Source organism: Rhinatrema bivittatum, chromosome 4 (assembly GCF_901001135.1).
Source record: "Rhinatrema bivittatum chromosome 4, aRhiBiv1.1, whole genome shotgun sequence".
NCBI classification, from domain to species: domain Eukaryota; kingdom Metazoa; phylum Chordata; class Amphibia; order Gymnophiona; family Rhinatrematidae; genus Rhinatrema; species Rhinatrema bivittatum.
The window spans coordinates 363,692,224-364,733,372 of NC_042618.1; the positions used below are offsets into that span (position 1 = coordinate 363,692,224).

A 1,041,149-nucleotide genomic window follows, 5' to 3' on the forward strand; every position below is an offset into this window, starting at 1 on the left:
GGGAACTTTCCTATCCGTCAACCTACCCTTCCTCCCTCTTCCCCTCTCCTCCCCACCCCCTAACCTAACCTAACTAACCCCAAATTTTTTATTTTACTAACTGCTCCTCTGGAGCAGAAGTAATTTCCGCATGCCGGCTGGCTGCTGGCGTGTGCTTCTCCAGGACAATGGGTGCTGTCCCAGCCCACCCCCACCCTATCCCTCTCCACCCAGCCCACGCCCCCATCCTGTCCCTTTCTTTTGGCCTGGCACTTTGGCGCGAAGCGTGTGCAAGGCCTGGCCACATGCGTCACCCCAATTTTTTATGTGTGGCGGGCTTTTAAAATGTACTTGTTAATGTACATCTTTTGCTCAATTGAAGCCTTTTGTAGATCCACAGAATTTAGAAATATTGTCCAATCACTGTACTAATAGGCTGTAACATGGTCAATTTATGGCATCTAGCTTCTATGACCCACTATGTTGCAGGGGAAGCCGCTGCATATTTTACCAGGGAGGAGCCAAATATTGTGGAAACACCCCCCCCCTTGATTTTTCCCCTCCCGTGATAAATATTGCGGTCTAGTAAATGACCCCTTTAGATTGTAAACCATTTAGAGATAGGGGAATACCTTCAGGGCCAGAATGTAATCCATTCAGAAGTTCAAAAAGTGGAATATAAATCAAATAAATAAATGTGTGTGTTTTTGGGAGAGGGAGATTGAGCCTATGTATGTGAGAGAGAGGGGGTGTGTGTGAGAACATGGGTGTGTGTATGAGAGAGGATAAAGTTTTTTCAGCCTCCTCCCCCTCTCCATGACAGTCTCAGGGTGACTAAAAATCAAAAGATCCCAGGTATGGAAAGCAGGTAATTTTTTTATTATTCTTATTAGTTTTAATTGTTGGGTGTTATTTGATGTATCTCTTTTGAAATATTTTATTATTTTTGAGAACTTTTTAAACATTTTTGAGTTTAATTATTATTGAATGATGTCCTGATCATCATTTATTTTTAAACATTTATTTTTTCTATTAATATAGTTTTACTATTATGATTGTTGTATTATATTTCTTGATTTTATTATTGTTTTATAAGGAATAAAGCTGTTTCTGTTTTTCCAATGTTGCACTACATACAGAGACTAGCTTGTGGTTTCCAGTTCAGTTTTTGCCTGCACATTTCTACTCATACTTTAAAGTCTTTATTTTGTATTTGGCAAGGGTCTGTCTGTGTTCTGAATGTGTGACTGAGGTGATGTATTCTGCTAGCATGTAATTTTTGTGTAGGGTCTAGAGCAGCCTGGCTTATTCTGTTTTCCTAATAGGAGGTATATTGGTGTTTTAGGGACTGGTGTAATATTTGCAGTATTGCCTTTTCATAGGTAGTATTATTATTGTTTGAATGCTGGTAGTTAGTGCTGTTTTGGTATGGGAGATTTACAATATTGTAATTGTCATTCTGTTTGCTCATGACTTTCTGAGGGCCAAGCCCATATTGAACGTACTTTATAATAACCTTAATACCATATGGATTCCAAATCTCTTTTTTGCAGGAATTTTTGGTTGGCACTACAGCAGTACATTTCATCTCATTTCATGTACTGAGTATTTCTTACCCGTGCCCTCCTATGCTCGGGATAAATTACAAAATAACATACACAGAAACTATATGCCAGTAGAATACATCACCTCAATCACACACGCAGAACACAGAGCAAAATGTAAAAACAGAAATACTGTTTTACTTATTATTCTGGTTAGATGGTATATGGCCATAAATATCCCTCCCAAGAATTGAAAAAAAAAAGTAAGGGATGTTAAATATTTTTGCATGGTACAATATTTGTAACTGTAACTAGCTTACTCTTTGCTTCTGTTGCGCATTCTAACCATTCATATTTTGCTCCTGGCATGTCTGACTGGTGAATTTTGGTCCATTCATATTGCTGTATTTCTCGGTTATAGATTTTCAATCTGTAGCTCAATCAATGAAGATAATGTCCTCTATTTTTTATTGCTGAAAAAGGAACTAGAAGAATGGTCTTCTCTGCGCATTTATTAATGCTGGAAGTTTACAGCTGGGCTGTTACTGTTCAATATTAACATCAACACTGAGCAATGCTGGTTGTTAAAATCTGATGTGATGTTTTATTAACTAGCCTTGTGGTAGTGTAAAGATCTGTGTATTGCAGATATGTGGCCAGGACCAAAGGTTTCAAAAGCATAAAAAACCAGAAATGCATTGGCAGATGATGAGCTCAGGCTCACACCGTCTGTCTATTTTTTTTCTTTGTGCTTCAATAATGCATATTGGCTTGACCATTTCTAAGCATCCTCTGTGTCTGTACATTTTGACTTACAGTGCTGTTTTTTAACATACTTCATCCATTGGGAAACTGTTTCATGCATCTTTCTTTGAACAAGTATCTTCTTATATTACTCTGTAGTCTGCTCCGCTCCAATGTTAAATCATGATACCTTGTCTTAAAACTTCATCTTGCATCGTGTGCATTATGGGAACTATTTTTAGCAGCTCGCCTAATTTAAAGGTGCATGTGTACATCTGTACGCATATGCCTTGGGGCTAATTTTCAAAAGGAAATTACCCAGATAGTTTCCTTTTAAAATTAGCGGCAAGTTCATGCATAAAAATAGCACATGCACCTGACACCTCCCATTTGTGTAGGTGGACAATATGTTTGAAAATCAAACGTTCAGGCGTTCTTTTCCAATCCTGACCTAAGCACATTTCTAGGAATACCTCTTTTTAACTTGGCTAAACGTGCGCATGCTGTGAAAACTGTTACATACATTTAGCTGCTCTGAGGCAAGGGGCAATATTCAATGAGAGCAGTCTGCATTTTTTTTTTTATTCAATGCATATTGAAGCTCTGGAATTTGTTGCCAAAGGATGTGGTGAAAGCTATTAGTGCAGCAGCATTTGAAAAAGGTTTGGACAAGTTCCTAGAGGGAAACGTCCATTAGCCATTATGGTAGAGTTGCAGAAATCCACTGCTTATTCTTGGGATAAGCAGCTTGGAATCCTGGGATCCTGTGAGATACTTGTGACCTGGCTTCACCACTGTTGGAAACAGCATACTGGGCTTGATGAACCTTTGGTCTGACCCAGTATGGCAAGTCTTATGTTCTTCACTCCCAGCCCTTGAGGGGTGCCAGGGGGTTGGTTTTTCAGGATATCCTTAAAGAATACACATGAGATAGATTTGCATACAATGCAAGCAGTGTGCATTTAATGTGTATGTGTGTTTGTGCTTTTAATAGTCAGTAAGACAGTGAATAAACAAGTTAGACTGTTTGTAATTTTAAAGTCAGTCAATAAGGCAGCTAGAAAGCAGTAGGTAGTGTGTTTATTTTTGTCTGTAAGGCAGCTAGTAAGCAGAACTGAGTGTTTGTATTTAAAAAAAAAAAAAAAAAAAGCAACAAAAAAAAGTAGCCAGGAGCAGTGTAAACCTAAGTAAAAAGGTTGAAAAGTTGAAAGGTTCAGTCCAGTTACTCACCTTTGAAAGGTGTTGAGGTGGTGTGACTTGGTTTGAATAGGTACCAACATTTGTTAATCAAGAGAGCAGTGAGTCACTCTGCTGACTAACTGAAGTTAGACTGTTTGTATTTCCCAACCCTCCCACCCCTAGCTCATCCTTTAATTTATAGGCTGACTAACTGAAGTTAGAGGCATTCCAGTGGGAACACTGAGAGGAGAGGATCACCTTGCTGGTGGCTGAAAAGAATCAGTAAGTTTTTGCTTGGGACATTGTCTTTCTTAATAGTATTGGGGCAAAGTTAACTATTTGGGAATATTATTTAGTGTGTGTGTGTGTGTGTGTGTTTGTGCTTTTAATAGTAAGACAGTGAATAAACAAGTTAGACTGTTTGTATTTTTAAATAGTCTGTCAATAAGGCAGCTAGAAAGCAGTAGGTAGTGTGTTTATTTTTAAAAGACTGTAAGGCAGCTAGTAACCAACTGAGTGTTTATATTTAAAACAAAAAGAAAGTAACAAAAAAAGTAGCCAGGAGCAGTGTATACCTAAGTAAAAAGGTTGAAAAGTTCAGTCCAGTTACTCACCTTTGAAAGGTGTTGAGGTAGTGTGACTTGGTTTGAATAGGTACCAACATTTGTTAATCAAGAGAGCAGTGAGTCACTCTGGCTGACTAACTGAAGTTAGACTGTTTGTATTTCCCAACCCTCCCACCCCTAGCTCATCCTTTAATTTATAGGCAGGTGCCACTTTCATAAAAAAAACCCCAAACCAACAACAACAACAAATATCAGACCCCTGAAGGCCACTACCAGACATATAGTGAATTCACGAATACATTTGAAGGACATTAATTAGATACATTCCTACTCCCATAGCAACCTAAAACTTAACTAGGAACTGATTAAAATTGAGATGAAGGCAGCAGTCCAGCAGCAAGAGGGGGGGCTTCCCAGTCTTTTGCATCGAGTGTCACATGTATGAATTTTTACCCACCGGAGAGAAGTTGTACATGTGCATGCAATGCAAAGAGCTCCTGGCTCTCAGAGAACGAGTCCGATCTCTGGAGGCTAGAGTGGCAGACCTGGAGGAGTTGAGGCAGACAGAGAGGTATATAGATGAGACCTTCAGGGACATAGTTGCCAAGTCCCAACTTCAGACTGGCAGCCCTGGTGCTACCTTGGAGGATGAAGGTCTCATGATTGGAGAGCATCAACCTGGTTTAGCAGGAAAGGATCCTGTAGCAAGGACCTGCTCTCGATGCACTATCCTTTTGTACCAAGGATATCTCCCCAAGGCCTACTGCCCAGGAGGGAAGGGTTAGGTTGGCCGTCATAGTTGGTGATTCGATTATTAGGAATGTAGACAGCTGGGTGGCTGGTGGGCGTGAGGATCTCCTGGTAACATGCCTACCTAGATAGGATTTTAGACAGTGCTGGGGAGGAGCCAGCTGTCGTGGTACATGTGGGTACCAACAACATAGGAAAATGTGGGAGGGAGGTTCTGGAAGCCAAATTTAGACTCTTAGGTAGAAAACTTAAATCCAGAACCTCCAGGGTAGCATTCTCTGAAATGCTCCCTGTTCCACGTGCAGGTCACCAGAGGCAGGCAGAGCTCCGGAGTCTTAATGCGTGGATGAGACGATGGTGCAAGGAAGAGGGATTCAGTTTTGTTAGGAACTGGGGAACCTTTTGGGGAAGGGGGAGTTTCTTCTGAAGGGATGGGCTCCACCTTAACCAGGGTGGAACCAGACTGCTGGTGCTAACCTTTAAAAAGGTGATAGAGCAGCTTTTAAACTAGAACAAAGGGGAAAGCCGACAGTCACTCAGCAGCGCATGGTTCGGAGAGAGGTATCTTCAAAGGATACTAATGATGCATTAGAATTAGGGCATCCCGACAGTGAGGTTCCAATAATAAGAAAAGTAGTCCAAGTGTCTGTAACTAAAAACTCACCTGAGCTAAAAGATTCTAACTTATCCCTATCAATTAAAAAGCAGAATGAAAATACAAACAAAAACAAACTTTGAAATGTTTGTATGCTAATGCCAGAAGTCTAAGAAGTAAGATGGGAGATTTAGAATGTATAGCAGTGAATGATGACATAGACTTAATTGGCATCTCAGAGACATGCTGGAAGGAGGACAACCAATGGGACAGTGCTATACCGGGGTACAAATTATATCACAATGATAGAGAGAAGCACCCGGGAGGCGGTGTGGCGCTTTATGTCTGGGATGGCATAGAGTCCAACAGAATAAACATCCTGCATGAGACTAAATGCACAATTGAATCTTTATGGGTAGAAATCCCTTGTGTGTCGGGGAAGACTATAGTGATAGGAGTATACTACCGTCCACCTGGTCAAGATGGTGAGACTGACAGTGAAATGCTAAGAGAAATTAGGGAAGCTAACCAAATTGGTAGTGCGGTAATAATGGGAGACTTCAATTACCCCAATATTGACTGGGTAAATGTATCATCGGGACACGCTACAGAGATAAAGTTCCTGGATGGAATAAATGATAGCTTTAAGGAGCAATTGGTTCAGGAACCGACGAGAGAGGGAGCAATTTTAGACTTAATTCTCAGTGGAGCAATTTTAGACTTAATTCTTGGTGAGAGAGGCAACGGTGGTGGGTCCACTTGGTAATAGTAATCTTAATATGATCAAATTTGAATTAATGACTGGAAGGGGGACAGTAAGCAAATCCACGGCTCTCGTGCTAAACTTTCAAAAGGGAAACTTTGATAAAATGAGAAAAATAGTTAGAAAAAAACTGAAAGGAGCAGCTACAAAAGTAAAAAGTGTGCAAGAGGCGTGGTCATTGTTAAAGAATACCATCCTAGAAGCACAATCCAGATGTATTCCACATATTAAGAAAGGTGGAAAGAAGGCAAAACGATTACCGGTATGGTTAAAAGGGGAGGTGAAAGAAGCTATTTTAGCCAAAAGATCTTCATTCAAAAATTGGAAGAAGCATCCAACAGAAGAAAATAGGATAATGCATAAACGTTGGCAATTTAAATGTAAGACATTGATAAGACAGGGTAAGGTGATGCATATAGGGAAAAATAATCCATTCTATAGTTACACAATGTTAGGTTCCATATTAGGTGCTACTACCCAAGAAAGAGATCTAGGCGTCATAGTGGATAACACATTGAAATCGTCGGTTCAGTGTGCTGCGGCAGTCAAAAAAGCAAACAGAATGTTGGGAACTATTAGAAAAGGAATGGTGAATACATCGAAAAATGTCATAATGCCTCTGTATCGCTCCATGGTGAGACCGCACCTTGAATACTGTGTACAATTCTGGTCGCCGCATCTCAAAAAAGATATAATTGCAATGGGGAAGGTACAGAGAAGGGCTACCAAAATGATAAAGGGAATGGAACAGCTCCCCTATGAGGAAAGACTAAAGAGGTTAGGACTTTTCAGCTTGGAGAAGAGATGGCTAAGGGGGGATATGATAGAGGTGTTTAAAATCATGAGAGGTCTAGAATGGGTAGATGTGAATTGGTTTTTTACTCTTTCAGATAAGAGAAAGACTAGGGGGCACTCCATGAAGTTAGCATATGGCACATTTAAAACTAATCGGAGAAAGTTCTTTTTCACTCAACGCACAATTAAACTCTGGAATTTGTTGCCAGAGGATGTGGTTAGTGTAATTAGTATAGCTGTGTTTAAAAAAGGATTGGATAAGTTCTTGGACGAGTAGTCCATTACCTGCTATTAATTAAGTTGACTTATATAATAACCACCGCTATTATTAGCAACGGTAACATAGAATAGACTTAGTTTTTGGGTGCTTGCCAGGTTCTTATGGCCTGGATTGCCCACTGTTGGAAATGGGATGCTGGGCTTGATGGACCCTTGGTCCGACCCAGTATGGCATATTCTTATGTTCTTATGTTCTTATCCCATGCATATTTATTAGGGATATCCTGAAAACCCAACCTGTTGGTGGTCATCAAAGGCTGGCAGTGAATACCACCTAAAGACTTATTTACCTGAGTAAATGCCTTTGAAAATTGTCTTCCTTATATCTCTGGGGAACAGTATGTTAAGGTAAAGGAAATGTCTGTGACGTTTTTCATCTGGATGAGATAGGACAGAATCTATTTCGTATAGTCTGTAATTTACTAGCTTAATAGTTAAATGCCAGTCTGTGTCTTTGCATTGCCTTCAATTGTTTTGTACAATTTGTCCATATTGCCATAAATAAAAGCCTTCATGACAAAAAACATTTTTTGCTTAATAGTTACTTGGACTTTTGATGCTGCATAGAAGAGTTCTTTGATTTCTGAGCAAGCAATCTAATAAAACAGAGAGCCATAAACAGGCACTGATCTGCCTTTGCTTCCATTACATGATGTCATTATCCATGTGGTGGGGCAAAGGCCGGTCGCAGTGTTTTGGAAAATGACATTTTTCAAGGAAAGAGGGGGTCAGGGAAAGTTTTGGGGTAGGGGCACTAGGACACCAGATAATTTCTTGGGGGCTGGGAGAGAGGGGAGACCCTACTGGCCTTTCATATTTATGGAAAGGGGGAGGCAGGAAGTTTCAAGAAATGAGGTGGTGTCTGTTCTTGCCCCTGAGGAGGGGGGGGGGGGTAAATTGCATGGGAAGGGCTTAAGGAGGGGTTGGTGTGTCAGAGCATGTGCGTGCCAAGTGCAAAAAGTGCCTGGCACTCAGTGATCAAGACCAATCTCTGGAGGTCAGAGTGGCAGACCTGGAAGAGCTGAGGCAGAGAGAGAGGTTTATAGAGGAAACCTTCAGGGTCACAGTAGTTTGGTAATTCCCCTGGTAACTTTCAGATAACTTTTTAAGGGGAGTTTAATTTGGCCATGTGGCCTTTTCATTTTAGCATGAGTGATTGGATTGCACATTTGGGTTCCATTGCTCCTGCACCAGAAAAACACGTTTATAGATGTTATAGATAAAATGGCATGGCTGAAAATTTTCTAAACAAACCAATTGTAGTGCAGAAAGAACCTGCTTTAATCTAATGCTATATTTTCTTGAAATAGTGGAGTTGGAGAAGCAAGTAAATATTTATGAAAATTATTGAAATTTGTGTGGACTTTCAGTTCTTTCTGCACTATTCTCTACAATTGGTTTGTCTATAAAGTTCAGATTTGCCCTCCTCTTCTTGTTTGTGAAAATGTTCTAAGTCAGCTCCATTATTTTACATAATATTTAACTATATATTAGCTGCTTTGCATTCATTATGCAATTTTATGCATGCAAATGCATACAAAGCAGCTAATTATAATAGGGGTGGATTTTATACTAATTCAATGCGCTATATCATAGATATCATGCAATATCGCTGTGATAGGGCTATATCGTGTGGTATACAGCATTTATTATGCAATACATGCTATTTAATGTGCATTATAGCCCTATCACAGCTTGATAAATCTCCCTATTAGACTCTAAGCCCTCTGGAGAAGGGTCCTACCTACTGTACCTGTATTTGTAACTCAGCATGAGACACTACACCTGCTCTAAGGATTTTTTTTCTCTGTTAGGATTTTCTTTGTTTAATTGCTAATTTGAAATGCATTCTTTTGTGATTTAAGTTGCACTGAGAAAAAATAGTTTTGTGTTTTCTGGATTGTCAATAAAGTGGCTGATTGGCCTGAGACTGACTTTCCCATGTGTTCCTCATACCACTGCATCTTCTTGCACATTGGAAATCATTGCATTTCTGAGCTGCTGCCGTGCCGACCTGTAAACATTTCAGATTTTTTGACATAAGGTCATTTGATGGATAAAAATGTGTAGGACATAAGAGAAGCATAAACGTCTGTACTAAACAAGAACAGATATGATATATACTGATTTTGTGATCATGATATGGGTTTGATAGTACAGAGGGATGTGCATGCATTTGAAACAAATGCTAAAAATGAAACTAATAAAGCATTTTTGGTTTGTTTCAAATAGAATGAACCACAAATGGCCTCTCACAAAAATATCTGAAAAGTTTTGAGGATTTTAATTTTTGAGGGAGGGAAGAAGAAAAAAAAGCATCCTGTCTCACTCTTTCTTCTCTCCCCACCCTAAGACAAGCCTCAGGTCGCAGAACAGGCTCAACTGGAGTTTCCCTGGGCCCCCTCTGAGCCTTCTCCCACTGGCAAAATTGATTGTGGCCTGGAATTTAACAGAGATCCTCCAATGCCCTCCACACCCTCTTCAAGAATCACCGGCGCTGTGTATCTCACTGGTCCCCACTTACCCCTTCCAAGAGGGTTCCAGTAGCGGGATTGCAATGGTCAGGAGCAGTTCCCACTCATTTATGCCTTCTCGTCTGTCAGCCCTCCTATGCAGCACTGAAATGACTTCGCTCTGCCACCTCTCAGGTCTGGTCGGCACCATAATGTTACTCTGGTACTACTCAGGAAGGCTAGTGCCACCCTTTTTAATGGAAAGAAGAAAGGTTAGGAGTGTGTGGGTACTGATCCTCCCATATCCAACACCACTGCTGCCACTGGACCCCTATAGAAAGGAGGCATGGGGGCTGGGGAAGTCTCTGGCCCCATGATTTTTGAAAGGGACAAAATGGGGAATTGGATTGGCCTGGCTAAGCCCAACCAGGTAAGCCAGGCCTTGATCGATTTTGCTGGTGGCAGAAGGATCTGGAGAGGTTCTGGCTGGGCTTGTCCCAGGGCCGGGGGTGGGGGGTGGGGGGGAGTGTCAGAAGGCATGTTTTGATTTTGATTTTTTGGGGGAGGATTTGAATTTAATATTTTTTTTGCTTTGCTTTGATAAATGAACTGAACAAAAAAAAAATTGAACAAACTGCCATATAAAGTCCTCCTCTGAAACAAAATGCTAACTGAAGCCAAAATCTTGGGTTTTTACATCTCTAATATGGGGTGTTGAAATCCGAAAGAACTGTATTTGATAGGGGGTGAAGGGCTGATGTGCCCGGAGCAGGAGAGAGACCTTGGGGAGATAGTGTCTAATGATCTGAAGTCGGCGAAACAATGTGAAAAGGTGATAGCTAAAGCCAGAAGAATGCTGGGCTGTATAGAGAGAGGAATATCTAGTAAGAGAAAGTAAGTGATGATCCCCTTGTACAGGGCCTTGGTGAGGCCTCACCTGGAGTACTGTGTTCAGTTCTGGAGACCATATCTCCAGAGGGACAGAGACAGGATGGAGGTGGTCCAGAGAAGGGTGACCAAAAAGGTGGAAGGTCTACATAAAATGACTTATGAGGAGAGGTTGAAGAATCTAAATATGTACACCCTGGAGGAGAGGAGGAGCAGGGGTGATATGATACAGACTTTCAGATACTTGAAAGGTTTTAATGATCCATGGTCAACAACAAACCTTTTACGTTGGAAAAAAATCAGTAGAACTAGGGGCCACGATTTGAAGCTCCAGGAAGGAAGACTCAGAACCAATGTAAGGAAGTATTTCTTCATGGAAAGGGTGGTGGATGCCTGGAATGCCCTTCCGGAGGAAGTAGTGAAGACTAAAACTGTTAAGGATTTCAAAGGAGCTTAGAATAAACACTGTGGATCCATAAAGGCTAGTGGATGGGAATGAAGAGAAGAGCCATAGGGGTAGATTACTGTACCTGGTGATACCACCCTTACACAATAAGCCTTCGCATGGTTAATGCAGCTCCAACATTGCTCTTTGCTTCAACAGCAAGGGGAAATGTGGAGAAGAGGATTTGCATTCAGATAACAACCAACAAGGACTGAACTTCACAATCTGGGTAAAAAATTAGAGTGGGGGTAGCTTGCTCATTACGGCGGTTACTACCTTAAACCAATTAAGCCTGATACATCACTTTGACTGCATATACAGCGTTGCTCTCTGCTTCTATGGCAGGGGGAAATGTGGAAAAGAGGATTTACATTCAGACAACATCCAACAAGGCATTGATCTGTGCAGTCTGGGTAAACAAGCATCGGAGTAACTTGCTTGATGTGGTGGTTACTATTCTTAACCATTAAGCCTTATGCTCACCTTTGATGCAACTTCAACATTACTCTCTGCATCAATGACAGGGGATGGCAGGAAATTTGAATCAAACAGTTACTAACAAGGGCCCTGAACTTGGTGGTTGATGATACAGATAAGTATGGGAAAATAAGTGTGGGAGCTTGCTGGGCAAACTGGATGGACCGATTGGTCTTTTTCTGCCATCATATCTATGTTTCTATATTACATTTATAGGGGTATGCACTTACAGTTCTTTAATTTGTCTTTCATTTTTGTGTATGGCTTATTTTGTTTCATTCCATTTATGTGAAACTAAACAAACAACAATATGAATTATAAAAAAAAAACAAAATAAAATGGGAATCCCACTTTCTGCCAAAAAAAAAATCCCAGCACCTCAAAAATTAAATTCAAGGTCCCCAGAGCTTGTCCCCCAACTCTCCAGATGCCTTGCCCATTGTTGGTCTTTAAAGTCCAAATGGGCAGGAGTGATTCCTTGTTACTACTGCCCCCTTGAGTTAGTATTGCAGAATGGTGGCAACCGGCCCTAAGGCCAACACCATTTAGTTTTATGGTCATTTTGATATAGCGCACTCAAAGAAAATGGTGCTGGCATCAGGGTATAAAGTTGGAACAGACACAGCAGAGCAGAAAACAATAGCTCTGTTTTTTTTCCACCCCCTCCCCTCCTGTCCTGTTCCTGAAGGGGAGGAGCTGAAGCAACAAAGAGTGAGTTCCCTTGTATGGAGATCAGATGGCGCCTTCAAAATGTGGTGCCAGATGCAACTGCCTATGTTGCAAATGCCTAAATTCAGGCCTGCAAGTACCTTTGAAAGTTACCCCTCATGATGAGGAACTTGATGCAGTGTTTCTTACCAATTTTTGCCCTGTGGCGGCATTTGCACTGGCCTAAACTACTGATATGCTGATTCTCTAAAACATGAAAACACTTTTCAATTGCCCAACCCAAATACAAGCATTTTACAGAAAATAAGAAAAAAAGGACATAGCCATTTATTGACAAATTGGTTGCTCAAGAGATTGAAGAGATTGGATTAGCTGGAAGTCATCAGGTTTGATCGATTCTTCACACTTGCATCAGAGAGGACGATCTTTCTGTTAAAAAAAGTATACTGGGAATGATACTGTGTACTGCTGTATTGAACTTTTTTATTTGACAAGTAATATAATCTGTTCTGACGCATATGTAGAGTGAATGATTCTACTCTTTGTACCTCTTTTTATCAAGGGAGAAAAAGTAAAGTTTAAGAATAGGAGTTGAAGGTTTGTTGCTCATTCATCCCATCAGTTGTTTTCCCTCAGTTCGCGAAAAACCCCACACTGCATTCAGAAAACTGTTCTATATTGCTTTGTTCAGCAACTAAGAACCTTATTTTTTCTATATTTACAAAATGGGTGACAGCCGTTCCTGAACTGGGCCTTCAGTGTTCTACTACTTTTGCATTCACCTCCCACATACTGAGTTTCTTCATATCTCTTTCTGGAATTGCCTGGAGATTATAGTTCCAGTGATTGATGGATTCTTATATTTTGCTTAATAACTCAGATCATTCATTTTATTCTTTTGAAACTACATTTTTCTTTTATGGTAGATAATACAGTTAGGATGCAGATAACACGTTGGTATGTGTCACACTGGAAAGATCGTGCAGCATAGATTATTGAACTGACTTTTGTTCTTTGTTGAATGAATAGGGTATCTGCAGCCATGCTTGGCTGTTTAATTTTCAAGTAAAAAATTCTATGAGTGGGACTCTATGCTAGAAAAATGCAAATAAAACCAGAGATGGTTTTTTCTATAAATATATGTTTCTTTTGCCTACAAACGTCTATATTTAGTTTGCTTTATGAGATGTCATGGATATAAAGTATGGTTCTACCATTTTCACAGAGGTAGGAAACATGCAGATCTTTATATGCATTTGCTAAAGATGGTAGAAAACTTTGACCCTGAAATTTTACTACACTTTTTAGCTATAGACTTATAAATTGCTTTGGTTCCATCAGTCTAGTATGTTAGATCAAAACTGATGTAACAGTCATTCAAATTGATAGCTGTCTTTGCACAGATGTATGAAAATGACCCTTGTGCATAAATTGTAGTAGCTGCCTGTGCTAGTCCTGGGTGGCCTGAGATAATGTGGGCTTCTGGCCATGGGCTGACCCAGTACCTGTTCCCTTTCTTGCCCTTCGATAGTCACAGTGTCTGTGGCTATTGGTTGGAGGGTGGGAGGAAGAGGGGATGATCTGTTGGTCCACGTTAGCTTTCAAACTTGCAGTGAAATACTATTGGCTGGCTAGCTTGGGAGTGTTCGGGAGCAAGGGATGGGGTGGGAAGGGAATAAAAGGAGTAGGAAAAGAATCCTCACCCATCTCTTGCCTCTCCCAGGATTCACCCTCCCACCCATCCTCTGCTTCTTGTTGCTCACTGTGCTGCATGGCTTATGGTTGGACTGTTACTTTCTGTGCTGTAGCTGGGTTACCCAAGCTGTTGGTTATTGAGCATTGGAGTTTTGCGCCATGCTTATCAGGGGTGATGTTACACACTGGGATCTGGATTCAGCCCCACCAGTTGTTGGCTTCTTGCTGGAGGTGGCGAGTGCCTGATGTTTATTCTTGCCTCCAGATTGAGGTCCCTGGGGTTTGGGCATCCTGCTGGGGTGTGACGGATAAATTACCAGGGCAGAATGGAGGAGGGGGAAGTTGTGAAGTGAACCTGTATAGTTTGCGGCTCAGGTACTGTGTTGAATAAAGCTGTGGACTTTGACCTCCAATAGTTGTTAGTATCTTATTATGCCATGTCTGTGCGAGAGCAAGAATGAGGCAAGGGGAGAACCTATGGTCTAGGGTGCCCCATATTATTACAGAATGAATTCTGTTTGTCAGCCAAAAGCCAGGCTTCAGCTACAGTGTCACTTATATTGGCGAGAACATATTATTGTAGTTTACAGCATGGTCTCAAGTAATCTCCTTAAGGGGTGAGAAATATGAAACAAAACTTATTTTATTAAAATACTGTACACAAGGCAAATCATACTTCTTAGTGGAAAGGCTATATAATAAGATTATTGCTGATTAGAGATATTCTCACTGGAAAAACATAAGAGAAATGTAAAAAAATATACTAAAAATCTTGTTTTCTGGCATTCGTGGGGAATAGACTGTGACCAGCAGTAAGATTGGGGGCTATCCAGTCTTTTACACCAAATGCCACATGTATGATTATCTACCTGTTGGTGAGAGGTTAAATGTGCGCGCCCAGTGCAAAAAGTGCCTGGCACTCAGAGATCAAGACCGATCTCTGGAGGTCAGAGTGGCAGACCTGGAAGAGCTGAGGCAGAGAGAGAGGTTTATAGAGGAAACCTTCAGGGTCATAGTAGAGAGGTCCCAACTGCAGTCCTTGTGCTGCTTTGGAGGTCAAGGTTATCTGCCAGAATCTCACCTTGGTATGGCAGGAAGTGATCCTGTAATTAGGACCTGCCTTCCAGGTGATGCTTCATCCTCTTGCACCAAGGATGTATCTCCAGGGGTCCATGCTAAGGAGAGAAGGGTTAGGATGGCCATTGTAGTGGATGATTCGATCATTAGGAAAGTAGATAGCTGGGTGGCTGGTGGGTGTGATGATCGCTTGGTAACTTGCTTGCCTGGTGAGAAGGTAGCAGACCTCATACACTACCTGGAAAAGATTTTAGAGAGTGCTGGGGTGGAACCAGCTGTCGTGGTGCTCATGGGTACTAAAGACATAGGAAAATGCAGGAGAGAGTTTCTGGAGGTTAAGTTAGGCTTTTAGATAGGAAACTGAAATTCAGAACCTCTAGGGTTGCATTCTCAGAAATGCTCCCCATTCCATGTGCAGGAGCTCTGAGGAAGGCCAAGCTCCAAAGTCTCAATGCATGGATGAGACAATGGTGCAGGGAAGAGGGTTTTAGATTTGTTAGGTACTGGGGAACATTTTGGGAAAGGAGAAGCTTATTCTGATGGGATGGGGGTCCACCTTAACCAGAATGAAATGAAGCTGTTGGCACAAACTTTTAAAAAGGAGATAAATAGCTTTTAAACTAGAATGTGAGGAAAAGCCAACAGTCGTCCAGCAGCGCATGGTTCAGAGGGAGGTATCTTCAAAGAATATTAGCAAATCGAGTAAGTTAAAATAAAGAGGTGGTGTAAAAGCTGAAAAAGCCCAGATGTATTTAAATACAGAGCACACAGATAACAATGATGTTATAATCTGGTTGGTTGTGGACCCTGGATCATAGTGAGAGCTGACTCCACCCACAGGGAGGAGCCCTGTTGGGACTCACCACGATAGGCATGGTCTCAGCTGAGATGGACACAATTAGTTATGAGACTTTATTAGACTGGAACGAAGGTAAAGTACCCACTGAGTGGGAATAAAGGCACAGTCCAGAGTAGTAATGTGGCTTAGTGATGATATCCCCGATAGTGACCCCCGGAGCGGGGTACGCCAGGGAACTCTTCCTCTCACGAACACTTCTCAGGGGTAGATCTGGTAGTGGCCCGCAGCGTGGGGTATGCTGAGAATCAACACAGATGATAGTAGCGAAGTGCAGATCAGCAGAGCAGAATAGATGAGGTACTCACTCTGAAGTGTAGTAGCAGGTACGCTGAGGAGAGCACAGTAGTGGCCCGCAGCGCAGGGTACACCGGAGGTTCCTTCAGCAAGATGATAGCAACAAGTAGCGTATTCACAAGGCTGAACAAGGCTGGGTCCCAATCCGAATAGATGACTTCTCCAGGAAGGAAGGCCCTCCGAGGAGTGGATAGCCAGAACGTGACAAGGCCCCCGAGGAGCGGGTACCTAATGCATTCAAGGCCCAGAGTGCAGGAACAAGTTCAGAGCAGTGAATAGCGAAGCATCTCCAAGAGGAGTGGAATTCAGCAGGAAGGATGTCCTTGCTAACGCGTAAGAAGCAAAGTCCGAATGGCTTAAGTACACTGGTGGATGACATCATGCGGAGGGCACGCCCCCGAGGTTCCTGCCATGACATGTTTAAGAGAGGGCCTGGCGCGCGCATGCCCTAGGTAATCCCTGATTCAAGATGGCCGACAGGATTGCCCACGTCGTCCCGGGGAAGCTGGGGAAGGCGGCGTTTGCAGACGGAGACTGCCAATCTTCCAAGAGTCGCTGGTGCAGGGAAAAAAGAAGTGAGCATCAGAGGTTGCAGCTGTCTGCGACCGATGGGCGCAACAAATGACTACAAACTGCCTTATAATATGCCTTATAATAAACAGGTTGTGATACATATAAAAATAGAAATACAATAAAACTGCTTTAAAATAAATGCCAGAAGTCTGAAAAATAAGATTGGAAAGTTAGAATGTATTGGGCTAAAGGAAGATACAGGCATATTAGGAATCTCAGAGTCCTGGTGGAAGGAGGACAACCAATAGGGACATTGAGATTCCAGAGTAAAAATTATGTCAACATGACAGGGCAGAAAAATTATTTGAAGGGCACCATATTTTAGCTTAGAGTCAAGCAGGATAAAAGTTTTACAGAAAATGAACTACACTTTGGAATTCTAATGTATAGAAATGCCAAGGTTAAAAGGGAAGAATATAGTAGTGGGGACATATATTATCATCTGCCTGGCCAGACGAGGAAACAGACTATAAAATGCTAACAGAAATTAGACAGTCAATGGGCAACACAATAATAACGGGAGGCAATTACCCAAGCATTGATTGAGTAAATGTCACATCAGGATATAATGAGGAAATTTATTAGAAACAAGTTGAAAAGAGCAATCCATAAGGTTAAAAGCTTGCAGGAAGCATGGACATTGTTTAAAATTACCATCCTTGAGGGCCAAACAAAAAATATTTCATGCAATATTCATAAATGATCTGTAGAATAGAACAACAAGTGAGGTGATGTTCCGGGTTCAGACCATGCATACTGGCATTCTGCCCGACCATGCATACTGGCATTCTGCCCAGGGGTTCTGACCTGGGGGGGCTTACCTGAGGGGCTTATCGCCTGCATACACATAGGACTACCTCGGAGGCTTTCCCCAATATAAACACACACAATTACTTGGATTTTACCTGGGGGCTTGAACCCAAGAGCTTATTCTCTACACAAAATTTGTTCAGGTCATTATGGTTCCAGGTACTTAGGAAAGTAAGTTTATTTGAGCAATAGGAGGATAGAACAAATAAAATCAGATCATACAGAAGAAGTCATGGTAGATAATGACAATTGCTACATATATATAAAAAGCTTACATGTTTCCAAAGGATCAGTCTGTGCTATCATGTCCAGAGCACGCTCTCCCTCTCCCTAGCTGTTATTACTCCTTATATACTAAAATGCTTGGGAAAGCAGTAATGTTCTTTCCCTCTCTGTTCTTATCAATCTCAGATGCAGCTGTGTGGCCTTCACTCTCTCTCAGGCTTTAGAATAAGTTAACTGCTTCTCATCTCATCTACTGGAATAACTTAATAAACAGACTCTTGCCTGTTTGTAAACATTTCACAATGCAAAACAGAATATATGAATTCACTCAGAGGTTGGCCTGTGGCCTTCAAACCAGTCTGTGTCTGGCTGAAAACTCTGAATCCATACGACCTACCCTCTACATACATAACAAAAAATGACTCCAACAAGAGACCAAATTTGTAGAGGACACAAAATTATTTCAAGTTTTTAAAATGGCAGTGGATTGTGAAGAACTGCAGAAGGACCTTGTAAGACTAGGAGACTGGGCTTCTAAATGGCCGATGCAATTTAATGTGGACAAGTGCAAAGAAATGCACGTAGGGAAAAATAATCCCCACTACAAGAACAGGATGCAGGGCTCTGTATAGGAATCACCACCCAAAAAAGGTCCTCAAAGTCCTTGTGGACAATAGGGATGTGGATTCATTTTTTTTTTCATTTTAGTCTCCAAACCTTTTAAAAATCCAGTTATACTGCCTTTAACACATCACCGGGTAATGAATTCCAGAACTTAATTGTGCATTGAGTGAAAAAATATTTTATCAGATTTGTTCTAATTTTAATTTTGTTTTATTAAAGATGCAACATTGCAACTTAGCATAGCCTATGATTGGTTCTGTTAAGAACATAAGAACATAAGAAAATGCTATACTGGGTCAGACCAAGGGTCCATCAAGCCCAGCATCCTGTTTCCAACAGTGGCCAATCCAGGCCATAAGAACCTGGCAAGTACCCAAAAACTAAGCCTATTCCATGTTACTGTTGCTAGTAATAGCAGTGGCTATTTTCTAAGTCAACTTAATTAATAGCAGGTAATGGACTTCTCCTCCAAGAACTTATCCAATCCTTTTTTAAACACAGCTATACTAACTGCACTAACCACATCCTCTGGCAACAAATTCCAGAGTTTAATTGTGCATTGAGTAAAAAAGAACTTTCTCCGATTAGTTTTAAATGTGCCCCATGCTAACTTCATGGAGTGCCCCCTAGTCTTTCTACTATCCAAAAGAGTAAATAACCGATTCACATCTACCCGATGGCTTGGAGCCCTGCAATATAGACACAGGCCTGAGTGCCTCCACTTGAGGCATTCCTCCAGAGACAAGTGCCCTCGACACAGCTGCATAGGCTCTTCCACCTTCATGAAGGACGGAATTCCTCTAGGCATGGACCCCACTGCTGGTGGTGAGCGGGAATGCTTCATGGTGGGTTGTCTGGGCGTCAAAACCTCTTGGTGGTGCTCTTGGAGGCTCTTGGAGGCAATGATCAATTTGGCCTTCCAGGTGAATCATATCCTCGAGGGAGGAAGGTAGTTCATGGGCCAATTTTGCGCAGCCTTGCGCGTGCCGAGCCACGCAGCCTGCCTCCATTCCCTCCGAGGCCGCTCTGAAATTGGAGCGGCCTTGGAGGGAACTTTCCTTCTGCATCCCCCCACCTTCCCCTCCCTTCCCCTATCTAACCCATCCCCCAGCCCTACCTAAAACCTCCCCACCTTTGTTGTGCAAGTTACGCCTGCTTGAGGCAGGCGTAACTTGCGTGTGCCGCCTCACCATTCCCCCAGACACCCCCCCGGACTGCCGACACGCCCCCGGACACGCCCCCTCCCGCCCCTTTTACAAAGCCCCGGGACTTACACGCGTCCCAGGGCTTTGAGCGCACCGGTGGCCTATGCAAAATAGGCGCGCCGGCGTGCGAGTGCCCTGTACGCGTAAATCTGGCAGGATTTACACGCGCAGGGCTTTTAAAATCTACCCCATTGTGTATTTAGATTTTCAGAAGGCATTTGACAAAGATTCCCATGAAAGACTTCTCATGTAATTATAAATGGAGGAGGAATAGTCTAGTGGATAGAGCTGTGGGCTACGAACCAAGAGACCAGGCTTCAAGTCCCGCTGTCACTCAGTGTGACCATGGGCAAGTCACTTTACCCTCCATTGCCTCAGGTACAAAACTTAGATTGTAAGCCCTCTTGCGATAGGGAAATGCCTACAGTACCTGAATGTAAACTGATGTGATATCTCAGATTGAATGTCAGTATATAAAAAGAATAAATAAAAAATCATGGGATAGGAGGCAATGTCCTCTTGTGGATTTGTATCTGGTTAAAAGACAGAAAATAGAGGGTAGGACTAAATGGTCAGTTTTCCAAATGGAAAAATGTCATTAGTGGGGTACCACAAGAGACTTGTGCTGTTTAACACATTCATAAATGATCTGGAAAAGGGAATGCAGAATGAGGGAATCAAATTTGCATATGACATGAAATTATTCAAATTTTCTAAAACAGCAGCAGATTTTGAGGTACTGCGGAGGGATCTTGTAAGACTAGGAGACAAGGCACTGTTGTGATGGCTGGCCGCGGCACTACACGGCTAGCCACACTTACCCTCCCCCCGAGCTGGCCCTGTCCTTTCTCCAACGCCCCGAAGCCGTCACTGCCGCTTTCTTGCTGCGCAGTGGGGAGCCGGTACTGCCACCGCCACGCCGCCAGCCTCAGCCCTTCCTAGGCACGCGCGCACTGTTCCTCACAACATTTAAAGAGGACGCAGCGGGAAAGCTTCCCGCGGCCCCGGCTGTCCACGTCAGCAGGGATGGCCTATTTAAGGCAGCCCCTGCTGCTCTAACCTTGCCTCAGCAACAAGTCGCACTCTCCTGAGTCAACAAGTTGCTTGTCCGTGTTCCTGCTTCTGTTCCTGCTTCTCTGTGTTCCTGTTCCTGCTTCTTCGTGTCCCTGCTCCAGCACCTGCTCTTCCTCTCCTCCTGGCCCTGTGCCCCTGCCCCAGACCCACTCTCCTGCTCCTTGGATGGTTCTTCTGGCTTTGATCCTACTACGTTCTTCGGATTTCGTCTATCTGCTGCCCGTCCTGACCGTTGGCTTGTTTCCCGGATTTTGTCTGTCTGCTGCCTGCCCCAACCTTTGGCCTGTTCCCTGGATTCGCCTGTCTGCTGCCTGCCCTGACCTCAGCCTTTCTGGTTCTGCCTTCGCCTGTCGTCCTCCTGGATTCGTCGCTCAGAGACCTGTGCCTAAGTCCAGCCGGCCCCGGTACCCAAGGTCTCAACCTGCGGGGAATGAAGTTTGGTAGTGGTGAAGGTCCAGTGGGGTCTCTGCAATGTTCTGCTCCGCCTGCCGACGACGGGGACCCGCGGAGGGGACCTCCTTCTGCTGGTAGCGCCAACCCTGCCTTGGCTCAAGGGTCCATATCACAACAGGCACATGTGCATGCAGCCAATCTATTTTATAAATTGCGTGTATATGTGTGCTAAAGTTATAAAATTGCTGCATCCCTGGGTGCGCGCATGTTTGCCCATGCTCTGATTTGAAAGTTACTGTTCCTGGTTTTTGACTTTCCGAAAAAAATGATTTTTGTAACAGAAGTCTTGCAGTTTTCCTCTGACAAAGATTTCTTACTTTCAAATTGTAATTATATGCCTGATTTTAGGCAAATTTCTAATCCTGTTCTGATATATTTGCTTCTTTTGCTAGTCCTGATTTTTTTTTTTTTTTAGAGAGTTCGCAGTATAATATTGCAACTAGAGGGATTCATATTGTGACTTTTGTTTTAGATTCCTAAAGGATTTAATGTTTCAACAGTAGTATAAGATAAGCTATTTTGTGGTCAGAAGAGTCAAATATTCCCAGATATTTCCAGGGAAAAATGAGGAAGGAGGATGCATTTCCTTCAACATAAGCGGCGTGTACTTGATATTAGTGCTTCCTTCTTCCTGAAGTTTCCCTGCAAATGTGAAGCGGTATATCAGAAAAACGCATTTATTGTTTTTGATCCTCTCCATTTAGCAACCTTCTTGGTGGGTAAGACATAGGTAGTCTGAGGTGCTGCTTGAACAGCCTGAAAAGGTATTTTTGATTTCTTATTACTTTATTTTTCTTTTTTTTTCCTCACCTTTTGGTTTTTCTTTCTGATGGGGGTCTGGTGATTATTTTGTTTAATATGTACAGGCCTTTGTGTAATTCCTGTTACTTTTTTTTCCTCTTTACTTTTGATTTTAGTTCTTGTAAATGATAAAATTTAATAAAAAATAAAGTTTAAACAAATCAAGGAAATATAAGCAATTCACAATCAACTATATTGGAGGAGGAATAGCCTAGTGGTTAGAGCAGTGGGCTACAAACCAGGAGACCAGGGTTCATGTCCCACTGTTGCTGCTTGTGACCATGGGGAAGTTACTTTACCCTCCATTGCCTTAAGGTACAAAACTTAGAATGTAAGCCTGCTTGGGATAGGGAAATACCTACAGTACCTGAATGTAAATCAATGTGATATGTCAGTATATAAAAATAATAAATATATTATATAAAATTTCCACTTGAACTGACTAGAAAAATCTCACATTTAAAAAGTTACAGCTTTTGACTGTTTAACAATGATAAAACAGGAAGTGTTTTCAAAATGTAATTATTGGCTGAAAGCAAGGCTTGTTAAATTTGGATGCATCTTTTATATTTTTTATTATTTTTATACATGAAACATTTTTAAATAATTGTATATCAATAAGCATGTTGCTGCAATGAACTTTTCAGAAATTTCTACAGCATCTTGCTTATAATGTTTAAGGCATGAATAAGGGACTAATTTTTATTAGGAAAATATTTTCCATGTTGTAAACTATCAATTAATGGAGAATGCTCACATTGATACATGTTTCAACAATACAATTTCAATAACATTTCACTCGAATGATAGATGCATACAGAGTAATTGCTATCTGCAAAATGTTGTGACATGCAACTATGCTTTTGTTTTATCATATCCCATGTCATAGGGAATTGCTCCGAGGTTGCGGAATATATTTGGCATCAAGGAATAAAAACTATTCAGTAGTTCTTCCGATGTTCCAATGTAACGTTAACATGTGGTTTTCACGTTTTGCTAGTTCCTTTCTTTTCACAGCTTAACTATACCTTCAGCAATTATCACTGACATTTTTCCTAGTCTAAACCTTTTACTTGTTTAGATAGACAGCCAGGATTCAAATATATTCAAGTGTTTTGCTCGCTAGTTAATATATAAACACAGTCTAAATTGCTGGAATAAAGACTCCGTGCTGGTGTCCTGGTACACATTAAATCATTCAAGAAAAGAGAATCACAATAGGTGAGTGCAAATGATGTAAAGAACCAAGGCAAAGAAGCGCACAACAAATAAAGTCAAACATGCACAATGTAATGTATTCTTATACACTCAAGACACAGCTGAGAGAGTTGCTGCTGTGGACCATCATCGCACCCATGCACACACTTCATAGCATTCAGAAATGGGTCATGTTTAATCATAGGTCCAAGAATAGATTCCCTGTTTTTGGAGGTTTTAAATTTTGCAAAAACATGACCCATTTTTGAATGCTATTTAAAATGTGTATATGGGTGTTATGATGCTCCACAACATCAACTCTCTCAGCTGTACCTTGAATATATAAGAATACATTATATTGTGCATATTTGAATTTGTTGACTTTATTGTCGTGTGCTTCTTTGCCTTTGGTCTTTACATATTAAATCATGACTAATTTTTCCTTGGCCTCAGTGGTTGTACATTTTTAGACATATGTATTTGTCTCAATTGTAAGCGTATATTTAATTTTCTTTTGGAAGTGTTTAAACAGTTTTGGACAGTGCAGATAACTGTATTGATCAATACTGAGCCATCTTACAGTATCCATGTATTCCTACATTGTTGTTGTTGGTTTTTTTTCCACTTTTAACCTATTCATTTATAATACCTATGAACATTGACTCCCTCTTGCTTTCCATTATATGTGTTTATAATTATGGAAGACATTCAAAGAGTTTGTCATGGGCACTTGATAAAGTTGGCTCTGGTAGGACATAGAACAGCTGTGTACTTTTACTCATGACTAATCCTTTGCACCAGCCCAAGTGCTTAACTGGGAACAAAGAATGGCCATTTTTTCTTTATTGAAAATGAGTTGATTCTGATGCATCTGTATCTTTGTGGTTTCTTCCCAGGAGCTATGATATTGTTTATGGGAAGAACGACAGTTTTTGCCTGTAGCAACCTTTCAGATGATTGTACAAAGTGATACTGAGAGACATTAATTTTTGCCTTGCCAATAATGAGATACTAATCTTGGCAATGACAATGTTGGTAAAGACTATGGATTAGTCACTGCAAAGATGTTAAACAGCATGAAAAACATGTTAAAAATTCTAAAGCCCCAGAGATGTTTCTATGACAAATCTGCACTTTTTTTCCAATATTTCTGTTAAAAACATCTTTACAAATTATTTTGAATGACCAATGTCTCTAAAAAAAAAAAATTAAAAAAAAAAAAAGTAGATGTTTTAATCTATTGAAGGTCAGAGCTGTTCCTTAGGTTAACTGGAAACTCCCAACAGTGTAAATATTGCAAAGGTTTATAGGGATAAGCCAGTCATCCTAAAAGGAGTGTGCAGCTGAACCAAACTTTGCAGGCCCAAGCAACACAAGATAGAAGGTAAGTCAAGTGATGGCCCCTGCAGTTTTAATATGAATGTCTGTGAGAACTGTACTGAGGAGAAGCTGCTATTCTTCATATCGAGCAATCTGTCTTCACCTTACAATTTTGCTGGTACTTCCAGACACAAATGTGCTAAGCGGTGGCCTTGTCAAACTTTGCATCCATTCATAAGACCCAGAATAGTTTGCCAGATGTCTTCCAGTCCTGCTGCATTAACTTTGGAGTACTTGCCGATCTCAGCCTTGTCTAAGCTTTGCAAGTCAAGTCAATCTGCATTCCTGCCCTCTGCCTGCATAGCTTACAGAGGCTTCTGTAAACACTCTGGGTGTCCCATCCTGAGACAGTGGTGTCAACCTGTTTGCCTGCTTGAGGTTCAACTGGCTGCCCTCTGTGTTAAGACAAGACCCTGATTCTCCAGAAGGATGATCCAACTGCAGCAGACAGTGAAAGCAGAGACTATCTTCATGTTGTCGTTCTGCCCTCCTGCTCAGCATAAAAAGCTGGCTAAATTACTACTTTAAGTGGAGTAGTTAATTAGCAATGTGTTTGAGATATGCAAGTTAACTTTTGAGCCATAGGGTTTTTCATAACCTTTGCTACAAGAGTGAATACTTCTGTTAAGCCATAAAGTAAAAATAGTAACTATCTACTATATATAAAACCATTGTATATTTTATGCACAAGTAGTTTACACATCTGCACTCAAAGGACAGATCAATTTCACATGTGCCTCATGTTACCCTTTTAGAAGAGCTATTATGAAATCATCCTTTCTAAGCTGGTTTGTACAATTGCATCAAGAATGTTCTTTTGTTGATACTATACCTCAGCAAAACCGAATATAAAGCAAGAGGATCACTTTCTCATCTACATCTATGTACATATTGCAAAACGTACTGTAAGGATTTCACCCAAAAGTGCCAAATGTATGTTTGCTGGCTCACAGGCTACCCAGTGTACTGCTCTGTTTGTACGTCTCACTCAGAATATCAAAGTGGCCCCTAACCCCTACACTACTACCTAAACATCACCTCAAGTTACTAGGTGGGCCTCCTATAGTAGCATAAATAGCTAACTACTACAAAGGCTTTATAGATAGACAGTCTCTCTCTCTCTCCCCCCTCACATCACAGGCCCATGACACAGAACATTTTCAGCGTTATGGCTTCGCAAAGCCAGCCCCGACACCTCCCATTTTAAAAATTAGCATTGCATCATGCATTATGGTGCTTTTTGCATGCGTTAAGACATTTTTCGCATGTGAAAACGCCTTAACACATGGAAAATGCCACAACGCGAGTTGGAAAATGACCCTCTAAGAATAAGATAGAGAGCCAAATAAGACTAAAAAGCTCTACTTATCCGGCTAAATCAGATAGCTGGATAAGTAGCACTTTTTAGACTATCTGCTATTTGACCTAGCTGGATAAGAAGCATTTTAAGACTATCTGGCTAAGTAGCAGGTTTGCCACTACTTAGCTGGATAAATCGTTAATTAGCTGGATGAATGTCGCTGCTTAGCTGGATAACTCAGGATTTATCCAGATATGTGCAAAAATAAAGCCATATTTTTTATATGCACGCACATGTTCCTGGATACATTTACATGTATTTTATAACCTGAGTTTATCATATATATGCAGGTTATAAAGGACCAGATCAGTTTTGCCTGCGCTCATATCAATGCGCACACACATTTTAAAGTTATCCTCTTTATTTGTATGAATTTTCTGTAGAATATTTTGACTCTTCCATGTTTCAGAAAATTATTGGGGAAAAAAACGTGCCATTCCAAAAACAAATTTTCTGTCAGGCTCTTTGCACTCTCTAGCCTTACTTTTCTCCAGAGCAGAATTCTGACCCTAAAATATGCTAGATTATTAGTGAAAATTTAGTGTAGGTATTTCCCCACTTTAAATTTTCCTCTAATACTGTTCAGCATTTTTGGACTGCCCCCTGCAAGCTTAGAGATATGGTGATTATCTTAATGTTACTGGGAATAAATGGAAATAATTCCAAAATATATTATTCTGTCAATTTATTTATAACTGTAGGAATCTTCATTAAGATCTTTCCTACCGAATACTATAAGGGCACGACATAATTCTGCATGTACATGTGTCACTCAGGATATAAGATGCACCAGAAAATACTTGGTGTGCTCTGCTTGAAAGTTTAAGCAGTCTGTGGCAGAATTTAAACAATGGGCATTACCTAGGTAGCCCCCCAACTTCAGTGTTAGGGCCAAATTGGTGCCGGGAACACACTCAGTCCCAGGGCTGAGTCCCAATTTCTCTAGCACTAGTCCTTTTAATCCCAGACTGTGGATTCTCTCAATGGGGGGGGGGGGGGCTTAACTTCCTGGGCCCAAGGCATGTAGGGGAACGGGGAGCCCACTTTCAGTCCCGTCACTCTCTCCCAGTTAGTACGCATTGCCCACTGGCTCACAGGGATGGTACCTTCTTTCAGGATAAAAAAAAAGGTAGGACACTAGAGGTGGTGTTCAAATAAAATTTACTGTAACAAAAATAAACTTCAGCATCCATTTAAAAGATAAAGTTCAGGAACCTTCACAATGCACAAAAATCTGCAGGGCCTGTTCTCCCTTGCTGTTGACCGAGCCAGTAATCTCTATGGAGTAGGGACATTTTCCAAAACCCACATTCCTGTATGACTGAAAGTGGGCTTCTGGCAAAAAGGCCAAGTCTCAATCTCTCTGATAGTCTTCCAGCTCTAGACCTTGAATGGCAAAGTCCCAAAACTTTCCAAACTTGCAACAAACTTTCTTTTCTCCAGGCAGGTGCAGAAACCACTCCACTTCAGCTGGGCATAGGGCAAGCCACACTTCCAGATTCTCTTTCCCTCAGGTGTGTGATCCCTCCTGAAACTGGGATCAAATCCGACAACAACAGCAAGAAAAATCTCTTTTCCAAAAACTTATCTGCAAAACCTCCTTTCCCTTTTATTCTCCAGGCCATGGAGTGCCTAGCAAGGGACCACAGCCAGAACACTCCTTCAAACTACTGTTCAGCTCCAACACCATCTGGGGTAGATTTTATAAAAGAGCGCCCGCGCGTATCCTTTAAAATCCGGGGTCGGCGCGCGCCTCGGAGGGAACTTTCCTTCCACCCCCACGCACCTTCGCCTCCCTAACCCCCTCCACCCAGCCCTATCTAAACCCCCCCTACCTTTGTTTTAAAAGTTATGCCTGCCAGCCGATTCCCCGGCCCGGGAGCTGTTTCGGAGGCCTCAGCCATGCCCCCGAAACGCCCCAGGGCCGGAACCATGCCCGCGGCCCCACCCCCGAATGACGCGCCACCGCGATACGCCCCCGACACCCCCTCCAGGAAAGCCCCGGGACTTACGCGTGTCCCGGGGCTTGCATGCGCCGCCGAGTCTATTCAACATAGGCTCGGTGCGCGCAGGGGGAACCTGGGGCAGGTTTTCGGGGGGTACGCGCGTACCCCTTTGAAAATCTGCGCCTCTGCCTTTTGCACATACTCAGCCTCCAATTTATAGGGCCAAGCTCATCAATCTCAGCCTTGTGAGATGGAAAAAACTGCAAGTTCCAAGTGCTGGTACAAAAAGGGGAAAAACACATTGGCAAGGGATCAAAGTATCCTTTACATTCATTTCCTTGAAAAAACAAAAACAAAAAAATCTTGACTTCAGGGAAACTGACTCGGAGTTGTTTTTTCTTAAATAGTTACCAAGCCCCTGAGAATTAGTCGCAGGACCTTAACCACCAGATAATAGGCAATATACATACAAAATGCAGGCGTTATACTTTAGTTGACCACTTGAGGGAGCTCAAACCCAAGAGGGAGGCTGTGCCCAGCACACCTGCAGACATTAAACACGATACATACACATTTCTACATACAATAACCACATCATTGTCTTTACTTCACATTTTAGCGCAGCTGGAGATCGCAGAGTGGGAGACCTTAGATGTGGACGTTAGCACTCCAGTGGTCTCCTTATAGCCCTCTATGGGAGAGACCTTCTCAGATACACATCATATTCAATACCCTCTAGTTGAGTCTAGTACATACTCTGAAGCTTTCGGGGGGAGGGGGAGAACAATAGGGTGACTGATTATCACCAGCCCCTCAAACTCTTACCTCTGGGGCATCATCCCCAGTCTTGGGCACATCCAGGCCCACCTCTGATGGACACCCAGCTCATAGGGAAACAATACCAGCAGGGACTTGCATGTTTCCCTCCAGCATGTCATCCCATGTCTGACTATTCTCAGGAACACTCATTGCTCACAATACATTTCTTCTTTCCTAGGATGGGATACTGGGAATGTATTGCCCCATATCCCACTGGCCCTTGAGGGTCCCTTGGGTGAGGGAACACTGGTCCTCCACCAGCACACAGCCATCATATTATCCTGTTTAAGGAAAAGTTAGTTTATCTTCCATCTATGCCCTTCTTCTTCTGAAAGCCAACATAGGAGACCCAAGCAGAGACTGCCACAGCATAAAGAAATAGAGACGGAAAGATCCGGATGTGGAAACCCCACCTGTAAAAGAAGTAAATGATTATGGCATCAGTTTCCAATTAAACCAGGAACATCATATTTTTTTCAAATTTTTGAAGCATTTCGCAATTTTTTTTGGTATTTTCTTTTTTTTTTTTTCTTCCAAAAGGTAATCTCAATGCATAGTACCAAAACTTAGTCACAGCCACAGGAACATCTAGGACCTGCAAGAGAAAAACAAATCATACGACACATATGGAGTAGTCAAAGAAGCCACCTTAGTGATTCTGCTCCTTTATAAATGGGTAAACTGGGACAAGGAATCAGTTCTGTTCATAACTGTTCACTAACAGCTTAGCACCTTCTTTTACTAGGCCTCTCAGGGCAGATCATCTCATCCTGGCAGGCAGGCAGGCAGGCAGGCACACACAGCAGCACATGGTGGCTAGTCCATCCCCCAACTCCTTGTAAGCAGCAACAGGGTCCCCTTGGGAACATCTGGCATGCTCTGGGGTCCCAGAAAAAGTTCCAGTGCCTGCTACCCCCCCACCCACCTGGGCTGCAGTGGGGAGGCTAAACTGTGAGCAGTAGGGCACTGCTCTCCTCCTCTGCTGGCTCCAACTAGTGGTATACTGCCTCTTTAAGGCAAGCTCTCTGTAAGAAGGGAGCTGCCCCTTTAAGAACAGTTCCCTGCTCTCTCCAGGAAGCAGCTGCGCTCTCACTGATGCCAGCCTCTCCCTCAGCCAGGCTCCTGCTGCTCTGGAGTAAGTCTCAACAGATACTTCTTTTATTTTAAGGGCAGCAGCCTCCTCTAGCCTCACAGCAGTGGGAAACTCAGCGGGGTTTGCCAGGAGCATTTGCTGCAGCTGGTTCTCTTCGGCTGGGTTGACTCCAAGCACCATTCCCTGCCAGGTTGGCTCTTTATGCAGGATTGGGGGTCCCAGCAGCTGTAACTGCAAATAGCTCCTGTTGATCCTCCTGTGCAGGTGCTGAGAAAGTGCTGGGCCCTTGGGCAGGCCCCCTCCCCTGCCTCAGTAGGCCACAGCATCCTCCCTTCCTCCTGGGATGACAACATGGGTCAGCTCCATGGCAGTGCAGCCTGCCCCCTCCTCCTGCAGGCCGCATCTCCTTTTAGTTAACCTATCTGCTCCTCCCTGCTAACACCACTCAGCTCTCCTGAAGCTGGTTTCAGCTCTTCTTGCCCTGACATCACTGGTACCACCTCCAAGAAAGTGGCACAGGGAGTTTTACTTTCCTCCCCTCCCCCACAGGCTGGAACAGTGGCCATCTTGAGTCCATTAGTCCCAATGGAGGAATTTTTCTCAACTTTTTTCAAAAGCACAACAAACTCTGTTTTACCCTCTGTCTTCACCCCTCTAACACTCTCAAGTCTCACGTTGCTGGGTGCCATTTTATGTAGCCCTTTCTTGGAAGTGGCATAGTTCTTCAAGGGCAGGCAAAGTACTTTACAGTTCGGGGACTTTCTATACTGGTTTTCTTCACGCCCCTACGTTACCCCAAGGTGTAGGTCCTTTCTGTGAGGAGAAGCTATTGCTTGTAGCCCAGGTGGTGAGCTGCTGTCCTTATCAGTGTGTAGCTGGTTATGTGAAATGGTGCTTGTTTAGGAATAAATGAGCAGGATGCAGAGCTGGGTGTTTAAAATAAATAATAGTTTACTGTTTCCAAAATGTTATCAATGTCCAATTTGTAACATTAACTGAAAGTGCAGCTGGATTTATTCTTTCTCTGTGTACGTGGAGTGATTCTAACACTCCTGACGTAAGTGTGTAAGAGGCCCAGTATCTGAGGGAAATCCTGCTCTTTTTTTCCTGGAGTATCCTCGCAAAACATGAAGCAGGTCCTGCCTGACTTCCAAGTTGTTCTCTTATACCCAGCCTGAGTCCTGGGGGGAGATTCTGGGGTGGGTCTCCAATGTTGGTCCACTTCCTTCTTTGTGACCCTCCAGAGAGAAAGGCCTGTTGTGCAAGAAATCAGGCAGTCTCCAAGTGAGAGGAAGGGGGGGAAAAAAACCCCCTCCTCTCAACAAAAGAGAAAAAAAATACTTCACTTAATTGTTCCAAAACAATTCTGACAGTGCTACAGTTAATGCAGTTCTTCTGTGACCTAGAAGGGAACTGGCAGGTCTTCAGTGTCCTGGCCACCTCCAAAAGAAACCAGCCTATACTCCAGCAAAACAATTTTCTGCATAAAAGATCTTCTTAATTAAAGTCTCTGTCAAACTTGAGGTAGTCCCTTAATAAGCAGGTAGTGTTCAAAAAGATTTCCCTCCAAAAATGTATTTTAGGGTTACCGACTTTTTCATAGACCATAACTGGACACCTGAGGACTGGGAAGAAGGGGTGCATATATTTATCCCCTGCTGCTGTCTAATCTCTCTTTCCCTCATTCCGTGTACCTCAACTGTCGCCCCTTATCATTCTCCCTCCTGTCTCCTGTGCCTTTCCTTGTCTCTTTTCCTGTCTTCTCCAGGCCCTTTGCCTCACTTTCTCTTCCTCCAACCTCTCGTGCTCTATTGACTCTCTCCCTTCTCCATCCACTGTGTCTTCCTCTGTGTTTGTCCCTCCAGCCCTGCCTCTCTCCTTCCTTCCATGTGGCTCCTCTGGCTCTCTCATCCAGCCTGAGGAGCCACATGGAAGGAAGGAGAGAGACAGGGCTGGAGGGACAAACACAGAGGAAGACATACCTCCCCCCTCCATATCCCTTCTCCATTCCCTGCATCCTCATATTTTTCTCTCCCATCCCATCTTTTTTGCCTCTTCTATGCCTCTTTCTCACCTCTGAGGCATCCCTGAGCTATGCAGGAAGTGCTCCTACAACAGCAGAGAGGAGGGAGAGATTGAGCTGACAGATTTTTAGTGTTCGGTCAGTACTTCCGACCGGACACTGTATAGGTGAACAGAAAACTGGACTGTCCGGTTCAAAACTGGGCAGTTGGCAACCCTAAATGTACTGAGTTGAGGGAGTAGGCCTCATTCTATAAGAACAAACTCTAAGAGCTACTCTCAGAATAAAATCCTAACTCAAATGCCACACCTCTTATTGCTCTAGTCCCAGGTCCACCCACTCAAGCAGCCTCTGGAGGAGGAGCAGACCGTGGTATTCCTTCTAGCTGTTTTTGTGGGATACTAGAGACATCAAGTGGCTAACCTAGAGGGGTTCCACACCAATGTTAATAATTAACGATACATTTCTATGTTAATACATTCAGGGTCAGGGTTGGGGGAGGTCAACCAGGGAAACTGCTCAGGGCCCCCACCACCACAAGGGGCCCTGTATTCCTGCCCAGAGGTAAAAGAAGCATAGCCTGGCCGTGCGCTAGCCTACTGCTGGCAGAAATCTGCAGGTAGAAATCATAGCAGGGTCAGTGAGCTAGAGTTGCACTCGCAGATCCTGTGGCTGCCCCACCACCTCCTCTCTCACAGGCTTTCTGTAACCAAGAAAAACTATGTGAGGGGCTAGGATGCTCCAGGATCTGTGAGAAAACAGGCCCCGCTCCAGTTTTCCGCTTTTTTGTCATGGCTGCCATTACCTAAAAGTCTCTGCCTGGCCTAGGACCAGCCAAGCCAAATGAAATGAGGAGAGGGGAAGGGGGAGACTGAGGGCTGGAGAGAGGAAAGGGTTATGGAGGGGGATAGTGGAGGATCCAGGAAGAGGGTCTGTGATAAGGGAAGATGAGGAGGGAGAGGATTCAGCAGCAGCAGAAGAGGATCCCACATGGGAGGGGAAGAGTTCAAGGAATGGAGATGGCAGTGGTAGGAGGAAGAGAACTCAGAAAGGTGCCATGGGGGAGAGAGGCATGAGGAAGATGATGAAGAGGATCCCAGGATAAAGCAACCTAACATGGGGGTCCTCTTAGTTTCTGCCTTGGGTCCCATATATATAAAACAGGTCCTTTAATGCATCTTATTACTCTAACAAATTGTTCTAAGGTAGGATGCTGGAAAAAAAAATTGCTGCTCATTTGAATGACTATATTGTAAGCATTATTCCTCTTGTACAGTAGATGAAAAGCTATCACAGAAAATCCATATATTGGAAGAGAATAATATAAGTTAATTAACTACTATGGCTGCAATATGCAATTTAGATTTTGTATCATGGTTCAATTTGAAGTCATAAAGCTGCTAAGGGCTTGATTTAGTAAGTCTTTTCTCATATTCTGTGTTGATGGGTAAAAAGTAAATGAGGTCCTAAAAGTGACATAAAGGTGTTATTTCTGCAGAAGGAAAATGTAATTTTAGTGCAACCAGTGATATTTCTTCTGTGAAGATTCTAAATTCGCTTTGTAAAGTATGAAGCTGTGGACTGGAACACCCCTTCTCTCTCCCAAATAAAACTAGTCCAGCAAAGAAGAACTTGGGCTGCAATTATCTTTCTATACAAGTTTTGGTAGGGTGGGCAGGTACCCTGCTCTCTGCCAGAAAGCCTCCCTTTCTCTGGCCCTGTCTGGGGGTCTGGGCCCTCTGTCCTCCTGTTTTGCCACAGGTCGGGGCCTTAGGAGGAAGAGGAGGAGCAGGCTGCACCCTGTCCTGCCCTGCCAGAAGGAACCCAAGGTCAGAGCTGGATCGGTCCCTGTGGCCGGAAGTTGTTCTCTTGGCCATGGGGGCTGAAGAAGGAGACTCTGCTGCTGCCTCCTGCTTGAGGGGGGGGGGGAGTGAGAGAGAGCAGGTGTGCATATGATGGGGGAGTGAGTGTGTTGTGTGTGTGTGAGAGAGAACGAGCATATGTGTGTATGAGAGGGAGCATGTGTGCGCACAGCAACCCTACTTCCTCTCTGCCTGTTAATCCATGACAATTTCAGGGCATCTGGAAATCAAAAGTTCCTAGGTATGGGTAACGGGAGATTTAAAAAAAATCCTTAAATGTTTTAATCGTTGGGTGTTATTTGATGTTTCTGTTTTGAAGTATTTTATTGGTGTTTGGAAACTTTTTCTATGAGTTTTGTAATTATTGAATGTTATTCTATTCATTAGTTGTTTTGAATTATTTGTATTGGTATGATTTTCTAATTTTTTGGTTTAATGAGGAATGGTAATGTTTCTGTTTTTTCCATTGTTCCAGTGCATACAGCATTTGCAAGATGATTCATCAAGCCACCTTAGGGCTCTAATGCTCGTTATACCATGTATATTATGCGATAATTTGCATCTCCCCACCCCTATACCCTACCCTATTACAATGACCTTCTTTGCATGCAATTTGTATTCATGAATAATGCAAATGCATGCAAAAAAGGTCATACATAGTCAATTTGATGTTAATATTTTATCACGGCTGACTGAGAAGGTGGTGAGCCGTGATAAAATAACAATACCTAATTGAAATGTGTTAGATGGGTGGTGGGAGGCCCAGGATCCTAGCGCTGGTCCTGAGGCTCCCGCCACACATTTAAAGCTGCAGAAAAAAAAAAGATGTGGCAAACGGGGAGGTTGAGAGGGAGGCAGTGCTGGCCCCGTTTCAACCCAGGACTGCCGATCGAGGTGGCCATGACTCTCCCAAAATAAAAAAAAACATAAACTTTAGGCATGCGGCAATGGCACCCCCCCACCACCACCACCTTCCCCCCAAGACTAACGTCAATGCTCCCCCCCCCCAAAAAAGGAGCAGGTCCTCCACCTCTCCCCCATAACATATCAAGGGATCACAGGTAGGGACCGGGTGCACCCTTGCATCCGGCTCGGTCGGCACCATTTTCCAAAATGGTGCTAACCTGACCTCTGTCAGAGCAGCGCTGATGGCACCAGGAGTGGGGCAGAGGATCCCTCACTCCCAGCTCACATCATAAAGGTATCTGGCAGGATGGGAAGGATCTGGGAGATGGGGGTTTGCTGGTGCAAGGATTCTCCTTTGTGGGTGAGTGGGGAGGGGGGGGAGGCAGGGAAGCAGCCCGATGATATGTATAATATTGGAACCAGGGACCGGCATTGAAGGCCGGGCACTTCCTCAAAGTTTAAAAAGGTTTTTTTTTGGGGGGGGGAGGAGGAGATTATGGCCTATAGGCCCCTAATATCACACTCTGGGGGGAGAGGGATGGAGAGGACTGGCCGCATGCTGTACTGTTATTTACTTAGGGGCTGATGCAATAAATCAGCACAGAAAACGGGCGCTCAGTGTTGAGTGCCCACTCTCCTAACACGTACCCAGCTCCTCTCCTGCGCCAGAGATTGAATATTTAAATGAGGGGTCGCACTGCCAAGGAGGTGCTAGGGACAAATGTGCGCCCCTAGCGCCTCCATGGTAACAGGCGCCCAGGAGTGGTGGCTGTCAGCGAGTTAGGAAAACGGGCACTCAATTTTATGAGCGTCCGTTTTCCTAATCTGTGCACAGCCACGGGTTAGGAAAACGGACGCTCCGTTAATTGAGCGTCTCTTTTCCTAACCTGACCACCTACACACTTTTTTTTTTTTTAAACCTTTTTGTTCCTCTGACTTAATATCGCCATGATATTAAGTTGGAGGGTGTACAGAAAAGCAGCATTTTCTGCTTTTCTGAACGTAAAAATGTGCAGGTCGGGCACACATTTTTTTTTTTTTGGATCTGGGGAAAATAACTAATCGCCTCATCAACATGCATTTGCATATGATGAGTGCATATTTGCATATAATGAGTTTTTTTTTTTGGGGGGGGGGGGGGGAGTTGGATGCGTATTTTGGACGTGCTAATCCCCTTACTGCATTGACCCCTTAGTGATGCTTAGCTGCATTGACCCCTAAGCGTGCTGCTTAGCTGGATAGGTTTTTAGTTATCCAGTAATATATAGCCAGATAACTTTAGGCTGGCATATTCAGCCGGATGTTTATTTTGCTGAATATGAAACAAGCTATCCGGCTATCTTTAGCTAGATATCTTTTCCACTAATGGGCCTACTGAATATGGACCTCCTAGTATTTTCAGTCTATGTATCCTGAATACCTTCCATGCCTGCTATTTTGGGATGCCTTGGGGATCTATTATTATACAGTATTTCTACCTGTGAGTTCATTTATACCAGATGACACTGTAACTGTAGTGCCTTATAGGGCAGATATTATACCTAGGGACAAATGGAGCTTGGTTGCAGTGAAATTTCTTAAATATAAAGCATTTGAAGTTGGCTGGTAGGTTAATAGCTGCAGTAAAGGATGTTTTTTTCATTGTATAAGGAAATTATTCCCTGTATTTTGTATGTCAAGCGTAAGAAAAAAGTGGAGGAGTTCTTGCTGGCTAAACAGCATCCCCTCAATGAAGTTTCAGAAACACTTTTAATCTGAACCATAGTAATTTACATGTGGAAGCTACACGCTTCTCTATAGACCAATTAAACATTTGGAGTGAGCTGCTCAGAATGTGTACGGAATATATCAGAGAGACTGGAATGTTTCCAAACACAGTTATGTGATCGGTAATTTCTCTTACGTGATTCCTAATATGGCCATAAAGTCGGCAAGAAGCGCTAAACTGTTTGGAGCAAGCTGTCATAATTAATAGGTTATTTTGAAATTAATTCTTCTTTTGAGATGCAGAGAATGAATCGGGGGTAATTATAATGGTTAAGTCTGCAAGTCAATTAAAAGTTTTATGGAAAAGGTGAGTAGGTATTTGTTTTTTTGTTGTTGTTTTTTTTTTTTTGAAAAAACAAAGAGAAAAGGGGCGGAAAAATGTCTCTGTAGCATGGAATTAAGAAGAGGATAAAGCAGTTTAAGGCGGTTCCTGCACTGCCTCCTGCTCTCACTACTCGAGCCCCTTTCACTCCACTGGCAGAAGCACACGTCCACTGCATGATACCATGAAATTATCTTGAGTGGGAGCCCCAGAAACGAGATAATATCAAGAGTGAAGCTGGAGATTTGAGATGCAAAAGGATTAGGTGAAGGTGACAAGAGCAAAATTAAAACAACAAAAAAAAGGACCTTTAAGCACTTTTTTTTTTTTAGAGAATTTAGCCCTACTAAAAGAGGAGGATAACTTTAAAAGTCCCGCACACGTGCCCATATGTGCGTGTTCATGGCCATACATAGATCTACCCATTATTTTATAACCCCTGAGCATCCTATAAAATACATGTAATTCTTCCCTGCAACATTCACACATTTTTAAAAAAACATGTGTGACTAGATATGCAAGTTAGCTGGATAAATGGTTAATTTCATTTAGGTGTGCATGTTTTAAAATTGGCTGACTTAAACGTGTAAATTGGGACTTTACTACATTTCTTTCACACGGAAAATATACAAGCATAGTTTATAAATAGGTAGAAAAATTATGGGGCAGATTTTTAAAAAGTACGAGTGCGTGTACTTTTGTTCACGCACCCGGCGCAAACAAGAGTACGCCGGATTTTAAAATCCGGGGTCGGCGCACGCAAGGCTGCGCTGAGCCGTGCAGCCTGCCTCTGTTCAATCCGAGGCCGCTCCAAAATCAGAGTGGCCTCAGAGGGAACTTTCTTTCTGGCGCCCCCCACCTTCCCCTACCTAACCCATCCCCCCAGCCCTATCTAAACCCCAAGGCAGGCGTAACTTGCGGCTGCCGGTGCGCGATTTCCTGGCCCGGGAGCAGTTTCGGAGGCCTCTGCCATGCCCCTGAAATGCCCCCGGGCCGGAACCACGCCCGCAGCCCCACCCCCGGAGCGCTGCCGTGACACGCCCCCCCCAGGAAAGCCCCAGGACTTACGCGCGTCCCGGGGCTTGCGCACGCCACCGAGCCTATGCAACATAGGCTCGGTGCGCGCAGGGGGAGCTTGGGGCAGGTTTTCGGGGGGTACGTGCGTATCTTATGCGCATACCCCTTTGAAAATCTGCCCCTATGCGTATTCAGTGCATTGATATATATGGTTTCAATGCATTGCATGTATTTGCACGTAAGCCCAACAACACTACAGAAACATTCAGTAGACATATATTGTACAATAGGGGATGTGTTTTCATTTGAAATGAAACAGGAAAATCAAATTCAATTTCCTATTTTGTTTTACTTCAATTTGAAATGAAATGAAAGAAAAGCAAACAAAATTTCATCTTTCAAAAGTAGAAGCCAGCCCTGGTCACTGCCAAATAAAAACCCTGCTACCTGAATTTTTTTTTAAACAGCCCCATTCCCCAGAATTGTGGAAAGTTCTCTCTGGGATCCCCATTTTACACTGTACCCTGTCTTTGAGGTCTTCAGGGGCAGAAGTGATCCACAGTTGCTCCTGTCCCCACTGATCTTGTTTTTCAAAATGGCACCAGCCAAACTGAGGACCGCACCATTTTGAATTACTGCTATAAAACAAAATAGCTAAACTTAAGTTGGCTAGTGTCATTTTGAAAAGCTGGACTGGTGGGGACAGAAGCAATTGGGATTCCTCCTGCATCTGAACACCCCACAGATGGGGTAAAGTGTGGGATGGGGTGTCCAGAAGAGGCTCAGAACAGCTGGCCACAAGCCCATGGGACTTTAAAAAAAATCTTTGCTGGCAGAGCAGCATACTCTTAATTTACACATTGTCACAGATGGGAACTGGGTAGGGATTGGTGAAAGTGAGGACTTGGGGGGTTGAGGGGTAAGTGGAAAACTCAAGAGAGTGAGTGGGAGATTCATGGATTAGATAGTAATTGGGTGGGAGAGTGGGGGCCTCAGCAATTGGATAAGGAGTAATGGGGAGAGGATTCAGGGATTGGGAAAGAGTGGGGAGAAAGTGAGGATTGAGGGGAGAGTGGGGACTCAGACTGGGAGGAGAGTGGGGACATTGGAATTGGGTGGGAGAGTGGAGCGGGTGGAAATCGGGGACTGGGTGTTGATTTGGGAGAGACTGGGAACTCTGATTAAATAGGGTTTGGGGGAAGACAGGGACTCGGGGATTGTGGGGAAAATGAGTGGGGCATAGGATCTCTGGGAAGGGAGAGAGGGCATGGACTCAGAGACTTAGCAAGCTTTGAAGGGACATTGGAGACTTGGCAATTGAATTGGGGGTATAAGTAAGAGTGTGTTAGATGGGTTGAGAGGGTATGAGTGGTGGGTAAGAGATGGGTCTATGAATGTGAGATGGGTATAAGAAGGGGGCTGAAGGATGGGGAAAGGGTTGAGAAGTGGTGTGAAGAACTTGGAAGGCTGAGGAAGGAGGGAGAGGCAGTGGGAAGGGATAGATGGGGCTGGAGAGGGATGAGAGACAATGGAAAGGAATGGGTCTGTAAAGGGGATTGATAGAGGGTTGAAAAGGGACTGAGAAGGAGGTAAAAGCTGGGTATAGGTAAGAATTAGAAGAAAGGGTTGGAGGCAGAGTTGTGGAAAAGTGACAAGCTGTGATGATTTTATGCCAGGTCACCAACCTGGAATTTTTTATTGCTGATCTGGAACCTTTTTTAACTTGCTTCCCATTGGGGGAAAAAAAATGGAAGGTGGAGGCCACCACTGGCCCTGATGTTACTTTTTTTTTTTTTTTTTTTTAAGAAGATTACCATTTGCAGGGGCAGCTCAAGGCAATCTGCCGCCTGAGCGAGGGATGAGATGGCGCCCCCTGTTCGCCCTGTCCGTCCTTCCTTCAGCCGCCGCTGGTCTGTCCTCTGGTGGCGGCCCATGACAGCGATCCTCCTCTCTTCTGCCACCACAGGCCTGGGCCGGCAGCCATGGTAGGGGCAGGCAGTGTGAGGCAGACGCCACAGCGGTGTTCTGAGAGGGGCATTTTTTTTTGCCACCTCAAAATTCTGCCACCTGAAGCAGCCGCCTCTCCCTGCCTCATTATAGGACTGCCCCTGACCATTTGTGAGAAGGTTGCTAGCAACAGGATTTGAAACACAGGTCTCATCCAATGCAGGGTTTATTCATAACATAACAGGCAACATGCTCTGTTCACCTTCATTAACTTCAACATAACCATATAACAGCAGGTTCACAGTACTCAAAGGTAGATATAACTGGATAATCAATTATCCTGCTAAATTCTAGCTGGATAAAAGCCCCAATATTCAAAAAGTTGGCATTTAGGCAGATAACTTGTGAGTAAGTCAGGTAAATGTCTTTCAATATTGACCCCTAGGTTTTTAAAATTCCCATGTTCTGACTACCTTCAAGTTATCTGGCTACATAATTAGCCAGATAAAACTTATCTGGATAACTTAGAGGGTGTCGGGGGGGGGGGGGGGGGGGGGGGTTCTGGGGTGGAGTTAAGTTAGCTGGATGAGGTATCTGGCTAACTGCGATTTTCAGAGTTAGTTGAATAACTTATTCAGTTAAGTCTGGTCATATTGAATGATGTCCTAAAATTAGCCAGATACGTTTATCTGGCGAGCTAGGACTTTATCTGGCTACATTCACTGGAGCTCCTAATCAGCTGTGCTCTGCTGAATATCCCAGGCAAGATGACCGCTTACCATGCTGCTTAATATCAGGCTCTCTGTTTTCCAATGGTTATCAAAACTTGCTGATTATCTTCTCCAACTATTGTTAAAATACCTTGGATACTACAGACTTGAATGAGGGAAAACACAAGTTGCTGAGAGGGAATCAGTACCTGGGCCAAAAAACTGCGACCGGGTCCTTACCTTGGTCTCTCCGGCGGCAGCAGCGGGAGGTTCGGGCCTGTCCGGGCTCCCCAGAGGCTCAGCTGCGAGACGTGCGGCTTGGCGGGCCAGTTCGGGCCTTCTCATGGTGGCGTCTCCATGAGGGAGACGCCGCCGAGCCTCTGAATCCGGCTCCTCCCCCTCTAGGCACGCACGCATGGGGAAGCCCAATTTAAAGGGCTTTTCCCTCCAGACCACGGCCCGCCCACTAGAATGAAGTCGGATGCCGGCTAGTATTTAAAGCCGGCGTCTGCTCCCATTCACTGCCTTGCAACGAGGTTCCTCCTAGTGAGTGCTAGTTGCGTTCTTGATCCTGACGTTCCTGTTCCAGTTCCTGATCTTCTGGTTCCTGTTCCTGCTCCCGGTGTTCCCGCTCCAGCCTCCGGTTTCCTGCTCCAGTTCCAGCTTCTCCGTCTCCCGCATCCTCCGTTCCTGACTCATCTGGTTGGTCTCTCTGGCTTTGACTCCGGCTTGCTCCTGGTTTCCGTTTCTGCCGCCTGCCTCGACCTCGGATCACCTCATCTTCTTCCACACTCTTGATCTCCTAAGTTCCAGCGGTCTGGGACCTCACGAGCTCCTCTCAAGGGGTTCTCAGGCTTCCAGGGTGAAGTCATCGCCTTGGTTCTAGTGATTTCCTAAGTCCCAGCAGCCTGGGATCTCACGAGCTCCTCTCGGGGGGTCCGCAGGCTTCCAGGGTGAAGACTCCGGATCTACGTGTGACCTGACACCGCCCACTGGCCTACTTCCTCGCAGCAGAGCGCCGACCACTTCTACCAGCTCACTCTGCCAGGCCGGCCCTAGAGTCCACTGCTACACCCGTAACATGTAGTGAGCAGCTATCAATAAAGAATAATTTTTGCATGTGAAAGATGAATGAATGGGCTATAAAATGGCATGAATGCATGTACAGTGTACATATGTGTGACAGCGTGCTACCAGAAATAATTATCTGCATCTTCAATAAAACCCAAAAAGCTTAGAAATGTCCTCAGCTTCTTGAAATATATATGCAATTTTCAGATTTTTAATCAAGGGGGCTTTATTAAAAATTTTATTTTGGCCCAGTAGTTTCCTCCTGTTCCTTTTGAGCTTCCAGCTCAATTAGATTTTCATGTGGCTTTTTTTCTTTCCCAGCGGTCCTATTTTTATTTCTTCTTGCCCCGTCCCTTTTATAAGTGAACCATCACAGCCACAGTCCTCAGTAGGGGCCACAGATCTTGGCTCCCATTGGAGCCCAGTACTCATATATCCTGGATTCCATCTGCAGATGTCATTGGAATACCTCTTACTCCTCCAAGATACGAACACTGCCTCTGCACCATCCTCCAGCCCTTCACTGACCCTGACCCAATGAGCAGAAACAAGGTCTATGAAATGAATCCAGGCGTCTCCAGCATGGCCTATCACTGTACTGTCATTAGGATATCAGGCTAAAATGTTTCCAGAAAAAAAAATTGGCATTTACCGAAAAAGACTCACTAAGGCTTATTCCTTTTAAATATTATCATTGATTTTAAAAGCAAACCTATTTTTGATGTATTACCTCACTCTGCTCTGCATATACAATCTGTTGGCCACACAATTTCCTCTGTGGGAATGATTATCAGAGCCCATGAGGTAGCAGTGTGTCTTGAATTAGAGCAAAATCAATATTGTGCACATTTGTTGTTGGCTGCCCCTGGCACGCTAAGCACAGTACGGTATAAGTGCTGTATTGGATAGGTTGGTAAACAATTACACAGTAAAGACAGCTGCTGATTCATTAACATTCCTAATTATCAGTTTTCTATTCTAACGTAAAAGTTAACCATAAAAATGAAAGCATTTTGTCTGATGCATATTCAGTTGTGATATAAATTTAAAAAACGCAAAGCTAAGATCTTAAATATGACCGGATCACAGATGTGGGATTTGTATTTCAAATAAATATTGAATTTTAAAACAGTGTTTATGTAAATACTCTGCTTATTACTGTTGTCCTCGGTGATTTTGAGGACCAGCAGAGACAACTAGATTTCAAACATGCCTTTGTTTTGCATTCTGGTTTATGCCAAGCCTTACAGTATGTACTGAAGAAAAGAGGAAATTGTGTGCTACAAAGATGCGACTTCCAAGCAACAGGACAAATGGCATCTGCAGCAAAGGAAGCGGAAGTGAGATGTATTAAAGTTGTAAAAGACTTTGAATTTTCCTGCTATCAACAGCCAATGCCCAGCAGGAAGATACAATAGTTAATAAGATATTGAACTGAAGATTTTGTAGAAGGATTTATTTGGGGGGACCTGTTGGAAACAGTAAGAAAAGCATGGGTGGGGTAGGGGTATCTGCTTGGGGGAGGACTTGCTGTAAATGGTGAGACTGAGTCATGGAAGCGGTAGGAAGCCTGGACGACCAATTCTCTAGTCACCCAAGCACAGCAGAACCGATTTTTGTCACGCTTTCAACCTGGTCCTTGTACTGCTGCCTGTTGCTATACGGCTGAGGGTGTGCTTCTGTCAAAATTTGGCAATGGAGGGTACCCAGTACAAGGCCCTTTTGTGGACCACTGCTCCTCGCTCTCCAAGCAGCCACAGACTCAGTGTGACACACACAAACTGGAACGTGACAGTGGAAGCAAGAGGAAGATAACTCATCCAAGAAAGAGAAGAGGCAGCAATATAGTGACTTAGGGGCATTTATTAATTTCATTTTTTTTCTCCCTTTTGTCTAGCAAAGATCTAATTTTGAGTTTCAATTGGGACATGAAAAAGGCTCCTGCAATTATTTTTCTCCTATTGAAGAGGAAATGCTACACGATGGTGGGTGAGGGGACCAAATGTCCTTTTGAAAGGCAATCAGATCATGTTTAAGGCTGGGTAGTCATGGTAGTAATGGCAACTCAGGCTAACCCCCCCCCCCCTTTATTTAGAAATTCCTGTGAGGGGAGAGGGATTTTTACTGCCTGGAAGTTTTAAATAAGTGATTTTCTCGGTGGAAGGGAGTGGACAGTGGAGTGCCTCAGGGATCTGTATTGGGACCCCTCCTTTTCAATATATTTATAAGTGATCTGGAAAGAAATATGACGAGTGAGATAATCAAATTTGCAGATGATACAAAATTTTTCAGAGTAGTTAAATCACAAGCAGATTGTGATAAATTGCAGGAAGACCTTGTGAGACTGGAAAATTGGGCATCAAAATGGCAGATGAAATTTAATGTGGATAAGTGCAAGGTGATGCATATAGGGAAAAATAACCCATGCTACAGTTACACAATGTTAGGTTCCATTTGGCTGTAGAGGCAAAAACTCACAGTAAAAACTTTTAAAAATATATCCGAAGCAGAAAGCCTGTGAGGGAGTCAGTTGGACCCGTTAGATGATCGAGGGGTTAAAGGGGCACTTAGAGAAGATAAGGCCATCGCAGAAAGATTAAATGATTTCTTTGCTTCGGTGTTTACTGAAGAGTATGCTGGGGAGATACCCGTAATGGAGAAGGTTTTCATGGGTAATGATTCAGATGGACTGAATCAAATCACGGTGAACCTAGAAGATGTGGTAGGCCTGATTGACAAACTGAAGAGTAGTAAATCACCTGGACCGGATGGTATACACCCCAGAGTTCTGAAGGAACTAAAAAATGAAATTTCAGACCTATTAGTAAAAATTTGTAACCTATCATTAAAATCATCCATTGTACCTGAAGACTGGAGGATAGCAAATGTAACCCCAATATTTAAAAAGGGCTCTAGGGGTGATCCGGGAAACTACAGACCGGTTAGCCTGACTTCAGTGCCAGGAAAAATAGTGGAAAGTGTTCTAAACATCAAAATCACAGAACATATAGAAAGACATAGTTTAATGGAATAAAGTCAGCATGGCTTTACCCAGGGCAAGTCTTGCCTCACAAATCTGCTTCACTTTTTTGAAGGAGTTAATAAATATGTGGATAAAGGTGAACCGGTAGATATAGTATACATGGATTTTCAGAAGGCGTTTGACAAAGTTCCTCATGAGAGGCTTCTAGGAAAAGTAAAAAGTCATGGGATAGGTGGCGATGTCCTTTCGTGGATTGCAAACTGGCTATAAGACAGGAAACAGAGAGTAGGATTAAATGGACAATTTTCTCAGTGGAAGGGAGTGGACAGTGGAGTGCCTCAGGGATCTGAATTGGGACCCTTACTTTTCAATATATTTATAAATGATCTGGAAAGAAATACGAGTGAGATAATCATATTTGCAGATGATACGAAATTGTTCAGACTAGTTAAATCACAAGCAGATTGTGATAAATTGCAGGAAGACCTTGTGAGACTGGAAAATTGGGCATCCAAATGGCAGATGAAATTTAATGTGGATAAGTGCAAGGTGATGCATATAGGGAAAAATAACCCATGCTATAATTACAAAATGTTGGGTTCCATACTAGGTGCTACAACCCAAGATAGAGATCTAGGTGTCATAGTGGATAACACATTGAAATTGTCGGTTCAGTGTGCTGCAGCAGTCAAAAAAGCAAACAGAATGTTGGGAATTATTAGAAAGGGAATGGTGAATAAAACGGAAAATGTCATAATGCCTCTGTATCGCTCCATGGTGAGACTGCACCTTGAATACTGTGTACAATTCTGGTCGCCGCATCTCAAAAAAGATATAATTGCAATGGAGAAGGTACAGAGAAGGGCTACCAAAATGATAAGGGGAATGGAACAGCTCCCCTATGAGGAAAGACTAAAGAGGTTAGGACTTTTCAGCTTGGAGAAGAGACGGCTGAAGGGGGATATGATAGAGAGAGGTCTAGAACGGGTAGATGTGAATCGGTTATTTACTCTTTCGGATAGTAGAAAGACTAGGGGGCAGTCCATGAAGTTAGCATGGAACACATTTTAAAACTAATCGGAGAAAATTCTTTTTTACTCAACGCACAATTAAACTCTGGAATTTGTTGCCAGAGGATGTGGTTAGTGCAGTTAGTATAGCTGTGTTTAAAAAAGGATTGGATAAGTTCTTGGAGGAGAAGTCGATTACCTGCTATTAAGTTCACTTAGAGAATAGCCACTGCCATTAGCAATGGAAACATGGAATAGACTCAGTTTTTGGGTACTTGCCATGTTCTTATGGCCTGGATTGGCCACTGTTGGAAACAGGATGCTGGGCTTGATGGACCCTTGGTCTGACCCAGTATGGCATTTTCTTATGTTCTTAGGTTGGGTGTTTATATTTGCAATAAATAGCATTCAGTACAACAGATAGCATGCATGTTATTTGCTGATATATTGCTCATTAAAGCGCATCTCAGTACATCAGCCTTTCAGTGTTCAGAACTTGCAGACTGCAAAGAGTTCAATCAGCCATGTTTTGTGATTTGCAGATTATGATGAAGTGCAGTGAGGAAGGACAGACTGAGCTCTGAGGGCTAGGGCAGTGGCAGGATGGAGTATTATAGTGAGAAGCATTTGGGGAGTGGTTGATTAATCTGTAGCCTTCACTTTTCCTTATTTCCCTTTGGAAGAGAGAAAAAGACTTGAAATAATACTGGCTTGAGTGTAGCAAGGACCATTGATTTTTTTTTTGCATATCTATCCTCCACTTCAATAAATTCTATAAATAAACAACAAACATAGTGAAAGTGCTTTCCAGATGCTAAGCGCTGCAGGCTAGAATAGGGCTTCCATGAATGGGCTCTCTTTACCAAGAAAAAGATTACAAGGATGTGCAGGGATTTTTTTATTTTTTTTTTTAGAATGTTTACTTAGGAAACTGAGATTCACTTGCATCATGTTCAAATAAACTGTGACTTGAATTCAGATAAGTGTAACTAGTTTAAACATCTCTTTCATTATGTCCTTTTGTCATGACTTGCAACCAGTCTCATCTTGTAAAGCTGCTGCAGTGCTGACTTGTCTGTGAAGCATAACCTATGGGGGGTACATTTACTAAGCTACGATAAGGGTCTAATGCATGCAAAACAAAGTTTATCATGCAAAACATATTATCGCTTGATACCATATCACATGATATTTTTACCACAAAACACACCCCTATTAAGATAAACTGCTTTGCATCTGATTTGCATTTAAATCTCATGCAAAGAAGCTCATGCCTAGGTAATGCAATGCAAATGAATTAACGGGGGTTTGCCAAAAACAACAGACATGCAAGCAATGTTAATTCCTGGAAAAATTAGATGCACATCAAAAAGTATAGCTACCTCAAAAGGCATCCTGCCCCCCTGCTTCCCCTAACATTAGAAATAGTCTCTGGTGTCTAGTGGTCCCCCCAAACCTGACCCCCCCTCCGTGAAAATAGTCCCTGGTGGCTAGTGACCCCCCCCCCCCAAGACCCTCCCATACCTCTCTGGTGTCTAGTGGGGACCAAAGTGCCTCCTAGGCTCTGAGCCGCTCAATGTCATTTTTCAAAATGGTGCCGACTGACCTTTGCCCCATCACGTGACAGGGGCAAAGGCCAGTCAGCGCCGTTTTGAAAAGTGGCATTGACTGGTCCAAAGCCTAGAGAGTGCCCCAAGCCCCACTAGATATAAGGGATTTCATCTAAAGGTATGGGGGGGATCTGGTGGGGAGGGCCACTAGATACCAGGGACTACTTCTAATGTTGGGGGGGGGGGGGGGCAGGGTAGCAAATATGCCTTGTAGGGGAGTGGTTAGAACCCACAGGGTTCAAAATATTTGAGGGAGAGGGGCATCACTGCACAGCATTTATTTACTTTTAATTTTTTTTAAATGCAGGGCTGCCTTGACAGGTGACCCCTGGAGGGTATTTTAGCATGTTGGGAGGGGGTCAGATTTGGGTGAGTGCTGGCCCATGCAAAGGGGGCCACCATCGTGCATATTTGCACTTTATTCATGATATTTTTCTCATGGAATTTTTTGTGAGAAAAAATATTGTAGGGAGCCCACAGTGATATTTTCTCTTGGGAGGGGAAAATATCTTAGGAACATCGCCCCTGCAATATTTTGATCCTCCTATGATAAAATTTCATATGACCCCCTATGTTTGCCCTGATACCGTCTTTAACATGCTCAGAGGGGTGAGGATTAGCTTCATGCAGGAGTAGCAGGCTTCTGTCTAGCTCTTTCTCTCTCTCTCTCTCTCTCCTCTCAGGAATGAGGCAGGACACCACTGTATCATTGCTCACCTTATTTACAGTTATCGGTATACATTTTGCATACATTCTAGTCTTGGTCTTTGCTTACTAGTTGCAGTTTCTCTGACTTCAACTTCTTAAGGCAGACTCCAAGCCTACCAAATATAGGCTAGTTTGGCCCCTTACATCATGGCCCTTGCAGTTAGCCTAGAAGCTGTTGCCCCTGTATTTCCAGATAATCACCCTACCAATGCAGCATATCTTGTAGCATTTAGCTCTCTCCAGGGCCTTCTTATGGTCTGCCATCCAGTGTCTGCTGACTACTGCTCTCCTTCTTTTCACTTTCTTGGCTGCCTCCTTCTATCAGTTTGGGCTTTTACCATTTAAACCTAACTTGAATTCTGTGCTGGAACTGGCCTTGGACTACATGTCGCAGAGGGCTTTTCTTCTTATCTATCAAAAACTCCATTCCCCAGAATTTCTGTGGGCTGCTCACTTCCTCTCTGGGTTCTCATATGCTCTCTTGAGCTCCCCCTTTTGCCAAACTGCTATAAAACTAGTGACAAGCAGGCTGATCTGTCACACCATTGCACAAGTCAGCGACGAGTTGTGAATCAGAATTCACAGGTTCACGGGAATCTGACAAAAGCCTTGATGTGAACACTTCTGCTATAGCCCCTGGAACTGAACTGTGACCACTGACTCAGTAGAGGAACAGAATGACTCAGAAGAGTGGCAACTGTTTGCCTCTAGGCTACTGGTTCAAATCTGGTTCATACTGACAGCAATCAAAAATCATTACCATCTGAAAAATGGTAGCCTTATTTTGAAATGACTTTAGATTGCTGTGAATGGCAATCTAAAGTCGCTACCACCACCATAAAAAAGTACCTTTAATTGATACTCTTGTTTCAGCCAATGATTGAGTTATCATGAGAAGTAAATTGCCACTTACCTTCTGGTGGTGATCGGACCTGATCAAGTCTGAGACACATTGACCGGCCTGGGCAGGGAAGCTTGTGTTGTTGCTGGTGCCAGGGCTGATTTTAGGAGGGTATGGGGTGCAGGGTGAATCAGCTGCAGCAGGACCTTGAATTCCTAAAATTATAGTTTTGGGGATGAGGCTACCACGGTGGTGTGGTGTTCTCTCAAAGTGTGGCACCCAAAGTGGTCATCCCTATTCACCCTCAATCCCCAATGATAGCCCTGGTCACTGCCATGATGAACCTGCTCTGTGACTAAATGGAAAACTAGATTCCAGAGATGTCAATCTGGAACCTTTTCCGAGAAATGTTTTGGTAGAAAAATATACAAATGGGCAACAGAATTGAAGAAAAATAAAATTAAACAAAGCCTACGACCAGGACAGTTTTCTCAAACTTTTCATACCTGACGTTACCAAACATCAGCGGAGCAGATTGTTTCCTGGTCAGAAGTCCCATGGTCACACAGCACCTTGCAGAACTCTGTAGGTGGAGAGATGTGACATTGGTAATTAACCCTATTACTTGATATGAGGTCATGCTGACTGAAATCATTTCTGTCTTCTTTGCAGGTTTTATTTTTAGTCCCAGGTGTGAGTAAAGAGCTACAGGCTAAAGGAAAGCGTGCTAGAATATTCTCAGCTAATGCAGTCACATTGAACATTTTATTTTTCTGTATTTATAACTCAGGAATTGGCAGCACACTCTTTATGATTCTCTGTGCGTGCTTCTAAAGTGCTTTGGGATCCTGCCTGGGTTTTTAAAGCTATATAAAAATACCAGATTATTATTATTATTATGTCTTCCCTCTGTCTAATGCAGAAATTACGCAGAGCAAGTTCCTCATTTGGTGCATGTGCCATACAATTAGAATTGTAAGGCAGAGTAAGAGATAAAAATATCAGCTTTTAAGTGATCAGAATAATTCTGCTTAGCTGCACAAAATGGTCATGGAAATAATATGAAAAATTACAGGCATGAATATTTAATGCATTCTCCTGCCACACCTAAAGTTCCCAGAACAAATAGTTCCAAATACAAACACATTATTTTGCTTGCTTGGTTAAAAATTGACAGGACTGACCAGGTCTATTGCAGTCAATAGCAGTAATTGTTTATCCCTTTCCTTTGTTACATTACCATTCATGTTTTATTAAAGGGACTCTATCATGAAAAACACAACCTCGGGGAAACGTTTTGTTTTTATGCGAGGATCTTTATTATTGCATTTATTTTTTGACACACATGGACCTTGTAGTTCTAGTGCATAACACAACCAGTCCTTTACAGCTGGTTCAGAACTCAGCTGCTTGCATTTTAACTAATGCTAGGTATCGGAGACATGCATCTCTTACCTTGGCCTCACTACATTGGTTACCAATAGTCTCTTGCACACAGTATGAAGTACTGACAACAATATTCAAATTAATTCATGATAATTCACTAATCTGGACCTGCACATTGCTACGACTCTATAAATCTTCACGACAGCTACTCTCCTTAGAAAAAAAGCCTATTAGATGTTCCTACAATGAAAATTGCAAGGCTTGATATAACAAAGAAGAGGGAGTTTTCTGTTGCGGGCCTATATTTTGGAATGTCTTAGCCAATACTTTACATATTTGTGCAGATTTAAAAGAATTAAATGTAACATAAAAACATATCTATTTAAAAAGACTTTCGACATTGAGGTAACATAGAACAAGACCCTATAACTCACGATATCATGCTAGCACCAAAGAGCAACATCCTACTTCTATCAAATTTGATAGAAGGCAGAATCAACTCTGATGCATTATTTATTTTAATGTAATGTTAGTTTTAATTTGTTTGCATATTGTGTATGTAATGGTGTAATCCACTACTAACAATCTTCTGGAGAGAGCGCTATATACAAAAACTTTGAAGTAAATAAATAGTGTCTCAGTAGTCTGCAAATGCATGCAGTAGCAGGGTAAAACAAGGACTGATAATCTGGAGCCAGGTGGGAACCCATCATGGGTATCATATGGGGCATATGTGCAGTCTCAAAAGCTATTTTTACTATTTTTTAAGCAGGGCCACTTTGGATGCAATGGGGCAGAACTAGAGCCGGGTTGGGAGGGGAAACTTTACTAATGTTGTTGCCAACCCAGGGGGAGGTAATCTCCCTCTATGAAGATTTAAATGTGAAAAACTATTATTATTTTTTTTTTTTTTTTACTTAGAGGTTAGAGCCCTCCCAATGCCCCTTGGAGGTGGGTGCCCTGGCAGGCGTTGATGAAAATACAGGCTGCTGGAAAATAGTAGGAGCATGGTCATTAAGCTGCCACTGCTGAAAGGCTTCGGCAGGGCTGGCCATCACAGGACCACCCATGGAGGAATCAGCAGGAGGGATAGAGATGCTCAGTGCAACGGGAGTCTAGGGGGGGGGCCTTACCGTGAAGAACACTGCAGCACATTCTTTTTTTGGATCATTTTTTTGTTGCTGCCACAGCCTGCAAAGGATCCATTATATATAGTGAGAATGATGGATGATGACTGTTACTGATAGTACAAACTTGTTCTGTGAGGCTGGAACATAACCTGACGTACAGCCAAATGTTCTATGGACAGCATCGGCCCGTCTGAAGTGGTTACGTATCCTTTTAAGGCAGGATAATTGTAGACCGTCTATTATTCTTTCAGGTTATCAACACTTAGGGGGTCATTTTCCAAAGTGATCGCACGCGAAAAGGGACTGGATTCTCTAATACCGCCGGGCTCTTTGAATCGCATGGTACAGGGGGGCGGGGGGGGTGAAGTGGGGGGGGGGCCGGCTCTTTGAATCGCGCGGTACAGGGGGGCGAAGTGGGGGGCCAGCCTGCGAAAGCTGGCAGTGATTGCACCTCTGCGGTACGATTGCTGCCGGCTTTTGCACCCAATAGCGCCATCATAAAAGGTGGTGCTATTGGGCGCGATGTCTTTGCGGCGTCCGTCCCGGTGCCGCCCCGACTCCGCCCCCATTTAGTGATCGCACGCGAAAAGTTCCTTTTCGCGTGCGATCGCTTTGGAAAATGACCCCCTTAGTTTGTAATTGCATTTAATACCTTATTTATTGTGGCTATAATTTGGTTTTGCAGTGAGCTGTTTTCTCTTATTTGTATGTGGGCAACAGAAGACATTTTTTGCTAAATACAAAAATAGAGCAGAATATAATTATTCTGATACTGGTAAACATGATCACCTATAGGCTAAGCAGCAGTTGCTTTTTGTGCATATCTAATTGAAGAGAGGTTCTAAAATAAACAGACTATAACCTTCTTAAAAGTAACCTGCCAAAACTCAGTAAATAAGAAAACCTAGAACCTGGGGAATCATTCTGAGTTGTTACAATAATTTTCCATGGTTAAGTAAAATTAGAGAAAATAATTAAAACACATCTGTATCCCCTCATGTCAACAATGCAGGGACTCAGCATCATGATTTGTGATGGCCATCTGTCAATTTACAATGCAAAAACACTGAAGTCATTACAGGATTTTTATGTGAAATTTTCCAGATCAAGAGGAAAACAACATTACAGTAACGTAGCGAGGCTATGCTAAGAAATAATCAATTTTAACTGACAAAATGATTTAAAAAAAATTATTTATGACTACTTTAAGAAGGCAGACTAACAATATCCAATGGACCTTAATAGATTTAGTTTCCACTGCACAGGATTTTAAGAACCATGTGAATTGCTTAAAGGGGATACCATGAAAAGCCATCACTCATCTGGTATTGGTGACACTCCTTGTTCCATGTTCCCATATATGACTGCAACGTTGTTATTCATCATGCACGTTATAATTGCAGTAGGGATTTCAGGACAGAAAAAAAAGAGTCAGCAGGAGCAGCTGCTGGTTTTCAGCTGGTTGGACACAAATTTCACAGTGGCTATAGATTTTGAGAATGGATTGGCAATCCACTAGGGCTAGCAAGTTACAAGAAAGATAGCCCAAGCCCCTACTGCGGTGACATGTGAAATTACAGACCTGATATAACCTCTATTTGATGGCTTATGATATATTGGGAACTACATAAACACATTCTCTTGACAAAGGTTTTAATGAACCTAATGGGAGAAGGTGTAAATGTGCCTACCTCATTTATGCTGCAGTCTTAAAAGTGTAATTTTAATTCATTATTTCATGCTAGAGAAAATAAGAGGACACTTTGAAATCTGAATAGTAATAGTCATTTAAATACTATATAGCAGAACTCCTGACTGTGCAAGTATACAGTTATTTTTCTCTCTTAATCTACTCCTTTAACAGGTTGTATTTATTTTAACATGAAAAAGAGCACCATAATTATACTGTTACGTAAATCATTGTGTAGCTGAGCTACTCATTTAACTATTTGATAACTGCAGCCATGATTTCATGTCATGAACTATATAATATGGTGCCTAGACCGTTAGTAGTGGGTGCTCTAAACGATTTTCCAAAGCCCTTGGCTTCATCCATTTTCCAAGTACTGTGGGTGGAAAAGAAGGTTATTCATTAACTCTAATCATGTATAAAATATTCATGAAAGGGAATTTTACCAAGTGCACAGCCTCCAAAGGAACTGGTGCATGACAGATACAGTATAAACTTTAAAATATATTCTTTTTATCATGTAGAGCAGGGGTGGCCAACTCTAGTCTTCAAGAGCCACAAACAGGCCTAGTTTATAGGATATCTATACTGCCTCCATTGTATGTAAATATGTCTCATGCATATTCATTGTGGGAATCCTGAAAACCAGACCTGTTTATGACTCTTAAGGACTAGAGTTGGCCAACCCTGATATAGATAGCAAATAGACAAGGAGCCAATGAGTTTATTGTAAAGAGGAATTGTAAGAGCCCAAACTGGCAGTTGAATTAGGGCATCATTTTGTTGTAAAGTGATATATCTGTACCTCCCTTCAGAGGTACCTCCATAGAACAAAATGGTGCGACCTTAGGGCCCACTGGCGCCATTTTGAATAGAACAGAAGAACAGAGATGAGCTTTCCACAATGAAATAAACAAATGATAAAGATGCATGAGTATAAAGTGTACAAACTGAAATGAAATAAATAAAATCAATGAGAATTAAAATATAAACATCAATGTATTATTTAAAACACCAAAATAAAAAACATACTAATACAAAAACTTAGCTAAAACCTCTCATGGCCATATTTTGGTTTGTACGCCTGCATTGGGGTAAAAATATACAATAAAAACAATAACATAAGAACATAAAATTTGCCATACTAGGTCAGACCAAAGGTCCATCAAGCCCATTATCCTGTTTTCAACAGTGGCCAATCATATAAGATTTCAAGTCAGTAATAAATGAACATCATCAGCAACAGGCAAAAAAATCACCTAAAAGCATATGTTGTGCCAAATTGTGCAGTGGTGTTTATTCTGTCTGCTATACATTTTTTACTCTCAATTTAAACAGTTAACTCAGTTTTTATTTGCAGACAGAGGAGGCTGCTACTTCAACTTCAAACTTTTGCCTGGATTTATCAAAATGCGATAAGTATCTCATGCAATAGCAAAAGGAGTGTGGTTTATGCTAATAGTTTATTGCAATTTGCGCTAATTACCTATGCGAAGAGCTAAGTTAGCACAAATTGTGATAATGTTTTCAGATTTTGCGATAAGTGCCAGACCTATTGTATTTCCTGCATACAACCACTGGGGGACCATATTTGAGAGAGAGAGAGAGAGAACCTAGCCATAATATCTTCTCCCGAGATAGGTATTTGTATCCCTATATGAGGCCCACCTAGTAACTCGAGGTGAAGTTTAGGTATTAATGTAAGGGGTTAGGGGTCACTTTGACATTCAACGTGAGACGTGGTCACTCTACCTGGGTACACTCTACCTGGGTAATATCAAGCTAGGTGGAGAGAACATTGTACAAATCTCATCCTTGGGTGAGTTTCCTCTCTCCGTAGGTCATCAAATCTTCACAAGAGACCACTGTTCTGTTCGTACATCTCACATTGAATGTCAAAGTGGCTCCTAATCCCCTGCACTAATACCTAAACCTCACCTCGACTTACTAGGTGGGCCTCCCATAGGGATACAAATACCTATCTAGGGAGAAGACATTATGGCTTCTCTCTCTCTCTCACTCTCTCATATATATGGCTTGGCTGGTGCTCCAGGAGCTTCAAACCTACTAAAACAGGCCTTTCAGGAGACATTGCAAAATGCACTAACACTGTACTGCCCCATAACACAAGCTTGTGCAATAGCACTTCGCAGACTGGCAAACCCAACCGACTCCGGCTCCTAAATCCTCCTCTTTTTCAGATTTGCATCGCACCATACAATATGGTGCTACCGCATGCATTAATGGGGCTTTTCGCATGCGATAAGCCCTTAACACATGCGAAAACGCCTTAGTGCATTTTGATAAATGACCCCCTTTATTAGCAGTTAAAACAAAAAGTCTTACTGTGCATAAACTGAAGATAACCGTGATCAGCGCAGTCTAGGCCACAGAAATATAGACAGTTAAATGAGGATAATTCTGCAGGGCTGGGCCAGATTAGCTGCTGATACACATGGACTGACCAGAGCTGACTGAAAACACAAGGCAAAAACTCCCAAGCACCCCAGCTTCCGAGTCAGAGATTAACCTTTTAGAGACAGCTGCACTGAATACAGCAGAAGCTGTGAACATGCAAACTGACCATCAGTTGGCAATATATCAGAAACAATAAACTATGTAGAATACAAGCATTGAATAATCGCATTAGCAACAGAAACAGGCCAGCCTGGATTTGCCAATAGGCACACTAGGCCTGTACCTAGAGCAGCACAAATTTGGCAGGCAGCAGGCCATTTGAAGATTTGCTACCTACTATCTGTGCTTAATCTCATTCAGCAGAGAACAATCTTTTGCTTCCTGCTCCAGCCCCTCCCTTCCCAGTGCAGAGAACAGGAGGGAAGGGGTGAGGCTGGAAAGGATTAAAAAAAAAAAATTCTACTCTTTTCCAGCCCTGTCCCTCCCTTCTTGTCCTGTGTAGGTAACAGGAGGTGAGGGATGACACCAGAGCACACAGGGAGTAAAGAAAAGCCACTCTGCTTCCTAATCCAACCCCAATCTTCTATCATTCATGGATCTGAGGGGAGTAGGTGACTTTGGAGTAAAGAAAGTTATGCCTTAGACCACCTACTCTTCCTTCACTTGTCTGGGAGGAAGTGTGTATGTGTGTGTGTGTGGGGGGGGGGGGGTAGCACCAACAGTGCCTAGGGGGCAGCACAATCTTAAATCCATCTCTGAAACAGGAGGCTGTGGAAGCAGGACACTGAAAGCAGGACAACAGTGTCTCCACATATGGAGACAGGACAGTGTTCACCAAACAGTGAACAACAAAGAAGAGAACAATTGGCTTTGCTCCTTTACCAGCCCCTCCTCTTCTGTTTCCTGCAGGCTGTTTGGAGAGGGACTGAATTCCATCTCTCTGTCTTGCCTACTGGCAGAAAAAGTCTTATCAATACCATACTAGCTTGTTTGCAGCACAGATTAATGCACCAAACTATTCCATTTTGAAAAGCAGATTGTGATAAATTGCAGGAGGACCTTGTGAGACTGGAAAATTGGGCATCCAAATGGCAGATGAAATTTAATGTGGATAAGTGCCAGATGATACATATAGGGAAAAATAACCCTTGCTATAGTTACATGATGTTAGGTTCCATATTAGGAGCTACCACCCAGGAAAGAGATCTTGGTGTCATAGTGGATAAAACATTGAATTTGTCGGCTCAGTGTGCTGCGGCAGTCAAAAAAGCAACCAGAATGTTAGGAATTATTAGGAAGGGAATGGTGAATAAAACGGAAAATGTCATAATGCCTCTGTATTGCTCCAGGGTGAGACAGCACCTTGAATATTGTGTACAATTCTGGTCACCGCATCTCAAAAAAGATATAGTTGCGATGGAGAAGGTACAGAGAAGGTCGACCAAAATGATAAAGGGGGTGGAACAGCTCCCTTATGAGGAAAGATTAAAGAGTATAGGACTGTTCAGCTTGGAGAAGAGACGGCTGAGGGGGGATATGATAGAGGTGTTTAAAATCATGAGAGGTCTAGAACTGCTAAATGTGAATCTGTTATTTACTCTTTCAGATAATAGGACTAGAGTGCACTCTATGAAGTTAGCATGTAGCAAATTTAAAACTAATTGGAGAGAAGAGATCACGTGAGGCAGCGAGGGAGACGGATGTAGGTTTCCCTTGCTCCATGCTTCGCCTCCCCATCCAGCCCCATCTGCCGCGTTAAAACTGCAGCTAAACCCACAACATTCTTTCTTGCATAGGGAGCATTTTTACAAAGCAACTCAGCTGTTGTTTGATGCACCGCAAGCATCTTTACTGGTTAATGGGGAGCGGTCCGAGCCTTTTCTTATTTCGCATGGAACTCGACAAGGATGCCCTTTGTCCCCTTTGCTCTTTATCCTTCAATTGGAGCCGCTATTAGTGGCTATACAGGACACTCCCAGAATCTGAGGGGTGCGCTTTGGGGAGGAAATATTTAAATGTGCCACGTTCGCGGATGACTTGTTAGTCTTTCTTACAGACCCTATATCATTACCATTGCTTCTAGACCTGTTTGGCACATTGGGTTTTTTTTTTCGGGTTTTCAGTTGAATAGGGAAAAATCCTCCGCGCTAGCTTTCCCTGACACGCTCCGCGAGCGCTGGCGGGATGGGTTTCCTTTGCAGTGGGCTGACCGCACTTTTTGCTATCTGGGGGTTTTCTTGTCAGCAGACCCTTCTCAAATTTATCAGCTGAATGTTCTCCCCCTTATTAAAACTACACAGGATTTGATGCACCGGTGGCAACCCCTGCCCTTGTCCTTATATGGTCGAGTCCACTTGTATAAATGGTTATCCTCCCCAAATGGCTTTACCTTCTTCAGAATTTACCTCTTTCTCTTCGGCGTCAGGACCTGACGACGTTGGATTGTGCTTTGAGGCACTTTCTTTGGAAGGGAAGGAAAGCTAGGCTGCCTCTTTCATGGTTACAGGAGCGCTGGGGTGGGGGGTTGGGGGTCCCTAACCTCAGATTATATAACTTGGCCTGCAATATGAGAGTGATCAGGGACTGGATTTTGGGTACCTCTTCACACACCCCTTCGGTTGCTGATTGTGCTTTGGTGATGCCGCTGGAGATAACTTATGTTCTACAGGTGGAACCTACCAGACTCTCAACTTTTTTGACCACTTCTGTCAATATTCACCTTATCCAACAGGCGTGGGTCCAATTAACTAAACGCTTGCAGACACCACGAGTTTGTGCCTACCTGTTACCGGTTTACGGCAACACTGATTTTTCTCCCAGGCTCTCAGACTACTGCCTTTCGGAGCTGGATGGGAGCAGGCATCACTCACCTCGGGCACCTGCTTAATGAGGCGGGCTGCCCGCATTCCTTTTCTGAAGTCGGGGATTCTTATAGCTTGAGGGGGTCCTCAGTATTTCCGTATTTACAATAACCCACTATTTAAATGCCATACCTGCTGTATTTCAACACCAGAATACATTCCAGAAGTTAGGGCAGATTCTCCAACTGGTTAAATCATCCACCCCTTCTCTCTCTTTTATTACAAACAGCTGTGTCAGGTTGGGCAGGTGGACTTTATACTACATTTGCTGTCCGGTGGACGGGGGAGGGGGAATTTGTTGTTACTACTGCAATTTTGCATGTTTTTTACTGTCGAATGGCCAGGATTTCGCATAATTCCTATTATAGAGAGCTTCAATATAAATTTTTAGGGAGGGCTTATGTTTCTCCACAGATGGCATATTGCCAGCGTCTTACTAATACAGACGCTTGCGGTCGTTGCCCACGTGTTACTGGCACATTGTCACATGTGTTTTGGGCTTGCCCAGCTATCCAGCTCTTCTGGACGAAAATTGCGAAATAACTGGCCACTATATTAACTCTTTCTATTCCAGTGGCTTCTTTTTGGTTGTATACCGCCTCTCCGGTTATGAGACCCTGGAACCCGTCTACTGCTACAAAAAGCTAGTCTGGGAAACGAGTGATTTTTCTGGGTTGGAGAGAAGTGGAGCCACCATCATTTTGGACCTGGCGAAAACTTTTTTACTCGCTTATGCACATGGAATATCTATCGTCTCGCAGTTCACACCGCCACAGGATTCGTTTTCTGGCTGTTTGGGAGCCCTATATTCAGACTCTTCCACATCGGGCCCGCAGTCAATTGTTAAATGACTGAATGCATACAGTTCCGGGATATGATGCTTGGCCGCACATGGGTTGGGATGCCTGGTAGCACGTTTAACTACTTTTTTACTACGCGTAGTGTTTTTGTTTGGTTTTTTTTGCTTTTCTCATGTGTTCCCATTTACCTCTCTAGGTTTTCGTTCAGAGACCCATGGGTTGGGGGGGGAGGGGAGGGGTTACTGTTAGGGGAAGAAGGGGTATGTATTGTATGACTTGTCAGCTTGGTTTTGAACTGGGGGGTGTTGCAGTAACACTCACCCCTTAGTATGTCTGTTAATCTATTCTTGCAAAACTCAATAAAAATGTTTACACATAAAACTAATCGCACAATTTAAATTCTGGAATTTGTTGCTAGGGGATGTGGTTAGTGCAGTTAGTGTAGTTGGGTTTAAAAAATGTTTGGATAAGTTCATGGAGACGTCAATTACCTGCTATTATTCAAGTTTACTTAGAAAATAGCCACTGCTATTACTAGCATCAGTAGCATGGAATAGACTTAGTTTTCGGATACTTGACAGGTACTTGTAGCCTGGATTGGCCACTGTTGGAAACATGATGCTGGACTTGATGGATCCTTGGTCTGACCCAGTATTGCATGTTCTTATGTTCTTAAAAACAGGCTTAAAAATACAGATTGGGTTCCAAGAGAAATCGGGTGGCTGCTGTCTACTTCATAGTACATCTCTGTGTGGCAGAATCCTCATCACCTGCCTCTCTTAAGAATGGCTAGGGATGTGCAGAGCAAAATTTTATGTTCATATTTTTTATGTCCGAAAGGGGGTCCCACTTGCGGCCAATATGGACATAAAAAAAATCCAATGAGTTGGGTATATGTACATATGTGCAAAAAAAAAAATTAAACCCCCTCACCCTCCTTAATCCCCCCCCCAGACTTACCACAACTCCCTGGTGATCGAGCGAGGAGTGAGGACGTCATTTCTGCAATCCTTGGCGAGAAGCATGTGACGTCGGTGGCACGTCGAGTGACGCGGCGTCACGTGATTCCCGGCTCGTTCGCGCCTGACGGCTCGTTCGGCCCAAAAAGAACTTTTGGCCAGCTTGGGGGGGCCTCCTGACCCCCTCAAGCTGGCCAAAAGTTCTTTTTGGGCCGAACGAGCCGTCCGGCGCGAACTTGCCGGGAATCACGTGACGTCGCGTCTGAGTGACGCGGCGCCACGTGATTCCCGGCTCGTTCGCGCCGGACGGCTCGTTCGGCCCAAAAAGAACTTTTGGCCAGCTTGAGGGGGTCAGGAGGCCCCCCCAAGCTGGCCAAAAGTTCTTTTTGGGCCGAACGAGCCGTCCGGCGCGAACGAGCCGGGAATCACGTGACGCCGGCGTCACTCGACGTGCCGCCGACGTCACATGCTTCTCGCCAAGGATTGCAGAAATGGCGTCCTCACTCCTCGCTCCATCACCAGGGAGTTGTGGTAAGTCGGGGGGGGGGGATTAAGGAGGGTGAGGGGGTTTATATTTTTATTTTGGCTCAACAATCGCGATTTCCCACATATCGAACATATCTATGTTCGATATGTGGGAAATCCGATCGTTTATGTCGAATCAATTTTTTAAGTAAAAAAAAAATATGAGTTGCGTTTTACTAATGCGGTCAATCCGAATGCACACCCCTAAGAATGGCACAGGATGAAGAATAGCTGGGGTACTCCAATGAATATATGCACTCTGCACATACTCATCTTTGGTCTTTGAAGTTCTCATTTTCAACAGATAATCCAAGAGAGCTTCAGAGACCACAGAGCCGCAGGAAAAGAAGTTAAAAATAAAACCAGACTCTGGCAGAAATTGAGTTGGCAGGTTTGCTATGCTTATGCTGAGGAACAATGACAGAGATATGTGGCAAGGTCAACAAACTGCTTGCCTCTAGTCTGGCACCAGCCAGGGCTACCACTGTCTCCCTTTCACAGAAAATTAACCTTTACTAAGAAAGATTACGAGCAAGGAGTTGATGCCAGTTTTCCTTTTTATTCAATGTAAGAGTGAATGAATACAATCACGGATGTAGTTATTTTATTCAAATACCACTTGTTGCGGAACTGAATGATATTTTGTATGACAGCAGCTTAGTAGGCCATGAGGCACTTCAGTTTTGTTTTCAGCAATGCAGTCTGAATGGAACATGCCATGGCATGATCTCTTTCATGCGGAATGTGAGGAGTGACTTACTGCTGTAAGGAAACTTTGGCTTATTTACCAAAGGAATATACTAACAGCTGGGGAGGTTCAGAGAGATTTAGTAAACAGAAGGTTGGATTTTGCTCCCCTGTGTGGAGTCTGAGGTGGTGTTGTCTTTTCCTTTTTGACTACTAGGCACCATTTTAGTCATGGGATTTTAACAGGCAGGAGCTCTGTCTCCGGTTATTTGTTTTCTTACCTTAGAAAAGAAGGGTTGTTTTGTTTTTACCCTTTTTGTGTCAGCCTGTTAATCTGACCTACATCTGATTAATTTTTGCTCTTTTAATCCATTTTGAAGATTTCCAGTTGTGAGACCCTTGTGTGAACTGTTCGCAGAGGATTGGGGCATCCCTGTGTGAGATGAAATCAAAGGTAGGGAAGATTCTGTTATTGACCTCTGTTAATGTTCCTCAACATAAGCATAGCAAACCTGCCAACTCAATTTCTGCAGACCTGCTTTTATTTTTAACCTCTTTTCTTGAGGCCCTGTGGTCTCTGAAGCTCTATTGTTTTTCTTTTGAAAATTATTCCTCCAGGGGATAGATCTGTTAGTGACTTGATGCAGAGGAGTCATGAGCGGGGAGTAAATTAGCTTAAAGAGATCTTCTTTATGGCCTATAAAAACCCCTAGATATTTGATCTTGTGACTAGCCCATTTAAATGGGAATTTCCCCTTGAGAATCCCTATCCCTATCTGTGGGACTGTAATGTTCAAGATCTCCAATTTATCCCAATTGATCTGAAAGCCAGAAACAGAACTAAAATATTCCATTTCCCACACCATAGCTGGCAGGGAATCTAGTGGATTGGTGAGTGAAAAAAGAATGTTGTCCACAAATAAAGAAAATTTAGATGAAAAAGCCCCACTCATAATGCCCAAGATGTTGGGATTGGCACGTATCTTAGAGGCGAATGGCTCTAAAAAAAAAAAAAAATTGCGAAAAGAAGGGGGGATAAAGGATAGCCTTGATGCGTGCTTCTGCCTACTGAGAAAAAATCTGAGTAGCCCCTATTCACCTTAATACAGGCTTTAGGGTTAGCATATAATTGCTTAAACCAATTAAGAAAAAAAACCCCTAAACTGCATTTTCCCCGTTTTAAATAAAAATGGCCAATGAACTAAATCAAATGCTTTCTCTGCATCTACAGTGAGAAATAACGAAGGAATGTTCTTGAGTTTTTACCCACCATATTATGTCCACTATCTTGCGGATGTTGTCAGCCATCATACGACCCGGTATAAAACTGGCTTAGTCTGAGTGGACAATATTGGCAATAAAACTATTCAACCAGTTGGCTAAAATCTTCACCAATATTTTTAGCTTGAGGTTAATCAAAGATATAGGATGGTAAAATCCACACATAGAAGGATTGTGACCCGGTTTAGGCAAAATTGTTATACTGGCTAGATTAGAAGTGAGCAATAAAGCTTCCCCAGTCCGCAAGCAGTTGAACATCTTAGTCAATGGTGCAGTTAGAATTGTGTTAAACTTTTGATAGATACCTGATGTATAACCATCCAATCCAGGTGATTTCCCCAGTTTGAGGGACTTAATAGCCATAGAAACTTCTAGCTCTGATATTTCTTTATCTAGTATCCCCTGTTGTAAGTCAGATAAAGCAGGGAGTGATATGCCTTCTGGAGAAATAGCATCATTTGGGCTATATAAATTTGAATAAATCTGTAGAAGTCGCTTTCAAATATCTCTATTTCCCGTCAAAATATTCCCCTTAGCATCTTTGAGTTTGACCACATTATTTTGTCAAATGTTTCTTCAATTTATTAGCTAGTATATTCCCAGCCTTGTTGCCCCCTTCGAAAAAGGATTGATGTGCCATATCTAGAGAATGCGCAGTAAGTGCTGCATCTAAACTCGCTAATTGGGATCTGCATGCTGCTGAGCGGTAATGGTTATGGGAGAAGAGTGACCATCTTTTGTACAGATTCCAAGCACTTAATCTGAGCCAATATTGCCTGTCGCTCCCCTTCCCTTAATTTCCGCACATATATGCAGCTCTAGAGATAAGTTTACCTCTCACTACGACTTTTACAGTCCCAGAGAACTACTGGGGTAGCCTTACCATTATCATTCAGGGTTAGGTAGTCCTGTATTTCTTTACCAAGCTGCTCCAAAAAAGCGGTATCCTCCAGTAAAGATTCATTCAGCCACCAGTACCTCTGGCCTTGGTCATAATTGGCAAAGGGAATTGTAAACCACATGGGAGCATGGTCGGACAACATTGTGGAATTGTATACATGACTCTAGTACCCTATTCATAATCCCTTTATCAATCAGAAAAAAATCCAGGCGGGAATACGATTGGTGTGGGCAGGAGAAGAAAGTAAAATTTCTAGACTTAGGGTGCCGAGGCCTCCACACATCTATTAAATTCCCCTGGGACATTAATAACTTTAGAGCAGTCCTAGAAGATTGAGAATCAGTACTTCTACTAGAGGAATTATCAAAAGCAGGATTTAAGGTGGTGTTAAAATCCCCCCCCCCCCCTATGATTACCATCCCTTCAGCCATTTCCTGCAGAAGCCCCCTAAGAGAACTGAAAAAGACCTCTTGTTGTGAATTAGGGGCATAAACACTAAGGGGTAGATTTTATAAATTTGCGCGAGCGCGTACTTTTGTTCGCGCCTGGTGCGCGAACAAAAGTACGCTGGATTTTATAAGATACGCACGTAGCCGCGCATATCTTATAAAATCCGGGGTCGGCGCGCGTAAGGGGGTGCACATTTGTGCAACTTGCGCGCGCCGAGCCCGGCGGGTGCTGCCTGTTCCCTCCGAAATTGAAGCGGCCTCGGAGAGAACTTTCTTTCCACCCCCCTCCCCGCACCTTCCCCTACCTAACCCCCCCCCGGCCCTATCTAAACCCCCCCTACCTTTGTTGGCAGATTTACGCCTGTTGAAAGCAGGCGTAAATCTGCACACGCCAGCAGGCTGCTGGCGTGCCATCACCCGACCTGGGGGCTGGTCCGGAGGCCTTGCCCACGCCCCCGGGCCAGCACCACACCCCCGGTCCCGCCCCGAACCGCCCCCTGACCCCGGACACGCCCCCTCCCCTTTTACGAAGCCCCGGGACTTACGCGCGTCCCGGGGCTGTTCGCGCGCCGGCGGCCTATGCAAAATAGGCGCGCAGGCGCGCGCAGGGCATTTAAAATCCGGCCCTAAGTAAGGTATAGAATTGCCCACCTATTTTAACAATAAGAATAAGATATCTCCCCCCAGGATCAGAAATGAAGGATTTATACACAAAAATTACATCTCTACTAATCAAAATGTCCACGCCTGCATTCTTAGCTAAGGGTGAACTAGCTGCCCAATACCAGTTGGGAAATCTATCGGACCGCATCAAGGATTCTTTTTGACGTTTAAGATGCATCTCCTGTAAAAATACAAAGGCAGCCTGAAGCCTATCTAGCTCCTTATAAAGAAGATGGCATTTTCTAAAAGTATTGAGGCATTTAACATTCAATGAGAAAGCCTTAAAGGAAGCCATCAAAGAGCAGAAAAAGATAATATGGAAAGCCGCAATCCCAAAACCTTATGCCCCATCCATGCAGCAGCCGAATAATATATCACACCACCCCCAACATAGTTACAAAGGACTGCAGAAAACCTTCTCCCATTTCCCACACCTAGCCAAGGATAAAAATAAAAAATAAAAGTGCCCTAGGTGAGAATGGCTAAATGGACACATATCAGCAAACAAAATACAAAACCCATCACCGCCCTTCCCCCTCCCTTCCCTCTTCCCGATTTGCCGCCATCTAGCCGCCAATCTACAGTCCCATAGGAGGACTGCTATGTGGTATCGCCAGCTTCTCAGTCGAGCTGCAAACATAGCTAAAATCTTTGTAACAGAAAGCCCATCAATCTAGGCTTACATGTGATAACTGTAAGTGAACATCTCCACATAGAAAAAGCCCCAGAGCCACAAAAAAAGAGAAAAAATAATTATTAGCAGTATAAGAGATAGATAGGCAGAGACCTCCACCTCCCTAATTTGCTAGGAACTCAAACCTGTGGACCCTTTTAGATGTGTGTCCAAGTAACTAAGTCCAAATAGGTTTACTTTAGCATTCAAATTGCCTTTTTTGTTAGGCGCCCTGGCCATGGTCCCATGCGGCCGGGTCTCTTACCCTGGGATGCTGAGAACGCTCACCAGCACAATCCTTCACCGGCTTCTGCTGCTACGGCCTGCCTCCGAATGCGCTGCGCCCAATGCCGACATGGCCGGGCCCCCTAGCACAAGCGCGCGCGACTCCACCCCTATTTAAAGGGCCAGCTACAGGGAGGTCTCTGTGGCCCGCAGAGATGACGTCAGGCAAGGCAGATATATATATCCTGCCTTGCCATTCTTTCCTTGTCTTGGCAACAGGTCCCGCTCTGCTCCGAGATGCTGGTTGCTCCGTGTAGTCTTCATCCTGCTCCGTATGTCCCTGATCCTGCTCCGTGAGTTCCTGGCCCTGCTCTGTGTCTTCCCATTCCTGCTCCAACTCCTCGTCCCCTCGGCTTGATTCTTCTGGTTCTCGACTCGGCTTGTCCCTGGATTCTGTGTTGTCTGCCACCTGCCCTGACCACTTGCCTGCTCACTGTCTCTCCTGCTAGCTGCCGGCCCCGACCTCTGGTACGTCCGACCTCGCTTCCGCCTTCTGCTTCCAAGATCGCTTTTGTCCGGAGACCCGCTCCTAAGTCCTGCCGGCCCCGGGCCCAAGGGCTCAATCCATGGGGAACGAGGGCTGGTACAGGTGAACCACCTCCTGATGACGAGGATCTATAGGACTGCCTCTCCTATAGATGGCACCAACCTCATCTCGGGCCAGGGGTCCACCACTCCGTGTAACTTCTTTAGGTGAAGCCGAACTCTTGGCGTTACACCGCAGTCACCTGCCTCCTTTCTCAACTCATTTCTCAACTCAATGCTGGGTTTGCACTTTTGTTGTAGTCTAGATTGGAGGGACTGAAAAACCCGCATCCTGCAGAATAACAGCAGCCTCTTCCTGCGTTTCTCTTTGTGTAACACACCTCTGAAGACAAACCATAAACCAAAAGGATGAAGCCAACAGTAACGCACATTCACCTTTCACAGCAGGCTTATAACTTCATGAAACTCTTGGTATTTTTTCAATGTTATAGGAGATATATCACAAAAATGGAACTCTCATGCCTCTCCCACAGCCAGGATAGCTGCTTCGCACATGAACACTGTTGTAAATTTTCTCGTTAAGGGCATATGAGTGAAAGCAGGTATGATATCATGGGATTTATTAGCCAATTTGGGCCCCAATGAGCAATGTGCACATACTAATTTGATGAGTGGAAGCTGTGCACTATTAGAGTCACCTCCAGAAAGGAACAAGCTTTGACAAAGTTTAATTACCGCCTCGATGCAGTTGGAATACTCAAGCGATTCAGGAACACCTCTGAATCTCAAGCTGCTCCTCCGAGACCGATTTGTCCAGATCTTCCAGTTTTTCAGCTAGCAGCCTGCACTCTGCTTGAGTAGTTGCATGTTCCATCTATAGGCGTTTCAGCAACTCGACATGCGTGTCTACACGGAGATCAGTCTCATTGACCTGACGTCCAAGCTCAGATATTTTCTCTTTTAAGTCCGATATTAAAGAGGTGATTTCCTGCTTATAAGATTTTATATTTTGGCGCAAATCACAGAACCAACCTCAAAATTCCTCTCTAGTTGGTAAGTCCGCACCTGAGGTGTGAGACGCCACATCGGGGCCTGCTTCCATCTCAATACCAGTTGCATCCGCCATGTTCTTGGGGTCGGCTTCTTGATCCTCACTTAATTTTGTATGAGAAAATTTGCGAAAATCTACAGATTTTCTCTTCACCGATATTGCTGTCAAGCAAGGAACACTTCAGGAGGAAAATCGCAAAGTCTCTCTGTAAGATGTACATGATATCAGTAAGATCAGCCCGCTCTATGGAGAAGCGCAATCTCTAGCCTCCAATCACCATGGTGACATCATTTCCCCCCCCCCCCATCATGTTTCTCTGTTTCTAATGCTATCTGTGGAGAAACTGAGAGCAGATAGAAAAAGAGATGGATCCTATTTGCCTCTGGGTACAGTTCATGAGAGCCATCTTGCCTAGATTATTTATAATTCTTATTAACTTTTATTTTATTATATGAGCTGTGTAATTTGTTAGCTATTTTATTTTGTTTGTTTTTATATTTATGTAAACCGTTTTGACTAAACTCTGTTTGAAAAAGCAGTATAGAAGCACTTTTAAATAAATAAATAAATAGAGGTTACACCTATATCCTTGACCCCCATTGATAAATATTTATCCTGGTAATATCATACCCACATTTATCACTTGCTTTCCATTAGCTTCATTTTGAGCCTTGCATTCATTTTCAGCTAGAAAATAAAACACCTATGAATTTTAGCTTTGTTAGAAACTCAAAATTTAATTTAAAAATGTATATCCTTCATTTCACAATTCATGGCATGTTACAATAAAGTATACATAAAATTAAATAAGATGCATGTAAACAAAAATACAAGGCAACATGAATAGAACAGAAAGTTGCCTAAGGAGGAATTTCTAACCTGTGTTAGAAACAAACAATCCAAAGCAAGTGCCATGACTTATTCATTACTTCCAAGTTTGTTAATCGTACATAGCTCATTCTAGAGTAAGAAGTCACAGGATGAAAGCTAGTGAGAAATTTAATTCTGTGACACTGACTCCCTGCTCTTAATCTTTTATTATATTACATCATGCATTTCTATGCCACCCTACTCCATAAAGGACCTATGATGGGTGACTTAATAACATCAATAAAATACAACATAAAAATATATTTAGTAATGTAACCTCCCCCTGCCTTTGGGAAGTGGGAGGTCCCACTTGCAGACCCTGCTGAACATTAACCCCATTAATTGCAAGATTGGGAAAACACTGATTCTGTTTTGGGCACAAGACATCCTGTAGGGTCCTAAAGGGGATTATTCTTGACAATAACCAGACCACACTCATGGTGCTGTGTTCCAAGCAAAAGCAATGCAAAAGTCAGCATACTAAAATGGAGACTGTCCAGAATACAAAATCAAAACAGAAAACAGCTTCTTAGGTTGCAAAAATCACAAAAGGTTGAATATAATTCCTTATGCTTCTTAAGTCCCAGTCCAACCCTAGGATCCTGTTGTCTTCCTAACAAGGCGCTTATCATCTCTGCTCCAAGAGGAAAACTGCAGAATCCCCTATTCTTACACTCAGTTACTCACTCCCATGCAGTCCTCTCCCCAATTCCTGGATTGGATTCCCCCTTTTCTTCACCTTTCACCAGTCTTACAGTAGATCACCCTCTCCTATGAATGTGAGAGCCCCAGAGTAGAGCCCAGCTCCTTGTTTACTTTTCCTGGTCTCTTCAACACCTCAGAACTCATCTCTAGAACCCCTCAAACCCCAGGACTCCACCCATTGACTCAGTGAGTTACCATGTTTACTGTTCCTTAGTGACCCGCCCTTTAGGGGATGGACCCACTCCCTTGGAACCTCCCATTATTGGAGCATTCCCCATGATAAGGTATAGTGAAACCTGGGTGGTATCCAAGTAACACATATAATCACATATAAAATATTTCCAAACCTCATCCTCTCTCCCAAAGGGTAGAGATAAGAACCAATGGATATACGGCTGTTAATAGATATATTCTCAGTAAGATGCAACTCCCTCACACATTTCTCATTAAGCAAACAGCAGATGTTATTCCTGTTTTTTCACCAAGATGACTGGATATGAAACTATTTTTTCTTGAACTTTTATAAAACAAAACAAAAAAATAGAAGCTTTTATAATTTCTGAATCTCTGCTGAATATTGGGTAATTTTATATCTTGCATTTTAGTTTGTCAGGCAGTGAAGCTCATTGAAAAGCACATGTTCTCTCTGGGGGGGTGTTTTTGGTTTACTAATATTTTCCTTTGGTTTCATTTCTGCATTTTGGTGCTTGCTTAACTAAATGTTGTTCTTTATGTTGTTTCAGATGGGAAACGGCACAAAAGGAAACAACAAAAGCCGTGATTTCCCTGTCATTTAAAAACTGACAGCACATCCCTAGTTACCTCTGCCAGTGATTTGTAGCTCTGCAGCAGCTGTAGCTGGCAATGGGCATTGATGGAGTTCTGGTTGGAGTTCTGAAGGGTCCACAAATGTTTGGTGTACAGCAGACTTAGGGGTGTAATCTGTTTCTTGGGTTTGTCAGGATATTCACAATGAAATGCATGAGAGAGATTTGCATACAATGGAGGTAGCACATGAAAATATACCTCAGACCTCATATTCATTGTGGATATCCTGAAAACCTGACTTGTTTCTGACAGGCCAGGACCTGATTTGCCTACCCCGTGCTAAAATGTAATGCTCTATATTTCATGTTTTCATGCTAAATACTTACTGTTTCTTATTATAGATACTGTTGTACTGTATAAACCTATAAAGCAATTTTAAAAATAAAACAATAGCAGCACAGAATTAGGGCACCACAGAACATGTTTTTCCTGATTGTTGTAGCCCATTTCCTGTGCTTAAGGGAGCACGGAACCAAAGGTTAAGTGACTCAACAACTTTATATTGATTGCCTGGTGTTTCTGTTTCATTTTTAAATTAAAAGATCCTTTTAGCTACTCTTTGCTAGAGAAGGTGTGGCTTAGAGGTTATTCCAATTGCCTATAAAGCAGTAAAACTAAGGTACAAATCCCATGTCCCCCACTGATGCTGCTTGTGATGTTGAGCATGTTCCTTTATTTTCCTGTATAGGAGGATTTCACTTACATTATAAGCTTTTTGGGAATTGGACATTGTACCTGATTTCTAATAACGCTGTAAACTTGAGCATCATTTGGATAGGTGGGAAAAAAATCCATATTTCATTACAACACTAGTGTGACATTACAACCATTCATAACAAAGCTTTCAGCCATGGGGATGAAGGCTATATTCTAATAAAAATTGAAGCACAATCAAGGAATACATAAAAAGCACCACAGCTCCGATAACTGTAGTAAATAATTATTCATATATATTTTAGATCTCTGAGCCACATTATCAAGAATAAAAGGACTATGTGGTACGGCTATGCTAATGCCCACAATGTCATCCATGAGCTGGAGGCCAGATGCGTAGCGTTCCCTTCTTGTCAGAGCGATGCTACACTACTAGCGTTGCTCTGACAACACGGGAATGTTATGCTGCTGGCCTCCGGCACAGCAGTTGCAGAGCTACAGAGGAGCCGAGCTGAAATAGGCAATGGGGACTCGGCTTGGAGACTTTAAGAGGGGGGGGGGGAATCGATGGCTGGAAGGTGGGAGGGGTGCCTGGCCAGAGGCCAACGCCGGTATATTTTACACAGGTCGGGTGAGTGGCTGGGTACACGGGTGGATGGGAATGGGGCCAGGACTGACACCTGTTGCAGATTTCCATATCATCCGCAAACAGTTTCATTTTCCCTTCTAGTCCATCCTCAATGTTTCTGATAAAGATATTGAAGAAGAATGGGCCGAGCACCGATCTCTGTGGCACCCTGCTTGTCACTTTCCCACTTTCCCATTAACCACCAGTTTATCCTGTTGCTTAACCACATTTTTTTCCAGCTCATATGTTTTTTCCAACTCCCAGAGTGGCTAGCTTGGTCAGCTGTTTTCTTTTCTATACTATAAAGGGGCTGACCAAAGAAAGGACTGAGACTGAGGAAGAACACAACTTGACCAGCCATGTGGACACTTGAACTCCACCCCGAGCCATGAAATAGCTACATGTCTGCTCCTACGTTCCAAGCCTCCCATTCCCTTGAAGGCTGTTTCTCCCTGGAGAGGAGAGGGTGAGCAGTGATGGCTGCTGGCCATCTGTGTTATGGCCAATCAAACAGTGGATCCTTCTCACTGCTGAGAAAAAATAGTGAACTGGGGTATGTGGGGGTGGGGGCCTGGTGGCCACAGCAATTTAAGTTGTTGCTGTCCCTCACCCCTGCCATCTTACTTGTAACTGTGCTTCTCATCCATTGAATGTGGGAATATATCAGGTTGGAGGGTGACCAGAAGGGTGGAAGTAAGTGCAGCATCATGGGAGTGCAGGTGGTGAGTCAAGGACACACAGTGTATTGGACAATACTTTGAAATTCTTGGTTTAGTGTGTGGTGGCAGTCAAAGAAACAAACAGAATATTAAGAATTATTAGGAAAGAAATGGAGAATAGAATAGTTAATGACATAGTGCCTCAGTATCTCTCCATGACGAGGCCGCACCTGGGAGTACTGTGTGCACTTCTGATCACCGCATCTCAAATGATAAAAGAGTATGGATCAGTTCCTTTTGAGGAAAGGCTAAAGAGGTCACAGCTGTTCAGCTTGGAGAAGAGAAGACTGAGGGGGTTATGATAGAGGTCGATAAAATCACGAGTGGAAAAGAATGGGTAAATTTAAATTGGTTATTTCAGAAAATACAAGACTAAGGGATACTCTAAGAAGTTAGTAAGTAGCACATTGATTAACCAGGATGTGGTTAAGGCCGTTAGCATAGCTGGATTTAAAGAAGGGGGGGGGGGGGGGGCGGAAAGAGAGAGAGACTCTCTTGGTAGGGCTCCGTCTGATACCTTGTATATGAACCATTGTAAGGAGGCACTTTCATTTGGAGTGAGTTTTCGCTAGGTGGGTTGAGGTTAGGGGATGGTGTTACAGATACATTCAGAGGTATCCATTGTAAAATTCACATTAGGGATGTGCAGAGGGACGCCATACGTTGCATTCGGAATTCGTATTCGTCGGGGGGCAGATACGTTGCATTCGGCAAGGGGGGCCCCCAATACGTTAATGCGTTCATTCTTATTTGTTTCCCGGCTAAAATTGAATTAACTACAACCCCCCACCCTCCTGACTCCCCCCAAGACTTACCAAAACTCCCTGGTGGTCCAGCAGGGGGGTCCGGGAGCCATCTCCTGCACTCACGCCCTCGGCTGCCGGTAATCAAAATGGCGCCGATAGCCTTTGCCCTTACTATGTCACAGGGGCTACTGGTGCCATTGGTCGGCCCCTGTCACATGGGAGGAGCACAAGCTGGCGCCGGCCATCCATTGCTCCTACCATGTGACAGGGGCTTTGAAAATTGTCCTGCCCTTGACAAAACTATATTCAAGTTATTGTAAAAATTATCATAACTTTTTTCCTACTTTTAGCAGCAAATTCACATATGAGATTATCACAAGTAATTTCTCTTAGAAGATCTCATTCTATAAAGAGAACAGATAATAATGTCAGTCTTTGCAGCATGTTGACCATAATTTATTTTTAATAAAGGATAATTTGAAGAATGGTTTTTCTTCTTCACAATTTGAAGTAGGCAGAGATAGATAAGAGCGGAAAACTATGGTAACATTTGGAATAGCTTCAACCAGTTTCTTCTTTTAAATTATCTTCAAAATGTGAAGATCTCTTTAGTAAGCTCTCACTAAAGCTTCTGCATCCCTTTCCAGTGTACCATGATTTTGGGACGAATGGTCCAATCTTGCCAAGAAACCAAATAAATTTGCATTGTTTGTGTAAGCATAGGAGCATTTCTTGAGTTCCACCTGAAGTTTATATAAGATGCTGTAGTATGTTTCCACCTTGAACTTGTCTCTGTCTGTTAACTTGCAGTCATTTTTTCTATTCTGGGAAAATTGATTTATGTCTCTGGGCTGTTGATCTTTCATCTGAATATGTGGTTTCTTCTTGATGACTTTTCTTCAATTTCCTCAAAGTTGCTCCACATATCATGGACAAAGGTGATGAGGAAGAAAGCAATTGTTTTACTGACACAACATTGAAACCTGGTTTTGTAGGATTATGTCAACATAATCTGTGAAGGACTTTATGCCAGAATACTGCCATAAATAATATTTCAAATTTTTTTTTTTTAAATACCAAATACTTAAATCACCACTTTCTTTTTGGAATCATTGAAAACCTTTATTAAAGCTTCAAAATACAGTCATAATTGAGAATAACAGTTTGTGTGGCATCTTCTATCCAGGACCATCTTGTTTAGGACAGGTTTTTCAATGTGACTTTCAGTGTATTAGTTTTTGATACCAGTGATCAATATTATCTTGAAGTACTTTCCTCTGTTGAAAAGAAAGCATAAGGAGGGTAATTTTCAAATATACCAAAGACAACCTTCCCCAAAGGATTTTTATTTTATTGTTTCTACCCAACTATTTAGGACTATTATTGTGGTGGGGCAATTTACAAAGCCATTTCCATGGGTAAAACAGAAATGGGGGTCTTTGAAAATTGCCTGCCCTATGTCTAAAATTATGAGAGTAGTTCCACTACATGCAGAATTTTACTCATGGTGAAGGAGGGCATTCCCAGTGGGGGTTTGTTGGGCAGGGGCTTGCAAGCACACACTTACATTTTCAAAGGTATGCGTGTAACTTTACCCAAAAAACATATTCACACAAAACCCAGGAGCAAAGTTGTGCAGATGTTTGTGTTTTTTTAGGAAATTTTCAAAGGCAAAGTTTCATCTTTGAAAATCGGTTTGAAGTCCATAGGTAAAAAGTGCAGGCAGTTTGAAAATTGCCCTCATAAGTCTTCTAGAAACTTAAACAACTTCACTCCATAAAGACTATCATTCATACTATTTGGTCTGACCAGGTTCAGATCTTGCACAAGGCACAAACACAGAGTAGTTGTTCTTGCTTTTTGTATGAACTTGCAGTGCCTGATATTGAGCAGTTTTATTCTTTGCATTATTATATATCTGCAATTCTTGATGTGAATGATGTCATACTTTTGAAGAATTCGGGTGACAGTTTCACAGAAGTTTTCTCTAGTGCAGCTCTCATTTGGCACAAAGCACAAAAAATCCTGGTTTACTTCATTCAGGCAGAACCAAAAAAGTATACATAGCTGATTTGTATGTCTGGTGAAGAATCAATGATAATTCTGGCCACTATGCCAATGGTGTCCTATTCAACCTCTACCTATGTGAAACAATGAGTTGTGTTTCAGTGTTAGCTGGAGAAAATAGGAAACTGTGTCTTTAAATTTTGATGATATCATAGGAGGACATTTAAGCATATAAAAAGGTGACACTTGGAGTGGGCAGCATTTGCTTGGTTTCTCGTTTTTTATTCCTAGCCCATTTTCCTGTTGGTGTGTGGGCTTCCTAGGGCAGAAACCATTGGGGACTCATATTTTTTCCATGAAGGCTTCTAGGCTTAAGGCCACTGGGAGAAATCATGGGGACACCACCACCTGCTTGGACATCTCATCATTTTTCCTAACTCCTGATCTGAGCAGGTGACTGACTTTTGTATTGATGAATTGTGCTGGATTTGTGCCAGAAATGAATTCCAAGTGCTGAGGAGGTTTGTGGAGCTGCCCATTCAGTTCACCACATATCTGAGGAAATGTCTGAAACATGACCCTTTCCTTTACTTCCATGATTTCTCCAGTGTGACTCAAGAAAAGGATCAAAATGGGCAATAAGTTTATTTATTTACCTGGGCAACCTCCATTAGCTTCACGAATGAAATGAAAATGATCTAATTTTTTGTATTTTGTGCATTTGTTTCAAACAAACATGCATCACTAATGAGTATTTAGGATATTTATATATCAATTTTGTTTTGTCACCCAATGTAACTATATCAGGTCTGGCCAGAATTATGTCTTTTAGTTTTTTTTTGTGAGTTCATGAGACATTGGGCTGTCTCTGGAGATGAAGTGGAGGCAGATGTGTGTTGAAAGTGTTACCAGAGAAATCTCTAACAGTGACCCTCTTACTAGCAATCATTGAATTTTTTCAAGGACAAATTTTTATAGAATAATTGCAACCAAATGGGTTTCTTATAGACAGAAAATATCTTTTCTACATCTGTGCTATGAACTGCACTGCTCGCGGGCCTCCCCGCAAGCAGGCACTCACGATGCCGCTGTCGGGCCTCCTGCGTGGCTGGAACCGCGGACTGTCACTCCCCATGCGGCCTGGAGGCTGCCCTGGATGTCTTCCTTCTCCGCGGTCGGAACCGCGGCCTTCCTGCTTCTCCCCGCGGGGCTGGGACTGCCCCTGATGCCATGACCATCTTCGTGGCGCTAAGGCCGCATCCCCGGGCTGGTCCGGCAGCTGGAGCCGCCCCTGGGGCTCCTTGCAGCGGCTGCATTCAGGCCAGCCCTGCCTTCTCAGCGTCTCTACGTCGGTGCAGGCCACTGTCCGCGGTCCTGCACAACTTCCTGCTTGCTTCTTAGGCACCGGCCCGCGCCTCTCTGCCTGATTTAAAGGGCCAGGCACAGGAAGTGTGCTGGCCCCACCTCTAAGTGGACTTCCTGCTTCAGCCCTATAAAGGGCTGCTCTGTCAGTCTGTTCGTTGCCTTGCATCGGAGTGTTATCCTTCTGGAGGCTCCTGCCTGCCAGAGCTCCATCAGGCCTTCCTGTCTTCTCCATAGAGTTCCTGTTGTCTCGCCATGTCAAGTCTTCTCTTCGTGCCTGAGGTTCCTGTCCAGATGTCCCATCCAGATGTCCCGTCCAGGTATCCTGATGTTCCTGTCCTGATCTTCGTCTTGATGTCCCGCCGTGATCTTCTACGTCCTGATGTTCCTGCCTTCCCGGATGTTCTTCCCTGCGTCTTCGTATGTGCTCCTGGCCTTCTGACCTGCTGGGCCTTGTAGTGGCCAACAGGTGGGATCCGTCCCTGCGCTCTGGAGCTTCTGTTCCTGCCAGCTGTCGGAGCTTCGGATGTCATTGGACCCGACATTGGAGTTCCTCCTTGCCTGGATCTTCCCTGCTCATGTCCCGCTCTCCTCGTGGTCCGTGACCAGCCTTCAGGCTGTGTAGGGCGCGCAGTGGGACAAGGTGGTCCGCGACTCAGTCCCACGGGTGGGCTGAGTAGGGTGCCCTGAGAGACTGTGCAATTGTCCTTCTGCCCAAGTGTCTTTTGTGATGTCTTCGCACTAGCCCTCGTATGTGATGCCGTTGCATCCCCACCGGTTCCTGTACCCGCTACAGTTCTTGCCTGGTTCCAGTATCCGAGTCCTGCTACAGTTCCTGTCTACTGTTCTAGTCTGGTTCCAGTTCTCAGTCCAGCTCCTGCCCTCAACCTCAGGCCAGGCCTGCTGCCCCATGCTTTTCGCAGCAGGTCCGAAAGGGCTCGGAATGGTCGGAGGACCATTCAACTTCCAACATCCTTGGGTGTTGGCCTTGGGGGCTTGCAGGCCTGGCAGAGGGTCAGCTCGCCAGTCACGCTGGAATACACCGTCAACCCTCGGGTTGGCCCTGGGTGTGCCTGGGGTCGGACTGAGGCCCAAGGGCACACTAAACCCATCCCGCAACAGAATGCAAGGTCTTCGAGGCCATAACAGAACGCAAGGCCTCGAGGCCGCAACAATCTGCTCACCTAGTCTTCATGGGGTAATTTTGTAACTGCATAAATTAGTCTGTAAATTTGTGCATAAGTTACACTTTTCAAAGTGGACTTACATGTTTTCATATTTGCTTTGAAAATTATCCCAAATGCTGTCCTGGTATGTTAGGTTTGTGTTGTTTCATCGTTTTGTATTACTTCACAATGTGCCTGGCAGTGGAGAGAAGATACTAAGGTGGCACCAGAATTAGAATATTCATAGAGAGCCCAATTTTATAACATAGTGCTTAGAGCTGAAGTCAGCGTGTACAAAATACATGCAGACTTCTACCATAATTTTCAAGGTAGACTTATGGGTGCAAGTCCACTTTGAAACTTAGCATGGACGCACGAACCCTGATCTGAAATAGAAATGCACACTTACGCTTGCAAGGGTGCAAGTATAAATGTTCACGCACACATTTACGTGCACACTTTTGATTTTTAGAAAGTATGCATACAAATGATTTCCCCGCCCTATCTCTGCCCTCGGACCGCCTCTCAAGTACATATTAAAGTACATGTGAAATTGATTCTGTGCATATCTTTACATGTACAGCCCTCAGGGTGACTTTTAAAAGGCCTTATATACAGCTATAAAACAGTGTTTTACACAAGTATGTGATTTTGAAAATTCACTTCTTATAGTTTAATATTGAAGCTTGTAGAGAATAATTTTCTAACTGCTCACATTGGTATAAATTCTGCAGTACATTTTACTTGCAGACTTTACTCTGATTTTCAGAGGGAAAATATATAGGTACCTTCCCTTTGAAAATGATATTCATATAAAAATACTTGCACAAATAAACACCTGCTAATTGGTGCGCATAGTGTTTTTTTCGGGGAAACATTCGTGCATATATTTTGAAAATTCAAAAGTATGCGTGGAAGTGCAAAATCCTTTCCATCCCCGTCCCTGGGAACACCACTGCTTACTGAGAATACACTTATGTGCATACAGGCCCTACTTGGATCAGTTTAACTGCAGATAAGATGGGCAGTTTTGTAAAAGGCTATATCTGCAATTAAATCACTGCTTTACCCATGGCTTTGAAAATTACTCTCATGATGTCCAGTACTGTGTTTTTACAAGATCATTCTTGGGAGAGGAATTGTGTTCAATGATTTAGTTATTAAAATCTTGGGTAGGGCCCTATGGACCTGAGCCCTGATTCTTTTAGGTACCTAGCAATGCCTCTGCCTGCTGTTCATAGTTATCGACCCTTACCTCTCTCTCTCTCTCTCCCATCTCCCCAGTTCCCTTCTCATACCCAGCAGCCTGATTCTCAGCTGAAAGCAGGATATTAAAGTCTGTAGTGTTGTAGGACTAGAGCTTCTCTAACCCACTTTTTCTGCTGCCAGTGCTTCTCCCATCTGGTTCACAGCTAATTTATAATAATAATAATAATAATGTTATGGGAGTCTCTGTTTAGTGGACCCTTGGACCGACCTGCTGGAGACGGGGAAAGATGGTTAAAGTCTCTAGTGAGTAGCAGGCCGGGAGGCAGATGTTCAGGTAGGACGTAGAGGTGCTCTTCACCCTGGAAGCTGGTGCTCCCGCAGGAGGAGCCCGTAGGAGCCCAACTGCTGGGACTTAGGTGGCTTCACCCTTGAAAGCCAAAGCCCCCCCGGGAGGAGACTGTAGGGACCCGGCCGCTGGGACTTAGGTGGGTTGTGGATCAGGACAGGTAACTGGAACCAGACTAAGACAGTAGCAATACTGTAACTGGGCTCGTGTTCTGGAACGAGACAGGAACTGTAGCAAGACTCGGGTACTGGAAACAGGCAGGAACTGTGGCAGGATCCGGGTACTGGGACCAGGCAGGGACTGTAGCAGGATTCAGGTACTGGAACCAGGCAAGAACTGTAGCAGGCGGACTGGGGCCAACCGGGTACTGTAGCAGGCTGGCAGGAACCAAACCGGTACTGAGCAAGCAGGCACGAACCAGCAGGTACTGTAGCGAGCAAGCAGGAACCAGCAGGTACTGTAGCAAGAGAGCAGGAACCAGCAGGTACTGTAGCAGGCAGGCAGGAACCAAGCAGGTACTGTAGCAGGAACGGAGCAACGAAGCAAGGCGAGTCACTCCGGGGCACAGCGCAACAGGAAACCGGGAGTCTAACCCGTTGCAAGGCAAAGACTGGATGGCTGCGGCCGGCTTATCAAGGCCGCGGCGTCTGACGTCAGAAGTTGGGCGGAGTCACCAGTGGCGGAAAACGGCCTAGAAAAGCGCCCAAGTGGCGCGTGCATGTGCCTAGGAGCTGGGCGTCCAAGGGAGGGCTCGCAGCAGCGCAGCCCCAGTAAGAACGCCGCCAACCAGGCCGCAAACCAGGCCTCTGGAAGCAGGAGCAGGTCCGGGAACCCAGAGGTAAGGGCCTGGCCGCAGTGCTCGCGGCCAGAACCGCAACAAATAATACATTTTTATTTATATTTCACCTTTCATGACACTTCAAAGTGGATTACATTCAGGTACTGTATTATCTAACTTGCTCTTCCTGCTGCCAGTGCTTCTCCCATCCAGTTCACAGCTAATTACTACTACTTAACATTTCTATAGAGGTACATGACATAGGCAGCGAGGTACAAACATACAAAAAGACAGTCCCTGCTCAATAGAGCTTACAATCTAATAAGACAAACAAACAGGACAAGAGATTTGGGGTATTTCATAAAGCAAGACAGTGGTTAAAAAGAAAAGAAAGTTAGTTAACAAGACTAAAAGCAGACAATTGGGCATAAGATTTAAAAGTGGTTTCAAAATTGTGCTGTTGAAATCTGTGGTGCATTATGCTGTTCAAACAGATCATCTGGGAGGTACTGGTGGCAGGAAGAGTAGCTTAGAGAAACATCGGCTGTGCTCTACTGCTGTCATTTGGGATTGCTGCGTCACTGCTGTAGGGTAATGCTGATACATCACATTGCAATCCACATAAAACAAGTTTTATTCTATTACGTGGAACATAAATATTTTAAATAAAGAACGGTGGCAGTAATGTTTCTATGCTATATTCCACAAAACACCAAATTTAATGCCTGCCTGTTAGAAAATCAGGCATTTAATTTGTTGTTTTACAGGAGAAAATACCTGCATTATAAATGGTCAAACTGCTGTAGAGTAATGCTGATACATCACATTGTAATCCTCATAAAACAAGTTTTATTCTATTACGTGGAACATAAATATTTTAAATAAAGAACGGTGGCAGTAATGTTTCTATGCTATATTCCACAAAACACCAAATATAATGCCTGCCTGTTAGTAAATCAGGCATTTAATTTGCTGTTTTACAGGAGAAAACCTGCTTTATAAATGGTCACATGTGAATGGCCGATTTCAACACAGTTTAGTTCATTGATCCCTGAGGTAAGAACATAAGAACAGGCCTTAATGGGTCAGACCAAGGGTCCATCAAGCCCAGCATCCTGTTTCCAACAGTGGCCAATCCAGGCTACAAGTACCCAAAAGCTAAATATATCCCACGCTACTGATGCTAGTAATATTGGTGGCTATTTTCTAAGTCAACTTGATTAATAGCAGGTAATGGTGGACAACTCCTTCAAGAACTTATCCAAACCTTTTTTAAACCCAGCTACACTAACTGCACTAACCACATCCCCTGGCAACAAATTCCAGAGTTTAATTGTGCATTGAGAGAAAAAGAACTTTCTCAGATTAGTTTTAAATGTGCCACATGCTAACTTCATGGAGTGCCCCCTAGTCCTTCTATTATCGGAAAGAGTAAATAACTGATTCACATTTACTCATTCTAGACCTCTCATGATTTTAAAGACCTCTATCATATCCCCCCGCAGCTGTCTCTTCTCCAAGCTGAACAACCCTAACCTCTTTAGCCTTTCCTCATAGGGAAGCCATTCCATCCCCTTTATCATTTTGGTTGCCCTTCTCTGTACCTTCTCCATCACAACTATATTTTTCTTCCAATTTTTGAATGAAGATCTTTTGGTTAAAATAGCCTCTTTTACCTCACCTTTTAACCATGCTGGTAATCGTTTTGCATTACTTCCATCTTTCTTAATGTGTGGAATACATCTGGACTGTGCTTCTAGGATGGTATTTTTTAACTATGACTCAAAAAAAGAACAAAAATAATTTCCAACAAAACCAAATCAGCAATGGAAAAGGAAATGTCAATCTACATGCCGTTTCCCAATTAAGCTGGTTTTCAATTTTTAATTTTCAATTTTTCTGTTTTTTATTTTTTATTTTTTATTTTTAGCCGCATCAGCAAGCCTGTCGGCGTGCTTTCTTATGGTATTTCAAACGAAAGCCGCCCGGACTTCTAATCATTTGCGGCAGTCTTTGATAGTCTTTTGTTGTATCTTATATTATTGTAGCTTTTCATTAAATCTTCGATAATTTTACAAGAGTACAGTGTGCTAATGCAACAGAGCTCGATCCTCGTCGAGCGTGTTTTGACAAAGTCAGATGTTACTTCAATGTTAGCTAACATTGAAGTAACATCTGACTTTGTCAAAACACGCTCGACGAGGATCGAGCTCTGTTGCATTAGCACACTGTACTCTTGTAAAATTATCGAAGATTTAATGAAAAGCTACAATAATATAAGATACAACAAAAGACTATCAAAGACTGCCGCAAATGATTAGAAGTCCGGGCGGCTTTCATTTGAAATACCATAAGAAAGCACGCCGACAGGCTTGCTGATGCGGCTAAAAATAAAAAATAAAAAATAAAAAACAGAAAAATTGAAAATTAAAAATTGAAAACCAGCTTAATTGGGAAACGGCATGTAGATTGATATTTCCTTTTCCATTGCTGATTTTTTAACTTTGGCCATGCCTCTTGCACACTTTTTACCTTTGTAGCTGCTCTTTTCAGTTTTTTTTCTATTTTTCTCATCTTATCAAAGTTTTCCTTTTGAAAGTTTAGTGCTACAGCTATAGATTACTTACTGTTCCCCTTCCTGTCATTAATTCAAATTTGATCATATTATGATCACTATTGCCAAGCGGCCCCACCACCGTTACCTCTCTCACCAAATCCTCTGCTCCACTGAGAATTAGATCTAAAATTGCTCCCTATCCCATAGGTTCCAGACCCAATTGCTCCATAAAACTGTCATTTATTTCATCCAGAAACTTTATCTCTCTAGCATGTCCAGATGTTACATTTACTTTGTCAATATTGGGGTAATTGAAATCTCCTTTTGTTACTGCATTTTAGGAGCTGCTATCTGTTGAGAGAGGAGTTAGCAATCTGTTGTTATTTAGGAGAGTTGTGGGTGGATCCTTGGACCAGTGGCAGATGACCACGCCCCTGGGAGAAGATCCCGAGAGGGACCACTGGTCAGGCTCAGAATTAGGAGACAGACACACACTAGTCCTTTTATTAAACAGTATACTGAACCACGAGAGGTGGCAGTAGTGAGCTGGAATGCCCAGCTGGGCTGTAGTCCCTCAGATACTGGAACAGCGATCTCTGGAGGCTGAGCTGTAGAGAAACTGAAATATAGTGAGTAGGCAGGGTATGCAGAGTTCATGTACCGAACCTGATGGTAACACTCATACAATGTCTCATAGAAGCCAAGGAGCTGGAATGTAAAGGCCCTCGAGGAGCGAGTACCTGGTTCCAGGGAAAGCTCTGAGAGAGCGATGGTAACTCACTGATGTAGTTGGCAGTGATGACTTCCAGGCAGAAGAGAATACGGAACAAGTCTGGGAACGAGGGCTCGGACTGTCACCTGAAAAACAAAGGAGAAAGTGAGGCCCCTGAGGAGCGGGTACCCCTGGTAAGTCCGAGGAGGCAGAGTAGCTTAGAACGAATCCAAAGCGAGTCTGTTCCATTCCTTGCTAACTCGATCTGTTAGCAAATTCTAAGACCTTATATATCCGTCACGGGTGATGTCATCTCAGGGGGGACTCCCCTGAGGTTTGCGCCATCGCTGGTACTTTAGTCAGGGCCGCGCCGCACGCGCGCCCCTAGGCCTCCAGGAAACATGGCAGGTTGCAGCGTCTAGCCGGTCCGGGGACGCCAGAGGACTTCGGCAGGAGGACGCCGCGGCAGCCAATCTTTCCGCAGTGGAAGAGGGAGGCGCCAAAGAGGTAAGGAGGGCAGAGAGAGGGCATCGAGAACCGACGGACACAACACTGCACTACCAATTTGGTTAGCTTTCCTAATTTCTCTTAGTTTTCTCTGTCCGTCTCACCATCTTGGCCAGGTGGACGATAGTATACTCCGATCACTATACTTTTCCACAACACACCAGGGATTTCTACCCATAAAGATTTTGTTGTGCATTTAGAATTTTTATCCTGTTAGACTCTATGCCATACTGGACATAAAGTGCCACCCCGCCTCCAAGATGCTCCTCTCTGTCATTGCGATATAATTTGTACCCAGGTATAGCACTGTCCCATTGGTTGTCCTCCTTCCACCATGTCTCTGAGATGCCAATTAAGTCTGTCATCATTCACTGCTATACATTCTAATTCTCCCATCTTACTACTTAGACTTCTGGCATTAGCAAACAACATTTCAAGTGTATTTTTTGTTTCTATTTTCATTCTGCTTTCTAATTGATAGGGATAAATTGGAATCTTTTAGCTCAGGCGAGTGAATTTTACTATAGGTAAATCTGAGTGCTGGAGACCCCAGAAATAAGTTTACTTGTTTTGTTGAAGATATCTTTTTATGTGAGACCCTCCTTTATCCCAAGGTATGGGTTTGATAGAGAGATTTGTTGATTCGTGGAAGGAGGTAGCATGCAGTCAGAGGTGTCACAGAGGTGAAAGAATTGCTTTCCCTATCTAGCTTGGGAAATTTTATCCTTGAGTCTGTGCCAGGTGCACTACCTCATTTGTATTTTTGTGAACCAATAGGAGACTGGTATTTAGCTCATAATCAGGTATCAGGCGCATTCTCATTTTATGTGCTCCATTCAGGGGTTACATAGGCATGGAGCATTGTTTGAAATTGACCTCTGTGTTACTATCGGGCCAGGTATGAAAGGATTTATGTGCCTAACTTAAGGGGTTAGGCACTTAAATTCCTCTCTCTAAAAATTGACCAAGGATGCAGACCTAGTTTTACTAGGTGCCTAAATTTAGGACCCTTAATTGTAGGTGGCTAAGGGAACAGAATTAGAATGAGGAAAAAAGTTAGGATTTCAACGCTGATTTTCAGTACTATGTGCCTGTAAAGGAGTGCATGTTGGACCCTTCTTAAAAGTCCAGGACTAGGCATTTAGCCTGGTTTACCTTAAGAAAGCCTACAAGGGAATCCTGGTTTTAGGGCATTTCCCCTGGGGAGAGGGTTAAGAAGGCAGGTCTCAGAGAGGATAGGAGGCCTCAGACAAGACAAGGAGAAAGCAGGAACTTTGCTAAATGACTTATGTCTATAAAATGCTGCATTTCTCTTTCCAGCACTGTTGAGGTAAGCAGGCTTGTGTTTCGATAATTTTTTTATTGTAATTAATAAAAGCTACAAAAGGATAGCCAGAATCCAGACTGAATCATCCTCTGGCAAACCAAAGACTGCTCACATGTCACAGTACTTATATCAAGGCAGGTGAATTGCAGGTCTAAATTTAGTTTCCTAAGTTTTAAGGTCCAAAATGTAGGTGAAATTTCAGCTGAATATTTAAGACCCTAAATTCAACTAAAAATCTTCTTAAATTTAGGAAACTCTTTACCACATGACTTTCAAAAAATCAAAGATACAATTCTGTTTAATAAAGCACTAAAAACATATCTTCAAAAAAGCCTTTGAATATTAACTCCATCCCTTCTCTCCCCCCCCCCCCCCATAGTTTGTTACTCATCTTGTTCTTTAGTCTGAAGATGTTTATTTATGTATCATATCGGGTCATTCATCAAAATATGTTATGACATTAACTTGTTAATGCTAGCACATGGTGCAAATGCAAATTTTTAGAAGTGGGGGATCAGGGAGGAGTTTTGGTGGGATTTATGAAAATGAGGGGCAATATCACACAGTTTTAACACCGGAAATAACTACACCTTTTTTCCTGGCATTTAGCTGTATGAAATGGCCATAACACAAAATGCATTTTTAGAATTGCATTTTGGCCATTTCTGAGAGAGAAAGAAAGACTCTAGAGAGGCCCTATCAGTGTGCAACTATGTATATCTTTATAGGAGGGTCATCTAATAGGTTGAGGTGAGGTGTTGGTGGTGCTTTATGTTAGGAAGCGCTAGGAGAGAGGTTCCACTTACCAGGGGAATGTGTGTTCTTAGACCATGGCTCGACCCCAGAGGAACTTCGAAGAGGTGCCATGGCAGGTGAGGCATGCCCGAGCATGGGCTGGACAGGAGCGAGGCTGGACTGAAGACAGATGACTGAAGATACTGACCCTCCTCCGGACCTGCACACTTCGGGAAGACCATCAACGCAATGGTGGTCTTATGAACAGTCCTCCGACCGTTCCAAGCCCTTTCGGACCTGCCGCTGGGTAACGGCAAGAAGCGGCAGGCCGGATGGAGGTCAGGGCAGTGAAGACCGGAACATGGAGATTCAGACGAAGACTCAGGAACGAGGTACTTGGATGCACAGAAGAGACTCAGGAGAAAGGTTCAAGGTATCCAGAAGAGTCAAGCTAGGTTCAAGGCATTCAGGGCAGTCAAGCAAGTACTGGGTTGAGGCTGCGACGCAGCATGCCCTACACAGTCCACCTGCGGGACTGGTCGCGGACCACGCTGGACTCTAAGAGCCTCTAGACGAGATGTGGGGAGAAGAAGAGGAGCATGTCACAGAAGCTGTAGAGGCCTGTACCGGGGCGTGCCCTACACAGCCGCCAATAGCTGGTCGCGGACCACGGTGGGACGGCACAGGTACTAGCAGAGTCTTTGGCAAGGATGGAGCAAGCACAAGGGACTCCGTAGACCAGTGACAAGGATACAAGCAGAAGTCTCCCAGAGGCTTGTGCTGCAGAAGTGAGGAAGGCATTGCACCACGAGGCGCCCTACACAGCCCGCCCATGGGGCTGGTCGCGGACCACGATGTGGCATGCCAGGAAGGGTGGCAATGAGGAACCAGGGGTTCAGGACAACTGGACTGGAACACGAACATCAGGAACAGGAGACAGACATCAGGACTGGATCACGGACATCAGGACTGGATCACGGACATCAGGAACTGGATCACGGACTTCAGGATGAGACGTGGAGCTCCAACAGGAAACAAAGAACACAGGACCTTGAAGAAGGGCAGGAACAGAGAAGACTCCTGGAGCAAAGACAGGAACATCCAGGAACATCTAACTCCTTGCGAAGGCAAAGCTGGAATGAACGCTGGGCCCTTTTGTAGGGCTGAAGAAGACAACGCCCAGGGAGGAGCTAGCAGGGGGCCACACCTGGCTGGCCCTTGAAAAGGAGAAGAGAGGTGCTCGCCCACGCCCTAGGAGATCTGGAAGAGAAGAGCAGGATCCACTGGTGGCGTCCTCCCAGCCACGTGTAAAGCCCGGCAAGCAAGACAGGCAGCGGAAGCAGCCCTGCTGTGAAGCTGGAGAGAAGGCACCGGCAGGGACAGCTTCCCTTCCGGCTGAAGACCCCAGGAACAGCAACAAGCACCGGCAAGAGCAGGCAAGGTAAAGACAGCCTCCCTGCCATCTAAGGACCCTGGCAGCACGAGGACAGAGGCAGGAGTGGCTCCAGCCGCATTGGGGAGAGTAGGAGCGGCATCTTTGTGAGACTTTTCTAACTCCAAATTATGTCAAATCTTCATTGAGGTGTACTATGCTGTTCGTACGTCTCACGCTATATAAGAAACTGGCCCCTAAAACCTAAAGCACCACCAACACCTCCCCTCAACCTATTAGATGGCCCTCCTATAGAGATATAGAGATAGTCAATCTCTCTCTCTCTCTTATTGTGCACACCTCTTTTTGTTATCTATGCATTAAGACAGTAACTTTAAAACAAGCACGTGGTGCCCATATACGCCTGTGAGCAAACATATGCTGGAATTTTAAATCACTGGTATAGTCACACAAGGGTCAAAAGACAAACTACCTCTTCGTTACAGTAATGCAAAATGTACACAAGAAGAGGACATAGTCAACAAATAAATTTGTTTATTCATGTATACCAATTACCTATCTAACATTAAAATCTCTCTAACACACTCATCCATCACACATACACCCACATGTAAAATCAATATGTATCAATGAACATGAAGTATCCTGTATACAATGTATATAATTTTTAAATATAATTTTATAATTATACAATGTATATAATTTTTTAAAGTACTGATGTTAGTCAGTAACTTGGGAAGTCATTTTGGTTGTTCCTTGATGTTTAAGTCCATCCCTGAAGAAGCCTTTAAGATAAAACTGGCGAAACGAAGATCTTTGTTGGACGTTTAGGACTAACATCAGTACTTTAAAAAATTATATACATTGTATAATTATAAAATTATATTTAAAAATTATATACATTGTATACAGGATACTTCATGTTCATTGATACATATTGATTTTACATGTGGGTGTATGTGTTGTGTGATGGATGAGTGTGTTAGAGAGATTTTAATGTTAGATAGGTAATTGGTATACATGAATAAACGAATTTATTTGTTGAATATGTCCTCTTCTTGTGTACATTTTGGAATTTTAAATCATGCATGCATTTACACATTTATGATATAAAATATGCCTAGCACGTGTATGTATGCTTCTAATTTTTAAGCCTTTAATCAAGCAAATGTAATTTGCATATCTTCCTTAGGACTTTATTGGTAAGTAGGTAAGCGGATTTTAAAAAATGCTCACATGAAAGAGATTGCCAGTGTAACTAATGACTCCACCAGTTTGCCCAGCCTATCTTGAGGTCATCAAAACCCTTCTGGTGCGTCAGCATGCACTCCCCACAGTTGACCTAGACCTCTCACCCTGGCATGTTAGACCTAAACAGCAATTTCTGCAGACTTACACCTTATCAGGGGGCCGATGCAATAAATGTGTGTAGAAAGTGGGCACTGAAAAGTCAGCGCCTGCTTTCTTAACATGCCCCAGGCACCCCCAAGGGGGGGCACCATGTAATATTTAAATTATGGGGGTCACGTTAGCTAACGAGAACCCGATCGGTTTTCCTAACTCTGCCGTCCACCGGTTAGGAAAATCGATGCTGGGGGTTCAGGAAATGGAAGCTTGTCAGTTGAGCGTCTGTTTCCTGCACCCAACTGTCAAGTGTTTTGTTTTTTTTTAACTTGTTTCTTTAAGTTTTTCTTCCTACTTAAGTAGGAGGAAGTACAGAAAAGCAGTTTTTTTCTGCTTTTCTGTACTTGTTTTAAATGCCCTCGGCTATTTACGCCTGCTCCAGGTTATCTCCTTCTGACATAGAAATCTCAAATTGCTACTCGCTCTTTAGAAGCTGTTTGGATTTCAGACACGTCCCTTCCAGAGTAGCTCCAGAGACAGTGCAGCCCACGGTCCATTGGAGCCAGTATTAGTCTCGAGCTCTGTGAAGAAATAGCCAGCTGGTACCTCTCCTCTAGGCCCAGTCCAAACCCCACCATACACACATAGTTCCTCAGAAAAATCTCTAAGTACAATACATCTTCTCTTCCTCCCAGTATCCTTGACTTCTACAACACTTCTCAAAATTCACAAGAGCAGATGGTACTCTCAGATGATCTTTCATACTCCTTTTCTTTTCCTCCTTCTCCTTGGTTATAAGTCGGGTGTGTGTGTGTGGGGAGAGTATTCCAGATGATAGGGCCAGCAATGGAGAAAGATCTTTCATGAATAATGACTAGACTGGTGGATTTAGGAGATGGTACTTGCAATAGCATTTGGTTCTGGGATCTTAAGGTGCAAGATGGAGTATATAAATGTAAAGTTGAAGAAAGTCAGCAATTTTTGTTATGAATTAGGTTATGAATAATGGTGAGCCATTTGTACTATATGCGCCAACTGATGGGTAACCAATGAAGATTTTATAACACAGGAGTAATATGAACAGAGAACTTAAAACCAGAGAGTAAACGAGCAGCAGAATGTTGTACAAATTGAAGTGGGTGTAAAGAGGAAGTGAGGAGACCAGTGTAAAGAGCATTACAGTAATCTAAACCTGTTAAGATGAGACTGTAAGACAGTGTGAAATGCTTCATGTTCCAGTAAAGGTTTGATATGTTTTAGCAGGCGCATCTTGTAAAAAGAAGTTTTGACAACTGATTGGATATGTGACTGCATGTTAAGTTTTGGTTCAAAATGTACACCAAGGTTCCGGACTTTGTTGGTTATGTTGATGTTGATATTATCTACAGCAATGGGTGTAGGGATATTAGTAGAGGGTTTCCTAAAATCATGATTTCCGTTTTACATAAGTTTAAACTCAGTTCGTGATGGAACAACCAGGTTTTGATATAAGATAAACACAGGGTAAGGAATTGTATGGTCTATCTCCAGTTGTGAGTGTAGGGAAGAAAAACTGTATATCATCTGCATAGATGCGATTGGAGACACCCAAGGTAGATAGTGAAAGATAGATGCTAAACAGTGCAGAGGAGAGAGACAATCCTTGAGGAACACTGGTGTTTAATGGAAACCAGAAAGAGGTACTAGTGTTGATTATGACAGACTGAGTTCTATTGAGAAGGTATGATTTAAACCATTGTAAGACGGTGCTAGTTAAATCAATATTAGATAAATGGGAGAGTGTTATGTCATGGTTAATGGTATCGAATACAGCAGAGAAGTCTAAAAGATGTACTTGTAGGAAGATCCAGAGTCGAAACCGTGATGTAAAATGTCGGTACAGGAAAGAAGAGTTTCAGTATTGTGATGTGGCCTAAATCTGAATTGATATTGATCTGAAATGGAATGTTAGTTCAAATATTCACAGAGTTGCTTTAATACTGCAAATGTCAAATCTTTCGTTTTTAGCAAAGCTAATTGAAAAATCAGTTTTTAAACAATTATCTTTGTTTATGGATATTAATGATATTTTATACCCCTTGCAATTTGGTTTTAGACGTCATTTTAGTACTGAGACACTACTTTTATCACTCTCGGATACAGTTTTATGAGGGATGGACCATGGAAAGTCATATCTCTTAGTTCTCTTGGACTTATCGGCGGCTTTTGACACCGTAAATCATCAAATTCTACTCCAGAGACTAATAGAAATTGGTATCACCGAGACAGTGTTTAAGTGGTTCGAATCTTTTTTAACGAATTGTTTCTTTCAAGTTCAAATTAATGGTACATGTTCCGCCACTCGTGAGTTAAATACTGGTGTTCCGCAGGGTTCCTCTCTCTCTGCCTCATTATTCAATATATATATGTTGCCAGTATGCCATCTGCTGTCAGGTCTAGGACTGACTTATTTTTTATACGCAGATGACATACAGTTTTTGGTCCCAATCGATGAGTCGGTGGAAAAAACTAGTAAATTTGTGTCCTTATATTTGAATGCCATAAAACAGGTATTGACCCAGATGAGATTAGTTCTGAATGTTGAGAAGACTGAGATTATTTTCCTTGAAAGGAAAATTTCTCCAAGAAGTAACAACCAATTAGTGTAGCAGGACAATACCATTCTTCAATTAGCCGCAAGTATTAGAAACCCTGGTATTATTTTAGATCCTGAATTTAGTTTAAAGAAACATATTGCCACGAAAGTAAAGGAAGGGTACGTGAAGCTCCTAGTATTACGATGCCTGAAGCCTTTACGTAATCAGAGTGATTTCTGTACTGTGTTGCAGTCCCTACTGTTTGGTAGTTTAGACTATTGTAATTCTTTGTTTTTAGGATTACCTGCGTCCACTACTCAACCTTTACAAGTTTTACAGAATGTAGCAGCTCGCATTCTGACTGTAAAAAAGAAATCCGGTCATATTACCCCAACTTTGATCAACTTACACTGGTTGCCTATTGTATCTAGGGTTAAATTTAAATCAATTAGCATTTTGCACAAATTAATTTATGGTGACCAGGTGGACTGGCTAAATGCTACCATCAAATTACATGTCCCCCAGAGAAATTTACGTTCTGCCAATAAAGGTTTACTTACTACTCCAGCAGTACAATCAGCATGGCTGAATGAAGTGAGGGACAGGGCTCTGTCCCTGGCAGGTCCTAAAATATGGAACATGCTCTCCGTAGAGATTCGAATGGAGATGAACTTCAAACAATTTAAGAGGGCTCTAAAAACTTGGCTTTTTAAGGAGGCCTACCCCAACCCATCTTAAATTCTGTTCTTATGTCATGATTTTACAGTTTTAACTATTTTTACCTTGATTTATAGAAGGTGGGTTGGGTGTTATTGTTTCCACCATACATTGGTCATAAGATAGGAGGAGGGAGGGATAGTGGTTTGATAAGTTTATTTAATTGTTTTATGAGTTGTTTTCATTTGAATGGTTGTAATTTGTTTTATTTTTTAGTCCTAGGAAGTTGATTTTAGTATATTTATTATGCATTATTTATTGTTGTGAACCGATACGATGGAACCCGAGTGATGGTATACAAAAACCAATAAATAAATACAAAATAAATAAATATGTGGGAGGAGAGTGCCTCCTTCCTGGGAAGAGAGATGAGTTCTCTCTTTCTGATACCTTTGCCTTTGGTTGGGAATGAAGATCTGCAAGTAATTACTTAATACTCTTCTCTCCTTGTGAAAGAGAAGAAGAGAGTATGCATTATCCTTAGGGATTTCAAACATGGATCCACATTTACTAATCTCCTAATTGCAATCCACAGTTCATCTGGGGATTGCATACACTCTAACAAATTATGAATCAAAAGTCAAAAGTATTTCTACAGTTGGAATGACTCATCTCTAATACTGAGTAGGAAGTTAGTATTTAGGACTGTTCCTAAGCTTTACTCTTTTTGAGGAGTGAAACTTTGTCTACACAGCACTGCATACATTTGGTATGCATAATATAAATGATTAATAATAATATTAACCACACCAGTCTTATTTTTTTAAATTTATTTCATTCATGCCCACACAACTACTTAATGTAAAAAAAGGGAGATATATGTATTTTTTTTTCAGAAAGGATGAGTTCAGCCATAAATTGGAATTGAGCATGTACTGAGTTGGCCACTCTGCCATTCCCTGGTCTGTCTAGACAGAGGATACATTCAAAATTGAATTTCTAAAAAAACAATGAAAACTTTTTTTTATTCATCATTTTCATGCAACTATTTCAGAAATCCATTTCATAAAATCAATAAGTCCTTCAAGGGCAAAACTTTGTCATGGTACTCTATCCAAGGTTTTATGATAATATTCACTGCAAAGAACAACTATGCATTCTTGCTTACAATGCATTAAATACCTTTTTAGAGCACTTTGAATAAATAGGTCAAAGCATCTTTTCAACAATAGAATACAATGCTATGTTGTTAAATTCAAGGTTTCAGAAAAGTATTCCCTTGTTACACGACCCCATCATTTTCATCTCCTTTTTTTGATTCTATTCAAACAGGACTTTTCCTCATGCTGAGCCTATAGAAAAAATCTTTACTGAATAACGTTCCAAATCTTTCAACTTTTTCTCTATGCTATTCATTTCCTTTTAAATGACAGAGACCTTTATTTTTGGGTTTTATTGCTCTTTATTTTTCCTGGGAATTTATCAGGGTTTATTATGACAAGAACAAAAAATAGGAGAAAATCAGTTGAAAAAAATGACTCATTTATTTTTCCGGGTAAATATCTGAGTTTATTTTGGTGGACAGAAACCAGGACAATAAAACATTAACAGATTCTCACACTCACCCACTTAGCAGCATTCCCATCTCTACCCCCATCCCCTGCTTAGCATTCCCCCCTCTCTCTCATCCCACCCTACTGAGAATCTTTCTCTCTTGCCCATCCTCTTCCCCACCAGCTCTGCAACACTGCACTTCTGTTTTTGTGCAGGGCCAGGGAACCTGCTGGGGAGTGCTTCTGGTAGACAAGGCCTGCTTCAAATTCATTACCAGTACCAGACAGCAAGCACTTTGGCTGCATGAGAGGTAAGGAGCTGGGATCTAGAATATGGCATGGGCAACCCTGGAGGTGACTTGAAACACAGCATGCACTTTGGCCCACACTGGCTTCCAGCAGAGGCTGAAGTTCTTAAAACAATGCATCTGCAGCTCTAGAGCAGCTTTTTAATCAGCCTAAAATTAGGAAGCATAATGGTTTAAACCAATTGTTACCTTTGGAAAAATTCAGGAATTTATGGATAAAAAATGGTTGAAACTGAAAACGAAGTGTTGTGATCACAGATGGATGTGAGCATGAGCCCCTGTGCCGCAAAGTGACCAACACAACCTTGGGGCTGGCCGTGGTCCATTTAACTGGCAAGTGCTGGCTGAAACAGAGACACTCTTGACTTGGAACAGGAACAGTCTTGACTTGGAACAGGATCACTTGATGTCCAACACACACCAGGAACTGAGAACCAGCAACCCATGCTGGTCTCTGGGGTTGCCGTCTGGCCACTCCGAAAGCCCTTTTGGACTGCTGCTTAGGAGTGGCTTGAGCATAGGACAGTCGAACGCTGAGGACTCTGGACCCTTATGACAAGATGAAGGCTCTAAAGACTTGGAACACGATGAAGGCTCAGGACTTGGAACAAGACAAAGGCTCAGGGCTTGGAAGAGACAGAAGACTCTGAAGACTTGGAATAAGAGGAAGACACTCAAGATTAGGAACGAGACGAAGGCTCTAAAAACTAGGAACAAGATGAGGGCTCAGGACTTGAAAAAGACAGATAGCTGAAACAAAAACTCTGGAGACTAGGGACAGGACTCAAGAACTTTGACTCATGAACTCAAAACTCAAACTCAGGAACTCAGAACTTGGACTTAGGAATTCAGACTCAGGAACTAAGGAAGAGACTCTGAAGACTTGAACCAGGGGCAAAGACTTGGATAAGACTTTAATCACTTGGACTGACTCTGGAGACACTGAAGACTTGGATCAGACTCGGACCACAGGAAATAGAAACCAGGAACACAGAGGATTGCAAGAAACAGGAGACCTTGAAGGATCTAGAGACCAAAGGAAACCCTTGCAAAAGCCTGGAGCAATGGAAAAAGTGGTCTTTAGAGGCCCAAGGCAATAACATCATCAGGAGGGGCCATGGGGCTTTTCCCGCTGTGGTCCCCTTAAATTCCAGACAGAGGCATGTGTGTGCCTAGGAAGCCAGTGCGCTGCATTGGGGATTGCCAGTGAAGTTTTCAGGGCTGCACCAGCATAGAGTTTTCATCTGCAGCAATTCTAGCTGCAGAGGAGCAAAGGGGGCTTTCGCCGGCATTGGGAGTTGGCATCGTCATGGAGTGGTGAGTGAAGCCGCTTGTGGGACTCTCCCATGAGCTGTATTGCAATACCTCGTGCTGTGACACAACTGACACAACCCTGTGGCTGCCCGTGGCAAAAAGATTTTTGGAAAGAGGGTACCCCCTGTTTTCCATACGGACAGCCTACAAAAGAGCACTGTATTCATCAAGAGCACTGTATTCATCAAGAGAATCATTATTACAATACCAGTCAAGAAAAATTACATCACGTACTGTTTGTGTTTTACAACATTCTGATCAATCAGCAGCCATTATTAAAAGTATCCATCGACATTGGCATGTTCTCCAACTACATACTATCTTTTCAGAACCCCCTTTAATATCGTTTCAAAGGGGTTCTAATATTAAAATCATGTCTGGGCCATGCCAATAAGTCCAAAACAGCCACCACAGAGGGTGGTTCATCGGGCATGTGGTCATTGCGACATGTGCACCAGTACTATTGAAGGAGAAGTATGGAAACATCCTGTGAAAAAAGAAAACGTTTTCAAAAAATTTTCTCGGACTGCAATTCGAATAATGTCATATACATTATTCAATGCAGCTGTCCCTTATTATACATTGGACGTACATTGCGATCCATCAAAATCCGGTTAAGGGAACATCGCAGTAGGTTAAACACCAAAAATATGGAGGCTCCCATGGTACAGCACTGTCTCTTGGCACAACATGATTTTTCTAGTTTATGTTGGACTATATTGGATTGTATTACATCATCGCAAAGAGGGGGCGATCTTCATACAAAACTGAATTATAAAGAACAATGATGGATATTCAAACTAGCAACTGAATATCCATCAGGTATGAATGATAAGATTGAATGGATGTCTTTGATTTAATGACACTGTGTGAAAGTTTTGTTTTTTTTTCTGTTTTGCTTTGCTCCGATTGGTTGTCATGTCTAGTCAATCTCAAGTTTAAAAATTCCCGCCTTTCTAGGAAGGGTGGCTCCATTTTGTGAAAAAACGCTGTGAGTGAAGGACTCGCTGAAAGGAGTTCAAACTTACAGACAGACACGTATGTTATTTTGAAATGCATTGTACTTGCAATTTATCATTAAGAGTTGAAATAATTGTTTTTTATTTGTTCAGCATTGCAGCTGGCCCCTGATGAAGTTGTTATAACGAAACACGCGCTGTGTCGGGTGTACTGGGCAGGATCTTTAAAATTGCTACTGCTTACCAGAAATCGTTCAATCCATCGCTGCCTACAAATGCTGTATAATTAAGATAAGTGGCTTTCTTCCGTGTCTGTAAAGTGTTGGTTTTGAAAAATTGGAAAAAGGAGCACAAAAGCGTTTATATGAATTGAGTTCCCAGTAAGAACTCTAATAAGACAAACCCTATGATTATATGTAAGTGAGCCGTTCACTTGTTTTTGGAAAAACTGATTCTTAACAGTGAACGCTATGTGAAACACGTTTTAAATACGTGCATGTTGGCTCACATATGAGGGTTGTCTTAGGCAAAAATATTTATTTGTATAAATATGATTTTTTTCACATACCACGTGGTTTAATTACTTTTGACCATGGTCCATGTCACTGGTGGGCGAGCTCAACTGGGAATGGGCTGGCTAAAACAGAAACACTCTTGACTTGGAACAGGAACACTCTTGACTTGGAACAGAACACTTGGTTGTCCAACACAATCCAGGAATTGAGATCCAGCAACCCATGCTGGACTCAGGGGTAGCTCTCAGCCACTCTGAAAGATCTTTTGGACTGCTGCTTAGGAGTGGTTTGAGTGTAGGACTGATGGGCACTCATGACAAGAGGAAGGCTCTGAAGACTTGAAACACGACGAAGGCTCAGGACTTGGAACTAACTGAAGTCTCTGAAGACTTGGAACAAGACGAATGCTCAGGACTTGGAACAGACTGAAGACTCTGAACAAGATGAAGGCACTGAAGGTTTTGAATAAAATGAAGGCTCTGAAGATTAGGAACAAGATGAGGGTTCAGGACTTGAAACAGACAGATGGCTGGAACAAGAACTCTGGAGACTACAGACAGGACTCAGGAACTCAGAATCAGGAACTAAGAAAGAGACTCCAAAGACTTGAACCAGCGGTGAAGACTTGAACAGGACTCTGAAGACTTGGATCAGACTCAGACCACAGGAAACAAGAACCAGGAACACGGAGGACCACAAGAAACAGGAGACCTTGAAGGACCATGAGACCACAGGAAACCCTTGTGAAGGCCAGGAGAAGTGGTTTTTAAAGGCCTGAGACAATGATATCATTAGGAAGGGCCGCAGAAGCCAGCACACTGTGTTGCGGATTGCTGGCGGCATTTCAGGGCTACACTGGCACAGAGGTGGCGGTGGCGGCAACTCCAGCCACGGAAGATCAGAGGTGGCTTCCGCTGGCATAGGGAGTTGGTGTTGTCATTGTTAGAAACAGGGGTGTTTTAGTGTGCCCATGGGTCTCAGCCTGACCCCAGACAGATCCAGGACTGAACCAAGGGTTGACGGCGTGTTCCAGCATGGCTGACTGTCTCACCCTCTGCCAGGCCTGCAAGCTCCCAAGGCCAACAACAGGATGATGTTGGAATATGAATGGTCCTCCGACCATTCCAAGCCCTTTCGGACCTGCCGCTTGGATTGGCATGGAGCAGCAGGCCTGGCCTGAGGTCGAGGGCAGACAGGCCTTGACACGAAAACATAACACCAAGGTCGATGCAATCGCAGACGAAGACATGACACCAAGGCTGATGCGGACGGCATCAGAGACGAGGGCTGGCACAAGACATGACACCAAGGTAGCTGAAGACATGGCACCAAGGCTGATGTGAAGGCATCACGGACCAATGGTTGATGCGACGGCATCCCGGACCAGGGTCAATGCGACGACATCAGGAGTAAGATGTTGACATGTTACCAAGACTGACCTGCAGGGGCTAATTGTCTAAAGCGATCATCTCACCGAAAGTCCTTGTCACTATTTTGGATGCTGCCTGCCTTTTTCTCCATGACAGTGCCACTGAACACCATCCCATTTCCTCCATTGTTGGCTATTGCTTCTTAGCTATAGTTGGGGACTTCTTAGCTATAGTTGGGGACTGCTGCTGCCAGCCTGCAACCTAAATGGTAGAAGAAGCTGAAGTCTTGGAAAGAGCTTGAGGAACACTCGTCCATTTTCAAAGACTAATGTTCTCTATCTTGCAGACGGGGGCTCCCTGACTACTACTATTAGTATCCCCACAGGTATATTGAAGGGGGATGCTGCTTCTTCAGATGATATGCCATACCATCATTGCTTAAGTGGCCTAATTGTTTCCCTTGGCTGATGTCCTTTGCGCAATAGTTACAACGTGTGAAGTGTGGATCCTCCCTCATTTGAAAATGGCTACAGATCACAGATTTCTTTCGTGATCCTATGCCTCTATCTGCATTCTTTGGGGTGGATGACACTGCTGGCAGTGAAGTGGGGGTTGTCACAGATGGAGTCTGAGGACCTGTAGTAGAGGATTCATTCTTCCTCTGTTTCTGCACTGTTAGTGTGGCCTGCTCTCCCTCACTAACATGTCCTTCTGCCTCTTTCTCATTTGTCAGTGAAGTGAAAGCTAGCCCAGTACTGACTAAACCTCTTAATCCAGGGTCTTCAGCTAATGCCTCTCCCATCTCTGCTTCAGGAAATCCTTTGACGGGAGATTCATCAAGCTCTGAATCAGAAGAGAATGACAAAACTGATCTTGTAGCCTCTGCTGCACTGTGTTTGCAGTGCTGGTTTCGGTTTCACTACTTGTACTTCTATAGGCACTGGGGGTTGTACTCTGCTGCTACTAGCACTACCAATGCCTTCCCTTTCCCTCTCTTCTGAGATAGCAGGATCTAGCTGAGACACTGATGGAATAACTGGCATATCCTCCCCAAATCTCAACTTCTTGTGGCTTGACATGCCTATCTCTCCTGGTGAAAAAATCCCTCTTTATCTTAGTTGGAGGACTCACTGTTGTCTGTCCAGCAAATCCCCTGCCTACAAGTGCAGGCTTCCCACGTCCTTTGTCTGACATGATGGATTTTTTTTCTGCTGCAGTTCTGGACAAAAGGTGTTGTCAATTAATTTTTATTTCTGAAAATTTAGTAGTTAGTCTCACTAGTATCATCAGTGAGACTATCTACTGTGTGTAAGACTGAACATCATATGGAGAGACTACACTACAATAGAACAACAATTTTAGTATTTGTTCTGCTAGTGACTACAATGCCTCTGATGCATGCACACATAGAAAAAGCAAAGAATGATACAGTGCTATACTATGTGTGTGAGCTCACTACTTGTAAAACAAAAGTAAAAGTGACGAGTGCACTAGTAATTTAAATGCAGTAGCAAAATAAAATAATCCATAAAGTGGCTGGCTGTGCCTATGGTGGTAACTGGCACAGACCTACTGCACTCCTTGTGGATGCACTGACGTATCTAACAGAAACAGGCCCAGACAAAGAGAGTTAAAACAGCCTCTCTATATGGGATACTGTGGCAGAGTTCAGCTACAGCACTGATACTACACTGGTAGCAACAGGTTTAAAATTTAATAAATTACTGCAAAAATATCCAGTGCCAGCCAGGTAGGCCAGGCAGCCTGGAGTGACTTCCCCCTAAAGGCAAGGGAATGCTGGAGAACACTAACCTTCCTCTAAGTCAGTACCAGTGACAGCAGTGAAATGTGAAAAAAAATTATAAACCTGTGCCAATTAACACAGTGTAACAGGATTAGAACAGATGGAATGTTTCTAATCTTGAATCAAAGCACTGTTGATACAAAAGACTGTAGTAATACAGAATTCTAAGACAACAGCAAAGCAGGATCCTCCATGAGTGAGAGATAGAATCCAACAGCAAGCTGAAACACTCAGGGATTGCAATGCAAAGAATGGAAAGTTCAGTGATTTGCTGATCTAGAAAAATACTTCCCTCTGATATGTTCCCTTTCTTTGTCAGTCTGGTTTCCTTGACAACAGATCCTGGGTCTCCTCTAACCTCACACATGAGTCATAGACATGAGGGCTGGTTGCTATGGAAACTCCCACATGACCTGCCCAGCCTCAGAGTCTATTGTTTTAATGCAGCCAATGCTTTTCAATGGGGGAAACATAAACAAATGACATGTTTCATTCGTGGGACTTGCTCATACATTTTTGGGGGCAAACAAATCAAACAAATGTGGTATATTCACCGTGGATAGGCAATTCATTTTAAATGAATGCATATCCCTATTTGTTGCTTGCCAGATACTTGTACCCTGGATTGGCCCACAGTTGCAAACAGGATGCTGGTCTTGATGAACCCTCGGTCTGACCAAGAAAGGCAACTTATTATGTTCTTATGTGCTTATTGTAGATTGGTAATTGGCTTGATGATAGAAAATAAAGAATAGGATTTAATGGCCATTTCTTTCAATGGAGAACATTAAAAAAATGGAGTGCCCCAGGGATCTGTACTGGTATGGTGCTTTTTTAACATTGTTATAAATGTTCTGGAAAAGGGACTGATGAGTGAGGTAATCAAATTTGGAGATGAGACAAAATTATTTAAAATAGTTAAATCACATGCTTATTATGAAACTAGTGGATTGGGCATTTAAATGGCAGATGGAATTTAACGTGGACAAGTGCACAGTGATGCATATAGAGAAGAATATATAGAATGCATATAGAGAAGAAGAGTAATCCAAATGATAAGTACATGCTGCTGCTGTGTTCTGTATTAGCGGGTAGGGATGTGCAGAGCAAAATTTTATGTTCATATTTTTTATGTCCGAAAGGGGGTCCCACTTGCGGCCAATATGGACATAAAAAAAATCCAATGAGTTGGGTATATGTACATATGTGCAAAAAAAAAATATAAACCCCCTCACCCTCCTTAATCCCCCCCCCCCCCCGACTTACCACAACTCCCTGGTGATGGAGCGAGGAGTGAGGACGCCATTTCTGCAATCCTTGGCGAGAAGCATGTGACGTCGGTGGCACGTCGAGTGACGCGGCGTCACGTGATTCCCGGCTCGTTCGCGCCGGACGGCTCGTTCGGCCCAAAAAGAACTTTTGGCCAGCTTGGGGGGGCCTCCTGACCCCCTCAAGCTGGCCAAAAGTTCTTTTTGGGGCCGAACGAGCCGTCCGGCGCGAAACGAGCCGGGAATCACGTGACGCCGACGTCACGTGATTCCCGGCAAGTTCGCGCCGGACGGCTCGTTCAGCCCAAAAAGAACTTTTGGCCAGCTTGGGGGGGCCTCCTGACCCCCCCAAGCTGGCCAAAAGTTCTTTTGGGCCGAACGAGCCGTCCGGCGCGAACAAGCCGGGAATCACGTGACGCCGGCGTCACTCGACGTGCCGCCGACGTCACATGCTTCTCGCCAAGGATTGCAGAAATGGCGTCCTCACTCCTCGCTCCATCACCAGGGAGTTGTGGTAAGTCGGGGGGGGGGGGGGATTAAGGAGGGTGAGGGGGTTTATATTTTTATTTTGGCTCAACAATCGCGATTTCCCACATATCGAACATATCTATGTTCGATATGTGGGAAATCCGATCGTTTATGTCGAATCAATTTTTTAAGTAAAAAAAAAATATGAGTTGCGTTTTACTAATGCGGTCAATCCGAATGCACACCCCTATTAGCGGGTAGGTATCATCACCCAGGAAAATGATCTTGGAGTCCTTCTTAACAATACCTTGAAATCCTCAGCTCAGTGTGTGTGGCAGTTGTCAAAAAAAGCAAATAGAATATTAGGTATAAGTAAAGGAATAGGAAATAAAATGGAAGCTATCAGATTACCTCTGTAATAATAATACCTCTGTATCAATCCCCTGGTGTGACCGCATCTTAAGTATTGTGTGCAATTCTGGTAACTCAAAAAAGATACAGCAGAACTAGAAAAGGTACAGAGAAAAGCAACCAAAATGAGAACATGGAACAGCTCCCCTGTAAGGAAAGGCTAAACAGGTTAGAACTCTTCAGCCTGGAGAAGAGATGGCTCAGAGGAGATATGATAGAGATCTACAAAATCATGAGTGCGGTAGAACGGGTAAATAGGGACATTCCAAGAAGCTAATATGTAGCACATTTAAAATACATCTGAAAAAGTACTTTTTCACTCAGTGCATAATTAAACTATAGAATTTGTTGTCATGGGATGTGATAAAGGCAGTTAGCACAGCTGGGTTTGAAAAGGGTTTAGACAAGTTCTTGGAGGAAAGGTCCATAACCGCTCAGCCATGTAGACTTGGGATAACTAGTAAACTACTGAGTGATTATCTCTGGCTATGGGCAAGAAGACTTGGGCTTATCCTATTCTTTGGGGTTCTATTTGTACCTGTGATCTGGATTGGCCACTATTGGAGACAGGATGCTGGGCTTGATGGATCTGGGGTCTGAACCAGTATGGCATTTCTTATATTATTATGTTCATTTGAAAGAAATTGTACTCACCATTCAATATTTGGAAAAGCATGTGTGACAAGTTAAATAATCCCTCTGTTTATGATTTAAAAATCATACTTCTGGTATTGCGTGTTTCTCAAATGTGATGAGTTCACATTAGAGAAAAAGGGCAAACAATAAAGAGAGAAAAGGGGCAAACATTTAAAAAAGGAGCATAAAAAAAAAAGACAAGAAAAATGAGACAAAGAAAAAAATGGAGAAAAAAGAGAATAAAAAGATACAAACACAAGTGTGAGAAAAGTAGCCCCCCCCTCCCTAAAAGTTCCAGTCAGGACTAATGGAGCCTATGTTACACTTGCATTGCATTTGCATACACAGATCCATAAAAAAATACTTGCATCTGATTCCTCTCTACCCCCTGAAATCTCCTGAAACTTTGGTATGGATTGGATGCAAGAGTAAAAGTTATGAGTTGGAAGAATTGCACACAAGTATTTGTGTAATATGCAGACTTTACCCAACAAATTCTCCTTTCATGATGCTCTTAAACCCCCGACATGTCCTGTGTATCAGATGCAAATCCAAAAAGTTATAAGGAGATGTAATTGAGTGCGTGTATTCATGAAATACTTGAATTCTACTCCTTCCAACCCCCCCCCCCCCCAAGTCCCTTGGGATGATCCTTATAGATCCTTCATGTCTGCTGAAAATTTGGTGTGAATTGGATGTAAAACCCAAAAGCTATTAGGTGGAGGATTGTGTGCATGTGTTTGTAGAAAATGTGGATGCCCCAAATCTACCCCATCATGATCTATACAGACATGTCCTGAAAATGTAGTGTGGGGATTGCATGCAAACCTCATAAGATGTGTGCACATATTTGTAGAATATGCTGATCTAAAATATACTCTCTGTCAGAATCCTCATGTCCATCCTGACATGTCCTAAAAATCCGGCTTGCCGTTGCCAGATAGCAGATAAATCTGTACTTATCTGACAGGGATGGTAACTTTTAAATAGGCGTGCAGGCGCATAATGTGCTCACATTTGCCGACTCATACCCAGGGACGCGACTATTTTCTAATATACGCGAGTATATGTGCATATGTTATAAAATAAGCTGAACATGTACACGTTTATGCAGTTTTAAGTGGGCATGAGCCTATGAACATAAATGCTTTTTCTACCACGTAAGTAGGGGATTTTAATAGACAAGTGCACCGATGTAATTGCCCATTTTCCCAGTTCATTCCCAGTTTTCCCAGACAAGGGATAGGACTTCCAAACCCCCTTACTTTAATAGCCCTCCTTCCCCCGTGTTAGCTCCGATCCTTAAAACCCTGCTGATCTGTGTAATATCTTTTGCTTTATGACTTCCATACCATCCATTGCAGAAGTAAAGGTTGTTGCGGAGCGCTCGGAGAGCGATCCCACTTCCTGAGAGCGATGTGTGTCCTTGGGCCGCGGCTCGACCCCAGAGGATTCCGAAGAGGGCTGCGGGAGGCATGGCATGCCCGAGCATGGGTAGGACGGAAGCAAGACTGGAGTGATGACCAGGCGACAGGCCCTCCTCCGGACCTGCACGCTTCGGAAGACCCAACAACGCAATGTTGGTCTTGTGAACAGTCCTCCGACCGTTCCCAGCCCTTTCGGACCTGCCGCAGGGTACGGCACGAAGCGGCAGGCCGGATGGAGGCCAGGACAGCGAAGGCTGGAACATAGATTCAGACGAGACTCAGAAGCAGGGACTGGAAGTGCAGACGTAGACTCAGAAGCAGTGTACTGGGAGTGCAGACGTAGACTCGGAAGCAAGGTACTGGACGTGCTGACGTAGACTCAGAAGCAAGATACTGGAAGTGCAGACAAAGACTCAGAGACAAGATACTGGGCGTGCCGACGTAGACTTAGGAGCAAGGTACTGAATGTGCTGAGGTAGATTCAGAAGCGAGGTACTGTAGATGCAGAGGTAGATTCAGAAGCGAGATACTGAAGGTGCAGCTGTAGACTCAGGCACAAGGACTGAAGGAAGACATGAGCACAGTCCCTCAGGGCACCCTGCTCAGACCACTCCTGGGACTGAGACACGAGCCACCCTGTCCCACGTGTCCCTGACACTGCCTTGGAGGGCAGGTCACGGACCACGCAGAGAACGGGAAAATGCAGGAGAGAACCAGGCGATGCGAACTCCGATGCTGGGATACTGACATCCGAAGCCCCGATGGCTGGCAGGACAGAAGCTCCAAAGCGCAGGGACAAATCCCACCTGTTGGCCACTCCAGGGCCCAACAGGCCAGAAGGCTCAGGAGCCAGACAGAGACGAAGGGCAGCACATATAGGACTGGATCAGGAACTGGATCTGGCACCGACATCAAGGAAACAGGATCAGGAACAAGGACTTCTCAGGGATTTAGAAACGAGGTACATGGCTTGCATCACAGATGGCCCTAACCAGCCCGCCCCGAGGGTTGGTCACGGACCACGGCGTGGCTTGCCGCGAGGTACCAGGACATTGGAGAACACAGGATCAAGGTGCTAGCTTTCAGGAGATTCAAGACAAGGTATTTAGCTTTCAGGCAAGTTTCAGGATCAAGGTACAAGGACTTCTCAGAGACTTAGAAACGAGGTACATGGCTTGCATCACAGATGGCCCTAACCAGCCCGCCCCGAGGGTTGGTCACGGACCACGGCGTGGCTTGCCGCGAGGTACCAGGACATTGGAGAACACAGGATCAAGGTGCTAGCTTTCAGGAGATTCAAGGCAAGGTACTTAGCTTTCAGGCGAGTTTCAGGATCAAGGTACAAGGCTTATAATATCTGGACTGGAACATGGATACCGGATAGGAATCAGACCTCAAGGCAGGAACAGGAACAAACGAACATCAGGACTGGAACAACTGAAGACATCAGGACTGGAACCACTAGAGACATCAGGACTGGAACAACTGAAGACATCAGGACTGGAACCACTAGAGACATCAGGACTGGAACACAGGACAGGAAGCTTCAACGGAAAACATGGAACACTAGACCTTGCTGAAGGCTGGAACACAAGGCAGCTCCTGGAACGAGGATCTCAGGAGTGACCAACTCCTTGCGAAGGCAACGACAGACTGGACGTGGAATCCTTTTAAAGAGCTGAGGTGGACAACGCCCAGGGAGGAGCCAGCAGGGGCCACACCTGGCTGGCCCTTGAAGAACAGACGGAGGCGCGCGCTCGCGCCCTAGGCAGCTGGAGAGAGCTGGGTCATTGGTGGCGTTCCCAGCCACATGGAGGAGCCGTGGAGAAACAGAGGAACGTCGGGGCAGCCCTGCCCTGCAGCTGGAGAATGGCAGGCTGCTGGGAGCTGGCTGCAGGCACCGGCAAGGACGGCCTCCCTGCCGGCCAAGGACCCAGACTGTGCGACGGGCACCGGCAGGGACGCCCTCCCTGCCGGCTAAGGACCCCAGGAGCGGCTGAGCACGCCGGGGACGGCCCGGAGAGACAGCGGGGGTCCCGACCACGAGGGAGCGCTCGTGGCGGGTCGGCCCCGCTGCAAGCGGCAGAAGACAGCCGGAGAGGAGCCCAGACTGCAGCGAAGGACGGCAGCGGCAGCGTCAGCGGCCCGGCTGGCCGCGAAAAGGTGAGGGCCTGCCCGCGCTCCTCGCGGGCAGGACCGTAACAAAAGGTATGCGACAGGGACATAAGTTTTGACTTGTCCGGTTAAATGGCGGTGGCTGAATACCTTCCCGGGATTAGGGGCTGCCACTTAGCTGGCTAACCTCTTACCAGGCTAAGTAGTTAACCGGCTAAGTGGTGGCCAGGATGAGGGCATAACAGGAAGCAATTGAGTTAGCTAATTAAGGGGGTCATTTATCAAAGTGCTATATGGCGTTTTCGCATGTGACAAGCACCTTTAACGCATGCGAAAACACCATAATGCATGGTGCGATGCAAATTAGGTAAAGGGGAGGAGTTTCTGACCAAGTGGGCCAGCTTCGCAATTTGAAAAGCCATATTGCACAGCTTTAACATGGATTTTAGCGACACCTTTTTCATTTGTGTTAAGCCATGCGATATGACTTTGCAATATTTTAAGCTGCTAGGAGAGAGAGAGAGAGAGAGAGAGACTAGCTATAAGGCCCTCATACTAGGTAGGTATTTATACCTCTATAGGAGGCCCATCTAGCTACTCGAGGTGAGGTTTAGGTATTAGTGTAGGGGTTAGGGGCCACTTTGACATGCAGAGTGCGACATACGAACAGAACAGTGCACTCTTGTGAAGATTTGATGACCTTCGGAGTGAGGAAACTCACCCAAAGATGACATTTGTGCAATGTTCTCTCAACCTAGCTTGATGTTACCCAGAGAGTCCATCAAGCTAGGCTGAGAGAGCATTGTACAAATGTCATCGTTGTGTGAGTTTGCTCAATCCGAAGGTCATCAAATCTTCACAAGAGTGCACTGTTCTGTTCGTACGTTGCACTCTGCATGTCAAAGTGGCCTCTAACTCCTATACTAATACCTAAACCTCACCTCGAGTAGCTAGGTGGGCCTCTTATAGAGGTATAAATACCTACCTAGTATGAGGGTCTTATAGCTAGTCTCTCTCTCTCTCTCTCTCTCTCTCTCTCTCTCTCTCTCTCTCTCTCTCTCTCTCTCTCTCTGTGGTTGTAGGTAGGAATTGCAACAAAGATGTATTTACCACAAAGTGTGAAAAAGTTATCACAGTCTGCAGTAATACCTCTGCGAAGCGCTAAGATAGCACACTTTGCAATAAACAGCCTATTACCATAAAACACACCCCTTTTCCTATCGCATGTGATATTTAGTGCATTTTGATAAATCCAGGCCTAAGTAATTCAAATTTAGCCAACTTTTAGATAGTTGGGTATATTCAGCAGCATAGCCGGTGTTTGAATATCCTGGCTAAGTTAGCCAGGTAGTTTATCTGACTAACTAGCTGAGCCGCATAAAAGCTGAATATGGACCTCATTGTAACTAAGAATAGATCTTTTGCATATCAGCATCCTTACTGAAATGAAGTAACCCTGCTGGATTGGCAGAACCAGCAAGCCTTAAGGGATATTCCCAGAACTTAGTACAGGTCCTGTCTGTCTGGACTCCTCTGCAAGACCCTCTTATTAACCTGTCTCCCACTCAGATCACAGGCTTATCTAATATCTACATAGGGCACACTGCCCCTAGAGGTCATTTCTTCACTCACTACTTAACAAGAATAGGCAAAACAATGCCATCCTGTTCTGCTCCACCATCCTTTCAAAATAACCAATGGTAAAGTTAAATGAAAATATAACCTGGGCACTTCTTGGGTTTCCATTAAGCCCCGGGTATTTAGTGACAATGTCAGCTGGCCAGAGAAGGATGGATCTGGGAGGACCATGCAGATGCAGCCCCTCCTTCTGCGGGGTTTGCCATTGCCATCCCACTTGTAATACTGTATAACCGCGCCCTTGCTACAGCTTGGGGGGTGGGGGGCAGTCCTTTGGGTTTATTACTGAGTACAGAAGGTAGAGAGGAGTTAGATATTTGTTATTTTACAGGCCCAGCCGATTTCAGCCAGGCAAGCCCTGCTTGGTGGTCCCGGCCAGGGTCGGGAGGGGTTCCTTTCCAGTACACACTCTGTCTGATTGGGTTATTCCCCTCTGGGTCATTTTTTGGAACTTTTACTCTTTAAATATTGGAGCCTCTCCGGTGCCTGTTCGGAGCCTGGCTCAGAGAGTGGGGAACCCTGGGTTTAGGTAGGGGCAGGTTAGGGAAGACCTGCCCTCCGTTTGAACCACGGTGAGGAAGGGGATGTAGTGATCCGCTGTGAGCCTCCCCAGAGTTTTCCTGAGTTTTGTAAACCTAATTTCAAGATCCAGGCCAGAGGTTCTGACTTCCCTTTCATCCTGCTGGGAGTCTTAAGAGTCCTGCTCCCAGGGATCCTCCCATCGGGGATCCAAAAGAAAGAAAAGAACAAGACTGCAACAGTAAACAAGACTAATCCACTAAATTGTGAGTAAAGGCAAAGCCTACAATCAAGAAGTAACCCAACTAGTGCTTCCAAACCCTGAGGAGAGAGAGACGTTTCTCTCTCTGTGCAGAGACTGCAACAAAATATCCTTGCCAGTTGGAAGAGGTGGTTCTGCCTAGGGATGTGAATCGTTTTTGACGATTTAAATCGTCAAAAATCGTTTAGAGTGCGCGATACAATAGAAATTCCCCCGATTTATCGTGAAAAATCGTTAATGGGTTAGTATCCACTAATGGGAGTTATTTGGGGGGAGGGCGGGAAAAACGGCACACCAAAACAACCCCTAAACCCACCCCGACCCTTTAAAACTAAACCCTTACCTTCCCCCACCCTCCTGAACCCCCCCAAAACTTTTTACGAGTACCTGGTGGTCCAGTGGAAGCCCCGGGACCGATCTCCTGCTCTCGGGCCATCAGCGCCATTTTGGCTGCCACTAATAAAATTGGTGCTGATGGCACGATTTAAAAAAAAAACCACCGACCCTTTAAAAATGACCCCCACCCTCCTGAACCCCCCCAAAACCGTTTTAAAATTACCTGGTGGTCCAGTGGGGTCGCGGGGAGCGATCTCCTGCTCTCGGGCCGTCGGCTGCCACTAATAAAAATGGCGCCGATGGCCCTTTGCCCTTACCATGTGACAGGGTATCCGTGCCATTGGCCGGCCCCTGTCACATGGCACCGGCCATCCAGTGCTCCTACCATCTGATAGGGGCCGGCCAATGGCACGGATACCCTGTCACATGGTAAGGGCAAAGGGCCATCGGCGCCATTTTTATTAGCGCAGCCGATGGCCTGAGAGCGGGAGATCGCTCCCCGCGCCCCCACTGGACCACCAGGTAATTTTAAAACGGTTTTGGGGGGGTTCGGGAAGCAAAGGGGTCATTTTTAAAGGGTTGGGGTAGGTTTTTTGTTTATCGGCTCGGGCGCAGCCGATAAACAAAAAACCAATCGTGCCGGACTATAAAAATTGTAAGATTTGAATCGGAACCTGAACCGAACTGATTCCAGTTCCGATTCACATCTCTAGTTCTGCCCATCAAAAGGACACCCTGCCCACCTGGGGATCCTATTTTTGAAGCCTTGGAGGGCAGGGATTCCCCTGGCTGGCGTTTCACCTTCCTGCACAGATTGAAGAGGAAATTGTGACAAGAGAAATCATTGTGCTGCTGTGAATTAAGATTTTGCCAGTTTCACTGTTTTCATCAGTAAATATTAATTTGGACACTAACCCAGTGACTCCAGTCTGTCTTTGGCACATCCAGTACACTGTGGGACAGATATGCATTGGTTGCCCCAGTGAAGTAATAAAAGGAGACTCGGGGCCCTGGGAGTTTCCTCCTCCCCCCTCCCCCCCCCCCCCCAACCAAGGATCCAGGCCCTGGAAGGATGAGTCAGTGTTCAAGCTAGCCTGGGAGGGTTCCTGTCCCCACGAGAACTACAAATATTTTTAGGGCCTCACCCTTGCTGGATTTGCACACTGAGGTGGGGTTACAAAAACATTTTGGAAAAAGTTAAAGGATACCACTACCAGCGGCATAGGAACCAGAATTTATAATCAAGGCCACAAGTAATTCAATGGGACTAAAAATAACAGGTTGTCTTTAGACATTTCATGTCAGAATGCCTAGACACTTCTCTGGGTGCTTTTATCTGGGAACTGAACGCCAACTAATTATTTAAGACTAGCCTGCTCAATGTGTTGTCATACATCACCATATCCACTTCCTACTCTGTATGGGATATCCATAAATAAATAGTAGTGGATTAGAGTCCTATCAAGTATTCTCATCAGCTCTTGGTTTAGAAGGTCATTTCTTAACTGGTAGGCTACTGGGACTACTACAATTACTCATGTTCTTTTATTAGCCAATTAAGATGCAGGATTACAGTACTGAAGTTAAGATAAGGCTAATCAATAATCACTCTCACTCACCTGTATTGATTTGTGACAGAAAAATGGGAACACCATACTAGCTTCAGCTATCCAAACCTATAGCCTCATTTTATGGGCAATGAGATAACTTTTCAGGTAAATAGCAACGTAGAGGAACTTCAGAATTCAAGGAGATTGCCTTAACACAGTTTCTGTTTTGTGGTGATTTATTAAAAGATTTTTGTGGCTAGATTTGAGGTCCTACACTGGAGAATTATTCAGCAAATTCATCCCCTATTCAATCAACCCTTGCGAATTGCATACTCTCGAGGTAAAAATATTCGAGATCATGTTGTGCGTTCAAATTGCTCTAAACCCATACCCAACATTGAACCAGTTCAAGTCTGTGACAAATGTAAATTTTGTCCATTAAAATCGCCTCAGACTCAAATCACTACAACATCGGGGAAGATGATTACATTGCCTGAATTTTCCTGTCATTCCACTCATGCCGTCTATGCAATTTTGCAATTTTTTGCCCATGCCCCTTAACTTACGTGGGCATGACAAAAAGAAAAATCAAGACTCGTCTTACTGAACACAAGTGTTGCATCAATACCAATCGAGTTGAGGAACCTTTGGTCGCTCATTTCAAGGAATTCAAACATGAGTTTGATGATATTAAATGGACGGTGCTGGAAATTATTAATCAACATTGGAGAGGCGGGAACCGAGTACAGACATTAAGACAATGCGAACAAAAGTGGATTTTTCAATTGAAATCAGTTATCCCTGGTGGTCTAAATAAAGACATTGAATGGTTTCACTTTTGGTGATTGCCCGCCGAAAACAGGAATCACTTGACAGTCAGGTGGATGCAAAAAACCACTGCATTTAAAATCAGACCGACCCGAGCCGCCCCACTGCTGAAATCTCTAAGCAGGGAGACGGCGTCGGCGTTCGGTGAGTCAGATTCACTTACCTGTTTTTCCCACTTGCAAATATACATCGTCAAATGTTGCCTTTAAAAATTGAAATCACTGAAATTTATTTTAATCTTAAGCTTTTTTATCTTAGAAAAATTGACGGACCCGCAGCATCTTGCATGAAATAACTCTGCTTATATCCCCGCTAAAATAAGGGGAAGTGCTGGATCAGGAGAGCTTGAAACGGATGTCTCTGAAGCAGCTTGTGTGGCGAAACGCGCGCGTCGGACAAGTGACCCCGACAGCTACGGGATGAGCAACCCTGACAACCTACAAATAAGGGAAGTCGCCTTTTTAAATATACAGTAAAAAAATATAAAAAATTGAACTTTGATGCTAGCCATTTGGACCAATTGATTAAATGTGACCCTGAGAAAGTGCATGAAATGCAAGCTTAACTTGTGAGCACTGGGGGTGGTATGATGGTCCTTAAACATATATGAAAAAATTTTATAGCGTTGTGATTTTTCAAAAATTCTATAGCGTTGTGATTTTTCAAAAATTTCTACATACCACGTGTTTTCATACAGTTCATTTCAAATCGTGGGATCTTCTATTAAGAGAATTTTTGTATTTGGTAATTGAAATCTCCCATTATTACTGCACCACCAATTTGGTTAGCTTCCCTAATTTCTCTTAGCATTTCACTGCCCATCTCACCATCTTGGCCAGGTGGATGGTAGTATACTCCTATCACTATACGCTTCCCCAACACAGAAGGGATTTCTACCCATAAAGATTTGATTGTGCATTTAGTCTCATGCAGGATCTGGACATAAAGCACCACCCCACCACCAAGATGTTCCTCTCTGTCATTGTGGTATAATTTGTGTCCTGGTATAGCACTGTCCCATTGGTTATCCTCTTTCCACCATGACTCTGAGATGCCAATTAAGTCTATGTCATCATTCACTACTATACACTCTAATTCTCCCATCTTATTTCTTAGACTTTTGGCATTAGCATACAAAAATTTCAAAGTGTGTGTTTTGTTTGTATTAACATTTCTGCTTTTCAGTTGATAGGGATAAATTTGAATCTTTTAGCTCAGGTGAGTTTTTAATTATATGCACTTGGACTATTCTTATTATTGGAATCTCTCTGTTGGGATGCCTAATTCTAATGCTTCATTAGTATCCTTTGAAGAGACCTCCCTCTGAACCATGCTGCGCTGCTGAGCGACTGTCGGCTTTCTCCCTTTGATTTAGTTTACAAGATGCTCTATCTCCTTTTTAAAGGTTAGCACCAGCAGTCTGGTTCCACCCTGGTTAAGGTGAAGTCCATTCCTTTGAAAAAGACTCCCCCTTCACCAAAAGGTTCCCCAGTTCCTTACAAAACTGAATCCCTCTTTCTTGCACCATCGTCTCATCCACGCATTGAGACTCCGGAGCTCTGCCTGCCTCTGGGGACCTGCGCGTGGAACAGGGAGCATTTCTGAGAATGCTACTCTGGAGGTTCTGGATTTCATCTTTCTACCTGAACCTAAATTTGATTTCCAGAACCTCCTTCCCATATTTTCCTATGTAGTTGGTACCCCATGTACCACAACAGCTCCTCACCAGCACTATCTAAAATCCTATCTAGGTGACGCATGAGGTCCGCCACCTTCGCACCAGGTAAACATGTTATTTATTTAGCATTTTATATACCGTCATTCCATGTAAATATCACAACGGTTTACAAAAGTAACATTCATAGCTAGGATCAACACATAAGGATCTGTTATAGAGGTAGTATTCATTAACCGGCATCAAATGAATGTTTCAATACATATTAACTAAAGATCTAAGGCATAGAACATTTAATAATATAACAGATTTCACATTTTAGACAGTGCATTGTGTTGATGTTCTTACATTCCTTCATTAAACTTATTCCTCATGCTTCAATTGAATTTCTCTTGCCTTATTATTGTAGTTCTCTGCATTCTGATGATTTTAAGTTAGATTATAAGCATTTTTGAATAGCCATGTTTTTAGCTCGTTTTTAAATCTTTTTCTATCTGTTATCAAATGTAGCATCTTGGATAGAGAATGCCAAAGTTTTGGACCCGCAGTGGAAAACACACTTGCGACAGATGTGTGCTCTGTATTGTAGGAATAGTTAATAGTCCTTTATTTTGAGATCTTAATGTTTGCTGAGGTGTGTATGGCTGTAATGTCACACTGATCATATTGGAGTTACTTGAATGAATGATTTTGAATATTAACGTTAATACTTTAAAATAGATTTGGGATTGTACTGGCAGCCAGTGCAAAGAAATCAGCAAGGGTGAAATGTATTTCCTAACAGAAGTCTTGCTGATGCATGTTGTAATAATTGTAATGGTTTTAGAATACTTGTGGGGAGACTGAGTAATAAGGAGTTACAGTAGTACAGGCTGGAGAAGATTAGAGTTTGCAAAACATTACAGAAGTCCTCACAGGTTAATAGAGGTTTTATCCAATGTAATATATGCAGCTTGATGTAGCCTGTATTAATTAATTTATTGATCCTTATGCCAACCAGCCACCCAGCTGTCTATATTCCTAATAATGGAATCACCAACTATGATTGATGACCTAACCCTTCCCTCCTGGGCAGTAGCCCTGGGAGACACATCCTCAGTGTGAGAGGACAATGCACCACCTGGAGAGCAGGTCCTTGCTACAGGATCATTTCCTGCTGCACCAGGTTGATGTTCTCCAATCATGAGACCTTTCTCCTCCATGGCAGCATAAGGGCTGCTAGACTAAAGTTGGGACTTGGCTACTGTGATCCTGAAGGTCTCATCTATATACCTCCTTGTCTGCCTCAGCTCCTCGAGGTCTGCCACTCTAGCCTCTCATTCTCTGAGAGACAGGTGATATATATGTGACTTCTTTTTGAATAATGAGCAGAATTACAGCTCCTGCCATTAACTCTAACAGGGTTTGCCCCTTTTCAAATTCTAAGAGCAAGCATAATAAAGTCAGGGTGAGGTGGTTTTGGCAGGGAGGTTTCAGGGGGCAATTTTGCCACCTCAAAATCTTGCCACCTGAAGCAGCTGCCTTACCCTGCCTCAGTATAAAACCACCCCTGCCTCCTCCCCTTCCAATGAACTCCAGCATCCCAGCGGCTGTGTGATTGTTGGAAGAGATAAAGAATAGCCTTGGGAACTGTGTAGCACCATGGATTCAGCCCAGCAGCAAACCATGGGTCCACTACTCAAAATAGAGCTTCAAGGCCATCTATTCCAATACTTTGTAATAATTTTACACACAAAACAATCTTTTATCACATAAAAGGAGTATAAGTTGATTGCACAGACCCTGTATTCCATCCAGATCTGCGCTAAACCTCCCCCTCCTCACACAGTTATTAGGAAATAAACTCAAAGGAGTCCATATTCAAAGGCATTTAGCCAGATAACTTTTCAGTTATCCAACTAAATGCTAACTTTTGAATATTTTGGGCCCTTATCTGACTAAATTTTAGCTACATCTAACATAGGGGGTAATTTATCATAGGAGGTCATTTATCAAAGGCTTATCACATGCAAATTAGGGGGAGCAGAGAGGGCGGGGAGGGGCAGAGTCGGGGTGGGGAGGGGCGGAGTCGGCGGTGTCTTTGCTGCCGGTGATAATGTTACTAACATTATCGTCGGCAATAGCACGCCGAATAGCACCACCTTTCACGGTGGCGCTATTTGGTGCGAAAGCTGGCAGCCGGCGCACCGCCGTGGTGCGAAGGTTGCGGGCTTTCGCAGCCCCGCCCCCTGTTTTCACAGGATTCATCATTCTGAGAGGAATGATGAATCCAGGCCTAAGTTAGCTAGATAAATTTAGATATGCCTCAAAGTAGCCCTAAAATTATCTGGCTGCGTGTGACCGGTTAACTTTTATCTTAATTGGCTATATTCAAATGAATATAGCCAATTAAGTAGCATAGTGATATAAAAAAAAGAAAAAAGAAAAAGTGAAGTGTGGGTCTGTGGCCCGACTCCCATACCTCCATCGAATATTTTACAAATATCTCTGCTGGTTCGAGCACCCCCCCCCCCCCCAAATCCCTCCTAAAGCCCATAATCAAGAGTTGTGGTGGGGTCCATTGGGCAGCTTCCCCCTCCCTAGTTTGGCAGGCATTGTTGGTAATAAAGCATCAATTTGATTTGAAATAAACTATTAAATAGACATGGACCAAAATCCATCACTATAGGATCCTGATTGTATATCATATTAAGCTTGTTATCCAAGGATTTTTTTTTCCCCATACATCACTGACAGTTTTGCAATCACTGAAAATTGGTTAAATCTCCTATTATATTCTCAGAGCTCTTATCTCTTTCCTCAGTCTCACTATGATAAATTCTGCCCACATACTCTAGAGACAAGCTTGGCAATCAGTGACAACACAAGGAGAAGTAGATAATTTTATAGTAGATGAAAAGTCCATGTAGTCAAGAGGCAGGCCACAACAGGACTAAAATAGACACGGTCCTCCCATTCAAGAAACCAGTAATTAATTTTTCATCTTCATTTACACTTTGTAGCAAAAAAGCAGTCCAAATGAAATGCTGCTTGGCCATAGCTTGACTGCATTTCTTTAGGTTTAAAACTGCTGCTGGATTGAATCCAATTATACAACTGGGCTGAAAGAGACCCAATTTGCAGCTCATTTCCCAGATATTTCATGGAATATATTTTAGTGTTATTGAATGTTGGTAATCAGATGTGAACATCAGTCGGCAAAATGTAATCCAGCCTTACCCTGATGTGTTATACATGAGAAAAAAAGACAGTAGAAATGGAAGAGGAGGTGTGTATGTCTGTGTAAGACAAAAGGGGAGTCAATATGTCCATGTAGGACATATGTAATAGGGCCATCAACATGCAAATGCATGTTGATGGCCCTATTAGGTATTGCCGCACGATTCAGAAAACAAAATGTGCAGCCAAGCCGCACATTTTGCTTTCAGAAATTAGCGCCTACCTTTGGGTAGGCGCTAATTTCTTCGGGCACCAGGAAAGTGCACAGAAAAGCAGTTTTTACTGCTTTTCTGTGCACCCTCCAACTTAATATCATGGCGATATTAAGTCGGAGGTCCCGAAGAGTAAAAAAAGAAAAAAAAAATTTGAAGTTGGCCCGCGGCTGTCGGCTCAATTTTGTGGGCATCCGGTTTCCGTGGCTGTCAGCGGGCTCGAGAACCGACCGGTAAAATTGAGCGTCAGCTGTCAAACCTGCTGACAGCCGCCGCTCCAGTCCAAAAGGAGGCGCTAGGGACACGCTGCCTAGCGCCTCCTTTTGCCTGTTTTTACAGCCGGGCCTCATTTAAATACAGAATCGCACGCATAGGAGAGTGGCCTGAGCGTGCGCCGGGAGAGCGGACATTTGCCCGCTCTCCCGCAGACTTTACTGTATCGGCCCGTATGAGAGGCCATCTCTGACTGAACAGAAACAGAATCCCAGAACTTTAACAGCCAATATAATGTAGATATCCCAAATGTCAATTCTTTGGAGACTCCTTTTAATGCCATTGTAGTCAGAAAATGTAAGCAGAAAAGGGTAGCCAGTTGACTGCATAAACACCAGGTCATTTTCATTTTACCTCCATCCATAAGGCACACTAACCCCTAGATTTATCATTTTGCTATAAAAATGCGAAAAATAGAGTCCATGATAAAAAAAAAAAAAAGAGGCATGGTTAGAGTAATTTTCTTGATTTCACATAGCTATTTTACCACAACGTGTTAAATTTATCACACCTGCAATATTTTCACATCACAAGCTGAAAAGTGCCCAGACATGCTTTATCACATTTTGTGGGGGGAGGGAGGCTGCTGAGAGATAGAGAGAGAAAATCTCTGGGGAGGGACATCTAATAGTCAATTTTTTATACCTTTATAAGAGGGGCCATTCTGAATTTGGGATGAGGTTTTGGTGGTGTGCTAGGTTTTGGGGGGCAGTTTTACATGCATAGTCAGAGGTACGACTAGCACAGTAGACATCAGTGAAGTTTTTATGTGATTTGGAGTGATGAAAGGTACACAAAGGTGAGATTTGTACATTGTACTCTCGACCTAGCTTGATAGTAGCTAGGTAGAGAGTGCATGAAGCTAGGTCGAGAGTACATTGTGCAAATCTCATCTTTTTATACCTTTCATCACTCCAAATCACATAAAATCTTCACTGATGTCTACTGTGCTCTTCGAACTTCTGACTGCATGTAAAACTCCCCCCCCCCCCCAAAAAAAAAACCAAACCTAGTATACCATTAAAACCTCACCCCAAGTTCAGAATGGCCCCTCTTACAGTGGTATAAAAGTTGACTAATAGGTGTGCCTCCCTAGAGTTGCTCTCTCTCTCTTTCTCTCTCTCTCTCTCTCTCTCATGGGATTTGTGATATTTATTGCAAATCCCGTTTCAGCCATAACGGCAGGAAAAAATGTGTAGTTATTTCCATGCTATCGCATGCAATGTTAAGCACTCCTCATTTTCATTTACTCCACCCAAACCCCTCCCACTTCACTAAATTTTATAACATTTGCATACACATCTCACGATGCATTATTTATTGCATAACGTTATGGTGTTTATCACAGGTGTTAGGGCCCTAACTTCCACAATAAGGCCCTAACACGATTTGAAAAGTGATCCCCTAAGTTTCTAAGATGGAGTTCAGCTTTTACTGCCCTTAGCCACTCTTGGTCCCATGCTGCTCCCCACTCCCTCACCAACCTTTTACTCCCCTCCCACTCCTCAGTAGATCCCCAAACCCTCTGTCGTTCACAGATTTCCAATTCTCTGGTACCTCCTCTCCCCAGACCTCCAATTTGATTCCCACCCCCCCCACCCATCCCAGCCTAGATCTGTGACACTTTCCCTCCTGCTGCTCCTCTATGGCTGGAGCCCTGAGGTCTGTGAAGGGGCGGTGGGAGGGAAATGATCACAAGCCAGGCTGGAGCTGTACAGGGAGGGGTGAGAGGGAGGAGGGACAGTGAGATTAGAGGTCCACGGGTGGAAGAGGACAGGAACTTTGTCATCCCTAAAATTGTGTCACTCTAGACACAGGCTTAGGGATAGATTTAAAAAGGTGCGTGCTCGTGTCCCATGGACACGCCAATTTTAGGCCACGCGCACATATGCCCCGGATTTTACACGCGGCCACGCAATCGGGCCTCCCCGAGTTTCCTAACCCCTACCCATACTCCCTCCCTCTTCCCCTCTCCTCCCCACCTCCTAAACCCTTTTGCCTACCTTTCTTTTTTTTTTTTTTTTGTTTTATTGCTTATGGCCGCCTCCAGACCTGCCTCTCTCCGCCCCCTAGATCACCCCTTTCTCTGGGCCTAGGACTTCTACGCTTAATAGGAGTTGTGCGCGTGGCTGGGCCATGCGTGCGGTGTGTGCAAGGCCCAGCCACGTGTGTAACCCCCATTTTTTCATGCGTGGCCATTTTAAAATTCAGCCATTAGTGTGCCTTTTGAGAAATCTATGCTTGATGAGGTTAGTATTTATGGGGGTACTTTTCAAACTGCCTGCATTGCTGTAAAGTCCATGGGTATTTTTTATTTTTACCCTGCAGTTGTGTTATCAAATGAAAGTACATAATTTTCATGATGAAAAGTGCCCTGGAGACATCTGTAACTGCTCTTTCTGTGGATACTCTGCATATGGTAAATAGCTTAAAAAGACTGAAAATGCAATCTGCACGTGCAATTTTACTCCCCTCCTAGCGTGGCTAAAACTACGCGGGCTATGGAACATTGCGAGTACTTTTACTACTTTTAGCCAGGGAAAGGGTGGGCAATTTTCAGAGAGCCCTTTTACCTCAGTAAATTGGCATTTACTCTGATAAATAGGGTATGAAATTCGACCTCTCTGTGTTTATTTCATTTCTGCACTTACCTAGCATATTTTATATAAAGCACTTTACAAACAGGGGCGTCAACAATGCTAGCAACTCTGCTACATAAAGAAGGGAACAAAAGTGAGAGGTGAGACTTCAGCTAATGGAAGGTAAGATTGAAAAAGTTAGTAGCATAGGTGAATCCTGGGCAGGAAAGAGAAGCTTCCAGAGATGAGGGGCAAATAGAAAGCATGAACAGAAGAAGATGCCTGTTTCAAATGAAGAATAGAGACACCGCATGAAGAGAGGCATAGAGGCAAACAGAAGGAGAATAGAAAGTAGATAGTTTGTAGGGATGTGCCAGGGCTTCAGGCATTCAGGAGATGGTATAGCTGGCATGGATTCTCTGGGCATGAGAATGACATGGCCAGGAAAAGTGCTACAGATGAAGCAAAGGTAGGAGTAGTGCTGGAAAACATAATTGTTCCTGGCTGTGGGAGGTGATCCAGGCTTCTGAGTGAGAACAAATCACAACTAGAGAGGTGATCTAAGCTTCCATTGAAGGGTGAGGGGAGCAGCACAAGCTTAGCCTGCAGAGGAAGGAGGGTGAGGAGTGGGTATCAGCGAAAGGATAGGTGAACAGAGCATGCAAGGAAGGGTAGCTGGCTGTGGAGGGGTGTGAGAGAGAATCTTTGGGGGGTGGGAGGATTGGGGAGGAGCTGGAAGGGGAGCTGAGCAGGCTAAGATGTGTGAGTGAAGCTGATTGAGGGGATATCAAACCCTTTGTCCCTATATAGAGAGCCCTACTGGATGTCTACTAGTAGGAATATACCAAATGCATAGGTAGAAGAAAAGTATCTTTAGTTGGTGTAGATTCCTCCATGTGGATTGCTGTATTGGTTGCTTCTTACTACTGTAAAAAGGGTCAACATTTAGAGAGGGTGTGGATTTTTTCAGATGACCTTTGAGGAGGCAGGATGGAGTTGTTCCTGCTCCTGTTTTTGTTCTTTTTTGGTTGGAGGGGAGTACCCTTGGGCTTTAAAGAATAAGGGCTGGGTCAGATGGAAGAAAGTTTAACTCATCTTCACTTTTTGAGAAACTGTATTATTTCTTTTGGGCTTTGCTTTGGAGGAGGTTTATCTACCCTTCCTTTTGTTGTTTTTGGAAGCTTCGATTGTTATTTTTGGTCCAGCAACTCAATCCCCTAGTTTGTAGGGAATTTAGTCAATTTCATGGTGTTTTTCAGGAGTCTCTCACCTAGAGAGAATCAAGGAACTTTCCAAGGGCAACAGAAGGAATGAATTCACATGCATTACGAGGAGGAGGGACATGTGAAAAAAGGATAACCATGGCACCTATCTGGTGTTAACCACTAAATATCCTCAGGATATACTGGAAGAGTTTGGATAAGGAGTAGTCATCTGGATTAAGTTATAACAGGTGGGACTGTATTGTACGTCATCTAAATTGAACTTAAGCATCCTATTCCACCAATTCTGGGAGGGAGTTCCAAAACTACCCTTATAATTGGGAAGGGATGTGGAAACAGAAGGTAAATTAAACCATCAGTACAGAGTCACAGATTTATTAGAAGGTAGTTATGTAATGATCTGCATTGTACAAAGATGAATAAATAGTAATTAATTTCACCTTACAATCAAGTATCAGTAAAGTTTTATTGGAACCACCTTCATCATCTAGCGTAATGTTGTTTACTATAAATGCTAAGAACTGTTAAAACAATGCTCAGGGCCTTAGAGAATAATCCCCTCCCCCTCCCCTGACAGAGAATTCTGGAAAGTAGTGGGCTTATGGAAGGTATAGGAAGTTTGGACAGTTTAAGACTTTAGAACTGGAAGTGACCCTTGAAGTTCTCAATAAGGACCTCAGCCCAGGGGTTACACCTTTTGGCAACTGAACAGAGACCATGTGGCACTGGGAAAGTGATTTTAAGTAATTCTGTGTCAAAGCACCTATTTTTGAGACTTCTGGCCATTTTTAAAAACCTTGGAAAAATTGCCCTCATAGAGATGTATGGACTAAAGATGGCCTCCATCCCTGCTGGTGAGGGAGGGAATTACCAGTGGGCGGAGGAATTGATGTCAGTCCAGGAGGTGGATAAGAAGGAGAGAGAAGGAAGAATAAATTAGGAAAAAGAGAAAGTGTGCTTGAGAGTGGTAGGGATGGTCTGAGAGAAAGAGATTATGGTAGCCTGGGGGGATAGAATGCTTTTGACACTTCAAAGCAGTTTACATTCAGGTACTGTGGGTATTTCCCTATCCCCAGAGGTCTTACAATTTAAATTTATACCTGAGGTAATGGAGGATAAAGTGACTTGCCCAGGGTCACAAGGAGCGGTAGTAAATGATGGCCAGTTAAGACCAAACTAGCCTATCCAGTCTGTGTAGGTTACTACTTGCTTTCTGTTTAGGGTTATAAGGGCAACTCTGTGCGGGTTACCCCCTTCTTCTTCTGCTTAGGGTTGGGACTGCCGCTCTGTTGAGGTTACTTCCATTCAGAAAAGTTACCAGGTTACTTCACTGTTTCAGTTCCATCTTCTTGCCATTAGGGATCTAGTGTGGCCAGCTAGGGAGAAGAGAGAGACCGGTGGGAGTTGGTTGGGATGGGAGAGTGAGGTATGGTGTGAGGAAGGGTAGAAGAGAGAGTCTGGTGAGACATTATCGCATCTCAGGTCGTCTTTCGGGCACATGAGTCATCCCCGTGCTTGTGCCATCCGCTCCGCTCCCACACATTTAAATATGGGATGGCCGGCCACACCAACAACCCAGCATGCTTTTTTTTTTCTTCTTTTCTTGTTGGGGGTAGGGTAATTTGTGTTATATTTTGCATTCCCAATCATTTTGAAAAGTTGATTCATATGGGCAGGAAGCAAGCAGAACCATGGATGCATCTGGTGGTTAATTTGAAAATTTTAAAATGGCAGCAAAATTTCACTAGGATGCAATGTAAATCAGCAAAGTGGGGAGATGCTTTTTCCTTATTTAGTAAGGCTATAAATTTATAAAATGCTTTGACTTTAGCATTAAAAGCCCTGCATTAGATTAAAATGCCCCAATATTTATGGAGCCATTGGATCACCTAATGTAGATCTCAGAACTGAAGTTTTTAAAATGTTTATACCTCTTATCATATCAAGTTACAGTATGAATTTCAAAACTGGGTTTACTCCTGTGTAGAGAACACTTATTCAATAATGGTAATTTTCATTTGAATACATTTGAGTAATATAAATTGATTTTCACAGTATATTAGACCTCGACACACTTCTGACATCTTGACAACTTACTATAATATTTCATGATTTTAAAATGGGTACTGACTTGGCCACTATTCATTCAGCTGAGCGAGGGGAAAGACTGCTGACTGATCACCATTAGGCCAAACTATCTGACCTAGTTTCAAACCTAGCCTGTGAAACAGGTTTCTTTTAAATAATTATCAGGTTAAATTGCTCATGTGAAAACAAGACTTTTTTGTAATGTTGGGCACAGAACCTGGACCGTGTTGAATTAGCCTTTATTCTGGACTAAGCTCCAGTGGAAATCTGGAGTCACACACGGAAATGGTCTGAATTATCCATAAAGCACTTGAAGCATTACCAGAGATGGACCTATTTCTGGAACTGGGGGATTGCGATTCAGAGTGACTGGACTCGATCCAGGTGTTTATGATTGCAGTGATTTTTATTTAATTCAATATTTATTAACCGCCCTCTCTTTCAGTCGAGGCAATGTATAAATAAAATAGCCTGTATTTTTGGCTCGGCATCTAGCAATCTATATCCTGGTTGGAATCTGGCACTTATTCTGTGCACAACAACTATGAGAGAACTCACAGATTCCCCAATAACCACAATACCCAACACAACACAACAGGGAATCATGTAACTAATAATACTTGTTTGTTATCACATATACTGTGTAAACATATTTTAGTTAATAAAATTTGTCATATCTATTATTTAATTTCAAAAACAGTAAACAATTTATTGTATTGCACTTTTCATCATACATAAATAAACTTTACATACACAGTGTTATAACAACATCATATCAGACAGTACATATCACCATATACATATATCCTCACCTTCAAATTATGTATTATAATAAATTTATTGTACAAAATGTCCGAACATGCCCTCAGTGACAACAACCCATACTGTCAACCCTAACCCACTAATATCACGTAATCGCATTCACTCATCACTCACTCCTCTAAAAAATCCCACTCCTCATAAAATATAACACCACCCGCCCCAGTGGTCTATGAATATCACCCACTGGTCTATATCTTTTAATTGGCAAAACAATTCCCTCCTAAATATATATTCTCCAATTTCCTTTTCCAACGATATTCCTGTGTTTTCCACTGGAATTATTAAAGTAGTTCATCCAACAAGGTTCCTTGTTTCACCCTCATCGGGCTTCTTCAGGGGAAATCTTATATCATTTCTTAATTTGGACCATATGCTTTTCTATCACGAACGGGTTTCTGAAACATATATATCAACAATATGTCTACCAATCAGTATTCTCCAAACCTTTTAAACCGGTATGAAAATACCACAACTTACTTGAATCACCATAAAGTCACCGCATGTCCGGACCCATAATAGCACCGTTTCTCAATAATATCTGTAAACATAAAAAACTTGTATTCAAATCTATAATATTTCATCCTCACCCCTAAATGATCACAGACCTCATAAATATTATAGCTACATACCTGGACTCCTCCAACTCCACTGCTTAATATCACTTTATGAGAACTCCAACAAACATACCACACACCCAATACTCAACCCAGTCTTCCTGCAAACATATTCAAAACAACTACTTAATATAGTCTCATAAATGAACTAAAACATCTCACAGGATTCTAAATACTTACACTACCACGCCGCATAGTACTCTTAAATCTCAAGAACGAATATCCAAACACCGTTTTTTTCACCCTTTCACTGTGCGAGGAGATTGCCATTGCTGACCGCCATCCAGATGACTTCCAAAACGTACGGGACACCTCCGTCGAGTGATAACATCTCCACATACGGGTTTATAAAAGTCCCGCGGACCAATCGTCACTCTCCACCTTTCATTCCATCAACTCCCCCAATTATTGATTACACAAGAGATTCGAGCTTCACCTACCCCATATCCACGTCATTCACCTGCGACGTGCAAACACAACCATTTACCTACACCTGAGATTCAAACCTCACCTAGATCTGCGTCATTGACGTACAACATGCACGCACAGACATGCAGTATGCGTAAACAAACACTCTTATTGCCTCAACACAACATTAACTCCTTCAAAATAAACTTGTAAACAGCAGCTCTTTTCTTCTAATCATTAACCCAGTCCTTCATTCTATATCTCGGATTCTAAACACGATATGAGGAGAGATAATAACGGGGAGCCCTCCTACCTCAATAAAATGCTTCACATTCAATACCTATATTTATTTAATCTCCATGGTTGGTAAGAGCGCCACCAAAAAATAAATTTTTGTTCTAATTGCCACAATGCTCTTGTCACATTCCCCTGAAAATCCACCCTTAACTGGGAAATCACGAAAAATTTTATATCCTCTACATGATGTTTTGCATCCCTCCAATGATTCACCAGAGGTGCTCCTTCCTTAGCAATTCGCAAATTGCTTTTGTGTTCAATAATCTTCTTTCGTATTTGTCATTTTGTGTGCCCAATATATACCAACTTACATGGGCATAAAATAGCATATACAACTTTCTGAGTGATACATGAAAAATTTCCCCTAATCTGAAAGGGTTTTTTTCCTTTAGAATATTCAAACTCACATATATCTAACCAATTGTCACATACAATACGCCCCTGACATCTCTCCTCAGTAGCAGGAAGTTGACTCAATTGATGATGCCCACAAATTAAAGTACATATGTTCTTCCCCTTCTTGTATGCGAAAACAGGATTTTTACTACATCCAGGGATCCCATGGCCTGAAGTCTGTTCTCTGGCAAGGCTTTTCATAGTGCTACAACCTGTTACAGATACATGATGGGGGATTTTTATCATAATGTCCAGCAGTCATGCATGGCAAATTTACAATTCATTTTGACTACCTTTGTACACTAGAAGTTTCACCAGAAATCCAGTCCCAGATCTTGGCCTGCTTGTCTGATGTTGCTGCCTGGATGTCCCGCCTCCACCTTAAACTCAACATGGCCAAGTCAGAGCTCCTTATCTTTTCCCCGAAGTCCACCTCCCTCTTCCTCCTTTCTCTGTTTTTGTGGCTAACATGGTCGTCATCCTGGTCCGATCAACCTTGGAGTCCTCTTCAACTCCTCTCTCTCCTTCTCTATGCATATGCAAAACACTGCTAAAACATGCCATTTTTTTCTTTATAACATTGCCAAAATCCATCCTTTCCTTTCTGAACACACTACCAGAACACTTATCCACTTTCTCATCATCTCCCTTAGACTATTGCAACCTGCTCCTCCCAGGTCTCCTGCAAGCATTCTCTCTCCACTGCATTTTGTCCTATATTCACCTACATGACTTATCTTTTGCCAAAGTCACTATGCTCACATAACCCCTCTTCTGAAGTCACTGCATTGGCTCCCTATCCGCTCCCACATACAGGTCAAGCTCTTCTTTCTCACCTACAAATTTCTTTACACTGCAGCACCTCACTACCTCTCCTCTCTTATCTCTCTCTACCTATCTCCTAGTGCACTCTGCTCGTCGGATAAGTCACTCCTATCTGTGCCTTTCTCCTCTACTGCCAATTCCAGACTTCGTGCGTTCCACCTGGCTGTGCCGTGTACTTGGAATAGTCTTCCTGAACTGGTGTGTCATGCTCCCTCTCTTGCCATGTTTGAATCACATCTAAAGACCCACCTTTTTGAAACCGCATTTAAATCTTATGCCTGATTGTCTGCTTTTAATCTTGTTAACTAACTTTCTTTTCTTTTTTTTTTATGAAATACCCCAAGTCTCTTGTCCTGTATGTTTGTCTTATTAGATTGTAAGCTCTATTGAGCAGGGACTGTCTTTTTGTATGTTTGTACAGCACTGCATATGTCATGTAGTGCTATAGAAATGTTAAGTAGTAGTAGTAGTAGTAGTAGACTATAACTTAGATTACCTATGGGAGGAATCCAGGTTGGAAACAGCAGCTCAGGTTGTTCCTTCTGGTGGGCAGGAAGAGGGACAGCCAAAACTTCCTCTCAGGTCTTCCTTCAAAAAAGTCACCTTTCCCAAACTTATATTAACACCGGAAGGTACTAGCATCAGGTCACCACCTCCTCTATCCTCTCTGAGGGTGTAGAGAACGTAAAAACATAAGATATGCAATACTGGGTCAGACCAAGGGTCATCAAGCTGAGTATCCTGTCTCCAACAGTGACCAATCCAAGTCACAAGTACCTGGCAAGTACCCAAACATTAAATTGATCCCATGCTACTAATGCCAGCAACAAGCAGTGCTTATTCCCTATTGATTAATAGAAGTTTATGGACTTCGCCTTCAGGAATTTATCCAAACCTTAACCACATCTCTGGCAACGAATTCCAGAGCTTATTTGTACATTGAGTGAAAAGGAATTTTCTTCGATTAGTTTTAAATGTGCTACCTGCTAACTTCATGGAGTGCTACCCTAGTCCTTCTATTATCCGAAAGAGTAATTAACAGATTCACATTTACCCATTCTGAACCTCTAATGATTTTAAATACTTCTATCATGCCCCCCCTCAGCCATCTCTTCTCAGAGCTGAACAGCCCTAATCTCTTTAGCCTTTTCTCATAGGGGAACTATTCCATCCCCTTTATCATTTTGGTCACCCTTCTCTGTACCTTTTCCATTGCAACTATATCTTTTTTGAGATGCGGCAACCAGAATTGTATACTGTATTCAAGGTGCAGTCTCACCATGGAGCGATATAGAGGAAGGGAATGGTGACTTTTATTCACCATTCCCTTCCTAATAATTCCTAACATTCTGTTTGCTTTTTTGACGGCCACAGCACACTGAGCCGATGATTTCAATGTACTGTATGATCTACTATGACGCCTAGATCATTTTCCTGGGTGGTAGCTCCTATGGAACCTAACATGTAACTACGGCATGGATTATTTTTCCCTATATGCATCACCTTGCACTTGTCCACATTAAATTTCATCTGCTATTTGGATGCCCAGTCTTCCAGTCTTGCAAGATTCTCCTGCAATGTATCACAGTCCACTTGTGATTGACCTACTCTTAATAATTTTGTATCATCTGCAAATTTGATTACCTCACTTGTTGTATTCCTTTCCAGATCATTTATAAACATATTAAAAAGCACCGGTCTAAGTACTGATCCCTAAGGCACTCCACTGTTTGCCCTTTTCCACTGAGAAAATTAACCATTTAATCCTACTCTCTGTTTCCTATCTTTTAACTAGTTTGTAATCCACGAAAGGACACCGCCTCCTATCCCATGGCATTTTTGTTTCCTTAGAAGCCTCTCATGAGGGCCTTTGTCAAATGCCTTCTGAAAATGCAAATACACTACATTTACTGGCTCCCCTTATCCACATGTTTATTAACCCCTTTAAAAAAATGAAGCAGATTTGTGAGGCAAGACTTGCCTTGGGTAAATCCATGCTGTGTTCCATTAAACTATGTCTTTCTATAGGCTCTATGTGATTTTGATCTTCAGAATAGTTTCTAGAGATGTGAATGGTGTCCTCGATCGTCTTAACGATCGATTTCGGCTGGGAGGGGGAGGGAATCGTATTGTTGCCGTTTGGGTTTTAAAAATATCGTGAAAAATCGTTAAAATCGTGAGCCAACCCCCTAAAACCCACCCCCGACCCTTTAAATTAAATCCCCCACCCTCCCGAACCCCCCCCCCCCCAATGCTTAAAATTACCTGGGGATCCAGCGGTGGTCCAGAACGGCGGCGGTCCGGAACGGCCCCCTCAATTGAATCCTTTTGTCTTCAGCCGGCGCCATTTTGCAAAATGGCCGCCGCAAAATGGCGGCGGCCATAGACAAAAACGATTCGACGCAGGAGGTCATTCCGGACCCCCGCTGGACTTTTGGCAAGTCTTGTGGGGGTCAGGAGGCCCCCCCAAGCTGGCCAAAAGTTTCTGGGAGCCCAGCGGGGTTCAGGAAGCGATTTCTTGCTGTGAATCGTTTTCCGTACGGAAAATGGCGCCGGCAGCAGATCGACTGCAGGAGGTCGTTCAGCGGGGGTTCCAGACCGCCGCTGAACGACCTCCTGCAGTCGATCTCCTGCCGGCGCCATTTTCCGTACGGAAAACGATTCGCGGCAAGAAATCGCTTCCTGAACCCCGCTGGACTCCCAGAAACTTTTGGCCAGCTTGGGGGGGCCTCCTGACCCCCACAAGACTTGCCAAAAGTCCAGCGGGGGTCCGGAACGACCTCCTGCGTCGAATCGTTTTTGTCTATGGCCGCCGCCATTTTGTGGCGGCCATTTTGCAAAATGGCGCCGGCTGAAGACAAAAGGATTCAATTGAGGGGGCCGTTCCGGACCGCCGCCGTTCTGGACCACTGCTGGATCCCCAGGTAATTTAAAGCATTGGGGGGGGGTTCGGGAGGGTGGGGGATTTAATTTAAAGGGTCGGGGGTGGGTTTTAGTGTGCTGGTTTTCCTGCCCTCCCCCTTCCCCCGATTTACGATTTTTTAACGATAAATCAGGGGAATTGGTATTGTATCGTGGCCCTAACGATTTTTGACGATTTAAAATATATCGGACGATATTTTAAATCGTCAAAAAACGATTCACATCCCTAATAGTTTCCACTATTTTTCCCGGCCCTGAAGTCAGGCTCACTGGATTATAGTTTCCTGGATCACCCCTGGAGCCATTTTTAAATATTGGGGTTACATTGGCCGCCCTCCAGTCTTCAGGAGGGTGGCCATTGAGGATTTTAATGATTGGTTACAAATTTTAACTAATAGATCTGAAATTTCAGTTTTTAGTTACATCAGAACCCTGGGGTGCATGCCACCCAGTCCAGGTGATTTGCTACTCTTTAGTTGCTCAATCTGGCCTACTACATCTTCCAGGTTCACAGTGATTTGGTTCAGTTCATCTAAATCATCAACCTTGAAAACCATCTCCAGAACTGGTATCTCTCCAACATCCTCATTAGTAAACACAGAAGCAAAGAATTAATTTAGTCTTTCTGCAATGGCCTTATCTTTCCTAAGAGCCCCTTTAACCCCTTGGTCATCTAACGGTAAAACCACCACCTTCACAGGTTTCCTGCTTCAGATACATTTAAAAAGGTTTTTATTATGAGTTTTTGCCTCTATGGCCAACTTATTTTCAAATTCTTTCTTAGCTTGCCTTATCAATGTTTTACACCTAACTTGACAATGCCTATGCTTTTTCTTATTTTCTTCAGATGGATCCTTCTTCCAATTTTTGAAGGATGGGGTTTTTTTTGGATAAAATAACCTCTTTGACCTCACCTTTTAACCATGCCTGTTACGCGCCCCACCTGCCGTCTTCCCGCGCACGGGACTGCTCACCTTCGGGGTCACACAGCGAGTCCTGGTCCTGTCTCCTTCTCGGCCCTTGCAAGTCCAACTAGGCCCCAGCATCCCGCGGTGGCCGTCGCCGGGCCTTTGGCTGCACACCAGGCCTCACGCCGGGCCTCGGCATCGCAGCAGCTAGCCACGCCCCTATGCGGCATGTACAGACCAGCCGCGCTGATGCAGGTTCCAAGGTGGGGCCTAGTTCCGCGGCTCACTCTGATTGAACTCATGTTAAAAGGAAGTTCCTAGCCTCACTTCCTTGCCTTGGCAATCGGGTCGGTTTGCTCCTGAGATTGCCCTTGCTTGTGTTCCTGCTTGCTTGTTCCTAGTCTCATTCCAGGATCCTTCTGTTCCAGTTCCATTCCTGCTTGTTCCTGCATCCTACCCTGCTTGTTCCAGTGTTCGTTGTTCATCTTCCTGGTCTTCCCTCAGACTGACCATCTGGTAGAGACCTCAGCTTGTTCCTGACCTGCCTGCCGCCTGCCAAAGACCTAAGCTTGTTCCTGACCTGCCTACCTGCCTGCCACCTGCCAAAGACCTCAGCTTGTTCCTGACCTGTCTGTCTTCCTGCCACCTGCCCATGACTTCAGCTTGCTCTTTGACCTTGCCTGACCTCTGGATCTTGGATCTGACCCCTGGATCAGAGTCCAGAAATCTCGGACTGATTTCTGGACTCTGACCTTGCTTGCCTGAACTTGCTTGATTCTGGCGCTGTAACTAGCCTTGTCCTCGCCATCTCTGTTCTGGTTCACTCTCCTCCAACCTGTCTCCAGTCTCGAACCCAATAGCGCTCCTCTAGCATCTATGGGCACGCCGGACTTATACTCTCCCAGGAGACCCTGCGAGGCCCACCTAAGTCCAAGCGACCCGGGTCCCTACGGGCTCCTCCCAGGGGGACCTCGGGCTTCCAGTGGTGAAGCTCTACACTGCCTCTGTCTCCTTCCATGCTCCGCCCCCCTGTGGACAGTCCCTGTACTACCACAGGACAAGGGTCCACCCCCGAGCGCAACAATGCCGGTAATCATTTTGCCTTCCTCCCACATTTATTAATGAATGGAATACATCTGGACTGCGCTTCTAAGATTGGATTTTTAAACAATGTCCACGCCTGTTGTATACATTTTTATCATTGCAGCGGCACCTTTCAGTTTTTTTTCTATTTTCCTCATTTTATCAAAATTTTCCTTTTGAAAATTGTGTTAGATCTGTAGATTTACATATTGTCCCCCTTCCAGTCATTAGTTCAAATTTGATCATGTTATGATCACTATTGCCGTGGCCCCACCTCTTTCACCAAATCCTATGTTTCACTAAGAATTAAATTTACAATAGCTCCCTCTCTAACTGGTTCTTGAACCAATTGCTCCATGAAGCAGTCGTTTATTCCTTCTAGGAATTTTATATCTCTTGCATGTCCTGATGTTACATTTACCCAGTCAATATTGGGGTAATTGAAATCTACATCCACAGAACAGTGCAAGTAAATGTAGTAGTCCCAAATAAGTTCATCAAAAGTGTAATCACATTTTATTGCGGCAACTCCACTGACTTCAAACAGCAAACTTCACACAGAGGTCCCCCGACACGGACCCATGTTTCGCCGTGGCTGCGTCGGGAGGGACATGAGATTTCAAGGAAAAATCTAAAAGGAATTACAGATAGGGACTATATTAAACAATAAAACCAGCCGACCAGAATCAAACCAGGGTATTGCAAATTTCATACCTTAAAGTGAAACCTTCAGACGTGGCAGGGAGTGCACCTATCCCATGTACAAACTAACCTTTAAACATAACAGTGTAATGGCACGTTGGGAAGGACCAATCACGAGACTTCAACAAGCCAATCAGAAACTCTCCTGACTCAAAGGCGCCAAACGCGATCAGATGAACAAATGCCATTCAAGTTCTCTATTAAGACCAGATGGAATTACAGTATCTAATGTGTGAATCCATCACTGTTCTCTTCGACCGAAGTGTTCTAAGTAGTTGCTGCCCCGAGCATTTGGCGCCTTTGAGTCAGGAGAGTTTCTGATTGGCTCGTTGAAGTCTCGTGATTGGTCCTTCCCAACGTGCCATTACATTACAATTGCTGGGAGCGAGTCTGTGGTGAAAGAACAAAACCAAGTTAACTTGGTAGGCCACCTGGGAGACCCTAACAGAGTCTATGGGGATCAGTGATGCATGTCCTGTATGTATGATTTATATCTGTGATTTGTGCCTCATTCAAACTGATTGTTACGACTATGGCTGTGGTGCGGCCTCCTCACCACCAGAGGCCCCTCACGAACACGCTCTCTTGGCTGGGCCAGTCTGTCCTACCTATCTGCTCCATGTCCTGGACTTCCTACTTAACCCCACCTAGCCCATGTCTCAGGGCTTCGGCATCGAGTTCCCTTGGGCTCCCTGCTCTAGCCTTCTGTTACCTTCTGTGTGCCTCCGGGCTTCTTGCTACCTGTCTTGTTCCATGGCCTGGGGCCCTGTCCTTCTTGTCTTATTGCCTCCTTGCCTTGCTGCCTTCGGGCTTCGTGTCCTGCCTCCTTGCCTTGCTGCCTTCGAGCTTTTGTGTTTTCTGTTCAGTGTAAGTCTTGTCTTGGTTTGTCTAGTCCAGTCATTGTCTTTCCTGTTCTCCTTGGTTCTCTCATTCCAGTTCACACTTACCTACAGTCAGTCTCACACTTTCCTGTACGCTATCCTGATTCCACCCTTACCTGCACTCAGTTCCAGTGTTCAGACCACGTTTACCTGCACTCACATCCACGTGTACCCCCATACTGTTCCAGTGTTTCACAAAGCTCACCCTTACCCTCACGCACCCTGTTCCAGAGACGCCTTTCCAGCCAGTACCCAGCTCCGCAGCCAACATCAGAGACTTACTCCTTCCAGCCAGCTCCCAGCATCACAGACTCCTTCCAGCCAGCTCCCAGCACCACAAATTTCTTCTAGCCAGCACCTGGTATCAGAGACTCCTCACAGCCAGCACCAGAGACTCTTCTCCAGCTACTATCAGAGATTCTGCTGTAACTCCTGTCTTCTCTATCCTGAGTCACCCCTGTAGGTGGTGTTCACCACACCTGGCCATCGCCCAACCGTAACACTGATGCCACTCGCAAATTACACTGCCTCATATCTGAAAGAATGTATGTTAAATTTGAAAGGATCTCCCTCCATTTGCTATGAGCCCCTTATGGAATATACTAGAAAACTGGAATTAGGACAATGCAGACCCATCTGATGTTTGAGGAAAGGGCCATCCCTATGGGGATGCACCCCTAAATATTCTCAGGTCACCTACAAGATATATAACTGACATATGAGCTGGATGTAAATAAACCTACTTCCCTGCTGTGAGCTAGTCTTTTTTTTTTAACCTTCTAATGAAAATTTGGACTGTATCGGGGCAGACTCGTATATCCTCCACTGCAAAGCCAGAATCCTTGGTGGCTACTGCCCCACGCTGAGGCTTTTGGTCTACCTCTGGTGCCTTTCGGAGTCCGGTCTACAGACAAGCTCAATTCGGATACACCTGAGTACCATTAGCTCCTACCATCGAGGGGTGGGCGATACCTCAGTCTTGGCAAAAAGGCAATAGTCCACAGCTTAACCTCAAAAACATCCCAAACTAACCGTGGGAGCTCTGCCACTAAAGCTTTTAAAATATTGGGCTTAATGGGCCTTCTGCTGTCCACCCTAACAGGCACTTGCCTCCAACAATCCTCCATTAATTTCTTAATTAGAAAGAAGCAACTGATATAGTCATTGCCCCAAAGGCTAGTCACAAATCCAGTGCCTGACAGGTGCACCCCAGCTTGTGATCTGGAGATGCCTGAGTCCCTTAGGTGGACTAAGAATTCTGTAACTGTCCTCTCTGTAATCTGCCTCGGATGGGAAATGCCCTGTGAGTGCCTGAAAGTTTGGAATTGAGTCCACCCTTTCAAATAGCATTTCTAAGTGCTATCTACCAGCTCTGGTCTCAACATGGTAGCTTCTTCAGGAACCCCAATTCCCAGTCCCAAGATGGGATCCACAATGCTTGAGCCGCTGACTCTAGCACCAGGAACCTGAAAGGAGACCACTGAAAACACAAAAGCGCATCAGCAATGCTATTTTCCATCCCAGGTACATGTTTAGCCTTAAATACAAGGTTAATGTGCAGGCAGAGCAATACAAGTTCCTGCAAAAGCATTAAGGCTCTCAGAGAGTGGGTTGTGAGTGAATTAATGGCCTGTACCACCGCAAAATTATCTGACCAAAATATCACTCTCTCATTCTGAAAATGAGGTGCCCACATGTGTATGGCTGCTACTATGGGAAATAACTCTAAAAAGGTCATATCCTGCTAAGACTACTGCTGCAGAAAACGCTGCCAATGAGTTTCCTTAATTGATTTTGCCGGCTCCTGTCTCCAGTAAGAACATTGATCTCTCTATTATAAAGATATCAAATCGGCCCTGAATGTTCTGGTCTCTGCGGATGAACACTGCATACACAAGCCCTCTTACAACAGAGTTGTTTCTGTGCTGAAAACTGCAGCATATGTTTTTTTCAGAACGGCTTCACTTAACTGCAGAATATTAAATTTGTCCTTTGAGTTTGGTCCCTTGTGGAATTTTCCTTCCACAATTTTGCTCCATTTGAGATTTTGAATGCTGATTCCACAATACAAAATAGCTGTGGTGGCCCAGGACTCTCACCCATGTCTCATTAAAGTTTGATTTGAACACCTGCCGGTCCCCCTGACGCAGCCATTGTTCGAAACACAGCAGTGGGGTTCTTTCACTTTAATTAACAATAATTGTATGCTGTAAAAAGGGTTCCTTTTGGCTTAAAATCAATAAAGTTGAAGTTATATGTATTGAGCAGTTATACTTTGATGCCACACATCCTTCTATTTTTGATATTCATTTGCATGTGTGTGTTGTTTACTCTGCATCTTCAGTTTACTTAATCAGGGTGCAACATTTCTCTGGATGTTTTTCCCAAATGATGTTGGAAAGGATTCTAAAGGGGTTGGAGCCAATTTGCCAAGCTCTTCGCTATCACTGCCTTATCTTTAGCTGCCAGCTTGCCAGACACATTGCATTTTACTTTGCCTCCAACACCGTCACTCCTGAGCAAATCAAAGATGTCGACACACTCATTAAAATGTTCTTTTTCCTTCATCACCTCCAAGACATGCGCAGTTAGTGAGCCCACCATATATATGTGTTCAGTCACATTAAGAGCTGGGATAGCTTTAACCACTGCCACGAATGAGATGGCTTCCAAGTCTTTTACCCCACTACTTTTTCAGATGCCCCTTCTGCAGTGGCAAGGGGATCGGAGGATGACCTTGGCTGTGCTATCACTGGTACTCCAACCCCTTTGACTGCCTCACCTGGTGCCATGGGACCATTCTAAGGATGGCCATAGGGCAACCTCAGCCAACTATTCAACTTGGCCTTTGCTCTGTTTGGCAAGCTGGTCAAAAATAGCCCTTACCGTGGCAAGGGTGCAACCCCTTGTGCCCCTAGCCACATTTCACTGCCGATGTTGTTCTCACTAGGTATGGGTGAGGGAGGAAAGGTGGGCACTTTCCCTGCCCAAGGGGAACCTGTGCAGTTAAATTCATGTACTCACAATTCTGATTAAGTTCAGGCAGCATCCATGGCTCTGCTGCTAATGTTTGCTGTGCGGGATGCCAGCTGTCTGCTGTTGATATTTGCTGCCACTCTGTAGCAACCCTGACAGCAGCACTAGCACCTGGTCCACTCAGTGAATGGCTGCTATCACCATCACCTGTTCTGTGAGGAGTCTGTTGGTGTTGCAAAAAGACTGGTGGCCATTGCTCTGCAGAACTGCTGTGTTGCTGTCGTGGTCATTACTTCTCCTAGTGGGATTGGAGCTGGATGATAACCCATCTAGCTGATGAGAGGAGCATTGCCATAGCCCCCACCTTTCTGGCACCTGCTCATTTGCTGGGGCATGGACCTGCGTTTCTTGGACTCTGCAGCAGCATCGGAGTAGCTACAAAGTTATCCGTTGCCTTGGGGGCTTGCCGTTTCTTCTTGATGGCCAGAGCCAGAGTTGGGCTTGCTTGGGGTGAGCAGGAAGGACAGAAGGAGACAAAGGCAGACATGCTGTGCGAATAGGTCAGTTTTCTCAGTAAAGAAAGGTAAACAGTGGAGTGCCTCAGGAATCTGTATTGGGGCCAGTTCTTTTTAATATATTTATAAATGATCTCAAAAAGGGAATGAAGAGTGAGATGATCAAATTTGAAAATGACACAAAATTATTCTGAGTTGTTAAATCACAAGCAGATAGTGATAATTTGAAGGAAGAGGACCTTGTAAGACTGGAAGACTGGGCATCCAAATGGCAGATAAAATTTAAAGTGGACAAGTGCAAAGTGATGCACATAGGGAAAAGTAACCCATGTTGTAGTTACTCAATGTTATGCTCCATATTAGGAGTTATCACATAGGGAAAGATCTGGGCTTCATAGTGGATAATACATTGAAATCCTCGTTTCAGTGTGCTGAAGTGGTCAAAAAAGCAAATAGAATGTTAGGAATTATTAGGAAAGGAATAGTGAATAAAACGGAGAATGTCATAATGTCTCTGATTGCTCCATGGTGAGACTGCACCTTGAATAATGTATGCAATTCTGATCACTGTATCTTGCAAAAGATATAGTTGCACTGGAGAAGGTACAGAGTGGGGGCGACTAAATGATGACGGGCATGGAATGGCTTCCCTTTGAAGAAAGGCTAAAGATGCTATGGCTGTTGAGCTTGGAGAAGAGACAGCTAAGTGGGGATATGATAAAGGTCTATAAAATCATGAAAAGACTAGCACAGATAAATGTAAATTGGTTATTTACTCTTTCAGATAATATAAGTACTAGGGGGCACTCCATGAAATTAAGCCAGGCTCAGACTATTGATAGTCTGGTGTATGGCCCCACTCCCTAAAGCTTCAGATTGGTTCTCAAGGGATTCAGAAGGTATGCTGGGAAGGCTAAACGACTTCTGGCATGGTTAAAAGATGAGGTAAAAGAGGCTATTATAGGCAAAAGAACTTCTTTCAAAAATTGGAAAAAGGAAAGATTGAAGGAATATTTTTCTTCAATGTTTACTGAAGAGGATGTTGGGGAGATACCTGTTCTGGAAACTATTTTCAATAGTGATGATTTCATGAATTATGTATATATAATCTGTTATCCATTGTAAATGTAGGAAACCTGCAGACTACAAATCTTTTAAAAATAAAAATACATAAATTCAGAAGATCTGATTCAAATCACTATGAAGATAAAAGATGTAATAAGGCAGATTGACAAATTAAAGAGCAGCAAATCACATGGACCAGATGGTATACACCCCAGAGATCTGAAAGAACTTGAAAATTAAATTGCAGATTTGTTACTGCTAATTTGTAACCCATTGTTCAGATCGTCTGCTGTGCCTGAAGATATAATTGTATTGGAAAAGGTACAAAGATGAGCAAACAAAATGGTAAAGGGGATGAAATGACTCCCCTACAAGGAAAGGCTAAAGAGGTTGGGTTTGTTCAGTTTGGAGACGAGACTGCTGAGGTCTATAAAATCATAAGTGGAATAGAATGGGTAAATGTAAATCGGTCAAAGACTAGGGGCCACCCCAAAACAATTCGGAGAATTTTTTTTTTCGCTCAACGCACAATTAATCTGTGGAATTAATTACCGGAGAATGTGGTTAAGGCAGTTAGCATAGCTTGGTTTAAAAAAGGTTTGGACAAATTCTTGGAGGAGAAGTCAATAAATCGTTATTAACCAAGTAGACGAGAAATAGCCACTATTAATCACTGTGTGATAGCAGCATGGGATCTAGTAATTGTTTGCAATCTTGCCAGGTACTTGTGACCTGGATTGGCCACTGCTGGATAAAGGATACTGGATTTGATGGCCCCTTGGTCTGACCCAGTATGGCAAGTTCTTATGTTCTGGGACATCTATAAGGAGTTCCCTCATTTAGATGGCTAGGAGGCCAAGTAATGATGTGTGATCCTGGTGGAAGACCTGTGAACTCTTCTTAATCCTATTTATACTGATGTTATTTAATGTGAAAGTATTGAAGCTGTTTTGAGCCTGTAAATAGAATCAGTGTTTCAAGAATTGCCTGTGTCGGTGCATGAAGAGGTGTTACTGTGAAAACTGACCTGGACTGCATAATTGGACTGGATTTAAGTTGTGCCACCTTAACTAGAGTGGAACCAAGCTGCTGGCACTAACTTTCAAAAAGGAGATAGAGCAGCTTTTAAACTAGAACAAGGGGGAAAGCTGACAGTCACTCAGCAGTGCATGGTTTGGAGAAATGTATCCTTGAAGGATACTAATGAAACAGGAGAGTTAGGGCATCCCAACAGAGAGGTTCCATTAAAAGCAAACATAGTCCATATGCCTATATGTAAAAAATCACCAAAGCTAATGATTTATGAATTATCCCAAACAACTAAAAAGTAGGTTGTTAAAACAAACAAAAAACACACTTTGAAATGTCTGTGTGCCAATGCTAGACGTCTAAGAAGTAAGAAGGGAGCGTTAGAGTGTATAGCAGCAAATGTTGAGATTGACATAATTGGCATCACAGAGACTTGGTGGAAGGAGGATAACCAATGGGACAGTGCTATATCAGGGTACAAATTATATCGCAATGATAGGGAGGATCAACTTGGTGGGGGTGTGGCACTTTTTGTCCGGGAAGGTATAGTCCAACAGGATAAAGATCATACACGAGACTAAATGCGCAGTAGAATCTATATGGATAGAAATCCCATGTGTGTTGGGTAAGAGTATAGTGATAGGAGTATACTACCGTCCACCTGGACAAAATGGTCAGACAGATGATGAAATGCTAAGAGAAATCAGGGAAGCAAACCAATTTGGCACTGCAATAAAAATGGGAGATTTCAATTACCCCAATATTGACTGGGTAAATGTAACATCAGGACTTGCTAAAGACATAAAGTTCCTGGATTTAATAAATGATTGCTTCATGGAGCAATTGATTCAGGAACCAACAAGAGAGGGAGCTATTTTAGATTTAATTCTTAGTGCAACACAGGATTTGGTGAGAGAGGTAACGGTGGTGGGGCCACTTGGCAACAGTGATCATAACATGATCAAATTTAATAACTGGAAGGGGGACAATAAGTAATTTAATAACTGGAATGAGGACAATAAATAAATCTGCAGCTCTAACACTAAATTTTCAAAAGGGAAACTTTGATAAAATGAGGAAAATAGTCAGAAAAAAACTGAAAGGTGCAGCTGCAAAGGTTAAAAGTTTTCAACAGGCTTGGATATTGTTTAAAAATACAATCCTAGAGGCGCAGTCCATATGTATTCCACGCATTAAGAAAGGTGGAAGGAAGGCAAAACGATTACCGTCATGGTTAAAAGGTGAGGTGAAAGAGGCTATTTTAGCCAAAAAAAATCCTTCAAAAATTGGAAGAAGGATCCATCTGAAGAAAATAGGATAAAACATAAGCATTGTCAAGTTAAGTGTAAAACATTGATAAGACAGGTGAAGAAAGAATTTGAAATGCAGTTGGCCATAGAGACAAAAACTGATAATAAAAACTTTTAAAAATATATCCAAAGCAAGAAACCTGTGAGGGAGTCGGTTGGACCATTAGATGACCAAAGGGTTAAAGGGGCTCTTAGGGAAGATAAGGCCATTGCAGAAAGACTAAATGAATTCTTTGCCTCCGTGTTTACTAATGAGGATGTTGGGGAGATACAAGTTCCAGAGATGGTTTTCAGGGGTGATAAGTCAGATGAACTGAATGAGATCACTGTGAACCTGGAAGATGTAGTAGGCCAGATTGACAAACTAAAGAGTAGCAATTCACCTGGACCGGATGTTCTGCATCCTAGGGTACTGAAGGACCTCGAAAATGAAATTTCTGATCTATTAGTTAAAATTTGTAACCTATCATTAAAAGACTGGAGAGTAGCCAATGTAACCCCAATATTTAAAAAAGGCTCCAGGGGCGATCCAGGTAACTATAGACCAGTGAGCCTGACTTCAGTGCTGGGAAAAATAGTGGAAACTATTCTCAAGATCAAAATCATAGAGCATATAGAAAGATATGATTTAATGGAACACAGTCAACATGGATTTACCCAAGGGAAGTCTTGCCTAACAAATCTGCTTCATTTTTTTTGCAGGGGTTAATAAATATGTGGATAAAGGTGAACCGGTAGATGTAGTGTATTTGGATTTTCAGAAGGCATTTGACAGTCCCTCATGAGAGGCTTCTACGAAAACTAAAAAGTCATGGGATAGGAGGCGATGTCCTTTCGTGGATTACAAACTGGTTAAAAGACAGGAAACAGAGAGTAGGATTAAATGGTCAGTTTTCTCAGTGGAAAAGGGTAAACAGTGGAGTGCCTCAGGGATCTGTACTTGGAATATATATATATATATATATATATAAATGATCTGGAAAGGAATATGACGAGTGAGGTTATCAAATTTGCGGATGATACAAAATTATTCAGAGTAGTTAAATCACAAGCAGACTGTGATACATTACAGGAGGACCTTGCAAGACTGGAAGATTGGGCTTCCAAATGGGAGATGAAATTTAATGTGGACAAGTGCAAGGTGCTGCATATAGGGAAAAATAACCCTTGCTGTAGTTACACGATGTTAGGTTCCATATTAAGAGCTACCACCCAGGAAAAAGATTTAGGCATCATAGTGGATAATACTTTAAAATCGTCGGCTCAGTGTGCTGCAGCAGTCAAAAAAGAAAACAGAATGTTAGGAATTATTAGGAAGAGAATGGTTAATAGAACAGAAAATGTCATAATGCCTCTATATGCTCCATGGTGAGATCGCACCTTGAATACTGTGTACAATTCTGGTCGCCGCATCTTAAAAAATATATAGTTGCAATGGAGAAGGTACAGAGAAGGGCATCCAAAATGATAAAGTGGATGGAACAGCTCCCCTATGAGGAAAGGCTGAAGAGGTTAGGGCTGTTCAGCTTGGAGAAGAGACGGCTGAGGGGGGATATGATAGAGGTCTTAAATAAATAAATATAATATAAATTTAATATAAATATAAATAATATATAAATATTATAAATATAAATAATATTAATATAAATATAAATAAATATAAATATAATATAAATGTATAATATAAATAAGTAAATAAATAAATAAATAAATCATGAGAGGTCTTGAACGAGTAGATGTGATTCGGTTATTACACTTTTGAATAATAGAAGGACTAGGGTGCATTCCATAAAGTTAGCAAGTAGCACATTTAAGACTAATTGGAGAAAATTTTTTTTCACTCAACGCACAATAAAGCTCTGGAATTTGTTGCTAGAGGATGTGGTTAGTGCAGTTAGTGTAGCTGGGTTCAAAAAAGGTTTGGATAAGTTCTTGGAGGAGAAGTCCATTAACGGCTATTTATCATTTACTTAGGGAATAGCCACTGCTATTAATTGCATCAGTAGAATGGGATCTTCGTAATGTTTGGGTAATTGCCAGGTTCTTGTGGCCTGGTTTGGCCTCTGTTGGAAACAGGATGCTGGGCTTGATGGACCCTTGGTCTGACCCAGCATGGCAATTTCTTATGTTCTTATGAGTGTTTGCAGCCTTGATAGATGTTACCTTGTTGATTTATATCTGCAGTACATATCAGAAGTCAGGGAATGTTTGTTATTGCCTTATCTAATAATAAACCAGTATTGAGACACCATTCCCAGAGTGGTTTGTATTGCAGGGGCTTCTAATCTGACTAGTATCTATGGAGATATTTGGAGTCTGGTCTTTCTCATACAAAGCAGAAGATATTAAACTTCTTTTAAGAATATATTCTGCTCTGTATGAGAAAGTCCAAACCCCAAATATTTTACTTTATTTGCCCACATGCCTCCCAAATTTGGCAGCGTTGAGTCCTTAGCAAATAGGAATCTTATGGTGTTACAGTGTATTCTAAGAGGAACATTAAATTTAAGTATTTATAGAAGATAACATATTGTGATCATTGAAGGGGAGAGATTGGATAGGTAATTAAGTAATCTGATTATTTTTAAACCACTGTTTTGAATTACTTTAATGAGCAGTGTACAGCACAAAAAGTCTGACAATAAAAATACAGTCATTAAACTGAATCTATTACATGATATCTTAAATTAACAGATAAAACACCATACATAATACATAATGGTAAAAGCATTGTAAATTAAGTAACCCCACATAACTGTGAGCACTGAAACCTAAAATAAAAAATCCAACATCCTAAATTCCATATATTCCCACAAATGAAACCACCTTACTAGCCCCACATTTAATTCTCACAATTACACCTCCCCAACCAAAAAACAATTCATCCCTCCAATACCAATCAGTATCCGTTACCTAATTTCTAATGGATAAAAATCATACCCAACCTTAATCCCACAGATTACTATCAAAACAGTGAGGCTGTATGACAATAAACTCATTCAAAGTGGCCTCATAACAAAGCGCCCGACAACTGCTTGCTCACACTGATGGAAATCAGATTGTCTCCAGCTTCTTTTGAAAAGTCATATAATTCTTCTCTAGTTTAAATTCCCTTGGTATGATGTTCCATAATTTTTGAACTGTTACCAAAAATGCTCTGATTTAAGATGTGTGAGACAAGGGGACATACATATGGATGGTACAGCTTGCTACCACTTGCCTGCTATCTGGACTTGTGAAGAGCCTTACCACTGCAGCACTTCTAACCAACAATGAACACTACTTTCAGCCCAAGCCTTCACTCCTTTACTGGAAGTCCTGCCCCCTGTGAGGTCATCAGGGGGCGCTGGCCATATTTGTTGGTACCGTCTGTCGTCTTCGGCTTCGCCCCGCCTACCTCTCAGTACTTGCGGCTCCTCCCGCTCACCTTGGACTACTGGCTGCTGCAGCGTCTGTTTGCCGTCCTCTCCGGCGACCCCGGACTGGCTTTGGTGCTGACTCCCGCCATGCTCCTCCAAGGTACCTTAGGGCACGCGCGCACATGCCGCCCTCATCTTTATTTCCATGTTGGCGCGAACTTCAGGGGCGTCTCTCTGATATGACGTCTCGCTGCCCGGATATTTAAGCCTACAATCTTTGCTAGCTCATTGAGTTAGCAACGGTAACACTACAGATGGGATTTGCTCTCCATACCGAAGCTGCTCTGCCACTCCATCGCAATCTGGAACTCTTACACCCTTCGGGGTTTGCGAACGGGGTACCTGTTCCTCAGGGGCCTCTTCTGCTTCTTTCAGGTGCTATCAGGAAACCGGTACTTGCTCCTCGAGGGCCCATGTACCCTGAGTCGCTGCCTGCATCTTCAAACCCTTCTACTTGGAAGACTTCACTAACAGTTTCCATCTGTGAGTACAACTACCATCTATTCCACAGTACTGCTTCACTGGAACCAGGTACTCGCTCCTCGAGGGCCTGCCCTCTGTTCCAGTGCCAGACCTCTCGTCTAGTGGAATCTCTGTTACTGCTACGTGAGTACAATACAACTGAGTCTCTCTGATCTAAGGGATCAAGTACTCGCTCCTCGAGGGCCTGCTCTCCCTTTCTCGGAGCTTCTTCTAATTCTACCTGGGACTCTGAATGCTTCTTATTGTGTACTCATAACTGTCAGTCTCTTTCCACTACAGCACAGCCTAGCAGAGGATTCGCTGCTTCAGCCTTCTGTGGGAGACCTGCCCAGCCAGGCTCAACATCTACTGCTCGCTACTGCCACCTCTGGTGGTTTCCAAAACTGTTTCATAAAAGATTCAAATCTGTGTTGAGTCTAGCCTGACACTGTAGTCCCTCATGGGACTGCCCCCCTGTGGGCGTGGTCAGCTGCCACAGTGTCCAAGGATCCACCCAAACATCAATAACCATAACACTATTAAACTGGGCTGTGGATGCCGGAGAAGGATTCCATCAGCTGCCAGCTTGTTACCATCTGCCTGCTATCTGGACTTGTGAAGAACCTTACCACTGCAGCATTTCTACCCAGCTATGAACACCACTCTCAACTCGAGCTTTTGCTCCTGTGCTGGAAGTCCTGCTCCACTGTGAGGTCATCAGGGGGTGCTGGCCCTATTAAAACAAGCCGTGGATGCTGGAGGCACCTCTTCCAGTGGAGAACATGCCTTTGGCATATGCATGAAGAAGCACAAACGAAGGAGTATGCCCTTTTGTTTGCCCCTTCGTTTGCTCCTTTGTTTCACTGACTTTTTGTTTTGCACTTTTGCTATGATGAATATTCCAATTATCACTGGTCATGGAAGTTATGGTCCTCTTTGCCCTAAATGGCGAATTCCTCGAACAAGGACCACATTAGTTAACATTCCATTGCAGTGTCTGAAATTATTAACTGTCTCTACTGCTATTTCCTTACTTCTCATCAATGCACGCTCTCTATGCAAGAAAGCCCCTGTCATCTATGATATCCTGTTTACTGACAAGCCAGATTGTCTGTGCATTACTGAAGTATGGATATCGATGTTGTTCTCAAGAATACACTCATTGTTCTCTCTCATGACCTGGTCACAGTGGTGGTGGTCTTGTCAACCTTCACAAATTAGCTTTGAATTTTATAAAAGTTCAAGTAGACATACCCACCCCATTTGAAGTTATATTTCTCACCAGCAAAGAATTCAACCTTTGTTTGGTGTACAACCCTCCAGGCCTCTTAACTCACAACTGCTTCTCTCTCATTGAATTTTTTTCCACTGTTCTTCTGTCCCCTGAAAAGACTATAATCCTAGGTGATTTCTATCTACATGTAGATCAAGATCCTCCTTCCCATGCCACTAAGTTGTTTCTCAGCACAATGGATGCCTGTGACTAGCAGCAAATCATCATGCTCCGATCCAAGGAGCTGCGCAGATTTACTTTTTCTCAATTCCTCTGAATTTACTGCTAATCCAGCTAACATTACCACCTCTGCTGTTCCATGGTCTGACCATCACTTAATTACTGCCATTGTTGGCATTAATTCTGTCCCTACTCAGGATAATCACTTCCATACTTCTACCCACAAACGCAAGCATATTGACCCAGCTTACTTTAAAGAATATTTTCTCCCTTTGAGTAGCAATCTTCTAGAACAGTGATTCTCAACTGGTGTGTTACCAAGCACTGGCAGGTGTGTTGCATGCTACCTGCAGCCGCCGGAGCCAAAGACCGAAGCTGCTGGCTGCTGCCAGAGACCAAGCCAGGGGGCCGAAGATGGAAGCTGCTGGCCGCCACTGGAGACCAGGCCGCGGAGGCCGAAGACTGAAGACTCTGCCAGAGACCAAACTGGTGGGGCTGAAGATCAAAGACGCTGGCCGCTGCTAGGGGTGTGCATTCGTTTTGAACTTAAATGGAAAACGCAACTTATTATTTTTTTTTAACTTAAAAAAAAGATGAGGCTTAAACGATCGGATTTCCAACTTATTCAACATAGCTATGTTGAATACGTTGGAAATCGCGATTGTTGATCTAAATAAAAATTTAAACCCCTCACCCTCCTTAATCCCCCCCCCAAGACTTACCAAAGCTGGCCAAAAGTTCCGTGAGGGTCCGGGAGCGAACCCGAGGGGAATCACGTGACGTCGGCGCCACGTCACGTGATTCCCCTCGGGTTCGCTCCCGGACCCCTCGTTGGGCTCAAAAGGAACATTTGGCCAGCTTGGGGGGACCTCCTGACCCCCCCAAGCTGGGCTCTTTTGGTCAGCTTGGGGGGGTCAGGAGGCCCCCCCAAGCTGGCCAAAAGTTCCTTTTGAGCCCAACGAGGGGTCCGGGAGCGAACCCGAGGGGAATCACGTGACGCCGCGTCACTCTGACGTGGCGCCGACGTCACGTGATTCCCCTCGGGTTCGCTCCCGGAACCCTCGTTGGGCCCAAAAGGCACTTTTGGCCAGCTTGGGTGGGTCAGGAGGCCCCCCCAAGCTGGCCAAAAGTTCCTTTTGAGCCCAAAGAGGGGTCCGGGAGCGAACCCGGACCCCTCTTTGGGAGCGAACCCGAGGGGAATCACGTGACGCCGCGTCACTCCGACGTGACGCCGACGTCACGTGATTCCCCTCGGGTTCGCTCCCGGACCCCTCGTTGGGCTCAAAAGGCACTTTTGGCCAGCTTGGGGGGGCCTCCTGACCCCCCCAAGCTGGCCAAAAGTGCCTTTTGAGCCCAACGAGGGGTCCGGGAGCGAACCCGAGGGGAATCACGTGACGCCGCGTCACTCCGACGTGACGCCGACGTCACGTGCTCCTTGCAAAGGAGTTCAGGAATGGCGTCCTGATCCCGCTGGACCACCAGGGAGTTTTGGTAAGTCTTGGGGGGGATTAAGGCGGGTGAGGGGTTTAAATTTTTATTTGCACATATGGACATAGACTCAACTTATGGAATTCTCCATATGTCCATATTGACCGCAAATGGGACCCCCTTTCGACTTATGGACTTATGAACTTAAACTTTTGGTCTGCACATCCCTAGCCGCTGCCAGAGACCAGGCTGGTGGGGCCAAATACAGAAGCCGCTGGCTGCCGCCAGACACCAGGCTAAAGATGGAAGCCGCAGGCCGCCACCAGAGACCAGGCCAGCAGGGCCGAAGATTGGAGCTGATAAGCTGGGGGCCAGTGTGTGTGCATGTATTTGAGATCTGGAGGGTGCTTCTGTGTGTATGTTGTGTCTATGTAAGTCAGGGAGGATGCTTGTGTGTTTGGTGTGTATGTGAAACAGGGAGGATGTTTGTGAGTGTGGTGTGTATGTGAGACAGGGAGGGTGCTTGTTTGTGTAGGTGTGTGTGGTGTGTATGTGAGGGGGAGGGTGCTTGTGTGTATGTGAGAGGGGGATGGTGCTTGTGTGTGGTGTGTATGTGAGAGGGAAAGGATGCTTCTGTGTGTGTATATGAGTGAGCGAGGGTGCTTCTGTGTGCATATGTGGTCTGTATGTGAGAGAGGGAGGATGCTTCTGTCTGTGTGTGTGAGAGAGAGATGAAGCATGTTTCTGGCTGACTGTGGCTGTGTGAGAGAGAGGGGGCATATGTGTGATTGAAAGCCTGTGTGTAAGTGAGATAGAGAGAACATGTGTGTGATTGATAGCCTGCGTGTAAGTAAGAAAGAGCATTGTGTGAATGAAAGAGACTGGTCAGAGAGGTGATGTGTGAATGTGTGAGAAAGACTGATCAGGGAGGTGACTGGTGTGTGTATGTGTGTGTGTGAGTGTGAGAGAGAAAGAGACTGGTTGTGGTCCCTAAGGAAGAGAACTGTGAGGACAGCTTTAGCAGCTACTGCTGCTTCTGGTGTGACCTGCAAGAGAAAGGAGTAGGAGAACTGCTGGAGAGGTTAAGTAAAGGTGGCTTTTTTAGTTTGTTTTTCTTGATTGTCTGCTTTTTTAATTATTGGGTATTATGTGATGTGTTTGCTGTTTTGAAATATTTTATTGGTGTTTGGCGAATTTTTAATAATTTTTAAGAGTTTTTAATTGTTTTTAATTGTCAGATGTTATTCTGTTCATCAACTGTTTTGAGACATTTATTCATTTAGTTTTACAATTATTTCTGTGTGGGGATCTCTAGCAGTTTCCTAATTGGAGGTGTATTAGTGTTTAGGGCCTGGTTTAATATTTGTAGTGTTGCCTTTTCATAGGCAAGGTTGTTCCATTTGAATCCATGCAGTATTGCAGGTGTAATTTGTGAGGATTAGTTTGTGTGCGTTATTGAAGATCTTGGTACTATGTTAGGTGCTATATTTCTGTTTCCATTTCTCCTGTTTTGTACTGCAGCAGAGTGGCTTTTTGGGTTTCTATTCCTGTTTCTGTCTCCATATTTGTAATTTGTAGTCTTTCTGTACTTGGTGAAGGTCGATTTTGTGTGTATGACTGAGGAGAGGTATTTAACTAGCATGTAGGCTAGTTTAAATACCTCACCTTATTTGTTGTGTTTTCTCAATAGGATATGAATTGGAAGTGAACTGCTGTCTTTTTCTAAGTAGAGCTATTGCAGTATTAGAGGGTGTCTGTGTTGCTGTTATTGAGATAACATCAGAATATCTTTTTTGTTTGGTGAGTTGTATAGGGAATGTTCTAGTTCTGCTTTATACCCATTGCTGAGGGTCAGGGTGGGGGTGGGGGTGGGGGTTCCTGTGGATGCAAAGTGTACATTTACATCTACCTTGTGACTGTCACTTGTTCAGTGTGTCACTCATGTGAGAACTATCTATCAGGTATGTCCCAACAGAAAAAAAGGTTGAGATCCACTATTCTAGAAGAGTCTACTGACTTAATATTAAAACTTGGAACAGCATTCCTGAGTATAGTAAACAAATTGGCCCCATTAAGAAAAATCACAGTTATGCTTCTTGGTTCGCACACGCCTTATTTATGCTAAATAAAGAACTGTATAGAACAGAAAACAACTGAAGGAAACATAGAACCTCAAGAAATCAGGGTTACTACATTAACAAGTTAACACAATATAGAACAGTCATTAATTTAGCAAAAATGAATTATTATTCAAAATGTATCCAAGCAACAACCCTCAGTCATTGTTTAACACTGTAAAAATTTCCTTACCAAGCATTGGGACAGTGAACCTAAATATCCCAAAGCCAACTTGCATTCTGAATTTTGTATTATTTTCGCTAACCATTTCAGTTCCAAAATAACAGCTATTGTTAATACCTTTCCATATTACACCCATCCAACCCACCCAATACAGAATATTGCCCCTGACATCATTTGGGACACTTTTGAAGATGTCCCATTAGTGAAATCCTTCAAGTTCTCACAAAAATGAAGCCCTCTTCATGTTCACTAAACCCTGCTCTACCATTTTGTTAAAACTTATTAAGAAGGATATTTCCTTACCTATTGCTAAAATTGTTAATTCTTCTCTTTCCACTGGCACCCTTCCATCTTCTTAAAACAGTCTCAGTGTTAGCAATACCAAAGAAACTCACAGCAGCTAGTACTGATTTTGGTAACTTCTGTCCCATATCTTCTCTTCCTTTTCTCTCTAATATAATCAAGTTGCTGGTTCTTAAAGAACTCATACAACATCTTGATGACCATTCTATACTAGATCAATATCAGTTCAGCTTCAGATCTCACCACAGTACCGAGACGCTATTACTAACACTGATATACTCCATCGTGAATTTGACTCTATAACTTCTTACATTCTTATCATTCTTGATCTCACTGCTGCCTTTGATACCATCAATCATGATATATTTCTCTCTCGCCTGGCCAACATTGGCTTGACAGAAACAGTACATGGCTGGTTTAAATCATATCTGCATAATTGGTCTCAACATGCATCTTCATTCTGCTACCTCTTCATGGTTTTACATCAATACTGGCGTTCCCTCAAGGATCAGCACTCTCAGCTGCTTTATTTAACATATATCTTGCACCGATCTGCATGTCTCTTTCAACTTTAGGGCTCTCTTATCACATTTATGTTGATGATATTTAGTTTTTTTTCCTGATTAAACAGAACTGGTTGTCCTCCACTCAATTCATCTTCTATCAATTCATCTTCTGTCCTCCACTCAATTCATCTTCTATCAACTCATGGCTTTCTCACAACAAGCTATTTCTCAACTTGTCAAAAACTGAGATCAAAATACTTGATAACACTGCTTTCCCTGATATGACTACAACCCTTGCTTTTGGCAATACTACTATTCAAATTTCTTATACCACTAAGAACCTTGGAGTTTTTTTTTACTCCAAACTTGATAAGAAACCACATATCAAATCAGTTATACAAATATCCTATTACAAGCTCCATCTATTTAGACATATCAAACCTTTGTTAGAACCTGACAATATTCGGATTGTTCTTCAATCTTTGGTGCTTACAGGAATTGATTATTGCAATTCCCTATATATCGGTCTCCCACAATCTACTAGTACAGAATTCAGCAGCCCAGTTACTCGCCAGCACAAACACATGTGACCATATCGCTCCCAGTCTGTACTCTTTGTACTGGTTGAACCAAAAAAGCAATGTTGTCAAAATGGATAGTAAGATTACCCGATCTGATTATTTATGATGTGGAAGTTACTTTTAGGTCATATCTTAGTATATTGTCCTATAAATCGTAAACATTTTTCTCTTAGTGATCAAACAGTAATGAGAATAAAAAAAAAATAAAAAATAATAAAAATAGAAATAAAAATAAAAATCAAAACGAAAATCAAAATCAAGGGTAAACAGACCTTGTGGGGTATAATAATATATAATCAGATCGGGTAATCTTACTATCCATTTTGACAACATTGCTTTTTTGGTTCTTTAAGGATCTGATATATAACTTATGTATTTTCTTTATTTTTAGTGGATAATTCTGATACTACATATTGTGCCCCAGTGCATACTCTGTAAATTATTACATTTCAAGGTAACATTTGCCCTTATGTCTTTTGAGTAGAATCTCTGTTCTTAGGTTTAACACTGCACATGTTGTCTCCTCTGTTTGTTTGTTTGTTTATTTATTTATCTTTGTATATGTATATTCTACTTCATTCTGATTCTTTCATTTATTTTATCTTGTTTTTATTGGGTTGACTTAAATTTGAATTAAAGTAAATTTATTGTATCTTTTAGAGCCCCTGATGCAACCGAAAGGGCGAAACTCGGCCAGAGTTGGGTGGGTATTGTTATATTGAATAAATCTTCTTTCCAAGGCATCAGTCTTGTTTTTGTTTTTTCCAAACTTTGGAGGGCGCAGGCAGCAAGTCCTTTTAAATAAATAAATAAATACAATTTCCTGTGAGGACCAGAGCTCCTGCTCTGGCACATACCAATTGGGATGGTAACTTGTAACATGCCGTGTGGGTGGACATGTACGCGCATATGTCGGCTCGCACCAATGGATATGGCCATTTTATAACATACATGCATATAGATGTGCATGGTATAAAATAGGCTGTATGCATGTACATGTGCCTATAATTTTATATAGACATGCGCATATGTGTACAAATGCTGTCCCTACCACATAAGTGGGGGAAGTTTAGTAGATATATGCGCCGACACAATTACCAGTTTCCCCAGTTTAGTCCCAGTTCACCCAACTTAAGAATAGGACTTTCTAACCCTCCAGCTAAATAGCTTCTCTTTTATACTGTTAACCCCAACCCTTAAAACCCCTTTTTTTTGTTTCATGACTTATACGCCATGCAAAGAAGAATTAAAGTTACGTGGTAGGGGAAACCGGTATGCGCTTGTGCAAGCAGATACTTACATGCTGGTTTCAATATAAAATCCAGGAATGCCCATGCCCTGCCTAGACTATGCCCAGGCCCTGCCTCTTTTTAAAAAAAAGGTTTTATGCGTGTACCGGGAGATACATGCATACTCTCTTGCCTTTTAAAATCCATGTTATGCGCCAGTGAATTCGGAACTGTTGTGTCCCACGGCCGTGGCAGGCCACGACCGCGGTCCCCTACCTCATCTGCGGCGGCGACCTGCCGCGGCAGCCTCAGGGGAAACCCCTGACCGGGTGCTCGGTGCTCCAGCGCGGGTCCCTGGCCTGACTGTCGGGGAGAGAGCCGTCCCTGCTCTGCCCCCGCACCGCTCCTGCAGTTGTTCCTCTGTGGAGGAAATCAAAGATGGCCGCCACCATCTTTAGGCACGAGGCCGCGCCCCCTTCACTAATTTAAAGGGACCTGATCCCTTTAACAAGCCTCACCTGTCCTGGATCAGCCTGAGCAGAGGAAGTATATAAGGGAGCTTCCTCTGCTCATTCTCTGACTTGGCAACATCCTCCAGTGTTGTCTAGTCTGCTTGCCTCGGTGAGTTCTTGAGCTTCGGATCCCTGTTCCTGTTTCAGCTTGGTCTTCCTGGTTCCTGACTTTGGATTGGCTTCGGTACTTCTCTGGTGTGCAACTCGGTTTGGCAAGCAGCGATTCTCTGGTGTGACTTCGGACTGGCTAGTGTTGACCCTCGGTGTGTGACCTTGGCCTGGTAATCGACGACTCTCTGACACCTGATCTTGGACCCCTCCTGGACTCCGTGTCCAAGGGCCCACCTAAGTCCCAGAAGTCTGGGTCCCTACGGGCTCCTCCTGGGGGACTGCGGACTTCCAGGTGAAGCTCCAGTCAGCCCTTGCACCGATACCGCGACTCCTCGAAGTCCACCGAAGTCCCAGCGGTCTGGGTCCCTACGGGTTCCTCCTGAGGGGACCACAGACTTCCAGGGGTGAAGATTCAGATCCTCTTCTAGCATCTTCATCCGTCTGCAGTCATCTCCGCCTCCAGAGCCGAGGGTCAACTGCGCTCCTCTTCTGTTCTGCCTCGCCACCCGACGAGAGAACCTACAGAACCTCCGCAAGGTATACCATCCTCTCATCGGCCCAAGGGTCCACAAGCCTAAGCATAACAGGAACATAAAATTTGTCTTTAAAATTCTGAGTCAAATATGCTGGAATCTTTCCCTTCAAACTCTGAAAAATCAGTCAGAATCATAAATTTCACTCTCACTGAAATTGGTAACCAATGCAGAAATATCTATAATTGCCTGACCAGACTAAGCTTAAGATATGCCCATCTAGCCTTAAGTAATTGTGCTTATGGCAGCAGCAACTATTCTGATGTTAGATATCCTGAGTTGAAAATGAAGACATCAGATCATATCCACTGCCAGGGGCACGATCTCTATTAAAAAATAAAAGTTGAAAAACTAAACAGTAATTTTTTAGCTGAGCTTCCCATAGGACAACTGGCTTTATAAGATCTGTCTGTGTCCCCCCACCCCCTTACTCCCTATAACTTTTGAACTATTCATTCAAATTTTTGCCACAGATAGTAGTGTCCAGCCTTCCCATAGCTCACACTTCATGTGCCCTTGATACATGTAACACTTATAATCTTTTTTATTTTTCTTATAGGCATAACTAAAATAAGGTTTGAAGAGGCACAAGTTTGAGCAGTAGTGCTATTTGCCAAGGCTTTAATGGCTATTTGCATCTGTTACCATGTGTCTTATATGTACACCCATATTTTTATTTCATGTAGGGAAACAAGCCAGTTCAATTTAGTTGAGTTGAAATCTCAGGGAGGTCAGAGCACATTGTGATGTCATTGAGCACTTTTTAAAACTGATTTGCTATTGGTTAGTGCCTGTGATCACCAGCTGACTGCATTTTTTGCCTAGTTTCCTATAGGGACAAACCATTTCTAATGTTTAATGATGGACTTTTACACCAAAATTCATATAACAATCACCATTATAACTATGTGCAAATGTTTTCACCCTCTGACTGCTTTTTTTGAGAGTGGTCTGGGATGCCCTGACCTCTTCTGGTGCTTTTTTCCATTAAAATGTTGAAAAAGAGGAATAAGATTAAAACATTCATCTGAACTCCATGGAATTTTTCCCCAGAGGAGATAATGATGTTCCCATAGAGGTGATCCTGCCTATCTGGGTAACAAACACAGTTCCTTTTCTGTAGACTCAGTCACTAAGACAATAGTAGATTTGCATGTGGAGGAACATAGCTCTTAATTATCTCGTCTGGATGGTTAAATCTTATTGCTTCAGATATCTGATTCTGCTTTAATTAAAGATAATATTTTCCTGATTTCCTTCATAGCAAGATCAACACTTTGGAAAACTCTGCTACATACTGAAACTTGCATTTTCATAATTATACAAAATCAAAATTACACTTGTCAACAGAAACGTTGAATATATATTTTGTGGAAGCCATTAAAACTCCTCCTGAATCAATTCTTTTATCTTCCAGAATGTGCTATCTTCCTACCCTTAAATGGCAGGCTAACTAGGTAGAAGGTGGCATTGATACATTGATGTAGGCCCTCTTCTATTAGTGTCTGAGAAGGCAGGGGACACACTCAATCCCGGTCCTAAAGCTATACAGCCCCAGACCATGAATTCTCTGATACGGGGGAAGGATAACCTTCATGACTGAAGGCATAGGAGAGGAAATCTCTTCTCTAGATGTACTTGTGGTTAGCTATGTGTGGGTACAGAATAAACAGACTGAACACTGTGGCTATGGGTTCCAAACTTAAACTTTACTGCAGGTCTTCCAAGGTAATTAATTGACACCAAACCCACTTAATCCTCGTTATCCATGGCCAAACAAACAGATCAAAGAGAGAGCCTGAACAATAATATAAGAGGCACCATCCTAAACTGATAAAGACGGGTGTCAGCAAGACGGGAATGATATTAAGCCTCTTAACAAGACCCGATTTATTCTAAAATGAGCTATCATTCACTGTATAAGTCCAGAAGCTGCAAATTTACCAATTTTAAATGCAATTTTTTTAAAAGCAGGCAAAAAGAGTTCAAGACCAAAATGTAAAGTTTTGTAAATGTCATAATAAAAATAATCATATTCTAGGCACAAGCATTCAAGAATATTGAAGGCACACAATAGCCCCTCAGTTCACGATGTAACTGCACATGATAACCCCCAAGTTGAAGATGTAACTGCACTTTAAAAGTCCAACACCAGCTAATGTTTCAGGCGAACCCTTCATCAGGGAGGACACAAAAAGATGTTAGTACTTACCTTGACAGCATGCTGAGGAAGGACTCTCAGTCTCAAAATATTGAAGATGTCTAACCAGTCAAAAGACACCCACTTATATTCTCACCAAACAATGAAGATCCAGTGTCATCAGATCCAAAACATTTTTGTCAAACTGCTCCTCTATCTGCGAATGTGACCCTTGTCTTGAGCTGTTCTTACTTTCCAGGTAATCCCTTTCCAGAACAGTTCCTGAGGTCCAAGTGTGCTTCCAGATATCCAGTATACAAGTCCTTGTCTTTTCTCATAGGGTGAACACTCTGGTGAGGGTCTCCAGGCAACATGACATTTCTTACTCCCAGTTCTCATCTCAAAATAGCAAAAATAGATCTTGTAGCAAGGAAAAAGGTCATCTCTTCTCCCTTACCCAACCACTGAGCAGGAAGGGTGGAGGCAAAACTTCCTCCCAACTCAAAAGGCAAAAATCTTCACAAATACCAAATAAATAGGACTCTCTTGTGGCAAGTCGCTTCTGTCCCACTCTCTCCGTGGGTTGTAAGATGGGAACAGTAGGTCTTCTTGACCTCTGTCCTTCCCAAGGCAGGGCTTGTCCCTCCCAGGGCAGGACCAGGGATTCACAAAAGAAAAATAAAAACTCCAGATAGATTTCTAAAAGAAGAAATTGTTTCCTCAAAAACCTGAGGCAAACTGTACCAGGAAGAGCGTATGCCTATCCCCGATGTCTCTAAAACTGCTCAAAAGAAAAGAAAGGCCTTTCTGCAAATGCACCAACATTTTGTCTCTGTTAGGGTTGGGATTTTTTTTTAAAGTTTCCCTGTAAATATATATTGTTAAATTTTAGGGTAATCACTGCTTTGTTTTTTTTAATTGCCCATTTGAAATCCTTTCTAAAGGGTAAACCTCCAAGGAATTCTACCAGTCGAAATAGGGACTTTATTCCAAATCCTTAGTCTATTTAAAGGAGGTACTGTATTACATTGTCAGTTCAGTTAAAAGCTCGGTCTTGGATGGTGTGAATGATGATTTAGATCGATTTCTTATTTTCTTAAAAATGCTCTCTTGCTTGTGTTCTCCCCTCTTTGTTTGAAGACTTGAGATGACACGAAATGCGAGACATTGGATTTTCTTTTTGTGTTTGATTTTCTTTTTCCTTTAATGATGTTATGGGAAACATGCTGAATTCTTTTTTCTTTATTCATTTATCTGGATATTTGAATATTGACAATAAATAGATAATTTAAAAAATCTTGCCACATCATTTACCAGCCTCACAGGCTTTTTCTTTCAGCTAATTTTCCTGATCTGACTCCACCCTTCCTGCTCAGTAGTTGGGTAAGGGAGAAAAGAGATGACCCTTTTCCTTGCTGCAAGATCTATTTTTGCTATTTTTCATTTTCTTATATATTGTTTTAAAAAGTCAAATATTTCTGTTATTGTTGAGATGCTGTGAGCATTATTTATTTATTTATTTAATTTATTTATTTGATTTTATATACCGACAACCGTTTGCACATCGTGCCGGTTTACAGATAACTTATAACAAATAATATATAGGCAAAGCCTTTACAAGGAACGGTTTGTAACATAAATGCAGTAACATGGCAATTAACTAGATAAATAAGTAGGGAGGGAAGGGTAGGGATATACGAGACAATAAAAACCCCTTGGAAATTGCAAGTAATGGAGGAGTTAAAAAAATTGTTTTTTTTCTCTTGAATAGTTTTTGGGCTAGTCCCATGGCTCAGGCATTAATGCCACATGCTCATGTTCTGGATTGATGTCTGCTGGGGAGGGTGACATGTTCAGGCCTAAGGGTCTGGGGAAAGGGGCAGAGACAGAGTGAGGGAGGGAGGGAGGGAGGGAAAACCACTGCAGTGTCAGAGGCAACCCCTGTTGGCCATAGAGCATCACTAATTGATTTCTTGGAGATTTTGTTTCAGCCAGTGACTGATTTAGCTTTCAGCCATTTATTTATTTATTTATTTATTTATTTATTTATTTATAACACATTCCGCAATCTCTCAGTAAGGCTGCCGCCATCCCAAGGCACCATTTGTGCCTCCCTCCCAACCCACTCCAACCTCCAATTTTTCTATTTTTCCCTATGCACCTCTGGCGCTGCCCTTCCTCCTTCCTCTTGGACCTCAGGGTTAGCCATGGTGGCTCTCTTTCTGGCTCTGGTTGGGAGCAGGCAGGCATTTGGCCCTTGGGCAGCCTGAGCTGGAAGTAGTGTGGAAGAAGCTGAAAGCATGTCTTCAACTCAGAGGCATAGCCAGAACTGAATTTTTGGGAGGGCCCAAGGCTAACATGGGGGGAAGCAAAGAGCTAGCCCCCCACCCACCCCTTCTCCCATCCCTTATCCAGTCCTAAGTAGATCTTCACAGTAGTGGCTACATAATCCTTTAATTTCTGGCAACACTCTGTATCATCTTTTTCCTTGCCTGGCTGTCTTTCACTATCCCTCTATTTATGCAAGCGTTAATCTCTCTGGCAGAGCAATTATGTGAACAAGCTTCCAACCAGCCTGGCATTCCCAAACGTTTAAGGTGCTGAGAGGAGTGGGCATAATTACCTGTCAAAAGTAAACAGAAAGATTTTAATGGCTTCATATTTTTACAGGACTAGCCCAAGGGCATGTTTCCTTTGTAAAGGCACAGGGGATCATGGATTGGCAATGATTCTAGTGCCTCTAGGTCCTCTAATTGCTGCACCTTTAAGGGTTGATTCAGATGTGACATGATCCTGCTGCTAGGAAAGGGGATCTGAGCCAAATTTGAATGGGTATAGACCCCCCTCCCCCCAAGGCCCCCTCATATTCATGCCCCTGCTTTAGCTCTACTGCTCCATGTGCCACTGGGATCCTGTCTTCAGCTATGTGGATATCCATGAAGACAGGAGTAGTAAGGGAGGCACCAAGTCTTCAATCTTATATGACGCCATAAAAAATGTGTTTATGCCTGTGCAGAAATTAGATACCTTCACCTTCAACACAAGCATGGACAATTACCTTTCTGTAGATTTCTTTGCTGTGGTAGGACTACCTCTGGAATACAAGTAATAGCTAATTCATATAATTGCTTATATAAAAGAACTATTTCAGTAACTAAGTATTCTGTGCACTTCCAGTAATTATTGAAATTATGTGATATGCCATAGGTAGAAAATAATGAACAAAACACTATGTAAACAGAAAAAATTAGTATGTAAATTGCTTTCATTTCAGAAAGATACTAATATGTCTCTTTATTTACCCTACTGGCTAGAATATGAGATGACCCTAAATATAAGATGGCCCTATGAGTTGTTAGTATTGTTATTGTCATTTGTTTAGCACTATCAGGCATATGCAGTGCTTTACAAAGACACAAAAGAGATGGTCCCTTCTACATAGTTTAGTCAAGATGGACAGACAAGACATGTAGTCAAAAAACAAATAAGAGGCTTTGAGTTAAAACAGTGAGGCCATGACTCGGGCAGAACTAAACCAGGTCAGATAGAAGCAGTCAGAAAACACTAAATGCCAGTTTTGTTCTAAAAGAAAAAAAAGAAATCTTTATTCACAAACATCAGTTTCATCACTGCTTGCCTCTTCGCTCTGGCAGATTTCAGGGTTGCTTTCCTCTCCGTCGCTGTCTGTTTTTATCTTTGTGTAAATTTTAGCGTGATAAAATACGTTTTGTATCATATTTGTAGCGGACCCCCTGGTCATCCATTAGATGGCCTTAGGTCCCTGTCCATTAGGAACTATAACAGTTTAGTGAGACTACTAGGGATGTGCACGGATTTTTTTAAATTTTTTTTTGTTTTGTTTTCTTTTTGGGTTTCTTTTGCTTAATTTTTTTTTTTTTTTAAATGGTTCGGGAGTATTTTTTTCATGTTTCCCTAATTTTGGACTAAGTCCTTGTTAGTGTGTCTTTTTTTTTTCATTTCGGGGTGCTTCAGAAACAAGACGAAATAGACAATTTTGTTGCCATTGTCTATTTCATAAAACAAATGCACATCCCTAGAGATTACCATTCCTTTACAGCCCCTCCCAATCTAGATGGCTGTGATTTGTTGTCTCAGGGTACTTAGTGGGGCTAAGAGTAGGATCAATGTAGCATTTTTGGTTAGAGACATGGAGGAGTAAGGAGCAAACATAAGAATATAAGATAAGAAATTATCATACTGGGTCAGACCAAGAGTCCATCAAGCCCAGCATCCTGTTTCCAACAGTGGCCAATCCAGGCTACAAGTACCTGGCAAGTACCCAACTGGAGTTTCCTTTATAGTGAGGCCTATCCGTTCACTGTATGTTTCTCTGGAGGTTAGTCCCTACTGTGTACTGCTTGCCAGTTGGAAACTGCTTTAATGCCTTAAAGACTTTTGCTTTCAACTGGAGTGGATGCCTGGTTATTTTTGGTGAAGGCCCATACCTCACCTGGAGGCCAGAACACCAAAGCTGTAGTAATCTGCCTAGGGGCAAGGCAGACCTGCAGTGAAAGTGGGTTTTGTTCCATGCAGTGGAGCTTGATTTCTGTAAAGTAAAAATATCATTTTTGGAAGTGTGGGAGTTTTTTGTTCACCCCTCCTCACATCAAGATTAAGAGCTACAGGAACCAGAGTTTTTTCATCATATTGGGACCTTTCCATCAGGAAGGCCACCTGAGAACAGAAAAGCAAGCACAGGAGCAGGAATTTCTGAAGACCCTCCATCAGGATCTTAATTCCAAGGGACTAGGGCACAGCTTGGGTTCAAGAAATGGAGATATTGGACTATTTTTATGGGACTTAGGGGATCCCATCACCCATAGGATTTCCCTGCATTACTGGGGCAGTTTATATAGTGAAGTTCGATTTTTAAGGATGCATGCAACCGTCCATGAGTGTGCAATTCCCGGCACGTGCACATGGATGTGCTGATTTTATAACATGTGTGTGCCAGCGTGCGCATGTTATAAAATCTGATGGCCGCGTGCACATGTGTGCCGGATTTTAAAATCTGCGACGCCGGGGGGGGGGGGGGGGGTACGTTTTGGTAAATATGTGTGGCAATGCAATCAGACCTCCCCCAGTTCCCTCCCAGTCCGTTCCAATTAAGGAGTGGACTGGAAGGGAACTTCCCTACCCTCCTACCTAACCTTCCTCCCTCTTCCCCTCTCCTCCCCGCCCACTAAACCTAACTTAACTAACCCCAGATTCTTTATCCGAAGCAGAAACCCCAGATTCTTTATCCGAAGCAGAAAGCCTGGGAGGGAGTCATTTGGACCGTTAGATGATCGAGGGGTTAAAGGGGCACATAGAGAAGAAAAGGCCATCGCGTAAATATTAAATTATTTCTTTGCTTCAGTGTTTACTAAAGAGTATGTTGGGGAGATACCCATTCCAGAGAAGGTTTTGGACGCCCGCCCCGAGCCTGTATCGGGGCGGGCAGGATAATGTGGGCCCAGGCCCACCGCGGGACAGGGTCGGGTCGCGCTGGGGTCGGCGAGAGAGGACGCCGGGCCACGGGCGGGGATTGGCCGCCGGGATGCATTGCTCGGCAACGCCCCCCCCACTGGCTGTGTCGGCGAGGCGGCGTGCGCAGGGGGAAGGGATAAGCAGGCGGGCGCGAGAGCGGCGGGGTGCGGTGGTTTCGCGGTTCCCTCCCACCCACCCTTCGGCCAGGTTATTGATTATTGTGGGTGTTGTCGCAGCGGGGGGGCGGTTGGCCCGAGCCATAATAGTTGATGATTGTTAGTTAAAAGGGGTTTCAGCTGGAAGTGGACGGCGGTTGACAACTGGGGCTGTTGTCGGTGATGGGGGCTCCTTGCCGGAAAATGGCGGGAGACTCCGGGCCCGACTCCTTGCAGGTTGGCGGCGGGAGTCCACCCGGGTTTGCTCCTTGCAGGCAGGTGGCGGGAGTTTACACCCAGTGTGAGAGGCGGGAACATCGAGCCGGGTGGCTGGCATCGGCTATCCTGCCGGGGAGTGGCGGATGGTCAGGGGTTGGAAGCTGAAACGGGGATGTGTTGTTAACAGTTAATGTGCCCGGGCTCGGGCCTCTATGTTAATAAAGCTGCGGCCTTGTTTTACCCAAACGGTTGTTGATGGTTGTTATTTGGCATGTGAAAGGGTGTGGAAGGGAGCGAGTGTGGTCCTGGATGCCCATATTATCATGGGTAATGATTCAGATGGACTGAACCAAATCACAGTGAACTTAGAAGATGTGGTAGGCCTGATTGATAAACTGAAGAGTAGTAAATAACCTGGACCGGATGGTATACACCCCAGGGTTCTAAAGGAACTAAAAAATGAAATTTCAGACCTATTAGTAAAAATTTGTAACCTATCATTAAAATCATCCATTGTATCTGAAGACTGGATGATAGCTAATGTAACCCCAATAATTAAAAAGGGCTCCAGGGGTGATTCGGGAAACTACAGACCGGTTAGCCTGACTTCAGTGCCAGGAAAAATAGTGGAAAAAGTGTTCTAAGCATCAAAATCACAGAACATATAGAAAGACATGGTTTAATGGAACAAAGTCAGCATGGCTTTACCCAAGGCAAGTCTTGCCTCACAAATCTGCTTTACTTTTTTGAAGGAGTTAATAAACATGTGGATAAAGGTGAACCAGTAGATGTAGTCTACTTGGATTTTCAGAAGGCGTTTGATAAAGTTCCTCATGAGTGGCTTCTAGGAAAAGTAAAAAGTCATGGGATAGGTGGTGATGTCCGTTGGTGGATTACAAACTGGCTAAAAGACAGGAAACAGAGAGTAGGATTAAATGGACAATTTTCTCAGTGGAAGGGAGTGGGCAGTGGAGTGCCTCAGGGATCTGTATTGGGACCCTTACTTTTCAATATATTTATAAATGATCTGGAAAGAAATACGACAAGTGAGGTAATCAAATTTGCAGATGATACAAAATTGTTCAGAGTAGTTAAATCACAAGCAGATTGTGATAAATCGTAGGAAGACCTTGTGAGACTGTAATATTGGGCATCAAAATGGCAGATGAAATTTAATGTGGATAAGTGCAAGGTGATGCATATAGGGAAAAATAACCCATGCTATAGTTACACAATTTAGGTTCCATGTTAGGTGCTACCACCCAAGAAAGAGATCTAGGCATCATAGTGGATAACACATTGAAATCGTCGGTTCAGTGTGCTGCGGCAGTCAAAAAAGCAAACAGAATGTTGGGAATTATTAGGAAGGGAATGGTGAATAAAATGGAAAATGTCATAATGCCTCTGTATCGCTCCATTGTGAGACCCCTCCTTGAATACTGTGTACAATTCTGGTCGCTGCATCTCAAAAAAGATATAATTGCAATGGAGAAGGTACAGAGAAGGGCGACCAAAATGATAAGGGGAATGGAATAGCTCCCGTATGAGGAAAGACTAAAGAGATTAGGACTTTTCAGCTTGGAGAAGAGACGGCTGAGGGGGGATATGATAGAGGTGTTTAAAATCATGAGAGGTCTAGAATGGGTAAATGTGAATTGGTTATTTAGTCCTTCAGATAATAGAAAGACTAGGGGGCACTCCATGAAGTTAGCATGAGGCACATTTAAAACTAATCGGAGAAAGTTCTTCTTCACTCAACATACAATTAAGCTCTGGAATTTGTTGTCAGAGGACGTGGTTAGTTCAGCTAGAATAGCTGTGTTTAAAAAAGGATTGGATAAGTTCTTAGAGGAGAAATCCATTACCTGCTATTAATTAAGTTGACTTAGAAAATAGCCACTGCTATTACTAGCGACGGTAACATGAAATAGACTTAGTTTTTGGGTACTTGCCAGGTTCTTATGGCCTGGATTGGCCACTGTTGGAAATAGGATGCTAGGCTTGATGGACCCTTGGTCTGACCCAGTATGGCATGTTCTTATGTTCAATACTTATTTCTCCTCTGGAGCAGAAGTAATCTGCACGTGTTGGCTGGCTGTCGGCGCGTGCTTCCCCGGGATAACATCGAATGGTGCTGTCCTGCCCCACCACTCGCTGCCCAGACTCCACTCCCCGGCTAGCCACTTTGGAGAGGCCTGGCACTTGTGCCCGAACCAGGGTTTACGCGCATGGCTGGGCCCGTTATAAAATGCGTGTGGCGCACACAAGGCCTGAGCACACGTGTAAACCCCGGTATTTGCGCGCGCGGGCCTTTGAAAATTTACTTGTGAGTAAAGAAGTGGTAAGCTCTATCCCAGGGAATTGAGAGATGGGGCACATACCCAGAGAAAGAGAAACATCTGTAAGCAAGACAGCTGTAAGCTCACACTTTTGGATTGATTGGACATTGAGTTAAATTTGAGAGAATCAGTAAACTTAATTTTGAACACCCAGAACAGTGTCCAGCCTGTTTGTCCCAGCATCTCACCTTTTAAGATCAGAAAGAAATGCTCACACTCAGGGAACAGTTCTCCACTACCTGCGCCACAAAGGGCTACCTGTACCCCCTCAGCAAGAACCCACCCCTTGGGTAAAGCAATACAGGAGGGGAATTAAGATCTGTGAAGGCATTTCCCACTATAAATACTTTTGTGTGCCCTTGGAGATTATGTCCCTCCAAAGAAAAGTGTTACCTAAGTTGGGTTCAGAAGGGCTAGTTAAAAGGAATGCAACAGCAGATTCCCATTTCAGACCTATAAAGCACCCCCTCCTAAGTCACTTTAATGCACTTTTACACTTGCTTTTGCTGTTACTTTTCTATAGCTCAGCAATATATCAATTATATATATTAATTTGATTTTTACTATTTTTGATTCTTGGAATCTTATGCAGAGCTTTATTGAGATGGGAGGCTTCTGACTTAAGAGATGAGGGACTGTGAGACTTTAATTCAGCTCCATATGTCACTTGCACATGTTCCTCTGCTAGTTCCATCCATGAAATTCCTTCTTTTGTCAATATATTGGTGAGGTAAACCTCAATGACATATTTTCATAACACTAAGTGGTAGTCCATAATAAAGTGAATTGTAGTAATCTAAAGTGGAAAAATCAAGAGCCTAAACTATCGAGTGAAAATCAGACTGTTATAAGCAGTTTAAAACTGAGTTTATTTGTGGTCTGAAACTGAGTTTATCGTAAAAAATAACCCCAAGATTGTGAGCTTCTCAGAGTAGTGGATAAGTCTTTCCATTAATAGACAAATCATGGAAATCATTTGGTTTTGGTTTATGGCTGACCCATAGAATTTGTCACTATGAGTTCCTTATTGAACATCCAGTCTTCTATAATATCAAGACAAGTTGCCAATTGTGCTATATGCCTATAGTTTGGATTCAATTGGAATAAGTTGGATATCACTGCATATAATTTAAAAAATAGATTCTGCTGAGCTGAAAGCCTTCCCAAAGGAGCTAGAGATTAAACAAAGTGGCCAACAAGGCTGAATCTTGAGGGATACCAAATAAATTTGTTTTACTAACCAACAGGGAATTGTTTAATTTTACTTGAAAGATTCATGTTGACAAAATGAGCTAAACCAGCTGAGTACTAACCCCAATTCTTTTTTTTAAATCTTTTTATTGAAATTTCAATTACTTTTATCAAACAGAAGTTGACTTCAGAATGAGATTAGAAATATACACAGAATGAAAAAATACTTAAAATAAATAACTAAAAAAAAGGGTAACTAAATGTGTATTATTTCCAGGGTATAGATCATATTAAGGGGGACAACAATAGAAAAAGAAGAATAGAAGAAGCAACAGTCTATCTTCTTTCAGTAGAGCTTCCTCACCGGCACTTGCAATGAAATTTTAATAATTATTTATTTATTTATTTATTTATTTAACATTTCTTATATACCGATATCCGTTCGCACATCGTATCGGTTCACAGTGAACATAAAACTTTGGGCATTGCCCTTACATATAACAAATAAAGATGGTGAACTCAGTAACATATAGATAATCTTCGGGAGGAGCCCTTAGATATAACAAGCATCAATGGGGAGATGCTGATTATAATAATTATAACTAGAACTATATACATGAAAGTGCATAACTAGAAAGTGCATAACTAGAAAGTGCATAACTAGAACTATATACATGAAAGTGCATAATAATGAAGAGGCTGGCAGGGATAATATCTTTTTGTTTTTGCAAAATACCTGTAAATAATTTACACTTTTGCTGCACTAGGTTACATCAGGAAAATGGGTAATTTATGACCCAGAAAATTATTATCTTTTAATTGAAAGAATAATTATAAGATCTAATTTTTATCAGGTTTCAGAACAAAGGCAACCAACAAGGTAGCCCTTGTTGGTAACTCACTCTGGGATTCCTGAAGAAACGTAGCTAAATCTAGACTTTACAAACAGGCTGATTCGATGCGCTAGCTTTAGCCCTTATTCAGTAAGGGGTAATAGCGCGTCGAAAATGTGCGGCCAACCCCCCCGAAACTAATAGCGCCCGCAACATGCAAATAATGTTGATGGCCCTATTAGTTATTCCCGCTTGATTCAGTAAGTAAAATGTGCAGCCAAGCCGCACATTTTACTTTCAGACATTAGCGCCTAACCAAAGGTAGGCGTTAATTTCTGCCGGCACCGGGATTAAGTCAGAGGTCCCAAAAGCAAAAAATAACTAAAAATAAAAAAAAAATAAAAATTTAAAATCAGCTCGCGGGTTGAAAACCAGACGCTCAATTTTGCCGGCGTCCGGTTTCCGAACCTGTGTCTGTCAGCGGGTTTGAGAACTGATGCCGGCAAAATTGAGCGTTGGCTGTCAAACTCACTGACAGCCTCCACTCCTGTCAAAAAAAGAGGCACTAGGGATGCGCTAGTGTCCCAAGTGCCTCTTTTTGCCGCAGACCCTAATTTGAATATTTTTGTTTACTGAATTGCGCGCACAGGAGAGTGGCCTGTGCGCATGCCGGGAGCAATAAAGTGTGCAAGAGGCGTGGACATTGTTAAAAATTACCATCCTCGAAGCACAGACCAGATGTATTCCACACATTAAGAAAACTGGAAGGAAGGCAAAATGATTACCAGCATGGTTAAAAGGTGAGGTGAAAGAGGCTATTTTAGCCAAAAGATCTTCATTCAAAAATTGGAAGAAGGATCCAACAGAAGACAATAGGATAAAGCATAAGCATTGGCAAGTTAAATGTAACACATTGATAAGACAGACTAAGGGCCTTATTTACCAAGGATATCGCAGGCTTGCGCTATTAGCGCAAGCCTGCGATAGCCTGCGAAGGTAGCGCACGTCTGCATTACCTAAATTGGGGCGGCGTCAGCCCCGGAAGAGGAGGAGTCGGGGCGTCACCGGGGCCTTCTCCGCAAAGACGGCGCTGCCAGCGAAAAAGTAAGGGCCTTTTTGCGTCCTATTTCACGCCCAATAGCTACACCTTCTATGGTGGCGCTATTGGGTGCGAAACTGGCAGTGATCGCACCGCGATGGTGCGATCGCTGCCGGCTAGCGCAGGACGGCCCCCCTGGGTCGACCCCCTGCCCCCCATTAGCGTAATTTTCTAAAGTATCGCAGGCCTGCGATACTTTAGAAAATGAGGCCCTAAGAGAGAATTTGAAGAGAAGTTGGTCATAGAGGCAAAAGCTCACAGTAAAAACTTTTTAAAATATATCCGAACAGAAAGCCTGTGAGGGAGACAGTTGGACTGTTAGATGATCGAGGGGTTAAAGGGGCACTTAGAGAAGAAAAGGCCAAAGCAAAAAGATGTAAAGCCTCCTTATTTAAAGAGGCTTTTGAATGAACAGAATTTTGTTGTTGTGTGGCCTATGTGACTTTCATGTTTTATTTTTTCTTTTATATTGTTTTATGTTGATTATTTATCCGCTTAGCATGATTTTATTATTATAAGCGAACTATAAATATTTTAAATAAAAATGAATTTATTTATTTAATTTACTTTTTTATTTATTTTTAAGACTGGGTTGAGAAACAATCTAGACCATCATAACCCTCAAAAGTACCTTTCATTTCTGATATTTCAAGGGTAATTATGGCCAAGTTATTGAAATTTCTCCCAGCTTTTCTGGGAGTGGCAACATAACCAGGTGGCTAAAACCATTATCAGAATACATTGTTCCTCCCTTGGGTGGTTATGATACACTACATGTAGCCAAATGATTGAAATTTTCTCGTAGACCTTCTAGTAGCCTTTCCATAAGTTTCTGCTTTTCCCTGTTACTACTCCAAGAACCCCAGACCCCATTACCATGCTGGGATCCTCGTGGCTCACCCCTCTGCCTCAAATATCCGTAACTGCACAGTGCTTTCAATAAGAATAACTGGAAACATGTCAGCACATGATATTTTGCTGAAAAATGCAATTATTCTAAAACATGTAAAACCTATTTCTTTTTTTTTTTTAATTTTATATGTATTAGTTTCATCAATTCAAGCAAGACAATACCTTACTTCAGAAAACCAAATGACTTATAAAAAAAAGAAAATATGAAACATTTTACAGAGCAATTAATCCTATTAATAACAAGTCATTTTCACAAAAGAAAATCAATAGGCAGGGGGGCGTAATTATGGGAGAAGTACAGGAATCAAATATACAAAGAAATATGCTTAACGTGAAAAAGGTTATATAATATCTTGGATCTGAGTAGACCTGGTTTCACCAGGAGAAGAAAACAATATAATCCTGGAATTAACAAAGGATTTAAACTGCTCTGGGAAAAAGAAAATAAAACATTCACTCGATGAACGACTTATGCATTTACAAGGGTACCTTAATACAAAAGAAAATCCTAATAAAGTGATCTGGGGCCGGAGAGTAAGGAAATTACGTCTTCGTTCTTGGGTAGCACGGGCAAAATCCGGAAAGATTTGAATATTCTGTCCATAAAAAGGGGCAGAAATATTTTTAAAATATCTCTTCATTACTTCACTTAACTCTTGTTCAGAGATGAAGGAAACAAGCAGAGTTGAGCGACTGTAAACATCTACAGTGGAATCTTCTAGAAATTGTGTTAAATCAGTAATGACTTCAAGACATTGGTCTTGAGGTGTTTTTCTTTTATTCACATCCGATAGAAAAAATGATTTATTAATAGTAGGAATTTTCCCTTCCTCAAACTGCAGTATTTCTAAGAAATATTTCTTAGTCTAGGCCCATGAGGATGTGGTCTGTAAGTGAGATGAGGAGGGTTTCAGTACTGGACCCTCTCATGCACAGACACAGTACTGTGTCTGTGCATGAGAGGGTGAGTGTGTGTGCGTATATAGGAGAGAGTGGGTGAGGGTGTGTATATGTATGGGTGTGTGTCTGTATGTGTGTATGGGGTGTAAGTGTGTGTTGGTGAATATGAGACGGAGTGTGGGAGTGTCTGTAAGAGAGAGTGAATGGCGTGAGTGTGTGTATGAGTGGATTTGTATACGTATGAAAGGGCGTGTCTATGAAAGGGAGGGTGGGTGTGGATGGGTCTCTGTATGAGATGGTGTGTGTGCATGAGAGGTTGAGTGTGTGTGCGTATATATGAGAGGATGGGTGAAGGTATGTGTATGTATGGATGTGTGTGTGTGTGTATATGAGAGGGTGGGTGGGTAAGGGTATGTGTATGTATGTGTGGAGGGTGAGGGTGTATGTGTATGTATGAGTGGGTGATGTGTGTGTGTGTGAGAGGGTGGTGTGGGTAGGGTGTGTGTGTGTCTGAGAGGGTGGTGTGGGTAGGGTGTGTGTGTGTCTGAGAGGGTGGTGTGGGTAGGGTGTGTGTGTGAATGAGAGGGTGGTGGGGGGGGTGTATGTATATATGAGAGGGTGGGTGGGTGTGTATTTATAAGAAGTTGTATGTGTGTGTATCATGTGTGTATGGAAGAGGGAGAGAATTGAATGAATGTATACGTGTGTGTATGCATGTATGTGTGTGTGTGGAAAAGGGAGAGGGGGCAAGATCTCATCCCTCGCCTCAGACAGCAGATTGCCTTGAGCCACCCCTGGAGGAGGGAAGGGCTCCCCTTGCATCAGTCCTAGCTGCACTGGCTCCATGTGGGAAAGCAGGGTTTTGAAGCTGTACTATTTTGGGTTCTATGGCTATTCTCAGTGTTAGCCCATGCAGAGCTGTAACGTGCCTATGGCCAATATGGCCACGGCCTTAGGCACCGCTACCAAAAGGCGCCAAGTGTGGTCGGTAGGTCCTCAGCAAAAGATAAAGCAGCGCGGCCCCATTGAAATCAGCATGGTCAGTGTGGTCCCGATGGCAAAGCTGCTGATTCTGGTGGGACTGCACTGCTTTTCTACTTATTAAGGCAGTACTTATGAAGCCGTCGATTTATGTGGGGCTGCGCTGCTTCAGAGGAGGAGGAGCATGCCCTGCCAGAAGTAATCCAATGCTTCCTGGCTGGAAGTCATTCCCTTGGCCACAGGGGCTGGAGACGTAGACTTCTGCTGCCTGCTAAGTCAAGGAGGAAGTGAGTGAGAGAGAACACGTGTGCTTGTGTGTGGGACAGTGAGAGTGAGAGAGAGAGCATGTGTGCTTGTGTGGGCAAGGTGAGAGAGATCATGTGAGTTTGTGTGTGGAAAGGTTAGGGAGCGTGTGAGTTTGTGTGTGGAAAAATGAGAGAGAGCATGTGTGCATGTGTGTGGGAGAGTGAAAGCATATATGTGGAAGAATGAGAGAGAGCATGTGTGCTTGTGTGTGAGAAAGTAAGAAAGAGTACGTGTGGGAGAATGAGAGTGCATGTGTGCTTGTGTGTGAAAGAGTGAGAGAGAGCATGTGTGTATGTATGTGGGGGAGTGAGAGAAACCATGTATGTGAATGAGAGGGAGCATGTGTGTGCACAACTCTGCCTGCTAATCCATGACAATTTCAGGGCATTTGGAAATCAAAAGTTCCAAGGTATAGATAATGGGGAATTTTTTAAAAGCCTTATTTTAATTGTTGTGTGTTATTTGATGTGTCTGTTTTGAAATATTTTATTGATGTTTGGAAGATTTTATATGAGTTTATAATTATTGAATGTTATTTTATTTATTAATTGTTTTGAATTATTCTTTTTATTGGTATGGTTTTACTAATTTTGTTTTATGAGGAATGGTAATGTTCGTTTTTACATTCTTGCAGTGCATACAGAATTTGGCATGTTGCAGTTTCCAGTTCAGTTTTTGCCTGTACATTTCTATACTGTATGGTCTCCTTATTCTGTATTTGAGGGTCTATCTGTGTTTTGCATGTGTGACTAAAGTGAGTTATTCTGTTAGTGTGTAGTTTCTATGTAGGGATCTATAGCAACTTGGATTGTTCTGTTTTCCTAATAGGTGGTTTATTACTATTTTAGGCCTGGTGTAATTTTTATAGTATTAACTTTCATAGGTAGGGTTGTTGCTGTTTGAGTGGCTCTCTGAAGGTCATGCCCAATGCCCAAGATGCATTACAGTAGGCCTAATACCATATAGGTTCCAAATATCTCTTGCTTTTTTTTCAGGGTTTTCTGGTTGGCACCTCAGCAGTGCATGTAAATATAATATACATATTGCAAGTGATATTTTTACCTCAGAAAACTGTGCTTTGAATGTTCTTTTCCATGTAAAATCAGTTATTATAAATGCATAATTTTTAATTGTGTGTGAACAGTATGAATCACTTCAGGTCCCCCCTCCCCAAGAGTAGGTGGGCAGTGCAGAGCCTAGGGAACCATAAAAGCAGCATCAGCCTCTGTAGCACTCAATGAGAATACAATGAATAGAGGCAAGCCACAGTCACAGAAAGTGAATGGGGTAAGCAAGAGGAAGTGCCTGTTCAGTTTTGAGGAGGCTTCTGGCAGCTGTCTGTGGAACCAGTGAGTCTCCTGGAGAGTGGGATTGCCAAGAAGGGATGGGAATTGAAAAGGGAGAGGGGCTGCTGCAGGCTGGGGAAGAGCTGACATTTACAAAATGATGTGGCAGGCAGTACTGGAGTGGGGGCATTCACTGTGTGAATACGAGCAGCAGCAGCAGCACAATGACGGAATGTGTGTGTCTGGGAGAATGTGTGGGTGGGTGTCTTTCTGAAACAAAGACACTCACACACTCTCAGTGTGTAAATGTGTCTTTTCCTGAGTTACAGAGAGAGTGTTTGTGTGTGAGTGTGTCTTTCTATATCAGAAAAAAAGACCCCCCACACACACACTTTCAGGAATCCAGGATATATTATATACAAACTGTTTATATAACATGATATTAATGTAACCAAACTAGGGGAGAGGAAGGGCAGCAACTGATTGCTTGGAAGGAAGGGGGCCTGCAACTTATTCCTAGTCTGGGGTGCGCTCTACTACCTAGGGGCTGATGCAATATCAAGCGTGAAAAAAACCTGTGTCTATCCCCCCTCTCTTGGGTGCCAGATGCAATAGACAAATGAGCTGCCACGCTAAAAAGGACATGCTAGGGATAAGTTGTGCGTCCCTAGCCCAGGAAATGTGGCTGTGCGCGGGGTAGGAAAGCAGACACTCAGTTAACAAGCGTCCATTTTCCTAACCTTCGCACAGCCATGATTAGGAAAACAGACACTCGTAAATTGAGCGTCCGTTTTCCTAACCTGACCTCCATCATAAATGTTTTTTTAATGCTGCTTCCTGTGGTTCTTCCTACTTCATATCATGACAATATTAAGTAGGAGGAACCACAGAAAAGCAGTATTTTTTTGGTTTGCTGTGGAGCTTTGGGGTGTTTCAATACTTAAAACCAGTTTCGGGGCTAGCGTTAATTTTTGCACTGAGTGCATGGTGATTTTTTGTATCAGGGATAATAGCTAATAGCCTCATCTACAAGGCATTTACATGTGATGAGCACTATTAGCTACGTGCCAGTTTGGATGCGCTAATCCCATTAGTGCATCAGACGTTGTTCTAGTGTATCCAAAATGAGTATCCAACCGTGCGTTGGGCTATGAACTGGGCTGAGAGCTCTATATTGCATTGGTCCCATTGTTAATTAGAAAAATGTAAAATGTTGGAGATTTTTTGGCTGAGCTCTGCCAGGTGCCAGGTCACATGATATACCTCTAAAGGGTCAGTTTGGCATGCTTTTGGGAACCGTTGAAACACATGCTGCAGGGAACACAAGGGAGTCAGATACCCCAATGGGCTGGATTTTCAAAAAATCCCCCGGGCTGATATTTTCATGCAATCCGCCCCTGCTAGTAAAGATGTGAATATATTGCCCCTCTTTATTGCTCTGGTCCCACTATTATATGACAGAGAGCCATTTCCAGTCTCTTAATGCACAATTGTGAACCTCCCCAACTTTTAACATTCCTACACACCACAAAACTGAGAATTGCTTATTCTCAACCCTTTGTTTTCACAAGTGTGGACTTTCTGCCTGTCCAGTGTTACTGAAGGGAGACAATAGCTAGCACTGTAAATGAAATCCTCCTTGAATTAATCTCTTATCTCATTGAAAGGCTGTTGGTATTATAAATTAAATCAATCTCCTCTGTATAATTTAAGAATTATACATGATTGCCCTTTAAATTATAATTTAACATCAAAGTAACCCTCTCTACAAGTTTAGCAAAATTTAATTGAACTATTATTTTCTTGTACTGTATGCTCTTACCATTTAAGTTATCTCCTTGAAGAATACAACTTGTAGGCAAGCTTAGCAAAAATGTAACACTGGGCAACAAATTTTCACAAAAGTCATGTTACGGAAATGAAATGAGTCAATTCTTATACATTTCCATGTGCTAAACACAAATGTGACTGTGAAAATGCAAAATTGGCTCTAGTTTTTTTGTAATATGCAATAATATAATTACATCTTGAATTGTATGCCAATAGTAGGAGACCTATGGTTAATACCGTTTGAAAAATGAAGTCATAGACTACGTCTTAGATTTCTTTGCTTGTCTCTTGTACACCTGTTCGGGAGCATCTCTGCGGAGTGTCCAGCAGTAGTCAGCCAGCATGAATATTTCAAATGCTCACCCTTTCTGACTGGGCTTCATATAGTACACTGCTGACGTCAGCTTACTCAGCAGCAGCATGGCAGTAGAACTGCATTGCATCAGAAAATGATGTAATAAACTCTGGATGATGTGTGCATGATGGTATTATACAATATGATGCAATATTACATCATGCTAGGCTTATTTGCATTCCTCCTGGATAAATTTACATGACTAAACATAGAAAGTGAACTATATTAAATATCTTCAAAACGAGAGCCAATAAAAACTTTTCATGGTCATATTCGTGTTCAGCACATCAAGATACTACAGAGTAGGACCTTTTTAGGTCCGTAACACTTTCATTGTTGTCCAATGAATATGTAAGGCATCCTAACTATATAAACTCTACATGCAGCATATAATGTTAGATAGTTATATATATATGCCAGTCTACACACCCGCAAACATACCTACAACCTCTCTCTCCCCCCTCCCTCTCTCCCTAACTACAAAATGCTTCTTGGTGTTATCAGATTCTTCCAGCAACCCCTAACTGGTGAATTTGCTACTAGTCAGATCCTTTTATAAAAGGTGCAATTTGTTATTACTGGGGAGCCCATCCATTTGCTTGCCTTTGTATATCTAAAACAGTTTTTCATAAACTGCACTACAAGCAAATTCAGATTATCTGCTTTACTGCTCCTGGCCAGTTGCCAATGCCCGTTCCACATGCTGCCACAGTTCACTATTAATACCTGTACCATCTTTGCTCCTAAATTAAACCAATTGATATAATTATCTTGTTTATAAAACTTAGCTGTTCATATGGCTCTCACAGCATTTTCCTTTCAAAATGGGGCAATCATCTTAGAAGTATCCCTCTTTCACCCCCTCCCCCCAGCTCATGTGGGGGTGTGTGTGTATGCACGCAAACACACATACGTCCCTCTATTCCTGCAGTCCCAATGAGTTTTGGGCAACAGGGGGGTCCTTTGCCCCGTCACCTAGCAGGTTTTGATCACTATGTTGCGTCCCTGAAGCATCCTGATTCTTTCTCTGGTCCCCTGCCATTCTGCTGCCTCGTGAATCTGTTGCGTTTGTGCGCAAACACGCCCAACGTACTCACATTGTCTGTTCCTGCGGTCCACTTATTCTCTGGGCCAGTGGGTATACTTCTGTGCCACCACTTAACCAGATATGATCATTATGAATCGACATCCTGCATCTCTCCCTGGTCCCCGCAATTCTGTTGCATGGTCACTCTGCTGTGTGTGTATGTGCCAATACACCCAAAATAGTCACATTTTTTGTTCCTGCAGACCACTTGATTTCTGGGCCGATGGGGGACTCTCTGCGCCACCTTATTTATAAATACCTTGCTGCTTCTCATCTGCCCGCATCTCTATCTGGTCCCTTGTCGTTCTGCATCTGAACCTCTCCCGTGTCGCTTGCTGCTCCTCATCTCTTTGCCTCTCTATCTGGTCCTGCGCTGCTCTGTGTCTTTCTGGATCTCTGTCAGGTCCCTCGCCGCTACTCCTCTGTCTCCATCTCTATCTGGTCCCTCGCCGCACTGGGTCAGAATCTCTCTGGTGTCCCTGCCACGCCTTGTCTGTCTGCATTTCTATCTTGTCTCTCACTACTCTGTGTCAGTCTGGATCTTTCTCAGGACCCTCGCTGTTTCTCTTCTATCTGCATCTCTAGCTGCTCCCTCGCTATCCTGTGCCACGCCATCTGATCACTCACTCCCTCTCCTCCGATCCTATGCTGTCCTTAGATTCTATCTGCTTCTCATTTATTCCCAACGCAGACTCTACCAATCTGTAGGCACTAATACCATGTAGTGAAACTGGAACTTCAGGTAACAACTGAAAAAAACACCCCCTCTCCAATCCATATATATATATATATGGACCAGATAGAGATGGAGACAGAGGAGGAGCGGCGAGGGACCTGAGAGAGGTCCAGAAAGACATATATATATATATATATATATATATTTATTTATTGATTGATTGATTGATTGATTGGTTTTTATATACCGATAGCCGTTTGCACATCGTATCGGTTTACAGATAACTAAAACTTTTTGACAGTGTCATTATACAGAACTTTTGGCACTGCCATTACATAGAACAGTAAACTTTGCATACAAGAAATAAACATCAACAAACAGTAACTGGGTAACTATTTATATATATATTGTGTTGCTCTAGATACATAAATCCATGTGCTACATATAAAATCACCTTCTTCCAAGTCCTTTGTTTCTTAATGAGGATCATTATTTTATAGGCCACCCAGGGTTGCCAACTGTCCAGTTTTGGACTGGACAGCCAGGTTTTCAGGTATTCTGTAGCAGTGTCCAGTCAGAAGTACCCACCGGACACTAAATGTCCAGTTTTGCAGGTGGATCCTCCTTTTTCCCCCACAGCCTTTTACAGGAAGAGAAAGGCAGGTCGGAGCCTATCGGAAGAGAGCTGTGCTTTATCCCTGCCTCTTTTCCCATGCTGTGATTGGACAGCATAGGGAGATGAGGTGGAGCACAGCGCAGCCCTCAGCTCCCAGTGGTTCTGCAGATACATAGATACTCTGTTTAGGCAGTTCACTGGCAGGATCTAACACACACACCTCAAGTGTCCAGTCTTGGTCTATGGAAAAGATGGCAACTCTAAGGCCACTCCATGCACCTGATATTCAGCTGCTATGCATCTGCTGTACCTTGTTCCAATCTCCTCTCCTGTTTTTCCTTTTCTGAAGCAGGTTGGCTCACTGTCTTCCATGTTGTTACTGTAGCAGGGCTGCCACACTCCTCATAAGCAATGCTTGGGTGCCCTTAAACTACATGAAACCAAACAGGATTCCCAGCTCTACCTCTGGGAAAAGTAAAAAAAAATAATAATCCTCTGCTGTCTCCCTACCTCTCTCCTGCTGTTGCTACTGTCTGTCCCTGTTCCTTCTGCCCTGCTGCATTCAAATGGTTGACCTCCCCCCTCCCTCCCTTATCTTTCACACCCGCCCCTATACCTGCCCTTCCTCTTCCACCCTCAGTTGTTGGGACCCTTCCTAATTAAATTGTGAACTAGGGGTAGGCTGTAGGCTTCAGCCCAGTTATTGGCCTCTGGCCAACCAGGGTGGCGTGGCGGCTATTTCTGTCTTTTTTTTTTTTTTTTGAGGTGCCAGGGACAAAGCAGCAATAGCAGGAAGCACAAATATTATATTGTATGTATTTTTATTTTTTTTTACATAATCACACACAGTCTCCCTGTATTCTGCAGATAACAAAAGATTTTTTTTAAATTTCTAATTCTGGTGATTTTACTGTATTAGCAGCAGCTCTGGTTAGGTAATGGGACCCTGTGTTTGATGCTCCCGTCCAAGGACAGAGACCACAGTGCAGCCTCTGGAAACATGCATTTGCAGGAAATGCTGAACTAAAAAGAGAGAAGCAGAGGGACAAAGCAAAGCAGAACGCGCGCAAGGTTCATTGGGGACGAGTTAACGAACGCCAGCAGAGCACTGTAAATAATAACCATCAGCCTGTAATTATAACCTGCCTTCCAGAGGTCGGTGACTGATTGCATGGCTCCGCTCCCTCGCTGCCAGCTACAAAGAGACGGGAAAGCTCGCAAGCGAGGGAAGTGGCCGGGGAGGAGGCATCACAGGCGGCCGGCAGCAGCCCTCCTGTCTAGATTTGCATATTCATAGGGAAAACCCCTCGGTAGCTGTCCATTTGTGGGGAACAAACATTCTCCCCCTCCCTCCCTTCTGCCGGACCGCCCTGATCTGTTCCCAGCGGAGCATCAGCTGCAGGCAGGCAAAGCTGAGCCGCAGCAGCGTGGCTGGGGCTCCACCGCAAAGCAACGGGGCACTCCCTCTCTCCCGCCCTCCTGCGCACACCTCCCCCCCCCCCTCTGATTCACTAGAGTGACTACAGAAGAATAGGGGGGGAAAAGACCCAAAACAGATCAGAAGGCGAGAGCCCAAGAGCTGACAAGGCATAGTGCCTGCTATTATTTGCACACCTCAGACTGCCATAAGGAATAATAAGCCAGCAGCAGGGAGGAGGAGGCAGACGGGTCTGTGCCATCAAGCTGCCTGCATTCAGAAATTCCAGAGTCTTGAATTTTATTTTCATCAAAAGAAAGTTGCTGGGGTTTTTGGAGGGGGGTTTTTTTTGTTGTTGTTGTTTCTCTCCTCGCTGGTTGATTTTTTTGGGGGGGGGTTTATTTTCCGCCCTTCGCTTCCATCTCCGTCAAAGCCAAATGATGAACTTTCTACGCCGAAGGCTCTCCGATAGCAGCTTCATCGCCAACCTGCCCAATGGCTACATGACGGACCTGCAGCGCCCGGAGCCCCAGCAGCCGCCGCCGCCCCCGGCCGCCGCCTCCTCCACCTCCTCCTCCTCGGTGTCCCCGGCGGCGGCGGCGGCCGAGAAGAAGCCGCAGCCGCCTCCCTCCCAGCCCTCGGTGGGCAGCAGCTTCTTCAGCTCCCTGTCCAACGCCGTGAAGCAGACGGCGGCCGCCGCCTCGGCCGGGCTGGTGGAGCAGACCTCGGCGGCCACCGGCGGGGCCAGCAAGAAGTGCAAGCAGCTATTGGTCATCGACGAGCCTCACACGGACTGGTAGGTGCCCCGGTCTTCACCCTTCACCCCGGGGAGCTCCCTACCCTCTTCCTGCATGGGTGGGGTCTGCACCAACTTCTTTTTTTAAATGCTCGTTTTTAACTGCTGTGTCTCACATCTGGATTTTGGCCCTCCTTTTTCCTAGCTATGCCAGACCCTCACTCTCATCTTGAGCCCCTAGGGGGTTGATATTCTCTTTTTTTTTTTTTAAAGACTGATTTGCTTTATGATTATTTTGTTTACACGGGGCTTTGAAGAATTGTCCAAAGATCTGGTCATTAATATCAGGGTTACTCTCGCATAACCAAGGTATTTCAACTTCCTGACTGAACAAATAAAATGTGCACAAGCCTTCTCACCAGAATATGAGTAAATCGTAAGGTTTGTAGTGAGCAGCCTGCGAAGATTGTATCACTATACTTATTTATACAAAAGTGTACTGAAATCTCAGCCAGGCAGACTTACAAGCACATTCTTCCAGCAGAAAAAGGTTCATCTGTCTCCTGAAGATCAGTTTCTGTCTTTTTTTTTGTTTGTTTGTTTGTTTATAGGTGTCCAAGCCAGGGACAAGGCAGCACTAGCAGGAAGCATATATATTATATTGTTTGCAGTTTCCCTGAATTCTGCAGATAACATTTTTTGTTTATTCCTTATTATGTTTTTTTGATTTAAAGAAATAATCTTAAATGGGCAGGATGTGCTTGGCATGCTGTTGATTGTGTGACTTACCTATAATGGACTGGGTAAACCTCTAGGGAGGAAGCGATGTAAGCAAATGATATTGCTAGGGCAGCCCCCAGCTTTCTGTATGTGAATGGTTTGCTCATAACTACTATATTATTGGTGTTCAGTATGTCCACTTAGTTGACATTAGATATTTTCATAGCAAAGAATAGAACTGGAAAATTTGATTATCACCATATGTGTGCAGAAAAATCTTAGTGTAAATTTCATAAGATGTGTAAACTGTGGCAAACCCAGATCTGAACTACAAAGTTTAGCTTTAATATACATATTGGATGTATGAACTCTGCCCGTTTTTACTGTTGCATGAAGGTTATGGCACAATGCTGTACAGGCCACATTATGACTAGTTATTGACATATGACAAGTTAATTCAATCAGAAAGAAATAATTGCCGCTGAACAGTTTGAAAACCATAATAAAGAGATGGCAGTTTTTGGGTGATATTGCAAAAGTGTGCTCTGCTTTTTGGATTTTCTATTTGCAATCTCAAAAATACGATTTTAAAAACTGATGAGAAAAGGTGCATACATTTGTTTCTGTTAGTCTAATCTTACCAATATCATAATGGAATTGCTTATTCTTTACTCTTAGAGGTGGATGTACTAAGCTGCGATAACAGCCCATGTTAATCTCCGGCAAATTACGTTTGTGAAGAACTGAGCATTTTAAAATTCTTGCAATAACACTGCTGTTATTGCAAAAAATGTAAAGTACATCTTCTTGAGGAGTAGTTGCATTTCTTAGAATAATGGGCTTTGTGTTTATTTTCAGTGCATTTTAATGTACATAATTTTGCTATGCAAACATAGTTAATGTGCCGATTTACATAATCATGCAGCTCATTACCTAGTTTTGCATACATTTTGTGTCGACATTTGCAAAAGCTAAGTATCGTTTGCAAGTGGAATGGCATGCCTTATTGGTTGCGTTGGCCTGGACTAATGCATTTACGAGCATCAGCACAATTTATTGTGTCAGGATTACAGGCGAAAATGCAGTCCTGTTTGCTTTCTGCTTAATGATAACATGTAGACAGTGTGATGCTGTTATACATGAAAACTGGAGCACATCCTGTATTGGGGTTTGATTAAAACTAACAATTCTACTGGACCTAGGCATTTTATCAAGCCTTTGGAAGTGATCTTTTGTGCCACTGAAGAAAGTTTTTGATTTTAAACATGGTCATATAAATATGCAGTTGCCATATTGGGCTCCCACTATTCATATTGCATTCTGTTTACAGCATATGTACAGCGTGGAATTCATGAATGGGGAGTCCTGGCTGATGAAACAGTGGGAAGCATAATCCCCCCCGGAAAGGCAAAAAACGTTTCACGTATTTAACATGCAAAACAAACTTAAAGAAAGCTGCATCAGATCCTCATTTTCGGAAACACTAAGCTGTAATCCATCTACTTAAAAAAAAAAAAAAAAGTAAATAAAACAAATTGTAGGATAAAGATGCATTTGTGCATAAAAAAATCGAAAGAAGGAACAACAATCCCATAAAATCAAACTGCAGGGTTCCTGCTGTAATATGAGTTGCAAAAAAAAAAAAAAGTAATCATTAATGGGCAGATACAAATATCATGAAATGGGTGTGCTTGCTTTCACAGTCTTCTGTGGGTTTCCTTCTATGGACTGTCATGAAATCATCAGTCATTCTAGTAAGTAGGTGTTCTCATAAGCTTCCCTTCACAAACCTTTCTGCACTGCAATTTCTGCTGACAAACCCCCCCTTCTTCCCTCCCTTCCCTCCTTGTTTGAATCTGCATAGCCAAAAATACCTGTCCTATTGAGCATTCCCCCCCACCCACCCCCCCCCCCCGGCATTTTCCTTCACATGCTAGTGTTTTTGTGTTGATGATTTTTCATTTCAATAATAATGAGGCTTACTACAATCAGCCGAAATGTATCGGTCGGATGCCAGGCACTTCAGTAGCCAGGCTCATTTCCCTTCTCCAGAATAGGCTGTCTTTATGCTTTTTCATATTGGAAGACAGTTGATAGTTGATACAGGGTTTCCAGCAGTTTTTCCCTAATAGACTGCTTGCTTACCATCTGTGGTCCAATCTGAGTTAAATTTTAACACGTTTTAAAAAGATGTGGGATGTAGATTTCTTGCTGTCTTGAAGAATGTGCCTTGCTGATTAAAGTGAATCGTGACTTGTAATTTACAATCTTCTGAAACATTTGTGAGTATAAAAGGGGTGGCTTGCCTGGGTGCATCCCTTCCAGAAAAGCAGGTGTGCTTATATCTGTAAACACGTCCTTGTGTTTGTAGATACCTGCTCTTTTTCCCCTTCTCTGTCTCCAAACATTTTTGAAAATGTTGCATAAAAGCATTTCTGGTACGTAGAATACAAGATTAAGGAAGGCGCAGGGAAAATAAATTTGGTTCAGGTCTTTTCATTTTTGATCCGTTTCCAGATGATTTTCATTTGCCAGGGTTTGGGGGGGAATGGAGGTTGGATTTTTCAGATCATTCATGTCAGCAAGTAGTGCAAGCCATTGGTCAAAACAAATGATCTGAACATTTTTGGGTTCTTACCTTTTCGCTGCCTGCGATGTCCTCGCGGCTTCCGCCCCCAACTCTTCCTCTTCTGGGGCAGACACCGCCCAGACTCCGCCCCTTTTTTGCTATAGCACGCGAAAAGGGACTTTTCACGTGCGAAATGTCCATTTTCGCGTGTGCTAGCTTTAGTAAATAACCCCCTTAGTTTGTTAATTAAATGGGAACTGTAAATTGGTCATTCTCATCTGAATGGGTTGTGTTAATGTAGCAGAATTTTAAAAAGACCAAGCCCAACTGTTAATATATTTCATCCTGCACAGCAATCTGAATTATGGTTAGGTATATCTGCATCAACCAGTAAAACATACAGTTTGTTACATGAACACTTTTTAAATTAAATATCAAACATTGAAATCTTGAGCAGCAGATGTCATGAGCAAAGATGCGATTAACAGAGATGGGCAAAAATATCACCAGGCATGACACTGATCTTAAATGCTGCCCATTACCTAGATATTAATAATCAGATGGGGTTTTCGTGAATGCATAATTAAAAAAAAAAAAAAAAAAAAGCATAGGGAAAATTACAAAATCTTGGATCACATTGGGAACTTTATAAATTTCCCTGTTATCACAGATTAAAAAAAAAAAAAAAATCAAGAAAACCCATCTGACCTAGGAAAGGAGCAGGTATATATTTTTTGTATTTCACTAAGGACAAGATGTTATAAATAAAGAAACTGAGAAAAGTTTCCTCAAGTACCATAGTAATATTAATACAAATTTACATTATACGTAATCTTGGCCACACCCTAGTTATTTAAAAAACAATGGAAAGTATATGCTACTTGAAGCAACAGAGATTGATCAAATAGCTCAACAGGAGGTAGCTGAACAGGGTGGGACAAGTCTGTTGCTTCAATTTACATATTTTTCCTGCTGCATCACAGTTGGGGAATTTCAAAATTGCTACAACTGAAGCAGCATTTAAAAGGGATGTATACATTTCCCTTGGTAAAGACAGTTTTAAAACCTGGAAACACACTTCCCTTTTGTGCCTTCTTCAACTCTTTGTATCAAACATAAAAGTTTCTGGTTCTTTTTCTGTGTAATTGGGATTCCTATTAGGTTTTGTCTATTTTTATTTGTGTAAAATAGTAAATTATACAAGTTGCAGTTTTTGTTAAGGTAAAAGAAAATTTCCATTTTCGGGTAATTTATCTTCATATACCCTTTTGCTTGTATACTGACAAGGATGCATGAAATTTTGCTTATGTATAATCCATCAATATTAAGAATTTTAAAAAGTCCCATGAGAATAAGAGACAATTGTTAGGTACAATAATATTCATTGTGCCTTTTAAATAGAAAAGGAGATTTAAAGACTAATGTGTATGCTTTGGAGCAGAAATCCACTAATGTCTGCTTTCTAGACAAGACCTGTTTTTTACAGAACAGCCCACATCAAGCTTTTGGAAATAAGGGAGATGAAAATTTGAAACCAAACAAAAAAACATTTGCTTTTAATATTCAAAATCCAACTTTAAATCTTATGTCTCAGTCCTGACATCAGGCACCACCTTTGGGAACTTGGGAGAAAGTTAGAAATTGTCCATAACATAAAATAGTTTTTAATTTTTGACATCACAGCCAAGATGGATCTTTAAAAATGTTATTCCATTTTTTTTTCAAGGGAAGTACTATGTGTTAGTTGGGGGTCACTGCCAGGGATAAGAGACCATAGGAGGCAATCAGATGGGGCAGGGAAAAGGTTCAGCACTTAAGGAAGGCTGGGAGTACTGTAGCTATTTAACGCAGCAGTAGCAGGAGGGCAGAAGGATCAAGGAGCAGTTGCAGTGAGTTTGAGGTAGGATTGGAGGATGAGTTTGGGGGGGGGGGATTAAATGATGGGGGAGAGTGGAGTGGCTAGAAGTGCTAGGGAGAAGAGGGAAAGAAGTGAATAAATGCAGACTGGTAGCCGTGCGGATAAATAGTGACTGGTGCTATTAAACAGAATACTACAGCAAAACTATCTGAATGCAATCTGACACAACAGGGAGTGTGTGAGCTGCTGTTGGGTACCTGAGGGATTTAGTGCTGAATTTCTGCAAGGGCTGTGAGAGATCTAAGAGCTACAGACACACACAAGTCACATGTGGATTTTATGTTATAACTGATGTAATAAAGCTATTCTGGACTGTATTTGTTGTTTACGAAGTGATAAGTAAAAGTTTTTTCATTTTGCCATTTTATCCTGTGTAATTTATAACCCCCTCACCTTCAGACCGATACAGTAGAAATTGTGGGAGAGCGGGCGAGCACACAGGCCACTCTCCTGTGCACGCAATTCAGAAAAAAAAATTATTCAAATTAGGGCCCACAGTAAAAAGTGTCCCTAGCGTGTCCCTAGCGCCTTTTTTTGACAGGAGCAGCAGCTGTCAGCGAGTTTGACAGCCGAAGCTCAATTTTGCCGGCGTCTGTTCTCAAACCCGCTGACAGCCATGGTTTCGGAAACCGGACGCCAGCAAAATTGAGCCTCCGGTTTTCAACCCGCGAGCGCGGGCCGATTTAAACATTTTTTTTTAAAATAATTTTTAACTTTTGGGACCTCCGACTTAATATCGCCATGATATTAAGTTGGAGGGTGCACAGAAAAGCAGTTTTTACTGCTTTTCTGTGCACTTTCCCGGTGCCGGCAGAAATTAACGCCCAAGCGCACTGTACTGTATCGGCCTGCTTGTGGCAAAAATAAAAAAAAACGTCTTCAAACAGTCCCAACAACAGGAAAAAATAGTGATTTTGTCACAAAACACTTGGAAAATGGAATGGACCAAAAATACTCATTACCTCTTGTGTCCCTCTAGTCACCAGTTTTGTAACTTCCCCTTCATTGGGGGTAGGGGAGGGGGTAGGGGGTCATCCTCTGTGGCTACAGGGGTGGAAAAAAATCTCTCTTGCACTCACTCAAGGAAACGAGATCCACACCAAGAACTATTGTTTTGAAACAGAATTTATTTAGATTCCACAAAGTAATCACAGCCCAGAGGAAGGAAAAGTTGGAAAAATCAGCATTTAGACCAAGCGCACAAAAATAAAAAATCCAAAAGTAGTGTCTTACCTTCAGGCCCAGCACTAGCGGGTGTCAATGTGCAATTGCATGGAGCGGCACACCCATGGGAGCAGTGGCAGAACCAGCCTCTCAGTAGGGTAACTAGGTGGTTGCCATGAGCTGAGAGGCACTCTGGGCACTGCCAGCATCACCCATCCCATGTCAGAAGAGGAGGGACCTAGTGGGGCTGGGACAAACCCCATTCCTCCATGATTAAAGAGAGGCCTGGTGGGGCCATGGTGGACATCCCGCTGCAGCTCAAAGAGAGGCCCGATAGGGCATCAGTGGATCCCCATCCTGGTGCAGCCTGAAGAAAGGGGGGTCCCTGAGAGAGTGAGAGCCTATGTGTGGGAGAGCGATAGCCTCTGTGTGTGTGTATTTGAGGGAGATCCTGTATATGTGTGTATGTGTATGAGGGAGTGTGGGTGAGAGCATGGGCATTTGTATCAGAGAGTGTGTGAGAGAATGAACATGTATGTGTGTGTATAAGAAGGAAGATAAAGTTTGTACTGCCTCGCCTCCCCCAATCTATGACAATCTCAGGGTGATTGGAATCAAAAGATCCCAGTTATGGAGAGCAGGACATTTTTTCCTTATCAATTTAATTGGGTGTTATTTAATATTTATGCTGGTTTGAACTATTTTATTGGTGATTTGGAAAATTTACAACATTTTTAAATTTTTAGATGTTTTATTCATCAGATGTTTTGAAATGTTTATTCTGTTTATTAGTATAGTTTCGTTTTACTATTATGATTCATTTTATTGTTTGATGTTTTATGAGGATGTGAGGGAGTCTATTAGAAACTCCCTTAAAACACTTTAAAGGACTGGCCACAGGTATCTGGCCTGGTCCTTCTTAAGGACCAACACTGCTAGGGATTCAGGTCCAGTGGAGTTCACTTTAGTCTGGGTTAAGTTGGCAACGGAGGGAGGTTAGCAAGGCCCTGGAAAAAACAGAGAGAGAGAGAGAGAGTTACAGTGTGCAAGAACCTCCTATGTTTAAAGGACTGTGCAATACCTGAAGCAAGGTGAGCCCTATTGTTTATTGTGACTCCTGAAGTGAAGGTGTGCTGCTACATTTGGTTTTGAGTTTGTTTCACTGTAAATAAAGTGCACTTAAGGAACAGCTAGAGTGTGCCTCCTGTTTTCTCTGGCTGTTATCCAGCAGCGGATTCCCGATGAAGACCGGCCTGGGGATTCGCCACCCAGGCCGGCCCAGGAGATACCACGTGGTCTGCCGAGCGCGGCTCTGTCACGGCCGCGCTCGGCAGACCATGTGACTAGCGCGATCGGCTTACCGGGAGATGCCCGATCTCCCGATAGGCCAATCTGCCCCTGCTGTTATCAAGCCGCCTACCACTCGAACTACCACAGAGGAATGGTAATGTTGCACTGCATACAGCATCTGGCTTGTTGCAATTTCTATTTCAGTTTTTGTTTGCACATTTCTATTTATGCTTTATGATCTCTTTATTCTGTATTTATCTCTAACAGTTAACTGACACCTGTGGGTATATTTTGTGTTATCTATAAGGTATTAAATGTCATCTGAATAAGATCTTGTATCCATTTTCTAAAATTTTTGATGCAATCCTGTCAAATGATTTTAAAAATAATTTTTCAAGGTGGCTATAACTGGCCAGGGCTTGCTTATTGCATGTAGGGCCCTTAGGAGTTTTTCTTGTAATGTCATATAGCCAAGTTGCCAGGTACAGTTAATGGCAGGCCAAGGTATACATAGTCTAGGGGTGAGCTTTACAGCTTGGTTGTGTGGACAACATTTGAAATTTGTGTTGAAGATTTTTTGACTCATTTTTTTCTGGTGATGTGTGATCCAGGGATAGATGATTGATAGAAATTGAAAAATGTCTTATTATTCTGTAGATTTTAATGAGGTCTTTCAAATGGCTTTGTAAGTTTATCATTTTAAACTGATTGTAAATAGTGTTTTATGATATTGTGATATTGTTTATGTTTTATTGTAATCCACCTTGGATAAATTGTTGGAGGAGGCAGAATACAAGATTAAATAAATAAACAGAACATGCAGGATTTCTATATCTTATAGAATGTCTATTGGTGTATTTCTAAGACTAGAACTGGAATGGTGGTGGTGGTGGGCGGGGGGGATGGGGAGAATGCTGAGGTCAGGGGGAAAGATAAACTATGCCCACCACTGCTCATCCATGTCAGTTTGAGGGGTGGGTAGTGGTGGTGGTGGGTGTTTGCCTTCTCCCTCCTCTTCCCAGTCTGACTTTCTTATCCTTTGCCCCCGAGGAGCAGAAATGAATTGTGAAGAGGGGGTGCCATCAATGATTTTTTCAAAGGGTACCATTTGCCTTAGAGCTGGCTCTGATCACCTCTGTTCCAGTACTCTACCAAATTACTCACAGTTAGTTCACTCCTCTAAGCCCAAAGGTTTTGGATAAAGCTCTCCTTGTTCAACTCACAGCAAACACCTTTATTCTTCTCCAGACCCCTGTAGAAACAGTTTCTCTTTAGCTGCATTCACCTTTCTCAGACTATGGCAGTGTGCTCTTAGACCTTGGGGTTGTTATCTTCCCAGTAGGCACACAGTCTGTACTCTGCTCCTCCAGCGGTTGTAATGCTGAACTATTCAGCTCCTCAAAAGACCTCACATCATTCTGTGCCAGGTTATAGCTCAGAATCTCTGAGAATCCTTGGATAAGATCCCCCTTCAATCTCCTTCAAAACTCCTACACTAGCTCCCCCACACTGTGCCTTATGGGAAGCACCTTTATGTCCTTCCAGAAACCCATCTCCTAGGGAACTAGAACCTCCTACAGCTCACCTGCTGATTTATAGTTCCCTGACTTTTCCCTGAACTTCCCTTGCTGGAAAATCCTGAAAATGGAACACAGAATATCCCTTAGTGGCCATCAAGGGGCCATATGATGTTTTTCATGGAGAATCAGCCTGAACAAAGCTGGCAGTGAACAGGTCTAGTTTTACACATAGGCAACTGCCTACAGTGCCAAATTTTGAAGATGCCAAAGAGGAATGTTTCCTGGCTGAGGAGAAGCCTGATTCTACTTGATTTAAGGCCATGCAACGGCACCACTTCAGAGTAGCACTGCCACTCCAGCCATCCCAGCTCTCTGATTTCCTACCCTGCCCATGGATCACCAGAATTTTTAACCTGGCCCTGATAATGAAAGCATACTGAGTATTAAAGATAGGGGTTAAATTATTACCTGCACTGCATTCTGATGAACACTTCAGCTGTTAGATAGCACAGAACTGGAAACGGTTACACATAAAACACCTACAGTACCTGAATGTGATCCACTTTGAAGCGCTGAAAAAAAAGTGCGAAAAGCGGAATATAAATCTAAATAAATTTTGGTGTGGGGCCTAAGGTGCTGATATCAGTACGTTGGTGTACAGAAAGGCTCAACACACAGCTCATCCACTGGGAACTGTGTAAACACTATAACATTGCTGTACCAGAAAAACACTGGGATGACGACCCTGACAGATTTTCAGAAAATGAAGTTGTGATAATCTGGGATACTCGATCGTCCAATAAAAAAGGTCAGTGGTAATAAAATGGATATCTTGTTAAAGGAAAAACCACAAGAACAGCATTGCTAATAGAAACATCAAGCAACTCTTCTATACTAGGTGAGGACTGACAGAAGATTAGTAAGTAACAATCGATGCAATCAGAGACCAAGAAAATGTGTCTCAAAGTCACATAAATAGTCCTGATTGTATTGGGCACAACTGGCTTGATTAAAAAGAACTTCCAAGCATACTTTGATACATTGCCTGTACATATTACACCCAATGAGCTCCAGAAAGAAACTCTCTTTGGCACAATGCAAGTATTAAGACAAGCATTAGCAATGCCTTTCCGACTGAGATTATACCGAACATACCCTGATTTACAAGTGAAGTTCATTGCTATCATGATATGTGCAAAAAAGAAAAACCCAAACCATTTGGAGACTCTATCCCAGGAAAGGAAACTACACTCTGAGGTCAGTGAGAGGTGCATCTTGGGATGCCTTCTGGCACTGGCAGAGAGAATAAAGCAAAATTATTGTGAGCATACTGATTCCTGGGCTTTAACACAATGGAACCATTTTTAAAAAATGCCCAGCAGAAACACCTTCCCCTGCTGTGTGCCACTTCTCCTAAGGAGCTCAATATGTAAAATCTGTGCAGATAATACTTCGGTGAATTTAATGTTTATTATAGATTCTGGATTGACATAACTGGAAAATGCAATCTGCTATATATCTCCAAGCTTTCCCATCGTGCCCTTTCTAAAATGCCTCAGTACTGTTCTGGAAGGATGAGAGGCTAATTGGGAAATGAATTCTCTTCAGCTTCCCTCTCCCTTCTTCCTCCTCTCCCCGTGCCAGCAAAATCGCAGGACCTCTCCCTGATTTGTGGAAGGAGAATGTGCTTGCTAGCGTCTGTCTCCTCCTCCAGCTGGATTCAGTCTCATGGTTTGAGCTATAGGAGCCTGCGGAGACTTCAGGATCCCATGCGGTTCCAGCCACCAAGTCTAAAGGCAGATGCTGGTAAACGAGCTCTCCTTCCTTCCGTCAGGGGGAGTCCCAGCAGTCAACCTGGGATAGGGGAAAAAGGAGGCCATGAGAGCTAGAAGTGAGAAAAGAGAAATGCTGCTGTCTGAGCAAACAGATATCAGATATGTCCTATTATCTGACCCACCTCCGGACTGGCACTAATTTTTCCTGGAATTTGTAGTTGATATTAAAATTAATTACTCGTTAACTATCAATTCTTATCTAAGCCCTCAGGGGTGAAAGACATGAGAGGTGGGACGTGGTTTTGGGCTTCATATGGAAATTTATATGCTCATTTACCCAGATGGAAGAATCTCAGCGGGACAGATTGGATTGGCCAATTGATCTTTATCTGCTGTCATTTACTAGACTACTGTCTAGCCCTTCCGCCCCCGCCCCTCGGGTCTCCTCTTGAGCTTTTTTCCTACATTCTTCCTCAGTTACCGAGTGCTGTTAATGTTTTGGCTCTGTTTCTGCTCCATCTTTCTGAAGCTCCCATTTTCAGTCCATTTATTAGACGCATAGAATGCGCCATTACAGAAAACCGATAAGGCCCATCTAGTCTGGCCATCTAAATACTGCAGACCCTACGTAATCACTGGTTTTCCAATCACTTACCCACTGAGAGGAAGCCTCTATCCTAGCCCCTCTCTTTCTTGAGTTCTTTACCTCCATTGGGAGGTTGGTCCCATTCATCCATCGCCCTTTCTGTGAAGATTCCATCTTACCAAATCATATTTTGTAATCTTTTTGTGCCATGTTATGGTTTGTTATGGAATGACTATCATGACACAAGTCACCAAGTTTTGCTATGGAAGCCTTGAGGCGGTTTTCTTAGACTAACATCAACAGGGTTTAAGACTAATTTTTCTAATCCCATATTATACATAGCGTGCAGTGCATATTGAAGTCTTCATACTGGGCAGAAGAAGGGAACCTTTAGTAACAATCCTTTTTCATTTTTAGGATTTATTAATAACTTGATAACACTAAAGGGCAGAGAATATGTAGTTTGTGCATCATCCTAAAGGAATGGAAAAAAAATCATTCAGAATAGTTTATTAAGGAAACAAACTGAGACCAGAAACAGTGAAATTTAGGGAGACTATGTGCCGGCATAGCATATTTCTAGAAATATTTCTGAAAGTGAATGGACACTCATCAATCATTGATTTTATTGTTAAGATATATGAATACACTGTTGCAGGAAAATGGTTTAACTGATACATTAAATTGCAGTGTGCCTGTCATTATTTATAGCAGCAAATGTATTTTCTTTTGTTCCATATGTCTAAAATGCAAAATAATTTTCCTGACTATGGCAATTAGCTACATATATAGGCAGAATCATTTATGCATATGTTTGTTTGTAATATCTTCTCATTTTGTGCAAACAGCATTCCATCTTTTATGCCTTGAGATATATTCCTAGGTGGAAGAAAACACAAAATATGAATAAATCTATCTCTGAAAATTCAGAGGAAGACATTTTCTGTAATACAAGTGCTGTGCATGGCTCTTCTTGTGGTCTTGCAGAGTTGTGATGCCCGTAATGTCTTCATGTCTTAATCTCTTGTGGAGACCAAGGCTGTAATTAGACATGTGCTGTGCGGTGAAGTAAATATTAAGCTGTCTTAAGACTGTATTTTGCACATTTTCTAACAGAGCTTGACTTGACAGAAAAGCAAAGCATTCCGGTTTAACAAAAGGTAAGATGTGTTAATGTGTCTTCGACTTTGATCATGAGTGATGGAAGGCGTGAACCTTTACCAGGATCATTGCAAATATAATCATTCTAATCCCTATATGCAAAGGACACTATTTAAGGCTCTAACTGCTGATCCAGGTAGCACCTTTCACATGCATTACTGCTTATCTAATAAGACCATCTATAATACATGGCTCCTGCGGTCCTCTATACCCAGTTTGCAATGTGTTAAAATGTAAACAGATATTTTCTCCCATCATTTATGCAGTATCGCTGTGGTTTCCAAACTTAATCCTCAGAGACCCCCAGCCAGTTGGGTTTTTAGGATATCCAAAATGAATATACATGAGGCATATTTGCATACAATAAGGGTAATGCATGCAAATGTATCTCACATGTATTAATTGTCATATCCTGAAAACCTGACCTATCGGAGGCAATATTTGTGCTAACTTGAGAAGAGTATCTCCATTTCCTTTTGACTTACCTGGTGCTGTTCCAACCATCTTGCAGTTTGAATTGTGTAGAATTGGCAGGTCCCATGAAGACAGTGGGGCCCATCATGGTTCAAATCACAAAACAGCTGGAGCGGAGCCAGGTGGGTAAAAGGAAAATGGAGGTCCCGCATGTAGGTTAGCGAGAACATTGGCAAGTAGAAATGTGCTTTCATTTGAAATGAAACTGAAAATTTGAAAAAAAAAAATTCCTATTTTGTTTCATTATGAAAACAAAATAAAAACAAATTACATTTTTGTTAGTTCATTTCATCTTCAAATAAGGCAGGAACCCCCCAGTCCCAACTAGTTAACCCATCTGCTGATCTAAAAAGCAGAAGTAATCTCCAGGTGGTCCTGCTCTGCTGGGTCAATTTTTCAAAATTGTGCTGGTGGAGCCTCAGGCCGGCACCATTTTGTTTTTCTTCCCTGCATACAACTAAATGGCACTGGCCTTGGAGCTCGTTGATACCATTTTGAAACTGAGAATCAGCAGGGCAGGAGCTGAGGATTGCTCCTGCCTGTTAGACCTACAGATAGCGGTACATGCTTTTTTTTGGGGGTGGGAGGAATTGGGGGAGGGGCAGTGTATGGGGCTTTGGGGGTGGTGTCAGTGGAAGCAAAAGGAAAGAGGCGGGACAGAGCTGATATTTTTTTCTTTTTGTTTGTTTCGTTTTAAATCAGTGGTTCCCAATCCTGGCCTGAGGGCCCCCCAGCCAGTCGGGTTTTCAGGCGATCCACAATGAATATGCATGAGAATAAGAATATGCAGCAAATGTTCTCTCATGCATATTCATTGTTGATAGCCTGAAAACCCGACTGGCTGGGGGGGCTCTCAGGCCAGGGTTGGGAACCACTGTTTTAAATAGACAACAACAAATGAAACAAAAAAAAACCAAAATAATGAAACAACAAAATCAAACAAAACAATGTTAAGTGGACACACTCCTGTAGGCAAGCAGCACCTGAAGACAGGTCTGAGAACCACTGTAATGTTACATTGTAGACATAGCTACAGAAGGGAAAGATTTCTTCTTTGTTTTTACTATTTGCTATATTTTACATTTCCCAAAATGTTTATCTACTATATTCTTTTTTTATAAAGTTTATTGATAGAAGAAGATCAATACAAAGAGCAGCAAGTACAAAATACATAACAAAGCATGAAGCACAATGTGGTATGGTAACAAAATTAACATACAAGTAAATTTCAAAGGCCCGGCCACGCGCGTAAACCCCGGTACGCACACAAGTGTCAGGCCTCTTCAAAGGGGCTGGCCAGGTGGCGGGGTCTGGGCAGGGACAGCACCATTCGACGCTTTCCCAGGGAAGTGCGTGCCGGCCTGCGCACGGTGATTACTGCTGCTCCCGAGGAGGAGTAAGTAATAAAATATAAAATTTTTGGAAGGTTAGGTTTAGGGGGTAGAGAGGAGAGGGGAAGAGGGAGGAGGATTAGTTAGGGGGTAGGGAACTGGAGGAGGCCCGATTGTATCACCGTGCGCATTTAGCAAAAATTTGCTAAATGCGCGCCGGGAAACACATGCACATGGATGGGCATGTGCTGCTTTAAAAATCAACCCCATAGTCCAAGAACTATAATATAACTGGAACAAACCCCACTAACAATCAGAGGGAATCAATAATAAAGCAAAGACAAATAAAAATAACACAATAAGAATGAAACCATTCATTGTATTCTAATAATGAACTTTTCGTTTTCTCATAAGTAAAGGTGTCTTTGAATCATTAGATAGAAAAGGATGAATAGAGCACAGAAGTACTAGGAGTCAGGAGAACTCTGTGGTCAGGAGGTTTAATGTCTGCTTTACAGCTAACTCTGTGGATGACTTAGTAAAGAAAATCAGTTATATTTCCCCGTGCCTCGGTTTATCCAACTCTGGGGCTGATGCAATAAATTTGCGTAGAAAACGGGCGCTGAACAGTAGCGCCCGCTTTCTTGGGGTGCAATGCAATATTTAAATTAGGGAGTCTCTTTAGTAAGGAGGCGCTAGGGTTGCTTGTGCGCCCTAGTGCCTCCTTGCTAACGCGAACCCAATCGGCATCGGCGGTCCGCCAGTTAGGAAAACCAACTCTGAGTTTATCGGCGTCGGTTTTCCTAAATGCCGCACAGCCAGGGGGGTTCAGGAAACAGACGCTTGTCATTTGAGCATCTGTTTCCTGCACCTGACTGCCAGTGGGGGTTTTTTTCTCTATTTTTTAACTTTATTTAGTTTCACTTTTCCTCCTACTTAATATCGCAACGATATTAAGTAGGCGGCAGTACAGAAAAGCAGTTTTTTCTGCTTTTTTGTACTGGTTTAAGGAGCGCTCAGCAATTAACGCTCCAGGCAGGTGTTAATTATTGAGCACTAGATGTGCGTCCTAGACGCACATTTTATTTTTTTTTGCATCTGGAGTGAATGCTAATAGCCTCAATCACATGCATTTGCATGTGATTAGCGCTATTAGACTCACTCCTCCTTGGACGTTGCATTAGGGGATTCATTAGCGCCTATTCAACCCGCATCTGACTGCAGGTTATACAGTGCACTCGGCTGAGCACACTGTATTGCATCGGCCCCTCTATGTGGATAACTGTTCCATGTTGCCAAAATATATATTTAAGATGACTCTGGGACTGTCATGCAGCGATTTACATTTGAGCCTAAGTTTTTGAATACCTTTGTATTTCACAGATTATTCACCATTGAGTTTTCATCTCCTGGAGAGACCCGCTATGCAGTCCAGATACCAAAAAGTAGTTGCAGTTGTATGAAGTTAGAATTTAATATAACAGATTTTTAATGCAAGTCTTTATAAAACTCCATATGATTGATAACATTTGAATGCTCACACAATACAATGTAAAACAAGTTTTTCTATTGTGAATGTTTATGCTTTTAACAGCATTTGCAGACCATTGTTGACATAAGTTTGCAACTCATTTTTATTACAATAATAAACTGAAATACAAAACAATTGCTTGTTTTCTTTCTTTTTTTATAATCTAATCTTTATTGACATTTAGAACATACAAGATAAAGATCATCAAGAGACAATGTAATATTAAATTATAGAAATAAACATGAGGCAAAACGAAATCTTAGATATAATATCTCAAACATTATATTCTCCCGTCCACATTAGAGAAAAGGGGACATTCCATATAAGAAGAAAATAAACTCAATCAGAAAACCCAAAAGAGAGAGGAGGAGAAATTAATACTCATTGCACTTTATGTATTTATATATCTCCCCATTTCTCAATTACACCCAACCTGCCTCTTTTCACTCAGGAACCTTACTAGTTGATCTGGGTCAAAAAAAAATATACATTATTACATTTGCAAGGGCACTTAAGGAAAATGTCACAGCCATTGCCAAAACTCTTTGTTTTAATAATAAGAAATTCCTCCTTCTTAATTGAGTATCAATTGAAATATCAGGAAAAAAAAGTTTCCTTTTTTTATTAGTTAAACTGCATCTTGAGTTCCATAAGGATCATGGCATTTTGTTGACACAGACCCACAGGCCACTACTAGAAGGAAATGCTCCTTGTGGATTTATTTTTCAGAGAGAAGAAACTGATATTGACTCCCTCAATAAAAATGATTTAAGACTAGGTCTTGAATCTTCAACAAATAGGTATTCAGGAATGAAAGATGGAACTATAAACTACAGAAATAGACTGTATGGCATCTTGATGTTGTCATGCTTCACTCTTGTTTGACATAATAAAAAATGTGCCCTCTAAACTGATACAGAAGTGCATGCAAGGATCTCATCCAGCAGGATCATTACCAAGTAAATATGGGGTAGATTTTAAAACAGTACGCCCGCGCGTACTTTTGTTCGCGCACCAGGCACAAACAAGAGTATGCCGGATTTTAATAGATATGCACGTAGCCTTTAAAATCCGGGGTCGGCGCGCGCACAGCTGTGCAAAATCGGCAGCCTGCGAGCGCCAAGCCGCATAGCCTGCCTCCGAGGCCACTCCGAAATCAGAGCGGCCTCGGAGGGAACTTTCCTTCCACTGCCCTGCACCTTCCCCTCCCATCCCCTACCTAACCCACCCACCCCAGCCCTATCTAACCCCTCCCACCTTTGTTTGACAAGTTACGCCTGCTCGAGGCAGGTGTAACTTGCGCGCGCCGGCCCGGCCACCGGCGCGCGATTGCCCGGCCCGGGAGCAGTTTTGGAGGCCTCAGGCACGCCCCCGAAATGCCCCCGGGCCGGAACCATGCCCATGGCCCCACCCCTGAATGACGCGCCGCCATGACACGCCCCTGACAAGCCCCCCCAGGAAAGCCCCGGGACTTACATGCGTCCCGGGGCTTGTGCGTGCCGCCGAGCCTATTCAACATAGGTTCGGCGCACGCAGGGGGAACTTGGGTGTATCTTACGCTCGTACCCCTTTGAAAATCTGCCCCTATATGTCTCTTAATGAGGACATATTAATAGTGGTTAGAGATATTCATTTTTGGAAATGAAATGGGAAATTCTAATGAAAGTTCCTGATTCATTGCATTTTTAAAATTAAATGAAAAAACATAAATACAAATGTGTCTGTTTTCGTTTTAAAAACAGGGCACCCTGCTGCAAACCCTTGTCCCCCTACAAAGCCCTCCTGGGTCCTCCCATTGTGCTCTCTAGTATCCCTGTTTTTTTTTTACCCCCAAATCTTCTTTCTTCATGAAGCAGGAGCAATTTCTAGTTGCTCCTACCTCACAAGTGTTGCAATTGTAAATGGCACTGGCTCACAGAGATTGGCACTAGGGTGACCAACTGCTAGATTTTATAGCAGACATCCTGATTTTATAGCCACGTGTACAGTGTCCGGTTACAAGTTATGCTTCTCAGGCCCGCGAGCAGTGAGTGCTGCTTGCGGCCCGATGAATCTCTACTCCTCTTTGTCATGAGTGGCTCCGCTCATGGCACCACCTGGCTGCTCTTTGGCGCCCCCTAAGGGTTGGCATCATAGGTGACCACCTAAGTTCGTCTAATGGATGCGCCGGTCCTGCCTGGGCAGCAACTTGCAAGGAGCTGTCCATCATCCTGGCTGGCCTGATAGCTGTTACCTTCCCTCCTTCAAGCCAGGCCTCTCTCTCCTAGACAGCTGCTCCTACCTGTTTTGTCCTCTTGCCTCAGACAGGGGCACGGGACCTCAGGCCTTGGTTCTTGAGCTTCTCCACTCTGGTTCTTTACCGACGTGGTGTGACAGTGGTGACTCCTGCAACCGCGGTACCTTGCACCTGACATTTTTTGCTTCACCCACTGGTGGCTGTGATAAAACTAATTACTTCTAGTAAGTTTGCAAATTCAGCTCCATGCACTGCCCGTGGCTGCCTCCTTCTGACCTCCAAGACAATCCTGACCCATGTTGCTCTGCCCATATGTATCCTTCTTCCCTTCCTCCCAGCATCTTACCTGTAGTGGCAGCTGCAGGAGCCACAGCAAGCTCTGTGCAGCCCTGCCTCGGACTGGATGCAGTCATTATGGCCACAAGTGAGGGGGATGTGAGGATAAGGAGGGAAGGCATTGACGGTGCTGCTGCCTGCTGGTGATTTCTCTCAGCAGCAGTGGAGCAGAGTACGGGTGATGTAAACATAATACCCACTTTACTCCCCTTGCTCCTCAGAGGTTTTTCTTCGCAATCCACCTATCGATTTGCCAAATACTGAATAGCAAGGGTGCAGGGAGGAAACAATGAGGTGGCCATATTGTCCTGCTCCAAAATGCTGTTGCTGATGGGAGTGGGAGAAAGATCCAGTGCCTGCATAAACAATGCTTTTATGACCGAGACATTCCTTCCCACTCATGTGCCACACTGAAAAATTATGTGAGCATGTGTGTTTCACTGAGAACATGTATGTGTCAGCATATACGTGAGTGAGAATATGTGTGTTTCAGAGCATATGTGAGCATGTATCAGTGAAAACGTGAGAGAGCATGCGTGTGTCAGTGAAAGCATATATAAGCATGCAAGTGAGAGCATCGGTATGTGTGAATGCATATGTGAGCCTATGTGTGTGTGAAAAAGCATATATGAGCATATGTATGTCAGTGAGAAATAAGTGAGTGAGAACATGTATGTGTCTGCATATGTGAGCATGTGTGTGTGTCAGTGAAAGCAAATGTTGGAGAGCATGTTATGTCAGTGAAAGAATATTGAGGGTATGGATGTGTCATTAGCATCTGAGACAGCATGTGTGCATATCACTGAGAGCATATGAGAGACCACGTATATGTGAGAGAGTGTGTGTGTATGAATGACAGCATGTGAGAGTATATGTGAGAGGGTGAGAGTGCATGTACGTCCATCTGTGAATGAACATGTATGTATATTAGAGAGAGGAGAAAGTTTATATGGCCCCCTCACCTTCCCCCCCCCCCCCCCAATAATCCATGACAATCACATGGTGGCCAGAAATCAAAAGTTTACAGGTAGGGACAGCAGGTGATGTTTTAATCCTTAGTTCTAATTATTGAGTATTATTTAATGAGTCTGCTATTTCGAAATGTTATTTGTTTGTTTGTTTATTTGTTTGTTTGTTTGTTTGTTTATTTATTTATTTATAGAAAGTACTTGTATCCTGCGCCCTCCAAGGTTCAAGGTGGGTTATTGGTGTTTGGGAAATATATTCACATTTTTATATTTTAATGTTCTAATCATCAGCTGTTTTGAAATATTAATTCATTTTCTTAGTATGTTCTTACTATTATGATGTTTTATATTTCCTGATCTTATTATTTGATGTTTTCAGAGGAATGGTGTTATTTTTGGTTTTCCTCGGTTACACTACATAAAAAGTCTGTATTTTTTGCAGTTACCGGTTCAATTTATGTCTGCAGGTTTATACTTATAACTTATGGTCTCTTTATTCTGTATTTGGTGAGGGTCTTTCTGCATGTGTGGCAATGTGAGGTATTCTGTTAGTGTATAGCGATTTATAGCAGCCTGACTTGTTCTGTTTCCTAATAGGAGGCATATTGGTGTTTTAGGGCCTGGTGTAATATCTGCAGTGTTGCCTTTTTCATAGGTAGGATTGTTACTGTTTGAGTGCTAGCAGCTAGTGCTGTTTAGATATGGGAGATTTGCTATATTGTAATTGTAATTCAGTGTACTCATTGCTTTCTGAAGGCCAAGCCCACACCCAACATATATTATAGAATAGGCCTAACATCACAAGGGTTCCAAGTGGCAGGATTTTAAACATATGCAAATGTATGCATATGTATGCAAAAAAAGGGGAGGGCACATACCTCAACCCACACAACCCTGGTCCTCAAGTGTCCAGTCCTTGTCTGTGGAAAAGATGTCCACCCTAGTTGGCACCATTATCAGTTTCTAATGGAGGAGAAAATGGTACCAGTATGGAAGATAAAGGATAATTGAGGGAAAACCCAGGAAGGGTTTGTGGGATTTTCTTTTTTGCAATGGGAATGATCAGTCATATTTTTGTTTCTTTTTCATTTCAAATAAATGAGAAAAACAAAAAATGAAATAGACCCCCCAAAGAAAAAACCAAAAATAAAATGTGTGCCCACCCCTGATAATGGTGAGAGTAGGAAGTGGACTAAAACCATTATCCAATGCATTCCCCCTTTGGATAATGGTTTTAGTATATCTACCCCTAGAAGAAGTGATTTGGAGTTTGAAGGATGAGGAGGCATTTCTTATTCACTCTAGCTGGCATGTGGATTGGAGGATATTACTGTGATCCTGAGACTATGGGTACTATGGAAAGGACTCTTGGTTTTGCTCATAGTTATTACCTTTTATTGTCTACTACATTTGGTGTGGGAGAATTTTCCCTTATCTAAAGGGAAGATAGCTCAACTCTTCCAAGGTTAGTCTCTTAAGTAGAGAAAACACTGTGCAAGGTTTTTGTGCGATCAAGGATCCTTAGATGCTAGGAATCTGCAGTTGGTTTACTGCATCTTTTTTTTGTGGATGAGGAAGAAGAAGATTTGTATCAGATACTCGAGTTGATGTAAGGATCCTGGCCTGGTATTGGGCCACAAAAAGAGTAAGGAGCAAGAATCTGTTGGTTTCAACAGTAAGGAAGGAGAGGAGATTCATATAGACTGGATTCAAGGATGACCTGTTAGTGGCTGAATCCTCAGAGATTCTCAATGAGCTTCATGAAGAACATGGGTGTTTGATTAAACTGTCAAAATCCAAGAAGGTTTTGTTGGAACAATCAAATTGAAGGGGAAAAGTGGATTTCTTGATTGACTGTCAGTACTGGTCCTTTAGCATGCTGAAGTTTTGCTCTCCTCCTGCTCAGACTAACCACTAAGCTGTATCTGTTTTTAGCTGCACCTAAAGGTAAGCCTCTCTTGCCAGTGAGGACATGGAAGGAGAGTTACATGCAAAAAAAAAACCAAAATACCATGAAAATATTTTTATTAAGAAATTAAAATATTTAGAGGTTGCTATAAAGGAAGGTTTTTTTTGACAGAGAAAACCTGGATAGCAGGTGAGAGTATCACATCCTGGCAGAAACTGAGATAGTTGTGTCTGCTGTGAAGACAGAGGACATGTATAATTTAAAAGGAAAACAAGGAAATGTGTGATCATTTAATACTTTGTATTTACTACCAGTCTTTGGTGTCAAAATATAGTGGGGGGAAAAATAGTGACACTTGTAACAAAGAACCCTCACTTCAAACAAATCCCTGATAACCTTATTTCATTTCACAGCAAAAAGAGAAATGCTGACCAATCATAATAGGCACTACTGGCAGAACAAAAGTCTTCATTAGCCTTATAATTAATCGTAGGCCACTGAGAGTGTTTATGAAATATATTTTTTAAAGCATTTTTTTCCATTGCAAGTAAAATTTTAAATAAAATGTATATTGTCCAATTATCTTGAAATTGCTCTATTTATTCCATTTGCCATTGAAGAAAGCCCCAACACTGGCTTTGTTTGTTTAACTTGATCAGAGGGTGTTGGATAGAGCATTAGATTTTATCAGCCTTCATGTGCCTCTGTATTATTGCACAATATTGATTCAAAGAGTTTGGCATCTCAGTGCCTTTTGCGCCATTACTACTTTAAGGTGAATTTTAAGACCTGTGCGCGGGAGCACATGTACGCGCGTTTACCGGCTTTTGCACATGGATATGGGAATTTTTTTTTTTTTATTTTATTAGGGAATTTTATAATATATGCGCACATGGTATAAAATTGACTATACGTGCATAAATGTGTGCCCAATTTTACATTATCATGGGCATCTGCATGTAAATGCACCTCGATTGCAAAAGTGGGGTGGATTTTAGTAGATACGTGCGCCGACTCAATTACCTGTTTCCCCAGTTTGTTCCCAGTTCGCCTCAGTAAAGAAGAGGATTTCCTAAACCCCTTTGCTAACTTGCCTCTCCTTTACCCTATTAGCCCTGACCCTTAGAACTTCACTGACTAGCTTAGTTTTTTATGTTTCATGACTTACAAGCCATTCATAGCAGAAGTAAAGTAACACAGATGGGGACCCCGGCGCGTGCTGGTGTGCGGAAATACTTACACACTGGTTTCATTCATATTTTCTGGAATGCCCATGCCCCACCCCGGAACACCCCATGCCCCATCCCTTTCATGAAAACAGCTTTAATTGCATATTGTGAGATATGTGTGTACCCAGGCGCCTCTTAAAATCTGTGCGGCGCATGCTGGGCGGATATACAGGAGTATCTCCTGGCTTTGGTGCGTATAGGACTTGTTGGATTCGTGGACCCTTGGGCCGATCGGAGCCGGAAGAGGAGCTGCTGTAGATGTTTGTAGCAGCGACCCCGACCGGGAGGCGGAGCTGACAGACTAGCGGCTGGTCAAAGGTGGAATCCTGGGAGCTCTATGCGACCAAGAGCTCTGGCAAGGAAGGCGGTGATGAAGGCGCTGGCACTGTGCTGAGAGAACCTTCGCCCTGGAAGCCGATCCTCCCCCGAGAGGAGCTCGTAGGAGTTCGGCCGCTGGGACTTAGGAGATTCACCCTGGAAGCCGGAGTCCCCCCAGGAGGAGCCCGTAGGAACCCGGCCGCTGGGGCTTAGGAGGGCCCACGGGGGCCTGGTCCGCTGCAGTCCAAGGTTGAGTGTCGAAGGGTCTTTGCTCGCCAATCCGGAGTCAGGAACCGATGGATCACCGTCAGCCAGTCCGAGGTCAGAAGCCAGAGAATCCACGTAAGCCGGTCTGGGGTCGGAAGCCAGGGGGTCAACGGAAGCCGGTCCGAGGTCAGAAGCCAGGGGGTCAACGGAAGCCGGTCCAAGGTCAGAAGCCAGAAGAAATCCAATTACCAGTCCGGGGTCAGAAGCCAAGAGGAAACGTATGCCAATCCGAGTCAGGAACCAAGTGGAAGCCGAGACAGCAGGAACGCAGCAACTGGAGACAGGAGCAAGCCTGGGAACCTCGTTGCAAGGCGACGATTAGGCCTGGCTGCAGGGTTTAAGTACCCTGGAGGCATCTGACATCATCAGGGGCGTCCCCAAGGCTTTCCCGCGCTGGCCCCTTTAAATAATCAAAAGAGACGCGCGCGTGCGTCTAGGGGGCGGGGCTTAGCGCCGCGAGGCGCCGGCTGCTCCGGCGAGGCAGGGGAACGGCAGCAGAAGTGGCTGTAGGCCCGGGCGAGCTGGGGGAACGCCGGGCCTGCGGTCGGCGGCGTCCCCGGGGCCCTGGGGAGCGCGGGATCCGCGTCAACCCGCGAGCCGGTGAGTGGCGATTCCGGGGGCGGCCCGGAATCGCAACAGGACTTTGCTCTTAAAACTCACCTGTTTGTATTTAACCAGACACAGCACAACAAAACAATTGAAATATACCATATGGGACACCTAACAGAAAATCTAAATCCAGAGAAATATGTTACCATGAAAGGCAAGGGTGAGATATTCACAAATCATGGATGAAATTGAACGCACAGATAGATGATGCTACTAATATAATCTTATAACATGATCTAATCATTCTGAAAATGAAACAAGTTCAATAAGGACTCCTAAGTTATATTTTCACAACTCTCCATTTAAGTAAGAAGGGAATTCTTTTGTTAATGGCTCTTTTGTACCTGAAATTTTCAAAAACATTTTGGGAAGAACGTTCTAGAACTTGGCCATGGAAAATCAGGCAGCATGAATCAAATAAGAGATGAGTAACTTCAACCTTCAACTTGTGTGACCCATTCCACAGGCCAGAAAGGCATAATTCATAATAAAAGTCATAACCATTCCACTTTAATTCTGGGGTGATTTTTTTATGCTAAATAAAGCTGGATATGCAACTATGTAAATCAGAAAATCCTTTGATTGAATAAAATAAAGCACATGTTAAAAGAGGTACAAAAGGCATGGTAACATATTCATTTTCAATAAATTGATTCTGCCAGCCCAGGAAACGTAAAAATTTTTCAGTTGCACATGTCCAGCTTGATTTTTTTTGATAGCCACAGCACAATTAACTCAAAAGAGAATCTGCTACTTGGGGAAAACTAATTCCCAAGTATGTAAAGCCACTGTCCCATTTCAAAACTAGCCAATTTTGGAGAGATGTGGATTTTAGGCCCAATCTAGAAAATCCCAGAATTGGAGTAGTTATATCTTTAAAACAGGTAGCATAAAAAAAAGACACTTTATGGCTCAACCCATTAAAAGCTGAAACCCTCTGTATATGGAGGATCATTGAATATGCAAGGGGTCTAACTGCTAAATCAAATTAAAGTGAGGACAAAGGGTACCCTATTGTGTCCCTCTTATGAAACTAAAAAAGGGAGCCAGATGGCAATTAATCCAAAATCTTTGCTTTGGGGTTAGAGTACAGGAACTTTACCCAATCAGAAAAAGTAAAGAAACCGAAAAGGTCAACCGTGCTTGTTAAAAGCTTCTTCCACATCAAGCAATAAGAATAATACCATGCACTTGCTCTTGTTTGCTAAGTGTATTTATAAGATCTCCTCTTAAGAAAACAATTTGATCAAACTCAATAAGCAAAGAAAGCAAATAGAATGTATGGAATTATCTGTAAAGGATTAGAGAACAAAACTGAGAATGTCATACTGGACAAGTCACTTCACCATACATTGCATCAGGTACAAACAGGGATGGTAAATTTCAAACTGGCGCATGGGCGCGCATGTGTGCGTAAGTCCGCACCCAGGGACGTGGCTATTTTATAACTTGTGTGCGCGTATGCATGCATGTTTTAAAATAGCCTGGCCACGCGCACGTGTGCCAAATTTTAAGTGGACACACACGTGTGCGCAAATGCCTTTTCTACCACGTAAAGGGCCGGATTTTAAAAGCCCTACTCGTGCCGGGCCTATTTTAAAAAAGCCCAGCGACGCGCGTAAAGCCCCGGGACGCATGTAAGTCTCGGGGCTTGCAAAAAGGGGCGGTCCGGGGGCAGGGCATGGTCGGGGACAGAGGACTTCGACATAGCGGCCATTTGCTCTGTGTTGGAGGATCACATGCCGGCAGGCGCAAAAGGTAAAACAAAGATCAGGGGGGGGGTTAGAGTAGGGCTGGGGGGGGGGGGGGAAGGCTAGGGGGAAGGGATGTTCGCTCACAGGCTGCTCCGATTTTGAAGTGGCCTGGGAGGGAATGGGGGAAGGCAGCACGGCTTGGCGCGCACAAGGTGCACAATTGTGCACCCATTTGCACGCGCCCACCCCCGATTTTATAACATGTGCGCGTCTGCACGCGCATGTTATAAAATCAGGCGTACATGTGTGCACACCGGGTAGCGTGTACACATGTACGCCCGCGCGCACCTTTTAAAATCTACCCCAAATTGAGGGATTTTAAAATTAGTGCACACCAATGCTATTCCCAATTTAACCAGTTCATCCCTAGTTCACCCAGTTAAGGTATAGTTCCTCCAAACCCCCTAGTTTACTAGTCTTTACTCTTCCCAGTTTGCCCTGATCCTTAAAACCCTGCAGATCTGCCTGTTTTTCTTAATTTTTTAACTTACACATCATCCATAGCAGAAATAAATTTACACTTGAGGTGGCCTTGGCACGTACTGGATCATGTAAGTATTTATGTGCACATCTCTGGTTCATGCATCGAAATGCCCAGACCATGCCCATGCCCCGCCCCTCTTTGAAAACTTCTGAGATTTGCATGCTCCAGGAGATATGTGCATATCTTCGCAGCTTTTAAAATCCGCTTGGCACACATTTTTATTTATTTATTTATTTATTTCGGTGCTTTTATATACCGAGGTATAGTGGAAAGCCTTCACCCCGGTTTACAGTAGAACAACTTATTACATCGAAGCCAGGACATGGAACAATGAGGTAGAGAATACATCAAAACTGGTAACAGAGAAAAAACGTACATGAGCCAAACGTGTTCATGCATCCCCTAATTAATATGCTTGTTGGGCATTTAAAATTCACCTTTTAGAATGTAAGCACTTTGGGGTCAGGGAAATGTATTTATTTAAAATATTTCTAACAGGCTCATTTCTAACAGGCTCATATCAAAGTACATTGGGGCGGATTTTCAGAGCCCTGCTCGCCTAAATTCCCCTAAATCCGGGCGTCTCGGGGGGCGGGACCGAGCCTCGCAGCGTTTTGGGGGCGTGTCGGCAGCGTTTTGGGGGCGGGCCCGGGGCGTGGCCGCGCCCTCCGGACCCGCCCCCAGGTCGCGTCCCGGCGCGCTAGCGGCCCGCTGGCGTGCGGGGATTTACGCCTCCCTCTGGGAGGCGTAAATCCCCCGACAAAGGTAAGGAGGGGGTTTAGACAGGGCTGGGCGGGTGGGTTAGGTAGAGGAAGGGAGGGGAAGGTGAGGGGAGGGTATTAGAGGATGGCCTCGGAGGGAACGGGGGTAGGCTGCGCGGCTCGGCGCGCGCCGGCTATACAGAATCGATAGCCTTGCGCGCGCCGATCCAGGATTTTAGCGGCTACGCGCATATCTACTAAAATCCCGCGTACTTTTGCTTGCGCCTGATGCGCCAGCAAAAGTACGCCTATTTGCGCGGTCTGAAAATCTACCCCATTGTGCTTGGCGGCAATACCTACAATATCTGAATGTAATCCACTTTGAATTCATACAAGCCTTCCCAGACGTCAATTGATCTAATACTTCCAAGCCACCCCTAATCTCCATCTACACTATGGTCGACCTTATCTCCTATCGTTTACTTGTGTAAATTAATAACCTGTCCTTTCTCTTCCTCTAAGCCAAGTTCTTATCACCTTGTTATATGTAACTGCCTTTTCAGCACCATTGTTATTGTTATGTTTACTTTGCACCCCTGTTTTATGTGAACCAGCATGATGTGACTGCTGTCTCGAATGCCGGTATATAAATAATCTAAATAAATACATAAATAAATTGGCTGAAAGGTGGAATATACATCAAATAAAAAATAATAAATAAAATATAGATCCATGGTGCAACCACACCTTGTGTATTGTGTGCAGTTCTGGTGGCCCCATCTAAAAAAAAAAAAAGACATAACGAACATAGAAAATGTACAGAGAAGGGTGACACAAATAATAAAGGGGATGGAAAAGCTACCTTATGGAGAAAAGCTAAACATATTAGTGCTCTTTAGCTTTGAGGTGAGATGACTGAGAGGGGATATAATTGAGATGTATTTAATCACAAGGGGTGGAAGGGGTAAATAGGGAATCGTTATTTACCCTTTCAAACAAGACTAGGACTTAAGGGACACACCATGAATCTAGCAACCAAAAGATTTAAAATAAATTATATACGTATTTTTTTCACTCACTGCACAATCAAGCTATGGAATCTTTTGCTGGAGGACGTGGTAAAGACAGCCGGTATAGTGGGGTTCAAAAGAGAGTTGGACAAGTTCTTAAAGGAAAAGTCCATAAACAGTTGTTAGTCAGGCAGACTTGGGAAAGCCAATGCTTATCCTTGAGAGTGAAGTAGATCAACTATTTGGGATCTGCTACTTGTGACCTGGACTGGCTACTGTTGGAGGTAGGATTCTGGGCTAAATGGTCCTTGATCAGAATCAGCATGGTACGTCTTTTCTTATGAAACAGGGATTCCAGTCTGTTCTACAGAACTTAGGACATAACATGTATGACAGTTCATATTGACCGTCCCTTTCATTTGTATTACGAAGACAATTTTCTTATCCATTTATATGGGTAAATAATAATTTACATGCATACATTGGCCTACCTGAAAATTGCTCTACTCTGCTCTGCTAAAAGTACACTTGAATTTCTATGGCACATGTAATTTTAACTGGATTAATACGCTGTATTTAGGTTGGGGGAGGAAAATAGCATGTGTATTTGGGATTTTCAAAAATATGTGTGCTCTTATGCTTTACCCTCTCCAAGGGATATCTGCACAAATAGTACGTGCAAATTAAGGCCTGGATTTTCTAATGCCACACCTCTTATTGAATCCCGCGGTAACGGGGGCGAAGTGGGGGATGGAACTGGCGGCGTTAACGGGTCTTACCTTATTGCCGCCAGCGAAGGCTCCACTGCGTCTGCCCCGACGCCACCCCAACTCCTCCTCTTCCGGTCCGAATGCTGCCCTGACTCCGCCCCTATCTAGCTATCGCATGCGAAAAGTCCCTTTTTATGTGCGATAGGGATAGAAAATGACCCCCTAAGCTAGGTAATTTTCATAAGGAAACTACCTGCAAATTTGTGCAGTAGAAGTTCCCATGAACTTTGCAACTACATGGGCTATTTGAAAATTGCCCTCTAAGTTGATAATGAAACTCAGCTTTATAATAACTCCTGGTATTTTGAGGTAAATAAACAACTTTCTGATCAATAGAAGATAATTCAGAAAGAATCCTTTTATAAAAACAAACAAACAAAAAACCATCAGGTCCTGGACATTTTACTCCCAGATATGGTTTTTGATTGCACTGTTAATTTTGAACAAAGAAACGTATGTATTTATATTATTATTTAATTCCATTTATTACATGCCAAACGAATGCTCATTGCAAAGAACAACAATTAAAATACATAGTAAACATAATAAAACTAAATAAAAAATATATTGTAATACAAAAATAATACTAGCAAAAAATAAAATCTAAAACCTAAAGCTGATACATAAAGACAGAGTTAATCAAAGGCCTCATGAAACAGAACAGAATTTAGAATATGCTGAACTCAGTAGGAAATCCATTCATAACTTTGGAATTACTCCACAAAATGCCCTAGTTGAGTAGAGCATAATTTAAGAGTCTTTAATGGACGCATAACAAGCAGAGCACCCCATGAGGAATGTAAAATCCTTGCTGGTATATACTACTCCCAGTTTTGTTTTCAGTAACCTGTCCCCAGCCGCTTTAGATCTTTAAACACTAAACATATCATTTTACCACAAATTCTAAATTCTATTGGTGGCCAACGAAGATCAGTAAGAATGGGAGTCGTTCTTTTCCTGAGACCGACCTCTGTCAAAATGTGAGAAGTTGCATTTTGAACAAGTTGTAAATTGTGCAAATATTTCTTTGGCAGCCCAGTGAGCAGTATTAGCCATAGCATGCCTTTGGCCAATATGGCCATGGCCATAGGCACTGCTACCAAAAGGCGCCATAGTGCTGCAATGTGCCAACAAGAGTAGTGCAGCTGGCGGGTCCTCAGCAAAAGAAAAAGCAGCGCAGCCCCATCTAAATTGACAATGTAGTTGGCAAGGCCTTAGTGAGTGGAAAATCAGGGTTTCCCCACTGTCCATGCTGCTGATTCAGGTGGGGCCACCCTGCTTTTCCACATACTAAGGCTGTGCTTAGCACTCTGTCGATTTCAATGAGACTGCACTGCTTTGGAGGTGGAGGAGAAGGACATACCCTGCTCGGCTGGAAGGAGTCCAATATAAGAGCTGGGCCAGCCCCGTGACCAAAAGTAGTTCCCTTGGCAGTGGGGGCTGAAGAAGGAGACTAATGCTGCCTGCTACTTCAAGGGAGAAATGAGAGGGAACATGTGAGTAGAAAAGTGAGAGAGAGCATGTATGTACGAGAGCAAGTGTGCATGTGTGTGGGAGAGTGAGACAGAGCATGTGTGTGTGTGTATATGTATATGGGGAAGTGAGAGAGAGCATTTGTATGTATGAGAGGGTGTATAAGTATGTACAACTATCCCAGATACTCTTTACCTGTAATTCCATGACATTTTCAGGGCATCTGGAAATCAAAAGTTCCAAGGTATGGATAATGAAGGATTTTTTTTAAATTGGGTGTTATTTGATGTGTCTGTTTTGAAATATTTTATTGATGTTTGGAAATTTTTTATGAGTTTTGTAATTATTTAATGTTATTCATTAGTTGTTTTGAATTTATTCTTTTTATTGATATGGTTTTACTAATTTTGTTTTATGAAGAATGGTATTGTTTCTTGTTTTCCATTGTTGCAATGCATACAGAATTTGGCTTGTTGCAGTTTCCAGTTTTTGTCTGTACATTTCTTTATATACTCTATGGTCTCGTTTTAGAGTCTATTTTTGTTTTTTATGTGTGATTGAAGTGAGGTATTCCATTACTGTGTAGTTTCTATGTAGGGATCTATAGCAGCTTGGCTTGTTCTGTTTTCCTAATAGTAATGACATAGTAACATAGTCATGACAGCAGAAAAAGACCAAAATGGTCCATCTAGTCTGCCCAGCAAGCTTCCCAAGGTAGTAACTGCAGCTCCGTGCAGGTTACCCCCATGTTTCTCTTAAGGGTAGTAACTGCCGTTCCGTGCAGGTTACCCCCATGTTTCTCTTAAGGGTAGTAACTGCTGCTCCGTGCAGGTTACCCTCATGGTTCTCTTAAGGGTAGTAACTGACGCTCTGTGCTGGTTAAGCTTTTTTACTTATTCCCATCTTCTAGCCTTTTAGGGGTCCTCAGTGTTTATCCCATGCCCCTTTGAAATCCTTCACAGTTTTAGTCTTCACCTCTTCCTCCGGAAGGGCATTCCAGGCATCTTCCACTCTCTCATAATAGGGGATGTGTTACTGTTTTAGGCCTGATGTTATATTTGCAGTATTAACTTTCATAGGTAGGGTTGTTGCTGTTTGAGAGCTGGCAGTTACTGCTGTTTTGAATAGAAATTCTGTTTTAAGGAGGCTCTCTGAGGGTCATGTCCATGCCCAAGAGCATTACAGTAGACCTAATAGCAGATAGGTTCCAAGTGTCTCTTGCTTTTTTGCAAGATTTTCTGGTTGGCACTACAGCAGTGCATGTCAATATAATATACATATTGTAAGTGATATTTTTACCTCATAAGAATATACTTTGAATGTCCTCTTTCATGTAAAATCTGTTATTATAAATGCCTAATTTTTAATTGTGTGAGGAAGGTGTGATGAGATAGGGGTTACAAGGCTGTTGTTGCGTCCATCGGGGTCAGATGGCTTCGCCCCTTATGCCTCACCTTTTTCTTGGCACCTCCCGATTACCTTGGGAAGATGGCTACCACCGCGTCTGCAAACCACCCTCTCCGGCGTCCCCAGAACAGCTATGGCGTTGCCTCCCGCCATATTCCTCCCAAGGGCCTACTAGGGTGCGCGCACGCTTCCCACATCTTTATTCCAGCTATGTTGCGAACCTCGGGGACGTCCCCCTCAAGTGACGTCACGCCATCCGGGTATATAGCCTGTACTTGTTTGCTAACTCACTGAGTTAGCAAGGATTGGATTCGTCTGGTCTAAGCTACTCTGCCACTTCCATGCTGCTGCTGCCTCTTCCGGGGCTCCTCCTCATGGGCATGGTCATCTGCCACAGTACCCAAGAATCCACCCAAACACTGCTAAACCATAACAGTTGTAAAGTTTTCCTACAGCACCTAATACCCTTGCACTTGCCATGGGCATTGCTGTACAAACATTTAGCAGAGTCTCCCAACTCATGGTGTCAAGTGTTGTGTAATGGGTGTGGGCGCAGTTTTTCCACTTGGCCATAGGTGCCAAATTGCCTGCTACGACTCTGAGTAGTATATTCCAATAATCTAATATTTTGGTGTTGAATGTATGCAGTAGCTGTATCAACAATGGATGGAACTGTGAAATGTCTGCCATAGTTGGAAAAACAAGCTCTAAATATTAACTGAAGGCCTGATGTAATAAAGAGTAGGAATGTGCAGCAGGGATGGATACGTTCGATTCAATATTTATATTCGTTTGGACCCAAATCCATTACATCCATTTTCGGGGAACCCCGATTCGTCCAAAAGTTATGTATTCGTTTCCCATTAAAATTAAAAAAAAAAAAAACCAACCCATCCCAACCCTTTAAATTTAATTAACTGCAACCCCCAACCCTCCTGACCCCCCCAAGACTTGCCAAAAGTCCCTGGTGGTCCAGCAGAGGTCCTGGAGCGATCTCTTGCACTCGGGCCATCAGCTGCTGGTATTCAAAATGGTGCCAATAGCCTTTGCCCTTACTATGTCACAGGGGCTACTGGTGCCATTGGTTGGCTCCTGTCACATGGTAGGAGCAATGGACGGCCGGCGCCATCTTGTGCTCCTACCATGTGACAGGGGTCGACCAATGGCACCGGTAGCCCCTGTGACATAGTAAGGGCAAAGGCTATTGGCACCATTTTGAATGCCAGCAGCTGATGGCCCGAGTGCAAGAGATCGCTCTAGGACCCCCGCTGGACCACCAGGGACTTTGGGGGGGTCTCCTGCAAGACTTGCCGAAAGTCCCTGGGGGTCCAGCGGGGGTCCTGGAGCGATCTCTTGCACTCGGGCCGTCGGCTGCCGGTATTCAAAATGGTGCCGATAGTCTTTGCCCTTACTATGTCACAGGGGCTACCGGTGCCATTGGTCGGCCCTTGTCACATGGTAGGAGCAATGGGCGGCGCCATTGGTTGGCCCCTGTGACGTAGTAAGGGCAAAGGCTATCAGCGCCATTTTGAATACCGGCAGCCGACAGCCCGAGTGCAGGAGATCGCTCCAGGACCCCCCGCTGGACCACCAGGGACTTTTGGCAAGTCTTGGGGGAGTCAGGAGGGTGGGGGTTTTATTCGTTAGTGATATGTTGCATTCGTGGGGGTTCGCCATACGTTTCAGAACCCCACGAGTGCAACGAATAGGGACCTATACGTTGCGGATTGCGCATTCGTTCAAAACGAATGCACATCCCTAATAAAGAGTCAATAGACCTGTGTGCTGAAATTCGCAGTTTCTTAACGCACACACTGAAGAATACTTTTTTTCCTGATGCAGTAAGCTAATGGAATGCTAATACATCAGAACTGAAAAAAACAACAACCCACAAACATGTAAACCCAAAAATGTGAGTAAAAAAATGGTTAGTGTGTATAAAAAGATAATTTAGGAACATATGCCTAGTTACATGGTTTATGTACACAAATCATATTCTCTGCGCATAAAATATAAATTATGCCCACAAAATTGTTTTCTGCTCAGAAAACAAATTTTAGTTGCATAAATCAAATTTTATGTGGGCGTCCAGAACCTAGGATTTACTCGCAGAAAATATGAATATCAAATTGTATCTTCCTTTAATTAAATCATGTGCTGAATCATTAGCAGATTTATTTTGAGTGTATGCAATCTGGGAACCATTGGCTGACTCAAAATTGGTTAAGATTGATCACAGAGGATGGAAATTTTACATGCTCCTGAGCCAGGTATGTTGGAATTAGGTGTGGTTATTGCATAACTAGCAGGTTTCTGTAAAACATCAGTATACAATTTGGGTGTTCAGAGTGACAGGAGTTGGCCCATGGTTGCACAGATTCAGGGAACAATGTAATAAGGTGCGCACAGCAGGATGCAGTTTTACTTGCAGTTGTCCACATGTTTTATGTGCACATACTTTGCTCCCGACGCAGCAAGGGGTTATATACGGGCATATAAAATTATGTGTATTGGTTAGTGCCTTTGCATGGAAATATAATGCTAATGAAGGACTTAGCTATTACTTGCCCCCCAGCCCCCATTGCTGAGAGATGTGTAGGCTTAACCCTTATTTTGTTAACATTCAAAATTTAACGCCTGGTCAGAGTTAAAAATGGGATTATTGCTCAGAAAACATAATTTGTGCACACACAAAATCTTTTCTGCACACAAAAGTATTTTTTGAGCGGTTAAATTATACTTTATGTGAAGAAAACACAGTTTGTATGCACAAACATATGCATAGCAGAGATATCTAATCCCAAACTGTTGTTTTACGTTCCCTAATAGTCTTAAATACAGATTAAATGTAGGTGATATAATAGACCATTGAGGATCTTCCCTCAACTCTGATTTTGGTTTTGAATGGAAAATATCAGTCGAACTAGTTGGGATCTCTTATGCAAAAATGACTTAAATCAGTCCAAAGATGTCTCCATAACATCAAAATCTCTCAAATGAGAGAGTAATAGTTCATGAAGTAGCATATCAAACAGAGCACTCCAGTCTAAGCCAAGGTTCAAACCCCACGGATATGCCGCATGACCCTGAGTAAGTCATTTCACCCTCTATTGCCTTAGATACAAACTTAGGGATATTTTTACTAAAGCTGCATTAGGCATTTACTGTGCAATAAACAGTGTTTACCATATGGTAAATGCCTTAATGCAGTGATAACGTGCAGTATTTTATCCTCAATGATGTCAAAATGGTAATGAGCTGCTTTGCATGTAAATGCTTTGTAGATGCATGCAAAGAAGGTCATTACTGGGCAGTTTCATGGTAATAAAATAACACAGCTTGCCTGAAAAATTACAAACTACATTATTTTCAAGAAAGCTACAACTCAGGAGTTGTAGCTAGCTTTCCCTGGGACCAATGGGACACTAACATGCATCCTGATCCTTTCAGGTAGTGTCTCAAAGGGCCCTAGTTGCCCAAAACCCTCTAACCCAGCGAGTAAAAAAAACCTCTTAGGTCTTGTGAGATCTCCCTGTCCCACTCCCACAAGGCCTATAGAGGCGGCCCCCAATGAATTAAAAGTAAAAACCTTTAAATTACATGGTGAAGGTCCTTGCCTCCCTTTCCAACTCCGCCGCTTTATTTATTTATTTATTTATGTATTTATTTTTAACTTTTCTATACCGATGCTCCTGTACAGGATACATATCGCACCGGTTTACATGGAACTGAAAACTGTCGCCGGAAGGCGTATACAATGAAACATAGGAACCAAGAACGTGCGGGGAAAATAAAACAGATATGTGCAAAACTTTAGCAACATAAGAGAATACACTATCATATAATGTGGTAGATATAACATAATATTAAAATGAGTAACTTTAATAATAATAAGAATGGGAACGAGACCTAAGCCTCGGGGAAACGAGCCGATAGGTGGGAAAAGGGAGAGAGTTAAGGGAGAAAACCACAATGAGCAATGGGACGCTTAGCATTGGAAGCTTTGTAAAAATTGCTCTCTCCTAGGCCTTAGGACCTCACCCATCCTAGCCCACCCTCTCGGACCCTCCCCAGTCATACTTTTCAATCCACTTATCAACTTATGCCACTATAACCTGATAAGGAACAAGTTGATAAGCAGCCGGCCAGCACCATTTTTGTTCAGATAGCGCAAAGCCCGGAGCCTAGGAGGCAACTCCAGGTCCCTCCAACCTACCAGGGATTGCAAGGTATGGCCGGAGTGGATTCTGATGGGGTGGGCTAGTGTGAGGGGTGATCTTGAGGTCTGAAAGAGGATCCTGAGGAGGGGATTGGAGGCCAGGGGGTATAATGTTTTATAAAGAGATGGGGTTGGGAAGAGAGGGGCTTTTCCACACAATTTTAAATTTTTTAAATTTTTTTATTTCATTGGAGCCACTTCTAGAGGCGATGGGGGGTATGGGGGCCTCACAAGACTCCTGGGCTTCCTTTTACACTCTGGAATGTGAACTTCAGTCCTCTTGGGGCAGCTATGCTGTGGTATTTTTCCCGGTGGTATTTTATTATTGGGGAAAATACCACATGGTTTACTAAACTATGGTACTGAATACCACTGTTTAGTAAACCCTACAGTATTTTTCCCAGTAGTAAAATACCATGGCTTAGTAAATGATTCCTTATATTGTAACCCCTTTGGGGATAGGGAAATAACCTATTGTACCTGAATTTTATTAACTTTGAAGTCTCACAAAATGGCAAATATAAATACATTAATCCAATAATAGCAGTATGACATCCCTACCTTTATCCAAAATCAGTTAGAACATCATTAGAACCAGTTTCAGTCCCATCTCTCATTTTAAAACTTGATATATGCGTCTAGATAGTCACCAGCATCCATATGGTCTTGTAGCTACAGCAGGATAACCTTTTGTACCAACTTGCCTAGATATGGAACACTAGCCTCTAATCTACAATTTCCAAGGTCCATAGGGTCTAAGTCAGAGGCTTTTTTTTTTATTATTATTTATTGCATTTTTATACATAATCAATATTTGCAAAGCAGCATCTTCACACATCGTGAAATCCATATATAACATTGCAGAGCACCAACTGGAAGATAGATTGAGTAAGTTGCAGTCCTCCCTTGATAAGATAAAAGAAGGAATTCAAAAACATGCAATGATTTGGGGGCAAGAAGGTGTCGTAGCAGAGATATGGTATACTAGGAGCTCCAACCTTTTCCTTGTTTTATTTTATTTATTTATTGGTGGATTTTATATACCGACATTCGTCAGAACATCATGCCGGTTCACATTACAACTGCTTAAACAAAAAGAGCAAAAATATATTATAACGGAGGAGGAAGGGGGAGCAGTGGCGAAAGGAAGAGAGAGGACAGCAGAAGGAAGGATAGGGAAAGAGAGAAAATGATAGGAACTGTAAAGCATGCATATTAAAAACTAGAAAACAATAAATAAGCAGGTTAACTGGAGGTGTCCCCAGCTATCCCTTCTTCTGACCCTTCCCAGCCTAAGATTGTTGGGTTTCTAGCCCCTGTCGGGTTACCTTTGCCGTTTGCTGGTTCTTTGGTCGGCAGAGCTGAGGAGCTTGTGGCCCTCCCTCCGGATGCTGATATCACTCTGAGCCCCGGTGCATCAATCACTCCATCTCCTCCGTGGCAGGAGCCATTAGTGGGATTTTCCTTGCTGCTGTGTGGGCAGTTTCAGAGCCCTGGATCAGCGACTTCTGGGGAGGCTTTTCCCATTTGCAACACAAGTCCTTTGGCTGAGGATGCATTGTCTGGACCTGCAGCACTTCCGGGAGTGTTTGGAGACTCCGGGCTTGCCGCAGAGATGGCAGCAATCTCGCGGATACAGGCCTCGACACTGCTGCGGAGTGTAGAGGAATTCGGAAGCCTTTCATCGCCTCCTAGTAGACAAGGTTTGAGAAATCCTATTGTCTTCCTACGCTGGATAAGCCTACTGTAGTGACTCTAGATTCAGTTTGGTCAGCTTTGATAACTTTAGAGAAATCTGTTTCCTCACTGATTGGTGTTACTTCTGATATTTATAATCGTTTTCAAGGTACTAAAGCTTTGCTTGCTCAACATGGAATAAAGATAGCTGAGATGGTTAACCAAATTATTGCCTGCCATAATGTTCAGGTGAACTTAATTCAATCTGAGCTAATTCACTATAGGAAGTTAGAAAATATTAAGAATTCCCTTCGCTATTTAAACCTAAGGGTTTTGAATTTTCTACTGAGCAACTTGCTTTCTCCATTGGATACTTTCAAAAAATATATTTCTGAAATCCTTGAGATTCCATCTGATGCCATGCCCACTATCGATAAGCTTTATTTTTTGAAGAACTAAAAAATGTAATGGCTGTAGTCACCAGCTGAGTTTGAACTTAAAGGAATTCTTAGAATCTTCTGCTGATCCACTGATTTCTAAATGTAGGTCATTACTAGTTCCCTTTGTTTTTTTCAAGGAACGCGATCTTGTTCTGAAATTGTTTTTTCTTTGCCACAGAACATCATTATTTTTGGTCAGCATGTTTGGATTTTTCCAGATATTACGCGTGCTATGCAGCAAAGAAAGAAAAATATTCTTATGATGCATCAAGAGGTTATATCCCTTGGAGCTAATTTCATTCTTTGTTATCTTTGTAAATGTATCTTTATTCATTCAAATTCTAAGTTTATATATTTTGAACCTGCACAGCTGAGTTCTAACTGGATGCTCACCTCTCTAATTGATATCTTTTTGAATGGGAATTCTGATTTAATGCCTATTAGTTTCTGCATGTTTCGTTTGACTTAATTTCTTTTATACCCTCTCCTTTGATCTTGTGTCCCGTCCCGCGATTTTCCTTTTAATTTAATTGAGACTTTGGATTCTGTAATAATGGTTAATATTGTTTATATATTGCTTTGGTTCCTTCTTTGTGTATTTCGAGTCTCAATGTTTTGCTGTCACAAGTGTATTCTTATTCTATTTTTTGAAATGAATAAATAGTTTGAAAAAAACATGTGATGAAAACAGAGGACACTAAACAGCATATGACATGTTAAGAAATGACTATGGAACAATTTTCTGTACAATTAGATGCTCTGAAAAAAGAAAATGAGCTCCAGATGGCCAGGATCGAGGATGAAGAGAATTGTGGCTGCCGTAACAATATACAAATCATTGGTCTGCTGAAGGGCTTTTAAGAACTAAAGATAATGCAATTGATACAGGTATGGTTACCCGAATCACTAGGTCTCTACCTAGAAACAGAGCCCATAGCAGTAGAGCACGCTCATCAAATTGTGAAGGTGCGCTGCAAATTCTTATGAAAAATACACCTGTAAAAGGTATATCTCAGTGTGGTGAAGAATGAAGATAATTTCAACACTCTGAAATTGCACACATCCAATTTATAAAACTATCCAAAGCTGCTGAAATACTAAAATAAAATGTAAAAGTTGAAAATGTATGTTAAGGGCCTATACTGAATTTTGTTTTGGCCTTCTGGGCTCAATTTACAATAAATCACATGACTTACAAGAATCCTATCTTATTAGCATATATGAGATAAAATTATGATGCCAACCAATTAGGAAATGTTATGTTAACTAAGTAGCTAACTCATTGGTGTGCAAATTAGAGATGGTGACATATTTAACCTATTGTGTCAGTAACATTGTTCCTTGACTGTTCTGGTGACCTACACACTCCTGAGATATCCCTTTTCCTGGAATAAAGATTTTTCTCGTTTAGCTGCTGGTGTTAAGGATTTCATTCCATCCCACAGCAGAGTGGGCCCATTAAAAGAAAAGAACACTAGGCCCAGACCAGGAGTTATCGGGATTTTCAACTTCACAGATTAAGTGAAGTTGATGGCTGCTTATAAGAAAAAAGAATTTTTAGCATACAACAATCATCACATTTTATTATTTAATAACTTTTCAGCAAAGGTATCAGAGAGCACTGGCTCCTATTTGCACTGTACTTTCTCAATAGTGGATCAAGTTTAATCTTCAATATCCAGCAAATTTAAAAGTTTTCATAATGGCAAAAGCACTGTGTTGCAGACCAAAGATCAAACTGATCACTTTCTGGAAAAACTGTATGAATGATGGTTTAAGAAATGATTTTTTTTTCTCTGTTCTTTTCTCTGTTTTGGTCTGTTTAATTTTGTAACTTTAGCTTGGGATATACTTCATATTTATGGAATATCAGCTAGTTTCAGCCCGATTATACTTATGTGCATTGGGAGTTAGCGCCAGAAGTTAATCGTGCAATTGCAACTTATTCTATGAGGGTAACATTCAAACAACTCCATGCAGCCCTGTGAGGGTTGTTAATAGTTATTCACCTGGATATTATAATTACTATTTTGGATTGGAATTAATGGTCATCAGAGCAGTGGCGGCATGCCTGAAGATTTAGTTTAATATTGTGCTTTATGGGAAGAATTGGAACCTGGTGTACATCTTTTATGGTTATCAAGAAACAACGGTAATTTTCTTTCCAGGATAATTTTTGTTTATCTGAAAATGGATTATTTTTTATTTTTTCAAATGTGCATAGCCTACTTGGATTCTAATTTCCTATGTTGTAAATGATGATCACACATTATAATATCTGTAGATTTTGCTCTGGAAATGTTTGGTCTCTTTAAAGCAGTGGTCCCCAACCCTGTCCTGGGGGCCCACTAGCCAGTTGGGTTTTCAGGATATCCACAATGAATATGCATGAGAGAAAATTTGCATGCAGTGCCTCCATAACATGCAAATTTTCTCTCATGCATATTCATTGTGGATATCCTGAAAACTCAAGGCTGGTGGGTCCCCAGGACAGGGTTGGGGACCACTGCTTTAGAGCATTTTATTCTCTACTTGAGTGACTTTCAGTGGCTTGATGCTGTACCAGGCTTTATCTTTCAAGTATTTTAGTTTTGAATCCCAGCTTTATACAAGAACAAGAATATATGTGCATAAGAACAATTTTATTTTTGTTTTTTTTTTAATCTTATCTAACTTTAACTGGTTTGTTGGCTTTTGAGATGATCTACATATGGCAATACTGGCCCTTAGGATGCATCAAAGAGTTTGAGATTAAATGGTCAGTTTTCTCAGTGGAAAAAGGTAAACAGAGGAATGTGTCAGGAATCTGTACTTGGACTGATGCTTTTCAATATATTTATAAATGATCTGGAAAGGTATATGACAAGTGAGGTGATCAGATTTGCAGATGACACAAAATTATTCAGATTAGTTGAATCACATGTGGATTGAGATAAATTACAGGAGGACCTTGCAAAACTGGAAGACCGGGCATCCAAATGGCAGATGAAATTTAATGTGAACAACTGCAAGGTGATGCATATAGGGAAAAATATCCCATGCTGTAGTTACACAATGTTAGGTTCCATATTAGGAGTTACCACCTAGGAAAAAGATCTAAGCATCATAATGAATAATACATTGAAATTGTTCGCTCAGTGTGCTGCGGAGTTCAAAAAAACAAACAATGTTAGGAATTATTAGGGAGGAAACGGTGAATAAAACAGAGAATGTCATAATACCTCTGTATCACTTCATGGTGAGACCGCACTTAAATTCTGTGTGCAATTCTGGTAGCCACATTATAAAAAAGATAGAGTTGCACTGGAGAAGGGTGACCAAAATAATAAAGGGGATGGAATGACTCCCCTATAAGGAAAGGCTAAAGAGGTTAGAGTTGTTCAGCTTGGAAAAGTTAGAGGTCTGTAAAATCATGAAAGGACTAGAACAGGTAAATGTGAATCAGTTATTTACTCTTTCAGATAATAGAAGGATGAGGGAGCACTTAATGAAGATAGCAGGTAGCAAATTTAAAAGAGACTGGAGAAAATTCTTTTTCATACAGTGCACAATAAAACTCCGGAATTCATTGCCGGAGGATGTGGTTAGGGCATTTAGTGAAGCTGGGCTTAAAAATGGTTTAGATGAACTCCTGGAGAATTCCATAAACTGCTATTAATCAAGTTGACTTAGAGGTCGATTTTAAAAAGAGCACGCGTGCATATTGCACTAGAATTTTTAATTGTGTGCACATTTAGGGGCATATGTTTTAAAATGCACTAACCGCATGTAAGTATGCTCCTAATTTTTAAAGGTTACTCAAGCACAGCTAGTACACGTCTTACTTCAGTAGGACTATTTTGGCTTTTATGTGCGTTATGTCTGTGGATTTTAAAACCTGCTCACGTGAAGTACATTCTCAGTTTTCCAGTTAGTACACCAGTTTGTCCAGTTAATAGCGAGGTCTTTCAGACCCCTCTGGTTCTTCATCTTGCACACTGCCCAATTGACCTGGACCTCTCACCCTGTCCTTTAAGCCCCAAAATTTGAGATTTCCAGACTTGCTCTTCATCAGGATTAGCAGTAAAGTGACATGGATATCTAGCGTACACATCCTCGGGTTTCGTTTTTAAAATTCGGAGTTACGTGCCTAAGTCTTGGCCCTGCCTTGGAATACCCATTCCCTGCCCCTTTTCTGCTCCATTATTCCTCATGTGTGCATGGATACATATGGGCATACTTCGCAGCTTTTTAAAATCTTTATTGCTTGCACGTGGCCCAAATATAGCGTATGTGGACATTTTTGCACAAGCAACGCTTTTAAAATTGACCTGTTTGAGAATAGCCACTGCTATTACTGGTATTAGTAGCATGGGATCTATTTAATGTTTGGGTACTTGCCAGGTACTTGTAGCCTCGATTGGCCACTGTTGGAAACAGGATGATGGGCTTGATGGATCCTTGGTCTGACCCTGTATGGCAATGTCTTATGTTCTTAACAGGGCCGGATTTACACATTTCTACACCCTAGGCCAAAGCACAATTCTGTGCCCCCCCCCTCCAAAAGTTGATTTATAATTTTCAATTTAATATGTAATAGTTTATTTTTTAAACGTTTTTAAACTTGCGACGAGTGAACCCAGAAGCAAACTAAAACAGACCAAAACCAGTAAAAGGTTTTTCAGCCCATGGGACCCGCATCGTCCCGATGAAGTTCTTCTGTCAGACCCGACCCACGCTGAAATATTTTGAATCCGACCCGGCACTCGGGTTCGGGTCAGGCCAGCCCGCAAAATGCAGATGTCTGCCTACATAACCCATACGAGGTACGACGATTATTTCTTTGGTTAGTTCAAATTATTCACCCAGATGGCGAATTCGATACAAAAAAACAGCAAATAAAATTGACATACAGGGCCGGATTTTAAAAGGGTTATGTGCATAAGTCCTGGGGCTTCGCAAGGGGGGCGTGTCGGGGGCATGCTGGGCGTGCCGGGTGGGCGGCGCAAATTTCGGGGCGGGGCGGGTGTGTGTCGGGGGCGTGATGCCGACCCAGGGGCGTGGTCGAGGCCTCTGGACCTTTGGAGGAAGGCACCATAGTAATGTCACTGAGGCACATTCTTCCACTGGACAGCATCATTTTGAAAAAAAGAAAGAAGATGGCAGAAATCTTGATAGTGGACCTCTAGGCCTGATCCTTGGCCTAGGCCTGGGCCTTGGCAATGGGACTCAGCCTTAGCTAGGCCCTGGCATTGGGCTTTGGTCTGGGCATTGGCCTAAGCCTATGTCTCTGGTCCTGGTCTCCAGTAGTCCCCAATGTTGGGCTTGGGCCTGGCCCTAGGCTTTGGGCCTAGATTTTGGTGAATGGACCTGTCCTCAGCTGGGCCCTGACATCAGTCTTGGGTCTGGACCTAGGCCTTGGGTATGAGTCTCAGTGATGGGACCTGGCTCAGATAGGCCCATGAGTTGGGCCTGGGCCTTGGTGATGGGATCCTGCATAAATTGGTCCCCAGCATCAGGCATGGGCTTGGGCCTAGGCCTCAGTGATGGGAACCATTATTTGGCTTGGGCTTTGGCAATGGGATCTGGCCTTAGCCTGGCCCTGGGCCTGGGCCTAGGCCCGGACCTCAGTGTTGGGACGTGGCCTCAGCTGGGCTTCAGAGTTGGGCCCAAGTCAGGTCTGGGCCTCTGTGACTGGACCTGGCCTGGTCTTGGTGTCAGGCCTTTTCCACTGAAGAAGAAAATAGAATACAAATAAATAATTAATATGAGAATAAGATTTATGGTGATTAGAATAGAATGAAAAATCCAATGCAGCCCCCTCCATGCATCCCTCAATTACAGTTCCTTCATGAGAAATTGCAAGTCCATACCAGGTTTGATACCTCTTTCTGGCTTAGATGGTTTGGCATCCATATTAGGGTCTGCCACCAAATTAAAATCTTCTTCTTCTAAGACAACATGGTGGTCTGAAAATTGATTAATGTTGTTACAGGAAGTTTGTGGTGATGGAAAATGTTGGGCACTTACGTGTTCCCTGACCCTGACCAGTGTCTCTCTCTTCCACCCCCTCTCTCTTTGTCTTTCCCAAACCACTCCCTCTTTCCTCCCTTCCCACCCCCCTCTCGCTTTATACTCCCCATCCCCCAGGATCCCATTTCCCTAACTGATCAGTGACAGGAAAAGGAGCGTGATGGTGCCTCAGCCACATCCTCCTACTCCTCTGCCACATGGCCTGACTGCTACTTTGATCTGCACAGTTGTACAGAGTCTCAGGGGCAGATTCCCGCTGAGGACTGGCCCGGGATTCGCCGCCCAGCCCGGCCCCGGAGATACCATGTGTTCTGCCGAGCACGGCTCTGTCACAGCCGCGCTCGGCAGACCTCGTGACTAGAGCGACCGGCCCACCGGGGGATGCCCCTGCAGAGTCTCATGTGGTTCAAAGCAGCAGCTGAGCCCAGAAAAGCAGATGTGGAGGATGCAGCGATGTGTCACAGTTCTCCTTTCCCTGCAGCTCAATAGCTACTGCCTGTCCAACCCAGGGCTAGATCTTCTTCAGTGATTCTGCAGGAAGCATTAGATTTTGGTGGAGCCATGGCTGCTGTGGCCCACCCCATTCCAACACTTAATGTTTGCTAATGTCCCCTCTGATCTTAAAATGTATACTTTATTATATCCTATCCAAATTGGTGGGGTGTTTCATGGTTAATCTCAGGCTTCTTACCACTGGTATATAATCAATTTTTTATCCCTGTGCTAATAATACATTTTTCACTGACTGACGATCTTGGGGTATTAAGGGAAGTTTCAACTTATATAATGTGGCCCAAGAGACATTGTTTTCTTATAAACAATTAAAATCTATTTATAAAGTTTCCAATCTGCATTTTTATGCATATCTTCAGGCCAGATAATATATTCTTAGCTTAAAAAACCAGTTTCCTCAGCTATTTCATGAGGGTTCCTTACATAATTTAATAGTTGCTATCAGATATGGTGGTAAAATATTGGTCATTGGTATAAATTGAGATTAGAACCCCCACCCCCTTGGCATTATTCCTAAATTGGTGCTTAAATGGAATAAGACATAGGGAGACTTTTGTTAAGACAGAATTTTTATGCTTCTTTAAAGAACTTTGGGCAATCTCGTTTGATTCAAGATGCAATTTAAGATCTTGCATAAATGTTATTATTTATTTTTATTTATTTATTTAACAGTTTTATATACCGCAGTTCAAGTAACAATGTTACTAATCACTTCGGTTCACATTTCAACAATTACAATGACAATATAACTATTATAAATAAATAATTATTTTGCTAAGGTTTTTGAAATGGGTCTTACTGAAACTAATTATATGTATTAAATGCAAATTTTCTGTGGGGCTGTTGAGGTACAATTTCATGTTTTTTAAAAATTCTATGACTTTTGGTATGACATACATTTGGCCATTGAACATGCTACTTCATTAAACCTTTCTTTCAAGTGAAATACTATTGTTAGGTTATTCTGTATCAAAGGGCTTTAAAAAATGTATCCAGGTTGCTATTTTATTAGCTAAAATGTGTATTCTAAAATTTTGTGCTAAAGATTCAGTCCCTTCTATGGGGTTGTGAAATAATTTAATGTTAGGATTCATCCCGAGTGATTATGGATGCATAAGACATTGACCAGAGATTACCAACAAGCTTAGAAAAGTTTTTATGCATTTGCTGTGGTACAAGCTAAAGAAGAATTTCATCAGCTATGCCTATGCTAATTGAAATGTAAGATGATTTGGTATTTTCTAGTTGGTTATTGTTATGAATGAGTATATACAGATGTGTTGTTTTGTGTTAATGTATATCAGCTGTATGTGTTCTTTATATAATGGATGTGACACGGGGAAGATTAAGTCCTTATTGGTTTGTCTTATGCCAATGTTGGTTGCATTGTTCTGTCTCCCATGTGTGATGTCATATAAATTAAAAAAGCAAACAAACAAAAAAAAGAAATGAGAAGGGTTGAACCACCTCTATCTCAAAGCAAGCGCTGTGTGGCACAACTCTCACTAAATTCTTATTAAGGTTCTTCAAATCAGAATAGATAGCATCAATTTAACCTGGAAAAAATGCTCTAAATCTTTCATAAAATGCAAGAGATTTACAGTGCCTGAAGCCCCATCCAAAACTTTAATAAACAATGCACAATTTGGAACTTCTTTTCCCATAATCTCTGAAAAATAAGTTCTCTTTGTAGATAAAATTGATTCCATATATTTGTATGACTCAGCAAGTTAGGCATCAGTTCAAGCAGTTATATTCTTGAACAAAGAAGAGTTCATTCTTAGAGCATGTAAGCAGATGTAAAATTCTCTAATGAAACTGCACTAATCTCAGCCATTTACTTTTAACCACCCCAAACTTCACCCTAATGCAGGAGTGGTCAACTCTGGTCCTTGAAAGCCAAAAACAGGCCAGGTTTTCAGGATATCCACAATGAATATGCATAAATAGATTTGCATGCATTGCTTCCATTGTATGCACATCTTATCTAATGCATATTTATTGTGAATATCCTGAAAACCTGGCCCATTTGTGACTCTGGAGGACCAGAGTTAACCACCCCTGTCCTAATGCTACAAATAAAGGAACTGAGCACCCTCTTCCTCATTGCTCTAAGAGTGACCTGGATTTATTCTTTTGTTGTAAATCTTTTGCAGGCAATTTCAAAGCCATTTAACCAGGTAATTGGCCTATTTGAAAATTTCCTTTTCAGAGTGGCTAAAACATATGCATGGGGTTCATAATATACACTTTTAACCGTACTAAAAGAGGGGGGCATTCTCCTAGGTGTGTTTAGGTTGAGGGAATATACGTGGCATTTTTAAACGTATACCTGGCATTTTACCTTCCTGTTGCTACACACACACAAATAGCAGGTGCGAAGTATGTGGGCACTTTTAGCATATATACTTCATGCTAGCTCACTTTCAAAGGACAACTTCCTTTTCAGAATTAGCTGCAAACTACACATGGTAACAGTGCCTGCGTAATTTGCAACTGCACAGGCTACTCGTGAACCTTAACAATCTTTCTCCTAGTGAGGTCTGTAGAGTGTTTAACTACTCCTGTAGAGCCAAGGTAAGGGCCCTCAGCACTGACTTAGATCAGCTACAATTATGCAGTGCTTCTAGTTTCTGAATCCTATGTAGAAGTGTTTGCTGCAAAGCCGATCTTTTCTTTTGAATGTGACTGGCAAAGGAGATAAATGGCACTTCTCAACCCTGTTTGGAAGGATCCTCATTTCACCTGAAGATTAAAATCTGAAGATGAATTATGGAGAATAAAATTTGAAATGGTGTCCCTCCGTTTACCAAAGGCCTTATCTCAGATAACAGGGGTTTAATCTCCAATTACTATTAGGTTCTCAACACAGAGAGACTGAGTGGTTGTCAGATAAATAACCTGTAAGAATTTCTCTAGAGTCCATACAGCAAAGAAGGTTAGAGGAACAAAAAATAAATCCATTCTGCTTTAAGAGTCATGTCTGGGAGAGTAAAATTTATAATCCTTGCTTGTAGGGTGACCAATTAGCCACATGTCTCTCAGAGACAAGAGCCTAAACAAACTAGTCCAGCTGGAGATCTGCTCATCAATAACACCCTTATAGATCTATTAAGCCTAGTGTTCAAACATGAATTCTAGACTCCTCCAAATATTGCCAAGACATTCCCAAAGCAAGCTGAAAACTTAATCAGACTAGGTAAAAATATTCTGACGTGAATTGAGAGCAGGTACTGTACATCACTAAAATGAACATTCTAGAAAAAAATGTAACAATCTGAAATCACAAAATTACCCTTAGGGTCTTAAAAAGAGCATGCAAGTGATTTGTTAATAAGCATTGCAAACTCCCCTACTCTTGATATTAGAGAAGGCAAAAAAATCTGGCCCATCTTGTCGCAACATACTTTAAGGTGTTCTGTTTTATTTAAGTGCCTCATGTAAAAGTGTGATTTGAAACTTCTTGCTCTTTAAAAACTAGAAAATTTTTTTTTTTCCTTTTAATTGGTGAGGCTATTCCATGAACTTTCAAGGATGCAACTGTTTCAGGGTAATCATACCAAACTGGCAGCAAGAAAAATGAAATTGTCCAATCTGCTATTTTAACCCCCTCCCTCCCAGCCTCGGGTCTCTTTGATTCAGTACCTCCATAGGCAGTGGCAGGGATCACAGAAATCATCATTTAAAGGAAAACAGACCCACAGTAAGGTCAAGCCTTGGGTAAGAATGACCCAATTAGCCAATATTGGCTGGTGCATCCCACCTCTATTCAAGTATTTCTCTGTCTCCAGCAGATGATGAATGTGCAAAACCTGCAGTCTGATTAAAAAAAAAAAAAAAAAAAAAAAGAGACGAAGACAAAAATAATTTAGCGAGCCTCCCAGGGGATTGTTAGGCCTGGTGAGGCCATCCCCCCTGGATGATGAGGCGAACAAGCAGAGGGTTGGGTACCTTGATTGCTCGGTACCTTGGCACCGGTCAGGGTGAATAGCTGGTAGTTTCAGTTTTTGCACCCTGAGGAAGGACCAGAGCCTGTTGCCAGTCTTTCTAAGGGAAGTGTTATGTTTGTTACTATTTGTTCTCATTAAAGTCGTAAAAAAAAAAAAAAAGAACAGACTTTATTGTGGGGCAGTCTAGGTGTGGCTGCCTCCCAGTGCTGTTGGTCAGGCAGTTCAACGTTTTCTCCAGGGTGCTAATTCTCTGGCTCTCGTTTGAAGCGGCTCGAGACAACATTCCTCCTGCACTGTCTGTGGTGATGCAAGCGCGCATCTCTCCTGGGACAATCGATATTCCCAGTGTCTCTCTAGTGGAAAGAACACATCAGGGAAAGAAGTCGTTTTCGCAAGGGTGCCATGAGCCTGGTAGGCTCACTTCAGCAGAGTAGCTGCGCTAAACGCAGGAATGGCGGCTATTTTGTCTACATTCTCGGCTGCCTCGCAGCCCGCAGAGGGGGGAGGGGATTTCCCTTCCTCATTGTCCTCTGCGGCTGGTACCTCCAGGGAGGTACTAACCGCAGAGGACTTCCCGAACCCCTTCCCGAACCCCATCTAATATGCCTCACCAGCAAACATTTGACACAGTAGCTGTATATATTATACACTGTACATATTGTATATTTGCATATAATTAACCTCCTCTTTCTCTCTTTAATTCCTTCACCCCAGTTCAACAGCCCTTGTTAATTGTAACTGCATCTCTTCAGCACGTTTATTTATGTTCGTTGTTGTATTCATCGCACCCCTGTTTTTATGTAAACAGACATGATGTGAATTTTTCATGAATGCCGGTATAAAAAAACCTTAAATAAATAAAATAAATAAGTAATTTCTTTATGATCATCATCAGGCAATGACCAAAGATACAAAATTGTTGAAGTCTGCTCTTTTCTATTATAAGATTAAAATCAACCGAAACCCTGTCGATATTTAGCCCTAACTGGATGATGACTGTCCCCCTTAAACTGACTAAAATTGATCCAAAGGTACTCAGACATTGATGAAGAAGTAGTCAGTAAACAGTATCAGCATGTAGGAACGTAACAGCAATACTTTGAAACCAGAGCATTTAAAATGACGCCATCCATGCAGTCACTGATTGTGAGACCAGGGTTCAACAGAAACCACTGCATTCTCACTAGAAATGGGAGGGAGCAGACCGAATCCCATAGTCCAGTCCCCATGAAACAGACAAAAATCCTCCAAACCTTTGCAATACACACCTATCACTCCCTGGGCCTTTCAAAATGCTCAGTGACCTCACAATGTGCTCTGACCTACCTGAGATTTCAACTGAACTGAACAGGCCTCTTCCTCCACGGGGGCGGGGGTAGAAAAAAGGATTCTAAGTGACCGGGCCATCAGGGGCACATGAAAAGTGGGTGAGTAAGGTGTGGTGATGGGGGAAGCAATGGTGAGAACACAGGCAGAGGAGTTCAACGCAGCTTCAAGGGGGGCGGGGACACCGGTGACCGAGTGCAGCAGGCGCTATTTCTTTTAGCAGGGTAGATTTCCTTTCCACATGATTCTGAGCTGAAACAAATGAGTAATATACCCAAATAGATTAAGTGGTAAGAGCAGGGTAAAACAATATATGTAAAAATAAATAATCATTAATTTTTTTAAATAGGGTTGCTTTTCCAAGAAAAAATAGAAACAAGAAGTAACTTTGTATCTCCTGCATTGATGGAAAGTTCATGGGTACTTTTTACCGGCAGACTTTGCATCGGTTTTCAAAGTGACAGTATGCATGTAGCCATTTGTTTACTAATAAGCCCCTGGATAAGTCATGTTTTCAAGCTAGAGCAGTGCAAGTCAGTAGGGAGGAAGATACCATTCAAATGCAACCCCTCCCTTTGAGGGGATCCCTGAGATGTTTTTTTAAGCAGCTCCGGAGAGGGAGTCTGTGGGTATTTCTTTATGATTTTTGAGAAGTTAAGAGATAGTTGGATCTTTAGCCTTTTTTGTTTTTTCAGGCCCAGTCTGGGGAATCAGGGTAACCTGGCCTGTGGAATCTGACCAGGGTCGGGAGGATTTCCATCCAGTTTACTCACTAGCTGGTTGGGCTAACCCTCTGTGTATATTTTCAGAGGTTTTACATTTTCTTGGTAGGAGACCTGGTGAAACCTTTGTACCACCTGGACTCAGGGATTGGGGAACCCTGTTTTTGGGGCTGCTCAGGTTAGGGAAGACTTGCTTTTCTACACCTCAACGAGGATGGAGGAGGTGGTGACCTGGTGCCAGGAACCTCTGGTGTTAAATTGTTTTACAAGGAAAGAGACTTTGGTTTGAGACTCAGGAGGAGGTGTTTGGCTGCCCCTTCCTACATGAAGGATTCCTCCCATCAGGGATCCAAGCACCAAGAGAGTCCAAGAGAACTACGAACTGTGAGTAACAAATCAATTGAGAACACTGAGGACACCACACAGGAGTTCTCACCCCTGGGGAGAGAGAATTTTCAACTCTCGGTGCCAAGACTGTTTTGCCTATTTTTTATCTAGGGTCAGAGGGGAATCCCTGCCACACAACAAAAGCGGGTATCTTTTCCACTCAGGGTCTCCACTCCTCCACTCCCTGGAAAGTGAAGATACCCTGGGTCCCTGTGAGGGATACTTCTGCACAGACTGAATGAACTGTAAAGTGAATAGATTAATTGTGGGGCTGAGAACTGAATCTATTGTGCCCACATACCTCTGCTTATCTTCAAGTAAACTTTGATTTTGGACACCACCTCGAAGTCTGGAGTAGTTCTTGGACCATGGGTCCACAGTGTGAACTTCTTATGGGGTACTTCTCTCCCAGAGGTGCACGGATTTACAAGAGACAGCCTTAGCACTCGGGGCCTTGAAAGGTAACTTCCCCCCATCCAAGAAAGGACCCACACCTTGGGGAGGAAAGAGACAACGTCTACTGCTAGCCAGGGTCCCTGCCCCAGAGAGCCTATAAATTCTTTTATGGCCCCACCAAAGCAGGATAGGCACACCGGGGCGGGGTTAAAAATACCTGCTTTCTTGTGTGGGTAGATTTCCAGAGAAAGACGATGCCCGTAGCTCTGAGAAACCAAAAGTATGCACGTGGTTCCGAACTCTTCCCCAACCCAACCCCAGGAATTCTTCTTTTACCTGCATATAGGGAGATAACATTTCAAACAAACCATTTATGCATGTAAAGCGCTGTTTTACCCATGAAAATAACTTGTACAATTACCGTCCCTATTGCAAAGGCAATGTCAGGCACGACAGCTGTCTTAGCCAAATAGTGATATTTCACATTTTCAGGCTTTCAACCTTACCTATTCCTGGTCTGGTTTGTACTGGTGTTTTAAGGGGAAATGCTTATATTTAGTCTGTCTTCACACTGTAGTTTGCTCTTTAGTGCTTGCTAAAAGCTCTTTTCTTTAAACCAAAATAATTGCTGATAGAGGTGCAGCCTGGGAGCTGCAAATTGTTGATAAACAAGAGAGAACAACTATCATAAGAAAAGTAGTACAAAAGGGATTTTAAAAAAGTTTGGAGAATTTTTTGAAATGCTTAATGTCGGCAGATAAATTTCAGAAGCAGTAAACCACATTAAATCAATGGAGCTCTTACAATGCAAAAAGGGATGTTGGGAAGAAAAAAAAACACATTTATAAAAGGTTCACAAAATAAAAATGAGTCACTACAGCAAATCTCCTAATTGGCAAGCAAAAGGCTTCATCTTGGTGGAAATAGAGAACAGCCCCTGTCCCAGCAAACCACTAGGATCTGATGAGTTGCCCCCCAAGGTTGTCTAAGAGGTAGAAGAACACTAAAAATGTGGGACTTAGCCAGTGCCTTTTTTGTAGGGATCCTAGGAGGGGAGAACAAGCCACCGAGTCTCATCAGTATCCTGGGCAAATCACTGCCCATACCATATTTAAAAATGCTCATCAAAATGGATTTGGTGAATGTAGATTAAGTTGTGAATTTGCCATGAGAAAATCCAGGCGTACTATCAGCATCATTTTCAACAAAGTATTAGATAAGAACATAAAAACATAAGAACATGCCATACTGGGTCAGATCAAGGGTCCATCAAGCCCAGCATCCTGTTTCCAACAGTGGCCAATCTAGGTTACAAGTACCTGACAAGTACCCAAACATTAAGGGGATCCCATGCTATTGATGCTAATAATAGCATTAGCAATGGCTATTTTCTAAGTCAACTTGATTAATAGCAGGTAATGGACTTCTCCTCCAAGAACGTATCCAATCCTTTTTTAAACATAGTTACACTAACTGCACTAACCACATCCCCTGGCAACAAATTCCAGAGTTTAATTGTGCTTTGAGTGAAAAAGAACTTTCTCTGATTAGTTTTAAATGTGCCACATGCTAACTTCTATTATCAGGGAGTAAATAAGCAATTCACATTAACCCGTTCTAGACCTCTCATGACTTTAAGCACCTCTATCATTCACTTAAGAGGCTTCTGAAATGGATGAGGTCCACCCACCAGCACAGCATGGGCTGGGTGGGTGAACGGACGAGCAGCTGTGGCCTGATCAGCAGTAAAGAAGTGTTGGCTTGTGAGCTTTGAAAATGCTCATGCTGCCTTACGTATGTGGTACCATTATCTGGTTTCCAGAGCCTTAAACTGCAGTAAATTTGTCAAAATTATATTTGCCACAGTTCCAAAGGTTCCGGGTCAGTGATCTGGCCAGACCAGGCAGAAAATCACCATTGAACAGGAGGTCTGGAGTAGCAGCACTGTCAGTTGCTCGCTAATCAGGGGATCCTTTTTACCTAATTATCATTATATTAGTAGGAAATAGAATAACCAGGTCTGTGGGTTTTTTTGTTGGTTTTTTTTACATAATACAATTTGGATAGGGGGGAGATCAGCTCCACAAAATATAGCTTGGAAGATGTTTCTGTAATACAGGGCTTTTCAAACCTGTCCAAAGCAGCCATGTTTCCAGGATATCCACAATGAATCTGCATGACAGGTTTGGGAACCCCTGCTGTATAAGCTACATATATGGAATAGACACTACATATATATGACCAAGGAAAATCAGCCCTACTCATCCTACTAGACCTCTTAGCAGCATTTGATACAGTCTGCCATGTCTTCCTCACCTGACTGTACAGCATAGGACTGACTGGCACTGCTCTTGCCTGGTTCACCTCCTTTCTCCAAGACCACCCCAAACTGTCTCTGTGGGTACAGCTTTTTACAAACCTCAATTGCTTTCCTGTGGAGTACTTCAAGGATCCATATTCTCACTCATGGTCTTTAATATACTATATATCTAATCTAACACCTATGTGCAATCTAATCAGGAACTGCCGCATCACCCATTACTCCTAAGCAGATGATATTCAACATCTAGCCCCTATCAGCTCAGATCAGGCTCAAGCTGCCTCTCACCTCAGCAGATCCTTACAGAAAATTGCTAACTGGCTTCACCACCCATCTCCAAAAGTGACCCTTGGGAGAGCTATACTCACCCTCAGCTCACAAGTCCATACTAGATTCCCAACTTACCACCAATGCCCAAGTCCACACCATGGCCAAAACAGTTTTGTTCCACAACAGCTAACTCTGGCACCTGCACCCACTACTTGACGACTCTACTTTTCCTACAGCTATTCAGGCCACTGTTATCCCTCAGCTAGACTTCTGTAACTGTCTGTACCCAGGAATCCCCAATCCCCTAGATCGCAGCTTGCAATTCATACAGAATGCTGCTGCCTGCCTGGTAATGAAGGTACACAAGTACACTATTCTGTACTAAATTCAAGATCCTGACCTTGACCGACAAATCCTCCAAAGACCTAACTCCAATCTACCTCAGTAGTTTCCTTCCACGCTCACTTTAATCACTGTTTCAGGCCTGACTTGGGATCCTGTCACCAAGAACTATGCATCCTGTGAACACCAGTAAGAGAACTTTTGAGGGTGCTGGCCCAACCCTATAGTACTCCCTCCCCACCTCACATTAGGCTTACCTTGACCTCCTGACCCTTCAGAAAATTGGTAAATCCAGATTGTTTGAGGCAGACTTTGGTCATACCCACTAATTCCGAGACCTCTGCTAAATTCTATATGCAGTCACCTAATCATTTGTACCACTATGGACCTGGTGTACCTTGCATTTAAATGCAAACAAACTTTGTTACCTGTCTTATGCAGTCTAATGACTGGACTCTATTTGAACTATCTAAACTATAGAGATACCTGTACTGTGATTGAATCACTCTGTTTATAGCCTAAATTGCTTTGAATTCTTTTGGTGGAAAAGCATTTCATAGATAAAACGATGATGATGAAATTCTCAGAAGATATACTGCTTACAGTAGCCGTGATCTGAGAGAGATTCCTGCAGGCTAATGGGATTATTGATTGGCTTAATTGGTTATTGATTTCTTCCTATCACAATTGACCTGTGACACTGTATATCAAAATGTCTGACTGCTCTAACTTCTTTTTCTGTTTCCCCCCCCCAAATATTAGCATGTAATTGATTTCTAGTCAGAGGAGAAAATATTTATGAACAAGTTGTAAGTCATGGATCTGCAAATACAGTATTATACAATTTTGAGGATGTGTTAGAAGCAATTTAATCTCACTGGTCACCAAAATACCAAAATAGGGATGAAAGATAATTACAGAAAATCTTTTTATTAATATGTTTCTTTAATAGAAAAGAGACAGCATTGCTTTTCTGTGCAACCTTTTGTTTCTATCATAATACGACTGTCAAAATGGTGGGTATTGCTCCCCAGGGCTTCCCAGAACCTGTCCTGGTGAGCCCAGAGCCAGCCGGGTTTTCAGGATACCTACATTGAATATGTGTGAGATACATTTGTATACGTGGAGACCGTAATATATGCAAATTTATCTCTTGCATATTCTTTGTGGATTTCCCGAAAACCCAACTGGCTGTGTGATTAGAAGGACAGGTTTGGGAAATCCTGCTTTTGGATCAATAATGCAGCATTCAGAAAAGTACACCCACAGAATGCATGTGGTACCCTATATATCTTCCGTTTCTGTTGGAAAGGCCCACTATTAACTGGCTTGACCAGTAAATTTAGCTGACAAGGGGCACTTTAAATCGAGACTTGCACTCCTGTTCTTTCTTTTTTCAATCACTCTGCTCTTTTCTTCCTGTTTTTAATAAATGTTTACGGAAGGTAGATTAAAAATTCAGGAGTGACTCAAAGTGGCGCTCATGAGTTGGGAGTTGGTTGGCAACTCTGCATCAAATTGCATAGACTTAGGTGTGCAAGGGCAAAGAAGATAGAGAGGGAGAGTTTGATACAGACCTTCAGATATCTGAATGGTTTTAATGTGCACGATCCTCAAAACATTTCCGGAGGAAAATAAATGGTATGAAACTTCAGAGAGATGACTCAGAACCAATATCAGGAAATATTTATTCAAAGAGAGGGGTGGTGGAAGTTTGGAATACCCTTCCAGAAGAAGAGATAAAGACAAAAACAGTAAACCAATTCAAAAAGGCATGGGATAAACAATGTGAATCCCTAAAGTCTAGAGTTGGAAATTAAGAAAAGGGTGCATGGGGGGTAACCAGCACAGAGCGGCAACTACTACCCCTAACAGAAGGCAAGGGGATTACTACCCTTAACCAATTAGCTTACATGATTTTGATGCATCTGCAGCATTGCTTTCCACTTTGACGGCAGGTGGGAAAAAGGGGAAATTGGATTCAGATGACAACCAATGCTGGGCCCTGACATTTATGGTCCAGGCTATTGTTATGCAGACATTAGGGAAACAAAAATAAAAAACAAGACCCAAAATAGCTTAGGAATAACAATAGCAAAATTATAAAGATCCTGCTATACAAAAGTATGAAAGGGTTGAATTTATAATGACCTCATATAGCATGCCCCGAAGGCTTTTAGCTTTCTTATGTTAAACTCTGAGAAATGCTAGGCCTTTTTAATCATTGGTCACTATAAACGCAGTAAGGATTCTTCAATGTGAAGCTATCAAATGCACTTATCTGCAAGATAGATTGAAGTCCACTTTTCAGTCCAGTTTTCTGGTATTGGCAGTCAACACAAGTCCACAACCAGGTCGGGCCGGGCTTGATGATGAAATATTTCAACACGTAGTCCACAACCGACCTGGTAACCCCAATATTTAAAAAGTGCTCCAGGGGCGATCCGGGAAACTACAGACCAGTTAGCCTGACTTCAGTGCCAAGAAAAATAGTGGAAAGTGTTCTAAACATCAAAATCACAGAACATATAGAAATTCATGGTTTAATGGAACAAAGTCAGCATGGCTTTACCCAAGGCAAGTCTTGCCTCACAAATCTGCTTCACTTTTTTGAAGGGGTTAATAAATATGTAGATAAAGGTAAACCAGTAGATGTAGTGTATTTGGATTTTTAGAATGCATTTGACAAAGTTCCTCATGAGAGGCTTCTAGGAAAAGTAAAAAGTCATGGGATACGTGGCGATATCCTTTCGTGGATTACAAGCTGGTTAAAAGACAGGAAACAAAGAGAAGGATTAAATGGATAATTTTCTCAGTGGAGTGGGGTGGGCAGTGGAGTGCCTCAGGAATCTGTACTGGAACCCATACTTTTTAATATATTTATAAATGATCTGAAAAGTAATAAGATGAGTGAGATAATCAAATTTGCAGATGATACAAAATTATTCAGAGTAGTTAAATCACAAACAAATTGTGATAAATTGTAGGAGGACCTTGTGAGACTGGAACATAGGGCATCCAAATGGCAGATGAAATTTAATGTGGATAAGTGTAAGGTGATTCATATAGGGAAAAAAAACCCCCATGCTATAGTTACACGACGTTAGGTTCCATATTAGGAGCTACCATCCAGGAAAGAGATCTAGGCGTCATAGTGGATAATACATTGAAATCATTGGTTCAGTGTGCTGTGGCAGTCAAAAAAGCAAACAAAATATTAGGAATTATTAGGAAGGGAATGGTGAATAAAACGGAAAATGTCATAATGCCTCTGTATCGCTCCATGGTGAGACCGCACCTTGAATACTGTGTATAATTCTGGTCGCCGCATCTCAAAAAAGATATAGTTGCGATGGAGAAGGTACAGAGAAGGACGACCAAAATGATAAAGGGAATGGAACAGCTCCCCTATGAGGAAAGACTAAAGAGGTTAGGACTGTTCAGCTTGGAGAAGAGACGGCTGGGGGGGGGGGGGGATATGATAGAGGTGTTTAAAATCATGAGAGGTCTAGAACGAGTAAATGTGAATCGGTTATTTACTCTTTCAGATAATAGAAGGAATAGGGGGCACTCCATGAAGTTAGCATGTAACATATTTAAAACTAGGGGTGTGCATTCGTTTTCACCGTATTTGTAATCCGCAACTTATTTTTGGCGATCCGCAAAATACGTTGGGAGGCGAAACGCATCGCGACTCCCAACGTATTCAACAGATTTCTGTTGAATACGGTGAACCTAAATAAACATTTAAACCCCCACCCTCCTGACCCCCCAAGACTTACCAAACTCCCTGGTGGTCCAGCGGGGAGTCAGGAAGCCATCCCTGCACTCGTTTGTGATTTCCTCACGGCGCCGATAGCCTGTGTCACAGGGGCTGCCGATGCCATTGGTCAGTCCCTGTCACATGGTCACCGGCGCCATCTTGTGCTCCTACCACGTGACAGGTAGGTCATGTGGCAGGAGGTCGCTCCGGGACCCCCGTTGGACCCAACCGGAACTTTTGGCCAGCTTGGGGGGGCCTCCTGACCTACCTGTCACGTGGTAGGAGCACAAGATGGCGCCAGTGACCATGTCACAGGGGCTGACCAATGGCATCGGCAGCTCCTGTGACACAGGCTATCGTGAGGAAATCTCAAACGAGTGCAGGGATGGCTTCCTGACTCCCCGCTGGACCACCAGGGAGTTTTGGTAAGTCTTGGGGGGGGGATTAAGGAGGGTGGGGGGTTTAAATTTTTATTTAGGGAACCGGGAAACGTATGGACAGATCCACAACTTATGGATTTCTCCATACTTCCATATTCAATGGAATCGACCCTCAACGACAACGTATCACAAACGCAACGAAAACTTTTTGTCGGCACATCCCTATTTAAAACTAATCAGAGAAAGTTTTTTTTTTCACTCAACGCACAATTAAACTTTGGAATTTGTTGCCAGAGGATGTGGTTAGTGCAGTTAGTGTATCTGGGTTAAAAAAGGTTTGGATAAGTTCTTGGAGGAGAAGTCCATTACCTGCTATTAATCAAGTTGACTTAGAAAATAGCCACTGCTATTGTTAGCATCAGTAGCATGGAATAGACTTAGTTTTTGAGTACTTACCAGGTTCTTATAGCCTGGATTGGTCACTGTTGGACACAGGATGCTGGGCTTGATGGACCCTTGGTCTGACCCAGCATGGCATGAGTGGCAGAGGTGGCACTGTAGGTCTTTTCCTTTGGAGAGGTATATGTTCTTTACTACTGTGGATGCTGTAGGATGCCAGTAATATGCAGGAGAATCAAATTTGAGTGTCCAATAATAAACTTTATTGAAGGTGAATCAGATAAGGAAATGGCAGAGTTCAAACAATTCTTAACACCACAGAGTTGATCTTTGCTGTTCACAGTACTTCCTCTAGCTGTGCAATGGTCTCTTACTACCAGAGCAGTGTTCAACTATCACCTTCCAGGGAGGCTCCCAAGTAGGCAGGGAATCCTTGTGTACACAGGGAAAACTCCTCCAATGCTGGCAAAAATAACAGTCTAAGCACAGAGAGGCCCAGTTTCCACTCTCCCAGGGTTGAAAACTCCAAGTGGGGGTCCTCGGGATTAGTTCAAATTTGGTCTTACATTTCTCCAGTTGACTTTCTCTGTCACTCTCAAATCCTTGATGCAAAAGGATCCACCCAGGAACATGCAGCTCTTAATATTACTTCTGTCAGGGTAGGAAGGGGGCAGCCAAACCCTTCTTCCCTGTTCCTTCAACCAAAATTCTCTTCCCAAAAACTGAGTCCAAAACACCAGAAGGTCACCACCATACTTCTATCCTCCAGGAGGTTGCAGAGGAGAGAATCTTCCCAGGGCCGGCACGTCCCAATAGGCAAACTAGGCAGTCGCCTAGGGTGCCAGCCATTAGGGGGCAGCAAAGAGCAGCCATGTGGGGCCACGAGCTGAGCCCTTCACAAGAGGAGTTGAGACTCAGCGGGCCGCAAGCAGAGCCTAAGCCACTCGCAGCCAAGAGGAGTAGAGACTTGGCGGGTCACGAGTAATGCCTTTCTTTGTGTGTGAGTGAGAGGGATTGTGTGTGTACGAGAGAGCAATGGTGTTAGTGAGAGAGAACGAGGGAGCTTGTGTAAGGGTGATTGTATGTATGAGAGGGGGCCTGTCTGAATGAATGAGGTCGGGGCCGGAGCTGGGCCTGAACTGGTAGGGCAGAGAGGGAGGAGGGCACAAGGCAGAAGGTTCACCTAGGGTGCCTAATACCCTTGCACCAGCCCTGGGTCTTCCTATCCTGGGCTTACCAACACCCTCCCCTCTGCCCCCCCTTGTATCTACCCCCCCCCCCAATCCCTCCCCAGTTACTTAGTTAATTGTTCTGTTACTGTGTTTTACGTTATATACCGTTCTCTGTAAAGGCTATGCCTATATATCTTCTGTTGTAAGTTACTTGTAAACCGGCACGATGTGCAAACGGTTGCCGGTATATAAAATTAAATAAATAAATAAATAAATAAATAAAAGGTTTCCCCATGACCTATCTCCAGACATCACCCAAGGGGCTCGCAGCTTTTTACTAAGAAAAATCTCTGAAGTCTCGAAACAATCCTGGAGGCAAACCAAGCCAGGCAATGAGTGGACTGGAAGGGCAGCTTCCCCACCTGTCTTAGGGACCTCAGGCAGGGTTTGCCTGAATCTTCCAAGTAGGCCCCAAAAATCCAACGAAGGAAAAACCTCCTACACTTCCTCCTAACTCCACTAAGCACGGCCTCCCCTTGCACTACTGCAAGCTTCTTTTATTTCCTTACCAGAGGGACAGCCATCCCAGCTTTCTCAAAGGGAGGTGCTGTACCAAATGGTGCTTTCTCACTATCTCCACCTCTCTATCCCTAGTTAAAGGACTAAGGGCACTATTGGTAATGAACCTCAGTGGATCATTACATTTGAATAAAGGGGTTGTTTAACAGAGTTTTAGCATGTAAATAGTACACTCTCTCATTCTGACTCCTTGCTTTTACAATGTGTGAGTGTATAATCTTCCCTTCATTTTATATTTTCTTTTTTTTTTTTTCTAAGCCTGGAAATTCAAAGTGAAAAGTAGTGACTTTTAGTTCTGCTAGATTCAAGTTCCAGTGTGCAGCCTCTTGCCTGAGTTGTGAGACTTTTGAAGATTTTGTACTCACAGATGACTCTATGCCAGTTCTCAGTTTCAATTACAACTGTATTCATTTACAATATTAAACATATTGCAGTGCTTATAATGTAATTTATTTGCGTTTATAATAAATGAATCCCCTTGTAAGCTCAGAAGGCCATTTTATTTTGTTTGTTTAGTGCACGGCTTTCATTTAAATAGAGAGGCTGTAGTGTTTCTTTCACTGCCTTCCACTCTAGGTTCCTGAGCAGCTGATTATAGGCATGTCAGAGGATAGAACATTACAGTGGCAGAGCCCCCTGGTACAGCTGGTGAATTGATTGAAGAAGTCTGTGATTTTCTGCTTCCTGCTGCCTGCACTAATGTGCCAAAGAGCAGCAAATGTTTTCCTTGAGCATCCATTGTCCACTGAGTGCACTGGTGCAGAAAAACCCAGATTCGATGATGCACTTTCAAGTGACAAGGATGATAATTTCAAAAATAAGGAAATGAGCTCAGCTTTGATGATACCATTATTAGATTTACTCTTCTTGTTCATTGAGTAACATTGCATTCTCTGTTCTGAGAGTACTTAGGCCTGTGCCTTCTCTGCTTCAGCTTTCCTAAGGAAAACCTGGATATGTCGGACTAGATCAGTGATGGCAAACTCCAGTCCTCGAGTGCCACAAATAGGCTAATATGAATGAGAAAGATTTGCATGCACTATCTTAGGCATATTCATTGTGGATATCCTGAAAACCTGGCCTGTTTGTGGCACTTGAGGACTGGAGTTCATCATCTCTAGGCTAGATTCATTGGAATCTAATTTTTGTAAATTAAAAGACTGGGAAATCACTAGGAATTTACAACAGAAACTAGACAGCTACTACATACTAGGAATGTGCATTTGTTTGAAACGAATGACGTTTTTGTAATGAAAAAGTTGATTTTGAATTCATTACAATTAGAATGAACTGAAAATTAACTAACACAAAAAAATCCACAAATTACTAAAGCATCAAAAAAGTGGCCTCCCCACCCCTCATTTACCCTTGCTACAGGGTCTTCTTTCAGGTTGAAAAGGTCAGGCGTGAACCCCATTTGCTACTGAACTTCTGGCTTCTAATGCAGAATGGCACCGGCTAGTCTTAGATCTGGTTATTCTATTTCTTACTAACGTACCACTGAGACCAGCTTTATAGCCATAAAACTTTATAGCCATAAAACATTGACACCGGCCTCAGACACAGTAACATTCTATATAGGGAGCCAGCAGGGAAGGAGTGACTGGGGATTACTCCTGCCTCTTTCTTCATGGAAGAAGAACCTGGAGAAGGAGTAAATGAGGGTCAGGAAGGCCCTGGCTCACTTGTAGGGGGCAGGGGCAAGGGGAAGCCAAGGGGCTCAGGCTCATTCAGGTGGTAGCAGCAGAGGCAGGGTTAGAGGGCCTGGGGAGGTCCTTTTCAAATATATATTTATTTTGTTGATTTTGAATTTAATGTTTATTTCAGTTTGGCAAACAAACTGAATTGATATAAACAATAAATTGAAACCTGAATTCCCTTCCCAAAATGAAAACACAAATCAAAACAAAAATTTCCCCTCTGCACATTTGTAATGGAATTACTTAGCCTGAGTCTGACTACTCTGGCTAAGGATATAATAAGAAAGTAGGCCTTTAGTGAATTCAGAGTTCTTACATTTCAGAGTTCTTACAATTCAGAGTTCTTACATTTTTCATATGACTGAAACAACCAAGAAAATATAAGAGATAAACACTAGGATGTGCAGGGAAAAAAATTTGTTTTCGTTTTTCAGTTCATTTTCGAGAGTTTTTTCCCACGAATTTTGGTTTGTACGTTGCTTGATTTGTTTCATTCATGTGAAAAAACAAATCAAGCAATTAACCCCTCCCCCCAAATGGCCAAAAAACAAAAACAAGCCCTCCCTCCCACCCTCCCATAAAAATGCCAGGGCCAGGATTCCCTCTAGCCCCCACTTACCCAGTCTGGTAGTGATCTGCCAGCTCAGACTAGACTGAAGCTTCTAACTTGCATAGGACGAGGCTGTGGTAGATTGATGGACCCCGGCATCAGGACCCGGCCTTCGGGTTGAGTCGTGGTGTTGGGCATGTATTTGAGCTGAGGCCATGGCATTGGGACCCGGCCTCCGGGTCAGGTCGTGGCATGGAGCCTAGGCCAAGGCCCTGTCTGGCCTCTGGGTCGGGTTGTGGCATCGAGCCTGGGCCCAGGCCCTAGCCTAGGACAAGGGCCTGGTGTTGGGACCCTCTGGGTCGTCTCGCGGCATTGGTCCTGAATTCAAGCCAAGGCCCTGGTATCGGGACCCAGCCTCTGGGTCAGGTTGTGGCATCGAGCCTGGGCCCCAGCCTAGGCCAAGGCCCTGTCAGGACCTGGCCTCTGGGTCGGGTTGTGGCATCGAGCCTGGGACAAGGTGTTGGGACCCTCTGGGTCGTCTCGCGGCATTGGTCCTGAATTCAGGCCAAGGCCCTGGTATCGGGACCCAGCCTCTGGGTCAGGTTGTGACATCGGGCCTGGGTCCAGATCCTGGCCTAGACCGAGGCCACAGCGTCAGGACTCAGACTTCGACAGATATCTGACGGATCAGGTAAGGTTTTGATTTTTGTTTTTTGTTTTCATTTTCAGGGGTCTCGGTCAAGGCCAGGCCTTTGGGCCTCCGCTGAGACCCCGGCGTTGCGCTCTGGCCTAGGCCATGGTCCCTGCTTTGGGCCTCGGCCTATGCCCAAGTGCGATGCTGGCACTTTGGCCTAGGTCCGAAACTTGGACCTCACCTAGGGCATAAGCTGCGACCCCTGCTTTGTGGTTTCTACCTGTGTTAGCTCAGCCGTGCATGCCTGGTTTGAATGAATGGTACATCAGTTGCTTGAAGTGAGTTTATTTCCACATTAACAGTGTATGCCCGTTTTGAATTATTTGAAATGATGCTTGCTTAATCTTTGTGTCTAGAGCATTTCTTGAGTTTGGGTTCCCTCCTGACACAGTTCCTACGAAACACGGCCCGTGTCAGGGGATCTCTACCCTTGTCAAACGTTTGGGCTTTTTTCTGACACCTTTTCAGTCTTGTTAAATAAAGTGATTATGAATGCGTTATGAATTTTATGGACATTATTGATTTAATCCTTCCACACATTCTGTTGGTTAACTCTATTACAGGCACAAGTTGCAGAAAGGCCTGGGACTTCAGACTCACAAGAGGTCATCACAGTTTCAAGAATGTGCTCTAGTAGAAACAGAAGAAAAGGAGGTCAGGGGCAATTGGAGGCCCCCCCCCCCCCAAGAAACCCCGAGAGGATGAATGTGGGGTCTGACAAGAGAAAAGCATTTGTCTGTTTGCTAGTGAGCCGCAAGACCTTGTTCAAAGCTTATTGGGACTGCACAGAGCAAAATGCCAATAGTTTGCCCAGGAGGGTATTTGGAGAAAGCTGGAGAGCTCTTTTACAGTGGATAGAAAAAGAAAGTAATTATTATGAGATTTAGGAATACTGTGAATGGGGGAATGCCTCTGAGAGCAGCACATCCGCTGTCAGCAGTGGGTGTGCAATCTGAGGAGCAGCTGGTTGAGTTTTAAATATCCAACATGAAGCCATTAAGGAGCAGATAGGTAGGGCTATGAATGTGAATATGTGTGTTATAGCAAGGATCTCACATTCTTATTGCAAATTCCCATTTGCAGGAGCATGGCACTAAGTGCCACTTTGCTATTCATGATGAATCATGCATATGCTAGATGATTTGTTTTCTTTTTAGGTTTAAAAAAAGCTATACTTACCCTTTCATATTCATTACCTCTGATCTGCTGTCAGGGTCTCTCACCGTCTCCCACTCCTTTTCTGACTCTTTCATTTAGTCAGCTACTAACCAGAGGCCTTCTGGAGAAATATTAAGGACCAGATGTACTCAGCATTTATACCATATTCACGGGCAGAAACATTTTCAAAGCATTTACCTGGGTAATCAAATACTGGCCTGGGTAAACTGGCCTGAATAAAAATTGCTCTCCTCAACAGTAAGTTGTGGCTTTCACAGCATGTCTACTAATTGTGGTAAAGAGGCATTTCTGTAGCATGCATAGTTTGGTAGAGTGAAACAGAGTGCACATATTCCATTTTCAAATATAAATGCGCTATTTACCTCAGATGGGCAACCAACAGAAATAGCAGGTATAAATGTACAGGGATGCTTTTAGCGCAGCTATATTGTAGGCAGCTTTCCAAGGGAAACTATTCATGTAATTTCCCTTAGAAAATTGGCTGTTGTGTACGCAGACTAAAAGTGCCCAGGTATTTTGTCCTCACCGTGGCCTATTCAAAATTAACTCCCCAAATGGGAAGAATCCCTTTAGTGCATCTGGCTCTAAGTCAGAAAGTTGATGAAAGATCATTCAAAGACAGCGAAGAGGATGCAGATAATTTCACAATCTGTTGAAAGTGGTTGTAAGATTTATACATTTCTTGGAGGAGGGAAAGAGTTGATTTTATAATACTGAAAAATAAAAATAGGCATGTCACTTACCACAATTGCTGCAGATATGGATTTGCAGGGAATAGGCAGTGTGGGAACCACACTGGAAAACTGACATGATGAAAGTAATTAGATCATGTCAGTAGCCCCTTTATGAAAAATAAAAAATTAATGTGTAGAGACCCCTTGAGTCTCCACTAGGTGGCCCTAGCTCCCAGCCCTTGGGCTAGCTAGCAGAAGAGGGGGCGAAGCATTCAAAACAGGACCTTTCCAGAGGCTTGCTGGAATGAGAGCTCCTGGTACACAGGAGGGGAAGGGGAGGACTAGGACAGTGGGGCAGTGTAGAGTGTCTTTGGAAGGAATAAAGTGTGTGCCAGTGTTGTCTCCAACTTTAGGTCCTTGACTAGCTAAGGAAGGCACTACCCTGCCAGTTCCCTTGTCAGGAATAGAGAACGAGAGAGGGATTTTTGCCTTTTTTCTGAGTTTTTTTTCTTTCTCTGGTAAGTTCTGTGCCTTTTAAGGAGGTTGTATCCTCTGCCCTGGAGACCAGCAGGGATCTGTTTGCCTATTCACTCAGACCAAGAGGAAGCTGCCGTGGCCATCTAGGTGAAGAGAGACGTTTTCATATTTTTGTATGCTTGAGAGAGAAGGAAGTGTTTGTTCTTTTTTTTTTTTGGCCCCTTCCTTACCTCAAAGCTGGAAAGCTTTATGAACTATTTTCCGGTAGAAACCTTTCTTCCAGGAAGGTCTGCATCCATCCGATTTGAAGAGGAATTGAAAAAGGAGAGGAGTTTCCATCCTGGGGATCCAGGACACTGCCAGGCCCATCTGGAGTACCCATGGGCCTCAGGTACTGTGGGGATGGGGACTCATTCCACCCCATGGAGGATAAGCAAATCCCAGGCCTCTGTACTGAGGGACACCTCCACAGTGGTAGAGACATTTTAAGACTGTACTGAAGAACCTGGATGTAACCGGACATTTCATTATTTATTCATCTTATTTGTTTTGCAATCAATCATGGTAAACTTTATTTTCAGTCAGTCCAGCCTGGTTCAATAGTGTACCTGCCACGAAGAGCCATAGTAACACACATGGAAGGGATTTCATCCATGCCTCAGGCTTTCTCCCCAAGAGTTCAAGAACCCACACCTAAGGGCAACAAGGACTGGTGACAATGAATGAATAGGAAGCAGCTGGGGTCGTTTTGTTTTTTTATGAGCCCATCCAGATAGAGCACACACACTAAAATTGAATTACAAATGTAAGTTCAGTTACTTAAGCTCCAAAATACTGTAACTGGTTCCATTTACTCAGGGCACGGTGTACAACAATAATGTAATAAATGAAAATTAAAGTCATTTGATAAACAGTCTCTGATTTTATTAATGCTGTTCCAGATACAGGATTAGCTCAATTATATTTTGTTTTATCAAAACCTCATACTATCCACACTATTCTTTCTTGTATTATAATTAATGCTGTTGTTATTTGTACAGCATTGCCATGTGTATGCAGCACTTTTTCGGACTCATATAATAGACAATCCCTGCTTCTTGAATCTTACAGTCTAATATAGACCGACAAAACATATGGAGGGGTAGGGTTCTCTGAATTAAAATAGCAGGGCCATCTCGAAGGAATGAGGTTCCATGAGTTTCTTGTACTCTGCATATTAATTACTGACCAGCATCTGATGCCAAACCCAGTCCTGGAGGTACACCTAACTGGGCAGATGTTCATGATGGTCATATTGAATATGCAAGATGAAGATTTGCCTACACAGAATCTCCAGTGCATGCAAATACATTTCATGCATAAATATTTAAAAAGGATATCTTGTAAGCCAGACTAGTTAAGTGTGCCTCTAGGAGAGGGGTAGGAACCACTGCTTTATTTGGTACTCCCTGTATGTTTTTCCGTCAGTTCATATGAGGGTGTGCACTTCCCTTATCGGAATCCACACACTAGTACTGTATGGAAAAGCCTCTGATAGGTTTGTACAGCATTGCCATGTGTTGCATACACATGGCAATGCTATACAAATAACAACAGCAATAATTATAATACAAGAAAGAGTAGTATGAGGTTTTTTTGTTGAGTTGTGCCACACCTGGAATATAAGGAGACCAGATAAGGGTGTGGTTGCACAGCTGGGCCAGTGATGATGCAGAAAGAGAAGGCTCTCTCTTGCTCAGATTCAGGCATCTTTTCTGCACCAGTGCACTCAGTGGACAATGGATGCCCAAGGAAAACACCTCCAAAGTTATTAAAAAGTAAAATAAAATTCAAATATAATAGGCAAAGTGAAATAAAATCCCTCTCTCCCTCTGTTCGAGCTGTGGTGAGCTTCAAATATTAATATTAATTTCTAGTTTCAGACACCTCTGGAAGAAATCTCAGACTGAGAACGTTGGTTTTGATTGGTTTACTTAAGCACCCAGAGAGCTTCACTAAGAAAGTTTTTTACTTTGATTGCCCCTCTAAAGGAAAAGGAAATTTGTGGGCAGGGCTGACATGAGGGAGGGGGCAAGCAGAACAGTTGCCCAAGGTCCTCATTCCAGAAGGGATGCCATTATTGCCAGCCTAAAGTTGAAAGAATCACAGCCCAGTGAATGTCTTCAGGCAGCAATAATAAGAAAATCAGCATGAAACATGTTAAGGAACACTGGCTGTTAGGTCTTGTTCTGAGGTGTGTCATTTGAAGAAATCAGCTGTCCCTAAAGCTATGGTATGGGTCACAGTCTATTAGAGTTTAGTTCATTGCTTCAACATGCACATGTACAGTACCTTGATTTAGTTTACTCTGCACTTTGATCAGGACCTTAAATAATCATAATTGTTATAATGCAGTATTTGCACCACAGATGAATGCATGATCGAAAATCTTTACAAAATTACTTGAACTGAGGGATTAGAACCTCTGACATATGCAGTTCATGGGTTCAGTTGAAGAAATGAATTGGTGATGAGTGAAAGCTATTACAATGTGACTACTGGTGGGTGACCTATTTGAGATGAGATGATGCTCACAGTTCAGTTTCTGGTGAACACCTGTCAACATTAGTAAACCCACTATTGTAATTGTTATTAATAGCCACCTATTTGACAGTGCCTAAGTAAGAGAAAGTATGACCACTTTATCCAAAGTACCCTCTCATTCCTTGATGTAAATTCTTTAAAAGAGAGATGAAACATATTGGCAGAGCTCCTAGGATACATAGGCATTTCCTAAACAAAATATCTCACAAAATATAATGTCATAGGTAGAGCACAACAGACACTGAGGAATACTCTCAGTAGAACTGAACCACTTAACCATGGAGGTAGGCAACTTAATCTTCTGGAGGGGGGAGGGAGGGGCATGTAATTTTCCCCTCAGAGCAGCTAAATTCAGCTGCTGAAAAAGTAAGCTGTCCCAGAGACATTCCCCAGGTCAAGAGGAAAATGGAGGGAAGGCTTAGCTGTCTATCACTGATCTTCAGCGTTAGGTGGCAAAGTTTAGCCGCTGAACCACAGTTAACAAATGGCAGACCTAAATCCAGGTGGTCAAATACATTTTCAGCTTTAATTTAGTATGACTTAAAATTAGCTGGCAAGGTTTTAGCTGGCCATCTTAGGGACAGGGACATTGTTAGGCACAGGCCCATGGGATAAAAGAAGGGCAGAAGGAGAGGTAAAATCTAGTTATGAATGGAGAGAAAGGCAGAGTGGAGAAATGTATTTATTTTATTTATTTAAAACATTTATATACTGCTATTCTATATTCAATCATACCAGTTTTCAATAAAACAGATTTATAAAAAATAATAAAATACAAACAGAATAAAACAGATAATCATAATCATAAACAATACAAAAATATAACCCATACAATAACATTAAAAAATAAAAATTACAATAAAAGTTAAATTCAACATAGTTCAATCATTATTTTATAGTGTTAATTATTGTGCTGCTTCTACAAAAGCCTGCCGAAATAACCAAGTTTCAAATCCTTTTTAGTTGTTTGATAGTTCTCCTGCAAACATAGTTCTATTGGGATCAAGTTCCATAATTTGGGTCTGGCTATCAATAAGGCTCTATCTCTTACTTTGGATAAGTGTGTCAATTTCACAGATGGAATAGATAACAGACCTTTATTAGCTGATCTCAAATTTTGTTGCAGCATATGGATTTGCAATGCTGCATTTAGCCATTCAACTGATTGATTATATAGCGATTTATGAATTATACATAACACTTTATAACCTATTCTGAATTTGATGGGTAACCAATGTAAATCCATCAATACTGGAATAGTGTGATCAAATTTTGTATCTCCATTCAGCAGATAGGCAGCAGCATTTTGCAATAATTGAAGGGGCCTGAGGAAATTATTCAGAAGGCCTAATAGAAGAGCATCACAATAATCTATTTTAGCAAAAAGTAGAGCCTGTATAACAGTTCTAAAATCTCCATAAGTCAGAAGTGTTTTTAATTTTTTTTATAAGAACATAAGAAAATGCCATACTGGGTCAGACCAAGGGTCCATCAAGCCCAGCATCCTGTTTCCAACAGTGGCCAATCCAGGCCATAAGAACCTGGCAAGTACCCAAAAACTAAGTCTATTCTATGTTACCATTGCTAATGGCAGTGGCTATTCTCTAAGTGAACTTAATAGCAGGTAATGGACTTCTCCTCCAAGAACTTATCCAATCCTTTTTTAAACACAGCTATGCTAACTGCACTAACCACATCCTCTGGCAACAAATTCCAGAGTTTAATTGTGTGTTGAGTAAAAAAGAACTTTCTCCGATTAGTTTTAAATGTGCCCCATGCTAACATCATGGAGTGCCCCCTAGTCTTTCTACTATCCGAAAGAGTAAATAACCGATTCACATCTACCCGTTCTAGACCTCTCATGATTTTAAACACCTCTATCATATCCCCCCTCAGTCTTCTCTTCTCCAAGCTGAAAAGTCCTAACCTCTTTAGTCTTTCCTCATAGGGGAGTTGTTCCATTACCCTTATCATTTTGGTAGCCCTTCTCTGTACCTTCTCCATCGCAATTATATCTTTTTTGAGATGCGGCGACCAGAATTGAACACAGTATTCAAGGTGCGGTCTCACCATGGAGCGATACAGAGGCATTATGACATTTTCTGTTTTATTCACCATTCCCTTTCTAATAATTCCCAACATTCTGTTTGCTTTTTTGACTGCCGCAGCACACTGTACCGAAGATTTCATTGTGTTATCCACTATGACACCTAGATCTCTTTCTTGGGTTGTAGCACCTAATATGGAACCCAACATTGTGTAATTATAGCATGGGTTATTTTTCCCTATATGCATCACCTTGCACTTATCTACATTAAATTTCATCTGCCATTTGGATGCCCAATTTTCCAGTCTCACAAGGTCTTCCTGCAATTTATCACAATCTGCTTGTGATTTAACTACTCTGAACAATTTTGTGTCATCTGCAAATTTGATTATCTCACTCGTCGTATTTCTTTCCAGATCATTTATAAATATATAGAAAAGTAAGGGTCCCAATACAGATCCCTGAGGCATTCCACTGTCCACTCCCTTCCACTGAGAAAATTGCCCATTTAATCCTACTCTCTGTTTCCTGTCTTTTAGCCAGTTTGCAATCCATGAAAGGACATCACCACCTATCCCATGACTTTTTACTTTTCCTAGAAGCCTCTCATGAGGAACTTTGTCAAACGCCTTCTGAAAATCCAAGTATACTACATCTACCGGTTCACCTTTATCCACATGTTTATTAACTCCTTCAAAAAAGTGAAGCAGATTTGTGAGGCAAGACTTGCCCTGGGTAAAGCCATGCTGACTTTGTTCCATTAAACCATGTCTTTCTATATGTTCTGTGATTTTGATGTTTAGAACACTTTCCACTATTTTTCCTGGCACTGAAGTCAAGCTAACCAGTCTGTAGTTTCCCGGATCGCCCCTGGAGCCCTTTTTAAATATTGGGGTTACATTTTCTATCATCCAGTCTTTAGGTACAATGGATGATTTTAATGGTAAGTTACAAATTTTTACTAATAGGTCTGAAATTTCATTTTTTAGTTCCTTCAGAACTCTGGGGTGTATACCATCCGGTCCAGGTGATTTACTACTCTTCAGTTTATCAATCAGGCCTACCACATCTTCTAGGTTCACCGTGATTTGATTCAGTCCATCTGAATCATTGCCCATGAAAACCTTCTCCATTACGGGTACCTCCCTAACATCCTCTTCAGTAAACACCGAAGCAAAGAAATCATTTAATCTTTCCGCGATGGTCTTAACTTCTCTAAGTGCCCCTTTAACCTCTCGATCATCTAACGGTCCAACTGACTCCCTCACAGGCTTTCTGCTTCGGATATATTTTAAAAAGTTTTTACTGTGAGTTTTTGCCTCTACAGCCAACTTCTTTTCAAATTCTCTCTTAGCCTGTCTTATCAATGTCTTACATTTAACTTGCCAATGTTTATGCTTGATCCTATTTTCTTCTGTTGGATCCTTCTTCCAATTTTTGAATGAAGATTTTTTGGCTAAAATAGCTTCTTTCACCTCCCCTTTTAACCATGCCGGTAATCGTTTTGCCTTCTTTCCACCTTTCTTAATGTGTGGAATACATCTGGACTGTGCTTCTAGAATGGTATTTTTTAACAATGACCACGCCTCTTGGACATTTTTTACTTTTGTAGCTGCTCCTTTCAGTTTTTTTCTAACAATTTTTCTCATTTTATCAAAGTTTCCCTTTTGAAAGTTTAGCAGGAGAGCCTCCAGGATTAAATGGTCAATTTTCTCAGTGGAAAAGGGTAAACAGTGGAGTGCCTCAGGGATCTGTACTTGGACCTGTGCTTTTCAATATATATATATAAATGATCTGGAAAGGAATACGACAAGTGAGGTTATCAAATTTGCAGATGATACAAAATTATTCAGAGTAGTTAAATCACAAGCAGACTGTGATACATTACAGGAGGACCTTGCAAGACTTGAAGATTGGGCATCCAAATGGCAGATGAAATTTAATGTGGACAAGTGCAAGGTGTTGCATATAGGAAAAAATAACCCTTGCTGTAGTTACACGATGTTAGGTTCCATATTAGGAGCTACCACCCAGGAAAAAGATCTAGGCATCATAGTGGATAATACTTTAAAATCGTTGGCTCAGTGTGCTGCAGCAGTCAAAAAAGCAAACAATGTTAGGAATTATTAGGAAGGGAATGGTTAATAAAACGGAAAATGTCATAATGCCTCTATATCGCTCCATGGTGAGGCCGCACCTTGAATACTGTGTACAATTCTGGTCGCTGCATCTCAAAAAAGATATAGTTGTGATGGAGAAGGTACAGAGAAGGGTAACCATAATGATAAAGGGGATGGAACAGCTTCCCTATGAGGAAAGGCTGAAGAGGTTATGGTTGTTCAGCTTGGAGAAGAGACGGCTGAGGGGGGATATGATAGAGGTCTTTAAGATCATGAGAGATCTTGAACAAGTAGATGTGAATCAGTTATTTACACTTTTGAATAATAGAAAGACTAGGGGGCATTCCATGAAGTTAGTAAGTAGCACATTTAAGACTAATCGGAGAAAATTATTTTTCATTCAAAGCACAATAAAGCTCTGGAATTTGTTGCCAGAAGATGTGGTTCATGCAGTTAGTCTAACTGGGTTCAAAAAAGGTTTGGATAAATTCTTGGAGGAGAAGTCCATTAACAGCTATTAATCAAGTTGACTTAGGGAATAGCCACTGCTATTAATTGCATCAGTAGCATGGGATCTTCTTAGTGTTTGGGTAATTGCCAGGTTCTTGTGGCCTGGTTTGGCCTCTGTTGGAAACAGGATGCTGGGCTTGATGGACCCTTGGTCTGACCCAGCATGTCAATTTCTTATGTTATTATGTTCTTATAAGGGTCTGTACTCTGTATGCAACTCCTATTTATAGATTTATAGTAGTCTATCTTATTTTTTTCTTCTCAAAAGTAGGTGTATTGGTGTTCTAGGGCCTGGTATAATACAGTGGGGTGGATTTTCAAAGGGTTACGCGTGTAACCCCGAAAACCCGCTCCTGCGCACGCCGAGCCTATTTTGCATAGGCCCGGTGACGCGCACAAGCCCCGGGAGGTGCGTATGTCCTGGGGCTTGAAAAAATGTGAGAGCAGTGGGCAGGACCGAGGCCTCTGGCACAGCGGTCGTGCTGGGGGCTCGCAACCTACGCCTGCCCAGAGGCAGGCGCAACTTCGCCAACAAAAGTATGGGGGGGGGTTTAGATAGGGCTGGGGGGCGGGTTAGGTAGGGGAAGGGAGGGGAAGGTGGGGGGGGGGCAGAAGGAAAGTTCCCTCCGAGGTGCTCGGATTTCAGAGTGGCCTCGGAGGGAACAGAGAAAGCCATCAGGGCTCCCCTAGGGCTTGGCGCGTGCAAGGTGCACAAGTGTGCACCTCCTTGCGTGCGCCGACCCCGGATTTTATAACATGCGCGCGGCTAAGCGCACGCATGTTATAAAATCTACGCCTGAGCGTAGGTTTAAAAATCTGGCCCAGTATTTGCAGTGATGTCTTTTCATAGGTTAGACTGTTGTTTTATTTCTGGCAGTTAATGCTGTTACATTATGGCAGGCTTGTTATATTGGTTCTGAGTGTCAGTTTCCCCCCGGAATTTTGTAGTATTTCACAGTATGCCTAGTAGTGGATGGAGTTTGTGTCACTGTTGCCGAGGTGACACCAACATTTGAATATTTTTTCTATAGTACGTTGTTCTAGCCCTAGTTCTGCCTAATCAGCTATTGCAGAGATTACCTTCAGACAATGTTGTATAGATTTCTTTTAAGTTAAAATTTAATGTATTTCTTTTTTTTTTTTATTTACAGTCCTCCCCAGTAGTTGCAGATGACACATTCAACAGACATTGAGACTTCAATTCAGAAACATATTTATATTATGCTATATATTCTTTTTATTTAAAAGTGTGAAGGGCAATTTTCAGTGATATTTACTCAGGTACTAAATTGTAGAGAGGTGCAGGGGGGAGGGATTTTCATTTTGGTTCATTTTTTGTTTCAGAGATTGAATTCATTTGCCAATCTGAAATAAACATTGCATTAAAAAAATGAAAATCCAAAACAAAGTATCAAACAAAAATGAGACTTCTCCAGGCTCCTCCACAACTGCTTAGCCTGACTGGGATGTTTCCTCTGCCCCCTCCACCTAGTGCAAATTTGGGCCAGGGCTGGACCCTCCCTGGCCCCCATTTACCCCTTCCATTTTGAAAAACCATTAGTACTGAGACACTCTTAATCCCCTCCGTGGTCATCATCATCATCTGTGGCTTTGACCAGGGCACTGATTATGTATTAGTGCTCCTAGACATAGTTAGCATTTGATACACCTGCTCATAAGTTGCTTCTGTTTAAACTTTCATCATTGGGTATTAAAGGCACTGTCTTAGACTGGTTCACCTCATATCTATCAGAAAAGTAATTTCAAATTAAGGCCTAGATTCATCAAACTATCACATGCAATAGAAGAGGGGGATGTTTTATGGTAATAGTTTATTTATTGCAAAGTACGTTATGCATAGGTATTACCACAGAGTGCAATAACATTTCACACTTTACAGTAAGTGTCACAACTGCTGTAATTTCTACCTATAACCATGAGAGAGAGAGAGAACAGTGCATTCTTGTGATAATTTGATATCCTTCGGAGTGAGAAAACTCACCCAAAGATGAGATTTGTACAGTGTTCTTTCAGTCTAGCTTGATGGACTCTCTACCTGGGTAACATCAAGCTAGGTTGAGAGAACATTGTGCAAATCTCATCTTTGGGTCAGTTTTCTCACTCCGAAGGTCATCAAATCTTCACAAGAGTGCACTGTTCTATTTGTACGTCTCACTCTGAATGTCAAAATGGCCCCTAACCCCTACACTAATACCTAAACCTCACCTCGAGTCACTGGGTGGGCCTCATATAGAGGTATAAATACCTACCTAGTATGAGTACCTTATAGATATTCTCTCCTCTCTCTCTCTCTCTCTCCTTCCTTCCTTACAGTGCTATGAGTGAAAACACACATAAAGTGTGATAAAGCCATATCACACAGCTTAATGAAAGAGGTGTAGTTAAAACTGTGCAATATGGTGTTGCAAAGCCAGCCCACTTGGCCAGAAATCCTGCCACAAACTCCACCCTTTTTCTAAATTAGCATCACACTATGCAAAAAGTCCATAACGCAGCTTGGAAAATAACCCCCTAAGGTTGGCAACGCACACTCCAACTGGTATTCATTTAATTCTGGTGTGCCCCAGGGATCGGCACTATCTGCAACTCTCTTCAATGTATATCTCACTCCGTTAGGAAAACTAGACTCTGGCCTTAACATATTTATGCTGACGATATCCAGTTTTTGTTTCCCTATGAACACCCTCTATCTTTTACTCTCGGATCACTCAATATATATCTGAACAAGCCGTTAAGCCCGTCACAACGGGCTACATTACATTTTTGTTTTCGGTCCATTTTCGCAGCACCCTCCTACACTTTTTCTCCCTCATTCCCCCCAGTCACTCACCCCCTTCCCACCCCTCAGTCTTACTCACTCTCTGTCTCCCACTGCCTCCTTCCCCTCACTCTCACCTCCCTCCCTTTCCCTCAGTCACTCCCACCTCTCTCCCCTTCCCTCAGTCACTCCCCACCCTCTCTCAATCCCATCCCCTCTCCCTCAGCCCTCCTCCACTCCCTTTTTCTCTGCTCCAAAACTTCTTACCCTTCCACTTACTCACATCCCTGTCTCTCACCTCTCCCTCATTCTCCCTCTCCCCTCACTCTTCCCCACCCCCTACCTCCCTCCCTCTCAGTCCCTCCCTCCCTCCCCCCCACTCAGTCCCTCCCTCCCTCTCACTCAGTCCCTCCCTCCCTCTCTCTCTCTCCTCCCTCCCTCGCTACTGGCCGCCGCTGCCGCCGCTCCTCGTCGTCGTTGTCGTTCGCCGCCGCCGCTGCCACCCGACGCCGCCGCCGACTCCCGCTGCCACCCGACGCCGCTGCCACCTGACACCGCCGCGCCATTTTTTTTTTCTGACGCTGGCCGAGACCGACGTCCTTGCCTGCACATGCGCAGTAGAGCACAGCTCTACTGCGCATTTGCGGCCCGTCGGTCAGGGCCCATTTATAAGGTAGATACTATCCTTTCTTGCCTCACTCACAACAACTTCAATGAAATGTAGACAAAAAGAAATGCTCATACTTTCAACAAGTATTCACTTGCAGACTATCCTTCCTATGTCTTTTCCATTTAAAGGTCAATGCATAACAATCAAGCAGCAAGCACACACTCAGTCTAGGTGTTTTTTTAGATAACACATTATCAATGAAGCCACACATAAATAATATAGTCAATAATTAATTTTTCAAACTTCATCTATTAAAAAATTGTAAACCACTTTTGGAATCTCAAGACTTCCACTCAGTGCTTCAGAAACTCATACTGAATGTATTGCACTACTGTAATACTTTCCATTTAGGTCTGCCAGCTAATACAATGAGAGCATTGTAGATTGTCCAAAATTCTGCAGCCTGTTTACATATAGGTACCAGGATGCCTCAACATATCGCACCCATCCTGTCATCACATCACTGGCTGCCCATAGAATTCACAATACCATATAAAATTCTTTCAGTTGTTCGTATGTTAATTCAAAATGATTCCATCCCTTGGTTTAATTCTACACTAAGAATTTATTTATTTATTTATTTACATGTTTTTGTATACCTACTTTCCTCAAAAAAGACATCAAGGCGGTTAACAAAAACGTCTATGCAGATCTATAAGATCATGATGACGCACAGTTTCCATACAGAATTCCATAACCAAAATAAGTCAAATCACAACAATAATAAAATTGTACTCATATAATGTCTACCTATCTTTTCACATTTCTAATTGGCTATCTAGGACAATGCTAAGATTATAAAATTATCGTCTAACTATGTTGACATTATTATATTAAAAAATACAAAACAACAATGTCTTAAAACATAAAATCTTAATAAAATTTAAACTAGTAAAAATTACATTTCAAAACTTAAAATTACGCTTCATATCTATAAAGTACAGTGAAGCGGATCTAAGATGTTTACATAGATCAACTTGTATCATTAAAGGCCTGTTCGAATAGCCATGTTCGAATAGCCATCTACAAACCAAACCATGTATTGTGGTCAGGAAACAAGAACATGCTAGAGAGAGATTCCATCAATTAAAGTAGCAAGATTGGGCATAACTAGCGAAAGAGCATTCTCTGTGGCCGCACCTAAAATGTGGAATTCCCTACCAGAGCAGATTCAGCTGATTTCCTGCTGCAAAGGTTTTAAAAGGGCATTGAAGTCACATTCGTTTAGGCAAGCATTTGAAAACATCTAATTACAGATTTCTGCATGTGTATTGTATCTATGCTGTTCTAATTGTCCATTGTTTTGACTCGTCTATTTTATGTTTTTAATTATGTATCCTTCTCTATAGGAAGCATGCAGTCTATAAATTGATTTTAACTAAATAATTATGTAAAATAGTAACAATCCTATGCATGACAAACACTGCAAATATTACACCAGGCACCAAAACACCAATATGCCTCCTATTAGGAAAATAGAACAAGCCAGGCTGCTATAGATCCCCACACAGGAACTACAGGCTAGCAGAATACCTCATCTTGATAACATATGCAGAAAACAGCAAGAATGCAGCACTCACCAAATACAGAATAAAAATACCATAAACTATAAATAGAAATGTGTAGACAAAAACTGAACTGGAAACCACAAGAAGCCAGGCTCTGTATATAGAGCAACAATAGGAAAACAGAAACATCACCATTCCTCAAAAAAAACAAAAAAGAAAATCAAGAATTATATATTATCATTAGAATAAAACCATACTAATATAAAGAATAAATATTTCAGAATAGCTGACGAATAAAACGACATTCAGTAATTTAAATTTTAAGTCATACAAATTTTCCAAAGACCAATAAACTATTTAAAAACAGTTGACACATATACAGCACCCAATAATTAAAATCCCCTGCCATCCATACTGGGATCTTTTGCTTTCCAGAGATGCCATGAGATTGTTGTGGATTAGCAGGGGAAGAAGAGAAGACACACACCAACATGCCCTCTGTCTCATACATACACAGACATGCGCACTCTCTCTCTCTCCCATACATATACACAGAGATATGCTCTCTCTCATATATACACACATATGCGCTCTCTCTCTCTCATATATTTATTTATTTTATTTATTTGTTTTTGTATACCGACATTAAACATGGGTATCGCATTGGTTTACATGATAACTTTTGTGATAATGCGACGGCGGTCATATTATCTTTACATTGTAACATTGTAAAAAACACAACTACGTATTGATTTAACAGTTATAACACTATAAACATTGATTAACAAACGTTAATAAGTTTCTTAACATTGTCGTTAACGTAGCTAAATGTTATTGTTGATGTATGTTGTTTATTTGAGATGTTATGAGATCTCTTGGTGGGTTATGAGATCTCTCGAAGGGAATAGGGTTGGATCTAAATAGTGTGGGTTAATTGTTGTTGGGATAGGCTTTTCGGAAAAGCCAGGTTTTTAGGGTAACTACATACACACAGACCTGCCCTATCTGTCATACATACACATACAGACATGCCCTCTCTCTCTCATACATACACTGACATGCACTCTCTCTCTCATACATACTCATATGTTTTCTAATATGTTCTCTCATACATATACACACACACACATGCTCTCTCTCATACATACACTAACATACATAGACATGTGTTCTCTCACATATGCATATACACATATACACATATGTGCACTCTCTCTCATACATACATATTGACACACACACACATGCTTTCTCTGTCATATATACAGTACACAGACATGCTCTCTCATACATACACACCTATATACAGACTTGCACTCTCTCATACATATACACATAGATACATACATGCCCTCTTTCTCTCATATATACACACACACAGACATGCTCTCTCTCTTATACATACATACATACAGACATACACACACACACAGGCTCTCTCTCACAGCCCCTCCCCCCAGAAGCACAAGGCCTACAGCAATAGTCTCCTCCTTCAGCCCCCATGGCCAACGGTGCTTTTCCTTTTTCTTCAGGACTGTGGGGACTGACCCTTCTGTTTCTAACAGCAGCTTATGCTGCTTCTCCTACAGCTGAGGAGGGACCAGGGCCGATGTCACTCCTTTTGGAGTGGGTGGGGGCCGCACTGCTTGGCTGCTGCTTTTCGTTCCGGACCTGGGCCACACTACTGCTCCTCGCTTCTTCTGCTCTTCACTGCCACATGGGCCTGGGGCTAGTACCGCTATTCTTCTGCCTCTGCTATCAACGGCATGACATCTCCGTCCTGCCTGTGTGGGACTGCACCATGGTGCTTTCTATTCAGGACTATGCGAGCGGGAAGGAGAGGCCATGCAATTGCCCCCTCCCCCCCCCCCCCCCCCCCCAATCAGTGGCGCTCTAGGCGAACCCCTAGTTCACCCGGATGGCTTAGTACCTAAGCTTCTTAGGGCCTGATTTACTAAGGCTTGTCTCCCATTCTCATTAGTAAATGAGGCCCCTTGTTTGAAAACTTTGCATTGTTGTTGCGTTTACAAGTTTCAGATCTGTGCTCATTCAACCAATTTTCTGTGAATATTATATTTTACTTCTGTTCCTGTAGACTCTAAGATATAGCCCTGTGTTTTTGGAATGACATAGTGCATTACAGAAGGATTATTTAGTTACACAGCAGCCCAAGACTGTCATTATGTCAGCATTGAACAAGTGAATTGAACAAGTAAGACAAGTAATTGAACAAGTAAGACAAGTAAAAAAGATCACTTAATGGTATCCTCTGCATTTTCCATGTTCCAGTGACTTCATGAAATTTTACTGAATTGCAAAGCAGTTCATCTTGACCCACCAGGGAACAGTGAGGAAGAAAACACCAACAAGGGAAATAAATAAGACTATAATAAAGATATAGAAGTACATTTTCAAAGACTTAAAGGTCAATCTTAAAAGCCTTACATATGCATTAATTAGGGGATGAACAAATATGTCAGGCTCGCACGCACTGAGCGTATCATAAAAGCCGCCCGGATACGCATGTAATGCCGCATTGCGCACATATTGGAAGTTTTCAAAAGGGGGCAGGGGTGGGCATGGTCTGGGTGGGGCATGGGAGTTTTGGGGCGTGAAGTATAAATATGCACGTAAATAATAATGAACTCTGGTGTGTGCCGATGCCCCCTACCTTGTAACTTTACTTCTGCTATGGATGCCATGTAATTTATAAAATAAAGATAAAGAGGCAGATCGGCAGGGTTTTAAGGGTCAGGGATTACAGGAGGTGGAGTGAAGACTATTAAACCAGGGGGGGGTTGGAAGAGCTAGCTCTTAACTGGGCAAACTGGGGATGAACTGGTAGAATTGGAAATGGTGTTGGTATATGCATCTTTTAATTCCCTTGAATTATGTGGTAGAAGCGGCTTATGTGCGTCCTTGCACGCATCCACTTACAATTTGTCCCTTCTTTTAAAGAAATTCGATTAGATGAATTTAGAGAATGCTCTTTTTATATTCAAGGGCCTACTGCCTAGAATTCTCTTCCAGATTTGTTCTAGACTGAATCTTCCTTGTTAAAGTTCAGAAAGGTAGTTAAGGCTTTTCTTTATGAGCAGGCCTTTGCTAGGGTGATTTGATGAGCTAATATCATTGGAATTGTTGCAGAAGAGGCTGAGTAGGATGGCTAAGAAAGTAGAGATTAATGCATCTCAAGTAAAGGCAGTGTTGGATCTTTTTTTTAAAGTTCTGTTGGCTGTATTTGTATTTTATTGTTTGATATCACTTTTATGTTTGGCAGTTAATATGATTTGTACTTTTATATTTTTGCTTTTCTGAATGTTTTATTGTAAACCTCTTAGAAATGATGACGGGAGGTCAAGGAAATTTCCAAATAATAAATAAATAAAATGTGTGGGCGGCCAGGCTAATTTATAACATGTGCGCACGCACGCATGCACGCACGCAAGTTATATAATAGCTGTGCAGGCCGACGACATGTGCGACCACGTGCCGGTTTGAGGCTACATGGGGGAAACTGAGGGTTATGCAGGGAGATTGGCTGAATCAGCCGTGATGGATTTCCCATAGACAAAAAGTTCTCATGTACTTTCACAACATGTGTGCTTTAGGCAGCAGAAAAAGGAAGCATCCTGGGGGAGAAAATGAGGTACATATCCTGCATGCTCATAGTTGACCGGTGCACGTTCTGCTCCCATTGGAGACAACTTAAAATTGTTTGTACTTCTTACCCACATAACCACCCATCGTGAAACAGAACCTATGCAAGTAGCTCGTGTCTGAAGAACAGTTTGGTTTGTGTGGGTTGAGGAGTATGTGTGTACTTTGTCAGTCAGGCAGGTTATTGAAAATTTACCCCATAAAATATTAAGTAAGAAGAGAAAGCAGCAGGCAAGCTTGTGTGTTTGTTATCATTGTATACCTTCATGAGTTCTTTGTTTGGAAATGTCCTCATGCTGAGGCAACTACCGTCACTGTGTTCAATGCTCTCTTAAAAGGCAAAACCTTTGCCGCCTTGACTGATCCCATTTGTAATGCACTATAATTACCTCAAGGATTTCTCTCTGTGCGACCATGTTTCTCTTCCAGACTCCCTTTTAGTGACTGCTGAAAATGCATTCCTGAGAACTTCAATATTTAGAAAGTGAATCAAGGTTCGTAGCAACCTAACCTTGTTTTTCAAAGCCATAGTAGTATGAAAAAAGCAGTGTGCATGACTTTGATTCTTTCTATCCATTTCTTTGGGATCAGCAGGCACCTCTGTGTGATGTTCATTACAACACAACCTTTAGCAGTCGAGCACATTTAGTTTTTTTAAAATGTGGGATATTAACAGTACACTGAAAATAATCACTGAATTAGTATGACTATAGTTTTGTTTTTAAACCTATGGGTGTAAACATAGAAATGACATTTGTGAAACATAAAAACATATTGTATAAATAATTAGTTTTAATTCTGCAGTTAGTAGCTAACATGCAGTGCTGTATCTTCTAGCAGGAAAAAATTATTGACAAGACGACTTCTTTCATTCATATCTTTGCAAAATTGCCTCTTGCCATCTCTACAGTGCTGCCTACCTTCCCTGTCTTTGACTCTTCTTCAGGTGAAATATTCACTTATGCTTTAGTTCTCTCACCTTGACTAGTGCAACTCTTTGCTGCCCAGTCTCCCCAAAGCTAAACATTGTAGAGTTCAGATTATTGAAAATGTTGTTTCCTCATACCTGAAACCATGATCACATTTCTCCTGTCATTTAAGAATATCATCAACTCCTTGTCTCTTTCAGTATCTACTTTAAAATTGACCTACTGGTCTTCAAAATCCTCTACTGGACTACTCCTGAATATTCCTTTTCCTCTTCCCTTTGCTCCTCAAGCTGTTGCTTCTTCACTGCTTCATTGCCCAATCTTTCCACTATGAAGGGGAGACCTTTGTCATTTTATGTCCCATAATTTGGGAAAGACTAGATAATTTATTCGTTCATTATGCCCAAACAATAATAATGCAACATAAACATTATGAAAAGCTGGCATTTGTGAAAAATAAAAATAAGTGCCATGCTGGGTCAGGCCACCTGACAGTAGTCAATCCGGATCAATAGCAAGTACCCAGCAGATGCTGGTGAGGTAGTCCATTTCTTGTTGTTCACTCTTAGCAGTAAGGGATGGCAATTCCCAAGTCTGCCTAATAATTGTATAACCTCTTTGGGGACCTTCCAGAATGCATGGGCCCGCTGTTATCCCCAGGGCCACCTTTACTCACAGATCTCCCTCTTCTAACCCAGACACAGTCCACTGGCCCCGGGGTGCCAGGATTTGTTCTGGGTCTCCAGGCTCATGGGGTGGTTACCAACACCCAGTCTTTCAGTCTCTCTGTGGTTGCTCTCTCAATTGGATTTGCTATTCCGATGTCCTTGCTTGAGGGCACCCTTTACACTGAAGAAAAACGCTGGACACCCTGGTGGGGTGCTCACCAAAAAGTACAATTTGCAAACATATTCTTCAATTTATCATTTCAGAAAAAAAATAATAGTTTGAAGGTACCTCTTTCCTCAGGTTTATAAGCTGAGTTAGTGTTCTTTAGGATGGCAAGCATTAGGTGAAGACCCAATATTGCTGAGCAGCAGAGAGTGGGTTCCTGGTGGGGCTGGGATCTCCTTATCTCTTTCTCTCAGGGTAAGCACTGGGCTGGACTTCTAGTGGCAAGGTCCCAAAAAGTGTTCAAAATTCAAAATCTCTCCTCCTTCTCTGTGTTCAGGAAATAGTGGGAAAAGAATTTCTCCTAAAATACGAAAACAAAACTCTTTGCAAAACATTACTTTCTTCTTTGTCAGGCCACTGCTGTCCCTCTGTAACTGAGTGGAAGGAATCACAGAACCTTCTACTGACCTCCCAAAGCCAGGAGGGGGGGGGCAATCCTTCTCAGGCAGGAACAGGATCCCTAAAAGCAAAGTTCTCAGAAAAACCCCTGTCTCCAACTCCTTAACCATTCCTTCAAGACAATCCTTTCCATATCATAAGGTACTGGCCAGAGCAGAGTCTTTTCCCCTAAGTCCAGGCTGAGGGCCCAGTGTGGAAAACCTCTCCAGCAGTCCTTCTTCTCCAAAACTCTAACAAAAACACCGCTTCCCCCTGTATCAGGCTGTGGGGTCTAAAAGAGAGGGAACGTGCTAACAAATTCTCCTGCTACTCAAAAAATGCAACTCAAAATGCCAAAAATCAACTCAGAATGCCTCACTGCTTTTAGAGTGCACTGCTGACCAGTCCAGACAAGCCTCTGTGGAGGTGCCTGCAGCGATGGTTTGCAAAATACTCTCGCCCTACAAAAATCCTAACCTAAACTCAGCTGCTTAAGTCGTGTAGCGCTATAGAAATGTTAATAGTAGTCGTAGTAGTAGTAGTAGCCAGGGGTGGATTGGAGTATTGGTGCTTCGGCATGCCCTGGTCAGGTGGCTAGTGTTGATTGAAGCAGCGTCATGCCACGGTGTCGCTGTGATCAACACCAGGTCCCTGTAGCAGCTCTTCTTATAGAGCAGGAGTCTCCCGTGAGGTTCTCTGTTTGATTGAATTTAATTTCACTTTCTCTGTGGCTCTCTAGGCCCGTGCCTGCAGCTCTCCTTCAGCTGTGGTGGCAGGAAACATTTGACTGCCTCCAGTTGTATCAGCTCTGTCTCCCCTCCGGCTCCTGCCTTAAATCCCCCTACTGCTCTCTGCCATCGGCCTCATCCTCAGGCCACAGTGAAAGGAAAGAGTATGAGGCCTTGCAGCCCACCCCTTTCCAAGCCAAGGAAAACCTCATCCCGAGGCATTAACTGGCATCCCACTCAGCCCACTCGTTCTCCAGGGGCCATGCCTGGTTTCCCCCCACCACCACCACCACCAGCATCACCACCACCGCTACCACCAATGTAAGTTAAAACTTTTTTTAATTTTTAATTGTCAGGAATCACTGAATTGTATGTAAGAGTGAGCGTATGTGTAAGCCAGTATGTGAGAGTGCACGGGTGTGGACGAGCAAGTGTTTGTGTCTGTGAATATTAGGGGTGTGCATTCATTTGCAACGTATTGGCAATCCGCAACGTATATGCCATATTTGTTGTATTCGTGGGGGTCACGAAACATATGGTGAACCCCCACGAATACAGCGTATCACTAACGAATAAACCCCCACCCTCCTGACCCCCCGCCCCAAGACTTGCCAAAAGTCCCTGGTGGTCCAGCGGGGGTCCTGGAGCGATCTCCTACACTCGGGCTGTCAGCTGCCGGTATTCAAAATGGCGCCGATAGCCTTTGCCCTTATTATGTCACAGGGACTACCGGTGCCATTGGTCGGCCCCTGTCATATGGTAGGAGCGCAAGATGGGGTGTAGTTAATTAAATTTAAAGAGTTGGGATGGGTTTTTTTGGGGGAAACGAATACATATGTAACTAATGAACGGATTGGGGTCCCCCGAGAACAGATGCAACGGATTTGGGTCCATACAAATACAGAATGGGACGAATCCGTCCCTGCTGCACATCCCTAGTGAATATGCATGTGAATGAATGTGTCTGTCTGAGTGTGCATGCGTATGAGCGAATGTTTGTGTTAGCATGCATATGTCTCTAACAGAGAGAAGAAAGTTTATGCATACCCGCTATCCCCCATCCAACTAATCCTCAACAGTCTCAGGTATGGAGAGCAGAGGATTTTTAATCCTTATTAGTTTAACTATTATTTGATGTGTCTGCTGTTTAGAAACATTTTATTGGCATTTGGGAACTGTTAAAAATGTGTATGTGTCTTTAATTATTGGATATTATATTATTCATCAGCTGTTTTGAAATATTTATTCTTTTTATTAATATGGTTTTACTATTATGATTGATGTTTTATATTTGATTTCATTGTTTGATGTCTTATGAGGAATGTTTCTGTTTTTCCATTGTGGCACGGAATACAGAGCTTATTGCAACTTCAAGTTTGATTTTTGTCTGCATATTTCTATTTATACATTATGAACTCTTTATTCTGTATTTAGTGTGGGTCTGTTTGTATTTTTCATGTGTGACTGAGGTGCAGTATTTTGCTAGTGGGTAGTGTCTTTGCAGACATCTGTCACAGTCTACATTCTCTTTTCCCAGTAGGAAATATATTGGTGTTCTAGGGCAGTGGTCCCTAACCCTGTCCTGGGGGCCAGTCGGGTTTTCAGGATATCCACCATGAATATGCATGAGAGAACATTTGCCTTATGGAGGCAGTGCATGCAAATGTTCTCTCATGCATATTCATGGTGGATATCCTGAAAACCCGACTGGCTGATGGGCCCCCAGGACAGGGTTGGGGCCCACTGTTCTAGGGCCTGATGTGATATTTACAGTGTTGCCTTTTCATAGCTAGGGTTATTATTGTTTGAGTGCTGGCAGTTCGTGCTGTTTTGGAATAGGAAGTTCACTATATTGTAATTATAGTTTAGATTATTCATGGCTTTCCGAGGGTCAGGCCTACACCCAACAATATTATAGTAGGCTTAATATCATATAGCAAGGGTGACCGACTCTTCCTCAAGAGCCACAAACAAGTCTGGTTTTCAGATTAACCACAATGAATATGCATGAGATAAGAACATAAGAACATGCCATACTGGATCAGACCAAGGTTCCATCAAGCCCAGCATCCTGTTTCCAACAGTGGCCAATCCAGGCCATAAGAACCTGGCAAGTACCAAAAAACTAAGTCTATTCCATGTTACCATTGCTAATGGCAGTGGCTATTCTCTAAGTGAACTTAATAGCAGGTAATGGACTTCTCCTCCAAGAACTTATCCAAACCTTTTTTAAACACAGCTATACTAACTGCACTAACCATATCCTCTGGCAAGGAACTTTACATAATGTTGTGGGGTAGGGGGCACTCATTGAGTCAGTACATGAGCAGCAACAGCACATTAGTAGAGTGTGTTTGTTTATCTGATGCTGACTGGCAGTATGGTTGCCTCATTGCTTGGCAGCTGGTTCAAAAGCTGATTGGTTGGCAAGAGACTTTAACACCATTCCAGGAATCCAGGATAATATATGAGAGATTTTACCAAATTTGGGGAAGGGGCACAACCAATTGAATGTCTGGAAGGTGGTGGGGGGGGGGGGGCTTGTGCTTAGTTTGCTTGTCCCTGGTCTAGGATTTGATTTACTTAGTTATTTAGGAGAATATGAAATTTATGTTGGAGATATTTTGGCTCAATTCTGCCAGGCTCCAGGTCAAGTGATGTACCCTTCAGGATTTCACTTGACATGCTTTCTGAGTGCTGTTGAAGCATGTGCTGCATTGAAAGTGCATGAGGGACCCAGACAGTATCCCAAAGGCTGGTTTTGACAAAATCCCAGAGGCTGATAGTTTCCTACAATCCATCCCTGGTAGTAGTAGCTAGAGAAAATGGCTAGTTGTAGACCTAGGAGACTCTACACTTGTTAATGGAAATACCTACTGGATTTATCAGGGGAAACCCACCAAATTATTATTTTTTTTTTAAATGCACATCAGCTGGTGCTTACAAGCATACATCATCCATAACTCCACTGTCTTTTTTTCAATTGCTGATCTTCCAGTGATATGGTGTATACTTAGTGTGATTCTCTTTCGAAATCAAAAAAGCACAGCATTGAATAATTTAAATATGGAGATATAGCTATTTACAGAAAAGTACCCAGGCATTTTTGGACCCATGCAGATCAAGTATGAAGCTACTGCAAGTTTCAAAGTTGTACTAAGTCAGCCATTATCCTGTATGTAGAATTATTTATAATACCAGAGCTACCGAGTTCTAAATAGAATAGACTTTGGGCATTTTGGCAGGTACATCATTGCATTCACTGTTGCGGCTATATCTCTTGTTGTCTTTGTTTTGTTATTCTCCTCTTCCCCTCTTGTTTCCATCAAAAAACAAAAATAAACATTTCAACAAAGGTAGGGGTAAACTGGTATCATCTGTCTGAAAAGATATCAAAATAGTTGCATTGCTAAGTCACATCCCCCTTATCCTACCCCTTTCATTTTATGCCTCTGGATTTTACTTTCAATTCTCAACAACAAGAAACCGCACCCCCCCCCCCCCCAAAGCACTCCATTGAACCTCTTTCTACAACTTACAAATAACATTGCCTTAAAGAATTTTAAACATGCAGCTAGACATATTAGGAATATGTCTGATGTCCCCAGATCTGAATTCTAACTCATGAAAATAGATGTAAAATACCTAGTAATTATTATTCTAGTGGCAGAATATTATGTAGACTTTTGACATGTAAAAATTAGAAATGATTATTTCACATTTCATTTTAGTGATAATTCTCCTGTCATTTAGATTTCTAGGCATTTCAGTCTGTATATATATATTTACAATGAATTAATAAGGATCCGTCTTCTGTGGTATAAAAGCTGCATCTAGCTTCATGCTTCTTTGCAAGTGCACCCTCTGAAATGTATTTGCAGAAATTCTGTTTATAGAGGATGATCTCATAAGCACATATCTTCATCTTATGCAGCACCTAATTTCTATGTATTCTTTACTATGATCAATTCATTGAATTCAAAGCTGGAAAAGAGACTGGCAAATAACAATTTGAAAGGATAAAGTTAATATTTAAAAAGCTTTTCTGAGTTAGAAAAATCCACCCATGGAAGCCCACATAGCAATGGTTAGGCCATTATTGAGTGTCTAAGAAGATAGAATTCATTCTTGGCTTTATTAAAATATGCATAAACTGTTAGGAGACTGAACTAAAATACTTCAGACACTGGGAGGTTGATATTCTGTGCCAGTTTGCCAGATAAGTTTGGACATATCTGGTTAAGTGATAAGTGGTGGTATTTGAATATCTGGTCGCCCTGAGTGACTGCTACTTAGCCAGATAACTATTTATCTGGCTGGTTAACTGGCAAAGTGGTGGGTGGGATGGGGCTGCTAACGGGGCGGAATGACTTATCCTGCTATTGAGTAAGTCTAAAGTTAGCGACTAACTAAAATTTATCCAGTTACGGTATGTTCAGCACACATATTTATCTAGCTAGCTTTCCTAGTAGGCTAGATGTTCAATATCTATCTTTCTGTGGCCAATTTGTAATATGGGGCAGAGCATTAAATATAGATGGCTCAATTTCAACTGCAAATAATTGGCTGATTGCAGCTGAAATTAGGATTAACTATAGCCAGCTAGAATTAAGCCTGTGATAACAATGCCTAGCTTCATCAAGCTACTGCATGTGACAGGAAGAGGGGCATGTTTTATGGTAATAGCCTATTTTTTACAATTGTGCTATCTTAGCACAGGTATTACCACAAAGTGTATAAACATTTTTGCACTTATACCACAAGTATTGCATTTCCTACCTATGAGTGAGAGAGAGAGATTAACTATCTATAAGGCTTTTCTAGTAGTTTATTATTTATATCTCTATAGGAGGCCCACCTAGTAGCTCGAGGTGAGGTTTAGGTAGTAGTGTAGGAGATAGGGGCCACTTTGACATGCAGAGTGAGATGTATAAACAGAACTTGTGAAGATGTATGAACATTCTTGTGAAGATTTGATGTCCTTCGGAATGAGGAAACTCACACAACGATGAGATTTGTACAATGTTCTCTCAACCTAGCTTTATGTCACCTGGAGTAGATTTTAAAATATTGCACATGAACACGCGATTTGATAACATGCGAGTGCATGTTATCAAATCGGGCACCTCTAGCCCCACCCCGCCCCCGGACCGCCCCTTTCACTAACCCCGGGACTTATACGTGTCCAGGTGTTTACACGCGTGGCTGGACCCTTTGAAAATTGGCCCGGGGTGCGTAAGGCCCAGCCACGCATGTAAAGCCCCGGGTTTCACCCGAGTAAGTGAATTAAAATCAGGCCCTTATTATACTTTGCAGTAATACCTATGCGAAGCACTAAGATAGCACACATTGCAATAAATAGGCTATTATCATAAAACATGCCCCTCTTCCTATCACATGTGATGCTTTGATGAATCTAGCCCTAAGTTAGCTGGTTAGTAGAGTGTGTGCATATGATGAAACACTCAGATTTCTATTTTTTTAATTTAAAAATGAGTAATCAATTAAAACAAAGAGATAACAACATAAACCCGCTAACAAGCATAAAATTGTATGAGGGATGTCAGAAGCCGGTAAGGTTTTAAGCATGCTGACAGATAAGTTTCACTTCCACTGTTCCCCCGATGCAGGAATATACCGAATAATGCATATGTGTTAAACTGACAATCGTTATGACTTAGTCCGATGATACATGTTTTAAGTGCAATTTAAAAAACTCTTTAAAAAAATATTTCTATTTCTTTACAGCGTAGGAGCTATCCCTGTTTTTTCATTTTTTTAAATTAAAAATTTGAAACAAAAAAATCTTACAAAAATTGAAAACAAAGAACAAAACAAAAAAGAAAAATAAATGTTGGTGGCTACCCCTAATATTCAGCTTCTTAAAAATGTGAGTGTTCCTGGGAAGATGGACTGGTCGGGGGGAAATATTGATTCTCTAACATTCTGATTTGTTATTAACTTACATTTAATTCCATTCTCATATGTATAGATTTAAAATCAATATGACTTTATAAAGCAGGGATGTTATAGTGAGGTTCTATTATACCCATTTGTAACCCCCGTTATAGGGTAAAGACTAACTTTCCATTGGCCATAAAAGAATTTGTATGTCTTGGGGCTGGCTCAGATCTTCAAAAATTGTTCACAAGTTCTTGGACCTCCAGGGCTGGGTTCTTTTACTGGTGGGAGGAAGGAATTTTTTTCTTTAAGGCCCTGGGTGGCAGGGGTGACAAGATGACTCTTTTACCTGGGAGAGGTGGAAGTTCTTTATCACTGTTAGAAATGTAGGTATCAATAAAATGCAGGAGATTTGGATGGTGTCCAAAAAATAAATGTTACTGAAGGTGTCTCTGAATAGTTAAAGGCATAGCTCACACCAGTTCTTATCACCACTGATAGCCTTTAGTGTTCACAGTCTTTCCTCTATATGTCCAAGGGTCTGTTTATAAACCAGGGCAGGGGAGGCACTCACCCTCCTGGGCTTGGATAGGTAAGGCTCCTGAGTGGGCAGGGGTATTCTTATTTAGACAGACCTCCCCCTTCTCCAAACTAGTCAGAAATGTTAAAATACAGTCTTTGCACAGAGTCCCAGTTCCCTCTTTCCCCAGGGGTGAAGACTCCTAGTGGGGGGTCCATAAAATATCAAAATGGTCTTGGGGAGGGAGACTGTGTGCAATCTCTTTGGAGACAGATTGAAGCCCAGCTGTCTCTTATTCTGAAGCAACCTGTTCATCTTACTATGGATATGGCACTACTAAATAATGCCGAACTGGCTAACCAGGGCCCGCAACATCTTCTTCTCATACAGGTGTGCATAGCAGCGCGGTTAGTGATCACTAAAGAGTGGAAAAAGCCACAATGCCTGTCACTGAAAGCGGTTCTAGCAAAAGTGGACTCAGTCTGTACTATGTGCCGAATGATGGCAGAGAAACATCACACCGTAAAAATTTTTTTATTCCACTTGGGAGCCATATCTTACCTGGTCTACCAAGTTAGCAGAAGGCACGGCGTAACCCCAGCTCAGATTCGACAACAGCATCAGGATTAATAGGTGCCGGATCCTCTGAGTGACTACTCCTCATTAGCAATGGATTGACTATACACATAGCCATATGGGATTTTGCCCATCATGAACCTTTTTCTAGATGATTCCTCAAGATTACTTATCTTTACCCTTTTTTCTACCCCAATGGGGCGCAACTTTTGTTTTGTTTTTGACTGGCCCTTTCATATTGGTTTCAATCTCCATGAAGTGCAGTATGCATGGGGGGAGGGAGGGGGGTGCTGGGGTGTGGGTTAAATGTTAAATGGTGTTTAAATGATTGTATTATCTTGTTCTTCGAAATGTACTTTTCTCATGATTAATACCAATAAAAACGTTTATGCAAAAAAAAAAAAAATGGTCTTGGGGAGGCAAGATGGCCACCTAGTGAAGACCGGAATGAATACCCGCAGAGAGGCTCTTACCTTTTAAATTGAAAGTCTTTGAAAATGCCTCATACAAATAGAAAGGGGAGGCTTAGAGAGGCGAAGGAAGACTCACCCTCTATTGACCCCCGACAGCCTCTGATTGAGAGGTTTTTCTCGGCTGCTACCACATCTTCACTGGAATGCTTGGTCACTGGGAGAGCAGTACTGGAGCGTGCACTCTCTCCCCTGACCTACGATACCACCTTAAGCCCCGGAGAGCCGAGTAAACCTGTGCACCCAGGAAACATCGCGATACCTGGCACCTCAAAAACAACGAGGAGCTCCTCAGTGTCGGACTGAAGTGAGGGAGACGCTGTTGACCGGGAGGTGAACTGACGAGAAGCCTGTGGGCTGGGAGAAGCAAGGAGCCTAAGCCCTAGAAGAGAATTAGAAACTTTAACTCCGGACAACTCGTTGGGGGCTAGGAGGAAGGAGACAATAACAATGTCAGAAGGTATTGAGTCGAGTGTGCGTGAAGGTATGGAAGCGGGAGACGGCCATATGAGGGCTTTAGCAGCGGGTCTCAGTATTGTAACTCCGGAGAAAATAACTCTAGAAGGGATATGGACAGCATTGAAAATGATTGAATATTCCATAAATACGTTGTCTCAGGTAACAATTGAAACGAGAAATCAATCTTATTTCAAAATTTGGGGAGAAAGTTGAAGAATTGGACAAAAAGATTTCCAAAGTTGAAAATGTTCAACAAAAGTTAATCATCTCAGAAAATATAACCAATTGGAGGCCTGAGAATGTTGAAAATGCCCTTAGAGCTCATAATCTTAGGGTATTAAATTTTCCTGTGGCTCATATGTTGTCCCCTCTAGAACTATTTAGAAATTATATGAAGTTAATCCTTAAAATTCCAGAGCCAGCCTTACCGATTATTACAAAGGCCTATTACCTGCAACAGAGGACTCAAGTTGAAGAAACAGAACCTGGAGGAAGTCAGTTACCAGAATTTGACTTATCCAATATCTAGGAATTGTCTATTGATGCAGAGATAAAGCAAAGGAAACCACTATTAATATCATTTGCTTTTTTATCAGACCGGAATTACATATTGAAGTTATTCTTCAGGAACAGACAGACAAAATTGTATGGATACCCGATTTGGATTTATCCGGACGTTATTAAAGCAACACAAAGTGGTCGTGGAGATTTCCTTGCAGTGCATATGTCTGTTCTTCAATTAGGGGCTACATTTATTCTTAAATACCCTTGTAAGTGCTGTGTCAGACATCTAAATGTAAATTATAATTTTCTTGAACCTGCACAGCTTAAGGCTTTCATAGACACATGTGCCCGCGAGATTTCTACTCCAACCTCGGCTTAGTAAATTGCATTAGTGGTGTAGCATCACTAGGCGAACATAAACTCACTTTTGTTAAATATAAGATTCCTTAATTATTACTCTCGAAGTTCCGCCTCCCCCATAATTCCTATAATTTGTGATGTCTACATAACTATTTGATTACGTATTGTAAATGTTTTCCTGTTTGATTTTCATTTTGCATACATCTGCTTTACTGTACAAGAGTATATTCTTGGGAAGTTTCAAAAAATTTTGAAAATAAAGAATTGAAAAAAAAATGTTCTTACCCACAGTTCTCCCCTCTCACTCAGGATCCCTAGCTGGAAAGGATCCACACATGAACACACAGCTCTCCAATATTCCTCCTTCAGGGGCAGCAAAGTTCTTCCTCCTAGTTCTTTTAACCCAAAAGTCTTTTTCCCAAACGGAGTCAAAAAATCACCAGAAGGTCCTTGCAGTAGGTCACCATCATACCTCTGTCCTCATCGGAGGGTGCAGAGGGGCAGGTCTTCCCTATCCTTGGCCCCTCCAGGGAAAGGTTTCTCCGTGACCTCTTTCCAGGCAACACCTAAGGGTTTCTTACAAAGAAAAATTTGGAAAAATCCCCAAACAACCCAGGATGCAAATCCTGCCAGCCAGTAAGTGGACTGGAAGGGCAGGCTCCCATCCGCTCTCAGGGACACCAGGCTGGAATGCCTTAGCCCTAAAAATAGGCCTAAAAATCCAAAATAGGTACAAACTCCTACACCTCCTCCAACTCCAAAACTTAAACTGCATTTGTGCCCACTTTCCAGGGCAGTGGTTCTCAACCCAGTCCTCACACCTAGCCCGTCAGGTTTTCAGGATATCCACAATGAATATGCAGGAGAGAGATGTGCATACAATGGGGGCAGGGCATGCAAATCTATCTTATGTATATTCATTGTGGATATCCTGAAAACCTGATTGGCTAGGTGTGCCCCGAGGACTGGGTTGAGAAGCACTTCTCTAGGGAAGACAGCTGCTTATATAACCACAAGGGGACTGGCCTTCCCAGCAAAGGGAGGGGCTGTATATGAATGGTGCCTCCCCTTAATATTTAACCTGCCTTCCCTAGCTGAAGGAGTCACTAGGAGGTTTTGCTTTTCTCATTGAAAAAACATTATTTATTTACTTGTTTGTTTGTTGATTTTTATATACCGACATTCGTCGGAACATCATGCCGGTTTACACTGTAACAAATTAACGAGAGTGAAATACCAAAAACAGGGATGGGGAAGGGGGAGCAGCAATGAAGGAGGAGAGAGGACAGCAGTAGGAAGGATAGAGAAAGAGAGATTTTATAGGAACATTCGAAATATAAATTAACAATAGACAATATATGTACAGGTGGGCTGGTAGGTACCAGACCATTGATGGCAGTGAAATGGATAGAAGGGGGGGGGGGGGGGGAGGGACAGGGAAGGATAAGCTAAGGGTGGAGGAGGGGAACTAATAACACAGTATTTAGGGGTCTTTGCTAGGGGGAAGAAACACTGTATTTTGGAGACTTTGCTTAGGGGGGAAGAAAAGGGGAGAAAGAGGAGCGGCAGATAGGAGGAGGGGAAGGTGAGAGGGCTGAGGGGTTAGAGTGCAAGCTAAGTTTGGTTAACATCTGGATACGCTAGTGTGAAGAGCCAGGTTTTGAGCCCTTTTTTAAATATAGAAAGGTTAGGTTCTAGACGGAGGGCCGTGGGCAGGGTGTTCCATAGGGAAGGGCCGGCAATGGAGAAAGCCCTTTCTCTGGTTGAGGTATGGTGAGCAGTTTTTAGGGAGGGGGTGTATAGAGTTCCAGCAAGGTTGGATCTGGAGGGGGCGGGCTGATGATCGGAAAAGTGGTGCATTCTCAAGCCAAGTGTGATTTTGATTGTACAATAGATTGTGGAGAATGGTGAGTGTTTTGTATTTTATGCGGGAGGCTATAGGTAACCAGTGGAGGTCTTTTAGGATAGGGGTAATGTGATCGGATTTACGTGTGTTTATGAGAATTCTGGCCATGGCATTCTGTAATAGTTGGAGGGGTTTGATAGTGGAAAGAGGGAGGCCCAGAAATAAAGAATTGCAGTAGTCCAGTTTAGTTAAGATAGTTGCCTGTAGGACTGTGCGGAGGTCTTGGGTATAAAGCAGGGGTTTAAGTTTCTTTAGGATGTGCAGTTTGAAAAAACCTGTTTTTGTGGTATCGTGGATGTGAGATTTGAAATTTAAATGTTGGTCAAGATAGACACCGAGATATCTCACATTGCAGCTGAATGCGTTGGGAGGAGGGTTGGTGTTGCTTAAGGCAGGGAGCGAGCGAGCTGGGGGATTGGAGATTGTGAGGAGCTCTGCTTTATTTACATTTAGTTACATTTAGTTACATTACTGTAGAACCTTTTCATGCTTCGGGATACATAGCTTTAACTTTTAAAAATGTAATTCAGTACACAATCACCTACAATGGTATACTTTGGTTTTGGCTCACTGACCAGTCTTTTCGCTCATTTGTGTGTATGGGAAAAAAAACAGTGCAGGGGAGACCAACTCTGGTCCTTGAAAGCCACAAACAGGCCAGGTTTTCAGAATATCCATAATGAATATGCATGACATTCATTTGCATTCACTTCCCCCATTAAATGCAAATGTATCTCATTGCATTTTCATTGTGCAGATGTGGATCAGACATTTTTTATGTTGCTTTATCGTGTTAGAACGAATCAAGTATTGAAAGCTATATTGTTTTGAAAACCAATATAGCAAAAGTATGTTCATAGTTAATATACAGTGTTTTGAAGTGCCACGTGGAGACATTTAATATAGCCGCTGAAAGCAGTCTCTAGACTGCAGATCTAGAGGAGCAAAATAACAAAAAAACTGAGCTAAATTGACAAATGCAACAAAGAAAAGGAGGTTCACTTGAGAATTGTTTTTAGTCTGTTCGTTGCTAGGCTTGGATCTTCAAATCCCCTTGCAAATATTGACTTGGCCACGCATCTTAGAACATGGTTTCTGACTATCCCCTGTGGTATGACATTTTAATAATCAGGCACATTTAGTGTAGCTATGCAGTTACAAATTGTTGCTGACCTTTGAGGCATCGTTTGTTTGGCACAAAATAAATGTCTGGCTTGAGACATTTGGCTGGTCTTACGTGACCCCAGTAATGAACTAACTGACATCTCTTTGGACAAGGAAAACCCCAAACAAGTCTCAGATCTATTATTTCGACAGAATAGACTAATAAGGTCTTTATAAGCATAACTAGGACGGTTTGAGTTTTGCTCACCCTGCCGTTAGTGGGGGGGAGGGGCGGAGGCAGTTATGCAGACTTTCTCTTCCTCCTCTCCCCTATTTTTTTATTTTTATTTATTTATATTCTGCTTTTCACACTTTTTTCAGCGCTTCAAAGTGGATTACATTCAGGTACTGTAGGTCTCCTATGTCCCTTCTCTATCAAATAATAAAGTAGTTTCCAACCTTTGGTGTCTCTGGTCTTTTTTTTTCACATTCTCTGCCCTTATCTCTATTAATTTGTGTTTTCTGTCTCTTTCTGGTGTCCTTTTCCATTTTTCTTTTCAGTTTCAGTTTTCTATATCTTCTGTATTTCTTTCCTTCAGCAGTATATATTGTAGAACTTCCTCATTTCTTTTTTGGTCCCCTTCTCCTATTTTTTCCCATTCCTTTTCCTCTTCCTTCTTGTCTCCTTTTCCTATTCGTCCTACTTGCTATCCTTTCACCATTCCTCCTCCATTCCTTATTCCCCTCCTGCCATTCCTGCTCCTCACTCTCTCATTCCTTTCTTTTCCTCTTTTCCTTTCCCCACCTTTTTTCTGCTCTTCTCCTTCCTCATCTTTTCCTAATTCAACTCTCACTTTTCCTTGCTATCTCTCCCTTCTCCTTCCCCCTCTCCACTACACACACTCAATCTTTCCTTCTCCCAATTCTTGATCTCTCTCTCGCTCACTCACTCACACACATGCACTTTCTCTTGCTCTCTCTACTCTCTCTCTCCTTCCTTCCCCTCACTCGCACTCTTACGGGCGGATTTTAAAAGCCCTGCTTGCGTATATCCGCCTGGATTTACGCGAGCAGGGCCCTCGCGTGCCTATTTTGCATAGGCCGCCGGCGCGCGCAGAGCCCCAGGACGCATGTAAGTCCCGGTTTTTTTTGAAGGGGGCGTGTCGGGGGCGGGGCCGAACGACGCGGCGTTTCGGGGGCGGGACCGGGGGTGTGGTGCCAGCCCGGGGGCGTGGTCGAGGCCTCCAGACCAGCCCCCAGGTTGGATGACGGCGCACCAGCAGTCCGCTGACGCGCGTAGTTTTACGTCTGCTTCTCGCAGGCATAAATCTAGGGACAAAGGTAAGGGGGGGGTTAGATAGGGCCGGGGGGGGGTGGGTTAGGTAGGGGAAGGGAGGGAACGGAAGCAGGCTGCGCGGCTCGGCACGCACAGGCTGCCCAAAATTGGCAGCCTTGCGCGCGCTGATCCAGGATTTTATAAGATACGTGCGGCTATGCGCGTATCTTATAAAATCCTGCGTACTTTTGTTTGCGCCTGCTGCGCGAACAAAAGTACGCGATCACGCTTTTTTAAAAAATCTACCCCTTAGTGTCTCCTTTCCCTCTCCTTTACCCTGGTCCATGCAGAAGTGAGAGAAGCTGTTTCCTCATCTTTCTCTGCTGATTAATTCTGTATATCAGAATGGACCAATCAGAGACAGGAGGCAGAGGATTAGTAGCCACAACAGCAAGCTAAGAAATTCCTCCTGGCTCCTGCTTCATTATCTGACCTAGGTCCCACTGCCTGCTCACTCTCCTGAGAGGAAAAATGCTACTAGGCTGAGGAGGAGAGGTGATTTCTAGGACCTGGAGATCAAGGGATTCTCACTATGGAAAAGCATCTGTTGGGTAATACCTTAAATGTCTTTTAGAAAGAACCATAGCTACACTATAGCCAATATGATTTCAGCCATAGGTACCATACACTAGGGCAGTGGTTCTCAACCTTTTTTCAGCCGGGACACACCTGACAGATGGTTCTCACACGCGTGACACACTGAACATGTGACCGTCATGGGGCTATATATAAACATACACTCTGCATCCACGGGAACCCCCTCGACCCCCAACAATGGGTCTGAACAGACCTAGGTCATTACCCATACAACTCACCATATAAAAAAGATATTCTGGTTCTAGTGACATCTCAGTAAAAGCAAAACAAATTCCCTTTACTACTAGGTACAATAGCCTTCCTTATGAAAAGACAGTAATGTACCACTAATGCATGTCCTATTGAGAAAACACAATAAATAAGATTGATACAAATGCCTACATGCTAGTAAAATACCTCACCTCAGTCACACAGAAAGCCAACCTTCACCGAGGACGGAAAGACCACAAATTATAAATATGGAGACAGAAACTGGAATGGAAAACAAAAAAAAGCCACTCTGCATGCAGTGCAAACCTGGAGAAACAGAAACAAATATAGCACCTAACACAGTCCCAGGATCTGCAATAATGCACACAAACTAATCTGCACAAAGTTACACCTGCATTATGGCATGCACTCCAAAGTAACAACCCTATCTATGAAAAGGTAACACTACAAATATTAAACCAGGCCCTAAACACCAATATACTCCCTATTAGGAAAACAGAATAAGCCAAGCTGCTGTAGAATCCCATGCAGAAATAATTTTAAAACTATACTAATAAATGTTACAAAACAGCTGATGAACAGAATAAATCCAGCAATTAAAAATTCATAAAACATTATTTAAAAATTGTCGAAATACCAATTAAATATTTCAAAACAGACAGTTTACATAATACCCAATAATTAAAATGGCAGTCAATCAAGAAAAATAAACTTAAAAAGACACCTTTACTTACCCTCTCCAGCAACTCTCCTACTCCTTTCTCTTCTAGGCCAAAAGTGCCTTCAGGGCTTAGGAGCTGCTGCTGCCCTGGGGCTAAACAAGGGACGGACCCAAAAAACAGCAAGGCAGGCGATCTAGGAAACAACAAAAGAGTAGATGCCCAAGAAAGTCTTTGCCAATTCTTTAATAGGTGGAGATGTATAAAATAAGTTAAAATAGCCCGACTCAGGCCGAGTTTCGCCACATACCAGTGGCTGCCTCAGGGGCTACAAATGAACATATATAAACAGAATAAATACATAAAAAAAATCATAGAACATTAAAATAATAAATAATTAAAAAACAGACCAATTACTTAAATAAAATAAAATTATAAAACAAACAGCATTAAGAACCTCACATAAAACAACAGAAATAGAACATGTATAAAACATCCATAAAACATGTCACAAATATCAGAGAAAAGAGCATGTGAGCAACGTCATCAATATGTATAGGAGACCTACATATATTTTGATACCTTAAATTTGAACACACTGAAAAATTCGCAATGGAATTCAAATTGCCATCCGCAGTATGGACATATCTGTAAAAATCATAACACTAAATTAAATATATTCAAACAACACAAGAAAAACAAAAGAAAAAAGCAAAAAAGGAAAAAGAGGAGAAAAAAAGGCAAAAAACAAAATTAAAAAACTAATAACTTGCAATGTGAATATGACACACCTTATGTGTAATGAGTAATGCTTAACTATCTGTCGGTTCCTATTCACTGATGGTTCCGCATACTAAAAGAAATTCAAGAAAAAAAGATATGTTTCTGACATAATTAATTATATCAATGTTTAACAAACTATAGAAATGTATTACCAAACTAAATATTAAAAAATATACTTTGCAACTGTTGACACTAGGTTCTATAAAAAAACGATCTCCAGAACTCAAGGCACAAAAGCCATCAAAAAAATGCTTATTTTAATTTTTACTTCTGAAGGAACTGAAACCAATTGCTCAAAGAAGAAAAGAAATTCTAAGTCACTGCTAATCAAATATAAGTCATAATTAAAAAATAAAAAATAAAACAATATCAATGTCATGCAACAATTGCTGGTCGTGGCAACAAACTGTTTAGTGCTGCAGTTAAGTGACAAACAGAAGAAATTATGAGTCATTCCTTTACAAGTATGAATCATAATTAATAAAGAAGAAATATCATGCAACTCTTGCTGGTCGTAGCAACAAACTATTAAATGCTGCAATTAAATTACAAGTAAAGGGAAACAAAACAGTGCAAAAAAGTGCAGAAAAATTGTAACACAGGACCATGCCACATAACAATCACCTTCATGAAGTATTAAATGTATATCTGACACCTTATTATAAATAAATCTAATAAACGTGCCGGAGAAAATGTGAATTTAAAACACGCCGCTTGAAGTCACCAAAAACTAAACTGTGAGAACGGAGCAGTGCTGATATTCCCAATAGAGTATAAATGTGCGAAAAGTAACGACTGGAAGATGTAAACAAAGTTTATCGTTTTCTGCAAATCAACTCGGATCGTCTCCCCTCTTGTTAATGCAAAGAGGTGGAGCGGTGTCAACTCAAAAATTAAAAGCAAGCTTAGGTGCCAAAATTGTTGTCAATCAATAAAGGGGGATGGTCAGGTATATCGCGATAAAAAATCAAAAAAACAAAAAAACAAATTAAATAAAAACGAATATCGTGCACAAATAGCTGGTCATAGCAAAAAAGTTTTTTAAGTGCTGCAATTAAATTACAAAGGAAAAATATAAATACAAAAAAACTATGTGACACAGGGATCGTGCTACATAACAAAATTACTATCGTGAAGTCTTATCTTATTGTAACTAAATATTACAAACAAGCCGAAGAGAAAATAAAAACACGCCGCTTGGAGTGGCACAAGACCAAACTACAAAGACGGAGCAATGCTTATATAACTCATAAAGTATAAACGTGCAAAAATCTAACAACAAAAAAGATTTAAAGTGTTTACCATCTTCTGCAGATCAACTCGAATCGTCTCCCCTCTTGTCAGTGCAAAGAGACAGAGCAGTGTCAGCTCAAAGTTTAAAGCAAGTTATGGCGCCAAAAATGTTGTCAATCAGGTAAAGGGGTGTGGTTGAGTATCGTGATAAAAAAATAATTTATGTACAACTTATCACAGGACAACAGATATCAGAGTTAAATATTAATAATAGGGTTATTAACATATCATCCAAGGTATTAGATGAACATCAGGTTAGTGCTTTAAATAAGGGTCTTTCTTTCGTTCCCACGCAAAGTTACAATGCATTCCACACTAGAATTGATTTGTTTAGATTCACTAGAAAATTAAAGATTGTAGAATTCTTTTCTAAAACAGATTCCAGCCCACATGTAGATCAATCAATAGTAAAAAGACCTAGTAACTGGATCCCACCGGGTACAGTCAAGCCAGAAATCCATACTTATGAAACACTTGTTTCACAAGAGATAAAAAAAATTAGAAGAGAAAGGCACCAAGAATAGATTTCACAATATGACAAAAAAAGAAAAAGAGGCTCTTAACTCATTAAAAGAAGATTCTAATATTGTTATTAAAGCTGCTGATAAAGGCGGATGCATTGTGATCATTGATGTTAATAAATATGTGAATGAAGTAGAAAGACAACTATCAGATACATCTTTTTATCATAAATTGGATGCCGATCCGACTATTCTGATCAAGAAAGAGATTGATGAGTTATTAAAAGCAGCTGAGAAGAGAGGTTTTTTAACTAATAAAGAACTGACTTTTTTAAAAGTGGAACACCCTATTATGCCGACATTATATATTTTATCCAAGATCCATAAATCTGTCATTGATCCACCAGGTAGACCTATCGTAGTGGCTATAGGTTCTTTGTTAGAACCCCTGTCCACATTCATTGATTCCTTTCTCAAACCTCATGTTGCCAATATGCCATCTTATGTTAAAGATTCTTCACATTTTATCACAATGTTTGAGATGTACTTCCATTTTTAAAGATGGTGCCGGCCATCCAGTGCTCCTACCATGTGACAGGGGCCGGCCAATGGCACAGATACCCTGTCACATGGTAAGGGCAAAGGGCCATCGGCGCCATTTTTATTAGCGCAGTCGATGGCCTGAGAGCGGGAGATCACTCCCCGCGCCCCCACTGGACCACCAGGTAATTTTAAAACGTTTTTGGGGGGGTCGGGAGGGTGGGGGAAGCTAAGGGGTCAGTTTTTAAGGGTCGGGGTGGGTTTTTTCTTTATCGGATCGAGCGCAGCCGATAAACAAAAACCCAATCGGGCCTGACGATAAAAATTTTAAGATTTGAATCGGAACCAGAACCGATCAGATTCCGGTTCCAATTCACATCTCTATTACTTAATCTATATTTGCTGAGGGTCTGTCTGTGAATGCTATCATCACAACTTAAAGGTATACACTCCTTTTTAACCCCTACTTAATCCAAATTGATTGCTGCAGATTACAATATATTTAAATCAAACAGCACTAGAATCTTGGTGTGATGTATTGTGTACAGGATGAGAATGCACTTTTTCACTTGTCCATAGGTACCAAATTGCCTGGCTACAGCTTTGCTTTTAGATGTTTTGACTAGCTTATGTTTTATGGTTGGCCAATTATGTAAGTGTGGAGACCAGTAAGATTTAATGGAACTATGGATGCATTACTAAATCATTATGGCAAACGACCTTTAGAAACTATAGATTTTGTCTATGTGCATTTTACTTAACTGTTTTATATGTATTTTTGACTAGTGGGTACATTTTTTTTGACTTTTTAAATGTATTTTTATTATTAGTAGAAATGCCATTCTAATTTTTTATATTCTATAATTGTTTTATTATACTGTATGTAATTCCTGGGCTGATACTCCTGTATAGAGGCCCCAGGAAGTACATCTCAAACATAGGCCTGGATTTATCAAAATGCACTAAATATCGCTTGCGATAGGAAAAGGGGTGTATTTTATGGTAATAGCAGTTTATCGCAAAGTGCTCTATCTTAGTGCTTTGCATAGGTATTACTGCAAACTGTGATAACTTTTTCGCAGTTTGCAATAAGTGCCAGAATTGTTGTTTTACTCTCTTCCTGGGTAACATCAAGCTAGAGAGTCCATCGAGCTAGGTTGAGAGAACATTGCACAAATCTCATCTTTGAGTGAGTTTCCTCACTCCAAAGGTCATCAAATCTTCACAAGAGAGCACTGTTCTGTTCGTACGTCTCACTTTGAATGTCAAAGTGGCCCCTAATCCCCTACACTAATACCTAAACCTCACCTCACGTGATTAGGTAGGCCTCATATAAAGGTATAAATACCTACCTAGTATGAGGGCATTATGGCTAGTCTCTCTCTCTCTCTCTCTCTCTCTCTCTCCCTCCCCCCACCCCCAGTGGTTATAGAAGGGACCTGATAGCTAGACTGGATCTCCAGGAGCTTAAAACTACTAAAAACAGCATTTGTGAAAACATCACAAAGTGCAATAAAGCCCTATTGCATGGTTTTACACAAATGAAAATGGTGTAGTTAAAATGCGTGTTAAAGCCATGCGATATTGCTTTGCAAATCATGAAGCCAGCCCACTTGGCCACAGAACCCGCCCCAAACTCCCCCCCCCCCCCTTTTTCTAATTTGCATTGCACTATATGTTATGGCATTTTTTCATGCGTTAAAGGCGTTTTTTGTATGCGAAACCGCCTTAACGCATGCGAAAATGCCATATTGCAGTTTGATAAATGACGCCCTTAGTCTTTTCAGTTAAAGTCTTCCCAAGCTGTTTTATTATCTGAGTTGTGTCCATGATTCCCTGAGCTGGGGGAAGAATTCTCTTTTAGGCCCTGGGCATTACAGTTATTCAACTCCCCATTTAAAGACAAATGTAAACAGCACTGATGATCACAGCAGGAATAATCACACTGGAAGCACTGGATGGTTTGCAACATAAATTCTGATGATAAATGATGAAACTGGTGAAAGTTCTTTACAGCTTTAGTTATTTCAGTAAATGAAATTACAAATTTACAGCCTCATTTGCTAAGCAATTTTCCCATAGACATAGAATGGGAACTAATAAGGCCCTTAGTTCTTTAAGTAGATTTGTGACCTTTCTTCTTTATAATGAATTTATATTGATGGTACAATTAAAATCCAATTAATAAATCACATTTCTCTTCCTCTGCAATCAATGCTAGGACAATTTGTAAGCTCCCTCCCTAACTAATAGGGAATAGTTTTATTTAGTTAGCTTGACTACAGTAACTCATACCTTTATTGAAGTACTTCTTCCTTTTTCTCCTTACTATACAAGGTACATGATAAACATCTCTCTTACTCTTATTCCCCTCAAATCTCCTTGTGATGATGATCAATCCACCAATAAGTCCAAATCGTCTCTTTCTTTCTCTTTCTTTCCTTCATCCAAGAAAGGAAGCAAACCCACTCCTAATCAGAACTAGCCATAGTCCTCACAGGATGACCACTACCTTTAGTTTACATATTCTGAGCCTGTTGTTGAGTAATCATGCATATAAAAAAAATAAAAGTCAAAAAGTGGGACATTCAAACATGAGACGAGGAGAATGGAATGAACTCTCATCTCTAGAAACAAAAAGGGTTCTAAAATGTGGTCTTCTAACTGAGTGAAGGCTCTCTATCTCCTTTCTACACCAAGGTCTGAACCCTAGAGATGCCAGGGGTCCTCCTCCTTAAAAAATAAACAAAACCAGAGATCAGCCATGGACATGCTGGCCCTGGAAGACTCACCTCAAAATTCCACAACCTAAAATTGTGTAAGGGTTTATATACCATACCATTCTAGTCTCCCACATATGGGAGCTATAAACCCACAGTAATTACTTTTTCCTAATACTATTTTCCTACCTCTCCTACCATAGGTGAAGCCAAATACTTCTGGTGGAGATCTGGTAGGATTTCTACATGCATTTTATTGTTTTTGTATATATTATATTGTATGATGTGTTTGGCGTATCCCCCTGGAGCTCTATCTAGAAATAGGCATTTATAAATCTCATTAAATAAAATTCCCCATTGCATAATTTTTCCCTTTTGGCAGGACATGTTTCTGTAAAGTAAGGTATTGGTATGATCCCTTTGTAAGAGAACCTCTTTGGGAGGTTACCAGAATGGATTATGCTATGAACAGTGTAGAGACCACTAAAGGCGTTCTATTATGTAGTGTTGAGGAAAGAGATCAGATTTTTTTCTCTCTCTTGAGTTGCAGGAGCAACACAGGCAACTATGGTGGCCAAATATCTTACATTCTCCCTAAGGGGTTTAGTTTTAATCCTAAACTATCACCCACTCCTGTCTATCACAGCAATGTTTGCTCCTCAACAATGAAAGCATTCATTTGCTCTTAGGACCTGTTTTACGAAGCTTTTTTCCTCATAGAGACACAGATTGGGAAAAAAGATATGATGGTTAATTTCAAAAGCCCTGCGCACCAAAGCTGGGAGATATGCACAGAAGTCGGGCCGGCGCATGCTGCGCAGATTTTGAAAGATGCTCCCAGTACATGCACACATCTTTTTTTAGAAAAAAGGGGCAGAGCATGGGCATGGTCTGGGCGGGGTATGGGAATTCCTGGATTTATGAATGAAACCAGCCATAAATACTTGTGGGTAAAAGCGTGTGCTGTGGTCCCCTACCGAGTAACTTTACTTCTGCTATCGATGGCAGTTAAGTAAAAAAAACACAGAAAAAACCTTAGCTAGTCAGTGGGGCTTTAAGTGTTGGTGCTAAGAGAGTAAAAGGGAGGCTAATTAACTAGGGGAGATAGGAAGTCCTATCTTTACCTGGGCGAACTGGAATCGAATTGGGGAAACTGGTAATTGCATCAGCACATGTATCTACTAAAATCCCCCCACTTATGTGGTAGAGGCGGTATCTGTGCGCACATGCAGATGTTCATATAAAATTGTGCGCACATTTACGTGCGTTCAGCCTATTTTATACCATGCACGCATATACTCGCGTATGTTATAAAATGGCCATGTCTCTGGGCATGAGCACCCGTGCGGCTGTTTAAAAGTTACCGTCTTAGTAAATTAGGCCCTTAGTATGTTTGTTCCCTTTAAAATATTAAAGACTGAAATTTCAGAGATATTTTCATGCAAAAAAACAGTTTTATGTGTGTAAAAAGCTATTATAAGATGAGCTGGGCCTCAGTGCACAGAAAAGTGCACAGTAAACCAGTTGCAAGTGGACTTTTATGTGAACTAGAGAGAAGTGTTCCAGGGTGGAGCGAGGGGTGAGCTTACATGCATTATTTTTTATTTACATTGTGCATAAATTAACCTGTACAAATTACACCCTCCAAAGAGGTAGTTCAACTTTGTGTGAGTTGATCAGTGCACCTATCTGGTCAATTATTTTCAAAACCTGGCCTAAACATTTTCAAAGCAAATTTATGCGCATACATTTGCTTTGTAAATGTTGTCTGAAGCCTGCATGTACAAGTTACATGCTGGCTTTAGCCCTAGCCACACAGTTATAAAATCACCATCTATTGGTATGTCATCTTTGAAAAGTCAGATTATAACAACTGGAGACAACATGTTTGTTGGCTAGGCGCTATTAAAATGATTAGATGAACTTCTGCATTATTCTATAGAGGATATTGACAATTTTGCTGCCAGGCAAAATTTTCTTATGCTGTTTCTATAATATAATATTGTTATTATCCATAAATATTTTATTGGGGAAATTATATATCTGCAAGCCAACAGCTGCCAATATTGGTAAAATCTGCATTGAAAGTTTGGGGATTTCTATTAGTTTTTTATTCCACAAAACTTAAATTGACTAAGAAACTAAATACTCATGTAACCCCTTCTTGCATATATAAAATAAAAGAGTATCTGATGCTTTGGGGGGGGGGGGGGCCTCGCGGAGGGGATTATGATCCTGGCAATGCAGATTTTACCAATATTGGCAGCTGTTGGCTTGCAGATATATAATTTCCCCAATAAAATATTTATGGATAATAACAATATTATATTATAGAAACAGCATAAGAAAATTTTGCCTGGCAGCAAAATTGTCAATATCCTCTATAGAATAATGCAGAAGTTCATCTAATCATTTTAATAGCGCCTAGCCAACAAACATGTTGTCTCCAGTTGTTATAATCTGACTTTTCAAAGATGACATACCAATAGATGGTGATTTTATAACTGTGTGGCTAGGGCTAAAGCCAGCATGTAACTTGTACATGCAGGCTTCAGACAACATTTACAAAGCAAATGTATGCGCATAAATTTGCTTTGAAAATGTTTAGGCCAGGTTTTGAAAATAATTGACCAGATAGGTGCACTGATCAACTCACACAAAGTTGAACTACCTCTTTGGAGGGTGTAATTTGTACAGGTTAATTTATGCACATGTGATCAAGAATTCACAATTTGACTTTCCCAAATCGCAGGAACCACAGCAGAGATAAGCAGCACAGGACAAGTAAAAACCAGTTTATTTTTCCTCTTCTGCTACTACAGCATCAAGATCTTAATCTGGTTCTCAATCATCCTAAGTATCTTAGTCACTCTTCAAGCCAATCTAATCCCTTCATAGAATTCTTCTCAGAGGGAACCCTGCAGATAACACTGACAGCCATATGCGATCTCCCACTGGGTAGTTGTAGTCCAGAGTCCCCATAGCTGCCACAAGGAACTTCTGAGGAATCTAGCGATGGTACTTTTGCTTCCATGGTGGCATGGCCTTTCTGAGCCTTAGTGAACCAGTAGAGCCACCAGGAATCACCGCTGACTCCCAGAAGGCAGACCACAGAGGAAAGCCCACTCCTACTCTGAACACAAGCCCATATTGACGCAGGGCACATGCCCCTTAGAGTTCTCTTTCACAACTTTACTTAAAGAGGCAGCTACGAACCAGGTCACACTTATTCTGTAATAGCAAAAATAACAGCCAACCAAAAGAAGAGGTTAAGTGACAACATTTGCAATACTGTAAAAGGACCTGTTATTAGGACCAGAATTCGGTCCTGGGCCGCACAACGTGTAATATATTGTACTTGATATCTGATATTAATATGCTGAAATGTTAAATTTGGACAACACAAGAAAACCAAAATATATCAGAACGACTGAGAATGCTTTTTCATCATCACCAAGATAGTTTGAAATAAATTGTAATTATTCAAATTATTGAAAATATTAAAAAGTAATATACTGTACAGGTTTTTCCAGTTTAAAACCTCTGTGCGGCCAGTCCTGTGAGGAGGATACCTGAGTTTGGGTCTGTGGTCCAATGCGACTGGCCGGTTTCAGGCATACATGGAAATGACGTTTCTGAAACTGGGGAGGAAGGGAAGACATCTGCTGCTACTTTGGAGACCCTTTTGAATAGTCCACTGAATGGTGCTAAGGGCCAGGCTTAGAGGAGGCTGTCTTCCTGTAAAGCCAGGCATGCCATCTGGGGTGGGGCGAATAAGAGAAAAAAGGGGGAAAATTTGGTAAAAGCTTACATAGTGTGAAGGAACCAAGTCCAGTCTTATTTTCAAATAAATATTTGCTCGGGGGTGGGGGGGGGGGGGGGGGTCAATTCCTGATAGTCTAAGAGTTCTAAGTGGTTTAGCAGTTGATATTAGGGATGTGCAGACAAAAAGTTTATGTTCATAAGTCCATAAGTCGAAAAGGGGGGTCAATTTCGGTCAATATGGACATATGGAGAATTCCATAAGTTGAGTCTGTCCATACGTGCACCGGTTCCCTAAATAAAAATTTAAACCCCTCACCCTCCTTAATCCCCCCCCAAGACTTACCAAAACTCCCTGGTGGTCCAGCGGGGAGTCAGGAAGCCATTCCTCTATTCCTTTGCGAGGAGCACGTGACGTCCGCGTCACGTCGGAGTGACGCGGCCGTCACGTGGTCCACTGCGGTTCCGCTCCCGGACCCCTCCTTGGACACAAACGGAACTTTTGGCCAGCTTGGGGGGGCCTCCTGACCTCCCCAAGCTGGCCAAAAGTTCCGTTTGTGTCCAAGGAGGGGTCCGGGAGCAGAACCGCGGTGGACCACGTGACGGCCGCGTCACTCCGACGTGACGCGGACGTCACGTGCTCCTCGCAAAGGAATAGAATAATGGCTTCCTGACTCCCCGCTGGACCACCAGGGAGTTTTGGTAAGTCTTGGGGGGGATTAAGGAGGGTGAGGGGTTTAAATTTTTATTTAGGATCAACGATCGCGATTTCCAACGTATTCAACATAGCTATGTTGAATAAATTGGAAATCCGATCGTTTTCGCCTCATCACTTTTTTAAGTTAAAAAAAAAAAAAAAGTTGCGTTTTACATATAAGTTCAAAACGAATGCACACCCCTAGTTGATATAGTGGACTGTGGGTGAAAAAAAAACCCCCACTCAAAAACAAGGGTGACCACATCCTGTTTGTGGCAGTCATGGTGTATGTGAGCCTGAAATGACTTAAGACAACTTCAATAGCTGTGGTTCCAACTGCTCTGATTTTTATTTAAAAGCAAAAGATTTGCAAGCTTTTCTTCAGGCAGAGTTTGAGTGTACACAGGTTTTAATCATCTGTGCTGAGCATAGTGGCTTTCCCTTCACCATTACATTTCCCAGTTCAGAGATTTTACAAATCCCTCCTCCTTGAAAGATTTTCTTCTCATATGGGTTGAACTTGTTGCTTTCGGATCACAGATCTCAATCCAGTAGATAAATCATTGATTTACTGTACCTTACTAAAACTTCGACTATGCTACACTGAATACAGCACAGGGATTTGTAAAGTGAGTGGCTTATCCCCAGCTTTCCCAAGGCAAGGATCTTTTGGCTCATTCACCACTGAATGATGGTTCCCTTTTTTTGCAGGTACTAAGCAGCGAATCTTTCTATCTCAGAGGTACCGTGCAGAAGGGTTTCACGTTTTCCTGGAAATGGGTGCTTGTTGGGAGGGTGCCTTTTTCACTGACTATTCCAGTTGGTCCTCACCGACTAGAATCTCTCATTCCATACTCCTCATAGGAGCTCAGGGTTTCACTAAAAGATTGGTCCTTCTTCCTCTAGTCATTCCTGTCTTTCAGCTCCATTTACTGCTGCTTCCCACACACGCCGCTCACACTCCAAACTCCAGCTCCAAACGAACAGAACTGAACCCACTCCTAGGACATGCTCATAACATCTCTTGGGAATTCTCAGTAGGGCTTAAGTTACTGGAGTTCACATTCTCTGGGAAATCTCAGGAATTTTTTTCATTTCATTTGTTTTTGTGTTGTTTCATTTAAAACTTTTATTTTCAATTTCTTCTCTTTTAGTGCATGTAATTGGCAAATAGTGTGCACTAAAATCAAAACATTCTCATTCCCTTCCTCTCCTCCCCCGCAGCTGCAAAATCCATGTTACCAGATAAAGCAGGAAGCTCACCTATCACTATGGATAAAAGGAAATTGGAGTGCTACTGAGCTGGCCTTTATCAAAACCACATGTACGTGTTGCACTGATTATTCAGTGGTTGCTGATGGAAAGTTGCAATCATGCCACCAGAAATACCTGCTCTTAAAAGAAGACATAGCACTATCTCTCTTTCTCTTTCCTTTGTTGGAGCTAGATTAGGCTTACCTTGACCTGACACCAAATGCATCAGAGAGTTTTAAATTGGCTATAAAGACATTACAAGAAAAAGCTCTAAGGGCATTTTATGCAATAAAGAATCCCCTGGCCAGTTACAATCCTCCAGTAAAACTACTATTAAAATGATTTCATAGCATCATTCAACCAATCCTCTTATACCAGAATGAGATCTGGAGTCTACTACTAAACCATAAATACACAAAATTGAACCTCTAGTTCTGCAAACCGACATTCCGCATCCACAGAAACATCCCTAATAATGGGTACAGGGCAAAACTAGGAGAGAAGTAACCTCGAATGTAGTGATAATAGAAATACCAGTCACAAAAATCACTACAAACTCACAGGTTTATTTGAAATATATAAAGAGACCATCATGGAACTAGAGCATTATTTAAGAGCATTGCATCAAGACAAACTAAATAGTTTTTTTTAATACTGCTTCCCCCATCACACTCTTGAAAATTATAATCATTAGTCTCAAAATATAATATTCCTACTTTTTTCAATAGTTTCTTTTATACATTTCCATATAAACGTCCACTTAACTTAGAGGGATAGCATAAAAATCCATTTGTCTTTCAAGGACAGCAGCATCCAGTGTTTTCACAGCATTTTCAGAACAGATCCAATGAAAGTGTTGAATGTAGCTTAACTCAGCGAGCCTGACAACAGCTGTGTTTCGACATCTTCCTCAGGGGCTTTAACCAATGCTGAAATAAAGTAATTGAAGTACTAGAAGCTTGCTGCTGTACATGCATGGGTCTGGGCTGGATTTGCCATATAAAAAAGAATATTCAAATTCTGGTGTCACAGTAACACTGATGCAGACTCCTTCCTCTATCAGAGTCTTGGTGAAATATAAAAATCTGCATAACATACACTCATTACCTAGGTAGCAAACCTGCTATTCCAAAACAGTACTAAAATAACTTCCAAGACTCAAAAGCAAAAGCCTTATGAAAAGGCAACACTATAAATATTGTAATTTGCCCTAGAACACCAATATTTATTATTCTATCTATTTATTTATTTATTTATTGGTTAATAAACATGGTGGTTTACAAAAATGAACATACATAAAATAAAAGCATTAGAACAGGACATAACCAATAAAATCAATTATACAAAATACATGTACTAAATCTCCTTTGCTATTTTAGCTTCAAAAATCTGCTTAATAGGGCAGATAGAGGTCCTGTTCTTCCAAGGACATTCTATTTTTGGGACTTAGATGGGTCAGCTGCTCTCAAATGCTATTTTAAAGAGCCAAGCTTTCAATGTTCTGTTAAAGATTTTGAAATCCTTTTGCATTCTTAGCTCCTCTGGCATTTTGTTCCATAATTTCGGTCCTGCAACCGAAAGAGCTCTATCTCTGACTGCATTTAAGTGGGCACTTTGAATAGATGGTATACTTAATAAGCCTTTATTAGCAGACTTAAGGATTTTTTTTAGGCATGCGAAAGTGTAGTATAGCACCTAGCCAGTCTGTCTCGGTGGTATGAATTGTTTTGTGAATCACACATAGAACTTTGTAGTGAATTAGGAATTTTATTGGTAACCAGTGTAAACAGCATAGGGATAATTTGATCGTATTTCCTATTTCTGGTTAGTACTCATGCGGCTGCATTTTGAAGCATCTGCAATGGTTTTAATGTACTTCTTGGTAAACCTAACAAAAGTGCATTACAGTAGTCTAGATATGAGAAAATCAGGGTCTATAGGATCGTCCGAAAATCCTCCTGGTTTAATAAAGATTTTACTCTTCTTAATGGTTGTAGTTTATTGAATCCTGCCTTGATTATTGTGTTTTTGTGGCTCTTCATTGATAGGTTATATCCACTATTATTCCAAGATCTCTTACATTCTCAATAACTTCAATACTACATGATCCTAAAGTGAAGTACAGTGGTGTGTCTATTAACCTTTTCCTGCTCAACCATATGATTTCAGTTTTTTTGCATGTTTGATTTTAACTTCATATGGATTAATTGTGTTTGGATCATAGACATACATATGTGTAATGTTTTTAAGGTATGTTTGATGGAAACGTCAACTGTATGAAAAATTGAACATCATTGGCATACATATGAAAATTTAAATCTACCTGAAAGGAGTTTACATAACTGTAATAGATAATAATTGAATAGTGTTGCTGAGAAGGATGAGCCTTGGGGAACACCTGTCTGCATAGTCATAGTATTTGAATAATTGTTACCTATCTTTACTTGAAAGGTTCTACCCTCTAAGAAACCTTTCCGGAAAAATCAATTTCACTTCGTCTGTATATCATGATTGTGTGATCTACAGTCGAAGGATGATGACAGATCTAACAGTATCAGGAGGTATGATTGTCAAGCATCAAAGTCTTAAAGAATTGTGTCAGTCATGGATAGTAACAAAGTTTCTGTATTGTGATTTTTTTCTAAAACCAGATTGTTTTCTTTGATGTGTACTATTTTTTCTATTATTTTTGTCATAAATGGTAATGACGATATTGGACTAAAATTGTTTATGTCTGTACAATTTGCTTTCAGCATTGGTTTAATGGAGGCGAGCTTGAGTGTTGATGGAAGCTCACAGTCGGATAGTGACAAATTCACTATTTTTGTAATATTCAATGTGATGACTTCTACAATTGCCTTCATTGATTTTAAGGGTATATTATCTACTGGATATGTACCAGGCTTCATTTTTTTTAATTTGCTGTATATCTATCTGTGAGGCAATTTCAAATTCTGACCAAAAAACCGTACCAAATGACTGTAAACAAATGTTTTGATCTGAAGTCTGTGGACAGCTATTTATTAGTTTTAATATTTTTTCTTTAAAGAAGGTTGCAACTTCATTACATCTGGTTAGTGATAGTGTCTTATTTATATTGGGGTATAACCCAAAGTGATCTTTTATTAATGTGTTCACAGTTGAGAAAAGAAGCTATGGATTGAACTTGATGTCATGTATTTTTCTTGCATAGTATTTTTTTTTCGTTCTGTTGGTTAAAGCCCTGTATTTACCTAGATGTACTCTATAACTTCCTAGTGTCTGAGGTGCTGTTTTTCTCCAAATCCTTTCTTTTTTTCTGAGAATTATCTTTGATTCTTTTATTTCAAGATTGAACCAAGGGGTGTTTTTTTTTCTATTATTAGTTATCAATTTGGTCATTATAGGGTTAATCTGCTCAGCAATGACAGACGTTTGTTTCCAAGAATCTGTTCAATTTGTATGTTGTCGTATGCTAACTTATTAAGTTCTGTAGATAGTCTCATTTTCAAGTCATCTTTGTTCTACGATATGTAAAGGAAGTATTTTTCTTTTGTGTTGTATGCTTTACTTGAATAGATAAGGTGGAATTAGGAGGTGCAGATTGGAAAACAGAACAAACTGGACTACTGTAGCAAAACTACACTCTAGCAGAATATGTCAGCTCAGTCACACAAGCAGAAAATAGGCAAACACTCCCACAAATGAATGAGCAGAAAAAACTGTATAACCATGGGGGAAACAGGAGAAAAAGCAACTATAGAAGTATATGTTGTATCCTGTCACTAGGTCAGAATTGTAATCTAATCAAAGACAGAATATACCAGCATCAAAACCCAGGAATAAGCCATGTTACTGTCCTTTCTGTTCTCTGTAATTTTATTTAATTGTTATTATCACTATTATTTATTTGTATTCTCTTTTTTTTAACCACTTGAAGCTGATATTCAGAAAATCTAGCTGTCTAGATCTGACAAAATTAGGAATTAGGTGTCTAGATCTGACAAAATTAACATTTTCCCTATCTGTGCACTTCAATTTAGGTGCCTAATTTTTTTTTACCAGGATCCTAAATATAAGTGTCTAAAAGTGGGCAAGGTCAAGGGAGGGGTCAGGTTGAAGGAATGAAGTTAGATGCTCATTGCTTATTTTCAGCTTAATTTAGGTGCCTAATGTTAGGAAAGCGAATAGTGGCCTTAAATGTAGGTGCCTAGAGGTCAATCTGTAAGTGCCTGTGGGAGAAGAGAGAGAGAGAGGAATGAGCAGGAGAGGGTGAGCGGACAGATGGATACTGTGGAGAGTAGGGAGGCAGAAAGGGAGGAGATGGGGAGGAAGTGGAGCTTACTTGGCTTGGACCCCCTCCCACCGAACCAAAAACACATTCCACTGTCTCTGATTATTTTTATTAGAATAATGCTGTATTTTTGCAAATTTTTTGTTAGCCTCTTTGAATTTCCAAGAGAAAGTGATTTCTATTAAAAGACTGATTGATTTAACCAACACCCTGTGATTAATGTAAGTGTAAGCATAATGGTCTTGAAAGCCAGTTCTCTCCTGGCAAGAACTGCATATAGCTTTCTGCTATACTGATAATATAATACTATTCAAGCTCATCTTTCTGGAAAACCTTACCCTAGGAAACGTTGGAGTTTCCATTTAAAGAAACCCCCATTCTTTCACTGCTCTAGGGCATAGAACACCTATTGAATGGTAAAGCCTTCCTAGAGATATTAAAATGGAAGCTTTATGGCTGCTCAGAAAAAATCTCTTTGCTATGCTGAATACAGTAGGCTGCTGCTAGTACTAATTTTTAATAAAACATGTGTGGGCTGTTAAACCACAGCAATCCCCATTGCACTCCTTTCTGTAGTACCTCCAGCCATTTTTCTTCCACCTACACACTCTTGGGTTCCCCACACAATAAACTAATGGCTCCTTACTGATTTAGGAGAGCTTGTAGGAATGTTTTCCATTCTAACTGTGCCTTGTACTGTATATTGGAGGCGAGTAGCATTTTGAACTGAAGCAAAGATATTTCTTTACAAAATCAATTTTCAGTGAGACAAATGATTCCTGACTGCAGTGCTCAAGACCAGCCCAATCTCTCTGCAGCAAATGGATTCACAATTCATTGAATTGGAAATAATTTGCTTTGCCTGCCAGGGATTTTTCCACTGAAGAGATTTGATGCAGTGAATTCATTTTTTTTTTAATCAAAACTCTTGAAAGTATGTTTACACATAATGAATCCAGATCCATACTAGGGTGCATTATCATGCAAGCAAAGTGACGACTGGGCTATGATTTCCTAGTAGTGAATGGCTACTAGTGAATGGCAAAGAAACCAAAGGTAAATGGAGATCATAGTGGCTGTCACAAAACATACAATCCATTTTTGGAGTGGTAATTTAAATCTTATAACCAAGTTGTTCTCCATTTTACAACTGCCACTCTGCCTAGCTTCCATGCCCCTGATGTACCACTTTGGGGATTTTGCTGTCACTCTGCCTTGCTGCCATGCCCCTAACGCTACATCTTTGAGGTTTTATTGCCACTCTGGCTAGCTATCATGTCCCTGTTATACCACCTTGGGTGTCTTGCTGCCTGTTTTGCTGCTATGCCCCCAGTATACCATTCTGGGGGTCTTTCTGCCACTCTTCCTAGATGCCATGCATCCAATGTACTATCTTGAAGGTCCTGCTGCCACTCTTCTGTACTACCTTGGGGGTTTTTCTGCCACTCAGTCATGCTGTTATATCCTAGACCTTACACCTTGGGGGTCTTGTTGCCATTCTGTCTTGATGCTATACACCAGACACTGTGGGGTCTGTATACCACTCTGCCTTGCTGCCATACTCCAGACTTTACACCTTGGGATGTTCTTGTCACTGTGGGTAGTTGCATTGCACCTCTCATGGTATCTTGGAGTCTTCTTGTCACCCTTTGTGCTACTTTGTCCTTCTATAAGTGCCTGGGGTATTTTCTATCACTTTTGCTGCTTTGTTCCCCCTTCATGGAGCCTTAGGATGTTCATGCCACTCTTGGAGCCACTTTGCCCCTCGTGTGCTTCCTTTGGAGGTTCATGCCACTGTGAAGACACTTTGAAGTCTTGGGGGTACTGTTGATTCTCTTACTTCTGCTTTACACTTCTGATAGTCCCTTATTTTATTTATTTATTTATTTTAAAAAAATTTTATATACCGCGCCAAGGGACAGAAATCTGACTGTCTAGGCGGTGTACATAGTAAAAACATACATAAATTCATAACAATACAACACATTAAAAGACTACCTGCCATTGCTGGTAGTGTTTTCCTCCATTGCGAGTCCTTGATGTTATTCATGCTACTTTTAGTGCCAAGTTGACATAGTGTTGATATGTTGAAGTTCTTTTCTCACCTCTGATGTTTGCTATACACAAGTTTTATTAGAATTGATTAGAAAACCCCAATTTTGAAACTCAAACTAGGCTGCATTGCTTTTCTCATTGATTTTAATGGGAAACCAAAAAGCAAATTAAATGAATAAACTAATGAAACAAATGGAGGTGACCTACAAAATGAATAAAGAACCAGAACTAAATTTTTGCCTCTGTACATCCCTAATTCTTGTAATTAGAGCATTGTCTCAATGTGACATCAGGAAGTCCAACTCCTGTCTATGAATGCATGTGAATTGGTCATAGAACAAGGGTAGGGTGCGCCATTCAAGAGATATTTTATACCATTTCTTATTATACTATAGATTCTGTTATAAAATATTATTGTACCATAGAATCTATTATAAAATATAATTAGCACAAGCTGTGATTTCTTTCTTTTCTACACTTTTCTTCATCTCATTTAGGTTTATAAATCATCCCCTCAACTGTAATCCAGTTTACAGCTATTGCTGAACATTTTTCACAATGTTCCAGCATTAAGAAACATTCAAGTAAGTCAGTATTCACTGTGACATCTGACATCCAACTCTCGTCTATCTGTCTCCTTCCATGCCACCTCTCTGCCCGTGTTGACATATCCTCTGAATGGTTATTTTTCAGTTATCAAAGCTTATTGCATATACTTTTAAGATACTAATAGGGGCTGCCTGAGAAGTATGTGCATTTGAAGTCATTTACTCTTTGCATAGATAGCTCTTCTAATAGACTTTAAAATTTCAAAGAGATGTATTTCATGCTATTATATTTTAAGAGCATATTGTTCTTTAGGAATTATATTGTATTTGTATTTTATATACTGTATTTTAATTCTGATGTAAGCTGTTCTGGGCAATCCTTAGGAATTGAAAGGGCAGTATAAAATGTAAAGAGAAAACAGAAAAATCTGACTGTTCAGTCCCCTGCCCTGACATTTTGCTTCATTGTTCCAGCATTGGAGCCATAATGTCCCTGCCACTGTATATTGCTGTTGTTTGTTCCTGTTTCCCACATTGTCCTAGTGCCAATGACTTCGATTTGCCACTCATAATAAAACTATTTAAGGTACATTCGAATTAAAAAGCTTGCAAGAGAGTCAGGTGGATCATTAGATGATCAAGGAATAAAAGGGGCACTTAGGGATGACAAGGCTATAGCAGAGAGACTAAGTTAATTCTTTGCTTCGGTCTTCATTGAGGAAGATGTAAGGCAGATACCCATGCCAGAAGTGATATTTAAATGTGATGATTCAGAGGAACTGAAACAAATCTCAGTGAATCTGGAAGATGTACTTGGGCAAACTGACAAAGAGTAGCAAATCACTTGGACCAGAAGGTATAAATCCCAGAGGGCTGAAAGAACTAAAAAATTAAATTGTATAACTGCTTTTAGTAATTTGTAAACTATCATTAAAATTTCTATGGTACCTCAAGACTGGAGGATTGCCAATATAATGCCAATTTTTAAAAAGGGACCCAGGGGTGATCCAGGAAACTACGGACAAGTGAATCTGACATCTGTGCCAGGCAAAATGGTTGAAACTATGATAAAGAACAAAATTACTGAGTATATAAATAGGCATTGTTTAATGGGACAAAATCAACATGAATTTAGCTAAGGCAAGTCTTGCCTCACCAATCTGCTACAATTTTTTGAGGGTATAAAAAACATGTGGTTAAAGGTAAGCCAGTTGATATAGCATTTCTGGATTTCCAGAAAGAATTGGACAAAGTCCCTTATCAGAGACTTCTTAAGAAATAAAAATGTCGTGGGATGGGGGCAGTATCCTATTATGGATTGGGAATTGGTTAAAAGAGAGTAGTAAATTGTAAATTTTCTCAGTGGAAAAAGGTGAATAGTGGAGTGCCCCAGGGATCTGTTCTGGGACCACTGCTTTTTAACATATTTATAAATGACATGGAAATGGAAACAAAGTGAGGTGTTCAAATTTGCTGATGACACAAAATTGCTCAAAGTTGTTAAATCACAAGAGCATTGTGAGAAATTGCAAAAGGACCTTAAAAACTGGGAGACTGAGCATGCAAATGGAAAATGAAATTTAATGTGGATGAATGCAAAGTGATGCACTTAGGGAAGAGTAATCCAAAATATAGCCTCATAATGTAAAGTTCCACATTAGGAGTCTCCATTCAGGAAAAAGATCTAAGTGTCATCGTTGATAACATGTTGAAATCTTCTGTGTAGTGTGCAACAGAAGACAAGAAAGCCAACAAAATGTTAAGCATTATTAGGAAAGCAATGGAGAATAAAACAGAGTATCAGAATGTTTCTACATCACTCCATGGTGTGACCTCATCTTGAGTATTGTGTGCAGTTCTGGTTACCAAATCTCAAAAAAGATTTAGCAGAATTAGAAAAGGTACAGAGAAGAGTGACCAAAATGATAAAAGGGATGGAACTATTCCCCTATAAGGAAAGACTAAAGAGGTTAGGATTCTTCAGTTTGGAAAAGAGACAGCTGAGGGGAGATATGTTAGAAGTCTATAAAATAATGAGTGGAGTAGAACAAGTAAACATGAAACGGTTGTACAAAGACTAGGGGACACATATTGAAGTTACTAAGGCCTAGATTTACTAACACCGCCAGGCTCTCTGAATCCCGCTGTACAGGGGGGCAGGGGGGCGAAATGGGGGGGCGGTCCTGTAATAGCAGGCAGCGATCGCACCTCCGCGGTGCGATCATTACCGGCATCGCACCGAATAACTACACCATAAAAGGTGTCTTGACACCGCCCACATTTAGTGATCGCACGCGAAAAGAGACTTTTCGCGTGCGATCACTTTAGTAAATGACCCTCTATCTATCTATCATTTAAAACTAATGAGAAAATATGTTTTTACTCAATGCATAATTAAGCACTGGAATTCATTGCCAGAGGATGTGGTAAAAGGTGTTAGTATAGCTGCATTTAAAAAAAGGTTTGGGCATGTTCTAGGAGGAAAAGTCCATAAACCATTATTTAGGTGGAGTTGTAGAAATCCACTGCTTATCCCTGGGATAAGCAACATGGAATCTATCTACCCTTTGGGATCTTACCAGGTACTTGTGACCTGGATTGGCCACAGAATACTGGGCTTGATGGACCTTTGGCCTGACCTAGTATGGAAATCTTATGTATATTATGATGTATTTCACTATTTCTGCCTGTCAGTTGTCCTGACAGCAGATTTAGAGGATTGAGAACTCTGCAAATTGAAGTGTGGGCCTACCTTAGCATCTTTTTTTACTCCTCAAACCACAAGCCAGTATTTACTGTCATTTGACCTTTGGTACAAGCTCACAGACAAACAGATAGGATCTCTACATAAGGTATTCTTGCCCTACTTCATGCAAGAATGCCTCCAAATGAAAATTTGAAATTAAATAAATGTGTCCAAAATACCTGTATTAAGTCAAAAGTAAATACTATCACATAATAGATTAATTGATTGTCACCTTTCATTATAGACAACTTGAGAAGTTCCATTTATTGTCAGTTAAAATGCATATGAATTGATCATGAAGCTATGGTAGGATGGGCTTCATTCAAGAGAGAACAGAAGAATATAGGAAATGCCATACTGGGTCAGACCAAGGTTCATTGAACATAGCTTTCTGTCTCTGACAGTGGCCAGTCCAGGTTGCACATTCCAGACAGATCCCATAAAGAAGATCTTTTCCTTAAGGGAGTGCTCACAGCAGAACTTTCATCTGACGTTTCATCTGCTGATGGTAAGTTGGACTTGCCGGGAAAGAGCACTTAAATCTTTCAAAACATTTGTTGAAAGGTTAAACTATTATTGTCTGTAATCCCTGTCCTGGTCAGCCCTAGGGGAGCATGGGTACACTGGGAGGTTCACAGACTAGGTGTGTCCCCAGGATCTGATGGAATTCCTGCACGGGGGGGTGGTGGGAAGAAGCCGTCTTTCAAGGCTCTTACTCACACTGGGGCTCTTCTACTCTTCAACCCAGTCACTCCAAAAATTACCATTCTGACACTCAAATTGTTATTCAATAATAAAGAGGTCCATATTCAGCTACTGTGTGGCTCTGTTAGTTAGCCAGATAATCTTATCCTGCTAACCTGCACTAGTGCATATTCAGAGATGTGGCAGCACCACTGAATATACCTGGCTATCTTAAATTTAGACAGATAAGTTTATCTGGCTAACTTTGGGACAGCCCTGTGGCATGACCAGAGTTAACTGGATAAATTAACTGGCTAGTGAATATTGGAGTTAGTTGTATAACTTATCCAGCTAACTCAACTTTTCCTTGTTAACCTCATTCCCTGCCCCCACTTGTCCAGCTAAATAGTTAGCCAGATAAGTGACTTCTCTGTCTATGGTGTCCACTGAGCCTACCTGGATATTCAGCAGCACGACTTAGCTGGATAAGTAGTACTTATCTGGTTAAGTGGCATTTTGAATATCGGCCTCAAGGTCTTTACTGTGTTGGTGAGCAGGTGATAAAATGTTCAAAAATAGCACATAAAAAATAAACTCAGTGGTCATCAAATTCAATAGAGTTCCAAACAGCGCTTCTATTTCAATTTTTCAGTACCTGCTTGGTAGTATAGGTGCTTTCAAACAAATCTTTCCTCTTAGATGAGATTCTAGTTGGAAAAACTCTTTGGATAGCACATCATCTCAGGATTTTTTTCCTAATGCCAGGGCAGCTTCTTCTCCCTTCAAGAATTTCTATCTGCAAATCACTTTTCTCACGATAAAGTTTTCTCAGCATTCTTCTGGGACAATTAGGATATTCCTCTTAACCTTTTATCCCATGCTTCTCTGTTCAGTAAGGTCTAAGCACTCATCTCTTTTACCCAGCTCTTTCTCTGGTCCAGACTGTTGCTCTTCTTCTGGAAGATTCTCCTTTCCCAGTCCTTCCCTCTGGAGAGACACAGGCCCAATGGTGCTGCTTTGTGGAAGGACAGGCAGGCTGGCTTCAAAATCTGGAATCTTCCACTGTCAATTGCACATTTTCTCGCTTTCCTGCATTGAAAAGGTGCATAGGTTTTTATTAACTCAAAAGACCTCTCCCAATGGGGAGTGTCACTCCTCCCTAAAAGCTCCTACTACTGTATCATCATCATAGGGGCAGGAGCTTGTTGAGACCTCTGACACATATTGAGGGCACTCAGACCAGCTGAGACCATATTAGTAAGGGGCAACACTGTAAGGGGCAGAATTTGGTGCCCCCTTACTGACTGTCTATATTCCTTGTTAGATTAAGGTTATTTGATTGCAAGTTTTATAATTGTATTTTTCCTAGAAAAATAGCCTTTGACTGATTTCTGTGAGCTAGTTTTAAGGTTAATATTTGGTTGCAGGTTTTTTTAATTGTGAGTTTGCAAAGGTTGCTTGGATGTTCTGAGAAGGTGAAAGCACTGGTTCAATAAACTCACCTTCTCAGATCAATGCATCACTAGTGTTTGATTTCAAAAAGTGTAAAGGGCAAGTATTGCTAGAAGGAAGATTAGCCAAGAAGGTCAATTGTTAAACTACTTACAGTGTGAATCTCTCAGAGGAATTGTTTTGAAGTATTTTGTTTGAAGTTATTGTCTTAGAAGGACAGATTTATAAGAATGCAAGAACTGATTATACCTCAATCCTGAGCAAATGCTGATAGGAGAACCTTCATCTGCTGGTGGTAAGTTGGACTTGCTAGGAAAAGGTGCTTAAATCTTGCAAAACATTTGTTGGAGGGTTAAACTATTGCTGTCTGTGTATATTCTGTGCTAGCTTAAGGGTAACATTTGATGATACCATAGATCAAGGGTGGGTAATTCCGGGCCTTGAGTCACCACAAACTAATTTGGTTTTTAGAATAACCTTAATAAATATGCATGAAATAGTTTTGCATAAAATTGAGGCAGTGTGCATACAAAGTTTTCATGCATATTCATTAGGGATATCTTAAAAACCCAACTGGTTTGTGGCACCTGCCATAGACTCTGTTATAAAATATATCTTGCATTGTTGTGATTTTTCTCTCTTCTATGATTTTCTTCAACTGATTCTCATTGTAAATCATTATTTCTGCTGTAATCCAGTTTATAGCTATCACTGGAAATTTTTCACAATGTTCCAGTATTAAGTAGCATTCAAGTGACTCAATATTTAAGTAATCTAAATAATAAGAAAACTAGATGAAATTCTTCAGATAAAAAAATTTAAAAAAGATTTCGCTAAGTATTTTATTTACAGTTTTTCATTTCTCAGACATTTTCTTTACTGTGAGTTTATATCATTGTGTTCTTTTGCATACCCTAGAACAGTACATCACCACTATAAAATTGTCAATGTATTCATTGCTTGCATGTAAGAAGCAGGCAGTCTAGTGGTTTGGCTGTTGGCCAAGGAACTGGGGTTCAGCTCTTGCTTTCTCCACTGACACTTGATGTAATTCTGGCAGCAATTTTCAAATAGTCTCCAGGTACTTTTTATCTTGCAGGCTTTATAACTAATTTCAAAGGAAACACAGGTGCATAAATAAATACTTTTCTTTTGAAAATTACTGTGGGAACAAAGAACGCACAGTCACTCATCTGTGGGTAGATTTCTCACTGGGACAGTGTGGATTTGAAAATGCCATCTATGTGTATAGTTTTCCTTACCAGACCCATTGTCCCTGGAAATGCCTTGTCTCAGTGTAGAAAAAGTGTATGTGTTGTGTAAGACAGCTGATTAATGTGGTAAAATGCTTTTTAGCTGAGCGATCTGAAGAAGGAATGGTAAGAAGAAATTGTGATATTTTGAGATAAGGACTCAAGGGGTTAACCCCCATTGAGAATTTTCCCAGCTGAGAAAGAAGTTGAAAAGCTTAACCAAAGTAGAGTTTTGGATGTTGTTGTACTTGGGGACTGATATCCCGCAGTTTTGGTGTCTGGGGATATTCTTTTACCTTTTGATGGCTTTTATGCTGGAACTCCATTCCAGTTTCCCAGCATTACATGGTGAGAACTTTTTCTCCGTGGATAATGGTGCAAAGGAAGTGGGAAGAGAACCAACACCTAAGATGGACAAATTAACAATGATATTCATTGTCGTCATATTTCTGATGTTTTTTATTTTTGGTATTGTGGTTTGGATCATCCTTTTTAAGTTATAGTAAAGACTATTTCATTTGAACACTCATTACAGACTCAAGAACGGTATTTTTCTACCAGTTAACCCCTGTTTGCCTTACTAGAGGATAGAGGGATCGCTTTGCTTCTTCTGGTTACTCCCAACTGTTCTGATTTTTACTTCTTTGAAACTGCTCTTCACTGTTTGGCACCTTCTCTAGAATTTGGAGTTTAATTGTCACAGAAATGGTGTTAGACAATGCCAGGGGCCCTGGAAGAGAAATTTTCTTCTTCATCCAGACCTGAACCTGGACCCCTGGCACCCCTAGTCTAGGATAAAGCACCAAAACCGAGGATCCGCTTCACATACATTAAGGAGATATTGGAATTAAGGGTGTGTGAAGAGGAGAGGCAGAGGCACAGTAAAGATGTAACACAGGAAAGAGTTGTGACCCTAGAAAGTAGTGCAAGTACAAGCAGTACCCTGTCAGCTACCACGTCTTCCCCCACCTCAGTACACCAAAGCGACATTGCCTCCACGAACCATCTCTCTTGAAACAGGCCAAAGCTAAAGCAGCTGGTAAGAGACCCTCTTGCCCCACTCCAGCATAGGAGACCCCCAGCAGAAATTGTTGTGACACTATCTAACAGATCAGACCTAGCCAAAATGGCTTAGCTTTATCTTTGTTGCCCATCAATAAGTGTGTCCAGTGAATATGTCTTCCCTGTGGCAGGGGATGCCAGGAGCTCTCATTGTTCAAGGTGCCAGACTTGAAAGAAAAGTTGGTCTATTTGAAAATCACTCTGCGTTTGTTGGAATTTCCATGCAAGCAGCAAGATGACTGAAAGGACTTTGGAGGTCTTGCTGCTGATTTGCCTACCTGCCATGCCTCAAATGTACCACCTTGGGGACCTTGCTGCTGCTCTGCCCTGCTGCCTTGCCCCAGATGTAACACCTTAGGGGTCTTGCTGCCACTATGCCAGGCTGCCTTGGGGGCTTGATGCTTTTTCGTTTGCTGCTTGGATCCAACCTACTTCTTTTTTTGGTTATGCTGGGTGTTTTGTTCCCAAAAAAAAAAATGTAAAAAAAAGAAATATACAAGCTTCTCCTACGACCCCTTCTTTTTTCTGGTTCTCTACCTTTCTGTTTTCTTGTACATCTCTAGGATCCTAGTCTAGTTCTCCAACCTTGCTTCTCATTTATATTGGGCTGTTTTGGGTCCAAAAAGAAATAATGTTAAAAACAAATACAAGTTTCTCCTCCCATCCCATCTCTTTTCTGCTTCTAATACACAGTGACACAGCAACGTTGTAAATGATGGTAGAAAACGATCGAAATGGTCCATCTATTCTGCTCAGTAAATTTATTTTTATCTTATTTAATTTTGTGTAGTTTTTTTTATTCCTTAGGATAGTAATTTCCGCTGCATGCAGGATATAACAATTTACATGGGTTACCCTGTTCCTTCATCTCCATCCTTTAGCCACTAGGGATCCCCTGTGTTTATCTATGCCATTCTCCAATCTTCAGAAAAATAAGTGCCTGAATGTAATATACTTTGAAGTGCTGAAAAGCGAAATATGAATAATACAAAAAAAAAGAAACAGTAATTATAGGACACATCACTGGAAGCTCAGTGAGAATCTGGAATGCTTGTTTACTTTTGTGAATATATTGTGTTTTTATTTTGTATGTTATTCTTGTTTGAGCCTTTTATATGTATGTTGATTGTGCCCTACACCAAACATTTGGATGGTGCAGGTTATAAATCTTTTAAAATAAATAAATGTTACCAGAAAGACTGTGGGGGAGTGCAGGAATAAATAGGAACAAAAGAACATAAGAAATTGCCAATCCAGGCTACAAGTACCTGGCAAGTACCCAAACACTAAGTAGATCCCATGCTACTGATGCCAGTAATACCAGTGGCTATTCCCTAAGTCAACTTGAGTAATAGCAGTTAATGGACTTCTCCTCCAAGAACTTATCCAAACCTTTTTTAAATCTCAGAAATGAAGCAAAAAAATTCAACAATAAATTCAACTAAGAATTTTCCTGTATATGAGCAAAGAAAGTGCTAGCAATATCACATACACTGGGGAAGACAAGAGAAATCATACAACACAGCTTGTAGGAAAACATTGATCATCTATTATCAGTATCTACACTTTCCTTTGTAGTTGATTTCCACACATATGTCTCATGTGGGCCATTCCCAGGTCCTTCATGTTTGCTGTCAGCCAACATCCTGCAGCTGCTGTGCTGTCACATATTGGCACACAAGCTTAGTAGGACACAGTTCACTAAGCAGTTTTATACATTTCCCTCTTGAATCCTTGGTGAACATATGTCTTATCAAGGTTCAAAAGCAGTTTGGAGAGAGAACAGAGTGACATGAGAGACTGTGCAGAAGGTATGGAAGGGCATCATCAGACATCTGGCAGCAGTAACAGAGCATAGACCACAACGGTGGAAAGAAAGGGAATCCATGTTATCTGCAACCATCCTCCTAACAGTGACTCCTGCCTAATATAATGAGGGATATAACACAGGATAAGAAATCCAAACTTTTAGTCCATTGGTGTATCTGAGTAATTGTCATCACATGACCCTCATCAATATTACCTAAGCCCCACTTAAGCTCAAGCACACCTGGAAACAGAGGACACCTGGAAACCTATCTTAATGTTTGGGTACTTGCCAGGTACATGTGACTTGGATTGGCCACTGTTGGAAACAGGATACTGGGCTTGATCGACCCTTGGTCTGACCCAGTATGGCATTTCTTATGTTCTTATAGAAGAAAGGTATACATGATTTATGTATACAGGGATCCTGTCATTCTGAAATTACAGCAGAGATTGTATACTGAAGACAAATAATTTACATCAGATCATAGCAAAACTCTCAGTCAGAAGAAAGAAATGAAGGTACAACAGAAGTCATGCACAGGAGAGACTTTTTACATGTTCTGAATGTAAGAAAAGTTTCAGTGGGAAGAGAAAACTAATGCAATACCAGAAAATCAATGAAGGGAAGAGTTCAGCTACAGAATTTATTTATTTTTATTTATTTATTTATTTATACAAAGGCTTATATTCCAAGCCTTTCACTCAAAGAGTGTTCAGTGTGGATTGCAACAATCAATATTAAAATTACAATAAAAATATAAAAATTTACAAAAACATCAATGCATAAAATAATCAATACAACCATGGCCATCACTCAAAGGGATCACAGAACAGGACCGATTATAGCTGTCTTGTTAAGTCCTTTACATCAGTTAGAGTTCTTAATTGATCAGGAAGAGAGTTCCACAAGACAGTGGTTGCATATGAAAAAGCCCTCTCCCTCATTCTCTGTAGCTGAACTACATTATTCAATGGAATCTTTAACAATGCTTCATTTATTGACCACAAATTGTGATTTGGTTTATAACATGCCAGTTTTTTTCATAATCATCCACTGTCAGAGAAGATAAGCTTGTGTACAAGGGTAAGGAACTTGAATTTCGATCTTAACTGCACTGGCAACCAATGCAGTTTTTTCAATGTGGGCTGTATGTGGTCACTTCATCGCAACCCTGTCAACACATGGGCAGTGGCATTTTTCATCAACTGCAACACATATGATGATTTCTTGGGCAAACCCACATAAAGAACAGAAACCTCACAAATTACCAGGAAAGTCACACTGATGAAAGCTCCTCTGCACCCATCAGGTAATTTATAAACACCAATGCATGCCGAGATTGTACATCCCTAGAGCTGAAGATGGTATGGGTCTTATTGAAAATGATTACACCAACAGAGCTACCATAATAGGCCTTCAGGCATACTTAGTGGTATCAATGGACCCAAATGCTAAAATAGTGCAGAGGTATGAAAATGAGCAACTATCCTCAGTCTCAGTCCTTAAGCTATAATAACTGTTCTGGCGAATAGAGGGAATGACTGAAAATCTACCAGTACACGAAGGTAAAGAAGCTACAGAATTAGCAAAACAAAAGAAGAAACTCTCTAAAGCAGCAATTCTCAACTGGTGTGTCATGATTGGAAGCCTCCTTTCTTCCTACCCCACTGCCCAATGGGAAGCCTCCTTCATTCTGCCTGCCCCCGGCTAATCTGAAGCCTCCTCCCTTCTACCTGCCAGTGGGAGTAGGAAGAAGGAAGGAAGTCTTTGACTGGCCGGTGAGGCAGGAAGAAGGGAAATAGCATAGGCCGGGGGGTTGGAAGGAGTGGTAGTGTTGAAGCGAGGCCGCCACAGGATCTTATCCCCGTGGCAGTGAAGAGGAAACCTGACCCCCGACGAAGCAAGGCTGCTATGGGAGCTCATCCCCATGGTGGTGAAGAGGAAACCCAACCACGACCGAGGCCACCATGGGAGCCCATCCCCGTGGCGGTGAAGAGGAAACCCGACCCCGACCGAGGCCACCATGGGAGCCCATGCCCATGGCAGCGAAAAAAGAAGGCTCGTCGGAGTAAAGCTGTGGCAGAACTGGAGCCCATCCCTGCAGTGAAGGAAGAAGAGGTTTTTGGTGAGAGTTTGTGTCTGTGGGTGTGAATGACTGCCTGGGTGAGAGCTTGTGTGTGTGTTTGTGTGTGTGTGAATGAGTGCCTGGGTGAGAGATGGTGTCTCTGGGTGTGAATGGGTGCTTGGGTGAGAGCTTATGTCCATGGGTGTGAATGGATGCATGGATGAGAGCTTCTGTGTGGGTGTGAATGGAAGCCAGGGTGAGAGCTGGTGTGAATGGGTGCTTGGGTGAGAGCTGGTGTGAATGGGTGCGAGAGCATTTGTGTGTGATTGAGAGCTTGTATATAAGAGAGCATGTGTGTGATTGAGAGAGAGACTGGTCAGGGAGGTGATGTGTTTCTGTGTGAGAGAGAGAGACTGGTCAGGAAGATGACTAGTGTGCTTATGTGAGAGGGAGACTGGTCAGGAAGATGGCTGGTGTGAGAGAGACCGAGACTGGTCGTGGGGTCTAATTGTGTGTGTGTGTGTGTGTGTGTGTGTGTGTGTGACTGGTTGTGGGCGCTAAGGAAGAGGACTGTGAGGACAGAGCTTCAGCAGCCCTTGCTGCTTCTGGTGGGCGCTATTGGCCTGGAAGGGAAAGGAGTAGGAGAGTTGCTGGAGAGGGTAAGTAAAGGTGGCTTTTTAAGTTTATTTTTCTTGATTGATTGCCATTTTAATTATTGGGTATTATGCGATGTCTGCTGTTTGGAAATATTTTATTGATATTTGGACATGTTTTAATAATTTTTATTAGTTTTAATTGTTGGATATTATTCTGTTCAGCAGCTGTTTTGTAAAATTTTTATTATAGCTTTACAATTATTTCTGTGTGGGGCTCTATAGCAGCTTGGCTTATTCTGTTTTCCCAACAGGAAATGTATTAGTGTTTAGGGCCTGGTTTAATAGTTGTATTTCTTAGATAAGGTTGTTACTGTTTGAGTGTGTTCCATAATACAGGTGTAACTTTGTGCGGGTTAGTTTGTCTGCATTATTGCAGATCCTGGGACTACCAGGTTCGCACTGCATGCAGAGTGGCTTGGTTTTTCATTCAAATTTCTGTCTCCATATTTATAATTTGTGGTTTGTGGATTTTCTGTACTTGGTGAAGGTCAGTTCTGGGTGTGTGGGTGTGAGGTATTTTACTAGCATGTAGGCATTTTTATCAATCTTATTTGTTGTGTTTTCTCAATAGGATATGCACTAGTGGTAAATTACTGTCTTTTTATAAGGAAGGCTATTGTGCCTGGTAGTAAAGGGAGTTTGGTTTGCTTTTACTGAGATGTCATCAGAACCAGAATATCTTTTTTGTCTGGCGAGTTGTACAGGGTAATGCCCTAGATCTGCTCTGCACTCATTGCTGGGGGTTGAGAGGATTCCTGTGGATGCAGAGTCCATGTTTACATTTAGCCCCGTGATGGTCACATGTTCAGTGTGTCACGCATGTGAGAACCATCTGTCAGGTGTGTCCCAGCCAGGAAAAGATTGAGAACCACTGCCTTAAAGAGTTGATTTTCTTTAGCCCAGATCGCGGTAGCCTCCTACTGCAGCCTGGACCCAGCGCATTTAGTGTCGCTAAGGAGCTACTGTGGAAGTGTACACTTCTAGCATAGCTCCAGAGCACTGCGGTGGAAGCCTGCACTTCCAGCATAGTTCCTTAGCGACACCAGACGCACTGGTCCCGGGTTGTGGTAGAAGCAGGTCTAACTTTATCCGGCTAACTTAGCCGGATATACCCGATATTTCAGCCCCTCCCCAGAACACCCTCAAAATGCTCCTAGTAGAATTTAGCCAGATAAAAGCTGAATATAGCCGGCTATGTTATTCAGATGATAACTGTTAGGTTATCTGTCTATATGGCTTTTGAATATGTACTCCTAAATTATATTTTTGGATTCCATGCATTTTGAAGTTTTCATTAAGAATAAATCCTCGTGATTTCACTTTATGTATGTAGGTGAAGAGAAAAGAGGATAATTTTGGACATTTTCTTTCTTGTTATAATTCTTTTACTTTTTGTAGCTGCTCTTTGTTTGATGAGGACTTGATCATTTGTCATGTCTATAGAATATTTGGATAATTCTTACTGAAGAATGTATTCTTGATTTTCTTGGTTTTTGTTATATTGTATATGAGATAAAACTTAATAAAGAATAAATTATTTAAAAAAAATGTCAGAACTAAAATATACAGTATATATATATCTGTGGGAGTCTGGTTGCATCACTGAAGCAAACACATTTGATGGAAGAAGGCAGCCTCAAACAATTAGTTGGATAGAAGGAGGGCATGTGTCCTAAAATTTGCTCACTGCTGCCCTAGCACACTTTTGTTCTTTATGCCAGTATGGGTTGATGATACAACATCCTCAGGGCAAGACTACCTACTATCCCTTTGAGATTGCTCCAGCGTATCTGTCATATCTGTGTGTTTTGGCAACTTAGGCACTTTTCGAAATAAAAACTTTAACATCTCTCTGAGGACCATTTTATGTACTCCTGTTTCTTTCTAGCTGGGTTCAAGGCTGCAGGAGTTACAAAATTCTCTTTTAACATTCTTCACTTTTCAGACTGTGTGGTATTAGGAACAATTCAGCCTTAGAAACATAGGAACACAGAAACATAGAAATGATGGCAGAAGAAGACCAAACGGCCCATCCAGTCTCCCCAGCAAGCCACGCAGTTCATCCATTTATTTATTTATTTTTTTCCCCACCCTTTTTCTCCCTCCACCCTTTTTCTCCCTCCCACCCATCACTATTGGCTTCCAGCATCCTCCTGCCCCAACTCCCTTCCACCCCTCCACCATGCTGAGAGCAGCGCTGTATCCGCATCCCAGTGAACATCCAGCTCTAACAGGGGTAGCAACCGCCGCAAGCAGGCCACGCCCCTCCCCCATACTCTTACCCATCCCTGCTTTGTTTGTTTGTTTCTTGTTTTTGTTTTTTTTGGAGATGGCAGCCCTCCGTGAAGGCAGAACACCAACCACTGGCATCCCGCTCCGTGAATGCCTCTGTGGCTACTGCCGCTCCGTGCAGTGTTTTGCTGCCTGAAGGTGGAACCCCAACTACTGGCCACTGGCATCCCGCTCCGTGAATGCCTCTGTGGCTACTGCCGCTCTGTGCAGTGTTTTGCTGCCTGAAGGTGGAACACCAACTACTGGCCACTGGCATCCCGCTCCGTGAACGCCTCTGTGGCTACTGCCGCTCTGTGCAGTGTTTTGCTGCCTGAAGGTGGAACCCCTACTACTGGCCACTGGCATCCCGCTCCGTGAATGCCTCTGTGGCTACTGCCGCTCTGTGCAGTGTTTTGCTGCCTGAAGGTGGAACACCAACTACTGGCCACTGGCATCCCGCTCCGTGAACGCCTCTGTGGCTACTGCCGCTCTGTGCAGTGTTTTGCTGCCTTGTTTTGCTGCCTCCTCTTTATTTACGCCCACTAGACTTGATGGATCCACAGTGTTTATCCCACGCCCCTTTGAAGTCGTTCACAGTTTTAGACTTCACCACTTCCTCCGGAAGGGCATTCCAGGCATCCACCACCCTTTCCGTGAAGAAATACTTCCTGACATTGGTTCTTAGTCTTCCTCCCTGGAGCCTCAGCTCGTGACCTCTGGTTCTGCTGATTTTTTTCCTACGGAAAAGGTTTGTCATTGTCTTTGGATCATTAAAGTTTTTTAAGTATCTGAAAGTCTGAATCTGAAAGTCTGAATCATTACTTCAATCAACAGAATTTCCATACAGTGGTTGCTGGTTCCTAGAATGCTTGCTATATTTTGAGATAATTTTGGAGTATAAACAAAAAGAACAAATCACAGTCACGGTCAGTGTAAGGGTAGTAGGCGCCCTAGGTGAACCTTGGGTGCCTAGTGGGGAGGGCTAGTGGGGAGCCTTGGGCTCCCCACTAGCCCTCCCCATACACAATAAAGAATAGTGCATTTATGATAACATACCTTACATGAAAAGGATATTCAAAATACAGTCTTCTGAGGTAAAAATATCACTTACAACTTGTATGTTATATTTACATACACTACTCTAGTGCTATCCAGAAAACCCTCCAAAAAAGTAAAAAAAAAAGACACTGAGAACCCATATGGCATTAGGTATATTGTGAGCTAATAAAGAGTGGAGCAGATGAGTGGTATACAGTTAATTAAACACCATAGGAAAGGGTATAGCGCTATAAAGGTTCATGGATCCAATTTCAAAGGATTCAATAAATCAGACTTGAAGTCAACACATTCTTCATTTATTAAGTAATACTTTTGCAGAGAGGTCTTTAGGTCCCCCGACACGGACCGTGTTTTGCCACAAGGGCTGCATCGGGAGGGACAGAGCCCAATGGTAAAATGGTGGAATGTGTGACTTAAGATGTGTTGAGTGTGAAATGGCAGAATTCAATATTGAGCCCTACGGAGGGGGTCCAGAGCAACTTGTAATTAGGCAACACAGCTTTGAGAGAGGTTTCAACCGAAACTTTCAAATTTTAACCGGTTCAATGAAAGATGCACAAAGATGAGATTTCTACAATATTCTGTCGCCCTAGCTTGATAGTACCCAGGTAGAGATGCATCAAGCTAGGGTGAGAGAGCATTGTAGAAATCGCATCTTTGTGTATCTTTCCTCATTCCAAATCACAACCAATCTTCACTGATGTGTACTGTGCTGTTCGTACATCTGACTGTGCATGTAAAACTGGCCCCAAAACCCTAGTCCACCACCCTCCTATAGTGGTCGATCATTCTTGCCGCAACACTTGAGCTAAGGCCTCCACTATCTGCTGGCCAGTAATGGGAGCAGGAAAAATGCTGTCTGGTTTCGCATCCCCATAGAGTAAGCTGGAGCAGCTATGGCATGAGAGGCTTACCGGGTAAGGGTGCAGTAGCGTAAAACAGCAGGCGCACAAGAGCTCTTATCATCTGGCACCCCTGGAGAAAAAGTTTCATCCTCCCCGTCGAAGTGAAAAAGTTGGTGGCCTCGCTCCTGACTAATGACCCTTGGCTGGTGGTAGGGTCTCGACAGCCCTTAAGATCCTGATATTGATCTGGTCCATGTGGCTTCTGTGCGTGGCAGCAGTGGACTTCCTCCTGTCCGGACTTAAGGGATTCAGCCATGCTGGTAATTATTTCCTTCCCTGCAGTGGGTGAAGAAAAATGTTGAAATCACTGTGTTTCTCTGATCATTGCTTTGCTACTTGCTCAGCTCATGCTCACTCCTCGCTTCTCGCAGGCTGCTCCACGTGCACGGTTAATAAACTCGTGGTGAAGTCATACGTACAAGTTGGTGTTTGAGGTAGCTGTGGGTGGATCCTTGGGCCGGTGGCAGATGACCATGCCCCCGGGGGACGATCCTGAGAGGGACCACTGGTCAGGCTCAGAGTATGGAGACAGACGCACACTAGTTCTTTTATTAAACAGTATATTGAACCACCAGAGGTGGCAGTAGTGAGCTGAAAGTGCCCGGCAGGGCTGTAGTCCCTCAGGTACTGGAACCGTGATCCTGGATAACTGAGCTGTAGAGAAACTGAATATAGTGAGTAAGCAGAGTATGCAGAGTTCAGGAACAGAACCTTGATGGTAACACTCAACCAATAGTCTCTAGAAGAAGTCCAGGTGTTGGAATGAGTTAGGCCCTCGAGGAGCGAGTACCTGGTTCCAGGGAAAGCTCTGAGAGAGAGAGAGTAACTCACTGGTGTAGTAGGCAGTGATGACTTCCAGGCAAAGTAAGTATTCAGCAACCAGTCTGGGAACATGGGCCCTCGAGGAGCGAGTACCGGTTCCAGACTGCGACCTGAAAAACAAAGAGCGAGCGAGGCCCCCGAGGAGCGGGTACCCCTGGTAAGTCCGAGGAGGCAGAGTAGCTTAGGTAGAGAAACCCTTTCCTTTGCTAACTCGATTCGTTAGTGATTTCTAAGGCCTTATATATCCGGTACTGCTGACGTCATCTCAGGGGGACACCCCTGAGGTTCGCGCCATTGCTGGTACATCAGTCGGGGCCACGCCCGCGCCCTTAGGCCCTTGTGAAACATGGCAGATTGCAGTGTCGAGCCGCTCTGGAGACGCCGGAGGAAGACGGCAGAATGATGCCACGGCAGCCAACCTTCCACTTGAGCAAGAGGGAGTCACCAAGGAGGTGAGGAGGGCGGAGTGGAGACGTTGGGCAACGACGGTCGCAACAGTACGTAGGGATGCAGTGCCGGCTGATGACATCATCAGCCGACACTCTGCATTCCTCTTTGCAAACATTTGGTGGGCTTTCGCTTCCTGCTCGCAGTTTTGTTGGGAACGGAAGCCATTTTTCAGAAGTTGGTGGTTTCGGCAGGAACGGCAGCCATTTTACAGAAATTTGCATTTTTTCTTCTACCTGCTGTACTAATTGTTGCAGTTGTGAAAATGCACTTTCTACATCCAACTCACCCCACTTCACTCCCTGCATATCTCCTAGCCCCATGTTCCTAGATGACATTTTATGTAATCCCACCCCAGAGAGCTGGTCTAGCACAGATGAGGCCATAAAGCTATTTATTCTCTTTGGTGCAGGGACCCTGACTAGCTCTTGTACCTCTTTTACTTCCCAAGATGCAGATTTGATAGACTGGGAGAAGAAAAGAGTCCTCTCAGGTCCCAATGTGACAGGTTGTGTACTGGAAGAGGGAATCCAGGACCAACAAGCTGGGTTAGCCTGCCTTTACTAACTGGGCCTGAAAAATAACAAAGATAAAATCTCTCTAGCTCTTTACTCTCTGACAACCTAAAGGATTTCTCCCTGAGCTCACCATGGAGAACTCCGAAATAGATTCACAGAAGGATGGCCACTTCAGACTCCTCAAAGGGAGGAGCTGCAATTGAATGGAACCTCCCTCTACTCTAACCTATTCTCTCTCTAATTGATATTGTCACTAAACTCCAGAGCTTATTGGTATCCCAAGGAGTGCCTGGGTTACACATCAAACAGTGAAATCAAGAAAAATAAAGTAACTCATCAATGACAGTAAAACAATATGAATAAAAATAAATATTTTAAAACAACTGACAAATAGAATAACATCCAATAATTAAAACCTTATATACAAATTTTCCAGATACCAATGAAATATTTTAAAATGGCAGACACATCAAATAACACTCAATAATTAAAATTAATAAAGATAAAAATCCCCTATCTTCATACCTGGGAACTTTCGATTTCCACTCCCTCTGAGATTGTTGTGAATTAGTAGGGGATGAGAATGATGCATAAACCTTCTCCTGTCTCTCTCATACACACATACTCTCTAACACACACTCTCACTCTCTCACTCGTACATATACTCTCTCTCCTACATATATGCTCACTCTCTCACTCTTACACATTCTTTCTCTTATCCAGCACACACAAATCTACGCCCAATTTTAAAACATGCGCGCGCAGCCGCGCGTATGTTTTAAAATCCAGGGTCAGTGTGCGCAAGGGGTTGCACAATTGTGCAACTTGCGCACGCCGAGCCGCACAGCTTTCCTCCATTCCTTCCGAGGCTGCACCGAAATCAGAGTGGCCTCGGAGGGAACTTTCCTTCCGCCCCCCCCACCTTCCCCACCCTTTCCCTCCCGATCCCGCCCCCCGGCCCTACTTAAACCCCCCCTTACCTTTAAATTTTAAGTTGTGCCTGCCTCCAGGCAGGCGTAGGTTGCGCGTGCCGGCGACGGCCAGCCCGCGATCCTGGGCACAGTGGCAAATGACCACTGTGCCTGGAGGCTCCAGCCCCGCCCCTGCCCCACCCCTGCCTGCCCACTCCCTGACAATCTTTTCAAGCCCCGGGACATATGCGTGTCCTGGGGCTTGCGCGCATCGCCGGGCCTATGCAAAATAGGCTCGGCATGCACAGGAGGCTTTTAAAAGGGTTACGCGCGTATATTACGTGCGTAACCCTTTTAAAATCCGCCCCACTGAGTATCACACACACAGACCAGGCCTCTTGCTTTCTTCTTTGGCACCGAGTAGGGTTGCCAACTAGCTCCAGATTTTCAGGACAGGTTGATCCAGTCCTGATTTTACTCACCTGCATGCAGGTACTTATAGTCTTGCTTTTCTTAGGGAATGCAATAGGGAAATCAGAATAAGTCCCAGCAATTAGGTAAAACCAGGACTGGATCAACCTGTCCTGAAAATCTGGAGCCAGTTGGCACCCCTACCACTGAGGGTTGGGATCTGCCAGCAGCCCTGTTGGGCATTTCCTTCTTCTTCAACTGCCAGCAGGTTGGTTTCCATTGGCAACCTCACTAGGATTCTCTTTGGCCACCAGCGGGATGGGATTTGCTGCCCTCCGCTGTGCCTTTTTTCTTTCTTTGCCTGCCAGCAGCACTTGGCCTCTCTCTTTTTCTTCTTTGTTGCAGCTGGGGCCTTTGGGGTGGCCCTTGTTGCCAATTCAAAATTTTGCCTCCTGAGGTGACCTCCTTACCCTGTCTAATGACAGAAACGCCCCTGTCCAAAGAAAGTAATGTGTGGCTCCGGCAACCCTCTGGCCTACAATTATTCTTGCCTTTTGCAGGAGTAAATATATTCATGCCTGTAACTTGCTGGAGGTAAATAATAGGTACATATGTATTTGTTTGTTCCTAAGCAAGTGTGTAAGAGGAGGAGTGAAGGCCATTAATGGAGCATCTATAGCGGATACTTCTCCTGTATGTCCATTGCTATAGAGGCCAAATTTATTATGAAGAGTATTTAACCTGATGTTAACTTACTAATATCCCACAGGCTCAGTTTCAGTTGTCCAATAGCACTAGATGAAAGGTTCTGTTTACAATAAGTAAAGAAAACATCTAATAGTACCAGTGTTCGAAGGGTTTCTTTTACATCAGCCTTTTATTAGAAACAAAGCTGTAGAAAATCATTGTAAATTAGTAAGGAAAATATCTATTTAATTATGGCAAATCAACCCAGAATTGAATAGAAAGTTACTGACAGACTGCAAAATAAAGCATTTAATAGCTTGATAGTCTTTAAAAAAAACACTGACTGTCCTGAGGAAAGAGTGGCAGTTACTACACAGTCCTTGGGGAATGGAAGAGTGACACAGTGACAGTGTCTGCCATCATGTCTTGCTCTTCCCTCAGTTCGTGTTAACTAAAGGTTAATCAAGTACTGCATGCCTAACCAATGCTTGAAAAAATATTCACATTCACAATGCTCTCAAGGCAAATATGAAAGTATTAACAGGAAAAGAATCCAGGACGCATTAAGAATAAGTAATTTCTTCATTTCCTGAACTCTGTTGGGAATACACAAATAGCTAAGGTCTGCCGGCTGACTCAAAATCAGAAGCTGAAAAGAGAGGTAATCACTAAAAAGGCAATTTGCAAAACCATTTACTAAGGTAAAATGGCCTGTTAATAAATGCCCTCCTCAAATATGGTTGAAGGTGCACACATCTGCCATGGCAACTTCTAGCCACATTAAAAAGAGGTATTCCTTTGGTTGTGTCTACACTGGGGAGGGAAAATAGATGGGATTTCTGAGTGTACGTGCGCTTTTGTGCCCCTGCTTGGCTACCTGCGCAAACAGCAGATGCAAAATACGTAGGATCTTGAAAAGCGTGTATTTTTTGCACCTGCTCATTTTCAAAGGGAAATGCTTGATGAAACGTAGGGAGGTTGGTGGCCTAACATAGCCCACATGCTTTGCAGATATAATTCTTCCTTGGTGGTGGATTCCATTCCCATCCCTGACCACTAGGCTTCTTTAACATATGGTCAAGTAGATGGTGTAGGACTGAGCTCAAGGTGATATTTCTCACTGGACAGGGAAGATTCTATTTTCCCTCCGTGGTTTACACAGTTTCCCCCTGAACAGTTGATTTTACATACCATGAAACCCAGTTAATAGGCACCTTCACCTCTTTGAACCCAAACCCTGGATAATGAGTTGAGTCTATACAAGCACTGGTAGTTCTAATAATGGCAATTTATTCCAACAGAAAAAAAAAAAATCAAATCAGGCAGATCCTCCCAACAATTTAAACCACAGGCTCCACAGTAAGAATTTCACAGGCAGTAGCATAGTAGTAATGGCAGCAGCAACAAAATTTCCTTTTACACAAAAAAACATTCTCTAACAAAAACCAGTACAGTTCATCCTGATTAGAAGTTTTCATTTATTATCATCCTGAGGCTTAGATAAATGATAAGACTTCCAACAGAACATATTTTCCTTTTGTAACCCTGGGCACCTTCTTGGGTTACCAGTAAGTCCTGGGTGTTTAATATCATTCCTCTAGTTGGAGTAGGATTGTTAATGGGACGATCTATTTAAATTCAGTCCCTCCTCCTGTGGAGTCTGGAATGGCTGTGTCCTCTTGGTTAGTATAAAGTACAGAGCTAGAGTGAGAGATCAGTTTTTTGTTATTTTCCGGGCCCAGCCAGTTTAGTCAAGCAAGCCCTGTTTGGTGGTCCTGGCCAGGGTCGAGACGGTGTCTGCCCAGCCAGTACACAACCTGTCTGGTGAGAGTTTCTCTATGAGTGCATTTTTTGGATTTTAACCTTTTAAGCAGTAGGGGCCTTTCTGGAGCCTGTACACTGCCTGGGCTCAGAGATTGCAAAAACCCTGGGTCTGGGGCTGTGCAGGTTAGGGAAGACCTACCCCAGACATGGTAGTGACCTGCTGTAAGGAAAACGCAGGTGTTATCTTCAGTTTTTGAGAAGGAAGTTTTCACTGCTCCTTCCTGCCTGAATTGGAGCACAGAAAGTCCTTCTCCAAGGAATCCCTCCCATCAGGGATTTGAAGAAGAGATCTAAGGACTGCAGTAAGGTCAAAGAAGGGTTTAATCAACTGACTGTGAGTAAAACGCAAAGCCTAACATCAGTGAAGCCACCCATCCGGTGGCTCAGTCAACATTGGAAAGAGAGATTTATCTTTCTGTGCAGAGAAACAAATAGAGTATTCTTGCCAGTTGGAAGGGGTGTTTCTGCCCAGTCAAAGGACACCTTGCCCACCTGGGGAACCTATTTTTCCAAGCCCTGGATGGCAGGAAATCCCTTGGCCAGTCTGCACAGCTTTGGGAGAACATTGTAACAAACTATCTCATTGTGCTGCTGTGGATCTAGGATTTGTGCCATTTCACATATATTATCTTCAATGCAGAATTATTTTAGACACTTACAAAGTGACTCCAGTCTTTATTTAGCATCCAATCACACAGAATACAATTAATTATTACATCACCAAAGGAAGTCAGTAAGAGAGAGCTAGACACCCTGCCCTGGGAGCCGAGAGGACTCCTTTCATCCCCAAGTCTATCGAATCTACATCCTGGGAAGGATGGGAAGTGGTACAGCTAGTCTGGGTTCCTGCCCTGAAGAGTACAAATACATTTCTGGCCTTGCCCATGCTAGGATTGCACACCAGGCTGGGGTTACACTTTTTTGAGAGTTAAAATTCTCCTAGGAGCTCTTCAAGATAGAGGCCTTTGAACAAGGAGTAGAGTAGTGAATTACTGCCCTCCATGACAAATGTTTTTCACAAGCCTGCTTCTGCAATTACCGTTCTTACAGATTTCTCTCCCTGTAAATCTCTCAGCAGAGAAGGCAAGTGGAAGAAAAAAAAAAGGAAAGGCCAAATAGGGCAAAACCACCCCCCTGTAAATCCCAGCCTTTTCTGCTCAGTAGCTGTCATTACTGACATCATAACCAAAAATGTTCTGGTGACTTCCAGGGTCAACCACCAAGGCAGATGGGAGAAGTATGCAGATGAGCTACAACCTCCCCCTGGCTGGCTTCTCAGAGAGCATGGGGTGGGAGCAGCTCAGGCCTGAGGTAGGTTGTGGTGATTTCTGGAGTTAACCAGCAAGGAAGCTGGGAGAAGTATGCAGATGGGCTGCAACCTCCCTAGTGCCATTCTTTGGTGACCTGCAAGAAAAAGAGCTATATTTTGATATCACTCTTCAACTAACAACTACAGAATATCTATACAGAGTATGACCAGTCAAACAGATAAAGAAGGCAATTTTCAAAAGCTATTTACCTGGATTAAAGGGCTGTCTGAAAGCAGCTCACCCTTTACCCTGCTAAAATTATGTGTGCAGAAAAAGCAGCTGCAAATATCTGTAGATAGTTTAAGGTCAATATTCCAAGGCTTTTTCTGGGTAACTTTAGGGGTTACTTGGACAAAAACCAAGATTTGAAAATTCCTCATCCCTCAGCTAAATTTTGTCCAGGTAACTCATTATGGGCATAACATTTGCCTGGCAACAGAACTGAGGGGGGCAGCATTCCTGAGGAACAGTTTCATTTTGTCTATGTCAGCGATACTCAACAAAGAAACTGAACAAAGAAACTAGCTGATTTATTTTCTACTGAATAAGTTCATGGCTGTTCATTAGTAGATAGTTCATTTAAAAAACATTTAAAATTTGCCTGCTATATTATATTCTAAGTCATATATTAGTTTGTTTAGCTGCAGTGATTCCTGGGCAGACTGGATAACTACAGACCGATCTCTAACTTAACCTTCCTGAGAAAATTCTTGAAAAGGCAGTTCTTTTCCAATTAAAGTCTCACCTAGAAGTCAAAAAATCCCTGTACCCTAATCAATTTGGCTTCAGGAAGAATCGCTCAACAGCTGGGTAAGTCTGATTGGAAAAACATCCATCCTAAAGTTACCCGTCTAACTTTATCTAGGAAATATTCAGGGGAACACTTGTCTAGGTATGTTTTGCTGAATATCCCAGTAACATTATCTGGGTAACTCTCCTGCTCACTATTGACCACTTTATCCGCAGGGCAGTTTTCAAAAGTGAAAGTTAAGTGTGAGCTTTCACTTTGAAAATTAATGCAAAGCCCATAGAAAAAGGTACTCATGGACTTTGCACCAATATGGGCAATTTGAAGATTGTCCCCCAAGCAGAACTATCATAAAGGATTTTATTTAACTTGATTTCTAAATGCAATTTGAGACATTTTGAGGACAACTTGTTACCTGTGATGGAATTTGAATTGATCAGGACTGCTCTAACTTGCAATTTTGCCGTTATTGCTCTGAATCTTATTTTACAAGACTTATTAATGCTAATCCTTTAGCTGTGGAGATTGGACTGTGGGCAGGGCTGGTGGAGGAAGGACTAGGTGGAGGCCTAGAGCGCAACGGTTTTTGGGGCATTGTAGTGATGGCCTCCCCTTCTTCCCGCCTGCCCAGACATGGAAATGAAGGTCATGTCGCTGGGCCTGTGTGGTCAGAAAGATGGGAAAGTCATTGCTGCAGACTGAAGCCTAAAGGAATAGGAGCAGACTGGGGCATCAACCTGTGCATTCTGAAGAAAGATGCAAGAGGAAGAGCAGTGTCAAGTTAACCCAGAAGTTGGAGGAAATAAGAAGGCAGAGCAATGTCAGGTTGTCCCTGTGGTCAGAGGAGAGAAGCAGGATGTAGAGCAGTGTTGATCCCAGGAGGTCAGAAGAAAGTGGAATCATCCCTTCTGATACTCTGTCTGAAGGAGGAGGCTGCTGTAGCTTCTGCCAGAAGGAGAGAAGAGTGGGTGAGCATTTCAGTGAGGGAGCATGTGTGTGTATGTGAGAACATGTGTGAGTGAGAAGGCATGCATTTGTGAGTGAGAAAGTATGTGTGAGAGAAAGTGTGTGTGTGTTGTGAGTATGAGTAAGAAGATATTTGTTTGTAAGCAACAAATCCTCTTTCCCCCTCCCCGCTTGGCTAATTCACAACATTCTCAGTTTTTTGAGGGTTTTTTTTTGGATTTTCTTGCAAGTAAAAACAATCTCAACCTATAGAAAGGTCATTCTGTCCTACATATTAAATGTAATGAACTTAACTGATTTCTGTGGTGTATAAGCTGTATTAGAACTGAACAAAAAGCTCTACACTGGTAGTGTTTTGATATCACATGTACCTGCTTCAGAGGCCAAACAAATCCATCACAGTAAACAATAAATATTATGCTAAAACATTTTGTAAACTAAATGTAAATATTATAAAGACTATTCAATAGAAAGTCAGTGCAGTACTTTTACGCAAACTGGACCATAGTCTTATATCAATAAAATAGCTGTGAGGAATTGTCCATTTATATGCGAGATTTGAGCAAAAATCAACCAATCAGCTTGTAAGGAAGCATGTCAATCAGAGGAAGAGCTGTGTCATGACTGGATAAAGGCTTTATTTATTTATTTATTTGAGTGTTTTCTATACTGTCTATGAGAATCACTAGATCATAACAGTTTACAGGTCTAACACTCACAGACAAAGGATGAGTTACAAAGGTAGGTCAACAGTGTCGAAGACAGCTGTTAAGTCGATCAGAGCTAAGCAATATGATTTATTGGAGTTGAAGCCCCGCAGTATAGGGTTTGTTATGGATTGTAGAAGGGTTTCTGTTGAGCAATTCCTGAAGCCGAATTGGTTAGGGTACAGGGATTTTTTGTCTTCTAGATGAAACTAATTGGAAAAGAACTGCCTTTTCAAGAATTTTCTCAGGAAGGTTAAGTTAGAGATCGGTCTGTAGTTATCCAGTCTGCCAGGAATCACCGCAGCTTAACAAACTAATGTATGACTTAGAATAAAATATAGCAGGCAAATTTTAAAAGTTTTTTAAATGAACTATCTACAAATGGAACAGCCATGAACTTATTCAGTAGAAAATAAATCAGCCAGTTTCTTTGTTCAGACCAGCAGGGGCCACTATATTCATTCAATAAATCCATTTCTGTTCTTGTTGAAGCGGTATGCTGTTATAATTGCCACTGTGATTATTCCTGTATGTTTTTTCCAACACAGAAAATGATGGGTTGCTGGGAACATACTGCAATGATCTCTAGTGTTCCAACAGGGAACCTCAGTTTTCCCCCATCATATACAACTCAGATGTTCCTTGATACATATGCATGCAGTTCATTTAGTTTCGCCGATATACAACAGGGCACAAGGACATCACAGTGCATAAACGGCACCAGTCATGTTACACGAAGTTGCAGATAGTAGTTTAAAGGGGTAGTGTATAGGAAATAGCAATATGTTCTCCCTAAAGGATAGTGGCCAAACCACGTGGTGCCCACAAAAGAAATGGCCCAATGGAACATCTGTGGTGTGATCAAATGTCTGTGAAGAGTGATATACCAAATGTACAACCTGATCTCTGATATTACATGCCCTTTTCAGTGCAAAACAACAACAGCTGTTGAAAAGGCTTGTATAACCTCAGAATGTCCCTGTGTCACCTCATATTTTGCTGGAGTAAATACCTATGGGGAGATTCAGATGAAAGATTTGAAAGGTTGAAGCAGGAGCTCGGAGTTAGCCCATCTGGCCCTGGAATATGCTTGTTTCACAATATTCATCATATAACTCAAACATTTACACCTGATGACTGATACTCTGATTAAAAAAAAACAAAAACAATAACTGTTCAGCTTGAATTACACAGGCTGGAGCAATGTTTTCAGTAATCCTGGATTCTTTTTCTCCTTTTTACTTAAATCCTTTGCTGCTAATTGTACTTAGTCATCAATTTGCTGTGTATTCCTCTCAGCTCACTTTTTACAGTACCTGATGATTGATTAATGGCTAGCCTAGTGGCTGAAAAGCAGAATATAAATCAAATCAAATAAATAAAATAATCATAGTTTGCTGTGATTAGTCTATTTATATATTTTACTCTTCAGATTTTTATTTATGATTTATTATAAGCCCAACATGATCCTTGGAAAGTGTGGGTAATATTTTTTTTAAATAAATAAATTCCATTTCTGAAACCAGACCTTCATTTCATGGGCGTATGTCTTATATTCTAAAATGGATGAACACAGTCTTCAAAGATGCAGGAACCAGCCAGTAGGCCAGTTATTATGCCATTTAGTGGGGTAACAACTAGAATATTTCAAAAGCCTGTTGCTATCTGTTAGTTTGCAAAATATCAACAGACAAGAGGCAATAGAATGAAGAGTCATGATATGAAAGTGAAAGGGGGTAGATTCCATAATTATTCTTTATAGAAAAGATGGTGGATGTATGGAACAAAATACAAATAGCTCAAAGAGCCAGGAATTTCCACCCAAAATGACAAACAACAAAAATAAAGGAAATTTCAAAACAAATAATCTTGTCCACTTAACAATCTACATAATCCATCAACTTTTTTTGCACCATTCTTCCAAAACTTGATACCAAATTCCCAAATTATGTTGTTAATAAAGATGTCCTAATGTTAAAATACAAATATATAAACCATCATTAGAAAGACTTGTTATATATGATGTATTAATATTCAAATCTATAATCACAACATCTATCTCTATGTAAAACACCACAGTGTAAGATCACAAATATACGCTAAAGTCCAAATCTGAATTCAGTCCCATGGGTTTCATTGTGTTCAATTTAAAAATCCATCTCTGTTCGTTTCTCAATATTTGATGATCTAAATCACCTCCTTGCCATTGGGGGGGGGGGGGTGTGGTGTGGTGTGATCTTTTGCAATGCACAAAATTGCAGTTGATCAAAACTATGTGTTGCTAAATTGGAACGATGTCATATCCGTGTTTTAAGATTCTGCTTGGTTTTAACAATATAAAATTTGCCTCACGGACAACCAATAGCATAAATCACTCCTGTTGAAACACATATGGTATTATGATATAGAAAAATTGTGGGGCAGATTTTCATAGCCTATGCGGGCCGAGCCTATTTTGCATAGGCCCAGCGACGCATGCCAGCCCCAGGATGCGTGTAAGTCCCAGGGCTTGAAAAAATGGGTGGGGTGAGAGGGCGGTCCAGGAGTGGGGCGGGGGCGTGGCCAGAGGCCTCTCCACTGCCACTGGGCCCAGGGATCACGCACCGGCACTCAGCCGTCATGTGCAACCTATGCCTGCCAAGAGGCAGGCACAATTAACAAAATAAAGGTTGGGGGGTTAGGTAGGGCTGGGGGGCAAGTTAGGTAGGGGAAGGGAGGGGAAGGTGGGGGGGGGGGGGGCTGAAGGAAAGTTCCCTCCAAGGCTGCTCCGATTTCAGAGCGGCCTCGGAGGGAACGGGGAAAGCCATCGGGGCTCCCCTAGGGCTCGGCGCGCAAGGTGCACAAGTGTGCACCCCCTTGCAAGCCCTGACCCTGGATTTTATAACATGTGCGCGGCTGCGCGCACATGTTATAAAATCAGGCATACCTCTTAAAATCCGGCCATGTCTGTTTTGCTGATGGAATATACAGAGAGGTAGTGTCCATGGATACATGACATACTGTGCAGGAGATGTGTTATGTAGATTCTTTTGGAGTTTCTTTATTTTTGTTGGATATATGGAACAGCCATACTATGAAGGAGATTAGGACTCTATCAGAATTCACAGAAGATATCTAAGTGATAGGAAGCTGAGCAGGAGATGTGGATGAGTAAACTGGATGAGCCGTATGGTCTTTATCTGCTGTCCTGTTCTATGTTTTTAAGTTTCTATATGCGTAATGGACACTGCCGTACTGTTACCAATAAGATCTGGGTAACTCATGTTTCAGAAAGTCAGTATAAGTTAGTAATTAGGGGGAGGCACCATTCATGCACAGCCCCTCCCTTTGAGGAGTCTGGAATGGCCATCCCCTTTGAAAGATTTTATAGCAACTTTCCATCGAGAGCTCTGGGGGCAGTGTAGCTTGTTTTTTGGAAGTTTAGGAGGTGTCTAGAGATTTTTCCTAAGTTTTGGATTTTTGTGCCTGCTCTTAGACCTCGGCAAACCCTGTTGGAGGTCTGTGACTTAAGATGGGATCTACCTTTCCTTCCCATTCCCTAGCTTGATGGACTCTCTACCTGGGTAACATCAAGCTAGGTTGAGAGAACATTGCACAAATCTAACCTTTGGGTGAGTTTCCTCACTCCAAAGGTCATCAAATCTTCACAAGAGTGCACTGTTATGTTCATATGTCACACTCTGAATGTCAAAGTGGCCCCTAACCCCTACACTAATACGTAAACCTCACCTCGAGTAGCTAGGTGGGCCTCATATAGAGGTATAAATACTTACCTAGTATGAGGGCTTTATAGCTAGTCTCTCTCTCTCTCTCTCTCTCTCTCTCTCTCTCTCTCTCTCTCTCTCTCTCCCTCCCTCCCTCCCTCCCTCCCTCCAGTGGTTGTAGGTAGGAATTACAACAATTCTTGTACTTACTGCAAAGTGTGAAAAAGTTATTGCAGTAATACCTGTGCAAAGATAGTGCACTTTGCGATAAACAGCCTATTACTATAAAACATGTCCTTTTTCCTATCATATGCAATATTTAGTGCATTTTGATAAATCCAGGCCTTAGATTGTAAGCCCTCTGGGGAAAGGGAAATAGCTACAGTACCTGAATGTAATCTGCTTTGGAGTGCTGCAAAAAGTGGAATTTAAAAATCTAACAAGTGGCTCCATTGGTTTTATTTTGCACAAGTAGCACACATAGTGAAAGAAAATTACCACTTTCTCAGGGACAAGAACAAAAATACAAAGGGTCACCCCTAGCACTCATGGTCTTGGAAGTAATCTTGCCCCCCATTTGACCAAGAATCCAGGCCATTGAAGTAAGAGACTGTGTTCAAGCTAGCCTGGTAAGGTTCCAGCCCTGAAGAGTCAAAACAAATTCTTCTATGGCCCCAGCAGGTTGCAGTCTGTACCCAGGGATATATCTTTGTAAGGCCCATTTGGATCCCTTCGAAGGTGTGGCCTTGTAGAAGGGCTATGGTTAAAGAAGGAGAAAAGACATCCATCTATGCCACTGCACCCCTATGTAAGGCTGTTGCCATGGTTCTTTCCTATGTCTAGATTAGACAGAGACCCCTAGATGAATTGTGGATTTTTGTGTTGAAAGTCTAAGGGACAGGAATATTCTTTTCTGCTTTCTTTTTTTCTGGAGAAACCTTAGGAACAGTTCAGTGGGAAAAGGATTTTTGGAATTTGGAGAGACATTTTAATTGATCTATATTTTTGAGAAAGAGAAGAATCTTCAGTTTGGAACTTCATTTGAAAGGAAATTTCTCCACCTTCTTTTCCATTTTTGTTAAGGGTAGTGAAGTACTTCTACCTTCTTCCCTTTGGAAAGAGAGAAAAGTGCCTTTCTGGCAGAGCTGTTTGTTGAAGAGAGGATACTCACCCGGTATCCAATTTTTCAGAAGAAAAGAGGGAGAGGAGAAAAAGTGGCACCATTTCAATGCTTTCCCATTTATTCTGGGAAAGCATTGAAATCCTTGCAGGGAGTGCCATGGACCCATTAGATACAGTACAAAGAGGAGAGTAAAGGAGATACCTAGCCAGTACAAGTAAAGGAACAAAGAGAGGAGTGGAAGCAAAAGAAAGGATCAGATTAGCATCAGGAATATTCAGGTACCAAACAGGGAACCCTAAATTGGAGGGAGTATGTACTCTGTGTGTGGTGTCCAGGGAATCCCTAGCAGGGACCTTAATAACAGAGAAAAGGAACTACACGGTTAATGTTTTAATTATTTATAATTAGGGACTATGAATTTACCAAGGAGAAAGTGTGTCATGTTGTGAATATTGAACAAGTGCCTTATTTATACTGGAGCACTATTCACATGTCCTCATTCTTATGCACTTGGAGATAGACTTACAGAATATCCAGGGCCTTGGAGGGTAACCTCCCCCACTCCTACGGAGAATCCACTACTTGGGGCAAAAGGAGAGTGAACATTTTGGACTGACAGCCCTGATATTGTGTGACTCTTTGAACTTATACTAAGTCACCCAAGTTGTGATTACATGTTTAAACCCTTAAACCAGGGCTTCCCAAACCTGTCCTGGGGACCCCACAGCCAGTCGGGTTTTCAGGATATCCACAATGAATACGCATGAGAGTAATTTGTATATACCAAGTCTCCTGTCTCTCATGCGTATTCATTGTGGATATCCTGAAAACCCGACTGGCTGTGGGGTCCCCAGGACAGGTTTGGGAAGCCCTGCCTTAAACTCTACTAACCACTTAAAGTGCTCATCTTAAATATAATTCCAACGGGGAAAGAAAGAAAAGCTGTCTAGAAAGGAAACAGTTGCATAGCAAAAAATAACAGTAGGATAGCAAAAAACTGAAAATTAGTTAAAGTGACTACTGTGTAGATAAAGACATCAGATCTTGTTGTAAGCAGCGAAAGGAAAGATAGTAACATCTGAAAGAGCTCAGGCATGCGATGATGCCAAATAGCTGTATGACTACCTCTCTCTACATTCATGATATATATGTATCAAGAAGACTTAAGAACATAAGAACATAAGAAATTGCCATGCTGGGTCAGACCAAAGGTCCATCAAGCCCAGCATCCTGTTTCCAACAGAGGCCAAAACCAGGCCACAAGAACCTGGCAATTACCCAAACACTAAGAAGATCCCATGCTACTGATGCAATTAATAGCAGTGGCTATTCCCTAAGTAAACTTGATTAATAGCTGTTAATGGACTTCTCCTCCAAGAACTTATCCAAACCTTTTTTTGAACCCAGCTACACTAACTGCACTAACCACATCCTCTGGCAACAAATTCCAGAGCTTTATTGTGCATTGAGTGGAAAAATAATTTTCTCCGATTAGTCTTAAATGTGCTACTTGCTAACTTCATGGAATGCCCCCTAGTCCTTCTATTATTCGAAAGTGTAAATAACCAAGTCACATCTATTCTTTCAAGACCTCTCATGATCTTAAAGACCTCTATTATATTCCCCTTCAGCCATCTCTTCTCCAAGCTGAACAGCCCTAACCTCTTCAGCCTTTCCTCATAGGGGAGCTGTTCCATCCCCTTCATCATTTTGGTTGCCCTTCTCTGTACCTTCTCCATCGAAACTATATCTTTTTTGAGATGCAGTGACCAGAATTGTACACAATATTCAAGGTGTGGTCTCACCATGGAGCGATATAGAGGCATTATGACATTTTCCGTTTTATTAACCATTCCCTTCCTAATAATTCCTCATTCTGTTTGCTTTTTTGACTGCTGCAGCACACTGAGCCAACGATTGTAAAGTATTATCCACTATAATGCCTAGATCTTTTTCCTGGGTGGTTGCTCCTAATATGGAACCTAACATCATGTAACTACAGCAAGGGTTATTTTTCCCTATATGCAACACCTTGCACTTGTCACCAATGGACAATCAGTGTGAAAATGTGACAGCTTGACCACAGTTCCTAAAGAATGGACACAGAAGTCATTGGCCATGCTGTCATTCACACACACATGCACTGTCAATAGACTAAATGTAAATTCACACTGGCAGTCAGACAAAACATGCACAGCCATGCTAACATTGGAAAACCTATAAACTATTTACTCACCACATGGTTGTAACAGTCTGTCATTCATTGACCTGTCTTCTGTTCAGTCATAATAGTACTTTCCTGTTATTTTCCAATTACTTGACATATATGTTCTTTTTTAAATGTTATGTGTGTCAATTTGAGGAAAAGTGGCTCATTAAATTAATTATAGCAATTGTATTCCACTTTAAATAGAGGTAATTCAGGTTTTTTTATACCTGACCATTTTGTTTGTAAATCAGAAAATTACATGCAAGAGGAATATGCAGTTCTGGTCACCACATCACAAAAAAAGATATAGCAGAATTAGAAAAGGTACAGAGAAGGATGACCAAAATGATAAAGGGGATAGAATAATTCCTCTATGAATAAATGCTAAAGAGGTTAGGGCTCTTCAGCTTGGAGAAGAGACAGCTATTTATTTATTTATTTATTTACTTACTTACTTGGAACTTTTATATACCCACATTCATGTACAAAAGAACATATCAGATCGGTTTACAGTGAAACAAAAAAGCATAAATAAATGCATTACATCGAACAAGGGATATCGGTAACTGGGATCAAAAGGGAACAGATAAAAACTAAGCTCATCCAGAGGGCAACAAAATGAATGAAATCAAACAACAATGTACAATGACACATTTCTATGACACATAACAGATGAACAATGGCTGCTTATGCTAGAAGATGAAGTCAAGGGGCGATAAAACCAAGGATACTGGGATAACATGGGGCAATGCGCAAGTTACAGGGGAGGGATCCGGTGTGGAGACAAACTGAGGGAAGAGGACAAATTAAAATTGAAAAAAATTAAAAGCGTATTCTGCCTGCAGAGCTGTGCCTTGTTCATAGGATGAGAAGATGAACCTGAGGGCTGGGGGGAAGTAAAGTAAATAGGGGGGTATAAGTGTCATCTGGGATTAAGGAAAGGCTTGACTGAACAGCCAAGTTTTGAGTCTTTTTTTTTTGAAAGTTATCGTGCATCGTTCTTGCTGGAGATCAGGAGGGAGAGCGTTCCATTGTGGAGGGCCGGCTGTGGAGAGAGCTCGTTTCCTTAATGAGGATTTGGCTGGGGGGGTGTAGAGCGTGTCTCTGTAAGTAGATCTAACCGGGCTTGATGGTTTGTGAGGACGAAGAGGGATACTTAGGTCGAGAGGAGTGAGATTGTGAATAGCTTTGTATATAATCATAAGGGATTTGTACAGAATTCTAAATTTGATTGGAAGCCAATGAAGGTGCTCTCTTTTGTTGGTCTTGGTCAAAATTCTGGCTGTAGCGTTCTGCAACATCTGCAAGGGTTTGATGGTGTTTGCTGGGAGACCGAGAAGAAGTGAGTTGCAGTAGTCTATTTTGGAAAAGATGATGGATTGAAGGACTGTGCAGTAGTCTTGGAAGTGTAGGAGGGGTCTCAGCCGTTTTAGGACTTGTAGTTTGAAAAAGCAATCCTTTGTGGTGTTATTAACAAATTTCTTTAGGTTCAGTTGATTGTCAACGATGACTCCGAGGTTTCTCACATGGGAGGAGAAGGTTGGTTGTGCGGTGAGCTGATTGATGGATGCTGCGTATTTGTCATCCTGGGAAATGAGGAGGAGTTCTGTCTTGCTGGTGTTCAGTCTTGCTGGTGTTCAGGATTAAATTGAGGCTTGTGAGGAGGAGGTTGATAGATTGAAGGCAGTTGTTCCAGAAGCTGAGGGTTTTTTGTAGTAGTCCATAATCGGGATGAGTATTTGCACATCATCAGCGTATATGAGGTGGGTTAACTTTAGATTTGAAAGGAGCTGGCAGAGAAGGAGAAGGTAAATGTTGAAGAGGGAGGGGGATAGAGAGGAGCCTTGAGGGACTCCCAAGGTTGAGCTGACAGGGTGAGATTCTTTGTTGTTGATTCTGACCTTATAGAATCTGTTGCTAAGGAAGGTCTTGAACCAACTTAGTGCGGTACCTTTGATGCCGATGTCAGCTAGCTTATCCACGAGAATTGAATGGTTCACCGTGTCGAAGGTGGCTGATAAGTTGAGGAGGACGAGAAGACAAGGTTGTTTTTTATCCATACTTAGGAGAATGGTGTCTGAGAGTGAGATTAGGAGGGCTTCTGTGTTTAGAGACTTGCGGAAGCCGAACTGAGCAGGAGCTAAGATTTTATTTTCATCCAGATATTCCGAAAGTTGTCTATTGACTATTTTTTCCAAGAGTTTAGAGATGAATGGAAGGTTAGTTATAGGACGGAAGTTAGCGGGATCAGCAGGTGACAGATTAGGTTTTTTCAATAGAGGTTTGAGGATGGCCAGTTTTAGGGTGTCTGGAACTAGGCCCTGAGCTAAGGAGCAATTAATGATTTCTGCAATTGGCTTAGCGATGGTTTTTGGGATGGAGGTGAGAAGATTTGATGGAATCTGGTCCGATGGGTGAGATGAAGGTTTGAGCTTCTTGAGTAAGGTTTCTATCTCAAGTGATGAGGTGGGCTCGAAAGCTTCGAGGCTTGTGCTTTGGTGTGGAGAGGCGGAATAAAGGGGAGGAGGTTGCCTCATGTTAGAGATCAGCGGTGATAAAAGATTGGTGATTTTTTTCTCGAAGTATAAGGCTAGCTCTGAGGCTTTGCTAGCAGCTTGATCATCCGGAATAGCTGGGGGAGATGGTTTGGTGAAGGTTGAGACGTATGAGAACAATGCTTTAGAGTTGAATATGAAGTGGTGGATTTTCCTTGCGAAGAAATCTCTCTTTGTTCGGAAGATGGAGATCCTGTAGCGGTGCATAAGGGATTTGTACGCAGTCAGACTTGTTGATGAAGGATTTTTTTGCCAGTTGTGTTCTCCTCTTCTTAATTCTTGCTTGAGAACTTTCAGTTCTGGGTTGTACCAGGGTTTCCTGTTGTCTTGGTTAGTGTGTAGGACTTTAGTGGTAACTGGGCAGGTTAGGTCAGCTACTTTATTAGTAGCTGACCTAACCTGCCCAGTATTTATTAGTAGCTGACCTCTATCTTATCTCAGCTGAGCTGAGATATGATAGAGGTCCATAAAATAATGAGTGGAATGAGTAAACAATAATCAGTTGTTTACTCTTTCAAAAAGTACAAAGACTAAGAAACATACATTGAAGTTACTAGGTAATACATTCAAAACTAATACGAGAAAATATTTTTTTACTCACTGCATAATTAAGCTCTGGAATTCGTTGCCAGAGGATGTGGTGATAGCTATTAGTGTAACTGCATTCAAAAAAGGTTTGGACTAGATCTTGGAAGAAATGTCCGTTAACCATTATTAAGGTAGAGTTGTAGAAATCCACTGCTTATTCTTGGGATAAGCAGCTTGGAATCTATCTACCCCTTGGGATCCTGCCAGGTACTTGTGTCCTGGATTCGCCACTGCTGGAAACAGGATACTGGGCTTGATGGACCCTGGTTTGCCCCAGTATGGCAAGTCTTATGTTCTTAATGTACTCAATTATAAGTCAGTAGCTGTTATAGTATTTCTCTTTTTTTTTTCTTTTACTTGTTATATACTGAAATCATTATAGCAAGACATTCTCATAGTAGAAAATCCTTTGAGATTTTTGCCAGCATTTAAGTGAGATATTACAACCTATTTAGCCAAGGATTTCCAACAAATTCTTTAAACATTATGGAATAAAACTGAAAAAATAGATTTAATGAATAGTTGAAGTATAGTTTTAATAATGGTTTAGCTTTCCAGTGGCTCCCTTCTAGAAAATGCAGGAATAGCCTAGAAACAGGCTGATTTGAATTCCTCCAAGAATAAAAAAGCTACCTTTACCAATACAGTTCAGTAAATGTCATTTTTTTTACAGTGACTTCCAAAGCTATCTTAAAAAGCTCTGCAACTTTCATGAGAGTAGAAGTAATTCACAAATGGCAAAATGTAATTTTTTGATGATTACAAAAGTAAGAAGGCTAAAAAACAGTGAAGATTTTTAAAGTATTCAAAAAGGAAATGGAGAAAGAAAAAACTCTTACATGATTTATTGGCGGCATAGCACAAAAAGCTGACAAACTGACCCACTGAGCACATGAGGCCAATGTCCAAAACATTCACCTAGCTAAAACCAGGTCTTAACCAGCTAAATCTTTGCTGATCAAAACTCTCTCCTCCCTTCTATTCTACTATATTTGTGCACAAATTTAGCTGGGCAAAAAACAGAGGCTGGATTGGGATGTCCCCAGAATAAACTGAAAAAGTTAGCTGGGTGGCATGATACTCAGCAGTACCCAGCTAAGGCCTGGATTCATCATTCCTCACAGAATGATGAAACCTGTGAAAACGGGGGGGCGGGAGGATGGGCCTGCGAAAGCCCGCGCCTTCGCACCACAGCAGTGTGCCGGCTGCCGGCTTTCGGACTGAATAGCGCCACTGTGAAAGGTGATGCTATTCGGCGCGCTACTGCCAACGATAATGTTAGTAACGTTATCGCCGGCAGCAGACTCCGCCCCTCCCCACCCTGACACCTCCCCTCCCCCTAATTTGCATTCTATCGCATGCGAAAAGGCCCTTTTCGCATGCGATAGAGGCTTATCGCCCGTGATACGGCTGTATCGCATGCGATAAGCCTTTGATAAATGACCCCCTAAATTTGTGTGTACCACTCCATCTACAAAAATACCTTCCCTACATCTAACTGGATATTCAGCAGCACTTTTAACCATATAAGTGTCACTGAAATGCCAGATAAAGATAACTGGTAAATTTGCCTGGTTATCTTGCCCGTTTAGTGGGTTTTCAATTCTCTATCCCAAATTGTATCTAGGCAGTGCTCAAAAGCTTGTTTTGCATAATTGTTCATTTGAAACTGTCTAGGGTTTTCAACTCTGGTCTTTCTTGTAGATCTGTTTTTCAGAATATGTGATCTAAGGAACCAGGTTAATTTTCATAATTTAGTTACCCTAGCCATGAGGATTAGAGTTGAAAGCCACTATGTACCCTTTGACTTATTGCAGAAATGTTACGTGTTCTAGCGTCTGACTTTAAGTCAGTTCTGGGTTGTTGGTTGGTTTGTTTTTTGCACCCCTTCCATTGCATTTTGATATGTGTAGTTCTCATTTAAAATGACAAAACACAATTACAAATGCCACAATGCAACTGAAGTTCAAAAACTAAGACTGGCCAAAACTCTTCCACTTGGACTAGGTGAGTTGGGAATTCTTTTATATACAGTTCATATACTAGTGTACTGTGATAGATGAAAGAGACCTTCATACTGAAAACAGAATTTTAGGTTAGTATATTTTAATTTGAATAATTTTAGTGGGTCATTTACTAAACCACAGTATTTTCCCCTGGAGGGAAGATATTGAGCGCATTTACTAGACCTCTCATTCAAGACCTGAGAGGTCTTGAATGAGAGGTCTTGAACGAGTAGATGTGACTTGGTTATTTACACTTTCGAATAATAGAAGGACTAGGGGGCATTCCATGAAGTTAGCAAGTAACACATTTAAGACTAATCGGAGAAAATTCTTTTTCACTCAACGCACAATAAAGCTCTGGAATTTGTTGCCAGAGAAGGTAGTTAGTGCAGTTAGTGTAGCTGGGTTCAAAAAAGGTTTGGATAAGTTCTTGGAGGAGAAGTCCATTAATGGCTATTAATCAATTATACTTAGGGAATAGCCACTGCTATTAATTGCATCAGTAGCATGGGTTCTTCTTAGTGTTTGGGTAATTGCCAGGTTCTTGTGGCCTGGTTTTTAGCCTCTGTTGGAAACAGGATGCTGGGCTTGATGGACCCTTGGTCTGTCCCAGCATGGCAATTTCTTATGTTCTTATGTTAAGCTACAGTACTCAGTACCATAGCTTAGGAAACTGTATGGTATTTCTCCAGTGGTAAAAAAATACCAAGGGGAAAATACAGTAGGTTAATGGGACCCAAAAACTGCACAATGGTGGCCCCTTCGCTCATAGCTGCTATCTTGTTTAAAAGCCATAGTGCCCTGAATGATTCCCCCCCCCCCCCCCCCCCACTTCCCCCGCATAGTTCTCGTGTGATCCCCTGTCTGTTACAGGTTTATCTTGAGGATGTGATAAGACACAAGGCTAATATCCCCCAGTCACCTCCCCGGAGAGATTTGCTATTCCAACACACAAAACATTACACTCACATCCTGAGTCAGTACAACTGTAAATTCCAGAAATAGGTTTATTATGTGCTTGGTTATGCATCAGAAAACAATGTAGCAGAGATAATAGATATAGCAAAAGCAGTAGTTATAAAAATAATACAGTACAATACTTTCCTTTACTGCTGTTGAAAAGGCCCAGGAAAGCAGCATGGCTATTCACTTTGGAAGTTTGGAAATCTTTCTCCTGTGCCTCTGTTACTATTTTAGTTTGATAAGGAATAATTCACAGACACCAATTTAATAATAATTTTTAATAAGCAGATTGGTAAAATTTGATTTGCTATATCCTTTTTAATGTTTCTTTTTAATATATACTTAGAATATACAATAAAGTATATAATTCCTTATCCTATTATCTCTTTCTCTTGGGATCAGTTTCAGAGAAATAAGGTATAAATGCAGAATGTACTTCCAGATTCCTATACTTAATTAATAGGGATGTGAATCGTTTTTTAACGATTTAAATTATCGTCCGATAATTTTAAAATCGTCATTAATCGGTAAGGGACTCGATACAATAGGAATTCCCTCGATTTATTGTGAAAAATCGTTAAATCGAGTACGGGAATTATTTGGGGGGAGGGCGGGAAAACCGGCACACCAAAACAACCCCTAAACCCACCCCGACCCTTTAAAACCAATCCTTTACCCTCCCGAACCCCCCCAAAATGTTAAATTACCTGGTGGTCCAGTGGGGGGGGGGGGGTCCTGGCACGATCTCCTGCTCTCAGGCCTTCAGCGCCATTTTGGCTACCACTGATAAAAATGGCGCCGATGGCCCGATAAAAAAAAACCCACCCCGACCCTCTACAAATTACCCCTTTGCTTCTTCCACCCTCCCGACACCCCCAAAAACCTTTTACATGTACCTGGTGGTCTAGCGGGGGGTCCGGGAGCCATCCCTTCAATCATACCCTCGGTGCCGGTGCTGGACTGGTTTGAAAATGGCGCCGATCGCCTTTGCCCTCACTATGTCACAGGGAGCGACCATCGCTCCCTGTGACAAAGTGAGGGCAAAGGCGATCGGCGCCATTTTCAAACCAGTCCAGCACCGGCACCGGCACCGAGGGTATGATTGAAGGGATGGCTCCCGGACCCCCCGCTAGACCACCAGGTACATGTAAAAGGTTTTTGGGGGGGTCGGGAGGGTGGGAGAAGCAAAGGAGTAATTTGTAAAGGGTCTGGGTGGGTTTTTTTTTATCGGGCCATCGGCGCCATTTTTATCAGTGGTAGCCAAAATGGCGCCGATGGCCCGAGAGTGGGAGATCACGCCAGGACCCCCCCCCCCCCACTGGACCACCAGGTAATTTAACATTTTGGGGGGGGGGTTCGGAAGGGTGGGAGAGCAAAGGGGTCATTTGTAAAGGGTCGGGGTGGGGTTTTTTTTATCTGCTCAGGCCTCACTAAAAGATTAACGATGTGAATTGGAATCGGAACCGATTCCAATTCACATCTCTAACGATCTGATTTTTTTCTCCCTCCATCCGAACCTGATCGTTAAAACGATCGGGCACACGATTCACATCTCTATTAATTAATATTGTATCAAATACATAGGATGTAAGTTCAAGTTGTAGCTAGCCAGGCTATTTATACTCACAGTGGGGAGCTTAACACTGTGATACAGGATGATGTCTTCTGGGTATGCGAGTCTTTCTCTCTCTGCCTCCAAAGCGATGATAATGTTGTACCCTGTTTTATAATTTCCCAAGTGCAATCATAGACAAATGTTCTTTTCTGACTGGTCATAAATTGAAGCTCTTTTCCTCAAATATGGTTTTATACCAGAATAACCAAGTTCTCTTTGTCATATATGGTTTTGTGCCAGAATAGCCTCAGCCAAACAAGAATCACTTATTAGCATAACTATTCTGTACCATATAGCAGCATTTGTTCTTCTGGATTATTTCTGACCAACCAATCAGTGTCTACATCAATGACTGTATCTATGGCTTCAGCCATGGTTGATAGACAGACTCCAAATGTAGGCTATTTTAACTCACTCCAAAAGTCGTTGTCAATCTTCCAACCTTCCAATGTCCAGTATCTCTGAGCAAAATGCAGAGACTGCAAATCTTCTGCCTTTAAGTTTTAGCTGGTTTACTAGTTAAACCCACTGTATCCAATACAATATGAATTCAAATAAGGAAATCAAAGAAATAATCTCCTCATCATCCCACACCTCTGTTATATACCCTTTTCATCTGCACATCTGAAAGTATGTTTTGAGAAATGCATGCAATCTCCCAAAATATAGCCCAGAATTTATTTTATTTTATGTTTTTATTTATTTTAGATTTATATTCTGCTTTTTTTTTTTTTTTGCACTTTTTCAGTGCTTCAAAGTGGATTACATTCAGGTACTGTAGAATGAGAAATAGCTTGCTTTTTATTGTGACATTAACTCTCTTACCACAGAGCCTGTACATCTTTTGTTTACCTCTTTCTTTCCCATGATGTAGGGTCAATGGGAGCACATTGAGGCCTACTTTCTGAAAAGATCCTTAGCCAAACTTGTCAGACAGGCTAGGCAGTCCTATTACCTTTTACCCCCTGAATTCACAGGATTCTCACTGACATCTGCTGGCTGATTACATCAGTGCAGCAATATCCAAAGCAATGTGAATAACTTGTTTGGTATCTAAATGCATTAAAATACTGGTCTTCTAAGCACTGGAAAATACAGAAGACCAGGGCTTCTGCTATAAGTGCAAGAAACGCTAATTCCATTAGAAATACAAAATCAATTAAACAACAATGTTTCCAAATTTTGTAGCAAGTATATGCAATTGATCATTCATTTATTTTGGAAAAGCATTGAAATCCTTGTAGGGAGTGACATGCGAACCAAGTACAATTATTTACATAGAAGTTTCTAAATTATTACCTCTTAAGTAAAAAAATCCTAATCAGGACTTCTTCTATAGGGCAAGAGAGTATGAGAGTACATTTTCTCCTAATGCCTCTGTAAGGGTTAAGGAATGTACCGCAATTAGTTCTTTTTTTATTCATGCCTATCCTATTCCATAAGATAAAAGACAACATAAAAGACTATAAACTTCACATATAGGACATTACGCTCCACCCCCAAATAAAAAAGGGAAGGGGAGAGAAAAGGAAGAAAGGGAAGAAAAAAAAAATCAGAATTAAGACAATTAAAAAATTACTTGTGGAAGGAAAAAAATCAATAATCAAAATAATAAAACCAAAAATGTATAGATCTGTTCAGAAAAGCAAGAAAATATATTGAGATTGATTCTTTTCCTTTAAATAAAGACTGGGAAGAAAACTTCTTAGTTCTCGCAACTTCCACAGACGAAGAGTGGAGAAGGAAGACAAGCAACATCTTTCTTTCCTTCTGTAACATATCAAATAGTCTGCTGTGTTCTGCTCGACACCTTGTTTGTTCAGAAGTGACCAGGTTCAATTACAGATTAAACCTAGGTTAAACACATTTCCTTTAAAGGCGGCGGGGACAGGGGTCTCAAAGACCCCGGGGGGAGGAGGGTTGTTTCCAACATGTGTGGGGATTGATTGGGCTGCTAATGCCTTTGAACCCATTGTCCCTGAATTCAGGGACGGCCTAATATCAATATCAACACCCGTTATCCCAGTAAACCGTTATAATTACATACTGAATAACCAATACTAATATTAAAAATAGCACATTGACAAAAATTATTGGTTTTCCCGAGGAAATTAGGGTTGACTGGTTTATCGCCATAGGAACCTAGGAACTGCCTGGGAGCATCAGCATGTACATTAGTGTCCCAATGGTCCTGGGCAAAGTATCTACAACTCTTGCATTGTAGCTTATGATTTACTATGCAGTTTTGTATACATGAAACTGCATAGTAATGGACTACTTTGCATGCATTTGCAAAGCATTTTCAAGCAAAGCAGCTCATTACCATTTATGTGATCTTTTGGATAAAATAATGCATGATATTAAAAATACCACATATGATTTGCTACCGCAAGGCAATTACTGTGCGGTAAATGTCTAAAGTCACTTAGTAAATATACCCCTTAGTGAGGAAAAAGTCTCTTGATCAGCTAGATGATTCTAGTTACAATTTTTGCAGGAGCCAATGCAAGCATGATTAAAAAATGATGTAGTATGTGAACTTTCAAGATCTCATAGGTCCAAGCTGAAAAGCAGGAGTGTACACTGGACACATTTTCATTTTGTTTTATTTTTCACTATGGTTTTTTTTTTCCATTTAGTTTATTTTTAATTTCATTTTGTTTTGTTTATCCAAAATGAAAAAAACAAACAAAAAACACTTAAAATCAAATGGAAACAGAAAGTGTTCCCTCTTCCCACCCATCAAACTCATAAAAATAAAAGGCCCCCCGTCAAGCCCGCCAGACCCCTGTCATCTTCCCCTAACCCCTCCAACCCCTTGTTACCCCATCTGTCAGTCTTTCAAAGGCAGGAGCGAACCACATTGGCTCCTGCCCTACAGCTATAGGTTTTCAAAATGGTCGCCGTTCAACCCACGGCCAGAGTCATTATGCCATACAGCAGCCTCGGGTTAACTATCAGCTACTTCAGTAACCCATAGCTGCAGGGCAAGAGTAATTGGGAATTGCTACTGCCCGAGAAAGTCTCACACTTGGGGTAAGAAGGTATCAGAGGGATGAATGGAGGCAAGAGGGGTTCAGGGGACTGGAGGGCCTTTTAAAAGGAGATCAAAGGGAGTCTGATGGGCTAGAGATGGCCTTTTATTTTTATGGGTTTGGTGGGCAGGAGACGGGACCTGGACTGGGTGGCTCGGTGTTCTTTTAAAAGGCAGTGGCTTCAAAACAAAATAAAATGAAATGAAAAAATGTTGTTTGTTTTTCTTCAGTTTCATTTTCAAGAGGAAATGCCATGAAACAGGATATTTCATTAAAATGTTTCAGTTTGTTTCAGCAAAAGCACATCTGCACTGAAACTGTAAAGTTCATGCTCTACAGCATCTTATTATGATTATTCTTAGATTGATCATGTGAAACATATCGCAGCCTTCAAAGATTCCCATTTTTTCTAAGAGCAGTATGACTACATGATTCTAGTAAATGAGTGAAAAGGAATACAAGCCATACATAAAAATGGCAACTTGTGTAATTAAATACGGCTTAGGCGCATAATTTTCTCTTTTCACAAACAAAATGGACTTTGCAATTCTTTTGGCTTCAAATGCAGTGAACGTGCGCATTCGTTTATTTTTCCAACATTTCATGCAAATTCAGAGTTAATGAGCTGATGCAATGTTGATTCATGAAAAGCAGATCATTAACTATGTCTGCAGCAATAAAATATGCTCCCAAAGGCTTTTGCAGGTCAGTTTAAAAAAAAAAAGAACTACTCCTCAGTAAGGTGTAGTTATCTTTTTTTTTTTTTGCAAAGTTGACAATATTTCTACCGGACTTATTTGCATGTGACTCCTGGTAGAAAGCATACGTGTGTAAAATCGCAACTTCTGCATGAAATTTGGCACTCCTTAGTACATCGGGTGTCCATGAAACAAAATTGATTTTTTTCAGCAAGAAAAAGATTATCCTGTGACTTTGATTTTTAAACAAAGGCATCAGCCCTTGTATTCTCACAAGTCAAGCAGGAGATGACAAGGAAAACAGGAAAAAGACAATGAAGATACAATACAAATTGAACATTTTTACTTCATAAATTCTAACTGGCATTTCTAAATCTTTCCCTTAAATTTTGTTATGACTATCTAATAACTAAAATTATTGTCTAGATCAGGGCTTCCCAAACTTGTCCTGGGGGACTCACATCCAGTCAAGTTTTCAGGGCATCCGCAATGAATATGCTTGAGATAAATTTGCATGCCATGGAGATTCGGTATATGCAAATTTAAATCATGCATATTCATTGTGGATATCCTGAAAACTTGACTGGATGTGGGGTCCCCAGGACGGGTTTGGGAAGCCCTGGTCTAGATTTTACCCTTCAGACTTATGCACTGTAATGACAAATGCCACTCTTAAGAACCAGTGAGCCCGAGATCCAGCATCGTTTGGAGCAATAGTGAAGGAGGAAAATGATCTTTTGATCTATTGCAATACATGTCCCAGATAACTTTAACCTTGACTGGATATATTGAAACATATCTGTTTAAGTGGCAGAAGAAAGAAAGAAAAAACCTTTGTGGGTCTGTAGGCCTAATACCCCACTTCCACTCTGCTAAAAAAGACAATACATAATATCGACCAAAACACCCGAACCATCTTCCCTCCCCCTGAGCCTCCATGTGATTACAGAAAGTTGTGAATCAGCTGAAAGAGCCTTTCCTTCTGCTTCAGCTGATTCTGAAAATAAATGTAACCTTAAGGCCTCTTCTTAGCCCCCACCCTCCCTCTCCGACATTCAACCCCCACTGGAGCCTTCTCACCCCACCCGGAACCTCCTAAAATCCCCAGGTCACCGGAAGTATGGTATGATTATAGTGCTCCTGGCAGCATCTGGCATTGCTTTCACATTTACACTGGCAGTGTTGCTGTCATAATATTCTGACAGCAGCATTAGGTGCCCATACCTGGGAACTTTCTGGATTTCTCCCAGAGACTCCAGGGAAATACTAAAAAAAGGTCCAGGCCTCTCTGTATGCAGCTACAACCACTACCCTTCTTCGGACAGCCTTCAGGAAACAGGAGAGGAGGGGTAAGTCTGGAAAACACACTGCAGGCAGTATGTGGGGAGAAACTGGAGAGGGGCTGCAATAGATGCAACTCAGTCTGTAGCTGTGACTCCAGGACTCACTCAGTTGAGGATAGGGTGAGATTGCAGAAGTCAGGGACCTGTGACTTATAGGGGATGGGAGCAAAGAGAGTGCTAGGGTCAGAGAGAGAGGAAGGGGGAAAAATACTGGTGTCATCCCTGGAGGAAAGGAAAAGTGGATTAATTGGAAGGCGTGGTGGAAGAAAGTTGATATGTATTATTCCTGCTCTATTCCCCCTCCTCCACTAATTCAACAGGAATCTCAGGGTGACCATAACGAACAAGTTTCCAGGTATGTACATGGCACTGGGAGCACAATGATCGCATCATGCTCCCAGTGGCCTGAGGCTTCTGAGGGTACCAGGTGGGGAGGGATGATTCCGGTAGTGGTTGAGTTGAGAGGGGGAACGTGGTTTAGCAGAAGGACCAAAAGTCATATTTATTTTCAGAATCCATTGGGGGGAGGCTCTGAGGGCAGATACACCTGCAACATTCTTGTAATGTCCTGGGGAGCTTAGGTGGATGGGGAAGGGGTTCAGAAGTGATGACCTACAATAGTTGCTGTTTTTAGTGAAGTCGGGGTAGGGGACAAGTCCTGCAGGCTAGCAAAGCTTTTTATTTCTTTCTTTTCAGCCACTTAAATGGCTGTCTTTCAATAAGGTTATTTTAAACCTAATCAGATATATTCAAACATTACAGTTAGCTTTGAAAGTTATCCAGGTAACATTTCCTGGATAACTTTAGGTGAGTATATTCAGTGGGACCTGCATCTCGCTGAATATCCCTGACAGCTTCTTCGGCCAGCAGCAACCTGCAGCAGTTCAGAGTGTATTCATGTACTATTTCAGTTGAGCTCCTTTGCAAATGGAGATAAAACGTTCCTCACCATAAACACTAATGCAATGCAGGTGGAATTCTGAGCCACTGTGCCTCGGGAGACATTAAGATCCTAGCAATAGGATTACTGTAAAAAAAACAAAACATAGTAAACTTATACTACATGAGGACACTTTCAAACTCGATGATGGTAACCTATAATGACCTTTCAGTGCCAGAATTAAATGCTTTGCTACAGTAATACCATGCATGCATTGTAGGTGCAAGGGGAAATGGAACAGGATCGTGACAGCTACAGCCAATGGTAAAGCTACTGTGCACTTGACTTATTCACCTTCAAATGAAAGGAAATAAAGATCAATAAACAAGAAACATTTATATAAGGCAATACCTTTTTATTGGACTAACTTATTAAATTGCTTGACTAGCTTTTGAGAGCTAACACTCCCGGAGGAAAAAAAATCAAAGAAGAGGTTCCATTGCATGGATTCATTTCATAGCCAGCCCACTGCAGAATGTTTAGTGATACATGGAAAACTGGGGGTAACCGAGTCAGGAAAGCAACAGTATCTGTCTGTGCTGACCATAAGGACACACAGAAGAGGTAATTTGGGCTTTTCTGGTACATCAATCTTGTCCAGGTGGGAGACATCACGGATACAAAACATTTTAATTGCACCTTTTGATTTATGCACAGCTGATAATATCCTTGTGCTGAAAGTGAAAGACAAGCAATCATTTTCTCTGCTTTCTGAAAAGTAGTGGCAAGTGAAGTTGATAGCTAGACTGATCTTACCCACTGTGGGGGTCAATATTCAAAAGCCATTTAGACGGATAACTAAAAAATTACCCGTCTAAATGTCTTACCCGGCTATATTCTCAGCCTTTATCCGGCTTAATTCTAGCTGGCTAATAAGTTAGATGGCTAGAATTTAGCTGGATAAATTGGGGGTGTTCCGGGGTGTAACTGGGGGAGTTGAGTTAGCCTGCTAAGCTAACCAGCTAACTGATATTCAGAGTTAACCGGTTAACTAGGCTGGCTAAGTTTGATCAGAACAAAGAGCTGTCCTAAAGTTAGTCAGCTATAGTTAAGAACATAAGAACATGCCATACTGGGTCAGACCAAGGGTCCATCAAGCCCAGGATCCTGTTTCCAACTGTGGCCAATCCAGGCCATATGAACCTGGCAAGTACCCAAAACCTAAGTCTATTCCATGTTACTGTTGCTAGATTTTCTAAGTCAACTTAATTAATAGCAGGTAATGGACTTCTCCTCCAAGAACTTATCCAATCCTTTTTTAAACACAGCTACACTAACTGCACTAACCACATCCTCTGGCAACAAATTCCAGAGTTTAATTGTGCATTGAGTAAAAAAGAACTTTCTCCAGCTAACTACTTAAGGTATCCGGCTATATTCAATTCTACGGCCGCACTACTGAATATGCCTCTAGAGTTGGCCAGATAAATGTATCTGGCTAACTTTTGCTATCCGGACTGTGTCTGAACATAGACTTCTGTGTGTTTGGGAGATCCCTGTTGCTGTCTACTGAAATATAGTGGCCATTTAGGAACAGAACTCAGAGAGATCAATATTCAGACATAGCTGGCTATGATATTCAATGGTTTGGCCGAGAACATTGAATATACCTGGATATTTTAAAGTTAGTTGTATAAGATAACCGGCTAAGTTTAGACCTACTCAATAGCAGGTCTAAAGTTAGCCCGATACCTTAGCCAGATAAGTTTGAATATTGCTACTTATCCAGCTAAGGGGGTCATTTTCATAGCGTATCGCACGTGAAAAGTCCCTTTTTGTCTGCCATAGCTAGATCGGGGTGGAGTCGGCCCCGGAAAAAAGAGGAGTCGGGACGTCGTCTGGGCGGACGCGGTGGAAACTTCGCTGGCAGCGAAAAGGTAAGAACCCTTTTCGCTGCCAGTAGCACACCCAATAGCACCACCTTTTACGATGGCGCTATTGGGTGCGAAAGCCGGCAGCGATAGCACCGCGGAGGTGCAATCGCTGCTGGCTTTCGCAGGCCCGCTTCACCCCCCCCCCCCCCCCATTACCTCCGGATTCTCTAAGGTCTGTGACCTTAGAAAATCCAGGCCTAAGTTAGCTGGATAAGTAGCTCCTCCCAGTAACACCCCTGGAACGCCTTTTGTTTATCTGGCTAGATTTTATCCAGCTAAAATCCAGCTAGATATTAAGAAGCTAAATATACCAAAACTTTCCATTTAGGTGGATAACTTTGTTATCTGTGTAAATGCCTTTTGAATATCTACCTCAGTAAAATACTTTGCTCCTTTCTAACAAAGAATGGATGGCTTCAGTACAGCAGCGAATGGTTTGTGCTTCAGTACAGCAGCGAATGGTTTGTGCATGGGCTGAAAGCTGGCATGTTTGGTGTGTAGTGTTTTCAGTACTAGGTTTTGCAGTCCTAGGATGAATCCTATCAGCCTGAGTTGGACTCATGTCACCGGGTCATGCATTAGAGCACGCATTCAGCATTTCACCTATAATCTGAATTTTCTATGGCTAGTCCGAATAGATTCCATGTTGGTGTTGCATTTGTATTGACCGTGAAATCAGATCCATGTTATAAATATTGATGAAGCTGTCTGCAGCATGGAGAGCTCGTGTCCGCACACTGCACTGCAGAATTGGACATTTCCATAGAGCACATACCTGAATTAGGTAAAAAGATATAGCAGGTCCTTTAAAAAAAAAAAAAAGATTCCTCCTATTTAGTATCCATAGCCATTTTCTACAAAATAAGGCCTTTGTGATTTGATGATTGCCTGCAGAATAATGCAGCTTTGTGTTTGATCCCTTCTTTGATTTGGAATATTAGTGATTTACAGCTTCTCTAAAGTCCATGTCAGTTACCTGGATGGCTAGAAACCATAGATGTCAAACTGTCGCCCTCTCTTTGATGTACTCTGACCTCACTTTTCTCATTTTGATCTGTAGGTATACAGAAGCTGCTGATCGTTTGTCAGATGGCACCATTCTAAAAAAGCAGAGTGACTAATTTGCATGAATGAGTTATAATATTTCAAATATGACAATGGAGCAGTCGACTAGCAGAATATAAGTTGATAGTAGGTGAACTACCAGTGCTGTGCATTGTCAGTATTATTATTTATATCTAGTTCAGAAGAGTTTATTGTTTCTGAAATTCTTTTTGAGACTTTTTCCAGTGAGATACCAAATGCTGATAGTTCTATGTGTATTATTTCTGAGTGTTTAGATCTGTTCTTCTTACGTTGCCAACGGAAAGGCTTTCAGTAAGTTGAAATACATGGAATGGAATGAATTCACCACCGACAACCAAATTGGGGGAGGAGGAGGAAGAGGAAATATCTATTAATTTGAATTTGTTCCATACCTAGAAATCAGATACAGGAGAAGGCCATAAGATTACTTTATGCTTTCTACCTCTGCAGAGTTAGCACAAAGAATTTTTTCCACTCTAAGCTGCATCAAAATTTGGTACCCCCTACCAATGATTCCCCATGATTTCCACTGCCATTTTGCGCCTGTTTCATCTAAATGTGTCCAAAGCATTGAAAGAGTACGGGCCCTGTTTAAATTGGAAACCATATGGAAAGAGATGGGGCCACTGCAGGCATTGTGAGCACTGGGTGGGAGGGAACCGTGCTATGCATGGAGAGCAGTCAAGCCCAGAACCATGCTACTGCTTTGTAAGAGAAAGGAGATAAAAGGGTGGTGGTAAATACTTAGAAGGATAAACTGAAATAGAGCACATCAAGAGCTGGTGGTGAGAAGAGAGAGAGGAAAGGTGACAGCAGTACCGATCTGCAGGGGCATTTTCCTCATCTTAGACAACCAGCTGTGCTGTCTAATAGGTCTCACTAGTCCTACACCACAGGATATTTATAATGGCTGGGGAATGGTTAAGACCTCTAGGTGGCGTTATATCTCTTTGTAATTCTTCCACCCACACACAAACAGAAATATCTAGGCACTGCACTTAATGATTTTCACATTTATTGTCACAGTAAATTGAATATATATATAAATGATCTAAGCCTAATAAAAATTGCAATGCACATAAGAATAAGGTATAATGTAAACAAGGATAAATAATACAAATATAATAGAAGATACAAGAAAATATATGCATAGAATAAGTAAATAAAAAACCAGAGAATATATATATATAAATATAATCCTATATTTGCTCACATTCCTGAGATCACCCCATGAAGCTCAGCTGTAAGTTAATCTTCATTCTAGGAACACAGCGCTGGAGTACAGCATGTCAATGAATGTCTTGCTCTGTATGCAAATATTTCTCATTCATATTCATTAGGGATATCCTGAAAACCTGACTGGCTGGAGGGGGTGCCTGTAGGTCAGGTTTTAGCACCTCTGAACTAGGCCAAAGTTTCTCTAATGAAGGAGGAGAAGGGAGGGCATGGATGGATTGTGGGAGGGAATGATATTGTTGGTTTGCCATAAATTTAATTGCAGTTTAAAAAACAAGCTAATTTTATAATTTTATTTGAGGGTGGGGGAAGGCCTAAAAGTGTTAAACGAGAAGAAAAAAAATGCGTGCGCAGGAGCGGAGGTTGATCTACAGTTTGAGAAACACTGTACTAGAGCGCTGGCCAACTCAGTGTTCCTAATCACAGCTTCAGTTTGAAATATTTTTGTTACAAATTGATCAAATAAAGTATAACATTAAGACTGTTTTCCCATTTTTTAATGTCTTTGGGAAAGATCTTGATGAATCAGGCTCTTAATGACTCCTTAATCTTTTGAAATAGGATGGGGATTTTATAGTTTCCATTATCTAGCTAAAGGAAGTTATGGGGCTCTGTGATCTCAGTAAAATTGTTGTTCCTACATTTTTGATGAATTTATCTTCAGCCTAACTATAACACATTTTATATTTAAAGAGATATGCTATCAATTTGTTGTGAAGAGGCTTTTGCCAACTCTACTCCACTCAGGAGATGTGCTCTCTTTTCATAAAATAATTCAACAACTGACACCCAAGTGCACCAGGGAGCTCCATTCAGCCACACTGCACAGGTGTAGCCTCTTAAGATGATCTGATTTATGAAATATAGTCAGGAACCACAATGCAGCACAGCAAATGTAAAAATATTATTCTTTGGTGTCTGTTCTTTCTAAGGCACAGTGAGCTTTCCCATCTCCTGAGCCACCAAGAATGAGCCAACAAGTTCGCGTAGCCGCGCGTATCTATTAAAATCCGGCGTACTGTGGTTTGCGCCGGTTGCTCGAACAAAAGTACATGCGGACGTACTTTTTAAAAATCTGCCCCTTAGTTTTGCATACATCAAACCATAAGAAAAAAAAAGTAGTCCTTATCAGCATTTACTGTTCTACTGCAGAGTCACTAGCCAGAATATCAGTAGCCCAGTTCTCTTATGTTATTCATTTAGTTAAAAAGGCTTATATAGTCCACAACCTCCAATACAAATGTTCAGTACAGATTACATATTTGTATTTATAAGAACATAAAATTTGCCATACTGGGTCAGACCGAGAGATTATCAAGTCCAATATCCAACAGTGGCCTATCCATATCACAAGTATCTGGCAGAATCCCAAGGGGAAGATAGATTCCATGCTGCTTATCCCAGAGATAAGCAGTGGATTTCCCCAAGTCCACCTTCATAATGGTTAATGGACTTTTTTCCACCAACTTGTCTAAATCTTTTTTTAAACACATTCACACTAACAGCTTATACCAATACTACATACATTTACACAGATAATAACATAACACAAACTTCCCAAAGGGAGCTCTGTCTTAAAGTAGGCGGACAACAGGAAAAGAACTTGTTTTTTAAACAGATGTTTATCTGGGCCTAGTGATTAGTTCTGGCAGCATTTCCCAGCAGTCAGCCTCCTTGCAGAAAGACACAATTTTAACCCTCTCTTTCTCCATTCTATGTGTAATCCTCTTTCAGATTTTTTGCACTGCACTGCACATGATAGAATTTCTCTTGGGGCTATCTCCTTTTGCCATGTCCCCAATTTTAACAAGTCCCAAAGAGTGTATTCTTTCTAAGGGGAAAAGGATAAACTTATAGGCGCAGGTGGTGAACAGGAATCCTCCCTGAGGTGAGCTACTTTCCCCTTTGGTGATGTCAGAAACAGGCAGGACACAATGTGGGTGTTCAAAAGAAAGTTTAATTTGATTTGCAGAAATTAAACAAATGTCCAATCAATGGGTTATTTGTCTTACTTCACATCAATCTGGGTCATACATAGGGAGCTCTCTCTTCTTCACTCTGTGCAGGTGTCCTTAGTACGACTCTCTGGGAGCAGCTCACCACCTTTTCATGTCTGTGGGGCAAGGGTCTCAGCCAGGAAGGGAAACCTATTCAGGGGAGTCCTCTAAATATCAAAAAAAGTCTTGTACCTGCAGTCCAACAGAGTCCCAGATGTTCCCAGCTTGTGTCCTGTGTTCCCCGGCGTGGAGATCCAGTTGGGGGTCTCCAATTTGATCTTGACATTTTTCTCCACTGGACTCTTTCTGCAGTTTGACACTCTTAGAGGAAAAGGTCCTTTTACAACCTAGCCAAACAGTGAGGAGGGGTGGTACAAAAAAACCTCCTCCCTAAAACGCAACTCTCAAAAATAAAAAACTTTACCACTGGGTGAAGAATCACTGAAGTCCTCTCACTGGATGGAAAGGAAATAACCAGGTCTTCTCCCCTCCTGCCCTTCGCTTATAGGAAGGGCAGGAGGAACAGGATTACATCTCGGCAAAACAAAATTGGAAAAACTCCTCACTAAAGTCCTTTTCCTATTAGGAAGGGAAAGCCCCTACCATGCAAGGAGTGCACTGGAATTGGGAAGTATCCCAACCAAAAGCAGCACAGAAGCAAAAATACCTAGCTTCTTTCTCAACGAAACCCAAACCAAACTGACCACACGCACTAAGGCTCTGACCCCCCTCTTTCTGGGCAAGGACTGAACCATTGCAAGCATCCTCAGGGGAAGGTGCTGCAAAGAATGGTCTGTCCCTCCTAGCTGTTACCTACCAGGCAGGGATCTAGGGCCAGCTAGTGGGGACCCAAATGTTCCCCACATATGTCTGGAGTTGTCCATCCCATCACACCTCCCGCATACTTTCATATGGTTTATCACAATATTCAATATTTTTGTCTAAAGATCCTAGAAATGATTATAGTTTTCCTGGATATCATCGGCTCTGGGTCCCTTAAGACAATAGGCTGGACATTGTGATATCCCTTGAATACTGCATTTGTTGATAGAGAGAACAGCTATGTGATCGTTGATAGAGAGAACAGCTATGTGATCGTTCTTGTTAAGGATGAAAAACATTTTGAATGATGTTAGATGCTCCTGTAAGGGGAGGAGGTAGAAATCTGTTATGGATCAACTCCCCAGGGAAGAAGAGTTGGCAAACTGTTCAATAATACTTTCTGAGGAGAGGAGTTAACAATAGGTATATAGTACTTCGCTACTGAGATAGCAATCTATCATGCCTCCGCTACGGAGCAGCAATCTGTTATATATAGGCTGCTGGCAAGTCCCATAGAAAGAGAAGGTAGCTATCTATATAATAAGCGGTGTTAGTGGCCGGTAGTGGTTGACTCCCACAGAGTGATAGTAGTGTAAGGAATGTCCACTTGGAGGAAATGGTGAATCCCTGGGCCGATGGCAGATGACAGCACCCCCAGGAGGAGATCCTGAGAGGAACCACGGGCTAGGCTAGAATATGAAATAAACACAAATAGTTCTTTATTAGGCTGGAAGCTGGACCACCAGTGGTGGCAGTAGTGGGTCAATGTGTCCGGCAGGGCTGAAGTCCTTCTGATACTGGAATATAATCTCTGGGTCGCTGAGCTGTAGAGAGAGACTAGAAGTTATGAGTAGACAGGGTATACTGGATACAAGATGGTACACTCAAAATAGTAGATGTCTGCAATGGTCTCTATGCCACAGAGAATCTTCAGTATATTCAGGAACAGGAGCCGTAGGCGAGCACTGGTTCCTATAAAAGCAGTCTGTAATAAGAACTCACAATAGCTGTATATGAAATGGCTTCTAGAGTAGAAGAGAGTCTGTAAAGGATTCTAGGAACATGGGCCCTCGTGGAGCGAGTACTGGTTACTATCTGCAATCTTGCCAATATAACTCTCGATCTCCAGTCCATACTGTCTCGCAAGCATGTAAGAGGTTCACATGTATTTCATAAGGAAGGAAGACATTTTGCTATGTAGTTCATAGCCTTTGTAGTGACTTTACATTTACAGGTGTGGGCATTGCTGCACTGCTCTCACTTTCTCGGGGTCTGGGCATAAGCCCTGGGAGGATAGCAGATATGCTTGAGACATAGTCTTAGCTTTATTTTGTCGGCTCTTTTTTCGAGTTTCCTGTGATTGTTATGATCTGCTGTTTCTTCTTCCATGGTGTCTCCATATCCATATGACAGAATGTCATCTGCTATGACAGTGATTGATTTCTATGAAGCCTGTCAGTACATCTTGTTAGTGATGCGGGATTAATTTCAAATGCCATTCTCAATCAGATACAGTATATTGTCCTGCTGGTGTCCAAAACATGATGAGATAACTGCTTTTTTTCATCTAACTAAATTGCTAGTATCCATCTTTACAGTATATACAACTGAAAGTACTTTTGCTTTGGCCATCTGGTAGAATTTCTTCTATTATGTGCCTCTTGTAATGAGTACCCTGAGCAGTGCCTATTTAATTTGCTTGGGTCTATGCAGATGAAACACTGTCCTGGTTTCTCTATGGTTATCATGCTGCTTAACCATTTTGTGGATTCTGTTACTTTTTCAGTGATACCATCCCTTTCAATTTGTTTACAGCCTTCAGTATTTTCACTTTCAGTGCTGCTGGAACCCAGCATGGCAGATGTTTCACATGCTAAATAGATCTGTCAATTTGGAGGTGTAAAGCGCTTAGAAGCAGCGGCGGATTCACGATGTCGGACCGACCCGGGTATTCGCCGCCCAGGCCGGCCCAGGACACATCACGTGGTCTGCCGAGCGCGGCTCTGTCACGGCCGTGCACGGCAGACCACGTGACTGGAGCGATCGGCCCACCAGGGGATGCTCGATCCCCCGATAGGCCAATCCGCCCCTGCTTAGAAGACTTCCCACGTTTTCAAAAACATGCTTGTATTCAGCTAGAATTTGTGTCATGAATAGTTAACCTTTCATTGTTTGCTTTTGTGCACTGATTGCACAAGGGTTTGTGTTTATTGTATGAATTTCTGGCACAAGATTGAATTTTACAGATTCATGTGTGCACTAATGTCGGATGACAGAAATTAATTTCTGTTTAGAGTGTACAGCTTGAAATTCCAGCCAGTATTTCTCTTCCTTGATGTTCTGCTGAGTGCACACTGGCCTAGTGGTGAGATGATTGTATCATTATATAGTTTAAGTTTGGATGGACTGCATTATAGTTTTGCTGTTCCTCTTCCATAATGCTGAGAAAATCTTTGTAGCTCATCACAATCACTGACATACCACTGTCTATTTGGCAGTCAATCGTTTGTGCTTTTCTATGATTTCCTTTTGTACTGCAAGTTTTACAAAATCATTTTGAATTCTGTTCCTGTATTGCATTGATGTCATATATGGACAGACTCATAGGCTTTATAACTTAAATTTTATTCAGGAAAAACAGAGAATATTTACAGGACTGCTTCTTTGGCAGCTCTCTAGCAGTGATTTCTTCCTGTAGCCTGCCCTTTGACCTAATGCTAGTCTGCTGGAGGGCTGCCATAGAGGATTTACATTGCTCATTTCTCTCCGGATCTTTGCTGCATGTCTGCTTGGTGGAGGGGTGGTAGTCTATTGTAACACTGATGCTATCTTACAGGCTGATACAGAAAAACGCACGGGAGAGCCGGCGAGTGCCCACCAGCTCTCCCGACGCGCACACAGGCCACTCTTCTGGGCGCGCGATTCAGAAAGCCCAGGTATGTAAATTAGGGCCCGCGGTAAAAGGAGGCGCTAGGGACACTAGCGCGTACCTAGCGCCTCCTTTTTGACAGAAGTGGTGGCTGTCAGCGGGTTTGACAGCCAACGCTCAATTTTGCCGGCATCGGTTCTTGAACCCGCTGACAGTCACGGATTCGGAAAACAGATGCCGGCTAAATTGAGCATCTGTCTTCCAACCCGCGGGCCGCAGGCAGATTTATAATTTTTTTTTTTAATTTTGGAGCCTCCGACTTAATATCGCTATGATATTAAGTCGGAGGGGGTACAGAAAAGCAGTTTTTTCTGCTTTTCGGTACACTTTCCCGGTGCCGGCCAAAATTAACGTCAGCCTTTGGCGGGCGTTAATTTCTGAAAGTAAAATGTGCGGCTTGGCTGCACATTTTACTTTCTGTATCGCGCGGGAATAACTAATAGGCCCATCAACATGCATTTGCATGTTGCGGGCGCTATTAGTTTCGGTGAGGTTGGCCGCACATTTTCGACGTGCTATCACCCCTTACTGTATAAGGGGTAAAAATAGCACGTTGAAATGTGCGGCCAAATGCGGGCTAACAGTGCGCTCCGCTGGAGCGCACTTTACTGTATCGGCCTGTTATTTATCTCAGCCAAAAGGCCAAAATATTGTTATTATCCCTTTGGTTAAGTTGTTCTGGTTACAGAATCGAATGTGATGATAGTGCACACAGAATTAGAACATATTTTGGTCAACTATTGCATTGTTCCTGCCCAGGCCATGTCCTCACCACCACCGTCACTGATGACTGTCATCTGCCAGCCTTCAAGGATTAAAAAATCTACGGGTGTAGTATCTGGGGGTTGTTTCTGTTAGGCTTTTTCACTTTGTGTGTGTGTGTTACTTTTTTCTTCCATGTCATCCACATCTTTAAATCATCTACTGGTGAACCTAGAATTAAACTGTATTCCTTCCTCAGAGATGGGAACATGGAAGGGAAGTTAGAGAACAGAAAACTTTTATTTTGGTTATGTCCACTATTTCTTGCCCTCAAGATACTTCATATCTCTGTCTTCTGAATAGTAATTACATTAATTGTTTTCTGCAGAATGCCACATATTTGAACTAACCTTGTCACAAGTATCAAAGAGAGAGATTTTGCCTTTTACTGTTCATTTTGGTAATAAGATTGGAGCCTAACTAAGAGCTTTTCCATTAATTGATGAGAATCTTCTGGATGATTCTGTTGTTTGGTGCAAGGTTGTGCTTATTGTTTCGAAATATGCCAGTCTTCTGATTAGAGGAGTTTATTTTTGGTCACTTAAGACTTTTCACAATCATTTTCATCTTTGAAACTATAGAAATAATGAATGCCCTTGGTAAAATAGAATGTCCTGGACAGAGTTTAAGAGAGGAGATGATACCCAGTGCAGTGACAAACTGAAGGATAGATATAAAAGGATGAAGTTTGCACATGTGAGGTTGCATTGCTGAAGCTTAAATAGTAACCATGGCTTTTAAATGTTATATACACACATTTTTTTAAGCAGGAAGTTTAATTCTTCTGCTTTGGCAATGGTTGTAACATCATTGGGTCCCCAGTGGAATAGGTAGGGTGACAGTGTATTAAACCCCATATTTTATAGCTTTTCAATCTCAGCCAAAAGGTCAAGAAGGAACTGGCCTCAGCTCATGGGTCAGATCCAACAGTTGGTTCTTTACCATTATTATGATAATGCAGTCTGCTAAAGAGTCTTCCAATGTATTATTCCCTGAAGCTCCTGAAGAGGATTTATATTTTATAAATGTCATTGGGGTTTTTTTGGGTTATATAAGCATTATTTAGTGACACTGCAGGCCATAAGGGTATCTTGATTATACCAGTAGGCTAAATCTCTCTAGAGACTGATAAAGTTGGTGCAAATGGCCGCTGGTGGTAGAGTACCATGTGAGAGCAGAAGACTGATCCTGAACAGGATACAGTGAGCCAGTTGAAGGTAGTTTCAGATCTGCATCCAATTTCTTTTGTTTTGAGCCAAGAAGCAAGCTGAGGCGAGGAGATGAATAAAGCATTTAGGAATAGCAACAAAACTGGTACATGGGCCCTAGATGGGAATACATGGAATGAGATGAGATCATTTGAGACCAACTTCTCACCCCCTCTTCATCTCATTCTGGTTCACCTTGGAGGCAAAGGCCTTGCAGCCTGTAACAGAGTTGAACTCATATTTCTGAAAGATTTGGATAGCAGCTATAATCCTGGAATTAGCATTATCTGGTTGGATATCATCCCAAGGAGAATATAGAAAAACAAAATAGGGATGAAGAAAAGAAGTCAATAAGAAAATGGGTAAATTGGGAAGCATGTAAACCGGTTTAGGAGATGATCGCAGGACACAGATGCAAGTTACGATGATAGAATTCAGCTAGCAGTTGATTCTGTCTGGCAGGCTAAGCAGGGAACAAAGGAAGGAAAATGTTCAGACAATAGCCATGCTAATATTGGTAGCTATTTAGATTATTACAAAACTTTGTAATTAGACATGGGTTAGGAAGGGATACTGGATATAACCTAAATATGAGATGTATGCTCATTTACCCAAGATGATATAGAGTAGAAAGGAGTAAAATGACACAATCTTTCCTGGAAAAGGAGTGATAACTTACAAGCAGTCATGCTATATGGCTAGAAGCTGGGATATATCCTTGTAGTATCAACAAGAATAACTGAGAAAACTGGATGGTTCAGATGGTCTTTTTCTGCTGTCATTTACTATGCTACTAGAATTTGTTATACAGAGTTATCAATTTAATTGAACCATAAACATTCTGGTCTGGATTTCCACACAGGCTTACTAGGCCTTGCCTAGGCTGGCAAAATTCCAGGTGTGGCAAAATTCTGAGAATCACAAATTGTTGTTGTGGTTATAGGCACAGCATCCCATCACATGCCCTGTTAGAGGGTACAGTCAGGCATGGATTGTCAATAGGCACACTAGGCCTTTGCCAAGAGTGCAAACCTTTGTGGGGGGGGCAGCAGGCCAGCTAAAGATTTGCAGCTTTCCAGATCTGCTGGATCTCACTCAGCAGAGAACAGCCTTCTGCTTCCTGCTCCAAACCTGCCCCTCCCAATCCAGAGAACAAGAGGGGAGGGGTGAGGATGGAAGGCTCAGAGCAAAGAAAAACTGCTCTACTCCCTATTCCAGCACTCTCCTTCTGTTCTGTGCAGGAAACAGGAAGAGGATGAGGCTAGAGCGCATAGCAGAGAGCAAAGAAAAGTCACTCGGTTCCCTAATCCAGCCCCTCTCCTTCTGTCATTAAGGGATATAAGGGAAGGAGGTGAGCCAACAGCAGATAGAACAGATCAAAGAACGCTGTGCCTTACACTTCTGCTCTCTTGTCTCTTATCAGGGGCCGGGGGGGGGGGGGGGGGGGGGGGGGGGGAGAAGAAAGGGGCAACAGCACCAACAATGCCTAGGGATGGCAAAATCCTAAATCCATTATTTGGTACAGTTATTGTATGGTTCTTGCCCCCTTATACCAGACACGAGACTCAGAGAAAATTTAGTAATTTAGCAAAATGTTTATTATAGGAAATAAATGACTGGCCAATCACAATATAAGTGTCTGGCAAGGAGAATACAGGGTTAGTAAGGATAAGGAATACTGAACACCTTGTGATTCCTCCTTCCTATGTCACAATCTTACAAGGCTTATATACATTTTTTTCTAGTTACTTTGCCAAGTATTGATCATTTCTTAATATGTCATTCTGCCCTGGCTTCCTTTCTCTAGACTACCTGCACCCCAGCATCTGTTTTCCTTCTTCCTTTCGGGTCCAACTTTCCTTGCTATTTTCATCTCTCCACAATACTTTGTAGGAAGACGTAGATCATCTCTTATCAGTCTCTGTATTCTCCTTTGTGGTTGGTTCTCATAAAGCCCACACACACATGTCCTGCAAGATGTCCTTCACTTCTTGCTAACTGAGGCCCACATCCTGTAGTTGTAATTAGCTGCTTTCCTTACAGCAAACAGCACAGTACATATTTGACATGTACTGGCACAGGCTTAGCAGTCCAGCAGGCAGAATTATACATTCCCCTCTTGAACCTCGAATCACGGTTGAAACAACGAGGTTCACAACAGAGAAGGGAAAGGCCAGAGGAAAGGCCAGGTGGGCAGAGAATCAGGAACTCTCCGGAGCTCGGCAGCATATCAATACTGCACAGCACACACGGCAGAGGCAGAGCATGAACAGCAGAGGCAGAGCATGAACTAGAAGTTCAAGAAGAAAGAGAATCAATGTTATCACCACCCTTAATTAAGCTAAACCCAATTTAAAATCATCAGAAAAATAAAAAGGAAGTTTATCTAATCTCTATCAAATCCCTGTATAAACAGCTACAAACATCTGCTTTATTCAAAGATTACAGCGCTCTGAAAATTAATTGCATTTTTCAACTCATTCTGCGATACATGTTGTAACATACAGAGTCCACTAAATAAACAGTATCTATAATATTTTATTACACATAATAGGGATAAAAATAAAAAAACTTATGAAAAGAGTTATGTAACAGGCATTCCAGTCTGTTGATTCGGGACCAAAACATACATTATATGCAGAGAAAATGGACAAGACAGCTGCTCGCGCGCTCTCTCTCTCTCTCTCTCACTCTCTATTTCTTGATCAGAGCCATTCACCTTATCTAACTCACATATAAGTATTTATTTACCCATTGTTTAAAGAAGCCATACTTTCTTTGCTGTCACCTTGATAAGTTGCAGATTGCATGTCACTGCCAATGAAACTAGACTTTCTCAATCTACTAAATTAAATAAATTTTCTGTAAAGATCAACTAATTTCTCCACAACTTTAATTCCCTATCAGTCTGTTTATAACTTTTAAACAGAAAAATCAATTCATTTAAACAAGTTTTCTCTTCTGTTTGTATTTGCGTATGAGAATTACTTTCAATTTTACCTATCCCCCGCTTCCTCTTATCTGCCAACTCAGTTAACTCTCTCGCTCCCTGTGTCCTTTCAAGTTCTAAACCTTCCATGGCAAGTATAAATTGAGACTGAGCTGTGATTCCTGGAACCGATCCCCATTCTGGAACTTGGGCAGACAGCAGTTCTTCACTGCAATGCATTAATACAGTTATACCGTGGCAGCAATCAGATTTAAATAGAAAACCTGATTACAAACAATTTTGGGGGGAATTATCCTTTTCTCCCTCCCTAGTCGGATGATAGTTCTTTTCCTTCTTACTATAAGTAATCTCGGAGCCCTGCAAGCAAAGCTGCCGTCAAAGAACTGTCCTGTAGCCAACACAAACAAGGGCTAGATTTTGCTGTCAGTACAAGCTTATTAAGTGGAAATGCTGTGCAAATCAAATCTACATGCTGGAAAGAATCTAAAAATGAGTGGGTGTCCCCACAGCAAATCAAAGTAAATAGTGTACTTTTATCTACATTTGGCCAAAGAAAATCTTTTACTTGCAAACAACAAAGAAAAATTATACTTATATTCTCCAATCTTATGGAGCTTTGCAAAGTATCATTAATTATCACAATACCTCTCAGACACTTCAGCTAAGGTAAAGTTGCATTTCCCGTCTATCTCAAATGGGGTATTCCAAAGTCCTTCTGTCCTGCAGAGAAACCAACTTTTGCAGCCCTCCAGGCCTCGCCTGGGTATCACATCGGGGTCACCAAAATGTATGGTTTTTGCCTCCCTATACCAGACACGAGACTCAGAGAAAATTTAGTAATTTAGCAAAATGTTTATTATAGGAAATAAATGACTGGAGAATCACAATATAAGTGTCTGGGAAGGAGAATACAGGGTCAGTAAGGAACACTGAACAGCTTGCAATTTCTCCTTCTCCATGTTACAATCTTACAAGGCTTATATACATATTTTTTTTCTAGTTACCTTTGCAAATATTGATCATTTCTAAATATGTCATTCTGGCCTAGCTTCCTTTCCTTAGACTACCTGCACTCCAACATCTGTTTTCATTCTTCCTTTCTTTCTTTTGGGTCCAACTTTCTACTCTATTTTCATCTCCCCACAGTACTTTGTAGGAAGACATAGATCATCTCTTATCAGTCTCTGTATTCTTCTTTGTAGCTGGTTCTCATAAAGCCCATACACATGTCCTATGAGATGTCCTTCACTTCTTGCTGACTTAGGCCCACATGCTGTAGTTTTAATTAGCTGCATTTCTAACAGCAAACAGCACAGCATGTATTTGGCATGTGCTGGCAAAGGCTTAGCAAGGCCTAGTACAGTAGTCCAGCAGGCAGAATTATACCTTATGCATTCCATTTAGGGAAGCAGTTTCACAGCCCTGGAAGTCTGTGCAGAGCTGAGGAAATTCTTAATGGTATTAGTCAGCCAATTACCTCTGCAGCTTTTCACTGTGCAATGGAGACTATGACACACTGTGCAGTGGAGGCTGGGCTGCCAAGATGCCACCCTGGGATCTCACCCAGGGCCATTTCTTACATTCTTACTGCAAAGAATATAAATCTTAATATAAAAGATACAGGAAAGTGCTTTTTTTTTTCTTGATTGAGTGGAGGAGCAGACTAGTCTTTAGAGCAGCATGCTATAAACCATGTAAAACCAGGGTACAAATCTCACTGCTGCTCCTTGTGATGTTGGGCAAGTCACTCTTCCCTCAGGTACCAACTGACGGGGTTATTTTCCAACCCATGAAAGGCCATTATTGCATGTGTTAGGGCCTTATCGCACGCGATAAGGCCCTAACACATGTAATAATGACCTTATCACAGTGGTAGCATTCAAATTAGGTAGAGAGGAGGAGTCAGGGAGGAATTAGGGAGGGGTTTAGGGAACTAGCTGCTGTACCACTGCCGGCAATAATGTTTAGAACATTATCGCCGGCAGTAGCGCGGGAAATAGCAACACCTTTTACGGTGGCACTATGCCTGCGATAGTGTACAGCATGGCTGCACCATGGCAGGCAAAACTGCACCAACGTGGTGGAGCCGGCAGCAGGCTATCATCCAACTGCCCCCATCATCTCCCCCCCTTCCCCCCTTTACTGCCGCGTTATGGTGTTATGGTTAATGGTGTTATGGTTAATGATGTTTGGGTGGATCCTTGGACACTGTGGCAGCTGACCACGCCCACGGGGGGGGGGGGGGCAGTCCTGTGAGGGACCACAGTGTCAAGCTAAACTCCAGACAGACAAACACAGATTTGAATCTTTTATTAAACAGTTTGTGGAACCACCAGAAGTGGCAGTAGTGAGTAGTGGTTGTAGAGCCCGGCTTGGCGTGTCTCACACAGAACGCTGGAACAGTGGATCCTCTGCAGGGCAGTGCTGTAGTGGAAAGAGACTAAGAGTTATGAGCACACAATAAGATTAGCATTCAGAGTCCCAAAGTAGAACTAGGAGAAGCTCCGAGACAGGGAGAGCAGGCCCTTGAGGAGCGAGTACTTGATCCCTTAGAGCAGAGAGACTCAGTAGCGTTCTACTCACTAGCAGTAGCAGAGATTCCACTAGATGAGCGGTCTGGCACTGGAGCAGAGAGCAGGCCCTCGAGGAGCGAATACCTGATTCCAGTGAAGCAGTACTGTGGAGAGAGATGGTTTCTGTACTCATTGATGGTAACTGTAAGTTAGTTCTTCCAAGTAGAAGGGTAGAGGTTGCAGGCAGCGACACAGGGAACATGGGCCCTGAAGGAGCGAGTACTGGTTTCCTGATAGCACCTGAAAGAAGCAGAGAGGCCCCCGAGGAGTGGGTACCCCATTAGCATACCCCGAAGGGTAGTAAGAGTTCCAGGTAGAGCTGGAGTGGCAGAGTAGCTTAGGAACGGAGAGCGAATCCCATCCGTATGAATCCTGTTGCTAACTCAATGAGCTAGCAAATACTGTAAGCAGATATACCCTGAAGTGACGTCAGAACAGGGGGACACCCCTGAGGTTCGCGGCAACGTGGAGTTAAAGATGAGGGCGGCGTGTGCAAGCGCGCCCTAGAGGTACCTTGAAGGAGAATGGCGGGAGGCAGCACTAAAGCTGGTCCGGGGACGCCGGAGAGAATGGCAAGCAGACGCCGTGGCGGCCATCATTCCAAGGTGAGCGGGAGGAGCTGCAAGTAGAGAGAGGTAGGCGGGGCGAAGCCGTCGAAGACCGACGGACGCAACACCTGGCCTTAGACTGTAAGCCCTTTGGGGATAGGAAAATACCTACAGTATCTGAATGTAATCTGTTTTTATGCTACTCAAAAAGCAGAATATAAATAACATTGCTTATTGCCCATCCCATTCTAGTGATTCTAACAAAAACTGTTAATTAGAAAGTATATGGTACTACTTGCTTGAACATAAGAACTGTTCTACTATTTGCAATCCTTGCACATGCTTTGATACCATTCTTCTAGTTTCTCATTACACTGAAAGAGTTTTGGTAATTTTCAGTTGTCATTCTTGTAAAATTTGAGTCCCTAATGAAACTTCCGCAGACGTACTCTGTAATGTCATTGCCATGAATCAGAGAATTCAGTATATTCCATCCCAACTGGAGATATAGAAAGAAGTGCTTCTCAGTGCCTAGTCAATGCAGAATTAAACTCTGATAAAGGATCAATCTTGCCTTTTTTTTTTAAACAATAAAAGGTGTCTTCTTGTTGATGGACTCCTTTTTTTTCTGAGCAAAATAGATAATTCAGCATTAGTTAATGATTAAGATATTCATGCAGTTAGCCCCCTTTGATGCTGCTATACAGAGTTAGGGCCTCATTTACTAAGCGTTTTTCCATAGACACAGAATGGGAGAAAAGCCTTAGTAAATCAGGCCCTTAGTGCCAGTTTCAGAGATAATGAAAATAAGACTTGTGAGCTTGCCTTGCTTTCAGGAGCTGAGAATATAGATTATTCTATCCATCACCATAGTGCAGTGGTGGAATCCATGAGCATCAAGGCAACATATTATAGACACAAGTTTGTGTTATACTGCGGTCTTCGCTGACTTCGATCTGTACTGATCTTCCATGTGGAACCTGATGGAGCAACTGTGTCTTTATACAGTGGTTATATGAAGATGGTATCTTTATTACAGTTTTGTTTCAGAGATTACATAGTAACTTTATATTAAAAACAGCACTATCTTGACCTGGACTGCATTCATACAGATTCTAATTTTTCTATCAAATAATTAAAAAGGACTGGGTTTTTTTACATGAATTAGCAAATAAATAAATTGTCAATAATTTTCTGCTGCTTGATTCATTTCTAAACTGTTTATTTTATAGTTTATAATATTGTTTGTTACTGGGGCAGATTTACTAAGTTGCAAGGTATCAGCTCATTTAAATATTTATGATTTTCCTATGAAACATTTTGCAAGAAATGATTAACATTTTTGCGTTTTCAGAAGGGTATAGTTAAGTTTTGCAAATAATTTTGCTTTTATGAAATTCATGTATAATTTTGCTAATGCTGTGATGTTTCAGCTAAGTAGCGATATAGCATAATTTTATATGAATGACTCTGCTAATACAAAATTACATGTGTTAAAGCACCAAATAAAATATGTTAGAATTCACTATTTGCTGTTTTAACACACATAAAAGCTTTAGCAAAACTTTGCAGCTCAGTACATTATATTCTTTGTTAGAAACTAATTTCATAGTTAAAATTAACATTCCCAATTTTTCCTAATTTTTTATTTCATTTCTGAGAAACTACTAGTGTTTAAAGCTTTTCAGAGTTCCTTCTGCTCCACCACCTCCCTTAATTATAAATCAAGGTAGATCTAGGTGATGCAGGACTGATCCTCCTCAAAGCAGGAATTGCACTGATATATATAAAGTTACCAGCTAACTCTGGCCTGGATTTATCAAAATGCACTAAATATTGCATGCGATAGACAAAGAGGTGTGTTTTATGGTAATATGCATTTTATCATAATTTGCACTAATACCTATGTGAAGCACTAAGTTACTTCAAATTGCAATAACTTTTTTGCACTTTGAGATAAATGCAATATTTCCTACATACAACCACAAGAGAGAGAGAGAGAGAGATGAGATTTGTGCAGTGTTCTCACAACTTAGCTTGATGGACTCTCTACCTGGGTAACATCAAAGCTAGGTTGAGAGAACATTGCACAAATCTCCTTTGAGTGAGTTTCCTCACTCTGAAGGTCATCAAATCTTCACAAGAGAGCACTGTTCTGTTCGTACGTCTCACTTTGAATGTCAAAGTGGCTCCTAACCCCTACACTAATACCTAAACCTCACCTCGAGTTACTAGATGGGCCTCCCAACCCATAGAGATATAAATACCTATCTAGTGTGAGGGCATGGTGCTCCAGGAGCTTTCAAAGTACTAAAACTGGTATTTGAGTACACCAGGTGTAGTTAAAGCTATGCAATAGGGCTTCACAAAATGGTGAACCCACTCCTTCTCTTTTACTGATTTGCATCACACCATACGTTATGGTGCTATCTCATGTGTTAAAGGTGTTTTCACATGCGTTAAGGGGTTTTTGTATGTTAAAGGTACTTAATGCATGCAAAAACACCATAATGCTATTTGATAAATGACCCTGTCCATTTCTAGAGGACAGGCCTGGTTTTGCTCCACTGCATGGATGAACAAATCATTCTGATTTTCTTAAAGAATGCAATGGGAAAAATCAGAAATACAAATCCATGCATGCAGTGGAGTAAAGCCAGGATGGATCTCAGGATGGATCAACTTGTTTTGCAGAAACAGAGCCAAAAGGTTACCTAACATACATATATAAAGTGTGAATGCAGCATAAACCGCAGAAGACTAGACTCACAGATGGAGGTTTTTACAGCCCTGGTATGGAACCATGATAAGATACATGCCTTTTTATTACAAAATAAAAGTAAAACTGTAAGAAAAAAAAAGTAATTACAACTCCCCCAAAAAAGAAAGAAACATAGGATTTGGAATAAACCAGGTCCCATACCAGATTTACCTTGGACAAAGGCTGGCTTCATAGAAGTTCACTAATTTCTGAAAGTACCAGCTTCTTCACTTGGCGCTATATTTCTTGCTGAGTTAGGAGTAAACTAAGTACTACATATTTTTTTTCTAACATTTTTGTTTATAATATTTCTTTGCGAAAGATCGACTTACATTCCTTTACTTCTCTCTTTGAGCACCATGCTGACATCCGGTTTGTCGAAATCCCTTCCACTGGGGTCATTCCCTGGCTCTGCTGCATTCGTGCTTTGGATGCGTCTGCGTGGCTGTGGCACAGACACGTGTAAGGATCAGGGCAACGTGTGCACGGGCAGTCTCTTCAGGGATGCAGCAATGTGCCTGCTGGAAACAACTGCTTGAAAAACATCTAACAAGCAAACATGGGCTGTTACTTTAACAAGGAACACACTACATCCCCTCATCCCTAAAACATATTCTTTCACTGTTATTACTTTGAAGAATGCAAGAAAACCTGAGTTACTCTTCCCACGCTATCACTTATGACATATTTGACTTCAAAGTACTATTTTTACCACAGACATTCAGAGACAGTGATGTGCTGTGCTAGTCCATGGCTTGTCAAGATTATCTTGTATCACAGTAGCCTAATACTGCTTGACATTTGCAGAAGTAATTTAATTCTAAGGGCTTTATTCAATAAGGATTTTTTTTTCCTTAGGCACAGAATGGGAAAAAAAAATCCCTCCTTTTCTGAATAAAGGCCTAATTCTAGAGCAGTCCTCAAGGAAGGTCAGATTCAACATTTAAAATCACAAAGAGAGCAAATGGGGGGTGTCCCACTCAGAGACTTCACTCAGCAGAGAAGGTGGGGAACTGTCTTAGTGATTTCAAATGTTGGAGAAGGAGAGGTAAGAGGTAGATACTGGGGAAGAGGGTACAATTCCTAGGGGTGTGGCACATAGTCTTTCAGTATTAATATTTCTGTATTTCTTGGAAAATTGTAGAGCAAGCTACTATAAACCAGATTTCTGCCTCCGTGAGCTAATCATGTAGTGAGCCAGCCTTACAATGTAGCCCAAGCTGAGTCTGGATCTGAGTGATGTATTTGGAACTGTCAAAATGGCGTTGTCGACCCTGTACAAGACTGCAAGCCATCACAGCCAAGGTAAAGAAATATAAAAATATGTCAAACTCCCGTGAATGCCAAATGTTCTACAAGAACTAGCATCCAGCACTTACAGTGTGAACAAGTTGGGAAAAGGGGCTGTATGGTTTAGCCTGCCCAGAAAAGAGCAGTACATAGCCAGCAGAGGAGGAAGCCAAAGGAATGCTGAGAAACCATTTAAGGTAGGAAAGGTGCAATTTGGTTGGCTCTGTCTATGTGTGCATGACAGGGATGGCCAGGAGCTGGACCAGGAGTCAGGAAAAGAGGAGTGCATCTGGCTGCCCTGCAATCAGTTCTACTCCTGAAGAGCTAATTATCAAGAGGGAGAGACAGATGTCTGTGCTCTGAGGAAATAGAAAGACAGACAGCTGTTCTTGCTTCATAACTGAGTTATATGTAAAATCCCATCAAGGGACAGAGGAGCCAAGAGCTGAAAGATTGAGAGAGAGTTCCTTTCCAGAGATATCCAGGCCCAGAAGCACATGGATGGATCACTCTCCTAAGAGTCTGAGTTAAGTAATCTAAACTTTGCACAGAAAGTATTTTAGCAGAGGAGGGAGAAGATTTATTTCTTTGTCTTTAGTCCCTAAATTCAGTATCGCATCTTAATTGATTCAGTTTTTCAGCCAAAATCAAGCATAAACCATTGCTGGGAAAGAAACACTGGTGGACAGTGGTCTTTCTGTAGGAGACTGAAACCAGCCAGCTTTCTGTTTAGTATCAAGTAAACCATTTGGGAAAACTCCCCAGGAGAGAGAGCGACTTTTCACACACTGCAGTGCTCATCTGTTTGGTTTGTCATCTAGCCAGCTCCACCAAGACAGACTTCTTCATTTTCTTGATTGTTTTTTTTTCCACATAATTTTGTATTTGGGACAGGGAGTACCCTTTACCATCTGGTGACATTGGGGTGGATCTGTTCTGCCTCCCCCCCTCCCCACTGTCTTTTTTGAGAACTCAGGGGTAAAGATTATTTTTGAAAGTTGGGTACTTCACTGCATTCCCCCCCCCCCCCCCAATCTTTCTCTAGTAGCGTTCCCTATTTTTTTTTTTTTTACTTTTCATATGAGTATATTGGTTGCCCTGGTTAACAAGCCATACCCAGTGTTATTGTTGCATTGCTTGATTTAAAATAAGAAAACTTCTTTATATTATATTCACCACTGTACTTTTCCCATTTAAAGTTCTGTTCGGATTTTCTATCTACTTACATAATACTAGTAAAAGGGTTATTTACCATTTTATTCTGGTGTGATGATTTTTATCTGGTCTGTGGTGCCATAAGTGAGAGGTTTTTTTTTTTGGGAAGGGTACAGAACTGTGGTATCAGGAAAACCAGGACCCTGTCTCATCCCCCGTTTAGGCTATGAACCCGAAGATAAATCATATTAGTAAATATAATTTGTCATGTGGTACTTCCCACCCCAAGCATAGGGGTAATTCATGGTCTGGACCAATGGGAGGCCTCAATTGTATTCTCTGCGAGGCCTGCTCCTTGCCTCCCTTCTTCCCCAGCATCTGTCCGATGCCTCCCCTCTTTACCAGCATCTGCCCCCTATCTCATTCCCTTCTCCAATATTTGCCCCTTGTCTCAATCCCTTTCCCAGAGAAAAAGGGCTGCAGGATTGGGGAGTAACAGGGACAGCAAGCAGTGAGGCTGTTTAGAGTGAATAACTTTGGGTGTTGGGGGGAGGTAGTTTTGGAGGTGCTAAATTCCATATCCGTGCACCTTGCAGCCCCTGCCCCACTGACAAACCTTAGGGCTGCTGCTCCTCATCCTGCTCCAGTTTCCTCTTTCTGGTCCTTGTCCTGCACCAGTCTCCTCTTTCTGGAGCAATGGGAGTGGATTCTGTTGCTGCCACCTGCTCTGATGCTGACTACCTGCGCAGTGACTGCAAATATGTTCAAAACTCACAGCCGACATTTCTCCATGCTAATCTTGTGTATCATGAGATCAGTGAGGAGAGGACATGCTGCTTATGAAGTCAGAGCAGATGGCAGTGGCAAAAGACATTCCTCCTGCAGCCACCACTGTCTGGATAAAATTTGACCAGGGGCTGGATGTGTCCTGTAGGCCATAGTTTGTTGGCCCTTGTCTAGAGCTACCAACTGGCTCCATTTTATTTTTCAGAACAGGCTGATCCAGTCTTGATTTTATCCCATGGTGTACTGTACATGAATTTATAGTCCTGTTTTTCTCTAGAACTTGAATCTTAAATTCTTCATCATAATAACACATAAGGTCCTTTTGTCTCTGACCTGCTTATTTCACACTTCACAATATTTGTTTTCCACATGAAATCAGATTCCTGATTAACTCATGTTCCATCTAAACATGATGGAACATCATGCCCCTCCAGGATTATTAGAGTCAGACGCCTCACCTATTATTGAAACCATAACTTTACATCTCAATCTTGACTCACCTGCGATAATCCTGGGCGACTTCAACTTACATGTTGACAAAGTCCCTCTTTCAACTAACTGTGAAGCTTTCCTCACCGCAATGTCAGCGATGGGCTTCCAACAACATATCAACAAACCCACTCACAAAGCAGGCCACACGCTCGATCTCTTCTTTACAAACTCCGGTATTTCTCTCACAACACAACCAAATTGCAAAAAAGTCCCATGGTCTGATCATTCGCTAATCTCCACCAGCTTCTCTCTACCAAGATCAGACTCCAATCTCAACACAAGACCCGCTTTCCCATACAGAAAACCTTGCACCTCGGAAAACCTCAGCAAACTTCTTACTTCAGATCTACAACTCATCGATGTTTCAACGCCCAACTCTGCCATCCAATCCTGGTCCAAAATAACAAAATCTATAGCAAACACTCTCTGCCCATTGACAACCAAAATAAGGTCTTCTAATGCATCCAAAAGACAACCCTGGTTTAATGACGACCTGCGAAAGCTCAAACAACTTCTTCGGCAGAAAGAAAGAAAATGGCGTAAAGCCCCCTCACAGGCCTCACTCTCGGACTACAAACGCACACTCCATCTATACAAAAGTATCACACTGAAAACCAAAAGAGACTATTACGCCCGGAAGGTTCATCATCTAATCTTTGACTCAAAAGCTCTTTTTGCCTTCGTTTCCAGCCTCACTAAACCCATCGTGCCAGATATCCCACCCGAGCTAGCCCAGACAAAGGCTGATGAACTGGCTCTTCATTTCAACAAAAAAATATCTGATCTCCTTAACCAGCTGACTACAAATAACACTGATCCAGATAACACATATCTCCCCCAAAACAAAGACATCCAGCTTAACGCTTTCGAACCCATCACAATCACAGAGATACATTCAGTGCTAAAGAGAATGAAGCCATCATCACACCCATTTGATCAAATCCCCTCCAAAATGCTTCTTCTCATCCCTGACACTATAGCAAAAACACTGGCAGACATCATAAACTGCTCCCTATCTCATGGTATCTACCCAGATGACCTAAAAACAGCTTCAATCAAGCCACTGCTGAAAAAACCAAATCTAAATGCATGTGATCCCAACAACTTCCGCCCTATTTCCAATCTCCCATTCATAGCAAAAATCATAGAAAAATTGGTAAACACCCAACTATCCAACTACTTAGAGGACCACAGCATTCTTTCACCAAACCAATACGGTTTTCGCAAAGCTGCAAGCACAGAAACATTACTAATCTCTCTCACCGACTTCCTCATTTCTGGAATTGATAAAGGCCAAACATTTTTATTAATCCTCTTGGACTTCTCGGCGGCCTTCGACACCGTCAATCACACCCTTCTTCTAAAACAACTGGCGAACATTGGATTGACAGGTGCTACACTAAACTGGTTCAAAACATTCCTAGAAAACAGAGGATACAGAGTCAAAATTCACAACAAAGAATCCCAATACCACCATTCTAACAGAGGGGTGCCGCAAGGTTCATCACTCTCTCCCACGCTCTTTAATCTATACCTGTTACCACTATGTCAACTCCTTACAAAATTGAACCTGAAACACTTCCTTTTCGCTGACGACGTACAGATCGTGATTCCCTTAAAAGAAACAATTTCAAAAACAATGGAATTCTGGGACAGTTGCCTTCTACAAATTAAACCTCTTCTCACTAACCTAAACCTCATACTCAATGCTTCAAAAACAGAATTCTTGCTCATATCACCGGAAAACAATAACACACTTCAAAAACCACCCGCACTCCTGCAAACAGTCCACGTAAGAGATCTAGGAGCTATCTTAGACAATCGTCTCAACCTTAAAACATTCATTAACCAAACCACCAAAGATTGCTTCTACAAATTACATATTCTGAAAAGAATTAAACCACTTTTTCACGCTCAGGACTTTAGAACTATATTGCAAGCAATAATCTTTCCAAACTAGATTATTGCAACTCATTGCTACTAGGCCTCCCAGCTTCCTATACCAAACCCCTACAAATGGTTCAGAACTCTGCAGCCAGAGTCCTTACAAATTCCAGGAAAATGGACCATATCTCCCCTATCCTCAAAAACCTCCATTGGTTACCAATCCACTATAGAATCATGTACAAATCCATCAACATCATATTCAAGACCATTAACCAACACACGCATCTCGATCTACAAATACCATTCAAAAAATACACCTCCACCAGACCCATCAGGGAATACTACAAAGAGTCACTCCAAATTCCAAAAGCCAAAACCTTCCAACATAAAGCCTTGAGTCTCAGAGCCTTCTCGTCAGCTGGTCCAGCGTTGTGGAACTCCATCCCTCCTGATTTGAGACAGGAGCCATGCGCTCTAACATTTAAGAAAAGACTTAAAACTTGGCTTTTTAAAAAAGCATTTCCAAGCCTTGAATAAAACCCTTACTCATCTTCATAAACTTGTTTACAATAACTGGATCTAATCAAGAATCCACCTACCATAAACTTATACTCATCTTTACCTGCTGAGGACTATCGTCTTTACCTGCTGAGTATTATCATATCATTACCTTGCACTACTGTGTCTTATTTATTTATTCTCTTGGTTACTCACTACCGTTTCATTTTATTATCATATCTTTCCATGCACTACTGTGTCTTATTTATTCCCTTGATCACTTATTTTACCATCTCTTATTTATGTACCATCACATGTATCCACATAGGCTTATTTATTTACTCTACTATACTATTTCATTAATTGGAAGAAATGTATATATTGCATTGTTCAATTTTCCCCCTATTCCAGCTCCAAGTTAATTTTCCCTGTTTTATTGTAACTTTCTCACTCACGGTATTGATACACTGTATTTAAAGTTTCACAGTTTATTGGGAATATACGTTACGCTATGCTTTACACACATTGTTAATTGTAAACCGGGTTGATGTGATATCTGTCATGAAACTCGGTATAACAAAAATAATAAATAAATAAATAAATAAATAAACATGATGATTAACAGAGGTAACATCTATAAAACTGCTAAACTGCAGAAATGGTGAAATAGCTGGAATATGTTGACCTTGGGATATCTGCACAGTACAAAGAAAGATGTTCGGGCAAAGCAGTTGATCCGTGGGATTTCCTTTTGCATCTAATATTTTTGCATATCCCAGAATAGAGGCTAGTTGCGGTGTGGCATAAACCCTTTTTTTAAATTTTTTTAAATTGTGTTTATTTGTTTTGTTTATTTAAAACAAAAAATGAAAGAACAAATGAATTTTTTTAAAAAAAGGAAAAACAAAACAAAATGATGGACCTCATCAGTAGAAAAAAAAACCAAACCTCTCAGGCCTACCCTCTGATCCCCACCAATACCCTAATCCTCTTAAACATATTTTTCCTTTTTTTCACAGGGCAGCAACAATCATCAGTCACTCCTGTCCAACTGGTGATATCTTAGAAATGGTGGTAGCAGACTGAGGCCAATGCTGTTGTTAATTTCTTTCACACTAAAATGACACTAGGTTGGATTTGTGCCTGGCTGGCACCATTTTGTATAGAATAAATTAATACGGGAGCTGGCGTTGGTCTGCTGGTGTCATTTCTAAGCTTAACACTGGCAGGGCAGGAGTGAACATTGATTGCTTGTGCCCTGTGAAGACAATGAAAAATATGGTAAAGGAATTAGAGGGGTATAAGGAGCCTACCGGGTCATTGATCAAAATGCATTATGGTGTTAACGCACATGATAATGCATTATTGCATGCATTAACTCCATAACACATGTGAAAAAAACTGTAACAGCACGAATGCAAATTTTTGGGAGGGGTGAGATTTAGTTAAATGAGGGGCAATATGACATGGTTTTAACACCAGTAATAACTACACCTTTTTTCCTGGTATTAGGCTGTGTCATATACCTGAAATGGCCATAATGCAATAAATTTTTGGAATTACATTTTGGCCATTTCTGAACTCTGAGAGAGAGAGAGAGAGACTCTCTACAAGGCCCTCATAGTAGTTATGTTTTTATATTTCTATAGAAGGGCCACCTAATAGGCTCAAATGAAGTGTTAGTGGTGGTGGTTTAGGGTTTAGGGGCCAGTTTCACATGTAGAGTGAGACGTACGAACAGCACAGTACACCTTGGTGAAGATTTGAGATCATTTTGAGTGAGAAAAGTCTCAAAACATGAAATTTTGTACTATGTTCTCTCACCCTAGCATAATGGACTCTAGGGTGCCATCAAGCTAGGGTGAGATAGCATAGTATAAAATTTCATGTTTTGAGAACTTTTCTCACTCAAAATGATCTCAAATCTTCACCAAGGTGTACTGTGCTGTTCATACGTCTCACGCTACATGTGAAACTGGCCCCTAAACCCTAAACCACCACCTCTAACACCTCACCTTGACCTATTAGGTTGCCCTCTTATACAGAATGTATCCAGCTATCAGACTTAATTGGATAAGTAGCACTCTTAAAACTTATCTAGCTAAATAAATAGCAGCAAAGCAAAACTGCTACTTAGATGGATAAATCAAAACTTCTCTGGATAAGTGCCACTATTTAGATGGATAAATTGAAACTTATCTGGATAAGTGCAATATATATTTGTGCTGTTTTTTTACATATGCTTGCCTGTTGCAGGGTACATTTATGCATATTTTATAACCTGTGCATATGATATGTGGGCAGGTTATAAAATACAGGAATAGATTTTCATGTGCCAATATACATTTGTATATGGGAGTGCATGCTTCTGTAGTTTTCCTCCAAGGAGTTTTGTTCCAGACTCAATTATTGCAATAAAAAATGGCTGCCTTACTAGTATCTACCTCCCTTTAAATTCTGCTGCTTGACTGGCCTATCATTTTTTTCACACTCACTTGTTACCCTGATGCTTGTGTATTTTCAAATTAAATATAAACTTTGCTCTAAACTTTTTGATATTCCATGACCTGGCATTGTATTATTGTAAAATATGGGGTTCCCCAAGGGTCTTCATTATCTCCCTTACTTTTCAATATCTATTTACATCCTTTGGGGATGTTCTTTTGTTCATTTAGGATTATTACATATATGTACGTGGATGACATTCAGGTGGTAGTAATTGGAGAAAGACCCAGATATGGTCATATTCCAAATGAATGAATGTTTAACAAAGGTGGTAAAGTGGTTACCTGATATAGTAAGTTGGTTTTAAATTGCAGTAAACCTGAATTGTTAAAAGTTGGGTCATTTGATTTACAATCTTTGCCAGTAATTGAAGGAATAAGTACTCTGTGGTTTCAGAATTGAAATCCCTGGGAGTTCAGCTGGATTCTGTTTTGAATCTGGAGATGCAGATTGCTCTTGTGGCATGAAATGCTTATACAAAATTAAAGATAAACCAGTTCTGCCATTTTTTGGAGCTAGCTGCTTTGAAGAAGGTAATTTATGCACTAGTAATGGCACAAATTGACTATTGTAATGCTTTTTGTCTGGGGCTGTCAGTGGACATTATTCAGAAACTTCAAATAATGCGAAGTATGGCAGCATGGATAGTGACAAATACTGTAGCTAGAGAAGATTCCAGCTTCACCCTTGCTGTTGGAGCTTGCGTAGGCCTTGAGCTCAGGATGCTCAAGGCTTGGCAATTCTGTTCTGCTGACGATGCAACGAAGCACAACTAGTAATTCTCCAGCATGGGACAAGAAGAGTGTGTGCTCTTGCAGTGAAAACAGTCCAAGTCTGGGAGTCAGGAACAGGTGAGGAAAGTCCATGAAGACTTGGAGCAGGCGTGAGTTCTTGGAGCAGATGAAGACGAAGAAAGTCCTTGAAGACTTGAGCATAGACACAGAGGGGATGAGCAAGACCCTCAGACGCCCTACACAGCCTGGAGGCTGGTCGTGGACCACGCTGTCTTCCACGCGCCCTACTCAGCCCAAAAGCTGGTCACGGACCATGTGAGGAGCGGGACAGGCTTGGGAGGTCTCATAGTACAGGAGTGAAACAACCCCTAGGATCCTTCGGAGTCGGGACTGGATTCAGGAGCAGATAAAACTTGGAACTTGGAACTCGGATTAAAAACAAGGATTTTCCAGAGGCATGGGTTGGTCAGAACCTGGTGCATCAGGACCAGGATGAGACAATAGACATCAAGATGGAACTTAGAAGCGGAGATGTGGAGCTTGGAACTTGGAAGGGAACATCAGGATTGGAACCAAGGATGAAGATCAAGAAAGCCAGGCAAGAGTTGGAGACGAAGAGTCCTTGGGAGAACTAGCCCCTTGCTGAAGCAAGGACTGCTTGGCCAGGCAGCCTATTTATAGGCAGAAGAATGAAGACGCCCAGAGAGGAGTCCAAAGTGGAGCCAAAGGGACCGCTCCCTACTGGCCCTTTAAATTGAAGAAGCTGCGGGCCCGCCCCTTAGGAAGGAAGGGGCAGGACCCTGGACAGTGGCCATGCTTGCCACTGAGTAGACGGAGCAAGGCTGGGCCTAGGAAATAGGCCCCGACATGCGAGGCGGCTCTCCTGCCGCCGAAGGAGGAACAGGAGGCGGCTTCCTCACAGCAGGCAAGTCCAAGGATGCGGCTTCCGGGCCGCGGAGACATGGATGATGTCAGCAGCCCAGCCGCGAAGGTAGGAGCGGCAGTGGTGTGGCTTCCACGCTGCAGGAGCTAGGTTCTAGGGCAGCCTCCGAGTCGCGAGGAAGCAATGGCAGCCCAGGCCGAGAAGGTAAGCATCTCCCGTGCCTGTTAGATTACCTTGGCTACCAATTTTGGCTAGGTGTAAATTTAAAATCTTGAAGTTTTGGCATTCCATGTATTAAAAGGAAAATTCTGTCTTCATCTTACTAATCAACTAAAATAGCATCAACCCAGTTGAAATTTGTGATTAGGTCGAACTATTATGTTAGATTCTCATTCAGTAAAGGCATTTTGACATCTGCTGCTTCAGAAGAGAGCATTTTCAACAGCCTGCCCCAAAGTTATGGAATAGCAGAGATAAGAGCGAGAGATCCAGTAGCCTTAAGAAAAAAATTAAAGATATGGCTGCTCTAGCAGCATGAGTAGGATTTTCATAATTTGATCTCTCTTATAGTGGGCTGTGGCTCAGTGTTAGGTTTTCTCGATGTTTGATCTCTGTTATATTACAAATGCTATGTTATAAACTTTATGATTGATTTGTTTATTTAAGCATTATTTGAATTAATGAATTAATGTTGTTAACTGCTTTGAGTGATTTTTAATTTGGAAGATGGTTTATAATTGATTATACATAAATACATTGTCAGTTTTGTTGAAATTTCCTGTTTCATTTCCAACAAAAGCATATCTCTATTGGAAAGTGAGGGTAAAGCCAGAGATTAGGTTGGGTCTACAGCATGTCAATAGGTAGGGACAATAGTTAAAACTATATGGACTTAGAAGACTTTATCTGCTACCAGTTTTATGTAGGTCTGTTTCAGTTCGGAATAACAACAATATAAGAGCAATTAAAATAAAATAGGACTGATTGGAAGCAAAAGACAGTGGAGATGACTCATTGGTTAACATTAGCATGTTGTGAGTCCTGCCTTCAAGATATTCATATTAGTTTATTAGCATCAGTCAAGTAAAAATCATTGGAAGCACTCATTCATTTCTTGTGGCAGATTTAATCAGAAAATGAGCAGTAGTCACTGTGTTTTGATAAGACATTAATCTTGCAGAGGAAATATAGCCTGTTTGAGACAGCCAATGGTCGAATTTCAATTCCTTCATTCTGCATAGGGGTTATAAATTGTTGGACATAAAAAAATAACTCTGAACTCCATTACAGAAAATATGCATTGCCAAAGTGCTATCACGTTCTTAGAATTTAAAGAATGCTGAAATAATTTATTAAGTAGCATGCACCAAATTGGGGCCCCATCTGTTAAAGCTGTGATTTCTTGCATGATATTTTGCGCAATATATTTCTGTTCCAAAATGATCTAAGAAACCCTTGTTGGATTATTAATGAACTTATGTTCTGCTGATCGGTCAAGTGCAAGGCATATTCTATAGAGTGTGGTGCTTCCTTTGTATTAAGAAATTCAAAGCCATGCTATCATTTTTGGCTTTAATAAGTTCTGCTGTAAACAATGATATAAAAGAATCATGTTTTGTTTATTGTGAATTATATTATAGACATATTTCTCCAGCATTCTATACAGAGATTAAACTAACAGTGCATAGTTACGGCAGCAGTCCTAGGCTAACTTTATCAATTTAACTCTTCTTGGCTCTATTGCTTGCTGTTTCAGTCTTGTTGCTAGATGTATTTTCTTTAATGTTCTAATATATTCCTTCTCTCTGTTGTGGGAGAGTCAGCCAGATTCAAGCTTTTTAACAGCCTGGCTTGCAACATTTGGAAGCTAATTAATGGCCTGCTGGGCATGGCTATAAGTTTCAGTAACTGAGAAGCAGAATGGGGATCCTAGAAAGGAAAAGAACTAGAGGGTGAGCAGGAGTCCAGGGGAATATTCCAGAGGATTGGATAGGGCCAGAGAGTGAATCCAGTAGAAGAACAGGTTGGAGCTGGAACTGTTGTGTAGGTAGACGAGGCAAAGGAAGGCATGGTGATAATCATGCCATAATATTAACGTACTGTTTTAGCAAAATTGAAGAGGTTTAGTGGGGCTCCCACAGCAGCCTAGATTACCTATGTTGTGAAAGAGATGGATTCAGTGTCTAGTTAACTTTCAGGAGGAGCTAAGATTTGTTTTTATACTTTCATGTTGTTTAAAGGGCCACTATTATCTATCTGAATCTAAGAGGTTGATATTCAGCGCCACTTAGCCGGATAAGTCCTTACTTATCTGGCTAAATGGTGGTGGTTGAATATCTGGCCACATTTAGTGGCAACCTCTTTCCTGGATACATATTTATTTGGCTCAGTAGTGGGCGGGAAATTGGTATTTCAGTGAGGAGCTACTAATCCAGGTAACAGCCATATACCGTATTTTTCGCACTATAAGACGCACCTGACCATAAGACGCACCTAGGATTTAGAGGAGAAAAATTAAAAAAAAATATTCTGAACCAAATGGTGTGCTAAAATATTTAATAAAATATAACAGAATAATATTTCAACAATGTAAAGTGAACAGCAGTATTAAGAACCATCATGACTGTCATTAACAAATGAGAAGAGATTTTAACATTCATGACTCTTCTAATTGTCTGGGAACCCCAAGAACTCATCATCACTAGTGTCAGAATTTAGGAAGCTCAGTTGCTCACAATCACTGGTATCACTGTCTTCACTATCTTCATATATGATATCATCTTCAGTTCCATCTAAGGCATTGCTAATGCCACATTTTTTGAATGACCGTTCAACAGTTTCATCCTTCACTGACTGCCATGATGTTTTCACCCATTCACAAACTTGAGTGACAGTGGGCCTCTTCATTCGTCCAGTAGGTGTCATATCATGATTACCAGCAGCCATCCATTTGTTCCACTCTTCTCGCATAAAGACTTTAAACGGTTTGTTGATGGAAACATCGAGAGGTTGCAACTGGCTGGTAAGACCCCCAGGAATTACAGCAAGATGAGTCTTCACTTCTTTAAAGCGCTTTTTTGTGGTTTCGCTAATATGTGCTCTAAACTGGTCAAGCACTAATAGGGCAGGTTTTTTCAGAAGCCCTCCAGGACGTTTGGACCACACTTTTTCAACCCATACTCTCATTCCATTTTCATCCATCCATCCTTTCTCATGAACATGCACAACAACTCCTCATGGGATCGCTTCTTTTGGCATGTTTTTCCTTTTGAAAATTAACATTGGTGGCAGTTTGGTGCCATCTGCACAGCAGGACAACACAACCGTGTAATGGGTTTTCTCATGTCCTGAGGTTTTCACAGTTATGGTTTTGGCACCTTTCAGATCAACAGTTCTGTTAGATGGCACATCAAAGGTTAGCGGGACTTCATCCATATTCCCAATCTGGCCAATTTCAAAATCATTTTTCTTCCTAGCATCAATTACAAATTTGTGAAAAGACACAATCTTTGATTCGTATTCTTCTGGCATTTTTTGCGCAATTCTAGTTTTGGTGCGCATAGCAAGGCCACTTCGCCTCATAAATCTGAAGCACCACGATGGTGATCCAGTAAAATCCTGAATGCCTTTCTCTACAGCAATGCGTTTGGCTTCATATATTATCATTTTTGTAGAGACTGAGAAGCCATTATTTCTGTGACGTGTGATCCATTCTTTCATGTCCATTTCTAACTGTGGCCACTTTTCAGCATGCCCACGAAAAGTGTGCTTACTTTTATCTGCTTTTTGCAGCTGATCCTCCTGTTTCCTCCACTCCCTTATCATTTTTTCAGTTGGAGGTGGCCCAAAATGTTTCTCCGCTGCTCTGTTTCCATGTTCCTTAGCATATTTTACTACCTCCAGTTTAAAAGGAATTTTATATGCTTGCCTTTTCTGTTTTGACATCTTTGTACATACAGTATGTAGCATGAGACTGTGGTATTTTTCTGCAAGAAAACACAGTAATGAAAGAAAGATCAGCCTGAGGATTTTCTGTCCAGGCTGGCCCAGGAGATACCCCATGGTCTGCTGAGCTCGGCTCTGTCGTGGCCGCGCTCGGCAGACCACGTGACCAGAGCGACTGGTCCACCGGGGGATGCCCAATCCCCCAATAGGCCAATTTGCCCCTGACGTTATGTCTCTCACCCAATCCCCTTCTCCAATCCATCCACAGTTTGGAAGGATTACAGTAACTGTCTAAATCACAGAAGAGGAGATCCATGTCTGAAGAGCTGCTGGGATAATCAGTTTCCCACATTTACTGGTATTTCTGGGGAGCCAAAAGGAGGAAGAGGCAAAAGAGGTACCACAGGAACTGTCAGTGCTAATTTTTGTGTATTCTGTTGGACTGTATTTCTGTTTTTCTGGAAGTTTTCAGAAAGAGATTTGTGTTACGGTAATTTTTTTAATTCTATCTTTTTTTTAAATAAAGTTTTGTGACTGGAATAAACCAGTGTGTGAGGAGTGTTTCTTGTGTCCCTAGAATCTGGAGTGATACGGTACTAATTCTCTCACCCCCACAGAGAATTCTATCGACGCCATACTGAGTTTTGTAGGGGCTCAGCAGCACCCAAAATTGTGCCCCTTTTCAAGGGGAAAGCCAAAAAAGGGGTTTACAAATATGAAAATCCCTCTCTCTCATTCCCCATCCCCAATGTAGCAGTTCCCCCCCTTACCAGCAGTGGCTCCAGGCTCTTTGCCTTTTGATCCTCCTTCCTAAGATTGCCTGCATGTGCCTTTACTCTGCTTCCCGCGCTCTGTAGCACTTCCTCCGGGGGGGGGGGGGGGGGGGAGGAAGAGGAGGCAGGATCTGAAACCTCTACGGTGGGCATGGGCTCCGTTTTCGGGCTTTTTGCGGTGAAACTGAGGTGTTTGTTTTTTTTTTTAATGCACTTGCGTTCCTGAAGCCTTGATATTTCCTTTAGGAGGAATTTATACATTTATATGATCACTCATAGGTAGATCTAAGTGGTGTTGAAGGATGTGATGAACTGAAGAATTTTTTTATTTTCATCCAAAGTCCTTTAGAACCAAAATTAAGCAGTACCTCTCCCTGGATTTACCGTATATTCGGAAGAATTCAGTGTTTGTCGCTGGACAATCTTTATTTTATTTTTCACACTGGCTCCGTTTTCGGGTGGGGGACGGGCGCGCAGCACAGCCTACCAAATCGGGCATTAAAATTAAAAAAAAAAAAAGCTCACCGGCGAACAACTGTAAGATTTTGGGTTTTTTTTAAATTTTAATGCCCGATTTGGTAGGCTGCGCTTTGCGACCGTCCCCCGCCTGAAAACGGAGCCGGTTTGTGGCAAAAATGAGGTTGGTTTTTTTTTTTTTTTTTTTTTTAAATGCAAGGTTGGCCGTCCCTTGCCTGAAAATAGAGCCGGCTTGAGGTGGAGGCAGGATCTGACCTCTACGGCAGGCATCTGCTCCATTTTCGGGCGGGGGACGGCCAAGCCTTGCATTTAAAAAAAAAAAAAAACCAACCTCAGTTTTGCCACAAACCGGCTCCATTTTCAGGCGGGGGGCGGACGTGCAGCACAGCCTACCAAATCGGGCATAAAAAAAAAAAGCTCACCAGCGGACAACTGTGAGATTTTGGGGTTTTTTTTAATTTTAATGCCCGAATTGGTAGGCTGCGCTTCGCGACCGTCCCCCGCCTGAAAACGGAGCCGGTTTGTGGCAAAACTGAGGTTGGTTTTTTTTTTTAATGCAAGGTATGGCCGTCCCTTGCCAGGATCTGACCTCTACGGCAGGCATCTGCTTCGTTTTCGGGCGGGGGACGGACGTGCAGCACGGCCTACCAAATCGGGCATTAAAAAAAAAAAAGCTCATCAGCAGACAACTGTGAGCTTTTTTTTTTTTTAATTTTAATGCCCAAATTGGTAGGCCGAGGTTCGCAACGGTCCCCCGCCTGAAAACGGAGCTGGTTTGTAGCGAAACATGAGTTTTTTTTCTTTTTATTTTAATGTCCCGCCCGTTCCCCGCTCGAAAACAGCTGTGTTGCGGCGAAACAGAGCTTTTTTTTAAGCATTTTAATGCCCGGTTCTGGCAGGCTGACCCCCGCTCGGAAATTAAGCTGGTTTGCGGCGAAATGGTGAGCTTTTATTTTAATTATTTAACCGCTGAGGGAGATGTTTCTTGAGGTCTGTTAGGCTACATTCGCTCCATAAGACGCACAGACATTTTCCCCCCACTTTTGGGGGAAAAAAAGTGCGTCTTATGGAGCGAAAAATACGGTAAATAGTGATATTTAAACTTATCCAGTTAAGTTAACCAAATAAGTTAGATCTGCTCAATAGCAGGTCTAAAGTTAGCTAGATAAGACCAGCGATTTTTACAGGAATATTCAGCAGCTGTTACGGGGAACACTGGAGGCGGTCCCATTTCTGAAGATTGTGTACCCTTTGGCTACGACGCGACTGCAAAGGAGCTCCGGGGAAGCACCGAGGCAGGCGAGGAGTGCCCAAGCATGGGCGTACAGGCTGGAGATACAGGACCCTGACCTCTATCGAACCTGAATGCATCAAAGAGACCCAGCAATGCAATGTTGGTTTCTGGAGTAGCCCTCCGGTCACTCGATAGCCCTTTCGGACCTGTCGTACGGGAACGGCAGATGCGACAGGACGGACAGAGACTGAAGGCTGGAACAGACAGATTCAGACAAAGACTCAGGATACTTGAAGGAATGAGACGAGACACAGGAAACTTGAAGGATTGAGATGAGACTCAGGATATTTGAAGGGTTGAGATGAGACTCGGGATACTTGAAGATTCAAACGAGGTTCAGGATCGAGGAGAGTACTGAGTAGGTACTGCCATGCCGCCCGCCCTACACAGCCAGTCTGTTAATATTTGTGATAAATTGTGGGTGGATCCTTGGGCCGGTGGCAGATGACCACGCCCATGGGGAAAGATCCCGAGAGAGGCCACCGGTCAGGCTCAAAGTTGGGAGACAGACACACACTAGATCTTTTATTAACTGTATAGTGAACCACCAGAGGTGGCAGTAGTGAGCTGGAAGAACCCAGCTGGGCTGTAGTCCCTCAGGCACTGGAACAGCGATCCCAGGATGGTTGAGCTGTAGAGAAACTGAATATAGTGAGTAGGCAGAGTATGCAGAGTTCAGGAACAGAACCTTGATGGTAACACTCACACAATAGTCTCTTGAAGCAGCCCAGGAGCTGGAATGAAGTAGGCCCTCAAGGAGCAAGTACCTGGTTCCAGGGAAAGCTCTGAGAGAGAGATGGTAACTCACTGGTGTTGTAGGCAGTGGTGACTTCCTGGCAGAAGTTGTATTCGGTAGCAGGTCCGGGAACGTGGGCCCTCGAGAAGCAGGTACTAGTTCCAGACTGCGACCTGAAAAGTGAGAGAGAGAGCGAGGCCCCCGAGGAGTGGATACCCCTGGTAAAGTCCGAGGAGGCAGAGTAGCAAGGTATGCAGAGAGCGAATCTCATCCGCAGCGATACCTGGAGGAAGCTAGGTAAACGTAACCATAACCTTTGCTAACTTGGCTAGCTAGCAAAACGAAAGACCTTAAGTATCCGGTGAGGATGATGTCATCTCAGGGGGAAGCCCCTGAGGTTTGCGCCACAGCTGGTACTTGAGTCGGGGGCCGCGCTGCGTGCGCGCCCGCACCCTTAGGCTTCAGGAGAACATGATGGAAGGCAGCGTCTAGATGGTCCGGGGACGCCGGAGGAGAATGGCAAGATGACGCTGCGGCAGCCAAACTTCCATCAACCAAAGAGGGAGTTGCAAAAGAGGTAAGGTGGGCTGAGTGGAGACGTCGGGCAGCGACGGTCGCAAAACAGTCAAGGCAGGTCACGGACCACGCGGATGACGAGGCAGGCTCCAGTCTCAGGACAAGATGAAGACTCCAGCAAGGCCTGCACTGAGGCACGCCCTCCACATCCAGTCAAGGCAAGGCATGGGTCATGCAGGAACGGAACAGGTTCAGTCTGAGTTCTTAGGCATGTACAAAGGCAGACGCAAGGGACTCCAAAGACCTGGACAGGAATCAGGATTCGAAATTGGACCTCGGGATCCCAAACTCATAGCAAGGGACTCTGAGCAGTGGCTCAGAGCAAGGAACTTGGAGTAAGGACTCGGAGCAAGGAACACAGAGTAAGGACTCAGTGCAAGGAACTCAGAGCTTGGAACCTGAAGCTAGGAGCATTAAAAGTAGGGATCTTCTATAAGCTTGCGCTGCTGAGGAGAAGGATATCTGGATAAAAGAAGATCAGGAGAACCGGACATCTGCATTTCTGGGGATCTGAAGGACGAGACATCTAGGACATCAGGAGATTTGAAAAGAAGGACGACAGGAACATCAGGACATCTGGGACCGACGAGATGGAGACACAGGATCAGACGAGAGACCATGACGAAGACATGGAATTCCAACTAAGAACATAGTGCCTAGGAGAAGCTGGCATGATGAGGAGTCCTAAGGAGGACTAGCTCCTTGCGAAGGCAATGAAGCAATGAAGAAAGGCCCTTCTTATAGGGTTGAGAAGAAACACCCACGAAGATGTCATCAGGAGGGGCCATGGGACTTCTCTCACCACGGGCCCTTTAAGAAGTGAAGAGAGGCACAGCCATGCGCCTAAGGGGGAAAGGGCAGGACCCTGGAGAGCAGAGTCCCAGCCGCGAAGCAGAGCAGGAGTGGTTCTAGACTGCGAACCCAGGCCCAGCGTGAGCGGCGGCTTCATGCCGCAAAGGTAAAGCTGAGGACGCGGCCCCCCCCCCCCATGGAGGAAAGAAGGTAACGTCGGTGGCCTCCAGGCCAAATGGGGGCATGATAGTGGCTCCCTGCCGCTGTGCAGGAGCAGGAATGTCAGTGGCCTCCGGGCCGCATGGGAACGCCATCGGCGGCCTCCTGGCCACAAGGGCAGCATCCGGGCGGCTCCAGCCAATGGAGGGAATATCGGCGGTCTCCGGGCCATGGAGGAGGGGAAGAAAAAGGTGAGAAGCTGCCCGTGACCCTAGCCGCGGGCAGAATCGTAACAGCAGTAAAGCCATGCTGTTGAATATCTCTTGTAAGTTAGTTGCTTATGTCTTATCCAGCTAACTTACTTAGACACTTTTCTTTGAATATTGAGCCTTAAATGAATAAATAAATGAACCATACCTTGTTTATGCACCATACTTTTGGCCATGTGTGAAATTCCTTGTCTGGTCCCATTGGCCAGAGAGAAGAGGATTTCCGGTGATCGAGAAGGGGGCCGCATGAGAAAAACATAATTTTTGAAAAAAAAAAATGAAAGCTGTGGTGGTGCCTAATATATACCAAATTATATGATGATGTAATGATACTAGGCTAGCTCTCTGCACAAGAAGACAGCCTTTATGCAAGAAGCAGGAAGAACTTGAAGCTGGGCTTAAGTGGGCTACTCTAGAAGAACTATAAATCCCAGGATTCCAATCGCCTAGTTTGAGAAGGGTGGTATAAAAAGGAGCTAAGTCAGAGGGAGGCTCCCTCAGCTTACTAATAGGCTGCTAGTTCCCATAAAAGGAACCAGAGAGGAACAAAAAGCAGAGAATGAAGAAGGAGACGGGGAGAGACAGAGAAGGGCACCTGGCTAACAATGGAGTACCCTAGTGATGAGGAGGAGACAGAACCAGATGGACATTCCCATTTCTAAGCTAAATCGCTTGCCCAGAAAGCAGCAGGGAAACTGTGACTATTTTCTTGGGGATTTGGAGGGACATGTTTAAGAAGCAGTAGATAGTTAGAATTTGCATGAATTAATAGAAGCTACTGTGGCACGCTAGCTCTCTTATAGCACAATTCCTGAGAAAGCTCTAAAAGTAAAAAAGATGAAACAAGAAGAAGAATGTTTGCTCTACTTTAAATTAAAAGTTATTGGCTAGAATAGAGGTTTCCAGCTTTTCAATCTCTTTAATTTTCGTAGATCCCACATGCATCTTTTTCATCTTTACTTGCAGTTATGTGCCATATATAGAAAAGTTATTAATGTAATAACAAAGAAATAATTCTATACACACCAGACTCATTGATAATATATAAAGCTTATTAAATAATGCTTACTGATATAAACTGAATACATATAACTCCAAAGCACAGCTGTAAATGTGCAAGAATCCTTTGTATATATAAAATAATCCTTTGTATATAATTTTCATTGCTTATATATCATCATGTTTATAGCTTATATTCTTTTCGTTCAGTAATTCCCTTTTGTTTTCCCCCACCTTACCTCCACCCAGTTCCATTATCAGTTTCATTGTAAAGCCATGTTGGCCAGTTTTATGTTACATGGAAACCGATGTGATGTTTGCCTAACGAATGTCGGTATACAAAAATTGCAAATAAATAAATAAGAATGTACTCATATTCAGAAACTTATGTAGTGTAACTACAGGCAGCCATACAGCTTGATCTGTTTGGATCTGGAGCGACCGAAGGGAATGGAATCCCATTCTTTCATTCACACAGGCTGTCTCTCATACACACCCCCCTCTCACCGGGCCTCCCCAGCCTATTTCATTGCTCTGCCACCGGAGAGATGTGGTATGTTGGTGGCCCCGTGGCCTGCTTTGTTCTGCTGCTGGCAAAATGGGATGCGCTGGCAGCCCCGTGGCTTGCTTCGTTCTTCTGCCACCAGCGATATGGGATGTGCCGGTGGCCTTCTTTCATCTTCTGCTGCCGGCAAGATGAGGTGCGCTGGCGGCCCAGCAGCCTACGTCATTCTTCTGCCGCCGGTGAGAGGGGGTATGCCAGCAGCCTGACTGGCCTCCTTCTCTTTGGCCGTCGTGGGTTGGGGTCAAACGGTGGCCTATCGGGCTTCTTGGCGCAGGATTCACAGACCCTCCTGTTATGGTCTGGTGGACCCTTAGGGGTCCGTGGACCACAGTTGGGAACCATTGGGCTAGAATATAGTTTGGGAGAGAGATAAGCTCAGTACTTTGGAGCCATGCTTGATCAGCTCTGCCCTGTATGCTTTTGGGGAAACAGTGGTGTTTAGAAAAACCTGAACATTTGAGTTTGAAATGTACTCTGTCATTAATTGTCTGTAACTTCTGTTGCAAGCTATATAAATTAGAACTCCAGGCTGTAAGTTTCTCTAGTCAATCACTTGGAAACTCTTGCTTGGATTCCTTTTAATCTGTGTCAAACAGCCCAGGAGTCTACGAGCAGTGCTTTTCTCCTTATGCTTTAATCTTCTTGGAAACTTAAAGGTTGAGCTGTCTTAAGCTGTCTTGCATACCTGTTTTCAAACTCTTACTGCTATGCTCAAGGATTACTGAATAAAAAGAATTTGTGGAATTTAATTGTGACTTGGTCTGGAGTCATTACTAAGGACTGGAATGAGATGAAAGTCCAGTTCAGGTTTTGTTTTGAGTTAAAAGGGGGAGATCCCCACATGATTGTCAAAGACACAGTGAAGCTGAAAATATTAGAATTCTGTCTTCTGCATAGAGCCTTGCTACTAATTGAGACTGGTGTTAAACTTATATGACACAAAGTATTAGCCACAGGCTAGGGATAAGAGCCCATTTGCCTTATTGTGAGAGGTTTAAGGCTTATGTGCAGGGGAGGTTCTGGCAATAGAAAAGCCACTTATGTACAGAGAGCACACCACACCACCTCCTTAAAGTCCTAAAGACCCATAACTTGAAATTGCTCACGCTAATTGTAGAAATCAGCCCCATAGACACCCTGAGACTACACCCCACATCACAATTATTTGTTTCTATTAATATAGAAAGAGGAAAAGAGTAGTGGAACATTCATACTAAATAGTGAACTCTGAAGATACTGTGTCTATAGGATATATGAAACAGAGCCAATTATTAGAAGAGATAAAAGGATTGTATAGTAAAATTAAAATGGATGTATGAATATTGTTGAGGAGTGGTGGAGTGGAATATAATGATTAGCTAAAGGTCACCTATTGAAATAGGTGATTCGTTTCTGCCAGAGTGCAGTGTTTTGTATGAATGTACCACTACTCCTTTTTTCCTCTTTATGTATTAATAGAAACAAATAATTGAAAAAAAAATGCAAATGTTATAGGTTAGGCTCCTCTGCTGATTTTATTTTTTGATATATAATGGTGTTCTCCACTATTTTCAATGAGTGTTTACAATTTTTGATAATCCCAGGATTGTGCTTATACTGACTCTGGCTTCCTGCATCACATGCTTGCTTCCTGTTTTTCCTCCAACATTGTCCCAGTGGGAGCACACATCTCAATTAGGACTAGATCCTGGCATCCTTCTGGCCTTGCAGTGACAGTGCTGCTAAAAAGACAAATGGAAGCCCTCCCAGTGACCAAGCAATAGAAGCTCTGTTAGGGTTTCCCAGCTGTGGTTACCACTCACCTCTAAATAGGATTCCTTACATTACTAGAACTGGTAGAAATAGAAAGCAATCACCTGATGTACAAAGCCAGGGAGAGCCACAGCCATGGCAAATTTTTAAAAATCAGATAATCTCATCTAATTTAAAAATTGTTGTTCAGTGCTTGGTTGCACAGGAACATAGAATAAGATGACACATGAGGACTGTAACATTTTGTTACAATGTCATAGGTCCCAGTTGATCTTTAGCTTTCCTTTCACTGTATGCACTTCAGGTATGCACAATGATCATTATTATTATTATTATTATTATTATTATTAAAAAAGGAAATCAAATATCTTTAAAGTCAATTGCAGGGATTTTCTATCAATGATAGATCAGAATGGAATGGAATGAAATGTCATTGCTGGGTCCTTTTATTTATCTATTTATTTATTTAAAAGTTTTTCTATACCAGTTCACCAATCTGTGCAGGCGGTCAAAGTGGTAAACAACAGCTGCATAGGTAATTAAAAACAATAAGGGCGATAATGAGGCAGAGTGTATGTGAGACAGAGCATGTGTGTGAGTGTGAGAGAGAGAGAGCATGCATATGTGTCAATATGTGTGTGTGTGTGTGAGAGAGAGAGCGAGGGAGTGTGTGAGCGTGTGTGTATGCAGGAGAATTAACATGTGTGTGTTAACGCGTGTGTGTATATAAAAGAGAGAGAGGAGAATGTTTGTGCAGCCACCTCCCCCACTAATCCAGGAATGCATCTTCAAAAGGATATAGATTGGTTATAAAGTGTATAAACTGGTTGGAGTCGGTTCAGAAGGTGGCTACTTAAATGGACAGTGGTCTTCATTCTGAAGCATTTGGGGACAAAGATCTATACATGTATACCCTAGAGGAAAGGTGAGGTATGATAGAGATATTTAAAGATCTCAAAGGTTTCAATGGAAAGAAGGCTCTAGAACAAGGGATCATGGGCTGAAGGTAAAAGGGAGTATACTGAGGAAATATTTATTTATAGAAAGTGTAGAGGATGCATGGAACAGCCTCCCTATGGAGGGTGCAAACAAAAACAGCACATGAACTCAAGAAAGCATGGGATAAATATAAGGGAACTCTGAGGGCGTGATGGAGAATTATAAAGCTAAACTGGGTGAATGGCCAGACCAGATAGGTCCATATAGCCTTTTTCTGCTGTCATGTTTCTACCTCAGGGTGACTGGATATCAAGTTCCGAAGTACAGAGAGCGGGATTTTTTAAATCCTTATTTGTTTTCATTATCAGCAGTTATTTGATGCGTCTGCTGCAGTAACAGATTTAGGATTTTGGCATCCCTAGGCACTGTTGGTGCTATCACCCCCCCTGTTATGCTCCTCCCTTCCTCTTCCCTCCCCTTCGAGATATGGCAGTAGGGAGGAGAAGGTCTAAGGCACAGTCCCCTAGTTTCCTGTGACAGTTCAGGGGTAGATCCTGTGGCAACAATTGAAAAATTCTGAAGCAAATTGGCAAACCTTTCCAGCATTTTTATTACAAAACTAAAGTCATTTTACACTATAATTAGTATAATTAATTTTATTTTTATTGGGTGAAGAAATGTGATCTCATGTTTCACTACAGGAAGGAGACCTCTGGGATGGGAAGGGAAAAAGATAAAGAATGGGGGTGAGAGGAGAAATGAGAAGGAGAAGGAAAGAGAACTGGGGATGGGGAAGATAGAAGATGGGGAAGATTAGGAATCTGGGATGGGCAAAAGGAGGGAGAGAGAGAGGGAGGATCTTGGACTGAGGAAGTGCAAAAATTAATAGGAAATATTGGGGAGTGGGTTCTAGGATCAGGGGAGAAGGGAGAGGTAGGAAGGAAGGTAGGTTCTAGGATCTGGGAGATAGAATCCAGGATCAAAGGAAGGAGGATCTGAATTGCAGTGGGTAGGGAGGAGAGGAAGGAGGTGTTCCTACCATGTTCCAGTCCTGCTCCTCCTTGAATCCCCTCTATAAAATCTCACCCAGTCTCTCTCTCTCTCTCACCCACACACAAAAATCCTTTCTCTCTCATACACAGACATACTTCCCCTAACCAATCCCCATCTCATTCCTCAGTCTCTCACCCTACCCTACTAAGCCACTTTTGATCTCCCCAAAATGGTCCCCAGTTACTCTATTTGCTGCAGGATCTCCTGTTCCCTGTATGCTGCCTGGAGGGGAGGGACTGGATCAGGAAGCAGAGGGCTGTTCTCTGCTGAGTGAGATTAAGCACAACTGAAAGGCAGTAAATCTTCAGCCAGCCTGCTGTCCCCCAGATTTCTGCTGCCCTAGGCACAGGCCTAGTGTGCCTATTAACAAATCCAGGCCTGGTTCCTGTTTTGAAATATTTTATTGGTGTTTTGGAAATAATTAAAAACATATAAAATTTTTTGAAAATTGGATGTTGTATTCATCAGCAGTTTTGAAATATTTATTCTTTTTATGAATATATTTTTACTATTATGACTTTATAATTCTTGATTGTATTGTTTGATGTTATATGACAAATGGTGATGTTTCTGGTTTTCCATTGTTGCACTACATACAGTCTGGCTTGTTGTGGTTTCCAGTTCAGCATTTGTCTGCACTTTTCTGTTTATACTTTATGGTCTCTTTTAGTTCTGTAATTGGGGAGGATCTCTCTGTGATCTGCATGTGTGACTGAGGTGAGGTATTATGCTAGTGTGAAGTTTCTATGTAGGGATCTATAGCGGCCTGGCTTGCTCTGTTTCCTTAATAGAAAGTGTATTGGTGTTTTAGGACTTATTGTAACATTTGCAGTCTTGCCTTTTTAAAAGAAGGATTGTTGCTGTTTGAGCGCTAGCAGTTCGTGCTCTTTTGACATGGGAGGTTTACTATTTCATGATTTTAATTCAGTTTACTCATGGCTTTCTAAAGACCAAGCTTACACTCAACATACATTACAATAGATCAAATACCATATGATTTCCAAGTTTCCTTTTTGCTTTTTTGCAATGTTTACTGCTTGGCACCATAGCTGTACATGTAAATATAATATATATGCTGTTGTAAGACTGTACTTTGAATGTCTGTTTCCATATAACAGTTGGATTTGTTGGCTAATTTTAATTATTCTGCTGCATATTTAATTCCCTCATCAGCCCTGAAGCTTTGTATTGGAGTTGAAATGTTTATTTGTTTCAAAATTGAAAGAATATGCTTTTAAGTATAATTTCAAAGTAGAAGACTACAATTTTCCCAGGGGGATAGTCCACCAGCTAACCACCCTCCCCATAAATTAACTACTTGCCCACTATTGGCATATTTGCCCTCCAGAAATCTGACTGCCTTTACTCTCACCTCACCACTCTTGTAAATGATGTTCAGACACAGAACGTTATTGTTAAGAAAAAAAAGAGAAGCACATGAATGGTTCCATTAAAATCTATAAGGGTTTGGCTGGGGAGAGTTGGGGGTGGGGGGCGCGGCAGCACAGTAATAGTTTGCATGGAGCAACAAAACAGTTACCACCAATCCTGCCCTCTGCATGGGTAAAAGGACACATATATGTCTATTTATGCGCTAGGTTTGCAACGATCGCTTAATAAGCCAACTCACTGGTATGTTTTGGACTTATATTTTGATTGTTAGTGATCACTGTTTCCGGAATAAGGAATATTATCTGTGCCTTGGACAGATCATCATCTTCTTTTCTTTGACCTTAAAGTTGAGAAACAAGGTGAGTCATCTCGGTTTGTGGAAAGGAAGGTAAGAGTGAGCTTTGATACAGATAAATTTAGGGAGCTGTGGGAAAATGCTTACCGAGGAGTTAATTTCGTTAATGCTGACCAGGCACACTTATGATGCAGCCGCATCAGAGAAAGTTGTGATTAGGCAGCAGCATCTTTATTATGCTCCTTAGTATAATAAAGATCATGTTCAGTTAAGAAAAGCTCTTCATAGGGTGGAGAAAATGTGGCATAAATTAAAAAATAATGAGTGCAGGTAGGGCACTGTGTTGCTGCTCTGTCTAATTATAGAGCAGCATTAAATTAGAGCAAAAGAGCTTATTATTCTGGGCAAGTAAAAACTTCTCTGGATAAATCTTTGGGACTATTTTCTGTAGTTGAAAATATGACAAACCAGTTTAAGTTCAATAAGGGGATTATTCCTGGATGTGATGAACTGGCAACATTTTTCCAGGGGAAAAAAACTAGTAAGTAGACCAAATCTTGAAATGCTCATATCTGTGATAATGGCATATTTGGCAAGGAGCTTGCTGTTCCAGTTAAGTGATAATATTTCTCTCTTATGACAAAAAGAGCTTTGATAGACATTCTTCCTAAGATTAAAACAACTTCTTGTAATGTTGGATTGTAAAGAATTTGGTTAGTGTTGTAGGTGAGGCTTTGGTTGAAATTGGTGGTGCTGTCTTTTTTGAAATGATTTATTCATCTCCTGTGAATCTTTTTCCAATTATTTCTCTATCTCTAATCTTTGCTTAGTAAGTACAGTTTTGGAGATATGGATACTGGTTCAGCTTAATGAATATTTGGATGAGCAGAAGATTTTGTATAAAGAGCAATTTGGCTTTAGAGCTGGTCGTGGCACTGAAATATTGCTTTCCCTATTGGATGTATACATTGCAACCTGGACCATAGGAAGTCTGGAATTTTAGTTCTGCTAGATATTTTTTTCAGCCTTTGATACCATATGTTCTTCGAAACGTCTAGTGAAATTGCAGTCTAATGGTATCGGTGGACTTGCTTTACTGTGGTTTAAATCTTATTTGCAAGAATATAAACAACATTGAATGCATCGGAAAGAGTTCAGATTGATATTTGAATACTTCTGAAATACTGCAGGATTCAACATTTTTGGCTTCCCTTTTTAATATTTATATGCAGTCATTGGGACAGTTTTTAGAATTGTTAGGTTTAATTTACAAGATATCTGTAGATGATATTCAATTTTATATTCCTCGGGAAAGTTTGGGTGAATTTACAAATGATTGTATTAAGCAGAATATTGCTTTGGTTAAAGACTGGATGCTTGTGAATGGATTTTGACTTAACTTTAATAAAATAACAATTTTATGGTTGGGGAAAGTCTGTAATTCCAGTGTTGTAGCTGGTGGGGTAGAGGGATACCCTCTCAGGAGCAGGGTGGACCACAAGGCAGGAGCTAGGTCTGTCTTCTGCCTAGCCAGCCCCTTCCCCTTCAGGTTGAGCCCTTGGGTTCTGGGGGCCAGTAGGACTTGGGTACCTAGGCTGAACATCATGGCTAAAGCTGGGTTGGTCTATCTAGCCAGCCCCCTTCCCTGCAGGGTTCTGGGGGTCTGTAGGACTTAGCTGGACAAGCTGGGTAAGGTGGTCAGGGCCAGTCAGACACTGGCTGGGAGTAGTGCTTGGATGAGGCAGGACTGGAGAAGGCAGGCAAGGCAGGCAGGACTAGACATACTAGACAAGATAAGGCTAGATACTGGGACAGCCAAGGGACCAAGAACAGGATCCTAGGGACAGGACAGAACAGGACTAACACAAGACAGACTAGGACAGGATTTAGACAAGTAAAAACCAACGGGGATCACATATACCATAGAATATAGAAGCCCGAAGGCTGCAAGGCAAGAAGGCCTTAAGGCCACTAAGCAAGGGGCTCCAGAGGGCAATGATGGGAACAAGAAGGCCCTTGGGCTCAAGACAAGGCAGGAAGGACTGTAGACCACAGGGCAGAGCAAGGAACGGAGGCCAGAACAAAGAGCCATGAGTAACTCAATGAACTAGCGAGGAGGTTCTGGCAAGGGACGTCTAAATAGTGTTGGGGCAGGGTGTGGTATAGGCAGGAAGGAGGAACCTGGCAAGATCTGGAAGCCAAGCCTGGTGAGGACTTCTAGTGGAGAAAAGGCTGCAACACAGGCTGATTCAGATTGGTCTCTGAAGAGCTGGTTCTGATGACTGAGAACAGAGTTTGCAAGAGTCCTCTGCTGGTAAGGTAGTCTCATAGAAGGAGGCAGCAGGGTAGGATAAAGCTGAGTAGCAGGCGACATCCTAACAGCCAGCCTTTACTTTAGAATTGACCATTGGATCTAAATATTGAGGCTTGCAACATGGATGTTACATTTGATTTATGTCTTACATTAAAATCCCAAGTTAAATAGATAACTAGCTCTATCTTTTTTAGGTTGTGATTACTAAGGCCATTAAAGACAAGGTTAGTTTAGGTTAGTTGTACAAGCCTTAAGGCCTCATTTTCTAAAGTATTGCAGGCCTGCGATACTTTAGAAAATCGCGCTAATGGGGGGCGGGGGGTCGACACGGGGGGGGGGGGGGGCGGTCCTGCGCTAGCCGGCAGCAATCGCACCGCTGCGGTGCGATCGCTACCAGTTTCGCACCCAATAGCGCCACCATAGAAGGTGTAGCTATTGGGTGCAAATAGGATGCGAAAAGGCACCTACCTTTTCGCCGTTTGCGGCGTCTTCGCGGAGTCGGCCCCAGTGACGCCCCGACTCCTCCTCTTCCGGGGCCGACTCCGCCCCGATTTAGGTAGCGCAGGCATGCGCTACCTTCTCAAGCTATCGCAGGCTTGCGCTGTTAGCGCAAGCCTGTGACAGCTTTAGAAAATGAGGCCCCTAGTGATTAGCAGTTTGCATTACTGTAATTATTTATATTTGGGACTTCCCAATTATTTAAATCATAATTTACAATAGTTCAAAATGCAGCTTTGCTAATTGTGAGTGGGTTACCTTGGTGAGATTATTACAGCTCATATGAAGAGCCATGACTGGTCACAAATACCTCAGAGAATTTGTTTAAGATTTTAATATTAACTTATAAGATAGTATTTTCTGATTCATTTTGTTTAGTGGCCAAGATGAATTGGTATGTGCCAACTCATTCTTTGAGGTCATCATCTCTAAGGTTATTGGTCATTCCTTCATCTTCTGAATAATTTTTTTTAGGAAACAAGAATGAAGAAATTCTCAATAGTGGCCTCTATTACTTGGAATATTTTACCATGTACTGTTTGAAAAAAAACCTGATTATTTAAAGTTTCCAAAAAAATGAAAGCAGTTTTATTTGTTCAGGTTTTTCCGGACTAAGATTGTGTGTGTTAGCAGATGCTTTAGCAATTTAAAATATTTATTTTAAACACTAGAGAATGTGAATTTGCTTGCATTTTATTGTGATATTTTATTATGTTATGTATTTTATTTATTTTATGTGATTTTGTGTATGGGATTATTATAAACTGTTGAACATTTTTGGAAATAGTCTGGATTAAATAAATGCATATACTTTTACCCATATAGTTTTGTAGGTGTAAAGCTTACTATTTATTTATTTATTTATTTATCTAATTTATATATCATCTGTCTGACAAGCAATCAAGACAGTGTACATAGCGGTTGTATAATATACATCAAAAATTTTAATCAGGTTAAGCCATTTTGAAATTTAACATATTAAAATAAACTATAATAAAATACATTGTAAAAATTAAAACAAACTTAAAATATGATAATTTAAGAATATCAAATAATGTAAAATCTAATATTTACTTTAAAAATAACAAGGAATAGCAGAAATTAATATCAGAACAATATAAACATAAAATAACATAACATGACCGTTATAGACAAGTATAATAGTAAAGTATAATATGCCTATATTGCAGCACTGTTCAATTTTTGTTAGTATGATTGTAAAAGGTATTTTAACTTAGCTGTCTGTTTAAATGATTGATGGTTGAGTATTAGTTAAATCATAGGCCTTTTTGAACAATAGTGTTTTAAAACTTTTCTTAAACATTTTTATGTCTTTCTGTATTTTAAGTTGGTGGGTAAAGTGTGCCATATCTTTGCACCTGCTATGGAGATTGGGGGTTCTCTTACTTCAGAAAGATGGGCAGATTTAATAGATGGAATCACAAGTAGACATTTATTCATAGATCGAAGATTTTGTTGGGCTGTATGTAAACATAATGAAGCATTTAACCACTCTGTATGTTCGCAATTTATGGATTTGATTAACATACATAAGATTTTGTATTCAATCCTTTGTTTGGTCGGAAGCCAACGGAGGTCTATTAAAGTCGGAGAAATATGTTCATATTTCGTTTCTCCACAAAGCACTCTTGCTGCGGAATTTTGAAGCAGTTGCAGGGGTCTAATATGGGCACTTGGCAAACCTAACATGATGGCATTATAATAGTCTACAGTGGGAAAGAGTAGTGATTGTAACATGGTTCTAAAATCATTAAAATCTAATAAAGGTTTCAGATGTTTTAAAATATGTAATTTAAAATAGTCATCTCTAGTCTTCTGCTTTATATCAGTGGTTAATCTAAACTCAGAGTCAATTAAAATTCCTAAATCACGAACAGTATTAGATGATTCGATCTGCATAAAATCAGTATTAAAATGGAAAGATTTACTGTATATCGACTAGGGATGTGAATCGTTTTTCTGACGATTGAAAATATCGGAAGATATTTTCAAACTCGTCAGAATTCGGTGAGCCCCCGAACCCAATAGGAAAACCCCACGGAATTTTTCGTGGGGTTCTCTTATCATTTTGGGGGGGGGGGCGGGAAGAAAGAGCACTTAAAAATAACCCCCAAACCCACCCCGACACTTTAAATTTAATTCTTTCTAATCCCCCACCCACCCAACCCCCCCCAAACTTTTTTAAAGTACCTGGTGGTCCAGCGGGGATCCCGGGAGCGATCTCCCGCTTTCGGGCCATCGGCTGCCACTAATCAAAATGGCACTGATGGCCCTTTGCCCTTAGCATGTGACAGGGTATCTGTGCCATTGGCCGGCCCCTGTCACATGGTAGGAGCATTGGATGGCCCGCGCCAATGGCACGGATACTCTGTCACATGCTAAGGGCAAAGGGCCATCAGTGCCATTTTGTTTACTGGCAGCCGATGGCCCGAGAGTGGGAGATCGCTCCCGGGACCCCCGCTGGACCACCAGGTACTTTAAAAAAGTTTGGGGGGGTCGGGAGGGTGGGGGATTAGAAAGAATTAAATTTAAACGGTTGGGTGTTTTTTTTTTGGCACGGCACAGCCAATTTAAACAGGTAAAAACCACAGGAACGAAGATTTCCTGTGGTTTTTACTCGAACCCGATACCGGAAATGAGTCCGGTACCGATTCGCATCCCTAATATCGACTTCCTACTAGGTTTTTACTGTAGGAGATAATATGGAAATTTCCAGCAATAGGAATGTCTATGGGAGTGTGCATTTGTCAATGGTCCATCCCCGACAGGAAGGGATCATTTTCCAAAATGCATGTGTTCAGAGAGCACTAAGGGGAGAATTTGTTAATGGAGAGGAGCAAAGACTAGGCATCTGTGGGCTCTGTTCCAGGAGAGGAGAGAATAGTTTGCTTTTTCTCTCCACTGGGAAAGTGTTAGCACTCTCTCATTTGTGGAAAGATTGGAATGAATTCTAAGGGACATAGTTTCAGCCTGTGGTCCATGAAGAGGTGAGTATCCCAGTGGTTGGGTGTAGGAGATTTAGGAGATCTGTTCAAGAATCTGCTGGAAATTTAGCTTCTAATCTGAGGTGAAGTATCCAGGGTTAAGCTATGGGCAAAGATGGAGCTCTGATGCTAGGACCTGAAGTCAGGATTTTATGTGCAGAAACAGATTTTGTGCAAAAAAAACAACATGTTTTCCATGCATAAAATATGATTTATACTCACAAATGCTTTCTTTGCCAAACGTGAGTGAATGCCTTTTCGCTGTCAATTCTTGGATGACTGCTAATTTGACTGGCTTTGAACATGGACAAAACCGAATTAATATATTTTGCCTATTTTCCATCCCTGGATTTGCCATCTTTTTTGATGGTGAAAGATGTTAAGATATCCAGCTCTAATCAAGCTAGCAATTTGGGAATAACTATTGACTCTCCTCTATCTTTCTACCCAGAAGTAAGATCAGCAGTAAAAACGTCATTTTTCAAGCTAATTATTTTACGTAAATTGAAATCTTTTTTTTTTTTAGAGAAGATTTTTGCACTGTCTTTCATGTTCTCAGGTTTAGATTACTGTAATGTGCTTTATCTTTGGCTCCCTGCATCAACAGCTCTGCAGGTAGTCCAAAATACAGTTGCTCAGTCAGCGCCGGTGTGAGGGTCTCCAGCCAAACTAGGCAGTGACATCATAGTGTCATGAAGCTCTCTCTCCGACATTGTGTACCTCCATGTTGCATGCACCACCTCCTTCTGTCCTACGTGCCGCGACCACTCTTGTCCCTCCTTTGTGCATTTCAAAAATGGCACTGTCACATCCAACAGCACCCCGCCCACTTCCAGCACCCTAGGCAACCACCTAGTGCCACCTAATGCTTGTGCCGGCCCTGCACTCGCATCTTGACAGACACTCTTTTGAGGGAACATAATACTCAGGTGTTCATTAGGCTACATTGGCTTTCAATGGCAGCAAAGATAAAAATGTAATGTTTTGTTCTTAGTCCATAAGGTTTGAATAACAATCTGCCTGTCTAAGCATGATATTAAAGCCATATAAGTCTACTTGATTATTGAGGTCTGCGAGACAAATCTTTTAGAAGTTCCTTCAATCAAAGGTTAGTCAAATCTTGCAGTAGAATGTTTTCTGTGATTGGTCCTGTGAGGTGGAACACCCTCCCAGAAGAATTTAAGAGCTGAGCTTTTGGTTCGAATTTTCAAGAAAAAATGTAAGATGGTATTATGTGACAAGCATTTGGCCCTGAATCTTCTGATCTTTGAGGATGTTAATCCAAAACATAGGCCTCTATTTACTCGGTCATCCTCTTCTGTATCTGTTGAGCTTAGTGTAATTAGAAGAACAGAGTTTTATGTTGATGAATTTTTGGTATTGTCGAATTCTTTATGAATGTTTTTATTGGTTACCTGCCTAGAATGGTAACTAGGTGGATATTAAATTTCTTAAATAAATAAACCATATTTTATGCACAGGAAACGTGGTTTGTGCACAATGCTTGTGGTCTGCTGCTCTCTCCTCTGTGTGAGCACCTGATGGATTACTCTCTCCTTTCCCCCATCCCTGTAAATCACTACCTGGATGGCACCTTGTACTTAAGCTGGTTTAGCTGATGTTCTTCTACTTCTTCTTTCAAGACAGTATAGCACTGAAATGTCAGCTTCCGGTTTACTGCTAGGGATCTCAGTTCAGTCTGTAACTTTGACCAAGGGTTTTCTTCCCTTGAAGACAACCCCAGGAGTGAGGAGATTTAGGCTCACAACTTGAGGAAACTCTCCACCTCAGATGTCACGACTGGAACAAACAGTACACTGGACTGCCAAGTATGCCACCACAGAGCAACCTATGTAGCAACTCTGCAAGCTACTGCAGGCAGGGAGACAGGAGGCTGATTTTTTCCTTCTCCAACTGTCTGCACCTTCTCCCTAGAATCTTCCCTTGGGCTGCCACATAACCGCAAGACTGAACTATTGAGGCCACTCCTATGGGGTAACCAGCAAATGGTTAAACTCACTTGCTGTACTCTGCTAACTCCAATATGTCCTCCATTGGAAGGGACATTGTACCTCGTAAAGGTTCATAGGGCCCTTACATAAAATTGGCATATGTTGCTCACACACAGGGCCAGATTCACCTTCTAGGGACAGGAAGGGGGAGCCCTCCTAAGATGCAGGAGCAGGGATGTGGGGGAGAGGGGGTGGTCCTCCTCCAAAGACATATTGAAAGGGGTGCTTCCAGTTCAATCCCCGCAGCCCAATCTCCCAAGCAACGCTGCTCAGTCTGAGCAGTAGTTTCCAGTTGGATGCACTCCCTTAAAGGCGCAGAGGCAGTCCAGCGGTGATTCTATTTTACAGTGCTCGGAATGTTGCCCGCCTGCAAGGCCCTGCTTCTTTAAGGAGGTGGCTCTGACTGGATGCTACCACTCAGATTGAGCACTGCTTAGGAAAGAGGGCCATGGGGATGGCGAAACACTCCTTCCATTGTGGCACCCTTAGACAGGTGTCTACTGTGCCTAATTAGAACATGCTCAGACAGATACACAGAGATAGAGAACTACAGAGGACACTTTTCCCACTGTAGCATGCGGATAAAATACATACAGTGTGCATTCCCTCAGCTGGAATGCACTAGGCTGCCACCTAGTGACTGGAACTAACATTAGAGGACAGCCACAATAGTGAATGCTCAGGAAACTTTGCAAAAGAAAAGATATTACTGTTAACTGCAGTGTCCCACTGAATTTTTTTTATTGAGTGACATAACGTAGTTCCACTAACAACTGAGCAGATTCCAGGAGTGGCCTAGTGGTTGGCACAATGGGCTGAGAACCAGCAAAAGAAGGGTTCAAATCCTACCTTTCCCACTGATACTTCTTGTGATCTTAGGTAAGTTACTTTATCTCCTTTTTTCTCAGGTGTCCACAGATTGTAAGCTCTTTGGGGAAGGGACGTATTGTACCTGTCTAATAATAATGATGTAAGCCATTTTGCACATTACTTGGAAAGGTGGGCTAAAATTCCAAAAATAATAATTATTATTATTATCAACAGAGTATGTTCAGATGTGACAAGAACAAGACCCTAAGGATGTTTCACAGTTCTCATGCATCAGTGCCTTTAACAATGTGTGTCTGCTTTGCTATTTTAGTACTTGGTATCTGTTACATTAAAAAATGCAGTGTTAGTTGGTTTCTTCCAATTGAGATGTTCATAATTTGTATGTGTGCTTATCACCCAGTGTAGAATGAAGGCATGCCCATCTGTTTTCTTTTATTTGTGAGGTAATTTGGGTTTAGGTACTCTTAAGATGTTTTAGTTGATTCTAATCTCTGGTTATACTATACATGATACAACTTTTCTTTGGATAATAGAGGTTATAAATAGTCACAGTGTGAAATATTATTAAAATTAAGTACACAGTCCCCCTTCCTTTCTCCATCAGTCAGATAAGATAAATGTTTAGGACTAGATGTAAGGAATTTTGTATGCATTACACAAACTTGTACGATTTTGCTTTTACTTGCAGTGTTTTGCTTTGTTAAAAAAAAAATCTTGCAGTCATATAAAAAAATAGGACAAATATTTAAATGGAGCATTGCAGGACTCTCTGTAGTGCAAATGGCAAAACTTCAGACGTGCATATAATGTTTCTGAGCTGGTTGTAAGCTGTTTACAGGATTTTAAGGCTTTCAGCTTTGTGTTTGTGAAATGAAAGTGAAGAGCTTTCCTAGTCCCCATATCCATCCAGGAGAAACACAGAATCTTCCTAGGCCAGGGGTATTCACTCAGTCTTCGAGGATGGCAAACAGGTTGGGTTTTCAGGATGTCCCTAATGAATATACATGCAAATCTATCCACTAACAATTTTCTTTCCAGTTTCCCTTTATGGGTTTGGGGAGGAAGGCATTGCATTACTAGGGTGCTCACAGGGGCGGATTGGCCTATCGGGGGATCGGGCATCCCCCGGTGGGCCGGTCGTTCCAGTCACGTGGTCTGCCGTGCGCGGCCGTGACGGAGCCACGCTCGGCAGACCACGTGATGTGTCCTGGGCCGGCCTGAGCGGTGAATACCCGGGCCGGTCGTCCTCAGGAATCTGCCGCTGGGTGCTCACCTCATCCTGGTGAACAACCACTGGTGGCTTTCTGAATAAGGGTGGATATATAATCCAGAGATCCAGTAATAGTCTTGTGAGACTGTTTCTCCCTATGAAGATACGACAAGAGCAGGGCCGGTGCTAGCTTTTTGGCTGCCCTGTGCGAACAATTACTGTGCTGCCCGCCCCCCCCCCCCCTGCTTTCATTCATTCTCTGTCCCAGGCCCACTGGACTATACCAATTATCCAAAAATAATCCAAATTGGATAAGAGTGAAGAATTCAAATAAAAAAACAAAAACACTCATCCATGCAAATTAAATATTCAAATAAGCCCAAGACTAAATGCAGTGTGAAAGAATTAATTTGTTGAAGGACCATCGGAGCGGATACTTAATTCAAAGTTTTTCTCCGCAAGAACGGTCATGTATAATCATAGGTCCAAGGGTCTTTTTAAAGATTGCTTATTTAACATCTGTGCAATGTCCATGCAATAACTGTGAGTTGTCAAGAAGAAACACAATTCTCTGAATAATCAAAAAATATGCTTACTTGTGCTCAAAAGGAGGAAGCCGCTTGCAGCTAAGCTCCATGGATTATCACCATAGACACTGTACTTAAGACATTTTTAAATGTTCTATACGTCTTTTCTTGTTACCCTGCAGAGAGCACAAATTGGCGTTTTTTCTTTCGACTCAAGTTTTGGAAGCATACATGCAACAATATGGGTTCATGGGCTGATATATTTTTCATCTATAATTGAAGCCCCTGAAGCAGGTTCTCCAAAACATGGTGCCATGTCGGGCACAGTAGAACTTTAATTTTAAACACAAGTAAGCATATGTTTGATTATTCGGAGAATTGTGTTTCTTCTTGACAACTCACAGTTATTGCATGGACATTGCACAGATGTTTAACATGCAATCTTAAAAAAGACCCTTGGACCTATGATTATACATGACCGTTCTTGCGGAGAAAAATGTTGAATTAAGTATCCGCTCCGGTGTTAAGGTGGTCCTTTAACAAATTAATTCTTTCACGCTGCATTTAGTCTTGTGCTTATTTGAATATTTAATTTGCATGGATGAGTGTTTTTGTTTTTTGATTTGAATTCTTCACTCTTATCCAATTTGGATTATTTTTGGATAACTGGTATAGTCTTTCAGTGCTGAAAATCCAAAAGTGGGTACTGAGATTTCACAATTGCAAATCCTTGCCGATGCACTCTCCTGGGATGCCCTCACTCCTTCTGGGGGGGTTGGTTAAAGTTCCCTTGTTGTTGGGCTCGCTGACTCCCAAGGACCTTTTTGATATTGAATATCTGATACATGAATCTTTCTCCTCTCCTCTGGATCAGAGCATCGGTTGAGGCAGTTCTGTCCTTTCCTCCTTTCCACACTGCTGGTTACCTTTGGACAGGCACTACGACTCACTTCTCCTGCAAAGATCTTTGTTCACAAACAGAACTCAGCTCAGGGTTTGCTTACCTGCATAGAGAAAGACAAACCCAGGATGAAAGATTTACTCCCTCAGAATCAGGATACTTTGCACCCCCACTAATGGCTTCACCATGAGCAACTATTTACAGTGCAGCATCAGTAATGTCGGCAGAGGAACTTCCCTTGTAGCCTGCTGTGCTCACTATCAGACCCGGAAGACACTAGGGTCAGAGGGCAGGCTTTCCCCCTTTCCTGGCTCCTTCAGAGTGATGAGAGGCTGGAATTTTTTCTTTCTCGGCTCCAAACCCTTCCCACCAATGGCTTCTCCCACCAACGCCCTGGATGGTAGTCATTGTGGTCACTCCTCGAGGGGGGGGAGTACTGTAGTAAATGACACAAACTATATGAATGAGAAAATGAATTTTAGAAAATACAACATTTTTTTTTCTCATGCAAACCCTTAGAATTGTAATCCTTTTTGATGTTAAAAGAGAATTAGGGGCTATCAAGTTGAAAATAAATAAAATAATAACTGTATCTTAGTATTCCTCTTCTGCATTTATAACATTCAACCCATTCAGAATCACAATACACTGTTGTTCTATTAGGGATTTTTTATTGGTTATAGTCAGAGAGGTGCAGAGTTAATATCTGTCATGAAATTAGAAAGCAGACTTTATTAAAAAAAAAAAAGAGTGTTCCTTTAAATTTATAAAAAATAATTATAAAGAAGAAGCTGTATTTTAGACAGGGAAAACTGCCTTTCCAGATTAGAAAAATACATTACAGCATAAAGCGAAGCTGAGTCTCATAACTGTAGTTTGATGTCTTATTATCTTTTTATCATTACATGCACACTGCACGCACATCTTGGCCCCTGTGGAGGCTAGAATACTTCATCGTAATGCAATAGCTTTGGGAGTCACTCCTGGCATTTTGTAAGTCATTGTCATGGTAACTCTCCTAATTCAGTTTCAGAATGCCTGTGAATTATACCATCAGATTGGTTCTATGTGGAGAGTTTCATTTTCTCCAAGGTGCCTGATAATCTTCCTTGCATATTACAAAGTGTAAACATAGGTAGTGGCTTCCTTTTCTCTTTCTGGTTCAAAACGTTTCACCTTGCCCTGATGGATACACCATGGGAGCTTTTTGCGTTTGTTTATTTACTCTCCTAGGAGGGTAGCTGTAGCCATGTGCTTGGAAGCTTTTCTTCTCTTCTTTGTTCTGGTTGGAGTTTTTGCTTTTCTAGCTGGGTGGGGAAAAAGGAAGGTATGAGGGATTTTTCCCATGGGCAGTTATCTTTCCGAGGTATCCGCTGAGTGAGACCTGAAAGCACAGCTACGTGATGGGTTGAATGGTGTAGAAAGGGATTGGGGATGCGTAGAATGATTGAGGTAAGTGGATGGATGAAGTGTGTAAGGATGTTTGGGGTTAATCATGGTTCTGTGATGGTATGTTGGTTGTCTTTTATGTTTATTATTATTGCACATATGTGCTTTTTGTTTTGTATCTTACTCTGTGCACACTTTTCATGTGATAAGTGGTAAATAAATGTATGTATGTAAGGTTGTTTAAGCCTTTACCATATAGCAATGAGAGATTCCAGGGGTTTTCATTGATTTTCTTGGTCCATGCCAAAAAGGCTGGGTCTCTGTCTAAAATTCATATGGGTGCGTTCCCTAGGCCCTAGAGGGAGTGGTTGACGAAGGAAGCAAGGGAGATGCAGCAAGGGCCGTAGCCCTTCTTAGCTCCAGGATGGGATAGGAGCCTTTCCTTTCCATTGGGACAGGTGTTCTCTCTCTTGAAGCAGTTAAAGAGATTTCAGGAAGGGTCCTATAGTCTGCATTGCTCTGGAAAGCCTTTGACTCCAGGTCTCGGGGCAGGACAGCTTGTCTGGGAGGCTAAAGACACCAACCAGGAATTACCAAAACTTTCCAAATAAGAGAGGAGGATTTTCCAATTTCTGAAGGGTTGGAAGGGAGAATTTAACTCATTGGCAGCTGGAGGAGGACCCAGTTTCATATAATTGATTCAAGAAGCATGAGAAACTATGTTTTAGTGCTAGTGACTGTGAATTTCAGAATTTTGTCTTTTACCTATTCTTTTGTTAAAACTTATTTTTTTTGATTCAGTAAAGTGCATTGGTTTTGGAACTATGCCCAATCATGGACATTCTATTTTTGAGAGACCGTACATATGATCAACTTGTATCTTACAGCTTTGTTGTCCCCATGGAAGAATCCAGATTTTCCTTCAAACTCTGCAGCATCTGAAGATGGCCCCCTGCCTGTTTTTGAGAGAGCAAGAAAAAGGGGATTACATGTAAATACAGTAAAAAAAACACTTTGAACATTTTGAGGGAGTGTTGTCCTAAGCAATGTAGGTTTTCTCCTTACTGGATGTGTCCATATACAGTAAATGGTGCGGGTGGATGGAAATTATGTGGTCATACAGATGTAGGTACATGATTAGTCAATCAGAAAATGCCCTCAGTCCTTTCTCATTTTCCGAAAGTATCTGTATAGTGTATATGTGTGTGTGTGTGTGTGTGTGTGTGTGTGTATGTGTTGTGTCTGTGGCTGGGGTGAGTGGCTCTACCTGCAAAGAGGAGTCATACAGGTCCTCACCGCCAGCAGGTGGATCCAGGTGAAGCAGACACCGGTAGAGAGCTTCACCTATACCAGCCTATGTTCCCCTCAGGTTGAGTCTTTGAGTGCCAAGGCTGGCAGGATTTAGGCAAAGCCCTCTACTGTAGACAAAGACTGTGGTCCAAGGGTAGGCTATAGTCAGGAGTAAACAGCATTCAGGCGTGTCGAGAGTCCAAGCAAGGGTTGAGGCAGGCAGCGTTCAGGCAAGTCGAGAATTCAAGTAAGGGTCAAGGCCAAGTATCCGTCTGAGGGAGAGGGAAGAGGGATGGATATGGCGAAAACAGGCTGGCAGGTAAGGCAGGAACAGGCAGGGTGGAGGAAGGCTGGAACAGGCTGGGCAGATGAGGGCTGGAAATAACACACACTACAACGTGGCTGGACTTGTTGCTGAGGTGTCTGAAGGGCTTCTGGACTACCCTTATAGAGGAGCAAGTAGTGATGTCATGTAAGGGCACCGTGGAGCTTTTTCCGCTGAGGGCCTTTTAACTCCAGGACTGCTGGTGGCGCGTATGCTAGAGGGAGTGGTAGCATCCTGTCATACCAGGGGGATGGCGGCCCGGCTGCATTGGGGTGAGAAGTGTGACTCGCGGGAGACCCTTATAAGCCGCGAAACGCAACATGTGAGGACTCAAACAAAGGATATTCAGGCAGTCACCATTTTGGCTGTATCTGATAAATTAATAGAAAATTAACAGATATGTGGGCCAAAATTATGAACCAATGTAAAGGAGTCTAAAGATCCCTTACTAGGATGCATGTGTTTCCCAGGGCCAGTGCAAGGGTATTAGGGGCCCTAGGCACCTTGAACCCGGCCCCCCCTGGTCACGCTGCACCCCAGTCTCAGCCTCGACTCCCAGTCCTACCTCATTCGTGGCCCGCCGCCAAATCTGTACTCCTCTTTGCTGTGAGTGGGATAAGATTCGCTCAAAGCCTGACTCGGCTGCCCTGGTGTTTCTACAGAGACATTTAGCTCTGAAGTCAGAGGAAGGTATATGTGTAATTTGGACACTCCACAATGAGACGTATCTGAAGGTTCTAGAGTTTGAATAAAAGGAAGTGCACAGAAGTTTCTGGACTCTCTCTCGTATTTGTATGTGGGGGCTCAAGAATAAAGTTCTTGGAATTCCTGAGAGGAAATGAGTGCTTGGCGCAGCTGTGAGGGGCTCTGAGCAGGAATATAGGCAAGAAATCCTGCTGAGAGAAAATCTATGCCAGATTTATGTCTCTTTTGGAAGTTAACCAGATCTGTGTGTTTATTAAAGGAGAGGGAAAAACACCTCGCATTGGAATGTATCCAGAATGTCTATCCCTGAAGGAGTTCTGTTACCCAAGAGAGTGGTCAGCAGGAGCTTCTACAGCAAAGGCTTTCTAGTGGAAAGGTCAGTGGAGAGTCCCTAGCATGAGCAGGACCTCATTCTGGTGCTGAAATTTCTGCTCTGTGAATTCAGAGAAGTTCAGTAGAGAGAGGCTGATTTAGGTACAAAAAAAAGAGGATTTCCAAAGTTTACAAAGCCTGATAGAGGTTTTGGAGTCAGAGGAAGCCCCTGTTTATGTGACTGGATGTATTTTATGGATAGCACCTGGACAAAATGTGATTTTTATTTCACATGATTACTATTCATCAATTATCTCGGTAAACTCTCTTACTTTTGGAACAACTAAAGCTGGTGTGGATGGGTTTTTGTTACTATCCTCCAAGATGGGGTCCCAAGCCCCCAAGGACCTTGAAGTAATGTTCCCATCTGTTGGAGGAAACCCAGGATGCTCAATGGGTTGTGTCATGTCCCAGCAGCTCCCCAATGTGCTGTATAGTGGGCTACAGTGATATTTATACAAAATTAGAAAGGTGTACTCCATTGACTGCACCGTGTGTGTGTGTGTGTGTGTGTGTGACAGAGAGAGAAGACAGAGAGATCTGTGCTGGGGGTGGGGTGTCTGCTTGGTTCTCAGTCCTTTTTCCCTATTTCCCCCCATTCATTCGCTTAGTCCCTTACCCCTTTTACCTTCCCCTCAATCCCTAGTCCATTTTCCCCTCATCTCTGCTCAATCCTCAATTCTTTCTCCTCCTCCCTTCTGCTTGATGCCTTCTCTCTCAGTGAAGTCCCATACCAAGCCTCAGTCATCTCATTTATTTCCCCCCCCCCCCCCATCTCCTCCCAGCAACCTTTATCCACAGCATCTGTGCTGAAAACTAGGAACCCACAGTGCTGGGGTCGCCACCCCTCTACCACCTCACCCATCTGATACAACTAATGAGGATGCTCTGGCATGGTACTGATCCTGCCAAAAAAGGCAACAAGATCAAGAGTGATGAGTGATGAGAGCCCTCTAATTTCCATGCACTTTTTCAACATGCATGCATAGCTTTCCTATCAATGAAAACTTATGCATGTAAAAGGAAAATTATGCGTTTGAGATGAAAAATGATGTAGATGGACTTGGTATGTTGATCAGGTGCACAAGGCATTCTACAGTAGAGATACTGTAAAGAATGCCTATAAAGTTTAAAATGTATGTGACTAAAGATACAAAGAATAAAAACCTATTTAAATATATAGAATGCAAGACAAACAAAATATATTATGGCAACATATATAAAATGTTGCAGACTTAAAACCTATATAAACCCACATCCATCTCTCTCTCTCTCTCAGCAACAGTGATCATAACATGATCAAATTTAAACTAATAACTGGTAGGGGGACAATAAGTAAATCTGCAGCTCTAACACTAAACTTTCAAAAGGGAAACTTTGATAAAATGAGGAAAATAGTCAGAAAAAAACTGAAAGGTGCAGCTGCAAAGGTTAAAAGTGTTCAACAGGCTTGGACATTGTTTAAAAATACAATCCTAGAGGCGCAGTCCATATGTATTCCATGCATTAAGAAAGGTGGAAGGAAGGCAAAACGATTACCGTCATGGTTAAAAGGTGAGGTGAAAGAGGCTATTTTAGCCAAAAAATCATCCTTCAAAAATTGGAAGAAAGATCCATCTGAAGAAAATAGGATAAAACATAAGCATTGTCAAGTTAAGTGTAAAACATTGATAAAACAAGCGAAGAGAGAATTTGAAATGAAGTTGGCCATAGAGGCAAAAACTCATAATAAAAACTTTTTTAAATATATCCAAAGCAAGAAACCTGTGAGGGAGTCGGTTGGACCATTAGATGACCGAGGGGTTAAAGGGGCTCTTAGGGAAGATAAGGCCATTGCAGAAAGACTAAATGAATTCTTTGCTTCCGTGTTTACTAGTGAGGATGTTGGGGAGATACCAGTTCCGGAGTTGGTTTTCAGGGGTGATGAGTCAGACGAACTGAACGAAATCACTGTCAACCTGGAAGATGTAGTAGGCCAGATTGACAAACTAAAGAGTAGCAAGTCACCTGGACCGGATGGTATGCATCCCAGGGTACTAAAGGAACTCAAAAATGAAATTTCTGACCTATTAGTTAAAATTTGTAACCTATCATTAAAATCATCCATTGTACCTGAAGACTGGAGGGTGGCCAATGTAACCCCAATATTTAAAAAAGGCTCCAGGGGTGATCCGGGTAACTATAGACCAGTGAGCCTAACTTCAGTGCCGGGAAAAATAGTGGAAACTATCCTCAAGATCAAAATTGTAGAGCATATAGAAAGACATGATTTAATGGGACACAGTCAACATGGATTTACCCAAGGGAAGTCTTGCCTAACAAACCTGCTTCATTTTTTTGAAGGGGTTAATAAACATGTGGATAAAGGTGAACCGGTAGATGTAGTGTATTTGGATTTTCAGAAGGCGTTTGACAAAGTCCCTCATGAGAGGCTTCTACGAAAACTAAAAAGTCATGGGATAGGAGGCGATGTCCTTTCGTGGATTACAAACTGGTTAAAAGACAGGAAACAGAGAGTAGGACTAAATGGTCAATTTTCTCAGTGGAAAAGGGTAAACAGTGGAGTGCCTCAGGGATCTGTACTTGGACCGGTGCTTTTCAATATATATATCAATGATCTGGAAAGGAATACGATGAGTGACGTTATCAAATTTGCAGATGATACAAAATTATTCAGAGTAGTTAAATCACAAGCAGACTGTGATACATTACAGAAGGACCTTGCAAGACTGGAAGATTGGGCATCCAAATGGCAGATGAAATTTAATGTGGACAAGTGCAAGGTGTTGCATATAGGGAAAAATAACCCTAGCTGTAGTTACACGATGTTAGGTTCCATATTAGGAGCTACCACCCAAGAAAGAGATCTAGGCGTCATAGTAGATAATACATTGAAATTGTCAGCTCAGTGTGCTGCAGCAGTCAAAAAAGCAAATAAAATGTTAGGAATTATTAGGAAGGGAATGGTTAATAAAACGGAAAATGTCATAATGCCTCTATATCGCTCCATGGTGAGACCACACCTTGAATACTGTGTACAATTCTGGTCGCCGTATCTCAAAAAAGATATAGTTGCAATGGAGAAGGTACAGAGAAGGGCAACCAAAATGATAAAGGGGATGGAACAGCTCCCCTATGAGGAAAGGCTGAAGAGGTTAGGGCTGTTCAGCTTGGAGAAGAGACGGCTGAGGGGGGATATCATAGAGGTCTTTAAGATCATGAGAGGTCTTGAACGAGTAGATGTGACTCGGTTATTTACACTTTCGAATAATAGAAGGACTAGGGGGCATTCCATGAAGTTAGCAAGTAGCACATTTAAGACTAATCGGAGAAAATTCTTTTTCACTCAACGCACAATAAATCTCTGGAATTTGTTGCCAGAGGATGTGGTTAGTGCAGTTAGTGTAGCTGGGTTCAAAAAAGGTTTGGATAAGTTCTTGGAAGAGAAGTCCATTAACTGCTATTAATCAAGTTTACTTAGGGAATAGTCACTGCTATTAATTGCATCAGTAGCATGGGATCTTCTAGGTGTTTGGGTAATTGCCAGGTTCTTGTGGCCTGGTTTGGCCTCTGTTGGAAACAGGATGCTGGGCTTGATGGACCCTTGGTCTGACCCAGCATGGCAATTTCTTATGTTCTTATGTAATATAAATACTCATATATGTAAAAGACTATATAAAGTATATTCTGATATTGTTGAGGAAATAGGCAAATATAAACAGTAAATTCACGATATATCAGGGTTTTGAATTTGAATGTCAGGGCTACTCTGAATAACAAATCACAAGGTCCAAAAAAAAAAATACCTGGCTACACTATATTAAAAAAACATTCAAAAAAGTGGGGAAAGGCTGCAAAATATTTATATAAAAAAAGAAAAACAAAAACAAAACAACAAAAATGTGTAAATTAAATACAAACGCCTTATCTTAAAAATACAATGAATGCATAAAAGAAAGCACAGTATGCCTTCAGTTGACACAGCTAAAGAGAAAGGGCACTAATGAAATTGTGCTTTCTCCATTGTTTCCACAATTGGTATGTGCATCTTGCCTATGCTGTTCTCAGCTATTCTGTATTCGTAGAAACTTAAAACCCAAAACACCCCTTAGTCTATTATATCTGATAAGCAGGAATAAAAATGCTGTGCTGTAGAAATTAGGGATGTGCATTCATTTGAAAAGAAAATGGAAAATGGTACGAATTAGCCAGTTTTTATTTCGTATCAAATAAAAGAAATTCAATACCCAAAACCCCCAAATTTGTATTCTTATTTATTTTCAGCAAATACTGCACACAATTTGAAAACTGTGCACACTATTTGCCAAGAATTAATAAGAATAAAACACAAAATAATAAAAACATATGAAAATATTTTAAAAAGTGAAAAATAAAAACACATTTTTTGGCCTTGTACATCTCTAGCAGAAATATACAGGTGATTGAATGGGGTTCCAATATACCAAAAACTAAAACAAAGAGTAGCAACTAATTTAAATAAAGACATCCATGTTCAGTGCATTTGGTTGGCTAACTGGGATATGCATCACATGCATTATACAGTGTATATCACACAAAATATGCTGTTTATTGTGCAATAGAGTCCTATCAAGGTGATATCACACGATATACATGATATTTTGCATAGACCTGTCCCCTATTAAAATGAGCTATTTTTCATGCGACTTGCATGCATGAATAATGAAAATCCATACAAAGAAGCTCATCACTAGGCAAGTCTATGTTAATAATTTATCATGGCCAACTGAAAAAGTAGTCAGCTGTGATAAATTAACACCTCCCTGGGTTTCATTAAATCTAACATTGGAGTCTTAGGATCCTAATGCGGGTCTTGAGGCTCCTGAATTAGATTTAATGGGCCATACAAAATAAAAATTGGCCAGCAAAAAATAAGTTGAACAGGGGTCAAGGCTGACCCTTGGCTCATCCAGGAGCTGCCACTTGAGGTGCCACCGACATCCAAAATTGTTAAAAAAATAGATGTAAGTACACACATGGCGATGGCCACCCCAACCCTCAATAAAACGTATCCTTCCCCCTCTTTCCAAAGTCCTCAAGCCTGACACTGGCCCCCACCTTTCTACCCCAACCCCAATAGTTGTCCCAAATCATTGGGGTTATAGTGCCCCTACCTCCCTCTTCCTCCTCCCTTCCCCCCTAATAGTAGTTAGGGGAAGCCGCCCACAGACTTCCCCCAAACCTGATCCTCCTCCCATACCTCAAACTGCCAAGCATGGACTTATATCCACTTTTTACCACTTTTGGATGTTGGTGCTACCTTGCGTGGAGGCCCTGGGTTGAGCTGAGGGTCAACCTTGAACCCCGCCCAACTTATTGTTTTCAGGGCATTTTTCTGCAGTTGGTCCTTTAAGGGGATGGTGGTACCTTAAGATTGGGGCCGCTGTCGCACCTAAAGGACTGCTGGCCACGTTGGTTTGTCCTGCGGTGAGTTGCTGTGGGACAAAACAATGTGCCATATAGCCACAATGTTTCATGGGAGGGAGGGGCCCACTATTGTGGTGATACCCCTCCATGATAGTTTGAACCCTCCTGCAAAAAAAACATCTTGTCTTAGTACCTCTAGGCCTAAATTTGGCACTTAATCAGATAAAGGCTGGGATTTAAAAATATCATCGGTCTGACCACCTTGGCATAGCAGGATAACTTGTTATCCAGCTGAAAAGTTATCTGGCTATGTCAGGGGTGGTCCAGGGGCATTCTGGGATGGAGCGCCTTTATCCGGATAAATTATCTTGATAACCTCAATTTTTAGCAATGTTTAGAAACAACTGACAAGCAGTCCTAATGTTAGCCAGATACACTTACCTGGGTTCCTTTAAGATAATTTATAGAAGCTACCTTTGCCAGCTGCCCAGTGGCTTAATATGGAGCTGAAAATAACAAAGCTTTACCTCAAAGTTAATTGTAAAATGCCAGCAGCAAAAGCAGATAAATAATACAGTAATGTACTTAAATTCTTATTGTATCTGCTTGAGAAGTTACAATGGTGCCTGTACTGCTCAGACCCTATTTTCATATTTTCATTAAACAGTGGTGATTGTCCCCAGGCCCTTCTTCTACTCAGTGACTGACTGGTTTCCCTTTCCAGAATGGTTTGTGGCCCAAAGTTTACACCCCCAAATGCATGATTTTGCATTTGGTTTTTTTTTATTAAAGTCCAGTTGCCAAACCCTTGTCCGCTACTTTTATTTGCAGTTCTGTGTAAATGAAGGTATTAGGTTAAACAAATGTAATTGTAATTTCTGTTTCCTCCATTTCTAGCAGAAAATTAAATCAGCTCAGTATTTTCTATTGCTAGAAGTTGAGGAATTCAGCTGAGAAACTTATCTTGTCTCCTGATTAGGCCAACCACTGAGCTGTGACACGGTAGACTAGACAGTACAATTATTTTAGTCTGACCATGTTCTATATACATCCATTTTTCTAATTAAAAGCAAAGTGACAAAAATTCTTTTAGCATTTTTTCAAATTTAGGGATTATAGAATTAACAATACAATCTGAATTATATATCAAAGGTTTCCTAAAAAGGTAGACTTACTGGAAGAGCTGGCCTTCAGAGTGAAGGTAAAGGCGAGAGCAAGAGGATACTTAAACATTTTTTTAAAAGTAATCTGATGGAGCAGCACCGGCTCATAATTTGGCTTTTCTGAGTGTTAATTGCTCATCTATGGTAGAAACAAGAATCAAACTGTGGATAATATCTTTTTATTGCACTAACTCAATACATTGCCTCTTGAAAGCTAATCGCAGATCTATTGAGTTAGTCCAATAAAAAAGTATCACCTACAGCTTCTGTTGACCCTTGGTTTTACACATTCATATCAGGGCCAGTTCTTCCATTAAGCAAACTAGGCTGTTGCTGAGGGCGCCAACATTTTGTGGGGGGTGGCAGCAAAAGCATACTTGTGCACCTTGCGCGCGCCGAGCCCAAGGGGAGCCCCAATGGCTTTCCCCGTTCTCTCCAAGACCACTCCGAAACCGAAGCGGCCTTGGAAGGAACTTTTTTTTTCTCCCCCCCTACCTTATCTTGATGAGTTACGTGCGCCGGCAGGCTGTTGGCGCTCCATGTGTCGGAGTACTCGGCCCCGCCCCTTTTTCGAAGCCCTAGGACGTACGCGCGTCCCGGGCCTTGCGCGCACCGCGCAGGGGTAGGTTTTCGGGGGTTACGCGCGTATCCCTTTGAAAATCTACCCCTTAATGTTTTATGTTTCTTGATTGTATTTGCATTACTTACAGAGTTTAGCTTCTTGTGATTTCCAGTTTTTGTCTGCACATTTCAATTTATATTTTATGATCTCTTTATTCTGTATTTGGTGAGAGTCTATCTGTGTTCTGCTTGTGTGACTGAGGTTAGGTATTCTGCTAGTATGTAGTTTCTGTGTAGGGATTTACAACAACCTGGCTTTAATCTGTTTTCCTAATAGGAGGTGCATTGGTGTTTAGGGCCTGCTGTAATATTTGCAGTATTGCTTTTTCAAAGGTTGAGTGCTGGCAATCATGATATGGAAGGCTTACTATATTGGAATTGTAGTTCAGTTTATTCCTGGCTTTCTGTGGGTCAAGTCCACACCCAGTGCACTTTACCATAGGCCTAATACCATTTGAGATCCAGTAAACTGCCTTGATTACTATGAGAAAGTAGTTTATTAAGTCTATTAAATTATTATTATTGAAAGTGTGTTTTTTTGCAGTGTATGCCTATGTAATATATATGTTGTTGTAAGTGATATTTTTACTTCAGAAGATTGAACTTTGAATGTCCATTTTCCATATGCAATCTGCCTTTTTAAGTTGGAGAAGTTAATAAATTTTAAAATGGAAAAGAATGCACAAGTTTTAATTATGTGGGGAGGGGAGGGAAGGGGGATTGAATGGCTGTAAGGTTTGTCTAGGGCATCTAATACCCTTGTACCAGCCCTAAGAGAGAGTGTGTCACACATACACACACACACACACAGACTCCCGCCGTTCACCAACTTCTCACACCCCTAGGGGGCAGATCCTGGAGAAGGGTGGGAGGCAGGGATTAGGGAATGGATGAGTCCTATTTCTTGACCCAGGAGGTGGGGCAGCCAAAGACCACCCCACCCCATTAAACATTTCTCTGACGCCCCCTAGGGTGGACGCAAAAGACCGAGAACAAATAACAGGCCCAAAAACTGAGTGGTTAGAGCAGTGGGCTGCAAACAAGGGAAACCAGGGTTCAAATCCTATTGCCATTCCTTGTGACCTTGGGCAAGTTATTTCACCCTCCATTGCCTTCCCCCTGCCCTGGTCCTCGGCGATTTCACCTGCACCGGGCCATGGGGGGGGGGGGGGGCATTTCATCTGTTGCCTCAGGCAGGCAGCAGATTGCTTTGAGCCACCCTGGATGGATGGAAAATAGAAATATTATCCTGGTCCATCTTCCCAAGTACAATGGCACTGCTAGTAATAATGCAGACTTGCACAGCAGAAACAAAAACTGAAGTGTATGAATTCTGAAGAATCACTGCCTGTACAACCTGCTTAAAACTCATGCACACTGAATTTCCTGTGGGATGTGCACCATGGCACTAAATAATTCATCTCAGCAGGGAGCCTGTAAACCCTGAAGAAAGGTTGGGATGGGAGGTGGTTTTATGTACAGTGGAATGTAGATGTTATAAAAATCTAAAGGCTTTCATTCCATGGTATTATTCATCCTGGTGGTAGAGTAAATCCTTCATGTAGTGAATGGCACATTTGACAGTCCCCAAGCTTCTTCTCGTTGCCAAAGGACTATTTTAGGGCAGTATGGTCTATGATACCTCAGAATACATGCTGGAAAGCAGTCTATGTCACTTCTATATATTTCTTTAAACGAAGATGTATGAAATATGCTAGTGGAGGATATCAGTACTACAATGCATCTGTTGAATTTACATTACAGTGAATTATTTCTCTAACTATGCTGTCAGAAATAGATCCCATCTGCATGGATTTACTAATTATTATGTTAACAGGAAGGTCTCACAAACATTAAAAAAAAATCATTAACAATACAAATCCTTGCTCTGATTTATGTCTGTTAGGTAATTTGTTAATTTTCTGCTGCTTTGTATTACAAAACCATTTTATAATTTAAGGGGCAATTAAGTGGAGACAAGAAACCAGGCGTTTCCATTTCCAAGAATTTGATACTCCTGTTATTTGTAAACTGATGATGTTACAGGGCACGACGTTAGCTGAGGCATATATGAATCTGATTTTAACAAATCAATTCTCTGGATGTGATCCTAGCCCATCTAACTGCCACTTTTCTTATGTTTTAACCATTCATGGCCCACCAGAACTACCAACTGAGTATAAAGAGTATTGATGGTGGACAAGACATTGACCACTCAAATCCAAAGCATCAAATTAAATATTTTGGGCCTATATAGTAATGGATGTAAGTGTTAATGCTAAACAGAGAGAAGATGTAGTTAACTTTTGTGCCAGTGGTCCATGTTAATGTGTGCCACTGGACCTCCCTTTCCTCGTCCCATCAAAACAGTTTTGACTCCAAACCCCAACCTGCAATCTTCAATCATGATTTTGAATTCCCCCCCCCCCCCCCACCACCACACACACACACACACACACACATATACACCCCTTCCTTCAGGAAATCAAGCCTTTGCAACCACCTTGGAAAATAATAAGGCCTTTACGGCCTCCCACCATTTTTCCAGAAGAGATCAGTCCTTCATGTGTTTGAGTTAGAATGTTGATATAATCATTTTGGATTTGGCACTGTGGCTGTCAAGATGGAAACTAGTTCCGTACTGCTGGTGAAGATTCAGAGAAAGTAAGTGGAGATTTGGTTGATAGTCGGTGGACTTACAAAGTCCTTATCATCTTCCAGAAAGATGGGTGGGGTTCAGGATGCCCAATTGAAGATCATGTCATGATAGGCATGGGCGTCTTGACCTCATAAAAACAATTAATTACACCTTGGGAGGGTCATAGCGTTTATGTCTTGGCCTTGGAGGCTTGATTGCTGTCAAGGGGATAGGTTGGTGTGGGAGTTTTTTTTCTGTGTTTCACTGCTAGCTGGCCTTTCACTTTTGGCTCTAGCATGAGGAAACCTCTTATGCAGAGCACAGCGATGGTTACACTATCTTTAATAAGGTCATGTTAACATTGCTGCATTCTGCATATTATTAGTTTGGGAAATTGGGTGTTAAAGTCTGATGTACTGCTGGCATTAAAACTGGCAGCTAAGGTGCATTATCATGCAGGTTTTTAATGCTGAATCGTTCATAGTTCCCCATACCTGGGAACTTTCGACTTCCAGTCACCCTGAGATTACCATGGATTAGCTAGGGGGGGGGGGGGGCGGATGGGGGTGGCAACATGGAGAGGGCAACTGCACAGAGGGACTGGATGCTCACAAATTTGCTCTCATAAACACTCTTACATGTTCACCCTTACTTTCACTGCTCATTCTCTCACATTCTCACATGTCCATTTACACCTTTACTTCTGCCATTCTCCCACCAACACACACATGCCCACTCACTTTCACACCCATGCTCACTTGCACTCAGCTCTCTCCTACTCACCTACATACACGCTCAGATCTCTTCTTCCTACACAAATACACACTCACTCACTCTCACAGACATGCTCATTCATTCTCTCTCCCCCCTTTCAAAACACACTAGCAACAGCAGATTCTAACTTGGGCTCCTATAGCAGCAGCAGCAGCCTCTTCCTTCTGTGCTGCAGAAGTGGATGCTGCCTATTTCTTACTCCTCATTTGATGCACAGGCAGGAAATCGCAATGTCGATTGGCCAAGGCAAACAGGATGGGGCGGGCAATCGACATTGCGATTTCCTGCCTGTACATCAAACGAGGAGTAAGAAATAGGCAGCATCCACTTCTGGATGCTTTCCTGGATACAGGAAACAGGTTGTGCATGAGCAGGTGGTGTCACGAGGAAGCGAAGTTAAGAGTTAAAAAGGTCCGAAGATGGAGGAAATCACTGTCAAGTTCCTCCTTTTTCAGCTGCGCAAGACCAATGATGTTCCTTTCTTCTTTCCAGGTCCAAGCAGATTGGTTTTGCTGCAGCACCCGGAGATTTCCGGTATTGGCCCGGAGACCCAGTAATTCTTTTAGAATTCCGGAGTCTCTGGGCCAAATCCGGAGAGTTCCCAGGTATGTAGAGCCCTTTGTGAGCAAACCTTTTGGATTTTACTGGCACATCTCTTCCAGCTCTCCTTAGACCTGGAATTACATTCTGGCCCGAAATGAAGTTTTTGCAACTCCAGTTTCTTCAGGGAATTACTGAGTCCACAGCTGCTTATAACACTGTTGTTGGATTTTGCCAATGCGATCGCTTTTGTTCAAATCCCTCCCAGCTAAGACCAGATATTTCTTGTGTACATCTCAAATGTCTTCGGTCCAAAAAGATAACTTTGATCTTACTAGTTATGTAAATTAGCCTTTTGAAAACATCAAACCCTAATTTCAGGTTAGGAATGAAAAAGAAGCCAGATCATATTAGTCCTTGTCCTGGTACACAGAGGCTCGTATGGGAGGCCATGGGCCTCTGCTGTACCCATGCTCACAGGTTCTTCCTCATTATAATTATCAAGTGTCTGATGTTATCTAGTAAAGGACAGGTTTTAGGGCTCCCTTGCACTCACTCTCACAAAGACAAAGATTTTGCGCACAGCAAAAGAAATCTTTCAGTGTACAGAGAAAAGGAAAAACAAACAAACAAACTTAAGTTAATAGCAAATGTCAACAGTTAGTGTATCCAGTGTAATTTCTCCATGTGAGACTGCCTGGAAATTTCCAGATGGAACCCAAACAACAGGGCACTTGGAACAAATCGGCACCCGCAAGAAAGCATAAACAACCAACCAAGGACTGCAGAAAAACAAGACAGACCTTGGAGTTTGGATCTTTGCTTTGGAAGTGCTCTTCAAAGGAAACTGGACGTCAGGAACACAGGGGTACTCAGCCCCTTTCTGGAACATTCCAGTTACTCATCTTATCTGACTAGATCTCTTCTTTAAGGGTGTACTGCAGGCTGGAAAGTCGTGGCATATTTCAACCATCTTTCTCCATGGGAAGAGATAACCACCTACTCTCCCTTCTGAACAGTCTTTGTATCTGGAAACTTACCCCATGCTTGCTTTTATGTTTTCATTTTTTAACACACATTTTTACAACAAATGTATTATTAATATCGGGACCACTAGTCATGAGTTCTGAGAGTTCCTCTTCCTATTTCCTCCTCTCCTTTAAGAATATGCAAGGTATTGATATATGTAAATCCCATGGTCGTCTTCTTGTACTTATGCCAGAGACTAGATATATTTTTTATGATTATTTTACTTCTATCGTTTTTATATCCTTTAAACTGTTATTTGGTATTGATGTTCTATTTATATCTAGTTCCATTTTATATTATTTATTATATAATAGATATCATTTTCCTCCTGTCTTTTCCTGTTTGTGGACCACTTTCTTCACTATTACTAGTAATCTATTACCTATTATTAAAATCTGACCTTATAAGTGAGAACTGGATGGTAGCTAATGTAACACCAATTTTTTTAAAAGGGATCCAATAGTGATCTTGAAACTACAGACCAGTGAGCTGGACATCGTGCTGAGCAAAATGGTGGAAACTATTGTTAAGAAGAAAATTACTGGGCATGTGGATAAATATGGCTTAATGGGGATGCACCAACATGAATTTAGTAAAGGAAAGTGATGCCTTACTAGATTATTAGAATTCTTTCAAGGTGTAAATAAACATCTGGATAAGGATGAGACGGTCAATGTACTGAATTTGTATTTTCAGATGGCATTCAATAAAGCTCTTCATGAGAGACTCTGAAGAAATGAAAAAGTCCTACAGTGGCTTGGTAACTGTTTAAAGGACAGGAAACAAAAGAGTAGGGTTAAATAGACAGTCTTCCCATTGGCCTGAGATAAGTAATGGAGTGCCCCAGAGATCTGTACTGGGACCATTGTTTAACATATTCATTAATGATCTGGAAAAGGGAACAATAAGTGAGCCGATCAAATTTACAGATGACAGAAAAGTATTCAAACTTGTTAAATTACAAGTGGACTGAGCAATTCCTAAAGAAACTGGGGGACTAGGAATCTAAATGGCAGATGACATTTAATATGGATAAGTGACAAGTGATGCACATAAGGAAAATAATCCTATGGATGTAATTTTCAAAATGATTTACATGTATAAAACTGGGTTTTATGTGCGTAAATGGATTTTTGAAAATTGCTACTTTTACAAGCATAACTCTTTTGAAAATTCACTGTATAGGACTGAATTTTCAAAAGGTTTTAGGTGCATAAATGGACTTTATGCTTGTAAATGGGCTTTTGAAGATTGCTACAATATATGCTACATTTACACACATAGGGGTAGATTTTAAAAGGTTGCGCACCGGCGTACATGTGCGTGCGCTACCTGGCATGCGCACATGTACACCCAATTTTATAACATGCACATGCTCCCTTTCCCCGTTCCCTCCCAGGAATGAAATCAGAGTGGCCTGAGAGGAAACTTTCCTTCCCCCTAGCCTGACCTTCCCACCCCTTCCCCTAACCTTTCCCCCCCAGCCCTATTCTAACCCCCCCTGACCTTTATTTTACTTTTTGTGCCTGCCTCTGGGCAGGTGCAAGTTGCGCGCGCCGGCCAACTGCCGGCGTGTGATCCCCAGCACAGCCGCACCTCATCTAATACGCCTCACCAGCAAACACGCGACACAGTAGCTGTATATATTGTACACTGTACATATTGTATATTTGTATATAATTAACCTCTCCTATCTCTCTTCATTTCCTCCACCCAGTTCAACAGCCCTTGTTAATTGTAACTGCATCTCTTCATCACGTTTATTTATGTTCGTTGTTGTATTTATCGCACCCCTGTTTTATGTAAACCGACATGATGTGAATTTTTTCATGAATGCCGGTATAAAAAAACCTTAAATAAATAAATAAATATATATATATATAGCCACTGTGCCGGGAGCCTGACCACGCCCCCGCCCCCAGACCGCCCTGCCCTGCCCCTTTAGTAAAGCCCCGGGACTTACACGCGTCCCAGGGCTTTACGCGTGTCACCGGGCCTTTTGAAAATAGGCCCGGCACGCATAACCTTTTTAAAATCCGGCCCATAACTCCTTTGAAAATTCACTCTAAAATGTACATCCTCACATTAAGAATTGCTACGTGGGAAAAGGACCTTGGGGGTCATTATGGAAATATGTTGAAATCTTCAGCTAAGTGTGCAGCAAAAGTCAGAAAAAGAAGTAGATTGTTAGTGATTATTTGGAAAAGAATAGAAAACAAAAACTGGAAATATCATAATGCCTCTGTAAGGATTCATGTTGTGACCAGATTCAGGCCAATATTCAGTAGGCCGGTTAGTGTAGAAATTATCCAGCTAAAGTTAGCCAGATAATTTGACCTGTATATTCAGCGGGATAAACATCTCGCTGAATATACTCCCCTAAAATTATCTGCTACATGTAGCTGGATAACTAAAAAAGCCAACCTGCTATGATTGAATATAGCCGGTTAGATTGTTTAGTTAACCGGCCTTGTGTGGCTGGATAATTTCCAATTAGCCGGATATCTTCAAAGATATCTGGTTAAGTAGCGTTGTCAGAAAAAAAGAAATAAAAAAAGGGCCTGTGGCCCGCTTCCCTAACCTAATTAATAAAGGACCTTGTCGAGCCATGCATTCCTCACGCCCACCCCCACACATTTATGCATCACTGAAAACATGGCAGTCCGAAGGCCTGCCCTCCCCAGCACCCCTTCCCCGTTTTCATCAATATCTTTCCTTCCCGCACCTTCCCATCCTCCCTCCTTAATCCTTAGTACTCAGTCGCATCCTACCCCCCACCCCCACTCAGGTAACAAAAAGAAACCCCTGCTGGGATCGAGGTCTTAACTCACCTGCTCCCGGCTCCCCAGCACTGCTTCTGACAGGAATCATAAACTAAACTCAGCTTATGCTTCCAGTGCTAGAAGAGTAACCTCCAAATTCAGCTTTATTGCTGGCAACAGTGGCAAGTGAGCTCAACAGATCCAGATCTGCAGCGCTTAAATGCGTTCGGGGGGGAGTGACCGAGGCCTCCGGACCAGCCCCCGGGTTGGGTGATGGCGCGGCAGCGGGCCACCCGCGCGTGCAAGTTACGCCTGCTTCGAGCAGGCATAACTTGTGCGATAAAGGTAGGGGGGTTTAGATAGGGCTGGGGGGTGGGTTAGGTAGGGGAAGGAAGGGGAAAGTGCGGGGGTGGGGGGTGGAAGGAAAGTTCCTTCTGAGGCCGCTCCGAAATTGGAGCGGCCTCGGAGGGAACGGGCAGCGCACGCAGGGCTCGGCGCATGCAAGTTGCACAAATGTGCACCCCCTTAAGCGCGCCGACCCCGAATTTTATAAGATTTGCGCGTCTACGTAACTTCTTCAATAAAGTCAGGGGGGGTTTAGTTAGGGCTGGGGGGCAGGTTAGATAGGGGAAGGGAGGGGAAGGTGCGGGGGGGCGGGGGGGGTGTGCAAGGAAAGTTCCCTCCGAGGTCGCTCCGATTTCGGAGCGGCCTTGGAGGAAACGGAGGCAGGCTGCTCGGCTCGGCACGCGCAAGATGCACAATTGTTTACCCCCTGCGTGCGCCGACCCTGGATTTTATAACATGCATGCGGCAGAGTGCGCATGTTATAAAATCGGGCGTAGGTTTGTTCGCGCCAGGTTAGCGAACAAATCTACGCCCGTGCGCATGTTATAAAATCTGGCCCTTTTTTTGTGTACATGGGCTTTTGAAAATTGCTAAAATATATGCCATTGAATTAACAATAGGTTTTACCCATGCTAATTGCACTTAACGTAGGTAAATGACTTTTGAAAATTGATATGAAGGATGTTACATTTACATGTGGAACTCCTTTGAAAATTCAACAGAATGCACACAACTTTTGAAAATTGCTCCTATATATGCTCCTTTTACATGCATAAATCCTTTTGGAAACTACCCCCATATTATTTATTCTCCCCTCCCCCTCCCCAATCCTTATTAAATATAATATTTTAGTAATGACCTTCTATAAAAAGGACCTGGGTAAAAAAGGCTGAAGTCAAAGTCCAAATCAGCTCTGTGCTGTTGTAGTAAGACGGGAATATGGACAGATGAGATGGGCCGTGGGGTTGCTACTTGCTATGGTATTATGAGACCAATTTTCACAGTCTCTGTGGTGCTTGCAGGAAGTTTGAAAATATTCCCTGTATGCCTGCAATTCGATTTTCAAAGGTAAACTCCTTGCCCTTTTTCCAAGCATGGGGGATTGGGGAAGGGGGGTGGGGTGGGATTTTCAAAGGGTCATCCCAGTTACTATGGACTGCAAAGGCCAAAAGCCATTGCCACCTTCAACTCCAGGTTTCTTTTTCTACAAGCTTCCCAGTGTAGCCATGGCTTCTGCTCTTGACAATGATGGAAAAATTATTAAAGGAGAATGCTAATTAAAATTGTCAGCAGAAATTTCTACACAGTCTTACTCCTACAAAAGTTCTCAGACTGATAATCCAGCAATGTATTTTTGTCTCAGGAAACCACTTTATTCTCTTTGAAATTATCCTGTAACATTCATGAGTGAGTCATTTTTCTGAATGGAAAGAATGCCATTTTAGTTAAGTGCGCGACATGCAGTTCAAAATAATAGAGGGTTCTCCACGGAGAACTGAGGAAAAATGGTTATGTAAATTCATAAACCAATAAACTAACTCTGACACCAATCACAGGCGAATGAGAAATATGCCAACCCTATCTCAGCAAAGTATAGTCCAAAAGGAGTTTAAAGAGTAAATCATGCAGCATTTAGGCGCGTGATATTTGCAGTCACTTATCATAGGGGATGATCTCTTGCCTGTGCACTGATGCCCCAACCATCAATCTAGCCAGAGAAGCCATGACATCTGATTGCTCATTTAAAACTATTAGACTGATAAACAATCATTGCTTCTAAGTATTGGTTTCTAAACTGGCTCTTGTGTAAAGGTGTTCAAATCCTGGCAAGAACAGTACATGCTTTGGTAATACTTTTTATTTAAACTAAATCTCCTACTTTACAAAAAGGTGGTACAGGGGTGCAGAGATGAATAGTGACCTCCCCCACGATACATGGGTCAAGTATGGCAAAGTCAAAACCTGCAAAAAAAAATATAACTTGACCTCTAAATAATCATTTTTGAAAAGTTATTTTAAAAATCAAAAAAATGTACAAACTTCAAATTCTGACTGGAAAAACTGAGTTCATATACACTTGCTGGAAAGCTCGATAAAGGAAAAACAGAACAGGGCCATTTTATTGGGATCTTTTGTGCTTGAGCAAAATCGTAACACCATCGTGCATTTGTTCATCCATAAATCTCAAGCATTGTTTCTGGAACAGAAGCTCTGGGTGTATCCGGAAAGCTCTATGGCTGTGCAGGAAAAAAGGAAATGATTTGTGTCTCTGTGCCCAGAGACCACTGCTCTTGGAGCTGATCTTTTTGTCCGATATCCCTGTAAATGCAATGCTAGATATGCTGGAGCTGGAAATCAATTTTTCCCCAGAACAGTTACGTTCCTTTATTGATTCTAAAGAGCTTACAAGTGTAACATATGTAACTTAAATCTCTTGAAGTGAATATTTGATCCTGGTTGTTTTCATATTATTGCTAATTTCTTTTTTTTTTTTTTTTTTTTTAATGATTACATTTTTATTTCTGCCCCCCCCCCCACCCTGTAATATATTGAGGTCTAATACAATATTACTTGCCTGGACTGGTTTTTTTGAATGATGTATGGTGATTAGTGTATTTATGGCATGTGTTAATTTTCCAAAGCAAATTTACTTGTGTGTCTTATTGTGGAATTTCATAAAATAAAATTTAAAAACCACCCAATATTGAGCAAATGGGTGTTATTTGGAATAGAGCACTTTTGATGGAACCCTACAGACTCTAAGAATATTTTCATGTTCACAAACATCTGTTTGCAGTTTTTTCAAGTGGTTTTTTTTCACAGTGTGTAATGATTCTATATATTTTCACCTGCTGCCAAGACTAATTTTGACTGTAGGGTGTATATGAACTCACAGTTTTTCACTCAGAATTTTAGGTTTTTAAATTTTTTGATAGTTTTTGAAAAAAGATTTTTGAATTGTTATTTAGAGGTCACCTAATTATATTTTTTTGTGGATATACCTTTTAGTGGACCTTAGTTAGCCCTTTTTTTTTTTTTTTGCTACTGAAAGTCAAAACACGCCAAATTCTGTAAAAACAAAACAAAACAAAACTGTGTCATTTGAGGAAACATTTGAATGCCTCAGTTTGAGCTGTAAGAGACTGAGGCCTGTGCAGTAAAGATTAGTGTTCATGTTAAAGTCGGTTTACAGATGCTAAACAGTGTGTTATACAATGACTTTTGTTATACAATGACTGGATGGGCCGTTTGGTCTTCTTCTGCCGTCGTTTCTATGTTTCTATGTTTCTATGTTTGTCGTGCATGTTAAAACAGTCTGAAAAGATGTTATTAGCAACATGACCAATGCTGTTTTGCTGCTCTGTGTGAACAATTACTGTGCTGCTCCTCTTCATTCCATTTTTTAGTGTTTAGCTTTTACAGTGTAAACAACTGCATACACATAACCAATGCACCATAGGAACAAAAATAAAGCAATAATGAGAGAGAAAATAAAAATTTTGAATATTATATATGTATTAGAACAGGGGTGGGCAATTTTGGTCCGTGAGGGCCACAAACCATTTGGGATTTCAGAATATCCCTAATGAATATACACGAAATAGATTTACATACAGCTGAGACAGAACATGCAAATCTCTCTCATGCATATTCGTTAGGGATATCCTGAAAACCCGACTGGTTTGTGGCCCTCGAGGACCGGAATTGCCCATTCCTGTATTAGAAGATAGAAAATGACACTTAAATAGAACTTTTTCAGGTTGATTCATCCCTACAACTCTAACCTAGCTTTATAGGGTAGATCATTGAATTTCCTATCAGCTCCTCTGGAATGGGTGATTGCCTCAGTCTAGCTCTCTTTTTAAATGATGATATTGAACATTTTTAAACCAGATACATACTCCTTTAGCCTTTGCAGATATTTTGCAAAGGTCTTAAAAAAGCAGGATAGTGCTTCTAAAAATATGTCACTGTTCTCGTATTTATGCAAAGTCAGTTTCTTCCATGTAGCACATTCCAAAAATCTGTCTATCCATTCAGTTCAGCTTGGTTCAATATGCACTTTCCATTTTGCTGCTATTTTACCATAGCTGCTACCAATAAATGGATAATTAGCTTTTCTTTCATGGGATAGATGTCTTAAATTGGCAGTCCTAGTAGGAACACTTCTGCAGCCAGAGGGATATCCTTTGAAATAATTCTCCTCATCTCTCCACATCTCTCCTTTACTAGTATCTAGAACCTCTGGACAAAAAGGCAGTACCACCACATTTACATGTACATTAGAACAAAAGATATGCCATACTGGGTCAGACCAAGGGTCCATCAAGCCCAGTATCCTGATTCCAACCGTGGCCAAGCTAAGTCACCTGGCAAGTACCCAAACATTAGATAAATCACAAGCTACTATTGCTTATTAATTACCGTAATAGCAGTTTATGGATTTTTCCATCTAGGAACTTATCCAAACCTTTTTTAAACCCAGTTACACTAACTGCTATAACCACAACCTCTGGCAATGAATTCCAGAGCTTAACTATGTGCTGAGTGAAAAACAATTTTCTTTGATTTGTTTGACATGAGCTACTTGCTAAATTCATGGAGTGCCTCCTAGTCATTCTATTTTCTGAGAGAGTAAATAACTGATTTATATTAACTTGTCATGTCCTTTCATTATTTTGTAGACTTCTATCATATCCCCCCTCAGTTGTCTCTTCTCCAAACTGAACAGCCCTAACTTCTGTAGCCTTTCCTCATAGAACAGCCTTTCCATGCCCCTTATCATTTTGGTTGGCAATCTCTGCACTTTCTCTAGTGCAGCTATATACTTTTGAGATGCAGTGACCTGAATTGTACACAGTATTCAAGGTGCGGTCTCACCATGGAGCGATATAGAGGCATTATGACATCTTCCATTGTATTTGCCATTCCCTTCCTAATAATTCCTAACATTCTATTTGCTTTTTTGATCACCACAGCACACTGAGCCGACGATTTAAAATAAGTATCCACTATGACACCTATATCTATTTCCTGGGTGGTAACTCCTAAGATAGAACAAGCATTGTGTAACTACAGCAAAGGTTATTTTTCCTTATATGCATCACTTTGCACTTGTCCACATTAAATTATTCACCATTACCTCCTCAACATCCAATCCCCATTTCAATAGCCAGCTCTCCCCCTTCCCTTCTCCCCAGCATTCACCCACTTCTCAGCTCATCAGCTTTAAATTTTCAACTAATGAGACTCTCCCCTCTTTCGACATCATTCAGAGCTTGTGTGGTGCTAGGTGGCGAGGGCTGTGATTCTCTTCCTCCTCCTCCTCCCCTTCCTCTCTCTCTGTGAGTGAGCAGGAAGGCCTCTGAAGTCATGTCTGGGAGCAGAAATCAGTTAGCTACTATGAGTGGCCACTATAGTCCCCTTTCCCTCCTCCCTTTAGCCACAGGCAGCAGGAAGGAAAGAGGCTGGAGTAGGGAAAATGGCAGCTTCTCTGTGTTCAGCTATGGGGGCTCTTTTTTTGTACAATCTGCAGAGGAAGGAGAGGAAGTGACAGGCGAATGGGCAGCGAAGTCTGAGATGCTTCCTCCCGCCTCCAATCTGCACATTTGGGCAATTGCTGTCTTTTAAATTGCCAGTTTTGAACTTGTGCTGGCAGATCAGGCCGACTGAATAGTTGTCAACCCAAAGAGTACTCTATTATTTAATGGAAAAGAGTAACAATTGTGGGAAGTCATTTATTATACTTCATTACTGATTTCGAAGTAAACTATCCTCTTGGTAGAGGTGACCTGAAGCCTTCTCCTGAACTGTGTGTTGTCAAGTATATAGTATGGATAAAGCAGACTGTGCAGCATATGGATAATGTGAACATTAAGTAGATTGTATGTGCATATTACCAACTGAATAGTTTGGATAAGGTGAACGTTACTGACTGGATTATTCCACTAATTGAAACAATTTCTGGAACATTTCAAAAAGAGTTTGCTTTCATTTTAGAACAGATTGCATGTCTAGGAATTTTGTGAGAACTCGGGACTGCTTATTGAAATTCTATTTCTGTTTTCAAACCTATTTTGAACAGAATTAAAACATAGTAATATACAGTAGGAGCTGTTGGCATCTTGAGAACCGCTTGGCTCAATTAGTCAGCCTTATTGCTGCTGCCTGCTAAGTCACCACGGACTCTGCTCAGTCTCTGGTCATTTTCCTCCTTTGCTCATACTACAGTCTCAAACTTACTGAAATTCTGTCACAGGTTTGGCTGCCACCACTTTTCCTGATAGACTATTCCAGGCTTCTCAATACAGATTTTTTTTTCTCACATTTCCTCTGAGCCTTCCCCCTTCTAAATTCATATCTTGCCCCCTTGTCTTCTTCTGAAAGCATGCGTGGCTAATCTGGACTGAGCAATTTTAATAACACAGGTCCAGATTTCTGATTAGGCAGAGTAAGCAGCCATCTAAGGGCACCACAGAAGAAAAGGGGGGAGAGGGAAACGCCTCCTCCATCCCCACAGCCCTCCTTCTCAGGCACCACTTAGCCTGGGTGGCAGTGTCCAGTTAAAGGTGCAAGGGATTGTGAGCCAGCAGCTTTAGGAGCACTGTAAAGTAGCATCAACCCCAGGCCAACCCTGGGCCTTTAAGGGGGTGGGTCCAATTGGCTGCTGCTCTCTTGGGAGAGAGGACCATGGGGATTGAGGAGGACATCTTCGGAGTATATCTTCAGAAGGGAACTCTGCCTTTCTCATGCTCCCTTATGGGGAGACCCCCCATCCCTCACTCCTGCACCTAAAAGTACCTAAGAGGTAACTCCGCCCCTATTTATATAGCATTAGAAGTATACAAGAGAGCTTATGGGGTGGCAAAGTCCCTATCCTTAAGAGCTTATGATTCAAGTTTGCGCACCAGGAAGATCACATAGTGGTAGCTGAAACTGATAGCTTTGCAGATAACTCTTTGTTTTTATTTTTGTTATACATAGGCGTGTTCAAATTTTCAGCGTATAACCAGTGTATTTAGTGGAACTGGAAGATAACGTTCATCTATATGTTCTATTTCTGCCTTAGCTCTTATTTTTATTTTTGGAACAATTAAAATTAGCCATAAGAGAATTGTTCCAGCTTTCATCTTATGGTTACTGTGCTGCTCTGTGTCTTCATAGCAACAGGACTCTGGCACAGATTAATGAGGAGGTAAGAGGGTGGGGGCACCAGCTGTCTTGGGATGTACATCTTCATGTAGCAATTAGTGTTGGAATCAGCATTAGAAATATCAGCCAGCATGTGCTTACAAGCCCCGCCCCTTCCTCCTGCACAGCTTTCTGTTACAAAAGGAAACCCATGCAGTGAATGGAGGTCTCTGTGAGACCTAAAAGCATGCATTGGCCTACAGGTTCATAATGATTTCATTACTGACTGTATTCACTAGCAATTAGGTTGCCACCTCGCCTCTTAGGGAAATTAGAACTACAAATCCATATATGCAATGGGGCCAAACCAGGACTTGATCAGCTGACCTGGGGTGAAGTGGTAACCCTAACTAGCAAGTAGGCCAAGGACTTTCACCGGCAGCATTCCCCAGTTACGGATAAAAGAGGTTGAGAAGATGCTTACCAGGTAGGGAAGGAAGATTTTTTGGTGTGCCTTGGTGCTCAAAAAATGTTAATCAGGACTGATCATTGCCTTGCTAAGGGTATAGTTTTCAATGTCAAAATTTCTTAAAATGAAATCTTATGGCTTTTTTCTCTTTAACTATATTTGCTGGCATTCATCAATACTGCTGTAAAAAAGGGGCTCTGTCTGCAGCCATTGGCTGCAGATCTGTGTACCCTGGCTAGAGTCCTTATTACAGGGGGGCGCTGGGAGAGCGGTCCCCCTTAGAGAGAGTGTGCCCTTGGGCCCCTGGCTCGATCCAGCGCCAAGGGTAGTTGTAGCATGGGTGGCAAGAGACAGCCCGATCCCCGGCCAGACCTGCATGCCTCTGGAACCAACTGTGGAGTGTTGGTGATGAACAGTCCTCCGATCGTTCCCGGCCCTTTCGGACCTGCCGCTGGGATGGCAAGAGGCAGCAGGCCGGACTCAGGGCGTGGGCAGACGAAGGTTCAAAAAAATAGACGAAGACTCGGGAACCATAGATTGTAGACGAAGAATCTAAAGCAAGGTACTGTAGACGTAGGCTCTGAAGCAAGGTACTGTAGACGTAGACTCCGGAACATAGAAGGTTCAGACAGTAGCACAGTCCCTCAGGGCACCTTACACAGCCAGTACCACTGGTCTGGTCACAGACCACCCTGTCCTACATCCGCACGTATCTTCTAAAATCCGGGGTCGGCGCACGCAAGGCTGCGCAAAATCGGCAACCTGCGCGCGCCGAGCCGCGCAGCCTGCCTCCGTTCCCTCTGAGGCCGCTCCGAAGTCGGAGCAGCCTCGGAGGGAACTTTCCTTCCGCGTCCCCCCACCTTCCCCTCCCTTCCCCTAATGAACCCACCCCCCAGCCCTACCTAAATCCCCCCTACCTTTGCTGTACAAGTTATGCCTGCTTGAGGCAGGCATAACTTGTGCGCGCCGCCTCGGCATCCTCCGGCACAGGCCACAGTGCCGGGGGACTCGGGACCGCCCTCCCGGCCCACCCCCGAACCATCGCCATGCCCCCGGACCTGCCTCGGACTGCCCCCTGACCCCAGACACGCCCCTGGACACACCCCCGGTCAGCTGACACACCCCCTGGACACGCCCCATCCTGCCCCTTTTATGAAGCCCCGGGGCTTTGCGCGCGCCGGCGGCCTATGCAAAATAGGCGCGCCGGCGCGCAGGGCTATTAAGATCTACCCTTAAGTCAAATAATGCACTCTAACTCAATTAGTGCGCACTAAATCAAAATAGTGCACACTAAACAAAAATATTTTTAAACCATAAAAAACCTTTATGAAACAAACAAAAACAAAAAAGGGGTTAAAAACAATTCAGAACTCAAACTAAATGACAGTTTTATCAATGCATACTCCTAGTGGCTATGGATGATGTCTTTGTAGCAACCCCAGGCAGCCTGAAGTGAAGGAACCAGATTCGGTATCAAACCTGGCTCTCCTGAGCTGCCAGCCCCAACCAATTGGGTGTTTTAAAATTGTATCACATAAACAAGTCTGATGAGACATCGGTGCTCACATCTTCTCTGGTCCTACATTTTGAATGGTGTCACTGCTGACTGTTAGGTAGGGACCTTCATTTTCACTTTTATTTTAGTTTTCCTGGGAATTTTTCAGTATTTATTCTAACAAACAAAAATGGGAGAAAATCAGTAGGAAAAAGAAAACATTTTTCCAGTGATTTTCTCCCATTTTTGTTTGTATGAAAGGAACACTGAGAAATTCCCAGGAAAAAATCAAATAAAAACTGAAAATGAAGACATGAACAGACATGAACAGAGATCAACTTTAAAGGGAAAGGGAAGTTAAATGAATATTCTCTAATATTTGGAAAGAATACTTAATCCCTTAACACATGTGCACCACATTACATATTTTATTTATTTGGACTGTAGAAGGAATGAGATAATTACAATATCACTGTTTTTTGTGACTAAACATCACATATGAATGTAGGCGGAAAAGTATTGATGTGCAACAAACAGGAGAGGAATCTAGGGATGATCCCATCAAATGACAGAGTTGACAAATAGTATGACACCATAAAATGAGATTTCAGGACATTCACATACTTCAAAGGTATAAGCAAAGCATGAGAAGCAAGAAATTTTGACTGGAAAGGAAGTTTTATTGAGGTAGACTCAACAGTAGGGACGTGCATTCGTCCAGGATTCGTCCTAGTTCGGCCACCCCGAAAAATGAAACAGATTTTCCCAAAATTTTGGGAAAATTCATTTTTCGGGGTTAGTGCGTACTAACGGAGTTAGCTAACTATGGTTAGCGTGCACCAACTCCCTGTTATTGTGTGCTAACCCCAAAAATCGGGGCGGCCGAAACAAATCAGCCTGAACCACAGGAAAACAAAATTTCCGACGGTAGGCCGATAACGAAGGCTGAACCAAAAATGTCGGCCGAATCTCATCCCTATGCAACAGTAATTTAAGGAAACATTTCTTCATTGGAAAAATGGTGGCTACATGGAACAGCCTCCCAGTGTAGAAAAAGGTGATAGAATTCAAGAAAGCATGGGATAAGCACAGAGAACTCTTAATTATGAACAGTCAAGGGCAGGACTAGCGATCCAGTTGCATCTGTGGTGTGGCAGTAGAAAGGTAAAATGGGTGACTAAATTGTCTTATAGAGTCTTTATCTACTATTATATTCTAGATTTCTGTGAAGACTTAATAGCATCTAAAAATCCAAGACACATCCTCATTGCCTGCTGTTTATATTGCCTTGAAACGGTTAATATAATCTGTTTGACTTTAATATTGTTCTTATTTTGCCACAAAATAATCTACTGTGCTGGATAGTTCCTTTATGATATATGCTTGTATTTTGACATCTGTAATGTCTAAGTTATCTATCAGCATCTCTAATTGGACCTGAAGTCATTAATCAAATGCCTTGTCTCCCTATGTGAACGCTCTGTTTGTCCTCAGACCCCAGGAAAAGCAAACACACCAGACAGAATTTCTATAAGTAATGGTAGACTTCTTAATTCGGGAAAAAAATGGATGACTTCCAGAATTGCCAGTAATGGTATGTTTTCCCTATTCCATACAGAATGCAGAAATCCATGTTTTGATGTTTTGTATAAGAAAATATCCAGATGTAGCAAAACATGTTGTAAACAATGTGTTGGAAGAATAGATTAACTAGACTTATTTTTATTTTTTATAGAATATACAACCAGCAAATGTTCTATAAACAGACAAATTAAGAGATGTGATTTGGGAAAAATCCATGGTTCTGGTAAGATAGACATTAGAGTTCAATATTGGGGTAGATATTCAAAAGCTAGTCAGTTATCTAAGGGGATCACTTTTCAAATTGCAATGGGGTGTTGCGAGTAGAAAATGTAAATTAGGGAAAGGGGAGGAGTTTGGACGGGGTTTAAGCAGGGCTATGGAAATTTAGGGGTCTGTAGCACTGTGGATGATAATGTATTGCACATTATTGCCCGCATTAGAGCTGGAAATAGCTTCAGCTGTTTCATTGGCGCTCTAGGAGCGATAGTGTGCAGCACGCCTGCAACCGCGGTGGGTGAAAACGCATTGCCGTGATGCGGCCGCCTGCTCACTATCATCCCCCACCTTTTTTTTTCCCATGGCCAGATAGACATATCCGACTAAATTAGATGGGTATTCAGCAACACAGCTAAACTGCTGAATATTCCAGTAGAAATCACTACTTAGACAAATAAGCCTTATTTGTCTAACTTTAGACTTGGTATTGAGCAGGTCTAACTTAGCCAGATAAGTTATCCATCTAAGGCTGAATATCTCTACTTATCCGGCTAAGTGGTACCACCCCAATCCCCCCATTACTTGCTTACAATTATCCAGCTAATCAGATAGCTAGCTGGATAGGTGACTTATCCAGATATTCAGCAGCCACTAGACAGCCAGATAAATCTGAAGTATATTTTGAAGTGTATCTACAAATGAGGATGGAAATAAAATATAGACTAGACCAATTTTAACAATCTTAGGCCTGGATTTTCTAAGTTCACAGAACTTAGAAAATCTGGTGGTAACGGGGGACGAAGGGGCGAAGCGGGGGCGGGCCTGCGGATCTGCGGTGCGATCGCTGCCAGCTTTCGCACCCAATAGCCCCACCGTGAAAGGTGGGGCTATTGGCCGTGATACCGGCGGCGATAAGGATTCTTACCTTTCTCCATCAGCGAAGTCGTCGCGGAGTCTGCTCCGAGGCTGCCCCGACTCTTCCCCTTCCGGTGCAGACGCGATATCTAAATCAGGGTGGAATCCTCACCGGAAGTCTCTTATCGCGTGCGATACCTTTGGAAAATGACCCCCTTAGTCCTGCTTTTATCTTAAATGGATTGGTTAACCGGGGCAGAATGTCTTGGGTTACTAGCATCACCTTTTTGAAACCATATGTCAGTTATAATCATAGTCCATATAAGAATGTGAAAAAATAATTTTGCACAAAGTGTCCCAAAATAATTCCAACAAAAACTTTGAATGCAAATAATCATTCAAAAATCTTAGGGGCGGATTTTAAAACGAGCGCGAATAGCCTACTTTTGTTTGCGCTCCAGGCGCAAACAAAAGTACACTGGAGTTTAGTAGATACGCGCGGAGCCGCGCGTATCCGCTAAAATCCTGGATCAGCGCGCGCAAGGCTATCAATTACGTATAGCCGGCGCGCGCCGAGCCGCGCAGCCTACCCCCGTTCCCTCCAAGGCCGCTCCGAAATCGGAGCGGCCTCGGAGGGAACTTTCCTTTGCCCTCCCCTCACCTTCCCCTCCCTTCCCCTACCTAACCCACCCGCCCGGCCCTGTCTAAACCCCCCCCTTACCTTTGTCGGGGGATTTACGCCTCCCGGAGGGAGGCGTAAATCCCCGCGCGTCAGCGGGCCTCCTGCGCGCCGGGACGCGACCTGGGGGCGGGTCCGGAGGGCGCAGCCACGCCCCCGGGCCACCCCGGGCCGTAGCCACGCCCCGGGCCCGCCCCCGGAACGCTCCCGACACGCCCCGAAAACGCCGCGCGGTTCGGGCCCGCCCCCCCGACACGCCCCCGACACGCCCCCTCCGAAAACCCCGGGACTTACGCGAGTCCCGGGGCTCTGCGCGCGCCGGTAGGCCTATGTAAAATAGGCTTCCCGGCGCGCAGGGCCCTGCTCGCGTAAATCCGCCCGGTTTTGGGCGGATTTACGCGAGCAGGGCTCTGAAAATCCGCCCCTTAGTTTATATATCCAGTGCCCATCAATGAGAGCTTCGCGCCTTCACCCGACATAGCTGCGTTTCAGTGTCCATCCGAAGCCTGCTTTGGGGCCTTCAATCAAGTTCGGTGGTCTCAAATCTAAAGCTGAGCTTCTATCGCAGATGTAGCATTGAGATTTGTAAGCCTGGAGTATAAATCTGAGACCACCAATCCTGACTGAAGCCTCCAAAGCAGACATCGGAGGAACAACAAAATGCAACTGTGTTGGGTGAAGGAGTTGGAGCAGAGCTCTTGTCAATGGGCATTGGATATACAAATTAAGTCTTTTGAATGATTATTTGTAATTGATGTTTTTGTTGAATGTTATTTTGAGACACTTTTTGTAACACCGTTTCTTCACATTCTTATATGGATTATGATTATAACTGGTATGTGGTTCCAAAAAGGTGATGCTAGTAACCCATGACTTCTCTGCCAGGTTATATGATTGTCCATATGCACACGATTTTGTATCATTGGCTCACTGTGTCTGATTTATTATATTGATTAGATGAACTTTTCAGGTTTTTTATGGTTAACAGAGGCACCATGCATTTTTCCTACAAGAAAACAAAGCAAAAAAATCAAAATGGCTGTCTTCCGACAATTCTGGAAAACTGTAAATCAACAGTAGCATGTAAATGAAAAAAAAAACCCAAAACAAAACAAAACCATACATTGTGTCCAGTCTTTGGTTGCTGCTCATGCTGATCCTTTTGGAAAAAGCCCCCAAGCATGGTATAGAATTAATATTAAGGCAAATAAAATGTCCTGTCTTAACCTAAAAAACAAGAACAGAGAACTTTAGAGCGCTGTAGGTGCTGAACATAATGTACAAGGTCAGAAACAGAAAAAGACGACAAGGAAGCTCAGAAGCCAGTGGGAAGGTAAACAAATATTCTAATACCCTTCTATGTTACACTGTTCTCCATTTTCACAAAAAGGTATATTAAGGTGGGCGTTCTTCATCCTTTTTGGACTGAATTACATTCTCTTTCACATTTACATACTGTATATAGTTGTTTGCATGGGTTGAATACTTGTGTGCCTTGATATATTATTGCCTGTCTGGGGGCACCTGCCAAATGTGTTGCTAATTATGTTTTATTTTCTGCTTTAGATTTATAGGAGATGGCAAATAGGGAACAATCTAGGCAAGTACAGTAACAATAGTGAAAGATGGCATAGAGAGATGAGAATGTGGTGCAGTGGATGATTTATAAAGGTTGCAGCAAAGAGGGAGGGATAAAAACCATACCCTGCTGATTATGTTGACCCTGAAATATCAGATATTCTTGGTCTCCCTTCTGTCGTCTTCTTCCAGTTCAATCAGAACCAGATCCTAGAGCCATGAGCCTTAATACACAACAACCTGGGAATTGTCCTCTATTTTAATAGACCGTCTCCTCCCACTGTTTCATGTCTGATTGTTGGAGCAATGGTCCTGGGAGCCATACACCAGGGTTTGGTCTAGAACTCTGTATCAGAGGGTCTAAATCTGGCCATGAGGAGTCACCCTTATTGAGTAGCATGACTCTCGTCCCCTGGGGGCTGTGAAGGCTGTCTCTCTCTACAACATTCCCCAATCCCTGCCGACCCAAGGTGTGGAAGATTCAGCTCAGGAATCAAACAGGGGACCTTTCACATGAACATTCACAGCATTTGCCATTGAGCCACTAGGTTGGCCCCATTTTGCATTTTTCAGGGAGAAACCTCAGTTTCCTGGTGTTTGAATAAAGTTCAGATCAAAAGAAGAGAGTGACAAGCTGCCTCTCACAACAAATCGTATCAAGAATAGAGATAGACTTGACAGCACGCTTGTTAGTGAAACCCTCAATCGAGGTGACCCGGTCCACTCAGTCATTTACCTTATCCTATAATTTTTTCATTTGTGTGTAAGTAAAATCCTGACATTAGCCACTGTTTATTTATTTATTTATCTATTTATTTATTTATTTAACTGCTTTTATATACCCTCAGATAATAAAATACATCAAATTACTCAAAAATAAAACCTAATAAAATTTTATAAAAATCAATGAGCATAAAACAACATTAATAATGTAAAATATACAATAAATACTAAAATCCTAATAAAAGAAGAAATAAACAACAAATAGCTACTCTAAAAATCTTGTAGTACACTGCATCAGGGGCATATAATCCTTGTTATCTGAAAAAAGCGTGTTTTATAACAATGCATGGTTATTTTATATCCAACTTGATATCTGCTTGTCCCTTTAAGATTTATGCACATTAATGTTAGTACATATATACATCATCTAAATTATATCCATTTAAACTCAGCGTTACAGAGGATTGGCATCCCTCTGGAGGATCCAACTTTTGAAGTGATGTGAGACTACGCCACCTGAGAGAAAAAACACGCTTCTTCAGAGAAGTTATTTTTACAGATTATATCCTCCTGATGCAGTGTATTACGAACCACTGGCTAATGTTGGGGCTTTTACCTGCACAGAAAATGAAAAACATTTGAGATAAAGTGAATGTTTAAGTGGACCGGGTGACCTCAGCTGAGTGTTATATCAACAGGCTTGCCATTACTACAAGTCCGTTGTTCAGTTATATTTGGTTTTGGAGTTCTGAATAAAGTTACTGGGTGGCTCTAGGTCATTAGAGGTTTTCTCTGGCATGTCATGGCTGAATTTTTGAATCCCTGCATTTGAAGATACCTGACGTTGTCTCAAGCCTACAGTCACCAAATCACCTGAGAGAGGCAAGTACCCATCCCAGTTTTACCCTATTGCATGCATGGAAGTGTTGTCTTGGCATATTTTACTCTTTGGTGGCAGGTCCAGATGTTCCAAAAGGTTTTTCCTATTTTGTATCTTTGAGAAAAATGCTTAGTACATAGGCCCCTAGTTTTCATCCAGGTAATTTTGTAAATACAGAGTAAGCATGTTATATTGTTTTGTCTCTTGAAGCCTCTAATCACTTTTGCACTTTTGTATTAGAGAAGTAAGGAAAGCACTAATGTGCTGGAAGGGACTCCCGTGAGCCTCAGATTAGATTCCAAACTTGCAAGCATCTGACCACGTGATGGAGAGCTTTGGCAAGAAGTTAGTATCACATAGCTGAAGAATGATTGCCGCAGAATCATAATCTAAACCGTTAAAGAAAGCAGTGCCACCTATTTCTCTTTTCTAGGCAGATGTTTTGGGGCTATCTTTCACATTTCAGCAAATTAGATCTAGAATGGCCATCAATCGAGAGATATATTAGCTCGGAATAAAATAATGTTCACATTTTATTCATACGGGACAACAGATGAGATTTAAAATAAGTACAGGCCAAGACTAGAATGGTTTTGTTTTCCCATTTATTAAACAGTAGGGATAAAGTGAATTCTTTGGAAATATTGGATCAAAATTGCTTGAGAATAAAGTGATGCCTTTAATTTTATTTCCTTGAAACTGGATGCTGAGAATTGTTCTCCGCAGCATTTGCTATATGAAGCAAACTGAGGCATATAGCATTGGATAACGTTTTGTTTATATAGTCTGCAAAGAAACATGGCATTTTCTCCCTGGGTCTCAACTGCATGATTTCTTGTGCTGTAGGAGGTTAACAAAGATGACAGCGTGCTAAATGATTTAAAGTAGCTTTAAAAATAAACCTAATCAGCTCCGTGTTAGCAAAATGACACACAAGTGATTGTATTGAGCTGTGCATAAACATGGAAATGAAACGATGGCTGGGGATCCAGTCACAGAGTGATTGCAGCAGGAGGGCTCATGCTGGCATCCATTGTCTGCTAACTCAATGCTTAAACTCTCTTCTGTAGGCAATATCTGTTTTTTTGTTGTCAGAAAAGTAAACATTTTATTATAACTATAAATCAGGGTTGGCCAACTCTGGTTCTCAAGAGCCACAAATGGGCCAGGTTTCCAGGATGTCCACAATGAATATGCATGAGAAAGATTTGCATGCACTGCCTCCATTGTGTGCAAATCAATCTCATGCATATTTATTGTGGATATCCCGAAAACCTGGTCTGTTTTTGGCTCTCGAGGACCAGAGTTGGCCACCCCTGCTATATCTGTATTGAACCTAGTCTAATGGGTCACTGTGAACTTTTAATAGCTAACATGCTCATGTCTCCAGGCCTGTCAGTTGCTCTTTATTAGTACTTATAATTTTTTATTTACTACTAGGTGTACGTAGAGCTGTAGAATGGTGATAAATATTTAGGAACCTTGGTTTTCAGGATATATTTTATTTTTCCTGGGAATTTCAATGTTATAACAAAAAAAAAAAAAATCAGTGGAAAAATAACTTTTCCACTGATTTTTCACCTCTGTATTAGAACAAAGTCATTTTTCCACTGATTGCTTTTGTTATAACATTGATATTCCCAAGAAATAAAAAAAAATAAAAACTGAAATAGAAGATCCCTATAAATATTCAGGCACAATACGCCCCTACCCGAAAGTCCTTATAGTATAGGTGGGTACCTAAGGCAAAAGGGGAGAACATGCCTTGCCCAAAGTCACAAGGAGCATCAGTAGGAGGAGTGAGATCTGAATTCTGGTTTCCCTGGTTTTCAGACCATTCTTTTTACTACTTCTTCACTTTATTCTTGATTTTCAGTTTGATACATGTATGAATGTATGTGTTCATGGAGCCAAAGAGTGAGTAAGAGCATTCTGCGTTGGGAAATTTGTGAGCAAGTAATTTGTAGTCATTTCGTTGAGAAGATTTCAAGCACTTACATAGCTGGTACTTTTTGAGTGGTGCAGAGAGATCAATAGATGCATGCAGCACTAGAACTGGGAGCTCTTACAATGAAATTTCTCTTATATGAAGAATTGGTCATCGCAGTATTTTCTATTACTACTACTACTACTATTAGTTATTTATATAGCACTACCAGATGTACACAGCACTATACAGAGACAGTTCCTGCTTTATAGAACTTACAGTCTAGTCAAGACACACAGACAATGGGCTAAAATTATCTAGGCTTGAGAAAGGGACTACTTATCTAGGGGCCAATGCAATACAGTGCGCTGAGCCGAGCGCACTGCATAACCCACAGTCAGACGCGGGTTGAATAGGCGCTAATCAATCCCCTAATGTAATATGTGCCTATTCAACGCGCATCCAACGCGGAGTGAACCTAATAGTGCTCATTACATGCAAATGCATGTGAATGAGGCTATTAGGAATTCACTCCAGATGCAAAAAAAAAAAAATGTGTATCTCGGATGCACATTTAGCGATCAGCTATTAACGCCTGTCTGGAGCGATATTAAGTAGGAGGAAAGACTTAAAGAAACATTTTAAAAAAAACCCCACCTAACCGGCAGACGGCCGAGTTAGGAAAAGCGATCGGGTTCTTGTTAGCAATTTAATTTAAATATTGCATGGCGTCCCCCTAGGGTCACCTGGGGAACATTAAGAAAGCGGGCGCTGACTGTTCAGCGCCCGCTTTCTATGCGCATTTATTGCATTGGCTCCCTAATAGGTAAAATCTTCACCCTCTTGATACTCTATTTAAGAGAAAATGGAAGTGAGGTGTATGAGTCTTTTTAAGTTCATCCCCTCATGTGTACAACAGAGGCAACTTCTCTGCACATAGAATACAGACCAAAATCACTTCTCAGCAGACATGCAGAGCTAATAGATTTTTGTATCATTAATTTTGGATTCTGTTTTATGCTGTGACTATTTATTTATTTATTTATTTATTTATTTATTTAAAGGCTTTTATATACCGATGTTCATGTACTTGTACATATCCTGTTGGTTTACATAGAACCAAAGTTGGAAATTACATCGAACAAGAGGGTACAAATAACAGGACTAACTTCGTAAGAACTTATAGATAAAGCTGAGAACGACTTAAAATTATTACAAATAACAGTCAACAAACTCGGATTTACGACAGATTTAATAAGCATGGTTGCGTATTAAAGTACAACTGTACCGCGTACCCCTAATTTTCTAAACCCAAAAAATGATTTCTTACTTTTTGTGTTGAACATAAAACAAATGTTGTATTTAATTAATAGCAACCATCACAGAGCACTGAGTCCCGGATAACAAACCAAGTGACCCTAAGAGCAAAATGCTTCAATGTGCTGAAGTATAATCATCAGTTGCTATTGTGGACTCAAATCACGAATCTCATTGAATAAGCAGATATGGTGCTTTTCTGCACTGGAATAAAATTAACAGAAAGGCACTCAGATTAAATGTTCTTTTGTCAAAGATACATAATCTGCTGATAAGTCACTGAGAGGCAGAAGGTCTATGCCCTAATTTTCAGCACTTATTCAAGCGAACGTAATACACATATGTTCCTTAGAAATTTGATGGCTTTAATGTGCAAGAAAGCAGATTTTAAAACATGCTCATGTGAAGGACATTCCCAGTTATACCAATTAGTCCACCAGTTTGCCAGGTCATCCGCAACCCTCTGGTTCTTTAGCCTGCACTCATCCCAGTTTATCAAGATCCCTCACCCTGTTGTTTTAGGCCTAAAAAGAAATGCATACAAACTTACAACTCGTCAAGAGCAGAAATAAACATATGTGGCTAATGTGACCAATGTGCATGAGTGCATATATGGTTGGAATTTAAAATCATGCAAGCAATTGTGCCCGTATGTTTTAAAATACACCTACAGCACATATGTGTACTCCTAGTTTTAAGCAGTTACACAAGAAAATCTAATTTGCGTATCTTCCTTAGGAATTTATGGGCTTTAACGCATGTCGGAAAGTGGATTTTAAAACATACTTATGTGAAGTACATTCCCAGTTTTACCCACTAGTCCACCAGTTTGCTTAGTCTCTCTCAAGGTCATCTGGACCCCTCTGATTTTTCAGGCTGCACTCCCCTCATTTTACCCAGACCCCTCACCCAGTCGTTTTTTGGCCTCAAATGAGTTTTCTTCAGACTGACACCTTATTAATAGCAGAAGTAAACATGTGCGGCTAACAGCCCACCATGCACTGCAGCCATTGGATTTAAAATATGAATTTATGTGCATGAAACTTGGCCCCTCCAAGAAAGCACCTGACACAGCCTAACACTGCCCCTTTCCCCTGCGTATTTGGTTGCTCGCATACATACATATATGCAACATGCATATAACTGGGCTACTTTAAAATATGAGTCTCTCATGCTAGGCCTTTTAATGCAAGTAACTTTCAAAATTCACCCCAGGAAGAATAATTTTGATTCTGGCGCACAGGCACACATGTATGTGTGTATGCTGGCTCGTGCCCAGAGATGCAGCCATGTTATAACATTCTCACGTATATTACTCCTGGGGGGAATTGTGCACCAAAAAATTTAAAATTCTGTGCACAGATTCTATACATTTTGCAAAATTCTTCACTTCATCACTTCCTGAAGTTGGTCATCCCTGAGCTAGAGCATCTACTCAAGAGGTGGTCACAGATATGTCTCTAAATCTAACTGTATAGCAGTGCTTACATCTAGCAGTGCTCTAGAAATGATAGAAATGATAAGTAAGAATAAGGGTCCCCTCCATAATATATCATGCTCAAACTTTGCAAAACTTGATGCAGAAGGCACTCAGGGGGGCAATTTTGAATAGCCCAGCATGTTTGCAGTTTATAGAGGCACTATTAGCCCATGTATGCTGCGGCCAGGGAAAATATGCATTCTGTGCCTCTTTGACAATGAGAAACCGCTAAGTGCACACACTAAAAGTGCCCATATACATTGCTATGTAGGTGAGCAGTGATAAAACAGCATTCATGCATTTCAGAATCCCAAGCATGCTCACAGTTTTCCCTCTCCCCAACCTAAACATACTCATAGGACTATTTCTCTCTCGCCACTTCAAAACCCAAACTAAACCCCTGAAGGATAACAAATTCTCTCTTCCCCCACAACCCTGGTACATTAAGAATCTGCCTGCATGGATAAGGGTAAAACTTGGAGCTAGAGCTATCCAATGTTACCAATGTTTCTTTTCAGCTGTATCCCTTCCATCAGCAAAGAGAGTCAAAAGTGTGAAGGCCAGATGTTTTCTGGCAGGCTTGCTGAGCTTCACTGCTATGCTCCCAAAGCCTACCCCGAGCTGTGGCTCTAGCTCTTCTGGTTCGCGATCGCAGCTCCACGATCGTGAACCAGAAGTAGCACGGGGCAGGATCATGGGAGCACAACAGTGAGGCTTCGCGAACCTGCCAGAAGACTTGGGGTCTTCACAAACACTCCTGACTCTATTATTACTGTGATCCCGCCAGTGATTTGCTCAGAGTGGTGGTGGTGGGGTGTAGATTCTGCATGGTGATTGTACAAATCTGTGCGAGGGGGGAAATTTGTGGAAATTCTGCATTCCGTGGTACCACAGAATTCACCCAGGAGTAGTATATGCACACATGGCATAAAATAGGCTGTATGCACATACATGCGTGCACAATTTTATATGGACATGCACATGTGCTTGCAAATGCTGCCTCTACCACGTAAGTGTGGGATTTTAGTAGACGTGCACCGACGTAATTACCAGTTTGCCCCAGTTCATTCTCTATTTTGCCCAGGTAAAGGATAGGACTTTCTAACCCTTGTAGTTAAATAGCCTTCGTTTTCCCCTGTTAGCACCAACCCTTAAAACCCCATTGACTAGCCTAGATTTTTTTCTTTTATTACTTACACAACCATCCATAGCAGAAGTAAAGTTACAGGGTAGGGGAGCCCGGCGCACACTTGTGAGCGTAAGTATTTATGCGCTGGTTTCATTCGTAAATCCAGGAATGCCAATGCCCTGCCCAGACCACACCCACATCCCTCCTCTTTTTTCGAAAAAAACTTTGTGTGCATACTGGGAGATATGTGGGTACACAGATGCCATTTAAAATCCGCACGACACACGCCGGCCCAACTTCTGCACGTATCTCCTGCATAGGGCTTTTAAAATTTGCTTTTAACTGTGCATTGGCATGAAACTAAAAAAAATAAACCCCAAAATGTTGGCATTTTTTTCTTGTTGGCTTCTATTTTGTTTCAAATGAATGCACGTCCCTAACAAAACGTATACCTCAACATAAAATGCAACACTCTACAACTTTTGAGCCTAAGCTTCCGTTATCTACTATTTTTAACCACCCAAACCCTAACGACCCACCGACCTTCACCCCCACCCCACCACCCTCTCTCACCCTCAAACAGTTTGTTATGACATTAAGGATTTTCATTCATTTGGTAGCTTATGTGTGTAGATTTTTTATGTGCATAAAACTTGATTGTATGCACATAAGGAGTGCTAACACCAGTTAACCTAGGATTCCCTTTCTGCCCAGAGCCTTCAACCTGGGGTTTGTCAGCAAAGTGTTTCTAACCCTGTTCCATCGGAGTAATTGGTCTCCCTTAGCCCAGGAGGTGCCGTGGCGATCAAAAAAAACCAAACAGAATGCTGGGAATTATTAGGAAGGGAATGGAAAATAAAACGGAGGATGTCATAATGCCTCTGTATCGCTCCATGGTGAGACTGCACCTTGAATTCTGTGTGCAATTCTGGTCAACACATCTCAGAAAGGATATAGCTGCACTGGAAAAAGTGCAGAGAAGGGCAACCAAAATGACATCATGGGGCATGGAACAGCTGCCATATGAGGAAAGGCTAAAGAAGTTAGGGCTGTTCAGTTTGGAGAAGAAACGACTGAGGGGGGATATGATAGAAGTCTACAAATTCATAAAAGGACTTGAACAAGTTAATGTAAATCGGTTATTTACTCTCTCAGATAATAGAAGGACCAGGGGGCACTCCATGAAGTTAGCAAGTAGTTCATTTAAAACAAATCAAACAAAAATTCTTTTTCGCTCAGCACATAGTTGAATTTTGGAATTTATTGCCAGGGGATGTGGTTTCACCAGTTAGTGTAACTGGATTTAAAAAAGGTTTGGATAAGTTCTTAGAAGTTAAAACCATAAACTGCTATTACAGTAATTAATAAGCAATAGTAGCTTGTGATCTAATATTTGGGTACTTGCCAGATACATGTGACTTGGATTGGCCACTGTTGGAAACAGGATACTGGGCTTGATGGACTCTTAGTCTGACCCAGTATGGCAGTTCTTATGTTCTTTTGGTCTCATGTCTGGACTAGGAGCAGAGGTGGTTTTGGTGCATCTAAACCTCTTACCCCTTCTGGTGAGCCTATTTTTCAGCTATTGGGGCAACAGATTTAGCTGTTCCCCCAGGGAGAGAATTGATTTGTGCCATCTAAGCCTGAAGTAATAACTTGAAGCACTAGTACTGCCATTTCTAAAACAGAATTGCCTTTATCCACCAGGATGAATTCTATGCTGGTTAACTTGGGATTGGTCCCTTCTGTAGTTAATAATCATTCCCAAGTCATAAAAGATCTTGATAAGAAAATAGCTAGTACAGAACAAAAATGTCATAACTCTTTAGTGAAAGATAATGTTGTTTTGCATTCTAAAAATGAAAATCTTTCAAATTATTCACGTAGGTTGAATCTTCGCTTTATAGGATTTCCCAGATGTCCAATCATTTCTACTTTGTAGATGCTTAAAAGGTTCTACCTAAATTTTCTAAAATGATCTTCTGATTCTGTACCCAAAATTGCAAAAGTCTTTTACTTGCCTGACTGTGGTCAAGTGACTACAATTGAGGAAGAACCTATTGTTAATCTTAATTTAGCTGGAGAGTTAGATTTGACTGCTTTTTAGAACAATCCCAAAGTGATAAGGTTAGAAACTGCTACTCTTGTGGTTACTTATTTCCAAGAGTCTGACAAGCAATTAACCTTAAAGCTTTTTTTCTCTAAAACACAGATATTATTTGTGGGAAAGAAGATCTCTGTATTTCCTGATGTTACTAGGGAAACAATCTCAGAGGAAATTGCTACTTGCTTTAAAGCCTAGGGTCTAGCTCTTAAAGCCCGATGTTTATTAAATTTTCCCTGTAAATGCTTAATTAAATTCCAGGGTACTAAGTATATTTTCCATGATCCTGTACAATTAGAGAACTTTTTGCAAAATAGAACTGTTCCGACCCCTATTACTTCTGGAGGAGACCTGTTTAAACTTTTTTGCTCTGACTGTTTATTTACAGGATTTCTGATATCGCACTCTGTTCCCTCATAATGTGGACTAAGTAGTGTCACTTCATGCATTTATTCCTTTTTTTGTGTGAAATTTTTGCTTTTTCTATATTTTTATGATATGGATGTCGTGTTCTTTTTTATGGTTTGCTTCATTGTTAATCTTTGAAATTAATAGAGAGATAATAAAACAAACAAACAAAAAGAATTACTATCACTTGGATGGCTTATACTTTGTAACTGTGAAGGTGATACGACTCTTAAGCTACTATAACAAGGGTGGCTAACCTGTGGCTTGGGAGTCTCATGTGGTTCTGTCATGTGCAAAATGTGGTTCTAGCCCACCCATTTCCATGCCAGCTGAGCACTACTGTTGAGGACAGTAATGCAGAGGACTCTTCTCTGTTCTGCTGCCTAATATGGCTGGAGTGAACATTGCTTCAAGTCCATCAAATCACTGTGCTCCCAGGGCTTGGGATTCAGCTAACAGTAAAGAGGAGCCACCTGGAGCTCCAATCAGGCCAGTATGAGTTGTAGCAAGGGAAAAGGGTGACTCCTGAAAAGTGTGACCGCCTTGCTGGGAGGGGGGTCACTGTGAGAAGTGGTGAATGTTGGAGGAGGTGAAGTAGGTGAATTCTTCAGGAAAGAGCGATGCAAGAGGGGGTGAATGCTTCTGGGAGAGTAATATAAGAAGGGGGTGAATACTGGGAGAATTGAGGAGAGGGTTGAATGCTGGGGAATAGCACGAGGAGGAGCTAAATGCTGTTGAGGAGAGCTGGATATCATCTCCTTCCCCTAATCCCTGAAGTCAGTAATGCAAATTGGACTGCCTAGCATCTTATTCATCCCCAAGGGCCATGGTAACATGTGTTCTACAGCAGGTGTGAGGCGGGCCAGGGCTAGAGTGGGAAGAATAGAGGGAGGGAGAGAGGGTCAAGCTGGGTGTGGTTGCATTAAAGCCATGTGGGAAGGAAAGTTGTGTGTGAGACAGTGTTGGGGGAGAGTGGAAAGGATACAGGAGAGCCAGGAATGGGGATAGAAGGGGTTTGAAAGAAGTAGGGGAAAGGCAGTACAGGGATCTGAGAATGTCAGCCAGAGAGGGAGGATGTGCATGAAAAAAAGCCAGATGTGGTGATGGGGACATGAAATTGCCAAAAATTATGCCAGGGTGGGGTTGTGGCAAAGGTGATGATGAGGGTGTGTGAGATAGACATGGTGACGTGGGAGCCTTATCGTGCTAATGGATTGGTCATTGCCCTATCCCCTCCTCCCACATGGGCTTCCAGTTACCAGAGAAACCTTTGTGAGGGGCGTGCACCATAGGGTCTGTCAGCGTGAAAGGGCTATGGAAGGCCCTGTGCTTATTTTTCTTCTTGGTCTGTGTTGTTGGCATCAGAGTCAGTGCTGCAAAAAAAGAGAAAAGGTGGAGCAGCAGTAGATGTAGGATTTAGACATTGACAGCAGCAGCAGCAGCAACACTCTAGGGCCTACAAAAATATGGCACCAGAGTCAGTTGCCTATGGTTGTCTATGCCTAAATCCAGGACTGTACTCAGCTCCCAATTCAATGGCAGATTGACTTTAAATTTGCCATTCTTGTCCATTAACTGAAGAGTAGCACAAAGGTACTATGGATTAATTCAATCTTAAGAATCCATGCACCTACTAAGATCCTCTCAACAAGGGATTTTAGAGATCCCGTTAATCCACCATGCCCATCTTGTAGCCTTCTCAATAGCTTGTCCTAAAGCCTGGAATGCACTTCCTGCCCTCCTTCAGAAATTACCAGATATGCAGGCCTTTAAATAGGCATTAAAGGCATTGCTGCCTAGTAATGCATTAAGCCTTGCAGCGTAGTTTGGTTCTTGTCCCTTCTATTATATTAGATTATTGTATTTTATTCTGATGTTTTGGAATTATTGTTTATTTTCTCTATTGCCATCTGCTGTACAGTCATATTTTGTGTTAATATAGTTATATATGTTTTTAATTGTTCCCCACTGTTGGGAGAGTACAGGCTATAAATTATTTCAAATAAATGAGGGAGGGGGGGGTTTGGCAGATAGAGGGCTGATAGCTAGCCAGAGATGGTAATTGGTAATGGTGAAAGATTTTAGGGACACACAAATAAAGGAGTGATGGAGAAGGTGAAGGCCAGTATTGGTAAGAGAGCGAGGGAAGGAGAGAGGGATGTGATATGGGCATGGGAAAAGAGAAAGGGAGGGATTTAGTTATCCTTGTGCAGGAGGTCTACGGTCAGTAAATTATTCCCAAAATACAGCCAAAACACAGACCCTGGTGGTGTGTATCTGTTACGATTCCTCCCGTAGTTGGAGCTACGGGAGGCCTCTCACCTTTCTCTGGAGGTTGCTCCGAAGCTGGGGCCTCGCCTGATCTGGTTGCCCAGCTAGCCTGGGAGGCCTTCGACGTCCTCGGGGGCCTTCCTGGGGCCTGCTTCAGTCTTCGCTTGGACTTCCTGGTTTGGGCCACGCCCTTCTCCCTAGGGGTCGGCCCGCAGCTCTTCTCTCCAGTTATAGGGCTAACCAGGTGTGGCCCATCTGAACTCCTCCCAGGGAGTTGCTTGTTCCTGTCCTATAAAAGGACTTCCTCTTCACTCACTCCTTGCTTCGGCAATGGTGCTAGTCTACCTAGGCTGTGTCTCCCTTGGACTTCCTGATGTTCCAGTCCTGATGTTCCTGCTTGCTCCTGATGTTCCAGTCCTGATGCTCCAGGATGTGGAACCCATGCCTCAGAGTTCCTGCTTCTGTTCCGTCTTGCTTCTGATCTCTAGTTCCAACTCTGGAGGACCCGAGGGGTTTCCACTACCCTGGGCTGAGTGACTTCCAGAGCTTCTCCTGCTCTTCTCGTGGTCCGCGACCAGCCTCTAGGCTGTGTAGGGTGCGAAGGAGACAGTGTGGTCCGCAACCGTCCATTGGGGCCGCCGTTGGCAATGGAATGGTAGGGCGCCTGAGGGTGTAGCTTGCTTAAGAACATCCCTCTTGTTCCTGCCTTCGTCCTGATCTCCTCTGTGCTTTGCTCCAAGTTCCAAGGCCTTGCTTTCTCCGCTTCAGTCCTGTGCCAACCTGACCTTCATCCGGCCTGCTGCCTCTGCTGCTCCCTGTGGCAGGTCCGACAGGGCTGGGAACGGTCGGAGGACTGTTCAGATACCACCATAATTGTGTGGTCTCCCGGGGCATGTAGGTCGGCGGAGTGGCTGGGACTTGGACCGTCTTCACCATTGCAAGGGTACACCTCACTTCTCTTCCACCTAGAGAGCCTTGGTATGCCAAGCCACGAGTGCTTGCTCGAGACTGAGGCTAGCCATAACAGTATCTATTGGTATCTGTGTGCATGTATGGGGGTGGGAGTCAAAGCAAGTGGCTGAATGTTTCCAAAGGGAACTCACTATCAAACTGAATATGCTGAGCAGAAGAAAGTATATTTTAATGGTGAAAAAGTATGACTATGTGTTATTAATTATAGATTCCACATCTGGTGTGCTATACTGAACTTCTGTGTTAAAATGTGTTCAAGTCATATCTTTTTTAAACCCAACTACACTAACTACCTTTATCAAATCCTCTGGCAATAAATTCCGAGCTTAATTGTGTGTTGAGTGAAAAAATATTTTCTACAATTTGTTTTAAATGTGCTACTTAGTAACTTCATGGAGTGTCTCCTAGTCTTTTTATTTTTGGAAAGAGTAAATAACCAATTTGCATTTACTCATTCCAGGGAAACTCATGGTTTTATCTTACCTCTATCATCTCTTCTCCTAGCTAAAAAGCCCTAACCTCTCTAGCTTTTCCTCAAGTGGAACCATTCCATCCCCTTTATAATTTTGGTCACCCTTCTTTCTACCTTTTCTAGTTCCATTATTTCTTGTTTGAGATGCGGCGATCAGAATTGTATACAGTTCTCATGAGTGAGACCATGTGCTTTAGTTCTTAAGAAATATCTTATTAACTGTAAAGTACAATGAAGTTCATGCTGTATTCTAATATGTTTGTATTTTACTTTTATAAAGTCAAAATTGTAATACATTCCAAACTCTGGGGGTCATTTTTCAAAATGCGGTAAGGCGTTTTCGCATGTGTTAAGGGCTTATCGCATGCGAAAAGCCCCGTTTTCGCATGCGATCGCACCATATCGTATGGTGCAATGCAAATTCCAAAAATGGGAGGAGAGTGGGCTGGGTTAGGCTCCCTGTGAAGAGTATCACACCTTTTTGAAATGTGTTGCGATAGTGGCTGTGACTATGTGGAAAGGGTTTATCTCCATTTGTGATGTGTCCTGTAGGGCTTATTTCTAAGGATTTGAAGGCTCTGAGAGAGAGAGAGAGAGAGAGAGAGAGAGAGAGAGAGAGAGAGAGCGCGCGCCTGGCCATAATAGCATGTCCCATGCATAGGTATTTGTATCCCTAGGATAGGCCCACCTAGTAACTCGAGGTGGGGATTAGGTAAGAGTGTAGGGGGTTAGGGGCCGCTTTCACATTGTACATGAGACGTACGAACAGAACAGTGGTCTCATGTGAAGATTAGCTGGCCCTAGGTTGAGAGACCCTTGCCCAAATCTCATCTTGGAGTGAGTTTCCTCACTCCGAAGGCCAGCTAATCTTCACAAGAGACCACTGTTCTGTTCGTACGTCTCACTTTGAATGTCAAAGTGGCCCCTAACCCCCTACACTCTTACCTAATCCCCACCTCGAGTTACTAGGTGGGCCTATCCTAGGGATACAAATACCTATGCATGGGACATGCTATTATGGCCACTCCCTCTCTCTCTCTCTCTCTCTCTCTCTCTCCCTCCCTCCCTCCCCATTAAAAAACAGGTCCCCCAGTGGTTGAATGCAGGAATTACATCAGGTTCAATAAATCCAGGCCTCTGTAAGAAAAATGGTACATTCTGGAGAACAGTTACAGTCTTCCTCTAAATATTAATGGTTTGAAAGCAGAATAAACTCCAGCATATGATGAGCAGTATACTTGTTTGTTAGTTAAATTATGATTACTTTGATCAGGAATTTCAAAATGTCCTCCATTTCATGCACTTTTTAAATTCTTGCATGCTCAATAGGTTGCTCAGCAACCAGTCAACCTAAAGTAAAGCATTGCCTCTTTTTTTTAAAAGAAAACCAAGTCTAAAACTGTGCCTTTTTTAGGTTGATTGTTAGTTGCCTGTATGATTGTAATGGCACCATACATTCCACCGTCTGCACCACTGGAGCATTAAAGACTAGAAAAATAGCATTGCTTCCTGCTGACTTTTTCAGCTCGGAAATCAGAGGAGGTTACAAGAAGGGTCATATGAACCTTCATTATCTGGAACTATAACTGTTGCAGTGCTAAACTATAAAGAATTTTACAAAAAAAAATGAGAGAAAAAAAAAGACTGCCTGAACTCTTTATATTAATAATGCCTGGAGTCAACTGAGAATGGCCAGAAGAAGCAAGATATTAATAGAAAAATGTATCAGCTCTGTAATAGCTCAGGAAAAAACCTTTGTCCTTGTCAGTTCATTTCATTTCCAGTAAGTAGTATATTGGAGTGAATTGATTCACTACTTTTTTTTTTTCTTCTTAAACTACTTTTTTAATGAAGGAATCTGGGGAATAAAAGTTGGTCAGATATAAAACTGAACATTTTGTAAGAATCATTTTTGTAAATATTTGATGGCTATGTGATAGGCTGTCCAAGCTCTATGATTTCTATATCATGCTGAGCTATTTTCTTGAAAGAATTGACTCTTGTGATGATGATATGTCACACATACAAATGGTTCCTGACATGCAGTATGGATAAATGACTAATGTTGCAAAAGCCATTCTTTTCACTGGGGTAGTCAGCAGTCAAGGCTGAGCATACTATAAATGAGATAGGAATGAATAAACCGACTTGAATGACCAATAATGCCCAGATGGCAATTATTTAATGTTAGTAAAGTTTCTTTTTTGATTTTTGCTTTGAACAGTTTTCTGAGAAAATTTTATAATATGCCTTAGTTATAAGAAATCCAGCCTGGATTTGTAAATATCTTTAGAGCTGATATTTAAAGCAAACTGTTTTATATTCTATAGTATTTTCATGAATGTCTTTCACTTTGTATTATGTTCCACATTTCTCCTGTATTTCAAAAATTAGGGATGTGTAGGGAAATTGTTTTCATTTCCGTTTGTTTTATTTGCTTTTAGATCATTTTTTATTTGTTTTTTTCCATTTTGTGGGCTTTTTTCATTTTTTTTTGTTTTTAGTTATTTCATTTCTGAAAATTGTATGCACTATTTGTGTATAATGTGCACTACTATTTGTGAATAGTGCACACTATTTTCCAAGTTTTGAGATTTTTGGGAAAACTGTGCATTCATTTCAGGGTAAGACAAACTGAAACGAAAATGCCCAGTTGAGTTTGAATTACCTTTCATTTTCTTCAATTCTTTATTTATTGTTTTCCAAAATATAACAACAACAAATAAATTGTTACATCTTACAATATCATAGCGACTTACTAATCAAATTAATTAATATCAATTCAAACAGCAGGTCACTAATTTAAGGAAAAACCAAAGTGAGATCTTTATCACTATAAGCGGTTAATTAAGGAAAAAAGAAGAAAAAAGGCAAGCATATCTTGAACCCACATTAAGTTTAAAAATACCAGACCTTATTCCTCTAAAAGGGCCCTGAGATCCTCCGTGTTTGTAAATGTATAGTTTTTACCATCTAGTTTTACAAAACATCTACATGGGTATTTGAGCATATAATTCCCACCTTTATCAATAACCCCTTTTCTATATAATAGAAATTTCTTTCTATTTAATTGGGTAACTCCTGCAAGGTCTGGAAATATCCAGATCTTATCTCCACAGAACATATTTAATCGATTATGGAAGAAAGTTCTCAAGACATTGTCTTTATCTGTGCTAAATGCAAATTGGATCATCAGGGTCCCCTGTATTTTAACCACTAATTCATCCTGAGAGAATTACCATTCATTTTAACCAAATGCATATCTCTGTAACAGACAGATATTAGTCATGCTACATTGCCTTGTTATATACAGTACCACTTGTCAATAGTGTTATCACTTCTTGGGGAGCAAATATCTTTATTTAACCATGTTTTCCCCAGAAGCCATGCCTAATTGCCATGCACCCTCATTAAGCATGAGGATTAGGGAGAAGTCTTTTTGTCACAGTAATAGTGGTTATCTTCCCTCCTGTGCTCAAGTAAAACAGGCATATCACCTCATTTGTGCGCCAAAGTCACAGGAACTGTGTATCTTTTACATTTTTATTTAACTCGCACCTTTTCACCGAGCCAATGAGCAAGCCCTATTCTCTTCTATTTATATTAATTAGACTTTGGCTTAATAAGAACGTAAGAAGTGCCATGCATGCTCAGACCAAGGTCCATCGAGTCCAGCATCCAGTCTCTCACAGTAGCCAGTTTGCATGAAAAGTAGCTGGCAGATCCCCAATAGTTAATCTGTTTCTTTTATCTCACTCCCAGGGATAAGCATTGGCTTTCCCAAGTCTACCTGGCTAATTACTGGTTATGGACGTTTTCCTTCAGGAACTTGTCCAATCCTTTTTGAACTCCCACTATGATAGTTGCCTTGACCATATTCTCTAGGAACAGATTTCATAGCTTGATTGTGAGCTGAGTGAAAATAATATTTCTTATGATTTGTTTTAAATCTGCCAGTTGCTAGATTCATGGAGTATCCCATAGTCCTAGTGTTAAGTGAAAGGGTAAATAACAATTCCCTATTTATCCATTCCAACCTAATCATCTATATAAATAAAAATGTTAAATAGTTTGTACAAAATTGCTAATCTCAGAAACCACTGACCCGATTGCTTTCAAATTTGGACACAACCTTCCTTTCGCATACGGGAAGGTTCTTCTGTACTTACATTACATATATGTCATACCTGTGACAGGTAAAAAAGGTTTAAAAATTGGTTCCACAAAACAGCGACATCTGGTGGACGTCGGTCGTCAGCGCAACCTCTTACACCTTTCACAAACACTCACACACCCCACACACATGACAAATGTATTTAATTCACACACCCTCTGAACACATAGAAATCCACACTCCTCACACCCCCCCCCCCCCACACACACACATGCCAATTGGACTTACTTCACACACCCTCCCAAAACGCACCAAATTCCAGCCTGCTACACCGGGAGGCCACGCACATGTCACATGTTGGCAATTCCCACACCCTCTGAGCTCACACAAAAACATCCTCCTCACACCCCCCACGCACATGCCTGTTCTACTTACTGCCCACATCTTCCAAACACACACAAAAGCGGAAACAGGTCCGTGCTGCTCCAGCCGACGGCCCTTTCCCTTACTATGCCACTCGGAGACAACAATGGCGGCAGTAGCCCATGTGACATAGTAAGGGCGAGGGCTTGTCGACGCCATTTTCAGGACTGGCAGCCAGCGGACCTTTGCCCTTACTATGTCAGGGAACCTAGCGCTCCCATTACTCCTCCACAGTGACATAGTCAGGTCAAAGGGCCATCGGAGCCATTTTCATTGCTAGCAGCCGACGGCTCGAACCCAAGACTTCGATCCGGAACCGAACACCCGCTCCACCGACTGATTGTTTGCACAGGTATCCGGGGGGCTGCATGGTGGGGGGCTGTAGTTATTTTCTTGCGTGTGTGTTTGGGGGGGGGGGGGGGTGTTTCGGTCATTCTGCAACTCTCGCGGGGGGCGGGAGGGTGGGTCACTGTATTTCGCCGGGGGGTGTGTGTGTGTGTGTGGGGTGCGTATTTAAACACTGTGTTTATGGTGGGGTTCTTTTGGGGTGGAAAGACGGAGGGCACACACAAACACAAACACAAAACGTCCCTGATCTCGGAAAGGCACCAAATTAGCCCTCTACGAAACAATTAACTAAATAGAGAGTGCTAACTTGGTTAGGCACTCCCCTATTTTGATACAGAACACGCACAACCTCCCACTGACGGACCACATTTACCACCACCAATTTCTATTTCGGTGTTTTTTTCTCAATCGGCATCCTAGCTGCTTCTTACAGTCTGGGTCCTCTTACCTAAGAAAGCATACATTTCAGGGGAGGGAGAATGAGGGGAGAGGTGAGTGTGAGGGGAGAGAGTTGGAGTGGGGACAGGGGAGGGAAGGGGGGGTGAGTGACCAAGGGGGGAGGAGGATGAGTGACTGAGGTAAATGAGGAAGGGGGAGGGAGGGTAAAGAACCTGACTCTGCCACTGCAACGTGTGGCCGGGTACCGCTAGTGATTTTATAAATCTCTAGGGATGTGAATTGTTTTTTAATGAATTGAAATATTGAACAATATTTCTTAATTCGTGTTATATCAGTTAAATCGTGAAACAGACACTTTTCCCCAAAATGTTCATGAAAAATCATTTTTCAGTTTAGTGCACGCTAACAAAAAAGGTTTATTTTTGTTATTTTTCGTTAGTGCAGATCCCTGAGGCACTCCACTGTTTACCCTTTTCCACTGAGAAAATTGACCATTTAATCCTACTCTCTGTTTCCTGTCTTTTAACCAGTTTGTAATCCACGAAAGGGCATCGCCTCCTATCCCATGACTTTTTAGTTTCCTTAGAAGTCTCTCATGAGGGACTTTTTCAAACACCTTCTGAAAATCCAAATCCAAATCCAAATACTGGTCATCGCATCTCAAAAAAGATATAGTTATGATGGAGAAGGTACAGAGAAGGGCAACCAAAATGATAAAGGGGATGGAACAGCTCCCCTATGAGAAAAGGCTGAAGAAGTTAGGGCTGTTCAGCTTGGAGAAGAGACGGCTGAGGGGGGATATGATAGAGGTCTTTAAGATTATGAGAGGTCTTGAATGAGTAGATGTGAATCGGTTATTTACACTTGCAAATAATAGAAGGACTAGGGGGCATTCCATGAAGTTAGCAAGTAGCACATTTAAGACTAATCGGAGAAAATTATTTTTCACTCAGCGCACAATAAAGCTCTGGAATTCGTTGCCAGGGGATGTGGTTCTTGGAGGAGAAGTCCATTAACTGCTATTAATCAAGTTTACGTAGGGAATAGCCACTGCTATTAATTGCATCAGTAGCTTGGGATCTTCTTGGTGTCTGGGTAATTGCCAGGTTCTTGGGGCCAGGTTTGGCCTCTGTTGGAAACAGGATGCTGGGCTTGATGGACTCTTGGTCTGACCCAGCATGGCAATTTCTTATGTTCTTATGTTCCAGGGCAGGCAACAGAAACAGAAAACAAATCCAGCACAGGGAATGGAGGTGCTGCAGGGCTTGCCAATGTGTGTGAGCTGGCTCCAGGCCCCTTGCTGGACTTGGTATCTTTTGGGATGGGCTTGGCAAAGGATCTCTGTGGATGCTAGCTCTGACTGCTCTGCTTATTTTTAGCAGCTGTGCAGTGCAGATTACCGATTATTGTTGTCTGCCGGTCCCAGATACTTGGGTGGACTTGACTCCAAACTGGGTAAACTACAGTCGATCTAGGCCTACCTATTACTATGCCACAGGTTAGAACCAGAAAAGATATGGAGTGGGATGAGAGATAAACTTGCTCTTTTTTTTAACATTTCCTAGTGTGTAGCAGATGGACTCAAAACAAATGGGTATAGTGTGCTCGTGCTAGCAGTTGGAGACGGATCTGACGTCAGCACGGGTACATATACCCCCACAGGAAGTGCCGCAAATCAGTAATTTCTGTCTCCAAAGCAGTTTGGAGCTACCTCATGCTCGCTGAGCATGTTTCCAAATTCTATCTCGATGGAGCCCACGATCACAGAACTACACCGTACGCCTACCTCTACCGGCCAGAGTGCGGTATCAGCTACGGTGGTGGTTGCAGCCCGGCCACACGAGCCGGGGGTCAAGAATGTCCTCCCCAACCTGGATTCTGCTCACCACAGATGCCAGCCTGAACGGATGGGGAGCACACTGCGAGGAACTCACCGCCCAAGGGCGGTGGACCAGAGAAGAGTCGAGGTGGAAATTCAACCGACTAGAGGCATGGGCAGTCAGGCTAGCGTGCCTGCGAGTTGCCCACAGACTTCGCAACAGAGCAGTCAGAGTGATGTCAGACAATGCCACCACGGTGGCATACATCAATCGTCAGGGCAGAACCAGAAGCCAACAGGTATCCCTGGAAATAGCTCCCCTAATGATATGGGCAGAAGCAAATCTCCAGGACATCTCCGCCGTCCACATTGCTGGGAAGGACAACACGACGGCAGACTTCCTCAGCAGAGAAAGCCTAAACCCGGGGGAGTGGCAGCTGTTGCCCACATCTTTCCAGATGATTGTGGATCAGTGGGGGACGCCAGGCATGGACCTATTAGCAGACAGGTCCAATGCTCAAGTACCCAGATATTTCAGCCGCAGGCAGGATCCGCTATCCCAAGGGATCGATGCCCTAGTACAGCCGTGGCCTCAAGGGATCCTGCTATACGCCTTTCCTCCATGGCCCCTGCTGGGCGCCATTGTACACCGGATTCAGCAACACAGAGGCCTAGTTCTTCTAGTGGCCCCGGACTGGCCAAGAAGACCCCGGTACGCAGACATGAAAAGACTATTAGCAGGGAACCCTCTACCTCTGCCTCCCTACAGGGACCTGCTGCAGCAAGGTCCCATCCTCCACGAGGATCCGGCTCAATTCTCTCTTACGGTCTGGCCATTGAGACGGCTCGACTGAAGAAAAGGGGATACTCAGAGCCGGTTATAGATACACTCCTCCGAGCACGCAAGTTCTCCACATCCCTAACATATATATATCAGGATCTGGAGAGTTTTTGAAGCCTGGTGCGACTCTCACGGCACCAATTCGCATGCCGCCAAGATTCCTATCATTTTGGACTTCCTACAAGATGGACTTCAGAAGGGTCTGTCCCTCAGCTCCATCAAGGTTCAGGTAGCAGCGCTGTCTTGCTACGGTCCCAGGAGTGACGGCAACACCGTTGCTAAACACCCAGACGTCTCACGTTTCCTGAAAGGAGTCAAACACATTCGCCCACCACTGAAGTGGCCAGTGCCCTTGTGGAATCTCAACCTAGTATTGGAATTTTTGGCGGGATCAGCCTTCAGGCCCCTTCGAGGCCTGTCCCTCCGTCTATTAACCTTGAAGATGGTATTCTTGCTGGCTGTGTGTTCAGCACGCCGCATCTCAGAGCTACAAGCACTATCCTGTCGTGATCCATTTCTTAGAATCACTCCAGAGGCTATCCATCTTCGCACAGTTCCATCCTTTTTACCCAAGGTGGTCTCACACTTTCACCTCAACCAAACCATATCCTTGCCTACCACGGAGGGTTTGAAGAAGTCGGAGGAAGGTCGAATGCTACGCCATCTCTACATCGGCAGACTGCTGTCCAGATATCTGGAAATGTCAGAAGCAGTGCGAAAGACGGACCACCTGTTCGTCCTACACAGCGGGAAGAAGCAAGGGGAAGCGGCCTCACGGCCAACCATTGCCCGCTGGATTAAAGAAGTTATCCAAGGCAGCCTACATAGAGGCAGGAAAACCACCGCCTCTACAGGTCACAGCTCATTCTACCAGAGCACAATCGGCCTCTTGGGCAGAAGCTAAGCTGCTGTCGCCTGCAGAGATATGTAAAGCGGCGACGTGGTCCTCCCTCCATACCTTCTCCAGATTCTACCGTCTGGACGTCCAGGCCAGGGAGGACACAGCATTTGCGAGGGCAATCCTAAACGGTTCTCGGGCAGCCTCCCGCCCAGTCAGGGAGTAGCTTTTGTACATCCCATTAGTTTTGAGTCCATCTGCTACACGCTAGGAAATGTTGAGTTTACTTACCTGATAATCTCCTTTTCCTTAGTGTATGCAGATGGACTCAGCATCCCGCCCGGCTGCCGGCATACATGGGAATTCGCCGAACTCACGGTAAGCCATGTTTTCTTATAATAGGCCATCCACCCTGCCGGGTGTCGACGCCTTCCGGTTGTGATCACTGGCGGTCTCCAGCTACTATCAATCGGTCAGGGTAATCCTGTTCATTTAATTGATCGGTCAGCTACAGTTTTTGCAAGGAAGATTACTGATTTGCGGCACTTCCTGTGGGGGTATATGTACCCGTGCTGACGTCAGATCCATCTCCAACTGCTAGCACAAGCACACTATACCCATTTGTTTTGAGTACATCTGCATACACTAAGGAAAAGGAGATTATCAGGTAAGTAATCTCAACATTATTTCTTTTTGGAGACATAATACCCCAGTATAAACAAGAGAGAAGCAGGGTGAGAGGACAAGGCTGGGATCCTAGAGGTGTTCAACAAAAGAATAAGGTGGAGAATCAGAAAAGAGATGGGAGGAGAAACATATTTTTTCTGCTTTCCACACTATAATTTGGGGACAAAACTCCCAGTATAACCAAGAAAGAAGTAGAGTGCAATAACTTGATTGGGATCCAAGCAGCAAGCAACAAGAATGTTACACTGAGCCGGTAGAGCGCACTTGGGTTGCTGTCAAGTTCACATAACCTATTTTGTGTGCAAGCACAGAATAGGCCTTGGCAGCCAAGACACTACAGCTAGTATCTTCCACCTAGACCACCACCTCCCCCTTGGGTTCTGGTGGCTGGCAGGTTTTATAATATAGGTCAAGTCTAATCCGGGTTTGAAGCAGGCTGAAGACAAAGCGTGGTCAAATTCTGGTCCAAGGTTGAGGCAGGCTGAGAGCAAGGCAAAGTCAAGTCTGATCTGGGGTCAAGGTAACAAAGCTGGACTAAGACAAGGCAGGACTGACAAAAGAGCGGGAATAAGACAAAACAAGGACTTGCAGAAGAAGGCCAGGAATGGAGGAGGTGAAGCAAGTGGAAAAAAATCAACTAGTAGGAACACAAGAATACACAGGACACTAGACAACTAGCACTGTTGCGAAGGCATTGAGTGGTAGTTCTGACTGAGCCTCCTTGTATACTTAGGAAGAAGTGATGTCATCAGTGATGTCATCAGGAAGTGTTCCAAACGTACATGTGCACGTGCACCAGGTAGCGCGTGCACATGTACGCCCATGAGCACCCTTTTAAAATCTACTCCTAAGGGTTTTTCCCATACACACAAAATGGTAAAAAAGCCTTAATGAATGGGAAAAAAAGCCTTAATGAATCCCTTAGATTGTAAACCCTCTGAGGATAGGAAAATACCTACAGTACATGAATGTAATCCTCTTTGATGTGTCTGAAAAGCAAAATATAAACCAAATAAATAAATAATAAGTAACAAAGAATGTATTAAAACCCCCAAGGTATATCATGCGTGACATGGCAGCTAGACATAGTGGCAGCAATACACCCAAAGTGGTATATCTGGGGCATGGCAGGTAGGCAGAGTAGCAGCAGGGCCCCCTAAAACGGCTTATTTGAGGCATTGTAGTGAAACACCTCCCTTTTACTTGCTGGTTATACCTCTCTCTTTGCACCTCCAGCGCTGCTATGTCACTTTTTTAAAATTTTGCAAGTCTTAAGATTATCAGATATCACCTTCCCAGATCTCTGTTCTGTTTGGTGCTCATCAATAGTTAGCCCTCTAGTTGTATACTGCTCCCTTGGATTTTGGACCACAGATACACGATTTTTTAAGGCATGACCACATGTACACAGTGATTTCCGTGCATAAACTGGCCAACTCCCTCAATGTGGCTACAAGTACGCGCTTTATTTCACAATTCATGTGCTGTTAGCTGCATTTAGAGAAGGCATTCCCAGGAGCACATTTAGGTTAGGGGAGGAAAACAATTGTGTTTTTCAAATTGAAATGTGTTTAGTTTAGTTTCCATGATTGAAAAGTATCCCTGAAAAAAGCAGGTGCAAATGTCAATGAGTACTTTATACTTGTGGCAAATTTCAAAATAAAAATCCATGCAAACTTTTGCTTTAAGAGTTGGTGCAATCCAAGTGAAAGTACTCGCGGACTTTGTCCCAATGAAAATTGTTCTTACCCTCCCGAATCTTAGCTTACCACAAGTGTTTTTTTAAAGTGCCCCTTTCATTTGCTATGATTATCATCATGTCTATTGTTTATTTAATTGCTTCTAGTTAAAATGAACCATAGTTATGTGCCCAAGATTATGTGAAGACTAATAAGTGTGATTTGAAAGGGTACACACATCTTAGGTCACTATTTTGTGTTTTAACCACTAGATGGCAAAATACTCAGAAAAACTGCATGAATGTACCTAGGAGTGCAGCAAGCTATTACCAAGGAAAACACTGATGAATTTCAGAAACAGTGGGCAAACTACAAGGAAAAATGCTGCACATTTTGCACTAAATAATAAATAAAATGCCCTCTCAGGCTAAATTTACAATCAAGCGGTTTTGATTTTTTTTTTTTTTTTTTGTGAAGCTACCATTTTCTGTGAATATTTTGTGAGAGAGCTGCCAGGCGACCCTGTCTGGAGAGAAACTTTGGGCTGGTTCAAGTTTTTTAATTGACATCTAAATACACTGTGGTGATTATAGTCTTGCCTCTTGCTTTTGAAATGAACACTAGAGGCTAGGGATGTGCAGAGGGACGCCATACATTGCATTCGGGATTTGGATTCGTCGGGGGGGCAGATACGTTGCATTCGGCAAGGGGGCCCCCTGATACGTTTATCCGTTAATTCCTATTCGTTTCCCCACATCACAACTAGCATATTGATAACACTATGTATGATAAATTTACCCGTAAAAGTATTATTTATTTATTTATTTATTTATGGTTTTTATATACCGGAGCTCCTGTATACAATACATATCGCTCCGGTTCACAGAGAACAGTAATAATTACTGCCGGGTGGCAGTTTACATGGAACAGTTTACAAGGAACAGTTTACGAGGAACAGTTAACATGGCCATTTGCATGGAACAAATCAGAATACTCAATCTAAGTAATAAGAAGACAGAAACTAATAAGTCTCAACTTTAAACATATAAATAGGGCAATTATTGCCCTATTTATATGTTTACATTGTACCTTCAGTACACTCGGTCATGACCCACTTCTCTAAAAATTATTTTGTCTAATGATATATTGTAACCGAACCTTTGACGGCACCTGTTAGAATGTACTATAGTACACTTTTACCTACATTAAATATGTGCCTACATGTAAACTGTTGCGATGGTATATAAATTAGCGACGGTATAGAAAAGATTTTAAACCAATTAATTAATTAATTAATTAATTTAATTGACTACAACCCCCCACCTTCCTGACCCCCCCCCCCCCCCCAAGACTTACCAAAACTCCCTGGTGGTCCAGCAGGGGGTCCGGGAGCCATCCCCTGAACTCACACCCTCGCTGCCGGTTTCAAAATTTATTTATTTATTTATTTATTTATTTATTTATTTATTTAACATCTTTTTTATACCGACATTAAAATACACATCATATCGGTTTACATTGTAACGAAAGGTTGAAATTACATGGAACAGGGGGGGGGGGAGAACTGGGAGAGGATATGCGTAAGAGAGTAGGGGCTCAAAGGAGCCAGAAAAGTCAAGCAAGTGGAAGGGGAAAAGGGAGATGAACATATTTACAAATTTACAACATTGCTCGTAGTCATGAGAGAGAACATAATTACATAATTACAATGGGGGGGGCAAGGGGTGGGTGGGGGGGTCGGCTAGTCTGGGAAGGCCTGGTGGAAGAGCCATGTTTTAAGCATCTTTCTGAATTTAAGGGGGCAGGGCTCCAGTCGGAGGTGGGATGGCATGGTGTTCCATTGTGTTGGACCGGCAATAGATAGGGCACGTTCCCTGATTGCCGAGAGGCGGACCCTCTTGAGGGGTGGGACCTGAATGGTGCAAGCAAGGTTTGCTCTGGTAGGGCGGGCGGATTGTGAGATTTGGAGAGGTTCGCTGAGCCGTGAGGAATTGTTCTTGTAAATAGATTTGTGTATAATGGTAAGGGATTTGAAGAGGATACGGAAAGAGATAGGTAGCCAATGCAGTTCCTTAAGGACTAGGGTTATGTGGTCTGTTTTACGTGTGTTGCTAAGGAGTCTTGCCGTGGCGTTTTGAAGTATCTGGAGAGGTTTGATAGTGGAGTAGGGGAGTCCAAGATAGAGGGAGTTGCAGTAATCCAGCTTCGATGAGAGGGTGGCTTGGATGACTGTTTTGAGATCGTGTGTGTGAAGTAGTGGCTTGAGTTTTCTGATGGTGTTAAGTTTGTAGAAACCGCCTTTAAGGACAGAGCTGATGTGATTTTTTAGGTTCAGGTGTGGCTCGATGAGGATATCGAGGAGGTGTCCTCATCGACCCATTGGTGCCATCGACTATTGGTGCCATCTTGTGCTCCTACCATGTGACAGGAGCTGACCAATGGCACCGGTAGCCCCTGTGACATAGTAGGTCAAAGACGATCAGCGCCATTTTGAATACCGGCATCCAATGGCCAGAGTGCAGGAGGTCGCTCCCGGACCACTGCTGGATTTTTGGCAAGTCTTGTGGGGGTCAGGAGGGTCCCCCAAGACTTGCCAAAAGTTCCTGGTGGTCCAGCGGGGGTCCGGGAGCGATCTCCTGCACTCGGGCCGTCGGCTGCCAGTAATCAAAATGGTGCCGATAGCCTTTGACCTACTATGTCACAGGGGCTACCGGTGCCATTGGTCAGCCCCTGTCACATGGCCATCGGTGCCATCTTGTGCTCCTACCATGTGACAGGGGCTGACCAATGGCACTGGTAGCCCCGTGACATAGTAAGGGCAAAGGCTATTGGCGCCATTTTGATTACTGGCAGCCTACGGCCCGAGTGCAGGAGATCGCTCCCGGACCCCCGCTGGACCACCAGGGACTTTTGGCAAGTCTTGGGGGACCCTCCTGACCCCCACAAGACTTGCCAAAAATCCAGCAGTGGTCTGGGAGTGACCTCCTGCACTCTGGCCGTTGGATGCCAGTATTCAAAATGGCGCCGATCGCCTTTGACCTACTATGTCACAGGGGCTACTGGTGCCATTGGTCAGCTCCTGTCACATGGTAGGAGCACAAGATGGCACCAATGGCTATGTGACAGGGGCTGACCAATGGCACTGGTAGCCCCTGTGACATAGTAGGTCAAAGGCTATCGGCACCATTTTGAAACCGGCAGCGAGGGTGTGAGTACAGGGGATGGCTCCCGGACCCCCCGCTGGACCACCAGGAAGTTTTGGTAAGTCTTGGGAGGGTCAGGAGGGTGGGGGGATTTGTTTAAATTGTGTCCTTTAGACGGCCGAATAATTCGGTGGATTCAGTGTATTCGTGGGGAATCGCGATACATTTCGCTTCCCCACGAATACAACGAATAGGGCCCTATTCGTTGTGGATGAGAAATACGTTAGAAATGCATGCACACCCCTACTAGAGGCGAGGGTGCCAGAAAGTCTGCACTGGCCTCAGGTCTCCATATAGAAAGTGGCAACGCTGCTTGTCTGATATGATTGTGGCAACTGATGTTCAGTTTCTATTGCAGTTGCTCACCTGTTTGTAAGTGAGTAACTGCGATACAAAATTGTGTTCATGCTAAGTTGGGCAAAGTAGATAGACCTTATGGTCCCCATCTGCTGTCATAGTCTCTGTTTCTGTGTTCAAACAAGTATTTCAAAACAGGTAATTTTTGTAGTCTGTATACAAGACTTTTATTTGGTCTGTGAGTTGCCAAAAATTGCAAGTCAAAAGAACGAATTGATCAAATCCTGATGTTACCCCACTAATACATGAATTTGTGTGTCTTATTTTCTTGAGAAAAGCACATCCCCAAGCATGCAATGGGGTAAAATCAGGCTGACTCAGTATGCCCCTTATAACATGGAATTGTTAATTAATTTTCATTTTACTTTTAATCTTTTTATTTATATTGAAGCACTCTGTTTATCTGGTGTTTTTAATGTTTGTGCCTATATTTTACATTCTTGTTTTATTATTTTAAGTTGCTATGTAATGAGTTTGCATTTTATATTTATTGTTTATATTTAGGGATTCAAAGTCAGATAATTAAACAAATAGAACTGTTGGCAACACTATCATCAATATCTTACTAAGGTCACCATACAAAGAGCAGTACCACACTCTTTCCCAACCTTGTAGACTGCTAGAAAAAAAGGAACAAAAAAGCTCTTCTCGAAGCAGAAATACGTTAGTATTAGAGAACCTATTCCTTTTTTTCTAGAGGTCTACAAGGTTGGGAAAGGGTAGGTACTGCTCTTTGTGTGGTGATCTTAGTAAGGTATTGTCTATAGGGTTGCCAACAGTTGATACATACATATAAACACACACACATAGATACACACATATACATACATATACATACATACACACACATAAACACACTGTTCTATTTTTCAGACTTCAGCTATGGTAGCAGATAGAAAGCACAGACTAGGAAAAGATTTGCCAGTGCAAAGCAGCAGCAGTAAGTAGTATGAACCTCCAAGCTTGTAGACTGCTAGAAAAAAAGGGAACAAATTAGAACAGTGTGTGTGTGTGTGTGTGTGTGTGTGTGAACAAGTCATTGTTTGCTTGATTTCAACCAGTAAATGTATTAAACTATTTCTGGTCAAGTATTACTGGTATTGCCCAATTAGATATTTCTTTTATAAGAAAAACGTTTGGAATTAGGAAATATATAGTTCTTTTTACTGTGTAAATAAATACCTGTAGGCTTGTGTTTTTACACACAGGGTCCTACTTTCTGAACAAAGACAAGTATGTAGTACCTGTGTATGACTGGATATATTCAGTAGATATTTATTTCACACCACTCTTTGTGGTGTGAAATAAAATATCAGCAGCATACAGATTTTATGTCTGCTGATTTGTTCCATTATAGAAATGTAGAAATTGGTGCAACAGGTTTCCTGCAGGCAGTGCATAAATGTTAACCCTTAGATTGCTCCCTTCTGTCCTTCCAGTTTGCCCTTCTGTTGACTTTAATGTGGCTGCTTACTTGTATTTTTGCTGTTCATTATCCTGGCAGGTCCACCTTTGGATAAGACAAATTGTTTTGCTTTAAGAGGCTTGTGCTGCACAGGATGCCTTATTAAAAAGCAGCAGCTCAGCACATCTCAACAGAGGAGACATTTACATGTTTGAAGTGTGAAACTGCAAAGTGGGCAGCAATCTGAGCTGTGGAAACAAAAAAAGAAAAGAGATGCAAGAATAAAATAGGTTTAAATCATGGTCCCAAATGAAATGAGTGCATTGATACTGATTATTGTTAACATAGTCCCTGGAGTGTAGGTGTCCACATCACATTCTATATAGCAATTAGCAGTTTTTGTTATTCCAGGAAACATGCATGTTTATGCGGTGTCCTAGTGTGGCACTATGAACCAGGATTAGCAGCAGAGAGATACTGGTGAAGGGGAGAGGACTGTTGGGGCTGGGCTAGGCTCAAGAGTGAGAGTGGTAAGGATGGGTGGGAGAGGTGGGTGAGAGAGAGAGAGAGGCTGGAGGGGGAGTGAGAGAGACTTGGGTGGAGATAGAAACTGGGAGGTACTGATCAGGGGTGAGAGAGGAAAAGACTGGCAGGAATGGGAATAGGATGGGAAAGAGACCTTGGTAGGGATGAGGTTGGGAAAGACAGACAGGCCAATGCAATAAGAAGTGCAGGAGAGCTGGCGTTCCGAGTCGAGCGCCCGCTCTCCCGGCACATGTCCAAGAACCTCTCCTGGGCACTCAATTTTGTATTCAAATGAGGCCGGGTGCTAGTAAGGAGTCCCTAGCGCCTGCTTATTAGTGGAAGCGGAAGCTGTCGGCGGGTCCGATAATCGACGCTCAATTTTACAGGCATCAGGTTTTCGATCCTGCTGACAGCCAAGGGTTTGGAAAACAGACACCGTAAAAATTGAGCATCCATTTTCAAACCCGGTGACCGGCGGGCAGATTGGTTTTTTTGGGTTTTTTTGTGCTTCCGACTTAATTTCACTATGATATTAAGTAAGGGGTTGCACGGAAAAAGCAGTTTTTTTCCTGCTTTTCTATACATTTTTCCTGGTGCTTTCAAAGTTAACATCTGCCCTTGGGCAGGCATTCATTTCTGAGAGTAAAATGTGCAGCTTGGCCGCACATTTTACTTTCCGTATTCCGGGCAAAAAACTAATAGGCTCATCAACATGCATTTACATGTGATAAACGCTATTAGTTTCGGGGGGGGGGTGGGGGGGGGGGTTGGCTGTGCGTTTTCTACATGCTATTACTACGCCTTACAGTATAGAGGTAATAATTAGGGGTATGCATTCGTTTTCAACGAATTGGCAATCTGCAACGTATATGTCCCTATTCGTTGTATTCGTGGGGTCACGAAACGTATGGTGAACCCCCACGAATACAACGTATCTAATGAATGAACCCCCCACCCTCCTGACCCCCCCAAGACTTACCAAAAGTCCCTGGAGGTCCAGCGGGGGTCCTGGAACGATCTCCTGTACTCGGGCTGTCGGCTGCCGGTATTCAAAATGGCGCTGATAGCCTTTGCCCTTACTATGTCACAGGGGCTACCGGTGCCGTTGGTCATGCTCCTACCATGGTACAGGGCCTGACCAATGGCACCGGTAGCCCCTGTGACATAGTAAGGGCAAAGCCTATCAGCGCCATTTTGAATACTGGCAGCCGACGGCCCAGGTGCACGAGATCGCTCCGGGACTGCCACTGGACCACCAGGGACTTTTGGCAAGTCTTTGGGGGGGGCTCCTGACCCCCCCCCAAGACTTTGCCCTTACTATGTCATTGGGGCCGAACAATGGCACTGGTAGCCCCTGTGACATAGTAAGGGCAAAGGCTATCGGCGCCATTTTGAATACTGGCAGCCGATGGCCCGAGTGCAGGATATGGCTCCAGGACCTCCGCTGGTCCACCAGGGACTTTTGGCAAGTCTTGGGGGAGTCAGGAGTCCCCTGCAAGACTTTCCAAAAGTCCCTGGTGGTCCAGTGGGGGTCCTGAAGCGATCTCCTGCACTCGGGCCATCTGCTGCCAGTATTCAAAATGGCGCCGATAGCCTTTGCCCTTACTATGTCACAGGGGCTACCGGTGCCATTGGTCAGCCCCTGTCACATGGTAGGAGCACAAGATGGCACAGGCTGTCCATTGCTCCTACCATGTGACAGGGGCCGACCAATGGCACCAGTAGCCCCTGACCCATAGTGAGGGCAAAGGCTATTGGCGCCATTTTGAATACTGGCAGCCAACAGCCCGAGTGCAGGAGATCACGCCAGGATCCCCGCTGGACCACCGGGAACTTTTGTTAGTCTTGGGGGGGGGGGGGGTCAGGAGGGTGGGGGGTTGTAGTTAATTAAATTTAAAAGGTTGGGATGGGGTTCTTTTTGGGAAACAAATACATACGTAACTAATGAATGGATCGGAGTCCCCCGAGAATGGATGCAATGGATTTGGCTCCCCACAAATATGAATACCGAATGGGATGAATCCATCCCTGCTGCACATCCCTAGTAATAATAGCGCGTCTAAAACATGTGGCCAAATGGGGACTAAAAGGTGCGCTCAGCTGAGCACACCAATCTGTATCAGCCTGAGAGACTGGTGGGGGCTGGAGAGAGGGAGAGAGAGTGGTAGAGGGGAGAGAACCTAAAAAGATGGATTGGACAACAATGATGCTCATTTCAGGTCAAATCTTTGGTGGGTTCCAGCTAGTAACTACTTAATTTTATGTATGATAACTTAAAACATCTCAATTTAAAAGGCCCTGTTTACATAAGGATGGAGTAGAAAGTTCTATACAATTTGCTGTGGAGTTGGCTTTTTAGCCTATCCTGAAAACCAGGCCTGCTTGTGGCTCTTGAGGACTAGAGTTGGCCATTCCTGACCTAAGGAAAAGGGGGAGGAGGTTGATACTAGAGAGATGGAGACTGTTGGACACAAGCAGGAATTGGGCAAGAGACTTCAGAGGACAGGATGAGAAATGGGAATCGTCTCATCACCCCAACCTGTCCCAGCAGTTCCTCTTTCAATTCCTTATCCCCAGCAATCTCTCTCTCTTATTAAGGGGGGACAGTGGGGCATTGTGACCGAGACTACTGTGGCAGGAGAAGAGTTTGTCAATAATTAGCATGCTCACCACTCTATGCCTCCTGCCCACCCATGTTAATCTTAGCCCTGCCAAAATATTAGTAGATGTGAATCGGTTATTTACACTTTCGAATAATAGAAGGACTAGAGGGCATTCCATGAAGTTAGCAAGTAGCACATTTAAGACTAATCGGAGAAAATTCTTTTTCACTCAAAGCATAATAAAGCTCTGGAATTTGTTGCCAGAGGATGTGGTTAGTGCAGTTAGTGTAGCTGGGTTCAAAAAAGGTTTGGATAAGTTCTTGGAGGAGAAGTCCATTAATCAAGTTTACTTAGGGGCGGATTTTAAAAGGCGCGCGAATAGCCTACTTTTGTTTGCGCTCCAGGCGCAAACAAAAGTACGCTGGATTTTAGTAGATACGCGCGTCTCCGCGCGTATCTGCTAAAAACCTGTATCGGCGCGCGCAAGGCTATCGATTTTGTATAGCCGGCGCGCGCCAAGCCGCGCAGCCTACCCCCGTTCCCTCCAAGGCCGCTCCGAAATCGGAGCGGCCTTGGAGGGAATCCTCTAACGCCCTCCCCTCACCTTCCCCTCCCTTCCTCTACCTAACCCACCCCCCCGGCCCTGTCTACACTCCCCCCTTACCTTTCTCCGGGGATTTACGCCTCCCGGAGGGAGAAGTAAATCCCCGCGCGCGAGCGGGCCTTCTGTGCGCCGGGCCGCGACCTGGGGGCGGGTACGGAGGGCGTGGCCACGCCCCCGGACCGCCCCGGGCCGTAGCCACGCCCCCATACCCGCCCCCAAAACGCTGCCGACACGCCCCCGAAACGCCGCGACGACCGGGCCCGCCCCCCGACACGCCCCCGACACGCCCCCCTCGGAGAACCCCGGGACTTACGCGAGTCCCGGGGCTCTGCGCGCGCCGGGAGGCCTATGTAAAATAGGCTTCCCAGCGCGCAGGGCCCTGCTCGCGTAAATCCGCCCGGTTTTGGGCGGATTTACGCGAGCAGGGCTCTGAAAATCCGCCCCTTAGGGAATAGCCACTGCTATTAATTGCATCAGTAGCATGGGATCTTCTTAGTGTTTGCCAGGTTCTTGTGGCCTGGTTTGGCCTCTGTTGGAAACAGGATGCTGGGCTTGATGGACCCTTGGTCTGACCCAGCATGGCAATTTCTTATGTTCTTATGTGTGTCTGCCCATCCATGTGTCTCTTTTCCACATTCCTAATAACATTTCTGTTTGGTGTTATATTAGCATAATATTTTGAATATTTATCAGGGGAAGCACATGAGAATTCTGGCCAGGGTGGGTGGGTTGGATCCACACTAATGCACAGACTACAGATGCATGTGCATGTGGGTCCCAGAAAAATAGTCTGTAGTAATTCAAGGTAGAACTTCTTGTTTTTTGTTTTTTGTTTTTTTATTTCAATTAAATAGCAGGTTAATTGGAAGCAGGTAGTTTTGGCAAGGTGATTTGCAAAGCGAACTTATGCACATATGTTAGTTTTGAAAACTGGTGTAACTCATGTGTGTAGCTGCCTGCAAATTTATGCAGACTGTTACAAAATTCCCCCCTTAGCACATGAAAGGAGCCGAGTGACAGCATTGGAACCCAAAGTCCTCTCTATCGGAACAGGTAGATCACTGCTGGCTTCCTCACATTTCTCCGAGAGCATGCCTCAAACATGTTCTGAGGGCACCACTTCCAAGAGTAGAGAGCGTAACGAAGCCTCCACGCCTGCTCAGTCTTTGGCACATCTGCCAAGAATGCTTTACGATCTGCTAAAGAAACTCATTGGTTGCCCTCTCTGCGACTGTTTCCGCAGATTTTCTACATGTTTTGCTGTGAATGTGACTTTGGCTTTTAAAGAGGATTGCCGATCTGACAGACCTAAGGATACTTTATGAATCTGGTCTCAAATCTCATAATTGTCTTGTGAAATAAAATCGTTCTCCTTCCTTTTAAATTAGACGAATAGTGCAATTAAGTCATAGGCTGCTTACTGTGATTATCCACAATTAATGATTAGGTTACTGGACAACATTTGTCAGCAACAGAATTAGCAAAATAAGCTTGTAATTGACTAATTAAAGTAATGACTCAGGGGTTATAAGTATAACAGCCATCAACAGCAGCCCCTAATCTGTGGTCCACTCTCTGCAGTTGGCACTAGGAGCTTGGTAGTCAGAATATTATAGAACCGGAGTTCTCAACCCGGTCCCTGGGACACAACCCAGCCATTCTTCAGGATATCCACAATGAACATGCATGAGATAGATTTTCACAGAATGGAGGCAAGGCATGCAGATCTATCTTAAAAACCTGACTGGCTGGGTGTGTCCTGAGGACTGGGTTGAGAACCATGGCTGTAGAAAATAAACAGAAGCCGAAGGATTTATAAAAAAGCAGTGACAGGTGAAGCTGAGCAGATGTACACTGATTTGTAGATAATTTGTCATTTCTTGGCAAACAGTATCCAAGCTTCCATTTATCAGAAATACAGAATACATCCCTACAGATTAGTAATATTTAATAAGCAGTAATGGAAACCTGAACAAGCCTAGAAGACAATGAACTCAGCAGAGAGGCTCATTCACATATTCAAAGCACTGGCAAATCATTAAACCCTTTTAGTAAGTAATCTCGAGTTATTACTTGGAATTTGTCATATTTTATTTTTGCATGATGATAACAAGGTAGAGTTTCACTCACTGTGTGTGCATTTTTCAGAATTACTACAGGTACATTAATTGGCCATCTGATAAACTCTATACCCATTCCACCAGGAATACCTGGATAATGGGTTGGGTTTAAGCTCCTATGATTCAAACTTTTTTGGCCACCTCTGCTAAGGTCTCTTCTGAAACTGACTTCTCGCATGGGCCCAAGAGGTGGTCCAATGGTGCAGACAACCTTAGGGCTATAATCCGTCCCCCTTCAGATTTTAGATGGGTAAATTCAGAGTTGCAGAGTTCAAAAAATTATAATATTGCAGAAACTGGTTTAGTCCAGACTAAACACCAAGTGGCATCACTTCTGTGGATCACCTCAGGTCTGGGAACCCAACAGGGCTTCAATTGTAGACAAAAAGGAAATGGAACCGTGGAGGGTGTTCTGTTTCACAGAGGAGCCAGAACTGATATACTCTGCCGGCTCTGTTACACTGTCTCGGCTCCCAGAAGAAAAGGTGGCAGAATACTGTTCTGAGTTGTTCTGCTGGAAATTAAGCCCTTGGTAATGGGCAGAAAAAGGAGTTGATTTACCACAAGTTTCATCAAGGCCAGGGTTGAAGCCTTGACCATTGGTACTATTGCTCAGGTTTAAAATGTGTGCTAATTCAAACCCCATTTTTGTCTGTTCTCTGAAGTGTCTGCTTTAGTATCACCCCTCTTCTCCTTCCATTCTGTCCCCTGTAATACAGAAAGAGAGATAGGGAAGAGGGGGGAACAAGAGGGGAGGGGGCTGGATTAGGGAGCAGAGTGGCTGTTCTAGTCTCTGTGTGCTCCAGGCTCAGCCCCTCTTCTTCTCTTCCCTGCAAGCTGCCTGGAAGGGAGGGGACTGGCGACACCACCCCCCCCCCCCCCAAACACACACAGCTCTGCCTCTTAATCCTAAAAAGAAGTGCCGGAACTGTGTTCCTGGCTGTTCCCCCACAAATTAAGCTCTGGAACCCAATATGTCTGCATGGCTGAAATAATCAACTGCTGCATTTTTTTTTTTTTTTTAAATACGCGCTAACATTAGTGGCTTTAAAAAATAAATAAGGTCAGAATTGGGCTGCCAGACTGCAGTGCATTAAAAGCATTCTTCTGATGTTCTTGTAAAACAATGTTGTGTAAAACATTGATCTTCATCAATTAATGCAGGAGAGCTACAAGGTGCATCTGTATGTGTTTTAAATATGGGCAGCTTATCAAAAATAGAAAAGGATTTGTTCTGGCTTCCTAATTAAGCCACTACTAATATGGATATGGTTGGAATATCTTCAAGTACTAATGCACTCCTTATAAACACCACATCCACACAAAGGTACACTTAATGAGAGTCCATATTCTGAGGGTTGCTCTACAGTTGGTATAAATAGAAACTTTGGATATATTACAAGCCATTAAATAGTGAACGGAGGTCCAAATGGAAGTGCAGTAAGCAACAAAATTGGTATTCTGGAATTGGGCCATGCAAAACATAATTGGATACTACAGAAAATATCTAGCATTAAAAACTGTTAAATCTAATGCCTATATGATTTCATTAATTATTTCTTGTGAAAGAGAACCTACATTTAATTTTAGAATGCAGAAAGCTATCCGCAAATGTATTTATTTATTTTAAATCTTATTTGCCGCAAGCTTCCGTACAAAACTGTGTTCAGTGCGGCTTACAAATAACATCTACAATTAACACACAAAAAATGTCTTGTGCTTTAAATTTCTTTACAATACTTTTATACCACTTGCTACAAAAAAAAAAGGTTGCAGCAGGTTACAATAAAACAATATACTAGAACATGCATAATTTAAAACATAAGCAATATATACTCAACAATGAAAAAAATGTCGAGTTTGCTACTACAACAGAATGAATAACATCATCTGAGAAAGTCTGTCCAACACAAAAACGAAGTTATATACCAAATTCCAATTTAAACAGACAAGTTTTTAATGCTTGTTTAACGTTTTTGGCCTCAGAGATTAAGTGTAACTGTTCTACCATGGTATTCCTTAAATGTGGGCCCACCACAGAGAATGCACATTCTGTAATTTATTTATTTATTTATTTATATTTATTTTTAATTTTTATATACCGATGTTCCTGTAAAGAATACATATCGCACCGGTTTACAAGGAACTGAACAGTCGCCTCCAGGGCAGAAATACATTAAAACAGTCGCCTCAAGGCAGAATACATTAACACAAGTATACAGGAAAACTATTAAAAGAGAACTTTCATAAACTCAATTAAATGTAACTGTGAACCATAAATCAGGAACCATTCCCCAGTGTATACTTGCTTTAGCGAAGGAGAATCAAGAAGCTCCTTGTTTTGGGAGCGAAGTGATTGCAGAGAGGGGTTAGGCGTAAACTCTAAGAACAGCATCTAAACATAGTACTCTTGAGTTGTATATCAATTTGTGTATCAATTTAATGGTTTTGTATTTAATTCTAGATGAAACTGTTAACCAATGTAAGTAAGAGAGTACAAGATGATGTGATCATATTTCTTGGTACCAGTAAATAACCTGGCAGCAGCATTTTGTAACAGTTGTAAAAGACATATTGTAGAGTTGGAAGCTCCTAGAAGTAGGGAATTACATTAATCAGATGTTGAAAAAATTAGTGAAGTCATCTTGATATAAGAGCGGTTTGAAATGTTTAAGCATCCTCAATTTCATATACCCAGATTTGATTTGACCTTTTATATGAGACTTTAGAGATAGATGGAAATCAAGAGGAACTCCCAAATCACAAACTGCTCCTGAGATTCAATAACATGACCATTAAAATTTACACTGAGGTCGTCTGATAGCATGATTAATGTCAGTTTTGTTGACATTCAATGACAGAAAATTATGCATGAACCACCTTTTATAGCACCTAAATGTATTTTCAGAAATTCTAAGGTAGAAAAAATGGAATCTTTAATGGGAACGAGAAATTGAGTATCATCAGCATAAAGAAAGAAATTAAGGCCCAGGCCTGAAAGTAATCTACAAAGAAGGATCAATTAGACATTAAACAGCATTGTGAACAATGCGGACCACTGTGGAATTCTGAGGCTTGATTCCATTCTGACACGTCTTTTCTAATGCAAATCTGTTGGGATCTGCTCTTCAAGTAAGACTCAAACCATTTTAATATAGTTCCTGAAACCCCTAATTCTTCCAATTGACATCTTAGAATCCTATGATCGATAGTGTCAAATACAGCTATAACATCAAGCAGGACTAGTAAATAATCTTGTCCTCCATCAAAGTCTCTCCACACACTATCAAACAGTGAGAGAAGTAAGGTGTATGTGCTGCTGTTTTTCCAAAAAACAATTTAGACAGGAAAAAGTAGAGAGAAGTCTGCTGAAACTGCAAGCGTTGCATGAGATCAGCCCTCTTAGCTTCCGAAGTTTAAAAACGCTCGCCATGCCAGGTATTGTGTGCTGGACAGAAGCGGAATCCACCTGGTAGTAGTCTCAATTATAGGATGAGAGTGTATTCATTCAGCATTTGGAGAGGGACTCCTCTCCTGCTGTACATCAACATTTCCTATGGGGATGTTGACTGTTTTTTTGGCAATATGCCAAAACTTTGCCAGCCCTTGTTAAACAGTTTTATTGTAGCAGACTTAGGGCCTGATTTTCAAAATCATTTATATGCTTAAAACTGGGTTTTATACATGTAAATGCACAATATCCCTGTAATTGGACTTTGGAAAATTGCTACAACATATGCCATTGAATTGTCCCCAGTTTTACTTGTGTTAAGTGCATTTAATGCGAGTAAATGACTTTTGAGAATTGCTATGATATAATGCTACATTTACATGTAGAACTCCTTTGAAAATTATTCTGATATTATTTAATATTAGAACATAAATCTCATTTTATGCTTCATTGTTTATACTGCATTCAGCCTTTTCTCTAAGAACATATCATCATGCCTAGTCAATTATTCTTCTATTGTATGTAAAGAATGAATTGGTCAATACCATTTGCCCTCCTGAAAGATGCATGGAATGCCCTCCTGGAAGAGGTGGTGAAGACAAGAATGGTAAAGAAATTTAAAAGGGTATGGGACAAACCTAGAGGATCCCTAGTAGCTAGAGAATGGAAATGAAGAAATGTTAAACCCAAACAGGTGAATTCTAAAAACCCTAGGCATGCCAAAGCTGGGGAATATGCATATGTATTGGCTCAGAGTGCGCCACGCAGATTTTAAGAGGTGAGGTACGTGAGTAAAAATTTTTTTTTTTCATAAAAGGGGTGGGTGGTAGATGTGGTTTGAGTGGTCATGGGTGCTCCAGGAAATATGAATGAAACCAGCGTGTAAGTATTTATGCACACCAGCGCACACCGGGATCCCTATCTGTAAAGCTTTACTTCTGTATGGACGGCGTGCAAGTCATGAAACAAAAAAAAAAACTAAGCTAATCAGTGGGGTTTTAAGGGTTGGGGCTAATAGGGTGAAAGAGAGGCACGTTAGCTAGGGGATTTAGGAAGTCTTCTCCTTTACTGGGGTGAACTGGGGAAACAGGTAATTGTGTTGGCATGTGTGCTTACTAAAATCCCTCCCACTTACATGATTGAGGCGGCATTTGTGTACATATGTGTGCATCAATCTAAAATCATGGGCACATGCATGCACGTAGAGTCGATTTTATAACCGGTATGTCTATACGCACATATGTTATAAAATTGCCGCATCCATGTGTGCGAGCCGGCAAACACGTAGACGTATGTTCCCACATGCAGGTCTTGAAATTCACCTTAACGTTTACATTTTTGCATGGGAGTACCTGCATGGAGCAGCATTTACTACTCTTAACAGAAGGCAAGAGGGTAACCTGTAGAGATGTGAATCGTGTGATCGTCTTAACGATCGATTTTGGCTGGGGGGGGGGGGGGGGAATCGGATTGTCGCGGTTTTGTTTTTTTTTAAATTGTGTAAATCGTAAATCGGGGGAGGGCGGGAAAACCGGCACACTAAAACAACCCTAAAACCCACCCGACCCTTTAAAATAAATCCCCCACCCTCCCGAACCCCCCCAAAATGTCTTAAATTACCTGGGGTCCAGTGGGGGGGGGTCCCGGTGTGATCTTCCACTCTCGGGCCACGGGTGCAATATGGCCATACGGCCGGCGCCATTTTGTATTGCAAAATGGAGCCGGCCGTATGGCCATATTGTCGTATTGCAAAATGGCGCCGGCCATACGGCCGGCGCCATTTTGCAATACGGCAATACGATTCGAGTGCAGGAGGTCGCTCCCGGACCCCCGCTGGACTTTTGGCAAGTCTTGTGGAGGTCAGGAGGCCCCACCCAAGCTGGCCAAAAGTCCCTGGGGGTCCAGCGGGGGTCCGGGAGCGATCTCCTGCGCTCGTGACGTCGGGAGACAGGAACCAAAATGGCGTCATATGACAGGGCAAAGGTAGCGCCGGCGCCATTTTTCTATCAACGCACCCGTGGCCCGAGAGTGGAAGATCACACCGGTACCCCCCCACTGAACCCCAGGTAATTTAAGACATTTTGGGGGGGTTCAGGAGGGTGGGGGATTTATTTTAAAGGGTCGGGGTGGGTTTTAGGGTTGTTTTAGTGTGCCGGTTTTCCCGCCTTCCCCCTTCCTCTCCCCCTTCCCCCGATTTACGATTTTTGACGATAAATCGGGGGAATTCCTATTGTATATCACCTCTAACGATTTTTGACGATTTAAAATATATCGGACGATATTGTAAATCATCAAAAAATGATTCACATCCCTAGTAACCTGCACAGTGCGGCAGTTATTACCCTAAGCAACTTATCGGGCAGACGGGATAGACCATTTTGGTCTTTATCTGCCTTTATTAACTATGTTACAGTCCTTTAAATAGATTCAGAATGGTATGTATTCACTCTGTCCTTCACTTTGAACCTCACACTTTTCTCATCCCACTTACTAATCAGGCCACTCCTACCTCCACGCTGTCTCCTAGCACCTTATTTATGGAATTCACGTCTGTCACATATTCAGGAGGTTACCTTCCTTGCAAACATTCAGAAAAAGCTCAAAACCGACCTGTTTATTCTAGCTTATCCTGATGACTAATTTCCCCAGTTCTTCCTGTGATACTATCCAGTTTACAATTTTTTCATGCTACTGTGAGACTCATATTACATTTTAATTGATGTCAGGTGCCCTGAGTAATGTGCCATATATAAAGAAAAATAAATACCATCTGCATCTCTTAGATTCATTTGTTCCTTTTGACTTGTTCAACTACCTGAGCCTCTTTGGCTTAGCGTTATATTGTAAAACAATACAGGAAAATGGGCTGTTCCCAAAATAACTTTTAGAAGGGACTGGGTTTTAATTCATGGAAATATCAATATATAAAGGACACCCCAGAGTTGGTATGATTGTAAGGAGGGGAGGAATGGAAAACAGGAGACTGCTGGGCATTATAGTCCCAAAAGGCACAGAAGACAGGAAACTGCCAGGAGCTGTAGTCCCAAAAATCGGATCCTGAAGCTAATCAGGAGAAGGGAGCTGACTGCAGAGGAATGTGTCAGTAAGACAGGTGAGACCGATTAAAGAGCTATTTAGGGAAAGCAGGTCTCTCTTGGGGCAGACAGTGAGGAACTGACTGCCCCAAGAGGCACAACACAGCTAGAAAAGGAGAGCCGACCCTACTTGGTCATGAAATACCATTCCAAGTGAGGATATCCCACTAAGGAAACTACAGAGTCTGCAGCTCACTCATGTTAATTATGTTTTGGTATATAATATTGTATAAAAGATGTACCAAAGGTTGTTGTTTTGGATGATCCAACAGGAGATCGCCAGTGGTAGCCTGTCACATCTGTTCATAAAGAAAATCTAGATCATTATGTAAGAGATTTAAAAAAAAACAAAAAAAAAAAAACAGTCAAATTCTGATGAAAAAAAAAGAAAACATGCCAAATTCTGTCATTTCTAATGACCAGCAGCACATTGTAACATCCTTTAACTACATATTAAACATATGAAACCTGTTACAGAAATAAAAGCAAGGTCATGATGGCATCTGATTGGTTGATAGCTTTGTATAATTAATGTGCCAGTATTATATACCAAAATATAATTAATGAGACAGGTTTTATACCTAGTAAATATAATTTAACTTTTACATGGCTGTTTTTGCTTTTGGAACTATTTAATAGGGATGTGCAGAGCAAAAGTTTAAGTTCATATGTCCATATGTCCAAAGGGGGTCCCATTTGCGGTCAATATGGACATAAACAGAATTCAATGAGTTGAGTATATGTCCATAAGTGCAAATAAAAATTTAAACCCCTCACCCTCCTTAATCCCCCCCCCCCCAAGACTTACCACAACTCCCTGGTGGTCCAGCGGGGTCAGGACGCCATTTCTGACCAACTTTGCAAGGAGCACGTGACGTCGGCGTCACGTGATTCCCCGCGGGTTCACGCCGGAACGCTTGTTCGGCCCAAAAGGAACTTTTGGCCAGCTTGGGGAGGCCGCCTGACACCCCCAAGCTGGCCAAAAGTTCCTTTTGGGCCGAACGAGGGTGCCAGAGGGAACTCGCGGGGAATCACGTGACGCCGCGTCACTGCGACGTGGCGCCAATGTCACGTGATTCCCCGCGGGGTCGCTTCCGGGATCCTCGTTCGGCCCAAAAGGAACTTTTGGCCAGCTTGGGGGGGCCTCCTGACACCCCCAAGCTGGCCAAAAGTTCCTTTTGGGCCGAACGAGGATCCCGGAAGCGACCCCGCGGGGAATCACGTGACGTCGGCGTGACGCGGTGTCACGTGATTCCCCGCGAGTTCCCTCCGGCACCCTCGTTCGGCCCAAAAGGAACTTTTGGCCAGCTTGGGGGGGCCTCCTGACCCCCCCCAAGCTGGCCAAAAGTTCCTTTTGGGCCGAACAAGCGTTCCGGCGCGAACCCGCGGGGAATCACGTGACGCCGACGTCACGTGCTCTTCGGAAAGGCTTTCAGAAATGGCGTCCTCACTCCTCGCTGGATCCACCAAGGAGTTGTGGTAAGTCTTTGGGGGGGGATTAAGGAAGGTGAGGGTTTTAAATTTTTATTTTGGATCAACAATTGCGATTTCCAACTTATTCAACATAGCTATGTTGAATAAGTTGGAAATCCAATCGTTTATGTCTTATCACTTTTTTAAGTTAAAAAAAAAAAAAAAGTAGCGTTTTACATTTATGTTCAATACGAATGCACACCCCTACTATTTAATAGTTTTGATGAAAATGTGTTTCATTATCTCTAAAGGGTAACAAATCTGTTTTGGGGAAAACACTGCATATCTAGTAATATAGCAAATTGAACTATACTCTGAGACAAATGTTAAGGATAACATTTCTAGGAATATTTTAATCTTAGAAACTCCTTTCTTTGGGTTATTTCACAACTCCTGAAAAAGTTGGAATATGATGCCTCTATAAGAGCAACCTAATTGGTTCAGCTGGCTCTTGATATTTATTTATTTGTTTATTTATTTATTTAAGTTTTTTTATATATTGGGGCACGTTTGGAACATCACCTCGGTTTACATATAACATATCGCAGCTACAGGCTTTACAGAAAACACAGGGGTTAACAACAAACTGCGAACCATGTAATAATAGCGTGAAATTCACGCGGGGAGGAAGGAAACATGTCGAAGCAACAGGTTTTACAAACAACAAGGCGAAACAGCAAACAGATTAACTATGATCTGAATAGCATGTATTTCAGGTGAGGGAGGATGAAAATAGTAATATACATTAAGTGTTATACATTCGTACGTGGGGGCGCTATGAAATGAGAGAGATGTGTACAGGAGGGGGTAGTTAAGTTCAGGAAGATACTTTGAGGCCTAGTGGCGGGGAATACAATCAGATGGGATTACAGTAAGGGAAATCCAGGTGTGTTTTTAACAGAGTGTTAAGGATTTATCTGCATGGTAGTAGATCTGCATGGAGGGTACTAACAGAGTGTTAAAGGGTATTCTGCATGGTGTTAAGGGGTTAGCTGCATGAAATTTGAACTGCATGGATAGGTAATTTTCGGGGAGTTAGGAGGATTTCGAGGGAGAGTATTCAAGAGAGGGAGAGATGGAAGTATTAAGGGGGGTGGTGGATGAGAAGGTTCAGGTGTTTAAAGAGCCAGGTCTTGAGGTTCTGTTTGAATTTCTTTGGACACAATTCCTGGCGAAGTCTGGGGGGCATGCTGTTCCAAAGAGCAGGCCCTGTGATGGAGATGGCGGTTATAAGTTTTGTTAGTTTGGGTGAGGGTGTGTGCAGGGTGGACAGATATTGTGTTCTGGTGGGTCTGTCGTGGGTGCAAAAGCGGAGGTGTTCCTTGAACCAGTGCATGTCTTGGTTGTGGAGGGATTTGTGGATAATGTTGAGGGACTTGTATATTATCCAGGATGTGATTGGCAACCAGTGTAGGTGCTTGAGGACAGGGGTGATATGATTGGATTGGTGGGCATTGGTAAGAATACGGGCAGCGGCATTTTGGAGCATCTGCAGGGGTTGGATAGCATTTTTAGGAAGGCCGAGGAGGATGGAATTACAGTAATCAACTGGATAGGATAGTGGCTTGAAGAATGGTGCGAAAGTCATTTAGTTGAAGGAGGGGTTTTAGTTTTTTCAGCGTGTGGAGCTTGAAAAAGCCGTCTTTTATGGTGGCGTTAATGAACTTTTTAAAGTTGTGATGGTTGTCTAGGGTGATGCCGAAGCTGCGAACGTGTTGGGAAAAGATGGAGGGAAGGGTTGGTGTGTTGGTTAATGGGGAGATGAGATGGTTAGAGTGCGGTAGAAGATTAGGAGCTCTGTTTTAGAGGTGTTGAGCGCAAGGTAGTTGTCTGAGAGCTGGGTGTTAATGGCTGCTAGGGCCAATTCCCAGGTCTTCATGGCCTTGGGTAAGGTATCGGTAATAGGTATGAGGATCTGAACGTTGTCCGCATATATGAAGTGCGGAAGACCAAGGTTGGATAGGAGATGGCAGAGGGGAAGGAGGTATATGTTGAAGAGGATAGAAGACAGTGAGGAACCTTGAGGTACACCTTGTGACAGGTTAATTGGTTTGATTCGGAATGCCCAATTTTCACTATTGCCTGTTGGTTAGGTATGATTGAAACCAGCTGAGGGAGGAGCCGGAGATGCCGATTCCTTTTAGGCGTTCAATTAGGATGTGGTGGTTGACCGTATCGAATGCTGAGGATATGTCCAGGAGGGCCAGGATGTATGATTGGCCTTTGTCAAGGGCCTTCAGGATATAGTCAGAAAGGGAGATGAGGAGGGTTTCGGTGCTGTGGTGTCTGCGGAATCCATATTGGGAGGGGAAAAGGAAGCAATGATCGTTCAGGTAGCTACTGGTTAATAGTTTTTTTCAAGGATTTTAGATAAAAAGGGAAGTTTGGAGATAGGGCGGTAGTTGGCAGGGTCGGAGGAATCAAGGGAGGGTTTTTTAAAATGGGTATTATTACGGCTAGCTTGAGTTGGTTTGGGACTATGCCGAGTGATATAGAGCAATTGATGATATTGGATATGGGTTGGGAGATTATGTTAGGGATAGTGAGGAGTAGAGATGTGAATCGTGTGCCCGATCGTCTTAACGATCGGGTTCGGCTAGAGGGGGGAAAAAATCTGATCGTGGGTGATGTGGGTGATGTGAATCGGAATTGGTTCCGATTCACATCGTTATTTTTTTTGTAGTGAGGCCCGACCCTTTAAAATTAACCCCTTACCTTCCCCCACCCTCCCGAACCCCCCCAAAACTTTTTACGATTACCTGGTGGTCCAGTGGGGGTGTGGGGACCAATCTCCCGCTCTCGGGCCATCGGCGCTATTTTGGCTGCCACTCAAAATGGCGCCGATAGCCCGATAAAAAAAAACCCCCACCCGACCCTTTAAAAACGACCCCTTAGCTTCCCCCACCCTCCCGAGCCCCCCAAAACATACCTGGTGGTCTAGTGGTGGTCCCGGGAGCGATCTCCCGTTCTCAGGCCGTCGGCTGCCACTCATAAAGATGGCGCCGATGCCCCTTTGCCCTTACCATATGACAGGGTATCCGTGCCATTGGCCGGCTCCTGTCACATGGTAGGAGCACTGGATGGCCAGCGCCATCTTTAAAGATGGTGGCGGCCATCTTTACGATGGCGGCGGCCATCTTTAAATACGGCGGCGGCCATCTTTATGAAGGCAGCGGCCATCTTTAAAGATGGCGCCGGCCAGCCAGTGCTCCTACCATGTGACAGGGGCCGGCCAATGGCACGGATACCCTGTCATATGGTAAGGGCAAAGGGCCATCGGCGCCATCTTTATGAGTGGCAGCCGACGGCCCGAGAACGGGAGATCGCTCCCGAGACCAACAGTAGAGCACCAGGTAATTTAAAAATGTTTTGGGGGGATCGGGAGGGTGGGGGAAGCTAAGGGGTCATTTTTAAAGGGTCGGGTGGGTTTTTTTTTTATCGGGCCATCGGCGCCATTTTTGAGTGGCAGCCAAAATGGCGCCGATGGACCGAGAGCGGGAGATCGGTCCCTGCACCCCCACTGGACCACCAGGTACTCGTAAAAAGTTTTGGGGGGGTTCGGGAGGGTGGGGGAAGGTAAGGGATTTGTTTTATAGGGTCGGGGTGGGTTTACGGGTATTTTTGGTGTGCCGGTTTTCCCCACCCTCCCCGGATTTACGATTTTTCACGATAAATCGGGGGAATTTCTATTGTATCGCGACTCTTAACGATTTTTGACGATTTAAAATATATCTGACGATTGTTTTAAATCGTCAAAAAACGATTCACATCCCTAGTGAGGAGGGATTGGGTGGGGATAGTGTCTGAGGGGTGTACTGCGAGGTTGATTTTCTTGAGGATTTCTACTTAGGCACTTTTTAAAGCATCGAATTATATATTTTAAGGGCTGTAGGATACAAATGTGTGCTTATTTTGCTTATGTAAGAGAAGAGGAAGCAGTTTCTGATATTAAGACCTAAATCGGTGCAGGTGGGTGCCTTGTGTTGCGCTATCCATGTAAATCTATTACAATTTCAAGGCATGCAATATGTCTTCTTTGAAGCCTCTCAGTTATCTGCTTGAAAGTGATTCTCCATCATGGGCCAATTCAATGCTATGACTATACAATCCTGATAGGATGCTGAGGTCTTTGAAAAGAGGCCTATTGGACATTCCATCTATCTATTATGTGAGACTGGTTGAAGCCCACAAAAGAACTTTTTCAATTGCAGGCCCAGCTTTGTGGAGCTCATTTCCCATAGTGCTATGTTTATCTACTTGCATTAAGGAGTTTAAAAAGCTGTTGAAAAACTTATTTATTTGAGCTGGCCTTTAGGTCTTAGCTTACCCTGAATTCCCACTAAACTTAGTTATGATGCTGGCTGTTTATCTTTTGTTATGTTTCCTTGGATTTGTTTTATGTTGTTGTTTTATTTGTGATTATGAATATGTACCTTGTTTGCTGCTTAGGGCTGTGTATAAGCAGCATATGTGAAATTTTAAATAAATATGGACAGACTGTTGTGAGTGCACCTATTAGTTCCATTGGGACACTGATTCAGAGGCTGTAGTGCTTGGAGTTGCCATCCTGTTTCTTCTTTTTGATGATTTTTCCATTCTTGTTGGGACTTTCCATTCTTGTTGGGATTACTAATGGTATACTGGGGAAAGCTGCGAGACACTTATGCAACTAACCGCATATCTTTTAGTCCAAAAGTTCTTCATATTTTTTTTATTGTATTTATTTTATAGCTTTTAACATGTCATTATTTCTACGTTAAATAGTTAAATTGTATATATTATAATTATTTATTACTATGTTAAATGGACATCCGGTTTTATTCCATCTGTTCTATGGTTCCATGTAAAGCCCCTTTCTCTGTTGGGCAGTTCATCGTTTTATGTAAACCGGAGTGATTTGTAATTCTCACAAGAACTTCGGTATATAAAAATTAAAAATAAATAAATAAAATAAATAAATTATTACCCCTTTTTTTTTTGTTCTCCTTTGCATAAATTGGTGGACTAATTTTCAAGATTAATGTATAATTAATTATTTTTATATATATTTCCTTTTTTCAATTTCCATTTACCTTGATTTAATTCCTTATGCACATGCTATATTTCTGAAATTATAAATAAATAAATAATAATAATAATAAGAAATGCCTTCTCCTCAAGGAGCAGCCCTGAGATGCTTCAGCCTGGTGACTGAGAATAAAGCCAGCAGGCTTCCTGTGTGCACTGTACTGAAAAATTACCCAAGCTCCAGCATAACAAGTTGGAAAGAAACTCAAAAAGCTGGTTTTGCTGCATGGACACCTGCTTCTATTATATCTGTTTCCCTGTGCTAAACTTTACTGTGTGTTGTTTATCTCCCCCTTTGCTTCTGCCAACATAAATCAAGAGGAATTTATTTGCAATTTAGAGACTAAAGAAAATGAATAAACCCTGGCTCTCAGTGTGGCAAGTCAAAACTATGATTTAAAAACCAGCTTGTTTTTAAAAAATGAAAGAAAATTGTGCTGGCAGCTTGATATTCCTCAGGCAAAGCTTTCTCATCATTTTTTTTCTCTTTCTCATATAAGTTCTTCATGAAACTCATTTTCTTAAATCATAATTGACCTTCATGAATCTTTGCATTAGATAATTTTCAAATGGGCTGCGGGCCCAGTGAATCATCTTTCATTGCAGGATGGCATCATGGCATATACCCAAGCACAATCTTATATATTCCAAACCCCAGTAAGCCCCATCACTTAGCATAGGCACTGCAAACCAGCCTTAGTTGGGCCCACTTATACCTTCGCTACTACTTCCTACTTCCTACTCCCCCTTGCCCCATCCCACTTCTCCATAGACCCTGACTTCTGAAATAGGCAGAGTGGAATAAAGTGGTCAGTTTTATTTGCATTTAAAAAAAAAGCAAAATATCAGATGCCAGGAGGTAGGTGGGTGGGAAGGTCCTTAATTTTAGAGCTATCTTTTCCAAAAGCTGCAAAAAATATTATAACCCAGAGCACCCCTACACACACTCCTAGCAACAGGAGGAGTCAGGGGGATTCTTGTGGTTGAAAAGAGTCAGGGTTTCTCTGCTTTCTGTCCTGGGTTGAAGAAAGAATAGCTTGGGCTGTGTAGAGATCTGCTGTTTGGACGCAGCTAGGAAGGATCATGTCTGAAGACTCTGGAGATGTTGGGAGAAAGAGATAGCCATCGTCATTCTTTGAAAAACTTGCCCCCAGTGGGCTGAGTAAATAAATCCGATTTGTAGATGGGATGTCAAAAATCATGTGTATCCAAAGTTACGTAATCAGAAAAGATCTTGAGCAAGAAAAAAATTACCTGCTGGACTTGACTGACAAGTTAATGCTGATGAAACATGTTTTAACCTATTTGTATTCATCATTTGTTAATCTACAGTTGACGTCCTTAAAGATTAAAGTAACTTTATGTCTTCAAAGACTTAACTGTATTCTTTTCTTCTATTTTAATTACTATCTACTTTCAAAATAAAGCAAGACCGCTTGGACATAGCCAGCCAGTGTGGGCGGTGAAGCTACTTGCCCTTGTGGCAGTGATGATTTGGGCAGACATATTCAGTACTTGTGCCACACCACCCTCTACCCCCACCAACTTCCAAGCCCATCCTGGACCCTTCACTTCAGAAAAATGATCCTCAGATTGAAGTGAGTGCAGGGATTAAACCTGCATTCACAGGCCCCGCTTCCCTCATGTAAGGGCCAGAAGGGGCATGGCCTGCGAGTACAGGCTTAGTCTTCACACTCAATGCAATCTGATGATAGCATCACTGGAGTGGGGATGTGGGTTGATGGCAGTACTGGCGCCAGCAGGATAGGTTTTGGAGATGCAGGGCAGGATTGATGGTTTGTAGGGTAGCAGAAGGCAAGAAGTTTGATGCCCCTAAAATTTGCTACATTGGTCACAGTCCTAATACTGGGTGTGAATTCAGGTCTGCTTGTGTGGTTACTGTCCTGAGTCCATTTTAGAGGTCCTAAGTGACATAGTATCACGCATTTATGTGTCATGAACCGCATGAAACATGGTTACAATCATATAACACTCTGCACTAACTTTCTCAGTTTCAGCCTAAAGTAATCTTTGTAAAATCATCATACAGTGAATTCTGCACCTAAATCCTCACTTGGCAGTCAGTAAACCTGCTCTGTTACTGCTGTAAGGAGGGCTTTACCCCTTACTAGATGTTTTTTGCCTTCTTTCCAATCGCTGGGAGAGGTTTTTGCATTTTTAGATCCTCCCCAGTTGTTTGGCCACTCCCCCTTATTTGGGGATTGGCTGAGCTCCCCTTTATAAGCTGGGCTGAGCACGAGGAAGGTGTGGTTGGAAGTGGAAGCTGCTGTTCAGTGTGGATCCCAGTAGGCCCCCCAGTCTGCACCAGTGGGGGATTCACCAGGAGAGTTCTGAGGATTTTGGACTTTTGAGAGAGCAGGTTTGATTTTTATTTTACCTTGTCCCAGTTCAAGAGGAGATGGGATTGGGTGCTGTTTACCCTGTTGTCAGTCAAGGTGGGGTCTACAATTGCCCAAGTGCTACTTCGCCCTGGACCAACAAAAGTGGGAACTGTAGTGACCTATAAGGAGAAGACTACCTTAGTTTTTGCAGAAGTTTCGTTGACATCTTGTTTTGAAGGGGAGAGTTTGTTTTCCATCACCAGCTCCCTGCCTTACATATGGAGAAAAGTTTTTTCTTTTCCCATCACTGGGGAGAGACTTAGACATTAGGACACTGATTCTGAGGCTGATTTGGATAGAGACTGTAGTGCTTGGCGTTGCCTTTCTGTTTATTTTCTTTTTGCTGATTTTGCCATTCTTGTTGGGACTTTATTCTTACGTTACAGTAAACTATTTTTTGTTGAACGTCACTCCAAGCCTCTGCCTGCTCTTTTACACATCAAGAACCAGCCTGCTGAACTGAGAAATCTGCCTACGTGAGAACTTATTGGAGAGAGGCGTTTGACAAAGTTCCTCATGAGAGGCTTCTAGGAAAAGTAAAAAGTCATGGGATAGGTGGCGATGTCCTTTCGTGGATTGCAAACTGGCTAAAAGACAGGAAACAGAGAGTAGGATTAAATGGGCAATTTTCTCAGTGGAAGGGAGTGGACAGTGGAGTACCTCAGGGTTCTGTGTTGGGACCCTTACTGTTCAATATATTTATAAATGATCTGGAAAGAAATACGACGAGTGAGATAATCAAATTTGCAGATGACACAAAATTGTGCAGAGTAGTTAAATCACAAGCAGATTGTGATAAATTGCAGGAAGACCTTGTGAGACTGGAAAATTGGGCATCCAAATGGCAGATGAAATTTAATGTGGATAAGTGCAAGGTGATGCATATAGGGAAAAATAACCCATGCTATAATTACACGATGTTGGGTTCCATATTAGGTGCTACAACCCAAGAAAGAGATCTAGGTGTCATAGTGGATAACACATTGAAATCGTCGGTTCAGTGTGCTGCGGCAGTCAAAAAAGCAAATAGAATGTTGGGAATTATTAGAAAAGGAATGATGAATAAAACGGAAAATGTCATAATGCCTCTGTATCGCTCCATGGTGAGACCGCACCTTGAATACTGTGTACAATTCTGGTCGCCGCATCTCAAAAAAGATATAATTGCGATGGAGAAGGTACAGAGAAGGGCTACCAAAATGATAAGGGGAATGGAACAACTCCCCTATGAGGAAAGACTAAAGAGGTTAGGACTTTTCAGCTTGGAGAAGAGACGACTGAGGGGGGATATGATAGAGGTGTTTAAAATCATGAGAGGTCTAGAACGGGTAGATGTGAATCGGTTATTTACTCTTTCGGATAGTAGAAGGACTAGGGGACACTCCATGAAGTTAGCATGGGGCACATTTAAAACTAATCGGAGAAAGTTCTTTTTTACTCAACGCACAATTAAACTCTGGAATTTGTTGCCAGAGAATGTGGTTCGTGCAGTTAGTATAGCTGTGTTTAAAAAAGGATTGGATAAGTTCTTGGAGGAGAAGTCCATTACCTGCTATTAAGTTCACTTAGAGAATAGCCACTGCCATTAGCAATGGTTACATGGAATAGACTTAGTTTTTGGGTACTTGCCAGGTTCTTATGGCCTGGATTGGCCACTGTTGGAAACAGGATGCTGGGCATGATGGACCCTTGGTCTGACCCAGTATGGCATTTTCTTATGTTCTTAGAGACTGTTTGGTTGTGACTGTACCAGGTACCTACCCCCAGGAGGCTTGACCTCTTCCCCACTGGTTGAACTTTGGTTCCCTTGGTGGCATACTCTAGTATTTTGGATGATGCAAGTGAGAGGAAGAGATTTACAGGTGATAGGTGCCCCAGGGACTTCTGCTGTGACCCCTGTAATTTGGACCTCTAAACCAAGAGGGGGTTACACTGCTGACCTGTTAGACTGACCCGGCCAACACAAAAAATGCCTAGCTTGCCAGCCCGACCCAGCTACATGATACATGCAGCCTGCAGACCAATCTGGCTGTGTTTTTGCTTGCATGTTACTGCATTTTCAGCCTGCTGGATGGACCAAGCTGAATTCTTGTGTAAGACCCCCCATACTACCACAACAGTGTAAAACTCTTCTTTTAGCTAACACTGAAGCCTATCAGGCTTTATAAGGATATTTTCTCTTCAAAAAGAGTTCGAGAGGCTAGTTTGATCAATGTTTTGGTGCTGTTCTCAATAAAGGCCAATGTCCACATCAATTGAATTGTTTCCAGCTTGCTGAATTTATTTAGCAGTATGACAAGCATACCTGTGAACTCTCAGGATTTCATCTTGAACTCCGGGAATTTGCATCAGTTGCAAGGTCTCAAGGGAAACCCTAGAAATCTCAGGGCCTCTCTGTATACAGCTCAGCCACTCCCATTCCTCAGTAAGCCTGCAGAGAACAGGAGCAGTGGGGTGAGTCTGGAGGAGACACTGCAAGCAGAATGTGGGGAGAAACTGGAGAGGGGCTGCAACACACACAAAACTCAGTCTGCCGCTGTGATTCTAGGACTTGTTCAGCTAAGGGTAGAGTGAGGATGCAAAAGTCATGAAGCCTAAACTTATAGGAGGAGGGAGCAAAAGAGAGTGCTGGGGTCAGGGAGAGAGCAAGGGGAAGTATGCTGGGTCATCTTGGGGGGGAGGGGACAGGTGATGGTGGTGGGTGGAAGAAAGAGAGAGAGTGGGAGTGGAAGAGAGAAAAAACCCGTGATGGAGGGGAGTGGAAGAGATAAAGCTGATACAATTTATTCTATTTCTCCCCCCACCCCCCACCATTTGCTAATCAACAGCAATCTCAGGGTGACCACAACTCAAAAGTCCCCAGATATGATGGCAAGAGGTTATAACACTGACAGAAAACACTGATGTTAACTCCTTGATACTAAAACAGATGTTAATCCACTGTTTGATTCAGATGGTATAAAGTTTTACTCTCCCGACCATGAAAACTTCATAATAAAGCTGCACAACGTTCCAGGTTATAAAAACTGTCCAAGAGTCAATTCACAGTTTTAACTCACTTTCAGTCTCTTCTTAGTACACACATAAATGTACTCTTCAGCAGAAATCCTGCTACCTGGAAGCTCACATGATCCTCTGGAAGTTGTGCATAATCCTCTCCGAGATCAGTTGGAAACTCTGACAAAGAGCGAAACACAGCAGTCATTTCACTGCGCGGAAACTTCCTTCCCTCTCACGGTCTGACGCACATTCTCTGCGGGAGGATGCCCAGCTCTCTCACACTGGACCAAATTTCTCTTCCACCTCTGGGTAACTGGATTATACCGAAAGAGTTTTCTAACACTGGCTCTAACTTGCATTTCAGCTGCTCACTCCCTTGCTTGTGTAATCCCCCCTGTCCACGGGGAGGGGTTCAACTTCTCTGCTTCGGGGAGCCTGGGGTAACTCATCCAAAGTGAGGAAAATGTCAGCTGCCTGGGTCATGGGCTAGGGCAGATATTCTGCAGGGCCACGCACATGCACTTCCAAAAGCCACTGTCCGCATCAAAGATTGTGCTCCAAATGAAAAGATATTTTATTAGAAGTATCTTCAGTTATTGCAGAGAAAATATAAATTTCAACTTCACAGCAAATCCAGTAAGACTTCACTCTTAGTCTTCCAGAAAGCCTCAGATAGCTTATGTTGCAGTCTATATGCATCGCTCTTCAACCTGTACTAGGCCACACTGTCCATATTCTCTTGTCAAACTCAGCTTTCAATGTACACTAATTCTCGGATGGCTTCAAGCTTCTCTCTTCCCCTCGTGGGAGGAGAAAGTGAGACACTTTCAACCCAGTTTCCAGGATCCAGCTGGGCCCAGGTTTTTCTTTGCTGGTCCTGAATGGCCCTTTCACAGTTCCTTTTCCTTTATGTACTTTTTACTCTTAGATCCAAATTCCAGTTACTCCACACAGGCTCCCTGAGACACTATTGGAGTATCTCTGCCAGCAATCTCCTCTATTCCCTGGAACCTAGGAGAGGGTTCCCAGTTGCTGCCTTCTCTTGGCTTGGTGACCCTGGGGGAGCCCCCACCCTTGCTCTAAGCAGGGCAATATACCCTTTCCAAAACCCAGGCTGAACCAGCCTGTCTATCAAAGTGTTACCATACTAATCAACAGGTGAGCTTTTTTAAATTGGGACATTCCCTGTTCTTTTACCTTCTCTAGTACTTCTCATAGGGGGAAATCACATTAACCACAATACACTCTCTGCACATTACACTCTGCAATCCTTTCTGTAACACACAGGGGCCACACTTGCATTGTCACTTTGCCATTTGTCAACCATCCTAACACTTGCTTTCCAGCTCTGGTTGAGTCAAATGTGGCTTTATACTCTTGCTTATTCAGTCAGCATCTTCTCTAAGGTCATGCTGAACATAGGGTCAAGCTTTTTACTGCTAGCTGAGACAATCAAGGCTATTCCTAACTTAGTTAAGGGTAGGAGGGTGGGAGAAGGCGTTGGGTAAGAAGCAGAGGGAAGCCAGATAAGGCACAAAAACATAAGAACATGCCTTACTGGGTGAGACTACAGGTCCATCAAGCCCAGTATCCTGTTTCCAACAGTGGCCAATCCAGGTCACAAGAGCCTGGCAGGATCCCAGATAATGGCTTTTATCCCCTGTCTCTTCAACTCACTTCCCTTCACATGCAGCAGACCTGCCCCCAACTCTTTGCCTCCTGTCCCCCCAACGTCCCTATTGTTACAGGTCACCTTGGGCTTGGCATTCTCGGAACACACCAGAGGCATCTTTCTTTTCATCGTAACTCCATGCCTTTCTCAATTAACATTTGAATACCAATATAAACTAGTTCTGTATTGGTGGCAGACAGAATATGAAATACTCCAGGCAAATTAAGCAATATAAAACCTAATTTTATAATAAAAGTACTGAAGGTCACACTACAGTTCCTAAAGATATTATTGCAATGAATTTTTTTTAGTTTAGTTTTTGCTTTCAGAAATGCAGCAGTGCTAGGATGTTACGAGTACTTAGGCTCCTTATACTCTGGCCCTTTCTCCTGTCATGTCTATCTCTGAAGACCCATGTTTTCCCGTTATGGGGCACAAAACATAAACAAGGAAACTCCAAAAACCACCCCGTTACCAATCCTATCTAACTAACAACATTTTTTTTAGACAGTATGTGCTTATTAACTACTGTAGTTATACAACAGCAAGCCTGACGGCATCCCCTTACACAACCAGGGCACCCGGACCACTACATCATTTGCATATATATATAAAAAAGAATATTTTATTTTAGGTTTTTTTTCTTTTGCAAATAAAATGATAATGCGTGTTAAAAAATGATCCTGGCTCAACAACGGCCGATGTTTCGCATCAAAGCTTCATCAGGAGCAGCTCAATCATATAAACAGGAGCAGCTCGTTCATATAAACCCTGCTGAATATGCTTAATCCAAGTTCTCTACATCAAGCTGAAATAAGAGAAATTATTATGAAAGAATTATTGAGAAAAATTTATTTTTTGGAATGCTCAAAATACTTATCTTGTCATTGAACCAATACCATTATTTCAGGACTGAAAGCGTCTCTCCAAGCTATCTTCAAGTCCATCCCTGAAACTGACACGGAGCATCATTTGGCAAACCTCATATTTATTGTCAAATTATAAATGGAGATAATGTAATACCCCAACATGATACTTACAATAAAGATCTTAAATGAATGTATTGATAATGAGTCCTTCTCTATATTCACACCAACATGCTTCCAGATATATGCTAAGATCCAAATCTGAATTCAAACCCACTGGTTTCATTGTGTTCAATTTATGAATCCATCTCTGTTCAGACCTCAATAACTTGCAGTCTAGATCGCCTCCACGCCATTGGAGAGTAATCTTTTGTAATGCACAAAATCTAAGCTGATCAAAGACATGTGACATTTCAATGCAATGCGAGGCCAATGTTGCATTAATGCGGCGTGTTACAAAATTGGATCTATGTTTTATCGTCCATGTTTTTAAACTGCAAGGCTCTAAGAGGAGATGGACCTCTCAGCTTGAGCAAAAGGATCTCTCATATATGCCTTCCAGATTCTCACTAAATATATTGGGATGGGATCTAAAAGGGGAGAAAATCCCCTGGTAATTGCAATTGAAGGTTCATGGTGCCCAATCTTGAACCAAATACCAACTGAGCTAGAAGTCCAAAGGAATAGGAGGAAAAAATCTACATGTATTGTTCATAAAATGCTAACAATTGCCCTGGAAAAAAAACCCCTCAAGAATATTCAATAAGATTGCTTTGATATATAAATGGCACCAACATTACTGGATGGTGTCATCCCTACCTTTGGGATGATTTGTGTAGTTGAATATCCAGATGCTTGCTCAGTTATAGGAAATGTGCCTGCTTCTTATTTCACTATCCTATGTGCAAAATTATGCTGCATGGCCAAAGAAAACATGAATGACAACATTGCACTGATAATTCACTTAATTTATTTTCCAAATTTATGTGAATCTCCTGCGCCTAATAGCTGAAATCATCAGAGTTAAAGCTGCAAGCTAAAGGGCCTGGCAGTGTTTGATAAAAGGACAAAAGAGGATGTGCGGAAAGAAAGGGGAAATAAATCATGCATGAAAGAAGGAATCTGTGCTGTAATCTCCTGGCGCCACACTTAGGCTTTATTGTTTCCATAGGATCCATTGCCAGGCAATTTGGCACCTATAACCAAGTGACAAAGTACACTCTCACCGGGTGCGTAACATATGACATCAAGAGCTGACACCCTTTTAAATGTTCTTTTTAAATTTAAAACTTAATGCTATTATTTATAAACCATAAGTAGACCCAAGTGTGATCTTGGTCCCAAAAGTATGACCTTTAGCTCTGTATGGATGTGATCCTTTTCATTTACCAGACCCGACCCTTAACTTCTATTCAACTGATTAACAATCTCTACCTTGCTAAGCAATAGAGATTGAAAAAGGGGGCGTGTATGCCTTTAAGCCATGATGATGCCCTGCCTTTATTTCTTCTATTTATTACATTGAACTAATTAGGTTCTAGACTTCATCAGCAGCAAAGCAAACTCCCTTCACTACCAGGCACATTGAGATAAACACAAAACCCCGCCAAAAACACACTCAGAACCTTTAGAGAAAATCTGCCCTACCGTAACAGCATTAACAACACCCAGGACTCAGCAATAACTTTACAGAAGGGCATGTAAATTGTCTTGGCTAAACCCCTTTGGACAACAGGATCCGCCACCCACAAACCTGGCTGACTCTCTTTTTCCAACTTTCTAAATAATTTTCACTACATAGTCCCTTACTAGTTTCTGGTTTTGCTAAAAGACCAGAATGTCAGCTGAATGCTTCTCCTTTGCAGCTGGTTAGTTTTCTAACCTAACCTTTATTTATTTATTTATTTGACATTTTTATATACCGATATTCATGTAAAAAATTACATATCACTTCGGTTTACAGTATAACAATAACAAGCATGTAAGAATGCTTTACATTGAACGGTTTACGGTATAACGGTTTACAGTATAACAATAACAAGCATATAAGAATGTTTTACAGTGAACAGGGATAAAATAACTTGGAGCAATGGAACTGGGATCAAGGAAACGAATAAATGATAGACTCTTTCGTGGAGCCAGAGATTGACTGGCTGATCCTTTTTATGAGTGGGATCCACATTTACCCCACATCAGAGGACACTGCCAGGCTCAGTTACATTTCTAGTGTATGGTGCTTTTTTATAGTACGAAACAACAAACTCTCCCTCCAGTCACTTTCCCTATCCAGTCGCCTCTCTGCAACTTTTCGGTTGTGTTCACCCTGTGATTCAGTGTGGATTAGAGGAAGGGGTGCATGCAGCTTTCTCTCTGCCACTCTTCCCCCACACATTCTCTCTCTGTCTTCTCTTCCCCCTACCTCCAAGGATGACCCCCTGCGCGCTCTCTTCTATGCCCAAGCCTTCCCCAGCCCCAGGACCAACCCCAGTACTCTCCCCTTCCCTAGCCATAGGGACATGAGGGGACCTATGCAAAAAGGTGCTCTCAACACAGTATAACCCTCAGTTGTATATGCAGCAAGGAGTTTTGCACACAACATTGTGAGGTCAATATTCAAAGTGTGTTCAGCACTATTTAACCGGATAAGTGTAACTTATGTGGCTAAGTAGCAGCCGCTGAATACACGCCTACTCTGCCGCCGCTTAGCCGCATAAGTCACTTATAGGACTAGAAAGTTAGCCTCATAACTTGTGGGCATGTACTGGGCAGATCGAGGAGAGGCGAGTTAGCCATACAAGTTATGCGGCTAACTACCGATATTTGGTCTTAGCTGCATAAGTTATGCGGTTAAGTTTCGACAAGCCATACAGCAAGTCTAAATAGTTGCTTATAACTTATATGGCTAAGCGCGTTATATATACTCGTATATTCAGCAACTAAGCCATGCCACTGAATATACCGTGTAACTCAACCAAATAAGTTATATCTAGTTAAATAAGGGCCAGAATTACTAAATCTTTTCTCCCATTCTGTGTCTATGGGAAAAATGCTTAGTAAATGAGGCTCTAAGTTACTTAAACAGCCAGCTTTGAATATTGTCCACTCCATGTTTAAATTAGTGCCCTCACATGAAAATTGCATGCTAATGATGGCATTAGGTATTACTCCCCAATGCAGAGAGGTTCGCTGGATTATCTCCTGTTTTCTTAGTGCTGAAAAATTAACACCTAGTCTGAGAAGGAGTAAAGTTTCCAGGGCTGATGTTAGTCTACAGCAGAAACTGGAGTTCTAGTGCCGGGAGTTCTAGTTGGGATTTTATGTGTAGATTTGTGCACACAAAATATGCTTTCTGTAGTGAAAGCATTTTTTGTGCACATAAATCTTAATTCTATGCATGGAAAACATGATTTATTCACATAAGCCATGTTTTCTGTGCAAAAAACTTATTTTTCTGTGTGCCAAATCTTTTCTGTGTGCTGGTTTGAATGCATTTTTATACTCCGGATGCTTTGTGCATCGGTAATTAAAAAAAAAAAAATTAGCTTGTACATTAGGAAACTGTGCACTCAATTTTTACATTGGCTTCAGGAATCTTGTGCAAGAATCTCAGTTCTGCTTCCTGCTCCAGCCCCTCCCCTACCAGACAGAGTGCAGAGTAGGCAGGTGGAGTGGCTGGGTGAGGCAGAGGCCGGAGCAAATAGAGCAGAGAAGAAAAGAGCCAAGCTTCTCCCTAATCCAGCTCCTCTTCTGTTGTTCTTCAGGCAACAGATATGGAGGGGAAGGATTTGGACTCAAGATGAGCTACTCTGCTCCCAGCCCCTCCTTTCTCTTCTTTTCCCCAATGTGGACTGCAGGCACAGCAGCAGCAGCAGCAGCATCACAGCACCTTGCTGGCAGTGCCACCCATGACCCAGGCCAAATTGTCCACAGGGTAGCTATGGCTCTGGTTTCCGTTCTTGGTTGGATATGCAAACATCTGGGCTAGTTAGAGTGACTATATTGCTTCATGTCAAAAGGCAATGAAACACAAGACAGATGTGGTATATGTGTTCTCAAAAATCAATATAAAAGGGGTCCAAAGTGTCTACAAAACGTGCTGCAACAAAATATGTACCGTGTTTTTTACTGTATCGGCCCGAAAGTATTTAGCAGAATGACTTTTAGTAAATATTTCTAAAAGAATTTATGTACAATCCAGGTTAATTGTTTTCAGATTCCATCTCTCAAAAAAGTAAAATTGATGGAGACATGAAAAAAGGCCTTGTCTTATCCCAGTTCTGAGCAGGGATTGTTTCCTGCACTATCTGTACATAGCAGCCATTCACATTGTGCTAGCAGATGCTGGCAAGTCTGCTTTTTTTTTTTTTTCCAAGAAGATAAAACCAGGTCCCTTTATACATCCTAGATATGACTTGTTGCTATTTTTCTCTATAAATCTGTGGGATTCTGATCCCATTTTTATTCAATTCCATGTCAAAGGGAAAAAAAATTGAGCTTACCCTGGTTTTAACTCCTTTGCATGCCTGGAGGCTACTTCTGATTCCTAAGTAAAACAGGACCTTATCTCCAAGCGCGGGGTAAAACTGGGATGGGGCTCAGCCTGTAGAGTTATAGAATGGGAGTGAGCTGCAGGCTACTGCTTGAATAGCTCTCCTAAATGTCTGGAAGAAGATAGTTTGAGCTAAGCCCTTTACTTTCCAATAAATCCAGTTGCTTGACCACTAGTATTATAAGCAAGCATCCTTTATTTCGTAAATATAGATGGAAAATGATCTTATCAGATACTGTGCTAAATTATCTTTCTTAGAATTCCTCAGTTATTGACTGCTATGAGTTTTACTACCTTTGCAGGAAATGTATGATTTATGTACGACTGTTTGTATATAGCACAGGGGTAGGCAACTCCAATCCTAGAGTGCCACAACAGGTCAGGCTACACAATGAATATCATGAGATATATTTGCAAGCACTGTCTCCACTGTATGCAAATATATCTTATGCATATTCATTGTGGATGTCCCGAAAACCAGACCTATTTGTGGCACTCCAGAGCTGGAGTTGCCTACCCCTGTTATAGCATTTAACCACCAGTGTTATTCCCATTCTTAGTGTAGAGGAGATGCCATTTTCTGTCCCTTACAAGCATGCAGGATTTGGCTTCAGCTGGTCTGAATATCCTCAGTATGTCTAGGGTCTCAATAGTCTCTGCCCTTTGGTGATATCAGAGAGTGTCAGTGTAGTAAGAAGGAGCACCACTCCCCAGCTGGGAGGGGTAGAAGAGTGGTATAAAAACCCCTGCTCCCACGTGAGTAGGAGGATTTGGAAGAGCTTTTGAGAGTTGTGCAGAATAGGATTCTAAGCCACCAGTCCTAAGTTGTGTTTAGAGCCTTTTCCCATTGAGGGGCTCGGTAGGGTCTGAAAGGTTTGCAAGGAAAATAATAATTCCAAGGTGTAGGTTCCTGGGAGTTGGAAAGAAATGTTTGGTAGATGAGTGTAAGGAGAGGGGAAAGGGCATCCTGCCTGGGAATGTTCACCATAGTCAGATGCCGTTTCAGCTAAAATCAGCCTAAGACCCACAGGAGAGTGAGTGGAAGAGAAAAGGACATTGAAGAATCATATTGCATCTGCCAAACAGGTACAGGGAGGGTATCTTCTCCAAGGAGCTGGCCTCTTTGAGGGAGAGTTGGAAAAGGACTGTGATTTTATTTCACGTATTCTGGATTGATTTACAGATGTAGTGCACTAACCCAAGTATACTGTTTTGGACTTTGTGTTTTGCCACCAGTTTGAGTAAAGACTTTATTTTGAACAAGCTGCGAGTGAAGAGTGATTTTTGGTGTGATTAACTGGTGAGTAGAAGAGCCTCCAAGAGACAAAACCCCAAAGGCCTTGAAAATTTGTGTTTTTCCCCCTTGTGCAGGAACCCTGGGACCAGCATGGGGCCTTCATTGTCTCTGGCCTTCCCCATGTGCCCCTGGGCCTAGGACCAGAACAGGATGGGCGGGTACATTTAAAATGTCAACTTGGAGCCAGACTAGTGGCAAAAAGGTCCCTAGTTCAATTTCTGGATCAGGTTCTCCACACCGTGAGGCTGAGTATGATGTGGAGATAGCACTCACAGTGTCCGCCCAGGGACAGGGAGGGAGTCATGGTCATCAATAAGGGCAATGACTAATGGCAGGAGTTAGTCCGTGGTTCAGGGTTCCAGAAGAAACCTGGTGCACAACTGCCATCCTCAGGATCATTGCCATAGTGACCAGACTGGGAACAGAGAGAGAGGGTGGGTCTATTAAAATAGAAGAAATCCCCAGTATTTGTGTATGAAGGGTCATGGGTCCCAGATCCCAGCCCTGGTTCTGAGTGAGTTGAAGAATATCCTGAAGCACTACATATTAGGAATGTGAATCGGGCTTTGGATGATCGAAAATATCGTTGATATTTTCAAAATCGTCAGAAATCGGGGGCTCCCCCAAAACGATAGGAAAACCCCACGATATTGATCGTGGGGATTCTGGATGGCCGGCGCCATCTTTAAAAATGGTGTGGGCCATCCAGTGCTCCTATCATTTGACAGGGGCCGGCCAATGGCATGGATACCCTGTCACATGGTAAGGGCAAAGGGCCATCGGCGCCATTTTATTTGTGGCAGAGGACGGCCCAGGAGCGGGAGATCGCTCCCGGGACCCCCACTGTAAAATGTTTTTTTTGGGGGGGGGGGTCGGAAGGGTGGGGGAAGCTAAGGGGTTAGTTTTAAAGGGTCGGGGTGGGTTTTTTGTTTATTGGCTCGGGCGCAGCCGATAAACAAAACCGTGATCGGGCCGGATGAAAAAAAAACCACGATGTGAATCGGAACCAGAATCCGAGCCAATTCCGGTTCCGATTCACATCTCTACTACATATGGCAGACAGTCTGAAGTCCTTTAAGACTCTACCAAAAAAATGGCTTTTCAGACAAGCGTTCTACTAAGTTTGCAGAAGGTCTTTGTGTGTTTTAAATGTCTGTGGACATGATCTTTGATTCTAGTGTGTATTTTACTGAAATGCTATGATTGTGCCTATGAACATCGCCCAGGATATGGGCGATTAATAAATTCAAATAAACATAGATAAAGATAAAAGCAAAATGGGAAAAAGGAGGAAATGGTTGGCCCAGAAAGAAAGACAATGCATATCACCTTGATGGTTTAGTGATGTTATTGCTTGAATTTTTTTTCTTTTAATTATTTACATATTTTAGAACAGCGGTTCTCAACCGGTGTGTCGCCAAGCACAGGCAGGTGTGTTGCCACACTTCCCGGCAACAAATTCAAGAGTTTAATTGTGTGTTGAGTGAAAAAGAACTTTCTCTGATTAGTTTTAAATGTGCTACATGCTAACTTCATGGAGTGCCCCCTAGTCCTTCTATTATCCGAACGAGTAAACAACCAATTCACATTTACCCATTCTAGACCTCTCATGATGTTAAATACCTCTATCATATCCCCCCTCAGCTGTCTCTTCTCCAAGCTGAACAGCTCTAACCTCTTTAGTCTTTCCTCATAGGGGAGCTGTTCCATCCCCTTTATCTTCATCATGGAGAGCCTTGTCTTCAGAGGGGGGGGGGGGGGGGCCTAGGCTTCCTCACTGTTCCCTGTCCTATTCAATATTTATAGGTCACCGTTAAGCCTAGTCCTTAGAGAACTGGGGTGACATTTTATGTATGCAGGTGATATCAAGCTGTCCATCCCCTGTGACCAATCCGGAGCCTTTTCAGTACCTTTTTTTGAGATATATTTGTCCTCAGTAAATAAGCGACTAATGAGTGTGCTTTCCCTGCATGTCCAAAATACTAGATAAGAAGTTCCCAAACCTGTCCTGGAGAACCCCTAGCCAGTTGGATTTTCAAGATATTCAAAATGACTATGCATGAGATAAAATTTGCATGCAGATTTATCTCATGTATCGTCATTGTGGATATTCTGAAAATCTGATTGGCTGGGGACAGGTTTGGGAACCACTGTAGATTATTGTGGGTGGGCGAAAAAAGCCCCATATTGTTTATTAACTTCCGAATGCAGCTAACTCTGGTCATGCTGGAGAACTGTCCTAAAGTTAGCTGCTTATACTTACCTGGCTAACTCCCTAAGTTAGCCAGATAAGTATATTTGGCTAACTTTAGGAAAGCCCTATGGTGTGACCAGAGTTAGCCGCATAAGATAAGTGGCTAACTTCGAATATACAGCGATTAATAATACTGTCTTGCTATGTAGACTGATAACTTTTCTTATCCGTCTAAATGGCTTTTGAATATTAACCTTAATATTTTAACATTTAATTTAATATTTCTATTCTGCCTTTCACGGCTGACCAGCCAGTTCAAAGAGGATTACAGTGTGGTATATTAGGGCAGTGGCTAGGGACTACATTACTAGGCTGCTTCAAGGTGGACAACAGTGTGGAAGGTTAGGTTAAGAGTAAGGGGCTGCATTACAGTGAGGTACAATGGGGTGCATTACACTACAGCATGGTAGATTATAGTGAGGCTCATTACAGTGAAGGGTTATAAGGTACATTAAATTACTATAGGGTAGGTTATTACAGTGGGTTAGATTACATCAAGAGTAGGGGGGGAGGTAAAAGCATTAGCTTACAAGGCAAATAGGGTTACATAACATTATAGTCAAATATATATGTGGTGCAGTATGGAGTTATATCAAGGTTAATTTCTTGAATCTCTCATGAGATTCTCAGTGAAATGGCCTGGATATTTTCCTTTCAACTGTGACCCAGTACTGATTCATAGACAAAAACAGCTGCAGAAAAATAGACTGTGGTATGAATAGTTATATTTGATCTTCTCTTGGCTTTTTTTTCCTCCTTTTCGTGGCTTTCTTTTTTTTTTTTATCTTTGAACTTTCACAGGACAGGAAGTTCTTTGAAAAAGCTCTGACAACCATAAAAGAAGGAAGTCCAGCAGCTTCCAACAAACACAGCTTACCTGGAATTTCTGAACTGCAGATGTACTTCAAAATAATATTCCTAAAATAATTATTCCTTGACCTTGACAATTTTAATATTTTGGGCTAGTGCATCTGGCTAATCTAACAGAATAAGCATATGCTTCCCTGGATGAGTCTTTATCCTGCTGCTTTGCTCTTTTGTGGAGAGGAATGGGCCCATTGGCTGGGATCTTGAAGATAAGAATCGCTACATTAAATGACAATTGAATTTCAGATGTTCTGGGAAGGCACTGAATAAATGGTTTTGAGAATGCTCTGGAAATTTTGAAATAAAGAAAAAAAATATGAAGAGCAGGACTGAGGAGTATCTTTTGGACCTGCCGTTTCTTACTGCTCCTTTGGACTTCCAGTTCATTTGGGGCAGGCCTCTACTGGGCTATAATGCCTTGAGCCTTCATTCTCAACTACTGTGGGGATCCCCTCCCCCCCTTTTTATACTCCTCCCAACTCAGCCCAGCCATTACTGTAACTGCCTTTGGCCAGAAGCCCCTTTCACAACCTACCTAATACAGGCCCTACGTCTGGCCACAGACTGTGGGGAGAGGGAGTTTCTCTGGGGGAGAGGGAGTCTCAGCCATTGCCCAATATTGAGGAAGATGGCAGCATAACAGAGGAGCTCAGACTTCTGCTACTTCTAGTATCTTTCTGGCTGTTTTTTCAAACAACAGTGTTTGCTTCCCCACAAATATTGGAGCTAAAAAATGTTTGTCATCAAACCCGGGAAAATTGAAGCAGCTTTCAAGATCTCTTCTGGCTTAAAGAGGACCAAACATGATCTACCCACCCTGGAGAAACAGGTGCCAGTAAAACCTGCAAAGTCACAAGACCCGATTCTTACAGAATTACATCAACTCAAGGAGATGTTGAAATTAATTTCAGAAACCACTTGTGCTATAAAAAGTGAACTTACTGATCTGTCTGCAAAAGTTGCTACCTTTTCTCTACACCGAGGCCATTGAACACCGAGTGGGATTATGTGAAGATGCCATCACTGTCCTCCAAGCGGTGAATTCCAAAATGGCTGCTCTACAGCATGATATGGAAGACCTCTTTAATAGGAATTGCCATAACAACATATGGATTTTGGGGGTTCCTGAAGGTAAAGGTGCCAACATTATCTTTTATTTACATTATCTCTTATTTACAAAATCTTATTCCAGCCAGCCTGCATCTTTCATTTGAACCGCCGCTCAAGATCGAGCATACCCATCAAGTGTTATCTCAGCCACTGGTGAATTTGAGGTACATCAGCCAATGATCTTAAAAATTGTACAATATCAGCAAGCCTTAAACATCTTGATGACTGCAAAGGCAAACTTGCCGGTGATGTACTGTAATGGTTTGTGGGTTTCTGGACCCTTGGCCCGAGGTGAGAGTTGTTACCACCTGTAGGGAGGAGCCCCACAAGTCCACACCATCTGGAGGCGAGGTCAGGCATAGCGGGGAGCTCTGGGTGAAAGTGTGGAGAGGTCCAGAGGAGCAGAATAAGAGACACAGCAAGGAGGGACCTCCACAGCAGGTAGGTAGGTTGGAGATCAGTAACTGGGCAGAGACCTCCGAAGGTGATGGCGATAGGCAGGCCCGAGGAGTGGGAAGCACGACACATGCTGTACAGGAGGTATTCCAGAGAGGCATCCCCGAGGGGTGGAGCTGCACAGCAAAGGAGGTACTGATGTGATGATGTAGGCCCACCTGCGGAGCGGGGAAGCCTGAGTCAGGTCTCCAAGTAATGATGTAGATCAGCTCGAGGAATGGGAGGTACCAGCAGAGACCGGTGGTAGAATTAAGGGTACTGCCCTGAGGAGTGGGGAAGCACCGACAGTCCCAAATGCAGAACATAGGTGCTACCCCGAGGAGCAGGGAAGCCCTGATAGTCTCTGTATAGAACAAAGACACTGCCCTGAGGAGTGGGTAAGCACAGACAAGCTTAGTAAAGAATGTAGGCTCTACCCCAAGGAGCAGGGAAGTGTAGACTGTCTCAGTATATCACGTAGGCACTGCCCCGAGGAGCGGGGAAGTACTGAAACAGAACTCCCAAGTGGTGAAGGCATTCCCAGAGGCAGCCCCAAGGAGCGGGGAGCCAGCAGATAGGACTTCTGGGAGGGCACAGGGCCAGCCCGAGGAGCGGGGGAAGCCAGGAGACAAAGTCCCCAAAGAGCACGTATACTGGCCCCCAAGGAGCGGGCACCAGGCAGGTTCCAAAGTCTAAGATTCCGGTGGCATAACCACTGGAACAACGGAGACAGGAGCTCATAGAGTAGTAAAGGAACTCGTTGCCAAGTTGGCTAGCTGAGGGCAAAGATGGAGCTTAAGAATCCTGATCCAATGACATCATTAATCAGGGACGCCCCCGAGGTTCCCACCGAAGGTGCTTCAAAAGAGGGCCCAGTGGCACGCACGAGCACTTAGGAAGGCCTGGAATCGGCGTGGGTGGCGGTGGTGTCTTGACCACCATGAGAAACCATGGAAAACACAGCGACAAAGACTTAACCCGTGCTGTGAGCAGGCCTGGAAAGGAAAGCAGGATGGTGCAGGTCATGAGTAGACACGATCGCAGCCGTCTGCAACCGACGGTCTTAACATCTACAACTCCATGTGGCTGCTTTTCATGCCGGATCTGGCTAAGACAACAGCCACTCGTAAAAAGGCCTTTCTTTCATTATGGCCGCAGCTGATGGAAGCGGGCACCAAGTATGGTTGCATGTATCCTGCTTGGATCTGAGCTATGCATCAGAATACCACCAAAACTTATGATTCACCAGAAGATCTCCAACAATATTTGGACTCTCTCAAATTGAATTCAGTGATTGATACCTGATGGGCTGGTATTTGGAGAATTTGTAGCTACCTATTCACTTGCTGTTCAGTCATCAGATGGTGTAGTTTTGTTTTTTACATACACTCAAATTGTTTAGTTGTGGATGGCTTTCATCATTGTCATACTTTTGTTTCTGTCTCCCGGTGGATATCAGACTTTGGCAGGCATCCAGACCAATCTTTTTATTTAAGACAGCAGGAGTCCAAATGCTGCCTTCCTATCCTCACTATACCCTTTTTTTCCCCACTTGTAGGGACGTTGGTGCAGTGTTTTTTGAATCTGCACCTTCTAATTTGGCTTTCTTCCTATTTCTCTAATGTTGTTACCAGGACAAGCCATTACAGACTATATTTGTGGGATTTCTTTTCAGTGGATAGAGTGTTTGCTGTTCGTTCTTTGGGGAACCATGGCTATTGATATAAACATTTTCTCTCTTAATGTCAATGGTCTGAATCATTGCAACATATGCAAGAAAGTGCTCACATATTTCAAATCCATTTGCCCGATATCTTATTCTTGCAAGAAACACATTTTTCTCCTCTGAAATCTCAAAAATTCTAACGTGATTGGGTTGAACAAGTCATCTTCACTGCACCTTCCCAGAAAAAGTGGGATGTTGCAATTTTGCTACATAAATCGTGACCCATTACTATTTTAAGTCAAGAGATAGATTCTGATGGCAGATGGGGTGCAGTGGTTGTGAAATTATGTGATACTTCAATATTACTGCTAAATATGTATGCTGCTAACTAATGTTTCTTTCGTTTTTCAGGATATCTGCGCATTTCTTTATAAATATGCAAATCTCCTGGTGATTATAGGAGGAGACTTTAATCAACCACTATACCTCTTATTAGATCATCAATCTGGCTCCCAATGCAGACCTTTCCCATCTCATGTTGCTATACATGGTATTATTAAAGTTCATGGTTTGATAGACCCCTAGAGACTTCTTCATCTGACAGATAAGGGTTTTACATTCTATTCCTTCCCACATGAATCATATATGCATATTGATTACTTTTTGATCTCACGTAGCCTTTTAGATTCTGCATTTGCAGCAACCATTTCCCCTATGCTGGTTTCAGACCACACAGCTATCTCCATTTCCATACATTGGGATCCTCAGCCCTCTGACATTCCTTGTTGGAAATTCATTGCTTCCCTTTTAGGAGATTCTGAATTTATAACATATATTGCTACAGAAATTAATGATTATTTCCTACATAAAGATACTACAGAGCTTACTGTGCAACTTTGGGAAGCTTTTAAAGTTACCCTATGGGGTTTAATTATTAGTTATTCTGCTAAAGTTCAGAGGGCTTTAAGAAAAAAAACATTAGATCTAGAAACCCACATTTCTCAACTAGAAAAAGAACAATTTTAATCTTATTCCAATGCTGCACTCCTTTCCTTATATAAGTTAAAATATAACTATAATAAGATTTTTAAGTGCACGTACTGGGAAATCGATTTTTTGTACAGAAGTCCAGATATTATGATGAACATAATAAGTCTGGCCGCCTTCTGGCAACTTATTTATAAGGCTGGAAAGAACATAAGAGAATAGCCACTTTAAAATCTAGTGCTGGACAGAAGGTTACCAAAAGGCTAGATATTCTTAATATGTTTAAAGAATATTATGTTCCCCTGTATTCCATTGAATCAAAAAAGGATCCTTCCCTTTACTAATTTTCTCTCCTCTTTAAATTTGCTTAGACTCTCCTAAGATGATACGGCATTTTTTAATTCCCCTAACACATCCACAGAAATCACACATGCTTTGTCCTCCCTGCATATGGGAAAGGCTCCCAGTCTGGATGGCTACACTGTTGAATTTTATAAAGCTTTCTCTGCTCCACTGATACCAAAGCTACAGGCTCTATATATGGCAATGCTGGATTCTGGCATAGTCAACAGTCAGGTCAATGAGGCAAAACTTGTAGTTCTTCCAAAGCCGAATAGAGACCCACAGTTAGTGACCAATTACAGACCAATCTCACTGTTGAATGTAAACTAGGCAAAGGTATTGACATTCTGTTTGGAAAAGTTTATGACTACTCTTATACATCCATCACAATCTGGATTCATAAAAGGCCGCTATATTACTGATAACGCTAGACTATTCCTTAATATACTTCACACTGCTAATACTCAATCGTTTTACTCTGTGGCAGTCTCCTTAGATGCCAAAAAGGCTTTTGATCATGTGGAGTGGGATTACCTTTTTGAGATTCTCAAAAGGTTTGGATGTGGCCGCTTTATCGTGTTTGTCTGGGTATTTTATTATTCTCCCAGTTCTTGCAAAGGGGTACAAGACAAGGTTGCTAGCTTTTCCCTTATTTTTTTAACTTCTTCCTAGAACTGTTACTGCAATCTATCCGTCAACATCCACTAATTCAAAGTATTAAAATCGGTAATGTGGAATATAAAGTATCTGCTTATGCAGATGATGTCATGTTATGTTTCTCATCCGGAAACTGTTATGTCTCATATTATGCAACATTACATGATTCTCTTTGATTTCAGGTTATAGAATTAATTGGTCTAAATCCAAAATAATGCCCTTAAATTTCTGGGCCAGCACTCTCTCTCTTCCCTTTTTCTAGAATTTCATTGGATAGCTAAAGGTTTAAAATATCTAGGGATGTATTTTTATGGTAATATTGACATGACTCAGACTAAAGGTAAAGAGAGAATATTGACAATGGAATCTGATACAATTTCAAGTTGGTCCCCACTTCATCTATCTTGGTGGGGGCAACTGGATACAATTAAAATGGTCTTGGCCCCTAAGATTAATTTTCAAATAAGTATGCTTCCACTCTTCTTAGAGCACCATTTTTATTCCTGCTTAGATAGCTTACTTTCTTGATTTATTTGGAATAATAAACTTTCTAGAATATCTTTGTGTACATTGAAACTCCCTAGGTTCAAAGGTGGTGTTAATTTCCCAGACTTCTGTCACTAGCATACATCATATATTATGCAACAGGGCATGACATGGCTAACTGGAAGGCAAGACTTGGTTTACTGTCCTATCTGGTTAGATATGGAAATAGAATTAGTGCAGCCTTTACTGCTCTGGTCCCTTCCAGGTCTCTCTTCCCTTTCTAGATATCAATCTCTACTATTGATAAGAGCACATGTCATGCTTTCAAACTGATGGAATGATACATTGTGAATTTCCTAATGCTGTGGACTAATTCTTCCATGACGCCTATTTGGTTTAACTCGGCATTCTTGATTGACAACAAACAGATTAATTGGTATTCTGGTATAAGTCTGGTATTTGGTCTGTTGACCACCTCCTCATAGATTCCCAATTAGCCACCTTTAACCAGTTGATGGTCATTTTTAAGCTACCATCTACACAGAGGTTCCATTGGCTACAATTGTTGTCATGTATTCAGCGGAAATCATCTGACCTGCAGCCCTTTTCCAAAACCCCACAGGCTTTCACACTCTTGCTTTCCTTGACTTCAAATTGCCATGCTGTATTTATACACACTTGAAGGTTTTGAAATTTCCCTGATGCTCTGGCCTTGAAGCACTTTGGTCTCAAGAGCTTTCATTATCGGATGACTTTCCTTGGGATTATTTTTGGAATATCACTTTGAGACCCTCATTATCATCTTAAATCACTCAGTCCCTCTTTTTCTTAGCTCACCATGTGATATGGACCCCCTGGACTCTTCACAGGGCAGGTCTTTCACCCTCCCATACTTGTTGGACCTGTAAATTACCCAATGCTTCCTTGTCCATCTGTTTTATTTATTGTTCACTGACTCAGTTATATGGCAAGACGTCTATGAAAAAATTTTAACTTTGCTTGATATTTCTACACCTTTAACGTATTCAATAGTTATCTCCAAATCGATAGAGGTACACCCTATCGATTCTAGCTACCTGGAAAAAGGCAACTCTACTGAATGTTCATTTTTGGTGGAATTAAATTTGTTTATATTATAAATATGAAAAAGTACTGGCGGTAAAATATAATAGAATGCCTAGATGGGTGGCAATGTGTAAATCAGTGAACCATTTCTTTGATTCCTGTGTTTAACTGAATTGCGTTCCTACGTTCTTCTTTAGGGTTTTGTTTTTTTTTCGCACTTTATGGTTCCGATACCAAATGTGGTACTTTTTGTTTGCCTTCGGTGTTTATATATATATATATATATATATATATATATATATATATATTATCTCTGCTGATTTCTATTTACAAACTATACTGTTGTATTCTATTTTTGTTTCTCCTTGTTTGTAACCTTATGTATCTCCCAATAAAAAGATCTGAACTAAAAAAAAAATGCTTCTCATGGCAGTGCACAGCATCTGTCATTGAGCCACTGGGCTGGCCCAGCACTGGGTATTTTATTCATAATGGCAACATACTGGTTTCTTGCAATATTCATCTTGACATGTGTGTTGGTCTTGCTTCTGGTTCTTCTTTCATTTTAGTTTCCTTTTTCTTATGCTTTTACATTTTTAAATTACAAGTCCAGTCTTACAATAAAGGATAACACAGCACAAGCCCAAATCCCATCTCATGCATCTCGAGATGAGAATACAGGAAGTGTTTGCACCATGAGTGTTGCATTACCATGGGGCCAGCACATGAGGAGGAGATGCAGGACAGGCTTCATCTTCTGCTCTGGCTGCCTGCTTCCTCCGCTGCTGGTGGGATGGAAGGCCGCATGGGCCTTCTGTTTCTTCTGCCACCGGAGGGATTGGATCCACCTGTACGTAATATTAGGGGTTTGGGAACCTGTCTAATACTGTGTACCTTGTGCCTCCCTCCCCCACCTATTGGGGCCAGCAGTGCTACAGACAGTTCTTTCTATTATCTGTTATATCTAAACAATCCTAATAGTTCAGGAAAAGACAATGTATTTCATCCATAGAACTAGGCTTTTATTTATTAGGCTTTGCAAGATTAGCATTTAGAAGAAAATAAATAGCACATGTCTCTAAAATCTTCACTACTAAGCATCAATTTATACAAAAGAAGGAGTTGTATCCTTAGTGGCTTTGTATGTGCCATAAACCTTAGCCTGCATAAAGTATTAATACCAGTAGCTAATTTACAAGCCCCACCCAACTTCAGGAGATTCCCCTCTGTTTACAGATAAAGCATCTGTGGCTGGAGATCTCTGGAACCATCTTGAGGGGAAGGCTTGCTTCCTTGTTTCTGGTATTGGCTGGGCTTACAGGCATATTCCAGGACTTTGTGGTAGGCTCGCAGGTTCCAGACAGGGCTTCCCTCTTGCCAGTCTCTCAGACACTCCTGGTTCTCCTTCTTCAACACAGAGAGGGGCAGGGATTATCTTCTTGTTGTTAGCCTCCTTTCCCCCCCCCCCCATTTGCCCTTTCTTATACTAGCCAGCTGATGCTTATGCATAAAGTTCATGCATAATCATGCAGTGGACAGATGATGTCGTCTTTGCATTGCAGGTCACTACCCCTATTTTATCCCTAGGGGAGGTGCTACCCCATCTTGACCAGCACTGTTTTGCCATGTCAGCATTTTCTCCCTTTCTGGGTGGAGGTCACAGCCCTGTCCGATGGACTCTCCTTGGACGGACTGTAACTTCTGCTCTTAGGGATAAATTTGCTGGATTTGCTATCCTCTGGCTGCTTTTTGTTTATTTATCTAGGCTTATAGTCAACAAGCAGATCTTGGCCAACATTGTTCAGCCTGGTCAAAGTTTCTTGTCTCCTTTATTTCAGCTGAGACAGTGTTTCTTTGCTGGACACCTGTCATTATTCATCTTTTACAGTCTGTTTCTTCTAGATTCATTTTTTTGTTGCTTTCTGTGGTAAAACATGGGTATCTCCTTATACACCAGTGGTAGCACAAGCCTTTCCATTCTCCCAACACCACCTCCCCCCCTCTCTCCCCCCCCCCCCCAGTGCAGTTGCACAGTTTGCACACCCAGTGGTGCCAGACTTGTGTGCATGCATGTGAGAATGAGAAGGTGCTTATGTGTGTGTGTATATAAGTATGTGAGAAAGGGAGAGTGCTTGTTATTGTCTATGTGAGAAAGAGAGGGTGCTTCTGTGTGTATGTATGTGAAAAAGATGGCGCATGTTTCTGGTTGTCTGTGAGTGAGAGAAGGCAACTGCTTCTGTCTTTGTGTGTGTGAGAGAGAGAGAAAAGGAACTTGCTTTTGTCAGGGTGTATATGGGAAGGAGGGAGGGAGAGAGGAGAAGGTTTGTGCATCCACTCTCTCCTGCTAATGTATAACAATCTTAGGATGACTGGAAATCCAATGTTCCCAGTGTAAAGAGTGTAAGATTTTTTAATCCTTATTACTTTTAATTGTTGGATGTTATTTGATGTGTCTTCCAAACATCAAAAACATATTTCAAAACAATAAATTAGAAAAAATAATTTTAAATATTGGATTATTTGTCAGCTGTTTTGAAATGTTTGTTCATTTTTTTAGTATAGTTTTAATATTATATTTTATATTTTTAGTTTTATTGTTTGATGTTTTATAAGGAATGGTAATGTATTGTTTTTCATATACAGTGTCTGGCTTATTGCGGTTTCCAGCTCAGTTTTTGTACATTTATTTATATTTTATGGTGACTAGAATAAAAAATTCTCAGATATGGAGAATGGTGAATTTTTAAAAAACTTTTTTTAGTTATTTGATGTGTCCAGGTGCAGATTGGCCTAATGGAGTTTCAGGCATGTCCCAGTGCGCCAGTCCAGCCAATCACGTGGTTGATGTTGGTCACAGTGGCCCCATTCCTGAAGAACCACTGTGCCCAACACCAGCCCGCAGCAGATCTTCTCTCTTGTACCTTTTTCTCTTCCCTGCTGGAAGGGCAGAAGAAAGAAGCTGCAAGCCACTGCTGGAGCCCAGGCCAGAGGGCTCGAATAAAGAAGCCATGGGCCACCACTGGAGCCCAAACTGCCGAGGCCGAATAAGAAAGACGCAGGCCATTGCTGAAGCTGAAGAAGAAAGCCATGGACTGCCGCCTGAGCCCAGGCTGGAGGGGCCGAAGTAAAGAGAGAAACAGATGCAGGCTGCTGGCAGAGCCCAGGATGGCAGGAGCTGAAGAAGGGAGCCGACACAACGAATACAACAAATATGGCCCTATACTTTGCGGATTGCCAATACGTTGCAAACGAATGCACACCCCTCGTGGAGACAACCTACTGTCATATAAAGGGAGAGGCTGAGCCAAAAGGGCATACTTGTGCAGCGTTAGTAAGGTTTCTGTCTGAGCTGGCTGGGCTGAGTTCCGAGAGAGCCAGCTGGCTGTGGAGCCAGTGATTCTCCTGGAGTGTGAGGGTGCCAAGAAGGGGTGAGAATGGAAAAGGAGGGGGCTGCTGCAGGCTGGCAGCAAGTATCAACTTTTACATAACGATGTGGCAGTGCTGGGGTAGGAGGTACTCACTGAATGAGCATATGACCAACAGCACAACAGTAAATATTTTATTTTTGTGTGTCTGTAGCTTTGTCTGATTGTTTGTGTCAGAACTACTGGCTGGCAGTATGGTTGTCTCATTACTTGGCAACTGGTCCAAGAACTGATTGGTTGGCAAAAGACTAACACCAGACCACAAGATGTAACCAAACTTGTGGTGGTGGGAGGCCTGACCAATTGCATGGATGGAAGTGAGACTGCAGCTCAGTTTGCTCACTCCTAGTCTAGGATGTGCTCTGCTTAATTGTTTAGGAAAAACATGACATTTATGTTGAAGGTTTTTTGTCTCAATTTTGCTGCCAGGCTTCATGTCATGGCTTGGTGTGCTTTTGGAAACTGTTGAACCTCATCTGCACAGAAAGCACATGAGTGAATCAAATGCCCAATGAGCAGGTTTTGAAAAAATCCCCAGGCTGATATTTTCCTGCAATCTGCCACTGCCCTTCTCTGTACCTTTTCTAATTCCACTGTATCTTTTTTTGAGATATGGTGATCAGAATTGCACACATACTCAAGGTGCAATTGCATCATGGAGCAATAGAGGAATTATGATATTCTCTGTTTCATTCTCCATTTCTTTCCTAATAATCCCTAGCATTCTATTTGCTTTCTTGGCTGCTGCTGCACACTGAGTAGAGGATTTCAACATATTATCCATGATGAAGCCTAGATCCTTTTCCTTGGTGATGACTCTCAGTGTGGAACCTTGAATTGTATAGCTATTATTTGGGTTGCTCTTCCTTATGTGCATCACTTTTAGATCAACTTTGAAGCAGGTGTGGACAGCATCGATAAAAGAACGCTACAAGATCACATCAACATTATGAATGGAACAGACCAGCTACTTGGTCTCAAGCACAGTGGAGTCAGCTATTGTGAACATCTCAGGGACTCCATTGACAGTGGCTCAAAAGTCTCTTCTAGATAAAGGCTTGTCTTTTGTTCTGTTGGCCAAACATAATCCTCTTGCATCGGGCAAGCAAGGTACCAAGCAATTCTCATGCCCACCAGCCACCAGTTATTTACATTCCTAATGATCAAATCACCCACTGCAATAGCCATCCTATCCCTTCCCTTCTGTCATGGACCCTTGAAAAACATCCTCAGTACGAGAGTATAAAGCATCACTTGGAGGGCAGGTCCTAGCTACAAGATCATGCTCCTGCCAGGTGACCTTGCTTCCTCAAAGCAATGCAAGGGCTGCTAGACTAGAGTTGGGACTGCTCTATTATGTCCCTGAAGGTCTCCTCTATATACCTCTCTGTCTGCCTCAGCTCATCCAGGTCTGCCACTCTAGCCTCCAGAGATTAGTCATTCTCTGAGAGCCAGAAGCTCTTTGCACCAGGTGCACAGACTCGCACCAACAGGTAAATAATCATACATGTGGCAGTCAGTGCAAAAGACCGGATAACCTTCCATCTCACTGCTGGCCTTCTGTCTGCATCTTAATTTGTGTGATAATGTTTTAAAGGCTTTAAAAGCTGATAAGCAGTAATTATATCTCAATTTAAGGGTTTCTAAATGTGATTAGGGTTTTTAAATGTATTTATTAGGTGTATTTTAAAATCTAGGGTTTTTACATTTTATTAATGTTAGTGAATGACCAACTGCAAGACTAAAATTAATCAATCACTAAAAATCAGGGTTAACTGAATGTTATTTTAAGTGACTGACTGATTTATTTTAAAACTTCCCTCCTAGTGGGGGTGATAATCTATATATCAAAAAATGAGACAGCAGTAGGTCGGAGGGTGGGAACCAGACTAGTAACTAACTGCCCAGGTACCAGTCCTCTCACCTTCTGAGATCAAGTAATTAACCTTTGCAAACTCACACTGGCAAAGAAATACTATCTTTTTATTAGCTCAGAGAATCAGTCTATTTTCCTCACTATTCAGACAATTCTAACTCTGGCAGACCTTATAATTAGCAGACAATATATACAGACAGTAATATGTTTATCCTTCAAGAATTATTATTTTTAAATTTTGTCTTAAGATTTAAGCGCTTCTTCCCAGCAAGGCCAAACTTGTCACCCGCAAATGAAGGTTCTGCTGTCAGCATTCCCTAAACAAGGCACCTATACCCTTTGAAAATTTATCCCATGCTAAATGATGGCAGACAAAGACCAAATTGGTCCATCCAGTCAGGGCTGGTGCAAGGGGATTGGGCGCCCTAGGCACCTTCAGCCTTGCGCCGCCCCCAGCCGCAGCCCTGACTCCTCCTCCCCAACCCCACACCAAAAGAAAGCTTACAAAATACCTGGTGGTCCAGGTGGGGGCCCAGGAGTGATCTGCCGCTCCCGGGGCCTCGGCTGCCACTAACCAAAATGGCGCCGGTGGCCTTTAGCCCCTACCATGTGACAGGGGCTACCGGTGCCATTGGTTGGCCCCTGTCCCATGGTAAGGGCTAAAGGCCACCAGCGCCATTTTGCTTAGTGGAAGCCGAGGCCCTGGGAGCAGCAGATCGCTCCCGGGCCCTCTAGTGGACCACAAGGGGGGCATCGGGAGGGTGGCACGGTCAGGCGGGGGCTGGCAGAATTTTGAAAGGGCACTTTTTGCCCTTTCAAAATTCTGCCGCCTGCCGCAGCGCCCCCTAAATCGCAGCGCCCTAGGCACAGGCCTAGCTTGCCTGGTGGTTCCTCCAGCCCTGCATCCAGTCTGTCCAGGAGAAAGGAAATGGCATGTGAAGGTCCGGATATATTCTCGATACAGCTAAGCTGATTTAAGGGCCCCTTCTCTCAGCTGCTCAGAGAAATAGACAGAGATATACTGGCAACTAGAAGGAATTTATAGACCACTCAGCAGAAGATAGTGGAGTGCATGCCTATGGGTTAATAGAGAGGAGTAACCTAGTGGTTAGATCATTGGGCTGCAAGCCTGCTGCTGCTGCTGCTTGTGACCTTGGGCAAGTCACTTCACTCTCCAAGCCTCAAGTACAAAAGCTTAGTGAGTCCTCTGGGGACAGGGAAATACCTACAGTACTTGAATGCAATCTGCTTTGAAGTGGCTGAAAAAGCAGAATATAAATAAATGCATTCTAAACATGTTGGAAGTGATTACTGTCAAGGCATAAAATTTTAATTACACAAAGCCATTTGGTTTCATATGAAAACATGGAACATTTTTCAAAATGTTTACGTAGTGTAAATAGAAATTAAATCCACTTCATGGCGTTTGGTTCTGTTTTCTTTTGCAAACAATTTGAAAGAACAGAAGGGATTACCTGATCGTGAATTCTTGTGTTATTGGGCCCAGGCTAACCTTCAAACCTTTACTGTGTCATAGGTGTCATTTGTGATACTGCTGTTACTAAAGGGATCTCAGGATACCAAGCTTGGGACATAATAAACATCTGTTTCAGCTATGAGAATATGCTCTGATGTCTCCCAGTGAAATCTGACTGTAGGGCCCATCCTGTCTGCTCATTTCCCCTTCCTGCTGCAGGACCCTAGGGGCCACCCTACCTCCGATTTTATTTTCACCTCATCGCAGCTTTTCAGTTGCACAAGTGTTTTTAAATTGGATTGTGGCAGCAATTGATCATTGAGGTAATCAAATTACATGATGAATGTTATTCTATATATCACGCGTGATTGGGAACTTGATTGGAAACCCCTCTGTGAAAGATGCTGCTGGCTAGATATTTGCTCCAGCACATTAGAAACAATACAATTTATTAAATGCTGCGTGTCTCTGGAAAACTGTGTTTTGCTTACAATTCATTTTGGAACTGAGCTCCAGGACTGATGATTGGATTGAGCTCAAGGTAACATTATTTTGGATTTTTATATGGTCCAAAGCTTCATTTAGACAGGCCTCATACATCCCCAGGAGCTGTACAGAGGAGCATTTGCATGTTGGAAGGAGAAGGAGAAGGAGAAAGAACTGAAGGGAGTTTGGGCTCATGCCTTGCTGAATATCTTCACACAGGTTGGTCTTGCTGTCCTGCCCAGCACAAATCATGACATGAAGCGCACTCACCTAGCACAGGCCGCTCTTGACTTTCTCATAAGGGCTGATGCTCGTGGTAGTGATAGTGCAGAGTCCTCCCCCACTGATAACACCCCGCTGCAGAGGTTGACCATGGCGAACCTATTCATAGACTACTACTGCAGGACACAGCCCATGGAATTTAATTGAAACAGTGAACAAGTGTTTTATTTTTTGTTTGCTCAGAACCAGTCTGAATGCCTCAGCCTATCTCCCTTGGTATGTGAAATCCCTACCAGGGGTACAGAAAATAAAAAAACAGTTGCTAAGGGTTTTGGATCCTGTTTGCCAGTAAAAGGGGGTTGCAAAAATAAACAGTGGTTCAGCAGATGGCATAGTGGACCAGAGGGTTTGTTTTTTTTTTCCTTTACTGGAAAGGGAATCTTCAGTCCTCTGAGGATGAAAAGACAACCCCTATTGAACACTGGACTTCTTCAGGATCATAGCAACTCCAGGCATTACTACTTCTGGTGAACCCAAACTGTGAGATAAGTTCAGCCCACAACATTTATTAAACACAGAAATCAACAAGTAGGTTCATATTCAGTGTGTTTCTCCATCTAAGTTTTGCACTTAGATGGACAAACACACCGGATCTGACTATCCCAACATAGCTGGATAAGTCTTTAGCTGCCTGAAAACTTATCTGGCTACACCAGAATTGGACTGGGCATTCCAGGGTAGAGCAGCATTATCCAGCTAAGTTGGCTGGATAATGTTAAGTTTTAGAGTTAGCCAGCTAACATAGCCAAATAACTTTAGGCTGGCCAAACAATAGTCCTAAAGTTAGCTGGACAAACTTATCTGGCTAACTTTAAGATAGCTGGATACATTCAGCGGTGCACCCGGCCAAGTTAGTTTATTAAGTTTATCCAGCCAGTAGCTGAATATGGATCTCAAGGTGTCTTAGCCAGTTCTAATTCCACAGGCTTCCACAGTACAGTAGCCAATCAGTAGAAAAAACACTGAATATACTCTTAGCACTCCACAGACCTCCTCAGCACACGAACTTTATGTCTAACAATGTCCAGCACAATTCATCAATACAAAAATCAGTCACTTGCTCTAATCAGAAGGAAGAATGAAAGATGAGACATCAAAAAATAGGCTGTTCTCTTTGATGGTGTCCTCCTGATTCTTTCCAAGGGCTTTTTTCCAAGGCTGGGAGTTTTAGATTGATTCTGTGTATGACAAATTGTCTCCATTGGTTTCTACCCTAAGGAACTCAAACAGCAGGCAAAAAGCCTGGACACACAAAAAAAAACAAAAAACTGGAAACAGAGGGAAAAAAAACCACCCACTATTGTAAGTCTCACCATTTATATTCCAAAATATCCTCCTGTGACATCACCAAAACTTAAAGGCACTGTTCCCATTTTAGACCAGTTACCACTGAAACACAACCCATTGTTTTACACAGGTAAAGGCTGAGTGGAATTTAAGTAGAGATTAAGGAACAGAAACACTAGTGGCTTATAGGCCAGAATTAAGACTTGGTCCACAATGTTATGTATTCATGAAAATCTAGAAATTGAGTTTTTTTTATACAACTCCTAGTTTTGATGTTTGTCTGGAATTGATGTCACCAGACAATTGGATGGTGATTGTCTATTAACTCTTAAATTTATCTAAATTAACTGATCATACCAGCTTTTGCTAGTGTTTTTACTGAGTGGCAATTGTGTGCAAAACAATGGATTTTAATCAGTAAACTGCTTAATATAAGAAGGAAATTAGCATAGAGTCATGAAAGCAACTTAAAGATCTAATTTTTATACACTCACATTAATTGCCCAAGGGATGCTTTGTATGTTATGTGTCCCGGCTGCGATAGGCCCACGCCCGGGCCTACTCACCCCAGGATCCCAGCTGCTAGTTCCGGTTCATCTTTGCTCGCGGCAGTGGGCAGCCGTCTCTGTCCCCAAGTGCCTGCAGCCTCCTCTGCCGCTTCTGACTCCTGTGCTGCCCCCTCCCGCGCCCAGCGGGCCTCCCCACGTGGGCCGCGGAGTGACGCCGCCGTCCTGCTTCCTCCAGGCCCTGGCTTAGGTGCACACGTGCTCTACTCCCCAATTCTTAAAGGGGCCGCAGTGGGAAAATAGCCTGCGGCCCTGGATGATGACATCACTGGGCCTCTGTATAAAAGGCAGGGCCCAGCCACTTGTTCCCTGCCTTGGCAACAGGTCTCCACGAATCCTCATATGCTCGTTGCCCTTCGTTCCTGGTTCCTATTGTTGCTCTTGGTTCCTGTCATTGTTCCTGGTTCCTGTCCCTGTCGTCCTTCCTTACTCCAGCTCCTGACTCGATTCCTGGTTCCTGAACTTGTTTGCTCCTTGGTCTTCTCCTCATCACCTTGTCTGACTCTCTGGCTTTGACCCCTGCTTCGTTGGACTCTGCTTGGACTGACCCTCTGGCTTTGACCTCTTCTTCGTTGGACTACGCTTGGACTGACTCTCCAGCTTTGACCCCTGCTTCATTGGACTCTGTTTGGACTGACCCTTTGGCTTTGACCCCCTGCTTTGTTGGACTACACTTGGACTTACTCTCTGGCTTTGACCCCTGCGTCGTTGGACTAAGCTTGTATTGATCTCCTGGCTCTGACCCTTGCTCCGCTTCCTTGTACCTTGCCTGTTCACCGCCTGCCCAGACTTCAGCTTGCCTTGCACTACTCTTCAGTTTCCTACGGACTTGGCCTTTTAGGTTTTCTCATTCTATTACCTGGACGCCCCCTGTCCTACGCTGTTCCATTGGCGTCCAGGTCTTCAGAACCCTGCCTTGTCCGGACCTTCCCTAGTCCTCTGTCTCCTCTGCTGGTCCTTGGCACACCCTTGCTACCATCTACTGGGAGTTGTCTCTTGGAGGCCCGCCTAGGACCAGCCGGCCCCGGCACCCAAGGGCTCAATCTGCGGGGAACGAGGGCTGGATTTGGCGAAGCTCCAGTCGGCCTCCATCTCTCGGTCTGCTCCACCTCCCGACGGTGGGGACCCGTAGGGCTTGCCCTGCGGGTAGCATCAACCCCACCTCGGGCCAAAGGTCCACCCCCAGCGCAACATTGTACCATGAAGCATAAACTCTCATCCTCTTCCTGAATTCCAATTAAAAATTTCACCCAGTCCATATCCTTTGAACTGTGAAGTGAACAGCAAAGGGTTTGCTAATTTGCTGTCCTTGTGACATTTTTCACTGGGGTGCCCATTTTCTCCCAATTAATGTCAAGCATGAAGGTCATCAGAAAGTAATGCTGATTCCCAGCATTTTTCCAATACATCTGCCTTGCCTTCTGGTGGAACTCCTGTTCCTCCATCAGCTTTCTAGCAACCAAACCCATTTTTCTTTATACTAGGACAGTGTGTATCACATTTATGTCCCGTTTGGTTAGAAAGGAGCTAAATCGTATTGGAAAATGTCCGCAGCTGTGGGAGAGAGGAAGAAGGGAGAGCAGAAATGTTGCTAGGTACTTAAAGGATCTGGGGTCCAGGCCCATAGGTCCTTTCTCTCCTTGCTCCTTCCCACCTCCATCATTTTGATAATTAAACAGAAGAATCACAATCACTTTTCCTAAAATTCAACATTCATGTCAAGCATAAACCAATTTAAACAGAGTCGCCTAGGGTTTAGATTGAGCAATGGGTTGAGAACCAGGGAAACCAGGGTTCAAAGCCACTTCCTCCACCGATACTCTTCGTGATCTTGGGCAAGTCACTTTATTGCCTCCGGTACCCACTTATGGGTACATTTTAAAAGGAACGTGCGTTAGCCCATAAACACACGCATTTCAGCACGAGCAAAAATACGCCTCATTTTATAAAGTACATGCGTAGCATTTAAAATACTGTTGCCATGCATACTTCTACAGCCTTTACACACTGAGAGAGAGAGAGAGAGAGAGAGAGACTGATACTCTATATATAGGGTCCACTCTAGAGGGGCACTTTGAATCAGAGTGGGTTTTCGGGAGGTAGGTTGGGGTTCTGAATGTGTCTAACAACCTCCCGTAACCCCAACCCACCTCCCGAAAACCCACCCCGATTCAAAGTGCCCCTCTAGAGTGGTACCCCTCTCTCTCTCTCTCACCCCACCTCCCCCCCTTCCCATAAGGAACAATAGGAAAGTAATGCAGGCAACATACATGCACCCTTCCTGACTTCTTAAAATATGTTCCTCATGCGTGACCCACATAGGTGACTGCTTTTGCATGAGCAACGCTTTTAAAATCTACCACATTGATTTTAAACTCTTTCAGGTAGAGACAAATTCCAACACAAAAAAATGCTGTTAAGCTGCCTTAAGCATTATTTGCAAAGGGTGTCTAAAGGTCCCAAATGGAATTAAATTAGATTTCATATCAGATTTGTTCTGTCATTTTCTTCCTCTCTCTTCTTAAATATTCACTCTATAATCTCTCTTCCCCAGCCTCACTTGCTTACTCTCACCTTCCCTATCTCAGCTCCAGCTCCCCTCCTTCAACCCTCCAGCTCTCCTTGCTCACTTCCTTATCCCTCTAGCTCTCCTCGCTCAATTCCTCATCCCTCCATCCCCCTTGCTCACTTCCTCAACCCTTCATCCTCCCCTCGTTCATTCTCCCCCAAGCCACTTTATCTTACCTTTCCAGCTCTCCATGTTCATTCCCAATTCCCCTTGCTCACTCTCACTCTCACCCCAAATCCCCTTCCTCTGACCCCCCCCCCAACTAGGCTTGTTCACACTCCCCCAATTTTTTTATACTCTCTCAGCCTTCCTGCTTCTCACCTACCTACTCTCTCTTTGTTCCATTGTTCCCATTCTCATATGATTGTAGCCTGCCCCCTCCCCCCCAAAATTACATTTCCAAGAACAATTGTAAATTGTGCATCCCACAGTCCACCATCATGCTGGCAAGAGGGAAGCAAGGCCACTATTTCTTACATGCTGCCTCCTCTACCAGCTTTACTGTGGTAGTTTGACTGCATAGGCCTGGCCCCGCGAGACTACTGGGCCCCACGCATATGCATCTTCATTATGATGCTGGCAGAGGAGGAAGCAGGCTGTTTTCCTCCTGCTTCTTTTCTCCTGCCAGCAGATGGGTGATCATGCTGGGAAGGGGGCGGGTGGCTATAGTAGCAGCTCCATGTTTGCTGTCTCTGCACTACATAGAGCTTGTATGTTTTGGTAACCGGTGCTGGGCCTGTTCATCCAAGCTCTTGCTTTATGATTCACTGGGCATTGGACTGCAGTCGCAGGAAGCCCTGCCCCCAGAATTCACACACAGAACACAGTGGACCCCTCCTTGTCCAGAACTGAAGCTGTAAACTTAAGGCAGGCAAGCTCGATCTCCTTCCCATCCTAAAGTAGTTGAAATATAAACAACAGCAATGGCAGCAGGTGAACACTGTTAAACAGACTCGGGGTCAGGCCCCATATGGCCATAGCTAATGACGCACCTGAGGGAGAGAGGGGGGGGTTCACCCTGTAATTCTCAAACTATCACCCAGGCTTTCCTCATAGGTGCGGTTTTCAAGATGACGAACATTCATAGGATCTATGTGCGTAGATTTGTTATACAGACTATGTTGATTTGCATTTGCTGGTTTGCATGAAATTCAGAATTGCTGGGGATCGAAGAAGGTGGAGGCAAGGACTGGAGCTGCGAACCACCATCCCATTCGTTCTAAGATAAAAGCTGAAAACATTCGTGTCAGTGGGAGCCTGCACAGAAATAGGGAGGATAACTGAACTGCATTGGCTCAGTTCTGTAAACGAAGTGTAGCAGACACCTGGTTCTGTTACCATTAAGGCCTCGGTATTTTCTTATCTAGCTAAGATTAGGGATGTGCATTCGTTAGGCCACTCTTTCATTCATTTCGGCTGTGTGCGCTTATCTCGCAATCGGAAGGTACGCGCACAAAACTGGTGGGCGCCCGCATGCGCACATATCAGCGGTTATGTGCACGTTCATTCTGATCACGAGATATGCGCTCACGGACTAAAATGAATGAAACAAATGGACTAAAAACATCAACAACAAAAACATACAGTCCTAGTTAAGATCAGGTTAGATTAGTGAATGGGGGGGGGGGGAGTGCTAGAATGGCCGTCCCCCTGAAAGGTTTTTTAAGCAGCTCATTCCAGAGAGTTGAAAGGCAGTCCCTTATGGTTTGCTAGCATCTAGGAGGCGGTGAGGAGATTTTCCTGTGTTGCTTTTTTCAGGCCCAACCTGCCTGGGGTTCCTGAACAGGGTCAGGAGGATTTTCCTTTCCCGGTTCACGTACTGGCTGGTTGCCACTATCCCTCTAGGGTTGTTTTTCGGGGGTTTTACAGTTTTCTTGCTAGGAGCCTTCTGAGACTTTGGGTAGTACCACCTGGGCTCAGGACACAGGGAACTCTGTGTCAGGGGGCTGCCCAGATTAGGGAAGGCCTGGATGGAGGAGGTGGTGACCTGCTGCAAGGAGGAACTCTGGTGTTAAGATTTGTTGAAAGGGAAAGGGCAAGTTCAAGATCCAGGAGGATGTTTTTGGCTGCCCCTTCCTTCCTGCAGTGGAGCAGGGTGAGCTGCCTGTTTCCAGGGGATCCCTCCTATCTGGGATCCAAGAGAAATAGAAAAAGAGATCAGAGAAAGCAGAGAAATAATTAGGAGATCTTCAATTAGAGCTCAACAAAGGTCACTGAGGAGACTTATCTGGCATCTCCACACCCTGGGGAGAGAGAGAATTTGCCTCTCTGTGCAAAGGACAGTGTTAACATTTTTACCAGACTTGGAAGGGGTTTTGTGCCCAGCTGAAGGAGGCCCTGCCCACCTGGGAGCTCCACTTGTCCCAGCCCTGGAGGGTGGAAGTTTCCCTGGCCCTGGTTCAGAGCTTCATGCACAGATACAGGCTCTAAGGAAAAACGGAGACCTTGTGGTGCAGAGGATTTTATTATTGCTGCCATTCCACAAATTTGTGGCCCATCAGTAAAGATTTATCTGAACACTAGCACAGTGACTCCAGTGTGTTTTTTGGGGGGCTAATTACTGCCTCCACATTGAGAAGGAAGGATATCAACCCCCCCTCCCCGAGAGGTAGAGAGGAAGGTACATCCAAGTCACCCTTAGCACTCAGGGCCCTGAAAGAAATCTTTCTCCCCCTTTGAAAAAGGATCTAGGCCCTGGGAAAGAGAAACATTGAGAGAGCTAGCCTGAGGTACCGGCCCCCAAAGAGCAACAAATACTTTTATGGCCCCACTGGAGCATAGCTCGCTCCTGAAGTTGGGGTGACAGAAGGTAGGAAGGGCCAGTCAACTCTAGTCACAAACCGATCACTTTTTTTTTAGTAGATCCATAAAAAGTCCATGCAAGGCAACCTATGTGTACAGTTTGTGCACTACTAAAGTCAACCGAAGCAGTAGATAACCTGATATCTGGACAAGGGTTTCCTCTCTTGAAGACTGAACCTGTCCACCATAACAGAACCCGCTGAGTGTTCATCACTCTGCGCACAGCTGAGCAGCGCTCTTGTCCTGTTGGATTACAAGTGTCTGACCAGAGCATGCAACTGCCTTGAGAAGGTGGGGGTGAGGGGCAGTTGCTTTCTGTATTTTTAAACTGCACATAAAAGTAACAGTTTGGGGATGGGGTAGTTTGGGGCATAGATTAAAATCCTAAAAAATCAAGTTGTAATATCAGTGAGAAACCAGTGCAGGTTTGAGATACAATATTGTGATAACACTCGATACAGAAACAAATCACAGGGCATTTATACTAAGGAGGGAATTTTCAAAAGAGTCGTGCATAAAAATAGCAATTTTCAAAAGACAATTTACGTGTGTAAAACCTTATGAAAATTGCCTCCTTGGTGAATAGTTCAGGCTGGTTTTAAGCTTCAAAATTAATTCTTTCAGCTACCGTTTAAAGCAGGCTTTAAAATAATTTGCACAAGTGTCAATGCATGTTAAATGCCAAAATTGATGTTTAACACACGATAAGCCAATTTAATGCACGATATCATTAATGCTCTTGCAAGCATTATCGATATTGCAGAAAAAATTGGGACAAACAAGAAAGTTAATTAGCTGCATTGCATGGAAAGCAGCTCATTAATATTAAAAATGGTTAATGCAGATTGTGATACAATTTTGCGATGCGCAATAAGCCTTTGAAGGTTAACTCTCCCCCCCCCCCCCCACACCCCAAGAGCATCAGCAGGCTAACGTGCCTGCAGAGACTATTGGGGTACTCTAGGAATACTTAAAGCGATAGATAGCCTAAAGTTACAAATCCTCACACTCAAAACCACCTAGCACCCTCCCCCCCCCCATAGGAGATTTGTTAGCTCTGCACTAAGTAAAACCCCCACCGCCTCTGCTTGCTCCTATGCCACCTTCTCCACCTTAACCTCCAGCCTCCCTTACCCTCTATGGTGTCCCCCCTTGAGGCAGTAATGATTCCTAGTTGTTCCTGTCCTGCTGGCACTGCAATTCAAAATGGCTCTGCCTAACCTGCATATGAGGAGCAGAAGGAAACCTCAGGAACAGCAGGGTAGGAGCGCCTGGAAATTTGCTGCTTTCTGAGGTGGCATCAGTGGCTCAGTGGGGGAAGGATGAGGGGGACCAATGGGGGGGTTAAGTATTAAGTGGGGTTTTAGCTATGTGTCGGGGCAAACAAGTTTTCTATTTTGAGGATGTATACCGGGGGAGGGAGAGGCAGAGGGATAGCTGATTTGGGAGGGGGGTAGGGTTCTGGTGGGGGCTGTAACTCGGGCATACCTGCCACTTTAAAGATTTGAGGGTGAGGGGACGGGATATATGCTTTCACGCTGCCAGGAACATGTGTGCATTACTGCCGTTGGTAATGTCTATGCATTAATAGTCTTGGTAACATGTATTGCTTATCGCCTGTCACTGAATTCCATGTTCACAGGGATGGGTCTGCTAAAGTGCAGTCATAATGTGCTAATTAGTAAATAGACCCTGAAATGAATAAAATGCCGTAATGTTGTTTCAACTTAAAAAAAACAAACCCCAAAACATTTTTTAACAATCTGAAAAAAAGAAGTCATTGTTTAAATCTCCCTTCCTCAACCCCCCATAATTTCAGCCAGGCATACTGTTCATTCCCATGATTCTCAAGTCTCAAAGCAAAAAAGACCAAGCAGCATTGCCTGAATTATCAAGAAGGCTCCTCACCCAGTAAAAATGTTGCTAGCAATGATTTATGGGTTTGACAGTTGCTTGGTTTTGATTGTAAATATTACTACTCAGCTTGGGGGTAACTGCATGGAGCAGCAGTTACTATCCTTGAGGGAATCATGGTGGTATCCTGCACGGGGCGGCAGATACTACCATAAGAAGCTTGCAGAGCAGACTGGATGGGCCATCTGGTCCTTTTCTGCCATCATTACTATGTTACTGTGATTCAACCCCTCTCCTGTCCTGAGCCCAAGTGTCTGTTTTCATCTCTCCCGGTCAGTTCATCTCTCCCGGTCGTTACACTGTGTTTCCTCCTGGTTTCTCCTGGTTGACTGCCTTTCCCTGATACTTCCTGTCAGTTCTTTGCAACAGCGAAGGCCTCTTTCTCTTCACATTTGCATGCCTTGTGATGCTTATTTATTATAGCACTGAGGTTAAATGTCTTTACATTGTACAGTGCAATGTTAAAACGAGTCAATAGTCATCTGGTGGCACTAAATCTGTACTGGGTCTCTGATCTCTAAAATTTAGCCTGCAGTAGTTATTTACACCTCATTCAGACAGGAAATCGACAGTAATATAGGTGTGTCAGGAGGAAGATTCTAACTCACAGGTTCTGTTTTCTACAAGCACCACAAGGAAGTTCACAGAAACCTTCAAGGTAATTAAGAAGAAGGTGATCTATAGAGATCTATGAGTGCAAAACCCTGTCAGCAAAAGTGGCCCTTCAGTGCATTGGGCTATGTGAAACACAGACACCAAGAATGAGGACCATTGCTGTGGGTGAAGCAGAGGCAGTGGTGACAAACCCCTACTGCGGAAGGGAGAGGGTGAAGCAGGAAACCTAGCCCTGTTCCACATCAGTGGCCACTATGGGCCAGGCAACATTCACACAGCCCATTTACCTGGGTAAATGGCCCCTCTTAACAGGGTGGTTTTGTAAGAGCCCACATAAACTGGACATGGGGAGGGGCTTGAAAGTGAACCTGATTTTCAAAAGGGAAAGAACACGCCTGCCTTCCCCTTTGAAAATTATCCCACCCAAGCTCTCTGCACACGATTGTACCTGCCAAATCGCGTGCCAAAAGTTGTCGGGGAAATTTTCCCACACATGCTTTCGAAAATCCAAAAGTAAGTGTAGAAATACACACCCTTCCCCCCCCCCCTCCCCGCCCTCGCCAGGACACCTCTGCTCAGACCGGGTAAACCTCTGCGCAAACAAAACGTGTAGGCATAGGTTTACTCGAATACTGCATTTTACCCGCGGAAATGACTTGGAACATTTCCCCTCATAGTGCCCACACCACACAAAACAGAGACAACTGCAGACAGAGGAAGACCGCCGAGCCCATCGAATCTGCTTGGTTTTTTCCTGCCTGCTGCGATTTTCCAGACTCTGCTGTCTCTGGTAGCAGTGCTCTCAGTTTCCTAGAGTTAAGGTTCATCTGTACCTGAGCCGCACTGTTTTCAATTTCACCTGTTTTTTTTTGTTTTTTTTCTTCACCCCTCTCCCCATCACCTGCACTGGGAAGCTGTCCCACGAAAGATCAGAAGTTCATTTTCTCATAGTTAAAGAATGACTCCTCGTCACATCACGAAGCGCTGTGACATTCTCAGTTCCATGGTAACGGCAGCATGGAATCTGACTAATCCGCGACACTGAGGGATGGGTAAATAATTTGGTTTCTGAACCTAATTAATGTACCTAAGTTTTGCCGTATTCATTCCTAGGAAAAAAAAAAAAATGAAAATGGTGGCTGCTGATGTAGTTTACCCCAAACAGCTTATTGCATTTTTTCTGTGGATGTTTGTTTACCAGTTTGCAGATTTAATTCAGTGTACTTAATTAATTTATTCAATTGATGCTTATATTCAGAGCAAAATTTGTAGACAAAAAAGGAAGTGGAACTCTGCAGGGCGGTAAGATGGGCGAGACCAGGACCAGGTGTGATCTCACACGCACAGACAGGCCGACTTTCTTCACGTGCTTGATGAAGATTGGAGATGCAGGATCACTGGGGTAAGGAGGCAAATAGAGAGAATGGTCCTGAGATCCTCCAGCCCTAGGCCCCGCATAAATTTGCCAGTGGTCCTTGGCAACCCCCTTTCCCCAGTGATCCTAAAGCCCTTAAGTCTAACCCCTTTATCCCTGGTGATCTTTGAGCCCCTCCTCTCCCTGGAAAACCATCTTCTCCAGCAAGTCTCCTCCTCTCCCTCCTTGGCCAGCACAGTACAAGCCAGAATCAGCCGGCTCACCTCTGCTTGAGGGGGCTGTGCTCTCTCTCCACTGTCCTCCGGCTCACCTCTGCTTGAGCGGGCTGTGCTCTCTCTCCGCTGTCCTCAGCATGGCCTGCTCCATGCCTCCTTGGGGAGTGGAAGGAAGAGAGCAGCACCACATGCTCTCCTCACTATCCTTCCTCCCAGCACATCTATCTAATCCTTTCTCCAGCCTCCTGATCACTTCACTCACATATTGCGCCCTGCTGTGATCATCTCACTCACATCTCATAGTCTCTATGGTCGCCTCACTCACAGCCCACAGTACCTTTGATTCCCTGATAATCTTTCCCCTCTTCCTCACACAACCCACAGCCTCTCCAATCCCTTTGCTCACTCTTTTGCCCTCCTACATTCCATCACTCACTTTCCTTCCCCTCCAATCCCTTCACTTACTTCCTCCCCTCCCCTCCCCCATCCATATCCCTTCATTTGAATTCTTGGTCCTATTCACCTTCAGTAGTGTGGTCACCAGCTGTAGGAAGCCAACACACCCAGGAGTGGCAGAAACAGTGGGGCAGTCAGGCATTCACCCCATGTCTTTTTTTTTTTTTAACCTTGGCTTTTGTCTCTCACAGCATCCTAAATTGTGCTTCGAGATTGCACAAAAATCAAAGCCATATGCCAGCTCCAACAATCTCTGATCTTCTCTGCTTCCTCTGAAGGGTTGGGGAGGGGCCCTGAATAATCCGTACTAGTACTGGCTCTGTTGTTTCCTCAGAGCAGCCAAAAAAGGTAGCAGAACATAGGTCTGGTACAAGGGTAGTAGGCACCCTAGGCAAACCACCTGCCTTGCGCCCGCCCCGGTCACACAGTACTGTCCCCGTCCCCCCCCCGGGTCATGCTGCCCCCACTTCCTACCTGCTTTGGTGTGCGTCTCAGGGCCGCGAGCAGTATGTGCCGCTCGTGGCCTGACAAATCTGTACTCCTCTTTGCCGCGAGCAGAGCCCTCGCAGCACCACATGGCTGCTCTTCGGCATGGAGCCCCTTACTGGTCGGCATCATAGGCGACCACCTAGTTTCACCTAATAGACGCGCTGGCTCTGGCAGAAGGCCATTCTGGGTTGCTCTGCCTGAAATTAAGCCCTTGGAAAGGGACACAAAAAGAGGTTGAATTATTATAAGACTGGAAGTGAAGTGCCCGAATGTAATCCACTTTTAAGTGCTGAACAGCAGAATACAAATAAATAAATACATTTTTAAAAGTGCCGTTCATCAAGGTCAGAGTTGAAGCCATGGCAATTGGCAGTACTGCTCACAAGTTTCAAGCTTGTGCTAATTCAAACCCTTTTTATGTCAGTTCTTTGTAGAGTCTGCTTCAGTATCATCTTTTCCCCTTCTATTCCCTGCGATACAAGAGGAGAGGTGGGGGGAGGGGCTGGATTAGGGAGCGGAGTGGCTGTCCTCTCTGTGCTGCAGGCTCATCCCCTCTCATTCTCTTCCTTACAGGCTGCCTGGAGAAGAACACCCCTGCTGCTCTGCCATTTAAGCCTGAAAATAAGTGCCAGAACTGTGCTCCTGACCATTCCCCCACAAATTAAGCCCTGCTTATATATGGGATAACAGTACAAATTCCGGTCGCTTATTCCTAAGGCCAGATTTCTGTGAACCTGATCCGAATCTGCCCAACATTCAAATTCTTGTTTGAAATGTAATTGTGGTCCTATGACTCCACTTGCAAGTGTACAGTACCCTCCCGGTCAAGGACATAGCTTCCATGTCAAGATTCCTCTGGAATGTCTTAAATGGTGTTTGGAAACATAGCCATTTCCCAAAAGTAAATAATTGCCTCAGCTGTCTTGCTTCTTCCTTATGCAGTCAGTTCTTCTGCATTCAGTTGCTCCATGTCCTTTAATTATCGATGGATTTCCAGCCACATTAACAAAGGTCTGAGAAGGAGTGCAGAAGTCTGGCTGTGCTATATTTCATAATGCCGTCTCACTATTCCTGGCCCTAGGCCTGTGTTAAGGAGGAATGGGTGGAAAGGGTGGGGATACTGTTTACCTTTAATGAAGGCCAGTTGCCAACATTTGCTAATTTGTATTGCTTATAGTGAAGTCAAAATGGCAGAATTGTAGAAACCTCTCCATTATCGGTGTAAATATCCTTAAGACTAGAAATTCACTGTTTGTAGGTTCATGAACACTTTTACTAAATGTATATATTTTTTATGTGTAGATGCTAAGGTGTTCTTACGAGGAAATAATGTGTAAGTCCCAAACTCCACCTCTAATAAAGCACTTCTTTTGCCCAAGGATTTAATTTCCTGTAATTTTGAGGGCATAAAAAATTCACAGAAATAACTGGCTGAGCAAAATCCTTTTTAATGAAAATGCTGTGAGATGTTTGCCCAGTTCTTAAATTTAGAACTTTTGAATCAGTAGGACATTATCTCTATGGGCAAAAGATGCCACTGTCTAAGAACTGTACAAGTAAACCGGCTTGTGGGCTTTTCTTGCACTTGCTCGGTCCAAAACTTAAATCTGGCTCCATGGGTCAGAGCATGATTCTTCTTCACTTCTACTGCTGCAAGTCCCTGCCTCATGAGAAAACGGTGCCTTTTCCATGTTAACTCAATAAGTTTTCGAAGTGCATTCAGAACTCGGTTGGAGGTTTATAAACGAACCTATATTTAAAACAACTACAAACTGTGATAAGTGCCTGTATAGTGGCAAAAACCACTTAACTCTGTGCCATGTTAATAAGGGCCAACAGCTATATCCTTTTCCATCTGCGGGGTACTGCTTCACGACATCATTGTAAATTCTGTTCTTCAAAATGAGGTATTATCAAATTCTTTCACATGGAGTCTGGATATCAAAATTAAATTTTTTTTGGGGGGGTGTTGTGTGTGTAAAAAGCAGATCTTGCAGCCATGAGTTTGACAACAGCAGCAATCCATCAGGATTATATAATTTAGTGCACTGAGTTGGAGCATCTTTGCTTCTTATTTTATTTGTTTTTGTTTTAGGTTTTGTTTTTTTTTTACATATTTTAACGAGGCATTTCAGCTTCACAGACTCCTGAACACTGATTAAATTAACATGCTCCCAGAAGATGTATAATGCATAGTGCTATAAGCCATTAAGCTGAAGAAAATTGCTTTTAAGATATTGCTCGCCATAGCCTTGGGACTTAGGTGTGGATATTCCCAATAACCCCAGCAGAGGTGAGCAGGAAGTACATGCAGGAGTTGAGCAAGGTCTTAAAGCATTGCCTGGGACGGAGGGTGGGGAATGAGAGCAGCACACGAGACCAGGCATGGTGCCCATCAGGACACAAGCATTTAGCAAATGAGTTTTAATTTAGAAATACGTTTTTCAGTTTGGGGTAGAGGAAAACATGGCATGTTTTATTAACCTCGGGTAGCATCCAGTTTTACCAAACTTGTACTACCTCTTTACTACTGTGCTCTGTAACAACTCATTGAGCTGAAAAATACATTCGCCCACATAACTCCCAGTTACAGGAAGACAAATCACACGCATCATTTTTCAATGATGGTATCCTTCACTTTCCAAAGAGACTCTCCCTTGTAATTGAAAATATACCGAGAGTAATCTGTCTTCCTGTGACTGGGAGTAATATGGGTGAGTGAGTGCCTCCTCCAGCACTGAGTATTTGCACTGTCAAGCTCTTGCTGACTTCGCTCCCATTTTAAGTGAAGAGCACATTTTACTTTCAGAAATTAGTGCCTACCCAAAGGTAGGCGCTAATTTCTCCGGGCACCGGGAAAGTGCACAGAAAAGCAGTAAAAACTGCTTTTCTGGGCACCCTCCGACTTAATATCATGGTGATATTAAGTTGGAGGTCCCGAAAGTTTAAAAAAGTAAAAAATTTGAAATGGGCCTGCGGCTGTCGGGTTGAAAACCGGACGCTCAATTTTGCCGGCATCTGGTTTCCGAGCCTGTGGCTGTCAGTGGGCTCGAGAACCGATGCCGGCAAAATTGAGCGTTGGCTGTCAAACCCGCTGACAGCCGCCGCTTCCGTCAAAAAAGAGGCGCTAGGGATGCGCTAGTGTCCCTAGCGCCTCTTTTTACCACTGGGCCTAATTTAAATGAATTAAGATACTGAATCGCGCGCATAGGAGAGTGGCCTCTGCGCGCGCCGGGAGAGCGGGCATTCGCCTGCTCTCCCACGTTTTTACTGTATCGGCCCGATTATGGGGGGATCCTGCACTGCCATGATAGCCCCATCTCCAACACCATGATTTCGGCATTCCAGAGCTCTGTTGCGGTTGATTCAGTCTGGGCCCCGCCTCCTCCTAAGGTCAGCCCTGATGCTGGGTACATGATGTAATGTATGGATTATTCACAGGTACCAGGGCACTATCTTAGGGTTTGAGCAAAGACCTCACAGGAACTCATGCTGTCAGGAGATTCCAAAGACTTGCAGCTGTAAGGCAACTTATTCTGTTCTCTAGAGCTGTTATTACTGTCCCCATTTTAAAACACTGTGTTGGTAGTTTCTTTAGGTCAACGCACAAACATTTGTCCACTCACATGGCCCCCTCTTTGGCCATGGCTCCCAGTAATTCTTGGGTACTGATTCTATAACCCTCTCTTCTGAGCATGACCTTCTTAACACCTGTGAACCTAAGCAACCGGGTTAGCATTGGGAGAGGCTGCCTGCAAGTCCCTCATGAGAGGCTTCTATGAAAACTAAAAAGTCATGGGATAGGAGGCGATGTCCTTTCGTGGATTACAAGCTGGTTAAAAGACAGGAAACAGAGAGTAGGATTAAATGGTCAATTTTCTCAGTGGAAAAGGGTAAACAGTGGAGTGCCTCAGGGATCTGTACTTGGACCGGTGCTTTTCAATATATTTATAAATGATCTGGAAAGGAATACGGCGAGTGAGGTTATCAAATTTGCAGATGATACAAAATTATTCAGAGTAGTTAAATCAGAAGCAGACTGTGATACATTACAGGAGGACCTTGCAAGACTGGAAGATTGGGCATCCAAACGGCAGATGAAATTTAATGTGGACAAGTGCAAGGTGTTGCATATAGGGAAAAATAACCCTTGCTGTAGTTACACGATATTAGGTTCCATATTAGGAGCTACCACCCAGGAAAAAGATCTAGGCATCATAGTGGATAATACTTTAAAATCGTCGGCTCAGTGTGCTGCGGCAGTCAAAAAAGCAAATAGAATGTTAGGAATTATTAGGAAGGGAATGGTTAATAGAACGGAAAATGTCATAATGCCTCTGTATCGCTCCATGGTGAGACCGCACCTTGAATACTGTGTACAATTCTGGTCGCCGCATCTCAAAAAAGATATAATTGAGATGGAGAAGGTACAGAGAAGGGCAACCAAAATGATAAAGGGGATGGAACTGCTCCCCTATGAGGAAAGACTAAAGAGGTTAGGGCTGTTCGGCTTGGAGAAGAGATGGCTGAGGGGGGATATGATAGAGGTCTTTAAGATCATGAGAGGTCTTGAACGAGTACATGTGACTCGGTTATTTACACTTTCGAATAATAGAAGGACTAGGGGGCATTCCATGAAGTTAGCAAGTAACACATTTAAGACTAATCAGAGACAATTCTTTTTCACTCAACGCACAATAAAGCTCTGGAATTTGTTGCCAGAGGAGGTAGTTAGTGCAGTTAGTGTAGCTGGGTTCAAAAAAGGTTTGGATAAGTTCTTGGAGGAGAAGTCCATTAATGGCTATTAATCAATTATACTTAGGGAATAGCCACTGCTATTAATTGCATCAGTAGCATGGGTTCTTCTTAGTGTTTGGGTAATTGCCAGGTTCTTGTGGCCTGGTTTTGGCCTCTGTTGGAAACAGGATGCTGGGCTTGATGGGCCCTTGGTCTGACCCAGCATGGCAATTTCTTATGTTCTTATGTTCAGTGAGCCGATCTTATCGGTAACTTGGACCACAATTCCGTGGGATCTGTGAGTAGACACCATCTGGGCCTTGGCATCCCTGATCAGCTGCTATTCATGTTCCAATGAGTGGTGCATGACAAATCCCACATTTTAACCTGGTGGCCAGACAGTGATACGCTGCTGGACCTAATGATAGGGGCTGGATTCTTTTCTGCCCCAAACAAAAAGAGATCCTCTGGCTCTGCTGCCAAAAACAGGAGCTACTCCAGTTGGGAAGTTTGCTGCTGCAATAAGTATTGTTTTTTTCTAATTATTTTGTAAACATCTGAAATGCTGCTCCCTTAGAAATAAACTGCAAAGTCTTTGGGAACATCATATCTGTGTGCAGTACCGTTTGGGGCATTGTGGTTCAAATCAACATCTTTTTGATCTATAAAAAAGAAGAACCCATGTGCTTGTGCTAAAAGGTAAATATCAAGCACCGATTACTAAGGATGTGTTTTGGATGAAACGGAACAGGAAATTTTAGCCAAATTTTCCATATCAGTTCATTTTGAAAATGAAACAATACAAAAACAACCAAAATTTCTTTTTTTTTTTTTTAAAGTTGTCCAGTCCCTGCCCTACCAATGCACCAGCCTCCCTCAGACCCTCTTTCCCAACACTCGATACTGTAAGGCCGCGGTAGAAACAGTGCGGCAGTGTCAGGCGCACCCTTCCTCCCCGCACGCACAGTTCTCTTGACCTAGCGCCTGATACTCTCTTCTAATTGCATGCAAATGCATGCCGCGGCTGTGAAGCGTTAGGGAAGGGTTATGCCTGCGCAACCCATTTTACTGTATAGGCGCTTAATACAGCGCCTATACAGTAACCTGGGTGCGCTGGTACCTGTCATTTCAAATGTCATTTCAAATGACATTTGAAATGACAGGCACCAGGAAGTGTAAAAAACAAAATTTTTAAATACCTGTCGGAGGGCCGCGTGGGTCCAGGCGGGCGGCGGGATCCGGGGGGCGGGTGGTCGCGTGTTAAATCTAGGCCGCGGGCGGGTGGGTGCCTGTTTCAGGTGGCAGGGGCGGGTGGACGCGTGTTAGTTTCAGACGGCCGGCGGCGGGAGCCAGGGGGCGGGTGGTCGCGTGTTAAATCTAGGCTGGGTCGCACAGACGCGCATTCATCCAGGCGGAGGAGCTGGCGGCGAAAGCTGCCGGCTCCTCCGCCTGGATGAATGAATGCGCGCCTTTGCGCCCCATGCGATTTGGTGCTCAAGGCAGTCACATGCCGTGACGTCGGGCGTCGTGACATCACACCTTGAGCGCCGAATCGCAGGGGTCGCACAGTCTCGCATTCATTCACTGCCGGTGGGGGCTGCCGGCTCCTCCGCCTGGATGAATGCGCGTCTGTGCGACCCGGCCTAGATTTAACACGCGAACACCCGCCCCCCGGCCGTCTGAAACTAACGCGCGTCCACCCGCCCCCGCCACCGCTGCCTGGAACAGGCGCCCACCCGTCCGCGGCCTAGATTTAACACACGACCACCCGCCCCCCGGCTCCCACCGCCGGCCGCCTGGACCCACGCGGCCCTCCGACAGGTATTTAAAAATTTTTATTTTTTTTTCTGACAGGTTTTATGTGTCCCACAGCATTACATTTTCTCGATCATCTCTGTATCGCTTTTTTTTTTTATTGTTTTTTATTGTGTTTGAGTATCTTAAGCGGTGTCGATGGATTTGTTACTAGACTCACAGTCCTAACACCTACTAGGGGGAGGCGGTAAACTAACAGGTTAAGGCCGCGGCAAAACAGCGGGTTACTAAGGAGATAATATCAGCGCCCGTTACAGTATCGGAGGGGAATAGCTAATTCCTTCATTATAGAGCTAATTCGTTCATTTACACATCATATACATGCTGCGTGCGGAAAGGGTTATGCATCTGTTTTACGAAGTGCTAAGGACGCGTGAAACTGGAGACTGTATCGCTGGATCGCCTTACTCGTCTGTATTGTGCGCTCCCAGCACGTTACAGACGGGGAATCTTTAACCGCACGTTACTGTATCGACCTGACAGTCTTTAAAATCCATTCAAAATCTTCACAGGGCAAGAGCGATCGTGAGTCTCTCCCGCCCCGCTGCTGCCACCGTTTCAAATGGCGCCGGCAGACTGAGGCCAGTGCCATTATTACTTTGTTCCATGCAAAATGGCATCAACCTGAGTTTGGCCAGTGCCATTTTTGTACAGAGGAAAGTAATAATTACGCTGGCCTCGGTCTGCTGGTGCCATTTGAGATAGCAGCAGCAGCAGGGTAGGAACAACCAGGGATTGCTCCTGTTCTCTGACAATTTAAATGGATGTTAAGGACTTCATAGGGTAAGAGGGTCTGGAGGAAGCTAGGGGCATTGGGGAAGGTCCTGGGAGGTGGTTATTTAGTAATTTGATTGTTTTTGTGGACAATTCTTTTGCTTTAATTTATTTTATTTTTCTTTTTTCTTTCATTTATTTTGTTTTGTTTTTGTTTCAAATTAACAAAATAAAACAAAAAATAAACAAATGAAAAAAAGTCTGTGCATTCACCTGGCAGCTACATACCGTTCCCGCCAGTCTTCTAGGTCATATATCTTTAGGTCCTTAATTCTCATGTCATAGGGCATTTGGTGAAAAAGTATCCATCTCAGGCACAAAGGTAACAAAATTATTTGTTGCAATAAAAATGCACGTCAAGATTTCTTATCTCTGCAACTGCATCTTCCTGAGCATGGATGGCAGGAAAAGGTGATGCCAAGTTTCCCGACTGTATGCAGTCAGACTAGTATTTCTGCGGTGGTAGAACATGAAAAGAAATGAAATTCTGTTGGGTAGGGGGAATGTTTTCCTCGGCTGCTGGTGACAGACACTCCTGACTGTGTGATGGGGGAGTCATTTCAACTCTTGCTGAGTATTGGTTTCCATTAATTTACTGACAGTGCTAGCAGTCACCATTTTCCATCACTCACAAGGTCTGTTCCTCAGTGGGGGTCTCATATTTCTTGCATTTTCCTTCCGAGATAACTGCAGTTCCACTGTTGCTTGGTGCAATGTGAATGCACCATGGGCTTTTCATTCAGCCTAGAGTAATAATTATTTTTTGAGGGAGGGGAGTTGGCAGGATAATAAACAGAGGAATGTTATAGTACGACTGCATGCGCCTTGTATCATTATGTAAATGCACAATAATGTAATAGTGATGGGTTTAGATGTGATGTCGGCACTGCCGTGTATGTAAAATTCTCTGAGATTAGCCGCTGTTGCAGATGTGTTGCAGTACAAGTTCAGCCAGCTGGTGGCAGTGGCTTACCACAATTTGTCCTCACCTACAGCTTGCTACAATGCTTAAATTGAAAATGACATTTACTGGGCATTATGGAAACTTTCAAGGCAATTAGTGACATTTATGCTGCATCAATTAAACATTTCTCTTGTAAGCTAGTGTTTTTGGAGTTCTTTAAGCTATTCCCTAGCACTTGTTATATTTTACTTCTGAAGTGTTATCGGTGTGCGCAGCCCTGGACATATGCGGGGAGTGTAGAAAGATATGAATGTTCCCTAAAGTGAGATTTACAGTATAACCAAGAGCAAAGAGGCAAGAAGAAAAGATTAAATGCCTTGGTACTGGGAAAAGCTGTGGCCAGGATAGTGTCACAAATAACCTCACGCATATTGGCTGCGTCACACATGACTTGGCACAAAGCTGAGGGGATAATATATTTTAAGCTGTTTCAAACGTGGCCACTTCCTGGGGGTGTAGGGGGGAATTGTCTGGGAACTGCTTAAAGTATTTCAAAAAAAGACAAATTAAAAGTGAATTTGTTTATTAATACAGACTGTTGCTACTTACTGAATCAACTTTGGCACTGCTTGGTGAGTTGTATTTCCTTTCAGCTTAACCAATTTAGATTCAGAGCTGGTTGCCCTGAGCCCCTGCCCATATTCATGGTTTCAATCCGCAGGGTAAACTGGTTGATGCATTTTACCTTTACAGCAGATCTCTGCAAAGTATCAATAGAAAAGTTTTCTTGTAAAAAAAAAAAATATTATGAAGCAAGGTGTCATGGAGGTGAAGACAGTGATGTGCGAGGTTTGCTTTCACAGGGTAAGAGAGGCAGTATTGTGAAAATAATCATTGCTATACATTTTATTTACAGAAGAGGGCAGCACACTCCAGTAGAGGACAGGATATTCTAGGGATTTTTCCTAACATACAGTGAAATGGAGGCAATACTAATCAATTGAGAGCCCAATGTGTTAAGACATGAGTAAAAAAAATGTCCACTGAACTTCAGTGTAAATCTTCTTTACACATGTGCTAAAAATAGAATGAGCCCTCAATACAGTGCTAATGGTATGCATATGGCTTGACAGTTTTAAAAAGGGTCCTAATCTGAAAATGTGCACATAGAAATATACTTAGTGTGCATATACATGATTTACCTGCATAAACCAGGATTTCTGCACAGAAAACTTGCGCACAAGTCATATTTTCTTAATATCAAACATGTGCACGAAGCATGTTCAATGCATATAAAACATGATTCATGCACACAAATCTTGTTTTCCTTCATGTAAATCCCCAAGTATATTAGCCCCACACCACAAATCCCCGGTTCAGTCCTGTGGACTAACACTAACCCCCAGAAACTGTACTCCACTTCTCGCTGCACAGCGACCCTTTGGAAAACTGCACAACCAATACCCACAGAAAATTATGCACGTGCTTTTCCACACACAGAGGAGAGGCATTCAAGGGGGTGGAAGCTGGGTGGAGTTGATATGTAGCACATATTTTTGATTTTAAAAAGACTGCCTGTAAATTCTCTCGGCAAAACTACACCCAGCAAATAGCAGGTGTAATAATTGTGTATGCATTGTTTTGCCTGAGTAATTTTCAAAGTATGCTTGCACTTTTGCTTTGAAAATTAGGGTAAAATCTGCACGTAAAACATATCTGCAGACTTTATGCTGGTTAAAATTTGCCCCCCTTAGAACTTGATTCTCTAAAGCTTTTCTCTACTTTGTGTCTACACTAGAAAAAAAAAAAAGGTGTTAGGATCCTAATGTGATTCTGAATGGGAGGAATTACTTTCAAAGGGTTTAATATATCAAATGTTGACTTGTCTGCACCTCAACTGATTAACTTATTGAATTAATTGCCCAATTAAGCTTAACATTTAGAACAGATCTTCAAACATTTTCCACAATGTTTTATCAGACAGAAAATAGAAGCTCTACCCTGGGGAAAAGTAGGGGAGAAGTGGACTGATCAATGTCAGCAACAAGAAGTCATTGTGGTCACACCATCATATGGTCTAAGAACTCATAAGCCAAGTAGGGTTTGGCCTGACTAGTATTTTAGATTGGAAACTTCTGAAGAGCACTAGATGGTATAAGTGCTATGGGTGGATCAGGATGGTGAACTCTGAGCCAATACAAAACTATTGAATTAGCACATCATTTTTAGTGTAAAAACGATGTTAACTTTTGAATGTGGCTCTTTGAGATTAATATGATGAAGCAGCTCAGTAACTGACAAAGTTCATGCCTTGTTGCTCCAATGCACATCTTCAGATCTGTCAGTAGTAAACAGATGATGTTCTCCTTGAACATTAATAAGCATAACTTCTTGGCTCTCTTAGAAAACTTCAGTCCTCAAGTGCCACAAATATATCTGGTTTTCAGGAAATTGATTTCGGATATACCTCATTGTTAATGGCATGAATTCCCATGCAAGTAAACATCAGGATGCATAAGAAGCCTTGGTATATGCATCATTGCCAAAACCTCAGTGAGAGAAAACAAAATTGCAGAGAATATCTGCTAGAAATACGTTACAAAAAAGTTTTCTGGGACAGACGAAAAAACTATAGCAGGAAGAGTGGTTGTAAAAGAAGAACTGATAGAAAGGGGGCTTTTTGGAGAAAGTTGATTTCCATTTCATGGTCTCCAATTCTCTGAGCAAAAAGATAAACTTGAGTTGCATTCCCTGTTACCCTTTGCTCTTTGATGACAACAGTAAGCTCAGATTGATTGTCAGCCTTCCCTCTTGTCTTTACGTACTAGCCTGCTGGACACATCATGGTAGCAAGAAGGCAGGCATTCATCAGTTGGAGTCACAGCAAGTGAATTAATCCTCAAAGAAAAGCTGTGTGCATCCAGATAACATCAAGGTGCAGGAACAGAAGCTGATTGAAGTAATCGCTATAGAGCTCCAGCAAGGCTGATGAAAATTAAGCACTCCCTTGTTCGAACAGACTGTGTGTTATGGGGAACAAAAGGAGTGTTTTAAGCTGTGGGGTCAAGATGTAAAAGTCTTCTGAACAGATAAAGATTTCCAGGTAATTTTACCTGGTTAGCTTTATCCTGAAATTCAGTGACACTTATCCAGCTAAAAATGCCATTGAATATTCGGATAAATCTACCTGGGAAATTCAGCCGGACCAACCTCCCCTTAACAATTGAAGTGGGAAGAAAGGGGAAATCTTCCTTTTAGAGATATTGAAAAGCCTGGAGAGTGGGGAGGGGCACCAATGAAATCTCACTGCAGGGATTGTTGCATTTCATGGACATGCAAATGCTCATGATTGATGTCAGATATCAAGAAAGAGGTTTCCACAATAGCACAGCACCCTTGGAACAGCAGTGCCTGGAGCAGACATCATGATTCGCCCCCACCTAAGAATGGCCTTTGTCCTAATACACACACCATTTTTATTCTATGGCAACAAACGTACAGGGAAAACTACTAAATATTTAAGGGATGTGCAGCCCCAAAATTTTTTGTTTGGTTAGTTTTTTTCATTTTGGGCAGGGGGGGGTGTTGTCAAAATTCAATTAATTACATTTTTTTGGGGTTCAATTTGTTTGCCAACAAAAATAAAAATTAAATAAGAAAAAAACCTCCCCAAAACCGGGTTACAGGCAGGACCAGGCCTCAGCATCAAGGCCCAATCCAAGGCCTGGTCCTGTAGCTGAGGCATGGTCCTGGTGCAAGGGACCCTAGGTGATGAGATTAGGCCTCAGGCCAGACTCTAGTGCCAGGACTGGGCCTAGGTCTTGATGATGGAACTAAACCTCACACCAGGCCCCTGTGCTGGTGCTAGGTCTAGGCCTTGGCAATGGGACGAGACCTCTGGCTAGGGCCCAACATTGGGCATAGGCCTCAGCAATGTGACCAGGCCTTGAGCCTGGCCCTAAGTCTAGGTATTGGTAATGGGACCAGACTTTGGACCGGGCCCTCATGCCAGACCTAGGCGTAGGCCTCAGCATCTGGCCCAGCAACTGGTCTAATTTTTTTAATGTACAGATATGAAAATGCCCAAAGATGTTCAGGTATTTTTGTAAAAGGCTATTTTTGCTTCATTTCACTTGGAACGAACCAAAAATGACCTCATTTGTTGCATTTTACACATTTGTTTTAAGCGAATGCAGATCCCTAGAATTTATATGGAAGATGAAAATTGCAGATTGTAATCACAAGATAAATAGGAATAGGTCTATTTTATTTGTGATTTTGGTGTAATTTGGATGTTTGTTGGTACTGATTCTGTGCACACCTGTTAATTTTCAAAGTGGATTTACTGTATATGCATAAATCTGCTTTGAAAATTCTGGTTAATGTCTGTGAGTAAAAAGTACTCATAGATTTTAGTCCATGCACCTGAAAATAACCCTCCCCATGAGTGCTCTTTTACACCCATAGTGACGAGACATTCCAGGGGATGGATTCTAAAAAGTATGCATGTAAATTCTCTTGGCAAAACTACACATACCGAGCAACAGGTGGACTTATGTACGGAAGGCCACTTTGAACATTGGTGTAATTTATGCGCATATTTCTTGGCTATATTATGCACATTTGTTACAAATTTACCCTATAATTACTGTGGCAACATATTCTACCTTGCTAAGTACATGACAATTTTAATGTATTTTATTTTCATCCCAGATAGTTGCTTAGTAACTTTACTCTGCAGGTTAGAAAATGTTTAACCTTACTTCTTCCACAGTATGGACCTTTCTTGTGGCATCTTAATGTATCCTATTTCTGCCAACAAACTGACTTGTTAAAAGACCAATAATGTCATAAATTAGTGGTAATACCTGTGGAATGGACAAAAAGCTGTCTAGACCTTACCGATGTAAGGAGCCATGATTTTCATTTTATCTTTTATTAAATTTTATAATGCAAAAACATGAAAATAACAATGAAAATTAAGGTAATTTAACACAGATCTCAAATAGATTATAGTACAGAAAAAGTAACATCACAAAGGAAAATATCAAAGTAGAAAGCCAACAATTCACTAATAGGAGGGCGGCAAGAAAAAATGGAAGAGGAAATAAAGACAAGAAAAACATAGAAAGATGTAGAATCCGCTGCAAAGTAGATTCCTATTTTCAGTTACCGCAAGTTACAACTGCCTCACTGACTTCATTCAAGTTACAGGGACTACCAGCAATAAGCTTAGTGGACCTCCCTTATCGAAATTTCCATAACTGATCTGGGTAAGCAGAACTATAAGTGCTACCTGCATACTTAACAATCGGCCAAATTTTCAAAGGCCTATGCGCATAAAAACTGGTGTTTACACATGTGGGCCGGGCCTTGCGCGTAAACCCCAGTATATGCACAAGTGCCAGGCCCTGAAAAAGGGGCAAGCTGGGGTGGGCGTGGTGGGACAGAGACCGGCTGGGACAGCGGCCATTAGCCACTGTCCTAGGAAAGCGTGCGCCCTTAGTTGGCCGGCGTGCAGAAACTGCTTCTGCTCCAGAGGAGCAGTAAGTGCTAAGATAAAATAATTTTGGGTAGCTAGGTAGGGGTTAGGGGTAGGGATGGAAAGGGGAAAGGGAAGGAAGGTTAGGCAGAGGGTAGGGAAGTTCCCTCCCAGTCCCCTCCTTAATTGGAGGGGACTGGGAGGGAACTAGAGGAGGCCGATTGTGTTGCATTAGCACGCACAGGTTATAAAATTATCACGTCCATGTGCGCGTGCCAGGAACAGCGCGCACATGGACGCATAAGCAGTCTTTTTAAAATCAATCTCAAAATGTTTAGAGGGAAAATTTGCAAGAAAAGAAGTCTCTATAGAAAGTACTTGAAAGCATAACTCTACAACTTGCCAATGCAAGATAAGACAGGCTAAGAGAGAATTTGAAAAGAAGTTGGCCATAGAGGCAAAAACTCACAGTAAAACCTTTTTAAAATATATGCGAAGCAGAAAGCCTGTGAGGGAGTCAGTTGGACTGCTAGATGATCGAGGGATTAAAGGGGCACTTAGAGAAGATAAGGCCGTCGCGGAAAGATTAAATGATTTCTTTGCTTCGGTGTTTACTGAAGAGTATGTTGGGGAGGTACCCATTCCGGAGAAGGTTTTCATGGGTAATGATTCAGATGGACTGAACCAAATCATGGTGAACTTAGAAGATGTGGTAGGCCTGATTGACAAACTGAAGAGTAGTAAATCACCTGGACCAGATGGTATACACCCCAGGGTTCTGAAGGAATTAAAAAATGAAATTTCAGACCTATTAGTAAAAATGTGTAACCTATCATTAAAATCATCCATTGCACCTGAAGACTGGAGGGTGGCTAATGTAACCCCAATATTTAAAAAGGGCTCCAGGGGTGATCCGGGAAACTACAGACCGGTTAGCCTGACTTCAGTGCCAGGAAAAATAGTGGAAAGTGTTGTAAGCATCAAAATCACAGAACATATAGAAAAACATGGTTTAATGGAACAAAGTCAGCATGGCTTTACCCAGGGCAAGTCTTGCCTCACAAATCTGCTTCACTTTTTTGAAGGAGTTAATAAATATGTGGATAAAGGTGAACCGGTAGATATAGTATACATGGATTTTCAGAAGGCGTTTGACAAAGTTCCTCATGAGAGGCTTCTAGGAAAAGTAAAAAGTCATGGGATAGGTGGCGATGTCCTTTCATGGATTACAAACTGGCTAAAAGACAGGAAACAGAGAGTAGGATTAAATGGACAATTTTCTCAGTGGAAGGGAGTGGGCAGTGGAGTGCCTCAGGGATCTGTATTGAGACCTGTACTTTTCAATATATTTATAAATGATCTGGAAAGAAATACGACGAGTGAGGTAATCAAATTTGCAGATGATACAAAATTGTTCAGAGTAGTTAAATCACAAGCAGATTGTGATAAATTGCAGGAAGACCTTGTGAGGCTGGGAAATTGGGCATCAAAATGGCAGATGAAATTTAATGTGCATAAGTACAAGGTGATGCATATAGGGAAAAATAACCCATGCTATAGTTACACAATGTTAGGTTCCATATTAGGAGCTACCACCCAAGAAAGAGATCTAGGCATCATAGTGGATAACATATTGAAATCATCGGTTCAGTGTGTGCGCCAGTCAAAAAAGCAAACAGAATGTTGGGAATTATTAGAAAGAGGTTGGTGAATAAAACGGAAAATGTCATAATACCTCTGTATCGCTCCATGGTGAGACCACACCTTGAATACTGTGTATAATTCTTGTCGCCACATATCAAAAAAGATATAGTTGCGATGGAGAACGTACAGAGAAGGGTGACCAAAATGATAAAGGGGATGAAACAGCTCCCCTATGAGGAAAAACTAAAGAGGTTAGGACTTTTCAGCTTGGAGAAGAGACAGGGGATATGATAGAGGTGTTTAAAATCATGAGAGGTCTAGAACGGGTAAATGTGAATCAGTTATTTACTCTTTCGGATTAGGGGGCACTCCATGAAGTTAGCATGTAGTACATTTAAAACTAATCGGAGAAAGTTCTTTTTTACTCAACACACAATTAAACTCTGGAATTTGTTGCTAGAGTATCTGGTTAGTGCAGTTAGTGTAGCTGTGTTTAGAAAAGGATTGGATAAGTTCTTGAAGGAGAAGTCCATTACCTGCTATTAATTAAGTTGACTTAGAAAATAGCCACTGCTATTACTAGCAATAGTAGCATGGAATAGACTTAGTTTTTGGGTACTTGCCAGGTTCTTATGGCCTGGATTGGCCACTGTTGGAAGCAGAATGCCGGGCTTGATGGACCCTTGGTCTGACCCAGTATGGCATGTTCTTAGGTGAATTATTACAGTAGCTGCTACATATCCTCAAAAACATAGAAAAAACTTAGAGATGTACTTTCTCGCATCATGACAGGAAAGAAAATTGCATTCTACTCATGTTGTTTTTAGCAGTTCTGCTCATGGTGGTGTTCATCCTCCTCCAGCTTTTCAAATGCGTTGGTTTTCACTTTTATATTTTGCCTTTAGGAGTCATCTTTATTCGACATAGATAGAGGGGTGCTGCTAGCATTCATTTTGTAGCTACAATCAGAAAACTAATATCAAGTTTTCCAACAGGCATTAGCAGTAGTGTATCCGGTGGAAATATCCCAGCCCTACAGACACACAATCACGGTTTTGTTTTAACTTGCATTATAGTGACATAGAGTTAATGTGTGTCAGGGGAATCATGAGAAAAAGTAGCTGCAGCTTTCAGTGTACTGCGCTCGTGGTTAGATAGTGCCAGCCATGGACCTGTTCATATCACACAGAAGTGATGTGGCCATCTTTCTTTGTTGTGGGTAAAGAGAACAAAGTGGATTGTCAGCAGGTGCAGAGGCAAGTGGACAGTGAATTACTAAAATGTACTGTTTATACAAAATGGCAGTAGTAATCTATACGGCGAGTGTTAGAAAAACATAAGTCTCAAAGTTTTTTTTAAAGAAGGTTCTGAAGGCAAAGAATAAGCTCAGCAAGTGTTTATGGAGTATCCACAGCTGCCAGTACAGCAGCAGGTAGTGTTATCCCCCCCCATTTCCAAGACCACCATCATCAACATAACTACAAGAAGAATTTCAGTCTGGCACAGGAACCAGCAAACTTGTCCTTTCTCCTAAGTCCTAACCCTATAGGCAAAAGCAAGAAAGAATGTCACGCAAGCTGGCAGAACTTACGGGGGGAAAAAACCCAGGAAAACAAACCTAGGGTCCTGCTACTCACTCAGCCCTACAGCAACTAGGAAAAAAGAAATACTCTCCAGTCCCTTCAAGGTTAAAATCGTAGCACTGTATTCAGTCCCTTCTAATTTAAACATCTGTTTTGGGGTGTTTTTGCATGATGCAATGCTATTTGAGGCCGTAATGTCTCAGTAATCATACATGTCACAAACAATTTTCACCACTAGAAGTCTGTGAGTCATTGAAATGTTGTAGTGTGAGAGACGAACACAGAGAAGCCAGAATTTAAAAGTATCTGACATTTTTCCAAAAAGTGCCATTTGCCAACTTTTTAATTGATGTCTTCCATTGCCAACCTGAATGACATAAATGTACTCTTTTAGTTTCGGAAGGCCCCAGTCACATCAAAATGTCAACAAAATGATTCAGGACTTCATGCATGCTGGAAGCTTCCTGAAAAATGGCTCCAAGTGTCACTTCAAATTGATAGTTTGTGGAATTAATACCAGCAGAAGGGAAATAATAGCCACAGAAGATAAACTTTTTATTAATTACTACTAGCACTAAAGCCCGTCCAAGGACAGGGCAAGCTGGTCTATCTCACCATCCCTTTTTCTTTTATTGCTACTTTCTGTTATCTCCACTTCCCTACAGTTTTCTGTCACTTTCCTCCTCTTCCCTCCCCATAACTGGTGGTTCTCTCTTCAGCAGCTTCAGATCTCTGTCCCTTACGCTGATGGGGTGATGGGGGGCCCTGGCAGCACTCTGATCTCTCCATTGCCTCCGTGGGTCTCTCTCTCTGCCCTCCATCAGCAGGGGGTGGGGAGTCCTGCCATCACATCAGCCTCTCCAGCACCACCGTGAGTTTCTCTCTCTCCCCTCCACTGGGAGTGCTGGGGATTCCTCGCCAGCACTCAGGCCTATCCAGTGCTGCTGTGGCTATCTGTCTCTCCTTCATCAGTGGAGGGGTTTCCCTTCCAGCACTCTGGCCTCTTCAGCGCTGCTGCTGGTGTCTGTCTCTCCTCTGCCGATGGGTGGGGGGAGGGGGGTTCCCACTGGCACTCCGGCTTTCCTGGCTTCGCCACAAGTCTCTGTCTCTTCTCTGCTGGCAGAGAGTAAGGGCCTACTGGCACTGCAGTCTTTCCTCAACTGCAGATCTTAGGTCTGCTTTTGATTCCTCCTACTGTCAATCATGGCAATGCAGGGGCGGGGCATGTTTCAGAGGGTGGAGAACAGAGGATCTCATTTGTCAATCAATTCCAGCAATGCAGGAATGGGGAACTTTTCAGGGGTTGCTTATTTGCATACCATCAACGCGGGTGAAGGGCAACTTTCCTCGTTATGATTGTTAGAAATTTTCTTCTCTGTCTTCTCTAAGCAGTTTGCTCGGAAGTGCATAAAGGTCCTTAAAGTTGTACAGATTTCCATGCCTTTAAGATGAGTGTTGTACCGGTTTCAAAATATTTAGGGGTCAGAAACCTCTTGGCATCTTACTAAATTTACCACTGCTTGACCTTTAGCAGATCAATCACTTTGTAAAGCAGGAGCAAAACTGGAATCCTAATATTGAAATAAAAAAATGTATTAACCCTAAACAACCAAAGTTTCAATGTCATATGAAGACCTCCATTAGAGCTTGAGATTGAATTGTCTGTTTCTTGTGGGCTGATAAAGGACTTTTGTCAGATTGAAATATTGTGTACCTATTATTTTCCCTCTAAAGACAAAAGCAGAAAATTCATTAAGTTTTTCTGCTATGGTTTTTATTCTTCCTGTGTGCTCCCTTTACCGCTTGGTCCCTCACAGGCTCCTTGCTTTAGATGTACTTGGAAAAGGTTTTATTATTGGTTTTTACCTCTGAGACAAGTTTCTCCTTAAGGTCTCTCTTGGCCTGCCTTACGGGCCGATACAGTAAAAGTCACGGGAGAGTGGGCGAGCGCCCGCTCTCCCGGCACGCGCTCAGGCCACTCTCCTGTGCGTGTGATTTAGTATCAGCTCGCATGCAAATGAGGGCCCTCGGTAAAAAGAGGCGCTAGGGACACTAGCGCATCCCTATCGCCTCTTTTTTGACAGGAGTGGTGGCTGTCAGCAAGTTTGACAGCCGACGCCCAATTTTGCCGGCGTCGGTTCTCAAACCCGCTGACAGCCACGGGTTTGGAAACCGGACGCCGTCAAAATTGAGCGTCCAGTTTTCAATCCGAGAGCCACGGGCCGATTTTACTTTTTTTTATTTTAAATTATTTTTAACTTTTGGAACCTCCAACTTAATATTGCCATGATATTAAGTCGGAAGGTGTACAGAAAAGCAGTACAGAAAAGCAGTCAGAACTAGAGTAATTAAAATCTCCCATTACTGTGTTCCCAATTTTATTAGCCTGTCTAATCTCAATTGGTATTTCACACTCTGCTCCATCATCCTTGGACTCTATTCTGGATTAATCTATTTGTGCTCCCTGATCAGTTTACACTGTGGAGCTGCTCCAGAATTGTGATTAAACTTAATCCCGGAACAGATTTCAACCAACACTGCATTCATTGGCATTCAATCCAGCATGCTACTCCTGGAAGAACTAATCCAGGAATAAAACCATCTCTCTGAGAGGAATGGATTACACCAGGATTAATGTAGAATTTGTCTCCCTCTAGTGGGTACAAACAGCAGCAACCCTAGAGCAAATGTGTATTCATTCACTCCTGGACTAGCAGTATCTGTGTAAAGAATATCGTATTATTGTTTCTCATACGCATTTGTTGTTCCATCTGTTAGATTTTCAAATTGTCACATTTTCAAAACCTTTTGAAATAACTATTTTTGAAAACGCATTTTTCATATTAAGCTTTCAACTGTTGCCAAAGAACATTGTTTTCTCTTCAGCCCTTTGCCCTTTTTAACCATGTCTTGTATTACATGTGATGATATGAAGTTTGAGGGAATGGTATGTGCCCCCTTAAATGTTTGGGCTTAGTGATTGGCTGCTTAGAGATTGGAGTTTTGACAAGTTTTTGCCCTTTTTCCTCCCCTGCCGTTTGAGCATAGGTTGGGGTTTTAGGGACCTCTAGGGAATCTATAAGGAGAGTGGAACCCTATAAGGGTTCTTCCCCTCAAGGGGAGAGGCCCGAGACAATGAAGAAGGAGAGGTTTCTTCCCCACCCTGAGGAGCTTACTAGAGTAGTGGAATGGAGAGACCAGTAACTGTAGAATAGAGCTGTGTTTTTCCTCTCCCCGAGGAACAGCCGAAAAAGTGAAGAACAGGAATTCAAGAGTGTCTTCAGATTTGCAGGCCTTTCTGAAGCAGCATTTCCAGTGCTGCTATCGCAGGGGAACGATGCAGGGCATTGCAGACCCTCCTCACCTGCCTCAGAGCCCTTTCTGGAAAAAAAACAGGAGGCTTATGAGGAAAGGGCCTAGAGGAAAAACAGGAGTTTACAGCTGATTTTATCATGGTAATGCATAAAACATTTCGCCAGGAGCAGAAAGAAACGAGAGCAACCTAACTGCAAGAACCATCCAAAGGAAGGACTTCAAACTCATAAGAGACCCAAATTAAAATTGGATCAATTGTGGCCCTGGGACAAAGATTCCCACTCTGAAAAGGAAGAGGAATCCCTGATGGATTCTTATAGTTGAATCCATACTTAAGTCACAAAAAGAACCATGATCCCAGATGGAGGGGTAGCACTGAAGGACCCGCAGAACAGAAAGGTGGAGTCCACACTTAAAAGATCCTTTGAAGTGGCCAGCCTCTAGCTTCAGGCTGCCTTTTGTGGGGCATATGTAGTGAGCGCTGATCAGATGAAAGCAGCAGTCCACCTGGAGTATGGATTCAGAACCATCACAATCTAGCCTTGCTGACACATTCCATTTAGAGTTAGCAGTGGTCTTCATGGCTGACACTCTATATGACCTAATAAGGGCAGTGGCCAGACAGATTTCAATGACAGTTATGGCTAGATGTCTGCTGTGGTTGAGAAATTGGGTGGCGGACTTGGCCTCGAAGGCCAGATTAAGCAGACTGCCATTCAACTCTAGGCTTTTATTTACAGAAGAACTAGAGAAGCTGGTGAAAGAAAGACCTGGGGGAATCTAAGCCCCAAAGGCTGTGAGAGATCAAAGGCAGGATGAGTTCTAGAGGAGGTATTGGGAGACTTCATTCTGGGGACTATAAATAATGTAGGCTGAGTAGGACTTTCAGATCTCAAAGATCCATGCCAAGGAACAGAGTACAGCCCTTTCGTGGTGGCAGATGCAGCAATATGGATACTCAAGAAGATCTGCGGCAAGCAAAGGCCACCAGTGACAGTTCACAGGGTCACTCCTTGGTCCCACTGGTAGGATGAAGGTTATATCTTTATTGTGAGGAGTTGACCTGTATCACTGGGGACCAGTGAGTCCTAGAAGTGATTAGATGCCATAGATGGAGATATGCCCTTGAATTAAAATTCCCAATAAAGGGCATCTTCATTCTATCACCATGCAAGGCTCACAAATAGGAGGTGGTAAGATCAATGGTCGACAGACTGCTGTATCTTCAAGCAAAAATACCGGTCCCAACACTGTTCAATAGATCCCTGGAAATGGGAGTGGTGCCGAGTGATTGGAGAAGAGCGGTGATGGTTCCGCTCCACAAGAGTGGTAGCAGAGAGGAAGATGGAAACTATAGACTGGTTAGCCTCACCTAGGTGGTGGGAAAATGAATGGAGACTTTGCTGAAGGAAAGGATAGTGAATGATCTATAGTCAGGAGGCAACATGGATTCACTAGGGGGAAGGTCTGATTGATTTTTTGATTGGGTGACTGAAGAATTGGATTGAGGAATAGCAGTTGATGAGATCTACTTGGATTTCAGTAAAGCATTTGATATGGTCCTGCATAGGAGGCTTGTGAATAAAATGGGAGTGAGCGCCAAGATGGTGGCCTGGATTACAAACTATTTGATGGACAGAAGACAGCGTGTGATGGTAAATGGAACCTACTCTGAAGAGAGAGCAGTGTTAAGTGGAGTGCCACAAGGATTGGTGTTGGGACTGGTTCTGTTCAATATCTTTGTGAGCATCTTTGCGAAAGGGATAGAAGGTAAAGTTTGTCTATTTTTGGACAATACTAATTTCTGCAACAGAGTGGACACACCAGAAGGAGTAGAGAGAATGAGACGTGATTTAAGGAAGCTTGAACAGTGGTTGAAGATATGGCAGCTGGGAGTCAATGCCAAGAAATGCAGAGTCATGTATCTGGGGTGCAGTAATCCAGTAGAGCTGTATGTGATAGGGGATGTTGTGCACAGAGCAAGTGAGGGACCGTGGAGTGATAGTGTCTAGTGATCTGAAGATGGCAAAGCAATGTGACAAGGTGATAGCTAAAACCAGAAGAATGCTGGGCTGCATAGAAAGATGAATAACTAGTAAGAAAAAAGAAGTGATAATCCCCTTGTACAGGTCCTTGGTGAGGCCTCACCTGGAGTACTGTGTTTAGTTCTGGGGACTGTATCTCAAAAGGGACAAAGACAGAATAGAGGTGGTCCAGAGAAGGGCGCCCTCCATCAAATGAAATTATGAGAGGATGAAAGAGCTAAATATGTATACCCTGGAGGAGAGGAGGTACAGGGGAGATATGTTACAGACCTTCAGATACCTGAAAGGTTTTAATGATGAACAATAACAACAAACCTTTTTTTATTGGAAAGAAATCAATAGAACTAGGGGTCATGAAATGAAACTCCAGGGAGGATGACTCAGAACCAAAATAAGGAAATATTTCTTCACGGAGAGGATATATTCCCTTCCAGAGGAGGTGGTGAAGACAAAAACAGTAAAAGATTTCAAAGGGGCATGGGATAAACACTTTGGATCCCTAAAGGCTACAGGATAGAAATGAAGAAATGAGTGCATGGGGGTAATTTGCTGGTATGGTGGTTACTACCCTTAACCAATAAACCTTCATATGTCAATGTAACTCCATCATTGTTCTCTGCTTCAATGGTAGGGAAAAAAGAAGAAAAGGGGAATTAGATTCAGACAGCAACCAATAAGGACATTGAATTTTGTGGTATGGGAAAACAAATAAGCATGTGGGTAACTTGCTGATGTGGCTATTACTACCCATAACCAATAAGCCTGAAACTCTTGTTGCAACTTCAACATTGCTCTCTGCTTCAACGGCAGGAAGTAACTGGGAAATGGACTCAAACAGAATCCAACAAGGGCCCTGACTTTGACAGCCTGGGAAACAGATAAGTATGGGTGGGACTTGTATGGTGAGGCAGAAACTATCATAAGCTTGCTGGGCAGACTGGATGGACCATTAGTCCTTTACTGCTGTCATTTCTATGTTTCTACGTTTCTATGTTTAAGAGGTAAGGGTATATCCATACCTAGATGACTGGCTGATAAAAAAACAACTCCTTACAGGAAGGGCACAAGATATCTACCAGAGTCATCCAAAAACACTGGAGAGGTTAGGATGGAGCTGGAACCATTACAGCTGCTGAATTTCCTTGGAATCCAATTCAATATAAGGAAGGGAAGAGTATTCCTAAAAAACAGAAGAATCCTAAAGCTGCAAGCCCAGGTAAGGTCCATGCAGATGGCAGCCTCTCCACAAGCATAAAACCACCACCAACTCCTGGGCTCAAAGATGGTGACAATCAAAGCAAGAACTCATTTGCACCCTCTGATAGTGGAGCTTGTTATCCAAATGGCCCCCACAAACCCAGGAACTCAACAAGATAGTGCTTTTAACAAGGCAAGCCAGGGAGATCCTGGTCTGTTGGTTGGACAAGGCTAATCCACTGAGGGGAGTCCATCTGGAACTGTCTCAGGCAGTGAAGGTGACCACAGACATGAGCAGATCAGGATGGGGAGCACATTGCAAAGGTGAAGTGGAAGAAAGGAGATGGTCGAACAAGGAAGTGTCTTTCTCAACAAACTATTTGGAAACCTGAGCAATCAGAATGGCACTAAAAAGCTTTCTTCTGAAGTCAAAGGGGAAAGCAATCAAAATTTATTCAGACAACACTATGGCAGTAGCCTATGTCAACAAGCAAGGTGGGACAAGAAGCTGGAAAGTAGCAAAGGAAGCCTAGCACATCATGAGATGGGAAGAAAAGCATCTGATAGACATATCAGCAACCCATGTATCAGGAACACTCAATCAGCAAGTTACTGGATCCAGGAGAGTGGGAATTGGCTGAAGAAGCCTTTAACCAAATAGTAGCCAGATGGGGGAGTGCTCACAGTGGGACCTAATGGCAAAATGCAAGAACACAAAGTCAAAAGAATTTTTCAGCCAAAGAAAGGAGTGGAGATTCAGCAGGATAGATGCACTAGCACAAACATAGTCAGTAAATGCTCTAATCTATGGGTTCCCATCTTGGCCAATGATAGGGAATATACTAAGGAAGATCGCAGATCATCCAGGGCTAGTCATTCTAGTGGCTCTAGACTGGGCAAGATGCCCATGGTATGCAGATCTTATCAAACTCAAGATAGTTGAACCATACACATTTTCATAGAAAAAGGGGCTACTGCAGCAGGGATCAGAACCCATTGAGTATTCAATGCAATTTTGTCATACAGCATAACTCATTAAAGGGAGAGACTCAATAAAAGGGGGTATTCAAGCCAGGGTAATATCAACCCTCCTGAAAGCAAGGAAGATTTCCACTTCATTAACTTGCACCAGAATCTGGAAAATCTTTGAAGAATGGTGTAAGAAGGGAAAGCTGAGGCCAAGGAAAGTGCAGGTCGCGTCTGTCCTACAGTTCCTCCAGGATGGATTGGACAAAGCCTATCAGTAAACTCATTAAGAGCTCAAATAGCCACCATAGCATGCTAGATGGGGCATCTTAAGGGAATTCCTTTAGCATCATTGTTGTGAGTGAGCTGTTTAGTGGACCCTTGGGCCGACCTGTGAGAGACTGGGGAGAGGTGTACTATAGTCTCTAGAGAGTGACAGGTCGGGAGGCGGATACCAGGCAGGAGCTGGACGTGAGCTTCACCCTGGAAGCCGGTACTCCCCCGGGAGGAGCCCGTAGGAGCCCAGCCGCTGGGACTTAGGTGATTCACCCTGGAAGTCGGTACTCCCCCGGGAGGAGCCCGTAGGAGCCAGGCCGCTGGGACTTAGGAGATCACGGAAGCTGGAGCTGGAGCAGGCAGGCGCAGGGATCAGGAGTCAGGCAGGAACTGAAGCAGGCAGGGACTGAAGCAAGCAGGACTGGCTACTGGAACCAGACAGGAGCAGAAGCAGGACTGGCTACTGGAACCAGACAGGAGCTGAAGCAGGACTGGCTACTGGAGCCAGACTGGAACTGAAGCAGAACAGGTTACTGCAAGCAAGCCAGACAGAAGCAAGACTTGGGCACGAAGTGAAACAAGTCTCAGGCAGGAACGGAGTTGCTAACGCAATAGCACACTCCGGGGCACGGCACAACAGAGAACCGCAAGGAACCCCGTTGCAAGGCAAAGTCCTGGGATCTGCGGCGGCCTTACATAGGCCGCGGCATCTGACGTCACGGATAGGGTGGAGCCTTCAGTGGCGGGAAAATGGCCTTCATAAGCGCGGCTTGTGCGCGTGCCTAGGGAGAAGGCGTCCAGGCAGGGCTTCTCGGTGGCGTCCCCCCTGTGGGGATGCCGCGAAACAGGCCGCAGACCCTTGGAAACGGGCCAGGACCAAGGAGGTAAGGGCCTAGTCGTGGCTGCCATGACTGGGACCGCAACAATCATATTCGGATATAGTTTGCTTCTTTAAAGGGGCAAATTGTGTTTGTCGGTTGATTAGACCAAAAGTCCCACCATAGGATTTGAATCTGATCTTTAAAGCATTATCTAAGAAACCATTCAAATCCCTTAGGAGAGATTCTATAAAGGATTTAACCTTAAAGATAATACTGATGGTAGTTATTTGCTCAGCTAGAAGGATCTCAGAGTTACAGGCACTATTCTGCAGGGATCCTTATCTTCCTGTTCCAGACATAGGTCATGATCAGACTAGTCTCACTCTTTATGTCAAAAGTGACATCAGACTTTCGCATAAATCAAGCAATTGTTCTGCCTGGCTTTATAAAGGAGGAATACTGGGGCAGCAAGAGAGAGCTTAGATTCCTAGATGTAAGGCAGATTCTATGAGATACCTAGAGGTCACAAACAAGTTTAGAAGGTCAGACAGACTTTTTGCTCTGTTTGCAGGGCCACGCAAAGGCAACGCTGCCTCAATACTTTCAGTCGAAGATGGATTAAGGAGCAATTGAGGCGGTGTACTGTACATACTAAAAAGGAAGCCGGTAATGGTGGGCTTGAAAGTCCATTCCACTAGAGCTCAGACAGCATACTAGGCAGAGCACAGACTAGTAGCCCCAGCAGAAATTTGCAGGGCAGCAATGTGGACGTCATTGTATACCTTCACAAAGCATTATAAGCTGGACTTCCAAGAGAGGAGGGAATCAGCCTTTGCTATGGGATCTTAGAAGCAGCTCTAGATTACTCTCTCCCAGGATAGGTACTGCTTAGGTACATCCCATTTGTCTGGACTGGTCCGCAGGATGATGAGGAAGGTTCAGTTACCTGCTAATTCTCTTTCCTTGAGTCCTGAGAGACCAATCCAGAGCCCAACCCGAGAAGACAGTGGGAGGTCATTAGCAATGGTCCATTAGCAATGGTTACATTAGCAATGGTTACATGGAATAGACTTAGTTTTTGGGTACTTGCCAGGTTCTTATGGCCTGGATTGGCCACTGTTGGAAACAGGATGCTGGGCTTGATGGACCCTTGGTCTGACCCAGTATGGCATTTTCTTATGTTCTTATGTTCTTATGAAGGAATTTAGAATCAGTATCACCAAAGACAAAAAAAAATTGTTCTTTTAATCTAATACAATACATATCCTAGGAGAAGGATATATTGAAAGAGGACTTTATCCCAGGAATGAAATATAGCCCAGGAGAGAAAAGAGTAGAAGCAATGCTCAATCCCCTTTTCCTTTCATTTGTTACTAAAATTATGTTAGAGTAATATTTTCTTTTAGAGTTCCAGGGAACCTTACTCCTCAGCTTGAGCAAGAGACTACTGATGCTTTCACTGCTAGGAAGGATGTCAGTACAAAACAGTTTGCACTCTGCCTCCATCTGCTGGTAGGGGGGACAAATCCCCCTTGTCTGGACTGGTCTATCAAGACTCAAGGAAAGACAATTAGGAGGTAAATCCTAACTGAAGCTTCCATGGGTAAAGCATTGTGCTTTACCTGTTGAAATGCCTTTGAAAATTACCCTTCCTGTGACTTTCAATAGTTCCAGCCGCATCTTGTTTAATAACTGCTGCTAGTTTCCAGCTGGCTTTAGGGAGCACTTACCATCTCTGTTTATTTTCAAAACTAAAGTCATTTGTTGAAGGGTAGATCATACTTTAGATCGGATGTTTAACAGACATGTCTTCCCAGTCATTATTTTAATTTAAAAAAATCCCTATAGAATCTCATGCAGCCAACTTTTGAAAAGAACCACAACATGATATGTAAACCTTTGTTCAATATGTAATTCATTTAAAAAAAAAATCTGTATCCCTTGTTTGAGGACAAGGTTTTTTTTGTTTAATAATCTTTGCATTCAGTTCTTTTCATCTCATTTTCTTTCTCTTGTAATACAGCAATAGAAAATCTTTGTTTGAAAGACATTTTTACTGTCTGTCTTTTCCCATGAAATCAAACGTTAAAACTGGCATAGTTGTAAGAACAGCTTTACAGCAGGAGCATGTTCCCATCCTATTAGCAAGCTTTATGCTTAAAACAATGGTCTGTATTCTGAAAACCATCAAGAGCAACAGAAGCAGGTAAACACAGGCATATTAATTGCCTGAAGTCTCAATTTTGTGAATCCCTAAAGGAATCAATTTTTTTATTCTGTTTTTTATATTAGAAAACAAAAATATCTGTAGTATTATTGGGAAACAAAGCAATACGTTACCATGAACATTCAGATTCTTTTTATTGATTTACTAGAAAGCATTTATGATAACTGGAAGGCATGTATGAAAACAAGAAGTCATGGAATGATGTATGGACGCAGACAGCTAAATGGCAAATGCAATATTTTAACTGTAGACATAGTTCAAGGTTGTGATAAGCCTGTTAAGCTGATCCCAAAGATGTCTTTTTATAAATAGACCCATTCTATACAGGATTACATTTACAGGTCTGTAGCTTTCTGTATTTTATAGTCTTGTAAAAAGATAATTATCCTAAAACTGACCAGTAATGATGTCACAGCTACTGATTTCCAAATCTGCGCTGTAGAAAAGAAGCTTTGAAACTGAGGAGCCGCCAGGTTTTCCAGAAATCCATTGTTGGGTTATATGTTTGACGAGATAATGTACACATAAGATTTTCATTATAGGGCTTATATTTATTTACATATAGTATATAAGAAAAAAAAAGTTATGAATAAAGATTTATTGAAGGCATGCACTGTAGTTTGTAAAGAAATAGCGACTGTCCATGATGTTTTCTATTTTGTTTTGTTTTCAAAACCAAACGAAAGAGAAAATAAATAAACATCATTTTTTCTTTCATTTTGTTTTATGCTGTTGCCATTTAAAAAAAAAACAACAAAAAAAACCAGCCACCATTTTTAAAAAGCTCTCAACCCTGGCTTTCTCCCACCCTCCTGCAAAGCACCCCAGAGTCTGTGCCACTCCCACAGCCCCCTGTGGACCTCTCAGGACTCCACCCTCAAGTACCTTCAATTGGATCACCAGCCTCCAGTCACTCTTGCCCCGCCTGTCCCATTCTTCACAATGGTGCCATTTTGTTGTCCAGCAAATTGTCAGTGCCATTATGAACAATGGTATTGGCAGGCAGGTTAGCTATTCAGTTTAAGCTACATGAAGGAGTTCGGGGAAGCCACATAGAGATCATGGGGATAGCGGGGAGTGTGGGGGATCCTTGCAGAGGATCATGGAGGAGGGGGGGTGCCAGGTAGTCTGTGGGACCTGCAGGGAATGGGAGAAAGCCTGGTGGGGCTTTCTATAAATGGCAGCTAGGGTTTGGTTTTGGTACACGATATTCTAAAATAGCATCCACTAAAAGCAAAATGGAATGGAATGGAAAAAAAAAGACACAGAAAAATGAAACCAACTCAAGGAATGAGAACATACATTTCTCCTGCACGCCCCTAATAGATTCATAGGGGGTTATTTTCTATCCGTATCGCATGCGAAAAGTCCCTTTTTTGCGTGTGATAGCAAGCGGGGGGCGGAGTCGGGGTGGTGAGGAGGCGGACGCGGCAGTAACCTCCCTGGCAGCGATAAGGTAAGCCATGTTATTGCTGCCAGTAGCGTGCCCAATAGCACCACCTTTCACGGTGGCGCTATTGGGTGAGAAAGCCGGCAGCGATAACACCGCGGTGGTGAGATCGCTGCTGGCTTTCGCAGGCCCGTTCCCCCCTTCGCCCCCCCCGCCCCCCATTACCGCCAGTATTCACCATTCTCTGCGAGAATGGAAAATCCAGGCCTTAGTGAGATGTGATACCTGTTATTGAATTCACATAAGAATTGCCCAAAGATGTAAATTTGAAGATGGGAGAGATGTACCCTCAAAAGTTAATAGAAAATAACATCTTTGTTGTTGGTCCTTTAAACGGTGTCATGATGTATTCAAAGCTTTCATCTTTGGATAATTCTGATGCTCACAACCTGCCAGGAATCCAATTTTCTCCAGGACCAATCCAGTTACTCGTACTGTGCACCTCATATTTGATACTAGAGATGTGCGAAAAAAATTGCACCATTAACTAAAAATGAAATGTCATGAGGATTTGCCCCTTGCAAATTATTATTTTGGAGACATCTTTTTTTTTTCTTTGCTTTCATTTTTGCCCACAAAATCATAGTATCTAGTGTAACTGAGTAGTTGATTTTGGGCCAGTCTGAGTCAGGCTCCAGTGGGAAACTGAAATACTATGATGAATTCGCATGAAAAAATTTCACATTATGTTTTAAAGGAATTCATCATGTTTCTCAATTTCTCACTGAAGACTTGAAATAAAGAAAAATATAATAAGGTGACACCTTTTTATTGGACTAACTTAATACATTTCTTTGCTAAGCTGGGACTTGATACTCCCTCAGTTCCAAATCAGAATGAGAAAACAATGATATTGCCAGAAAATACATGTGAATCATAAAATACATTTCAGTGATAGTGTGAAGGATTAAAGGAAGGGGGAGGTTGATGTGTAAAGTAATATAAAGGTGTCAGACTTCAGAATTTTATGTTTGGTAGCAAGTTAAAAAAAAAAACCAAGTCTCTGTTAATTCCTTTCTTATCAGTTCCAAAGCATTTTGATTATATTAATTTCAAATGTTTTACCTTCCTGGATCATTCTGAATTTAACTTTTAGTATTCTGATCATAAGGTCATTGTTCCAGTGGGCTGGTTCTACCCTCTGTCACATACTTATCACTGTCACAAATCAGTCCCTTCCCCCTCTTATCTCTTTTGCTCATTCTGTTTTGAATCAGAGGAAGGTAGAGTCAAGAAAGGAATTAAGTTAGTCCAATAAAAAGGTATCACCTTATATAAATGTTTTTGTTTGTTGACCTTTATTTATGTGCATTCATGCATACTAACATGGCAAGCACACTATTTTTCACTGAAGACTGAATCCTGTCAACTAAGCCAAACATTCCAAAGATGGATTTTGTGCAAACCTGTGCTTTAAAAAATGCCACCCCTCCAAATCTGGACAACTAAATGTAATTACCTTAATTCACAAGGTAGGAAATTTAGCTGGGCTCCAGGGGTAGGATGTGGCTTAGTTGATTAACACTTCTTTTCAGCACTAACCAACTGCACTTAGGCGGGAAACCAGTCACTTAGCTTGGCTGCAACATGTTCCTTTTTTCAATATTTAATGAGGTTTCATTATACTTACTGTTTCCTCTCTGTTTCTTCCTCCAGGACCAAATGTTTTCGTGGGAAAAAAGTTCTTGGAGAATATGACGTCAAAGTTGAACAGGTAATTACATTCCACTAGCTGCTGGAAACACATTAGTAAAATAATACCAATCATCTCTCACCTTGTGCATTATTTCTGTAGTGCTCTACTGCATAATTCACACAGGGCTCGAGTCACCCACATTTGGCAGTTATAAAAATGCTTGGCAGAAATGTATCCATCTGCTTTGAAAAGCAGAAAACAGTAGTAAGAAACAGCAAGGCTCAGTAGCCCTTTGTATCTCAAGGAAACCACATACGTACCTGACCTCTTTAATGTGGCTTCCACTCCGAATTGTCTATGATCCTCATTTTCTCTTTTTGGAGGTGTAGTCACTTTTCTGATAGGAAGACATTCTGTGGAAGCCAGATGGCACAATGAAAACAAGACAGACCCGTCGCCTTAGTGTGAGGACATTTTTATTTGCACAAAATTGCAGTAATTAAAAGAGTCCAGCTCTGGCCGAGTTTCGCACATTGGTTGTGTCAGGGGCTTGTAAAGAATATGTATACAGTGAGCCACCGCGGAGATACTATCTACAGTAAGGACAATTTTTTTTATTGACCAGATGCCATTTTCAAAATTTTCTAATAAGAAAAGAACCAATAGGAGCTCCTTATTCTATACAAGCCCCTGACACAGCCAATGTGCAAAACTCGGCCAGAGCTGGGCTCTTTTAATTACTGCAATTTTGTGCGAATAAAAATGTCCTCACACTAAGGCGACAGGTCTGTCATGTTTTCATTTTGTCACTTTTCTGGTGTCACCAACATCTAGAATTAGGTGGCAGAGGCACACTGAACATATTACCACTTTGTTATTAGCTTGAACAAAGGGTGAGAAATAAAAAATGATTGCCTATTTCAATGGCTTCACTACATTTAAATATGCCCTAAACTATCATTTTAAACCATTTAGAAGTTCTGATTTGTGATCTATAAATTTTTAAATATATAAATACAAACCGCAGAGATCACATCTCCCCCATCTTAAAGAACCTACATTGGCTGCCAATAAATTATCGAATCTTACACAAATCCCTTACCATAATCCACAAAACGATCCACAAGCAACAACCGTTGGACCTCCAATTCCCCCTCAAACTTCATTCCTCTTCCAGGCCCATCAGAGAATCATATAAAGGATCTCTCCATGTACCTCCTAACAAAACTTCACGCCACACCGCAACCAAAGAAAGAGCATTCTCTATAGCGGGACCCACTATTTGGAACAATTTACCGCCAGACCTCAGACAGGAACCCTGCCTACAAACATTTCGAAAAAGACTTAAAACCTGGCTATTTAGCCAAGCTTTCCCTTAATCTATTCAATTTCAGAACTCCACATCTCAAGCCTACTGGACAACTTACTTAGTGATACCTTTTATCACAATGCTTATTCCTCTGTCCTTCTCTTTCTTCTTCTCCCAAGTTCGATCTCCTTGTTATATGTAACTTTATTACCTCCTCTGATTATTTTACTGTTAAATGGTTGATAAGAATGTTTACCCCCTTGTTACATGTAAACCGATTTGATATGACACCTGTCATGAAGGTCGGTATATAAAAGAATTAAATAAATAAATAAATAAATAGGAAGCAATAATACATTCTAGTGTTCAGGAACCACTACTGTAAAAACTGATAATAGCAATTGCGATCTCAGTCAAGTCTGTTATGTTTGCTGACTTAAAAAGAAATATAAACCTAACAAGGGAAAAACAAATTACATGACAAAGGAACCTTTTAATTTGTTTGCTGTGCCCACTGCCCAGATACATATTCAGATATCTTTCAAGGACCAAGAAGAGAACTTCCAGGAACTAAGTAGAATGTGACAAAATCAAAATCATTTCCAGCACAGGCTTGATTTTAAAATAGGCTGCATTTTATAAGAGGACTAACATCTTTATTCATTTAACAAGATCAATATTAAATATAAATGCTTCAGGAATTGTTCCAAAAAAGAGGAGCAGACTTTCTCTAAGGTTTCCCCTAACATTCCTCCTTTTTCACCTAATGCTTGCTTTCTCCCTTATACTACTGTGCCTATTGAGGCTCTTTTCCTCCTCGTTATGTGCTCTTTTGAGTCTGTTTTTCTGCATCCTTTGCAAGTAACTGTACATCAATGGAAAAGATCCATGAATATTTGCTTTTGAAGTGTTTTTCTTGATCAATTCCTATGGCCTGCAGCCCCATGAGCCCTCATTCATAACTACCATGGGAATCAAACTAGGACCTCCATCCACATTACAGTTTATAGTATTTCCACTGATCTTCCAGGCCGGCTCCATCCATATTTTTAAAATTAGAGCAAGGAATGCTGAAACTGGTCCTATGGGCCCCCCCAGCCAGTCGGGTTTTCAGGATATCCCTAATGAATATGCACGAGATTTATTTGCATGTACAGTATATGTAAATATTTCTCATTCATATTCATTAGGAATATCCTGAAAACCTGACTGGCTAAGGGAACTATAGGACTGATTTGAGCACCCCTGTTCTAGAGATGCAAGGCAAGTGGATATGTCATATTTGAACACTCACTGAGCGTGTTTCGATGTAACTTTTTATACATTAGTAGAGTGCATGTGGTGGCTCACTCTCCTGCACCTTTCAAATATCTTTTTTTCAGGCTGTGAAAAATTGTTTCTTTCTCTGATGAATTGTTGCCAAATATATGCTTTATAACAGCTGCTATTCGGTCAAATTGGAATATTTTCTCTACTCTCTTTCAAGAAACCAAAATGAATTTAGGAGACTCTAGCTTTTGGTGGGGAAAGCTCCATGCACTGAAAGATTTTAAAATTTAAGTTTACTTTCTCCCTCTTGGTTCTTAGTGATCAAATGGTCTAGACCAGTGGTTCCCAACCCTGTCCTGGGACCCCCCAGCCAGTCGGGGGGGGGGGGGGGAGGAGTCCCCAGGGATAATGATCTCTAAAAACAAGCAAGTCCTTTTATGCTAAAACTGGCAACCTCGTTCTTTCCATTAAACTCCCAAATTTGTTTGGTATATAATGATGGTTTCTTTGATTTTAACAGACATTTTTCTTAATTTAAAAGAGACCATCAAATACAATGTTTGTGAAGAAAAAGGTGTTGACTCATTGAGTGCTATTTATTTTGTAGGCAGAATTTTCAGATATCAACTTGGTGGCTCATGCTGATGGAACCTATGCAGTAGACTTACAAGTTTTCCGAAATGGCACCAAAGTTGTCAGGTAAGCAAAAGATTAAATATTGAGCAAGAAGGTTAACTGGTTACTAGCATTGTATATAATCAATTGACTGGAAAAATAAGCTAGAAATCCTTATTAAAATAGATTTTCATCAGTAAACCTGCCATATAGTACAACATGTATTTAGTTTTTTCCTCCACACATTACAAGCTAGTGTCAAACCTTGATCCAAGGCTGATGAAAGCAGTTCATTTTCTATCAGAGGAACATAAAAGCTTGTGTACTCATTCAGTACAGGGTATGAAAACAGCTTTTATTTCTATTGATGAAAACAAATTCCAGCAGTTTACTTGCCAAGGCAATGACCAAAACCATGCACCTTTAAATTTATGACATTCTCAGAGGATCTTTTATATCAGTTTGAAACCAATGTCCTAGAAGATAGGTTTCACCTTTGTTAAACAGCTGCAGAATGAATTATTTTGAACATTTTGGGAAGTAAAAGCCAAGCACTGCTTAAGATACAAAACACCTTAAAGATTTATTGCATGGCTAAAAAGCTAACGAAGTTTTGGTTTGCTACCCAGACTGTCATTAGGATTACAGAATCCATACACAATAACTCATTATATACTGCTTTGCACAAAGACACTAGCAGCCATCTTTCACTGGTGGGTGCAAGACGCATATATCATGGGCAGCACTGGTTCAGTCTTCTTATGGATCCTACAGAAAATCACCCCCAATGCAATGGGACTGATTCTGCCCCGTGTATCATGAGGACAGTGTAAGTGGGAAGCAATGTGAAAGCGTCTAAAAAAATATGTGCATACAGAATGAAGAGAGAAAGATGTGAAACATGGAGAGATGCAAGAGAGGAGAAGTTGCCTCCCCTCTCTTGCCCTCTGCCATCTTTCATCCCATTCTCCTCAGGTATTTAGGATCCTTCCACTTGCTGCATACTAGGTTGCTATACTCCAGGGCTATCTACTTCCTCCACCCTCCATCCTCCCAAGCGAGTACTAACCTTTCCTCCTTCTACCCAAGCAGTGGCATCTTTACATAGAAATATTTATGTTGGGGGAGGGGGGAGCAACAAACTAGATATGAAGGTGGTGGGGGGGGCAAGCCAGTGAATGTTTGGGTTGTTGGGACCAAATTGTTGCAATTCTGGGAAGATAAAAGTGTTAAGATTGCCACTGCTACTGCTGTGGATTGCATAGAATTGGATCACCCAAATTTTGATTTGATTGATCCAGTAAAATGGTTCTCTTTTGATCCGGCTGCTATGACTGAAATTGACAGGGTTCTGTCAGGTTTGAAGAGGTACTGGAGTCCTTAGGATGCTTGTCCCTTATGGTTTTTATGCAATCATAGAGAGTTTTTATTTTTTTATTGATGTTTTATCCATACTAATGAATCAATCCTTAATGGAAGGATTTTTTCCAGATTTATTTTAAAAGGCAACAGTGTACCCTATTTTAAAGGGTTCAAGTACTTCTTCTTTGTGCAGGGGTGAAGCTGGCAATTATCACCCAATTTCAGTTTTACCATCATTGGGGAAAATTATTGAGAAGTTAGTGTTAAATCAATTGACGACTTATCTTGAGGATAATGAAATTTTACATGTTAATCAGAGTGGATTCTGTTGGGCACACAGCACTGAAACCATGTTAGTGTCCATTGCAGATTACATTCTTTGAGAACTGGATAAGAATCAAGCAGTGGTTATGCTCTTTCTAGACCTTTCATCTGCATTTGATTCAGTTTCACATTCTATATTATTGACTAGGTTGGTAGAAATTGGGATGGGGGAATAGCTGGGAAGTGGTTTTTCATTGTATTTAAACGATCGATCGTAATAGGTTCGAGTGGGAGAGGATGCTTCCGAGTGGGCAGTTTTACAGCACAGTGTGCCTCGGGGATCTTGTTTATCTGCAACATTGTTTAATATCTTTCTACTTCCTCTGTCTAAATTGTTAGATGGAAAGAATGTGGCTTTCCATCTTTATGCGGATGATCTGCAATTACTGTATCCATCCAATGATTAATAGTATACAGAAGACAACTGCATATGTGAATCAGAGTATAGAGGAGATACTTCTTTGGTGAATGTTATTAAAACTGAAATTTTACCAGTTACCTGAAGCTCCTTAAATCTGTTTTCAAGTTAGTGGGGGTTGAGGTTTCTGTTGTGGACACTGGTTTCACACTGCAGCCACAGTTTGTTTTTTTTTAAGTTACGGAAGTTGCGAAGATTGAGGTTTATTTTGGATCATGATGACTTTAGGATGGTTATGCAGGCATTGATTTATTTATTTATTTATTTATTTATTTAGACATTTTACATACCGTTGTTCCAACATGTCTGGATTATTGCAATACCCTTTACATAGACCTAAGTGCTATATAGGGGTATTGCAAATATTATGAATGCTGCTGCCCGGGTTGTTACGGGCAGTCCATTATCTGCTCATATTTCACTATTTTACAGGATTTACATTGGCTTCCTATAGAGTTTCAGATAAGGTTTAAGATTTTAGTGTTCATCGGATTGTTTATGGTACAAGCCCTGCTTATTTGAAACAGTTGGTGTGCATACAGTATCCTCAAAGGTCTCTGCGCTCTGAATCTCATCAGTTGTTGGTGATTCCGAATATTAAAGAAGCACGGTTGCGGCAAACTTCTAAACAAGCCTTTTCTCACATTGCACCAAAATTATGGAATGGTATTCCCTTGGAAATGCGTTTGCTGAGTGATTATAAAAGTTTTAGGAAGTGTAAAATAGGCTCACCGGTGCGCAGGGCCCTGCTCGCCTAAATCCGCCTGGTTTTGGGCGGATTTAGGCGAGCAGGGCTCTTAAAATCCACCCCATAATGCGTTCTGAACCTCCCAAAGCACCCCTTACCTAACATTTTCATAATAAAAAAGGTTTGTATAATGTGCGTAATTACCAGAAACACCTATAATTTTCCTAGAGTACTCACCAAAAAGTTATAAAATGTGCCTAGCCTACCAGAAACAACAATTTCATACTGTATTCACCATTCAAGTTGACATCTTTGCCTTGTAGGAAGGGAGGAAGGGGCGAATTCCCCCCTCCCCACCCCCTCAGAGCACATCTCTGGCCCCCAAACACTCATTTCCCCCTCCCAGCATACTCATTTCTCCCCTCCTGATACCTTGCTGTAGCCAGCTGAGTTCTACACTCCCTTTCTGCTGCTGCACAGAAGCTTCCTTGGTCACCAGGAAAAAATGCCCAATTAGAAGCAACCGCACGCACAAGCAGATACACTTGGCCTTGGCCGGCATTCAGGTTGTAACTCAAGACTTTGGTTGTAAGTCAAAACTAAAATTTTGGTTGTAACCCAAGTTGTTTGTAAGTCAAGCCGGTTGTAACTCGAGGGTCCACTGTACCAGCAACGATCTGTGCTTCCCCGCTCCTCAGGGCAGTGCCTTCATTTTGCATCTGTGACTGCACTCACACCTCCCCGCTTCTCGGGGTGCTGTCTCCATTCCTCTTCCAGAGGAATGACATAAGCAGCCCCACTCCTTGGGGTTGCTTATGTCATTACCTGGAGACTCTACTCGGGCTTCCCCGCTCCACGGGTTAGCCTACATCATAGCATCAGTGCTTTCCTTGCTATGCAGCTCCACCCCTCGGGGCTGTCTCAGCAGCATACCTCCTGCACTTCCTGCCTCGTGCTCCCCGCTCCTTGGACCTGCATAGCACAGCGCTCTCGGAGGCCTCTCTCAGGTACTGCTCTCCAGCCCAACCTGTATACTGTGGGGTCTCTCTGTACTGAGTCTCTCACCCCACTCCTCGGGACCTCCCCACAGACTCTCTCCTCAAGCTCCTGCTGCACCTGACCTCGCCTCCCAACGGTGATGACCTTTGGGGCTCCTCCCCACAGGTGGTAACAAACCTCACCTCGGGCCAAGGGTGAGAGAAGTGGAGAAGTGGAAAAGGAAATAGCTCTTTTCTGTTGCACTACTAAGTTGGGCCTCCTGACCCAATTTAAGGATTTTTTAAAAGGAGGCTCCCCTTAGAGGAGGTTTCCCTGTCATTTTTGGATGAGAAATAGATTTTTGCTGGATTCCTTTTGGATTTTCAGTCTGGAAAAAACCTTGGTTTCCTTGAAGAGGGACATTCCCAATCCTGGGACCAGGGGCTGAAGACCTGTGAGCCATCCCTCTACTCCCTAGGGGAGGCAAGGACGAGTGACAGCACTACCCAGTGTGAGATCTTTGATGGCTAGAACTTATCCAAGTTTTTGCAATTGGGACTGTTTAAACCTTGAGCCCTTTTGCGGAAGGCAACTCCCTCCTTGACCCAAAGGACAAGGGTCTTTTTCTACTCCCTAGAAGAGACAAGCACTAATGACAGCATAACATCAGTGGCAGAGAATTTTTTGGAAAAACAGAGGGTAGTCCCATTTTGTTCGTGGAGACGTTTTTTGATCCACCCCTCCTAACTGGGAAATGGGGCTGGGACAGCCAGTTTCCCATTCTCCACAGACTTTTCCTTCAGAGAAGTCACAGACCACTGAAATTCAGGAAGAAGGACCAAGTTCATGGAGACTCTCCACAGGATCACCACTCAAAGGGACCAGAACATAGGCTAGGTATCGTGATTGAACCCTTGGGCTCAGGTAGGATTTTTCCAGTTCTAAGTGGATTCTCCCACAAGTAAGGTTTCTCTGGCCCCGGGACAGCTTATGTACTTAAAAAGCATACGTAATAACCACAGGAACCTGCGAGAAAGGACACATATCCTGTCCTGCCTGTTTGCCCCAGGAACAGCATTACAGTTAGTAAGGAGGAAGGAGATAGAAACACATTTCCACCACCTGGGCCATAAGATTATGCTTTCCCCCACAGAAAGGACCCACCCTTTGGGACAAAGAGAGAGGGGAGAAGTGCTAGTTGGAGCAGCCCCAGAAATAGAAAATTAGTTTGTGTGCTCTCGGGAAACTGAACTCCCCAGACAAAGGGTTACACACTCGTTCCCTGAATCTTTGCTCCCTTCCCATCCCCAGTTCACCTCTCTCCTGCCCTTACCAATCCCTATCCAATCCTTAAATCCTTACTGTCCCACCCAATGCCTGAGTTCCTGATTGCTCTTTTTCAATCTCCAAACTCACCTCCTCTGCCCCATCAAGCTTCAAACCTATCTTCCTGCCTCTTGGGGCCTCTCTCTCTCTCCCTCTCTCTCTCACCTTCCCTCTCTGTAACCTTGTCAGCAGGAGAGTAGCACCAGTGATTCAGCCTCCAACCTGCTCCTGCTGCTGTTGGCATCTCTTCCTCTCAGGAAGTTCAAACTACAACAGTCAGCAGTTTGAATCATGCAGTGCTCTGTATCTTTGGAACACCATATGGCTCAGTCATCTGATGTGTGAATCATGAGGGGAAGAAGAGTGAAGAGCAGCAGAAGGAGTGGGCTAAAAGCCCCACATCTCTGTGCTACTCTTCTGCTGGCTGCCCAATGCCAGACCTAGAGCACAGAGGGGCTCCAAAACTGAGGTAATAAAAAGGAGGAGACATTTTGGAGGGGCATTTGCCACCTCTTGCACCCCTATGGTGATGCCACTGCACCCAAGGTACAGCATTCATATGAGTTAGAAAGAGCCAATGCAAGGTGAGCAGCCAGGACTAGTGTTCAAGAGGGAAACTGGTGGCTTTGTTGCCAACAGCAGGTTGTCCTGAGCCTGAAATACTAGAATGTACTTGCCTTTTTTGCTCTTCCTCGCTATCTCTTTCTCTACCCCTTCTTCGCTCTCCTATTCCTGTTTCTTTCCTACTGTTAACTTCCCTAGCCCAAAATGCCTCCATTTTCCTCAGTAAACTGTCTCTAGCAAGCAGTAGCTTGTAATATGTGCAGTCATTGTCTAACGTGGTTCAGAGTAGATGATAAATTATTGGCTGTAGGATGTAGTCAGTAATTAGCATAAATTTTAGTAAAATGGGGTGATAATTTGTAAAAACTCTTTATGTGCACATCGTTATGCTTATTAAATTGTGTCTAGATATTATGGTTTATCTTTTGCTTGCTAACGCATTTAAAGGCACCTTAGCATGCATGTTAAAGCTTTTGCAGTAATTGTCAAAAGCATTTACACATGAAAATAGGCTTTTAAAATTTAATGCCAGGATTGTATGTGTAAAAGTGGCTGAATACATACTTTCATGTGCACTGCAAAGAAATGTTCTCGGGGCGGAATTGGAGTGAAAAAATCATTTACAATTTTCCAAAGTAGATGTTTAAATGTTTGCATGGACATTTATACCTATTCACTAGCAGGTATAAATATGTGCACCTATGCTGCTCTAAGGTGCGAGCATCCAGCTAATTTTCAAAGCAGACCTACATGCAGAAATCTGCTTTGAAAATTAGGGCTGTAGTCTGTGTGTACTTTCTACATGTGGACTTCAACTCTATGCAGGTGATTATAAAATTGCCCTCGTAGTGAAAAGCATAGTATTTATTGTGTACACTGAAGTGGTTTAATTTGCATGACAACAGTTAGCAATTTAGTCAGGATCAATGTTGGTAAACGTCAGGATTAACTGGGTAAAAACAGGGGTTACATGAGTAGATTGGCTGAATCCTCATAAGTGGATATGCAGCCACCTAAAAATATTTGTGTACTTTCACTCTGACCTTAATTTTAGCCACATTAAAAAGAAATGTTTCCAGGGGCATTTCAGAGGTGATTTTTTGAAAAATGTATGTGCATAGTTAAAGTGGACTTTATGCCTTCATTTGAGATAATTTGAAGCACAAATGTACTTTTGCTGTAGGCTCTCTTATTGAAAAAGTACCCTTTAACGTCATGCATGCTAAACTGATCTAAAAGAAGCTAGTTGTCCATTCTGAAATATGCTGATTATCAAAGAATCATAGAATATAATGGCAGATAAGCACTGTAAGGCCCATCTAGTCTGCCCATCCTTGTGTTTGTGAAGCATTACAGTCTGGTGCAGTCTGACAGCTGGTCCATCAGACAGCATGTGTGAATACATTACAGCTTCTAAGGAATGGATCCAGAGAGTGATGCCATGCTCCTGGCTTTAGACTTCAACAAGCCTGTGGAGCCTGAAGCTCCCCAGCTGGGCTGGCTCTTCTGCATGAGAGATATCCACAGCAAGAGTGGCACAGAGGTTGAGTGAGACTGAGAAATAGGGAGTGCTTGACAGAAAACAAGAAGCTCCAGCCAGAATTAACACAGCCTACTGTCTTGGGCATGCATGATCCAAGCACAGACTATGCCTGTGCTTGGATCTAGAAAAAGCCCACCCTAGTCAGAATCCTCATGTCCTCCCCCCTCCCCCCCCCAGGACATATCCTCAAAATTTAAATTTGATAGGATAAGAAACAGAAACGTTATTGAGAGGTAAAGGTGGAGATAAGGGATGGACCAGACACACACATGGCTATTTCTAGTTTACCTAATTAAAGAAAAACAGACATAAAAGATGCAATTGACAAACATACCTCAATTAACACAGTTAACAGTTGTTAATAAAAAGGAGGTTTTTTGTTTGCAAACACCATCTACATTGAAGGGGTTGCTTCTAGTGCCAATATGTGGATAAGAGCACAGTGGTGAAGATAAAGCAAGTGGATGGCCAGAATTCCCTAAGCAAAGGCAGTGCTGCAGGCAGGTCAGTTAACTACCCTGTTGTTACCTAGTTATTTCTCATCCTACTGTACAGGAGCGAGAATACCTTTAATATTTCCTGGTGCCATCACCATTTCCTGGTACCCTTTAAACAAACCTTATCAGTTCTACTATAAAGTAAATGCAGCTCCTGTTCCATTGGTTACTAGAACTTTGTGGCACATTCGGGATCAGTGGGGCAAGTAGATGCCCCATGCTTTCTTGGCTATTTTCTTGACTGGGGGGGGGGGGAGAGGGGGAATAATAGTCTTTCAAGGCTGTTGATGTTATGAATCTGAGAGTGGACCCCTGTTCCGAGGAGAGTCAGCGCTGCCGAGAAGGAAGTTAACCCTCGTCGGTCTCTACCATCGGATGGCAAGACCTGTTGAAGATGTTGAGATGAAGGCTTCACCCTGGAAGCTTGTGATCCCCCCAGGAGGAGCCTGTAGGGACACGGCCACTGGGACTTAGGAGACTCCCTGAAGAACAAAGATGGTCTGGATGCAGGCGCCTCCTGCAGGTCGTGGGTTCCAGACTGCTGGCGCCTCCAGCAGGTCATGATCAGTCCGGGAGTACACGTTGAAAGATAGTCCCAATCCAGTCCAAGGGTCGAAGTCCAGAGAGAGGTCGAGATCTGGTCCAGGAGCAGACAGGAGAATGGTCCGAAGCCAATCCAGGAGCAAAGAAGGAGAAGGGTCTAGAGCCAGTCCAAGTCAATACCAGAAGATCACCACCACCGTCCGAGGGTCAGGAGCCAAAGAATCAATCCAACGAGGAGAAGAGCAGAAGCGGGGCAAAGAGCGGATCCGGAACACCGACACAGGAACCAAGCACAGAGCCTCAATACCAATACCGGAATCAATACCGGAACTGGAAGGAGGAGTCCCCAGGGGAGCCATGACAATTTCCTGTCATGGCTCCTTTAAATTCTCTCTTCAGCTGCGCGCGTGGCTCCTAGGAGGCTGAGGAGGAGGAGCCAGACCGCCAAACCCATGCGGTCGATTAGGCAGCGGCAGAAGCCGTGAAGAGTTAAGATAGAGGGCTGCCTGCCGCCGCAGGAGCCCCCGATGCTCCCGGTGAGTTAGTTTATCGCTGTGGCCGCCGGCCCGACCCCGGTCACGGGCTGCCGCGGCCGTCGGCCATGACACCCGGCTGTGGGGCGCCGCGGCTGGCATTTCTAACAGTTGAGCTGTTATGAGGTCTTTTGACTCCATCTAGTAAAAATAACATATTGCCACAGAGTCTGATGATATTAAAAAATAAATCCTTTACTGGAGTAACTGGGGTAGATGAATAAATGTTCACTGGAGAGGAATGCAATCCATACCGGAAAAAATACCAAAGCAGTGCACAGTCTTTAAAGGCACTGCAAATATTCACATCGTAGACATTTTCTTCCTCCACCAGCCAGTAGCTCTGAGGTAGTCTTAGGAGAAAGGAACCTTCCCAGGGCTCTCCCGTTTGAGTTCAGATCTCCATAGTCCGGTAACTTGAACTGGAGCATTCTCCTGAGCATATGAGCTTTTGTCGACTCCTTCCAATTAGCAACTCTGAAAATAGACCTCCCAGACTAGCAGTCCTTATTCTGACTCTAACCAGAAATCCACTCTGCAAACCTTGAGGCAAATCTTCGGTGAAATGCAAGGAGTACGAGTTTAACTCTCCTTTCAATAAGCTTCCTCTCTTTTAGTTCTCACAATCTCAGGATCCTCCTTGGACTACATGAAAATCTCTTTCCTTCTCGAAGGCCTGAAGGCTCTGACCTTGAGCCTCAGCCTCCTTCCTAGCAATGAAAATGAAAGAACCTGAGCCAAAGTGGGTTCATGAGTTTTGTGAAATCACACTCTTTGTCACTGGGGAGTGTCAGGGAACACTGCACACTCCTTCTCTCTCTGACCTCAACATGCAGTGTCTGTGAAGATGCTGCTTATAGCCTGGCTGTTAAATCGGACGGTATTGTTAATTTCTTTACCTATTGAAATGATTTAACTTTTTTCCTTCAGCTGCTGGTTACAGCTCGCCTATGGAATTTGTTCTTTTTAAATAAGAAATATGTAAGGGCTGCTCCTTTATTCTAAGAAGACCTTTGCTTGGTAAATCTGCTGTTGGGTTCACAGTTTAGATTTATCTTTCCTATCTAGCCCATTGTACAAACCTGCCTGTATAGAGGAGGAGCCATTGAATCGAAGGTACTAGAAAGAACAAATATATTAAAGCCAGTCAAAACCAGATCTAGGCACACTTTCAGTGTGCAGTCTGATACAAAAGTATACGGCTCTCCAAACTGCTAAGTGGTTTGTTTAAATATATTTATATATGTACTTTTCTATTGTTAAATCCTTTCCTCCTGCATAATATAGTTTATTTACTTATTCACTAAATAAAACCTGGGCTATCCCATCCATATTGTTTCACAGCGATCTTGCTTATAGACCAGAACGTTCCAACAGATCCTTTTTGCATTAATTAATAGCTCTCTGTGCCACCTTGTTTGGAATAAACCTTACCAACAGAAATTTTTCATTTATTCTAGCTTTAAAAGATTATGTTTTTGCTAATCTTTATTTTACATTCCCTGTGGTTTGTTTTGCTAATCTTTATTTTAAATTCCCTGTGGTTTAAAAGGAGAAATTAAGGGGCTTTTACTTATAAGGTTTTTATACTCTTCCACCCTCATCTCTTCCACCCATCTCTAGGATAGTTCTTCCAAGGATTTAGGTTAAGTGAATAATACTGAACTAAGTAACAATCCAACAACTTGTACATTAATTAAGATAACACTATTCAAGTCTTCTCACTGACCCTTATCAGAATGTCTTTAATTCGGTGTAACAATTGTGGTGCTTATGTCCCAAGGCATACCATTTGGAGACTTAAGGGTTGTCCAATTTGCTTCCAGCTGTCTGCAATGAAAAAGGAACTGACTCATCTGGAAGAGGAATTGTCTAGGCTTTGAAAGTCTTCCTTTTCCTCACAGCATTAGAATATCACCCCCCAAGTCCCACAGAGGATTCTGAAAACCAGGAAAAATTGTATTGCGGTGGGCTTGGGTACAACAAGACCTGTGACACAGAGATGCCCAGTCTCCTGAACTAGGAAATGTCTAGGATATCCACCCCCACTCCCACAGAGAAGTCAAATATCCAGGAATAACCAGATTATTGTGGGCTCTGATAGAATAAGGCCTGTAGCAAAGAGACATCCACTGTCCAAGTTGATACCCTTACATAGGGGCCGATGCAATACAGTGCGCTCAGCCAAGCACACTGTTTAACCCGCTGTTGGACACGGGTTAAATAGGTGCTAATCCACCCCCTAATGCAATAGGGGGATTAGCACCTATTTATATTTAATGCACATCCAACATGGAGTGAATGAGTTAGCGCTCATCACATGCAAATGCATGTGAATGAGCCTATTACTCATTCACTCCAAATGCAAAAAAATAAATGTGCGTCTCAGATGTACATTTATCACTCAGATAGATATTAACGCCTGCTTGGAGCAGGTGTTAATAGCTGAGCGCACTGAAAAAAAAAGTACAGAAAAGCAGAAAAAAACTGCTTTTCTGTTCTTTTTTTAAAGTTAAAAAAAAACAAAAAACCTCTGCCGGCTGCTTGGAAGGCAGACGCTGATATGCTAGGCATCGGTTTTCATAACCGGCCAGTTGCAGTAATGAAAACCGATGCCAAGTTTATCAGCATCGGTGTTCATAACCAGCAGACCGCCGGTAACCACGGGGTCGCATTAGCAAGGAGGCGCTAAGGTTATGCTAGCGACCCTAGCGCCTTCTTGCTGGTGCGACCCCCTAATTTGTTTATTGCATGGCACCCCTCTTGCAGGCGCCATGCATGCACTAAGAAAGCAGGCGCTGAAAAGTCAGCGCCGGCTTTCCGCAAATTTTATTGCATCGGCCCCAGAATGCCTTTTCTGCATTGGAAACTGAAGCAGCTCCTGCAACAGACAATGAAGGGGTGTCTGAAAAGGAAGAAGATACCCAATGCAACCAAAAACTCTTTAACATTATTAAACCTCATAAAAGAAACTCTTTCTGCTAGGAGACTCAGTCATAAGAGGTACTAATTTGTGAATTAATTTTGAAGAGGACACAATAGTTAAATGCCCTCTAGGAATCTCCGCTGATAGAAACACAAACCAGGTAATTAATGCAATTATAGAATAAAGACTCAATGTTATCATCCAATTGGGGGACCAATGACCTCGCTAAACATAGTATCCAAACAATATAGAAAGATTTCCAGTGCCTTGGGAAGAAGATCAAATATTACCTGTTCATGGAAAGGTAAAGGAAAGGATAAGCCAGATAGAAAATTTTAATACATGGCTCAAAACATGATGTAAAAAAGTGGATTTTGATACATTGGAGGCTCGGGCCATATATGGAGCAGTAAAAGACTATACAATAAGAATGACCTACATTTGACAGTGGTAGGAATGAAGATCCTAAGCAAGAAATTCTAGCTTTACATAATCAGGTTTTTAAACTAGAGGATGGGAATGGAAGAAGATGGCCAATGAAATTGGAATGTCATCCCTAAGCAATACAGTAAGTGAGATGAGAAAATAATAAAATCAATCAGCTCAACATTGCAAACTTAAGCAAAAGAGCAGAAAAGGTCACTATGAAGATCAGTAAACCAACAGGGTCATTCATCAAAATGTGTTATAGTGTTAATGCGTGCGATAATGCATTAATGCCATAAATGCCATAATGCATGCAATAATCGTGTTTCTGCATGGTGCGAATGCAAATTTTTTGGGGTGGGCTTATTTAAAGTGAGAGGAAATATCACATGTTTTTAATGCCAGAAATAACTACACCTTTTTTTTCTGGTGTTAAGCCCAAAACTGCTGTAATGCAATTTGTGTTAAAGATTGCAAATTGCATTTTGGCCATTGCTGGGCTTGGGCTTGGGGGGGGGGGGGGGGGGGCCTCTGGGGAGGCCTTCATAGTATTCAACTATTTATATCTCTATAGGAGGGCCAGCAAATAGCTTGAGGTAAGGTTTTGGTGGTGGGGTAGGGTTTAGGTGCTAGTTTGCATGTAGAGTGAGATGTACGAACAGCACAGTACACCTTGGTGAAGATTTGACGTCATTTGGAGTGAGGAAAGTCTCACAAAGTTGAGATTTCTACAATGTTCTATCGCCCTAGTTTGATAGTACCCTGTTATAGAGTCCATCAAGCTAGGGCAAGAAAATATTGTAGAAATGTCATCTTTGTGAGACTTTGCTCACTCCAAATGACGTCAAATCTTCACAGAGGTGTACTGTGCTGTTCGTACGTCTCACACTGCATGTAAAACTGGACACTAAACCTTAAACTACCACCAACACCTCACCTCGAGCTATTAGCTGGCCCTCCTATAGAGATATAAATACTTGACTATTATGCAGCCCTTATAAATAGTCTCTCTCTACCTCTCTCAACAGTTGGCAAAAGGAATAGCATTTGAGAAATACAAAGGTTCCCAAGATCAGGAAAGTGAAAGGTCAAGCACAAGAAAGGATTGGTAAAGCATGGTGACATTTTTCAGATATGTTAGTGAAAGGAGGAAGACCTAATGAATGGAGACAAGGAGCAATACATGGAGAAAGATGAAATATTAAACAAATACTTCAGTTTAGGGTTCACATTGTTGTTGGCTGACAAGAGCATGAATAGGAGTGGGGTAGAAGGAATCCTGTTTACAAAAGAGAATGCATGGAAAGAGCTAGGAAATCTGAAAGTGGACAAGGCCATGGGACCAGATGGGGTGCATCCCAGGATACAAAAAGAACTCTTGCGGGTCCACTGAAAGATCTGTTCAATAGATCCCTGGAAATGGGAGTGATGCTGCAAAATTGGAGAGGAGTGGTGATGGTCCTAGTTGGTAGCAGAGAGGAGGTGGGAAACCACAGGCCAGGTAGCCTCAGTTCAGTGGTAGGAAAATTAATGGATATCCTGCTGAAGGAGATGATAGTGAACTATCTACTATTAGGTGGATTCACCAGAGAGTCTGTCAGACAAATCTGATTTTTTTGATTTGGTGACTAGAGAATTGAACCAAGGAAGAACACTTGATATGATTTACTTGAATTTCAGCAAAGCTTTTGATACGGTCCCACATAGGAGGCTGATGAGTAAAATGAGAAGCTTGGGAGTGGATGCCAATGTGGTGGATTGGATTACAAATTGGTTGACTGACAAGAGACAAATGTGAAATAGTAAATGAAATCTGCTTTGAAGAGAAAACACTATTTAGTGGAGTGCCTCAAGGGATTAGTTTTGAGACTAGTTCTGTTCAATAACTTCGTGAGTGACATTGCAGAGAGGTTTGAAGGAAAAGTTTGCCTTTATGCAAATGATACTAAGACCTGAAACAGACTGGACATGCCTGAAGGAGTAGAGAGAATGAAAAGAGATTTAAGAAAGCTCAAAGAGTGATAGAAGATTTGGCAGCTGTGATTCAATGACAAGAAGTGCAGAGCATTGCACCTGAGGTGCAGTAATCCTAAAGAGCTGTATGTGATGGGAGGAAAAATACTAATATGCACGGATTAGAAGAAGGACCTTGAGGTGATTGTGTCTAGTGATCTGAAGACAGGGAAGCAATGTGACAAGGTAGTAGTTAAAGCCAGAAAGATGTTGGACTGCAGAGAGAAAGGAATAACCAGCAAGAAAAGGGAGGTGATAATGCCCATGTATAGATCTTTGGTGAGGCCTCACCTAGCGTACTGTGTTCAGTTCTGCAGACCATATCTCAAAAACACAGGATGAAAACGGTCCAGAGGAAGGTGTCCAAAATGGTATGGGGTCTATTTCAGAAGACCTATAAGGAGAGGTTAAAAGATCTAAATATGTAAATATATATATATCTCCTGGAGGAAGAGATGCAGGGGATTCAGACCTTCAGATACCTGATGCACAAACTGATATAATGAATGGATGCACAAACTTCAAATCTTTTCTGTTGGAAAGGAAATGGTAGAACTGTGGAGTCAAGATAGAAAACTCCAGAAGGGATGCCTCAGAACCAATATCAGGAAATATTTCTTCACAGAGAGGGTGACAAATGCATGGAATGCTTTTCCAGAAGAGGAGGTGATGGCAAGAACAGTAAATAATTTCGAAAAGGGATGGGAAAAACACTGCAGATCCCTAAATGTCTGAGGTTGGAAATGAAGAAACAGGGTGGTGTAACATTTCTGCATATGGGTATCCTGCATGGAGCGGCAGTTACTACCATAAGCAAATTTCTGGGCAGACTGGATGGATCGTTTGGTCTTTATCTGATATCATTATTATGTTATGTATTATGTATGTTATGTAGTAAACGACAATTTGGTGACATCCTTAAAGGGTAACAAACAAAATGTTGGCAATGCTTTAATTAGATTTAATATATTTAATTTAGAATTAGCATTTAGAGAATTAGAGAGCTGTGTACTCATGTACCTTAGCACTAATGTAAGCATCTAATAAGTGATAGCTAATGTGCGAATTTGCAGAGACTTAAGACACCTTGTATAAGTGTTAACGTGCTTGTATTAACCCTAATGTGGGGCTGTGTTAACATGGGATTTGATAATGCATGTTAAATTCTAAGAGGTTTAATGTGGGCTCATTAACAACCAAAAAATGACTACATCGCCAGGGGCATAGTTAAATTTTTTGAGTTTACATACAGTAGGTGCATTAACAGCAAGCAGGTAACCATATCTCCTCAAATGGCAACCTATAAGATTCTGTATAGGTATGTCACATAGTTTTAGTCAGAATATTTGTAGAACTCTGTTTGCTACTCAGATGCAAGACGTTTGCAGTCATCTAGAGGAAGGAGCAGGAGAGAGGCGATGAGGCCTGTGGAGCCATGGAGGGAGGAGGAAAGCAGCATACAGCTTGTAAGAGCAAGAGAGCAGGCAAGCAGCAGCATGAGTCTATTTTTCATACCTAATCCACACTACTGGTCTTCCAGAGGAGGAATGTTAAGAACATACCGGCTGAGCTCTATCTCTATTATAGATCTATACAAGCACCTTAAAGATGACTAATCCTCTAACATGCAGGTCTCATGTTATACCTGGCCTTGTCAAACTATTGAGCTTGTTACATTTTTTTGCCTTAGGCTCTTCTCTAACAACTATGGCTATTGGCTATATATGGTGGAATGGAGCAATCTACCGTCTCCTGCTGTTTTAGCTAAGGACTATGAGCCAAGAAAAGATCTACTTTAGTCCTTTCTCCAAATTAAAATTAGTTAAGGTGTATCTGCTTGGATCCTTTTTCTCTTCACTATGCTTTTGTACAAAATAAGGATGATATCAGCTTTGCAAAGTCCAATCATTAGGGAAACGAGTAGCTGAGCCTCCCAAAATAGCCCTGCTGACTTCCCAACAAGGAGAGTGCATTCTCAGAGCATGACTCCCTTCTTCGCTTTGCAACTCTGTTAAGTAAATGCTATTTAAAATGTTTGTACTATTTTATGATCATTTGACTGTAGTGCCCTGTGCTTTGGCACAGGAAAGTCAAATTTGAGTCTCCAGCGCAATAGGGCTAGTTGTACACTGTGGAGGTGATGAGCCCAAGGTCTGCAGTGCGAGGAAGGCTGCCTGCGCTACTATTGTCATGAGCCCTGCTGGCACAAAAACAGTGCTGGGGGGGGGGGGGGGTGTAAATCTACGAGATGACTGTCCTCCTGTTCCTAGCCAACATCGGATCCTGCTTTGGTTGGCAGGTCATCTAGGAAGGGGAAATTCTGAATTGCCCACATTATTTTACTATAATGTCAGGTTTACACTACTGTATCTCACTCTATTTTGGGTGCAAATTTCTGTTCTGTGTACTCTGCAGATGGTTCAGAATGCCATCACCAGAGTCTTAACAGGGTCCAGGCTTAGATACCACATTATATCAGTACTGCATTCTCTCAGGGCCGTTGCAAGGGGATTAGGCATCCTAGGCAAACCTTACAGCTTTGCACCCCTGCCACCCCCCCCCTACTCATACACAATTAATAATAATGCTTTTGTAGTAGATTTAACATGCAAAAGGTGGTTCTCAGATAAAAATAATCACAGCATATATATTACATATATATATATATATCTTCACTTCTATGTTGCCAACCAGAAAACCCTGGAAAAGAGACACTTGAAACTCATAAGGATTGGGCCTTTTATTATAAGTCTTTCTAGTAACCTTCCTGGCTAAAAAGAGTTCTTTGTAACTGGGGAGGTTAGTAGAAAGACTTATAGTAGTATTTTATTCCTCTCAATATCTTATATTAGACTTATTATAACTTATAGTAGACATATTATAACTTATTATAACTTATATTATACTTATTATAAGATGTGTTGTATGAGCTTGACCCTCAGAAAGCCATGAAAAAACTGAATTACAATTACAATATACCAAAAGAGTACTAACTGCCAGTACTCAAACAGTAACAACCCTACCTATGAAAAGTCAACATAGCAAATATTACACCAAGCTCTTAAACACCAATACACCTCTAATTAGGAACATGGAATAAACTGGGCTGCTATAGATTCCTACACAGAAACTACATGATAACAGAAAACCTTACTTTGGACACACATCAAAACATAGTCAGACTCTCACTAAATATAGAATAAAGGACCATAAGGTATAAATAGAAATGTGCAGATAAACATTGAACTGGAAACTGCAACAAGCCAGACTCTGTATGCATTGCAACACTGGAAAAACAGAAACATCATCATGCTTCATAAAACATCAAACAATATCAAGAAATATAAATAATCATAACAGAATAACCTTTCTAATAAAAAAATATTTCAAAACAGCTAATGAACAGAATTAGAGAAAGGGTGGTATAAATAAAATATTTCAAAACAGCACATATAATAAACAACCACCAATAATTAATAAGTATTAAAAGTATTCCCTGCTCTCCATACCTGGGAGCCTTTGATTTCTAGGAACCCAGAGATTGTCATTCATTGTTGAAGGGAGGGGGTAAGGCACAAAATTTCTCCTCTCTCTCACATACAAATATGCTTACACACATGCAGATATCTGCAAACATGCATGCTTTCACATATGCAGACACATACTTTCACATACACACACAGGCAGGCAAGCTTTTACACACATTCACACACACACACAAGCTTTCACAGACATGCTTTCACATATACACTCACAAACACACTCAACCTCTCTCTCCCTCCCTCCTCCTGAAATGTATAAGCAGCAGCCTCCTTGGGCAGTTCCACAAACCCGACGACTCCTCTATCTATCTTGCTCTCTCTCTCCCGTTTGCAGCCACACAAACCCAACTGAGGCTGCTCCTGCTCAGTGTCACTCACTTCTCTCTGTTGCTTCAGGAACCCAATCATAGCCACTCCTTTCTGAGATTGCCTGGGCCGCCGACATTGCTCCTGCTTCTCTTTGGCTGCGAAGGTTGACTAACACTACTGTTCCCCGTGAAGCCTTTCTTCTGGCCTGTGGGGGCCAATGCTCTTCCTGCTCCTTTGTGCCATTGCGATTGGACCTCCTCCTTCCCACCGCCATGGCCCAAGCAACAAAACTTCCTCTTCCAGCTGCGGGGGCAGGAAGAAGGAGGTGCCATTACCAAAAGTCCTGTTCACAACTGCTAGTGCTTAGCTTACTCTGCTGCTCAAATGTGGTATCGGAGCAGGGCCGGTAGAAATACTAGGTTGCCGCCCCCGAGCCTTCCGCGCTCTATTGGCCCTGCAGCCCTGCTTCTATTGGCCCTGCAGCCTCTCCACTATCTCTAGATACACTGGCATATCCTTACATTAAGTCAGAGAACTCTGTGTTTGGAGAATCCGGTCTGTGGTCAATGCATCACTTAAGATCTACAAGCCATCAAGAGCTCAAAGGTCTGCAGGATGCAGTATTTTAGATGTTCAATAAGTACAACAAGTGTGTATTGCAGAAACAGATGCAAGAACTTTTGCAGTAGAATACTGTCCCAGAAAAATAAGGGTGATTAAGTGCACTCAAACACTCAGGACGAGGGTGAAAATATTATCTTCCAGGCAGGCTTTTGGCGATGAAAAGGGATTAATTTCCAGTTAGTAACTAAGCAGTAATACCACTGGTTGTGGTCTTCCTTGCTCCATCTGGGTTTGCAGATATGATTACTTTTGATATATTTCGTCCATGCTTCAACTAAGTTGGGGACAGTAGTTTAAGGCCATTGTTTGGTATGTAATGCAGTCTGTTTGTCTATTGATGTCTTCTATAGATATCTACTTGTTTTTATTATGTATGTTTGTTGTACCTCTCCCCACAAGAACATTGGATTATATGGGTAAAAAATGGTTTATAAAAACAGAGGGATGGTGAATGCATGGAACAGCCTCTTAGTGGAAGTGGTGGAGACAAAAATAGTATCTGAATTCAAGAAAGAATGTGTTAAATATAGGGGATCTCTAAGGAAGTGATGAGAATTATAATGCTAAATTAATTGGATGGATGGACAGACTGGATAGGCCATATGGTCTTTTTCTGCCATCAAGTTTCGATGTTTCCTTATTTTTGCCCATGTATAATGTAGTCCAATTTTCAAAGGCAAATCACACATGTTATGTCCCATTGAAAACAGAATATATGCGCTAAATGCAGCCACTTACTTTGTGTCTGCTATTTGTGCGGGCGGCCAAGAGAGGTAAAATAGCACTCACACATTGGAAAACGCTCCCACAAGGAACCTGGGACATTTTAGTCAGATGGGGAAATCAATTTTCAGACAGGCCAATTTACCTGAGAAAGTTGCTATTTATCAGCATAAATAGCTTTGAAAGTTGTCCTCCCCAAATAGGGAAAATTGAGACATTAATTTAAGAATGTGCTTTCTAAAGTGAAGGAATTTCATCTTTTTTGATAATTAAATCTTATGACATTTTTCTAGGATAGCATCCCCTGCACTCTCTGTAAATCACTTATTATGTTGCTCACTCACTTCATTCTCCCTCTACTTTTGCTTTTACAGTTTTGTTTTAATCTATAATAAGGTTCAGCAGGGATATAAATCTTCCCTGTGTGAAGTCTATGTGCTTAAGTTATTAATTAACTTTATAAAATGGTTGGAATGTTAATTGTTTACTTTCAATCAATGCGATTCAATATCTTGTACTTTCTTTTAGGCGTGGTACATAGCAGAAATTTGTTAAAATTGCACCCAAGAGCATCTGGGATTGCAGTCCTCCAGACTTTCTACTCTCACTTCCAATCTGGAGCTTGCCTCTTTGCATAGTTTTAGGGATTCGGTGACAAAGCAAACTGCTTTGCAAAAAAAAAAAAAAAAAAGAGGTGTTTTGTATCTTATCTGAAGGCAGAAATGTTCTCTGGTATTGTTGACATACTTCCAGGCAGTTTTCTTAATTTGTAAATGTCCTGCACCTCCAAGGCGACAAACATTAATTGCTGTGGCACTGCACTATTTGTCGTGACCAGGATTCATTGGGAACAAAGACGATAACAATTTCCAATTAATGCAATTAAACATAGAATACCCGGTGGCATCTTGTGCTAAGCTGTCAATTAATGTCCTTTGCTGCTGTTTTGGAGGCAGTCTGAGATCTATTGAGAGGCCCTGCAAACTATAAAAGTATTACAAACCTGATGCATCAGATCCTCTGAATGTGTTGTAGTTTTAAGCAAATGCCATAGTGTAACTATGGAAACAGCAACAGTGTCAAAGCACTGCTCAGAATTTGGTACTTTCTACCTACTTCTATACTGAGGGCAATTTTCAGAAGCCATTTATATGTACTGATTTGGGGGGGGGTTAAACTGTTTGGCTGAAAATTTTCCATCTCCTAATCACCTAAAAGCATGCACAAAGATCAACAGCGCACATACTTTTAGCCTGGTAAAATATTAGGTGGACCCATAATTTGCATTTTCAAATCTACATGCATTCTCTTGCATGTGAAAAGTACCTGAAGAAAAAGCAGGTGCATTTTCCCAAGTCAATTTTCAAAGGGAATGTATGTTTGTACTTTCCTTTTGAAAACTGGTGCATGCAAAGTCCATGTGTAAAATGCTCACAAACTTTGCAACTGTGTGGATAGATTTGAAAATTGCCACCATAATTTATTATTATGATACACAGAATTTGTTGTTCTGGGAAATGTGCATGAACATGGCACCAGGCGAAGGCACATATTTGAACTGCGGTGACTGCAAGAAGAGGCCAGGTCCAACAGATGGTTATTTTTATGTCCTAGTCCAGAGAGTTGCAGGAGGGGAGCATAAGACTGATGAGTTCATGTCATGTTTAAAGATGCAGAAGCAGTGAGGCAGGAGTTTGGTCAGCAGCAGTAAGAGGGGGTTAGTGATCGCTACTTTATCAATTGTTTAGGCCAGGGCAGCAAAGGTCACTTCCAAATGAATCAGCAGTTTCTGGGGTAGGGGTTGGAGAGCAGTGGTATGAGTAACAGAGTAGTAATGATTCCAGTTAGTGTAAGCAGAAAGGGGATAGCAATTTCAGAAGGCCATGATTAGGGACCAATTTGGGCAGCCATGCTATAGGCCAAAGGCATCTGAGGGAGGCCCCATTCTTCAGGTTCTAGTGACTGCATCACATGGTTCCCAATGCAGCAGGAGTACAGGATATACAGAAGAGTAAAATGAGAGGACTTGGGGGAAGGATAATAAGAGGGAGTAGGTGGGAAGAAAGAGAATATTGAAGAGGAGTGGGGGTGAGAGGAGAGGAAGGGAGGGACTAGATAGGAGAGAAGAGTAAGGAGGGGAGGACAGTGAGGAGGAATTGGGTGGAAGTTGAGGGGAAAGGATGGGGGAGATGTGTGAGGAGGGAGTAGTTGGGAGTAGTTGAGTAGAAAAGAGTGGGAGAAATGGGTGAGAAAAGTGGAAAGCAGTGGAGAGCTTATACTTTTGGGGGGAGGGAGGAAGAAAGAAGAGCCTAGGGAGGCCTAGGCTGAACTAGGTTAAGCCCAGCTGAGTAGGCCCAGGCCCCAAGTCTTCTTATGGGGGATGGGAGGAGTCAGGAGAAATGTTGGAGAGGGCCATGAAAGCCCTTGGTGGCTTTCTTGGGGACAGAAGGGTACTGGAAGGAATCAAGGAGGCCATTTTTTAAAAAACAAATTAAAAAATACCCCCCCATTTTGTGTTGTTTTTGTTAAGTGGCCATTTTTTGGGTAACTCCTTTTGGAACGAACTGAAACTAATTGCATTTTTCACATTCATATTTAATGAATGCACATTCTATAAAAAAAAAAACAGCACGTGTACTTGCCATTTCCAAAAGTACATGTAATATTTTACCCCCTCCACTGCCCAGACAAAGAGCAGGTGCAATGTATGTGGGTAGCTTTAGCATGTGCATTTTATGCTAATTTAGAAATAGAAATTATAATCCACATTGAACATGTTTTAGGATTTCCAGAATATAAGACAATAAATAAATAAATAAAATAAATAAATAACGCCCACATGGCTTCCTTTTGAGTATTACCTACAAAGCACGTATGACAAAAGTACCTTGTACTCTGCAACTATATGAGCTATAAAACCGACTCCATGATGAGCACAAGATTGAGTGAGTCATGTTTCGATAGCATTCCAAACTCTGCCAGCATAAATTTGCTATAAAATCCTGTAATGCTTGCTTATTACATACATCAGAAGATAATCCAGCCAGGAATTTGAAAATGACAAAAGAAGGAAGAAAATAGGAGGTGGCAACTAGGAAAACAAAATTAGAAAAAGATAAAGCAGATGTAAGGGGTACTTTGTTTCCCTTACTAAATTATCTTTGGCTAAAGACTAGGGGATCTTTATCATCTTTGAAGATCATTCCTAAGATTTTTCCCACCCAGGGTGCTGGGATTGGTCCAGCTCGGGCTATAAAACCTTTGGCTGAGCATGAGTAGTTGTGGTTGGGTATAGATTTATTTTTGGAGGCGAAGGAGTCTGGTTGCTGGAGAATCCAGCTTTTAAGAGAATTGGTTGTTTTGATCCACTCCCAGCTCAGGAGGGCAAAAACCCTTGCCTAAGGGGCATTGGGCAGTGGGCACAACATTTGTGCTGCGTCCAGTTAACAGGGTGGAAATTGTGTGTTTGTAGAAGATTATCTGTTGGAAGGAGGGAATTATTTTTTCCACCACCATCTCCCTACCTATTTTGGAGAAGAGATTTTTTTTCTACTTTCCTATCACCAGGAAGGGATTGAGGAAGTTGAAGATAGAGAAGAGATTGTGTCACTAGGTGTTTTCATTTTTCTGTATATCCTCATGATTTTTGCTATTTTGGTTTGATTCTACTTTTTTAAGTTACAGTAGATCTTTAGTTGAACATCACTCTGCCTGTTTTTCTAATCTGAGATCCAGCCTGCTGACACTTACACAAGCGAGTGCCATTAAAGGAGTGACTGGAGAAGCAAGAGACTGTATGGGGTACCCACCCCCAAGAGCCTAAAGCCCTGGAGGCTTGTTCCTCCCCATCGGTGAACCATGGCACCCCAGTGGCTACCTGTACGCGAATGGAAAGGAAAGTGAGATTGGCACTGGAGATTTTGTGTGACCCCCAGCATTCCGGTACAGCTGAAAAGGGGGTTACGCAAATAAAATTCTTCTGACCCAGGTGTCAAACCCACTTTCTGTATTTGGCAGACTAGGTGAGCCTTAAAGTCCTTATCTGCCATCATATTATATGTTTTATTTGGCTTTCTGAGACTCAAAGAAAAGTTAACTCATCTGCAGACCTGACTTTCTCAAACAGGAGGTGCTCCTACTTCAGAGCTGGTGCAGATATTTATAAAAGAAATTGCAGACAGTTTATCATCATTAAATAATGACATGAAGGATTTGTTGGGAGAGATCTGGCAGGATCTGGGAGAGATACTAGTAGAGTAAATGAGGCAGAACAGTGAGTAAGTTGTACAAATCAGATAAATGATAGATTAAAAGAACTCTAAGCCCAAAAAGTACAGTTGAAGGAGCAAGACAGTAGGTCCTGATGAAAAAATATCCAAATCCTAGGGTTACAGGAGCACATAGAAGGTTACAAACATAAAATATGCATTTATTTATTTACATCTCCTCAATGGGACTTGCTAAAATTTGCAATCAATTTTAAAATGTATACAAAAAATAAAATGACAATCAATAATAAAAAAAATACATTATATTCCCCACATCTCCATCGATAATCTCATGGCAAACTTCTTTTAACCTATTGAAAAATTCAATAAAAAGGTCTCCACCCCAAACATAGCTCAAACTTCACAATGAAGGACCTACAGAGCATCATTTCAGTCCATCAAGTGTCACCAAGGGACATGGTTTAAGGTAGTTCTTTGTTCTCAGCTTGGTAGCTGCTAGGAGTGTGCATGGGAAAAAAAAAATTGTTTCATTAATTTTTTTGTTTAATTTCTTTTTATTGTGTTTCCTTTTATTTTGCCATCTATTTTGTTTGTTTTGTTCACGTCATTTGTTTTGTTTGAAGCATATGCAATTTTTTTTTACAATGCAAGCTAATTTTTTGTGTGTGCTGTTTTGCAAATAGAACATGCTAAAAGAACTTTTGCAAAATAATGTGCGCTGTAAAAAAAAAAAAATAGCATGCCGTACGTTTTGTGTTATTTCAGATGGGAAATGGCACAAAAGAAAACAGGAAAGGTCATTGGCGTTTCCATGTTATCTTAAAATAACAGCATATCCCTTACCTGCTGCTGCCCTCATCTGCTGCTACTACTTTTGGTTTGGTTTGGGTTATGTTTTTCTGCAGGAAAACCTTCATTCAACACATTTTACAAAAATATATTAAAAACATAAGCACATCTGTAGATCTGCATTGGGATCCCTGCGAAAGTCTGGCCTTGTAGAAAGGCCAATCCTTCAGAGAAGGAGAGAGAAACGCCATCTGGGCCTCAGCCAAAGCACCCCCATGTGATGCTGCTGCAGTGGTTCTTTCCTACGCTTATGTAAGACAAAGACCACGAGACAATTTGTGAAATTTTTTGGTTGAAAGTTGAAGGGAGAGGAGCTTTCTTTTCAGTTCCTTTTCCTTTGGAAACTTGTAGGTCCCATTCAGTGGGAAAAGGAATTTTTTTTTTAGATGTAAGAGACATTCCCAATAATTTTACCTTTTGAGGTTAGAAAAGGATTTCCAAAACCCGGACGTTTTCCCGTCTTTCCTTTCTCCTTTGTTTGAGGATTTGTTTTATTTTCCCCATCTAAGTCCCCTCAGCCGGGAAGGGTCAGCACCTACCTGGCAGAATTTTGGAGGAGGTGGGATGCTTATGCAGTGTCCAGTGTGAACTGGCAGAGGCATGAAAGAAAAGAGCCTGTAGCCTGCAGCCAATGTTACCCTCCACCTGTGCCCATCCAGTGCAACAAAGTAAAGAAAGGTAGAAGAGAAGTAGAGAAATGGATATCCAGCAAACGATTCATGGTTTTTGACTTGGGAATCTAAATTGAGAAGACAACCCTACTACTTATAGTAACCTAGGGAGGTGTCATAATTTTAATCCAGAATAAGGAAGGGACTCTGATCCTAGATTTAAAGGTCTAAGAATATAAATTGGAAGCTATTTGTACAACATATTTACTCCAGCTCATCAGTAATGTTGTGTAGGAACTCCAGCTTAGCCACCAGTTTGATTATAGGCTCCTATTAGAGAAACTGAAAGTTCATGCCCAGGACCCAAAAGGTTATCCTCCACCCCCACCCCTCTTCGGAGATTCCCACAGGGCTGGGACTAAAGAGTTTGAGAGAAATAGGAAAGCCACTTAGCCCTGGGTATTGTGTTTGTGTCCCATGGACGCCTTCAAGGACCCCAGTGTTGCGCTTGGGGGTGGACCCTTGTCCTGAGGCAGTGGAGAACTGCCTCCTGGTTGGGACCAGGAAGCAACAGCCCCCAGGAGACGGAGCACTGGAGGAGACAGAGGCTAGGTAGAGTTTCACCACTGGAAGCCCGAGGTCCCCCAGGGAGGAGCCCGTAGGGACCTGGGCTGCTTGGACTTAGGTGGGCCTCGCAGGGTCTCCTGGGAAGGTGGAAGTCCGGTGTGCCCATGGGCAGAAGGGGAGCGTGGTCAGGTTCAAAGCAGGGGGTCTGATGTAACAAGGAGGACAAGAAGAGCGTGGGTGATGACAAGGCAAGGAACAGAGCCAGAATCTAGGGACGTGGTCAGGCAGGCAGAGGTCAAAGTTCAGGAGTGAGCCCGAGGAGTGGTCAGCGAGCAGAGGTCAGGTATCGGAGGTCAGATGAGGTCACAGGCAGGCCGAGGTCATATGGCAGGCAGCAGACAGGCAGGTCAATGAACAGACTGGAGTCAGAGGTAGGCAGCAGGCAGGCGAGTCGAGGAACGGACTGAGGTCAGAGGCAGGCAGCAGGCAAGCGAGTCGAGGGACGGTCTGGAGTCAGGAGGCAGGCAGCAGACAGGCAGGCAGATCGAGGAACAAGCTGAGGTCAGTACCAGTAAGACAGTCCGGGGTACTACCTGGGTAGACAAACAGACTAACAGGAACAGGAGGACGCTGGAGTACTAGGAAGTAGGAACAAGGCAGGAACAGAACTGGAACAGAAGGATCCTGGAATGAGACTTGGGACAAGACAGGAGCAAGCAACAAACGCAGTGACAATCTAGCACAAATGCCGACCCGATTGCCAAGGCAAGGAACTTCAAGCAATGACTTCCTTATAACGGGAATCAATCAGGGCGCCGCAGAGCTAGGACCCGCCCTTGGCCCTACAAGAGGCCAGGCGGTCTGCGCACGCGTAGGGGCATGGCCAACACAGCTAAGGACGCCGAGCTCTGGCATGAGGCTTGGTGCGCAGTGGAAGGCCTGGCGACCACCGCCGTAGGACGCCGAGGCCTGGAAACGCTAGCAGCAGCAGCTAGGGAGGCCGACCCAGGACATGCCATGGAACCATGAAGGTAAGCAGGACCGTGCGCGGGCAGGGCGCGGATGAGATGCGTAACACCCAGTCCGGAAGTTACACATCATTAAATTAAATTAATATAAATAAATCAAAATCAATTAGATTAGTATAAAAAGTGGGATAATTCAATGTCAAGTGTTGTGCAGTATCTGGCACATCACTTCACATTAGGTTGCATTTTAAAACCTTTATGGTCTTTGGGGTCAGTTTTGGTGGTGAACAGGGCTGGCACAAAGATGAATCCCGTTTCAGCCACACTCCAGTCCACTACTACAAGGCACTGAAGAGGGCAAGAGACAATGGCAGGAGAGCTGCTGTGCCCTCGGCATCATTCACAGTGTCTTCTGCCACTGCTGGCATCTTTCAATGCCACGTCACTCACTCTTTTCTTTCTCATGTTCTCTTATTTTTCCCTTCCCTTCCCCCCGCTCAGTCACTCTGACTCTCTCATCCCCTTCATCCACTCTTTCCTCTGTGCGCCTCTTCTCTCCCACTTTCTTTATGCCCTCCATCTCCCCCTCCTCCTCATTCTTATGTGGATCTCTCACTTTCACTTTCCTTTGTACCTCCTCACTCTTGGAAATGAAAAGAGGCAATGATGAAATCATGACATTTTTGGATAACCTGCAATTTATTCAAATGAGTAATAACTGAAAACAGATGCTGGCTAAAAGATATTTTTCAAAACTAAAAATACATATACAATAATTCAGTCGTTAAATAAAGGGAAGATACTTGGAGAGGATGATTTCGCAGGAAGTTTAACCACCTAACTTTGGAGGCTAAATTGACCCATTTGATAACTGAGCACCAAAATTTAGCTGCTTAGTTTCACAAGTCCTAAATTTTGGCATTCAAAAAGTAGGTGGGGTTAGAACGAGATTTAAGTGTTAATTTATAGTTAGAAGTAGATATGACTTATCACAACCACTAAGTAATATTTAATATGAAACTATGTTACAGTATTTTTTGGCACCTATTTAGTTAACATAATCTTAAGCAAACATGCTATTACGTGGCTTATTGTGAACCGTTGTGACGGCAGCTAGCTTAACGACGGTATAGAAAAGATTTTAAATAAATAAATAAGTTCAGGGAAAGCAAGTTAGGCACTCTGCACTGATTTTCAGTGTTAGGTTCCTAATTTAGATGCCCAAAGTTAGGAAAATAAACAAAACTTCTAAATCTAGGTGGCCAAGGCTACACACTGCTGTATAGTTTATAATGTCATGATTGTTTTAGAGTGATAGCTTCATAGTCATTCTGTATTATTTTCTATTAATGATGTATCGGTGATAGCTATGGTAGCATGTATGTTCTGTCAACTGGGATATGAGCATATTGGGTACAAGTGGATATGACAGCGATCTCACACCATGCAGATGCAGAATGAATATAACATTTTTTGCAGTTTCTCATTCATCTGCTTTATCTTTTCCCTTCACAGAGTTATAAGATAATGAGATCATTCTCTAGTATTAATAGTTATTTTTTCATCTTTTTAGATCAATAAGACCTGACTTTGTTCTTGTTCGACAACATTCATTCAGTATGACTGAGAACGAAGATTATCGTAACCTAATTATTGGAATGCAATATGCCGGCATTCCAAGTGTTAACTCCCTAGAATCAATCTACAACTTCTGTGACAAACCATGGGTGGTAAGTATTAGGTACCCTCTGTGTAGCGTATGCATAGATAATTAGATGTTTGTCCTTCTGTTTCTATACTTAGCATTGACAGCTTCTTTGAAGTTTCCAGGAATAAAGAAGCCATCTTCCCAAGAGAATAGAATTGGTCTTTTAACCAAGCTTTTTATGTCCCTCAGAGGGCAGATGGTTCTACCTGTGGGTTGTGGGATTGTGTTTTTTTTAGATATCTAATCCAACAAATTTAACAAAAGGCTTTAGCCCTCTCTCAGTTCTTGGCATAGGGCCATGAGACTGTGCAGCCTTAGACAGTTAAAAAAAAAATCCTATTTTTATCTTCAGGGTTCTACTCTCTGGCAGCATCCCCAAATACACAGAAGAGCAGTATGCAAACCCAGCTTTTCTCTCTTCAGACTAGTCTGTTATCTGAAACTTTAATTGCAGAGACAGCATTATGTGGTTACTGTAGCTGACATCTTCAGAAACAGTGCAGCAAAGTTACGCATAAAGAAACTTTCACCAGCTATTTAGATGCAGAGGGAAACCAGCAGCAAATTTCCGGGTTACCCATTCTCTCTTCTTTGGCTGCTGCTTTAAATTTGGGCGACCCTGTCGACTTTCCCCACTCCACCATTCTTGATTAGCACTTAGCAGTAACTGGATCTCGGTGCAGCAAGCTCAACCTTCCTTCTTGCATATTTAGGGCTGGATTTACGAAGGTTTTTTTTTTTCCAGTTTCTGAATCCATAGAAAACAACAAGTTTAGTAAATTAGGACCTTTGTTGACAGTTTTAAAACTCTTTCTTGCCAAATCATTTGTGAGGCCTACTATACATTATGATATATAATGTATATATATACCCAATATACATTATGATATAATATGGTAGATATTAAGAGATGCATACTGTCATTTATAGACGAAGGGCCAGATTTTCAAATCTACGCACGGGCGTAAGATTTGTGCTCACAACCCGGCGCACACAAATCTATGCCCAATTTTATAACATGTGTGCGCAGCCGCACGCATATTATAAAATCCGGGGCTGGCGCACGCAAGGGGGTGCACACGTGCACCTTGTGTGTGCTGAGCCCTAGGGGAGCGGCCTCAGAGGGAACTTTCCTCCGCCCCCCCACCTTCCCCTCCCTTCCACTATCTAACCTGCCCCCCAGCCCTACCTAAATCCCACCCCCCCATCTTTATTTCTTTATTTACGCCTGCCTCTGGGCGCGCCGGCATGACCGCTATGCTGGAGGCCTCAGTCCCGCCCCCGCCCCCGGCCCGCCCACTCCCCGCCCATTTTTTCAAGCCCCGGGGCTTGCACACGTCACTGAGCCTATGCAAAATAGGCTCGGCGCGCGCAGGAGCGGGTTTTCAGTGTTACTCGCGTAATATATGCGCGTAATCCTTTGAAAATCCACCCCTAGGAGAACTGATTCAGATCAAATCTGAAACCGGGACACGGAATAAATCAGTTTGAATAAAGCAAAGATTTTCACAGTTCATTTCAAATCTCTATATTCACCTGATTTGCATGCAGATAGTCACAGTTTTGCTCAAACATTCCAAATATTCAAAGATTTACGCAATTCTTACTCTGATGAATACATTGCATATATTGTTAAAATCCATATCCATGCATATATCCATTTTGAATTGACACAAACTAAAAAACAAAATGTTCAGTCATATTTGAATGAAGTTGAAGCTTAAGCTGATTATCCTAGTAAGTTTGAATCAAATATTCACAAACCTGAACCTGTATTAAAATCCGGTTTGGAAGAGGTTTACCCTTCCAGGCTCCAAGCCAACGCGTGCTGAATCACATCCAGGATATGGACACTGCATCAATCTTAAATGATAGCATAAGTCAACAATTTTTGTTCTTTCCTTAATATATTTGCTACAGGTCTGCTGAAGAAGTAGCTTGGGATTCATAAAATGTCCATAATCCAGATATGATTCATCAGCTGCTAGCATGGTGGTGAAAAGTAATTGGGTAATATATATAAATGTTAATACTGATAGAATTAGTGTTATATTATGTAATAACACAGAAAATAAAAATCCTTGAAACACCTGCCATACTTGAAGGAGGAATTACATAAAGGAAGGCACATTGCTAAAGTCAGGAGTTGGTAATTTGGAATCCAGGGGAAAGGCAATTTGTGCAGAGTCCTGTGCCAAAGGGAGGCTCATCAGGAACGAGTAGGGTGCCAAGCTGGAGGAATGATCAGGTATTTGAGTGATGTTTGTGTGGGAGGGGGATGATCAGGTATTTGAGTGATGTTTGTGTGGGAGGGGGATGATCAGGCACTTGAGTGAGGTTCAAGGGGAGGTAAGCACGAGATCTGATGGAAACTGGCTTATTTTTTAGGGATGTGCGATAATGAATGACCCAATTTTAAGTCTGGTCATCAAACCAAAAATTGAATCATTCTGAAAATATCCAGACATTTTCAGATTTATTTTCGGTTCCGCAAATATTGCACATTGGTGCCAATAGATTTCAAAAAATACCCCCTCCTCCTGCAGGGGTTCAGTTTAGGTGAGAGTGAATGGGGATTGCTCCTACCCCCTTATTCATTGGAGACCTCTATGGAAGAGGTATGTGTGGGCCTGGGGGGCAGTAGAAGAGGAATGGGGGCATCTCAATTCTTTGTTAACATTTCCAGGAATTTAAAATTAATGTTTATTTTGGTTCTGCAAATGAACTGAACCAAAATAAACATATGGAAAGTAATTTTCAGCAGCCATATAGGGCTAAAATCTGCATGTACACAGTGATACACACAGACTTTAGTCAGAATTTTTCAAAATGGACTTGTGTGCATAAGTCTGCTTCAAAAATTAGCAGATGTATACGGAAGCCTGTGCAGAATACGTACACACATTTAGACTGGCTTGTTAGCAGGTTTGTATATGCAGATTTACACACATACTTTTGAAAATCAAAAGTATACATGCAAATGGTTTCCCCACCCCAGCTCTACCCCTCAGAACGCCTCTTTCTAGTTTGCCTAAAGGTATACATGGAATTGCTTCTCCATGTACTTTTATGCAAAAAACCTCCTGGACAAAGCCGATTTAAAGCACATGAAATGGGGTTTTTTGCATGTAAATCCTTTTAAAAATTCAGCCCTAAATGAAGCTAAATCCTCCCCACCCCAAAAACAAAAAATAAACTAAAATGAAATCTTTTCCCCTGCACAACGCCAATATTTTTAAAGATCAGAGCTTGGAGGATGGAAGGGAAGCAGATTCTGGGGTCTGGCAGGGGAGTCATTTAAGTTAAAGGACTTAACTTGCCAGCTAGTGCTGCTTTTCAGCATTAACCAATTAACCCCTAGATTCATCAAAAATCTATAATATCACAGGGCTAACGCCCTCGAAAAGAAAAAGGGGCATGTATATTCAAATCGGTGGCTTTCCATAGTGCAGAGTGACATAACGCACGCCGCGGTATGTCATCGGGGCACACGGTACGTTATCACAGTGCGCGTTACATCATCGCAGTGCGCGTTACGTGGTACATTATCGCGGGGCGCATTATGTCATGGTGGTGCGTGTTACGTTATCATGGTGCGTGGTACATGGTACATTATCGTGCACTGCGATACTTTTTCCTACTATATATGCTCGTTTCCTGCCCCTCCTTCTTTGAGGGTGTGTCGGGCGTTGGAGTGAGAGGAGAGGAGGTTAGTTTTCTTAGAGGAGTTCTGGTGGTGTAGTTTTGCAATTTCTGACTGAGTTGTGCTGTTTTGTGTTGTCATTTGTTTCCCTTAACTTTTGCCATTTGTTATATTTATTGGAGTGAAAGAAAGTAAGTGCTGTTTGTCATTTTCTGTGGAGCGGAGAAGGAGTGGAAGCGGAGTGTGAGGAGCGAAGGAGGAGTGTGAGGAGCAGAGGAGGAGTATGAGGAGCGGAGGAGGAGTGTGAGGACTGTGAGGAGCAGAGGAGTGTGTGTGAGGAGGAAAGCATGGAGCATGATAGGCCTGCTACCATCAGGGCCCCCACTAGCTGCATCCACACCGCTACCATCAGGGCCCCTGCCAGCTGCACCCACACTGCTGCCATCAGGACCACTGCCACCAGCACCAGCACCTGCAGCAGGCATCTCATTAGCAGATGTCCGGCAGTTGCGGGGAGAAATAAGGGTCCTGTGAAGAACAGTACAGCGGCAAAACTAGATCCTGCAGCAAAGTATGGCAGCCAGCACCCAAATACAAACACAATTGCAACCTAACTAATGTAATGACACAAATCCTACAGCACATGCCAGACCTCCCATCTGAATCATCTGTGACATCCCTTGACTCGACACCCTGCAGTAGTCCTACCGAATCTCAATGGCGCAGGGGTCGGCCCCCCTAAAACCAATGCCTACTCCCCAAATGGGAAATCATGATGTGGCAAGGGGCCTTGAAAACAGAAAAGGCCTGGCAAGGGCCAATAAGGTTATGTAATGAAAAACACAGGGACTCCCTCTAGATGGAAGAAACCGGCTCATCGTCTGCTCACTACAGAGTAGTTGTGCAATCTCGCACAATGGATGCTGTTATGTCAAGCATTTTCAAGCAGCACAGTTACTAACAAGTGGTCCTTTAGCCTCTGGGCCTATTACTGCATATTTTAAGTAGCCTACAATGTCTTGCCAGATGCTGTCTCTTGTGACGCTGTCCTGTCTCCATCTCCATGCTGCGGGGTGTCATCTCTCCTCATCTCATGCAAGTGCTGGTCCATGCTGCGGGGTGTCATCTCTTCTCATTTCCTGCAAGTGCAGACTCCATACTGTGGAGTATCATCTCTTCTCATCTCCTGCAAGTGGTGGTTCCATGTTACTCATCTCAAATGTGGAATTCACTGTCTCATGAGGCCCATTTATCTAAAGCTTTCAGCTGCCTTGTTAAAACATAGTTATTCAGCAGGCTTTTAGTTAACTCGCAAAAAAGTTAACTAACCTATTAAAAAAATACTTGGCAAAAAGAATTTGTGTGTTCACGCAAAAGTATGTTGAGGTTGACATTCAGTGGTTCAATCAGTACTGGTAGAAGGGTGCCTAGCTGCCCTAGGCAGTGATGTCATCACATGATGTCTCTCTTTCTCTCTCAAATCACACACAGCAAACAACCCTAGCTCCTCAAAGAACTACATACCCAAATACAGGAAATGCCCTCCAGCTCCATGCCTTACCTGCGCCACTTCTTATCTCATTCGTCCTTTCAAGCCTGCTGCCATTACCGATTTCTCTGCCGCTCACCCACTTCTGGTGCCCTAGGCTACTGCCTACCCCGCCTAATGCTTCTGTCAGCCCCGGGTCCAATGCGAGGGAAATGTTCCTGGGCAAAGATACCCAGATATTCAGTGGAACATACGTGGATAAATGTTCCATTTAATGCTTGGATCAATTTATCTCGATAAATTTGGGACGTGTATTTTTCTGACCAGACTTACCCAGTAGAGCTGAATGTTCACTGGATGAAATTTAACTGTGGCCCCAAAATGCCTCCATCACTGCCTGTTTTTATCCAGATAAATTTTGTGCAGGTAATGAGTTTTCTGGACAAAATTTAACCAAGGAAACTGGGAGAAATTTTAAATTTGTCCAGCTAACTTCAAATGTTTCCCAGAAAAGACCTTGCATTATTGATCTCGTTATAAATAGCATGGCTACACTATAATCATGTGCAGTAATGCAAAAACGAATTGGCCATTAGAGATGTGAATCGTGTGATCGATCGTCTTAACGATCGATTTTGGCTGGGGGGGGAGGGAATCGGATCGTCGCGGTTTTGTTTTTTTTTAAAATCGTGTAAATCGTAAGACATTTTGGGGGGTTCGGGAGGGTGGGGGATTTATTTTAAAGGGTCGGGGTGGGTTTTAGGGTTGTTTTGGTGTGCCGGTTTTCCCGCCCTCCCCCTTCCCCTCCCCCTTCCACCGATTTACGATTTTTGACGATAAATCGGGGGAATTCCTATTGTATATCACCTCTAACGATTTTTGACGATTTAAAATATATCGGACGATATTTTAAATTGTCAAAAAACGATTCACATCCCTATTGGCCATATAGTAGGGATGTGCAGCAGGGATGGATTTCGTCCCATTCGGTATTTGTATTCATGGGGAGCCAAATCCGTTGCATCCATTTTCGGGGGACCCCGATCCGTTCATTATTTTTATTTATTTATTTATTTAAAAACTCTTCTATACTGTTGTTAAGTTAATTCACCATCACAATGGTTTACAGAAAGGCACAATAAGGAAAAACTATAATTGGTATAGATTACAAATTATATATGTGCCAACATAGAATGGTAACATATTTTAATAAGAAAAGACTATGTGTTAATTAAGGCTTATATGTTGGTTGAAAAGCTGTCAAGCAGTTCAAATTTAGCGTTAAATTGCAATTGGAGATATTAGAGGAAAAAAACTGATTACTTGGTGCGTCCTTATATTTCAACTGTTTTCCTCTTTCTCTTTGTCTTTATAAAAAGCTTGTTTAAAAAGCCAGGTTTTCAGACTAGTTTTAAATAGTTTCAAATTTCTCTGCAGCCTTATTTCGAGTGGCATGGAGTTCCATAGAAAAGGTCCAGCCAGCGACAGTACTCTCTCCCTTACCTGAGTGAGGCGTGCTGATTTAACAGAAGGAATAGTAGTAGAGCTTTATTAGCAGATCTAAGGTTTCTGTGTGGTACATGTACATGCAGTGCTATGTTAAGCCAGTCGGCCTTTTCATCATGGATTAGGTTATGAATTATACACAATGCTTTGTATTGTATTCTTTGTTCAATTGGAAGCCAGTGTAGTTCAGCAAGTGTACCTGTGATGTGGTCTCTTTTTTTTTGCCTGTCAAAATTCTAGCAGCAGAATTTTGCAATATTTGGAGTGGTCTAATAGTAACTTGAGGTAGCCCTAATAGCAGAGAGTTACAGTAATCTGTGCTCGCGAATATCATTGACTGTGAGAAGATTATTCAGTGTTAGCAGGGGTTTCAGTCGTCTAAGGACCATTAGTTTGGCGTGACCTTCTTTTAATTTCTGTGAAATGTGTTGTTTCATGTTAAGCTCAGGGTCAATTATTACCCCTAGATTCTGTACTTTTATTGCTAACTCTACGGTTTGATTATTTTTTATTGCGATTGTAGGTTGCATAGGGTATATATTTTTTCGTTCTAAGTGTAAGAATTCAGTTTTATCAATGTTTATTACCAGTTCCATTTGGTTTAGGAGTTGTTTGATTATTTCAAGATACATATTAGCCAGTTTCATTGTTTCTTCGATTATGTTTACGATGGGTAATAATAGTTGTATGTCATCCACGTATATGTAGTGTATTATTCCAAGTCCAGTGAGTAGGTGACATACTGGGAGGAGGTAAATGTTAAAGAGTGTTGCGGACAGGGCTGAACACTGTGGGACTCCTGTTTGTAGTTTAACTTTGTTTGATAGTGTGTTTTTGATTTGTACTTGGAAAAATATGTTGCTTAAGCATGACTCAAACCAGTTTATTGTTTTGTTATTGAGTCCTATTTCTTTTAGTCTATTGATTAAGATTTTGTGATTTACAGTGTCACATGCTGCAGAGAGATCCAATAGAATCAGAATGTAATGTGTTCCTGTATCAAAGCCTCTTAAGATATTGTCTGATAAAGCTAATAATAATGTCTCAGTACTATAGTGATTGCGAAAACCATGTTGTACAGGATATAATATGTTATTACTTTCTAAGTGGTTTGAGTTGTTTTTGAACTGTTTTTTCAATTAGTTTGGCTATTAGGGGTAAGTTGGAGACTGGTCTATAGTTGCTCAGATTTAGGGGGTCAAGGTTCTTTTTCTTAATGATTGGCTTAATTATGGCTCCTTTCAGGATATATGGCATTGATCCTTCATCTAGAGAAAGGTTGATGATCTTAGTTAATGTTGGAGCTACTGTGTTGACTAGTTTTTTAAATTCCATTTTATTCCTTTATGAGTATGGCGCCGGCCGTCCATTGCTCCTACCATCCATTGCTCCTACCATGTGACAGGGGCCGACCAATGGCACCGGTAGCCCCTGTGACATAATGAGGGCAAAGGCTATTTTGAATACCGGCAGCCGACAGCCCAAGTGCAGGAGATCGCGCCGGGACCCCCGCTGGACCACCAGGGACTTTTGGTAAGTCTTGGGGGGGTCCGTTGGGTGGGGGGTGGGGGTTATTCATTAGATATGTTGTATTTGTGGGGGTTCGACATACGTTTCGTGACCCCACAAATACAACGAATAGGGACATATACGTTGCAGATTGCCAATACGTCGAAAATGAATGCACACCCCTACCATATAGTGTTGCTTACCAAGGGTAAACAAAATAGTTTAAACAAGCTAAATAGCATGAGCTAAACTGAACCTGTTCTGTACTCTTTTCTTCATCCCTCCTGCTGGCTGACAAGGGATATACAAGTAAACCTGCCTCATGGAGCTTGCTTATCTGTGCAAAGGAGAAAAGTAGGAGATCTACTGCACAGCAGAGAGTTCCAGGAGAGCAGAAAATTGACAAGACTGTTAGCTAACTTAGAACCCTCTGTCTTCTTGATCAGTAAGGATTTTCAAAGACCAGTGTCAAAGGTAGTGGATAGGGACAGAAGGGGAGCATGAAATGGGGAGACCCTGATTTCCTCATCTGACAAATAACAGCAGGGCCCAAATTAACCTTCCAATCGCTCCACCCACCTGGTTGAAGTAAAAAGCTTGGCAATCTGATCTCCTTTTTCTCAGAAGTACCTTAAAAAACTTGTCCCAGATCTTCCTCCTCATCCCTTAGAGTCCCCGCAAAGGCTCCCAAACCTGAACTGGAAGGATGGCACAGGCCTAACACCTACTAATCATCATCTAGCTTTGCTAGCAATGCCTAGCATTAGAACATTGCTGGAAACCGAGCCAGTAAGAGGTTAGCCTGTGTCCCCCCCTGGCAGCTTGCCATTGGGAACTTATGTGGGGTCCTGTGGAGGGGTTGGGTTTGGATCAGGGCAATTTATTTTAGATCACATGGGAGGGAAGGAATCAGGAAGGGGGATTGCTGTTAGGGTTTTTTTTTTCCTTTTACTTTGGCTAGAAGGGGGAGAGATAAAGTGGAGTGATTGGGCCTCTCATTTATTTAGCAGATTATATAAGAAGGAAGGAAGATGGGGATTCTCAAGCCCCTTAGGTGTTTAGCAGATTAAACAGGAAGTAAAAGTTGGGAAGCTGTTGTGCCCCTTATTTTTACCTGATTGGGTTGACAAGAGTAGGGATTGTGTTGAGCTGCGCAAGGAAAGGAGTTTTGAAGGGGAATTAGCCACCTATTGCTGATTTTTAATGCAAGCTAAGTTTAGATGACCAAGTCTGAGAATCCTGAATCTAGGCGCCTACATTTTGGCCATCTAAGTTTAAGCTCATTTTCATTCAAAAGTCTAGATGCCTAGATTCTGCTGACAACGTGCTTAACTCAGTGAGTCAAAATCTAGCGAGCTAAGATAGATGCTCTGGCCTTTTTTGAAAATTGACCCCACAGTGAATAAAGTTCAGAGTATTAAGCTGTGATCCCTTAAGCTCTAACCACTGTATTCCACAGTAAACCATTCCATTAATGCTATGACATCTAGTCTCCTAATTTGCAAGAGTAGTTACCACTTCACTAAGAGTTCACTTGGCGCAGCAAACATCTGATGATAAAGCCCAGTTCAGTGGATGGGGCATTGTCTTTACTTATGAATTATATTAAAACCTGAATGGGATTAAAAGTTGTCAACAGCCAGGCTCTTAAGTGACGTTCAGACAGAATTATCTACATTTGTGGCAGTGCATACATTAAAGAGAGTTTCTATGTTCTGAAATAGACTAAATTGCAAATGATTCATAATTCTGGGTGAAAGTAGGTTATTTACATTTAGAAATGCTTTTCTCATGGATAAAATATGTATTCTACTCATCTTCAAGAGTTAAAATGTTATTTTAAATATTTGCTACTAAGGGCTCAGAGCTGAAAATGAGACCAGATTTAATGTGCACGGCTGATTTTATGCCAGTCTATGTCAGGAGAAAACCCACCAAGATTGTTTTAGTTGAGGGGTTATTGACATGCTGATAATAAGGTTATTGTATATCTCTGCAGACATTACTTTAATGCATCTGTTATTTTCTGTGCTATGCGTCATTTCCTGAGAATGTGATACATGCTATTCAATAAAATTGGTCAGGAAAGGCAATAATAGTGGTATTTATATGCTATAATTGTATAATCAATTCATAATGACTCATACTTCATGGAAAAGTTATTTTGTCAATCTTACAGCTACTGTGGTCGACTTGAAGTATCTTGAGTATTCTTCAACTAGTTTACACCAATGGATTACTCTAAGCTTAGAGAACTTGAGCCTTAGCATTCACTTTTTCCTATCTCAGACTAGAACAGAAGAGACCAGTCTCTATGATGAACATCAACTTTGGTGCATCAAAGCTGCTAGAGTTCAAACAAGCTTTCAATATTGCACTATAAAAGCTGTGCACACTCCCAAAAGAGGAGCTTCCAAGATCCCAAATGAACTTTTCTGGAGGGAAGCTTCAGGCCAGTACTGTCTTTATGGCATCTATCTGCATGCTTTTTGGTTCTTTTAGAGCCCAATGTACTAACCTGTGAAATGTTTTCACAAAAACGTTTTTCACATAAACAATGTTGCGAAATGCCCACAGTTATTATTATTATTATTTATTCATTTATTAGTCACCTACTGCCAGGCTGTAGGTGATACTCAAAACAAACACACAAAAATACAAATGTGTGGGTGTTTTGCAAACATCATTTTCTCACTCTGTGAGTAAGCTTTATTCAAATGCCCTATTAATGTGATGCAAAACCATGCAAAGCAGATCATTAATGTGCCATTTTGTAAAAATAGAAACACAAAAATGGCTTCACTGTCCTGTTTTTGCAAAAAAAAACAAAAAACAACAAAACACCTCAAGAGGTGTGGTTATTTTCCTGACCAGGCAGGAAGCAGTGGTGCGGGCAAACCACCACTGGGATCTGAAGGGGCCCCATAGCCCATGAAAGTTCCTCTCAAGTGTCATTAAAAGTTCCTGGTGAACACATTTCCTTAATGGAAATGTCTAAAGCTATTAAATCATTACCAGCAGGTAAGAGTCCAGGACCCAATGGATCATGTAAACTTTTATAAGAAGTTCTTTATGGAGCTGGCAATGCCTATGGCAAATGCTTTTGATCACTTGAAGGTACATCCCGATGCTCAGTATAGGATGACTGAGGCAACCATTGTGGTTTTGTATAAAAAGGGGGAAAAGATGCATTAGATCCAGGGTCATACTGGCCCATTTCTCTTTTAAATGCAGATATAAAAGTCCTAGCTAAGATAATGCAACTCAGATTGGAAAACATTTTGCCTCAGCTAGTGAATATAGATCAGACAGAGTTTGTGAAGGACAGGATCTCCTCCATCAATACAAGGTGGTCCTTCCATATTATTCTGCTTGCTGAAAAACACAAACTACATGGGCTATTGGCCTCTTTGGACACTGTATGACATCATCAGGCACTGTCAGCTGAGGAGGAGGAAGCGACTGCTTCACAAAGCCTCCATCCTTTGCAAACAGTTCTGGCCATACCACCATGAAGCCTGTCCCACAGCGGCAAAAGAAGAAGCCCAAGCTGCCGCGGAGCCCATCCCACGACAGTAGAAGTAGCCCAGGCCTCCGTAGAGCCCATCCTGTAGCAGCAGCAGAAAAAGTAATCCAGGCCATTGTGGAGCCCATCCTGTGGTAGCTGAAAATGAGGCCCTGGCCTGCCTGCGTGCATGTGTGTGAGAGAGCATGCCTGCCTGCCTCTATGTGTGTATGAGAGAACGCCTGCCTATATGTGAGAGAATGCTTGCCTGAAAGTGTCTATGTGAGAGTGCTTGCCTGCTTGTGTGTGAGAGAGTGCCTACCTGCCTATGTGAAAGACTGCCTGCCTGTCTGCCTGCGTATGAGAGAGTGCCTTCCTGCTTATGAGTGTTTCTATCTGCATGTGTGTGTGTGTGAGTGCCTTCCTGCCTGCATATTTGTGTGTGAGAGAGTGCCTTCCTGTCAGCCTACAGGTGTGTGAGAGAGACTCTGCTTGCTTATGAGTGTATCTGTCTGCATGTGTGTGTGTATGAGAGGGTCTTCTTGCCTGCCTGCGTGTGTGTAAGAGAGTGCCTGAGTCCATGTATATGGGTGAGTGCCTGCTTGAGTGTGTGTGTTTGAAAGAACATGTGGGGAATGTTTTAGAATGAACATGTGTGAGTGTGAGAGAGAGACAGGATAAAGTTTGTGTGGCCACACATCCCCAATCCATAGCATTCTCAGTGTGACTGGCCATCAAAAGAACCCAGGTCTGAAAAGTGGGAGATTTTTTAATCTTTACTAGTTGTAATTTTTGGGTGTTATTTCATGTGTCTGCCGTTTTGAAATAATTTATTGTTTTTGGGAGAAATATTAAAATAGTTATGTGAGTTTTTAATTATTGGTTCTGTTTAGGGTGACCAACTGCCCGGTTTTGGACCAGACAGCCCAGTTTTCCAGCCCGATGTACAGTGTCCGGTTACAAAGGTAACCGGACACTGTTACTCTTCCAGTGGGAGTATCCCCAGAGGCTCTGAACTCAGTCTTCTGTTTTGTTTTGTTTTTTACTGGCATATTTTGGAATTTACATTGCTAAAAGTACCTGTGTGTCCTGCTTTGTTTCATTTCTGCACTTCAATGACATTCGGCATTCATTCAGTTTGCTATTATTCACTATTTTAAATGTCTTTATAGATGCATTCAGTGTTCTCCTAGTTTAATTCTTTAATGCCACTGACAAACAATTTAGATGGTTGCCATGGATAATACATACAGTGAAAAATGGTACTAACCTATAGAACAGAAGAAGCTGATATCTGGAAAAGAGGCTTGTGAAAGTTCATGTACTATAACGTTTTTTTTTTCCTTTTTTGATCTAAAGGTATAACACTTATAGACTTCATTCTTTTCCTTCTTCTTTTTTAAAATTTGTATTTAAACATTTTACAATTAAAAACTCCTTGAAAATAGACAAGACCTCATGTTATAAGTAATTTATCCTGACAATACTGAACCATTAACTTTCAAAAACATAAAAAGGAAATAAAAAACAATGATATGCTCATATAGACCTAAGAAAGTCACAAAAAAGGCATACTGAAGTGTTGAAACTCCCCATCCCAATCCCCTTCCTCCACGTCCAACCAATATACACAAGAGACAATATAGTAGACCAAAGCTCAATGATTGTAATCTATTGTCTCTCGCCCGCAATGGGCCTCAGGCAGTCGTCAGCCTTCTGAGCAATCATTTTTGTAATCATTTATTGTCTCTTGTATTTACTCTTAAACTCTATTATCCAATTTTTAGCCAAACTTTATTAAACGCATCTCTTAAAATAGTATCGACCTATTGTCTCTATATTGAAACTGGAATACTTAGCCAATTCAGATGCTCATCAGCCACTCATTTTCAACTGGAACAAGTCCTTAAATTTTATCACCCAAAGTTTTTTAAGCATCACCCAAAGTGTTTTAAGCGTCATGGACCATGTTTCGACTATTACAGTCTTCTTCAGGGGAAATAGTTACTGTACATCATCGGCTCAATATTCTCTTAACCTAAAAAGAAACATACAATAAACACTCACACACATTCTTACTTCAGAAAGTTCAACTCACTCATATCCATTTACTATCTCACGGGTTCCAGCTCTAAAAATAGAGCCCTAGTAAATATCCCTAGTAAATATCCCTATCTTTTCTACTCAATATACTAGGAGATATTACTTGGTAACGAAAACATAATCGCTTACCCGGACACTTAATGTACGTCTCTTCAAAGTAAATGCCACAACATTCAAACCTCCCAATGTCAAGTTTAAATATACCTCTCTCACTACCATCACCTGAAATGATCATTACTTCCCTTTATCAAAAAACTACATTACCCACAATCTGAACCACCAGTCAAATTTAAAGAGAAAATGAAATTTCTAACCCTTCAAAAAACAGACTAGTCTATTTCTTTGTTTAATCCTCTTGGAGTCACCGTATCGAAATAATAAATCCACTTTTGTTCCCTCTGCATTAGGTAATTATCAAAATCACCACCCCGATTACATGGTCTAAATTGTTCAATTATTGCCAAAGTCAAATCCAAAAATGTGTGTTTTTTTTCAACACAATGTTGTACAAGAGGTGCCTCCACTTTATTCCTGACTATAGCGCTTCAGTATTCTATTAAACGGGTCTTTAAACTCCGTTTTGTCTTACCAATGTATAACAATGGGCAGGGACACCAAATGCCATACACAACTCAACGGGAATCACAACTGGTTAGTGCCATCAACTTAAATTTGTTATTCCCAAAAAACAGTAGTGTGTCCCCAGAAAACGATTGGGTACACACAGAGCATTTCCTGCAAGCGTAATGTCCCCAAGTTTACCCAATCGTTTTCTGGGGACACACTACCGTTTTTTGGGAATAACAAATTTAAGTTGATGGCACTAACCAGTTGTGATTCCCGTGGAGTTGTGTATGGTGTTTGGTGTCCCTGCCTGTTGTTATACATTGGTAAGACAAAACAGCATTTACTTTGAAGAGATGTACATTAAGTGTCCGGGAAGCGATTATGTTTTCGTTACTAAGTAATATCTCCTAGAATTTTGAGTAGAAAAGATAAGGGATATTTACTAGGGCTCTATTTTTAGAGCTGGAACCCATGAGATAGTAAATGGATGTGAGTGAGTTGAACTTTCTGAAGTAAGAATGTGTGTGAGTGTTTATTGTATGTTTCTTTTTAGGTTAAGAGAATATTGAGCCGATGATGTACAGTAACTATTTCCCCTGAAGAAGACTGTAATAGTCGAAACATGGCCCATGTCGGGTGAAATGTTTTGGGTGATAAAATTTAAGGACTTGTTCCAGTTGAAAATGAGTGGCTGATGAGCGTCTGAATTAGCTAAATATTCCAGTTTCAATATAGAGACAATAGGTCGATACTATTTTAAGAGATGCATTTAATAAAGTTTGGCTAAAAATTGGATAATAGAGTTTTAAGAGTAAATACAAGAGACAATAAATGATTACAAAAATGATTGCTCAGAAGGCTAACGACTGCCTGAGGCCCATTGCGGGCGAGAGACAGTAGATTACAATCATTGAGCTTTGGTCTATGATATTGTCTCTTGTGTAAATTGGTTTGGTGGTAATAGGATTTGAATTCTATTTCCCTCTCTTTGCTAACTATAGTTAGTGCACGCTAACATCCAATTAGCATGTACTAAGTCCTGTTAGGGCGTTCTAACCCCAAAATTAGGGAAACCTGAAATAAACACCCCCAAACCATTTAAAAAATGAGATCAGACCGATAACAACCCAAGACGAAAACAACAGGAAAAAAATTCTGTGCTCATCCCTAGTGTCTAGTCCAACATTTTTAAAGGAGTCGGTGCAAGGGGGATTGCTGAAGGGGCTGATTGTTCCCATTGTGGATGTAAAAGGGACGCTAGAGTGTTGGTGGCACTGTGGCAACGTGACAGTATAATACAAAAATGAAATATTCCAAAAATGTTCGGAAATGTTTGGATGAATCAAACTTTCTGTTTGGCTAGAACAAACCAAACCAAAAATCAACTTATTCCCATATTATGATGAATTGTTTCCTTGACCTTAATTAGTGTTGTGTTTGTGGACCCTTGAGCTGGCTGAGAGCAGATGGATCCACCGAGGGGAGGCCCTCTAATGGTACTCTTAGCTGGGAGGTGGTACAAGGCCAGGAGACCAGACTGGAGCTTCACCTTTACCAGCCCTCGTTCCCCGCAGGTTGAGCTCTTGTGTGCCGGGGCTGGCAGGAGTTAGGCGAGTGTCTCCTGGCTGAGAGAGTCCAGTGGGTGGTCCGAGTCGAGGCTGGCGGAGATCCGGAGGAACAGAGACAGTCCAGGAGTCGAAGCGGGCAGCAGTGGTGCAACACGGTAAACCAGGCCAGAAGTCGGGGCAGGCAGAAGACAAACAGGAATCAGTGGTCAGGACGGGCAGCAGCCAGGATAATCAGGATACCAAGCCGAGGTCAGAGCCAAGGAGACAACCGAAGACAGGAGCTGGAAGAGGAGCAGAACCACAGGAGCAGGAACACAGGTACGGAGACAGGAGAAAGCAGGAACCAGGAACAGAGGCAGGAACAAGTAGGAACACAAGAACTGGAACAAACTGGAATGCTGGAAAGGAAGCAGGAACACAGGGCAAGCAACTACCTACTCTCATGAGCTGACTTGTTGCCAAGGCAAGAAAGGGAAGCAGGAAGTGGGCTTAAATAGCCCTAAGCCGTGGTGTCATCACTGGGGGCCGAGCCGAGGTTTCCCACCGCGGCCCCTTTAAATCTGGAGTTAGGCCGCACATACACGCCTAGGGAGGAGGAATCCAGGAGGCAGCCGGCGGTGTCTCCCTTGTGGGGAGAATGCCGCGGCAGAGGCCCAACACAGCCTGCCTGTCAGGGCCGTGGGAAGAGACTGAGACCGGCGTCTGCCAGGTAAGTTGGGGGAACCCGGTTGTGGCGGTTTGCAACCGGGGTTCACAACATTAGGGCAGTATTGCAGGCTTGCACACTTGCCATTTTCTATTCCAGCTGTCTCATTTTCTCTCCTTGACCTTCCAGTAGCCTCCCAAGTATTAATATGGGACTGCAAAACAGAAGATCCCACTAGAATTTGACCCAATCTATTGTTCAAGGACTGTTTCATAGAAACTATAACACTCCATAGGGAATCCATTGTTACTGCTGCGGATTTGACTAAGGGGTAGGGAGATACATGAAACTCTGGGCTCAGTGATGCCTCCAATTCACTAGGGGTGACCACTCCATTCTCAAGCACCACACTTTGAAGCCATCCAGTCTAGCTTGCAAAAGCCAAGGGGTTGGTATATCTTGTGGAGGACAAGTACAAATCTTTCCCTTTCTTTTTCTACCATGATGGTCTGGAAAAAAATAAAACAGCTCCTAAACTCAGCTCAGTCCAATGCCTCAGAACTCAGCAACTCATATCTGATTTTAATACTATTTTGGGCCCGAAGACTCCATTCTGACACAGAGGATCTTTAGCCAACAAGAGAATAATGGAGTACAGTACAGAAAGATATAATGCCCTCAGCCCTCAATTTCTAACTTGAGTGCTTAGATAGTCAGTTAAACCTTTCTCCTAGCTTCAGATACCAGAGGATTCAGTTCTTATATACCGTTTATTAGAATGATGAAACAGTTCAACACTCAATATGAATGGCAAGACAAAGAATAGCCAAACAGACAGCAGTGCCTGGTTTAACTATTATGAGCTTCTGGAGCTATAGCTGAAGCTGTAGCTATTAGTGAATAGGAATAGTTGAATAGGAGTAGGGAAATAGGAATAAGTGAAAAGTGATGCTTTTTAGGAGCTTGTAGTGAAGGATTCAGGATGAGCTGTTAGCTTGTCAAAAGTCTTTTTGTAACTGAATGTCCCTCCAGGCGGTAAACAGTCCCAGCATGCCTCAGGTCAAGGGCGCAAAAAGAAGAGGAGAGAGTCACAGAACGAGAGAAAGAGAGAGCAAAACAGGAACAGATCCGGGACAGTTGCCTTTCTCTTACCTGGGTCCTTTAAGGGACATCGAGCCACAGGTACATCTGAGGCCATCCATGTTGATTATCATCTGGACCCAGGGGCCTTCAAATAGTGGTGCACAGTGGCATGCAGCTGCCGACATGCACATGCCAAGGGAGAGTGACCCTTATGCCGTTGTTTTCAGCTGCTGGCATTATGGGGAAAAAAGAGGAACGAGAAGATATCAGTGACTGTGTCAACCCCGACTTTAACATGTGGACCTATGGAATTGCATGTCCAAAGAGCTAATTCAACACTGCAAGCTTTGAGTCCTGACTTAATTGAGATCTCCTTTTCTCCCAAAGCATGTACTCTGCCACCTATTAGAGATGTGAATCGTGTCCTCGATCGTCTTAACGATCGATTTCGGCTGGGAGGGGGAGGGAATCGTATTGTTGCCGTTTGGGGGGGTAAAATATCGTGAAAAATCGTAAAATCGTGAGCCGGCACATTAAAACCCCCTAAAACCCACCCCCCGACCCTTTAAATTAAATCTCCCACCCTCCCGAACCCCCCCCCCAAATGACTTAAATAACCTGGGTGTCCAGCGGCGGTCCGGAACGGCAGTGGTCCGGAACGGGCTCCTGCTATTGAATCTTGTTGTCTTCAGCCGGCGCCATTTTCCAAAATGGCGCCGAAAAATGGCGGCGGCCATAGACCCAACACGATTCCACGGCAGGAGGTCCTTCCGGACCCCCGCTGGACTTTTGGCAAGTCTTGTGGGGGTCAGGAGGCCCCCCCCAAGCTGGCCAAAAGTTCCTGGAGGTCCAGCGGGGGTCAGGGAGCGATTTCCCGCCGCGAATCGTTTTCCGTACGGAAAACGGCGCCGGCAGGAGATCGACTGCAGGAGGTCGTTCAGCGAGGGTTCCGGCGCCTCGCTGAACGACCTCCTGCAGTCGATCTCCTGCCGGCGCCATTTTCCGTACGGAAAACGATTCGCGGCGGGAAATCGCTCCCTGACCCCCGCTGGACCTCCAGGAACTTTTGGCCAGCTTGGGGGGGGCCTCCTGACCCCCACAAGACTTGCCAAAAGTCCAGCGGGGGTCCGGAAGGACCTCCTGCCGTGGAATCGTGTTGGTCTATGGCCGCCGCCATTTTTCGGCGCCATTTTGGAAAATGGCGCTGGCTGAAGACAACAAGATTCAATAGCAGGAGCCCGTTCCGGACCGCTGCCGTTCCGGACCGCCGCTGGACACCCAGGTTATTTAAGTCATTGGGGGGGGTTCGGGAGGGTGGGGGATTTAATTTAAAGGGTCGGGGGTGGGTTTTAGGGGGTTTTAGTGTGCCGGCTCACGATTCTAACGATTTATAACGATAAATCGTTAGAATCTCTATTGTATTGTGTTCCATAACGGTTTAAGACGATATTAAAATTATCGGACGATAATTTTAATCGTCGAAAAACGATTCACATCCCTACCACCTATGCCTACTGTTACATGCATGGACCCTTGGGCCAAGACAAGGTTGGCGCTACCTGCAGAGAGGATCCCTGCAGGTCCTCACTGTTGATAGGCAAACCTGGCTGGACAGAGGCCCAATGGGACCTTCACCAATACCAGTCCGCGTTCCCTGCAGGTTGAGCCCTTGGGTGCCAGGGAGGCTGGACTTAGGTGCGGGCCTCTGAATGGCGAAGGATCTGAAGAAGGCTGGAAATCAACAAAAAGAGCAATCAGTACGGGCCAAGGTCGGATAGGTGGCAAGCGGAGTTGAAGATGCACCAGAGGTTGGGGCAGGTGGCAAGCAGCAGAGACGAAAACAAACCAGAGATCAGAGCAGGCAGAAGATGAGCAAAGTCCAGAGGAAGTCCAAGGACAGGCAAGAGTCGATCTAGGAAGAAGGCGAAGTCAAGAGCAATCCGAGGTCTAAGCCAAAGAGACGATCCAAGGGGGCGAAGGGCAAAGAGTCAGAAACCAGGAGTCACAGGAACAAGCAACCAACTACTCACAGGGAGTATACCTGTTGCTGAGGCATCTAGGGCTTGTCCGGGTTGGTCTTAAATAGGGAGGCCCGGTGACGTCAGTGGAGAGTGCCACGGTGGATTTCCCTGCTGCGGACCCTTTAAATATAGCTGCCTCTCGCACATGCCTAGGGATGCTCGCTCAGCTGAGCAGCATCCTCAGTGCGGCATGGCCTGCCTCTGTGGTGGCTTGCTGCATCCCAGGATGTGGTGCCATCTTGGCATCGGTGGTCTCTCTCTCTCTCTATCCGGCGTCCCAGGTAAGAGTGGCCGGTCACGGGGTGAGCCCATGGCCGGCCAAGCACAACACCTCAAACTCCATCAGATATGCTGTCGGGGAATCCCAGCATTGAAATTTACACCTCTAACATTCCTTAGAGCTGAGATGATGCTCAGGAAGTTCAGGGGGATTTAAGGGAGATGGTCTCTTCTGGGAATACACAAGAATTAAGAGCTGAGGAACTTGTTCCATTCTTGTCCAAGATTACAACAGTCCTGGATAGAGCTAGCTGCTCTATCCTAACCTGGTGTCTTTATTTTTGCCTACAGAGGGTTCCATGAAGAATTCTCTTGTTAAGCCAGCAGAGATATCCTTAAGGGATATATGGAGAGCAATATGTAGGACTGATAATAACTTATCAAATGCTGCGAGTCAATTATGTGATTATTCTGCAGGAGCGCTTTGAAATTTTCAGATTTGGAAATAATAACTTCAATTTGGAATTAAATGTTAAGACCCAGGTTGGAATAATCTCCAACCTACAATCAGCTTCTTCCGAAGGCATTAAGGACAATTTAATTATCCTTCAGAAATGTGAGATAATGGGGGACAGATTATGTTCTAGGAATCTATGTTTACTGAATTTTCCTATTTCTCACTTCCTATCTGGAACCGAGCTATTTAAGAAATATGTAATTGAGGTTCTTCAATTTACTTTGGATAAGAATTTCTTACTGTACCAATTGTTTCTATTTACCTGCTATGAAGAGAGCTGTAAGTTTGGAAGAAAGGATTTCAGATATTTTAGCCCCAATATCTAGCCCTGTCCTGTCACTTTTTCTTGAATCCAATACTATTACAACAAGAGTTACTTTTGTCATTGCATTTGCATTAGATTCTGATAAAGATATTTTCTTTCTCCATTCTGTGGACAAAAGATTAAAATCTTCCCAGAGGTTTCTAGGGAAACAGTTAAGAAGACAATTTCTTCAATTGAAATCCCTTGTTGTCCATAGGAGCTCCTTTTTATCTTAAGATCCCCTGTAAGTGTGTGATTTGTTTTCAGGGTAACAATTTTATTTTCTTAGATCCAGCACACTTAGAAGTATTTCTAGTCCATAAGACTTAATAGGTATGTTGTATTTGAGACAGTGGGGTAAGGTGGTTCCAGAGTTGGATTATTGTTTCCTTTTTATATTTTATTGGTGTAATATGTCCCCCCATAGTATGCAGCTTGTTTATGAATAAGTATTTCTTTAAAAAGTTACTTGACATATATTTGTAATATGATTTTCTTTGTTTGTATCATAAATGATGATATAAAACTTAATAAAGTATAAATAAAAAAAAACAGATACAGTAGGAAGTTCTGAAATGTTCAAATAATAACCAATCAGGGGAAAGAGCTGTACACCCTGCAGAGACTGTAAGCTGCACAATATCATACGATGACACAGGGTAGTAGTATAATAAACTGTGGAAACAGAACAATCTAAAAGCATAAGCATATAAGTAGAAATTTCTCTCATGTTACAAGTGGCAAATACAAAAGCCATGCTATTTTCATACACCTCCATGCCTATAAGTTACAGGATCTTTGACCTGCTACTCATGAAAGTGCATGCTGCTGGTTTGTAAGCTTTCTCAGTCTGATTTCTTGAGAGATCCAACCAATCAATTGGGGCATAGTGTCCCCCCTCCTCCCTCAGATAGTAAACGTGATGTGTTTAGTGAATGCATGGTACACTTAACCTTCTGGTAATGTTTACTGTGACCCACTAAAGTTCTTCATCTTGTTTTGTAATTGACTGCCAAAGGCTGATTGATTGGCTAAATTATTTCTGTAATGGCATCTCAGTATTTAAACAGAATATTTCCCCTTTTGTAAATCAGTGATATGATCCTTGATTAAGTGCTTGGTTCGAAGCTCATCAAGTTCCTAACTACTCTACTAATCAGGGATGACCTACGTGGTCAGCTTCTTTGTGTTCTTCATGAATTGATGTTCATAATAATTCATTTGTTATTTAAATTAAGCCATTTAGAGTACCGAGTCAGCAATGCTCTTGTTCTGAAGGTTAGAAGTTCACTTCTCTGATATATTTTCACTTCTTCTTCTTCGTAACTGTTCCTCAGGTCTGTGCACTGATAGCCAGTTCTAGTGGTCAAGCAAGCTGTTTACAGTATTTGTATAATATTTGCTGGTACTAATGGGAGCTTCCTCTTGTACAAAATCCTATGACATCTCAAAGAATTCCAAGAAATAGTTCAGAGTACTTGCAGAAATTACTGAAGTCAATCACTGTAATTTTTTTCAGATCCAACAACTTTTTTCTTTTTCTCGAGTACAAGACAGAAATTTCAAAATGAGGTCTATGTATACCCTTGATTATTGTAATGTGCTTATTAATGTGAAAAAAATATATTTAAAAAATGTTCTGGAAAGAAGAAGGAAAGGAGGGATCTGATAGAGCAGGATGACCCGAACTTGATTCTCCTGGCTACTACCCAGTCAGGTTTTTATACAATACCCAGACCTATTTGAATACCACTAGAAGCATATTCCAGAACAAATATGCCTCTATTGTATATAAATAGATCTCATGCATATTCATCATGGAAATCCTGAAAACTAAACTGGATTGCAGCCCTTGAGAACCGAGCTTGGGCAACCCTGTGATAGAGGTATTCAGATACTCGTGGAGCACTTGCCACTTTGAAATACCCTGGGCAGTTTGCAGGCTCATGTGAATTTTCTAACCTTTCTCATTCATTAAAGTGGATTTACCTTTTTTCTGTTTTTCATTTTGCCTTCTGTAGAACCCTCTGTTTTCCTGGTGGGCAAATTACCCCTTACCTCTGGGTTGCCTTGGGTTGGGCAGAGTCCTAGTTCCTTTGCAGGGTGATGCACAAAAAATAGTCCCTACAGGATGTACGTGATATTAGTATGCTCATTAACCAAAAACATGTAGCATCTCAGTGCTTTACCTGCCTGAGAACTAAATAGAATGTAGAAGCTACACAAAATAGTACGCACACACAAAACTGAGCATGCTCAGGCCTCTTTTCCGCATTGCTCTGCCTAATTACGTAAAAGCAGTATGAGGAAGCCAGGCATGGAAGGCTTTTTGTCAGTGTTGACAGGAGGAGCAGGAGAATAACTTGATCCTGTAAGAGAAGGTTAAGGGAGAACAGAGAGACTGAGGCGAGGAAAATAAAGACATTTATTTTATTTATTTAGAAAAATGAATTAATTGCCTATTCACAAACGCATTCTAGGTGGAGTACATAGTAAGTAATACAACAACATGCTGCATACAATCATGAGTAGGTTACAGATATAGCATAGCTACTCAGACAATAACGTACTATACAATTTACAAACACATGTCTAAAACATAATAAATTAAATTACAAGGTTAGCATAGAACAAACACATACTAAAGCCAACCAAAGAGAAAATTCATATTCTTAAATAACAATAATCAATTAAATGTGATAGCTTGCACATCTCAATTGCTTCTGCTGTGTCTTATACTCCTTTTGTATAATACCTCTCTATTGTTTGTCCATTGTCCAGGTCTCTGGGTGAGAGGATGAGTGAATAGGTATTTTTCTTCTGTGTAAGTTTGGGTATTGAAAGATCAGAATGAGACCAAGAGGAGAAAATGGAGGATAAAAGGGGGTGACAGCTATGTGTGTATGGGCATGGTCATGGTGAATGAGAGGTGGACATATGGGTAAGTCTAACAAGAAGGAAAGAGAGGGGCGGGAGTTTCAAGAGAATGGTGGAAGCTAGAGGAAGGAAGCTTATCACTATAAAGGGAGAGGTGAAAAAGGAAGAAGACTTGGAGGATCAGGGATGCAGGCAGTGCAGTCAGGCCACAAGGGTAGAGGAGGGGGACCCATCTATTCCAGGTCAGGCCCATTAGATACCACATGAAGGTATACAGCATAGCATAGGAGGGAGAGGATGGGATGAGCAAAAGGAAAGGGAAGAGGCCAATTCACTGCTTTGATGATGTCACTAACACCTTGATAGTGTTTGATTTTAGGCAGTATTTGAAGTAAACTTACCATTGAGCATGCATTTAAGCCATATGTCTATGACCTGCTTAACCTTTACTGAAAATACTTTTGGCTGATGAAATTTTCTAGATTCTAACAGATTTTCTAGTAGGAAGACCATTCTCTGGCTTATGATTGGTGGGTGGTGCTGTTCTGCTGGAATATATTTAGGGTGCACTTAGGGGCTGATGGAATATGGTGCACTGAGTCAAGCGCACTGTTAACGTGCAGTTGGATGCGGATAGAATAGGCGCTAAACAATCCCCTAATGCAATAAAGAGATTAGCGCATATTCAACGCGTGTCCAACGCGAAGTGAATGTAATAGTGCTCTTCACATGCAAGTGCATGTGAATGAGGCTATTAGGCATTCACTCCCGATGCAAAAAGAAATATGTGCGTCTCAGACGCACATTTAACTGTCATCTATAAACGCCTGCCAGGAGCAGACGTTAATAGATGTGTGCATCAAAAAAAAAAAAAGAAAAAGAAAAGAAAAAAGAAAAAAAATTGACAGTCAGACCCATCACAAAAACTGACTCTGAGTTCAACAGCGTTGGTTTTCGTTACCGGCGGACAACCACGAAAACCGACACCGATAAACCCAGCGTTGGTTTTCGTGATTAGTTCGCTGAAAACCAATGCCGAGTTTATTGGCGTCGGTTTTCATGGCTGTCCGCTGCTAAGGAAAACCGACGCCGATAAACCCGGCATTGGTTTTCGTGACTACGCTAAAAACCAATGCCGCAAGCGACCCTAGCGCATCCTTGCTAACGTGACCCCCCCTAATTTGAATATTGCATGGCGCTCCCTTTGGGGGGCCAGTGCGCATTAAGAAAGCAGGCTCTGACTGTTCAGCGCCCGCTTTCTACGTGACTTTATTGCATCGGCCCCTAAGTAAGCTGAATTGCACCTTATAAGTGAAGGATTTCAGTGTCCCGTAGTAGAAGAGGCTGTAAAGGCAGATGGGGACTATGCAGGAGTATTACAAGAAAGACCAGCAAGGTTACGATCTGACATCTGAAAATCCCACCGGAATATCAGAATTAGAATTTAACAGTACTTATTTAAAGACACTTAAATATGTGGTGCAAGATTACATGCCTTACATGTACGATATTTTGTCTTCAAATGCTGACATTCAGATCAGCACATCCAGTGAAAGGCCATACCTGTGAACTATCTACTTCTTTAGATGTTGGATTTTATGTGTAAACTTGTCCTTTTGCATTCATAGTTTAGATGTTTAATTGCTGCACACACATTTGTAAATTTAGCTCATAATGAAGTTGAAAAGAGCCCTGTATCAGTCAGTGTGATAACAGGAAGACATAGCACAAGTTCTCAGTGCATTCATCTTACTTCTGTATATTCACTAATTATAGACACACACATTTTAAGTAATCATTAGTTAAATAGATAAAAAAAAGTTTACACTTTCTCTGTTAGAATTGAATACCACATTTTATAGCAAATAAGTGACTGACTTGTGAGTCACCAGCACCCAGACTGGTAATTTATTACCAGCTGTAGCACCTGTCAGGTTTCACTATATGTTTCTATACTTTAATATTGAGAACTTTCCAGCAATGGGAGGTCCAAGGACGTGTGAGTTAAGAGCATGAGTGACAGGAGGGCCCTTCCCCCCAAAAGGGATGGTTTTTGAGGAGGTATAAAAGATGGCTCTGAGTCATCAGGAGGAGTCTAAGGAGTTTCTACTGAAGAGTCTGAGTTCTAGAGTTAGCAAAGGAGCAAGGCCTAAGGGCCATCTGGGAGGATAAGGACCCCTCACTCAAAGGGGACCCCATCTTGATGGGAGTATCCCACATCCGAAGATATGATTAAAAGAGAAGAGGGTTTTTTCCCCCGTCTCTTCAGAGGGACATGAAGGAAAAAAAGGACCATTGTAGAATCTGAGAGGGAGAAGTTTATTTTAGATTGTACCTAAGTAATGTGAAAGGAACTGTGAGTAACTATTTCGGAGAATCTTGTGAATTGTCTAAGAAGCTCATTCCTGGGTTTTTATTTTTGTGATTTGGACTGTTCCTGAGTTTTCTGCCCTTTTTCCTGGTCTTTGATTCCTTTTGAAGTTATTATTACATTTTCTTCTGGTTTGTAACACACCTTCTAGCATGGACTCTCTCTTTCTATCTCTCTCCCTATTCATATGTATTTTGTGGCTGTGAACCCCTCCTAGTGGCCCTGCAGGAGTATTCTTGTCCACGTTCCACAAAACCGAAGCTTTCCCCACTCTGAGAGTGTCACTGCCCTCCAGGGCTGGGAAGCGTGACCCCCTTCCTCTGAGCTGGGATTACACAGCTAGGAAGGGATCCTTTGCCCAGATGTTAGGACAATATCCTTACTAGTTTTGGTAGCTGTTTAGATTATTTCAAAACTTGGTGGAAAGTAGGGAAAATATATTCATCGTGTAAGTTTTGTTTCATTTTTTTTATATGTTTAGTTTTTTTTTTTCATTTTGCTATAGTTCATTTTCATTTTATTTCATTCTAGAAGGTCTGGATTCAGGCATAAGCAACATAGGCAACTGTCAGGGCACAAAAGTTTGAAGGCAGCAAATATCCAGGGCAAAGAGAAGCCTCCCTCTGCTTGTCATAGTGCCATGTGCCAGCACAGCATCAAAGGGGCACCCATTGCCATGGCACTGCCTGAGGGTACCACAACCTTAAATCTGGCCCCGCATTTAAAGGGGAATAAAATATAGTAGTCATTTATCAGGTCACACATAGTTGATAACAACTCAATGTAAACGTAGCAATTAAAAAAAAAATTCTTTAATCTGGATGGGTTTTCTCTCTTTATTCACATTGAGGTAGATCTTCAAAAGATACGCGAGCACGTACTTTTGTTCGCGCAGCAGGCGCGAACAAAAGTACGCTGGATTTTATAAGATACGCGCGTAGCCGCGCGTATCTTATAAAATCCGGGGTCGGCACGCGCAAGGGGGTGCACATTTGTGCAACCTGCGCGCGCCGAGCCCAGCGCGAGCGGCCTCGGAGAGAACTTTTCTTCGCCCTCCCCCCACCTTCCCCTCCCTTCCCCTACCTAACCCACCCCCCCGGCCCTATCTAAACCCCCCCCTTACCTTTGTCGGCAAAGTTACGCCGTCACCGGCAGCCCCGCTCCGTCCTCCGGTCCCGGGGGCTGGTCCGGAGGCCTCGACCACGCCCCCGGGCCGGCGCCACGCCCCCGGGCCTGCCCCCGAAACGCCGGGGCATGCCCCCGAAATGCCGCATCATTTCGGGAACGCCCCCGGACACGCCCCCTTCCGCCCCTTTTGGAAAGCCCCGGGACTTACGCACGTCCCGGGGCTTTACGCGCGCCGGCGGCCTATGCAAAATAGGCGCACCGGCGTGCACGGGCCTTTTAAAATCCGCCCCTATGTGTACTTGTATCCTGCAACATGTGCAAACAGGTAAAAAAAAAAAAAAAATGCACGAAAGCACATTGCACTTATCAGGATACGTTTCCATTTATCCGTCTAAGTAGCAGCAAAGCTACAAGGTGAAATTTAAAAGCACTGCACGCACCAAAACCGGGAGATTCGCACACGAAACAGGCCACCGCATGCTAAGCAGATTTTAAAAGTTGCCCATGTACTCGCGTACTCGCCGCTAGGTGCACAAATAAAAAGTTCTGAAAGGGAGCAGAGCATGGACGTGGGTTGAGCGGGGCATGGGCGTTTCTAGATTTCACCTTCAAATCTGCTTATTCGCACAGGTGCTACGCCAGGATCCCCTGCCGCGTAACTTTACTTCTGCTATGGATGGCGTGTAAGTAGTAAAACAAAAAGATATAGGCAGAGCAGGGTTTTAAAGGGGCTAACAGGGGAGAAGGAGGCTATTAAACTAGAGGGCTTTGGAAGTCTTATCCCTTAACTGGGAAAACTGGGAATGAACTGGGAAAACTGGGAATGGCATCGGCACGCATGTCTATTAAAATCCGCCCACTTACGTGGTAGAAGCGGCATTTGTGCGCAGAAGCACGCGTTCACTTAAAAATTGCACGCACGTGTGGCGATCAGGCTATTTTATAACTTCAGCACGGCCGATGAACGCACGCACATGCGTGCCTGCATGCCTGTTTAAAACTTACCATCTACATGCATGAATCGCTTATAAAATAGCAATTTACCCGGGTACATTTTGGCCCTGCCCCAATTTTACACAAGTGTGTATTTTGAGGTTTATAAAATAACATGTACACGAGGATGTGCTATTTACACGACTCTATGCTGATTTTTTAACGTGTGCAACCTTTTGAAAATTCACCCGATAGATCCCATTCTGAAAATCAATCGGGGGCCAGTGTGAGCAAAATTATGCTCTTCACTCAATTTCACGTGTACCTCCTCGTGCCCTAGCAAGAGGCATTCCAGGAGCAGAATCAGGGCAGGGGAAGGATTTATACGCAGGGGAGGTAATTTTCATAGGAGTTGGGTGTGTAAATGTAACATACTATTATACCAATTTTCAAAAACCCATTTGTGAAAAACTATTGATAATTTAATGGCATATATTGTAACAATTTCAAAAGCCCACTTACACATATAACGTGCATTTACATGTGTAAAACCCAGTGTTAAGTGTGTAAATCCTTTTGAAAATTACTGCCATACTTTCTATTTTCGAAAGTATGTATTAAATCTGTGCATATGAAGGAGCACCCACTTAGGAGCAGATGTAACTTTGTGCATGTATGTTTGTACAGTAATGGGCCACCTGCAAGGGCAATGTGCCTTTTGTACCCGCGGACTTTAACCTTATGCAGACTGCTTCAAAATTACCTTCCATAAACCATTATGAGCCAGGTAGATTGTGGAAAGCCACCGCAAATCCCTGGGCACTAGCAGCATGGAATCTATCTATATCCTGGATCCTGGCAGGTAGCTGTGACCTGGATTGGCCACTGTTGGAAACAGGATGCTGGGCTTGATGGACCCTCGCTCTGACCCAGCATGGCATGTTCTTAAAAATAAAACAAGTTTCTGAATAGGTTTTGTGAGATGTGCTTACCATATCACACAAAAGCATAGATTCCTGAGCTCAGTGACCCTGACACAGAATATAAAACAAACATTTACTTCGTACACATCAGTAACATAATAGGAAGGTAAATAAAACCAGTGAGCCAAGCACAGCAGAAGGAGTTTATCAGTCTCTGCCATAGCTCTAATGTGGGGTGTTCCCAGGACTGGCTCCAAGTTAATCGGCACCCTGTGTGAAAACTAAAATTGACTCCTTCCCCCCCCCCCACCCAGTGAAAAATACTAGCTTTGTTCACTGCTACCACCTGTAGCCATGCTCTTACCTACCATCCTCCCCTCCTCAGTCTTACCTTCCATATGTACCCTGGCCCTGCCCTGCTTCCTTCTGCATCCTTTCTCTCTCTCCCTCCACTGCCTCTAAGTGGGCGAGAGAGGCACCAGCAGAAGGAAGCAATATTTAGAAATGCCATGCCCCAGCCCCCATGCCAGCAGCATTTCGGCCCCATGGGTCATGGGGGAAGGAGCAGTACTTGACAGCGAGTCTTCTTCGCCCTGCGGGCCTTGTTAGGAGATAGACTCTAGATCTTCCTTAGCCCAGCAGCTGCATCGGAAGGGGGTACTCACGCCTCCAAATGCTTGGCACTCTCTGCATCCGTACAGGTCGCACACCCCAAACGCTGGCCCAGGTTGTTCCCGGAAGTTGTCTCCTTAGCAGGTCGATGCAGAAATCAGAGCGCTAAAACTGTGCGCTGCAATTCAGTGCACAGTTTCCTAATACACAGGCTAATATTTTTTTTAAACTCTCAATGCAGTAAGTTAAAAAAAAAAAATCAGGCTGCATGTAAAATGTGTGTTTGGCACAGACAAAATGCATATTTTAACTCCGGAATGGGAAGGCCTCCCTGACAGAGAGATCATATACAGCGCCAGCCAACGCTACTTAGCTGGCTAAGTATTGACGTATTGGTGGAGTGTTTTAATTTGTTTTTTTCATTTTTTACTCTTTTTTATTTTTTTTAATTGGTTTTAAGTGCCAGTGCAGTACCACTGGAAGCTTAACTCCATCTCTCACCCTGGAGTTAAGTTTCCAACGCTAAGAAAATCCTGGCCAGGCCAAAGCACCTCGCTGCTTCGGGGAGTAATGCTTAATGCCCTCATTTGCATGGGGGTGCTAAGTAGTATTCCCACTTTCATACACTCATTGCTTGCTGCATTGCCTGTAAAGTTTATGCTCACAAAATGAGTGTTTAAATGCGGGCAGAGCAGTGTGTTGGCCAGAACGCACCTTTCTGTCTAGGAGGTAGCACTTTCTCACAGCAGTTGCTAAAAGTGCCAGGTCCAGCAGCCCTGTGGTCTCAGATATAATGGGTTGCAGAAATGTGTCTGGAAAACTGCTTGGCAATCTTTCTGGTGGCAAAGCGCTAAGTGGCAAGGTACCAGCATATACAAGCAAAACCTTTCCAAGAGAAATTGCCTGAGTATCTCACTTTCTCCCCCTATTCCCTCTCTTTCTATGCCATATTTCACTCCTCTGCCACCTCCTTGGATTTGGATTTTGGATGTAATTACCCATCTTTCCAAACCATGCTCAAGGCACGTTACCATTCCAGTGCAGTAGGTAGGCCTCTGCCCCAAAGAGGCTTTCCAGTCTAAGGGGGTCATTCACTAAGCCACGGTATTTTTCCCCGAAGGAAAATTACCACGGAAGTCAGAAAGCGGTGGTAAATGATCCCACAGATTTGTGGCTTACATGCTGTTTTTCCCTGCAGGAAAATACCATGGGCTATGGTAAAATACCACGGCAGCAAAAGCTCCCCAAACAACATGTGAGCTGCCTTCGCTTAAAGGGGCGACTTGGCCCCAAGTGCACCACCCCCAAAAAGCAGAAAGGTCTGGGGGGATGAGTTAGAGTAGGGGTCCCTGCCTCCCAGTCTAATGAAGGGGCAGAACTGGGGGGATGGGTGGGGCTTGCATCATACTTGAAAAGTGTATTTTATTTACAATGGGCCAACTGCAAGGGTGGAGAGGTTTAGGCTGGGGGAAAGGAATGTAAGCAGATGCCCGGGGCTCTTTATTACTTTTGGGTGCATACTCGGGGCCGAGCGGCCCCTGCAAGACAGTGCTCTGGGGGCCTTGGGACGTCTGTTAACATCTTGAGGCTCCTGGGGGGAAGTCAGCTGCAACTCTTGAGTTGTAGTTAACTTTAAATCAAATAATGCGGCTTGCAAATTTTTCCGCAAGCCGCATTATTTGATTCGCCTAGTTTAGGGTAGTTTAGGACAGTGGTCCCCAACCCTGTCCTGGGGGCCCACCAGCCAGTCGGGTTTTCAGGATATCCACAATGAATATGCATGAGAGAAAATTTGCATGTTATGGAGGCAGTGCATGCAAATTTTCTCTCATGCATATTCATTGTGGATATCCTGAAAACCCGACTGGCTGGTGGGCCCCCAGGACAGGGTTGGGGACCACTTGTTTAGGATATTAATGAGCTCATTGCATGTTAATGAGATCATTTTAATACATGCGGTGCCAGTGCTCAAATAAAGTAAGATATTTCAAATATCTCACGTTATCCCCATGTTAGGGCATTTACCACGTTAAAAACGGCATTGTTTGTGTGATGATTGGGCTAAAGTGGTACAGTGAATAAATTGGTTCACTTGACAGAAGCTTGTGAGAGGGCTTTTTCCTTAGCTGGTCCCTCATTTCAGGAACACTTTACTAGAAAACCTATGCCTACAAATCTGTAATAAAATCTTTCGAAAGCACCTGAAGTCCTTTTTATTCAGACAGGCTTTTCAATTAGATGAGGAGCCTTTTTGTCTGCTGTTTGTTGTTTTTCAATGATTTCTTGTTGAGAGATTTCTTCGGATCCTTGTCATTTGACTGTTCTTTATGTTTAAGTTCATATTTGTTTTTAGTTTTGATTTATTTAATTTGGTGGACATGTTTTTTTGAATGATGGAGAAGGTGAATTATACATTTTTTTAAATAAATAAAGTTGGGACGTAGGATAATAGTGCCCAAGGACACAAACGGCCCGATGCAATATTGGCGCGTGTTAAAGGGGCGCTGATGACTGAGCACCTGCTCCCTTAATGCACGCGGATCCACCTCACCGGGGTGCCCAATGCTACATGCAAATGGGCTACCGCAGTAAAAAGGAAGCGCTAGGGGAAACTGCGCACCCCTAACGCCTCCTTAGCAGCAGGCGGCCGGGAGAGATGGCTGTCAGCCACTTAGGAAAACAGATGCCCAGGAGAGGTGGCTGTCAGCTACAGGTTAGGAAAATGGACACTAAAATTGAGCGACTGCTTTCCTAACCTATCCACCGGCACATTTAAAAAAAATTTTTGGGGGGGACATTTCTAGCTTTTTATTTCCTCCAACTTAATATCACCACGATATTAAATTGGAGGAAGTACAGAAAAGCAGTATTTTCTGCTTCTTTGTGCACTTTTTGGGTTCCTCAAGACTTAACGCCATCTCCAGAGCTGGCTTTAATTTTTGAGAGTAAAAATGTGCGCCTATGGCACAAGTTTTTGGTTTTTTTTTCATGGAGGAGAAATCGATAATAGCCTCATCAACATGCATTTGCATGTGATAAGTGCGATTACCTATGCATGTGATAGGATGTGCATTTTGGACACGCTAACCCCCATTTTGCTTCAGGGGATATGGACGCACGTCCAAAACACACGTCCAATCGCGGGTTAACCATGTGCTGCAGCCAGCACATGGTATAGCATCGGTCCGAAATAATTTCAGTGGGAGAAGGAGCTTCCCTAGTTGTCAGCTCACAGCTCTAACCAAAAGGCCACATGTCCTGCATCTTTAAACCCACAATGCATCCTGTTAGCTGAGCTCTTGAAATAATCAGCTCCTGTTGCTGGAATTTCCCTAGGAATAGTCAATGGGAATAATCTAATTCCTTCCACATTTACTCCTTCTTGAGGCTGGCAGAAGTTGAGCAAAAGCACTGCTGCTATTATTGTCCAGCTCCTATTATTTCCCATGGAAGCAATTTTGATGCAGTTAAAATTTTATTTCGCTTTTATAAACGTAAAAATGCTAGATTGAACAAACTCTCTTTATTTTGCTATTTAGATAACACCCCAAGAACCATTTTAACAACTTTACCCCTGTCTTTACACAGTAGTTAAAGCTCAGATCATTTCCTTTGCCCAATTCCAGCTGTTGTTGACCACAAAAAAAGTAACTAAATCTTGAGAAGAGGATAATGAGGATCCTGCTTATTGTGATGAAATATTGTATCATGCCATACAGAGCAGAGACTAGTTAAAAAATCCACAGAAGTGGAAGTAGAGTTAGTTTCCCAAAAAATATACAAGATGTCTGAGATGCTTTTTGTTAACGTACCATCTGATTATTTTTTTTCACCAAAACTAGCAGATGGTTTTTTTTATGCCAGAAATATTTCTAATCCCTAAATTTGGCTGAATCAAAGTCACAGAAGTTCTGATTCAAAATCAGATTTCAGTGTAGCAAAACTAAGAATTTTATAATTTGTGTTTTACAGAACTGTACTGTTCATTTTTCTTCTTTCTTTTTTTTTTTTTTTTATAGTTTGCCCAATTGGTATCCACCTACAAAGTCTTGGGAGCTGAGAAATTTCCACTAATTGAGCAGACATTTTATCCAAACCACAAGGAAATGGTAAGTGTAAACAATAACTATGTCATGGTTTAATTAAAATCCAAGTCATTATCCATCAGAGCTGAGGATTTTTGCAGCTCTAGTTACTTCAAAATAGCCTAGAATGTGTAACCAGTTAAAGGCATCCTTGTAGTCACAGATGAAGTCATGCCTTGTAACTTCTGACTGTTTCTGCAAATGAAAAAAAAAATGTTTCTTAGATGAAAAATAAAAACCCATAACCATTATTGGTTTAATTTGGATTCTTATAAGAATAATGGTGGTGCTGAAGTATTTGCACCCTAATATTCATGCTTTCTTGAAAACAGTACCTCCTCCAGTGCATGAGAAAGCACCCTCCATCCCATTTTTAGTGGTTTTCACTAGTCTAGATCTTTTAGATGTAGATCAAGGTGATGAGCTGATGTCAGGAGAAACAGCAGCCAAAAAAAGGTGAAACTAAAATCACCAAAAGTAAACCAACACGAAAAAAGTGATTTGAACTTAAATGTACTAAAAAATACTCTTTCAGAGCACCAATTCTGTCACTTGCAATATCACTTTAAAAATGTATAACATCCACAAAATCATCCACACAAAGGAATATCTGACCTTAGCAGGGCATAATTTGTGCATGTTAATTTATGTGCATAGTTTTTGAAATAAAAAACTTTTAAAATTACCCTTCCCCCCCCCCAAATAGACTAATATCATCCATGTGCTGGTAATCCCCAGGCTAGATGACCATGCTGGAGGAGCCCTTTAGGCTTTAAAAGGCTATTAATAAGGCCATGACAGTGAAATATCCATTGGATCAGAAATGTATGAAAAAAAAAGCTGTGAGATTTGCCAGGTGCACATTTTTATAAAAAGGCCCTTTTTAATAAACAGTGGTAATACCAGTCCTGCCTCCATTATTGTATCCTGTCACAGGCTCAGTTTATCCCCCTTCTTATGCTCAGCCTCACATGATTTGCAGAAGTGTAGTGACATGGTAAATCTGGTCATGTGTAAGCTGCTTAACATTTCTTAGCAAGAATACTATTAGATAGAAGGCAAGTATGATTGATTATATAAAAAAATGAAATGTTCTGTTTTTCTATCTTTACAAATATACAAGGTATTTTGACATTGACTAATAAAAATTAATTTTTATTCAACCAAAATATTGTTGAAGAAAGAAAAAATAACAATATTCCAACAAAGCTTATGTCATATTTGGATTTAGTGTATATAACATAATTGTGCTAAATAAATTCTTAAACCTTTAAATACCACTTCCCTTCAGCTCAATTTATAGCAGATGACTATCATTTGTTTTACAATAGAATATACAATGTATTTATTTCTATGTCAATGTAGCATTACATCAATGGTTTATCAAGAGTTTAGAATCAGCTAAGTAAAGCAGTTCCTACTGATGTATATATTTACAAAGCATACTTTGGCATGGACTTAAAAGAGAATGTTTATAAATGGATGCTGTGCTACACAGAGGATTACCATTGGGGGCATTGAGGGGAATGAACCTGAAAGTGGAACGGTGATTACTGGAAAATGTTTGCTGACCCAGACTTTTGCTGTTCTAACCTTAACAAAATGGGTTCTTTTTTTTTTTTTTTTTTTTTTTTACTAAACCACTGACAATCTCTCTTGTGAATGAATGGCCAATGGCCTTGACATAGTCCAAAATCTATGCTTTTGATAGATATATTAGGCCATGCTGAAGAAAATCCTAAATTAAAAATAAGTAATCACAAGCAGGATCTTTTGACCTAAAGAATATGCAGTGCAAGATCTAAAATGCTCAAAACAGTGTACACATGTCGCACTTTTGTCATATTATAAATATGATATTGAATAGAATGGTTTGCAATATAGTTCCTATAGCATATAAATATCGTATGAAAGCAACTTATTTCACAGTGTAATGAATAAAGCAATTCTTATTAAATATATTCAGCTTCTGATCTATGTTTATTCCTAATTTCCCTAAACACAACACTAGAATTAAAAAGAGAACCCACAACATTTAAAAAAAATTCCATTTACTGCAGTCCTGTTCAACAAACACCTTTACAAGATAACAAATGGCACATAGGTACTATGTACTAGATTAGTCAATATCAACAACCTGTGGAGTAATGCAAAAAAGTAAGAGATCAATAATTATTTTAAAATACAGAGAGCCCATCTGGTATGGCAGAGCAGAGAATGACTTCTATAAAATATATATCACACTAATACATATTCACAAAATAAGATGTCACATATGCATTTCCATTTTTTTTGGGAAAAATGGACATTTCTTGTCTAATTATCACATATTTAAGCTAAAATTTCCCATGAGCTCTTTTGGTAATTAGGTTCATTTTTACAGAGCAGAACATTAAAAAGAGTGACTTGCTTTTAATATAAGCAGCTTACATAATGGGATTACAATGGCATAAATAAAAATAATGAATATACCATTCAGCATTGAGATAACTCTGTGAAATAAAGCAGTGGGCAAAGGACATAAAGAGATTCAGTGTAGCAACGTCACAAAGCCTGTACTCGGTATAGTTCCAAGAACAGCACAGTGAGGAAGTCAATCAGTAAGGCAAAAATACAGCTTAAAATTGAATCAATGACATATGGAAAACTTTAAGGAGGTCTGAACCCAACACTCAGTTTCCTACTTGGGAGAATGACCTGTTATTAACAACAAATGCTGACTTTCCCCTCTGTTTTATTATATGTATATATATATTTTTAATTTAATTGATTTAATTCTTCCTTCTTTACTGAAAGTCATTTTTACTTAATGCAGACAGTTTAAGGAATGTTTTCTCCTGTCTGCATGCAGTAGGCATTAACGTGTCGTACTGTGCGACCATATACAAGGCAGGGAGCAATGCATTGACCCGTCCGTAAAACGAGCATGTTGATTTCAGGTACTGCATTGACGCGCACCTATTTTAATGAATTCCAAAAGCAGGGTGTCTTTTTGAATGTCACCATTTGCATAAGCATCCTGAAAACCAGACTGACCGGAGATGATGGGGAGGCGCTTTGGGAAGGATGGGAACCTAATTGTGAAGAATGACTTGCGCACGGCTGGTATAGAGAATGATCTGTGCATGTTTGGCTTTAGGAAAGTTAAGTCCATTTCTTGCAGACTTTAATGGAGATGGTCACATTAATTCCAGAAAAAAAAAATTATGTATCTAACTCATGTGAAAGAAAGAAATCTAACTGCCAGTGAAGACAACAACTTGTGGGAAGAATATAAGTACGTACGATAGTATGTCTATGTGTGCTATAGTTTTTAAAAATTAGGAAATAGAAAGTAAGAAGTTTTCATATAGGTCCAATACTTGGGAAGAAAATACTTATGTCTGAATTTTTTTGGTGCATTGGTATATCATCTTACATAAAATTTTTGGTCATTGATGACCGAGGCACAGACATAATTGTTATATAAATATGCACTTTTGCATAAAAGTAATGACTGTACGTGCAAAAGTGAGCAAACAAATGCTTCAGCAAATGGCCATTTAGTTTATGATAAGAACACAAGTTTGAACATCTGTCAGCCATATGTGCCAATAAACTTGCACAGTTTCCCAAATAAATAGATGTACAATGGTCAAGGTCGATGCACAGCTCTGCTAGTCACTTGAGCTTTAATTTTGGTAAAATGACTGGTCAAACTTTGGGGGGGGGGGGAGCAAGAGGGTCTTTCAAATGGAGAGCTGATGGCTGAAAAGAATACATCTTGGATCTTTCTCTTGTTCTTATACAGTTATATTAGTCAATGAAGGCTATTTTAATGTAGCATCCATGTACACAAAGTGAAAACTTATCAGAACATCAACTCTGTGCAACCCCCAGGGGTTTGCTTCTCTTCCTGACTGGGTGGCAATTCTCAGTGATTCACTGCAAAGTTCTTATCAAGAGGCTCTCACCAGATCCACTCTGCCTCCATTCAATGAGACACACTCTGTGTTCCTAAAATAAACCATCAGGAGTACCCGCCACCACCACCCCTAGCATATCACTGACAATTCCACAAACTCTATACATGTACAGCACAATTTGATCCTATTTCTAATCAAGAGATACAGTAGGCACTGTCACTTCAAAGCTGTAAGCGCACAATGTCTGATGGAATTGGCTTCTCAGGCTTTTAGGGTTCACCGATGTCGATAAACTCTTTCTCAGGCATTGGTCCACCGCGGTACCAGCTACAGGAGCCATTACTTCGCTTGATGCAGGCGTAGTTCTTGGCTTGTTGCCCATTGAGATTTCTTTCCACCAACCAGTCTGTCCACAGGCATTCATTCGGTGCACTGAGAGAACAGGGCACAGTGTAGCATGTTGTAATCTAAAGGTGAAACACGACTTGAGTTAATAAGGGACTACATCATTTCTTCTACAGATATGTTGATATTTTAACTTTGGTGCTATAGATACTACAAAAATTGAAATAGTGAAATAGAATGCATTCCGAGGTAGATGATAGTAGCAATTAACACATTAGCAGTTTTAGTTTTATTTGGGCTTTGTTTTGTTATATATCCAGAAATATTGCTATCTGTATGTTTTTGCCACTTTAAAAATTAGCGATGCCAAAAAGCCACCTTAGAAGCCTAAATTATTCCTTGATTGGCTTTGATTAATCCAAGTCCAGACCAGCTCAGAGTTCAGACTCAGCTATTCTGAAATAATCTGTTGGTAGGACAGACAATCGACTGGCATTTGGCCAACCTAGCTAGTTTATACTAAGAGAGGCTGGTAATTGAAAGCACATTTAAACTGGAAATGTACAATAATTACAATTTGTCTGCTTCCCCTCCTTCCTCTTCCTCTTTCCCCCTGCATCTGTCTCCACCTCTGCCCCTCACCTACTCTGCTTATGTATGCCAAAGAGGTAGTTCCATCGGGAAGTCAATGGTTTGACTTCTCTCCAGAGCAGCAGCTGAATTCTGTTGTAAGTACAGAATTAGTCCTCATTGCCACTTGCTGACTATAACTACTGCTCTGGAGAGGAGGTAAAGTTAAGTCACAGGGGGAAGGGGTTGAAATGGAGGCATGGGAAGAATGGTATTGAAGGACTTGTGGAAAAGGGGGTTTCGGCCTCTTTTTGTTTTCTATGACCAATTTCGTAACCCTAGATGGCTGGAGGAGATTGGAGGAACAGGAAATGTCAGAGGGATTAGAGTACCTTTGTTCCCAATTTGGGAAGTACAAGATGAGGATGATGAGAGAGCATTGCTAGGAGTGCTTTGATTGGTCCATGATTTCCTAAGATGTCCAGGTTATTTTGGATGGATGAAGGAGAAAGATGAATTTCTCTTCCTGCCCCCACCCCCCGCCAACCCCAAGCATTTCTTTTGATTTATCTCTCCTTATACTTTCCCCTGCAGATTCTCCCAGTTAGGGTGGCCAGTTGGCTCCATTTTTCCAGGGGAATGTGCCCAGGTCCTAGTTTTACCCCATTGCATGTAAACCTGGTCAGTCTGCTATTCTTCTACCTCTTCATTCCTCCTTCTTCCCTTCCAATGCTGCAGCATTACTCTTTTTCCTTCCTGATCCAGCTATACCTCTATCTACCACTGTATTTCTCACTCCATCACAACATCTCCCAGCCCCTTAAGAACATAAGAAATTGCCATATTGGGTTAGAACAAGGGTCTATCAAGCCCACCATTCTGTTTCCAGTAGTGGCTCATCCAAGCTACAAGTACCTGGCAAGTACCCAAAACACTAAGTAGATCCCATGCTAATGCCAGTAATAGCAGTGGCTATTCCCTAAGTCGTCTTGATTAATAGCAGTTAATGGACTTCTCCTCCAAGAACTTATCCAAACCTTTTTTAAACCCAGCTACACTAACTGCATTAACCATATCCTCTGGCAACAAATTCCAGAGCTTTATTGTGCATTTAGTGAAAAACAATGTTTTTCTGATTAGTTTTAAATGTGCTACTTACTAACTTCATGGAGTGCACCCTAGTCCTTCTATTATCGCCCTACACAGTCCACCCATGGGACTGGTCGCGGACCACGCTGGACTCGAAGAGCCTCTAGACGAGATGTGGAGTAATGAAAGGAATATGCCTCAGAAGCTGAAGAGGCCTGCACCAGGGCGCGCCTTACACAGCCACTAGTGGCTGGTCACGGACCACGCTGGAACGGCACAGGTGCTTTGGCACAGACGGAGCAGCACAAGGGATCCAAGGGCGAGCAAAGTTCAAGACACAGGACCAAGACACGGCTTGGCTTCAAGCAAAGGATTCCCTCCAGAGGCTTACGCTGCGGAAGTGAGGAAGGCATTGCACCACAAGGCGCCCTATACAGCCCGCCTGTGGGACTGGTCGCAGACCACGATGTGACATGTCAGGAAAGGTGGTGATGAGGAACCAGAGGTTCAGGACAACTGGACTGGATCACAGATATCAGGATCAGGAGACTGATATCTGGACTGATATCTGGATCACAGATATCAGGATCAGGAGACTGGACTGGATCACAGACATCAGGATTATGAGATGGACATCAGGATACGAACATCAGGACTGGATCGTGGACATTAGGAAAAAGAGATGGACATCAGGACAAGACATGGAGCTCCGACAGGAAACAAAGAACACAGGACCTTGAAGAAGAACTGGAACAGAGAAGACTCCTGGAGCGAAGACAGGAACATCCAGGAGCAACTAACTCCTTGCAAAGGCAACGCTGGAATGGATGCTGGGCCCTTTTGTAGGGCTGAAGGGGACAACGCCCAGGGAGGAGCCAGCAGGAGCCACACCTGGCTGGCCCTTGAAGAGGAGAAGTGAGGCGTGCGCCCGTGCCTATGGGGATCTGGAGAGGAAGAGCAGGATCCGCTGGTGGCATCTTCAGCCACGTGGAGGGCCCAGGAAGCAAGGCAGGCTGTAGAAGAGAGAAGACATCAGCAGGCACTGGCAGGCACCGGCAGGGACAGCTTCCCTGCCGGCTGAAGACCCCAGGAACAGCAGCAACGGAGTGTCAGCCCTGCCATGGAGCTGGATGAAGAAAGGCAGGCTGCAGGCACCAGCAGAGATGGCTTCCCTGCCGGCCGAAGACCCCAGCAATGGTGAGGACGGCTCCCTGCCGTCCTAGGACCATGGAAGTGGCAGGAGCTGCAGCGACTGTCCCAGCTGCATGGGAGGCTCCCGGCGACTCGGCCCTGCCGCGCAGGGCAGGAGAATGTGGCTCCTGTGCCGCGTCGGAGGGAACAGCGTCAATGGCCAGGCTGGCCGCATAGGGGACCTGCCCACGCCCCTCGCGGGCAGGTTCACAACACAGAGTCTGGCTTCTTGAGGTTACCTTTCTAGTTTTTGTCTGTATATTTCTGTTTTTTAATTTGTGATCACTTATTTTGTATTTGTTGAGGGTCATTTTGCAGGTGTGACAAAGGTGAGTTATTCTGCTAGCGTGCATTTTCTGTATAGGGCTCTGTAATGATCTTGTTCATTATGGGGCAGATTTTAAAATCTGCGCACGTGGGGTACATTTGTGCACGCTACCCGGCGTGCACAAATGTACACCCAATTTTATAACATGCGTGCGCTGCCGCGAGCATGTTATAAAATCCGGGGTCGGCACACAAGGGGATGCACAAAATTGGCATTGGGAGCATGGGTGGAGCTTGGTTCTCCCCATAATCAAAAGGCCTTCCGCTGCCCCTGAAAAATGGGAAATGACAAAGCTGTCTTGCACACTGCCAGCGTGGCTTCATTAAGCTCTCAAATAGAGGAGGCAAGGTGAACCATAATGCATCGGAGGTAGGGTTTTGGTATATCTTGGATAAAATTGGGGAGAGATGGTGTTGTGACCGTCGCTGCTCGACGTCCTCACTCCGCCCTCTTTACCTCTGTGGCGACTCCCTCCGGGTCTGATGGACGGCTGGCTGCTGCGGCGTCTCCATGCCGTCTCCCTCCGGGGTCCCCGGACCGGCTCGACGTTGCAGATCCGCCATGTTGCCTGAAGACCTAGGGGGCGCGCGCGCGCTCTGATTGAAGTACCAGCAAGAGCATGAACTTCAGGTGCATCCCCCTGAGATGACGTCATCCGCTTCCAATATTTACAGGTCTCTATTTCGCTATTCAACTGAGTTAGCAAGGAAGGGGTTTGCTTCGGCTACACCTCCCAAGTGACTCTGCCTCCTCGGACTTACCAGGGGGTATCTGCTCCTCGGGGGCCTCGCTCTTTTTCTTTACTTTCAGATTACAGATAGGAACCGGTACTCGCTCTTCGAGGGCCCATGTTCTTGGACATTCTGAAGATTCTCTACTGCTTGGAAGCTATCGCTGCTACAAACAATTGTGAGTTACCATCGCTCTCTCAGAGCTTTCCCTGGAACCAGGTACTCGCTCCTTGAGGGCCTAAACCTTTCCAGCACCTGAGCTTCCTTGAAACCTTATGTGACTTTTGTCATCTAGTTCTGTTCATGAACTTTGCCTACTCTGCATCACTTTCTACAGTTTCTCAACAGTTCAGCCATCCTGGATAGCTGTTCAGTACCTGAGGTACTACAGCCCTGGCGGGCATATCAGCTCACTACTGCCACGTCTGGTGGTTTCAAAAACCTGTTTAATAAAAGAACTAATGTGTGTCTGTTTCCATACTCAAGCTTAGCCGGTGGTCCCTCTCAGGATATCCTCCCGGGGTGTGGTCATCTGCCACCGGCCCAGGGATCCATCCACAACTATATCAGATTGCTAACTCCTCATGGAGATTCATTACAGATTGCCAACTCCTATCTGATTGCTCCTCCCATTAGATAGCAGAGTACATCAGATTGCTACTCCCAGCTCTAACACAGAGCTTTCCTATCAGATTTCTAACAGATGGCAATTGGTTTTGCAAGACAGCAAGCTGAGGTGACTATACTTCATAGCAAAGAACGAAAAAAGCGAAGGAGCGATAAGCAGTCAAGCTTGGACAACTGATATTTGTGAGATATTCTTAATGCAGAGGATAGTAGTGAGAGTAAGAAAGAATGATGAACAGAGCTAAACACCTCGACCAGGCCCGATGTGGGAGGCGACTTCCTGCCGCATGATGGAGGCAGAGCAAAGGCGGCATCCTGCTGCTGAGGAGCAGGCCTCCAGGTCTGCAAGGGACCGGCATCCGTGGCAGCTCTCCATGCTGCGAAGACGAGGCTAAGGGCGACTCCAACCACGAGGGGGAGCCCTGGTGCGGCTGTAAGCTCCAGTGGATATCCTGAGGGCCGTTCTGGCCACTGCAGTTCTCCGGCTGAGGAGGTTAGAGTCTACCCGGATTCTTCTCCATCGAGTTTTATCCTGGTTTTAGCTTGTCTCTGCTCGTCTGAAACTGAGTCCATCTGATCCTGTATCTGTCTGAACCAGAGTCCTCGTCTCATCCTTCAACGTCTGAATCCTGTCCTCATCAGCATTCGTTCAAGTCCTCCGTCATCTCTGCCTCATGCTGGCCTGCCGCCTCTGCTGCTCCCTGCAGCAGGTCCGAAATGGCTGGGAACGGTCGGAGGACTGTTCAGAGACCACCATTGCGTTGGTGGCCTCCCAGAGACATGCAGGTCCGGTGGAGGTTCCTGGTTTCCCGGTATGCAGACTTGGACCGTCTTGCCATAAGGGAACACAGTTTACATCCTGCGCTGGAGCGCCCCCTAGTGCTCCATTCCACCGAAGCGCAACAATATATTTACCAGAAAAACATTGCAAAATGGTATAGCTTTGCATGATATACTCCAAGTCAACGAAAACCACTGAATTTTGATGGGTCTTTGATTCATTGCTAAATGAACAGTGAGATCAAAAATTATATATATCCCTTAAAAAAAGAAAGACAACATGCCTACCAATGGAAATTGGTATCATAAACGGTGAATTGAAAATGAGCTAAATGGTCACCAGATTCACACTAGTCAGTGCCAAGCTCTATATACACAGCACCATATTTATCCGTGTCTCACCAAGAATTTAATCGCATACCAGTTTATTATTTTAATATTTTTCATGCAATAAAACTAATTTTTACAGTTATTGTAAAAAAACTTGTACTTATCTCATTTAGAGAAAATCATCTGTAGAGATGCTGAAAAATATCCTCATGTGGATGTATAGGCAAATCTGATTATAACACTAAACCTTAAAGTTTAACATGGTATATCCAATCCTTTACAACGCCATACTGCTGCTATATCCAGAGACCTGTGAACTACCCAAAACAGTAGTGTTTCGGCATACTAACGCCTGCATCAGGGGAAACATTGACACAATTGCATGTATGACCATGTATGCACTTTTTACTGGTGGCAATTTTCAAAGTGCAAATATGCACATCCTTTCGTCTTGAAAGTTGTTATAAAACCTGCAGGTAAAATGCGCACCTGGCCTTCGTCCCAATGTGCACACTTTGAAAAGTCCCCCATTTAATTAACAAATGTATTTTTATTATAAAAGAAAATGTTATTTTAAGACTTACTTTGCAATCACAACCCATTTGGTATCTCTGGTTGAGACTCTTTTTCTGAGATGAAGACAGATCATCCCAGGGTTCAATGTAATTACACAAATGAACATGAACTTTGCCATCAGCTGAAATCTGACCTTCAAGAGAAGAAAAAGAATATGGCTCCTTCACTGACTGATACAATAGACAAAATACTGTAGGTATCAATGCGCACGCACACACACACACACACACACACATGTCGGTATACAATGAGTCTATGATGGATAGATCAAAAGTTTGAAATGCACTTCTATCTTTCAAGTTTATATTTATAGAGGAGTAAAATCCTTCTAGTGAAATACTTCTTTATTGTGTTCTTTCCTATAGAATTAGAAAACGACATAAAATGTACAGTCATTGGTTAAAGTAGGGTATTACATTAGAATGGGGCTTGATTTGTCTTCCATAACTAATTGTCAATGATGGGACTATCCATTAACAATCAGATGAGACTTTGAGACTTTGTTATGCCAGGGCTGATAATACAGTATATAGTTCTACTGAAGTGGTTTTTTTTCAAATCTGGCAGCGCATTACAAACCAGATTTGTATACAACACTTTCAACTTAGAATCAGCTCCTGTATTACATAATGCAAACCATAAACTCGCGTACCATGATTACAGGACTTCTTCCAAATAACAGACCAGCGTGGCAAAAGCTGATTACTCTACATTGCGTTATCACACTGTTGTGAAAACTATTAATTGTTAACAGTTATTTGTTCTCATTTGTTTACCAGTAAGGAGATAGTGCTTCTTGTTGTTGGCATCTAGTTTCACTCCGCAGAGGGATGAGTCAAAAGGTGTGTAGATGTAGTGCACATCTTTTGTTTTTTCGAAACCTTTAAACATCTGAAAATTATAAAATAGAAAAATGAAACATGGTACTGAAGATATTTATATACTGATTCATATGATATGTGAAGAAGCATACATAAAATGCCCTCAGAACTCTAAAGCATCGGTCCCATCTTACTGGTTCGGGTCCACCTTAAGACAGAGCATTATGGGTACCGGATGGCTCCCAGAGCAGGATATTAATGTAGGCTCAGAGGGGAGCAAGAGAGAGGTCAGAGACTCCAGTGTAAGACAATAGCAGTGAGTAGAGAGGGGAGGCAGTTCCTGGAAAGTAAGATTTATTCAATGTGAATGGTATGTGTGAATGCTGAAGATTTAAAGCACTGTAAATAAAAAGCACGGAGAATAGCCTTGACCACTCGTGTGTTGTGCCACAGTTATATTTATTAACTGCCCATCCTAAAAAGACTCTAAGAGGTCAGAAGAGAGGTCAGAAGACTCTAAGCCACATTACAGCTAGAAATAAAAAACAGTAACAGTAAAATAAAAACAAATAAGTTAAACTATAATATAAACATAAAAGATATAATCAGATGACTGTTATAAACCCCAAACAACTTTGGCACTTCCCAAATAACAGAGTAAAAGGAATATCCTAAAATAATCAAACAGAATATTAGAAATGTTCAGATACACTAATAAATCTAATCATGAAAGGTAATAAAATAAGAACATAAGAAGTGCCATGCTGGGTCACACCAAAGGACCATTATGCCCAGCATCCTGTCTCCGACATTGGCCAATCCCTAAAAGTAAACATTCAGTTTCTTGCGCTCAGTCCCTATGTCAAGTGGTATGTGTCCTTGAGCCACCTGATTAATAACTATTTATGGACTTTCTTTCCACCAACTTGTCTAAATCCTTCCTAAACCCAGCTATACTAGTTGCCTTGACAACTAGCATAGCTGAATTCCACAACATGATTGCATGTTGAGTGAAAAAATAAATTCTTTTAATTCTGCTCCCTGTTAGGAGTGTCCACTAGTCCTAGTGTTATTTGAAAGGGTAAATAACTGTTCCCTATTTACTTGTTCTCCTCCACTCATGAATTTGTAGTCCTCAATCATATCCCCCGTCAGAATTCCTTTTCTTTTTGACCCAGCAGCTTCTTCCTGTTTCTCCGTGCTTCCAGTTCAAGTGGAACCAGTCTCGCTAGGGCCCCTTGAAATTTCCATCTAGCCCGGCTATGGCACAGCGAGTCCTCTCGCTGAGATGCACAAACAGGAGTTCCCTCTACAACCTGCTACACATGTACTCTCAGGAGTTGTACAAGGGCTATGATTTCCTTCCCCACAGCATCCCCAGCCTTGGACGGCTCTAGGAGCCAAAACTGTGCTCCAAAACGAAACTTCAGCACATGCCCCTGATGCAAGTAAGTAAATATATTTAGAGGCTGTTTATCAACTAAATTGTCAGCACAGTTTTTTAATATATTAGGGTTTTCATTGATGTCACAAAAGTTGATGATCACAAAATAATCATGTTGATTATGATGATCATTGGTAAACTTATTTATTCTTACACTATAACAGTTCATTTTATCTAAGCCAGAAACACATCCTGAGATACACAGAGTGATTTGCATGCATGCTCAACTTAGCCAATTTAATTGGTCACGTTAGGTTCTACCTATACATTAGGCAATCTGTGCAGCCTGAATTGACAGCCTTCATCAGGACATTAATGATTCAATTTTTTAAATTTTAACAGGAAGTTTAATCATCTTCCTTTAGCCATGGTTGTAGCACTTTCATTTCCCCAATGGGATCAGGTGGCAGAGAATTAATCCCCCATATTGCATAAATTCTCACTCTCAGCCAAAAGGCTGAGGAGTGACTGACTTCAGTTCATGGCTCACTCTGCATTTGGATCACAACAAATAATAAGATTTATTTATTTATTTTGCAGAAGGTTGACTTCTTCCATTTTAGCACTAATAAAAGTACAATTATGCCCCCAGTGGGGTTATGCAGCAAGGTATCAACCCCATATTGTACAGGTTCAGCAAATGGGCCAAACAGGAACCATTCTCAGCTCACGGCTCCAACTGTACAGGGATCTTAGCTCAAGGACTGAGACGATGTTATCTACGATTGAAGCAATTTTCAGCAAGCCACCTAACATCAAGTTACATGGATATTTTTGCACATGCATAATTTTTAGCAGACTTTCAAAGAGAAATTACTTGAGTAATTTCTCTTTAAAAATTCACTTAAATGTATGCAGGTAGATCTGTAGGAAAATATACAACTAAATTATCTTAATATTTTTGTATCAAGATACTTTTCTAAAGTATCCCTTTATAACACTGGGGGGTAGATTTTCAAAGGGTTACAAAAACCTGCCGCTGCACGTGCCGAGCCTATTTTGCATAGGCTCGGCGGTGCGCGCAAGTCCCGGGGCTTTGAAAAAGGGACGGGGCAGTGGGCTGGGGGCGGGACCGAGGCCTCCGGCACAGCGGCTGTGCCAGGTCATGGCGCGCCGGCAGCCGGCCGGCGCGCGCAGGATACACCTGACAGAGGCAGGCGTAAAAAATAAAACGAGGTAGGGGGGATTTAGGTAGGGCTGGGGGGTGGGTTAGATAGGGGAAGGGAGGGGAAGGTGGTGGGGAGCAGAAGAAAAGTTCCCTCCAAGGCCTTGGAGGGAATGGGGAAAGCGATCGGGGCTCCTCTAGGACTCGGCGCGTGCAAGGTGCACAAGTGTGCACCCCCTTGCGCGCGCCGATCCTGGATTTTATAACGTGCGCGCAGCAGCACGCGCACGTTATAAAATGTGCGCACCGGGTAGCGGGCACAAATGTACCCCACGTGCGCTGCTTTCAAAATCTGCCCCTTGGAGAATTCTGTTGCTCTGTTGTTTATACTATCTTTATGGTTATTTTACATGGATTAAAATTCATTTTTAATTTTGAACAGAATAAAAATACTGCAACAAAAAGTCTGTGTGCTCCGCAGTGAAGCAAACAGTCGCATACTGATGACATCACTGAGCAGAAGATTAGCAACGCTATTCTCATCTGCTAAGGAATGGCTTGTTGTAATGTGCCCGAGTAAAAGTTCTAATTAATGTCAACTTCATGAAGCTCAAGAAATTTGCAGGTAGTAGATAAAACAACAAGGGGGTGAACATTTTCACTAAACCACTTAGCAGCAAGATTACCTTTGTAACTTCGGCAAATTTTCAAAGCGAAACTAAGCAGGGCCGGTGCTTCCATTAGACAAACTAAGCGGTCACCTACAGCAGGGGTGAGCAAACTGGGGGGCTTGAACAATACTGAAGGGAGGGGGCACACTGGCTGCCCAATCAGGGAAGAAAAATATGACTATGCTGTCGAGTCTCAGTGCCATGAAGGTAGTGCAAGGTCAGGAAGGAGGGAGCTGCAGAACCTAGTGACATCATTGTAAGAATGCCACGGTTTAGGTTTGTGTTTTATTGGGCCAGGGAGAGGAACTGCTTCTGTTATGGCAGACCCAGAGGGGAAGCTGCTTATTGAGTGGCAGAACTTGACATGGGAACAACCATGGCAGATCTGCCATCCTCAAGCCTCACTCAGCACAGGAGGAGTTCCTGCTGTTGCCGAGTACCTACTAGGGATGTGAATCGTTTTTCAACGATTAAAATTATCGTCCGATAATTTTAATATCGTCTTAAATCGTTAAAGAACACAATACAATAGAAATTCTAATGATTTATCGTTAAAAATCGTTAAATCATGTTAGTGCGCACTAACGGGAGTTAGTGCGCACTAACAGAAAATGATACAAATTGACACTTTCCAGGTCAGTAAAGGTCAGTTAGGAATGAATATGTATTCCTATTGGCTGGCTGCCCTCTTATCTATTGATGTTACCAAGGTTCCCACTGAGGTGATGGTTGGGGGGATGGGAAATGGAAATGGAAACTCAGGAACACTAACAGAAAATGATACAAATTATTGACATTTTCCAGGTCAGTAAAGGTCAGTTAGGAATGAATATGTATTCCTATTGGCTGGCTGCCCTCTTATCTATTGATGTTACCAAGGTTCCCACTGAGGTGATGGTTGGGGGGATGGGAAATGGAAACTGTTGGTAGTTGACAAAAAAAGTAATGTGATCAGTCAATGTGACTAGAACTTGTGCCCTATTCCTGATACCAGGGGTGTTGTGATCTTCCTGCACTCAGTGCCCTATCCCTGATACCAGGGGTGTTGTGATCTTCCTGCACACAGTGCCCTATCCCTGATACCAGGGGTGTTGTGATCTTCCTGCATGCAGTGCCCTATCCCTATTAATACCAGGAGTGTTGTGATCTTCCTGCACACAGTGCCCTAACCCTGATACCAGGGGTGTTGTGATCTTCCTGCACACAGTGCCCTACCCTGATACCAGGGGTGTTGTGATCTTCCTGCACACAGTGCCCTAACCCTGATACCAGGGGTGTTGTGATCTTCCTGCACACAGTGCCCTATCCCTGATACCAGGGGTGTTGTGATCTTCCTGCACACAGTGCCTTAACCCTGATACCAGGGGTGTTGTGATCTTCCTGCATGCAGTGCCCTATCCCTATTAATACCAGGAGTGTTGTGATCTTCCTGCACACAGTGCCCTATCCCTGATACCAGGGGTGTTGTGATCTTCCTGCATGCAGTGCCCTATCCCTGATACCAGGGGTGTTGTGATCTTCCTGCATGCAGTGCCCTATCCCTATTAATACCAGGAGTGTTGTGATCTTCCTGCACACAGTGCCCTATCCCTGGTACCAGGGGTGTTGTGATCTTCCTGCACACAGTGCCCTAACCCTGATACCAGGGGTGTTGTCATCTTCCTGCATGCAGTGCCCTATCCCTGATACCGGGATGTGTGCAAGAAGATCACAACACCCCCGGTAACCGGGATAGGGCACTGCATGCAGGAAGATCACAACACCCCCGGTATCAGGGATAGGGCACTGTGTGCAGGAAGATCACAACACCCCTGGTATCAGGGATAGGGCACTGCATGCAGGAAGCTCACAGCACTCCTGGTATCAGGGTTAGGGCACTTTGTGCAGGAAGATTACAACACTGCTGGTATTAGGGATAGGGCACTTTGTGCAGGAAGATCACAACACCCCTGGTATCAGGGTTAGGGCACTGCATGCAGGAAGATCACAACACCCCTGGTATCAGGGTTAGGGCACTGTGTGCAGGAAGATCACAACACTCCTGGTATTAATAGGGATATTGCACTGCATGCAGGAAGATCACAACACCCCTGGTATCAGGGTTAGGGCACTGCGTGCAGGAAGATCACAACACCCCTGGTATCAGGGTTAGGGCACTGTGTGCAGGAAGATCACAACACCCCTGGTATCAGGGTTAGGGCACTGTGTGCAGGAAGATCACAACACCCCTGGTATCAGGGTAGGGCACTGTGTGCAGGAAGATCACAACACCCCTGGTATCAGGGTTAGGGCACTGTGTGCAGGAAGATCACAGCACCCCTGGTATCAGGGTTAGGGCACTGTGTGCAGGAAGATCACAGCACTCCTGGTATTAGGGATAGGGCACTTTGTGCAGGAAGATCACAGCACTCCTGGTATCAGGGTTAGGACACTTTGTGCAGGAAGATCACAACACTCCTGGTATTAGGGATAGGGCACTTTGTGCAGGAAGATCACAACACCCCTGGTATCAGGGTTAGGGCACTGTGTGCAGGAAGATCACAGCACCCCTGGTATCAGGGTTAGGGCACTGTGTGCAGGAAGATCACAGCACTCCTGGTATTAGGGATAGGGCACTTTGTGCAGGAAGATCACAGCACTCCTGGTATCAGGGTTAGGACACTTTGTGCAGGAAGATCACAACACTCCTGGTATTAGGGATAGGGCACTTTGTGCAGGAAGATCACAACACCCCTGGTATCAGGGTTAGGGCACTGCATGCAGGAAGATCACAACACCCCTGGTATCAGGGTTAGGGCACTGTGTGCAGGAAGATCACAACACTCCTGGTATTAATAGGGATATGGCACTGAGTGCAGGAAGATCACAACACCCCTGGTATGAGGGATAGGGCACTATGTGCAGGAAGATCACAACACCCCTGGTATCAGGGTTAGGGCACAAGTTCTAGTCACATTGACTGATCACATTACTTTTTTTGTCAAGCTACCAACTGTTTCCATTTCCCATCCCCCATATATTGTCAGTGGGAACCTTGGTAACATGAATAAATAAGAGGGCAGCCAATAGGAATACATATTCATTCTTAAACTGACCTTAACTGACCTGAAAAGTGTCAAATTGTATCATTTTCTGTTAGTGAGCACTAACAATGGTTAGTGCGCACTAACTCCCGTTAGTGCGCACTAATCGGAAAAAAACGATTTTTTAACTAAAAAAATTTTTAACTAAAAAATCGTGCCAAACACGATTTCTTCTTCTGCCAGACGATTTCGATCGTTAAGACGATAGGGCACACGATTCACACCTCTAGTACCTACCAAGGGAGAGACATCGCAGCTGCTGCCTGTTGGGGGGCGGGGGGGGAGTGGTGAGGTTGAGAATAGGAATGGACAAAGAGGCCAGAGAGAATGAAAAAGTGGAAAGGAGAGAGGGAAGAGGTCAGGAAGAGAGAATAAAGGCAAAACTATATTTATTTATTTATTTATTTATTTAAGGCTTTTATATACCGACTTTCTTGATACAAATCAAATCAACTCGGTTTACATTGAACTAAGCAGAAACTATAACCAACCAAACAATATATATATAAAAAAAGTTTAAATAAGCAAATCAAAACATGAGAAAATTAAAAAAAACGAACTAAGAAAAAAACAAAAATGGAGAAAAAATAAGAAAAACTAGTGAACACCTTATAAAAGGGAAAAAAAGGTGGACAGGGTTGGATGGAGTTTCTCAACTGCTAAAAAATTTGGCTGGCACCTAAGTTTTTGAAAAATTTCCAGCCCTTATCATTGCGGTGTGTGACCTGTGTGGCTGGCTGTGGTATGGCACATGCATCTCTGTGTCTGTCTGTAGTGTGTCTGTCTCTATGCTTGCCTGGGTGTTGGGTTTCTGTCTCTCTGTGGGGTGTGTTTAGTTGTCTGTGTTTCTCTGTATCTGTCTAGAGCTGTCTGAGTATCTGTTTCGTTGTCTCTTGGACTGGATGTGGGATGTCTGTGTCTGGGTATGAGGTATCTATTTCTGTCTGTGTCTGTCTGGGCACAGGGTGTCTGCTTCTCTGTGCCCATGTGGGTGTGTGAGCTTAGTCCTTTCAGCAACTTGAAGAGAAACCAAATGGGGGCTTTGAGGCACTGGTTGGCAGTATGGCTGCCTGGTAAATACCCTTCTCATATGTGTGTTTGTTTATATACACATATACATATATATATAATGGAATGGATTAAAATAAATAGCCAAGTGCAGAGAGGCATGGTGCTTGTAAGGGATCTATTCTTACACGGGCCGATTCAGTAAAATGTGCGGGAGAGCCGCGCTCCGAGGCAAGCGCCCGCATTCCCAAAGTGCGCCCAGGCCACTCTCCTGGGCATGCGATTCTGTATGCAAATGAAGGTCTGCACTAATAAGGAGGTGCTAGGGACACTAGCGCGTCCCTAGCGCCTCCTTATTGGCAGAAGTGGCGGCTGTCAGTGGGTTTGACAGCCAACGCTCAATTTTACCGGCATTGGTTATCGAACCTGCTGATGGCCATGGGTTCGGAAAACGGACGCCAGCAAAACTGAGCGTCCGTTTTCCAACCCGCGGGCCGCGAGCAGAATTTTTTTTTTTTGGGGGAGCCTCCGACTTAATAATGCTATGATATTAAGTCAGAGGGTGTACAGAAAAGCAGTTTTTTCTGCTTTTCTGTACACTTTCCCAGTGCCGGCCGAAATTAACGCCTGCCTTTGGGCAGGCGTTAATTTATGAGAGTAAAATGTGCGGCTTGGCTGCACATTTTACTTTCTGTATCGCGCGGGGCTAACTAATAATCTCATCAACATGCATTTGCATTTTCCACATGCTATTACCCCTTACTGTTTAAGGGGTAATAATAGCGCGTCGAAAACGCGCGTCCAAATGGGGGCTAATTGTGCGCACTGTACTGAATCAGCCTGACAGTGAGGGAGATACTATGATTAGAAGTAAGTGGTAGTGTGAATCCCAATCAGTAACCGTTGTGATTCCATAAGATATTGCATGTCTGAAAAAGGAGTAGCACATGGGCCAAGTAGTTAAACTGTGGCTACAATGAAGCTGATTTATCCGTGACAATTATATCTCATCCCCACCACTTGAAACTATATTTTAATCCAGTCCATAGAGAAGGAACAGAGCACCTGAAGCAAGATAGATTTGGCATGATTAATAGATTCTGGATGAAATGCTTTGGAAAATGGAACCACAAAAATGATGCACAATTATTTTCTTGAGGGATATAAATACCATGAAAAAATAAACAAGATATCACCTCTGATAACTGAATTGTACTGTATTATTATCTCAAACTATTTTGATGGGAGTACTCTCTCCAAGCATTGTTTCAAATGCTTGATTCTTCATCAGGGGACAAGACGTGTAGTTTGATAATTGGTATTGTTCAGCGTTTCCTCTACTCTTAACCCGCCATCAATGTGGTCGCCATTTTAAAATGATGAAGAATCAAGCATTCGAAACAAGGCCCCGTTGGGACATTTAAATGGACGGAACATCGATTTGGACTAGAGTCACGAAAATATATCCAGATAAGTTCAAAGAGGAAATTACTCCGTAGAGTAGTGTCTCTTTAATACGTGAGAATATTGCATGTCGGCGTTTTTGGGAAAAGTTCGGCGTTTTGCAAAGTAAAATGCAACTTAGCATAGTCAGACAAGTTTTTTATCTTTCACTAGATTCACGACATTAACACGCGAAAAAAATATATAAAAAGAACTCACGGGTTGGAGGAGGTCGGTTTATGATTAGAATTGCTATACACTGCTGGATGCAGTGATATAATGAAACTGTATGAAACCTTCCTCTTCTTTCCTAAAAATATTTTTTTGGTGGTAAAAAATGTTCTCTCACTCATGAGAGATTAAGAATTATTTAACATTTTGGAGAGAGTTCTCCCATAAAAATAGTTTGAGATAATAATACGGTACAATTCAGTTATCAGAGGTGATATCTTGGAAAATGGAACAGCATCACATTTAAAGTTAAATGATTGGACATTTTCCAATGTGATGTTTTTAAAAGAAGGGAATCTTCTGGTGCAACGTATGGAGTTCCCCTGAAGAAGCCTATTACATGGCAAAACTTAGGCCTATGTTGGGATAATGTGATAATTTATGAGTAGTTATGTTACCCTGTGAAAACTGCTAAGATAGCTTCTGTAAGATGTTATATTCAGGAGGATTTTGGAAGTATGATAATGATGATTTCACTTTTAGAAGTGTGTTTGATGGTGTGGGCTTTAGTGTAGTGTGTTTGATGTTTGGGCTTTAGTGTAGTGCGCAAAAAATGTTTAAATTCTGCGTATAAAAACTTAAAATTCTGCAAAATTCTGCAAACTTTATATTAGTCAAAATAATACAATTTACATGACAGTCTTTAAGTAATTACATTTTAAGTAAATACAGAAAAGTTATTACTTAGAGATGCAGAATTTTAAATATTTTGAGCAGAATTTCCCTAGAAATTCATTGTAAGAGTATCCCTTCCACTCACTCCCCCTACTCCCCTGGTCACTTTGCCCTCTCAGGCCCCAAATCCTCCACCTGCCAGTATCTCTCCCCTCCATCTCCAGGTTCAACCCCTTCCACTCTATCTCAACTCCCAAAGTTTGACCCCATTCTCAGTACTGTCTCTCCCTCTCTCACTCACATGCTCCCTTTCTCTAGTGCACATACACACACCCTCATACAGGCTCCCTCATTCTTGCATGCACACTCTCACAAGCTCCCTTTCTCTCTCACTTATACACCCTCACACAGGCTACCTATGTCTCTCTCTCACGCACTCCTTCATATAGGCTGTCTCTCACACATACACAATCCCTTCACACAGGCTAGCACCCTCGCATACACACGATCCCTTTTTCATACACACCAGCTCCCAATCTCTCACACGCATTCACACTACTTTACAATCTCCTCATATAGGCTCCCTCTCTCTGGCACCCACACTCAAACACCCCCCTGATCTCTCTCACCCCCCCCCCTTACCCTCCCTGGTCTCTCTCATACTCCCCTGCTCTCTCTCACACCCTCCTGCTCACCCCCCCTGCTCTCTGTCTCTCACCCCATCCCCCCTGCTCTCTCACCCCACCCCCTCCTCCCTCCTCATCTCTCATCCTCCATTCCCCCTCCTCTCTCACCCTCCCCTCCTCTCTCTCATACCCCCTCCCCTCCCCCTTCTCACACTCCCTCCCCCTCCACTCCCTCCCACCCGTCCCCTCCCCTCTCTCACACCCTCCTCCCCTCTCTCACAGCCCCACCTCTCTATATACATTCATGCTCACCAGGGCCTTCATCTTTGCAGTGTGTGGAGCGCGTCCCAAGGCAGGCGGGGGTGTTCATGTTCACCGCGAATGGTGTGCGCGCTCCGTTTGCAGTAGACTGGGGCCTTCATTTTTGCTATGAACGGCGCAACGGGGGCCTTCATCGTCACCACAAATGGTGCGCTCCGTTCACAGCATGCTGGGGTCTCCTCTGCCATTTTCTGCGCCGAATTTGGCAATTCTGTGCAGGGGGGAATTCTGCGCTCCGCAGTAGTGCAGAATTCCCTCAGGGCTAGATTTATGCATGTTTAAAAGAAGGGCAGTGAGCATTATAAAGTGCAAATTTTAAAAGTATAAATTTTGTAGCAGAACAAAATAAAAGATTTATGTAAAAGTCTGGTAGTAGGGTGATTGAGTATATTACATATATTTTGATAGCATTTTCTTTATATACCTAAAAATTAGGGAAGTGCCAATAACATTTTTTTGCTATATATATATATATACATACACACACACACGCATATAAATAGTAATCCATGGAAGGGGGGGCCATAGCTCAAAACGTTTGTTCACCCTTGACAATGGGCACCACATATCGGGGGTGTCAAAATCATGGAAAGAGGCCCGAGGCCACCAGTAGAATCCATCCCACTGGCGGCTGAAGAGCATGGGAGCTGCTACCAGTAGGTAACTCTCTGGGATGGGGGAGCAGGGGAGTTGTACAGGACTGATGGTTGCCTAGGGTACCAGCCCTGCATGGAAGGTTTGAACATTTGCTAAAGCTTGCATGGGTATAAAAATGTCTGCATACTTTGCACCTGCTATATCTGTGCCTGCTTTTAAGCAGGGGGAAATACATGTATATATGGGAACCCAACGCCAGATCCGAAAACACCTTCTTTTCCAATGGCTAAATTACAGCCAACTTTTAAAAGTAGATGTTTTTATTTTGCCCCTCTGTGCAGGGAAAGTTTCAAACTCTTTGATCTAGACAGTATGCTCCGTAGCCAGCTAGATGATTCTGAAAAGTTTCCTCAGAAGATTTAACCTTGATCGAAAACACATCCTACACTGCTAACAAGAAACATTTCATGATAAAGTCCATTCAGGTTGCAGCCTGAATAACATCATTCTGGCCAGCCCAAATCTAAGCAGTCTGAAACAAGTCTTACAAAAACGGTAAAAAGCAATCTAATTATGTCTCAACATTAAAATGAGCCATCAGGTGCTAATCAGCTTCTAAATGACTGTCATCACCTGCCATGGCCTAGTTAAAAGCCCTTCACAAGAGAGGCCATTTCAGTTACATCATGCTGTGTATTGACAGCTGTGGGCAATTGTGGCCTTCACAACTCCTAGGGGCAGGCTCTCCCTAGCTCAGCTGGCGTCACTGGAAAATGTGTTCCTGATCTTTACAATTCCCCCAGGAGATAGAAATATGGCACTAGTAAAAACTGCATTAGCACTTATTTTTTTATGAGGCTTTGGATTGAGAACCGAAAGAAAATCTCCAGCCTGACCGTAGGGCCCCTGACCTCTGATGTAAGAAATTAGCAAGTAAATCAAAATAGTTTATGGGAGATGGAACTGCCAAGCAGAAAATATCACACCCCATTACAGTGAAAGGCAGAACACAACCAAAACAACCAGGGGAGAACGGTTCAAAATGATGAGGTTGTAAATCTCACAGGTCATCAACAATTCATTTCCATTTCTATCAGATTTTTGCCAGATGACCTCATATGACAAATGTTCATTTGAGATACAGGACCTATTTTGGAGCTTTTTATTTCTGAAGGTATTTTAACATATAAAAGCTATCATGCATAGATTATCGTAGAAGAGGTGTGTTACTACAATAAAAATAACAATCCACAGTAAAAGACTTGTCCATCATAATTTCCCTCTTATAGGTTTCATGCATCCTTCTGAAGGTTTGTGTACCCAAACAATATTCCAAAATGTGCTTAAATATGACAGGTTCCCAATATTTTATGTCAATTGTTAAAATAACAAAAAATACAGCATATGTCTACAGTCACAACATTCCGGAGGGATTTGACATTAACTTGCCAAAAGACATAGCCAGTATCTTAGTAAACACATAGAGGCTAATGTACTAACACCCGTGCTGAAATCCACGCTGATTTTTCTGCACAGATTTTTTTGGGCGCATGCAGCAGAAAGCAGTGGCAGTGCGGGATGCAATAATGATCGCATGTGCTAATTAATATGCACATAGAATCCACACACACAAAACAAACGCACCATAATGCACACAGAAACACACGCTCATGGCCCTATGTAGTGAATCGTGCAGACATCCGCGTAGAAATCCGTGCAGACACCTATCGGCATGTGAACACCCACAATTGATTCTCAGGGCGAAAGCCTTTCTTTTTTGAAAAAAATAATAAATTAGTGGTCCAGAAATTGATGGGAAGCTGGGTAGAGCAATATTTTAACCCCTTCATGATCGGAATCCGACCGCTGGCGAGAACATGAAATGCAGATCACTGAGTCTGCCTCATTGAGAAGCTGCCTTCTCTCTACCATTTCTGTCCACCACTTAGCTGACCCGCAAAAGCACAAAAAAACCAGTCTGCACACCAGCACTTTCACTTAACTCCTGCCTTCATTCAAGTGCTAAAAACCCGCATTAAAAAATCTGCAATAACCCGATCTCCCTGCTTGTGCGGCTCCCTGAATTGCCCACAAATAGATAATCACCTCCTTTGTATGCCTTCAGCAAGCATTCGTACAGGAAAAACTGCGGGTCATTAACTGCATTTCTACTCACTTTTTTCCCACCCCCAAAATCCTTATTACATACTCATATATGGCTTTGCGTGTACAAACATGCATATAGGCATGCACAAACTCGCAGCAGCTTCAGCGCACTTTATAACATCGGCCCCATAGCATCATTTCTAATCAACATTACCTTACATGTATGGGATGGCGCAGATCCGTCGGGATCAGGAGCTCCACATGGGCCTACCTTCCTCCCTCAACTCCTCCAAGACCACCGGAGAGCCCGCCCCCGGGTGAGATCATCATCGATGCGCGCCGACGCACCGAGGCCCTTTAAACCACGGCCGCCGCACGAAATCGCCCCTCTCCGCCTCCGACCGCACTGCTGCCCAGCTCGGACTGAGGCGCAGCTCCGCTAGGCTGGAGCAGATCCGTCGTCGGGATCAGGAGCTCCACGCGGGCCTACCTTCCTCCCTCGATGCTTCCCAGACCGCCGGAGAGCCTGCATCCGGGTGAGATCATCATCGACGTGCGCCGACGCACCGAGGCCCTTTAAACCGCAGCCACTGCACGAACCTGCCCCTTTCTGCCTCCGACTGCACTGCTGCCCAGCTTGGACTGAGGCGCAGCTCTGCGCGGCCGGTGCAGATCCGTCAGGATCAGGAACTCCACGCGGGCCTATCTTCCTCCCTCGACGCCTCCCAGACAGCCAGAGAGCCCGTCCCCGGGTGAGATCATCATCGACGCACGCCGACGCACTGAGGCCCTTTAAACCGTGGCACTAAGGCACTGCGCGCCTTGCGCCGCACACCGAAGGGACACAACCAAAGGGGCCTGCCCCTTAATGCGCCCCTTCATGTCACCCCTGTGTCCTTTGGATCTCCCCATGAACCCCATCACCCCTCCACCACCGCACGCAGCACCTCATACCACTTCTCTACACTCTACCCTCACTGCTACAACACACCCACCTCAGACAGTCAACGATGCATCCACTCCCCATCCCCATCATATAATACCTATATTGCAACCATAGAAACCCCCCCACTCCAACCCTAACACACAAACCAAGATCACTTATACCCATCATGACTTCCCCCCTCACACAACTCCTTGGACTCACACTCTTCTCACTCACTCTCTTCAATACCCAATCCCTAGTGAAAAAAACCCCACATACTCAATGACTTATTATTAGAATCAAAGCCAGACATCCGCGCAATCACAGAAACCTGGCTCAAACACACTTACATAGCACTACTAAACCAACTACCAAGACATCTCTACAACATTTACTCTCTACCCAGACCCAAAAAAAGAGGGGGCGGCCTTCTCCTCGCAGCCAAAAAAGAACTTAACCTCACCCCCTGAACGGTCAATTTACCCTCCAAATATGAGCTTGGCTTCTTCAAATCCCCACTGCTACAGATATGCCTAGTATACCCCCCCCCAATCTACTAGAGCATGACACATCCCCCCTCATTGAATTCTTTGCCAACAACATTGATCTCAACACACCCTCCATCATACTCGGCGACTTCAATCTACATGTCGACTCCTGCCCACCTTCCCCCTCATGCGAAGCCTTCCTCTTATCCCTTGATGTCATGGGATATAAGCAAATCATGAACCTCCCAACCCATAAAGCAGGACACACAATTGATCTCAATTTTACGAATTCCAGCATAGCCACCACCGATGCCCCTACCTGCACCCCAGTACCCTGGTCTGACCACACCCTCATAAACACCCCCCCCCCCACTCACTCTTTCCAATTTCGCAAAACCTGCTCCAGAGAAGACCTTATCGTCTCATGCTCTGACATCTTAAACAAGATTGACCTCACTAACCCAGAATCAGCTATCTCCACTTGGAACGACACCACCAAAGACATTGCAGACAAAATATGCCCACTAAAAACAATAAATTTAAACCCTTCCCGTGGCAATAAAATGCATGGTTCACACCAGAACTAAAGAAACTCAAAAACAACCTGAGAATCAAGGAAAGAAAATGGAGAAAGCATCCATCCCCCTCGTTACTTGCATCACACAAAACATCCATGCATGAATACAGGATTACCATCCTAAAAACAAAACGTGATTTCCATGCAAGCAAAATACACGACTATCAGTACAACTCCAAGGCCCTATTCACTCTGATATCAAACCTAACGGAACCCTCCCCCACACAGCCCATCTGTAGATTCCAAAAGCAAATGTGACAACCTAGCCTCCTTCTTCCATAACAGTTGCCAAACTGACAGCAAATTTTCCCCCTAATACGGCCTTCACCATGACCCCCCCCCCTCCTCCAACACCACTGTCAACCTTGAACGCCTTGAAACCACATCGGTTTTTGAAATTGAATCCCTATTAAAGAAAATCAAACCCTCCACACACACCCTAGACAACATCCCTGCCAAAATGCTACAAACCATCCCCAAAACAATAGCTTCAACCCATGCAGAGATTATCAATTGTTCCATCACACATGGTGTAGTCCCCTCCTCCCTCAAGCAAACAATTGTGAAACCCATCCTAAAAAATCCTAACCTCGACCCATCAGAACTAACTATCGCCGAATCTCAAACTTACCACTATTAGCTAAAATCACTAAAAAGGTAGTCAACCTCCACCTCACCGAATACCTAGACACACACAACATTCTATCCTCGTCTCAGTTTGGTTTCCGTAAATATTTCAGTACAGAAACACTCCTATTGTCCCTCACAGACACCATTCTCAAAGGCATGGAAAATGGTCAAACCTTCCTCCTAGCGACATCTCCTCTGCCTTCGACACTATCAGTCACAAGATCCTCCTAAACAACCTCTCTAACATAGGCATATCTGGAACTGCCCATCGTTGGTTCAAATCATACCTTGAAAACAGACATTTCAAGGTCAAATTAAGCAACAGCGAATCTGACCCCCATTAAACTTACCCGAGGTGTACCCCAAGGCTCTGCCCTCTCTTCCACCCTCATCAACATCTACCTGCTACCCCTCTGCCACCTCTTAACCAACTTAGGCATTGTTCACTTCATATACGCGGACAATGTCCAAATTATTATCCCCATCACCGATTCACTAGACAATTCATTAAGAGTCTGGAACAACTGCATCAACTCGATCAACCACTTCCTATCTAACCTCAATTTGGCACTCAACACCAACAAAACTGAACTCATTATTTCCCACAATCCCACCATACATTACCCCACACTTACTAGCACATCACCCCTCCCAACCCCATCACTCAACAAGTACGCAACCTGGGTGTTACTATTGACAACCATCTGAACCTTAAAGCATTCATAAAATCCACATTAAAGGAATGCTATTTTAAACTTCATGTGTTAAAGAAAATTAGGCCTCTCTTACAAGCCTTAATCTTTGCCAAGATAGACTACTGTAATTCTCTCCTACTATACACAAAACCTTACACAACCAGAACATAACCTGACTAAACAACTCTTTCCACTTCAATACCTCCAATAGGCCAACCAGATCTGCCTATAATGGAACCCTTCACATCCCCTCTCCAAAAACTACACAACAATCCTCTACTAGGGACAGAGCACTCTCAATAGCAGGACCCATCAACTGGATCTCTATGCCTCCCGACCTACACATTGAACCCTGCACACACAAATTTAAAAAAAAATTGAAAACTTGGCTTCTCAAGCTAGCCTACCCCTAATACCTACCATTACCCCCAGCCATCTATGCTCTACTTTTAATGTTATATACCGCTCTCTGAACATGCCTTGTCACCAAATCTTATTCCTTTACATATATTTTATTTCAACAGCCATCTACTCGCTAGTTTTAATGATATATATCGCACTCTAAGCATGCCTTGTTACCAAATTTTAACCATTCTATATAGTATCCAATATATATATATGCTTATATCCACAGTTATGTTCGCTCTGCATATAATGTTATGCACCTTTCTCTGATTGCCATGTAACCAAATAGTTCAATGTATTTTCTCTATCTTTATTATACGTTCTATGTAAACCGATATGATGTGCATACGGTTATCAATATATAAAAACACTTAAATAAATAAATGGATCTGTGTTAGCACCGAGCACTGCCATGCAGAAGATTTGGTTTTGTTTCCCCAAGCCCAGCTCTTGTTCTTCATGATGGCAGCAGCTGGGAAATGCTACTGAGGCAGTATTCAAAGTCCTCAGCAGATAGGGAATCATTTAGTTGTTGCTCAAGAGCAACACCTATTGGTCATACTTGGGATGCATGAGAGAGTCATGGTGTGCTGCCCCCTAGACAAGTGCTATTAATGCAAATGCTAAGCTAGACTGGAGAGGGAAGGGAATTAAACTAGGTAGAAATCTCTGGGTAGCATGAAAACTAATGGTGCAGTAACCCCAGTAGAAGTTGTACTGACTGAGTTGGAAGCCCAAAAGAAGGAAGAAAAGTTCCATCCAATTGTCTTTTGTAACATTCAGTATATAAAGCTTAAACTAGATAGCATCATCTAGTGGCAGTACTATAGCTTATATAAAACAAGTTATACTGGCTACAAACATTTTTGGGCAGGTGTACTTTGCTACAAGAAATGAAGGAACATAACCAAATACAATGTACCTTGATTTGTTTAATTTCATACTGGATCATCTTGTTGGGATTAAAAGGATCAGCATTGGTAGAAATCACCTTTTCACTAGATATTTTTGCCCGAATCACTGTAAGAGAAATAAAAACATACTAAAATGTACATGACCACCCAGTATAACATAATTACTGTTTCACTGACTTAAGGTCTATGTGGCACAATCCATAAATACAGATATGATAAATCCCAGATCAAAACAGCTTAAAATCTAAGCGGCTACCTGAAACTCTAGGAAATAAAGCAACTTGCCCTGTGACAAGAAATGCCTGTGATTTAAACTTCATTCCACTAGTACCCAGTAAATTATTCTAACTGTTGCCTCATTTCTCAGTGAAGGAGAAGGGGTGAGGAAGGATCATCCATCAAACCCCTCTCAAGTCTCCTCCTCCTTCTCCTTCACCTTATTACTAGAATGCCTTCTATGATTCACCTTTGCCAGCCACACTGTTTTATACTTTCTGGTAAATGTCATCTTTTGCTCTTCTGACCTGATAGAGTATTAGCTCTTGAAAGCTAGTCAACAAATATATTGAGTATTTGTCCAACAAAAAGGTATCACATCATATATCTATTTTTTGTTTTTATTTGTTAACTGTAATTTCTGAAAAATTCAAGTGGACTGACACTGCTGCCAAACTACGTTATCCAATAATATGAGAGGAATTCATTTGTCTAAATGGCCCACAGAATATTTCAGATTTTCATTAATTTTGTCTGACAAGGCTCCCTGTTTTACGACTATATGGATACATGTGATAGGTGTCAGAATTAATGTATTTCCTACATACAACCATTGGGGGTTTAAGGAGAGAGAAAGAGAGAGAGAGAGAACCTAGCCATAATGGCCTCACACTAGATTGGTATTTATATCTCTAGGGGAAGCCCACCTAGTCACTAGAGGTGAGGTTTAGGTATTAGTGTAGGGGTTAGGGGCCACTTTGACATTCAAAGTGAGACGTACGAACAGAACAGTGTTCTCTTGTCAAGATTTAATGACTTTGGAGTGAGGAAACTCGCCCAAAGATGAGATTTGTGCAACATCTCATCTTTGGGCGAGTTTCCTCACTCCAAAGTCATTAAATCTTGACAAGAGAACACTGTTCTGTTCGTACGTCTCACTTTGAATGTCAAAGTGGCCCCTAACCCCTACACTAATACCTAAACCTCACCTCGAGTGACTTGGTGGGCCTCCCATAGAGATATAAATATCAATCAAGAGTCAGGCTGTTATGGCTAGGCTCTTTCGCTCTCTCTCACCCTCTCACTCTCACTCCTCAAAGTTTGCAAATACATTTCAGTCTGCACAAATTAATCTGATCACCAAACATAAACTACCCACATAGTCTGTGTTTGATAGTCTGCTGGTCACAAAGATAAAAAGTACCTGTAATCTTTACATTGTCTCCAGTGACAGAGTAAAGTGCATGTGTTGATTAACTGCATTCACTTTTCAAACTTTCATGTATGTGCATAGTTTTCACCTCCAACCAAGTTAAGTCCTTAGGAACGACTTTTTGTTGCAGTTAAAATTAGGCATGTTGCAAAAGTGCATCACATACTTTTAGCTGGCTGAAAATTTACTCAGGCAGATTTAGCCACTGGGCTCACCTCACCTCCATTTTTATCCACTTGGTTCTCAACTAAGTCTTTGAAAATGTATCCCTGAATTACCTGCTAAAGTCTTTTTGTGATGAGACTTTACTTCCTAGAATATATGCGGGATGTCGTCCTGGTGCACCTTCTTTGAATTCCCAGGAAATAAGCAGCATGCTTGAAACCACTGACAGACTGAGACTTTCATCACACCACTGTCAGCTACTGTCCTTCCCAATTTTTCATTTTCATTTGATCTAAATCTTTGCGTATATAATTTATACTGCAGATCTTGCAATGCTTACAAGCCAACTGGCTTTTGCTGTTATATTTTATGACAATCTTCAATAAAAAGAATCCCTTTTTAAAAAATTCATGTTTCAATCACTGCATGGCCCTTTGCAAAATGCTTCAGATTCTTGGTAGGAGTCCAAAACAAAAGGTATTATTATACTTTATTTTGTAGGATAACCTATAATATTATGAATGTTTAATTCTATATCTTGAAAAATGCTATTCCATTTTATTATACTACACACAATAATATAAGCAATAAAAAGTTGTGTCATTTTTGTTATGATATATTTGTCATTATACATTTTTTATGTATAGAAAATATAAGATTTTAAACTTTAATGCAAATCAATTTTATAAACCAGACCTAGAGCTTTTGTTGATTTCTGTGTTAATATTGCAGAAAAATGCTTCAATAAGCACAAGTTTGAAACTTGTAATGCCAATTTCAAGGCTTCAGCACTAGCTTCTGACCATTAAGTTAGCTTTCATAAACATTCATAATTCAATCACCTTTGAAAATATGCTATATTTAAAGATGATTGAAATCTGAGTATTTATGAGATTCATGAATGGTCAGTTATGAAGGCTGAAGTCTTGATGATTGGAATTGGTGCTATTACTCACAAGTTTCAATTCCACTATATTTCTGTCTGTTATTGTGTGCCCAAAATATGCACATGTACATTACTTAGTGTCTTAATATTATTTATTTAAATCTATTTCTAGCCCGCTACATACAAAGTTTGCAGCGGGCTAGTACATAGTAAAATCTTTAACAAACATTAACATAACATATAGAACAAACATAATTAAATAACAAAATAAAATACAATAAAATAAAATAAACTAGGGTAAGGTAAAATAAAATAACATAAAAGCCTGCGGTATAAAAACATTTTTTCTTATGCTCCTACATTTTCACTATGCACTTACGGGTAGATTTTAAAAAATATGTGGGAGCCTCCATGTGTGCGCGCTACCCAGTGTGTGCACAATTTTATAACATGCGTGCGCCAGCGCACACTTGTTATAAAATCCGGACCGGCGCACATGGGGGGGTAGATTTCCCCAGTTTACGCACAGCAATAAGATCGGCCCCCCCAGTTCCTTCCCAGACCGCTCCAATTAAGGAGCGGATTGGGAGGGAACTTTCCTACTCCCCTACTCCTTCCCTCTTCCCCGACCCCTTTTCAGGGCCTACCTTTTTTTTAGTTTTCTTTATCGCCAGCTCCTGAGCTGGCGTAAATTGTGCGGGCCAGCACGCTGCGAGTGTGCAGTCCCCCGGTACAGCAGCAAATGGTCGATGTACCAGCCACCTGCAGCTATGCTGCTCCCTGCCCATTTTCTTGGGCTCAGCACTTCTGCACGTAATGGGAGTTACATGCGTGGCTGGGCCCCTTGAAGATTTGCTAGGCGCACACAAGGCCCAGCCACTCACGTAACCCCCGTTTTCTCTGCAAGCAGGGGATTTCAAATTTAGGTGTTTGTGCAAAGTTTTACCAGGGGCACAGAATGGAAACACCTATTTAAAGAAGTTGTCATCTCTGACCATGACTGATGATCTGAAGGTTATCAAGCAGTGTCACTATTTGGTGGAGGATAGGCAGTATAATGGTCGAGTACATAGGGAGAAATATAACCATCAGGAAAAAAAATAGGGCAGTGGGAATACCTCTGTACAAATGAATATTGAATGAGTAGAGAGATCACATCTGGAGCACTGTGTCAAGCTCGGGAGGATAAATCTCCAAAGGGATTCAGATGGTGTAGTGGAAAGTCAATTGAGGGCTACAAAGGTAAGCCTTAATGATGTAAATACATATATATATATATATAATATATTTATACTGAAAGGAAGGGAGACATTAGGAATGTGATATGGATATTTTAAATACTCAGGGGTATAAATAGACAAGAAAGAAGCTTTTCTTTAAAGTGGAAACAAAGTTACAGAACAAGGACCTTATGTCAAGAGACTAGAGGAGGATAGACTTTTAAGAATATGTTTTATTTTTTTAAGATGTTGGAGGCAAAAATAGTAAAGGAATAATTCAGAAAGACTCAAAAATTACATAGGATCTTTAGAAGTGGGAAAATAAAGGGAATGTCAAAAAACAAGGTACCTAAGACATATACTGCAACATATTTTTGGTTAGCTCTTCAAAAGGTGTCACAACCTATTATTTATTTACTAAAACCTGATAGAATCGCTTTTCCCTTACCATATCAAATCAGTGTAAAATAGAAATCTCCTCATTATTACAAGAAAAATAAAAACTACAGTTTTTTTTCTAATGCCAATATGTCCACTGCAGCAGCACTGCATTTAGGATAATATGTCAAGATTCAAGCTTTCAGAACTACAAAAGCCCCCCCATCAGTATGTAAAGGTATCGTTTATTGGTTTTCTTTAGACATATTTTATTTCTGGTGGGTTAACTTACTGCTTTTTTTTGTCTTTGCGTTTAGAAAACAGTGTGATTAGATTAGTAGAAATGAGAAGATATGCTTGAATTAGAAATGTTTCACCCTTTTTAATCAAGTAGAAATATGCATAGAAGAAGTAATACTGCTGTGTCTAATGATTTGATTTCTTTTCTTTTTTTGTCTTCTCTTAAGACTGTAATGAGACCCAGGTTGACGTTTTCCCTCAGAGCAGTATAGAGACTTGCCTTAGCTAATGATGGGCAATTTTCAATTTCATTTTCCTGTTTATTAGCTGAGTGAAACCAAGTCATTAGTTAATATGAAACAAAGGGCTTCAGCTCTGTAACAGAATCTCTTGGACTTAACCCTGGGTTCCTTAGGTGTTCAAGCACTTTATAGATTCCAAGACATTTTTTAAGGCTCTGGAAGGTGAATATCAGAATGTGAACATGGAACTGCAGGGCCTAGGAGAATGGGCAGCCCCTCCTAAATTAGAGACTGGAAATCATTTGCAGGTTCAGTACTCCCCTAATTCTCCAGAGTGCACTTGATCTTTCCAGTATAGTTCCCAATAAAAGCAAGGATATTCATAGAATGAATGAATTCATACTATAATGGGTCTCCAGAAACCAATCACTCCTTTCAAATTCACATTAATAATCACTGGAGAAATAAAACAAATTACGAGGGTATAAATTAACAATTGATATAAAATGCAGTAATACTGAATCATCAATGTTTCGAGTCTTCTTGATATATTGTGATGGTTAAGAAATACCAAATGAGTCTAGAGTTGCACCTCCTTTATGTAACTTGTTGAAACACTCGCATTAATGAAGGTTTTTTTGTTAACTCTGTTGCTCTGTGCTCATATATGCATGCATATGGGAGTGCACACTCATTTAAAAGTTACCATCTAGGTGAAAAGTGAGGAGTTGTATGCAGACTAAATGCCTATTTACTTCCTCATGAGTGCCTGTGAAATTTAGTGAATCAGCCTCTAATTGTTCCCTAAACCTCAGGCTTGACCATTTTAGATACAAACACATTGTCGTTTATTTCTTAAAATAAAAAAACATTTATTGAATATTGCATACTATCATGAATATTGCATACCATTATCATTTGTTGCTGAAGCTATCTGGTAATTTTATAGCTTAGCCAAATTTAAATACAAGTTTATTTTGGTTGTGAAGTTTTTCTGACTCACATCTAGTATAATTGAACAAAAGAATGGATACTTAACCTTCTAGTTTGATTCTCTGCTCTATTTAAAGAAGAAATGACAGGCGCATGAGCTTTTGAGGACAGTGTCCACTTCGTCAGGTGCATGAAGTGGACTCTGTCCTCGAAAGCTCATGCTTTAATTGGTTAGTCTATAAGGTGGCATCCGACTCCTGTCATTTCTTGCTACACCAGACTAACAAGGCTATCCCTGTTTAAAGAAGGTTAATTGAAACAAGTGTAGCTGCATCTCTTCTGATTATTCCACATAAAGATCCCGAGGTCTGTTGTTTAACCAGTATAGCAAGAACTGCTATTTTATCTCCTTTTGTTGTCCTCTTCTAATTTCCTTTTACCATTATCTTCGTTTTTCCAGAGCTGTGATAGCAGTTTTGATGGATGGCATGTACTTTGGTCATATTATAAAAGTTAGCCATGTTAAGAATGCAAATAATTAATTTTATTCTGTTAACAAACTGTAGATTGGCCCAGGGTTTCTATATTAATATCTCACCGCCTTGCTAACTGGGACTAGCAGCAAAAAGACTAATGAATTCCCCTACTTTATGTTCATCAAGTGAGATGCTGAAAAGTGCTCTAGACCAGTGGTTCCCAACCCTGTTTGCAGGCACTCCTAACCAGCCTGGTTTTCATCATATCTATAATTCATTATATTTGAACCTATCTGCTAATTCAGGAACAGGTGCCAGGGAACATATTATACTAGTTCTCTCTCTTCTGTACTTCCTGTACTTCCTGTACAATGAAGGGTTGATTTTAAAATCGCCATGCTTATACATAAACTTTTTAACAAAATGTTGATTTGCCTTGGATTACTTCTATTATCCAAATCAAGGCTCCTCTGAGGGCGCTAAGTTCAGCCCAACAACGGAAGCTTGAGGTACCAACTGCATGTCTTTTACATCTCTCCAAGATGCAAGATTTGGCCTTCTCTGTCCCTGGCCCGAGATTGTGGTACTCTCGCTCTCTCTGGCCAACTCCAAATAACACCCGATGTACAAACATTCAAGAAGGCTCTGAAAATTTCCCTGTTTAAGAATGCATTCGGTCTGGCAATATAGAAACTCACTTTCCTTATGAAATGACTGACAGCTCCTTTTTATTTTCTCTGTTTTGTGTAGGAGTGGCGCTGTGTATTATACATGATATAATGTATGTTTATTGCTTCCTACCCTGAACTTTGGAGGGCATGGGCTATAAATGTTTTAAAAATAAATAAATATCTGCAATGGATATGCATGGAATATGTTTACATATATTGAGGATCCAGTGAGTGCAGTTCTGTCTCATGTATATTCATGATGGCTATTCTGAAAATCAGACTGGTTTGGGGTGCCTCCAGCACTGGGTTGGGCAACACTGCTCTAGAATGAGGTATCCATCGATCTTTTTAGTGGTAATGCTTCTGATTCTAATACTGGAAGAGAAAGATAACGGCTATCACTTATTATGATACTGAATCTTTCAGGTCTTCAAATGGAGGACAGCAACTTATAGCAAGTTTGACTGCATGAATGGGACATGACTCCCTTCTATCTGAGAGATATATGCTAGTCACACAGTTTTATTTCAGCATTTGCGTAATGTTCAATATCAGTGTCAGAGAGGTTACACCTGAGGTAATGGAAGATAAAGTGACTTGCCCAAGGAGCATCAGTGGGAAAAGCAGGATTTAAACTGTGGTAGCCTGGCTCCCAACCCATTATTGTAACCACTAGGCCACTTCATCTCCAAATCTGAAGTAGGGCTCACATCAAATGTTTTATTTGTAATCCACCTTTCCTGTAGCAACTCAAGGTAGAGATCAATTTACATGATACAAGCAGATCATGGAAGCTACTCTTATCAAACTATAAGCAATAACAATTAAAACTCAATGTTTTTACTATTGTATTTTGTTCATGCTTCATACATTTGTTTTCAGCATTCATCAACTATACATTATATTGAACATGTAAGAATCCAGCCAACAAAGTTAGTCTACGCTGCTGAATATCTACGGCTGTCTCAAAGTTAGCCTAGATAAGTTTATCCGACAAACATTAGGACTGCTCTTTGGCGGTCCTAAAATTATCCGGCTAGTCCCTAGATTCCTCATTCTGCTATAATTATAGCATTATAGCATTATATTTATAGCAGAGTGATGAGTTGCAAAACAAAAAGGGGCAGAGGCGATAGTGGGCAGCCGGCAGCATCGCAGCGCTGCGGTTTCTCGCACTGCACACTACCACCCCGTAGCACCAACCGGCACATCGCAAAATAATGAATGACCCTGTATGTTAGCTAGATAACACTGAAACTTGGATAACTGGCTCCACTCTGGAATGCCCTCACTCCTGAGATAACTTTTTATAATCTGAAGACAGGATAAATGGATTTATGTTATCCTAAAACTTCTTTGCCCATATTATTGTATAAGGTCTTTTATACTTGACTGCTGTTTATGTATTATTGCTGAATATTTTCTCAAACAATGAGTTTTATCTTTATGCTGTTTATGTAATTACCTTTTCATTGTAGATTTCAATAGAAACAAGTTGAAGAGAGGAAATAAAGAGCATAAGAACATAAACGTTATCTAGCTGTCTTGAGGCTGGTCAGTGTGGCAGGATTTGAAAATCCTGTCATTTGCCTGGCTAAGTCCGAGCTTAATTGGGCAAACTGCACTGAATATGGGCCTCCTGGTATCCCAAAACTCACAACTGAATTCATTTACCAAGACCCCCTTGTATTAATATTAAGACCCATGAAAACAGAGAGTGTAAAAATGGAAAAACAAACAATTGGTTGGTTGTAATTGAGCGGTAAACCCTATCAGATTTACCAGTGAACTGAACAAATGACCTTTTTCGCTCTTGTATGCATTTTATTTTTTCTAGCACCACAGATAAGACTTTGTCTTCCTTTAGTTGATTTTCCAATTATATTTCCACAGAGCAAGAAAAATGTAGTTATACCAAGAAGAAAATGTATTTAAATTAATTGAATGAAAATAATGTTTTTTTTTCAGCATTATAACAACAAATATTTTGTTCACCAAACTCCTTGATAACTCATGTGGAAACATGACTCAAGGCAAATTAAAGTTGATGAATTCTTTCTTCTTATTCTCTCCCACATCATCCCTCCAATCATCTCAATTTTAATATCTTCCTAATTCAGGTTGTCTGCAATCCAATGGAAATCCATTCCATCCAATCCATGGGTCTTATTCAAAAAGGATGTTTTTCCTTACTTTGCCTATGAAACATAATCTTCATTGAATAAGATCCTCAAGGATCAGTACTGTTTGACAGATGACTCAACCATCCCCCAATTTAAAGACCCAAACTCTGTATCAATGTGATGTCTGAGATACATTCTCTCTGCCTTCCAGGCAAACTACTATTACATAGTGGTCATATCATAGTGGTATTTTAGGTACTTTGGGCTAGATTTTAAAAGCCCTGCGCCGGCGTGCCTATTTTGCATAGGCTGCCGGCGCGCACAAAGCCACGAGACGCGTGTAAGTCCCGGGGCTTCGTAAAAGGGGCGGGAGGGGGCGTGTCCGGGGGCATGTCAGCAGTCCGGGGGTGTGTCCTGGGGGTGTGTCCGGGGTCAGGAGGCATGTCCGGGGCAAGTCCAGGGGCTTGGTGATGGTTCAGGGGCGGGCGGGGGGGGGGGCGATCCCGAGTCCCCCAGCACTGCGGCCTGTGCCGGGGGGATTCCGAGGCAGCGCGGGCAAGTTACGCCTGCTTCAAGCAGGCGTAACTTGCACAACAAAAGGTACGGGGGGGATTTAGGTAGGGCTGGGGGGGTGGGGTAGATAGGGGAAGGGAGGGGAAGGTCCGGGGATGTGGAAGGAAAGTTCCCTCTGAGGCCGCTCCAATTTCAGAGTGGCCTCGGAGGGAACGGAGGCAGGCTGTGCGGCTCAGCGCACGCAGGCTGCCGATTTTGCGCAGCCTTGCGCGCGCTGACCCCGGATTTTATAAGATACACGCGGCTACACTCGCATCTTATAAAATCCGGCGTACTTTTGTTGGCGCTGGTTGCGCCAACAAAAGTACGCGCGCACGTACTGTTTTAAGATCTACCTCTTTCTGAATAAGTAGATATACTCCAGATTGTAATTCAGCAATACAATGTTTAGAATATAGTAGGGATGTGCATTCATTTGAAATGACAGAGACAATGTCATTTTATGTTGTTTTCAAACCAAAATGATAGAGAAAAAAACCACAAAATAGCGCACGCTATTTCTGAAACCTAAACAAAATGAAAAAAAAAAAACATTGGGAAAAACCTAAACAATGTGGAAATTTGCCCCCCCAAATGACAGGACACAACATTTTTTTGCTTACAAACCCCTAAAATATAGTCCTTTGGAAATCAAACCCTGCTACTGTTTACAAGTGCTTTTTGTATTTGCTCTCTACCTATGGCTATGGGGTTCTTTCAGATTTTGGCCTATCAATTGTCAAAATGAACCTTGGGTGATAACTTACTAAAAGGACAAGCTCCTGTCTGTGGCTGCAAGTACAATTTCTGAATGCACAACTGCAAAACAAAAGTGGATCACACAGTGAAATTCTTCCAAGCTATCTGATTTTATTGGCAGGAGGACACTGCTCTAGCATTTATCTTTCAAAAGGGAAACTAATAAAATGAGAAAATAGAAAAAACTAAAAGATGCCATTGCAAGTGTTTATATCAGGCATGGCCATTGTTTAAAAAAAATCATCTTGGAAGCCCAGACCAGATGTATTCCATGCATTAAAATAGGCAGAAAGAAGGCCAACTGACTGCTGGCATAGTTAAAAGGTGAGGTGAAAGAGGCTATCGCAGCCAAAAGAATATCTCTCAAAAAATGGGAAGAGGATCCAAGCAAGCTAGATACAAATTATTGATAAGGTAGGCAAAAGGAGAATTTTAAAATAATCTTGATAGAGAGCAAAATCTCATATAAAAACTTTTTCAATACATCTAAAGCTGGAACCTGTGAGGGAGTTGGTTGAACCATTAGATAATTTATTTATTTATTATTTATTTATTTATTTTTCTATATCGACATTCAATTTGACATATCACATCGGTTTACATATAACAAGATGTCTAAGGCGAACCTTATAATGACATGGTACATTATAACAGCATAACTGAGTAACTGGCTACATACAAATAACTGTTTTACAAGATAGTATTACCTTAACATGCTTGATAGCATAAATTAATACAGAATATATTAAGAGTTTATATTAACTATGTACAGTGGCAGGGTAGGAAACGGGGAGCGGGGGGGGGGGGGGGGCTGAGGTGGAATTATTTGTCTAGTGTGAAAGCTTTCCGGAAGAGCCAGGTTTTGAGGTTCTTTCGGAAGGTAGGTGTAGATGGGTCAGTTCTGAGAGTGGTTGGAAGGTTGTTCCATAGGTGAGGACCCGCTACGGATGCAGCACGTTCTCTAGTGGAGACTCTATGAACTTCCTTGGCGGGGGTAATGGGGAGCAGGCCTGTGTTGGTTGAGCGGAGATTTCTAGTGGGGTTGTAGGGGTTAGAGGACCTTGTAACCAGCTGGCTTTGTCATTGTGGATTGCTTTGTGTATGAGCATGAGTGTTTTGTATTGAGATCTGAATGGGATGGGCAGCCAGTGGAGTTGTTTGAGTGCGAGTGTGATGTGATCTGTTTTTTTCTTATTCATTAGTGACCGTGCGGCGGCATTTTGTAGGAGTTGGAGGGGCTTGAGGGTGGATGCAGGGAGGCCGATAAGGAGGGCGTTGCAATAGTCTATTTTGGTGAAAAGGAGGGACTGCAATACCGTCCGGTAGTCCGGGGGGTGAAGTAGAGGTTGGAGTATCTTCAGGATTTGGAGTTTGTAGAATCCTTCTTTTATCAATGTCTTGATATGCTGTTTGAAGTTCAGTTCCTGGTCCAGGGTGACTCCGAGGTCTCTGTCGGTAGTATTTTGTATTTGGTTAGAGCTGTGGGGTCAGATATGGGTATTGATGTATTTCTGGGGAGGTGAAGAATTTCTGTCTTGCTCTGGTTGAGCGTTAGTGCCATTTCTGAGAGGATGGTGGTTATGTTTGTCTGATATGCTTCCCATTGGTTTAGGGCATTGCCGATGTCATCTCTGATGGGGAGCAGGATCTGTACGTCATCCGTGTAAAGAAAGTAAATGAGTCCTGTTTTGTCTAGGTATTTGTATAGTGGCAGCATATAGACGTTGAAGAGGGTGGGGGATAGAGATGAGCCTTGTGGGACTCCCTGTGAAAGGGGTATTTTTTCTCATGTTGTATTTCCTTGGGCTACTTTAAAAGATCTGTTGGTGAGGAATGATTGAAACCATTGGAGAATGGTACCAGTGATGCCTATTTCTTTTAGTCTGTGGATTAGAATCTTGTGGCTGACGGTGTCAAATGCAGCAGAGATGTCTAGTAGGATTAGGAGGAAGGATGTGCCTTTGTCGAACCCTCTTAGTATGGTGTTTGTGAGGGTGAGAAGTAGCAATTCTGTGCTGTGCAGTTTTTTGAAGCCGTGCTGAGCGGGGGCAAGTATGTTGTGGGTTTCCAGGAATTCTGAGAGTTGGTGGTTGACCATCTTCTCGATGATCTTGGCCAAGAACAGAAGGTTCGAGATGGGTCGATAGTTGGATGGGATGGTCGGGTCGAGTTGTGGTATTTTTAGGATGGGTTTGACTACAGCACATTTAAGGGAATCCGGGAGTACTCCTTGCTCGAGGGAGAGATTGGTGATATCAGTGATGGGTCTGGCTAGGCAGTTTGGAATTAGCTTGAGGGTTTGTGTTGGGATGGGGTCAAGCGGATGTGCTGCTGGGTTAATCTTTCGAACGATGTTTTCCACCTCAGTAGAGGCTACGGTCTCAAACTGTGAACATGTTGTTGCTGAAGGGGGTATTTGTGTGATGGGTTCAGGATTGATTGGAAGGTCTTTTGGGTTAAGTTGGCTGTTTTTTCTATGAGGTGTTGGGTGAAGCTGTGGCTGGATATTGTTGATGAGGCATCTTTTTGTAAAGGGTTGTTGATGGGTCGCGTCAGCTGAGTTACATACTCGAACAGGACTCTCGGGTTGTATTGGTAGTTGTGAATTCTTTGGGAGTAGAAGTTCCGTTTGGCTTCATTGATGTCAGTTGTACATATGTGTAGGAGAGTTCTATATCGGTCACGTAGTTGGTTTGTGGGGTTGCTTCGCCAGGCTTTTTCTGCTTGTCTTAGTTGGCGTTTCATGTTTTTTAGATTTTGGTTATACCAGGGTGATTTGTGTTTTGTTGTGGTTCTGATTTCCTTTTCGATGGTTGGGCAGATCTTTTTTGCTGTCTCCATGTTGATAGTGGTCCATGAGTTGACTGCATTGATGGTATTAGAGGTGTCTAGTTGTTTTAGGGCATCTGGTAAAGCAGGCATTTAGAGAAGACCAGGCCATAGCAGAAAGACTAAATTAATTCTTTGCTTCAGTGATTATTGAGGAAGATGTTGAAGAGATATTCATGCTGAAAACAATATTTAATGGTGATGATTCAGAGGAAGTAAAACAAATCATACTGAACTTGCAAGATGGGCAAATTGACAAATTCAAGAGTAGCAAATCAGCTGGACCAGATGATATCAAACCCCAGAGTTCTGAAAAATCTCAAAAATGAAATTTCAGACCTATTACAAAGTAATTTGTAACATATCATTAAAATCGTCTATTATACCTGAAGATTGGAGGATAGCCAATGTAATGCTAATCTTTAAAAAGGGCTCCAGGAGTGATCCAGGAAAGTATTGACTAGTGACTCTGATTTCAATACTGGAAAAGTTCATAAAATCTATTCTAAAGAACAAAATTACTGAACATATATACAGACATGGTTTAATGGGACACAGCCTACATGGATTTATATAAGGAAAGTCTTGCTACATTTATTGAAGGGATTAATAAACATGGATAATGGTGAGCCAGTGGATATAGTGTATTTGGATTTTCAGAAGGCATTTGACAAATTCCCTCATGAGAGACTTCTGAGAAAATTAAAAAGTCATAGGATAGGGGGCAGTGTCCTATTGTGGATTGTTAAAAGATAGGAAACTAAGAGTAGACTAAATGGTCAGTTTTCTCAGTGGAGGAAAGTTAATAGTAGAGTGCCTCAGGGATTTGTACTGGGACTGGTGCTTTTTAATATAAATGATCTGGGAAAGGGAATAAAATGAGTGAGGTGATCAAATATGCAGATGACACATTATTCCAAATTGTTAAATCATAAGCGGATTGTGAGAAATTGCAGGTGGACCTTGCAAAACTAGAAGAATGGGGATTCAAATGGCAGATAAAATTCAATGTGGACAAGTGCAAAGTGATGCACATAGGCAAAAATAATCCAAACTGTAGTTAAATGAGATTAGGTTCCATATTAGGAGTCATCAACCAGGAAAAGAATCTAAGCATTACTGAGGACAATAAGTTGAAATCGTATGCAGTAGCAGTCAAAAAAGCAATCAGAATGTTAGGAATTATGAGAAAAGGAATGGAGAGTAAAACAGAGAATATCATAATATATCTGTATTGCTCCTTGGTGCAACTGCACCTTGAGTACTATTGTGTACAGTTCTGGTTGTCAGGTCTCAAAAAATATATAATGGAACTAAAGAAGGTACAGAGAAGTGTGAACAAAAGGATACAGGAGATAGAATGGCTCACGTATGAGGAAATGTTAGAGGTTAGGGCTTTTTGGCCTGGAGAAGAGATGGTTGAGGGGAGATATGATGGATGTCTATAAAATCATGAGTGGAGTGGAATGGGTAATACAAATTAGTTGTTTAGTCTTTCAAAAAATAGACTAGGAGTCGCTTCATGAAGTTACTAAGTAGCACATTTAAAACAAATTGAAGAAAATGGTTTCTTTCACTCAACATACAGTTCAGCTCTGGAATTCATTGCCAGACAATATGGTAAAAGGCAGTTAGTGTAGCTGGGTTTCAAAAAAGGTTTGAATAGATTTCTGGAGGAAAAGTCCATAAACTGTTATTAATCAAGTGGTCTTGAGAAAGCCACCACTAACCCCTGGGCATAAGCAACATGGAATCTACTATTTTTGATTCTGCCGGGGACTTGTGACCTGGATTGACCATTGTTGGAAACAGGATACAATGTCTGATGAACCCTTGGTCTAACCTAGTGTGGTAGTGCTTATGTTCTCATAAGTTATTACACATCTTGCATTTCATAGGTTTAATGATATTTAAGTTCTTGACTTCTTTGTAGAGCAATTAAACATATACAAGATTTAACAGGGGATGGCTGACTCCATGTTCTTAAATGTAGATTGAGATACTCTTCTATATTACAGTGAAAGAGATCCCATAGTATTCACACAGCGCTGAGTTTGTTGAGTAGTGCTATAGAAATGTCAAGTAGTACTTTGAGCCATTCATTCACAGTGATCTTCCTGAATGGAGAGCCCATCTGAGTGTCTGATATGTATCTCCCTAGGAATATTTTGGTTGCTGCCATTCTGGCTTCTGTTCATACTTCTGTCTCTACAGACTCTGAACCTGTACAAGCTCAGCAGACTGCTGCATCTCTTCCAACTTCCATTCTTACTCCTGAGGCATGCTCAGATCAATCCCACAGCTGGACCACTAAGAATCTCCGTTTAAGAGGGTAGTGGGACATACCATGCAACCATTAAACAGAGGTTACATGTACAGTACATGAGCACCATTGCATAATACCCCTAACACAAGTTCAGTCTGAGATATTTGGAGCATGGTACTCTTTAAGCAACTTCAAGGAAATAAAACACACTTTTCTTTCATATTAAATGTAATGGATGTTAACTGGTTTTATTGAGTATACAGCAGATTCACAATTTCCTGTTCGTAATTGTAAATCCCCTACATTGTTTGTTTTGTTTCCCTGTCTACTTGACAAACATAAAACAACCCTCTATGACATTGCTGGTTGTAATTTTATGTTAGTGCCAATGATTGCAGTATTTATCATACTGTTAATTTCACAGGCTAAGTTCCATTTTATAAGAGAAAGTAAAGAAGATGACTTAATTGGTGTTAATGTAACAGAAAACGTGATTAGAAATTTTTCAGTAAGAGATTAGAAATTTTTATGTGCAATTAATTCTTCCAGTTAATTACCTTTAAATTGCAATTATAACAATCAGGTTTATTGTTTAATCTTCTCAAACCAGACATATGTTATTGCATTCCAGATCATTTCTCTCATTTGTTGTGTATTGTAAATCATTCTGCGCAAAATAAATCTTGCTACTATTTGGCAAATACAAGCAAATAGAAAATAGGCCAATTTATCACTTTTAGTAAGGGGAGATAGACTATTTTTTTACAACTTACATAAATGTTTTGTAAGTGTCAATAAGCTAAACTGAAATAATGAAGGAAACAGATGAATGAACCACATCCCTAGGTAGTCAAAGCAAGGCATGGGCTTACAATTCAGACAGACTCAAACCAGGAGGACTTAGGCCTGGTTGAAGTTCCACTGGGTTTTCCCCCCAGATCCACTGGAAAAATCTGTCAGATTTTTTTCTCCTAGTGAAGCTGGGGAAAATCCAAAATATCACGAGCAGAGCCACTATCTAAATCGGAACAGTGCTACCAAATTCAAGGAAATAGGCTCCAGGCTTCCTGAAATGCCAAAACAGATTTTGTTACAAATGTTGATAAAAAAAAAGGTTTAATGATCCAGTTCAACAAATTTGCAGAATTTATTGCAAGTTAGTTACACGGGGGAAGAAAAAATCCTTTTGTCAAAGCATATTTTGAAAGCATGTGCATTCTGAAAATTGGTTTGGCATTCTTACTTTGAAGCACTCATTATCCTGTGAGGCACAGTAGACAGAATAGTAGAAGACCAGCTTGGTGGTAGTTGGGAGAGGCTGAACAGCTGAACTGAAGTTCTCTGTTTCCTTTACAACATACTTTAATCTTGTTGATTTAGTTGAACTCTACAAGAAATTCATTTATACTGACTAGCATGACGTACAAACTGAGGCGGTGACTAGGAGTGACAGCATTTACAGGACAGTACTTTTGTAAGTGGTTGCATTTTGAAATGTTACATCCATCTAGCATGTGGAGAGCAAAGAGATTAACAGACCTGGACCTGCAGGACAAGAGGGATATCCTACACAATCTTCATTCTAGGAATTAACAATAAAAGGATAAAGGATATTTTAATATCTGTGTGCCATTTGCTAACTCGGAACTGGTTTGTGCTAGCAGTACTGCAATTCTATTGTTGTAAGACACCACCAGGAATATAGGATGGTAAGGGACAGTGGCAATGGACCCATCCTCTTTAGACAAAATTATTTGGAAGGGTGGGGCAACAGAGGGTCAAATTATGATGTAAGGCGGGCAAGCCAAAGCAACATTTCCACACATCACCCCCCCCCCCCCCCCCCCACACACACACACACACACACACCCATGACATGGTCTCCTGCCTTTTCTGCATACAGTACAGGTGTGCACCTTGTGGCATTGGTATGAAAGTTGCCAGGGCCATAGCAAGGGATTTTGGAGCACAGGACAGGCTGTTAATTTGATGGCTATAAAGACACTACAAGAAAGAAACCCCTGGCCAGTTTCAGCCGCTCAGTTTCAACTACCAGTAGTAAAGTCTGGGATGGAACAAAGCTTCAGTATAAAACCCAGGATAGAACAGAAACCCAATATAATTCCCGCACCGCTAGTTTTGTAAACAGCTTACAGCTACAGAAACTCCCCTGCCCCATCCTTCATCCAACAATGAGTGCGGAACAGAGCTAGGATGTTTCCCATTACAACTCACAATACAACAAAAGCATTCAAATTTTGTGTCACCTCAGTAACAAGAACACAAGTTCCCTCCACTGCCAGGCACACTGAAATATAAAACCCTGGAAAAAATCATTTAGCACATACAGTATATAGGAATCCTATTATATCAAAATAGTACTAACTCCCAGGGCTCAAACAACAACCATACCTATAAAAAAGCAGTACTGCAAATATTATACTAGGCCTAGAATTCAATACACCTCCTATGGGGAAAACAGAACAAGCCAGGCTACTACAGATCCCTACACAGAAACTATAAAGGCCGGATTTTAAAACCCCGGCGCACATAAATCCTGGGGTTTATGCGCGTGGCTGGGCCTTATGCACGCCAGGCCTATTTTCAAATGGGCCCGGCCACGCGCATAAACCCTGGGACGCGTGTAAGTGCCGGGGCCTTAAAAGTGGGTGGGGCTAGAGGCGCCCGGTATAGCGGCCATTTGCTGCTGTGCCGGGGGATCGTGAGCCGGCACCCTGCTGACGCGCGCAACTTGCTCCTGCCCCTTTGCAGGAGCAAAATGTGAGTTAAGAAAATGGGGGGGGGGGGGCTAGGATAGGGATAGGGGGAGGGTAGGATAGGGGAAGAGGAAAGTAGGTTAGGGTAGGGGGTTGGGAAATTCCCTCCCAGTCTGCTCCTTAATTTGAGCGGACTGGAAGGGAACTGGGGAAGGCCGCGATGCATCGCTGCACAAATTTGCTAAATTATACCCCCCCTTGCGTGCGCCGACCTGGAATTTTATAACATGCGCACTCTAGCGTGCGCATGTTACAAAATCGTGCATCTATGTGTGCGCCAGATAACACGCACATGGACATGTGCACGCATTTTTTAAAAATCTTCCCCTAAGTGAATGGAATCCTTCACCTCGATCACACATGCAGAACATAAACAGAACCTCACCAAAAACAGAATTAATGATCATAAATTTGAGATGTGCAGACAAAAATTGAAATGGGACCCCCAAAAAGCTAGATTCTACATGTAGTGCAACTCTGGAGAAACATACAAATGCATTTTCTCCTGTACTGAGTAATGTACAAAAATATAAGAGATATACATTGTCAAAGCTGACATATTCTAATCACTAAAGTGAAAATATGGTGGGGGGGGGGTTTGTATCTTTGTTGTCTAGACATTTTATTTTTTTAATCACATTGATCTCAGTCTTTTGTTTTTGGCTTTCATCAATGTCTATCTTCCAACTACTTTTCAAGGTTTCCTATTTTTTCTCTTTCCCCTGTCTTCTTCACGTCCTCCCTTAAATCTCTGCATTGATTTTATACCCTGCCCTGCATCTTTCTCTCCTTTCTCCCTGCCCAGCATCACTTTCTCACCCCTTCTAAGCATATCCATCATGCTTTCCCTTCACCCCCTGCCTAGCACATCCTATGTCTATCCACTCCATCCAGCAACTCCATCATTCTCTGCCTCATCCATAATCTCTCCCCTCTCTTCAACTAAATGCCCAGGATATCCCACCGCTCTCTCCTTCTCCCTGCCCAGCATCTCCCATCCATCTCTCCCCCTGCATCTCCACTCTCTGTCCCTGCCCCCACCCAGCATCTCACCTCATTCCCTCCCTCGTCTAGCATCTCCCATCACTCTCTTCATCACCTCTGCTCAATATCTCCCCTCACTCTTTCTGCCCTCTCAGCATCTCCCCTCTCTCTTCAACAGCCCCCCTGCCTAGCATCTCCCACTACTATTCATCCCACCCAGCCTCTCCCATCACTCTCTCCTTCACCCCGCCCCTCATCTCCTCTCATTCTCTACTCCCCACCCAAAATCCCCATCACTTTCTCCCCTCTCTCCTCCACTGATCCCTGTCCAGCATCTTCCCATGTCCCGATCCCAGGTCCTTCTCTCTCAACCTGGCTTGGCTCAGTTGATCCAGGAGGACCCCGAGCCTTCAGGGGTGGGGGTGGATATTGTGTTTGCACAAAGGCTGCAGTAAGAAAATAACAAGTAAGTGCAGGACCAGTCTGTGGGCCAGCATGTACTCAGGCCCTGAGGTAACCCCGCCTCCTCCTGCTATATGGGCTTCCTGTTACCTAGGAAACTCATGCAAGAGGCAGGATTGCCGCAGGGCCTGAGCCTGTGCTGGCTCACAGAGAGGCCGCGCGTATCCGTTCTATATTTTGACTGTTTCTTCAGCTTCAGCAGCCTTTGGGTAAGCACATCATTCACACCTCTCCTCCCGTAGGCCCAACACTGTTGCAGGGGAAAGGGGGAATGGAAATATGATGGCAAAGAGGTGGCAAGTCCTTTTGTTTTTGGGTGGGAGACACTTGCCACTGTCTACATCCCTATGGCGACACACCACTGAAAAGAGAGGGAAAGGAAATGCTAGCTATCAGAAGCTGCCTAAAAGAACATTTTTCCTTTTCATTCTGACTGTTCGCAGTAAGGATCTGATTTAAGTTTAGGCAAAACAAAACAAAAAAAAAGAAGTACAAAAAGGCTACAAGTCGGTTTGCTCAGAAACCTTGAAAGTAGACTGGGAAAGTAAATTCTTGGATATAAGATACACTATTCCCAAACTGAGGAAGCAAGCTGATCAGCCACAATTGCTTCCACAGCTTTTTTTTTTCTTTGTCCTATTTTTGCCCTAAACTTAAATCTGTTCCTAAGAATGATATCTTCTTTTCTGCTAGCTGGACAGCTTCTGCTTAGATCCTGAATTTTAAGGCAATCTGCTCTGGGTAATTAAATCCGGGTCACAATTCTTCCAGAAGCCCTTGCCAGCTTTATTAAGACCTTCATCTCTGTTTATCTTAGCACTCAAGCACAGACAGACAGACTGCTTAGACTGAGCTTTATTGTAGCTATTGTAGTACATGAGTTCTATTAGCCTTGGAGTGAACATTTTGACTTCCATTGTGCAAATAACAACCTAATGTCAGAGGTTTTTTTTGAGCATCTACTGTCATAAAAGGGGATATTCTGGGTGTTTTCAAACACTCTAAAAAGTTATTCGTAAGGGTCCAAAAGGAGATATTCAGAGCTCACAAGAAATAAAGCCCTGCAATGCTTTCCGTTATCGGGCTCATTTCAAACTCCAGTTCTGTCCCCAAAAGATTATTCATCCACCTAGATCTATGGCTTTTATTTTTCTCCCCCAAGGCCTCCACCCCCAAATTGTTTTACTCTATTCCACTGGAAAGGAATTATAAAAGTCTCTGGAAGAGAGGTGGGCAAAAAAAAAAGTCCAGTTTCACAGCCATTTCTTGCTGCTTTTAAAGAGATAGTATTGCAATCACTGCAGCATAGTGTGACAGTTGTCTAGTGACAAGCAGCTTTGACAATATCTACCTACCTGGCAAGCATCCTAGCACACTCATTATGCTCTGCCTCCCAGCATTCACACATCATCCTCATATTTGCTCCCACAAACCTATACTGTTCGTGTGTACTCACTTTCCTTCACTTTGTTCTATCACTCATACTCATACATCACTAAACCTATTCAATAACACACAAAGGACTCAAACTTCAGACCAAAACAACATTTTTATTTTTAAAATTAATTGAACAAATGGTTCTCCCTCTTCCCAAGTTTGGGGTGGGAGTGGATTGGATGGTGGTTGTGTCTTTTGGGGGCGTAGATCACAGCTTCTTCACCCACTTCTGGGCTGCCTTCTCCTCTTCCTCCTGTCACTGCTCTCATAGACATCAGCATGTCTGAAAGGGAAAAAAAAAAGGACACTCAGTTGGGATACCTCACAGACAATTTAAAAAAAAGAAGCAGATATAAATCAGGAAAGAAGGGGACATCTCCATCTCTCTAGAGCAAATCCTAGAGAATGCCTGGACTGCAAGACACAAGCCCTATAGAAAGACGTCTGCATTCTCTAGGTCAGGGGTGGGCAATTCCGGTCCTCGAGGGCGGCAAACCAGTCGGGTTTTCAGGATATCCTTATTGAATATGCATGAGAGAGACCTGCATACACACTGCCTCAGGTAATACACCCCTGCATACACCCCTGCATACACCCCTGCTCTAGGTAATCAGAGAAAAAAAAAAAGAAGTGGGAAGCAACTGATATAAGGGGATAACAATTACTCTAAAAAGCATGAACAAAGAAAGCAAAACTAATAAGCATAGGAGAGAGAAGGAAGACAAAGACATGCAGCAATGCTGATGCTATTCATGGAACACAGAAATAGCACATGCCATTCCACTGCATGCAACAGTGAACTGCAGTCAAAAGCCACAGAGGAAATAACTCCACAGTGCATATATATATATATATACACACACACACACATAAACAACAAAGAGAGCAATAGAAGGAAGGAATAGACACTCTTGAAAAGTTAGAATAAATAATACCCTCATAGTAACACAGTAAATGATAGCAGATAAAGACCAAAATGGTCCATCCAGTCTGCCCAGTAAATTGCTTAGGGTAGTAACTGATGCTCCATGCATGTTACCCCCATGCAGAAATGCTTCACTTAAGCCCGGATTTTAAAAAGGCTATGCGCATTCATTTCGGAGTTTACATGCGTGGCCGGGCCTTGCGTGCGCTGCACACATTTTACAATGGTCCCAGCCTCGTGCGTAAACCCCGGTACGCACAGAAGTGCCGGGCCTCTCCAAAGGGGCGGGCTGGGGTGTGATCTGGGTGGGCCGGGACATAAGCTGCTGTCTTGGAGAAGCACGTGCTGGCAGCTGGCCAGCACATTGAGGTTAGAAAAAAACCCAAAACTTAATAGTTAAGTAGGGAGTAGGGGTCAAGGAGGAGAGAGGAAAGGTAGGAAGGTTAGATAGGGGTAAAGGGAAGTTCCCTCCCAGTCTGCTCCTTAATTGGAGCGGACTGGGAGGGAACCGGGGAAGCCCTACTCACGTCACCATGCATTACTTTGTAAAATTCCCCCCTGCATGCGGGCCGCCAGCATATGCACACGTGGATATGCACGCCAGCATATGCACGCGTGGATTTTAAAATCCGGCGCATAATGCACGCGGCCATTGGATTTTATAACATGTGTGCGCTGGCACGCACATGTTATAAAATTGGCGCATCCATGTGCACTTGCCGGGAACCGAGTGCACACATGGACACGCATGCATGGGTCTTAAAATCAACCCCATAATGTTAACATAGGTTACCCCATTTCTTCATTTCCATCCTCTAGCCTCTAGAGATCCACAGGCTGTAGCCCAACACAAACAAGACAGAAGAACACAGGTAGGTGCCATATAAGCATGGCAGACAGAGACAGACACCACATGAAAAGACATTTGCAAACATACACACAAGATTCCATAATGAACAATGACAAAAAGTAAACTATTCATAGGGTGGATCATCTTCACTAGATCTTCTGGGTCCTCATAACTCTGAGGATCCTCCATCATCCAACAAAACGTGCTTCCCCCCTTCGCTGGTTCCTCATGGTACCCAGGGAGCTGAGTTCACAGCTCTGACCCCACACTAGGAGCAGATGCCTCATAGAGACTGATTCAGTTTGAAAAAAATTTAAAAAAAGAAGATGCTCATTAGCAAATGGAGTGCAACAAGTGCAACCCAAAGTATTAGGCTAGAAAGTCAAGCATCACACAGTAGACTCATCAACAAGTATGCAGACCCTACCGTTCTCACAGAGAAAGATAGGAGGCAAGATCAGACTTACTGGAGGTATCAGGAAAACTCACCACATGTTATCGTCCTTGTCCCAGTACTGGTCCTGTTGAACTAGCTGTAGGAGTGCAGGAAGGTGGGAATGGCAGAGATGGTGGCTCTGGCTGCTATGCTCACTCTTAGTAAGACAAAGAGCATGATGCCTACATTTTTATACTTTGTTAAGCACTGCTGTTAAGACAGCTCATTACTAGCATTTACAGGGATCATGTCTGTTCGTGCTGCCGAGACATGTTGGATAGACAAAATGACACAGGAACAAAAAACCAAAGTCAGATTTCCAACTGTATTAACGTGCTGGTATATTATGCGAATAATGGCATCAAATTTGTTGCATAGCATCAAGTTATAATCATATATCAGTTTTTTTTATCCCATCTCTTTTCTTAAGTTGAAAAGTGGAGCCCATAGGTAGACAAAGTATCAAAAATATTTTTACAACTTTTTCATAAATGCAAGTAAAAATATATAAATATAAGTAAAAGTACTTATTTTCAAGGTGCTAGTTGCAATGTGTCATATAGTAGCCAAGCGAGGACTAAAGTTTGAGGTAAACCCAGCTCCTGCTCTACTCATTCTGCAATCCCACCTCAGCTACTTTCAAACACCCAACATTTTTTGTGGAGAAACTTTACAGCCAATGCAGTGAGGAATTTTGTGCACAACAATGTGCATTTAATTTAGCACTATGACATGAAAATTCCATGTTAATGATGGCATTAGCTGTTATCTCACCTTCCCCCCCCCCACCCCAATGAGGAGAAGTGCACTGGCTTAATTTGTGTTTCTTAGGTGTGGGAAACTTAACTCCTAGTCCAAGGAACAGTAAAGTTTCAAGGGGAATATTAGTCTACAGGTGGAAGCTGGAATTTTGGTGCCAGAACCAAGTACCTGTAGCTGGTATTTTGTGTGGAAAAAGAATGTTTTTCATGCATAAAATATGATTTATATGCACAAAAAATACTTTCTATGCAGTAAGCATTTTTTGTGTGCATAAATTATACTTTATGTTCAGGAAAAGATGATTTGTGCACATAAGCCATGTTTTCTGCACATAAGATATGGTTTATGCACATAAATAATGTTTTGCTGTATGCTAAGCCTTTTCTTTGTGCATATTTTCAGGTTTGTGTACATTTTTTTCCTCCTGATGCATTAACATACTATTAGCTTATTGCACTGGAAGTTAGTAAAAAAAATTCCTCATCTCCCCATCTGGATTTGTTTTGCGCATACCATGACAGGAATGAACCTCACTCATAAACCAGGGTATGCTAGGTATCATCTCAGCCTCTCAAGCTGACTGCCAGTGCTCTTCTTTATACTTGCATTGTGCCAAAGAGAGCTTCCTTCTGGAGTTCAGAAGGAGTAATATGTCACTGGGTTTTACTTGGAGTTTTGGGTGTACAGTTCTCCATTCAACATAAAAATGATTGCTAGCTACATCTTACTCAAACTTCAAATATACTACTTAGAATAAAGTTCTCCCCAGCTTTCCCAAGGAATGGATCTTCTTGCTCAATCTCTACTGAATGCTTCCGCTCTTAGAGCCCAACCTTTAAAACTGTCCATGGTCCACCATTTGTATGCGTAAATGAGCCCATGGAGATTTATGCTAGCATTTTACAAACTATGTGGTGGGAGCTGTACAGTTTATAAAATACTGTGTATTTCTTCACTAAAAGTACATGTATTTGTAATTCAGGAGCAAACATACTTCCTCTAACCATTTTATAAAACAATATGCTTATATTTTACATGCATAATAATAATTGTAAGAGTTTGCATGTAAAAACTCAGTGGCGGCAGGGATATTTTAAAAGTATGCATGTCCCCTCATCTGAAATTCTTTACTTGCCTGTGTTCTTGATACCTCCACCAGTTCACTCAAACCTCCCAGCCAAAAACTGATGACAAAACACAACTACAATTTCAATTGCATGAGTCAGCAAATGTAGAAGTGTTTGGACGAGCTTGGTAATGTATGCATGTATACCACTTACAAATTAGCAACTTGTGCATGTACTTCTGAAGCCTGCCCTGCAGTGTCTCTAAGCCATCTTTTGTTTTCCGTGTTCACATTTACAGTATTGCATCCAATAGATAAACCAATTCCTTTTTTAACAAATTTCTACCTGCCTGAAGCTTCAGCTCCCTGTTGTTACACTATGGCAGGTATTAAAACAGTGAGGGAAGCCTAACTTGCCTCAAAACTACACAGAGGCACAAGCCTCAAGATCCTCTGCTGAATATTCTGTATGTTCTCAAACCTAGAAGATACTTGGTGCTCCTTCACTTATGTCTGAGGCCATTACAACAATGGAGCAAGTACACAATATCGAACCTATTCTTGGTCAGGGTATATATGATGAACTAAGAAGAAAAACGCAAAAAAAAGAAACAAATAAGAATACAAGGCAGATACTTGCCATGATGAGTAACAACTCTCATGTAATCTCATCCTGCTTAATTTTTACACTCCTACTTTTAAATGTTCAATCATTGTAAAAAAAAAAATACCACTAATAAATGATCTGTTAGATGAATTAAATCCTACTATATTCTTCATCTCTGAAACCTGGTTGAATGACAAAGATAATGTACTCTTAAATCAAAACTGATCATCCCAACTATGATGTCTTTCACTTCCCCAGACTCAAACGCAAAGGTGGGGATGTTAAGCCCGTCAGTCACAGACGGCTGCGACCACTAATGCTCACCTCTTTTTATGCAGTCCTGACATCATTGGGGAAAGTAACGGCCTCCGCCAGCTACCGCCGACCTCCCTGGTGTTCCCAGGATGGGCCAGTATTAAGCATGTCATGGCGGGAACCTCGGGGGCGTCCCCTCCTGATGACGTCTATTCTCTGCTGTCCTTAAGCTGCCCGGCCCTGCCTATCGATGAGTTAGCAAGGAGTTCCCTAATTGCTGAATCCACTTCTCTTGTACGGACTTCCTGTTCCAGTTCCTGCACTTCGGCGTGAGACGCTGTGGGAACCCACTCCTCAGGGGCCCTTTCTCGTCTCTGGCTCCACTCCTCGGAGGGCCTTCTGCTTTGGACTACCGTCTGTTCCCATTCCCCGGGACCTCTCCTGGAACTATCATCTCTGTGAGTACCTTGCCTCCACAGACTACTACCGTGCCAGCACTAATGAGAAGCCACCTCGGTGTACCCTGCGCTGCAGGTCATTGCCACGTCATCGCTACGGAACCCTCTCCGGTGTACCCTGGGTCTCAGGCCACTACTGTGCCAGCTATGGTAAGGAACCACCTCGGTGTACCCTGCACTATAGGTCATTGCCACATCATTGCTACAGGTTCCCTGCCGGTATACCCGTACCCTGGGTCTCTACAATATCATCCCTGAGTGAGGAATCCCTCGGTGTACCCTGCACTGCACCCTACCACATCATCACTTCGGAGAGACTTCCCTCGGTGTACCCTGCGCTGCAGGCCACTACCACATCATCACTTCAGAGAGACTTCTGGGAGTACCCCTTCTCAGACCTTATCTCTTCCTCTTGCACCCCCCCCCCCACTCCGCAGGCTGTGCCTTTTCTACTTTTATAATAAAGACTCCATTCCACAGCTGTGTCTGACGTCCGCTGAGACTGTGCCTACCGACGGTGAGGCTCACAGGGCTTCTCCCTGTGGGCAGTACCATCTCTCACCTTGGCCCAGGGCCCACACACACACCTACAAGTCATAACAGGGGGGCTACTAATCTGTAAAAAAAGAACTTAAACCTATATCTTACAAAGTTCAGATCAACCCACCCTACAAGGTGGCAATACTAAAATCACTACAACTAAATAGAGGACTGGTCTATTGCCCCCCTGCTCACTTTTAATCAAACCTTTTACTAAAGCATTTCCAATACCTGACTCTGCACTAATCATAGAAGATTTTAACCTACATGTAGACAAAACACCAAAAACCACCGCATGCAAAATCTTTTTAGATACAATGGAAGCAATGGGTTGGTCACAATTTGTAACCAACCCCACTCATAAAGTGGGACATATCCTAGATCTAATACTTGCCAACCACATTAACTGTCTAATCAATACTTCTCACAAACTATTGCCTTGGTCCAATCACCAACTAATAAAAGCTAACATAACACTCCTCAACACAAAGCAACAAACCTCATTAACTACCAAACTTTCACCTTCAGAAAAAAGATAAAACCAGATGCACTTGAAGAATCAATAAAAAATAAACTAATCAATTTTAATTAAACTAATACCTCCTCAGCCTTTGACTCCTGGGAAAAAATTATCAATGATATTGCAGACAACTTAAGCCCAATACAGACAAAAATATTCCAAAATGAACAGAATAACTCTAAACAAAAGAAACCATGGTACAACAAAGAGCTAAGATGAACCAAAGAGACTCTGAGAAAATCTGAGAAACAATGGCGAAAATGCCCATCTACAGAATCTCAAGGAAAATACAGATCCCTCTTAGCAAAGTACCATGAACAAATTAATAAAGCGAAAAAAACTACTATGCAAATCGGATTCACAGAGTAATATTTAATTCCAAATTACTCTTTGAAACCGTAAAACATCTAATCAAGAACCAATCTTCATCCATCTCAAATAACTACAACTTCTCAAAGAATGCCTGCAATGAATATGCCGTCTCACTGCTAGATAAAATTAATAAGTTAAAAACACAATTCTCCACTTGCTCGCCATCTAAAGAACCTGAAGAAAAGCAAGGGCAGCCTATATGGAACACAATCAACATTGTCACTAAAATGGAAATAAATCAAATTCTTACCAAAATTAAACCAGCGATCCACCCTCTAGACCTGATTCCGGCGAGTTCCCTAAAATTAGTACATGACGCAATCACCCTAACAATCGCAACCATAATCAACCACTCGCTCTCAGAAGGTCTGGTCCATTATAGGGTAAAACAAGCTGTGATCAAACCAATCCTAAAAAATAAAACTGGCAGAATAGATGACTGGACAATTACAGACCTATATCCAACTTACCTTATTTTGCAGAAGTACTAGAAAAGGCAATGCTATCCCAATTGCAAAACCACCTAGAACAGTGGTCCCCAACCTTTTTTGCATCAGGGACCGGCTTCAAGCAAGACCATTTTTCCATGGCCCGGCAGGGCAGGGAGGGGGTGGGGCAGGGGGGGGGCTTTAGTCATATGGGGCGGAGTTATGGAGGGGGTTGGATTTTAGTGCATACTTATCATTTAATTATGACATTTATAATGTGAATGTGACTCAACTCACCATAGGTTCAGAATGAGTGGGAGCACTGGGCTTGTTTCCCTTGTTTTCCAAACTTCACACCTCTCTCCTCCACCTGACGCCTTCCCTCTCATGACCTCCCCTGGCTGTGAGCACCAAACCAAGCTCCCAGTCATTCTCACACTGAACCCCAGGCAGGCTCCCATTCATTTTCACACCACTCCCTCCCCATCCCCCAGGCATGCACACATTCATTCTCACACACACAGACCCCCAGGCAGGCACCAATTTATTCTCACACACACACACATACACCACACACAGGCAGGCACCTATTCTCACACATACAAACCCAGGAAGACACCCATTCATTCTCATATACAGACACACCCCTCAGGCAGGCACCCATGCATTCACACACATACACCCCCAGGCAGACTCCCATTCATACACATGCACACACTAAAGGCAGTGACCCCTTCTCTTTCTTTTGCCAGCAACCTCAGCGCCTCTCTCATTCCTCTGCTGCCACTGTCACTGCTGCCACATGGCTATTGGGGAGGTGCCGATTGCTGCTACTGACACTGAAGCCCATTCTGCTGCCTCCTCGGTGCAGGCCCCATGGGCTTCCACTTTCTCCATGCTGATCTCGTGAGATCCGCATAGAGAAAATGCTATTCTTGCACATTCCCAAAGATTACATGTGCCAATCGCTAAAAAGTAATTTTTTTTTTTTTTTAGCTTTGCTGTCTGATCTTAGTTTTCTAATTGGTGGTCACAGGCTTTTTTTTCCACCTTCCCTTTCTTATTTTTTTGCCAATTCCTTTTATATTGTCTTTTTTTCTATTTCTTTTCTCTCCATCTTCTTCCCTCAAACACACAGTCAGGTTCTCATTCTCACATGCTTTCTCTCTCTCACACACACACACACACACACACACAGTCTCTCACTGGCACATGCTGTCTGACACACACACAGGCTCTCTCTCACTCCCACATGCTGTCTTGCTCAAGTACAGGCTCTCACTGTCACATGCTCTCTCTCATACAATCATTCATACACACAGGCTCTCACTGTCACATGTCTCTCTCACACACACACAGAGGCTCTCACATGCTGTCTCTTCAAACATTCAGGTCCTCACTCCCACACACAGTCTCTCAACTCATCTCATACACGCACACACACGCACTCTACAGACCCTCAGCCTCTCTCTCACCGCTGGGCCTCCTCTTCGCGGGTCGCCGCAGGATGGGCTCTGCAGCAGTTCTGATCTTCTCAGGCCACAGCGGCCCTGCTACCGGGCCTCTTCCTCTTCTCAGGCCGCTGTGACTTGGGATTTGCAGCAGCCCACGGTGGCTGCTCCTCTTCTGCACGCACTGATGCTCCTCCTCCTTCCTTCCCGCGCGGTTCCAGCAACGTTTACTTCTGGGGCCGCACAGGCAGGAAGGAGGAGGAGCATCAGTGCGTTTAAACGCAATCTTTTTCTTCGGGCCGTGGTGACGTGAGCTCCACCACGGCCCTGCCGATCTGCCTGCTATATGTGTGTCGCTGCTCAGCCGCCAGTGGGATGAAGTCCACTGGTGGCTACATGAGCCTCCCTGTACCCAGGAGCATTGGCTCCCCTCGGGTTACCACTGCTCGCGGCGCCCCTAATACTCAGCGCCCTGTGCTTTCGCTGGCCCTGGTGCTGGTCTGCGGTGGCGGCGCCAAGGACCAGCAAAAAAACCCCAACGGCCCGGTCCTGGTCCGCGGACCCCTGACCTAGAAGACAGTGATATTCTATACCCAAATGAATTTGGATTCAGAAAAGATCGCTCAACAGAAACTCTACTCATTTCTCTAATTGACCCTGTACTACAGGGGTTTGACAATGATGAATCTTATATCCTGGTTCTAATAGACTTAAAAGCAGCCTTCAACACTATGGACTATACCCTACTATGCCAGCAGATGAGAAAAATTGGAATAGAAGGAAGTGTGCTTAAATGGTTCTCTTCTTTCCTAGCTGACAGGACAGTCCAAGTCAAACTGGGCAACCACATCTCTGACACATTCCCTATCGAGGTGTCCCTCAGGGTTCAGCACTATCAGCAACAACATTTATATGCTTCCTTTGTGTACACTATTTGCAAAACTAGGAATCAGCTTCTTATACGCAGATGACATTCAGTTCTACATTCCTTATACCAAATCAATTGAAAATACAGCATCAACACTCGCAACATACATGAAGGCAATACAGCACGACCTGAATAAGCTTAAACTAATACTAAACACAATTAAAACTGAAATTGTATGGCTAAAGAGAAACCCCTCCATAGTAAAAACGCCAGTCCTTGACCTGGGTAATTTTGAGATTACACCCTCTGAACAAGCACGAGATTTAGGAATACAGATCAATGAGAACATCACAATGAACATAAGAACATGCCATACTGGGTCAGACCAAGGGTCCATCAAGCCCAGCATCCTGTCTCCAACAGTGGCCAATCCAGGCCATAAGAACCTGGCAAGTACCCAAAAACACATAAATAAATTAATTAAAATGGGGTACTCCAAACTGAGAATAGTCCATTGGTTGAAACCATTACTAACATTCCAGGACTTCCGAACTGTGTTGCAGACATTGATTTTCTCAAATATAGATTATTGCAACTCCCTATTACTAGGTCAGGACTTTTAAAACCACTACAGTTACTACAAAATGCTTCTGTAAGACTTCTGTTAGGGGCAAGGAAATTTGACCACATCACCCCATCACTGAAAGTGCTACACTGGCTGCCAGTACAAGCTAAAATCCAGTATAAAGTACTAACACTAATTTTTAACATCATCAACGACAGAAACAACTGCTTATTAGGTGTGAATCTCCAACCGTGTACACGACAGTGAACTCTAAGATCACAAAATAAAGGACTACTAACTGTACCAACAATGCAAAAAATACATCTAACGCAAATAAGAGACAGAATGTTTTCTATAGAGGCCCCAAACTGTAGAATTGTCTACCGGAGTCGCTACATCTGCTAATAGAAAGAAATAGGTTCAAACATGAGCTGAAAACATGGCTCTTCAAAAATGTCTATGATCTAACATATCACTATGCGCAATGCTTGAAGAATGAATGACAAGGAATGAGTGATCTAAAGTATCCTAAAACAACTCTCTGACTAATGTATGAAAACTATTAAAAAGAAAATTATGTAGCACAAATTATTTTATAAACCCTTGAGTTAAAATGTTAAGCATTATGTTAACCTATAATATGAATGTCACTTTTGTAAACCATTGTGATCTTCTTTTGGAATGTTGGTATATAAAATGCTTAAATAAATAAATACATAAATAATCTAAAGATTTATAAAATAGCATGTGCATGCGTACATTCCAATTTTACACATGCAATCCCCCTCCATAACTCTTTGAAAATTACCTCATTATAAGGTACTAACCAGTGATTCCTTTCAGTTCCAGAGGTACCATATAGTAAAGTCTCACTTTGGGGCCGATGCAATACAGTGCACTCAGCTGAGCGCACTGTATAACCTGCACTCTGACGCGGGTTACATAGGCGCTAATCCACCCCCTAATGCAATAGGGGGATTAGCACCTATTTAACCCACGTCGGACGGGGAGTGAATGTAATAGTGCTTATCACATACAAATGCATGATAATGAGGCTATTACTCACTCACTCATTCATGCAAAAAAATAAATGTGCGTCTCAGACGCACACTTATCGATCAGCTATTAACGCCTGCCTGGAGCAAGCGTTAATAGCTGAGCGCAGGTAAAAGAAGTACAAAAAAGCAGAAAAAACTGCTTTCCTGTACTTCTTTTCTTAAGCTAAAAAATAAATAAATAAATAACTCGGTCATCTGCCAGTAATGAGAATGGCCGCCGATACGCCATGTGCGCATTAGGAAAGCGGGCGCTGACTTTTCAGCGCCCGCTTTCGCGCTTTATATTGCATCAGCCCCTTTATCTGCAGAGTAAGTTAGGAAGACCACTTTTTAACTCTCTGTTCTTGTTCTATGTCCTCACTGACTTGAAACTCTCCTAGTCAGGGATGTATACTCCTCCCAGGAGCTCAGGGCTTTACCAGGAATCAGCATTCTCTCTGCAGCCATGCTTCCTGCAGACCTTCTGTTTCTCAGCTCCCTTCACTACAGCTGCGCTCACATGCTGCCTCTCGCACAAAATCCAACTCAAGACTCCCTCTAGCGCATGCTCACAACATCTTTGTACAACACTACCACTAGGACGCAAGAAACATGGGCTCACTCTCAGGGACATACTATGTGGCACAGGTGCTACATCTCAAATAAAATCTTATACCCTCTATATATGTGACTCCTGTATTGGAGTTTTTCTTCACATCACTGGTCAGGTCCAGTCAATGTAGCCATCTTCATGACTGACTTGTATCAAACTAACATTTGTTTCTGTGCTAAGAAATGATAAATTCTGGAGACAAGTAGAAGATACTAAGCATGCTCCTTTCTTCTATTACCCAACTGTGACAGAGAATATAACATGCAGGTCTGAAATTGTCGAAAGATTCATTTTTTCTAGTGTTTGCACAGTTCTTAGAGATGCTGCTGAAAAATTTTCTCTTCTGTTAATTATCCAATTGCAGTCATCGTAATTATATGACCGTTAGTGAATGTGTGTACATTTTACTGAATTGATTTTAACATTATCTGCAAATGTATTTTATTTATTTTAGATTTTTATATTCCGCTTTTTGGCACTTCAAAGCGGATTACATTCAAGTACTGTAGTTAACTATTAACTTATTAAATACTATAGCAATACTTTGTTGGATTGTAGATTAAGGAGTATATATTTGATTTTCCATATCTTTCTGTAAACACAATTAGCACAACCTATGCTAACCTACTGACTGCTATTCTTTATGTCTTAAGATGGTTTGCATAGTAAACTGGGGATGTATGAATTTTCATACCATTCTGCACAGACTCTTAAGAACATATAAGAATAGCTGTGTGTTATATTTCTGGGCAGACTTTTCATGTATTCTTTTATTATATAAAAAGTCTTGAAACTCACATTATATTTGACATGATTAATGATCACAATGATCACTAGTCTAGAATGATAATAACAAATATGACTGTTTCACTGGAAATGTTACATATAAAATGCTGTGGCTTTCCAAAACATACACACTATTATTCCTCCTCATGCACTCAAACTCATTGGTGTTCCAAAAAAAGATTTCTACAGAAAACTTCCTTCAACCCAAGCGTGCTCTGAAAAATTTCCCTTCTCATGACTGGTTTTTTTTTTTGGTATGGCCCCTGCTTGGCCATTAGAGGTGAACTAGCAAAGTAATGGATTGGTCCTATATCTTAAAACCGAGAATCTTCCAGGGTTTAAGGAGAGTTCAGAGGTGCTTTGGAGTCATGTGCTACCATTGGGATTCTTTTAGCACAGGAGGTTCAGAGGGAGTTCATGTGGGTGTATGTGTGTAGCTTGGAGTGACAGGATGGTTTATCCCTCAAAGGGGTTTAGACAGATGGAGGGAATATAAAACTGCCTCCCAAGAGGCGCAGAGGAGAGGTTTTGTGGACATTTTATGGAGCTGGTGTTCCCTTGAGCACTGCAATTGGTAATGGTCTGAAGATTTGATTTGGTAGAGATCTATGTGGTGGGAAGCATGAAGAACTGAGAGGAAGAGAAGTCAACAAGGAGAGGTTGTCCTTGCCTGACTTACCAGCTCTGGGAGCCACACAGTTTATAAATTAACATGAATTTCTGCCTGAAAGCATGTATGTCTCTTTCAGTAAACACATATATTTGCAATGCAGGAACAAGCATATTTTCTCTACCCATTTTATAAATATACACATGTATATTTTGCACATGAAATAATTGTAAAAATTCATATGTAATAACCTAGAATTAAATACAGAGGCAGGCATTTTATAAACTATGCACTGTAACACCTATTGAAGTAGTGGATCTTTAGTGCTGCGGTGTGATTGGCACCACCTAGCAAGCAAGCCCGCTAGGTTCACACTGGCAGCTGGCGGAGAAGCCCTTTAGCGAGATTGCCTCCTCCGCAGGTTGAGCCCTTGGGTTCTGGCTGCCGGCAAGCCTTAGGTGGGTCCCTCGGGCCATCCAGAGTAAGAGTCCAGGTCCAAGAAATGGTCAGGGCAGGCAGCAGATTCTGAACACCAGGCTGGATATTGAGGCAGGCAGCAAACAGCAGATCCGATTACTAGGCTAGCGTTGGGGAAGATGCAGATAAGTCAGAGTCGGATCCAAGGCAGAGGGTCAGGTCCAGGAAGTCAAGCCAAAGGGAAATAGGAGCCTTCAAGAGCTATGCAGGGTTGTGAGTGCGTGCCCTAGGAGTCAATGTTCATGCTGCGCCTGAGTGATCTAGCATTAGGGCTAGGGTCAGCAACATCACCGTGGTATTTTCTGCTGCGTTGGGATGGTGTCACCAGCACAGAGATGAGTGATGGCAGTCATGGCAACCTGCCACGGCCGACAAGCGTAACATACACATACTTCACTTCTGAAAATATTGGTTCGCATGCATACTTAGAATCACAACTCCACACCATCACCAGTTCTCACCAAGATCTCTAGCACTTTACTCTGAACCCCCACCAGTTCACACAGACCTCCCACCCAAAAACTGTAGAAAAAAGTCAGATTTCAATTGCACGAGTCAATTAGCAGATATAAAAGTGTTCAGATAACTTCAGTAATGTATGTACATCTCTGCTTACAAATCAGCAACTTGTGCTCATACTTCTGAAACTCACCTGGAATACCCATTTACCTGTGATATTGCAAGTATGCTCATATTCTTAAGGTATCCAAAATAGCATATACATGCATATATGCTATTTTTACACGTGTCCCCCATAGAACTCTTTGAAAATTGTTTCCTATGGGGTAGATTTTTAAACCTATGCTCTCACGTCCATATGCGCGTGCTTCCCATGCCAGTTTTATAACATGCACGCGCTGGTGCGCACATGTTATAAAATCCGGGGGCTGCGCACACAAGCACGCCGGATTTTATAATCCGTGTGCGCATGTGCAGGCAGCACGTGCAAGTGGGGATGACTTATGCAATTTCTGCGCGGTGATGCATCCCGGCCTTCCTCGGTTCCCTACCCCTCTATCTAACCTCCCTTGCCCTTCCTCTCTCCTCTCCTCTCTTCCCCACCCCCTATCCCTATTCTATCTAACCCCTGATTTTTTGTTTTACCTTTTACTCCTCATCAGGTGCAGTAGCAAGTTGTGGGCGTCGGTAGGCTGCCGGCGCACGCTTTCCTGGCACAGCGGCAAATGGCCGCTGTACCGGCTGCCTCCAGCCCTGCCCCTCCCCGCCCCCTGGACTGCCCCTCCCCGCCCCCAGGATACCCCCTTTTTCTGGGCCAAGCACTTATTCACGTACTGGGGTTTACGCGCGTGACCGGGCCTGTTTGAAAATTCGCCCAGCGCGTAAGGCCCGGCCTTGCACGTAAACCCCGGGATTTACGCGCGCCGGGTTTTTAAAATCCACCCATAAGTGTCTATACCTCTGTCAGAGCCTAAACGTTCAGTTTTCTTTCGAAGGTTTAGCCTGTGGTGCAGGGAACTGGAAGGGAGGGGATGAGGCTGGAGCTTACAGAAAAGAGTTATTTTGCTCCCTGATCCAGCCTCTCTCTTCTTATTGTTTCCCCTTCCCCTCCTATTGTTTCCCCCCTCCCCTCTCCTCCCAGGCAGCTGCAGAGAATAGAAGGGGAGGGGTAAAGTTAGAATGAATGATAGAGCAAAGAAGAATTCCGGTTTTGTCTACAAATTTCAAATTCTAATTTGTGTTCCCACAGTGTGAGGGTCTGTCCATGCTCTGCATATGTCACTAAGGCAAGGTATTCAGCTAAAATGAAGTTTCTGTTTAAGGACCTGTAGCTATCTGGCCTGTTCTGTTTTTCCAATAGGAAACGTGCTACGTATGCTTTCTGCAGTTTTATACTGAGATAAAATAGTCCCTATCTTCAATTAAGCTGAACCAAATAACCCGCCTTTGAGACTAATGGGCCGACGCAAAAATCAGCGCGGCAAACGGGTTCTCAGTATTGAGCGCCTGCTTTCCTAACGTACGCCAAGCACCTCTCCTGAGCCCGAGATTGAATATTTAAATGAGGGCTCGCAGTGCCAAGGAGGCGAGCACCTCCTTGGAGTGGGTGCTCAGGAGAGATGCATGCTAAGTTTTACGAGCGTCTGTTTCCTAACCTGTGCACAGCCACAGGTTAGGAAAATGGACACTCATTAATTGAACGTCCCTTTTCCTAACCTGACCAGGGCACACTTTTGTTTTTGTTTTTTAAATTTCTTTTTAAACCTTTTCATTCCTCTGACTTAATATTGCCACGATACTAAGCTGGAGGATGTAAAGAAAATCAGTATTTTCTGCTTTTCTGTACACTTTTTTGGGCTGCTCAGAAATTAACGCCTTCTCTGGGACAGTGTTAATTTCTGAGCATAAAAATGTGCGGGTCAGGCGCACATTTTTTTTATTAATCTGGGGAGACTAGCCTTATCAAAATGCATTTGCATGTGATGAGCGCTATTAGTTTCGTGTGGGGTTGGACGCGCTAATCCCCTTATAGCAGAAAGGGCTGTGGACACGCGACCCAAATGTGTGTCTAACCACGGGTTAAACAGTGTGCTTGGCAAGGTCTGTTATATGTCTATAAAGCACTGCATGTACCTGGTAGTCCTATAAAAATAACAATAACAATATAATTATGTTTAGTAGTTGTTGCACTGGTATTCTAGGGCCTGGTGTAATATTTACAGTGTTGGTTTTTCATTGGTAGAGTTGTTATTATTAGAATTCTGGGAATTATTGTTGTTTTGGTATGGAGGGTTTGCTAAATACATTGGGGCAGATTTTAAATGTTACGCGCACGGGGTACATTTGTGCGCCCTACCCGGCTCGCACAAATGTACACCCGGGCGCAAGGGAGTGCACACTTGTGCACCTTGCACACGCGAGCCCAAGGGGAGCCCCGATGGCTTTCCCCGTTCCATCCAAGGCCACTCCGAAATCGGAGCAGGAGGGAACTTTTTTTTTGATTCCCCCCCACCTTTCCCTATCTAACCCACCACCCCCAGCCCTAACTAAATCCCCTACCTTTTTTTAAGTAGTTACGCACGCCGGCCAGCTGCTGGCTCTCATGCCCCGGCACAGGCCGCTGTGCCCGAGCACTCGGGACCGCCCCCGGACCGCCCCAGACCACTGCCATGCCCCTGGCCCCGCCCCCGGACTGCTACTATGCCCCCAGCCCCACCCCCAGGCCGCCCATTTGGAAAGCCCCGGGACATACGTGCGTCTCGGGGCTTGTGCATGCAGCTGAGCCTATGCAAAATAGGCTCGGCGCATGCAGGAGTAGGTTTTCGGGGGTTACGCACGTTTATATTCTGAGTGACTTTTTTGCAGGGTCTTATGTTACTTCACAAAATAGCTGGTAGTAAAAGGAGTTTGTTTCACGGTTACTGAGGTGACAACAGAATTTGAATATTTTTGTATGATGAATAGTAAATGTAACCCCTGGAAGGAATGGATCTTTTAACTGAAACCCAGGGGCACATAGAAAGAAATAGAGACAGACCCTTTCTGCTTAGAAACACCAACACAGTCTCTTTATACCTCTCCTTGCTTCACGGATGGCTTTAGTTTCTGAGGCCAGGCTCCTATGTGGGAATGAACAATAGCTCTTATACCCTGCTTCTTTGCAATCCAGCCCTTTCTCCAGCCTTTGGTTCACAGCGCTGCCAATTTACACTATCTTTGCATCTAAAAAACACACAGAAGAATGGTGGTTTCCAACTTATTTACTGATAGTTTGATCAAATGATTGGATAATATGTACACTTCTCTTATTCAATTGATTAGCAGCAATAAATGATAAGACAGCAGATCGAATAAACGTGTGACTGCACATCTTCTAGCAAAGTCTCTTTATCATTTTGGAAGCACTACTTATTTACACTGAAATGTCTTCTTCTACCAATTACACAATTTCCTCAAATTATATAGATTAAAGTAGTAGGGATGTGAATCGGGCTTCGGACGATTGAAAATATCGGACGATATTTTCAAAATCGTCAGAAATCGGGGGCTCCCCCAAAACGATAGGAAAACCCCACAATATTGATCGTGGGGGTTCTCTTATCGTTTTGGGGGAGGGCGGAAAAAACGGCACACAAAAATAACCCCTAAACCCACCCGACCCTTTAAAACTAATCCCTTAGGTTCCCCCACCCTCCCGACCTCCCCAAAAAACTTTTTACAGGTACCTAGTGGACAAGTGGGGGTCCCTGGAGCGATCTCCCGCTCCCAGGCCGTCGGCTGCCACTAATCAAAATGGCGCCAATGGCCCTTTTCCCTTACCATGTGACAGGGTATCCGTGCCATTGGCCGGACCCTGTCACATGGTAGGAGCACTGGATGGCCGGGCCATCTTGTGCTCCTACCATGTGACAGGGGCTGACCAATGGCACCGGTAGCCATGCTCACCAGTCTATAGTTTCTCGGATCACCCCTAGAGCCCTTTTTAAATATCAGAGTTATATTGACCACCCTCCAGTCTTCAGGTACAATGGCTGATTTTAATGATAGGTTAAAAACTTTTACTAATAGACCTAAAATTAGAGGATTCCAGGAGAGGAGACTGGGGAGTATCAGAGGAGAGCGGCAGGATTTTGGTTGCTGACCTGACATTGTTTTTACTTTTTTCCTGAATTTCATTTGTTTATTTTGTTTTAAAGAAATGAAAAGAACAAAACAAATACGCAAAAACAAGAAAAACAAAACCAAATGAAAGAATAATGTCATCTGTGCACACACCTAATAATATATGGAAAATAAGAGAAGCATATCTACCTCTCCATGCATTACTCTAAATAGGTTCCATTAGGAGTCAATTAACCTGCCATGAAACTTGTATTAAGAACACATTACATTACAGCTATAAAATAGCTGAATAGCAAATCTAATACATGAGTTTAAAACAAAGAGTACCTTCAGTAGTAATTCTGCCATTCACTTCTCAGTTAAGTCTTTTTTTTTTTTGCCTCATTTTAGTTTTGGCATGCATATGGAATTTATCTGTCTATGGAAGATACAGCTCCTAGATTTTGCTGTATTTCTTCCAACCACCCCCCCCCCCTGCTTCCTCTCTCTCTTTCTTCTCTTCCATCCTCCCAAGTGACAAGTCCAAAGTGCCCCCCCCCAGCCCATCGCTATGCGGTGGACCTGTCAGAAGGCCTGTGTCTTTCTCCCAGTTGCTCATGCTGCTTCATAACTAGGCGCTTTGAAAAAGACAGCCTGAAGCCACAAAAAGACCCCTGACAAGAAAAGACAAAGTATCACACTACTAATCACCCAGACAAAAGTCACAGTGAAAAGTGCTTGGCCCAGACTTAATTAATTTCTCTGCTTGTTTCTTCTGGGGGTTCCTACATGAATGCTGAGGTTTCTACGTGGCCTCACACTTTGAGCTTAGTGGCGAGAAGATGCTGTATTGATTTAACCCACAAATTCAGAAATAACTTCCAAGAATAAGAGAGGTTACTGAGGAAAATGTTTTTTTAAAAACCTGAAGATTAATTGTATGTTACATCCATTGCTTCGGTAAGATGGGTTTATAAAGATGTCAGGTCAAGACATCAGCTGTTTTGCTTTACCAGCTTTATTATAAAAACGCACTTTGTTTCCTTTCTGCAAAGGTTGAAGCTGTCTATGTCTTACTATGCAATTCTGTAGCTGTGAAATTGTGGTCTTTGCTTCAGTCACTTCAGCTTTTCAATTTTTCTTTCCTTTTGAAACTTCAGTTGTCTAAGAGATTTTTGTTAACAAATACGGCTAAATTTCAAAGTCATTAATGTGCACAAAACATGGTTTTATGCATGTAAATATTTGTATAAAATTGCTCGCTGCACATAAAAGTATGCACGTAATCTGATTTTTTGCGTTCTTTTACACACACTAAGGAGAGGCATTCCAGGGTGTGGAGCTGGGGCAGAATTAGAACTTGCATGCATACCTTTTGCATTTTAAAAAGTTTTCACATAAATTCATCCACAAAAATGATGCCCTTAATAGGGCAGGCATAACTTTGTGCAGATGAGTTTGTGTACATATCAGCCCCTAACCCGCACAGTTATAAAATTACCTTTATATGGATACACAATTACCTTATACGGGTAATTTTATAATTGTGCACATTCAGGTAAAGTCTGTGTCTACCTTTTACACTCGGACATTACTCCAAATTTTCAACGTGAAGTTATGCTCTTCAGTTTGCTTTGAAAAGTCATGGGTAATTGACTTAATATGTGTACAGATTAACGAGCACAGAGTTACACCTTGTCTTCAGAGGGTTTAACTTGTACAGGTAAACTTATCACAGGGAGGATAACTTGGCAGAATGGCATAAACGCGTTTCTGTGGACGCATGTAGTTTTACCATAGTATTTTATAACCCGCACGTATCACATATAAGTGTATTATAATATATGCATATCTTTACTGCACAACATGCACACATAATTATGCTTTCGCTCGAATAAAAGCAACATATTGAAAGCGAGTATTTCATAGCATTGAATGTGCTTACTTTTCCTACCTATTTTAAACATATATGCAAATATACTTTCCAAGCAAAAATGAAGCGGCACTTACTTGCATAAATCAGTATATTTTAAACCATGTGCACCTAAGTGAAATTGCCAGTTTTGCCAGTTGCCCAACCAGTTTGCTCAGTGCTACTCGAGGTCCTCTAGTCCCTCCTGGTTCTTCAGCCTGAACTCTCCCCAGTTCACCCACACCTCCCACCAGGCCAGTAGTACACAATAAACACATTTAGCATCATTTATGCAAGATAATTAGCAGGTGTAAAATTGTGTGGGTAAATTGGCAAATCTATGGGGGTAATTTTTAAAGGTTTTACATGCGTGTATTGTAGCAATTTTCAAAAGCCATTTGCTTAAAGTGCACATGCATGCCTAAAACCTATCAATAATTCAATAGCTTATATCATAACTATTTTGAAAAGCCCACTTGTGTTGTGCAAAGTGCATTTACATGCATAAAACCCAGTTTTGAATGTGTATATCTTTATGAAAATTACCCCCTATATGCGTGTCTTTTAAAATAGTAGTTCATGCATGTAAATGTTGGCCCCATCCTAGAATGGCCCTAGACCATCTCCTTTCTATGCACATACATGTGGACATGAAAGCAAAAATACATGTGTATGAATCAGGTTTATAAAATAGCATGTGCACGAGTAGATGCTACTTACGTGTGCATATGTAAATGTTTACTGTGTAAGTCTTTGAAAATTCACCCCATACTTTTTGTTCCATTGGCTAATTGACCTTCTCTTACCTTTATCAGCAAACTCCTATTAACATTGGGAGGGAGTGGGGAGAGTAAAAATTGAAAAGGATGGAAAACGGATGTTATGATTTTAGAGTATGAATATACATATGTTTTTCACTGTATTTTTCAATTATTGCTGTACTGTTGTTAAAACCCAATATTCAGGCCTATACAGAAATAAACGTGGGAGACTGGCGCGCGCACAGGCCAGTGTCCTCTACGCGCGATACAGTAAATAAAAATATGCTAATTAGGGTCCGCGGTAAAAGGAGCGGTGGCTGTCAGCGGGTTTGACAGCCGACGCTCAATTTTGCCGGCATCGGTTCTTGGACCCGCTGACAGCCATGGGTTCGGAAACTGGACGCCGGCAAAATTGAGAGTCCAGTTTTCAACCCTTGAGCCGCAGGCTGATTCTAAATTTTTTAATTTTTAATTATTTTTTACTTTTGGGACCTCCGGCTTAATACCACCATGATATTAAGTCGGAGGGTGTACAGAAAAGCAGTTTTTACTGCTTTTCTGTACACTTTCCCGGTGCTGAGAGAAATTAATACCTACCTTTGGATAGACGCTAATTTCTGAAAGTAAAATGTGCGGCTTGGCTGCACATTTTACTTTCTGAATCACACGGGAATAATGCATGTTGCGGGCGCTATTAGTTTCAGGGGGGTTGGACACACATTTTTGATGCGCTATTACCCCTTACTGAATAAGGGGTAAAGCTAGCGTGTCGAAAACTCACGTCCAACCGCGGGTTAACAGTGCGCTCCACCGGAGCGCACTGTACTGTATGCGTGCAAATTCCAACTCCACCCCCAACTCTGCCCAGTTCACATAAAAGTACCCATATAACCAAGTTACGCACATACTTTTACATGCACAGAGCCCCAGGCTATTTTCTAACAGCAATTTATTTCCTAACTAGCTAAAATGTAGATCAGTGGTTCCAAACCTGTGGACTGCTAATCCCTAGGGGTCCACCAGATCATGTCTGCGGGAAGTGCAGCTGCTCAGAAAAAGACAAGATCTGCACTAAGAGGGCCACTTATGCAAGGAGAGAAGAGTAGTATAGGAAATCCCCCACATCAAAAGCCTGGTCCACGCTGCTAAGAAGAGGGAGGAGCAAGCCCATTTCATGGCAGTGAAAGAAGAGGATTGGAAGGCCACCACAGACCCCATCCCATAGTAGCCTAAAGAGGCCCAACTGATCACCATGGACCCGACAAGCAGCCATGCACCTCATCCTGTGACGGCTAAAAAAGATGCCCGATAGGCCACCATGAACACCATCCTGCAGCAGCCAAAGAGGCCTGGCTGGCCATCTTGGACCTCATTTCATAGTGGCTGAATAAGAGGCCCGACAGGCCACCAAAACTCCATCCTGCAGTGGCTGATAAAGAGGTCAGAAGAGAGGAGTAGCCAAGAATGAGAGCCTTTGTGAATATATGTGTATGTATGAGTGAGAGAGAACATTTGGGAGTGAGTGTGTCTCTGTGTGTGAGGAAGCCTGTGAGAGAACATATGTATGTGTGTGTGAGAGTTAGAGCCTGTGTGTGTGTGTGTGTGTGTATATGTGTGTGTGTGAAAGAAAGAGACAGAATGTGTGTGTGTATATGTAACATATCCTGTAGGAAAGAATATATGTGTGCGAGGGAGGCTGTGGGAGCTTCTGTATATTTGTGTGTGTGAGACAGAAGAAGGCTATGGCGTTGAGAGTATATGTGTGTGTGTGTGTCTATGTGTGTAAGGTAGCTGGTGAGAGTGACAGCATGTATGTGTGAAGAAGCATGTGGTTGTATGTTTGAGAGATCCTGTGGGAGTCTGTGTGTGTGTGGGAGTCTCTGTGTGTGTAAGAAGGAACCAGGGGAAGTGATAGTCTGTGTGTGTCTGTGTTTGTGCATGTATGTATGTGTGTGAAGAATCCTTTGAGAGGGAAAGCCAGTGTGTGTGTGAGTGAGAAAAAGTGTGTGTGAAAGAGAATGTGTATGTGTATGTAAAGTAACATGTGGAAGAGAATTTGTGTGAGATAGTGAGAGCCTATGTGTGTGTGCAAGGGATCCTGAGGGAGCCTATGTGTGTGCAAGAGAGAGGAGCCTGTGGGATTGAGAGCATGTGTGTGTGTGACAAAGTGTGTGTGAGAGAGAATGTGTGTGTTTAAGGTAGCCTGTGTAAGTGAAAGCATATGTCTGTGAGGGAGCCTGTGTGATGGTATGTGTATGTGAGGGGGGAGCCTGGGAGAGTGAGAGCCTGTGTGAATGTGAGGGATTCTGTAGGAGTATATTTATGAGGGAGCCTCTGTGTGTAAGAGGGTACCAGTGGGAGTGACAAAATGTGAGAGAATGTGTGTGTGTGTGTGTGTGTGTGTGTATGTGTGTGTGCATTATATGTAAGGGAGCCTGTGAGAGGGAGAGGCTGTGTGTGTGAGGAAGCATGCGAGGTGATTTGTAACTTGTTACATGAATATCGGTATATAAAAGTGCCAAATAAATAAATAAATAAATGTGTGTGAGAGAGAGAGAGCATGTGCATGTACATGAGGGAGCCTGTAGGAGTGAAAGCCTGTGTGTATGTGAAAGAGATAAAGCATGCGTGTGTGTGATTAAGCCTTTGGGAGTAAGAACCTGTGTGTGTGTGTGTGTGTGTGTGTGTGTGAGAGAGAGATAGTGAGGAAGCCTCTGTGTGTGTGTGTGAGGGAGCCTGTGCATGTGTGTGAGAGTGAGGAAGCATGTGGAAGTGAAAGCAAGTGGGATGTGTGTGTGTGAAGGATCATGTGTGAATGAGAACCTGTATGTGTGAGAGAGAGCGTGAGTGAGAGAAAACATATTTCCTGAGGGAGCCTGTGGGTGTGAGAGAAGGCATGTGTGTGTGTGGGAGCCTTGTGTATGTGAGAGGAATGTGTTTGTGTGAAAGAGAACATGTGTATATATGCGTGAGAGAATATGTTTTATGAGAGTGAGAGAGAGGGAGTGTGTAAGAAAATGAACATGAGTATGTCATAGAATGAAAATTTTAGTGGTGGTTTTACTAGATGGTTAAAAGTGGACAGGGGTTTCTTGGTAACCTAGAAGGTTCTTCTGTTTAGAGACTCCACTGACATGCATACCCAGCACTTTGTGACAATAGTGCAAATATTTATAATGGTGCTTCTTGCTTTAAGAGCAGGGGTGTCCTGTCTCGGCATGTATGGAATTTGGTAAGATGCAGGTATAGAGAGAGCCGCTGGACCCTCTCCAAGATCAAACTAGCAAGGTGGTTTCTCTGTCATGGCTGATTTTCCTTTAAAAAAAATAAATAAATAAATAATAATAATAATAAAAAATACCAAATTGGGGAAGGAGGGGGGTTGGGAGGAAAATATGAGAACCAATCCTCTCTCCACTGCTCCCTTTTAGTGATGTGGGCCTGTCTCAAATATCCTTTCTTTCCCACTAGTTTCTCACTTTCTCTCTCTTACGCAGTCCATCTCAACCAGTCCCCCTCTATCCCTTCTCAGTTGCTTTCTTTCTTTCTCTCTCTCTTTCTCCATCAATTCATCCCCACCAGTTGTTCTCTCGCTCATTCTCTTTCCACCAATGCATCCCCACAGTCTCTCTCTCTCCACCAGTATAATTCCACCCACCAGTCTATCTTTCTCTCTCCTCTAGTCTGCCTCTTTCCCTCTACCAATCCATCCCCGCCAGTCTTTTTTTTTCTCTCTCTCTCTCTCTACCAGTCCATTCTTGCCAGATTCTCTCTCCCACTTTGCCAGTCTTACTCTCTCTTCCACCAATGCATTTCCTGCAATTATTCCAGATCCGAACTGCTCTACCTGTAGTCACACATTGTAAATTCTTGAATATGAGTACATTCTTGCACATTTATTGCTGTGCTTTGCAATTAAATACATTCAGTTAATATCAGTGAGCATTTTTTAATATGTTTTATATTATGACTGAGTCTGGTGTGCATATCATTATTTCTTTGTTGTTACACTAATAACTTTTCTATATATGGCATACAACTGCAGGTAAAAATTAAAGAGAAGCATGTGTGTGTGTGTGTGGGGTGGGGGGAGGCAGGGGTCCCTGCAAAAATTTTGGAGATTGAAAAGAGGTTCATACTCCCAAAAAGGTTGGGATCCCCTGATGTAGATTAAACTCAGGTAAAAGTGTAGCATTAAGTCAGATCTTTAAAAGATGTCCATAATGGAAAGTATCATTATAGGCCTGGGGTGATGGATGAACACTAGGGATATTGCCCCCACTCCCCCACACACACACACTTTTGACCCCATGCCCTTGCCCTCACTGATCCCCTTTCTTCCCCTCTTTCCTCCCCTCTTTCCATGCAATCCTTTCTCTTTTCACCCCCTTATCCTCGGTCTCTCCTGAGCTTCCAGATAATCCTATCCAACCCCCCCCCCCCCCCCATATGATCCTCTCTTCCCTCCCCCTCCCACCGCACCCTATGTGACACTCTCTGTAAGTTCATGTTCTGAACAAAGGGATGCCTGTAATGTGCAAAGGTAGGTTTGCACATATAATACTATATAATTTCTCTGGCACAATCAATTTAATTATATTTAATTATTTTCTGTTGTACATTTCTCATGTATTTGTATTATGAGAAACAACATTCTCATGAATGTTGTTTCTCATAATGATCTATGCAATTTAATTTAATTAATTTTCACCCAGTTCTTCATTTCCTTGTTCTATGTAAGACACTCGTGTTATGTCATCCCAAAGTTATATGTAAACCGAAGTGATTGGTAACATTGTTACCAGAACCTCGGTATATAAAAAAAGTTAAATAAATAAATAAATAATACATTTTAAGGATAATGGTGCAGTGAATTGGAAAAGGCCCTGTCTCCAAAACTTGGCATAATTTGCTTTTAAAAAGGTGTTAAAGATTCTCCATAAAAACACAAAGAGCCAGCAACTTGAACTGCAAAGAATAACTTGTGTTAAAAAAGCAGAAACATTAACAGAAGAATACAAATCTATAGATAAAGGACCATCATAACCAGCATCACTTACTTAGCCATATATCATTGGTCCCAAGTCTCAAAGCCATCATATTTTTTTTTTTTATAAAATATTTTGTAGCCAAAAATTGAAAATAAGTACAAACATGTAAAAGTAAGTGAAAAATATCCTTTTCAGAGGAGATATGAAGATAATAAGACTTGAATGATTTCTGCTTTTATGATCCAAAGATTCTAGTTCAACATAAGCCATACCCTAATAGTTAAACTTTGCCTTATTTCCAGATAGGGCACCTCAGGTTTTTTGGTCACAGGGTCCAGTGTCAGGAGATTCTTCTTTTAAATAAACTAGAAATTGTGAGTTTTTGCCTTCTACAGGTGACACTGCAGATATCTCCGATGCACTTAATAGTGCACTGGATCCCAACTGCCCACGCTTAGTGTATATGCCCCATACTGTTCTGACTAGAGGTAACTTAATAAACAGATCACTTAACACACAGTCCAATTTTAAACCAATTTAACTGATGGTCTCAAACAGAGCCTAGGGCTTGTCATGACCACAAAGATTTTCTGTCCTTGTATTAAAAGCAATGAATCAGTATGCAGCACATATAGCCTGCTCCATAGAGATGCTAATTTTGTGATACTTTGGAAACCGGTGCTCCACATTTACTGTTCCCACTGGATAGATACTACCAGCCAGCCACTGCTTCAGCTGTTGAAAGGACTTCAAAAATATCCCATTTCTCTGCCGCTCCTCTTTTTAGCTTTGAAAATGTAGTCTTTTCAGCTCCAGGTGGAATAAAAGGTGCAGTGCTAAAGTGTTTAAACCGTTCTTGCTTGCTACAGTTAGTAAATCGAGTGGACAGATGACAACACCAGAGCAATCTTTTGATAAATAGGATACTTGCTGGCTGGTTGTTTGATAAAAGTGCAAGGTTACCCCCCTCCCCCGGTCCTCTTTGGTTTGGCTTTGAACTGCTGCTTGTATGAGGTCTTCAAAACTGTAAGCAAAATAATATGGCAGCTAGGGTGCATGTAGAACTTCAATTTTAAGATTTAGAATGTTTCAAACCTTCCTCTAAATTTGCTAAAAACTTTCAAAAATAAGGTGGAAGTAGTGATTCAATCAAAATACCAATTTTATTTTCAAAATTGGTCTGACTAAAGGGCTTACTTTGAAAATCATAGACTCTTCTAGATAGATGGATACCTACAGTAAGTTTTTTTTCACTGTAAAATGTAAAATGTAACTGTACTGAGTATTTTTGCATTTTTCTAATCTGTACACAAACACCGTTACAGAAGTGAATTCCTAAAATGTTTTCTGCCCGACGCAGGTTCTTTAAGGAGGCTTACAACTGTTTCGCCTCTGATATTTTTTTAAACTGTTTTATGTATGGACAATTCAGAAAACATACATAATCTAACTAACATGGTTTCAAGCTGTCAAATCTGTACAGGAAGACTGATACATAATTAAAGATCAGTGCATTTACTATTAATGCCAGGGATTTTGAGTTCTGGTTGCCTGAATCTTTAGTTGCTCTTTGCAAGCTTTTGCTGCAGTTTATCAAGTAATGCGATCAGGAAAAAAAAAAAATCACAGCTGGAGGGTTGCAACTGTACAGAGAGATGCAAATACAAACTGGTTTGACTCTGAACAGCATTTCTGAGAATTTCAAGCACCGAGGTGCCAACAAACAAACGCAGCTGTTGATATCGTAAAGATTGCTGCCACTTCCTCCTTGACCGTAAGGGAAAAATATCTTCTGCTAACTTTTACCTCTGGAAATGTGTAAACAGTTTGAACCGGGTAGGAAACAAATGCTAGTTCTGTCCACTTTTCAAAAGCACTTGAAAGAATCGAGCTCTTATGTAATTAGCTGAGTGCGTCCAAAGTTACTACTAAACAAGCAGCAAGCTTTTGGAAAATGCGAATGCATGCATTCTCCCAGGTGGCTGTGAGAGCTGGTAAGGTAGGCACGGGGAGCGAGGGGCTCGCTCTCCGCCACCTGGGTGAATATTGTGCAGGACTCACCTATGGCAGCGTCGCAGATTTGCTGCTGTGGGTGCGCGGGGGCGCAGCTGCACGCCTCCGCCAGCTCCTGCATCCTGAGGGTGAGCAGCAGCAGCACCGGAACCAGCAAGATACCGAGTCTGGCGACAGGATCCATGCTGAGCACCGAGCCACAGGGAACGATCCGGCTACTCTGGGGCTGGCTCCTCGACTGGCGGGGATGGTGATTGTCAGGATTCCGGCTCGGTGGTGTGCAGTTCCCGCTGTAGCCTTGCTGTGGTGGTTTGGAGGGAGGACAAAAAAAAAAAAAAAGCCTTCTAGTGCTCAGCCTGGGTGCATGCCCGCGCTATCAGATGTTTAATTTCCTTGACATTGGATCCTCTCATTTATGACTCTGACACTTACTAGTAACTCCGCCCTCCTGGAGGAAAAACAGCACAGCATTGGTGAAAATACTATCTCAGGTTTACTGTAACAAAAGAGAAGTTACCTTACTTGGTGGCATCACAATGTTATTGCTGTGAGTCAGTGTAACTATTAATAGTCTCAAACTTTTATTTTTAACCAAAAAGAGATTATACCGTATACACACAGACCATCATATAAAACCTTTTTGTTTGAGCTGTCCTTAAATAAACTTCCAGGAAACGTCTTATGATTTTAGAAAACCTAGCATGTTTGAGGAATTGGTACATTAGCCCATGTAAAAAAATTCCACAAAGCCAGTGCCTAACCAATGAAATAGTCACAATGGCCAGTGACATCGTAAAGACATTGTGGCGGCTAAAGTAGAAGTAAAGAACAACAAATAAGCTGCAGGCGATGACCTGGAACAGAGCTACCCTCCTGCGTTTTAGTTACTGGCTTTGGAGAGCTGTGCACCTTTTCTAGTGGAGGAATGTGACAACCACACCACTTTTTGCAGTGTAAAACTAAAACAACAAGAAACAACAACATGAGCAATTTGGGGGAATTAAGTAATGGGGCCAGGAGAAAGTATGTTAGAGAGAGAGTAATTGTGAATTTTCCCATGACAATTTTTATAACAAGAAACTGTGATATATGAAGATAAAAATCTAGCATAAGATATAGTGAAATAAGACAATATTAAAATAATATATTATAAACTGTGAATGTATGAAAGCTAAAAGAAAATCATTTCAGCTACAGCATATAAGAACTTCAGTGTCTTGCTGGGTCAGACCAAGGTCCATTGAGCCCAGCATTCTGTCTCTGACAGTGGCTAGTCTGGATCACAAGTACCTGGCAGATCCCAAAAAGCAGATCCATTTTTTGTGACCCTCTCCCAGGGATAGCAACAGCTTTTCCTTGTTTATGGTCGTTCCTCCAGGAACTTGTCCAAGCCACCTCCTTCTACACATGCTTGCTTACAAAGATAAAAGAACCTATCTATACTCACAGAATTTCTCTTCTGAAGATGGACTTTGTTAATGGCTAATGAAGATCATCTTTAGCTTTTCCCTTTAACACGAGCTCAAAGTATGTTACAACAGGTTGGTTATACTTCAAAGTACATACAGTTTAAAACAAACATCTCGAGGTCATTTCTTAAGTAAGGCACAATAGGGAGCAGCAAAAGAGGAAAAATAGAAATGGGAAAATTGGAATTTAAAATGGTTAGAAGAAATGTATGCAATAAGGGACAATGTGTAACCATTAGGAGCAAGAATTGTGGAGAACTGAATTTTTCAGGTGTCTAGGAGCAATTTGCTACATATCAGATATTTAAAGTGACTTGTAGCAGTTTACTACATATCAAAAAATAATCCAGACTTTTAGGAGTCCGAGGATGCATCTTGATGGGCGGAGTCTGTTCCCATTTCTGGACTGAAAAATGCTTTGAAGGAGCCGATTTTTCATAGTTTTCTGAAGATTTACAGGTTTACTGCTGGTTTAATGTTCAGTGTTAGGGAATTTCATAGGGTTGGGATTGATCCTGAGAAACATTTTATTCTAGTACTTATGAGGCCATTGTCTCTGGGTGTTGGTATATGACTAGATGGCCTTGCGGCAGTAGCACAGACAGCAAGAAGTGATATATTGGATGAGGTGGCAGTGGAGGTGCACACACTGTGAGAGCATCAAAGATTAGTGCCTAGATTTTGATTTTGGCTTGATAGAGTATTGGAAGCCAGTTCAGAGTTTTTAGGATGGGGTCATCCTTTCACATGTTTTTGCATTCAATAGCATTTGAGTTGCAGCATTCTGAATGAGTTGTAGGTGCCAATTGAGTTTTTTTATATCCCTGTGTAGAGCAAGTTGTAATTGTCCAGGCATGAAATTACATGACCCTGGCTGACTGGCAAAAGCATGTCTGTCAAACAAAGGATGAAAATGAAGTAATTAACGTAATTGACAAAAAGAAGTTTTAGCTACTGCTAGGGCTTGAGCTTCTATGTAGATCCTGGAGTCTAGTACACATCCCAAGCTAGAGTTGTCCCTTTGGGGGTCACTATGAGTTTAAGTCGCTGGATTTTTATTTATTTTTTAATATCCATAGAACCTCCATTTTTGTGTGAGTTTATTTCCTTTCTTTTGGTTTTGGTACAGCTAGCTAGAGATACTTCCTAGACATTCATTGAGATTTGCAATGGATTATTCCAGGTTGAGATGGAGTAACTACAATAACAAACCTGAATGTACCCCCAGAAGCTTTCTTCTCCTCCCCTCATGGACTTTCTTCCCCATACTCTCTGGGTCTCCTGACCCCCTCTTACCCTACTTGCTGGTCTTCAGTGGGCAGAAGTGATCCCCAATTGCTCCTGCTCTGCCATTATTATTTTTCAAAATGGGACCAGCAGACTCAATGCTGCTGCTGCCAATTTGTTGAATTGTAGATTCTCCCATATAACAAAATGGTGCCAGCCTCTCCTCTGTCAGCCCTATTTTGGAAAATAGCAGCAGTGGGGCAGGAGTCACTGAATACCCCTCCTGCCCATTGAAGACCCATGGATAGGGTAAAGAGTTGGATAGAGAGGCAGGGGGAGCCCGGGGGTGGGGGAGGGGGGGTAGTTAAAAAAAACTTGATGATGAAGGCTAGGTGGGACTTACGGGCCTTTTCTTTTCATTTTCTTTTTTTTTCATGTGTTTTTTTTTTTTTTTTAAAGAACACAAATCAACAAATGAAATGAAAAAATGTTCAGTGCACAACCCTAATCCACATTAGTTTCATTCTTGGCTTCTTTCAATGGGTTTAAATCAATTTTTATAAAATAAGCTATTAGATCAGGGGTTCTCAAACCAGTCCTATGGGCCCCCCCAGCCAGTCGGGTTTTCAGGACATCCCTAATGAATGTGCATGAGAAATATTTGCATACACAGGAGGTACATAGAAACATAGAAATGATGGCAGAAAAAGACCAATCGGCCCATCCAGTCTGCCCAGCAAGCTCCCACACTTATTTTCCCATACTTAGCTGTTTCACCGACCACCAAGTTCAGGGCCCTTGTTGGTAACTGTTTGATTCAAATTTCCTGCCACCCCTTGGCATTGATGCAGAGAGTAATGTGGAGTTGCATCAAAGGTGAGCATAAGGTTTAATGGTTAAGGGTAGTAACCGCCGCATCAAGCAAGTTACCCCAATGCTTGTTTACCCAGACTGCACAGATCAGTGCCTTGTTGGATGTTGTCTGAATGTAAATCCTCTTTTCCACATTTCTCCATGCCATTGAAGCAGAGAGCAATGCTGTATATGCATTCAAAGTGAAGTATCAGGCTTAATTGGTTTAGAGTAATAACCTCCGCAATAAGCAACCTACCCCCACGCTTATTTGTTTACCCAGACTGTGTAGTTCAGTCCTTGTTGGTTGTTGTCTGAATGCAAATCCTCTTTTCCACATTTCCCCCTGCCATTGAAGCAGAGAGCAATGCTATATATGCATTCAAAGTGAAGTATCAGGCTTAATTGGTTTAGAGTAGTAACCTCCACAATAAGCAACCTACCCCCACGCTTATTTGTTTACCCAGACTGTGTAGTTCAGTCCTTTTGGTTGTTGTCTGAATGCAAATCCTCTTTTCCACATTTTCCCCTGCCTTTGCAGCAGAGAACAATGCTGTATATGCATTCAAAGTGATGTATCAGGCTTAATTGGTTTAGGGTAGTAACCGCCACAATAAGCAAGCTACCCCCACGCTTATTTGTTCACCCAGACTGTGTAGTTTAGTCCTTGTTGGTTGTTGTCTGAATGCCCCTTGCCATAGTACCAGTTTGAGCACCCCTGCATTAGATAAACAGGAAACTAAAATGATACCATTCAAGATTAGAAAATGCATATACAATTATTGTTTACCTGTTTATATTTTGTATATACAGTATAGAATACTGTCATACTGGTCCTTGTAATTCTCATTGCTGTTTAAGACTGCTTTCACCCTGCTGATGTAATGATGCTAGCCCTGGCCACTCAATCAGAAACTCTGCCCACACCATGTAGTGTACTAGTCAGTTAACATAGACCTAGAGTCATCATTTTGCTATAAATTTCACTGGAATAGTGCCTGTGATAAAAAATGGTTAGAGTAATTTTTAAGATACAACACATGTTAAATTTGAGAGAGAGAGAGACAGACAGACAGACAGACTATTTATAAGGCTCTCATATCAGTAAACTATTTATACCACTATAAGAGGGGCAACTAGTAACTCAGGGTGAGGTTTTGGTGGTGGCCTAGGTACAAACAGCACAGTAAAGCACAGTGAAGATTTGATGTGGTTTGGCGTGATGACAGGTACATAAAGATGAGATTTGTATACTGTACTCTTGAACTAGCTTGATAGTAGCTAGGTAGAGAGTGCATCAAGCTGGGTCGAGAGTACATTGTACAAATCTCAACTTTTTATACCTTTCATCACTCCAAATCACATCAAATCTTCACAGTGGTCTGCTGTGCTGTTCGTACCTCTGTGCATGTAAAACTGCCCCCCAAACCTAAGCCACCACCAAAACCTCACCCTGACTTCATTCTGTGGCAGAAATGGACATGGGAGCAGCCACAACCCAGGAAGACCTGCTACCCTTAGGCCTCATCTGGAAAGAGTTTCTGCTGCTGCCAGGTCCTTACAGAGGTAAAGAGATCACAGCTGTTGCTCACCTGGGGAAAAGGAATTGGTGAAGTATGGAAAGGAATGGGCAAATAGATCAGAGAGAATGAGGAGGTATCTGGGAGTGGAGTGTCTGTGTCTCTCTGTGTCTTTCTGAGTATGGGTAACTTTGTGTGTGGAGTCTCTGTGTCTATGTTTGCCTGGATATCTGTTTCACTCTCTGCCAGCCTGGGTGTGGGGTGTCTGTTACTGTCTGAGTTTGAGGTACAGCATCTGTTTCTCTCTGTGTCTGTCTGGGTGTGGGGTGTCTGCCTGTCTGTGCCCATGTGTGTGTATGTATGAGCATACGCCTTTCAGCAACTTGAAGAGAAACAAAATGCAGGCTTTGAGCCAATGGCTGGTATTGTGGCTGCCTGGTGAATACCCTTCACATATGTATGTGTGTATATATCTCTATCTATCTATCTATCTATCTATCTATCTATCTATATATTTATAATGTAACAATGCTAAATACTAGATTCCAACTGAGAGGGTATTCTATTGTGAACTACTGAAAAAACACCTCTCAAAAAACTGTTTATTAATAATAGAAACACCTTGTAAGAGGGTAAGTCAGTAAGTAAGTCACAACATACATGGGATTAATATTCATGAAATTTATTTAAATGCAAAAGATGAATTATTTACTGTAAAATATACAGAATATAGTCACAAACAGTTTTTCTGGAAAAACCATCTACTTTTCAACGTAATCGCTGCGAACATTTATACATTTGTCCCAGCGTTTGAAAAGTCAGTCAAAACCTTCTGCGTAAAAGTCTTTTGACTGGCATCGTAACCAGCGCTTCACCTCTTGTTCCACTTCTTCATCGCTGGTGAAATGTATACCACCGAGATGGCTTTTCAGTTTGCCAAACAAGGGAAAATCGCTGGGTGCCAAATCCGGACTGTATGGTGAATGTTCAAGAACTTCCCAGTGCAGGTTTGCAATTGTCTGACGAGTCTCATTCGAAGTGTGTGGTCTGGCATTATTGTGAAGAATCAGCACTCCTCTTTTTTCCAGATCTGGGCATTTTCTATGAATAGCTCCTTTAAGCTTTTATAGAGTAGCACAGTAGGAAGTCGAATTAACAGATTCACCACGCTTCTGAAAACTGGTTAAGAGTATCCCATCTCGGTCCCAAAACACAGCGAACATCACCTTTCCTGCAGAAGGCACAAGCTTGAACTTTCTCGGTGTCAGTGATAGTGGATGCTTCCACTGCATGGAATTGCGTTTCGCTTCTGGTTGATAGTGGTGCACCCACGACTCGTCACCAGTAACAATACGTGCCGTCATTGATTCACCTTTGTTTGCATAACGGCAGAGATTTTCCAGACACCCATCCGGTTGTTCTTATTGTCTTCGGTCAGCTGTTTGGGAACCCATCTTGCACAGACTTTGCGAAAGTTCAATGCATCGTGCACTAAGAAATATGCTAATCCATGAGAACACCCAATTTCTTTGGCAACTTCGTCAATTGTTACCCTCCGGTTAGCGCAAACCATCTCTTCAACCTGCTTCACAGTTGCCGCTGTCGCAATCTCTACAGGTCGATCAGGTCTGGTTTCGTCGTTCACGTTGGCACGTCCTTGTGCAAATTTATCGGTCCAGTTATAAATTGCTATACACGAGACACATTTCTCTCCATATACTGGATACATTTCTTTATGAATGTCTTTTGCCACTAAGCCCTTAGCCCATAAAAATCGGACAACAGCACGCTGTTCTTCGACCGTACAATCTGTCAACACAGCATCCATTTTCCTTGTGTACACAGCCCCTGCGCATGCATAGTTTAAATAACTATTTATGTACATAAGCACTTCTAAGGTGCTGCCATCTATGGAATATGACAACATTACAGATATATGTTTTATTACCTTAGTAGAGGGATTTGTGACTTACTTACTGACTTACCCTCGTATATTACTTATTGTCATATGGCTATGAAAAGACCTTCATTTTAGTAGGATATGCACCTAAGAACATAAGAACATAAGAAATTGCCATGCTGGGTCAGACCAAGGGTCCATCAAGCCCAGCATCCTGTTTCCAACAGTGGCCAATCCAGGCCACAAGAACCTGGCAATTACCCAAACACCAAGAAGATTCCATGCTACTGATGCAATTAATAACAGTGGCTATTCCCTAAGTAAACTTGATTAATAGCAGTTTTATTTATTTATTTATTTGCAATTTTTGTATACCGACATTCGTTAGGCAAACATCACATCGGTTTCCATGTAACATAAAACTGGCCAACATGGCTTTACAATGAAACTGATAATGGAACTGGGTGGAGGTAAGGTGGGGGAAAACAAAAGGAAATTACTGAACGAAAAGAATATAAGCTATAAACATGATGATATATAAGCAATAAAAATTATATACAAAGGATTATTTACAAGTAAATTGTTTACAATGAATGAGTTTAGGGTTAGGGGGAAGCAGAGGGGGGCAGTGGAGGGGTTTGGGGAGGGTAAGTGACAGACAGCGGGGTTCATGTGTAGGCTCGTGCGAAGAGCCACGTCTTGAGATTTTTTCTAAATTGTTTGGGGCATGTTTCATGGCGTAGGTAGGTGGGGATAGAGTTCCATAGAGAGGGTCCAGTTAATGGACTTCTTCTCCAATAACTTATCCAAACCTTTTTTGAACCCAGCTACACTAACTGCACTAACCACATTCTCTGGCAACAAATTCCAGAGCTTTATTGTGCGTTGAGTGAAAAAGAATTTTCTCCAATTAGTGTTAAATGTGCTACTTGCTAACTTCATGGAATGCCCCCTAGTACTTCTATTATTCGAAAGTGTAAATAACCAATTCACATCTACTCGTTCAAGACCTCTCATGATCTTAAAGACCTCTCATATCCCCCCTTAGCCATCTCTTCTCCATGCTGAACAGCCCTAAACTCTTCAGCATTTCCTGATAGGGGAGCCGTTCCTTCCCTTTATCATTTTGGTTGCCCTTCTCTGTACCTTCTCCATCGCAACTATATCTTTTTTGAGATGCGGCAACCAGAATTGTACACAGATTTCAAGGTGCGGTCTCACCATGGAGCGATATAGAGGCATTATGACATTTTCCATTTTATTAACCATTCCCTTCCTAATAATTCCTAACATTCTGTTTGATTTTGACTGCTGCAGCACACTGAGCCGATGATTTTAAAGTATTATCCACTATGATGCCTAGATCTTTTTCCTGGGTGGTAGCTCCTAATATGGAACCTAACATCATGTAACTATAGCAAGGGTTATTTTTCCCTATATGCAATACCTTGCACTTGTCCACATTAAATTTCATCTGCCATTTGGATGCCCAATCTTCCAGTCTTGCAAGATCCTCCTGTAATGTATCGCAGTCCGCTTGTGATTTAACTACTCTGAATAATTTTGTATCATCCACAAATTTGATAACCTCACTCGTCGTATTCCTTTCCAGATCATTTATATATATATTGAAAAGCACCGGTCCAAGTACAGATCCCTGAGGCACTCCAGTGTTTACCCTTTTCCACTGAGAAAATTGACCATTTAATCTTACTCTCTGTTTCCTGTCTTTTAACCAGTTTGTAATCCACGAAAGGACATAGCCTCCTATCCCATGACTTTTAGTTTTCTTAGAAGCCTCTCATGAGGAACTTTGTCAAATGCCTTCTGAAAATCCAAATACACTACATCTACCGGTTCACCTTTATCCACATGTTTATTAACCCCTTAAAAAAAATGAAGCAGATTTGTTAGGCAAGACTTCCCTTGGGTAAATCCATGTTGACTGTGTTCACTTAAACCATGTCTTTCTATATGCTCTACGATTTTGATCTTGAGAATAGTTTCCACTATTTTCCCTGGCACTGAAGTCAGGCTCACTGGTCTATAGTTACCCGGATCACCCCTGGAGCCCTTTTTAAATATTGGGGTTACATTGGCCACCCTCCAGTCTTCAGGTACAATGGATGATTTTAATGATAGGTTACAAATTTTAACTAATAGATCAGAAATTTCATTTTTTAGTTCCTTCAGTACCCTAGGATGCATACCATCTGGTCCAGGTGATTTGCTACTCTTTAATTTGTCAATCTGGCCTACTACATCTTCCAGGTTCACAGTGATTTCGTTCAGTTCGTCTGACTCATCACCCCTGAAAACCATCTCTGGAACTGGTATCTCCCCAATATCCTCATTAGTAAACACGGAAGCAAAGAATTCATTTAGTCTTTCTGCAATGGCCTTATCTTCTCTAAGGGCCCCTTTAACCCCCTGGTCATCTAATGGTCCAACCGACTCCCTCACTGGTTTCTTGCTTCGGATATATTTCAAAATGTTTTTATTATGAGTTTTTGCCTCTATGGCCAACTTCATTTCAAATTCTCTCTTCGCCTGTCTTATCAATGTTTTACACTTAACTTGACACCTAGTCTGTTGGCTTTGGTTGCAGATATCGCTGTTGCATGTGCCCAAGTTTAATCATTGGTCCATTATCTCACAGTCTTTTTCTTTTAAATATTTTAATTTGCAAATAAATGTATTGGCCAGAGAGGTCCAAATTAGCTTTAAAATGGCACATTCTGTGTTTTGGAATCTCTTGTCTTCCTGCATTAGGGGGGACTAACCTTAGTGTTCAGTTTCCTTCCCATTTAGGTCTAAAAACAAAGAAGAACTGCCATTTTATTAAAAGTCTACTGCCAATCAGAATTGTGCATGTAGTTTCCTGGAAGGTTGTCCCAGGGAAATGTCAAAACTTTATTATACAGCTTGAATACTAACAAATGCTTAGCACTGCAGCATTAAGTCATGAGTTGAAAATGAGAAATGAATGTTAAAGCGTACCAGTCTACTTCCAAATTGGACAGTATTGAAAGCGAATATCCAAAACTGCTCATGTTGGTTGAGTAAAGCCTTTCTAGTACTCTCACCTTTAAGCTCTGTTACATGGTCTATGACTTTACGCCTCTGTTGCCTCAGGTGCAAAATTAAATTGTAAGCCCTGTGGGGATAGGAAAATGTCTATCATACCTGAATGTAATCCACTTTGATGTACACTTTGAAGTGCCAAAAAGTAGAATATAAAAATCTGAATAAATAACCACTGCAGTAGGGAAAAAGAATGTGTGTACATTCAATGCAGTAATGCACCATTGGTGCTTTCATCTTCTGGATAGAAAGACGTCTGTGTTCATTTAGTCAGATCGCCACTGATCTTTTTATACGGTGCTGTGCGGATGCCATACCTTTCCAATTTTGGTCTGTGGATAATGTGAACACAGTTAGATTGCCCCGCTGGTAATGCTTTTTCTGTGGCTGCATTAGATAAAACTGCTAAAGAAACAGATTCTTTGATGTTTTTACCCCATGTGAATGCAAAGCATAGTAGTTCTTGAAAAACACTGTGACCCACACTGGCACCTGACCTGTCCGAATGCCTCAATACACATTTGGAGCAATTGTTTTCCCTGGGAGGCAATCCGATAACAAATCACGCTTTGTATACAACATTCACCTAGGCCCTGCTATTGGAATCCCTGTTCTCCCCTCAGGGCTGTTCTATCCCAGACTCTCCCCTTTCCCACCTCTGCTCTCTGACCCAGCCTTTATTGTCCTCTGTCCTGTAATCCACTAATGTTTTTTTTTTCCAGGCAGAGAATGACCTGCAGCCCAGCTTGCAAGTATCCTCCTCAGTGCCCAGGCTCCACAGCTCGGGGTTGTGGCCTGCTACTTCTGATGGCTCAGTGCACATCTTCTGCAAGAAGCCCCTGTACTCAACTTCTCTTGCACTGGGTCTGCTCGGTCGAGGCAGGCCTCTTCTTCCTCCTCCCCGCACATCCTTGATCCTGCTCCTGTTTTGTTCCTCCTCAAGTGCACGCGCAGCAGATAGCACGAGCCTAGTAGGCTCCCAATAATGAGAATATTGCTGCATGTGTGGTGGGGAGGGAGGCAGGGTCCTGAGAGCGAGGAGAAAGCTGTTTGAACTGCAGTCGGCCAGGTCACTGCCTGCAAATAAGAACATAAGAACATAAGAAAATGCCATACTGGGTCAGACCAAGGGTCCATCAAGCCCAGCATCCTGTTTCCAACAGTGGCCAATCCAGGCCATAAGAACCTGGCAAGTACCCAAAAACTAAGTCTATTCCATGTAACCATTGCTAATGGCAGTGGCTATTCTCTAAGTGAACTTAATAGCAGGTAATGGACTTCTCCTCCAAGAACTTATCCAATCCTTTTTTAAACACAGCTATACTAACTGCACGAACCACATTCTCTGGCAACAAATTCCAGAGTTTAATTGTGCGTTGAGTAAAAAAGAACTTTCTCCGATTAGTTTTAAATGTGCCCCATGCTAACTTCATGGAGTGTCCCCTAGTCTTTCTACTATCCGAAAGAGTAAATAACCGATTCACATCTACCCGTTCTAGACCTCTCATGATTTTAAACACCTCTATCATATCCCCCCTCAGTCGTCTCTTCTCCAAGCTGAAAAGTCCTAACCTCTTTAGTCTTTCCTCATAGGGGAGTTGTTCCATTCCCCTTATCATTTTGGTAGCCCTTCTCTGTACCTTCTCCATCGCAATTATATCTTTTTTGAGATGCGGCGACCAGAATTGTACACAGTATTCAAGGTGCGGTCTCACCATGGAGCGATACAGAGGCATTATGACATTTTCCGTTTTATTCATCATTCCTTTTCTAATAATTCCCAACATTCTGTTTGCTTTTTTGACTGCCGCAGCACACTGAACTGACGATTTCAATGTGTTATCCACTATGACACCTAGATCTCTTTCTTGGGTTGTAGCACCTAATATGGAACCCAACATCGTGTAATTATAGCATGGGTTATTTTTCCCTATATGCATCACCTTGCACTTATCCACATTAAATTTCATCTGCCATTTGGATGCCCAATTTTCCAGTCTCACAAGGTCTTCCTGCAATTTATCACAATCTGCTTGTGATTTAACTACTCTGAACAATTTTGTGTCATCTGAAAATTTGATTATCTCACTCGTCGTATTTACTTTCCAGATCATTTATAAATATATTGAACAGTAAGGGTCCCAATACAGATCCCTGAGGCACTCCACTGTCCACTCCCTTCCACTGAGAAAATTGCCCATTTAATCCTACTCTCTGTTTCCTGTCTTTTAGCCAGTTTGCAATCCACGAAAGGACATCACCACCTATCCCATGACTTTTTACTTTTTACTTTACCTATCCCATGACTTTTTACTTTTCCTTAAATATTCTTATAGCTGCTGCAGCCACCTCTCCTCATCTTGGGCTTGGCCCGATTAATGCTGGCTGTGATATGCTGGCACCCCGCAGTATTGTGGTGCTCTGGGCGACCACCTAGTCTGCCCAGTGCTTCTACCGACCATATTCTGGTTGGTCCGTAGAGCGGTCCTAAAGTTACATAACCCCCTGAGTTTAAGATAGCCGGGTATATATTGGGGGAGGGTGCACAAGCCCTGGGACTTTACCTCATTTGCCTCTATGGAATTTGGACAGAAGACATGGAGGGCTTCCTGCACAGACTTGTGGCCCTTTGAACTTGGCAACCCAGGGATAGGTAGTCACCATTTCATGTTGCTGTGGCCAGAAATGATTGATTTTCCCAACCTTGGCAACACTAGTGAAATTCCTGTGAGATTTACTAAATCACACAGCAAAAAACTAGTGATAGAGAGAGAGAGAGAGCACACCCTTTAACCAATTAACCATGGGTTAGTAAATAAGCCCCTATGTTCTATGCTAAAAAGGTTTTGAAAATTGACCCTCTAGGGCAGTGTTCCCTAACCTTTTGAAGCACAAGGCACACCTACATTAATAAACTTGTTGTGTGGCCCTCCAATCTCCACAGGGGGAGAATTCATATGGTCAAAGGAAGGCTACTGAAGAACTGAAAGCCCCACCAGTTTCTCCCCCAAATTTTAAAACAAAGGGCAAGAGAGGGGTATGGAGATTGAAGAGGCATGGTGCTTAGTCACATATTGTGCAGGAAAATAATTTGTATCAGGATGCAAGCACTTGTCTGTTGCAGGGCCCCAATGGACTCCTTCCAATAAAACTGGAGAATTCAGCAGAGGCAGAGACACGCATGAACTCATCATAATGGGCCAGTTCCTTCTATATACAAGTACAGGAAAAGGGAGAAGTTGGTGTGAGGTGGACAAACAGCTCATTTAGTTACCTTGGCTGCTTCATGTGGTTGCTAGAGCTCCTCTACTGCTGCTGCTGCTGCTCCCAACACTCAGAAAAAGTCAAATCCAGTGCTCACTCTCCTTGTTTCATTTAGCCTGGTAATAAGACAGGGGCTGGAAGGACTCAAAGGATGAAACTCATAGGGGGAAGATAAGGAGGTGCTGTGTGCACAGTGTGAGCCAAACGAATAGGTGCCTGACTATTCATGCCCTGCATGCTGCCCATTAATTACCAAACCCCAGGGTTCATGCAGTAGCTAGGAAGGAAAGGCACGTTTGATTACTCATGTTTTTAGACAGTAGCTCCTACATGTTTAAGAGCAACCATTGATGACTTTTGTTCCTACAGAGTGCTATGAACAGAGCCCAGATGCTGGCCCGGATTTGAGCATTAAGCAATGGTAATTTTTCCATGGCACACTTGATCAGGTCTTAAGGCGCCTTGGCACACTGGTTGGGAAACACTGCCAAAGGGTATAAAAGCTTGAACAAGCTGATACTCTAGGAAAAATTCTCAAACTAAGAACAAAATCTTGGAAAATGACTTAACATTTGATGGAAATCTGATAAAACATTACATTATTTTACAAACACTGTAGTGTTGTGGACATTTTTTAATAAAACCCAAATCAAATTTTTACATCTTAAGATGTCATGAAATTGCATTTGAAGTCCTCATGATTAGCAATGGTCTCAGACAAAGTTTGGAACATATCTGATCAGCCGATGCCTCCAAAATCTCAAATTGTTTTGTTATCTAATTTATTTGCATTCAGGAGTTTCTCATGGTCTAAGAAAAGTAGTCAATTGTTTTTTCATTAAAAGTAGTTTAGAATCATAGCCAGCTTTAATAAAGCCTTTGGAATTTGGTAACATCAATTATGGGGTTTGCAAATAATTTGGGGAGAATTTTTTATTGTTTGTCTTCTTTGCAAAGTCTTTTAAACCACCAAATCCATGTGAAGGTTTTCATGAAAACTATGAAACTCTTTAGTATAAAGCCTATGAGAATTGGGGAAACTGAGAACTATGTCAAATGCTTGCAAAAATTATGAACTCAATTCGGCATCTGTCATTTATGCCTGATGTGAAACAGGTATGACAAAAAGGGGTCTATCATCAAATTTTCACACACCTGTAAATTCAGAATATAATAATCACTCGAGTACCATGCTTTATCGGTTTATGTTACAATTGCTCCTGCCTAATTCCAGTGAAAGCAGAAACAAAGCAACTTTGCTCCTTTTGAAACTGTGCTATATTTGTTGATCCAAAGTAAGCAGAATAAAATTAGATTCAGACTCACATTTAAAACCACAAACAAGTTCCCTCTGTGCAATCAAACAGGGTGCAGCTCAGAGACTTAGAGAAAACTGGAAAGATAAATATTTAACATCGAATTTGAGGTGAGTCATGGTGTTGAAACATCTCTCTGAGATTTCTATTGCCAATTTGCTTCCTCTTTTATTATTTCCCATTGTGACTCTTTGTGCCAGCCCCAGCAGCATAAAATGATATATTAATGGTAATATGACATATTCAGGGTATCTTTATGGCAAGGGTTGGATTTCACATTTATTTAAATTTAGTTTTTCTATTCTGCTTTTTGCAGTTGGTCAGTTGCTTCAAAGTGGATTACAATGTGGTGGATTATGTCAGAAATGAGGGGTTTTATTATCAGAGGGACACTTTTCAGTGAGGTAGGTGATATTACAGTGAGGTGCACATTGGATAGATTAGGTCAAAATTAGAAGCATTACATTTAGAGATTTTACATCACAAAAAGATAGCGTGCATGAGGTCCATTACTGTGAAGTAGATTAGTTAAAAAATTAGGGGTAAAGAATTTGAGAATTTTTTCTTATTGGAGTTGGAAGAAATTAGGGATTACCTTATAGGCATTATGTTGGAGTCTTTACATAGTTTGTAAATGTTACAGTTTCTTTGAGATTAGCCACTGCTGATCAGGAGATAGATTACAGATGGCGTCAATCTGTTGGGTAAACAGCCATGTTTTAGTTGGCACAGAAAGTCTAAGATTTCATTGAATCCTCGTAGATAGGAGGGAAGTGAATTCCATCAATCTGGTGCTATTGTTGTTGGGTGATATCCTTTTACATTTTTTATCAGATACGTGGGGCCAGTGTTTTTCATTCTCTTGAATGTGAGTGATAGGATCTTAAATTTAATATGAAGTGAAATGGGAAACCAGTGTAAAGCAACTAAGATGGGAAAGGGATATTCTCCTTTTCTTCTGCTCATGATTAGTTCTGATAAAGCAAATCGGAAGGCGGTCCCACGTAGCCAAGGCAAAAAAAACAAAGGGACAACCTTACGCCGTGGAAAGATTTTATTAATATATTCTAGTAAAGAGCCCGACTCTGGACGAGTTTCGCCAATTAAGGCTGCATCAGGGGATGACTTCTGATGGCAAAGAAACTACATAGACATACTCTTATGTGGTAACAATTGTCAAGCCAAATTTCAGTCTTAATCATGCAGACAAGGAGCGATCCTTTTGCGTTTGAGAGGTTGTGAGATAGAAGGTAAAATACACATCGTTTTTATTTTCGTTTTACCCTTTAACAACACACTTTTGAGAGGAAATGGAATAATTATAGAAGCTACACTGACACTGTCAGTATGTGAAGCGGAGAGAGTTGTCTGCATGATTAAGACTGAAATTTGGCTTGACAATTGTTACCACATAAGAGTATGTCTATGTAGTTTCTTTGCAAGGATTCAAACATTTTTTAAAGAGGATAGTAGCAAACTTGGTCATTTTGTTATTTTGTTTTTTGTATGTACTCATCCTTTATCCCTTCATAATACTGAGAATTCACAGATGCAGACATGATCAGAAGCAAGCCAAAGAACGAATAAACTTAGCATAACCTTTGGGAAAATAACTGTGATAATGAGAGCATCATTTTGGTGTGTGAGAGAGTGTGCAAGTGAGGGGAAAAGGAGGCAGGTGGGGGAAGAGAGATAACTTTGATGATTCATTATTCTGCTGTCTCCCCATAGAGAACAAAAATATTGTAGTATTATCCAGATGATTTTGACTTTAAAGTTATACTGACCAGATTGAAACTTTGTACCAGAAATTAAAGATATGAATCCTATTTCAAATCTGCCCATATGCAATTCATCTTAGGTCTGATATTTTTCCATAGGTAAAGAGTGAAAGAAAACCATTGATAAATCAGGCTGTTAGTCTATGCATGTGTGCAAACGTTTGGCAGAATATTTTTATAGTGCTATGTACACAGTGCACAAAAATGCCTGGAAATTTACAATGTACCTGCATGCATTCCTTAGTTTAGAGAGCAATATTGGAAAGATTTTATGCAGGTAACATAGAAACATAGACATGACAGCAGAAGAAGACCAAACGGCCCATCCAGTCTGCCCAGCAAGCTTCACACATTTTTTCTCATACTTATCTGTTTCTCTTAGCTCTTTGGTTCTATTTCCCTTCCACCCCCACCATTAATGTAGAGAGCAGTGATGGAGCTGCATCCAAGTGAAATATCAAGCTTGATTAGTTAGAGGTAGTATGGGAAGTAACCGCCGCAATAAGCAAGCTACACCCATGCTTATTTGTTTTACCCAGACTATGTTATTCAGCCCTTATTGGTTGTTTTTCTTCTCCCCTGCCGTTGAAGCAGGGAGCTATGCTGGATATGCTTGTAGTATCAGTTTTTCTTCTCCCCTGCCGTTGAAGCAGAGAGCTATGCTGGATATGCGTGAAGTATCAGTTTTTCTTCTCCCCTGCCGTTAAAGCAGAGAGCTATGCTGGAAATGCATTGAAAGTGAAGTATCAGGCTTATTTGGTTTGGGGTAGTAACCGCCGTAACAAGCCAGCTACTCCCCGCTTTGTGAGTGCGAATCCTTTTTTCTTCTCCCCTGCCGTTGAAGCAGGGCGCTATGCTGGATATGCGTGAAGTATCAGTTTTTCTTCTCCCCTGCCGTTGAAGCAGAGAGCTATGCTGGATATGCGTGAAGTATCAGCTTTTCTTCTCCCCTGCCATTGAAGCAGAGAGCTATGCTGGATATGCGTGAAGTATCAGTTTTTCTTCTCCCCTGCCGTTGAAGCAGGGAGCTATGCTGGATATGCGTGAAGTATCAGTTTTTCTTCTCCCCTGCCGTTGAAGCAGAGAGCTATGCTGGATATGGGTTGAACGTGAAGTATCAGGCTTATTTGGTTTGGGGTAGTAACCGCCGTAACAAGCCAGCTACTCCCCGCTTTGTGAGTGCAAATCCTTTTTTCCACATTTCCTCTTGCTGTTGTAGCTTAGAGCGATGTTGGAGTCACAGTAACCATGTGTATGTTTATTGAATAAGGGTATTATCTCCAGGCAGTAGCCATCATTCTGGCGAGCCACCCACTCTTCATTGACGGCCTCTTGACTTTATGGATCCACAGTGTTTATCCCACGTCCCTTTGAGGTCCTTCACAGTTCTGGTCTTCACCACATCCTCCGGAAGGGCATTCCAGACATCCACCACCCTCTCCGTGAAGAAATACTTCCTGACATTGGTTCTGAATCTTCCTCCCTGGAGCTTCAAATCGTGACCCCTGGTTCTGCTAATTTTTTTCCTACGGAAAAGGTTTGTCGTTGTCTTTGGATCATTAAAACCTTTCAAGTATCTGAAAGTCTGTATCATATCACCTCTTCTCCTCCTTTCCTCCAGGGTGTACATATTTAGATTCTTCTATCTCTCCTCATAAGTCATTTGATGAAGACCTTCCACCTTTTTGGTCGCCCTTCTCTGGACCGCCTCCATCTTGTCTCTGTCTCTTCGGAGATACGGTCTCCAGAACTGAACACAATACTCCAGGTGAGGTCTCACCAAGGACCTGTACAAGGGGATAATCACTTGTTATTTGCATAAAAACATTGTTTAAAATATCTCCTCTTGTATGTGGGTAAAAGCAGGCAGTGTAATGTCAGAGGAGGCAAAGTATACACGGTGATTTCATTTTGACATTGCCGCGCATGCTTCTGGACGAAGCAGGTGCAATGTCTTGGGTACTTTGTACCATGGTGAGCGCACCAGCCTAGATTTTCCAAGGTAAACCACTTAGAGGTGATGCTAGGGGAGTGCAGGGCATAAGGAGAATCTGCTGCACATCCCCCTTCCCCTCCCCCTGTACTGTGAGGTCCCATAGGTTGAATTGTGTGGGGGATGAAGAGTGGACAGTGTGCTCCTGTCCATCTATACTTACTGAGATCAGGTCTCCACCAACACCAGACAGGCTGCTACAGATGTGACATTGGGTGGCTCAAAAAGGGCTGGAGTGAGGTCCCCCCAAAGAGCGGCACCTGGGGGCTATTGCCCCAGTTTGTCTCCACCACCTGTTACGATTCCTGCCCGCGGAGCTACTCTCCGCGAGCAGGCCTCTCACCTTCTCAGTTGTGCTGCCATTGCAGATGCCGCTGAGGTCCTTCTCACTGCGGCTTGGGAGCCGTCATTGTCGCCTTCATTTGCGCGGCCTAGTGCCGCCCCCGGGACACCTCTTGCGGCAGGAGAGGCGCTCCTGACCTCCCCATGTGGCAGGAGCCACCGCTCTCTAGCGGCCCAGAGGCCGCGTCGCTGCTCTCGCCTTCGTGGCAGGGCCACCGACGTCTTCGTTGTCTCCGCAGCTTGGAGGCCGCTGTTCTTCATGACATGGAGCCACCCTAGATCCTCTTCGTGTGGCAGGGAGCCCGCCTCCTTCCATCAGGGCCTGCTCAGAGGCCTGTTCCTCCATTGCTTCCTTTGCGGCAAGCTGCCGCTGACCGTGATACTGCTTCTGCTTCCATCCTGCCTCTAGGCACCGGCGCGCACCTCTTCACTGTACTTAAATGGCCCGTGGCTGGATATACCCTGGGCCCCATCTGATGACTGCTTCCTGCTTCCTGCTTCAGCCCTATAAAAGGGCCCTGCTTCATCCAGGGCCATGCCTTCATCCAGGGCCTTTGGATCGGGTTCCACAGTCGTCTGTGTCCTCTTCTTCAGTCCAGGTCCTCCGTGGTCTTCTCCTGCTTTGACGGCTTCATCTTCATGTTCCTGAAGTCCTTTGTCTGTGCATCCTGATGTCCAATGTTCCTTCCTGATGCCTTTGTCTTTGCCTCTGCCTCCAGTTCCTTGGTTCCTGGATTTCCACTTTCCCAGCGTGCCATTGTCGTGGTCCATGACCAGCCCACAGGCGGGCTGTGTAGGGCACCTCAAGGCACATTGTCATCTTCAACTCCACAGTGCTAGCCTCTGGAAGACTTCTGCTTGTCCCCTGTCTCTTGTTAAAAAAGAGGTTGGACTTAAAATGTTTGCAAGAACAACTCTGATACTCTTTTACGTTACTATTCTTTATTATATAGCATTCAAAGCATGTACATGAGCAAATGATAAACATGAATATTCAGAAAACAACAGAAAATACTATATACTTACATAATGGATATATAGCTAGCTAGCACATCTCTCGCGCAGGAACATTTCTTTTTTCTAACTAACTGGCTTCATATCTGCTCTGTTTATATAGGTTAAAAGACAAAGTCCTTCTGGCCTCTGTTTGCATATTTCAAACCGGGCAGAAACACCAAGAGTATCAGAGTTGTTCTTGCAAACATTTTAAGTCCAACCTCTTTTTTAACACTCTTGAATCCCAAGTTGTTTGAGAATCCTGTATCTTGTATCCTGAGCTTGTGTCCTCTCCTTGTCTTCAGAGCTCCTTGCATTGCGGCCATCCATGCCTAAGACTCTGTTTGAACCTGCTCCGCTTAGGCATGGTCCGCGACCAGCCATGGGCAGCTGTGTAGGGCGTGCCCCGGTGCAGGCCTCTTCAGGATCTTCGCCATGTTCCAGTCTCATCTACTCCACACCTCGTCTAGAGCCTGCTTCGAGCCCAGCGTGGTCTGCGACCAGCCCCCGCGGGTTGGCTGTGTAGGGTGCGCTGCGTCACAGACTCAACCCAGTACTTGATCTTGCTTCTGTATACTATGTCTGCAATACCTTGCTCCTGAACCTTCATGCAAAAGTCTTTGCCTGAGTCTTTGCCTATGTCTATGCCCAAGAGTCTTCATCTATGTCTGCGTCCAAAAGTCTTCCATGTTCCAAGGCCTCTGTCTGCCCTCGTCCTTTGTACTTCCTGCTGCCTATTGCCGTTACCCAGCGGCAGGTCCAAAAGGGCTTGGAACGGTCGGAGGACTGTTCGTTGACCAACATTGCGTTGCTGGTCTTTTTGGGGCGAGCAGGTCCGGTAGAGGGCCAGACCTTCAGTCTCCTTGTCTTCGCTCCAGCCTGCTTCTGTTTCTTGTTTGCCTGTGCTTACATTGGCTCACCTCTCGTTGCGCTCTCGGGGCTCCTCCCTGAGTGGTGTAGCGATCTAAGGGCTCACATCTCTCGTCAGAAGTGACTGTGCCTCCTCGCTCGTAACACTACCACCACCACCCAACAAGGAATTCCTTAACTTCACCTTATTATTAATAAAGGTTAAAAGGATCAAGTTCTTCTGACAGTGAAAGAACTTTTCACTAGCTTTATAAACAGACATGTGAAGATACTTGTTTTAAAAAGAAATACTTCATGTACAATGTAAAGCTTCAAAAGGCACTTGGAACTATTAGCGATATTCATCTGATATCATGTAAATTTTTACTTTCAAGTAATTGTAACTAAAAAGTTTTAAGCAGCTATCCTACACCTCCTCTGAGCCCCTAGGAGGAAATTCTTTTAGAGCAGGCTCACAAATTACCTCACATAGTATCTAATTGGTTCATGCTGCCTTTATAATATCATTTATGACACCACCATCAATATGGCCCAAACACATCCAGAGTGCAAGAGGTAACTTGTCAAGATTTCACAAATGGCCACTCTTGATGCATAGAGCAGCTGAAAGAATTTGAAAACTGACAATGTTAAAGTAAAATCTGTATTTAATTCATGGTAAGTTTTACCACTGGTAAATCCAATATGCACTTTTGAATTATTGAACATTATACTGCTGGTGTGGGTTTTCTTATATTAAAGGTACAAGCAGTATAGAGTTCTAATAGTTGTATAAGTCCTGAGAAAGAATGGATTATTTGCAGGTTGTGATACCTAACATTGAACTGGCATAAGAATTATATAGCAACAATATAAATGGTATCGGTTCTTTCAGAGGAGGGAGGTTCAACCTATTTGTCAAACAAATCAATTTATCCAAGTCAAGTCATACCCATGATGCCGCTCATATTTCTACAAGACTATTATATTTGGAGGCAAAAATTGTTAAACGATGAGATCCAATCCAAGCTACTTTTAATTGTTTTTGTTTGTTTTATTTTTTTTGTGTTGGGTGGGTGGAGATGCAAGGAGATGTTGAGGAAAATTTGAATCTGAATGCAAACTAGGTCACAGGTGCCACACATTTCACTGTGAGTGCATGTGTTCAGTGGGTTTTACTGGTAAGTGGTAAGATATCCTAAGATATATCTTACAGTCAGTAGAGAAAATAATGAATGCCACCTCTCTACTCCTTTACAATAAACTATTCCTGTGAACCTGGAAGACCAAAGTAGTCAAACACCAGAGAGAGCATCCCTAGGATGCAATGTCTAGTCAATAACAGAAGGAGACATAACATAATGGCATAACATGCAAGCTTTTAACCTACAGAATTATGTTCCAGATGTTAGCCTTTACATTAAAGACCATTCATGGATCTTCTCCTGCCTGCCTTTCCGTTCTCTTTCTCTCCAGTCATATCTCTTATTCCATCCATTCTCAATCATGTACCCTTCCCTATGTTCCAAATACAAGGAAAACCCCATCTCATTTCTGAGACTTCTCTCTTCCACACTTTGGAATAAGCGCCTCCATCCCCAGCCCCGCCCTTTGATATTGAGGATGCTAACTCCCTTTCCTTCCTTTAGGTCTAAACTTAAAACCTATCTCTTCCATTCTGGCCTATCCTAAATTGTAACCAATCTGACTCATTGTTTTCAATGGTCCACCTATCTCTATACTGTTTTATATTTTATGTTATTATTGTAAGGCACCCTGATCAATCATATAAAAGCTAAAATAATGATTCTTCTAAAAATATCAAGCCTTTTTTCAAACAAGATTTAAAAATATCTCGTTTCATTGTAAGCAAATAAGATTTTCCAGTAAATGGAGGGAAAGTGTGATCCAAGAAAAAGTGAGCAAACATTAGTTTTGTTTCCTTTAATGTTTTTAGAGGTTTGTTGTGTAGTGGTTTGGGATTTTTATTTTTAAAATCCCAAGCACTGACTGAAATCCTGGCAGTAGATATTGTTTATAACCTGTTGGAAGGACCATGACACACAATATTCAGTGGCCTTATAATCTTTCCCGGAAGACTCATTTTCATTTTATTTTGAGCAAATTAGGGGGGGCCTATAGATATATATTCAAATAGAGGCTGCAGGAATCTCCTGACCGTATTTAGTAAGATAGATAATATTAAGTTCTGGTTTGTCCTTGGACCTTCACAGTGTATTTAACTGGCTCGATTTCTAACACTTGACAGACAGGCAATCAAACTGCCAAGAAATTTTAATGTGTTATAACTGAGCTCAATAAGGTTCGCGTCAAGCATCAGTGAGCTCCCAATGTGAAGGTGACTGATGCCAACAACTGGCACATATATTTGTCCATTGAATTGTTTATTTTTTGTCTGAACGTGAAAATAAGCAAAACAAAACTACATCTTCATGCATGATAATTGAGTAAATGCAGGACTGGTTTTAGCCAGTCTCTTCTGATATAGAGCAGCTATATTGTCACTAGGATTAGCATCTAGCTCCATGACTGTGGGAAGAGACTGAACCAGTTCTGGTTTCCTCTCACTGCAGTCATGGGCAAGTAGTTTCAGGTTTTAAAGAAACAGTATTGAATGTAATTACATTAGGTTTTTTAATCTTTGTCTTTTCTTTATAGTGCTGGATCTATGCAAAACATATCTACAGCAGTCCTGAAGTTGTGGATATAGTTGCTCATGCAGCTCACTTTCCCCGTTATGTTTCTCACTAGTTCCATTTACTTCTTTCTTTGTGAGTGCCCCAAGGATATTTCTCCGTCTCTCTCTCTCTAGCTCTTTCCCTGCAACCCTGTTCCTCTTTTCTTCTCCCTAGCTTTCTCCCTTCTCAATCTCTATTTATTTACTTTTTCTTTTTTACTGGGAGGCAGTCAGCAGAGATGAGGGACCAGTGCATCAGGAACTATGGGGGTCATTTTTCAAAATGCGGTAAGGCGTTTTCGCATGCGTTAAGGGCTTATTGCATGTGAAAAGCCCTGTTTTCGCATGCGATAGGCCTTTAATGCATGCGCAAATGTGTTTACCGCATGCGATCACACCACATCGTATGGTGCGATGCAAATTCCAAAACTGGGAGGAGTAGGGGTGGAGAGTGGGCTGGGTTAGGCTCCCTGCAAAGAGTATTGCACAGCCATAACACAGATTTTTAACTACACTGTTTTCAAATGCGTTAGGTGGTGTGATAGTGGCCTGGCCATCATAGCATGTCCCATACATAGGTATTTGTATCCCTAGGATAGGCCAACCTAGTAACTCGAGGTGGGGATTAGGTAAGAGTGTAGGGGGTTAGGGGCCGCTTTCACATTGTACATGAGACGTACGAACAGAACAGTGGTCTCTTGTGAAGATTAGCTGGCCTTCGGAGTGAGGAAACTCACTCCAAGATGAGATTTGGGCAAGGGTCTCTCAACCTAGCTTGATGTGTCCATCAAGCTAGGTTGAGAGACCCTTGCCCAAATCTCATCTTGGAGTGAGTTTCCTCACTCCGAAGGCCAGCTAATCTTCACAAGAGACCACTGTTCTGTTCGTACGTCTCATGTACAATGTGAAAGCGGCCCCTAACCCCCTACACTCTTACCTAATCCCCACCTTGAGTTACTAGGTTGGCCTATCCTAGGGATACAAATACCTATGTATGGGACATGCTATTGGCACTTATCGCAGGATATGAAATGGTATCACAATGTGCACTACCTTAGCTCTTCACACAGGTAATTATCGCAAAATGTGATAAATACTACATTAGCATAAAACATGCCCCTTTTGCTATCGCATGCGGTACTTACCGCATTTTGATAAATCTAGGCCTGTGGAAATAGATGTAGGGACTACTGCAACAGAATCTGCTGCAGATGAAAGGTAGAGGGGAGAGATGTGATCAGGGTACAAAACTTTACTGTAATGATGCTGATGGGATGGCAGAGTAAAAAGCAAAACAAGCATAGAAGTAATAATGTTCATGGAAAAGCAGGTGTAGAGGTGGGATCGGTATGGAAGGAGATGCTATCAAGATGATCTTGGGACGGCAGGGAACAAGATCTTCCCTCTCCCCCCACTAAAAAGAAGCTTTTGTTTCTGTCCCATGTATGCTTGAATTCTGTCACAGTGTTGATTCCTATCCCTCTGCTAGAAGTTTGTTCCAAATGTCAACCACCCTATCCATAAAAAATTATTTTCTTATCATGTCTCTTATTAATCTAACTTAAGTCTCTGTGAATGGTTTTAGTAAAGGCTATGCACCATGTAGATGCCTCTCCTTTTAATTGCCTTTACTGTATCAAAGCCCTTACGTTGATGTGGTTTGTAGAATTGCACATAGTACACAAGGTGGTCTCTCTTCATCACCACCAAATAATTTTGCATTCTTCTTTCTATTAGCAATGCCTCTCTTTATGTAGTCAAGCATACTATTAGTTTTTCCAGCTGCTTTCTCGCAATGACTGGTTATCTTGAGATCAGAGATGATGACACCCCCCCCAAGTACCCTTTCTTTTGATGACTGCTAATGATTTCCCTCCAGAATGGTATTTGGTCCTTGGATTTTTGCATGCCCAAATACATGATTTTGCATACTTCAATTAAAGCATGGTCGGTCATCAGACATTTGACCATTATGCCAATTTATACTTATCTTTCTTCTTAATCAATTTCCCTTGGCATGTATACTCTGTTGCAGATTTTCATATCCATTGCAAACAGGCAAACAATCTCTTCTAAACCCTCCACAATCTCACTTATGTGATCCCCTTCTGGATTCTCTAGTCAGATCAAGGGTTAAATCTTGAGACTGATTTCCACCTGCAACCTTCTTGAACTTGTGGCAAAAAATATGCCTTTGTAATAATAGGAATTGCAGCTGCAGGTATCTTAAGAGCAGAAGATAAGTAATTCTTGAACAATTCTGTAGGTGAAATCAATTTAGTAAAGGGAAAAGTTAGAACTCTCAAGGTCAAACTTCTCAGGGAATTTTCAATATTTTCAAACTTTTTAGTGTAAATCAAATCAACTGAGGCAATAATGAAATTCCAAAATTTCCATTTTCCCAACCTGACATTGAACTTGTTTTTCCATAGCAAGAATCCGGTAATTAGTATCCAAAGAAATCTTAGTCCCATTAAGAAAATACAAAAGAATTATTTTTAGTTAGGATAGAAGGTGGTCAGTAGTTAATGATTATAATTACATCATAGCGCCGATTATCTGTGTAGGTAATGGTTGCTGCTTTTATATGAAAGTATATATATTTTATGCTTTATAGATCCCTAGTGGAGAGTATGTTTTCATAAAAAGAATTTTGTTGAAAAATGTATTTTGTCCCTTTCTGACACTTGAATTTTCAGGTGTAAAATTTGTACACATTAGGCTGGATTTGTAATGGCTTGCGCATCTAAAAGACAAGGGTTACATGTGTGGCCGGGCCTTGCGCGCGCTCCGCACATTTTAAAAGGGGCCCAGCTGTGCACATAACCCCTGTTACACGCACAAGAGCCGAGCCTCAGCAGTAGGGCAGTCCGGGGGGAGCAGGGCAGGGCACGCCTAGAGACGCCCAGTACAGCGGCCATTTGCAACTTGCTCCTGCTCCTTTGCAGGAGCAAAACGTAAGTAAAAAAAATGGGGGGGATCTAGGATAGGGATAGAGGGAGGGTAGGATAGGGGAAAGGGAAGGGAGGTTAGGAGAGAGAACTGGGGAAGCCCGAGGATGCGCCACCGCACAAATTTGCTAAATTATATCCCTCTTGCGCATGCCGACCGGGATTTTATAACATGCGCACACCAGTGCGTGCATGTTATAAAATCGCGTGTCCATGTGTGTGCGCATGCACATTGGGGTAGATTTTCAAAGGGTTACACACGTACCCGTAAGATACGCGCGTAACCCCCGAAAACCTACCCCTGTGCGTGCCAAGCCTATTTTGCGTAGGCTCGGCGGCTCACACAAGCCCCAGGACGCGCGTATGGCCCAGGGCTTTCAAAAATGGGCAGTCCGGGGGCGGAGCAGCGGTCCGGGGGTGGTCCCGAGTCCTCCGGTACAGCAGCCTGTGCCGGGGGTTGGCGTGCTGGCAGCCGGCTGGCGCGCGCAAGTTACGCCTGCCAGAGGCAGGCGTAATTTGAAGGTCGGAGGATTTAGGTAGGGCTGGGAGGTGGGTTAGATGGGGGAAGGGAGGGAAAGGTGGGGGGGGGGGGGAGCTAAAAAAAAGTTCCCTCCAAAGCCGCTCCGATTTCGGAGCGGCCTTGGAGGGAACAGGGAAAGCCCTCAGGGCTCCCCTCGGGCTTGGCGCGTGCAAGGTGCACATGTGTGCACCCCATTGCATGCGCCGACCCTGGATTTTATAACATGCACACTGCAGCTCGCATGTTATAAAATCGGGTGTACATTTGTGCACGTCGGGTAGCGCGCACAAATGTACACCGTGTGCGTAGGAATTAAAATCGGCCCCATTCTTTTTAAAAATCTACCCCATTGGTTTTAGGGTTACACCTGTTTTGTGGTGAGATTAGATATTGAAATCTATATAGACCACTTCTAATACATCCTCCTCGTCTCACCTCCCTATCCCCTGATCTACTATTCTGGTCATCTCAAAGAATTCTGTCAGTTTTGTTTAGCAAGATATTCATCTTGTGAAATCATGTTACCTAGGGTCCCATAACTCACTGGCTTCAAAGTATTGCACTGTTCTTTCAGTCAGAAGTATCTCTATGACTTTGCTAACCACTAATCTCAAACTAAAAGGTTTGTAATTTTCTGTTTCCTCTTTGTTCCCACCCATGTGGAGCGTCAGATTCCGGTCAGTTCTTCCAGTTCTAAACAACTTTATTTACACATAGGATAACCTAATATGCAGGTTCTCTTCACCAAAGGAATTCAATACCTTAAATATCAACTCTCCCCGTGCATGAGTTATTTATTTAATTTACTTTTTTAAAATGGATTTCTTAACCGCTTCCCCAGTCAAATGCAAACAGCCCAAAGTGCTGTGCAATACAAAAAAAGAAAATAATAAATACTCAAAATTAAACATAACACCCAGACAATACCATCCCTGCTTCCAATATCCTATTTCCATGATTCTTCATGTCTACCCCTTTTAGTCTGCCCAAACCTCTCATACCACTTAAATTTTCCTAAAATCCCCCACCTTCCACTGCACCAAAAATAATTTACCCTCCCCCCCCCCACCGCGAAACAATTAGATCTTGACCTTCATATTATTCTGATATTGAGTGGGAGGCTATTCCACAATGTCAGTGCAGTTATTGAGAACGCTCTGGCTCTTATCCATGCCATAGATTGCATACCAGATTTCAATTGCAAGTTATATCAAAAGTGGTGCAAACTGTATAAAAAAAAGAATTAAAAATTGGCTAAATATGTATTTCACTGCAAAATGAACTAAAATAGACCATAGACGAGTCATTATTATAATGTTGATCATCATCCTACAACCTGTGTGATCTGTGTGATTTGAGCTTTATATGAGCTAACAACATAAAAAATGTGTTTAGGAGCTCCACATTTTTCAGTTGGTTGATACTCTGTGGATCCATTGGGTTTATTTATTTGGTGTTTCTTATCTCTACCCCCAGACCTCACATAAAAGCCATCGGCAAGGCCTGTTGACCTAAATGCAACTCTCACTCTGGGATATACCAGTTTATCTTTTTCAACAAATACCCAGGCCCATTACCTCACACTGTTCAAAATGTCAGTTTGAACTTAGCTCATACAATAAGAATGAAGGCTATGTAGCAGTGGTGTGATGTAATCCCGCCTTGATATACCCAAAATGATTCTAGCAGCTGCATTCAGAATCAATTGCAGCTTGCGTGTGAGTCTCAAAGGGAGGGCCACGCACAAGCCACTACAATAGTCTAACTGAGATATAATAAGATTATATGTTTCAGTTTTGAATGCCTTAAACTGTAAAAAAAAAAAAAAAAAAAAAGGCAGGGTTCAATAATTTCCTATAGTTTAAAAAAGCCAGACAGGCCACCATAATCATTTATTTATTTATTTATTTAAGAGCTTTTATATACCGTCATTAAGTTATTCACCATCATAACGGTTTACAATAGGGCACCAATATCAAAGGAAAATATAGCTCATAAATTACATGGGTAGTGCCATTAGTATTCGGTAACAAATAAGAGTTTATATCAAAAGACATTACTTGGGGTTGAGAGTTTAATAGAAATTCATAATCATGTGATGCTCCAGATTAAATAATTTATCCACGTGCACCCCTAAACTCCTCACCCCGTCCAGTAAATTAATGGTTGTTCCTTCCACCACAGTGGCCATGGATAACCCCAGCCAATTAGCACAGTGGAGTTGAAAGACCTCTGCTTTTGACTGTTTAGTAGTAGCCCACTGTTTAACAGCCAGTCTACAATCCCAGTCAGACTGTTATTCAGAGAAGTAACTGCTGTACTTGGATCATCACCCAAAGGCAAAATCAGCTGTATTGCAATGCCTCTCACTTCTAATATGAAGCTTCTCCAGCATAGCCTTCAGCATCATGCTGCATCCAGTGAACATGGCTGACTTCCTGTAGCCCTGTATTTCCTTTATAGGTCCTCCAGCCAGGACTTCCTGTGGCACTGGCTAATGACATTACATCCTGCATGAGTATATAAGTAAGTCCCCTGCTACCAGCTAGCACCTCAACAACAGGTCCTCCTGCTCTGCAGTTTGTATTGCTACTATTTTGTTTTGCTCCTGCCCCTGCCTTGCTCTTGCCTGCCTCTTCTCCTTTCTTTGACCCTTGCCTTGGACTTATCTCTCGTACTTTGACCATGCCTGTCTGCTGCCTGCCCTAACCTCTACCTGGATCTTGACCATGCCTGTTTGCCTCCTGCCCTGACCATTGCCTAGATCGACACTCCTGTCTTCCGCCTGCCCCTACCACAGCCTGCTCCTTGGCTTCAGTCTGTTCTCTATGTGTTATTGTTTGTAAGGTTTTGGATGGACCCTTGGACACTATGGCAGCTGACCACGCCCATGGGGGAAGTCCCGTGAGGGGCCACAGGTCAGGCTCAGCTTTGGAACACACAACACAGAGTTATATCTTTTATTAGACAGAGTTGAGAAGCCACCAGAGGTGGCAGTAGTGAGTAGAGATGAAGCCCGGCTGGGCTTAGAGTTCCTCAGGATACTAGAACAGCGATTCCCTCTATGGCTGTGCTGTAGTGGAGAAAACTGAGATAGTGAGTACAGTGGAGTATACACAGAGTACTGGTATAGAGCCTCGTTGGTAAAGTTACTCACACAGCGGTTTCTCCCGGAAGGCAACACAGAAGCTGGAATAGAGGCAGGCCCTCGAGGAGTGAGAACCTGGTTCCAGGGAATTGCTCAGAGGAAATAAAGTTGGTAACTCACTGATGATGTAGGCAGCGGTTTCTTCCAAGCAGAAGTGATAGGTTCAGGCAGCGAGTCAGGGAACATGGGCCCTCGAGGAGCGAGTACTGATTCCTGATAGCGACCTGAAAGAAATGAGAGGCCCCCGAGGAGCGGGTACCCTGTTAGGATAAAGTCCAAAAGTTGGAGAGGCAGAGTAGCTAGGTACGGAGAGCGAATCCCATCCGTAAGGAGATCCCATTGCTAACTCGATTAGCTAGCAAAAAGTGTAGGCTTTTGTATCCGGAATGTGTGACATCATCACAGGGGGACGCCCCCGAGGTTTGCGCCAAAGAGAGAATAAGAAGCAGGGCCGCTCGGCGCGCACGCCCTATGGTACCTGGACAACATGGCGGGATGCAGCGCCCAAGCCGGACCGGGGATGCCGTAGAAGATGGCAGGCAGACGCCGTGGCAGCCAGACGTCCGTCAACCGCGGGAGGAGTCGCAAAAAAGGTAAAGTGGGCGGAGTGGAGACATTGGGCAGCGACAGTCGTAACACTATGGGACTCTTGCCTAAGTCCTGCTGGCCCACAGAACCCAAGAGCTTAACCTGCGGAAAATGGGGCTGGAGTAGGTGAAGCCCAGACCTTGTCTCAGTTCAAGCGTGTCCACCTGCTGTCGGCTTGGGCCTAGCAGGTTTGCATACCAGGCTGCGTCAACTATGCCACACTCACACTCTGTGACATGTATGTCATCCATGTACATGTGACCAAGGCTCCAAATAAATCTCCCCATAAAAATGTTAAATAAGAGTGGGGATAGTTCGGAGTCTTGGGAGGCTGCCACAGTAGATTTCACTTAGAGACAATATGCAGTTATTTAAACACATCACTTTTGAATGTCCCGAAAGGAAAAAGGCCAGACATGTAAGCATCCTATCCCCTAAAAGGTTGACTGTCAGCTCCAGCTATCTTCTGTTCAGTCAGTAAACAGGTACTTACAAAACAGATCCAGTACAAGGTCATTAGGTAATGGTGCACAGGTTCAACTTCAGTATGCTCAGTACTCATATTCATTTTCAAGAATCCAACATTTCTCCTCAGGGGTAACGAAATATCTTTTTTGGTTGGGGGTGGCCAACCAAATTCCACTCCTAAATCTGCTCCAAGCTCTGCCCACATTCCCACTGCCAATGTTTTACGTTGCATTTACAGTTAGTTATTCTATCTTACATATTCTTTGCATAAATCATAGAATATAATTATTCATTCCCAGACCAACTAAATGCTTGATGCTAGAAAATCAGACATAGTGATAAAGGAGAAAATGACAAAAACAATATTATTAATAGAAATGTCAGTATTAAGTGACTATTTATTTATTTATTTAAAGACTTTTATATACCGGTATTAGTGGGGACATCATACCGGTTTACATTCAAACATTTAAGCTTGGAAAATACATATTAACAGGGAGGAGAAACCTGGAGGGGGATCAACAAGATGCAGTATAGAAATATAGATAAACAAAAGCAACTGACTATTTGTGATCACAGTCTTCTAACAATGGAGGCTGAGCAGGATATGTTCCCCTACACTTCACATTACAAAAAAAATTCAGCTGTTATCTAAGTAACAGAAAGAAACACAAATTTCTTCCACAACCAGGCGCAATGTGAAATAATACAAAATACTGTGAAAAAACACTCGGCACATGTGTAGCAAACCTGCCATGCTACAAAGGCACTAACTCATAACATTCCAAAAGCAACAACTCTACATATGATTAATGAGCACTGCAAATATTACACCGGACCCTAGAACACAATACACCTCCTGTTGGGAAAACACAATGAGCAAGACCACTATGTATCCCTACACAGAAACTACATGCCAGCAGAATATTTCACCTTAGTCACACATGCAAAATGACCCTCAAAACTACAAAATAAGGGGCTGATTTTAAAACCTACATGCGCGGCCTACATTTGTGCGTGCTACCTGGCGCGCACAAATGTAGGCCTGATTTTATAACATGCGTGTGCAGCCACGCGCATGTTATAAAATCAGGGGTCGGCGTGCGCAAGGGAGTGCACACTAGTGCGACTTGTGCGGGCCGAGCCCTTGGGGAGACCAGCTGGCTTTCCCCGTTCCCCCCGCCCCACCTTCCCCCTCCCTTCCCCTACCTGTCCCGCCCCCCCAGCCCAAAACCCCCCTTACCTTTGTTGTGGAAGTTATGCCTGCCAGAGGCAGGCATAACTTGCACGCACCCCGGCCAAGTGCCAGTGCGCGATTCCCTGGCCCAGCAGCTGTACAGAGGCCTCTTGCCCCGCCCCCGGACTGCCCCACCCACGCCCCACCCCTTTTTTCAAGCCCCGGAACATACACGCATCCCGGGCCTTTATGCACGCCGCCTGGCCTTTTGAAAATAGGCCCAGCGCGCGTAACCCCCCTACGTGCTTAAATCTTTTAAAATCTGCCCCAAGTGATCATAAATTATAAACAAAAATATGCAGAAAAAACTAGAATGATAAGTACAAGAAGCCAGATTCTGCATGCAGTGCAACACTGGAGCACTAGAAACAGACCTGCATTTCATCCTACACTAAACCAGGCCCATTCATTGTTCTTGTTTGAGCTTTTGTGTTACATAACATCCCTCAAAAGAAAAATGGCAAAGTTTCGCAGCATCCAAGACTTTGCCATTTTTGTTGTGGGAGGTGAGTAGGAGTGGGGCAGGAGGGAGAGAGAGAACAACAGGAAAAGGAGTGGGAGCAAGGAGAAGAAAGCAAGAGGACGGGGGGGGGGGGGGTTGGAGCAGAGAGACTGAAGGGAGAGGAGAGGGGATAGAGCAAGGGGGCGAGAACAAGGGAGAGTGGAGATGTTAGGGGGAGGGGGTTGCTGAAGGAGAAGGGGGGCAATGGGAAACGTTAAGTATTTGGTACCCAGGGAGGATACTTCCTTTGGCACCCCCATATATAATTTCAAAGTTTAAACACACAGAAAAATATATTATGTTTGCAAATAGATGTTTAAACAGTACACTAAGTACAGTACTATCATAAATTGGAAATAAGAAAAATGCAGCACATTAATAATTAAGTGAACAGGTATGACTGCACATGTACCTAAAAATATTGTAGAAAAGCTTTTAAAACTACATATGTAGGTCCCTTCTTCAGTTGTCAGATCAGAGACATTCACATCTAAAAATGGGTCCTACAGTGTCTCGATAGCTCACATGACAGTATTTTTGGATAATACTTGCACAGAATAATAAAAGTTACCACAGCCTGCCAAAAATATAGTTACCTCAAGAGACAAATCTGATGCATCAAGCAATACTAACTCCCAAGATTCAAACAGCAACAACCCTACCCAGGAAAGAGCAGCATTTCAAATACTATATATCAGGCCCTAGAAAAGCAATATGCCTCCTATTCAAAACAAAACTATAGAGGCCTACACAGAAATTATACACTAACAGACTCCCTCACCTTGATCACACATATAGAACACGGAAAGAACAACAAACAAGAAAATCAAGAAATATAAACCATCAATTATACTAGTAAAACCATACTAATAAAAAAATAAATATTTCAAAACAGCTGATGAATAGAATATCCAATAATTAAAACCTCATAAAATATTTATACATTTCCAAAAATATCAACATATTATTTCGAAACAGAAAACTTGTCAAATAACATCTATTAATGAAACTAATAAGGATTTAAAAAATCCCCGGCTCTCCATATCTGGGATTTTTTGATTTTCAGTCACCCTGAGATTGTCATGAATTGGAGAAGGAGGCCACACAAACTTTATCCTCTCTCACACACACACACGCACACACACCCTCTCTCACACCTTCTATCTCTCTCACACATACCTTCCCTCTGTTTCTCACACATATCCCCTTCTCTCTCTCTCATACATATACACACAGGCTCTGTTTCACGCACATAACCTTTCTCTCCCTCACACACACACACACACACACACACAGGCTCTCATAACATACAGACACACACACACAGGCTTTCTGGCTCTCATAAATCCATCCCTAGCAGTCTTACTACTCACCCCCCAGCAGTCTTGTTCCCCGGCTCCCTCTCTCCTCCCAAATTCTCTATTCCCCAGCACTTTTGTTCCCAAGCCCACTTTTCCCTTCCACTCCCCAACAGTCTAGGTCCTCAGCCCCCTCTTCCCTCCCAGACCCCACTCCCTAGCAGTCTTGGTCCCCAGCCCCTCTCCCCTCCTAGATTCCAATTCCAGCAGTCTTTTTCCCAGACCCCCTCCCTTCACCCCTTCCAGATCCACCCACTCCCCAGCAGTTTTGCTCCAAAGCCCCCCTCCCTTCCCAGACCCCAGCAGTCTTGTTCCCCCTTTCCCCTCTCATACCTTCTCTGTCACTACTTATACTCCCCTCAATCCCCTCACTCAGCATGGGTGGGATGGTGCATTATTTTCTTTCCACTGTTCCCTCCCCCTCCAGCGGTGGTGTGGCAACTATCCCCTGCCCCCCACTCACCCTCCATGTTCCTAAAAGGTCAGAGGATTATGGCCTTGAGCACAGGCTGCTTCTTTCTCAGATTTCAGCAGCTGATGATGTCATTTTGGTGCTGGCAGCTGGGAAGACAGAAGCGGCCTGGGGTATTGCAAGGCCCTGATCCTTCAATTCTTTAGGAGCAGGGAAGGTGAGTGAGGGGTTGCGGCAGTGCAGGTCAGCAGAAAGGAAATTATGTGCCGTCCCACCTGCCACCAATGAATCTTCTCCCCCCACCCAAGGAAATTTTTTGGGGGGTCATGGCCCCTGTGGTCTCTCCCCCCTCCCCATTCTGACACCTATGTTCACCACAACCATCATGGAGATCACGAAATCTGCAGCACAGCTAAGTAGGCATCAAGTAGTTGGAAGCATCTTCATTGTTCCCAGCAATCCCTTTCTAGTCTCAACAAGGATTGATCTGGTTCTTCATTGTTCCCAGCAATCCCTTTCTAGTCTCAACAAGGATTGATCTGGTTATCAGCAGTCAATAGAAGGTCTCCACATACAGATTAGCTCAATTTCCTTAGTGCCCTCCAGTGACTCAGAGGGAAAAATATTGGCCTCTTAGTAACCAGGACCCAGATTTTAGCAGCTCGTGACCAGTTCTGACATGGAGCTATACTATATTCGATCTTCTCCAGTGTCTTGGCATCTCTTGTTTCCAGTGATAATTTGAGCAGAGCTGTATAGAGTATGGTCAGAACTTTCTTTAACTCTTTCAGTATTCTGAGATGTACCCTAGCAGGGCCCATATCCTTATCTACTTTCATTTGTTCAGTGCCTTAAAATATTACCTTTTTAGCAAATGGTAGTGTTCACTCTACAGTCTTTTATGTCTTAGCCTTTGTCTATCAAACTCCCCTTCTAGTGTGAATGCCGAACAAAAATATGTTTGAGATATTTGCTTTCTTCCAATCGTCCACTTCACTAAACTCCTCTTCACTAAACTCATCCTTCTCTATTATTCCCTTATTTTTTATTGTAATGATGCTGTTGAGAAGTCAGGTTATTAAATCATTAACTAATCGTTCCTTCTCTTTAGTTCATATTATTCCCTTATTTTTTATTGTAATGATGCTGTTGAGAAGTCAGGTTTCATGATGAACCAGCATGGAAAGGATTACTGTAAATGATGTTGAATGGGGCTGAGGTAGGATTGCTGTGGCAGGCACAGTTACATGCAAGTATTTTCAATTTTTTTCTAGAGCTAGCTATAATTTTTATCTCTTAAGGTAAAGAAAATTGTGAACTTGAAATATTCCCACAGAACAACTTAAGCTATTCTGGCAAAAAGGAAGATAGGAATAAACAGGAATGACTCATAGTGGAAATGCTTTATTGAGGACCTCACACTTATTCTGGGAAGGGTCAATGCTTACAGACCTGGTATAGTATACAGATAGTGCCTTCAGCCAAACCAGGGGCAGATTGAACAGCCGGGCAATAGGGCAGTGCCCAAGAGCCCATGGCAGTAAGGGGCCCATGGGCCCATTCTCCCCTAGCCTTTCGTGGGTGTTAGGGGCCAAGGACACTTATTGCCCGTGGTTCCAGATGACTGTCAGTCTGCCCCTGAGCCAAATACTTGCAAAATCTCTGCAAGTGATGAAAATATTACAACTGTAGTTATTACAATTCCTACTCAGCTGGCACATAATAGCCATGAAGGAATTCCAATAATTTCCCATTAAAGAAGGTAAGGGATTAGATGCTTTGTGTAGGGGTTCCATTGATTTTTTTTAAACATCAGCTATCGTGTGCAAATGTTATGTTTTATTAGCAGCTTCCTTAGAGAGAATGGATGGGCATATAAAGTAATAGCATATGCACTTGTAAGTACAGTTTGTGCTAAATGAATTTTGATGTGTCTGCTTTTATTACCTTTAAGTGCTCTGTGGAGAATTTGCATTCCTTGTGGTTTTTCTTCTGGAAAACATTTTTCGGGTGGTTCAGTGTAATTCCTATAGATACTTAAAAAAAGACTATACTGACAACAGATCCAGACCACAAGGCCCATCTGATCTATCCATTTTCTATTCCTGTCAACAGTTCCAGACCCTACTTGATCTCTGGCTGGGCCTTCGTTTCCTTGCAACCAAGGGGAGTTCTTGTGCTTATCCCATGCTTTTTTTAATTTGTCTTCTGTTTGTGCCTCTGCTTGGAGGCAGTTCTACGCATTCAGCACTCCTTCAGCTAAGAAATACTTCCTTATGTTAACCCTGGTTCTATCCTCTTTATGAAAAATGCTGAACACTTGTGCATTAAAGTATATGACATTTTGCCATGCTAGATCAACTGCAAACATTATTGAGTGTCTTATTATTATAATATATAGTTGCAGACAGGTGAAAAGGGATGAGATAAAAAGCAGAAGACTCTGAAAAAAAACCAAAAACCTCTGGAAGAATGCAAGCATGGATTAGAACATAAGAATATAAGATCATAAAAAAGGCCATACTGGATCCAACCAAAGTCCATCAAGCCCAGCATTCTGTCTCCGAGTGTGGCCAGTCCAGGTCTCAAGTACCAAGCAGATTCCAAAATAAATGTATTTCTCGTTTCACACTCTGAGGGATAGCAATAGCTAATAATGTTTTATGGATTTTATTTTCTCTAGGACCTTGTCCATTCCTTTTTAAACCCTGCTAAGCTAGTCACCTTGACCACATCTTCTGGCATCAGATTGCACAGCTTGATTGTGTGCTGAGTGCACAGTCCTTAATGAATACTATAATACAAGAAAATGCTTACACTCATTTTATGGATGTAAGCAAGATACAGGGTAGTTGGGTTGGCACTAATAGGCTACGACTTCCCAAAAATCAATTAGGTTGTTGCTGGCAGGTTGTTGGTAGCAGGATATCATCAAAGTCCTTAGCAGCCTCACTAGTTTTTGGCCAACAATCTTATCAGTTTAGGTAGCTGTTTACATCAGGGCTTCCCAAATCTGTCTTGGGGACCCCACAGCCAGTTGGGTTTTCAGGATATTCCCAATAAATATTTACGAGGTATATTTGCATACATTTGAAACCCAGTATATTCTAATTTATCTCATGAGTATTCATTGTGGCTATCCTGAAAACCTGTAGCTCTGGAGTCTTCAGGCCAGGTTTGGGAAGCCTTGGTTTAGATTATTATAAAGTCTGGTGATAAGACATGTCTGGGTTTACTGATGACTGTTGGGTTAAGCATAGGAACTTGTATACTCATCTACCAGGATGACAGAGAACAAACAAGAAGACAACAAAGAATGACATGGATAAGGAGCAATATCCTCCAAGCAGTCAAGCTTCTGCAGTTCACAGCTGGGAAATATCCTTAGCAATGCTAACCAGAATAACTGAGCAGACCGTGTGAGCTAGTTGGGCTTTATTTGCCATTATCTAGTACGTTACTGTGTTAAAGGATCAGGGTCATTAGTCTCCAGTGTTTCCAAAAATATCAGTTTGCTAACCATGCCCTTCAAGGCTGAGGCAGGATGGTGACCAATTAACAGGGCCGGTGGACCTCTTAGGTGGTCACCGAAGAGCAGATGTATGTTGCCACGAGTGGAGCCTATCCTGCTTGTGGCAAAGATGAGTAGAGATTTGATGGCTGCGAATGAGGTAGGAGACTGGGGTGCAGCACGACCTCTCATGATTTTAAACACCTCTATCATATCCCCCCTCAGCTTTCTCTTCTCCAAGCTGAACAGTCCTAACCTCTTCCGTCTTTCCTCATAGGAGAGCTGTTCCATCCCCTTTATAATTTTGGTCGCCCTTCTCTGTACCTTCTCCATCACAACTATATCTTTTTTGAGATGCGGTGACCAGAATTATACATAGTATTCAAGGTGCAGTCTCACCATGGAGTGATACAGAGACATTATGACATTTTCCATTTTATTCACCATTCCCTTCCTAATAATTCTTAACATTCTGTTTGCTTTTTTGACTGCCGCAGCATACTGAGCCGATTATTTCAATGAATTATCCACTATGACGCCTAGATCTCTTTCCTGGGTGGTAGCTCCTAATATGGAACATAACATTGTGTAACTATAGCATGGGTTATTTTTCCCTATATGCATCACCTTGCACTTATCCACATTAAATTTCATCTGTCATTTGGATGCCCAATTTTCCAGTCTCACAAGGTCCTCCTGCAATTTATCACAATCTACTTGTGATTTAATTACTCTGAATAATTTTGTAATTCAGGAAACAGCCCTGCTCAAGTTGAATTGTATTTAAACTTTTGAGCAAGAAAAGATAAAGAGAGAGTTGCATTAATTTTGGGTCTATCAAATGTTTATTGTTTATTGTTTTGTTTTAAATTGGGCCTGTCATAAATTTATAATGCCACTTAATCCATGGACTGAATGCACCCAATGGTTTCAGCCATTGTCTGCATGGATATTCCCAATAGAGTCTATAATGATATCCCTTAATAATATAAAACTCCCTTAATAAGCTGGGTAAAGAACTCTTCTAATGCTCACACTAACAAAAAATTAGATCTTCATTATAATTTATCCAAATAATAATTAATTTCTTTTTTTTTCAGTTAACAATGCCATCATTTCCTGTTGTTGTGAAGATTGGACATGCGCACTCAGGCATGGGAAAGGTATAGTTGTAATTCACCTGTATTGGTATTTACATGTAATTCGATGGCATCTTTTAAGCCAATCTATAGACATTCATTGTTAAACTTCATGGAACTAATAACCATATTGGATTTGTGTTATGGATTTAATAATTACTCATGTTTCCAAACCTTTGCTGAAGATGAGTTACAATTCAGGTTTAATAGGTTGGGCCCTTCCCCAGAGAGAATTTAGAACCTAAGAGGTAGATATTACCAGATTGGTAAGCAGGAATGTTACGAAGATATTCAGCAGCAATTATTCGGATAAGTCTGCCATTGAATATACCCAGGTGAAGTTACCCAGATATAATTATCCAGGTAACTTTTGGACAGGCATCCTCTGCAACCAAACTTACCCAGCTAACTTTGGCCAGATAAATCTTTTGAATATGGATCTCTGAGTTGTTATTTTGATGTTAAGCAATCATGCTGTTATACTGAATAAAACGTCACATATAGTGCTGCCCTGGAAATCTTCATTGTTCCCCCCTGGGTAACCTGTCATGAGTTCCATTGAAGTCAATGGAGAGTTAGTGGGCTGCTATGTCAACCAGTGAGGAAACCATGGGACCACTACAGATTGCTAAAACATGAAAGAAACTGTTTCTGCAATTGGTGAAGTCATGGTTTATTTTTCTACAGTGGTTTCCTACAGTAGAACAAACAATTATTTCATCTGTATGTTCCAATCTGGTCTATTCTGGGATGAGGCAGAAGGGTCATAGTGATTTTACAATCTTATGGGAAAGAAATAGGAAACTAAGTGGGCAGAAAAATAGTTTGAGAAAAAAAAAGAATGAAACTCTGCATGTAAAGAAGCAATACTAGCCAAACTAGTTTTTGGCTATACAGTTAGCTGTTGAAATCATTAGGATTCCATTTTAATGTCATTTCTAAGGCGATAATAGTCTTTTGTTTAATTAATTTAATTTGATCACTCTTATCATTATGGGTGAGATGTTTGAAAATAATCTCCATGGGGAAACAGGTGTTTACTTAAGAGAAATCCCCTTTCAAAACTGCACCCCTACCTATGAGGAAAGGTCTCCACTATCCACAGTGTGTGTACTTTTCCCTGCAAAGAAAAGCGGTGAAGCTGGGGTTTCACCAGCACCGTCATGGCACAGCACGCGTGGAGTGTTTATTTTTAACTTTCTGCACGTTCCTCCTGGTGAGGCACTTGCACCTGCAAACTCTGAGCGATTAAGCCCCATAGTTTCCGCCAGGTCATTGATTTTCAAAGGGAAACTCCCTAAGGAGTTTCCCTTTTGAAAATGAGCTTTCAGGCCTCTGGGTGCTTTGTGCCCGATAGTTGCAATTTCCTCAGGAAGTTTAAAAATTGGCTTTCTTGGATCTAAGTCAGACATGGGCTCTGCTGTGTTGATTCTTGCCAGAATGCCATACAACCATCACACTCATTCAAGTGAAACTTCGATAGCATGACTAGAGGAAGTGAATTTTACAGAAGGAGATTTTAAAAAAAGTGGCACCCAGACATAAAAATTATTCAGAATATGAATATATGAAAAATGCAGTATATTAGGGCAATAAAGAAAGGAGACTTAAGCAAAAGACCAAAAGAAGTAATAATAGCACCAAGAACTAGGCCCATTCATATTTTGAGAAATCTAATACTGCAGCTTTAAATTTTAGCCACCCAAAGCAACAAATCGTGAAGACTATCTGTATTCTCATTCATAAAGAGGCTGATACTGAAATGACTGCTGACCATCCAAAATAGCCAACTTTCTTTAGTATAAATTTGAGTGACAACCTTGCTGAAAATAGGCTTAAATGTAGCTGGAAAAACTCAGCCAGTTATATTTAAGTCAACCAAATGCCACCTCCTCCGGAAAGCCAATATTTTGAGTGGCTAAATCTATCCACCCAATGAAATTAGATTTAGCTGCTTAGCAGGAGGGGAGAGGTAGGGCAGGAACTAGAAAGATCTCAGAGGGTGAAAATTCTATCTACCTTAATTAGCTGGTTAGATCCCTTTTAATATCAGCCACAAAGATTCATCTTGGTATGGTCCTAAAAGTTTGTGAAATTCATGTTATGTTCAAGGACATATTTCAGAATGATAAGGTAATCATTATAAAACTCAGAGTTATTGCAGCATTGTACATAATGAGACTCCCAATCACTTACTCTAGCGAACATCTCCCCTGTATTTATACTGTTTGTAATTTGTATGCCCATATACCTGACCATATGTCAAAGAAATGCTTAACTTCCCAGGAGGCACTGGTTTATGGGGGTCTGAACAGGTTTGAGAAAGTTCTTAGCCATTCCTATACCTCAGGCGCCTGTTTATTTATATCACAGTTGAGATGGCTTCCATAGCAGTGCTTCAGTATCTGGGTAGCAGAAAATGCTTATCATTGATGTATTTCTCTGTTACCCCATCACTAAGTTCAGAATCATCAGGACACACACTTTTGCCAGATCACTTTGTGAGGTCTCCACCTTGGTCCACTAACCACAAGCTGATCTCCAAATGATTGTCTTATCATTCTTGCATGACTGATAAATGCAATTAGCTAAGATATATTGTAGGACTCCAAGCTGTGAATTAGAAACCACTTTAAGGGGAACCTCAGTGGTACGCTATTGGAAATGAAAGAGTAGAGGACATTTTAAGGGCCTGATTTACTAAGCTTTATTGTCCATAGAGACACAGAGTAGGATAAAAGCTCTAGTAAATCACGTCCTTAGCAAGAAATCAAGAGTTTCTCATAAACATTCAATATCTAAATTCCTTCCAAAAGTCAAATTTTGTCAAAAAGATGGGCATGAAATCATATAAACATAAGTGCAGTGCCTACATTAGTTCCTGTATTTTAGAAAGCTTTCCTCTGCGATGAAATGCTTAAACCATACATAGCAGCTGGCACATTCAGTAAAGAATGAATAAGTTTCAGCATGTGGATTATAGATCTTTATCCTATTATTGCTTGAACTGGTACAGTTTAGCTGCAAAGTATTTAAAACTGTCTTGTATAAAGCAACAAGACAGTTGTAATAGGTATGCCTTGCTTAGAATTGTATTTTTCAGAAGAATCTAATTATTCTTTCTCTCTTCTCTTCTTCATGCTGCGTGTCTGTGGATACTGAAAGGTCAAGGTAGAAAACCACTATGATTTTCAAGACATAGCCAGTGTGGTCGCCCTGACCCAGACCTATGCTACCACGGAACCCTTCGTAGATTCTAAATACGACATCAGAATCCAAAAGATAGGCAATAACTACAAAGCATACATGTGAGCAAATATTGTCCTCCTTCTTTTGCATGACTTCTGCTTCTGGGAAATGCAGGCAGAGATCCAATCTTATTTATTGCACATACCTGGTCACCCAGATGATAGATATTGTAGTATATAAGATAAAATGAATGCACATTTTTCTGATAGTTTCTGCACATTCAAAACCTATTTTAGAGAAGTTATAGAGTAACAGATATAACTGAGGATCTGCTCCATACAATTACTCATTGCTTACTATGAATAAGTACAGATGAGTACCGGGTCTTGTGTCCGAACGGGTTTCAGATTTTGAATTTCAATCTTGGAAGTTCATCTGAATCTCATAACAGCATCCTTCACCAGACTCGGATGCCTGCCTCGATGAAAAAAAAGATGTTGCAAAAATGAGATTTCAAAAAAATGTACCAAGAAAAAAAGAATTCAAGAATTGATTCCCCCAAATATGCAATCCCAGTTTCATGTAAAAAATAGTGTTTCGTAATATTGTGCCATTAAAGAAAAAGTTTATTTTGCCTTGATAAAACCAAAATAGAGGGCTATACCAGGATAATCACTATGGGTTTGATTCACTCTCAGAGATCTGGACCTCTTGGAGGCAAGTATTAACCAGCCGCCAGATTTTCCCAACGTATTACTGTTGTAAAAGGGAATATTCGACCATTATTCATGTGTATTTGAAACACTTCCAAAGGTATTTGAAAGGGTTCAGATAACGATATTGGGATCACACAAGAGGCAGAGCCAGCCTACTAGGGATGTGCACAGGGAAAAAAATTGTTTTGGTTTATTAATTTGATATGGGAGCACCTCATTTTGTTACATTAATTTAAAAACAAAAATATTCATTAACTTGGTTCATTCATTTTTCATTTTACAATTAAGTCAGTGGGGGAAGGACCCATTGACTTCCCTGTAAATGAAAAATGGGCCCATGACATAGCCAAGCCCCAGGCCTGATCCTAGACTTGAGGTCAGGTATGGTCGCAGAGGCCAGGTTCTGTAACCAAAGCCCAGGCCTGAGCCTAGGCCTTTGCCTGATCCTGGGGCCTAGCCCGGGCAGGCCTAAGCCCTGGTCTGATCCTGGCCAAGGCTGGATCCTGACACCAAGTCCTGGCTAAGGCCTGGTGCTAAAACAGAGGTTTGAGTCTTTCCCTGAGCCTAGGCTCTAGCATGAGCCCAGCCTGAGGCCAGGTGCCAATCGCCAAGGCCTAGGTCAAGGTCCAAAAACAAGGTTGGGCTCCAATGTCAGAGCTCAACTGAAACCAGGTCCTGATGTCAAGAACCAAGCCTCTGACTAGGCCTAGGCCCAGTACTGAGTCCCGGTCACCTGGCCTAGGCCCAAGACCTAGGCCTGACACAAGGGCTTAGCCAAGGCTGGGTCATGTCACTGAGATCCAGGCCTAGGACAAAGCCTGAACCCTAGGCCCAGGTCTTATGCCTAGGCCCATGTCGGTCTCAGCAGGGATTCGGCATCAGTCCTAGGCCACAGCATTGGGCCTGGGCCTCATTTCAAGCCCAATCCTAAGACTAAGCTTTTGGCTTGGGCCTGGGCCTAGGCCCAGCTCTCAGCAACAGGGCTTGGGCCTAAGCATGGGTCTCAGTGACCAAGCCCTGGACCTAGCCTCAGGCTAAGCCATGGCATCAGACCTAGGCCTAGGCCCAGGCTTTGATGACAGAACCTAATCTCAGTGGGCCCCGGTGTCTGTAATAGGCCTTGACAATAGGCCTCAGATCTGTGCCTGGGCCTTAGTGACTAGATCTGGCCTTGGGCAAGGGACTTGGTGACAGTACCTGGCAACAGTATCTAGCCTTAGTCGGGCCCCCATCCTTGGACTAGTGCCTAAACCCTGGCCTGTGATTCAGAGACAGGACCTGTCCTCAGGCCTGGCCCCAGGAATGGGATAAAGCCAAAATCTGGTCCCACCAGAAGCCCTTTTTTTTTACTGCCCAAATAAACAAATAGTAGAAATTTTTGGCTATTTTCATGAGGCCTATTTTTGGTTCCTATCATTCATACAAACTGAAAATGGCCTCATTCGTTGCATTTTTCACATTCCTTCAAATCAAATGCACATCCCTACCGCTTACACTTTCAATTGTCAGGCTCTACTCCACTTCCAGCCCTACCCCTAAAGGGTTAGGCATCTATTTAGATTTTTAAAAAAAAACCCTTTTATTCGCCTTTCAAGGACTCTGCCTCAAATATATTTCTGCTCAGAACAGGAATAAGTCCAGGTTGCCTCTCCTTTTGCCTGTAAACACCTAGAATTAAATTTAGGAGGAAAAATGTATTTTTAAATTTCTTTTGATCCCTTAGAAAATTATTGTAGCCCACCCCTGCTGCTCTCCTTCTTTTAAACTATCCATTTCCATTGGAAAGGAATCATATAAAAGTCTTGTTAGTTAGTGGACTGGGTCCAATGAGTACAAAATATTAGTCTAGAGAAAAGACTCACTCACTACAGCAGCACACAATGGGTTCATAAAAATATGTGTAGGACCCTAATCTTCTCACACACAAAAAATAGGAAAGAAGATGTGTGAGACCTGGATTTGATTAGAAGATCCACCAAGGGTAGTCCTCTTTATCTCAGTATTAATCCCAGAGGACTGGCTGCAGGAATGCAGCTGGAATATGTCTGAGCTTCATGGCTGAGTTGCTAGTTGTCGTCTTCCTTTCTCAGTCAGGCAATGAGCATGAATATGTGAGCATTTTATGTTTACATTGTGCCCAGCACAGAGGTGCTTTACCAGCATTTAAAGAGCCCACTTCAGTTTCTGTTGTCTAGGCACAGCTGATAGCCATTTTGTGCTCTTTGTTGATTCTAAACAGAAAGCTTTAGTGAAGGAGCAAGAAGCATGTGTAGCAGAAGTCACTCTTTGGCCTCCAAATGTGTCCATTTGTGTATATGGCATGTTTACCTCCATGAGAACTGATATGCATTATTGTTCTGAGCATTGGCAGCAGGAGGTATGCAGGTATTAATATATAGCCTAGAAAGCACATGCCAGTCAATATATATCTGATGACTGTTCTCTAGAAGGGAGCAGGATGTTTCAGGAGTGCAATATTTCAAGGCTGAACACCCACTATTATGGCATGACTGCCAAGGTTGCAAGGTGTGTGATGCAGTTTTGATGCCTTTATGTGACAGATGAGGCTCTTAAGGGTGGTACCATTAACCTTACTGACCTGTGTGAAGGGGGCTGCAAGATTATAAAATCAAGACAGCAATGCAAGGGTATGTGTAAGAGAAAGGTGTGTGGCTAGTGGACTGTGAATGTTGCCCTTCCATGGAGAGGACAGCTGTGACTAAAAGATGGAAAATACAGATTGTGAAAAATTGTGTTTATATAATTGGACACATGCTGGCCTTGCATACCAGAGGTTTCTCATGTATTTCTCTTTGTTAAGGCATTGGTGGTTTATTTCCTGACTGTAACAAGAATATTTTTCCATGTATGTGAGTTCTGGGGCTTTCCCATTGATTTCTATGGAACCAGGATGAATAAGTGTTTCAGAGCGTATGCAAATGAGGCAGTGATAAAGTTGTGGACAGATGTTTCTGCCTTTAGTTCGCACTAACATTACTGCTAATGCATGCTCTATATGGTTTCCCCTACTTTTTCTATAGGGTACTTATGTCACTCGAGCAACTTTGAATGTCCAAAAAGGGACAATTGGATTATGTTTAGGGAAATGAGACTGTTAATTCATTCCGTGGCTCAGTTTGCCCAAAATGCTTCATTATATACTCATTATTGCCCAATTCAATATTGTTTGGGCTCCTACACAGCCTCTTTCCTAGTTTTGAATACTGATTATTTTGATTTGCTCTCCTTCCCAAATAGTTATTCACCTTCTCATCCTTTCCAACTTCAAATTTGGTTAGTTGACCCCTCTGGGATAGATTTTAAAAGGCCTACGTGCGTAAATCCTGGGGATTTACGCGCATAGATGGCCTTACGCATGCTAGGCCTATTTTCAAAGGCCTGGCCACGTGCATAAAGCTCTGGGACATGTGTAAGTCCTGGGGCTTCGGGATAGGGGTGGGGAGGGGCAGGGCGGGGCGGTCCGGGGGTGGGGTGGAGCATGGCCAGAAGCCCCAGCAGAGCGGCCATTTACCGCTGTGCCGGGGGATCGCGTGCCATCAGGGTGCCAGCGCGTGCAACCTGCACCTGCCCTGAGGCAGGCACAAAAGGTAACATAAGGTTTGGGGGGGGGGGCTAGGTGGCGGGTAGGTTAGGGGAAGGGAGGTTAGTGTAGGGGGTTGGGAAGTTCCCTCCCAGTCCATTCCAAATTGGAGCAGACTGGGAGGAACTGAGGAAGGCCGCGGGCGTCGGCACGCACAGAATGCACAAGTGTGCACCCCCTTGTGCGCGCTGACCTCCGATTTTATAACACCTGTGCGCGCATGTTATAAAGTCGGGTATCCATGTGTGTGCGTTCCGGGTAGCGCGCACGCATTCTTTTAAAATCTACCCCTCTGAGAACAGTAAAAGACTACACAGAAGCAATCCATATGCCATAAATGAATGTGGTTTTGTTTGATTTTCAGCAAAATTATTTTTACAGCTCAGTTGTTAAAACTTTGTACAGTACTTGATCTGATTCATGAGCTATAATGGGTCTCTGGCCTACTAAGTCCCTTGAACATTACAAGGAGACTTTTCCCATGAAAGCTAAAGAATTAGTACATTCTTGAACTGGGGTAAGGAGAGAATGAATTAACTGTTGAAATTTTTCTATAGAGAGAAAGTCTGTGTTGTAGGTTTATGTTTATATTTGTTTTATTTATTGGAGATTCTTCTATTCCACCTATACCAGTCTGGCTGTGCTAGGCGATTACATAAGAACAAGTTTTGTTTATGCCAGTTATACTTAATGTTGTATATTATGTTCTCACCCAGAGTCCTTGTTGGAGAGGCAATTTAATAAATGTAATTGATAGATAAATACATAAATAAATAATGTACAAATGTTAGATGTTTAGTTCCACAAGTGTTACGATCTACAAGGGGGAATAATCAACATGGAACATCAGCACTTATGTAGAGCTGGTGTATGAACATTTTATGAGGCCTAGATTCTTTCTTTGGTACAAACATTTGAATATGGTTATAACAATGATTTTATGTGAATTTCTCTGTAGTAACTACAGCATTAAACATTAGAGTTAGTTTTTCCTTTTAGGTATCTAGGAATGAAATGGAGTCAAGGATGACCACAGGCACCAACCAATGGTCATGAAGCATTAAAAAATATGCAATGCTGAGCCGGCCTAGTGGCTCAGTGGCATTGCTGTACACTGCAATGTTAAGGGTCTCCGCTTGATTGCCAGATCATGTTTTCTGCATCTAGGTTGGCCAAGCTGAGGATGCAATCCCTGGGGGAGAGAGCTGTGGTCATCAATAAAGGTGACACCTGGTGACCAGATTTAGAGCTCATGATGCAGGGTTCCAGAAAGAGCCCTGGTGCATGGCTCCCAGTCTCAGGACCATTCCTGTAATGAACAAACCAAGAAGATTTATTAAAGCAAGAAACATCTCTGGATAGTTGCAATGAAAGCATCAGGATCCCAGCACTGGTTCTGAATTAGATGTAAGAAGGAACTACCAGGCCACAAAAAAAGAAAAAAACAACACTCACTGTCAGCCAATGGCAAGGCAGCTTTAAAAATGCTTGCTGACATCAGAATGTATTCTGTCCTCCTAAGATTTCATCTGAACTGGATTGATCTGTTTCTATATAGGAAATAAAAAGAAGGAATTCTAAGTGTCTGGGGTGTCTAAGTGTTTAGAAAGTAGCTTAAGACATTTTTTTTGTTACAAGTTTTTCCTATTAAAATATAAGGATTCTAATGGGCCTAGAGTTAGATGTTTACTGTTGGAGTCTTAGGTGGCTTTTTATTACTTGTATGTAGGTTTTGTCTTATTACCAAATGTTCAATTAAGGAGCGGACTGGGAGAGAACTTCCCTACCCCCCAACCTAACCTGCTCCTCCCCACCCCCTAAATCTAACCTCCTTTTTCTTTTTTTTAAGTTGCTGCTCCTCTGGAGCAGAAGCAACTTGCGCACACTTCCCCAGAGAGCGGCAAATGGCTGCTGTACCAGCCACCTCCAGCTCCGCCCCTCCCCCCCTCCCCCCTTTACAGGCCCCGGCACTTAATCGCTTACTGGGGTTTACGCGCGTGGCCAGGCCCATTTGAAAATGGGCCCAGCATGCTTAAATCTCGGGATTTACATGCGCCAGGGTTTAAAAATTTACCCGAAAGGTTACATGTGTAAATGTAACATACTATTGTAGCAATTTTCATGTAAAATCCAGTTTTACTTGAATAAATGCTTTTTAAAATCAGTGAATCTCAAGGAAGCAGAAAGGCAGGTAATGCTAATTTTCAGCTATAGATACTTAATTTGGGTAGCCAGGCCCAGACATAGGGGTAATTAGCTTAAATATATCTACTATTCCTGCTCCTAGTGCCCTCGATCCACCCACCCCTTCATGCCCAATTTTATACAAAAAGTCCCTTCTGTGCATTCTGTAATGTCAGCAAAGGATCCAGTGATGGTGGATCGATAGTGCTGAGGGGTGATTGACGCCACTAGTGGGCGGACCCACTAGGCTAACCTCATCAGCTGGCCGATGCGCCCTGTGGCTATACCACCCATACCACCCACCTTCCCCGCAGGTTGAGCCCTAGGGTTCTGGCAGTGGCAAGTCTTAGGTGGTTCCCTAGGGAAAAGACAAGCGTGAAAGTCCAAAAGCCGGGTGGAGATCAGGGCAGGTAGCGAATAGACATGGTCAGGTCCAAGCAGCAGGCAAAACATGCTCAGTACCAGGCAGAAGGTCATGATCCAGAGAATCAGGCCAAAGGAGGGTGAAGACATACTGAAGACACTGGCCAAGGCAAGCTGAAGGAAGGTATTGGGAGAAGACAAGAAAGGAAGGTTGGAGCAAGGCAGGAAGGCAAGGCAGAGAGAGAAAAGAATTAAGAACATAGGTAAAAGGAAACAGTAATGCTAGCAACACACATGGCTATGGCAGGAGACCCATTGCTGAGGCATCTGATGCTCCTCCAGAAGATCCTTAAATATCAAGGGCTGATGACATCATCAGAGGGCACCACAGCAAAGTTCCCACCTCAGGCCATGTAAATGTGGATGTGCCGGGCATGCACGCACCTACAAGAGGCTGGCATCCCGTGCCACGTTGGAGCGGCGTCCTGGACCCTTGTTGCTGGCAGCACGCCTGCTATGCATCCTGGGGAGCCATGGATCTTAAAAGTTCCCTGTCCCACTCCCAGACTCCACCCCCTTCTCTCCCCAAACCTCCCAAAGCCAAGCCAACAGGAAGGCATTGCTCTGATGTTAGGTACTGGCAGAGTATCACTCAGTGCTGGGCCTGTAGAAGGTAAGCTTGTCACAGAACAATTGATAAAGGATAAAAAATAAAAATATATATAAATAAGTAATTAATAATTAAAAGAACAAAATAAAAAAAATCACCAGAGTTTTGTGAATATATGAAACTTATTTAATACTATTCTGTGTGTATATACATATCAATCACATATCCACTATTTCAATACAACTCCATCCAAACACCTGGCATGGTCTTATTTTTACCTAAAGACTGTATTGGGGTAATTTCTTGTTCCTATAAAAAATTATATTGTCAAATAAATGTATATGCAACCATTTTGCATCAATACAAAATTTCTCTTCAATACAAAATGGAGATCATTTTCAAAGGAGTTAAACTTGTAAATGTAATATACTATTGTAGCAATATTCAAAAGCCCATTTACATGCTTAAAGGTGAATTTTCAAAGAGTTGCATGCATACAAATTAGCAGATGTGCAAACAAATAGCACATATTCGTGTAAATACTATTTCATAAATCTCTAACATGCTCACGCAAGTAATGGTTCACGAATAAATTTGCTCATACAAAAATGAGGTTAGCTAGGGGTAATGCCAGGGTGGGGCCAGTATAAATTGCTATTTTATAACCAGCAAAGGCAGCACATATGTATTTACATTTGCTAATTATCTGGTATAAGTGAGAATAAAATTCATTATAGCCAAATACTGACTGGGTGAGGGGTCAGGATAAGCTGGGGAGAGTTCAGGCTGAAGAACCAGAAGAGTCTTGACTTACAGATGGAATAGACAAACTGTTGGATTAATTGGTAAAACTAGTAATTTCCTTCATGCACACAAAATTTGATGACTTACACACGTAAAAGCTGACAAGTGCTAAGGAAAATATGCAAGTTAAATCTCCATTTGTAAGAAGTACAAATACTCATATATAGGAGATTTGCACCCCTTATCCAGATAAATTTTGACTTCTCCATGTAAGTGGTGGCTTTGCTGCTCGTTAGCTGAATAAGTCTCAAAAGACCACTGCCTGGATTCATCATTGCAAGTTGACAAGTCCCGAAAGAAAGAAAGAGAGAATAGTTGGTAAAGTGGAGCTATTTGATAATGCAAAAATAAAAATAACAATGGTCTAAAAAAATGCAAATAATATAAAAATCCAAACATATTAATTTATAAAAGGGGGAGGGGAGGGTAAAAACAGTAGAAGTCTTTGGTGGAACTACTTAGCAGTTCTGATGGGGTTATCACCATGAAGAACAAGAAACACCATGACTGGTAAACCTCATTCTATATCAGTACCACAATTTTTTGGCATTGCTGTTTCTAGATCTAATGCTGAGTGAACAAATACAGTAATATCCCTAAGATTACTCCCTCTCGTGAACGAGACTAAGAAACTCTATATAATGTGCCAATGTTATCTTGACATTTTCTTAAGACCTGTAGCAAGATTTGAAAACCTATCTCCTCTTTACCAAGTTTGTCTGATTCTTCTAGTAACTTATTCCTATCCATCTTCTGTGCCCACTCATATCCCTGACTAATACATTTCTGTGGATAACCTCTTATAGAAAATCTCTCTCACACATCTTTGGCCTTTACTTCATACTCACTATTTGTTGAACATAAGTCCTCTAAGTCGCAAAAACTGACTTACTGGGAAATTTTTTAGATGTCTATTTATGTTCATTTTGAAAATGTAATAATTTGTTACAATCAATCTGTTTCCTATAATTTGTAGTAGAAAGCATGCCATCTCCACTCTTCCTAATCAATATAGCCAAATATGGGGCCTGATTTTCAAAAGCATTTACATACTTAAAACTGGGTTTTACATGTGTAAATAAATACACTTTACTTGAGTAAGTGAGGTTTTGAAAATTACTACAATATGGGCCAGATTTTGGCGCGCGCATGATATAAAATCCTGGGCGGCGCACGCAAGGGGGGGTGGAATATCGCAAAATTGCATGGCGATGAGATCGGAGCCTTCCCCAGTTCCCTCCCAGTCCGCTCCAATTAAGGAGTGGACTAGGAGGAAACTTTCCTACCTCCTACTCTAACCTCCCTTCCCCTTCCCCTCTCCTCCCCACCCTCTAAAACCCTTTTTTAACATTCTTTTACCTTTTGTTATGCAAGTTACTTCAGGGCCCGACCTGAAGTAACTTGCGCGCGCCAGCAGTCATCACAGCGAGGAATGGCGATGTACCGAACTGCCCCGCTCCACCCCCTGGACCTCCCCCTTTTGATGCCCTGGCACTTACACGCGTCCCAGGGTTTACGCGTGTGGCCGGACCCATTTGAAAATGGGCCTGGCGCAAGTAAGGCCCGGCCATGTGAGTAAACCCCGGGATTTATGCGCGCTGGGGTTTTAAAATACGTTCTTATATGTCATAGGATATTCATGTGTAAGGGCACTTTATGAGTGTAAATGGCTTTTGAAAATTGCTACAATAGTATGTTACATTTACATGTGTAACTCCTTTGAAAATTATCTCCATGGGATCTCAATTTTAATACCGTGCATTTGAAACTTAAGATTTGGGTCCCTTAAGTTAAGCCATTCATAAAATGCATATAGCTGCTCTAAAACTCCTTTCCATAGGGTTAGAATATCAATATACCTTTTCCATAACTGGATATATTTCTTAAAAAGATAGTTAACAATTTCCTTTCACGGTCAGCTACATACAGGCTTCTGATATCTGGGGCCATGGCAGCTCCTATGGCCGTACCCTTAATTTGTGGATAAAACTGATTCTGAAACTTAAAAAACAAATTTGTTGTCAATGCACTCTCTGCAAGCTTACAGATGGATTCCATAGGAATTCTCAAATGTTCTTCTCTCCTATTCAACTTGTGCCTAATCACTTTCATAGTTTCTGTTTGAAGGATATTACTTTAAAATGACTCAGTGTCTAGGTCACTAAATAATATCATCAATAATATTACATTAACATGGGCATGCAGGACTCACGGCATTCCTCCCAGTTGCCCCTAAAAAATACACATAGACACAAGTATGGTATTAACAAAGGCCACAGTTTATTCTTCAGAACCATGAAACCCGAGCCGTACAACAGAAATGAGCCACTTACCTCAATTCACACCCCCCCCCCCCTCAGGTGTTATTCAGGACAACTCACCGCCATGTACCAATGGCGTGCCACCTTTAGCCCACCAATACCCCCAGTATACTTCTGGCGGACTCCACCACCTGCCGAGTCCTTTCTGCCATATCCCAACGTAGAGCATCAGCATTCCAGCTGCAGATCTTGGGTACTGTCCATGGCCTTGTGTAGCAGTTTCCACAGCTACAAATGCCCCCCCCCCCCCCATATCACAATTAAACATAACTTTGGTTCAGGCTCGCCCCTCACTGCGACAAAACATTGCACCAAAACCAAGCCAACATTATAAAAAAATGGGAGGGAGGATGGGAGGGCATCTTAAGCCCACAGGAAACAGAGTGAGGACAAGGTCAATAAAACCCCCTCTCTCTTCTGACTAATTGGTGTGCCATAAACCCGCCCGCCGCCCCGCGGTGTTGGGTTCGTAACGTTTTGTTGTTTTATTTTTTCGGCACGGCCTGTTGCTATCAAATAAGACTGAAGGGGGACCCCTGCTGGCTGCAGGGTTAGTGCCATGCTGGGCATACCCAGTAGAGGCCAGTCAAAGTTCTGGAAACTTTGACAGATGTTTTCCGTGATTGGGCTCCATCCTGATGATGTCACCCATATGTGAGGACTAACATCCTGCTGTCCTGTGAGAACACCTGTTACAGGTAAGCAACACTTGCTTTATCCTCAGTTAGCATAGCTAGGTTCAAAAAGGGTTTGGACAAGTTCCTCGAGGAAATATCCATAAACCATTATTAGCCAAGTAGAGATGGGAAAGTCACTGCTTATCCCTGGATATGAGCAAGAAGTATTGGATCTATTCTTTGTTTATCCCCGGGTACTTGTAACCTGGATTAGCCACTGTTAGATCCAGAATGCTTGGTCTGACCTAGTATGACACTTCTTATGCTCTTACGGCCTAATTTTCAGAAGCCTCTTGTACGTAAAAACAGGGGGTTACATGTGGGCCTTGCGTGCGCATTTTCAGAAGGGCCTGGCCATTATGTGCCAAAGCACCAGGCCTCTCAAAAGCGGCGAGTCAGGGGGGTGGGGTCTTGGCGGGGCAGGCGAGCCGGAGCAGCGCCATTCGACATTGTCCTGGGGAAACTGGCTGGCGCACAGAGATTACTTCTGCTCCCGAGGAGTAGTAAGTAATCTAACAAAAAAAAAAGTAAGTATCTAGGAAGAGGTTAGGGGGAGGAGAGGAGAGGGAAAGGGTTGGAAGGTTAGGTAGCGGTATAGGGAAGTTCCCTCCCAGTCTGCTCCTTAATTGGAGCAGACTGGGAGAAAGCCCTAATCCCGTCGCCGCGTGTGGCCTTTTAAAAGTTCCCTTCCCGCGCGCGGAAGAGGCCATCTGCCCACACATATGCGAGCAGATGTTAAAATCTGCCGCGCATATGCACGCGGATATCATATTTTATAACACGAGTACGTGTTCTAAAATAGACGCGTGCACATGGATGCGGTTCCTAAGCTTATTTTCAGCTGAAAACTTTGCTGCCTAGGGTTAGATGAAAATGAGCTAAGTTTAGCCAGCCTAAATTTGGCCAGCTAAGGCCTGGATTTTCTAAGTTCTAGAAAATCCAGCGATAACGGGGGGTGGGGGATTGAAGCGGGGGGACGGGCCTACAAAAGCCGGCAGCGATTGCACCTCCGTGGTGCAATCGCTGCCGGCTTTCGCACCCAATAGCGCCACTGTGAAAGGTGGTACTATTGGGCGAGAAACTGGTGGCGATAAGGAGTCTTACCTTTTGCCATCAGTGAAGTTGTCGTGGAGTCCGCCCCGAGGCCGCCCTGACTCCTCCCCTTGTGGCGCAGACTCCGCCCTGACCCCTCCCCGATTTAGATATCTCGTGCGATATCATTGGAAAACGACCCCCTAAGTTAGATGCTCATCTACCTTTAGAAAATTGACTCCATTGAAACTAGATCTGAATTAGTAACATTTCTGAATAACAAAAATTGTGGACTCAGACCAAAGTGCAGAGGTTTTAAGTATTTGAAGGGATTCTAGGGATTGTTAATGCCTGGTACCAAATGGGAAGATTGTTGATAATTGTAAAGGCAAATGGCAAAAGACCACATAAACTTTAAGAACATAACTAGTCTTAACTTGTTCCCATGCTTAATAGCAACATACAATTTTAATTTTCCTGTTGTTTCTGGATGGGGGCTTTGGGTTTTATGTGAAAGCTGATTTATATTTAATGCCAGACAGACGGGGCAAACCAGGGGTCACCGGGAACCTAGAAAAAAAGGGATCCTGAAACTGAATTTTAAATAAATGAAAGAAATCATTCTTATTTCAGCTTATGAGACAAAATCATCTTAGGGTCAATATTCAAAACTAAACATTTAAATGGATAACTTGGAGTTAGATGGATAACATGGAGTTAGATGGATAACTTGAATAACATAGAGTTAGATGGATAAGTTATGAGTTAGATGGATAACTTGAAGTTAGGTGGATAACTTATGAGTTAGATGGATAACTTGAAGTTGGTTAACATGGAGTTAGATTGATAATTTGAATAACATGGAGTTAGATGGATAAGTTATGAGTTAGTTGGATAACATGGAGTTAGATAGATAACTTGGAGTTAGACGGATAACTTGTGAGTTAGATGGATAAATTGCCATTTAGAGGGATAACTTGTGAGTTATCCCTCTAAATGGCTTTGAAAATTGATCTCCTTTTTATGGCTTACGTATGAATTATGAGGCTCTTGATTTTGGGCAGTGTGAGCAGGGAAGAAGCTGGGCAATGCGGCAGTGAGTAGTGTTTATCTGCAGCCATATTGGTTCGATATCAGCATTCAGATAGCGCCACCACAAATGGTGGTAGAGTCCCAGTGTAGTTCTTCCAAGCCCTGATTTATCTTGTCCAGTGCCCTGAGTTCAATCACATTAGCAGCGTCCACAGAGAGGCAGGTTCATATTAAAGCCAAGTGGGCAAGCCATACTACTAGAAAAGGTGGTGGAGGCCAGAAAAATTGCCACGAGTATGGCAGGGTGCCACAGGAGCAGTGGAATTAATGCTACATTGAGCCTCTAAGACTTGACCCCAGTGTCAGGGATTAGCAATGGTGAAGTTCACATTGGTTTATAGCAACAGTGACTGTGTTTATGGGAAACAAGCCACATAGGCTGCTGCATAACCTTTTCATGGCTATGTTTTACTATACTTGTTCGAAACTTGTACCCTCCAGTACAATATAAGACTATAATCACTTTGCAACATGCACTACTGATCAAGTGCTACAGCCCAAAGGAATAGGCTAGCATGTAAAATCATAACAGATAAAGGATTCAAATGTACACAGATGGCAATTATTTTATCTGATATTATTATCGTTACTGTTATCGTTATATCTGGTGAAGGAGATCCCAATACTTGCAGCTCACCCTGAGCCACAAGGAGTCTAGATCAGCACTGTTTCCATTTCTCAAGAGTGCTAATGACAGCAATGACTGAAAATGAAACATAAAGCCATTCAAATAAAGTCTGAAATGAGCACTTTAATCAATGTGCACAATGCCTTGTATGTGTACAATTTGCCTGTTTTTCCAGTTAGTTCCTATCTATACAACTCATTGATACACACAGCAATAAAAAGGAGAAGAAATTGGATAATTTTAGACCAAATACAACAGGAAACAGGAAACAATCATAATTGGGTTCTCTAGATCACCACAGTAAACAATCTTATTTCTTGATAACTTCATAAAATACAAATACCTCATAAGAACATAAGAATTGCCATACTGGGATTGACCGAGGGAAAATCAAACCCAGCATCCTGTTTCCAACAGTGGCCAATCCAATTCACAAGTACCTGGCAGGATCCCAAATAGTAGATATGTCCCAATATTATGGTATTTTAAATATTTTAAAAAGGTGAATGGTTAACAGGAGCATTATTACCCTCAGTGTGGGCAACTCTTGGATTTACTAGCATTAAATAAGACTTGAATAACTGGCTTTGACTCAAGCTCTTCCACTCAGCATCAATCATTGCCAGCCCAATATGGCTGCTTCTTCATGAAATATCATTGAAAGAGATAGTGGTTGCCTGTCAGGAATTTACATTGGTTTGAGCTCCATGTACTCTTTAGCTGTTGTCCAATAATTTTCTTAAAACACGCAATTTCAGGTAATTTAAGACTTACTGTGTAGCACCTTACTGTACATTTGTACATTAATATTTGCATTTAAAAAAAAAAGTAAACTGGTTTCAACATAAAGCTTCACTTTAAACAGTATCCACAAGTCTGTTCATAGTAATAGCAAAGGTTTATTGCTGCCACTCACCTATGAAGTGGAAAGTGAGACATTGCAGCCTGTGCAAAGATAAGTAACACCTGCTGTAGTGAGGCATCGCCACAGAGATTTTTATATAGAATTCCATTTACAGAAGTGTGGCTAATTATGTTACCACAGTCAGTGACGCAGGTCCTTCCAGTAAATTACCAAATGTGGCTACCTTGAATAACTGACAGGTTGGAGCCTGAAAAGAATGAGCACCGTCTCAGGTAGCAGTGCAATGCAGAGCTTTATTTCTACACGGCAGATGTAGCAGGCTGCATAGATGTTCTCTTGATCTTCAGAATCTACAGTACATAGAGCACTTGCCGTAATTCCCTCTGGAGGCTTAGAGGTCACACTCCAAGATCCTTTCACTTGGCTTCTAGCCATCAAATTACTGACAACAACTTCCTAGCTCCTATCAACCCCTTTAATAGTGCTGAGGACCAATGCAGTGCCTCAGGGGTGGGATCCCACCACAGCCAGCAGACTCCATACAGGAACTCTTCTAGCTACGCCTGCCATTCTCCACAGGGATTGCCTGTGGCCTGAGAGACAAAGTCACCTACCACCTGGCTCCAGGTTTCAGACCTGTCATAATCCTTTTTTTCCCTTGCAATAACCGAAAATTGGGGTCTTATTATAAGAAATTGCCCACGTCTGGGTGTGGGTCGCCACCACAGGTTGTTCCCAAAGGTGATTGGGAGCCACGAGGGAGGTATGAGGGCTTTATAGAGGATCATTGTTGGGGGACTTAGTCTCACCCACTCTCTGTGTGAGAGATGGGGGATGGGACTGCCTGGGGAAGGTTTTTAGGGTTTAGTCAATTAGGAATTAATTTATATTATTTAAATACATTTATGGATTGCTTTGATTGTTTTTTAATTTTATATTTGCTCTTATCTTAATAATGCATTGAACTGTGTTTTAATTTGATCTATTGTAAGCCGCTGTAGATTGTCCTTTTGGGATTAGAAAGATGGAATATAAAACTAAAATAGAAATAGTTTACCCCCATTCTGTTCAAGCAAACAGCATTGTTAGCATGTTTTATGAAATGCAAAAGTATTATGCTTTTGCTTTTGTATGTCCATCCATGACATGACATGACATCACTGATAGGTGGACAAAAGCAACAATACAGTGTTGGAGCCATGACCTGCTTGTGGCCCAAAGAATGGAGCTGCCAGGGAGCTCAGGTCCATCCCATCTGCTCACTGAAGAAAAGGAGTTGCTGCTAGCCCAAAGAATAGAGCTGGCAGGGAGGGCAGGGAAGGGAGAGAGAGATAAAGAGAAGGGGAGTGTTGTGGTTTGTGGGTTGGTGGACCCTTGGCCCGTGGTATGAGTTTTAATAACCTGTGGGGAGGAGCCCCACAGGCCCACACCAACGGGAGGCGAGGTCAGGTACGGCAGGGAGCTCTGGGTAAGACTGGAGAAGTCCCGAGGAGCCAGGAGGGATTCCCCAGTAGACAAGCGGCTGCCGATAATACCTTGACTGAGACCCCCCAAGAGTTGTAGCTAACTTCAGCTCAAATGGCACGGCTTGTGATTTTTTTTAAACAAGCTGCATTATTTGATTTGCATTGTTAGAGTATTAGAAATACTTTGCATTATCCTTGCACTGGGCCATTTATTTCACAACAAACAGCATTTGTTATGCAATAAGTGACTTAATGCAGCTTAGTAAATAAGCCCCTTAGGATCCTATTTACTATGCATTTTTCCCATAGACACAAAATAGGAGAAGAGCTTTAGTAAATAAATCCCTTAGAATGTTACAGTAGTACAAAAAAAAAGGAAAACTTTTAATGTAATTCTTAAAAATTAAAAAAACACCAGATACAGTTCTTTAAAATGTTGAAGTAAAAGGTTGGAGAAATCCAGCGATCCAAGGGTCCACAGCAAGTCTGTTTTCCCTCAGATCTCCTTTTGAGTTCCTGAATCCTCTTCTGCTGCCAAATAGTCTCAAGTCACTCTACCAGGATATTGCATTCAGTCTCCTGGCCAAGTATTCATGTCCCCTTTGAAAGTCAGGAAAAATAACCCTCGAGATCGCTGACTACAGAGCTCCTCCAGGAACTCACTCCAGCTGGTTGAGAAAACAAGATCCAGTGGAAAGGCAATCTGCCCTCTCCTCTCCAGGTTCCCAGGGAGCATCGCCTCCTGCTGCCTCTGTCCATGTGTCAGCCATGCTTTTGCCCATGCTTTTGGGGTGGGCAATACATAGTAGATGCCCAAATAACGACTAGAACACACAATACACCCTGCAACAGCAGTGGCATGCTCGCTCGGCAAACCCCTCTTTCCCCAGCACATGTATAATACCTGAATGTAATCCGCTTTGAAGTATCTGAAAGGTGGACTATAAATCAAACCAAATAAATAAATAAATAAATAAATATTCCCATATATACATCCTACACATCCTCCATGCACTCCTCCCAACACAAGCACACTCCTCTACTAGTGGCTACTGCACACACCCACAGAGGCCCTCCACATGCACGCACCCACTATATTCCATACATATGTAGATCCACACACACACATGTGCACCCCACATGCATTCCCTCACTTGCAACTGGAGCACAGTTCAGAACATACCCAGTTCAGAACACAATTTAGGCTCAAAGAGGATGCGGCCCAAAAGCACCACTACTCTCCTCTTTCTGCAGACTCAATCATCAGCAGGTGAAATGGGGAAAGGAGGGGGCTGAGGGTGAGAAAGAAGGATTGTCTTTGGGGGAAAAGGGAGGGCTGAGAGGGTAACAACCCCTTAAAAATATCTGCTGGACATAAAGAATGCCTTTGGAAGTGTTGCATACTCCATAAACAGTTTACAAAATGTATAATAGAAATGGCCCCTCTGCTATTGCTTTACTAAAAGTCTTTGTAGTTTAGTAATAATAATTGTATCTTGCCTAGTATTTTGAAGCAATTATTTTTGGGGCGGAGGGAACTGTAGCACAATCTTTTCATTATTGAACTGAGCAAGGGCATTTATTAGTCCTGTTCAACATTTCTTTTCACGTTCTCTTCTGTCCATACAATTCTGTACTCCATTAAATACAATGGCAAATTGCTTCTGAGTCTCAGTACCTGAACTTGAGGTCAATATTCAGAGGAATATAGCCAGATATGTCACAAATTATCCAGCTAAGTGCTGACTTTTGAATATTTTGGGCACTTAACCAGCTAAATTATAGATGGATAATACATCATTGGTCTAAAATTTAGCCTGATAACATAAGAGCATTCTGGGTTGGAACTAAGTTGGCCAGATAAGTTATCTGGCTAAATCCAATATTCAGATAGTTTATCTGGCTAACTCTGGTCGTGCCAAAGAGTAGTCTTAAAGTTAGCTGGATAAAAGTATCTGGCTATCTTCAAGATACCCAGTTATATTCAATAGTGCAGCTGCTGCTACTGAAAACCCCTGCAAAGTTAGCCGGCTTAACTTTATCTGGCTAACTTTGTAATCTGGCCAATGACTGAATATTACCACCCCCCTAAATATACTGTATATATAGATATATAGATATAGACATAAATGAACCTTACATTGTGAAGTTGCATAGAGAAAGGTTGGTGTAAGTATGAATAAGGAGGTCCATATTCAGAGGTATTTAGCCAGATTTATAGTTATCTGGCTAAATACTGACTTTTGAATAATTTGGGCACTTATATAGCTAAAATTTAGCCAGGTAATGTAGGGGCATTTCTGGGAGGAGTTAGGTTAGCTGGATAAGTTATCCGGCTAATTCTTATAGTCAGAGTTAATCAAATAACATATCTGGCTAACTACGGTTATACCGTAAACTGTCCTAAAGTTAACAATTCTGAAGGGATATTCAATAGTGTAGATGCACTATGGAATATAGACACCTAGCTGGATAAGTTTATCTGGTTAACTTTGAATCCAACCATTGTCTGAATATGGACCTTAATGGTTAAGGGTCACTGTACTATGGAGGTGGTACTGTCTGCAGTTACTGATTTTTGTTAATTAACATCTATTTTCATGGGGAAGTGGAGTTGATGTTCCCTTCATGAATGTTATTTTATTTATTTATTTATTTATTTATTTTATTTAAAATCTTTTCTATACCGTCGCTAAGTTATATACCATCGCAACGGTTTACATGTAGGCCCATATTTAATGTAGGTAAAAGTGTACTATACTACATTCTAACAGGTGCCGTCAAAGGTTCGGTTACAATATATCATTAGACAAAATAATTTTTAGAGAAGTGGGTCATGACCGAGTGTACTGAAGGTACTTTTACGGGTAAATTTATCATACATAGTGTTATCAATATGCTAGTTGTGATGTGGGGTTCATAGACTACTCTACTGTATCGTCCTAAGTACTGTGTGTCGGTGCTTATCTGCTTATTCCTGAACAATAATTTTATAATTAATGTACCTTATTATACTATGTTGGGGAGCTTATATTAAAATTCTTTTTGAAAATATATAGGAAGAAAAATGGACATTTAAAAAAATGTTTTCGCTGTCTTTCTTGGATTGAGACCGAATAACTGGGTAAAATGCTGTTGGAAATGCGATGTAGGATCCTTGGTGGATCCACCTTTAAAACATGATGTTTGGCGTTGTGTAGTATTTCTAAGATGTAAAACTCTTCCTTTTCTTTCTGTCAGGAGAACTTCCATCTCTGGAAACTGGAAGACTAACACTGGCTCAGCAATGCTGGAACAAATTGCAATGTCAGACAGGTGAGCTTGTCAGGAAGAATGCGTAGACGAAAAGCTTCAAGTTCAACTACCGTTCATTTAAAAACCACAGGAGACATGGCACAGGTCACTTTTGTATTTCTGACCCTTACCACATGTTATTTATTTGTTTCCCACCAAAACATGGTGCTTGGGAGGAGCTGATTTCTTGTATGCTGAAAATATCAGCAGCTCCTCCATGCAGCTCACTCATCCACAGCTGAGGTTTCTTTGTCTTCTGTTATTTAAGGATATAAATACTAAAAGAAGGTCCATCCAATGTACTATTTACATGAGGCCCTGATGCACATTTCACTTTAAATCCGTCTTAAGATCTATTTGAAAACCATTTGAAAAGTACACACAGATCATACTCCTCCCATGTCTGACCTTTGCTATGTGTCATATTACAGAAATGATTGTGTACTGATATGTAGATAAGAGTCTATAATGCATGCTTTCAAGTATTACAGATGCCTTGTAACAAAAGAAATCTCTCTCTCTCATCTCTGCGTTACATCTTATTTTAAATCTTCCCAAAGAAAGGTGTTCCAGTTACCACAAGGATACTCCCTGTAAATAATATTTCTCTTTTTCTTCTGTAGACATAATCAATATTTATTTTAAAAAAGTAACATATATATCTATATATATATATATAGAGAGAGAGAGAGAGAGATATCAGTAACATATATAACGTATATGTCTATGAGTTGGGATATAAAGGTGTGATCAGGGGTTTTCCAGTTTGGAGATAAATGGCAGGTGCAATGTTGATTAATTGGCTGATTGATTACTCACTGGATAAGGCTTAGCAAACTGAAAACCAAATTTAGAAGCAGTGGGAGATGTGGAGAAGAAGAGGATGGGGAGTGGAGTCCTGTGCCTGCCGCTATGAGAACAAGACACTTAATGGATGGAGAGAAGCTGAATTCTGGGCTCAGAGTAGGAGTTCCAGGAAGCTGCTGCCAAGAAAGCCTATGGACAGCTTTGAAGACTTTATATTTTGTATATTTTGGGAGTTAGCGCGCACTAACCCAAAAAAAAGATTTTCACGAAAATTCGGGGGAAAAAGTATTTGTTTCTCGTTTTACCCGATATATACCGAATTAAGAAATATTGTACGATATTTCTATTCATTATGAAAATGATTCACATCCCAAATGTACACCAGATTAATGATTTTGGTAAATGACGTGAACATCTAGTGCTGTTGGCTGACAATTGCTTGACGCCCATTGTGGGCAAGAGGCAGTGGATTACACTTCATTCAGCACATATTTCCATCTGATACTGATTCCTGTATAATCCTGTTGAGTAAACAGTTTTTCAGTTTTTTTTTTATATTTAGTCACACCTCTTTATGGGTTTATTTTGCTTACCATTTTTTGCTTACTCTTCCTACACAGGACAGGTGAGGAGGGACTGGATTAGGAAGCATTGCAGCTTTGCTCTGTTCTGTCTGTTTCTTCTGCTTCTCCCCCTCCCCTTTCCGTCTTGTTCTCTGCATGCCGCCTGGAAAGGACAAGACTGGAGCAGGAAGCAGAGGGTCTGTTCTCTGATAAGTAAGATTCAGTGCACCTGGACAGCACTGAATCTTGCTTCTGTACTCCCACAAGGGAGCTCTGATCCTTCCACTCTTCCCTCCTCTGACTTCAGCCAAAGTAGCTTGCACAAGACTTTGTTCATTCAGTTGCTATGCCCTCCAAAAATAAAACAAGATATCACTACCTCTACATCTTGAGGTGTAGTGATACCTTGCTCCATTTTTTGGGGACATAGCAACCAAAAGCATAATGAAACAAAGAAAGGCTTGGCTATTTGGCCAGGCTTACCCCTAGACTCCAAGACAGAGACTCTTCCCTCTTCTACCTGAACACCAGAACTTCCTGATTATGAGTCCACAATCTCATCTACCACTGGGATAGTCCTATTTAATTTATTCTTACTATCTCAGAACAAAGTGCTTTTCTTATTACAGTAAATGTATATATACTTGTGTATCCAAATCACTAAATCCTCACCCAGAACTCTAAGTAATCTGGGGACTAATATGTATCAACCAAAAAACCCGACTGTCAGTCACCCAGTCAATCTTTAACCCGTTATTTAAGTGCAATAATTTACTAATTTTAAAGTTTTTTTAATTTTTAAATTTTGTAGGACCTCCAAATCAACAGTGGATACAGGTCACAGACTATGTCCACCTTTAAGTCCGACTTTATTTTATTTATATTGTATCACTCTTTAAAACTCCCTCAGATTTAGGGATTTTAACTTTCATTATTCATTGCTCAGATTACTGCATTCACGGAGGTCACTAATAGAGCAGTCTCAATCACAGCACAGTCTTAGTTAACAGTAAAGATAAGTGAAAAATAAGCTCTCATTACTAAGACTGTGCTGTGATTGAGAAGATTGAGAAGATTGTGAGAAGATTGTGAAGATTTGATGTCTTTCGGAGTGTGGAAACTCACACAATGATGAGATTTGTACAATGTTCTCTCAACCTAGCTTGATGTTACCCAGGTAGAGAGTTCATAAGAACATAAGAACATGCCATACTGGGTCAGACCAAGGGTCCATCAAGCCCAGCATCCTGTTTCCAACAGTGGCCAATCCAGGCCATAAGAACCTGGCAAGTACCCAAAAACTAAGTCTATTCCATGTTACCGTTGCTAGTAATAGCGGTGGTTATTATCTAAGTCAACTTAATTAATAGCAGGTAATGGACTTCTCCTCCAAGAACTTATCCAATCCTTTTTTAAACACAGCTATACTAACTGCACTAACCACATCCTCTGGCAACAAATTCCAGAGTATTATTGTGCGTTGAGTGAAAAAGAACTTTCTCAAATTAGTTTTAAATGTGCCACATGTTAACTTCATGGAGTGCCCCCTAGTCTTTCTGTTATCCGAAAGAGTAAAAAACTGATTCACATCTACCCATTCTAGACCTCTCATGATTTTAAACACCTCTATCATATCCCCGCTCAGCCGTCTCTTCTCCAAGCTGAAAAGTCCTAACCTCTTTAGTCTTTCCTCATAGGGGAGCTGTTCCATTCCCTTTATCATTTTGGTAGCCCTTCTCTGTACCTTCTCCATCGCAATTATATCTTTTTTTGAGATGCGGCGACCAGATTTGTACACAATATTCAAGGTGCAGTCTTACTAAGGAGCGATACAGAGGCATTATGACATTTTCCGTTTTATTCACCATTCCCTTTCTAATAATTCCCAACATTCTGTTTGCTTTTTTGACTGCCGCAGCACACTGAACTGATGATTTCAATGTGTTATCCACTATGACGCCTAGATCTCTTTCTTGGATAGTACCACCTAATATGGAACCTAACATTCAAAGTGGCCCCTAATTCCTACACTACTACCTAGTACCTAAACCTCACCTTGCGTTACTAGATGGGCCTCCTACAGTAGCATAAATAGGTAACTACTACAAGTGTTAGCGCTATCGGCCGCGGCAGACCGCGACCGGGACCGGGTGTCATGGCCGCCGGCCGCGGTCGGCCGCGACGAAGAACGGACCCGGGGTAGCAGGGGACTCACCCGGATCACTTAGGTGGACGCCGGGGACCTGCAGGACAGACTGCCCTGCCTGTTCGCGTCTTCACCGCCGCCTGTGCCGAGCCGGCAGCATGGCTCCGCGGCCAGCTGACTCCTCCCCCTGCTCTCCTTAGGGCAGCGCGTGCGGCTGCATTGCTATTCTTAAAGGGGCCATGACAGGAAGTGTCATGGCTCCCTCCACAGCTCCTCCTTCCGCTTCCTGTACTTAAGGCAAGGGCTGTGCATCCAGTCCTTGCCTTAGTATTGAGGTTCCTGCCTAGAGTGTGTTCCTGGCTCCTGGTTCCTGTTCTTCATCCCGCCTTCTCTCCTGCTCCGTGGACTGATTCTTGGCTCGACCCTGGTACGGCTTTGGACCCTTCTCCTGCCTCGACCCTGGTACGGCTGCGGATCTTTCTCCTGCTTTTCACCTGGACTGGATTCGGATCTCGCTGGTATTTTGAACTTTGGACCGGACTTGGACTTCTCTTGGATTCCATCCTCAAGACTGTCACGACCTGCTGGAGGCGCCAGCCGTCTGGAACCCACGACCTGCAGGAGGCGCCTGCATCCAGACCTTCTACAGTCCTCAGAGGAATCGCCTAAGTCCCAGCGGCCGGACCCCTACGGGCCTCTCCTGGGGGGGTCGCTTGCTTCCAGGGTGAAGTCTTCTAGCAAGAGTCCTTGGTGAGCTAGGCCTTGCCCTTCGACGGTAGTCTTACCGCGATATAAGGGCCCACATTCATAACAGAATACTAAGGCCATGGACCCGGCGGAGGCCTCGGCTCGCCAAGCCATTCCAGGGTTGGCTCAGAAGGTTATGGAACAACAAAGGATTCTGGAATCCATGGCATCATCATTAGAACGAATGAACGCACGTATGGAAGCCATGGCAGCTGCTCAGGCCGCCGCTGCCGCCGTACCAGTGTTGGTGCCAACCCCTGGCAGATCCACAATTCCGTTACCTATACCTCCACGCTACGCGGGAGATCCCCGTTTGTGTCAGGGATTCATTGATCAATGTAATATGCATTTTCAACTTCAAGCCTCTTCGTTTCCAGACTATCTTACTAAGACCACGTACGTTTTGTCACTGTTGGAAGGAAAGGCCCTGGCCTGGGCATCTCCTTATTGGCGACGATCAGACCCCATCCTGCAGAACCTTAAAAAATTCTGGGAACTTTTCGTTACAATTTTCGATGATCCAGGACAACAGGTGGTAGCCGGCTCTAAATTGCTACAATTACGACAAGGTAATCGAGCCCTCGCAGACTACACTATCGAGTTCAGAACTTTGGCCTCAGAACTGCACTGGGAAGAGAACTGCTTACGTTCTATATACTTAGAGGGGTTGTCACCAAAAATTAAGGATGAGATGGCGGCTCGAGAACTACCGAAGTCCTTAGACGCTATCATCAACTTAGTGAACTGGATAGACCGTCGGCTGCAAGAAAGAGCCCGTGAAGGAACTAATTCCAAACGAACCAGTTCCTGGAACCCTCCTCGTCCAGTATCCACCATCCCACAACCTTCCACATCTTCTGGAGGTAGTACTGAAGAACCTATGCAACTGGGACGTGGCCCTCTTTCCCCTGAGGAGCGACAGAGACGTCGTCGGTCAGGCCTATGTATGTACTGTGGAGGATCGGGTCACCTCATAGCCCGATGCCCGATTCGTCCGGGAAACTTCAAAGCCTAGGCTCTGGCGGAGGAGTAACCCTAGGCAGTACCTCTCCAGCTCCTCCACTTACTCTCCGGATTTCACTGGCTCTTAAGGACCTACATTTCTCCACCATGGCGCTAGTAGACTCGGGTGCCGGTGGGAGTTTTATTCTTCAAGAGATCGTGGAGAAACTCCATATTCCTCTGCAGCCTTGTCCTACACCATTGATTATTTCCTCTATTCATGGAGACCCGCTACCGGGGATGATAACCCATCAGACTGTTCCTCTGGAGTGTCACATTGGACCCAAACATTGCGAACAAATGTCATTTTACGTTATCCAGAGGGCCATACACCCCGTAGTATTGGGGATTCCTTGGTTGCAACAGCACAATCCGCAGTTTGATTGGACAACCCTGAAACTCCTGCGATGGGGAACTGCTTGTCAAGAGACTTGTCTTCAGGAACCCATGCCTACCGACAGCTACCTATGCATTACACGACTCGAAGGGCTACCTGCACATTATAGCCAGTTCGCAGATGTCTTCTCTAAAAAGGCTGCGGAGATCCTGCCGCCTCATCGAGATTTTGACTGTGCCATTAACCTTGTTCCAGGGGCCTCTCCTCCCCGAGGGAAGGTCTATGCCCTATCCGCTTCAGAGACTCAGGCTATGACCAGTTATATTCAGGAGAATTTACAAAAAGGGTTCATTCGACGCTCTACCTCCCCGGCCGGAGCTGGGTTTTTCTTCGTGGGAAAAAAAGATGGAACCCTGAGACCCTGCATTGATTTCCGTGGACTCAATGCTATCACCATTAAAGATCGCTACCCATTACCTTTGATTGCCGAACTCTTTGACCGTTTACAAGGGGCTCAAATATTTTCCAAATTGGATCTCAGAGGGGCCTACAATCTTATCAGAATTCGCGAGGGTGATGAATGGAAAACGGCATTCAACACGAGAGACGGACATTATGAATACCTGGTTATGCCGTTTGGACTGACTAATGCCCCTGCTGTATTTCAAAACTTCGTTAATGAAATATTCCGAGATCTGCTTTATATCTGTGTTGTGGTCTACTTGGATGACATTTTGATCTTCTCGGCTAATTTACAAGCTCACAGACTACACGTCATTCAAGTATTACAGCGGTTAAGAGAAAATAAATTGTACGCTAAGATTGAAAAGTGTATTTTCGAAAAAAAGTCCCTACCTTTCCTGGGCTACATTATATCTAACAGAGGATTTCAAATGGACCCTGCTAAGCTAAAATGTATCAAAGAATGGCCTCAGCCTAATGGACTGCGTGTGCTTCAACGTTTTTTAGGGTTCGCTAATTACTACCGCAGTTTCATTCAGAATTTCTCCAAAATTACTGCACCTTTGACTGCCATGACTCGTAAAGGAGCTAACAACAAGATCTGGCCTGTGGAGGCCGAGGAAGCTTTTCAAACCCTTAAAGACTCTTTCCTTCGGCAGCCCTGTCTTCGGCATCCCGACCCCAAGCGTCCATTTTTTATAGAAGTCGATGCTTCCGCTGAAGGAGTTGGGGCCATCCTGAGTCAGACTACTACATCCGGAGCTACGCATCCTTGTTCGTATTTCTCTAAAAAATTTCTGCAGCAGAACGTAACTATTCCATTGGAGACAGGGAGCTGCTGGCTATTAAGATGGCGCTGGACGAGTGGAGACAGTGGCTAGAAGGAGCCCAACATCGCACCACCATCTTTACGGATCACAAAAATTTAACGTATTTGCACCAAGCTCAACGATTAAACCCACGTCAAGCCCGTTGGGCTCTCTTTTTTACTCGATTCAATATGGAAATACGTTATCGCGCTGCCGATAAGAACGTTAAAGCCGACGCCTTATCCCGTTCATTCTCCCCTGAAGATATTGTGGACTCAGAACAACATATCATTGATCCAGCCCGTATCATCCTGTCCGCTACCTTCACTGTGCCACCCGGGAAAACGGTGGTGCCCCAACGACTACTGCAATAAAGTTTTAGCTTGGGGTCATAACTCCAGACTGGCGGGACACCCGGGACGACGGCGAACACAGGCGCTGTTACAACAGTATTATTGGTGGCCCGAGATGCATAAGGATATACGGGCTTATGTGGACTCTTGTCCAGTCTGCGCTCAACATAAAGTTCTCACCGGGAAACCTTGGGGCTTATTACAACCATTGCCTGTTCCCACCAGCCCTTGGACGCATATCTCCACGGATTTTATAGTTGAACTTCCCGCTTCCGAGGGCAATACTGTGATATGGGTGGTGGTGGATCGCTTTTCTAAAATGGCCCATTTTATTCCGCTTCCCTCCCTCCCGTCTGCCCCACGACTGGCTCAATTGTTCATGATCCACATCTTCCGTCTCCATGGCCTGCCTCTTCATATCACTTCGGACCGGGGACCGCAGTTCACGGCTCGCTATTGGCTTCACCTCTGCAAAAGGCTCCGGATTTCCTTGGATTTCACCACGGCGTTTCATCCGCAGGCAAATGGTCAGGCTGAACGTACTAACCGTACGCTCAAACAGTTCCTCCGGCTGTACGTTAACTCTCGTCAAGATGACTAGGGCGTCCCTTCTCTCCTGGGCGGAATTTTCCCATAATTCACATGCGGGCACCTCTACGGGAGCGTCTCCTTTCCAGATTGTCTTCGGTCGCCAACCTCGCCCACCTTTACCTGTACCATTGCCTGTGCCTTCTCCAGCTGCTCAGTTGACTGCTTCCCAACTGAAACGTCTTTGGTCCCATACGCAACTGATGTTGCGGAAGGCGGTCTGTTCCGCGAAGAGATTTACGGATCCACATCGACGTCCGGCTCCGCAGTTTCAGTCCGGGGAGAAAGTATGGCTCAGCACCCGGCATATCCGCCTGAGGGTCCCTTCTATGAGACTGGCTCCTCGTTATATTGGTCCCTTTCCGGTGTTGCGACAACTGGGTCCTGTGACCTATCAGCTCCAGTTGCCGGCTTCCTTGCGCATTCACAATTCTTTCCATGTGTCTCTTCTTAAACCTTTGATCCTCAGATGGCCTCATCGGAAGCCACCGGAGCCAGCACCCCTTCAGGCAATGGATGAGACGGTTTATCGTGTTCAGGAAGTGTTGGATGTCCGGAAACGGGGCTCCGTTTGGGAGTATCTCCTGGCCTGGGAGGGTTTTGGTCCGGAGGAGAACTCCTGGGAACCTGCAAAGAATATCTTGGACAAATCCTTGCTCGCTGACTTTCATTCCGCACACCCCGGTAAACCCCGGCCTTCTCGGGGGAGGCCTAAGGGAGGGGGTACTGTTAGCGCTATTGGCCGCGGCAGACCGCGACCGGGACCAGGGTGTCATGGCCGCTGGCCGTGGTCGGCCGCGACGAAGAACGGACCAGGGGTAGCAGGGGACTCACCCGGATCACTTAGGTGGACGCCGGGGACCTGCAGGACAGACTGCCCTGCCTGTTCGCGTCTTCACCGCCGCCTGTGCCGAGCCGGCAGCATGGCTCCGCGGCCAGCTGACTCCTCCCCCTGCTCTCCTTAGGGCAGCGCGCGCGGCTACATTGCTATTCTTAAAGGGGCCATGACAGGAAGTGTCATGGCTCCCTCCACAGCTCCTCCTTCCGCTTCCTGTACTTAAGGCAAGGGCTGTGCATCCAGTCCTTGCCTTAGTATTGAGGTTCCTGCCTAGAGTGTGTTCCTGGCTCCTGGTTCCTGTTCTTCATCCCGCCTTCTCTCCTGCTCCGTGGACTGATTCTTGGCTCGACCCTGGTACGGCTTTGGACCCTTCTCCTGTCTCGACCCTGGTACGGCTGCGGATCTTTCTCCTGCTTTTCACCTGGACTGGATTCGGATCTCGCTGGTATTTTGAACTTTGGATCGGACTTGGACTTCTCTTGGATTCCATCCTCAAGACTGTCACGACCTGCTGGAGGCGCCAGCCGTCTGGAACCCACGACCTGCAGGAGGCGCCTGCATCCAGACCTTCTACAGTCCTCAGAGGAATCGCCTAAGTCCCAGCGGCCGGACCCCTACGGGCCTCTCCTGGGGGGGTCGCGTGCTTCCAGGGTGAAGTCTTCTAGCAAGAGTCCTTGGTGAGCTAGGCCTTGCCCTTCGACGGTAGTCTTACCGCGATATAAGGGCCCACATTCATAACAACAAGGGCCTTGAGGTTCTTGTTCTCTCTGTCTCTCTCTCTCAATCTCAATGTAATAATTGTGTTATTACTGAAAAGTTAATGCACTTTATGGTAATACCTATGTGAAGCACTAAAATAAATAGGCTATTACCATCTGTTTGAATTTAGCAATATTTCATGCATACTTTGTATTTTCCAGCTTTTACCAGCTTTTATGTCATAGTAATGTTGGTTTTTTGAATAAATGGCTTTATACTAAGATGAGTGGGAGGGGGGATAAGGGAGAGGTTTACAGGGGATGGATTGACATGGTACATATACACACAAATGGAGGCACTGTGAAGGATTACCCAATGTATCTCCATGTAAGCTTTGTTAATTTTGATGAATGCTTGCATATGTTTTTGCACCTGGCTGTTGAAATTGAATAAACCTATTCAAACACATAAAAGAATAGACAAAATCTTTAGTCCAGAAGTCGTATTGAAAACTCAGACATTTAAAACCTTACCTCCAGCATTTCAGTCTTTCTTGGTCTTCTGGCATACATCATTAAAGTTGTACAGGCCATACAATATTCTGCAGCTCAAATAATAACAGGGAACTCAAAATTCAAGCATATTACTCTGATCCTGACGACCTTTCACTGGCTCCATGTGGAAATTCGCATCATGTATAAGATCTTAACTATCATCCACAATGCATTAAATAGCAATATACCTTTTTTCAATTAATTTACTCTTCAAATTTTACAGACCAGTCAGGAGCTTGTGATCGGAAGGGCAATGTCTTCTAGACACAATTATGGAACCAATTGCCCATTGCATTGTGAAAGCAAGAATGTAGCAAAATATTTTAAAAAGCAACTAAAGGTCTACTTATTTAGACAAGCTTTTTAAAAACATCACATGAGTGAATGCTGATTATGTTATGATGCTGTTTTAACAGTTTTATATTTATTATATGGACATGTTTTTATGAATGTAACATTTGGAAGCCACCAAGAACATTGGATTATGCGGCCTACAAGTTTGTTAAATAAATAAATGAATAAATAAATAGATCTTCAGCTGATCTGCCACCGTTAGATTTTTGTCACCCTAGACACAAGCCTAGTGTGCCCATTGGCAGATCCAGGTCTGCCTAAGCCTGAAATGAGGTGTGAGTGTAACGTGGTTTCTGGACTGGCAGAGGGATGACATCCAGTTAGATTTAACATAGAACATGGTGGCAGATAAAAAACATATAGCCATGCATTCTGTCCATCAATATCTCCTGCTCAGCTTTATAGTCGTATCCCTCAAAGATCCTCTGCACGTCTCATGTTTTCTTAAATTCTGATAGAATTCTTGTCTTCACTACCTCCATTGGGAGGCTATTCCATGGATCTACCACCCTGTCTGTAAAGAAATATTTCCTTAGATTACTCCTGAGTATACCCCATTTTACCCTCATCCCATGAACTGCTCATTCTAGAGCCTTCTTTCAATTGAAAGAGTACCGTCTCCTGTGCATTTATTCCTTGAAGTCATTTTGCACTTCCTCCTGTCATTAATATATCTAAATATGTCTTGTTGCCTCTTTTACTGTATAAGCTATTTTATTTTGCTCTCCTGATTACTTTCCCTGCTTCTCATAGTCTTTCAGTCATTTTCAGTCCTTTTGCCAGTTAGTTTTCCTGAAGTGAGGTGAAATTATGCTTCTTTTTATGCATGTACTGAATGTTTTGTTTAAAGGACAAGAACACTGGCTGGCCTTCTAGTACCTGATATAAATAATGCACATAAGTCATCACTAAGATAATTCTATGCCAAAATTATAGGTCTTGGGTGTGTTCTTTAGCTACCGTCTACTGCTATATTTTTATTATTTCTCTTCAAGCTCTGGCCTCTCTATTTTTGTTTTCACTTGAAGCAGCCAAAAAAAATTAATAACTAACTACTGAGTGCTTTTGATCTAAACTAATATTCGCCAGAGAAAAAATGCTTGATATAAACATTAGACTGGCTAAGGTTTTATGGTCTGAAAAAGAAGAGCTGAACATTGGCAGGACATTTTTCTAAGTCTCATGAATTTTGGGCTGGCATCTAAAAATAGATATTCTAACAGTTCTGTGCATAAATAGAAAATGTGTAATGTGCTAAAATTAAAGTCTATGGCTGCCCCTCATTTGTATTTACGGTGGCTATCGTATCCTGTAACATTTTCTATTTTCTGTGGGATATATGAATGAATGAACAGATCCACTTTTTGTATTTTTCTTGTTAGCAGAGTTAGAGATGTGGAAATATGTTCATAGCAAAAGTGAAAAATGCAAAAATTAAAAGGTTTCCCTCATGTGAATTATTTGCGAAATAAACGTTTTACTTTTGAACATCCATAGAAATATCCTAACTGACTGATATCACATTATCTTTCACCAGAATTTGCCATGGATTTCATTAGTAATAACCACTTCTCACATGAAATGTTTTGCTTTGAAACCTACAGTAAAAGCCTTCACAGAAAGTGGAGCTTCTCACAAAATTGTTTGTGAAACCAAAGAAAATTATTTTGCAGGTATTTAGCAACAGTAGGTTTCCTAAATACATTACAAATAGAAAATATGGATGCAGCCAGAATATCACCACAGCTAAAAGTATGAAATGTCGACTTTTGTAATGGCTTTGCAACAAATGTAACTTGGTGAACCGAAGAAATGCTGTTAACATTTCATTGATTCAAATCTTGAGAGGGAAATGCTTTACCGAGGTATGCACAGAGATAATGAATAATTTGAAACATTGCAGGTTTCCATTACTGTCACACACCTCGAGCTCACAAAACTTTCATGGTTAAGTTATACAAACAGACAAGCTTTATAAGTAAATTACCCTCTAATTTATAGGATTTATTTTAGTGAATTTACTGCACATCGAAAGGTCTAGAAACCAAAATCCTTTATTTGTTCATGAAGGTGTACAGCACAGGAAGTTATCATACCAAAGTGTGTCAGCCCTGCTCTGGAGGGACAACCTCAAAGGGCAAGAGAGCAATTTCATCTCAACATCTTGTGAAATCTTGGTCCAACAGTGATAGTATTCTTTTTTAGTGATGTAGACAGCTGTGTACTGAAGACTGAACTGAGACCACCAACTCATTTGACAAAGGCCAGCAAATGGTTTTCAGACTGTAACAACCTTTGGCTTAGATTTATCAAAATGCACTAAATATTAGAGATGAACTTCGTTTTTCCGTGTCGGGTCGGGTTTCGGTTTGGGCACTTAAGTGGGAAAATTTCATTTTCCCGCAGGTCGTTTTTCGGCGGTTCGAATCAGGAAAACGAACCTGAAAAATGAATTGAAAAAAAACCACCCCAACCCTTCAATTTTACTTTATTACAACCCCCCCTCCCCCCAAGATTTCCTAAAAGCCCTGGTGGTCTAGCGAGCAATGTCTCCCCAAAGATGAGATTTGTGCAATGTTCTCTCAACGTCAGCTTGATGTAGTCTCAACCTAGCTTGATGTAGTCCACAAATCTCATCTTTGAGTGAGTTTCCGCACTCCGAAGGTCATCAAATCACAACAGAGCACTGTTCTATTCGTACATCTCACTTTGAATGTCAAAGTGGCCCCTAACCCCTACACTAATACCTAAATCTCACCTCGAGTTATTAGGTGGGCCTCCCATAGAGATATAAATACCTATCTAGTGTGAGGGTATTACAGTTAGTCTTTCTCTCACTTGCTCTCTCTCTCTCCCTCCCTCTTTTTCTCACACACACACACACACACACACAGTTTAATACTATTGAAAAAGGTGTAGCTAAAATTGGCATTAAAGCCATGTAATAGGGCTTTGCAAAATGGTGAACCCACTCCTCCTGTTTTTCTAATTTGCATCGCATCATACGTTATGGTGCTATCGCATGCATTAAAGGTGTTTTTGCATGCGTTAAAGGTGCTTAAAGCATGCGAAAACACCTTAACGCAGGCGAAAATGCCATATTTCATAAATGACCCTGTTTGCTTGCAACCAGCCAGAGCCAGATATAAACCACTGATCTACATGTGAAAGGTTCTGTAACCCTGTGACAATTCTTTCTATCCATCAAAACCCTTGTGAATTTTTAATTTTTAAGAGAGAGGAGAAAATTAGTAGGAACAGGGTCACTGGGAAAATGTGTGTTCAAATGTATTTATTTATGTTTTTATTTATTTAAAAGTTTTATATATCACCACCTGCAGAAGAAGGTCAGGATGATTTAGAAATATAACATTCAAATTATGATAATAAACAAGCAATAAAACAATGTCTAAAAGACAACATAAAATATGTCCTGCAGAAAATTACAAAGAAAATATATATTCAAATTACAGAATATGAGTAATTGAGATGTTTGCTTTTTTCTGCTAATACTATTAGGGGTAGGTAACAAATTCAAATGATGCTAATCAGCTCATTACTAATCAAAACCATACAAATCAAATAAAGGTTTGCCTAAAATAACGCAAACCACGTTATTTGACATGAAGATAGCTACAAATCAAGAGTTGCAGCTAACGTTTCCTGAGAACATCGGGAAGTTAATGATTGTCCCAGTGATCCCAGGGACATGACTTAAGGGGGCTCATTCACATACTCCACCTCCTCCTGAATAAAGTGAAAAAACTCTGGGGAGTCTCCACAGACCCCCGTCCCAGCCCCCCAACCACCCCTGGAGATAGCCATAGTGATAAAAAAATAAAATGTTAAGGGGGCATTGCCACCACTTGGCCTAGAACCTAGGGAGCACTCTGGACCCTCACTGGACCACCAGAGCATAATGAGTAATTGCTGTGGGGGTCTGGTGAGTGGACTAGGGTGGGGGAATTGAGCTTCCAGGGGCTCTGTCTTTACTAAAAGGGAGGAGTTGGGGAATGGTTATGGCCCAGCCTCTTAACTTATTTTTTATCACTATAGCTGCCTGCAGCAGGGGATGGGGAATCTATGGAGACTTGTGGGCTTTTTGGCTATTTTCAGGGGAGTTTACACAGTGAACATCAGCCCTTTTAAATGATGGTGGCCCCACAGTTCTGGTGCAGTCATGGCTCATTTACCACCACAGTATTATTCCTTGCAGTATCATGGTATCTTTCCCTCAGAGGAAAACATCATGGGTTCGTGTATGTGACCCTAAGTCTGTACCTAAGGCAATGGAAGATGAAGTGACTTGCCCAAACTGACAAGGAGTGTCAGCTGGATTTGAACACTGGCTTCTCTGGTTTTCAGGTTATACCTCCACTCCATATCGACTCTTCCATATCTGTATACATTTGGTCAGAGAACCAAGTTCATTTGCATAGCTTGGTTATCCAGCAAACCAAATCTTTTTGCTGCCCTAGAGGACCAGGTTATAAGCTACTAATTACAAAGGCTGGATGCTTTTTATGTCCCTTGTTTACTGCTCCTTTAAATGAAAATTAAAAGGGAAAGTTTAATACATCAGAAATAGAGAACTCCAATGGTCCAGAGCCATTAGATGGGATAGGACCATTTCTTCATAGAAATTTTTTTTGATGAGAAAGACATTCTTTCATTTTCATTGCAACATGTAGAAACAAAAAGGTGACTTCATGCAAGTTTGAAATGTATGAGACGTAGGGTCAGTCATCTAGGCTTCAGTCTTAGCTAAATCACTGAATGAACTCCAATAGAATCACATTTTTGATTCAAATAATTCTTAACAAAAACTCTGTACAGTACAGTTGTCATTGTGCATGCACCTTTTCAGCACCATTTATCTCTTATTTTGCAAGGGTAGGCTTGTTTTCATAGAATGAATTTCACATGTGTGCAAGTATTTTCAAGAGTCCTGATTTTCACTTATCAGTTGTGATTTAAGTTTGTGAACCTTCTGGAGATAGGGAAATACCTACACATCCACTTTGAAGTGCCTGAAAGGCGGAATATAAATTGAATAAATAAATAGTGAGATACATGATGTTGGCAGTACACTGTACTATGTTATCAGGTTATGGTTCAACTGTTCAACTGGCCGGAACTACTCAACTTGTGACTCCCTAGTGCCAAACTTGTAACATGGTAAGCAGCATCACATGTTTTGCTTTGAACCCTACAGTGAAAGCCTTCACAGAAAGTGTTTTCTCACAAAATTGTTTGTGAAACCAAAGAAAATTATTTTGCAGGTATTTAGCAACAGTAGGTTCCCTAAATACACTAGAAAATATAGATGCAGCCAGAATATCACCGCAGCTAAAAATATGAAATGTCGACTTTTGTAATGGTTTTGCAACAAATGTAACTTGGAGAACCGAAGAAACGCTGTTAGCATTTCATTAATTCCAATACTGAGATGAAACGCTTTACTGAGGCATGCACAGAGATACTGAATAACTTGAAACATTGCAGATTTCCATTACTGTCACACACCTTGAGCTCACAAAACTTTCATGGTTGAGTTATACAAATGGACAAGCTTTATAAGTAAATTACCCTCTAATTTAAAGTAGTTATTTTAGTAAATTTACTACACATAGAAATGTCTAGAAACCACAACCCTTTACTTATTTATGAAGGTGTACAGCACAGGAAATTATCCTACCAAAGTGTGTCAGCCCTGCTCTGGAGGGACAACCTTAAAAGGTTGTCAAAGTTTCTTTACACTAGCACATGCTAATATCTGCTGGTGGAAAGGAAAGATGAATTTTCTCTGACGTTAATGAACTGTACTGTCTTGTCATTTAACAAAATTTAAAAAAGAACCTTGGGATTGGTAGTAAATATATTCAAGCTCTGTAAAACAAAACAAAAAAAAGCCACCAATGTGGAGAAATACTATGAGGATAACATTAAAAGAATTGCACACAAGCTCATACTCGCGTGCACATGGACTCGTGTGCTCATGCGCAAGAATTTTATATCATAATCGTGCAAATACACACACAATTTAAAATGCATGTAGCTTTCTTCTTCATGTTGTGCATGTTTTTCTGTTTGCGTGCAATATTACACGTACAACATTACCATACATGTGTATGCTTTCACAATGCGCAGCTTTCAGTTCTTCCAGGGAGGATTTATTCAGTCATGCCACCACCAACAAGGCCACCTGGTGACCCTGGTAGTGGAGCAAGAGAAGGAGCTATTCTCGATTCCAGGCCAGAGGAGGAACCTCCAAATTTTGAAGCAGGCCTGCAAAGGCCTGCAATGGATTTTCAACCACAGAGCTTCCTAACCTCGTGGGGTAAGAAGATTGAAACTAGTAGGGGAGAGGACTGGTAAAAGTATGATGGGGGGGGGGCAATAGGGGTGTGTGGGTGGGATAGGGCAAGTTAGGGATGTGCATAGGGGATCACTGGGGGGGGGGGGGGCAATTGGGATGTGAAGGCAGGTTAGGGTGTGAATGGGGTGGGTCACTAGGGAGGGCCCAAAGTGGCTACACATAGAACAGGAATCAATAGGTATGACTGGAAATAGACACAGATATACATTCCATTAATAGCATTATCAATAACATGTGTTGACAATGTATTATAATGCAAGAGTGAAATTGTAAGCAAGGATAACAAGGAATGACATAAATCAATAGTCATGAACATAGTGAAGGTGACATTATGAGCTAGAACTTCCTATAGGACATATAATAGATTTAATGGTGGGTCCAATATAGCAGAGTAAACCTACTTTCAGAAGGGAGATATTAGGCCCTGCCCTATGTTTCCTGTCACTCCTCAAAGCTGTGTGTTCTCTGGAAATTATATTCCCACTGGCTGGACTGCCCAGCATGTTTCCTAATGAAAAGAATTACCATGGCAGTTTAAGGAGTGTCCCTGTTCTGAGCGACCTTTGTGCCTACTACTTCTAGGTGCATTGACAGAATGCAAAGAGCCATGCTGCTTACTGCAGACATCAATAGAATACATAGATACATACCAGTATGCAAGTCACTGGATCAGCTACAGGGCACAATAAATTTTGAATTCTTATTTCTGTGTATAGATTGAGAACCTGAAGAAGAAGGCCCGAGAGCTGCACCAAAAACAGCAGAGATGACTGGTGTGACTGCATGCCAGACGAGATAGTGCCAGATGAGAGTTTTTGATAGGGTCATCATGGAGATATTCACGTGGTCTGTCTATGCCCTGTTTCCATGAACAGCCACACTATTGGCCTACCACTCAGCATGACCCTGTCTGTGTAACCAAACCCTCATGCTTACATACTTTGATCTTAGAATTTAATAAAGCTTTACTTTGAAGGCACCCTCAGGCCTCACTGGAAACCCTCCAAGTTGTTTTTATCACTCCTAAAGTAATGACAACTGAAAGTATATGACCCCTATACTAAATAAAACCAACCACTATGTGCAGCATCATGGCCCATGATGCCTTGCTATGCAGACTACAACCTAACACTAATGACCCTGACAGTGGAAATCAGGATTAGGAACCAGATTTTGAGTGAATATCCTCTATCACCTGTAGGGAAAGCAGAGAAGAGAAGTTAGATATGCCTTCTGGTTGAGCAGCAGGGTAGTTCATAGGACAGGGTTAGAGTTGTCCTCCTGGGTGAACGCTGTTAGTTTACCTAGATATGAGGGCATGATACAATTAGTTGGTGTGTGGTGGTGGTAGTGATAAGTGCATTCCTATCTAGAAGCCAGCCCCCATTGATGTGGCCTTCCTGGAAGAGGTCATGAATTCCTGACTGCAAGAGGATGTATGCATCATGAGTGGATCCCAAAAACCTGGGCACGATATCCAGGTGATACTCATGACATCGCAGACCACTTCCATGTTGAGGGAATGGAAGCCCTTGCGGTTGGAGTAGGTGGTCTCGTCTTGCCCCAGTGCCCTTATAGGGATGTGCATGCAATTGATAGCCCCCAAGATGGGGGAAGTGTGCTATTTCATAGAAATCAATCATGATTTTTGTTGTTAATGTTTACTCCAAGAGAAGGATATATAGTGGTGTGTTATCTGGAGCAACGCTGCCAGAAACGTCTCTATACATATGGAGGTGGCAGACTGGCTGATTCTAGTTGTGACCCCTAGTGGTGTCTGGAAGATGCAGGTGGCCAAAAATGTCAGGGCAGTAGTGACCTTGATGTGTACTGGCAAGACTTGGCCCCTTCTGGTGGTAGGTGGCAGGTCCTGCCCTAACTGCTGGCATAGGAACAGAATGGTTTACTTGTCAAACCTGATCTTTGCATAATTTCCTCCTCTGAGAGATTTATAAACTGTGTTCTAATCCTATATACTCTGTGTAAGGGGTACCACCTCCTCCTCCTCCTCTGTTCTTACTCTCTCCTCAGCCGTTGTAACCTGAGTATCTATAAGGTCATTAGAGTCATTTTGAAAAGTGAAGCTCCATCACTGACTCATACGCCACAACATGCTCACCCACCACCCCATTTAGCTCTGTATGTTCCAGTAAACTTCAGTATAAACCTGTGTGTCCCAGTTGTGTCCCATTTTGGCCCTAGTAAGTCCCAGTCTGTGTCTGATACACTCCCTCCCACCTGCTAGCCTACTTCTGTATCCACTCATCCAGAGATGCCAACCTGCCAAATGCCAAGTCAAAACTGAAAATGAAAGTTAGCACTTGTATGCGTAAATGAGCAGTAGCAAATAAACACATGCAAGTTGGATGATGCTTACACATCCATCACTTTTAAAATACCTTAATATGCATGTACATACAAACCCCGTCCGACATGCCTCCAACAACCCTTTTCTTGCGCATGGACTTTTGTACGCAATCATGCATATACACAAGTATGTTGCCCTTTTCTAAAATATGGATTATGTGTGCTCAGGTCATGAACACATATATATGGGCTTTTTTACATGAGTAGGCCTTAGAAAATGTACCTGTCGGTGTCTAAGAGACCTTCATACACTAGAGCTCAAATGTCACAACAACATTATGGTAAAGTAGCTCTATTATGTAATCATTGTTCTCATTTGTCTAGTGTTCCAAAACTTCAACATTCATTTTTTTTGAAAATTTCTTTTGCATATAAAACCACAAAAGTATTAAATCACTTATCTTGTGCTCTCAACTTTGCACCTGACTTATAAATGTTTCCAAGCCAGCATAATTCAAACTTCAGAAAACCCAACACAGGCTGCTTCACTGACTTCTTTAGGGATAAATAATCTTGAGTCTTCATACTTTTCAGTGCTTCATAGGTGGGCCTGCCCCTCCTGTCCAGAGCCAACCCTAACCCACGTGCCGCCCCTCCCCCACGAAGGATGATGGCCCGACGAAAAAGGGGGGGGGGGGGAGAGGCACGCGACGATGTGGGCTGGAGCTCCGGCGCGTGATCGGGCACACTCCTCCCCCTGCTCGAGCGCGATGACGGGGCGCTAAGCCATGCCCCGGGCATCGGCACCTTAAGAGAATATTGGCGACGCAGGCCAATGATGTCATCGGCCCTTTAAAGGGCCGCGATGGAGGCTCAAGAACCCTCTTTTCATCGCGTGCCGGAAAAAAGCCTGGTGGGTTCAAAGCCCCCCCCCCCAGGTCAGCAGCGCCTCGGGTTGCAACCTATCCGCGAGAGAGGCTGTTACCTAACCAAGGGAATAGAACGGTGACTTTTTTGGGGGGAGGCCAGGAGGGGTGGGCTGGCGCTGTGGGATGGCCCGGAAGTTCCCTCGCTCTGGCACCCACGTGCAAGGGAGCGCCGGTGGCCTGGACATGCATGGCATTGCAAGCTGTGAGTTCGAGTCCCCCTAAGATAGTCCAATCAATAAATAAATAAATAGATAAATTAAAATAAAGGGTGGGGGGGAAAGATAGATCTGGGTGGATTGATTTGAGGGAGTTCAATAAAAAAAAAAAAAGTGCTCCAGTGGCGCAATTGGATAGCGCGTAGTAATTATAGGACAGTACTAACCAGGGGTAATGCTGAGGTCGTGAGTCATACCTCAACTGAAGCATCACTTTATTCAAAAGAGGGGGAGGAGTCAAATAGCCTGTGGGGACTTGGGGGGCTGGCAGACGGGTCAGTTGGGCATGTGTGCCCGGTGCTCTGGGGGCGGTGGGGGGGCGAGTTTCAGTATAAAAAAAAAAAAGGGAAGAGATGGCGGAGTGAACTGGTGGTCAGAGCTATGGCCTGGGATCCAGACAGCCACTGTGAGTGAGGGTGGCAAAGTGGGGCTGGCTGACCCTGACATGTTGGCGGGCACCTGTGATGGCATCCGGCTCTGCACCCAGCACTCCTCGGGGTCTGCATGTGGCGGTTTGGGAGTCGGGGCGCAGGTTGTGTGCGGGAGCTTCAGGGAGGGGGACGGCGTTGGGCTCATCAGTACAGAGATCAGGGTGCCCGGAACGCAAGCGTCGTCTCGGCGGGGAACGCACATGGGAGTGATGAACAATCGAGGGGGGAAGCTGAGGTAGATGAGGAACGGGCAGGGAATGCACACGGGAGTGACGATCGATCGAGGGGAAGCTGATGCAGATGAAGAACGGGTCAAAAGCCGACGGATCAGTGCACTGGCAACAGCGGGCGTCCGGAACACAGCACACGGGACGGGCCCCAGACGGGTGGCACTGTGTTCCACACCAGCCAGCCTATGGTGACAGGGATGGAGGCGTCCATGGAGATAGAACCACGGCGACACAACCCCGGGAGGATGATGATTTTGTGCACATCACACCAGGGCCATCATGGGGGCCAACAGCCGCGGGCCATATGGAACGAGGACCGGCAGGGGTGTGTAGGCATTGAGGGGCTCCCGCTTCTGCCGGGCGCCGGGCCACCCTCCACCTTCTTCAGAGGCAGGGAGGACATGCGATTGTGCGCTGCATAGCGTAATCAGCAGCCAACACTTCTACCAGCCACCTTGCTGGGCCTGGACAGCACCACCACAAGGAGCATTTTCTAATCAAGAAGGAGGGCAGGTGCAGCGGGCTGCGGCAATGGCTAATGAAAATGGACCAAGGACTTGGGAAGGAGATAACAAAAGAGATGTTTCGGAGGCCCATATAAGCGCATCATCATCATTTTCGGGCGGAGCTGACGGTTCAGTGACACAGAGCAACAAGCAGGGCACCACGAGATTCAAAACGCAGAAGAAAGACCAAACACCAGCCAAGCAGAGCGATCACCACTGACGGGAGATAGCAATGCTGGTAAGTTGGGGAATAAGGATGGGGGGAGTAGACAGAAGACGGGCTCCATGAGTGCGGAAACCAGCACGGTGACAGTTGGAAAAATAGCGCAAGACGAAGTGCAAGCGCAGGACAAGTTCCAGCTTGGACAGTTCTTCTTCCACAACATCGTCAGATTCCGCATGTTGCGCACCCCGGCCGTGCCAGGGCCACGCACGGGCCTGCTCACCTTGTTCCTAGCTCCGCGGGTTCCGGACGCACCTCCCCCGCTGCCGCAGCAAACCGGCTGTGTCCTCGGCCTCTGGCAGCGGCGTCCCTGGCTCCCTCCAGGTGCCTTGACGTCCCAGGCCTCGCTCTCCGTGCCACGCCGGGGCTCGACATCCTCTGCTGCTTCGGCTCTGCCCCTAGGCGCGCGCACGTGAACCGGCCGGCCCTTTAAAGGGCCAAGTGCGGGAAAATGCTCTGCGGCGCGTCCTGATGATGTCACGTAAGCACAGTACTTAAGCAAGGGCCTGCACCTCAGTCCTCGCCTTGGCAATCGGGTCATCACCTCAGTTTGAAGCTAGTTGCCGTTCTTGTTCCTGTGCCTGTCCAGTGTTCATGCGTTCCTGTGTTCCTGTGCCTGTTCCAGTGTTCCTGCGTCTGCTCCTGTGTTCCCATGGTCCTTCCTGTGTTCCAGCGTCTGTTCCTGAATTCCTTCGTTTAAAACAGCACAGCTTGAAATTTGGTTCGCATTTTATCAAGAGAAACATTTATAATATTCATTTAGTTCAGGCAAGCCAAACCCTTCCAGTTGCAAAATATATCATTTCCCATCCATGTTTATATTTTGTTTTACTGAACTAGAGGGAAAGTTGAATGCCATTTCCAGTCAGACTCGCTCATATTCTGCTCAATGTGTCTTTAAAAAAAGAACCATTCAACTACTGTGAAAATATTTTACTTTTCATGAAGATCCTGGAGGATGTCCATCGTGCTTTATTGCAATACACCTGAAGTGTTATTTTACAAGGAAATTAAATTATTTATTGGCTCTGGGACTTGAAAAGCCAACTACAAGGTCATCTTTTCATACCGTCAGAAAATTTGCAGCTGTACAACTTGACAACTATCCAAAATCAGCTCTAGTGGAAGCAGACAAGATGTTTTTGCCAGTTCTGAGAAGGAGATTACATTGGTAACAGGGAAGGGCAGCACCTGAGTTCAGCGGGTGATATCACAGAGAGCAGGATGGGAGATGTCAGCACTACCAGGCAAGCCTCCAGCGAACCAGAGAGCAAAATAAAGCCAGAACCTCAAGAACTTTGACATGTGCTTGTGACAAAACGGGCGTGGTGCATGAAATTTCACAGCAGTGCGCTGGCAAGGGAAAGACATTTACTCTTTCTGTTGTTTAAGGTCATAGAGCCCCTTTCCAAAAAAAAAAAAAAAAAGATTAAAACTCAAGATGTTTATAGAAAATTTAGCAGAAATACAGTCCGAGGACAATTCTCAAACCTTTGTACGTGTGTAAATAGCAATTTACATGCATAAATCAGCATTCTGAATTTTACCCTGCCTAAATTTGGTTAAAAATATGCACAATGTTCCATAATCACAGCTGTTTGTAGCTACATTAAGAGGAGGTGTTTTGGCCTGAGAAGGAAACTAATGCACGCAGATTGCATTTTTCATATGTACGTGTTATTTTCCATAACTAAAGTACCCACAGAAAAAGCAGGTGCAAAATACCTAGGGCAAATTTCAAAGTAAAAGAACACATTGCAATTCTGCTTAGAAAACGGAGGCAACGTTTGCAGGTAAAAAGTACCCCCAGATTTTGTCTCAAAACTGAGAGTTTGAAAATCGCCCCTATGTATGGGGCCAGGAGAAAGGAAGGAATAACAGTGCCTACACTTCAATTTTAAAAGCTTTCAATGTGGGTAAACTTTTATAAATTGCACCCATCAGTTTGGATAAATGTACACATGCTGTTTCACAGTGCACATGCTATTACTTATTGTGGAAATGGAGGTAGGGCGGTTATGGGGAGGGAAAATGCATGCATATTTTCTGGTGCCTACTTTGTACCTGCTGCAGAGCCGTTGCAAACACCACAGGCACTTTTGTATCCACTGTGTGAGCACTCGCAAATTTTTAAAGGGAAACTGGAACTTATCCAGCTAACTCCAGTTAGACTACAGGGCTATCCTAAAGTTTATTTATTTATTTATTTTTAGTTTTTATAAACCGACGTTCCTGTATAAAATACATATCACACCGGTGTACAGTGAAATAAAACTGTCGCCACGTGGGCGGCTTACATTATAACAAATAACATAATAAATAACATTATAAATACATTTTACATTTTAACAGATAACATAGAGATTAGAGGAGATTAGAGGAGAATACAGTAAACAATGGAGGTTGATTAAGATTCAATGCTGAGCTCTTCAAGAACTTATGGACGACAGGTGGGTCTGGTCATAGGCTGAACTGATAAAGTATTAGCTCTTCCTGCTCTTAGTTCTCCGGGAAAGCTTGTGTGAAGAACCAAGTCTTTAGTTTCTTTTTGAATGTATTATGGCAGGGTTCAAGGCGAAGGTCTGGAGGGAGTGAATTCCAGAGTGTGGGGCCCGCTGTGGATATTGCGCGTTTCCTCAGTGAGGTTTTTGCCGGCTGGGTGAGTGAGGTTTTTGCCGGCTGGGTGATTAGCAGGTTCTTGTATGCGCTTCTGGTTGGTTTCTTGGAAGTGTGTAGCTGGAGTTGGTAAGTTAAGTTGAGAGGCGCGATGTTGTGTAGGGCTTTGTGTACCATCATAATGGTTTTAAAGTGAATCCTGTATTTGATCGGTAGCCAATGGAGCTGCTGAAGGATGGGGGTGATATGTTCCCTTTTTTTGGTGTTTGAGAGAATTCTGGCCGTGGCGTTCATTACCATCTGGAGTGTTTTGGTGGTGCAGGCGGGAAGGCCCAGAAGGAGAGAATTGCAGTAGTCCAGTTTTGGGAGTATGATGGCCTGTAGGACCAGGTGGAAGTCTCTGTAGTTTAGTAGTAGTTTTAGTTTCTTTAGTGTTTGCAATTTAAAGAAGCATTCTTTCGTGGTGTTATTTATGAACTTGTTGAGGTTGAATCTGTTGTCCAGCAGTACACCCAGGTCTCTTACTTGTGGCGGGGAAGCGGTGACTGAACCTTGGCTAGCCGTTGGAGCGATGGGTGGAGAGTGATTTTCAGGAGCTATGATTAGGATTTCTGTTTTGTTCGTGTTTAGTATCAGGTTGAGGCTGGCGAGTAGGTTATTGATTGCTGTGAGGCATTTATTCCAGTATGCCATAGTTTTGTGAAGAGATTCAGCTATAGGAATGAGTATTTGAATGTCATCCGCATAAAGGAAATGTGTTAGCTTGAGGTTGGTAAGTAGGTGACAGAGTGGGAGAAGATAGATATTGAAAAGTGTGGGTGACAGTGAGGATCCTTGCAGTACTCCCATCTTGGATTCTATGGGGTGAGACTCTTTGTTGTTCACTTTGACCTTGTAGAACCTGTTATCTAGAAACGATTTGAACCATTTGAACGCTGATCCTGTAATGCCTATATCTGAAAGACGCTGAAGTAGGCATGTGTGGCTCACTGTATCAAACGCTGAGGATAGATCCAGTAGAGCGAGGAGGCAGGGTTGACCTTTTTCCAGATTGAATATAATGGTGTCTGATAGTGAAGCTAGTAGGGATTCGGTGTTCCGGGTTTTACGGAAACCGAATTGGTTTGTGGTGAGGATGTTGTTATCATCGAGGAATTCTGAAAGTTGTCTATTTACAATTTTCTCCATAATTTTGGCGATCATTGGTAGGTTTGCTATAGGTCTGAAGTTGGCTGGGTCAGTAGTGGGAAGGTTAGGTTTTTTGAGGAGAGGCTTGAGCATTGCCAGCTTGAGTTGATTAGGGACATGGCCTTCAGTGAGGGAGCAGTTGATGATGTCTGCCACTGGTTTGGCAATGATGTTGGGGATGGAGCTCAGCAGATTGGAGGGGATGTGATCCAAAGGATGGGATGAAGGCTTGATCTTCTTGAGGATGTTTTCTATTTCTATGGTGGACGTGGGTTCGAATGTATCGAGTGTGACTTGGGTAGTATTAAGTTGTTGGTTGGATGGGTCCGATGGTTGGGTAGTGTAGGAAGCTGAGTGATTAGAGTGCGGTGAGGGAACCTTGAGGGGGGCGACAAGAGTGGAGATTTTTTTGTCAAAGAAGTCTGCCAGTTCGTTGGCTTTGTTGAGCGCTTGATCATCTGGTATGATGGGTGTGGATGGTTTAGTGAAGGCTGATACGTAAGAGAAAAGTGCTCTTGAGTCGAATATGAAATGGTGTATCTTTTTGGAGAAGAATTCTTTCTTGGTTTTGTTGATGTCTTTTCTATATGCGTTTAGGCACTCTTTAAAAGTAAGTAGGGCTGTCTTTGAGGGGCTTTTCCGCCATTTGTTTTCCTTGCTTCTGAGTTCCTGTTTGCGTGCTTTCAGTTCCTGAGTGAACCATGGTTTCCTGTTGTCTTTTTCTGCATTATGTGATTTTGTCATCATGGGGCACACTTGATCTGCCCCATGATGACATAAAGTTAACTGAATACACTTAGCTGTTGAATATCCTGGCTAACAGGCCGATACAGAACGGTGCGCTCGGCCAAGTGCACCGTTTAACACGTGATTGGCCCCGCATTTCCCACCGGCATCTATTACCCCTTATACTATAAGGGGTAATAGCACGTGGAAAACGCACGGCCAACCCTCCTGAAACTAATGGCGCTCGTCACATACAAATACATGTTGATGAGCCTATTAGTCGCCTGGAATACTGAAAGTAAAATGTGCGGCCAAGCCGCACATTTTACTCTCAGGAATTAATGCCTGCCCAAGGCAGATGTTAAGTTCTAAGCAACCCTGAAAAGTGTACAGAAAAGCAGAAAATACTGCTTTTCTGTACACCCTCTGACTTAATATCCTAGCGATATTAAGTTGGAGAAACCAAAAATTAAAAAAAAAATCTGCCCTTCAGTCAGTGGGTTAGAAAACGGACACTCAATTTTGCCGGCGTCCGTTTTCTGAACCCATGGCTGTCAGCGGTTTCAAAAACCGACACCGGTAAAACTGAGTGGCGGTTGTCAGACCCGCTGACAGCCATCCCTAACGCTAATAAGGAGACACTAGGAACGTGCTATTGTCCCTAGGGCCTCTTTATTAGCGTGCGGCCTCATTTAAACAGAGAATCACGCACCCAGGAGAGCTGGCTGGGTGCGCTTCGGGAGAGCCAGCACTCAACACAAAGCGCCAGCTCTTTCACACTTTTTAATGAATCAGCCTGTAAGTTAGCTGGATAAGTCTCTTTTTCCCTCTTACTTTAATTTACTTTCCTAACAAAAAGGTTAGTTGCCCTTATAATATCTTCTTTTAGTTTTGCCCACTGTTTTTCTACTTCTCCTAGATTTTCCCATCCAGGTAACGACTTCTTGAGATACTCTACCATTTTAACAAAGTTAGTTTTCCTGGTCTAGGACTTTTGCTTTCACATGACTCTGTTGAACCACACTGTCCAGTGATCACTAGATCCCAGATGATCATTCAATATGACACAGAAACACTGATCCTACTGGTAAGCACCAAGTCCAGTATAGCCTCCCGTGTGGGTTCTGTTACCATTTGACGCAACTGTTCTCCCTGCTGAATATCCAGGATATCCCTGCTTCTAGATAACTCTGCGGCCAGCAAGTTCCAATCGGCATGTGACAGATTGGAATCACCTCACTTTTCATAGATATTTCATGAATGTCCTCCATTAAATCTATATCCATTTCTTCTGTCTGTGATGGAGATATGAGTATTAACCCAATATAATTAAATGTTCCAATCTCTCTTTCCATATTAAGCCACAGTGCCTCCTCCTTACCTGATAATTCCAGTAGTTCTGTTGCTTTAATATTTAGTTTTAATATACAGTACCATGCCTCTCTTTCTTCCTACCCTGTCCTTTCTGAATATATTTTAGCCTGGTATAACTATATCCCAGTCGTGGTTTCCCATGTACCACGTCTCCGTGACAGCCACTATATCCAAGCCAACCTCTTCCATAATTGCCTCCAGATCCAGGATTTTATTTCCCATGCTATGAGCATTAGTGTACATAGCTTTCCAGATGTAGCCCTTTTTGTCCCATTTTTCTATCAGTATTTAAAGATTCAGTTACCTAACTTATTGGGTCATTTATCAATTTGCGTTAGGGCCTTAATTGTTCCTATTCTCCCATTGGGAGCAGTTGAAATCTCATTGGTTAATCACAAACTTGAAGTGTCCACACTGCTGGTACTGCCAGGTCATGTGTGGCCTGTTAGTAATGCGTCAGCCAGACTGTGGGCCATAGTTTGTCTTGACCATCACACAGCTAAACCAGAGCAGTGGCCTGTGCATTTTGGGGGCCAGGCATATTCCCTGTGTCAGAGCTCACAAGTTAGTATCTCTGGAGGGCATACTGCACAGCAGGCAGGAACTTGCCCATTCACACCATGAGGTAGTATTTGTTTCTGCTAGGACAGGTGTGGCAGCCGTTATATATTGCTTCAAGGTTGGCTGACTGCTACATTCCAGTAGCCCTTAGCTCGGTTGTGAGGGCCTGGCACGCATTTGTTGGAATCCCCAGATGCGATTTAATAGTCCGGAAGATCTGAGCTACATTTGGCTACTGCTATCCTGGGCATATACTGTCTCAGAGCAATGTGGCATGCACTTAGGGTAGGAAAATCAGCTTTTAAGGTTCAGGTTAACCTATACGCAAGCTTCTACTGTCTTATAGCATGCTGTGGTTTGTCACCCAGATCTGCAAGTGACAATGCTTTGATTGATACCTTAAATCTGTAGTTGCCACAGGAGATTCTGGGTACAGTTGCAGGACCTGGCTTCTCACCCCCGTTGTCATTTCCAACATGCTGGCAGAAACGAGGTACAACAAGGCCTTATGTTCTACCCGCTCTGTCATCAAATGCACCTTTGAAGTTCTCAAAAGTCGATTTCGCTGTTTGGACAAAGCAGATGGAACTTTAATGCATGCCCCACCCAAAGTTGGAGACATCATGTGTCTTCCATAATCTTGCTCTATGCCATGGACTACCAATGCAGATACTTCCAGATCTTCCCCCCCCCCCCAACCCCAGAACCCCCATGTGCAACCACATGAGCTGAGACTCCATGCTGAGTGGCAGCCAGCTTCAGCAAAACCTTATACAATGCTACTTTGCCTGATAGGCCTCACCTACTTCATCCCTTTCCAGTGAAGGGAGACCAGTAGAGTGTTTGCTTCTGCTCTCCTCTCTCTCATCTTTCTTTCTTTCACTGCATCTCTGTCTAGGTCAATGTATAACAGAAAAAAACATATACCTACTTAAGATTCCTCTTTACAATGGAGCAGTAGAGTATTCTTGAAAAACATACATGTGGCTGCCATTATCTGTTCTACCTGATAGTGAGGCTAAAAGAGGCATGTCTGGCATGAGAGTTTGTGTTCGACTGCCAACACAGTATACATAGCTTGGCCTAGTTAGTGGCATTTGGCTTGTCAGTCTTCCCCAGCAGACCCCATCCTAGCCCTCACATGTGGGTGAGATAGTGCCATAGATGTGATGGGACCCCAGCTAGAACTCGAGCATGGAGAGCAACAGCTCTAGAAATGCTATAAATCTCAATTAACTCTGAAGCTTAAAGCACAGCCTAAAGGTACAGGTAGACAATTTAAGGTTTCAGTGACAGAGTTTCCATTTTACAGCCTCATTCCGTAGCTGAGAAACATGTGCATGTGAAGTTAGGCACCTATATTGGGGAGGCTTAGTGTCACATGGACATGTCAAGACACAGCTGACAGCACTGTCTCAGCAGTTTCAGAACCACTGCTGATTAGGTTTACCAACTGGCTCCAGATTTATGGGATGTGTTGATCCTGTCCTGGTCTTATTCCCATGCATGCAGGTATTTATAGTCTTTGTTTTCCTAGAAAAAGCTATGGGGAAATCTGTTCCAGGAACACTAGGAGAGCGGTCCCATCTTGAGGGGATTTGTGCCCTTTGGCCTCGGCACGACCCCAGAAGACTCCAGAGCAGCACTGAGGTAGGTGAGGCATATCCAAGCATGGGTGAAGACTAAGGTCTGACATTCTGCCGGATCTGCATGCTTCTGGAAGGCCAACAACGCAATGTTGGTTACTGAACAGTCTTCCGATCGTTCCCAGCCCTTTCGGACCTGCTGCTAGGGATCGGCAAGAAGCAGCAGGCTGGACTGAGGACGAGGGCAGACAAAGGCCTTGTGACACAGAAGACTCTAGACGAGACAAGGAGCTTGGAAGACTCTGGACGAGACGAGTAACTTGGAAGACTCTAGTTGAGACGAGGAGCTTGGAAGGTTCAGACATTAGCACTGTCTCTCAGGGTGCCCTACACAGCCCACCGACATGGGTGGACCCAATGTGCTGGTCACGGACCACCCTGTCCCACTGCGTGCCCTACACAACCTGGAGAGGCTGGTCACAGACCACGTGGAGAGCGGGACAAGTGCAGGAAGGGAATCCAGCCGAGATGAAACTCCAATGATGAGAACAGGAACTGATGAGGTGTCATCTGGAGAACCAGAGGAGCTGGAGGATCAAGAGGGCTCGGAACAAGCGAAGGAGGAACGGAACCTCAGAACATCAGGAAGTGGAACATCAGGAAGCCTGGACTAAGAACCTCGGAACACGAAGACATGGAACATCAGGAAGCCACGAACTCAGGAAACAACGAAGACTCCGGAAGCAATGAAGACTCAGGACATGGAGCTCTAACAAAGAACGAAGACCTAACGGAGCACTGGAAGACGAGACTTCCAGGAGCAGGAAACTCCGATGCAAGGCAAAGGCTGAAGTGAAGAAGAAGCCCTTTTATTGGGCTAGCGGGAAGATGCCCAGGATGACGTCATCAGGTGGGACCTGGGGCATATCCAGCCGCGGCCCTTTATATCTTGAAAAGAGGGTGGCCACGCACTTAGAGAGGCAGGCAGGAACAGAGGCAACTCAGGAGCAGGGTCAGACTGATAACGGCACTTCTGCCACGAAGCAAGCAGGCTCAAGCAGCTCTCTGCCGCGAAGGTAGATTTAATGGTGGCCCCAGGCCGCTAGGCAGGCCCCAGCGGTGGTGGCTCCATGCCATGGAAGACAGGCTGGCTCGTGGCTCCCTGCCGCGAGTGAAGCCTCAAACACAGCGGTCCGGGCAGTGGGAGAAGTGACATCAGCGGCAGGCCCTGACTGCCGCAGAACGTGGCTTAGATGTCCGCGGCCTCTGCCGCATAGGAGAAGGCAGCGCAGGAAGGTAGGTGAAGGCCTGCTCGCGGGGGAACTCCATGGGCAGGAATCATAACAAAATCAGAATAAGTCCCAGCATGTAACGGGTTAAAAGCAGGACTGGATCAACTTGCCTGAAAATTGGAGGCAGTTGGCAACCCTACTGTTGATATCAGAGTGCTCACCTAGCAGGCCTTCACTTACAGCCTTGGGTAAAACGCCTGTGCGACATGGTGCCATTCCCACAATACTCACAGGTCCTTCCAAGCTAGCATACCTCTTTGTGGCTGCATGCACCCATACACAGTTGATCATCTGGTTAAAGACATCCATAAGATAGGTAAGAAGGGAGAAGTGGTGATCGTGGGTGACTTTAATATGCCAGATGTAGACTGGAAAATCCCATCTGCAGAAACTAAAAATAGTAGAGCGATAGTGGATGCCATGCAAGTATCTTTGTTCAAACAAATGGTGTTGGAACCCACGAGAGAAGGAGCTATACTCGACTTAGTGCTCACTAATGCAGATAATGTCTCAGATGTCCAGGTGGGCGCCCACCTCAGCAGCAGTGATCATCAAACGGTATGGTTTAATATCACTAAAATAATAGGGAAAAGAACCACAAAGACCCGAGTTTTACAGTTCAAAAACACAGACTTTGAGGAAATGGGGAACTACCTGGAGGAAGAACTTAAAGGATGGGAGAACGAAAGAGATGTGGATCAGCAGTGGACCAATCTAAAAGGAGCAATCACCAAGGCAACTGCTCTATATGTTAGAAATGTAAAGAAAAGCAAAAGAAAACTGAAACCTATCTGGTTCTCAATGGAGGTGGCTGACAAAATTAAAGGTAAAAGAACAGCATTCAAGAAATATAAAGGATCCCAAAGGGAGGAGCAAAAAGAAGAATATTTGTATCAACTGAGGGAGACAAAGAAATTAATCAAGTTGGCAAAGAGTCAAGCGGAAGAGAGGATTGCCAAGGAGATAAAAAATGGTGACAAAACATTTTTCAGATACATCAGCGAAAAGAGAAAGGTCCAAAGTGGTATAGTGAAATTGAAAGGTGGTAATGGTCAATGTGTAGAGAGAGACGAAGAAATGGCAGAAATATTAAATGAATACTTCAGCTCTGTGTTCACTAAAGAAGACCCTGGAGAAGGACCATCTCTAAACAACAAGAAACTGGAGGGAAGGGGAATAGATGAAAATCCTTTTACAGTAGAAAATGTGTGGGAAGAACTAAAGAACCTGAAAGTGGACAAAGCCATGGGGCCTGATGGGATTCATCCAAGGATATTGAGGGAGCTCAGAGATGTTCTGGCGGGTCCGCTGTGTGACCTGTTCAATAGATCCCTAGAAACGGGAGTGGTGCCGAGTGATTGGAGAAGAGCAGTGGTGGTCCCGCTTCACAAGAGTGGGAACAGGGAAGAGGCAGGCAACTACAGACCGGTTAGCCTCACTTCGGTGGTGGGAAAAGTAATGGAGTCACTGCTGAAAGAGAGAATAGTGAACTATCTACAGTCTGGAGAATTGATGGACCAGAGGCAGCATGGATTCACCAGGGGAAGATCCTGTCAGACAAATTTGATTGACTTTTTTGACTGGGTAACCAAGGAATTGGATCAAGGAAGAGCACTAGATGTCATCTACTTGGATTTCAGCAAAGCTTTTGATACGGTTCCGCACAGGAGACTGGTGAATAAAACGAGAAGCTTGGGAGTGAGTGCCGAGGTGGTGACCTGGATTGCAAATTGGTTGATGGACAGAAAATAATGTGTGATGGTAAATGGAGCCTTCTCTGAAGAGAGAGCGGTTTTAAGTGGTGTGCCGCAAGGATCGGTGTTGGGACCGGTCCTGTTCAATATCTTTGTGAGCGACATTGCGGACGGGATAGAAGGTAAGGTTTGTCTTTTTGCGGATGACACTAAGATCTGCAACAGAGTGGACATGCCGGAAGGAGTGGAGAGAATGAGACGGGATCTAAGGAAACTGGAAGAGTGGTCGAAGATATGGCAGCTGAGATTCAATGCCAAGAAGTGCAAAGTCATGCATATGGGGAGTGGAAATCCGAATGAACTGTACTCGATGGGGGGGGAAAGGCTGATGTGCACGGAGCAGGAGAGGGACCTTGGGGTGATAGTGTCTAATGATGTGAAGACAGCAAAACAATGCGACAAGGCAATAGCAAAAGCCAGAAGAATGCTGGGCTGCATAGAGAGAGGAATATCAAGTAAGAAAAGGGAAGTGATTATTCCCTTGTACAGGTCCTTGGTGAGGCCTCACCTGGAGTACTGTGTTCAGTTCTGGAGACCGTATCTACAAAAAGACAAAGACAAGATGGAAGCGGTACAGAGAAGGGCAACCAGGAAGGTGGAGGATCTTCATAGGATGACGTACGAGGAGAGATTGAAGAATCTAAATATGTACACCCTGGAGGAGAGGAGGAGCAGAGGTGATATGATACAGACTTTCAGATACTTGAAAGGTTTTAATGATCCAAAAACAACGACAAACCTCTTCCGTAGGAAAATAATCAGCAGAACCAGGGGTCATGATTTGAGGCTCCAGGGAGGAAGATTCAGAACCAGTGTCAGGAAGTATTTCTTCACGGAGAGGGTGGTAGATGCCTGGAATGCCCTTCCGGAGGAAGTGGTGAAGACCAGAACTGTGAAAGACTTCAAAGGGGCGTGGGATAAACACTGCAGATCCATAAAGTCAAGAGGCCGCCAATGAAGAGTGGGTGACTCGCCAGAATGATGGCTATTGACACAATACCCTTATTAAATAAACATACACATGCTTACTGTGACTCCTACATCGCTCTAAGCTTCAACAGCAAGAGGTAATGGAAAAAAGGATTTGCACTCACAAAGAGGGGAGTAGCTGGCTTGTTACGGCGGTTACTACCCCAAACCAAATATGCCTGATACTTCACTTTCAATGCATATACAGCATAGCTCTCTGCTTCAATGACAGGGGAGAAGAATAACTGATACTTCACACATCCAGCAGAGCTCTCTGCTACAACGGCAAGGGAGAAGAAAAAGGGTTCGCACTCAAAACGCGGGGAGTACCTGGCTTGTTACGGCGGTTACTACCCCAAACCAAATGTGCCTGATACTTCACTTTCCATGCATATCCAGCATGGTTCTCTGCTGCATCGGCATGGGAGAAAGACTGATACATCACGCATTTCCAGCATAGCTCTCTGCTTCAACGGCAGGGGGAAAAAAAAATTAACAAACAAACAAACAACAAACAACGGCAGGGGGAAAAAAAAAAAACAAAAACAAAAAACTGATGCTTCACGCATATCCTGCATAGCTTCAACGACAGGGGTGAAGAAAAAAAGGATTCGCAATCACAAAGCGAGGAGTAGCTGGCTTGTTACGGCGGTTACTACCCCAAACCAAATGTGCCTGATACTTCACTTTCAATGCATATCCAGCATGGCTCTCTGCTTCTACAGCAGGGGAGAAGAAAAAAAAAACCAACAAGAGCTGTACAACATAGTCTAGGTAAAACAAATAAGCATGGGTGTAGCTTGCTTATCGCGGCGGTTACTGCCCCTACTACCCCTAACTAATCAAGCTAGATATTTCACTTGCATGCAGCTCCATCACTGCTCTCTACATTAATGGTGGGGGTGGAAGGGGAATAGAACAAGGAGCTAAGAGTAACAGATAAGAATGAGAGAAAAAATGTGTGAGGCTTGCTGGGCAGACTGGATGGGCCATTCGGTCTTCTTCTGCCGTCATTTCTATGTTTCTATGTTTCTATGTTTCTATGTGCAGAAGGTGAGGGCCTTAGCTTTGAAATGTCATGCAGATTCTTTTTTTCTTAGGGAGGCTACACAAGGATGCAGGTCCGGGAATCAGATGGTGTCCTGCCTTCACTTGTATTTTCCAGCCACCTCTGAAAAGTCACCATCACGGTATAGCTTTTAAAGACTCTAAGAGCACCCGCATTGCTCCTAAGCAAAGGTTTACATCATAGAACTCAATGCTAAGATATGTTAGAAGCTCCTGGCTTTGACTGAACCATCACAAGTAGCCTTAGCTAGATATGGAAATGTCAGGGTGCTGCAAGGCCCTTGGCTGTTGTAGTTCATGCATAGTGATGTGGTGCTGCTGAATGTACATATGTATGTAGCCAGAAAATATGCAGAGTAGTTTGCTTGTAGTGATAGCTAGTATCACTTACAATCCTGATGCGATCTGTGGCCACCCTTAAAGCACATTTGCTGAGTACTCCTGGGCCGAACAGCTTGCAGATTGTTCCGTTTCCAACGTCACTCCCCAACTTTCCATGGTTTTATGGTTGCAGACCCTTGCTGATCCATATGGCTGGCAGGATTTGTGGGCTACCTGGAAGAGCTGCTGTCCTCTAGACTGTGTCTTATGTTGTGCTTGTCACTTTTACAGTTAGTAGTGAGCAGGGCAGATGTCCTGATAGACTCTCAATGATCAGCTCTGTGTATAGCATAAAGGCTTGAGAAACTGTTCAGCTGATGACTTCAGGAGCCTACAAGCTGCCTCCTTAGTAAATGGGCCACAGTGCTGAATGTATAGGCTTTCTGCTTCCAGAGGACTCGTGGCTGGCATGATGGCTTATCCCCTTTCTGTGTTGGTCTCTTGCAAGACATGCATTTAGTGTCACCTGAGGCCTTGAGGGGCCCATGTCAGTACCTCAAACAAAGTATGTTTCATATATGCCTCTGACAGATTTTATGTGGCCAGGTGTAGAGAATCTTCTGGTCTGAATAAGGACTCAGACTACCTCCTTAGCAGTTAGGGACAGGCTGCCACAGACATCAGAATTGTTTGATGGCAAACAGCCCAGGAACATACACATTGGCTATGTGTAGGTGCACGAAGTGCTGCAGGTAGTCAGTAGATAAGTGTGTCAGTAAGCGACTCAGTGAATGACATGCTGTGTTAGCCTCTGTCATTCTCAGTGTCTGAGGGTGCTGTTGTACTCATAGGTCCCTCCTTTACCAGACCAATGCATACCCCATAGCAGGCAGTGTATGTGCATTAATTTTGCACACACTGCCTTTGGATAGCAGTGTCCAGTGCTTCCATTTTTGAGAAGGGGTGCCTCAGAGAGATGACTGTATGGGCTGCTGTATGAATGGGCTCATGCGTAGTACTCTTAAATTCACTGTAGGCCGTTCACTGTTTATACTTTGTGTTGAGAGCGGGGTGGGGGTGTGAAACTTGCCAGCGTTGCACCTCACATATGCAGTCTAACGTTTCTGTATGAGTTGACATCTGCCTGTAATGTAAGTAAGGGAGCCCAAGGTCAAGTCTTGTGTCATGATGATTGTAACTTCCCCTTAACACCACACACACTGTACTTGTACACAATGTACTCTGTGGGCAAGCCATCTGCAGCTAGACATTTCAGCTCACTACAGATCTACCACACCTTGGCCATGAGTAACTTTTCAAAAAGCCTATAACAAAAGATAAATAATGAGAGCATTCAGTGCCTTAGCCAGAGAAAAGGGTCATTGTATGGTCAGAGGTGATATATCTTCACTATGGAATAGGCTATTGGGTTGCTATTGTACCACTATGACTGACACATATCTCTACAAGCCCACAGAGTGAAGACATAGCTACTAAACTATAACCAAGTATTTCCATACCTATTGTACTGGACAGTGTATGGAACTGAACACTAGCTAGTTAGTGACCATCTCACACATTGGCCCATGTAACCAAGAGTTAGCTAACAGTATGCTGTGAGAAGAAAGCAACAGGAGCCAATACTATAGCTCCCCAGTAAGGAGCTTCTTGTTTGGCTCTGGCTGTCAACCTTAGGAGCATACACTGAGCATTCAGTTGTATGGCCTAACCCATATGGTCTTGTCTGCTAGATAAGTGGCTAATTGGAATATGCAAGGGCATTCTAGCATACAAGGTCATGTGAAGGGCAAACCTTGTACCTAGTAAACCATTAAGACCCAAAACCACATAATGAAATGATCTAACCAGAAAGTATATTTTCAAAACAATGTCCACTTTATTAGCAAACACATATAGTCAATTGTTTGAAATAAAGTCAACATCTTTGGTAATCATATTCTGCAAGGACAAGATAGCAAATAGCAGAAAATATTGTAAATAAATGAATAGCACATTCTGTATACACCTGTATATACATTATTGGAAATGGCATTATTACATATACAGGCCTAGCATCTTATACTTTTGGCACAATCATGTTACAACGAAGAACATAGAAAGTGGAAGCGGCACCCCAGTATCTACAATACAGCTCTAATGTTAGAGCTGATAGCAGCATAAATATGTGATGTTAATCGAAAAGGCCCCAGACAGTCCATGTTGAAAGAGAGCACTCAGGGGGACAGCCTAAGGACTAAGGCTGCAGAGTTCAGCAAGAAAGCAGCAGAACCAGGACTAAAGATTGTAGCATTGAGGCAGGAGGCCCAGGAGAAGACACAGCAGCATGGAGGCAGGAGGCCCAGAAGAAGATACAGCAGCATGGAGGCAGCAGCAGCATGAGCTGAGATGAGATGACAGACACCAGCATCAGGAACAGGAGATGTGGCATATTGAGAAGAGGCAGCAGCTAGCCAGCACAGGAACTTTGTAGTGAGGATGGGCCCAGCAGGCTTCTTCCATCTAGCTGCCACAAGAACTCTAGAGAGCACGAGCCCAGCAGGCTTCTTCCATCTAGCTGACACAGGAACACTGTAGAGGGGCACACTCAAGCTTATTGGTACAACTCTTCCTAGTTGAAATTTGAGGCCACCACCTTTGGTGCTTCATGGCTCCTTGCCACAGCATGGCTTGCCACTTGGAGGGCATGTCTTTTGGGAGCTTACCACTCGAGCATCTGTCAGACCAAGAACTGCTGCGTGGCGTGGAGTCCAGTGATGCTGGGGAAGAAACAGGTGGCTGCTCAGGCATCCTTTGAAGGATCTGCGTCAGCATATTGGTCATACTGTTGACTGCTGTGGCCAGCATCGTTACACCCTGCGTGTGGGTGGCAGTCTGATCCCGCAGGGTTTGCCTCTGCCTATTCACAGACCTCCTGAGGTGCACTAGCTCAGCCCGTATCTGGTAGAGGTGTACCCCATGCCTCGTTTCCAGCTGGTTTAGCTACTCATGCACAGCTCTTCTGTTGATGGTGGGGATGAAGGTGGTGCTGGTGCTGGTGCTGGTGCTGGTGGCTGTGATGGTGGTGTGGAGTCTTGAAATTTGGGCCTCCAAATGTGACATGAGTGGGCTTCTGGGCTGCTCCTACTGAGGCCCTGGTGCTTCAGACTGACGCCATGGTGTGCTGGCTTGAGGTTGTGCTGCATCAACTGGCTCCTAGTCCAGGCTGGGTTCCTCCATGAATAGGAGATGTTGAGAGACACATTGAGTGGGCTGGCTGAACCCAGGGGTTGAAGCATCTGAAAGCCTCCTGAGGCTGTTACTGCTCCTCCTCCTTCTCCTCCTCGCTCATTTGGGTCTGGGCATTCATCATGAAGGCCCTCTACAAAACGGTTGGTGTGCTGCTGGTCCCTGTGCCTTGCTGGCTGGGAACAGCAGCTTTGTGGGTGAGAGCTGTGGAAACAAAGAATAAATCGCAGCAGGAATGCAGAGTAAACAGCATACACATATAAATAAATCAAGGAAAAGGATGTGAAGCTCAAAAAATAATAAGACACTGTTCAATACATGAGTCCCAAATTTTATTTAATTACAAACAAGAGAAACCTTTTCAAGAATGTAATGTGCTTATTAGTTAAGGGGTTCCTTGACTAATAAGCACACACATAAAAATAAATCAAGGAAAAGGATGTGTGGCTCAAAAATAATAAGACACTGTTCAGGAGAAACCTTTTCAAGAATATAATGTTCTTATTAGTCAAGGAACCCATTGACTAATATTCTTGAAAAGATTTATTAGTCAAGGAAACTCTTGATTAATAAGTACATTATATTCTTGAAAAGGTTTCTCCTGTTGCTTATAATTAAATAAAATTGGGGACTCATGTATTGAACAGTATCTTATTATTTTTTGAGCTACACATTCTTTTCCTTGAAACAAAGAATAAGACATAAGTACCAATGGCAGCAAGTATCCATTTTGCATTTGGCATCAGAAGCACACTTTGCATCTAAAGCATTGATTAAAGCAAATGATGTGTACAACGGTTGCAGCCTGGCCATTTACAGGTAAGGTGAACTTACCAGCTGTAGCTCATGTGGTGTCCAGCTGGTCAGCCATGCCCTAGAAGACATCTGGTCCCAGCCGTTGCATGAAGCAGTCCTCCATGGGTGTGAGGATGATGGGACAAGGGGCTTCTCCTCCGGTCTGACGTAGGTATTTATTTTGGCTTCCAACCTTTGCTTTCCATTGTGCCTTGATGTCCCAGTACTTGTGGGCCACCTGCTCACTGCTGCGTTGGACACAACTGCGCCTGGAGATGGCCCAGGCTATGGTGTGCCAGATCTGGCCCTTGGCTGCCTTCGAGGTCTTGGCTGCATGGTTGCCAAACAGCATGGCATAATGGTCCAGGACTCCTGCAGTCACCATCCCATTGTCCTGCAGGCTGAACTTGATAGCCCTGAGACAAGGGTGCCCTGCTTCCTGGCTACCAGAAAAGGGTACCACTTCTGATTCCGGTGAGGTGTCCTCCCTTCCTACTCCCTCCTGCCCCTGCACTGCAAACTCCCTTCCCCTCTGCCCTCTCTCACTATCCCTAGCCTTCCATCCTTCTCTTCCCATCCTTGTCTGCCTATCTCCATCTCCCTCCTGCCTCCTTCTATCCCTTCCCTCCTGCCTATCTTTACTCCTATCCCTACTTCTACTCCTACTCCTACTCCTAACACTTCTGCCTTAATCCTCCCACCTCCTCGCCTCCCTCTTCCCACCTCTCTCCCCACACCTCTCACACCACATCCTCCACACTCTTCCTCACTACAACCACCACTCCTCACTCCTCCACTACCACCATGCCTCTTCACAAAAAGACAAACTAGATAAACAAACAAAAACTTTCACTTCAACAAAGAAGATAAACGACAAGGAAAAGGGAAGCAGATGGCAACAGAAGACCAAACAACACGCTCAGGTAATCGATTCTGAAAAAGCTCCTATTTCCACTATCCAACCCAGCAACTCTCTGCTCCTCTCTCTCCCACGCCTGACACATCCTCAAAGAGGCAACTGCAGGAAGCCGGGATATATAAACTGCAAAAATATCACGCCATGCACTAATCAACACTAGCCATGCACCTTGCGTTACTTACTTATGTGATGCGGTAGACAGAAAATTAGCCTAACCACACCCTTTTTTATTGCAGGCACTGTTTTCGCTACATAGCATTTTGATAAATCTAGGCCATAGTAACATATGGATCCATAATCAGGATGTTTAGTGGAAACGTTATCCAGCTAAAGTTAGCCAGATAACTTGTCCTGGATATTCAGTGAGCTATCCCACTGGATACCCCCAATTAAAGTTATTGAACTAAACATAGCCAGATAACTTTAAGCATAACTGAACATTCTTTGGAATATTGCTGGTTATGTATAAAGTTATTCGGCTATAATTAGCCAGATAACTTTTTACACATAACCAGCTATATTCAAAAGTACATAGCCGGTTAAGGGGGTCATTTATCAAATCGCATTAGGGCATTATCACCCTAACGCCCGTGATAACGCTGTCACGCATGCGATAAACACCACATCACAAAATGCATATGCAAATTGTATTCAAGTGGGAGGTGTTTGGGAGGAGTAAATAGAAATGATGGTTGGTTAATGTTATGTGCAATAACATAACGCACACTATCATGGGATTTAATACTGGAAATAACAACATCTTTCTTCTGGGTGTAATGCCTGTGATAGCTGTGTATTATGGCTAAAACTGGATTTATTGCAAATCTCGTTTTGGGAGAAGGAGGGAGGGAGAGAGAGGGAGCGCCTCTGTGGAGGCCCACTGATTTTTGAACCTTTTATACCACTGTAAGAGGGGGCATTATGAACTTGGGGCGAGGTTTGTGGGGTAAGTTGGGTTTTAGGGTACAGTTTAACATGCACAGTCATACGTACGAACAGCACAGTTACCATCAGTGAAGATTTAATGTGATTTGTGTTGCGATCGTCGCTGTCCGACGTCTCCACTCCGCTCACCTTACCTCTTTTGCGACTCCCTCTTTGGTTGATGGACGTTTGGCTGCCACGGCGTCATCTTGCCGACCTCCTCTAGCATCCCCGGACCGGCTAGACGCTGCCTTCCGCCATGTTTTCCTGAAGCCTAAGGGTGCGCGCCCCCGACTCAAGTACCAGCTGTGGCGCGAACCTCAGGGGCGTCCCCCTGAGATGACGTCATCCTCACCGGATACTTAAGGTCGTCGTTTTTGCTAGCTATTCGAGTTAGCAAGGGCTTCCTCCAGGTATTGCTGCAGATGGGATTCGCTCTCTGCATACTTTGCTACTCTGCCTCCTCGGACTTTACCAGGGGTACCCGCTCCTCGGGGGCCTCGCTCTCTCTCTTGCTTTTCAGGTCGCAGTCTGGAACCGGTACTCGTTCCTCGAGGGCCCACGTTCCCGGACCTGCTACCGAATACTACTTCTGCCAGGAAGTCACTGCTGCCTACAACACCAGTGAGTTACCATCTCTCTCTCAGAGCTTTCCCTGGAACCAGGTACTCGCTCCTCGAGGGCCTACTTCATTCCAGCCTCTGAGCTGCTTCAAGAGACTATTGTGTGAGTGTTTCCATCAAGGTTCTGTTCCTGAACTCTGCATACTCTGCCTACTCACTATATTCAGTTTCTCTACAGCTCAGCCATCCTGGGATCACTGTTCCAGTGCCTGAGGGACTACAGCCCAGCCAGGCTCTTCCAGCTCACTACTGCCACCTCTGGTGGTTCACTATACAGTTAATAAAAGATCTAGTGTGTGTCTATCTCCCAACTCTGAGCCTGACCGGTGGTCCCTCTCGGGATCTTCCCCCGGGGGCATGGTCATCTGCCACCGGCCCAAGGATCCACCCACAATTATCACAAATAATAACAATTTGGAGGGATGAAAGGTGAAAGAAGTACCATGTTCTCTCTACTTAGCTTGATTACAGCTAGGTAGATAGTGCATCAAGCTAGGTAAAGAGAACATGGTACAAATCTACTCTTCTTTCACATTTCATCCCTCCAAATCACATTAAATCTTCACTGATGGTAACTGTGCTGTTTGTATGTATGACTGCACATGTAAAATTGCCCCCCAGAACCACCCCACCCCACAAACCTCATCCCAAGTTACTAGTGCCCCCCTTACAGATTTTTTGTGAATCTCTCTTTCTCTGTCTCTCTCTCTCCTTGCAATGGTAAGATACCTATGCAAAGCAGTACCAGAAAAATTACCCTATCCCCCTTTCTAATTGTGGGTGCTATTTTTGCTATATTTGTAGAAAAATGATGAATCTACCTAAATTAGGTTCCATTTCAGAAAAAAACACAAATTGCAGGCCGGCAGATCTAAACCTGTCCCCCTTTTCCTCCCTCCCAAACTGCAAAAGCCCTGCGGGGCCATACTTGCCATCTCCTCCCCAAACCGTCCGATTTTAGGGTGTAGAAAATATCAGGGCTCCGAGACCAATGGCAGCTATTCCACCCCCCTCCCCCCCCCCCTCATCTCCCTGCTCACCATATTTTAAATGTGAAGATCGTGGGCCCAGCCCCCTCAGCCACCCCAAACCTTTCCCTACAACTCCTTCCCTCCCCCCCTCCCCTCGGTACCTTTATTAGTCTTATTTCTTAATTTGGATCATGGTAGCATCCTAGAGCCAGGCGTATCTGAAATTGTTAGGCTACTACGTTAGGAACATACAGCGAGCATGGGAGTAGGGGAGAGGGAAAAAGCTGCCATTGGTCTCGCGGCCCTAATATATTTTACACCTAAAATCGGATCGGTTTGGGGAAGAGATGGCAAGTTCAACCCCGCAGGTCTTTTGCAGTTTGGGTGGCAGGGAGAGTGGGGACAGGTTTAGGTCTGGCGGCCCACAATTTATGGGAGGATTTTTTTGATAATGGAACCTAACTTAACCAGCTATGTCCTTTTGAATGTAGCCAATTAAGTGTAAAGTTATCTGGCCATAGAAGGCTTCCAAGCAGTACTGAAGTTATACGGCTAACTTAGCTGAATATACCCAATATTAGGCTAAAACCTGGATTTACTAATGCCGCAAGGCATAGTGAATCCCGCGGTAACGGGATCCCACGGTGCGATCACTGCCGGCGTCGCGCCAAATAACATCATAAAAGGTGTAGTTATTCGGCGCGGAACTGACAGTGATAAACAAGCGTACCTTTCACTGACGGCGAAGTCTTCGCGGCGTCAGCCCCGGTGCCACCCCGACTCCTCCTCTTCCGGGGCTGACGCCGCCTCGACTCCGCCCCCATCTTGGTATCACACGCGATAAGGGACTTTTCACGTGCGAAACAGTCCCTTATCACGTGCTATCCGCTTGGTAAATGACCCCCCAAGTTAGCTGGATAACGGGACTTCTCCCCGGAAAGCCCCCAAAATGCCCCTTTTATATCTGGCTAAATTTTAGCCAGCTAACAATATAGGCTCAATAAGCTGTATAATTCGTTTAGCTGGATAACTTGTGAGTTATCTGTCTAAATGTCTTTTGAATATCTACCCCAATATATTGACGGAAGAAAAAGATCAAATGGTCTATCCAGTCTGCCCAGCAAGCTTCTTATGATAGTAACTGCCTCTTCGTGCATGTTATTCCCATGTTAAGGGTACTAACTGGCGTTCCGTGCAGGTTACCCACAAGTCATGTTAAGAGTAGAACTAATTTACAATCAAAACCAAGGAACTGTCAACTCATAACAAAATTACTGCTAGCAATATTTTTATGGGGTGAGCAACCTTCTTGATAATTCAATCAATGCTGCTTTTGGACTTGGCCAAATTCCCTTCCCCCCACCCTCTGAAATGGAGAGCAATGTTGCAGTTGTATCAAAAACATGAAAGCTATTTGATTAACGGCCAGATGTTAGAAGGCCTGTGCTCGTAAATCCCAGGGTTTACGCATATGACAGGACCTTGCGCGCACCGAGCAAATTTTCGAAGAGGCCCGGCCACGTGCGTAAACCCTGGTATGCATACAAGTGCCGGTCCTCATCAAAGGGGCAGGCCGGGGGGACAGGGTACAGGCAGAGAGGGACGGGACGGGACAGATGCCGGCCGGGACAACGGCCATTAGCCACTGTCTTGGGGAAGCACGCGCCAACAGCTGGCCAGCGCATGTAAATTTTCTGCTCCCAAGGAGCAGCAAGTAATGGAATTAAAAAATTCAGGGCAGGTAGGTTTGTTTTAGGGGGTGGGGAGGAGAGTGGAAGGGGAAGGAAGGTTAGGCAGAGGGTTAGGGAAGTTCCCTCCCAGTCCGCTCCTTAACTGAAAAATGCTGGGCTGCATGGAGAGAGGAATAACCAGTAAGAAAAAGGAGGTTATAATGCCCTTGCACAGGTCCTTGGTGGTCCTGGAGTACCGTGATCAGTTCTGGAGATTGTATCTCAAATAGGATAGAGACAGGATGGAGGCAGTCTAGAGAAGGGTGACCAAAATGGTGTGGGGTCTGAATATGTATATGCTGGAAGAGAGGAGGTACAGGGGAGATATGATACAGACCTTCAGATCACTGAAAGGTTTTAATGATGTACAAAATTCAATCCTTTTCCATTGCAAAGCAAACAGTAGAACTAGGGTTCATGAAATGAAACTACAGGGGGGATGACTTAGAACCAATATCAGGAAATATTTTTCATGGAGAGGGTGGCGGATGACTGGAATGCATGGAGTAGCAGTTACTACCTTTAACAAAAGGCATGGGGATTACAACCCTTAGGGGTAGATTTTATAACGTGTGCGCGGGCATCCATTTGCGCACGGTTCCTGGCATGCACTCAATGATCTTTTTCACATTCCTGCTTTAGCAAATTCCAAAAGTGTCTTGTTGAGACTGAGGCTGATTCCATTCTTTCTAATGGACTTGGTTAGAAAACTGAAGCCATACAGTAGAAGTGGATCGTTGACTTGGGTACATAAGAAATTCATTCAATGACATCCTCTTGGTCAGGGCCCCTGGCTTTCTGCAGTTCTGATGCTGCAGCAGCTGCCGGAGTCTGAACCATCTGCCATAGAATTTCTATTCCCCATGGAATCACTGAACACCGGCAACTCTGCTGCTGCCCTCTCCCACTGGTGTCGGTGCCAATCACTTCATGCCCCTGGTTGTCACACAGGCACAATTTCCCTCCTCTTGCATCTCCTAAACCCTGTCAAATCACTGCACAGATATTCTTCTTATCCCTTGAAGCCCCTCCCCCCCAGCCAATTGCACTTTTCCTTACCGTAAAGCTTATTGCTCAGCTACCAACATTTTCCCTTCTTCTGTAGCTGTCAAAACCTGACTGCACCTCAAATATTTTATTTATTAAAAAATGTAGTAATTGCTTTCCAGATCCAATCTGGATCGCCCAAAGCAATGTACAAAATCATTAATCATAAAACAATATCAAACAATATACAGCCATAAAAATAAAATATAATTGAAAAAAAAAACATAGTCTTTTCTCTTTCACTCTCTCTCCCCCAGACAGGACATTGCACTGCCACATTACCACTCAGTTGTCTTTCACCTGTCCCATCCCCATCACCACTTCCCTTCCTGCTATTACCAAATGGTGCGGATGACAAATGTTTCTGTTGACACTGTGGTTTATCCTAAATTGAGCCCCATGGTGGTGGTGTGTGGTTGCAACCACTCTCTTTACTCACAAATGTTTCCTACAGTGTGGTGTGGAAGGCAGCCTCAGGGTTGTCATACGACAGAGTGAGGAAGGGGGTAGGATGAAGCAATGAGTGACAGGAAGAACAAAGATTGAATTGATGAGAGTAAGGAAGAGGGATAGGATAGTGAAGTGAACGAGAAGGGGATTTAAAAAGGATGAGGCTGGAAAAGAGAGAGAAGAAAAATGGTGTTGGGGGGAAGAAAAGTTGGTCTGGTGGGATGGGATGATGGAAGAGGGATTGGAGTTACACACGGATGAGACAGAGACTGAATAATAGAGGAAGTGGGGCTTGAAGGATAAGAGGAGTGAACGACTGGAGGAGAGGGAGAAGAGGTGAGACTGGTGAGAGGTGAGGGGGAGGATGGACAAATAAGAGAAGCAAAGAATGAAAAATTGTAGGGAAAGGTAAAAATAATAGTGAAATTTTAAGGGCAATTGACAGGAAAAGAGACACTTCTGAGGAAGAGAGAAGCAAATGAGAGAGTTGGCTAGGAAGAGAGGAGAATAGAGTGAAGAAAAAGAGACCTTAAAAGCTCTAAACTGGAAAAGAACAAAATACAAATGATTAAGATGCATACTTCAGGCTGGAGATATATTTTATTAAATAAACATTTTCTCAAAAACAAAACTGCAAAATTTCTGACTCTTTCTTCAGGAAAGCAGGGTCCCTTTCTCATAATGTATATATATGTCCAGAAATACAGCTAGGAGTTTGATATTATTTGATTTTTTTTCAGTGTCTCTTCTGTTCCTTCCCTTTGATTCTTCTTTGCCTGTCAGTAAATAAAATACCTATTTGTTAATAACATTCCTGTTGTTATGGCCGCCACAACCAGTGCCGGCCACTCACCGGCATGGTCGGGCCACTCCCGGGGTGCTAACTTGTGCTAGCAGTCGCCACGTCTCTCTTCGCAGCCGTCCCAGCCACCACTGAGCCTGGCCACGTCTCTGGCCGGCCTTCCTTCCTGATGTCAGCTCCTTCCCTGCTGGGCCTGCTAGAGCTGCATGCATGCTCTCTCTTCCTCATTTAAAGGGGTCATGACAGGAAATGGTTGCGGCCCCTCCCTGGGACTCCTTATGGCATTTTTCCTATGTAAAGGCAAGGTCTACTCCTCAGACCTTGCCTTGGTTTCTTGGCTCCTGGTTCTGTGTTGTTCCTGAGTTTCTGATCCTGAGTTCCTGTTTCCTGTGCTCCGCTGCCTTCCCTCCGCGGACCTGCTCCTGTCTTCCTGTCCGGTTCCTGTTTCCGCTCCCTTCCTCCTCCTCCGATTCTTCTGGCTTCGACCCCTGGACCGGATTCCGACCATTCTTCTGGCACCGACGTCTCAACCTCCCTCAGGTTTTCGACCTCGGACTGTTTATTGACTTTTCTCTTGCCTTCAAGGAGGTCCATCTAAGTCCAGCTGGCCCCACGTACTCAAGGGCTCAACCCGTGGGGAACGGGGCTGGTACTGGTGAAACTCCAGCCAGTCCTCGCTTCAGTATAGCCTTGCCTTCCGACTGTAGGGACTTGTGAGGGTCTCCTCTCTCAGGTAGCGCCAACTCTACCTCGGACTAAGGATCCACCTCTCAGACCATAACACCTGTTCTTTGTGAATGGGCAGCTTTTAAGTGACTTCCATTATATAAGTGACAATGTTTTAACCTCTTATAAAATATGCTGGGAAGTTTAAACAAAGGCAGACTTAAAGGAGCAATACAACTAATCTGCAATATAATAATGCTATTTAGTGTTTTCTGATAATATTCTATTCCTCTGTATATCTACCCTTCAACCATAGATGATGATCTTTTGTTGGCATGGGGTTTTCTTCTCACTCATACTTTCATATTATTATTTATTGTGTAATTATATGGATTTAGCTACTGTATATAAATCATGTATGCATGTTATGAATGTACCCTGCACATACACTTTCAATGCTTTAGTAAAATAAAAAGGAATTCCACTATTAAAATTCTGAAGTCCAGAGTTCTACTACCTGTATTGATTATGCATAAAACTGGATTTTTTACAGGTAGTGAGACTTTTCTTATTGGGCTGGCATCAGAATATTCCAAATATGTTTTGTGCATGTGCCACAAAACATATGATACAGCCACAAAGGCTGTATCATAAAAAAAAGATCAATGTAACATAGCAAATGATAGCAGATAAAGGCTAAAGTTGCCCACCTATTCTGCCCTGTAGTAATTTGTCCATTTTGAGTAGATGTGCATACAAATTCCCATATGGAACCCAACACCCACTTCCCCCTTCTTCATGTGACTTCGAAGATGGTAATTGCTGCTCCATGAAGGTTATTCTAGCCTTCTAAAAAGCACAATACAGTCATATCATTGCTGTTACTGCTACTCTGTGTAAGTTATCCCAATGATTCATTGCCATTCTGTTACCACTAGGGATTCTCTGTGTAGATCCCACATAATTTTTTAGTTCCATTACAGTTTCTGTCTTCACCACTTCTTCCGAGAAGGCATTTTAGGTATTCACCACCCTCTCCATGAAAAAATATTTCCTGACATTGTTTCCAAGTTCAACTTTTTGACTGAAAAAGCTTTGCTTCTTGTGCATTAATACTTTTCAGGTATTTAACTATTATATACTCCTGACTCTACTGTCTTCTAAAATATACAGGACAGAGACTGTCAGAGAAGGGTGACCAAAATGGTGTGGGGTCTGTATCAGATGACTTATGAGGAGAGGCTGAAGGATCTGAATATGTATAGCCTGGAATAGAGAAGGTACAGGGGAAATATGATGCAGACTTTCAGATATCTGAATGGTTTTAATGATACATATTCCTTAAACCTTTTCTGGAAGAAAGCAAACAGTAGAACTAGGGGGTCACAGCATGAAACTTTGGCAGGGACAACGTAGAACCAATGTCAGGAAATATTTCTTCACAGAGAGGGTGGTGGATGCCTGGAATGCCCTTCCGGAAGAGGTGGTGAAGACAAAAACAGTAAATAAATTCAAAAAGGCATGGGATAAACACTGTGGATCCATAAAGGCTAGAGTTGGAAATTAAGATAAAGATGCATAGGGGTAACATACATGGAGTGGCAGCTACTACCCCTAACAGAAGATGTAAGGATTACTACCCTTAATTAATTATCTTACATGATTTTGATGCAACTGCAGCATTGCTCTCTGCTTCAGTGAGGGGGGGGGGGTGTGTGTAGGGGAATTGGATTTAGACAACCAATGGTGGGCCCTGACTTTTATGGTCCAGGGTACTGATATGCAGGCATTAGAAAAAAAGCACAGGACTGCTTCTACTGCCAAGTCCAAAAGCTAAGGACGTTCAAGCAGCAGCACTGTTTAAATTGTCAGAAAGGCTACTGTGAAAATGATGCTAGCAGTAAATTTGTTATGGTTTTGAAAGTTGCTTGGCTTTCATTTTTAATATTACTACCCTTAATTTAAGGTTTGGGGGTAACCTGCATGGAATGGCAGTCACTACCCTTAACAGAAACGTGGAGTGGCAGTTACTACCATAAGAAGCTTGCTGGGCAGACTGGATGGACCATTTGGTCTTTTTCTGCCATCATTACTATGTTACTATGCATATACATGTTGAGATCCTTCAGTCACTTTTAATAAAAACCAGCACCATTTTGGTTGCTTTTCTCTAGATGGTCTCTATATCCTTTCTGAGATATGGGTTCCAGAACTGAACATAGTATAAGAGAGGCTTCACCAATCAATAATGAGGCATTATCATCTCTTTTTTTCTACCGGTTATGCCTCTCCCTATGCACTCCAGCAGCTCTCTGTCTCTGGGCCTTGACTTTAACATACTGTTTCGCTACCATGAGATCATCACTATCACCCCAAGATTTCTCACCTGGTCAGTGCTCATCAGCTCTTCTCCACCTTTAGCATACTGTTCCCATAAATTTCTGCATCCCAAGTATATAACTCTGCATATTTTGGCAATGAACCTTAACTGTCAAGTATTCAACCACTTCTTGAATTTTCTTAGATCAGTCTCAATCTGTCTGCTCCGTCAGGAGTGTCCTCTCTGTTACAGAACTTTGTGTCATCTGTAAAAGGCAAACCTTTCTAACTCCTCCGCAGTATCACTCACAACGATATTGAACAGAACTGGCCCCCAGGACAGATCCATGTGGCACTCTACTAATCATATTTGTCTCCTCAGAGTGAATTCTAGTTATCACTACCCTTTGTCATCTATCATTCAACCAGTTTCTAATGCAGTCCACCATCTTACAACCTATCCCCAGACTGCTCAGTTTATTCATGAGCTTTCAGTGTGTGACTATGGGAAAGCCGAGCAAACGTCAGGCTGGAGACACACAGTCCCTTTAATAAATTATGCCACTTTATAATAGCATTAATCATTATATATAACATGCACTGGTTACCTCCAGTAGTATACTCACAACCTTACTTTAGGTCAGGGATATTACAAGAGCTGCCTTCTCCTGGAAACACAGGACCTCCTGTTCCCAAATGGGCTCACTCTCTTATCCTGATCAGCAGAGTCCTGCCCATAGAGCTCTCTCTCTGTAGGATTTAAGGTGGACAGGTTAAAGGAGGGGAGTAGGGCCACTCCTTTACAGTGACAATATTGAAAGCTTTGCTGAAATCCAAGTAAATTACATCTAACACATCTCCCTAATCTAATTCTCTAGTCACCCAATCAAAAAATCTGTGAAATCTGTTTGACATGATCTGCCTTTGGTAAATCGTGTTGCCTTGGATCCTGCAACCCACTAGATTGTAGTTCACTATCCTTTCATTCAGTAGAGTCTCCATTAATTTTCCCACTGCCGAGAAAGCTAACTGGTCTATAGTTTCCAGTCTCCTCTCTGTTTCCACTTTTATGAAGAAGGACCACATCTGCCCTTCTCCAGTCCCATCTATCTATGCCCATCTTCAGAGATCTATTGAATATGTCTTGCAGTGAACCCACCAGAATCTATCTAAGCCTCCTTAGTATTTTAGGGTGCACCCATCTGGCCCCATGGCTTTGTCCATTTTCATACAATGTATTTCACAAATGGTGCCATACCTACCCTACTCCTATATGTAACTTTGATAACTATCTATGTTCCTTCTCCAACCTCTTCTTCAATTAAAACTAAACCAAAGTATTTTTTTTTTTTTAGCAATGTTGCTGTTTGCTTATTTCTCTCCACACATTGCTTCTTGTCTTATCTCAGTTTTACAACTGTCATACATGAAAAAAACAGGTCTCAGAAGCTCATGTCTCTTCTTGGGATAATTCATATGCTGGTCTAATCAAAAGCTTCACGCCTTCTAAAGAATCCAAACTGACAGCTTGTTTACTATGGTTTAACTCTTATAGTGAATCAGGCTTTTTAGACTGCCACAAAAATAAAAGACGATGAAACTGCTGAGTTTAAGAAAATAGTGACATCTGTCTACATGTAATGATTTTTTTTTTTTTTTAATGAAGGACCAAAAACTCACACAATGAGGTCTTATGTTTGTATGCAGGTACAGACTTTGGGTGGACACCTGCTCTGAAATGTTTGGGGGCTTGGATATCTGTGCTGTGAAAGCTGTGCATGGCAAGGATGGAAAAGATTATATTATTGAGGTAAGGATAACAAAATCTGCCTTTCTAAGCTTTTCCATTACAACGAGGGTTTTCATGGGGTCTCAGCCCGTGACTCAGGATGTTGCCGTGTTGTGGTGAACAACTATATTTTTGCCTAGTGTTTAGCTTATGATGTATGTTGGCTACTTATCCAGCTACCAGTAGCAATCTAGTATGGGAAATATAAACCTTGCCACAAAATAACATTGACTTTTTTTTTTTTAATGAAATCAACACAAACCACAAATCAAACCCGATTTAGATTTATTGCATTTTCCATCACTCATGTTTCTTTCCCTAAATAGTTTGACCACTGACCAGAAGAAACCAACAAACTGCCATAACATAAAGAAAAGATAAAGGAAATCTAAGAATTATGAGGGGGATTTCTCAGCTTAACAAACTGAGCAAAACGTCCTGAGCTAAGAGCCCGTTCACCAGGAAGATTTCTTATTGATACTACTACATGGTAGAACCTTTAACGTTAATTTAAAAAGACGTGTGCGGGCGTCCATGTGCACATGGTTCCCGGCGTGCGTGTATGTTATAAAATCTGCTACCTGTGCATACATACGCACCCAATTTTACATCGGCACGCAGACGTGCGCCCGAGTACTGACTCGCGCGTGCAAGGGGTGCAATTTTGTGGCATGCGTGCAGCGATGCAATGGGGCCTTTCCCCCGTTCCCTCCCAATCCGCTCCAATAAAGGCGCGGACTGGCAGGGAACTTCTTAAACCCCCTACCTACCCTTCCTGCCTTTCCCCCTATCCTCCCCAACCCCTAAAACCCCTCTAACTATTTTTTTTATTTCAATACTTACCTGCTCTCCGGAGCAGTAATAGGTTGCGCGGGCTGGCCAGCTGCTGGCACACACTTCACCGGGACAGTGCCTAATTGCGCTGTTTCGGCTTTTCCCATGCCCCGCTCAGACCCCACCCCAGCCATCCCCTGGCCTCACCCCTTTTTCGTAAGCTGACTCTTCCGCATGTACCAGGAGATACGCGCTTGGCTGCGGTCCTTTCAAAAGGCCCGCAGCGAACGCACGGCCCGGCCATTTTTTTTACACACACACCGGCCTTTGAAAATCGGGCTGTTTATCAGATAAAGCTTTTAGCCGTCGGTTGGAATAAGTGTGTCCCAAATTTCTCATCGTCCAACCCGATTACCCTGAGTTCATTTTGTGAAAAACTTGCAAATTGGCATTTTGTTTAAGGTGCTCAGTCTTGTGGATAAGGAGGTGACTCCTCCTCCTTTCCCCATCACACACATACCCTTTGATCTGATTTATAAATAATTTTCATTTGAAACTAACGAAATGAATGGCGGTGATCTACAAAATGAATGAATGAACCCAAAAAGAAAAATTTGCCTCTGCACATTTACTGAGCTAATTCTCCTCTCCAGAATGCCAAAAGGATGCTAGTGAAAATGTAGCTTGGAAGAAAGACTTTTCAAAATTGAATGCACCAACTGTAATGAGAGGCACAGCTTCAGCAATTGGTTTGTGGGTTGACACATATCCCTTTATTTACTTAGAATCTCCCTCACCTTTTCAGCGTTTTATGCTAAGAACTACTTGAAGGGATCTCTTTACCCTGTAAACCAAGCAAAGATTGCCTGTACTTGTTGGAGAACATCCTATTCCCATCATAACTAAGATGTACCCAATCACTTTCAACCTCCCTATTAATCAGCCTGCTCCCCTACTGGTCCCTTCAATTAACTCTCTGAACTTTTGAAAATCCCGCCCTACGTGAGACTGAGTTATTCAGCAGTTCCCCCCACGCCATGCGATCAAGCCTCCATAGACCCTCCAATATGAGTGTTCCTTTCTCATCTAAATTTGATGCTAGCTTACTGAAATGAGACCACTGAAACAGTTAGCTGTAAGATACGCCAGTTGACTCCGTAAGTTCACAACCAGGGACAGTAACTTTTAAACCGGCACGCGGGAACTGCCTGACTCTTCAACCCATAATGAATGCGTGACCCTTCCTTGCCAGGGTCCAAAGACAACACAACCATAAGGGTTCTTTTCTGAGAAGTGAACTCTAAAGATGCCTCCAGTTCCTAGATTGATGAAAGTGATTTCTCCACAGCTTTCGTAGTAGGAATTTTTGGCCATTTGAAACTACATTTCCTATGTTGTTTTAGTTTGTAAACAAAAGGACAGAACAAACTAAATTTCAGTCATTGTATTATAGTTTTGTTTACAGCCAGTCCCATCCTCCCACTGATTAAATCCAGCTCCCAAACATTTAAAAGTGCACCTCCCCCCAAGCTTGCCTTCCATCCCACCCATCTGTTTTGCTCCTCCCATCTTACCTAAACTGGGGGGGGGGGGGGGCAAAATGGGCAGCAGCAATCCCTGGTCACCAGTGTCATACTCCAAAAATGGCAAGTATTTTCCCATCTGCCTCTTCTACTGGAAATGGCACAGCATCTGAACTTGGTGAAACCTTCCAGGGTTCACTGCCAGGAACTGGAATATTATTCTCCCTCTTTTACAGCAGACAACAATGAGTCTAGAAGATGCCAGCAATGCAAGGCCTTCTCAGGGGTGATAACTAAGAGCTACTTGAATTCCTTGGGAAATCATGAGAGTTAGTGTCACAGTCTCTTTCTTTGATCTGTGCAGGAATCTCTAAACCAGGCCAAGAGAGACATCCTCTCTCCAGGGCTTGGCTAAATGAAGCTCCCAGGTGGGCAGGGTATTCTTTAGCTGGATAGAAAACCCCTTTCCAAAACTGGTAAAAATGGAGAAATAATATCTCTGCACAGAGAGCCTCAATGTCTCTGTTCCCAGGGTGAAGACTCCAGATGGGTGTCTTCTTTACTCACAGCTAGCGGAGTTTCAGTATTCTCTTGGTTCAAACAAATCCCAGATGTGAGGGATCCAGTTTGGAACAAACAGCTCTAGTTGCTTCTTCTGATGGGCAGGAAGAGGGCAGCAAAGCTTTCTCCCAGATCTTCTTACAAAAATCTTTTTTCCCAAAAACCCGTGGCATAGCCACGGGTGGGTCTGGGTGAGCAGTTGCCCACCCAATTTGGACCCAGGCCCACCCAACAGGAAGAGGCCTGTTAGAGCAATGCTGTTGCGGGATCCAATCCTCGCAACGATGAAGAGGAGCACCGGAACTGCAAGGCCACCGCGGGATCCCATCCCCGTGACAGTGAAGAGGAGGGCCAGAGCTGCAAGGCCGTCGTGGGATCCCATCCTTGCGATGGCGAAGAGGAGCACCGGAACTGCAAGGCCGCCACGGGATTCCATCCCTGCAACGGCGAAGAGGAGAGCTGGAGTTGCAAGGCCAGGCCCGGCGTGACCGGGTCTGCATGGCACACCTGGGGAGGCGGCAGGCCGATGGCAGCAGGAGAGGCCGCGGGTCGCTGGCAGAGCCTAACCGGCTGACGGCCCGCAACCTTGCCTGCTGCCGTATCACCCACTGATCTTCCTGCTTGGAAGGGAGGGAGTGGAAGCTGTGCATGGGAGAGTGAGAGCTTATGTGTGTGTGTGTAGAGAATGTGAGCTTGTATGGGAGATAGAGCATATGAGAGTGAGAGCTTGTGTGTATGAGGAAGTCTGTGAGAGAAAGCATGTGTGTGAGTGTGAGGGAGGAAGGGAAGATGACAGAAGGAGAAGAGAGACACTGAAAAGGAATTAGGAAATGACCAACAAAGGAAAAATAGCCCGAAAATAGCAGGAGGCCCTCGGGGCCCTGGTGGAGCTCATCTCACCATGGCCTGATGGTAACAGGAGTCCATGATGTGTGTGAGCTTGTATGTATGTGTGAATGAGTGAGAGCCTATGTGAGAGCCTGTGTGTGTGGGAGGGTAAAAATGGGAGTTTGAATGTGTGTGTGTGGGAGGGTGAGAATGGAAGCTTGAATGTGTGTATGTGTGGGTAAGAATGGGTGCCTGTGTTTGTGTCTCTGTGTGCATAAGAATGGGTGCCGGGGGGGGGGGGGGGGGGATGAGAGAGTGAGAGCTTGTGTGTGTGTGTGAGGGAGTCTGTGAAAGCCTGTGTAAGAGTGTGAGGGAGGAAGGGAAGATGACAGAAGGAGAAGAGAGACACTGAAAAGGAATTAGGAAATGACCGACAAAGGAAAATGGGAAAAAGAGACCAGGACCAACTGATTAGAAAAATACAAAGATCAGACAACAAGGGTAAAAAAAAATATTTTGAGATTTTAGCAATTTGAATATGTCATCTTTGGGAATGTGCATTTCTTAAATTTTTGTATTTTGCTCGTCAATATTCCTCTGTTCAGAATACTGTTTCTAATTTGTAGTCTCTTATTTCTATATTAGGTAAAGGTTGGTTTCTGTTTTGCCTATGTGTGACTGAAGTGCAGTATTTCTGGTCGCTTGTAGTTTCTCTGTAGTAGTCCAGTTTGTTTTGCTATTCCAATAAGTGATGTATTAATGTTCTAGGGCCTGTTGTAGTATTTGCATTGCTGCTTTTTCATAAGGTTGCTGTTATTTGAATCCTGAGAGTCAGTGCTGTGACTATATGGTATGGCAAGGTTCTAGATGTCTCTTTCTTTGAAGAAGTTTGTGTTACTTCACAAAAAAGCAGTGGAGGGATATTTTTTGATGAGGTGACACCAGAATTAGAATTTGTTTTTTCATGTTAGTTGTAATGTGAATTGTCCTAGCTCTGCTCTGCACCTCTTCTGATTATTAATAATATTTTATTGTAGTTATAATGATTTCTGGCTTTCTACAAAGAGGATTCATAAAAGAATACATTAATTTTTGTTTTATTACATGATTGATTGGATCTGATTGTTTTCTTTGCTTTTTTACATGATATACTATTCACTGCAATTATATATAAAATAAATTAATACAGATTAATTAATAAGGAATTATTAATGCTGGTAAGTGCTTGAAATAATTGAGATAAAATATTTTTCTCTGTACATACCCAGATCAGTCCAGACCATGGGTTGAGCCTCCTGTCCAGCAGATGGAGACAGACTAAAACTGAAAGGGTATCCTATATCAGGACAGAGCCTGCCCTGCAGCCCTTCAGTATTTGTCTGTCTCCAGCAGATGGATCAGCTCAACCTGTGGTTCCCTGATCTCAGCTAGTCAGCCCCTTCCCTGTTGGGTACTTTCCTTTCTTAAGATCAAGCAAGTAGTAATTTCTTTCAAATTCTTTAAAAAAAAAAAAAAAAATTTGTGACTTGGACTCTGTCTGTCTTTTTCTATCGGGAGACAGGTTTGTCTCCTGGCTCTTGCGGGGCTTAGGGGGGCTTGGCCCCTTATGTTTGGCATAGCCTAAGCCCTATTTCTCTACCCGGTGATCCTCTGGGGAGTGAAACTGGTAGGCCAGTCCCCCCCCCCCCCCCCCCCTTACCTGGCTGCCTTGGGGGCTCCGAACCCCTCCTGCACTTGGAAGGCATTTGCACTGTCTTCCAATTGAAAAAAAAAAAAGATAAAGTATATTTCCTGAAATAATCCACAAACCTGCAGCCAGGGTCCTGTGTACAGGGGAGCATGCATGGTTCGTTCCTCTGCCTCCGCTCCTGTCAGCAGCAAAGTGTTTAGAATCAGCTGATTTCTGCTGCGATCACGGCTCCTCTTCACAGTACATGCCGAGATCACATTGCTGCATAGCTTGTGGTGAGCCCTCGACGCATCTTTCGTGTGAGGGGCTCTGCTCTTCTAGTTTGCCAGGTGAGGAAGGTCCTCCTCAGCAATGCTGACGAAATCAGCCCGGGGTCGCGTTTCTCAGCACATGGCCAGGCAGTTCCCGGATCGGCAAACCGCGGGAACGGCGGCTATTTTGGGGATTTCAGCAGCTCGCAATTCGGGGCTGCCCGGCACTGAGGAGTCGAATTTTGTGGAGTCTCCCCACGATTTGAGCTCCGTGCGGCCCCAGGATGTGGTCCCTGACCCCCCTTCCCCCCTCCGGCAAGGCTAGGCCCCGTTTTTCAGCGGAATTTGTGCTTCTCATGCACAAATCCTATTTGGCCAGCTTGCAGGAGGAGAAGGACCCTTCCCCCGTCCCCCTACCGGCCAAACTCCCACGGCCAGCTCCTCCACCTGCTCCTATGGCTCCAGAGGGACAGGGGTCGGACCAGGTGCGGGTGGTGCCGGGGGTCCCTCCCCCTTCTGATCCTCCGACTCCCCTGGTTACTCCGGATCACGATCCAGGTTTGGGTTTGGCGGGGATGCTCCCCCCCCCAGAAGGGGATGATCCCCGGGTTCTCCGTATGTTTCAGAGGGAGGAATTGGAACCCGCATCCCTTTTGTTCTTTAGGAGCTAGGGATTGAGGGGCCTCTGGCGGATACTCTGATGGCTGTACTGCCAAAGCACATGGACCCAGTCCTGGCGGGTCTCAGGGCTCCAGCTTCTGCTTTTCCCTTTCACCCTATGCATAAATTGCTACTGCTTCGGGAATGGGAATCTCCCGAAGCGGGGCTCCGTGTAGGGAGGGCTATGGACAAGCTTTATCCCCTCCCGGAAGACTACCTGGACATGTTGCGAATTCCCACAGTGGATTCCTCCTTCTCCATGGTTACCAAGCACCCCACTATCCCAGTGGTTGGGGCGACGGCCTTAAAAGATGTTCAGGATAGTAAGCTTGAATTCCATCTTAAGCGTATCTTCGAGGTTTTGGCCTTGGGAGTTCGGGCGACTACCTGCAGCAGTCTCATGCAGCAGGCAAGCCTTAGGTGGGTTCAACAATTGCTCAGCACCCAGGACCTGCGATGGTCTCGGCGGTTTCCGCCAGACGGCTCCTCTGGTTGCGCAATTGGTCAGCGGACCCGTCATCCAAGGCGCGGTTGGGCACACTGCCTTTTAAGAGTAAGTTGCTCTTCGGAGAGGACCTTGAGCAGATTATTAACTCTTTGGGGATAATAAGGTCCATAAGCTACCTGAGGACAGACCGAAACAATCTCGGGCGTTCGTGCCCTCCCGTTCCCGGTTCCAGGGACAACGTAGAGGTTATTCTTCCCGGTCTCAATCTTGGTTCCAGCCCTTTCGTGGGTGCAGGCCCTTCCACAAGGGGGCCTCCCAGGGTACATCCTCAAAGCCCGCTTCCCAATTAAATTCGGTCGACCCATTTCTTGGTTCCCAATTTGGGGGGTCATCTCTCTCCCTGTTTCTCGAGGAATGGGTCAAAATCACGTCGGACCAGTGGGTTCTCAAGATTATCCTCGACGGCTACGCTTTAGAATTTTCTTGGGACCTACCGGACCTCTTCATAGTCTCTCCTTGCGGTCATCTGAAGAGGGATGCGGTGGACCAAACGCTTACCAGGCTCCTGGGACTGGGCGCCATTGTCCCAGTTCCGGAGAAGGAACTTGGCGCAGGCCAGTATTCTATCTACTTCATAGTTCCAAAGAAAGAAGGAGCCTTTCGGCCGATCTTGGTCCTCAAGAGGGTCAACCGGGCCCTCAAGATACCGCATTTTCGCATGGAGACCCTAAGAGCGGTCATCGCAGCGGTTCATCCTGGCGAATACCTTGTCTCTCTCGATTTGACAGAGGCAAATTGCCCCAATCACCAGAAGTATCTTCGTTTCCACATCCTGAACCAGGATTTTCAGTTCAGGGCGTTACCCTTTAGTCTGGCCACCGCGCCGCGCACCTTCACCAAAGTCATGGTGGTGGTGGTGGCTGCTCTCCGCCAAGAAGGAGTCCTGGTCCATCCTTATCTGGACAACTGGCTCGTGCGGGCCAAGTTGGAGACTCGCTGCCACCAGGCGGTCGATCGGGTATTAACTCTCCTCACCTCTCTTGGGTGGATAGTCAATGTTGCCAAAAGCAATCTTCAGCCTTCCCAGGTGTTGGAATTTCTGGGGGCATGCTTCAATACTCGGATTGGCAAGGTGTCTGTACCTCGCGCTCGAGCTCTCAAGCTTATCGACCAGGTGCGCAATCTCCTCTCACTTCCGCTTCCAACGGTGTGGGACTACCTCCAGGTTCTGGAAACTATGACCTCCACCATCAACCTATTCCCCTGGGTGTTTGCACATATGCGTCCGTTACAGAGAGCTTTGCTATCACACTGGCAGCCGGTATCAGAACAGTTTCAGACGGTTCTCCCGCTTTCGGCCTCTACCATCGCCGACTTGCAGTGGTGGCTTTCGCTTCCCCACCTTCTGCGAGGAATGCCTCTTCAGACTCCACAGTGGATTGTGGTGACCACAGATGCCACAGATGCCAGTCTCTCCGGCTGGGAAGCAGTCTGCCAGTCTCAGACCACGCAGGGGGTCTGGTCCCCAGTTCAGTCCCACTGGCACATCAATCGACTGGAGGCCTGGGCAGTGTGTCTGGCCCTCCAGGTGTTTCTGCCCCTGATCCATGGCAAGGCAGTGAGGGTACTCTCTGACAACTCCACCAAGGTTGCTTATATCAACCGACAGGGGCCACTCAGAGTTGCCTGGTGGCTCTGAAAGCCAGACGGCTCTTTGCCTGGGTGGAGCATCATCTGGATTGCCTGGCGGCCTTCCACATAGCGGGCAAGGAGAATGTGCAAGCCGATTTCCTCAGTCGCCGGCGTCTCGACCCAGGAGAGTGGAAGCTCTCGGATGAGGCCATGGATTTGATCGTCTGCAGGTGGGGTCCCCCTCACCTGGACCTCATGGCGACCTTGCGCAATGCCAAGGCCAAGAGATTCTTCAGCCGCTGGCAGGAGCACTGTTCAGAGGGAGTGGATCTCTAGCTCTCCCCTGGCCTGAAGACATCCTCCTCTATGTGTTCCCCCCCGTGGCCTCTGGTGGGAAAAATTCTCCGAAGAATAGAACTCCACAAGGGGCCAGTTATTCTGGTGGCTTCCGAGTGGCCTTGCAGACCGTGGTTCGCGGATCTCATCAACCTGGCAACGGACGGGCCTCTTCTTCTCGGCCATCTTCCTCGTCTGCTTCGGCAGGGGCCCGTATTTTTCGACCAGGCAGATCACTTTTGTCTAGCGGCCTAGCTTTTGAACGGAGACGCCTGAGGTGTAAAGGCTATAAGGAGGAAGTCATATCCACTCTTCTGCGGGCTCATAAGATGTGTACTTCTCTGGCTTATGTACGCGTGTGGAAAGTCTTTGAGACTGTATGTGCGGAATCGGGTGTTTCGGCATGATCTGCTCCGATTTCGTTGGTACTTTCTTTTCTCCAGAAGGGTCTCTCCAAGGGTCTCTCCTTTGGTTCATTGTGTGTGCAAGTGTCCACTCTCGGCTCCCTCCTCGGTAGGGTAGAGGATCATCCCTTGGCGTCTCACCCGGATGTGGTTCGGTTCTTGAAGGGCGTCAAACACTTACAGCCGTCCATCCACTCCTCTTGCCCGTCGTGGAATCTTAATCTCATCCTTTGGACTCTCTGTGTGGCTCCGTTCAAGCCCATCCATTGAGCTACGGTAAGGATCTCACGCTCAAAGCAGTTTTCCTCGTTTCTATCTGTTCCGCTCGGAGGGTTTCAGAGATTCAAGCGTTGTCTTGTCAAGAGCCCTTTCTGTGCTTTTCCGATTCCGGAATCTCTCTCAAAATGGTTCCTGCTTTCTTACCGAAGGTTGTTTCCGCTTTTCATGTCAACCAGTCAGTGGAGCTTCCCGCGTTTTCTCCCGAGGAGGCTGCGGGTCCCGCTGGTGGCGATCTTCGCAGGCTGGATGTGAAGCGCATTTTACTTCGGTACCTCCATGTCACCAATGACTTTTGGGTCTCCGATCATCTTTTTGTCCTCTGGAGTGGCCCAAATCGGGGTAAATCGGCTTCTAAGACTACTATTGCTCGGTGGTTGAAGGAGGCAATTTCCTCGGCCTATCTTTGCCAAGGCCGGGCCGTTCCTGATGGCCTAAAGGCTCATTCATTGAGCTCTCAAGCTACTTCCTGGGCGGAGAGTCAATCAGTTTCTCCGCAAGAAATCTGCAGGGCCGCTACATGGACATCCCTGCATACTTTTGCTCGACACTACCGGCTGGATGTGCATGCACCGGTTTTTGGCTCTTTTGGTCGGCAGGTGCTTCGAGCGGGACTATCTCGGTCCCACCTGGTTTAGGGAAGCTTTGGTACATCCCACGGTCTGGGTTGATCTGGGTACGTACAGGGAAAGGAAAATTAGTTCTGACCTGTTAATTTTCATTCCTGTAGTACCACGGATCAGTCCAGATGCCCTTCCCTGTTTTTTTCCTTTTCTGCCGTCCACTTGAAGCTTTTCCTACAGGTCTCTGGATATATGACACTTATCATTATCTTATGGACACCGGAAGCATCTGTATTGATGACCAAGGATATGCAAGAGCGATAGTCTACAGAGTCCATTCCTTGTTGATAATTGGTTTGTTTTGTTACTCATTTGAGTCTTGTGTACTTGCTTGATCTCCTTTCTGGGTTATCTTAGTTCTTATCTACTTTGACAATGGTTATACTGAAGGGCTGCAGGGTAGGCTCTGTCCTGATATAGAATACCCTTTCAGTTTTAGTCTGTCTCCATCTGCTGGACAGGAGGCTCAACCCACAATCTGGACTGATCCATGGTACTATAGGAACGAAAATTAACAGGTAAGAACTAATTTTTCCTTAACGTTTCATGCATGATGCATAATGGCTGTTGCAAACTACTTAGAAAGCCATTGTAGGGTGCAGTATATGACATTATTTATCAATCAGAATACAACTAGTGGGTCTCAGACCTGCATGCCTACAGCCCACCCATGTTAAACTTGTGCCCACCCAAAAAATCAATTCTGGCTAAGCTTCTGCCAAAAGCTGAGATAAATACTGGAAGGTCCTAGCATCAGTTCTCTACCTTCTCTCTCCATCCTCGTTGAAGGTGTAGAGAGGCAGGTCTTCCCTAAACTGGGCAGCCTCAAACACAGGGTCCCCCGTGCCCTGAGCCCAGGTGATGCAAGGGGTTTCACCAAGCTTCCTACAAATTAGTCTTTTCAAGCCCAAAATATTCCTGGGATGCTGGGAGTGGATAGGCAAGGCACATCCCTGACCCAACTCATAGACTTCCAGCAGGGTTTGCTGGAGTCCATAGAGCAGGCCCCAAAAATCCAAACTCAGAAAAACTTCTACACACCTCCAGTAACTTCAGAACACAAACTACACTCCCCACAGAGCTCTTAGTAGAGAGCTGCTGTATAAGCTTTCAAAGAAGATGGCCACTCCAGCACCCTCAAAGGGAGGGGCTGGAAATGAATGTTCCTCCCCTCACTCACCAACTTGCACTGCACAAGCTAACCTATAAAGTACCCAAGGTTTACTGGTAACGTGATCGTAGGGTCCGTTACATCAACAAGAGTAAAGAAGGAAAAAGTCGCCAAGAAGAGGGGCTATAGAACATCTATGGCCATCTTGTACTCTCACTTCATGTGTAAGATGAATGTAACTCTTGTATCAGGAGTCATCCTGGTTAGAGTGAGGATTCTTTTCCATTGTGTTTGATCAGGGTGACCTTTTCTCTGTAAAGCAGGTTGTCCTATGCTAAGACTCAGGAATATGGCCATGTAACTCCGAAAGCTATGGTTCCAAAACAGGTCTGCTTTATTGACCCAAGAAAATATTTGCAAGTTGCTTTTCACAGGAGCAATGAGTGGTACAACTCTCATTTCACCTGCACATCAAATTAGCTTGTCAGCTTTACACATCCCATAGAGACCATAGGTTTCATATTGTTTCCCTCCAACCAATCAGCTCATGGACAAATTGAAGGATATTCAGCAGGCTGCTGTTCCTAGTCTTCCAGTGATGATTAATTCTGTATATCTCCTTTTCCATTAAAGACTTCTTTCTAGTGCAACTTTAACTTGGAGCATTTTTGTATCCTGGTTTCACAATAGACAAATCATTGATTGCCCTACTCCAGTTTTAGATAAGTTACTCAGAGTAAAACATGTCACTTCTCTTCAGCTTTCCCAAGCTGACTCATTTTCTACCAAGTGCTCCCTCCTCTCAAATGGTACAATGCACTGGATCCTTTGTGCTTCAGGGTTACACTGTGGTAGGATGTTCCATTTATACAGCGGCACTTTCACAGAAGTAGTAAAGATAAGCATTCTGGTCGCCTGAAAATGCTCTACAGTCATACATTTATTGTTCTCCCAGGAGTTAAAGTAAACTGGATAGAGAGATTGGTAACCACTGTCAGTCACTCTGCCATTTCAGGAGCTTCCACTCTCAGCTCACCACTACAGTACTCTTCACATAAGCAACACACTAGGGACTACTGCAGGATACTGCAGCAGCTCACATACATTCTAGGGATGAAAACACACATGCTCTGAGCCATATTATGTGGCACAGGGGCCACATGAAGAGCAGGTAATGTCATAAACTTCAAGGTTTTGTATCCTGCCTGTATTGCTATGTAGAGTCTCTTTTCCATTGACAATCCTCTCTAAGTTTCTTCCTGCTGTACAGTGGAACATTTCACAGTTGTAGTAGAAATCTATTGTGTGAGGATAGGCAGAAACTCAGTATGGACAGCTATGAATTAAGTTCTGAAAAACTATTAGTGGTTTGCTACAGTCTCAGAACTTTTGACTAGTTGGTTATAAACTGAGGCAAAAGAAAGCCTGGTATATTCTTTTAGACTGGGATGCCTAATCTCTGCATATTCAAAGACCTTTTAGGAAGTAATGAGCATAATTAGAGCATCGCATAGCCAGAAGAATCGGTTGACAAGTTCAAGAACAAGAAAGTGAAGTCAGTAATTATCCCAGCAACTATCTGCTCTTGCTCTTCTCACTCTCCATTTGACTGCTCCATGGCTAGGCACCATTACACAAGAGACGGGCTGCAGAAATATGGGAATATTTTATGAAAGCATCATTTCAACAGGCAGCCTTTTAAGCCAATTCTTGTTAATAAACTGTTATATTAATGTCCCTTAAAATAGGTTCTGTTTCTCCTGCTAGCAAAATAATTGATAGCTCCTGACAGTTCATCTTCTCTTTCCACATTTCATTATGCTAAGTGCAGCCATTACAGCCATCCAGCAAGAACAGACAGATGGTGTTTAGTCTAACTCTGATGTAACCTCTCCTCAAACTTTACCTGTACCACACCAACAACTTATCACTGTCAGTTTCTTTAGAATATCCTAAAGTTTGTAACATACCTACTTATGGGAAAATGGGGGCTCAGGTGCTAATAGCAAACATGGCATGATAAATATTATATAAGAAAATATTATATAAGAAGATCTTAGCTTAAATTTCCATTTAAGCTAAGATGGCTTAAATGGAAATTTTGTGAGATGGCTCATGCATGTGTGTTCCCCTTTTTACCTGATGTAGCCCCTGTTTCTATCCTCACTGCCACTTAGCAAATAGAAATGCACTGTTTGCTTTGGAGAATACTGGAATTCTATTCTAAGTTATATTAACATTTAGTAGTTCCCGCACTGTATCACCCTGGTTTTTTACAGCATTTCCTCAGCAGAAACACACAGTAGCTCCTGTACCATCATTTTGTTTCCACCTACCCTATATACCAGGACTTTCCTAGCCTGCCCCCCATATATTATTGAGTTTTCAGCATACCCATCATGAATATGCAGGAGATATATTTGCATACACTGAAGACCCAGGACATGCAAATTTAGCTTATGTATTATTTGTTGTGGATATCCTGAAAATTCAACTGGGCAGTGGGCCCCCAGGATAGGTGTGGGAAGCCCTGCTAACTATGCACTCAAAATGTTAGAATTACTGAGCAAATGGTAAAGGGAAAAAAATTCCAAGAAATGAAAAATGGCTTCCAAAAAATTACTTTGTGGAATTACAATTGTTTCCACAGGTATCCAGAAAACAGGTAAAGCAATGAACAATCACAACCTTTTGTATTTTTCAATAAAATAGAAATATTTGGGCTCAAAATATTTATTTTTGTAGAAAAGTTGAATCTACATCTATGAGGTCGATATTCAAAAGGGTTTGTCCAACTAACATTTAAGTCCGCAGATAAACCACAGATTTTGAAATTCCTGCCTCTTTTGCTGCCAGAATTCTTCCTGGATAAATCATTATCCAGCTAAAATTTAGCGGGATAAAAAAAAGGCAGGGCAACAGATTCCCAAGGCATGACTAAAATGTGTCCAGCTAGCACTGATATTCAGCACTAACCAGATAAACTTAGCCAGGTATCTCTGGTCAGAAAAGACACCACTCTAAATATACTTAGCTGCTTAACTTTATGAGATTTGTAGAAATAAATCTTGAAACTATGTCTTTTTCTTTTTATCTCTCTTCTGCAAATTGTAGCATGTATAGACTAAAATACGTAATACATTGCACGTGGCAAAGGAAAACAAAATCTTTGAAATTAAGTTATTTTCTTTGTAATTTAGGGCTAGATTCATCAAACTATTGCATGTGTTAAGAAGAGGGGTGTGTTTTATGGTAATAGCTTATTTATTGCAAAGTGTGCTATCTTAGGCCTGGATTCTCTATTCTTGCACAGAATGGTGAATCCAGTGGTAACGGGAGGTGGGCCTGCAAAAGCCAGCAGCCATCATGGTGTTATTGCTGCTGGTTTTCGCACCCAATAGCGCCACCGTGAAAGGTGGTGCTATTGGGCACACTACCATGGCTTACCTTATCACCACCAGTGAAGAGTCTGCCTCTTTGCCACCCCAACTCCTCCCCTGCTTGCTATCACTATGTGATACGGATAGAAAATGGCCCCCTTAGTGCTTTGCATAGACATTACTGCAGAGTGTGATAACATTTTGTGGTAAGTGCCACAATTGTAACTCCTACCTACAACCACAGGGGAGGGGGAGGGAGAGACTAACTATAAGGTTCTCATAGTAGTCAGGTATTTATACCTCTATAGGATGCCCACCTAGTTACTATAGGGGTTAGGGGCCACTTTGACATTCAGCTGAGACGTACGAACAAAACAGTGCACTGTTGTGAAGATTTGATGTCCTTCGGCGTGAGGAAACTCAACCAAAGATGACATTTGTACAATGTTCTTTCCACCTAGCTTGATGGACTCTCTACCTGGGTAAAATCAAGCTAGGTGGAGAGAACATTGTACAAATCTCATCTTTGGTTGAGTTTCCTCACTCCGAAGAACATCAAATCTTCACAGGAGTGCACTGTTCTGTTCGTACGTCTCACTCTGAATGTCAAAGTGGCCCCTAACCCCTACACTAATATCTAAACCTCACCTCGAGTAACTAGGTGGTACCTACTATGAAGGCCTTGTAGGTAGTCTCTCTCTCCCTCTCCCTCTCTTAAAAATGCTGTGTGTGAAAACACTACAAAGTGCAATAAAGCCATAAAAAAGGTGTAGTTATTTGCTGTGTTAAAACTGTGCAATGTGGCTTTGCAATTTGTGAGGCCATAAATCCTGCCCCAAACTCCACCCCTTTTCTAAATTCACATCGCACCATGCGTTATGGTGCTATTTGCATGCGAAAAGCCAATAATGCAACTTGGAAAATAACCCCCTTAGATTGCTACATGCCTAAAAACCATGCATTCTCTTCTTGGTGGTGCTACAGGCCACCTTGAAACCTATCAGAGTGCCGCATGCTCCCCCAACAGCACCCTGACAGATTCTCTTGGGAGATGAAGGAGAAACAAGCAAGCTTTGAACTCATGCAGAAAATGGCTTGTAACTTATTTCTACCTTTCTGAGGATAAGCAGGGCTATATTTTAACACCACACAAACTCAGAGAATTTGAACTTTGCTGACATCTTGAATAAATGAAATTGAATTGCCTCTCTAACCTGTTTGATCTCTTTCTGGGACCTTTTCATTCTGCAGTAATTAGAGGACTGTTGAGGACTAGGGTCACATCACCCTTTTATAAAGTCATTTTCATTCTAATAATCATTGTAATTGCAGATGAGCAGACAACTAGTAAACCAGCCATGCACTCTGCTCAGTGTTTTTCAGCTCATGCAGATTTATGTGGTCTTTTACCTGTTTTCAGAACTAAGAGTCAACAAACAAATTGTAGGTGACACCTTGTATTAGACTAGCTCCCTACATGTGTGACCAGCTTTCAAAAACTATGCTACCTTCATTGGGTCCGTTCTGAGAGCTCGTCCCAGATCTATGGAATTAGTCCAAACATAAGGTCTCGCCTACAGCTTGTTTGTCAACTAGAATATTTTCTTCGCCTATTTTTAGGAATGCGTGTCACAATTTACTATTGAACGTACAGGGCAGGTGCAAGGTATTTTGCTACCCTAAGCAAGTGTGAAAAATTTCTGCCCCTTCGTTCCAGCTTGTGGCTCTACCTACACCCCACCCTCCATCCCACAGCTCCTGCACTCCTTCTTTTCCAGTGTTTCCCACTCCCTCTCACTTCCATACCCTCTCCCTTCATCCAAAGAGGCTGAGTGGCAGCAGGGAAGGGTCCTGGGTGACCAAGCAGTTGCATGCCATCAATGAACTTGGGGATTACAAACCAGTGCACCGCTCTTAGTCTTTGTGATAGCACCACCTCCTCTTCTTCCCGCATGAGTTTGACAAGAAATTCCACTCCAGAGCATGGACAGCTGCTGCTACTGTTTGTTGGTAGCACCCAGGCTTTTTCCCCTTCTGTGCCTATGGAAAAAAAAAACAAAAAACTTTAAGGAATAAGGCCCAGAGCTGGATGTAATAGAAAACAAGAGAAACATCACGTCATGCAAAGCAAGACATTTTTTTTCTGATCTGATGTCTGTTACCCATTTGCGGCTCAGGGAAGCTGAGTAAACAGGATAGTGATAGATTCCTTGACTTTCTGCTTACCCGAATAATTTTCTTGAAGTTCAGCACTTCTCTCATTTCAACCATACCATCAAACTACACTGAAATGGCTACAGGGTCCCACCTACCGTTTCCTGTGTGGCTTCTGTGCCACATCCAGTATGCATTCCAAGTGCATGCATTCATGGGGGATAGTTTCGAATCCTGGATATGCTTTACAACTAACAGAAGGATTTCATTTCAGAACAATTACAATACAGTATGTACAGTGTACAGCACACTGTGTGCAATACAAATACAATGCATGACCAGCATTATATACACCAGACTTTTCTCCAAAGAGTGTGAGAAGTGATCTGCTGCAGGAGTTCACAGTCATTAAAAAAAAATCCCAGCACTCATAAATGAATCAAAGTTTTCTTTTGCATGTCTGTTGCTGAGAACATTTTCCATTAAGTCATTTTATATGTGAGCAGCTTGAGGTGAGTGTTTTCAAGAGAACTGAATCGCTGCAGCTTCTCTGTTTCATTCTTACGCTCTCCAGTGCTTCTGCTCCCCATCCCAGCCACAAAAGATAATAAATAGAGATGTCCGTACAAGTTTTAACATGTCCATCCTAAGTGAAATTTATGTCCTTTATAACTAAATATAAATATATATAAGACTAAATGTTTGGTCTAGGAAATGAATTTCTTTTGGATAGTATATACGATAGTGGCATAGTAAGTCTGGTTGAATTACACATTCATTAGTCTGTATGTTCTTTGTAAGAATAATAAGGCTCTGGAAATGACTGCCTAAAGATCTGATGTAGCATCAGCAGAGGTTCAGAATTTGGGAGGAAAAATAAAACTTCAGCATGTTAAAAAGAAAACAGTAATGGTCACTTTTCAAAAAGTACAGGTGACTAACTGGGAGATAGGCACCTAAACAGATCCCTTGAAAGTCAATTAAGGTGAGCACCTAAATTTAAGAGTCTAAAAAGTGGTCTACAAAGGGGATAGAATTAGGATAGGGAAAAATATTAAGCACTTAGCTGTGATTTTCAGCTCTAGACACCTAATTTAGGCTTAGATTTATCAAAATTAATTACTCTGCTCCTGCATTGAAAGAGGGGGGGGGGGGGGTTGAGAGAGAGAGCTCTGTAGATAGCCATGTCACTCTACTACTTATACTACTGTAAGAGGGGGCACTTTTAACTCGGAGTGGGGTTTGGGGGTTGAAGTAGGTTTGGGGGTGGTTTTACATACACACTACGAAGTACAAACAGCAAAGTTGACATCACTGAAGATTTTCTGCTGTTTGAATCAATGAAAGGTACAAGAGGAATTGATTTGTACAATGCACTCTCTTCCTAGCCTCTCTTTCTCACTCTCTCTCTCTATCCCCAAACGACATTACACTAGTGTTAAGGCTCTAACACAAAATGATAAATAACCCTGTTATGGCCCTATTTACTAAGGAGATAATTTTCAAAAAGGAGTTACATGCATAAAATTGGGTGTAAATGCGCTTCACTCGTTTAAGAAGGCTTTTGAAAATTGCTCCAATATGTGCCATTAAATTGTCTACAGGATATTCATATAGAAGCGCATTGTATGATGGTAACTTTCAAACTGGCGCACACATACATGCGTATATGGACGCACAGCCAGATATGCAGCAATTTTATATCCTATGCGCATATATGCACGGATGTTACATGTTACAAAATACCCCTGGTGTGTGTGTATGTGTGCTCCTAATTTTACCAGTGTGCACGCACATCGCTGTAAATTGGCTTTGGGCCGCACAAGCGAGGGAATTTTATAAAAGGCACGTGTCCAGGCCATGACCAGTTTCACCAGCTCGTCCACCAGTTTACCCAGTCTAGAGCTGGATCCTTCACAGTGGTAGGAGTTCACTCGAGCTTATATTGCTCCTCCAATTGACTGTATTACCATTATTGATCTTCAAAAAGATTTTTCAGACAAGTATTGATATCTCCTCAAGTGACTTTTTAATTTGCATATTTAAAAAAACCAAAAAAAAATGTTCTTATGAGTGTTTATTCACCGTTTTATGAATTATGATTATACTGTTGATGCCATTTTGAACATCAGTCATCCAAACAAATTGATGCAGTTCTTTGGTGCCATTATGAATGTCATTCATAGACACTTGGTCATAACATTTTTCGTAAGATATCTCTATGTGCCCACAGATATTAGAGTGAAATTCTTGTATTTGTGTATGTTACATTTTACTTTTGGTTTCCTTAATTTTGGTATTTTGTTATAGGTTAGCATGAATAATCTAAAAGTATCATTTTCATGACTTGCATCACTTTTTTCACTTTTCATTTTTGGTGCAAACATTTTCATACAACTTTATCCGGAGTCAGGTCTGTTTGCCATGGAAGTCCTCATCCTTTAATAATACATTCCAGAAATCCTTCTTCAAAAACTGGTAATGTTTTCTTCCTTACTGAGGAAATAAAAGTTATACTATAGGAGACATGCAAAACAATGGTGGGCAGAAAGTATGAAACTTTCACGGTATTGTACGGATAGATAATGTTCTTATAGAGATGTGAGGGGTTTTCGTTGGTTTTTTTTTTTTAAAGCATATTTCCTTTTATCCCAGCTTAGCTCTGCTTTACATTGTCGTCCCTAATAAGGAACAAAGAAATCTGTAATTGTTTTCAGAAAGAGATTCTTTTTCACCAAGGATGATAAGACAATGAGTATTAATAGGAAGGAGAAACTTTCCTTATATTAAGCATCTTGACAATTTAGAGCTTTCTTAGAGCTATGGTGCAGACACAAAGACTTGCATTGAAAATTGGTCTATGATATTATCATTATATTGTCATTAAGTGCTTCCACCAGGGAGAAGACAGAAGAGACAAAAATGAGGATGCAGAGCTAAGTTTTGAAGCATTGGGCATCTCCATGGTGACCAAAGTTGCTATAAAAGAAGTACAGTACAGCCCTTATTTAACATTTAAATAATGCATTCCATTTAAATTTCAAGCACATTTGAGAAAATGCATTTGAAACTCATTTGGAGAAAGTTAAATGTTGCCTTTATGGGTTCTAATATATATTTTATGTGCTAATGCCGCAACAAAATGGTAGCTGATGCTTGGGCAGACGTGAACTTTGAACTCTAGAACCTCTGTGCATTTTCTTTGTTAAATATATAGGTCTTATTTTGCAGAGAAAAAGGACAGCAGTGGGCAGTGAGAGTGTCTTTATATTGCAGTGTTCATGTAATTTGTCAGTACTTTAATAATTATATCTATTACTGCTCTATATTTTTGGGGGATATGGATAATTTGTCAATTGCATCTCTCAAGGAGAAAATTCAGCTTTTATCTTTCTATTTCTGGTAAAAGAATTGGAGACATGGACAAGTGATTGGTAAACCAGTGCTATTTAGTTCAAGAGCTTAGAAACATAGGACATGATGGAAGAAAAAGATCAAATACCCCATCCATTCTCCCCATCCACAACTCTCTTTCAGCTGTACAGTCCCTTCCCCAGAGATCCTCTCTGCTTGTCACATGTTTTCTTGAATTCTGATTTAGCCCTCGTCTCCACCGCCTCCACAGGGAGGCTGTTCCATGTGTCCATCACCATTTCTTTACAAAAATATTTCCTTAAATCGGGGTGAGAAAATATATTGTGCTGCAGCTTCCCTTTCATTCGTGCAATTGGTTGCCCCTCCCCCCCCCCCAAACACACACACACACATACATGAAAGGTATTCACCAGGCAGCCACACTGCCAACCAGTGACTCAAAGCCCCCATTTGGTTTCTCTTCCAGTTGCTGAAAGGAGTAAGCTTATACATAAACACAGGGCCGGTGCAAGGGGATTGGGCGCCCTAGGCACCTTCAGCCTAGCGCCACCCCCAGCCGCAGCCCCGACTCCTCCTCCCCACCCCCCAAAAAGAAAACTTACAAAATACCTGGTGGTCCAGGTGGGGGCCCGGGAGCAATCTGCTGCTCCCGGGGCCTCGGCTGCCACTAAGCAAAATGGCGCCAGTGGCCTTTAGCCCCTACCATGTGACAGGGGCTACCGGCGCCATTTTGCTTAGTGGAAGCCAAGGCCCTGGGAGCATCAGATTGCTTCCAGGCCCTCCGCTGGACCACAAGGGTGGCACGGTGAGGCGGGGGCTGGCAGAATTTTGAAAGGGCACTTTTTGCCCTTTCAAAATGTTGCTGCCTGCCGCAGCGCCTCCTAAATCGTGGTGCCCTAGGCACAGGCCTAACTCGCCTAGTGGTTCCTCTGGCCCTGCATACACACACACACACACACACACAGATAAGTAGACACCTATGCCCAGGCAGACAGATACTTCACACTCATACTGACAGAGAAACAGACACCCAGATATAGAAAGATGCGAAGAGCCCACATACAGTCACAGTTATCCAACACAGGCACACACAGAGACTCCCCACACAGATAGTTACCCCATACTCAAACAGACACAGAGAGACAGGCACAAAGACACAGACATACCACACTTAGAAAAACAGACACACCACCCCCAGATAGAAGACAAACACACCAGACAGACAGACAGACCACATCACACACAGAGATGTGGACCGCACACCAGACAAACAGAGACACACCACACCACAGCCAGACATGGAGGCCATACACAACAATAGTAAGGGACAGGGCTGGAAAATTAAAAAAAAAAAAAAAAAGATGCCAGCCCAAATTCTTTAGGAGCTAACAAAAACTCCAATCCATTCTGCCCAATCTTTTTTTTTTTTGTTTTTGGCATTTTTACTGCTTTCACTCATTTTTCCTAATTTTCTCTGTATTTTTGTATTTTTCTTAATTTGCTCATATTTATTTTCTTATGTTTTGATTTTCTTATTTAACTTTTTTATTTACACTTTTTGCCTTTATTCTCCTCCCTCTCTTTCCTCCACTTCCTTCGTTTCTCTAGCACCTTTGCCCATTCCCCTCCCCAACCTCACAGTGGGCAATAGCTGAGATCTCTCCCTGCATAGGGGGTCCAGCAACAGCAGGAACTCCTCTTGGGCTGAGGCCTGAGGGTGGCAGCTCTTCCTGGGTTGTGGAGCACCACAGTGGCTGTTCCCATGTCCAGTTCTGCTGCAGAGTAAGCAGTTCCCCACTTGGGCCCACCATGACAAAAGCAGCTCCTCTCCCTGCCCCATCGAAAGATGCATGGCTAAGCCGTGGCAAGCTTACAATGATGTCAGCATATCCTGAGCTTTCAGTGCTTCAATGGCACCGAGATTTGACCTTATATCTCTTTTTACTTCCCTGGTTGGGCAGCCAATGTGGCCCCTTCAGGACTGTTCAAGCCCCCCAATTTGCTCACCCCTGCCTTAGCTTACTCCTGACTTTCACCGTTATCCCATGACCACTCATTCCAGAGCCTCTTTTCCATTGAAAGAAGCCCATCACCTCTTTATTCTTTTGAGGTATTTATATATTTCTATCATATCTTTAGTTTATTAATTTTTTATGCTACCTTTCCCTCCTTTCCTCCAAGGTATATATGAAGTCAGTTGAGCACTTTAGAAGCTGCCTTCTGGACCAGCTATTTGTTTTATATCCTGTTGAAGGTATGATCTCCAGAATTGCACACAATGCTCCATATAAAGTCTCACCAGATACGTCTACAGAGGTAATATCACCTCCTTTATCTTTCTGGCTAATCCTTTCCCTATGCATCCAAGTATACTTCTAGCTATTCCCATCACCTTGTCTTCTTGTTTGGCCACCTTAAGATCATCAGATATGATCATCCCCGATCCCATTCTTGTTTTGTGCACAAAGGAACTTCACCCTCTATACCATACTGCTCCTGTGGATGTTTGCAACCCAACTGCATAACCCTGCATTTTTTAGCATTAAATCTTAGCTGCCAGACCTAAGACCATTTCTCAAGCTCCACTAAATGCCTCCTCATGTTTTCTACACCTTCCAGGGTGTCTACCTTGTTGTAGATTTTGATAACATCTGCAAAAAGGTAAGCCTTTCTCGATAGCCCTTCCACAGTATTGCTAAGAAAAATGTTGAAATGAAATGAACCATACCGCTGATAACCCCCCTTTCCTCAAAGTGAACTCTGTTATCCTTTGTCATCTCTTACTCAACCAGTTTCTACCCCAGTCAGGCACTTTCGAGCCCATACCTAATTGCTCAGTTTGTTTAAAGCTGCCTCTGCAGAACCATGTCAAAGATCTTGCTAAAATCTAAATACACTACATCTAGCACTCTCCCTTGCTCTAATTCTGTTGCGCTGTGGATGGGAGAGAGCACCAGGGGACGCTCTCCAGCGCGGGATGAGAGATGTGTGCCCTTGCAGTGAAATGTCCTTACCCTGAGCCTCAACCGGACCTGCACGCTTCCTTGAGGCCACCAACGCAATGGTGGTCTCTGAATGGTCCTCCGACCATTCCAAGCCCTTTCGGACTGCCGCTAGGGAGCAGCGGGAAGCAGCAGGCCGGACAGAGAACAAGGCAGATGAAGACATCAGGCGTGGCAAGGCAGACGAAGACATCGGGTGTTGCAGGGCAGATGAAGACTCAGGACGTTGCAGGGCGGACGCAGACTCAGGACGTTATAGGGCAGACGAAGACTCAGGACATTGCAGGGCAGACAAAGACATCAGGCATTGCAGGGCAGACAAAGACTCAAGGCATGGCAAGGTACGGACAAGCAAGGCAGGGCAGGACAAGGCATGGCAAGACAGGTATGGCAAGACAAGGCATGACAAGGCAAGACTAAAACCAATGGTTAAAAGTCCAGGACCTCCAGGCAGACAATATCCATTCTGGCGTCCTACTCAGCCCAGCCAGGCAGAGTTGCAGACCACACGAGAAGGCATCAGAGCCACGGAAATCCAAGAACAGGAAAGGGCAGGCAACCCGGTCCCTTAGGCGTCCTACACAGTCCAGTCGGACTGGTCACGGACCACACTGCAGGAAAGGACCTGTCCAGGGAAGGACACCTCAGGCAAGAACATCAAGGCAAAGCAGACATCAAGGTTACAAACATCAAGGCAGACTGATGAGGGAAGAGATGACTCCTTGGCACCGTCTGATGGAAAGTCCCACCAGCGCCCTACACACCTCAGCCGGGATGGTCACGGATCATTGGGCCACTATGCGCCCTACCAGCCCAGATGGGCTGGTCACGGACCATGACGGACAGGTCAGGCGGAGCTGAAGACATCTGGAACAGGCGGACATCTGATCATCATGGACAGGCAGACAACTGGACATCATGGACAGACAACTGAACATCAAGGACACTGGAGCAGAGACCGGAACAAGGAATGAAGAGGGATCCCAAGAAGATCAAGAATGCCAGCTGGAGCAGAGACGAGGGGTCCTTAGGAGACCAGCTCCGAGAGGACAAGTTCCAGGGAGGAACTTACTCCTTGCAAAGGCGAGGAAGGAATAAACTGAGGAGCCTTTTGTAGTATGAAGAGGTGGACCCAGGAGATGACATCATCCACGGTCCACTCCCTCATGGGCCCTACAAGAAGGGCAGAGAGGGGTGGCCCCGCGCCTTAGGAAAGGCAGGAAGAAGAAGTCTGCAGGACCCTGGACAGTGGACCTGCAGACGCCGACATTGAGGAGGAGCTGGAGCTGGGCCGTGCAGGCCCTGACATGGGAGGCAACTCCCCTGCTGCACAGGAAGAACAGAGGGCGGCACCAGCCACAGGAGAGACCCAGGACTGTGGCCTCCAGGCCGTAAAGGAACAAGCATCGGCCGCGGCCTCCGGGCCAACGATGACATCAGCGGCTCCATGCCGCAAAGAGGAGCTGAAGTCCACGGCTCCCTGCCGCGGAAGAAAGGCAGGCAGAATCCCGGCCAGCCACAGGAGCGGCGAAGATGGCGGCCTCAAGACCACCGAGGCAAAACTGAAGCAGCTCCATGTGCCGGAACGATAGTGCCCTCCTGCCGCGACAGAGCATGGCGGCAAGGGCCGCTGTGCTGAAGACATCTTGGGCGGTCTCCGGACCGCATGGGAGCGGCGACGGGAGTCAGATGAAGAGAAGGAAGGAGGTAAGAGGCCTCCAGTGGCTCCCGGCACGGAAGGAATTGCAACAAATTCTATGGTCACCCAGTCACATAAATTGATTAGATTTGTCTCTCAATCCCTAACTCTGGAAAATCCATTCAGCCTTGGATTCTTTGGATTCCAGAAATTGCACTAACCTCTGTTTTAGCAATGATTCCATTAATTTACTTCACCAAGTTCAGATTAACCAGCCTGTAGTTCTCAAACTGTTCCTTACTTACAGTTTTATGAAAAGGGACCACATTAGTCTGTCTCCAGTAATTTGGAACCACTTTCAACTCTAAAGAATCATTGATAAGGTAAGACAGTGAAGCTGTCAGAACTTCCAAAATTTCTCTAATTACACTTGGATTATCCCATCTGGGCCCATTGTGTAAATAAAGGTAAAATAAATACATATAATTACCTGCCCAGGGATTGTTGTGGCAATGGAGCCCCTGATCTGGCAGGCCTGTGGGAAGTGCCCCAATTTTTTTTTTTAAGTGTGGAAGGGTGTGGGGGCAGTAGCATGTGCCTGCTGCCAGCTCTCCAGGCCACACTAAAAAATGCAAGTGGCTGACAGCCGTGATGATGAGAGATACCTTGGGGGCTTGAGAAGCTCCCTGGGGAAGTATAGATGTAGCCTGGAGCAGAAGCAGCCTCTTGCTGCTGGTGGCACCAAGCCACCAGTAAAACTGAAAGTGGTAGTGAGCTAAAGAGGGGTCAGCCACTCTGGATATTCCTTCCTGGCCCCCGGAGGCGGCAGTGAGCCACGATGAAAATAAAAGCAGCGGTCGGCTGCAAAGCAGGCAGAAAGGGCCGTGGGAGCCCCGAAGTGCCGCAGCAATAATTTTTAAAAATAAAACAGAGCCCCTGAATGCGGCTGGGGCCAAAGTGAAGCAGCAGCAGCAGCACTGGGGACACTGTCACTGCGATAACTGAGCAGGCACACATCAAATACACATTAATAGTGCAGGTCCAGGGGTCCTTGCAGATGTTGGCAATGAAGTCAGCAAGAGGCTACCCAAAGAGTGCCTGCAGACAATTCTAAAGTTTTAAAAGTTAAGTAAAAACTAAACCGACAATTTAAAAAATGTAAAAAGATAGAATTTTTGGTGAGGAACATTAAGAGAAGCTCTCCCCTTAGTTTCAGCCCCCTGGAAGCACCCTGGCTAACCCGGCACCAATAAGTTTATTAAACTTTGGAATTTTAATAAAAATGAATATTTCGACAGTGTTGATCTGGTTTAGAAGTTCTTGTGATCTGACCACATCTGGAATTTGGGATCAAAAGTGAATATTAATCAAGTTATTTCACCCATTTTCCCAGGGAGTTTCTGTGATTAAAAAGTGGTAAAACATTTTAGAACCTGGAGTTTGATGGTGGTGGTCACCAGATGGGATCATAAAAACTTGGTTTTGACCCTTGGTTTGGGGAAAATATGTTTAATATGTAAGTTATAAATATAGTTAGCTCCAAAGTGCTTAAATTAACCATTATGGTCATGAAAGAACACGGGACGCTTGCTGCATTTATTTGATAGCTAACCTGAAAGTTTGGTGTGGTTTGAAGCTGTACAAGTGGAGTTTTTTGTTGGTTTTATTCAAGACTAATCAGAGAAAATTCTTTTTCACTTAACGCACAATTAACCTCTGGAATTTGTTGCCAGAGGATGTGGTTAGTGTAGCTGGGTTCAAAAAAGGTTTGGATAAGTTCTTGGAGGAGAAGTCCATTAACTGCTATTAATCAAATTTATTTAGGAAATAGCCACTGCTATTAATTGCATCAGTAGCATGGGATCTTCTTGGTGTTTGGGTAATTGCCAGGTTCTTGTGGCCTGGTTTGGCCTCTGTTTTAAACAGGATGCTGGGCTTGATGGACCTTGGTCTGACCCAGCATGGCAATTTCTTATGTTCTTATATTCTAACAAATTTTACCTATTCATTTTAATGGGCAATGTAAAAATTGGTTAAAAATAAAATGTGTTCAGCTGTCAGAGAGGAAAAAAAACCTTCTTAAGACATCGCATAGGGAATGCCAAGGCAACACTATAGCAATGCTAGCCCATCTCAATGTTTATGCAAAGCAGTTAAGTGATCAGGTCTATGTAACAGTACTAAACTAAGCCAAAGCACAGGAAGATTTAATAAATAAATTACTTAAAGGGAATGCTTTGAGCTTACTAAAAATTCTTTTTGAGGATGTTTCCCTTAACCAAGGGGTTTGTGGTTGGTTCCTTAAAGAATAAGTGGGTTTCCTGAATTAGATAAGCACTGTTTCCTAAAATGACGTCAGACAAATAAGGATCTCTACTGAGGATTTTTACTGAGCACATTGTGAAACCTCAGGCAGAGCTGAGCTGGAAACTGAAGGGGAGAGACCAGGTCACAGGTTCCCATTACTGAGGTGTATACTAAGTGGAAGAGCACTTTAGGAAACATTAGTTTTGTGTGTGAAAGTAATGTTTATTGTAATTCTAATCATATTTGAGGTAAGGAATTAGTTAAAATTAAGGATTATTCTCTATAGCTGACCTGCAGTATTTTGTCAGCATTGATAGTCAGTAGGATGTGAGAAAAGTGGATGTTTGATGGTCTGATTCTGAGTTGATTTTCAATTTATTTTTTATTGGTTTTTAAGCAAAACAAAACATTGCATTTAACCATCCAGGTCAAAAGTATTTGAGCTAGAAATTTACAACAAGAAAGAAAAATACAAAACAAATAGTCATTTATCAATACCTTCCAAGTCTACAATCTAGGACCCTCTAAGGTAACTTCACACCAAGGAAAATATAATCAATACACTAGCCTGCTGCTAATCAGAAGACTGTAATAAACCTCATACTCAATACTTCCTAGCTTCTACCAGAAGCCTCCAAGATTTAGCCCTAATAAAAGTTTTGAAATGAGAAGGGTCAATGAAGGTATACAGAGAAATTTTAAGCAAAATGTACCCCCCCCCCCCCCCGATTGAACCTTATCTCTCAATGACAGAAAAAAGGTTTTCTACGTAACTGCATCTCACATGAGACATCAGGAAAGATTTGAATCACTGCACCACTAAACTTCTCCATTTTAAATTTGAAGTATTGCCAAAGTACAAGCTCTCTATCTAGTTCAGCCACAAAAGTTACAATTAAAGTGGCTCTAGTTCTAATTGTTCTTGGGAGTCAGATAATAAAGCAGAGACATTAGTACTATTAAAAGATGCAATTACATCTAAACCCCCTTCCTCGCAAACTTGTTTCTGTGCTTCAGGAATATAAAAACATCTGGATAGAGTAATATCTTTAACTTGTACAATTTGTAAGGTTCCCTTAACGTATTTCTTTTCCAAAGGAGACGATAGTCTTTGTAAAGTTTAATATACAGAGAATTTTTATTGTTACTGAATTCTCAAAAGATTCCATTCAAGAGAGGATATACATACAATCTTTCACATTTGCAGGTAATGATGCCAATATAAAAGATTCAGAAAATGTGGTGCTTTGTTTCTTAATATTTGAAACTCTGCTATTCAACTGTTTTAATTTGGAAGCTGCTCCTTCTGGAAAAAAAGAAGATAATTGAACAATCAAGTTACTCAAGTTAACTTCATTTCTAGTGACAACTCTCCATATGTCTTTTAAGGTTATTGCAGATGGTTCAGTCACCATTTCATTGTCTCCCCTAGCAATTTTATCCAAGGGTGAACTCACACTTAATGGAACTTGTGTAGGCACAGATGTTAAGCACTCCTCCTCTGTTGGGGTAGAACTAACTTTGGCCTGGATTCACCTTAGTAAGGCACAACGATTGAATCCACGCCAAGCCCAATGGTCGCTATTCTTCAGTCGCTTTGATTTTGTGTTACGCTATCGCCCCGCAACCAAGAACATTTGTGCGGATGCCCTTTCTCGGTTACACGAAACTGAAGACACACATGACACCCCCAGCTATATTATTGATCCAGCCAAGGTGGTACTGGCCACTACGGAGACTGCACCACCAGGGAATACGGTGGTTCCTCTCCGCCTTCGTCCCAAAGTACTTTCATGGGCACACGATTCCCTTATGGCTGGTCATCCCGGAAGAGCAAGTACCTTGGAATTATTATCCCGCTACTACTGGTGGCCCCATATGTGTCGGGATATGCGTGCCTACATTGATTCCTGTCCGAAGTGTGCTCAACAGAAGCCATTACCTGGCCGGCCATGGGGCCTCCTCCAACCCCTACAACCACCTCAGGAACCCTGGACCCATGTTTCCACTGATTTTGTAGTGGATCTCCCTCCTTCTTCCGGTAATCAGGTCATTTGGGTTGTGGTCGACCGATTTTCAAAGATGGCACACTTTGTTCCGTTACCCAAGTTACCATCCACCCTTGAATTGGCAGGGCTATTCTCCCTCCATGTGTTCTGCCTTCACGGTCTTTCACTCCACATCACATCAGACAGGGGACCACAATTTACCACTAAATATTGGGGTGCGTTGTGCAAGAAATTTGGTGTGCAGTTGGACTTTACCACAGCTTTTCACCCCCAAGGGAATGGGCAGGCTGAACAAATCAAGAGGATTGAAAATGTTTCTCCGCCTTTTTATAAACGACCGCCAAGACTAGTCTACGCTCTTACCCTGGGCCGAGTTCTCGCATAATTCCCACACGCACTCAGCCACTGGGAGTTCTCCATTCCAGATTGTCTACGGCAAGCAGCCCCTGCCTCCCCTTCCTCTGCCCCTTTCGGTTGCCTCCCTGGCAGCTCACCTTTCCGCTCTACAGCTGCATGACCTCTGAAAGGTTACCAATGCCAAGCTTTCACGTAAGGCCGCAACTACCAAGCGGATGGCGGACACACATCGTTGGCCTTCTCCACTGTTTAGCACGGGAGACCGAGTTTGGCTCAGTACACGCCACATACGTCTCCGGGTTCCATCCATGAGACTCGCTCCCAAGTACATTGGACCTTTCCTCATCAGTAAACGCCTGGGACCGGTAACCTATCGCTTGTGGCTGCCTATCAGTCTCTGTATTCATAATTCCTTCCACATCTCATTGCTCAAACCAGTGATCTCCTCTTCGTTCCATGCTGCTTCATTTCAACCACAGGCCATTGCATCAGAGGATGATCCGATCTATCAAGTACGTGAGATTCTTGATGTCCGTCGTAACCACAGATGGTGGGAGTATCTGATTGCATGGGAGGGCTTTGGTCCGGAAGAAAACTCGTGAGAACCATCGGCGAACATCTTGGATAAGACCTTACTCCAGCACATTCATCTGTCACACCCTGGTAAGCCTGGTCCTTCCAGGAAGGGGCATAAGAGGGGGGGTACTGTTGTGATTCCTGGCCATGGTAGCCCCCGGCCAGGACCCCTACCGTCGCGATGTGGCCAAGCGGGACCCTCTTCAGACGCAGCTGATCGCGCGGGCTGCGGCGCGATTTCTCCAGTGCCTCCTTGAGCAGCATCGGGGAGAGTGCGGCAGGCTCCGCCCCTTAAAGGGGCTGTGGCGGGAAGATCTGCTCGGTCCCGGAAGATGACATCATCACCCGGGGAGATTTAAACCTCTCCCCGGGAACCAGCAGATGCCTTGCAACAAGGTTTTTGAGTGGCTGCTTGTTGTGCTCTTCCTTGGTTCCTGCCTCGACCCTGCCTGTACTTTGACTCTGCTTTTGCCTGCCACCTGCCTCGACTCTGCCTGGACATTGACTCTGCATTTGCCTGCCGCCTGCCTTGACCCTGCCTGGACACCGACTTGTTTTTGCCTGCCGCCTGCCTCGACCCTGCCTGGACATTGTCTCTGCATTTGCCTGCCGCCTGCCTTGACCCTGCCTGGATTTCGACCCTGCTGTGCTTGCCGCCTGCCTCGACCTTTGCCTGGACTCGGACTTCATGTAGCTACCTGCTTCAGAGCTCTGGTGGTACCCATTCCTCAGGGACTTTCCGACGCCTCCGCTCTTTGGAGGACTTAAGAAGCTGAGATTCACCCTCGCCTGGACTATTGCCCACACCACCTTTCGGAGAGGAGTTTCATCAGGACTGTACCTCGGTGAGTACTCCCATTCTCTCCGGACCAAGGGTCCACATCAGTACACATCTGGCATATTATGTGATTTGTTAAAGTTTTAAAGTTTTTTTAGTGCATTTAAAAACTTATCTTCATGCAAAGAATACATGTGCCATCCCGAGACGGTCCATGTTTCGAAACCAATGTTTCTGTATCAGGGGGTGACATAGTTGTGAGAATTACATCTTTAGATTATATCAGATAACAGTGTTAGCTCAAAATGGCGCCAATCTTAACCGGCAGATGTTTTAAGCCCATGCACAGTTCCCAGTGCAATGTCCCCTTGGCCATTGGATAGGAGATAAGATGAGGTGGGGGAAGGAGCTATAAAGCTCAGAGAGGCCTCACCTGTAGAATCCTTAGTTGAAACTTTGGATTGTCCAACAGGGTGGATCAGATGGTTGTCCATTGGCCCTCTCACCAATATCTGGACAACTGGGGAAGCCAAGATCTTCTTTTCTTTTCCTCCCCATTTGGCCATAAATTCTCCCTAAGGTTTTGGTGCACCAGATGATAAAGAGTCATCGTAGGACCCCAGTCCTTGGCTGTCTTCCTCACCTGATGGAACATGGCGGGCAGCAGCAGGTTTCTCAGGCAGGCTCCCTGAGTTGTTTTAACTAAAGTATATTCTACCTCACAGGAAAAATAATTCATAAAGTCCCAAAAATTCAAATTATATACACTCCACCTGTAGATGAGACAATGGTGCAGGGAAGAGGGATTCAGTTTTGCAAGAAACTGGACAAATTTTTGGGGAAGGGGGAGACTTTTTCGAAAGGACAGGCTCCACCTTAACCAGAGTGGAACCAGGCTGCTGGTGCTAACTTTTAGAAAGGAGATAGAGCAGCTTTTAAACTAGAACAAGAGGGAAAGCCAGCAGTCGCTCAGCAGTGCATGGTTTGGGGGAATGTATCTTTGAAGGATATAAAGATCAAAAACAGATACAAAACCCTTCTTCACACCTATAATGCCGACATCAATAATACCAAACGCCTCTTCTACTCAAAAAGAATCCACAACTATCAATACAATCCCAAAATGCTATTCGCCTTTGTATCCGACCTAACCAGCCCCACCCATCCCTCCCCCCACAATGACAACCTGGACAAAATCTGCAAAGATTTAGCGCAATTCTTCAGCAACAAGATCACCAACCTGATTGCAAACATCCCTAACACCAATGCAAAAACACCCGAATCACCCAACATATCCTATCCCTCCTGAACTCATTTCAAACTCATCGCCTCCTCTGAAGTGGAACCACTCATATGAAGAACAAACCCCGCCACACACCCTCTTGACCTCATCCCAATAAAACTCCTCAAACAAGTCCCAAACATCATTGCCAAGCCGATAGCCAACATCATCAACCCTCCCTAGAACAGGGCATCTTCCCAGACAGTCTCAAATCCGCAATCATCAAACCTATCCCCAAAAAACCCAATCTGGACAACTCAAACCCTGCCAACTACAGACCAATCTCCAACCTCCCCTTCATTGCCAAAATCCTGGAAAAAACTGTCAACAAACAACTCTCCGAACATCTTGAAAACCCGGCTCAACATGGTTTCAGAAAACTCCTCAGCACAGAGACACTCCTACTATCCCTCACCGACCACATGCTCAGAGGCCTTTCTACGTTTTTCTTAAAACTCAAAGAATTTTACTTCCCTTAGTTCTTTGAGACGATACCAGTTAAAAATTTCTTTGCAAAAGCTGGACTGATGGACCTATAATTAAAAAGGACCCACAACGGTGTGAAACACAAGTGCATACTTGTAGCACCATGGGTGTTATGAAGGTCCCAAATTCATAAATAAATTGTGTGGAAATATTAATTTGAAAAAACCATAGCACCAATACTATAAAAAACAAAAATTGTGATACAATGTATTTTTCTTTGAAGTTATTCAGATCGTTGTTCTGTGGATAAATAGACATGTTTATTTATTGGTAATTGAAATCTCCCATTATTACTGCACTACCAATTTGGTTAACCTCCCTAATTTCTCAGCATTTCACTGTCCGTCTCACCATCTTGACCAGGTGGACAGTAGTATACTCCTATCACTATAGTCTTCCCCGACACTCAAGGGATTTCTACCCATAAAGATTCAATTGTGCATTTAGTCTCATGCAGGATGTTTATCCTGTTGGACTGTATGCCATCCCGGACATAAAGCGCTACACCGCCTCCCGGGTGCTCCTCTCTGTCATTGCGATATAATTTGTACCCCTGTATAGCACTGTCCCATTGGTTATCCTCTTTCCACCATGTCTCTGAGATGCCAATTAAATCTATGTCATCATTCACTGCTATACATTCTAATTCTCCCATCTTACTTCTTAGACTTCTGGCATTAGCATACAGACATTTCAAAGTTTGTATTTTGTTTGTATTTTCATTCTGCTTTTTAATTGATAGGGATAAGTTAGAATTTTTTAGCTCAGGTGAGTTTTTAGTTACAGGCACTTGGACTACTTTTCTTATTATTGGAACCTCACTGTCAGGATGCCCTAATTCTAATGCATCATTAGTATCCTTTGAAGATACCTCTCTCCGAACCATGTGCTGCTGAGCGACTGACGGCTTTCCCCTTTGTTCTAGTTTAAAAGCTGCTCTATCTCCTTTTTAAAGGTTAGCGCCAGCAGTCTGGTTCCACCCTGGTTAAGGTGGAGCCCATCCCTTCGGAAGAGACTCCCCCTTCCCCAAAAGGTTTCCCAGTTCCTTACAAAACTGAATCCTTCTTCCTTGCACCATCGTCTCATCCACGCATTGAGACTCCGGAGCTCTGCCTGCCTCTGGGAACGTGCGCGTGAAACAGGGAGCATTTCAGAGGATGCCAAGAGGAAGGATCACCCAGGCTTCTTTTCCCTTTTGTGGTATGGAAGAGACAAAGAAAAATTAAATATCTGGTTCTGGATGCTTTATCCAGTGCCTTGGAAGGTATTCCAGTTTGAGGAAAAGATAGAAAAGGAGAGAGAGAGAAGTAGTTATTAGCATCTCAGGAGAGAATAGTGACACAGTTTGGACTCAAGGAAATTCAGATACTAAGGGAATCTAAGAAATCAAGATAAACTCCTGGAGTAGCCTGAAGGGTTACCTATTGTCTAGGGAGGCCTCTGAATGTATTTGATCTGTGCATATGACTTTATTATAATGCTATATGGATATCGTCAGAAGAGAATGTGTTTTCTGTCAACTTATCATTATCCACCTTACCTACTTTTGGAACAACAAATTCTGGTTGTTGTGGATTGTCACAGCAGCATTAAGAGCCTTGAATCAATGCTTCCCTCTGCCAGAAGAGCCCCATGGCTTATACCATGGCCTTTCTAGCCAGGAGAGAAATCTTCTCACATCTACACATTTCAGGGAGTTAAAAAATAATAGATGTTTATTTTCAGGGTCTTCCTCTTTCAGCAGCTACTCAGTTATAAGGGCACACACCTTTTTATATGGTTTGTTAAAATATATCATTGACCATTTTTTTTATAATAGCTCAAACATGTTAGATTATGTGCCATTGGTTGACATTTTTAATATCCAGACTGAAAATGAAATGTTGAATGGGATATTTAAAAAAATACAATATTCCCATGCAGCAGTTTGATAGCTCAATGATGCAAGTCCATTGCAGAATTCTCTAAAAAGCAACGGTTGTGTAATGCTCAAGGGAGCAATCATTAATTGTAGCAGAGAACAAGAAAGCATGGGATAAGCAGAGGATCCCTGCTTGAAAAGTGAAAGTAACTGCTGGGTATGGCATTGTATCAGGAAGTAATTGAACAGATTAGATGAGCCCAGTGGCGTACTAAGGGGGGGGGGGGGCGAGGGGGAAGTTCTACCCTGGGTGACAACAGAGGGAGGGGTGCCATTGCCACCAGCAGGAAGGTCCCGCGGTGGCACGGAGAAGTGACGCGCTAGTGGGGTTCTCACTCCACGCCAGCAAAAGTGAGGTCCTGTGGCGGAAGAAGAAGCTCTGCGGTGCCGCTGGTGTTTCCTCCAAGTCGGCAGCAGATGAAGAGGGCACTGTGGTGCCGCTGGCGTTTCCTTGGAGCCGGCAACAGAAGAAGGGGCCCTGCTGTGCAGCTAGTGGCTATAAAAGAGGTCCAAAATATGTGTGAGAGAACGAGAGACTGGCCCTGTGAGAGTGAGTGCCTGTATAGGAGAAGGTGTGTGGGTGTGTGTGTGTGTGTGTGTGTATGTGTAATATAAGAGGCTGCCTGTGTGTGTGTATATGCGAGGGTGCCTATGTATGCGAGGGTGCCTGTGCCTGCTCGTGTATGCCTGTATATATGTGTGTGAGAGGGGTTAAAGGTTGTATGCTCTCCTTCAATCCACAACAATCTCAGGATGACTAGAAATCTAAAGTTCCCAGGTATAGTAACCAGGAGACTTTTTCTTATCCTTGTTAGTTTTAATTATTGGATGTGATATATTTGCTGTTTTGAAATATTTTATTAGTGTTTGGCAATTCTGTTCATCAGCTGTTTTGAATTGTATAGTTTTAGTATGGTTTTACTGTTTTGATTAATTTATATTTCTTGATTGTATTGTTTTGAGAAATAGTGATATTCTACTTTTCCATTGTTGCACCACATACAGAATCTGGCTTGTTACAGTTTCCAGTTCAACTTTTGTCTGCATGTGTGTGTGTTAGTGTGTGAGCGAGAGACATACAGAAGAAGATTGGGCACCCAAATGGCAGATGAAAATTAATATGGAAAAGTGCAAGATGTTGCATATAGGGAAAAATAACTCTTGCTGTAGTTACACGATGTTAGATTCCATATTAGGAACTACCACCCAGGAAAAAGATCTAGGCATCATAGTGGATAATACTTTAAAATTGTCAGCTCAGTGTGCTACAGCAGTCAAAAAAGCAAACAGAATATTAGGAATTATTAGGAAGGGAATGCTTAAAAAAACAGAAAATGTCATAATGCCTCTGTATCGCTCCATGGTAAGACCGCACCTTGAATACTTTGTACAATTCTGGTTGCTGCATCTCAAAAAAGATATAGTTGCAATGGAGAAGGTACAGAGAAGGGCAACCAAAATGATAAAGGGGATGGGACAGTTCCCCTATGAGGAAAGGCTGAACAGGTTAGGGCTGTTCAGCTTGGAGAAGAGACAGCTGATAGAGGTCTTTAAGATCATGAGAGGTCTTGAACGAGTAGATGTGAATCGGTTATTTACACTTTTGGATAATGGAAGGACTAGGGGGCATTTCATGAAGTTAGCAAGTAGCACATTTAAGACTAATCAGAGAAAATTCTTTTTCACTCAAAACACAATTAAGCTCTGGACTTTGTTGCCAGAGGATGTGGTTAGTGCAGTTAGTGTAGCTGGTTTCAAAAAAGGTTTGGATAAGTTCTTGGAGGAGAAGTCCATTAACTGCTGTTAATCAAGTTTATTTAGGGAATAGCCACTGCTATTAATTGCATCAGTAGCATGGGATCTTCATGGTGTTTGTGTAATTACTAGGTTCTTGTGGCCTGGTTTGGCCTCTGTTGGAAACAGGATGCTGGGCTTGATGGACCCTTGGTCTGACCCATCATGGCAATTTCTTATGTTCTTATGTTCTTAAGAAGCAAGTGTTATGCGTGCTGTCCAAGGTAGAACCCTGGCACAGCCCCCTCACCTTTCCACAAGGACTCCATCCTCTGGTTCCTCCTCGCTGGCAGCGGTGGGCTGCCAGCTCCACCCTCGGGCCTCCCCCGGAGCCTCAGGCCCTGCAACAGTCCCCGGCGTTCCCGGTCCAGATGCCACTGCTCATCGGGCCTCTCCACGTGGCCCGCGGAGAGACGCCACAACTCACGCCACGCCCCTCCCTAGGCGCATGTGCATCGTTGATCCTTATGAAGCGACCGCGGTGGGAACCTAGTCGCGGCTCCGGATAATGACGTCAAACTATTCATAGTACTTAAGCTCCATAGCATTGCCTTTGCAACAGGTCTCCTCGCTGGTCGAGTACTCGTTGCTACTAAGAGATTCGTCTCTTCCCTGCGTTCCTGTTTCTTGTTGTTCCTGGTTCCTCTTCCTTGTTCCTGTCCTGCTTATGCTTCGGATTAGCTACACGGACTTTGACTTTGCTTTGCCCAACTACGTTACAACCTATCTCCAGTCCCAGACCTCTGCTTCACCTGACCACACTACAGCTTATCTCCAGACCCAGACCTCTGCTTCGCCTGACCACGCTACAGCCTATCTCCAGACCCAGACCTCTGCTTTGCCTGACTACGATACAGCCTATCTCCAGCCCAGACCTTTGCTTGTCCGACTACGTATTGCTTATGTCCAGACCCTGACCTCTGCTTCGTCCGACTACGCTATTGACCATCTCCATGATCAGACCTCAGCTTCACTTGACTACGCTATTGACCATCTCCGTGATCGTTGAGGGACTTTCCCTAGGCCTAACTTCTCCTGCTCCCCCGCTTACCTTGCCAATCGCCATTGTTGGTGAAAAGGACGATTTCCACACTCTGGCTCTAGTCAACTCCAGTTCAGGTGGTAACTTCATTCTCAAACGACTGGTCCAGCACCTGCAGACTCCCACCTGTCTCACCCCAATGCCGCTTGCACTTTCTTCCATCTTAGGTGAGCCCCTGCCGGGGATGGTCACCCATACCACCGTACCCGTCACTTTGCGCACTGGCGCTCTTCATGAGGAAAACATCACCTTTCACATCCTGAACCGTACCATCCACCCCATAGTCCTCGGGCTGCCCTGGCTCCGGAAGCACTCCCCTCAGTTTGAGTGGGCCTCCATGCAATTGTCACAGAGGGGAGTCTCATGCCATAACTCTTGCCTGAAGACACCGTCCACTCAGCGCTATCTCTCCACCTGCCGCTGCCGTGTCGGCTTTCCAGCGCCTAAAAGCTGGCTTTCTTCAAGAACCTTGTCTCTGGCATCCCAATCTATCGCAGTCTTTCGTAATCGAAGTAGATGCCTCTTTGATGGGTGTAGGGGCAGTACTGAGCCAGCATTCTCCGACGGGCACTCTTCACCCATGCTCCTTCTATTCCAAACAATTTTCTCCTGCAGAACGCAACTACGGAATTGGCGACAAGGAGCTTCTGGTGGTGAAACTCGCTTATGAGGAATGGTGGCCGTGGCTCGAGGGGGCACAACATCCCATCACCGTATACATGGTCCATAAAAACTTAGAGTACCTACATCAAGCTCAGAGATTGAATCCCCGTCAGGCCCAATGGGCCCTCTTCTTCACCCGCTTCAATTTCTGTCTGTGCTACCGTCCTGCTACCAAAAATCTCAAGGCAGATGCCCTCTCTCGTTCCTTTGTCCCAGAGGACGTGGATGAGCTCCCTCGCCATATCATAGACCCAGCTCGGGTCATCCTCTCCCCGACCACCAATGTTCCTTTGAGAAAGACGATCATCCCTCACCAACTCCGGAACACAGTCCTGCAATGGGCCCATGACGCCTGCACTGTGGGCCATCCCGGGAAAGCTTGTACCCTGACTTCTCTACAACGCTTCTACTGGTGGACCACGATCAGAAGCGACATCAGTGACTATGTGGATTCTTGCACGGTCTGTAGCCAGCAAAAGCCTCTCACAGGCCGACCCTGGGGCCTAATACAATCCCTTCCAGCGCCCATGGAGCCGTGGTCACACATCGCCATGGATTTTGTGGTAGACCTTCCACCCTCTGATGACAAAACAGTTATCTGGAAGATAGTGGACCAATTCTCCAAAATGGCACACTTTGTCGCTTTGTCCGCTCTTCCCTCCACTCCGCAGTTGGTACAGCTTTTTGTCCAACACATCTTCTGCCTCCAGGGCCTCCCCCAGCATATAGTCTCAAACCGTGGGACTCAATTTACGGCCAAGTTTTGGAGGGTCCTTTGTAAAAAATTATATATTTCGCTAGACTTCACCACAGCCTATCACCCCAAGTAAATGGACAAGCGGAGAAGACCCATCGAACCCTTAAACAGTTCCTTCGCAGTTATGTCAATGCATGACAGAACGATTGGACATCCCTCCTGCCTCGGGCAGAATTCATGTTAAATTCTCATGTCTCCTCAGCCACCAAGACGTCTCCTATCCACCTTGTATATGGCCGACAACCTCTTCCTACGCTGCCATTACCGGTGTCGGTACCATCTCCAGTGGCTCAGCTAAAAGCCCAAGAGCTACACACTCTTTGGAAAGATACCCAACGGCTCCTACAAGAGGCCAGTCACAGAGCCAAGAAGATGATGGATGCCTACCGAAGACCGGCAGCTCAGTTCAGACCAGGTGAAATGGTCTGACTCAGCACTCAAAATATCCACCTTAAACTCCCGTCCATGTGCCTTGCTCCACGATATATTGGGCCATTCCCAATCCTTCGATGCTTGGGACCTGCCACCTACCAGCTTCGCCTGCCCCCATCACTGCGGATCCATAACTCCTTTCACATGTCATTCCTGAAACCTTTGGTGCTCTCCTGGCCCACCAGGAAATAACTTGAACCACGGCCAATAGCCTCTGACGACGACACCACCTACCAAGTTCGTGACGTACTGGATATAAGGAAGTGAGATCGTAGATGGGAATATCTTCTCGCTTGGGAGGGTTTTGGCCCAGAGGAAAATTCCTGGGAAGCCGCCACCAACATCCTGGATAAAAATCTACTTCTACAATTCCACGCTTCTCATCCCAAGAAAACAAAACCCCCTGGAGGGGGACCTAGGAGGGGGGGGGGTTACTGTTATACTCACGGCCTGGGCCGGGCCCTTCTCCGGTGCCATTTCCTGAGGCCAGAGGACCTCCGGCACTGCTAGCGCCGGCGCAGGCCTGCCGGCATGCAGGACGCCATCGGCGCCACCCCTGGCTTACTCCCTGCCTTAGGCGCACGCATGTGCCTTTGGCAAAGATTTAAAGGCCCGCGGCAGAAAGACGCCGCCAGCCCTTCCCACTGAAGTTAGGGCTCTGCCCTTTAAAAACTCTCTGCTGACGTCCCTCTGGCGACTTGGCAACAAGCTGTAGTGTGGTCAGTGTGCTCTGGCTGCGCTTCTGGTGCCGTGCTTGTTCCTGTCTTCCAAGTTCCTGTTCCTGTCTCCCGAGTTCCTGTTCCTGTCTTCCTTGTGCCTGCTCCTGCCTCCCAGTCCTGTTCCAGCTCCTACTCCTTCTCCCTCGGATGGATCTTCCTGGCTTTGACTTCGGACCGGACTTCACGCCTTTTGCTCGCCGCCTGCCCTGGACTTCGTATCAGACTTCACGCTTCTTGCTTGCTGCCTACCCTGGACTATGGATCGGACCACTCGCTTGCTGCTAGCCCAGGACTTCGGATCATCACACGTCGGAGCTTCATCACAAGGGCCACCTAAGTCCAGCCGGCCCCCAGATCCCAAGGGTTCAACCTGTGGGAAACGGGGTTGGTAGTGGTGAAGCGTCAGCCAATCGGCCCCTGTCGTCCATCAGCCTCGCCTCCTGACGTTGGGAACCTGTGGTTGGTCTTCCTCCCAGGTGGTGACAATCCCAACTCAGGCCAAGGGTCCACAACCCACGTCGTGGTCATAACAGTTTCTATGTTAATTCTGTGGTTGACAGTGGGACTACATTTATAGCTCTAATCTGTGACCTTCAGAGCAAATGTCTGCTGATATTAGCATGCTTAGAAACTAAATTTGAGAGGTTTGTTTTGGGTTTTTTTTAAAGGATTTCTCCCATCTTGTGTTTATGGGAAATCACTTTGGAAAATAGGACCTGTGACATCTGCATTGTCAACTGTTATTTTCAATGTGATTTTAGTAGTAAAATAAGATGGGTAAGATATGTTCTTGGTTTAATTTACTTTTTAAAATAGCATTTTAAAACCATCAGGGCATTATACAATGAGGTTGATCTTCAGAGGAATTAGCTAGACAAATTGCAAAATTTGAAAATTCCCATTGGATGACTATCTCCGAGTTATCTGAATAGGTAGTTAACCAGATAAAACATCTGGATAACTTGGAGGCATTCCAAGCGTGTTTCTGGGTAAAATTAAGTTAGCCAAATAAGTAATCCAGCTAACTCCTTTATTCAGAGTTAGCTGGATAACTTATCCGGCTACCTCTGATTATGCTGTAGAGCAGTATTTCCCAACCTTTTCAAGCCCAGGGTACATCTACATTAACAAAAATGCTGTGTGGCACACCATCCTCCATGAAACAGACTGTGCAGACATGGAGAAGATTCATATTGCCAAAAGAAGAGCTAGGGAAGCACTGAAAGGCCCCACCAGTCTTTCTTCCAAATTTTAAATCTAAAGGAGAGAGGCACACATGAACTCATTACAATGGGCCACTTCCCTCTATCCACAAGTTCAAGAGAAGGGAGATGTCAGTGTGACGCAGGCAACCAAATCAGTTAGGTATTAGGGCTGCCAGGGCTCCTCCACTGCTACTGCTGCCAACAATCAGCGTGAGTCATATTCAGAGCTCCGTGCATGCTCTCCACATTACACAGATTGGGGAGAAGATAGAGGCTAGAAGCTCAGAAGGGGAAAATGAGGAGATGCTGTGTGCACTGTGTGTGTGCTGAACAAAGTGGGACCCAGCTCTCCATGCCCTGCATACTACCCATTAATTAGTATTACCCCACTCTGGGGCTCATGCTATAGCTAAGAAGAAAAGGCATGAATGATTGCACATGTTCTCAGAAAGGAGCTGTTGCATGTTTGAGAGCCACCGCAGGTGACTCTTGTTGCTGTGGAACGCTGAGAGCAGAGCCCAGCTACTGGTGTGGTTCTGAACATCAGATAGTGCTAATTTTTTCCCTGGCGCACCTGATCAGGTTTGAAGGCACGCCAGTGAGCCATGGCACATTGGTTGGCAAACACTGTGTGAAGGATACGCAAATAATAGCCTAAAAAGAAAGTTAATCTGTGAGGCATTGCCCTTCAAATCTGGGAGGAAAGGAAAGCCTTGGCAGGAATCTGAGTTCTCTTCTTTCGCTTAAACATCACTAGCTGCATGGATAGTTATGCCAGACCTTACTTTTATTTCATTTATTATTTATTTATTTGGATACTTATTAATCGCTTTCCTGATTAAAATCTCTCAAAGCAATGTACAGCATGGATTATAACATGAGTAAATCAATAAATTAACACAAGCAAAACGAGAGGAGCTTCATTTTAACAGGCAGATATTGCTAATGTCTTATCACATCCCACCATAAGCAGTCTCTCACCCAGAGAACAAACAGAGGCAGCACGTGTTGGCAGGATGTCACTGAGGACTCATTCATTATGTTCCACATTTAGCTCTACCTAGGAAGATGTGTCCTTTCATAAAGCAACTCTTTTATTTAAAAGAGGGAACAGATTCCATGTGCCCAAAGAAATAGAACATTTTTTAGTGTACTAAACATTTTTTCTTGTGAATTTGGCGCTTGTAACAGGGGCTGTTTTGTCAGCACTGGAACTCGACATCCACCATTTATACACGGAAGAGGTAGAGCACAGGCAGCAGTATTGCAATTTTCTTCACGTGATGGCCGAGTCAGTATGTCTCAGTCCTGTTCTGGAAGGACTCTGATAAGGATGCAAGGATAATTCCAATTTCATCCCATTCAGTTCTTGGTATTACCATTTATTAATGTGCTTGGTATAGGGTTGCCAACTGGCTCCAGGTTTTCAGGACAGGTTGATCCAGTCCTGTTATTACTCCCCTGCATGCAGGTATTTATAGTCTTGCTTTTCTTAGGGAATGCAGTAGGGAAATCAGAATAAATCCCAGGATGCAAAGGGGTAAAACCAGGACTGGATCAACCTGTCCTGAAAATCTGGAGCCAGTTGGCAACCCTAGCTTGGTACTGATGTGGGTCCACTGGAAATTAAATTGAGACTACCAACTGTTTTGCATCAGCTATTGAATATTGCTGAGTTGGCAAAGGCTGTAGTCACTACCAACCTAAGCTAGACTTGAAATGGTAACTTAAACAAAGACAACAATGGCAGATAAGGACTTCAAGGCCCACTGAGTCTGAAGATAAAAAAAAACAAAAAAAACTCTTTATCCATGGCCAAATCCACTGAACCAAAACAACCTAACTTAGAATAGGAAGACAGCACATTTAATTGAGTGAATTTAATCAAGATTACATGTAAGGCCATCATCAGAATGTCACAAGTAACAATGCTAGCAAATCAACTTTTCTCCACAGTATCTGAGCAGGACATGTTCCACGAGACAGCATCAACTCAAAATGGCAAAAGACTATTTGGCGGAGTGAGCAGATTCAAAGAATTTCTAGCCCTTGAAATGCACTTAATTAATTACCCACAAAATAAGCATGGTTCATGTAACAGCCAGAAATGAAACTTGCCCATGTTTCATGCTACCACAAAAACTCTTATTATAAATCACTAGCTTGCTATAGAAAGGACCGTTGTATTATCACAAGCTAGTGGTTTATAATAACCTTTTCAATTTTGGGATAAGAGTTTTTGTTGTTTGCCATAGTCTTTCCCATTTATGGATAGCCATACTATGCTAAACATTTCTTAAAATATCTTAGACTCCGATAGTCATGTAGTCTGCACACCTCTGCTGTCACCTACATTAATCATTATTTTAAAATTAGAAATCTAGCATGATGTAAAAGTTTACCAATGTCTTGTCTTATTCCTTAGCTGTAGTAAGCTGACTTCCCTGTCAGGACTTTTCATGTTTCACAAAAAACAAGGCAGCTTCAAAAAGAACAATAAAAATAGAATAAATTGTGCTCTGTGAAGATCATTCTGTCTCTTCCTGATCTGAGGCATGATCATCATTATTACAATTACCACGTAGCATGTTTTTTTTTCTATTATAAGTGGTTTACAAAAGCTTTAAATAAATACATTATAAGTTAAATAATATAATAACCCATGGGAAACAACTTACTGAATATAAAGATATTAGTGTTCAGCTGGTAAAAGTGCAACATTTGAAGTAAGAATATTTTGTTCCTGTTGTCACTGGCCTTATAATTTGAGATCTAACTCTTCACTATTCTTTAGTCATATATGTTATGATATGTTATAAATGTTTTAGATTGTATTTGAAACTACGAATCTTCTGATATAATCTGTGCTGGATGATTTGTTGGAAATCATGGAATATAAAAATATGTAAATACAGGAAATACATAAAATAGCTCTCCTGCGTGTGTTGCGTGAAAACTCAGTGCACAGATCTTATGGGGTGCAGAGAAAATCAAAGAAGGCTCTGCATTCTTCTTGCATTATTTTTCATGCTACTTTCACCTGAGGATATTAAGGGGGTAGTTTTCAAAGACTTATCTGAAGATTGTGCACATTATAATTTGCATATTAAGTGCAAAAGTAGCATCTGTGTGTGGAAAGCAAATGTTCAGAAGAGTGGGAATATGCATGCATTGTCACTGCCACGCTGGAAAATGTGCATGCAGAGAGAGGGCATGCTGGGGCAGAGTTTGGAAGTACACGGGCCCATATGTATTTTATAAATTGAGCATGTTTATACATTATCAAACACACCCGAATGCTTTTACACTTGCTGATCAAGCTGCAGATATTAAATCTGACTTCCTTTTTTGTCCACAGTTTTTGGGTAGGAAGTGTGGGTAATCTGGTGAAGGTCTGGGTCAGCTGGTGCACAAGTATTTTCATAAGCAAGATATACGTATTCATCAGCCAACTTTCAGGCCTTATTCAGTAAGGGGTAATAACACGTCCAAAACGCGCATCCAACCCCTCCAAACCTAATAGCACCCGCAACATGCAAATGCATGTTGATGGCCCTATTAGGTTATTCCCACGCGATTCAGAAAGCAAAATGTGCAGCCAAGCCACACATTTTGCTTTCAGAAATTAGCGCCTACCCAAAGGTAGGCGCTAATTTCTGCCAGCACCGGGAAAGTGCACAGAAAACCAGTAAAAACTGCTTTTCTGTGCACCCTCCGACTTAATATCATGGTGATATTAAGATGGAGGTCCTGAAAGTTAAAAAAAGTAAAAAAAGTAAAATAGGCCTGTGGCTCGCGGGTTGAAAACCGGACGCTCAATTTAGCCGGCGTCCGGTTTCCGAACCCGTGGCTGTCAGCTGGCTCGAGGACCAACGCAGGCAAAATTGAGCATCGGCTGTCAAACCCGCTGACAGCCGCCGCTCCTGTCCGAAAAGAGGCGCTAGGGATGCGCTAGTGTCCCTAGTGCCTCTTTTTACTGCCGGCCCTAATTTAAATAAATTAATTTACTGTATCGCGCACACAGGAGAGTGGCCTGTGCGCGCGCCGAGAGAGCGGGCGCTCGCCCACTCTCCTGCGATTTTTACTGTATCAGCCCGTTTATAAAATACCTTACTTCTCACATAAACTGAGGGTTATCATGTGCACATGTTTTAATTATTTAACACTTAAAATATATGGGGTGAATTTTCAAATAGTTACATGAGTTAAAATTTGCATCTACTCTTGTACATGCTATTTTAGAAACATCAAACTTGTACATATTTTTGCTTTAAATGCACATATATACATTTAAAAAGGGAGCAGTCTGGGGCATTCCAGGTTGTGTTTCTGACACAGTATGTGCACTGGACTCCTACCATCCAGATTTTTATGTAGTAATGTGCCAAATTGTTCAGTATCAATGTGTCCTATCTTTAGCAACCTTTCATCGTGTGAAGACATGATAGCCAGTTGGTCATTAATAGGGTAGCAGAAACTAATTAGAGCATGGTCAGACTATAATAACTCTGTTAGTTTCAAATTCATATTCAATGATCTGGCTATTGACAAATTTAAAAAAACAAGATCTAAGGTGTTTCCAAATTTTTGTGTTGGGCTTCGTACAATCTGCTCCCAATCTAAGTTTCGTATATTATCCAAAAACAGGTCACAATTCACAGATCGAGGTACAGAATTATCAAGTAAATTAAAATTACCTACAATGATGATGGAATTCAAATTAGCTATAGATAGCAGAAATTGTTAAAACAAATTGTCGAGCAATTCAAATTCATCCAGCCTGGAGGCACATAAGTTATGCAAATGTTGAGTTTCTTTGAACTTAACATTGTCATTTCATATGGTGAGTTGCCACCTAAGTTTTTTTGACTAAACTTCCCACAAGATTTAAATATGATCAGTAAACCCTCTTCCTGGCTTCTGAGCCATGGTTGAGAGATCAAGGGGACTAATCTGAATAACTGCCACCAGATCAGAATCTAAGAGGCATGATTTTGTCATGCATAAGATATCCGGTGACACATAAGTAAGCAAATTATAGATATCAGTATTTTTCCATAATTGATTGAGCATTTACCAGGAATATGGTAGGATTATTACTAAGAGGCGGTGCTTGCATCCTATCTAATTTAATTGGTACAAGCCAAGATGACTGCCACGCATGGAACAGATATCAGCGTGCCATTAACTCACCATATTTTATATTGTCAAGGATCACCAGGATAGTATCACTGTTCCCTCTAAGCTGCACACATGTGCAGCCAAGCACAAGTTTTTTCACAGCCTCGCACAACTTTTACCACCCCATCCAGGGTTTGGATCGCGTAGGGATAAACCAAAGCCCTTCCCAATACGATCAGTGTCATCACACCTCCTTCCAGGCAGCAGGAGTTGTGTTTATCCAAACATCATCTCTTGCTGGGGCGCGACCATTCTCTCAGCACTTATCACGAGATCAGCCCCACGGCAGCAGGAGATGATAGTCAGATAACCGTGACTTCTGCTGCTACCCACCTCTCAACTCAGTTCTCCAGCAGCTGAAGAGAGAAGATGCAGTGGCTGCCAGTGGACCCCATTCCTCTGGCGACTGAAGACGAGGCCCAGGCCCTCTGTGTATGTGTGTGCACAATAGTCTTTTACTGCTCCTGGCCACTTGACAACAATGCCGGAAGAGTACAATAATAACATTGCTGTCAGAATCTGCTCTGTGTTCAAATATTGCCAATTAGGTTTCAAAGTTGTCCGGGGGAACATTATCCAGATACCTTTATTCATGTATATTCACTGGGATGTTTATCCCGCTGAATATCCCCGATAACTTAGCCATCTAACTTTAGCCAGATAAGTTGTCCGTTCTCTGGTTCTCTGAATGCTGGCCTCCATGTCCCTAAATCAGATGCTGCTTTCAGGGGATCTGAGACTTTCCACTGCAGCAGTGTGATAACTTACAACATATTTGCACAGGGGGCAGCTGCAACACCGTTTCACTAACCATTTCAAACCGTTCTCCCTTTAGGTTATGGACTGTGCAATGCCTATAATTGGTGAGCACCAGGTAGAAGACAGGCAGCTCATAGCTGATCTCGTGGTGGCCAAGATGAACCAGTTGTTGCCAAAAACATCAGCTCCTTCCCCTCAGAGACCCACTGCCACTCAGCAGCCTCAGGTAAGAAAACTATCTTTTATCCAACCACTTTTCAGAGACCCTCAGACCAGCAGTAGTTAGTCGTAATAAAAAGCCATTTATGAAGAGTGCAGTCACTCTGACCTGCTAAGGGTTTCCATATTGGACAACAAAGAAAATCATAGCCCCTTTCCTTGCAAACACTTTTCGTTCCCAGTCACAGTTCTAGAAACTGTTTTCTAAAGCTGAACTGCTCCACCTGTGTTCAAAAACAATTTTTTTTTAGAATCAGAATTTAATAAATATTACCAACTAAAAGAAACAGCTGTTGTAGGGGGTCATTTACTAAGCAGTGGTATTTTCCCCAGAAGGATTTACAAAGCTGCAATACTGAGTTCTGCAGCTTTCTAATCCTGCAGTATTTTCCCAAATGGCAAAATACAGCAGACAAAAATACTGTGGCTTAGCTAAGCTTCACCAAAACCGCATTATGGTGGCCCCAGGCTGTGAGGATACTGAGAATTAAAGGGGCTAGTCGGCCTGGAGTAAACCCCCCCCCCCCCCAAGTGTTGCAAAAATCCTAGGGGGCTCTCAAGACCATCTCTCCCACTCCTCCACCATTCCTTGAAGCAGCCAAAGTCCCAAAAATAAAATGTAAACCGCCCTAAAATAGTGGCGCAGGCCCCACCTTCAAACCCCTCCCATTTTAAAAAAAATATCCCTATGAGAAGCCGGTCCCCATACCTTCCACTTTAACCTACCTTCCTGTTCCCACCCCAGACTTGGGCCGTCATTTTCCAATATCGCATGGGATACCAAAAAGGGGTGTTACCTTATGCTAATAAGCATGTGTATTGCAAATTGCAATAACAGCTATGAAACACACTCTTAGTGCAAGTTGCACTATTAACCCAAATCACACTACATTGCCAGCATATATTGTGGTTCATGATGTTTCCAGACAGCCTGTTTCAGTATGGGGAGAGAGAGAGAGAGAGAGAGAGAGAGAGAACATTGTCCAAATCTCATCTTGGGGTGAGTTTCCTCACTCCGAAGGCCATCAAATCTTCACAAGAGACCACTGTTCTGTTCGTACGTCTCATGTTGAATGTCAAAGTGGCCCCCAACCCCCTACACTCATATCTAATCCCCACCTCGAGTTATTAGGTGGGCCTCCCATAGGGATACAAATACCTGTCTAGGGAGGAGGCACTATAGCAAGTCTCTCTCTCTCTCTCTCTCTCTCTCTCTCTCTCTCTCTCTCTCTCTCTCTCTCTCTCTCTCTCTCTCTCTCTCCCTCCCACTCCCACTCCCACTCCCCCCATACTGAAACAGGCTGTCTGGAAACATTGTGAACCACGATAAACCTTTACTGGCCTCTAGCGCACAACATACCGCAAATGAAAGAGGTGTAGCTATTGGCTGCGCTAACACTGTGGCTGTTTCGTGGCACACGATAACTCTTTCCTACTTAACATATGCTCCGCCCCCTGAATACAAAATTGCAAATCGTGTTAACGGCTGTTAGTGCGATTTGTGGCATTATCTCCTGCGGTAACTCCTTGGAAAATGACCCCCTTGCCCTGCAAGTCTAATGGAGGCCCAGAGCACCTCTTAGGCTCTGGACCCGGCAGTGGCCCTTTTCCAAAATGGCATCAGCTGCACCATGGGGGCAAAGGCAAATAGTGACCGACCAGCACCATTTTAAAAAAATGAACGTCAACCAGGTCTGGAGACTAGGGTGTACTCTGGGCCTCTTTTAGACTACTATGACAAGTTTGGTGTCGTGGGGGGGTCACAAGAATGGGCTAGGTTAGCTAACTTTCATGAAAAGATCATAACTTGTGATTTTTCAGGCAAGCTGTGTTATTTTCATGCAAAGCAGCTCATTACCATTATTATATTAATGGAGGAGAAAATAATGTGTGGTATTTAAAATACTATCCGTTATGACTATTACTAGGCGCTCACCACACGGGAAATACCTAACACCGCAGTATAAATGACCCCTCACTAGTGAGGCACTGGGTAAGAGGGGTGTGCACAGATTTTCTTTCGGCTTTGCTTTTATTTGGGTTTTATCTGGGTTGTTTCTCTTTATTTGCTTCATTTCTTTATATTTAAACAGATAAAAGTAAAGAAACAAAAACGCAAAATTTTTAAAAATGGAAAAAAAAGAAATAAAACAAAAAACATTGGATCTGCAGCCAAATACCCTCCCCCACCCCACACGCACATATGCCTGAGTTCTCCCCCAAGCCACCTCAGCTTGGTGAATTTTATAGCAAAAATGTACAATGGCGAGGGCCTAAATCTGTGGCACCATTTCCAATTGTGGCAACTGTGGAGCAGGAGTGACTGAGGATCGCTCTTGCCCCATGAAGAAATATTCAATAACAAGGTAAGAGGATCTGGGGGTTGGGGGATGCTGAGATGATTGGGGGAGGGCTTGGGAGAGGGGGGAGTTTTTGGCAGCAGTGACAGCCTTGGCTTTCTTTAACAAAGCAAATTAAAATAAGGAATGTTTATTCAACCACTCCCCTCTTCGGGAACTTTCATACCGTCTGATTTTCTAGCCACAATACTATATGCTGGACGATGATAGTTGGTATTGCCGTGTTGTTCCTTGCTGTAGTATATTCATAATTTGTAACTCGTAATTTCTCTTCATTCTCACAATGATTGCTATATCTACTGGGCTTGCTACGTAATTGTAGCCACATAACGGAAGTTATATGCACTTGTTATGTCAATGTGGGATCCCAGCGGAAGGTGTTTAAGGGGAGTTGGGAGGGGTGGGAGTGTTTGGGAAGGGGGCGGGGGAGAAAAAGGGTCAGATTCTTAAGATTTAAAATAGATAATGATCTGATACGGGAGAACACGAACACTTTGCTGTACTCTTACTGTCACAAGTGTATATTATCTGACCAAAAACAAGGCATGTGTTATAGCTATTACTGGAACTTATTTCTTAGATGTGTAATGTTGTGTTAATCTTGTATGAAACTCAATAAAAAAAAAAAAAAAAAAAGATTACAAATGTATCTGTATTCAAGAAATGTATCTGTATTCAAGGAATGTATCTGTATTCAAGAAAGCTTGGGACATGCAAATGGGATCTCTGAGGGAGTGATAAGGATTGGTCAGCTATTGATAATGCCTCTCATTGACTACTGCAATGGTTTATATCTCGGCCTTTTGCCATTAAGTCGCTGCAGTTATTGTAGAACGCTGCTGCCCAACTTATATAGGGCCTCTCGACATGGGAGCATATCACTCCGGTTTTGGCGAGCTTGCACTGGCTTCCTGTCCAGTTCAGGATTAAGTTTAAAACTGCTTGGCTAGTTCCAAATTTGCTTGTCCGACCACTTACACCTTGGATTTCAGCTATGGTTAAGCCCTACTATCCTGCAAGAGCCATGCGCTTGTGGTAGAATCTCTGTTAGAAGTACCATGGCTATGGAAAGTGCGCTTATCCAGCAATCTCCTTTTCATTGGCTGCCCCTAACTTTTGGAACACTCTATTTGATCAACTGAGAGCCCTGCATTGCACTAACTCTTTAAGAGACAGTTGAAAACATTACTGTTTGAACAAGCATATTTGTAACATTGATCTCCTTTCACCTATTTTTTAGACATCCTTAAAAAAATCTTTTAGTGTCTCATTAGAGACAATTGGGGATACCGCTTTTTGTAAAGTTTAGTTTTTATATTGTTTTATTGTTTTACACTTTGTTGTTATTGATTTCAGTTTATCACTAATATTATCGTATTAACTTTTATTGATCTGTTTATTATGTGTGTTTCTTGTGAGCCACCTAAGGCAATGCATAAAATAAATATAAATAAACTCATATAAATAAACTTAACCATATCCATAACCTTTGTAGAGATGAGCAAACTAGATAGGCAGTATCTAGTCATCATGATTCTATGAATGACATTTCATTCATTTTTCTTTTGTTTCGTCTTAAACATGAAATGGAAAATTTTGTCAAATTTCCTGTTTTAAAATAGATATACATCCTTACATTTTTCTTAAATTTGAATTTCATTCTATTTATACAAACGTTAAAGAAATTAGAAATGAAATAGAAAAGAATAGCTTATGAAAAATAAACAAAATATAAAATTAAGTACATTCATTACAGAACTATAAGAGATGGGTAAAGTTGAAAAACCTGGAGGCAGGTAATACAAGGTAAACAATGTAAAAGAAAACTATTAAAACATATCCTCTGAAAACATATCATTAAGATATCAAAGCTCTATAATTTACAGTGTTTTAGATCCTGGATTCACTGAGCTAGTACTAGAAACAGCAATCTTTCTTGCATTTAGAAAAAAACTGTAATTGTGACAACTCAAAAAAACTTACCTGACATTATCATACACCACTATACATTTGCAAGGAAATCTAAAAGATAAATCTGCACCAATAACTACTTATCCACCTAAATTCTTATCTGGATAAGTGACAGCCAGATATTCAGCCACTGCCACTTAACTGGATAAGTCCTTATTTATCTGGCTAAGTGGTGTTGAATATCAATCTCCATATTTTTATCTTGTTCAAAGACAAATGCTGAATGCCCATCCTTTCTTTGTACCTTAGTATACAGATGATCACATACAGTGGTAAAAAGAGCTATGAAATAATTTATTTGTCATGCATTTTAGAATGCTTTATAAAGTAATGAATAATAAAAAGTTACACACAGAACCTCCTACTTTCTGGAATGCATATATGTGAACCTGTTCACAAATATATATATATATATATATATATATATATATATATATAGGGATCAAAAAATAATACCCTTGGACCCCCCCAGACATGTCCTGAACATTTGGTGAATAGGACAATAAACACAAAGGGCTAGATTTTAAAAGCCCCGCGCGCATAAATCGTGCTGGATTTACGCGCGCAGGGCACTCGCGCGCCGGCGCACACAAGTCCCGGGGCTTTGTAAAAGGGGTGGGAGGGGGCGTGTCTGGGGGCGTGTCGGCAGTCCGGGGGCATGTCCGGGGCGGTCCGGGGTGGGTCCGGGGGCGTGGCGATGGTTCGGGGGCGGGCCGGGAGGGCGGTCCGAGTCCCCCGGCACTGAGGCCTGTGCCGGGGGATGCCGAGGCGGCGTGCGCAGGTTACGCCTGCTTCAAGCAGGCGTAACTTGCACAACAAAAGTTAGGGGGGGATTTAGGTAGGGCTGGGGGGTGGGGTAGATAGGGGAAGGGAGGGGAAGGTGGGGGGATGCGGCAGGAAAGTTCCCTCCGAAGCCGCTCTGATTTCAGAGCGGCCTCGGAGGGAACGGAGGCAGGCTGCGCGGCTCGGCATGCACAGGCTGCCGATTTTGCGCAGCCTTGCGCTCCAACCCCGGATTTTATAAGATACGCGCGGCTACGCGCGTATCTTATAAAATCCGGCGTACTTTTTTAAGATCTACCTCAAAAGTTATTAAGGAGGGAGGGAAACCCATGAACGAGGATGCAGACACACACACACACACACATATACACATAGTGATCTCATAAGCCTCCTTCCCTTTGGAAATTATGCTAGAAAAGAATGAGTAAACTAAAGAAATCAACCCAACAGTACCTCTCAGTCTAATAATTTTAGCAACAAAGTGGCCACAGATATTTTAAATACAATACCAGACCTGAATCAGATACTAGTTCTAAGTCAAAAACAATTCCCTCACCACATATTTTGTGAACAAATTGAAAACAGGCTTGTGGTGGGCATCAACAAGGCCTACTCATGGTAGGTAGTAATTAATTTGTTCTCGGAAAGGTTCTTCAAGTATAAGATCATCCTTCCTTCAATTATAAAGAAGTGACCAATGTAAAGAAGTGGTATAGCTTTATTTACAATATGGTCACTTCATACAGAGGACAAAAATGTTTAACCCACATAGCTCACACTAAAAAGAGTTTCCACTCACCATGACTCAATCCCTAATGAACGATGCCTACTGACATTGACAGGAAATGGCTATCTACCATGCAGTTTTTGCAAGACCAGTGACCCAAGCACATTGAAATCTGATGACATTCAAATACACTAATTTGAAAAACTGAACAAAGGAAAACATTTTCATATGACTGCACTATTGCCTAGAGACACATTTTGTTTTCAAAACTGAGAAACTTATGTTAGTTAACAACTGTGCTGCAAGGTATTGCTGTTATGTTTTATAGGAACTTGTGAACCCTGGGCTGAGGTGAGAGATGTCTCCGCCCATAGGGAGGAGCCCCATGAGCCTCACCGTCGGTGGGCGTGGTCTCAGCAACATGGAACACAGCTGTAAGATAGACTTTATTGAAGAGAAAAGATTAGGCAAAACCCGAGGAGCGGGAAATGCAGCAAACATGGTTCAAATAGCAATAAGGTGATCACAGGGTGATATTGCAGATGAGAAGATCTGGTAGTGACCTGAAGCGCGGGGCACATAAGGAGATTCCTGCAAGCTGGTGGAGTTACCTCAGATGTACGTATAGTGGCCCACAGCATAGGGTATGCCGAGGAACTGTACTGTAGGTGATGAGGTCTGCGATGCAAGAACCAAACTAAGGATCTTGAGTAGGCGCAGTAATACCCTTCAGCAGAGGAAGCGGAGAAGCGATGCTGCTGAAGAACGGTAGTGGCCCGAGGTACGGGGTACACCGTGGAGACTTCAGCAATGTAGAAATCGTAGAGTTGAAGATGGTACTCACACAAGGAAGTTCCAGGCGGGAGACTCGAGGAGCGGGTCAGTCAAGTCCAAGGCGGGAAGACCCTCCAAGGAGCGGATAGCCAAGACGCAAAAGGGCCCCCGTGGAGCGGTTACCCAGAGCGCCCAATTGCCACGAAGAGAACTGGAACAGAAGATCCAAGTAATGGAGCGGATTTAACAACGAGTGATCTCCTTGCTAACTCGTCTTAGCAGTGGACCGATCAGCTTAAGTACACCAGCGGGTTGACGTCATCGGGAGGGGACGCCCCCGAGGTTCCCGCCATGATGTATAGAAAAGGAGGCCCTGCACGCATGCGCACGTCTAGGTGATTCCAGAAGTAAGATGGTGGTCGGCAGTGCCCATGCCGCCCCAGGGACACCGGGGAGGTCGGCATTGGTTGGTGGAGGCCGCCATTCTTCCCATGATTGATGGTGCAGGGAAAAAAGAGGTGAGCATGAGAGGTCACAGCCATCTGCGACCGACAGGTGCAAAAGTACCCCCCTTCTTAGGGCCCCTACCCGGGGGTTTTGGCTTCCTAGGGTGAGCCTGGTAGAATTGCTTGATCAGATCCTTGTCAAGGATGTTACTTGCGGGTTCCCAGCTATTTTCCTCTGGTCCGAATCTTTCCCAGGATATAAGGTACTCCCAGCATCTTCCATGTTTCCTCATATCTAGGATGTCATACACCTGGTAGGTAATGTCCTCTTCAGGGGAGAGAGGTTGCGGCTCAGTGGTCTTCTTAGAAAACTCTGATAAGATGAGGAGTTTCAGGAGAGAGATGTGGAAGACGTGGATCTTTAAGGATGATGGTAAATGCAAGCTGTACGTGACAGGACCCAGGCGATGGAGTGTAGGCAAAGGTCCTATGTACCGAGGAGCGAATCAGGCTGAAGGTAGTTTGAGACGAATGAAGCGGGTACTTAGCCATACCTTGTCCCCGGGCTAAAGTTGTGGAGCAGCTCTGTGATGGGCATCATAAAATTTCTTCGCTTGTTGTCCAGCCTTTTGAATCAGCCCTTTGGTGTGTTCCCACAACTGATGCAGCTCCTGTGCTGAAGCTTGAGCGGCCAGGGAGGATACTGATAAAGGCATAGGTAATGGAGGTAAATGTTGGCGTCCATAAACAAGTTGAAAAGGGGACGAGCCAGTAGAAGCTGAAGAATGTGAATTCAGCGCGAACTCTGCCCAAGGGAACAGTTCAGACCAGTCATTTTGTCTGGAGTTGACATAGGCCCGGAGAAACTGCTTTAATGTGTGGTTCATCCTTTCGGTCTGTCCATTGGCTTGCGGATGGTACCCAGATGTGAGATCTAACGATATATCGAACTTGTTACAGAGGGATCTCCAGAATTTGGCAGTGAATTGTATTCTGCGGTCTGAGAGGCTTAGGCATGCCATGTAAACGGAAGATGTGGTGGATGAAAAGTTTTGCCAGTTCAGGAGCAGATGGTAATCCGGGTAATGCCACAAAATGAGCCATTTTGGAAAAACAGTCAACAGTGACCCATATAGTGTTGTTACCACTGGACACTGGTAGATTAACGATAAAATCCGTGGATATGTGTGTCCACGTTTCACTAGGAGCAGGTAAAGGTTGGAGAAGTACCCAGGGACGACCGGCAGGTGGTTTCTGTCTTGCGCAGGTAGAACAAGACTCCACTTATGTCCGTACATCCTCCTTCATTGAGGGCCACTCTGCAGGGTGGTCAGAGTTCTCGATTGACCAGGGTGACCTGCAAGGAGTGAATCATGGGCCTATCTGAGGATCTTCTTCCTGAGTGCCCGGGGTACCACGGTTTTCCCAGCTGGAACAGTATGTGTGGCTGAAAGGAGTACCCTAGTAGGGTCTATGATATGCCGCGGAGTATCCAGGGTATCTTCTGGCATGAATGAGCGGGAAAGAGCATCCGCGCGGCTATTCTTGTCTGCTGGGCGATACCTCAAAAGGAAATCAAATCTGTTGAAAAATAACGACCAGCGAGCTTGTTGGTGGTTCAAGTGCAGTGCATGATGCAAATATTCTAGGTTTTTATGGTCAGTAAAAACCATTATTTGGTGTTGAGCACCCTCAAGTCATGGGCACCACTCCTCAAACGCCAATTTAATTGCAAGTAGTTCATCTCCTATTCCATAGTTCCGCTCGGCAGGGGAAAAGTGCCGAGAGAAAAAAAGCATGTGTGCAATGTATGGGTTTCACTGTGCTGGCTGAGGACAGCGCCAACTCCAACTCCCAAGGCATCTACCTCGACTATGAAAGGTCATCAAGGATCAGGGTGGCATAGACATGGCTCCTGAAGAAATGCCCTTTTGAGTTCCTGAAAGGCGGCAACGGCTTCAGAGGACCACTGCGAGGGATTGGCTCCCTTGCGCGTCATGGCAGTAAGAAGTGCGGTCAAAGTGGAGTAGTGATGAATGAAGGATCTATAGTAGTTGGTGAATCCGAGGAATCTGCATAGAACTTTTAGACCAGTAGGTTGGGGCCAGTCCCAAATACTCTTGGTTTTTTGTGGATCCATCTGGAATCCCTGGCTCTCCACAACGTATCCCAAAAAAGGTACCGACTCTTAGTGGAAAGAGCATTTCTCTAATTTGGCGTATAGATGGTTATTTGTTGGTTTTATGCAAAGCAACATTTTAACTTTTGTGAAAGATCAATCCCATTTTGTAGTCCTTTTTGAATTTTCATTGAAATAGGCAGCAAGTAATTGTCAAAATCAAACTGTTTCCAAATCCACATGCGGAATTGCTAGCAAAATCAAATAGCATATGCATAATCACAGATAAAATATCACTGCTTCAAAGCAGAGCCCATTATTTTCCAGGCTTTCTGGCCAATATTTTAATTGAAACTTTCATCATTTTAGGCTAATTTTGGAGACTGGCACATCTTTATCATAGAAATTGTCATATGCAAGAGGAACAAGTGATTGAGTGGTGGCAGTGGACCTGCATGGGTTAGAGGCTCTGTTCCTGCACCAATCATTGAAGAGGCCAACATTAGCTCTAGCCCTGAACAGGCTGTTAGAGGCGGCACTGGTAGGCCTGGCTAAGCAGAGGCCATCAGAAGTGGTGTGGCGGTGAAGAAGAGTTAGAAAACTTGGCCCTGGATGGGCAGTCATAAAAACATAAGAGGTGCTGAGAGAGACCAATGATCCATGAAGCCCAGCATCCTGTCTTCAACAGTTTCCAGTCTGGGTCACTTGGAAAATCCCTGCAGATCCCAGTAAAAAAAACCCCATTCCCTATTTCTTACACCCACAAGTATTAAGTGGAGATACCCAAATCTACCTGAGTGAAATAGGTTGGCCCACTATCATAATACCATGACAAAGACTAGATTCTGCAGCCAATCACATCTTGTGGACCTTACTGCAGCTATAGAATCAAGAGAATCTTTACAGTACTGTGCAGTATATCATCACTAGGCACCTTGCCTGTTGAGTGAGCAGCAAGTCAACAGTGATGTTGAAAATTGTCATGCAACTAAGCTCTGACATTTCTATGAACAGATGACTCTAAGATGTAAGAAGATCAATAAGCTCAATTGCACTTTCATTTCCTTCAGCCTTTTCCTGCCTCTCGCGGTTTGTATCCTAGTGTTTTTGGGAGCATTGCCATTGTTCTAAATTCTGAAATAATTCAACAGTGAGCAAAAGGCAAAATGGCATATGATTTAGCTCAGCTGAAGGCGTGTGGTTGTGAGATTCCAAATCATTAACTAAGCGCTACAGACTAACGATGAAGAAAAGATTAAAACCAGGGCTTTCTGGTGTCTGAAAACACTGCCATCTGTTATATGGGATTTAACAGGAGTCTAGTTCTCACAGCATTTTCAGTAGTAAAGCGTTTGTCAAAGGTCGTTCTGATTTTTTTTTTCTTCACTTACTATGTATTGGCATTTGTAGTATTACATTCAAGCAAATACACTTGTGTAGAAAATGATGCTGGAGAGTGCAAATAGTCAATTCACAAAAAAGAAAAAAGGAAAAAAAATTAGGAAAAAAGAAAAAAAATCTTCCCCAAATTATTGTTCCCTCCAAACCTACTAATCTACAAACTTAGGAATATATTTACTAAAGTGTGATATGCATTAATGTGTGTTATAATGCCTTATTAGCAAATAGACCCCATTAGAAATAATGGAAGTTGCAGTACATGACATGTGTTAATGCATGTTACTGTCTGCCGCACTTTACGAAACAGAGAGATCCAATGAAGTAGAAACATAAAAAATAAAGATAATAAGGATATGCCCAGCAAATATATATGAGATTAATTTACATATACCATATCTCCGGTGTATATTAATTTCATGCATATTCACTGTGGATATCCTGAAAACCTGACTGGCTCTGGGGGTCCCCAGCACAAGTTCAGAAGGCCCTGCCCTACTCAGCCATTATCTGGAGAGACCCAGTGGCAGCCTCTGGTTCCCTTAGTTCCTGTAAGCACCCCTTTACAGTACTTCCTGCAGATCTTATATTCTGATTTTTCACTTTCCATTTGTAGCTGATGAAAAGCGCATTTGAAAAATGAATTTTGCTCTCTACTTCAGCAAGTGGAGGAGTAGCCTAGTGGTTAGAGCAGCAGGCTGAGAACCAGAGAAGGCAGGATGCCAATCCTGCCAGTGCTCCTTGTGACCTTGGGAAAGTTACTTCACAATCTGATGCCTCAGATACAAACTTAGGGCCTCATTTACTAAGCATTTTTCCCATAGACACAGAATAGGAGGAAAATCTTAGTAAATCAGACTCTTAGATTGTAAACTCTCTAAGGACAGGGAATATACACCTACTGTACCTAAATGTAAATCATCTTCAGCTGCCAGTGATAAGGCATGAGCTAAATCCAAATAAATAAAATAAACCCAAAGAAGACTGGTTGCATTTTGAGTAATCTTATTACTCTTAAAAGTGAAAATTTGAGGGATTCATTAATATATATATATATATCTAATATCATAATACTTCACTTGATATTTGCAAGGGAATTTAAATCGCAATGTGCCCTCAATCTGTAATGTTTGAGGATTCAGCACAGAAGCAAGAGCCATCTTTTTTTCTGCCTCACTCTAGCTACATTGGGAAACATTTGATACAACAGTTAGCAAATCTCAGTTCCTAAAGAGAAGCTTTAGTTCCCTGTATAGAAAAGTGCAAGAGTGGCACATAATGTTGCCGGTACTGCTGAGTAGGGATGTGAATCAGGCTTCGGACGATTGAAAATATCATACGATATTTTCAAAATCGTCAGAAATCGGGGGCTCCCCCAAAATGATAGGAAAACCCCACAAAATTGTTCGTGGGGGTTCTCTTATCATTTTGGGGGAGAGCGGGAAAAACGGCACACAAAACTAACCCCTAAACCCACCCCGACCCTTTAAAACTAATCCCTTAGCTTCCCTCACTCTCCCGACCCCCCAAAAACCTTTTACAGATACCTGGTGGTCCAGTGGGGGTCCCGGGAGCGATCTCCCACTCCCGGGCCGTCAGCTGCCACTAACCAAAATGGCGTCGATGGCCTTTGCCCTTACCATGTGACAGGGTATCCGTGCCATTTGGCCGGCCCCTGTCACATGGAGGGAACACTGGATGGCCGGCGCCATCTTTAAAAATGGCGCGGGCCATCCAGTGCTCCTACCATGTGACAGGGGCCGGCCAATGGCACGGATACCCTGTCACATGGTAAGGGCAAAGGCCATCGGCGCCATTTTGATTAGTGGCAGCCGACAGCCTGAGAGCAGGAGATCGCTCCCGGGACCCCCACTGGATCACCAGGTACCTGTAAAAAGTTTTTTGGGGGGTCAGGAGGGTGGGGGAAGCTAAGGGATTAGTTTTAAAGGGTCGGGGTGGGTTTTTTGTTTATCGGCTCGGGCACAGCTGATAAACAAAACTACGATTGGGCCGGACGAAAAAAAAACCACGATGTAAATCGGAACCGGAATCAGAACCGATTCCGGTTCCGATTCACATCTCTACTGCTGAGTCCATATCTGACCTTTTCAGAATACCATAAAATTCAAAGTCAAAGGAAATCTGAGAAGATTGCAATTGCTCCCCAACTTCCCTTTTCATAAACAGGGACAAATAGAAAATTCTGGGAATAGGGGAAACTGATTTTGATGCTACTTTCAACACATTTACATATTTTGCAAACCTTTCTAATGCAGGAATAGAAAAGTTTATAATGCATAAAGGAATTATCTTAATTAGCAAAGTCTTATTTGTTGAGAATTCTTTACCTTGTTGTAAGGCATTGCATGTGTTTTTTACTAATGGAAATTTCAATATCCTGGGCTCTAGCATTCTCTATTGAAGTATAAAGTTTATTGGAAATAGCAGCAGATGACCAGAAAGAGACTTGTCCATTGCAACAATGCCCTCCCAAGAAGCTTTTAATTGAAAAATTTGGGTCTCACCAGAGTCATTGTAGGAAATAACTTAGCAGTCTGGTCATTGAAGGCAGTATCATTGCTCTAGATATTCTGGCTCTCTCTCAAGTTATGCTGCTACCATAAGAATTACTTCTGCACTGCCACTTCTGGCTCTGATGATTGGAGCTCAGGTAAATTCCACCACCAAATCTTACAGCTCACAATCAGGCCCATTCAATAAAGTCCATAGGAGAGCCGGCGCTCCGAGGCAAGCGCCCGCTTTCCCGACATGCGCCCAGGCACCTCTCCTGGGCACACGATTCTTTATTTAAATTAGGGCCCGTGCTGCCTTTGGCAGGCGTTAATTTCTGAGAGTAAAATGTGCGGCTTGGCCGCATATTTTACTTTCTGTATTGCGGGTGACTAACTAATATGCTCATCAACATGCATTTGCATGTGATGAGCGCTATTAGTTTTGGGGGGAGGGGGGGTTGGCCAAGCGTTTTCCACATGCTATTACCCCTTATAGTATATGGGGTAATAATAGCGCATCAAAAACATGTGGCCAAACGGGGGTTAAATGGTGCGCTCGTCCTGTGTATCGGCCTGTGTGTAAACTGAAGCCTATACCACAGCTCTGTGCTCTAGCTTCAAATGTCACCTTAACATCATGGACCCAGAAAACAAATCGGAAGTCACTCCAGTTAGCTGTGTAGCAGTAAAGAAAGTGAAGATCGGTGTGTGTAAATGCCCTTTATTGAAATTAGCCCGACTCTGGCCGAGTTTCGCTCTTTAGTCGAGATCTGCCTCAGGGGCAACTAAAACCAAGTTTTTCTTATAGTTCATGCTGTGCTGCACAATCATATGCTGCTACATACAAATTTATGTACAACCAGGTAACTAACATATTTTAGTAATGGTCTGGTCGAGCTTACCTGACACCGTTTTTATTCCTTATTTTTAATTTCTGGTTTTTTTCACTTTTTAGTTCTTAATTGCATTTAAACGGGACATTCAGTAGTTCAATTCCATTTATATTTAAGTTGGCAGTGATTTCTTATATATTTCTTTTTATATCTTTTATTTATTATTTATTTATTTTATTTATTTACTTGTTAGCCATCCTTTTTATGTGTTTCTATGTTTTATCCTATTATTACAAGTTCTGTTTTTCATTTAAAATAGGACAAAAAGTTCATATGAAAAGTGGACACACAATCAGTGTGACATCAGCTTTGCAGGCATGCAATAAGCCCTGCTAATATCTTGTAAGCTTTTGTTCTTTTTTAACATCTTTCTTAACATCTTTTTTAATCATTTTATTAATGCTAATATCCTCCACTTGATTGCACTCCCTCCCATCACCACTTTTAATTAATTTTTTAATTTTTAATTTTAATATTAATATTTTTAGCCATGTATTTTAATATCACATGAGTCCTAGAAAAAACACCAAGTCATCCTCTCCGGCATTTTATTCATCCTCATGAATGTAGTTTTCTATCCCTGTCAGCTTTGATGCACGCTGTGTTCTATTTCTTTTCAGTTTTCCTGCATACCATTGTTTTTCTGCATACCATTATGTTGTCAACACACATACATGTTATGATTTGCATTTTGTAAGTCTTTACACACTTTTTTGTTGTCTGTTATTTTAAATTGTTTCTGTATGTGTGTGTCATTTTTAATTATATATTTGTTTTTAGTTGCCCCTGAGGCAGCTCTCGACTAAAGAACGAAACTCGGCCAGAGTCGGGCTAATTTCAATAATGGGCATTTACACACATCGATCTTCGCTTTCTTTACTGCTACACACCTTAACATCATGTGCAGTTTCCAAGATAAACAAGGATGCCACTGAATTCAGCATTAAGAGGATTGTGTTCATCCAGATTCAGTAAGACATCCACCAGCTCCACTAGTTTTGTTCTTTACTTCAAAATTAGCTGCTGCAGAGTCTACAGGGGACACAAATGCATCCATCAAACCTGTAGAAGTTGAATTCCCAAATTCAGAAGGATAAGCACACACAACCCTTATACTTCCCCAAAAACTGTAATAAGGAAAGATCTTCATGGATATAGCACTGAGCAGAGCAATTTCACCATACATCTGCCATCCTGGATCTTCTGACTGTACCTTTTAAATACATTTCTATTTTGCCATTAGGAATTAAGCTGGGGCCCTAGGGGACCATTCCTTATTCCCCACTTTATTGTATGTGAAATGTACAAGAAACAATAATGGAATCATGCAAAGTTTATTATATAAGCTCACCACATTCATTGCTTACCCTGTGTGGCTGGTCAAATAACCCTAGAGAGACATCTAATCCCATCTGTGATTTATGTTACCTGAAAATTTGTTGTTCCAGAAGTCATTGGCTAAATTAAGAAATATTTTAGCAGGTCTTGTCTCTGTGCTGCTGAGACCCTCTGTAATGTCTTTGGTTCGCAGCACTTCTTGATGCCTATTGCAATCTTCCTGGTATAAGATTTTGTGGTGGTAGTTTTTTTACATGGTCATTGTGGGTAGAGCTTAGCTTGTCACCATAGATATCTTATGGCAACACCTTCCAGACTTGTGATTGGTTCTTCTGAGTCCAGGGGGTACCTGGCTCATCAGAATGCATTGCCAAGTTCTATTTGACTCAGTTCAGTGTCAGATCTGATTTGGTTATCATGATCTATTTGGAAAAAGGTTAACAGTACTTTCTATCTGTAGTTAGTTGCTGAGATGTTTTCCTGTAATGTGCTGAGCTCTGTCTGGCCTCAGGTCCTTTTGACAGTGTCTGCTGCTGTTAACTCTGGCTTTCTTTTGCTGTTAGATCTGAATTTATTTGCTTTATATATCACTGCTCATGTATTACCTCCCTACCCACCAGGTTTCCTGCAGGTTTGCTGTGTACAGTGGCAAAGGAAGCTTGTTATCAAAGATAAACAGCATGAAGCAAAAAAAGGGGGGGGGGGGGCTTAATTATTCTATACTGAGTTTTATATTCTACACTTTGGCCTAACTTTATAAAACAAAGAAAACTGATCAGTAGTGACCATTAACATAGTGACTTTAAACTTGAAGTGTAAGCAGTGCTCGAGGTGCTAGGTCATGGGTCAGAGGATCCCTCGCTCCTAGCAATGATAAAAAAAAAAAAAAAGGCATGAGGATGGGGAGGGGGAGGGAATGGGAGGGCAGGTGCCACTATTCTTCCTTCTGGGAGGGGAAGGGGGAGGCAGCTCAATTATGTTTCTAAGTGAAAATCAGGACCAGGATCACCGTATAATGCTGGCCCCTTCCTAATCATTAAAAATGTTTGGGATGGGCTAGGAGAGCACCACCTCACAGGGTCTTACTGTTAGACTTTTTGAGGGGGAAGGGAGGGGATTGCCGCTCTGATACCTTATCTTCTTGGGTGATGACATCGCTACTCAGCTGGATATCTTTTAAAGATATCTGGTTAAGTAGCATGTTATCCAGTCATACAAGGCCGGATAACTTTAGACTTACTCAGAAGAAGGTCTAAAGTTTTACAGCTAACCTAGTTGTATATACCTGATATTTGGCTACATTAGCCAGATATCTTAGCCCCTCTCTGGAACTCCCCGATATACCCCTTTTTATCCAGCTAAATTATAGTCAGATAACTAATTATTTAGCTATAATTTAACAAATGTGACTGGATTATGCCACATTTGTCATTCAAATGGATAACTTTTGAATTATCCATCTAAATGGCTTTTGAATATCTACCACAGGGTTGACAACTGGCTCCAGGGTAATCCAGTCCTGATTTTACCCCACTGCATACGTGGATTTATAGTTCTGCCCTCCCTATTGATTTCCCTAGATTTAAGAAATGTAGGATTACAAATCCATGAATGCAGTGGGGTAAAACTGGGACTGGATCAGCGTATCCTGAAAAATAGAACCAGTTAGCAGTACTGGACACTGGGATGCAAGACACTTGTGTTTAAGTTACTGGTCCAGGGCAAGTAAAACATGGACATATCACAGAGGTGACATGAGCCTGGGGGAGAGAGGAAACACAGCTCCACTACTGTGGCAGCTCCTGCTGGCCATGGAGTTGCACAGAGAGTTACTGTTAGAAGAAGGTACTTAAGCAATCAAGGCAATGGAAAGTAGGGCGGGGGGTTAGGGAGAATAAACCAGTGGTGCTTCTTCACGTCAAAATCTGAGGGCAACTTCTTCATGTAATAGAAGAGAGAAGTGACATCAAAGCTCTCATGTGTAAGGCTATAGGTCAGCCCTGGATTTCTATCTCAGTGCATCCTGGTGTTTTTGCAGTGCTATTTTTAATGTGTCTCCCTCCCCTAAGTGAGCTCTGCTACTGCCTCAAAAAGGAAAGAAAAAAGGATTGTCACAGAAGCATTTTAATGTGTGAAAATAGCCTTATCATTTTTCTTAAGTAGTTACAATTTGCTCCCTTTTTGCTGGTTGTTCTGATTACATTCCACTAGCAGGGCCAGGGGTAACAGGAGAAATAAAACTGGCCCCCCCAGCAAGGTGGGAGGATTTTCTGCAGGGGTTCCTGCAAAATTTACCTCACAATAAATAGTCTCCTGCATCTTCTGGGAGACTCCCAAGCTGACTACTCTCTCTCACACCTCTGAGTTTATCTGCTGTATCTTCTGGCTAATACCTCTAGGACATCCAAAGAGGCAGAACAGTAACACCACCTCCCGGTGGCAGGAACCTTCTTCTCCTTTCCCCATGGCATGTGTTTCTGCTATAAACAAGATACATATACTGCAGGAAGAGGAAAAGATGAAAGCAACACATAAAAAGTAGAATGCTTTGAAAAAAAGTCTCACACACTGCAGTGCTCCTGCAGCCCTCCCAGTCCTCTTTTATTAAGCATATGTGGGTCCCACTTAGCGGAGACAGATACTTTTAATTTATATTTTAAAAATGCATTTCCCAGAAATGGAATGGGATGAAGCAAGTAATTATGACCGGTGTGAAGTGTAATTCAATAAATTAAGTGGAGGCCTCCATCATTTTAAAATACTGTTTATTTACAATAATGCTCACGACAAGGTACAACTAAAACATAAAATACATTCCAAATAACATACAATTCACTCGATGGAGACAAAACTAAAGAATACAAATCACTAAAACTATAAAAGAAAAGCATTACGCCACTAGCCACAGAGCAAAGTTAACCAGATACACTTATCTGGCTAAAGAATAACTTTAAAACATGTGCAAGCATGCCCATATACACAGCTAAATGGATGTGCATGCACATGCACAAGTATTTTATATTGTGCACGCTATATAAAATACACATAAATCTACCCAAGAACAGGTTCATGTATCAAAAAATATGTGACATGTATTTTAAACATAACTGCATACATTTTGACGTCCAGCTAAGTGGCAGCAAATCTCAGGCTAAGTAGCGCTGTTTAAGGCTTATCCAGCTAACGGGCCGATACAGTAAAAACGCAGGAGAGCGGGCGAACGTGTGCGCACAGGCCACTCTCCTGTGTGGGCGATACAGTATCTTAATTTATTTAAATTAGGCCCGGCGGTAAAAAGAGGCGCTAGGGACACTAGTGCGTCCCTAGCACCTCTTTTTTGATGGAAGCGGCGGCTGTCGGCGGGTTTGACAGCCGACGCTCAATTTTGCCGGTGTCGGTTCTCGAGCCCGCTGACAGTCATGGGCTCGGAAACTGGATGCCGGCAAAATTGAGCGTCCGGTTTTCGACCAGACAGCCGCAGGCTAATTTTAAATATTTTTTTTAATTTTTTACTTTTTTAAACTTTCGGGACCTCCGACTTAATATCGCCATGATATTAAGTCGGAGGGTGCACAGAAAAGCAGTTTTTACTGCTTCTCTGTGCACTTTCCCGGTGCCCGGAGAAATTAGCACCTACCTTTGGGCTGTATCAGCCCGTAAGTAAGATAGCTGGATAAGTAAAAGAAAAGCACTATATAGGCGGATAAGTAAGATAAACAGATAAGTAACATTTGAAAACTTATCCAGCTATCTTACCTATCCAACCTATGTAGCGTTTTTTAAGACATTTGGCTAAGTGCTACCACTTTGTCGGATAAGTAAAAAATTATCCAGATAAGCGGGGGACATCTGCTATGCATGTATATTTGTATTCCAAATTTTAATCTTTTAGAAAAGGAAATGTAACTTGCGTATTTTCCTTAGCTCTTGTTGGTTTTTGCATGTGTGTAACCCTATCCTTGGGTGTGGATTGCTACCCGATGAGGCCATAAAAGAATTTGTTGTACTCTTTGGAGCAAAAACCTTTCCAAGCTAGCTTGGCAAAGTCTCTTTATTTTAGTGCCTGGATTAATTGTGAGTGGGGGGCGGTGGGGGGGGGGGGGAGAGGAGATTACTCCCAAGGCCCCAAGTGGTAAAGGTGACTCCTTGTGTCTGTCCTGTTGTCCCTGGGTACCCAGTGTATGTCTGTCCCTATATGTGCTGAGCATGCCAAAAAATGACTGGAGTCACTATACGAGTGTTCAAAACAATTCTTTACTGATGAACAATGTATGAAAATGGCACAAATCATGATGCACAGTAGCACAATGTATTTTCTTGTCACAATTCCTCCTCAATCTGTTCATAAATATCAAAACACCAGCCAGAGGAATTCCTACCCTCCAGAGCATAAAAACATAGGGTACCTAGTGGTAGGGTGGTCCTTTTGATGGGCAAAACCACCCCTTTCACTGATAAGGATACTAAGTTACTGTCTCTGCACAGAGAGATAAAACTCTCTCTCTCTCCCCAGGGTCTTCAGAATCATTTTGATGGTAGACTTTGCCTTTACTCACTGTTAGTTGTCTCAAACCTTCTTTGCTCCATTACATTCCTTTGTTCTGTTCTTCGAATCCCTGATGGGATGGATCCCCTGGAGCAGGGTGCTTGGTTCTCCAGTCAGGAAGAAGGGCAGTCAAAACTTCCTCCTGGGTCTTGAAAGTAATCTTTAACAAAAATGAAGATATCACTAGAATGTATCTTTACAGCAGGTCACTACCACTTCTGGGGCAGGTCTTCCCGAACCTGCCCAGGCCCAGACTCAGGGTTCCCTGTTCCCTGGGCCCTGGAGCTGAGTAGGCTCCAGTAAGGATCCTACTAAGTAAAATGTACACAGAAGGAAGATTCCAAACCAAGACAGGTTGTATACTAGAAAAGGAAGGATCTCTCCCGACTCTAGTCAGGATCACCAAGTTGGGCTTGCTTGACTCCTCTGATTGGAAAATAAAAAACAATAATCTCTTTATCTCTGAACTCTTTTCTACTCAAAGGACTGCCTTCCAAGCTATAGCAAGGGAGCTGCTATATAGCATCAGCAAGGGAACGGCCATTCCAGACTTTGTAGAAGGAGGGGCTGTATTTGAATGGATCCTCCCCTCTAGACCCTCCTACACTAGTTAGCTGATACTTAACAGCCAGGACTTACTGGAAGCATGACCATAGGATCCACTACACATGTAAATTTTCAAATTTTATAAAATGAGGGCATGAAGGAAATTACCATTTTTTCCAATTAGTCCACCAATTTGCCCAGTCTATCTCTAGGTCTTCAAGACCCCCCTGATTCTTCAGCCTGAACTCCCCCAGTTTACCCAGACCCCTCACCCAGACAGTATTTGTATATAAAGAATTTTATTCTGATTTACACCAAATAATCAGCAGATGTAAATATGCACAGGACCTGGACCACCAGGGACTTTTGGCAAGTCTCTGACGCCCCCCAAGACTTGCCAAAAGTACCTGGTGGTCCAGTGGGGGTCCTGGAGCAATCTCCTGCATTCGCGCCGTCGGCTGCCAGTATTCAAAATAGCGCCGATAGCATTTGCCCTTACTATGTCACAGGGGCTACCGATGCCATTGGTCGGCCCTGTCACATGGTAGGAGCACAAGATTGCACCGGCCGTCCATTGCTCCTACCATGTGACAGGGGTGACCAATGGCACCGGTAGCCCCTGTCACATTGTAAGGGCAAAGGGCACTGGCGCCATTTTGATTCATGGTAGGCCCAACGACCCGACAGCCCGAGAGGGAGACATCACTCGCGGGACCCCGCTGGACCACCAGGGCTTTTAGTAAGTCTTGGGGAGGGATCAGGATAGTGGGGGGTTGTAATAAAGTAAAATTGAAGGTTTGGGGTGTTTTTGGTTTTTTTTAAATAAATGTGCCCCTCCCCCCAACCCAAAAAACGAATTTTCCCTGAAGTTCTGGAAAAGTCCGTCTCTGGGTACAGGTCCCCCAAACCACGACGAATTAGGCAATTTCCTTGAAATTTCCTAATTCGTGATAAAAGAATGCACATCTCTAATATTTAGTGGCACAGGTATGCCACTGAATACCTCTGGATCTTAAAGTTAGCTGGGTAAGTTTATCTGGCTAACTTTTGGATTGCTCTTTGGCTTTCCTAAAGTTATCCAGCTATCGGGCCCATACAGTACAGTGCATCCCAGTGGAGCGCACTGTTAGCCCGCGCGTTTTCGATGCACTAGCTTTACCCCTTATACAGTAAGGGGTAATAGCACGTCAAAAACACGTGTCCAACCCCCGCAAAACTAATAGCACCTGCAACATGCAAATGCATGTTGATGGCCCTATTAGTTATTCCTGCGCGATACAGAAAGTAAAATGTGCAGCCAAGCCGCACATTTTACTTTCAGAAATTAACGCCTGCCCAAAGGCTGGCATTGATTTCTGCCGGCATCGGGAAAGTGTACAGAAAAGCAGAAAAAAACTGCTTTTCTGTACACCCTCCAACTTAATAACATAGCAATATTAAATTGTAATATCATTACAACTTGGGGCCTCCGACTTAATATCATAGCGATATTAAGTCGGAGGCCCCAAAATTTAAAAAAAATCTAAAATTTAAAAAAAAAATTTTAATCGGCCGGCGGCCCGCGCGTCAGAAGACGGACACTCAATTATGCCGGCGTCCATTTTCCGAACCCATAGCTGTCAGCGGGTCCAAGAACTGATGCCGGCAAAATTGAGTGACGGCTGTCAAACCTGCTGACAGCCGCCGCTCCTGTCAAAAAGGAGGTGCTAGGGACGCGCTAGTGTCCCTAGCACCTCTTTTTACAGTGGGCCCTCATTAGCATATTCTTCCCCCCTGAATCACGCGCACAGGAGAGTGGCCTGTGCGCTCGCCCGCTCTCCCACGACTTTTACTGAATTGGCCTGTTTGTTAGCCAGATAATGCTGTAAAATCAATATTTATCTGGCTAAATCAGTCAGATGGATAACCAGATCTACCCTGGAACATTCCCATCCCTCTCCTGAGTTCAGCAGATAACTTTTTAGCCAGTTTAAATACAAATGTGGCTGGCCAAATGATGCTGAATATCAGCCTCATAATAATATAAATGGGTACATCGCAAAACCAAATAAAAGATATAATAAAATTAATTACATCACATAAATCTTAAAACCAAGTTAAATAGTCCAAAAAAATCTCAATTACACTACATAGATAATAAGACCAAAACAACTAAAACAGCCTTGTTCTTAATTAAAGTTGAAGTTGAAAAGAGATAAGAACATAAGAACATAAGAAATTGCCATGCTGGGTCAGACCAAGGGTCCATCAAGCCCAGCATCCTGTGACCAACAGAGGCCAAACCAGGCCACAAGAACCTGGTAATTACCCAAACACTAAGAAGATCCCATGCTACTGATGCAATTAATAGCAGTGGCTATTCCCTAAGTAAACTTGATTAGAACTTATCCAAACCTTTTTTGAACCCAGCTACACTAACTGCATAACCACATCCTCTGGCAACAAATTCCAGAGCTTTATTGTGCGTTGAGTGAAAAAGAATTTTCTCCGATTAGTCTTAAAGATATTCATGCAAAAAGAGCCGCATACAAGTGTATGTGGCCTGTTTGTGAATAGCATGTATTTTATAAAGGGTTCAAATATACATCCATATGTGCATGCAAGAGCAAAATAAAGGGGTGGTCCAGGAGCATTCCTGGGTGGGGCCAACATTTACGCATATAAGTTGCTGTTTTAGTCCCTGCCAAATCAACGCACACAAGTCTGTTACTTGCGTATATTTACACATGCTAATTACCTGGTGTTAGTGAGAATAACAGTGTTTATTGCCAAATACTGACAGGGTGAGGGGTGTGGGTAAACTGAGAGGAGTTCAGGCTGAAGAATCAGAACGGTATTGATAACGTAGAGATGGGCTGGGCAAACTCGTGGCTGAATTGGTAAAACTGGTCATTTCCATCTTGCGCAATGTTTTAAAATTTCAGGCTTGCGTGTGTAAAAGCCAGCAAACGCTAAGGAAACTACTCATGCGAAATCTCCATGCGTAAATGTTTAAAATTAGGAACACAAATAATACGTGTATTGGTGATGAGCTTCACTTATCTGGATACGTTTTGACTTCTCCAGCTAAATGGTAGTTTTGCTGCCACTTATCTGGATAAATCATAAAAAGCACTACTTATCTGGCTAGGTAAGATAGCAAGTCTTCAAACACTAGTTATCTGGCTATCTTGCGAGGGTAATGCACTTGGCCCGGCCATGCAGGTATCTCCCGGGATTGGCGTGCGCCGGGGAATTAAAATTAGGAAGTTAGTGAATCAGGCCCTTAGCCGAATAAATCTTAAACTGTGCTACTTATCTGGATAAATAGTGTTTTTTTTTAGACTTATCTATTCTAATTAGCAGCTTTGCTAATTAGCAGCTTTGCTAATAAGTCAAAACATATCTGTCTATGTTGAAAATACACGTTGCATATCATTTAGAAATGTAAACATGTTGTGGGGTAGATTTACAAACGTTATCGTGCTCGTGCATTTGCGCACACGATATAAATTACCGTACGTGCATATGAGCACGTGCACACCTGTACACGTGTATATGGGTGAACGTGTGCAAGTTTTAAAGTTAATAAAGGTTGTATTTATTTACTGTAATTTATAGCACGCCTCTGTCAAACGATGGTCCTGCGGTGGCTGGTTCCATAGATATATCACTTGAGTTCTTAATCTCAATGAAAGATCTCTCTTGAGTTCTTAATCTCATTGCTTTGAAAGAAGGGGACACAAATAAGGGCTTTGCCCTCCGATCAAAGAGAGTGAGTAGGGACATATTGAACCAACTGGTTTTTTTAGTTAGTCTCTCTTGAACTAATGCAGACATTTAAAAGCTTATCATTGGCACCTTAGATTTGACCAGTGATTCAATTGGCAGCCAATGCAAATCCCTCAAAACTGCAGATATTTTATAACTAAACCTACACCCTGTTAACAGATGAGCAGCTAAATTTTGGATCGCTTGAAATATCTTAATACTCTTTTCTTTTTTGAGAGACCTAGCTAAGAGATGCAAAATTTTTCTGCAATTGTCTTATTTATACAAAAACACTTCTTGGCTCTATAATTACACCAAATTGATAATGACACCCAAACTACACACTTGCAGGTGAATTTTAGAAGCATGCGTACACCAAAGCTGGGTGATACATGCACAAGTGGGACCAGCACGGCCGAGCCTATGGATGCTTGTATCTCCTGCTGCACACACAAGGACATAGGACCTTATTTTCCAAGGCTAACAGCGCAAGCCTGCGAAAATAGCGCACGGCTGCGCTACCTACATCGGGGCGGAGTCGGCCCCGGAAGAGGAGGAGTCGGGGTGTCACCGGGGCCGACTCTGCCACGACAGCGCGAAAAGGTAAGGGCCTTTTTGCTGCCTATTTCATGCCCAATAACTGCACCTTCTATGGTGGAGTTATTGGGCGCGATGCTGGCAGCAATCGCACCGCAGAGGTGCGATCGCTGCCGGCTAGCACAGGACAGCCCCCCCATTTCGGCCCCCTGCCCCTTATTACCACATTTTTCTAAAGTATCGCAGGCCTGCGATACTTTAGAAAATGAGGCCCATAGTTTGCAAAAAGGGGCAGGAAGTGGGTATGGTTTGGCATGGCATGGGCGTGTTGGGGTAGGCGAAGAGATATATGTATAAATACTTGCGGCATAGAGGCGCACGCTGTAATCCCCTGCCGCGTACATTTATTTCTGCTATGGATGTCATGTAAGTAGTAAAATAAAAAAATGTAGGCCAGGCAACAGGATTTTAAAGGTTGGGGCTAACAGGAGGGAAGGGTTACTATAAAATTAGGGGCTGGCTCGGTGCCATTAGGTGTGCAAATCGTGCAATTGCACAGGGTAGCACACCCGGTGAAGCAGCATCGGGAACAGGGAGAGGTCCATGGTGCCGCTGGTGGACCTGATCTCACAATGGCAGAAGAAGAGGAGGCCTATAGTGCCGCTGGTGGACCCGATCCTACTGGCAACGGAAGACGAGGAGGTCTGTGGTGCCAACCGTGGACCGATCCCACCAGTAGCAGAAAAAGAGGAGGCCAATGGTGCTCTGGTGGACCTGATCCCTCTGGTGGTGCAAGAAGGAGGTCCGTGGTGCCACCGGTGGAACCGATTCCACCGGCAGCAGAAGAAGAGGAGGCCCATGGTGCCGCCAGTGGACCCGATCCCACTGGCGGTGCAAGAAGGAGGTCCGTGGTGCTGCCAATGGACCCAATCCCGCAAGAGGCCACAGAAGAGGAAACTCATCTGACAGCTCCTCCTCAGGTGCTGGCCTCACAATATCCAGCAATCATGGTGCTAACATTTCCTGTATTCTCATCTCGCAAGATGCTAGCACCACGAGTGTTGAATTACCTTGGGGCCAGCACATGAAGAGGAGCTGCAGAACAGCTTTTCTCCCAAAGAACGAACAGGCTGGCAGTAGCAGCAGATGAGGAAAACCCATGAACCCTGACTGCCTGGTCTGCATGTGTGTATGAGTGAATGGGAGGCTGCCTGTGATGAGAGTGTGTGTGTTTATGTGAATGGGAGGCTGCCTGGAATGAGTGAGTATGTGAATGGGAGGCTGCCTGGAATGAGTGAGTATGTGAATGGAAGACTGCTTGTGATGGGGGTGTGTGTGTGTCTGTGTCTGTGTGTGTGAATGGGATGCTGCCTGGGATGAGTAGGTGTGTGATTGGGAGGCTGCCTGGGATTGGGGGGGGTGAGTGAATGGAAGGCTGCTTGTAATGCGTGGGTATATGTATGTGAGTGAATGGGAGGCTGCTTGGAATGAGTGAGTGTGTGAATGGGAGACTATCTGTGATGGGTGGGTGGGTTTGTATGTATGTGTGTGTGTGTGTGTGTATGAATGGAAGGCTACCTGGGATTGGTGTGTGTGTGTGAATGGGAGTCTGCCTGGGGTGGTCAGGTGTTTGTGTATACAGATGCATGCATGGGAGCCTTCCTGAGATGAGCAGGGTATGTATGTGTGTCAGAATGGGAGTCTGCCTGGGATCGGTGTGTGTGTGTAAATGGGAGCCTGCCTGGGGTGGGTATGCACATGCATGCATGGGAGCCTTCCAGGGATGAGCGGGGGGGGGGGGGTGAGAATGGAAGCCTGCTTGGGATTTGGGTAGATGTGAATGGGAGCCTGCCTGGAGTGTGGGAGCTTGTCTTGGGGTGTATGAGAGAGAGAGAGAGAAATGGGGGTTGCAGGTGAATTCTAACCTGTCTGCAGCTGAAATGAAAATGAGGGCCTGGGGCTGCTGGTAGTTTCCAACCAAAGAAGAGCTGGAGAAGCCTGCGGGTTTGTCTGAGAGGGAACATATGTGTGTATGAGCTTGTGTGTGTGTGTGTGTGTGTGTGTATGTGTGTATAAGAAAGAGAGGAAACAGTTTGTGCATCCCACTCCCATTACTCCACAACAATCCCAGGGTAACTGGAAACAAACATTCCCAGGTATGGAGAGTGTGAATTTTTAAAATCCTTTTTAGTTTTAGATTTCAGGTATTATTTGCTGGGTGTGATGTTTTGAAATATTTTATTGGTGTTTGGGACATTTTTAAAAAACTTATATACGAGTTTTTAATTATTTGATCTTTTATTCAGCAGCTTATTATTAGTGTGTTTTTAGTATTATGATTATGTATTTATTTTATTTCTAGATTTTATTGTTTGATGTTTGAGGAATGGTGATGGTTCTGTTTTTTTCATTGTTGTACTGCATAGCATGTCTGGCTTCTTGTGGTTTTAGTTCAGTTTTTGTCTGCGCGTTTGTATTTCTATTTTATGGTTGCTCTATTCTTTATTTGGTGAGGATCTGTTTATGTTCTACATGTGTGACTGAGGTGAGGCATTTTCCTAACAGGAAGTGTATTAGTGTATTCGGACTTTGAAAAGGTCAAACCCATACCCAACACACATCATAATAGGCCTACTACCATATGGGTTCCAAATGTCCTTTTTGCAGGAATTTCTGGTTGGCATCAGAGCAGTACATGTAAATATAATATAAGTAATATTTTTACTTCAGAATACTGTACTTTGATATTTTTCATGTAAACTATAAATGCATAACTCTTAACTCTATGTGTGGAATGGGGCAGGGGGAGTTGTGCAATGCTATAAGGTTCGCCAGCCATGGGTTCGGGGGGAGGGGTGGTGTCAGTTTTTAAAGTTTGTATCACTGAAGGGAGCTGTGCTTTATTTTGGTGATCCCGGGACAGAGAATGAATGAACGGGGGGCGGCAGTACAGTAGTTGTTCACACAGGGCAGTAAAAAAGCTAGCACCGGCCCTGAGTAGGGGGCTTTGCAATTTCTATCCCTAAACTGGGCAAACTGGGAACAAATTGAGAAAAGTACCTATGGCATCGGCACGTGCATCTTGTAAAATTTCCCCAACTTACACGGACTTGTGTGCATGCAAATGTCCATTTAAAATTGTGCGCAAATGTACGTGCGTCCAGGCTATTTTATAACAGGCACGCATATAAAATGGATGTGTCTCTGGATGCGAGCCGGCAAACACACGCTATCGTGCACCTGTGCACCAGTATTAAAGTTGCCAGCTTGATTTTCTACTGCCAAAACTACTCCATCAACAGTGGATGACAAATTCTATCAACATTTTTGCCTTTGTTCATTCACAACTCCTCAGTTTTAGTAGGATTCAGGTTTAGTTTATCACTAGCTGAAATTGTGTTCAAGTATAAATTTAATCTGGAAAGCAGAATATCATCAGCATAGAAATGATATTGGATCCTGAATTCTTTATTAATTTTCTCAGTGATTGAAGATAGATATTTAAAAACAGAGGGAATGAAGTAGAACCTTGTGGGACTCCACACAGCAAAGGCCTAAGGCAGGATGAATAATCTCCTGCTACAGCTCCCCTCACCCTCCCACCCAGATACTGTCAGCAGATGGGGGCAGCGCCTGCCCCAGCTTCCAGCAAACATGGTTAGGCAGGTTCGCACCAAGGGAGAACTGGACTTGGCATTGAGATGTGCAGGGAGCAGGCTTTTAATTCTTTATGTCTCATGCCCAATGTGCGGACCATGCAGATATTTGACTCCTTGTTTTGCAGAGCACTGTTCCTTAAAACCGATTTGACTGATTCAGAAGATGATTTTGTTGGGAAATTTTAATATTACAGGCTTTTTAAAAACATGTTTAATAGTATTTATATATCGTGTTAAGGTTGTCCCTTAACTCCTTGGCTCTCTCCTGTTTCAGAGGCAAAGTGAACGGAACCCGCCTTTCGGCGCATCCGGACATGGCCTATTTTCTAAAAAGGGTAAAGCACCTCTGGCTACCCCTATGGCGGCCGGTTCCCTTGTGGAATCTTAATCTAGTGTTGGAGTTTTTGGCAGGGCCCTTCTTTTGGCTGCTGTGCAGTCTGTCCTTATGCCTGTTAACCCTGAAAATGGTGCTCCTGGTGGCGATATGCTTGGCTCGTTGCATCTCTGAACTACAGGCATTGTTGTGTCGGGAACCGTTCCTACGGATGACCCCAGGAGCATTACAACTTCGTACCGTTCCATCCTTCTTGACCAAGGCAGTCTCGGAGTTTCATGTGAATCAGTCCATTTCGTTGCCGTCCCTAGATTGGCATAAGGACACGGAAGACTACCGAATCCTCTACCATTTAAACAACAGTAGGCTTTTGGTGTTGTATCTGTAACTTTCAGAATTAGTACGCAACATGGATCGCATGTTTGTTCTTCACAGTGGAAGGAAACAGGATGAACCAGCTTCCATGAGCTAACATAGCTCACGGAAGCTTATGTAGAGGCAGGAAAGCCATTACCCTTCAGGTTAAAGCTCATTCCACTAGAGCTCAGGCTGTATCCTGGGCGGAAGCTAAACTGCTGTCTCCCATCGACATCTGCTGAGCGGTGACGTGGTTCTCCATACTCACCTTCTCCAGGTTTTAATGCCTGGATGTTCAGGCCCAAGAGGACACAGCCTATGCAAGGGCAGTGCTAACCAGACCGCAGGTAGCCTCCTGCCCCAATCGGAAATAGCTTCTGTACATCCCATTGGTCCTGAGTCCATCTGGCTACACGCTAGGAAATGGAGAAAGTACTTAGCTGATAATTTCATTTTCCTTAGTGTAGGCAGATGGACTCAGCAGCCCGCCTTTGGCTGCCCAAGAATGGTGCCAAGGAATCACCCGTGAAGTGAATATCGATTCCAAGAAGTTACGGATAAACTGTCACCCAATCCCTAGATCAGGGCATCTATAATCTTGCTGGGATTCAGCGTTTATGTTTGGTTGAGTACAATTATGGTTATCCATTTCTAATCAAGTTTTAATCAAGTTTTTTCAGTAGTATGTCCATAATGGCTTTTGAAGGGCTGAGGTCACTGCAGGGATATATTAAAGGTGACATCAGCTTTGAAACCTGACTCTGTCTCCATTTGCTAGCAGGGGCGCATATAACCGATTGTTCCTGAGTCCATCTGTCTACACTAAAGAAAATGAAATTATCAGGTATGTAATTTCTCCATTATTGTGCCCTCCTCCCTCCCATGCTATCAACCCACTGTCACTGCCACTGTTCTGACTGCTAGTGAAGAGGGGACAGAGGATGTAGATGAAGATCAGCCTCTTAAATGTGGTAATGTTTGGTATGGCTTTTTTCTCAGGGGCATATTCTATATTCTCAGGATCTGTCAGTAGTCACTCTAGTTTCAATGTGAATTATCATACTATCCTAGTAAATTATCATTCCAGTTCTAGTTGATGAGTACAGAATATGCAGGGACTGTTACACTGTGCTTATCTCTTAAGCTGCTGGACTTCCATAAACATCTTATTTGTTATGTCCCCATGAAGGGTTTATTATAAGATGTTCTTATTTATTTATTTAGCTTTATATTCTTCATTTTAAGATTTAAATTGAGTATACATAAATCTTGACAGAAAAATACATCAAAAGAGTTAACAAGGAAAAAACATCAAGGCACAATGATGATTTAAAGGCAAAAAGATCCTTATAGCTCTTCCAGAATTCAAGTCCACATAGTGGAGGAAGAACCAAGAAAGGAAATCATTCTTAAACAGGAAGAAAACAAAATAATAATAAGAGTTTAGGTTGACAACAGTGAAACATAAAATTAATTCACACTAGTACTAAAAAGTGCAGTATCCATGACCAGCTCATCCATTATGTATGAGACACTGACCATTCTTTCGTCAACAAATCTCTGCAGTTGTACAGGACCAAAATAAGGAAAAATTGGAATATATAAATATTTTTTAACATGTATTTTTCCCTAATCAGAAATACAAATTCTTGCCATCTATATTAGACGTCTGCAATTTCTTGTGAAGTGTACTGATTCAGGGTGCTTTATAAACAGTGAATAATAATGTGAAGGGTAGGGCCAAGTCAATCTGATTGTGAAACCTATTTACTAACGTTTTAACACACATTACGCAGCTGCATCAATGCATATTAATGGCAATGCATTTGCTTGAATTACCATTAATGCAGAAAAATTAGCCTTAACGTAGGGGAAAAGTTATGGAGCACATTGCATGGAAATGTATAAAAAGTAGCTCATTAATATTAAAATGATTCAAAATATGTAGTTAACTTTTGTCATGAGCATCGACAGGCTAACACTAGCCTGGTATCTGCTTTGAGGCTAATTCCCTCAGAGCTTAAACCCCTTGTTGGTTTATCCTTCATAGATATCTGTATTTATTGGACTATAAGATGCAAATGTTGTAGTGAAATAATTTTTTATGGCAAAACCTTGGCACATCGACATAATCCAGTAAATATAGTAGAAATAATAATTAGCTGAACCACAAAACCCAGAAAAGCTTCTTTGTCTGTGTGCTTAGTGGCACAAATTTTGAACAAAATACAGAAAATAAAGAGGTGTACAGAGGTGGGACTATGGTAGTACTTAATGGCTCTCGGTGAAGCTTCATTTGAAGGTTTCACCCATGAACAATCAGTTCATTTCCAGTCACCAGCAATATTTCAAAACATTTCTTCCAGTTCTCTTCCAATTACAAAAACTCATCTGTTTTCTGTTGTCCTGCATTTTTTACCACTTTGGTTATTAAATCCTATTTGAAATATAACAAGAGGAAGCTACACTCTTTTTTTGCCTTAAATAACTGTACTTTGTTTCTCTGTTCCTTAGGCTGCAGTGCCACCTTGTGATAACTTTTGTTCACTTTCAGTCTAAAATAAGCAATATTTGTCATGATACAAATTAAGATGCCTGCGACTATAGCATTAGGGAGTGAGCACACAACATGGGCAGAGGGTGAGTTCTCTCCTATGGGATGGGCTGGAAAGAGGTAGGACTGTAGGCAGGGAGAATATAGAATATGCCCCTGAGAAAAAAGCCATACCAAACATTACCACATTTAAGAGGCTGATCTTCATCTACATCCTCTGTCCCCTCTTCACTAGCAGTCAGAACAGTGGCAGTGACAGTGGGTTGATAGCATGGGGGGGGGGGGCACAGTAATGGAGAAATTACATACCTGATAATTTCATTTTCTTTATTGTAGACAGATGGACACAGGGCAGGGCAGCGGCACATTTAAAAAGACAAGCCATACACGGAGACCACTTCCTGCAGGCTGCCTAGTATTTTCTGCCCACTGGTAGGACAAAAAAAGTGGGACAGCATTAGTACAGTCACAGGATGGTCAGGGACCAGCAAGTAAAAATTCCATATACACGCTGGGTCCAAAGGGGTGCAGCTATGCATTGCAGCAGCTTTTTAGAGCTCATCAATAAATGTAGGAGCAGATATTGCAAATTTAATGGATCCCCACCACTTTGACAGCGAGGGGAGGGGGCAAGACAGGAGCACCATGAAACCAAGATCTTTAGTCTTATACAGAACCAGGTCTAGGGATGCCAACTGCTGGGTAACGGAAGTGGACTATCAATGGCTTGCGTTGACCAATGTGCGTGTCACTGGTCACACCTGGGTGTTAGAAGAGTTGAGCACATTTATTCTGTAGGTTAAGCATATCTGTAATGATATTATTATATGTTGTTAAGTTATGGTTCGATAATACTATTGTTCATGTCATGTCATGCTGATGCCATAACCTTTTCCACATAAATTTTAGTCAATTCCTTTCCCTGTTTCTCATATCTTTATTTGAGGATACAGGGGATTGGGAGGGGGGTGGGAGGTCTGGGAAGATAGAATGGAATGACACCTATGCCTGCACATCTTGAGGATCTACAGATTTTTAATTATTTCAGCTGTTTCATCATAGAATGAGTCAATAAGGAGCTCTATAAAGAAAATTGTAATGGTGAGAGAAGATAAGCATTTGTAAGTCAGAGAATTGTTCTGTTATTGGCTGCCCAAAATCCCTGTAATAAATGTAAGGCTACCCTAATTCAGCTCATCCATGTACAGTATGTGTAAATCCCTTACGGGATAACAACAAAAGACCACAGCCTGCTATATTCACTCGATATATTTATCCCTTCTTATGGTGCTACCCTAAGCAGCCACCTGTTTTGCCTGATCAATTGAACCAGCCCTGGTAGTCTGTAGGCCAGATTTTACAAAAGAATGTTTCTCATTTTTAGCTATGGAAAAATGCTTAGTGCATTTGGCTCTGCATTCGTTTGAAGGAAGAGGCAAGAACCATCAGCTTTGAAATAGTCCATTCTCTTATGTATCTGCCGTGCAGCAGAGCACTCTCTTCCCTGCTATTTAGTGCAATTATGTAAAGACCCAGCAATAGAAAGCACTGCTACATAATTATGCATTACAATTCCAAACCGTGCCAAGAGTCACTGATCATAAATAAACAGTATAGTCTGTAACTGGGGGTGGGGGGAAAGGAAAGTTTAGTAGGGATGGGCATTTGTTTTACAATTTAGTGCACACTAAATTAAAATAATGCACACTAAATGGAAATTAGTGTGCACTAATAAGAAAACAAAAAAATATAACAAAAATGGAAAAAAATTTTAAAAAAATGAACATTTTCTGGCTGCACATCCCTAGCGTTTAGCCTCTATGGCTCATGAAAATCAGCAATTATGATAGTTATTCAGCAGATTTTGGGTGGAAATTTTCAAACTATGAAGTCAATTTCTGAAGCCATTTACATGGGTAAAATGCAATATACACTCAAAAAAGCAGGTGCAAATATACGCATGCATTTTCACTTTGAAAACTGGTGCAAAGCCTGCAGGTAAAAAGTACCGCAAACCTTGCTCCAAAATGCACCTTCTTTTTATGCGGGTACTTTATTCACGGAAAATAACACACCTAGATTTGAAAAGGCAATCTACGTGCGATATTTTCCTCCCCCCAACTTAAACATGCCCCTGGGAACCCCTCCTGTAAAGGCGCACACTTTTATCCTCCTACTCTACAGCACACGCACGTGTATCCGCAATCCTTAGATAGATCCTTAGAATCTGTTAACTGTATATCCCAAGTTACACTACCCCTTTTTTAGCCATTCCCTATATTTATTCACATTATTTTGACGAGTTATTGTTGTCTATGTAATATTTATTTATTTATGTTCTTATGTTCAGAAACTCTGTTTATTGTAACGCCTTAACCGCGACAGTTTTGTTCTATGGAAACCGACCTGATTTGATACTTGTATTGAGAAGGTCGGTATATAAAAATCCTAAATAAATAAATAAATAAATAGTCAATTTACGCATATCAGTGGTTTTGAAAATTGTCTTCTTTGTGGGTTTCTGTGACGATTCCATTTTACAGCTGTGCAGTGAGCAATCCAGCAGTGTTTTAGCACAAACGTATCACTGATTTAAGAACATAAGAACATGCCATACTGGGTCAGACCAAGGGTCCATCAAGCCCAGCATCCTGTTTCCAACAGTGGCCAATCCAGGCCATAAGAACCTGGCAAGTTTCAGCACTTCCGATGAGTGATGGACTATCAATGCAGAAAAAGGTGTCATGCGACCAAGGCGCATTTGGGATTGCGGCATCCGTAGGCAGAGTGCCACTGCAGTGCCCCTTTGAAGCTGTGGCAGCACAAAGGGAGGCTCCTCTTTGGCCTGGATATTTGGTGCTTTCAAAATTAGGCACCCTGGGCAGTTGCCTAAGTTGCCTCTGCCTGAATCCAGGCCTGCATGTTACCTGATAACACTACATGACGGCTGCAATAAGAGCTACTTCGCAAGTATCAAAACAGATGTAGTTGGCTATTTGGCACATTTACAGTAGTTGGCAACATATTTACTGAAACTTAGCAGATGTAGCAATTCCAATTATTATTTTGATTCTCTGGATGTATGCAGTATGATGACAGCATTTTCATTTCTTAGTATTACACTTAAAATACCTGTATCCCTACTTGTAGAATTTTGTCTCAAATCTTGTGAGACTAGACTGGTCAAAGTACGGTTACAGATACTTCCTCCACTCTCTTCCTTGGTCAGTTTTATTGAAAGTACAGCAGAACTATTAATTTTATACTTGGGTTTGAAAACTACATTAATGTAACAAAAATTTGTGGGAAGAAATGTATGTGTAAGGAGTTAATATAGAGATATGTAGCCTTTCATCCTTGAGTCATAAGCTGTATCTGGCATAAGTCAGCAATGTCTGAGAGTTGTAAATGTAGGAGGACAGTAGGATTGCTTATGTCAAATGAATTGGAAGGCTCAATGGACAGATGTCCTTAAACACGAAGAGGGAATTTTGCAAAAGCCATTTACCCATGAAAATGGATATTTACCAGGTAAAAGGGCTAATTGAAAGCTGCCACCCTGTATCTGGGTTAAGGGCCACGTGTTGTTCAACAATGTGAGTATTTGTTTCTGCATTTTCATGGAGGCAATTCTGGGGTGGTGTTAGGTCCGGGGAGACAACAACATGGATAGTTTTTAATTTTTAAAACAATGCGGGTTGTTTTGGTAGCAAAAAGTATCCACAAAAACAGCAGCTGCAGATCTCTGCAGGTGCCTTTTCTTTGGGCAACTTTCAAAGGGAAAGTACGCACATACTTTCTCTTTGAAAATTGGTGCAAACTTTGCAGGTAATAGTACCCATGCACTTTTCACTTGCACACATGGTTTTGAAAATTGTCTGCAAAGAGAGCAGAATTCCAATGTCATTTACCCAAGTAAATGTTTATTTACCCCAGGTAAATCACCTATACAAAAACTGCCCATCAACAACATGTCCCCTTTTACCTGCGGACAAAGTGGAATCAGAGGCAGGATCGAGCCAGGGGAGAGGAGAACATGCACGTCGTTTTGAAGGGAAAATGTAGCTGCAGAAAAGCATATGTCAATCTGTGTAGGTTCATCTTCTTGGGCCAATTTTCGAAGGGAAAGCATGCCCATACTTTACCTTTGAGACCTGATGCATGAGGAAAAGTACCCATGAACTTTGCAACAACCCACATAATTTTCAAAAATGCCTCCCAAAGGGGCAGTTTTACAAAAGATTGCATAGGGACAAAGTCCATGAGTACTTTTTACCCATGGGCTTTGCTTCAAGTTTCAAAGCAAAAGGGCACAAGTGCTTTCACATTGAAAATTGCCACAGGTACAAAGCACCCATGGACATCTGCACCTGCATTTTGTGCTGGTATTTTTTTTTTTTTTTTTTTAATGGAATACAAAATGCGTAGATTGAAAATGCAATCTAAGTGCATTATTATCCTCCCTTGACCAAAAGACACACCTGGGAACGTCTCTTCTTGATGCATTGTGGAACAGCGAGAGAGGGCAATTTTAGACAGCCAGTGTATGCTGGTAAAATGCTTTTTATCCACCTACATGGCTTTGAAAGTTGCCCTCAAAGAAAGATAACTGTAATAAAAGTCACCAGAGTCAGTTGCCATAGCAGAAACACCAGCAATTGACTGGTCGTCTTAAACATGAAACTGCTTTACTCTTGCACTCAAAGCTAGATTTATTGAGCTGTAGCATGAAGGAAGCTTAGACTGCCATTTAGGGTTGCTAACTGGAACCATTATTTTGAAACAGCTTGATCCAGTCCTGGTTTTACTCCATTTCATTCACTGACTTCTGTCTCTCATGTCCCTAAGAAAAGCAACACTAGACCACACATGCAGTGGGATAAAACAAGGATTGGGCCTGACTGTCCTGAAAAAAATGGATAGACCAATAGCCTTAGATATAGGGATATTTTATTGTACCGTTGGTTAAAAGTGCACAATTCTGGCCGAGTTTCACCAAAATGGCTGCATCAGGGGCTTTGTGTACAAAGCTGGTATGGTGTAAACCTCTTTATTGCTGAAAGGATTGAAATATAATGGAAAATGAATTGTCAATCTCCAGATCTGTAATTTTAGCATTGCTTGTTCAATATGAGGCAGATTTTATAATCTGTGCGTGCAGGGTACATTTGTGCGCGCTACCCGGCGCGAACAAATGTACACCCGATTTTATAACATGACCGTGCGCAGCCGCACGCATGTTATAAAATCTGGGGTCGGCGCACACAAGGGGGTGCACACTTGTGCACCTTGCGTGCGCCAAGCACTAGGGGAGCCCCGATGGCTTTCCCCGTTCCCTCCTCCCACCTTCCTCTCCCTTCCCCTATCTAACCCACCCCCCAGCCCTACCTAAATCCCCCCTACCTTTATTTCAGGATTTACGCCTGCCGGCATGCCATTCCCCAGCATGGCCGTTGTGCTGGAGGCCTCGGGACCGCCCCTGGACCGGCGCCCCGCCCATGGCCCCGCCCCTTCCCGCCCCTTTTTCAAAGCCCCGGGACATATGCGCGTCCCAGGGCTTGTGCGCATCTCCGAGCCTATGCAAAATAGGCTCAGAGCGCGCAGGAGCAGGTTTTCTGGGTTACGCGCGTAACCCTTTGAAAATCTGCCCCTATATGTGCAGTATAACAGATATGCCGTAATTACCAGCTTTGTACACACAGCCCCTGATGCAGCCATTTGGGTGAAACTCGGCCAGAGTTGGGCGCTTTTAACCGATTGTACAATAAAGTATCCCTATATCTAAGGCTACTGGTCTATCCATTGTTTTCTTGCCTTCTGGCTTTGATAGACCGGCTTCCGGTTTGTTTCCTGAAAAAAATGGAGCCACTTAGCAACCCCCACTACCATTGCATGTTTTTTTAAATCAAAGAAATTAAAATATTTAGCAAGGACAAACGCTTTGCCTATAGCTTGGGACATCTATCTTGGCATTAAGGCAATGATAAGGTAGTATATCACTCCACTGTGGGAACTATCATGCAATTGTTTAACAGCTTTACAACTTGATTATTTTGAGACAGGAAACCCTGCCTTCAAAAGGTTTTGTTTGTATTATTGTATCTATTATTGTCATTCTCAACAAGTGATTCCTAGATTGTATATGTGGGGAACCCTTGGTCCGCCACTTCTGGTCCTAGATCCCTGCTTAGTAGGTAACAGCTAGGAGGGACAGACCATTCCTTGCAGCACCTTCCCCTGAGGATGCCTGCAATGGTTCAGTCCTTGTCCAGAAGGGGAGAGCCTTAGTGAGTGTGGTCAGTTTAGCTTGAGTTCTATTGAGAGAGGAGCTGGGTTTTTGCTCCTACGCCGTGTTTGGTTGGGACACTGCCCAATTCCAGTGCACTTCTTACCAGGTAGGGGCTATCCCTTCCTGAAAGAAGAAAGGACTTTAGTACGAAGTTTTTCAGGATTTTGGTTGTGCCAGGGTATAATCCTATTCCTGCTGGTGAGGCAAACCCCATTATCACCAGGCAGGAGGGAGAAGACCTGGTTATTCCTTTCCAGCCAGTGAGAGGACTACAATGACTCCTCACCCAGTGATGAAGTTTGGATTTTGAGAGTTGCATTTTGGTGAGGAGGTTTTTGTACCATTCCACCTCACTGTGTGGCTGGACTGTAAAAGCCCCGCTGATATCTAGAAAAATACCTTTTCCCCTAAGAGATCAAACTACAGAAAGAGTCCAGAGGAGAAAAGTTTTAAGATCAAATTGGAGACCCCCAACTGGATCTCCACGCCAGGGAACGGAGGAAACAAGCTGGGAACATTTGGGACTCTGTTGGACTGCAGGTACGAGACTTTTGGGGGGATTTAAGGGACTTCCCTAGCTGTGACCCTTGCCCCACAGACATGAAAAGGTGGTGAGCTGTTCCCAGAGAGTCGTACTAAGGACATCTGCACAGAGTGAAGAAGAGAGAGTTCCCTATGTATGACCCAGATTGAACACAGATGTGAAGTAAGACAAGTAACACATAGGTTGGACATTTATTTAATTTCTGCAAATCAAAGTAAAGTTTTTTTTGAACATCCACATTGTGTCCTGCCTGTTTCTAACATCACCAAAGGGGATAGTAACTCACCTCAGGGAGGAGTCCCATTCACCGCCTGTGCCTAAAAGGTTAAGGGGTAGATTTTAAAAGGGTTACGCGCATTCCCACTCCTGCGCGCGTCGTCGGGCCTATTTTGCATAGGCCCGACGACGCGCGCAAGCCCCGGGACGTGCGTATGTCCTGGGGCTTGAAAAAGGGGGCGGGGAGTGGGTGGGGCAGTGCGGGGGTGGGACCGAGGCCTCCGGCACAGCTGTGCCAGGGGATTGCGCGCCGGCACTCAGCTGGCACGTGCAACTTTAAAAACAAAGGTCAGGGGGGGTTTAGGTAGGGCTGGGAGGTGGGTTAGAGAGGGGAAGGTGGGGGGGGGGTGGAAGGAAAGTTCCCTCCGAGGCCGCTCCGATTTCGGAGCGGCCTCGGAGGGAACAGGGAAAGCCATCGGGGCTCCCCTAGGGCTCGGCTCATGCAAGATGTACAAGTGTGCACCCCCTTGCACGCGCCGCCCCCAGATTTTATAACATGTGCGTGCCTGCGCGTGCATGTTATAAAATCGGTCGTAGATTTGTGCGCGCAGTACGAAAATCTGGCCCTAAGTTTTTCCCCCATAGAAAGAATCCACTCCTTGGGACTTGTTAAAATTGGGGAAGTGGCAAAAAGAGAGAGCCCCGAAATTCCTTTGTATGCCCTTGGACTACCATAAAATCCGAAAAAGGGTTACATATAATTGAAATGTCAATAAAGTATAATTTTAAAAAAGGGTTTCTTTAGTTTTGTACCTATAGCTAACCTATTTAAAAATTAGGCTCCATGGAGCAGTTCTTTCCTATTTTATAGCCCGCTGTATCTTATTTTCCCATATTTCCTCTGGGTAATGTCTTTTTATAACTAGTGTGCGAGCTCGTACAGATCTAAAGTTTCATTTTTTATAAAATGTCCTAAGAATCTAACTATCTTCAGTCCCAGATTTAAGTAGGGAAAATTGTTGTAGATCAGGACACGGTTCTGAAGATTGTTTGGAATTAAAACAGGCACAGATGAAGCACAACAGATCCAGGGGTTAAGTTTTAGAATTTAGCTTCCATTTTAAAGAAAATGACTCTTGTCAGTGAGAAAGTTCAATTTATTTTGCTTTTTAATGAGATGTTTAATCCTCCTGGTTTTGGTCAGGGTCTAAACACAGTTTTATATCCTCAGTGGGGCTTCTTTGTTGCCCATTAACCCTCCCCCCAAGTATTGTACAGTGTCAGACAAATGGCCCAGAACAGATTGTCCTCAGCTCATGGCCCTGACCTTACATTTGATCATAGCCTAAAAGATGCCGAGAAATGTGCAACTATTGTTCCGCACTTTACTACACTTTACTGCTGCTGTTATGGAGCACAACACAAACCAGGAACCACACTAAACAAATGCTGCTGACTTGGCTGGAGCTAGGTGGCATAATTATAGGAGGAAAAGCAGACCCTCAGATGCCCTCTCAAGGGATATGCAGTACAGGAATCAAGGTCCAATTAGTAATTTTCAACATAACAGTGTTTGGAGCATATCAAATTGTGTAAGCTGAATCTAATAAAAGCCATGTTGCTCCATGACTGTTTCGTAATGTGTGTGTTGATCATTCTTTTAGAAAAATTACAGTTGCACTTTGCAAATGATGGAATATAAATTTTATTATGCAATTACATGCAATTCAACGAGTCATTTGTCAGATTTTTCTCAAGCAGCTGCACAGTAAGGAAATTATGGCGCAAATGCAAATAAGTGAAGGAATGCAGAAAGAGTTTGCAGACTGCAGCCCATGCATTGCCATGGATTCTTTCTGATTGTGACCTAACCATGCATTGATCTTCTTCCCTTCTTCCATTCTGGAGGGTGTTGCCCTACGCCCCACATTGACAGCAGTTCCTGGGGCATCCTTCTCTAACATGGTTTTCTGCCTCTTAAGTGTTTTGACTGGAAGGCTCTTTTACCATTTGGATACATGACAATAAATGCATATAACTGCTAATGTGATTATATATTTCTTACTTTCTTAGTAATACAATAACATAGGAGATAATGGCAAATAAAGATCAATTAGCCCATCCCAGTTTGCCCACTTATTCTGATCTACACTGCTAAGGCTATATTCTAGCTGTAAAAGTAAAACCCCTATAAGATATTGCTCCTTTGTCTAGTCAGTTTTTGTTGCCTTCCTTATTGGTTCTCTACCATCCTGGGTAGATGAGCATACAAGTTCTTATACTTACTCCAGCACTCAACCCACCTTCCTGCATGCATTACCAGAAAACTTTGTAATAATCTAAACAGCTACCAAACCTAGTGAGACTATTACTTGAACATCCAGCCACCTAGCTCCCATACCCTTTGCTGGCTTGCCAGCATCAGTCTAATTGGATTCTGGAGAATTGTGGCCCGTTGGTTCCAATCAGCGACCTTGTGACTTGTAGTGTCACTAGGCCATGTTTCCTTTATCTTTTCCTTGTTTTCTTCTTATCACCTTGCTGGATGGTAGCCAGCCATCACCAGCCTGCCAGCATCAACCTGGTTAGTTTACAGGGAGTTATTTAGGTAATAATAATATAATGGACTAAATATTATATTCACTGAAAGAATATCTTTATGTCATCTAACCAGATACAATTTGTAATGTAAATCCTACTGGTTCATGTGTTTTTGTATTTATAGAAAAGTCTGTGCTGCCAAAATATTAGTGTGAGTTCAGTGAAGTCTTTTAAATGCATTATCATGACTTCCAGGGCTGAGGCAAAAGTAGGACAGCTATTGGTGGGATAAGAATGAGCATCAAAGGGCGTGACTAAAATTAAGAGATTTACTGAATTAAATTGAATCAAACCTTTGTACACAGTATTTGTCCATTCAGACAGTCTATGGCAGGGATAGCAAACTCCAGTCCTCGAGTACAACAAGCAGGCCAGGTTTTCAGGATATCTACAATGAATATGAATGAGAAAGATTTGCATGCACTGCCTCCATTGTATTTTTTTGGTTGCAAAAAAAATTTTTTTGAATGCCCAACCAAGTGTCCAGCATGTTTTCTTCTAAGTCAGAGATGCCCTCAAACAAGGGCATCCCAAGTGTGAGTACAGTGGAGTCTGACATCCAAAAAGAGAGCGAGAGACTGTGTGACCTGGTCCCGACTCCAATGAGCCTAGATCCTGGGAGGTTTATCCTCCTGTCCACCAGAAGAACTCTGGGACTATGGCAGCCTATTGTGACTCTATTGGTGTACATTGAAGAAAAGAGGAGAACTGGGAATAAGATTCGCCCCAGGTACTGTTATTGTGCCCCTGCATTCTAGGAGGTTTTCAAAGAGGGGGTTATGTGCAGATTTGCTGGGGGGGGGGGGGTGTCACTTTTACAATACTCATTAAACTCCATTAAAATCAGTGATGTGAACGTTGGTTGCCAAAACAACCACCAACAAATCCTTATGTAGCCCCTTCTTCTGGACAGTCTGAGAAGTGTAGGGGGTCACACTCAGTCCTGGGTCTAAATCTTTACAAAGTCTCATAGCCCAGGGATGGGGATTCTCCAAATGAGGGGAGGGGGAAGAATAGATCTCCAAGACCCACAGCATAGGAGATGGTTCTTGCTCTGGGCGCTGTCTTACTAGGTAGGTATATGTTGTGGTGAGGCATAGGTGTCAAAATATAGATGGATATTGCAAAATTAAAATTTGCAACAGATCTTCTAAGGTAATTGACTGGCACCATACACACTTGAATCTGCTTACATCCGTGGCCCAAAATTATTCTCATTTTTCATGGCAGGAATAGTAAGCCTGTCAGAGGGGCCTAGATTTCTTATCTCTTCGGGTTTTCTGTTCCTCACAATACCTGAGGTCCAGATGTACTTTGTCTCCCACTCCAAAATCATCTGTCTCTTTCCCAGGATGAAGATTCTGGTGGGGGTCTCCAGATGAAAATCCTTTACACCATCAGTTTTCTTGTCCTTTCTGCTCCCTTGAGCAGGAAAGGTGACAGAATGTCATCCCGAACAAAAATGGGAAAAAAAATATTCACACCAAGCTACTTGCTCAGACAGCTCAGAATCACCACTGTCCATCCATTGGGTGTGAGATGGAATCAGCAGCTCCTCTTTCCCTATCCTACCCAAGGCAGAGGGCTTTCCCTCCCTGAACTAAGACTCCAAAACTCAAGAACAGAAAATCAAAAAGTTCTTTAAACCAACTTCAGTATTTCAGAGGCAATCTCTCCTACCAAGATATGGAAAAAAAAGGTATAAGCTGCCCCCTTCCTACCCTATCCCTTCCTACCCTACCCCCTTCCTAGGCACTAGAGTTGTGAGGCCCAGTCCACCAGGAATAGGTAAACCAACAGAAATCACTGTCACTTTCTGAATCTGACCAAAAAATATCATACCAAACTCCCTCCATGTTGCGGTCTCAGCCACCGCTGCTCCGCCTGAGCCCTTACCTTCCCTCCTGGGTCCGGGGCCTTGCCGCGATCCACGCGATTCGGGGTCGGCCAGGCCGCGTGGTAATGGCCTCCCCGCGTGTGAGACGCCGTCAGCTCCGCGGGACTCCTCCCCCTCGGGGGAACGCGCTCGCGCGCGCGAGAGGGCTGGGTTTTTCACGGTCCAGCACCCGGATGTGCTGGACCGCCCCCCCGAGTGACGTCAGCTACAGCGGGCTATTTAAACCGGCGTCAGTCCCCAGGAAGTTGCCTTGCAACGTGGTCACCTTGTGAAGAGTTGCCGTTCCTGGATTCCCTGTTCCTGCTTGCCAGTACCAGTGTTTCTGCGTTCTTTGCCTGTCTGCCCGTGACCCGGATTGGACCTGACTTTGCCTCTGTCTGCTGCCTGCCTGTGACCCGGATTGGACCTGACCTTGCCTCTGTCTGCTGCCTGCCCGTGACCCGGATTGGACCTGACCTTGCCTCTGTCTGCTGCCTGCCTGTGACCCGGATTGGACCGGACCTTGCCCTTGCCTGCTGCCTGCCCGGACCCCGGACTGTCTTCTCGTTTTGACTCCTGCTGCCTGCCTAGACACCGGATCGACTACCCGTGACTTTCGCTCCTACTTCGACCTCGGACTGAATCTTCTAGCCAGCAGTTCACCTAAGTCCCAGCAGTCCGGGTCCCTACGGGCTCCTCCCGGGGGGACCTCGGACTTCCAGGGCGAAGACACCTTAGCCCTAGCGACCCGGGCGCCAACGGCTCCTCCGGGGGCGTTTCGGGTTTCCAGGTGAAGATCAGTCCTTGCCTGGCGGTCTGCCTCCCGACTGTCCTCAACGGTCGGCCCAAGGATCCACCCTTTAATCCTAACACTCCATGCCTGTTTTTGTGCAGAGAAGAGTGGACCATTCCAGCAGCCTTACTGGGGTACTGTTGGGAAATGGTATGCCCTTCTCCTATTCCTAATCCCATAGCCAAGGCTAGGGCCATCTAGTGGAGATCCGGGGCGTCTCCATACCTAGGATGACAGCTGATTGCCAGAACTTGTAAGGGATCAACATGGTATGAGCTTTAAATTATACATGCACTTTAAGTATTGTGGAAGATGAATGATCAGATATTTATCCCATTATTGCCAGGCTGACCTATCCATAATTGACTGTAATTAGTATTGTACTGAATTTGTACTGCATAGACTTTATCACATGGTAATGAGTAAGTGGACAAAAGGGAATGAAACCATTACTCATTTGAAGAAAAGTTCATTTTTTCCCTTTAAATCAAAGTTTAGCTCAGCAAATTGGGTTACACTCACACTAAAACTACTCTATTTAGCTGTTGACTCAGAATATTTCATTTTTATTAGCCCACTTTTTCAAGTAACTGAAGGCTTATTGGATCACTATGTGTGCAGGTGTGCATATGTCTTTAATCATTTTTTTTGTTATGTGTCCTTTCCACATCAAATTTTCAGGACATGTTAAGAGGGTTGAGGACTCTGAAGGGGTGAGTTGAGGGTAGAGGTTTAGATTCACACATAAATAAATAAAAATATAGGTGGATCGTGAATATGGACATGCACATGTCCCAAAATATGAGGTCCGTATTATCAACAGTCTGGCTAGCAAAGTTAGCAGGATAAACTTATCCGGCTAATTTTGGAGGAATATTCAATAGTGAAAACGCACTATCTTAAAGTTAGTCAGCTATCTTAAAGTTAGCCGGCTAACTATAGCCGCCTAACTTTAGGATAGCTCATTAGCCCAACCAGAATTAGGCCTGGATTTTCTAAAATTGCAGGCCTTAGTGAATCGCACAGTACCGGGGGACGGGGGGGCAAAGCGGGGATGGGCCTGCAAAAGCCAGCAGCGATTGCACCACAGCGGTGCTATCGCTGCCAGCTTTCACAAACCAATAGTGCAACCGTGAAAGGTGGTGCTATTGGGAACGTTACTGGCGGCGATAAGGGGCCTTTTTGCTGTCAGCAATGTCTTTGCTGCGTCCGCCCCGGTGCCGTCCTGACTCCTCCCCTTCTGATGCCGACTCTGCCCCAATCTAGCTATCACATGTGAAAAGCTATAGAAAATGACCCCCTTAGCTGGCTAACTCAACTCCTCCCAGTTACCCCTTGGAATGCTTCTAGCTTACTAGGCAGCTACAATTTAGCTGGCTATGTGCCCAAATATTCATTTAGCTGGCTAACATCTGAGTTAGTTGGCTAAATGCTTTTGAATATGGACCTCAAGGTTTCTTTAGCTCTAGATGTAATTTCTTGTATACAAGCTACAATGGAAGACACGTGAAAGAAAATCTGTTCAAAATGAAAATGAGATTTTGCTGATCATGTACTCAGAGTTCTAGCAGCAAACCAACTAATTTAATATTAGAGGGCATGTTAGAGTACAAATGAGAGAGAGGAAAACAGAGAGCAGTCTGGGAAGACCACATCAAAAAATGGTCAAGATCTGGAAGCATAAGTGAAATAAAGAGGAAAACTGCATTTTGAGATAGATTTTGCCATGGAGTTTGCCAAAATAATCAAGACAGAACTACATGGATAGTTTTGCTTTGAATATTGCCCCAAGAAATGTACCAGCACAAATTTGCACGTAATTTTTGTGCAGGGTAATTTTATAAGGCAAAATTGCATGGATAGTTTTGATTATTCAAAACCATAGCCATAGGCATTACTACCGAAAGGCCCATGCAAGAAAAAAGTACATGGAGCCTCAGTAAAAAAAAAACAAATGCAGCCCCCATCAAAATTGACAGCATGGTCAATGGGACCTTAGAAATTGAAAAAGCACTGTGGCCCCACCAGAATTAGCAGCATGGTCGCACTGCTTTTCCAATTACTAAGATCCCGCTGACTATGCTGTTGATTTTGGCAGAGCCACTTTGTTCTGGACAATGCCCCGCCCTGCCGGAAGGAGTCTAAGACCAGAGCTGGGTCAGCTCCCTTGGCTGGAAGTCGTTCCCTTTGCTGTGGGAGTTGAAGAAGGAGACTGAAGCTGCCTGCTGCTTCAAGGGTGGAGTGAGAGAGAGAGAGAGAGCATGTATGTGGGAGAATGAGATAGAAAGCATGTGTGTTTGTGTGTGGGGGAGAGAAAGAGACCGTATGCGTATATGTGAGAGGAAGCATGTGTGTATGTGAGGGTGAGACAGAGCATGTGTGTATGTGAGTGGAAGAGAGAGACCATGTGAGTATGTGTATGGGAGAGTAAAAGAGAGAGAGAGCAAGAGTGTGGGAGAGAGAGAGCATGTGTATATTTGTGTGTGGGGAGAGAGAGTGCATGTGGGTATGTGAGAGTGAGAGAGAACATGTGTATGTGTGTGGGAGAGAGAGACAGAGCATGTGTATATTTGTGGGACAGAGAGTGAGAGAGCATGTGTGTGGGAGAGTGAGCTAGAAAGCATGTGTGTGTGGGGGGGAGAGAAATGTGTGTGTGGGGGGGAACATGTGTGTATGTGAGAGGGAGCATGTGTGTATGTGAGGGTGAGACAGAGTATGTGTGTATGTGTGTGGAAGAGAGAGACCATGTGAATATGTGTATGGGAGAGTAAGAGAGAGAGAGCATGTGTGAGGGAGAGAGAGAGATCATGTGTATATGTGTATGGGGAGAGAGAACATGTGGGTATGTGAGAGTGAAAGAGAACATGTGTATATGTGTGTGTAGGAGAGAGAGAGAGCATGTGTGTATGTGTGGAAGAGAGAGAGTATGTATGGGAGAAAGAGAAAGCATATGTGTATGGGAGAGTAAGAGAGAGCATGTGTGTCAGAGTGAGAGAGAGCGTACTCATATGTGAGAGTGAGAGAGAGACAGAGCATGTGTGTACGTGAGAGTGAGAACGTGTGTGTGAGAGTGAGAGAGAGACAGAGCATGTGTGTACGTGAGAGAGCATGTGTGTGCACAACAATCCCCCTTCCTATCTGCCTGCTAATCCATGGCAATTTCAGGGCCTCTGGAAGTCAAAAGTTCCCAGGTATGGATAACAGGAGATTTTTAAAAATCCTTATTAGTTTTAATTAGTTTTATTTGATGTGTCTGTTTTGAAATTTTTATGTGAGTTTTTAATTATTCATTAGTTTTGAATTATTCTTTTTAGTGGTATGGTTTTACTAATTGTATTGTTTTATGAGGCACAGTAATGCTTCTGTTTTTCCATTGTTGCAGTGCATATAGAAATGTGCTTATTGAGATTTCCAGTTCAGTTTTTGTCTGTACATTCTATTTATACTTTATGGTCTCTTTATTCTGTATTTGAGGGTCTATCTGTGGATGGCATATATAACTGAAATGAGGTATTCCAAAAGAGTGTAGTTTCTATGTAGGGATCTATAGCTGTTTGGCTTGTTCTATAGGGATGTATTACCGCTTTAGGCCTGGTGTAATATTTGCAGTGTTAACTTTCATAAGTACAATTGTTGCTGTTTAAGTACTGGCAGTTAGTGTTGTTTTGATATAGAAAGTTTATTGCATTGTAATTCTGTTTTCTTGTGGCTCTCTGAGGGTTATGCCTGTGCCCAAGATGCATTACAGTAGGCCTAATACCATATGGGTACCAAGTGTCTCTTGCTTTTTTACAGGGTTTTCTGGTTGGCACCACAGCAGTGCACGTAAATATATTATACATATTGTAAGTGATATTTTTACCTTAGAAGACTGTGCTTTGAATGTCCTTTTTCATGCAAATCTGTTATTACAAATGCATAATTTTTAATTGTGTGTGAGGATGGTGTGATGGGATGGATAGTGCAAAGCTGTAAGGTCCTCCTAGGGCACCTAATACCCTTGCACCAGTTGTGGGCATTGCTATACAAACATTTAACAGTGTCTCACAACTTGTGGCGTCATGTATTATATATAATGGGTGAGGACGCAGTTTTCACACTTGGCCATAGACGCGGCCATAGACACAGCCAAGAAGTGCGGGTAAAAGTACATTTACCTGTGTAAGGCATGGCCAACAATAAAAAAGCTTATTTACTTGGTAAAGCAGCATTTTACCTTCAGAAATGGCTTTCATATTGCCCTCTATATAACATGCAATTATACCATTATAGATATGGTATATTGTGTTATTTATACTCTATTACTCTGGTATATAATATGGTTCTATAATATTGCTATGGCGTATTGTATGAGTTATATTGTATTTGAATAACTCCTATGGATTGGCAGAATAGGTTGATTCTGTTCTGGTATTGTTCATATAGTAAGTTGAAAACTTACTAACAGAAAAGTGAACAGAATCCTGCCATGCAAAGTAGCTGTAAACTTTCTTTATTACAAGCAATAATGTTTTTATTATAATATCATTTTCAAAATATTTCAAAGAATTTTTCTTTTATGGTGGGAAAATCCCTCCCATCTTCAGCCATGAAAACTGGAAAATTGCTGCCATGAGTTCATCGCTTGGTGAGCTATTGATTCGTATGACTTCTTTGTGGCTCTGCGGGCCCAGTTGTAAAAGAGAACCAGTAGTTAGATGTGAGGTAAAGATCTGAACATTCTTCCAAACCCTAGAAATAAAATGAATGTGTATATTGTTACTCAAGCAGCAGGCACCTAATGATTGCTCTCTTTGAGTAGACTGTACCCCAGCAACTGTAAATAAAATGAACCAACATAGCAGAGGAGCGAGTGAAATCATGTTCTATAGTGTTGCAATTATGACTGCCATGCCACATGTCTTGTACACAAGATATTCTGCAAAAAGATGAACTTTTATGTGACAGCTGGCCTCTTGAGATTATATTCCAGGATAGAAGAATATGAAAATAAAGAGTAAATGCCAATTACTTTTATTTCCAATCACAATAAACAATGATCATGTTAGTTAGATTTTTATTTCAATTGAAAGCTGGGAAATGTGTTGTACAGAACATCATTGCAGTTAGTTAACGGATTATTGCAAGATTCTCTGTGAGCTCCAATTAGGGTTCAGGGTAAGAGTACAATGCACAGTCTGGTTCCTGTCCCCGATGTCACGAGCGTAGAAGATCGCTCCCGGACCCCCGCTGGACCCCCAGGGACTTTTGGCCAGCTTGGAGGGGCCTCCTGACCCCCACAAGACTTGCCAAAAGTCCAGCGGGAACAACCTCCTGCACTCGAATCGCGCCGGCGCTACCTTTGCCCTGTCATATGACAGGGCAAAGGTAGCGCCGGCGCCATTTCTATCAACGCACCCGTGGCCCGAGAGTGGAAGATCACAACGGGACCCCCCCACTGGACCCCAGGTAATTTAAGACATTTTGGGGGGGTTCGGGAGGGTGGGGGATTTATTTTAAAGGGTCGGGGTGGGTTTTAGGGATGTTTTAGTGTGCCGGTTTTCCCGCCCTCCCCGTTCCCCTGATTTACGATTTTTGACGATAAATCGGGGGAATTCCTATTAAATATCGCCTCTAACGATTTTTGATGATTTAAAATATATCGGACAATATTTTAAATCGTCAAAAAACGATTCACATCCCTAATACCTACTAGCTGAGTCAAGATGAGTCTGTGGTTCTCAGCCAGAGGACCATTTCTGCATTGGCTGTGCTAGACAGAAGTGGAGAAAATGAATAACTTGGGTAACAAATCCCTCTGCAAATGAAGGCTCGTGGCATCATAACCCCACATGGGGCAGGTTCCAGCTGAGCTGGAAACTCAAAGTAGCAAGAAGAAAAAAATTGGTCAAAAAAGCACTTGTCTTAGAATAAGCAAGTTGTGGAAAGCAGCAGAATGTCCTGGAGAAAACAGAATTCTTTGAAGCACATGATTCTTTTATTAAATCAATATAAGAATTATCAAAAAACAACAATGTATATGAGCTGTAGAAGACATGTAGATGTCACAGCATCTGTCATCTGAAGAATTCGAAATTTTAGAATGGATTACTGGTGTACAAAGTGGATAATATTTAAATTAAAGCCTATTTGATAGCAATATTTATTAACCATAAATTTGAACAGCATTGAATGATCCATACAATTGCAGTGTCTCTGCCCCATGTTAGCTTACAGCTATCATTTTGGCACAGGGAGTTTAAGTGATTTGCACAAGGTTATGAAATGCATGGTAGAGAGGAACAAGAAGTTCACACAAAACTAATAGAGCTGACTTTCTAGGAACACACTCGCATGTGTTTGCAAGTGTACATGGATGAAAAATTATCCCCTGTCAAAATGCCCTAATGTACTGAAAGTTTAACATGGATCGGAAACTAAACACAAAAGTTGTTAGCGACAAAACACACAAGGTGATCTCATAAGCTGTCTTTCCTTTGGAAATCAGAATGAAAATGAGCCATTTTCTTTATCTGCAGCGCTCTTTAAGTACTTCGCTATACTTTGAATCAGAATTGGTAACACTGGAATGACTGAGGCTGCTGTGAAGGAATGAACTGGTGGATCGCCTTTGAAAAAGATGAGGCTGTGTGTATTTTGTTCATCCACTGTAATAGCAGAATTCAGCTCTAGACAGTCAGGCATTGCTCCTTTTGAATCAAACTAGTCGTCAATCAGTATGTTAAGGCCTAGGTAATATTTCAGGCTGCCGTCTGAGAACTGGAACTTCCGTCACACTGGCGCTTGCTGTTATTTAACTTTACAGCAGAGTATTTTATAGTTCATTTGTGTTCTAAACAAACAAACAAACAAAAAACCGCCAAACTTTACAACTACTATTTGTTTCCATAAAACCAAAATTAATCTCTTTGCGCTTTCTCCTTTTTAAAAATCTGAATGCGCCTCTCCAGAAAACTGATCGTATGATTCTTTCTTAGAAAAAGCTTTGTACTGAGCTCACGGAAGTTGTACATCAAAAGGAAACTGTTAGAAAATTGTCATATGTATCAAAGATTTGCTCATACAGTATATTGCATCAGCACTATATTTAACAGAACTTTTCAAATCAGTCAATCAGATTTCCTAGTCACTTGAACATTGACTGCCTTGTCAATCACAAATAGTTTGAGTTGAGCCAGTAGATCACAGATCATTTGATTCTTTGGTGCAGCTGAAAACCCATATTAATTTATCATTGTTCAGCATATTTGATGCAACCTGGTGCAAAATGTTGCTTACTTTTTTTTTTATTTTAAACAAATTATGTGTATACAATAACAGCTTCCTACTGTACATAAATTCTGGTAACCTCAGTCAGGAATATCCAGATCAGTATAGCTTGCAAACTTTCAAGAGATCCCCAGGACAAAAATCCAACTTTTTCCTTATGGGTTTTTTTTTGTGTTGCAGGGTGGAAGCTTCAAGGATTCTGAGCCAAACAAGATCCCACCTCAGCGACCTCCGCCACAAGGTTGTTTACAGTACATTCTCGACTGTAATGGCGTTGCAGTAGGACCAAAACAAGTCCAGGCTACCTAATTCAAATGTTAGTGGAAGGGGAGGGGGATTTAGCCAAAAAAAAAAAAACAAAACAAAAAAACAAAGGAAGAAAAGTGCAGGCATACTAGTTCTTGTGCCGTTTTTTGCAATGTTTCAGTGCTGACCTGGACTGTGTTTTTCTATGCAGTGTCAAATATACCTGTCTAGTTGTTTACCTGTTCATGTTTGTGCTTGTAATGCTTAACCATGTTTCTCTGTATAAGTTGTGATTTTAGGGCTGTTGTCAACAGTGTACAAAGAATTGTGCCTCTATGAAGTCCAGTGTGACTGTATATTATGGATGAATAGATAGTATTTTTTAAATATTACATATTGTGGGGATAAAAAGAACAAAGGTTCGGAATGGAATGGAATCCTTTTTTTTTTTGCTCAACTCTGTGAGTGTGTGTGTGTGCGTGGTTATTGTGATCTTCTTTTCTTTTCATGCATGAGTAATTTAGACAGGCAAAGAGACTATTTATTTTCAACCTTGAAATGGGTAAATGTGTTAAGAGTCCGAGGCATTTAAAAAAAATAATTTTTTATAAAGTTTGCGATTTGTGTTAATGCATCTAGATAAGAGGTACAGCTTCCTAGTGGTTTGCGTAAATCTGTGAAATACAAAAACCCAAGTTGGTCCCAGAAACGCTGAAACATGAACACGAAGCTGTTCAGATTCTCGGCGGTTCTGTTTCCACAGCTGTACACCGAGTAAATGGGCCACTGATGTGCAATATCACGGTGAAAAAAAAGTGAGATTTTACGTAGCTTCAGTTGTTTTTTGATTTGGTTACAAATGTGCTGTCTGTGGTTTGTAAATAAAAATAAAAATCATCTAAGGCAAGTATTTCCTCTGAGGCTTTACCTTTCTTAAGCAAAGAGCTCATTTTAAGTGGGTTCTAAGTAGGGGCTGGACTGTCTAAAACCCCGATAAAGATGCATATCATATTTATACAATTAGCTAGAAATACAAAATTGCTGTTTTATTTTCTGGTTCAGTCTTGCTATATTTGCCCCAAAAGCAATGTGCATCCATTGATCAAAATATCTTATAATGCAGGGGTTGTTTATATTTTTACCTAATTATTCTATTTGTCATTAGATCAGCATGTAAATAATAAATTTAAGAGCGCTGATATGTTTATGGTGTTGCCTAACTTCAGTGTGTTTTATAGCCATAAGTTCCAATATGACATTCCCATAACTAGTATAGCTTCTCATTAATGTCAGGAACAATACCTAAACCAGCAGTTAAACTGGTATGGAATATCACCATAAGCCGCATTATTTAAACATAGCTTAGTGGTATCCAACTAAGCTGTTTTTTTAGTTACAAGCTGATATACAAACAAATAATGGTCAGCCATTCAGCCTTCAAGCACGAATGTTGTCAGTGGAAACATGGTTGTGTATCTTGCCTGCATTTCCTCTACAAACAAATCATCCTCAGAAAACGCTGCCAACACTGTGTCAGCCTTTCTGTTTAAATTTTGAAGCAGGCTGATGGGGGGGGTAGCCTCCCAGGCAGCGGTAAATATTTTTTTAATTGCTAACAAAGAATAGAAAGCCATCAGTATTTGTGTAGTGTTTTTCTATTGCTAAATTGCCACACACAGTTGTAAACAATGTTTTGGGGTCAGTGGTCTCCCGCTGATCCACTGTTTGGAAATATAAGGGGCAAGCTAAAATGGGCTCGGTTCACCAGAAATGACCTCCAGAGCAAATGCTGCAAATGGATAAATGAACAGACTGCCCTGGACCACGGATATGAATCTGCTGCTCTCTGTGTTTCCTGGCAGGGTGTGTTTGTGCATGCAGTAGTGTGAGTGTTCTCAGGTGCTTTACGCGTGATCTTTGTTAACTCTGTGTACAAAGTCTAATGAAAAGACTCAAGCCAAGGTAGACTGCTGTGTGTTGTCTGTTCAAGGATTATCGGAGCTAACGCTTATTATATTCGCATATAATAACACAGACGGACAAGTCGAGTGACTATGTCTTTGCATGCAAGCATGCTTAGGTGCAATATTTGGGGTAAAGGGGTAGGGAGGCAGGTGTTTCACAGTGTAGGTTTAATGTTTGGGGTTTTACTTTTTATGTTTATTTTTATGTAAATGTTTCCATTTATGATTGTTCTTTTTTATTATTATTATTTTTTTTGTACAAACCCAGTTGTGAGACCTTGAGCAAATGCTGGAAGTGTGACTGCAGTTTTTCCTTTTCTGTGAAATATCTTGTACAGCTTAATGTGCAATAAAGAGAAAATTACATCCGCCTTCAGTGTAAAGTCGTAAAGTTTCTGAGTGGTCAAGGTGGGCGTGGGACACTGTCAAGTTTCTGCTGAAGAGTGAGGGAGGTGGCTTTGGAAATGCGTGTTGTTTGGAAAGGAAGGTTTTGGATAATCCTTCTTGGACTAGAGCATTACCTTGCTTCCAACTTCTAGAACACCTCAAATGCTTAATAGCCTTATTCTTCCATACATGTCTATGTCGAGCAGCCGTTATCTTTGCTCAGCTAAACTTTGCACACCATTAGAGAAAAACGGATTGACAGCTGTCATGCCAATTATGCTGAATAAGAAATGCAGTCAGAAAGGCCAGGAATGAAAATCAATGTGTAGGGCTTCATGGGAGCTATATTATTAGCTATTGTACTGCACATGTTCTAGCTGGCTTACCTATCTCCAGCACTCTGGCTTATTTTTGGAACCTGCTTTATATCCCAGGTTTTTACCACAATGATGTTAACACCAATCAATAAGCAGCCAGATTCAGCAAGCATGAATGGAAGTCTATTAATCTCAGTAAATTTAAAAAAACCACAGTTTAAAAAAAACATTAAAACAGACCTTTAGCATTCTTTAAAACTCCATTTTCTAATATCGATAATGTCCTTGCCAGTGAGTGTGATCAAGCAGTTGCCCTGCCATTTGGTTAGATGTCCTTGCCTTCCACATGGGACATCTAGAAATGAGTCGTAATAGTGCAAGCAATAGTGACTAATATTATCCCCTATTTGTTCTCTAATAATGTGAAAGGTAAGCACTTTATTAGCTCTATCAGAATAGCAATGAAAATGACTCCTGATTCTTAAAGATAAAGTATTGTAAGGGAGGATGGATAAATGAATAGTACATTTTTCGCTTTCACAAATAATTTTGGGAAAATTTCACTGTGGAGTTTAATGATAAGATCCACCAAAGGAGGAAATGTGGACTAGCCCTAAAGAATTAATATCAAATCAGCCACAAAGCCTTTGGTACTTACTGTGAAATCAATGGCCCAATAAAATACACTTCCTCCAAAGCTTGAACACTAAAAGTGAATTTTGCATTTTGCAAATTATTTTTAAAGACAAATACTTCGCTTTTAGTCTGAAAATTTTCCCATTCCCCTGGCTGTGGCTTAGTGACCTAACATAAGAATTTCCTTGTCCAAAAGCTAAGAGAAGCTGCCAGCTAAACAGGAAAGACCACTTTATTTGTGATCAGCTTGCTCAAACTACCTGGACAAAATCTTAGACAATGCTAACCTGCCTCCACTAGAAGCAGCAGATCCCCTGGAGTGCTTCTAGAAAGCTCACACCCTCGGTGTATTAAGCTGGGATGTGTACATTTAAACCAATACACAAATAAACCCAATGATCCATAAGCAATCAAAGCTGCATGGTTGAACAGGTGAAATGCCAAAAGACAAATATCTAAATGCAACTTTATTCTTCCAAGAACCATACTCAATGACAAACAATGACAAATGTATTGAAACAAACTACAGAAACATGTTCTCATTCAAATTAAATTTCCCCACAAAAATTCTCAATATTTCAATATACTGTTTTTTATTGTTTGTTTTATGTATTTATGTTTGTTCTTATATAAACCATCAAGAACATTGAATTGCTGTGGCCTATAAATATTTTATACAAAATCATTGAATCCAAAATATATAACATCCAATCAAATGTAAAAGACAAATACCCAACCACATCAAAGAATATAAATAATATAGTGCATATATTCTTAAATAATATACAATAACACATACAAAGTAAATAAATAATATAACCTAATCTTTAACCCTCCATTATAAAAAAAAAAACATATACATATAGAAAAACAGGTAAGCAAAACAACAAAATTAAAAAATACCCTTAAATTTTATAAAACAAAAAATATCTATACTTAACACAAGAAAACAAAAAACACACCAGAAACAGATATACAAAATTTAATATCAACTCTTTGCAGATGACTTTTTCACAATACTCAAAAATTGTTAACATATCTCCTAAGAATGCTATTGAATCTGTAGATCCCAGATGGCCCACTGCTATCTTAGAGTAGGATGAGCAATAGTTCAACAAGGTGTCCACTTCACCAGAACACTGTTCTACATTTTGGGGTGGATTTTAAAAGGGTTACGCGCGTAACCCTTTTAAACCCCTCCTGCACGCGCTGAGCCTATTTTGCATAGGCTCGGCATCGCGCGCAAACCCCAGGACGCACGCATTTCCTGGGGCTTGAAAAATGGGGCGGGGTGGGGGGCGGGCAGGGGCATGGCCAGAGGCCTCTGAAGACCCGCTAGGCAGGGGGATCGCGTGCTGGCACTCAGCCAGCGCGCACAACCTATGCCTGCCTAGAGGCAGGCGCAACTTAAATAATAAAGGTAGGGGGAGATTTAGGTAGGGCTGGAGGGCGGGTTAGTTAGGGGAAGTGAGGGGAAGGTGGGGGGTAGAAAGAAAATTCCCTCCGAGGCCACTCCGATTTTGGAGCGGCCTCGGAGGGAACGGGGAAAGCCATCAGGGCTCTCCTAGGGCTCGGCGCATGCAAGGTGCACAATTGTGCACCCCCTTGTGTGCCGACCCCGGATTTTATAACATACGCGCAGCTGCGCACGTATGTTATAAAATCGGGTGTAGATTTGTGCGCGCCGGCTTGCACGCACAAATCTACGCCCGAGTGTATATACGAAAATCTGGCCCTTTGGTTTTAAGCTGACCCATACTCACTGATTCCGACACAGGCCCACGTTTTGCTTCGAAAACAAGGCTGTTGCAGGGGAAACTTTCAAAGAGAAACACTAGAAACAAAGAATTATGCAAGCTTAACAGCAGCTAAAGAATGATAAGGAACAAAACAACAAAAAGCCTTCCAAATAGAATTATCCTGAGATAAACTGGGAAAAAACACCAAAGGAGACAAATCTGATTTCAATAGATAGAAATGCTGATGGAGGAAAATCTACTCATACCTAAACAAAAAAACTACATAATTTCAATATTCTCAACTATACTCAACCACGGATTTTCAAAATCTCTAGTGTTTTTTTTAACTCTATATCTATCAATGAGAGAATATCTGTATATCAAGACATTCATTCATAAGTAACTTACTTCGGAAATGTTCATGAACAATATGACTGTGGCAATGAGCAGTGATTCCCTAGCACAAACCTAGACTGACACCAACCTTTCTTAAAACATCTTTATTACAGCTTCACAATCACACAACTGTCCCTTCAGAACAGTATTCTCAATTACTCATAGTTTAGTACTGTTTCCCTCAGAACTCACAGATCAGCTTCAGCACAGCTCAATGTTTAGACAGCAATATTCTACAGGAGCTGCCTTCCTCCTGGAGACCAGGGCCTGGTCTGGTTATCCCTACCTGGATCCCAGCTCTTATTCCGCGGTCTCTGGTTATGCCCTCTGAGCTCCCCTTAACCCACAGGATCCCACCCACAGAGCATACTCTTCTTAGTGGATTTAAGTTGGACCAGGTATCTAGCCTGGTCCTGCACAGGTAAATAGGGGAACACTAGGGGCGCTATCTCACGATGACCTTCTAGTCAAATTTCTGTTAGGGATTTTTTTATGCAAATAAAATTCTTCCTAAATATATTGAACATTTATCTGTGTCCAGAATAATTATTAATCTATAACAAGGAGACTTCATATTAAGCAGTCCCAATCAGGGCTGACTGTAGGCTAACCAATGCCATGTATGAAAACAGAAATTGATGTTCCACCTCATCCAGTGAATAATGCCAGCTTCACTCATACTACCACCTACAGCCTACTCTCCTCGCTCTTAGCTTCTATTCCTGTCCCTCTTCTTCCATCCTTGACCCCCACACCTTCCATCCCTACCCACTTCTGCCATACTTGCCCCCACATCTTCCAACCCTGTGTCTCCTCAACTTCCATCTCTGCCCCCAATTCTTCTTCCATTTTCCCCTCACTCTTACCTTCCATTCCTACCCCTCATCTTCTGTCCCTGTTCCTTCTCCTCGCTCTTACCTTTCGCCCTTGCTCCTCTCCTTCCATCCATGGCTCCTTCCCCACACTTTCCATTCATGCCCCAAACACCTTAAATCTCTGTCCCCCCTACCTTCCATCCTTGCCCTCCCCTTCAATTCTTGCCCCTCCACACTTCTATCCCTATCTCCATTTCTTCCATCCTCCCTGCCTTGCTTTTTACCTTCCATACCTGTCCCAGCCCCGCCTTGCTGACAGGAGAACAGTGCTGGGGTCCAGCGCTGCATCCTGCTGCTGGCATCTTTTTCTCCCACAGGGTTCAAACAGTGCACTGTGTGGGAGAGAGAGGCACCAGTGGCAGAAATCAGCATTTGAAAACACCAGGCCTCCTGAACTGCTCTCCTGTTTATAGGAGAAGCAGCAGCAGCAGCAGCAGCACTTTGGCTCATATGCAGAGAGGGACGTGGGAAATAGCAGCAGCACCTTCTTAGGCCCTACAGCCCCTATCGGAAGAAGGACCAAGTCTTTTCTTTGGCCCAGCTGTCACATAGGGAGGCGGTATATTGACTGCCCCAGTGTTTGATGCTCTCCTCGATCGCACAGGTCACACACTCCTAAAGCTGGCCTTGGTCCCAAAATGTTCAAGCTCTCAAATCTCTGGCCAAACTGTCCCACAATATCCCCAACAAATATACTCATCTGTGGCAAGAGAACATTATGATGAGCTGTCCCATTCTGTTCAAATTCTCGTGTCCTCCTGCAAACAGTTCTTTTTTTATAATTATTTCTTTATTAATTTCAATCATATTTACAAAGAAATATGATAAAAATCAGCAAAAGAAAAACATACCGCTAAGCAGTAGATACAAGCAAATTAAAAAAAAAAAACAGAAACACATCTTTACATTTTAATCCACATTATATTAGAGCAACATCTGCATAAATAACAAAAAATCTTCAATCACACCTTCTCTCTTTTATCTGGTGTCCAGCACAATCAGGAGGACGTATCTAACAAAAAAAAAGTCTCCAAGTGCATAGGATCGACAAAAACAAACATTTTTTGATAAGTAATAATACACTTGCATGGAAATTTTAAGTAAAACAGAGCTCCTAAAAGCAAAACACAAGGTTTTAACTGGAGAAATTGATTCCTCTTAGGGACGGTAACTTTCATTCTAGTGCGTAGGTCCACATGTGTTCATGTTTGTCAGTACAGGCACACATGGACACATCCATTTTATAACATATGCGCATATATGCATGCATATTATAAAATCGGCAAGACACACGTTCATGTGTGTACAATTTTATGTGGGTGCACACAAATGCCGCGTCTACTGTGAAAGTGGAGGGATTTTGTAAGATACACACGCCGACGCCAATACCCATTTCCCCAGTCCATTCCCATTTCGCCCAGTTAAAGGATAGGACTTCCTTACCCGCCTGTCCCCACCCCCAGCTTAGCCTTCTTTTTACCCTACCTGCCCTGACCCTTTAAATCCTCCTGAGTAGCCTATATTTTTTTCTACTTAAACCTCCTCTATAGCAGAAGTAAAATTACATGGTAGGGGACCCCGGCATGTGCTTATGTGCATAAGTACGTACAGGCACATTTTTATTTATGGATCTGAACCACCCATGTCCCGCCCAGATCCCGCCCATTTTTTGCCTTTTGGATTTGTGTATGTACTGGGAGATACGCACGTACTCGGCTGCTTTTTCAAATCCATGCAGCATGCACTGGCCAGAAACATGCAGTATCTAATAGCACGGTCCCGGCCCACCCCACCACACCCCTTCCTTGCCCAGACTCCGCCCCCCCGGCCCAGCCCTTTCTTCAGGCCCGGCACTTCTCCGCATATTGGAAGTTACGCACGTGGCCGGGCCCTTTCTAAAATGCACTCAGCACACACAGGGCCCAGCCACTTTGCATTTGTCCACATTAAATTTAATTTATTTGCATGCCTAGTCTCCCAGTTTTGCAAGGTCATCTTGCAACTTCTCACAGTCCTCTTGTGATTTAACAACTGAATAATTTTGTGTCGTTGACAAATTTGATCAGCTAACTTATTGTTCCCATTTCCAGGCAGTTTATAGATATATTAAAAAGCAGTGGTCCCATAACGGATCTCTGAGGCCCTCCACGATTCACCTTTTTCCTTTGGGAAAATTTACCATTTAGCCCTACTCTCTGTTTTCTCCTTTTAACCAGTTCGAAATCCACAATCGGATACTGCCCCCTATCCCATGACTTTTTAATTTCTTAAGAAGTATCTCATGAGGGACTTTGTCAAATGCTTTCTGGAAAACCTGATACACTCTTATCAACTGGCTCACCTTTATCTACATGTTTATTTACACCCTTAAAAAAATGTAGCAGATTGGTGAGGCAAGGCTTCCCTTGGCTAAATCCATGTTGGCTTTGTCCTATTAATCTATGTTTATCTATATGTTCATCAGTTTTGTTCTTTATGATAGCTTCTACCATTTTGCCTGGCACAAATGTCAGACTCACTAGTCTGTAATTTCCTGCATCACCCCTTGATCCCTTTTTAAAAATTGGCATTACATTGTCAACCCTCCAGGTACCATAGACTATTTTCATGATAGTTTACAAATTTCCAATAGCAGGTCCACAATTTCGGTTTTCAGTTCTTTCAGCATTCTAGAATATATACCATCTAATCCAGGTAATTTGCTGTTCTTTATTTTGTCAATTTGCTCTAGTACATCTTCCAGGTTCATTGTGATTTGTTTCAGATCCTGTGAATCATCACCTTTGAATACCATTTCTGGCATGGATATCTCTCATATCTTCCTCAATGAAGCCAAAGCAAATAATTAATTTAGTCTCTCTGCTATGTCTTTGTCACCCTAAATGTTCCTTTTATCCTTTGATTGTCTAATAGTCTAATAACTCCCTCACAGGTTTTTTACTCCAAACGTACCTGTAAAAGTCTTTATTATGAGTTTTTGCTTTCATGGCAAGCTTCTTTTCAAATTCTCTCTTTGCCTTCCTTATCAATGCTTTGCATCTCACTTGCCAGTGCTTATGTTGTTTTCTTCATTTGGATCCTTTTTCCATTTCTTGAAAGATATTTTGTTAGCCTCTTTTACCTCCCCTTTTAACCATGCCGGTAGTCATTTAGCCTTCCTTCCACCTTTTCTAATGTGTGGAATACATCTAGTCTGGGCTTCCAAGATGGTACTCTTAAACAATGTCTATGTATAATCAAAACTTTTAACCTTGGCAGTTGCTCTTGAAGTTTGGATATTAACCATGGTTCCCCCATTCAGATCAGTCCAGCCTTCTTGGAAGCCTGATGCTATTGTACCAATGCTATTTATGGTTATACTACCTGGGATACCTGATGCAATACACCCAGGTATCTCACTCCTATGCTAGCTCTCTCCACATGCACAGGCTTTTCATTCCCATAATCACTTTCTCTCACACATACACACACTCCAGTCATCTCTCTGACCAGTCACTTCCATTGTCTCTCCTATATACACACATCTCCTCTCTGACCAGTTTCTCTCAATCACACACATGCTCTCTCTCACACACTTACATAGATGACCTCAATCAAATGCTCACACTTACACACAGGCTCTCAATCACAGTTACACATGCACACTCTCAATCACACATACATTCTCTCACAGACAGGCTGGCTGGCTGACTCTCTCGCTCTCACTTCCTGCCCCCCTCCCCCTCCCCGAGCACAAATGGTAGCTGCAGCAGCCTCCTCCTCTAGCCCCCGCTGGCCAAGAGAGAAGAATCCCATCGGTCACGGGAGGCTTATTCTGCTGTCTCCTGTGCCGATTTCTGGCTGCTTCTGATTTTACTCGGGGACGACGCTGCCGCCGCTACTTTTTCATGTGGCATGGCTCTTTCTTCTTCCCGTGCACCCCACTGCACATCACTTCCTGTTCCGGGCCAGGGGGGGAGGCAGGTGCGGGAAGAAGAAAAGGCCCATCCGCAGTTTCCAGCCTCCACTAACCTGCTACCGTTCCCATCCGGGCTTGAACGTGCTGATAGCCCGGGCAGCAATGGCAGCAGTGGAAGATTGTCCCTCTCGCTCGGTGAATGAAGAGGAGGGAAGAGCAGCAGGAGACCGGTAGCACACGACACACCTGCTGCTGTTTGGCGACACACCGGTTGAGAATCGCTGCTCTAGGTGATACCACACCAAAGACCTGTAAAGGTGCACTATCCCCTCCCTTTTTCTTCTACTTAAGTTTCTTCCTATGCACCCCAGCATCTCTCCAGCTCTGATCATGGACTTTATCACAGTTTCGCTACTTTGAGATCATCAGATAGACATTATCACCCTGGGGTCTCTTTTCTGATCTGTGCATATCATTTCTTCACCACCTATCGCATGCTGCTCCTGCAGATTTCTGTGCCCTAGATGTATGATTCTGCACTATTTTGTATTGAATCTTAACTTCTAAATATTTTAAAACAAATCAAGATTTCTTGATCACTTACATTGTAAGCATATTAAATGTTGGCAGAAAAAGACATGGTCCATCCAGTCTGCCCAGTTTTTCTTTTTTTTTAGAGTAGTAACTGCTGCACCATGCAGGTTACCCCAATGCTTTCTGTTACAAGTAATAACAAACTGTAGCTCTGTACAAGTTACCCCATGCCTTCTATAAAGAATAGTAAATGCTGCTCCATGTAGGTTTCACCCATGCCTTTTGTTAGGGATAGGAGCTGGCTATGAGTAGTAATTGCCGTTTTGTGCAGGTTACCCAGTTAACAAAGGTTACCCCTGTCATTTCCATCCTTTAGCCACAAGGGACCCTCTGTGTTTATCCAATGCCCTTTTAAATTCCATTACCATTCTTGTCTTCACCACCTCTTCCAAGAGGACATTCTATGCATCCACCACACTTTCCATGAAGGAATATTTCCTCATATTGTTGCTGAGTCTACTCCCTCTGAGTTGCATGTCATCATCCCTACTTCTACAGTTTTCTTTCCTTTGAAAAAGGTTTGATTCCTGTGCATCATTAATTCCTTTCAGGTATTTAAAAGTCCGTAACATATCTCCCCTGATTCTCCTCTCATCCAGGTTATGTATATTAAGGTCTTTTGGTCTCATCTCATATGACTTTTGATGTAGACCCCCCACACCATTTTGGTTGCCTTTCTCTGGACCGCCTTCATCCTGTCTCTATATTTTTTGAGGTACGGTCTCCAGAACTGAATTCAGCACTCCTACTCCAGGTGAGGTCTCACCAAAGACCTGTACAAGGGCATTATCACCTCCTTTTTCCTGCTGGTTATGCCAAGCTTCCCTCTAGCCACTGCCATCTCGCATTGCTTTGCTGCCTTCACATTATTAGACACTATCACCCCAAGGTAACTTTCCCTGTCAGTACGCATCAGTTTTCACCCGCCATTACATACAGCTTTGGATTTCTGCACCCCAAATGCATGGCATTGCCAAACCTTTGAAATGAAAAAAAAAACCCAAACCCAAATAAATGTTTTCCCATGCACCCATTCCTCAGGATGAAAAAAAAAACTGTGAACATCAAATGATTATGGTTTATCCAATCATCACCAGGTGATTCCCCTATATCATTAAACTTCAAAAGTACTAGAGAAGCCTATGATCATAGTTAGTGATATTGTTTATGATTATTTGTGAATTTAGTCGCATGTGAATGAGTGTTCCTATACACAGCCATTCTCTTACTGAACAATAGAAGAGTTTAAAAACAAAGCACAGCAATTTTGAAAATCCTTGGTTGAGCGTGTTGCCTGCAAAAACAAATTTGCATTTAGATATTTGTTGTTTTTGACATTCCACCTGTACAACATGTGCAGATTTAAAGCAAAAGACTGGCTAGAGTGAAAGGGATGAAATCTGAAAGAAACAAACATCAAATAACAGAATAAACTGCAGGAGAAGATGAAAAGGAGAGGCAGAAAGGAGAAACACTGACTTGGAAAGACAGGAAATGGAACAACTGCATTGTAAGGCCTCGTTTTTTGAGCTTCTGGTGATTAGGATTACCTGCTATCGATATATTCTTACCTGAAAATCTTATTTTAAAAAGTAATTTCAAAGAATAATATGCAAGACTCTGCTTAATGAAGTTAGATGAGCTCTATTTACAAGCTTTTATTGTGACTATAACTTCCCTTAAGGCAATTGTGAAAACGTAGGGCTTTGACTTGTAACTGTTTTCTTCCATTTTCTACTTATGGGAAAAATTGGCCTTTATTCTTTAACTCTGTATTTTTCTATCAGTGACCCTAAAAGCAGAGGGGAAGGTATAATGATTTGTCCTCCTCCTTCCTCAATTACCAATTGGTTCCATATTTTTCAGGATAGACTAATCCAGTCCTGGTTTTACCCCATGGCATGTATGGACTTTTAAGCCGCCTTCTCTTATGGCATCGGTAGGCAGCTCCAGTCCAGGAGTGCCACAAACAGGTCTGGTTTTCAGGACATCCACAATGAATATGCATGAGATATATTTGCATATGTTCCTGCTTATTATTCTCTGCACATGAGAAGTGCATAGGAGAGATTGATGAGTGACAACATGTAACTTTAAAATGGTTGGAAAAGTGCATTTGCCAGGTCTTCTGCTACAGACTCATCATAATTCATTAGAGGATAAAACTTTAGCCACAACTGCTTAGGCAGCAAAGGACTGCCTTTGACCACATGAAGACACCTGACTCTGGATCAAATGTTATGTCTTACTGCCTGTTAAATCTGATGGAGTGCAGTTTCAGTCAGGAAGACTGAAACCCAATGATCTGATGATGCAGTCTTCTTCTGAATTGTTGCTGATCAGTTTTAAATGCAGGCAACTTTCATTCCTATACATAGCTGAGCTTTTCGAAGCCTGTGCACCAGCTTGCGTCATGCCTTTTAAAATGCCACGGTATTATAATAAATCAAGATACTCGTGATCAAAAATGTCATGCTGTCCAAAAGTGAACTTTATATAGTACAATGTGACATAAGGTGGGTGGTGAGAGGTTTGTCTTTATTTTAGTGCCAGCCTGCCCATGTGTTGTAAGTCTCTCAGTTGGAGGAAACTCTTGCTACACTCACTGAGGTCAGATCGTCTTTAAAATCATCAGTTCTTGAAAAAGCAAGCTGAGAGACAGTGACACTTTTCCTCTGCCCTATTCTTGACCCTTGCCTTAAATATATGCAGTGGATATGTGTTTTAGTAAACTTTCTTACATGGAGAACAATTTACAATGAACTGTTTCTTTCCAGACTGAAGGAAAAAAATGCTGCACTAGTATGAAATGGAAACATAGCTTTTAGCAATATCTTTCTTTCTTGTTCACAGCATAAGTATACATGCATAAAGAACAGTTTTCCATTGCATCATTATCAAACAATAGACCATAGATGTGATTGAAAATCCTCTTACTGTTATTTTCTCCATTAAAATATACATATGGCATGTTTTTAAACTGTAGTTGGCACTGTTTACTAAAGAAATAGCCCTGTCCTTATGTTTCCTGATATAATGAGATGTTTTTTTTCGGTGTGACAATTAAGAGTTTACAATAAGAGTGCACTACTTCATTCATTAAAATACCCAGCAAGATATGACATGATCTCACAAAGTCTTCAACATTTGAATTATTTATTGGTATAATGATGATAAACATACACATTAGAAACAACATATATTAAGTATATTAGGGAATTACATGTTTTACTCCCCCAAACTATTTGCAGGAACAGCACATAAAAATGGTAACTCTGTTTATTACACCTGCTGTTCTTCACAATAATAGCATTCTGTTGCAAGGAAAATATACGATTCTTTATTTAAAGTTACTTATTGTCTATTAATGTATTATAAACATGGTTAATAGTCCTAATAAAAACAACGTAGCTTTCTGAGTGCCCAGCCTGTTCATGTGTTAAAGAATCTTGTTTCTCAGTTTTAACATCTTTTAGTTCAAAAGCATACTGGCTATTTAAAAAAAACCTCCTTGATACTGTAACATTTTGAAGTTTTTCTTGTACTGAACTTAGGGGGCCCAGTGCAACCCCAAGGAACGCAATCTCAAAGCCAAGAGCCGTTGCAACCACAACGAACGTTCCCTCCAGGGATGCCTGCCCAGGAGCCACCACTTATCCGACCTGCAAGCTCCAAGCCAGTGAAACCTCCTGGCCCCACAACTCAGCAACCACGTCCTCAAAGCCAAGGGCCTTCCATAGCCGGAAAGTTACCAGAGACACAATCTGCAACTGCTCCACAACAGAAGCCACAGTCTCATCCACAGCTGAAGTAAGTTATTTTTATGTACTTCTTTTCCTTTCCATTTATCATATTCCTATTAGATCTTGTTCAGTATGCCTGTGTGATTATGCTAGAAAACCTAGTTAAGGATGGAGGGATGGATAGGCCAATTTTAATTAGTTTAATTGCTCTTTACCTTAGCCTGATGGGTCATTCTAGTTCAGATTCAATCAGAGCACCTCTGATTCAGCCTCCATCAAAGTTCACAGCAATTTTCACAAACCTCAGTAGCACTTGTCTTTCCATCTATCTGGATTATAGAAACCTCAAATTGTGAAGATTCTGATTATGTTTCAGGGATGAGGTAAAGATATTGGCCTACCTCAGTAAATATCGAAAGAAGGTAAAAGATAAATTAAGTCCAAGAAGAACAAGACCCAACTGGGTCAATAAAGAGGGAGGCATTGAAGCCAAGATCTAATTTGTGTTACAATCCAATTCTTTTATTCCTAAATTCAATTTCAGTCAGGGCTGGTGCAACCATTAGGCAAACTGGGCAGTCAGCTAGAATTCCAAAATGTAGAGGGGGAGGGGCAGCAAAGAATGTTGTACCAGGATCTGGACAGTCAAGAAATGAAAAAGAAGCTGGTCTGGAATAGTGTGGCTGGCAGGGATCCCTCCAAAGCACCTGTAGAAAAAGGAGGAGGCAACATGGCTGGCAGAGATACCCAGGCACTGCCTGCAGAAGAATGTGAAGGAGCCACAAGAGTAATGGGCGCCTATGATGCTGCTCACCACTGCTCTGCCCCTTCTGTGCTGTCAACACAAGTACATTCAAAACGTAAGGTTCAACACTTTCTGCTGCTAATCTTGTGCATTATAAGGTCTACAGTAGGAAGTGCCAGTCTGTCTATTTTGAACAGGCCGGCACAGAATAGCCATAGCAGTAATGAGCAGAGCACAGACTCCCATTGCTCATTTAGCCATGGAGAAGGAGAGGAGACAGGGGTCAGATGCTGAGCGAGAGGAAGAGGCAGTGGTGAGTGGGGAAAAGAGAGAGGCAAGGAGGATAATGTGGGTGAAAGGGGTCTGATGTGAAGGAAGGGAGAGAGGGGAGATGACATAATAGAGCCAATGCCACCAAAAGAGGAGAACTGTACCAGAATGCTTCTGCTGCTAGTATAACGGACTGACTGCAACAACCACCAAGTTACATTCCAGCACTATGTAAATAGCTGTTCCTTTTTTGTTCTTACTCCTAAAACTATTCTGGCTTCTTGTCTTCTCCCAGTTCCTGCTTCCCCTGTTTTATTGTAACTTTCTTGCTTCTCGTCACCTGTTAAATGTTCTAGGTTATCACCCCCCCTTGTTACTTGTAAACTGGCATGATGTGATTTTATCATGAATGCCGGTATACAAAAAGCTTTAATTAATTAATTAATTAAATAAAATAAATAAATAAATAAATAAATAAATAAATGAGCACTGTGCTGGAGCTACTGTTAATAGGTTAATCTAGGGTTGTGGAAGAGGGGGAAACAAGGCTGAAGATTTACCTGGGATGCCTAATAGGGATGTGAATCGTTTTTTGATGATTTAAAATATCGTCCGATATTTTTTTAAATCGTCATTAATCATTAAAGAGTGCGATACAATAGAAATTCCACCGGTTTATCGTGAAAAAATCGTTAATCAGGTTAGTGCACACTAACGGGAGTTAGGACACAACCTAAAAACCCACCCCGACCCTTTAAAACCGCTCCCTTAGCCTCCACCAACCTCCCGTCCACTGGATGGCCCACGCCATTTTTAAAGATGGCGCTGGCCGTCCACTGGAAGGCCCGCGCCATTTTTAAAGATGGCGCCGGCCGTCCAGTGCTCCTACCATGTGACAGGGGCTGGCCAATGCCACGGTTACCCTGTCACATGGTAAGGGCAAAGGGCCATCGGCGCCATTTTTATTAGTGGCAGCCGACGGCCCAAGAGTGGGAGATCGCTCCTGGGGCCCACTGGACCACCAGGTAATTTTAAAATGTTTTGGGGGGGGTCTGGAGGGTGGTGGAGGCTAAGGGAACGGTTTAAAATGGTCGGGGTGGGTTTTTTGTTTATCGGATCGGGCGCAGCCGATAAAAAAAAAAAAAACCGATCGGGCCGGACGAAAGAAAATGCACTATTTGAATCGGAACCGGAACTTAACCGATTCCGGTTCCGATTCACATCGCTAATGCCTAATGCCCTTGCACTAAATCTGATAGTCATGTATGTTATTAAGTGAAATGTAACCTGTATTTAAACCAGATTCAATTTCTTGTGCTGAAGAAATTGTATAGGATTTTCAGAAATGCAACATTGCATGGTGGATGTTAGCAGATAAGGATCAGTTTTGTCAATCAAAAATTTTCTGACTAGTTCTACTTTTCTTCACATATGAATCTTTCCAAGATTTGAAACAGCAATCATTGAACTTCGTGGTAGTGATTCTAGGACTAGCTGGGTGGCTCAGTAGCACGTGCTATGTACTGCCTTGTGAAGAGCCTGGATTTCATTCCTGGGCTCAGCTTCTTCTCCTCAAGCATTCATAGTCCCTGGGAGAGAGGGGGGGGGGGAGAAATCTCAGTTATTATTCAATGACAACACTTAGTGGCCAGACTTAGGGTTCACATTAGCTGAATTATGGAGGGAATCACGGATTGTGTCCCCTGAACACGGACTGGCATTGTGATGCCTGGAGAGAGTTGGGAAGGTAATATAAAACAGGAGAAAATGTATAGTGAAGGCTCATGGCCCCATAGCCCAATAGAGGTTGATTCCCATTGAATTGGAAATCCAAAACAGCGGAAGGATTTACTGAATGAAAAAAAAGCCCCTAAAGCAGTGCCTCTGCTACTTGACCAGTTACCCAATGAGGAACATCAGGATTGGAGCCTACAGCTTTTCTGACTTCAAGGCAGGAACATTATCATTGATCTGCAGGCCCAGACACTTTTGCTTTGCTGTAGGGGCAGAATATCATCTCACATGTTAAGCATTATAGGCTGACTTAGAAAGTTTCACTGTCATTTCTCTATTTATGTCTTCAACTTGTGATTGGAAATTGCGGTCAGTTCAGTGTGGTAAACTGAAAAAGGAAGTGTTCTCTGTTGGAGCTTTTTAACCCCATAGTTATCCAATTGAAATGGATAGCTGGAAATTAGTAGCTTAAGTACTGTTTATGATGTCATATCGTCACCTTCATTTTGTATTTATTTACTTATTATTTGGATTTGTTACTTGCTTTTTGAATAAGAAAATCACCCCAGACACAGTACAACATATATGGATGGTGATGTACCATCAGAGATTGGTAGTAGCCGTTTACAGTTAAGAAGGTGCACAGTAAGGAATGAACTAGCATAGTAGACCAGAAACTAGTGGTCAAACACTAATTAATAATCAGTCCTCTCTATGTGAATTTTCTTAGATTCTATTTCCTCTTGGTTTTCCTTAGAACCTGTATGGAATTCTCTCCAAGACTGTGGTCTCTAAAGAGCATAATATTTTGTTTTACTTCGTCCCTTTATGTTTTTTCTTATAGATTTTCTTATTTAATATGCATACTTAAATTTCTAGTCAAACTAGTTCTTGTGTTGTATACTAAAAATCAATAAATAAAATGTTTAAAAAATACCTTCTAATTACTAATTCTGAAACTCATTATACAAATTTGAAATTAAACGAATAATTCATACATTTAAATTATACTCACTAATTCACATATAAACCTACAATCAATAGTAGTACCTAGATTTAAAATAAACATTTAATGTCTCAGTGGGGAGAAAAAAAAAAAAGGTTATAACAGCATATTCAAACACTAAAAAAAGTCATTCATCAGTTTGAATGTTCATTGTAGGCTGTAAGGTCCACCTGCTTTGTTGCTTGCTATGATTTGGCATTAAAAGATTGGAGGAAGAGACAGGCTTGGCTTTAACATATTTTCTGAACACACATGTAGTTATACGTTTATCAGATCTCTTCTGGGAGGGAGTTCTATAGGGATTGTTGATAGATATCAGTTTGTTTGATTTCTTGTGTTAACGGAATTGTTATAGTCCCCAATGAGGATCTTATTGGTTGTACAGGCAAGTATAAGGACACCCTTTCTGTCAATTAGTTAAGTTTGTCTGCTCTTGAAGGTCAGTGTCAGAGAGTTGAATTTGGCTCTGTAGCAGACTGGTAACCTATTTAGTGTGTGTAGGACAAGTGTGATATGATCATGCAGTTGGCATCCTTCATGCAGAGTTTTGTATTATCTGAATTTTGTGGAGGGCCTTGCCTGTTAAACCCTTATACAGTGTGTTGCAGCAATCCATTTGTGAGGTTACTATGGCATGTTCTTCTCGATGAGAGGACATAGTCTTTACGAGTTGCATAGCTGAAAATGGCAGCTTTCTACCGTTGCCTGGATTTGTGGAAGTATGTTGAGCTCCTTGTCCAGGAGGACTTTTTACATGTGATTATTGCAGGATTTTGAAGTCAGAAATGTGTCTGTGCATGTTTTGGATTCTAGTAAAGTTTGTTGTTTTTGGTTCATTTCTGAATGACTGTGACTCATACTTCATTTTTTTTTTTTAGCTAATGATGGGTCTGGATTCAATGGTAGGAAAAGGTGAACAATATCAGCATAGATGTACACTTTAATATCAAAAGTTCAGGTCAGCATTGCTAGTGACTTGAGGAATATGTTAACAAATAATGGTGATAATGCAGATCCTTGAAGAATGTCAAAGTTTAAGATCCAGGGTACTGATGAGATGTCAGTACAGATTGTTGCTTCTCACGGAAAGGAATTGAACCAGGTTAGGACCTTGCCACTTACACCGGCCTCTGCTAGTCTCAATAGCACCATATTGTGATCTGTGGTGTCAATTACCTTTATGAAATCTAGTAGCACTAGAGCTACTGCTTGGCTTCTTTCGCAGTATCTGAGAAGATCATCCAGTAAGGCAACCAGTGCAATCTCTGTTCTGAGGCCTTTTCTGAATCTGGATTGATACGCGCTTCCTCCTAAGTTCAGAATGAGGTACAAAATATGATCTGGGTACTATGCACCTGCCGGGAGAGTTTGTATGTGTGCACCCAGGGTAAAGAGCTCTTGGCTCTCAGAGAATGAGTCCAGTCTCTGGAAGCTAGACTGGCAGACCTGGATGAGCTGAGGCAGACAAAGAGTTATATAGATGAGACCTTCGGGGACATAATAGCTATGTCCTAACTCCAGTCTGGCAGCTCTGGTGCTGCCTTGGAGGAGGAAGGTTTCCTAGTGATAGAGCATCAACTTGGTGCAGCAGGAAGTGATCCTGTAGCAAAGATATGTTCTCCAGGTGATGCATCATCCTCTCACATTGAGAATGTGACTCCCAGGACTACTGCCCATGAGGGAAGAATTAGATCAGCCATCCTAGTTGGTGATGTGATTATTAGCAATGTAGAGAGCTGGGTGGCTGGTGGACATGAGGATCGCCTGGTAACATGCCTACCTGGTGCGAAGGTGGTGGACCTCATGCGTCAACTAGATAGGATTTTAGACAGTCCTGGGGAGGAGCTGGCTGTTGTGATACATGTGGGCACCAACAACATAGGAAAATATGGGAGGGATGTTCTGGAAGCCAAATTTAGACTCAGGTAGAAAACTGAAATCTAGAACCTCCAGGGTAGCATTCTGTGAAATGCTCCTTGTTCCATATGCAGGCCCCCAGAGGCAGACAGAGCTCCATAGTCTCAATGCATGGATGAGACTATGGTGCAAGGAATTGGGATTCAGTTTTGTAAGAAACTGGGGAACCTTTAGGGGAAGAGGGAGTCTTTTCCGAAGGGACAGGCTCCACCTTAACCAGGGTGGAACCAGACTACTGGAGCCAACTTTAAAAAGGAGATAGAGCAGCTTTTAAACTAGAACAAAGGGAAAACCGACAATTGCTCAACAACGCATAGTTCGGATGAAGGTGTCTTCGAAGGATACTAATGAAGCAGGAGAGTTAGGGCATCCCAACAGAGAGGTTCTAATAAAAGCAAAAGTATTCCATGTTCCTATAAGTAAAAAATTCACTTTGAAATGTTTGTATGCCAATGCCAGAAGTCTAAGAAATAAAATGGGAGAGTTAGAGTATATAGCAGTGAATGATGACAAAGACTTAATTGGCATCTCAGAGACATGGTGGAAGGAGAATAACCAATGGGATAGTGCCATACCAGGGTACAAATTATATTGCAAAGATAGGGAGGATCAACTTGGTGAAAGGGTGGTGCTTTATGTCCCAGATGGCATACATTCCAACAAGATAAGGAACCTGCAAGAGACTAAGGGGTAGATTTAAAAAACCATGCGCACATGTGTGGGCGGCACGCGTGGGGGGGGGTGGATTTTAGTAATTATGCGCGGCGACGAAATCAGTCCGTCCCCCGTTCCTTCTGCTCTAATCAAAGAGGGGTCTGGGAGGGAACTTTCCTATACCTTTACCTAAACCCCTTCCATCTTCCCCCTCTCCTCCCCACCTCCTTAACCCATCCCAGAAACTTACATTTTTTTGGTTTCACTACTTACTGCTCCCCTGGAGCAGAAGTAGTTTGCGCATACCGGCCAACTGATGGTGCTAAAAGATAATTTGAAAAGAAGTTAGCCAAAGAGGCAAAAACTCATAAAAACTTTTTAAAATATATCCAAAGTAGGAAGCCTGTGAGGGAGTCAATTGGACCATTAGATGATCGAGGGGTTAAAGGAGCACTTAGGGAAAATAAGGCCATCACAGAAAGATTAAATGAATTCTTTGCTTTGGTGTTTATTGATGTGGATGTTGGGAAGATACCAGTTCCAGAGATGGTTTTCTAGAATGACGATTCAGATGAAGTGACCCAAATCACAATGGACCTGGAAAATGTAGTAGGCCAGATTGACAAACTGAAGAGTAGCAAATCACCTGGACCAGATGGTATACATGTTATAAAATCAGGCGTACATGTGTGCATGCCGGGTAGCGCGCACATGTACACCCGTGCGTACCTCTTAAATTCTACCCCATAACCCCTTTGAAAATTCATTCCATAAGGCTGACTGTTCAAATGATTTGATACATGTAAATGGGCTTTTGATAGCCGGATAGCTGATAGCTGAATATGGGCGGGCAATGGGTGAATCAGGACAGCTCTACTTAGCCAAATAACTTATCCAGCTCAGTAGCAATATTGATACTTAGCCAGATAAGTTAACCAGCTAAGTCTAGACCTGCTATTGAGCAGGTCTAGACTTAGCTGGCTAACCCTTAGCCAGCTAAGTAGCGTTTTGTGCATGGATATTCAGCAGCATAGCCCGATAAGTGTTATCCAGCTAAGTTATTTATCCAGCTGACCGTTGATTATCTACCCCATTACTTTGATGCTTGTAACTCCTTTGAAAGTTCACTTCTCTGTGTTATGCATGAATATTAGAGATGTGCATTCATTTACACTGAACATGTAAAATGGGATGAATGAGCTCATTTTTGTTTCATTTCAAATGAACTGAAAGAACTCATTTTTGTTTCATTTCAAATGATCTGAAAGATTTTTTAAAATTAAAACATTTGTGTATTTTTCAGTTTCGGCAAATATTGTGCACTATTTCCCAAACATAAATAAATAAATACCCTGTAAATGAAAAATGAATAAAAAAATCTCCAAAAATTAACGAAAGAAAAAAAAATATGAGTGTGCACATCTCTAGGCAATACTATCCTTACCATTGATTCATGTGCTGTATTGGTACTGATACTGGTTTACATTCAAAATGCACACTAAATGCAATTTGTTTTTTTTTCTTATAGTAAATCGCAGTCCTTGACAAATGCCTTCAGCTTCACTGAATCATCCTTCTTTCGTTCAAGTCAGAATGAAGATGAAGCCAAGGCTGAGACTATCCGAAACCTGAGGAAATCATTTGCTAGTCTTTTTTCTGATTAGCCCAAAAAGCCATTTCTTGAAGCTGAATTTGGCATGTTTAACTCAGAGCCGACAATAAATAGAGAGGCAGTGGTTATTTTTTCTCCTGTGACCCTTATGTGGTAACTGATAACCTTCCTTTACTGTTGTATTAAGCAATATGTTAAATCTAGAAAAGGACCATCAGTGGAATAGAAATTGGATATGTTGTAAGCAAGCGAACAGGACAAAGGGAGTTGTATATCATTACTAGGTAGAGCTTGATTTTGAAAGTCCTTAACTGTGATATTGTGGCCTTATTGTGTATTATCATATTCAGCTCTTCTTTCTGTATGAAAGCACTGTACCGTGTAAAGGGGGTCATTTAGAGCAGGAGGGCCCCCAAATCCGATCCTCGAGGGCCACAACCCAGTCAGGTTTTCAGGATTTACATGATGAATATACATGAGGTTTATTTGCATACAGTGGAGATGGTGCTTACAAATAAGTCTCGTGCACAGGCATTGTGGAAATCCTAAAAACCAGAATGGATTGTGGACCTTGAGGACCACATTTGGGGACCCCCGGATCTAGGGGTATGGAACTGAGCAGTCCCCTGTTTTAGTGTCCCCTGCAGAATCATTAAAGAGGTTACAAAATGTCAGACTATTTTCCCTGTAAAATGGTTACAGCAGTATAGCAAGGAACGATTAAAAACATGAGCTGGTTTATGAACAGAATGTGGGGAAACAAAAAAAAGTGTCCCTAAGCCAGTTGGGAGCCAGTGGAACAAGGGTTAGCCTGGGGTTTGCACTAGTACTTCGGTGTTTGTGGGAAAGAAGTGAGAGATAATAAGTTTGGTTGTGAGCCTTCTCACCTGAAAAGATGTTTGTCCACCCCAATTTTTTTATGAGATGGAGCCTCTTTTTTCCCCCATTACTCTGCTGCTTTGGTACCTTGTAACTACACGGGGAATCAGGGGAGGGGGTGGGAGAACATTTGTCACTGTTTTGTATTGTAAGAGTGTAGTGTCATCCAATATTGTTCCTTGCAAAGAAGCAGGGCTGTGTGGATTTAGTATTTATGGCGCTTTTCTAAGAATATAATACTTTTAAGTTCACACATGTTTATCTGCCTTTAATAAGTTAGCATTTTGGTTAACCTTGACACATTTCTACAAACTACTGTATAACTCAGACATTTAAAAAAAAAAATTTTTTAAAAAAACCTTTCCAAAAAACTGAAGACAATTTTCAAAGCCGTTTACCTGGGTAAATTGGCCTGTCTGAAAAATACATTTCTCAGAGCAGCTAAAACGTATGCATGGGGTTCATGATGTGTATTTTCAGCTACATAAAAAAGGAGCGTTCTCAGGGGCATGTTAAGGTTGAAGGAGTAAAGTATATGCTCAGAATGGAGTTTTCAAATCTGTGCACGTATGTTTTCCCCTGTTCCAGGTATCCACGTAAGCAAATTCCACCCCCCCCCCAAAAAAAAAAAACTGTATTCATATTTATGCTTTGAGAACTACTGCCAGGCCCGTGAGTACAAAACTACCTGTGGATTTAACAACTTCTACTGATAATTGACTTCTTAATTAATATTTCTGTGAACAAACAAATCTGGTGAAGTCCAACATGTTTGCAGTTTGTGCAAACCAATTCACACAGCCTTACATGAACGAGAACATAGCTGAAAGGCAAATAGCTTTGCTGTTTCCCTGTCAGGTACAGGGCTGCCAATATACAGAGAAATCAATTTTTATCCTTGTTAGCTTTATAACCCTCAGGGAATGTTACACCTTGTGGCATGGCTCACACTAAGGACAGTACATGGGATACGATTTCATTGGTACAGCTGCCTTCCAACCGTGGATTGTAAAAATTCTATTGATTCCCAGTGAAAAGATGTCATAGACAGGAGGTTTCGAGATTAGGTACAGTACTGCTAATGGTGCATAGTGACACGAGAAAAAGGGACAGTGATATTCATTGCAATGCCATAAAATATTAGAGCATTTCCCTGCTTGCTTTTTGATAGTCCTTTTGCCATCTGATTATAAATTGTATCGCTGAGCAGTACCAGCATGCTAAAAAAAAAAAAAAAATGCCATATTATACAGAGTGTGTGTATGTACTGTTCTATTTCCACACGTTTAAGGTGCATTTCCTTCTGAGCTTCTAACTGTAGTTAATAGTGAATTCTGAAATTGAGTTGTTAAAAGTAAAAGCAAAATGCATGATCATCCTGTGTCAAACCTATTTTTGCGTTTACCTCCTAATAAATGATGAGTCCTCGTGCTTGATAAAAGTACAATCTCCTAAAATGCCAAAAAGGTGTCCAGGTTATTATATGTGTGTGTTTCTTTTGCTGTCTTGTGTCATCTGAAGAAGGGAACCTACATGGCCTCAAATGCTCATGTAAACTATCATTGGGTAATTCTCATGTTGATTCAATAAAAGGCATCATAGCCTTGAGCAATACAATTTTCTTCAGCATCAGTATGGCCATTATAGTGTAATTCCAAATGAAGGTAAATAAAATATAACCAGTGAATGGGCGACCATATCTTTCACTGGCTACTGGGGTTCTTTGAAATTGGTTGAGCAGATGTGGCCTGGGCTCAGGGAATCTCAAAATTAATTTCTTTATTAGCCACGGAAAACGTTGTCCCTCTGTGGTTGAAGAGACATCCCGGGTAAATGACTTCTAGATAGAAACAGTTCACTGGTAACCTCCATCTCGGGTGAAGCCCAAGCCCTAGAAACACAGTTCAGTTCCTACTTTGGACTAGTGCTTCCAATATTGCCAAGTTTATTTAAACACAAACTGGGGGTTTTCCACAAAAGTCAAACCACAGCCTTCTACAGTAGAGTTTAAACAGACAGTAGCAAAAAAAAAAACAAAACAAAACCAGTTTTAGTAGCACAACAGACCCCTCAACAGAGGAAATTAGTTCATGGCAAATCCAGAATGTCAGCCAATTACTCAAATCAGCAGCTGAGATAAATGTGAGTAGGGTTGTGCACAGACATCTTTTTATGTTTCGTTTTATTTTGTGTTTTATTTTATTTATTTTTTTTTTTGGAGGGTTCATTTCTTATTTCATGTTTTCAATTTATTTAGAACAAATATAAAAACAACAAATGTAATTTATTTTTTTTTTTTACAAATGTAATTTAAAAAAAGAAAAAAAATATTTGCCTGGTTCCCCCTCCCCAAAAAAACCCACTCTCAGGCCCTCCTCTTGAACCTTCAACTTTGCCCCCCAAACCCTCTTATTAAATTAATGTTTTTCATAAGACAGGAGCGATTCCCATAACTCCTGGCCTGCGGGTCGCACCCCTGAATATACTCGACCAGAGTTAGCCGCATGAGTTATTTTATCCTGCTAACTCCACTCCTCCCCGAAACACCTCCTGATCACCCACAGAACGCTCCCAACTTATCTGGATAAATTCTAGCTGGGTAACTCATTTAGGGGGTCATTTTCTATGCGGATCGCACGCAAAAAGGGACTTTTCGCGTGCGATCACTAAATGGGGGCAGCGTCAAGACCGGAACAGGAGGAGTCGGGGCGGCACCGGGGCGGAGGCCGCGAAGACATCGCGGACAGCGAAAAGGTAAGAACCCTTTTCGCTGCCAATTTCGCGCCCAATAGCACCACCTTTTACGATGGCACCGTGGAGGTGCGATCACTGCTGGCTATCGCAGGACTGCCCCCTGCTTCGCCCCCCACCACCCTGTACTGCGCGATTCAAAGAGCCTGACAGTATTAGAGAATCCAGGCCTAAGCCAGATAAGCACTCAGTATACCCGGGTAAGCCATTTAGACGGATAAGTATTATTCCAACCATCTAAATGACATTTGAATACCCCAGAAGATATTAAGTCATTCCTTATTCCAAACATGCTCTTATATTAATGACAGCTATATTACTGGGGCATTTAATGGGTTCTTACATAAGGATAAATGGAGATCCTAAGAAAACTTTGATTTTCTATGATCATATGCATACAGGAACTAACATACTCAATGAATTTGTTGTGGTTGTTAGGATGGCTTCCCCAAATGTAGCAATGGTGAATGTTCTTCAGACTCCCCTATTCAAATTTTAGCTGTCTGAAATTGTATTATTAATCTAAAAATCCAGTGTTAGATACTCATCCATCCTCACTACATTATAAAAATCTAATATATCCTATATTACAACTGAGGAAGATCAACAAGGCATTCTGAAAATGTTTGGGTCCTGGGCATATTTTAAGCCCTGGTTGACATGATTTAGTTTTTTATTAGAATTCCTTCCCCAAGTCTTCTAGGACCAATTGATTGTCATTGGAATAGTGACTACCTTCTATAGAGGGATAGGCAATCTTTTCGGCTTGAAAGCCATATTGGGAGCCCAGTCTAGATGAGGAGACAAGCCTTAAGGTCGAGGAGTGGGGAACGGGAAGCTGGAACATCCCCTGAAGATCTGATGGCGACATGACTCTGAGGAGCAGAGGTCTGATGGATTGGCAGTAGCATCAAATTCAGCCTAATCATATCACTTCTAGCTGGAAATAATAAGCTCTAGCCACTGTTGGCTGGGACCGGATTTTCCTCGAGGACTGGATGGTAACTTCCCACAGATTGTAATTTGCCCAGCTTTGTCCTATAAACTCCTTTTCTTGGATGATGCATTCATTAATGTGTATCCTTGCTTAGGGAGTGTCTTGAAGAACTGCAGCATGGCAGTAACTGTAAGTAAAATGTTTGGCCCAATTTAGAAGAAAAGCAATCGCTATCACACAGCCTCCATCACACTGGGACGAGGATGCAGCTAGATGCAAATGAAGAAAAAGTTCACTTTGCAGCCACTCTTGGATTTACACACAAATAAAATAGGCCTGTGGGTAGAGTGGCAAAGTTCATTCCCCCCCCCCCCCCCCCTACTACCCTGGAGGCCTCCAGCTTAAATACTTCCAAGAAATAAATGCATAAGAGGTGAGCCTCTTTCAATGGAAAGGAGGCTCTAGAACAAGGGATCAGGGGATGAGGGTGAAAGGGAAATATTTCTTTACAGAAAGGGTAGTGAACACATTGCACAGCCTCCCTGTGGTGGTAGTGAAGAAGAGGACCATATCAGAATTCAAAAAGACATGGTACAAGCACAAAAGATCTCCAAGGGACTATAAAGCTGAGCAGGGGAGGTGGCTGGGCAAACTGGATGGCTCATTTGGTTTTTATCTGCCATCATGTTCTATATTTCTGTGTTTCAATCCTGTATTGGCTTCCTCCCACCTGGCTGGTCCTCTGATGCTTTCCCGCCTCCTACTGTTTGGTCTTCTTCCATAGGACACTGAACTCTGGGAAAGAAAGTTTCTACTTTCACCTCTTCCCTGAAACATTTCTAGGACTCCTTGGACAAGATTATTATTCTGACAACAGCACTGCTAGCTTGTGCTTCCAACATTGCTGTGAAAGCAACACTGGAAGCCACCAGGAGCAGTATGATTATACCGTGATCCCGGCAGCCCTGGGGGTTTTGAGCATATTGGATGGGGTGGGAAAGTTCGGGCTAGGCTTGTAGATGGGTGGAGTGGCTCTCAGGCCAACAGACCCTCAACTTTATTATAACTATCTTTTGGGAGTTTTTGTGGGGAGGGAGACTTTTATCCTGCTGAATATCCCTGATAACTTATCCAGCTAACTTTAGCTGGAAAAGTTATCTATTAGCTGCTTTTCTGAATATTGACCTCCCAAAGAAATAGAATGACTGGGAGCTAAAGGGCCACATGACAGATGGGACAGATGTGCTAATCATTTTTCCCATGGACACAAAATGGGAGAAATGCCTTTGCACATCTGGCCCAATGCCAGATTCATTAAAACCAGGGACAGTAACTTTTAAACCAGCGCGTGGGTGCACACAGGCACGCGTTCGTCGGCCCATGCCCAGGAAATTTGACCAGTTTATAACATACACATGTATATGAGCGCATCTTATAAAATAGCCTGACCGCGTGCACATATGCGTGCAATTTTAAGTGGACGTGCACCTACGCGGGCAAATGCCGCTTCTACCGCGTAAGTGGGGGGATTTTAATAGACACGCCCATTGATGACATCATCAGTTTTCCCAGTTCGTTCCCAGGTAAGGATAGAACTTCCAAACCCCTCTAGTTTCATAGCCTCCCTTATCCCCTGATAGCCCTGACCTTTAAAACCTTGCTAATCTGCCTAGAACATTTTGTTTTACAACTTACACGTCATCCATAGCAGATGTAAAGTTACATGGCAGAGGGTCCCGGCACGCGCCTGCACGCATAAGTATTTTTCATGCAAATTTCAAGTTTGAATCCAGGAATGGCCATGCCCCACAGACCAAGCCCACGTCCCGTCCTTTTCTGAACGTTTCATTTGTGCTCGCAGTGGCAAGTACGCACATATCTTCTAAAATCCGCTTGGCGTGCACCGGCCCGACATGCACGTATCTCCTGGTTTTGGCGCACAGCGGGCTTTTAAAATTCACCTTTCAAATACCTAATCAAGAAGAACGTAGGTAAAATCTGGCAACCTTTGAGCAGTGAATCCATCTGTGGAAATTCAGCCGACTTAAAGTATTCATGTATTTTCACCATGTGTTCAGTAATGGTCACAGTAAAACAGGCTTTCCCAGGGATGTAACCTGCTCAGGGGAGAAAACCATGGGTGTAAATTAAAGTTTTAAAAATGGTCACGCATAATTTACACACATACTTTATATAGGCCCTCTTGAGACAATTTAAAGTGTAATTTTATCCAGCTAAAAATACAGTTGGGCAGATTGAGTCATACTTATAACTCGAGAACAGCTAGTCCTACCTACTCTAAAATTACAAAAATTACTGAATGCCAAATAAGAAAAATTATAGGTGGGTTCAATTGCAGAACTACTGGCGGGGAGCGGACGAAGGGAGCCAGTGCAACAGTGCGACTGCACTGGAGCCCAAGCAATAAAGATGGCCCTGCCAGGATCAGGGTGCACTTGTACAGCCAACAGAAGCCTGCATGGCTCCCATACAGAACGGGAACTGCATAGGCTCAAAATGACTGAACTGTGCAGGCAACCTTTGAGCAGCGAAGTCACCTGGGCTCCTTTCAATCCCTATGCTTCTCACTCTCAAAACTGGCCATCATAATAGAGGTCCTGCCTCCCCCCCCCAGAAATTGCCAGCAGATTTGGGCTATACAAGTGCCTAAATGCTCATTGCTACACCAGAAGGTTAGTCTTTTTCGACTTGACCCTCTTAAGGGCTTCCATTGACTGGAATGATTTCTGTTGAAAGATACTAAGGCCAGTGCAATGGTATTAGGTACCTTAGGTAAACTTTCAGTTTTACAGCACTCACCTCTCCCCAAACACACATATGGGGTGGATTTTAAAAGGGTTACACGCGTAACCCTTAAAAACCACCCCTGCGCGCGCCGAGCCTATACGCGTCTGTCCCGGGGCTTGCAAAAAGGGGATGGGGCGTGGGTGGTCCGGGGGAAGGGAGGGGCGGGGCAGGGCTTGAGCCTCCAGGCACAGCGGCATTTGCCCCCCTTATCTTCAACAAAGATAAGGGGGGGTTCTAGGTAGGGCTGGGGGGCGGGTTAGGTAGGGGAAGGAAGGGGGGACGGAAGGAAAGGTCCCTCCAAGGCGGCTCCGATTTCGGCGCGGCCTCGGAGGGAACGGAGGCAGGCTGCGCTGCTTGGTGGGTGCAAGTTGCACAATTGTGCACCCCCATGTGCGCACCGACCCTGGATTTTATAAATTGCGTGCGGCTGCGAGCGCATGTTATAAAATCGGGCGTAGATTTGTTCGCGCTGGGTTGCGCAAACAAATCTGCGCCTGCGTGCAGGTTTTAAAATCTGCCCCTCAATTAATTAACTTGTGAAAATTAATTATGTGCATTAGCTGCATTAGTATGAATACAAATTCTGTATGTATAGCAATATATGTAAAAAGGAGACTATGATACTGATTGTAAAGTATCACATGTTCTGTTGACAAAGTGAATAGACCAACAAGTCTTTCTATAGGTTGAGTCACGCACACTCATAAAGCAACCATTATGCCAACTCACCTGTGTCTGGTTCTTTGGGAGTTGGTGCCTCAGGTGCTAAGGACTACACCATCTATTCCTGAGAGGAGACTAGCTACCTCAGATGGGCACTGAGGATCCACATCTCACTCACCAGTCCCCTTATCTCCACTTGCATGCTCTGCAAATGCTGAAGAATCTGCATCTGAAAAGACCCTTACAGGAGCAACTTCTTCTATACCAGAGCCAGCCCGAACAACTGTTCTGACTCGGATCTATCTGCATCTGTGGGGGTTTGTCAGGGAGACCTCTTTCAAAAGCATAATGATGGAAGGAGTTTTCCCATCTCTCACCTATGTCTCAACAATCAGAGGCCCTACAGGAAAATTTGCAGTGTTTCAGCAAGAGAGGACAAAGAAGCAGAAGTGACAGGAAAAGAAGAAAAAGAAGTTGAAATTCCATGAGGTGAGCAAGCGAAGAGTCTGGTTAGGCTCTGGGTGGGACTGAAATATCAAAGGGGGTCCATGAGTGTAGGAACAAATGAAGACAAGGAAGATGAGGAGGAGGAAGATGAGAATGAAGAGGAAACTACAGAGATGGGAAGATCTGTATTTGTAGAATCTGTTAGAGCAGTGGTCCCCAACCCTGTCCTGGGGGCCCACCAGCCAGTCGGGTTTTCAGGATATCCACAATGAATATGCATGAGAGAAATTTTGCATGTTACGTGCCTGAAAACCCGACTGACTGGTGGGCCCCCAGGACAGGGTTGGGGACCACTGTGTTAGAAGACAGACATATTAGTATAAACCAAACAAGTTGAAACATTTGTCAAACATGAGATAATTAGTTTGTCCAAAATAGTACAGAGGCCCTCTCACTTGTCCACATGCTCTCTATAAAAATAACTCCATATAAAGAAAATCACAATCTTTGTTCCTTTGTAGATATCCATATACTGCTCACATGCTCCCACATGGACATGTATATGGGCTCACAGTTATTTACTACTGTATTTTATAATCTATGCACATATGATGTGACTCGGTTATTTACACTTTCAAATAATAGAAGGACTAGGGAGCATTCCATGAAGTTAGCAAGTAGCACATTTAAGACTAATCGGAGAAAATATTTTTTCATTCAACGCACAATAAAGCCCTGGAATTTGTTGCCAGAGGATATGGTTAGTGCAGTTAGTATAGCTGGGTTCAAAAAAGGTTTGGATAAGTTCTTGGAGAAGTCCATTAATGGCTATTAATCAATTATACTTAGGGAATAGCCACTGCTATTAATTTCATCAGTAGCATGGGTTCTTCTTAGTGTTTGGGTAATTGCCAGGTTCTTGTGGCCTGGTTTTGGCCTCTGTTGGAAACAGGATGCTGGGCTTGATGGACCCTTGGTCTGACCCAGCATGGCAATTTCTTATGTTCTTATGATCTTAACTTATAAATACAAGTATATATGTGTGCACAAATGCTCTCATATGTAAAAACCACAAGCCGCACAAGTTCGGACTTATCCAGATAAATACCGATTATCTGGCTAAGTAGCTACACTTAGCTGGATAAGTCTGAAAAGCGCTACTTAGTACTTAGACTTAGACTTTTTAGACTTATCCGGATAAGTAGGTCTACTGCTACATAATCAGATAAATCAGAATATAGCTGGATAAATGCCACTACTTATCCAGATAAGTTTAAATTTGTCCATTTAGGTAGCAGCAAAGGCTTTACTTAGCTAGAAAAATTGTAATCTAGCCGGATAAGTGTGCACAAATAGGGGAAGATTTTCAAAGGGCTGTGTGTGTATCTTATGCACGCAACCCCTGAAAACCTACCCCTGCCTCCCCCTGCGCGTGTCGAGCCTATCTTGCATAGGCTCGGCGGTGCGCACAAGCCCCGGGACGCGCATAAGTCCCGGGGCTTGAGAAAAATGGGCATTCCGGGGGCGGGGCTGGGGGCAGGGCACCGGCCCGGGGGCGTTCCGGGGGCGGGACCGAGACCTCCGGAACAGCCACCGGGCCGGGGGATGGAGAGCCGGTGCGCGCAAGTTACGCCTGCCCTGAGGCAGGCGTAACTTCGTCGATAAAGGTTAGGAGGGGGATTTAGGTAGAGCTGGGGGGTGGGTTAGATAGGGGAAGGGAGGGGAAGGTGGGGGGAGGTGGAAGGCCTGGGCGGGAACGGAGGCAGGCTGCTCAGCTCGGCACGCGCAGGTTGCACAATTGTGCACCCCCATGCACGCTCAGACCCTGGATTTTATAACATGCGCGCGGCAGAGCGCGCATGTTATAAAATCAGGCGTAGATTTGTTTGCGCCGGGTTGCGCGAACAAATCTGCACCCACGCGTACCTTTAAAGATTTTCCCTATAATATACCACATATTTGCACTTTGAATTTGAAATGAATATGTGCCTATATAAAACACTTTTTATATAGGCACATTTACCCTTGTAAATCGGCTTTTACATGCGTTAAATCTGGGGATTTTATCACATATGTGCAGCAATGAAATAACCAGTTTTACCAATTAGTCTACCAGTCCATCTGCAGCTCATAAAGACCTTCCTGGCTTTTCAGTCTGAATCCCACCCATTTCACCCAGACCTGCACCTTGTCATTTTTTCACTTTTGAGATGCTTACTATCATTTACCCCAGATACTGAGCAGGAGTAAACATACATCGCTGGCAGGTTTTAAAATAGCAGCTTATTAGTGTAAATATTGGCCCCGCCCAGGAATGCCCCTGGCATACCCCTTTTTTACACATGCACATTTAGTTGCTGACCTCGATGTGCTCATTTTGCAGTTTTGAAAAAGCCATATGTTCACGTTTGTGCTTTTGTACAAACGCTTGTGCTATTTTTTTATACATGCATCTTTTGAAAATTAACCTCTAAATGTTTTAGTATTACAGATATATGGATATGATATATACACAGAACACTATTATTTAACTCCAAGGTTCAAATATTTCTTTTATTTACCAATGGGTGAAAGGGAGAGGTAGGAAAGAAGAGACTTTCCAGGATCTGGAAACTAGAATCTGAGATCAAGGGGGAGAAGGTCTGAATTGGGGAGGCAGGAGACAGATGTTCCAATCATGCTCCAGTCCTGCTCCCCCTTGCATTTCCTCTCTACCCTCTTATTCAATATGGCATACACTTACACACATATACACAGTACCAATCCATTTAATACAATCACAAGCACTGTCCCCTCTTCCTATTCATTTCACTTTCATAGCACCCTAGTTAACTAGTACTCATTATTAATGTGTCGACCTAGAATATGTATTTGATATTGTGATGAATTTGATTATGTAAAAATATGACCTCTAATTATATGTATATGCCGTTGTACTGTCATAACATGAATGCTGACCCATTAAGGGAATATTAACCCAGAATCTGAACACTAATTTTGTAAACCATTGTGATCTCATTTTGGTACGATGGTATATAAAGCGCATGCATAAATAAAATAAATAAATAAATGACATATATTGAGATATACTATAGAGAGAGGTATACAAATATGAGACATCTACTGACAGGACGTATGACACAGCTCACTAGAATACAAGCAGTAGCATATAAAAGTATCTATACTTACCACCAATCTCTAGCGGTGGTCATGCGTAGATGAAGTTGAGCCATTCCATCTCTTTCAGTCTCAACTCCTTGTACTTCTTTTTAAGATCCTTCAACTCCCAGGGTAGGCTAAACAGCTGTTGTACTGCTGAAGAAGGAAGGAGACCTGGGTTTTGAGGTTATGCCATCTGCCACCTGGGAAGAACAGGACTTCCTCTAAGTACTTGATTTGCTCTTTCAGTTGATGGAGGTCTGTTCTTTTGAAATTAATTTTTCACTTCCTCCCAGCACTTTCCAGCATCTGTGTTCCATACATAGAACTAGAAACTAGGGTGCACTCTAATATGAGTATAAAGAAAAGCTAGATTCTCAAACACAAACTATAGAGGTAATTTGTGTTCGAAGAGCAAGTAGGTGTGTGTTAGATGATTTATTGAAATTTTACCCATTAACATAGTTTCCATATTGCATACTGAAGGTAAAGATATGGAACTTCCAATGTTTCCAGAGAAGTTAGAAATAGAACAGATCAAATTTTCAGCTAGGACCACTGCACCCAGGACTGGTGCTTTCATTAGACAAACTAGGTGGTCCCCTAGATCACCAAGATTTTGGGGGTGGCCAAATTTTGCCAGTGCGATATCTACAGGGGTGCTGTACCACAGCCAATACCATCAAAGAAGACAGTGGTATACTGGAGCCACTGCCATTGGTAGTTAAATTGGGGGTGGGGTGAATGATCAAAGGTTTACCTAGTGCACCAAATATATTTGCACTGCACCTGACTACACCCAAAAAAGCTGTTGTCAGTCACAAGACCTTGACAATTGATCCTCCATATCAAATTAACCCAAACCAAATCACCATCTACCCACAGACTAAACAATCTCAACATCAACTTCACTAATGCCCACTTTGTAAAATACAAGGAGGTCCATATTCAGCTGCTGACCAGCTACCAAAAGTAGACAAATAAACTTATCTGGCTAGCTTTGCAGGGATATTCAGTGGAGCAGGCACGCTGCTGAATATCCCTGGCTATCTTAAAGTTAGCCAGATAAGTTTAGCTATCCTAAGGTTATCTGGCTATTTTAGCCACTTTACAAACTATTCTACCCCCAAAACTATCAACCACGTTTTCAGCTTCTTCTGAAATTTCAACAAATCCATTTAATCTCATGCATCTAATGATTCATTCCATAATCTCCCAATTTTGTAATCTAACATGCAGAAATGCTCTCACTAATGATGAGAATTAGATCTCAAATTCTAGCCACAACACTACCAGCTCAACTGGTTCCCAAAGTGCAGTGGGCAAATCCCTTTCAAAATCTTAAATGCCAAAAACAGGCATTTAAACTTGCAATGCATCCTTATTGGCATCCAGTGTCATTTCAATAATAATAGCGCCACTGACACCCGCCTAGACCTGCCCATCACAATTCAAGTCAAAGTATTTTGTATTACCTATAGCTTCCTAAAAATTCCATCTGATAACTCTAAACAGACAGAATTACAATAGGCTACTAATTCATAATCACAGATTTCAATACCTGAAATTCCAAAAATGGCTTCAATTGCCCCATCAACTTTAAACTAAAATAGGCTTTCCGTGCTACTTGAAAAATCTGCCTCTCCATACTTAAGGCTGGATTTTAAGACGTACACATGGGCGTACATTTGTGCGGGCAACCCAGCGCGCACAAATGTACGCCCGATTTTATAACATGCGCACGAAATTGAAGCGGCCTCGGAGGGAACTTTCCTTCTGCCCCCCCCCCCTTGTTCCCCTCCCTTCCCCTCCCTAACCCGCCCCCCAGCCCTACCTAAAACCTCCCCTAACCTTTATTTTACAAGTTGCACCTGCCTCTGGGCAGGTGTAAGTTGCGCGCGCCGGCCAAGTGCCGGCGCGTGATCCTCCCGGTCTAGCAGCCCTACGGAGGCCTCTGGCCATGCCCCCTCCCTGCCCCGCCCCGCCCACGCCCCGCCCCTTTTTTCAAGCCCCGGGACATACGCACGTCCCGGGGCTTTGCGCGTAGGGCTTTTAAATTCTGCCCCTTAATTTACAATCCAGTTCAACTCCCAAAAAATGTTACTTCTTCCACTACAGCCACAGTAACCCATTCCATATGGAAATGACACTAGTCAATAACTGACCCTGCGCGCAGTAGCTTGGTTTTATTGGAATTTAAAACCAGTCTAGTCTCTTTTAACCAAATTCCCACAACTCGCATACCAGTCCATCGACAATGTCGCTAACAAAGATATTGAAATAAATGGCCAGAGTGCTGAATCCTAAGGTATCTTACTGGTTTGTTTATCTTCCTTAGAATGGACTCCATTGGCCACCACTCTATTATGTTGCTCAAACAGTTAACAGATTTCTGCCCCATTCCCATACTGTCTTCCTTGCAAAACAGTGGCGAAAGTGTTACCAGCCAGTTCAGATAGGCAACACTCACTGAAACTCCTATATCCTCGACTTATCCATTTCATTAAGGGGGAAATAAACAAACTGCCAGCATTGGTGCAAACACTGCAGGTACTCTTATCTGTGGGATTTGCACCAATAATCAAAGCAAATTTGTACAGATAGTTTTGCTTTGTGAGCTGAAATAAAAAATGCAAATAACCTAACTTAAAAACATCAGACTGTAGAGAGCTACAATAAGGACAAGAGATACTAATTGAAGCATAAGGAATAAATTCAATGAGATAATGAAGAATCTCAACATGAACTAATATGTGGAGCAAGTGAACTTTGTGGCCTAGTTCTTTAGTTAATATGTTTTGGAACATTTCATTTGATAGATGTTAATACCTGTTTATGAATACTACTGCTGTAACCCGTCATTATTTGCTGATTTATAGTTATGAATGTTATGTTTGTAAACCATTGTGATCTTTACATGGAACAATGGTATATAAAATGTCTAAATAAATGTCCAAATAAAAAAAAGATTATTGCTAGGGTACAAAGTGCCTACTTTTTGTGTGTGTAGGAGAAATGTAAAGGAAAATAGCACAAATAGATTTGAAAATAGCATTTCCACACGTTATTTCCCTCTCCGACCTAAACACACTCCCAGGAATGCCTCCTGGCAATGTTGGACAAGTACATGCACAGTAGAACACACATGTACTTTTACCTGCTTTGAAGGTGAGTAATTTTCAGAAAACTGATTAATGTGGACTAAAAGCATTTTACCCTCAGAAATTGGCTTTCAAAACTGCTTTTCCCAGAGTTCAGTCATTTGTCTGACAGGACTTTCCCTATATTATCTCTGGTCCTGCAATACACTGTTTCTTTTACTGTAGTGCATTGCTTGGCCCAGTTCCTAAGTATGACAATGCCATTTTCCTCTTCCTCCTTGTTTCCACTTTTGTAGAACGGGACTATATCTTCTGTCCTTCCTCTTTCGGAACCTCTGTGTTAGGATAAGTAAGTGAGTGGACCCTTTAGCCGAGGTGAGAGGCAGAGCCTCGGCTGCGGGATGGGATACAGCAGACGTAGAGGTGGAGATGTAGAGGGTGACCCCAGGAGGCGGGCCACGGAACGGCAGCACAGATGCTGACGTCAGACTCAGCTTGAGACAAGAGTCAAGGGAAGAAGCGGCACTACCTGAGGAGCAGGAGTGCCGGGAAAGTACAGTCACTGTAATACACTGGATCTGTAGTGAAGTTATGCAGGAGGGTTCCTCGGTGGGAGAACACGGTAGTGGTCCACAGAGCGGGGTACACTGGCGAGGGTTCCTCTGATGATATCACGGCAATGGTCCGCAGAGCGGGTACACCGGAGAGGATTCCCATGTAGATATCAGAACAGGGATCCAGAGAGTGGTACTCACAGTGACAGGAAGCAAGTAGAAGTCCCGTAGAAGACCTAAGGAGCAAGGCAGGCTGGAGTCCAGGTGAAAGGCCTTCCAAGGAGCGGATCGCCAAGAGACGAGGGGGGCCCCCGAGGAGCGGATACCCAGTAGTCTCACAGCAAGTGAACTTGTTGCCAAGTCGCCGGCTGTCTGGGCTGGCGAGTTTAAATATTAGAGTAGAGTGATGTCATTTGATAGGGACGCCCCCCAAGGTTCCCGCCATGACGTGGTTAAAGCTGGTCGGGGAGTGCACGCGCACGCCTAGGGAACCCCATGGATAAGATGGCGGTCGGCAGCCTCCATGCTGCTCAGAAAGGCCCAGGAACGGAGGCCGGAAGACCGGTGGTAGTTGGTCAAAGCCGCAAGTTCGCCCAATGGAGCCAAAGTTGTAAAAAGGAAGGTGAGCAATGGCGACTGCAGCCGTCTGTGGCCGCGGAGTGTAACACTCTGTCTCCACAAATCAGTTGAACAGAGCTGTGAGAGCTGCAGTAGCCTGGGATGTACCACATCAGCTCTTATATCCTTATCACCTCTTATTTGTATAACTACTTCAAGTACTTCCTCCTCTGAAAATGGGTTTGTGATTATTTTACAATAATTTATGTCCCCATTTCTTGACTTGGATGCATTGTCTTCCCCCTTTTTATGTGCCTGGCATCAAATAATCTGGACACAAACATGCACTAAGAGAATTCTCTTGGATTTTAAATACACAGTTGTGCAGAAATATTTATTAACATCCACAAAAATGTAAACATATACACAATTAAAACTTATTAATCACAATCATACCAAGCATTCACACATTAAAATCTAAAAACCCAATGACACAATGTAATACTTCTTTCAGTACATCAGATTAAAGTGCAAAGGTAATGCATATCAAATATTTATAATGCAAAATTTGAAACAATACTTTTCTTCATAAAGTTTCCAATGTTTATCCAACTGCTTCCTTCAAAAAATAACAAAAGTTATCCGCTTCCTCTCCCTTTACAGGGACCTGGATTCTTTTAATCCCTGTGTGTTGTTTACTCAAATAATCTGGGGCAGGCTGACCCAATCCTGATGTGTCCAGTTTCATGCCTGAACTTGTATTTCTTTTTTTTAATTTTAAGAAAAGAAAACGGATCTAAAACTTTTTGTATACAAGGAGGCTAAACTAAGACTTCCTCAGCCTGTTTCTGATGACCTGGCATGATCTGGTAATCTTGTGTGCAATAGATATCTAATACAAGTTAGTTAAATGAATGAAAAGGGAAGGCTTGTAAAGAAAGGTAAACAAGAAAAAAAATTGTTAAAGGTCACATGATGTATTGGTTTCTGTGATAATGGAGCTGCTATTCTCGATGTTGGTAATGCTATTTGAATAAATGAATGAATGAATTAATGAATATTGTATATTTCACACACAGTAGAGTGCAAAATATTCAGTATAAGAATCACTGATGCAGTCTGTAGGAAAATTAATTATAGTATGAAAGGTTGTGCCCCCCACCCAATCTTTATCATCCACATTCAAAGAAATTAGATGTAGAGACTGCCCCTAGATTTCCACTAGATGTCCATAACTCAGTCTTTGGATGAGAGTGAGGAGGGAGCACACCATTCCAAACCATCACCTCCCCTAAGGATGCTGGGGGTGGTATCTCCCACCTGCATATCTGAAGAAGGGTGGCATTTACAATTGGATTTTTAGGAAGGAGTAGAGTTTCAGTTTTGTGGAGTTCCCCAGTCTTCAATCTAGGCCTCACACATCCCTAATCAGTACCCAACTGGTCCGATTGTGTCAGTTGTACGTGAGCAATTGTTCTGAAGAATTATTTTTGTATTATGGAGAATCTCTGTTTCTGGTTCTGGCCTCTGGGAGGATGTTTTCCCCTCCCTGGAGGAAGTCAGAGAAGGGTATACCTGTGGATCCCATCCTATAACATGTGGAGGGACAGCAATGACTCATCACAAAAGAAGCATTCCAATTTTTCTGAGAAGATTTTTGTGTCGAGAAGAAGATCTGCCCACCCTTCTTGCCCAAGAGAAGGAATTTAGGATTTTATCTGTTTGCTGCATTTTGGAATTTCATATTAAAAGATCCATTTTCAACATCTGAGAGGATAGCAGGAAGTGGAAGAAGAGTTCAATTGGAGACTCCCATCAGATTCTCTACCTTGAAGCAAATATGACTGGAGTGGATGGGATTCTGAGAGAGCATCTGTGATCTCAGTTATTTTTTGTCCTTCATCTTGGGAAGGGAGACCCATTTTGGATATGGAACACTCTTAGCCTGCTAAGGATCTATCTTTCAAACCATGGGAAGTTAACTTAGTGCCAGCTACCTGGCAGAACACTCAGCTAGAGAACAGGATTGTGATTGTGAATAAACATAGGCTGGACTTGAGAGCATGTATTGATGGCCAATGAGGATTTTACTATAAAGCTGGATTTTGGAAATTACAACTAATGTTCAGTATAGTTTTTGGCCCTGGAGTTTCAGCTTTCCTATCATTAGGAGAATCCGTGCCCTGGGCTGAATAGAGTTGTGACTGATTACAGAGACCTAGCCCAAGAACTAAACATGAACCCTGCATATTTCAGTGAAAACTCAGAAGTAGGGGGTACATAAATACAAAACTAACCCTATGTATGTACAGTTTATTTATAACATCATTAGATGGCCCTAGGTCCCAAACTTTCTGGACTAGTAACATTATGGGACATCCATTTTCTTTCAGTATCTCCACTAAGCTGACTGTGATTGGATCTCACTGGGGTATAGGCGGAGTTAGAGGAAGATAGAGTGTGGGGTTTCAGTTTTGAGTTGGGTTTTGAGTAGTAAGGAGTGTTTTTTCATGTCTCATTGCTAAGTTGGGCCCACCAACCCAACTTGGTGTTTTTTTTTCTTGCATTTAGAAGAGAGCCCTCCTCAGTACACTCCCTGTCTAAGAGGGTCTGCCTCCTTTTGTAGAGAGTTAAGATTTTTGTAGATTTTGGTCCAATTTTGATAAGTTTTTCTTATTCTGGGGGATACCCAGTGCCTTGGGAAAGGAGCAACCCCTCCAATTCTGACAGCAGGGATTGGAGACCTATGAGCAACCCCTCAGTTCCCTAGAAGAAGCAAGACCAGTGACAACACTTTCCAGCGAGAGACTTTTTGGATAGAGAATTTTGGATTTTTCCCTTTTTTGTTAGTGTGGAGGTTTTGTCCAACCCCTCTGTATAACCTGGTGGAAATAGAGAGCTGTGAGCTGAATTGGAGCATCTGGTCTCTCTCCCTGAGAGGTCCATCAAGGTTGTGACATCTAGCCTGGGAGACTCACAATCGGATCTCCATCCCAAAGGGACTAGGATACAGGCTGTGGGCTTCAGACTGAACTTTGAACTCAGGTAGCATCTTTTCATGGTGTGGAGCCTCTCTACAGGAAGGAGGGGAAAGACAGCAAGATCAGCCCCAAATAACAAATACTTTTATGGCCCTAGAGGAACCAGCAACACCCCAACTAAGGGTTACACATAAGTTAACCATCAAATAGAAGCATAAGTTACACCAATTTTCAAAGCGGACTTACATGTATAAATATGCTTTTAAAATTATCTCACCAAATCTACCTGCACAAGTTATACATGTGAAAATGCCTGCACACATTTCTCAGGAAAATACGTGTGCATACTTTTGAAAATCCAAAAGTATGTGCATAAGTGTAAAGCTTTCCCTAAATTCACCCCCAGGAACACCTCTGCTCAATCCAGACACTTGCCTGCAAATAGGACATGGATGCATAAATTTAACAGCATATTGGGCAGGCAATTTTGTAAAAGGCCATTTATGAGCACAAAACACAGTTTGCTCACTGAAATGCCTTTGAAAATAATCCTCACACTGCTTAAAATATAGTTCACTTTTGGCCGAATTTTAAATCGTCCTCGCAAGCAAACGTCACTTACGTGCATGGCTGGGCCCTGCACGCACCGCGCGCATTTTCAAAAGGGCCCAACCACGTGCGTAAGTGACAATACGCGCTCAATTGTCGGGCCCTGAAAAGGGGGCGGGATGGGGGAGAGTGGTCTGGGCAGGGAGGGGCAGAGCGGGACGGAGGCCAGCAGTCTTTAGCTGCTATCCCGGGGAAGCATGCGCCGACAGTCAGTCAGTTAGTAGTGTAACAAAAAAATGATGAGTATTTAGGACAGGTTAAAGGAGTGGAGAGGAGAGGGGAAGAGGGAGGGGGGTTTAGGTAGAGGAGTAGGGAAATTCCCTCTCAGTCTGCTCCTTAATTAGAGCGGACTGGGAGAGAATGGGGGAAGGCCTGATTTTGTTGCCATGTGTTCTTTTACAAAATTAGGCCCCCACCCCCACCCTGCGCGTGCCGCCCACATATGTGCATGGATTATAAAATCTGCATGCTCATGTGCACATTGCCCGTGGATTTTATAATATGGGCGCACCCATGTGTGCGTGTCGAGAAGCACACGCACATGGATGCGCGTGCGCACCTTTTAAAATCTACCCCTGCATGCGTACCCTGTTTTGGAATGTTTAATAAAGCCAGGAATGTACCTTCATCACAACATTCTTCCTCCTTATGGACTGGTGCACCCTGGGGTACTGTTTGAGAACATGGAGAGAATGTTAGGCAGCTAAAACAGATTTTCAATTTGAACCGCCTAACTTTGCTGGTCAAATCTAGGCATTAGGGATATACAGTTGCAAAATTTTTGTTTTGGTTTGTTCATTCATTTTTTAGGTCACCTCCAATCCTTTCATTAGTTTCAAATTAAATTTAAACCTCTCGGGTGGGGAACTATTTTCTTGCACCGTCACAATGATGGTCATTGGATTCAGGCTTTGGGGGGGTTTCCTCATAGTTGTTATACAGTTGAAAATAGTTCATCCAGATAAGTTCACAATGTAGAATAATAAAAAAAAAATAATAATAATAATAATAAAACACTTCAGTAGTGAATACATTTTATTCAAATGACCAACCTGACAACAAGATAAGCAATGCTTATAAAATCACTACAAAAGAGTTGCAATGAACTCTTATAAATCACTTTGCAAGTCAAATATTCAAATAATACAATACAAAATACTCAATAGTATCCAGATAAAACTTTTAATAGACATTGGCTTGATATCAATAAACTATGCACTTTGTTTTTCAGATATGTTAATATCATGGAACCAGTTCCTTTGTGAAATTACTGAAAATTATTAGATAAATAAATGTTTCAAAATTTCTATTCAACTCTTAGATTAGCTATGCTACTCTTTATTCTGAACCCATGAATTTATTCTTTGTGCTATTTTGTCTTCCAGATACCTCAGATATAGTTTGAGAGAAGAAAGAACTAAAACTTTCTAAGGTAAGTATTTCTATGTTTCTTACTATACTTTTTTTTGTGTCTCTCTATTATATGTATGTTCTTCCTTCTCTTCTCTTCTATCTCTTTCATTTATCTCTAATAAAGGTTTACTGTCTGATCACTCTTTATACTGTCTCCATTAATTTGTGTGCACACTTAGCTCAATTTTCCCTGATGCAGCAGCTTGTGGACATGACATTTTAGTGCTGCTAAGTGCAATGATTCTATATACCCCCAAAGAGGAGAAACTTTAAATGCTGAAATTGAGGATTGATATCAATGCTTGTTAGTGAAGACATGAACTCTTACCCTCTTGACCACGATGTCTCCCAGGACTCCAACTAGGATCCACTTACTATCTTACCTTTAATAAATGAAAAGAAAAACTGCCTCCTTCAAACCAAATGATCTTTCACCAACTACTATGTCACCCTCAGTGTGTTTCACACCGGCTTATTGTACTGTAATAACTACTCAAAACAACGGATAATTAAGATTACCCTATGCTAAAGAAAACAGTGAGATGGAACTGAGATTAGTGACATATGAGATATGACAATGAGACATGAGACAAATAGAATGGGATATTAATACAAAAATATTGTGTTCCCGGTCTACACAAACACATTCATTCCTTGTTTTACCTTTTGCTCCTTAGCCAGTTTTATTTTCTCTCTACATAAATCATCAGTTTAGAAAAACAATTTATTCTATAAGTGTCAGTAAACTTTTAATATTGCTATAGCACCTGTTATTTAAAGCAGCTATCTTTTATTTATCAATTCTTTTCCTGAAACTTAAAATTATTAAGGGAGTTACCCCACAACTAGGTGTAGTTATCATTAACTTTTCAGTACCTGACTTCAAAAGTCAAGGCAAGTACATTGATTTCACCAATTCAGTATCAAAACAGATAGCTCTACCACAAAGGCCAGTATGTCTCTTCCTTACTATTAATAAGTTCTCCCTCTGAGAGAAATAGTAGTCTTTTTCATGGTACAGAGGGTCACTTTTATATCATACTTCTCATAAAACATTTATTATTGGTTTGGGACTTCTTAAGTGTAGAAATTAAACACCACTTTTCCTTTTTTCTCTTTTTCTGTCATTAGCTACCTATTAAGGCTGATTAAATCTCATGGATCAGTTGTTCATTATTTTTAACTCGCTTCTTCCATTTTCTTACCTTACAGGATACCTTTATCACAACAACACTTACTCATTCACAAACACAGTCATAACTATGGTGTGCGCATGTTATAAAATAGGATACCTGCGTGCACATGTGCGCCAGATTTTAACATCTGCACGTGCATGTGCGGGTAGCCCGTGACTTGTGTGCACAGGTGGGGGAATTTTCTATAGTACATGTGGCGACGTGAGGCCTTTGCCCAGTTTCCTCCAGTCCACTCCAATTAAGGAGTAGACTGGGAGGGAACTTTCCCTAACCCCTACCTACTTTTCCTCCTTTTCCCCTATCCTTCCCGACCCTTAAACTAATCCTATTTAACCTCTTTTTTAAAATTTCAATTCTTACTACTCCTCCGGAGAAGAAGTATCTTCCACTCGCCGGCTGGCTGCCACCACGCGCTTCCCCAGGACAGCATCTAATGGCACTGTCCCGGCCTACCCCTTTCAGACCTACCGGCATTTTGGCGCATATTGGGGGATATGCATGTGGCCGGGTCCATTCTAAAATGCATGCGGCGCATGCAAGGCCTGGCCATGCACGTAACTCCTGAAATTTACACACGCGGGCCTTTTAAAATTTGGACATATGTGTTCCTTCACAATTTTTGAGTGTTTTGTAAGTTTACTAGTCCTCAGAAAAAGACCAGCGTGAAACATTCCTTTTCTTACAGCTTCCAGCGCAGCTCCAACTCCTCTCTGTTTTAAAACTGTCACTGATACTTTTACTGGCAGGGATATCCTTCCTTTAATGATGTAATCATGGAAATAGCTCCTATCCTGTCCAAATTCCATACATAACAGTCATAGATTCACTTCTTTTTTTATTTTATTTATATTTTATTAAATTTTAAGCATATCTTGACATTTATTTATTTATTTATACATTTTTATATACCGACATTAGATCAGAGATGTCACATCAGTTTACAGATAACGTAAAGGAAATAAGCAAGGGGGTGCTTATTTCTTACAGAGAAACCCATTTTTAACAATGTAAAATAATGAAACATGGATTCTTGCTTATTTCCTATGAGTCAACTTAATTAACAAGAACTAAAATAAGAAATTAAAAATTAAAAATTAACATATTAATTCATATGAAAAGACCTCTAAAGTAAGTTTGTGAGGCTTGAAATCCAACAATGAAAACGTAAACGTAATAAGCATAATTCCAACAATGAAAACGTAAACGTAATAAGCATAATCAGCATGCATGATGGGAAACATAGAGGCAGAGAATATGTGTAACAGGGGTTGGATGGGAAAATGGAGCTGCAAGGAAAGGTAGTGGGGGATAATTACAATACAGATATCTGTGTTCAAAGAATAACAAAATAAAATAATTAATATTTTACATGAAATACACTAATATCCCATAGATATCCTATTTACCATGTAATACCAGTAAGCAGTAATCCATCTCCTATTATGAGCTTTTCGGGTAATAGATTCTCTAATTAAACAGGAAAGTTTAGCTACCGTGTTTTTCTAACCGCAAGACAAATCTATAAACCAACATCGCTCATAAGGAGTTTTTTAGATTCCAAAAGCAATTTTAAATCCTCTGGTTCAAAATAAACATATCTGTCATTATTGAACTTTACTAAACATTTACAAGGATATTAGACTACCATTTGTACTCCTGTTTGGTCAGCTAGTGATTTCATCTCCAGGAACCGTTTCCTTCTGGATTGTGTTGCTTTTGCTCTATCTGGGAAGATCCAAATTTGGTGGGTATGAAATTTTTCAGTTCCATTTCAAAGAAATAGTCTGAGAACAGAATCCCTATCTGAGGGAAACACAAACTTTACCAAAATAGTTCTTTCTTTTCTACTATATCATCTGAGGTGGTCTCAAGTATATTAGATATATTTAAGGGCGATGTTTGTTCCTCAGCAGATTAGTTGAATTAATATAATAGTAGCCAGGGGTGGGGATGCTTCTACGGGTATTTTTAGCACCTCTCACATATATTTCTTAACTTGATCTTTTAATAATGTAAACCTGATCAATGGAAAATTAATCACTCTGTTTAAATATTTAGACTCATTCTCGTCTCTCTAAATTTCTCGCTTATACCACCCCTCCCTGTATTATTGTAGCTTGTACTTTTTGAACATGAATCAATTTCTGTTCAAAATCAACCATTTGTTCATTCTGCCCTTCTCCTGATTTTTCAATTTTCACTACCCTCTCATTTATCTGCATTGTTACATTTGTTAATTTAGATACAGATTTCTCAAGAATAGTTATTGCTGTCCATATAGGGCCAGATTTTCGAATATACGCATGGGCGTAGATTTGTGCGTGCAACCTGGCGCACACAAATCTACGCCCGATTTTATAACATGCACACGCAGACGCGCGCATGTTATAAAATCCAGGGTCGGTGCATGCAAGGGGGTGCACACTTGTGCACCTTGCATGCGCCGAGCCCTAGGGGAGTCCCAATGGCTTTCCCCGTTTCCTCCGAGGCCGCTCCAAAATCGGAGCAGCCTCGGAGGAAACTTTCCTTACGCCCCCCCCCCCCCACCTTCCCTTCCCTTCTCCTATCTAACCCGCCCCCCAGCCCTACCTAAATCCCCCCACCTTTATTTCTTTATTTATGCCTGCCTCTGGGCAGGCATAGGTTGCGTGCGCTGGCCAAGTGCCAGCGCGCGAGCCCCCCACACGATCGCTGTGCCAGAGGCCTCGGTCCTGCCCCACCCCACCCCCAGCCCATCCACTCCCCACCCATTTTTTCAAGCCCAGGGGCATACGTGCGTCCCAGGGCTTGCTCGCATCACTGACCCTATGCAAAATAGGCTCGGCAAGCGCAGGAGCAGGTTTTCGTGGTTACTTACGTAATATACGCGCATAACCCTTTGAAAATCCACCCCATACATTCTAAAGTAATTGTTTGAGGTTTCTCCAACTTCTTCATATGAGTTATGCTGGTCAGTTCTTTCTCCTCAGTGTCCATCACTCCAGTGTGTTTACTGAGGGATTCTTCCCCTACTCCTTCCAGGGGCAGTTCTTTTGCAACATCTTGTAGAGAAACATGAAAAGGAGGGGATGGAGTTGCCGGTGCTCCCAGGCTGAGCGACAATGGTGAAGCCGGTAGGTCCAGCCTTGGCTCATCTGCTGGACCTACTGTGCTTCCCTAGGAAGGTTTCTCAATATCTGGGCTGAAAAAAGTCTCAATTTTTCCTTGAGCAGGGCTTGCCAAGCGAGATGAAGCTGCCAGCTCCTTTAGCTTACCCTTCCTTTTAGTGTGAGGCATTGTATATGTCTATGAAACATTAGTCTTTATGGAATGACTGAGAGATTTCGACTACTTTCACTAATTTACATCAAATGAAAAACTGCTTCGGAGAATCAGGAGATATATATAAGTGAAATATTACACTTACTTGAGGTGAAGGAGTTATGGGGAGAAAATTGCCGGGCAAAGACGCGCGCACCGACGACGACTGCGCGCCATAGGCGGGCTGGTCTTAAAGGCCCCTTGATGACAAAACCGGAAATGGGTGCAGTCAGTCGGGGCAAGGTCCTCCTTACCCTTTCATGCAAGCCAGGTAAAACAATTTTGATTTTGGCACCTCACTCCTCTCCGGGCTGCTCCCAACTCCTTCTCCTCGATAGATTCACTTCTAAACCCTCAAACATTTCATGAGTTGTAAAAAATGAGCCAAACCCACGACCTCAACCAAACTCCAAAAAGGACACCAACCTTCAGGACTGGAATAAACCAAATGGGAAAAGAGATGCTATTACCAGACTATGAAATATCCAGACCTCATCTCACTACTCAACAGCAACTAAAAAGAATCTGCTGCAATGGGTTTTCTCCCAAGACTAGCAAGAACGTCTCTGCCACAAAACCCCTAACACTCCCTTCAAAGACAGCTAAGACTGTGCTCCTCATTGTCCGTCTTCCAGCTATACTTAAAAATGTCTGCTGTGGATAGGTGCGCTCTATGTATTGTCATCATTTTGGAATTTTCAGGTCTTATAGTTACCCAGGTTTTGTAATTTATTGTCCTGCAATGCTGTTATTCAGTACTTAAGACAATAATGATGAATAAAGAAACAAAGAATAAAATGGAGAGCTGATATTTGTGTTTATTCTAACAGATGACAATTATTTGAAAATAAAATTATAGTATTACAACTTTCAGTGTTTGCCAATTATGAAGCAATAAACAATAATATGTACTGTATATTTCTTAAATTTTAAATTAAATGAAAGAAAATAATTCACAAGTATGTGTACCATGTTTTGCTATCAATTAACAATTGCTAAGTTTTTGTCTGCATATATATATATATATGTCACAATTAAAGGACCAAAAAAACCTCTATTGCTTCCATGAATTCAACATTACATTGATGTAATTCTTTAATTAACAAAATTAATGACCTCATATAGGCATTTTTAACGGAGCCTTCATGTAAATGAGTGTGCTGACTAGCAGGTAGGATATCTCGCACTACCACTCAATATATAATCATTGGTCATTGCAAAACATTTTTTTCATTTTTTTGTGTGCCTATTCACCTTAATAAAAGTCCATAAATCCTTCAATTCGACTCTGTGCCATGAGGATAACGCGCCCCTCATGGGCGCGTTATCCTCATGGCACAGAGTCGAATAGTTTCTTCACTTACATCACTTGAATAAGTTAAGTAAATGTTACTATGAATATATGAAAATATCAACTGAATCATTGAAGGATTTATGGACTTTTATTAAGGTGAATAGGCACACAAAAAAATGAAAAAAATGTTTTGCAATGACCAATGATTATATATTGAGTGGTAGTGCGAGATATACTACCTGCTATTCAGCACACTCATTTACATGAAGGCTCCGTTAAAAATGCCTATATGAGGTCATTAATTTTGTTAATTAAAGAATTACATCAATGTAATGTTGAATTCATGGAAGCAATAGAGGTGTTTTTGGTCCTTTAATTGTGACAGTGTTGCATTGACTGAATCCTCGAAAGAAAAATAGAGATCTTTTTGCTATCTATATATATATATGTACATGTCCACGTGTATATGTATATTTTATTTATTTATTTATTTGTTTATTATTTTTATATGCCGACATTCGATCTGAGATATCACATCGGCTTACATTCAGGTACTGTAGGTACTTCCCTATCCCCCAGAAGGCTTACAATCTAATTTGTTGGTTTTTTTGTACCTGAGGCAATGAAGGATAAAGTGACTTATCCAAGGTCACAAGGAGCGACAGCAGTGGCTATTTTCTAACAGGCCGATAGAGCAAAAGTCGTGGGAGAGCAGGTCACTCTCCTGTGCATGCAATTCAGTATTCAAATGAAGGCCCACGGTAAAAAGAGGCGCTAGGGACACTAGCGCGTCCCTGGTGCCTTTTTTTTGACAGGAGCGGCAACTGTCAGCGAGTTTGACAGCCGACGCTCAATTTTGCCGGTGTCGGTTCTCAAACCCTCTGACAGCCACGGGTTCAGAAACCGGACACGGGCAAAATTGAGCGTTCTTCTTCCAACCCGCGAGGTGCGGGCTGATTTTAAATTTTTATTTTTGTTTTATTTTTAATTATTTTTTACTTTTGGGACCTCCGACTTAATATCGCCATGATATTAAGTTAGAGGGTGTACAGAAAAGTAGTTTTTACTGCTTTTCTGTACACTTTCCTGGTGCCGGCAGAAATTAACACCTAGCTTTGGGTAGGCGCTAATTTCTGAAAGTAAAATGTGCGGCTTGGCTGCACATTTTACTTACTGAATCGCGCGGAAATAACTAATAGGGCCATCAACATGCATTTGATGTTGCGGGCGCTATTAGTTTGGGGGGGGTTGGCCGCGCATTTTCGACGCGCTGTTATTCCTTACTGAATAAGGGGTAAAGCTAGCGCTTCGAAAACACGCGTCCAAACGCGGGTTAACAGTGCGCTCCGCATATATATATATATATATATATATACAGAGAGAGAGATGTATGTGGGGGGTTAAATATGGGTGGGTGTGTATGTACAAATGTATGTGCTTCTGTATGCATGTTCACTGTGCATGTGTGCTTCCATGTGTTGGGGGGTTTTTTTCTGCTTAAGAGGAGTGCCTGTAATTGATCTTCTTGTGATAAAAAGAGGAACTGTGCAAACATTCAGCTGAAATCAACAGCATGATTCAGCATTTCAGCAAAAGAATGTGATTTTGTTTTCTTTATGGTTAGTTAATAAGTAAGTCATGCTATAATGAACCCGCAGGGCTTTAAGTAATACTTCCGTCAAAAGACTCCAAAGTTTAACAGAGTTCTGCAGCAGTCACAGGAACATTTCTTAAGTGTGCTCCTGGAAATATTTCCATATGTAAATATATTTGGCAAAACTTTCCACTGATTTAAATTTAAAACTTTTGTTTATAGCAATATAGTGAACTTCCAGAATGGAACAAAAATGAATAAAGTATGATATCCTACAATTGCTCAATCTTCTACAGCTGATCGCTGGGATATATCCTTAGCAGTGTTGTCTGGAATAACTAGGCAGACTGTGTTGGCCAATTGATCGTTATCTGCTATCATCTACTAAGTTATTATGGGTCAAATGTACCAAAGAAAGAGTTTTTGCCCCTTGTGGGCCTAGTTTACTAAGCTTTTTTTTTTAAACATAGACATAGAGAGGGTAATTTTTAATAGTGTGCATAACACAGCACATAACACTTATAAGTAGGTTACACCTCTATTTTATAAACTATGCAGCAGGAGCCACAAGGTTTATAAAATACCACATATCACACCCTGAAAGTACATGCACATATTTCAGTATCCACACATTTTTTAATTCAGAGATCTGAATAATTTACACACCTATTTAATAAAAGTATACACATTTATTTTATGCATTAAATAATAGTACCATGTGCGTAATAGTGTTCAGTTTATACTCGGAGGCAGGTAGCCACAGATATTAAAAAATCTGCTAAGAGGGTAAGATAACCAGATAAATATAACTGCTTACCTTCACCTGACTACTCATTTGAACTTATCCAGCTAGGTTTTCAACTGAATATTTGGCTAAATCTAGCAGGTCAAATTAGTGCAGCTTGGACTCCCTAGCTAAACTTAGCCAGTTAGTTCTGACAATTCTAATACTAACCAGCTAAGTCCTCTTTAAAAAAAAAAAAAGATTTTTTTTTAAAACCAAGGGAACAATTTAAATTGTTTAAAATTGCCCCATGTGCCCCCTACCCTTACCCACACCCTCCCAATGCTCTTTCTTTAAAAAAAAAAAAAAAAAAAGAGAGTTCATGGCCAGCAGCCAGCCATAATCTCCCTCCCTCTGAAAAATTTTAAAAATGGCTGTGCGGAAGCTTTGGGATCTCCTTCCTGCTGCAGTGCAAATAAGGATAGAGAGATGGCCTAGGGATTCCTCTCTCTGCTATCTGTTGCGCTTCCCAGGCCGTGTCCGCTCCGCAGCCAGGCCTGCTCACCTCTCTCATCCTTCCACTAGCTCCGGGCTTACCTCCTCTGCCGCTACAGCATGCTCGCGGTGTCCCCGGCTTCCCCGCTCACCGTCACCAATGCCAGCTTCGCAGCAGAGCTCCCGTAGGGGCTCCACGTCTTCCTGCTCCTCGGCCCCGCCCCTAGGCTCACACATGGCCGACGTCACCCTATTTAAAGGGCCAAGCGCGGGAAACCCGAACCTGTCGCTTCCTGATGACATCACGGCTCCCAGGTATAAAAGGCAAGGCCCGTTCCCCTGAACGGTGCCTTGGCAATCGGGTCGTACACTCAGATGTGTCTAGTTTGCCTTCTAGCGTCTCCTGTTCCAGCGTCTCCAGTTCCGGCGTCTCCTGCTCCTTCGTGTCTCCATCCTTGGTAGTACTATTCGGACTGATCTCACGGTACTGACCTTTGCTTGTTCCTGACTATTCTGGATTGCTGCCTGGATCTGACCTCTGCCTGTTCTCTGACTACTCTGATCACTGCCTGGATCTTGACCTCTGCCTGACTACTGACTACTCTGGTCACTGCCTGGAACTTGACCTCTGCCTGACCTGACTACTCCCAGATTGACCTCAGGTACTGACCCCTTCTGGACCGGCTGAACATTCTGGACTTATACTCTGGCCTTGATTCTCGCTATACACTCGGGCTCCTTGTTCTGACCTCCTGTGACCTTTAGACATTCTGATCTGAACATCGACCATGCACCCTTGTTCGTGGTGGGCACGCTTCCTATCCAGGAGATCCTGCGAGGCCTACCTAAGACCCGGCGGCCTGGGTAACCAAGGACTCAACCTGAGGGAACCCCGAGTTGCTATTGGTGAAGCTCCAGCTAGCCTATGTCTCCTCCTGTGCTCCTCCTCCTGGTGGCAGGCTCTCTCCGGGTCCGACCGGAGGGCCGTACCAATCCTGCACCAGGCCAAGGGTCCACTCCCGGCGCAACACCATCCTGTCCTTTTAATCTTTTCCATTTGTTTCATTTTCAAAATAAGGTCAGTCCCAGCTTCAGTCCATGATCCCTGCCTAAAAAAAATCTTATGCTGTGGCCAGTTCCCGGCTCCCCAGCTGACTGGCTCACCAGCTCCTGGTTCCTTCCTCCACCATCACCCCCAGCCCCAACCATGAGTCATTGTGCAGGAATAATCCCTAGCAGCTCCTGACACATAGTGCTGTTTTTCAAAATGGTGCCTGCCAACCCGAGGTTACCACCATTGTGAATTTTTGCCACAGAAAGAATGGCACTTGCCCATTGGCCTGCCAGCGCCATTTTGAAAAAGAGGTCCAGAGGGGCAGGAACCACTGGGGATCACTCCTGCCCCTGAAGATCAGTGATGGGGTAAGTCACAGTATTGGGGGAGTCCTGGATGGAATTGGCCATGGCAGGGGACAAGGCCCATCTTTTTTTTTTTTATTTTGCTTTCTCTGCTTCTTACTTTTATTTTATTTTCATTGTTTATTTTGTTTTAAATAAATGAAGCAAACACACAAATTACATGAAAAAAAAAAGAAAACAGGAAACCAAAAAGCAAAACAAAATGAAAAATTGTTCAGTGCGTATCTCTAGTATTAGCTACAAAGTATACACATACTTTATAACTAAACTCAAAATTGCCCTGTTAATAATGTCTGAATTAAGCCTTCAAATCTTTCCTTGAAAAATGTTCTCAGTCAAATGTATATAATCATATATGTAACTATCTATCTAGCTATATAGATATACTTAGGGACGGCAACTTTCAAACCAGTGCATGGGCATACATTGGCATGTGTGCGTCGGCGCACGCCCAGGGATGCAGCCATTTTAGAACTTGCACATATATATATATGCATGCATATTATAAAATAGTCTGGGCACATGCACTTATGGGCCAAATTTTAAGTGGGCGCACATGGGTGTGCAAATCCCACTTCTATCACGCAAGTCGGGGGATTTTAAAAGGGACGTGCACCCATGCCATTGCTAGTTTACAAGTTCATCCACCAGTTTGCCCAGTTAACAGCTAGGTCCTCCAAACACCACCCCCAGTTTGATAGCTTGCACTCCCCCCCAGTTACCCCAGATCCTTTAAACCCCTCAAAAAGGACTTTGATTCTTTTATTTTATTACTTCCACATCATCCATAGCAGAAGTAATGTTACGCAGCAGGGGACCTTGGTGGGTACCAGGGCTCATAAGTATTTATGTGTACATCTCTTGGCCAGGCCCCAAAATACCCATGACCCACCCAGACCACGCCCATGCCCTGCCCTGCCCCTTTCTGGAAACTTTTCAGATGTGTGCGCAGCAGGTTTTACACACGTATAAACGCATGTGAGCCTGACGTCTTTGCACATCCCCTAATTGATGCGTGTACCAGACTTTTAAAATTCACCTTATGGTATATGAAGTATTTACTTCACGTTGTATTCTGAGTCGCATGTTAAAAGCGCATATTCCAAAAGTGAATATTGTATTAATGAAACCTTTATGTAACCCCTGTTCCACTCTCAACTTGGACAGAAGGGCACAACTGAGAGCTGTAGGACCACCATGCCAGATTCTTTCAATAGGTGGGAAGATTTGCCTCAAGATCCTTAGGGCTAGGGAACTTCTTTTTGCCAGCAGTAGAAAAACAACGCAGTCTCAAACATTTTTATTTTTGGAGCAACTCCAAAAAAATGTATTGATTTGATAAAATGCACACCACCTTCTGGTATCATCCATAGCAGAAACAAAAATCCAAACAGTGACAGAAATACAGTTCATTAATCATCAGCAAGGGCTTCCTCTTTACTGGATCCTCTGTAGAAACCTCTCGGGCTATCGGCTCCCTTTAATTCCTCCTTCTCCACTGATCCGAAATGCCCATGCCCCGCTCAGACCACGTTCACAACCCTCCCCTTTTTGGAAACTTTTCAGATGTGCACGCAGCGGGATTAATGTGCGTATCTGGGTGCTTTGTAATATTATGTTGGCGCATGTCAGCTTGCCTTATTCCCGCATCCCCCGATTGATGCGCGCACGAGGCTTTTAAAATTCACCTTTAATTCTATAAACACTGCCCTCAGGTTCTAAAACCTGCACAATCGTAGAGGGAGTCACTTCCCAGGTATCCTCTACAATACTCTATCCCCCATGCGGATGAGTGCACTTTTCGATCTTCAATTGTAATATCTGTTTCTTGTTTGAAACCTCTTCTGCAACAGTTTGTGAGGCAATCTGGCAAGCGACTTGTAAACACCTTTTATGTAACTTAACCCAGTCAACTAATGTATCATATTCTGCTAACTCCACCATTTTGGTGTGAAAATCATGTGGCAACCTCGCGTCTCACCCAAACATTAAATAAAATGGGGAATAACCGGTGGAACTATGACCATGCAAGGCTGGTGCAAAGGTATTAGGCACCCAAGGCGAATCTTCTGCCTTGAGCCTGCCCTCCCCCCGGTCCTTGCTCCAGCTCCAGCCCTGACCTCATTAGGTTCCTTGTCTCATTCACACAGGCAGCCTTACACAGGCTCCCTCCCTCTCTCTCATTAATACCATCGCTTTCTCGTACACACACAATCCCTCTCATTCACACACACACACACACACACACACACACACAGAAACACTGCTCATGGCCCACTGAGACACTGTTTCTCTCGGCCGCGAGTTGGATGGACACTGCTTGCAGCCCACCGAGCGTCTGCTTTTCTCGGCCACGAGCATGATGGGTGCGCTCGCAGCCCTGCCAAGTCTCTCCCGCTCGCGGCCTGCCGAGTCTCTACTCTGCTCGCCACCCACCAAGTCTCTACTCCTCTCGGCCATGTGGGAGGGGCTCCGCTTGCAGCCCCGCATGGCTGCTCTTTGCCGCCCCCTAATGGCTGGTGCCATAGGTGACCACCTAGTTTGTCTACTGGGTCACACCAGCCCTGTGAACATGACTATTATGGGCAAGTATTACCTCTGGAAGGTATTCTATGCATCTTTCTTCTTTTCCACAACCAAAGTTTTAAGCATATCATGCATCATCCTATTAAACCATTTACATTGTGAATTTCTTTGTGGGTGGTAGGGCATAGTTCTGCTTTTAAATATTCCATCTGTATGACAAAGCTCCTGAATAACTTGGGATTCAACATTTTGACCTTGATTGAAATGTAACAGTGCTGGACAACCATAATTTACTATCAACATTTGTACTATTGCTTTCGCTGTGGTGGCTGTATGATTTCTGGTGGGAATAGCTATGGTAAAACATGTAAATATATCTGTCAAAACTAGAACATTTTTTTATGCCATTGGTGCTCAGTTTCAGGACTGTAAGGTCCATTGCCAGTACTTCTAAAGGATATGATGCTTTGAAGCAATATAGTTCTGCACTTTCTATTGGGTATACATCTTTTGCCAGAATGCACCTTTTACATTGTTCTATCCACTTATGTACATTTGCATTCATGGTTGGCCACTAATAGTCTTGTTTTAAACTTTTCAATGTACTTTCTTCTTTAAAATGTCAGCATGCTCATGTTTTGACTTGTATATTTCCCATTGTATTTATTGAGGGAAGATGAACCACAGGGGCGGATTGGTCTATTGGGGGATCGGGCATCCCCCGATGGACCGATCGCTCCAGTCACGTGGTCTGCCGTGCGCAGCCATGACAGAGCCATGTTCAGCAGACCACGTGAAGTGTCCTGGGCCGGCCTTGGTGGCGACTACCCGGGCCGGTCCGACATCGCAAGTCCGCCGCTGATCAACCATCTCTCAGATCATGAATCTGGCAATACCATAATCCATTTCTACAAACTAAACAATGTCTCTGTTGCCACAATCTCTTCTGACTCAGCTATTCCCACCAGATGCATTTATTCCCACCAGATGCATTTATCAGACATTTCATTACTCTCCATGATTGTTAGAATTAATTTCATATCTGAATATTTACCTTTCAATGATTTCAAGCTACTAACAGAATAATTTGGAATGTTGGGCCTCAAATGATGCTTGATTGCTCATGTGACAGCTTTCTCTGATTTCTTCCCCACCCATAAGTTGGTTCAATAACTAAGAAGTCTTTTGCTGGATCTTTTCGTTCTGGTTCTGCCAATAATGGAATTCAGGATAGTGCATCAGCAACCATGTTTATTACTCTGCCTGGCTTATAACATACTTCAAACAATAGTTCGGACAGCTGTGCTAACCAGTGTTGTTTCATGACTTGAATATTAGCATTTTCTAGATAGTGTAACAGACTGTGGACTATTTGGACTATGAATTTTTAATACATAAGTTATTGTCTGAATTTATCCATTGCTGTCTATTTTAATGCTATTAACTCCAACTTGAAGGCACTGTAGTTTTGATTGTTACACTCTAGCTTCCTGAGACCCATGCTAGCGTAGGAGATAACATTTTCCTGGCTGTCTTGAATTTGATTGAGTCTGGCTCTCAGCCTTTTAAAACTTGCATCTGTTGTCAATATGAATGGCAGCTCGAAAATGGGATATGCCAAAATTGGTGCCAATATTAATTTCTCAGCAAACATTTTGAAAGCCTGCTGACATTCTTGAGTCCAAGAAAATGAAACATCTTTGGTAATCTTTTTAGTTTTCCCCAGAAATGTATGCAATGGTGTAACTATCTGGGTGAAACCAGACTCAAAACATTGATAGTAACTCATGAATGCAATAAAATGCCTCACTTCTCTAACTGTTGTCAGTACAGGCCATTTCTTTAGAGCGTCTGTCTTAGTTGGGTCCACAGCTAGACGCCTATCAGAAACAATATGCCTTCAGTGCACAGTAGTCTGCAGTTTGAAGGTTTCAACTTCAAGTTACTAATCAGACAATTTCTGGAAGACTGCATCTAGCCTTTAGATATGGGACTCAAAATGTTTGGAAAACACAACAATGTCATCAAGGTAAAGGAGAAAGATATAAAAAAAATGTAGGGGTAGATTTTATAAATCTTCGCGCGCGCATACTTTTGTTCACGCACCAGGCACGAACAAAAGTACGCCGGATTTTATAAGATATGCGCCATCCAGTGCTCCTACCATGTGACAGGGGCCGGCCAATGGCACGGATTCCCTGTCACATGGTAAGGGCAAAGGGCCATCGGCGCCATTTTTATTAACGCAGTCGATGGCCTGAGAGCGGGAGATTGCTCCCCGTGCCCCCACTGGACCACCAGGTAATTTTAAAACATTTTTCGGGGGTTCGGGAAGGTGGAGGAGGGTTTTTTTGTTATCGGATCAGGCGCAGCCGATAAAAAAAAAAAAATCAAGCCGGACGATAAAAATTTTAAGATTTGAATCGGAACCAGAACTGATCAGATTCCGGTTCCGATTCACATCTCTACACAGGAGAGAGATGGGATAGCAGCAAGAGACTATGGTATAGCCCCTGGTGCTGTAACAGACTACTGGAGAGAGAGAGAGAAACAAATTGGGAGGTAGGTCTATAGGAGCCTCCAAGGAAAACCATTTAAACCTAATTGTTGGGCAATATTGAGTGGTGGGATGCCCTGTGCCAGCCCCCATCAGATGTGCAAAGTTGTTTTGTAAGGTTTTTGTGGCCAGAGGACAGCCCCTGTGCTGGGACTCCAGTCTAGGTAGCAATCCATGCTGGGTTTTGCCTGCAATTCTGAATTTTCCCTGTAACAGGCTCAAAAGCTCAAGGACTAGCCTTGTGGCTTTTGGAGGTCATTTGCCAGTATAGGGACACTAGTATATAGTATAGGGACCCGCCCCCCCTCTGATGTCACTGAGGACTGTGACGGACATTAAACGGCGCCAGAACACCGGGTGCCTGCGCACAGGGATGCCACACACCATCACCACCGGGCTCCCTGAAATAACTAACAGTGATGAGAGACAGAAAGAAAGAAAACAAAGTGAAAGAATCCATCTGGAACTGAGAGGGGAGGGGCAGTGTGTGATCCTTGATTGGGAGACCCACCCCCTCTGATGTCACTGAGGACTGTGACGGACGTTAAACGGCGCCAGAACACCAGGCGTCGCGCGCTGAAGGGGCACTCCCCTTTGTGCATCCCTTCGTGCATCCCGTAGTGTTAGCCATTCCCCATGTTCTTTTATATCCCTTGTTAACAATCCCCATATTTAAATGTTTAATGTATTTGACAAAGGTAACGCATAAGTTCCTGCAAATTTTGTTTAAATGTAAACCGATGTGATATGTAAAATCGAACACCGGTATATAAAAGTAAATAAATAAATAAAAGTGTGTTTACCAGACCCTAGGAGCCTGGTTTAGGTGTTAGGATCGTGGACCCTTGGGCCGGCTGAGACGACAGATGTAATGCTGTGGGAAACCCATAGTGGGCGTCGCAGCCGGGAGGCGGCACTGCTGAGAGACTTCGAAGAGGGCTTCACCACTGGAAGCCGAAGTCCCCCAGGAGGAGACCGTAGGGACCTGGGCCTCTTGGTCTAAGTGGATCCTATGCGACCAAGGATCAGAAGAGTAGCCTGCCGAGGTAATCCAACGATGAGATGGTGCCCAGGAGGTCAGGAAAGACTTCACCCTTGCAAGCCTGCGGTTCCCCCGGGAGGAGCCCATGAGGACCCGAGCCGCTGGGGCTTAGGAGAAACCTCCAGGCGGGTGAAGAACAAGTACCTGTGGCAGTAGAAGGAGACGAAGCCGAAGTCCAGGAACAAGCCAAGGTTGGAGCCAGAAGTCAGATGTCAGATGCCGAAACCAGGAACGGAAGCTGAAGCCGGAGTCGAAGAATGAAGCAAGGTCAGGAGCCAGGAATCAGACGTCAGGAACAAGTAGGAACCGGGAAGCAGGAAACACATCTAACTACTCCGAAGAGTGAACCTCATTGCAAGGCACTGGCTGGCTGTGGCTGCCGGGTTTAAATAACCCGGCAGCATCTGATGTCAGCAGGGGGCTGTCCTCCTGTTTCCCGTGGAAACTAGTCAGTGTGAAAAAGCAATGACATAAAGAAAACTATCACTGGTAGAAAGAAGATAGTAATAACATCTACATCTATTCTCAGTCTGGGGAAAGAGCAACTGACTCTTCAATAAGAATGTTCCTTCATGCTCAATAACAATAACCCCCTCCTTGATAAAGATAGAACAACCTGAGCATGCCCAGTAAATGTTTCTAAAGGAATAGTTTGTACCTTGCTGTTACTAGGTGGCAACAACATTAACATGTGTTATAGTGATATTACTTCTCCATAGGTCTCTGTTGAGATCCCACCTTGAGTTCTGTGTTGAGTTCTGAAGACCACATTTACAAAAGGACATTGGCAAGGTAGAAGCAACTCAAAAAAAGGATCCCGAAATAGTGCATGACCAAAGCCGGTTAGAACTTACCCAGCTAAGTTATGAAGTATATTCACTGGAATGGCGAAGCTGCTGAATATATACGTATATAAACGCATTTAGCTGGCTAAGTTTAAACCTGCTCTATGGCGCAACTAAACTTAAATGTATACTTATGCGGCTAATTCACTCCACCCTCGATCTGCCCAGTATACTCCTACTTTTTATGTGGCAACCTTTAGCCATATAAGGACTTATACGACTAAGCAGCGGCTGCTGAACATATTTAGCGGCTGCTACTTAGCTGCATAAGTCCCACTTATTCAAAGAGCATTCAGTGCTTTTCAGCTGGATATCGGGCCCATACTTTCTAGAAGAAAGAAGGGGAAAAGAGAGAAATGACACAAACATTCAAATATCTAGCAGGCTTCAATAAAGTACCAGATGGTAGCATTTTCATTAGAATGAAAAAAGGATCAGCATATGAAGTTGAAGGAAAGGAAGGCTAAAAGGAATCTCAGAAAATACTTTTTCACTGAGAGGGTGGTGGACATCTGGAACAGACTTCCAGCAGAAGTCATAGAAGCCAAAACAGCAATAAAATGCAAGCATGCATGGGATAAATACAAATGGACCCCCTTGTGATCGGTGGAGAGAGGGCAAGGGTGGGGGGGGGGAAGATAGAGTGAGACCTGTGACTACACTGTAGGTAGGTTCAGATAGACAGATTGGGTGGACCAAGTGATCTTTTTCTGCCAACATCTTCTATGTTTCTTTAAATTGAGGAGATATAAGGACAGAGAGAAGCGAATCCTATGCTGAGCTGGGGGGAGAGGTTTGTAAAAAAGATAAAGGCCAAAATGTGGGAATAGACTGGCAGGCAGGACTTGTAATTTAAAAAGCCTGAATGTAAATCAAGAAGAATGCAACAAACAAATTATATAGTTAATTGATTATGTAGACAGTAATGGGATACTGATTACTGAATATGTATGGTACTCTTCCTAGGAGCAGCAATTGGCTTTGGTAGGCCATTTAAGCTGGCTAAAGAAGGAAGCGTGGATAACACATTGAAATCGTCGGTTCAGTGTGCTGCGGCAGTCAAAAAAGCAAACAGAATGTTGGGAATTATTAGGAAGGGAATGGTTAATAAAACGGAAAATGTCATAATGCCTCTATATCGCTCCTTGGTGAGACCATACCTTGAATACTGTGTACAATTCTGGTCGCCGCATCTAAAAAAAGATATAGTTGTGATGGAGAAGGTACAGAGAAGGGCTACCAAAATGATAAGGGGAATGGAACAACTCCCCTATGAGGAAAGACTAAAGAGGTTAGGACTTTTCAGCTTGGAGAAGAGACGACTGAGGGTGGATATGATAGAGGTGTTTAAAATTATGAGAGGTCTAGAATGGGTAGATGTGAATCGGTTATTTACTCTTTTGGATATTAGAAAGACTAGGGGGCACTCCATGAAGCTAGCATGGGGCACATTTAAAACTAATCGGAGAAAGTTCTTTTTTACTCAACGCACAATTAAACTCTGGAATTTGTTGCCAGAGGATGTGGTTAGTGCAGTTAGTATAGCTGTGTTTAAAAAAGGATTGGATAAGTTCTTGGAGGAGAAGTCCATTACCTGCTATTAAGTTCACCTAGAGAATAGCCACTGCCATTAGCAATGGTAACATGGAATAGACTTAGTTTTTGGGTACTTGCCAGGTTCTTGTGGCCTGGATTGGCCACTGTTGGAAACAGGATGCTGGGCTTGATGAACCCTTGGTCTGATATGGCATTTTCTTATGTTCTTATGTTCTTATGAAATTAGAAAGCTTGCATTTTACAACATTTATTAGCCTTTAAAAGCTAACCAGATACCTGTGTGGCTTTTTATCAACAAATTTTACTTTTGGTGCACAAATACATTATTCTTACTTTCTGAAATGCAGCAGGTGGTGTACTTTACCTCCTCTTTCTCTCATCATGCAAATACATGGAAAATAAAAATCAACATGATAGATAAAATACTACAAGAAAACTATGTAACCCTGCCCTTCTTGTTGGGAAAGGACCTTTACTCAGCCTGACCCATATCCAGTCACTGCTATAGGGAAGTCAAAGTTCTTCTCATGGCAATATTTCTGGAGGTGGAAAATGTTATTCCCACAGGGTACATTCTCAGGAAAGTCATTGTGAATTTCATAGTAAACAAAGCTCTATCAGGAATAATTAATGTCTAAGAATAAACTGGCTGCCAAGAGTGGACTGATGTCCTTCTGCCAGTACAGTACATTTCAGTTCACCTTAGATACTAGATACTGTGTGAAGGGAATGAACATGGCAATGATTCCCCGGGGATCAATAGGAAGATTTATGAGTGGAAAGAAATGCATCATGAGGAAATCAATATTCTTAATATAAAGATAGTGGTGTAGTGTCTCTTATAAAAGCTGTGGGACTAGTAAGTAGACAGTCTTATACACAAAATGTTTAAGTAACAAGAGCTATATTCAAAGGAAGGAAAAGACTGGGAAATTGAAATTCCTAAAATATGAATTTTCTTATAAATCTGCTATTCAGCAGGTATAAAGTTAGTTGGATAAATTTATCCAGCTATTAAGTAGCCAGTTATATTCAGCTGCACAGTTGCACCACTAAATATTCTGCCGCAAGGGATGTGGCGCACCAGAGCAGGAGGGAACCGGGTCTGGAGTTGAGGAGGCCGAGGAGCTAGGAGCCCGAGGGTGCAGACGGCTAGATATAACCGCGGGAGAGACCGGTGGAGCAGTGGAGGCTGGGTCTGGAAGGTGAGCAGGGCCGGTCACAGCCCTAGCACGGCCGGGTCGCACAATAGTACCCCCCTAGGCCTCCCCTTATTGGCCTAGGCTTCTCAGAGTGCGCTTAATGGAAGGTTCGCAGAAGCTCCTTGTCCAAAATATTGTGAGAGGGTTCCCATGAGTTTTCTTCGGGTCGAACCCCTCCCATGACAGGAGATACTTCCAGCGCCTTCTCCTACGACAGACATCGAAAACATCCTTTACTTGGAGGCAAGCTTCCGGTTCCACGGAGACTTGGTCATGAGGGCCAAGACATGACAAGAGGCTTGAGGAGTGAGATGTAGAACATGTTGTGAATGCCTAAGCTGGCAGGTAGGCGAAGCTGATATGTGACGGCCTCCACTCGCCCAAAACTGGGAAAGGACCCACATATTTCGGAGCCAACCTCTGGGAAGGTAAATGAAGTCGGATATGTTTGGTGCTAAGCCATACCTTCTGGCCAGGAAGGAACGTGGGGGCAGTGCGGCGATGGGCATCAGCAATCGTTCTTGCCCACTTGGCGGCTTGGCCCAGTCTTTGTATGACTTGATCCCAGAGGTGCTGAATTGACTGGGCTGTTGCTTGAGCTGCCGGAGATGGCACATTCGAGGGACTGGAAGCGGCAGATGGGGCTGCCAGCCATAGACGACGTGGAACGGGGAGCTCCCTGTGGCGGCTGCAACGTGGGCGTTATGTGCAAATTCTGCCCATGGGAGGAGATCAGCCCAGTTGTCATGCTGGTCATTTATGTAGGACCGAAGAAAGGCCTTTAGGGACTGGTTTGTTCGTTCGGCCTGGCCGTTTGCCTGAGGGTGATAAGCGGAGGTTAAATTTAGGGTGATGTTAAACTTGCGGCATAAGGACCTCCAATGCTTCACAATGAATTGTGTGCCTCAGACTGACACGATCTCCTGTGGGAGTCCATGGAAGCGAAAGACATGGGTTAAGAAGAGGCGCCCCAGTTCAGGAGCGGAAGGCAGGTTAGGCAGAGGCATGAAATGGGCCATCTTGGAGAAACGGTCTATGATGACCCAAATCACGGTGTTTCCCTTGGAAGGGGGTAATTCCACAATGAAGTCAGTGGCAAGGTTCGTCCATGGTTCTGTAGGCGCCGGAAAAGGCTGGAGAAGACCCCATGGGCATCCAGTGAATGTCTTCTGTTGGGCGCAGATGTGACAAAAATCTACATAATCTCGGGAGTCCTTCACCATGCTGGGCCACCAGTAATGCTTGCGGAGCATCTCCAGGGTCCAAGCCCGACCGGGATGACCAGCAAGTTGAGAATCATGGGCCCAGCATAGTACTCATTCTCAGAGGCGATGAAGCACCACCGTCTTACCGAGTGGCACGGTGGTAGTAACTGTGAGGGAGATGCATGCAAGATCAATGATGTGGGTCGGACCTTCGGGGATATCCTCTGGATCTACTGAGCGTGAGAGTGCATCGGCGAGGAGATTTTTCACAGCCTGGCAGCATCACAACTCTAAGTTGAACCGAGCAAAGAAGAGGGACCAGCGGGTCTGCCGTGCGTTCAGTAACTGAGCTTCTTTAAGGTGTTCTAGATTCTTGTGGTCCATGTAGATGGTAAACTTGTGCTGAGCCCCCTCAAGCCAGGGACACCACTCCTGGAGGGCTAGCTTCACGGCCAAGAGTTTGCGGTCCCCAAAAGTATAGTTGTGTTCTGTGGGTGAGAACTTGTGGGAGTAAAAGGAGCACGGGACTAGGGCTCCATTCATGGAGTATTGGCTGAGGACTGCCCCCGTGCCAATGGTGGATGCGTCAACTTCTACGATGAAGGGGCAGTTCGGATCCAGATGGCAGTGACAGGGACCAGTATGGAAGGTCTCCTTAAGGGCCTGGAATGCAGACTGGGCTTTGGGACTCCACTCCCGGAGGTTACATCCTTTCCAAGTCATGGTGGTGAGTGGAGCGGCTAGTGTGGAATAATCTGCGATAAAATGACGGTAATAGTTGGTGAATCCCAAGAATCTTTGCAGGGCCCATAGACCAACAGGCTGGGGCCAGTCGCGAATACCTTGGAGATTGTCTGGGTCCAAGGTGAATCTCTGGCTGGAGATGATGTAGACCAGGAATGGAAAACTGGACTGTTCAAAAAGGCATTTCTCAGGTTTGGCGTGGAGATGGTGGTCCCTAAGCCAATGGAGGATGGTCCAGACATGAGAGCATTGTGATTTCAAGTCTTTAGAAAAGATCAAGATGTCATCCAAATAGACTACGACAAAAGAGTATAGGAGATCTCGGAAGATCTCATTCATCATTCTCTGAAAGATGGCAGGGGTGTTGCACAGCCCAAAGGGCATCACTATGTACTTAAAGTGTCCATCTCATGTATTGAACGCCATCTTCCAGATGTCTTTGGGTTGAATGCAGACCAAATTATAGGCCTACGCAGGTCCAACTTGGTAAAAATCCGGGCCCCCTGGAGCCGATCGAATAGCTCACTGATAAGCGGAAGTAGGTACTGGTCTTTGCGGGTGATGGCGTTCAGGCCATGGTAGTCAATACATGGCCTTAAGGTACTGTCCTTCTTCTTGAGCAAAAGAATCCGGCGCCCACAGGGGATGTAGAGGGCCTGATGAATCCTTTGGCCAGGTTCTCTTTGATTGAAGCTGACATGGCCTAGGTCTTGGGAGGCGTGGTACCGGGTAACAGCTCGATTGGGCAGTTAAACTTCCGGAGAGGTGGTAAGATGTTGGCTTGTTGCTTTGAGAAGACATCTTGGTAGTCAGCGTAGGGCGTAGGTAGCCCAGGAAGGGTCGTGGATGTTAACACAGGTACAGACGGGGACACCTGCCGTAAGCAATGTGTCTGGCACCGAGAACCCCACTCGATGAGCTGGAGCAACTCCCAGTCAGTGTGGGGAGTGTAGTTGTAGCCAGGGTAGGCCGAGGACGATGGGGTGTACTGACCATTTCAGGACCAAGAGAGGAATCTCTTCATCGTGGAGAGTCCCTACGGTCATTCGAATGGCTAGGGTATGATGGGTGATGTGGTTGGGTAGGGGTTCTCCATGGATGGAGGCTATTCGCAGCGGAACTTCATGGGGTTGATTAGGAATCTGGAGTAATGTGACTAACTCTTCAAGAATAAAATTCCCACTGGCCACAGTATCCACGAGGGTGGTGGTGGAAAAAAAATGTGCCTCCCTGAAGAGGGAGATGGGAAGCAGTAGTTGAGGGCATGTAATTCTAGTGCCAAGCTCGGGACCCCCGCTGGGCTTAGACTTTGGAGTTTTCCGGACGCACTGGATAGGTCTGGATATGGTGACCTGGACCCCCACAGTAGAGGCAGAGACCAGACTTCCACCTTCGGAGGTGTTCCTCGGGAGTAAGACGACCGCGGTTGATCTGCATTGGTTCTTCCTTTGACGGAAAAACCGTCGGTGGTGTCCTTGATTTGGGGCTAGTGGACCAAAGTGGTTCCGGGGCCGCTCATCATATGGCCCTTACTTCCCGATGCCGTTCCTGGAGGCGGTGGTCAATTCGCCCGTCCAAGGAGATGAGGTCCTCCAACGACGCAGGAATCTCTTGGGCTGCCAGTTCGTCTTTTAGAGCTGATGACAGTCCTTCAAGATAGTGCCCACAGGCAGTCCTCCTGCCATCCCAATTCCATTGCCAGGGCTCGGAATTCCACGGTGTATTCTGTGAGGGAATGGGACCCCTAGCGGAGGTGGAGGAGATGGTGTCCGGCGACCGCCTGTTGGCCTGGGTCATCAAAGGTGCATGGGAACATAGAAACGAAGTGAGGGAGCTGCTGTAGTAAAAAGTCAGAATGCTCCCAAAGCAGGGAGGCCCATGCCAGGGCCTTCCCCTCCAAACGCGAAAGGATAAAAGTGATCTTTGTCACTTAGTCCGGAAACAGAGAAGGTTGTAGCACAAACTGCATGTAACACTGGTTAATGAAGCCACGGCAGAGACAAGGGTCCCCATTAAATTGGGGAGGAGCTGGGAGGGCCAGCAGTGCCCGGAGGGCAATGAACCAGAGGAAGCGCTATTAGCAAGAGTCCCAGGGTTGGCCATGGTGGACTCTTCAAGTTGTGCCCGTAGTTTCTCCACTGAGGTGGCCAATGCCTTGAGGTATTGCTGCTGCTCCCGGACATGTATAGCCAGGCCCGGAATAGCCTGCAAGGCGGAGGACTGCGCCGAGTCCATGGCCTTGGCACCCTGTTGCGCTGGAGGTGGATCCTTGGCCTGGCGCAGGATTGGTACGGCCCTCTGAGGGATCCCAAAGGGTGCCTGCAGCAAGGAGGTGGAGCACACAGAGACAGAGGCAAGCTGGAGCTTCACCAATAATGGCCTGGGGGCTCCGCGGGTTGAGCCCTTGGATTCCCGGGCTGCCTGGGCTTAGATGGGCCTCTGGGGGTCTCCTGGAGAGATGGTGGAGAGGTGTGCCCACAAGGAGTAGAGGTGCACAGCTGACGGTGAACAGATGAGCTAGACCGGAACAGAGAGTACCAGAGACCACGGGTACAAGGCAGGAACTGAAGGTCCTCCAGGCAGGTAGGCAGCGCCTAGTGGTCTAGCTCGAGGAAGGCCGCAGACAGCGTCAAGGCAGGTAGGCCTGGTGGTCTCAGGAGAAGCAAAGAGAGTGTCCAAATGGCGTGCAAGGGTCAAAGCCAGGGTATCCGTCCGAGGATGGTCAGCCAAAGCAAGGGCCAGTTCCAGGTAACAATCTGAGCGTGGTCAGGGGAAAGCAGAGGTCAGTACCAGGTATCAGTCCAAACATAGTGAGAGGCAAGCCGAGGTCACTACCGAGTATCAGTCCGAGAAGGTACAACCTGGGTTGCAGAACGTGGAACTAACTCAGGAATGAAGGAACACAGGAACAGGTGCTGGAACACAGGAAGGGCCAAGGGAACGCAGGAACAAAGCAGGAACACTGGAATGAGAACAGGAACACAGTAACAGACGCGGGAACACTGGAACAAGCAGAGGAACGCAGGAGCGAGAGCGGCAACTAGCTCACACATTGTGATGACCCATTTGCCAAGGCAAGGAATGACTAACTCTTCAAGAATAAAATTCCCACCGGCCACAGTATCCACGAGGGCCTTTTATGCAGGGCTCAGGTGATGTCATCGCTGGGCACCACAGAGCGGTTTCCCACTGCAGTGCCTTTAAAGGTCGGCCCTGAGCACGGGCCGACTGCAGAAAGGTGTGGCGCAGGCCTCTTCATGCCATGAGGGAAACAAATCACCAGAGCAGGAGAGAACCGGGTCCGGAGTTGATGAGGCCAAGGAATTAGGAGCCTGAGGGCGCAGACGGCTAGCTACGACTGTGGGAGAGACCGGGGGAGCAGTGGAGGCTGGGTCTGGAAGGTGAGCAGGGCCGGTCGCAGCCCTAGCGCAGCCGGGGCGTGCAACACAAATCCAACAAGATCACAACCACTCTATATGAATAATACATGCTATACCACAGAATCAATGTAATATATAAATAGTGCAATAATTTTGATATTTCTGTGGTCTGTTTTAGGACTAGATTTACTAACCTACCGCGGTGGCGTGAATCGCACAGTGACGGGTGGCGGGGTGGCGAAGCAGGGGGCGGTCCTGCGATCGCTGCTGGTGTCACGCCGAATAACTACACCATAAAAGGTGTAGTTATTTGGCGTAAAATAGGTAGCAATATGGAAGCTTACCTTTCGCCGTCCACGCTGTTTTCGTGACGCCCGCTCCGGTGCCGCCCCGACTCCTCCTGTTCCGGTCTTGACGCCACCCCTTTTTAGTGATTGCACGCAAAAAGTCCTTTTCGCGTGCGATCGCTTTGAAAAATGACCCCCTTAGTTATAACATGTGTTCCTGAAACAACCCAGTGGTTCAGTTATTATTGAAATTTTCTGACTCTGGCATAAGTCCAATTATGATATGGGTCATAGTCTACCCTAATTATGTCACATTAAAACCTATTGTCATGAGGATATGAAAATAATGCAAAATGACACTAAGGGGATGCAGGCACATAGTGGGCAGCAATCCTAGCTTATATGAAAAAAATTTAACTGAACAATAATGGAACAATGCCAGACAGAAAAATCAACAAAGATAAAATTAATTGTAGCTATATTGGTGTACGGGCAGCTGTTTCTGAACAAAAAGGTTATTTCCTGCAAAATGATGCAGATTTTATTTTCCAAAATAAACCATGATCCACTTTCAATTTACCTGGTAGGTAGCTCCCTACTTTCTGTTCATCTGTCACTTAGGGGGTCATTTTCTATGCGGATCACACGCGAAAAGGGACTTTTCGCATGCGAAAAGTCCCTTTTCGCATGCGATAGCTAAATCGGGGCGGGTTCTGGGTGGTATTCGCACTGGAAGGGGAGGAGTTGGGGTGGCACCGGTGCGGACGCTGCGAAGACACCGCTGACGACGAAAAGGTAAGGACCCTTTTCACCACCATTTTTGTGCCCAATAGCACCACTTTTTACGATGGCGCTATTTGGTGCGAAAGCCAGCAGCGATTGCACCGCGGAGATGCGATCGCTGCCAGCTTTCACAGGTCTGCCCCCCGCTTTACCACCCCACCCCCTGTTACCGCCGGATTTTCTAAGGTCTGTGACCTTAGAAAATCGAGGCCTTAGAGCTGGATTTAGGAATAGACAACATAGACACATACCTAGGGCACCAAATTCTGAAGGCACCCCGAAAGTGGAGTCTGGGACCCCTCCACTTTCCAATCTCTGGAGAACTTCCTCCTCATTCCAATCCTCTGCTTATGGGCGCAATAATCTGTCATCATAATTTTGGAAGATGTACTAAGTGGAGAAAATCTTTACAGGCAGGGGCGGATTGGCCTATTGGGGGATCGGGCATCCCCCAGTGGGCCGATCGCTCCAGTCACGTGGTCTGCCGTGCGCGGCCGTGACAGAGCTGCGTTCAGCAGACCACGTGATGTGTCCTGGGCCGGCCTGGACGGCGAATACCCGGGCCGGCCCGACATCGAGAATCCGCCGCTGTTTATAGGCATTGCCTGATGGTTTCCTGCAGCACTGGACCATTTACATTAAATGCAACTGATTCCTGCAGAGAATTTCTAGAGAAAATATTGGCCAGAATTTAATTTTTTCACAAAACTACACATTCCAGAGGGGGTCATTTTGTAAGTGTGCGATAGCTAAATAGGGGCGGAGTCAGGGCAACGTAGGCACCAGAAGAGGAGAGTCGGGGCGGCATTGGCACGGACACTGCGGAAACATCGCTGGCGGTGATGTAGTAAGCCACGTTATTGCCGCCAGTAGCACGCCCAATAGCGCCACCTTTCATGGTGGCGCTATTGGGTGTGAAAGCCGGCAGCGATAACACTGCGGTGGTGAGATCGCTGCCTGTTTTCGCAGGCCCATCCCCGCTTCACCCCCCCCCCCCCCGCCCCCTGTTACCACGCAATTCAGGAAGACTTGCGATTTTAGAAAGTCCAGGCCAGAGGTTGTTAAGCATTTAACGAAATTGGGCAAAAGTGCATATAAATTAGCTATAGTGAAATTACTAATGAGCTGAACTGCATAATTTTATTTTTTGGCTCAGGAAAGATTTTGTATAATTTCTGCAAATGGCTTCATAAGCGAAAAATAGCACACATGAAAACGGCAAATAGCATGCAGTAAAATTCACAAATTCGATAGCATATGTTATTTGCCATTTTTGCACATGTTATTCACCCTTGTAAAGTCATTCATTGTTTGGTAGATTGGCCCCTATTGTTTATCTTCTGTATTTGACAGGAAGGGTAAAAAGAAATTTAAAGATTGCTGGGTTAATCTAAAAACTGAAGTTCATATTCAGAGTCACAAGTGGGTTAATTAGAATGTTACGGTTCTGGCCGCGAGCGCCGTGACCAGACCCTTACCTCAGTGCTCCTGGACATGTTCCCGCTTCTGGATGCCTGGTTTGCGGCCTGTTCGGCGGCGTCCTCGTGGGGGTCGTGCCGCCGGGAAGCCTCCCATGGATGGCCTGCTCCTAGGCGCATGCGCCACTTGGGCGCTTTTCTAGGCCGTTTCCCGCCAGTGGTGACTCCGCCCAGTTCCTGACGTCAGATGTTCCTCTTTCAGTTTGGGTCCATTTGTAAACTTTATTAGATTTATAGTCCAACTGATCTCTTCTAAATTTTTGGATCTTCCCTTTCTTGTGATGGCTTGGATGATGGCATGTCCTTTCCATGCATGAAGTATTCAAGGATCCATCATTGATAGCTTTTTCCAGAGGACCTAATATTCGAGACAAGCTGGTACATGCTGTTTACTGAGTCATCTACACAGAATGCATTTAAACAAATTCATATGACATGCCAGCATTGTGACTTTTGCACTACCTCAATGACAGGTCCAACTTGGCTAGATCCCATTATACATACAGAAATTAATTTTAAGACTCTAATTGTGAAACAGAATATGTGGTATATGTGTTATTGTGTCCACACTCAAAACTTTTTATAGGATGCACAACAAGGCGTATTAATGCACTAATTGAACATAAAAGTAGAATACATATGTGGCAAAAAATTCTCCCATTATACAGCATAATATTATGGAAGGTCACACTTTTCAGAATTATAGATGGACAGTGATCGAACATATACCTCCCCATCCAAGGGGAGGTAATCGAGAATCTCTGTTGAATAGAACAATTTTGGATCTTCACACTGAAAATGATAGTCCCACCTGGACTAATGAGGAAATTGAGTGGCATTCGCTAATGTGATCCCTCTCATTAAAGAAGGCTTTTTAAAACGTATGTGCATTTTCTGGGGTTACTGACTTTTACATTTGTTCGTATAAGGAGACGTCCATTTCCGGATAAGGGACATCCAGGGTTTTTTTTTTTAATCTGAGATAAACATGGAATAAATTGATTTCAACCATAATTAAATGAAAGAACATATTGTTTGCAGCCTTATTTGAGCGATGATAGAGTTGATGCATTCCCCTGAAGAAGAAAATGATACGTTCCCCTGAAGAAGAAAATTATATTTTCAAAACACGGCCCATGTCGGGTTTCTAAAAGAAGACACCGAGTCTCAATGAAGACTTATAGAAGATTCAGATAAGTGCTCATGACTATAGATTATTTTAAAAGGATTGAGTATTTAAGGGACTTTTTAAATTTATCACACTGAGCAGTTTAAAAAATTCTTTCAAGAAAATTAATACTATAGCATGGGTGGAGGGGGCGATGATGACAATATGGAAACCAGTTATGTTAATCTAGAAGCCCTAATACTTGAGCATTTCCCCTGACATGCTATATGTTTGTCTTTCTGAGTGATCATATGATCTAATAAGATTTGATATTTTTTTTCTTCTGAATGTGGATTTCTTTCATGAAAATTACATGGTAGTCATAAATTACATTTTGTTAGTTTTTTATATTGTTTTGAGCAGGAAATGACTGCATACCCTAATATTTTATATGAAATCAATCTAGAATCACTGCCTATATTATTGTCATACCAAAGTGTTAGGATGTACCTCTAAATTCCTAAACTTATGTAAAGAAACACAGTCATACAATTAGGCATACTTTCCATAAGACACTATTAATTGATTATGAAACTGAATTACTTTGAAAGGAGTTAATCTGCAACCTAAAAGGTGAATTAAAAAAGAGATACACATGCAAAAATTGTCAGATGTGCACATATAGCACGTGTGTATCTGTCCTATTTTTTAAACCTCGCACATGTATGCTCAAATACCTGAGTGCAAATAAATTGGCACACTTACAAAAGGGGTGGGATGGGGCAGAGCAGGGTCTTTTGGGGGCAGTGCCAACAGTTACGCACATAGGGGCAGATTTTCAAAGGCTACGCATGTATCATACGTGCGTAACCTGAGAAAATTTGTCCCTGCGCACGCCAAGCCTATTTTGCATAGGCTTGGTGGCGCGCACAAGCCCCGGGACGCGTGTATGTCCCAGGGCTTGCAAAAAGGGGCAGTCCGGAGGTATGGCGGCGGTCCGGGGGCAGGGTCGAGTGCTCCAGCACAGCAGCCTGTGCCGGGGCATGGCAAGCCGGCGCGTGCAAGTTATGCCTGCCTCGTAACAAAGGTGGGGGGGATTTAGTTAGGGCTGGAGGTGGGTTAGATAGGGGAAGGGAGGGGAAGGGAGGGGAAGGTGCGGGGGAGCATAGAAAAAGTTCCCTCCAAGGCCGCTCCGATTTCGGAGCGACCTTGGAGGGAACAAGGAAAGACATCGGGGCTCCCCTCGGGCTCGGCGCATGCAAGGTGCACATGTGTGCACCCCCTTACGCGCACCAACCCCGGATATTATAACATGCGCAAGCCTTATAAAGAGTCTCGCTCTCTAATGTAACATGCATTGGAGGAAAATGATGGTAAATCTAGGCCTATGTTGCCATAAACTTATCCAGCTAACCCTTAGATAACCAGATATTTGTTTTAGTGCACCTATGCTACTGAGAATCCACTGCAAGTTAGCCAGATGTATATCTAGATAATTTTGACAGACTCCCTGCAGCTGCTGGAACATCATCTCAGTCCCTATAAACTGCATCATTCTCTCCAATTAGTCATTTGTTGATTAGTACTGTTGAGCTCGGGAGTGGACCCTTGTCCTGAAGCAGTGGAGAACGACTCCCTGGTAGGGACCAGGAAGCACCTGCCCCCAGGAGGCAGAGCACTGGAGGAGACAGAGGCTAGGATGAGCTTCACCACTGGAAGCCCGCGGTCCCCCAGGTGGAGCCCGTAGGAACCCGGGCCGCTTGGACTTAGGTGGGCCTCGCAGGGTCTCCTGGAGAGATGATAAATAGGCGTGCCCACAGACAGGAGAGGAGCGCGATTAGGTTCGAGACTGGAGATCAGATGGAGCAAGGAGGACCAGAACAGTGTAGGCGATGACAAGGCAAGGGACAGAGCCAGAATCAGGAGATGTAGTCAATCAGGCAGAGGTCAGAATCCGGGAGTCAGTCCGAGGAGTGGTCAACAAAGCAGAGGTCAGGTTCCGGAGGTCAGAAGAGGTCACAGGCAGACCGAGGTCAGAAGGCAGGTAGCAGGCAGAGTAGTCATGGAGCAAGCTGAGGTCAGAAGGCAGGCAGCAGGCAGGAGGGTCAAGGAAAACAAGCTGAGGTCAGTACCAGTGAGACAGTCCAGAAGTACTACCTGGGGAGACAACAGACAAACATAGGAACAAGAGGACACTGGAATGGAAGGATGCAGGAACAAGGTTGGAACAGAAGGATCCTGGAATGAGACTGGAACAAGACTCAGAACGCAGTGACAATCTTGCACAATATTAACCTGATTGCCAAGGCAAGGGACTTCCTTATTATCAGGCAATCAATCAGGGTGCACCGCAAAGCTAAGACCCACCCCTGGCCCTACAAGAGGCCGGGCGGTCCGCGCACACGCGTGTAGGGGCGTAGCCAATGCCATGGAAGGCACCGAACTCCGATGTGAGGCCTAGTGCGCAGTGGAAGGCCCGATGATCACCGCCGCGGGACGCCGAGGCCTGGAAGAGCTCGCAGCTGCCGCTAGGGAGGCCAACCCGGGACCCGCCGTGGAACCAGAGAGATGAGCAGGCCCGCGTGTGGGCCGGATGCGGTGCGCAACAAGTACTATATATTTGTTTTAACCTGTAGCCATTACTATACATTTTTAGGAGAATTTTAAAAGCCCGGTACGTACCAAAACTGAGAGATAATGTGCATGTCGGGCCACTGCAACCAAGCGGATTTTATAAGCTCCTCATGGAGACGTGTAGCTCCTGCTGAGTGCACAAATAAAAAGTTTAGAAAAAGGGGCAAGGCATGGTCTGGGTGGGCCATAGGCTTTCCGGGATTCACACTTGAAATTTGCGCATATATGCACTGGCGCAAACTGGGAACCTCTGCTGCATAACTTTACTTCTGCTATGGATGACGTGTGAGTGTTAACATTTAAAAAAATCTAAGCAAGTCAGTGAGGTTTTAAGAGTCGGTGCTATCAGGAAGCTATTAAACTAGGGGAGTTTGGAATTCCCATCCCTTATCTGAGCAAACTGGGAACAAACTGGGAAAAGTAGCAATGGCATCAGTGCGCGTCCCTTGTAAAAATTTCCCCTTTTACTTGGTAGATGTAGGATTTGCACAAACATGCACACATCCATTTAAAATTGAGTACACATGATAATGCGCACATATACACATGTATGTTATAAAATGACCACATCCCTGGGCGCAGGCCGATGAACATGCACACCTGTGCGCCTGCGCATTGGTTTTAAAATGCACCATGTTCACTGGGTCACATGCTCCTAGTTGAAGCCTTAGAGTTCTTGGGGCCCTGGGCAAGAGAGCAATTTGGGGCACCTTAAATGCTTAATATGTTGTTAAAATGAACCAACTATCTTTGCTGCTCAGCAGCTCTTTGAAAATGGACCCCTCAGTATACCGTTCATCCCATGGCACTCTAGGAGTTAAAGCAAAATACAGGAAAATAAAAGGGCATTTGTGCTGTAAATAGCATTTTGCATTAAGTTGACTGGAAATGGGAGTGCCAAGAGACTTCATTTCTTCAAAACAATCGCTAAAAGTAGGAGAACCTTTCAAAAAACTATTGTGCCATAAATATTCTATAGCTACATTCTTTTGCACATTTTGGAATTGGAAATGAATGTGGACAGAAAGAGAGTTTCATGCAGCAATTTATTCAGTGCTGTATCTATTTAATTCTGATTTTATCTGCAACACATAAATCTTTGAAAATATTGAATTTCTTAATGATTTAGCATACTGGAACCAAATAAATATTAAATAGATTAAATCATATGAGACCAATTGCTCATACACAAAATGCAATGCATGATAATGAGTTCCTTCCCAACAATATTGTAACAGAATTCAAAGCAACTTGACCTTGTGGTCCTCTGGGTCTCTGGACTTTAGTGTGAGTGAAAAGGGCAGATGAAAAAATAGAGAAATGAGACTGTAGTTTCGTCCAGGGCTGGTGGAAGGGTATTAGGCATTGTAGGTGAACGTTCAGTCTTGCACCCCTCCCCCTTCCCTTAATTTTGAGATCAATAGGTCAGTCTCCCACCACCATCATCCTCACCAAGATTTTGAAAATTAAACCCAACCACCACCCTTTCAGAATAATCTTGTAAAAACTTAAGAACATAAGGGCCATGATGCATCAGACCAAAGGTCCAATGAACTCAGCATCCTTTCTCTGATAGTGACTAATTTCAAAAAGTAGATCCAATTTCTTGCTGCTCACTCTCTATGACAATTGAGGGTCTCCCTGAGTCACCTGGTTAATAAATATGTATGGACTTCCAGGAACATATCCAAACCCTTTTTTTTCTTAAATGATATCTTTATTCAGTTTAATAGCCAACCATATTACAATACAGAAATAACCAAACATTAACAAGAGTCAGTCACAGTGTATCATAATATAAACAAGAATATATGACTGATTAAAAGATAAAACCAAATAAAGCTTCAGACATATTCCATATAAAACCAGAAATGTCCCATTCCCACCACATCTTCCCACCCCCTCCCACCTCCCCTCCAAAGATAAAATCAACCAGGCAAAGGAATTCCAGGAGGTAACTCTAAAAAAATTCCTTCACTTTTAAGCATGTAGTGTGTGAACTGGGTCGAAAGAGACTATCACAGGGGTCATTCCTCGGGATAAAGAAAACTGATCCCTAATAGGTAGTGGCAACTGCACTATAAACCTTCCCGAAATGCTGGGAAAGTGCTTAATCTGCTTGCCACCAAATCCCATGCATCAAGATCTGAAGTCCATTAATAAAAGGTCTAGCATTTCAGCTAGATAATGTTGGAGTGTCACCCACCATTCATCTAGCCAAAATACACCCCCAAGCAATGCAAAGTCCCTTATCAAGTTTGCAACTTCACAGTCATTATAAACCATATCATCAGACAACCCCAAGGCACACACCGTTGCCTGCTCTGGGATTTGTCATTTCAATTTGTCTTGAAAGAATTCCCTGACTTCATCCCAAAACTTCCATATAGGTAGACAATTCCACATCTCATCACTTAACGTATCCTGAGGTTCCGGGCACCGCCCTACACCTCGGGCTCTCAAGTAACTTCATTTAGAATGCTCTGTGCGCTGAAATTATAAACCTATGAATGATTTGCAAGAGCTGTTCCATAAATTGAACATGGCCAAACTAACAGAGAGGTCATCTTCTTCTAAATGCGCCCCAAGCTCAAAATTCCATCCCAAAGCCAACGTGGACAAAATACTATAATTAATAATAGAGTGGAGTTATTTGTATAGAGTCGCTAAGGACTGTTTCTTCCCTGTGTATAAGGTGAGTAATCTCTGAAAGGGAACTGAGGATTGGGTGAGAGACATAATTTTACAAAAGTCCTGTGATCAGAAATTAAGTCCTGTGATCGGAAATTAAGATTTTCTTTACAATATTGAAAGGAAAAAACCTTTCTATTTGGGTAATCAATAAAGTCAATGAACCTACCTCTCCTCTGTTGAGACAATTGTAAAAAAAAAAAAAAAAAAAAAATGTGTCTCCCTCAGGGAACCATGGATTCCTCCGAATTGACAACCAAGGCATGTATTTCCAAGGAAGCAATAACATCTTCTGCAGAGATAGCCATCCATATTGCATTACTGGATATTATTAATGAAAGGACTGGGAATATCCCTAGGCCCGGTATGCAATAAAAAAACTCAGACTGTACGGGTGAACACAACAAGTTTCTTCCGTAGCATCTGCAAAAGAGCAGGTACCAAATAACCAATCACCTACAGCGTGCAGTGAACATGCCAGATTATAGCAGCAAATATTAGGAAACCCCCAACCTCCCTCCATTTTGGAAACCATCAGTTTTGTTATAGAAACACTTGATTTACAATCCCTCCAAACAAATTTAGCACAAATTTGCATTTAAATTTTAAGATCCATATTAAACAATATTATTGGCAGCATTTGCAGAGGGTATAGTAACATACGGGCTGATGCAGTAAAGTGCGCTCAGGTTGAGCGCACTGTTAGCCCCCGTTTGGCCACGCGTTTTCAACGTGCTGTTTTTACCCCTTATACAGTAAGGGGTAATAGCAGGTGGAAAACGCGCGGCCAAAACCCCCGAAACTAATAGCGCCAGTAACATGCAAATGCATGTTGATGGGCCTATTAGTCATTCCTGCGCAATACAGAAAGTAACACCTGCCAAAGGCAGGTGTTAATTTCGGTTGGCACTGGGAAAGGATACAGAAAAGCAGAAAAAACTGCTTTTCTGTACACCCTCCGACTTAATATCATAGCAATATTAAGTCAGAGGCCCCAAAAATAAAAAAAATAAAAAATTTTAAAAAACATTTTTAAATCTACCCGCGGGTTGGAAGATGGACGCTCAATTTTGCCGGCGACCATTTTCCGAACCCGTGGCTGTCAGCGGGTTCGAGAACCGATGCCGGTAAAATTGAACGTCGGCTGTCAAACCCGCTGACAGCTGCTGCTTCTGTCAAAAAGGAGGCACTAGGGACGCGCTAGTGTCCCTAGCGCCTCCTTTTACCGAGGTCCCTCATTTACATATTTTATTTTTCTGAATCGCGCGCCCAGGAGAGTGGCCTGGGCGCGCGCCGGGAGAGCAGGTGCTCGCCTGCTCTCCCGTGGGTTTTTCTGTATCGACCCGTTAGGAAGGAGAGCCATTTTAAGCAACACTTTCCTCCCTATTAAAGACAATGGGAAATTCATCCAGCTGAGAGTATGACGGTGAAATTCCTAAATAATGTTAGGAATGTTGACCTGATACCACTCAGTTTGATCCATATGTATATAAACCCCTAAATAATATATTTAATGCAAGGTGTCGCACATTTCAGGGAGAAAGGTCCCCAAGTCCCATGTAAATGGCCCATAATATCTAATACTTCAGATTTGTCTAAATTCAATTTCAGACCAGAGAATAGTTTGTAATTGTGAAAGATATCCAACACCATCGGGAGCAAACATTTAGCTTGGGGAATAAATAAAAGAATAACATTGCGAATAGAAACAAAGTCAGCAAAGGCATACCATGATATACTACATATTCCTCCAGGGCAGCCATCACCACCGATACCAGGGGTTCTAGGATTAAAATAAACAATAAGGGGGACAACAGACACCCCTGTCCGGTTTCTCTAGTCAACTGAAAGAATACCGTAACCATATTTTTTGTCATTGAATTGCTGTAAAGAACTTCGATTGCTTGAGTTATGAATCCAGTGAAACCAAATAACCCTAACACACTTCAAGAAGTCCCAGTATCCTGTTTCCAACAGTGACCAATCCAGATCATAAGTACCTGGCAAGATCCCATGCTGCTATCATGCAATGATAAGTCCAAACCTTTTTTAAATCCAGTTACGCTAACTGCCTTAACCACAACCTTGGGCAATGAATTCCAGAGCTTAATGGTGCATTGAGTGAAATAGAATTTTCTCCAATTTGTTTTGAATGCAATATTTACTAACTTCATGGAGTCTCCCCTAGTCTTTGTATTTTTAAAAGAGTAAATAACCAATTTACATTTACCCCCTTCTATTCCACTCATGATTTTATAGACCTCTATCATATACCCCTTCAGCTGTCTCTTCTCCAGGCTGAACAGCTCTAACCTCTTTAGCCTTTCTTCATAGGGGAGCTATTGCATCCAGTTTATCATTCTGACCACCGTTTTCTTATGCAACCAGAACTGCACACAGTATTCCAGGTGCAGCCTGACCATAGAGCAATACAGAGGCTTTATAACATTCTCCATTCCTTTCCTAATAAATCCTGACATTGTTTGCTTTTTTGATGTCCACTGCACACTGAGCCAAGGATTTCAAAGTATTGTCCACTATGATGCTCAGACCATTTGCCTGGATGGTAAGTCCTAATATGGAACCTAACAATGTGTAACATCGACGGGTTCACCTTTAACCACATGTTTATTCACCCTTCAAATAAAAGTAGCAGTTTGGTGAGGCAAAATTTCCATTGTTTAAATCCATGCTGGTTGTGTCCCGTTAAACCATGTCTTTCTATATGTTCTGTGATTTTCTTCTTTAGAATAGTTTCCATTATTTTTCCTGGCACTGAAGTCAGACTCATCGATCTATAGATTCCTGGATCACCCTTGGAGCCCTTTATAACGAATGTGGTTACATTGGCTATCCTCCAATCTATGGGTACAATGGATGATTTTAATAATAGGTTACAAATTACTAGTAATTGATCTGCAATTTCATTTTTTATTTCTTTCAGAACTCTGGAGTGTATACCATCTGGTCTAGGCGATTTGCTACTCTTTAGTTTGTCAAACTGCCTTTTTACATCTTCCAGCTTCACCATGATTTATTTCAGTTTTTCAGAATCATCACCACTAAATACAATGTCCAGCCTCCTGCTTCAGATTTTTTATTTAAAGTTTTTATTATGAGTTTTTGCCTCTACAATCAGCTTCTTTTCAAATTCTTTTAGCTTTTATCAGTCAGAATGTTTGATTCCTCAAAGATGATTTTGTTATAATTCCTGGATAGAGTAGTGTCCCTTTAGAAGATTTTCATCTTTGTGCAAAGGTTATTGGGCCTGCATAACCAGCCAACCATAACCCAGCTAAAAAGACTACCGTATATTTTTAGAAATATGCAACTGCTGGTATCCTACAACTGGCAATGAGGACACCAATTTCAATTCATAGATGCTTTGATGATTGGCACTACTGTTGACAATTTTCAGACTTGTGTTAATTCAATCCCTTTTAGTGTCTGTTGCTATGTGCCCAATTAATGCGCAAATATTTTTCTGTGTAATTAACAGCATGCCAAACTGCTCATGCTGATGGCATTTTTAGCATACATAAGCTCAAGTACTCTGAAAGAAGGCATGGGCTTTCTCAATAAAATATAAAAAGCGATCATTGCACTATTTTAATTCAAAACAAAAGGTACATTTAACATATGTTTTAACTTGATAAATTGCTGATTTTTGTACTTGGTACTTCTTCAGTTTAAATAATGTTTGAAAACAATGTGACTGACTTTTGCATAGTTAGAGCTGTGAATTTTTATGCAAAATTATGCAAATTTGCCACAGACTTGCTCAGAATTTTGAAAAATCTGTTGCAAAATTTGCTAACTTTCCACAGAATCTTGAAAAATCTGCCACAGGAAACCAGAGTGTAAGGATCTGTTGCCAAATTCTCCTCCAGCCTGCAAATGATGCTGTGAGCTGCTTGCACTGTCTATCCCATCCTCCCAGCCCTGTTCCCCTTGCTTGCCCCCGGTGGCCATCTTGTTTTTTGTACAGACTTTTATTTTTACTGAGGCAATCTCATCAGTCAGTTGGCAGAGCTTGATCCTAACTTCCAGTCCCTGTACTTTGGCTCCATTCCTGCGATCAGACGATTTCTTTGTCTCCAGTGTTCTTGCCTGATCTTCTTCCTGTTCCAGCTCCCTGCTCCATTCCAGGCTTCTCACTTCTTGTTCATGTCAGGAGCTAGCCCTGTTTCTCATGCCTTGCTGGCCACCAGCACCTCGGAGGTTAACCCAAAGGGAAGGTGGCTGTCTTATGAAGAAGACTTTCTACCATCAGCTACCTGGACTTGACTCTTCTAATACTAGACAAGCATTACATGCAGCTTCTAATTAAAGCCAACACCATCACATCCCACTTCTCCTTATACATGTCAAAAGCAAAAGTACATTTTTCATTTATTTGCCTTTTTCTTGGTTTGGTAAAAGGGTCTTTAAGGGCTACATTAAAAATTTAACGGGAGAGAGTGCCATTTGCGCATCCTGTCTATAGTAGATGCTACCAAGGGAGTCTCATTCAATGCATATAGTTGGGAAAGCTCAGTGGACAAATAAACATCTAAATACCATATGTGCCCTTGGGGCCCAAAGCAGGGGAAAGGAACCCTCCCATCTATCACGCAGCACATCTGGGTATGCCAGCGCTTCAGACTTTTCCAGGTTTCGTCGCACATTCCTACAGACCTGGGATCCTTATCTGCAGGCTTTGCCACATAGGGCGCGCAGTTGGATTTTGAATGACTGATACCTTTTACCTACCGGTCTGTTCTTGGACTCTTGATCGTGGTGATCCAACTTCGCATCACAGTAGGACTTGCTTTGGGGTGGGTTGGGGGAGGGGGTGCGGGGTGAGTGACCAGCTGGGGTGTTAGTTATTTGCATTGTTAACAGGTATTGCCTCAAGATGTTGAACAGCGAAGGGCCACGGTATTCAACACGCTATATTGTTTTAGATGTTTTGTTGGAAAAGCCATAAAAAATTTGTGAACAAGAAAAAAAAAATGTAAATATTAATAAAGAAGGAATTATCTATAAGGGAATATAATAGTGTAACCATTTAGTGGGAAAACCTTGGTATTAGACCCAAAGGCTCACATCTCAGTTTTGGACCCTACTTGCACAGTTCTCACACACACATAGACCACTGAGAATCCAGGATCCCCTGTGGGGGGAAGCTCAGCTTCAAGGCCCTTTTGAATTATTTTCTTCCAAACTTCTCTTTCAATCTCTTGTAAACAGCACTAATGATATTGCAGCATAGGCAGCAAAAAATAATCACAAGAGACTGTAAGGGTTCCAACTGATTTTACTGATAGGTTGTAAAAGTGAATTGAGGGTTCTTAACAACTCAAACTGAAATTGATAGTCCAGTTTGCTATCACAAGATGAAATGTAATAAATGTGTTACCATACTTTTCCACCAACCAGTTCTCCAATTCCTTCAACAATTTGATTCCTGACTTCTCTTCACTATGCAAGTCACCCTCCAGATCCTCCCATGGGAAGAGGAAGGAAAATGTTTATCCCAATTTACTTCCAGCATATAAGAAAACCCCAGTTCTCAAACTTTTTCTGTTGTCTTCACTATTCTCCACACTCTGCTTTGTGGCCCTTAATGAGTACCTTTTTACAGTTCCCTTTTCTGATGATTCTCCTTAATGTCCATAAGAAACTCTGACACCATGTCTCAAACGTATTCTTATGGAAATGTATAGGAGTCCATGCCTCTTTGAAGACACCACTTGCTTTCTAGGGGAAAGGCACTGTAGTTTTAAAACAGAAGCATGAGCCCCTGGGCCCTAGGGTACTTAGTAACATAAAAAGGGAAAGCATCTTACTGAAAAGGGCAATCAAATAAGAGACAGGAAGGGTGGATAGAATGTCCTGCTCTAGCAACAAAACCAGTTACCAAAGCATGGACTCAAACTACAGGGATAAGGATCTCTGTCTCCTTACTCATCCCAGTCTCTGTTTAGAGATACCCAGAGTCCTAACTCAGGAAAATAATGAGCTAGGAACAGCACAGGACATGCTGCCCTTTGCAGGTTAACTCAGGAAATCCAACTCAAAAATACACACGCTTGAGATGTGGCAGGGGTTTATATACAGGCAGAGCTCACTACTTACTTTTCCCACACGGAGGAGAATAACCCAAACCTCTAGCTAACTAATCTCTCTGTAGCTCCCGAGGAAATCGATTCGCTCCTTTTAGAAAGGAATCTTTGTGGTTCCTTACAATAGTTTGGAGGAGGAAAAGGAATGGGGGTTTGAGGAATGACACATTTTAGGAGCTAGGAAGATGGCATGAGGAATGATGCTAAAAATGCAAAAATATTGAGGTGGAATCCAAAATTGTACTTATTCTGCCACATTCACCACCCTTTTCCTGAAGAAATGTCTAATCTCAGTTAATTCTGTTTAGGCTTTTATATTGTCCAATTTTGTTAAATGGACATTTCCAAAGACTATTCTAATATAACTAAAAGTAACAAAAAAAAATAGTTAGTTGTGCATATTGAGATCAATTAGTCTCTGAAGGGCTAGGCCTCCACCATTTATTTATTTATTTATTTATTTATTTATTTATTTATTTATTGTATTTGTTACTCACCTCACCACAGTTCAGGTTAGGGTAGGGTTGGCAAACAGAGGCCAAATATCAATTTTTCTATATGTCTACTTGTCATAAAAGTGGATATTCACCCACTGTTTGGGATGTTTTGGAACACTGAAACACTCATTTGGCTGCACCTGAATAAAGATATTTTGAGGTGGAGTCAACCTATATGCTTCATTATCAGGCTCTGCTCCATTTCCCCTTCCCCCCATTAAAGATGATTAGACCATCCAGATGTATGGCTTTTATTTGGTTCCCCAAGACTTCTATCACATATAGATTTAGAACATAAGACTTGCCATACTGGGTCAGAGCAAAGGTCCATGAAGCCCAGTATCCTGCTCCTACTTAGAGCAGAAGTAAGTCCAGGCAGCCTTCATTTTGCCAGCGTAGCTCCCATTATTTCCTAATTCCTATGAGAGAGAAAAAAAAATGTCATTTTCAATTTCTTTTCCTCCTAAGGAAAATCATGGAAGCTGGATTATGCCACCCTTTTTCCTTTATTCGATTCCACTGGAACAGAATTAGAAAAAAAAAAAAGAGCTGGAAAGAAGTTCAGTTTCTTAGCCATTTATTTGAGCTTTCAGACAGACGGTAACATGATTGCTGCAACGCTTCGTGGCACTTGTCTTTTGAAAAACAGTTTTGACTGGTCCTACCTACCTAGCAGACATTTCAACACATTCACTATAGCCTCACATGCCCTCTTCCCCTTTCCCCACCACAGCATTCATACTCACCTTCCCAAGCACGCTCTCACACAACCAGGAACAACACAGTACTTACGTGCTCACACTCCGGCACTCGGAGCCATCATTCACGCTCAGGCATTACTAACCCTATTCCTTCATACACACGCGACATAGATTATCCCAAACGAAAACATTTATTTATTAAAAAGTTATTTAATATTTTGTCACCCAGGGGGATGGGGAGAGTGGCAATGTCCCGGAGCATGTTAGGAGGGTTATCTGGTTCCTCAGTCTCCTCCTCCTGCTGCTGCTCCTAGAAGATGGAAGAGAAGCATGTCCTCGGTGCAGTGTAGAAAGAGAAGTAAAATGAAAATGAAGTCAGCATGCCTGACAGACAATACATGCAGCAGCAGGGGGGCGGGGGGGGGGGAGAAGACAGCTTATAAAAACACCCCCAATAGGAGGTATCTCTCCACTTGCAGATCAGAGCCCAGGGAATGCACACCTGCATGCATCCACCGGAGGCATGCCTGGACTGGAAGACAGCAGCCCTTTAGAAAAGCTGTTGCATGTCCTGCATAAAGAGGAGAACTGGGGGGGGGGGGGGGGAAACCCTCTGATACCAGGGGGTAACAGACTTATGAGCAGGAGGCAAACAGTGAGGTGAGAGAGATAGAAGGAACTGAAAGGGAAAATATTCAGAGACTAGAGAGAGAAAAACAACAGGAAATAGAGGATAACAGAATGAGGGAGTTAGAAAAGAAGGATACTGGGAGTTATCAAAATGGACAGAATGTAAATAAAGAATGCATAAAAGTAACAAATGGGGAAAAGTCCAAGAGGAAGAGAAAGGACGACAGGGTGTGGAGATATTAGCGAAAGGGGAGAACAGAGGAGAGGAGAAGAGAAGAGGATGGCAAGGCAAGGAAAGGAGAAAAAAAGGAAGGGAAATGTGTGAAGAGAAGGAAAGAGAGCATGGGAGAGAAGAAGAGAAGCGGGGAGAGCACCCAAGGGCATAAATAATATTGAATAACGTGGAACATGTTAGGAAATGTTGCAATTGTTTTGATGCTATAATAAATAATAGAATTGTCTCACTCATTCATCACATGGGCTTCTAGTTTGCAAAATTCCTGAGTCACATAAATGGTCAAATACCTGGAGATGTTTGGCTCCAGAATTTGTTTTTTTATGAAGATTGTAATTCTTTGGAGCAGAGACTTATTACTTCTGAATAAAAGTGTTTTAAACCTTCCTTGAACAAAAATTGTAAAGATGGCCTAGAAATACAAAATGTTGTTATTATTATCATTTTATTTATCTGAAAGGTGTTCAGAATGATTTGAATGATATTTTACTCTTTCCCATGTAGAATTTACTCATGGGAGTCTGATCGTGATCTCTCAAATTTACTGCTAATGTCCTTCTCCTGTGTATGAAGTTTTGAATACCTTTGATTTTCGCACAATACTATAGTGCTGTGTGTCACCTTTCATCATGAGGATCAATAATAGTTGCAATAAAACCCACACTTTTTTTTTGAGTACTGAACCTACAAATTTAACATTTTTTAAAGTGATGTTTGGTGACAAAGAATCTTTAAAAAAATGTGTATATCCATTCTAAGACATTTCAGACATCTGTTCAATTTATTAGTTAAAATTCCTTTTTCTATACCCACAAAGAGTGCTCTTTCTTGAACTTAGATGGGCAGCTGGCATTGCATACAACAGCAATATTTATTATCAATCAGACTAATGTAAAAATCTGCCAAAAATGACAGGCATAAAAGCACCCATGGGCATAGATTCATTCCCTCATACTCCCTCCACCCCTGGGAACACACAGTATCTCAGCTGCAGCTTGAACCTATGTGTACTTGAACGGGTAAATGTGAATTGGCTATTTACTCTTTCAGATGATACAAGGACGAGAAGGCACTCTATGAAGTTAGCAAGTAGCACAATTAAAACAAATTGGAGAAAATTCTTTTCCATTCGATGCACAATTAAGCTATGGAATTCATTGCCAGAATTTGTGGTTAAGGCAGTTAATGTAGCTGGGTTTAAAAAAAGTTTGGATAGGCTCCTGGAGAAGTCCATGAACTACTATTAATCTAATTAATCTGCAGGCCGATACAGTACAGCGCGCTCCGACGGAGCGCACTGTTAGCTGCTCTTGGACGCGTGTTTTCCCTTACCCCTTATTCAGTAAGGGGAGGAAAACTCGCGTCCAACCCGCGGCACCTAACAGCGCCCTCAACATGCAAATGCATGTTGAGGGCGCTAATAGGTATGCGCGCGGGATACAGAAAGTAAAATGTGCAGCCAAGCCGCATATTTTACTTTCAGAAATTAGCGCTGACCCAAAGGTAGGCGCTAATTTCTTCCGGCACCGGGAAAGTGCACAGAAAAGCAGTAAAAACTGCTTTTCTGTGCACCCTTTGACTTAATATCATGGCGATATTAAGTCGGAGGTCCCGAAGAGTAAAAAAAGTTTAAAAAAAAATTAAAATTTGAATTTGGCCCACAGCTGTCGGTCCGAAAACCGGACGCTCAATTTTGCCAGCGTCCGGTTTCCGAGCCCGTGGCTGTCAGCGGGCTCAAGAACTGACGCCAGCAAAATTGAGCGTCGGCTGTCAAACCCGCTGACAGCCGCCGCTCCGCGCTAAAAGGAGGCGCTAGGGACGCGCTAGTGTCCCTAGCGCCTCCTTTTGCCCGATTCTACCGCACCACCTCATTTGCATACTGTATCGCGCGCATCGGCGAGTGGCCGGTGCGCGTGCCAGGAGAGCGGGCGTTCGTCCGCTCTCCCGCGTTTTTACTGAATCGGCCTGTTAGGGAATAGCCACTGCTATTATTGGCATTAGTAGCATGGGATCTATTTAGTGTAAGGCTGAGGGGCTTGTCCAACCAGCTGCCTTTAACGTGGGAGAGGGGGTTGGGTTTTTGGTATTTTGGAGCTGGTTGCCTTGTCTACGGAATTTTGAAGTGTTGCCATGGCCTGACTGGCCAGGCTTGTTTTGTGCTTGTTTCTGCAGGTTTTGTTTCTTGCGATGGTTACCTCACTTTCCCTCCCTCCCTCCCTCCCAGTTTGATGTATTGGGGGGTTTTATTGATGTTGGGTGAGTAACCTGAGCCAAGGGGTTGAAATGTTAAAATGTATGGAACTTTGGATTGTGTTGGGGGATTGAGGGGTGTGTGTGTGTGTGTGAGTCCGTGTAGCTGGGAGGGCTGCTACATGGGGCCATGTGATGGCAGTGCGATCACTGCATGAGTTGCTGGGTCTTTATGGCTGGGATATGGCCTAGAGACCTATACTGCTGGTGGAGGTCCGCTGTGTGTGTGTGTGTGTGGGGGGGGGGGGTGTCAGCGTGGCCACCTCTGGAGTGAGGAGGTGGTCGAGCAATAGCAGGCAATGAATATTAAGGGTTTTGGGGGTTGGGGGATATAGAATTGTGATAGTTTGCTCGGGTTTGTTATTGTTCAATAAACTGCGGCCTTTGCTTAAACCCATTTTCAGTGTGATGTGCATTTTGTTAAGGGAGTGAGGGTGAAATGCCATGGGAGTCCCACTTGCCCACGTTAATGTTTGAGTACTTGGATATTTGTAATCTGGATTGGCCACTATTGGAAACAGGATGCTGGGCTTGATGGACCCTTGGTTTGACCCGGTATGGCAACTTCTTATATTCTTATGTTCTTACCCTTGGAAGCATTTTTTAAGAAAGTACATGTGCTGTTATAATGCGAGCCTGCTCTTACCAGCACTGGGGCTGGACAATCTAAAGGACATTGTCTGTGCATGAGCACATCCTTACCCACGGGAAATGTGCACGACTGCCACCTTTCCACCCCCTGAGAAAATCATGTTTCTTCTATTTCTTCTTCAATTAATTTTGGGTGGGAAACTGAAACTAAATCAATTCAGAAATCTCCCCAAAAACAGCACAGATACGGTTATTGAAGCGTGATATACATAGGGGCGGATTTTAAGAGCCCTGCTCGCCTAAATCCGCCCAAATCCGGGCGGATTTAGGCGAGCAGGGCCCTGCGCGCCGGTGAGCCTATTTTACATAGGCCTACCGGCGCGCGCAGAGCCCCGGGACTCGCGTAAGTCCCGGGGTTTTCGGAGGGGGGCGTGTCGGGGGTGTGTCGGGGGCGGGACCGAGCGCAGCGGCATTTTCGGGGCGTGTCGGGAGTGTTCCGGGGGCGGGCCCAGGGGCGTGGCTACGGCCCGGGGCAGTCCGGGGGCGTGGCCGCGCCCTCCGGAGCCGCCCCCAGGTCGCGTCCCGGCGCGCTAGCGGCCCGCTGGCGCGCGGGGATTTACTTCTCCCTCCGGGAGGCGTAAATCCCCCAACAAAGGTAAGTGAGGGGTTTAGACAGGGCCGGGCGGGTGGGTTAGGTAGGGGAAGGGAGGGGAAGGTGAGGGGAGGGCAAAGGAAAGTTCCCTTCGAGGCCGCTCCGATTTCGGAGCGGCCTCGAAGGGAGGTAGGCTCCGCGGCTCGGCGCGTGCCGGCTATACGGAATCGATAGCCTTGCGCGCGCCGATCCCGGATTTTAGCGGCTACGCGCGTATCTACTAAAATCCAGCGTACTTTTGTTTGCGCCTGGAGCGCCAACAAAAGTACGCCTATTCGCGGTATTTGAAAATCTACCCCATAGAGAGAAAATATCTGAGTGCCAAAAGAAAATACTCAACTGAATAAAAATAAATGCAATTTAGCAAAGAACTTGAGAATTGATTTCTTCACTGTGACATCTTTCACCCAAACGCCGCTTTAGAATTCTAAGTTTAAATTAATCAAATAGTTTAGATTTCGGCATCAAAAGCGCCTTCACATTTTTTTTTAATTTTCTGATTAATAACATTTCAAAACCCTGCCACTTAGCTTTTGCCAGCTGCATTTTTTGTCCAGTTTTAGTTTCTGAGCTTGGCTAATCATCGGCTCTCTTCAGCAATGTGCAAGATACGGGGGGGGGTAATGGGTGAGACAGATGAAGAAAGCGTGCCTCCATCTCTACAATAGACAGGACCCAGCAGGCAGATTTCTTTCTTGAAGTTGTGAAGCCATGGGAGGGCCTAGGGGAGGGAAATAGCTGAGGGAGGTACCCAAAGGAGGGGGGAGGAACAGAGAGAGACCGAGGAAGGAAAGAGGCAAGCAGCCAGACACCACGAGTCCAAGGCAGGCTAAATCTATTCCGGCGAGAGCCTTGGAACAATTTCACGAGGAGAGAGAGAGAGAGAGAGAGAGAGAGGGAGGGAGGGAGAGGAGGCACAGCCAAGCAGCTCCGCTCATAAGCTTGAAGGTCCCTCTCCGAGCCCTGACAGCCCCAAGCAGACACTGATTGATTGCAGCGCCCTTTACTGAGCGCGGGAAGAAAGTTTGACCCCCCTCCCGGTACCTGAGCGCATGTCGCCCACGCCGGCAGGGAGACAGTGAGCAGCCCCCCGAGCTGACCGCCGATGGCTGAGTGACCGGACCGCAATATTATTCAGCGCCTGCTGCTCGCTCTCTCTCTCTCAGAAGGGAACCACTCCTCACTTCGACTTCACGCTCGGATCAGGTCAGTGATCAGCTGCATTTCAAAGGTCAGGCATGCACTGCTTGGGTGGACATTTAGCCAGTCGCATTAATTAGTTGCATGTTCGTTGCATGCGGGGAACAGCGTCTTATCTACGATGATAAATAATAAAAGCAAAATATGATTTATTAAAAAAAAAAACCCTCAGAAAGCTTTAATATGGTGAACTTTGAGCCAATTCATTAACTTGGGTTTTTGTTGGGTTTTTTTTTTTTGCCGCAATGTGTGCGCCTCTGTTTGCTGGAGGGTTATGTAATCTCCGGGTTGTCATTGAGAGAATTTGATTCAGTTATCGAGTCGGCCTCATGGTTACGGGGTGGTACTTTTGCAGGAGTTACTCTCTCTCTGCCGGTTTTCTGTAGCCAGCTAAGAGGCGCCCGGGTCTGCACCGGCACTCGTGTCCTCCCGCATATCCTTAGCCAAGTGCTTCCCAGCTCCAGAACACGTTTTTGGCTCGGACATGTTTCATTTCAAAGGCCGTTAATAATGAACTGAGCCCAAGTGACCGCTTGGATTTTGACCCAGCCTTGATCCTTTTTTTTTTAACTCCCATCTCCAGTCTTTACTTTTCTTGGAACTTAAAGGCAGGCCTTGCTCTCATTCTTTAGGGGGGCAGTGAGATGGGAGTCAGAAAAGCATGACCCGCTCAAGGCCATACAGGTGAACTGAGTTCGCTTGTCACTTAGTGTGAGAGGCAGGAATCCTAAATATGAACAAGTTTTGCAATCCTCCTCCCATGGCAGATTTTCCTGTTCATATAATATTACTTGCCTTTCAGTAAATGTCATAAAATATTACTTTATGCACATTTATTATTTCGTAGCCAAGAAGTCTATTCAAAGCCTATACGAACTGGATTTTTATTTAGTTGTGCTAGTGACAGTTTTGGCCCTATTTTGCAAAGTACAAGAAAGAGAGAGGGCCATAGGTGAGCTGAAGCGATCAAGGGTAGGCAGTTTGCAGACTGCTTAAGAACTGCTGAGAGCATTTGAAGGTTTTGCTTTATGTCATTAAAATAGTGGAGGAACTCTTATTGTCTCTTCTGCATCTGTTCTGTTTGTTTGCATCCTCCACTGAAAAGCTTTTATCTGATCCATTCTTGGTGGTGTCATAAAGACCGACACCTCAGAACAAGTGAAATCAGCTGAAAAGACAATGAAGGAGCACTAAAAGTCAGTGGCACATGGGGAAGCAATATAGGAATTCAAGCTCAGTTTGTAAACTTTTCAAAAACCTGGCACCTTATACCTGGAAGGAAACTTCCTGGCTTGCAACTTTTGTTTGCCTCTTGGGCCAAGATGAATGAAAACCCACAGAGACAGAGAAACAAGTTCAGATGCATAAATTCAGTAAAACAATAGACTTAAACCCCACTTAAAGTATTCAAGGTAGTATTAGATCTGCGGGCATTGGGGAGAATTTCTTAGGTTCCTGGTTTTGATGGTGCTAGGATCTCTGTATGTATAAGACTGCAGCTTGGTTATTATTTTGTCTACAGTTTTTAGAATTTTCAAGAAATACTGGTGAAAAAAATTCCAAGTATATAAGTTAGAAAATTTGAGGAAAAGATATATATATACCGGTATATAATTTTTTTTTTTAATAGAAGATGGATAATGGTTTCTGTTGGAAATGGGTTAAATAATCATGATTTGAAATCCAAAACTGCACCTATGACCGGAGTCTTTCCCTTCTAACTGGAGTTAGGGAATTGTGATCCAAGATTGTATTAAAATGATCCACTAAAACTGGGATATAAATAACTTGATTGAGGACTTGGATTTTTATACCCTAGTTACTGGGTTTCTTTAATGCAAGAACCGTGATCCACTTTGACCTGCTCAACAGAACATACCCAAATTATGGGCAGGGCTTTAGATTTCCATCCTAGATAATGATTTTTCACTCTCTACTTTTGCTGTGATAAAGTTGGCTATAATGAAATGCTGGTAAAGCGTACTGCTACACAACCTGTAGGTGAAAATGACAAAAGAAAAAGAACATTTCATTAATAATGACAAAATATGAAATTAAAAAAACCTTTTTTTTCTATGTAAGAGTATATTGAACTTAAAAATGTTGCTATGTATCAGTGCAATGAGAGAAGCACTTAAAATTCCATCAAAGAATTGGTTTAAGTAAAGATTGTCTAATGTTTATTAGAGAATGTTGGTATGACAGCTTAACAAAAAAAATGTGCAGGTAATTTAAATGACATCTATGAACATGAAAGCTATTTTTAAACCCTCTGGTGATATCCTTAAGGATATCACCAGAGGGTTTTGTACAAGATTGTAATATGCATTAATATCAATTAACATGAAGTGTGCTGCAGAAAGTACCAACCTTGTATAGGACTAATTTACTGTAATAATATTGCATATTATTTATTTATTTATATGCCGATATTCGATCTGAGATATCACATCGGTTTACATATTGGAAAGGGAACAATGATGTTTGGCTACTTCTGTCTGGGCAGATTTATCAGGTTATACAGTGTAAAGGGACTGACTTAGTGGGAGTGCTGTGGAGCATCAACCAGTTCCATTCCTGGATCAGTTTTTCTGGTTGGCTGGGGACTGGGGATGCTGCGAAGGCAGTGATCACAGCCTCTTGGTGGGAAGGGAGTCATGATCATCAATAAGAGTTGGGGAGTGGCTGGATTGCGAGCTCATGATAGAGGAGCATGATTCCCGGCCTCGAGACCATTGCCGCAATGACCATACTGGGAACAGTGGGAGGAAGGGTTTATTAAAATAGGTGAAAAATCCCCCAGGTAGTTGCAAACAGAGGCTCATGGTGCCAGAATCCCAGCCCTGGTGCCGACACAACTGGAAAACTCAGCTACATGCATATTTTCTGATGGAAACGGGATGAAATACCATTCTTAATAGTGACTTCAGGTAAGCAGAGCTGCAGCAGTTCAGTGCCATAAGGGGCAGACTGAGCTAGCCCTAGTTGTACCCCATGGCATGGATGGAGATGTACTGCTGCTTTTCCTAAGGAAATCAGAGCGTCAAGTCGTGGCACACAGTAGAGGTAAAACTAGGACTAGTCTAGCCTGCCCATTATGATGTACAATTTTTGGTAATCTTACCTGTACTGTACATGTAGGACAGGATTTCAGTTTTGCAAAGCCTGAGGGAGGAGCTGACATTGGTCCTGGTACGTACAAATGAGGATAGTGGCTGTAATATCTGTGTTTGTAATATCTGGTTAAGTTCTAATTTGAGTTCCAAGGCGGTCACACAAAGTTCAGCATCCAAGACTTCCAAACTTTGTTAAGTTGGGGGAGTACCTCAGTGGTTCGCTGGCAGGGTGGGAATATTTTTGAGAGAATGAAGAACAATGGGCTAAAAATAAAATGTGCTATAGCAGCAAGGGCAACACATCTTTGTTAGAAATGTAAATAAAAGTAAGGAAAAAGAGACCACTATGGCTTGCAAAAGGTGGCTGAATAGGTAAAGTGAAAAAGATTAACATTCAAAAAGTACAGGAGATCTCAGAATGAGGAGGACAGAGAGCACTATCTGAGAAAGCTCAGGGAAGCAGAGAAGCCAATCATCAGGACTGTAAATGCACAAATAGAAGGTAAAATAGCTAAAGTTGTAAATCAAGGTGGCAAAACCTTTTCAGATACCTCTGTGAAGACAGAAAGTGCAGATGTGAGATACTAAGACTGACAGCTGCAAAGGAGGAATGTGTGGAGAGTAGCAAGGAAAAAGCAGATATACTAAAATTCTTTTCAGGCTGATACAGTACAGTGCGCTCCGACAGAGCGCACTGTTAACCTGCCCTTGGACACGCATTTTCCCTCACCCCTTATTCAGTAAGGGGCGGAAAACGCGCATCCAACCCACGGCATCAAATAGCGCCCTCAACATGCAAATGCATGTTGATGGCCCTATTACGTATACCCGCGCGATACAGAAAGTAAAATGTGCAGCCAAGCTGCACATTTTACTTTAAGAAATTACCGCCTACCCAAAGGTAGGTGCTAGTTTCTGCCAGCACTGGAAAAGTGTACAGAAAAGCAGTAAAAACTGCTTTTCTGTGCACCCTCCGACTTAATATCGTAGCGATATTAAGTCGGAGGACCCGAAGAGTAAAAAAAGTAAAAAAAAAAAAAAAAATTTAAATGGGCCGGCGGCTGTCGGGCCGAAAACCGGACGCTCAATTTTGCCGGCGTCCGGTTTCCAAGCCCGTGGCTGTCAGCGGGCTCGAGAACCAACGCCGTCAAAATTGAGCATCGGCTAGCAAACCCGCTGACAGCTGCCGCTCCGGGTCAAAAGGAGGCGCTAGGGACACGCTAGTGTCCCTAGCGCCTCCTTTTGCCCGTTTCCACTGCACCACCTAATTTAAATATAAAATCGTGCGCACAGGTGAGTGGCACAGGCAAGTGGCCTGTGCGCGCGCCGGGAGAGTGGGCGTTCGTCTGCTCTCCCGCACGCTTTACTGAATCGGCCCGTAAGGAAGGCACTGGAAAAGGGCCACAGATAGCCGGTAATAGTACATTTGGTAATGCAGGAGATATCACCCTATTTACAGAAGAAAAGGTTAGCATGGAACCGGTAAACTGGAAAGCGAACAAGGCAACGGGACCAGATAGGTTACATTCTATGATATTAAGGGAATGCAGAGAGGTTGTAATTCATTCTTGTAACGTTAGAATTTGCAACACAGCTGAGAATTTCCCTAGTGAAAGTAGGGAGTGAATTTGAGTTGTCTGTTAGGGCTGTATTATTGTTTGTTTGATTTTGTTATTATGAATTGTTTATTGGGGGGGTTATGATCTCATTTAAAATGTATTTCTGAATTGTATTTTTCATATGCTGTAATTAATTAGTTGTGATTTATATATTTGTTGTGGCTATTCTTATTTTCTAATGTTAACTTACTCCTGAACCAACCCTCTTGGAGGTTCATATCATGACCTCTTGTTCTAGAACATCCTATCCACTGGCAAAGGATTGTGCAATATTTCCATCACTTAGCCCACGATCAAGGTCAGACTAACCAGCTTGTAGTTACTGTTTTATTCTTTATTATCAATTTTACGAAGTTGGACAATATTTGCCCTTTCCCTGTCATCTGGAATCACTCTAGAGATGGATTGAACAGAACTCTCGATGGAGCCATCAGGACCTATCTATCCTTTACACTTATATCCCACCTTTTTGGTCCCGCAGGACCACCCAATATGGCTTACAGCATTAAAATTACTTCACAGAGAAGAAGGTAGATGCATGGAATGGCCTTCCGGATGGAGTAGTGGAGGCAATAACAGCAGCAGAGTTTAAGAAAGGATGGGCTAGAGACAAAGAAATGTAGGAAATGCATGAGGTCAACTAGGGTCTACAGCATGCAACAGCAAGTAGTTTGGGCTGATTGGCTGGGCTCTGCAGCTCTTATAGAAAAACAGAATATGGTGACAGATGAGATCCATATTCAGTGCCACTTAGTCGGATAAATTTCGACTTATCTGGCTAAATGGCTGCGGCTGAATACCTGGGCGGAATCAGTGGCCATCGCTTAGCTAGGTAACTATTTATCTGGCTTAAGTACCTGGCTAAGTGGTGGGTGTGGCAGGAACATAACTGGGAGGAATTGAATTAGCTGGATAAATCCGACAGTCAAACCATCTGGCTAATTCTAGTTGTGTTGGAGACCCTGTCATAAGGTTAGCAGGTTAAACTTATCTGGCTAACTTTTAGATAGCCAGGCATATTATATTATAAGCTATATTATTTATGTTATATTTTATTATATTATATCCTAACTTTTTTTTCTCTATATTCATGTTCTTTGTTATATGTAATGCACAGTTATGATTTTGATATACTGTTTTCCCTACATGTTACTTGTAAACCGATGTGATGCTCTGCGAACGTCGGTATAGAAAAACCTTTAAATAATAATAATAAATAATAATATTCAGCTGTGTAGCCACGCCACTGAATATCCCACCTAAGATAGCTGGATATGGTTATTTGGCTAATTTGCTCAGCTGAATAGCGCTTTCTTTATAGTGCAATTGTAATACATCGCACCATCTATCAGTTGCATGTAATGTATCCTTTAGCTTGGACTGCGTTTTCAATGAAACTCTTCTTTGTTTAAAGGGCTGCAGAGGTTAACTATAAATTTTCTAGTGTAGTCTACCAAGATTCAGTGACACATTTGAGGCCCTATTCACTCTGGCTGTCAATTCACATCTTTTGTGTACTCATACATTGATCATCCTGAAGGGTTTTTTTGTACCAGAAAAATCATTCAAGAAAGCTAACGCCTGATCCTATGAATTAGAATCTAGACTTTTGCTAAAGGTAGAAAGTGAGGATAAAGGGCGGGGTCCGAGAGCTTCCAGAGTTTTTCTCTAGTAGGTTTATTCTTGTTTCCCAACCTCCAGTTCTAACATTTCAGTTACCGTGTTTTATGCTTCTGTATTATCTGAGCAGAGCAGCCCTTCTGGAGTCTGCTTTGCACATGTGCTCAGAGCACTAGCATCATTTTAACCAGCATGGCTATCAGACAGCCAGTAACAATTCGAACGAAGAATTTAGAAAATGAGGTTTCCAATTTCTATTGGTAGCTTACTACTTTGCAAACAGATTTCAGTTTTCTAATTCTTTTTCCTCTTTTTTTTTTTTTTTCATGAGGATGCCTCAGTGGTTCACATTGGTTTCAATTTTTTGAACATAAAATGTACCACTTTTTCCATTTAGCTCATCATTAAAACCACTGTAAAAATCCCTCCCACTGGTATCTCCGGTGGGAGGGGAAAGATTTAGCCTCCCACTCCTGGAATTTATTTTTATTTATAATTTACTAGATGAAATGCCCATCAAATTGCTTTTGTAGCCACTTCCTTTATTTAGTTTTTCTGCATCCCTATTTCTTTATATTATTTTTCCACTCCCCTCCCCAAAGAATATTTTGCGAGAGCCCATCATCCCTCCAAATATACCATCTCACTGTATTCTGAATTTTGCCAGCTTCTTCAGCTGGTACAGCTTGCCCTCCTGGTTACACTGTAGCTGCATTCTTGACTGGTTCAGTTTATTTGTTGAAAAATGAGTTCTCCTTCTTACAGAAATCAACACCAGGAGATCAGTGACAGCTATATAACTTTAACTTACAGTACTTGACATTAGGTTCATGTAGATCGCAATTAAATAAATATAAAAACTTGATTAATGAAACCAAGAAAAATTATTTTAAGCATAAAATACATTGCTTTAGTAACAATGCCCGAAATCTCTTTACTTTAGTAAAGAATTTAACTTTGACCAACGTAGAAACTAACCCTATATCTGAGACTAAATGCAATGAAATTGCTTATTTTTTTTCAAAAACATAGTTGAGAACCTGGTTAAAGCAATTCCGAATGTAAAACCTCAAGAAATAAAAATGATAAAGAAAGAAATATCTGACTGGCCATCTTTTGATGAAGTCTCCTCTATAGAAATTGAAACTATTATAAAAAAATTAAATCCAACGAGTCACCCTTTAGATTCTATACCTTCGGTTGCCCTAAAACCTATTGTTCATATTATAGCCACTGTTATTAAACCCATTTTAAAGAAACCCTCCCTAAACCCCGAAGTATTAAGTAATTATAGGCCTATATCGAATCTTTCTTGTCTAGCAAAAATTTTTGAAAAAATTGTTCATAAAAAATTAATAGAACACTTAGTAGAACAACAATATTTTATATCCAAACCAATTTGGCTTCCGTCAATATCTGAATACAGAAACACTTTTATTATCATTAACTGATACAGTTTTAAAAGGTTTTGACTCTGGACAAAAATATATTCTAGTTTTATTAGACTTGTCTGTGGCATTTGATACGATAGATCATAATATTGTTATATTAAGATTAAAAGAAATTGGCCTTATAAATAAAACCCTTGATTGGATAGTGTCTTTCTTACAACAAAGATCCTTTCAAGTGAAAATAGGAAAGAACTGCACCGATAAAATTCAACTTCAAACTGGTGTCCCACAAGGGTCCGCTTTATCGGCGACCCTGTTTAATATTTATCTTCTTCCAGTGTGTCATCTCTTAGCAGGTTTAGGTCTAAATTTTTATAATCTATGCCGACAACATTCAGCTTCTTATACTTATTCTTGGCACTATTGAACAAACATTTAAATTAATAAACATCTATCTAGGAGCCATCAACCAATTACTATGCCATATGAAATTAGCCCTAAATATGGAAAAAACGGAAATGATTCTCCTTGACAGAAAAGTAAAAGATAGCTTCGCTAGTACAAACAATACCCTTTTATTACCCAATAATATTAAACTAGTATTATCTGAATCAGTCAAAGACTTAGGAATTAACATCGATTGTCAGCTAAATTTTAAAAAACATATTTCTCTTAAATTACGAGAAGGATATTATAAATTGTTGATGTTGCGAAAGTTGAAACCGCTTTTAGATGTTAATGATTTCCGATTGGTGCTGCAAGCTTTGATATTTTCATCCTTAGACTATTGTAATTCCCTTCTCTTAGGCCTTCCACAATCTACTTTTCGCCCTTTACAGGTGCTTCAGAACTCTGCAGCAAGGGTTTTAACAAATTGTAAAAAACGTGAACATATCGCCCCTGTTTTAATCAATCTGCATTGGCTGCCAATAACACAAAGAATACAGTACAAAACTTGTATACTACACAAAGCGATTTATGGACAAAAAACAGACTGGCTGAATTTTCTAATCCGGTTACATGTCCCGCAGAGATCCTTAAGATCGGCGAATAAAGGACTGCTTCATATTCCATCTGTGAACTCTGCCCATCTTATATTAATCCGAGAGAGATCCATTTCAATTGCCGGTCCATGCATTTGGAACACTATGCCTGTGGCATTGCATTTAGAGTCAGAGATTAAAGCTTTTAAAAAAGCTCTAAAAACATGGCTTTTCGAACAGGCTTATATTGATTATTTTGAGAAAAAAAAGGACTAATTGGTTTAAAGAAACATTATTTTTATCTTTGTTTTATGTTCATTTATTAATAATTGATTAACAATTTTATTTTTTATCATATTTTACTGTACCTTTTAGATATTTTAGTGTGATTTTATGATTTTGTAACATGTAAACCGTTGTGATGTATATTATGAACGATGGTATACAAGAATCTTTAAATAAAATTAAATAAATATTTTTATTATTGCTTAGCCAGATATTGTGCTCATCAAGCTGCAATAGGTCCTCTGCCATAAGCCCACTGGCTAGGTGGCCAGTGGTAACCATAAAAAATTAACTTAACCAACACTGTTCTTCAGAAAATGGACATGTAATTTCGCCCAGGAATGGTATAATTTACAGTGAGTGTAGAAATGTATTCTCATCAAAATCACAATAAAACTCAGAGCTACACAACCTTTGAGGCTCTATTTCTATAATAATGGTTTTGGTCATCAACAACAGGCATAGACAGGAAGAACTGTTTTGAAAATGTTGATGACTTTGTGTAACTTTTTAGGATCTTCCCTGTGGAAAAGGGGCAACCTTCAGGCAGTGCAGAGGCCTGATTAAACTCAGTGCATTTCTGGTGATTCTTCATATGGGATGGGGGGGAGCAACTTGCTTCTAGGCTCATAGGGATCAGTTTCACAGTCACTCAAAATGCTCTGCATTCACAGGTTTCTTTTTCAAATCAATAAAGAAAAGTTTACTAAAGCAAAATGAAAAATCTAAGGCAGTATCCTTTTCCTTAAATAAAGTCTCTCAAAAATACACAGCCCAGCAAAAATAAACACAGATCAGCAGTGAAAATTCCAAGAGTCTCTTTGACCTACCTTGCCTTAAAGACCTTTCTGGAATCAAACAATTGCAAATTCTCTCCTGTTCCTGAAAGTAATACATCTCAGTCAAATACAGACCAATGTCAGATTCTAGGGAAAATATATTGACTATCGAGCAAAAATACTTCATTATCTAGCATGTAGAATTCTCCAGCCATGTTTATTGTGCACGAGTGAGGAAAAAGGCTCCACGAAATTGGAGGTTTGTTGTACATATAGTATTGCATCCAGTGAGTTACCTGTCTTACTGTCAAGCCCTATCTTGCAGCTGCTATAACATTATAACCAGAGCAGCTAGACTAACCTTCAGGTATGTGTGTGTGATTGCTTGGGTTTGGAGATTATGTACCAGCATGACCCAAGCAAAAATGAGTAGTTAGATATACCCAGGTCACACAAAAAAAAAGGATTTCAGAAAATTCAACTAAGAGTACCTAACAGGAAGAAGAAATGAATATAAGGGGAAGAGTAAAGGATGAAACATTTTTCAAGGGTTGGTATTTTAGGGTAGAAATTGTTAAGATAAAAGAAGCAACCTTCAAACAATATGGACATTAGCTATGTTTTTGACCCAGCTATTTCCTCCTGCTTTTATGAACCTTCATTCACATCTACCCATTGTTAGCTCCCTCCCCCCCTCCCCACACACATTTTTATCTACTGCATCCATTGCAGTGGCCACAGAGCATAGCTGCTAATAGAATCCAGTACCTATGCGCGCCATGGCTGAACATTTTAGGTATCATTGTTATGCAGTGACTGAAGGTCCCTGCTCACTGTGCCGCGGACACTGCCCAATGCCCTGCCCTTGCTAGCCTATGGTGCGGATCTCAGGCTCAGGAATTGAGCGCTGATCTTCCACATGGCAGCATACAGCTCTGCCACTGGGCCATCAAACAGGTATTTAAGAAGGAAATTTGAGATTTTCCCAGAGGAAAAAAAGCTTAAATCCTTTCATAATTACAATTAGGATTTAAGGGGATCGAGGCTTGTTATTTGGACACACAAAGTCTGAGCAGGGCTGTGAGCTGACTGCAGTGCCAAAATTCCTTCTGATGCTGGCAGCTCCACAACGCTGCCAAAGATGCTAGCAACAGAAGGAAATCATCACGGCAAGGAGCTCGCGGACCTGCTCAGGGTCTGAAATTGCATATAAAATAATCCCTGATTTTCCCAAGCCCTGCGTAAAACTTGTAAAGATTTATACATATTTCACTTTCTAACTGTCTTCTGCATGTAAATTCATGTTAAAAACATTCCTTTTTAAACATGCATAAGTGTCTGTGGAGCGTTCTTTACTCTGCCACATCACATTTACATTTGTATGAAATTACAGAATCCTTCAATAAATTTGAACACAAATAATGAGAGTGCATAACAGGTTGTTGGCAAGTTTTTGTGAATTTTGTTATGTTTAGTTGTTTGAATATTTTGTTATGAATGTATTGTTTCTTAGTGCTATGGCGTAAGCGATTTACACATTCCAATAAAGATAAATATAATAATACAGAACTCCTTTATTTATTTAGAATATATTCAAGTTTCCCAGTACAGAGTAAGGACAGATCTAACTGGTGTCCTAGCATCAGTTTGGTTTGATTAGTATAGTGGAAGCTTGCTATAGGGAAATAAATCTGTTATTAAAGAATTCCTTGATTATAATAAATATTATCAGAAGCCCCATTCCTTCCAATGACTTCAGTGGAGTTCCTGCTGTAAAGAACAAGTTCCAGGTTCCATAACTTATTGTACCAGACAGTTTAGTATTTTAGTTTAATTTTTGCATGAAAATCCATCGTAATTCCTAATGTATAAATTAAATAGTCAGTGAAGAAATTCCAGCACTGTATCTACTGAGAGTAGTTTTCAATATTGTGCATAACTCAGCATATACATATTTAAGTAGGTGCCCCTAAGTTACACCTAAGTATTTTATATACTGCACGATTTATAAAACTTGGGTACAAACTTGGATTGTGAGCCCTCTGGGGACAGAGAAATACCCACAGTACCTGAATGTAATCCGCTTTTAAAAGCGGTATATAAATCAAATCAAAATACCATGTATCACTGCTCCAAAGGTGCACAAGGATGTGTTTTTTAATGCAGGGATCCGCATTGTTTTATGTATATATTTTGCACATTAAATAACTATAACATGTGAGACAATAATGCTCAGTTTATGCAAGCTGAGGTATACGCCTAGCTCGCTTATGACAGTACTTGTGTGTTTACTTAAGAACATAATGTAAGAAGTTGGCATATTGGGTCAATTTGAGGGTCCATCAAGCCCAGCATTCTGTTTCCAACAGTGGCCAATCCAGGATACAAGTACCTGGCAAATACCCAAACAGTAAATAGATCCCATGCTACTAATGCCAGTAATAAGCAGTGGCTATTCCCTAAGTCAATTTGATTAATAGCAGCTTATGGACTTCTCCTCCATAAGCTTTTTCAAATCCAGCTAAACTAACTTCCTTAACCACATCCTCTAGCAATGAATTTTAGAGCTTAATTGTGCACTGAAGGGCGGATTTTAAAAGCCCTGCTCACGTAAATCCACCTGGATTTATGCGAGCAGGGCCTTGCGCGCCGGCGCGCCTATTTTCCATAGGCCTGCCGGTGCGTGCAGAGCCCCGGGACTCGCGTAAGTCCCGGGGTTTTTCGAGGGGGGCATGTCGGGGGGCGTATTGGGGGCGGGGCCGATCGGCGCGGCATTTTGGGGGCGGGGCGTGGCATTTTGGGGGCGGGTCCGGGGGCATGGTTTCGGCCCGGGGCGGTCCCGGGGCGTGGCCCCGCCCCCGATACGCCCCCCTCGAAAAACCCCGGGACTTACGCGAGTCCCGGGGCTCTGCGCGCGCCGGCAGGCCTATCGAAAATAGGTGCGCAAGGCCCTGCTCGCGTAAATCCGGGCGGATTTACGCGAGCAGGGCTTTTAAAATCCGCCCCTGAGTGAAAAATAATTTTCTCTAATTTGTTTTAAATGTGCCACTTGCTAACTTCATGGCATGGTCCCTAGTCCTTATATTATCTGAAAGAGTAAATAACTGATTCACATTTATCCATTCTAGTCCTCTTGTGATTTTATAGACTTCTATCATATCTCCTCTCAGCCATCTTTTCTCCAAGCTGAACAGCACTAACCTCTTTAGCCTTTCCACATAGGGGAGCTGTTCCATCCCATTTATCATTTCGGTCGCCCTTCTCTGAACCTTTTCCAGTGCAACTATCTTTTGTGAGATGCAATGACCAGAACTGCACACAGTGCTCAAGGTGAGGTCTCACCATGGAGTGATACAGAGACATTATGATATTCTCCATTTTATTCACCATTTCCTTCCTAATAATTCCTAACATTCTGTTTGCTTTTTTGACTGCTCCAGCACACCAAGCCAACGATTTCAATGTTTTGTCCACTATGATGCCAAAATCTTTTTCCTGGGTGGGAACTCCTAATAGAGAACCTAACCGTGCAACTACAACGTGGGTTACTTTACCCTATATTTATCACTTTATATTTGTCTACATTGAATTTCATCTGCCACTTGGAAGCCCAATCATCCAGTCTTGCAAGGGCCTCCTGCAATTTATCACAATCTGCTTGTGATTTAATACTCTAAATAATTTTGTATCATCTGAAAATTTGATCACCTCGCGCATCGTTCCCCTTTCCAGATCATTTATAAATATATTAAAATGCACTGGTCCAAGTAGAAATCCCTGAAGGCCTCCACTGTTTACCTCTCTCCACTGAGAAAACTGACCATTTAATCCTACTATCTGTTTCTGATCTTGTAACCATTTTGCAATCCACAAATGGACATTGCCTCTTATCCCATGACTTTTTAGTTTTCTTAGGAGTTTCACGTGGGGGACTTTGTCAAATGCCTTCTGAAAATCCAAATACATTACATCTACTGGCTTTCCTTTGTCCACATGTTTATTAACCCCTTATAAAAATGTATCAGATTTGTGAGGCAAGATTTTCTTAGATAGATCCATGCTGGCTGTGTCCCATTATGCCATGTCTATCTATATGTTTTGTGAATTTGTTCTTTAGAATAGTTTGCACAATGTTTCCCATGCTGAAGTCAGGCTCACCAGTCTATAGTTTCCCAGATCACCCCAGAGCCCTTTTTCAATATTTGGGTTACATTGGCCATCTTCCAGGCTTCAGGTACAATGCATGATTTTAATAAAAGGTTACAAATTACTAGTAATAGATCTAAAATTTTATTTTTGAGTTGTATCAGAACCTTGGGTTCTATACCATCTGGTTCAGGTAGTTTGCTACTTTTTCAGTTTGTCAATCTGGCCTCCTACATCTTCCAGGTTCACTGTGATTTGGTTCAATTCATCTGAATTATCACCCTTCAAAATCTTTTCTGGAATGGGTATCTCCCCAGCATTCTCACCAGTAAGAACATAACAACATGCCATACTGGGTCAGACCAAGGGTCCATCAAGCCCAGCATCCTGTTTCCAACAGTGGCCAATCCAGGCCATAAGAACCTGGCAAGTACCCAAAAAACTAAGGGGCAGATTTTAAAACATTGCGCGAGCGCGTACTTTTGTTCACGCAGCAGGCGCAAACAAAAGTACGCTGGATTTTATAAGATACGTGCGTAGCCTATAAAATCCGGGGTCGGTGCGCGCAAGGGGGTGCACATTTGTGCAACCTGTGCGTGCCGAGCCCAGCGCGCGCTGCCTGTTCCCTCCGAGGCCTCTCCGATTTCGGAGCGGCCTCGGAGGGAACTTTCTTTCGCCCTTCCCCTCCTTTCCCCTACCTAACCCACCCCTCCGGCCCTATCTAAACCCCCCCCTTACCTTTGTCGACAAAGTTACGCCTGTCGCCAGCCGCCCCGCTCCGTCCTCCGGTCCCAGGGGCGTGGTCCGGAGGCCTTGACCACGCCCCCGGGCCGGCGCCACGCCCCCGGGCCCGCCCCTGAAACGCCGTGGCCCGCCCCTGAAACGCCGTGTCGTTTCGGGGACGCCCCCGGACACGCCCCCTCCCACCCCTTTTCAAAAGCCCCGGGACTTACGCGTGCGGCCCTTTTAAAATCCGCCCCTATGTCTATTCCATGTTACCATTGCAAAGAATTTGTTTAGTTTTTAGTTTTTACGCGATGGCCTTATCTTCCCTAAGTGCTCCTTTAACCCCCCTTGATTATCTAACGGTCCAAACGACTCCCTTGCAGGGTTTCTGCTTCAGATATATTTTAAAAGGTTTTCATTATGAGTTTTTACCTCTATGGCCAGCTTCTTTTCAAATTCTCTCTTTGCCTGTCTTATCAGAGTTTTACATTTAATTTGCCAAATCTTCTGCTTTTTCCTATTTTCTTCATATGGATCCTTCTTCTTCCAATTTCTGAAGGAAGTTCTTTTGGATAAAACAGCCTCTTTCACATCACCTTTTAATCATGCAAACAGTTCATTGACACCTCCAACAGTTGACCCAGCCCGTCACTAGTTCACCAACGCTCTCTGCCAGTTGCTGCAAATCCCCCACTCAAAAGCTGCAGATTTAATATCTGTGACTTGATTAGCAGGTACAAAAGCATGTGCACCTACATGTTTGATGATATATACATATACTCCATTTGTAAAAGATGTAAATGAGTGGATATTTCCAAACCCCACCCTGGAACACCTTTTTTGCTTAGTTTTCTGCGTGACCATGGCAGTACACGCATACTCCCACCCTTCTGAAAATTCACTTTTTGTGCAGCCTGGCTACTTAGAGGTGCGCATATGCCCATTATACATGCACAACCCCATGATGTGTAAGTCTTTGAAAATTACCCCCATGGTGTCTTCTTATTTAAAATTCATTGGGGAGAGGATTGTTTTACATATCCAGTTTGCTTGAAACTAATGGAGTGGATCAAGCCATTAGAGCACATCTCTTACAGAGGCTGATTCAAACCCCTGCACACATGACTTGCGGCTATGCGAGAAAAGGGCAAACTGGTCAATCAGATTAGCCGATTCAGCTTTTCAGGTGAGCAAAACCAAAATTTGTGGCCACATGATAGGCTACCCGGTTTAAATAAAGGTTCCTTCCTCAGGCAATGAGAAATCACATACTGTGAAAAATTGCTTCCTCTTTTATTAATTATCAAGAAACTACCAAGGAAGTATTCAATGAAACAGTAATTTAAAAAAAACAGCAACCAAGGACAAATATCATAGAAACAAATTTAAATAATCGTACCAAGGAATTCCAAATAGAGATGTTAAGATAAAAGCCCGCAAATAGAAGGGGGGGGGGGGAGGGGACGACAAGAAATAAAACAAAGGAAAAGAGAAACCATATAAACAATTGTCAACTGCCACAGCAATTCTTAAATGCATTGCTAATCACCATCAATCCCACTAAAGCCTGCTTCCAACGGGGAGCTCCCTACACCCAGGGCCGGCAAGACCATTAGGTGAGACTAGGCGACCACCTAGGGCCCCGTCAGTGGGCGGGGTGCCGCCAGGGCACGCAAGGGGGCCATTTTTAAAATGCAAGAGGAGGGGGGTGACACAGTCACGAAGCACAAGAGAGAGAGGGCGCGCGAGAGAGAGCGACCATAACTCTCTATATCTACCATTGTCAGAGGGGCACATTCACCTCGGGGTGGGTTTGGGGGTGGGGGGGAGGGGGCAGGAGCGGTGTTTACATTGGTCTGCCTAGGGCGCTACAGACCCTTGCACCGACCCTGCCCACACCACCCAAGGGAGATTTCCTTGGCAGAATTAAATGTATTTGGCCTGGGTTCACAAAAGTATATGTATTTCCTGTGTACTTAAGAATACATTCAGAGGGAGATTTAATACACAATGATGCCCCCCAAAGGATGCAAATCAAGAAATTTCTTTCATACATACAGCCTCATGAAGTCAGGAGCCTGGGCATCATCCTGATCTCTAATCTCACCTTTGAGGCCCAAATCTGATCTGTCACAAAATCAGCCTTCTTCCATCGAGGACAGCTTCAGCGCTCCCACTCCTTTTTGGATGATCCTGCCTGTGTGACAGTCACTCAGGCCTGTGTTATATCCCACCTGAACTATTGTAACTCCCTTTACATGGACTTACCAAAAAAAAAAAAACCAAAAAAAACCTGCTTCAACAGTTACAACTCATACAAAATGCAGCTGCACGATCCCTGCTCATTTGTCAGCAAATCTGAACGGATCACTTCTCAACTAAAATCCCTTCATTGGCTCTCAGTTGCTTCTCACACTTCCTTTAAACTTCTGATCATGGCTTTTAGGGCACTCAAGGGCCTAGCCCCCGGGGTGGCTCAAGGCAGTCTGCTGCCTGAGACGAGGAAAAAGAAAATGTGCCCCCCTCTAAGGTGCGGCACAGGTCGAATCAGCAAGAGAGCAGTGGGCGGGAGTGGATCCCCCTTAGAGTCTGGCTCTTTTGTTGATTTGAAATGCTGGGGAAGAGGGGAGGCAAAGGTCAGGGTTCCCAGAGGAGTGGCAGACAGAGCACTATTGATATTTCCGGGGAGCTGGAAACCTTGCCACACTCCTAGGAACTCTACCACCTGCCTTTCTCCAACATTTGACCCTTGGGGAAATGGGAGAGGGGAAATGGTGTGTGTGTGTGTAGCACTCTCTCCAGGCTGTTGCAAGGATATTGGGCACCTAGGCGAATTTTACAGCCTTGCGCCCACCCCCACGCCACCTCCTGGCCCTCCCATGCACAATTACAAATTATGCATTTATAATATCAGGTTTTACATGAAATATAGTCTTTGAGGTAAAAACATCACTTACATCGGGTATATTGTATTTACATGCACTATTGTGGTATCAACCAGAAAATCCTGCAAAAAAGCAAGACACTTGCAACCCATATGGTATTAGGCCTATTATAAAGTATGTTAGGTGTGAGCTTGGCCATCAGAAATCCATACGTAAACTGAATTATAAATTATAATACAGGAAACCTTCCATACCAACACTAACTGCCAGCATTCAAACAGTATCAACCATACCCATGGAAAGCAACACTGCAAATATTACACTTCGTCCTAAAACACCAATACACCTCCTATTAGACCCAATAGACCCAACGGATTGACTGCAACAACCACCAAGTTACATTCCAGTACTATGTAAATAGTTGTCCTTGTTTTTTATTCTCATTCCTAAAAACATTCTAGCCTCTTGTCTTCTCCCAGTTCCTTCTTCCCCTGTTTTATTGTAACTTTTTTGCTTCTCGTCACCTGTTAATTGTTCTAGGTTATCACCCCCCTTGTTACTTGTAAACCGGCATGATGTGATTCTATCATGAATGCCGGTATAAAAAAGCTTTAAATAAATAAATAAATATTAGGAAAACAGAACAAGCCAGGCTTCTATAGACTCCTACACAAAAACTTCACAATAGCAGAATACATTACCTTGGTCACACATGCAGAACACAGAGAGACCCTCACCAAATACAGAATAAAGAGACCATAAATAAAAACATCCAGACAAAAACTGAACTAGAAACTGCAACAAGCCAGACACCGAATGCAGTGCAACAATGGAAAAACAGAATCATCAAATCATCACCATTCCTCATTAAAAAAATATAATCAAATATAAAACATCATTATATTAACAACATACCGGTAGTAAGAAAATGAATATTTCAAAACAGCTGGTAAACAGAGCATTCAATAATTAAACTCATATAAAAATTGTTTAAAATATTCCCAAAAATCAATACAATATTAAAAAGAGCAGGCACATCAAACACCCAATAAGTACAATTAATAAGGATAAAATAAATGCCCTACTTTCCAGTCACTCTGAGTCTGTCGTGGAAGAGTGGGAGCTGCACACAAACTTTGCCCACGCTTTCATTAACACACATGCTCTCTCACACTCTCTCACATGCTCACTCACACTTCTCTTCCCTTCTGTGCACAAGCTACAGCAGCCTCCACCTACAGCCCGTGCATTCAATGGTTACTACTCTTTCCTCATTTACCCCTTTTTCCCCTTCCCCCCCCCCCTTTCAATGCATATCCAGGATAGTTCTCTGCTTCAACGGCAGGGCTGAGGAAAAACTGATACTTCACACATCCAGCAGAGCTCTCTGCTTCAACGGCAGGGGAGAAGAAAAAAGGGTTCGCACTCACAAAGCGGGGAGTAGCTGGCTTGTTACGGCGGTTACTACCCCAAACCAAATGTGCCTGATACTTCACTTTTGATGCATATCCAGCATGGCTCTCTGCTTCAACGGCATGGGAGAAAGACTGATACATCACGCATTTCCAGCATAGCTCTCTGCTTCAATGGCAGGGGAAAAGAAAAACAACCAATAAGGGCTGTATAACATAGTCTGGGTAAAACAAATAAGCATGGGTGTAGCTTGCTTATTGCGGCGGTTACTACCCCTACTACCCCTAACTAATCAAGCTACATATTTCACTTGGATGCAGCTCCATCACTGCTCTCTACATTAATGGTGGGGGTGGAAGGGAAATAGAACCAAGAGCTAAGAGAAACAGATAAGTATGAGAGAAAAAATGTGTGAGGCTTGCTGGGCAGACTGGATGGGCCGTTTGGTCTTCTTCTGCCGTCATTTCTATGTTTCTATGTTTCTATACTCACCCCTTCCTTCCCTGTCACTCACTCACTTTCCATTCCCTTCTCGCTTTACCCCTTCCCCTTTCACTCATTCAGCTCAGCTGCCCTTCCCTTCCCCTTCTCTCCCCTCTCACTGAGAAGTGAGGGGAGGGAAGGGGAGCTGAGCTAAGTGAGGGGAAGGAAAAGAGGAGGAGGAAGCATGAAAAGTTTTCTCTCACCTTTCCTTCCTTTCTCTTGGTGCCAGTGCCTTGCCTTGCCTTCTCCCCGTGTCCTTCTAACTCCCCGCGGGAGGGTGGGAACCTTGTGGACAGTCGTCTTTGGTGCCACACAGTTCTACTTCGGCCCGCAGGGGGTAGGAACTCTGCGGCCAAGTTACCAACAGTGCACCGTGGCTGCTGTGGTCCCTTTCTTCTTGCCCGCACCGGGAGGGGGAGGGGGGGAATATTGCGAGCACATCATCAAATCTGTGCCACTGCAGTTTTTTTCCTTCCTGCTGCGGGGGGGAGGGACACACCCTACAGGCTTGTTAGCAGTTGGCAGGGTGAGGCGGCTGTGGACAGAGAGTTTTGAGAGGCAATTTTTGCCTCCTCAAAACTTTGCTGCCTGAGGGAATCGTCTCACCTTGCCTCATGAGAGAATCGCCCCTACCTGTCCCCCCTCCTAGCTATGCTTCTGACTCTTACTTTACTCTCCAGCTGGGCTCTCTGGAGCTCCTTGCCACTGGACATCAGGCTGACACCAGACCTCCTGACTTTCAGGAAAAAACTGAAAACCTGGCTGTTCCTGGAGGCTCCCCTCTCAAATTTGCGCTGTTTGTTTTTGCTTTCCTTCCCTTCTTTAATTCCATGTTTTGGATTCATGTTGAGCTCATATGTTGGAAGAGTGTGTAATAAATAAACGATGATGACGATGTGATTTTCTGTCTGTGCTGCAAGCTTTGACAGTAATTTTAAAATGAGCGTGCATGTGCCCATATATATGCACATACTGGCGCATGAGCAAAGATATGCTGGAATTTTAAATCGTTCATGCAATTGCATGCATATGTTTTACAATACATCAACTGTGCATAAGTATGCTCCTAATTTTAAGAGGTTACTCAAGCACAGCTAGCGCGCGTGTCTTCCATAGGACTTTGTCAACCTTTACACGAGCACGTAAATGGGATTTTAAAACATAATCACATGAGACACTTTCCCAGTTTTCCCAATCAGTCCACCAGTTTGCCCAGTTAATTTCAAGGTCTTTCAGACCCCTCTGGTTCTTCATCCTGCACGCCCCCAGTTGTCCTGGATCCCTCACCCTGTCGTATAAGCCCTAAAATTCGAGATCTACAGACTTGCTCCTCATCAGGAGCAGCAGTAAAGTCAGAAGGTTTTTCAATAACAAATATCTACTAGGGATGTGCATTCGTTTGTGACAAAATAAGAAATAGAGACGATATTTCCTATTTCATCACGTTTCGAGGGGCGACAAAATGATAAGAAAACCCACGAAATATTGTGCGATTTTCTTATTGTTTTCGGAGGGGGGGTAGAAAGGGCATATTAAAAAAAAAAGAAACCCCAAACCCACCCCAACCCTTCAAATTTAATTAATTGCAAAAAACCCCCCCCAAAAAAACTTGCCGAAAATCCCTGGTGGTCCAGAGGGGTCCCGGGAGCGATCTTCCCCTCTTGGGCCTTTGGCTGCCAGTAATCAATATGCTGCCGATGGCCCTTTGCCCTTACAGATGGCGCCAGCCGTCCATTGCTCCTACCATGTGACAGGGGCCGGCCAATGGCACACGGTAAGGGCAAAGGGCCATCGGCACCATTTTGATTACTGGCAGCCAAAGGCCCAAGAGGGGGAGATCGCTCCTGGGACCCCTGCTGGACCACCAGGGAATTTCGGCAAGTTTTTTTTGGGGGGGGGGGGGGGGGGGGAGGGTGGGGGGTTTGCAATTAATTAAATTTGAAGGGTTAGTGTGGATTTCGGGCTTCGGTTCGTGGGCATCCGAAATAAAATCGGCCCAAAGCACGGGAAAACGAAATTTCCCGTGGCGGGCCGATAATGAAGGCCGAACCAAAAGGTTTGGCCAAATCACATCTCTACCTCCCTCTTTCAGCTAACTTTGTGCATAGTCGTTATTGTAACAATCATTTATTTGCATCATTGAGCAAACTAGGTACACAGTCTTAATTGTTTGTTGTTGTTTTTATTTGTATTTTAATGATCATATTGCTGTAAGCTACTTGGAATTTTAGATAATGTGGCATATAAATGTTTTAAGTAAATAAACAGCAGGAGAAAAATCAGGAACTATATTTATTGTGCACCCATGAAAACACATTGACTTATTCTGAAAAAATAATTTCAAGATCGTCTTATCTGCATCTGACACTAATGTTGCTACCAGGGTAGCTCTAGACTCAGTCTCTTCCACTGATATTTCCAAAACTTGGGTTAAATTCATGCTGTCAGGAGAAGTCGGCATATCTCTACCTCATTCCTTCCATACTCAGCATATCAAACCAGGTATATAAATCTTACTGTCAGGAGGCAGTTTTCAAAACATTGATGAAATAATCCTTTAACGTCTCTCTTGAAGTGATCAGCTTAATTCCAGGGGAAATTCAGTACTCTTAAGATTCCGATACCAGCTTGCATTCTCCAACTTCCCCCATCTGATACCTCAAAATGATATTATCTTTGGCCAACACAGTTCTAACCAGCTTCAGTTCACTAACTTTATTGGAACAGACATCTATTTTTTCACAACAGTCTTGTATTGCACCTCTATATTTGTAGTAGGGATGTACAGAACAAAACAAATGTTGTGCAGATGTATCTGTCATTTTGTTTGACCACTTTTTCATTTTTTTAAGTTTCATTTCCTTTTTTTTTATTTAGTTTTTTGTTTCAGAAAGTAGTGTGTGCTATTTTACAATAGCTAAAAAAAAACTGAAAAAAGCGGAAAATACCCAAGACCGACTTCAGAGGTCTCCAGATACCGCCCTGTCCTGCCCCTGGAGGTGACTGAAATCTCCCCGAATGCTAATATTTATGGAAAATCCCCTGTTCATGTGTCCTACCCCCAACATCTCCCCTTTGTTAAAAAATACCCCCCCCCCTGGCTGTTCATCACCCACTCTAACCTTCCCTCTTGACCCCCCCAGACTCAACAAATACTCCCTGTTAATCTAGTGGGGGTCTGGAGCGACACATCCGCTCCTGGGCCCAGCATCCACCCTTTCCCACTTGGCACCAGTAGCCCCTGTCACATGATAGGGGCAAAGGGCCAGCTGGCACCATTTTGGAAAATGGTGGCTGCCAGGCCCAGGAGCGGAGGACTCGCTTCGGGCTCCCATTAGACCACTAAGGAGGATGTGGTGAGTCATGGGAGGGGTTGGGAGGGTGGGCTAGAATGAGCGATGTGGGGCTATTTTTGACAAAGGGGAGGGATTGGGGTTGGAGTAAGATATGGAAACAGGGAATTTTCCATAAATACTAGCCTTCTGGGGGAACTTCGGCTGCCTCCAGGGTTGGCAGGAGGTGGGAGATGGGGATCTCCAGAGACCCCCAGGTTACAGATGTTTGCCAGGGGAACTGGTGCACACTATTTACAAATAGTGCGCACATAAAAATAGAGAAAAAAATACCCCATCATTCATCAAAAATTGTTAATAACGCATTGATAAGGAAAAGGGGCATGTTTATGGAAATTTTGAGTTATGGCATGGTGTGGTAACTTACTGCTTTGCATTGGTATTATTATCCCTGTTTTTCAGAGAGAGACTATCTACAAGGCCCTCATAGTAGGGAAGTATTTATATCTCTATAGGAGGGCCACTGAATAGGCCAGTTTCGCATGTAGAATGAGACGTACAAACAGCACAGTACACCTTGGTGAAGATTTGACGTCATTTGGAATGAGGAAAGTCTCAAGATGAAATTTTGTACTATGTTCTCTCACCCTAGCTTGATGGTACCCTATGGAGTCCATCAAGCTAGGGTGAGAGAACATATTAGAAATTTTATCTTTGTGAGACTTTCCTCACTCCAAATGATGTCAAATCTTCACCAAGGTGTACTGTGCTGTTCATACGTCTCACTCTATATGCGAAACTAGCCCCTAAACCACCAGCAACACCTCACCTCAACCTATTCGGTGGCCCTCCTATAGAGATATAAATAGGTGCACACAGTGAAGCCCTCTCTTTCTCTCTCTCTCACTCTCTCTCTCGCTCACAAATGGCCAAAAATGCAATTCCAAAAAATGTATCGTGAATTGCGTTAAGGCAATTTTGGTAAGGTGTATTTATTCCCGGCGTTAAAACCGTGCAATATTGCCCCTAATTTAACTAATTACGCTTGCACACGATAATGCTTATGATAACCTCATAACGCATTTTGATGAATGATGCGGTAAATTTCATAGGATTTTTTTTTCCTATAGGGCCAGATTTTATAAAGGTTATGCGCGGAACCTGACTTGCGCGCGCCGGGCCCATTTTAAAAAGGCCCGACAATGCGCGTAAAGCACCGGGACATGTGTAAGTCCCGGGGCTTTACAAAAGGGGTGGGGCGGGGCGGGGCCAGAGGCCTCCGACAGAGCGGCCATTGCCGCTCTGTCGGAGGATTGTGTGCCGGCAGCCTGCCAGCGTGCGCAACTTGCGCCTGCCCAGAGGCAGGCACAAAAGTAAGACAAAGGACAGGGGGAGTTAGAGTAGGGCTGGGTGGGGAAAGGTTAGGGGAAGGGGTGGGAAGGTCAGGTTAGGGGGGAGGAAACGGGGAAAGGCAGCGCGATTCGGTGCGCGCAAGGTGCACAGTTGTGCACCCCCTTGCGCGCACCTACCCCGGATTTTATAACATGTGTACGCCTGCGCGCACATGTTATAAAATCGGGTGGACATGTGTGTGCACCAGGTAGCGCGCACACATGTAGGCCACACACGCTTCTTTTAAAATCTACCCCATAGTTTATAAACAATAGCACATCCCTAGTCTGTAGATAGTGGACCAACTCTTTGGGAAAAATTACAGAGCTGAGACAAACACCCCAGCAGGGTTATCTCCATCCAGTGTAACCTCCACATGCAAGACTTCCTTTGAAGGTCACACCACAGTGTCAAAAGGACCAACCATTAGTGGGAAAAAAAACATAGGCTTCAGTTTGTCTCCCAAAGAAGAAGCTTCTTTACTCCCGGCATGGCTGTCAATCCTACAGAGTGTCTCCTCCATTCCTCTGCAGCCAGCCATTCCCTCCACAGGTGATGATGTTCATGGAGCAACTGCTTGTTGCCCCTTACTCCTCTAGAGCTTTTATCACTCATCTGGCTCCCCAGGTTAGGCACATCCACTTCCATAAATGGAAGGCAACGCCATCTCTGAAGACTCCAGCAAAGCTGCTGAGGGGCACTGTGGTGGAATATGGGCTTCGAGGCTCAGAGTCACTTCTGTGTCCCGCTTCTTCTGATGGCGTCCAAGTGGGTCCCCAGCCCTGTCTCTATGACATCAAAATCATCTATTGGACGTCTATCCCTTGGGGTAAGCTTTTGCTTTGCCTTCTGCTTGACCATTACATTGAGAATCACGAAAGGTAAACATAAGTGAGAGCCTGCTGCTGAAACTGCTATCACAGTGCCATCTCACTCCTCCTGCCCTTCCCTTCCCTCAAAACTTGGTTTCCTGCTGTAATGGTTATTTCATAATTAAAAGTTCACCGTAAAAGTGTTCTGCTTTATTGATTTTATTTTATGAAGAGTCTTGTACACATTTTGCTACCGCAGTGCAAAACCGCATGCAAGTAGTTCAAAGTGTAGTTTATTCAAGATGTTGCATGCAAATCTGCTGAACACAGGGAGAAACCATTCGGATGACAATGTGGCCTTTTTATTTTGATTGCAAACAAAATATCCTTTACCTGTTTTCATAGTGCTGCAACAAAAATCTTGCAAATTGTTTTTACTCACAATATTTCAAGGTTTTCTAGAGGGTAGGAGTTCAATGTAAACATCTTGTAATCATGAAATTAAAATCCACATGGTAATCTTTAATTATTTCAATACCCATAAATAAAATTATTGTCTTGTGATGATGTAAGTTTAATAAGAAATAGGAAAGGTCAACAAATTACTTTTGTCTTATCAGTTCACTCCAAAATACACAACCAGCCAAGCTCAGAATAGTTAATTCAGAAGCCCATAAATAGGTGTAGATCAGCAGTTTAATAGCAGTATGTAGTACAGTAGGTAAATATGCTTTTCTTCTATACTGTGTATACCTATATCAGCTACCATTGAAGCAGGGGGCAGTCTGGTGCCTCAGTGGCACTCATTATTCCAAGAGACGCTGCGTTTTAAAAATAAAAAGATCGCCATCCCTCAAATCCCCGCCACACCCCAAGTCACTAAATATTGGCTCTGTGAAAAAATTATTTCTAGCTAAATGTTTTGAAGTTCTCTCACCAACTGCATGTGGCACTGCAGATAACATCTTGGCAGAGTATAAGGAAATAAAGTGTGAACGTGCTTCAGGATCCACAGCATTCAGAGTAACTTTGCAGAGATGAGGTAGGTTGTTGGCAATGCGATCAACAGCATCTTGGTTTACCGCTGTGGCTTGCATTAACTGATGTGTTTTTCCTCTTGTTAGCTATAAAGTTCATATTCTAAACAGCGAGTAAGTTCACAGAAAGCAAGAAATGATGTTATAGGAAATACAGCACTATGGCTTCGTTCAAGATGTCATCATTCACTTGTAAAAATGGGGATCTACCTGTAGTAGATTCATGCCATGTTATGGGAGATGGATACATTAGGTACAGTTTATGGCCAAGATTTGTAAATAAGTTTTAAGTAAGATTAAGCATTTGTGCTAGAGTTGTATACTTGCTACTTTGAAGCCTTTCTTCAGTCACTCAGCTCACAGGAATTGGCAATACAAGTTTTTTGCCAATATTCTGTACATTGACATTCTCCTAGAGATCACCTTTAGGGTTGAATAGATAATTCATACCCCATATTAGTTTAGTCCTTCCTTAGCCTGCCTGCCGAGCAAGTCAAAGTAACCCTCACAGGAACACATCTCCACCTGGTGTCAACAGCTGACAGGAAAATCTTCACTGAAACAGAGGACAAACAATGACCCACGCTTAACCGGCCCAGTTATAATTCATAACTATGGGGGCCGGAGTGGTTCAAAAAAGAAAAAGCTCTATTCAGTAAAGTTCAAAAGAGCAACCAAAGACTGGGTAGCTAGAGCCACAGACAAGCTACGAGACCCCATCGTGTTTCGTGCAGACGGTGCTCTGGAGGGAACACTGGGGTGTTGTAGCTTGTCTGTCACTCTCGCCAGTCAAGCTTTAGGTTGCTGTTTTTTGTTTAACTGCATTGACTAAAGCTTTTGCTTTTATTTCATCACACCATTCATGCTTATTGTGCCATTACTGGATCAGTGCGGTTCAGTGTTTGTTGTCTGCTGATTAGGAAACCAAAGTCCAGCTTTTGACTACGATAAGGAAATGGGTACTTTCGGGACAGAGCAGGGCTGAGACCCTGTTTCACAAACGCCACAGAATGTCACATGATAACAACTTGAAATTATTGTCACATTGAGCTAGATCTCAGCCTGTACCCCGCAAGTAAATCGATCTAGATGCGTACCTATAACTTCATATCTTGCTTTCGTGATCAGCTTTAAATGTACAATACAAGTCAGTGGTTACCTGCTGCTCTAGCACATTTCTGGATGCAGCTGTGGCACTGGGTCACTCAACCACAAAGAGGGCAGATCAATTTCCAGTTTGCTCAGAAGGAAACAAAATTTGTGCTCTACTTCATGCAGGCCATTTTCAACTAGACAGTTTTAAGAAATATAGTATTGCAATCAGAGTGGATTTAGAGACCTTTTTAAATAGGTGTGTTTTTTTTTTTAACAGTGAGACTCACAATGAAGGTAGGATCCAGGAAAACAAAGCATATTAAAGTCTCATGGAATAAACAAATGATACCTAAATATTTCTGAACAAATACATTTTTGTTCTTTGGGGTGGTCCTCCCAACAGTGATCACCACAGTATAGTTTACAGAGTAACAGGAGAGATTTAAGTAGCCAGCAATGATGGTACCAATGCACTGAACACCTAGCCCCTAGCTATTTCAATGGAACAATTACCTTGAAATAGATATAGCACATACAGGGCTAGTGAAGAAAGCCTTAAGAATAGTTTTTGTTTAAATGCTGATATCTTTTGATATATCTTTAGAAAATACTGTACTAGGTAGTGTATTTTTGAGTACGCATTTCAATGAAATCAGTCCTAGTCACTACAGCCTGAAACCAATGCTAGAAAGAACTGGTTTGCTCAGAAACTGGTACAATAAGGAACAACACAAAAAATGTTAATTGCAGGCTTAAGCAGACAGATTTGCTGTAAATATATTAGTACAATGGTCAAAACAGGTTTTGTTACCTCAAGGCCAAAGCAGTGAAATCTACTGTGATTACTGCTTGGAATACAAGGAGGGTTGACCATCTCTTTATTGCGCTAGCTCTCATATCTCTAGCGTGTTTCATTCAAGCATACTGTAAAAAAAGAAAAAAAGAAAAACAAGGCTCTGTGATTGGTCTCACTTGTACCGAAAACACCACTATAAAATCTACAGTGAATAGCATCCAGTTTTACATGCGCAAACATTTTGGAAATGTACCCTATAGATTTTACTTTTCGGCAGCATATACCAAGCAGAAGAGAGAAAGAAAGAGAGAGATTTTCTAGTTTTATTTCTTTGTTCAGACCAGAAGGGATCACTAAAGATTTTCTTAGACTTCTCAAATCATAACAAACTAAAAGAAATAGGAGGAGTTACAAGCAGGCTGTTTCACTATGTATGAGGTATGCAAATTGTTCTAGATTGAAAGGTAAACTGATGTTATATATTTTGCAAGAGTCAGGAGTATGCGTGCATTAGCAGTGCTGTGCATGAATGTGAAAGGACAAAACAAGGGGGTGCTTTAGGGATGTTCTGGGTGGGGTTCGGTAGTTTGCCCACAAGTTAGTATTTTGTAAATGGTATATGTGCATTCATTATCAGATTTGACCAATGCTTTTACAGCTGCTAATTAAGTCGCAGAAGGGAAATTGCACTTGTGTTTTGTTTTCAGTTTTTGAATAGGTGGTCTGGGTGAAGAGGGGTGGGGGTCTGGTGAAAGTGTCAGTGAACTGATGATTGCGCACAAGTATCTTCATAAGCTGAGTGTGTGCATTTTTTTTTTTTTATGAAATACATGTCTCTGTGTATAACTCGGGGTTATGACATGCATAGAATATATGTGCATTCTTTTATAAAATGGGTAGAGAAAGTATGCGTTTTTTCCTGCATGACAAATATATACCCATCCTTTCAGGGCAGAAATATGAGGCATTTTATGAACTGTGCGGCTCCCACCACCCAGTTTATAAAATACTGCTGTAACTTTAGAGGCAGAGACTTAGGCAGATTATTGAAAATTACCCTCCCAAAGTATTTATTTCTCTTTTATCCTTTATTTGCGAAGGAATTGTATTTTTTCCCCATTTTATATCACAAAAGATGGAAGATACAGACAGACTGAGAAGGTGATTTCTCCATCATAATAATCATTGCAGCCAAGCACATTTTTCATAAGGAGTTTTACTCTTGCCAAAACTCCTGGACTTGAAATAGAATAGGAAGGGCTCGATGGCCTGGAAGAATTCAGTGTCATAGACTTCGCTAACATTTTAGCTTCTCTTCCTAGAAAATGCTTATTTGTTGGGGTCTCAGTCCATGCCTGGGTGGAGGATTAAGAGGCAAGGAGTAATAACCAAAGGTTTTGTCCACTGTTCCCTGTGTTCATATTACTGTCAGCCAAGAGGCTTCTCTCTCGGGCTAATACCTGGATCAGAGTCAAGATTTGCAATCACAATTTATTTTGGCTCCTCTCTGCAAGTTGTTCATGGTAGAGGCCAAAGGTCCAACCAGACGGTTGGGAGGAACATAAAAAGTGGTTGTTTTTATGTAATTCAGAAAAGCAGCTACAGTAATTTGGAAAGGAGGAACAAGACCCTGAATCATCTCTGCATGACATTTCCAGGGTGATTCAGAGGTCTTTAAGTTAAAGTATGCTAAATATCAGGCTGGGTGATTGATGGTTTGCGAGTGGCTCTGTTGTTTAGCTATAGGTCATTCCCTCAAATGGCTTTCCCACATGTACTACTACCACAATAATGAGACAGCATATTTCCAGGTAGGTATTATAAACCAACAAGTTTTGCCTTTGCTTTATTTTATAGCATCTGTCAGGACCCTATCTGATTACTTTAACTTTTCTATATAGACTCTAGGCAATATGGTATGCCCTAGAGAGGGTGAACCCTGTGCTCTGAGCCCTAGTGGTAGGGTCCCGTAGAAAGATGCTGTGAGCATTCTCTAGGACAGGGGTGGCCAACTTCAGTTCTGAAAAGCTTGGAGGACTGATTGGAAATCAACAGGCATAAGGCATGGCCTTGGCCGCCGAAGCATGCAAAGCTTAAAGAAATCTGCTCTCACTAGATTCTGTTATATGAGCATACATGGACAACTCTGTGTCCAATGGTATATCCAAATTTCACATCTGTTTTAATATTGGTAGTCTAACATCCTCAAATAGCAACTTTGTTGGAAAGTCGGTCATAGGGGATGGACTCAGGATTATCAGTTCTATTGTATTTACATTCAGCGCAAGATTGTTATGGTGAATCCAGCACTTGATAACAGGCAAATTATAACAAATTCCAAAGTGGCTGGCCATGAAGTATGAGCTGGGATAAAAAATTGAATGTCATCTGCATATATTTTGTAATTTACTCCTAACCCAGCTAATAATTTCCCTAAAGGGGCGAGATAGATGTTATAGAGTGTTTCAACTCTAACCTGCTGCATACGACCAGACAAATATGATGAAAACCATTGATGTACAATACCTGATATTCTGATCTCATTCAAACAACCTAAAATAGTGCAAGTCAAAGTATCAAAAGCTGAAGATATATCTAGAATATGCGTGAGATAAACTTGCATGCACTGCCTCCAGTTTATGCAAATCTTATCTCATACATATTCATTGTGGGCAGCCTGAAAACCAGGCTTGTTTGTGGCTCTTGAGGACTGGAGTTGGCCACCCTTGCTCAAGGGAAGTGTGTTCAGTCAGGTTGGTGAGTGGAGTCTTGAAGAGAATCTGTATCGGGCTGATACCGTACAGTGCGCTCCGACGAAGCGCACTGTTAACCCGCCATTGGACGTGCGTTTTCCCTTACCCCTTATTCAGTAAGGGGCCGAAAACGCGCGTCCAATCCCCCGAACCTAATAGCGCCTGAAACATGCAAATGCATGTTTGATGGCCCTATTAGGTATTCCTGCGCGATTCAGAAAACAAAATCTGCAGCCAAGCCACACATTTTGCTTTCAGAAATTAGCGCCTACCCAAAGGTAGGCGCTAATTTCTTTGTGCACCCTCCGACTTAATATCATGGTGATGTTTAAGTCTGAGGTCCCGAAACTTTCCAAAAGTAAAAATAAAATACAAAATACAAAATTTGAAGTCGGCCTGTGGCTGTCGGGTCGAAAACTGGATGCTCAATTTTGCCGGCGTCCGGTTTCCAAGCCCGTGGCTGTCAGCGGGCTCGAGAACTGACGCCAGCAAAATTGAGCGTCGGCTGTCAAACACGCTGACAGCCGCCGCTCCAGTCCAAAAGAAGGCGCTAGGGACGCGCTAGTGTCCCTAGCGCCTCCTTTTACCTGGTTTTACTGCCAGGCCTAATTAGCATACTGAATCGCGTACACAGGAGAGTGGCCTGTGCGCGCGCCAGGATAGCGGGCATTCGCCCGCTCTCCTGCGGACTTTACTAAATCGGCCCGTGTGTGAGTGTGATGAGAGGCAGTATGCTAGACGGAAGAAGCAGCATTTTCAGGAGGCTTGGTAGAAAAGAAAATGTCAAGCTCCTTGCGAAGTTACATCTCTCTAGAGGATTATGAATTCCAGCAAGTAAAGTGTTCCCACACCAAAGAAACAGACTCCAAAATTGGAACTGTGAGTATATACGGAGAGCCTTTTGAGGCCCATATGGGTTACTCTGGTGAGCGGGAAAGTTTTCTGGCTTTATTTACCTGGATATTCAGCAGAACAGAGTTGGACAAACGTTTCTGTGAATACACACAGATAAAGTTCTCCAGGTAACTTTAGGACAGGTATTTTTTTTACCAAACTTTGTCCAGGTAAACTTAGTTGGGCTAAGTGAAACTGCGTCTCAGGAAAGCCCCGAGCACCATCTCTTTGCAGTCAGGTACATTCTGTGAGGGTAACAAGTTGCCTAAACAAAATCAGCTAAGAATTGGGGGAGAAATATTCAAATCTCCAATACTGTCCAGGTCACTCCAAATGTTACTTGCATAAGCCCTTTGAATATCAGCCTCTTTGTTGGTAACTCCTGATCCAACCATCAAAGCATTCCATAGCAGAGGGGCTGCCACTAAAAATATTCTGGCTCAGGACTCCGAGCACCTCCTTGTTGTGAACTGTGCCCACTAAATTGTTTCTCTTGAACCTGATGAAAACCTTTTTCATGTAAATAAACATCAGAGCAGTGTTGAACCCACACTTTTGGGAGTGCTTGCAGTTATTCTGGGGTCCTGACTAACATGGAGTGGAGTTGGTCATCCTTGCTGTGGAGTGCTTTTACCCACTACCCTGCACGCTGCCTCATCAACCACTTATTAAAGAATCCTTAAACCATCAGGAATTAACCCTCTGAACTAGCAGTTCTGTGTATAATCTATAAAGTGCTTCAGGTAAAAGTGGAAAGATTCACAGAGTACCTCTCAGTGCAGCAACACTACATAGATTCAATATGTGACATCTCTCATTATGAACAGAAATAAATAAATATGCTGTAGTACTTATCCTTATCAGAATCCCATGCAAGGATCTTCTTAGTGGGGCTATGAAGGCAGGGACACAGTCAGTACCAAGGCTTAGTCTATGCACAGTCCAACTAAACCTTGGCATGGATTCTCCAAAAGGGGGGGGGGGGGGAGAGATAGACCTCCAGGGCCCAAGATGTAGAGCAAATTGCATTTTCAGTGGGCACTAACTTAAACTGTTTATCTTGGTATTGCTCAGTGGGAATGAACAGGCTAGACACACAATTAGGGTGCCGCAAAGTTTACTGTTCAGCTTATTCAATGGGAATTAATTGGCAGCATGCACATTTGCTCCTTATCACATCCATAATCACAGGAATAAATCAAATCTCAAATGAACTGTGTGGTCCCCTGATCTTTTCTTTGGGGGGGGGGGCCCTCTGCCTTCTTTTGGATGGAATATAAACTGCCTGGATTGCACTAGAAAGGGCTTTCCCTTGCACAATACCTAGGGTCCACTGCCTGATCCTTCTCCAAGTCTTTCCTTTCCTGTTCTCCTGGCTGAAACTCAGGTGCAGAGTGCCAGATTCCTTCTCTCTCCTCCCAACTTTAGATTCCAGTTTGTATCCAACCCTTTTCTTCACAATTCTCTTAGGTATGGCACAGGGATCTTTCGGTCTGAAGGATCCAAAAATACTGCAAACAGGAAAATCCTCCTTCATTTATCACTTGCAGGCAGAAAGGCTGGTCAAAACCTTCCTCCCAACAGAAATCCACATATGCCCAAAATGCACAAAAATCATTAAGACCACATCACTAACCATGGGATGTGGGCTAGCAAATTGATCTACTTCCTTTTTTCCATTGCAGACCAAGAAAGGGGAACTACAAAAATCAGACCTTCTCCATACTCCACAGCAAAATGTCACAATGAACCTAGGGTTGTAATAATAAATAGTAATGGTCTGGGTTCCACTTTCTAGAGTCAGTGAATAAAATAGAATAAGGCATACAAAAAGGCAGGTATTTGTACAATAAAAGGTGAATTTTGAAAGCTCAGCGCACGCTGAAATTAGGGGATGCGCAAAGAAATCGGGCTCACGCACGCCAAGCGTATTTTAAAAAGTGCCCATATATGCACGTAAATGCTATGGCACGCACATTTCAAAAGTTTTCAAAAAGGGGCAGGGCATGGGCATTTTGGGGACTGGCCAAGAAATGTGCACATAAGTACTTATGAGCCCCGGCACGCGCCCCTGCTGCGTAACTTTACTTGTGGTATTAATGACATGTAAGTTTTAAAATAAAAGGATCGAGTCATTTCTGAAGGATTTAAAGGTTCCGGGGTAACTGCGGGGAGTATAGGCTATCAAACCAGGGAGTGTTGGAGGACCTGGCTGTTAAGTGAGCAAATTGGTGGATAGACTGGTAAATTGGGAATGACGAGGACACTCGCCCCTTTTTAAATCCCCCGACTTACGCAGTAGCAGTGGGATTTGCGCATGCCTACTTAAAATTAGGCACATGTGTGTGCAGCCAGGCTATTTTATAACTTGTGCGCATAAACATGCGCAAATAATAAATTAGCAGTAGCCACAGCGGCAAATAATAAATTAGCAGTAGCCACAGCAGCATTCAAACACTGCACGGAGCAGCAGTAGCCACAGAGGCATTCACGGAGCGGGATGCCAGTGGCCAGTAGTTGGTGTTCCACCTTCACGGAGTGGAAGGATGGAGGGCTGGTGTTCCACCTTCATGGAGCGGAAGGATGGAGGGCTGCTATTTCCAAAAATAAAAATAAAACAAAACAAAAAATAAAAACAGGGGTGGGTAAGAGTATGGGGCAAGGGGGTGGCCTGCTTGTTACAGCAGTTGCTACCCCTAATTGAGCTGGATGTCACTTGGATGCAGATACAGAGCTGCTCTCTAAATTGGGTGGAGGGGAATTAGGGCTGGAGGGTACTGGAAGCCAATAGTAACAGGTGGGAGAGAGAAAAAGGGAAATAAAAATGGATAAAGTGCGTAGCTTGCTGGGCAGACTGGATGGGCCGTTTGGTCTTCTTCTGCCGTCATTTCTATGTTTCTATGTTTCTATGTAGCTGCTTCCTTAGGCAAGGGCCAACATATATGCTCAAATGTGCACCCATATGCCAGTTTGAAAGTTACCATATTGGCGGTAATTTTCAAATGAGTTACTTATGTAAATGTAACATATTATTGTAGCAATTTTCAAAAGCCCATTTACACCCAATTTTAAGTGTGTAAATCCTTTTGAAAATTACCCTTTGAATATAAATTTTTTCTACATTTGTCATCTACTCTCTTTATTATCTTGCCCTAGTGTTCTCAGTCTGTCTTCTGCTTTCATCTTGTGTATCCTTCCCTGATTCTTTCCATTGTATTTTTCACTCAATATGTCTCTGCCTCCTCTTTCATCCATATTTCTGCCATTGCTGTATTTTCTGCATGCCAATTCTCTTTCTTTATCTATGTCTTCACCTACCTCTTAGCCAACTCCCCATCTCTCACCTTAAGTGCACCCTTCTAGCCTTTCATTTACTGCTCTCCTATTCATCCATCTTCCCATCTCAGACCTCTTTTGCTGCGTCCTAACCCTCACCTCTCTTCCTATTCCCAACCTCTAGCTTTCCAGCTTTCCCACAGTTCCTCTATTAAATCTCTGCCCCAGCTTCTCTTCCATCCATTTCCCCCCTTTCTCCATCTCTTCCTCAACAGATCCCTTTGGTCCATCTCATATTCTGGCTACTCCTTTGTCCCAATCTCCTAGTCCTCTATCTTCTTCCATTTCCATCATATCTCATTGGGTCACTGCAGACCAGCATCTGACCCTGTGCCCTTGGTGAGAAGAGGTGGTAAAGGCCCTGTATTGGTTCATGGCCAGTGAAGAGAGGAGGAAGAATTGAAAGCTCTGTGGTAGTGACCAACCTGGAGAGGGGAGATGAGGGAGGGAACGCACCATGCTTGTGCTGGCACTAGCAACAATAGAAGGCAGCAGCGGTGTTTTGGAGGGAGAAAGAATGGAGCTCAGATGCTGGTTCTCTGCAGCTATCCCTCCTGTTTGGAGGGAGCACAGTGTGGGAGGAGGAGCAGGGGTGGATTGGGCTATCAGGGGATTGGGCATGCCCCGGTGGGCCGGTCTGCCTGGTCTTGTGGTCTCCCACAGCTCCTGCCCGGCCTGATTTTACAACTGCCGGACTCCAGGCAACTCCAAAATTGCAAGGCAGCACCAGCAGAAAGTGTCCCTGGCTCCTACAACCTGCAAACAAGCAATAGAAGAAGAGGCCCAGAAAGTAGGGACCTGAATCGGGTGCCCAATCATTCCTGCTTTTGGGTTCGTCTGACGGATCCCCATTTTTTTTTTCGTGAAAAATCGGTTTTCGGGTTAGTGCTCGCTAACCCATGTTAGCACGCACTAACAAAAAAAATAGCAAAAAGTAACAAAAAATAACAAAAATAAACTGTTTTTTATTAGCGTGCACTAACCTGAAAAACGATTTTTACGAAAATTCGGGGGGAAAAGTGATCGTTTCTTTTTTTATCCGATATATAACGAATTTAGAAATTTCGTACGATATTTCAGTTCGTTAGAAAAACGATTCACATCCCTACCAGAGAGAATTGGCACCAATCCTGCCACCCGCAGCTGAGAAAAAGGCTCAGAGGGGCTACTGACATTACGTCTCCTGCCAGCAACCAAAGAAAAACACACCAATGGGGCCGCCAGCAAAACCCTTTCCACCCACGGCAGAAAAAAGAAGGAACGAGCAGGGCTGAAGAGGAAGCTTAGTGGGATGGGGCCGGCACACCCTTCCCACAGGAATTTTAACTACAAAGGACCTGCGGGGCCGCCAACACTTTCTCCCCGCCCGCAGTTAAAGAAGAGGCATACCGGAGCTGGCACACCCCTCTCAGCAGTTGCTTAATACAAAGGCCCCCTCTAACGCCTACAGCAGAAGAGGAGGCCTGGATTGTGAGAGAGCCAGTAAATGAGTGTGTGTATGAGAGGGAGAAAAGTGTATGTGTGTGCATGAGGGAGAGAGCCAGTGAGTGTTAGTGTGTCTGTGTATGAGGAGAAGAGAAAGTGTGTGTGTGTGTGTGTGTGTGTGTGTGTGTGTGTATGAGAGAGAGAAGATAGTATGTTTGCCCTCCTCCCCTTCTAATCCCTGACAGTTTCTAGGTGACTGTAAATCAAAACGTTCCCAGATATGGATGGCAGAGGATTTTCTTCATCCCTATTAGTTTTAATTATTGGGTAGTATTTGAAGTCAGCAGTTTTGAAATATTTTGTAATTTTTGGTAAATTTTTAAACATTTTAATGAGCTTTTTATATTATTAGATGTTCTAAATATCAGCTATTTTGAAATATGTATTCTTTTTATTAGTATGGTTAGCTTTTTTTATTCTGCAAATGTGACCAAGGTGAGATATTCTGCTAACATGTAGTTTCTGTATATGGATTTATACCAGAAGGAGGTGTATTGGTGTTTTAGGGTCTGATGTTATATTTCCAGTTTTTCTTTTTTATAAGTAGAGCTGTTACAATTTGAGTCTGGCAGTTAGTATGTTATTGTATGGCAAGAGTACATTTTTGCAGGATTTTGGATTATACAATGTTCCTGGTAGTGAAAGGAATTGTTGTTGCTGTTAATGAAGTGACATCAGCATTTGAATATTTATTTTTGTATGGTGAGTGGTAAGGGGAAATGTCCTAGTTCAGCAGCTTTTTCTGACTCTGGGATTAAGCCCATCGACTCAAGCTGCTGGTGATTGTGGAAAACTGCATTGTTGTATTGTCACCTGCTCTTCCACTGAAAATAGAAAATGTACTCAAACTAGTAGGTTTCTTGTTGATTAAAACTGTTTAGTGAAATATTTTATATATGATATATTAAGTATTTAAAATGTGCACTATATTATGATGTTGGAACTTTCTATATTTTTGCCTTTTATTCCATAATTTACTTATACTTGTGGTCAAGAGGTGTGTGTGTGTGTGTGTGTGTGTGTGTGTGTATACATTTTTGGTGTGCACAATTGTATACCAATGGGCCAGTATGGATAAAAATCCCCCAGGCTGATATTTTCCCATAATCTGCCCCTGAGGAGGACTGACTGCAGTGGGACAAAAAGTCCATTGTACAAACCTATTGTATATTTGAAACCTTTCTGTACCATGTAGAGCACCATGGGGCTCTCTACTAGAGAATTTGGCCTAATGGTTAAGACAAAGCAGTGCAGGGCAGAGGGATGTACCAGCTTACCACAGCACCCCCACTGGAAGTTGATGCAATGGTAGTTGCTGCCTGCATATTAGAGGGTGACCCCTGTCAGTACTGTGGCATACCCACAATCTTGCCGATACAGTAAAAGTCGCGGGAGAGCGGGCAAACGCCCGTTCTCCTGTGCGCGCGATTCACTAAATTAATTTATTAAAATTAGGGCCCATGGCAAAAAGAGGCGCTAGGAACACTAGTGCATCCCTAGCACCTCTTTTTAGACAGGAGCGGCAGTTTTGACAGCCGACGCTCAATTTTGCCGGTGTCGGTTCTCGAGCCCGCTGACAGCCACGGGCTCGGAAACCAGACGCCAGCAAAATTGAGCGTCCAGTTTTCAACCTGCGAGCCGCGGGCCGATTTCAATTTTTTTTTTTTTTTAACTTTCGGGACCTCCGACTTAATATCACCATGATATTAAGTTGGAGGGTGCACAGAAAAGCAGTTTTACTGCTTTTCTGTGCACTTTCCTGGTGCCCAGAGAAATTAACGCCTACCTTTTGGTAGGCGCTAATTTCTGAAAGTAAAATGTGCGGCTTGGCTGCACATTTTGCTTTCTGAATTGCGCAGGAATACCTAATAGGGCCATCAACATGCATTTGCATGTTGCGGGCGCTGTTAGGTTCGGGGGGGTTGGATGCACATTTTCAACGCGCTGCTATTTACTTATTTATTTATTTATTTTTATATACCGGTGTTCGATTTTACAATTCACATCAGTTTACATTCAAACAAAATGCAGGAAATCAGACGTTTCCTTTGTCTAATACATTGAACATTTATAATATGGAAATTGTTAACAAGGGATAAGGGGTAAAGGGAAATTGTTAACAAGGGATAAGGGGTAAAGCTAGCGTGTCGAAAACGCGCGTCCAGTTGCGGGTTAACAGTGCGCTCCGCCAGAGCACACTGTACTGTATCAGCCTGAATGTAATTCAACAGGCCTGCATGACATGACTAGGCCCAATAGTATTCTGGATAATGTTGTACTATCGCTGACTTCCAATTATCAGACACATTTGCTCTAATCACTCCTTTAAACTACAAAGGAACAGTTTTTTTCCCTTTTATCCTGGAAGTTGCATTTAGGTGTGAGAACTTAAAGATCTTCAGTTCAAAGTGACAGGCCATGGGAAAGAGGCAAATGCAGATGAGAGCCATAAAATTTAACTTTTTAACAATGAGACTATCAAGGACCAGCAAGAGCACAGATGTCTGAAGACTATTGCACGCTTGCGCGCACCCATGCGCAAACACAAATACACACACACACTTTTTTTCTCTCTCTCTCTCTCTGTTGCAAGGTTTCTTTGTAATATACTAACTTAAATCTCTTACATAAAATGTTCAATTTAGATATTAAAGTTTGGAACCAGTGTTCTAAACTGATTTATCATTGGCCAGCCATAAGTGTTAATGGACGATGTTAATGATATGCAAATAAATGTACATAAGTATATGCATTGCTGGGAACACATACTTTAGATTTATTAAAAATTTTTATATTCACAAATCTATGTTTAAATTCTATGCATTTTAAAAGCATTTTTGCTGTGCTAATAGGTAATGAGCTATTTTCTGCATAATTTTGCTTCTCATTACCATATTAACATTAATGCACTTTAGTACACTGCCTCATGTGACTTCTGATATTTTTTAAATTATTTATTTATTTATTTATTTATTCGTTTAAGCGTTTTAAATACCATTGTTCCAGAATAAGATTACAATGGTTTACAAAGTCAGAGTTCATATTCTTGGGTGACAATCACATCCTGTGCCAGCATTTATAATTTGGGTCTACATCACAGCAGTTTTACGTTCTTATTCATATTCGTGCATATTCTTGTCCAACATGACAGCAGATTAATAGACTTCATGTTCATACATTTTAAAAGTTGGCATTACAGCAAATGCAGATTCTAATTCTACTACCTACACAATTTACACCATTCATTACTTATTGCTCACTTCACTACCATTGTCTCTTGTATTGACATTGAGGTTATCAGTATATTGGTATTTCATGTTAAATCGTAAATTTTTCTAAAGAGCCATGTTTTCAGTTCACATTTGAAATTCTATCTGTTAATTGGAATAGTGACTCTGGGAGGGAGTTTCATAATTTGGGGCCCGCTATGGAAAATATTCGGTCCCTTATTTGTGTGAGATATGTGTTCCAGGTAGAAGGCACCATTAGAAGTCTTTTGTTTTGTGACCTTAGGCTTCTCTGTGGTGAGTAGTGTTGAAGTGTCACTCCTAATAAACATTGGTCAGTATTGCTGACAGTATTGAAGATTAGGGTTAATAATTTATATTGAATTCTGGCTTGTACAGGAAGCCAGTATAGTGCCATCAGTGAGAGGGTGATGTCAAATTTCCTTGACCTTAGTAATAGTCTAGCAGAGGTATTTTGGAGTAATTATAGTGGTTTTAGCAAGCTTGAAGGTAGGCCTAGTAAAAGGGAGTTGCAGTAGTCTAGGTTTGAAAATATTAGTGTTTGTAATATGTAGTCTGTACATTTTTTAAAATTTATATCTGTGTAATAACTGGCATTTAGAACCACTCTTCTCAGCAGGCATCATTCTGCTGCTGAATTAGGTTCAAACAAGACTGGATAAATGCTTCTGTGTCTCCTCTGATCTCTCTACTTTGGGTTCTAAGATCAGTCAGACATTCAGTATAATGGAGGTATATGACTATTGGTCTTTGATGGCTCAGTTATAAAATTTGCTATGGGATTCAAGAAAGTCTATGTCCACCCCTAGACAGATAAGAGGAGAAAATCCTTACTAATTATGGCCCATGAGTGACAAGTTATTTTGGGCAGGAAAATCTATTCTACCTAGTACATTTATTTATTTATTTTATTTATAATTCTTGAATTGTGAAAACTACCTCCTGGGTTGCCACTGTTATAATTATTGCTAAGATTAATATTATGACCAACCAATATTTACAGAATATATAGGGGTAGATTTTAAAAGGCCTATGCGTGCCAGGCCTATTTTCAAAGGCCCGGCCACGTATGTAAAGCCCCGGGACACGTGTAAGTCCCAGGGCTCTGGGAAAGGGGCGGGGAGGGGCGTGGCTAGAGGCCCCCAGCACAGCGGCCATTTGCTGCTGTGCCGGGGGATCGCGTGCGGCCTAGGTTAGGGCTAGTGGGCGGGTAGGTTAGGGGAAGGGGAAGGGAAGTTAGTGTAGGGGGTTGGGAAGTTCCCTCCCAGTCCGGTCCAAAATTGGGGAGAACTGGGAGGGAATTGAGGAAGGGCGCGGGTGTCGGCGTGCGCAGAATGCACAAGTGTGCACCCCCTTGTGCACGACGACCCTTGATTTTATAACATGCATGCACCTGCGTGCGCATGTTATAAAACCGGGCGTCCATGTGTGAGCACCGGGTAGCGCGCGCACATGGACGCTCACATTCTTTTAAAATCTACCCCATATTTTCCCCAATAGCTTTCATATTGCTAATGCTAAGTATGATGAGCATATCTAATATCAGTAAATATTTACCCACAACATTTTCCATTATTTCAAAATGTGTTGTTAAATTGTTTCAAATAAACTGTCAGTGTCATATAGCTGTTTATCATCACTGCTGTCCTCAAAATGTAGCGCATCACTTTGTAGACCTTTGGTTATTATGTTTGGGGGCAATAATGAAAAGCTTTGTGTTTACCTGTGTAAAAACACATTTTGAAAATTGCCTCCCCCCCCCCCCTCTGTATGTTGGTAACAATACATGTGCTGACTTTTACCTTCATGGAAATAGGAGCAGAGTTAAATCGGGAGGATTCATGCTTTCAAACCTCCATGCATACTTTGCACCAGTTCTCATGCAGGGTACCCGCATTAAGGTGAATTTTAAAAGCCCAACGCGCTCCAAAACTGGGAGATACGTGAATATGTCAGGCTGGTGTGCGCCGAGCGGATTTTAAAAGCAACCCGAGGACATGCGTATCTCCCACTGCGCACACAAATGAAAAGTTCCAAAACAGGGGCAGGGTGTGGGAGTGGACTGGGTGGGGCATGGGCGTTCCTGGATTTCAACTTCAAATTAGCACATAAATAATTAGATTCAAAAGTGTATGTCATGGTCCCTGCCACGTAACTTGACTTCTACTATGGAGGATGTGTAAGTAATAGAGATGTGCAGCGATACTGCACTTCGGTTCGGGCTTTGTTTTTGGCCCACTGTGGGAAATTTTGTTTTTCCCCGCGGTTCGTGCTTTTTTTTTTTTTTGAGGATGCCGATTTTCAGGTTAGCGCGCGCTAACCCGAAAAATGAATTTTTCTAAAATTTCGAAAAAATTGCATTCGTTTTTCGGTTCCCCTGAACCAGGACGAATTAGACAATTAAACTAATGGGATTTGGAAGTCCTATCCCTTACCTGGGCGAACTGGGAAATGGCATTGGCATGCATGTCTATTAAAATCCCCTCACCTAGGCATGCATCCACTTAAAATTGCATGCACATGTGCATGCATTCAGGCTATTGTATAACATGCACGCATATACGGGTGTATGTTATAAAATGGCCATATCTCTGGGCAAGGGCCAATGAATGCGTGCATATGTGCACCTACACGCCTGTTTAAAAGTTACTGTCATTGTGCATGCAAGCCACATTTTCAAAGGGAAACTCCCCAGAGAGTTTCCCTTTGAAAATGAGCTTGCCATATCAAAATTGCCATCTTTATGTACTTTTTGAGATGAGCTTTTCTTGCATTGGATATGCTTTTTGCAGTGTCTGCGAACATCAGCCCTGCTAATGATGTTGGTGTGTCACGGTAATAGCTAGGTAAGAATTGACACATCAATAAGGGGGCAAGTTTCAAAGGGCTCACATAGTTGCAAAGTGTGCAGATATGTTTGCCACATGTATTTTGTAGGTTATTTTCAAAGAGACACTTCCCAGGTACTTTATCTTTAAAAATTAGCATAAAGTAAATGTGCTAAAAGCACCTGCATGCTCTGCACCTGCTATTTGTGCAGGCAGTGAAGGGGGAGCACATATCTTGAAACTGTCAAGTACCAGGACTGGTGCTTTCATTTGGTGAACTAGGTGGTCA

The 1,041,149-nt window shown here is 42.8% G+C and overlaps 2 protein-coding genes and 1 long non-coding RNA gene across 3 annotated transcripts; 2 read left to right on the forward strand and 1 right to left on the reverse strand.

Annotated features, from left to right (window-relative positions):
* The first annotated feature begins 29,599 nt into the window (after nucleotides 1–29,599).
* Nucleotides 29,600–69,872, forward strand: LOC115089534. The gene is made up of 3 exons (XR_003856146.1): nucleotides 29,600–29,653; nucleotides 61,225–61,298; nucleotides 68,952–69,872. It is a non-coding gene; the product is annotated as an uncharacterized LOC115089534 (long non-coding RNA).
* Nucleotides 69,873–174,265: 104,393 nt separating this feature from the next.
* On the forward strand, nucleotides 174,266–932,998 carry SYN2 (synapsin II). Its single transcript, XM_029600782.1, has 13 exons — nucleotides 174,266–175,228; nucleotides 553,478–553,535; nucleotides 556,643–556,734; nucleotides 584,787–584,943; nucleotides 618,465–618,554; nucleotides 735,486–735,548; nucleotides 738,690–738,832; nucleotides 758,313–758,387; nucleotides 809,500–809,602; nucleotides 856,593–856,742; nucleotides 908,109–908,169; nucleotides 922,535–922,790; nucleotides 930,578–932,998. The coding sequence occupies exons 1-13, from the start codon at nucleotides 174,870–174,872 to the stop codon at nucleotides 930,711–930,713; spliced, it is 1,743 nt and encodes a 580-aa protein (XP_029456642.1). The 5' UTR covers nucleotides 174,266–174,869; the 3' UTR covers nucleotides 930,714–932,998.
* TIMP4 (TIMP metallopeptidase inhibitor 4) lies at nucleotides 620,114–696,765 on the reverse strand. The gene is made up of 5 exons (XM_029600783.1): nucleotides 696,448–696,765; nucleotides 647,716–647,813; nucleotides 629,779–629,893; nucleotides 629,011–629,135; nucleotides 620,114–622,902 (listed from the first exon to the last, which is right to left on the reverse strand). Exons 1-5 carry the CDS (start codon nucleotides 696,581–696,583, stop codon nucleotides 622,705–622,707), a joined length of 672 nt encoding a protein of 223 aa, XP_029456643.1. The 5' UTR covers nucleotides 696,584–696,765; the 3' UTR covers nucleotides 620,114–622,704.
* Nucleotides 932,999–1,041,149: the final 108,151 nt, after the last annotated feature.

Coding starts and splice junctions, on each gene's coding strand:
- TIMP4 (XM_029600783.1), bottom strand. CDS start 696,583: ATGGATCCTGTCGCCAGACTCGGTATCTTGCTGGTTCCGGTGCTGCTG. Junction 629,894..647,715: donor ATGAAATTAAACAAATCAAG/GTACATTGTATT, acceptor TATAATTTTCAG/ATGTTTAAAGGTTTCGAAAA. Junction 622,903..629,010: donor AAATGGGTTGTGATTGCAAA/GTAAGTCTTAAA, acceptor TTTCACCTTTAG/ATTACAACATGCTACACTGT.
- SYN2 (XM_029600782.1), top strand. CDS start 174,870: ATGATGAACTTTCTACGCCGAAGGCTCTCCGATAGCAGCTTCATCGCC. Junction 553,536..556,642: donor ATGACGTCAAAGTTGAACAG/GTAATTACATTC, acceptor TTTATTTTGTAG/GCAGAATTTTCAGATATCAA. Junction 735,549..738,689: donor CGCACTCAGGCATGGGAAAG/GTATAGTTGTAA, acceptor GGATACTGAAAG/GTCAAGGTAGAAAACCACTA.